The 1000725-nt window shown below is 37.1% G+C and overlaps 2 protein-coding genes, 1 long non-coding RNA gene and 3 pseudogenes across 7 annotated transcripts; 4 read left to right on the forward strand and 2 right to left on the reverse strand.

Annotated features, from left to right (window-relative positions):
- Positions 1-8252: 8252 nt before the first annotated feature.
- Positions 8253-79474, reverse strand: LOC118625596 (annotated as a pseudogene).
- Positions 79475-82896: 3422 nt separating this feature from the next.
- LOC118625597 lies at positions 82897-89867 on the forward strand (annotated as a pseudogene).
- Positions 89868-169770: 79903 nt separating this feature from the next.
- LOC118625598 lies at positions 169771-170132 on the forward strand (annotated as a pseudogene).
- A 36297-nt stretch (positions 170133-206429) lies between these two features.
- KYNU (kynureninase) lies at positions 206430-304744 on the forward strand. 4 transcript variants are annotated; one of them, XM_036254660.1, is made up of 14 exons: positions 206430-206615; positions 212921-213102; positions 232442-232562; positions 241645-241727; positions 250929-250990; positions 252530-252601; positions 253995-254069; positions 263447-263593; positions 276466-276564; positions 277554-277627; positions 294768-294820; positions 296850-296935; positions 301679-301909; positions 303774-304029. In XM_036254660.1, the coding sequence occupies exons 2-14, from the start codon at positions 212934-212936 to the stop codon at positions 303906-303908; spliced, it is 1407 nt and encodes a 468-aa protein (XP_036110553.1). In that variant the 5' UTR covers positions 206430-206615; positions 212921-212933; the 3' UTR covers positions 303909-304029. The 4 variants fall into 4 exon arrangements, with proteins under 4 accessions (XP_036110553.1, XP_036110552.1, XP_036110554.1 ...); XM_036254659.1 differs by having other exon boundaries at positions 206430-206611; XM_036254661.1 differs by lacking the exon at positions 276466-276564 and having other exon boundaries at positions 206430-206611; positions 303774-304744.
- Positions 304745-354750: 50006 nt separating this feature from the next.
- Positions 354751-973399, forward strand: ARHGAP15 (Rho GTPase activating protein 15). Of its 2 annotated transcripts, XM_036253427.1 has the most exons (14): positions 354751-354873; positions 381946-382124; positions 427928-427996; positions 442789-442850; positions 454752-454839; positions 477448-477537; positions 659423-659521; positions 660781-660910; positions 712144-712266; positions 742013-742111; positions 772442-772519; positions 842597-842731; positions 911388-911493; positions 972336-972699. In XM_036253427.1, the coding sequence occupies exons 2-14, from the start codon at positions 381960-381962 to the stop codon at positions 972517-972519; spliced, it is 1428 nt and encodes a 475-aa protein (XP_036109320.1). In that variant the 5' UTR covers positions 354751-354873; positions 381946-381959; the 3' UTR covers positions 972520-972699. The 2 variants fall into 2 exon arrangements, with proteins under 2 accessions (XP_036109320.1, XP_036109321.1); XM_036253428.1 differs by lacking the exons at positions 354751-354873; positions 381946-382124 and adding an exon at positions 411175-411650 and having other exon boundaries at positions 972336-973399.
- LOC118625099 lies at positions 842693-845654 on the reverse strand. The gene is made up of 3 exons (XR_004958611.1): positions 845516-845654; positions 845305-845423; positions 842693-842773 (listed from the first exon to the last, which is right to left on the reverse strand). It is a non-coding gene; the product is annotated as an uncharacterized LOC118625099 (long non-coding RNA).
- Positions 973400-1000725: the final 27326 nt, after the last annotated feature.

Here is a 1000725-nt window from a genome sequence, read left to right on the forward strand (position 1 = left end):
CAGACTAAAATAAATTTTAAAAAATACTCACGGACAGAAATATATACTATTGAAACTAATACAGTGTTTTTCATTACATAAATACTATTTGGTAAGTGACTGGTGTTAGTGAGTTATATTCCCAAAAGCAGTTAATCTGCATCAGAGTTACCAGATTCTGTTTGTCAATTACTGAGACAGAATTTCCGTGATGCAACAGGTTATAAACTCTCCAGAAGAGTTGTGCAGTCAACAATTTTGGGAATCATTGTCCTATAGGCAACATAAGCAATTAATGAATGAATCAAAATATTTAAGTGTTGTCTAAAAGCACATGGTATAAAAACATTCAAAAATTCCTATTAAGTGAATAACTTCATAGAAGCCTTTTTGAGTCAATTATTAGCATTAATAAAATTTGATGGCCAGATAATTACTCAATTTATCTGATTATGCTATCTCTGTTGATTGACTATGGTGTATATTGTAGCCTTTTAATGACATAATCAAAATGTCAGATTTAAATGGTATTCTTCAAATTAAAATGTCAGTGAATGTTAAAAAAAAGAAGAAAAAAAAAAAAAGGCCATAAAGTTATTTATGTTTATCTCCAAAGATTTAGAGCTATCTATATTGGTAAAATTGATGTCAACCATTCATCTGGAAAACTAAGTCAAAACAATCACACTCACAAAAGATATATCTGAATCTCTTGAAAACTGCCTTTAGATTCCAAAATTAATATTCTAAAACAGAAAGCATCTAATTTCTCCAATTCTCACAGTCAGATAAATGTAAAGAGCAAATGTGAGCTTCAGAAAATGTATCATTAGTTTATGCCTTATATTTGATTTATTAAAAAATGTAGGTTTGAAGTAAAACAAATTAATGTTTAAATGCTTATAGAACATTTAATAGAGTGACTTAAACTAAGGTAATTTTATTATGTTCTCTAAAATGGAATAATGAAACCAAGGTAGGGGGTTATATCAGGCAGGATGATTAATTCTGATAATAACACAATGTCTGAAACCTAGTGGAGGTTTCATGAATGTTTTTTTAATATTTTAAAAATAGATGACTTAAAGCTATCACATAATAGGTACCTAGAGATGTCTACACTTGAAGGCCTGCTTGCAGAGATCTGACCGCTGAGATTCTTCCTGGTATAAATCAACACACCACTCTTTTCTCACGTGAACAGGATTCAGTGAGTTCACAACTCCTTACTTGCGTCGATAAAATTTTGTGATTCATGATTTTGTCCCAGCAGAAATGTTATACTAAGTAAGGAGCAGATGTCAGGGAAATGTTTGTATATCCTGTGAATTGTAACCTCTGGGGTGAGTCCTTGAACTGAAGGACCATGTCTGCTTAGAGAGCCTTGGAGGAAGAGGTCTCTTTGGCCCTGATGCAGACAGCCTCTCTGTTTTAATTATTAGATGGCTGAAAATTTGCTGTTCGGCTGTTTGGACATAGCTAAGAGGATACTAAAACTAAGTGACGTATAGAGCTGTGTTGTCAAGCTTATATGTTAACATATAAATCGATTCAAAAGAATTGATATTGCCTAGTCAGAGTGGCTTGGTTGGTTGAGTGTCACCCTGTGCACAGAAGGGTTGTCGGTTCAGTTCCCCGTCAGGGCACATTCCTGAGTTGTGGGTTCAATCTCAGTTGGGGCACATACGGAAGGTAACCAATGGATGTTTCTCTGTTTCCCTCTCACTTGTCTCTCTCTCTCTTTCCCTAAGCAGTCCTCAGGTGAGATTATAAATTAATAAATAAATAAATAAACAAACAAATAACTGATATTAGAGGGTTGTAAATTTCTTCTGTTTGTAATGCTTCAAACCTGGTCCGTGGAAGTCAAATTCATGGCATATTTTACAGAAATTACCTTTTTTTTCCCATCATTGTGCTGAATACCTCAAATACATAATCAGAAGATAATAAATATTTTTATTTTTATTTTTATTTATTTTATTTTTTTTTATCCTCACCCGAGGACATTTTTCCATTTTTTGTTCAGATAGAGTGGGAGGGAGGGAGAGGAAGAGAGAGAGAGAAACATCGATGTGAAGGGACACATCGAGTGGCTGCCACCCGCACGACCAACTAGGGCAGGGGACAAACTGCAACCGAGGTACGTGCCCTTAGCGGGAACCGAACCCGGGTCTCTCTGTACCACAGGCCGACGCTCCAACCGCTGAGCCAAACCGGCCAGGGCAATATTTTTAAATATTGAAAATACAAAAATCAGCCTTAACCATTTCTCCAAGGACTATGCACTTTTACCTAAATTAATATTAACAGCTACAAAACATTTGAAAGCCAATATAGTTGAAAATATAAATATAAAAATAATAATTAAAAAGGAAAAATTTATAGACTACAATTTAGAAAAATTTCATGAGGAAAAAAAACGCTTTTTAAATTTTTTTTTTATCCTCACCCAAGGACATTTTTCCATTTTTTTGTTCTGATAGAGTGGGAGGGAAAGAGAGAGAGAGAGAGAAATATCGACATGAAAGGGACACATTGAGTGGTTGCCACCCACGCAATCCAACCAGGGCAGGGGACAAACTGCAACCGAAGTACATGCCCTTAGTGGGAACTGAACCTGGGTCTATCTGGACCACAGGCTGACAAAAATGTTTTCTGTTGCATGTTTTTTTTGTGTGAAAATGAGGACCATGTAAACAAATTTTTGTGTTCGTTTTATTTTCTCACTTTGTACTTATATTCACATTTCTATGAGGTTTTTAGAATGTATAATTTGAGGTACTATTTGATTTTGAGATTCTTAAGCATTAAAAAGTGTGAAATTGGGAGACATTAGTTTTAATAAAGAAAAATAGCTATTCTAGCTCAGACAAAAATTAAAATAAAAAGTGAGAAGATTAATAGCATACAAAATTTGACTAGCCATACATATTTTAATGTGAATTCAACATGACAAATATTTATGGAAAACATATCATTGCTATGTAATATGTCGGATAATGTGGAAGTTCAAAAATTAACCAGGACAATTATGTGCTTTCGAACATACACAAAGGGGAGTATATATATGTACCACAACATGTAATTTTGGGTTGACCATCAAGTATTTTAACTTTGTATAACACAGAAGTAGCTACAAAACCACAGAAGAAATTATTTTCAATCCACTTGGCTGAAAAACGCATCAATTACGGATGGGTTGAATTTTACTTGTTTTACAGAGATAATTCAGATGAGAGGGATGAATGGGAGAGGAAGAATTTTAGAGCATTTTCTTTTTAAGTTGTGAAGACAGATGGGATCTATCTTTGGAGGTAAATAAAAGTTGGATACATTTTTGAGCAAGAAGCTCTTCTGCTGGCCATGGAGTGTTGTTCTCCTGACGGGATTGCAGGCGTTCAGTACTCGCTGCTCACTTTGAAATACTGCTGACATCTGCTTTTGAATTTGGTGAATCTTTCATATATGCAACTCTCATTCCGAAAGCTGACGACCACACTGAGCAAATTCACTTAGGTTTCCGGTCATTATAAGTATTTTTATTTTAGCTAAGATTCGGGAATTTCTTTAGTTAAGTTTGAATAAAGAGAAGATTGCAAACCTGGAATCAATTTCATGTTAGTTGAGCTTCACAATACAGTCTATTGTTTTCTTGCTCTTTTTTTTTTTTCTTTCCAAAAGAAAAGATGTTTTGAAATTTTCTTTTAGCAAACAGTTTTCAGACTTACATAAGCTGCTTAGATTAAACACTGCAATTTGCCAGGGAGAGCTAATGAAGCTCTCATTCGGAAATTGGAGAGGCTTGGGGACTTCTGGTCAAGGTGGCGGCACAGGTAAACGCGTATTGTGTCCTACCACAACCACATCAAAGTTACAACTAAACTACAGAACAACCAGTATTCAAAACTGCCTGAAATCAAGCTGAATGGAAGTCCCACAACTACGGAATTGAAGAAGCAGCCACATAGAGACTGGTTGGAGGGCGGAGATGGACGGGCTGGTCCCACACCCATGTGTGATGGATAAAAATCTGGAGGACACCTCGGCTGGGAAGGTCCTCCCTGAGGACTGAGGCGTCCCCGTCCCACACCAGGCGCCCCGCTTGGGGTTCCAGTGCCAGGAAGAGAATCCCCATAACTTCTGACTGGAAAGACCAGCGGGAACTGAGGCTCAGGGAGGCTGAGGCGGCTGGAGCCCCAGGCAGCTCCTTGAGGGGCCCACATGGACTTATCGGACTCTCTCCCTCTAAGCTCGGAGGGGAGGCAGCTCAAGGGGCGCCAGAGACATACAGGGAAGAACTGAGCTGTTTGGCATTGGAGCGAGGGCTGGAAAGGGGGCTTTCTCTGGGACAGACGTGCTGTAAGAGGCCTTTGTTCTTTGGTGAGCTCTTCCTTGGGGTGGCAGACAGCTGCCATATCTGGGACTCCAGCAACCTGGCTCACACTGGTAGCCCTGCCCTGGTGGCTCCCTGAGGCCCTGCCCCACCCAACTTTCAGGCCCACTCAAGCTGTTGCCAGTTGCTTAACCATAAGATTGGCCTGTCTTGGATCCTGCTTCAGGTTTTCCTAAATTCTTTCAAACAAGCAGCATCTGGTCTCAGATAGCCCCATACCTCTCATTAAGTAATACACAGAAACAAACACAGAGTGGCAGCCAAAATGAAGAGACAAAGAAACAGGTCCCAAATGAAAGAACAGAACAAAACCCCTAGAAAAGAACTAAGCGAAATGGAGATAAGCAACCTAACAGATACTGAGTTCAAAATACTGCTTATAAGGATGCTCAATGAACTAGTGAGGGTCTCAAGAGCATAAAAAAGGACCAGTCAGAAATCATGGATGCACAGTCAGAAATGAAGGAGGCATTAACTGAAATAAAGAATAATTTACACAGATTCAATAATAGAGTACGTAAATCCAAGAAGCAAACCATTGATTTGGAATAAAAGGAAGCAAAAAACGCCTAATCAGAACAGGAAAAAGAAAAAAGAATCCAAAAAAATGAGGATAGTGTAAGGAGCCTCTGGGACAACTTCAAGTGTGCCAACATTCACATCTTAGGGGTGCTAGAAGGAAAAGAGAGAGAACAAGAAATTGAAAACCGGTTTGAAACAATAATGGCAGAAAACTTTCCTAACTTGGTGAAAGAAGCAGACATACAAGTCCAGGAAGCACAGAGAATCCCAAACAAGATGAACCCCAAGAGGCCCACACCAAGACCCATCATTATCAAAATGCAAAAGGTTCAAGACAAAGAGAGAATCTTAAAAGCAGCAAGAGAAAGGCAGCTAGTTACCTCCAAGGAAGTTCCCATAAGGCTGTCAGCTGATTTCTCTAAAGAAACTTTGCAGGCCATAAGGGAGTGGCAAGAAATATTCAGAGTGATGAAAACCAAGAACCTACAACCAAGATTACTCTATCCTGCAAAGCTGTGATTTAGAATTGATGGCCATATAAAAAGTTTCACAGACAAGAAAAAGTTAAAAGAGTTCATCACCACCAAACCGTTATTATATGAAATGATGAAGGGTCTTTTTGAAGGAAAAGATAAAATATATGAACAAACAAAATAGCAATGAATACATACCTATCAACAATGGAATCCACAAACAAAATAAACAGGCAGAACAGAAACATTCTCATAGATACAGAGAACATTTTGTTGGTTGCTAGATGGGAGGGGAGTTGGGGGAATGGGTGAAAAAGGTGAAGAGATTAAGAAGTACAAATTCATTGCTAGACTGACAAACCTCAAAGGGAAAGGGGTTGGGGGGTGGGAAGAAATAAACCAAAGAACTTATATGCATAACCAATGGACACAGACAATAGTGTGGGAAAAGGCGGGAGGGGGCGGGAGTGGGGAGGAGGGGTCAATGGGGGAAAAATGAGGAACATCTATAATACATTCAACAATAAAGACGAAAGAAAGAAAGAAAGAAAGAAAGAAAGAAAGAAAGAAAGAAAGAAAGAAAGAAAGAAAGAAAGAAAGAGAGAGAGAGAGAGAGAAAGAGAAAGAAAGAAAGAAAGAAAGAAAGAAAGAAAGAAAGAAAGAAAGAAAGAAAGAAAAGATATTTTTTAAAACAAAAAAAGAAAAAAGAAAAAGAAATTGGAGAGGCTTTACTTTCTAGAATTTGATACCAAATCTTAACATGTTCATCTGTAGTAGTGTGACAAAATTGCCTAAAAAAGACAAGGAATTTGTTTATTGTTCATGATTTAATTTAAAATTTTCAATTTCTATTACAAAAAGTTATTGTTTTAAAATGTGTGGGTCTTAATGGCATAGCATTCAGCATGCAGTACAAATATCTTGGGTAAAAAATCACAGTGTTCAGTAAATCCAAGGAGTGACTGAGTGTGAGGTGGTTTGGCAGCAAAGCCCTCACTCTAAAGAGCAATTCTTTCATGGCCTTTCTATCTGCCTCTGCAGATGTTACTGGAAACATCCAAGAGGAATCGCATCTTTTTCTAATCTACTTTATGTTCTGCAATACCCATCAGAGCATTAACTATGCATGAGTACTAAATAAATACCATAAAAAATAATATCTATATAATCATAATATAAAAGACTTAGGAGAATGGGCCCAAGGAGATGTATAAAGAAATATCCATGTTTAAGATAATAAATAGCAAAAATTAGTAGTTCTCATACTTTAATGTGAATAAGAAACACCCGGAGATACTATTTTTACTCAGTATATCTTGGGGTCTTAAGACTCCATTTTTTAAAATTTAGTGTTGAAAATATTACTGATGTCCCCAAATTTCCCCATTGACACCCTCCTCCTCACTCCCAACCGCTTCCCCACTCTGTTGTCTGTGTCCATTGGTTATACATGTTTGCACATACGTTTTTTGGTTTATCTCTTCCTGCCCCCACCACACCCTTCCCTCTGAAGTTTGTCAGTCTTTACTACTTCCATCTCTCTGGATCTATGTTGTTCATCAGTTTCAGTTGTTCATGACATTTCATATATAAGTGAGATCATGTGATAATTGTCTTTTTCTGAGTGGCTGTTACGCTTACCATAATACGCTCTAAGTCCCTCCATGTCTAGGATGTGGAGAAAAGGGGACTCTAGTACACTGCTGGTGAGAATGCCGACTGGTGAGTGGTGCAGCCACTATGAAAACAATATGGTGTTTCCTCAAAAAATTAAAAATGGAACTGCCATTTGACCCAGTGATCCCACTTCTAATAATATATCCAAAGAAGCCTGAAACACCAATCAGAACAAATATATGCACCCCTATGTTCATAGCAACGCTATTTACAATAGCTAAGATCTGAAAACAACCCAAGTGTCTATCAGTTGATGAGTGGATAAAAAAGCTATGGTACATATACAGAATGGAATACTATGCAGCTAAAAGAAAGAAAGATCTCTTATCCTTTGAGATGACACGGAGATTCCCCATTTTTAACAAGCCTTAGGTAAGAATATGCCAGTGGTGCTGGTTTGTGGACCACACCCTGAGTAGCAATTAATGAGAGGACACCCAGCAAGCCTTGGCGTAACCCAGTGGCACTAGAACAAGCTTTTAAACCATGCTTTGCTATGACAGTATTTGTCAACAAAAGTTCTTTACCAACCATATAAACTGAACCTTGATTCTGTAAATAATAACCTTGCCATTGATATTTCAGTTAAAAAGTTTCTCTAAATATCTAAAAAAACAAAACAGGACCTAAGAAGAGAAAAAATAAATAAAAATATTGAAAAGGAAGATGTAGTTAGGAAATATGAACCAATAAAGGTAAATAATCAATTTTCTGGAGAAAATAGAGTAGAAAAATGAGACTGGGAAAATAATTGTTTTGGTCATATGACTATAATAAAAGAATGGTATTTTCTTGAGCCCCAATATATTGCTTTTTTTTTAAGTGCTCAGCTAAAATTAATCTTTTCAGTTTCTTTAACTTGTAGCTACTATTTCCTCTTAACTTCACTGTGCAAGTTAAATCCCGAGAAGTGTGCTTGGCAAATTAAATTCTTTGGGCTTCAGTTTTCTCCCTGTAAATTCAGAAGCTTTCTCCCAAGTTCAACTCTGAGTTAACTATAAAGTCAGGATAACAGTAAACTTAGTTAAATTTTCAATTCACCTCTCTCTCCACATTATCAGTGTCTTTTTTTTATTTTACAAGAAACTATAACTTTATTAATAATAGAAACATTATAAATTTTAAACCAAGCTACAGTTACTATTTTAAAACACACACACACACACACACACACACACACACAAATGATCCTCATATTTAGATGGTTACACTGTTAACTCCATATCAGCTTTTACAATATCATTATGTTGCTCTTCAGGGCTCAGACTGCCTTTGCTCTTGATACATTTGCCTGTGACAAAACCAATCCTGTGTCCTTAATTTCCACACCTGTTTCATCGACCTCTTCTTTTCCACTCTCCTCATGTACAGTTGGAGTCTGAGTGTTTTATTTTGAATGTTTGCGACAGCTTCACCTTGAACTTTGAATTTCTTATAGTTGCTAGCTGTGCTTGCTGAGATAAATCTTCAACCTTGACTTCCCCCAAACGATGTAGCTATCTGAAGCCGGGCTCTTGTAGACATCTGGTTTTGAGATGACAAAAAGAGTATTTTTAGATTTCTGGATTAGTGACTCTAGTAACCCCTGTATCCCGTGAAGACCCAGTTTGGACCTAGCCTTCCATGTCTTCTTTTGACTCCACTCTGTTTTTCATCTGTTTCAGCCGTTGATGCCCCCTGGGCTTGTGCGCTCGCCTGTGTGACGTCTTACTCCTGATGCTCTGATACTGTTCCATCATTGCCGGATTCTGGTCCAGACCCTGTATCAGCCAGGGGCTGGGGCAACTCCTGCTCTGGGCATTTTGTTCAGGACGGGGAACCAATATAACGGCAGGAAGAGAGTGAGGAGAGCACACAGCCTGCTGCGGAAACATCTCTGCACCTCTTACTGTCTTAGGGTGCAATGTAAAATCAAAGCACTTGGAATTAGAAGACCTCCTTCGGTTCAAATTCTGGTGTGAGTACTTAGAGAAATTTATTTAATCTTTCTGAACCTCACTTATCTCATCTATCAAATGAAGATAATTTCAAAGGGATGGTTTAAAACACTCTGATAATGTTTGGCTATCCATCAATTAATATACAACTACCTCATAAAATTTATAAAAATAAGAAAGACTATTTAGCAATTATGTGGCTATTACACAAATAATTCATTGGGGGATCATAAATTAATGTTTTATAAATCTATCCTAATAGGTTATGTTGTCATTATCCATATTTCAAAATTAACATCATTTATGAATTTGTGTTCTAAATAACGTTTGCCCATAATTATTATCTAAAACAAGAGTATGTTTTGCTGACTAGCCAATAATTATAACCAATTCTTTTATGTCAAATACTAATTTTTTACAAAGGTAGAACCTAATTTTTAAAATATGGCATCACCCCTTTGTTTCTCATTCGGGAGAATTCTGCTGCTTGGGTGTCTCAGGTAGTGCCGCTCCTAGTGCTGCGGAGCCTCAAGCCAAACACTGTCTCAACAACCCGCGAGTCTAGAATAAACTTAACCCGTTTGTCTGATTTTAAATATACATATATATTGGATTCACCTCTGAAATTTATTGTCTAGAAGCAGACAACAGAAATAAAGATGGTTTGACATATACAATATTTTAATTTTGGAATAGCCATAGGGTGTAAAATACAACTTCAAATACCTGATCTTCAACAATTACATTCTAGTTTCTACACTTTAACAGCAGTACAAGTCAACAAACAACTTAATTTTGACATCTTTGAAATATCTCACCAATATCACATACAGAACTAAGATTTTTCTTAGTGTGTGTGGGGGGAATAACTGTATTAATAGGATCCCAGGAGCCTGTGCTTGGGAGACTAGAGAAGAGGCAAAGGGAGCCACGTAGATGACAAGTGAGCCAGCAGTCATTTTCACTCTTGTTCATGGAATTACAATGGAATAACGAGAAGGTTCATAAAGAATCCTCTACCAACGGGATGTGACAGCGGAGGAATTTGTCGCCTCAGTTCACTTCTTACACGGTGAGACCGAAACACAAAGTACTCTGATACCTTTCTGTTTCTTCCTCTGCTCAACCACTAAAAACAATGAAATATTTTAGACTACTTAATTCTTTGATTGAAAATGATTTGAAATAAAATTTAATCTAAAAATAATAACAGTAATATTTCCAAGAGACAATAACTTAGCCACAATTTTCACTTTCTGGTGGTGTGTTTCTCTGAAACAATACAAATAAAAGAAGAAAATTCAATAATTGCTGTATATCTGCTTTTATTGTTTTACACAAATCTATGGAGTACTCATTATCAGTATAGACTAAATGAAAAAAAAATTTACTAGGTAGGTTACACAACTTTATCACACAGTTAGTACAAAGAAGAAACTTGGATTCTTCTAAAACTGTATTAAGGGTTAGGTAACATTCTTCTTATCTCCAGATACATCATTACTTTTATGATGTTATAAAACTGTTAATCATTATAGCCTTCCTAAAATAAGACTGTTGAATAGAAGCCTTTATTTGCTTTGTAACTCTATATTATGAGTCTGACTGAGGCATACATTGACAGAATAATTGGCCAAGAATACAGGGTCATGCCATCATCTCTGAAGCTTGCCATAAATGACCTGAATAAAGAAAACCCAAATATAATAATAACTTTATTATAATTCACTCAATAGTGTTCCTTTTGCCTGAGAGAGTTAACATATCACCTTGAATGCTATGTTTAATATCAGACAGTAAGTGAGTCATTTGGGAGATGGAGATCAATGGCATTCCTACATTCAAATCAATTGGAGAATAATCAACTAAAACCTCAAACCAGGAAGTTCAAAAATTGAAATGCTCTTCAGTGCATTTTATATCACCAATCATTGTTGTACACTAATGTACAGGATGTACTTGTGATTGAGGACAGAAGCCTTGACAACTTAATGAAGAAAAGCTAAAACATAGTAATCTTATAGACAGCAAAGCTGATCTCCTATTTATCAACAAATGCATTAGAAACCATCCATCATTAAATTAGACATCAATAATGGTATGAAATGAAAAGAAACAAGTGCCAAATAGGTTCTCTGGTGTAACAAAATGTTGGAAAAGTAAGTCTTCATACTTATGTAAAAAAATAAATAAATCTACTAATCTATGACTTAATTGTATAGTGATATTAATAGAAATATTTCTATAGCTCTTAATAAGCAAAAATTCCATTAAATTCAGTAAAAGATTGGCCTAAGAATTAAGACATAAGTTCCAGCAGATTGTGCAAGTAATATAAACCACATTAAAACTTATAAGGACATATATTAAAATAAGACTACTGTTGAAATCATATAGTTCTGCAACAGAAGAAGCAAAATAGCCTAGTACACAGAAAACAATAGAAATGTTATATATTTTAAATATACTTTCTTTAGTTAGACTTTTAAAAGAAAGTGGAAAATTTTGGATGAAATTGCAAACAGAAAACAATAAAAATGTTATATTTTGTAAATATAATTTTAGTTAGCCTTTTAAGAAAAAAGAGTGGAACATTTTGGATTAATTTCAATGATTACTAGGTAATTTTCTAACAGTCTTCCCAAACATCAATAGACAAAGAGAAATGCTGAGGTTCCTTTAACCTCAAGTTATCTACATTGTCATCCTTAAATAAAAATAAACTTATTGTTAAACATCTTGCTTTCTTTGCTTTCTTCCACCAGTATTCAATATCATCCATAAATTATAGCCATGATTATGACCCATATGCAGAACTATGTAGTAAAAAATAATAAAACATTATGAAATTTGACTATAAATAATTATACAAAATATAAGAATTTAATGTTTTTAAGATAAATATATTTGATTTTAGTATTAAAATGAGTAGTATATTTTTTCAAAGTAAATTTTTGGTATATTTTATACCACCTCTAGAATTACAACAATGTTAAAAAAAATGTTGGAAATTCTCTTCAAAACTATCATTCAGAACCACAGGGAAAAAAAGCCTGTTTTTATTTTATTTCTAGTCATTGCAATCACCATCCTGATGTATTTCGTTCACAAAGCTTGGACCTAACTGCTTGTAAAATTCTTGAGCAATTTTGTTTAATTTCAAAGAAAACGCAATAGACAGAACATCAGAGTGTGGTAGAGCATCTCTATTCCTTGGCTAGGTCATGTTGGGCATGTTATCTAGACTCTCAGAGACCATTCTCTGATCTCCTAGTTGGAAATAAAATAATTACCGGAATCAAAGAATTGTGAGGATTGTATAGTAACATATTTAAGAGCAATATTATGGGATCTGTAAAGATATGTAAATGATAGTTATTAATATTAAGACAAAAGTTTTTTCCCCATTTTATGAATTGATAGCAGAAATATATTTCACTCCAAGACTTTTCTTCTTGCTAAGACAGTTCAGCGAGCATGACTCCCAGATTTTTTTTGCTCATGTGTTCACTCTTCTCCAGAGAGAAAGTGACGGAACCAACAGTTAAATTGTGAAAACTAATAAGCATGGCTGACCTAACTCCATTTTTTCTCCTCTTGCTGGCAGACTGAGTTCTCCCTGCTCTTTAGGACTCTGACCTTTAAAAAGAGGTATCATGCTAGGAGAAACAAGTCAGACAGAAAAAGCCATGAACCAAATGATATCATTCAAATGTGGGATATAAAACTGAAAGCAATAAATGAACAAACAAACAAACGAAAACTCAAACACAGACAATGGTATAGTGGTTACCAAAGGGAAAGAAGGCTGGAGGGGGAAAGAAAAAAGTAAAATGGTGAGAGGAGATCTGACTTTGGGTAGTAAATACAAAAAGTGATGTACAAATGATGTATTACAGAATTGTAAACATAACATTTATATAGTTTTATTAAACAATGTTACCCCAGTAAATTTAATTAAAAAATAAAGAATTTGAAAGCCCGGCCAGTGTGGCTCAGTGGTTGAGCGTCAACTCATGCACCAAGAGGTCGCTGGTTTGATTCTTGGTCAGGACACATGCCCAGGTTGTGGGCCAAATCCCAAGTGGGGGGCATGCTGGAGGCGGCCAATAATGTTCTCTCTCATTGATCTTTCCATCCCTCCCTCTCCCTTCCTCTTTCTCTAAACAATAAAAAAAATTTTTTTAAGAATATACTCTAGTTTTGATTTGTAGATTTTATATAATCATTTGTAAGGTTTTAACTTCATATTTTAAAGTGCTAGAAGAACATTTCCATGTATATTTTTCATGATATAATTATTCATATTTTAAAAGTTTAAAATTATATTCAAATGTATTTTGAAAAGAGGTTTCAAAAGGGTTGTTGTGCAGTGGGAGTCCTGGTCCAGTCCTGCTTGGCTGCGCATTTCTGGAATTTATTTAGAAAACTGATATTTTTCATGTACTATGTTCTTATCTGCAAATTAGATGTTATCAAATATAAGGTGACCATTGGCATCTATATGTATAATTTAAAATATGAATGATAATTTTCTTCAGACCCAGGTAGAACCTCTCAACATGAATATTGAGAAAATATACCGTCAACTCTGAGGGTAATTCAAAATAAAAGTCACAAAGTGTATAAAAAATAAATTTCTGGAATTGGGTACAGCATCTCCTAGTGACTACTGATAAGTTTAACACATACATGTTGTATATGTCCTGGTAGCGACTTTAGAAAATTCATTCATGGTCAAAATAATCTTTTATTTATTTATTTTTTTTTATCCTCACCCGAGGACATTTTTCCATTTTTTTGTACAGATAGAGTGGGAGGGAGAGAGAGGAAGAGAGAGAGAGGGAAACATCGATGTGGAAGGGACACATCGAGTGGCTGCCACCCGCACGACCAACCAGGGCCGGGGACAAACTGCAACCGAGGTACATGCCCTTAGCGGTAACCGAACCCGGGTCTCTCCGGACCGCAGGCGGACACTCTAACCGCTGAGCCAAACCGGCCAGGGCCAAAATAATCTTTTAATTTGCACATAGACACAAATATTTTAGAGTCCTATATATTTTTTTTATTAATTAATTTTTGTTACAGATGTTTCCCCTTTTTCTCCCACTGATTCCCCCCTCCTCCTCCCTCCCTGTCCCTTCCCCAGTTTGTTGTCCATGTCCACTGTTCATGCATACATGCATATAAGTTCTGTGGTTTATCTCTCCCCCCCCACCCCCCTCTTTAGGGGATTGTCAGTCTGTACCCCACTTCCGCATCTCTGGGACTACCCCACTCCTTAGACTGTTATGTTCATTATAATCCACAAATAAGTGAGATCCTATGAAACTCGTCTTTCTCTGTTTGGCTTGTTTCACTTAGGATAATACTTTCCAGGTCCCTCCATGTAGTCTCAAAGGATAAGAGATCTTTCTTTCTTACAGCTGCATAGTACTCCATTTTGTATATGTACCACAGCTTTTTTATCCATTCATCTACTGATGGACACTTGGGCTGTTTCCAGATCTTAGCTATTGTAAATAGTACTGCTACAAACATGGGGGTACATATATTCTTTCTGATTGGTGTTTTAGGCTTCTTAGGATATATTCCTAGAAGTGGGATCACTGGATTAAATGGAAGTTCAATTTATAATTTTTTGAGGTAACACCATATTGTTTTCCATAGTGGCTGCACCAGTCTGCATTCCCACCAGCAGTGCACTAGAGTCCCCTTTTCTCCACACCCTCGCCAACACTTGTTGTTTGATGATTTGTTGATGGCGGCCATTCTGACAGGTGTGAGGTGATACCTCATTGTTGTTTTAATTTGCATCTCTCTGATGATTAGTGATGATGAGCATTTTTTCACATGTTTCTTAGCCATTTATATGGGACTACATCAAACTCAAAAGCTTCTGCACAGAGAAAGATACAATCATCAAAACGGAAAGGCTACCCACTGTTTGGGAGAGCATAATTGCCAATGATATATCAGATAAGGGGTTAATATCCAATACATATAGAGTGCTCATACAACTCCACAAAAGGAAGACAAAGAATCCAATTAAAAAATGGGCAGAGGCACTAAATAGACACCTCCCCAAATAGACTCCAATATTTTAAAAAATGAGAAAATTCTGTAGCTTGTTACATGTATCTTTCTCATTGTTAATTGTATCCCAGACCAACAAAAATACAGTGCTAGTCATAACTGTGTAAAGTTTAAATTAATATATTTTATATTTTCTAATATCCACTCAAATAATGTAGAAAGATGAAATAAAATTTAATGTTTTTAACTGAATATGTCCAAAATATTATCATTTAACATGTAATAAATATAAAACATTGATGAGCTATTTTTTATTCTTTTTTTGTGTGTGTGTTAAGGGGTATGGTGGTTGCTGTTGCCTTGTTTTGTTTTTTTTGAGTTTTATTTTTATTATGCAATGAGCATTGTATTCTTTTTTTAAATCATAAAATAAAGTTTACAAAATAAAATAAAACAGGATAAATGTATAGTATTTGGCAAGCACAGCAAACTATGTTGAAATCTCTAAATGTGCAAAGGCCTCAGAAGGATTATGTCAGTTTATCAACATTTGACTGAATTTTTAAAATACAATAGTATAGTGAATCAGAAACTGTAAAAGCATGAACACCTTCAATACAATATGACATTAAAACATAATATCACAGTTTAAACAGATCCCAGAAATCATTTTGCTCCTCATTGCAGAGCTTTTAATATTAAGACTATCATTGTTTTCATTCAAAGTACTTCATTTCTATTTCAAATAACCTTCCAAGCAGAACTTGTCTGCTTATCCTCATTCATTTGTTCTAGGAAAATGTTATCTTTCAACTATTATATGTTCATCTATTTTTCACAGTGATTATGATTAAATTGTAAACTTGAACATAAGAATATAGCTTGCGCTCAAAACTAATCACATAGTAAGTGTAGCTACTGAGGAACATTCTTAATACTTTTGTATGTATTCATTTATTTAGACAGACAAGCAAGCAAAGTGTTTATATTTTTGTATTTTTCTTTAATTTAATATAGAAATATTTTTAGCATACGGACAGAAACAAAAAATGTGACCGATATTTATGTTCCCACCATACAGATTGAACAATTCAACATTTACCATAATTGCTTCACTCTTTGTTTTAAAGAAATAAAACATTTTGCTCCCAGTTGGTTTGGCTCAGCTGTTAGACCATGGGCCTGTGGACCAAGGAGTTGCAGGTTTGATTCCTAGACAGGGGCGCATACCTGGGTTGCAGATTCTGTCCCCGTACCCAGTCAGTGGGTTCAGTGGGTTCGTGTCCTGTGGGAGGCAACCAATCCAATGTGTCTCTCTAGCATCAATGTTTCTCTCTCTCTCTTCCCTTTCCTCCTTTCTACGCTATCTAAAAAATTAATGAAAAAAAATATTCTTGGGTGAAGATTAACAACAACGAAAAAGATAATCAGTGAAAGATTCCCACTGCATTCTATTTCCCCCTTTACCTTTTTATCCAAAAGTAATAAATATTTTCAATTTGTCTGGCCGGGGTAGTTCAGTGGTTGAGTGTCGGCCCATGCACCAAGAGGTTGCTGGTTTCAATTCTCGGTTGTGACACATGCCCAGGTTGTGGGCCAAATCCCCAGTGAGTGGCATGCAGGAGGTAGCCAATCAAGGTTCTCTTTCATCAATGTTTCTAGCTCACTCTTCCTCTCACTTCTTCTCTCTCTAAAATCAATAAAGGGCCCTGGCCGGTTTGGCGCAGCGGTTGGAGCGTTGGCCTGCGGTACAGAGAGACCCAGGTTCGGTTGCCGCTAAGGGCACGTACCTCGGTTGCAGTTTGTCCCAGGCCCTGGTTGGTCGTGCGGGTGGCAGCCACTCGATGTGTCCTTTCACGTCGATGTTTCTCTCTCTCTCTCTTCCTCTCTCTCCCTCCCGCTCTACCTGAACAAAAAATGGAAAAATGTCCTCGGGTGAGGATTAAAAAATAAAATAAAATAAAATAAAATCAATAAAGGAAAAAAAAGTAAAAAAAATATTTTCAATTTGTTGTATATTATTTCTGTATATACTATCATTTTATAGTATTTTAAATTCATAAGTAATAATATTGTTCTGCATTTCTACTTGAGTAAATGGCATCTCATTTTGTAACTTATTTTATTGAACATTTTGTTTTTTGAGTACTATCACAGTTAACCCTCATCTAGCAAATTTATTTTAACCACTATTTAATAATGTATCTATTCATTCCCAAATTGGTAAGCATTTAGACTTTTTTCCCAAGCTAAACAACTCTGTAGGAACATCACACCATGAGCATTCCTATATACAAATAAGAGAGTTCTACTAAGGTCAACACATTACAAAGAGCAATTCTGAACCACACAACATGAACATCACTATTTTTCTAGATATCACCAAATAAATATTCGTTAACAATGTGTCAGTATACATTCCCTTCAGCCATCTATATTGTCGTATAACCTCAAGTGAACTTATTGGAAATTTGAACTGGCAATGAACTGATGAATTAATTTGGAGAGAGTTAACATATTTATATGATTTATATATGTACACTTATATATCTATCATATTTATACATACCATATATGAACATGGCACATGTTGGGAGGGACGTTTCTCCGTGGGGCTCTTTTATTCCTACTACAGCCTTGCTGGTTGTGACTGTGCTCTAGTGGACTGGGGCAAAACATTCCTCAGTGCTATTTACTAGCTGGTAACTCTGAGCAATGAGGTAATGCCCCACCTCAACCAGAAAAAATGAACACAAGTTTGCTTACTGTTTGCTATGAAAGCTGTGGATTCCCCAAACTCAGGCTTCCTCTCCTGTAACCCAGCGCTCAGTGTTTGGACAGGCACTTCATTGGGTCTGTCATCTCACCCTGAGGTCCTGGGTCGTGGGGATTATGGTGACCAAGGCAAATATGGTGAAACTCAGCTGCCTCCTTAGCTGTGAGTAGTGAACTTTCTTTTGCCTCTAATTCAGGAGTCTTGTATCTTCTGCCAGAATTGATGTAATAGTGACAGGAGAATCTCCCAACTTTTAAGCAGAGTAAAATAAAATTTCACATCCAACAGTGTCATTTTGTTTATTGAAAACTTTTTTTTTTTTTGTAAACCACAACACACATGTATAATTTTCTGTATAAACGGTTTACATTTTCTCTCAGAAGGAGAAAGGAAGAAAAGAAGGATGACAGGGAGGGATGGAGGAATGAAAAATGTGACACAGAATTAACCAACCAAAAACAACAACAGCGATAACAACAACAACAAAAGCCCAGTTTCTATCAGATTTGGGGTTATGGTATGCTGAATTGGCACCACTGTGGTCAAAGACCCATGTTTTGTGCAAATGCAACCCCGTCCCCTTAAACCCATTTCATTGCAGTTATTTAAAGGTTGTGTTTGTTTTTCTTACTGTTTCTCAAGAGTATATAGCCTGCATTAATCTTGTCATAATTTATATGCTTGGCATTTGGTATGTCATATGCATGTTATCTTTCACATATAAATTTTAGATTATCACATGCTCCCTTCAAATTGTGAAGTTTTCCAGAAGACACTGATCACATGTTTTTCATCCTTTCTTCCTCACCAGTCAGCATAATACAGAATTCTGTGTTTCCTCATAAAATAAATACAACTGATTAACAGACTGATTGACTGATTATTCTAGCTGGAAGCATATTTATGATGTTCACAGTGATTTCTCTCACAATTTAAGATGATTATAATCATAATAATCATTTGCATTTGTACAATGCTTTATATTTTCCAAGACCATTTTCATATTCACTATTTAATCTGATCTCATAATAAGAGTGGATCTACATAATCAACAAAAATAGTATACATTTGGCAAGATTGATAGATTATATATACTTTTACATATCAGATTAAAATAAGCTAACATTATGCAAAAAAATAAAAAGGCAAAGTACACATTTGCTTGCTATTTTACTTATCGTGAGCATTCATCCAAATCATGTTGACTTTGATCAAGATACATCTGTTTTTAAAGTGCTTTGATCTGTTTTACAAACTGATCTGCCCCTGGGGTATTAATAGACTGAGTTCAAGAAGGTAAATTATCCTTTCTTTCTAGATTTTGAATTAGGTAGTTTTGCTTCACCAAACTGTCTCAGGGCTAGGAACATTACCATTCTCAATTTAATTTATAATTGTGGCCATAAGTTGTTGTTTTTTTTCCTTATTCCTAACCCATTTGTAATATTGCTTACTGCACTCCAGGTCTAAAACGTTTCTATGCTCAATCATGTTAAAGTGTAACATTTTCTCTCAATTTGAAGATCACTAGATGGACTATGTCTTTGAGAATAATTAATATCTGGAGACCCAGTTTAGTTCCTCTTGCTCTAATGTTGAACAAAGAGCCTCATTTATCAATGTATGTTTCCCACGTGTCACATTGCTATCTGGAAAGTAGGTCGCAGGAAGAACAGTATTGACTTTTAAGGTCTCGTATTCAAAGATGCTGTTCCAGTGAAAATGCATGTTTCCAAAGCAATGACATAGAAAAGGTCATTGTAGGGACAAACAAACCGAAGAATAATGATGACCGAAGTTCAGGTAATGTCTTAAAGTGATAGAAAAACTGTTTTCAACCAAATAATGTACTATTATTAGTCGGGGAATATATTTATGTATGCATAGTAACCTTCAAATGCCCGTTCAGACTAAAGATAATACTATAGTCAATGTGAATACAATATTAAGATTTTAATTTGAGACAATGTTTTTAGTAATATAGGTAAAGCCATTGAATGACAGAGCCAGATCTTAATGAAGATACGTCTACATAGGAAAGTGTTATGACCAAAGATAATTTTGACATAAGTCATTTTAAATGATAGGTAAAAGAAATATTAAAAGACATGAATGAATAAAAAGAAGAAAGGAAGGAACAGGTAAGGAAGAAGGGAGCTGAAAATCCTATTCACTATATACTTTTTCAAAATGGCAATTAAAGCAATATATAATATATGTCATCAAAAATATATTTGTTGACTTCCGGTCAAGATGGCGGGTAGGTAAACGCGGTATCGCGTCCTCCCACAACCACATCAAAGTTACAACTAAACTACAGAACAACCATCATTCAAAACAGCCTGAAATCAAGCTGAATGGAAGTCCTACAACTACGGAATTTAAAAAAAAAAAAAAAGCAGCTACATCCAGACCGGTAGGACGGGCAGCGCGGCGGCGCAAGGGGTGACGAGATGGGCTGGTCCCACACCCAAGCGTGGTGGATAAAAATCAGGAGGCTCCTGCGGCTGGGAAGGTCCTCCCTGAGGACTGAGGGGTCCCCGTCCCACACCAGGTGCCCCACTCAGGGTTCCAGTGCCAGGAAGAGAATCCCCATAACTTCTGGCTGGAAAAACCAGCGGGAACTGAGGCTCAGGGAGGCTGAGGCGGCTGGAGCCCCAGGCAGCTCCTTAAAGGGCCCGCGCACGGACTTATCGGACTCTCTCCCTCTAAGCTCGGAGGGGAGGCAGCTCGAGGGGCGCCAGAGACATACAGGGAAGAACTGAGCTGTTTGGCACTGGAGCGAGGGCTGGAGAGGGGGCTTCCTCGGGGACAAACGTGCTGTAAGAGGCCTTTGTTCCTTTGGTGAGCCCTTCCTGGGGGCGGCAGACAGCTGCCATATCTGGGACTCCAGCAACCTGGCTCACACTGGTAGCCCCGCCCTGGTGACTCCGTGAGGCCCCGCCCCGCCCCACACAAATTTCAAGCCCACCCAAGCTGTTGCCACTTGCTTAACCATAGGATTGGCCTGTCTTGGATCCTGCTTCAGGTTTTTCCTAAATTCTTTCAAACGAGCAGCATCGGGTCTCAGCGAGCCCCATACCTCTCATTAAGTAATACACTGAAACAAACACAGGGAGGCAGCCAAAATGAGGAGACAAAGAAACAGGTCCCAAATGAAAGAACAGAACAAAACCCCAATAAAAGAACTAAGCGAAAGGGTGATAAGCAACCTAACAGATACTGAGTTCAAAATACTGCTTATAAGGATGCTCAATGAACTTAGTGAGAACCTCAGTGAACTTAGGGAGGACCTCAAAAGCATAAAAAAGGACCAGTCAGAAATCATGCATACACAGTTAGAATTAAAGGAGGCATTAACTGAAATAAAGAATAATTTACACAGCTTCAATAATAGAGTATGTAAATCCAAGGAGCAAACCATCGATTTGGAATATAAGGAAGCCAAAAATGCCCAATCAGAACAGCAAAAAGAAAAAAGAATCCAAAAAAATGAGGATAGTGTAAGGAGCCTCTGGGACAACTTCAAGAGTGCCAACATTCGCATCTTGGGGGTGCCCGAAGGAGAAGAGAGAGAACAAGAAATCGAAAACCTGTTTGAAACAACAATGGCAGAAAACTTTCCTAACTTGGTGAAGGAAACAGACATACAAGTCCAGAAAGCACAGAGAGTCCCAAACAAGATGAACCCCAAGAGGCACACACCAAGACACATCATCATCAAAATGCAAAAGGTTCAAGACAAAGAGAGAATCTTAAAAGCAGCAAGAGAAAGGCAGTGAGTTACCTACAAGGGAGTTCCCATTAGGCTGTCAGCTGATTTCTCTAAAGAAACTTTGCAGGCCAGAAGGGAGTGGCAAGAAATATTCAGAGTGATGAAAACCAAGAACCTACAACCAAAATTACTCTATCCTGCAAAGCTGTCATTTAGAATTGATGGACATATAAAAACTTTCCCAGACAAGAAAAAGTTAAAGGAATTCATCACTACCAAACCGTTATTATATGAAATGATGAAGGGTCTTTTTGAAGGAAAAGATAAAATGTATGAACAAACAAAATGGCAATGAATACATATCTATCAACAATGGAATCTACAAACAAAATGAACAGGAAGAACAGAAACATTCTCATAGATACAGAGAACATCTTGTTGGTTGCCAGTTGGGAAGGGGGTTGGGGGAATGGGTGAAAAAGGTGAAGGGATTAAGAAGCACAAATTCATTGCTAGACTGACAAACCTCAAAGGGAAAGGGGTTGGGGGTTGGGAAGAAATAAACCAAAGAACTTATATGCATAACCAATGGACACAGACAATAGTGTGGGAAAAGGTGGGAGGGGGGCGGGAGTGAGGAGGAGGGGGTCAATGGGGGGAAAATGTGGAACGTCTGTAATACATTTTACATCCAAAAATAAAGATTTGAAAAAAATATATATATATATATTTGTTTTGGCATAACCTATATTTTTATAATATCACTAGTTCACTTCTAGTTTTAATAGATCTTTTCAGTGCATATTTTTATTCATCATAAGAGTTCCCAGCCTTCATTTACTTCAAGAGCTTTCATCCCTGATGAAGAACAATCATTATTCAAAAAGTAAGCCTGCGTGTACTATCACTAGGCAGGCACGAGCTTTGAATTTTATGTCAGTAAAAGAAATAAATTACCTGGTTTAAACAATTTCAGTATTCTAGACTTTTGGCATTTAATTAATTTATATAATAAATTATTGAGTGCTTATTATGCTCCTGAGTGTCATTCACTTCTGGGATGTAGAAAGAAGGAACAAATTCTGAGTTTAAGGAGATCATAGTCAAGGGGAGAGGGGCAAATATAGAAATAAGAAAAATTCAATTTGATGAATATTAACCCTGAAAAAAACACAAGATATTTTGGAGGACTCAGAGAGTGTCTCCCCGTGTATTTCAAGTGTGTGTATATGCATTTGATAGATAGATAGATAGATATAGATAGATAAATGATTGATAGATAGATGATAGATAGATGATAGATAGATAGATAGATAGATAGATAGATAGATAGATAGATAGATAATAGGTAGATAGATGATAGGTAGATGACAGATGATAGATAGATAGATAGATAGATAGATAGATAGATAGATAGATAGATAAATAGATGATAGATAGATAGATAGATAGATAGATAGATAGATAGATAGATAGACAATTTTAAGGAATTGGCTCACTAGATTGCAGGGGCTGGCAGGTCTGAATCTGAAATCTGTATGGCAAGCTAGCAGACTGTAAATGCAGGAAAAAGTTGAGATTGCAGTTCTGGTTCAAAGGCAGACTGGAGGCAGAATTCCTCTTCCCCGGGGGACATTGTTCTTTTCTCTTAAGACCTTCAATTAATTGAATGAAGCTTACCCACATTATGGAGAGAAATAGCTTTTACTTGAACTCTTCCAATTTAAATGCTAATCACATTTAAAAGGGCTGTAACTGCAACATATATGTTGATATTTGACCTAAACTTGGGAATTATGACCCAGCCAGTTTGACACATAAAATTAACCATCACAGTAGCTTAGATTTACTATCTGTATTTATCATGATTGGTCTAATATTTTCATGCGGAGGGATTTCAGCTAGAGTAGCACACCTGTTGTCTCTCCCTAATATTTACAGAAAACAAGTGAAATGTGATTGCCAGTGGCAGAGGTGTATCTATCCTTTTCACTGATGGGATTCATCTATTAAAAATTTGGAAATACTGAGGACGCATTCTTTCTCTCTCTTTTTGGCATTTCAGATACGAGCTCATTCTTGGCTAGTGTTACGGGCTGGATCTTCCAGGATTTAGACTGCAAAGAGATTCATGGTGGTAGCAAGTTCTTTTTACTGCAAATATAAAGATATGTTTTCCAATCAGCGTTATCGGTACTACAGCTGACATTTTGAATTTTATTTGCCTCCTAAAGTTGCTATGTAAATAGTTCTAAATTCCAAATAGGGGGAGATGGTGTACTTATTAGTGTTCTAAACATGTTGCTGGCAAGAACTCGGTTCTTGTCCTCTTGAAGGGAAGATTTCAATCAAGAGGCAAAGCATAGAAAAGCCAGCAAGAATTTATTGGCCACAGCAAAAGCACCCCTAGGACAGTGAAATGAGGAAAGGCACAGAAGCAGCAACAGGAGAGCCTAGGCAGAGCTGCTTTGGCTCATGAGAAGTCAGAGAAGAGAGGGCCTTGGAGACAGGTGCAGGGTTAACCTCGGATGCGCTGCTGAGGCTGCTGCTGCCCGTGCCATTGCTCCCTTGGTTACAAGTCTCCTGAGGACCCTTAGAATTTGTGGGGGATGGAGAGAGGGAAGGGAATGGCAGGGGTGTACTCCCTGGAGGAAGAGTATGCTGGGACCTTCGTTTTTTAGGGCTTTTTTTGTTTTTTTGTTTTTCTTTTTCTTCTTCCATTTTGTGATGGTGGTGGAGTTTTTCAGGGGTTTTAAAGGCTGGACATGTAGTGGAGGTTTTAGGAGAGGATCCATAGAATATTCATCAGCTTTATGCTGATGTGCCAAAATGAGATTTGTCCTCTTAATTTGTCTGTCTTTGGGAGTGGTTGGCAAAGGGCACTAAGGATTTGTTATTGGTCTCCCTGAGTAGGACCATTTAAGCTATTTACCCTCTGGCTGGGGAGAAGTGCAAACCATCTACTCAAGTGTTCTTGGTTTAGGAGGATAGGGCTTACTAGGAGGCTGCACAGTGCTGTGTAACTATGTCTCAGTTTCCCCACTCCAATGGTCCTAGGGATTTCCTAGCTTCTCACTGTCCTATCATATAGATATTATTATTTTAAAATAAAATAACTGCTTCAATAAAACAAATGAACTCTAAGTAGCATAGTAACTTAATACCTGTTGTCTTTAAAAAGTAAAGTAAATAAGTTTAATTTTCACAATAAAATACTTTGCATCATTTTATTTTTCCCGATCTTATATTTCCTTTCTATGTTACTCACATAATTTTATTCAATATGACATATTACCATGCTTGAAAGACTTTTGTTGATAACTTACTACATATCCCAGCAACAAAAAATATATCCGTGATATAAATTTTTTAAAAATTAAATTTCTATTTATCACAGGGCTTGAAGTTTAAAATTTTTAAATTAAATAACTATATTTCTAGTTTCAATTCTAAAAACAAAAGAAATACATTATAAAATTTGCAGTTATTCTTTATACCTTAGTATGAATTATTAAATTTCAAATCGAGAGATGAGGAAAATGGCAACAGAGTCAATGGAAGCTACACAAACCATCTCCCAGGACCAAACTGGAATTACAACAAAAATAAAGACAAATCGTCAGGAAAAGGCAACCGAAAAGCAGCTTGGAGGACCACATAACCAGGGACACCGACTCAGTCCTGATAAGCTTGCAATAATGCGAGAGGGGGGCCGGAGCCCACGGTCCACACAGGCCTGGGCTAGGAGCTGCGGCGGCCTAGGCTGGGAGCTGCAGCATCTACGGCTAGGACCTGCGGCCTCGGCTGGGAGCTGCTGCAGCCTCAGCCAGGAGCAAAGGCCTTAGCTGGGAGCAGTGCCCTTAGCTGGGAGCAGCGCCCTTGGGATAGAGTCCCAAGCTGTTCCACAGTGCACAGCCGGGACAGAGGCTGAATTAGCAGCAGCCACTCACTTTGGGCTCTGGCAGAGGGAGGGCAGACTGAACTGGAACTGTGTGGGGACACTCGGGATTTGGAGGGAACTCAGAGCTTTTGCTGAGTTGCAGCCACGCAGGACTGTGGTCACCTTACTCCTTCCCAAGGCCCTGGGGAGAGGCAGCGGCCCCTCCCTCAGAGATTCAACCCCACTTTGTGGGCCATTGAAATGCTAATTGAGGCCCATTAACAACCAGCATCTGCCCCACCCTCGAGAAATCCTCTTACACTGAGCACCTGAGGGAGTTTTTCAGTCAACCTAGAAATCAAGGTTCTTCAGGTGACCACTACTAATAGCCTCCAGGCAAAAAAGCTAGAGGATAACTACCATTCCCTGGGCTAATAACTCTAATAGGAAAGTAAGACTTGACAGTGGTGTTTAACATGGGTCCTCCCTGCCTCATCGAAACCCAGGAGAGTGAGCCACAAACAGCAGAACATCAACACCCACAGGGAAAATTTGGCAGGCTCCAAAGACCACTGTGATGGCTAAAATGGTGAAACACAGAAACAAAAGCCAAATAAAAGAACAAGAGACCTCTACCAAAGATGAGATAAATGAAGTGCAGTTAAGCAAGTTAACAGAACTAGAATTCAGAGCCATGATCTTGAGGAAGCTCAACAGCATGTGTAAGGATATGAGCACCATGAGTAAAGACATAGAAATGTTGAAAATCAACCAGTTGGAAATTAAAAACCACCAAGAAGAAATGAAGAATGACATATCAGAAATAAAAAACACATTGGAAAGTCTAAATAGCAGAGTAGAGGAAGCTAAGGACCAAATCAGTGAATTAGAAGACAGGGTAAAAAAAATCAACCAATCAGAAAACCAAAAGAAAAAAATAATTAAAAAACAGGAAAACAGTTTAAGAGAACTGTGGGACAACTAGAAACGTAACAACATTCGCATCATAGGAGTCCCCGAAGAAGAAGAAATTGAGCAGGGGTTAGAGAATATATTTGAATAAATAGTGACAGAAAACTTTCCTAATTTGATGAAGGAAGAAGGCATTCAAGTTCAAGAAGTACAGAGAGCTCCAAGTAAGAAGAACCCACAGGCCCACACAAACATACATAGTAATCAAAGTGCTAAAAAATAAAGACAAAGAGAGAACCCCAAAGGCAGCAAGAGAGAAGCAACAGGTTACCTACAAAGGAAACCCCATAAGGCTCTCAGCTGACTTCTCAACAGAAACACTACAGGACAGAAGGGAATTGCATGAGGTATTCAAGGTCATGAAAAACAAGAATCTGAATCCAAGACTACTCTACCCAGCAAGGTTATCATTTAAAATAGAAGGTCAAATAAAGAGCTTCTCAGATTAAAAAAAAAAAAAAAAAGGATAAGGGAATACATTAGCACCAAATCAGCACTGCAAGAAATGTTAAAAGGACTGCTGTAATTAGTAGAAGAAATAGGAAGAAAAATATAACCACAATAAACAAAAATGGCAATAAATAAGTACATATCAATAATCACCTTAAATATAAATGGATTGAATGCTGCCATAAAAAGACACAGAGTAGCTGATTGGATAAGAAAGCATGACTCATCTATGAGTTGTTTACAAGAGACCCACTTTACAACAAAAGACTCACAAAGGTTGAAAGTGAAGGGATGGAAAAAAATCTTCCAAGCAAACGGAAAGAAAAACTAAGCTGGGGTAGCAATACTCATATCTGATAAAATAGATTTCAAAATGAAGGCCATAACTAGAGACAAAGAAGGCCACCACATAAAATTGAAAGCATCTATCCAACAGAAGATATAATCTTGATAAACATATATGCACCCAATATAGGAGCAGCAAAATATATTTAAAATCTTCTGGAGGACTTCAAAGGAGAAATCGATAGCAATACAATCATAGCAGGGGAGTTCAACACCCCGCTGACATCACTGGATAGATCCTCTAGACAAAAAAATAGCAAGGAAACAGAGACTCTAAATGAAGCACTAGACCAAATAAATTTAATAGATATCTACAGATATCTACACCCCAAAACTACTGAACTAACATTCTTCTCAAGTGCACATGGGACATTCTCAAAGACAGACCACATGTTAGGGCACAAACTAAGTCTTACAAGTTCAAGAAGATTGAAATCATATCAAGCATCTTCTCAGATTATAATGGCATGAAACTAGAAATCAACTGCAACAAGAACATGCAAAGACATTTGAACACATGGAAGCTAAATAGCATGTTATTAAACAATGAATGGGTTACTGAGAAGATCAAGAAAGAAATTAAAAACTTCCTGGAAACCAATGAAAATGAAGACACAACAACACAAAATCTATGGAATGCAGCGAAAGCAGTTCTAAGAGGGACGTTCATAGCACTACAGGCCTGCCTAAAAAACAAGAAAAATCTCTAATAGACTATCTAACCTCACAACTTAAAAAACTAGAGAGCACACAAAAAGAAAACTCCAGAGAAAGTAGAAGGAAGGAAATAGTAAAGATCAGAGCAGAAATACATGACATAGAGTCAAAAAAAAAAAAAAAATTCAAAGGATCAATAAAACAAAGAGCTGTTTTTTCCAAATGATAAACAAGATTGATGGACCCTTAGCTAGACTCACCAAGAAACAAAGAGAGAGAACCCAAATACACAAAATCAGAAATGAAAGAGAAGTAACTATTGACACCACAGAAATACCAAAGATCGTTAACAATTACTATGAACAATTATATGGCAACAATTCGACAATCTAAGCGAAATGGACAACTTTCTAGAAACACATAGTCTCCAAAAACTGGACCAGGAAGAGATAGAATACATGAACAGACCACTAACAACAGAAGAAATTGCAGATGTAATCAAGACTCTCCCAGCAAACAAAACCCTGGCCCGGATGGCTTCACCAGGGAGTTTTAGCGAACATTCAAAGAAGAACTAACACCCATTCTCCTCAAACTATTTCAAAAAATTCTAGAAGAAGCAAGACTTCCAAACTCGTTTTATGAAGCCAGCATAATTCTAATTCCAAAACCAGAAAAAGACACTACAAAGAAAGAAAACTACAGGCCAATATCCCTGATGAACATAGACGCCAAAATCCTGAACAAAATGCTAGCAAATCGGATCCAGCAATACACCAAAAAAAATTATTCACCTTGACCAAGTGGGATTCATCCCAGGGATGCAAGGCTGGTACAATACTCACAAATCAATAAACGTGATACACCACATAAATTAAATGAAGAATAAAATCCACATGGTTATATCAATAGAAGCTGAAAAAGCCTTCGACAAAATCCAGCATCCATTTCTGATAAAAGTGCTCAGCAATATGGGAATAGAGGGATCATACCTTGACATAATAAAGGCCATATATGAAAGACCCACAGCCAACATCATACTCAATGGGCAAAAACTAAAAGCATTTCCCTTAAGAACAGGACAAGGCAAGGATGCCCCCTTTTGCCACTCTTATTTAACATAGTACTGGAAGTCTTAGCCACAGCAATCAGACAGGAAGAAAAAATAAAAGGGATCCAAATTGGAAAGGAGGAAGTGAAATTGTCATTATTTGCAGATGACATGATACTATACGTAGAAAATCCCAAAGACTCCATCAAAAATCTACTAGACTTAATAAATGAATTTGGAGAAGTAGCAAGATACAAAATTAATGTCAAGAAATCGATGGCATTCTTATACACCAATTATGAATTCACAGAAAGAGAAACTAAGAAAACAATCTCATTTACAATCGTGGCAAAAAAAAATTAAGATACCTAGAAATAAACTTAACCAAAGAAATAAAGGACCTATTCACAGAAAACTACAGGTCATTGAAAAAAGAAATAGAGGAGGATATAAAAAAGTGGAAGAACATACCCTGTTCATGAATTGGAAGAATTAACATCATTAAAATGTCCATATTACCCAAAGCAATCTATCGATTCAATGAAATCCCCATCAACATACCAACGGCATACTTCACAGAATTACAACAAATACTTCTAAAGTTCATATGGAACCAAAAAAAGAACTTGAATAGCCACAGCAATCTTGGAAAAGAAGAACAAAGTTGGAGGGATCATATTACCAGATTTCAGGTTATACTACAAAGCCACTGTAATCAAAACAGCCTGGTACTGGCACAAGAACAGAGAAATAGACCAGTGGAACAGAACAGAGATCCCAGAAATGGACCCAAGGCAATATGCTCAATTAATATTTGACAAAGGAGGCAAGAGCATACAGTGGAGAAAGGACAGCCTCTTTAATAAATGGTACTGTGAAAATTGGACAACTACATGCAGAAAAATGAAACTAGGCCATCAACTTACACCCTACACAAGAATAAACTCAAAATGGATAAAAGACTTAAATGTGACTCATGAATCCATAAAAATCCTAGAAGAAACTGTAGGCAACACATTTTCAGACATCATATGCAACAGAACTTTCACTGATACATTACCTAAGGCAATAGAAACAAAGAAGAAAATGAACACGTGGGACTACATCAAACTCAAAAGCTTCTGCACAGCGAAAGATACAATCATCAAAACAGAAAGGCTACCCACTGTATGGGAGAGCATAATTGCCAATGATACATCAGATAAGGGGTTAGTTTCCAATATATATAGAGTGCTCATACAACTCCACAAAAGGAAGACAAAGAACCCAATTAAAAAATGGGCAGAGGAACTAAATAGACACCTCTCCAAACAGGACATACAAATAGCTAAGAGACATTCGAAGAAATGCTCAACATCACTAATCATCAGAGAGATGCAAATTAAAACAACAATGAGGTATCACCTCACACCTGTCAGAATGGCCACCATCAACAAATCATCAAACAACAATGTTGGTGAGGGTGTCGATAAAAGGGGACTCTCGTACACTGTTGGTGGGAATGCAGACTGGTGCAGCCACTATAGAAAACAATATGGTGTTACTTCAAAAAATTAAAAATTGAACTGCCATTTGACCCAGTGATCTCACTTCTAGAAATATACCCTAAGAAGCCTGAAACACCAATCAGAAAGAATATATGTACCCCCATGTTTGTAGCAGCACTATTTACAATTGCTAAGGTCTGGAAACAGCCCAAGTGTCCATCAGTAGACGAATGGATAAAAAAAGCAGTGGTACATATACACAATGGAGTCCTATGCAGTTGTAAGAAAGAAAGATCTCTTATCCTTTGAGACTACATGGAGGGACCTGGAATGTATTATACTAAGCGAAACAAGCCAAACAGAGAAAGACAAGTATCATATGATCTCACTTATTTGTGGAATATAATGAATATAACAATCTGAGGAATGGGGTAGTCCCAGAAACACGGAAGTGGGGTACAGACTGACAATCCCCCGAAGAGGGCGTGGTGGGGGAGAGAGAAACCACAGAACTTATATGCATGTATGCATGAACTATGGTTATGGACAACAAAACTGGGGACAGGGCAGGGAGGGGGGGTGAGGGAGAATCAGTGGGGGAAAAGGGAGAAACATTTGTATCAAAAATAAATTAATTAAGTAAAAAAATCTCAAATTGAGATAATGGTAACTTCTATTTTTAAATTTTATTCATTTTTTAATTGATTTTAGAGATGACATCAATTGGCTGTCTCCTGCATGGGGATGGAGCCCACACCCTGGGCACGTGTCCTGTCTGGGAATCAAACTGGGACCTCTCCGTCCATGAGACGATGCTCTCAAGCCACTGAGCCACAACAGCCAGACACTTTCCATATTCTTGATTAACTACAAGCCTAATTGTTAAGCCAAGTAAGAGACAGGAAACTGCAAAGTTCATACTGGGTATAAATATGAGAAAAGGACACTTATTCATTACCCCTCCTGAATAAAGGAAAGCAAAATTTTATTCCTCTGCCCAAGTGGAAAAATAACGGGAGAAACATTTCCATAGACACTGTGCCCTCTCCCTCCCTCCCCTGGAGTAAGGCCCTATCTGCTGAAAGATTGTGGCAGAAGAAACTTCGTTTCTATATACCCTGTCTTTCCACATTTGCCTTCCTGGGAAGACATTGCATTTCAACTGTTCCTTTGGACAGGATGTGGTCGTCCAGCTGGATAGAGTGATAGGCTGAATTTAGGGGAGTTAGCCCACTTTTCCTGTTGATTCCCCAAATCATGTTCTTCGGTTAACTTCATTAACAGTAAATATAACTGTAAGTCTCACCTCCAAATGTTTGATCTGTGTCTACATTTCAATTGGTTGCAAACTCAGAAGGGCAAGAGTGAGGGCATTCACTGTATTTAGGATACATTGTGAAGTTTAGTGCTGTGTGTCAAGCAACGGGGCTCACTGCTTTTGCTGAACCGTAGAAATCCTATTGTTTCCAGGTCAACCCCATTGCCATTCGTTAATTTTGTCAGGATGATAGAGAGTAGTCAGTGTAAAATCCAATGTCTTCAGCCCAGAAATATCCAAACCATATGTAAGTAATAATAGAATAAAAAGAGAGTGGGTTTCTAATATAGAGGAATCTATGAGTAATATTAGAAATAATTGGCAAAAGAGCTCATTTTGTTTAAATTATAAAAAATTAGTAGTTCGTTGATTTTCAGAAGGGAATATTTCTTTCTCTAAATTCATCTCATCACAAAGTAATCAGCAGTAGGAAAACTTTTTTGACAAATAAAACACTCTGATTTAAATTTAAAACCTGCTATTTTATAAGCGTCACCTGGTTCCTGTCAAAAAGCAAATAATCACAGCAGTTAGACCTTGTTAGATTTGTTTTTAAATCCAAAGAGATGGAAAGAAATCACACAGCATTTTCAATCATTAAATGATTGGCTAGGATTTTTTTCTGATGAACAATTACTTTAAACTAATGACTTGTACTTTAATTAATAATTATCTTCCTGTTTTCTTCTTTCACATTTTGCTTTCCAATCAAGAGATGTAGTACTTTTTTAACCCTGGCCAGCATGGCTCAGTTGGTTGGAGCGCCCTCCTGTGCACCAGAAGGTCAAGGGTTGGAGTTGAGGGTTCACTCTCCAGTCAGGACTCCGATGGGAGGTGGCTGATCCGTGTTACTCTCTTTTATCGATGTTTCTCTCTCTCTCTCTCTCTCCTTTTCCCTCTCTCTAAAAATTAATGAATATGTCCTCATGTGAGGATCAAAAAAAAAAAAGAGAGAGAGAGAGAAATGTAGTACTTTTTAATGTAACTGTGCTATACAGAGTATCATTTACATCACTTAGGATGATTTTGGCTGCAAGAAAAAGAAAACTATGTAAAGAGTTTTAAAATATAAGAACACAGATGATCTCATATAGCAAGAAATAAACAAAGATTGAATACTTCTTTTTTTTTTTTTAATCCTCACACGAGGACATTTTTCGATATTTTGTTCAGATAGAGTAGGAGGGAAAGAGAGAGAGAAACATCAGCGTGAAAGGTACACATTGAGTGGTCACCACCCACATGACCAGCCAGGGCCGGGGACAAACTGCAACAGAGGAATGCGCCCCCAGTGGGAACCGAACCTGGGTCTCTCCAGACCGCAGGTTGACGCTCTGACTGCTGAGCCAAACCGGCCAGGGCAAGATTGGATACTTTTCATGTATTTTTGTAAAAACAAGGATAATATTTTTCACAAGTTCTCAGTAGAACTCTTCTTATTACTTACTGGCCAGAATTAAATATTATGGACCCTTCTCAACCAATGGAGAAAATGAAATTATATTATTTGGGGTGATATTTAAATGTTTAACAACTAGTATAGATAGCATGGTTCACTATCAGAGCAGCCCACTACTAATTAGAATGGACAACAGTCATCAACTAGTATGTAGGAATATTTAGTATTCTACTATCTGAATAGCACTGAGATTACTATTATTGGCTTAGACCAGTGGATCTTAAATTGTGTTCTCTGAACCAGCAGCATCAGCACCATTTAAGAACTAATTAAAAAATGGCAGTTCTCAGTTCCTACCCTAGACCAACTGAATCCCTGAATTAGGTATGATTTAGGGCCGGGTATTGTAAAGCTAGATCTAATATTTTAATAAGAAAGCAGATAGTAGGGGAGCAAACATTGGATGGAAAATCATCATTGTTTCTGCCATAGCCACCCTCTCCTTTTTATCTTTAATTCCCTCCTCTCTTTTTCTCTTTCTCTCTCTCCTTATAGTATGATCTATTGTGTTATGCATTGATAAACCACAAGAATTACAGAGTCAAATAATACACAAATAAAGTAGAAAGTTGATACTATATTGTAGTTAATTATATTTTATTTGCTTTAAGAAATGTAGTGAAAATAATCACAAAGAAACATGCTTTATTTTCTTGTGGTGATTGTGATAAGCTGCGATATGCTAGAGTTATTTCAAACAGAAGTGAGTTAATAAATTATTTAACTCTACCAATAAATATTGTGCACCTACTATATGCCTGACTATATGGCATGCATTAATTATCTTGCAACTTCTCTTAAACTGGTTTAAAAGACAGCTTCAACATACTGAGTAGGAGGGCAGTCTTATGATGAGGGAGTCTCTTAGGTCCAAAATTATTTGATTCTTAGAGCTCGAGCCTGCTTCTTGGAAAGGGGTCATTGTCTCATCAGAGATTTATTATGGAGTGAAACAAAATTGATAGTCTTGGTATAGAATGATTTAATATTGTGAACATATACAGATAACAAATAATATTTTACTGATCTATAATCCTTTCAACGATTTCTGTTATCTTTTATAACTTCCCAGAAGGGAGTCACCTTTCCCTACAGAGACAGAGGATCACAGTTATTTTCTTGAAAAGAGATGTAAGTTAAAGAAAAAAAGGCAAACTTTAAAGCTTTCAGGACATCAAACAGAATAATCAGATATTTTATAATATATATATATATATATATCTTATATATATTGATATGACAGCCAATATGTGTTTTCAAACGAAGAAAAAAGTTGCAAAAAATCCTCAAACAACAATTTCCATAAATGCAAATATAAATGTTAACTCTGGGCTTATTTTAATTCTTGAAATATTTAAACAAGTTTTAACATATTGCTTCTTATTTTTCAGCTCTTCTGACATATAGTCTTTGAACAAAAACCGAGACATTTGCAAGCTGATGAATCATTATCAATTCATGAGGTATAAGCATGCAGTGAAGTTTTCAACTAAAGAATATTAATAACTGGCAATTTTGAAACTGTTTATTATATTTCTTAAACCCAGCAGGTAACAATGCTTTCAACACTTTGGATTCATTACATATTATAAAACAAGACTAAAACCAAAATTTCTGGATTTTGGGTTAAAAACATCATATTTACTTATACATTTCTCCCTCATGTAGTCTTATTCCCATGCTCAATTTTAAGAATTATAGAATTCAATTTTGTTTCTTTTAAATTATCTAATATGAAAGTGTACGAGTCTTTCTGAAGTTTTATCTAGCACATTTGAAGAATATGCAATTATTCTGTTTGCAAAAATATAAAGAACAAGAATTGTAGAGTTATTCACAATAAGCTCTACTCTTCCCAACCAAACTTCAGAGTCTGTCCTTGAATGAAAACCGCTCCCAATTGTAGAGAATAAATTCCACTGACCTCGTCACCAGACACAGTAGTTCCACTAAATCCGAGATGATGCATTATTATTTTATATCCTGCTGAAAAAAAATGAACACCCCAGCAATCTGGAATCCAGATTGGAAACTGACATTGACACATTCTGATTTTAGAGATACTAAAATGTGTGAGTGAGTGAATTTTAGACTGTTGAAATAAACTACATCTTATCTGTCTCCCTTCCTCTTGGCATTATTTTAGGAAGTGAGAGAGGCTTTATAAACCTGAGTTCACAACTACTATTAGAAGTATATTGTGTCTTTGGAAGACCTTTTAAACAAATATCAATCTCTACAAATAATATTTTTAACTTCACTTAATTCATTACTTTACTTTGGTTAAAACCAATGCTAACTACTAAAATGTTTTGTTATATTATCTTAAAGTTCATGCATGAAAAAGCTACCACAGTAGCTATCAACAATTTGGAGTATGAGACTAAGTCACTGGTCTAAATAAGGAAGATCTTGATTAATGCTTATCAGTGGCTCTGCATTGCCTACAGGAGCAAATGCAAACCCTGAGCATGACCTACAGGGAGACTGGAGCCAAGCTTCTACCTCCTCTATAGCTCAGCTCAGCTTCCCTTTTGCACCTTATACAACCACTGTGCACAGTGCAGTGATAGCCAGTGTCCTCAAACTATTTCATACTTTTGTGTTTTGACAGATGCTTTTCCCATTGTAGACTCCATGGAATACTCCTCATTATCCTAAAGGCCCTCTCCAGGTGGTTCTTCCTTTCTGAAGACTTTTCTAGCCTACTTTTAAAAAGTAGCCACCACCATTTCCAGCAGCCATTTTATGAGATTATGGTGTGTGTGTGTGTGTGTGTGTGTGTGTAAATCCCTTCAGGGGAAGAATATCAATCTGTATTTTTCCCATAACAGTCACAGTCCTATGCACATAACTGGCACTCAACAAAACTTTATTAAATCAATACCCTTTTTTTTTTTTTTATTCTCACCCAAGGACATTTTTGCATGTATCTTCAGATAGAACGGGAGGGAGAGAGGGAGAAGAGAGAGAGAAACATCAAGGTGAGAGAGACACATCGAGTAGTTGCCACCCACATGACCCCAACCTGGGCCGGGGACAAACTGCAACTGAGGTACATGCCCTTAGCAGGAACCAAACCCGGGACTCTCTCATCCGTGGGCTGATGCTCTAACCGCTGAGCCAAACCGGCCAGGGCGAATCAATATACTTTTTAAAATATATATTTTTATTGATTTTAAAGAGAGAGAGGAAGAGAGAGAAATGTTCATGTGAAAGAGAAACATCAATTGGCTGCCTCCAGCCTACAACCTGGGTGTGTGCCCTGACCAGGAATTGAACCCAAACCTTTTGGTACACAGGATGGTGCTCAGCCAAATGAGCCACACTGGCCAGGGCTCAATAAAATTTTTTAATTAAATAAAATCTAAAGCGACCTGGCCAGTGTGGCTCAGTTGGTTGGGTATCATCCCATGCACCAAAAGGTTGCTGGTTCGATTTCTAGCCAGGGCACATGGCCAGGTTGCGGCTGGGTCCCCAGTGCGGGGGCATGCAGGAGGCAGCCTATTGATGTTTCACTTTCATATGATATATCCTTTCTCCCTCTTCCTCCTCCTCTCTCTACAAATCAATAAACTATTCTTTTTAAAAATCTACAGAAAGATTTATGCTTTGGTCAAATACATTAGATTTGTTTCTCTTCAGAAAGTTTTGCTTTTATTGTCTTTATTGTGAAAATGATGGAAAGTGAGCATTCTTTCCTTTTTACTCAGGAAGGGACATTGGTGGTCCCTGTCTCTATGAAGAGTTAGATCCTTGCTTAGGACTTCATTTTTTGAAAAAAAAAAAGTTAGATATTTTGTTCTTCATTTTTTCTGACTTTTATTTAGATAATATTCATGGGATGGTAAAGAAATAATTTATTTTTAGTAGGATTGTAAAGAGAAGTAAGGAACAGAAAGCTCCACAAAATGTCTTCAATATGCTTTATTTTAGAACCAAAAAAAGGATTACTTCTAACATTCCCATCAAGAGATAAAACTTTGGGAAGTGTTTTATTTCTTCTCTACTTCATCCTCATTCAGTAGTTTTTGTTGTGACTGTTTAATACTTTTAGTTTCTTATGGCAGTTTGTACCTTCTACTTTCAGAAACAGTCACTAGGACTGATTATATATTATTAGTTACCATAGCCTTAGTCACTACTCATCAGAGAGTTGTTTCTTCTCTTCCTCCCCATTGAAATCACTGGTTAATCTGTTTGCGAGTACTTTTGTTTGGATATGTATGAGGATAATATATCTTGTGAAGGCTTGCATATTCTCTAATATTTTACTTCCATGGGGAGTTATCTTACCTAGATAGAAGATGGCGGGTTTGAAGTCTATTTCTCTCAGGAATCTATATAATATGCTCTTGCAATATCTAAGTTCACTGATGAGGAATGTTTTGCTCCATTTGTATGTAGTTTGAACCTTAGACTATAAGACTTTCCATGAACCCTGGAGTTCAGAAATATTGCCAGAATATACCTAGGTCTGTGTTCTACCAACCCTGCCCGGAATTCAGTGAACAATTTTAATTTGCAGACTCGCGTGTTTCTTCACACCAGGGAAATTTTCATTTTTATTTGTTTAATTACTCTCGTCCCTCCATCTGTTCCTTTTCCTCTTTCTGAAACTTCTATTATTCACATGTGATGTTTTCTGTATCTGTGTTCCTTGCTTCTTTTCTTCCACTTCACGGTTTTCATCTCTTTATATTTTTGCACTGTGTTTTGAGATATTCTTTTACTTGATTTCCCAGACCACCAATTTAAATCTCAACAGTGATAAACCTTTCTTTTAATTTCTTCTTGGAACTATTTGGTTGAAAGCATGTTACTCTACTTCCAGTAAGTTATTGTTTTTTGCTGTGTTGACTCTCCAATGATAATTGACAGATAAATAGATAAATGATAAATAATATTTAGATAAAAAGACGTATAAGGTTATATATACATACATACATACATATACACACACACACACACACACACACACACACACACAAGTGAAAGTATAACATGCATTTATTCCCTGGATCTTTCCATAGTACTAAATATGCCTTAAAAATATCTCTTCTACAGTTGCCTTATATTTTATTGTTTGGCTACCTCAAATTTAACTAACCATTTAGTAAACATTAGTAAACCTTCTGGCTAATATAAGTGTTTTGCTGTTTTAAATATTACTACAGTGGTCTTTCTAGTTGTACCTATTCTAGAAGTCAATATATGCATTAATACCTATGAGTTGAATGAGATTATGGGAGTACTTTTTCTTTGCTTTATTGTCTTCTTTATGATAAATGTCTATAATAAATGCATATTATTTTATAATAATAATACCATCTTTAAAAGTTAATGGTACAAATTTAGCTACTTTAACGTTTACGTATTTCTCAAATCACGGTCTGACCATCCACTCTTCCCTCTTTTTGATTACTTCCCTCTATCATTTGTATAAAATTATATAATTGCTTTCCTTTCAGGGGAAATCTTCCAGGAATAGGATTATTTCATTCATTTAACTAGATTTCACAGTGTTAAAACATTGTACTGAAACATGCAGATAAGCAGAAAATGATAAATTAGAGATAAAAGGCATTATTTAAAATTTAATTGCTGTTATTGTCTTCAATCTTCATGCAAACTTTTGTCATTTAACTAAGGTGAAATTTAATGGTTAGACACTTCATTTAGCAGAATGGACAGGAAACATACACTCACATTCATTCATTTGTTTTATTCCTCACTTATCAACTCATTCATCTAACATTTGTTTGGATGAATTATGCTGTAGGTCCTCAGTTTAGAGCTAAGTATCCATTTTTGTTCTTTTAAAATGAGAAGTGTCCCAAAGACATTCTTTTTCCTCCTCCTACACCTCATACATCTCATAGGTCTGGTCTCTACCGAGAGTTTCCACATCTTCTTTTAATTTAATACATTTCTCAATTAGGAAATATCCCAATTCTATCTTTGAAATAACATTCTGTCATCGATTGCATGTGCAGGTACAACTACAGAGTGAGGCAAAAGTAGGTTTACAGTTGTGAGTATGCAAAACACAGTTATTCTTGTATGATTATTTATTAATTATTGTATTATTTGTCATACAAACAACAGTAAACCTACTTTAGCCCTCACAGTGTAGTAAAAAAGGATTGTTTATTAAAAAAGTGATTCCTTAACCTGCTACATGACTTTTGGTGTCTATTAAGTTAGGGAAAAAACAAACAAACTAATCTTACCATTTACTCATTTCTGCCTTCACCAAACCTCTAGAAAAGATAGATGCTTTAAGGTAATATTGACTGTTAAAATGAAGTCAGCAGAAAGTTTTGAAAAAAATATTTTAGCAACAGAGTTAGAAGCTCTAATCAATGTGGATGAACTGAGTAGGTGTACATAATGGAAACAGCCTAATTCCTGCCATCAATTGTGAGCTGCAGTGATATTCCTGTGTGAGACAAACTGAACAAATACCATAAGGGATGTGAATAGCAGCAAGTATTATAACACAGATGCCAACTAATGAGAAACAAATGTTGCCAACAGGTTTTAGGCGAAGAATATCATAAAGATGACTGTATTTTAATACTAAAAATTCTGTCATCATTTATAAGAATGTTACTTTGCATTCTAGTTTAGCATATGGTATTTTCCTGATTAAGAAACAGTGAATCATGTTTATGAACAAAATACTTCTCTAAGACCACATCAAGGTATCAATTTGACCTATTTGATTTTAGTACTATCCCAATTTTCTTAAAATTACAGGCAGGAAAGGTTTACATGTGTATTATGAGGCAGAGATGGGAATGAGGTCTAATAAAGGCTGCTCTGTAAGAGTACTTACTGTTATGCCTGCCTTTCTATGATGAACAGTCTAAAGAGGAATTATGTATTAAATCTACCCAGACAGCTCTCATTTGTCTTAAATGTGTTTGCAGAAAAGTAAAAAGCTCATATATAAAAACAGAAAATAATTCTGTGAGAAAGACTATATATTCTTCCTACAGAGTATTGACTATATAGTTAACTTGAGTCAAGTTCATTAAAATCTACTAATCTCATGCACTGTGATACTGGAACTAAGTTGTCATTATGCCTCACTAAGGAATGAGGGAAATTCTTTTTTTTTTTTTTATCCTCACCCAAGGACATTTTTCCATTTTTTGTTCAGATAGAGTGAGAGGGAAAGAGAGGAAGAGAGAGAGAGAAACATCTATGTGAAAGGAATACATCAAGTGGCTACCTCCCGCACAACCCAACCAGGGTTGGATCAAAATGCAACCGAGGTACGTGCCCTTAGTGGGAACCAAACCCAGGTCTCTGTGGATTGCAGGCCGATGCTCTAACTACTGAGCCAAACCAGCCAGGGTGGAATAAGGGAAATTCTTAACCACACTAATTCCTAATGGCTCAGCCCAGATTAACTCTTTGATTAGCTCAACATCTCATCCTCTAGAGCAGAGGTGGGGAACGTCTAGCCCATGGACTACATAATGTCCATGAAGTCATTTGGTCTGGCCCTGCCAAAGCAACCACAGGAAGGGCTTGAAATTCAATAAATCTAGGAGGTTTTTTTTCATAGCAATATAAATTTATATTAAGTTACTCATAATAATAACATACATTTTGAGGGACAAGCAAGGAACATCCACTATGGGATAGACAGGACACATACAAATACATGATGGGATAGACACGTATGCTTCTCATTGGCTTCTCATGGCCCACCTGCCTGTATTGTGGTGACTCATGGGACAGTAAGTGCCAGGCAGGGTGGGAGTGTGCACATCGAGAAAGTGTTAACACATTATGGCAAAACTACAGCGATCTGGTGATATTAAGACAAAATGCAATGAAATGATTCTTTACGATGTCGATAACCTTGCTTCTGACGATTGGCAATGACGTAGTCGACTTCTTTGTCAACACAGACAATAACTCCAATCCAACCTTTATCCACATGTCCATGATTAACAATCCTGGCAAAAACTGAATCTCAGATGAGGATTAAGGAAATTACAGTTCACAGAAAAGACCTCAAGATCAATAATACAAACATTGGATATGTTCCAAATCCAAGATGTAGGATTGGAACAGGGATCAAAGTAAAATAATTGTATTGCTGGCAACACACACACTGGATAGTTATTAAAACTTAAGTGGTGTGACATCCTACAAATGGCGACTACAAAAAAAGAAAAGTTGATACTGAGTGTCGATCTTTCCAAGAGAAATGGACAACTGATGATTTTGTTGTTGTTGAAGTCAAAGGTAAACCTGCGTGTCTAGTTTGTGGCGATGTGTTAGCGCTCCACAGCACATGAAAAAAGCTGATCTGGAGCGTCATTACAGCTCAAAACAAGCTAAACTCAATGAATTGGGAGACCAAATGCATCTGGATAAAATCAATGCTCTTTAGCAGAGCTTAAGATCACAGCAAGCCGCTTTCACTAGGCCTCATTGTGATGGAGACAGTGTTATTCAGATGAGTTATGTAGTGAGGGAGTTAATCACAAAGCAGCTGAGGCCTCACTTAGAGGGAGAGTTTGTGACAGTGCCTGGTGGCGGCTGCGGAGTGGTTGGCCTATCTCAGAGAACCATCTCAGATTGGGTTGCTGACTTAGCACAAGATTTTTAAAAAACACTGAAGGATTCTGCAGGAGATTTCCAATTTTTCTCTCTGGTTTGTGATGAAACACCAGACATAACAAATACAGCCCAACTGGCTGTTTTCGTTCATGGGATAACTGCAGAGTTTGACGCGCGAGAGGAACTGCTGTCATTGGAAGCCATGCATGGCACGACAAGAGGTGAGGACTTGTTGGAGAGACTTGTTTTATCAATGAAAAAACTTGAGCTAACATTTGAAAAGGTAAGTGGCCTTACTAAGATGAAGCTCCAGCCATGGTTGGCTCGCAAAATGGGGTAATTGCATTTGTCAAGAAAGGAGTGAATTTTTTCCTTCTTGCTCCAAGTGATTTAATTACATTCCACTGCATCATACACCAAGAAAGGCTCTCTGCACAGCCGTTGTTGCTCAACAATGTGATGTCAATAGTAGCGTCATGCATAAATTTTGTCAAAAGCAGAGAGTTTAACAGCCCTCAGTTTAAGGAGTTACTGAATGATCTTGACTCTGAGTACAGTGATCTTGTTTATCACTGGGAAGTGTGGTGGCTGAGCAGCAGGAACATGCTCAGGAGGTTTTATGAACTGCGGCATTAAGTTAAGCAGTTCATGGAGATGAAGGGAAAACCTGTCAGGGAACTCAATGACAGCAAGTGGCTGTGTGATTTAGCATTCATAGTGGACATTACCAAGCGCCTCTCAGAACTGAATGTCAAGCTGCGGGGCCCCAACCAGCTTCTCAGCTCCCTACTTTCAAATGTGAAATCATTTAAAGCTAAATTAAGGCTGTGGAAAGTGCAACTCGAAAGGAATAACACAGTTCTTTTCCCACTCTGGAAGGACACAAGCCTCCTGTGACACTTGAATACACTGGTGAATGTGCGAAACTAAGTTAATGAAAGATGCAAGGACTTAAAAATACACAAACGGAACTGAACATCTTTGCTACACCATTCAATGTGGAACCAGCTGATGTGCTTGATAACCTACAACACGAAATCACTCAGCTGCAAGGTGATGACCTGAAAGCTAGGTACAACCTCCCACTGCTTGAGTCCTAGAAATGGTCCATAAGCAATGAGGAATTTCCCACTTTGAGGAGACATGCATTGAAATATGCACCTGTGTTTGGAACAACTTACTGCTGTGAGCAGTTCTTTTCAAAACTTACCATCGCGGAGAGTCGACTGCACTCCAGACTGACCGACACAAACCTGGAAAAGCAGTTGAGAGCAGCAACATCATCAGTACCGGCTCACATCACCCGCCTCACCACAGAGAAGCAGTTCCTGCCATCAGGTTAGGGGTGAGTTAATTAAATGTTTGATCAAATATAGCAGGCTAACTTTTAAGTTGATAATTTTGTATGGCCCGCGGAAAATGTTATGAATATCAAAATGGCCCTTGGCAGATAAAAGGTTCCCCACCCCTGCTTCAGAGGTGGTGGATTCTCTGTTGGAATGGTAGGTGTGAATTATATCCGTGCATTATACTAAGTGAACTAATTTCTAAGCTTTGGGTTTGCAGTCGCTCAGAATTCAGATTCTAAATGCTATTATAACTCCAGTTATGTGTAATCAAGTTTCTTAATTTCTGTTCACTGTGCAGAGTGTTAACACCTTTCAACTTAGCAAATGTCTCCCTGTGCACTGCTGCTACCCTCCAGCGAACCCCTCACAGCTGTCCCTCTGTGGGTAGGCGCTGAATGAATTACTTCTCTGTTCCGCTTCCACAGCCGGAGAGGAAAAGTTCTGTGGACTCTTGCTTTGTAATTCGGACTTAAAAGTTTTCCAAGTCAAACAGAAGTTTTGACCATATTAATAAAAGTGCAACTCAATTTTTTAACTTTGAAATTTCTTTTTTGTTCTCATTTTACATCCATAGCTGTACGTCTGAGTTAAGGTTCTTTGGTTAACAAGTAACAGGAACCTACTCAGGCTAGTGTTTAAAAAAGAAAAAAAAAAAAGAAAATGTAGGATAAAATTAAAGCTGTATCTCAAGGACCTCAGGGAAGGTGGTGAAGCCAGCCTTTAGGAGGGAGAGAAATAAAAAAGCATCAGGAATTAAGGCAGTACCTCTGGTTATTCTCATTTGTTTTCTCCCCCTCGTTCTTGCCTCCTCACTCACGCTTTGGGCCACTGGGCTTTTCAAATCGGACTGATTCTGAGTGTGTTAAATTCCACTCTCTCTGTCTGAAGTCTTTCCATGTTCCTATTTTATATGGGGAAGAGGTTTGCCCAAATGCTTTGTAGTTTGCAAGTTTCAGTTCAAAAACAACCCAAACTGACTAGTGTCTCTGAATTTTTGATTCAACAATCCTGCTCTGTCCAGGTGTCTAAACCAATTGCAGAAACTACATCCGGGAAATGAAGATGCCAAACACGGTCGCAGCGGCAAGCACCCCACCAGGAGCTGGGCACCAGTCTAGAAGACCCTATCATGCTCTCTAAAATCAAACAAAAAAGGATTTTTTCCACAAGGCATGCAAAGTGTAAGCACTCCTAGGTCATGAAGAAAAGATGAGAGAAAAAAAAATAGTTTCTAGAATTTCTACAGTAAAAATGTATATTGATGCGTGTCCGTTGTCAGGCATTAAATTTATACAAGGATAGGGGTATAGCAAAAACTCATAACTAAGTAGTCTAATAAAATGGAGGGCTAATATGTAAGATTGGTTTAAAATGAAAAGAAAATTTAAACTTGCCAAAGTTGAGTTCACAACCTAGCATTAACTTTCCTGATGTGTTTGAGCATCAATTATATGTTGAGAAAATAAAAGCAAAAGAATAAAAATAAGCATCTGGCTTTCATCATAGATGCCACACTATTATTCATCTCACTATTCTGACCAGCAACTATGTACAGGGAATTCTAAAAACAATAGAAGAAAATTTTCAATCCTCTGATGAGTCATTATATGCATTATGCCCAGCTCCTCATAATGCATGAGGACTGGTACCATTACATTTATTTTGGGGAGGAGAAAACAGGAGCCCAGTCACTGTGACTTGTCTAAGACAATACAGTTGGTGAGGAAAAGAAATGAGTTTTACTTCAGGCCTGTGCTATTGTTAAATCTAGTTTTGTCTTACAAGTTGTTGTAGCACCACACGGCGCCACCGCACACTCTGCTGTCACGCAGCGAGGAACACACGCAAGGAGAGCTGTTGGGCTGTGTGTTAAAGAAAAGTTTTTCTGAACTTAAAACGGGTTATGTTTCTATCATGTACCAATCCATATTGTTTTTGTACATGAGCTATTTCTAAAATAGATACATTTAATTTGATCACAGAATCAAGAGAACCTTTTAATTATTAACAATTTCTTTTGATTTGAAAGTGAAAACGTATCAGTTATTTATAAAAGTCAGAAACATAAGCAAAGAGATTTTTTGTTAGATTGTTTTGCAAGCATGGGCCTCTGTTCCATAATGAGCAGATATCACTCAGCTCAAGTTAAGTTAGTTTTCTTTCAACCATCACAGAAGTTACAAAGACAACCCGAAGCATCTTTCTTTTCCATATTTCGTGTCATCGAGATGCTACGTATGACTGAATGTATCATGTTAGCACCAAATCTTTTTGGCAAGAGTTCTATCTGACACCCTCCACATTCCTCACCCAACCTACCATCTGTTTTTCTTGGTCATAAGAAAAAAAAAATATCATACGTGTTGCAATACTCATATCAAGCTAATCAAAGAACAGATTCCCACTGACTTCAGAGAATACTCACACTCGGATTCCTTCCCATGGTTTGCAAAGAAAGATGTGAAATGCTTCAGAAAATATGTAAATGAAGTAGTGTTGCCACTGGGAACAGATACAGATGCCTTCACTCTTCTACACTCTGGATTCCAATGGACTAAGGCCAAACATTCTCATGTATTCAAACACCCTGCAAAAATAAGTCGTTTTATGGAACAGATATAGAAATGACTCACTGATGTACTCTAGCAAATATATGTTTACATATTATTCATTTGCTATGACAACAAACACTGAAAACTAAGTTTGCCCTTGTAATTCTATCAATCATTAAGGTGATGATTGGCTTATATATCTATGAATTAATTACGACCAACACATTTTCCTTCCTTCATACCTAATAGTTTCTTTCTGCTAACTCTCTCTGACATTTTTTTCAATAAACATATCGCTAATTTGCATATGTTCAAAGTTATGAACACAGGCCATATGACATGAGAAATAATTTTTCATAGGGAATTTATAATTATTTTAAGTTCATTCAGTCACCAGCAAGTCAATTAAGATTTCCTAAGTCCTCTAGCTGTGGAAGAATCTTCCATCACCTCCTATAAGGATTATATAGTTTGAGTCTGCATATGTTTCTCTTCACATGAACTAGAAAGTCCTCTTCAACAATCATAGTAGTTGTTTGTTCAGTATCTCAATAGTTTGTTTAGAAACTTAGGCACAATCCCCACACTGATGATGAAAAGCATAACTTGGCTATGCAAATAGCCGTTCCTGGACATTCCTTTTTTCCAGCCATACCCATGTTATTGTGTTCTTTCTGCCATCGTGAGCTTTCTTCATACTTGAAGTATTTTGAGGATAGAGAACAATTGTATTCATCTTTCTTTACCACAGTGCTTAACATACAGAACAAAATATTCAAGAGATGTATTTTCCTGAATATGAAAGAGAGAAATTAACTCAATTAAGTCTTTGACTGCCCCTTAATCATCCATAGGCTATATACTAAATCAGTTTTGTGATTCTATCATATTTCTATGTGAATGTTTCCATATTCTACTTAGTAACAGCATTTCTTTTGCTGTTTCTCCTCTTGAGTTAAAGCATTTGATCAAGAGATCTACAAACAAATATTTATCATCCTGACAAAGGAACATTATTATTCCATTCAGAGAGCAGTCTTTGTAACTGAGTGTTACAACAGAGTTTTGAAAAAATCGTCCACATCAGTTCCAGTCAAGGCATTTGTGGATTTATGGGAAATATTTCAAAATGGGTCCACTGGAATATGGGATGGTGATAATTGTTGGGCAAAGCATTTCGGTAGTCTCGACTCCTTTAGAGAATTTAGTAATCATCTGACGCTACTCCTGAATGATTGCAGCTTTCTTTCAGGCATTCAGCGCAGGCCTCATTGATTCTCTTCATGATTTATTAAGCCAGGGCACTTTCGTGATTAAGCAATAGAATTCAGATTTCACTGTAATACATTTTGTGATGGTTTGTAAAAAGCTTTATGAAAGAGTATGAAGATGTATATTGCTTAAATTGTGTGCTTATTCAAACAAATATGACTTGCTTTCAAAACACGATGCTGGAATCAAATATAGAATTATTTGACATTAGGGTATGTTTAAAACATGTATGCAAATACATTGCTTATATAATGAGTGTTATTTTAACTAGGGCTTGGTTGGAAAGAGAATGGTCTTGTCCATAAAACCAAGACCTGGAAACCAATTGAGTTAAAATATTCGGGAAACACCATGGAAGATAGGCACTCATGCTCCAAAAAAAAACTTTTTGAGAAGTTTGGTAGGCAGCTGGCCTCAGGGGGTTCTGAATGTCAGTAGTGAAGACTACCATGGAGAAAAGGAAAAAGGAAGAAAATATATCCCTAGAAAAAGGGAGGACAGAAGAATGAAGGATTTTGGTTCAGTGGAACTTGCATGTTATCTAAAGAACTAAGGAGCAGCCCAATTATATGCTGATAAAACAGGGTTACAAAAATTAGAAATGTAGTATAAAGCCAGATGCTAGTCATAGTCAATGAAAAACTCTGCTCCTAGGCTGGGGGCAGAAGGACAAAGTAAGACCAGAAGCCAAGCTGACTTGATACTAAAGAAAATAAATAATAGCTCAGAGATATTAATTTATTTATTTATTTATTTTTGTTACAGATGTTTCTCCTTTTTTCCCCCATTGACACCCTCCTCCTAATTCCCCTCACCCAGCATTATTGTCTATGTCCTTGTTTACACTTACATGCATATAAGTTCTGTGATTTATCTCTTCTGAGGTTTGTCAGTCTTCACCCCACTTCCATGTCTCTGGGTTTATTTTGTTTCTCAGCTTGTTTTGTTCATTATAGTCCACAAATAAGTGAGATCATGTGATACCTGTTTTTCTGTAACTGGCTTATTTCGCTTAGCATGATATTCTTCCAGTCCCTCCATGTGGTCTCAAAGGATAAGAGATCTTTCTTTCTTACAGCTGCATACTATTCCATTGTGGACATGTACCATAGCTTTTTATCCATTCATCTATTGATTGACACTTGGGCTGTTTCCAGATCTTAGCTATTGTAAATAATGCTGCTATAAACATGGGGGTACATATATTCTTTCTGATTGGTGTTTCAGGCTTCTTAGGGTATATTCCTAGAAGTGGGATCACTGGGTCAAATGGCAGATACATTTTTAATATTTTGAGGAAACACCATGTTGTTTTCCATAAAGATTTTTTTAAACCTAACCAAGGGTTTCAGATTATTTGAAAGAAATACATTTACATAAGAAACTTAAATGTCTTCAGTATCATTTAAGAGTCATAGGGCTGCAGAAGCAGAAAGCCTGGAAAACTCTGAATTCATTGCATTTACTGCCTCTACAAGGCTGATGGAAACCTAAGGGATTTAAAACAGAGGGAAAGATTATAAGCCTTAAATGTCTATCTGGAATATTTTGTGTGTAAGTGCGCAAAAGGAATATGCCTTTAGTTTGCTGATGTGTTTTGCTTTTATAGAAGAAATACAAAGGAACCAGAAATTTTCTGGCCTTCCCAACATAATAGAATGTTGAATAGAGAAGAGATTAATACCTGAAGTAGAGTAATGATGGAAGAGGAGACATTTTCACTATCTTTAACTTACAAAGAGAATTAACTCACTACCTAGAAAAAGAAACTGAAGGAGAGAAAGAGAGAGAGAGAGACCCTTGTGATTTGTTTCTCTCCCCTTTACATACATGTCATTTCCTGGCCAGGTAGCTCAGTTGGTGAGAGCATCATCCTGATATACCAAGGTTGCAGGTTCAATCCCCAGTCAGGGCATATACAAGAAGCAACCAATGAAAACATAAATTAGTGGGGCAACAAATCAATGTTTCTCTATCTCTTTCTCAAAACAAAATAAAAAGAAATACTTCAATTAAATATACGCTGTTTGTTCATTTGTCATTTATCTTGATTATTACTGTATCACTGTCACTCTTTCATTCACTGTGACCTTTTTCTTTTAAAATGGCACTTTCAAAAGACATCATATGTAGATCATGTGTCATAGACATGTACACCTGAGGCCTATGTCAGCCCAATAAATTTAATTTAAAAAAATGACATTTTCTTTGGAATGGAAGGAACAGTAAGAAACAGAAAGTAGAAACAAATGCTTTGAAAAGGAATATCAACAGTTTTACAGGTGAAATTACTCCTCTTGTTGTTATTCAACCTTCCCCACCACCTTTACCAGTTTAAACCTGAAAACCCATCCACCACTTCATGTCGGTCTCTTTCCCTCCAGTAAGAAGGAATTAGTGTGTGGTATAGGCACATAATTCAGAAATCAGATTTCTGAAGGAGATTGCTGCTTCTATGAAAAGGTTAATGAAAGGCCTGCTGTGAAGAGTGCATTACTTTATGCACAATAGATGTAGAGAAGCTTTGTAATAAATTATAATAGGCCTTTTCACAATTACCATTGATTTGGGTTACTAGTTTTTTTTTGTTTTTTTTTTTTTAGTTTCTTTGAGTTTCATAACTCAGAATATTTAAAGCATGCAAATACACTGCATACATTTGAACTGGCCATCAGGGCTATGCTGCAATAACTACATGTAGAATTAGTAAGAGCAGAGCCAAAGACAGGGGAATTCTGAGATTTCAGGGGACTCCTGAAATGTGTGGGGCTTCATAAACATTTTATAAGCTGATGAATGTACTTGCCCTACTTGCCAGCTGCTATGAGTTTTTTCTCCTCTGCAGTTACAAAGATGCAAATATAGTAGCCTTATTTTGTATGCAAAAAGATGAATCTGGGTCATTAAATAATGTATGCTGTTGGAGAAGATTTACGCACTTCTAAATTCTGTGAGAAGCTCAATTCCTTGCTTAGGTGTTTGATTTCAGTATATGACCCTTGAACCAGTGTCTTAAACAGCCCAAGTCTGTTTCATCATCTGCAAAAACAGAAGCAACAAAACCCATTTTAGTATTTTTATGGCTGTTTTGGCAAATAACAGGAGTGTACATTATACAGCTAGAGTAGGTTAAAACTTTACAAAAGTACAAGGTATTGTGGTTAATTTTGCCATTCCGAATCCCTTACTTCTCTAATACTGAGACCATTTGAATCTATTCTTAAAATATTATGAGAGCATTATGAGGATATGAATTGTCCTGCCAACTTATAAAAGGATGTTAATTATAACAGTAAGAATTTAATCTTTATTCATTTAATAAATATTTATTGAACCGACAGTTATGTACCAGTCATTATATTAGTCACTGTGTACAATGGTGAATGAAATAGACACAATCATTACCCTGATCAAGGTTACATCTTACGGTGAAACAAACCATTTTAAAAGAATTTTACTGAAATGTGAGAAATAAGTTTTCCCACAACAAGCAATTACTTTTAAATTTAGACCTGTAAACAATTCATAAAACTATATTTAATTTGAAGTCATTCAGTTTTCTTCTTTGGATTACATCTTTTACTCTTAGTATGTAAAAAAAAGTAAGAAATAGAATAAATCACTATATATATCAACAACTTATTATTTTTTTCTCTGCAATGTTTGAATCTAGAATTCAAATTCTAAAAACAAAAAATTGTTTAGCTAACTTGTTTCTATAGTCTACCAACATAGACTTTAGGGAAAAAAACAAGCAAAGGTTGAGGCTGATTTATAGCTCATCAAACTCATCCAAGTAGTATAGATTTATCAAGATCAACTCAGTAACAGTTCGATCAGGTTAGTGAAAATCAACAGAGTGCTGACATAATACATCTTAAACTCAAGAACGATGATAGCTTTGACTTGGTGGCTAAGAGAACTGATGTTGCATTTCTCTCAGTAAAACCTCAATCCACCAGAAGTTACAAGAAAGAACGTTATGCCCATACCATCTCTTCTGAATAACATTAATACTAAACAAAAAACTTTTCCAGCAGGCTTTTCTTCATTTTTCTTCTAGAAACTACATAGATGATAGACTCTTTCATGATCCAAATTCTTGTTTTGCTTCACGTTTTTAATTTATCTGTGAAGAGCTATTGAAGGAGCCATTTTATATAAGATGCAAAAATAATGTTCACTGATATTTTATCACTCATGAAAAAAAATGGATGACAATTTTTAAATAAAAGTTAGCTGCAAGAGGTAAGCATATGTATCGATTAAGCAGGTACTATGTGAACCAGATGTTTTGAGTTCAGTCTAATTCCTCAAGTTCTTAGGTGTGTAATACTGGGCAGTACTTCAATTTCTTTACCAGTAAAATTGGAATTATCATTTTACCTGCCTCATGAGATGTTACAAGGATTAAGTAAACATTTATAAAGGACATTGTTTTAGGACAATACCTGCATCATATTTAGCATATGTAAGTGTTTCTTAAATAAAGAATATGCACAGAGACAAATACTTTTCTTAGGGTCTCATAAATGGGTTCTGAAGCCAAATTAAAACAAAACAAACTAAGAAAAGGCTTTGAAATGTAACAGTGTCATTAAAATGAGTAAATGACCTCTCCAAAGGGGGCCACTTAGAAGAAAACATTCGTTTGAATGTATAAATAGAAGCATGCTTCTTAAAAGCTATTTTATTTATCTTAAATCCCACCTTATATGATGGCCTAGATCTGTCTGCTAATCAAACCAAATATTTTGTCTTTGCTGTTCAACTTCCTCTGAAATAGAAAGGAAGCTTTGAAATCCGAAGACAAAAGTGAGACCTAGTACATTAGACATAATAAAGGATTCTTTTTTCAAACTAATAAAATGTCATTATCTTTGTAGCTAAAATAAAAATATATAAAGTACAGTTATTAGACATTTGAGCTAGAATTTATGTAAAATATGTAAATATATAGAAAGATTATAATTACTCAGCTATTGTCATGGCCAGTTTGTCTCAGTGGTTAGAGTGTCGGCCTGCAGTCCAGAGAGACCCGGGTTCGGTTCCCACTAAGGGCGCGTACCTTGGTTGCAGTTTGTCCCCGGCTCTGGTTGGTCGTGTAGGTGGCAGCCACTAGATATGTCCCTTTCACATCGATATTTCTCTCTCTCTCTTCCTCTCTCTCCCTTCTACTTTGTCTGAACAAATAACTGAAAAATGTCCTCGAGTGAGGATTAAAAAAAAAAAAAAGAAGGCTCTGGCCGGTTTGGCTCAGCGGTTAGAGCGTCCGCCTGCGGTCCGGAGAGACCCGGGTTCGGTTCCCGCTAAGGGCATGTACCTCGGTTGCAGTCTGTCCCCGGCCCTGGTTGGTCGTGCGGGTGGCAGCCACTCGATGTGTCCCTTTCACATCGATGTTTCCCTCTCTCTCTTCCTCTCTCTCCCTCCCACTCTATCTGTACAAAAAATGGAAAAATGTCCTCGGATGAGGATTAAAAAAAAAAAAAAAAGAAAAAAAAAAAGAAGAAGAATTTCTCAGCAATTGTGGGTGTGGGTATTACAGAGGGCTTTTTTAAAAAAATAAAAACTATATATCACAATTCACTCAAGTTAAACAGTATTGGAACTTTTTATGTCAACCTCAAAGAATCGACATTTTGAAAGCTTAACACTAATATTCAATTGTGACAAACTGGCTAATTAAGAAATATTTTGTATTTTGTATTTTAACTTCTTAGAATAGATTTCCCCATGGCCAGAACAGTTTCAGATTTACAAAAGCTTACAAAAATAGTAAAGAAAGTTCCTATATACTCTAGTTTCCCCTATTACTAACATCTTGCATTAATGTTATTTGTTATTATTAATGAATCAATATTGATATAATTAGAATTCAGACTTTAGTCATTCTTTTTCAGTTTTATCTAACGTCCTTTCTTCTTTCCAGGATTCTATCCAAGATGACGCATTACATTTAGTCATCATGTCTCCTTAGGTTACTGTTGACTCACATAATTTCTCAGATTTTCTTGTTTTTAATCACTTTGTCAGAGTGCTGGTAAGCTATTTTGTATAATATTTGGCAATTGTGATTTATCTGATATGTTCTCATAATTAGAATGGGGGTATGGCCCTGGCCGATTCTGCTCAGCAGTTAGAGCATCCACCTGCAATCAATGAGTCTTGGGTTTGATTCCGGTCAAGGGCACGTACATCGGTCCCCAGCCCTGGTCGGGTGGTGCGGAAGACAACCGGTTGATGTGGTTCTATCACATCGATGTTTCTGTCTCTCTCTTTCTCCCTCCCTTCCTCCGACTCTATCTGATGATAAATAAAAAGTATCCTTGGGTGAGGAATTAAAAAAAAAAAAAAGAAAAGAATGGGGGTATGGTTATTGAGAAGAGGATCACAGAGGTAAATTGCATTTTAATACATCATATCAAGGATATATCCTACAAACATAACAACACTATTGACGTTGACCTTGATCACCCGGCTGAAGTAGTATTTGTCAGGTTTCTCCACTGGAAAATTACTCTTCCTACCACCATCCCCCAACCACCACCTATTTCCATTCTGTGCTGTTTGAATTAAAGTCACTGTTTTCAGTCCAGACTTTAGAAATAGGGAGTTATGTTCTTTTTGAGACAGAGTATCTACATACATTATTTAGTATTCTTTTGCTTGGGATATTTGTCTGTTCTCCCCCATATATTTATTTATTCTATCATGTATTCATCTCAGTATAAAAACATTGATATTTATTTTATACTTTAAATTATAATTCAATAGTACATTATTTATTCGCTGAAATTGTTCCAGCTTTGGTCATTGGGAGGTATTTTAGTTGTCTCCTGAGTCCTGTTAACATCACTCAATAGTTGTGGGATTTCTTTTTGAGTACTTTCATATTTTATGACTCTACAAGATGCTCTAGAAGTGAGTGTTTAAGAACCATCTGGGAGCAATAATCAGAAGAAAGGTGAAAGCATATAAATAAAAAAAACCTGAGGCCAACCACATGTGTCACAGCATTTATATATAGTCAAATTAAAGTGAGAGAATTCTGGTGAACTGAGTTCAAATTCTGTCCTATGGTGTGTAAGGTTTTGTTTTCATTTTTGCTACCAGAAGAGTCTGAGATTTTGAACTTATATATGCCATTGACTATTACACAAAAATAGTTTGTTTAATAATTTTTTAACATAATTAATCATTGAGGGTAACATTCCAACTTGATGCTAAGGTCCATATCGATTGGATTTCTTTCAGCTCACATGTCTACATTTCAGTGTTTGACATAGGCAATGTTAAATAGAAGCCCAGTTATCTAAACCAGTAGACACATATTTTTCCTTACTTCTCTTTAAGTTTTATATAATTCAACATGTTCACTTTTTAGAAAACATTTTATTTTATAATAGGTCCCAAAATTTTAGATTATGACATTTAAATAGTAAACCCCCATTTCGAATTTTATTTATTTTTTTGTTACAGATATTTTACCTTTTTACCCCATTGGCACCCCCCCACCCCACCCCCCCTCCACCCTGTCCCCGGCTTAGTTGTCCATGTCCATTGGTCATGCATACATGCATATAAGTTCTGTGGTTTATCTCTTCCCACCCCCCCCCCCCCCCCATCCCCTCTTCTGAGGGATGTCAGTCTGTGCCCTACTTCCATGTGTCTGGGTCTACTGTAAACCCCCATTTCATTGCATCAATCCCAATAAAATAGTTTCACTTCTGGATTCTCGTCTGTAATACAGCAAGAATAAGGCAGGAAAAGAGAAATTCACAGTGCCAAGATTATTTCTGTGAAGAATATAAACTTGGTGTTAATTACTCTCTAGAACCCAGTCTACTCTTGAGTTTATCCTTCCAGTGATGCTCTGATTTCTACAGATGATTCAAACTCTGACTATGATTCCTGAAACTCCTCAATTTAAAGTCACTTTCTCTCGGGATCATATATTCATAGTCTCTTAGCCAAAGTCTGTTTATTGTCTCCTAGAAAACTCTGTCATCTACAAACAAAATGCTTTTCAGCTTGGTGCAATTCAAATGTATTTCCTCTGTGATGAAATTGTTATTACTATTAGCCCTCGCAGGATGGCTCAATTGGTTAGAGCATCAACCTGATATGCCAAGGTTGTGGGTTTGATCCCCAGTCAGGGCACAGACAAGAGTGAACCAATGAGTGCATAAAAAAGTGGTACAACAAATCCATGTTTCTCTCTCACACAAAATAAATTAATTAATTTAATTTTTATTTTTTATCCTCACCCAAGGACATTTTTGCATTTATCTTCAGATAGAGTGGGAGGGAGAGAGAGAGAGAAACATCAATATGAGAGAGACACATCGACTGGTTGCCACCCACATGACCCAACTGGGGACAAACTGCAATTGAGGTATGTGCCCTTAGCAGAAACTGAACCCAGGACTCTCTGGTCCGTGGGCCAATGCTCTAACTGCTGAGTCAAACAAAAAGAATTAAAAAAAAAAAAATGAACCAATGAATGCATACATAACTGCAACAGGAAATCAATGTTTCTCTTCCTCTCTCTAACATTATATATATAATTATTATTGTTTGCTATAATTTCCTACTGTTTTAAGAAAGGTCTTAACATTATTTATTACTTTGGAGCCAGTTGAATGAGAATAGAAGGTTCAGCTCTGAATTCCTGAGATTGTTTTCCAAGAAATCTCTGTGGTCTTAGAGGATTGCCAAACTTTGTGCATATACTATTCTCCCAACTCTATGATTCTCCAAGGTTATATTTTCCTAGTATCAGTAATTGGTAGACTTATTGCCACATTACAAAATTCTTACTCTGTACCTTTCCTCTTTTATGTATTTTCCCTTTTGAGTATCTTCACATACTTTTCTGGAATGATGTTCTTCATTCCTTTGGTTTTATATCTGTTGACACTGTCTCTTGGATGACTGACCTTAAGTGCTCTTATTATCTATAGTCAACAGGAAAGATCCTTCTGTTTCTTATAACCAACATCTTCAAAGAGATTTACCAGAACAAGGCAGTTAAACGACAGCGATCAAAGAATAGATTGTGAATGTCTTATGTATAATTGATGCTCTGAGCAATACAGTATCATATTATGGGATCAGTAAAAAAATTATTTTTTCCTATTTCTACTTTAAAATTTATTCAACACCAATAATAATGGATGTGGAAAGCAGGCTGGTAACCCTTACCACACCCTTAAATAAACAATTTGCAGCCCTGGACAGTTTGGCTCAGCGGTTAGAGTGTCGGCCTGCGGTCCAGAGAGACCCGGGTTCAGTTCCTGCTAAGGGCACGTACCTCAGTTGCAGTTTGTCCCCGGCGCTGGTTGGCCATTCGATGTGTCCCTTTCACGCTGAGGTTTCTTGCTCTCTTTCTCTTCTTCTCTCTCCCACTCTATCTGAACAAAAAATGTAAAAATGTCCTCGGGTGAGGATAAAAAAAAAAAAAAAGAAAAAGAAAGAATTTGCAGAATGTCATGATGTCTCCCATCTTCTAAGAGTATCCAAAGAACACTTAATATCACAAACACAATTTTGATTAAGTAATTCAAATATTCAAATTACAAAGCCCCATGTAACAATCAAATCTTTAAAATTCACCCTGGTGGATGGTCAGTTGGGGGTGAGAGTGGTGGTCAGCAAACTCATCTCTTCCAAAATTTAGAAGCAACGTAAAATACCACATGATATTAGAATGTGCAAACCTGAAGATTAGTAGACAACAATAACTATAATTTATAGAAATTTAAAACGAGTGAAAAAACCAATTGAATCATTTTATCACATTTTCATCATCCAGCTTCAAACCCTTCAGTGACTATTTAACAGCAAGAGCATTGTGGGCAGCTTGTCCAGGAGGTTATAAAGACATGAATGAGATGGCTGCTCAATTCGTCCCTGGCTTCACTGTTCAGCAAAGTGATCCTTGTGTTCTTTTGCCTTATAGAACTGCTTGCAGTTCTCAAAACTCACCAAGCTATTTCAAAGCTGTCATTTTCTATCACGCTGATTCTTCTACTTGGAATGTATCACTTTTAGTGCAGCCATTCAGAATCTCAACTTATTATTGCTGGGTATTTAGAGGCTTAACTCTCCCATTATGTTCTGTTTTTCATCTATTATGTATTATTCATTGTTATATTCTAAGTGTCTAGCAAAGTACATAATATCTACCAGACATAAAATGAATGCTTGTTGAATGGATAATTGAATCCAATCCATAATTGAAAAAAAGAGATAAACTAAGACCAGGCATATAAATCTAGGACAGAGAACTATAATAAAGAAAATAACAAAAGCAGTATTGTGCATGTAATAATATGTACACTCAGCTATTGTTATAAATGACGATAATTATATATATGCTAGGTTGAATGGAACCCCCAAAAATTATGTCCACTTGGAACCTCAGAATATTTGGAAATGGGGTCTTCGCAGGTGTGATGAATTGAAATGAGGTTCTACTGGATTAGGATGGGTCCTAAATCTAAAGCTTTGAGCTGTCACCTTTCTGAGGAAGTTTAGTTTCAATATACAGCGAGACTTTGGAAGACAAAAGGCTGAGTAGGCTGGGTGGAGGTCTTTTCTGTGTGCTTAGGAATGGCAACATCTTAACTAAGCACTCTGAAAGCTCTTTATGGCCCTATAGATATATCTATATATCTATATAGAAAGGAAGAAAAATCAACTGAAAATAAGGTACAAATTATTAGATTACATTAAAATTTCCTGTCTCATTATTAACTCAAGTTACAAAATGGATGCATTATGTCCAATGCCCCCTGTTTGAGGTAAAATCACTCCTACCCAAACATACTGAATAAATGAGGCAATACTGTGGACACTTCTGCCTTCTCAGAGCCAACCGATCCAAGCCAGCACCAGCACACCACTCAGAACACACACCAAATACATATTTGCTGAAGAGAAAAAAATTACATTTTAATGTTTGTAATAATTTCGTAAACAACCAAAAGATGGCATTCAAATCATCAAATTGGAAGACCAAATAGCCTGGGCACGTTCACAAAGCCACCAGAGAAGCCCCAGTCGAGGACTGGGATGACTTCCTGACACAGTTTCCAAAAAGAACATGGATTCATTAGGACTCCAATTTGTTGGAGGTTAATAACGTTTAGCATGTGACTGCAGAGGACTCTTAGCACAGGATTTAGAAAATGTAGGCATGATGTAGACACTGATGAAAGGGAAGCTAAAGAAAGCCCAATTCAGGTGCTGCTTCTTCGATGAGCAGTTTCTGCTAAGAAAATACTACAAAGAGTCTCTGCGTATACTTATTAGGAAAGAATGAGAGCTTAGAACCACCACATTTTCCCAAACTCAGAAATTAGACATGGCACGTTATTAACATTTACACATTTTGAAATGAGATTTTCATTTATTTTCTGACATTCCATTGGGACAAGGTTAGGTCTTCAATTTTCTCCTCTGTATTACAAAAAAAAAGAGTTTTCTTACACAAAAGAGAAGTTGAAACTGGTAAGATTCAGAATTTATATCTTTAATATATTAATTAGCTAAAGATATCAATAGTACTAGGGAAATCTGTGGAATATATAACATTTTAAATTGCTTATAATTAAAATATAAGGGAACATATATGAAATTAAAGAAATAATTGAATTCAATATTGAACTTGAAATCCATAAAACAAGGTAATATATTCTAGAACTACTCAAAAAATTTAACTATAATTATGCATGGATATTGAAAAGACAATACTAAATTTATTCTGTATTATAAAAGAGTAATGTTTACAAGTTAACACAGAAAGAGATACAGAGTTTAACATAGCAACTGACGTCAATTATTATTCAACACTACCAAAATTTTGCTAAGCAAACCTAATTGAATATCTGTCTTAAAAATGCTTAAATCAATAAGAAAGATAAAGTTTATTTGACTTGTAGTAAGATTTTAATACTGCTTTCACCTTTTCTATGGGCTAAATAATCGCAATTAGCCACTGATTAATGCTGTAGTTAATGAGAAATTAAAGCATTCTTTAATTTTCTCTCCAAACCAAAAACAACATGTAGCTTAAATATATTTCATTGTTGACAGGGAAAGTAGATTAGTAAGCTAATATTTTTTAAAGTAAAGGCTAATTTCAATCTTTTTTTTATTTTAATACAAACCTATATTGTAAGTCCTTATCATTTTCTTCTCCAGGAGTATGCATATTTTAGTAATACATTTTAATTTGTTTTATTCTTTAAAAACAGAATTAGATGTCTTTTGAGTCAGTTAAAACATTTTTCCCAATAAAATTTTATTATAATCAAAACAAAATCTTTAGAGAAGCTGATGCACTTTTTAAAATATGTACATTATATTCCATTTTCTTTCAACAAGTGATTTAATTGCATTGATTTGCTTAACCGCAAAACCATTTTAGTTGGTATAAGTTTGAAGGAGAAAATTAGGAAGATTTTGAAGATCATGTTTATCTATAAAAGCAAAAATTTTAATTATTACAAGAAAGTGTTTAGAGCTAGCTCAATTAATTGAAAAAAGATCATGATCTTAAGATAGTCTTTTCATTGTAACATTTATAAACTTTGACTGCATTAACTGTTTCCCATGCAAATTAATTACCTAATTTCAGTGACAGGGTTCGATAAATGGATAGCTTAAAAACACCATTTTTCAGCACCAAATTTTCTCATTGCTACGATACTACTATACCAATTATCCTAACAGAAGTTACATTCAGCATGTGAGATGGGAATAGAGTTTAAAACAACCTGAAGGTCTAACTTAATCGTTTTTTTGATCTAGTGCCTTTTATTCTATTTTGAGTTTTCACTACAGGATAAGCAAGGACAAGAAATGATGGTATACCTTTAATTTTTCATATTTACATTTATTCAGCATCTTTAGTGGATTATGAAGTCCAATGCTGGGCATGTGTTAATGTGGGAAAGATCGGCTTAATGCCTTTTCACACTTTCATGCCACCTTTATTTTCTGTGGTTCATTCTCTTATCAAGTGCCTGAGACCTTCATTCTGCTCACTGATACAAAGAATTCCCCATCACGACATTCAAATGACATTTTCTCTCAAGGTAAAGCTCTACTTTTCCTGCATTTTTTTAAATTGACTAATTTACATTATTCTCCAGATATGTCAAATACCTTGCCAGAGGTCACCCTAGAAAGATTTCATGGATTATCAGATCCTATACTCGATGTAATTTTTTTTTCTTTATTGATTATTTAGACAGAGAGGAAGAGAGAGGGAGGGAGGGAGGGAGAGAGAGAGAGAGAGAGAGAGAGAGAGAGAGAGAGAGAGAGAGAGGGAAACATCGGTGAGAGAGAACATCAATTGGCCGCCTCCTGCATGCCCCCCACTGGGGATTTGGCCCACAACCTGGGCATGTGCCCTGACCAGGAATGAACTGGCAACCTTTTGGTGCAAGGGTCGATGCTTAATCACTGAGCCACACCAGCTGGGCTATGTAATTTTTACTGCCCCATATTATTGTTATTTCATTAGAAGAAAAGAGCAAGTCAGAAAAATGCTTTAGGAAATGACTCTACACTCTATTGGTACTATTTCCATCCCAGATTATGGAACAGAAGTCCTGGAGCTGTACAGTGCACAGGATGAGTGACCACACTTGATGGCCCCATTGTTGATAATTTAAAAAAAGGAAAGCAATTGTATAGATGTCAAACAATAGTAATTAATGATTAAGTGTAGAGAACTAGAGAGGAGGAGACATTAAGGATGATTCTAAAGCTTTAATTCTGAAAGACTGTTTTAATTTTAATAGTATAAAGAGACATAGGGAAAGCAGCCACCGTGGAAATGAAAATGACATGTTCATCATTAGATACTTTGATGTGAGGTATATGTACACATCGAGTTTTCCAAAAGACAGTGACGTTATGGTGCTGAAATTGAGAGAGGGAATCATTGAAGATTCAGATATAATTCTTACTGAATCCAAGTAAGAATTGAAGTCATGAGATCGCCTGAAAACAGACTATAGGAAATGGGATAGCCCAAGTATGGAGCACTGGGAATACATGCTTTGATGTTGAGAGAAGGGAAAAAGTCAGACATCAGAGTATTAATAGATCATTCAGAATTAAGGACCATTCAATGGTATGGACCTCAAGGAAACAAGGATCTTTAAAGAGGAAGATGCAAATACCTCTATGAAATGTTGCCAAGAGGAAATAGTGAATAAATCCAAAAAGGAACTCATTAGAGGAGATAAAATAAATCTATGTGGAGATGTGCATATGATCAGCTAGGCTTACTCATCTAAGAGACTCTTCTTCATGCTACCCTCAGAGTATATCGCTTATTTTAGCTTGTGCCTCACAACCTTTTGCAGATTGGATATATTCATTTAATAGGGGTATTCAGGGTAGTTTAGTTTTTCCAAAATCTAAAATTTATAATATTCATTATATCTACCAATATATCATTCTAGAATTTTAAAAGAGCCTAGATTTAACAATAGGAGAAGACAGAGAAGAGGAAAGAAAGAAGCACATTTTTTTATTTTACCTTGTTGCCCTTTCCTATGTTATAGGAAAAGCTGGAAAACAACAATAAGCGAAGAAGATTGGTACCTACAATGGAATACTACTCAGTCATTAGAAAAGATGAAATACTGTCATTTGTGACAACATAGATAGATCTTGAGCATATGATGCAAAATGAGTCAGACAGAAGTGTCAAGAACCACGATTTCATTCATATGAAGGATACGAAACTGAAAGCAACAAATGATCAAACAACAAACAAATAAAAGCTCACAGACGCAGATAATAGCACAGTGGTTACTAGAGGGAAAGGGTGATGAGGGGGAGGTAGAAAAGGGTAAAGAGGCTCAAACATTGGGTGACAGAAGGAGATTTGAATTTGGACAATGAACACACATTGCAACATACAGATGATGTATTATAGAATTATACACTTGATACCTACATAACTTTATTCACTAATATCACCCCAATAAATTTAATAAAATTAAAAAATAATAATTTAAAAAGTGCTTTTTTTTCTTCTCTTTAACACATCATTACATAAAACACCTAAAATGTGTTTATCATGTTTATTGCCTGTCTCACTCAATAAAGCCTAAGCTTTGTGAAATAAGAGATTTTTGCCATTTTGTATTTCCAGCAACTGGAACTGTATCTTACACGAGGTAAGTGTTGATAAGACTTTGCTGAATCATTCATCTCTTGACTTTGAACCCCCAAGAGCCAAAGTCCTAGACATGTAAGGGTGGTTTATTTGTATATAAGTGAATGTTTATCTTATTTCCTGTCCTTAAAATCTAAGCTGAGGCACCATCATTTGGACAAATGTGTATGTGCAAAATTTGTGCTTATGCTCACGTAACAGATCTATAGTACAACGCACAGTAGGTATCCACATATACACAGTCATGCCAACATATGTGTGAAGTATAAAAAAAAAAAACATTAAAAAGCAAGTACTGAAGTCTACTAAATTAGAAATATCAAGAAAGAAAGATAACATGAGATTTAAATGTTGCTGCTTCTTACACAGCCCCCACTGGGGACTGAGCCCCAAACCTGAGCATGCACCCTGACCTGGAATCGAACCAGCAGCCTTTTGGTGCAATACCCAACTAACTGAGCCACAATAACCAGGGCTAAATTTTTAAAGTACTTTAAAAGCTACCTCTTGCCCTGGCCAGTCTTGCCCAGTGGTTAGAACGTCGGCCCGCGGACCAGAGAGTCCTGGGTTCGGTTCCTGCTAGGGGCATGTGCCTCAGTTGCAGTTTGTCCCCACCCTGGGTAGGGTCATGTGGGTGGCAATCAGTCGATGTATCTCTCTCACATCGATGTTTCTCTCTCTCTCTCCCTCCCACTTTGTCTGAAGATGAATGCAAAAATGTCCTCAGGTGAGGATTAAAAAAAAAAGCTACACCAATATTTTTGAATTTTAGGCATTTTTTGAAGTTTAACAAAGTTCTTTGGTATTAGATGCATTTCATGAAGCCCCGTTGTATCTCATTATGGCCTAGCATATATTTTAAAATACAGATTGCATATTTACATTTTCCAGGGAAGAAATTCATAGATTATGTCAAATTTCAAAAATTAAAGTGAAGAACTATTGATAAATGATATATTTTAAAAATCATATGGGTTTTTTTTTTGTTTGTTTTTTTTTACTCATACTCAGTAATTTTTCATTTATTCAGCAAACATATACATGCTTGGAGTATATACAAGGTACATGCTGTGTCATCCAGGTAGGCCCTTGGGACAAATAACAAACAGGTGCAAACTATTCAGGCCCCTTTAGTTAAAGTAACATTTGTTACTATAAAAATTATCTAGTTTTGGACCAAATTGTCTTATAAGTATTTTCATCACTCTGCCTAATATTACTTCACTAAAAATAAAATTCAAATATTGCAATAAACTCAAAATTTATTAGCATAGATATAATAAGAGCCATTTTATTTCAAGCTTATAAAAATGTATTTAAAGAACATGAAAAGATACACTTCTTATGTGGTGTGACATCATAATATCATAGCTTTCCTTTTACTTGTTAAAATATGCAGCATTAGGTTCTGATATTTTAAGTGTTTTACATATTTATAAAAATAAAATAGCACTTTAGGGTTGTAATTTCCAACCTCATCCCATCGTAAATGTAAAAGTTTTCTCCTTGCAAATTAATAATAAAAATACATAAAAATAAACTAATTTGAAATTGCTCTTATCCTATTTCACTATTCATAGTGCTTCTTTATTCTGTTATAGGTGTTTTAGAAGTGGGAGCTCTTTTATGTACTTTGTGTGAGGCTGTATGTTCCTCCGTTTATAGAATATTAGTCATCTGACATAAGACAATATTACTCTTGCGGAAAGTTCTCAAATGTCATCAGGTTTCCTGATGTATGGATAATCAGGTCAAAGGTCAGTCTAAAGACCTTATGAGATAATGGCTCTTGGTTTCAGATTCATTTTTCCTCCTTTCTACAATTCTTAATTCCACACAACATGATGGAGAGTAAGCAAATTGTGATTTCATTCCATTTTTTTCTTGTAATCTCTCTATCTAGTGGGCATTACACCCTATGAGGTGATAGTAAAAAGTGAGGCTTCATTTGGATTTTCCTATGAACTCATACAACTTTTTTTTTTCATTATAAACTAATATTAAAGCAAGTGCTGACTTAAGGTCACTCTTACCTAGTGAAAACCAATGTTATCTGCAGAGCAGGGCATTACATTTATCATCAAATTGGTAGTTTTGTCCTCAGACTCATGGATTCGATCAATGAACCTGTAGTTTAATAATTTCCATTAAATATATGCTTTGTTATTTTCGGCACTTCTTCTAACCTGTCTTTCTTTTTTTTAAATCATCAGTTTAACAGCATATGTGATAATTTATTATAATAGCACCATAATGGTTCCACAGACAGACCTGTGACGTAAAGAATTTCCCTTTTAAATAACACCAGCAGAATACACTTTAAGTGGTAACACAAGTAAAATGTACTCTTCAAAATAATTTTCTCTTTTTAATTTTATTTTTTCCATCACCATTTATCCCCTCTGGACCCTCTTCTACCTCTATGTTCCCCTCCCCACGTGCCCCCATCCTGCAATCACCACATTGTTGTCCATACCCATGAGTTAACTAGCTCTCTATTTTTAAAAAAAGATTTCCTATTGACTTTTTTATAAAGAGAGGAAGAGAGATGGAGAGAGAAAGAAACATTAATATGAGAACAAAACATGGATTGGTTGGCTCCTGCATGCCCCCTACTGAGGATTGATCCCACAACCCAGGTATGTGCCCTGACCAGGAATCATACCCGCAACCTTTCAGGGGATGAGCCAGCACTCAACCCACTGAGCCACACTGGCCATGGCTTTTTAAAAATTCTGATCAGTCGCTCCACACACCCCAGCCCACCCCCACCCCTGAAAATAGAACTCTCTGCCTGCTCTCTACTTTATCTATGGGTCTATCTCTATTTTGCTTGATAGTTCAATTTGTTCATTAAATTCCCCATATGAGTGAAATCACATAGTACTTGTCTTTCTCTGGCTGGCTTATTTCACTTAGCATAATGTTCTCCAGGTCCATCCATGCTATCGCAAAGGGTAAATTTTTTTTTTCCTTTTTACAACAGAGTAGTATTCCATTATGTAAATATACCACAGCTTTTTATCCACTCATCTACTAATGGACACTTGGGCTGCCTTCAAATCTTGGCTAGTGTAAATAATGCTGCAATGAACATAGGGGTGCATATAGTCTTTCAAACTAGTTCGTCGGGTTTCTTTAGATAAATTCCCAGAAGTAGAATTGTTAGGTCTAAGGCAGTTCCATTTTTAATTTTTTGAGGTAACTCTGTAATGCTTTCCATAGTGACTGCACCAATCTGCATTCCCACCACCAATGCACTATGGTTCCCTTTTCTTCACATCCTCACCAACACTTGTTGTTTGTTGATTTATTGATGATAGCCATTCTGACAGGTGTGGGGGGATAACTCATTATGGTTTTAATTTGCATTTCTCTGATGACTAGTGACTTTGAGTATCTTTTCATATATCTATTGGCCAGCTCCATATCCTCTTTAGAGAAGGATTTATTCAGGTCTTTTGCACATTTTTTAATTGGGTTGTTTAAATTTTTTGGTATTGAGTTGTAGAAGTTCTTTATAAATTTTGGGTATTAACCCCTCATCAGATGTATCACTGGCAAATATGTTCTCCCATTCAGTGAGTTATCTTTTTATTTTGTTGGTGATTTTCTTTGCTGTGCAAAAAATCTTTAGTTTGAGTAGTCCCTTTTGTTTATTTATTTATTTATTTATTTTTGTTTCCTTTGCCCAAGGAGATATGTCAGAAAAAAATATTGCTATGAGAAATGTCTGGGATTTTACTCCCTATGTTTCATTCTAGGATTGTAATGGTTTGGGGTCTAACATTTGGGTCTTTAATCCATTTTGGATTTATTCTTGGGGGGGGGGGGATAAGGAGGTGGTCTAGTTTCATTCTTTTTTGCATATATTTGTCCAATTTTTCCAACACCACATATTGAATAGACTATCTTTAGTCCATTGTATGTTTTTGTTTCCTTTGTCAAATATTAATTGTCTATAAAGGTGTGAATTTATTTCTGGGCTCTTTATGCTGTTCCATTTATCTATATGTGTCTTTTTATGCCAATACCATGTTGTTTTGATTACTATAGCCTTGAAGTATAGTTTGATATTAGGTAGCATGATTCCGCCAACTTTATTCTTTTTTCTCAATATTGCTTTTGCTATTTGAGGTCTTTTGTGGTTCCACATAAATTTCTGAAACATTTGTTCTAGTTCTGTAAAATATGCTACTGGTATCTCGATAGGAATTACATTATGTGATACTTTATGTGAATTTGTAAATAGCTTTGGACAGTATGGACATTTTAATGACGTTAATTCTTCATACCCATGACCACGGTATATGCTTTCACTTATTTGTATCCTCCTCAAATTCTTTCTTTAGTGTCTTACTATTTTCTGACTACTGGTATTTTAAATTCCTAGAAACCTACACAAACTTCTAAAACTAAATCAGGAAGAGTCAGAGAATGTGCCTAGGCAAATTACAACTAGTGAGATTGAAGCAGTAAAAAACAACTTCTCAACAAACAAGAGACCTGGACCCAATGGCGTTACAGGTAAATTTAACCAATCATTCAAAGAAGAACTAACACATATCTTTCTCAACTTCTCTAAAAAATTCAAGAGTTTGGAAGACTCACAAGCTTATTTTTACTGGGCCAGCATTATCCTAATTCAAAAACCAGATAAAGTCACTCCAAAAAAAAGAAAACTTTAGGTCAATATCCCTGATGAACATAGATGGTAAAATCCTCAACAAAACAATAGTAAACTGAATCCAGCAATACATTGAAAAGATCATACACCATGATCAAGTGGGATTTATTTCAGATGTGCAAGGTTGGTATAATATCTGCAGTCAATAAATGTGATACACCACATAAACAAATTGAAGGATAAAACACATGATCATATCAATAGATGCAGAAAAGCATTTGATAAAATCTAGCACCCATTTATGATAAAAACTTTCAACAAAGTGAGAATAGAGAGAACATATTTGAATGTAATAAAGGCCATATATGACAAACCCACATTCAACATCGTACTCAATGGGCAAAAACAAGTGTGAAACTAAAAGCTTTTCCCTTAAGATCAAGAACAAGACAGGGATGTCCACTCTCACCACTCTTATTCAACGTAGTACTGGAAGTCTTAGCCACAGCGATCACACAAGAAGAAACCAAAGGCATTCAAATTGGAAAGGAAGAGGTAAACTGTCTTTATTTGTAGATGACATTATATTGTATATTGAGAATCCGAAAGATTCAACCAAAAAACTACTAGAACAAATAAATGAATTCAGTAAAGTAGCATGACACAATATAAATATCTAGAAATTAGTTGTATTTTATACACTAATAATTAACTATCAGAAAGGAAAACTAAAAAAAAAAAAAAAAAAAAAAAAAAAAAATCCCATTCAGAATTGCTACAAAAAAGAATAAAATATCTAGGAAGAAATTTAACCAAGAATGTAAAAGACCTAACCAGCCTTTTAAACACCATGTTTTTACTTTTCAGCACATATTTCCTCTCTCTTGCACTACGCATGCACTTTAGTATATTTTAACTCCTTTAATTTGTTTCTTAAATATTTTATATATTCAATATTATACACTTTAAATCCTATGTTGTTATAATTACGTTCATTAGTGTTCATATATATTTCCAGATTCAAATTATTTGCCTTTTATTCCCCTTGCTTCACCTATACAATTTCGTCTGGAATCATTTATGTTTTCCATGAAGAAGAGTTCATACAGTTTCCTTTTGGATTTGTTTGCTGTTCATGAAGTCTTTACTCTTTATATGAAAAGGCCTTTTGTTATCTTCAGTCTTGATACTAATTTTCATGTTGGGGGAAGTTAGACTGGCAATTGTTTTTTCTAGAATCTTAAAGATTTTTCACGGCCCTGGGGCCTCTAATATTGTTTAGTAGTCACTCAATCATTTCTTTGGAGTTAATCTCTGACTACTTTTAATATTTTTCTGCTTTGTTTCCTTCATCAGCTGTGGGACATCCTCAACCATTATTTCATGAAGAATCTCTCTATGGTCCATCTTTTCTTTTCTTTTTTTCTAATATTTCAGCTAAAAGACTTTCTCCTTGTAACCTCTCTTACCCATTCTTTATTTATATATTTTGCCTCTCTTTGCTTCTTTCTAGCTCGACTGCATATAACTTGCTATTAAAATCATACCTTGTCACCCTGGCCGGTTTGGCTCAGTGGTTAGAGCATCAGCCTGCGGTCCAGAGATACTCAGGTTCAGTTCCCTCTAAGGGCACGTACCTTGGTTGCAGTTTGTCCCTGGCCCTGGTTGGGTCATGCGGGAGGCAGCCACTCGATGTGTCCCTTTCACATCGATGTTTCTCTATCTCTCTCTTCCTCTCTTTCCCTCCCACTCTATCTGAACAAAACATGGAAAAATGTCCTTGGGTGAGGATAAAAATGAATAAATAAATTCATACATTGTCTTCTTTGTTTTAGTTACATCTTCCAGTTCCATAATTTCTAGTTGATTCTTATTCATATATGTAGTATTACTTTTTATATTCTCCAGTTTCTTTCTCTAAATTTGAAATTCATTTTTATTCCCCTGAACACAGGAAGTATAATTGTATTGCATAATTATATAATTGTATACATTGCATAATTGTATATATTGCATAATTGTATATATTGCATAATTATACAATTATATAATTGTATAATTATAATATGTAATAATCACCATAACAAAATTGCCTTTCAACCAACTTCTGTTGTTCTACTAAATCCAGCCTGTGCATTTTTATTCTGCTATTTGCTTTATTATCTTTAATTGTTTCTTTGAACAATTACTTGGAGAAATGATTTCGAGTCTTGAGATGTTTCTATATTTTTTGGAACATGACTTTTCTTCTCTTCTGACAGTCAAAAACTTGTGCTAGTCAAAAAGACCAATGCTTGAAAACTGTAATCTAGACGGTGGCTAGAACCCGGTCCACACCTCACTTCCAGGAGGGAGTTTCTCGTGTTCCTGCCTAGAGACATGGGTGCCACACGAGGGCTTCCGCCTTTAGCAATCACCTAACATTAACACACATCCTCCCAACTTAGTGAGTCACTTGGATGATAGATGTTTCTCTCAGGTGTGCCCTGAGGGTTTGCAGAAGTACCCAGTACAAAGGTGGCAAGGGGTCCCGGCACTCAGGAAAAGTTCCTGATCCTGGTGGCCCAGGATGCTGAACCCTGTTGTTTGCTGACTCTCAGCTGCCTGGGATGATTGAAACTATCTCCAAGAAAGAAGTGGTTTATTCCCTCTCATTATTACATGAGAACCCCATCAGTGTATTGGGATGGTTTTAGGTCCAACTTTTTAGGTGCCTTTTGTAGGAGCTGCTGTGAATCATCTATCTAGATCACCACTTGCTAGAACTAAATTTCCTCAAATGTTAGTTTTTCACAGACTTTTTAATAAACAAATTATATTTGTAATAAGTTAACAATTTAAAAATCTGTATTCAAGATCTTAAAACTATTGATAACTTTTCCCCTAACAATTCTACTGTGGCAATTTATTTTAAGGAAAGAGACAGACACACAAACAAACAAACAAACAAACAAAAAACTATGAAAACCCTTTGTGCAAAAAAAAAAATATTACTTGTACTTTTTAAGCTCTAATAAAAATGGAAACAAATCACATATTCAATAAAAGGGGAAAATGTGTAAACTATGGTTTATGTACACAATGGATGAGTATTTAGCAATTAAAAAGGTTCCTCTATAATCATGCTAACTAAAATTCAGAATATAAATTTTAACAGATTATGTAATTAAAATTATATAAATAGAAAAAACAGAACTAACATATTAAAAACAAACAAACAAATAAATAATACTAGGAAACAAATCACTAAAAATCTATGGTAGTTTTTTAAAAATTTTTTTATTCCTCACTCAAGGATATTTTTCCATTTATCTTCAGATAGAATGGGACGGGGAGAGAGAGAGAGATGGATGCGAGAGAGACACATTGATTGGTTGCCGCCTGCACACCACTGATCAGGGCCAGGGACCGAACCGAAACTGAGGTATGTGCCCTTGACCAAAATGGAACCCGTGACCCTTTGTTCTGCAGGCTGATGCTCTAACTGCTGAGCTAAAGTGGCCAGGACTATAGTAGTTATTTTTTGAATGTTGATTTTTGTTTTTATTTGTTTGTGTTGTTTAATGATAAAGTAAAGCCACACTACCTTTAAAATCAGAAAAAAATTATTTTAAATACATCTGAAAGGAAATATGGCAAAATATAGTCAGCATTTTTGTTTTAGGAAGTGGGACTTTATCTCTCCCTCCTTTAATTTTTTTGGTATTTCACAAATTCTGAAGATTAGCATGCACAGCTTCTTGTTATCAAAACAAAATATACTGTTTTTAAACTAAATATTAAAATATCCAAGTCTTTATTTTTTCCAGAAAATAATGTTATATATAGGCTGTTGCTTATATGTGTTATGTAAACCTGTCCCTAAGATAAGAATATAATTATCATAATTATATGTGATAAAGATCTGTGAAATATGTTCTAGGCAAAACAAAAAAAAATTTCTAGGCAGTATAGATACCTGTTAGTGTTTACAATAACAGTTCACAAATACACCACCCAGTCAAGTCATCTTCTGTCACCATGTATTTGGCCTCCTTTACCCTTTACTAGCCCCTCACCCCCTTCCCTCTGCTAGCCACCATACTGTTGTCTATGTTTACAAATTATGGTTTTATATCCCACATATGAGTGAAATCATATGGGACTTTGCTTATTCTAATTGACTTCTTTCACTTACCATGATAGTCTCAGGGTCCATCCATGTTGTCACAAATGGCAGTATTTCATCTTTTCTTATGACTGTAGTATTCCATAGTATGCATGTACCACACCTTCTTTATCCAGTCCTCCATGGAAGGACACTGGTTGTCTCCAGTCTTGGCCGCCGTGAATAATGCTGCAAAGAACACAGAGGTGACTAGTGTTTTTGATCACTCCCGGCAACAGTTCTGTTTCTGAGGCTGCAGTAGCTGCTTGCATAGTATTTAGGAACCTACAGGTATTGCTTTGTTCACAATAGTCTTTAATTACTGAAATAAAACAAATGAAACAAAAAAGCATTATGCCCTTAAATTGTTTCTTGTCTGTTTAGTAGGTTAATTGTGACCTCAGCTTGAGGAAAGAATTGCTAATTGAGCTGATAATTGGGATCCTAAGGTAGCTTAATTTTTATGGAAAACAGAATGTTGTTTTTTTGGAAACTAATCTAAAATGTAATTTTCACTTTTTTTTTTTTTTTTTTTTTTACAAATGAATGACTTTCAAACACACATTGGGTCATTCCTGATATTTTGATAAACAAATCAGTAAATGTTTTTATATTCTATATTTTTCAAGATATTTAATTCTGTTTTCTCACAAAATTCATGGACCAGATGGTTCTGTCAAACTTGCATATGAAAGTTTTAAACAAAATACATTTTTTGTGTGACTTAAGATAATTTATAAAATCAGTCTTTATTTATATCCATTCACATATTTATTTGTACCTCACCTTGTCTGAAAGCTTTTAAGTATATATAGTAAGATACAAATAGCCATAAAATTAATGGATGGTACAAGTAGAGCAAAGGGAAAATGATGAAAAGAAGGGTCAAGTACAAGAGAGACCCGGGTTCGGTTCCTGCTAAGGGCACGTGCCTCGGTTGCAGTTTGTCCCCGGCCCTGGTTGGTCGTGCGGGTGGCAGCCACTCGATGTGTCCCTTCACATCGATGTTTCTCTCTCTCTCTCTTCCTCTCTCACCCCCCCCCCCCCCCGCTCTATCTGAACAAAAAATGGAAAAATGTCCTCGGGTGAGGATTAAAAAAAAAAAAAAAAAGAAGGGTCAAGTACAGCAAACATGACATCATTGCATGTTAAGCTCACCAAGGGCGTTCTTATATCTGTTGGCTGCAGAATAAAAATTTGACCCTAAATTAATTATAATATAAAGCTAATTCTGGTAATTAATATAAAATAAGAAATATGATAGGTAATATAATTTAGTAAGAAAAAAAGGTTGTTTAAAGGAATCATCACTCTCCCTGATACTGACCAAAGAGAAATTACTTCTGTGAGGTGTCACAAAAAGGGTGCTTTATTATTCAAACAATAATTTTTATAGTAAACAAAGCAACTTGGTCCATGGTACTGTCTTTGATGTAAAATATTCATTCTAGATAATGGGAAAAGACCATCATTCAATTTAGAAAAACCAATTAGATAAAGGCCTTGGGATGAGGCTTAGTGTATAGTTCTCTTCTGGTCTAGTTCAATTCACTGTTCCTTCAAGATTCTTTTCTATAAATAAAGATTCTCATATTAAGCAGAATTCATATTAAAGAGCAATGATTCCAAGATCTTAATCTTTGGTCAGTAATTATTTTATGTTTCAAATTAAGCAAAGAGCCACAGACAATATCAGTTAGTTGAGTAAGCATTATGTGTGACATGCACTTTTGGGATGGGACACTCTAGCAAGGATCTACACATGGGCTCGATGAAGTATCTTTAAGATGAGTGTGGATATAGTCCCAACAGGTGCAGCACCTTGTAGCTATGTAGGTGATGCTGTATGTAATGTTCTCCTTGCTAGCATGTTGCCTAAAGGATTGTATTCATGGGGTTTGGGGACCTTTTTCTAAGTCACATAAAGGCTCTCTAGAAATTAGCGTTGACCAGGTTAAGATGTATTAATGGATCAAGTACAAGCAGTCCTTGCTTTGGCATTATTATAAATGTACAAATTTTATTAATCATGATTTAGTTAAGTAACATCAGTCCTCCAACAACACAGTGTGTTTCAATTATCATGGTGTATGAATTGTAAGTAATTATATAGTAGCACAGACTCCACTACTAGCTCTTCAGTCCACAAATCACTAAGCAAATAATAGATGTAAATCATGATTCATGACCAGTTGGTTCACTTGTTTCAAAGTCTGTTGGTGATTGATTTCTGAGAAACTGTTAACAAATATATAGGCAGATAGAAAGCTATGTAATTGTGTTGTCTTCTTGTCTTGCAGTGGTAAATCCATGTGGCATTTTAAAAAAAATTGATAATGGGCCTTGGCTGGTTTGACTCTATGGTTAGGATATTGGTCCATGGACCAACGAGCCACGTGTTCGATTCTGGTCAAGGGCACATACCTCGGTTGCAGTTCAGTCTCTGGCCCTGGTCAAGGTGGTGCGGGAGGCAGTCAGTCGATGTGTCCCTCTCACGTTGCTGTTTCTCTTTCTGTCCCTCTCTCTCTCTCTCTTTCTCTTTCCCTCTCTCCCACTCTATCTGAAGATAAATGGAAAAATATTCTTGGGTGAGGATTTTATATATATATATATATATATATATATATATATATATATATATGGATAATTGAAGGAGATAAATGGTCAACAAAGTTGAAAGTGCAGCCAAAAGAAAAAAGATAAGAAGGAGGAGGAGAAAGAGGGAAACAAGGAGGAGGGGGGTTGGTGGGGAAAAGTGGTAACACGGGAGTAAAATCTGAATCAAATGTAAGTGGAGTTCCAGAAGGAAGGTCTCAGTGTGGCTATGTGGACACTGGCCTCATTCCGCGGAGTCTACGCAGGTAGGCACAGTGCGTGAGTGAAGGTGAACTTGTTGCTGTGCTGGAGGAAAGTTCCTGTGATGAAAAGATGAAAATGTCTCAGAGGAAGTGATGCCAACAAAAACTTCACATTAAAGAAACTCTCAGAGGTATTTTATAACATTCAAAGCACAAAGGATAAAATGTTGGAACCTGATCCAAACTTTAAAAGGAGTAAGATAATCCTCCAGAGCATACAAAAGATGCTCACTTCATGCTGTGTTATACAAGAAGAAAAGTGCTATTCAAACTATGCTTGATAATAACACTCTAACTTTCAATGTCTCTAATGTTTTAAATTACAGCGTACTGATTTAACATTAATTTAAATATTTTTTATATATCTATACATTGATGACCAACAGTAAATTTGTTTTAATGTTTTGACAATTTTTTTTTTTTTGAGAAAGGAAAGCATTTTGGGTTTTTTTTTGTTTTCTTTTAACAAACCTGTTTATAAGCTTTGTGGTCATTGCATGCTTTAAAGTTAAAAGTTACATTCTGGAGATTAAATAAAAACTTTGACATTAACAACTGACTCACCTAACAACAAGTTTTAAAGATCACAGAACAATCCTGTTTCCCATTGATTATCAAATTTGCTTTACATGGTTACATCACGCATGACCGTTTTTATAGCTCCACACCCCTTTGCAAAGGAAGGACTGCTTGTACTAAAAATGATAAATATGCAACTAGTAAATTAGGTAGATAGTATACAGTATTGGTACAACACAAATAAATGGTATGCATGAAAAAGTATTTTGAATTATTATAATAAAAGAAAGCATAAAACAAAATGTATTCATTTTAACATTATTAATAGCTTTTTAAAGTGACAAACAAAATTAAAAGGAAACAAACCAGAAATATATATTTATAACATGGATGTTATAAAAGGCTTAACTAAGATAGATAATTCAAACAAACAAATAAAAATACTGACAAATAAATCCTCCAAAGGATATATGGGGTACCATTGAAGAAAATAAGCTCTAGAAAAAAAGATTATGGTTTCAAGGAACTAAAATATGCTGAAGGTTGCATAAATTAAGAGGAAATAAGTAAAAAGCAAGAATTTCCCTTAGTCTTTGTGGAGATTGGGTTCTAGAAACAGAAATCAGGAATGCAGGCTGTTACGCTTCTCCCCTCTCGGACTCGCTGGCGTTAGCTGTCCCTGCTTTCCGGGCTGAGCAGCTGTGTTCACGCACCTTCCGCCTGGACACAAGTGGCCCCTCAGCTAAAATGGTATTACCTCTTAGGTAGAGGGGCTACTGTGTTTGCCCGTTTTCTGGGATTCGTGTGTCTAAATATTCAGGAAAGAATCAGTCAACTACCAATTATTTGGCTGATCTCAGGACACGTTTCATATCAGGAGATAATTTTGCAATTTCTTGCCTGTTATTTCCAGGAAATCTGAGCAAGGCAGACACATTTACTGATGTGTAATTCATTTAATTAACAAAAGAGAAAATTAAAAAGACTGATGAACATTTGAAGATACTTAAAATTGCAGTAGAAAAATGGATCCATAAAATAAATGAGGTATCAAATTTTAAAATGCTTTACCTATTTATTCATAATAAATATGAGTAATCAGGAAAAAGCAGACAAGAAAAGAAAATTGACCCACCCATAAGCACTACTTGAATAATCATAAATTAGTACAAAAAGAAGAAATTTGTCAACATATAACAAAGCCTCAAAAATCTGGATGTCCAATGACCTAATTTCACTTTTAGAAATAATTATGTGTTTGTAAAAAGATTTATCTTCAGGACTGTTTATTTTTGTATGATTTATAATAGAAAATGAAATGAAAATTTTCAATATTCAACAAAAAGAATTAGTAGGTGGTCTTGTTTTTATGTAATGAAATATTATTCATCCATTACAATGTACAAAAGTCCCAGAATTCATCTTTATAGACATTTATGTTCAGGTACAATGACATAGAGAAATGTGTAGGTTCTATAACACTCTGAGAGAATTTGTTAAGTGTTTGGAAGAATCTGATAAATCACTAAAAGAAAAGAAAAAATATAGACCAGTGCTTCTTAAACTATATATGGTAAAAGATTAGTTTTATTCTTGTTTGTTGTTGTTGCTGTTGTTAAACCTCACTTGAGAATATTCTTTCCATTGATTTTTAGAGAGAGCCCTTGGGGGATGGAGACATCGATGTGAGACAAACACATTGATTGGTTGCCTCCTGCACACCCCCCAACCTGGCTTGAAACTATTCCATGTGCTAGCCAACGCTCTAACCACTGAAACACATCAGCTAGGGCTATTGCTTCTCTTTTTAATCCCAATTCATTGTAGACCAATTCTTTAATATTTTTATTGATATCTTAGAGAGAGAGAGAACGAGATAGAAACATCTATGAGTGAGAAACATCTGTCAGCTGCCTTCTGCATGCCCCACCTTCCCTGTGCTGGGTATCTGGCGCACAACCCGGGCATATGCCCTGACTAGGAATCAAACCAGGACTTCTCAGTCCATAGGACAATGCTCAATCCACTGAGCCATACCAGCCAGGCTATACCAATTCTTTCAATAAATTATAATAAAATTAATCAATAGAAAAATGAAATAAAATGGCATACTAAATTTGTTAATTTTTTATTTAATAGACAAAAATTATGTCATATTGTTATACAAGTTTCTAAATACTCTCAGACTGAACTTATCACAGACTGATAACAGTAAATTTGCAGACTGACAAATTGGGGAATACAACATTAGTAACACTACAGTTGATCTAGATTATATTGTCTCCTAAAGAAGATCCTCTTATTAACTGTAACACTTTTGATTTGCTAAATGATATGCAAGGTTTACAATTAAAATTACTAATTATGATAACTACTATGTATTGAAGGCTTGCTATGTCAGACAACTAATTGTTTTCTGTACAAAAAAATATTCAAATCTCAAAATAACTGTGTAAGATAAATAAAATTACTGTATACTTTCTACAAACTCACTGAAGTTAGCTAATTTTCCCAGGTACACACAGCTAATTAATAGCAGACCCTGAATTTGAACGGAGATGGCATGTCTCTAAAGCCCACAATCTGATAAACTCTCCCAGGCCAGTTTGCCTCGTGTCTGAAGCTGGATTGCTTGAGCACTAAAAACCTGGACTATGTAAAGAGGGAGGTCATCAGGAGACAGGAGAGAACTCACAGATAGACACACTTTAAAAGAAGAATTAAAAGACTTTAGCCCTGGCCAGTTTGGCTCAGTGGTTAGAGCATTGGCCTGCGGTCTGGAGAGACCCGGGTTCGGTTCCCGCTAGGGGCATGTGCCTCGGTTGCAGTTTGTCCCCGGCCCTGATTGGTCATGCGGGTGGCAGCCACTCGATGTGTCCCTTTCATGTCGATGTTTCTTTCTCTCTCTCTCTCTCTCTCTTCCTCTCTCTCCCTCCCACTCTATCTGTACAAAAAATGGAAAAATATCCTTGGGTGAGGATAAAAAAAAAAGAGTTTAATGTGGATGTCTTCTAAGAACTCCTTTACTGCCCTGGCTGGGTGGCTAGGTTAGTTGAAACTACATCCTGTACACCAAAAGGTTGTGGGTAAAATACCTGGTCAGGGCACATGCCTAGGCAGTGGGTTCAATCCCTGGTTAGAGTGCATACAGGATGCGCCAATCGGTGTTTCTCTCTAACATCAGTGTTTCTTTCTCTCTCTTACTCTTTCTCTCCTCTCCTCTCTCTCATAAAACATATTGTCTGGTGTGGATTTCTTTAAGCATTCTTGATGAATTTGGGTCTTCCAACCCCCCAAAATAGTAAGCACATTTGGATATATGGGGCAAATATGAAAGGGCTGAGGTGCATTTCTCTGTTTTACTTGTCTCCACCATCATCAAGTATATCCATACATAGCACCCCAAAATTAACTATGTTAAAGATTATATTTTGAAAATTAGGAACTCTTTTTTCTTTCCTTTCTGTCTATTTATTGTGTTTCTGTATTTCATATTCAGAGGGCTGTATTAACTATACAACTCAGTTTATGACACATTGATCTAGGTAAGACTCCTTTTTTCTTTTAATTTTTATTGTCTTTCATCCCAATTCCCTACTCATATTTCTGTACCCACAGAAAAAGGCAAACATTTTAATATGTTACTAGATAGTTAGATAGATGATAGATAGATAGATAAATAGATAGATAGATAATAGATATAGAGCAAGCTATCTCACCTGTAAACTTATTTTAAGGGTATATTTTTAAAATGTCTTTTTATTTTTATACATTAATGTAAAATCTAAATTTTTTGTATTGTAGTGTACGTTTCCTTTTGCTGCTGGAACAAATTGCAACAAACAGTGACTTAAATAATACAAATGTATTACTGTATAGTTCTGTAAGCTAGGAGTCCAACACAGAACTCACTGGGCTAAAATAAGGTGGCAGCAGAACTCCACTTCTTTCTGGAGGCTCTGGGCTTCTGAATCCCTTTTCTTTACCATTTGGATTCTTGATGCAATTTTATTTCTTTCAATTGTAGGACTGAGTTCCCAATTTTTTGTTAGATGTCTGCTGAAAGCCATTCGCAGCTTTTAGATGCCACCTGAGCTCATTGGCCAGTGGCCCCCTTTCTCCATCTTCAAAACCATCAGAATGCCCCAGTCCTTTGTCTGCTTGACCCTATCCCCCTTCTTCCTCTTCATCATTCTCAGCCAGCTAGGATAGGTTCTCCACTTTTAAGGATTCATGTGATAAGATAAGGCCAGCTGGATAACACAAAATGAACTCTCTGTCTCAGGATAACCTCAATGGTCTGTATTCATGACAACATCTTAAAGACATGTTTGCTGTGAAAAAATAACGTATTCCCAGGTTCTAGGAATTAGGGCATGGACACGTTTTGGGGGGAAGGCTCACTATTCTACACCACATGCAGTCTTTTCTGTAGTTCTAAAGTAGAGCTCTTGGCCAATAGGCAAGGCCCCTATGGAATATTTTGATTAGTCATTTTGTACTTAAACTGCTTCTTTAATTTGTTTTATATGTTGTAAACATTATTCTGACTTTTAAGGAGGTTTTGCATACACAGTTTTTGATCAATTACATAATGCTTTTCAGTTAACTTCTAGAGTAGATATTGATGTCTGTATCTCTATATTTGAATTGAACATAAGTGAGGAAAATGCACAATTGCCCCATGTACCACCAGCATAATAGAAAGGGTTGCATTTTAGATCATGGGCTGTCAGATTGATCAATAACAAACTATTATCCTTTCTGCCAATAATTTAGCTATAAAACACACACACACACACACACACGCACACACACAACAGGAAGAGATATTGAAATGAAAAAATGGACCCGGAGCCAAACTGACCACAGTTTTTAATATACTGAAGGACCACATTTTGACATACTTATCTGAATCTAATTGCAAATTTAGATCTCTACACAGTCATTTATCTTTAAGTTCTAAGCCATTGCATTTCATCTGTTATTTATGATCTCATTTAGATTTCAGAAAAAAATCCAATACTTCATGACACATCTTAATTTATAGTTTACCTTGAAAATTTGGTTACTCTTTGAACCAAGAGCACACTTATTCATGTGCACACTTATAATGAAGATAGAATTATTGGTCCAACCTTGGTGTCTGAATGGTGATTTGAATAGTGATGAAAATGACACCACTCTTTCTGCTAGTTCCAAGGAAGATTCTTCCACCGGGATCATGGTTTTTGGCCAGGTGCTTCTCAGAGCACCTGGAGAAACAGAGGAAAGAGGGGATATGGAGAGCCATCCTGGGGTTCTTTCCATTAGCTCTGGTCACTGGCAGCTGATATGATACCTGACCAAGACTGAACCTCTCTAAAATCCAGCAGCAGAACACCACACATAATGTGCTAATGAGAGAAAGTTAAAGCTTATTTTCTCTCTCACTGTAATACTAAAGGGAAATCGGGCAGTAGTAGGAAAAAAGTCCTAGAGGCACAAACTAGCAACACAGCCTTCAAAAGGTGCATTTCACAAATGGTAGACACATAATATGTTTCCTTTGCATTCTCTAGGGATCAGCTTATTTCTCAAATGCCAATTCCAATCACAATTGGCACTTTTGGCATTCGTGAAATATTCGATGTTTTTCATTCAGCTCAGGAATTTGTGTGTTCAGAAAACAGGGACTGAGAGGATGCAAGGTCAGCCACTGCCAATCACCGCTCCTCACTCCACAGGGATTTACTCAAAGGAGAACACAGCTTCAGTTCTCCCTTTAGGAAAGTTTCCTTCTCATTGCCAGAGTAAGTCCAAGTAGATTCCTGGCTGTCCTCTAAAATCCTGATAAACAATAAGGAAAGAAAAGAATAGCACATTTCTGAAAATGGGAAATGTACATCAATAACATTATGTAAAGTAAAAAATTATATAACTAATTGACTATAAAGCAGTGCCACTATATGTGTTCAGAAATACCACAGTTCAAAGGCATTCCGTGCCAAGGTTCTAATGAATTTCACAAATACAATGAGCACATTAATGAATGCATTGCTGCTTTCAAAGAGTCTGATTAATTTCTAACACAAGAATGGCAAAACAACCTCTCAGTCCCAAAGGGTCAAATTCAGGGGCATATTACAAAACCTCTTCCAGCTTCACCTTATGACAAAGAAATTTTCAGAATGATTAAACCAAAGTGTCATGCCCCAAGGAGGAAAAATAACAAGCTCGCTGGTAAACCTGTGGCAGATGAAAGACTAGCCTGTGGAATGACCTTCCTTGAAACTAAAAATCTCTTTAACACATTATAGTCTGCCATCAGCAAAAGTTGAGAGTGAAAGAGTAATTATAAAACCCAACCAGCTAAGAATTTCCATTGAGTCGGTAAAAATTTTTCTCATATTCTGATATGAGAAAGCACCGGGATTTGTTTTTAAAGATTATGTTATGCTAGAGAAATTATAAACAGCAGATATTTAGATTAGTAGATTTTTTTTCTTTAAGAAATGAGACTGAACCCTAGCTGCAACATCACTGAGACACGCATCTGAAGGGGAGCCTACAGATACCAAGCAATTTCATAAGCAGCGGGAAGGTCTGAAATGTCTATGCCCTTTGTATTTTCTAACTGACATAGTTGCTTACTTCAGTGCACAGCTGTAGAAATGAAATGAGATTTTTTTTTTTTAACTTGTGTAACATTATACCTACTTATTTGTGAAATCCCAAAGTATCACATTCTGAAGTAGGTTTGGAAGACCTTCATATTTATGGAGACTTTATCTGGCTTGCAAAATTCACATGAGCTTTGCATATAAATTCTGTATATTTTCATTGCTTCCAAACCTTGTTTCTCTTCACCCATTACATTATAGGTTAAGAAGACATAAGTATGTTCTGGCAGTAAATGCTTGCAGCATAATATATGTTAGCATTTCCTCACAAATAAATATTCCCTTGAAGAACCAAACAGAGTAGAAAGGCCAGGCAGTGTGCATTACACTTATTTAGTTTCATTGCATCATTTTATTTAGGGCCCCAGGCTGATCCCGTTAGCGTAGCTATAATTTCTTTTGGTCTTACATAGTGTACATTGGGTTAATGAGGTCAACTTCATCTCCAAATGGTAACTTAAACTCATGCCATCTCTTAATAAAACATAATTCTTTAGTTACAAGAGGGAAATTAACAAATTTAGATAATCAGAGTGAAACTGGGACCATTCTAGATTTTCTGCTTTTTTCAAGACCCATATTTAATTTGAAAATAAAACTTTCTCTCATAGCTATCTGCTACATGTCCTGCTGTCCCAGCTCTAATTCAGGCTGTTATTATTTCTCACCTGGATTATGGCAGTTATCTAACTGATCTCCCTTTCTCCAGTCTGTCTGTATGTTTATTCTAACATATATACTGATACCACAGTGATGTGTCTAAAGCACAGATTTGATATTTTTCTATCTCGTTCAAATCTTTTGATTGCCTGGATAATTCTTTGCATATTCACAAACACAGAACCACCATTAATAGTATTAAATATACATTGGGCAAGAAACACCTGAACACACAAACAGTAGTCAAGCAATGCACTTTAAGCTGCTGGGACTTCGAATCTTCTTGAGAAAAAATCTTGAACATGGTTTCTAGTATGAATCTAGATCTGTACAGTCATGTCTGATGGATAAGAAGATGATATAGAACCTGATTTTGTGAAGTAACCAACTGTGACCCTGAGAGAAAAATCTTTGAGAGAATAGTGAATTTATCAAGGTGGACTATATCCAACTGCAGGGATAAGAGGTTAACTATTAGCTATTGTTTGAGAAGCGTCGCACAGCCAAACTTGAGTTACTAAATCCAGCTGTGTGCCCACCCTCAAGGCATGTATGTCCTTTGTGAGGATGAGTGCCAAGTCCTGAAACTATATTAGTTATGTCATTATTAATCTCAGGATCTCTAAAGCAGGGCATCTTCCTTTCTTAGTCAAGCACCTAAAGAAAGAAGCTCTTTCTATACCCGTCTGAAAGAAGTGTACAGTTGAGACGAACAGAAAAGATGGCAAGGAAGTCTATAGATAAAAATGCAGAGAATAGCCCTGGCTGGTTTGGCTCAGCAGTTAGAGCGTTGGCCTGTGGTCCAGAGAGACCCAGGTTTGGTTCCCGCTAAGGGCATGTACCTCATTTCCAGTTTGTCCCCGGCCCTGGTTGGGTGGTGCAGGTGGCAGCCATTCGATGTGTCCCTTTCACATCGATGTTTCTCTCTCTCTCTCTCTCTTCCTCTCTCTCCCTCTCTCTCCTTCCTGCTCTATCTGAACAAAAAATAAAAAAAAATGTAAAAAATGTCCTCAGGTGAGGGAAAAAAATGCAGAGAATACAGATATTTCTGATAATTTTAAGCCAGGGCTGAGTCTTGGAGCATTCAGAGATTCACCCAGAGATAGACGTATAGGATCACTAACAGACATATTAAATGCCCTGAGGTCAAGAGATTTTAGAAAAAGGTGCAACCAAAAGTCATAGGTAGTCATTCTGGAAACATGTTTGAGTCACCTCTGGCCATTTTGAAAATTTCTAAAGAGAGACAAAAAGGAATGAGATTCTGGTAGAGGTTATTGAGATAGCAACCTGACCTGACGTCGGTTGGCATTTGTGTTAGCTCGGATGATTTGGCTGAAAGCAGTTAAAGTCACAACGCAGTATGGCTTAGCCATGAGGGAATCTGTTATCTCACAACAGGAGTTCGAGTTGGTTCCAAGGCTGTTAATTCAGTGGGACAGCAACTTCATCAAGGACATAGGTTCTGTGGCCTTTACGCTCATCCAATTTCAGAATGTCTCTTTTGACTCTCTCTTTTCATGGTAAAGCAGATATTACCCAATTATTTTTTTAAGTTGCTTTTTCTTTAAGATCAGAGACATTGCCCTGGATGTTCTGGCTCAGTGGTTGGAGCACTGACCTGCAGACAGGAGCTGCCGGTTCGATTCCGGTCAAGGGCACGTAACTCGGTTGCAGTTCTATCCCCAGCCCTGGTTGGGGTGGTGCAGGAGGCAACCAATCGATGTGTCTCTCTCACAGTGATATTTCTCTCTCTCCCTCCCACTCTATTTGGAAATCAGTGGAAAAATATCCTCAGGTGAGGAAAAAAAAAAAAGATGAGAGACATTTTTAAATTATATATACATCCATTACATCCTTGCATCTCATTGGCTAGGCTAGGTTATAGATTCACCTTAAATTACAGTGATACCTCGGATCTCGAACATAATTCGTTCCAGGAGGACGGTCGAGAACCGAATTGTTCGAGAACCGAAGCAATGAAACCCAATAGGAAAGAGTGACTCCACAAAGCGTGACTCTCTCTCTGCACTCACACTGATGACGCAAGCAAGGCGCGCTGGGCCGAATGAACGCCATTCGGCTCAACTCGGAAGTTCGAGTTCCAAATATTTGTTCGGATTCCGAGACAAAAGTTTCTCGAATCTCCTGGTCGAATACCGATTTGGTCGAAAACCGAGGCATTCGAGAACCGAGGTATCACTGTACTTACTAGCAAAAGGAATGAGAATATCAATATAGATTCACACATATTTTGACTCGTTTCAAACAACATCGGGGTCTTGTTAGCCAGGGCAATGATGCAGAAATTATAGTAAGGTAGGTACAGATGACTGTCTGCCAAATGTAGGAATTACAAACCACTGTGTTCTGGGTCAGTGCTTTGCAAACTTTAGATTCTGATTCATTAGTTCTGGGTTGAGGCCCAAGGTTCTGCATTTTCTAATAGTCTCTCAAGTGATGTTGTTGCTGCTGGTCCATGGACCACACTGTAAATAACAAGTATTTAGATGGCATTAATAACTGTGTTTCAGTGACTTCAACAACCTAACAAATAAAATCCAAACTCCTTAACGTGGCTGTAATACATTGTTCTTGATGACTCCCAATCTTGTCACTTAATTCTCATTGCCCATAACTTTAACATACTCTGTCTTCCCATATGGCCATGCTATATGACAAGAGTTGTAAGAACTTAGTCTCCTATGGCTTCTTGCTCTCACATTTGTTATTTCTTCTGCTTATAATATCTCATCTCTTCTTCCTATTTTCTTTCTTCACATGGTTGTATAAATTAGTTTTGACAGACTTCTCTAATTGAACTTTTCATATTCTATCATGTATCAGGTGCCTCCTTGGAGTCCAACAACTCTACAATTATAAATCACAATGCAGTATAATTATTTCTGTACTTTTCAACCTCCTCCATTAAATAGTAGATACTTCATTGACAAGAGTAATCTAAATATCACATGATTAATACAATGTTTGATAAAGAGTAAATGCTTAGTAAAAGTGTATTACTAGATTAGGTAACCCCCTCCCCAAATCTTGTATCTTTCATACAGGTCTCCTCATTTGTGTAGAATGTGGCCACAAGCATCCAATTTGCATAAAAAATGGAGTCTTATCCCCCCATTAAATACAATTACCTGTGATTATTTGTTTACACTTGTTTTTTTAACTCTATCTTGTTTCTTTCTGAATTTTCTTCTCTACTTTTTTCTTTTTAAATTTTATTCTAGCAGTATCAAGAATATGCTAAGTATTCTATACACAGTTGGTGTATATTTTATTTATATTTTTATAAACACTTTTGTACAAATCAATAAATACATTTGGACTCTAAAGGAGCATAGAAATTACTAAGAAATCTAAGACATGTGTATTATACAAATCTAATGCATCATTGAAAATTAAAAGTTTCACAATAAACATAAAGTGATATGAGAGTACAGAAGATGATATTCCAGATAAGTAATCAATGACGTTGTAGGAGACATCATTACTTGCTCATTGACTTGGTGGTGGCAGGATTTGGTTCCTCAAAGGCTGTTGGACTAAGAGTCTCAGTTTCTGGATGACTGCTCCCTGCATGCCTCCTTCAGATCCTTATTATGTGACCTTCTGCCTGCAAAAGCTCAAAACATGGCTGCTAACTTCCCTTAGAATGAGCAATGGAGAGAAGAGATGGTCAACAGACAGAAATCACAGAGTTTTGTTAAATCTAATATTTGAAGGGATATGCCATCATTTTTACTGTCTTCTATTTGTTAGAAGAGAGACATTAGATAGGAGATCACACAAGTAAGTAAATACCAAGAAGCAGAGAACATTGGGGGCCATCTACAGTCTGTGTGTGTGTGTGTGTATACATATATATATATATATATATATATATATATATATATATATATAATGAAACTTCCATTACAAATGACAAAAATACAAAGGTAGATAGTTAGCACAGACATTCCTTTAAGTAAACCAAATAGATGTTTTTCTGAAGAAAATCTGGGAGCCAAGACAAATATTTGAAAGAATTGTAAATAAGAAAATAGCAAATATGAGCAAATCTAAACAAGTGTTTACAGTATAAAACAATTATAATACTTTGATAACAAATATGGAGTATAACTTTAAAAAGCAGGCAAAATTATATATAAAATAAGGCATCAATAACATCTAAAAGAAGTAAGGCAAATGAAAATAAATCATTGTAAGTCTTGGTAATGTTTTAGAGTTTCCTAAACCCAAGTATGGATATTATATTGCAAAGGTAACCACTAAAAATAGACATAAATTGTGCTGTTTTAAGATTAGTAGAATGAGTGTATGTATATGTGTTTGGGGGAAAAGCAGTGGAAATAAAAATAACATTCAATCAGTCCAAAAGAACTTAGGAAATATGGACACTGATTCTCATGGACATGGACAATAGTGTGGTGATTGCGGGGGTTGGGGGTGGAAGAGAGCATAGAGGAGATAAATGGTGATGGAAACAATAAAATTAAAATAAAAAAATATGGACACTGAAATGCATGAAAAAAACAAGGTAAACAAAAATAACAGAAAGATAGAAACAAAAAACAAAAAACGACAAAGTGGAAGAGCTAACAATGAAGCAGAATCCACAGATGACAGCAAATGGTTACATTTGGGGCCTGAGGAAAGAGAAGATCGAAGATCAGCCATTTTCACTAGGGCGATCAGAAAGCTGATTATGGTTGTACCCTCCTCCCTGCCCTGGTCTCCTTCGCACCCCCTCCCCCCATCACTGGAGTCATGGCATTACTGCAGCTGCCCCAGGGCACACTGCCTGGAGGAACTGGAAACTCAGTGGGGCAACAAAGGCAAGGGAAAGGTAGTGGATCTGCTGGGACACTGACATCATGTGCCCCTGTCAGGAAGAAAATAATGCCAGCCATATAGTTGTAGATTCTGTGAAATACGATTTTTATCTTTTACCAGTGGAATAATTTATCCAGGTGTTACTGCTTTTATTGTAATAATTTATCTACCTGATTATTTGAGGAAGAAGAAAATGATGTGATAATTTATCTACCTGATTATTTGAGGAAAGAGAAAATAATATTAAAAAGGGAGAAGTTCTGGCCCTGGTTGGGTAGTTCATTGGTTAGAGCTTTCTCCCCATATGCCAAGGTTGTGGTTAGATCCTCCATCAGGGCACGTACAAGAGCAAACAATGAATATATAAACAAGTGGAACAATAAATTGATATTTCTTTCACTCAAATCAATCAATAAAAAATAAAAACAGGAAAAGTTCTGGAAGGCTGAAAAAAAAAGGCTTATGGTATCTGACAAAACACATACTGTATTTGATTTTCATCAAGCAGCTGATGGTATCCAGGAACACCAGAGACAAGAGCAAGCAGGAAAAATTGGGGTACCACATAAAAGGGCATTGGCCCAGTTTATTCTTTCAAAGCTGCACTGAGTGGACTCAGGATGTGCAATCTTGTATTTTATTTTGATGGCTTCTCTGAGAGGTTCTAAGTTCTGGCTAACCAGTTCAAATCTATATAGCCCACTTTGGAAATACACATTGAAGGTGAATTACAAAAACTCAAGGGTTGTATGGAAAGGATTAAGCCCATGGTGATAGATGGAGTATAATTCCTATCTGAGGACCTACATGGACCACCAAAGAAAATCTTGGTAGAAGGTACAAATGCAGCATTTCTAGATATGGACTTTGGAACTTAATCCTCACTCTGTACAGTTGGAATTGTTTGTACCGGGTTGACTAAGCCCCTCAAAGTGTTGGAGAAGTGCTTGGAGTTGTGAAAGCTTACACAACTAGAGTTGATATTGGTGACTTTCATACAGACAAAACAACAAAACTGAAGAATTATTACAAAAAAGGCATGGGGAGTTTGGTGTAACTACTGGAAGGAAAAAAAGGTGTGACTGGTTGAGCCTCACTTTGCTTAAACATACTCATATGATTAATGAGTTTATTGCATTGGCACTTATCAAATTGATTAAAAAGAACACATGGGACTACATCAAACTAAAAAGCTTCTGCACAGCCAAAAAACAACCATCAAAATGGAAAGGGATCGCACTTTATGGGAGACCATAATTGCTAATGATGCATCAGATAAGGGGTTAATTTCCAAAATATATAGAGTGCTCATACAACTCAACAAAAGGAAGACAAAGAACCCAATTAAAAATGGGCAGAGGAGCTAAATAGACACCTCTCCAAACAGGACATAAAAATGGCCAAGAGACATATGAAAAAAATGCTCGATGTCACTAAACATCAGAGAGATGCAAATTAAAACAACAATGAGGTATCACTTCACACCTGTCAGAATGGGTGTCATCAACAGATCATCAAACAACATGTGTTGGCGAGGGTGTGGAGAAAAGTGGACTCTACTACACTGCTGGTGGTAATGTAGACTGGTGCAACCACTATGGAGAACACTATGGTTTTACCTCAAAAAGTTAAAAATTGAACTTCTATTTGACCCAGTGATCCCACTTCTAGGAATATACCCTAAGAAGCCTGAAACACCAATCAGAAAGAATATATGTACCCCTATGTTTATAGCAGCACTATTTATAATAGGTAAGATCTGGAAACAAAGTGTCCATCAGTAGATGAGTGAATAAAAAGGCTGTGGTAGAAAAAAAAATTAATTAATGAATTAATTTTTAAAAAGATGTGGTACATGTACACAATGGAATACTATGCAGCTGTAATAAAGAAAGATATCTCATCCTTTGAGATGGCATGGAAGGACTTGGAGAATATTATGCTAAGTGAAACAAGCTAAGCAGAGAAAGACAAATATCACATGATCCCACTTATTCGTGGAATATAATGAAGTAAACAAACAGATGAACAAAATTAACCCAGAGACATAGAGGTGGGGTACAGACTGACAAGCCTCAGAGGAGGGGTTTGGGGGAGGAGATAAACTACAGAATTTACATGCATGTATGCATGACCAATGAACATAGACAACAAAGCTGGGGAGAGGGCACGGGGCGGGAGGAGAGGAGGGTGTCAATGGTGGAATAATGAGAAACATCTGTAACAAAAACAAATTAATAAATAAAAAAAAGAAAGAACCTCATATTTCTAGTAAACAAAAATATTAGAAAATAAAAATCAGGCGACTAGTGAAAACACATGACAAATTTAATTTTGAAAATTTTATTTAGGATTACAGTTTTTCCAGACTTTCTCAGCAGCACGGTCAAACTGTTAAATTTTGTGAGACATTTTACTGCCCATTAACTATTAATAATTATAAGGAAAAGATCTGTAGTTAAGGTGACAAGGAAGAAAAAATGAATATGTAATCATAAGAAACCATGCCCTATTGGGCTCCATTTACCACAATCCGCTGTGGGGACCAACTTGCAAACATGCTTTGACTTTCTTTTCTTTACCTTACTGAGAAAGTTAATTTCAACAGAAGATATAAATTCACCAAAGTCCTTTTTGCAAATATAGTTGCAACTTAAGTTTGTAAGATTATAGTTAATCAAAGTCTATAACTTCTGGCATTTCTATGGACAATCATTTTAAAGTATAATAAAATGTGACATTGGTCTCAAGAGAGGTAACTATAAAAACATTATTTTTGGAGTATTCCAAGTCTCTGCTGAATCCACTGGGTTGATAAGATTTGTGGGACAGTTATGTTTTTTAATGTCTATACAGAAGATGTATGCAGATGCTATTAATTCATTTTTAAATATATAATACTGATTTACAAGTAAGGTGATGGCATACTCCAATAGCTTCTATTACTATAGAATCATCTTTTAGTAAAACAGACACATAACTTTGAGCACTTTAAGCACTTAATTTCAATGTGTATTCTATTCTGCATTTCTGAGGGTAAAAATTCCCAAAATAAATCTCTTTGCTTCAGTATATCTGGCACAACAATATTTTGAAATAATAGCACATTTTATTTTATTTTATTTTTTTTCTCTTGCTACCTTGAATCCTACCCACTGCTGGGGCTTTTGTCAGTTGGGTAGTGGTGATTACAACTGAAAACAAAATAGTCAGCCACATTTCTTAAGGGATTATTTTAAAAACTCATAACTCATACTATAATCTTAACTAAAGTGCTTTTGAATTTGAATAACTGACCTATTTGAAAGGAGTTTTGATGTTTTATAAGTTTTCTGTTTTTGTTTTTCCTCCAAAACAAATAGTTTATACCATAAAAAAGCAAGTGAAAAAAAATAATTGATGATATGGGAGAAATCTCTTGTTCCAAACAAGATAAAGATATATAGTATAAAATGAGAGGAAATTTTTGAAAGAAAATTAGATAATTTTGAAGGCCACAAAGGATGACTTAATCCTGTTCCACTGGATATGCCTCCCCAAGCTGCCTAGAAGGGTCAGAACTGGATATAACAAAAGACCAATAGTTCAAGAGGAACCTAATTGCAAAATGTCTGATGATTTATTTTTTGTATTGGAGCCTGTAAGGAGCAAGTTCCCAGAGTAAATGTCAGGGCTTGAATCAACAATAGAGATTCTTACTGTTCTCCAAATCTTTTTGTATTCAGGGAACCATAGGAATTTTAAAGTTTCTTCATTTTTACTCCAAGAAGACAGAGATAGCTAAGGGTTATGTAGTTTGAATAAGGAAGGAACAGAAAGTGCAAATGTTCACAGTGATAGAGGGCGCAGAACCCAAATTTTGAGCAATGAAAATAAGAGTTCATGGTTAAAAATCATTGGGAATTGTACAGCACAGTACAAATTAAGAAAATGCTTGTTAATGCAAGGATGAGAAATGTGAGCCTTTGAATGTCCTTCCCCAAGTATTCCTCCAGATCTATTCTTTTCTGCCTTGCTTTGGACCTAGAAGCTTGGTTGTATGAACTGCCTCATTTGGGCAGGCTCTGTTACCATCTGAATCATGGTTGGGTTTGAAAAATAAGAAGCATGGCAAGAGATAAGAGTTGGATGGAAAACATAGGTCGTAATACTTACTAATATATCCTACTTACCCCCTTCATAACTCACCCCGCTCCATCTGTTTCTGCAAAGACAAGTTTTGCAGTGTCTGTTCTTTTCTCCATGACATATGACTATTCATTTTCTCTGGTTCCAGATATTGCCTCTTCTGTTGGCTCACTAGGTATAGGGTAGTAACAACTTCCTCTTCTTTTCAATCCCTGAGTGATCTGCCATCCTACATAGATACCCCTTAACTTTGCCCACACCTGTAAATAATCCTGTCTTCATACCCTCTCCTTTACTTCTTTGAGTGTGCAATTTATTACCTGATCTTGAGTTAAGACCACTCTCTGGAAAAAATCAAGGTAAAGGTGGAGATAGAAACTAAACTGATGAAATATTTACTGAGTAAACATTAGAAGCCATGGATTTTCTTTGAGCTAGTAGCTTGATTTTTCACTAAAAGAGAACATGCTATATAAAAACTAAGTAAAATCCTATTAGGCAAATAAATAAATTTCTCATTTTATATACTTGAAAGTGTGGCCTTTAAAATTCAACCAAATACATGTAAAGACATTGTTTCTCCATTTTCTTTTAAAAGTCATTCAAGATTTTAAAATATAAATAAATTTGGACTCATTCCAAAAGGTGTCATTTTTAAAGAAATGCACTAGATTTTTTTTAAAGTTTCACAATTGAACATTAGTCTCAAACCAATTACTCATTTACAGCTTAATTTTCTCAACTTCTCTAAAATTTATTTGTAAAATCAATATTAGAGTTTAATCATGCATTTAGAGTCATTTTAATCCAGGAGTAGTAAAGATATAATTATTATTTCCACATGGATTAGTTTTAAATTTATAGGTTATTCATTTACTAGGCTTTGTTCAGTTGTATTACTTATAAAGATTGGAAATTAAAACCATGATGCCTTTAAACGCAGTATTCCACAGTTGTGTCCTTTCTTTTTAAGGAGATCTGTAAATGTACATGCATATATGCATGTGTTTGTTTCTCTTTGTGTAGGTGTATTATGCAAAACCTAGATAGGATGAACCAAAAGAAATCTAGGATAAGACACATCATAATCTAACTTCTGAAAACTAAAGTCAAGAAAGAAAAAAAAACAAAACAAAACACACATACATCTTGAAAACAGCAGAAGAAATGATGCATTACTTAAGAACACCAATCTGAATAACAGAGGGTTTCTCATCTGAAACCATACAGGCTAGAAACAAAGTAGCACAACATTTTCAGTTGCTGAAAAAAAAAACAAAAAAAAAAACCAAAATTCAACATCCGATAAAATTGTCCTTCAGGATAAAGACATTTTAAGATAAAACAACAAAGAGAATTTGCTACTAGCAAATCAATCATTAAAGAATGGCTACAGGAAGTTCTATAAACAGTAAGGACAAGATCGAGAACTTCAGAAATTTGGAATGGATTACAGTAGAGCAAATACAGTAGACTATCCTTCTCAGGAGTCTTAAATCATTTGATGATTAAAGGAAAATGATAATACCATCTGATGTGGTATTCAATGTGTGCAGAAGAAATACCAAAGTCTATTACATTGTAGAAGTAGGGAGGGTAAAAGAATATAAATGGAAATAAAATTTCCATACTTCCCTTGAAATAATAAAACACCAATACCAGTAGGCTCTAATAAGTCACATAAAAAATACTATGATATCTTGAGTGACCACTAAGAGAGCTACACACAGCTATATACTGAAAACACTATAAATAAATCAAGATAAGCCTTTTGAAAATTTCTAATTAAAACACACTAATCAGGTGGCATAAATGGAGAGGTTTCCCTCACGAGCAATGGATGCAGGGGCTGTGATGCCTTAACTAGGGAGCTGACCATTGGTTTAGGGATAGACTTGGGATCCACAGGACCAAATTAAAAATGAAAGAAGTGAGAGGTTCTCACCAGGGATCACATATGTGATACAGGGTCACGGTAAAATCAATGATAAAAAGTCAATTAATAAAAAATAATCACACACATAAAAGAGTTAAAATGCCAAGGTTGGCAGAAGTTCAAATCTAAGCCAATGAGATTTGAGTGAGAAGAGTTCTGCCGGAAGTACAGAAGTTGGGAAAAGGAAGGTTGGTTCATGGCTTGCTTCTATGGGCTGACAGTTGTGTGGTGCATCAGCTAAAGTCATCAGACTCATCTGATGTCCCAGGGTCAGCAAGTACAGTGTAGGAAACATAACAGCCATTACTGGGTTTCATATCTTTGAGGAGCTTTTCTTATATCATCTTGTTTAGTCCTCTTACCAGCCTGAGTGACAAAAAATTTTAGCCTGATTTTACAAATGATATAACAGAGGCTTAGCAAATTTAATTACTTGGATAAAATAATTTAGCGAAATTTGACTAGACTAAGATATGCATCTTCTCTTTTTATTTATTTATTTATTTTACAATTTTTTATTAATTTATTTTTGTTTCAAATGTTTCTTCTTTTTTTCCCCCATTGATACCCTCCTCCCCATCCCTCCACCCTATACCCGGCTTTGTTGTCTGTGTCCATTGGTTATGCGTGCATGTATATAACTTCTGTTGATTATCTCTTCCGTTCTCCCTCCACCCCCTCTTCTGAGGGTTGTCAGTCTGTACCCTACTTTCACGTCTCTGGGACTATCCCATTCCTCAGACTGTTATGTTCATTATATTCCACAAATGAGTGAGATCATGTAATATCTGTCTTTCTCTGCTTGGCTTGATTCGCTTAGCATAATACTTTCCAGGTCCCTCCATGTCTCTCAAAGGATAAGAGATCTTTCTTTCTTATAGCTGCATAGTACTCCATTGTGTATATGTACCACTGCTTTTTATCCATTCGTCTACTGATGGACACTTGGGCTGTTTCCAGATCTTACCTATTGTAAATAGTGCTGCTATGAACATGGGGGTACATATATTCTTTCTGATTGGTGTTTCAGGCTTCTTAGGGTATATTCCTAGAAGTAGAATCAACTGGGTCAAATGGCAGTTCAATTTTTAATTTTTTGAGGTAACACCACATTGTTTTTCATAGTGGCTGCACCAGTCTGCATTCCCACCAGCAGTGTACTAGAGTCCCCTTTTCTCCACACCCTCGCCAACACTTGTTGTTTGATGATTTGTTGATGGCAGCCATTCTGAGAGGTGTGAGGTGATACCTCGTTGTTGTTATAATTCGCATCTCTCTGATGATTAGTGATGTTGAGCATTTCTTCATAGGTTCTTGGCCATTTGTATGTCCTGTTTGGAGAGGTGTCTATTTAGCTCCTCTGCCCATTTTTAATTGGGTTTTTTGTTTTCCTTTTGTTGAGTTCTATGAGTATTCTATGTTATTTTGGAAATTAACCCCTTATCTGATATATCATTGGCAATTATGATCTCCCATACAGTGGGTTGCCTTTTCATTTTGGTGGTTGTTTCTCTTGCTGTGCAGAAGCTTTTTAGTTTGATGTAGTCCCATGTGTTCATTTTTCCCTGTGTTTCTGTTGCCTTAGGTGATGTATCAGTGAAAATTCTGCTGTGTTTGATGTTCAAAATTTTGTTGCCTACATTTTCTTCTAGAATTTTTATGCATTCACGGGTCACAGTTATGTCTTTTATCCATTATGAATTTATTCTTGTGTATGGTGTAAGTTGATGGTCTAGTTTCTTTCTTTTTTTTTTTTGCATGTAGCTCTCCAATTTTTCCAACACCATTTATTAAAGAGGCTGTCTTTACTCCATTGTATGCTCTTGCCTCTTTTGTCAAATATTAATTGAGAATAATGTCTTGGGTCCATTTTTGGGTTGTCTTCTCTGTTCCACTGGTCTATATGCCTGTTCTTGTGCTGGAAATATGTCATTGGTATTTTGATGGAGATTGCATTGAATCTATAGATTGCTTTGGGTAATGTTAATTCTGTCAATCCATAAACAAGTTATGTGTTTCCACTTTTTTATATTTCTCTGTTTCTTTTTTCAATGTCCTGTAGTTTTCTGCGAATAGGTCCTTTATTTCTTTGGTTAAGTTCATTCCTAGGTATCTTAATATTTTTGCCATGATGGTAAATGGGATTGTTTTTTCCATTTCTCTTTCTGTAAGTTCATCATTGGTGTATAAAAATGCCATTGATTTCTTGACGTTAATTTTGTATCCTGCTACTTTGCCAAATTAATTTATTAAGTCTAGTAGATTTTTGATGGAATCTTTAGGGTTTTCTAAGTATAATATCATGTCATCTGCTAATAATGACAGTTTCACTTCCTCCTTTCCAATTTGGATCCCTTTTATTTTTTCTTCATGTCTATTTTCTGTGGCAAAGACTTCCAGTACTATGTTAAATAAGAGTGGTGAATGTGGGCATCCCTGCCTCATCTTCAGTAGAGGTCTCTTGTTTTTTCATTTGGGATTTGTTTCTTTGTTTCACCATTTTGGCTATTTCAGTGGGTTTTGGAGCCTGCCAAATTTTCCCTGTGGGTGTTTCTGTTCTGCTATTTGTGCCTCCCTCTCCTGGGTTGGGATGAGTGAGGGAGGACCCACGTTAAACACCACTGTCAAGTCTTACTTTCCTGGGTAGAGTTGCAAGCCCAGGAATGGTTCAGTTATCCTCTAGCTTTTTGCCTGGAGGCTATTAGTCAGGGTTACTTGAAGAGCCTTGGGTTCTCAGTTGAATGAAAAACTCCTTCAGGTGTTCAGAGTAAGGTGATTTCCTGAAGTTGGGGCAGATGCTGGTTGTTAATGAGCCTAAATTTGCATTTCAATGGCCCACAGGGTGGAGTTGAATTTCTGAGAGAGGGACCACCACCTCTCCCAGAGCCCTGAGAAGGAGTACGTTGACCATCGTCCTGTGTGGCCGCAACTCAGCAAAAGCTCTGAGCACCCTCCAAATCCTGAGTGTCCCCACACAGTTCCAATCTAGTCTGCCCTCCCTCTCCCAGAGCCCAACGTGAGGGGCTGTGGCTATTTTAGTGCTCTGTCTCTGCTCTGTGCTGTGGAGTGGACTTGGGAGTTGAACCCCAAGAGCGGCTGCTTACATCTAAGACCACTGCTGTCTGTGGGCTCCCAGCCCCCCTCTTGTGCCTCAGCAATCCTAACAGGATTGAGTCAGTGTCCCTGGTTATATCGTCCTTGCAAGCTGCTTTTTTTGTTGCTTTTTCCCAACGATTGGTCTTTATTTTAGTTTTAATTCAAGTTTGGTCCTGGGAGATGGTCTGTGTAGCTTCCATTCACTCTGCCGCCATTTTTTCCAACCCCTGCATCTTATCTTTTTATATGTCTTACTTATAGGTACATTCTACAGCTGATCTGAGTAAAGGATCTGGATTGTAACCAATCTCTCCACTACCTCCTCTCTCCAATAAAGAGCCATGTACTTGTTCAGGTCATGGTGAAAAAACTACTTTCTTACCATGCTTTTATATTATACAAACATATAAATTTTAAAATAAAACAATGTGGGACCGTGATTGACTAAGATCACAAAGAGATTTTAAAAACTTAAGTAAAAGTCAAAAGTGAAAAAGAAGAGCTATGTAATGGAATAATTTTTTGCTAAAATATTTGTATGTTGTGTGCGTTTGTTACTTCTTCAATAGTAAGTTTTATAGGAAAGTGATGTATTTCTATTATTAGTATTTCCTTTTCTGAGAAATCAGTGTTTAAGAATACAGGGTCAAAGTCAACTGACATGGAGAAATCCAGGTCTGATACTTACTTTTTTATTTTATTTATTTATTTATTGCTTTTATTCCTCACCTGAGGATAATTTTTCATTTATCATCAGACAGAGTGGGAAGGAGGGAGAGAAAGAGAGACAGAGAGAAACATCGATATCATAGAGCCACATCAACTGGATGGCTCCCGCACAACCCGACCAGGTCCAGGGACTAACTACAACCAAGGAATCAGTGGTCTGAAGGCTGATGCTCTAACTGCTGAGCCAAACCAGCCAGGACTAATACTTTTTTTTTTTATAAAAGATCATGCTTTTTATTGATTTTAGAGAGAGAGGAAGGGAGGGGGAGAAAGAGAGAGAGAGACACTGATGGACTGCCTTCTGCATGTCCCCTACTGGGGATTGGGCCCTCAACTCAGGCTTGTGCCCTGCAACCTGGGCATGTGCCCTAACCATAATCAAACCTGTGATTTTTTGGTGTATGGGACGAGGTTCAGCCAATTGAGCCACACTGGCAAGGGCCAGATCTGATGCTTCCTTTTTTTAAAAATCCTGACCTGAGGATACTTTTTCACAGTTTTTTTTTTTTTTTTCTTCTTAGATAGAGTGGAAGGGAGGGAGGGAGAAAAAGAAAGAAAAAAACATCAATGTGAAAGTGACACATCAATTGGTTGCTTCCACAAGACCCAACCAGGGCTGGAGATTGAACCTGCAATCGAGGTATGCACCCTTGACCAGGAATTGAACCCATGACTCTTCGATCTGTGGGCCAATGCTCTAACCGCTGAGCCACACAGGCCAGGGAAAGATGTGATATTTCTTAACTGTGTAACTGTGATACTAACCTCTATAAGGTTTAGTATATTCATCTATAAATTGGGGATAATCATTGGGGTGTTTAGAGATTAAATCAATGACACATATCAAATAGTCCAGTATCTTCTTGGGAAAGTATTTCTTGGAAAGTAGTCTACTTTTTAATGTATACCAGGCAAAAGACATTTGTTAAAAAACATTGATAGAAGCTAATGTTTACAAGGTAATAGTCATGATCTCCCATTAGAAATTTACCTTTAGTGCTGACTACATCTTGAACCTTAAACAAAATTAACCAGCAAAAGACTCATCATAGTCATTTGGGACTTGAGTAGAAGTATTTTAAAGAAAATGAGTGTAGCAAAACATTAAAAATTTCTTAAAAATACTCTACAAATACACTGCTTACTCAGTATTAGAAAGATAAGAAAAAAGACTATTTGGAAAGAAATTATTGTAAAGCAAAACAAGCTTCAGCTTGTCCACAGATGAAGACTGTGGAATAAAAGAATAAAGCTAAGCCTCTTAGGTGGAAAGCTGTGAATTCCAATAGTGTGCAGTAGAGAGAAAAGTTGACAGAAAACTATTTTCTCAAGGAGAAAATGTTTGAAAAATTTAGCACTTAGATCAATACATCATTCTAGTCTTAAAAAATGAGTGGCATCTAGGGAGTGGATTTTTATTTTTTAATCAAATGTAAATATAAAAACAAAGATCCTTTACAACTTTATTTTAAGTTATTGATGTTATGAGTGATTGCAGTAATTTTATTATTGTAAGAAACACATCAATTCAAAAACTAACTCTCTGTTTCTAGTAGTCATTTATCAATAATATGATAATATTTTTATAAAATATCCTAAAAACATGGTAGAACCATTTGTCATTGTAGGAATAATTCCATCCATTTCAAATAATTTACAAAGTATCAACTCTATTATAAGAGCCTGTGTCATTTAAAAAAATTAAAACTTCAAAATTAGGACTTTCATTTTATTACACAATATTTGTCATACTAATTCATCCCTCTTGTTTATTCTTACATCTTCAACTGATAGTGGAATGTGAATTAGTGTTTCTGGGAAACAAAGCATTTCCTAAGTAACACCATCAGCTAAAATCATAAAATTCCCAGCAAACTGCAAAGCATTTTTTCATTAGTGGCTAGATTTCAGTAATTATAATCTTTACTTAATATGTCATCACTGAGATAAGTGAATAACGTTTAATGTAAAATTGCATTTGTTGTAGTTTAACACCATATAAGTGAAAAGACCAGAATACACTTGATTTGGGTGGATCTCAAGAAGATGCCAATTTATTTAGGTTTATGACTATGTAAGTAAATTAACAAAGACTGCAAAAAGGTCATATATAATATCCACAAAATTTATTATAAGACAATGTTTAAAATTTTGGTGTGAACTCCAAAGTAGAAACATATGGAAATTGAAAGTTAGATCATGAACAGCAAACATTAAACATTAACCATGAGTTGTGTCAACACAGAACTAGAGAAACTTAGCCTTAGAAAGGTGTCCACTTCCTCATAACAAACAAGCAAACATACAAACAACAAATACCAAAGTATTAATTAACATCCTTAGAAAATGTGCAGCAGGCTTCCTCATTAGCATTAGTGATTATATGCTTGTTGAGGGAAGAAACTTTGAATCATTCATCTTGCAATGCCTAAAGACTTTCATCTCACTAAATAAGGCAGACTGGGAGAAAATATTCACAGTATGTATACCTGGCTGACAACTTTAATAAGAATATGTGAAGAACTTTTACAAATCTATATTAATAAGAAAATAATTCAACAAAAATTTTAAAGGGATAAAAAGATACTGTATGAAAAAAGATCAACAAATGCCAGTATGCTCAATAGATATCAGGGGAATGCAAATTCAGTCACAATGACATGATATCTGTTACTCACTAAAATAGCTAGCATATAAAAGACTGATACTACCAAATATTTGTAACTATGTAAAATAACCAGGCATCTCAAACATTGCTTGTGGGAGTGTAAAATAAACAACCATTTTAGAGACCTGTTTGACAGTTTATTATAAGTTTAAATATATATCTATTCTATGATTGAGCAATTCAACCACCAGATTTTTATTAAAGCAAACACATATGATTACCCAAAACTAATTGTACAAAAATGTTAGAGAGGACTTATACATTAAAATAAAATACTAGAGGTTTTGACTCTAGTGTCTATCAACAAGAGGAATGAATACACATACTGTAGTTTAGTCATATAATAAACTAGAGTAATGCAAAGAAGATATACATATGTATGTGTGTGTGTTGATACATATTTTCTATTAAATATATATATATAATATTATATATTATGAATGTAATATTTATGTTTCACTTCATTTATTATTAATTTAATTTAATGCATTATTTATATATTATATATATACATATATTAATACATACACAGATATATATGATGTACATTTAGAATGGCCAGCTGCATAATTTACTGAGACTAGTACAAAATGGAAATGTGAGCCTCTTGTTCAAAAAGTAAAAAAATGAATACCACTATGTCCATATTTGTATTGCACAAAGCCAGTTTTAAATGCAAATGAAAGTATTTAACAAATATTTGAAATTACACAATTCATATTATGTAGTTGGGACATGCAAGTAATTTTGTTCTTACCAGGATGGTGGAAATATGCACAAACTAAACTCAATTTTACTTTACCTCTTGATACAGGCATATTCAACCAATACTTTCTACCTTCAGTTCACTGATTAATAAGGAATTATTAAAAGGAAATGGAACTATAGATTGCATTATCTTTTTTATTCTTTCCCATCTTTCCTATTTAGTGGCATCACTTTTATAAGTGGTTGGCTAATAAAAGGAAGTAACATAATTAAGTAAATATATGTTAGGGTTCCTTGGTTGTCTGTTTTTCTTAAAATGTTAATTGCCTTATTTCTGTGTTGGAAACAAATTTTGGTTAAATGAAAGTCTGGCTTTTCTAGGCTGTCAGCACTCCCACTTACTCAGTTATAGACATAGTATGACTTCCTTATATGTGGAAGTCTTACTAAACATCCATGCATTGTGATTACACCAGAATTCTGAGTCCATGGGGCATCACAAAAGTTCTATGTGAATGAAGCAGTAATTAATAGCAGCAAACATACATAAAGCACTTATCTTCTCTGTTAATATGCATATTCCTTTCTCCCATTGGATTTCATTTACAAAACACAAATTTAAGATAAAAGTTTGAAGAATTTCAAGATGGTGATGATAGAACATTAAACCAAACATAGATTCTTCTGAATCCGAGATGCTTTGAAACTGTACAGGTTGCATATGCTGAAAGCTAGAACTGATTACATACATAGATGATAGATAAATAATAGGAAAATGATAAATAGATGATGGATAGATGATGGATAGATGATAGATAGATAGATAGATAGATAGATAGATAGATAGATGATAGATAGATAGATAGATGATAGAGAGAGAGAGAGAGAGATAATAAATCCTAATAACATTCTCTTTGAAAGGTAAAAGAAACCTCAGAGAAGAAATGTAATGAGAAGTAACCAAATCTGAATATATTTTTTAGGAGATAAAGGTGTTTGGATGTGATGAGCTTTAAGACAAAAAGAGAAATCAGTAGTGACTCAAGGTTTCAAGGTTTTGGGCTTAAGAAACTAGAAAAATAGAGTTGTTATTTAATCAAATAATGACTACTACAAGAAGAGGTGGTTTGAGAGATAAGAGATATCAGAAATTCAATATTGCATGTATTAAATTTAAGTTTCTATTATTCATCCAAGTGTAGATGTCAATTTGGCTGTTGGATGTATGAGTATGGACAGCAGAAAAGACATTTGAGCTGGAGACTTAATTTGAGAGTAGTCAGTGACATGATATTCAAAGCCATGAGAAGTGACCAAAGTTAATGTAAGGAATAAGTATAGATGGAGAAGAGAGAGGTATGAGGACTCAGCCTTGGAACATTCCAGTATTCAGAGATCAAAGAAATGACACATGACCTACAATTAAAATTTTTAAATGAACTTGGGTAAATGACTTAGTCTCTCCAGACATATTCACTCATCTGTAAAGTAAAGGTATTGATAACCTATGTTTTAAAATTCTGAGGAATAAAAGATAAAAATAATGAAAGAAATTAAGGAAGACACAAATACGTGGAAGTATATACCATGTTCATGGATTGAAAAAATTAACATTATTAAAATGCCTATATTACCCAAAGCAATCTATTAATTCAATGCAATTCCTATTAAAATATCAATGGCATATTTCACAGATCTAGAAAAAATATTCCAAATATATATGGGGCCAAAAAAGACCCCAAACAGCCACAGAAATCTTGATAAAGAAGAACAAAGTTAGAAGCATTACAATACGAGATATCAAACTATATTACAAGGCCATTGTAATCAAAATAGCCAGGTACTGGCATAAGAACAGGCATATATCAATGGAACAGAACAGAGAGCGAGTAAATCAACCTGTGCCTTTATGGTCAATTAATATTTAACAAAAGAGGCAAAAGCATGAAATGGAGTAAAGCCAGTTTCTTCAGTGTCGGGCCCGGCCTGTGTGGCTTAGTGGATTGAGTGTCATCCCATGGACTGAGAAGTCTGGTTCGATTTGCAGTCAGGACATGTGCCAAGGTTGCAGGCTCGATCCCCAGTAGGGGGAATGCAGGGGGCAGCTGATGGATGTCTCTCTCTCACATCAATGTTTCTATCTCTCTCTCCTTTTTTCTCTCTCTAAAAAATCAATAAAAATATCGTTTTTTAAAATGGTGTTGGAAAAATTGGACAGGCACATGCAAACAAATGAAACTAGACCATCTTACACCATACACAAGAATAAACTTAAAATGAATATAATACTTAAATGTAAATCACAAAATCATAAAAATCCTAGAGGAAAACATGGACAATATAATCTCAGCCTTCTCTTGTAGCAATATTTTTACCTATATATCTCTGAGGGCAAGGGAAACTCAGGAAAAGATAAACAAATGTGATTATGTCAAACTGAAGAGCTTCTGCACAGCAAAAGAAATCATAAACAAAATGAAAAGAAAAACGACTGTATGATAAAACATATTAAGCAGTGATACATCTGATAAGGGGTTAATTTCCAAATTATATAAAGAACTTCTACAACTCAACACCAGAAAGGCAAACAATTCAATTTAAAAAATGGGCAAAGGACCTAAATAGACATTTCTCCAAAGAGGATATACAGATAGCCAATAGACATCTGAAAAAATGTTCAAGGTCACTAATTATCAGAGAGGTGCAAATTAAAACTACAATGAGGTATCACCTCACACCTGTCAGAATGGCTACTATTAATAAATCAACAAGCAACAAGTGCTGAAGAGGATGTGGAGAAAAGGGAACCCTAGGGCACTGTTGGTGGGAATGCAGACTAGTGCAGTCACTGTGGGAAACAGTATGGAGTTACCTCAAAAAATTAAAAATGGAACTGTTATTTGACCCAGCAATCCAATTCTTGGAATATATCCTAAGAATCCTTAAACACCAATCAGAAAATATATATGCAGCCCTATATTCATAGCAGTGCTATTTACAATAACTGAGATCTGGAAACAGCCCAATAACCCATCAGTAGATGATAAAAAAGCCGTAGTACATTTACACAATGGAATACTATGCAGCTGTGAAAAAGAAGAAACTCTTACCTTTTGTGACAGCATGGATGGACCTGGAGAGCATTATGCTAAGTAAAATAAGCCAGCCAGTAAAAGACAAATACTATATGATCTCACTAATATGTGGAATCTAATGAACAAAATAAGCTGACAAACAAAATAGAACCAGAAGCATGGATATATGGGACAGACTGATGGGTGCCAGAGGGGAGGGGGATGGGGATGACTGGATAAAGAAGCTGGAAGGATTAGCTAAAGGATATATATTCAAATACCATGCACACAAACAACAGTGTGGAGAAGGCCAAGAGAGGGGGTATGAGGGTAAATTGAGGTGGGCAATAGTGGGGGGTTGGAAATGTGGGAAATCTGCAATAAAGTGAACATTAAAATTTTTTAATAAAAATATCAAAAAAAATATAAAAATAATATTACCTAAAGTATCTAAGTACTCAACCAAATTTTGTTATTACTTAAAATTGTCTCTCTCTGGTTCATTTCCCAAGCTTTCTCCATAGAAATAAAAACATAACATAAAAAGTCAATTATTTTATTTTTTAATTAGTACTACCACTGTTTCCTTTCTTCTTCTTCTTTTTTTTTCCCTCTATATTGAATATATTGTGGTGATACTGGTTAACAAAATTCTACAGGTTTCAGGTGCGCAATTCCATAACGCATATACTGCATTCTGTGTTCACCACCCTAAGTCGAGCCTCTGTTCATCACCAGTTATCCCACCCTGAACCCTCCTTCACCTTCCTTTACCCTCCTGTCCCAGCAATACATTAAATTACTGATCAGTTGCCCAGGACAGAGAATATTTCTTAATCATTTTTGTAACTCTACCACTGAACATATTGCCTGGAAATAAAAGATACTAATTTTTTTTTTTTGCCCTAAAGAGTGAAGTACTCTTAGCCAATAAGGTCAATTCCATTGCCCTAAAGAAGTCTCTAACATAATTCCTATTTCTTCTTAAGACAATCAGAAATCTGACCTGTAAATAATGTTTTACATTTCTCACTGTTATGTTCACTTTAACTCTATGAACTATAATAATTTCAGACAAAAATTATCTCACTTTTCTTCCTGAGTTAAAAGTAACAACAGGAAAATATTTAAACATGAGAGTACCTATGATAAATAAAGTAATTCTTCAACCTACTCTAATATCTAAGTTGAAAACTAAGTGTTTTTTGACATACAGTAGAATTTATAAAATGTCAAGATAGCCTCCACTTAAATAAATTATTCACAATTTTGAAATGCTTTAAATTTATCATTCATGCTTGTTAAATACCTGTTTCAGTGGAAAACCAGCCTTTTTCATTAACTATAACTTATGGGATTGGGCTTCAAGGTTAGGCTCTGAACCTAGGAGAAGAATACTTATCAAAGCTACCAGCCTCTAATTTGGGTTGTATATAGCCAAATCAAAAGCAACATCAATGTTGGTTAAATAATATTTTTGTTGTACAGCATTCCCTAATGGTTAGCCATTGAAAATATGCAGAGCTTCCTAGGAATTAAACATTGAAAATCAACCCTAATATTTCGGACTAAAGGTCTTTGACTCAAGCAGCTAGATTAAAAGAGATCAGATGCCAATGACATCTGAGATTACTGGCCATCTAAGATGGTATCAGGACACAAACAGGAAAAACCAAACAGATTGAAATGTAAGGAATTGGCTAGACAAATGAGAACATACTAAAAAAACAAACAAACAAACAACAACAACAACAAACATATACGACCACCCAGGAAACAGGAGAGAGTAAGAGAATCTACATGTTCACAATATAAAGCCCCTACATTTCCAATCTGACCAGAGTTAAAGGGTAAAGTAAGAAGGAAGTTTTACTCAGACTTCAGAGACCAACATTATCTTGTAGAAACTAGGGCATATTCATACTGACTAGTCAGCACATTCTCGCTATAAGATATTGGTCCTCAAATTTAGTGTGCATAAAATTTACATGGACAACTCCTTAAAATGCAGACTCCTCGGACTTACCTCCAGAGATTTTGATTCAGAACGTGAATCAGTGTTATTAGGCCTAAGAATATGTATTTTTAACAAATATTCTTAATAATTCTCAAAGAAGTCTACTTTGATGATTGTTTGTTTTTTATCATAAATACATGTTGGATTTAATCAAATGCTTTTTCTGCATCTATTGATATGATCATGTGGTTTTTATACTTCATTCTGTTTATGTGGTATATTATGTTTATTGATTTATAATATTGTATCCAGAGTAAATCCCACTTAATTATGTTATATGATCTTATAAATGTATATCTGGATCCAGTTTGCTAATTTTTTGTTGTTGAGGATTTTAGCATTTATATTCATCAGGGATACTGGCCTATACTTTTCTTTCTTTGTAGTGTCTTTACCTGGTATTATAATGAGAATAATGCTGACCTCATAAAATAAACTTGGGAATCTTACCTCCTCTTGAATTTTTTGTAATAGTTTCAAAAGAATAGGCATTAGTTATTCTTTAAGTGTTTGGTAAAATTCACCTGTGAAGAAATTGCCATGTTGTTCATAATATATATTTTTTACAGTCCTTTTTTATTTCTTTGGTGTCGGTTGTTACTTCTCTTCTTAATTTTGGGCTTTATTTATTTGGGTCCTCTCTCTTTTTGTCTTGATAAATCTGGTTAAAGGTTCATAAATCTTGTTTATCTTTTCAAAGAACCAGTTCTTGGTTTCATTGATCTTTTGTATTGTTTTTTAGACTCTATATCATTTATTCCTGCTCTGATCTGAATTATTTACTCTCTTCTACTCTTACTGGGCTTTGTTTGTTGTTCTTTTTCTAGTTCCTTTAAGTGTAAAGTTAGATTATCTATTTGAGATTTTTCTTGTTTTGTGACATAAGCTTGTAATGCTATTAATTACTCTCTTAGGACATATTTTTGCTATGTCCCATGAATTAGGGGTTGTTGTATTCTCATTTTCATTTGTTTCAAGGTGCCTTTTGATTTCTTCTTTGACCTCAGTGATAAACCATTCATTGTTTAGTAACATGTTATTTAACCTTCATGTCTTTGTGAGTATATTTGTTTTTTTCTTGTAATTTATTTCTAGTTTTATACTATTATAGTCAGAAAAAATGCTTGATATGATTTCAATCTTCTTAAATTTATTGAGATTTGTTTTGTGTTCTAACATGTGGTCTATCCAAAAAAACATGTTCCATGTGCACTTGAAAAGAATATACATTCTTCTTTGGATTAAAGTGCTCTAAAGATATCAAGTAAATCCATCTGACCTAGTGTGTCATTTAAGGCTGTTATTTCCTTATTGATTTTCTGACTGGAAGATCTATCCATTGATGTCAATGGAGTGTTAAAATCCCCTACTATGACTGTATTACTATCAATCTCTCTCTTTATGTGCATCCAGATTTGCTTTACATATTTAGCTGCTCCTATGTTGAGTACATAAATATTTAGAAGGGTTATAACTTCTATACCACTAAGCCATAGTAAACATTACAGCACAGTACTAACATAAAAACAGATGTATTGATCAATGAAACAGAATAAAAATGAGATATAAGCACACATCTCTATGGCCAATTAATATTTGACAAAGGAGGTAAAAATATGCAATGGGATTAAAGACAGTTTATTCAATAAATGGTGTTGGGAAAATGGGACAGACATATGAAAAAAAGATGAAACTAGAAGACTACCTTCTTAGTCTATACACAAGAATAAACTCAAAATGGATAAAAGACGTAAATGCTAGACTCAAAATCATAAAAATCCTAGAAGAAAACATAGGCAATAAAATCTCAAACATTTCTTATAGCAATATTTTTTTCTGATATATCTCCTCAATCAAGGAAAGCAAAAGAAAAATAAACAAATTGTAGTACATCAAACTAAAAAGTGTTTGCACAGCAAAGGAAATCATCGGCAAAATGAAAAGGCAACCCAATGGATGGAAGAACATATTCACCAAGGATATATCTGATAAGAGGTTAATATCCAAAATTTATAAAGAACATATGCAACTCAAAACCAAAATAAAAAACAAAAAATAACAAAAAAAATCCAATGAAAAAATGGACAAAAGACCTGAATAGACACGTCTCCAAAAAGGACATACAGATAACCAATAGACATGAAAAGATGTTCAATGTCACTAATCATTAGAAAAATGCAAATTAAAACCACTAATGATATATTACCTCATACTTGCCAGGATGGTTATCATCAGTGAATGGACAAACTAGTGTTGGTGAGGATGTGAAGAAAAGGAAACCCTACTGCACTGTTGGTGGGAATGCAGATTGGTACAGCCACTGTGGAGAACAGTATAAAGTTACCTCAAAAAATTAAAAATGGAACTGCCTTATGACACAGAAATTTTACTTCTGGGAATATATCAGAAGAAACCTGAAACACTATTTCAGAAAAATATACTCACCCTTATATACATTTCACCATTATTTACAATAGCCAAGATTTGTAAGCAGCTCAACTATCCATCAGTAGATGAGTAGATAAAAAGGTGTGGTACCTTTACACAATGGAATACTACTCTACTATAAAAAAAAGAAGAAAATTTTACCCTTTGCAGCAGTATGGATGGACCTAGAGAATATTATACTAAGTGAAGTAAACCCATCAGAGAAAGACAAGTATATTATTTCACTTACTTGTGATAGCTAATAAACAAAATAAACTAAGAAACAAAAGCATAGATTCACAGAACAGACTGATAACTGTTGGGGGGGGGGGGGAGGCGTGTTCCAGGGCTTGGGGAAGGAATTAAGCAAAAACAAAAAACAAAACTCATAGACACAGATAACAGTATGATGATTACCAGAGGAAAGGGAGTTTGGGTGGAGGTAGAAGAGGGTAAAGGGGGAATAAATGTTGATGGAAGGAGACTTGACTTGGCGTGGTGATCATGCAATACAACATATAGTGGATGTATTATAGAACTATACACCTGAAACCTATATAATTTTATTAACCAATGTAATTCAATAAATTTAAAAATATTAGTTTCCATAAATAAATAAATAAGTCTATTTATCTTTAGAAAATAAAATAAATAGTCCATGGGCCACATTTGTAAATATACTATTAAGGAGAAATTTTCACAAAAAGCCAATTTATAACCAAACTGCTCACAGAGAGAGAAATCTGTCCATGTTGTGTGGGGAGTAATGAGATTAGAAAATGTTAGGAAGGTTAAGCCTCATGCATCCATTAAAGCCAGGCTTTTTCATTACCCCTTTTTAAATTGCCTACATTTTATTGTCTTATAACACTTCATTGTATGATCATAGTCCAGTTTGTTCATTCATTTACCCACTGACAAATATCTGGTTGTTCTTCATCTTGTGTCTATTATGAATAAAGCTCCTAGGACCATTTCTGCATGTGCTAAGAATATTTGTGTACAAGTGTTTTTTAAATTAATTAATTAATTATTTTCTTTCTTAGAGTTTAAGCATTTTTATTGTATGTTTGGCAAACTATGAAAGTTAACAAATGAAAATGTCTTTATTCTGTTGACCCTTTGTATCTTTTAACCATAATAAAGATGGAAACAGAAAAATATTATAGATGATTCCATCTTATGAATAAAGTGGAGAATTATATCAACAAAAACAAAGCATAATAATAATTATGTTTGCATAAGATTTTGAGAAATATATTTTTTACATATGTTATTCTTATTTAATACTTCTAACAACTCTAGAAAGTTGTAACATCACTATTTTCATTTTAAGTTTGAAGGAATAGATTCCAAAAATAACTTACCCACAATAGTAGATGGTGAGATTGGAATTAGAAACCACTTTTTTTAATTCCCATTTTATAACGTTTTCATTGCATGAAGCTGCCTTCATATAGAAGAACTAGTTGAGGGGAGAAGGGAGCTAATAGATTAAAAGAAGCTAATGGATTTGGATCTCAACGTTAGGTTTAAGTTGATTTTAGGATTTTCAAAAATAAGTACTTAGAAAGTGGGTATAAATATTTGGTTTGGTGTTTAAGAAAGTGGCCAGAAGTGAAATGAGTTCTCTCCAACCCAGGTACCTTTTACTTGTGCCAGGTGGAAGATACTGAGCTATAAGCCAGATCCCTCTCTTCCGCAATGAGAAGCATGCTCTGAGAAGTGTGGTACTTTTCGTAAACTCTGGGGGCAGACCTGGGAACCAATCTGTCACTTCCTAGCTAAGCGACCATGGACAAGTGAATTCACTCTTCTAAAACTGAGTTTCCTCATCTGCAGAATGTGGACGAATAAAGCACTGTGTGACATGGACAAGTCCTCCTCATCTCTGGGTTCTGGATCCCTCATCTGCAAAATGAAATGGTTGAATATTAGATCAGTTAAGTGCATCCATTGCCTTTGGGGTGCATCAAACTTTCTCAGCAACCAGAATCACCCTCTTTTCAAATGAATGTCCTAATAATAACAGCTTTTACTTAGGAAACAATGATTATTTCTAGTAGAGGTAGTCATGAGAACAATTCTATTAGTTTCTTGTTCACCTGTCTCCTTTCTAGGTCTCGTTCCATGTCCCCATTTCATCCCAGGGGACTGTCATCGATACTTGAGTATTTCTTTTACTGCTCGGTTCTGGGTTCTCTGGATGCTGGAGTGCATTCTGGAGACTAGAAATTCAAGGCTAAGGTGCCAGCGGGGTTAGTATCTGGTGTGGCTCTCTCATTGCGTTGCTGATGGCCTTTCCTCAGTGCATGGAAGTAAGGGGAGTAAAGACCCCATGCTGATCACATTCTACCAACCTCAAACTAAACATTTGTTCCTAAAGGTTCAGTATATACTAATTGGAATTCTTTAGATTGCAAGTAATAGGACAGCCTCAGGTCAGATATTAAACCTCAGGATTTAGTATCAAGTCATTCAGGAGTATAAAGAGCCAAAAAACAAATAAAAACTATTTTAACAGTTGCACAGGTACTTCTGTAAGATAAAATTTTAAATCATTTTTAGGACATCATGTTCAACAGCAACTGTGGTAATCTAATAGAAGACCTGTTGACCTAGCTTTCATTATATTCTCATACACTTGGGACTGCACCTCTATTTCCTTAGCCATTCATATGACTAAGCTTTTCTTATTACCTCCTTTCCATGTTTGTTGTATCTCATTCGTTTCTTGTCTGCATTTTCCTCAAATGATACATTCATTGCTAACTCTGTGTCTAAAGTTATTTTTCTGTCAAGTAAATTAGGCAACATCCTATAGGGAGCCTATGTTGAGCAGAAGTCTCAGATTTGTATAGACACTTCAGTAAGAATCACATTCCAATCCTGCTTTAATTAAGACTGCACATTCCCATTTTTTTTATGTAATATTAATAGGCCGTTGATCAAGTAATTTCAGCAGATGACTGATTTCATCAGTTTTATTCTGATAAGTTTCTAAATTTTCTTTCAAAATTATGGATACTGTTAAACTTGACTGCTAGCCAAACATTCACTATAGGCAATGAATTAACTGCTATTCAGTTTTTTCTCATAAAGGTAATCTCATCATGTAATCTGTGTGTCTGTTCTACCCCTGCAAATCATTCATTAGTCCAAAGATCTCTTAAGGAAGTAGCAACTGCTTCACTGAAACTTTAATAAAATACACAATGATGGCTGAAAGATATATAGAATATGTAGAATTTATTGTTTCTCCATTACAATAGCTACTCAAATATAAAAAGCATTTATTGTGTCTCTCCTAAGTCTTTTAATCTCCAGACTGAAATTCCCCTGTTCCTTTCATCTTTCCTTATGTGTCAGGATTTTTAGACACTTCATTGTTCTGAACACACACTAACTGGCCAATGTCTCTTTTACATTATGGTGAATAATATTAGAGAAATCATTCCAAGTGTGAACTCCATTGTAGATGAAATGAATAATTTTTTTTTATCTGGACATAAGATTTGATTAAGCAATTTAATACTGTGTCATAATATTTTCATTGGCGTGATCCGTGTCGACTCATGTTAAGCTTGTCACAAACACAAACACAAGAATTTTCAACTCAAAGGTGCTATTATATTAGTTTTTATGTCTTTATCTGCATAATTGATTGTTTTATCCTAACTAGTAAAGGCAGATATTGGCATGGGTCTCTTTTAAATTTCATAATATTGATTTGATTCTTTCATTGCTTTTCATAACGATGATCAGAAATGTTAAAATCATTGCATCTTAGCCCTTAGAAATTGTTTAGTTGTATCTATAGAAATAAAATAAATCAAAATGGACAAGATAATCTCTACATTCCAGAGTTAATTTACCTTTCTTATACATAGATTCTGTGATTCCCTGTTCTTCTACTTCATTCAGGCATGAATCAATATTTGATATTTCATAACTATAATTAGTGAACTTAATTTGGTTCCATTATCATCTGATGTTTACAACATTTCTGATGCAGACAACTAAAATAATAACCATTATTCTGAGACTTAGAAAAGAAGTAATCTAGATCGACAGAAAGCAAACCTGGGAAGGGATGAAGGGTTACAAAGGGGTATAGAGAATCTTTTAAGATGATGGATATATTTATTTTCTTGATTGTGGTGAAAAATTCATAGGTGTATTCTTATGTCAAATTTATCAAATTATACTCTAAATATGTGCAATTATTGTGTACCAGTAATATCTCCATAAAACTGTTAAAGTAAGTTATGAGGGATCCAAAGAACTTCATTCATATAAATTATATCTATCAATATTACTGAATAGGTAATTAAATCTGAGAAAGTTTAAAAACATTTGTTAAGTTATTTGTTTAAAAATAATGAAAGCCCTGGCCTGTGTGACTGAGTAGGTTGAAACATAGTCCTGTGCACGAAAGGGTCACGGGTTCAATTCCCTGTCAGTCAGGGCACGTGCCCAGATTTCATACCCCATTGGGGAGTGAGGCAACCAATAAATGTTTCTCTCTCACACTGATGTTTGTCTCTTTCTCTTTTTTCCTTTCTATAAAAAAATACAATGAAAATATGTCCTCAGTGAGGATTTAAAAGATGATAATGACAATAATTTCATTATATGCTAACATTTTTATGAAAATGACTATTTTCTAAGATAAAAATGTTAGTAAAAATATGAATAATATTTTACATTTTGGCAAATGTCTTTTTACATCTGACAATATAATGAAACTGGATTTTTGTATGCTTTCACTTCAATCTATTGCTAAATGTTTCTTGAGATTGATGTATCTCCAGAAAATACAGCCTCACACAGATGCATAGTTAAAAATAAGTATTTTAATAGCCTTTTCAGATAGTTGTGGACAGGCTCTGAAAACTCAAAAAGTGGTAGTTTCTTAAAGGCATACTGCAATGTAAAAATTCAAATTATATCAATAAATTTAATATGCTGTTACTTTAAAATCTATTAGATTATCCTGCACATTAAATATATTTACCCATGGATGAATGTGTGCCATGTAGTGTAAATATGGAAAAAAAAATATTGATTTCCTGTGTTATGCATTTTTCTCCAAATTAGACCCATTTCATTATATAATATCAAAATGACAAATTCCAGTTTCATCTTCAGAACAAGACTGTTTCTTCTCTGAATGACTACTTAATCCTTAAGGTTATATTCTGACTCAGTATGCTAAAATATGTAAGGTCATCCTGAGTAAATCTCTAACGTCAGGCATGGTTATCTGTCCTTTAATGGATAGAGACTTTCAACACAAAACGTACACTCATCACATTTCTGTTCTGAGATATGAGGCCTTTATGATCTGAATTTCTTCACATATTTTTGCAGCCCTTTCAACATCTTATTTACTGCACTCAGTTTCCTGAATTCGACAAGTTTGAACCGGCTTTCAACATACATATTTATCGTATTCTGGAAAACTCTTATCCTTTTGACCAGAGAACTCTTACTATGTACAAAATTGAGATTCTTAGCCATTATTAATTGAGGTGAGCTTCCTTGACCATCCAGAACAAGGCAGGGATTCCTTTTTTTTATGGTTTGTTTTTTTTTTTCCTTCATTGATTTCAGAGAGAGAGGAAGTGAGAGGCAGAGAAAGATAGAAACATCGATGAGAGAGAACATCCTGCATGCCCCACACTGGGGATCAGACCCACAACCTGGGCACATGCCCTGAAAGGGAACTGAACTGGTGACCTCTTGGTTCGATGCTCAACCACTGAGCCACACCAGCTGGACGTTAGGGGTTTCTTTTAAATACCAGCTTATCCTACTGCTTTCTTGGTATTTTTCATGAATTACAGAAAGACACTACTTTGAGTAGGATGCATAAAGGCACATAACTTGGCAAGCGGATAATTAATACCTTACACAGTGAGAAGCAGGCGTGTCTTCCTCATACTGCACACAGGCTCCATGGAGGCACAGGGCTGCGAGGGAAGACTTGGCTTAGTTTTTAACCACATTTAATATCCAGCCAGCAGCCCTTATAAGGGCATAATATTCAAAATCCTTTCCAGATGTCCTGATCCTTTCACAGTACTTTGCAGATTACAAAAACATGCTCGCAGGTAAACTGTAAGCCCCTTGAGGAAAGAATCTCTAGTCTACTTCTATTCCCAAGGTGCAGTGCAGCCAGCATCTGACAGATTAGAAATGCTCACCAAATGGGTATTGAATGAGGAAATATTTGACAAAACATGCCATGATGAAAATCCATATACAAGAGAAAATGGCATTCATCAGGGATATCTCTGAGCTTTCGTAATGGTATATATGCATGTGCTCTTCACTGACAAAGTGACCGCATCTATCTTCACAAGGTAGGTTAGTGTGGAAAACAAACACGTTAAAATAAAATTATTCATAGAAAAACATTTTTTCTTTTCTTAAAAATGAAAGTGTAAAGCAGGAAAAAACAGATGAAAAGATACATTTAAAATATTAATTTGGGCTCTGGCCGCTTTGGCTCAGTGGTTGGAACATTGGCCTGGGGACCAGAGAGTCCCGGGCTCGGTTCCCGCTAGGGGCACTACCCCCCCCCCAAAAAAATTAATTTGGCTAGTGGCGGAAGGAGAGGACAGCAGCACTTACAGAAGTGCTCTGAATTAACAAAGTCTGAAGGAAGAGGATCACCATGGAAAGAACACTGACTGTTGTCCTTGACGAGTGTGGGCAGGAATCCAGCCTCAGTCACTTTCTGGCCACATGCATTGGGGCGGATTCCTTGACCACTCTCATCCCAGTTCATCATTTGTAAAATCAATGAGCATGTTCATCTATTGTCAGGTTGTTGTGAAGATTAAGAAAACAAAAACAAATGATGACTAGAAAATACCTAGAACAATATTTGGCAGATTGTAAGTAATAAATATTCGGTAGGTTTTTTTTTTTTTTTTTTTTATAATTACACGTATTTCCATCATGTTACTAAATATAAAAGACGTCATACAAAGCGTAAATAATTTTTAGACAAGAAGTTCAAAAGATGGAATTCTTGATTTTATTGATGTGTCATTTTTGTGGCACAATTTTTCAAATTTGCCTTTTTATATCAGTGACAAATACATGAAAAAGTATACATTTAAAATATTTAAATCAATATATATTATTAACAATTACATGGTACTTTTATCATTCTGTAGTGCATCTGGCTTTAAATAATAAAAACATGACAAATAGAAACTTGAAAAATTATAATTTGTTTCACATAACATAAAATTTGAGAGGAAGTAGCCTGGTGCTGATGAAGACATTTAATATGGCTGAAGGAAACTTGTATTCTCTTTTTTTCCCACCCATTCTTTGCTTTGTGGCACTCATCCTTATGCTAGTGAATTCTACACAGGCATCACATGGCTGCCCCTAGATACAATATTGGGTGCAAAATTTAATTTTTAGCATTTCAACACTTTCAATAGAGGAGGACAAGTGAAAAGTGAACTAAGATCTCTTGACTCAAAACAACTATAATGTATGCGATAGCAACTACTCAAACTACATTCACATGTTTTCATAAAAATATTTGAGATTAGCCCAGCCGGTGTGGCTCAGTGGATTGAGCATCTTCCCATACAACAAGAGGTCACTGGTTCGATTCCCAGCCAAGGCACATGCCCAGGTTGCGGGCTGTATCCCTGTTGAAGGTGCACAGGAGGCAGCTGAATGATGATTCACACATCGATGTTTCTATCTCTCTCTCTAAAAAATAAATAAAAGCATATTTAAAAACAAATAAATAAAATAAACGTTTAAGATTAAATTTAAACAAATTTACCAATGTTCTACAGTATGCTTCTTGTTCCAATTGTTTTCGTACTTTAACACTGGAAAATGTCAGTTGCAAATATACACCCAAATACAAATAAGCTTTTAGAATATTGTGAATGTAAGAAACATTTGTCATAAGATTTTTATATGTAGAAATTTATCTAAATGGATATCAGCATTATTTTGTTAGAGCTAATCATTCAAAGTAGATTTTAGTTTACTTGAATTAATTATTGTCATTTATAGCAATTACAAAACATCTTAGATTTAAACACTTTAAATATTTTTTAAACAAATTATATAAATGTTTGTTAACCAACTGTTAACTTGTTATATGTAGATGATTTCTTTTGGTATAACCATTGATATTTTATAACAATATGACATTATTTTAACTGGTTGCAGATGAGAGTAGGAAATATTGTGATAATACAGTCAGTTACAGTACTATAGTATTGATACCAGTAAGGGTGGAATAAATTTCTGACTTAGTTTCTAAAAGTTATTAGTAAACCAGAGAGCTTTGCAAGTGATGTGTTTCTGTATTAACATACAATATTTTGATAAGAATTTACAATATTTAAAATTTGTGTTCCATATGTTTGTAATTTTTATCATATTATATTTCTCAAAAATTAATACCCACTGTGAATATTATGATTAAAAGTGACAACCAGTATTGAAATATGACATAGCCATAAAAACCTTCAATATACTCTTACCCTTTATGTAATCAGCCAGAATTATTTTCTTCTCTGACATTCCTAGTATTTGCCTGTTCTTTTCATCACCCAGAATTTTAATCTTTATTTAAATGGGAATCACCTTTTGAAAGTAGCATAACTGCTTTCCTTTCTTTGATTTTAGCTGAAAACGAAAAGTTTCAAATAGTTCAATTTATCCCATAATAATGTCTTAAAAACATTTTATAGTCACCTGATTTCCCTTGTTCTTTTTTCTATGCTACATTTTGAGCCTTATTGTATTTTCCACTTGTTTTATAAATTATTGATCTTGTTTCTGAGCATCTATTTGTATTCTGGGGTGGAACAGACAAGAAATTGTAGTTTTGTGTATATGTCAAAGAGTGGCATTGGTGGAGATCATGGAAATTAGGGGGATGGTACAGAGAAATACAAGGGCAGAAAAATAAATGGGTTTGTTGAGAAAGTATTCTACCAGATAAGTAACATCTAGAGATATAGGACTAAAAGATTAATATGTAAATGTTTCAGCTTTAATGAAGTATAAATGATAAATAAATTTGTAACATATTTAAAGTACAATGATTATGAAAGGATTTAAAGAAAGGATATATTATGAAAGGATTCATCTAATTCAGTTAATCAAACACATCCTTCACCTTTCTTTCCTTCTTTTTTTCATTCTTTTGGTAAAACATGTAAGGTCTACTCTCTTAGCAAATTTAAATTATACAATACACAACAGAAAAATTATTCAGCCATGAGAAAGAAGGGAATCCTGCCATTTGTGACAATAGAGATGGATCATGAGGTCATTATGCTACGTGAAAGAACCTAGAAATAGAAAGACAAGTACTACATGATATCACATATATGTAGACTCTATAAATATGTTTATTATTATTATTATTGATTTTTTAAAGAGAGAAGAAAGGGAGAGAGAGGTAGAAACATCATGTGAGAAACATGGATCCGCTGCCTCCTGCAGGCCCCCTACTGGGGATCGAGCCCACGACCCAGGTATGTGCCCTAACTGGGAATAGAACCAGGACCTCTCAGTCCATGAGACAACACTCAACCACTGAGCCACACTGGCCCGGCTCTATGTAGAATCTTTTAAAAAGTCAATTAATATGTAATTTTTGAGGGGAAAAAAAGCATTTCTCAGGGTCATCCCAATGATGTCACCAATTTTTTTAAAAAACTACCATGCATATGGAAGGTGGAATTTTGAGATAGAGAAAATCAGAAATGAAATCTGATTATGTTTATGTCTTCTTCATGGAATTATGAGCACATTCCACTTTATAAATATGTAAGTTATTTACCAGATATCATAGAATATTTCTATAGTTCCCAATAAATATAGCATGTTCAGTATACATGACCTTCTTTTATCATTCGTCATATATGAGGCATCAGAAAATTAAGTCAAGCCCTGGACAGTGTGGCTCAGTTGGTTGGAACATTGTCCAGCAAACCTAAAGTTTGCCTGTTCAATTCCTGGTCAGGACAAATGCCCAGGTTGCAAGTTCCATAATGAAGCAGTGTTTCTCTCTTACATCAATGTTTCTCTCCCTCTCTCCCTCTCCTTTCCTCCCTCTCTAAAATCAATGAAACATATTCAGAAAAGAAATCTGTGGAAAAAAGTTAGAAGTATGTGTATAAGTATGCAGCCTTTAACAAAACTAAGTAAAAAATATCTACTTTCTTCAAAATTTTCTCAAAGTTTTAGAAAATTACACTACATTTTTCTTCAAACTGCAATTTTAGTGAGCTTTTTAATTTTTATAAAATAATTGTCAGGTTTTCTTAATGCGTTTAGAGCAAAATGTTCTTCTTAGTCATCTGTTTCACTGAATTAATAAGCAATAAATTATGTCAAATGGAGATAGGTGGGTTTCAGACTGAGACTGCAGAACATAGAGAGGTCAGAAGAGCATTTAATGCAAACATTTTAAGAGAACAAATATTTTTTTGAATCTTCAACAAAATTCACATTTTAATAAATGTAATTTTGTCATATCCACTCTTGTTTTTCTTTAACTTTTTAACTGCTTTATTGAGATAATTCATAACCCAAGTAAATTACCCATTGAAAGTGTACAGTATTTAGTATATTTACAGTTGTGCAACTTTTAGCACAATCTCATTTTAGAACAGTTTAATACCTGAAAAAGAAAATGTATATCCATTAGTAGCAACTCCTTATTTGACAACTTTCCTCCCCCACCCTCTCAACCCCTCCCACAAACATATGGATCACTCTGCTTTCTATCTCTATAGACTTATCTATTCTGATATTTCAGATAAATGGAATCATACAATTCCATTGTATGGAGCCATATAAACTAAAGCTAATGTTTTTAAGATATATCTATTTGTAATGTATACTAGTGCCTCATTCTTTTTAATAGCTGAATAATATTGCTTTGTATGGATTTACCACTTTTATCAAATTCTTCAGTTGATGGGCATTCAGGTTACTTTCAATTTTTTATTTTTATGTATAATGCTGATATGTTCATTTGCATAAAACTTTTGTTGAACACTTATTTCAGTCCTCTTAGACTGAACATATCAACAATTGGAATTGCTGAACCATGTAGTAATTTTATGTTAAACATAGTAATGAATTGCTAAATTGTTTTCCAAATTTGCTGTACCATTTTAAAATCTAACCAACAATATATGAGGATTCTAATTTTTCCATATCTTTTCTAACATTTATCTGTCTATTTAGTCATCCTGGTGGTTGAGAAGTTTCTTGTTGTGGTTTTGATCTAATTTCCCTAGTCAGTAATGATGTGGAACATCTTCATGTGCTTATTTACCATTTGTGTACTCATTTTAGAGAAAGATATATGCAAATATTTTACTTATTTCTTAAATGGGACATAGTACAGTATTGTAAATAGTAGGTGTTCAATCAATATATGTAGAACAAATGGTAATGCTTTTATTTTCATAGTTGTATTTTTGTTCATAGATATTAAATTTAAAGTGATATTTTTTAAAGTTTAGATAAATATTGGAATAAATATGAAATGATAGGATGATTATTTTTTTGCAGCTCTTGTAGTGTATAAAAACAAATTAATAAATAATGCCTGATAACATTCTAAATGTGATGAAAAACATAAGCCCATAGAAGCTTAACAAACTACAAGCAGAATAAAAAGAGAAAAATAATATCACATCTAGTCTTATTATATTTAAACTGCTAACTGAAATAAAGGTAAAACCTTAAATCAACAAGAGTGACTAAACCAAATAAAAGTACAATGGGGAAAAAAGAAAAAATAACAGTTGGGCCAATAGTGCACATATAGTAAGTTTATAAATTTAAACTTTAATTTATCAGAATTGCATTGAATGTAAGTTGTTCAAATATCTGATTAAAAATCAAGTATCAATTTGAATAAAAACAAGCACATCTATGCTGCTTACAAGATAAGTTAAAGAAAGATTAAGTTCAAAAAGGATGTAAATAGATAAAAAAAGATTAACCAAAAGTAAGCTGATAGTTGTATTTATATGACAAAGTAGATTTTAAGTCAAGAAGCATTATTAGAGAAAAAAAATCATAGTTAAAACAATAGCCAAAACAACCTTTAAAAAGAAAAAAAAAAGTTGGATTTATACTAATAAAGCCCAAAGATTATTATAAAGTTACAATAACTAGGAGAATGTAATGAGACTGGTACATAATAGACCAATGGAATAAAACACTCACACACATAGAGCCACAAAATCACTGCAATTAGTTTAGGAAAGTGCAATTTCCAAAATACAGTGCTGGGTCAATTGAATCTCCATATTTCAAAAATAAAACATTGTAGATTTATTGTAGATCTAGCAGTGACATTTACTTTTTTAAATAAGGTGAGTAAACTGCACTATCCAATACCACATTTCAGTAGCTCAGCATCTACTTAGTTAGTGACCACTGTATTGGTGGGTGAGCACAGATTTAGAAAATTGCCATAATCATAGAACATTCTTTTAATTAGCTTGGATCTAGAAGATAACAATGGAGAATATCTTCATGATTTGGGATAATAAAGATTTCTTAAATAGGAAAGAAAAAATGTTAACTATAAATGGTATTGCAATGATAAATTTCAAGGCCTTAAAATGAACAAGGTTTGTTGTTCCAAAGATATCACTAAGAGAATAAAAAAGGCAACTCACCAGCATGAAAATATATTTTAATTCTATGTATCTGACAATTAAATCTTATTTAAAGAGCATGTTTTCAAATTGTTACTAATCAGTAAGAAAAAAAGACAGTCAACCTAATAAAAAAACAAGGAAGAGACTTGAATGGGTACTTCACAAAAAAAACTATCAAATGTCTAATCAACATAAAAATAATTTCAACATCATTAATCATCAAAAAAAATTTAAATTAGATCCCCATCTCTCTCTCTCTCTCTCTCTCTCTCTCTCTCTCTCTCTCTCTCTCTCTCTCTCTCACGCACACACACACACACACACACACACACAGGAATGACTACAAATTAAAAGATTCATGGTACTAATTGTTAATGAAGACTGAAACCATTTATAACTGATAATCTGTTAGTACAAAGTAAACTCATCAACCACTACAAAAACTGGCAGTATTTAATAAAGCAGAATATTCTATTATATAAATGAGCAATATATATATATATATATATATATATATATATATATATATAAATCAGCAATAGAAATAGTTACATATGTGTACCAAAGGACATGTACAGATGTGTACATAGAAGCACTATAACAGCTTCAAACCTGAAACTGCTCAAATGTCTGTTAGTAATAAAATAAATCAATAAATTGTACTATATATAATAGAATGTTAAGCATTAATGAAAACTGATGAACCACTGCTACATGGATAATAGATAATATTACCAACACATGTTGAATGAAATATGCCAAACCAAACATACTGTATAATTATAATTATATAAATTTTTATATAACTATATAGTTATATAAAATGGAAAACTAATTTGTGATGTCGAAAGTCAGAAGGTAGTTCCCTTTCAACATTGTAATGACTGGAAAGTGGCACAAGGTGGCATTGTTTTTCTGTTTAATATTTATTTATGTATTATTTATTTGTTTGGTGTGGTTAAATAAAGTTGATAGCACTGTGATACTGATTTAGTTGTATATTTATGATTTGGGTAATTTTCTGTAAAAATATTATAATACAATAAATTGTTTTTATAATTACATTATATTTTTGGGACCTAATCTATGTAGAAAATGTTCTGCTAAGAGAGTTCCACTTGAATCAAATCTTCAGAATCACACAGAATTAATTTATAACAAAGACCACTAAACTCCCTAAATGACCTGTAGGAAACTAGAAAGATCTGTTGGTGAAAATTTGGAAGTATTCTTTTCAGTGATAACTGGAAATATAAATGTTCTTACATACCATTGTGATTAGATAGATAGATGGATGGATGGATAGATACTATATAGCTACATAATATCACATATATGACACTATGATGGATATATACATGCAATATAAATATATGTGGCATTGTAGATATACGACATTTTATTATATGTAATACTATTTTTATCATATGAGGTATAGCACATATATATACTTATAAATATTAATATTTTGAAGATTATCCAAGAGATTATTGAAGGCCATTGATTTTAAAATCAATTACCTTTTAATAAGGACTACAGCACAAAGTTCAATTTCTAAGTAAACAAAAGTTTACAATGACAAGTCTTTTCCCTATACCTCCTGGGAAATACCCTGGAAACTTGGTTCTTGAACTTAATTCATTCAGGAAGGTTGTTCGAGAAGTGATATGTTTGAAAACGAAATTGTTTTCTTCCCATTAGAAATAATGGAAATAATGTTCCAGACTACCAAATGATTCCCTGTTTTAGCCTTTATGCATCTAATGTATAGTTTAATCTATAAACAAACACATCTTTCCTTAAATTCATCAAACCACCCTCTACTGGCCTTAAATGAATCACTTTCAGCATTCAGTCCAGGGGTGTCTTTCAGGAGGTTAGTATGTGGCCTCTTCACTTTTTCACATGTCTCTGCCTCTGAAATGCTGTCACTGGCTAACTGCTTTTATCCAAATCAACAACAGTACTCTACCTCTTCAGTTGCCTGTGATTATTGTTTCTCTCACACCTTAGCAACGTTAGCACTCTTTGTGTCTTCTTTATGTTTTAAAATTGTGCTAATTGTCCATTTCACCAGCAAAAAAGCAAAACAAACAACAACAAAAAAATCCTCACAAAAATGTCCACAGCACAATTTCCTGAGATGTTAACAACTCAAGGCTTAGCTGTAAATTAACTTGCATTCTCTCATTTCTTTGTGGCCTAACAGATGCTTTTTGTCATGTTGATATATCAGCATTAAAGGATTGTCATGTCTAGAACTAAAGTTTTGTTCAACAATAGAGACATTTATCCCTTGAACAACTTGGTAGACAATCAAACTGTTTGAGAAGGGAGACTTTCGAGAACCAAAGTTTGACTATAATTACTGTGAACCCTTTCTTGTTTATCCTTCCACTCGTTCTATACATATTCCTCCACACACTATTCTATATTTTATTTATTTTCTCCAAAATAAATACATGTAACAGGCAGTTCATTTTTATACATTTAGACCTGTTTTATTTTTTTTTCATGATTACATAAATTTCATCCTATTAGTGTACCAGAATTGATTTAACTAGTCTTTTATTGACAGCTATTTAACTTTTCCTAAGTCTTTTAATTTTTTTCCTTTTTTAATATGTCTTTATTGTTTTATTATTTTTTACTTTATCTTATTTTTTTTTATCCTTACCCGAGGACATTTTTGCATTCATCTTCAGATAGAGCGGGAAGGAGAGAGAGAGAGAAACATCGATGTGAGAGAGACACATCGACTGGCTGCCGCCCACATGACCCGAACCAGGGCCAGAGATAAACTGCAACCAAAGTACGTGCCCTTCGTGGGAACTGAACCCTGGTCTCTCTGGACCGAGGCTGATGTTCTAACCACTGAGCCAAACCGGCTAGGGCTTTATTGGTTTTTTAGAGAGAGGAAGAGAGAAAGAGATAGAAAGATTGATGTGAGAGAGAACCATTGATCGGCTGCCTCCTGCACCCCCCCACTGGGAATCGAGCCTGCAATCCAGGCATGTGCCCTGACCAGGAATCGAACCAGAACTTCTCAGTTCATGGGATGATGCTCAATCCACTGAGCCACACCTGCCGGACCTAAGTCTTTTCTATTTCTACTGCATTGCAATGCATATTTTCATGAATTCATCATTTTACATGAGTAAATATAGCTCTAACTTAAATTCTTAAAAGTGAAATCGCTTGGTTAACAGTGATGTGAATTTTTAATTTTGATTGATATTGTAGTTGTCTATTAAGCTAGAAGCAATTTATATTCTCATCAGCCATATATAATTGTAAGCATTTGTGTTTTAGACAAATAATCTGTGTGAAATTGGAACATGCAAGGGACAGTGATATCTAAGATGCTAATTCAGAAGCTAATATAATAATAGTCTACCCAAGTAGGGCAAGGAAATAAGAATTGAGAAGTACAATTTCAAAAAGTATGGAAGTGGTCGAGTTGAGAGAATTGAGATAATGTCATCTTTGAGTGTTTTATCCATAATGGCCTTAAGTGTATCTTTCACTAAATCATCCAAACTGAAGTCCTAACAATTCAAGAGACATTCAGTCAATTACCACTTTACCCTTTGACTTGTCAGCCTTTCAGTTCCTTTTGCCAAATTCTCACTTCATTAAAATGCTACTAAAATGAATTCCCTTTGTCAAATGTCACCACTATTTTCCATTAAGCCATTAACATGGGCTCTTCTCTCTCAAGACCTTTGCCCTCAGAGGTTACCAACATTAAAGTTCAAGTATTTGGGCTTTATCATTAAAAGCCTAAGAAAAAACTATTCCAAAAACTTCCTCCATGTTTAATTTTCAGATTATATCAGGGTCAGTATTAACAGCTCTACATTCTCTAGAACAGAGAAGTCCTCATAATTTCATGTGGGGAAACTTTTGAATTCCTTCTGGAGAAACTGAAATTTATCAAGGACTACAAGCAGCAGCTCTTGATCATTTGTATTTGAGAATCTCACTTTGGTATGATAATCTCATAGTGGTCTTGTCATACTCCCTCCCCAAGTGGTATAATTAGCTGATTACAACATAAGAACAGTTTAGGAGACAGAAAACCCAGTGTAATCCCCAAGAGGGCTTGCTAAGGGCTTAAATACATCTTCTACTTGTGGAGTTGCCTGTGGAGTACTGGGTACCAGATACTTAGATTTAGCTTTAGATGCAAACTGCATGCTAATAATATCTTTGGAATCTAAAGCTGACATAAGTAAAATTGAAAGAGTGGTAGAACACACAAATAAAAACTAAACAAACCTGTTCTTTTAAAGCAGTCAAGATATTTTCTGCTTTCTCATTGTTAGAGTCTAGTTTATTGTTCCAGGAAAACCATGCACTGAAAATGTGCTTCTCCTAATTTGAAGATGTAAAGTGGAGAAGTGACTTCAAGCGAGGTAATTGCTCTGTAATTTAATGTAAAAAGATTGGCTATGTCGCAAGTAGAGTTGCATATCTGCAGATTGTGCTTCCCTTTAAGGAACACTTTTTCCAAGTATGGATTTAGAATGTGCTGTCTCTGAAAACTATAGCAAACCCTTGGGGGTAATTTTTGTAAAAATAATGGCCACAAGATGTCAGCGATAGAGACCTCAAAGGATTCATATAAAGAAGGGAATGTCCAATTAACTTGAGCTTGAAAATAAATTATACATTGGAAATAAATTGGGCTTCACTAAACGTTGGATTGTTGCTGATGTCCCACAATATTATTATTCAACACAAACAATTTGTTTGTTAGGAAAGGGGCTGATGCAGCTCTATGGAATCTAAGACAATTGTTTTGTTGAAGACATTGGGCCAGACCGCACCTCTGTGGTTGCGGAAAAAAATCTTCCTTAGAGGAATTAGAAATACTCATGACAACCATCCTGGGAAGAGGTCAAACTAGGGACAATAAACTTGATAAATATTAGACTAGAAGAAAAGAAAGACACTGTCTGCGCTACACTGGGAAGTAGAATATTCATGTTCAAAAACACTCCTTTAAGTGTGTGGGGAGCAGAATTAGAAGGGAGGAAAATCGACCATAACAACACAGGTACAGGCTGAAAGCTAAATAAGACCCATTTTGTTAGCAATGTTTTAACAGTAAGTCTAGTTCAGATGGTACCTTTGAACTGACATCTAGTACTAGAATTATATTACACCCAAATTCTGCTTCTCTTCTATTATATCTTAATTTTCAATGTCTTCAGTGGAAGATTAAGGGAAAGATTATGCCCTTCTTTGAGATACAATGACAAGAGAGAATAAACAATTCAGAGACAACATACTCATTTATTCATTCTGCAAATGTTTTTCACACTTGCTATATACAGGCACTGTTACAGATGAAGGGAACAGGTTGCTGAGCCAAACAGTCTTGATAAGGGAGACAATGTCTCTCATAGAGCTAACATTCCAATGTGAAGAGATCAACAAAATAAAGAATGAGAAATTTAAAAATAAACAAACAAAAAATATAAAGAATTTCTGATACTGATTAGTGGTATCAGAATTAAAAAATGCAACATAGGAGTGCAGATATTCTTTTGAATTAGTTTTTCAATCTTATTTTTTGGATGTATTTCCAGAAGTAAAATTGCTGGGTCAAAATGCAGTTCCATTTTAAATTTTTTGAGGAAACTCCATACTGTTTTCCATAGTGACTACACCAGTCTGCATTCCAACCAACAGTGCATGAGAGCTCCCTTTTCTTCACATCCTCTCCAGCACTAGTTTGCTGATTTATTGATCATAGCCATTCTCACAGTCATGAGGTGATATCTCATTTTGGTTTTAATTTGCATCTCTCTATTGATTGGTGATGTTGAGTATCGTTTCATATGTCTATTACCCATCTGTATGTCTTCTTTGGAGAAGTGTCTATTCAGATCTTTAGCCAAGATCTGAAAACAGCCCTAATACCCATCAGTAGATGAGTAGATAAAAAAGCTGTGGTACATTTATACAATGGAATACTACTTGGCCATAAAAAGAAGGACATCTTACCTTTTGCAACAGCATGGATGGATCTGGAGAATATTATGCTAAGTGAAGTTAGCCCATCAGAGAAAGACAAATACCATATGATCTCACTTATATGTGAAATCTAATAAACAAAAATAATTTAAAAAATAAAATAGTAACAGATACATAGAACAGACTGACAGATGTCAGAGGTGTGGGATGTTGAGGGTCAGGATTAAAAAAAGGTATAAGTATTATATATATTAGGTATTATATGTATTATATATATTGTGTGTGTGTGTGTGTATATAAAAAAGGTGAAGGTATTATATATATATATCACACAGACACAGACAAGAATATGATGATAGCCCCAGGGAAAGGAGGTTAGAGGAGGTAGAAGAGGGCAAAGGTAGGGAGCAAATGATGATAGAAAGCGACTTTACTTTGGGCGATGGGCACCTGATGTCGTGTGCAAATGATGTTTTCTTGAGGTGTACATTTGAAACCTGTATGGTTTTGTTAACTAATGTCACCCCAATAAACTCAATTAAAAAATCATAATAAAATTTGTATATAGTAAGTTATTGCATGATGTGAACATTATTTAGATAGGCTTGTGAAGGAGCCCCTCTTAGGAAAGGCTATTGGACAGAGACCTGAAATGAGGAGGCCTGTGAGGAGTGGAGTAGAACACATTCCGTGGACATACAGACGGAAAGTTTTCTTGAGGACAGGCAGAGCAGTAATGTTTATTTATTGTGTGGGTAGAGCAAGAATCAACAGATCAGAAACAGATGTGGAAGTAAAGTAGAAAATAAAAACCAATAGGTAGATGCACTCTGAAAATGTTCAGAAGTTCTCTAGAACAGCAACTTTTAACCGGTGTGCCACAAAAATTTCTAAAACATGTAATACCAGAGTATTTATTCAAGGGCTCTGACCTCTTTTTCCTTAGATTGTCAAATAAAAAATGAACAACAACTAACACAACAATAGTTGTCTGGTGTGGATGGATCAAACCTATACCTTTTTTTCTCAGATTGGCAAAAAATATAACATTTTTTGGTGTGCCGCAGAATTTTAGTAATTAGATTATGTGTGCCATGAGATAAAAAAGGTTGAAAATTGCTGCTCTAAAAGGTGAATTCATTGGAAAAAAAATGTATTTTTAATAATAAAAATCAGGCTTGCCATGATCGAAATATAATTTTGTGGGAAAATATGAACTAATTTGGTACTCATAGGCAAGCAAGCATTGACCATACCATTTACACTTACATCTTTTAATAAAGTAAGATAACAAACTTGTTCTGAATAGACATTCACTTTTGAAGCTGATAATATACATTTTCCATGTCAGAAAGTGACTCAGTCTTCACAACAGGCCTTGATTTCCACTTGGAGATCTATGTCCCCCAAGCAAGCTCACTATCCTCGTGTGGTGCCCAGGTAACACTTGTGACCTACACTATGGGGCTCAGCACATTCTCTTCATTCCAGTGATTGATTTGGGGATAAGTACCAGCCCCAAGATAATCCAAATAAAATTGAATGGCTGGAGTTTTTTAGGATTTCTGAGGCAAAAATATGAAGAAGGAAGTTTTCAGTCCTGTGAGCTGCTAAAAACATCTTTATATCATGAATGGAGCAAGCCCTCGGATGAGTTCAACAGCATCAGTGCAAAGTGGAAAGTCAGAAAAAAATGGCTTGTCCTTGAGAGCATCCTTGAACCTCAAGATTAAGCATCATCTGAGGACAAGATACATCAAATTTTCTATTTATATAAATCAGAAAATTTCTTTTACTATTTAAACCAAATTTTCCCATGTTTATTTATTGTTACTTTCAACAACAACCACAAAAAATTGTACCATAAATGTACCTAAAATAAAGATGAGCTTATAGCTCATCAGACTGCAGTAACTGGAAATATTTAAGTGATGTTGGAATTCTTATGAGCAAAGGAGATAAACAAAAACCTCAAATCAATCTGTAACAAAAAAATAAAAATTAAAAAAAAAAACCTCAAATCACATCAGAAGTATATAAATTTAATATTATAGCACTTTAATCACATCACATCTTTAACACCACAATTTATGCTTAACTGTTTTTACATTACCAAAAACATACACTTGTGAAGATTTTGTTTCAAAAACCTTGAAACTTCTTAAAAGCATCTAATCAATACTCCTCTTAATAGCTCTCTAAAGTACTTAGGTTATAAGTAGTATTACTCATATTTTACATCAGGCAGGAGCTATTTAAAATTCTAATAATCCCATTTATCTAAAAAGATGAAACTAGTTACCCCAATAGACTAAATATAACTTGGCAGAGAGACATGTTGGTCCTGAGTTTCTTTAAAGTTCAGTTCATAAGGCAACTAAATGTATTAAGCCTCTGAACCTTATTAAACAAATTTTGGAATAGAAAAAGTTGGTAAAGAAGAAACTATCTAATGCTCAATTTATTGAAAAATTTCTTATATGCTAAATTGTATTTATATTTATGTATTCTAGTTGCAGTATTTTCAAATAATACTGTCATCCTGTTAAGACTTAATGTTATTTTTATATACAGAAAAATAACTAGTCTGAAATAATCAAATAGAGGCAAGTTTTGAGGTGTTATTTTAATGATAATATTAATAATGATGAATCATAAAATTTAATGTTGATTTACCTTATCCACCCATCTTAGCCACAGTGTTGTTTTGTTTGTTTGTTTGTTTGTTTTTACTAATAATGCATATTTTGAGAGACCAGTTGTCAGAGTTAGAAAAGATTAAAAAAAAAAGTCTGCTTTAACCAGTTGAGACAATTCATTAACAAACTGACAATCATTACCTTGCCAGAATAAGCAGACAATTAACATGACTACCCATAATTGTCATCTGTGAGTTTTCATCTCATTTTGTAATAGTAAACATTGCACATACATTGGACTTACAATTAGTAAACTCACGCTAGGAAGTTATCATTTTTAAATGAGTGTATCCTGCCTTCACAGAATGTCACAAAATCTGGTACTACAATGTAATGACCTCAACTTTTAACTATTCAGTGACTTCTGTTTAAACAGTCAAGTGTTCTTTAAATACCTTTGTCACACAAATGATAAATGGTGTATCCTCCATCAACTTTTTCAATAAACTAAATACATTTTTAATTTACTTATAATAAAATCCCATTAAAATGAAGAAATGGATTTTTATAAAGGTAGACTCTTACACAATGTTTCCAGAAAATGAATCAACTTTAACTCTTAAATGCTTTCTAGATTAATATATGTTACTAAGAATTTCATTTTGGTGTGCACATCTATCAATTTAATCTACTAATTGAAATGTCCTGGCCACATAAAGTCACCTTATATACAGCAAAGTCATGATCAGAGAAATTAAATACTATTGCCAGTACAATTTTCTCCCTAAATTAAAGTCTCAATGATTAGAGGTTTCTCTGATTCAATAAAAAAATAGTATTGAATTGCAAACATTTTTCATAGAAAGTAAAAATGTATATATCTGTTTTTGAAATATTGCAATCTAGTTTTAAAATTAACTTTTCACATATATACCAGTTCCCTCCCAAAATTGCTAAAAATATTAAGGCAATGATATAAAGAAGCTTTTTTTGCAAAGGAAATACATTTAATGGTATAAAAATAGTTAGACAATGAAGAAAAAATATTCAATTATGTAAAAAGACAGTTACCCTAATCTTGATAACACTTAGTAAATTATCTAAAAATAAAATGCCTATACATTGCAATTAATAGCATTCATTTTCAAGACTTACTGAGGATTTTTAATTTGAATTTGTCAGTTAACAGCACTAAGTATAGTTCAATTAAACATTCCTGGAATTCATTTCATAGAGGGATTTCACCATATGTGATATTCATGTGCATACACACATAGTAATGTAATCTTCATGATAGAGTTCCTCATCACATCTTTGATCAAGATGTATAGTGCTGAAATGAGATTCAGGTTTGGGTAGGAATTGGAGGGCATTGTTGAGTAGAGGATGTAAGGTAAGGCTCAGGTATAGAGCGTGATTTCAAGAATGAAGTAGGGGAAGAGGCAGTTTCGATAAAATGGATATAGAAATTATGATGTTTAAAAAAAGCAAATTGATACAAGGACTTTAGAAAGTAATTCAATAAGTTTAAGCTCCAATAAAGTTATATATTTTTAACTCAGTCACTTTGTTTCTGAGAATTGATTCTTAATAATATACGTAAAGACCATAAGGGGTGGGATGGAAGATCAACTGTATAAAATGATGTTGCTCTTTGTGGTGACAACATTTATATTGACAGATGTTACAAACAATTAAAAAGTTCCAATAATATGCAGTTTGCTTATTTTAGATACACCTACTTAAAAAAAATTCACAGTAATTTATTTATTTATTTATTTATTTAGCACGAATTTATTGCCTTCACTATTCCAGGAAAAGTCTTAAGTGTTGGAGTAAAGTGGTGAAAATTTATTCATGGTTCCTGTCTTGTTGGAAGTAACTACATATCATTCATTATCAACTATGATACTCTTGAAGACTATACAAGTACATGGGCCATGGTTATAAATTATTCAATTATTGACTTTAAAAACTATTTGCATATAAGTTGCAAATATAATATAGAGCATTCTCATGCATCTTTTACCCAATGACCTCAAACATAGCATTTTAAATAACCAAATTACAATTGTAAAAATCAGGAAATTGAACATAATACCTAGGAATAAATTTAACCAAGGAGGAGAAAGACTTGTACAATGAAAACTATAAACATTAATGAAAAACTTGAAAAAGATACAAATAAATGGAAAGATATCCCATGCTCATGAATTAGGAGAATTAACATAATTAAAATGTTTATACAACCCAAAGCAATCTACAGATCCAATAAAATTCATATAAAAATTTCAATGTTCATTTTTTCACATAAATTGAACAAACAATCCTAAAATTTGTATAGACACACACACACACACACACACACACACACACACACACACAATCCAAACAGCCAAAGCAACTATGAGAAAAAAGAACAAAGCTGGAGGCATACAGGTCTCATTTCAAACTATACAAAGGTATAGTTATTCGAGCAGTACTATATTGGTACAAAGATACATAGACCAATGGAACAGAATAGAGAACCCAGAAACAAACTCACATATGTATGGTAAAATAATTTATGATGAAGCAGCTAAGAATACACAATGGATAAAGACAGTCTCTTCAATAAATGCTGCTGGAGAAAGTGAATGGTCACTTGCAAAAGAATAAACTGGACTACTATCTTATAATCTTATACCATATACAAAAATTAACTCAAAATGAATTAAAGACTTAAATGTAAGGCCTGAAGCCATAAAACTCTTAGAAGAAAACAGGTGGAAAGCTCCTTGATACAGGTCTTGGTGATTACTTTTTAATACGACACCAAAAGCAAAGGCAACAAAAGCAAACATTAACAAGTGGGACCACATCAATCTAAAAAGTTTCTGCAAAGCAAAGGAAACCATCAACAAAATGAAAAGGCAACTAATACTGAGTGGAAAAAATATTTTCAAATTACATATCTGATAAGATGTTAATATCTGAAATACATAAAGAACAAATATATCTCTAGAGCAAAATACCAAACAATTTCATTAAAAAATGAACAGAGGATCTGAACAGACATTTTTTCAAAAGAAGAAACAAGTGACTAATAGTTATATGAAAAGATGCTCAACATGATTAATTATCAAGGAAATGCTAATCAAATCCACAATAGGATATTATCTCATGACTGTTAGAATGGTTATAATAAAAAATAAAAATAAGAAAACAATAAATAACAAGTGTTGATACGGATGTGGAAACCCTGTGCACTGTTAGTTGGAATGTAAACTGGTGTAGCCACTATAGAAAAAAGTGTGGATGATCCTCAAGAAATTAAAAATGGAACTACCATATAATCCAGGATACAAACTTCAAGTTATAAAATAAATGTCATGGAGATATCATGTGTAGCATGGTGACTACAGTTAATAATACTTTATTTTATATTTGGAAGTTGCTAACACAGTAGGTTTTAAAAGTTCTCATTGTAAGGAATCGGGGGCAAAAACTGGTGAAGGGCTTCGGGTCCTATGTGGAGAGATTTGTGGATGTCCGACAGTATCTGCAGCCTCTGGGCGTCTGGAAGGATCAGGAGGTCTTCTTGAAAGGCCCATCCGTCCTTGAAGAGGACCCTAGGGAAGGACTGGAGAACTTTTAGTTAGGCAGATGAGTATTGAGGAATGTAGGTTCCTGAAAGAAAACATAGTAGGAGCACGTTCTCGACGAGCGGTGGATCGGGCCGTTTCATCAGCGAAAGCATTTCCTTTGGCTACAGTGGAGTTCGAAGTCTGGTGGCCCCAGCAGTGGATAATGGCCACCTGTAAGGGGAGCCTGATGGCCCGTATGAGTTTTTAAATGAGTTTTCCATTCAGAATTGGGGTGCCCTTGGTGGTGAGGAAGCCTCGTTCCTTCCAAATCATACAATGGGAGTGTGCTATGAGAAAGGCATATTTGGAGTCTGTATATATGTTGACTGTCTTGTTTTTGGCCCAGATGAGGGCCCAGGTCAGGGCGACTAGCTCAGCCTGTTGTGAGGTAGTCCCTAAGGGGAGGCTGTTAGCCTCTATGACCTGGGTGTCAGAGATAATGGCATAGGTGGCCCGCCGGGGCCCTGGCGATTCGGAGATTGAACTGCCATCTATGTAAAGGGTATGTTGGGCAGGGTGCCAATCTATGATTTATATCAACTTTACTGATTTTAAGGACCCTGCCACAAAGAATCGTGCGGCCCCTGCAATCTGTTTCCTCTAGGACCAACCCTCCGAATGCAAGAAAAATTCTTGGCATTCCTGCCTGGGCTGCAGATGGAGCTCCTGCAACATCCATGTTGCTCAGCAATATGAGACTCCCTTTTCCCATGAACGTCTTCACTTCTCTAATCCCACAGGCAGAGGACTCACTTTTACAATCCCTGACCCCTGGGATTCCAGATGGATGACTCCCCAAAAGGGGGCCATCTACATCAATTGCCTTAAGCCTTGGCCCTCCACACACATTTATGTATGGCGGTCCTATGTTCAGGTCCAGAATATAGTACACGATGAATACAGACCCAGGAATCGGTACTAACCAAACAACTCAACACCAACACCTCACCCTTCTCCTGGCTAACCCTATTCCAGGAAGGGTTAATGCTAGCTAACCTCACAGGCATCGGCAGCCTCTCCTCTTGTCTCATGTGTGCAGCTCTTGGCAGGCCACCACTTACTGCGGTCCCATTCCCGCTCCCACTAAATTCCTCTAACAAGATACCCACCCACCTCTCACCTCTTTCTGGGGTTAATCTCTATACACCCCCAGATCTCCAACAATTCCTTTTCTACTATAGCAACGGATCCTCATCCCTCTGCAACCAGACAACTCCACCAACCTCTAACCTGATAGCTTCGGACGGTTTCTTTTTTTGGTGCAACAACACACTTTCAAAAACCCTCTCCATGCCTCTAGATCCCACTCTTCTCTGCCTCCCGGTCACGCTGACTCCACAACTTATGGTTTATACACCTGCTGAATTCCAACGCCGATATATTTACTCTCACCCAAGGCAGAAACGCGCAGCTTTTCTCCCTTTCATAATTGGTCTCTCCCTCACCACCTTGGCCATGGGAATGGGAGGAGGGGCACTCGCAAACTCCCTAATCTCTTCCGCCCAGCTTGCATCCCAGTCCCAGTTAGCCATTGACAGATCAGCGCTCAGCTGAGTCCTTAGACTCTCTTCAAAAACAAATAACTTCTCTAGTCCAACTTTCTATGCAGAACCGGAGAGCCCTGGACCTCCTCACAGCGGAACTCGGAGGAACCTGTTTATTTCTTGGGGAAGAATGTTGCTATTATATCAACGAATCAGGTTTGGTAGAAACCCGTGTTGAAACCCTCCACCAGCTAAGCTCAGAACTTAAAAAACAAAAATTCTCAGCAGATGCCTCCTCCTGGTGGAAATCCTCTGTGTACTCCTTACTCTCCCCTCTCCTCAGCCCGGTCCTCCTCATAATAATTATACTGCTAATTGCCCCCTGTTTTCTTGGCTTCATTCAGGACTGATTCACACAACTCGCATGGACAATAGAAGTCCACCAAATGATGCTACAACAATACCAGCCTCTGACCAGTCCCCCGGACTCGGGCCCCCTCCCCTAATGCCGCCCCCATCCAGCAGGAAGTAGCCATAAAGACGACCTCGCCCCTATTCCTATATCACAGAGTTAGGAATGTCTGATAGCCTGGGGACTGGCAGGCAAACTGCTCGACCATTGTCTCACTTGCTCAACCTAGACTCCCACCCTGTTTCGGGAACCGCCTGTTCAGGGCTTGTAGACTAACTCCCACCCTGCTCTTATCAATTCGCATTCCAGAGGCTCCCATGCATAGCCCCAGCAAGGTCAAACCCTAACAGAAAAATCCCAGCTGCAACGGGCAGATATAAAAAGCACAAACCCCAGCATCGGGCGAGGCTTCTAGGACTCCACCCCTGGAGTCTGTGAACCCACCCGGAGTGTACCCAATAAAGCCTGATCCTTGTTTATTCGGCTGATTGGCTCTCCAGTCTCTTCTCTGTTTTTCAGCGGCGCCCCTGATTCCTTACACTCATCACAAGAAAAATAATTGTAACTATGCATGGTGACTCATGTTTACTACACTTATTATGGTGATCATTTCACAATAAAAACAAATAGTAAATGTTGTACACCGGAAATTAATACAGTGTTAAGTGTCAATTATTACTCAATTAAAAAAAAAACAAAAAACAAAAATGGCATTAAACTACAGACCTTATTTAGATTTCTCTGTATTTTATAGTTTTTCTATGCGTGTGTAGCTCCACACAATTTTATCACATGTATAGATCTGTAACCACCACCACAAACAGGATATATTAATATTCCCTCATTCCAAACAAAATTCCTCTTACATTCTTATGGTCACATTTTCCCCAAACCTTAACCGTTGACCATCACTGACCTATTCCTGATCACTTCAACTGTATTTTTAGAATGCTATAGAAGTGGAATCATACATTATGTAATCTTTTGAAATTTGCTTTTTTTTTTTTCACTCAGCACAATGCACTTGAGATCCATCCACATTATTACATGTTCCAATAGTTTGTTCTTTTTTATTACTGACTAGCATTCTCTTTATAGATATATCATAGTTTGTTCACATATGCATCCATAAAATATTTAATAATTGACATTTAATAATAGTAAAGTAATATATATTATGTGTATTTATTTTAAATTTGTACAAGTATGTGTGCTCCCAAGCTTCAACTCCTAGCAAGATTACTAGGTTAATAAGTATTTATTGGTTGAATTGACTTCCAGAAAATAAAAATGAAAAAAGTGCATTAGTTCATTTTGTGAAGTTATATATAGTGACTAATGTCATAATTCTGTTTTTATAGAGCTCTACTTTAAAAAAGCATGGACTGTGGAACCTAAATATTAAGCTTCTAACTCTACCTGTTATTTGCTGTGATACCTTTGATATCCTACCAATAATTTTCTTTACACTCTAAGCTATATTATCTCTTTAATTATAATAATTTTAAAAATCCATGAAGTAGTACTTTTCCAGGTTTCAGGTAGAAAAACTGGGGCTAAGCAAATAATGAACTCATACAAATTAATAAGAAAGAGACTAATTACAAGATAGAAAAATAAAAAAAATCAATGGAATGCCTAATAATTATTTTAAAATATTAAATTATCCTAGTAAGCAAAAATGTACGTATTTTTAAATGAATATTATTTTTAACTATAAATTTATCAAAGACTTTTTAAAAATTAATTCTCACCCGAGGATAGGTTTTTACTGATTTTAGAGATAGAGGATCAAAGCTGCAACCATTCAGTGTATGGGTCGATGCTTCAATCAAATGTGCCACCCAGCCAGGGCTCACAGACTCTCTAAAAAGTAATACATACCAAGTACTTGTGACTCACTACTTATGGGATGAAAAGTTGACACAAATTTATAGAGGGCAATTGACTACAAATATTTTCATTAAGATGACTTAATAAATTCACTTCAAGCATTTTCTTAAAAAAATTATTATATAGGTGTGTATATACACATATATATATGCATATACACATACATACACACATATACATATATACTTGTTTACAGGGTGTTTATGTTAATAAAAAGCTTGATATAACTTAAATATATAAAAAATTATTGTATAAAAATAAAATAGCAATATTTATAAAGTTTATAATTTTTATTTATAGTTATTGATTCTATAACTTTTATATTCCCTGTTTTACAATGTATTATAATATTTATATATACAATTATTATATATTTTAAAATAAGAATACATGTTAATGTGTGTGTGTGTGTGTGTGTGTGTGTGTATATATATACACTTTGAAAAGCCATTTCATTTTTATCCTCACCCAAGGATATTTTTCCTCTTTTTGTTCAGACAGAGCGGGAATGAGAGAGAGAGAGAGAGAGAGAGAGAAACATTTATGTGATAGGGACACATCGAGTGGCTGCCACCTGCACAACCCAACCAGGGCCAGGGACAAACTGCAACCAAGGTACTTGTCCTTAACGGGGAACCAAACCCGGGTCTCTCTGGACTGCAGGCTGACGCTCTAACCGCTGAGACAAACCAGCCAGGGCTGTAAAGCCATTTTCTATACTTAAAAATCACTTCTTATTTACGTCTCATTTGACATTAACAATAATCATTTAAGAATGTCATCATTATTCCCATTTTGCTAGCAGAATACCAAGACCCGAATTGATAAAGTGATTTGCAGATCTCTCAAACAGTGAATGGTGACTCTAGTGCTCAGTCATGTTTTCTCTCTCTGAGAGCCATGTTCTTTGTACTGCATCACGCTGACGGCTCTCGCAAATCACAGTGCAAGAGTAATAAGTAGATTTCACTGTATTTACGCACTTTCCAAGTTACATTTGCATAAGTAGTACTTTTAAGTACACAGGCCTAAAATGATTATAGCGATGTTAAACATTATTCAGTGCTTGACAAATGTGAACTGTGGCAAATACATTTTTTATCAAAAGAAAGATTGTCAAATGAATGGAACACCACCATCGATATTTCCAATGTATGGTTGCTATGAAGGACATTGAATTTCTCAGTAATACAAGGGTAGCCCAGAGGTGCTATATTTAAAACTGCATCGGCATTTCTATTACAATCCCAGCTTTTCAAGATTTTATGCGAAAGCTATAAAAATTCTATTTCATAGAAAGGCAGAATTGAAAGTCTCCATGGAGATTGCTTTCTTCCCTTTTCATATAAAATCAGTCTACCTGTTTGTTTTCTTCTTGGAATTCAAACACTTGAGCAGAACATGAATCTTAGATAACGATTAAAGTATACCAGCTGCTAAGGTATACCAGCACTTTCCCAGTCTGAGAAAACATAAGCTGGTCATCCTGTCTGAAGGTCTGGCTATTCCACGTTCTGTTCTTACCCATCTAAAAAGCTTTCTATTAATACAATTTGACTCCACACCCAGAACATTTTGAATCATTATGCCAACAGTTTATATTGAACAAAGAAATGAAATGTTAAATTTTCCATGTTATTGAGAAAACCCTATGATTACATTTTATTTTTTGAAGGGTGGCACAGGCAGCTATCACTCAGAGCCACGTGAATTTAAAAACTCAGTTTTAGTCATTCTTTTTCTATTATACAATTACATGAGCCTTGACTGAGCCCTGGAATTCTCTGCTTAGCATCCTATTGTTACTGTGGAAGATAAAGAGAATTGGTGGAGATGGTTGTGTCCTCAAAGAGCTAACAACTTCATTTCAGAGATAAGATAAACCCCTGGAGCAGTGTGCTTCAAACACATAGTTATAATCATTATGAAGCATTCCCTAAGAACATAGATGAAAAATCTTGTGTTGCTGAATAAAATTTAGCTGTTGCTCACTTCTTAAGGACTTAGTGACTGAAAACAATATGACACAATTGTGTTCATAGGAACATTAGGGAATTGGAGATTATGGATCAAACTCAGTTTTCTCAACTAGAAGGCAGGAATTAGATATGAGCAGTGTTTTTTAAACTTAAAACAGACCATTACATGGCCTTTAGTAGTTATGAAATCAGTTAAATGGGTCACACTAGCATCCTTTTACAGAATGAAATAGTATAGAATAGATAAAATAGGAAATATCAAAGTGCATCACATAGGGTAAGTGTTGTTTCATGAAACATTTTTAAGTTGTGTGTTTATGGATTTGTGTATGTAATGCACCATAAAATCTGTATTTTTTGTGGGGGTTATAATAAATCAAGTTTAGATGGACTGGTTTCATTCCATCTCTTAAGGTCCGTAGTTTTGAAAACTGTCTCAGATTGCATCAGGCTATAGTAACACTCTATCACATTAAATATGAATTCCCTCTGACTTTAAACTTTCATCAGTTTAAGCAAGAAATGCATCCTTTCTAAAATCTCTGTACTCCCAATTTGTTATTCTAGAGAATATGAAGATTGATAGTATCTCACATGTATAATCTTTTCTAGTGTGATTTTTTTCTACTGTGGCATTCTCTTCTAGGCATTGAGCCATATCTTCCTTGAGACTCATTACCAGTCCATCAAATTGCTGCAAATTCATATTTCTGCACGCTATTGTATTGACTCTGAAACACCAAAGCTCATTCTGGGGTCTCATTGTAGTTCATGAATTAAATTATTTCAACTTCTAGATTCAGAATTGTTTTTAACGGAACAGAGATCAAACCTTGACCAACAGGCTGGTATAGCAGCAGATGCTGGCCCATCATTTCTGTATTTTGTCCCTGCACTCTTCTTTCCTTTAAGTATTCCTGAAGAACACCTTTGTCTCCCTCCAGCCAAAAGACAATGCTTTGTGTAGATTTTCTGCTTATCCATTGTTGGTCTCCAAACTCCTTTCTAGCTGTGCTATTTTAAAAGTCTTGCTTTAGATGCATTATATTTCCCAAGTTATTTTTTTTTTAGATTCAAATTTTTATTTTATTTTTTTAATTTAAATTAATTAATTTATTTTTGTTACAGATGTTTCTCCTTTTCCCCCCACTGATTCCCCCCTCCCCCTCCCTCCCCACCCTCTCCCCAGCTTTGTTGTCCATGTCCATTGTTCATGCATACATGCATATAAGTTCTGTGATTTATCTTCCCCCACCCCCTCTTCTAGGGATAGTCAGTCTGTACCCCACTTCCACATCTCTGGGGCTACCCCATTCCTTAGACTGTTATGTTCATTATATTCCACAAATAAGTGAGATCATATACTTGTCTTTCTCTGTTTGGCTTGTTTCACTTAGGATGACACTTTCCAGGTCCCTCCATGTCGTCTCAAAGGATAAGAGATCTTTCTTTCTTATAGCTGCATAGTACTCCATTGTGTATATGTACCACAGCTTTTTTATCCATAGCAGAAATAAAGAAAACAAGGGTCTGAATCCCATGTTATTAAAAAAAATTTTTTTTCTTTATTGATTTGAGAGAGAGAGGAAGGGAGAGAGATAGAAACATTGATGAGAAACATCAAATGGCCACCTCCTGCATGCCCCCACCCCACCCCAGGGATTTGGCCCACAACTTGGGCATGTGCCCTGACCTGGAATCGAACCGGCAACCTCTCGGTGAATGGGACGACGCTTAACCACTGAGCCACACCAGCCAGGCTGCCATGTTATTCTGACCGCTGGATTTCTGAGAGTTCTTATTATTAGGAGCTCAAACAGGCAATCAGAAAGTGGGAGGAAGAGAGAAGCTGCCTACTCCGGCTCCTTGAATTTGGTAATTGTCAGAGATTGCTAGAGATGCAGAGAAGGGCTGAACCTTGACTAACACCATCCTATACAACTTAAATACTCCCCAGAAGAATCTGGTTCCAGCGCTTGCTTGGTCCATGAAATCACAACATAAAATATTTGTATTGAGTTTATTAGTAGCTTTAGCAACTTATTTGTTCCTCAAAATTACTTGAAGTAATTTGAGATATTTTTTTCAACAAAATATATTTCTTCTTACCTCCACATAGAGAGCATACTTCTCTGCTCCATAGAAGTGGGCATGGCCACTTGATTTCTTTTCATTCATGTGATGTGGCATAAGTAACAGCATTAAAGTTGTGAGTCCAGGCCTAATGGGAGATACATGTATGTCTATGAGATCCTTGGAGAGCTCCCACTATTACCAGAATAAAATTATACCCCATTTGGCTTCTGCCCCTACAGACTAGGAAATCAGAGTGAACATTCATGGAACAGAACTGTCCCAACATCCATGTAGACCTGCAGCATGAAGTGGAATTGTCTCTGCCAACCCACAGGCCTGCGAGCATGAAGCTGAAAGCCGTCATTTGCCACTGAAATTGGTTGATATGCAAACAGTGCTACTTATGCCAAAAATTGCTACCACATTTTAGCTTTTTCTACGGACTTTTCTCTATGTATTTGTTGACCTAGATAATCCCTGCAATCAATATTTGTTTAGTAACCACGACCTAACCATTCTGACCTGTTGTTACCTCGTACACAACATCTGGTAATTTCATTGAGAACCCTAAGGAAAGAAAAGTGTGATTAACTTTTCAGGACTTGCATAACACTTTTAAGAAATAATGTTTCTCAAAAAAAAAAAATAAAAGATATTGGATTCTGCTGAAACAAAAAAATGTGTTATCTTTTATTCATTTATTTATTAATCTATCATTATTCCAAGTATGAGGGATACAGCAGCAAATCAAATGAAGTCCCTGTTCTCATGCTAAAGGTGAAGGCAGACTGCAAAATATAAGCTAATAAATTTATAATATACCGCCATAGGCTGTTGTAGGCAGGGTGGTCAGGGGAGATCTTTGGTTTTCTGCTAGAGTTGTAGTAAACACTAACAGAGCCCACATGTGTACTATTGTTAGCATGTATATGTGTGTGTGTGTGTGCATATATATATATATATATATATATATAGCCACCTGATTTCTTTTTATTCATGTGATTTGATACAAGTAACAGCATTAATTATTTTGTTTATGAGAGTAATACACAAAAATATTTTGTTTCTTTCAGCAATGATTTTGTTAAATCACTTTCTGTGCCCTTCAGAATACCTGATGATAAAAAAAAAATGACATTTATTAGAAAATGACAAAGGGCATCTATTAGAACCCCACAATAAGAACTGCACCCAGATATATCAAGTGATTGAAACTAAAAATGAGAAAAGTATCCAAAATGCTGCTTTCTCCATTTCTTTCTTTCTTTCTACTTTTTTTGAAGCTCTATTGTCTCTTTGTTTCTGCTTTGTAGTTTGCTTGGTAAATGCCTCCTTCATTCCTTTCTCTGCAAAATGACTTTTTCTAATTGCTTATAACCTAACATGGTTATTTCCGCCCCAAATTTATATATGGTATACGAAGACAACTGATAACATTCTCTAATTTTAAATTAGCAGTAAAGGGAATATTACTGGCTAAACTCAAGACTTCTCTCCATCAGTGATTCTCAGTGTGGTCCCTATACCTGTAATGACCACATCACCTCAGAATCTGCTAAAGATGCAAATTTTTAGCTCCAGGTCTACTTAATTAAAATTTCTGGAGTAGCAAATAGGCATATGTGACTTTATAAACCTTTCGGGAGACTCTGATGTATGTTAAACTTTGAAAACCACTGTTCAATTTTGTGTATCCCACACTGATAAAATTAACTCTAGGTAGATTGATTGTTTCGTTTATATAATAAAAACTTGTTATATTTATGACCCATCGGATGGGGTGGACAATGGTGTTGAATTTTTTTTCCATAAAGTAGAAAAGGGAAACATGGAATAGAGAGTAAATGATTGACTTCATTTGTATGTTTTCTAGGATCCTTCTCATCTATTATTTCATTTTGGAAATTGATTATGCATAGGTTTCTTTCTATCTAAAAATTGGGCAATTTTTATTAATATGGATTGATTTGATTAAATATAAAAATACGTTTTTTGCTATTTAAGCAGGTCATAATTTTTTTTATTACTTAATTTTTGTTACAGAGGTTTCTCCTTTTTCCCCCACTGATTCCCCCCTCCCCACCCGCCCTGCCCTGTCCCCAGCTTTGTTGTCCATGTCCATTGTTCATGCATACATGCATATAAGTTCTGTGGTGCTTCTCTCCCCCACCAGCCCCTCTTCTGGAGATTGTCAGTCTGTACCCCACTTCCACGTCTCTGGGGCTACCCCATTCTTCAGACTGTTATGTTCATTATATTCCACAAATAAGTGAGATCATATGATACTTGTCTTTCTCTGTTTGGCTTGCTTCACGTAGGATGATACTATCCAGGTCCCTCCAGGTTGTCTCAAAGGATAAGAGATCTTTCTTTCTTACAGCTGAGTAGTACTCCATTGTGTATAGTACCACTGCTTTTTTATCCATTCGTCTACGGTTGGACACTTGGGCTGTTTCCAGATCTTAGCTATTGTAAATAGTGCTGCTACAACCATGGGGTACATATATTCTTTCTGATTGGTGTTTCAGGCTTCTTAGGGTATATTCCTTGAAGTGGGATCACTGGGTCAAATGGAAGATCAATTTTTAATTTTCTCAGGTAACACCATATTGTTTTCCATAGTGGCTGCACCAGTCTGCATTCCCACCAGCAGTGTACTAGAGACCCCTTTTCTCCGCACCCTTGCCAACACTTGTTGTTTGATGATTTGTTGATGGTGGCCATTCTGACAGGTGTGAAGTGATACCTCATTGTTGTTTTAATTTGCAACTCTCTGATGATTAGTGATGTTGAGCATTTCTTCATATGTCTCATAGCCATTTGTATGTCCTGTTTGGAGAGGTGTCTATTTAGTTCCTCTGCCCATTTTTTTAACTGGGTTCTTTGTCTTCCTTTTGTGGAGTTGTATGAGCACTCTATATATATTGGAAATTAACCCCTTATCTGATATATCATTGGCAATTATGCTGTCCCATACAGTGGGTAGCTTTTCCATTTTGATGATTGTATCTTTCGCTGTGCAGAAGCTTTTGAGTTTGATGTTGTCCCATGTGTTTATTTTCTCCATTGTTTCTGTTGCCTTAGGTGATGTATCAGCGAAAATTCTGCTGGGAATGATGTCTGAAATTTTGTTGCCTACAGTTTCTTCTAGGATTTTCATGGACTCATGAGTCACATTTAAGTCTTTTATCCATTTTGAGTTTATTCTTGTGTAGGGTGTAAGTTGGTGGTCTAGTTTCATTTTTCAGCATGTAGCTGTCCAATTTCCCTAACACCATTTATTAAAGAGGCTGTCCTTACTCCACTGTATGCTCTTGCCACCTTTGTCAAATATTAATTGAGCATATTGCCTTGGGTCCATTTCTGGGTTCTCTGTTCTGTTCCACAGGTCTATATATGCCTGTTCTTGTGCCAGTACCAGGCGGTTTTGATTACAGTGGCTTTGTAGTATAACCTGAAATCCGGTATTGTGATCCTTCCAACTTTGTTCTTCTTTTCCAAGATTGCTGTGGCTATCAAGGTCTTTTTTGGTTCCATATGAACTTTTGAAGTACTTGTTCTAATTCTGTGAAGTATGCCGTTGGTATTTTGATGGGGATTGCATTGAATCTATAGATTGCTTTGGGTAGTATGGACATTTTAATGATGTTAATTCTTCCAATCCATGAACAGGGTATGTGCTTCCACTTTTTTATATCTTCCTCTATTTCTTTTTTCAATGACCTGTAGTTTTCTGTGAATAGGTCCTTTATTTCTTTGGTTAAGTTTATTCCTAGGTATCTTAATTTTTTTGCCGCAATGGTAAATGGGATTGTTTTCCTAGTTTCTCTTTCCCTGAGTTCATCATTGGTGTATAAGAATGCCACCGATTTCTTGACGTTAATTTTGTATCCTGCTACGTTTCCAAATTCATTGATTAAGTCTAGTAAATTTTTGATGGAGTCTTTGGGGTTTTCTACGTATAGTATCATGGCATCTGCAAATAATCACAGTTTCACTTCCGCCTTTCCAAAATGGATCCCTTTTATTTTTTCTTCCTATCTGATTGCTGTGGCTAAGACTTCCAGTACTATGTTAAATAACAGTGGTAAAAGTGGGCATCCTTGCCTTGTTCCTGTTCTTAAGGGAAATGCTTTTAGTTTTTGCCCATTGAGTATGATGTTGGCTGTGGGTCTTTCATATATGGCCTTTATTATGTCTAGATATGATCCCTCTATTCCCACATTGCTGAGCGTTTTTATCAGAAATGGATGCTGGATTTTGTCGAAGGTTTTTTCGGCATCTATTGATATGATCATGTGGTTTTTATTCTTCATTTAATTTATGTGGTGTATCATGTTTATTGATTTGCGAATATTTTACCAGCCTTGCATCCCTGGGATGAATCCCACTTGGTCATGGTGGATAATTTTTTTAGTGTATTGCTGAATCCGATTTGCTAGTATTTTATTCAGGATTTTGGCATCTATGTTCATCAGGGATATTGGCCTGTAGTTTTCTTTCTTTGTAGTGTCTTTTTCTGGTTTTGGAATTAGAATTATGCTGGCTTCATAAAACAAGTTTGGAAGTCTTCCTTCTTCTTGAAGTTTTTGAAATAGTTTGAGGAGAATGGGTGTTAGTTCTTCTTTGAATGTTCGGTAAAACTCCCCCATGAAGCCATCCGGGCCTGGGCTTTTGTTTGCTGAGAGAGTCTTGATTACATCTTCAATTTCTTCTGTTGTTATTGGTGTGTTCAAGTTTTCTATCTCTTCCTGGTCCAGTTTTGGGAGACTATTGTTTCTAGAATTTTGTCCATTTCACTTAGATGTCGAATTTTTTGCCATATAATTGTTCATAGTAGTTGTTAACGATCTTTTGTATTTCTGTGGTGTCAGTTGTTACTTCTCCTCTTTCATTTCTGATTTTGTGTATTTGGGTTCTCTGTCTTTGTTTCTTGGTGATCTACCTAAGGGTCCATCAATGTTGTTTTTCTTTTCGAAAAACCAGCTCTTTGTTTCATTGATCCTTTGAATTGTTTTTTTGGTCTCTATGTCATTAATTCCTGCTCTGATCTTTACTATTTCCTTCCTTCTACTTGCTCTGGGTTTTCTTTTTGTTTGTTCTCTAGTTCTTTAAGTTGTGAGATCTATTAGAGAATTCTCTTATTTTTTGAGGTAGGCCTGTAGTGCTATGAACTTCTCTCAGAACTGCTTTTGCTGCATCCCATAGATTTTGTGTTGTTGTGTGTTCATTTTCATTGGTTTCCAGGAAGTTTTTAATTTCTCCCTTGATCTCCTCGATAACCCATTCATTGTTTAATATCATGCTATTTAGCTTCCATGTGTTCAAATGTCTTAGGATGTTCTTGTTGCAATTGATTTCTAGTTTCATGCCATTGTCATCTGAGAAGATGCTTGATATGATTTCAATCTTCTTGAACTTGTAGAGACTTGGTTTGTGTCCTAACATGTGGTCTATCTTTGAGAATGTACCATGTGCACTTTAGAAGAATGTGAATTCTGTAGTTTTGGGGTATAATTCTCTGTAGATATCTATTAAATCCATTTGGTCTATTGCTTCATTTAGGGTCTCTGTTTCCTTGCTAATTTTTTGTCTAGAGGATCTATCTTGTGATGTCAGCAGGATGTTAAAGTCCCCTGCTATGATTGTATTGCTATTGATTTCTCCTTTGAAGTCCTCCAGAAGATTTTAATATATTTTGGTGCTCCTATCTTGGGTGCATATATGTTTATCAAGGTTATATCTTCCTGTTGGATAGATCCTTTCAATATTATGTAGTGGCCTTCTGTGTCTCTAGTTATGGCCTTCATTTTGAAATTTATTTTATCAGATATGAGTATTGCTACCCCACCTTTTTTTTCATTTCCGTTTGCTTGGAAGATTTTTTTCCATCCTTTCACTTTCAACCTGAGTCTTTTGTTGTGAGGTGTGTCTCTTGTAAACAACATATAGATGAGTCATGCTTTCTTATCCAATCAGCTACTCTGTGTCTTTTTATGGGAACATTCAGACCATTTACATTTAAGGTGATTATTGATATGTCCTTATTTATTGCCATTTTTGTTTAGTGTGGTTATATTTTTCTTCTTATTTCTCCTGCTAATTACAGCTGTCCTTTTAACATTTCTTGCAGTGTTGGTTTGGTGCTAATGTATTCCCTTAGCCTTTTTTTTGTCTGAGAAGCTCTTTATTTGACCTTCTATTTTGAATGATAGCTGTGCTAGGTGGAGTAGTCTTGGATTCAGATTCTTGTTTTTCATGACCTTGATTACCTCATGCCATTTCCTTCTGGCCTGTAGTGTTTCTGTTGAGAAGTCAGCTGAGAGCCTTATGGGGTTCCCTTTGTAGGTAACCTGTTGCTTCTCTCTTGCTGCTTTTAGGATTCTCTCTTTGTCTTTAATTTTTGGTATTTTGATTACTATGTGTCCTGGTGTGGGCCTGTTTGGGTTCTTCTTAGTAGGGGCTTTCTGTGCTTCCTGAACTTGAATACCTTCTTTGTTCACCAAATTAGGGAAGTTTTCTGTCACTATTTCTTCAAATATATTCTTTAACCCTTGCTCATTTTCTTCTTCTTCGGGGACTCCTATTGTGCAAATGTTTTTACGTTTTCAGTTCTCTAAGCTGTTTTCCTGTTTTTTAATTATTTTTTTCTTTTGGTTTTCTGATTGGTTGATTTTTTCTACCCTATCTTCTAATTCACTGATCTGGTCCTCAGCTTCCTCTACTCTGCTATTTAGACTTTCCAATGTGTTTTTTCATTTCTCATATGTCATATTTCATTTCTTCTTGGTGGTTTTTAATTTCCAGTTGGTTGATTTTCAACATTTCTATATCTTTACTCATGGTGCTCATGTCCTTACAGATGCTGTTGAGCTTCCTCAAGATCAAGGCTCTGAATTCTAGTTCTGTTAACTTACTTAACTGCACCTCATTTATCTAATCTTCGGTAGAGGTCTCGTTCTTTCATTTGGCTTTTGTTTTTGCTTTTCACCACTTTAACTATCACAGTGGGCTTTGGAGTCTGCCAAATTTTCCTGTGGGTGTTGGTATTCTGCTGTTTGTGACTCCCTCTCCTGGGTTTGAATGAGCCAGGGAGGACCCACTATAAACACCACTGTCAAGTCTTATCTTTCCTGGTTAGAGTTGCTAGCCCAGAGAATGGTAGTTATCTCTAGTATTTTTGCCTGGAGGCTATTAGTAGCAGTCACCTGAAGAACCTTGGTTTCTGAGTTGACTGAAAAACTCCCTCAGGTGCTCAGTGTAAGAGTATTTCCAGAGGGTGGGGCAGCTGATGGTTGTTAATGGGCTTCAATTAGCATTTCAATGATCATAGGTGGGGTTGAATATCTGAGGGAGGCTCCACCCCCTCTCCCCAGGACCCTGGGAAGGAGTAAAATGACCACACTCCTGCGTGGCTGCACTCAGCAAAAGCTCTGAGCACACTCCAAATCCTGAGTGTTCCCACCCAGTTCCAGTCCAGTCTGCCCTCCCCCTGCTGCAGCCCAAGGTGAGTGGCTGCTGCCAATTTTGCCTCTGTCCGGACTCTCTGCCATGGAGCCGCCTGTGACTTTAACCCAAGTTAAAGGTGCTCCCAGCTAAGGGCAGCCGAGGCTGCGTCAGCTCCCAGCAGAGTGCGTAGCACCCAGCCAAGGCAGCAGCAGCTTCTAGCCGTGGTCGCAGGACTCAGCCGAGGCAGCCGCTGGTCCCAGCCGATGCCACAGGACCCAGCTGAGGGCGCAGCTTCCAGCGTTGTCCGCTGGTCCCAGCCCAGGCCGCTGTGGACCGTGGGCTCCCGGCCCCCTCTCGCGTCCTCACAAGCCTACCAGGATTGAGTCAGTGTCCCTGGTTATGTGGTCCTCCAAGCTGCCTTTCGGTTGCCCCTTCCTGACGATTTGTCTTTATTTTTGTTTTAATTCCAGTTTGTTCCAGGGAGATGGTGTGTAGTTTCCATTCACTCTGCCGCCATTTTTTCTCCCCAGTAGGTCATAATTTTGAACACACAAGAAACGTGCTTATTTTCCATATAGATTAGTTGCAGAAAACATTTATATGATTCTTAATAAAAAGTAGAGTATTTGAATTTTTTCTAGATTGAGTTTTTTGGATTTTAAAATAGTATTAATATTATGTTTAGAGCAGTTTGATGGATAAATAACTCCATAGAAATTCCAACACATTATAGTATGTAAATATTAAATAAAGCTATTTGACATTCATAAAGTCTTTTCGCTGACACCCTTACAAGCTATGTTAGTATTAAATTTATAAAGGCAGCAATGTGATTTAAAAGCATTACTTGTTCCAACTATTTTCCAGTAAAAGTATAAATAAAGGCTTTGGTATTTGGGTGCATCACAGCAGAAGGATAGACGAAAATTCTGGTGACTTAATAGCCACTATTTACTCTGAAGAAGTAGGAATCACAGAAAATCCTCACCACCGCAATAGTTTCCGAAGGACTAAACGAGAAAACTACTAGATATGCCCTTTGTCCTGCAAGAGATTACAACCTGAGAACATTTATTTTGCCTTAAAGAAACTGATTTAAGTGATCCCAGGCAGAGCAGCATTCACGCATACTGTTCCCAAGCAGTTAACATGAGATGGCACAGAAATGGGAAAGACAAGACTCATTTGATGTCAGTGGAAATGTAAATATTCCATGGGTGGGAGAATTGATCTTTGCATCTGTGTTAAATACTAATAAGGCACAAAATACCCTACTTGATTTCTGTTCAAATTCTTTTTACTTCAGTTCACTCCCTTTGCTATTCTGTTTTCTCTCTCAACTATGAACTGCTTAAAGAAATCATAGGAGGTGAGACAAAAATACATGTTTAGGAATAATAGAGGCAAATGAACACGTTAGAGAGACCCATTTCACGTAGAAGGCGACAAAGGGAGAAGAATGTTCTCATGGTAGAGACAGGAGAAAAATGAAACAAGATCTGGCTACATTTTAATGATGGCATCAAGGTGCATAAAGGAAACAGTGAAAATTAGAAAGTGCTTGAAAAACTGAAATAGAAACTATAGGGTGAAGATGGAGCTTTTGTTTTTTTAATACTATGTAATATTTAATACAAAAAATATCTTAAGTTAAGAAACAATTACCAATAATATAAAAAGGGTAACATTTTATGTGTTCCTTCTTGATTGTATGATGATTCTGATTTTTTGTCATTTCTTTTATTATAAAATGGATCTTGCCACATACATGTATCAGAAGGGAAATTGGTAAATATAACATCAAAATGTATATTTTGATAAAATAGGAAAAAAATTCTTAAAATATACATTGTAGATGATCAAACTTATTTTTCCTCTATATATAATTGGTAATATATGAGAAGAAAGGTGAAATTGAAAAATAGCAAAGAATCTGAACAAGCTGGATGTATAAGAGAAAACTCAAATCACACACATATGTGTGTGTGTGTGTGTGTGCGCATTAATTCTCAGCAGTATTCATAATGATTTAAATTTATAGAAATAATATTACTTTATTAGTGATCAGATTATAAAAATGAAAAAAAATGAATATGCCAACAATGTATTGACAAATTGTAAGAAATAGTATTTTTTAAATTCTTAAAGTAATTTTGGAGAAGAATTTGGCAATATTTCTTAACACTGAAAATATACATATATTATGATTTAGAGACTCTGATTTTAAATATTTAGATTGAGAAAGCAAATTCTCATATTACATATGAAGACGTACTAGATGAGAAAACTGAAGACTAAAACAATCACAATTCTCAAAACAGAAAAATAGTTAAATCTAGTTTGTTCATTTGATGGAATAATATATAGCAGCTATAAGGGATTAATTAGACCTATATGAGTTAGCATGGACAAATTAAAAACATGTTTGAGTAAAAAAAAAGCAAACTGCAAAATTATACATACATGACATTGTTGTTTCTGTAAAAATAAAAACCTGCACAAAAAGTTTTATGTATTTTTAGCCCATGTATTTGTAAATATAGTCTTTTTAGTCTCTGCTGTGAAGACACATACCATATTCCAGCAAGAACAAAGAAAGGGAAGAACAGTGATCAAAAGGAACTGAAGCTTCAAATGTAATATTCATATTATTTTCAAAGACCAGTACAATAACATATTACTTGTGTAATTTTTTCAAATAGAGATATCACTAAGATCGAGGAGACACTTTCAAGAAAGTGGAAGCTTGAATCACATACTTAGACTCTAGATGTAATATATATTCTATCTTTATGGTAATGAATGTACTTGATGATCATAGCATGGGACATGCAAATAGTTGCTGTTCCTTTGAGTCTATTTTCACCTCGCCCTTTATGGTTATGGTATCTACCTCCAAGGAACGAATATGCTTAGTTTGACAAAATAAATGTATTTGTTCACCAAGTGCTGGATGTCTACCATGCACCAGACACCACTGCTCTGCAAAATAGGGCTCTGACCGTGAAAAACAAAGCCATAGTTCTTACCCTGTGAAACTTTATGGTAGTGTAATATATAAAAATCTTAGGTAGTAACTTGTATGGAGAATAATTAAGTAAAAAGGGGGACACAGAATTTGAGGAGGGAGTAATTAGGAATGAGAGGTAGGCACAGGGATCATTGTGTTGCTGTAAGTTATCCTCAATATTTTGAATCTCACTTTGGATTGGCTGGAAGTAGTTGGTGAGTTTTAAGCCAGGGGAATTTTGTTCAGGTCCCTCAAGGTGCTGTGTTGAGAATACACTAAAACAGAGCAAGGGTGGTAGTGATGACTTTTCTAGTAGGTTACTGCAATAATTCCCGAAAGAGAAGATGGTTTGGACTGATGTGATAACCAGGATGGTAAGAAATTTAAAGTCTTAGCTGTGCTTTGGAAGCAGGATGGCTGTGGAGAGTTACAGAAACAAGGAAGTCAGAGATGAGTCCAAGGCTTTTCATTTAAGTTGTAAGGACCTAGTGGCAATTAGCTAAAGAGGATGAGACTGTACAAGGAGCACATTTGGGCGAATGATTGAGGGCTGTGTTACACATGTTAAAACTGAGTTAGATATTTCTTAATATAGGACTGCTCTAAATCTCACTGTAAATTAATAATAAAAATTCCAGTTAATATATCATTGCTTCAGGTGTGTGGTCAGGCATCCTTTTCTCTTTGATAGCACGACTGTCATGCATAGGTATGATCATGAATGTAGACTACACACAAGAGAAAAAGACTGGATTGGGGGATGGGAGAAGTCTCTTCCCAACCTGCCAGCCAGTCTACCCTGTGACTTTTTCTACCTACTTTCAAGCATCCAAATTGCAATGGGGAAAATACATGTAACTGGGAATTAATGCGCCCAATCTGCCATTTAACTTGGAAGAGAAAAGGGACAAAGGCGAGGCCTGCTCCTTCCAAATGTGCTTACTTAGCTGTATTAAGCAGAAAGGAGCAAGTGGTCAAAGAGGAGCGATGTGTGTGTACTTGGATTTGGCTGCTGTTGACAGATTTTCACATTCATCTTCCTCGGGGTTCAAGCACCAAGAAGCAGTCTCATAAAATTTTTTGCTTTCAGTTTACTTCCATACACCATAGAGTACTTTCTATTTGTTCCTCCTTCATTTATTTATTTACTTATTTTTATCCTCACCTGAGGACATTTTTTTTCTATTTTTTGTTCAGATAGAGTGGGAGGCAGAGAGAGGAAGAGAGAGAGAAAGAAACACGGATGTGAAAGGGACACATCGAGTGGCTGCCACCCACACGACCCAACCAGTGCTGGGGACAAACTGCAACTGAGGTACATGCCCTTAGCAGGAACCGAACCCGAGTCTCTCTGGACCGCAGGCTGATGCTCTAACCACTGAGCTAAACCGGCCAGAGCCATTTGTTCCTCTTTTAAAGGCTCTAATAAAGAACAAGCTAAACAGAGAAATGTTGGCCAAGGAAGCTTAGCCCAGATTAAAATGTAGTTGGCTAAAGCAGTTTTCTAGGATTTCACAGTCCTTGGAAAAAAGAAGATAGAGAAGTAGATTTCACAAGTAGATTTCACTCCGGAGAATGCAAGGTTTATTAAGACAAATTAGCAATTTGATATTTTATTTATTTATTTATTTTGCTTACTTTTTTTTTTATTTTTGTTTTTATTTATTTTTTATTTTTTATTAATTAATTTTTGTTACAGATGTTTCTCCTTTTTCCCTCACTGTTTCCCCCCTCCTCCTTCCTCCCTGCCCTGTCCCCAGTTTGTTGTCCATGTCTACTGTTCATGCATACATGCATATAAGTTCTGTGGTTTATCTCTCCCCCACCATCCCCTCTTCTGGGGATTGTCAAGCAATTTGATATTTTAGAGATGAACATCAAAGAAGGTCGATATTAGTTTAGCTTATGAAACTAAAAGGAAAACAAAAATATACTGAAATTATTATTTTGATTCTGAAATGAATATATTTTATTAAAAGATAATATATTAATATAACATTTTAAACTTTGATTTTAAGAACTTAATGTAAATGATAAAAAGTTCAACAGAGCCTCCTGTTGAATGAGTGATTATATTGAAATCAATAATATCTCCAAACAGCAGTCAACCAGGTAGCAATTGTGGCATAGTTGTCATTGCCTGTACAGGGCAACCATCCAAAAGCCATATCACAACCTGCAGAAAAGGTGACAGTGGCTTGTCAGAAAGTCCAACCTAATACTAGAGCCGACACATCAGTAAAGGCACTGACTAGGGGGCAATGTTTAGCAAAATCCCTGACATGGTACTTACAAGTAAGCTAGATCATCACAATTGTAAAGTTGTCTTAAGAACTCATTACTAAAAGTTGTAATTCTTTAATGTAAGATTTTAAGAAATGCTGTATCATCAACAATTCAATTTTTTTTTAAATTTTTTTTATTGGTTTTTAGAGAGAGAGGAAGGGAAAGGAAGAGTGACATAGAAACATCGAGGAGCGAGAACATCGACTGGCTCCCACACTGGGGATTGGGCCCATAACCTGGGCATGTGCCCTGACCGGGAATCAAACCAACAACCTCTTGGTGCATGGGTCAATGCTCCACCACTGAGCCACACTGGCTGGGTGTATCATTGACAATTTTAATGCTGGTATTAGCAACTGAATTGAAAAACTTGTCAGAAAATTTGCAGTCCAATTATGTAAAATTTTAGGAACAATTCCAACAATTTACTTTGATTATAGTGTCCATATATGCATGATGAATAAGATTGATAAAAATAAAACCATATATTTAATTAAATGTAGAGAAGCTTTTCAGTATAAAAGGATAAAATATTAATCTCAGTGAAAGTAAACATTGAATTGTAGCATCTTCTTTTAGAGGTAACAGTGAATTTTAGAGTAAATGGTACTTTAGCATTAATGAAACACAATATTTGCTTTAAAATGATGGCTTTTTATCAGAAATAAGAGCAAGTTACCTTTAAAAATTGTAATACATACATTGGGTGGTAATCAAGAGGTCTAGCTGTGACATTAACTTTCTGGGAGACATTATGTGGCAATGCATTTTGCTCCACTTTGCCAGTCACAAATGCAAAAATTAGTTAGGATATAAATGACCTAGCAGAAGTAACTGTGCAAATTAACTTGGTGTCCCAAAAAATTTAATGATTTTTTGGCATGCCTCCTTATATATAAAACAATAATCCAAATGGAACACAATGTTATAATTTTTTTTTTTTTTTTTTTTTACCAAAGATATGGCAATGCAATTTAAAATAGCAGCTTTAAAATTATCTACAAATACAGCATCAACTCTTAAATCAATGAAACTATCTCTTCTGGGACCAGAGATAACATGATCCTTCTGGAAAATCTAGAAAAACAAATAAAATATACCATTTGTTTCTTTGATGATAGAAAAACAAAAATTATTAAAATTAAATATAAACTGCGAGTTGCATCATTTTTATGTCTACCAAACAAAAAGTAGCATTACAGTCATTCTGTCACCTGCTTCTGCCTTATTGTGTTCATAGCTTGCACTGCATTAGTAATTTATATTTCTTTTTTTATTTAATTATTTATTATGGCTTTTTCTCAAGAGAAAGCATAATCTTCATGAGAGCAAAGATAGGTCAGGCTTATTTACTGCTATATTTTTGTCTTCTAGTACATGTCTAATATGCAGGAAGTTTTCAATAAAATTATTTGTGTAATGAATGAATACATTAGGCGTTTGAAGAAATCTTTACATAAAAACACCAAAGTACTATATAAATGCAATATGTTGTTGAGAATGAGACAAAGGATGGCATGAACCTTATCTCATATTTTAAAAGGCATGCATTTAAGGATATATATATTACTTAGGGACAAATACACTTATCTGTGATGTTCAGGTAGAGAGGTATTTTCAAGGTACATGGTAAGGCAAGGGTTAAGAAAATCAAACTTGATCCTTCCTCTATTCTCTGGCTTTTCTTGTTTTCCATTCCATCCTGACATAGTTTAAGAGAAAGTTTAATGTCATCTATTTATGACATGAAACAATTTTGTAGTGGCTTTAAGAAGAAATTTTAGTTTAATTTTTGTATCATACTTACTGAAACTTAAATTACTCTGTTTTCTTTTAAATTGCTATGGTTCTGTATTTCTATTATAAACTCTCAAAAAGAGAGGTTTTCTTTAACTTTGCAATTTTACCTTGCTTAAATTTGGAATATATGTTTTAGTTATAAGTATAATTACCAACTTATTTGCTAGACTTTAATTTAAATAAGTTATTGTTTAACTTTTAAAAAAAATGTATATCTTAGTATCACCCATGTATCAAATAACTACTGATAATTTTGTATGCCTCTGTGTTTGTACTTTGTATTTGACCTAAAGCTAAATAATTATGTAAAAAGCAATTAGTGAATTAGTGAATAAATAATATGATATATGGACATTTAGAGAATATCTGATGTCTTTTGTATGCAATAACTACTGGGTAACTATATTTCACTTCTGGATATATATCTAATTACAGTCACAGAATTAATACTTTTGTAATTATTAAAAATCATTTGTATATGTTTCCTCTCCTTATTATAAACTCTAATGCAGAGGGAATATTACAGAATGTCTGTTGGTTAATCTTGAGGATTTTAAATATTTAACCTCATCTCAAGATCTAAGATTACTTCCACTAAGATGAAAATTAATATAATGAAGCATCTTCTACAATAATTTAACAAAAGTTGAACCCTTTCTTTCCTATCTCTAAAAGTCAAAATTACTCAAGCCATAATAATACTAACTACAGCTAACATTTTAATGTCTTAACTGCCTGTCACTAGCACTAGTATACCTATGCATAACTAAAACACTAAATACTCTGCCCATGTAACTAACTTAATCTTAAAGCATGCTATAAAGCAGGTGTTATTGCAGCGTCCAGTTGAAGCAATATGGAGGTGTGCTGGACCAACTGCCAGTTCTGCTCCTGCATGTTTCTTTGTTGTTTTTACACAGAACACTTCCAGTACTTCTGGTCACTAAATCTGTGGGGGATTTTCTCCACACCATGCAGTTCTCCACTACAAAAGCTGGGTGTCTTACAGTCTAACCCAGTCTGACACTCTTTACCTGGAGACAGTGTTAGATGCCGCAGGTCAAGGATGCAGTCTCACACAACTGCCTCCACCCACTGCAGATGTCAGTCACAAGCAGTAGGCCCAGGTCACCCACAACTCTATCTGACTTGGCTACAAATCAAAGGTTTCCATGACCCCCTCCTTGAGTCCCATTAATTTTTTAGGCTCACAGAAATCAGAAAACAGCCCTGTTTACCAGTTTACTACAGAATATGATAAAGGATACAGATAAACAGACAGATTCAGAGGTACACAGGGTGAGGTCTGGGAGGGTCCTGAGCTCAGAAGCTTCCTTCCTTGTGGAGTTGGATGTGTCATTGTCTTGGAACATAGATGTGTTCACCAACCTGGAAACTCCCTGGAAGCCCCACTCTTGGGGTGTTATGGAGCCTCCCTTACACAGGCTTGATCAATTCTTAACTCCATTCCCAGGCCCTCTTCTTTCTCTGGGTGATTGGAGATGGGGTAGAATTCCGAGCTTTTAATCGTGGCGTGGTCTTTCTGGTGATTAGCCCTCATCCAGGAGCCCACGCAGAGCCACTTGAGACACGGGTGCCCCTGGCGCTCTTTCGGCTTAGGGATTTACAATGATTTTCAGAGCTCTGTGCCGGAGCTGGGGGCAGACCCCAAGATATATTTTCTGTTATTTCACAAGATGTAAAGAAACTTGCCTCAGATGAAAGAGATTTGAACACAATCATAGATCCCAGATTTGACCATGGCGCTGTGAAGAAATGCTATGCAATAATTGATTTTCTTACAAGATACAACTTTGTCAATTATATAGAAAATTGTATTACAGTAGAATGTGGCTAACACCATTACTTTAATTATTTCTAAGAGTCCTCTGTCTCAAACATCTGACTTGAGAGGACTTAAACTGAGCTATATTTGAGAAAATATCCATAACAGCAAATATACTGTCATAGTAGCAAAAATATCCTAGCCACCATGCTAAGCAAATCTGGAAGTTAAATAAGATCTCCTCTCTTGTTCCAAGTAAAATAACACATTGTGTCTTTAACACATTTAATTTAGCTTAAAATTTTTATCATAGATGGGTGATTCCTTTGCCTTGTATGGCTTTTTTTTGGTGGTGGTTAATTATTAATCAATTGTCTTACAATTTGTTACACTATCTGAATATATTTGAGTGTAAGTTCATTCAAAGTAACTGCAAAATATATTTATAGATTATAATATTTGTCATGTAATAAAAATAAAGCAAATATTTTTTTAGTAATGAACAGCAATAATAAGAATCAGAAAAAAAAATAAAGGTAAGTTATATATTTCTACAAAATATCTCTACATGTTAGCTCTGCAAGTGTCTTAAAATAGATTTGACATAAGTGGTTAACTAAACAATGGCCCCTATATATGTCCTTGTTATAATCCCTGTAAATTGTGAAAATGTTACTTTAGCCCTGGCTGGTTTGACTCAGCGGTTGGAGCATCAGCCTGCAGACTGTAGAGTCACAGGTTTGATTCCCCATCAAGGACATGTACCTCTGTTGCAGGTTTCATCCCTGGCCCCTATTGGGGTCATGCAGGAGGCAACCAATTGATATGTCTCTCTCACATCAATGTTCCTCTCTCTCTCTCCCTTTCTCTTTTACACTCTATGTAAAAAGCAATGGAAAAAGATCTTCAAGTGAGGATGAAAAAAAAATCTTACTTTACATGATGAAAGGAATTTTGCAGATGGGATTAAACTAAATAAGGATCTTGAGATAGAAAGATTATACCAAATTATCTTGAGTGCCAAATACAATCATAAGAGTTCTATAAGAGGGAGACAGAAAGATCAAAGTCAGAAGAAGCCTTTGAAGATGGAGGAAGGAACCACGAGTCAAGAAATGCAGGCAGCTTCTAGACACTAGACCAGGAAAGAAAATGGATTCTGTCCTAAAGCTTCTGTCCAGAAACAGTCCTGCCAACACGCTGACTTTAGAGTCCAGACCTCCAGAACTATAAGAGTGAGGAAGGAGTACGGGTAGGGAATATATAAAATGGAATCGTTTTAACCAAGATGCTAAAATTATTAACATTGTGAATGTTGAGGCAGAAGGAAAGATTCCGTTCTTGTTCTAACTAACCTGGGAACTTAAATTTTCTTTTAACGTTGCAGTCCTGAGTCAATGTCTGTACATGTAGGTAACCCTCTAATTATCTCCTGAAGGACTCACGTACCCGGGTCACCTGATTCCACCCTGAAGGACTCATGTGTACATCCACCTGACGTTAATTATTCATCCACCAGGACCTGACCTAACCTTTTGGCAGTCATCTTCCGGACCACCTGGCATTCGTATTCTGACTCCCTGACATCTAACTGACACTGTCCTGTCCCAATCCCAAGGCTGAGGATTCAGGACTGATCATTTTAAATGTACTTCTTACTGTAAGAATTTTTAACTATTCTTTCTTCTTTGGAACACTTCTTGGGTTTTGTCTGTTTATTTAGTTTGCAAACTCCGAGACCCTTGAATAAATCTCTATCATTTAGATCTAGCAAAGCCTCCAGACTCCTTTTGAGTTCAACAAAAGAATTAATGTTGCTTTAAGCCATTAAGTTTAACATAATTTGTTATAGCAGCAATAAAATCTAGTACATTATAATATGTTACATTAAACCTCTCACACTTTTACCTCTGGTTAAGATTTATCACCATACCTGGAATAACCAAAAGCAAACCAACCAACAAACAACAACAAAATACAGAAAATAAAGATGTAGAGAAAAGAGAGCCTTTGTACATTTTTGGTAGAAATAGAAATTGGTGCAACCATTTCGAAAAAGAATAGGAAGGTTCCTCAAGAAATTAAAAATAGAACTACCATATGATCCAGCAATGCCATGACTTGTTACACACCCAAAGGAAACAAATGAAACCGTTATCTTGAAGAGCTATCTGTACTCCCATGTTTATTGTGGCATTATTCATAATAGCCAAGACATTTGAAACAATGTAATATCTGTCAGTGAATGAACAGATAAATAAAATACATATAAATATATGTATATCTATCTATATCTATAGAATGAAATATTAATCCATCTTTAAAAAGAAAAATAATTCTGTCATTTCTAACAACATGGCATTATACTAAGTGAAATAAGCCAGACACTGAAAGATAAATACTGCACAGTATCACTTATATGTGGAATTAAAAAAAACAAACAAACTTCAAACTCATAGAAAATGTCTAAAAAAAGAACTGGGGAGTGGGGAAGTAGAGACAGGTTGGTACAAACTTTCAGTTATAAGATAAATAAGGTCTGAGGATCTATATATAGTATAATAATACTATATTGTTCCATTGAAACTTGTTAGGAGAGTAGAACCTAAACATTTTTATGCACACCCAAAGGAGAAAAAAAAGATACGTAGATGTGTTAATAAACCGAATTGGGAAAACCTTTTCACAATGTATATGTAGATCAAATTATTACATCATACATTTTAAATATCTTACAATTTTCTTTGTCAATTATATGTCAATAAAGTTGAAACATTATAATTAAAAATTAATCAGACTTTCTGAAAATTAAAAATCTGCTGTTTGAAAGACACTGTTTTAAAAAAAAGGCTCAGAGAGAAAAAAATATTTATAAAGCATATTTTAGATAAGGTGTGAATATTTGACTATCAGAAATCTGATATAAAGAAATGGGCAAGGATTTGAACAGATGCTTTAACAAAGGAGGCATGTGGATGGCATATCAGTACAAGAAATGTCAATATCACTAGTCATTGGGAAATGCACATTAAAACCCCAATCAGTGGGGGGAAAGGAGAAACATCTGTAACAAAAATAAGTAAATTAATTAATAATAGAAAAAAAGCCCAATGAGATACCACTACACATCTATTAGAATGGTTAAAATTAAAAAAACAAAAAAACTAAACATAATGAGTGCTCAAGAGAAGTAAAACTCTCAAACACTGCTAGTGGAATGTAAAATGGTACAAGCAATCTGAAAGCAGTTGGCAGTTTTTTTTAAAGTTAAGCATGCACATACCATGAAAACCACTCCTAGATATGTAACGAAAAAATTTACACTCATCAAAATATATGTCCATTCCAGACTTGTGCATGAATTTTATGGTAGTTGCATTGGTAATAGCCAAATACTAGAAAAATATTTAAAAGTGAATTGGAAAAAAACATTGTGTTACATCCATTCAATGGAATGGGACTTAGCAATAAAAGAGGTGAACTATTGATACACAAGACAGTATGTACAAATGTTAGAAGAATGATGATGTATAAAAGAAACTAGTCAGTCCTGGCCAGTGTGGCTCAGTGGTGGAGCGTCCACCCTCGGACCAATGAGTCATGTGTTCTATCTGGTCAAGGGCACATATCTCGGTTGTGGTTCGTCCCCAGCCCTGGTCGGAGCCATGCAGCAGGCAACCAGTCAATGTGTCCTCTCACGTCAATGTTTCTCTCTCCCCCTCCAACTCTGTCTGAAGATAATTAGAAAAATATCCTCAGTGAGGAATAAAAAAAAAAAAGAAACTAGTCAAAAATTAGACTTACTGTGTGATCTTATTTGTGTATTGCAAACTGATCTGTTGACAGAAGCAGATCTTCAGGGGGGCAAGATGGGGAGAAACAGGAGGGAAGAATCACATACTATATCCATTAGGAAACCTAATCAGCTGTTCTCAACCTGTGGGTCATGACCCCTTTGGGGGTCAAACGACCCTTTCACAGGGGTCACCTAAGACATAACAGTAGCAAAATTACAGTTATGAAGTAGCAACAAAAATAATTTTATGGTTGGGGGGTCACCACAACATGAGGAACTGTATTAAAGGGTCGCGGCATTACGAAGGTTGAGAACCACCTAAATTAGGTAATAGATCATTGTGTTCATGGATCATTGGAGGTGATGGTTTCACATGTGTTTACATATCTCAAAAGTTATTAAATGTTCACTATGAATATGTGTAGTTTATTGTATGTCAACTATAAATCAACAAAGCTGGTAAGAAAAAAAGCTTTTTCTGTCTCACTTTAACCAAATAAATGAAGATAAAAAAATTTTTACTCTGAATTAAGATACTTATGTAGAAATGTGAAATCATTGTAAAAAAAATAATTGAAAAATTTTACACTCCTCACTGATGTAAAAGGGTCAGAAGATGGTTAAGAAAAAATAATAAAAATTATTTTTGGACTACAATTATTTTGCTATAATTTTTACCTTTCACATTGGTACTTCTCCCCTTATTTGAACTATAATGTCTCTCAGAGAGTTAAATGTGTGTCTCCTCCAATTTGAAGATTAAAGGAAATTGGCGTAGTCTCTCTCTCTCTCTCTTTTTGTTTGTATTTTCTGTTTGGACATTTATTTGCCTTCTAAGTATATATATATATATATATATATATATATATATATATATATATATATAATATCTATAGATAGATAATAAAGCTTATCTATTCCTTTTAATCCTTATGGTTAAAAGTATTACTGATGTCGTCCCTCCTTTTCCCCCATTGACCTCCTCCTTACTGCTCCCATTCATCTCCTGCTTCCCCCACACTATTGTCTGTGTCAATTGGTTGTGCATATATGCATATAAGTTCTGTGGTTTATCTCTTATCTAGGGTATCAAAAGTCATAGGTACCTGCTTTGACCTAGACTAAAGGGGAGGTAAGTGCGTTAGCCTGAGTTCTAGTCTTTGGGGTGAGGATGCATGGGTATTTTCTGTGAACCTGTTGTGGACGATGCAGGAAATAAAGGAAATTTATTGTGAGATTGTCTTAGATTCCGTAGAAGAGAGCTGCCTAGAAGGTAATTGACTAGAGCGGATGGAAACTAATGTAGGACAGGTATTTAAAGTCCTCATATTAATCTGCATGGAGATGTGGTCACCCATATCAAGAGAGACTGGATGCTATTCCGGGTGCTCAGAAAAATACACAAAGCATTCAGAGGAGAAAGGCAAATTAAATACTACAAAGCTCAGAAGTGAGAGGCCAGCTTTTAAGGATATCAAGTAGATAAGAACTTGCTGGCTTCTCTTTTCTCTTCTCCCTTCTGGCCACACACATCTTCTTCCCCTGGAGTCCCCCTCCCAGGATCAGAAACTGGCTTTAGCCAGCTTAGGGAGGGGGTGTGCAAAGGCAGGTGGAAGCCAGCTCCCCTCTCTTTTCTGTTAAAGGTCTGTTCAGCTGAAACAGATCTCAGCCAGAGATGGTGGGAACACATCTGATGTGAAATTCAACTCAGCATTTCAATTATTAAATAGAATCTGACTATTTTCTAAGTTGAAGTGGTGCATTTTATTCAAAGTGACCAGAAAACTATTTAGAAACATCCTGGACAAAACCAGGGATTGAAGATGTAGCCCCTGTTGAATCTACACGAAGGCAGGGGGAGACAACGTTTCTTCATTATTATGTACCGTTCATTATAACTTATTAAATATTGTGATTCATTTAATAAATAATATGTTGCTGATAAATTGTTCAAAATAGTCTTGAGTTACTTTTGGATAGAGAATTTTAGAAATAGGAACATGTCAAGTAGTACACAATCCATTGTAAAACTTTACAATCCCTGTAAAGCAAGTGGTATCAAAATGTTCTCTTGAACACAAAGCCACTGACGACAGTGCTCTATGACAAAGGGCTTGTGCATTCATTTCTCCATTTAACAAAGAATCTTATGTCAGAATGACCTTCCAGTGTTATAAAGAGTTATAACAGGAAATGTTAGACCCCTTTTAAAGTATAATTGGAAGGACTTTAGTCCTTTCCACCTGCAAATAAACACCACACGTCTATTGGCAGCTTATTTGAATTGATTTAGGTGATGTTTTCATAACTGTTCTCTTTGAGAACCTTGGACTGGAAGTCAGAAACTGGATTCTTTTTTGGCCATGTTGTTGGATTAACGCATTACTAGAGAAACATTATCTAATCTCTTCATTCCCTCTCTTCGTTGACATTTTTAAAAGATACATGCTACTTCAAATAGGGCAGAAAATCATTTTCCTGTCCCAGACCTGGTGCGATTTCCCAGTGTCTGTTACTATGCTTTACCTCGTGCTTAAAGGAGACTTATTTAAAGATTGAACGTTGCCTAGGAACAAGCAATTAAAATACATTTTTTAAAATCCTATTTATAATACCTTCAGAAAACAAAAATAAAGAATGAATTTAATGTGAAATATATGTGCATGATACCTGTGCAGAAAAGTGCAAAAATCCACAGAGAGAAGTTAGAGAAGACCTAGATAGGTAGAGAGGTTTATTTTGTTCATAGATTAGAAGTCTCAATATCTTTAAGCCCTCAATTATCTTCAAATTGATCCATAGATTTAATGTCATCTCAATCAAACTCTTAGCAACCATGTTTAGTAAAAATTGACTAGTTAGAAGGTGCTAGAATAACTAACTATTTATGTAGGGAAAAAAATAAAATTCTCTTCTATCTTGCACAATACATAAAAAAATAATAATAATTCAATCAGTAAGTTGATGGAGACAAAAAAATCAAACAGTGGTATCAGGGATTTGGGGGGAAAGTGTAATGAGGAGCTATCGTTTAATGGGTACTGACTTTTAGTTTGGGATGATGAAAAAATTCTGATGATAGATAATAGAGATGGGTGTACAGCAATGTGAATGTGTATATTGCCAATAAGTAATACACTACAATGATGAAAATAATTAATTTTATGTCATATACATGTTTTTTAACAATTAAGAAGAAAAAGTAGTTGAGTCTCTGAAAAGCGCCCTCTGGCCCAGACTAATGGGTGGCTTACCAAACAGGAGAGAAAACTACCACCTCACTTTCAGGGCTCGGGATAAAAGACTAAATAAAATGGTGCTTCAAGACATGAAAGTAAATGTCAGACTGGTGAAATAAAAAATGCCTAGTAGATATATGTTGAAAATGTGTGCTTAAAACTGCAAAATAACATAATTTCCATTAGAATGAGACACTAGACTATTTTAAGATGCCATACCTGGCTTCTTGCACAATGTGTACACTTTAAAGTATGCCCATTATACTCGAATAAAGCTGTGGAGAAAATAATTCAAAGTGAATGGTAGAAGGAAATATAAAAGCTAAAAATATAAAGCTTTTAGAATAACAAACAAGACAATCTTTGCAATGTTAGATTAGACAAAGATTTCTATAGAACACAAAAAGCACTAACAATAGGACCAAAAAAAAAAAAAAAAAGGTAAATAAGACTTAACAATAAAATGTGTGCTCTTTAATAAGAACAATTAAAAAAATAAAATGTAACCACAGACTTGGATATTAATTTTTGCGATGTCTATATATGATAAAGAACTTGCGTCTACGATATACTTTTTAAATCTCTAAAACTCAATAATAAAAAGACAAGTAAAATAAAAATACACAAAAGATGACAGTTTCCCAAGGAGCATACAACTGGTCAATAGACACATTACAGGTGTTTAACATCATTGCTCATCATGGAAATACAAGACCACATTATTAGAAGGACCACAGTGAAAAGGAATGGCAATACCAAACGTTGGCAAGCACATGAAGAACTCGAACTTCCGCGACAAATCACTTAGAAAACGATTCGGCAGTTCACTATTAGATTAAAATATGCCTGCCCAGGATCTAGAAAATCTTCTCTAAGACATTTCCTAAGAGAAATCAAAACCTATGCTCCCCAAAATACTTGTACAAGAATGTTTATTGCAGTTTTGTGTATATTAAAAACTGGAAATAAATTAAAATGTAAATGAATGAACAAATTGTGGATAATTATATAAGGGAATACTACTCAGAAATATAAATAAAAGTATGATCAAAGCATAGTAAGCATGACGAATCCCACAGAGATCATTTAAAGCCAGATATTTAAATGTTTATTTACATACAGCTATAGAACAGGGAAAAGGGGTAATAGAATTCAAAGCTATGGTTACCCAGCACGGGGAGAGATCAGATACAAATGGATAAACATTCTGAGGTGATGAAAATGTTTTTTTATTGTAGTGTGGTTAAATGGGAGTATATATTAATATCTCAACTGGCAAACTTTGAGTCAAGTAGATTGTCCTTCGCCTATGGGTAGGCCTCATTCAATCAGGTGTAGGCCAGTAGAAAACAAAAAGGCTGGCCTCCCCCACAAGAGGGCATTCTCCTGCTGACTGCCTTTGGACTTCATCTGCACCACTGTCTCTTAAGGATGTTTCTTAAGTGTAACCAGAATTACACCATCAGCTCTCCTTGGTCTCCAGGCTACCGGCAGGCACTACAAATCTTTAACTTGCCAGCCACCATAATTGTGTGAGCCAATTTCTTATCATAAATCTCTTTATACACATTCTATTAGTTCTGTTTCTCTGGCAAACATTAACCAATGCATACCTCACATCCAGAAACAAATATAGTTAGATCAAATTTTCTAGAAACGTATCACAATTCAAGGAAATCCTTTCAAGTTAATAGATTTTATTCCAAACTGAGATTCAGAATACACACTTCAGAGGTAGCCAGAAATACTGTTTATTTTACTCTATGATTCTTGAATACTTCTAACACAGAGACACAAAAAAAATAAGTCTGAGGTTTTACTCCATCAATCCCATCTTCTTCCTTCCTCCCTGTCCTAAGTCACTATACTCGATGACAACTATTGCTAAGCAGCGATTTCAGTTTGTCTGTACTCCTGGACCATAGTTCCTTAAGGCTATGCTCCTGCAAGAGTCTTATTGCTGGACTTGGCCCTCCTAAAACAGAACAAGCTTGTGGTGCCCTGGGGCTTTTATGTTTGCCACCCTCTTACCGCTGCCTAGACCACTGTTCTCCAACCTTTATTCTCATCCCCATGACTGACCTAAACACAACCTTCTCACATTATGCAATTTCACACTCTTGTTTTTCAATATTTCTGCTCACTGTTTTTTCTCCCGTTTTAGTGTATATCACAATAAAACAAATCATACACAAAAAATTGGGCGAAAGTGAATTAAAAATACAGGATATAGCTATATAGAGAAGAAGATAATTCAATTACAGCTTCTGCAAAGTTACTTATATACAAACTAGTGATACTTTTCTAGTCCAAGGAAAGTGACAAAAAGGAATGTGTACATTTTTTAACTAATTTCAAATTGCTTTTTATATATTATTGCAAGTTTTGATTGACATCTGAAATGAACAATTGACAAACATGAAATTATTTTATTTTTATAATTACTTAGACCAAATTTGCTTTGTATGTCCTCATGGGCTTCCATGCAAGTAAAGAAAATTAACATTTATGGTGTCTTTTGTTCTCAGTGCCTTTGTATAACTAATAGGGTCCTTTGTTCTCAACTATAAATGGCCTCCAAAGTATTTTATATATTCATTTTGTAGTAAGATTAGAAGAGCTTTATTACATATGTTGTACATATTTTAAAAGTTCTTGACTTTTAATTTTATTCTAACCTTTTTGCCATATTAAAAGTTTTAATTGTATGTGGTTAAATGTATGTCTTTTTTTTTTTTTTTTTTTGGCTCCTCTTGATGAGTTCTTATTCTAAGATGCATTCAATTTTTAAGTCATCTTAAAATTTCATTGTTAGTAGAAATTAACTACATCTAGAATTTATATTGATTTATGTGGTAAAATGGGGTTATCTAAGTTATAATTTCCTAAATGTCAGCCACTCATCACTATGTCATATAAAAAGATCTTTTTTCTCTATAGCTTTAAGATGTCAAATTTTAAAATATTCAATGTATATATATGAATTCAGTGCACACACACACACACAAAGAGCGGCATACACACCTGGATCTAGGCATTTTCTCTGCTTAATTGATATATCCATTAACTTTTATATTAGTATTTCATAATGAGTATTTCTTAAATAAATAGGATTAAATTGCACATTAGTCATTAGTTTTTTCTTAATATTTACTTAGAAACCAAATTAAATAATTAAATATAGAATGTAACATCCCAACTTTATATATCTATTTTAATATATTCTAGGACAAAGCAACCATTCATTATCTCTGTTTTCAGAAGTTACTGAGTATTTTGACTTTTTATTCTTAAAAATAGTACAATATTAAATGATTATCTCAAACCACATTAGAAAGATATCACGTCTGATGCAAAAATGAGATTCATCTAGAGATTGGAATGAACATAGGGAGAAAAATGTTTTCCATTAAACTGGGATGAGTCTAGATTTCAAGGATTTATTCCACCCTATTATGATTCATCCAGTGCCTTACTGAGCACACACAAATCTTCAGTAAATATTTATTGATTGATTGAAAAAAACATATTTGAAGGCATTTAAAATGTGATCTATTTGTCCGAGTTGCACAAATAAAATTACACAGATAAAATAAAATCCCCTTTACAATTTTATGAGACATGAGTGTTCCGTCAGCTTGAATCAACAATTAATACTTATTTATTGGATACGTGTAGAAATCTCAATTGTTTTATGGTCTATACAAAGAAGTAGATGACATAATGAGTTGTTTTTAAAAGTTTGCAGTAAAGCCCTGGCCGGTTTGGCTCAGCGGTTGGAGCGTCCGCCTGTGGTCCGGAGAGACCCGGGTTCGGTTCCCGCTAAGGGCATGTACCTCGGTTGCAGTTTGTCCCCGGCCCTGGTTGGTCGTGCGGGTGACAGCCACTCGATGTGTCCCTTTCACATCGATGTTTCCCTCTCTCTCTTTTTCTCTCTCTCCCTCCCACACTGTCTGTACAAAAAAGGTGGAAAAATGTCCTCGGATGAGGATTAAAAAAAAAAAAGTTTGCAGTAAAAATCAGGGAAATATGTAATATGCATTTGACCATTAGGAGAAAATTAAGAATTCTGAGGGGAAGAAAGTTATAAGATCTGGAATTTCATAGGTTCCCCTAAAGAAGGAACTTCTGGCAAGGAAAAAAAAAAAAATGTCAACATAGAATCTTTCTTCTAGGACTCAGGAAACCTAATGAGAGAGCTCTGATGAACCACCCATAGAAGCAAATAGATTACTTTAGTCCGTTGACAATTATTTTAGGTGGAATTCTTCTGGAAAATATATGTGACAAAAATAAATAAATAAAACATGATGTTTTTTACTCCCTTACATATAGTGTGCAATTTTTTAAATTTTTATTTTCAAATTTTTACTTTCTTCTCTTTTTTTAAAATTTCATTTTCAGGCAAGAGGCTTAAGTTTTTGGCAGAGGGTACTGACATATGTATTCAGTGCTGTTTTCTACAGCTCGTAATACTACCCATATATTTATATATTTTCCTGAACTACATAGCACTTATTTTCCTTAACTATATAGTAACATAAACATACACAATATCATGGTTGTAGGCACAGCACACAGTGGGCTTCAATACATTTGATCTTTGTTCTCCCTGTATTCTTAGTTAGTATATGCTCTGTTTATGGTGTATATACCAAAACATCACTGAAGCTTAGTTGATTCTGCTTACAAAGCCAACTTAATAATCAGTAGAGATCACTGCCAAATCCATTTAACAATATCAATGAATGTCAACAGTAAACACAGTGAGAATCTCTCTTCCAAATACATTGCGTCCTAGCCCAGTTACACAACCGGGCAGTCATGGCTCCAGATACTGAACTCTCACTCTCTCTCTCTCTCTCTCTCTCTCTATCTATCTATCTATCTCTATCTATCTCTATCTCTATCTCTATCTCTATCTCTATCTCTATGTCTATCTCTATGTCTATCTCTATCTCTATCTCTATCTCTCTTCATACACACACACATATTCATTCTCTTTTATCTACAAGCATGTTATAAAAAATAGACTTATATAGCCCACTTCTGACATTAGAGTTTCAATATAAAAGTGAAACAACTGTTCTCTCTTTGCTAGACCCAGATCAGGATGGGAGAGGGAATGAGGCGGATTACTTGAGGCTCAAGTGTCCTCAGTAACTTTTTTTTGGTTTTGATATGTGGTGAAGACTGAAAATGAAGCAACCAGGACATCTAGCCCCTAGCTCTCTCTTATTTTACTCAAGGTGAATTGGTCAGCAGGGTTCATGCTCTTTGGGAAGGTCCTATGAGCTATTTATGGTGCTACAAATGTTTTCATAAGTTATAGCCTTGGTGTTATAAGTTATTCTTAACAGTTCATGAGAATGGGAGATGCCAAGAATCCAATAATTAAGACAAAGTCTTTTGTAAAACAAACATTCTAATGCAACTAAATAGTATAAAAACTTTTAACTTTGATAAAAGTTTTCCCCCTGTTTTCTGTTCTAGACTTGCCTACCAACTGTCCCAAAGGAACCCTCAACAAATAGTTCTCTACAGCCAGTGTGCTGGTCTTCATGACCTAATGAGAATCAACTTGAATGTACATCTACTAATATCAATGCTGTGATGACGGTGAGCCAAAGTCAGAGTGGCAGGCCCTCATGGGACGTGTGTCCCTCTCTATTCAATGTTTTCATGATTCATATATTAATAATAGAACTACTTTATAGTATTGGGAGAATTCAATAAACTGATATATTATGGCACTTAGAACAGAGTAAGCATTCAATAAACATTAAGAGCTTTACTCTTTTGCTTCTTGCTTGGCTGTTGTCGCTATAATTAGCTATAATCGTCAGTACTGAGCAGCAGTCTGCAGGATGGCTCCCCCTCCTGCCCACTCCGCAGGCCTCCCAATCCTTTGGCCCGTTGCAGCGACGGGAGTGGGACAAGCACAGTCCTCACTTGAACATGTCGACAAAGGGCTAGAGTCAGTTTCTTCCTAAAACTCCCTCCGCAGGATTGTGACTGAGTTGAAACCTAAAAAAAAAAAAAAAAAATTTAACTGAAAGTTCATAGTTAACAAAAAGGTATATACCATCAGCGGTTATTTACACCGTCTGACACATGTGGTTCCCAGAGCCTCTGGCCCGGAATCAGCCTCACGAATCCCCTATTGCTAGCTGACACCTGCTACCAGGCAAAGCCGGCTTAGATCTCCATCAAGAGCAGTGGGGAGAGAGGAACCAACTGCTGGGAGGAGAGGGTAAGGTTCAAGATGCGAAGTCACGAACCAGGTGATACTGTCAAGAACAAACGTGTTTTTGGTATCATAACCAGAAAACTTGCTGTGGCCCAAGAGCAAACAGTGTTTTCCGGTGCATCCTAAATGTGACATAGGCTGGTGTAGCTGCTGGCTTGCCAATGGCAGCGATCCCATTTTTAACGGCAAACATATCCTACAAAGGTTTGTAAGTTTACCGCTGAGTACAGGTGATCTGAATTGTGAAACCTGTATCGCAACACGGGGTGGATTGGTTGGACTTGTGTTTGGTGGTCTGTGCCCTGTTTCCTTGGCTATACCTGTGAAGGCTATACCTCTGGCCCTGCTACCAGAGAAAGGAAACGTCTTAACTTATTGGGTCAGAATTTCTAAACCTGTTTTTAGAAAGATGTTATTTCTCATTTTGCTCCGGACCGAATTTGCAGCATAGATTGGTTCTAGAAAATGCAAACTATTTATAAAGGCTCTTCACTTACCTAAATCTGTCCTAGAAAGTCAGTGATTGTTAAGCAAATGTATACACAAAAATAAAACTGTAAAAAAAAAAATAGCAGTGGGGCATTCTCTTCCCTGTTTCATTATTATGAGGTCCGGAGGGGAAAAAAATTACCCCATTCCCCCAACCAAAGGCTTGTTTCTTGAATTTTCATTTTGCACCACAATCTGCCTTTTCTTCTGAGCAATTTTCAACAAAAAAATCTCATATCTACAATATCACAATAGTTTAATATGGTTTAATCTATTCTAAGTCTTAAAAAAGAGAAACCCTTCTACCACCTCTCTTTTGATACAAGTGAAAAATAACAAAGTCAGCAGAGACAGAAAGTTCTGCTTCAACACAATGCACGCAGTTTTACATTGCAAAGCTGAATAATTAGCTTCTCCATCTCAATCAACTGCCTTTAGGTTAATAAACATGCTTTCCACAGACCAATGGTTGGGTACATTATGGGACATAACGAGCATTTACAAATACACTCAATTTATTTCAAAAAGTACTTTAACTATAAGTAATAGGTTTGACACTAGTAAAAAATAAATAAAGTAAAAACTGTATATGAGTCTGTTTTCTGAAGCTAAAAATCCTGTGTCAGAGAAACAAAATTAGTTTAAAAACAGAGTATGGTTTGCTGTCAGTTTTAGGAAAGAAACAAGGAGCAGAGTGGAAAAGCACCAGAAGGCATTAGCGGCGGCGTGAGAGCCCGGCAGCCACTGCGGGCTTTGTCCAGCGGCAATGGTATATTTTCCTAGTTGTGATCTTGTTTTTGAGAATAGCATTGTTTCCATTATGTCTGAACAGAGCAGGAGCCGGGGAAGTGTTGAAAACATTAGTTTTTAAAAAAATGCACTGCAATGAAACTAAGAGTGGGAGTAATAAAAATAATTACATAGGTAAAGAAAATGGCAAATTTGGCATGTGTGTATGAGATAAATCTTTTGAAAAGAATATTGATCTCGAGGAACAGGTAGCAAAGCACACATCAGGTGAACAATCCTGTGCGTACGCAAGAGCCAATAACCAGTAGAACAGCCCGCCACTCATCCCCTATCTGTTCTGTTTTTCCAGTTTCAACTAACTTCCAACAATCCTGTGTCTATCTCAAACATCGTGAATACTACCTTTCACACAGTGGGGGCTAAACACATACACGTGAAATCAAGGAAATTGCAAGTAAGTGAGCACGTGCGTGAACCAGTAAAGAATCTGATAATTTAAACATAAAGAATGTTGGATGAATTCTAAAAGTAACTTGCATATGTGTTTTCTAAGCCCTCTTAATATAAGCAGCCCCATTTAATATTCCCTATCATTCCTTTCTTCTGTAGAAGCCTGGTAAATGTTTATGTATAAGTAATCCTTCTTACTTATATATTTTATTAAAATACAAAAACACTGGGAGAATAATTAATAAAAGCAAATGTAAGAATTTTAAAAATATCCTAATATGACAGTCAACATAGTTCCCCATTAATCCAATAGATATTTATTGGGTATCTACTCTCTGTCAAGCATATAGCTCTGCAAAAGAAAGACAGTATTACTGACCTCCTGAAATACTTATAAACAAATAAGCAAACTGAATCATTTCAGAGAGTGGTAAATACAACAAAAACTCAAGATGGGGGACGGATGAGGATCTTGCTCTGGGTCAGGTATTTAGGATGAGTCTCCTTCAGAGGTGACTTTTGAGTTGAGATTGTGATGGAGAAGGTGCAGATGCTATGAGAATAGTGGAGAGAAGGTTTTGGGGGGCAGAGAAAACAAGTGTGAAAGACTGGAGAAGAGGAATATGATGTGAGTTGAAGTCAGAAAGGTATAAGGGACTGAATCAGGTAGCACATTGTTGACAATGGAGAGAGTTTGTACTCTGTTTCTTGTTCACTGTACTTTGTAGGAGGTTTCATGCTGTAAGTTACAATTTTACTTATTTCATACATTAAAAAATACTCCAGTTGTGTATAAAAAAAGGTCTATACTGGTGGGGGAGAAGCATCTTTATTACATGTAGTATTTTTTCTATTACATTTCTCACTCAGAAATTGTAACCAAAAAATAGTATGTCGAATTACCATATATATATATGGCCTTTCTTGCTTTAAAAGTCACAGTTTTGCCATTGTATTCATGTGCATTGCAAATACAATTTTTTTTTTTTATTTTATCAAGTTAATTTTTGTCTAAAAGGTATTCATTTCTTTAGAACTAACCTGAAATTTCCTGGATGTGGGAAAAAAAAAATTAATGACAGTTACTCTAGCCCAAGGATATTACTTTCTGTAGAAGTAACTGTAAATCTTGGTTTACTTCAGTCCTTTTCAGTGAAATTGCACATTAACCTTGGGTGATTGCAGTGAGTAAAAAATCATCAATATTTTACTTCTTACTCCTCCTGAAAAAAGTAAAACCTGATAGGCTAAAAGTAAATGTAAAATCTAAACCATGATGTTATATTAAATTCAGTTTGGGCATTTAGTAGATATTTTTTATCCTACAACAACAGATGGGATAAAAAGAATTGATCTTGTTGACATTCTTACACTTGCATGAACAGAAATCAATATTAACAATATCCTTTACCAGTGCACATTCAGGCAAGGAAGTTTTTACCATTCATAAAGTCATGTTGTGCTTCTTCTCCATTTTAGTGTCGCTGCCTACTTCTGATTTAAAAAAATTGTATCTGCGGTTGGCTAGTAATGTATCTTGGTGAGAATCACAAGCGGTAAACAACATCAAAAAGTAGTTATAGGAAAACTGTCTATTTAGCATCAAACTTTAATTTTGGCTTGATTGTATATATTTCATCTTTAAATTTACACTGGTATTTCTACTAAAGTTTATCAGAACTTTTATATACTAGTTAACCCATTTTTATCTTTCTTACATTAGAACTCATTATGTAATAAAATTCTGCCACACAGCTCATTCAGAAAAATTCCATAATTACATAAATTAATGATCTGATAAAAAGTACAGATACTTGTTGAAAACGTTTTTACATTTAAAATATTTTGCAATATGAAAGGTTGCTTTTGGTGGATATCCTAAGTTTACTTTCAAAGAGATACTTTTATAAATCACTCAGAGATGTAGAAACACTCACTATTTACCTGTCACCTATGAATATTCACATGAGTTAGTGTATGTGGTGTATGTGTGGTATGTTTGTAGTGTGTGTCCATTTTAAGTGATCAGTTAGTTTCGTATTTGAGAATTTGTTGGCTTGGAATGGTTATGTTAAAGTCATATCTAACCAAACACTGAGAAAAATAATTTTAAAATGTATATGTATCTTTTGTTTCTATTTTTTCCCCTCATTTTGCTATTGGCCAGCTAGTACTCATATTAACACGGTTTACCTACTTCAGCAAAGATGTTGGTGTTTGCCTTCTCCTATACAGTGTTCATACCTCTGGGTAGAAGTAAGTTGGGTACATTACAACTTTTTCTTTTTCTTCTTGGCTGTGAGTGGGGTGCGTGTGTGTGTGTGTGTGTGTGTGTTTGTGCACATACACCTGCACATGCACAGTGGGGTGAAACACAGGAGTGGACAGGAACAGTTGAAACATAGCAGAGTCACTAATCTGATTATAGAAGCCTTTCCTACATAAACTAATGTCCTGCTATTCTGCTATTATTGGTAGAATCCAAAGAAAATTTCAGACGAGGCCAATGTTAAGTCGGTTTGACTACCATTCTTTTCTGGTGGGGATACATTCTTATAGGACCCAGCTTTAATGTAGTTTACCCTCTCCATCCGAATCTTCTCCATTCCCCCTTTGACCACAGGGGGAAAAAACAAAACCACTCAATAACTTTAGATTCATCAACCAGTGAGCGCACATACATAAATACTATACATTAACACAGACTTGTTTCAGGTGGACTTCATACTACTAAAAGAAAAACAGCTACTTCTTTGGCTCAAAAGAGCCTATGGTAAAAAATTACTCACATGCTGAAGGTGAGCTCAGACCTGGTGTTGCATTTTCCATATCCACAGAAAATTTTTTATTGTTTTTTAGAGAAAAGAAAGGAGAAAGAGAGGGGAGAGGAAACATCAGTGGGTTGCCTCCAGCTCCCAACCTGACCAGGGATAGAACAGGCAACCTGGCTGTGTGTCCTGACTGGGAATTGAACCTATTACCTTTTACTGTACTGGGACAACACTCCTACCAATTGAGCCACACACATAAATTTTTTATTAAGAGATGGATGTGCCCTGGCCAGTTTGGCTCAGCAGTTAGAGCATCAGCCCTTGGACCAGAGAGACCCAGGTTTGGTTCCTGCTAAGGGCATGTACCTCAGTTGCAGTTTGTTCCCGGCCCTCGTTGGGGTCATGTGGGTGGCAACCATTCGATGTGTCTCTCTCACATAGATGTTTCTCTCTCTCTCTTCCTCCCACTCTATCTGAATATAAATGCAAAAATGTCCTTAGGTGTGGATAAAAATAAAAGAGAGAGAGATGAATGTGATACAGGAAAAAGAGATATCCCTTACACATGTTATCATGCTCCTATGGCCGTGGACTCATCTAGTGAGCCTCCAATGGGAATATACCTACACAAATATCATCTCCTGTAATTTTCGCAACAGTTGGGTGACAACGGGAACAGATGAGAAAGTTGAGACCCAAAGAGGTTGCCTTTTGCCAAGGCTACTTACTAGACAGGGGCAGATTCTCAGTTTGAATTCTCTGTTCTGACTTTAAAGTCTCTCTTGCACATCTTGCAACACCTAACGCAAATCTCAGCCCTGCGGGTGTCAGCAGAATACAGTGAATGACTGAGTTCTGCTATTCTTCTCTCAAAGAGCATCTCGGCCTGATTATACAGCATCAGTTCTTGTTGAAAAAAAAAAAAAAAAGTAAAGCCAATGAGTCAGTCTTTTGCCAATCGTGTAAGCAATAGTATATATAATTTTTTAATTTAAAACATTTCTACATATTCCTCAGTGGCCTGACTCTGATAGCTTCCAGTTCCTCCAGTCCTAATGCACCTGTTCACTTTAGGCACTTGCTGCTCACGTTTCACGAGGCCAATCTTGCTGGAAAAGCAGAGCACAGAAACTGGTGTCACCTACTCCAGTTCCCTACATGATCGGAAAGGCAAGCACTGGATAAACCGAGGTGAGAAACAGAGGAGAATTAAGGAGAATGCCTACAAAGAGGCTTCTTCATTTCACAATTTCCCCTATATCTGATCTTGCTCATAAATCAAGTGATTGTACAAGTTAGAAGCATAAGTAGCACATAAATGTCTGAAAAATGCACCAATGACAGTTCCATGCGGGTTTTCAAGGAACACAGTGGTGTTTTGGGAGCTCGTTTTGGCATTTGAGGTTAGCCTCAAGCACAACCATCTCTCCATAGCAATGCTTTCTATGCCCCACTAGGTGACAGGGTTCTGATAAGGGCCATGCCCAGCTGAATCAGTGTAGCAAATATCATGCTTTGACTTATATGCACAGCTTCTGCTTTTATGGTGCAATCTGCAGAGAAATAAATCATCATGAAGTTGACTGAGTGTGTCCTATGTTCATCTGCTGGACTAGATTTGCTGTAATAGATGAACAACAATAAAAGACGATTAAAGAAAAGAGACATCAGGCCTGGCTCGTGTAGCTCAGTAGATTGAGTGTTCTCCCATGGACTGAAAAGTCCGGGTAAATTCCTGGTTGGGTCACATGCCCAGGTTATCAGCTTGATCCCCAGTAGGGGGCGTGCAGAAGGCAGCTGATGGATATGCCTCTCCCACATTGATGTTTCTCTCTCTCTAAAAATTATTAAAAACGTATTTTAAAAGAGAGATACATCAGTATTGTCAAGTATATGTAACCTGACCCACGACTTCTGAAGGATGATCAGAACACAAGCAGCCTGAGAAGAAAGAAGACATGACCCAAGGAAAGCACGGCCAGGTGGGGAAGCACGGCCAGGTGGAGACAGGTAGGGAAGCATGAACAGTTGGGGGACAGGTAGGGAAGCATGGACAGTTGGGGGACAGGTAGGGAAGCACGGCCAGGTGGGGACAGGTAGGGAAGCACAGCCAGGTGGGGACAGGTAGGGAAGCACGGCCAGGTGGGGTTAGGTAGGGAAGCATGAACAGTTGGGGGACAGGTAGGGAAGCATGGACAGTTGGGGGACAGGTAGGGAAGCATGGACAGTTGGGGGACAGGTAGGGAAGCATGGACAGTTGGGGGACAGGTAGGGAAGCATGGACAGTTGGGGGACAGGTAGGGAAGCACGGACAGGTGGGGACAGGTAGGGAAGCATGAACAGTTGGGGGACAGGTAGGGAAGCATGGACAGTTGGGGGACAGGTAGGGAAGCACGGACAGGTGGGGACAGGTAGGGAAGCACGGACAGGTGGGGGACAGGTAGGGAAGCACGGACAGGTGGGGACAGGTACATATCCCAGGCCACATCGAGTGGCTGCCATCCACACAACCCAACCAGGACCGGGGACAAACTGCAACTGAGGTACGTGCCCTTAGCGGGAACTGAACCCCGGTCTCTCTGGACCATAGGCTGACGCTCCAACCGCTGAGCCAAACTGGCCAGGACTGCTTAAAGATTCTTATTACCCATCAAATGTTTCTCAACATTTTCCTGCTAATCCCTTCAATCGCTCTTGAAGTGTTAGTACTGCTTTGCCAACTTGAGTAACACTTATACATCTTGATTTCCTACCTTTGAATGATCCCAATCTTAGAAATTTGGATATTTTAAACTGTCTTGCAAGTAGATGGTCAGGGCATCTTAATTACTGTAGGGGGGCAGACTATGCCTCCCCAAAGTGTGTCACTTTAGCATAGGTATTTTTTTTTTAGCTGAAGGCGATTGAGAACAAAAAGTTCTTTGTCCTCCCGTGTTTGTCTAAGTGCAGGACACACATTTACAAAGACGTTCGTCCCTCCTTCTGTCTCTACCAGGAACAAAAGTTAAACATTGAAAGCAATTTTAGACTCCTGCAGTTTGGAGACAGCACCAGAGGAATTTACATACTGAGCTTTACTAACTAGCCTTTATCTCCCATTAGTTTTTCATGTATTCGCCTTTTCACAACCTTCTGCCTCTAAAGAGTTAAGGTCCTTTCCACTTCTCTACAGTGTATTACTCCTTTCTGAGGATGATTTCTGAGGCTAAGTTCTAACCAAATCTTTGAGGCACTCACCACCAGGTAGTCTCATGTGCCACATGTATGTTGTACGTGTTGGTAAACTTTTGTTTATTTTCCCCTTATTGATCTGTCCTTGGCCAGTCCAATTTAAAGGTCCTCAATTGGAGAATCTAAATGGGTAGTGGAAGAAATTTTTTTCCTCTATATTCCTGAACTCTAAAATTTTGTGGATTTCTTTGTAATTCCTTATGACTGTATAATTTCAATATGAGATAACATTGAAAGTGAGCCACTTGAGTCCCAGCTATACAATGCTATACAATACATCCTTTGGGCACCTAGCCTTGTCATAGGTGTAGGTCTAAAGATAGATAGCAGCCAAAATTTAGTGAGTGATTGTGCAGCGGGAGAAGTGAGAATGACAGACAGCATGACAAACAGGAGAAACAACTAATCAGGCAGCACTGATATTTGGTGCATCTACTAGAGACCATGCCAGGCATTACTAGAGAAGATGACATGGACTTGCCTTAGATCTGATTTGAAGATCTGATATTCATTCCAAAATTTTCAAATATGTATCCCAATATCCCAAAATTCCAATATTTCTTAAATAATTAACATGTAAGATCCAACGGCGACACTAAAGTAACTAAATAGTAACATTACGTGGAGTCATTATGACTTTAAGGTTTAGGACTTTGTAGCAGGATTAAAGATGAAAAAGCTTCAGAAACAACTATGTAAGAAATATGTAAGAAGTAAACACCAATGAAGCAGGGAAGGTGAAGGAGGACTGGAGGTGACATATTTGGAAATGGAGGAGATTTTACTAAGAAAAGCCTTCATCAAGACAGAAGATCATCTGTTTCTCAATCAGGAATGTCATAATTCACTCAGCAGAAGGGTCACAATTCAAGGGACAAAGAGAAGAAGTTGTTGACTAAAAATTTCTGCAATTAAAAGAGCTCTAAAATCATGTTTCTTACTGATAGTCTATTGACACTCTGCACATAATAGGTGTCCAAACAATGCCAGAGAATTATTGTCTGGGCAAAATGAAATATGACACTTTAAAAGTCAAATTTCAGCTTCTTGCCCCTGAATATGGTCTGACTTTGGACATTTAGAATTATCTATTTCTATCATCGGTAGAGAACCACACTCTGAATATTGGGTTTAAGATCTGTTGTTTTCTTGAGCGACATTAGAAAGTTTAATATTTAAAACTACACGGCTGACATAGTTTTCATGCAGGAGCCAGATAATAGATTAGAAGAAAGTGCAATACATTTCTTCAGGGTGCAAAGCAGGTGCAGTTATGTCTTGCGTGTGCCTACAATGCTCATGTATTTTAAATGTAAATTGTTTTCTTTTAAGAGAAAATATTCTATTGAATATTGATGCAAAGGGATTATACGTTTCTGTTCTATTTTCCTGAGTTGTAAAACTCATTTTCTACCTCTAATGAGAGTTGTATGAAATATTCTGCAATATTTGCAACAAATTTGGCTTTTACGGAAGTGGAGTTATATAAACTAGATCTGGAATTTTCTGTATCTATGCGCAATTTCTTTCTTTGTAACACTTTATGCAGGCTTATGATTATTTTATCTATAGATGCATTTAAGTATGTTTTAAATAGTGGGAGGGGGAATCAAAATTTGAAATTGAACAAAGAATTAAAAGTGTGTTACTAAAACAAACAGTTCTTAAATACTAAATTTCAGAAGTAAGATAAAATTCTCCTGAAAAGACTGACTACATAGAGTATGTATCTGAACAGTTTCAAGTTGTAACCTAGTAATGAAGACTCCTCTAAAACACTGCCTTACAATTATCACCATTAAGAAGAGTATATTATATACAAATTGATGGCCAGTATAACTATAATTCAGAGGCATTTACATGAATAACTTTATAATAAAGAATAAGACCAATGGCAGAAGAACAAGTTAATTTTCATTTCAGTTTGAAGTTAAGGCACAAATTCAGACCACAGTGAGTGTCTGTAATTACAGGGATGTGCTGTACATCACTGTGTGTTTTTTTCTTGAAGCTATTTCTGAAAAAGATACATGAGGCATGATGGTGGTACGTTTTAATTTGATTACATTTTAAGTAGGCCATTAGTAATAAACCTAAGATGCCTTGGGAGAGGAAAGACTGATAGATCTGAAAATGTAGGTAGAGACCAGACCAATGTCTCTATGCAATGATGAACAGAGGAAGGACTTGAATTCCTCATAGGAATACAGTCATGAAAGATGGACAGACCATGGACTGTTATTGCTAGTTAAAGAGTTGGAACTCCACAAATATGAAATAAAGAAGTTATAACTCCAAAGAGATTCTAAAAAATTGATGCCTGAATCCATGTTCCGACCACCCTACCCTATTAATTCCAATCATACCCTCAACTACTGTTCCTGAATGAATCACTACTGAATAGATTGTTCAGGTCTCAGGCTCTGCAGGGCATTGAGGCAATGAAGGAATCGTACCACTGTCTAAGCTCTAAGTTCACAATAGCTCTATTACTGTTCACCCCTGGCTGAAAGTGTAAAGACAATGGGTTTCTAACCCTTTACAATGCATCGACTCCAGTTCCCCAATAAAGACATAGGCCTTTGCCCACTATGAGCCAAACCCAGACCTGGTAAGCCCTCCTGTATGAGTGAGCCAAACAAAACACAGCTTGCCCGTAGAGGAGCAGGTCTGTGATAAAGAAAGCTCAGAAGTGGTTGGAGTGAAACAGTAACCCAAGTTGAAGTTGCTCCAAATGAAAGCCTGAGGCCAGGAACACCAACCCCTTCTCCTGAACCGGTCTGGAAAGAAAGAGAAAACGTATGCAGGAAGTTTCTCTTCTCTTAACCTAACAGATGCCTGGGGACTGAGTGTGGAGCGTCCGATTCTGAGGTTTCCAGATAATGCTTGATCTCAGACACCCACTAACTGCTGAGAAGCAGGGGATACCTGCACGTGTGTGCGACCAGAGGAGTACCCTGGCCTTGGAAGGGGGAGCACTGGATCAGGGGACACCTTTGAATCTGAATTTTGGAGAATAGCACATTTTTCAATGAATGAGACTATAAAGTTAAAGTGTTCTTGATGGAACCTGAAGGGAAGGCAGAGAGATTGCCAGCCGGTCCATCAGCCATGCCCGGCTGTGGCCACCACAGCACGCCCCATCACTTGTATCCACGGAGGTGTCTCAGCAGCTTGATCTGAGTTACAAAGGCAAATAAAACCAAGAGCAGACTCATGCTTAAGGGAATTCAGCACATACAGTTCAAACAGGTAGGTTATTCTAGTGAATTTGAATCCAGATTTGAATTTAAATTTGAATCTAGCTTTGAAATTGAATCTGGAGCAAATTGATGACAACTGTTACAGAAACACTGAGATTAATTCAATTATGTCAGAATAAGGCCTTCAGATATCGAAACATATAATTTTTATATTTAAAAATCATTATAAGAGCCCTGGCTGGTTTTGATCAGTGGTTAGAGGATATATCATAAGAATAATATAGTAAGATCGTGGTTGCTAAAAATGAGGTAACTATCTTGAAATCTTGTAATGGTAAAAACACAGAGTGACGCGGGACTTGAAAGACACATCCAAGAAATCTGCAGTGTGAAATGTAGGCGTTAAAGAGAGAACAGTGAAGGAGGTGGGGGAGGCAACCACTGGAGAAATAATAGAGAAGAATTTTCCCACACATCTGCACGTGTGCGCGCGCACCATCCGAGGATGCTTCGGCAAAATTCCTGAATTCTAAACATAGAAAAAATTCTAAAGGCTTCCAGGCAAAAACAACAACAAGTTATTTACCAAAGAAAACCAGTTGAGCAGTCCGTGAGCTTTTTCTCTGCAATTCCAAACAAGAGGTGTGTGGAATGACGTCTACAGGCTCCTGAAGGAAAAGGATTGGGCTCTGACGGCCTGTGTCCCGCTCAGAACTGCTCACCTGCCAGAAAAAGAGCAGCACATTTGTTGATATTTAAATATTCAAAACCATACCCATCGGAGGAAATACTCCAGAGACGATTAGAAACCAAAGGACGTAAAAGTGAAACAGATTTCTGGGGTATCAGCACGGAGGACTGTGGGCAGGAGACGCCCTCGGGGGGGAAGAAAGGGGAGTTTTGTCTTTCCTGCCTTCAGCATTGTGCCTGTTTTATGTCAACGGAGCGATGCTCTCATTTAATCCACATTGGTGGTGTCTAATCGTAGTTTTACTTTAGTTTACCTGAAACTGGGAATTCGTCACAAATGCCAGAATAATGAGAAACTATATTTGTAAACAAACAAACAAAAAAACAGAAGGATGCACATATCCCAAAGTTGGCGATTTTCCGAAGGAAATTTTAATTCGCATGCAATTTGGTTTGTCTCTGGAAACAGGGTGACTGTGAGTTAATCACACAGGGAATAGTTGAATTGGGTCCATAGGTACAAGTTTAGGATTATGTGTTTGGGGGAAAGGATTGTTTGGGGATGCCAGAGGTCAAACTGTAGAATACTGTTAAGCACATTGTTTGGTCAGCGTATATTCTTTCTTTAGGGAGCAACCAGTCTTACTCTATATGAATTCTCTGTTCGTTGCATTCAGCCTGAAATTATTCCCTCTGTGAATTGTGTGTGTCTAGCTTTTTCATTGTCAAGATTTTAATTGATGTGCTTTTATATTCTATCTGCTTGTTTCGATTTTCATGGTTTATATTTTTTAAATAATTTAAAACACACTTATTCTTATTTTAATTTTATGCAGAGTGAGTTTATCATGTGTGTAATCATTGTATATGTCTTTCCTGGTGCTATATTACTTGATATAATTTGAATTTGAATTTGCAGACTTGATTTGAGAAAGATAATTTTATGTGATTATTCATATTCTCTCTCTCTCCCCACTTTAATTATTTTATCCATATTATGCCCACCCACTCACCGCTCTTTTTTTCAGAGCCGCAGGTCATATTTCTGGCAGCCCAACATTAAGTTAGGGATACTTTTGTCTCCTATAGGAGCTGAACTTGTATGCTTTTTTAAAAAAATAAAACTCTATCCAGAGCCCTGTAGGTCTGTAACTTCAGCCCTTTACTTGTCTGCTTGTTGTTTTCTTTTTCTTATCCACAGAAATATTTGCCTATTTTCTTTATATCCCAGCTGTGATTATTTTGTTTTTCTCCTACCATATTATCTATTATTGTTGATTTGGGTATTCATATAGTACATGGTAGACTTCCTCTCCAACCCCCCCACACATACACATTTTATGTTATTTCCTTTGATGCATTCCTAATCCCAATTTCTTCCCATTGTAAACACCTATTCTTTTGTTCATAATTCACGTCCTTCCTAAACCACTATCCATGACTAACTTACATCAATGTGAATTGTTGAATACTATACAGTATGTATCTGTGTTTTTTGCTTATAAATTGTGTTATACAATACATCTTAATATGTCATGATTCTAGTTTTTGCTAAACATTTCACTTTTGATATCGTATATCGTATATTATGTCTACTAACTTCCTTTCCTTGACAGCATTTCTAAAACCTTGCTTGCAAAGCGTGCTGAGGTGCACATCATCATGGAGCTCTCTTTTTAAGTGTGGGAATGTTTCTACTGGAGACAGAGCTGATTTCATGCCAGACAGGAAGAGATGCTTATCTCTGGAGATGCCCCAAGTCTGGTTCTTTGACTTGGCCAAGATAAGGGCAGTGGACTTTCTAGTATGCTATTTATGGTTTAAAAACCCCCTGATGACACCCCAAGTTAGTTTCTCTACTGATAGTTTGTAACTGGTCTAACCAATGAAATGAGCCTGACTTGACTATTTAAAGAGCCACTGAGTACTTTTGGAAGGAGCTCTCCCAAAGAAAAAATGTTTCATGCCGACCTTGACAGTTCAAGTCAGAGACTCAGTCCAAGCCCAACGCACAGAGATCAGGCCAACAGGAAGCCCACACTGTGACTATCTTTGAGGTCCCTGTTGCTTGCCTGCATTCTCTAAATGAACGCCTCAAGTGGTTGTACTCTGTGGGGCTGGCGAGTCTAAATATCTGAACTAGTAAAAACAATATATCCTGCAAAGTAGGATTGCTGAGTCATAGGGTATGTTTCTGTTTCATTTCAGTGAATTGCAAAAAGGCCTCCAAAATGTCTTGACTACACCAAAGTGCACAGAAATTCCCACTTTTCCTCATTCTCTCCAGCTCTAGATATCACCTAAATGTTTCATTTCTGTCAACATGATTGATGTAAAAGTTATTTCAAAGTGTATCTTTGAAGTGTTTGTGTGTCTTTTCAAAAATGTATTGCCTATTCAGGTTTCTTCTTTTTGAGTCGCATACTTTAATTCCTTACTCATTTTCTTTTTGTTTTCTATTTCCCTCAGGGACTCCTTAAACATTATCGATACTAACCTTTTTCTAATTTAATACTTTTCTGTTAGCTGAATCTATTAGGTCTCTACTTCAGTTTCCTCCTTTATAAACTAGAAACAGTAATAGTAGTCATAACTCTTGTTGCTTCCCCTAAGGATTAAATGAGATGGTACAGATAAAACACTAGTACAATATTTGACATTTGGTGAGGCTTCAATACATAATAGCTATTTCAAATTAAACTGATACTTTTTTGGACCGAGATACACATGTAAACTTAGATTCAAATTTAATTTAGTCTAGATTGAATGATTGATCCTATATTGTATTTAATTTTGGACCAAAGTCTCAGGCTGGGCACAGGGTGTTGAGAAAGTACAGCATAGTGATAGATGGAGGAGATGCAGCTGGGACACCAGGAGTCATCACTCTGCTCTTGAACTCCCATTAGCTTGGCACTCCCGCCTGAGTGGGAAGCAGACCCTGCCCTCAGCGCTGACCTACCCTTCTGCAGCAAGCACCTGACCTGCTGATGATGGAGAGATTCACACTCTCTGTGTTTGGGCACAATTCTATTCGCTGAAGCCATATATATTTATTTTCAATACTACAACACTTTCATCACCATTACTCTTGTCTCTAATGCATAATTTATCACCCAATATGTCAAAACATTTTGAAAAAGAAAAAGTATCATCAAATATAATGTTTAAGTTGTGTCTGTTTTTTTTTGTTTTGTTTTGTTTTGTTTTTACTGACGAAGAACAAACCTAGAAAGGAAAGAAAAAAAATCACACTACTAATGTCATGATAGGAAATAGAATTATTCATAAATTCATGAAGCAAAATATGTGTCCTAAAATTTTTATTATAGATATTGGCAAATAAAGAAAGATATAGAAAACAATGGGGAAATTGAAATGTCCTTATAAATGGTTGAAGTTTTCTCCTAGTAGAAACTTTCTTTCAATTACTAAACACATTCTCTAAACACTGAAAATATTACAGAAGTCCTCAGGAAATGATCATTAAAGTCAATTGCTAATGTTTGATAAATTCCCACTCTAGTGTTATTTCTTGGCTCTTTCAATCAATACTGCTGCTTTTGGCCAAAATCTATACTAGCAGGGAGTTCAGGGGAGTATTTTATACTCACTTATCTATACCAGCCTAGTCTCAGGTACACATTGTCCCTGGTTGTATATGCTCAGTCTAGGTTGGTAAAAACATTTTTTTGCTGGTGGATGTGGGGTTCTTGTGGTGTCAAGAGGAAAAGCATTTCCAGGGGCCCACAGGAGAGGATGGCAAAATTTATCTGGGAAGCAAAATTGAAGAAGTTTACCAATGCCCCAACTCTGACTCGCCATGGAAATCAGGGCCAGAAACAGTCAATGTCCCGAGAGTCTGCGCCATGTTAAAGCTCAGTTCAGTCCAGCATCTGGCTAGCTCAGCTTGCCTTCCCAGCTGCGATCCATTGCTGTGCTGCAGTCAGCCCATCTGGGGCCTGGGTTTGGTGTCCGGGTGGCCGTTGTCCACACAGCTGCTAAGGCCACATGGCTATGGAGAGAGAACGTGTGAACGCGTGGGCACGTGTGCGTCACTGAGCAAGAGAGAGAGAGAGAGAGCTTTGTTCTCCTGAGGTTTTAACCAGGAGTTTTTTCAAAATAACCAATTAACTTCCCAAAATTTCTTGGGCTTTCATTGAAGTCGACCCCTTAGCCAATGATCTTTTCCCAGGCTAGACTGACAGGTCTCTATGGTCAAACTCCTTCCCCTGCACCATTTGCCTGTATGGCACATGGGCTTGCCTCCCCCTTTGCTCTACCCCTGCCCCCAGCACTGTGTGGGGACTGGACCGGTGGTTTCCTGGAAGAGTGTGAAGCTGTAGCTTCCTGGTGAGGCAAACAGACTTCTGCTTCCCAGCTGAATATGCTCAACAGTTTCTGACTCCCCTTGCTTTTTTTCTTCTAATAACTAGTGAATGAGAGTGACAATTTCACCCCTAAGCTTAGCTCCTGGAGTATTCTGATAAGATGAAAGAGCATGTCCGGGCACAGAGGGAAAGAGTGCTGAGTGAGCTCCAGGAGCTGCGATGCTGTTACCAGACAAGGGGCCTGGCCCCGAATGGGTCTGCACAGGGTGGGCCTGCAGCATGTGGGTTGTTGATACAGTGGCGGGAAAATTTCACAACGTGAGTCCAGGTGACTATGAGGGTTTTTCTTTTTAACTTGGGGACAGTAAAACAAGGAAGAGTTTAGCATAGAAGAAGCAACAGGAGAGCCTGGGCTGGGCTGCCTTAGATCTCTGAGAAGTGAGAAAAAAGGGGGCCTTGGGAACAGGTGCAGGGGTCAGCCCAGGGCAAGCTGCCGCTGCCTGTTTCCTGGGGACCCTTAGAGTTTAGGAGAGTCATGCCTGTGGGGAAGAAGAAGGGAAAAGAGAGGGAATGGAATGGGAGATTGCTTGCTGGGTCCTTGGTCTAGAGGCTTTTATCTCTCTCTTGCAGGGGAGGTCTTAGGGGAGGTCTCCGGGGAGTGTTTCAGCAGAATAGTCATCAGTTTTCTAGTTGTGCATTCACGGTCATGGTCTGCACGGATTGGTCTTTAATCATTACAGCTGGTCCTGGCTTCGCCCATCTGGCCTTGTTGCTTTACTGAGCCTGGAGCTGAAATCCAGCTGAGGCCTAGATGTTATCTCTAGGGAGGGGGACTTCTGTGTCTGTCTGTAAATTGCTCAGCCAATGCATTCAGCTATCTGTCTCAGTGTCCCCATTCCACTTGTCCTGGTTTATTGGCCTGTCTCAGTGTGACTGGCACGGGCAGGGGACATGGAGCAGCTTCCTGTGTATGTTCACTCTTCTCTAGAACTTTGTCTGACTTCTCCAACTGTCATCATCATTACCATTTTTCCACTTTCCTGGGGATATACTTTCAGAATGCTTTGACTAATTAATTATAATTCTAATTTTAATTCTAGTCTCTGGAGAGCTAATAGATTAAATATAAATGTAATATGACTACATTTTTTTAGAAGTTTTCAAATAAGTTAGGGACCTGTATTAAGTTAATTAATACATTAATTAATCAAGTAGATTGCCAGGTATTATGGATTGTGAATATGCTGGGCTTTCCAAACAGAGTAACCCTCTTATGTAATTCAGTGAGCAATGATGTGTGCTTTTACAGTGCTGGGATTGTTAGCAAGGTCTTGTTAGAGAGCACACTGTTCTGTAAACAGTATGTCAATAGACTCGAGTCCCACACACAAAAGTGTTCTTTTATTGTGTTGTGCTGTAAATGCACTGAAATTGCACTGTAATTCAGAACAAGAAGCATTAGTAATAGACACAATAGTTATATATTTCACGCATCATGAGCAATTCATTAATAAGCAAAGGTTCTGGTTCAACTCTTAGACAAAGAGGCAGGGTTGCAAAGAATAAGTTCTTTATAAAGTCTCTTTAGCTAAAAATATAAGCACAGCTTGATGCTCAGTGGTTGAGCATCGACCCATGCACCAAGAGGTCACCGGTTCAATTCCCAGTCAAAGCACATGCCCAGGTTGTGGGCCTGATCCCCAGTGAGGAGCATGCAGGAGGCGGCCAATTAATGTTCTCTCTCATTGATGTTTCATCTCTCTCTCCCTCTCAACTTTCTCTCTCTCTAAAATCAATAAAGAAAAACTATTTTTAAAAAAATTTAAATAAATAAAAATATAAGCACAATAATTTTTGTAGGCACACACTGAAAAAAAATTTGTTCTTACGATGTGTGGGTCCCTATGTGTATTTCCCCAACCATGCCTATGCTGGCTTATAATAGAGGCAACATTTTTTTGGAAGAGTTGGCTGTGAGGGTGTGAAAATGAGGAAAGAAGGTTTGGTAAAGCATATTCCTCTTCCTAGTGTCTCTACAGCTAAAGTTTAGAAGCAAGAAGATATTTTTATTGTTCTGGAAAAAGTGTGTTGATTTTATTGGTGGGATTTTCCTGTTTTATTAAAACTACATACTTCTGCAATGCTTTACTTATAAAATTGTGTGATAGTTGCCTGGCTGGTGTGGCTCCGTGGATTGAGTGTCATCCCATAGACTGAAAGGTCCCAGTTCAATTCCCGGTCAGGGCACATGCCCGGGTTGCAGGCTTGATCGCCAGTGAGGTGTGCAGGAGGCAGCCGATTGATGTTTCTCTCTCACATGGATGTTTCTATCTCTCTCTCTCTTCCTTTCTCTCTAAGAAATCAATATAAACATATTTTAATAATAATAATAAATTTGTGATAGTAAAAATATAGACTAAGATGGTCTTTTCAGACTAATGACTAAAAACCTGGTATTATTTCAATATACTTTCCATTTTTAAAACTTTAAAATGAAAGGATCTTAAAACTTAAGATTTTTTAAATAAACACATTAAGTGTATAAAATAGCTTTCTCCTTGGTCCATTTCTTGTGTGTCTACTTATCCTAAGGTCCCATATTCACTTCCAATAATGTTGGGTCAAGACTGTAAACAGAGCCCCAGGCTCATTGTTCAGAGTTTTGTTTTGTCTCTTTCTAATTTCCTATTCCATTGCCATAATGCTTTTTTTTTGCTCTTGAATACAATTAGTGATATTTTAATATATTCATTTATCTGGTTAATAATAGATCCTATTGAATAGAAACAATGCAGATATAATCTGATTAACTTAATAATAATATTTTATTGCCTGACTGGTGTGGCTTAGCGATTGAGCATTGACTCATGCACCAAGAGGTCGCCGGTTTGATTCCCAGTCAGGGCACATGCCTGGGTTGTGGGCTAAATCCCCAGTGAGGGGCATGCAGGAGGCAGTCAATTGATGTTCTCTCTCATTGATGTTTCTGTCTCTTCCTCTCTCTCTAAAATCAATAAAGAAAAAAAATTAAAAAATAATAATATTTTATTATCTACTAGGGTAAAGGCGGTAAATGAAGTTAAAACCTAATGCTCAAGTATCAAATACTCCAGAAAGAGGGTAATGATGCATACAGACAAATTGAGAACTCAGCCTGCGCTAAGGTCTGTTAAGAGCAGTACAAAAAGTGCTACAAGCACAAAACAAAAGGATGTATTTTGTTAGAAACTAAGGGGAATTCTGTGGAGTGAGTGGGGAAGAGAAGAGACAAAGGGGAATGAGGAAGAAAATTAACCTGAGCTTCTCACTGTGAAAGAAGTGATAGGACAAGAGCTTCCAATGTAGAGGCTGTAAGTAGAGGAGACAGTTTGAATTTACCAATTAGGAAATCATCAGAGCTTTGCCAGAGAGGAAGTTCAGTGATACAGTCAAGGTGGAAGTAAGATTTAAAGGGCACCTGCTATTAAGGAGGCACATCAAAGGCATTTCCACTCTGCTTCTTTTTTTTATTTTTGAAGCTAAGAGAAAACTAAGAAGAAAACTTCTTATAAAATAAAAAAGAAACTCTCTTTTTTAATACAGGTGATAGCTATAATTATAAATTACACATGATTAAGAATGGATGCTGAATACAATAGAGTTTTGGAACAGACAAGTCTAGGTGCAAGGAGTGTACTCATATCTTATGTGGGCCCTGGAGTTCTCCCAAGGCAGGTGTCATGGGCCAATGAGACTCAGTGACAAATATCTTATCCAGAGCAGTAATTCTGGACAATTGGATAGACTAGGAAGCATTCTCTAAACTCTATTCCAAACTGAGTATTGGAAAGAGACATAGACTGGACAAGAAAATACATAGAGCAGCCATTATCATAAGACGTTGCAGTCAGTGTGGAGTGGAAGAAAGAGCAACAATGATTTGCTATACATACAATAATGAGTTAGCTAAGTCATCTCACAACACAAAACCTCTGTCACCTGGCCCAGCAAATGTGGCTTAGTGGCTGAGCTAGAGCCATGCACCAAGAGGTTGTCGTTCTATTCCCAGTCAGGGTACATGCCCAGGTTGTGAGCCCAATCCCCAGTGAGGGGTATGCAGGAAGTGGGTAATTTATGTTTTCACTCATCAATGTTTCTATCTCTCTCTCCTTCTCCCTTCCTCTCTCTGTGAAGTCAATAAAGAAAAAATATTAAAATAAAAAACAAACAAAAAGTCTGTGTTATCTGGACCTAAACTATAATTCATTTTGGTTTATTGCATCAACAACAAGAAAAAAACGATTGAACCATACTGGGTAGATAAATTCCCTCAAACCTCCAAGACATCTGTCATGCATCTGAATTTTAGAAGACTTTAAATCTCTTAGAACATAGTCAAATAAAATATCATGGGAAGCAGTATAAAACAGGTAATAAAATAAGACTATAGAGCATAAAGAAGGTCTCAAAGCTGAGATGAAAATTTAAGTTGATTTTTGGAAAAGGCAATCAAGAGAGAAAAGAACATTTTAATCAGAAGGAGGTGAACTGCCTAAAGCAAATCACAAACATGGCGAAAGGGTTTGAGTCAGTCAAGTTCTCACAGTGGATTTAACACGCTGGAATATAATTCCAAAGTGAGACTCCAGAGGTAAGCATAGGCCAAAACACAAAGCACAGAGATGTCAAGAAGTTCATACTTTTTGGATACAACTTAAAGAGGTCTTTAATGAGTATATTAAGACACAATTGGAAAGATTAGTCTGTGCATGACATGAAGTTTAGATTATAGGGGAAAATATAGAGATGGGGGAAAACGTTAGGAAACTGCCCAAAGGAAGTCACAAGGTGATGACAAATTAGACTGGGACAGGTAATGACAGTAGAAATGGAATGGAAGGAATGAATCGGCAGTAGGACTTGGACAAAGTGAGAATTTCATACTCTATGTTAAGCGCCAATAGGATGAAGATTCTGTGAACTTCCTAAAGAGTCATGGATAAAAGAAAATTAGGGAAGAATTTCTCCTGTCCATTTCTTCCTGCTGATGATATTTTCTGTTCTGTGTTAGTGTCCTTTTTATTAATTTAAATTATAGGGTGTCCTGCTCAGCTAGTTATTTGTGTTAATAAAACATTAACCTATTATTGCATCCATTCTGTGTTAGGGCATTGAGTCCAAAAGTCCATTCTTGCAAGCATAATAAAGATACAGGATTTTCATATGAGGGGAATAATTACAAGAAATTTCTTAGGGGAATAATTACAATGGAATTATCTTTGTTCCGATAAAGAACAAAGGTAATTGAAAAGTTATAAGTCAGAGGGTATGTGTGTATGTGTGTGTGTGTGTGTGTGTGTGTGTGTGTGTGTGTATATATATATATATATATATATATATATATATATTGCCTTATTGGAAGTAGGTCCTCTGTAAATTGCATAGGAAGTGTAGCTATTTGCTGACCACTCTAAAACAAGAGTGCTGACTCTACTGACCCCATGACAGACATCTAGACAATAAAGCCCTCTTATCATTTAGAATAGCCTGGAGATGCTCTGATCAATACAGTGAAGGGTATAGGGATCTGACCCTGCTTTTTGAAGCCTTGAATGATCATGAGTGGGTATTTCAAGTGGATGTTCTAGAGATAGAATTTTAAGTCAACTGGTGAGGAGCAAATGGTTTGCTGAGCAGCAAATAGGGGCCAAAATGAGAGAGGGGAAATTTGTATGGGAGCAATAGTCATCTAATTGTTTATCCGCTTGTTTGTTTGTTTATCTGTTCATTACCATTTAACCAAGGTTGGGGAATTTATATTATGTATTAAAATGCAATGGGCCACATGGTAGTTAACACATAAATAAATAAATAGATTGATGCAATGGAACAATTATTGTACAGTAAATACAAAAGGAAGTTAGAATCAGTAATGTTCATCAAAGTTCCCACAAGGATGCTAAAGATAGAGCAAAAAGTTTAAATTAATTTCCTAGCAGCCAGAGGAAAAAGTAGCACAATTCGGTATAGTTTTCAAAAAACTAACTAAAATCTGAATTATATTTCTCCTATGGTTTCTCAAAGCAGAATCATGTTTTGAGGTCAAATATACATGAAGTGAAATTCACGTTCCTGCTTCTTTTATTCCCCACAATTCACTCCAAAACAGAAAGTCCAATTCGAGTTATTGAAAGGCCAACTTCATTAAGAAACAAAAGAAATGGGGTTCAAGGGTACAGTCTGATGTAAATCAAACAACCAAGTCACGGAGATGTCAACTGATTTTACCATGTTTCCTTAATTGTTAATGATATCTGAGGATATTCATTCACAGAATGTCTTTCCTTGTTCCAAGGAGATGTGTGTTAAGTGGGGGGAGAATATACTTAATATCACTTCTTTCCTGAGTTCTTACTTCCATAAATTTATTTCATTTTATGGAGTATCTTATTCCACTATATTTTGCTTTTTCCATCAAATCATACTGTACTGACTTTGTTCTTTTATTCCAAAAAAACATAACTCAGACACTAGACTGTGGTTGGAACTGTAGGTAGGAAATGGCTCACATTGCAGGACAGTATCATGAATAATCACCAAGCTTCTTGTCTCTTTCTTCTTTTATCTCCTGTCCTATTGCTTTTCACCTGCAGGAATCTTAACATTGTTCCCAATTTAAAATAGATGGAAAATGTTGCTTTTCCTCTCCCATTCTAACTTAGTTATATTCACTTTATAGAATGAGCTGCTTGAGAGTAAATGTATGGTGTTGATTTGACCCTTTTCCCACCCAAAGGATTGAGAGGGCAGAAATTTGCCTTAATCTTTTGAGGATGTTAAGTAATTTTTGAGTCACTACATATAGTTGTTTGCTTCATCCAGAGGGTAATAATAAGGTCTAGTTGAAACACATAGGGCATCTGCCATTAAAAAAATTAATGGATAGATAACACCATGTTCAAGGAGCAAGGTACAATTATTCTCTTGTGTTTGAAGGTGTGTGTGTGTGTGTGTGTGTTTATATAAAGAGATATTTATTAAGGGGTTCACATGGTGCACACACTGAAGCCAAATCTGTCCTCTCATTCAACGATCAGTCAGGTTTTAGAAATTGCTATGTGCAAAGCCAGTGCAGAATTTTCGAGGCAGGCCAAACTTGTGCCAATACCCAAAAAACAGGTTGTAGTAGAAAACAGTACCTTAGGGTTCCAAATACAATCCACCCAGAGATGTTGTACACACTTTCCGGATGTCCCTTCAGGAACCCGAGGATGATGGTCATTAATCACCTTGGCCAGTGCATGTATGGAGTTCCTGTGACTTCTATATCTCTCTGATAATCCATCAGGCCATGTGAGAGTGCTGTCAGTTCTCCTACATACAGTCACCCCAATTTATGCTGATCCCTAAATTTCCCTTCCAAATATATCAGCATTTAACTAAATGGGAGATGGTCAATGTCCTTTAAAAAAAAGTAGATTTTTTTTACCTTGCTACATAGGTAGATAAGAAAATATAGAGTAGTATGTACAAACTTATTTAGCTATATGTCTTTTAAAAAATAAGCAAAATAAAATGACACCAAAATGTTGAAAATGAAGACATGAAAAAATCAACAAAAAAGCAGATTTACCTATATTAATATAAGAAATCAAATTCATGGTAAAAGTATTAAAAGATAAAAGGGAACATTTTGATTAATTTACACATAACTATTAATTTTTTATATATTCAGGATATTAATCTATATATGTAATATTTATTCTAAGTATATTTCCCAATTTGTCTTCATCTTCAGTTATTTTGAGGTATTTTAGTCCATTTTTTGCAGTGGCAAAAGATATTTTAAAGCCGTTTTACAAAATCAAATTTTCTGATACTGAATATTTTGAAGTGATAAGGAATCCTTTCTCTTTACCCAAGTTTTGGAAATTTTCAAGATAAGAACCACGTAGAAATTAATCAAATTTTTTACCAGCTGTGAATGTAACACTTCTCTAGAAAATAAAGTTTATATAAGAAAATGAAAATTCAAAATAAATCAATTCTAAAAGGGAAAAAATCAAACCTCATAAAACAAAACAAAATATGCTAAAACTATGTAATGAAAAATAGCTAAAGCTTATTTTAAATAGAATTAATACCGGGGTTGACAAAAGTAGGTCTACAGTTTTGAGTAGGGAAAACAGAGTTTATTCTTGTACTATTATTTATTTATTTATTATTGCATTATTTATTTGTATTATTTGTCTTCTGTAAACTTACTTTTGCCCACTCTATATATCCTGAATAAAAATAAATGACTCTGATGAAAATAGATAAGTGATATGATTCTGTATCAACTTTAAAAACAAAAATTGAAACAAGCTTCTTTGGCTTAGATGCCTAACCTTATCAAGTTTTGGAATTGAGATAAGGATAATTTCAGAAAATTAACAGACAAGCTCTTTTTCTATAGTCGGAAATAATTTGAATAACATTGGAATACCCTATTCTTTAAAGTTGAGCTATGAGTTTTTGTTTGTTTGTTTTTCTTATTTGTTAATTTGTTGCTTTCAGCTTTATATCCCCCAAATGAGTGAAAGCATATGGTTCTTAACTTCTAATTTATTTCACTTAGCAAGATATTCTCAGGGTCTATACATGTTGTCAAAAATGGCAGTATTTCATTTTTTCTTATGAATGAGTACTATCCCATTGTATATATGCACCGTATTTTCTTTACCCAATCTTCTATGGAAGGATGCTTTGGTTGTTTCCATGGCTTGGCCACCGTGCATAATGCTGAAGTGAACATAGGGGTGAATATATCTTTGCAAATAAATGTTTTCAATTTTGGGGGTCAATATCCTGAAGAGGGTTTGCTGGGTCATATGGTAACTCTATCCTTAATTTTTTTGAGGACATTCCATATTATTTTCCACAGTGGCTGCCAAATATATGGTGACAGAAGATGATTTGACTTTGGGTGGTGGGCACACAATGCAATAAACAGATCATGTAGCATAGAAATGTACACTTGAAAATTATATAACTTATTAACCATGTCACCCCAATAAAATTTGATTTAAACATATATTTTAAATTATTATATTGAAAAAATTATTTTATAATGCATTATATATTATATATAATTATATATTCATTAAAATATATATAATGTACATGTATTATATATGCTGGTGAGAGGATCATCAGCATTACTAAAAAAGAAAAAAATGTTAATTTTGCTGGATATTAATTTTGCAATAAAATGTGACTTTTAAAAGAAAACTTAATATCTATTTTATTAAGAGGATTTATAGCAAAATAAATAAAGTTGAGCTAGAACTTGACAAGAGTTGTGCAAACTATTCAAACATGATATAGCTGTCTATATGCTGACCCTTTAAACAAATCTGCAGACCGGCCAGTGTTGTTCAGTGGTTGAGCACTGACCAGTGCACCAAGAGGTTGCTGGTTCGATTCCCGGTCAGGGCACATGCCCAGGTTTGGGCACAATCCCCAGTGGGAAGCATGCAGGAGGCAGCCAGTTGATGTTCTCTCTCATCGATGTTTTCATCTCTCTCTCCCTCTACCTTCTTCTTTCTCTAAAAATCAATAAAGAAAATAATAATAATAATAAATAAACACATCTCCAATCGCCTCTAAAGGAATTGTTGTTTTCAAGTGTCCCTCTAATTCAGTCAATTTTAAAAATTTATATTTTGCTAAAAATAATCTATTTCCTCCAGGTTATAAAAATAATTATTTAGAGTAGACTACAATTCTTATATATAAATGCAAGTTTATGGACGTTCTTTTCCACTTCCTACAAGCTCTTGCTCTACTCCTTATCTAAAAAAGCTCTTAGAAACATTTCCCTCTGGCTTTTGGAAACTTACTATAAGCATCCTTTGGATTCTAGACTAATAAAATAGTTCTCCTTGTCTGCAGTGTGCAATTAAGAAAATTTAGGATTTTGCTATATTTTGGTGGATATGTATTATAGTTGTGGGAAGTCACAAATGAATACCAACTGGCAAGACGGTGCCCTGATGCGGGACGCAGGCACAGTGGGAACCTTGACAGCCTTTATTAGTGGTACTAGAAACCACTTTAGCAGTCAGTCACAGGAGAAAGTCAAACGCCATGAGATCTTAAACAAGCACCTCCAAACAAACAGCCTTTGCTGCCTCTCTTGATAGTCACTTTTAATATTTTAAAAATGTTTTAGTGCAATGTGCATTCTTATGAAGAGCACTTGCACTGTACTTTGTACTGTGAAAAAAAGTCCTAGTGTATAAAAGCTTTGCCTTGCAATGGAAATGTTCCCATTTTGCAAAGAGTTGTCACAATGTCAATAATGTCCTGAAGTCAATATGACTCACGTTACTGTTTTCTGTTTTACAGGAACCGTGGGGACCTCTAGTTATCCGGAGGATGATGATAACAAAAACAGCGTTAATATGAGAAAATCTGTCATAAAATAAACAGTAAAAGCAAAAACTATGACTACAAAATGGTTGACTTGAAAGCAAATCCTTGTTACCGTGAAAGTTTTATAATCCTTAATGGTCATTTAGTAATGAATCAAGGTTCTGTGTATTCAGATGGGATGGCTCATTGACATAGGGCCAGCGATGTAAACAGCATTTGTTTATTTCAAAATCATTTGGGGAGGGAAGATGGCAGCTGTATAGGAGACCTCTCTTGCACCTCCTCCTTCCAGGGCCAGACTGGAAACAAAACTAAATTGGGGAACAGACACTTGGAATTACCAATGGACGGACGTGGAGCAGGGAAGGACAGAAAGCAGCTGCAGTCTGGTGGGCGGTGCATGATTGCGGGAGGGTGTGGCTGCTTCCCAGGCAGCAGGCCGGGGAGGAGGAGTCTCCCCGCTGTGGTCTGGGGGTTTTCCCGAGAGGATGACACCCAGGCCCCAGCTGAGCTCCCCAGCCTGGAGCACCAGGGCCGAAAACAATGACCCACGTAACATCCAGCAGTGAAAAGTGACAGGGCTTCTGTCCACGAAGGAGCCCAGAGCTGGTCACAGATAAAGCCATAGGATTTTTTTTTTTTTTCTGGTTTTTTGTTTGTTTAAAAAAACACCCAGAGCACAGGATTTACACTTAGAGCGACTCACTCACGGCTTCAGTAGAAGGAGCGCAGTGTTGGCTGGAGGTGCCCGAGGAGAGGCTGGGATGGGAAGAACTGGGGAAGGACTTGGAAAAGCAGCCCCCCGGGTGACCTCAGTTCGGTTGTGCCTCCCCCAAACCAAAGCAGCCATTTCTCCTGAGAGGTGCTGGCCCCTCCCAGAAGCCACAGTTCAGGGAAAAGGAAAAGCCCCGCCCCAGGAGATGCAGTTTGCCCGCCCTCAGGAACACTGCCTTCACACCCTGTGTCTGGACACTGGCAGAGGAGACAGTAGTAGGGGCCAAGCCTACAGTTTCGAACAGCCTCAGGGAGCCTCAGTGACTGGCTTGGGAGTGGGGCCATCCATCCTACTGACCCAGGAACCTGACTGGTGCTTTCCCCTCATGGCAGAGCTGATAGAAGCCCCTGGTTTCCAGCGGATCCCACTGGACTGCATACAGAGAAATATTCTGGGTTACTCTCTAGTTCTGGGGTGAAAAACACACCCTCCACACTGAAATCTGAACAGCACCTCCCCCTCACGGGAGACCCAGAGATTTCATATTCCCAGTTCTGCCCTTTCAGGAACAGACTTTTCAGTGACTGAAATGGACAGCTGTCCAGCAGGCCAAGGTGGATAGAGGTGGAGCCCAGGGAACCAGGGGAATTTTGCTGACCCAGCCCTAGGCCCCATGTTGTGAGCAAACTGCCTTTAGAATGGAGCTTGAAGACCCTCCTGCGTGAAGCCGAGTCTGTGGAGTCAGACACGAGCTGTAGATCGCTTGAAGCTCCAAAAGGTTGCTAAGAGCCAAAGGAGGACAGTTTCTTCTCTTTCTTTTTTCTTTATTGATTATAGAGAGAGAAGAAGGGAGAAGGAGAGAGAGATAGAAACATCGATGAGAGAGAAGATTGATTGACCACCCCCTGCATGCCCCCCACTATGGATTGAGCTCACAAACTGGGCATGTGCCCTGATCAGGAATTGAACTGGTGACCTCTCGGGTACATGGGTTGACTCTTAACCACGGAGCCACACCGGCTGGGCAGGAGAACAGTTTCTGACTGTGGCTGCCACCTAAGTAGAGCAGGATCCAAAGGGAGCTCCCAGGGGGCACTAAAACTCTGCTGAGACCAACACTATGTCACTTTACTCTTTTTTTTTTTTGCATCATCTTCTTTATCTTCCTTTTTTATTGTTTTCATATTATTTTAATCTCTGTGTTTTTTTTTTCTTTACTTACTATATATTTTTTTCTCCTACTTAAGCATCTTTTTTCCTTTTCTAATTTTTTGCCTTTCTGCTTTCTCCTATATTTTCCTCTTCATAATTTTTTTTCTTCTTTTCTTTTAAACCATTTTTATTTCCCTATTCTCTGTTCTTATTTTATTTATTTTACCTCTGCCCTTTCAGAATACTTTTTCTTCCCCCTTTTTTTCTCTCCTAGTATTTTTTTTTTCTTTTCTTCTATTATTTTTATTTTCTTCTTTTTTTCTAATTCTCTCTTCTTTGCTGGTTGGGTGTGTGTGTGTGTGTGTGTGTGTGGTTTTAAGGCTCTTTTGTATGTTTCTGTTATGTTGTGTTTAGTTTTGTTCTGCCAGCCCCTGCACAATAGCTCACATGACGTAGTCAGGACTGAGACTCACAATCAGTCAACCTGAGAGGAGATCCCATCCATGCAAGGGACAACATTCGAGACCCAATATAACAGGGAGCTCAAATAAATCACACAAGTGTAATCCTTAGAGCCTCCAGCTCAGGAGACCTAAGAGACTGCACCACTGGGTCCCACAAAAACCCTTACCACATAAGGCCTCCCCATGAAGTCTGGGAGGCATAGCAGTTTGATCTAATACATAGAAAAAAATGTTCAGCAAAAATGGTGAAACAAAGAAACACCTCCCCAAATAAAAAAAAGGTGGAAACTCCAGATAAAGTGCTAAACAAAATGGCAGCAAGCAAATGATCAGATATAGAGTTCAAAGTAATGGTTATAATAATGCTTAAGGAACTTATTGAGAATTTCAAGAAACTTAGTGGAAACTACAGCAGCATGAAACAAGCAATAGTAAACATAAACAAGAATCAGTCAAACATAAAGGATAACATATCTGACATCAAGAATACAGTCTGGCCCTGACCGGTTTGGCGCAGCAGTTGGAGCGTCGGCCTGCGGCCCAGAGAGTCCTGGGTTCGGTTCCCACAAAGGGCACGTACCAAAAAAATGAATTAATTTAAAAAATAATAAATAAATAAAAAGAATACAGTCTGGCCTGTGTGGTTCAGTGGTTGAGCATCGACCCATGCACCAAGAGGTTACCAGTTCAGTTCTCAGTCAGGACACATGCCCAGTTGTGGGCCAAATCCACAGTGAGGTGCATACAGGAGGTGTCCAATCAATGTTCTCTCTCACTAATGTTTCTATCTCTCTTTCCCTCTCCCTTCCTCTCTCTCTAAAATCAATAAAGAAAAAAATATATATTTCAATTAAATAAATAGTTAATACCGATGCTCCACAAACTATTCCAAAATATTCAAGAGGAGGGAAGACTTCCAAGTTCTTTTTATGAGACCAGCATTATCCTAATTCTAAAATCACATAAAGACATAACAAAGAAAGAAAATTATAGGCCAATATCCCTGACGAACATAGATGCTAAGATTCTCAACAAAATACCAGCAAATAGAATCCAGCAATACATCAAAAGCTCATACATCATGACCAACTGGGATTATTTCTGAGGGTGCAAAGATGGTTCAAGAATCTCAAATCAGTAAATGTGATACACCACATAAAATAAAAGATAAAAAAACATACAGTCATATCAATAGATACAGAAAAAGTATTTGACAAAAACCAGCACCCATTTATGATAAAAACTCTCAGCAAAAAGGGACTAGAGGGATCATACCTGAACATAATAAAGGCCAAATATGACAAGCCTACAGCCAACAGTATACTCAATGGAAAAGCTAAAAGCATTTCCCTTAAAATCAGAGACAATTCAGGGATGTCTGCTTTCACCACTCTTATTTAACATAGTACTGGAAGTCCTAGCCATCATTCAGACAATAAGAAGAAATAAAAGGCATCCAAATTAAAAAAGGATAAAGTAAAACTGCAGTTATTCACAGATGGCATGATATTGTACATAGAAAACCCTAAAAACTACACCAAAAAAATTATTAGATCGAATAAATTAATTTGACAAAGTAGCAGGATACAAAATTAACCCCCCAAAATCAGTGGCATTTTAATACTTCAATAATGAAACCTCAGAAAGAGTAACTAAAAAACAAAAAATCCTATTTACCATAGCAACAAAAAAATAAGATACCTGGGGATAAACTAAACCAAGGAGGTAAAGACCTATACTCAGAAAACTATAGGACATTGAAAAAGGAATACAGGAAAACACAAAAAAAGCAGAAGTGTATACTGTGTTCATGGATTGGAAAAATCATCATCATTAAAATGTCCACACAGCCAAGATTCAATGCAATCCCTATTAAAATACCAATGACATATTTAACAGACCTAGAACAAACTTTCCAAAAATACATATGGAATTAGAAAAGACTCCAATAGCCACAGAAATCTTGAGAAAGAGGAACAAAGTTGGAAGGATCAAAATACCAGATATCAAATTGTACTACAAAACCACCGTAATCAAAACAGCCTGGTACCGGCATTAAAAACAAGCATATACACCATGGAACAAAACACAGACCCCAGAAATCGACTCATACAAATATGGTCAATTAATATTTGACAAAGGAGGTAAGAGCATACATTAGAGCACACTGTGTAGTAAACATAGTCTATTCAATAAACAGTGATGGGAAAATTGAACAGGTACATACAAAAAATGAAACTATGCCATCAACTTACACCATACACAAGAATAAACTCAAAATGCATAAAAGGCTTAAAGTTAACTTGCAAAACCATAAAAATCCTAAAAGAAAACATGTGCAGTAAAATCTCAGACATCTCACATAACAGTATTTTCACTGATACATCACTTAGGCAAGGTGACAAAGGAAAAAATTAACAAGAGGGACTACATCAAACTAAAAAGCTTTTGCACAACAAAGAAACCATCAACATAATGAAAAAGGAACCTACTGTACAGGAGAACATAATGGCCAATGATACATCTGATAAGGGTTTAATTGAAAAAATAATGCAAGGGACTCATGCACCTCAACACCAGAATCACAAACAATCCAATTAAAAAATGGAGAAAGGACTTGAATAGGCACTTCTCCAAAGAGAACATACAGATGGTCAATAGACACATTAAAAATGCTCTACATCACTAATCATCAGAAAGATGCAAATAAAACACCTGTCAGAATGGCTACCATCAATAAATCACCAAACAACAAGTGTTAGCAGGGATGTGCAGAAAAGGGGACTTCAGTACACTGCTGGTGGGAATGCAGACTAGTGCAGCCACTGTGGAAACCAGTATGGAGGTACCTCAAAAAATGAAAAATGGATCTGCTATTTGACCCAGTGATTCCACTTCTAGGAATATAGCCTAAAGAATCTTGAAACACCAATCAGATAGAATGTATGCACCCTTATGTTCATAGCGGTGTTATTTACAGTAGCTAAGATCTGGAAACAGCCCAAGTGTCCCTCAGTGGATGAGTGGATAATAAAGCTGTAGTACATTTACACAATGGAATACTATGCAGCTGTAAAAAGAAGGCTCTCTTACCCTTTGAGACAGCATGGCAGGACCTGGAGAGTATTATGCTAAGTGAAATAAGCCAGTTAGAGAAAGACAAATATCATGTAATCTCATTTATAAGTGAAATCTAAAGAAAAAATAAACGGGCAAACAAAATAGGTCCAGAGGTATGGATGCATAAAACAGAATAACAAATCTCAAGGGTGTAAGAGAGTGTTGGATGGGAGGAGACAGAAAGAGATTAACCAAAGACTATATATGCATCTATGCATAACCCATGGGCACAGACAATAGCATGGAGAAGGCCTGAGGTGGGGTGGGTATTGGATGGAGGGAGATATGAAGGGAGAAAACGAAAGACATCTGTAATACTGTCAACAATAAAGTAAAATTAAAAAATAATAACAATAAAATAATTTTGAAAACTGTAGTTCAGGTCTGATTCTTTTTCCCCCCACTTATATTTAAATACAGAAAAAAGTAGAAAATTTTTGTTAATTCTGATTCTTTCTGTAAATAATCAGAAGACTTTGGGGGCAAATTGGCATATAACCACATATTAAAAAACTGTTGAAGTTCCCCTGCTAGAAAAAAACAATAAATTGCCTTAAATATATGTGAATTAACAGTGAAAGAGAAATTCTGATCTAGGAAAAAGTGAATGGGTTATAGAAATTTTGGTTCCTAAATGAATTTAAACACCAGCTGGCAAATTGTTTATAATGAGCCCTTGCGTTTTGCTCAGAAAAACAGAAAATACTACATATAGTGGAAAGAAAAGTCCCTGTGCATTACTGGGGAATTTTTCTAACAACTAAAATATATACCTCACGGAAAGAAGAGAACGGATTACCTAAACACAGCCTAGCGATTTACTGGTGCATTACTTTCCTTTGCTTTTCCTCTATAGAGAAGTGAGGGAGAGAGAGAGAGGAAAAGTAAAAGGAAGAGGAAGGGAAAAGTAGATCAGAAGGAAGGTGGAGGAGGGGGAGTTGGTGGGGAGGTGTGGGGAGGAGGAAATGGGGACAGAAGAGGAAAGACTGGGGAGGAGAGGGCGTGAGGAGGGTAGGGGAAAGAAAGGAAGGTAAGAGGAGGAGGAAGGAAAGGAAAAGGTGGAGGAGGGGAAGTGAAGGGTAGAGGGAGGGGAGAAAGGAAAGGGGAAGGGAAAGAGCAGAGGAAGACAACCTTCGATGTGCGTGTCCTGTTCTTTACCTTTCCCCCTCCTCATATATAGAAGATTCTGTTTTCCTGGGCTTCAGAGTAGAAACCGATGAAAAAGTCCTGACCTGGCTTTTGAGAAAGCATATGTTATGTTATATTTCTTAACCCAAAGAAGAAGGGCAAAACGTCCTTGGGTGTGCAGGCTGGTAGGGTGGAGAAAAGACAAAAGTGGGAGAGAAGAGAAAGGTAGAGGGAAGAGACAGAAGGACGTGAACAGGCGGCTGGCCCCAGAGTATTTTTCTGAGTAAAACATCTGGGAATAAAAGGAGGGTCCCAATAATGACTCAGATTAAATTTTCCTCTACCAAAAGAAGTGAGCTCCTAAAAAGTGTTTATGTAGTTTAAAAAATGGACTAATGTAAAACTTCCTATATACTATGGGGAAGGAAAAAAAATATTCCCTTGAACCTTCAGAGGTTTTAGCTGGGATCCCTTTACTAAAGGACAGATTAACAAGGAAAAAACAAACAGAGCTTTATTAACATGTATACATCCATTATGTGTACAGGGGAGAAGCCCAGGAAAAATGAGTAACTCACCAAGGTGACTTAGAATTCAGGCTTAAATCCCATCTTAATAGGGAAAGGAGAGGGATGAAGTCTTTTTAGGGGAGAGCAAACAATTTTTAGGAAAGACAAATGGCCTTGAAGAATAAATGAGAGATACGCAGTTTGACAGTTTGCCTCTGTGTGGTGTCCACTTTGCAGTCTTTTCTTGATAAGAGTCAATCTTCCCTGGTTGATGAAACTCCCAGGGAGGGGATTTATTACAATTGGGTTCTTTGGAGGATTTATCTTGAGGCAGATAAGGGGAGTTCAGAGACCGTATCTCCCCGCATTTGCTGTTTTTCAAGTGCCTACAGCTCAAAATAATCAATAGAACAAAGGGACATGTTTTGGGGTGGCAAGTCCTGAATTCCTAGTCATATTTTGGGGTAGTATGTTTTGTTACCCTTCAGCACCCACGTTTGAGGATGCAGCTTTCCATCCGTCTGTCCTCAAACTGAGGTTGTAGTTCTCTTTCACTTCTACAAAACACTTTTAATCACGGGACCTGAACTGGCTACCAAGCGTCACCCACTTTTACTTACACAGTGTCCTTACCCATTTTTAGTTATGGAGCATTCAGAACGAGAGTCGCAGTGTATCTGTAGCCTTGGAGTCTTCTGGAAACATTTGTTCCATGACATTTAATTTGGTGAATAATACAGCAAACATCCACTGCAGTCCACTAGAGTCCAGACAATGGCCTACCTATAGGAAATAAACTGTGAACAATTAAGATGGAGTTTCCAGTTTAAAAATTCCCCTGTAGGAGAACAGAAATTCCCTTAAAATCTTTATCATTCATTTTGATGGAAGGAATGGAATCTTTTTTTGAAAAAATGAACTATGTCAACTGATATTTATTTAGCTCTATTCATGGGCAAGGCTTTGAGGGGGATAAAATCAGTCTCCACCGCTCAGAGATATATGTTAGAAGCGAGATGACATTCGTGGAAAGTAACAGACAGCTCTGAATTGCTACCAGTATTGTCCTGGCAATATTTTCTTCTTCCTATTTCCAAAAGAGAAGGAATGGAAGCTCTCTCTCTTCTCTCCTTTTCCTCCACAGCTGACCACAGAGGATTTTGCTTTCACCACAATTGCTTTACACTTTGAGGGGCTATGGACCTATTACAAAGGGTCTGCTCAACAGCATGTCCCTGGCATTTAGCTTTGTACCTACTGCAAAGAATATGCTGAATACATTTTTTAAATGATTAAAGGTAATACTTTTTTTTTTTAAATTACCAATATAAAAAGTAGGAGCATAGCTTAGACCTGCAAGCAAACCTTTAAAAGTGACTGTGTTAAAATAATAGTTTTTCAAGATAACACTTTGATGGAACAGTTGTTAACACTATCATTATGGACACAGACAACAGTGTGGGGAAGGCAGGAGGAGGCGGGAGCGGGGAGAAGGGGTGAATGGGGGAAAAAAGTGGAATATCTGCAATACTTTCTACAATAAAGATAAAATAATAAAAGTCAGACAAGAAAGCTATCATTTTAAATAAATAAGTAAGTAAATAAATAAATAATAAGTGGAACAACAGCAACAAAACAAAGATTTCAAAAGAAACAACGTGAAAGCAAGAACCTGTTATGTAGGTCTCTGTCTCTATTTCTGTTTTATGTTTGTCGTCAGCAAGTCAGCAATTAAAGGAGTGACATTCTCCCACCAGCAGTGACACAGACTCCACCCTCAGGCTCACTTTCTGGATATGCAAACTTGGCAAATCCCCCAAAGTTCTTGCAACATTAAAAAAAAAAAAAAAAAAAAAATGAAGGAAGAAAGAGAGAAAGAACGAAAGAAAGAAGGGAAGAAAAAAAGGCACAAATTTTGAGGCACCCTGACTAGATTTAAAGTTTTGCACTTGGAACTGAACAAAATGAGCATAACGTACTTACTCCACAGGATTACTGTAAGAACAGGACTGATCAGATTAAATATTTACTTTTTACTAATTAATTATTTGTATTAAAGTGATTGCATGCAACCCTGGCTGGTGTGGGTGGAGCCTCCTCGGGTACACCAGGGGGCGGGGTTTTGATTCCCCTTCAGGGAACATACCTATCAGGGCTCCGCAGGAACCTAATTCCTTGGTTTGGTCCCTGGCCTGGCACCTTTGGGACATTCATGCTCTCTCGATCTCTTTGTCTCTCTCTCTCGCTCTGAAAAATCAATTAAAAAGAAAAAGTAATTACATATGTTTTATCCTCTTCCCTTAGAGATAGGAGGGCAGTACTTTTGTCTGGATAATTAAAAAACAAATATGCACAACCAATGCACTCAGACATTAGTTTGGGGAAAGCAGGAGGGGGTGGGAGGGGGGAGGCGGGGACCACTGGGGGAAAAAGGTGGGGACATCTATAATACTTTCAACAATAAAATAATAATAATAAAATTTTAAAAAAGAATGTGTTATCCAGTGTCTTGCATGTCTTGGTATGCTGGCTTTCTACATGCATTTTTTTTTTTAATATCTTTGTAATCTTGTGAGGAAAGGGACCTTCTTATCTCCATTTGAAAGGCATGGTACTAAGCCTCGGCACAGTTAGTTGAGTTGTCCATGGTTATACAGCAAACACATGGTACATATGATTGCATCAAATGCTGCTTCACCTAAGGTGTTGTGGGAGCTCAACAAGACTTAGGTGTATGAAGGTGGATCAATTATTTAGGTTCTCTATCTTTGGTCCTAATTCTGAAACTCTTTGATCTTTGGTTCTGTAACTAAAAGGACATTCATCAAAAGACTGAAGTTTCTTAGGTGACTTTCACCATGATCTTCAAACTTTTTCTTCTTTGATTGTCTTGTCATCTATCCAGATTTATGATCTAGGAGTTTTTAAAACACACTTATTGGGCAACAAAGTATATTCCAGAGCCTATTTTAAGGTTTTGACTAAAATGTTTATCCATTAAATGTTAAACTCCGCCTTCAACACGGAAACTCACCCTGCATTTGTCAGTGGGGCACTGCCTCAAAAATCCAAGCTTCCCTCATCTGCAGAGTTGGAAAAAACATTTCTCTAGTCCTTAGTCTACTTTGCCCAAAGGAAGGAAGGGATGGAACTTTTAGAATTTGCCTCCTGGAGAAACTTTTTGGTTCAGCTCACACAAAAACAATGGTTCCCTACTTGCTTTGTAGGATTATTTGTTATAGGGTATAACTCACAGGCCCAGAGATCTGTGTCGGAGGCCAAGGAAGTGTTTCCTGGAGTCCAAAGGGCAGAGCTGCCTGGAGGGAAGAGCCCGAAGCGAGCTCCCCGGGTATGCGGCAGAAGCAAGCGCAGCACTTTGCTTAAGTGTGTGCCTGGGGATTTACAGTTGCATTCGCTAGAGTGGGAGGAACTAAAGTTAGCCCACAAATTCCCGGAAGGGTGGAGTCTGAGCAGGAGTGCCTTACATTTCTCACCCGAGGTCTGATCTATAAATCAACAAAGAACTCCTGAGAGCTTTGTGGTTTTGTTGTTCTTTTTTGAAAGGAGACCGGAGTTGTGAACCCCATTGGAATCCCAGCCAGCCGGTAAGCACTGAGACACTGACACACACCCTACACAAATCTATTCAGTGATTTCAATGAAGGGGTATTCTTTCTGCTAGGACCCTGGTCACAGGGCTTTAGAAGCTTCTTCTGCCGGGTTCTTCTTCTTTTTAACTTCTAAATTACATCAATAAAAGTAGTAGTCTCCTAATGGCAGGTCCTTTAAAATTCCAGAGATCATTTTTATAGTTCGTAAAATTTTATATCAAATAAAGAGGTTTTACCAATATAGTGAAAAATAATTCATGTCAATAGTTCATTGGATTCATCTACTAAAAGATAAGTACTTTTGATTAATTAAAGTTAATCTTGTACTTACTTTGGTTTAAATGGTACAATTAGATAAAGATTCAGATAATTAAATAAACTTAAATCCTTTGTTTTCTGGGAACTCCCTAGTTGTCTTATGGTGCTATTAGTCATTAAATATGTATTTAGAGAAGTGAAAATGTCTATTTCTTTAACAGGTTGCTTCCCCTTTCGTTTTCTGAAGTATTTGCCTAAGAATAGAAAGTTGATATACTTTTTCTACAGAGCTAAAAGGTTTTTCATTTGTTTTTCTTTCCTACTTTTATTCTGTAAAGAGTAGGGTGTTATATAGCTAGTAAATTGGGGTAAATGCATTGATTTTATTAATGTTAAGCTCAGTATGTAATGAATATAATCTTAGATATGAAATATGCAGTTGAGACAGAGTAATGTCACTTATTTCTTAAATAATGATAAGGTAATGTTGTTCTATGTATATTAAATAAGATTTTCTTTTTTTCTTTCTCCATGAAAAGCTGCAAACTTCCTTTATAATTTGTTTTACCAGGTTCTAAATTTTGAACCCATGTGTACAATTCACTCATTTCTGGAATGTGACCCTGAAACTGTGTAAAAATTAACCACTGAGTACTCAATAGTCATTTATTTAACTGTTTAACCTTAGACCATGGGTGAATAGGAGATTCTGATCCAAGATTCCACAGAAAAATCAATTTTTATGATTATAAAATGTTTAACTATGACATTGTAGCTGTCTAAATGAAATTGTGAAAATACAATTTTCAAAATTTCCAAAGCTTAGTTGAGGGTAAATGGCAATTTTCATCACAAGTTATTAATATTGAAATATATTATGAAAATGTCTTTTGACATTTTTAAAAAATATTTCACTTCACTAATTTTATTTGATCTTAATCATGATTCTCTGAAGAAAGTAATATTTGACTTACTTTTATGTGATATTGCAATACAGAAAGGTTAGGTGACTTGCCCAATACCAAATGTGTATATGTCCACGTTCTTCATAAATTAGCACTAAATATGTAAAATATAAGATTTGGAGTTTTGTTTAACTTAAACTGAATTTATTTAAAAATAACAGCATGTCAATTTATTTGCAAAAGGTAAACCTAAACAAAGCATAAAATTATGGCTTGCAAAGCACTAATTATATTAGCTGGTGGGTTGAATATAGAATTAAAGAGCAATAATTATGAGTTTACAAGTTGCTTCCTTGTAGTGAGGGCATTGTGGTATCATGGGCACTGAATGGGAAGGATTAACTAAAAAGAGTAGATGGAGCCCTAGCCGGTTTGGATCAGCGACTGGAGCCTCGGCCCACAGACCAAAGTGGCCCGGGTTTGGTTCCCGCTAAGGGCACGTACCTCGGTTTGTCCACGGCCCGGATGGGATCCTGTGGGTGGCAACCACTCCAGGTGTCTCTCACATCGATGTTTCTCTCTTTCTTCCTCCCATTCTCCCTCTCGCTCTATCTCAAGATAAATGCAAAAATGTCCTCAGGTGAAGATAAAAAAAAAAAAGTAGATGGAGCCCTGGTCTGGTAGCTAAGTTGGTTAGAGCATCATCGCATCATCCTTGTATGTCAAGGTTGTGGGTTTGATCCTTGGTCAAGGCACATGCAAGTGTCAATGAGTGAATGCACAAATAAGTGGAACAACAAGTTGATGTTTTCTCTCACTCTCTTTCTTTTCCTCTCTCTTTTTCTCTCTACACCTTCTACTCCTCTTTAAAATCCATAAATGTTCAAAACTTACAAAAAAGAATAGATGGATTCATAGCCTGTGGGGCTTTGCAGAGTGAGTACAGGGCTGAAATAAAAAATAAGGGCAGATAAAAGGAATGGACTGAAGAAATACTAAAAATGAGCAAACAAAAAAAAGCTTTAGGATGCAAGAGGCAAGTAAAAATATAGTGAAAGTTTCCAGTCTCTGCACATTCACCCAAGTGCCATGACCTGCAGGCACCACCGACTCAGCTCTTCAGGCGAAGTGCAGTTTCCTAGGGTGACCTTTAGTACCTTTCTGTTTCTATTTCTACTTTGTTTATTCCAGAATGTAGCCCCCAAATGGGGGAAATGACACTGATCCCTCAGGATTATGATAAGAATTAAATAAGAAACAAATACAAAGAGGCTAATGAATGAATAGAAATATGTTTTTAAATAAGGAAAATTGAATTTTACTGGGATGCGACGGTAACAAAGTAATCTGTATGTTAATTTAGGTAACCCCACTTAGAGTTTAGAGCTAACCCCAATGAACTCTCAAGATGCTGACTCCAAAGAAAGTCCCAAATATGAAACAAGCTCTGTTGGCTGAGTCTCATTGGAAGTGCTCCCTATTCCCTATGAAGTTGGAATGGGAAAGGGTATCCCTCTAGTAACATGTCATTAGTCATTTCAAATAATTTACCCAGCTATTGTGTGTATTCTTATTCAACTGCTAATTTGGAAGAACACCCTGTCTAAAAGGCACTGCTCAGCAATGGGGTGACTATAAAGATAAATTAAGCAAAATTCAGACCCTCCAGGTTGAATACACTTCAGTAGGATAGACCAGCAACTGAATCAAGTTACCATAAGTAATGGGTTTATAGTCAAGGCAGACTTGATAATAAGGCAGAAAAAGAGCTCATGGGGTTTTTAGAACAGCAAAGCAAGCAGCCCCCCAGGCATTCCACGTAGTTGGTGGTATAGAACGATGCGATGACTCTCCAGACTGACTTGTCCTGTCATGCTTTCAGGAGACATAGCTGTTCCATTCAGCTATTCTTTAGCAGTGACCCTTACTTACTGCCGGAATCACTTTGTGTTTTAACACTCGGTGGTTCTGTATGTCTCGGCAAAATGAGTCACTCCTGACAATACTCCTCCTATACTGTATCATTTTATTGCTTGTCTCTGTGTCTCTTTTAAATTTTGCTCCTGTGTCTAACTGAATGAAGAACTGTATCTCACAGCTCACTCCTGAATGAATTTGATTATATGCTTGGCTAAACCCATCATGATTGGTTGGCCAGAGCTTTCACAGCCAATCATTCTCAGACCATTGACAAAACCATTGTCTTTTAGTGGGTCAAGTGTCCCGGAGAGGTCTAATTAATGATGACCAGGCAAGTAATAATGTCAAGTGGTAGAATTGCAGTCATCTCTACTCAGAAGGCAGTTTCTTTCGTTAGAAAACTATAGGTAGACCCCATTTAGAATCAAGCTGTCAGCATGACAAGCATGTTTGATTTTTCCCATTCACATATGAATCTAAATAAATACAGTACCTGACAGAATGTATTACAATTACAAGATGTGTGCTCATAAGTATTATAGGTGTTCAGAGGAGGAAAGACGATTTTAGCTGAGACATCATGACAGGTCTCATGAAAATGTCACATGTGAGCCAGGACACAGAAGGATGACTAGGATCTGAATGTGTTCAGGGGAAGTAGAACATTTTGGGGAAAAGGGAATGGCCTAAGAAAAACCACAGAGAGAACAAATCCCATGAAGAGAACAAGTAATAATTTAGTATGGTCAGATATTAAAAGAACCATCAAGATCAATGGTGAAATTTTTGACTTTTGTACAAAAGCATGAATTGTAGCAGCTGAGCCATTACTGGTGCTAAAACTAAAACACATGCTCAGGTGAAGCTTGGGATCCTTCTCTGGGAATATAAGGGATGGCTCATCAGGGGAGACCACTGGCGACTGAGAAAGGAAGGTGTCAAATAAGCAGAAGAATGTAAGTTTAGAGGACAGGAAGAATGTTTACTCTACTGGCACTGTATAAACACAGACATGTAGCTCTTGACCGCCTCACACCGTGTGTGTAAGAGGAAGGAGAGTGGGGAGTGGAAGAAAGAAAATTAAGTCGCTATTCTAGAGCCTATGTACGTTTGAGTTGGTGCCCAGGCATTTAGGCCTAAGCACACTCTCTGAGTTGAGAAGTATCAAGCATATATCTTGTGATCCAGTTTTCCCATGAGCTTAATTATTCAAGAGCCAGCTTGATATTTGTACCTGGATAGTCAGTATTTATTTTAAAGTTCTATGTCCTAAATAGAACTCTGATCTTCCTCCTCAGTATGTTTCTTCCCTAGGTATTTCTTCCAGCGCTGATGAATACTTACTTTCCTTTCTGTATCATAGATTATCTAGACTTTCTCTCCAAAATATATTATAAATCCAGATATTTCTCTCTACCTTTTCCCTCACCACATTTAAGCTATTGTCATTTCCCCCTGAACTGTTAAAATAGCCTTAATTTACCCCTCTTGTTAACTAATAAGTCACCAGAAAGCAGAACAAAAATGATATTTATTTAATGTAAAATTACATCATATCATTTTTTCGATTTAAGGTAATTACAATGATTTCCTATTAAACTTAGAAAAATATATAAACTCCTTTCTGGCCTTTAAAGTTCTTCATGACTGATTTCTGTCTCTGTCTCTCATTCATCATAGTCCCACCTCCCTTTACTTCTCTCAGTGCATTAGTTAAACAGGCCAAGTCCATCTCCAGCTCAGGGCCTTTGCACCTGCTGTTACCTTCCTCCAGTCCACCTCTTGTCCAGAAGTGATCACATACCCCTGCCCCAAAGAGATACACTTGAGCCCCCAATAACTATCCCATCCCTAGTGACTCTCTACCCCATTACTCTGCTGTGTTTACTCATAGATGTTGAAACTATCTGAAATTATATAATTTAATTATTTTTTATTCTTCCCCTTAAAAGTCACTATGTATATACTGTCTTATACACTGTTGTTTCACACTGCATGGTGCAACATGGTAGGTGCTCAATAAATATTTATTGAAAGAGAAAATGAATGAGGAATACAGAAGTGAAACCAGCCAATGTAAACATATGTAAATCAAGCTAGCCTAAGGAAAGCACACTTTTTTCTCTCAAATACAATTCTTACTCAAGTTCAAAAAACTGAAACTTTGAGAAATATAAGAAAACATATAAAACTTGGGTGATGTTTAAAATATGTATTTAGACCAGCCGGTGTGGCTTAGTGGACTGAGCATCATCCTGTGGACTGAGAGGTCTCTGTTCAAGTCTCCATCAGTACACATGCCCAGGTTGCTGGCTTGATCCCCAGTAGGGGGTGTGCAGGAGGCAGCTGATAGAGATTTCTCACATCAATGTTTCCATTTCTCTCTCTAAAATATCAATAAAAAAATATTTAAAAACCTTAGATCTTAAATCACCTTTTAAAAAATGTATGTATTTAAATTTCCATTGTTATTTATCTCCTTCAAAAAGGTTAAGTTTTCTTTCCAGAAAGATGGGGACTGTTCAGTGATGATTATGCAGAGTAGAATGTGGTTTCAAGACACACCAGAGTCTTTTCTAAGATATGTGCATGGTAGGGAAAGAGAAGTTTCTCGTTATCAGCAGGAAGTAGATCTCTTTAGTCTTCAGATGCCAAAAAAATACTAATATTACTCAAAGTTACCTTTCTAGCAACATGATTTTCATTTACAGTAAAGAATCTGTTAAGGTTTTATTGTGTGTATCTCCATAGTTTTAAAACTAGATCTAAGAATCTCTGGGGTTGGGATAATGGAGGTGGGATAGGAAGAACAAGGTGGGTGGGGCACTATTTTCCTGCACCCCACAAAATTACCTTCAACTGTTACGTTCTGGTAAGTCATCTAGAGGAAAAGGTGATGTTATATATGTTTGACAACCACTAATTTGGTTCATTTTTCAGGAAATAAAAATAAGAAGAACTAGCATCTATTGAGAGTACAATTACCTAATCCAATCCTTCCAATATCCCTAAGTGACTATTATTTTGTTGCTGTGGTTTTATACATGAGAAAAATTCAGGGGTACACTTCAATGCTGTTTGGATAACAATATTATTTCTGAGGTTGGGAAGATGAGAATCTTAGTTTAAAAAAAAAAAATGTTTCACCCAAAGAGCTAATTTTCTACAGAAAATGATAGTGGCTTTATTATTTTAAATTTCTGTTTTCATTTTTAGAGCACAACTTGTAATGGAGCCTTTACCTCTTGAGTTACCGGCTGACACAGTGCAACGCGTGGCGTCTGAACTTAGATGTCACCCTACAGATGAGAGGGTCGCCCTCCGTCTCGATGAGGAAGATAAGCTGAGGCACTTCAAGGAGTACTTTTGTATCCCCAAAATGCAGGATCTACCTCCAAGTGAGAATACTAGAAAGGGTTTTCTTTTTCTTAATCAATTTATTTTTGTTACTGCAAGTGTTTACCGTAAATCTTTGAAAACCATTTTTCCATTACATAATAGAACCATTGCAAATGTCTGCAAAACAGCAGGTTCCTAGTGCTGCTAAATCAACCTGTGAGCTGACCCTAGCCTTAGATTCTTTATGTTACCTCTCCTCTTCTGAACAAAATACTTACAGGGTGCTTATACTGTCATCGGCTTCTCTGAACAATGGAGTGACTGATTAACAATTACAGCAGATGCATTTAGTTGTTCCCAAAGCACTTTGAGCTCAGAACAATTCCTCTTCAATATATTATTAGAATATCTCTGATTGTGTGGCATCCAGTCTATAGCATGGTATTTGCCTTAAGAGAAAATGTCCTTTGGAAGTTGGTATATGAGGAGGGATTTTATTTTAATAGCCATTAGCATATATATGACTTACTAAAAAAGAAAGAGGAAAGAAGGAAGGAAGGAAGGAAGGAAGGAAGGAAGGAAGGAAGGAAGGAAGGAAGGAAGGAAGGAAGGAAGGAAGGAAGGAAGGAAAATAGAGAGAAAGAAAGAGAAAGAAAATCAGTGATTAGGAAATGAATAATGGCCTGTTGGTGTGGCTCAGTGTTTGAGCATCAACCCATGCACCAAGAGGTCACTGGTTCAATTCCTGGTCAGGGCACATGCTCAGGTTGTGGGCTAAATCCCCAGGCGGGAGCATGCAGGAGGTGGCCAATCAATGTTCTCGCTCTCCCTCTCACTTTCTCTCTCTCTCAAATCAATAAAAAAAAAAAAAAAGAAATGAATAATGCACTTAAAAAAATAATGGAGTTAGGTGACTCTGTACTTGGTTTGGGAGACATTCTGTTAAAAAGAAAAAGAAAAACAACTAGGTAGCACAAGTGCCAAAATATAAAGCAATTTTTCCTATTTGGCTTTGGTCCATTTTACTTCAATGAAAAAAGCTACCAGGTTGAATGGAATTGCTCCACCAAAATGGGTTTCACATACTTTACAATAGAGTCTAATTTCCTTTTTTCTTCAGATTAAGTGAGGCAGGTACAATTTTAGATATTCATAACCCAAGAGAATCAGCTAATATGATTTTAGGGTGAGACTGAGTCACATAACTGTCTCTTATGTTATTATGTAACACAGGACGGCACTCTGTAGAATTACAAAAGAATGAAATAAGAGAAAGCCCTATATCCAATTTAAAGTTGTTCAATATCAATTGAGAAACACATCGATACAAAGGACAGCTACGTGAGACCAGATGAAATGGGGCTGTAAATGAAGTTTCGGAGATCACAGAAGAGACACATCTTCTAGGTGTTTCTGGAATCTAGAATGAAAGAGCATTTTGATTTGAATCTTAAGGAATGAAAAGAACTGTTAATGTTTGAAAATGAGGAAGTTAAATCTAAAAATATTCTTTCAATGAGGGGAAGGGCACCATGACGTGCAGCGCACAATGGAGAAGTCCTCACAAGTAACCATGACCCGTAAGACAAGTCAGCTCTGGTGACCTTCCCCAGTGTGCTTCCCATGGGCTGCCTGAGCTATTTGATGAGGTCCAGTTTGAGGGATGACCAGAGCCCTGGAGTGCCACCGAGCTGTAGGCCTCCTCCTCAGCATGCAACAAAAAACATAAATCAGCAATCAGTGCTCTAGAACTTTATGACATTTATTCTAAGTTGTTATTTCCTCACAACTAATAAAATGTATTTTATTCATTTTCATGAGTAATAAGAAAAACAGACCCAACAAAGTAAGCAAAGAGAAATAGTAACAAAACCTTTTCGCTAGGGGCGGATGGTGGTAATAAAGAGAGAAGGAAGGGCATGGCAGAAGCAATGAGGAGAGAAAGTGGCCAGTGGTCCATTGTGCCTTCAGGTCAAGCTAAGTTGTCTTGCGGAATGATACTAAATAATGGCCACATCTAGAAACACATTTCTGAGCAATGACTATTTCCTGGACACTAAAGGTGAGGCTTCAGGGGTGGGTGTCTTTGACTTTCTTTTCTTAAGATGCTTTTATTCTATAATAATAGCATCAAGGATTTGAGGTAGGACCCAACCCTAAATTTCCAGGAAAAATAGTCTGTTGAAATGAAGGGGTACACAGAAAGTTAAAATGGTATTTGAATTTTTCGCTTTTTCTGTTACTGAACCTAACACTCACTAACCAACATGATTATCCTTGTGTTGTCACTTTCATTGAACAAATATTTATTAATTACCTTTTTATTTTCCTCTGCATGTTTTGAAACTTACTTTCTAATCCATCTCGCCCACTCCCAGCTCAGTGGATTCACAACATAACAACTAACCAGGCCACAATATTTGTCAGAGATTACTGTGAATTCTGGCTCTAACTCTATCGTTGGATGAATTTTGAGAAGCAAGTAGCCTTCAGAGCCACAATTTCTCCATGTGGAAAAGACACATGTTGCTCAAAAATGTTTAAGGGCTTACAGAGCATGAGACTTAGATTATATAAGGTGAGCTTAAAATAGAGCCAGGATGTTAGTTTGTTTGAAGTTTTACTGCAGATTTTTAACTTGAATAGGAATTGTTAATACCAGATCAACACAGGACCCTTCTACTGAGCTTTGAAATAAGTTAATCAGAACCCAGGTAAAGACAGCATTGTACATATAAACATTTCATTATACTAAAGAATTAACTCTATCATCCTGACGATAGGTAAAACATTTTTCTCAGATACCCAATAGAAAATAACTAAGACATTACAATCTGGGATAAGCTATTGCTTATTCATAAAAAAGATATAAAGGGAAAGAAGATGAATTGATTCAATATTGAATTTGGTCTCTCCGGGCCCCGCCCCTGCCTCCCAGCCTTGAGCTACACTTGGAGCAGCAGAGCCTCAAGGGAGACCCGTGGGTGGGTCCTGGCCATCTGAGGAGGCTCCCCAGGTGAAATGCTGTAGGTACTAAACAGACAAGTACCTTGACACAAGAAGATGCATCTAAAAGGAAAGCAGAACTAGAAGACACTGAGAGAAAGGAGACTGAATTTGAGAGAACAGCTCTACATATTGTTGAACAGCTTCTACAAGAGAATGTTGCCGAAGGATTCTCAAGGGAGTATGGCAAGCTTATCACACCTGCTCCTGCAGCGATGTTGTGAATGAACATTCTATCATCAAGCTCTGTGGTTATCCCTGATGTCACAAGAAGCTAGGAATTGTATCAAAGCAGAAATATAAAGTTTCTACCAAAACCAATATAGTCTACGATATTACTGGGGGTAAAAAAAGTGTTTTTGCAGTAATTTTTGTTATAAAGCATCTAGGTTTTTAGAAGCTCAAATTCCTAAAACTCCAGTATGGGTCTCAGAAGAAGAAAGTTATCATGATTTTCAGCTGCTACAGGAAGTACTAAGTGGCCATTCTAGAGAACAAGTACAGTTATGCAGTAAGGCCGTTAAAACATCAGATATTGTCTGGCAGCGTGGCTCAGTGGTTTAGCATTGACCCATGCACCAACAGGTCACCAGTTTGATTCCTGGTCAGGGCAAATGCCCAGGTAGTGGGGCCAATTCCCATGGAGGGCATGCAGGAGGTGGCCAGTCGATGGTCTCTCTCATTGATATTTCGATTTCTCTCTCCCTCTCCCTTCCTCTCTCTCTAAAATCAATAAAGAAAAACAATTTTTAAAAAAATCAGACATTGTCAATCCTGGCCATTTTGAAAAACAGTACACATCTACTTCTTCTGCTACTCATAGTTATAGCAGCAGTGATAATGAGCAAGACTTTGTTTTCTCCATACTACTGAGAAACAGACCAAATGCAGTGGGGTATCAAGCCACAGCTGCACAAGAAAAAAGCATCATGAAAAAGAATGCTGGTCAAAAAGCCACCGTCAAGCAAGCAGACAAAGACCAGATGGTACTCGATGTTACTGAGCAGTTAGGCGACTGCAGATTAGACAGTCGGGAGAAAGCTGCCGTTTGTGAACTTCCTTTAGAGAAAGTAAAAATACTCAGATTTCTTCAAATAGTCCTCTGGGAGAAAAATCAGAAGTTTCAGAAATTTCTGGGAAAAAAAATACAATAGTTCAGAAGTAACTCTAGTAGGCATCAGTAATAAAAGTGCTGAGTATTTCAAGAGGAAAGTTGCCAAATCCAACCAAGTTTCTAGGTCAGCTTCTAACTCAATACACCTGTATCCTGCAGTTGCAAAGGCAACCTTACTGAAATGTCTGAGGATTCTTTAGGTGAATGGAAGACAGAAGCAACTTTGAGGTTTTTGCATGTCCAGGATTCTGCTTCTGTGTGTCAGAAACCCTCTTTAGCCCTCTGGTTAAAGAAGAACTTGGTGAAGATGGTATAAACTCTGACCCGGGTAGTCGGTCTCCTGCCTTGTGGGACTCTCAGGACAGCTTCGACGAGTCTTTGCCTTTTAGGGCCTCAGATACTGCCATTAAACCACTGCCAAAGTATGAGAACTTGAAAAAAGAAATGGAAATAGCATACTTAAGGATCAGAGGGTTTTACAGAGGATAATGTGTTTTAAATGAAGAAAACATCAAATCACAAGATTCAAAAGAGCATGATCCCACCTTTCCACTGATAGATTCAAGTTCTCAGAACCAAATTAGAGAATGCATCGTGCTTGAAAAGCTGAGTAAAGTATTGCCTTTCTGGGGCCTCTTCAGATTACAATAGGAGATATGTACACACAACTTAAAATTTTGTCTGAACTTACAGATTAACAAACAGAAATATTACACACAGACCTACAGAATGGACCTCAGTTGCTACAGTGTTGCTGTCATTACTGACCCCAATTCCTGGCAGTCAGACGCATTCTAAGGAAAATGTGGGATTTACATCGTTTATAGCCACCCTGCTTGAGGAATTCGCATAAAGAACAAAGACCTTGAAAATTTAACCATTATATTTAGAACCAGCTATTAACCAGAGTGGTATTATCCATGAAAATGAATAGAAAATGAACTTCTATACACCGTTTCTGTAATTCTAGCCACAATAATGGTCTGGTGGTGATTGATAGCTAGCTTTGTTCTGAGAAAAAAATGTTTACCTTCTTAGATTTCAACGTCCTGCCTCCCAGTCCCTAACGTACAGAGTAACTTCTCCCAATAGAGGAGAAACACTATTCCAACAAAGATAACCAAGCCCTTGCATCCCTGGCTATAAGACATAGTATTTTTATTTAAAAATAAAAATTTAAGTCCTAAATCAAAACTTAAATGAATATTCAAGAAAAAAAATAATTTAAACAATATTTGTTATTTAAAATTACAATTTTGAATAACACAAAAATGTACCTTGTTAACCCCAAAAGTTTTTATAAATTAGGTATTGTCAAAGTGTGTGGTCTCTTGACAAGCTAGCTGCATGAGACTCACCAGGGAATTTGCCAGAACTTGCAAGTTCTTGGATCCCACACCTGAATTACTAAATCAGAGACTCTGAGGAAAGTCTGTTCTAGATCATTTAGGATGGTGTCATAAAGAGTTAGATCAATTGATTCTTATTCTCACTCTAGGCACTTATTACTCTCTGAGGGCTCATCCTTTCAACACATATTTTTGAGACACTTCTCTGTTCAGGGAACTATTTTCAGAACAGTTTATCAGTGAACTAAAGAACAAGATTATCACATATCCGAACCTTTACTGTGGTATAAGGAGACAGATAATAAACACACTTACAAACAGTAAGTAATATATCCTCTACTCTCAGGTAGTGCTCCACGTGGCCTGGGGGCAGTGGGAGGGTGGGCGAAGGGTCATTTTACCCAGGTCGTCTGGGAAGGAAGCACGGCAGAGAAGGAGCCCCGTGGACACAGGTGAAGATGAGCTCAGTGGCCACTTCAGTTTGTACTGCACAAGAGCATCAGACTCAGGGCAGCTGGTGTTGAAATTTTCTTTTTTTATGGTCAAGGTAAGAATACATCAACAGTGGTTTATTAAAACTGTCCAAGGTTTAAAACTGTCCAAGCCATCTAAAAATTATATTGCATCTCAAATTTTTGCAAGAGACTAGCATAATACCAAGAACAAATGTTCTTCCGCAACTCTGAATAATGAGAAAGAACATAAACAAGTTTTGGATGAATGAAAGTATCACAACTCCCAAAGTAGGTGTTAGAAAAATACTCAGGAAAGGCTATAGGTACAGCATGTAGTTTTCTGATATTTTGCCATTAAATATTAAGTTTGCTCTAGATTTCTAATAGACAGTTTTAATAGATTTGTAAAAATAAGTTTCCCTCTATTCCTAGATGGTTTCTGAGAACTTATTAGAGAAAAAGTAAACATTATTTTTACTCAGCTAGTGTTGCGCTCATGTTCAGCGCTGTTCTGAAGACCACAGCCAAAAAGAAAGAGAGAGACAAAGAGACTCTATTTCCAAGAGTATATTTAGTTTATATAGTTCTTGTTTGGCCTTAAAATAATTGAATAGTGCTCTTTATAAATTATATTTGGTAATACCATCCATAGGTAGGAAAATATCATGTATCTATAACATACATACATACACATACATAGACATACAGACACCAACAGAAATATTAGTTTAATAAAAAAAAAAAATTAGCTATGTCTCAGGTACAAAATTCAAAAGAGCAGTTGTATCCAAATTGTGTTTCTGTTAGATGGACTAAATTAAGGTTATTTGCTCAAATGACTGAAATCTTTTACAAGGATTATTATTATTTTTTTTTTATTCCTCACCCAAGGATATTTTTTTCATTTATCATCAGATAGAGTGGGAGGGAGAAATAGAGAGAGAGAGAACATTGATGTGAGAGAGACACACCAAACGGTTGCTTCCAGCATGACCCGACCTCCTGCATGACCCGACCAGGGCTGGGATGAACCACAACCGATGTACATGCCCTTGACTGGAATTGAACCTGTGACTCATTGGTCCAAGGGCAGACGCTCTAACCACTGAGTCAAACAGAACAGGGCTACAGAGATTTTTATTTGGATGCTGTAAGTATCCTTTTAAAGCTGGTTTGGGAATCATTTTGTCTTTTGGAAGTTCTTTATACCAAGTAAAGAATGTATCACATTGTCCCCAAGAGGTATGAGATTCTCTCTTTTAAAGGAATCCCCTTAGCCCTGGCCGGTTTGGCTCAGTGGTTAGAGCGTCAGCCTGCGATCCAGAGAGACCTGGGTTCAGTTCCGACTAAGGGCATGTACCTTGGTTGCAGTTTGTCCTCCACCCTGATTGCATCATGCAGAAGGCAGCCACTCGATGTGTTCCTTTCACTTCGCTGTTTCTCTCTCTCTCTTCCTCTCTCCCCTCCACTGTATCTGAACAAAATGGAAAAATATCCTTGGGTGAGGATAAAAATAAATAAATAAAGGAAGCCCCTTAAGGTGGACTTATCTAAAACAAAGTTTCTCCAGAATGACCATTACAATTCCAAATTATCCAAAAGATGCCCCATTGTTTCAGAAAAGAGCAAGATCCTGGACAAGGACCAGATGGAACCTATCTTGCCTTTGGCTTCCCTAAAACATCTTAACTTTCTTTTCCAACAACTGTTTCAAAATAACAACATTCGTGAGTTTTCACATTTTTTCATTTCTTTACTGCTTTCAGAGAGAGAGGAAGGAAGAGGGAGAGAGAGACAGAAACATCGATGAGAGAGAACATCGATTGGCCGCCTCCTGCATGCCCCTCACTGGGGATCTGGCCCACAACCTAGACATGTGCCCTGACTGGGAACCCAACCAGTGACTCTTGGTGCATGGGTCGATGCTCCACCACTGAGCCACACTGGCCAGGCTGTTTTCACCTTTTTAAACAAGATAAATGCTTTACCACAAAGCTTTAACAAGGACACAGAAGGAGAAACAGAACAGAAAGAAATGAACAGAAATAGAGAGTAAGTGTGCATACTAAAGTTGGAGAGCTCAGGATGCCAGGACAGCAAAGCCCAGACGCAGCAGAGACTCACTCACAGCTCTGGTCTGTGAGAATGCAGTGAGTGAGCGCAGAGGCTCTGTGGGTACCAGCACCCGTTCCCACTGGCCTCAGCGTTCTGGGGGTTTGTCTTCTTTGCATCCCACGTCTGATGCTAAGAATATCAAAGGTTCAGAAAGAGCCAAAGTAAAACCAATGCTCCACTGAAATACTGATTAATAGCAATCTATTGTACACACAGCATAAAGACAGTTTGCAAATCAGGAGCAGTTAAACCAAAACATGGAATGAGAATCAGGGGTATATTTTTACACAACAGTTTATAAAGGCAGTGACTGTTTATTCTTCAAAAAGATTGGCAATAAGTTAAATTAAGATGACTGAGTTGGTGCAGTCTGCCCAAGAAACATCTGATTTGACTTTTCAAAGGACATTTGAGTTGTGTCCAGTTTGGGTGTTTATAAATAACTACTATACACAATCATGTACAGTATTTGTGTGAATGTGAAGTTTTATCAAACTTAGTTTGTGCATGTGAAAGGTAAGATAGTAAATATTTTAATCTTGGTGGGCTACATATACACTTTCTCATCTTCTTTCTTTTTCCTCCTTCTTCCACTTATAAATGTAAAACAATAAAAAAAGAAAAAGAAAGAAAGAAAACAAAAAAAATTGTTAGCTTACAGCTATACAGAAAGGAACCATGAGCTGGAATTGGCACAAAAAACATGATTTGTCAACCCCTGGTCCAGCACACTTTAAGTTGATCGTGGAATCATACTGCAAATGTATTTTTACCTTTATAAGGAACTGTCAGACTGTTTTTCCAGAATACCATTTTGCATTGCTATCAGCAATGTGTGTCTACTGTTCCTCCTTATTGCTAGCAGTTTATATTGTCATCTTTTTTCTTTTAGTCATTTTAATGTGTGTAGTAATATCTTATTTTAGTATTTATATACATTTCCCTAATGGCTAATGAACTTAAGCATTCATGAGCTTGTGTAGTATCCACATATTTTTTTTAAATGTCTGCTCACGTCTGGCTGGTGTGGCTCAGCGGTTGAGCGTGGACCCGTGCACCAAGAGGTCACTGTTTTGATTCCTGGTCAGGGCACATGCCTGATCCCCAGGGTGGGGCATGCAGGAGGCGGCCAATTGATGTTCTCTCTCATCGATGTTTCTCTCTCTCTCTCCCTCTCACTTCCTCGTTCTCTAAAATCAATAAAGAAAACAGAAATTAAAACAAATAAATAAATAAAATGTTCAAATATTTTAATCATTTTAAAATTGTGTTCTTGATTTCTCTGAGTTCTTTATATATTCAGTACACAAATCATTTGTTGAATAAGTGATACAAAAATATTTTCTCCAAGTCCGTGGCTTATCTTTCAATTCTCATAATGGTATCTTTCACAGAGCAGAAGTTTTTTATTTTGAGGATGCCATAATATATTAATTTTTTCTTTTATGGATTGTACTTTTGGTGACATATCACAGAACTCCTTATCTAAACTTAAGTTTCAAAGGCTTCTTTGACCCATGTTTTATTTAGAAGTGTGTTGTTTAATTTTCAAGTGTTTTGATATTTTTCAGTCTTCTTTTTATTACTGATTTCTATTTTAATTATATATGGTCACAGAACATTCAATGTATGCTTTCAATTTTTTAATATTTGCTCAGGTTTTTATGACCCAGGATAATGGTCTATCTTGGTGAAGTCTTTATGTACATTTAAAAGAATGTTTACTCTGTTGTTTGCTAGGGTGTTTAATAAATATCAACTATATCAACTACACTAATTTGCTTGATGGTGTCTTTTGGTTATATGTCCTTACTGATTTTCTATTTACTTATTATATTAATTATTAAGAGAGGGGCAATGAAGTCTTCAACAATAACTGTGTAGATTTTTTCATTTCTCCTTTTAAGTTTTTCAGTTTTTGCTTTGTATGTGTTGGGACTCTGTGGTTAGATGCATTCACATTTGGGATTGTTATATCTTCTTCTTGAATTGACATATTTATTATCATGTAATGTTTTACTTTATCCCTGCTTCCTCTGCAGTCTACTTTGTCTGATATTAATATACTCATCAAGTTTCATTTTGGTCAGTGTTTGCATAGCATGTCTTTCTCTACCCTTTTATGTTATTCCTACCTATATCATGACAATTAAGGACAGACAGAATGCTTACAGACAATGTATAGTTGGGTCACTTTTAATTTATCCTGGCAATCATTATCTTTTAATTATTGCATTTAGATCATTTATGTTTAATATTATTATTGATATGTTTAAATGTAGGTCTACAACTTTTTATTTATTTTCTGTATATCAGTTTTTTATTTTTCTCCCTTTTTTTGTCTTACTTTTAAATCATTGTTTTGTTTTGGGGTTTTTGTTTTTATTTCTTGGTATAACAAGTTATATTTCAAGTTTTTTATATCTTTTTGTACAGTTTTTTGTTTGTTTTCATGATTGCTCTAGAAATTATGTATGTAATATAAAATATATATTAAATAATAATTATTAGTATACATTAAATATAAATAAAACTTTTAAATCAGGTTAGAAGAATTACTTTATCACTTCAAATAGGTTGTAAAAACTTTACTACTATATAATTATATAGTTGGTTCTCTTTACCTTTCTCTATCCTGTAGTTGTCATATACATTACAGACACTAAAAACCCAATCAGATTAGTTTATTTTTTAATTTAAAACTGTGTATTGTACATATTTTAAAATATTAAAGAAGAGAAGAATGCTAACACTTACCTAGATATTTGCTATTTCTGTTGCTTTCCCTTTATTCCTAAAGTCCAAATTTCTCTCTAGTATTATTTTTCTACACCCTAAAGAATTTCCTTGAGCATTTTTTTTTTTTTTTAAACAGATCTACTGGCTAGAATTTTCTTAGTTTTATTTATTTATTTATTTTAAATCTAAGAATGTTTTTTATTATGCTTTCATTCCTGGAGTATATTTTTGTTCAATATAGAATTCTGTACTGACAATTATGTTCTTTCAGAGACTTTCTAAAATTTTTATTTTATTTCTTTCTTGCTGCCATAGTGTTTGATAAGAAATGTTTAGTCCTTGCCCTGTCTGGGTGGCACAACTTGTTGGAGCATCGTCCATGTACCCAAAGGTTGTAGGTTCAATCTCTGGTCAGGGTGTATAAGGGAGGCGACTGATTGATGTTTCTCTCGCACATTGAAGTCTCCCTCCCTCTCTCTCTCTCTCCCCAACCCCTTCCTTTCTATCAAAAAAAAAAAAAAAAAATCAATAAAAACATATCCTTGGGTGAGATTAAAAAAACAAAAAGAAATGTGTAGACATTAGAATTTTTTATTCCTCATAGGTCATAGCTATTATTCTTTGGTTGCTTTAAGAAATTATTTTTTGGGGGGTCTTTATTTACAGCTGTTTGATTACAATGTAGCTAGCATGCATTCATTTGACTTCATCCTTCCTGGAGTTCACTGAGATTTTTGAATGTGCAAGTTTAAATCATTTGACAAATTTAAAGAGTTTTTAATTATTGTTTCTTAAAATTTTATTGCACCTCACTCTTTCTTCTTTCCCTCTGATATTCCAGCAATTCAAATGTTATGCCTTTTGATATTGGCCTACATATCATGTTCATTTTCATATCATCTCTTTTTTCTTTCTATGATGTAGAGATTGGATCATTTCTACTGATGTGTCTACAAGTTCATTGACTCTTTTCCCTGCTGTCTTCATTCTGATCTTGAGTCCTTGGAATAATTAAATTTTTTATTAATTATATTTTTTAGTTATAAACTTTCCACTTGTTTCTTTTAAAAATATTGTACTTCTCTGTTGAAACTTTCTGTCTTTTCATTCATTTTAATCATTAACTTCTCTTACATGATACATTAGGATTACAATAGCAACTTAAAATCTTTATCTGATTATTTCAAAAGCTATGTTAATTTAGAGTTGGTGTTCATTGATTCTTTTCCTGTCGGAGATGTTGAGATTGTTCTGGTTCTTAGATTGAATAATTTTGGATTTTATCCTACAAATTTTGAATATTATCATATGAAACATTGTGTCTTTTTAAATCCTATGGTGAATGTTGTTTTGTTGATTTCCTTTGGTTTATTTTAGCACACAGTCTACCCAGATAAGTTTAGTTTTCAAGGATCTGTCATGCACATATACCACTTAGACTCCAATTTGAAATCTAGGATCAATTCTCAAAGTTTTCTTATGCTGTTTTGGGTTAAGTACACTCAGGCACAGTTTGGGGGTGAACTTGGGAGTTTATGTACAATTTTATATTATCGTTTTCCTAAGCTTTCTCTTTGCAATAGGCCTAAAACTTTCCTGTTCCCAGAGGCCCACTTCCATTTTCCTCTGGCCAGAAAATTAAAACTATAATTTACACATTTTGTTGTGCACTTTTTATGACTATACTTGCTTCTGGTGAGGCAACGGGCAGAGAACAAAAGCAACCAGAATGATCGCATGTTCTTAGAACCATCCTTCCTTCGGTTAGAGAGAAGTGCGTTCTTGCTCAATTATTTGTGTACAGGTGCAGCTGCTGTTGTTGTAACTGCCACCACTGTCACCGGATTGGCTGGTGGGCACCATGAAGGATCGCAGAAATAAATGATAGAAAAGAAAAAAAATCCTAAACACTAGAGTATTTTTCCCACTCTCTTTTATTTCGCCCTTAGTAATTTTCTAAGGGCCAAAAAATGGGAACACTGGGTTTCTCCTGCAGCTTGTACAGTCGCTATAATACATAATTTGGGTTTGTGACTGTCTTTGAAACCAAAACAGGAGAGATTTCTCAGAGGTGGAAACAAAATTCAAAACTCAATGCCTGTTTGGTGGTATTTCAAATTCTGTTTTCTTCTCTTATAAACCTATTGGCATTTACTTTTTAGACTTCTCAGATTCTAAATTGCTACTCAATGCATGTTATTTACATTTAGTGTGTCAGAGTGAAGTGTGCTTCTCCATATGAAGTTATGTCTTTGACTTCCCTGAAGTATAAAAGACAAAAAAAAAAAAAAGTGCTTAAAGAAAAATAACTTATTAAATCTAAATTATGCTAAAAAAGAAGAAACACTTATTTTAAAATATTTTTTTTTAAGAAAGAAGAATATATTAGTAAGCTAGTTTTTCGTTCTAGTCACCAAACGCAGACTTGGTCCTTAGGAATTGTGAGATGCATATAAGAAAAGTGACAGGTTCTGGGACCAGTGGATTGCTTCTGGACATTATTTGCCTACCGATAAAATTTTGACCTAGTTTTTCAGAGGACTATGGTCTCTGAAAATGGACATAAGCATCAATTCTAGTTTATAAGTATTCCAAATTGCCTAATTCAATTCAATACTGTCAACAACCAATACCCAATCACATTTGTATCACAAGTATTTAGATTGTAACAATTTTACAATTAGTTCTTATCCAATAGATTCATATTGGTGCTTATAATCTTGATATTACCAAATCTCCAAATAATCAAAATACAAATGAAACAAACAACTGGAATCTTTATGCTTTCCATTACTAATTATAATACAATCAGCAATAATTTCATGTTTACCAATCTACAAAAAAATTATATATCATTAAGGAGGGTCTTTTCTTCTTCTTTCTTTTCTTGTTTTTTGTTTTGTTTTCTTCTTTTTCTTATTAAATTGAGAACAGAATCCCTAGTTTAAAAAAAAGTTTAGATTTATCAAGTGAGCAGCCATAAAATGTTGGAATTTTAGCCTAGGATTTCTAATAGAAAGAAGACTCTAAGAATACGTGTAAATCTACATATCACGTGGTTTTTTCATATACATATGGAGGAAAAAAATCTCTTAAATATAAATTACTTTAAAATAGATAAATTAATACATTTATTATAGAGGTTAACTTCTACATAGATGTTTTTCTTTTCTCTTCCTATATTTTTAAGCAAAAGATACAAACATCTTGCAGTTCCAGCAACCAATTCCAGAACAAAGTAGCTTTTGAGTAATCAACTCTTCCTTACATCATAGATCTAGGCTTTGAATCAGTTTTGCTTCTTTACATCAAGTTGTATCTTAGGTTTTTAAAGTGTGTAACAGGCAGAAAGTGAAATTTCTAAGTTCAAGGAAAAAAAATTCAATTAAAGCTAAAGTAATTTTTAAAAAACATTTACTTTAAAAAATATATATCAATTGCCCTGGCTAGTTTGGCCCAGTGGTTAGAGTGTGGGCCCACGGATCAAAGAGTTAAGGGTTAGAGTCTAGTCAAGGGCACATACCTCAGTTGCAGCTTGGTCCCTGGCCCTGATCAGGGTCATGCGAGAGGCAACAACAAATTGATGTGTCTCTCTCACATGGATGTTTCTCTCTCTCTCCTCCTCCCTCTTTATCTGAAGATAAATGGAAGAATATCCTTGGGTGAGGATTTTTAAAAAATATATATCAAAATATGTTACCAAACTAGTATTTTAGTCTAATAAAAATATCTAACTAGTAATATTGCAATAAATATTAATAATATAGAATGAATTAAATTTCTGCAATTCTGATAGAAAATATTTAGACTGATTTCACACACTGACATTCCCATTTAATTAATGTTGGCTTATATTATCCCATGGCATACATATCAGAGATACACACTGGCATGTGACAGAGACAATCATTAACATTTGAGTTACTTTTAATAACAATTTAATTTTTAAAAGTATTTTTTACATAGCCCTGGCCAGTTTGGCTCAGCAGTTAGGGCGTCAGTCCGTGGACCAGAGAGTCCCGGGTTCAGTTCCCGCTAAGGGCACGAACCTCGGTTGCAGTTTGTCCCTGGTTTGGGGTCATGTGGTGGCAACCACTCAATGTGTCTCTTTCACATCAGTGTTTCTCTCTCTCTCTCTTTCTCTCTTTCTTCCTCCCACTCTTCTCTAAACATAAATTTTAAAATGTCCTCGGGTGAGGATAAAAATATATATATATATATATTTTTACATAGACAAGTCAGTTTAAATATATTTAGAACTTACCTTTACTTTTTGTAAAACCATTGGCTTATTTCTGGATTTTCTCTTTAATTTGTAAAAAGAAAAATCTTTCGATTTACTTTATAGCTTTTCTATCAATCTTGCATAAATGAAACTAGTTCCTTTGTTAGACTTAGAACATATAAATAAACTAAAAGAATAAGCAAATAAAGTTTAGAGTGATACACATTTTTGATGCATCTGAACTGTTACGCAGAAGCAATCATGTACATTTCCAGAATCTTGAGCTCTATAGCAACCATATTGCAACTTTCGTCAAGATATGAACCATCCAGCCAAATGGCTCTAAGACATAAGGCCTAATTGAAGTCAGGCCTGTTTGTAGAAGCTGACACTTGAGTTCTTGGAATTTTTTGACCATTTGCAGTCAAGTGAACTTTTAAGGAGGGTGTTATGGGTTGAACTGTGTTCCATAAAGGTATGTGTGTTCAAGTCTTAATGTCTAGAATTATAGAATGTGACCTTATTGGACATGGAGACTTTATGGATACAATCAACTTAAAATGAGGTCATTCGGGTGGGCTCTAATCCAATATGATTTATAAAAAGGGTAAATTTGGAGACAAAACAGGGAGACATGCAGGGAGAACATCTGTGAAAATGAAGCCAGACGTTTACAAGTCAAGTAGAGAAACCTAGAACAGACCCTTCCCTCACAGCCCTCAGAAAAAGAAATCCTGCCAACACCTTGATTTTGACCTTACTGCCTCCCTCATGGTGAGATAATAAAAGTCTGTCATTTAATAATCCCACTTGTAAGACTTGGTTACAGAACCCCGAGCAAACTAACACAGATGGTCAATAGCAGGAAACAGTATCCCTAGTTCAAGGAGGATGAATAGAAGATAGAGACTTGACTGACAGAAAATTCATGAACTCTTTCAGCAGGCACAATCTGTGCTAGAATTTCATTAGTGGTGTTTTCCAGGTGAATGTCAAGGTCATGATGGAAAGATCGGGCAAGGATCAGCAAACATTTTCTATACTAAAGTTTTATGAAGACACAGCCACATTTATTTATTGACAAATTGTCTTATGGCTGTTTTTATGCTACAGTGACAGACATGGGTCCTTGCTGCAGAGATTGTATGTTGAACAAGGCCAAAAATATTTGTTTTCTGGCTCTTGACAGAAGAGTTTTGCCTTGCCTTACCTTGAACAAGATCATGGCTAGGCACTGCTAGGATATCCTGCCTACTGGGTCTAACAGAACAAATGCAGGAAATGATCTGATCTAAATACAAAATCAGGTCCTGTTCAGGTAGCTGTATTGGTTACAGTGTCATCTTGATACACCACGGTTGCAGGTTTTCTCTCTGGTCAGGGCACATACAGGAAGCAAGCAATGAATGCATAAGTAAGTAGAACAACAAATCAATGTCTCTCTCTCCCTCTCTCTCTCAATATCTCTCCTCCTTCCTCTCTTTTTCTAAAAATAAATAAAATACACACAAACTTATAGGATCCTCAGATCATGATGTTTTAGAGTATATATGGACAGGATTAAGATAGATTAAGAGGAAAAAAATGAAACTCAATATTTATATCTTCATCCCAAACATATCAGATGGACACAAATACAAAGGAGGAAGATTTTCAGAAGTAAAATAAATAAAGGCACTAAAATAAAAAGAGTTGAAAAAAGAAGACTTTATCAAGATTTGGGGACCCATCAAAATGACATGTTAATCAAGCAGAAGTTTATTTTTAAAAGGGAGAGATTGCAGTAAACTTCATGTTCTTTGTAAAAAGTCCATTGAAGTGGAAGAGAAAAACAAAAAGGATTATTGAGAAATTGCTAAAGTTCATGCCCAAATTGGCAACTCCTACTTCAAAAATAAGAAACAATGAATGTCATAATTTCTAAAATATACCTTTTGAAGAACGCCAAAAGCTTGATATGCTAAAAATCAGTCAACAGACAGAAAAGATCTTGAAGAACAAGAATGACTGGTTTATGTCAATCCAGACTTGACCTTGGAAGAAGGAATAAATATGATGAATGTCTTTGTAAAGTGAACTGTCCTAAAGCCATGAACTCATATTAAACAAGCTGTCTGACAGAATCCACAAGATGTTGAGCTGTGTAACAGCCAAGCCACTGGCACTGATACAGTAAGATATATGTTCTCAACAAGAGCCCAAACATTCTTATGGATGTTTTCCAAAAGACTTTAGACTTGGACTCTAGCTATAAAAGAGCAGCAGATGATTTTCAGTAATGATTGATGTGACAGTCAACAACAATTGACATGACAATCTTGAGGATGGGAAGCAATGAGTCATGGCTGACCCCAACGTCTAGAAGAAAATTGGCATCCTAACCAAAGGGATCCTATTAGCACAAATAAAGAACAACCCCAGACACTCAGGGAACGCGTAAAGAATACTACAATTGAAGAAAATCCAGAAGCTGATCACAATTTGAGAATGCTGTATTCAACTTATTTCCTTTCCCCCTTATATATGAAATATGAAAAGAGTTACTAGGTTGCAATAAAGAGTAAGGAGTAAAAGGGAGAGAAAGGGAGAAGGAAGATAACTTTGATCCATGTAATTATAAACGTAACATTTATATATGTGATGTGTTATTTGTACAGCAGCTGTCTCAACACTCTCATGAATTCTTTACTACTGTCCCTTGAGTTCTGTATTTCCTCCCTTACCATGCTATAATAGCTGTTGTTTCTCATGGTTATTGGCGTGGGAATGGGGTAGGGGGCAGTTGTACAGTAGGTATGTATAAAGGTGAGAGAATGTTCTTCTCAATCTCAGGTCCCAACTATCTTTCTCACATTGTTAACTTATTCTATCTAATAAAAGAAGGCATTCTGGCAGTGTTATGAGAGAGAGAGGTGGGGGAGGAGGGGACAAAGGAGGACAGGATAGTGTTGGTGGGGAGAGAAGAGAGAGAAGAAGGTAAATCTGCAATACCTACAAGTATGAGACCTGCAGGAGATATCACACATGGATGAATGAGTCTTAAGTAAAATGTGTTTGGAGAGCAGAAGTGTGAAAAAAATAAAGCTAATTCATAATGAGTCATACTTTGGGCTGGCATGAGACAAGATCATTTAGTTTACAACTCTGCTTTTCTCTCATACTGAATACACTTTAAAAATGACTTTCTAAATAAAAGCATCTCACTACCTCTTTGTCTGTAAAAGCATCAGCAATGAAAGAGCAAAAATAACACAACGGGGACAGAGATCTGAGTGGTTGCCTTCTCATCCTTGATCACTGATGGGGCTGACACACACAGGATAGCTTCTGTTCACAATATGTACTTACGTGAGTGCTTAGTTGATATTTGACCTATGATACTCCAATTTAAAGCCCTGAATTCTAAATACAATATTTCCATATTTGTTCTCAAGGTCAACAAAGAACTGTTAATGAATCCAATTTAAATGTGTGAACAATATTTACACCTCTTTTATTGGTTCAAGCTTAAGAGGTACCAGTTAAAAAGAGGCACAGTATCCATAAAAGCAATCAGGTTGGAATAAATGGTGTGTCTTAAGAAGTCTGGAGAGGTTTAATCAGGTAGTCTAAAGTAAAGACAAATATATTGCTAAATGATTCAAATGAAATACTAGCCAGAAGGTACCTTTTTTCCCACAAAATTAAGAGAAAACTTAGTACAAAACAGTCATAAACTCGGGCATTTCTGGTTTTCCAGTTAAGGCATGTGGATTTGTTTGCTAATGAACCACTTTTGTTGTAGTCAGGGGAGAGTTGTAATACAGACAAATCACTAATATTCTGATTTATTTGAGTAAGAGGTAGATATATAGAACAATCTTTGCCTATATATGTCTTAATATTATATGTATATAGATACGTAGAACGAAAAAAAATGTAATAATTGAATATATCTACTTGAGACAGGTATATAATCAATTAGATGTTTTTCTTTATTTTGGCATGTCTACAATATCAATTAGTTTGGAGAGTTAGTATTTACCTAAATTCTGGTAAGTTTCCACTCTGACTAGATGGGCTAATATATTTCCTGTAAAAATACTATTTTTAAATCTTTTCTAATTCCTTTGGGTATTTATGATTGGGAGTAACTGATCATTTAGATTTTTCTTATGGAGCAAAATAAATATGAGCAATCTCAATAATTGATTCTATAGGTGTAAGTTATATTTTAAAATATAAATAGAAACAATTATTTTTCACAGAACCTGATATTATCCTTGGGAGAAATTGGAGTTGTTTATTATCCTTCTTGAAGTTGACCAGATTAATTGTTTGCGCTGGATTAACGATGCCAAATGGAAGAATGTGAATTAATTGAATAAGCATTTTGTATATTTTCTTCTATTTCAGTTGATTTATCATTAGTGAATAAGGATGAAAATGCCATCTATTTCTTGGGAAATTCTCTTGGCCTTCAACCAAAAAAGGTTAAAACATATCTGGAAGAAGAACTAGATAAGTGGGCCAAAATGTAAGTATGCTTTCAATAGCTATCATTCAACATCTCACAAAAATTTTAAAAATCACACTAGACTGTCTAATATTTGGAAAGATGTATCAGGAAGAAATCTTAGAGCTCATGTCATTTGATACCTGAATGCTTACCCTCTTTAATCCCAACTTTTCCAAACACACTGATTATCCTTCCAGAATATCCATTGCATTAATAGGCAGTTTAAAGATACCTATTTCATTAGTTTCATATTTTCAACTCCACTATAATTTATATACTTCTTATTGTTCCCCAGTAACTACTGATAAAGCTAAAACTGGAAATACTTTCAAAATTGTTTTAACTATTTAAAATTTTTATGTTATTTAAAAGCTTTCACATATTTAAAATATTTTGAAAAGTAGAAATATTTTTAAACATTTTCCAATTATTAGAATCTGAAAAGTGGTTATGAAGAGGGAGCTAAACCTGAAGGTCACAAGCAAAAAATTGAGAAGGATGAAATCAAACCATGTAAGAACTTGAAAGGCAAGACATTGGCTCTCATAGAAACTCGGTGTCTTCTCCATCTCTATTCCTTATGTCACTGGTCTGTCATATTGGGAATAGTATCTGTCCTTTAAGTGAGTTTACACTCTGGCTGGTGTGGCTCAGTGGTTGAGCTTCGACTCATGCACCAAGAGGTCGCCAGTTTGATTCTTGGTCAGGGCACATGCCCAGGTTGTGGGCCGGATTCCCAGTGGGGGACATGCAGGAGGCAGCCAATCAATGTTCTCTCTCATCAATGTTTCTATCTATCTCTCTCCCTCTCCCTTCCTCTCTCAAAAAAAAAAAAAAAAAAAACAATAAAGAAAAGGAAAGGTTAGTTTACACTGAGTGTGAAAATATTTACTTCCATAACTATTAGATAACACTGAAAACTGAAATATTCTTAATTTTAATGGTTAAAAATAAGTTCACAACTGATTACAAGAAACGACAGAATTTTATATCATTTACTAAGCTTGTTATTACCTTACCTGCATTACTTTGATGCATATATTGGAAAATCAGTATCACTACACTTGGAAGGAAGCATTTTACACTGGCAGGTTTTAGTGTTTTAAAAATGAGGGTCAGAGTTAATAAAACTGGTTAATATTCATTTTTAGCCTTAATATAAAAGAGAGCAGAGAATTAGATTGAATGAATTTGAACTTCAGAGACTGTCCTTGCCTTCTGGGTATTCAATCAGCTAGATTGTGCATTTTTATCCTCTGGACATTTTTTTTAAATGCTGCCTGGTTATCCTAGTCATATCCTTATGACCATCTTACTTTACTAAAGAACTGTCTGGTTATTTTCAAGGAAAGAGTCTCTCTGTCATAACACTTACCCTTCTATTGTTACCTTTTAGTTTTACATTTTACTTTGTGACAATAGAGTATTACATAACCTTAAAACCTCTTACCTAATTTTCATTAGATGATTCAGAAAGGAGGTACATTTTAGTGCTTCAAGCAATGCAAAGTAAATTAAAAAGAAGAGTTCTTCTGAACAAAAGTTTAGGTAGATAGTTTGTTTTACTCATTTATTTCTTTTTTTGTGTGTGTGGTATGTGCCCCTAGCAGGAACCGAACCCGGGACTCTCTGGTCCGCAGGCCAATGCTCAACCGCTGAGCCAAACTGGCCAGGGTGATAGTTTGTTTTATTTGTGTTTTATTTTGTTTTCTTGTTTTAAGTGAGGGTGGCCAAGTCAACACCATGGCCCTGTGGCCCATGGATGCCGGTGCTATTTGAGGACCATGACTGCACCCCTGTGACCTCCTTCCCATCCCCCATATTTGATCTCAAAAGTATTCATTATTTATTTGCGCCTAAATATTTAGATTTGAATCCCATTCTAACCTTTTCTAACTAAGGTTCTGTTCAGAGCAAAGCTTTGATTCTATCAATTGACGCTCTTTCTTTGGGGGGCCTCCAAGTTGGTGAACAACCTCCAGATGGACAGGGGGAAAGTTGATTTCACGTGTGCAGACGCATTCAACAGGAGTGATCCCCTGAGCAGCCACACGTGCAGTTCACCCACCAGCTTAACAAAAGGGGTAGTTTTAGGGCTTCGGTAGGAACGTATGGAAGGTCCCCTCAGGCCTGTTCATCCTCATGATAATGTGCAGTGTTCCTCCTGGCTGGAAACCCTACAAGAGGGAGACTGGTGGCAAACGGATTCCCACCTCCTGGTGCTGTGTCACCCTCCCTCTGCGGGTCAGTGGCAGCTGTATTTTGGGAAGCTCTTCTTAAGTTTAGTTACTCTTTCCTTGGCTGCTGTTTGTTCACATGCTTCGGTTTAAAGTCATCTTAATGCCACTCTTGTGGGCTGTTGTAACATTGAAATCGCTTAACAGGAAAAAATAATATTAACAATTTAAATCTTCATGGTAATATAAAAATGAGAGTGCTTGAACTGAAAGAGTGTTCTGGGATAATGATATCAAGTTTCCGAGGGCCACCCATGACCTGTAAGGTAGGAAATTCCATTTGGCTCATGGTGGTCATTTTCTACGATTTCATCTTTTATAGCCCTATGGCAGGTATACTACCTACCTATGTACAAAATAAACCATCACTGGCTATAATGTAACTCGATCTTATAATTCATACGGCACCATCTTTGATTCACATACTAAAGGAAGGTCAAAAATAGAGGCATGCTTGAAATATTTCAGGACCCAAGTGATTTCTTCTAAAACTTCAAGTTATTCAAGTCAAACCTGAAAATACAGAACATACCTCTGTATTATTTTAAAAGCATATCGTTGTTTTTTCCTAATATCCTTTTCACCTCTGTGATTTCTTCTTTTTTTTTTTTTTTTATCCTCATCCAAGGACATTTTCCCATTTTTTGTTCTGAGCGAGTGGGAGGGAGATAGAGGAAGAGAGAGAGAGAGAGAAACATTGATGTAAAAGGGACACATCAAGTGGCTGCCACCCGCACGACCAACCAGGGCCGGGGACAAACTGCAACCAAGGTACATCCCCTTAGTGGGAACCGAACCTGGGTCTCTCTGGACCACAGGCCGACACTCTAACCACTGAGCAACTGGCCAGGGCATGTGATTTTTAAATTAGATTAATAACATTTACTTTGGAGAAGGTATTTGTTTTATGAAATGACAATACGTAGATAATACTCTGAAACAGAAAATATTTAGGGTGATTTCACTTATTTGATATATAATAATTATCTACAAAATGTTCTTATAACAATAAGAAGTAACCAGATCAATATGCTTGGACCTTTTGGGTCAGCTAGCATGGGTAGGCAATAAGCATAAATAATTTTTTAAGAATATTTTATATTAAACATTTACATATGGGCTAGATTATTTAAAGGAGAAGAGCAGGGGATAATAATAATAGTGGAAAGTTCAGCTAGAAGGGAACCGTATGCCAGCCTTAAAGAGCAAAATTGTAAATTGAGAAATGTATGTTATGTCCCTAAATTATAATCCCAACATTTTAGATCTTCTGTGTGCTAAATGTTTTTCTTTCTTTTACATAGGAGTAAAGTTTTGCCAGTTTTGTCTTTATAGGGATTCAGCTAAGAACTCTGATATTTCAGGTAGGATTATTTAAAGAAGAAAATAGCTCACTGAATTTCATAGCATGAACAAACGTCTGACTTGCAGACAGTGGCCCCCTCCATGGCGGTGCGCGCGAAGGCACCGGTGAGACGCGGAGCGGTGCACTCCTGCAGACACTGCAGTCTCCTTGAATTTAAGTGCCCTTTCCTTAAAACAACAGTGTTGTAGGGGGGGAGAGACTTTCCCTCTATCTTCCCAAGTTTGACATCTGGGTATATAAAATAAACTGACAACAGGAACAATCACGGGGGGAAAGGTGTAAAACTTTATTAATTTTTAATACCATGTGCATGAGGGCATCACAGAGGAAGAAAATGGTAAATATCCTGTTGACACAGGCAACATCCAAATCTGTAGAGAATTTTTTTTCCCAGTCCTCACCCGAGGATGTGTTTTTATGAATTTTAGAGAGAGAAACAAACATTGATCGACTACTTTCTGTAGGAATTGAACCCGCAACCTTTTGGTGTACGGGACAACGCATCAACCATCTGAGCCACTGGCCAGGGACAAACCTGTGGAGAATTTTTATGAGTTTGTTTGAATCAAAGCGACAACAATTGCCGAGAAGCAAAATCTCAATGGATTAAGAACATGCTCTGGAGAATGGCAGTTTTGCACCTTATTTTACACATTAAAATCAAACGAGAAGGTGTAAGGGGGGTTACATGAAATGTATTGGTGGTAGATTAGGGAGGTCAGAGAAACCAAAGTGGGAAAATCCCAGAGATTGATAAAAAGTGAAATGGATAGACACATATTTCGTTTACATTGGTGGGTATAAGATAGTAAACAATGAATATTTACAGCACATAAAGATGGCATTTGGAGAACAGGATAACAATGAGGGGTTTCTAGGTCTCATATTCTGGTAAGAGATTGTGCCCTGAGGGGTCTGGAAAAAAAGGGGATTACTCTGACATTCTAAAAATATATTATCATAAAAGCAAAGAGGCAGTAGACAGGCTCAGTTAAGGCAAAGATTGAGCTTTGTCAAGAAAGATACCAGCCTAAGACAGGACTACCTGCTGTTACTCACATCTAGATAGGAAATTTTAACTTCAGACCACCCGATGTGGTTACTTTCGGTCTCTGAGCTTGTGAGGCCCTCATGCAGGCCTCCCCTGAGCTTGTCAGGTTCAGTATGTAGCCCCCTTTTCATCCACAACCCCCCAAAAGTGAAGCAGCTCTGGCTGGGTAGTTCAGTTGGTTAGAGCATTGTCCTGATAGGCAAGGTTGAGGGTTCAATCCCTAGTCAGGACACATACAAGAATCAACCAATGAATGTATAAATAAGTGGAACAACAAATTGGTCTCTCTCTCTCTCTCTCTCTCTCTCTCTCTCTCTCTCTCTCCTCCTTCCTAAACATCAATAAATAAAAAAGAAAAGTTTTAAAAAGTGATGTGATTCGAGAACTTATACATATCTTAGGGGGTAAAGTGAGAAGATGTTGGCCACTTAGGGCAAAGTAATGCTTTTTAGGAAAGACAAAAGAGTCCTATGAAGAATAGATGGGAGGTACAATTGTTTGTGACAGTTTTTCATGATGCTGATGTCTAGTCTCCTCTCCTGTGACAAGACTCAGTTTTACCTGGTTAGTGAAACTCCAGGGGAGGAGACTTGTGACAATTGAGTTTCTTTTGGAAGATCTGCCTTCAAGCTGGTTAAGGGGGGGAGTTCAGAGAGAGCCTCTCCATGAACTTGCTGGTTTTCAAGTGCCTTCAGCTCAAAAGAATCCTATACCAATGAGGAAAATTTCAGTGTGGCATAATCTGCCACTCTTTCAGTATGAATGAGAGTACATGGTATAACATATACAAAGATTTTCCTGATATCAATGTTAGTGATCATCAGTTGGGTCACAGAAGAAAAAAAAAAAAGTTGTGATGTCATGAAGAAAGACTGTAAATTCATATTTATTTACTTATCGGGGGAGAGCTTTTAAAAGCAGGGCCACTTTTCATTTTGTAGGATGATTACAGTGTAGTCTTCTTTCAAAGAGGATCTACTTTTCTATTCAGCTCTTAATTAGATTTTTTATCCTGAAATCTAATATTATGAGCAAATACTGCTTCATGAACATCTCAGACAACACCCCCCGATGGCACGATATGCCCTGGTGTTTGCAGAGAAATGGCACAAGAATGTTAATGGCAATTGGACCTCCTTTCAGCAACTGTGGTACTTAAGATCTGGCTAAGAAAAAAATCAGAGTCAAGACTCAAATATAAGCAGAAGTTTATTTAGAAAGTCACAGAGGTAAGAAGAAGAAAGCCCTGGAATAAGTGAGCCAGCTGGGCTGTGTGGGCTCAGGAAAGAAGTTACAGAGGCAAAAGAAGGGCCCTTGGAACTTAGGAGAAAGAAAGCAAGGATATACATGCCTAGGGAAGAAAAGGGGGAGAGCTATGTCAGAGAGAGAGAGACATGCAGGACCCCCTCCTTCCTAAGGACTTTTAAGGGTGGGAATTTTAGGGGAGGTCCTAGAGGAAGATCTCAATAGAATATTCATCAGCTTTCCAGGTGTGTCTTTTCATCCTTTCAGCATCCTGGTCGCCACTGATTGGTCAGCACCTGGGCAGCCCCAGGGCTCATTAGTCCCTGCAGCTACTCCCCATGTCTGCCATGGTGTCACCCACCGGCCTTGCTGCTTTTCTGCACCTGGAGCTGAAACAGTTAAGCCTAGATGTTATCTCTAGGGCGTGATGCCTAAGGAAATGGTCATGCAAAGGCGTGTATCTCCCACCCCCGTTGTTCCACCTCTAAGGGTGGTTACTGAATGGCTGGTGTCATGCTGAGGAGGAGAGGTCAAGGGAGGGTCCAAACCACATGACCAGCAATATGAAAGGTCAGTGGGTCTAAACCGAATGACCAGTGATGTGCTACACTTGAGGAAGAAAGGTCAGTCACCCTGGGGGCAAGGTCCCAGCCCAGTGTCACCCATCGCAGGCTTTCCACCCTGGTGACCTTCAGTACCTGGACCTTCCTTTCCACTCTGCTCACCTAGCTGCCTTCTACACCGGTAGTGAGTTCACTCTCCCACCCTCTCTTCCTTCCCGGTGTTTGTAAATGAAGATTGCAACTATGCCGCAACTATTTCAAGCAGTTTGGAATGAGAGCAATATACATTTTTCTTCACTCTAGTCCCAGATGTTTATAACTGCACTGCAATCTACATCAATTCTCTCTAATGACAGGACGCTTTACTTTGAGTTTATTTGGGTAACGGTTTCTAAGTACAGTTTACTACCCCAGGCTAGTGGCCTGACAAAATGAAGAAGCCAACTCCACGTGTGATATTTTAAAGGGCCGGAGATGCCAAAAGCATTGCAGGAAGAAACATACACTTAAAGATTATTACCACCACCACAGTGTCTACCAGAGTGAGGAGTAGGTGGCATAATATTCTGAGATATAAATTCTCTGAGGCAGAACATAGAATTTTACTACCTAAATGTAATAAGATGTATTGTGCTATCAGCGAAAGCCATGGAGCTCCGTGTGATTAAAATAAAAAAGGATCCAAGTATCTGCCTTTAACAACCATTTAATGATAATGATTTTTGTCTTTAGCATTTATATTGGAAGTCAAGACCCACCGAGCCAAGCTGCCGGCTATCTAATAATAATATGGATAATAATAACTAACAATTGCCCTTCTCTTCCTCCTTAGATCTTGTAGTTTATGTTTATTCTCAAAGTAAGTCCTCTTCCTTCATCTCAGTTTATATGGTAATTGAAATATTAGTTTAAAAATTGTGTTGCACACCACTTGCCCATGAAAGGAGTTTCGGCAGTAGATTTACATTTGAAAAGGAGACTCAGAAAAGGGCTACTGTGCAGCAGTCTGTTTTACATGTTTTATTTATTTTTCATGGCAATCCTTTAAGGTACATATTGTCACCCATTTACTTTTACAAAAGTGGAAAGGTAGGCCCAATAATCTTCTACTAAATATAGTCTCATCTCTCGGAGGGACCTAGAACTCGCTCAGAGCAGGTGGCAAAAGCCAATTGTTAAGTATTCAGGATTTTTGTCGATAACCTGAAGTCAACAAAATCAGTAAAGTTTAAAAAACAGGGCTCCTCTTCTCCGGTTTTCCCACTGCTCCCTAGGACAGAATTTCCCTCCTACCTTAAGACCTGTTAGCTGAGACCCCTATGATAAAAGACAGATTAACAAGAGTAAAACAAACACATTTATTAACATGTATACCTCACGTATACATAGAAGATATCCAGGAAAAAATGAATAGCTTCCCATGGTGATTTAGAATTCAGGCTTAAATCCTATCTTAATATGGAAAGGGAAAGGGGAAGGTAAATAATTTTTAGGAAAGATGAATGGACGCATGAACAATAGGTGGGAGGTTTGCAGTCTGAGACAGAGTTGGTCTGGGCCTGGGTTGACTTCTAACCTCTTCTGTGATGAGTCAATCTTCTCGGGGTGATGAAATTCATAAAGAGGGGATTTATGAAACCTGAGTTTGTTTTAGAGGGTCTGCCTGTGCGCAGGTGGGGAGTTTAGAGACAGCCTCTGCCTGCATTTGATGTTTTACAAGTGCCTACAGCACACAATAGTATACCCCAGAAATATTGTGGTAGCATATTCTGCTGCCTTCTCCTCTGACAACAGGTTAACCAGCTCACCTCTGCCATTACTGAATTTCATTTGCAGTCAGCACTATACAAAACAACACACACGTATTCTTTCTTCCATGTTTACATAGTTTCTGAATTCTTAAAATTAAGAACAATCTAATTAATTAGGAGCTTCCTAAAATACAAGTTTGTAACCGCGTCTTCCCTCCACCCCCCACCCTTGCTTGACCCTTGGCTTTAATTTCTTCTTTCAAAGGTATTTATTTGCCTTCCCCATTGAATGGAAACTTTTTGAGAGTTGACGTTCTCTTACTTATTTTTTGTTTGTCTGTCCATTATGCCTACTGGGAGACTTACTAGAATAATAAAAATAAGCCGAAATATGGTAGATGAACTTGCTAGAAATAGGTCAAGATGTAGGTTTGGCTTTAATTATTGCCAAGTTTCTTTATCTACCTAAAATGCCATCATAACTATAGTTATATTGCACACACTTTTTTTTTTATTTACAGATTGTAGCTATATTTTATAATTGAATTTATAATCACTTTAATCTCTAACCTCAAAAAATAAGTATGTTTTAGTGTAGATACTATATATGCTACGGGTATACAAGTAGAGTATTCAAATAATGTTATAATTCTCAAAAAAAGAAAAAGTATCAGGTTCTAAAAAAAAGAAATTAATAAAATAGTGAATGGGAAACTTCCCCTACACTCCAGCAAAACCAAATCAAAGAAATGATAAAATGACAAGTTAAAAACAGAGTTCTCAACTGTCCAGTTGCTAATGCTGATATTTGAAAAATCTCTCTCACACACACACACACACTCACACACACACAAGCTAAGAATGTTTATGTCCCTTTTTAATTTCAGGGGAGCCTATGGCCATGAGGTAGGGAGTCGGCCTTGGATCACCGGCGATGAGAATATTACAGGTCTTATGACTGACATTGTCGGTAAGTAAAAAAATAATTTTTCCCCCAAATAATTATAAAGATCTTATTATTTAATTATAAGCCTAGATTATAAAGTCAAAATCTTATTGAAGAACATCCTTAATTTTCATTTTAATCCATAACAGTACAGAGCAAGCATACTTTTCATTTAAACTTGATTTCATTTAAACTTGATAACATAACTAGGTTATTTGGGTACAAAAGTAAAATATGTTATTATTTTTTCTTGTATATATTAAAACTAGCACTTACCCCCCCCCCCCAGTGAAAAACACATGCATTGTATTAATTTATAATTTAAAAAATTTTTATAGAAATCAACTTAAATGAAATTTCTAAGATTTTATTTTATGGTAACATAAACACTAATCTTCACATGCTAAAGGCCTAAAACAGCAATCAGTTTTTGGCTCATTTTAATTTAATCTATGTTAATCTTTTTAAGATTAAACTCAGGCTTGTAGGAAATGTTTTTTGGCCTGTTGGCAGTGGCGAGACAGGCACCAGGTGTTAGACCAGTGGGGTCAAACCTGACCTGTGTTCAGCAACCTCAGTACCTGAGTTCTGGCTAGGAGAGAATTCAAACTCAAGACTCAAACTCTAAGAGAACATTTATTTATGAAATCACAGAGGTGAAAGAAGTAATTCATAGAAGAAATGGGCTTAGGAAATAAGTTATAGAGGTAAAGGAAGGGCCCTTGGAGCTTAGAAGTGAGGAAGGTAATGGGAGAGCACCTGGAGGGGATGGGAAGAGGAGGGGGAGGGAAAGGCTCCGGGGGACTCCCTGGAGAGAGCACCCTAGGTCCTCTGTCCTAAGAGTGTTAAGGGTAGAGATTTTAGAGTAGGTCCCAAAGGAAGATTTTTTTTTTACTATTTATTGTTGAAAGTATTACAGATGTCCCCCTGTTTTCCCCCCAATGATCCTCTCCTCCCAACTTTCCCCCCTACCCCAGTGGAAGATCTTAATAGAATATTCATTGGCTTTCCAGGGGTATCCTTTCAGGATTGGGGTCTCCCCTAATGGATTGGTTTGCACCAGGGCAGGGGTCATTATTCAATGCAGCTGGTCCTGGGTCCGCCACAGTGTAGTGTTGCTGGTCTAGTTTTGCTCCTTTTCCGGGCCTGGAGCTTTAATAAAACTGAGGCCTGGATGAGATGTTATCTCTAGGGAAGAAAGGCCAGGGGGTCCAAACCACGTGACCGCGATATTTTAAGGGAGGAAAGGTCACCCTGGGGATGAGGTCCCACCCTACAATTGTCCTTTGCTAGGCGCTGGGGGCTTTTCACCCTGGTGACCTTCTCTACCTGGCCCATTGTCCTTGCTCTGCTCATGTCTGTCTACCTACCACAGACCTATAATGTGTTTCCTAAAGTGAGTTATGTACTTTTATCAGTATTCAAGATAGTTGTAGATAGTAAATGTATTAACATTTTGAAAAAAAAGTTATTTATTTAATTGGGTTGAATATTCACTATTGCCTGAAGGTTTATATAAAATTTAGGGCATCGAACAAAAAATAATAATATTTAAGCAATTGCAGTGGTTTTATTTGGAAATATATGGAGGATTTAGGAAGCCCCAACTTTTGGAAGTCTTTTTCAAATCTCACTCTCTTATAGGCAAGTATAAAACTATCTGTGTTTCACCCCTCTTGTATCTTGGCCAGTAATCAGAAGACAAGATCAACTTGACCTGGGGGGAAATGGGTTCACAGTGGGGAAAGCCGGGTGGCTTGAACAACAAACATTTATTCTCTCACAGCCCTGGATGGAGCCAAGAAGTCCAAGAGCAAAGGTTGGCTTCTGGTTTGACCTCTCTTCCTGGCTCCTAGAGGTGGCCTTCTGTGTCCTCACTTGGCTTTACCTCTGTGCACACCCAGAGAGCTGGAGATCTCTGATGTCTCGTCCCTTCTTATAAAACCACCCCTGATATTAGTTTAATGTCTCCCCAATATGACTTCATGTAACCTTCACGAAGTACCTTTAGGTCCTATTTCCAAATCCAGTCACACTGGGGGGTCAGTGTTTTAACATAGGAATTTCAGGACAGTCCATAACATTTTGCATGGTGAAAACAAAAGAGTTAAATGAGTGTGTGTCTACTTCTGTTCTAAGTTAGCCTGTGGTTAATTTACTGGACACTGGAAAAGTCTTCTCTGTGGTATTTGGACAATGAAAGATTCTGACATTAGTTTTTGCAGTGCGAAGGCCCAATAGCGTCATCTTTCATCAAACCGTACCACACCAGATTTTAAGAAAAATCTGTTTTTAGTTTATGAAACATATTCATATGTTACCTATTCAAAATGTTTAAAAAAGAAAGAAAGAAAGAAAGTAAACTCACGGAAGGGCTGCAAGCAAAAGCAAGCTTTATTTCCAACTAGTTATTAAGTAATCCTTACATGCTACACATTTCTGTTCTACATGGTTATATTATAGGATCAGAACATAGACTTCTAGTTTAAGATAACCAATTACAAACTAAAAGTTCTCCCTTCTATTCCAAATACGGAGAAATGACACAAAAATTTAAAAACATATAGTAACATTAAAAAATTAAATTGAAATCATTACAGATCCAAAATATTGCGATTGTTGAAGCAAGGAGCAGGAGAAAGCCTGGAAGGGCAGTGTTCTGGGGTCAGGCAGAGTGTAAGGGGCCTCAGTCCAGGACTGTGCCATGAAGCCCCAGAGCAAATCTGCATAGCCCTGCGAGTCTGGGGCTGGGACGGAAGCCAGAATGCTTGTCACCCAGGGCAAGTAAAGGTGAAAAGCAAGCATCTCCTGCCAGACCAATCTGGTTCTTGGAAACAAAGCACTTGATCAGGCTGTCAGCAATATTTAGAGGAGTGTATATCCTAATGCTGGAAATGACCCCCCAAACAGTCCTTGACTGTGTTTAAAGCTGCGTTAGATAGTTGTTTAATAATGTTTTGATTTGTGTTCATTTTTTAGAAGCCACCTAAATTCATATAAATGTCAAACATGTAAATAGAAATCCTAAAAAAGCCCCTGGATTAATTTGACCTGAGAATATATATTTTCCTTGGTTGTGGATCTTTTATTTTTCTTTTCTAGGTTTGCTTTTGGCATATAAATTTCATTCTAATCCTGTTTTTTTGTGCTCAGTATTTACATTCTCTAAAGAGTACTTAGGACGTTTATATCCAGTCCAGGGAAGTTGTCAGGTGATATTATTTAGTGATATTTATTTATAAAGCCAATAAACCCTGCAGAAAGATTTCCTTTGACCACTTAAAAGTTTAAAGCTCTGTTGTTGTTTATTAAAGGTGCATGTATTTGTTGCTGTTGTTGTTGTTGCCCAGTAAATAAAGATGTCACAACAAACCCTGAAATTTCAAATCAGCCACCTCTCATTAATATTTTTTAGGAAAATGAAAATATATATCTTATATATAGATATACCCAGATTTGTTTAGAATGGTAAAGAGTGTGAACTTATTTAATTAAAAAAAATATATATATATATTTATTAACTCTAGTTTTAGGATGTTTTGTTTGTCTTTGAAACACCATACTGAGTTACAATACATGCAAGATAAGCTTCTCTTAATTTTCTGTGTGTCATATTTCATTTGAAATATTGTCAGTGAATGAAAGTAACCTTTATTTTAATTATTATTTTATTGTTTGTTTTGTTTTCTTCTGTTGCTGACCAGAGGAATAAAAACTGACAGTGTTTGCAACAGTGTATTATAAACAATATTTTAAAAGCTTGGTATTTTCTTTTAAATTCTAGGAACTGTTGCACCCAAATTTTCTTTATTTTTATAAGTGTGTATATTAGTCAGAGAAATGGTTCCGGAGTCAAGCTGAAAATGAATGAGCTCACTCTGCTTTAGTAGAAACACATTCTTCAGAAGGTGTTTGTGTGAGTTTATCGAGTTTGCTGTGTGTTTCTCATATTGCAAATCCCCTGCAGGTTCTATTTTTGCTTCGGTTACTAGAAAGTTCTGAGAAAATTTGATCAAGTTTGGAGGAACAAAAGCATTGAATGGCTTCTAATGTGTGTTTTATCTGCATGTATTGTACTCTATGTCTACTTCTTATCAATTTCTCTCACATTGTCATACTAGAAATCTGGAATCCTGGTTGGAAAGAGAGCTGGTACACATAACAAAATATTTCAAATAACTGTGTAGTAGTTACAGTAAAGAGCAGCAGAAGTCAAATTTACTTGTGCTACTTCCTAGGCTACTTAGTGTGTCTGAGCAGACAGCCAAGCTGTATATTTTGGGCTGTGATTGACGCTTCACGGTTATTAAAACCACGGCCTTTATTTCATCATAAATATCTCAAAAAGAAGTAGCAGGAGGATAATAAAAAATTATGCTGTTGTACAAATTGATGGAGTGGATAGAGAGGAGGAAGAGACAATGAACAATGATATTTATTCATAGACATAGAAAGGAATATCAATTTTAGATGAGAAAAACTATTAATAAACAGTTTTATATAGAACCAACACTTCTGCAAAACATGAAATAACTTTCTCTTATAATTAATATCATATTATCAAGATGCTAGAAATAGAATTGCTCAAGAATATTATTAGTATTATTATTAAGCCTAGCCCTTCCAAAGGGCTAGATACAAGCATTTGAGCTTATAAAACTGTTGTAATGTGTACATAAATTTACTTAATGAAATTTTGGTGGACTCTCAGCCAAGCGGTAGTCCCTGGAAGCTCTCTTCAAACAGTTCCAATGCTCAGCCATGCACCAACCACCTCTAGAGGCCAAAGGAATTCACTACTTGAGAAATAGACTGGAAAGTTCTCCAACTTCGCTCACCTGCAACCCTTACAGCCAGATCCACAATAATATTTGCATCTGCTTAATAAAATATCCAGAAAAGGGCAGATGTTGCAAGACCCATCATGAATCCTGTTATCAAACGTTCAGAAATGGAGAGCCCTGTCATCCTCATTTTGCAAAACATTTTAAAGTAAATTACAATTAGAAAAACACAGAGGAAATTTGTGATGAGCATGGGCCTCCTATGTTTGATTGGCAGGGAGCAGATAATGTGGGCAACTCTTCCAAATGTAATCATGAACAAAGACTTTAATTACTTGTTTGTATGTGTGTGGGGGGTAAGTTTTGTCTTCCATTTCCTATCTGTGAGACTTTAGGCAAGTTGTTTCCTCATTGATAAGGTATGGACATCAAAGTATGGATACCTTATCAGATTATTGTAAAGTTGATGTGAGATAATACGTGTCACATATTTTGAAGTGTTGGCACAGAGTATGGGCTTAATAAACCTTAGCTTGCCAGGCATAGAGATAAGAAGGTAGAGCTTGCATTTAACTAGGTTTCACCTCCTGGTAAAGCAAAAAATTATGTGCAGTAAATAAACAAGCAGGAAATCATTTTTCAAATGAGATCTCTGGGTCACACCCATCTGAGATGAAGTGATTCAAGTCTTGACATTTACTGTAGTGAGCTATAGATGATCTTCAAAGACTTTTTCAAAGCCTGATAAGCTTTTGGGAAGCTTTATAGAAGAATTTCCTCCAATAGTTGTAGTTCCTGATCCCTGGCAGGGGATCGAACCCACAACCTGGGTCTATGGGAATTGAACCCATAACCTTATGGAGTACAGAACAATACTCCAACCAACTGAGCCACATTGGCCAGTGCAATGCTAACATTTTTGAAAAGCTCTTATTCAAAAGAGGAGAAACAAAGAAAAACAACTTGAAAGAATGTGTGTTTTTGTCTGTTTGTTTGTTTGTTTGTTTTTAGAGGTTTATTTTCTTATGGAATGCTGATATTTGAATATATTTGAAGAACAATAGTGGTTTCAGAAATACAATTTGAACTAAAAAAGATATATCAATCAGCTGGTGTGGCTCAGTTCTTTGGGCATTGTCCCGTGCACTGAGAGGTCGTGGGTTCAATTCCTAGTCAGGGCACATGCTGGGGTTAAGAGGTGTGCAGGAGGCAGCGAATTAATGTTTCTCTCTCATCTATGTTTCTCTCTCTCCCTCTCCCTTCCTCTCTCTCTCTCAAATCAACAAATATATATATATATATATATATATATATATATATATGCCCTTGCTCAGTGGTTAGAGCATGGAATGGACCTGCGGACCAGTGAGACCTCGGTTCAGTTCCTGCTAAGGGCACGCACCTCAGTTGCAGTTTGTCCCCAACTGCATTTGGGGTCGTGTGGGTGGCAACCAGTCAATGTGTCTCTCTCACATCCTTGTTTCTCTCTCTCTTCCTCCCTCTCTCCCTTCCACTCTATCTGAAGATAAGTGCAAAAATATCCTCGGGTGAGGGTTAAAAACAAACAACAAAAATATATATATGATATGTCAATTAGGTAACTTTTCTTTTTAAAATACACCAAAATCATTTGTGACCTTTTAAAGAACACTTCATTCTTTAGTGCCTTTAGGTTATACTTGAAATAAACATTTCTGCTAGTGTTCTGAAATTTTAATATTAACACCACCCTCAGATATACGTGTGCACATGTATGGATGTTAGACCACCACCTTCAGATATACATGTGTGGACATGTATGTATGTGAGACTGTCCTTGTCCTTGATAAACTTCACCAGCAGATCAGAGCATTTTATGAAGCACATGGTTGGATTTACTTTAAAATGTTTCAAAGAATAATAATTTTCATGCATGTGGGCAGACAAATTAATTGAGTCAGTGAGAGATTCTTTATAAAGAATGATTCCATGTTAGTATGTCATTGAATGTGAGGGGAAGAAAGCACAATGCCAAGTGCATGTCTGGATTAGAACATCTGGTCCATCACATTCCCACGCAAGCAGAAGTTTAGATGATTAGAAATGAACGCTGCATTGTTTGGAAGATTAAATTTTCCAGGAATCAATAATCATTTTAATTAGAATGTAATCATTAAACAAAGATGAACTGTCTGAGCTTCTATAGAAATTGTCCCCTTCTCCATTCTGATTCTTCTATGTCTCCATTTTTATTTTGTGATAATGTTTTCTTTCTTGTGTGTGTTTTCTGACCCTCACTACAGTGCATTCTTTCTGATACTTCCCTTTCTATTCTGTTGTCTCTGTGTATTACTTCTCCTTCCTTTCTTCTTTCCACTCTCCCTGACAAAATATTTTTTACTGAAATAAATGGTTTTCAGAAAAGTTGCATGTAAATAGCTAACAGGGAGTTAAGCATAATATCAGATTACATATCTTAGATAATGTTTTGTTTTATAAATAAAAGTAAACATTTATACCATCATACAAAGAAACAAATAGAGTAAAGCTGGCATAATTTATTTCACCATATTTAAAAAGGATTTTCATATGATAGATTTATGCCACTGTATACAATATAAGCATATCATATTCATAACTATGTAGTACGTTTAAGAAAAACTTTATTTAGTGCTTGGAATGTAGAATAAGATTGTTTCTGTTGCCCCTTAACTTCAGACATTATACACTTACAGTGACCAGGCTTATACCTACCACTTGTTTACCAACCTTGCCTATCAAATTGAGTAATCTATTTGCCAAATGCAACAAGAAGGTTTTTGGTTTTTTTGTTTGTTTGTTTGTTTGTTTGTTTATCCTCACCCGAGGACATTTTTCCATTTTTTGTTCAGGTAGAGTAGGAGGGGGAGAGAGGAACAGAGAAAGAGAAACATCGACGTGAAGGGACACATCGAGTGGCTGCCACCCACACGACCGACCGACCAGAGCCGGGGACAAACTGCAACCGAGGTACATGCCCTTAGCGGGAACCGAACCTGGGTCTCTCGGGACTGCAGGCCGACGCTCTAACCGCTGAGCCAAACCGGCCAGGGCAAAGGTTTTTGTTTTTTTATATTAAAAATAATTTTTATTGATTTTTAGAGAAAGAGGAAGAGAGAGGGAGAACAAGAAATATCCATGTGAGAATAGAACATGGATCGGCTGCCTCCTGCACGCTCCCTTCTGGGGATTGAGCCTATAGCCTGCGTGGGAATCAAACCAGCAACCTCTTGGTACATGGAAAGACTCCCAACCAACTGAGCCACACTGCTCAGGGCAAAAGGTTTTGTTTTTTTGTTTTGTTTTGTTTTGTTAATTTTTTTTTTTTACTATATGAAGATGGGCCCTTCTTTTAACGGCTATGCTGAAATATAAATGCCTAAGTTGTACAATTATTTCTAGTGACCTCCCCTCAAGTGAACCAATGCTGGAATCTATCTGTTAATTAGAGTATTCCATTTACCGTCTATTCTATTGCATTGAAACACTAGCAGAAGTATCTCTCTGAATACAAAATGAAGGAGTTGTATTATACATTTAAAAAAAATATTTAGTATAGTCTTTTAAGCATTAAATCTCATAGACCATTTTTCTCAGTGATGGTAAAGAGACATTATTCTGATTACAAAAATATGATTACCTTTAAGAGACATAATAAGAACTAAAAATAGGGAAAGTATCATCATGATTATTATTATGCTCTGAGTTAAGTATCCAATGTTTGCTTTGTGTCTGGGTTTGTTTCTAGTGCTTAAACCCTCAGCAATAGCAATTAGATCAGATTACAGTTGTGTAGTGAATATCTTAGATTTTCATGTTTTCCCCATCAGATAATACATGTCTATATTAATTGCCTTTTATCAGTGTGTATGAATAAGCCCCGGAGCTATTTAGATATTTGTATTTTACTTTCTTTCTCTTTTGTCTTGACTATCACATATCTTACTGGAACAACAGTGAATTACATTTGGCAAAGTAGCCGTCATTTATGAAAGGTGCATTTTAATTTGACATTAGAAACAACCAGCTTTAAAAATGTGGTGTGCTTTCATTTCTTCGAAGATATCTTTTGGAGGTACACTTACCACAAAAACATACTCTGTGGGAATTTGACAAACTAGCTGATAATAGAATAAATCATTTTTAGGTCATAGGAAAAAGCAGGAGCTTCATTAGTTTGTTGTTATTGTTTATTATATCAAAATAAACCATAATTTTTAGCTCTCTGTGTGCTTGTAAGTCCAGATATTGTTTGATAAAATGAGTCAAGCAGGACAACTTCCATTTCTTTGTGATGACACATCAAATATGCCCTTATCTCTAAAAACATTAAGGATGAAGGAGTGAAGCCTTCTTACTTCGTTTTCCCAAGTATCTTTAGCACTACCAGAAAAATTTTAAATACGACATGTTTCCTTTGCAGGAGCCAATGAGAAAGAAATAGTCCTAATGAACGGTTTGAGTGTTAATTTACATCTTCTACTGGTAAGTTTCCTTTCCCACCAATGTTCAGTCTACGTTCATTTACAGAATCTGACATTTCTCTATCTTTAATTCATGAGCATCTGGTGGTTTACTTACTTAAACATACGTTGTGAGGTTATTTTCAATTTTCGCAGGAAATGCTGGGCCATGGTAGAATGGCTTCTTCATACTCATGGGAGAGTTGACTCTTGCAAAGAGCTTTAGAATCTGAACAGCTCTTCTCTGTGAACATAAGGAATACACGTCAGTGGGTGAAAAGCAAGGCTGCTTGCAAGCGCACAAAACAAAGATATACAAATGCTAGCAAACACGAGCTTTATGGAAAGACTTTTTTTTTAACATGCTGGACATTAGCAGGAGAGATTATGGATTAGAAGGTATTTGAAGACTAATTTTTGGAAGTAGGTTAAAAAAGAATTTGAAAATAAAACTAAATTAGAGAAAAGGGACCTAGTACCTGAAAAGAGATACTGTTTAAAGTGCTTCTTACATCCTAAGTATTTAATAAATGCCAAATGCATTCTTGATCTGAAATATGGTGGTCTATAGTACCCACTTGATGCTTTGAAGTTATTTCATTTTTAAGTAATTTTTTGTAATCATGTCTACAAGACCAAGATACACAACAAACATATTAATATTTCATTTTGTAAAATGAAAAAAATGAGTATTAAATATAACTGAAGAAACATGTTTATGAAATATGTTAAGTATCATAGTAATAAGCATAGTTTTAAGTTCTGACATCCCTGGGTTTGACTACCAGCTAAGATACTTAATGCCTGTTTAAATTTGGACAGACTTTTGGCATGTTTAAATCTTTATTTTCTTCTTTGTAAAAGCGAAGATAATAATACCTCCCTTGTAGGTGTGCATGAATAAGTATGAAATGTGATAGTTGGTGAAAATTGCTTTAGCCCCCATGCAAGTGATCAACATGTAATTAACAGCAGAGATGATTTTTATTGCTTTTATTGTCGGTCTCGTTCTCCAGAAACTGTGAGGATGAAAAGAAAGGCCCACCCAATGAACACGCCACTTCTCCCTGGAGCCTCCAGAAACGTGAACTGTTTCCTGTGAGGGCTGGAGGTCTTTTTAGTCGGACCTAAAATAAAATCCCATAAATAATAAAGCAGTGGAAACATTATGTACTAGAAACCAAATCGGCAGTGACAGAGAAATCAATATAAATAAGACTGAGATTTCAGTCTCACAATAGAGAAATTAGCATTAAAAGCATTCGAAGATAATTTTTCAGTTGAAATTTAAGTCAAGTTTGAGGATTTATATTTTCTGATTCACATTTTCTCCTGAAGTTGCCTCTCCATTGGTAAACATAATGAGCTAGTCTCTTATTTCTCTTCATAATTCACTGGAAACAAGGCTAATTGGAAGGGACCCTACACAGACACCTAGATGAGTAACTAATTCATACTTTTAAAATGCTGGAGATTATAAAATGAAAGTGTGGTACAAAATAAACAAATGTATAAATAATTGTTCATTAATGCTTTTCTCAATAAATCCATTTCATTGCAGTTATCGTTTTTTAAGCCCACACCAAAACGGTACAAAATTCTTCTAGAAGCCAGAGCCTTCCCTTCAGACCATGTAAGGAATCTTCACATTTTATTTATATTCTGTTTGTTCTCCCTAGAGGGACATATCATTTGCCTGACTTGAATGTTTATTCACTAGTCTTTTCCAAGTAACCTCAGAATAAAATATCTGCCAAATGCTTTTGATTTAGGCATTTTTAAAAATAAATTGTAGCTTTATTTCATTTGTTCAAGTAAAACATGTACTAAGGGAGGAAAGAATTGAACAGGAATATTGATTTGATAGTCTTTTTTTGGTGACATTTAGCAAACTGCTAGTCTAAATCAAGTGCAGTTATAAATGTTTTGTTAATTCTTGTTGCTTTTTTATTTTATAAAATCAGATCAATACATATGCCAGTGCTTAACCCTTTAGCTACATAGAATAGTAATATAAATTTTTATTTGTCTATTTTTATAGCTGCTAGAATAAGTATGAAAAATTATTAGAAATTTTAAAATTTCTGTAGATCATTTTAAAAAAACATGCTACTTTATCAGTGATTCAGTTGCTAAGAAGTTAGATTGTTCCAGACACATACACACAGATAAAATATATTGCACATTGCAGTTTTAGTGTTAGAGAAACTCAAGTTTTGTCTTTATATTATCACTATTAACTATTCTAGCCCATATCTTATACTTTTAAGTCATTTAATTATGTCCATATTAGTAGCCATTACCATACTAAAAAGGATCAAACGTTAATTAATACTGTATCTTGAAATGTTCAGGGTCACAATAATCGCAACCTGTTCAGATCTTGTAGACTCACTGAAGGGAGCTTTTTGATGTTCTTACCTTTTAATAACTTTCTTTCTGCAGGGTGAGCTGTTTGTATATTCTTTTTTCAAGACTAGCAAGTCCACACTACTCACTGTAGTAATTTCGTATATTTTGCATAGGTGATTTACTATCTTATTCTAAAAATCTCTTATAACTCCTTGAAGTCTAATTCACTCCTTTGTTTCCATTTATCTCTATGATTTAGTGTTTTGAGAAATGTTCCAGTTCCTGCATGTAAATAATACTAAGTAATTCTTCTCTTATGTATTGTGTTTAGTCACTTTTAACCTTGACCTTGAATGTAATATAATAATATACTTTTATTATTTTATTATTTATTTCAAAATATTGTTATTGATTTCTCTTTTTTTTTTTAATGAGAGAGTGAGGGAGATAGAAACATTAATGTGAGAGTGAAATATTGATTGGCTGCCTCCTGCATACCCTGTATGCAACCCAGGCATGTGCTCTGACCAGGGATTGAACCAGCAACATTTTTGGTGCATGGGACAATAGCCAACTAACTAAGACACTGGTCAGGGCTTATTATTTATATTCAGAGATATTTCAAAGTATTTTTGTGCACTGGACTTGATTTAATATATTATCTGTCTTTTCAGTATGCTATTGAATCACAGCTTCGACTTCACGGACTTGACATTGAGAAAAGTATGCGGATTATAAAGCCAAGAGAGGTACATGAGAAAGAGAAATAAATATGCATTGTGCTTCTATTTAGCATTGATTTTTTTCTTTATTTTCTTCATATGTTTATTACCTTTATTACTTTAATGAACTTTCAAGAAAGTATAAAATACCTATACTTCTGTAAGAGTTAGGTCATTTTGCTTAAAATGGAAAATTAACTCAGAGGTATGTTTATTTTTATTTTTCAAGGGCTAGTCGTATTACAAGCAAATTGTTTTACTATTAATAACACTGGCGTCTGCCATATTCTTCAGTGGGATGGGAGAAAATAGCAAATTGCATATATCATTTTGAATTTCAAATGCCATTATCATATTAAAAACTAGCGATATTTGTTGGAACTGAATGATACCTATCTTTTGTGTCTCTTCTTAATTTAAGTATCAAATGTTTCCTTTTGAGGTTGGACTAAGGTTGCAGAAAGGGACATGGTGTGGTAGAAAAAGCTCAAGCTTCGCCCTGGCTGGTTTGGCTCAGCAGTTAGAGCATTGGCCTGTGATCCAGAGAGACCCTGGTTCGGTTCCCCGCTAAAGACAAGTACCTCGGTTGCAGTTTGGTTGGGTCGTGTGGGTGGCAGCCTCTCGATGTGTCCCTTTCATATCGATGTTTCTCTCTGCCTCTCTCTTCCTCTCTCTCCCGCTCTGTCTGAACAAAAAATGGAAAAATGTCCTCAGGTGAGGATAAAAAAAAAAAAAAAAAAAAAAAAAAAACAGAGAAAAAGCTCAGGCTTCTTAAATGGCCAATCTACCCCTGAGAAATCCCAGACCCGCCAACTTACTGGGTGAGGGGCCTTGGCAAAGTTACTTTATCTCCCTGAGATTCCTTCATATATAAGCAGGTGACAAAGGAAACACCTAATCAGACTTGACCATCTGTTGAAGATCTGAAATACTGCACACTTAATGTTAATGGATATATAAGGCTAAGCTACAGAAACTTTGACATACAAACACTGCAGCTTGTGAAAATTCACACAGAATACATTTTAGGTTTCACAAATGATGCTGCCAGACTGCTCAATGTTTGAGCAATTCTTTCTTTCTGCAGAGAATACTTTGTGGAATTAAAATCTACTTCATTCACTTTTCTTTGCCAACATGTAATAAATCAATAACATAAAAGTTCCCATGCATGGGAGAGGGTATTTTTTTTATTGATTTTTAGAGAGAGGAAGGGAGAGGGAGAGAGAGACAGAAACATCGATGAGAGAGAACATCGATTGACGGCCTCCTGAATGCCCCGCACTGGGGATCAGTGAATGTGTCCTGACTGGGAATCAAACCAGTGACCTCTTGGTACATGGGTTGAAGCTCAACCACTGAGCCACATTGACTGGGCTATGAGAAGATTTTTTTTATAGGTCATGTATAAATAGCTAGTTTCCAACAAAAATGAATATAGCCACTAATATATCACAAGTATTAATGTTTAAAGTGACAAGTGCTATGAAGCCTCATGAGGTCATCATAATCTTGGGAGCACTCTTTAGCATGAGTGCAAGTTAACTGGAGAAACAATCATATCCGAGCAATTTTCAGTCTTTTTCATCTCATGGACACATAAACCAACTACTAAAATCCTGAGGCATACCAAAAGACATTTTTTTGCCTGACTAAACAATAAGTATTAATTTTTATTTGTTTACACCGGACAGCTATTGTTTGTGTTGGCGGTTGTTATATTTTAATTTGACAATCTAAGGCAAAAGAAGTCAGTGGGCCTGACTAAGTAGTCAGATTTTGCTTGTTTTAAAAGTTCTTGCACCACACCAGTGTGCTGTGAGCATCAGTTGAAAATCACTGCCACATTCTATTTGTAACTAATATATTTATTTGCTTAATACTGATTCTTAAAATAAACAACAAATATTACTATATAGATACTTTCCCAGGCCTTTTTGATATTATGGTGGACAAACCATGTAAGATTTCTTTAAGAAAAAGATGTTTTAGATTATTGTTATTCACTTTACTTATATTTTTTCTCAGAATTATTGAAATCCTTTTTATATGTAGAGTATGCATCACTTAATAATTCAGATTTCAATATCAATACTATTTTTATAGATTATTCCTATTTTGTAAATAAATTCTAAGTTTCTAGTAGTAACTAGAGTACGTGTTATATTTTTGATATATATGCTATATGCCTAACATGAGATGCGGTAATTAACAAATGGCTAGATTTACAAAAAATTAAAAATAACTGAAGGAAAACTTATGAATACTTTAATGAATTTCTCTCAAATATTAATACAGTTAGTGATGCTTTGACCTCAAAATTATATGAGATTTAGCATTGGAGAACATTCTTAAAGATTACATAAACAGATAAAAATTGTTATGCTACAAGTTGATACTTTGTATTTAACATATTTCTTTTTATTCAAGTTGTTTACAAGACCAAATTGGATTTCATTCAATATTTGCACTAAGTAACCAACCATTAATCTTAGGTGGGGAGATGTGCAGAAAAATTACCTTAATAATTGAGTTTCCTTGATACTTTATTCATCTTTGGGTCTTTCTTTAGATTGGTGTGGAGGAGATGTAACACTTAACAGAAGAGGCTGGTTAGGGTATAGTCAGATGAAATATGCATAAGTGTTTTTATTCTGAAAAACAAAAACAAACAAAAAGTGAACATATTAGATTGATAAGCGAAATATTACTTCAAAGAAATTTCTTTAGAGAAATGATGGTGGTGGCAATACCAGAGGGAGGGTGAGTGTGTGAGAGAGTGTGAGTGGACGTGAAGGTGGACAACCAAACCCAAGCAGTGCAGAGTTGCGAAGCACAAGCTTCCTGTGCTCTGTACGGGAGCAGCCGGCTAAGCGGCTCTTCAGGGCACGTCTCCCTATGCTGAGGGGAGGTCCCACCATTTTGGAAGACCCTGGGTCTTCTCTGGGAGGAGGCAGTGGGAGCGGCTAGGACCCAGCAACCTGAGCCACCAGTGCACCTGGCACCATCGGACCAGTGGACACCCTGGGTCAACACAGACCAGTGCACAGTACTGGAGATGCTAAGGTGCTGGTTGCAGAAGCAGCAAATGGCCGGGAGTCCAGCACCATCCCCTACAGAGGCAGCCTGACCAGAGTCCAGATATACCCCCAGCAACAGAGGCAGGGGAACAGACATCCATCCCCTGGCAATAGAAGCACAGACCAGCAGGAGAGAACCATCCCTCCAAACTACAGTAAAGCTTGAGCAGGAGCTGAGCCCCACTGGGCAGCAGCAATCCCCAGCTCTCAGCGGTGGGACCTAGGGCTCCATCAGGGCCTGTGCAACACAGTTGCCCACAAGAGCAATGATGAGCCAGAAATCTATAGGGGTCTGTGTGACCCAGCAGCCCAAGGTGTGGGCAGGGAATGCAGCTCCAGTAGGGCCTGAGCAATACAGCTACAGGTGACACCAGCAACCAGCAGGGAACACAGCTTCAAATGGGCTCATGCAATCCAGGACACACCTACCAAGACACACCAATACCAGCCCGAAGTAGTCAATCCTCCAGGATCCACAGCAGGCAAGAGGTGACACACAACAGAACAGTCTGGGAGTCACAGTAGCCTTATTTGATACACAGTGATCTGCCTACAAATCCAAACATCCCTCACCGGGTCTAGAGCTAGCAGACAGCTAAAATGGGGAGACAAAGAAACAATACCCAAAGGGAAGAAAAAGAGAAATCACCAGAAAAGGGACTATAGGAAATGGAAGAAAGCAACCTGTCAGACAAAGAATTCAAAGCAATGATTTTAAGGGCGCTCAAACAATTTGGTGAGAACTACAAGCAACTTAATAAGAATTATGAAGAGCTCACTGGGAACTACTTCAGCTTGAAAAAAGAGGTAGATGCTACACATAAAGAGGTAGAAGCTATGCATAAAAACAAAAGGAAATAAAGAATGACATAGCTGTTATAAAAAATACCTTCAATAGTAGATTAGAAGAAACTGAAGACCGAATCAGCGACTTAGAAAACAAGGTAGAGAAAAACACCCAAATAGAGCAGCAAATGGAAAGAAAGTTTAAAAAGCAGAAGGAGAGTTTAAGGGAGCTTTGGGACAATACAAAATGTGATAACAAATGTAACAACATTCGCATTATAGGGGTACCAGAAGGAGAAGAATCAGAGAAAGGAATAGAGAACCTGTTTGAAGAAATAATGACAGAAAACTTCCCTAAACTGGTGAAAGAAAAAGTCACACAAGTCCAGGAAACACAGAGAGTTCCAAGCAAGATGAATCCCAGAAGACCCACAGCTAGACACATCATAATAAAAATGACAAACATTAAAGACTAAGAAAGAACCTTAAAGGAAGCAAGAGAGAGATAGAAAGTTACCTACAAGGGAGCTTCCATTAGACTTTCAGCTGATTTCCCAATAGAAATGCTACAGCCCAGAAGGGAGTGGCATGAAGTGTACAAAGTAATGCAACGCAAGGGTCTGAATCCAAGACTACTCTATCCAGCAAGGCTATCATTCAAAATTGAAGAAGAAATAAAGAGCTTCATGGATTTAAAAAAAAAAAAAAAAGGCTAAAGGAATTTACCACCACCAAACCAGCACTGCAAGAAATGCTGAAGGGAGTGTTGCAAGAAGAAGAAGAAAGAGAGAGAGAGAGAGAGAGAGAGAGAGAGAGAGAGAGAAAGGAACACAGGCATAAAATTAAAATGGCAACTAATAACTGTCTATCAATAATTACTTTAAATTTAAATGTCTTAAATGCTCCAATCAAAAAGCATAGGGTAGCTGATTGGATAAGAAAACACCCATATATATACTGTCTACAAAAGACCCACCTCACAACAAAAGACTCACACAGGATTAAAGTGAAGAAATGGGAAAAAAATTTTCAATCAAATGGAAATAAAAAAAGCTGGTGTAACAATACTCATATCTGACAAGATAGACTTCAAAACAAGGGCCATAATAAGAGACAGAGAAGGTCACTACATAATATTAAAAGGATCAATCCAACAAGAGAATACAACCCTGGTAAACATATACGCACTAAATACGGGAGCACCAAAATATATTAAAAAACTTCTGGAGGACTTCAAGGGAGAGATCAATAGCAATACAATCATAGTGGCTGACTTTAACATGCCACTGACACCATTGGATAGAGCTTCTAGACAAAAAATTAACAAGAACATAGAGTCCTTACAAGATGAACTAGATCAGTTGGACTTCATTGATAATTAAAGAACATTTCACCCCAAAGCTGCAGAGTATACATTCATCTCAAGTCCACATGAAATATTCTCAAAGATAGACCACATGTTAGGACACAAAGCAACCCTCTACAAATTCAAGAAGATTAAAATCATATCAAGCATCATTTCAGATCACAGTAGCATGAAACTAGAACTCAATTACAATAAAAACACACAAAAATATTCCAACACTTAGAAGCTGAATAGCATGTTATAAACAACAAAAGGGTTACTAATGAGATCAAAGAAGAAATTAAAAACTTCCTGGAAACCAATGAAAACTAACACGCAACAACACAAAATCTATGGGACACAGCGAAAGCAGTCTTGAGAGGAAAGTTTATAGCACTGCAGACCTACCTCAAGAAACAAGAAAAAGCCCTGTCCAGTTTGGCTCAGCGGTTGAGCATCAGTTTGGCTCAGCGGTTGAGCATCAGCCTGTGGAACAGAGACTTCCAGGTTTGGTTCCCGCTAGGGGCACGTAACACACACACACACACACACACACACACACACACACACACAATAAACAAGAAAAATTTCTAGTTAACTTTCTAACCCTAAAACTTAAAGAACTTGACAGTAAACAAAAAGAAAAACCAAGAGCTAGTAGGAGGAAGGAAATAGTAAAGGTCAGAGCAGAAATAGATGACCTAAAGACCAAAATAACAATTGAAAAGATCAATGAAACAAAAAGCTGGTTCTTTGAAAAGACAAACAAGATCGATGGGCCTTTAGCCAGACTCACCAAGAAACAAAAAGAGAGAAACCAAATAAACAAAATCAGAAATAAAAGAGGAGAAGTAACAACTGACACCACAGAAATACAAAAGATCATTGAAACATACTATGAACAATTATACGCCAACAAATTGAACAATCTAGAAACACACAGCCTCCCAAAACTGAACCAGGAAGAGATAGAAAACTTGAACAGACCAATAACAACAAAGAAACTGAAGATGTAATTAAGAAACTTCCAGCAAACAAAGCCCAGGCCCAGATGGCTTCACGGTGGAGAATTACCGAACATTTAAAGAAAAGCTAATACCCATTCTCCTCAAATTATTCCAAAAAAATCCAAGAAAATGGAACACTTCCAAACTTATAAGGCCAGCATAATTCTAATTCCAAAGCCAGATAAAGACACTACAAAGAAAGAAAACCAAAGGCCAATATCCCTGATGAACATAGATGCCAAAATCCTTAAGAAAATATTAGCAAATCAGATCCAATGATACATCAAAAAAATTATTCGCCATGACCAAATGGAATTCATCCCAAGGATGCAAGGATGTTACAATATTTGCAAATCAATAAATGTGATATACCACATAAACAAAATGAAAGATAAAAACCATATGATCATATCAATAAATGCTGAAAAAGCATTTGACAAAATTTAGCCCCCATTTCTGATAAAAACGCTCAGCAATGTGGGAATAGAGGGATCATATCTCAACATAATAAAAGCCATATATGAAAAACCTACAGCCAATCATACTCAATAGGCAAAAACTAAAAACATTCCCCTTAAGAACAGGAAAAAGACAGGGATGCCCGCTTTCACCACTCTTATTCAAGATAGTACTGGAAGTCTTAGCCATAGCAATCAGACATGAAGAAAAAATAAAAGGGATCGAAATTGGAAAGGAAGAAGTGAAACTGTCATTATTTGCAGGTGACATGTAATTGTACATAGAAAACCCTAAAGACTCCATCAAAAATCTTCTAGACTTAATAAATGAATTTGGCAAAGTAGTAGAATACAAAATTAATGTCAAGAAATTGATGGCATTCTTATATACCAATGATGAACTCACAGAAATAGAGACTAAAAAACAGTCCCATTTACCGTCGCAGCAAAAAAAATTAACATACCTAAGAATAAACCTAACCAAAGAAATAAAGGACCTATTTGCAGAAAACTACAGGTCATTGAAAAAAGAAATAGAGGAAGATATAAAAAAGTGGAAGCACATACCTTGTTCAAGGATTGGAAGAATTAACATCATTAAAATGTCCATACTACCCAAAGCAATCTATAGATTCAATGCAATCCCCATCAAAATACCAATGACATATTTCACAGAACTAGAACAAACACTCCAAAAGTTTATATGGAACCATAAAAGACCCCAAATAGCCACAGTAATTTTGAAAAAAAAAAAAAAAAAGAACAAAGTAAGAAGGATCACATTACCAGATATCAGGTTATACTACAAAGCCACTGTAATCAAAACAGCCTGGCATAAGAACAAGCACATAGATCAATGGAACAGGACAGAGAACCCAGAAATTGACCTAAGACAATATGCTCAGTTAATATTTGACAAATGTGGTAAGAGCATACAGTGGAGTCAAGAGAGTCTCTTCAATAAATGGTGTTGGGAAAATTGGACGGCAACATGCAAAAGAATAAAGTTAGACCACCAACTTACACCATACACAAGAATAAACTCAAAATGGATAAAAGACTTAACTGTAAGTTGTGAATCCATAAAAATTCCTGAAGAAAAAGTAGGCAACAAAATTTCAGACATCATACGCAGCAGAATTTTCACTGATACAACACCTAAGGCAAGAGAAACAAAGGAAGAAATGAACACATGGACTACATCAAACTGAAAAGCTTCTTCACAACAAAAGAAACAATCATCAAAATGGAAAGGGAACCCACTATATGGGAGACCATAATTGCCAATGATGCATCAGATAAGAAATTAATTTCCAAAATATATGTACTCATACAACTCCACAAAAGGAAGACAAAGAACCCAATAAAAAAATGGACACAGGACCTAAATAGATACCTCTCCAAACAGGACATACAAATGGCCAAGAGACCTATGAAGAAATGCTCATCATCACTAATCATCAGAAAGATGCAAATTATAACAACAATGAGGTATCACCTCACACCTCTCAGAATGGCCGCCATCAACAAATCATCAAACAACAAGTGTTGGTGAGGGTGTGGAGAAAAGGGGACTCTAGGACAGTGCTGGTGGGAATGCAGACTGGTGCAGCCACTATGGGAAAACACTATGGTGTTACCTCAAAAAGTTAAAAATTGGACTGCCACTTGACCCAGTGATCCCACTTCTAGGAATATATCCTAAGAATCCTGAAACACCAATCAGAAAGAATATATGTACCCCTATGTTCATAGCAGCACTATTTACAATAGCTAAGATCTGGAAACAACCCAAGTGTCCATCAGTAGATGAGTGGATAAAAAAGGGCTGTGGTACATGTACATAGTGGAATACTATAAAGCTGTAAGAAAGAAAGATTTCTTATCATTTGAGATGACATGGAGGGACCTGGAGAGTATTATGCTAAGTGAAACAAGCCAAGCAGAGAAAGACAAATATCACATGATCTCACTTATTTGTGGAATATAATGAACTAACAAACTGATAAACAAAATTAACCCAGAGACATAGAGGTAGGGTACAGACTGACAAACCTCAGGAGAGGGCGTGTTGGTGGGGGGGGGGGGGGAATAAACCACAGAACTTACATGCATGTATGCATAACCAATGGACATAGACAACAAAGCTGGGGATGGGGCAAGAGGGATGGAGAGGAGGGTGCCAATGGGGGAAAAAGGAGATACATCTGTAACAAAAACAAATTAATAAAAATAATTAAAAATAATTCTTTAGCCGTGTACTATTTTATGGACTTGTACATTTTGTATTTTATTGGACGAGAATAAGAAAGAAACAAGTGATAGGAAAGCAAAGAGTAACAGTTGAAAAAAAACAAGTAAGATTCTGCAAAAATATATACTTTATAAAACTCTTTTTACTATTTTATTATCATTACTTAATAATACTTTTTAAAAAATACATGCTCTCTATGCATAACCAATGGACATGGACAACAAAGCTGGGGACGAAGCAGGGGAGATGGGGAGAAGGGTGTCAATGGGGTAAAAAAAGAGAAACATCTGTAACAAAAATAAAATAAAAATACATGCTCAAATGCTCTCTTGTCAAATTTTAGAAGGTCATTAATCTGAAAAAATTTACCTTTGACTTTACTTATGGTGGGAAAGTGCTCATGGTGAATTTTCAATCAGGAAATATGAGGTGAGAAATGTATTTTTGTAAATGTGATCTAACCTGTGCCTTCAGGGGGAAGAAACCTGGAGAACAGAAGATATCCTTGAAGTCATTGAGAAGGAAGGAGACTCCATTGCAGTGATCTTGTTCAGTGCGGTGCATTATTATACTGGACAGTACTTTAACATACCTGTCATCACCAAAGCAGGACAAGCAAAGGTACACACGTCGTTTGCTCGTTCTTACCCCAGACATCACTCTACCAAGAAGTATGTTAACTGCACTCCTAATGAAATAACTTTTCTGCTTGCGTAAAATTATTTAAAGAGTTAACAAAAAAGAGAATGCTTTACATTTAAAAAAAAACAAAAAACCTATAATCATTTATTTTTCCTTTTGGCATCTCCCTTTAAACTTCTTTTGGTCTCTTCTCTGCTCTCACCTCCTTACTAGCATCTGTTGTCCCAAAGTTTCCCTCTAGTCAGCAGGACAGGTGAGCTTCCTGCAGGTGGTATCACTGAAACTGAGCTGCTTAGTCAACAGGGAGCAGACAGAATATTTAGGATAGTAGCTGCATGCTAAGACTGTTTGTCACACTGTAGGTCATTCCAAATATAGTTCAGTTTTGCTTAATCCTAGGGACCTGAAAAAGGAGAGATTGTAGAATAGAAGTTGATCAGTAGGGTGAGTTTTGCACAGTTTATATTAAGGAAACCATTTTTATCCCAAAGAATCTTAAGAAATGATACTGCCTGTAACAAGATTTTTTTCTTAAGTATTACTAAGTCATACTTGAATTTGTTTACCATTTTGAAATTGTGTCTCTTTCTATATCTGTGTGTAAAAAAGTTATTTAATATTTGTTTACTTAAAGTGAGAAACCAGAGAGGAACAACACTGAACAGTTACAATTTTGATTTAAAATTCTTAAATAGCAGTTTTATTTGATTCGGCAATCAAGTCATGTACTTAAAAAGGTGACAATCAAATTTTGTTCTGAACATTAATAAATTATGGAATTAATCTATGTGTGAGGTCTAGTTAATATATTCAGTTATTGAAGCTAATGAATGGAACTAATGAAAAGAAATTTAGCACTGTTATCAGCCCTCTCTAGAAATTTCCAGCCATGACTTCCAACTGATTTGATAGATAACTGTGAAAGTGTGCATTACAAAAGATATAAAGATAATGTCTTCTTAATTTAGATATTAAATGTTAAGCATCAAAATACAGAGAAGCCAATAAAAAATCATATTTTAAAGTGTGACACAAGTAATCAGCACTCCCTGAATTCCTCCATACACATGTACGTCTCATTAACCTTCACAGAAATGAGCATGAAGATAGAGTGAAAGACCATGGGTTTTGGAATGAATCACACAGTCTGAGGTTCAAATCTTGGCTACATCATTTAATTCCTATAGGATCTTGAGCAAATTACTTAACTTTTCTGAGTCTCTGTTTTCAAAAGTGTTATTTTGGGATAACAAGACCCAGTTCATAAATTCGGTGTAGACGTTGAAGAGTATAAAATATCTATTGGGTTGCACACATTTTTCTGTTAAGGAATGGTCACCTCCCCCTTCTATTATCCTCAATATGAAGATACAGAAAGTAGCTCAGATATTCATTTTCTTTTTCTTTTTTTCCTTTTTAAAAGCAAAATACACTTGTTTACTTAGGTGTTACATGTCATTCTCATTCTTCACTCCTTTGATTGTAAAGTCATCCTCTCAGCATTTTGCATCCTTTCCTTCGCTTAAAAAATGTAATAAGTGCCTATCAACTGAAATTCTCTCAGCACTCTCAGTCAAACAAAGATAAGAATGAGCAGTTTCATCTAAATGAACCACAAAGAAGTGATAGATGTGGGAGTTAAATGGTGAAATAGCAGGCTTAGAGAGATCCATTATAAAATTGTTCTAACAAACATTTATACTCTTGCTATACAATCCCCCCTTCCTCACGGGAAGTTGAGAAAAATTTTTTAAAATGTAGACGTACAGAGCTCTCTTGGGGAGCCTATGATGATAAAGCTGAAGGAGAGGCAGAGATAATATTAAAGAAAGAAAGAGATAGGAAATTCTAGAAAAGGCTGTTAGGAGTGGCTCGGTGAGATAAAAAAGAGGGGCGTTTGCAGATGAAGTATGGTTGGAAACAAAAAGGATGTTGGGATGGAGCAATGAAAGTCAACACGAATATTTTGAAGTAGGGACTTAAAATTATGTAAAAGAAAAGTGAAGACAGGAATTGCGAAGAATATGTTAATTAAAGAAATGCATGCATGGGAAAAAAGAGCAAAAATCATAAGTGGCTTGAGGAGTTATGTTGAATCCTTAAAACATCACACCTTCATCAAGACATTTATAGAACATTAATAGCACTCAGAATCCCCAACTGAGCTTTATTCCAAATACTGCCTATTACCTCTCCTCCAGAGGCATCTCTCTCCTGACTTCTAACTATATATATGAGCTTTGTCCATCTTTGAACTTTATATAAATGGATTAATATACATTATTTTGTATCTGTCTTATTTGATCACTATTCCATTTGTAAGATTGATCCATCTTACATGTGGCAGTGGTGTTGTTTTCATTTCAGTATATTATCACAGTGTATGAAATAGATCACTATTTCCATTCCAATCGGGATAGGCATTTGAGTTTTATTTCTATTTAAAGACTATTAAGATAAATGTTACTCTGAATATTCTTATTTCTTTGAGTAAACATTCATAGATATTTTTGTTAAGTATGTAGCTAAAAGTGAAATTCTTAGAACATTAGGTATGTGTATGATCATTTTTAATCAATAATGATAACTTTCCAAAGGGTTGTATCAATTTGGCATATCCTACCACCAGCATACATGAGAGTATTTCTCTCCATTCTCACCAAGAGCAGATCTGATTAGTTTATAGTAGTAGCGTATTGACAGGTTTGTTTGTGTGTGCGTGTGGGGGTGGGTGGGTGGGTGTATGTGTGTGTGTGTGTGTGAATTGATGTATAACTGACATATAATATCCTATTAATTTCAAGAGTACATCATAGTGATGTTATATTTATATACATTACAAAATGACCCTTCTGATAAGTCTAGTTACCATCTGTCACTGTACACGGTTATTATAATATCATTGCTATATTCTCTATATTTTATATTACACACACATGACATATTTTATAACTGAATGTTTGAACCTTTCAATTCCCTTCACCTGTTTCACCACCCCAAACTCTTCCCTCCCTGGTAACTACTATTTTGTTTCCTGGCTCTATGTGTCTATTCAGATTTTGCTTTATTTGTTCATTTGTTTTCTGTTTTAGATTTTAGATTTTAGTGAAATAATATAGTATTTGTATTTCCCTGTCTGACTTATTTCACTTAGCCTAATGCCCTTTAGGTCCATACATGTTGTCACAGATAAAAATATTTTATTTTATTTATTTATTTATTATTTGTGCCTAAGTAATATTACACACACACACACACCACACACACACACACACACACACACACACACACACACCCCACATCATGATTATCCATTCATCTATTGATGGAAATTTAGGTTGTTTCCATATCTTGGCTATTTTAAATAATGCTTTAATAAACATAGGGGTGCATATGTCTCTTCAAATTGGTGTTTTGGATTTCTTTGGATAAATACCCACAAGAAGAATTCGTGGATCATAGGGTAGTTGTATTTTTCATTGTTTGAAGAACCTCTATGCTGTTTTCCACAGTGGCTGTACCATTTCCATTTCTACCAACAGTGTATGAAAAATCACATTTCTCTACATCCTCACCAACATTGTTTGCCCTCGTGTTTTTGATAATCATCATTCTGACAGGTGACATCTCATTTTGGCAATTCCCTGATGATTAGTGGTGTTGAGCATGTTTTCACGTGCCTGTTGGCCACCCATCTGTCTATCTTCTTTGGAAAAAAAGCTGTTCAAGACCTCTGCCCATTTATCATGTTTTTTAACCATTTAGCATGTGAAAAATGGTGGTGTCATCTTTATTATGTTCCTATCCATTTTCTATGTGTCAGTGACCAAGTTTTTGAGTGTTGCCCCAAGTGCCATTTTTCTCATATACCCTGTGGATTTTATTGCACAATCTTTTCTCCTTTTTTTTTTAGGGTGGGGGGTGGTATTTATTTATTTATTTATTAATATTTTTATTCCAACACTCCTTCTCTCCTTTGTCAGCCATCAATTTGTTCTCTATATCTCAGGGTCAGTTTCTGTTTTATGTATTTATTTATTTTGTTTTTTTAGATTTCATGTGTAAGTGAGATCATAGGGCATTTGTCTTTCTCTGTCTGACTTAGTTCACTTAGCATAATATCCTCTAGTTCCACAGTATTGCTGCACATAGCAAGATTTCATTTTTTATGACTAAATAATATTCCATTATATATATCATATCTTTATCCATTCATTCATTGAGGAGCATCTAGGTTGTTTTCAGATTTTGGCTACTATGAGTAATGTTTCAATGAACAGAGGGGTACAGATATCTTTTTGAATTAATGTTTTTGTTTTCTTCGGGTAAATATCCAGAAGTGGAATTGCTGGATTGTATGGCAGCTCTAATTTTATTTTTTTGAGAAATCTCTGTACTGAATTTACAATCCCACCAACAGTGTACAAGAGTTCCCTTTTCTACACATTTTTCCAGCATTTGTCATTTGTTGATTTATTAATGATAGCTATTCTGACAGGTGTGAGTTGATATCTCACTGAAGTATTAACTTGCATCTGCCTGATGATTAGTGATGTTGATCATCTTTTCATGTCTATTGGCCATCTGTGTGTCCCCTTGAGTGCAGTCTGCTGCCTATTTTTTAATTTCTTTTTTTTTTTCCCCTTTGGTGTTAAGTTGCATGAGTTTTTTAAAATATATTTTGGATATTAACCCTTCAGAGAATCTGTTACTTGCAATATCTTCTATTTAGTAACTTGTCTTTTTTTATTGTTGACAATTTTCTTTGCTGCACAGAAACTTTTCAGTTTTATGCAATCCCATTTGTTTATTTTTGCTTCTATTGTCCTTGCCTCAGGACACTAGACCCCCCAAATTATTGCTAAGAGCAATGTCAAAGAACATACTGCCTATCTTTTCTTCTAGGACTTTTATGAATTTAGATATTACATTCAGGTCTTTAATCCATTTTGAATTTATTTTTATATATGGTGTACGATGGTGGTGTAGATTAGTCTTTTGCATGTTGCTGTCCAATTTTCCCAACACCATTTATTGAAGACACTGTTTCCCCTCCCCCCCATTGTATATTCTTACCTCTTTTCTCATAGGTTAGTTGACCATATATATGGAGTTTATTTATGGGCTCTATATTCTATTCCATCGATCTTTGTGTCTGTGTTACATTGACATATTAATCACTAGAAAAATACCTTATGGAAGAGTATATTTTCATTTTACATCTAAGTGGTTCTCTCTCCCAATAAAAGTATCATTACCATGTGATTGATAAATTATATAGTTGCTTTAAAGCCACTTAATAACAGGACAGGCAGATAAAAATAAGTAAGTAAAGGTTAAAAGTTACCATACAGGCAAAAAGTCAATTGCACATTGTTGGAAAGGTTCAATTGGGCCCCTGTATTCTTATTTGATCCCCTGCCTTGCATTTGTCCCATGTAATGACCATCACTCCTCCTCTACCACTTATGGAAAAGAGTTCAAATCACTTTAGCCTTTTTTGATTTTGTATATCTAAATTATCATTTTCCTTTGCTTTCCACATAACTTATATTGCAGCTAAACTAAGCTTTTGATATGTTTCCTGTCCAGATATTGTATTTTCTCCCTCTATGCTTCCATAATTACCAAATATAAATATTTTCTGTTTCTCTACCCCAGGTCAACCACTACCTGCTTCAGGTTTGCTTTGTTTAGTCCCCTTTGTATATGCAAATACATATGGTATATTTAAATTGTCATCAAGTGCCAACAATGGAAGATCAGAAGACTGTACCATATGATTTCACTCATGTGGAACTTAGTGAACAAACTGAAATACCAAGCAAATTGCAGACAGACTTGTAGATAGAGAGCAGACAGCTCTGGTGGGAGGGCTTTGGAAAAGGTAGAGGGATTGATCAAAAAAAAAGAGAAAAAAGAGAGAGAGAGAGAAAACTCATGGACAAGAACATTAGTGTGGTAATTGCAGGCAAAGGGATGGGTGAGGTGGAAGAGGGCATAGAGGGGATAAATGGTGATGGAAAAAATTAACTTAAAAATTTTTAAAAACCTCCTAGTTCTGAATATTTTCTGAAAATTTAGAAGCTTGGCAACACTGAATCATCATTCTTGCAGAATAATGAATGACAAGGCTAAGTAACAGCTCTGTCTATTAGAGGGGACTTGAGCAGTTCAGTACAGCCTCCACCTCCACCTATTGACCTCGCCCTGCAGCACAGTGACAGCTGCCACGTGTATTTATGTTTATGCTGCAGTATTCTTACAGGAAAGGAGAAAGCGAAGTGTGTCTAACAGACTGAGCTCTTATATTACTTGACTAACTCCTGTAGAAACATAAGTGTTCGATCCTTGACCTTCTTCAAAATGTTCGTGCTTGTCTGTGTCAGGCTACATCTATCTTTCTGCTATATTTTTATAACATTATGGGAAATGTATTACTGTCCACCTTTTGCACTGTCTTGTAATTATTTCTGTGCCTATCTTAACTTTCAAATTTAAAAAAGTTATGAATGACTGATTGAGGGTGGGCCCTACAAAATCTTTCTCTGTCTCTAGAATATTCTATCCCTCCTCATCTGCCTGGGCAGCTCAGATTTTGATCACAATATAAGCACACCCTCGGATGGTAAGATGTTTTTACCTACAAGATACTGAGCCCTTTAGGGTCTCAAGGACTTTTTGTTTTTCCTCTCTCCCAAATCCTTCTCTCTCTCTCTCTCTCTCTCTCTCACCCCCCCCCCCCACAGAGCTGTTAGCTGTCTCATACCACAGATTTGTGTTTGCCATTTATCTTTAAGTACATACCTGTTTGGCCAGCGAAAGGATAAGTGAGTATACATTAGTAAGATGGACATATTGCATAAAAATCACAACTCTGTTCCCACTTAAATAGGATCAGAAAAACTTGAAGAATTACTTACAATGGTTAATTACTGTAAAAATCAAAATATTTTTTGTAAATTTTGAGTTATCTTTCATATTCTATTTTTATTCTTTGACACACTTAAGACACACAGACTGCCTCATTAAGTTATTAAATATTAAATGAACCAAATTAAGCTTGAAAAATTACCTTGAACTATTTTCCCCATCTTGGGTACCTGAAATAAATCAAACAAACTATATTTTGTGTGAGGTCCTTGCCATCTGGAGAAAGACTCAAGAAGACTCAAACTGTTTTATCCTTCCCCTTAAGTTTTTTACTTACTGCTGACAATAACTAGAAAGCCAATCAGTGTTTTTACAATTAAAAAAAAAATCTGACAGTGTTCTTGAAAGCACACCCTCGGATGGTAAGATGTTTTTACCTACAAGATACTGAGCCCTTTAGGGTCTCAAGGACTTTTTGTTTTTCCTCTCTCCCAAATCCTCTCTCTCTCTCTCTCTCTCTCTCTCTCTCTCTCTCTCTCTCACACCCCCCCCCACAGAGCTGTTAGCTGTCTCATACCTTCTTAACTGAAACATGCCCCTTACATTTTATTAACAAAATATTCCTTGCTCCCCATCTCCAATTTCTCATGTTTGGATTTGCCAGCCTCATCAATATCTACTTTTAAAAAGCCACGCTAATAGGATCTGTGTGGTTTCTGCAACAGTGCTCTGTACAAATGAGAGACAGGGGACGGCTCCTCACCTGGCAGTCTCAGCACAGGCCCTGCGCAGAAGTTTTACTGATTAAAGTACGTTTAGTGTTTTGCTAGAGAAGATGACAAGAACAAAACACCAGATATCTTCTGTTTTATTGAGAGAGATTTTGAACATTTTAAAACTACTATTCGCTGACCAAGAAATTTTATTTTAAGACATGCTGTCTGAGTAGCTTATGCAATAAAATTACAACAGAAACAAAAATCCTCAAATAATATTCCTTCGAAATTTAACCTCAGTTTAGAGAATAATTATTGACAATCATATAATTTCATTATTTGTTCATTCCTTCATTCATTCAACAATGATTTGGATTCGGATTGTGGAAAAGTAGAAGACAATTAATTGGAAAATTGCTATCGGAATTCTGTGCAAACCAGGCTGTCAGAGGAGGGGTGGGGAGAGAGTTTGCAAAGGCATCTTTCCATAGTTGTTATATTGTGATCAAAATCTGAGCTGCCCAGGCAGATGAGGAGGGATAGAATATTCTAGAGACAGAGAAGCTTTATGCAGATAGAGGTAGGGAGGTGTGAGGCACCCAGACAGGGGAGCTGGAAAGGACCAGTCATAAATGTAGGTGAAAGCCTACCAAAGAAAATGAGTTACATTCTGAAGTCTGTGGGTGGGTCTTTGAAGGGACACAGGGAATCTTACAGTCAATGTGACTTAGCAAGTTCGTGGAAGGAAGGCAGGCTGGACGTTTTGGAATGGTTAGGAGACTACTACAGCAGTCTGGGGGCTGACTATAAAGCAAGTTGACTGAACACTGCCATTATTTCTATGTGGTGGTTTCAATACAATACAACCACATGTGAACCCTGTGGGTAATTTTAATAAAATCCGTTAAAAATATATTTGTTTATTTAAAATTTTACATGAAGTAAGTACTCAAGTGTAGAGTTTATGTTTTTATCAATTTATATTGTTTTAATTTCTCTTAGAAGCAGTATAATAAAAACATTAACTGGATAGCTGTAAAGAGATTTGGGAACGAGGAGTCCTTTATTTTTATGATGCTGCCATCTAGTGAAGTTTTGTAAACTCGTTTTGTGGCAATCTCTTTCAAGTTAGTTTCTTCTGGTCTTTTCATCAGAATGGTTATATTGTAATAATTATATTTTATGTCATTTATGGGGAAAGAACTGTACAAGCGTTAAAGCATATTGTAGGAGCTGCAAATGATGTTTAATTTTTTTAATGTGGTCCCACAGATGTGACCACGGGGCTTTCAATAATGGCTAAGGTAGGTAAAGTCTCATGGTCTCCTCATGGTGCCATTCTTTGGAACAAATTGGTAATAAAACAAAAGTGCTGACTTTTATATTCCTTGATTCTTCTAAGAGAATTTGAGTTGTAAAATTGTATCTATGAAAAGTTGAGCTGTGAAAAATGTTAGTTTGCACACTTGGGTATTGATAACCTTTAAATCTTGATAGACATTAATTGTATTTCTTTTCTATTACTCTTAAATCTTATATTAAAGTGGAACATCTGTTGTATTTTTAGGATATGTATCGCTTATTTTTTTGTGAGAAACAAAACCCAAATATACCCCCCTCAAAAAAATGAGTTATATGTTGCCAGTAAAAACTTTTTCTGAAATGCTAGTTTTGTCCACATTATAATGAGCAAGGTTTCTATGAAGTTTCTTTAATGTATTGAGTATATTTTCCCCCTTTATTGATTGTAGAGAGAAAGGAAGGGGAGGGAGAGAGAGATAGAGACATTGATGAGAGAGAACATCGATTGGCTGCCTCCTGCATGGCCCCCACTGGGGATCGGGCCCACAACCTGGGCATGTGCCCTGACTGGGAGTCGAACTGGCGACCTCTTGGTACATGGGTCGACGCTTAACCACTGAGCCACACTGGCTGGGCTCTATTGAGTATTTTTAAATACAACTATGCTCTAGGGTGAGAGTCATAAAATCTTTTCTGCAACAGGTGGGACAGTGAATATTTTAGGCTTCATCAGCCTATGATGTCTGTTGCACTGCTCAGTTCACATGCAAAAGCAGCCACAGACAACATTTAAACAAATGAGAGGGTTGTGCTCAAATATAGCTTTATTTCTTAAAAACAGTTCATAGTTTGTATCCTCTCTTCTAGGGAAAGTACCTATAATATCAGTTTGGGTTTATTTCTTCTTAAGAGGTGTTAGAACAATCTAAAATTGGCCCATCTGCAATTATATCCTCCCAAACCTCAACTGATAGATGTTTCTTCAAAGTGGCAGGAAATTTAAAGTTTTGAGAATGTACTATTTTATGTGCACATAGTAAACTAGCAATAGAAGAACTGAGAGGTAAAACATTTTTGCATAGTAAACTATCACCCCCTTTTAATGGTTAGTTGTTTTTTCTTTTTAATTCATTCAGGTGCAAAGTTGTCTTAATGTGGAATGAGTCACTATATTCTCTAAGTAAAACTTAACATTTTGATATGCAGAAAGCTAAATGTTTTTGATGGCTATCCATTAAATTAGAAAGTTACTACTTGGGTACTGTTTGGATCATATAAATTCACTAATCCAGGTTATCTTTCTCAAGGTATTTATTTTTAAAACTGAATTCGACTAGGCAGACATACAAAACACTTGAAGCCCTGCAGGTAAATAACAAGGTAGGACAGAGTCAGATAATAAGAAGCAGTTAAGGATTCAAGCCAACATATAGGGAGAACACAGCGTAGAGTCAAAATTAACATTATTTTTATGGGTTGTGTTGGAGAGGAACAAACTTTCCTCAACCATCAAGGTTCTTCTGGCGGGATTAATAATCAAATAGATATGAGACAGATTAGCAAGAAAAAACAAGCAAATTTAATACATATATATGTACGGGAACCCCACATACACGAGAGTATCAGATTCCCCTTGCAGAATTGGCCCAGAGATAGGAAGGGAACCCGGGTAAGTAAGATGTCCAGAGTTAGGGATGAAATCATGTACCTGGGGGGCTTCACCGGGTCCTTGCAGGATGATAAGAAGAACAGATGTTTAGTGAACAAAAGTTTGCCCTGCCCTTTAGATAGGTCAGAAGAAGTTATCTCCAATAATACCTTATTATGTATGGACGAGGCCCCTAATTCAAGTTTTTTAGGTAATTAAAGGGAGGGGCAAAAGTTTTTCTTGAGTCTGCTGCTAAAGTTGTCTTTAGCTCAAAGTAATCTGCATACGCTAGGCACATCTTGGGGTGACTTATTCCCAACCCCCACACTCACCTTTGTGTCAGCTGACTGAGGCAGGACCTGGTCTCAGGAATTAAACTACTCCTCCTCAGGAATCCTGTTAGACTCAGCTGGGCTCACTCGTGTATCTCTAGCTAAATAAAGGACAGTGGCGAGACCAGCCAATTCAGGCTGAGCTCTTTGAGAAGGGTTCTGATCTCCATTCGTTCATCCTCCATCTGGCCAGTAGGTTGGCCCAAGCTAGTCCTGCTTTGCAGAGATGGCAGAGGGCAAAAGAGAGCAAGTCTGCCCACTCAGGTGCTTTAGGGATTCTGCCTGTGTTATGTGTGGAACATTCCTCTGGTCAAAACAACTCATCTTTCTGATCCAAATGGCAGAGAATTGAACCCTGGCCACAGTGGGAGGAACTGAAATTACACGGCAAAGGACATAAATACAGGAAAGGACAAAGAATTGGAACCAAGACAGTGTACCACAGCATGTATACATGTGACTGATTAAATCAAATGTGGCCACGATGTGGAATTAAGTGATAAACTGGAAACTCCTATTAATTCCTTCAGTTTAGTAGAAAACACTACAGCAATAGTTTTCCAACTTTTCAGTACAGCAAAGCTTTTCCACTCTTAAAAATCAGAGGACCTCAAAAAGGTTTTTATATTATATCTATTTATATTCACTGTATTATAATTAAAACAAATTTAAAATATATTTATTTACTTCAGAACAGCAATAACAAACTCATTACATCTTAACATAAAATATATTGTTACAAAAAAAAAATATTTTCTGAAATGGACCAAAAAAAAAGAATGTTTTATATTTTTTATATTTGGTAAATCTCTTTAATGTTTGGTTTACTAGAAGACAGCTGTTTGGTGTTTGTTTTTTAAATCTGCTTCTGAATTCAATCTCTTGGTTTTTTGTTTTTTTTTCTTTGTGAAGAATAAGAAGAAAAATGGTTATACGTAGTCAAAAAAAGCAGTAGTTTAATTGTGAATATTATTTGATACTGCTCCAGTATTTGACAAGTGAGAACTTCTTGGGAGTTGTAGTGCAGAAACAAAATACTGTACTTTCTATACTTTGTTACAATAAAATGGTTGGCTTATTTGCATTTTGAATAGATTTTTTTTATATATATTCATGATATGTAACATCAAGTATTGGTCGTTTGGTTCACTGAGCTATGAATATTTTCACTCAGCTATGAATATTTTCCAATTATTTACATATTTCATTACGTATTATTTGAAAGTTATGTATCACTACTCACCTAATCAGAAATATCTTTAAATACTGGGAAGGGGTCATATTCATAGACGTGAATACAAGTTTTCCAAATTTAATTTCTTTTAAAAATCATATTTTTTTATGGGAAACTAATGCTATGAGTCACTTTCCTCTAATTGACAGACTCATACAACTCATACTGTTGTCCATCGGTTTCTCTGTCAAGAAAAAATAAGATTATTTATCAAGTAAAAATGGCTTGTGCCGATTGCACCTCACGTAATCACATGAGTGCATTACTTTGAGGCAACCATCCTGCTTCAGAACGGGGTCAAATATGTTATGCACACTTCCCACATTAAACCTTAAACTACGAGAATTAGGTTTTGAGATTTAATACACACTCATCATTTTTACAGATTATCCAGGAAATTTTTAAGTAAAATTATCTTTCTCCCTGACACCTCGCAACCGAAAGGCTTTGATCTGCAGTGACCACTAGTACAGTTGGGTGCCACTGCCTTGACTTATGCCAGGGTGCCAGCAGTCTTGCCCATCACTGCTTCTGCATTGTCATTGCAAGTCTCAGCACAGCGAAGAATGAACAGGAATGTCTTTCTATTACGAAACTGTTCTGACCTCAAGGAGTTTTGCGAATGTTCAGGGTCTCGAGAGCCACTGATGGACCAGATCCTTGTCAAAGATTGTCTTAAAGATAATTGTGCTTACTGTTTCCAATCATTAAGCAAATTTAAAACGTGTTGTTATGTTCTCTCCCAGGGTTGTTTTGTGGGCTTTGATCTAGCGCATGCAGTTGGAAATGTTGAACTCCACTTACATGACTGGGGAGTTGATTTTGCCTGCTGGTGCTCCTATAAGGTACAAACGAGCTAATATGTTTACATCTTCTTATGCCGTATTAACCTAATTAATAAACTGGATAGGTGAACTTTTTTTTTTTCTTCCTTTATTGATTTTGGAGAGAGAAAAAGGGAGAGGGAGAGAGAGATAGAAACATCGATGAGAAAGAACATCGATTGGCTGCCTCCTGCAGGCCCACCACTGGGGATCAGGCCTCAACCTGGGCATGTGTCCTGATCTGGAATCGAACCGGCATCCTCTTGATGCAGGAGTTGATGCTCAATCATTGAGCTACACTGGCTGGGCTAGGTAACCAATTTTAACTATTTGAATTATTTTCCTCCATTTCTTTTATTAGTACATTTTCTGATTTTAGTTAATTATAGAATCATACAGTAGAATAATATGATAATTAAATTCTGGTGTTTTCATCCCTTTTAGCATATTTATTCCTTCAATTCCCCAGCTGCTATAAAAAGTCAGGAGGTTATGGGGGAAAATCTACACTTAAAAATTAATTTTTAAAAATTAAAAATTTTTTAACTTAAAAAAATATTTTTTTAAAAATATTTTGAAATATTTATGGAATCGAATTGGTATTGACTGACGTATGAGGACAATTTAATTGACAGGGAGCATAGAAATGAAACCAATTTTAATTTAAGTGTTTTTAAAATATGATATTTTTATCATCATTTAAGTACTTTTGTGACAAAATAATTGAAATAGGTTGCAATTAGATTGACTTCAGTGGAACTGTTATCTACTAGTTGAGACAAAATTTGGCCAAAAAGTAAGAACTATCTATTCTCAATTAATAATTCTATGTTCCATTTGTTTTTCTTTGAACAAGGTGACCCAAACTTCTGTTTAATTATGCTTGCTCAAATAATCACACATTTTGAACTGGTCAAAAGTCGGTTTCTTAAGAAAAAGTTCTGATTACATTGTTTATCTTTGTGATACATTTGGATACACCCATATAATATAATTTATTTTCAATCCAGTATTTAAATTCAGGAGCAGGAGGCCTCGCTGGTGCATTTGTCCATGAAAAGCACACCCATACAATTAAACCTGCGTGAGTATCATCTCTAGGTTCTACTTTGGTGATGACTAAATTAATTTGCATCAATAATATACATGAATTCTTTAAGATGCTATCTATTAAGAATCTGGATGGATTATAATCATCTAACTACTGTATTAACAGTGAAGTGCCTTATCAAAAATAAATACTTTCCAAAGAGTTCAATTGGTTGAACAAGAAGTTTAATCACCAAAAGGGAAGATTCAATGCTAACAAGTAACCGTAATCATGTAGAGCAGATGTATTTAATGCAAAGAGACTACTTAATGTGTTTTTTGTTTTTTTTTTTTCAAAAATTACAGTTCAGAAAAGTTCTGATTTCTCACATTGAAGAATAAATCAAAGGCAACCAGGGATGTGCAAAACAGAGCATTAAACATGCTGTTTTATTATTAAAATCACATCTACTGCCAAAGCTAGAAACATAATATGATGATCTTGGAAGGAATATCTTCTGTCCTAAAAGATTTTATAAAGCATGAAAAATGAAGAAGCTGAGCACTAAACAACGAACTGACTACATAAAGAGCAATGCTTCTCTATTTTATGTAACTTTCTTCACTTTTTAGAGCAAGTGAAAATGCAAATGTGATACACCAACAAGTTTACACATTTTTACTTAACTGGGGAGCTCACAGCATTCCTTTTACTTTTCTCTGACAAGGATATGAAGAAATAATATTCTGGCCCTGGCCAGTGTGGCTCAGCAATTAAAGCATCAGCCCTTGAAGGATCTCAGGTTTGATTCTGGTCAAGGGCACATATGTGGGTTGCAGGTTCCATCCCTGGCCCTGGTTGGGGTCATGCAGGAGGCAACCAATGTGTCCCTCTCACACCCATGCTTCTCTCTCTCTCTCTCTCTCTCTCTCTCCTTCCTTTCCACTTTCTCTAAAAATCAGTGGAAAAAATATCTTCAGGTGAGAATTAAAAAAGAAGAAAGAAAGGAAGAAAGAAAAAGAAAGAAAGAAAGAAAGAAAGAAAGAAAGAAAGAAAGAAAGAAAGAAAGAGAGAGAAAGAGGGAGAGAAAGAAAGAGGGAGAGAGAGGAAGGAAGGAAGGAAGGAAGGAAAGGAAGGAAGGAAGGAAGGAAGGAAGGAAGGAAGGAAGGAAGGAAGGAAGGAAGGAAGGAAGGAGAAAGAGAGAGAGAAAGAAAGAAAGAAAGAAAGAAAGAAAGAAAGAAAGAAAGAAAAGAAAGAAAGAGAAAGAAAGAAAGAAAGAAGAAAGAAAGAAAGAAAGAAAGAAGAAAGAAGAGAAGTAATATTCTGGAGGAAAAAAACTTTCACAGTTGTATCAGAGTATGTGTGATAAGGAGACTATCAGACTCTAAATAGGTACCATAATAATATTTGATTAATTTTCTAAATCTTCTCAGCCACTGGCTGAGTAGTATAATCTTTACAAGAATTGAAGCTGAATTAGTAATAAAGCTTGGAACACCTCACATTTCTGAGATCCTACATGTATAAATCCTAGAAACTTAAGATAATTTTCTATAGTTCATTTTATCATGTCTAAAACTTCTTCAAGATTTAAAAAATTTTAAATAAAGCATTTTCTCTAGACAGGTATTTTGTCAGTCTTTTCTAATGATTGTCAGTATATTAGATTTCTCCTTGTGTCTAACATTCTCTGCAAAGCATATATTATAAGAATACAATGCATATCATAAAAGGCCTCTTTGCAATTTTAGCAAACTCCATGGATATCATTTTACCTGACATGCTTGTTTTTATACCAGGTATTTGCTGGCTTTTGTGTGAGGAACCATCACACTGAACACTTCCCACTCTCCACTTCTTTAAATTGTAATAGAGGACCTGACATATTATATCACCCCAAAGAGCAAGCCAGTGGGAGTGATGGGGGTGTGATAAGGAATCTGAACGAATCCTAGAAAATGCAAGTATTAACAGTTAAGCTCTGATCTTATAACATCAGTCTATTGAACCTGAGGTTTCTCGCACCATTATCTGTCCTTTATGGATGAGGAGCCAGGGAGAGTGAGGGGGTTGCAGTGTGCTCCACATGTGTTGTAGGATTCCAGCTTCCTCGAGATGCTATAATTGTTAAGTCTCTGTTCCAGGAGAAAGACTATTTAGACAGACCAGATTCATATGCCAGCTTGGCCACTTGCTGGTCAATGACCTGAAGACTGTTCCTTGACATCTGTGTTCTGTTCTAGCCTCTCACTAAAGGCAGTGTCAGCATCTACCCTGTAGTCAATGAGTGAGAAGAAAATGGGATGATGCATGGAAGGCCCTGAGCACAGCCCCTTCAGCATTGCATGTGACCACACAAGTAGGCTAAGGACTTTGGCCTCACTGTGAACTTGCATGTTTGTTTAACGTGTAGACGTTAGCCTAGTAGAGAATATTTCTCTCGAGCACGAAACACAATCCCAAACATGTCTTCTGACTGTTAGGTCATTGCACAGTGCTGTGCCGATCACCACGTTCATCTCAGCAGGCCTGTGACAGACTGTGCAAGTTTCCTTTCCTAGGGTCTCTCTCTACCGGCCTTACGTCCTATTGGTTTCTTCACTAATGAGATCAATGAGATATTTATGCGTATTCATTTTATATTTGTGGGAGAGCCGTGCTTTTAACTTTTTTTCTTCTTTTTATCCTCACCCGAGGACATTCTTCCATTTTTTGTTCAGACAGAGTAAGGAGGGAGAGAGAGAAACATCGACGTGAAAGGGACACATCGAGTGGCTGCCTACCACACAACCCAACCAGGGCCGGGGACAAACTGCAACCAAGGTACATGCCCTTAGCGGGAACCAAACTCAGGTCTCTCTGGACCGCAGGTTGATGCTCTAACCGCTGAGCCAAAACGGCCAGGGCATAACTTTTTAGAAAATTGTGCCTTATCGTTGCATTTTAACTATCTGGCTTTGGAAACTGACAAGACTCAAATCAGGCTTTGACTCACAAAGTGCTCCTTACAGGAAACCCTGGTCATTGTAGTTTGTTCACATGTTAAAGCTTCTTTGAAGTGATGTCAGAATGGCTAATTCCAATGGAGCCAATTTATATTCCTGTAGGGAAGAATGTAACTGATATTGCGATGCAAATTTTGTTGCTCAGAAAAGGGTGACATCTAGTGGCTAACCATGTTATTTCAAATAAATAATATCCGAATAGTATTTCTTTTCCTGGTCATATCTTTCAATCCTTATCAAGTATTTTAAAAATACATACATATATACAAAATGTCTCTTTTATATCATTTGGCTCTGTATTTGTAGTGCAATAATTGTGTAAGCAACGCCTTCAATAAAGAGGTAGAGCAGGATGAAGGTGGAAGTTAAAGTGAGAGGTACTCTAGGTGCTGGTTAAGCAGCACACGCACGTGTTCAGCAAGGCTGGGAAAGAGGGCATATGGACCACCCGGTGTAGAGACTGGATCCTGGGACATGTAACTCTGCACACTCTAAAAGTGTAATATTCAATATATAATTCTGAAATATCTTTTAAATGATGTTTCCATTAGCAACTGGTAAATTACATCTCTACCAAGATATTCCACTTCTTTTTTTTGCTTAAATAGGCATTTTGGCCATTGTTCAAAACCAATGACCTAAGACTTTTTCCAAGAACATTTTGCCAATAAAGAGAGTGAGTAGAGGTCAGAGTCAATCCACTGCATTAAGCATCATAACTCAAGCTGTTATTCTCAACTAGAATTTGACCTTTTTCTAGTTTATCATCCCTTGTTCTCACTCCGGTGTCATATGCTAACCCTTGTATGTAGCTAAGAAGTACTAAATTAAGATCGTGAGTAAATACCATGGTGTACTTTTTCCCTTGAGGACTGACTGCTTTTCAGTCTGTAAAGTTAGTAATTGCTCTGAGATATGAAGGGAAATACTTTCAATGATAAAAATTTGACAATCAGAAATGTATCACAAAAAGTACCTAGATACCTTTGAAATTTTCTTTTTTCTTTTGATAAATGTTGTGTTTTCTGGTACACTTTAGACCAATACCTAATTTTTTAATTTCAGTGACTTCAAAGATTTCTGAAGCCCATATAAAATAGACTGCAATTCAGATCCCACCATCCCCCCTTTATTAGAGAGACTCCAGCAAGAAGACTGGAGCAGAGCATATGAACTCTTGAGGTTCCTTCTATGGTTAACTTTTTACCCTGTCCAGTGACATCACACATACTGAAAAAACTGCTGTTCCTCCCTTTCCATGCTGACTTCACACACTTCCCAGTGCTCCCGTGTGCTAATTACATCTCTTGAGATGCCCTGTTTCTCCTGGACTTTTTTTTTTTTTTCCAAAAGCTTTCTGAGTGACCCAGAATAGGGCCTAATAATAATTTGATGAAAATGCTTAATTTTCCATCATGCCAGCACATTTCCATAATCATCTAGAGGTGTTTGATTGAAGGTTTTAAATAGAGATGACATTTTAAAATTTTTATTAAGAGCATTACTCATCTACTTTATTGTAATAAGTAATTTCCAGGTTAAAAAGAACCGGCCAAAGTGGCTGGCTGACTTCAGTGTGAGGCTAGGGCAAATTTTAGAAGGCAGAAATGTTGTTTACTGGTATTATCATTTGGCAACTTAAAAAAAAAAAAGAAGAAGACACATCAAACAATATTTAGAAAAGCCTAAGAAAAGATAAAAGTAAGCATCAAAACTTTAGCAAAAAGATTTTTAAAAAGATACGCCTAAGCCATGCTTGGCCCAGCTGTACATTTAATGTTGCGTGGGGAGAACATCTACAGCACCCTTGTTCGGGGCAAGGCTGACTTGATACATTTGATTCCAGATACTTCCCCAGACGGTGTTGGAGAATGCCATAGCCCAAAATGTGTCTGTAATTTAAACCTGGTTTTAGTCTCAGTCATCCTTTCTGACTTACTAATTATCACGTCCTTGTTGAGTACCTACATGAAGTCTCCTTGTTATGGACAGAGAACAAAGAAGCGCAAGGTGATAGTAGCAAGATGTGACTTCAAAAGGCTCCAGACACTCTCCACTGAGATCAGGAGATTCCAAAGTGATGGTTTTCACAGAATCTCTAGTTGAAATATGATCTGGACTTCTCAGGGCATATGTTCTACCTATTTAGCCTGTGACTGGAGTTAGGTGTTCAGCATTAACATAGGTGACTTCTCAGCCATTATTTCTTGACCTCTCAACCATATTAGATATACTTGGTCATCACCTATATCATTAATATATACCTCCCTCAGCCCCAAGCTTTCAGGATACCACTTTGTTTTGCTTCTGTTCCAACGTATGTGGATTATTCCTCTATATTTACAAGGATTCTCTCAATGCCTCGACCCTTGGTCTTCTTGGCCGGGAGTGTCTCATCCACAGTCATGACTTCAACAATGAACATTCCTAGAGGACACCAATTTCCATTTCTAGCTTTTCCACTTGCTTACTTTTTAACCCTTATTTTCATCTGATTATAATTTGTAAGAGTTCTTGGTTATCAAAGCATTACCCCAGGCCCCAAAGATGCATGATACTACAGGAAAGTAAACAACATCATGATCGGAAATATTCACTAAGGTGCACTAACTTGACACCTTCTCCTAGTTAGTATTAGCATCTATCTCTATGAATTGCTATAAAAATGCTTGGTCTCTTGCTGAGTATGAATGTTATAAATGTCAGATAAAACAATGAAGACATAATGAACTGGATTGTAAAGTAAAATATTCGAAGAGATTCAGGATTTGATGATGCAAGTGATACTCTAAAGAACTGCTGAATCACCAAATCATGAACAATGAGAATCCATCGGAGTTAGAACCATTAACAGATGAAGCAGAGGAAATTAGTCTCGGTACTTCAGAAACAAATGACTTGAACATCAGGGATTAAAAGGAAACGATGAATGCTTCAAAAGTTTTCTTAGAAATGATCATCTTTATTGTCATGCTTAAAAAGTTAAATGTAATATCAAAGAGATTACATGTTACTATCATTGTATTTGTCAAAATATACCAAAAAATCAAATCTAGATTCATTATTTATTCTTTCTAATAATTAACATATTATAATTTTAATCTATTCATTATCAAAATTATGTTCCAATTTTTCAAAATCTTAAATTCTTTTTATTTTTTTAATTATTCTTTTTAAAAATTTATTGATGAGAGAGAGAGAGAGAGAAACATTGACTTGTTGTTCCACTTATTTATGCATTCATTGGTTGATTCTTATATGTGCCCTGATGGGGGATCAAACCTGCAACCTTGACTTACCAAGATGACAGTCTAACCATCTGAGCTACCTTGACAGGGCCTAAACTCTCTTTCAAGAGCATCTCAATCAAATATTTTGTTTTTTACCATTAATTACTTTAAAAGTACGGTTACTGGTTTAAAATAGAATTATTTTAAATGGATTTTTTCTAATATTTTGTCACCAAATAATGAGGACTTTCAAAGTGGCCATATATCTCTCTAATCTCAGGAGTGAAACATGGTGAAACTTCAGTTTTATCTTACTCCTGCAAAAATGTTTTTTTTAGGTGCTCATTGTTTTATCGAGTAAGGAGATGGATCCTGAGTGAATTAAGGAGACATAATAAATATAACAAAATATATTTTTGTACAAGAAACTTTCATAGATGAAAACAAATATAGGATATTGCCTATGATTTTAAAATCTTACACTTTGCCCCTGGCTTGTGTGGCTCAGTGGTTGAGTGTCATCCCATGCACTAGAAGGTTGCTTGTTTGATTCCTTGTCAGGGCACATGCCCGGGTTTTGAGCTTGATCCCCAGTAGGCGCCATGCAGGAGGCAGCTGATAGATGTTTCTCTTTTACATAGATATTTATCTCTCTTTCTCTCTCTTCCTCTCCCTTACTCTCTCTCTCTCTCAAGTCAATAAAAATATATTTTTAAAAATCTTATGCTCTGTTTGGAGAGATAATATTTCAATAATCAAATAAATGATTTAAATAACAGGTAACACAAAGTTAGAAATATGCTACAGGCAACTTCTCAGCCACTGCTAGGTGAAGCTCAGACACTGCCGTTGGAGCAGTAGAGAGATACATGGCTTTAACTCCGAGCTGCTGCGGAAAATCTGAGCATGGCTGCAGGGAGACTTACAGATACAAATCTTTAGCAAATTGGAATGCAGTGTTAACTAAGTGAATAAATGTACTCTGTTACTCTGAAAGCTGAAATTGTTGCCTATGAGAGAGATTACCCTTGATTAGTTTCATAAATTTAAGGAAGTATAAAGAAGACTTACTTAAATGATATTTCTTAAAGGGATATATCAAGTAATCTTTTCCTCTTTATGGTCTTAACTGAAATTTTTATGGAATCTGAATTATTTACTTGTAACAGTCTGCCTTTTATCATACAATTACTCTTTGTCCCTATTCTACAATATTTTAAAATTATAAAGAGTAGTCAAATGGATTTTGCTTCATGCTCTTACTTAGTTCCAAAGCCACGCTCATGGAGTGGATTCTACCTGTGTAACCCTGGTTCCCAGATTCTCACTGTAATATTCCAAAAGAAAACAAATCGATGGAAGAAAACTCATCTATGGAATTATGACATGTAACCTACACCTATTTTCTTTTGGAAACCATTTTATTTTTTATTTCAAATATTTTTTAATTGATTTTTAGACAGAAAGGAAAGGAGAGGAGAGATAGAGATAGAAACATCGATGAGAGAGAACATCAGCTGGCCACCTCCTGCATGCCCCCCACAGGGGCTCAGGTCCACAACCTGGGCATGTGCCCTGACCGAACCAACGACCTCTTGGTGCATGGGTTGATGCTCAACCACTGAGCCACACCAGCCGGGCTTGGAAACCATTTTAGATCGATAACAAAAAGGACCCCTCATCTTCTTGTCATGACAATTTTTACTATGCAAAATTGTCCAGATAATTATTACGTATGGTGAATTTAAGCTGTGATCATAAAAATAATGTTTATGCACTGAGGAGTGATCACAGATCAAAAGTACAGCAAATAATCTGATTTTTGTTCAACTCAAGAGTTAAAGTCGAAAGCTCTTAAAAGAAAATCAAAATGGTAATTATCAGTATGTAAAGATAAAGCCACTGTTGCTTGAAAATCTCTACTCTCAGAAAATGATGACATAATCATTAGTTTGGGAAAATTAAAGTCTTTGAAACTTCAAAATTGATTTTCTCTTGTAAAATTGCAACCTAGTGTCTCTGAAGATATATGAGGTCGTCTAATCTCCAAGACACAAAAAGTAAAACTTGTCAAAGAGCTTCAGGCCTTGTTTTAATTGTTTCAAGTTTGATCCCCAAAGTGACCTTTGAAATCTGCAGGGTTTTAAAAAATATTAACTCTGAGGAGCTGTTGCTGAACTTTTATTTGTTGCTGTTGAGAAAATGCACGCATCTGTCCACCTGGAGCTTTGTGATCGCCTAAAGAGCAACGGCGGTGACTCCTGCTGTGCGGGACAGCACCCAGGGCCGCTCATCCCACCCAGACCCACCGGGCCCTGGAGCTTCCAAGACCAGGCGAGCTAACTTCACATACCACCAGAGCATCTGTAAAACATTGCTCAGAAAAAAAGTCTAAATTCATCTCATTTTTTTTGTTTGGATTTTGCTCCAGTGATGACCTGTATATTTAACACAGACTAAGAAAAGTGGATAGTTGTTTTGTTTAGTTTTGGTGAGGTACGAGGAGGTAAGGAGTTTGCAGAATAAGTTGGATTAATTCAGTGCATGAAATATTTAGGGATTTATACGGAAGACGCTGCCAGTAAAGTCTTATTAAGGAGATCAAGGAGTATTTGGATATCTCATTTCATAATTTTTAGCATCCAAAATCACACTTAGTGGGTCCCTGGTGCCTTTCTCTTACTGTATCTGCATATCATGCCTCAAGATGCCATTATAATAAGTGATGCTTCCATTAGATAATACTTATTTGAAACTCCTTTTGGGAAATCTATGATATTCAGAGAACATAAATCATATTAAAATCTTCCATTTTTTAAATTATTTATGGGACCTCTTTCAATACCTTTTCTCAAAATTCTGTTAATAAAGTAATTTAACTCCCTGCTTGATTTTTAATTTTTGATGGCAAAAGATTCACATTTCTAGTCCAAGTACTATGCTGTTGTATCTTAATTGTTATTGTTCGTATTTAGTTTGTAGGAATGATTTATGAGCTTGTTGTGATAATAGCTATTTATGAACTAATTTAATGGTTTAATTTTACTTCATTAACTTAGAATATTTATGTTTTTTAATCCATGCCAAGATTTTATTTAGACTATATTTCTATTGTATTTTGATTTTACCTTTCCTATGTTTCAAGTGGTAGAAATCTTAAAATGAATTTAACTTTTCCCTAAGTTCTTTGTGATGTATTTGAGTTTGAATGAATAATTTATGAAATAATCATGTCTTTATTTGACTTTAAACAGCCTTCTATCCATTTATAAAGACTTCAAGATATATATGAGTGCTATGCTTACCTGAGTTCCCTAAATTAGATGCTTAGGTACATGCATTTTGAAGAAGAGGAACTGATTATAGAAATTATAAAAGAACAGAGAAAATCAAAAAAACTGTTTTTAAGGCAGAAAGAAACAACAATACTGTATATATAAGGAATGTGGCTGTCATCTAGCTTGACATTCTGCCAGCTCAGAAGCCTAAGTGCAGTGTTTAAGTAATTTGGGGAATATTGTTGTTACAGAATTTCTGATTCATTTTTCTAAAAATCTGCTCTAGGCAATTTTGCATTTGTTTGGATATCTTTGGTCATTCTACATTTGGACTTCATTGACTAATAATTGTGTAATCTTAAGCTATTTGTCAAGTATCTCAAAACCTCAATTTCCCTAACTGTGTAATGAGGGTAGTAATAGTATCTACTTTATAAGAGTATTTTGAAGATGATGTGATTGCTTAGAACAGTGTCTGACTCCTAACAAAAGTTCAGTTAACATTTGTTTCTGTTGCTCTAAAATTATTAAAACAACTACAAGAATCCAATCAGCAGAAACCTACATTTCCCTACTTTTACAAGAACTTTGTTAAATGTTTGAGGGGTCAGATCACCTAGGGTCACATTTACTCTCTATTGTTTGGAAGATGATATGGGAAAAAAACGTTCACTCTCTAACATATCATTTTAACAAACAGATTATTTTCTATTCTTATTTTATTTAAATTAACAATGTTTTTCAAATTTTTAATCTAGTTATAAAACTAGTTATATTACTATGGGCTCTTATGTTTAAAATATATAATGATGCCGTTTTTTTATGAAAATATCCAAATAACCTGAAAAATGTCAGCTATTAAAGAAGTCTAAAGACATTTTTACTTCACAAGGGGTTTTGGGTAAAAATAAATTTTAATAAGATAAAAATGTCATTAATTTGTCAAAATGCCCTATTAAATGATTAAATTTCTTTTTATCGAGTCAAAGTGTAGAGCAATTAATTTTTAAAACTTGCAATTATTTCCAGAAGAAATAACAGTTGGAATTTCATTTAGATTGAAGACAGATAGTAGCAATGATGAAAAGAACATGGTAATTATTAATACTTTATATCAGAACACAGATGCAAAGGAAGAAAAACATCATATGAAAAATCAGTGACAGTCTGAAACAATTAACCACTATTGACCCCAGGATTTTCAAGCATATAAAACCTGGAATAACTTTCCTCCTTTTATTAATGGCCACATGGCAGAAAACTTTAAGGGAGTTTGTATTTATAATTTTTTTTTGTTATTTTTGATGAATATTTTTTTCAAGTAATTGCTTTGGTCACTGAATTCAGGGACGTCATTGCCATGTATAGATATTAGACTAAAGTGCCACGTTGAGTAGTACATTATATCTTCTTCCTGCTCTGGAGTAATCTGACCCCCTTTACTACTAGTTGTTAGGAAAGTATGGTATAAATAAAGTCTAAAAAGAGCTGTTACATTCTTCTCTTTCTCTAGTCTACTTTCCTTCCTTGAATACATTCAATATTCACGTTGATGAAACTAAAACGTCTCATCTTCCCAGGTTTCTGGTTTCATTTCTTTCAGGGTTTAAATCCATTCAATGTCCTACTCTTAATATTGCTTAAAATCTAACATCTAGGTCTGAGTCCATTTTCTTTCTCTCAATTTTTCTACCCCACTATGTTCCCTGAGTTCCTGCCTCTCGATGAAGTGACAGGTCCAACCCACAGACAAGAGCAAAGGGTCACCCAAAGGTTTGAACACCAGGAGGCAGGCATTGGGGGTACTTGTCCACCCTTCTCTTGGATTACTCTTTGTTTAATTAATTCATACCCCCAGACACACCTCGTGGGCAGGGACCACTTTGTTTTTAGCTCACTGTACTGTATCCTATATCTCTAACTTCTAGTAAAGTATTTCATTAACTGTTTTTGAAGAATTAATGAATGAAATAGAGAAAAACTCTAATAAGCCTCAACAAGGAAGGTAATTTAATTAGGAACATAAACAACAGAAATAGAGTCACTAATAACAAGCATCAAGTTTAATCTAACTTCCATTAAACTACCTTACTTTATATAGGTTTTTTGTTTGTTTGTTTTTGTTACTCCTCACCTGAGGATGTTTTTTTCATTGATTTTTAGAAAGAGTAGAAGGGAAAAAGAGAGAGAGAGATGTGAGACAGACATATCAATTGGTCACCTCCCACATGCCCCCTGACTGGGGCCAGGGATCAAACCTGCAGCCCAGGTACATGCCCATGACCAGGAATCAAGCCCAAGTACCTTCAGTCCACTCAACCCTTCAGGGCTGCAACTCTAACCACTGAGAAACACGGTCAGGGCTGTACAGGTTTACTTTTTACTTTTGCTCTTTCATTCCACTTCCAGAGACTGAGTATCTCAGATTCTACTCACTTATTGAATCAAAGAGAAACACACTTTGAACCCCATCCTTAAGCTCCCTTGTGATGATGCCATCTCAACCACAGCTTCCCATTTTGGGTCAGTGTACCTGCTTAATTACTAAACAGAATATGGGTTTAATTAGTTATGCTCTTTTGGATAATCACTCAACCTCTGTAAGCCTTGCCTTTCTCAAATCTAAAATTATGAAAATAATACTTACCTCAGAGTGTTGTCACAAAGATTAAATAAGATGACACAAAATTATTGTGCCCATTTCCTAGCAAACAAGCCTTAGTGTCCAGCCTTTTTCCTTTAGCAGTTCACCGTACAAAAGCTTTGCTCCGCCATGTCTTTTGAATTGGATTTCCTGTTGGCATAAGGATCAATAATTTAATTAGCTAGATCACTCTTATTTTTTCTAAATAAATGTTTTTTCTTTGTTGATTTTAGAGAGGGAGGGAGGAAGAAGGAGAGAGAGATAGGGAAATTGATGAGAGAGAACACTGATTGGCTGTCTCCTGCATGCCCCTCACTGGGGATTGGGCCCACAACCCAGGCGTGTGCCCCAACCGGGAATTGAACTGGCGACCACTTGGTGCATGGGTTGATGCTCAACCAGTGAGCCACACCAGCCAGGCTGGACCACTCTTAAATGTTCTATGGGATTATATAACTTTCATCCAGGTCATACTAGTGTGATGTTGGAGAGTGATGGATGGCAAACAATTGCAATCTCCAACAGGGCTGGTGCAAGGGTTGGTCTTTCAGTATCCTTTCTGCTATGCTGTTGGATGGCAAAATATAATGTCTTTAATGAATAAGTGCAATTGAGGCATATCATTATCAACTAATGAGGTAGACAACTTGAAAACAATCATAATATCATATTTGGACTTTTTGAGATATAAAGTTAAATTACTTTTATAGATTCAGTAAATAAAGCATTTAAGAAAAGATGCCTTGACTTCTGTTACACAATTGATTTCTAGTTTTTTGTGGGTGTTTTTCCCCCTCTAAGAATAACACGTTTTTTCCTTCCTGGAGTTACTTGTTTCTTTAATATTTGGGTTATGAACATGTCATCAGTACATTCAAGTATAAGCTATCATTTCCTCCTGTGATATTATATTTGCACACTAGGTTTTGATGTTTCTGTCAGATATACCCAGCAATCACTATAACTTATATTCTTGAATTTTTAATACCACTCCACAGAAATGACAAATACCTTATGCTTTAGCGAATACACAAAAATGAAATAAAAGTTGTTAAGTAAGAAAAAAAGCGTTGAAATATTCCCTCAGTTTTATTTTCATCTCATTAAAAAAAACATGTTGATGTTTTTTGCTTTTTGTTTTTTTTTTCATTACCCTGTCTCACAGCCATGGTATTTGCCACAGATTTTTAAAAATAAAAATGATAAATTTTAAATTAGTTTTCATAAAAAGCATCATAGGCAAAATGGCTCATATGTATTTTTTATGTTAATACAAAAAAATTATTCTCTTTAACAAACTGTAGTTTTTCATCTTCTCTTTCAAAAGATATAAAATAACTCATTGTGGTTTTAATGTGCATTTTTCTGATGATTAATGAGACTGAGCATCTTCACATATGTCTATAGGCCAGCTGTATGTTCTCCTTGGAAAAGTGTCTACTCGATTCTTTTGCCCATTTTTAATTGGATTGTTTGTTTCTTTTGGTATTGAGTTTTATAAGTTTTTTATACATTTTGAATAATAACCCCTTATCAGATGCATCATTGGTGAATATCTTCTCCCATTCAGTGGATTGTCTTTTTATTTTGTTGATGGTTTCCTTTGCTGTGGAGATTGATGACATTTGTTTATTTTTTTCTTTTGTTTCCCTTGCCAGAGGAGATATATCAGAAAAAATACTGCTGAGACATGTCTGATATTTTACTGCCTGTTTCCTTCTAGAATTTTTATGATTTCAAAGACTATCATTTAAGTCTTTAATCCATTTTAAGTTTATTCTTGTGTACCATATGAGAAGGTAGTCTAGTTTTATTTTTTTGCATGTATCTGTCCAATTTTGCCAACAGTGTTTATTGAATAGACTATCTTTAGTTCATTGTATGTTTTTGCCTCCTTTGTTAAATATTAATTGACTGTAAAGGTGTGGGTTTATTTCTGGGCTCTCTATTCCGTTCCATTGATCTATTTATCTGTTTTTATGCCAGTACCATGCTGTTTGGATTACTATAGCTTTGTAGTATAGTTTATATCAGGTAGTGTGACTCTTCCAACTTTGTTCTTCTTTCTCAAGATCTTTGTTGCTATTTGGGATCTTTGTGGTTTCATACATATTTTTGAAACATTTGTTTTAGTTTTGTAAATACTCCATTGGTATATTGATAAGAATTGCATTAAATCTGTAGATTGCTTTGGGTAGTATAGGCACTTTAATGATGTTAATTCTTTCTATCCATGAACATGGTATATGCTTCCGTTTATTTATATCTTCCTCAGTTTCTTTCTTCAGTGTCTTACAATTTTCTGAGTGAAAAGAAATAAAATTTTACCCTTTACGACAGCATGGAGGGAGCTGGAGAACATTATGGTAAGTGAAATAAGCCAGTCAGAGAAAGACAAGTACCATATGATTTCATCCATTTGTGGAATTTAGTGAACAAACCGAACTGCCAAGCAAAATAGAGGCAGACTTATAAAGAGAAGGCAGATAGCTCTGGGGAAAGAGGGTGGAGTGCTGTTGGGGTAGGTGGAGGGATTGAGAAAAAAAGAGAGAGAATTCATGGATGTGGACAATAGTGCGGTGATTGCTTCGGAAGGGAAAGAGAGGTGGATGGAGGTAGAAGAGGACATACAGGGGATAAATGCTGATGGAAAAAAACAATAAATTTTTTAAAAAAAGATATAAATTAAAATAATAGTCAATTCCTCTGTTCCAAATAATGGTGAACAAATCTCTAATTCATTCAGGCTAGAACTCCTTCCTTAATTCCTCCTTTTAATGCAAAGACAATCTTAGCTTCACTAAAAGGGTGATACTGTGTTCCCTTAATACCCAGCATAGTTCCATGCCTGCTGAAAGAATAGGTTTTCAGTAAATGTACATCATAATAAACATACGCTCCTCAAATAAACACATATATTGTATGGTGGTCTTGTTTTCCCATTCAATATAACCCATTGATGTAGCTCAGTTATGTGTTCAAATTAACTAAACTAGGTTCTGATACTTAATACAAAAACATTTCACAACTTTGATAAATGTACTTTTAATTTCATTATTGATTCCAGTGCTTTAGCAAAGATACAAAGGGTAAGAAAAGTTGCTAAATAAGAAAAAAGCATTAAAATATTCTCCCAATTTTCATTTCGATGCCATTAACAAGAAATGGGGAAAAAACGTTGCCTTTTTTTCCTCCAGAAATTTAATTATTTTTTAAAGCTGTATATATAAATATAATTAGGCCATAAACTTAGGTGGGCAAATACGTTTATTCTATTCATTTCTATCTATTAGCTCCCGTTCATGAGCAACAATAAATTTAACATGTTTTCTCGTCCTCTGCTTATTCTCTCATCACATCGTGATTTAGTCAGTTTCGACTTTCTTGGTGTTTACTTTGTGTTTTTAGGCCTGATTGATCTAGCAAGTTTAAATTATAGACAATCAGTGAAATGACTTTACTTCCCCCTACTTTGTTAGTTGTTCATTTTTACATTGTCCCATAACTTTTTTTCTCATTATGTTCTATCCCCACATTTGTTTAATCTTAGTTCTGTAATTAAATGCATTCACCAAATAACTTTTTGTCAAAATTTTCCTAGTCATCTCTTGGCTGACTTAAGTTCACCCTCAATTTTAAGAAGAGTTCATGGGAAATATATAAGCTGAACTCTTGTTTGATTAACATCAGTAACCTTTATCTAGTTTGGTTTATCTAAATATATTTGTACATCATGTTTTTGTACATCAGGCTGATATTTTTTTCTTTATCCTGTCTTCACATATTTTGCTTGCAAACAGTTTTGGTGTTTGTTTGTTTGTTTGTTTTTTTCTTTATCCTTAAAATTCATTAAAGTTAACTTCATTAACTTTAATAAGCTATAAATAAAATTAACCATTCTAGGTTAATTCTTCCAAATCTCTCACAAAATGTTGCATTTTTTCAAATAAGTACATTCAAATCAGTTTTTATTTTATCAAAATCGTCTAGAATTATAACTTTTAAAATAGTTTTTCTATTGTTTTGCTTTTCTTTTTTGGAAGCTCACTTTGGTTATGATAGAACTGTTTGTCTAATTATTATAGTTATCATTTTTCCCTAAACTATTTTAAATTGTTTTTTTTTTTTCAGTTTTGTTTATTTTTTCTCAAATCTATCCTTTGCCCCTTGATGGTTTCTAGATATTTTCCTGGCTTCCTTGCATTCCTTCCAAATTCTTCTATTTGTGTGTGTGTGTGTGTTATTTTTCTTTTCTAATTATTTTCTGACTTCAGCAAGCTCATTTTTTCACTCTGTTATTATCAAGCTATATAAGTTCTATTCCTGCATTTCTACTTGGTAATTTTCTATCTTATGGGGTATTATTTTATTAAGTTTTTATTGTTTTATTTATTTATTCACTTGTTTCATAGTCTTTTAGAATTAAAATTTATTTACAGAGAATTGATTATCAGAAATATTGTATTACTGTTTCTCAAATTTTATAATTTTCTTTAAACTACTTTGTAATTTTCTTTATTTAATACACAGTTACACACACACATGCATGCATATAATTTTTCCTATATATTTTGTATTTCATGTCTGACCAATTAACATTTTTATTAAAGTATGAAAGTAACCAATTTCTTTAGAAAAGTATTCATACTTTTTCAATTATTTTATAGGGTTTTTTTTTAATACCATTTTTCTCTAGGTGAAAAATATTGTTTTACTTACTTTTTTTTCTTGAGATTTCTCTTTGTTTTAAAATAAAAAAGTGCAATATTCTTGTTCATTTTATTTTAAATAATATAAAGTTCATTAAATATATCTCTTAACAAAACAATATAACTAGTGATGTGAATAAATTGATCTTATCCTTATTCTTGATATGGTTAGAAATATTAATTGTTTTAGGATATGATACAGAAATTATATACTTAAGTATTTGATGACTCATATCACAAATGGTTTCACTATGCAGCCCCCAGATTCTACATTGATGGTAGTTATTTTTTTAGACCAAAATATCTAATGTTGTTATTTATATTTTAGGTTAGTGGGATGGTTTGGTCATGAACTCAGCACCAGATTTAAAATGGATAACAGTAAGTGCACTCCGTTTTACTTTACAAGTCATTTTTAGTTTAACTTCATTTCTGTTGTCATTGATCTTTGTATGATATGTAGTATATATGCCTTATGGAGAGCTTCCTTTGAAAATGCCACTGAGAATTTTTCAAATAAGAAGTGACATTTCCAGAGTGTAAGACTCAGTGTTTATAGATTTTAGCAGGACTTTAGTCTGTCCCTTTGTAGGGAGATAAGAGGAACCGGAAAGGACTCAGATCTCATCGATATGGAGTTCCTGAAACTTCAGGCAGCGGGGACAGGAGGAATTTGGGGCCTGGCGTCAGATCCAGGAGACTTTGGTGTCAATCCCATTTTTCTGCTTAATACTTTGGGGATGCTTCACGAGTTATATCATCTTGAACTTGTTTCTTCTTGCTTATTTAATGTGAATAATATCTATTTCAGGATTTGGTCTGAGAGTAAAACAAGTTCAAACCAAGCAGCAAACAGCAGTGTTGTTGAAGAAATGTTCATTTTAACTCCTCTGCTCCCAAATTTGCCTCCTTTTGCAGCTTTTGCCACTTACTAAACAGAGGCAGTAAAATCTCAGCAGGTAGAAGTGAAAGTATACCACGCGCCCAATTGCCCTGCTTCTTTTCCTCAATGACTGTATTCTTTTTTTTTTAATTAATTAATTTATTTTTGTTACAGATGCTTCTCCTTTTTCACCCACTGATCCCCCCTCCCTCCCCGCCCTATCCCCAGCTTTGTTGTCCATGTCCATTGTTCATGCACACATGCATATAAGTTCTGTGGTTTATCTCTCCCCCAATATGCTCAATTAATATTTGACAAAGGTGGCAAGAGCATACAGTGGAGTAATGACTGTATTCTTTAATCACAAGGAATACAGAAAGCTTCGTAAATGTTGTGAGTTCCACTTAAACAAACTTGATCATTCAAGTTGCTTTCAACCCTGAGATTGCATTTTCAGCAGAATCATGTTTGCGAGCACCAAAATGAAAGGATCAAGGTGGTCTCTTCCAGTCAAATCAGGAAACCAGTATTTCCTCAAGGCTGCTGAAATAATTAGTTCTGTTATTATTCTAGTTACTTAAATTTTTGTGATGGGCTTCTTCTTATCTGTAAGTGACGGAATTGGATTATATGAGGGAGCAGAGTTTTTCTGTGAAGGGCAGGCAGGAGATATTTTAAGCTTTTCAGTCTGTACTGTTGCTCTGCCATTGTAGTGCTACAGTAGTCATAGATATACGTAAATGAATGAGTGTGGCTGTGTTCCAATAAAACTTTATTTATAAAAGTAAGTGCTGGGCCACGTTTGGCCCACAGGACATACATAGTTTGCCTAATTCTGGATTAGATGGATCTCTAAATACCCAGAATACTCTAAAGTTCTTTTCGTCCGTCTTAATTTGGTCTCTAGCTAGCAATCTTAGATGTATTAGATTTAACTTTTTATTATTCCATTTAATTAATTCTAATTAGACTATCTGGTATTAATTCACCTTTTTAAATATATCATACTTAGGCAGATTCTTTTTTTTAAACTTCCCATTTTTTTTCCCTAAGAGAAGGCACTTGACTTAGTGCTAAAAGTCGCCTGCATGGGTTATTTCATTTCCTATGTCTGCTTTTGGGCAGCATTATGATTACAAGCCTTTTAAATCCTGATGTTTTCCTCTCGTTAACATGTTTTCATAGAAGCAAAACAAAGCGTGGAGCAGAGCAAGGAAGGCGGGCTTGGAGATGGCAGACGATGGGGTTCAGAGAAGCCTCTAAAAAAAGGCCATTTTTCTCTTGTGTCTGAGGGCGCTAGTGTTTGGTAGGCTGCTAAGAAGGTGGGGGCAGGGGAGACAGACATGGAGGTGAAGGGGAAATGTTTGTTAGGTCCACAGATTTGCTCTTAAATATCTCAGAAATCTTTGGAGTAAAATTTTAAAAATCTTATTCTTTTTCTCTCTACTACTTTACTGTTGTTAAAAAATCCATAAAGAACATTTTAATGATATTATTCTATAAAAATGACATTATATAATTTTTCAGAATTGCAGTTAATCCCTGGGGCCAATGGATTTAGAATTTCAAATCCTCCCATATTGTTGGTCTGTCCCTTACAGGCTAGTTTAGAGGTAAGTGATCTATGCTTCAACCTGCCCATGTCTTTAACCTTTTCCTTTACCTGACTGTGATATGTTGTAGTATTTCCTCTGCTAATCAGCAAGGTTATAAATGTGCACTGTGCACAGGCGTTGTGCCCAGGGTCGTGTTCTTCTTTGGGACAGTGACCGTCTGTGTCTTTTATGTATATCTCCAGCTCCTAGCAGAATGCTTAGCACATTATTGGCATTTAATTAATGTTAAACGGAACACACCTGGGGAGATGTATTTTTAGTTCCAATTAGAATTTTTGTGAATTTGAATGAGCTATTTAATTTTCTGTTGGTCTCCCTATGTACAAAATAAACATTCAGTATTTAATTCTAAATTAATTAAATCACTCAACAGTTAGGTATTACGAGAGTACTGTGTGCCAGACCAGCTGTGATTACCGGGGACTCGATTCTTCTAGTTCTGCCGATCTATGAACTCATAACATGCATGTGAGAAAGCTGCAGGAAGACTAACCTTAAGGAGGGAAAATTTAAAAAATATATATGAATAGTCAGAGTAAAACAAAGATTTGGTAAGGTTGTTTCATGAGGTAGGGTGAATTTTGTTAAAACTGGGGCTTCTATGCCGTTATATCCATGTATAATCTCTGCACTTACTGGCTAAATATTTTTCTTTAAATTTGTACAGGTTTTTACTTAAAATAAAGTTAGTCTTACCCTAAATAATAATATTCAAGGAATCAATTTGTTTTCTTAGACACGTATCTATCATCTATTTCTATATCCATCTACCTATATATTCCAATGAACTTGGAAAATATTTAATTAATTAATATGAGTTAATTTCAGAGTGAGGCAAATGTATTTAACTAAATATATTTAACATTTACATAATATATAATAGCAATATTAATAGATATATTAAGGCAATACATATTTTATATACACACTTAAGTAAAATATTTTTAATTAAGTATACACATATATTTCTATTAGAGATTTTTATTTTTTACTTTTTTTCTTTATTGATTTTAGAGGAAGGGAGAGGGAGAGAGACAGAGAAACATTGATGAAAGAGAACATCAATTGACCGCCTCCTGCATGCTCCCCACCAGGGACTGGGCCCACAATCTGGGCATGTGCCCTGACTGGGAATCGAACAGGCAACCTCTTGGTGCACGGGTGGACACTCAACCACTGAGCCACACCAGCCGGACTCTAATAGAGATTTTTAAATATATAGCTATTCAATTAAACTTTAATTTTCACAAATATTTAAAACCTCCTAAGATAATCTAGTTTATGATATTTTAGGAAATCGTGTTGTGGAGTGACTGGATAAATACTTCCAAAATCTCTTCTAAACCTAAAATTCTTGGAATCTGTGAATATTTATAGCAGTTTCTCATTTTGGCCACTGGGTGGCAGTGTCAAGTTCCTCTATTTTTATACAACTTCACTACTAGATCCTGGTAATCAACTCATTTCATTTCGTCCCAATTTAAAGAGCAGGTACTCAGTTTGACCACTAGATGGAACTTGTGCTGTTCTCACTTTTTAGCTGCTGCTGCTTTTTTTTTTTTTTTTTTAAGTTGAAATAGACCCAGTAACAAGATTTTTCAGTCAGTGATACATCTTGGGGTGGGACGGGGCGGGGGGTGGGGGGGTCTGCTTAGCAAATTAGATAATGATATAATGATATTTGAATTGTTTTTATAATATGCATTCAGAGAAAAACTTCTGTTAAATGTTTTAAAACAAAATTCTTTGCTTACCTTGCCAGTTTACATCTGGGAGAAGATGAGTGACACTATTTAAAAAAGGCACCAGGGCATACCTCAGAAAAAACGATTTCAATGTATTTCCTCCTATTTTTCGTATTTTTGTAAATGACCTCTCAGCTGTAGCTAGAAGTTTCCTTTAGACACTCCACTTCGGTGTTTTGTGTGCAGTGGGCAGGATCTTCCAGTGCCCACCCCTTCCGCATGGATTCAGATTCTTATTTTCTTTACTGCTTGTTCCTGTCACCGTGTATTATAGTCACCTGGACAAGTGTTTCTTCTCAGCTGGAATTGGAATACTGACTTATCTCCTCCTTTAGTATCTAAATGTGAATCTAGCAAAGGGACCATCGAGCCATCAGAGGGGTACACACAGTGCTCTGGAGCTTCCTATCACATGTTTCTTTGGAATCTTCCAAGTACTAACTTGAAATTAAAAATATTTATATTGTATTTTGAAAGGTCATATTTGTATGTAGTAATAGGTAAACAAAGTGTAGACCCTTTCAATATGTAAGTTTAAAATGAAATAAATAGCTTCAAAATAAAAATTAGAGTGTTCAAATAAAATGCATGGCACCTCAGAAGAAATTGACTTTGTGTTTCTTCAGGAAGTCATCGGGGAACCATTTTTAAGAATTTAGGAGAAAAAAAAATGACAATTGAAAATATCATGCTATGCTTACTTTCCCTATTTAAACTTATCTAACTTTTCTAACTTTGAATTCATTTTACCCAGGAAAAATCACCCAGGTAGTTTCAACTCAGCCAAGAACTCTGAGTATTTTCAAACTACACTTTTTTTTTTTTTTTTTCTATTTAAAAAAAAAATTATTCTCTCTCAATACTAAAAACACAGAAATAATGAGAAGCCAAGAAGAAAAGATGATTTTTCTTTCATTTCCCTGCTAATTCTTATTAGCCTCTCTATGTTCTTATATGAGTTTTCAGCAAAGATTTTTACAGGTGCCTCAAAATGCATCTGCCCTTGCTGTGGTAGGAAGGTGGTAAATAGTTTTAGATTTAAGTTATTTTATTGTTAACTAAGAGAAACAACATGTTAAACTTGAGATATTTGTCATAGAAATTGGTTTCTAATTACCAAGAAAAATTTGCAAGAGCAAAACCCTCTGTAAAAAAACTATGAACATAAGTAATACTCCCCAAAGTCTTTCTATGAACACAAACGAAACATCATTAAAAGGACCACTTCACACCTTGCCCAGCTGCATCTTAGAAGGCACATATCAGAACCAGAACATTTTCTAGAATGATTTATTAAATGAAATTTCTTCAAATAATTATCAGTCTCCAAAGAGAAGCTTGGAAAGATACTTCCCATATTTGTGAATTCCAAACCTGATCGTCAAAACCCCGCTGGGCTGTGCCTTGCCCTGTGAGAATGCTGTTCTCAAAGCGGGCTCACTGTTCCAGAACTGGGAGGTGTTCCCTGGCGTCCTCATTGTCCATATGTAGTACATTTTGTTTCACAGGAGAAAATGAAGAGACACCTCCTACCAAACTCAACATAACTGGGCTTACTTGAGTTCTAATGACCTACAGTAGTTCCCCCCTTATCTGCAGGGGATACGTTTTAAGTCCCCAGTGGATGCCTGAAACCACAGAGAGTACCAAACCCTCTATATGCTATGTTTTTCCATATGACGGAGAGCAACTGCAACCATGGACAACATATAGATAGATAGATAGATAGATAGATAGATAGATAGATAGATAGATAGATAGATAGATATAGATATAGATATCTGATATATATATATAGATATATATATCAGATCGGTATAGATTGTTTTGCTGTATTTCTTTTTAGATCATTGTTTGTAATGAAGAAAAGGTTGGAAGCAAAAACAAAAACAAATATAACTCCCTTCTCCTTCAGCCAAATCTAGAGCCTCCGTGCAATAAAAGTGACACAAATTTATGCCTAAATTGTTGAGTCCTATGAGAATGCCTGCCGCCACATGTACATATATACAGAAATACGTGTTTTCAGACCTTAGAAAGTTCAGATGCCAGTGAATGGCCCTGTCTTTGCTTTGTGACAGAACGTGATACAGTGAAGCGACAGCAAGTGGCAAGTCAGTGCATCACACTCTGAAGTTCATGCAGCTCTTATATGTAGGATATATTTTTAAACTCTACTTGACCTTAAGAGATAAGCTGGAAAAGCATGTCTGTTCTGACCTCTAATGTTCCCACACCAGCTATTGTGTGCCCTTGTCACTCATCTTAATATAAGACACCTCAGGCAGGACACTGCAGGATTTTCAGACCATGCTGGAGTGTAATGGGGGGGGGGGGTGATGAAAGAAGAAAAATGGGTGGGGGAAAGAAAAGAAAGGGAAAAAGCAAAGCCCAATACTTCTGTACTAATAAATATATTATCTAATACTTCTGCTTCTCTGTCTGATAAAATGCGCTTGTTTTCTTACTGTTAAATGGGATGAGATTTGGGAATTGGCCAAACAATGGTAAATAATATCTGTAACACTGCCTTCCACACAGGCAGGTGCATTGAGATCTTATTGTTTTGTTTTGTGGACCAAAGCTTATATCAGAATGGAAAAAAAAATATGCCTTCTGGATTATGATGGTGAAAAAATGGTTTTGGAGAAAGTGTTTGAATTTTATGATATTGAAATGCCTTTATTTAAGGGATACTTGAAATTAATTATACTAAGCTAGTTTAAAATAACTCTGAAGGAACATTATATTACTTTTTCAAGTATTGTTTAAATGACATTTTCACAGTTTTCCTGATATGGAAACTTCGCATTCGGTTTTTAATAGCAAAGGATTTAATAAAAGAACATGTTTTCACAGAAAGACTGTTTAAAGTGAGATAATTTTTGGAGAGGTTAAAAGTGGTCATTTCTTTTTTATGCATGATTTACCGTTAATTTTTGCTTCTCTATAAATCGACAACACGTCATTAATCCGACTGTTTCGCATTCCACAGATCTTTAACAAAGCAACCATGAAAGCACTAAGAAGGAAATCTGTTTTGCTAACTGGTTACCTGGAATACCTGCTCAAGCATTACTATGGCAAAGATAAAGCCGAAACCAAGAAACCAGTTGTGACCATAATTACTCCATCCCACATCGAGAGCCGTGGCTGCCAGCTCACACTAACATTTTCTGTGCCAATAAAATATGTATTTCAAGAACTGGAAAAAAGAGGAGTGATGGTAAGTACATCTCTTGCTTTGCCACCAAGTCTTCCCTATGGGGTGCATTTTAGGGATAACATTTGGATTCCTTAGTTTATTCACTGATGCATGTTATTTTACACCATCAGTTAGTTAGTGAGGATAAATTAAGTGCTAACTAAGTAAGCATTCAGTACTTGCTAATTAAAGGGCACAGGGATCTGTCATTTCTAGTAAAAAGAAGAAACCACAAATTTTGGATACAAAAAACAATTTTGTGTCATTCACTTTTATTACAGTTTGAACAGCAAATGTGTTTCATCATAATTAGAACATGGTTTCACTAGTCTTTTACTAGCAAAAGCCCCAGTACATATTTATTGAATAAATAGAATTAAAGAACATGTCAATATGATGAAGGAGGGGAAAGAAAGTCAATCTTATTTTGTTGTTTGATTATGTTATTTTCAGCCTTGTCACTCAAGTCATAATAGATCCATAGACACATATGAGGAGTGTTAACATTGAATGAAATCATTTTTTAACCACTGGGCCAAAGTGGCCTTCTTAGCCGCTTGAAAGGAGCTAATAAGTGTTAATAGAATAATTTCAGGGAAAAACGGTGATGATATAATTTGGGACCTGCTCCACTCACATGGTCCTCCACAAGTTTAGAAGAGGTCCCAGAGGATCCTGGAGGTGCAAATCAGAATATGGCATTGCAAATCGATCCTTACTGTGTCCAAGTTCATGCTCTTGGGAAAATCAGTTGATGTCCATGTGCCTGAGATGTCTCATCTGTTTTTTGGGTGCAGATATACTTACTTCAAAAGTTGTTATGGGAATTAAATGGACCCACACCCATGAACCATGTACTATGCTGTCTAGCTAGAGTGGGTGTTCCTTAAGAGAGTCATAGTGATCTTCAGACTAGGTCACATCATCTGGTCCCATTTCATAACATTTCCGCATTCCCATTGTAAACTAACATTTGTTTTAGACTGTAATAAATAATAAAAATATGTAGTCGAGCAAAAGGAGATTTAGCCTGGGGACACAAGTTCAGGTGGCAAGCTAAATTGTGTCCCCAACCCCAGACAAAGGGGAGGCCACCTTTTACAGTGAAAGTTCCCACCCAGGTTTTCAATTACGTCTATTCTATACGAGCGAGCTACCCAAATTGTGCAGTTCTGATTGGATGGGACAGATGGCAGTCTGCTGGAAGAAAGATGTAACCACGGTTTCCCCACTGGTGTTGACCCCAATAGCACACACAGGCTCCGGGAAGCCAAGAGCTCAATCTGAGGGCCTTTGTCAGTGGATGGAGTACGTGAGGGGCCCTGTCAGCTCATGGCCACTAGACTCTTCTTATTCATAAAATTTGGTCCTTGGTTGACCAGAGGGAGTCCATCTCAGCAGATCAATTCTTCCTCAGGGTTCACATCTAACGGATCTTCTCCAGGTCCATTCCAGGAATATAGCAGCTCCTGACCTGCAGTCTATTAGGGACTAGAGAACTGAATGTAAGGATAATTTACTGAAACTCTCCAGAACAGTGTGAGGCTCTTTCATTTCCATGTGTCCAAAATTCTAGGCTCGCCAGGGCCTCCCACAGGCAAATCATACGTATGTTCTACTGAATGCTTCCAGATTGCTGCCAGGTGGACTTCAGAAAAGTGCTTTTGGATATTCATGGAACAGCCCACTGATGTTTGAATTCTAATTAAGAAGAGAGTTACCAATAACGTCGAAACCCTATATTTTAATTAAAGAGAAAAACTGCTTATATATATATCGAGTTTTAGGGAAATCAGCATGACTGTTTCATGTGCGTTTATCTTGACTGCAGATTTTTATTACGAGAATAATGCTGACATGCTTGTGGCTTTATTTCCCCCCACAGTGTGACAAGCGGGAACCGAGTGGCATCCGAGTGGCCCCAGTCCCTCTCTACAATTCTTTCCATGATGTTTATAAATTCATCAATCTGCTCAAGTCTGCACTTGACTCTGCAGAAAGAAAACATAGCAGTGTTTAGAACAAATTAAGCAAACAATACTGAAAGCTGCTGTGATTATTTTATTATTTTTATGCAAGCTTCTATAATTGGAAGTATTTGAAAACCAATTACACATAGCTGCAATGAATTATATACTTTATTTTAAAAATCTGATATAATTACCACACGAGTCAATGTCCCTGAGGAATCTATACCGCTGTTCAATTCCTTGGTGTTTTGTGGCTCTGGGTCTTCACTGGTCTAAAATATTGTGTACACAGTCTTGGTTAACTGTTACATTTCATAGTGAAATCTTTTTATTGATTTAATGTATCATTGACTGAAAATTTCATAACATATGTGTGATTGTGTGTCAATTTTCTAAACATTACTTTAGTTTTAATTTCCCAAAGAATTTCTTATAAGCACTATAGTTGAGCAGTCTGATATGTGTAAGCTCTTGCAATATTCTATCCAGCTCCGCTCTAAGGAGCAGAAAATATGTTTTCTAGGGCAATGGACTTCAAATATCTTTGGCCAAAATACACACTAAGAAATATGTCTAATAACAAAGACCTGTATTTATGTGGGTATGTGCTTTACTTTAGTTTAATAGAACAGTTTTAATAATATTTTAACATCTGTGAAAGAAAAGTCTTTCAATTTTCAAACAACTGCTTCTTGCAATTGCCATTGGCCATTCTTTCCCATTACCATCCCTGATATTAGCATGCTTCTCACAATGAATAGACAGCATCTTAGATCAAATTAAAACTGGTATATGTGGTAAAAACCAAAGTTCCATATATTATTTACCTGTGCTCTGATATTTATTATTCAATTTTACCTTATTACAACAAACTCATTAAATTGATTTCTCCACTCACTCTTGGGTCCTAAATCATTTTTCCAGGATGTCCCTTTATATAATGTAATCATAACTTCTCTCTTTTTTCCAACGGGAACTTCCCCTGATAAAAGACATTGGATGTTACTCTGTCGCTAAAGTAGTGAAAAAATCACCCATGATGTTTGTGATTCAGGGTTAGAATTAGGAAATGAACATTTCATCTCTCAGCCTCTATCCCAAATCTACAGACCTTTCTTATCTGCTAGGAAAACCACAGTTGCATTCAGCCCTGTTGGGTTTCCCTTGTTTTTATCTGCTGATATCATCACCACTATTTATGGATTGATATTCTACATTTGTATTCATTCTCAGCAAGGAAGAGCGACTATGCAATAATTATTTCCCTATTGAAACAGATTTGAATGAAATTAACTTTTACAGCCACTTGGGATGTTAGCGTTAAATAAAAAGATGTAGAAGTCCAACAACACCAGCAACTACTGATGTTGATCGAGAATGCACCATGTACTGTAATACTCTTTATGCTATCTTACTTAATCGAGTGGTTGCATAACTGCTTTAGTAAAGCTTCCCACTCCAACTTTCTGCAGAATTGATCTTCACATATGGAAAAGTTCTGAAAACCTTAAACCTCAACCATATTCAACCTCATGTAGAAGAAATCATTTTTTAACTTCACCATGGTAAACAAAACAGACTTGGTTTCAGCTCTCATGGAACATGTAGCTTCGTGGGGGAAATAGATACTAAACATAAACATCCAGGTAAATCTATAATTACGAACTGTAACCTCTATAAAAGACAAACAGATGATACTATGAAAGAAAAATCTCAGTGGTATTAGGCAGTTGAGTAAGGGAAGGTGTATGAAGGTACTTATAAGCTTAAGTTCTAAAATATTTTATGCTAATCATATTGAAATTACATCCAATTATATATATAAACAATTTAAAGCATAATCAGCACTATATCCTTATTACCAGATTAAGAAACAGAACATTAAAAATTCCTCTCTTCTAGTCTACATTTGCCTCCCTCCCCTGATCCAGAGATAATTATTTAATTATGTTTTGCATTAACCATTTCCTTATTTTCTTTAATTTTACACCTTATTATTTTAAAAGGCTTGTTTTTTTGCCTGGCCAGTGTGGCTCAGTGTATTGAGCATTGTCTCATGGACTGAGAGGTTCTGGTTTGATTTCTGGTCAGGGAATATGCCCGGGTTATGGGCTTGATTTTCAGTAGGGGGAATGCAGGAGTCAGCTGATAATTTCTCTTAAAAAAAAAAATCAATAAAAAGATATTTTTTAAAAAATGGTTTCCCCAGCCAGTGTGGCTCAGTGACTGAGCATCGACCCATGCACCAAGAGGTCGCCCATTCAATACCCAGTCAGGGTACCCTCTCCCTTCCTCTCTCTCTCTCTTTCAAACCAATAAAGAAAAAAAATTTTTTAACTAAAATAAAAGTGGCTTATTTGTTGTTGATCTTTTTTTTCTGCTAATTCCCCACAAAATTCTAAATTGTCAAGAAATGTTTTATGACTAATAAACAAAAATATGATGCACTTCTTGCTTTCTTAAATAGAATATGTAAACAATTGATTACCTTTCTCAATAACTTGAGCACATTTATATAAACACCAATCCTTTTATAGTGATGTCCTTGGGAGCACAGGGCTGTTTGTGTAATGCTAAGTTATACTTACCGTACAAAACGGACTGGAGAAAGGCCGGGTGCTAAGTTAATAACTTAATTACAAATTAAATAAATACATATTCTCTACAGCTATTTTGTGCTCAGTATTTTCTACTTACTCTTGAGTTCTATATGGGTTTATATTCAAATTGTGTTGTCTGTTTCATAAACTGAAGTTACAAGAGCACTGATTTTAACATGGTTTCATAATCTTAAAACAACAACCTGGAAACACTGTGTCAGCATCACATCATAAAGCACAACATGGAAACCACTAGACTAGGGGACCCTGTTACTGAGATCATGGATTTGTTACTTGTATCGGCTAATATTATGGGGTTATGTGTTTGAGAAAGATACATTATATGCTTCCTTCCCTCTAGTAATGTTATTTTTAATCTCAGCAAGATGTACTCTCAAAGAACAAAATAATACAAGTTTCATTATAAGCTAATTAATTTACACATTTCTGATGTGATTTTAGTTTGTTGCAATTATTATTTTTATTAATGTTCCAGTTTTTCCATTTTTAACTCTTTAAGGTGGCTCGTGAGTCCCAGAGAGTATCTCAACTGCATTTTGATAGCTTTATTGCTTTTAGGTTGACAAGATATCAGCTTACTTTGTATATTTTCTACCTTGAACTTGACATCATTCAATTTTCTAACAATATCCAGTTCCTTTTGAATGAAAATGGTATTAGAAACCATAATCTTAACAGTAAGAATGCTCATTGTAATTGGGTTGATCATAGTTAACAGGATTTTCAGTTAACAGATTTAGAAAATATATTGAAGAAAAATTGTATCTTTATTTTTATTCATATTTTAAATTCAATTAAAAATAACACAAATTTTTATTTTACTTAATTGATTTTTATATCTTGTAATAATATTATCAGTTATGTCATATAAGATACACTATCATTATCATATGTATACATATATAGTTTGTTTATTTACATTTTTTTTTCCTTTTTTTGATGTTAGAGAGAGAGGGAGAAAAAGAGAGAGATAAAAACATCAATGAGCCCTGGCCAGTTTTCTCAGTGGTTAGAGCGGTGGCCTATGGACCAGAGATTCCCGGGTTCAGGCCCTGCTAAGGGCATGTACTTCGGTTGTGGTTCATCCCTGGCCCCAGTTGGGGTCATGTGGGTGGGGTCATGTGTATGGCAACCACTTGATATGTCTCTCTCACATTGATGTTTCTCTCTTTTTATCCCTCTCTCTGAAAATAAATGCAAAATTGTCCTTAGATGAGAAAAAGAAACATCAGTGAGAGAGAACATTGGCCATCTCCTGCATGCCCCCCACTGGGGATCAGGCCCACAACCTGGGCATGTGCCCTGGTCAGGAATCAAACCAAGACCTCTTGGTGCATGGATCGATGCTCAAGCACTGAGCCACACCAGCCTGGCTGTATACATATATAGTTTTAGAATTAATAATACCAAAGATATTTTGAACAATGTGATTAAAAGAGTTTAAGATTTTCTGAAGGTTTTTATTTTGTCTTTAGAATACATCTTACTAGGAATAGAAAGTCAAATTACTGTGTTTTAATGGCACTTGTAACAACTCTTCTCTGTATGGTCACACAACCAATTACATATGTAATTAGGTTTAGTACTTTGGAACTTTTTTCAGTCTTTAAAATTTTTCTTTAAAAGCTTAAAATTTATTTCAGAATTGTATAAAATATTTAGGTAATTAGAACTTCAAATCTTCACAGCAAGGTATACTCAGAAAAATCTAGATTGTGTTCCTACCCCTGCACCTTATTCCCTTTCACTATTTGTGTGTAATTTAAAAAATATTTTGGTATACCTATACCTATACCTATACCTATACCTATACCTATACCTATACCTATACCTATACCTATACCTATACATATACATATAAATATATATATCTGGGCATATATGTGTGTGTGTGTGCATATGTATGCACACGTTTCTTTCGTAGATACAAGAAATACAGATAGCACATGGTAAATATATTTTTCCTCTTGTGAAAGACATTTTAAAATATATAATTACAATTAATACTTCAAGAAGGAATAATAGAATTAGAAAATAATATTTTTATAAACTTTGTTTGTTTGTTTGTTAATCCTCACCTGGGGATTTTTTTTTTTTTTTTCCAATAATTTTTAGACAGAGTGAATGGGAGAGAGGAGAGTGAGAGAGAGAAAGACAGAGAGAGAGAGAGAGAGAGAGAGAGAGAAACATTTATGTGAGAGAGACACATCAATTGGTTGCCTTCTATATCAAAAATTGTGTCCATAATTCCCTTATGATGATTTCGAAAGGAACATTATATCTTACTCTATATTTGTATACATATCTTTTCTCCCTAACTTAATATTACTTGCTTGGTGATATGGTTAATATTGTTTTTCTTGGTATGTCCTTCAGTTCTTCCCACTAAGCTTTATATACAGTTGGCCTCTTACAAGCAGGTAATTAATGAGAAATATACAGGGGTAAATGTATATGCTGTCCACATTTACCTTGAGCCACCCCCCCACACACACACATACCCTGATCTTTGACTGAAAGAGTAATTAATAGAAACTCCTTTCTGATTGAGTCTGGTTTAGACCTGAGCCCACTATAATATGTCAGAAATATGTAAAATATTTAGAATACATAACTCAATAGACACCAGTTCTCCATAAGTAGAAATTAAATTTTTATTCTTAGTTATTGTTGGAAATTCTTTTGAAGTGTTCAGAATCGAGGGCATGTAATGTACTAGTTATATCACTTACTATTATATGGCAGCCTCCTCGGCCTTAAAAAGGCCTCAAAACCCTCTCTCCATGTCTCATCCAGGCCCAGAGTGGAGAATGACTTCACTGTCTTAAATCAAATGAGGAAAATGCTTTAAAGCACAAATTCTCTTGAAAGACAAATAAACGACCTAACATTGGATTCCTGGGCCTCAGCTGAAATTTCCATCACGTATACTCACAATATTATTTTAGGTGAAGAGAACTGTTGCATTTTTGTGCCAATATTTACTAAACAGAGGTCTTAATTTTTTCTTTCCCAGTGTGTGGGAGCTTTACTTCATGCAGTTCTCCTTGCATTGTATTTTGTTAAAACAACAGGCTTGTCAAGAATGGAGACATTGCAGTGATATATAGAGTCTATGGGAGAGATTTTCTCTACGGGTTAAAGTAAGTAGTTGGATCAAAGTCAGGACATAGATGCTACAGCTGGTCTGGGGAAAAAATGGCAATTAAGAGGGGGGAAAAAAAGAACAGAAAGAGAGAATCACAGACTTTCTTTTTTTAGGTAACAACAACAGAGCCAGATTGTTTGAAGCTGGTATGTGACCAAATGTCACATTTTTCACTGCATTCTCAATAACATTGCTATTGTATAATTGTTCTTCGGTTATATTAATTGCCATATTAACCGATAACAAACTCGATACATATATTTTTATACACTACATTTGTTATCTTTCTGTTTCGTATGTTTCTTTCTCTCACAATAAACACTTCAGAGCATGGGAGAGAAGCCTGTTAAAGAACTGTTTCTTTAAATGGCTGGCAGCCCAGCTGGAGCGGGTGCGTTCATTGTGATCAGTTCCTGCCCCCGCTGCCGTCGAACATTTGTGCCCCATGTGATTTCCTATTTATTAGAAAATTTTATCTCCTCCAAAGATTTAAATGCGCACATGTATCAGAGACAGTAAAAATTAAATAAGAAAACAAACTGTTTTAAAGTACTTTCTGTGGGGGAGTTGGATAACTTGTAACCATTTTAGGGGAATAAAATTGCTACATACTAAGTAAGATTTCCAGGTAACATTAGTCATCTACCGCACACAAAGGGGACATGAATAAAATGGCATAAACTTGGAAAGACACCCAAAATGATAAGGAGCAAGAGCCCAGGAAAGATGTCAACACACTCTCAAAGCCGGACAGTAGAGGGACTAGCAGCGGACTGGAAAGCCCTGTGTGAAAGGGAAGGATGTCAGAGAAGTCACCTGATGTAGCTCAAAGAACCACTGACATGTTTAAGAATGGGAGGTACCAGTTATTTCTGAAGGCCAGGATGCTTGGTGGGTGGGAAACAGGTGGTTGAAAGTCTGTAAATTTAGCAGTTGGACTCAGAAACCTTCCTCCAGCCTCTGCAACTGGAATATTGCATCTCCCACACACCCACAAAGGCAAGAGTTTACTTTCTAAAAGGGATGAAGTAGTGTCGTTCTAGGCTGAGGTATATGAGGACAGCCAAGGAGATGGATGAGTCCTGTGAATGAAATTAAAGTGATAGAGCAAAATTTTGTAGCTGAAAGCCCTAACTTCTTTCCCCCACTTGGCTCCCAAGAAATTATATCCAACCCACCTCAGGAACATAATTATAGATTTCTCTCCAGGAAAAGTGTTCCATCTAGTTGATAAGAGCTATGGATATTTACATGGGACTCATTGTAGTATAATGCTGTTCACCATTCAGAAATTTCTGTTCCTGCACAAAATGCTTGCACCTGCTTTTTAGAGTTACTAGCTTTAAAAATGAATGGACACAAAGTATCACCAGACATACGACAGTAACATTTAAAATGCAGGATAGAATCCAAAGGAATGAAAGGAAACAAATAATAAAATGGAAAAAGAATAAAAAGAAAAAGTATAATTACTATCTTCCAAGAGAAAAGAAAGACCAGGGAACAAGGAAATGATACACTGAAAAGGGTACAAGGAATGAGAAAAAGCTCTTGAAAATTAAAAATATGATATCAGAAATAAAAACGTGCAAAGGAACGCTTTGAATCTATAACTGAGGAACTATCTGAAAAGCACAGGAAAAAAGATCCAATAATGTAAAAATTACAACAATGAATATTGATGTAATCTAAATCACAATTTCACTATATTTGGAGGATGAGGGAAGAGAAAGTGTATTTGTGTGTATGTATTTGTGGGCTGTGGGGGAGAAGAGCTATAATAACTAAATCTTCATTTTTCATAGTAGGAAGAAAAATAATGTTGTAAATTCTAAGTTAAAGAAATTAAAAGACGTTAACACCTGTCTAATGGTAGTTACAAAATGAGAAAGTAGATAAAATAGAAAAGAGAACATTAGCAAAACATGAAACTCTAAGAATTCCTCGTAAACCAGGGTATGCTTCCATACAAGGTTCAATGAGTACCAAACATAATAAGTGTATTTTTTACAAAATGTAAATCACATCATGGGAAAATATAACACATTGAGGATATAAAGAAAATGAAAAAAAAAAACAAAAAAAAACTTTTACGGAGAAAATAGAAAAGATCAGCAATCACAATGACATAGAGATCCTCACTACCAACTCTGAAAGAGAAAGCCCAATGGAGGATGCTTTTGAAATTTATATGAAGAATTATTTCCAGTAGAGAAATCTATGGCAAGCCAAACTATCAATTACATGTCAAGACAGAAGAAGGATATTTTCAGGTGAGCGAGGCTTTAGAATGTTCTCTCCTCATGTACTACTTCTCAGAAGCTACTGGAAAATACTGAGCTGCAAAAAAGCCAATGAAGCAATGGAATTCCCAATCTGAGAATGAAGAGAAGTCCCATGTCCCATGGCAACAGCAGTCCATCTGCCCTAGAAGGGAACTGCTCAGAGAGCTCCAGGGAATAGGTAGCGCGCTCTCTCTCTCTCTCTCTCTCTCTCTCTCTGTCCCTCTCTCTCTCTGTGTCTCTTTCTCTGTGTCTCTCTCTCTGTCTCTCTGTCTCTCTCTCTTTCTCTCTCTTTCTCTCTCACTCACACACACACACACACACACACGCACGCACGCACACACACACTGATGAAATACCTAATGCCTGATATAGTTTAGTATTCGGAGAAGAGTTTCAGATTCCCTCAGAACTAATTTGAGATCCAAATTAGTACAGAAACAATATTGAGCAAATGTAAAAAAAAAAAAAAAATAGCAATTATTAATTCTAAAAAGTAAGACTGTACAACAAAAGAAACATTATCAGAGTAAAATATACAGTGTAGAAAATATGCCCTGTATTTCTCAACTTGATGTTCAAAAATGCTGTTTTCATTATATTTTAACATATGTTCCTATTCTTACACATACACACAACACCAGCTGTAAATAATATTTATGTAGTTATAAACATGCAAACAATGAATATTGATGTAATCTAAATCACAATTTCACTATATTTGGAGGATGAGGGAAGAGAAAGTGTATTTGTGTGTATGTATTTGTGGGCTGTGGGGGAGAAGAGCTATAATAACTAAATCTTCAATTTTCATAGTAGGAAGAAAAATAATGTTGTAAATTCTAAGTTAAAGAAATTAAAATTAATTCACGTTACTTAAAAATATGGAGCTAAATCTCAGCAGAAATAGCTAAAATAGTTGAGAGCTGTTGGCTCATGGTTGGTAGGAATTAAAGCCAGGTGTGAAGGGGTCAGAGGACATGCATAGAAGTTCACTGGAAGGGTCAAGTTCACAGACTCTGAAAACAAAATATCGGTTGAAATACTGGCTCTAGTACATACCAGACATGTGATCTTATAACTTAAATGCTCAACACTTTCATCTTCTTGTTTGTGTAATTAGACAATAATGGTAGTACCTCTAGAATTGTACAGATTAAATAATTTAATACATAAAATAATTTAAATGATAAGGGACCACATTACTAGTACTGGCAATAATGTGTAATTGTTAACTGTTTGTACAAATTAATTTGATTAAAAAAATGGAAAAAAAAGCGTAACACCTTGCATGATACATAAAAAATAGTCAAGAAATAAAAAGAATCATTATATTTAAAAATTAAAACTGATGACTAGTTAGTCATGAGTGCAATAAAACCAGCTTAAACTACTTAAGTATGTTTCTTATTATCAAGCATCTAAACAAGAGCATTGCATTAATCATATTGAATCACGAAAGATTAATTTCTGTCCAATGCAATTATCAGTATATGAACATAGTGCCTAAGATATAAATTAAAATAGGCTTCTAGAATATCAGAATCTCATTCACTGAAAGGAATAAAGATGATAAAATTAATTTGAAACTAATAATTAATGTTTGTCAGAAGCTAATTAATACTTATGTTAATATCTCTTCTGTTCTGCTAAACTTGGGTCATATATTCACTTTAGATATGCTCATATAATAGCAGGCTTTCCTTCTATGTTGTGAATTAATATAAAGAAATTCTAAATTCTCAACAGATTTTAACATATGTCCATACACTTTCGTGTAGAATGAATCTAAAATTTCAGCAAAACTGATACTGAATGTTGTTTTATCTCCTCAGTAAAAATTAAGGACACATTTTTTTTTTAATCAACTGTGTTTCAAGAGTTGCAATTACATGCCCTGGCCGGTTTGGCTCAGCGGTTAGAGCGTCGGCCTGCGGTCCTGAGAGACCCGGGTCCGGTTCCCGCTGAGGGCATGTACCTCGGTTGCAGTTTGTCCCCGGCCCTGGTCGGTTGTGCGGGTGGCAGCCACTCGATGTGTCCCTTTCACATCAATGTTTCTCTCTCTCTGTTCCACTCTACCTGAACAAAAAATGGAAAAATGTCCTCGGGCGAGGATAAGAAAAAAAAAAAAAGAGTTGCAATTACATTGTGGGGGAAATCAGGTAATGTTTTGATTGCAGTAATTTTACCCATTGCAACATACAGTAAACCACATTTGTATTTTTATCCATATTTTCAACATACAAATAAATAAGATCAGTTTAGGATATTGTTTTAGCAAGCGCAAAACCTGTGTATTTGACAGATATAGGCAGTAATATAGGTCTCATCATTAGGGAGAAAGCTGTAGCTGAGGAAGTTCTGATAGCATTCGGACGTTTGTGTGTAAGGAAACCGAGGCCGGTAGTGAAGAGCAGCTTTCACACAGTTTAAACACGTAGACAAAATACTGAATCTTAATTATTGCCCCTGAAAAAGGGAGATTTCTGGAGAAGCACGACAACATACTGAAATCCAAGCTTGAACAAGTTGAGGAGATATGGTGTCATATAAATAGAAACTTGTTCTTCCCTTTCTGTATTTTAACACACACAAGCCGAGAAAGAGGAGAGATATTGGATGACAATGTACAACATCATACAGCTAGTGTGGACGTAGAATTGTTATTGTTCTCAGAGTCAAAAACTCAAGAAAGAATCACAATGAAACATTTATCTCTGCAAATTTAGGTACATCCTAGAAATTTCAAATAATATACATTTTATAAAAAACATTAAAGCTGTGAGTTTGTATGCGTATATATACACAGTTTGTGTCTGTACAACACATACACATTACATTGTCTAAAGGAGAGAAGAATTTATTCAAAGGACAAAGCTTAATTTACTCATTGATACCAGACATATGACAACATGTAAAAGTTACTTCTAGTAAAGAAAGTTTGAGTACCCAAAAACTATATGATAAAGGAAAAGTGTCTTTAAAGTTGTTTATTTATCCAACTTAAATTGTATTTATTTATATTTATAATGGTAAATATTCCTCACCCAAGGACATTTTTTCATTTGTTGTTCGGATAGAGTGGGAGGGAGAGAGAGGAAGAGAGAGAGAGAGAAACTTTGACGGGAAAGGGACACATCGAGTGGCTGCCACTCACAGGACCAACCAGGGCTGGGGACAAACTGCAACCGAGGTACACGCCCTTAGCGGGAACCAAACCCGGGTCTCTCCGGACTACAGGCCAACACTCTAACTGCTGAGCAAAACCAGCCAGGGCAATATTTAAAATAATATGATTAAATATATAAATATGATTAAAATTTATATTCATAGTTTCTTTACAAGAAAGAGAAGAAAAAATATAGGATAGAAGAAAGAATGGATTAGTAGGACTAAAAAGGAGAATTTTTCTTTTTTTTTGAAACATTTTTCATAAAAGGAACAGAATAGAGAGCCCACATTAAACCCATGCACATATGGTCAATTAATTTATCGCAAAAAATTCAAGTATATAAAATGGGGAAAGAACAGACTCTTCAATAAATCACGTTAAGAAAACTGGGCAGCCATATGCAAAAGAATGAACTGGACCCCTCTCTGACTCCATACAAAAAGTTAACTCAAATTAGATTAAAGACTGAACATAAAACCTGAAGCTATAAAACTCCTAGAAGAAAACATAGCCAATAAACTCTTTGACATATGTCTTGGTGATGGTTTTTTGAATGTGACACTAAAAGCAAAAGCCACAAAACAAAAAAAAGCAAATGGGACTACATCAAACTAATAAACTTTTGCAGGAAAATGAAACCTCAACAAAATTAAAAAAACACCTAGTGAGTGGGAGAAAAAATATTTGCGAATCATATATCTAATAAGTAATTAACATCCAAAATATAAGAATTCAAACAACCCAATAGCAAATAAAAAATATGATTAAAATATGGGCAGAATATCTAAATAGATATTTTCCCCAAAAGGCTTATAAATGGCCAACAGGTACATGAAAAGATTCTCAATAGCATTAGTCATCAAGGAAATTCGAATCAAAACCAATATGAGATATCTTTCCATACCTCTTAGAATGACTATTATAAAAAAGACAAGAAATAAGTGTTGGCAAGAATGTGGAGAAATGGAAACTCCTGTGCACAGTTGGTGGGAATATTAATTGATGCAGCCACTATGGAAAACACAATGAAGGTTACTCAAAAAATCAAAAATAGAACTACAACGTGATACAGCAATTCCACTCCTGGGTATTTATTTGATGAAAACACTAATTCAAAAAAATTACATACATGTCCATGTTTGTAGCAAGCAATATTTACAACAACCATGGTATGGAAACAAACTAAGTGCTAAGTGTTCATGGATAGATTAATGGGTAAAGAAGATGTGGTATGTATAGTAGAGAAGTGAATACCTATGTTAATACAAACAGGTGTACAGAAATATTCATGACAACTTTATCTATAATAGGTAAAAACTGAAGACAACTCAAATGTCTTTCAATGGATGAATGGTGAAGCAAACCATGTATACCACAGAATATTACTCCTAAATATAAAGAAACAAGCTATTGATACTTGGAGCTGGTTAGTTGGACCATGATCAAATAGCTAGGAAGTGGTAGAGCTGAGATCCAAACCTGGCAGCCTGTCTCTGGAGTTCACATACTTAACCAATGTGTTCTAGTGCCTGCCTTGGAGTACACAGAACATTTGGTTTATTTTCATTGTTCATAGCTCCCTCACCTTTCATTGCCTCAAATGCAGATAAAAGAAAATGAGATAAAATGACTACTTATACCATTCACGTCTCAGAAAAATTAACAAGGAAGCGTTTTGTAAACTCTGGAATTCTATCTTGAGGTCTTTTGCCATAGATCAGAGATGTCCACAGGTGTTTTTCCATCTTAAAAGTCATCCTGCTACTTCCCTGCTTTATGCCTTTTCATCTGTCATCTTTATATCCAATGTAGTCTTAATTATACTAAGTTTTCCAGACTCTGCCTCCCTAAAAGGAAAAGCAAACAGATTTTTGAAAGTTATGAATGTAGCTGAATAATAGATATTGATTTACTGGACTTCAGTCTTTTCCCTTTAAAATAAACTTCTGCAGTTTCTTTAAAAGCACCGAGGGAAGGCTAGAATCAGAGCAGGTAAGGGACCGGGACTCTCATCACTGCACTTCCACCAAAGATGACCTGATTTCATCTGGTTTACATAGTCAGCCTCTTAAATGTGAGCTGAGCCCTGGCTATATGCAGGCACTGCCCCATGCAGACTCGGGGAATAGAGTGATGAACCAAAGGCTCCGTCATCCGAGCTGCAGGGAGCTCAGAGTCTAGGCGGAACTGGCCTCAATGCAAACACGCTGCAGATATTAAAGGAACATGGGTTTTGGTAAGGGCCATAAAAAAAAAAAAAGAAAAAGAAAGAATGCAGTACACAAAAGGAGACTGGCAAGGGGAAATTTGGTCAGGGGAGGCCCTATTAAGGAGGTAAAATTTCAATGAGACCTAGAGGATGAGAAACAGGGAACAGGGATCCTGGGAAGGAGTATTCTAAACCAAGGGGAGTCTGGGTGGTCTGAAGTTTTCAAAGGGACATGAGCGTCAGGCTTTTGAAAAGCATATTTAATAGGCAAGATTTTCTATTTAAAAGTTCAAAAACTTTTCTCATTTTTCTAAGGTCTTTCCCAGTCTGATCATTATATAATTTGATGAAACAAAAAAATATTAATTTGTGAGTATAGTTGTGGTGTTTTTGAAACGAATTCAGTTAATATAAAACAGTCTACTTTACAACATCAGTCTGAGGTGACTAGTAATCACATCACCCAAAACATTTACTTGATCTTTGAAAATTCCTTTAATTCAATCGTTTCTCACCCCAAAGGGAAATAAATGTTTCTCCATTGTGTCCTAGATTCAACTAAAAGTCGTTACAACAGGGTCACCAAACTGGCCTGTGAGCCAAATCTAGTTTACCATCTCTTTTGTTTGGCTTGCAAGATGACAATGATTTTTTTTTTATATTTTCAAATGGTTAAAAAGTTTAATGGAGAAACCATTTGTTCTAACCATGTGTTCTAACCATGGCTCCGTTGGGGTCTCAGTGGGCAGCCAGCCTCAACTTTAAAGCATGCGATTGAAGAAACCTTCAAGTTGACCCCAAGCCAACAACTGCAAGACAAATCCCGAACTGTCAGCTGAACCCAATCCACCGCTGGAACCGTGAAAGGTAATACATACTATAAAATATAATAAAATCATTTTAAAAAACTTATGACACAGGATAATTATATGATATTCAAATTTTATTGCCTATTTATTTATTTATTTATTTATTTGCAACTCAGCCATGCTTATTTGTTCAAGTATTATCTATGGCTTCCTTCATGCTATCAGGTCAGATTTGTGCAGTTGTGATAGACCTTCTAATCCACAAAACCTAAAATATTTACTCTCTAGTCCTTTACAGAAAAAGTTTACTGAACCCTGTGTTTAAATATTAGTTTGTTGAGATTTCATCAATAACAGACTCTTGCCACTAATCTCCTGTTCAGTTGTGTGCCCATGGCATTAATTGTAAGCTTTAAATGTATGAGCTGCTGTTTCTACTTTTAATTTTCAGAAATATTAACTATCCCATTAATACACTGGGCAATCAAATAATTTTATTTTGGAAAAAAACAAAACAAAACTACAAGATTTCGCTTTGTTTAACCTTAACTCTTTAGTAGCTTCCTAAATTCTATTCTGGGATCATGAAAAATTTCTGAAATTATATTACAAAAAGTTAACATTAGGTGTCAGTATTTTACATATTATTTAGTAAGTGTGTATCAATGAAAAAAATGTAGCAGATTATTACAGACAGCATTTTCCTTGGAAAAATTTTCAACTTTTGTTATAGTATTTGCTCTACTGTTTTATTTCATTTCTGTATTATTGAAATGTTCTTAATGACACCTGCAATGCAAATTTTTAAAACTCATTTTTTAGGTATCTGCTGGTATATTTTTGTCATATGTCTGAAGTAGAAACAGATATTGGCATAGTACTAACTAGTGTCCTTTAAATATTCTCCATAGCCCAGGCGGTGTGGCTCATTGGTTGAGCATCGACCCATGCACAAAGAGGTTGCCAGTTCAATTCCTGGTCAGGGCACATGCCCAGGTTGTGGGCCTGATCCCCAGTGGGAGGCATGCAGGAGGTGACCAATCGATGTTCTCTCTCATCAAGGTTTCTCTCTCTCTCCTCTCTCTCTCTCTCTCTCTCTCTCTCTCTCTCTCTTTCTCTCTCTCTCTCTCCCCCCTCTGCTCTCTACAATCAATAAAGAAAAAATATTTAAAAAATAAAATAAATGTCCTCCATAATGATCTGAATGAAGTTTCAAAATAGAGACCATTTGTGGCAGGGTGGTTTTGTGGAAAAATACTAGGGAGGCTTTATAAGAAAGTGGAAAGGGCACTGAGTTTGAATTCCTACTTGTGGGATGGGGCAATTTTCTTAACCTTATCATTGATAACATTTTGGAAGTTATTCTTTGTTTTTTTCATTCATTTAAGTAACCTTTATTGAGCCCTCAGTGAACAGGAAAGACACCGTGCCGCCCTCACAGCACGTTCACACTGGGACCCGAGACACCGAGGCAAGGGGACTGTGAGAGCAGAGCTGGCCCTGCATCCAGAGGTGGTGGAGGGGCCTCCTGAATGCATGAAGCATGGTAAGGGCAGTCTCCTCGCCCATCCCTGCCGCAGGACTCTGCAAGGCCTTCCTGATGAGGAAGCGGGGGGTGGGGGGATAAACAGCACCCAGCTTCTCTGGGCTCCACCCAGGAGCGAGCAGGGAAACAGGGCAATTGGGACCAGTGGGGAGAAGCGGCGTGTCTGCTCCACGGATACTGTGGTAAACCACAAGCTCCGAGATCCTGCCCTGCATTCAGAAACCACCTGTGAGCCTCCGGCTTTGTCCTGACTGTTACTCGGGCTGCTTGAAAATGCCTGTCATACGTCCGAGAGAAATGCTGGAATGAAGCTCCGCTCTTCCCCTCTCCCTTCCTCCCTGCCCGGAGCCAAGTTAGCCAGCAGCCACTGTTGAGAAGTCTGTCGGGTCTTTGTCTCATTCTCGTACCCCCACAGGCGCTGCCCCCACCCACCCACTGGTGGCTGCTCGGCCTGTCAGTGGCTCTTGTGTCCACGTAGCCCCAGGAGTCGGCCCGAACACTGGCAGGCTGAGGGCTCCCTGCTGCTGTCTCAGAACATCAGGGCTGCGGGTGAGGAGCCTGCATCCAGGGCCGTGGCCAGACGCCTAAGGCCCGTGCCCTTCAGGGTAGATCAGGTCTTTGCAGGTTTCAGGGTTGGAGAGTTCTGGGTCCTACGTGACCCCAGGGGATGCTGGTCTTAGGTCCCCTATCTTGGGTCTTGAAGTTCATCCTTTCAAGATGACCTTGAGAGCTTCAGGTTCACCCTGGTTGAGGGGGGCCGGGTTAAAACCCTTCAGCTCCGGTTTGGCTTGGGCCTCAAAGAGGCAGTTGACCACTCTAAGTTGTTTCCGGAGTTTCTATTTCTTTCTCCAGACGATCCTGATCTTTCTCAGTCATTTCCTTCGTCTGAGGGTGAGGCATCTTGATAGACATGTTCCTGAAGCAACCCATCACATCTTCAGAGAGGCTGGGATCTTCCTGCAGGGCCCTCGGGCCCTCTCGCTTCTGGTTCCTTTTGGGGTGCATGTCCCCAACCTGCCGTTTGCCCTTTGCTCGGGAGCACCGCCTCGGTGAGCTCCTCCACTTCCACCAGGCATGGCAACACCTGCTCCACCCCGGTGACAGCGCGGGGGTCCCCCGGCCCGACAGCACCCTCTCCACCCCGGAGACCGCGCGGGGGTCCCCGGCCCGACAGCACCCTATCCGCCCCGGTGACAGCGTGGGGGTCCCCCCCCACCCCCACCCCCACCCCCACCCCCACCCCCGGCCAACTCCACTCAGGAAGCTCAGCTCAGGCTCCACCTGCGCACGCGCCGCTCTCGGAAGGTTCTTCTTTAACCTTCTAATTTATAAAATTCGGATCTGTATCACTTAGAAGGGTCTTCTTTAACCTTCCAATTTATAACATTGTGGGTCCAATGGCTAATCATCTGGTCTCTACAATGCAGGGTTGTTGTGAGGGTTGATCCCAATACTTTTTCATAAACCACTTGTCAAAGTGACTGGCTCGATGGCCCACCCGCAGATGTTAGCACTTCCTCCAACCATCTCGGGTGTTTCTTTTATCTTTAAATTATTGGGACTAATGGGTCAATATAGAAAATGTAGCATATGGCCTTCAAGAAATAGAAATGTTCATATCTCTAATCATTTAATCATGCAAAATCTTATAACTCCATGTTGTGTGTGTGTGTGTTGTGTATGTTTCACAGGCCTTCTGTGTTCATATCACTAAGTTTGGAATCATTTTCCAGAGAATCAGAAATTAAATAAGGTCAAATCTATTCCATAATTCTAAATCTCTCTGAAAATGATTTACTCTCTCTGAAAATGATTTACTCTGAGCTTGTTTTAGTGCTTTCATATTTATATGTGATATATAAGCAAAAATGATTCCTAAAGATATAAAAATTATACGTACACATCAGTAAGGAAAAAATAAACTCTCAATAGAGTAAAGGGCAAAGAACAGGAGTAGACAACACACATACAATACATTCACATTTAATGATCAATAAATATTTAATATAATGCTCAAATCAAGTAATAAAAATAAAGTAAAAATGAAAACATCCAGTCAAATTGGAAAACAAATTATTTAAAAATATATCATACATACATATTTTTCTTTTATTAGAAGACTGTATTCGGTTAAATAATTCTTGGTGCTATTCCCATGGAAGTGTGGAATCTAATTCCCTTACTCCTGCATCTGAGCTGAGTTTAGTATTTACTTGACCAACAGGATGTGGTCGGGGGAAGCAGACCACTGTGGAAGACGTCCCACTACCTTCAGAGTGCCATGCTCAAGAAAGTGCACACGGTAGAAGGATCACTAAGCCAAGCCCCAGTCAAATTCTGGACCAAAAATTCATAAGGTGTATTGATTTTAGCCTTTACATTTTGGGGTAATTTGTCAAACACAAGAAATAATCAGAACACTTGGGACAATCACCAATGTTATGTACTGCATGGAGAAAAATATCAAAAAACTTAAAATGCTATATGACTTATAACTTGGTGGTAAAGTAAAAGAGTAAGGACTTAAATATTACTATTCTACTAAGCAAAATATATAACATCTTCACCCCCATGCCTGATAAATCTTTGTTGCTCCAAAGTCCTATAAAGTAACTGGGAGTAGGTTAGGAAGGGGACTCAGACTTACTAATTACAGGTAGTTTTAACTCATTTGTTGGCAAAACCTAATCTGACCCAAACTCATTTAATGTGAATATAAATAAGGCTATTTATTACTTTTACTTATTATACTTAGTAAGCTTATCCAAATATTATTTATAAAGGTAGAAAACTGGAATTAACTTAAAATCACAACTGTAAGGGACTGGTTTATTGTACCATTATTAAAATTTTTATTTAAAAAAATTTTAATGTTTTGCCTGGCTGGTGTGGCTCAGTGGTTGAGCATCAACCCATGCACCAAGAGGTCACTGGTTCAATTCCCTGTCAGGGCACATGCCCAGGTTGTGGGCCCGATCCCCAGTGGAGGGCATGCAGGAAGCAGCCAATTGATGTTCTCTCTCATCGATTTCTCTCTCTCTCTCTCTTTCCCTCTTCTTTCTTCTCTCTCTTTCTAAAATCAATGAAGAAAAAAAAATTCTTGTTTTTATGTTTTTAAATTCACTGTACCCAACATTGTAAATACACATCGAAATAAAGGAAACATAATTGCTAGCCCCCCAAAAATCAAGAACCATAAATATGTATCAATATTATTAAATCTAAGTGAGGACGAAATAAATAGAGGTAAATTTACCAGATTTTGTGAAAGTGAAGATACAGGAGAGTCTTAATCCCAACTAAGGGGATAAATGAAGTCTTCCTCTTTGGTTGCAGAAAATCCTCAGAAGTGTGAATTTACTGGATTTTCTTCAAGGAAAGCAGTGAGTCAGGGAGGAATCAGGGCATTGCTGCATATAGCAGGTTTCACCTTTAAAAACTCAGCTAATAGTGCTCAATCAAAAAATAAAGAAACCTTAAATTGTGTGGGTGACTAATGAATCTTTCGATTCTCCTGAAGGAGCTGAGGATTCAGGTAGAATGTGACGAGGTTGACACAAATTCCTCCGGACTTCCCAGATACCTCCCAAGTGTGCCCCCACTGGGTGGGATTCTCATGCTTAAAGATGAAGTCTGTTATTTAATAACATTGTTTTCCAAAAGACAAGCTAGATCCTTTACCTTTATATCAACCAATGCATCCTGTTTTTCATAATAAATGAAAAACTATTCACACTGGACTTAAAAAATGTAATTCTCCAATATGTCATCTCCTTTGTAGATTTGTGGTTTGCTTAGGGGTTACTGGGACCCTTAAATCCTACATCCCCACATCTTACAGATGTAGGAACTCAGGACCAACACCCTCAAGCTCTAGAATCCTTAGGTTCTCACTCTCTGCATGTTACTTTTTCCTCCCTCCTCCACATTGTGTTTCTGTGAAGATTTCAGTTTTCAACTACACAACCCCTCTCTGGAAGTAGCAATTGGGAATTACTAATGCTTGTGTTACCTGTTTAAATGTCTTCATAAACCTGCTTTTCTCCTTTCAGAAAACAGAATAGTACCTCAGAGGATTCCCTGGCTTCAGTCACTACATACTTATTTCAAATACCAGAAATTTCTCATTGAAAGCAGGATGTGTTCAGCCCTGGCCAGTGTGGCTGATTGGTTGAGCATCTTCCCATGGACCGAGAAGTTGCTGGTTCGATTCCAGTCAGGGCACATGCCCGAGTTTCTGGCTCCACCCCCCCGGGGGGGTGGGGCGTGCAAGAGGCAGCCAATCGATGTACCTCTGTCACAGATACTTCTCTTTCGTCTCTCCCTTTCTCTCTCTCTCTCTCTAAAATCAATTAAAACATTTTTTTTTTTTTAAAGCTGAATGTATCTATTGACTTATAGGAAGTACAAGAGCAACCCTTTCTTTTTGTGCGCTAACTTCCATCCCAGGCAGGAAGGGGTGGTCCCACCTGCGGGACCACTTGCTTTCTTCTCCCTCCACACCTGTTTCCACTGTTCTCACACTAACTTTAAGGAGAATAAAACAATAATTAAAGCATTGTGCCATCTAAGATGTTTTATTTTATTGATTTTATTATTTTTTAAAATCTTCATCTGAGGATATTTTTCTATTTATCTCAGCTAGAGTGAGAGGAAGAAAGAGAGAGAGAGAGAGAGAGAGAGAGAGAGAGAGAGAGAGAGAGAGAGAGAGAGAGAAACATCACTGTGAGAGAGACACACCGACTGGTTGCCTCCCGCATGTCCCAGGATTGGGGATGAACCGCAACTGAGTTACATGCTCTTGACCAGAATCGAACCCTTAACTCTTTGGTCTGTGGGCCAAAACTCTAACTTCTGAGCCAAACCAGCCAGGGCAACATGTTTTATTTTAACCTGGTCTCACTTCACGCAGCCTGTGCAGATGGGGAGTTATTTTCTGAGTACCATTATACACACTTGAACCTACGTTCTCAAAACAGAATGCTTAATAGCCATTCAGTCCTTAGAAACACACTGGTCAGGTTTTTGTTTTTTGTTTTTGTCCGTTAGCCCAGCAAGTTTTGAAACAAAGGTATAGGCAGGACATTAGAGGAAATACAGTAATCTCACCCCACCCGTAAACTTTTATTCAAGCTAAATAATAAATTACTAATTAATATTAAATAGTATTAACAATACAAAAAATGTCTTCTCCCATAATCAACATTCTCACAGAAACAATTTATCTACTTTAACTGGAGTAACACTTCCTGCTCAATAGCTCTATATACTTTTCAGATTTCATGATTAACAAAATTATCTAACTGAAAAATCAGTTCTCATTATATATTTTATAACCTCACAGCATCAGAAATGTGGAGTCTTCTTAGATCTTTCATAAGCATCCAGCCAAGGAGAACTCTTGTCCTCCAATCTCTGGGATGTTGTTTACATGAAAATTGACTTCTGTTCCTTCCCCAAATGGTTGCTTCTTCCACCAAGTTACCATCAGTTTCTGTTTCTGTAATTCACCACTTCCTCAATGAGTCTTTCTTTTCTTCAAGTTCTTCCTCAGGTTGATGTATTAGTTTTCTCTTGCTGTTGTAACAAATCACTACAAATTCCATAGCTTAAAACAACACACATGTATCATCTTGCCGTTCTGTAGGTGAGACGTCCAACACAAGTCTCACTGGGCTAAGGCCAAGGTGTTGGTAGGGCTATATTCATTTGTCAAGAATTCATTTCTTTGTCTCTTCCAGTTTCTAGAGGCTGCCCACATTCTTTAGCTCATGGCCCCTTCTTTCATCTTCAAAGTCAGAGTCTGTTCATTGTTCCAGAGTTTCTGGCTGTAAATAGAAAAGGTTGTCAGCTTTTAAAGAGCCATGAGATTGGAGTGAGATAGACTAGTATTTCTACACCAATACCTTCTCCTTGCTGTGAGTTATACACACAGGTCTATATGAGATGTCAGGCTTACCTATCAGGAAAGGCACAGAGGTAATGAGCTTATTCCTGCTACCTTTCACACTGATTCCTCCTTCCCTGAGTGGTATCTGATCTCTCATCTTTAATCTAATGAGCCTGGGTACTTGTGGCTATGTGTGAATTTTATGACTAGCCATCCCAAGTTCATGCTATTGTAAAAATGTTATAAAATATAAACTAACCATGATATATATTAATAGGTGTATGCAATATATGCAAATACCCACACATATTCAGAAATCTGTGTAAACATCTAATCTTGCTTGATAAATGCATGTGGTTTTAGGGGGTGGAAAATGTCCTTGAAGATTATTTTGGGGTAGCTAAAAGTCTAATAAGAAGTTTTTCTTGTTTAAAAAAAAAAAAGAAACATCCAGGTATTTATTAACTGTTAGAATCAGCTCACAAAAATTATGTTTTATGTGTAAGTCCACAAAATTTAATAAATTTAATAATTAAAAACATGTAAAAAGGAGCGTGCGTGCGTGTGTGTGTGTGTGTATGTGTAAGATAGAGAAAGAGATTTTGAAATTGTCCAGTGTAGGATTTGCAACAATTTGAAAATAAAATTTAATTAGTGCATATAACTAAATGTTCTGGGAAAAAAAGCTCTTTGAAATAAAACGTATTTTATTGATATTTGGTCCCAATACTTGATTTTATTTGTTATATGCACAATTTTTGGCACATTGTCCAAAAAATTTTCTAAGTAATTCTTATAAAATTTTTAAATTAAACTTATAAATAGAATAAATGCATACCAATAGATATTTTAATATTGTATATGGACACTGAGATTTCAAGTTGAAATCAATTTTACAATTGCATATTTTAAACTAGAGTTATAATCTTAATCTATTATTCTAATATGCTAAATTCTCATAAATATTTCAGATGTTTCAAATAGTAATTATGCATAATTTGCTTAACAATAGCAAAATAATAATTATACCATGCACATTCTTCTCTTAAACATTTTAGCATTTAATTTTAAATCTTCCCAGGTTTAAAAACATGCTACACATGATAAAATAATGATGACACCCAACAAAGTTTTGGGGGGTTACCTTCCCATGAAATTTTTGGAATTGCCTTTTACTTTTCTGGTTCTCAGATATCAGAATATACTGCCCAAGAAGCAATGAGTCTTTACCTGGGATTCTGATGGATTTTGCATGTGTATATGTAGGATCCAACAAAGCCTTCTTAACTTAAAATGGGTAGACATTTGGATCATGTCCTTAGACTTGAGTTATATCATCACTAAATTTTTAAATAAAACAAGCGTCTGTAATCCTCACTAAAGAATTAAATTTCATTGGATTTTATTTATTTATTTATTTAATCCTCACCCAAGGACATTTTTCCACTTTTTTGTTCAGATAGAATGGGCAGGAGAGAGAGAGAGAAACATCAATGTGAAAGGGACACATCGAGTGGCTGCCTCCCGCATGACCCAACCAGGGCTGGGGACAAACCACAACCAAGGTACGTGCCTTTAGTGGGAACCAAACCTGGGTCTCTCTGGACTGCAGGCTGACGCTCTAACCACTGACCCAAACTGGCCAGGGCAAATTTCATTAGATTTTAAATGTCTTTCTATGGAAATGTTTCTGTTCTACGTCTAAAATCCATGAGCTTGGAGGACTTACACATTATCTTAGTATTATAGAACATTAATAGATATGGAAATGATATCCAACTCATTCCACATACTCCTCCTGCCTATGAGTTATTATTTGGTCAAAAACTCCCAAGGTCATTTTGTGAAGATTATCTTTTCTCCTCAGCTCTTGAACTCCTTACTTTCCCTCGCAGAAAGCAATGCCATAAAGCCTTATTTTTCTCGCAACAAAATAAGAATAATATCCAACTCACAGGTTTTTTGTGAACACAAAATTAGATAATATTTGTAAAATTTCTTTGTAATATAATTAGTGGTGTTGTCTTTTACCACAACTATGAACTACTCTTTATTGAATTTTCATTACAGGTCAGATACCACAATAGGGCTTTATATTACCCATGTAAACTTCAAAACAATGCTAGGTGATGAATAATGACAATCTTCATTTCAGAACCAGGGTTTGGGCCCCAGAGTTATTTTTTAGCTATAACTAATGACTCAATTATGCCCATAGTTATGTTGCTAATATTGGTGGAACCAGAATTAAAAGCCAGATCTGATAGACTACAGGATAGCTCTTTTCGCCTCTATTCTGTCTGAGTACTGGCTTCACGGAGATTTGTCTAACTGCTGTAGGCAGCTGGAAAAGGCGTGATCAGTATACACTGGACCATTCATATCTTGTTACACAGGTGGTTTACTATTTCTTTCACCATCCTCCTCCATTGATGATCTCTTATTGCTGTTTCTTCTTTGCAATGCTTATAGTACCAACTATATAATAAGCTGTTCCAAGACAGGGAACATGTTTTACATTGTTTGGAGTTCCTTGGTGACACAGCATCACTCCATACCTGTGGTAGGCACTATGAAAGAAGTTGAATAAATAGGGCAAACAGTAAAAGAAGGGGGGAGGGCATATATTTATGTGATTTACTAATTAAAGCAGAAGAGATCATTTAAGGAGTAAAAATGAGCCCTTTAAAAATGTATTTTTTTAGTTCTACTATACAGTAGGAATTAGTTAATACACTAGGCATTTACACATACTTTATTTAATTCTAACCTTTCAATAATCTACCAAGATACGTTCTATCAGCGCCATCTATTATTACTATTGAGGAGACTAAAGAAGTTAAGGAACTTGTCAAGAATAAACATTAAGTAAGGGTCAGGACCAGCAAGTGAGTACTGAAAGCTGTTTATTATCAATATATTTCCTATCAAAATGCTAAGCATTCTTAGTAGGACCCTTTAACAAAGTTTCTGTATTCCTTTATGATTCAAAATATAATACTTCTCATTCTGGGTCAGTCACTGGAGAAAATGTAAAATATGCCAAATGGATCTCAATGACCTCCCACCCGACTTTTTTACATACCCATTGCTCTCCAAGCACCTAAGGTCATCCAGTGGGTCCTCAGAACTTTCCCATGATACCTTTCCCATCTCTCTTGCCTACAGTGGAACTTGACTGACATGTTACTGTCAACATGGTTGAAATTAAACTCATTGTCTTCCCTACTGCCACAAGTAAACCTCTTTCCTGCTCTTCCCCTTTCATCTATGCTATTTAATAACCTTACCATCTGTTCATTTGCCCATGGCAGAGTCATTTGTTTTGGCTGTCCCTTCCCTTTAAGCCCCCACATCTAATAAAAGACCAAGTTTTATTGATACTACTTCCTATCACCCCTAGAATTTGGTCTTTTTTTAAAAAACTGCTATGGTCATGATCATAGTTCAGTCAATATGTTTTTCTGCCTTGGAGTAAGAAAAATGGACCTCATATATTTCTCTGTCTTAGATTGCATCCTACCCTTTGAATTCTCGACACTCCAGCCAAAACTATCTTCTAACAAGCAAGTATATTCTGGTTGGATCCTTTTTAGACTGTCACTATTTCCAGGAATTTGGGGACAGAACACCTTGCGGGCTCTGAGACCCCCTCAAGCCTCATATTTTACATTTACCTGCTCCTTCAGTCAGAATTCATCATGTTTTCTCTGGCTTTATTGTCTTTTTCTTCAGTTTTAGACATTTCTAACTCATTGTCCCTTGGTTATATTCTACTTGCCCTTCACGTCTCAGCTAAGCCTTGACTTGCTACCAAATTTCTTGCTGATAGGTATCAGCCTCACTTCCGTAGCAGAATTCCATGAGCTATCTAAATATTCTCAAAGCAAAATTTGAGTACTCCTTTACATGTCTTTTCACTGCACCTGTGTACTTCTCTGTGCTTACCCCCATCTAATGTACTTGTCCTCATCTACTAAGTATTGGACAGAGATATGAAACACAGTAGGCATTCATGAAATGCTTTTTTAAAAACTGGAAATATTAAACTTAGTCATCATATTTATTATTAGTTTAATGTAGAATAATAGGTCCTCCCTGTTTTAGAAATTATAGCTGTAAAGCCAAAAAAAGAGAAAGAAATAATAAATAAAAGCAGAACATTATGCTTATATGCGTTTGAATAGCATGTGAACTTAAGTGTAGAAATGCTTTTAATAAAAGTGTGCTAAATTATGAAAGAATAGTTAATGTAAAACATATTTTTAAATTGTGATATGACAATGCTGTATATTTTACTTTTCTTCTATTTCTGCCTCTTTTCAGAACATAGTGGAGCATTTTATTGGATGGCTTTTTGGGTCAGTTTAATTTATTTAAACAAGTGGGATACTGAAATTTAGATATATATAATGAAATGTTAAAGTTAAAGGTAACAGAGCATCATAAAACAGTGAAGTTGGTACAAGTGAATGAATGTAAAATGCTCAGTCAGAATAAAAAAAATAAGTTCATTTGTTTGATATTGTGGCATGTGTTTTTTACTGCACATAACATCTTTTCTAAAGTCACAATAAGCCATATCAATTCATTGAGTTTTATATTGAGTAGGTGGGATACATTGTTAAAAACATAGATATTCTGCAAGATTTCTGCTGGGTAACATTGGTTTAGACACTATTTTGATGAGTTAAATAATGGGTGGATTGTTATTATTATTGTTTTGACTTTTATTTTGTTTTATTTTTACCATGCACCAAACTTTCACTCGGTATTGGTGACACATTTTATTTACATGCCCTGAAACCTCCACAATGACTCAGTTATAGATCAGTAATTCATGCTTTTTTTATTCTTCAGTTTTATTACCTAACTTACTCTTCTAAGCATCGTTTTATGTTTCTAGTTAAATATAAGTGAAAATTGATTGGAGTATTTCTCAATGGAATTTTATCTTTATTTCATCATAATTGCTTCATATTTGAATAATGACAGATGAACTGCCTTATTCAATTGCAGTCTTAAGGCTTTGAAGTCACAATAACAGCACACGATTTTAAATCCTCAAGCCATTATATTAGCAGAAAAGACATTGAGGAAAATGAAAACTTATGGTGCTATAACTTGCTAGGAGGGAAAAGGACTCCAATGGTTAAAACATATTATTTCCTGGGCAATTTCTAACCTAAGACATTATGACATAAGAGTGAACTGGACATTTACATTGTAGTCCCACCGTCCTAAATTACTTCTAGAGTAATATTTGATAACTATTGAGCCAAAATTTATATAGCAAATAAATGACACTACAATTATTTTGCTTCAGGATGAAGCATTATCTCGGTTGCATTTATCATTCTATTCAGCATTTCACCAACAGAGAGTTCATCAGATCTTTGTCTTTTTTCTCCGACATTTCCATCAAGAGCTGAGTACTTGCTAATACTCCAAGGTATGCATTTCAAAGTTCTTTTTGTCTTTTTCTTCAGTTTTAAGTAATGAATCAAACAATATGCAAAAGGCTAAAAGTGAAAAACAGATCTTGCATTTAAATTTTCATTAAATATGGCTAATAAATTTTATGGTGGCTGATTTATACAGAGAACACTTTCAGTTCTTCACTAAGAGACTATATTTCTTCCAATGTAGCACCAAAGGTTTTCAAGACCTCAGTATACAGTGGCATGAGATTCAAAGTAAACAGAATAAATGAAAACATGAAGCCCATACTTAGCATAATTCAGACCACATAAAATTATGTGGGAGGAAATATTTATAAAGAATTACAATGAATAACATGAACATGAAAATGGCATCCATCTGAAATTACAGAAAGACCCCTTTTTAATGGAAATTTGCTTTAGCCTTTTGTCAAAGCAAGTTGATACTCCTGATAAGTTAACACCTTTCTTTGAGAATAAAATGATATGGAATACGATTATGTTATAACAATTATATTTTGTACTAACACTAAATTTTGTGAAGTTAGAAAACCCAGCAGGTATTAGTTTCTAGTCTGGTAGGAAGAATATCATTAGATATTTCTCCTATAAAAGATTATAGCATTCTAAATAAAGTACCTCAGAGTCCAGCAAAACACCTAATATTTCTTTGATTGCATAGAGCTTTTCAATGCTAGTGAAATATATTTAAACTCTAAAACCTTGCTTGTTTACATCTTAATGCAGTTTAATCGGTGTTTCATGTCATCTGGGCTCTATGGGGGAAGTGAGATTGACTATGCAAGTTTCTCCTCATGTTGCAAACAACTAAGGAGACCACGAGGTCTTCTGTAGCTTGAGAATAAGTCTACAATTTAGGAAAAAATATTTTATAACATACTATGACAAAATCTACAGGCATATAACCTTAATTGACTATTACTTCATTTCAGAAAATAATTTTATGTTTCATTTCATCCTTTCCCATCTGTTCTTCTTCAATAGATTTAGGCTCTTGCCTGAGTTGAGAACTTTGTTTGGTGCATTTTATCTTTGAATTGAATTTGGCCAAGCTTCATCAAATCGATGGCTTGATTCTAATCATGTGTCTCTTCTTACTGTGATTTAAATCTCCATTTGCCAACTTCTCTCTTCCTTCTTTAGAAAAGAAGATCCGGCACTTAGGAGTAGAAGTTGGCAGCAATTGATAGGGTCTAAAATGACAAGAAAGCAAATGAAGAGGACTGTACAGAAATATATTAAAGCTCATTCACCTTTCTGTGTGCCCAGATGCACAAGATGGTATCTGGTGTCACAAATCTAGGAAAATGTTATTCCTGTGACATATTCACATTGTACTTTCTAAACCCAATTTTAAGTACTGGGCGCTTTCATCCATATCTTTCAACCGTGGTGCACAGGCCTTTATATTCCCAAACCCTCCACTGAAATACCTCCTTGACCTCAGTGTTCTGGCATTGAATTAATAATTCTTTTCCCAATCCCTCCTACTTTGCAGATCACATATCATATTACTAAGTATTCAAAAATTATAAAACAATTTATTAATAAATTATTAAGTAATAACTAGTTCTATTTTTCTACCTTGTTATATATTTCTTTATAATAAACTGGAAAACCAGATTCAAAGTTTGAATTCTTCTGCTCCTTGGAGTTGACCTTGAAATGAGGGTGCAGGAAAGCCAAATTTTTGCACTTGGTCTTCATTTTGAGCCCTGCTCTCTTTTCCCTCCCATCCCATAACAGGAGGGACTTCATTGGCATTCTTCTCTAGCTTCACCCAACCCTTCTCCCAAACACCTCTTCCTCAGCCAAGCCTACGGCCTAGTGATCACCCACCTGGCAGTGTGGTCAACCCTTGGAAAGATGAAGCAGTGAAGAGGCTTTAATAATATCTGGAAGCAGACTCAGGGCTGTTTGGGCAAGAAATTCCCAAACCTTCAGTACCTGTAGATCTCCACAGGGCCAGGGACACACCCCAGCTGGGCACATCTTCCTGGTGCTGTGGACTCCTCACTCTTGAGGAAGGGTGCCGCTGGAAGAAAACCACAGCAGGGGTCTCTACAATGAGGGTTCCATCTCCAGGCTGGGCCTCCTCTCGTCTCAGCTGCATCTTAGAGAAGAAGGAACCTAAGGTCATTCATATTAATATGTAAATGGTCAATGATAATGATTCTTCAGTAAGGTTGACAGGACCCCCTACTTCTGAAGTGAATGAGGTCACCAGCTTTGCATATTAGAGATCCATCTGTAATGTGGTTGTTTGAAACTTGGAATTCTGTTGTCAGATGGGGCAGCAAAAGCCTGTTTAGTTTACAATATAGTTGATATACTATTGAACAGGAAACGAGAGACCACACTAATCTTGCAACACTAGTTAATTCAATTACATATAAAAACATAAAACAAAGGAAAATAAACCCAGAAGTCTTTTAGTTTCCTGCAATTCTTCATAAAATTTGAAGTCCCTCAGTAATAACTGTTCATCATGACTATAGTTGTTAATATCCTGAGACCATTCAGATCAGAGTTTCCTTAATTCAAGGAACATTATAATTCAAGAAGACAACTTGAATAGTGAGGCATTGGCCCTATACTGTTCTGTTAGTTTGAACCTGGAGCATTGCTTTTGGGCATGATTAGCACACAGCCAGTATGGGTACAAGGCTGTACCTGCTACTTACGAGTAATACTTATTAATAACAATAATCATCTAGTCAATGTCTATGCCTCACCACTTTTCAAATATTTTGAAAATCATCCTGGATTTTTGGATTTGTTCATTATCTTTGGGACAAATGAAAGAAGTAAATTACCTAAAACACATCTATTTTTTTTTCTTTATTGATTGTAGAGAGAGAGGAAAGGAGAGGGAGAGAAATAGAAATATCAATGAGAAATAACAGCAATTGGCTGCCTCCTGCATGCCCCCTAACTGAGGATCGGGCCCACAGCCTGGGCATGTGCCCTGACCGGGAATTGAACCGGCGACCTTTTGGTGTATGGGCTGATGCTGAACCACTGAACCATACTGGCTGGGCCTAAAACACAATCATAAATAAGCTATATACCAGAAAATGAGAAATATAATTTAAATATAGTAAAACCTTACAATAAATCAGAATCAGATATGAAAAGAATGGTATTTTATGGTTCTTCACCATTCAATTTTTCATTAGGGAGTAAGCTTTATTTCTTCATCTTCTTCAGGGAGATTAAGTCGTGGGCAGGCAGAGGTAACCCTGACTCAGAAGACAAGGTTTGTGTGTTCTACATTCTCAGTAATTTTCTGCTCACTTCTCACCACATCTGGCTGATAGAATTAACCCAGCCTCCAACTAACTACAGAGTAACTGAGAGATTTCTGAATTTACCACTACTGCACAGGAAGTCCCAGGCACCCACAAAACCCATAATGCTGCCCATCTATGTTTAAGCTGAAGTAAACAAGTGCCACAAGGTGGCACCGAACAGCAGATGACACCAACATGGATTAGGATTCCGTTGGTAGATGGGTGTTTTAGAACTTCCAGCTGATATTACATTAACCTCACAATGGTACAATCCTAGTTTCTACATGGATTATTATTCTTTGGATCCCATTTGTCTTGACTTAGAGAGATTTTGCTCTACAAGAAAGAAAGGGCATGGAGACAGCAGTCAATCAGTAAAGCCAAACAGAAGAGTTTTGCATAATAAGAAGTAGAAGAGACAGCAAGTTTGAGTTTGGACTGCAGAAGATCTAACAACCGTAAAGGATGATTTTATGCAGTTCTAGAAAGCTGGAGGACTCGATACTGTCGGAACTAGGTATGGAGACAGTGGGAGGTGGGTGTGGAAAGGGGGTGCAGGGCCTCTAAGGCAGAGCAGACAGCTAGGAATAAAGGCGTCTAGAAGAAAAGAACTTGGCACATTCAAGGAAATGGAAGAAGATGAGTGGGGATAGAGTCATGCACAAAGGGGGATGTGTCTAACGTGTCATAAGTGCTCAAGAAATACTTGTTGATAAGTAAATGTTATATCTACTGTGAAACAATTCTATCAGCATAATTATTCAATGATAATTAAGACTAAACTAAACTTTTAAAAACTGCTAATATAACTCAATTTTACAATTTCAATCTGTAACTTATGGTTTACTGACAATATTCTCCTTATTATGAAATAAAATGTAATAACTACAAAACAATAGAGAAGCCCCTTGATAACACTGATAGATTCTTAAACATGTAACATTCTTTGAAGTTTAGTTCGCCTTTTTAATATTGTTAATATTAATTTATTTGTTAGAGTGTTCCCAAAACTTATCAGAAACTATAAATGAGAGTGAAAGGCATTAGAGCAATGTAAGTAATCAAGCTAATTTTTGATGTTTTCTTCACGTTTTTGCATGCTCATACCTCATCAGATTCTAAAAATATCTTAGTAAAATGTACTGGAGTGTGTGGGAAACTTTCTTGAGAGGTCAAATACCTTCATTCCAAAAGTATGTACTTACATTTGATCAGAAAATATACAGAAGAAAATTTTTCTAAATATTTGTATAATATTTTAAATGAATAAAATCTTTCATATAAAACAAAGTTACTCCTAATATGTCATTTTGGTGAATATTTTTACTTGTAGGTTGAAATTATCTTAACATTTTATTTTACCCAAGATATATGTGAAGTTAAAGTGAAAAAAATAATTACAACTATATCTTTAATTTGAAAGAAAGAAATGAATTTGCCCAATAAATTTGCTGCTGAATAGTTATAACTGAATTTGAGTGAGAAGGTAGTTAATTGTTCATCTTCTGAGTACTACTGAAATATAGTTTATTTCATAATATATGCAGATTATTTTTGAATGTGCAAAAAAATTAATGCATTATAGCTCAAGTATTTTTTGTTGTTTGTTAATCCTCACCCGAGGGTATCCTATTGATTTTTAGATAGAGTGGAATGGAGGGAGGGAGAAATAGAGAGAGAAACATCGATACGAGAGAGACACATTGATAGGTTGTCTCCCACACAACCCTGACTGGGGCCAGGGATCAAACTGTAACCCAGATTTGCACATTTGACTGGGAATTGAATCCATGACCCTTTGGTCCATGGACCGACGCACCAACCACTGAGCCAAACCAGCCAGGGCATAGCTCAAGTATTATATTGAGTATTACTATATTGAATGGGTTAACTATGCTGAGATAAAATTGCATGTCATAGGATTATTGTTTAAGTGAAGATTTTCTATGTCCATGCCCAGAAATTCTGATTCAGTAGGTCCTTGGATAAGACTGAAATTTTTATTTTAAAAATATTGCTAATTATTATGATGCAGAAGGTTTTACCAGATTTGGAGAAAAATATGTAAACAAGCATAGCCTCGAAAGTTCTAGTTAATGAGTAAAGGTTTTCCAAATAGCTCAGCAGAGGAAGAAGACAGTACTGTTTCCCTAGAGCAATAGTATAGGTTTTGTTCATGGTGTGGAAGGATAAAACTATGTTTTCAGGTTTAATAACCAAGCATATCTTGAGTGAAAATGTAACCTAGCTAGAGTTATTTTAGGCTTATTTTAACTGGAAACTTCCCCCCTCACAACCCCCCCCCCCCCGAAGCTGTCTGCAGAAATAGATTATTTCTAATTTCCTGATTTAGTTATAGTCATAGTGTACATAAAAACAGATTTGATTTTCTTGGAATCAAACATAAAATGAAAGCCAAGGCCTTATCACTGAAACAAGACAGCAGTTTTGCAGAGCTGTGTACATCCTTTGAACTCGAATGACATTGTCTCAGAGGAAAAGATGTTTGATGAGTTTTTTACACTTTAAAGCTTTTGCTAGGGAAAATGAGCTGGGGAATCTCTTCTGGTAGAATTGAAGGGGGGTGGATCATTTCGTCTTCAAAAGATGAGGGAAAAAGTGTCATTTTCTATTTCCCTTAAGTATCATTCTTTCAAATACTTGTGTGACAAGAGGTTCGACAGGCTTAGATTTGGGGTTTTAGTTTTCCAGAAATGCTTGAGGACTTAAATGGCCCTATACATCAAAAGGGAGAGAGAAAGGGAAAAAAATCCCCTAGAAAGAAGGAAATAGTGCAGCAAACTCTTGAAAAAATATAATTCATAAAATTGCTTCAATTAATTCAATATCCTACAATTTAGAAGGAAATTAACAATTGAAACTCAAAACTGAATTAACTAACATTAAGCACATATAATTCAAGTTGTCAATGTTAAACCAAGGGAGAAATGTTCCTTAGAGATAGAAACTTTTAAATGCATCGGTTTATTAAAAAAACTATATATATATAATATTATATTATGTGCCAAGTTCTGTATTAGGTTCTGTGTTCATAAACAGAAGATGAGGTCCATGTTGAGTACATTAAAAAAAAAAGAAAGAAAGAAAAACATGGTGATATAGAGTAGAAATAAACAGTAAAGAGTGGCGTAAACAGTGATTAAATGATGAACAGAGCAAGGAAGAAAAGTCAAAATTGGAAGAATTGAATGTGTTAAGAACTGTCAAAGGTCTGAGATTTTGCACTGCTTACAGCTAACAAATTAGTCTGCTGCAACTTTATGTACAGGGGCAGAAGATAGGAGATTCCTGGGGCAGAGACAAAGGACTTTTGTTCACAGCTCAGCAAGCCACACATTCTTCATGCCCACATGTGTTCCCCTGCTCTGCAGGTCCCATGGAGATAAGCTCAGGTGGATAAACTGTACAAGTAGGTTTGTGTCACAGTCAAGGAACCTTGAAGTTAGGAAACTCTGATCATGTGTAAGGACAAACCTGCTCAATCAACCTTTGCCCTAAAGAGAAACATAATCTTTATTCTCTTGAAAAATGAACAAAACTCCCCTTTGCTCCAGAAGGCACTCTATGTTCTAAGATTGCTACATGAAATCCTTGAAAAACAAGCTCAGAACAAAGCCATTAATGCCTCTAGTTCCCAGATGGTCAGAAATGCAAGAAACCCATGAAGAATTGTCTCCCAAGAGAATGTAGAAAGTACAGCAGTTTCAACTAGCATTCCTGCAACACTATACCACTTTAATAGGCCTATCTTAATAGGCCTTTTTTTTAATCCTCACCCAAGGATATTTTTCCATATATCTTCAGATAGAGAGAGAGAGAGGAGAGAGAGGAACATCAATGTGAGAGAGACAAATTGACTGGCTGCCTCCCGCACAACCCTGACCAGGGCCAGGGACCAAACTGCAAGGGAGGTACCTACCCTTGACTGGAATTGAACTCAAAACTGTTTAGTCCACAGGTCGACACTCTAACCTCTGAGCCAAATGGGCCAGGGCTTAATAGGCCTTTTTATTAGATCAAAAGATCATTGGTATAAATTATTCTTCCACATGATCTTTTTAAAACTCTGGTCCCCTGGGTCACTTCTGAACAAAGCAATTAGACATATTTTGTGAAGACAAAACACAGAGTTGTATATGACCCATGACAAACTTATGAAGACATAGTTTTAAATAAAAATATTTTAGGTATTTTCACCAGACATATTTTAAAAAGGATTTTAAAGAATTCTAATTATTTTTATTTATTTGTATTGTTGTCATTGCTTTAGAGGAAAATATACCATTGTGGTACTTATCAAGTTTAGCAGCTTTAAACTTCTATTTAATTTTTCTCCATGTTCTCATCATTCTCATTTCTGATGGTGAACAAAAACAAAGTGTATCAGCCTTATTGTGTTCTTTCACAGAGAATGTAACAGTACATTTAAACCAAAGAATATAGAAAGGCTTTTATAATATAGAAAGGTTTCGGGATGAATCACAGTAGTGATTACTTGTAATATAAAATCTTAAAATAACAATCCAAACTCTGTTTCTGCTAAGTTATGTAATGTGTTTGGGGTTTTTAGTTAAGAAAATGATTTTTAGATGCAGACTTTGCATTGTTACTTTGAGGTTTGGTGTTGCTTTATTCCACCAATAGAGAATATCTTCAGTGGTATGTGATACATTATTTAATAACTGACTCTGAAAACTAAAGCCTCAAGTTGTAGCATTTGCCAATTTCTGTGGTGTAAATGCCCCTTTCATAGCCCATTTTAAGCTACCAACACAGTGTCATTGGACACAGGGTTGAGAAGATACGTGCACACTTGGCTCTTAAGAGTTGATCTGAGCCTGCTCTAGCACACTACTGGATAGCTCCATCAACTATTATACATTCCATTTGTATTACGGCTCATTGGAGAGTAGGAAGGTTACCATTTGACTTGTAGTTGGTAAAATAAAATTTATATCCAGGTATTATGAGAGCCAGGTATTATGAGAGCCAGGTAATCACAGAGAGAATGATCACAGTCCTCTTCCATTGGTATGTGATTAAGGAACCGTATTTACCAAAATAGAGGGCACAGCTCTATCAGTCAGTACCTTCCCCAGGTGCATACATATGCATCCTGATAACTCATCCGCATGTTTCTTCAAATCTCAGCTCAGAAAATCCTCAGCTCATGAAAGTCATAGCTAAACCACCTGTCATTACAATTCACCATCCTCTCTTTTCTTTTTGTTCCCATAACACTTTAGAGTCCTTTTATCAAATCAAGGAAATTCTCAGGCTTCATCCTTTTATATCTTGTTCTCCCCCATTTTCTTTATCCCTTCTTCTGGACCTCTTTGAGATGCAATTGATCCTTTGTATCTGTTAGTCACCCCTTCATAGTTTATATATTTTAGTACTCTTGTCACATTCTAAGAGTTTTATTCAAGTCTATTTTCAAATTTGTTGAATTTTCCTTCACCTGTTATTAATTTTAATATCTTTTGAATTTTAATCTATGTATTTTTTTTTACCTTAGTACCAAATTTTACTTGAGAAAAAGAAAGTGGAAAACTACAATTTGGGACTGAGATTCCAGATTAAGGTATTTATCACAACACAATTGACATAAATTGATAAAATGAAATTACTAGAAATTTTATATCTGCAGTACTTTTAGAAATTAAAAGAAAAGGCTTACAATGCTATTAAATTTTTATTATTTGTCATCTACTTATTAGAAAGTAGTTATTTTAATTCTAAAGATGTGAAATACAAGTTGATGATATATTCCACACATTTAAATTTTTTTTTTTTTTTTTCAGAGAGGGAGAGGGAGAGAGAGATAGAAACATCGATGAGAGAGAACATCGCCTGGCCGCCTCCTGCATGCCCCCCACTGGGGACTGGGCCCACAACCTGGGCATGTGCCCTGACCAGGAATCGAACCAAAGACCTCATGGTGCAGGGGTCGACGCTGAACCACTGAGACACACGGGTCAGGCTTCCACACATTTTTTACTAAGAAGTTTTTACATAGAAGCAATCTTTAGTTTGTAGTTCATGTCTACAAAAAAAGGAAAGGAAAGAAAAACAATAAAAATTATAATCTCACTAATTCATAGTATAGCTTATTTTTCAGCTAGAAACATGAAGTACAATCTATATATGAAAACCAAGTGATTTTTCTATCATATTTCAAGAGGATAAATTTACTTGAAGTAAATTATTTTTAGGTTACTTCATTAAGAACTCAAGCTGAAACTAATACAAAATAATATTGAATGCAAACTGTAATTAAAAAATAAAAATAATTTAAACATTTAAATAGATAAATAAAATAAAACTCAGGAATATCCTTTGTTTGGTTAAATGTAATCTCTGAGAGTTACATCTAGAAAAAATTTATGTGAATTATACAACCCTTAATTTATAATGTTATGCTTAGATATTTATTAAGAAAAACCATATAATGGTAGAATAATTTAATTAGAAGTCATCATAATACAGGACTTCCATTCTAATTCATGATCCAGTATAGGTATACTCATATGGTACAATCAAAAGAGGGTCATTTATCTACTGTCTGAAAAATTTCTGATAATCAAGAACATTTTAATGCAAGTCCTTGTTATATACTTTTTAAAATTTATATTTGGTTTTTATAAAAATTTGCTAGTCATTCCCTATGGAGCTCTGTTTTTTTCTGATAGACTCTATTTCTTATCTTTATATTCAATTTAAATATAATTATTTTGTAGATTTTTTTTAAAGATTCTCTATTATCTCAAATTCTGAGAAATCCATTTGTCCTTTTGGTGTTTTATTTATATTTTTTATGCTGACTTACAAACGATTGATCATTTTTTGGAACACGGTGTTATTTTCATAACGAAAGCACCTCATGCAGGGAGAAAGGATTACGTTGGATGTAGTTGGATTTCCACCCATCCTGTGTTGAGAAATATTTGTTACGTAGCACATTTGCATTTGCTTCTTGCAAAGGCTAGTTGGTTGCCCTGGTCTAAGAGCCATTTCATATGAATCTGTAGTCTAGGGGTTTCAGTATCAGAGAAGGTATCATGCCTCTGGATCCTCAACATGACTAAGTTTTCGATTTCTCATAAAAGACATATTTTTCTACATAGAACCCTAGTGTTGACAATCTCTCTTGTTTTTATCCACTTTAGCGTCTCTTTTGTGATGGTCATAACCATATCCTGAAGCAGGCATCAGTCCTAACTCCTGGCTTTGCTCAGCGCCACCCCTCTATTCCCTCAATGAGCATGAAAACCTTCGACCCCAGGACTGCCTGCCTCCCCAGTCTACCATCGCAGAAACCTGCAAGTTTACTCTTTTAGCTGCACGTGTCTTTCTTCATTATTTCGGTGAGTATACTTTCTTTTCTGGAGGCTTAGCTGTGCATTTAACATCTTGAATTCATAGTTTTTGTTGCACTTCTAAATGTTTGCAGTGATATGGCAGAACTGTATCAGCTCAATAGGCAATGCTGCTAGAAAGGGATGTCTTTCCATACAGCTTGCACATACTCCCACGGCATAAACCGCAGTGCTGTGTAAATAGTTCTGTTTCCTTACTTATTTCTCATTAGACTTATATAGTCAAGGGGCTCCCAAGACAGAGGAGGCCAGGAGGCAAGGCCTGTGTTCCCAGGACCTGGTCAAGTATAGATCCCCAGAACCTTGGGCTCCAGAAGTACATTCCAGAGCCAGAAACTTGGACACTTCTTGTGGCTATTTATGTCAATGAAAGGACAGTAGTCCTTATCTCTATGACAATATCCAAATGTGTATGGTGAAAAGAACTGGTCAACATGGGATGACAGTACCTCCATAGAGGTGAAGGGACCGAGAGGAGATGAATAATTTTACCTCTAAATTCTTGCTACCTAGTACAGTGACTTGCACATGACTATTGTTCTTACTTGGCATCCAGTGATTTACATAATTGCACCCTCAAGCCTGCTTTCTGGGTACACATCTTTTGGCTGTTCTTCAAATTGCCATGTGTACTCTAACTTTGCCTTTACTCTTTCTTCTGCCTGGACCACTGTTCTCCAGAAATACACAGGCCCTATCTGGATTTTTTTTTAATGTCCTGCATCAAAAGTCCCTTTATCAGAAATGTCACCACTAAAAACCCCATACCCATTCATTTTTATCTGGCTACTCTCCTTTTTATCCTGTATCTATGAATTATATATGACTTGATGTCGAGGCCAACACCCGTTCTTTGACCCTTTCAGGGTCATTGCTTCAGCAAGCATCCCTTGCCTGTGTTACACCAACAAATTTTTCTTCTCTACTACATCATTCCAATCAGCATGAATCAAGCTGTTTTCCCATCTGAAAAACAAAACAAAACAGAATGATTCATCACCTTTCCCCCTCAAGGTATTGTATATCCAACACGTTATATCTAACTTCCCTTTATTTATTTAGTTTTTTGGTACATGTCCCCAGCGGGAACTGAACCCAGGACTCTCTGGCCTGCAGGCCAACGCTTCAACCACTGAGCCAAACCGGCCGGGGATAACTTCCCTTTAGATTATGATTTCTTGGAAGAGATGTGGATACTTACATTTGCTGTTCTTGCCTCACTGACTCCACAGCTCTTACTGCTCTTGGACATACTATTTATTAACGTATTTTATATTCTTATTTTGTTCATTGTTTGCCTCACCACAGCCAATGACATTAAAAATTTCTGAGAAATTTTATTATTGGAGCTCTGTGCTCTGTCTAGAATAAGTAAATGCTTTACATATATTTGTTGAACAATTGTGTAATAGAGTGGAGTTCCTACAATTTTTTTTCTGTAACAGTATAACACGTAGTTGCAAAAATGTCACAATTCTTTTATTTCTCATCTTTTAAATAATCTAAATCTGGTCTTGTCTTCAACCACTTTTTTTGATGAAAAATTAAATTTTCATCACAGTTTGACTTTCAATTCTACATCTAACTTGAAACTCTACAGGATTCACAGTTATTTCTGTGGTCCTCAGGGAAGCTCCTTCAAGCAATTATCAATGTCTCTGAAATTCCTCTTGTCCCAGTTCATGGGCATAATTTGAAACAGGTGGTTCTGACACTTCTGGAAAAATGTAGGGTATGGAGATTTGTCCACCCCCCACTCCAGACTCCTCAAGATTCTGTCTATTTCACATCTTCTTCTCTCCTGAAACCTTTAACTCTTTGCCCCATTTTTCTTCATTCTAATTCTCATCCCCATATTCTTATTTACTAATAAAATTGTTGCAATCAGAAGAGAACTTTCGCGGACTCAAACAACTCACCTACCTGAATATTTGCCCATTGCCAAGGTGCTTTAGCTTCATTCCTGTTACAATGAATGAGCTGCACATGCTTCTAGCCAAAGCCAGGGTCAATAATGATACCTGTGCCTAAGGTACTATTCCCTCTCCTCTGCTTGAGAACAGTGTCCCAGAACACTGACCTTTCTATCTGGCATTATCAGTTTTTCCTCTTATAGGATCATCTTCCAATGTCATAAACACAGGCTGACTGCTATTCTCCCATCTAATAACAAAGAAGAAAAACAGAACTCTCTGACTCCATTCACACTATTTCTCCTACTTCTATTCTCTCCTGTAAACTTCTAAAAGATATCTGTACCTGCTGTCTTCAATCTACTCAAATAATATTTTCTCACCCATATCTCACTAAAACTGTTTCTGTTTGGTTTTGTGTTTGTCAAGGTTGCAGTGACCTCCATGTTACTATATCTAAAGGTAATTTTGCCACTTTCATTTTGCTTGAGTAAAGAAGTTAGCAGCAGCATTTGACAATTTATAAATTTCTCATCCTTGAAAAATCTTTTCACTTGGTTTCTAGGACTTCTGATTCACCTGTATTCTTCCTTCCTTCCTTCCTGACTGCACTTTTTAATTATCTTTTGCTATTTTCTCTCTCTCCTTTTTTTTTTCTTTTTAATCTTCATCCGAGGACATTTTTCCATATTTTGTTCAGATAGAGTGGGGGAGAGAGAGAAACATTGAGGTGAAAGGGACACATTGAGTGGCTGCCACCCGCAGAACCAACCAGGGCCGGGGACAAACTGCAACCGAGGTACGTGCCCTTAGCGGAACCAAACCCAGGTCTGTCTGGACCGCAGGCTGACACTCTAACCACTGAACCAAACTGGCCAGGGTTCTCTCTTGATCTTTAAATTGAGCACTGGACTCAATTTTTGAAACATTTTCTTTTCTCTATGCATTCACCCTATAGGCGAGCACACTAAGTCTCATGATATTAAATGCTATTTTTATGCTGATGACTTCCAAATTTATATCTAACGTGGACTCTTTCCCTGAGCTCCAGATTTTTATATCTAACTGCCTACTGGTCAACTCCACTGAGCTGACAAACAAGCAGCTCAAAGTTAACATGTCCTACAACCCCACAGGTCCCAATGCACCCAAACCAGCTCTTCTGGAGTCTTTTCTGTCTCAGTGAATAGCAACTTTATTCTTCCGTGGTTCAGGCGATCCTCTTGATTTATCCTTGACTGCTCAAGAGGAAATCCTGTTGAGTTCACTTTCGAAACACATCTAGAATTGAAACCGTTTCTCCATTATACCACCACCTTGCTCCATGTCCCCATCAGCCTGCTATGGATTATTTCAGAAGTTTGCTAACAGGTCTCCCTTGGTTCTATACCTCCTTTCATCAGTCAATTCTTCATAGAACAGACAGAGTGATTTGTAAAAGTGTGAGTCAGATCATCTTAATGTTTTCCCTTCTCACTCAGATTTTCAAAATGGGTAGGGGACCCACAGGATGGTCCTCTGTTACTTGCCTGGCATCATCCCGGGTATGTTCTCACTCCTCTCTGGCCACACTGAACTCCATGCGGTTTTTTTAAACACTCTAGACTAGTGGTTCTCAACCTTCCTAATGCCGTGATCACTTAATACAGTTCCTCATGCTGTGGTGACCCCAACCATAAAATTATTTTTGTTGCTACTTCATAACTGTAATTTTGCTACTGTTATGTCTTAGGCAACCCCTGTGAAAGGGTCGTTCGACCCCCAAAGGGGTCGCGACCCACAGGTTGAGAACCGCTGCTCTAGAGACTCCTCATCCAGAGGTTTTGCATTCCAATTCCTTCAGCCTGCATTGCCCACCTCCTAGCTCCAAGTTCCCATGACTGGCTCCCTCACTGCAGGTCTTTCCTTTCCTTTGTGAGACTGCTCTTCTCATCCGCCTTAAAATTTTATGCCTCTTTAATATTTCATGTGTCATTTCACTGCTTTCTTTTTTTTCTCCTTATCAATGATTTCGTCAAACACATATTTTAATTATTTAGGCTCTTTCTCCCCTAACTAATATACAGCATATCTAAAACCTACCATATTTATAGTAAGTGTTCAAAAAATGAATAGATGTTGCCTCTAGTTTAACGTGTTCACCATTGCTGATCAGTGGTTTGGGAGTGGAGTATAGTCCTCCAGTGAGGGAAACACGTCCCTTTCTCATCCTTGTTACAAGGAATCTAATTCTTTCTTAGTCTAAGTCAAGTCTCTTTTCTCTTTCCTACTCTCCTGGAGTGTCTAACTTACAACATTTGTTCAGAAGCCATAGAAACTTCTTGTTTTTCTCCCAATCATACAGAAACACATTCACAATACACGTAAATATGAACTGAGCCAGAAGATCCAAGACAAAAATCAGTTATATCGCTGTGGTAAAGGAAGAAAACAACCCTTCGTGAAAATTTTACCTGGACCCCATAGTATGGCAGAGTTAGTTTGGTAGGACTTAGTACATGCATATGTTTTGTTTTGCTAATTTTTGTCTGTTTGTTTATCAGAATAGCTTTAGTTTACAGCTCTACCAAGAATGTATGAGAGTTACTTTTTTTATAACTTCTCATCCAGATAGTTGCCATTTCAGTAAGAACTAACTTAACTTGTTTTGACTGTGATTACCAGGGAGTTTGTGCATCTCTTTACATACTGATCAGTTATTAGCAAATTATTTTTCATGAGTTATTTATTCAAATTGCTGTCTTATTTTTTAATTGGGTTTCTTATGGATTTTGTTTTCTTATGGATTTGAACTTTTTTTTTTTTTGGTGAATCTATATTTTTTCTACTAGTCTTTTATGCTTCTATAACTTTGTCTATAGTGTTTTATAAATAATAGAAATCCTTAACTATTATATAATCAAATTTACAAATTTTTCCCTTCCTTTAACTTAGGAATACCTTTTATAAAGTTTCATTTGTGTCTAGCCTGGCCAGTGTGGCTCAGTGGATTGAGCATCAGCCCTAGGATTAAGAGGTCCAGGTTTAATTTCCTGTCAGGGCACATGTCCGGGTTATAGGCTTGATCCCCAGTAGGGGACGTGCAGGAGGTAGTTGATGGCTGTTTCTCTCACATGGATATTTCTATCTCTCTCTCCCTTCCTCTCGCTCTAAAAAATCAATAAAAGCATATTTTTAAAAACTTTCATTTGTGTCTAATCATTATGTCATACATCTGAAAGTATTATAATATTTTATGTTAACTATAATTAAAAATACATTTTACAAAAGTTTCATTTTGCAAAAATATTTTCTTCAATTTATTGTGTCAGCATCATGGTTTTACCTTGCAAAAGCAGATTTTAATCCATCTGGGGTCCACTTTTGCACATGGTCTAATGCAGGAGCCCAGCTCTATTTTCCTTGATTTAGTGAGTTTTTCTTGGCAATACCATCTAATAAATAACCTGTTCCTTTTTGTTTACTTGATGATGCCCTCATTGTCACATATCAAGTTCTCAAATAAATATCAAGTCTTTTTCTGAGATGCTCCTGAGCCCACACTGAAATCTTTTAATATTGTGGTTTTGGACTTTGTCAACATCGGACAGGGCAAGTCATCAGTCTTTGCTCTTGTGCTTCAAAGTAAACTTAGATATTTGTTTTACCTTTGTTCTTTGATGGAAAATTTGGAGACAGCTTATTCAGTCCTCAAACATTCAGCTGCAGTTATAATTGGGATTTTATTGAACATATATGATGATTGACTTGGAGATATTGATGCATTTCCACTGTTAGTTTTCGTATCTATGAACATAATGCATTTCCATCTATTCTGATATTCTTTTCATTTCTTCAGCATTATTGAGACTGTCTGGATGGTAAACCTGACAGAACTCAGTTAAGGTCTCTGCGTAAACTTTTAAGATTCTGGAAGGTGGGTGTGGAGATCAACTCCTTTTACAGTCGCCCAAGACAAGCCTCAAAGGTTAGTTCCCTTGTTATTAAACTTGCCAATTACCCATCAGCAGTGACCTGCCTCTTTCTGTGGTCTTTCATTGTCCTCCCTGTGTGGCAGCTAGTTTCAGATTTTACTCGGGAAACTCGTGAGTTTGTGAACCAGCAATTGGCAAGCCAGCCAAGAGACCAAAGAATTGAGCCTCAGTAAATAGGCCTCCACAGGGTAAATCTTGAGCTGCCATTGAGCCCTGTGTGGGGAGGGTGGCCTGTATGTCAGACACTTGTGGACTGCCAAGTGAATACAGGGATACCCCCAAATGCTGGCTGATCTAATCAGTTTTTGAGGAGCTGCACGGGGCACACTGTGGCCAGTAGGGGGGAAGCCTCTACTGCAGGCTGCTTGGCTGACCACCAACACCCAGTTAGAGGCTGAAGTTGTAGTTAGAAAATCAGAGGAAGGCTGAGCTTAGAGACGGATGTGTGGTTGTCCAGTGCTCTGTGAGCTTTGAGGCTGGCAAACACGGTGGGAAAACGAGATAGGAAGTTGGAGACCTTAGTGTGCTGGTTTTGCAAAACTAGGAGGGCGCAGCCAATGTGGATTAAAGTCCTTGCACTTTAGACAAAGCTTATTTGGGACCCTCAGGGGTGGACTCCCTGGGAAAGTGAAGAGAACACGTGCAAGATGTTGTGACTGGCAGTAAAACAGACAAAATGCCATGTGCGGTCTAACCCCTAATACAAAAGCAAACAAAAACACAGCAACAACCCCAGACAGCAGGGCAGGAAACATTCATGATGAGAGAATATCCTCTTGTTAAGCATATCGATAGAGCTGCCCAGTCCTAACAAAAGGCCAAGGAAAGTTGCCAGGCAAGGTCAGTGTGGCTATGGAATAGAGGAGGAGATGGCACACCTCTAACTGGGCAGGTGACAGAGGAAATGAGCCGCAACATCACACACCCTCCCTCTGGCAGCATCTGCATGGTCTTTGGGAGATTTCAAGGTACTCACGTCCCTTACATATTGCCTTATTTTAGCCTGCAGAGAGTCTTGGCCCAATGCAAGGGAACTCCTTAGGCACAAGGGTCCCTGAAAATATATAGAGGACAACTTGTTAGGGAGTTGGGAATGGGACGGGCAGTCTATGCCCTTGTTTTTGAAGGCCGTCGTGGGGCTACGTTTTCTGCAGGAATCAAAGCTAAACTGCTCCAGTCCAAGCCCAGAACCCGGCATGGGGCACTGAAATCCATGCCGACACCAGGTATGGAACAAGCTCGGAAAGCAAAAAGGCTATGCCATTCAGCTTTAAAGGGCCCCCAAACGTAACCCCAGAACAAATGTGGTTTGACATCCTTGCTGCTGGGGTCCCATTGAAAAGAGAGACCAGCAACCCAACACAGTATGGGTCAGCCCGTGGAAAGCCTTAAAACCTAAACAGCAGTGCAGACCTGTCCCAACCACCCCCAATGCCATGTCTGTGCCAGCAAAGGCCGGGGGGTATAGTCCTGTTGGGGATAGGTGCCTCCCCTGCCCCCGGGTATAAAACGGGGGCCAAGATTAACCTCAAGTGAGGGCCATCGGAGACAATTGAAGGCCTTATGTTCAGCTTACTATTTACTGGTTCCTTAGAAACAAACAAAAGGTGATGACTCTCGTTGAAACAGCCAAGTGTGCTCCAGTGCTCGGTAAACCTCAAAAGTTTCCGGGCCCTTACAGCACGATCCCTGGTACAGAGGGCAAAAGGTGTGTTCAGGAAGTTCCCTTTGACACTATAAATTGGCTGTTGTCCCCCACAGCAACACAAGGTTTTCCCTCTTCAATACCAGAGAACATATTGGGCATTGATATTCCACAAAGTCGAACTCTGCAAATCTCTAGCACTGAATTCCATCTCTGGGTTAGAGTAATCAAACAAGCGCCGAGGGGAAGGACCAACTGGGAACCAGCAAATATACCCCCCCTATGAAGAACGGTAACTGTCAAATGGTGTAAATCTCCTGGGGGAGGAGGGCATAAGAGAAATTATTCCAGAACTGCATGGAGTGGGTATTGTAGGCACTGCCCACAGTGCCTCCAACAGCCTGGCATGCTGGTAAAAAGGCCAAATGGCTCATGGCGTGTGGCTGTGGATTACTGAGAACTGGTTGACATCATGCTGCCCATCCATGGATCTGGTACAACATTGCCATCGTTTTAGATGTATTGGGATGTATCATGCTGTAATGACTTAGAAAAATTTTTTCAGCACACCCCTCGTCACAAGATAAAATTGTCCACACACGGGAGGGGCAACAGTGGACTTTCCAAGTGCTTCTCCAAGGCTACGTAACAGCCCCACAGTATGTCATGAGATGTTAACCTGAGACCTGTCCACATTCTCCTTCCCCACATCAGTAACATGGTCCCATCGCCTTGATAAGATAATGTTAACATGGAAAGATTTGCCTCGGCTACAGGACACTCTGCAGACTTTTCTGGAACATCCGCAAAGGAGAAGATGGGCAGTGAACTCTCAGAACATTCAAAGCCCAGGAACTGCTGTAGTTTGGAAAACCGTTGGGTCAGGTCAGCTGCAGCCTGTCTCAGACTGAGAAGATGCAAGCCTATAAACATAAACATAAAAGAGATACTAGACTTTGTAATAGTTTTGGGATTTTGGAAGACTTTCCCCCCCGTGGCACCATGTCTCCTTCCCGTATACTGCTGGGTAAAGAAAGGCACACGTGGACTGGGGATCAGAACAACAAGCTGCCTTCGAAATACTAGTGAAACATAGTAAAGATCTGATATTCTCACCAGCAGGGCTGCCATTTGAGTTAGATGTATCTGTGACCCCAGAAAGTATGGATTGGGCACTGTGACAGAGACAACATAAGAGTACACCTAGGATTTTGGCTCTGGGTCTGGAAGGGGGCAGAAAGCCTATATTCCCCATAGACAACAGCTCCTAACATTATACATAGCATTTTTCTGGGTAGAGCCTCTCACAAAAAAAATAGTGTATCATGGTACAAACTTCCTTCCTATCAGGAGCGGGCTGAGAATGTGTTCCATTGACCCACCTCTACCATGGCTCAAACTCGCAGGCTGGGTAAATGGCATGCCTATTTGCAGCAGGGGAGCACCCTGTCTGCCAGTGGTCCCCAGAAATGCAAGCGCTATTAGGCCCTGTAGAGTGTGTGGGTCCTGCAACACCTCTGCCCCGTTCCCCGGGCAGCCCCTGTGGCCTGTATAAAAGGAATGGAAGAAATCCCCATTGATGCCTGGAATACAGATGAATCTAGCTGGGGTAACTCACCCACAGGGAGTACGGTCACTATTCCACCCAACATTGACATCACCTTGATGGAAACAGGAAAGAACCACAATAGCCAGTTGCCTGAACTCAGAGCAGTTTGCTTTGTGACCACTCATGAGGCCTGGCCGTTACCCCTTTGCCTCACGATGGGGTTGTTCTAAAGAGATTAACCCTATGACTTGGACAATGAGAAGCTAAGGGATTGGTGATCATGAATAAGCCCTTGTGGGGTCTGGATATGGGAAGATATTTGGGTTCACCTGCAAGAACCTCAGGTAGTTCTCACTGTTTTTCACGTCCCAACTTAAAAGGTTCTGACACCTCCTAGCAATCAGGAAATCAGTGCCTTAGCTTGGGTACAAAACCTAGCAACAGACGTTCCAGAAGATATAACAAATTGGATGCCGAGAAAGAACAGCCAACTTAGTGCCAGGGTAGGATGACCTATTTCCAAGGATGTCAGATTGCCAGTGAAATACAAAACCAACTCAGTTACAGCAGGGATATGGATGGGTAAATTGGAACTATATAGTAATTCTACTACATTGAAGGCTAATAACTGCTTTAGTACTGACTGGTCATGCCACCTAGGTATTTATCAGGTAGCCCCAAATGGGAACCAGTGGTTGTGTGGCCCAAATCTTTGGTGTTGCGTCCACCAGGATAGTTGGCCCACTACACCCTGGGTTTTCTCTGAACACAGGAGAATCCACCCCAAGGTAACACACATTTCCAACCTTCCTGTCCTTAAAGGTAAATGGGCACATTCTGTTTTCTACTGGTACTTTCATCTGGCCACTGTATGTTCCTTCCACTGGTGTGGAGAACGTCATAGCACACATAAAGCTCTTACCACATTCACCAACAAGCCTAAAATGATAGTCAGCAAAGCCTTTCCTTACTGAATACTAACATGTCTCTATGAGAAAAGCTGTCCTCCAAACTAAGATGCTCTTGGACATTATTACTGCTTCACAAGGAGGCACCTGTGACATTATCCAAACAGAATGTTTGATGAGTCTGCTAATGTACTGTCTTTATTAAATCACATAAAAGCATAAGTGAACGTCCTGAGCAAACTAACATCCAACTTAAGAGACTTAATAAACCAATAGTTTGAATCATGGGGCTTTTTGTAAAGAAAAGAAATTGTTGTTGCTTATTTTAAAAATCATTAATCTGTGTTTTCTCTTGCATGTGCCCATATTTTTTTGCTGTAGAATCTGCCCACAATATAGCCACATAGCTGCCAAACAAGCAATCCCCATGCTAATAAAACCCCTTGCTGACTCCTCCAGGCACATTACAAAAAAGGGGGCATATATATCCCAAGAACTGCTCATCATCAAATCGTTGTGACCACAGGCTGACCCAAGAGCTGGACCTGGGCAACCAGAGGCTCCTCGCCCCCTCCGCCATCCTTGGAATGTACCAGTTTGCCCATGGTAGCCACAGGGGGAGCCACTGTCAAGGACGCAGCCTTGAGAGAGCAGAGTGTCGTTGAGACCAGCTGGAGAGCATCAGGACCAAACCCAAGTAAGGCCTCTGCAGACACTTTTCGGATTCCAGCAGGCAGGTGCAGGATATACTGGTCTTCTGGTCACCCAAGATGAACCTCATATATAAGTTCTTCCGCTTGGTAAAAAAAACCTACCAACCTGGAAGTGGCCTCCTTCTTTCTCCCATCGCTTCTTGCCCTCTGGGAATGGGGGCCAATTTCAGTTTTACATTTTACCCAGCAAGTTCCCAAATTTGGGAACCAATTATATTATTCTTAAAGATAGATTTTTCTTATTTTTTTTATCCTCACCTGAGGACATTTTTCCATTTTTTGTTCAGGTAGAGTGGGAGGGAGAGAGAGGAACAGAGAGAGAGAGAGAGAGAGAGAAACATCGATGTGAAGGGGACACATCGAGTGGCCCACATGACTGACCAGGGCCAGGGACAAACTGCACCGAGGTACGTGCCCTTAGCGGGAACCGAACCCGGGTCTCTCTGGACCGCAGGCCAACGCTCTAACCGCTGAGCCAAACCGGCCAGGGCAAGATATATATTTTTTTTTAATGAGAGGGAGAGAAAGATAGAAACAGGGAGAGGGAGAGAAAGATAGAAACATCAATGAGAGAGAACATCGATTGGCCACCTCCTGCATGCTCCACACTGGGGACTGGGCCCTCAACCTGGGCATGTGCCCTGACTGGGAATCAAACCAGTGACCTTTTGGTGCATGGGTCAACACTCAACCACTGAGCCACACCAGCTGGGCGACAGATGTTTTTTTTATTTGTATGCTCCATGATATGACTAAATAACCAGAATCTCAGAGAACTTAAGTGACTTGGCCAAGGTTAAATAAATACCAGTGTCAAAACTCAGGACTGAATCCTGACTTTCTCATTTTCAATATCCTGTGCTTTCCACTTTCTTCTGTGTCAGAGAAACATTGAGTCCAACCCCTCAGAGCTCGAACCACTAAAGAAGGCACATTCTTGAATGACAACTGACAGTGAGTTCTAGGGTCAATCGGATATACAATTTTGGAGAGTCCTAGTGAAATTAGATTTTAACTTGCAGGGACATATCATCCTTCATTTTGGCCACATATATCAAATATATTTATATAAAATGTTGTTAATCCTCACCGGAGGATATTTTCTCCAGATTTTTAAAGTGAGTGGAAGAGAAGGAGAGAGGGAGAGAAAGACATCAATGTGAGAGAGAAACATCAATTGGTTGCCTCCTACACATGCTTGGACCAGGGCCAGGAACCTGCAACGCAGGCATGTGCCCTTGACTGGGAATCAAATCTGCAACCCTTCGATTTGCAGGCTGACGATCTAACCACTGAACCACACTGGCCAGGGCCAAATATATTTTTAAAGATCGTCTTTATGTGTGCCAAAGAGTCCAAACCACTGAAAAGCTATTATACAGATTCCAGTCTAATTGGTTTGTGTGACAAAAGATTATGATTTAATGTTCTCGTATATTTGAAACGGACATTTTCCTTCTGTGTATCTTACAAATCTCACAAAACCAGCTAAGCCCGGACACCCGGGAGCTCATGTCTTGAACTCCATGGTTCAGTAAAGATGCATACCCTATAGTTATTGTCAAGACACCTCCCACCCCCAAAAAGATGTCTTGGATCAGCTGAAGTCTGACGTAGGTGGGCACACAGCAGCATGCCAGAAATGATACCCTTTGGAACATTTATTTAATGTTCTTCTTAAGTCAGGCCACACAAAGAATCAGTCATCTAGACCGACAGCTCTTCAGCACATTTCAGAGGAAATTTCACACCAGTGTGAAGGCAAATGTCACACACAACATGTGCTAGAGGAGCACCCTCCTCTCCCCCAGGTGGCAGCATGGCCCTGGCTGTGTGCTCTGAAGTTCTCATGCAACCTGTCCAAGACCCCGTGAACTTACGAACTAGAGCACCTCTTTGTGGGTCCAGCCATGAGGGAGACAGATACACCAGGTCTGGGAACTGGAGGCAGATTTTTGGCTTCCCAAGTCAATAGGCAGAGCCTCCTGAAAGTACATGAACATGGGCAAGCCAACTGAGAGTAGTAGAGGCTTGGGTCTGAAGCCCTTGTTAGAAGACAGAGAAAGAGGAAGTTTCCTCTGTGCTCAGCAGCCTGCTCCTCCCCCCTGCTAACTTGTTAACCACACATTTTCCCCATTAAATTGCAATTGGTGATACCTTTATAAATGTGTAGTGCGTGAAAATTGAAAATCACATTGAAAAATAGCGATATTGTTGACTATACAAGGCAATTTCTTCAAATCGAGTAATGATGTGTGTGTGGTTAACCGTAGCTACGCAGGAAGTGGTTTTATTTAAAAGTTTTTGTGCTCACCCCCACCCCCTCCTTTTTTTTTTTTTCTTCAGTACTGAAATTAAACAGCATCCAACACAGGCCTACTCTTACGACATGTGACTTTACTGTTTTCCGTTTTTGTTGAAAGAGTCATTAACAGTTAGAAGTTGATGGCAGTTTCAATAACAAGTCATCAAGGAGAAAAGGTAAGTTTTAACTTTATATTGAACGTGAAATTTGAAACTTGAAAACATTTGACAGACTATCCTAAGCGTTGGTGTGAACATATACATGTTTCCCCAAAAATGTCATGTTTTCACCTGCAACTGAAGCATCAGTGTGTGTTCTTTGCTGTAGGGAAGAATATTCTTTCATATTTGAAGCTGTCAAATTTTTAACTTCTTTACTGAGACATTTTACTAGGATCATTTATGCAGATTTTATATTAAAATATTAAAGACAACATAGGGCATAGTTTTAGTGTATAAGTGCTTTTAAAACAAAACTACTAGAGACAATGTAAAGCTTTGCACCTTTAACTGATTGTTTTATAAAATATGTACTATTTGAAATCCAGAGAACGAAAGAAAAAAGGCATTTTTAACGATAAGAAGTAACACCCGGATTGCAATGTGGGAGATAACCACTGTAAACCGTTGTATTCTAGTAAGCACTGGAAATGCTTGGGAAGGTGTGGTTTATTAAATAGCTATTAAAAAGCAGGGACATTTCAAATGCAAAAGAAAACTCTGTATCATAACATTTCAATATATTTTTTCTAAGTTTTACTTAAGATATAAGTAAAATCTTCAGGGCAACTTTTATTTCCTAAGCAAAACTGTATTTTTAAAACAAGTCACAGCTGACTTCACCGAAGGTTACTTCTGGGAAAAGAGGCAAATTAGAGATACGCTTTTGTTATTTATGTAATTATATCATTTTCCTTCCTTGAGACTTTCCAAAATAAAAACTCTAGAAATGAAAAGATTTTCTTAATCAGAAACTGACAAAAACTTTTATATTGACTTCTTGCTTTTATAAAAAGTCTCTGTGTTGTAACTTATGTACAGAAAATATAAAAGTATTGCTAATCTCAGAGACAAATACCTAAAATAAATCTGACTGTAGATTTTTGAAAGAATTTTAATAAAAACTCCCGATATGATCCACTCTTTCCTAATATTATTTTTATTGTTCTGTTGGGTGGGGGAAGTGATGATCCCCACAACACCTATTTTTTTGTGTTATTAAAAAATGGTTACAGGGTTGATAAGTGGCAACAATTTTCTTTTCTCTTATTGTTTCCTATTGAAAGGCACATATAAATGTTTTTTGATGTGGTCAATTTAGCAGGAAATTATTAGGCTTACTAGTATACTCCATTTTAAGACCTCTTCAGTTGTCAATAGTGAAGCTAGCTAGCTACTTGTTAACTTAAAATGATCATACACACACACACACAAAACCCAGAGATTAAGACTTGGTGTTCAATACATTTTTTTATTGCTAGAATATAAGAAGACCCTGGCAATATGTATTTGCCTTGATAAACTGATTAGTTTTTTAATGTGTTGCATTACCTCACAATGGGAAACATTATTTAAATCTGTCTTCAATATCATGGCTCTGAACCTCTATATCTATAGAAGCTGTGTAATTCAGATAGTTTGGTTGATATGCTATTACTTTATTTCATTTTGTTATAAAAGAACATCACATGAATAAACATATGTAGTACTGACACATTAGAAAAATATGAATATCCACATGAGCATTTGGTACTGAAGAAAAAGTCCAGTATAGTTTTTTAAACTATGTAATATTTTAAAAGTCAAAATCTTTGTAAAACAATGGTTTCTAACAGAAACAGTTAAATGAAAATAGAAAAATTTAATGGAGTGCATGTAAATCTAAGAATTACTTCAACGTAGTTGGGATTTATAAAGAACAAATAGTGCTGATAGACGTGTAGAAAAGAATTGCTTGTAAAAACAAGTGATGAATTGTCTCTTGAATGTACAGACCAAATCTTAAGAAGCAAATCCAAATGAGTAACTGAAGGTTCCTATATCTTTATAAATTTTATGTGTATAGATAACAAATTTTGGTGAAATAGAAACAATGCAGAGGCCCTGGTCAGTGTGGCTCAGTGATTGGAGCCAAAGGGTTGAGGGTTTGATTCCCGGTTAAGAGTATGTATCTGGGTTGCAGGTTGATCCCCAGCCCTGATCAGGGTCATGTGGGAGGCAACCCATTGATGTCTCTTTCCATTCAATATTTCTCTCTCTTCTCCTTTCCACTCTCTCTAAAAATCAATGGAAAAAAAAATATCCACAGGTGAGGATAAACAAAAACATGCAGAAGATCTCATTTGGAGAGTTATTTCAAAGCTGATTTGTTAAGAGAATATCACTTGGGGTCAGCACTCAGCAATATTCAGAAAGAACACATTCTTTCCTTTGATATTTCTCCTGTTCTTCTTTCTTTTGTAATGCTCTATTCTGGAGTGTCCTGCTCTGTCCCTAATTTAGAGTAGCCCAGACTTGGTACCTGGAGATAGACTTCACTTTGCTCATCCCACCCCCTCCCATTGTCCTTGAAATGCACCCGTCCCACTTATCGGCATTTAGAGCATCTCACAAAGGGTCCATGCTCACAGGAGGAGGCCACGGAGTTTTGTTTCCTGGCTCTGTAGCCAGGCCACTGCTCTTCCTCCCAGGAGGATTTTACTAGGGTCTCTCAGCAGACAGGGTCCGCAGGAACAGCTATATGTTGAAGACTTCAGTCTGAGGTGAGGCAAATAGGAAGATATAGTTTATGGAAGAAGGCGTGTTTTGTTACTCATTGGTCCTGCTCGTGGTATTTGAACACAGCATTTCTGAGACTTCCTGATATAAAGGATATTTCTGAAGAGATATACACATTTCTTGTAGTGATGAAAACTACTTGCATTATGCTATTCCCATAAACTCAGAAAATAGTTATCATAATTGCTTTATATGTTTAAAAAAATTATTTACTATCATAAACTTAACTCTTTGAGTACCAAATAATTGTTATATGGCTAGACTTTAATATATACTGACTCAGTTGTTTGGAGCATCATCCCATGCAGCAAAAGGTTTATGGTTTGATTCCCAGTTAGGGCACATACCAGGGTTGCAGTTTTGATTCCTAGTCAGGGTGTGTACAGAGGGCAACCAACTGGTCAATGTTTTTCTCTCACATCAATATTTCTCTCTCTCTCTCTCTCTTTAAGCATGTCCTCAGGTGAGCATTAAAAATAATAATAACAAAAATTAATAAATAATAAAATGTATTTACAAATATTCTAAATTTTAGTTTAGAGTATACTTTGATTTGCAAAGGATAAAAAAAAAAAGAGTTACAATTAGCCTAGGTGTGGACACTCCCCTGCTTTGGGAACCCAAGGGCAGCCTGTCTGGCATGTGTCACTGGAGCTCAAGTCATAAGAATGGTGTGTGGTACCTGAGAGGCTGCTATAGAACTGAAATTAATTGGATATTTTATGGGGATTTATACAGGTGTTGGTCCTCAAAAGATACAAACCAGTGGTCTGCAAAATGAAATGTGTTGGAAACTTCAAAAAAAAAAAAATTAGTCTAGGCAATAGAGATAGGCAATTATTTGTGTAACTAAAAAAATCCAAGGATGCCCTGGCCAGTTTGGCTCAGTGGTTAGAGCATCGGCCTGCGGTCCGGAGAGACCCGGGTTCGGTTCCCGCTAAGGGCACATATTTCGGTTGCAGTTTGTCCCCAGCCCTGGTTGGTCGTGCGGGTGGCAGCCACTCGATGTGTCCCTTCACATCCATGTTTCTCTCTCTCTCTCCCTTCCTCTCTCTCCCTCCCACTCTATCTGTACAAAAAATGGAAAATTATCCTTGGGTGAGGATTAAAAAAAAATCCAAGGAGCCCGGCTGGTGTGGCTCAGTGGATTGAGCACTGTCTCATGGACTGAGGGGTCCCAGTTCAATTCCCAGTCGGGGCACATGCCCATGTTGTGGGCTCAATCCCCAGTGGGGGGTGTGCAGGAGGCAGCTGATTGATGTTTCTCTCTCACATCTATGTTTCTCTCTCCCCCTTCCTTTCTGTCTAAAAATAATAATAAAAATATTTTTAAAAAATCCAAGGAAAGCAAAGTCAGGTATGGCTGGATCCAGGAGCTCACTCATAGTTATCAGAATTCATTGTTGTTTTCTTTTTTCTTTAGCTCTTTTTTTACTGTGCTATAAGCAGTTTCTAACAGAAATGCACACTGAATTGACAAGAGAGTTTTAGGTTTACATCTTACCCTTTCAGCAAACTCTGTTGCCACCAAGGTCTCAGACTGAGATCTGAACGGACTGAACTGTGTCACAGGATCATAGCCGAGTTGATCTTTGACTCAGGCACAGTCACCCTGAGTGACCCTGAGTGAGCAGGCCTAGGTCACAGGCCCATTCTTGTACTCAGGAGCCACCTACACCCGCAACACGTCAACTCTTAGCTGAGAAGAGGAGCCTCCATGCACCTAATGAAATGCTTTCCCTGGGAGAAAGATGGCCCATCACTTGTAGGGAAAAGCACAGAACTCCACAACACAGCCGCACAGAGTCCCCTCGAAAGGCATTACATACTCCAATTGCCCAAACTTGATCATCAGAAAAAATACAGTATCAGTTTAAGGGTAGTTTGGAATGAAACAAGTGTTTTGATTAAATTGAAATAAGTATTTTAACCAGCTACTCCATGCATGAAGCCCCTCCCCACAATACTTGTTTCTGAAACGTATAATCTAGTACGATTACTATATTAATAATTGTAACGCAAATACAATCTGCTATGTACCATAAAAAGATACAAGAAATATTCCATCGGAGTTCAGAAATGCATCTAACATTGTCGTATTCCTGTTATACACCAGGCAATAAACTACAGCATTCTGCAGGTGTTGCTTCATTTGATCATATCCTGTCAGAAAAATCAGGACAATATTGTAGAAAATGTTTGGAGAAGTTTCAGACAAAGCTGGAACTAGGCAGCGGTTCTCAACCTGTGCGTCGTGACCCCATGGGGCGTCGAACGACCCTTTTACAGGGTCGCCTGAGACCATCGAAACACACATATTTCCAATGGCGATTCATAACAGTAGCAAAATGACAGTTATGAAGTAGCAACAAAAATAATTTTATGGTTGGGGGTCACCACAACATGAGGAACTGTATTAAAGGGTCATGGCATTGGGAAGGTTGAGAACCGTTGGACTAGGGAGATGAGAAACATTCCAAGTGACAGGAAGGGGACCTGTCAAGGCACAAAAGCATAGAGGAATATCGGGAAATGTCGCAGGGGAGTGAGCTGTCTGGCTTTGTTAGTTAGAAGTATAGACAATGGTAGGAAGCAAGGCCAGAAACATAGTTTGAGATCTTAACAGAGTGGACCTGCTGAGCAGGTGATGACTTGGGATTGTAAGTAATAACAGGCTGTTGAAGAGGGAACATCCCTAATTGGATATCCACCTTTGGCTTCTCAGTGGGTGATCTAGCATCAGGATTTATTTGCTTCTTCCACATACCTCACTGTTGGTGACAGATGCTTCTGGTGGTTTATGGAAATGGCTGCAATCATTGAAGAGAGGCATTTATTCCTGGAAGACCAGGTGCTGACTCCTCTCCCCAGGTGCCTTGAGGTTCTAATGCAATTGAGGCTGCAATACTTTTTTTTTTCTTTTTTTCATTTTATGAAAGTCTTTTGATAGGTATGTTTTGTTTGTTTTTAGTTTGAGAATAGGTGGTAGATACAAGTGAGGTTGTTCAAAATCAAAATAAAACTTAAATATAAAACTTTTAGAGGAAACATTTTCTCCCATTCTCATGCATTCCCACCTTAACTAAATAGACAACCCCATTTTTTTAAAAAAATCCTCACCCAAGGATATATTTTCATTGATTTTAGAGAGAAGGGAAGGGAAAGGGAGAGAGAAACATCGATGTGAGAGGGAAACATAGATTGGCTGCCTTCTAACACCCCTAACCAGGAATAGAAACTGTAACCTACATAAGTGCCCTGACCAGGAATTCAACCCCAACCTTTTGGAGCATGGGGTGACCCTCCAACCTACTGAGCACCTGGCTAGGGCAATAACCACCATTTTTAAATCTTTTGTATTTTCAACATACACATATGTGTGCATATATATCTTCCTTTATTATGTTAAAGGTGGCACAGTCCCTGGGAGTATGTCTGAACCTTTCTCCTCTACCCCCTCCCCATTCCCCAAATAGAAAAAGAAAAAGAAAAAAAAGTGGCATACTATACATGCTTTGCTTTTTTTTTTTTTCATTTAGTAATACCTTGGAGATATTTCCTTAATTAAAACAAGAACTGTCTAATTTTTTTATTTTTTTTACAGCTGTACCGTATTCCATGGCATGGACATATTATATATAGTTTTATTCATGCCCTATTAATAGTGTCATTTTTTTTTCAATTTTTTGCTAATACATGAATGTTTTAATGTAATTTTGAACATTTAAAAATATATCTATGGAATGAATTTCCAGAAATACAATTTATTTAAAAACCAAGAGATCAAATAGTTTCCATAGTGATTGCCAATCTATGCTTCATGGTAGCTGTCACTTTCTGAACTTCCACCAGCCCGTAATGAGAAGTCTGCTGGAAGCTGCAGCCTTTTCCAACAGATTGTGTTGCCATCCTTTTCAGGTTTTGCCAATCTGTAGAAAAGTGTGTCTCGGTATAGTTTTATTTGATATTTCTCTTACGATGATTGGGGTCAAGCTTGTTTTTAAAAGATTAAAGTTCTATTTGTCATTCTCGATAAGAGAATGTATCCTTTCTCAACTATGTAATAAAGGATCGAAAGCATTAGTGAAGTTCAAGCCTTAGAATGACATGTTAAAGGAAGTCAGAAATAGGGGCTAGTATATGTAAAATACACTTTTTAGAGAGCTTGAAATAGGCAGTGGCTAAAAAAAAAGGGGGGATAAAATATAAATGTTGTAAGGAAGGGGAGGAGAAAAGAAATGAAAGTAAAGAAAACGAAGAAAAATATTCCGAAACCCTGTGAGGTCTCAGAGGACACTCAGACAGATGGGTGTAATCACTAGCTCAAGTAGATAAATTAACCTGAAACAGAAGGAAGAGCACTTTAATGGTGTGTATGCAGATGAATTGGATCTAGATAAGCTGACGTGAGGAGAGGAAGTTGAGGGAATACATGCATCATTGTTTCTATCTTCTCTGCCATGGTAGGAGAGCTCATCTGATGAGAAGGGGTATTTACGAGATGCCAAAGAATTGGCAGAATATCTTATTTTAAAATATTGGCCTTGTCAATAACACACAATAGATATAATTGTGGATTTAAAATTAATTTTTCTCTTTTGGGTGGGGTCAGCTCATTTCAATTCAATTCTGTGAATAATTTTGAGCAACAAAGTACACTGTATTGTGTTAGGAATTATTGGGGACACAAAGCATCAATGTGCTATTTAGCCAGTGAAAACTGGTTTCACAAACACAAAAATTTAAATATAAATACATATGTATGAATATGTAGAATACCATAGAAATAGTACAGAACGTGCTATGTCAGAGTCCCAATGGTTTTGCTTTCCCAGATCCAATGGTTATCTATACGTCTTCATATTATCCATCAGCTGAGCTGCGTCTAATGCGAATGAACACTCCATCCCTCTTGACCTCTCTCTTCATTTGACTTCTGGAGTATTTCATTTTCCCAGTTTTTCTCCAAACTAACTGGATTCTCCTTCTCTGTTTCCTTTGCTCACTCTTTCTCATCATCCAACCCTCTAAGTGTTGGAATGTCCTACACTCAATCTTCAGATTTCTGCCTTTCCAGTATCAATCCTTATCATCTAAATTTATTCCTAGGTGATCTTATTTGGTTCCATAAATTTATACTATCTCTATCCTAATTAGATCTCAACACCAAACCTCTTTCTTAGCACTAAAACTATTAAGCTGTTGCTTACTTACCGTCTCCAGTGGAATGTCTCATAGAGATACCAGAATGAGTCTATTCAGAACTCGGCTCTTACTTACTCCCCACTCACTCCTGACACAACTGCATCTTCACTGTGTCCATCCCTCTCCTTTAATGGCACCACGGTCATCTGCCTTTTCAGGACAGTAAACTAAGGACTACCCTCAGTTCCACTCTCTTCCTCACTCCTCAGCCCAAACCACATCCAAGTCATCAGTTTTAAGCAGAGCTTGCAAAATATTATTATCTTGTTTATTTTTCTCTGCAATGGCTCTTGAAAAGTTATGTCTTTTTTTCCCCAGACATATAGCTCTGTTTTTTCTTAATTTTGTTTGTTTGCTGGGATAATGACTTCCCCCCCAAAAAAATCTGCTAAATAAATACACTACAATAAGTGACATTTCAATGACATCACAATTTTAGATAAAACCACATCAATTCACCTTCTCATGTCAGTAGAAAAAAAATCATAGAAAATATTTGTAGTAATGTTGATTCGCATATTTTGAACGAACTCAAGAAGGTTGAGGACATCACAACTTCCAGTACATTTCAGTAAGGTTTTCTTTTTTTTTTTTTTTTTTGCCTTAATGGTGTTTTTATGTGTTGTAATTTAGTAAGTACAACCTGAGCATGAGAAAATTCTAAGTCTCACAATTATTTAAAATTGTGGTGAAGAGAAAGATTCAGTGAAAAAGGAAAATTTAATACAGATATTTTCAATATTATATTTTATGTACATTTTTTCTAATTGTTTATTTACATAAACCAATTTTATCTATTCATATATTTTAATATTTATAAATGTTAACTGTATATATTGAGCTTTTATTGAACAGATTTCTCTAAACAGGAATGAATTAGACATTTAGCAAGGGGTGATATATATATATAAAAATATCCATAATTCAATCACTTTTTATCACTTCTATCACTGTTACTGCAGAATTCTCCTGACTTATTTCCCTGCTTCTACTTTTCATATGATATTCATTCTTCCAGGAGTAACCAGTGGCCTTCCTAATATTTAACTTATATAACTCTCCTAGTAAAACCATTCCAAATGACTTTTTATTATACATCAAATGTACTCAATCTCCTGTTATGATTTGCAAGTCCCTCTCTGCCTCATTACTCTGCTTTTATTTTCCTGAATAGCCTTTTGGATATGGAAAATTACATATATATTTTTTGTTAAGTTACTTAGTGGCTATATTTACATGGACTGAATGGTCATGAGAGCATTTACCTGGTCTGACTTTTTTACGTCTGAATACCTAGAACCTAGAACAATGGTAAACATTACATATAATAAACACTTAATGAATATTTGTGTATATTAATGATAAAATAAATGATATAAAGCTGACTGTGACTATAGACTAAGAAAAATTTATAGAGATTTGTAATTTCTCCTGGGTATGATAAACAGGATATATTTAGGGGAAGAGGAGCTAGAAACATATTTTAAACAAATGACACTTTGTGAGTACATTTTGGGTAACCCGGCAGTGGTGAAAGTTGGATTAGAATCCTGGATCCATTATACACTGTGGTGCCTTTCTGAAACTCAGAACAAGTGATAGAAAAACCAACCACTTCTAACTATTAAAATTATAAACTATTTTGCTAAAGCCATGGTATTAAACATTGAATCATTTTATGTGTATTTTAAATTCATTTTTTAAAAACTTAGCCCTGGCCGGTTTGGCTCAGCAGTTAAAGCGTCAGCTTGCAGTTAGAGAGACCGGTTCGGTTCCCGCTAAGGGCATGTACCTTGGTTGCAGTTTGTCCCCGGCCCTGGTTGGGTCCTGTGGGTGGCAGCTACTCAATGTGTCCCTTTCACGTTGATGTTTCTCTCTCTCTCTCTCTCTCTCTCTCTCTCTCTCTCTCTCTCTCTCTCCCCCTCCCTCCTTCCCTCCCTCCTCCCACTCTATCTGAACAAAATATATAAAAAAAAATTCCTTGGATGAGGATAAAACAAAAACAAAAACTTAGAGAACTGTTTGTTCTGATCTCTACATCTGTAATGCCAGGCTGAGAGTCAAAACAAGATCGCCTTTTAAAGGAGCTACGAAGGGTAGAGTGTGCAGGAACTAGGTGCTGAGTCAGGGGAACTTTCCTTTCTGCTAATTTACCTTTCTGCTTTGGTTAGCTTCATTTTAGAATGTTAAGGGCTAGAAACTGAGCGGTAGAGCCTATATTCATTTTTGTGATAAGTGTAATGGGAACTCAAATAACCTGAGTCTCCATATAGTATCACCCACTCATATCTTGATGGCTCACTTAAAGGAAGTGGAATGAACATGAGTGTTGAGTATCGCAGCAGTGTCTCCAACACTGTGGTAAGTACTAAGGTGTTATATTAAAAAAAAAACAAAAACATAATATTCTCTTATTTGCAAGATACAGTAACATGAGACATTCATCAATATAAATTATTAGAGTGGGATTGTTAATAATACACATCATAGCTATGATAATGCTGTTATATAAGATGTGTATTATCAATCAGATGTTTTACATACCACATATCTTTTAATATCCACAAAAATCATGTAAGGGAGTCATTATCCCATTTTAAAGACAAGGAAGGTAAGATTAGGTGGTTAAGGATCCAAATGTATGTGCTACTTGGTTGACTGTGTATTGATTTATAGGGATACCTAGATAATGCAAAAAGCACGTTATTTTCGCAATGCCATGCTGCGAATTCTAAGCCTTTAAGTGTACCAGTTAAGCAATGCTGGACCTCATATAAGTTTGTTAGCATCTGAAAGGATCTAAAATGGTTCTGCTTTGTGCAATGTCTAAAACAATACCATCTGTGGAAAATGTGTTGCTTGTTCACTACATATATTACCTCATGTAGAGGTGATAGAAAATATGTGAAAACGAACACATTTTGCCTTATTTTCTGTCATATTGCAGCTACCTGATCTACGTTTCTTTATCCTTACTTGACCGTATGTCTCCTGTAGTCCTTTAATCTTCAAAATTCCTTCCTAGACCATGCTGACCATTATGACGGGCAGCTAGGAGCAAATGACTATTCAACACTTGAGATGTGGCTAATTCTAAACTGAGTTGTAATGTGAGCACCAGCTTTTAAAGACTTAGTACAAATAAAGAGCGTGTAAATCATCTCACTAATATTTTTATATTGATCATGTGCTCAATTATACATTTTTGATATATTAGGTCAAATAAATTACATTATTAAAATTAATTTCACCAATTTTATTTTACTCATCTAATGTGGCTACCAGAAATTCTATAATTACACGTGTGACTTGCATCGCATGGCGCACATCTAAACCTTCTTCTCTTTTCACCCGACTCCTTTGACATTTGTCCATTCTTATGGTTTATAATTTTTTTTTTATCCTGACCTGAGGACATTTATTGCATTTATCTTCAGATAGAGCGGGAGGAAGAGAGGGAGGAAGAGAGAAACATTGATATGAGAGAGAAACATCAAGTGGCTGCCACCCTTGCGACCCCGACCGGGGCTGGGGACACACCGCAACCGAGGTACATGCCCTTAGCGGGAACCAAACCTGGGCCTCTCTGGTCCATGTGCCGATGCTCTAACTGCTGAGCCAAACTGGCCAGGGCCCATTCTTAGGGTTTAAATTTAATCTCTCAAATATGATGCTTAAATTTCTATCTATAACCTTGGCCTCTCTTCTGGTATTGTTCCTCATTTCCATTTGTTCATTGATACCTCTTTCATGAAGTCCCATCAGCAGTTCATATGGAATATGTTTTAAGTTAAACCCATGCTCTCCCTACAGAATCTTTCTCATTCTTCTTCTAAATGCAGATACCTCTATTCTTCAAGTCATCTAAACAAGTAATGTGGGGATCTCTATGGATCCACTTATTCCATACACCCAATCGATTGCCATGTTTTAGGGGAATCCAGTTTCTTCTCCCCATGTTAGTTATTGTCATAGTTATTTATTTGGTCATCCATGAAGTCATTTCCATGGTGAAGAGTCTTACTTGCTTCCACACACGTCTTGCTCATACTCCTTCAGATTGCCTGTTTCAGGTTTATTTGATGTCTTCAGGTTGATTAATATAAGCAAGAATGTTCATTCTCTATTTATAGTCTATTTAGAGTTTTAAAAGTGAGTTCCATACATTATTTTGCTTGATTATTCAGCAAGCTATTGAAATTAACAGGAGCTTTTAATGGACTCAAAGAAGATCATAACACATGGAGAAATTGAATTGTTTGAGGACATAATGAGAACATATTTCTCCCAAGTTCCAGTCAGTAACTCTTTTTTTATTCCTTATAAAGATAGTAATGCCTCAGGCTGGGAAATCAGAAAAACCAAAGTTGAACCTGGACTCCACCACTTGCTAGATATTTCATGTTAATTTGTGCAACTTACTTCATCTCTCTGACCTTGTGCTTTCTCACCAATAAAATTAGGAGTTTCCTCACAAGATAAAAAAGACAAAAAAACAAAAAAAGTATGTAAATATTTGTCTAGTTTGTGGTGCATAATAGTTGTATTATAAATATTAAATGGAGTGTGAATAGTAGCCAGTCACTAGCTTATTAGGTTGTCTTCAATCGATGACCGGTTTTTCCCTCATTATGAAATAAAACTTATGCCAAGATACTTTTGGTTTATTTCTATTCTAAGTATGATGCTAAGATTGTAAAACTCATCCAAAGCAATTTCTTGCTATTGCTTTCATTTCCCCATCCAGCTGTGTGGGGGAGTGAGAAGGCTCACTCTGCTTTGTTTGTTTATGAACTTTTTGGTTGATATGGAAAGTTTCCTTTCAGCAGCTCAAGATGTGTCCTCACCAAAAATACCCTTCATTTTTGAAGAACGATATCCATCACACAGTGTCATTCAGAAAGTGGTAGACAGCCGTTGACTCTTGGACCTGAAATTAAAATAAAGAAAAACTGCAGAGTCAGGAGAAAGAGAGAAAGCAACATTTTCTTCCCCCGCTTTTATTTTGTATGTAAATTTCCCCTGGGGCAGCAAGGTGCTATCACAGAAGGTTCGTGAGGCAGATATGCAAGGGTCCTAGCAAAATAAGGAAAAATAAGAAAGGCAGTTGAGAGGACCATCATCTGCTTTGCTGATCCAGTTAGAGAAGGAACCTCTGTCTAGCTTTTTTCCTCCTTGGGAAAGCCTGCTCCGGATTCTATGTGTGGAGTTTGGGTGAGTACACCAATCCAATCTCGGTCCTAGTTCTGAACACAGTGACGATTAAGGCTAACGAGAGAAGTGTGGCCCTGGAGGTGACTGACCAGATGCTCAGGAGATACACGGCCATGGTGCTGCCCTTGGAGAACCAGGTTTATCCTACAGGCAGCACTTTAGGTTGTAAGACTGGCGTTAAGAAAGTGATCTGTAGCCCTGGCCTGTTTGGCTCAGCGGTTAGAGCGTCGGCCTGCGGTACGGAGAGACCCGGGTTCAGTTCCCGCTAAGGGCACGTACTTCGGTTGCAGTTTGTCCCCGGCCCTGGTTGGTCGTGCGGGTGGCAGCCACTCGATGTGTCCCTTTCACATCGATGTTTCTCTCTCTCTCTCTCCCTCCCACTCTATCTGTACAAAAAAATGGAAAAATGTCCTCAGGTGAGGATAAAAAAAAAAAAAAAAGAAGAAAGTGATCTGCAGTTTCAAGGTGGAAAGTCAGCATGAAAGGAAAACTAGAGACTAGTCAGCATGGGGTAGAGTATGACTTGAGGTGGCAATGGAGGAAGGTGAGGTGCAGTGGTTATTCTAACTTTCCCTGGCCCGGATGCACTAGATCCTGGGCCATTTGGCAGCTTGTGATGTAGAGAAGTAGGAAAGAAACATGGGAACCGCAAGCATTCTAACAAAGTGACAAAGCTGAACTTCTTGGAAATGCTCACAGTACTGGGAGAATTAGAGGCAGGGGACATCAGACAGGCACCAACTACCTGCAGTGTTCTACCTACAACACAGAACAACAGTACTGACAAACAAGGTGCCTGACTCTCAGAATTCCACAGTCAGTTTCAGCAGAAGAGACACGCAACTCAAATAGAGAACAGAAAACAATAGAAGTCAGGATGTCATTATCTGCCAAAATATAAAAGGAACAGTAATGGAGGTCAGAGCAGAAAGGAGGAAAGGGAACTCACTTAGCAATAGCAAAGAGCACAGCACACTATCTTACTCTTAGTAAGACTTGAGATCGTGTATAAAAAATTACAAAAATATATGTGAAATAATGTTACTCTTCGGTGCCCCATTTTAAAGCAGTCATACAAACACAGTCTCCTGGTTCTGTCCTATATTTCCAATTCTACCATCTTGGATTAAAAAAATAATAAAATATAAAAAATGATACTAATTTAATATGCAGCAGAATCTCTGCTCAACCCAGACATCAGAGGAGCAAAGCTTTCAGAGGTAACTGACACCGAGAATCAAGTCACAAATGCCTCCAGATAGTCAAGATAACCTTTGCAAATGAAGTGGGAAGGAAGAGAATCTCTGGATTAGAGAGAATTTTCCCTTTTACTGAGTGTAGAAGGTGCCCACCTCCAGCTGACAGTTACTATGTGAATACCTGGATCAGTTTTCCACACCTTATGAGAAGACACACAGATATATACCTGTTTTTAGAGTAGAAAATCCTCATTTTTAATAGGAACTCATTCAAAACATTTGAAGTTGTTGTTCAGGCCCAACAGCATATGTCTGTGGGTTGAGTCTGGTTGGCAATCTGCCAGTTTTCCGCCTCTTCTTGAATGTATGGCTGTTTCTGAGAAAGCAGGAGAGGGTGCAATGATGAGGGTCCTCGGAATAACTTCTGAGCACACAGTAAATTCTAATAAATGTTTAGTGGCCGACTAGCACATTAGATTATTCTAGGGGAAAAACAACAACATTCATTTAAATATAATTTTTTTTAGGTCCTTGTTTTGTTCGTCTAACTTTCATGACTGGGTTCATTCTTCGCATTTGAAAGAACAAAATTTCTTCTGCTGCCAATTCTCCTCAAAGCATTTTTTAACCAGTCAAAGATGTCGCCAAAAGCCTAACTTTTCTAAATTATAGCAAGTATAGTAATCTTTCGTTTGCCTGCTATTTTCAAAGCCACAGGATATAAGTTATGGGCCAGAGCATCAACACTGGGGTGGAGACATTGCTGTAGGGAAGTTAAGAGAGATTCGTATACCTCAGTGGTGATAATAATAGAAAGGACCATTTAAACACACATGCATGCATCCCCACACAGATGTGAATTCAAAGCCCACAAGATGGGGAAATGTTGTGGGGTGTGGCTGTCTCACCCATTTCATCATACATGTTATCTATTAATAGGTCAGACTCTCAGAGCCGCAGAAGTAGTCAGGACAAAGCTATGTAAGTGAATACAGGGAGAAGAGAGAGGAAAAAAAAATACTGTTCAGTAATTTTTTAATTATATAGATAATCCTGGTAGCCATTTAAGAACTATAAATATTTATGCATTCCCTTTTGAGTTCAATATGGCCAAGCCAAAATTATATATTTTGCTTTGTGACGAGCCTAAATTAAGAGAGAAATTTGACTTCACTACTACAATTTATAGTAACACTCAGTTACCTGGAACCCAGTTAGGTTGATAAGGCATCTAATCATCTTCTCTACTTCTCACCTCCTGGGAGAGGACCCCTCAACTCTCCTTTGATGAAAGAGAAGCAAAATACCACTCCTCTAAAGGGGAAGGTAGCCCCCAAACAGCTCCTGGATTGTGGTTCTTGATAATGCAACTGAAGCACTTCCAGAGACTAAGGCATCGGAGGAGCCTTTCATTAGTCAACCTGGAAAGAAAGGGATGCCTTTAAAACTATACAACATATGTAGCGTATTGCAGGATCTTCTAAGACAGGATTGGAAAAGACTCAGTCAGAAACATTCAGTTTAAATAATGTGGACTGGGAAAGAATTTTCCCTGTTTTGATATTCTTGCCATCGTGAAAGGAAGCTTCACTGGCCCCAAATTTCAGATTAAATTTGAGTGAAAACAACATTTTGTGGAATTTATTTTGTTCTCGCAGCAAATATCCTTTGATGTTTAACAAGCAAGAGAATTGTTTTGCAAGAGTTTAAATCGATGTTGTTTTATTCACACTTACAAAGTTCATGATGTAAGCATTAAACAGAAAAAAAAAAAAACACAAAACACTTGGGCTAAAAGTTATGCAGTAGACCCCGATTGTTTGTCTTATGATCCTTTGGGGTTTTTCTTGTATGTTGAAGAATTCATTTTGTAGCAGTAATTAAACCTGAATGTATGTTCTGGATCGCTAAACATAATTAATCTCAAACAGGTATTCATTCACAGTATTACTTTCATGTACCTCTGTGTCTATGAATCTATCTTTATACCTTAGATATAGATAACTTAGCTACCTATCTTCTTCTCACTATTCCGAACTATGATCCATATCCCTCCCCCGACTTATTCCTGGAACACTTCATTTAAGCAACAATATCAACAGATATGAACAGTAACAATGGGCTTTAAAATCAAGGAGTTACATAGTAATTCGTAACAATTTTAGAACAATGCAGATATAAAATTTTAAAAAATAACTTTTAGTGGTTCTCAACCTTCCTAATGCCATGACCCTTTAATATAGTTCCTCATGTTGTGGTGACCCCCAACCATAAAATTATTTTTGTTGCTACTTCATAACTGTCATTTTACTACTGTTACCACTGTGAAAGGGTCGTTCGACTCCCAAAGGGGTCGCGACCCACAGGTTGGGAACCGCTGCTTTATATATTTCTATAGACATGTTTCTCAGCGAAGTTCAGTATGCATCTGAATCACCAGGGGTGATGGCCAAGCATGCAGGTTCTCAGGCCCCTCTTCAGTCTTGCTGAGTGGAAATGTCTCTGGAATACACATCACTGCTCTACGCTGTTCTTCCTCCTCACTACTGGGGCCATTTGTTCATTTTCAACTGAAGATGAGTTCATCTGACCCTAACCCCCAGAATAAATCTTAGCAGACTGCAGGAAATCTTTAATTCCAGTGGAATAAAGTTCTGTGACTTAGATAATAAATTATAAAAAGTGATCCTGGTCTGCACTTGTAACACACACATGTGTTCCCCCCTTAACTGCAAGTCCCAGTCCCTCAAGAAGTCACACCTTCGTCATTACACATTGGCTTTGTCACTGACCACAGCTCTCTCTGCCGGCGACCTGGTCACTCATTGCCTCATTCCCTTGCTAGGGCTGAAGCCTCCTTCTCTAAGCTCACCTCCCTTGTGGGTAATTGAGCTAGTTCTGAGCAATACCAAGCATCCAGAACTGACTCTTAGTAACACACCACCTAGTTGATAACAATCTGTAGAGGGGGCTTCTGGGTGATGCTCCTCTCAGATGACACAGACACAGGCATGATGTGAAATGTATTTGTATGCATACATAATTGAGCAGGAGAGAAACTCATTTTTAAATGCATTAGAGGAGATAGGGTAAAATATTTTATTTGAATGGCATCTTCATTGTCACAACGATGGACTCTGACACTACTATCCCATTCTCAGACATGTCCCTTTGGCTCTGAAATCCAATCCAATCAATTTAGAGTTTGAAGACATGAGCATTAGGAAAAGACTAATTGGATACAATAATAAATTTGCTAAATAAAACAAATGTCAGCCATATTTGACTACTGTCAGTTACTGACTTCTGTTAATGAATGTTGAGCACGAATTATGCAACATGCAGCTTCTCCATATTTTAACCTGGGCAGAGAAATCCTGCTGTACTATAATCAAAGCATGATTCGATTTAAAATGTTTTAATTGATTTTAGAGAGTGAGGAAGCAAGAGAGAGAGAGAGAGAGAGAGAGAGAGAGAGAGAGAGACATTGTTCGGTTGCTTCCTGCCTGCAGCCCAACTAGGGATCCAACTCACAACCTGGGTATGTGTCCTGACTGGGAATCAAACTGGCAACCGTTTGGTGTACAGGACAACCAACTGAGCCATGCCGGCAAGGGCAATGTATGATTATATTTAATCTACTTGATAAAGAGCTTTGCAACATCCTTTAGGAAATAAATACCGTAGAACATGAAATCTCAGGAAACAAGTAATTGCAGATTGAAATGCATTTTTTTTTTGCACTTGATACTCTTCCAACAAAGATCAGTGAATTAGGCCTGTCCCAGAGAGAGACTCTGCTTGCTTTGACTGTGTTCTCATATGGTAGCTGCTGAGCCACTTGTTCTATCGCCCATGTTTTCTCCGTAAGTGACATTTCATCATCCAGTGCCCTAAGATAGTCACCCTGCTTTCCCTTAATTGATACTTGTACGCAAGAGGCGGAAAATGGCTCAGCATTTCTTGCTAGATTAGGTCAAAACTGACAGAGGAAACAGAAGATTGCATTACTTATGCTCCTTGTGGTTCTCCTGTGTATCTAAGGAGATTGGCATTTCATAAAATTTCTTATGCTGCCTAAACATAATTACAATGGCACAGACATTTTGTTCCTATTTGCTTTTTAATTTTTTACTTCTTAGCTGATCACCAAAGGGAAATTTAGAAGCAGTTCCACTGTTCTTAGTTTTATTTTTTCTTCTAAGCCCCTAATAAAATGCATTTGCACCCATGGACTCTCATTTTTAAATGCTTCATTTGCCATTCCTGTGAAGTCTTTACCTTTCTCTTCATTTGACTGGTAACCAGATGCATTAAACATGAACCTGCAAGTTCAAAGTAAGGTTCCTAAATTTTTACGAAATTTTTTATCCCAGATCCCTGGGTGTCCCTATCATAACATTGATGTTTACCAATCGGTGTTCTGATGCTGACTCTGATTTAAAGTTAACTAAGAAGCATCCATGACAATGCTGTTGATCACTGTGCAACTTCAAGAGGCTGGCGACCCATTCATTTGGGTCTTTGTTCACCCAGTCTTTTGGGAGGGGATTATGCCTTGTATAAATCATCACCTCACAGGATCCATAAGACAAAATTAACTCTGTAGTAGGAACTTCAAGGTCTTCCAGTCCAGCCCTGATGAACCCTTTCCCCCTAGCTTTCCTACTTAACAACTTGTTGTGGATATTCACCCCTTTCCCTTAATCCTGTGACCTCAGCCTGCACTGCTCTCCATACCCGCTCTCTGCCTTGGGAGTCCTATTTATCATGCAATGTCAAGTCAAATGTCACCTTCACCTTGACGTTGTCCTCCGTCCTGCCCAATGTCGCACTCTCACCAGACTCCGTGGAAGACAAGCACGTTCATGTCTAACTCAACCCCAGGTTTTTAATCATTCTTGAAAAAACTGTAGGACCTAGCAAGTCTGTTTCTCACGGTTGAGGCGCAATACAAATTTGAGATGTAAAATCAGTTGCTTTGCTCCCAATAGGACAGAGTCTAAAAGGTTAAGGTGCCCAGGGGAAGAGAAACAGCGACAGGATATTAAGATCTAAGAAAAGACCAAGGATACCTACCATTCAGGACCTATTCTACTCCAGAAAATATTTTACTTGTCATTTTCAGCACTGAGGATGCCCACACAAAGACAATCCCCGTGTTACAATGTATCCACGCGGCTGACTTGCCAGACTCTGTCAGCCGCTATCACCCAGATTCCCTGATGGAAGTTACATAAATGCAACGCCTTATTATCACATTTCCTATATCTAACACCTGCCCAGTCAAAGACAATGTTACCCAATGGGGTGGCTGTGGTCAAATTCCTACACTGGGATCTTCTTTTCTCATTATATTTGACATTTTTGAGACTGAGTTTTATTGCACTCTCTCTGCTTATGGAAGTGGTCTGGGGAAATTAGACTTAATAGAGATGTAGAAGCCACAAGGAAAAAAAAAAGAGAAAGGAAAGTGAACTGGAAGGAAACTGAAATTAAAATGTTATTTTGGTAAATGGCTGCTGTGGTGGGGACGACAAACAATCGCAGTGCAAGTTAATTACTGACCCATCAGGCAAGTGCGGCGCGAAGCTTGTACCACACATTACGGGAGCTCATGAGGTCACAAGTCACTTCCACAGGGGGACGGACAGTGTGCTCCACCGCAGATCAACGTAAGATCTTTCTAGGGGATCGAAATGAATTCCGCAGAGAAGTAATATATGCCTGTGGAGTTGCCATGAGCTCTTACCAGACCTGGAGAAACAGCTTCCAGGAAATAAAGGGTTTCTTTGTGCACAGGCGTAGCTACTGGAGGTGAGGGTGACCAGACAGCTTACTTGTCACACAGTGAAGACCTAGCCAACACACAGCGAATGGGAATTCCCCAGGGGACACTCAGTGCTTGCTTCTGGGGTGGATTTCCTAACAACATCCTCAGTGTAATCCATGTCAGGCAAGAAAGTCCTTCATTTTGGAGAAAGAGTATGAAGTACCTAAAGAAATTTGAAACTCAAGGAAAACATGCTCCATTGTCAGAACAATTAACTCTGCTAAGTTCTAAGTCCATGATAAATGTCATTTTTTAAAAAATGAGAAACAAAGGGGTTATTCTGCAATGGAAATATGGTATCCTTCATATTTTTGAAAATTCATATGGATCTCCAAGTATGCTTTAATGTTAGCCTCAGAAGATATGAAATGCATTTCTTTTTTTTTCTGCTTCTGATTATGAAATAGCCATGGTTTATTTGGGCCTTAGAAACACTGGTCAGGGTCAGTTACATACATATATATAGATAGATAGATAGATATTCATCCTCATCGGAGGATATTTTTCTATTTATCTTCAGATGGAGTGGGAGGGAGGGAGGAAAAAAGAGAGAGGAAGAGAAACATCTATGTGAGAGAGACACATCCACAGGTTGCCTCCTGCATGACCCTGACCAGGGCCAGAGACGAACTCATTGGTCCATGGGCCGATGCTCTAACTGCTGAGCCAAACTGGTCAGCACAGTATTTTTTTTTAAGTAAGAAATAAACTTGGTCAAAGATATTTTCCTATGGGTAATGCTTTCCTAGGCTACCTCCACTGGCATTAACTTGTTTCCATATTTTTTCTATTTATATATTCAACAAACATTTATTAAATCTCTGTTGTTTTGTTGGGAAGCACCGGGACATTTATAAATGATTAAATAGAAAGATTTATGCACCTAGCAAGGCTGTTCTATTATCATTTTAAGTCCCTGATCTGTCAGGTTTCCTTTGGAATTCTTCTTACCTTGTTTTGCATACACAGTTTCCACTTGACTAAGGGGTCTGTGACTAAGGGTGTTTGGGGATGGAGGCCTCGAGTCCTGCTCTGGACCTGCTTCTGAACGGGCGGCGGAACTGTGGGGAAGCTTCGCCGTATCTCTGAGCCTCACTCAGCTCTGCTCCGCATCGTGGTGCATATTCCGTACCGCCCAGCTGAACATTTTCTCAATGTACTTCTACTTTTAACGCTGCTGATGGGAAAGAGATGTCAAAAATTCCCTTTCTAACTCCAAAGGGCAAGCTGCTGAGTCTTAGTGTAATTAACAGAGTGCAACAAATAATTGACGGAGCAGCTGTGAAATTTATGATTGGAGGGAATGTCACATGCACTGCTATTCGGGGATCCGCAGTGCGAGCGGGAGCATCGGGCCCAGAGCAGCTCCGAGCCACGTCCGCTGGGCACAGCAGAGTCTGCTGGCTCTTCTGAAGTGCCTTGTCATCGCTGCTTCCTGTTTTTACACAGCATTGAAAGTGGAACTGGTGCAATATCAGAAGCTATTCTTGCTCTTCTCTTGGTACATACAAAATCAGGAAGTCTAGAGAAATTGTGAAGCCAGTGCTAAGTGGTTTACATTTTCATTTCTAACTCAGGGATATTTATTTGGAGAGCTTTATACAATCAATGGATATGTTAGACACATGCGGACTGAACTAATTCTTTCATATTTTCATTAGTCATTCACCGAGGCTCTGTGTGTCTCTTGTAAGAATATAAAAGCATCAATGTTTTAGCTAATAAAATTGATGATGATGATGAGAATCAGCAGATAATATGTTCCAGGAAGAAGCAGGGAAATTCTGAATAGGCATGTAGATCACATGAAACTTAAAGCTAATATGGCTTATAGTTAACACAATGCTTGATGTTGCTGAATTGCAAAGAAGTACGCATGGACAAATATCGATATTACAATCTGTTCTACCAAAGCTGGAAAGTTGAAGGTCACTGAAGAATAAAAACATGGGTGGAATAACAGAATATGATTCAAAGCCTTTGAAAATGCCTGGAATAACACAAAGACTCATATGTTGGAACCCTTCATCATCTTCCTGAGTACATCCTGAACTTGACACGTGTGTTCCTGATGCAGGCGACTTAGTGATGGGGGGCCCTGGGGTGGGAGAGTTTCTTTTGATTTGAGGTTGGGAAGGCTTATAATGGAGTTTGTTCCCTTAGAACCTTCTTTCATAAAGACTCAAAAATCAGACCACCATGGCAGGGCCATCACACTGTCCAACTCCAGGGGGCACCGTTTACTAGAATGCAATGCTAATTAATAGACTTGCCCTGTTCCCAAATGCTCCCTCCCGCCTAAGTTTTCTTAAGGTCATGTGTGCAGGAGACTGGTCAAAGCTCTTGCACTGCGAGGTATTCCTCCCACGACCTGCAGAGATTCCAGGTTGAGGTTCAGGTAAAGGCTACCCTGAGAAGCTAAGGAAGTCCGAGTAATCATTTACGACATTGTATTAATTAGTGTAATCATTCCCCTCTCATATCGATCTAAGTGACTCACTTGAGAAAGTGGGATTGTTTCAAGGATTTGGTGAGGAAGAACGGGTGGTGGAAATTCAGAAGTGTAACAGGGACTCTGGCATACACAATTTGAAAGGAATCAGAGGTGTCTGATAGAGGAGAAAAAGAGTGTTCGGAGGTGGGTAAAGGGCAAATGAGAAATTGAAGGATGGCAAAAAGGAAGGCCTGCAAGTGGCATCCCAATACAACTTGCAAAATGTGGCCTAGAAACAGCCTTAATCTGCTTGTTACGAGAGGTTCCTAACAGGATGGAAGAGAATAAATCATCTCTGAACCCACTAACACAGCTGCACTTCAGTCCATGAGGTTTCCCTCTTCCGGTGTCCTCCCTCCTTCCTCCTGTATCCCCATCGGCCCTGCAGGGGCTACTGCTTCTCTCTGCCTTGTGCTCAAATATCCACACAGCACATTTGTGCACTACGCCAAGGAAAGCCCTCTTCCCATACTCTCTCCCTCAGAGTGTCTAGAATACCAGCCCCTCACAGCACTGGGTGGATTGAAAGGGATGAGGTTTTCAGTCAGTCCTTCAGCCTGAGGAGAGGCTTGCAAGATGATCAGAATCGCACACATGGACGATAAATGCCTTTTTTTACAAAAATAAATAAATAAATAAATAAAATTTGCCTGGCCAGTGTGGTTCAGTGGTTGAGCATCGACCCATGTACCAAAAGGTCGCTGGTTTGATTCCCAGTCTGGGCACATGTCCAGGTTGTGGGCCCGATCCCCAGTGGGGGGCATGCAGGAGGCAGCCAATCAATGTTCTCTCTCCCTCCCCCTTCCTCTCTCCTCTAAAATCAATAAAGAAAAAATAAAACAAAAAAGTAAAATCCATCATTTGTTGTTTCCTTGAACTTCCATGCTACTATATTTTTCTTTCATAGCACTTGTCAATATCTATCTTATAATCTCACAGTTATTTGTATAACTGGGCATTACTGAGCCCCTTGCCTGAAATGCCCCACCTGCTCTGACTTAACTCTGCATTGAGTGATCTCTTTTGCAGATGGTCTTTCTGCCATTTCCTGGTTCCACCTGAATGTAATGTCATTGCTCTTCTCTCTACCTGGACACAACTTGATTCTCATGCAATTGCATATGGCTGCCTATCACCCTGAAAAACTGTAAAACACTTGGATTAAAACGAAAAAAGGAGTATATCCAGTCTCTAATAGAGTGCTGTCACGTAAGAGAATCTCAATAAATGTTGAACAGATAATTTATATTCTGCTGGTAGAAATCTTTAAGAGACTTTGTGTTGTTTTCTGTATTCTTCTCAGAGCAATGTAGTGTTTTGCAAAATTAGAAACCACCAAATATTTGCAAATATGAGAACAAGTCTAAAATAATATCAAGTTGCGGCCATTGTAGAACCAAACACAAGGAAAACCGAATAAAGGACAGGAGCGGAGTGCAGTGAGGTATCAGCAGAATGCAAGGCTGGGGTCCGGCGGGAAAGAAGGGACAGCCAGAGGAGAGAGTGCGGTCAGAAAACTGACACTAACGCTGTGCTGGGGAAGAGATCAACCAAACATAAAGATCTACAGAAGGATGATTTTGAAAATGTTTTCTGAGTCTGTCCTCGAGAAAACAGGTGGGGAAGCCAGATAAGAGGCTTTTTAAGTAATCCAGCCCTTTGACAGCAACACATCATAGGCAAATGATGGGTTGATTGTGAAATAAGTGCAAGAATGCAAATGTTGATTTGAGAAATAAAATTGCACAGGCTTTGAGAGACTTTGAGGAAGCAACATGTCCTATAAATGGCACATGGCGGGGCTATGTAAATACAGTGGTTTTACGATCTTGGTCAGAAGAAAGTGTCGTTAGCCTGAGTGATGGCCCTCATCAATACCAATCCACCTTAAAGTTTGAATCTGATGAGTTATTAAGATCAAGCTGTGAATGCTCTCAGAGGAGAGCCCAGATTTTTCTAGAAAAAATTTATATGTTTAATCATAGACCCCGCCCCTCCAATCCTCGGGTATCAATTCACACCAAATCCATTTACGTTGTTGCTTATCTGCCTAAAACCACTGAACTCTGTAAATCTATAGTAGTTACTTCTTGACCTCCTAGACTTGAAACACATCAGTATGAGAAGTTAAATGACCCTACAGGTGACAGCAGTCCTCTTGGCTGCCCCGTCCCTTCACTATCAGTTTTTCCCAATGATGAAACAAAGGTCCATTGACTTGTACAAGATCACAGAGGTGTCCATCAGAAACAGAGCTGCTGCTAAAGTCACGACAGGCACTTTTTATGTAGCCAATCTAATGACCACAAATCCAAGGCCTCCATCGCAATGGTCATTTCTAGATTTTCATTCCTTCATTCATCCTTATTTCAATTCATTGCAATATGCCCTGAAAAAAGTCATGCCTTTAGTAGTAGCATTTTCATAAATGTCAAAAACTCATAGGTTTGCTGCTAAGAAAAATTAATGGCCTCATTAATAAATCATATACAGAATAAAACCAAAAACTGATGATGTACTGGGGTATATGGAGAAATAACTATTTATATAATAAATGCATGTGACTGCATTTACTTTTTTAAAGAAGGGTTTTATACACACACACACACACATATATATGTGTGTGTGTGTGTGTGTATATATATATATATTCATATCTTATTCTAGTTAGATATAGAGGTAAGATCCCTTATGCCCATATTAGTGGCCACATTTGATATATATAAAAACTCTTCTCATCAAAGTAACTATTATTATATTCCTATGAAGTAGTGGGGACAAAATCTTTTTTTATTCATATTATTTCAAAACATATTAAAAGCAATCTTTTATTCTCAATTAGATAAATTTTTTAATATGTAACTCATGTAGAAACACAAAAATGAAAATATGAGCAAAACAAATCTGTGAAGAAATTCTTAAACAACATTCCTATAAACAACTTTGTGAAGTGTAACTGAGTACAGTGAAGTGCAAGTGTTTAAAGGTATCCGTGTGGTGTATGCATCAGTAGTACATTCCTTTATATTGTTCAGCAATATTTAATTGTGTAGATAAATTAGAATTTGTCCATCAATTCATTTGTTAATGGGCATCTGGATCTTTTCTGGGGGAAAAAATTACATACAACTTTACTTCTTTTTGTCTAGTGTCCTTGGAAAACTTATTAGTCTCTCTGATCCTGTTTTCTTCTCTACAAACATGTGTTTAATGTCTATCTCATTGGTTCTGCAAGGGTTAACCCACCGAACACATTGCCTGACACATAATACACACTCAGTAAATATTAACTTCTTTTTAAAGTTATCAGCTAATTGCCTCACTGGTGTCGGTTCTGAGGGGCCAGTCTTCCTCCTATTGAAGTGCTTTCATTCTCTTCTAATTATTTTCGTGTCCACTTAACGTGAACATTACCACATTCAAGCCCCATTGTCTGTTCAACAGACATAGGGCTACCAACACAGTTGGCTTCTTAAAATAGCATCCTTCTTTGGGATTTTATTGGGTTTATACCGGTGACAATTTTTTCTAATGTTTACACATGTGCCCAGGCTAGCTGTGGAATGTCTACCTGGGTGAAATGTGAAGACAGCAATCAGGCTAGAAGGGGGTCTTTTTCTAGAAGCTCAGGAACTGTGTTTACATTGTAAATATTCTATTTTAAATGAGATAATATGTTCATTCTTAGTCCTTGTGGGGAGGAACAGATGAAAAAAATTATGGATTTGGGGAATCCCAATCCCAATCTACACATTGATGCTGCCACAATTTTGTTTTCTCTGTTTCTTTTTTCTGAATTATTATTTCTTCACTGCTACTCCTTTGAATGTGCCCCCATTGAATTTTCCTGCCTAAGTTAAATTTCTCCTATTAAAATATAAATAAATAAATAAATAAATAAATAAATAAATAAATAAATAGTGTTGGTTTTCTTCACATTCTTTTTAAATATTATGTCCAACTAAGCTACCAAATCTAGTTCAGTTGGCAGATGGTGATGAACAAAAGAATTTTAATTCCCCCCTGTGGATATCATGAATCTGTGTGCCTGTGTGTTTGGGGCTGGGGATGGGGTGTCAGGGGCTGGGGCTAAGCACTATGTTCATAAGACCAGGCCAACATATTTGATAGTCATTGGGACCAGCTCAGTTTGCTGTATTGCCAAGTCTACTCACTTAAATTGGACTTTACTGACATAGGTATTTGTCCACCAAAAAAAGAGTGTTAGCAGTCATGTGTGAAACATTGCACTATATTGCTGTTAGTTCCTTAATGGGATTAGAAGCTGCACGGAGTATGGGGATGCTGCCTATGAGCTTCGAAGTCCTCTGGCATGTATAGCATTGGCCAGTGATTTAATTGAAACAATTATAAATAAGTGACCATTTTCTTTACTAGTGAGAAAAGTAGAGACTATACATTTCATTTCTGTACCTTACTGATTAATAGGGATGTACACTTCTCCAAGAGGTTTTTCATGGAAAAGTACACATTTGGAATAATGTGATGTTTTTATATTTTATCAGGAGAACACTGTAATATGCAGAAATCTACAAATTCAGATACCTCTGTAGAAACACTGAATTCCACCCGCCAAGGCACTGGAGCTGTGCAGATGAGAATCAAAAATGCCAACAGCCACCACGACAGGCTGAGCCAAAGTAAATCCATGATCCTTACCGATGTTGGGAAGGTCACTGAACCTGTAAGTCAAATACCCTTAATGCCCCAAGTTCCCTAATACAGAATTTTGTAAAAAAAAAAAAAAAAAAAAAAAATGAATTAGCCTTGTTTTATTTGTTTTCCTAATGTGCATGAAAAAAAAATTTGTTTTGCAATGTATTTTATCTTGCCTACTTATAGTCATAATAATGTCCCCAGTAGTGAGAAAAGAGATGAGTTAATCCAGAGTGATAAAGTGGATTTGGAGCTAGACCGAAGAGCACCTTTGACTCATTTTAAGGGCCTCCACTATCATGCTTCAGTGTCATAAAAATAATGAGGTTACGCTAGCATGTGGTGTTTGTACTTCCAAATACAGTACATCACTTTGAAAAGCCAGAGGCTAAAATTAGCTAAGAATAAACTGAGGGGGGGGGGGGGGGGGGGGGGGGGGGGAAAGAAGTCTTTTAAAAAAATGTGAAGATTTCTTTCCTAAAATCTCCCAGCAATATATGATATTGGGAAGTAGGATTTGATTTGGAATGAGCTTAAACAATTGAAATGGTGTGGCAATTTAAGGTTTGCAGAGGAAGCCATTTTGTCTCGATAATGTGTCATTAGGAAGATTTGAAATAAAATAGTTAGAGATGAACTCCACTGCCAATTGTGTCCCTGCCCCTGCACACATCCTGAGCCACTAAACACGCTGATTGCGATGAGTCTCCTCTGGTTAATTTTCTTCCATAATGGTGGTAACTTGCAGCTGAGGCCATAGGATGTTACAAAATTATTTATGCAATGTTAGCCACTCTTTTGGACCTCAGATCTATTTTGTTTCTCACAGTGAGAGCAAAAGCGAGAAATAGGTTAGCTGGGGACAGGCTGTGATATTTCAAGTCACCCTGCAGAAACATGTGAGCTATTAATTGTGTGTTCTGTTAATATCGTAGGGGCCCATGAAATATTCAGCTCCCTAACTGAGTTATTAAATGAGATAAACTTGCTGAGTAGCATGTTACCAATTAAATTTATTCCCTGTTTTTCACTCCAATTTCAAGTGCAAAATTAACCCACAATAATCTCGGGCACCTGAGAAATGTACGGTTTTAATCATTCCTTCTTCAGGTATTAGAGGCAGATTTAGCCCGTGATGATATTTTGAGAGTGAGAACTATATCCTGAGACAAGGTATCCAGAGATGCATTTTTCTCTCTTTATTTCTCATTTAAAAGTATTGTCTGCTAGGAGGCACAACACTGCAGCCCAACTCTGCTTTTGAACCAGCTAGAGTGTTCCTCAGCTATGAACTTGAGACAGTGGTTAGAGTAAATTATTGGAATCTCTATAATGTATTATCAGTAAGAACTGTACCTTCGAAGAAGTTTAAAAGTTAAGTATATTTAATGATGCCTAACATATTTTATTGGCTGTGTTTAACAAAAGGCACTATGCCGCAGTTGTTTTTGACAAGCATGAAAACATCACAGCATGAGACTGCAAAAGGAATTATGGAGAGAAATTACAAGTGATCCATCTCTCAATGAATTATCCACCTCAATAGCCCGCAGAACTCAGCTACCAATTAACACCTACTTTATTACATGTTGGGATGTACTTAATAACTTTCATGTGTTTATGCACTATTACCTTGACTGATGCCTCTTGTACAATTAGGCATAATTGGCATATCAATATGCAAAAGTTAAAAGGATTAACCCTCTTAAAACTAATGAGCATTTCTGTATCCAGCTGCTAAATGAGACAAAATTAGCATTTTTCACTTTTGGGCAGGATTTTATCATGCAGTTTCTCATTGTTGATATTACCTTGTTACATAACTTTAGTTTGGGGGGTTAGATGCTGGACTGCGAGAGAAGAAGAGTTTTCCAAAGTTAAATTAGCTATAATTATCCCCACTTTTGTTTCCTCATTCTTAGCCCGAGCAATATGTATTCCTCGATAAGGAACAAAAATAAAAGTTACTTTTGGTTATGTGTGCTCAGTGCATAATTATATAAACAGGGTATTTTAGTGAGGATATGTCATTTCACCGAGAAAACTTGGCTCGGAGACACTGTATTGAAAGCGTGCCGTGGCACTAACTTTCTTTCTGTCTCCGTTCTTTTCATCTCTTTTTCCGTGCACCATCTTCTCACTGGATACTGACAGAATGTCAAGTTTCTTGGCATATTTATTCAAACAAGCAAGATATCTGCTCAAGCTAAACTAAGAACTTGATTTTTCAGAAGTTGAAGGTTGGGGTGAGGTCAAGGGGGGAGATTTTGAACTCAGGAGAAAGAGGAGGCGATATACACTAAAAGTGTGTGCACGTGTTCACATGATTTGTTGTAACAGAGACAAATACAGTGGATCTGTACAGAAACTTTTCAAGAATACTTAGAGACTATATATATGTAATGCGTCTTATTTAATATCCATGGTATGTGTAGGTGTGTGTGTGTGTGTGTGTATATATATACACATATACATACACACACATATATATACATACACATATATATAGTTACTACTTGTTCACTGGCATGACAATTATGCAAATCTACTATGGCCTTATTGGAGTATATAATAACACAAGAAGCTGATATTATTTCATAAAATTTTACTAAAAAAATCATAAAATTATATTTAAAAAGTCAGATCAATTATATAATTTTGCCATTAGTTCACAAATTCCTTCTTTAAATTTTGCTCAATAACAAGTATGTTTAGTATAACAGTGAACTCAGAACACAATATAAACTTCTATTCAACCTGAAGCCCTGCAGAAACAGGTGAATTTACTTGTTACGTTCAAAGTTGTGATTACCTAAGTGCTGCAGGAAAGCATTTCAGTAAAATAGGTATCAATACTGCATTACTATTTTATTGGGTGGCATGAATCATTTTCTTTAAACACCAAATAATCATTTTTTATGTGGTTAACAAGATCAATGCTTTTTCAAAATTTGAGGAGGACACTTTACTACCTGGGAAATATTGGGGAGGCAGGACATTTGGACATGGGAGGACGAAGAAATTGCCAATCCATGAGAGAGATCTAGAGACCTCTGCTTGGTGAGGAAGGCACGTTCTTTGGTCTCAGTGATTTGTTGTCTTAGCACCGGAGTGAGCCCTCTTAAAGGTGGACTATTATTTACCTGAATGAGCTAACCACAGAGCAGAAGGCTTGGTGAGAGTAAATGGGGCAAGTGAAGTGTGCCTCTTTAAGGGCTAAAAAGGCCAATATGCAATCCAGCAAATAGCTAATGCAAAAGGTTTAATGTGGCTTTGATGTTATTTATAAGAGCGATCCTCCAGCCCAGAAGACATTTTAGAATAGATATTAATGAAGAGTTTAAATAGTCGAAGTCAGGAAACTGCAGACCTAGGATTTGCTGGGAGGAGCAGTTTTGACACTTAATGCTGCTGGCTTAGGCAGCAACATGTATGAATATTCACCATTTCCATCTTGTAAACCCCGCAGAAGTGCATTAATTTATTCGCGGCCATTATGGACAGGGAAATGTCTTTCTATTAATGTTCAGATAAAGCCTTAGCTTGAACCATCGTTAAACATTAACACATAAGATTCCTTTTGCATCTGTTAACAGTCTGGGCTTGTTCATGTTTCTTTCTAATCTATTATAAGAAAACAGAGGAAACGACTTTCTTTTGTTTCTTACTTCTGTGATTATAGGATACTTGCCAAAGTTGTGGCTAGCCAAAAAGGCAGACATAAAAATTGCTACTAAAAATATAAGCCTTCTGTTCAGCAGAGTTTTTGAGAAATATTATGAGACTGTGTGACTTGTCCATGTTTACTTCAAATCAAGCTTATAGTTAGGTTTGAGGCTCTGTTTGTATAAATTGTCCTGAAGTGGATCCTGATATTTAATTAAAATGACACTAAATCACTTTGAATTGATAAGACTTGGCATCTCAAACAAAGGTAATTGCCCGTATTGGTTTTGTGCAAAAATAGCGCTGCTTGGAAAATGTGCAGTCAACACAGACTGTCAACTCCATTTATAGATCAATATGTGAAAACCATTGATCAGGCAGGCATGGATAACAGTAACACTTTGCATTTATTTGTTGTTTTTATACCACATTACAGCTTACAGGATTATAGGCTTCCTAAATATTTTGACTTCCTCATAAATATATGATCTGTTGCATGTTAATTAAATGAGAGTCTGCAGCCATTTCTAAAATTGTTTTTAGTTTGATGATTTTCTTTTATTGCTGTGGATTGTATGATCTGAAAATGGATTAGTTTCCTTCTGCCTAAAGAATATTAAAGCTTATTTTAATGTGTTCTATTTAATGTAAGATGCGGCTGCCTTTTTGCTTTGAAAAATATAGATACAGACAATTATTTTCTCTTAGTGAGTGGCTGATTTTTTTTTTTTTTTTAATTATTAACTGGGCATTCTCAGCACTCAGGGCAGAATTATTTCCTGACATATTTTGCACAGCCAGTAGATAACGGGGCTTCTCGATTTCTCCTGATAGAATTTGTTTTCTTTCTTTTTATCTAGCTCTGTCGTACAGGCATCTGATCAAACATTATGTAGAAAACAAACTAATCATCTCAGTTAAATTCTAGACACACACAAATATAATTTGAATTCTATTTTTCTGATTCAAGAACAAACCTTATGAGCTGTTGTTATACACTGCATTCTGCTCTTAAATCTTTCTTATCTCATCAATGTAAGGACAGTGTTTTGTTCCTAATCTTTATTGGACTATTGTGGATGACATTTGTAAGCCATTTTGGTTTATAAGAAAAAGCTGGAAGACAGTGGAGTGAGACTCACCATAGATCCAAGCCTCAGATATGACCACACAATAATGTGTCTTCCACTGCAATTTTCTTTGCCACTGAGAGGTCAATTTTGTTGAGAAATCTTTTTATATCCTCCATATACATCAGGAGTACTACTTTCGACAAAATACTTGGCCTTTTTTTATGATATTAAAACAATAATAAAAGAAACAAGATTTCAAAACAGCAAACAAAAAAAAACAATTATGACATTTAAGGGTTATCTAAGGTAAGTAGGTTGCTATAGCGCAGACAAAAAGTGTATTAGCCTGAATTCTGCCTTTTACATAACATGCCCTGGGAGGGTGGGGGGTGGAAAACCACCAGAGATCCCTTCCTCGTCTTTGCCATCCCACCTCATTCCATGCTGTGAAAATCTTTCACTCTGCTTACCAAGCACAAATTGGACTTGTCAAAGGTTCAGAAAGTTTGCCACGGCACTGTAGAGCTGGTACTTCAAAGAAAGAGCCCGGGCTCTTGAATTCTCATACGTGGCTGCCTCGTCTCCATTTTAACTTGAGCACGGCTAAATTTGTTGGTAATCTCCGACTGATTGAACATGATACTGAATGTACACGAGATGAGACACATTTTTTAAAAAGTTAGTCCTCTGATTACTAATTTGAATCCAAAACTCTAACCTTGTTAGCATCTGGACTTATTTCCATAATAACAACCCCTTCAGAACCTACAAAGTAATGAATAATTGACAACAAATGAAATGTTTTGATAGTTGTCGGCACAAAGCATGTTTAATGTTTTGTGTTGCTTCCTAGCTAATTATGTAGATGACACATTTGTCAGACCTTGACTGCCATTAGAAACGTGTTTCCAGAGGGGAGAAAAACAGGCTATTCATAGAGTAATTAACTAGAATGCTCAATGACCTGTGAGAGATTCAAATCGCTGCCAGTTCAGACATTGTTTTGTTACAGAAGCAGAGGGGTAATTAAAATTCCAAATTACAGTCCTATGATGGAGCATTTGTTTGTTGACAGTATACTCTTACTCTAGTTTGTTAATTCTTTTTTAAATTGCTTCTAATCCATTTTATAGCTTTAGGAGTTCCGTCTTTGAATTTACTGACAACTAATATTGTGGTAAATTGTACTTCAGCGGAGTACCGAGTGCCTCCCAGTTTCAGGGGCACAAGGTGGGTGGGTGAGAAGGCTCCTGCCCCGAGCTGACATCAGGTGCTGTCAGTGGGAATGCCGCGAGTGTGGAGCATGTTAAATGCCGCTTTTCCAATCCCGTATCAGGAAGAAACGTGGTAAATGCAGAGATAACAAGGAAAGCACTGGTGAACATCTGAAACAGGGAAAGAAGCCTAAGCTCTCAATGACAAATGATAGATGAAGGGGCTCTGATACCACGCAGGAGGAGAGAGGAGTGAGGGCTGTGGATGATTTGGGGAAGGGTGTTGAGTTCAGTGCCGAAGATACAACAGTGTGTAGAGAAGCGCTCACAGTCACTCAAAAGAAGGGCCTGTTTTGCAAAAGCACCTTGCATCTCAGGTCAGCAACATACCGCAGGACGATGGGGATCACCCATGGAGCATTTCAAGGACTCGCTGGCATAGTTTACACATCTAGAAGGCTAACAAGTTGCAAAATTCAGCTCGAGTGAAATATTTATTTCGGCTGCTGAAAGTGAGACGATAGTTTTATTAAAACGATCTGACAGAAGTCACACGGTATTCGATGCAGGCGAGCTGACAGAGGCATCCAGTGAGCGCTGATTATCCCGAAGTCACTGTCAGCTAGGATTGATTTCCACTTTCTCCGCTTATGTAACGGTTCCTGTAATACAGCTGACCCCGAATCACGTTACCTTGTCATGTCTCTGCACGGATCGAGAAGAGATGAGCTGAAAATAGCTAGACACTGACCTTGAACTTGCCAGGAGAGTGAGAAGTGACAGCGAGGTTTTCTGTGGTTCACACACGAAGATGGAGACAGACTGTGCCTCTGTTGAGTTCACTGCGGCAGCACAAGGGGGCAGAGCAGTACTAGAGATTACAGGTGAAATCGCTTCTGCACCAGCCTGTGAAGGCTCTGAAATACCAAGTTAGAGCCAGAGGTCTCGTTTCCACGTCTTCGTGTAGGCATAAAGGAGAATTACTGATGAATCAAAATCTTGGCTCCCCTGATATTCATAATCAGTGATCTAAAAGTGTACATTCTAATTAAGAAAGGTTACCTACTACTCTGTGTGGCAGCAGCTATGCTCAGCCACTAAATTATTTGCAGTCTGTTTAATTCATATAATACACTTCACTCTTAAAATAACGGTGGAACCTTAGTCAATATCAGTAAGAATTTTGTAGCAAATTCCCAAGGTGATGCATGTCATTTTCAGGTACAATTCTAACAGAAGACGCAAACACTTTTTTTATACTTATTGAGCATCAAAACCCCCAAATTAAAACTCAGAAGTGTTATATGGTGATGTGGACCCACAGATAAACTACAAGCTGAAAAACGTCTGCCATTTGATTTCCGTTTGTCTATACCTTGTACATTTTCCCACGTTAGCACTGTTCTCAGTTTTCAAAAACGTCTTTTGATAGAGCATCATTATAACCCCAGTTAGTCTAAAACACAATAGTTGAACATTGCACTTTGCTTGCTCACACTTGGTTAAGCTAAATCATTGTTGTGATGATGCCGAATGTTTCTCATAAATGGCACTCAAAGAACTTGCCAAGTGAAGCAGAGACTGGAAGCAGGTTGAGAACCAGAAGAACAAACACTGACTTGATTATCCCCCAGGTTGTGAGTGCCTTATGTAATGGCAAAATAGCATCAACCCTCCACAGTCACAGATCCTTTCTTGCATATAATGGATTCTTTCTGTGTGTGCACACATACATATGTATATATATTATACTGTACACATATATAGCATATAAATACATCCCTCTCACATATCTGCAGAGAGAGCTGTATATAACATTTATATGTTTGAGCTCATTTTTACATTCTAGGGGATAAAACCACATACATTAAACAGCTGAAATATCAACATTGCTTCAATTCTCCTCTTCTGTAGATTAACTCAGGACAAACTGACAATGTTAAGTTATGAGAAATAAGTAGAATCCCCATTTGTTTCAAGGATCAAATAAGTAGATCATTCTTTTGCCAGGAATGAGGTTGAAATTCTTCAGACACCTGTGTCATCAGAGGTATCTGTAATATCTAGTTTCTGGCCTCAGGTACAGAAAATAGTTCGTGCTTCCAGCACAAGTCTTCCGATTTAGAAGGTTTCCATGTATGCGTGTATGTGTGTGTTGGGGCGTTGTGAATTGACAGTTACAAAATTGGTGCGTCTATATGACATTGGCGTCTTTGAAGGCAGCCCCGAGGCACAGGGGCATTTCTGGAGAGTCACACTTTGCATTCCCACTACGCAGAAGGTGCAGACAACCTTTTGAGCGTCCTCTCCCAGGCGGTAGGAAACCCAGCACTAAATGGTCGATTAGCTTCTGTTTCTGAGGTCAAGGCAGACATAAAGGTGTTGGCTGCAAAAACTCTTCCCCAGAATTGTTTTCCCCCTCTGTTCAGTGCATGAGGCTTTTAATAAGGGACTCCAGTCCCTGATGTGTTCAGATTCCGTTTATTGTTACCATCTGTTTAATTACCCTCTCAGGTTGTGTTGGGAAGCATGAAAGTATTTTACCCAGCCTTTGAATCCCCGAGTTTCTAAAGGGATGTGGGTAAAGTACTTGTCAGTTTTCAAAAAGCATATTAAAAACTGATAAGCAGAACCATCTCCAAACAAACCAAGTAAGGAAAAGGCAATAATTTTTACATTAGTGCGTCTTGCAAGTAATTCTCAAATGTCCAGTGGTACTCTCTCCCAGCCATCATGCACCTTCTCTGTCTGCAATCTCCTACCATTCTCCTTTGAGGTGATGGGTTTTTATGATTCCCGTTCACTTCCAATGCACTGGCAGTAAGTTTATTGGGGAAAAGATATAGGATTTCAATTATAACAGGATGTATAGTTGTCATATGTCAAGCAAGTTTAAGGATGTGTGCTAAAGTAGAACAGAAGCTATACACAGGGTGGGGTAAATGTAGGTTTACAGTTGCGAGTATGCAAAACACAGAGTTAATTTTTGTATTTTCGTTCATTTATTAATACATTGTTTTCCATGTGAACAACTGTAAACCTACTTTTGCCACATCCTGTATATCCTTGGGAAAGAAGGATATAAGAATCTTTGGAGGAAGGAGAAAAACCCAGAAGAAATTCAGACTTATTTTATTCTTTTGCAATTTATCCTCTTTATTATTATTACATTCTATATTTTTATTTCCTTGGAGAAGCACCAGCATGTCATTTCTGGTGGCCACCATGGTCACCACAGCATGGTGCATTTTCCCCATGCAAATGCAATTGATAACAAAAATCATACTGGCTGACACCGACCTCTCTCCCACTATGTCAAAATTATTTTATTTACCAGCATGTGAGTGAAATAAAAAAAATAACATAGCCCTGGCCGGTTTTGCTCAGCGGTTAGAGCGTCAGCCTGTGGTCCAGAGAGACCCGGGTTCGGTTCCCGCTAAGGGCACGTACCTCAGATGCAGTTTGTCCCCGGCCCTGGTTGGGTCGTGTGGTTGGCAGCCACTCGATGTGTTGCTTTTCCATCAATGTTTCTCTCTCTTCCTCTCTCTTCCTCCCACTCTATCTGAACAAAAAAATGGAAAAATGTCCTCGGGTGAGGATAAAAAAATAAATAAATAACATAAAAGGAAACAACACCAAATTTGAATATTTAAGTATCAAAATGTTTGAGATCTGACTCAGAAAACCAAAATAAATAAACAAATAAATATATCAGGTGATTTTACTTTCTAAATCAAACAAAAAAGCCAAATGGCTGCTAATGTTTTATCTTTATTTATCCCTTAGGAAGTGATTTTAATACGTAAACAACTCCCCCCTCCCCGAGATTGCAAGGTGATATTAGATTAAGAATATGTTTGAATATTCTTATATTCAAACAAAAAATATTCTTATATCTCAGAAATGGTAGTAGTGCTATTCACTGAGTGCCCTTCTACAACACTATAAACATACACAATGAAGATACTGGGTTTTCTTTATCCCTCCATGTAGACACCAGTGCTGTTCATGCCTCATGTGCTTATATTATTTCTGTGGTGGAAGAAAAACAGCGATGACACTAACTTTCCTCCACTTTTGGGCACCTGACCTGCTTTCTTCCCCACAGGGGAAAAGGAAGCTGTAGTCTTCATGTTTCCAATAAGAAGGGACATGTGTCTCCTTGCATTGAATTGTCTTAGATCATATCATGAAGCACAAAGTGACCCAATATAGGAAGACAGGAAAACAAAGTGACAGTTTGGTTTGCTCAAATGTGATCACCAACATCAAAACACGGAGGGAAATCCTAGAGGCCACTGCCAGATCGCAAGAATTAAACAGCAAGGACTGTTCTGTACTTACAATGTATTCAAGGCATAGTCTATAATCAGCAATGAAAGGAGAACAAACAAATATGCTTTGCTCAGGTTACACAAACTGAGTGTAACTTCTGTTTTCAAGATCCATGAGAGAATGATTCTGGCTGATACATGATAATACATCACCCACTGTGGTCTTACCTATTGATCATAGCCTGACAATGGGTAACCTTTCATGGCAACTTCCTCTTTTACCATGAATTATTGACAGTGTTAATGCCAATAACGCATGATAAAACAGACAGGAAAGAAGTTTACATTCCTGGATGTGCTATCCTTAACCTCCATTGTTTTTTTTTTAAAAAAAGAAAGAAAGGTAGAAGACATTTTTCTTCTTGTCTTGAAAATACTAATGAATAGCTTTTACTTTTACACAGATTATTAACATAACTTCCTTACAATTCTCATCTACAACATATTTGGGATAATAAAGCCCTACATTTAAGGTAACTCGTAACTCTGTAATTGTTATTTTTACCCTAGTGCTCTCTTATATAACAAAAATCCTAGGAAATGTTGCTTTAATGGTGTGTCCTGAGGTTCCTGCATTAATAATTCGCTGCTCACTGAGCAGTCATCACTCGAACTCTGCCTGTGTTCCTTTAAGAATTCCCAATGTGAGCCCTGGCCGGTTTGGCTCAGCGGTTAGAGCGTCAGCCTGTGGTCCAGAGAGACCCGGGTTCGGTTCCCGTTCAGGGTGCATACCTTGGTTGCAGTTTGTCCCCGGCCCTGGTTGGTCATGTGGGTGGCAGCCACTCAATGTGTCCCTTTCACTTTGATGTCTCTTTCTCTCTCTCTCTTCCTCTCTCTCTCTCCCACTCTATCTGAACAAAAAAATGGAAAAATGTCCTTGGGTGAGGATGAAAAAAAAAAAGAATTTCCAATGTGGAAAAGTGGGCAAGCAGGTCAAGTACTTCATCCATTCACTTGTTAGTCCATGCTTTTATTCATTCAACAGATATTTATTGCCATCTATTTTATGTCAGAGACTGCTTTGAAAGCTGAGAACACAAAACATAAGATTCTCTGTCCTGTTGGTGATCACGGTCAAGCGGGTAGACTCCTTCTCCTGGCATAGTGCAGGCTCAGCCCCTCGGCCTCCTGGTCCTCACCATTGTCTCTGCCAGCACCTCCGCACTTTCAGCAATAGTGTGAGCATCATGCACTTTACATTTGGTGGCAAATATTGTACACAGTGTCTAAAACTGGCCAGTGAAATAAGAGACCTTCATTCTCTCTTCCTGTAGACAGATTTCTGTGGGTTGTATATCTCAAATAAATTTTTAAAAATTAAAATTGTGGGACTCCCACCTGATTTTGACTTACTTTAAACTCTCTTTTGCACACTTGGATGTATTTTCTATGTCTTGTCTCGTTTGGCATACACAAGTTATTAAAGTACTTGCTTTGGCCTGGCCAATGTGGCTCAGTGATTGAGGTCGCTGGTTCGATTTCTGGTCAGGGCTGTGCCCTGGTTGTGGGCCTGACCCTCATTGGGGGGGGCATGCAGGAGGCGGCCAATCGATATTCTCTCTCATCAATATTTCCATGTCTCTTTCCCTCTTCCTTACCCTCTCTCTAAAAATCAATAAAGAAAAAAAAAAAGAAGAGCATGTTATAATAACCCTTAAAATGTGTCGCTGGGGCCATGATGAGTGCACAGGGCCGTTAAAACCAAGGTGGTAGCACTAACCTTGAAGCAAAGACAGGAGCACAGAGGCTCAGCTGGCAGCATGAGGTATTTTGAGGTTTACTCCAGTCTGGGAAATAAAGAAAAGAAAAAAAACTTTTAAAAAGAACAGTTGTTAATTTGCATAGACAAACTAGGTCCTCAGTACAGCAACACCCAGGTATAGAAATGATCTAAGGAGTTAACCCAGTGAAAGCTTTCGCTCTGCCTGAGGCAAGTTGATTCTCAGATCTTACCCATCACTTGACTATGCACAAAATAGGCGGTACTGAGGCCACATGATTCCTCATTTATCTCAAGGAGGTGTAATTGGCAAGCAGTTTTGCTGTGAGAATGGACAAAGAAATGCAGATCAGATTCTAGAGGCATAAAGAGAACTGTTTTGCATCTTTTGACTCTTGCACTCCTAGCTCCTACCTGCCTGCTTAGCTGAAACTTGTCTTGGAAGATCCACGCTTCCCGGGATCACCAACATACACCTAGAACTCTGACAGCTTCTTCTTACCTATGTTGCAAGACTAGTTTAAGAATATTGCCTTCATATGTACTATTTACACGTTAGACAATGAGTCTGATGGGTCTAAAGCAGGGGTTACCGTCCAAGTGATTGACTCAGTTTTGCCCACAATATTTTCTGTTTTATTGGAATGGTGTTTTTAAAATTTTAAATTTGAAATTTAGTTGGGGTTATAGTATCTTCATCAATTTATACGAAATGATTGTCCCTGTAGATATTTCAGTTTGTAATCTTAACGTTATTTCTTTGGCTCTTGACAGGTGAGAGCATTATGTGAAGTTAGAAGACAATTGTTAGTTCTGAATTTGGAAACTCAGAAGATGACAATTGTCAGTCAGACATTTGGAAATGTAGTCTCTATCACATTTTACTGACTGTAAAAACAGTCTGTTATATAACTCCATATGAACCATTTTCTTATTCAGATTTTCTCATTTGGGTTTTATTTTAATTTTAGACTTTTACATTGTTATAAAGTCACAAACATCCTTCTGCCTTTTAGGCAACACTAAAAAATAACTGTGATTATCTGTGGAAATGGTGTTTTCTTGTCACCAAGCTATAAATATTCTGTTTATTCTGGGTTATCTCTGATTTAACTTCTGTGGGTTTTGTTAAATAATTTTGAAAACTTGAGGCAAAGCAATTTTGTATGTGGTTAAGCACTGCACTTCTAAATCCTTTAAAAAAGAAACACACCAGGCCCTTAAAAACGAGGAATGATGCTGCCAAGTGTCCATGCAAAATTTAAGTCAACTTAAATTTGATTAATCATCTTCTTATTTATCATTTACTTTACATTCTTTTGAATTAAACTTAATGTGAAGAGGGGGAGAGAGAGGGAAGAGATAAACCAAAGCCCTTACGCTCTAAGCATAGCCAATGGACAGAGACGACGATGCTGCGGGGACAGGGCATGGGATCAGGAGGAGGGTGTCAATGGGGGAAAAAGGAGAAACATCTGTAATAAAAATAAATTAATTAATAAAAAATAAACTTTGATAGAATTTTTATTTTGTTGTCAATGGACATGTGATATCCATAAGAAGTGAAACAAAGAAGTGAGCACACTCTCTCTCCCTTTTTTTTTTTGTACACGCCCCTAGCGAGAACCGAACCCGAGACTCTCTGATCCACAAGCCATCGCTCCAACAGCTGAGCCAAATCGGCCAGGGCTCTCCACTCTCTCTTTATAGCCAACATTTTTTTGCTCTGCTAGTTGGAAGTTGTGGGCCTTTAAGGACAGGCTCACATGCGGAAGGACACATAGGTCAGTGGGTTCTCAGCAATCTCTAAATTTACATGTTGAATTAGACCTTAACGTGTGTTTTATTTGACCTAGAGAGTGCTTTTTCCTTGTCACTTTTTAACGGAGCAGACATTTTAATTTAGCACTGTGAGTTTCCACGTAAAATTTTGTATATGTGACATCTCTCAAAATACCCCAGATTCAGGCATTGCTGCACTGGCTCCCCAAAGAGCTGGCAATAACCAGCTGAAGGCAAACAGCTACTGCCCAGTTTCGATGGGCCAGTGCCCTCCGGTTCACAGCGGTTGAACCAGGCCCCTCCCTGGGTCAGGTCACCTACCTGACGTTTCACTCGGCACTGCCAGCTTTGCATCACCCACTCCAACCCTTTTTACAAGCCTGCTAAGGACAAAAAGAAGCTGAGTTGACCCTCAGATAACTGCAAAACTCATGGCTCGATTTCGTATAACGTGTTCAAGTTGCTCTGCTAGGTGGGAATAAGGTTTTGAAACAGGAAAAAAAAAATATTTTATGTATTCAGTTGGTTATTTACATAAATAAAACTTTATCCTTTGCTGACTGCTGGAAACACTAATTAGTGTCCCGTGGAACCCAAATCTCCAATGGCAAATCTAAGGTTCAGCCACGGGGAGGCGTGGCAAGCCTGTCCCCGAAGTGGCTCCCCCGTGTTCAGTCACACCCATCAGGGGCCAGTGTCATTAAAGGGTGCGATGCCCTTGTTTGTGAGTTATGGGTTTGACACACATTCAGTATTTGACCAGTAACATTTGACTCCAGTCAGTATTATTTTTAGGCATTGTAAGCCTAATATATATAAATCACCTTCTCAAGTACATCTACATGATACTTTCAAAGGGCTATTTCCCTCCTTGAGAGCAAATAGGACTTTGGTGATTATGAACATGAACTTGTACTGGGAAAACCCAGGATAAAATTCTATCTCTGCCTCTTACTTTACTATGTTACTTTGGGCAAATTTTTTATTGTTTTGGACCTTCCATTTTTAAAAGAATATACAAATACCAGTTACCTATAGACTAATGCAGATTAAAGGAGATAATGTACATAAAGTACTAAGTATGATACTGGAGCACATAGAAAGCATTCAAAAATTGTAAAAAAAAAAAAAAAAAACAATTATAATTATGCTACCCATTTGTCCGTTTGTCCTTTCCGCAGACCTGGCTCCATATCTTTAAGCTGCCCTGGGTATTGAACAATACCAAACCAGCTCCCAATATTCACCTGTATTCTGAACCATTTTCATTCAAACCACCTTGAACTTCTACTCCACCTATTGATTTATTTCAGTTTCTGATTCTTAGATGAATCTTCTCTGATATCTGATACTGTTCATACAATAATGCCTGCTGGCTTCCATCATCAGCTATGACTCGCAGCTCTTAACAATCACACAAATGTTTACCATTTGGGGCATCTCGTGTGGACTTGGCAATGGGCTAAGTACTCTAAGAGAGAAGATTTAAATAAGGTCTCACACCAACAAGTGAATGCTAGGTCTGAGACAGGACCCCAAGAATGTCGTACCAAAGCCCAAGCTTTGGCCACTATGAACCACAGTCTGTATTATAGATCCTAAGCCCTGAAACCCTACCCGAGACCCCTGTGATGACATTCTGGTATGTTCATCCTGGCCCAGAGAACAGATAGAAATCAGATGTATATTCCTTTTTTATGCAAATTAAAATGTTATTCAACTTTGAAGAGCCAATTTAAACTCAATCTCCTACCTAACATTTCTCTGACTGGTCTTCCTCTCCTCAGAACTGATAGAGCACTTATTAATTTGCTTAATTATATAGTTATTCATTATTTACAGTTTTAGTGTATTTATTTCCATTCTATTTTTAAAATGTGTTACCCTTTATTATTGCTATTCAACTTTTAATATTTTCATATCATGTATCCCCTAGTAAAGTAAAAATTCATTAAAGTCAGACATCAACTACACCTGTTGAAAAATAAGCATTTAATATTTTAAAAATTTGAAGTACTTTTATTTATCTCTTTATTCATTTTTGTTAATCCTCACCGGAGGATGTTTTTTCCATTGATTTTTGGAGAGAGTGGAAGGGAAAGGACTTGTGGAGGAGAATGAGAGAAACTTCGATGTGAGACAGACATATCGATCGGTTGCCTCCCACACAAGCCCTGCCTCAGGCCAGGGAGTGAACCTGCATCCCAGGAATGTGCCCTTGACCAGGACTCGAAGCTGCGACCCTCTGGTGCTAGGGCCGGCACTCCAACCACTGAGCAGCACCAGCCAGGGCTTTAAAGTACTTTTAAAAGTTTAAATTATGTGGCTAGTAGCACCTAAAGATATCTCTTCTCATTTCAGAAAACAAAACATACCTGAAGTCACAGAGGGAGAAAAACACTCACAAAGTAAGAAAAATTAGAATCTAGGGATAGCTCATAACTCTAAGGATATAAAAAATAAATAAATAAATTGAGGGGGGAAAAACACCAGGAGTCCATCTGTGCTTCACCTCATGAACAGTGAAGTCACCAATGCAACCACCGAAAATTAAATAGTTAGCTCATCCCTTTGATTGATTTCCTGCCTATAATTAAAAACTCACTGTGTGCCAACCAAAAACTAGGCAAGACTCACTCTACTACGCAGTGTTGTTTTCTGAAACAGGCAGACTTCTGTTCCTCTTTATCCTTCCTCAGCTTTTTATATCCACTCAGAGATCGAAACTCCCAGAAAACAGCACAGTGAGGATAACAGAGAAATGCGATGGGATAAGGCATCCCGGGAATTATAGCAACCTCAAGTATATTGCTAAAGATGGAACTGGAGTTCAAAAGCACCAGTAGAAGGGCATATTGGGCCCTTATATGTATCTATCAATTTATATATATGTCAATACATATATTTGATTAGTCTATTGCATCAGAGAACAAGGCAGAAAAAGCTGAAGATGATCTCACCTGTATCTAGCAAATCTGTGCTAGGTAGTCTTGTTGACTAAAAATCTGATGGACAACAGAGCTAATCAAATTGCTCTCAAATTGTACCCAGCTCCAAAAGGGAAATTCAGCCACCTGTCTGGGTAATGGATTCAGTTTAGAACTGGTGACATGACCCGTTGTAATTATTACAGATTGCTTCTGGCCCCCTGTAACAGAAAAGTATACTAGCTTACGTGACTAATGGGCTTAACATTTTTGTGTAACAATAATCCAGAGGTAGTAACTGTCCAGCAGTTACAATGCTTGGCTTAACAATATGTCAAAGATATCGGCTTCCTGTTTCCATCTTTAGGATGTGGTTTATTTCCTATTGCTGATCCTCTCCTATCCAGCAGTTGGCTGCTTTACCTTTAGCATTTCAGCCCCATTCCAGCAACAAAGAAGACAAGCTAAGGGCAAAAGGCCCATGCAAACTGAACCCACTCTCTCAATAGCTCCTGTGGAAAGTCCATTCAGTGATTTCTAGTTACAGCTCACAGTTCAAAACGGTATCATCACATTTAACTTCAAGGAAGGCTGGAAAAGTGTAATTTTTAACCAGGGTACTTGCTGCTGCAATAAAATTAATATCAAACAGAGATATGGCTAATAAAAGGTCAGAGTTAAATGATAAAGTATATTGAGTAAGGTAGGAGTGGGGACATTTCTTAGATTATGCAACATTTTGCAGTCTGCTTTAAAGAGTTTAGATTTTATTATTGTATGCATAGTGCAAGGCTACCCAAGGATTTTAAGCAGATGATTCTCTCTGCTTGGTAAACAATAGTTAGGAAAGGAAGAGACAAAACAGAAACACTATTAAGGAGTCCAAACTATTCTTGACCCAATAAATCATGATAGTTTGTGCTAGATTGGTTGAGTGGAGACAAATAAAAGAAAACAAATTTTAAAATATTTTAAGCACAGAGTTCTAAAGACATGCAGGTGGAAAGGATATAGCAAGGTTTCCTTCCAGGTATCTAGATGGAGAAAATGGATTGATGATAGTGCCAGTCACAGAGATGGGAAGAACCAAGAATGAAAGAATGGTAGAGATATTTTTTAGTCCTCATCCCAGGATATGTTTATTGATTTATAGAGATAAAGGAAAAAAGAGAGACAGAGAAACATCAATCGTTGCCTCCCATATGCACCCTAACTGGGGATTGAACCTGCAGCCTAGGTATGTGCTCTGATCAGAAATCAAATCTACAACCTTTTGGTGTCTGGGACAACACTTCAACCAATTGGGCCACTGGGCCAGGGCAAGAATGGTATGCATTTGACAAGGTGTTAAGTGGTGAAATCTGACTCTGGGAAGTTTTCGATTTCAGTGACACATCAAAGTCAAAGTGTCAAGGAGACCATCACTTATGTGAGTTTGGAGCTCAGAAAATTGGTATGCCCTAGAGATAAAATTTTGATATCACAACCAACAGTTGATATTTAATGTCACAGAATAGCCAAGATACCACCGGGACCAAGTGTAGACATAAAAGAGGGCTCAGACCTACAAACAACTCGAAAGAGTGACTAGAAAGTTGGGCATGAACAAAAATATATCACAAAGTTTAAGAACAAAGGGGTGCCTGAGAATAAATACTCAAATTAAATATATATATTTCAGTGCCTGTAGAGTCCACTACTCTAAAGCTAAAAATACTTGATAGTAATGGGAAATGAGACAAAATGAGTAGATCTAAATTTTGGTATTATGGACTAAAGATATAATAAAAACAGAGATCTCTGCTTCATGTCTAAGATTTTTAAATATAATTTGTAGTCATATATGAATATGCATACATACATAAGTAATATTTATCCAGATACATTAAAATGTGTGCTCTGATGAAATCTAGATATACTTATATATATATTTTTAATATGTTTTCATTGATTTTTTTTCTTTCAAAGAGAGAGGAAGGGAGAGAGAGTGATAGAAACATTGATGTGAGAGAGAAACATTGGCTGCCTCCTGCACACCCCCTACTGGGGATCAAGCCCACAACCTGAACATGTGCCCTGACCAGAAATTGAACCCGGACCTCTCAGTCCATGGGACAGCTCTCAATCCACTGAGCTACACTGGCCAGGCTAGATATACTTATATGTTTTAAATAAATTAGTTTTCTTCTGCTGGTAGAGAAAATTTGTAGATTTATTTTGTACTTTTAGCATTCCCATAAAAAGTATCAGATTCTGGTTCGAGAGAAAGAATCTCTCATTGCAACATCACAAGAAACAGGAAAAAGTCTGAATATCTGGGAAATGATAACTGGCTTCAACATGCAAAATAAATGTTGAAAGATAGAATCAAAAGTCAAACATCAAGGTGAAAATAAAGAAATAAACTACAGAGATAATGAAGAAATTTACAAAGCTTTAAAATATACTCTAATTTTATCTTGAGGCAATTGAGTAAATACTTTTGAACTTTATTTTTCAGTCATAGTTTGCCCCAGAAGAGGTTAATGGCATATTATTTCTTTGGTAGATTAATAATAGTCTCTGACCAAGTGGTTTTTACCTTCTGTCCAAATGGCCTCTTGTACCTCAGCATCAAATTACATGAAAATGTCAACCGTATGTTTGATTTTACTCACTTAAGAAAAAAAATCCCACAAGGTACATTACCAGATAATGGAATGTATAAAATTAATCGTTTTCAAGGGGTCTTTTCCAGTTTTATTCTCCTTGGTGGAATTCCCTTCCCAATGTGGCCCTCAGATGTGCCTTCTCTTATTGGAAGATGTGTTTGTGGCCACGGTACAAAGCCCACTTTGAGTCAATTCGCATTTATCAAACAATTCCCTCTCACCCACGTATTCCCATTGTAGTCACTACCAGCAATTCTCCTTTATTTGCACTCTCCGTCTGTACCTGGTGGATTCTATATTACATTAATTCATAAAACCAGCTCTGCCAGACTCCCTATGGTTACAATTATTAAGGCTGTAACTGAAATGATATCTCTCATATTGATCTTCAACCAGAACTTCTTGTCCTGAAGCTTTTGTTTCACATTAAGACACTAATGATAGCCTCGACCAAATGAGCAGCTTAATAGTCACTAAAAGCTGAATGAAAAGACTTTGATCATCACCTTTGAGAGCACTGTATTCCAACAGCTTCTCCATCCATAATTGGCAAACACTAACAGAGCTTTTAATTTTAAAAGAGAGAAAGAAAACAAGATGCTTTAAAGAAACACTATTTTTTTTTTTTTGCAAAATTTTTCTCCTTTTTGTTTGTTTCTGCCAAGTAATTTTAGCCCAACATACTCTATTTGTTTTCCAGGTCATACAAAAACTGCTTGCCTGTAAGTTATTTTGAATATTCTGACTTTTAACAATGTTTTTATTTTATTTCTGTAAGGACTGAGGTGTTATAAATCCAGTTGAAATGGTATGAATTAGGAGGAATGTTAGAGCGCCTACTTGATTTATTTGATAGAAGAATTGGTACAGATTTATAAGTGTAGTCTACCCCCCGTCTGAAGGGGCAAGGGAACTACTTGATAGGGCTTTCATATTCACTTCTCCTAGAAAAAGTAGAATAATGACTCTATAATGGAGCTCCTATGCAAACACAATGCATCCTAAAAAAATATTAATGATATTTTGGTAATTGATGAAATGGGGGAAAAAATCTCTTTAGGTATTAATTAGACATGCGTATTATTCACTTCACTGCTAAAAAAGTAACACTATGGAGACTTTTCATATCCAAGTTTTACATCAACTTCATATTGTAGACTTTTAATTTTCTCTATGATCCTGCAGAAGCATAATTTGACACTTTACAGTGGGGGACTTATGAATACACAGGAAGAAAACTGGAGAGGGTTAAAAAACATCAAGCCTGAATTTTTATGGGTCATTAGCTCTTTAATGCCTCTCAAGGGCTCCTAAACCAATGGACTGAGAGCCTTGGGAAGCCCCTAGTCTGACCTGAGTGGAAGAAATGAGCAAGAGCACAAGTATTACCAGTGCTCAAGGCTATTAAAATATTCACAGAAGACTAATTTGAAAATGTATTAACCACATAGTAAGTTAAGGTCCATCACAGATCAAAAGCTAAGTTTTGGGACAGGAAACAGTTGGTGGAAGTATTGGCAAATATTCAAGGAGGAAAGATTGAAGGAGAGAAGGCTGGGATGGAAAATTACCTGATAGCCTTTTTAAGGCCTGTGGTTGGCAGAGATCCCTGGGATAAGCATCTGCTTCCATTAGTGTTTCTTTGCTTAGGAGAAAAATGTCTAAAAAATGAAAGCTCTGATATCTCCATGGATATGGAATAGGCTTCTACATAGACAGAGGGAAGGAAAACTCACCTCACCACTTTTATTCTAATCACAGATCCGTGGTGAATAATGCTCTCAGAAGTCATCTTCAGATGTCACAGTAACTCTTTTATTCTTAAGGCTTCTTTCTTGAATTTAGAAATTTGTGCAGTATTTTCAAGGAGACCTCTCTAACTACTACAAACCACTAGCCTTAGTAGGGTTTGAATTGACATGAAATTCAAACTTTATAGCCGATGTAATTTCAATAGGAAAAAAAGTCAAATTCAAGTCCATAGCATCAGAAAAGATTCCTTTTGGAATAATATAATCAAATATGATATATACAATACCTAAAAGAAATGAATATTTTATGATACATTAAAAATAAAATGCATAATATTGTCTAGAGAGAATGTTTTTTAGTGTTGGCGGATTTCAAGGGAATCACTACCCTGTTAAGCCTGAACACAGCTGAGTTCCTATATCTTGAAAGGTTCCTGCATACAACCCACTGATTGCATGAGAAAGAGAGATGATCTCATTCCCTTAAGCAAAAATACTTCAGGATGCTTTTGTCACACAGTTATGCAGACTCACAAAGATTATTTTATATTGACGGAAAATGTTGAGTGGGCAATGATGGGAAACTTTTCTGTTATCCATCTATACAATAATACTTTTGTAGTTGCAATTTTCAAAAACAATTAAGAAAATTACTCAAGAAAATAAACCTATTACTTTGTTAATTTAGGTTATCTGCTTCACATTATTCAAAAATAAACTGGAATTGGTATTCATATGCACAAAATAAGCTATTAATAATTTAATTATTAGATATTCAAAGCAAGTTTGGGCATTGGGCAGCTGGTTAAAATTATTAAATAGTAGCAAAGGAAATCTTTCTTCTGTCTTCTCTTTCACTTCATATTAAATAGTAAAAAAACAGCTAACAAATAGAAAAATCTCTATAAAAATCATCTTGTACTAGTCAGGTCTCTTTTGTTAGCAAATATAGAAACCCACTTTTAACTAGTTTAACTAGAAAAATATGTTGGCCTTCATAGCATGTATTAGTTATCAGTTGTGCATAATAAACCATTCCCAAATGTTTATTTAACTCACAAATCTCCCATTTGGGCAGGACTCAAGAGAGGCTCATCTCATTGGCTGGGCAAGCTCAATTTAGGCCAGAAGGATTGGCTTCCAGATGACTCACTCACATGGCTGGAAGTCAGTGATACTGTTTCCTGGAAGCTCAACTGGGGCTGAGGGTTGAGGGGGTGTTGGGGAATCTATTTCTTTTCACATGGGCCTTCCATGGCCTGCTTCAGCTTTTCACAGCATGGTGATAAGGTTACAAGAGTTTAATGTCTCAAGCGGACCACATGAAAGTTGTCTGAACTCTATGGTTGGTTTTGGAAGTGATAGAGTGTCGCTTTCATGGTAGTCACAGGCCTCCTAAATTTAAAAGAAGAGAATATAGAATCTTAATGACAGGAATGTCAATGTCACGTCATAGTAAGTACTTGTGGAATGGGAGATCTCACGGACCTTTTAAAAAAATCTCCCACATAATCAAAATTTAGAAATGTCTTATTCTTTACCATTGCTATTTCTCCTCTCTAGCCTATTCTCCCCTGCTACAAACAGTTTTTCTATATTAAGTAGGTTATATGGGAGCTGGCAGTTCACATGCTCAGAGTGGTGTATTATAGAAGATAAAGGAGTTCTTCCCCATCAGCCTGAGCCAGAAAAATTCCAGGCGAAAATCTAATTGGCTTTGTTTGGATCCTGAAGCTATTCTTAGACAATGCCTGGTCCAGTTGGGCGTGGAATCAGGACTTAACAAGGCATGGTTGTGGTTTAGATGATACCCATCAAGATGATTTCATTGGATTAGGAAAGGCTGTCCCCACTCTCAACAAAAAGAATTGTATTGAGGGCAGACAACATAAAGACTTTTCACTACAGGATTTGATGATAGAAGGGGCTTTGCATTTTTTTTTTTTTACTTTCTATTGTACATCCATTTGCTCATTCATTCATTCATTCATTCACATAGTTGTACATGTGGATCTAACAGGCAACATTCTCAAAGGTTGACTGAGGGATCCCTGGGGATTCCTCACCCCTTCCTGAGGTCCCAGAGGTCAAATCAATTTTCATACTAATTCTAAGATATTATTTGACTTTTTAACTCTTATTCTCACATTGACTACAGTGAAGCCTTCCAGAGGCTATGTGACATGTGATATCACAATAGGTTAAGTGGTGAACCAGATGTAAGATTCTTGCTGTACTTTATTAAGCCAGCCATTAAAGATATTTGCAAAAACATAAACTAACAGCTCTCTTCTCACTAATTTTTCTTTGATTTGGAAAATATTTTCTTAAGTATATGTTATTTATGTTGCATATAAAGTGATTGATATACAAGTATTTAAAAATTTATTTAATTTTAATTTCTAACATGGTAAATATAACCCAAATTAACATGGTGTTTATGGTCTTAAGAAACTTAAGCTATTTTTTAGTTAAAAGTCCTCTGAAAATTGAGCAACTTTGTCTAAGTCCACAATGTGGCATCTAAAAGAGTAGACAATGTCTCCAATCCGAATGTAGTAGAGATGCTAACTACTTCCAGAGTGATTCCAGTATTTATCGTGCTCACTGTATTTACCTATCTGTCAGTATCCTTTATAAGAATTTAAGTTCTGCCTGGCCGATGTGGCTCAGTGGTTTGAGTATCAGTCCCAAGAACTGAGAGGTCACGGTTCAATTGCCGGTCAGGGCACATGCCTAGGTTGCAGGCTCAATCTCCAGTGAGGAGTGTGCACGAGGCAGTCAATTGATGCTTTTCTCTCACATAGATGTTTCTAATGTTTCTATCGCATTCACCCTTCCTCTCTCTCTAAAAAATCAATTTAAAAAAAAGAATTTACCCAGCTTGTGTGGCTCAGTTGGGTGTTAACCCATGCACCAAGAGGTCGCCAGTTGTGGGCCCAATCCCCACTTGGAGGCATACAGGAGGTGGCCTATCAAATGTTCTCTTTCATTGATGTTTCTATCTCTCTCTCCCTCTTCCTTTCTCTCTCCTCCCCCAAAAATGTATCAATAAATAAAAAAAAATTTTAAAGAAAATAATTTATGTTTCTAGAAGGTAAAGAGGACTGTGTTTATTTTAGGAAAAAAACATGGTAAAAATAATAGCTATTGGCATTACAAAGAGAATTATAGAGAAGTATTCAATTTGTGCATTCATGAATCCTATTGAGAAGGTAAAATCTCTCTTTCATATCAATTTACCTCTAAGATGACAAAAAAAAAAATGAAATTGAGAAGTTATTAATAGTTTGAAAGTACTCACTAAAATTTTAGGTTTATTACTAACTGATGTAGTCTAAATATTGTCTAAAATGACTAATAATTGTTTGTGATGTCTGATTTGTAGAATTCATTACACTAAAAAAAAATAGTATTATGTCAAGTGCATTATAGTAATAAGGAATTGTTATAAACCGACAAAAAATGTTTTGACTTATTATTTCTCTGATCTTGTAGTGAGTTTTGCTGCTATTGAGGGCTTTATGAATCTTAAGCTTTATTTTCTCAGATGAGATGCAGATAGTAACATAAAATCACAATTTAGAACTGCTTGAGCTGTTAGAGATAATTGGTTCCAATCTCCTCATCTCACAGATAGGGTAAGTCATTCCATAGCTAACTAGCCTAAATTGTATTCAGCTGCTCAAGAAATAGCCTAGAAATTTCCCTGGTCAATTGATTTGGTGGATTAAAAATGTGGGCGGATGAACTAGCTTCCGATTCTCGTTTAGCCACTTAGAAACTGGTGGGCATTTTACAACCTACCTCCATTGTGTCTCAGTTTCCTCACTAACAATAATGAAATAATAACAGCAATTTCTCCCAAAGGATTGTTTTGAGAGTTAAAAGATTTTAATACACATAAAGAACAAAGCAGTTGTCACATGTCAGCTCCAATAATGGTTACCTTCTCTTATTTGCAAGAAGAATTCTTTGAATGGCTAGCGAATTGAATAGTGATAATAATAGCATAATCTATATCTTGGAAAGACTCTTGGGCTGCTGTTCAGAACTTCTAACTTCTGGTGTCATTCCTATGCAAATTCTGGGTATCATTTTTCACAAGTTTAAAACTGGAGATTTGGCCTAGATTATATCATATGTTCTCTTCCAAATTTTCTATGGTTAGATTTAAATAGGCTTGGACATAGGGCAAAGTAGACGGACAACCTCAAACTAGCTGGAAATGCACTGGGACTGGGAGGACTAAGTTTGCTCAAGCAGAAGCATCCCCCAAGAGAACCACATGTCCACAGGACACCACAGTCACAAATGGCCAGAATCATTCAGTGCAATAATAACTGTCTTTTATGAATCCTCAGAAATCTCTTGAAAAGGCAGACACAGAAGAGGAAAGGAAGTTTCAATGAATGACACCTTTATTGACAGCAAACCGGTGATTACCAAAGCTGCACTTGGCTGGAGAGGGCTTTCTTCTTTATTAATGTAAAAAAGTTCTATTTTCCTTTGGCCAGATCACAGTGATGCCTCTATGGCTGTACATTCATATCAATTTTTATGGTTGAACTTTCTTTCCAAAATCATTCCATTCTAAGAAAGACATAGTGGGAATTTCAAAATTTAAATGGCTAATATTAACCAAATGTTTACTATGTATTGGGGGCTGCACTATGCACATTGCATGTATTAAAATACTTAATCATCAAAAGTACTCAATGAGCCCTAGCTGGTTTGGCTTAATGGTTAGAGTGTTGGCCCATGGACTGAAGGGTCTCAGGCTCCATTCCTGGTCAAGGGCATGTACCTGGGTTTCAGGTTTGATCCCCGGCCCCCATCGGGGTCATGTGGGAGGCGATCAATTCTTTATATAGATGTTTCTCTCCCCCACCCCTCCTTTCCACTCTATCTAAAATGGAAAAATATTCTGGGGTGAAGATTAACATCAACAACAAAAATGAGGTGTGCTTATCCTATCACTTATGGCCCTGGAAAACGATGCAAATCTCAGGGTGTGAATGGTTCTGTCACTCAGGAATTTTCTTGCTTTTTAAGTATGAGGTTTATCCTTGTTTATAGTCAACTAGGTAGATGCAGTGAATTTGTCTGCTATAGTTTACTTTCACAAGTATAAGGAGTACTCCTCTTTGTTTGGTAGGGCATTATCCCTTGTCTTTACTGACATTTCTAGGGTTATTTTCATATCCTTTCATGGGCAAACCAAAACCAGACAGTCATTCAGAACCTAGAACAAGGATAGCTCCTTTCTTTTGGATTTTGTTCTTTTATTCTGGGAAATGCTTTCCACCTGTGATATTTTTCTGCACTGTGTTTCATTCCCGATATGAAACTACTAATTTATCTTGTTTGTCATCAGTTTGGGGATTTCCAGAAACCAACACCAAAATTCTAACAGTAGGGCCTTAGGCTCACTTGGAATGGAAAGTACCCTTCTTCTATCGTGCTAGGGTACCTGTAGGGTATCTAGGAAAATTAGCAGTATTTTATAGTGTGGTGATTACAAACCTTAGCTAATCACAAGAATCACTTGAGAAGCTTTTTTGAAATAAAGATTCCTGAATTCAACCTAGATCTTACAAATATTAATCTGTCTTCCGTAATTCACTGAGAGCCAAATCTCTCAGAGCTCAAAGTTAAACAAACAAACAAAAACTAAGAAGAGTTACCTCTATTGGCCAACCTCTGTTTTGAAACTCAGTCTATGAAACCAGTATCACTAGACCATACAAGTCAGCTTGCATTAAGAATCTAGAGATATCTTCCTTCTGTGTAACAGGGCCCCCACAAGAGGCAGCGATATTAAGAAGATAGTTTAGTTCCAGGAAAGAGAATGAGCAGGATCTCGAAGGAGGAAGCCCTCAGCTACCAACAATGACTCAGGGCAGGCAGAGGAAGATCAGGGTACTCAAAGTTATTGTCAAGGATGAGAGATAAGTGTTAGAGATTAAATCCATTCTAGAGGCAGATTAAAAAAATATATATGTAAGGACCATGAGAGTTCTTGAATTTGGACCTAACATGCAGGAGGGATTCAGGATGGATTGCCCACAGACTCTAAGTCTTGAATGGCTCACTGAGTATTTATCCTTTCAAGGGAAGGGACACAGAGGGCTGACATCTCCTTGCTCCTGTTTTAACTGGCTCTGAGCTAAGCTAAGCTCATTAGAAGAGCAAATCTTTAGAATTAGGATTAGCAAAGGTAAGAGAAAGTCAGCAGGGCTATTGTGTATTGTCAAAGATTATAATTTATTCATAACCAAGGAATTATTTATTCATAATCAGTGATTAATTATTATACCTTAAAGAGGTCTGTGTTATTGGAATTGTAGAGACTTAATTCATGTTTCTTCTATGCAAAGGGAACAATGATCCGAAAGAAAAGTGGGAATGACTCAGTGGGCCGCATCGAGGACTACTGTTTTCCTTTGTACTGATATAAATATTTATTTGCAAAAAAATCAAGTATATTAAAGTATCTAAAAACAACCTTATAAGAAATGGGAGCACACTAAGAGGAAATAGAAGTATATAGCAGCTGAAAGTCATACAGTTCCAATGTAAGTATGAGAAAAGGACACGATTTAAAACACCCTGTAGATTTCTCTGTTTTGGATTGTTTTCTCTCCCTGTCCCCCTCTCTCTTTCTACGTTAAAGCTAAAGATAAAATGCTGTCATGTTATACGTTTGTTTACTGGAAGCAAAATTTAAAAGGAAAAGACAGTGTCCTTAAATTGAAGTTGAAAGTCGGAACCATAGAAAAAGGTCGTCTTTATAAATCATCAAGTTGGCATGGCAGGATAAAAGACAGGAATGTAAGACGAGGCAAATCAGGAGTTTCTCGGCTGCATTGCCCTTGCTCTTCAGAGCTCTTGCTTTCTCTTTGACTGGTAGCCTGTGGCAGTGGACTGCAACGGGAGGTCAGCATTCCGGCAGCCCAAGTTTTGTGAAGAAAGGTCGGAAACACGTAACCTGAAATGACACAGCTGCTGATGTAGCTTGTTGCTCTGCTTGCTTATATTTTAAAGTCTATCATGTGAGCTGAATTGCAAAGAATTGCATTTGACAGGGTGAATAGTTGCATACACTAAAGAGGAGGCAAGATTCTTTAGCACCAACTGAAAGTCTATGCATATAAATATGACCTCAAAAAACTAGACAGTATTGATAGCCAAGAGAGGGAAAGCAACCTAGGCAAACTTATTTAGTTGTGTTGCTTACAAAGGAATTCATTCCGATGACTTTGGCTTGAATGCAGCAGGACTGTTTTTACCCGTATTTCCACCCATGCATCACCTGGATGTTTGGGGATGGAATGGTCCATTGGAAAGGGAATAGCAGCTTCTACTCTACGTGGCCTCAAGGAAACATTGTGTATTTGTATAGGATCAAATGGCTAGCTAACTGATATCTGGTTACTTAATATCTTTGAGTCTCAGTTTAAAATGATAACACCTATTTAAAAGACTAATTGTGTTGATCAAATGACATTTTGGATGTAAGTAAAAAAATATTTTTTTATTACAACAACAGTAATTCTACCTGACCAATACAGGATTTGATATTTGCTCATAGAAATTACCCAAGAAATAGTAATTTAAACTGTTGCCTAATTTTCCTGTCTTCCAAATGAATGTAATAATTGCTTTTATATCATACAATACTGCTTTTATAAAATGGGCTAATACATGTGAAACCATTTTGTGAAATAGGTTTCTTTTTTGTTGTTGTTTTTTAATTGCTACTTTAACATCCAACTTAACATTTGTTCTACACCTGCCATATACCAAGTACAGTGCTGATCTTTGGGATTACTAGGATGAACTTCATTTAGTCTCTGCCTTAAAATAAAAATAGGTGTATTCCCTTTGTAATTTACTTTGTCCCTATTGAAACTTTCTTTATCCCATTGCTTTTTTCTGCTAACAAACTGAAGTACATATAATTTGAACGTTTTCTGTATTTTCCCTTGCTTTGAACTTTCGGGTCTCTAGTGGATCTTTAATGCAGGATCAGGGTTGAAGCATAATTACAGGGGAGATTTTTTCACACTGTGTTCCCCTCAAAGATTCTGTAGTATCTTCTAGGTGTGCTACCTAATGCCTGTAGTCACTGCAATAGTAACAGTTTTACTTACAGATGTGTTTTTCTTCACGTATGTTTGGAGGTCCAAAAACAGTTGAGATCCTTTCTCTAGAAATATCCTTGTTTGATGCTTAGAATGAATTTTGTCTTCTTCACCATGCACTGTGGACCCCCATTATTAATTGCTGTTGTAGGAAATCTATTTATCCTTTGTCAGTATCATCAGGAGGACTTCATAAATCACATGGAAGCAGTTTCTCCTAAACAGAATTTTTAAATGATGTCTCATAACATGAAGAGAAAAAGTATTCTATCCCAAGTTTATAAGAAAGGTATGAAATATGTATTTTAATAATTTTCCCAAATTCATTAGGTTCACCAAGACCTTCTATCCCCTATCTTATTCCTTTTCTTATTTAAACTGAGATATCAAATTCATATGTCCTGTTTCCTGAGAAAAACCCCACCAAACTCCAGTAAAGAATGTTCTTTATATCCCTTCAGGAACTTTGCCATTAAGCTGTTTAGCTTCTGGCCAATATTTCAAAAATGATTCCCTACTCATCTTTTTTATTGATGCTGATTGGGGTGTGTCTTTCATTGTGGCTAACTGAGAAAATTCAAATCAATGGTAAAATAAAAAATGACCGAGGAAGTTTGAACAAATGTAATAGGAACAAAAATTTATTTTCTTTGTTTATGATTAAAATTTAACAATCTCTATTTAAATTATTTCTATCTTCAAAGAGTAAAAATATGCCTTACATGTTGTAGACTTTTATTTTTAAAACATTAGGTTAAAGTTTTCTGTTTTAAAATGTAGCTATATAGTTTTTATTTGCAGAGTTTATATTACAAAAGTTGTTTAAATTATAAAAATTTCCTTTTAGCATATAACCTAAATCATTGATTCTTAGGTTTATTTTGCACTCGTTTTATATGCCATGATTTAAGGTTTTTATTCCTCATTATCGGACTACCACTGAGTTCAAATCCCTGTCCCTAAACCAATATAATGACCATTCTATGTCTCTTTATCTTCAAAACATTCCCACTTGATCCTATATTTTATCAGCGTTCACATCTTCCTTAAAAATGTCTCTTAAGTGAACCACAGAGGATTCTCTCCTAAATGCTCAGGATCACAGTTTGGGAACCATTACTCTATGTGACTGATTTCTCCCCAAACACTTTGATCATTTAAAAATGATGGCCCTTGCCGAGATCACTAATGAGCTATAACTCATGCATTGTGGTGTGTACACAATGGAGGATAAAAACTGGGCTCAAAATTGGACTCCTTCTTTATTCATCCAACAGGAGCATTAGCGAGAGAGTTATTATTATTTTTTAATTAATACGATTTTGGAAACTTCCCTTGATTTGAAAATGAAAAGGTTTTAAGTAGATGACTAGTGAAGTAGCTTTCTCTTTCTCTTTGTAGATTTCTGTAAAAAGCGGAAACATGAAAAGCTTTCTGTGGACATCACAGAATCAGGGTACTACTGGTGCTTCATCTGCTACTAACAACCAAGAAGTTATTTCTCAGCCTCTTCCATTTAATGTCCCAAAAGATAAATATCTGGTTATAAATAATAGCATCAATGCCTTTTCTCTCCCCCTCCCCCACATGGTACTAAATACAAACATAAACGTTTTATTCCTTAACTACTTATTTGGGAAATTTCACTTGTCTGTGTGAAGTGCCATCAGAAGGTAAAAGAGAGAGAAGCCAGAGGAACTAGAAGAAGGGCTACAGCCCTACTTTCCCCTTGCTTTCTCCTTCGACCACCCGAGTGCACTGGGCAGTGAGTCCTCTATCCGAAACCCTATGAATATCAAAGGGCTAACACAGCCACCTTAGGAGGCCTCCTGTTAGGGGTCAGAATTCAGGAGTTCCTTGATAATAATAGTAGTTAGCATCTATTGAGAACATACGACCTACCAGGTGCTCTTGGTAGCTCTTTAGAAATACTACTCCATTTAATCATTCTAAAACTCTATGAACTATAAGCTACATTATATTCTCTATTTTATATTTGAGGACACTGAAACAGATTAAATATTTGACCCTAAATCACACAGAATTAATGGCGAATGCAGGGCTTCAATCCACTCGTTGTTACCACTGTGATTTTTTAAAACTATTATTCTCCGCTGAACAGACTTATAATTCTTTTTGAAGTCAATTTGTATTCAAGGATCTGATAGGTAAGTGAGACTTTTTTATAATGTAGACTGATTGCCATGGTCCTGGTTAGTTAGGCATTTATCCAGTTAGGTGCAAGAATTGTCTGCTCCCTTTCAATCTTCCTCAAGACTGTTTGATGAAAAAAAAAATTTAATTGATGTGTTACCCTTAATGTGTAATCAGTGCTTGTTTTCTGTCAAAGTTATACATGAAGTTAAGACATTAGTCTAAACAGCTTTTGATTAAACATAACATTCCTCAGTCTTCTCCATCTGTCGATGTATCAATCTCACTTCCTAGAGCAACCACCTTCAGCATCTCTATTTTCTTATTGTCTCTTTTGTTGTATTAAGTCCATATTTTTCAGCATAATACATATACTGATTTGTCCTGATTTACATATTTTAGGTGTTATGTATTGACTTTCTGTTATAATGATAGTTTGATATTAGCTCTCATACTCCATACCTGCCTCTATTCCTTAAAATTTTTTACTATAATTCTATCACAATTTTTGTTTCAAGCACTAGTTAACATTATTTGATTTTCTGAATATTTCTAGTTGAGCCCAAAATTTTATATAATCATAATTCCTTACACATTTAATGTTCTTTCATGTAGTTAATGATTGACTTGGTTTAATTTACTTATATTTTGTCATACATAGAGCTAATTTTCTCAAATGTCTACATATCATCAAACTCCTATCAATATTTTTCTTATTTCTTCTTTTCTGTGATTCATCTATTTTTTCTACTATATCCTAACATTATTATTCTTATCCTTCAAAACTTATATTGATTTAATAAATATATTTCTTTATATTATTAATTTTCAAATGCTTCTCTTTATTATTGTCCCTATTTTTTTATGCACCCTAGATATTTTTAATCTCTTCATAATATTACCAATAATATTTTTTAAGTTTTTATCTTTTTTTTTCGGTATTATTTTTGCTTTTGATGGTTTCTTTGTTATCTTTACTGTTTTTGATAGTTCCCCATTTTGTGACTTTCCCCTAAGACTAGCTTCATTAAAGTAGAGGTTATTTTGCCTGGCTGGTGTGGCTCCGTGGACTAAGCCTCATCCGGGCACAAGCCTCTGCTGCCAGCTTGACCCCCAGTAGGGGGTTGTGCAGGAGGCAGCCAATCAATGTTTCTATCTCTCTCTTCCTTCCTCTCGCTCTAAAAAGTCAATAAAAACAGCCCAGCCTGTGTGGCTCAGTAGTTGAGTGTTAACCGATGCACAAAGAGGTCTCCGGTTTGATTCCTGGTCAGGGCACATGCCCAGGTTGTGGGACCAATCCCCAGTGCGGGGCATGCAGGAGGCAGTCAATCAATGTTCTTGCTCATTGATCTTTCTATCTCTCCCTCCCTTTCCCTTTCTCTCTCTCTACAATCAATAAAGAAAAACAAAATTTAGAAAAGTCAATAAAAACATATTAAAATAAATAAATAAATAAGGTTATTTTACTCAGCACTTAAAACAGTACATTGTACATATTGATAATATGTATGTAATGTAGTAAATATAATTTATAATATATAAGATATTAATTATATAATAGTATGTAAGTATTATATAATATGTTTTATAATATAAGTTATTATCTATTATCTATAAGCATATGTTATATATTTTATAGTATTATCTGCCATCTACTAATTAATTAACTCCTGGTAACCCACGCCTACAAATTCATAGTTTAAAAGACGGCACTAAAACACTCTCTGTGTGTTTGGAGTCGGAGTCCTGTGCTTGCTGATTGAAAAGCTTCTCTGCAGAGTATGTAGACCTGTTCAGCGTAAGAGCTGCTGAGAATGGGTGCTAAGGTTCTCATTGCTTAGTAGCTCGACTTTAATCCCCTAGTTCACAGTCCCACACTTCTCACTTCCCTCCAATTCCAGATGGCCTTGAATCGAGACTCTAGAAGCTGTCTGGTTTAATATGTCTCCTACAGGTTTGGGAGAAGTCTCTGGCAGTACGTAATGATTGAGTGTGCTTGGGAGTCCAGCTTTTCTGAAAGATGGCTGTTGTAGGCAGTCTTGACCTTGTCTTTTGTGGTACCTGGTGCTACCAAGTGATGAGCTTTTGGAGGTTTGTGAAGAGGGGGGACTTTTAACTTTTCTGTCCTTAATGCCCCGATTTCATATTGCTGCCAACAAAGGTTTTAGCTTCTTTCATTTTATAAAGTAATTACAATGTTTTTATACACTTTTTATCTTCCATTTTTTTATTGAGATTTATCATCCATTTTTGCTCACATTCTCATTCCATGCACACACACACACACATATACTTTTATTCTTTTACTCTGATTTTAGTAGATAGAGGAGATTAAGGTATGTGGTCTATCCTCAACTTTTAACTAGACATCCGTCCCAGCTAGTATAATATCCAGAATAGGCGATTATTTTTCAAGACCTAGATTAACCAAATAAAAGTCTGTAGCACTATTTTTTGAGTAAATTTTGTAGCAAAGTATATATAGTTTTAGTGTATTTGTTTGTCTGATTTCCAAACATTTCTTTTGCTATTTCATCTTAGATAAAGTAATGGTTATAAAGATTCTTTATTTGAGATATGATGAAAATAGAAAATAAACACTGCAGTATAAAATAGTTGAGTGAAGATGTGATATACATTATTTAATATTTTGACCTGCAAACTGTACAATGTGGTGGTCAGGCAACAAGCATTTGTTGACTATCACTATGAGAAGCAGTAAGTTCCACATTTAAAAGCTTTGTTGTCAGAATGCATGGGGTTTTCAATCAGATCAATCTGGATAAACCAACAGCCTTGGATCCTTACTAACTTTGCAATCTTTTCCTACTTGCCTTAGATTTATCATCTATGCAATGAGTGCAATCATCATAACTACTTCATAGCATGGATATTGCACCGTATGTGTTACACAACTGGCCGTAGCACCAAATTACCTGTGTTTGAATCCTGTCTCTGCTAGTTAATAGTTGATCTTAGTCAAGCTCAACTTCTTTCAAAATTAGATTTAGGTGAACAGATTTTGGTCTCTGAGCTGGTGAGATAATGGGATTTAGGTTTAAGTGATGAGGCTTTCTGCTTTGAATTGATGCAATAATATGATGATACTCTTTGATAACGTGGGAGGGAATGACTTTTTGCTTGTGGGAGGGACATGATTAACGAGGGGCCAGATATGGATTGTAGTAGGCAGAATTCTAAGATGACTCCAAGAGTCCTACCTCCTGGTGTGCATGCCCAATATAACTTGATCTCCTTGAGTGTTTAAAGGTTTTTCTAATAAAATGTTTCAAAGTATCCTAGAAGGAAATGGTTGGAGTTTCTTAAAGTAAAGTAAGAAATCATTTTAAAGGAGTTTCTAGAAGCATGAAAGAATACTTTATAAGTATGTTGGTTTAATGTTAATTACCCTTTTACTAAAATAGACTTACCCTTTTACTAGAAGGACTGATGGATGATTGGTATAGAGGAGATTGTAATAATGAGGACTTTCCATGTGGTTGAAGCTGTATATTTATTAATTTCCTTATTTCTAATGCAATCCTATAAAGAATAAGTACTATACTATTCCAAGGTTCAGTTGAGTATATAAAAACAGCAAGAGGTTAGATAATTTGCCCAGAGAGTAAGTGATAATAAAACAGAAAACTAACAATCTACATAATTGTGTAATCCTATTTAAAAAGCAGAAATATGTCTGTATCTATATTAATATCTCTACCTATATATACCTACATATGTGTTTATTCTCCGTTTTTCCCTCAAGAAGAGGAACCTAATTCCCAAACATCATATATACCATATAGATCAGGGAACTAGTATCTCACTAGTATTAGTTGTTTCAATGATTGACTAATGGGAGGGTGGTTAGAGGAAATCATTTTGAAAGTTCAATCTTATTTCAGTAAGGATATAAGACAAATATTCTATGGGATATAACAGAAGTTCATCTGGGAAAGAATGCCAACTTTCTCCATATTTTAAAAAGAATCATGAATGCATTTCTAACAAGATATGTTAGGGTAAGACATTATGGGCTATTGAAGGTCTTGGTGAATTCAATGAAATAATATGTCACATGTATAAAAAATGTAATATAAAGTTAAAAATGACCAATCCCATAATGTGTTCTATACTGTGGTAATGTGTTCTATACTGTGCTAAATTCTGTGCATTTTAAGATTAATAAAACATGGGCCTTACCCATGAGACATCACAGACAGGACATCTATTTTTCTTCATTTTTCATAAGTTAGTTGTATGTGATTTTTGCTGTTATAACCTCAGTCAAGGTGTGAGAAGTCATGAGAAAAATGATTTGTTCTGAGAACTCTGAGAGTTATATCACAATAATCAGATTGAGGAGTTTTGGGTGATTATACCCAGTCTTTGTCTATATTCACCATAAATTCCCCAGATAATTCCAAATATAGCTTTGCATAAATATTTGTTCAAAATATACCAACTTACCTCTTCTTTGACTAGTTCTCTCTCTTTTTTTTATCCTCGCCCGAGGACATTTTTCCATTTTTTGTTCAGATAGAGAGAGAGAGAGAGAGAGGGAGCAATATCGACATGAAAGGGACACATTGAGTGGCTGCCTCCCTTACTACCCAACCAGGGTCGGAGACAAACTGTAACCAAGGTACGTGCCCTTGGCGGGAACCGAACCCAGGTCTCTCTGGACCGCAGGCCGATGCTCTAACCACTGAGCCAAACTGGCCAGGGCGACTAGTTCTCTTTTAAGTATGCATCTAAGCAGGTGGTGCTAACTTGAAGGTCAATCAGGAAAACAGGATGAGGGATGTGTCTTCTATGAAAATGTGCTGCCTTTGAGAATTTTTTTTTGATAAAAATAAGATGGCAGATTTTCTCTTATAAACCGTATGTTCTTGCATTTCTGATATCTGGAATCAGTAGCTTGCCAGAAACATTTCCAATCAAAAGCCAGACTAACCCATGAAGGTGTCCAAAGAAGTCTGTTCTGATTACTGAAGATGTTGAACTAGTCCTGACTTCAAACAGTAGATATTTCCACACTTTAGTGCTATATGACAGCTCTATTCATTCCGCAATGTCAAATTCTTTGGTTTTGGCCATTGGGTCTTTATGCGTTTCTGGCTAGGGAAGCAGAGAAGCCTAATTTGATTCTGAAGCCAAAAGTTTTTAGGCCCTGTTCCTTTGGAACTTGGACTGCAGGATTTTGGCACTGTGTGAAGACTAGGACAGAGCAAGTAGTCACACATAACTAACTGACTCAACAGAGCATATTCAGGGAGAAAGATCATGCCTACACATTGAATAACCGTTCTCCAAGGCAGACTGACAACACCCTGAATTCAATCACCCTTAAATAAACACACAAGAAAAGCATGGCTTTAACACACCTCCAGCACTGCTCTCCAATGCTGCCTGGTGGGTCTGAGTTCCATCAGCCAGGCTGCAGATACAGCCATGACTGTTGTTCTTACTTATGTCTGTCTGCTGTCTGCTAACAAGCATTCATATGCTTTGGATCATTAAAGTCACAACCTCCTATGCCAATCTATTCCTCTCCACGGGTTTGCTGTAGATTGGAACGAGGGATGCTAGTTCTATTTCTTTTTCTTTCTATTAGGAGCTCCAGTCGGGGTTATTTCTGAGGTCTGAATATTACAGCTTGCACCCTTGCCCCTATTGAGCATGTAAATTGTCTTCCCATTATGCTTGTTCTTTTTGCCTGATTTATTCCGATTGCTGTTGGATGTGCCTTTTCAATGCAAGGCAAGTGATTTGTGCTGGAGCTGCAACAGACAAAAAATGCTGTAACTTAAGCTGTTTCCTGGTGTCATTGCTATCTGCGAGAGGTCTGCTGTACTTACTCCCATGCTAAATTTCTTCTGACAGACTCCAGGTGGTGGGGATTTTCACAATCCAACCCATTTCAGCGTTAGAACTTGTCATTTGGAGCTCTGCGGATCCTTCCCTTTCATCTCACTGTTGGTGGCAGGTTGAGTACATTTGTACATCTACCTGTACAAGGCCACATGTGTCCACTGGTATAATCAAAGGTGGAGAAATACAACTTCCTCTTTTAGAGAAAGCACAGAGGACAGATATTGGAGGGAGAGAGAGAAAAAAATGTCACTTGTAGTATTATGCAGGCTGCCCATCTAAACCCATCATTGCCTGGCACCTACACACTAAGGGCAAGAATCCAGCCAACTTGTGAGTGGGCACTATGCCATCTGAGCAGATGGGCATAGAAGTCGGCAGCCAGTAGACCATGTATGTGCATCAACGGTGGGTGTTGAGGGCACGATTCCCAGAGGAAAATGTCCTAACAGCTGTCTGGCCTGAGCCAACATACTTACGACCAAGGAAAAGTGCCATCCTTCAATCCTGCTGAGTTGGATTAACCTTCAGAACTAAATCTGCTTTTTCGGCAGCAGAAGGTGAGTTTGGGGGTCTGTGAAAACCTCAAAGAATAACTGAAGAAAGGAAACTGGAGTGATACAATTATTAGATATTCATTGAAGATGCTGAGAGCATTTGTGTGCATATTTTAAATATTTGACCAAAAGTCTGTTAATTCTTAAAAAAGTCATAATTATTAAAAGCATTGCCTCCCACAGTGCTTTTAGAAGTGACTTTTCCACACATAGCATTTTCAGTGAATTAAATAGTACATTTCCATCTCTGCATTAAGAAATAATGATGTATGAGAAAAGGTGTCAAAAGACTATAGAAATCTCATTTGTAATGCTTTCAACAATAAGGATAAAATTTTTAAAAAGACTATAGAAAACTGACTGTGGATAAATATCTTTGTCAAACTTTATATACTATGGATCAAACTTGATGTATCATGGATTATAGCTTTCCAAAAAAGAGAAATTTTTCTTCAGTGATTGAACATACACCTGACAATATAAGAAGGAAACTTGAAATTCCAACTTTAGCCTTTCTGGGCAATGAAAGAGGCTTTATATTTGAGATTGAAAGTAAAGCCTGATTCTAATTTGTTGAGAATTTCCAGACAGTTGAACTTCATGAAATTAAATATAGGTTGTTTCTGCCCAACACAGTCGGTGAATTAACAATAATTCATTGGGCTAAAAATAGGTAGACCATTTTAATAATTTAAACCCTCAATAATTGTTTATTTATTTTCTATTTTGTTTTGTTTTGAGGTATCTGTGCTATTTGTGTGATAGTTTTCTTGTTATAATTTTCTGTTATCTTAAATATTTTTATTTAAAAGGTAAAATATGATTTGCAGTTATAGAGGAAATGTCAGTTTGACCCAAGTGTTCTAGAATACACGTTTATATTTTCTAGTATCTATTTTCTAAACTATATTTTTGTTGACATCAACAGAGGAAATACCTCTTATGTAAAAAGTAAAAGATATGAATAAGTTATTTTAACTGCTAATGTTAGTAACTTTTGCTATGGGTCTAACAAATTATATACCTTAGTTATAATACCATTAATAACATTATAAGTAGAATAAAATGTTTATGAGTCTATTTTGGCCCTGAGTTTCTCATTATATTAGTTTATAAATACATAGCTAAGTATAAATTAACCTATAGTGAAAGAGGAAAGTAAATTTGAAAATTAAGATAATACATAAATGTACTTCACGTGAAGAAATGTAGAGAATTGTATTACCCAGGTATTTCTGTGTTTCTTTGTTCGGGCAGTTTTCATTTTAAGAGTATTGTTTTTCATTAATTTTATTATTTTTAAAATTACAGTTTAGTTGAAATACAATGTTATATTTATTTCAGATGTATAATATAGTGGTTCTATATTTATGTACCTTAACGTGTGATCACCACAATAAGTCTAGTAACTGTCATCATACAAAGTTATCAGAATGTTGTTGACTATATTTCCTGTGTTGTACATTATATTCCTGTGACTTATTTATTTTATAACTGGAAGTCTGCACCTCTTATTTCCTTGCACCTTTTTAATTAATCCCTAAGAATAGGTTTGAAGGCTAAAATTGTGATGCATCCACGTTCCATATGAATAACACTGCTCAGTCTGAGAAAACTCCCTTGGGAAGAGATAGTCCACTGAAAGCATGAGAGAGAGAGAGAGAGAGAGAGAGAGAGAGAGAGAGAGAGAGAGAGAGAGAGAGGAAATACTACTTAGCAATAAACAATGAAATGTTCACAGTACATAACTAATTTTTCTTTAAACAGGAAGTTATGGGCAATTTAACTTTCTTCTTAGGAAACACATATGTTTGGGACTAAACAAAGTAAGAGGAAAATAATAAGGAGTTAAAATCATTCCAGCAAGTGCTTGCTTTTGTCTATCTGGGAGATCAGAAAATGTAGGTAAAGCTGAATTTAACTGAATTTGACTTGTCAGGATTGAAAAGCTGGTAAGTACTCCAGTGACTCGGATGCTGACCAAAGAGTATTCAGCAAATTAAAAAAAAAAAAAAAGTCAGCAAACATTAATATGTCCCCCAGAAGGTTTCTGAATATTTTCCTTTCATTTTATGCAAGGGATAAAAGAGGTAAGATAGAGTGTCAGATTTCTGACTGACAACATACAGCCAAAAAAAGATTTATGGAAAAGCCAAAAATCCAAGACAAACCTTTGCTAATGGATGTTTACAATGGAGATTGGATGATACTGTGGGCAGAGGGAGGAGAAGAACATAAATGTTAAGCAACATATTGTGCTACATTAAAAATGAACAAAAACAGAAGAATTTAGACTTTTTAATGATTTATATCTTTACCTCCATTAAGACTATGAAAGATATATTTAGTTAGTGGTAGAATAATTATGAGACATGGATGGTGTTACATGTGTCCACAAATAGATAAGATCAGAGATTAAAACATGATAAGGTAATGGTCTATGGTTTGGTTTGGTTTGGTTCCCTCAAAAGCAGTTACCTCTCACATAAACATGATTTTTAAAATATAGCCAGCATTTAGGTTGAGGTTTATTATTTCTAAAGAACTAAATTGTCAATACAAAAAATACTGGCCATGTCCCCACATTTTAAAAAAATGCTTCAGTGACTTCTTATTTCTGATTTTAATAGATTTAAAGAAAAGAGTTTTGCAAAACAAATGAAGATCTGAACATAAGAATTGGGATACACCAAAAAAAAAAAAAAACTTTTGAGAACCGTGAAGATGAAAACTAAACTTAGCCACAGATTTATTTCTGTTTTTCATCCAAGTATCCAGGGAGGTTGGTAATGGGAGGTATGCCTCAGAAAACGTACATGTCTGTGAAAATGTTGGAACAAACTAATGCTTTTATTCAAGTGATTTTATTTCAACTCTAAGCCACAAGATATAAACTTTCATCAAAAATGGTAATCTATTTAAAAGCAGAGCTATGTGGAATGTTTCATGTTTATGTATAACTTTCATAGTAGACCCTCCTACACCAGGAAAATAATATACCAAAATTATGTTATTTTTACAGTTTTTAATATATCAAGTACTATTTCCTTTCATCAGTTTCATGTTCTTTAAATAGATAGAAATGAAAAAGGAATGGAATTAAAAATGAAAATACTTTGAAAAAGTGACTTTTTAATTCCTTTTCTTTGAAAAAAAATATCTGAAAAATAATTATCATGCATAGTCTAATAGGAACAAAAATGAATTTAAAAGAAAATATGTGTTGCATACTCTGAATTCTCCATTTTTCTACCTTGCTTTGCACAAACACAAAGCTAAAGTGCTTGGGGATGAGCATGGGAGTGGAAGTGGGTGGGAAGAGAGGTAGGTGATGATAAAGAAGGAAAAACTCACAGATTTGATCTAAAAGCATTGCAGTGATATATTAATCTGATACTGGGTTCAAAAAAGAAAATCTAAGAAGACATTGTATTTCAATTTTTTTTCCAATGGTAGCTACAAATCATTTCTATTTACTGGGCACAATAAATCAATAGGAAGATAACATCATTAAAGAAAAAGATGAGGTCTGACTTTTTTTTCACCTCAAGACAAAGGGATGTCTTCAACTCAAGTATTTATTATAAAAGTTCAGTTACTTAAGATGCAGAACACTGTGATAGAAAAAGTTTAAGACATACTCATGCCATCTCAAAAGAAAAGAAACTTAAAATTATTAAGGCTTCTTTTTGCTAAAGTACTGGAAATTCTCAAATAGGAGTTGGAAAATGATGTTGAAACCAACATTTTATCATTTGAATATAAGAATTAGCAAGAAAAAAATCAGGCTGTGCACAAATATGTGGTAGATATGCATACATGTCTACTTATGTTTAGAGGAAGGATCTGTGTACTATTTCAGAACATTTGGAAACAAAAAAGAAAACAGACATGAAAGCCATATTGTCAGGCTTCCTCAGAAGAAATGCTTCTGGAATTCAAGGAGAAAATAATGTGTTAAAGTAAAGTTATATCAAGCTGCCGCTAATATTATTACTGTTATTCAAGTTTTCCAAATTCAACGATTAATGAATGATTCCTGCAAAAGTGAAAAGCACCTAAGATCACTCAGTGGAACCCACTGCTGCCCACATTCTGAAACCTATCCAGAAGCAATTTGCAGAACAAAATGTAGGTTTTTGATATCAGATATATTTAGAAGTTATGAAATTCTGGAAAAAATATTAGGAACATCCAAAAACAAAATACACTCTTTGCAACACTAGTACTAAAGATATTTTATAATTTTAACAAAAAATACATTTTGAGAACCTACTATTAGAAATAACTGGCATATAAGTCTACTAACAGAAGATGTTTACTGGCTAAATTGAGTCGTTTGTAAGGACATCGAATGTCTTAAGGGGGAATGCTGCTCAAGAATGTGTCCCCAGCCCTGGCCCGTTTGGTTCAGCAGTTGGAGCGTCAGCCTGCGGTCCAGAGAGACCCGGGTTCGGTTCCCACTAAGGGCACGTACCTCTGTTGCAGTTTGTCCCCGGCCCTGGATGGGTCGTGCAGGTGGCAACCACTTGATGTGCCCCTTTCACATTGATGTTTCTCTCTCTCTCCCACTCTATCTGAACTAAAAATGGAAAAATGTCCTCGGGTGAGGATAAAAAGAAAAAAAGAATGTGTCCCCATAATGATTTGCAAAATTACCAGATAACAATAATAAGCTATTTATACACAATTATATAAGTACTATAATATTTTGTTTTTTATACTATAGCATATAGCTTTTCCTTTCAAACTTTAATCCAAATTTGGTTGTCCTCAAGTTTTCTTTATAATAATTTCAATTAAGTATATTATCATGTACAGACAACTCTCTTGAAACATGCTAACTTTTTCTGATATCCATTAAAGACAACTGAGCAGTTTTGAATCCAGAATTTCCTAAATCATAAGTCTCAGTCAGTATAATCTGATTAGAAATGATAACATATTTCTGTGCCTGATGCTCAACTGAGGAGAGTGGTGAAGCAAAAGACAGGTGATGGAATCTCTTTTCCCCCCTACATCTTCATAACCTGGTTGAACATGATATATCTGCTAGCTTATTGATTTAGGAATTATCAGCAATATTACTTCCCCTAAAGGAATATTAAGATGATTTATAACAGATTTGAAACCTGATTTCTAGCTTTCTGTGTAATGTGCATAAATTTATATGTTCAACTCTCTTGAAATTCCTCTCTCAGAAATATATATCTATGCACAGAGGGGATTTCAACTCTGTAGTTTCCTACACATTTAGTGCCTATCTTTATACGTATACATGTATGTTGTTGGAGAAGCAATAAATTGCAATCAACGATTGCACTTTATGGAGGATTTGGATGCGTGTTAAAATATCACCCATGCTTATCACTAGCTGTGGTTTTTCAAAGTTACTTAAAACAATTTGTGTCTGTGTCCCTAACATGTATAAAAGGGTGTAATATAACTGACCTCTTAAAGTTTGGGTTAGAATTATATATATATTAATAAATGCAAAACACTTAGGATAGTGCCTGCAAATGATAAGCACTCAGTAAATGATAGCAGACAATATTATTATATCATTTATCAATTTGAATTTTGTTTATACCATGGAACAAATGGTCTCCTTCAAAGATAAATTATGTGTGCTCAGTAACTGGTTATTTCTGTTCCAATTTCTTCTCATGAAAATTTGTTTACCAAACTTCAGTCATTCACTTATTATGTTTGTGTGTTTTTCCCCCTGTTTTATATACTTAAATAACTTTAAATTAATGAAAAATAGATTTTATCACTAATAAATGTCATTATTTTTCTACTAAACCTTAAGATTATATAAATAATAATTAAAATAAAAACATTCATTAGAGAAAATAATCTCTTGTGCCACTGGCGATACGTACACAACACATTTTGAAAGATTGTCTTATAGGAAAGTGTTCTGCAGGGAACTAGAAGGAAACATTTAGAGGACAGTGGGCCCCAAGGCCCATCTAAACCTAGTAACAGTGGGACAAAAATGGCATGCACTTGGCCAGGGTAGAACAGTAAGACTGACCGCTAAATGCTTAGGTACCCATTCTCCAATACTGTAGAGAGAATTTCTTGCCATTACGTTTTGTTTTGGGGGGTTTTGTTTGTTTGTTTTTGATTTTTCAGAGAGAGAGGAAGGGAGAGGGAGAGTGAGTGAGAAAGAAACATCAACATGAGAGTAAAACATCGGTTGGCTGCTTCCCACAGCCCCCTACCAGTGATCAAACTTTTCTGACCTGAGTTTGGCTTTTCTTGACATGGTAATTTAGGGGCCAAATTCTTCCCTTTTGCTTCTTCATCCTCCCTTAAGGCCTCATTCATGTTTTCTCCAGCCAGCAAAATAGGGAAGAGAGACCATGGCAGGGAAGCACTCACTGGTTAATAGCTTTCTGGGGAGAGGTTCTCTTTGTTCCTGCTCACTTTCCATTGGTCTAAACCAGTCACATGGCCACTTCTAAGTGCAAGTCAAGCTGAGAAATGCAGTCTAGATATGAGCCCAGGAAAGAGCACAGAACTTAGTAAATAACTATCCAGCTCTGCCACAGTTTGTCCTCTCATGCAGCTTTCTCCATCAGACCCAATTTCTCTCCCCTGGGGATGAACCGCAACCGAGGTATGTACTCTTGACTGGAAAGGAACCTGTGACAATTTGGTCCCCGGGCCAACGCTCTAACTGCTGACCTAAACAGGCCAGGGTGTGAAATACTACTATTACTGAGAGCTTCTGCTTAAGTTATCAAACAATACACTATGTAATTATAAATCCCTTCTCTTTCTCTTTTAACTGTATTACACAATCTTCCTATGATGCTTTTTTAGGATAAAGAACAATAAAAACGTTTTTTAAAATTGTTTCAAACCATTTATTCATGTGACTGCTATACATTTAAGTACATATGGATAATAGAAGACATAAAAATTAATAAAACATTAATGCTGAAAAAGCTGAGCTCACATCATAAACGCGAAGTGTTTCTATAGTAAATATTTTGTTCCAGTTAGTACAGCATTGCAAATCACCCGGGAATACAGAAGTATCAATCGATGATTCTTTAAGTCTGATGGAACCTGGTCAAAAATTCAGATGAGACCCGGCCGGTGTGGCTCAGTGGTTGAGCGTTGACCCATGCACCAAGAGGTCACCAGCTTGATTCCTGGACAGAACACATGCCCAGGGTGTGGACCCAGTCCCCAGTGGGGGGCATGCAGGAGGCGGCCAGTCAATGTTCATTCTCATAGATGTTTCTATCTCTCTCTCCCTCTCCCTTTTCTCTCTCTCTCTAAAAATCAATAAAGAAAACAAAATAAATTCAGATAAGGCATAGCAGGAACAGCTTGTCTGTACAATACAGTGTGTGAGGTCTCTGCTGGGAAGACCTGAAGCCTGGGGGTGAAGAAGGAATCATTAGAAGATCTTCATACTCACCTGATTGGTGGTTGATTTTGGCTCTCCTCTGGTACCCTGCACGGTCCAGTCTATTAACCAGAAAACCTAGAGGCCTTCCCTATGGTCTTTCAATGTAGGGTTATTTGGTTTTCCTCACAACATGGTGACTAATTTCCAAGTGTGAGGGATCGAAGAGAATATGACATTTTTATGCTCTAAGATTTGAAGTCATAACCATTTCTGTGGTACTTTTGGTTTGAAGCCGACCTAAAGGTTCTCCCAGGTTCAAAGTGAAGAGCGCAGACCCCTCCACTTGTAGGAGGTTACATGATGGAAGGGGCACGTAGAATAAGAGATGCTGTTGCAACCAGCCAGCTTTGAACATGCACTTCATTCAAAGTAGTCACTCTCCAAACAGATCTGCTTCCTATTTTATATCTACTTTATTCACCTTCTTTAATGATTCTGAATGTGGTTGTTTTCATGTACACTCACTAATTTATAGTCTTTTAAATCGTTTGTAACTTTTTTTTTTAAAGAAAAAAGAATAAAATAGCATCAAATGTCAATATTTTGCAGATATCCCGGCACAGAAGGAATCATTCACAGCATGTCTTGAAAGATGTAATTCTTCCATTGGAACAACTGGTAAGTGATTCATTCCTTCACTCCAATGCTGCATTCTTATCTACTGCCACAGAGTGAATTACCCCAAAAGTCAGCAACTTGGAACACCACTCATTATACCTTACTCTTCAGTGGGTCAGGAATATGGGTATGGCTTAGCTGAGTCCCCTCACTCCGTCTCTCAAAAGGCTGCAAAGTTTGAGCCAGAATTGAGGTCACATCTGAAGGCTTGATAGGGGAAATACCTGCTTTCTACTCAGGCACGTGGTTGTTTGCAGGGTTCAGTTCCTCCAAGGCTGTTGGTCAGAGACTGCTCTCAGTGACCTGCCAAATGGACTTCTCCAGCATGGCAGCTTGCTCCTTCAAAGCAAGCTGAGCAGGCAAGAGTGTCTACTACTAAGATGGAAGTTGGAATCCCCTGGAACCGAATGGGGAAAATACTATTCCATCAACTTTGCCACATTCTTTTGGTCAGAAGCAAGTTATTAACTCCAGTCTACACTTGAAGACAAGGAATTACACAAGGCTGTGAATAACAGGAATCAGAGATTTGGGGGTGCATATAACACATTTTAACAGTTGTTTTTTTTTGTTTTTTTTTAAGGAAAAATTGTTACCTTAGATTCTAAGTCTATGAAAGTAGGGTTGTTGTTTTTTTTCCACTTTTTTTTTATTTTCCAAATGACTAGAAGAGTACCTGAAACATATAAGTAACACGAATAATTGAAATATTAGAGATATTTGAAAAACATGTAAGTCCAATCATTCTGATATATTCTGATGCTTTTTCTGTTGATGATCTCCTTTTTGATAAAATAATAATAATAATAATGCCCCTTTTCTGCATGCTCATACTTCTTGCTGTATTTCATATTGGTCAATATACTACCAGTCCATTGGCTCATGGGATACTATACAAAGACGACTTTATTCTTATCTATCTCCTGGTATTTCATCCCAGTTATCTTTGGGCTTTCTCATTCTTAACACCAAAAATATTTATTTTCTTGGTTCAGTTATCTTATTTTCTTTTGCTTTGCATGTTCTAGATCCCTCATCTCCACTCTAGCTATTGGTCCATTACTCTTTTCTGCTTTAGAATAAATATTATTTTCAAGAATTGTCTACCTTCACAGTTGTTAATTTCTCCCCTCTCTTTATCTCTTGAACCAATTCCATTTAGGTTTTTTGTTTGTTTGTTTGTTTGTTTTATCCTCACCCGAGGACATTTTTCCATTTTTGGTTCAGATAGAGGGGGAGGGAGAGAGAGGAAGAGAGAGAGAGAACCATCGACATGAAAGGGACACATCGAGTGGCTGCCACCCGCATGACCAACCAGGGCCAGGGACAAACTGCAACCAAGGTACATGCCCTTAGTGGGAGCCGAGTCTGGGTCTCTCTGGACCACTGGCCGATGCTCTAACTGAGCAAAACGGGCCAGGGCTCCATTTAGGTTTTTATCCCAACCACTCACTCTCTATCAAGGTCATCAATTGCTTTCATATTGCTAAATCCATTTGTAAAGTTGAATGTTTTCTCCTTAGTAGACCTGTCTGAGTAACCCAATAGATAACTCTCTCTCTCTTTTTTTTTTCTATCCTCACCCGAGGACATTTTTCCATTTTTTGTTCAGATAGAGCGGGAGGGAGAGAGAGAGAGAGAGAGAGAGAGAGAGAGAGAGAGAGAGAGAGAAACATCGATGTGAAGGGACACATCGAGTGGCTGCCACCCGCACAACCAACCAGGGCCGGGGACAAACTGCAACCGAGGTACATGCCCTTAGCGGGAACCGAACCCGGGTCTCTCTGTACCACAGGCCGACACTCCACCCCCTGAGCCAAACCAGCCAGGGCTCTCTTTTTAAAGTATTTTCTTCACATGGCTACCAGTAAACTGCTGTCTCGTGGATCTCCAATTAATTAAATGGCTACCCATTATTCGTCTCCTTAGCTGATCCCTCTTCATTTTGTAGATCAGTTCTTAACTTTTCTTTTTTTTCTTTATCTGTATTCCCTAGAACATCTCATTCAGCACCATGGCTTTATATACCACGTTATCCTAATCAGTTCTCCAGGATGGACCCCTGCTCTAAATTCCAGTACTGCAGATAGTGACACTTTCACTTATATGTCTGACATACATCTCACAATTAACATATCCTGAATTTTGATTTTCCTCCGAACCCAGTCTTCTCTATCTTATAAAATGTGAACTTCATTTTTCAGGTGCTTCAGTCAAAAGTCGTAAAGTCATCTTTGACTTCTTTGTTTCTGTTTCTCTTATAAGACAAACTTAAACATCAAATAACCCGTTAACTCTATCTTTAAAATTAGTCCAGATTTTGCCCGGCTGGTGTGGCTCAGTGCTTGACCATTGACCCATGCGCCAAGAGGTCGCTGGTTCGATTCCTAGTCAGGGCACACGCCCAGGTAGTGGGCCAGATCCCCAGTGGGGGGCGTGCAGGAGTCGGCCAATCGATGTTCTCTCTCATCGGTGTTTCTATCTCTCTCTCCCTCTCCCTTCTTCAGTCTCTAAAATCAATAAAGAAAACAAATGTTTTTAAATGAAATAAAATTAGTCCAGGGTCAGGTCATTTCTCACCACCTTGATATTATGTCATCTTTCACCTGGTTTATTACAGTAATCTCATAACTGATGTGCCCACTTTTACCCTTGCTGTCTATTTTTTTATTTTATTTTCAGCACAACAGCCAAACTGAGCTTGTTAAGATACAAGATACATTGTATCACTCCTTAGCTCAAATTCCTCTCTGGTTTACCACCACTCCCAGGGTAAAAGCTGAGCATCATACAGTGGGTCATCTGATCCTACTGGTCCCAGGTACTACCTGTCCGGCCTCACCCTTTTCTTTTTCCTCCTGGCTCATTCTGGTCCAGCCAAGCTCACCACCTTACTTCTTCCATAGCGCATTAAAACTGGCTTATCCTCTGCCTCATACAAAATAATTTATTTGATGTCCAGAAATATGTCAGGCTCATTACTTCATTTACATTGTATCTATTCAAATATTACCTTTTAAGATAGGTCTTTCCTAATGTCTCTTAAAAACAAACAAATAATCTCTCCCCACTATTTCCATTTGCAATCCTTTTCTCTGACCTTAATTTAATTTTCTCCATAGAATTTATAACCATGTAGCATGTTATAATTTTTTTTATTTATTTGTCATCTCATTAGAATATTCTGTGAGAGCAGGGATACTTTCTCCTATTGTCATAACTCTCTTTCCATGATTATGACAAATTCTAGAACATGGTAACAACTCAGTACATATATGTTAAATGAGTGCACAAATGAGACAGTTTCGTGGCTTTGGTTTTGCTTCCAAGCCTATATAATACACAGATCTCTATCTTGAAGTGCTAATTAGTCATTTGTTCTCATATGTCTCTGTGTCATCTCAGAAGTAAAATCTCCCAAACTGAACCCATCATCGCCTTCTTCCCAAACGCATTCCCCTTTGCACTGAGCCCTCTGTATTAGTGTCAAACATTTATCTAGGCTTAGAACACATTTTCCTGGGATACTTCATTTTCTTTATGACCCTTCACCATTTTGTGAAGCAATTTCTTCAGAATGGCTGTGGTGCCCACGTTTTTCTTCACATGTACGGGCATACCCTCGCCCCAGCTTTCAAATGCTTCTGATCTCAATCCCGCTACTGCCCCCTGTACTCAGTGCTACACGGGAGCGTGGCTTCCCACACCAACCTTCTTTAACAGCACTTTTATTATTTCATTCTTCTTGTCAAAGCATTCAACAGCTTTCTATTTTCTATAGCATCAAGTCTATAGACCTCTGCTGTGGTCCCTGATTTACCTTATTTATTATCTGCTCCTAAATATGTACCCTCAGGCCAGCAATGGTAACATGATTAAGACATGGCTCTTACTCTGTAGGAGCTTAAATTTTCTGTAACAATTATAGTTGCTTCATCTCAGCACTTTTTTGTTGTTCCCTCTTATTTCACGGGTAATAGGCTTGTTCCATGGCTAGACTGCAAATGCTTTGAAGTTAGGGGTCATGACTTGTATTTTCTTTATTATATAATACTTCCCCTTACATGGTGTCAGCACTAGTGTTTGTTCAGAAAACACATGCTTGCAATTGATTTAATATTAAGATATTAAAGGTTTATTAAAATAATATTGATTTCATATATTAATAAATATATGCCTGCTTTTCATCGTGAAAGCTGATTTTTCAATTTAATTAGATGTAACAGTATCTCATTTTCATAATGAATTACTCAGGTCTCAACTTAGAGAACATTTTCTCTGGCAAGTGTTTCTCTGACTCACATAACCCTTCTTTATTCTGCCTCCCTGTAGCTGTTTGTTTTTTACTTTTTTTTTTCCTTTGAATTTGATTATTTAAGCATGATTTTGTAAGAATTTTTTCAGTGGATATAAGCATGCTTTTTCTTTTATAAATTAGACTTATTGGAGTGACATTGGTTAATAAAATGTTCTAGGTTTCAAGTGTACAATTCTGTGATATATCATCTGTATGTTGCATCGTGTGCCCACCACCTAAAATCAATTCACCTTCTGTCACCGTATATTTGACCCCCTTCCCTCGGTAACCACCGTACTGTCTGTGTCTGAATTTTTGTTTTTCTTGTTTGTTCATTTGTTACTTTCAGTTCTATATTCTATATTCTATATTCTTTCTATATGTGTGAAATCACATGGTTCTTAATTTTTCTGTCTGACTTCTCTTAGAGTGATATGCTCAAGTGATATCCATCCATGTTGTCGCAAATGGCAGGGTTTCATCTATTCTGGTGGCTGATTAGTATTCCACAGTATACAGGTACCACATCTTCTTTATCCCATCATCTATTGAAGACGCTTAGGTTGTTTCCACTTCTTGGCCACTGTGAATAGTGCTGCAATGAACACAGAGGTGGGAGAAGCTTCTGCTCAGCTCCTCTGTCCATTTTTTAAATTGGATTGTTTGTTTAGTGTTGAGTTGTATGAGCTCTTTATATATTTTGAACAAAGCCCTCGTCAGAGCTGTTGTTTGCAAAGAGCTTCTCCCATTTGTGTGGTTGCATTTTTGTTTTATTGGAGGTTACTTTTGTTGTAGCAGCTTGAGTGTGCCTGTATCTAAATTGCCTGTACTGTTAATCACACTAAAGTTGCCTGTTTCTTTTTCTATCTCTTATACTGAACTACATTCTATTTGAGGGCAGGGCTATGCCTCACTCACTGTTTTACTCTTTGGGCTTTATATAGGGCATTGCTGAGCAGAGCTGCCCAATAAATAGAAATGTAATTGTGTGTTTTTCCATAAATTTGGATTATAGAACAAATAAAGTACATATAAATTATTATAAAGGAATATATATTTTAAATATAACACATGAAAATGCTTGCACCTAAGCATTTGATGAAACATGGCAATAGTTAGACTGAAAATGGAGCTATGTGAGTGTATTTGTAATGTAAATATACATATGTAATTATATATATAATTATATACATGCAAATATATATGCAATTATATTTGAACAATGCCTTAAGGTGTCTAAAATATTTTATATAAAATGTATATTAATTACAGGTTTTAAAACTTCAAATTATTGTTCTTATTCAAATTTAATGAATGACTAATGGTGTATTTGAGCAACAAAAAAATAGATTAATATTTTTTAAGAAGTCGAATATTCAGAAATGATTTTCTCAATTTACCTTCTTAACATTAAGGTTATATTGGTTGGTTGGTTTACTGGCCTGTAGTTGGCTGAATTGACTCTGTAGACTCAATTCTTGATAAATAAAATTTATCTTGAATATTCCAAATTATGGATAGTATATTAATAGATAATACACTCTTCTAGGTCAGGAAGGTGGCACTGGCACTGCTAAATACAAAGAAAGAATAATAACTGGTGAAGCTCTAGTTTGTAATCTCTCTCTAACTCATTCTCTGCTTCTCGGTGTTTCTGTCTTTCTGTTTTCCTTTCTCTCGCTTTGTCTTACACACACACACACACACACTTTTGGAATGACCAACCAATTTATTTCCTACTGCTGACTTGATTTTCCCTGGCTCCTCCCTTTGAATATTTGTTTATCTTGTGTTGTCTTATGAACACAGGTTACATTTAATATTTACCCATCAATCTCTACTTGAATTAAATTGCCTATTTAATGTGATTTTAAAGACAGAAATGCTTATTTTTCCCCACAACACTTATTTATGAACTACTCCGTGATGATGGGCAATGCCAAAATAACCACCAATTCTCCCAAACTGCAAATTCTGATTAATTTTTAACCATTACTATTTACACCAAGACTTGAATTATTCCAGAACCTATGAAGTTTTCTTTACACCCGACTAATCTAATATATATATTTGACCTAGATTCACATGTTTTTCCCGGAAATCTGCCATGTCCCTGACTTCTATCCCTGAAATTCTCCCTCCTCATGTCTCGGTGTTGCTTCTGGAGACACACACAGGTTTTTGCACCAGCTTCCCTCGGCATTACCTGCCAGAATAAACTACCACATGTGAAATAATAGACATTAAGACAGTTTAGAAAACAATTAAATCCTTTAAGTTGGTGTTATTACTCATTATTTTCAAATTGTTTAATTTTGAGATTATATATATCCAACATTTGGTGCTATATAAACCTCATCTTTTTTCACTTCTCATATTCAGAACTTCCCTGAACATTTTCCAGGAATCATGAGAGGCTTTGGATTTAAGCATAACTGGCAAAATTATTCCATTAGATCCATCCCCTTTGGAGAAAAATGATTTATTTTACAAAAGTGGGATCTGCCATCATGGGGTCTCTGAAAGATGCTATCATCCTTTGGTGGCCATGCCTTTCTTCCAGTGTTCCCTTTAATCAAGTAGATTGTGATCAACGTGGTTAAGCAGAAGCAGAATGTGTTTCTTTTGAATATTGTCAAAATGAATATATTCTTAATTAGATTCTAAAATCTCATGGCAGAAACTACCCAGTTCACTGACAGGAGACATCATTTCTGCCACATAGTATTCAAATCCACATGCTATCAACGCAAGAGACGTAAATTCTTTTCAGAGAATCTATGTGGATGCGTAGCAAGCACTATAAAGCATTCACAATTTTAAATATGAAACATTAAATCTACTAATATGTGTTTGCTTCCTGATCTTGTACATTGCCTATTATAACTGTTCATGAGACCTAATTATTTTCAGGGCACTTTTCCTTTTTCCCCATAAAGAAATGCTTGAGAAAAATGACTCTGTTTAGAACATGTTAAATCTTTATCATTTTTATTTATTATCAAAAGAGGATAAGACATGTCTGTGGATAACCCTGCAGGAATCAAAAGCCTGTGGCGGGTTGCAGAGAATCATCTGCTACCTCCTGAGCTAGGAGGATTTGGAGGCCAGAGCTCAGGAAGTTGCCATGGCTTGGGGGCAAAGCAGGTTTTTGCAGATAAACCTTAAGTCACAGATTCTACTTTTGGAGCCTGGTATCATTTTGTAGATTAATTAATACTTGCGAAGGCTTCGAGGATGAAAGGCACTGTGTGCAAACGGTGTTTTCTTATTTTAAAACAAAGGACAGCCACTTTGGGGGAATAATTCTATTGATTAGGCTGTGCTTTCTTTAAATTGCAAAATAAAAAAAAAAAATTTTTTTTTAAAAATCCACAAGCGCTTCAGTCTTTCAAAATTCCACTTTGGAGAGATAAAATTAGGTTTTCTGACATAACAATCTCCCAGATCTTTAAGCAGTAGTATGTTAATAATAAGTTACATAATTTAATAACTCTAGCAGAATCCATCTCTAGGTTTTCACTGTTTCATGCGCCCTTCCTTTTCTCAAAGAGGAACATGATTATGAATTCCGGAGTTTGTGAGGCCATTCCTGCGCTAGGTGGCGCTGTGCTAGCTCGGGGTCCGCATCGGCATGCTAAATACTCATGTTCTTTTCTTGAGGGACTTTCAGTCTATGGGTAAAGAGAAGTGTTCAACAAGCAAAGGAATAAACCATTCTATAAACGCATATTATAAAACCTGCATTAACAGCAGAAAATCAAGTTTCTATGAAAGAGGGTGAGCCTATCTTGTATTTAATAGTCATGAAAGAGCGCTTTGAAAGGGACATATACATTGGGATTTGCAGGATGGGTAGAGTTTGTCAAGCAAAGAACTGGAAGAAGAATGTTGCAAACAGAAGGAATAGCAAGTGCAAAGGTCTGGAGGTCAAAACAAATTGCTACATTTGAGAAAGTACAAGAATCACACACTGGCTAAACAAGGGAAGTAAGCCAGGGGGTGTGGGCGGAGCGGGAGTGGTGTGCAGATCATGAAGGGCCCAGGGCTCATGGTAAGGAGTTTAGAAGCATTAAAACACAGAACACGTTACAATAGTTTCTCCCATCCAGACACATATTTTAAGTTCATTTAACTCTAGAGTAAAAGAACACATACAACAACAACAAAAAAGCTATTAGCATTGAGTAATCCTTTCTTTCCTACTGCATAGACTGAAATTAGGTTATAACAAAAAAGTGAATTATGCTAATACGTTGCCCAGACAATCGAGAAGACCATTCCACTGAGCTACAATGGCAGACAAAGCAGAGCCACACAGGCACAGCAAAGACACAGAGGTAGAGTTCAGGACAAAAGAGAGAGACTGAGGAAGCGAAAGGAGAGATGAGGTCCCCAGAAGACTGAAGAAAGTTTCTGAGGCACAAAGAGATGCCTTCATCAGCCTGTTTCCCAAGCAGAACCTGGGTTTTCTTTTTTTATGGTGTAACCAAATAAAACACACTGGTTACAAGATGAAAGGCTCAGGAAAAAAGGCTATGGGGGTTTTTAAACATCAAATAGTAGCTTTTTCAAGAAGACATGATTTAGGGGTAAATAAATCAGGACATGTGGGTAAAATTTCCTTTGAAATACACAGGGGTTTAAAATGACGGGGAAAAGCTCTTGGCAAACCATAATATGTTCTTTGCCAAACCCAACATTTGAAAAATGATTCAAGACATTCAGCAGAACCCCAAAGCCCAACATGTTCTCTCATCCTGAGCGAGAGACAGAAAGGAGAATGTCCATGGAAGCAGCGTGTATACAGATGGTTATAAATAGGTTGCAGTGAGCACACTCTGCCTGACTCTGAGTCTGAAATCAAGACCAGCTTCTCAAGAACTTCCTGGGTAATGCTTAGTTGCTCCTCCCTGGCCCCACTCACACAGGACCCAGAATTATTTTTCTTTGCTTTTCTTCTCTTCTTGTATGTAATCATGCATCCAACTTGAATTTAGGTTTACCACTTTTAAAAAGTATGCACACAGTAAATTATGTGTTTACATTAAGCAAAAACATTATATGTTATGATCTTGTGTCCCCAGAAACATATTTTGAGCTATAGGTAAGGTGTTTATATAATCGAGCATTTAATTCTTTATAAAAGTAGTACTTTATATGATACACAGATAAGCTGAATTTTTATGATGATTTGTTTCGTTTGCTTTTGCTTTGTTCCTAATGGATTATGTCCACAAGCTAGTCCATACACAGGTCAACAGAATTGATGTAGCAAAAAAGAGACAGTATAAAAATAATTGGAGAATGAGAAAAAAAATGTAAACAGTGAGCTCCAAGGAGGAAAGTGGGGCATCCTAAGATAATGTCATGAGAAGGAAAGCCAATGGAGTTAGGTAGGATGATATGTTCTGGAGATCTAATGTACAGCATGGCAATGATTGTTAGGAACACTGTATTGTATACTGGACAGGTGCTGAGAGAGTAGATCTAAGGTGCTCTCACCACAATAAAAGAAAAAGATATGAAAGGTAACTACGTGAGGAGATGGAGATATTAATAAGCTTGACTATAGTCATCATTTTACTACGTATATGTATATCAAAACACTATGTTTTACAACTTAAGTACAATTTTTATTTTAAAAATAAAATAGCATAGATAAAGCCAAAGGAAAGAAGACAGGCAGATGTATTTATTTCTGTAGGTAAGGAAAAGTAAAGAAGGAAAAAGGAAGCATAACCAGATGTGTCCTCATTCTGAACTTTGTAATAGAAACCATCAAAACAAACAGGATTATCAGCAAAGTACAGTGATCTATGAAAACTTCAGAAAAAATATAGTGAATGCCTTATTATTAAATAGGAAAATAAATTCTAAATCTGTTTGAGAATTCTAGCAGCCCAGTGTTGTAATTACAGAGAAATGAGGCAAAGTTCTCCTTGGAGCAGGCCAATCAGTCATAGAAAGTTTCACAGGGTGGCACTACTTTGAATGGCTTACACAAGCTTAAGGTTGTGACCTGTCTCAGTTTGTGGGTGTAGAAAATTTATATTTATCAAAATAATCAGGGCATAGAGAGACAATGATCTCTAGGGACTATCTCGCAGTAACCAAATTTTTAAGAGTCTGATATGTAAACTATAATTGGGATTTATAAATTTATAATAGTGGCTATACTGATGCTGACTATTTAAGTTACCCACATTCTACATCAAAGGACGTAGGAAGCTGAATTAAAAGTCAGAGGGTTGCCAATGAACACAGAATCAGAACAAAGGGGAAAGGAACAATAACTTAAATGCCATAGCTGAGCAAATGTCATAAGGAATAAGGGCTTTGTGGTTCTGGTGTGAAAAGCCAATTTATCCTCATCGAAATCTGGTGAAAGTCTTAGATTCAGTTTATTTCCTTTTATTAACATGTATTTTGACAGAACTCTTTTGGTGGACTGCTGCTGATGAAAACCTATTGTTTTCCATTCTACTTCTTTTATCTGAGATCAACATGAAGACTTCACATAAAACATTGCAGTGTCTGTGCTTAGGATTACAGGCCCGTCTTCCTGCCACAATTGTTACATTAATCAGAGGTTGCCTTCTGCTCGCCTGCCTTGTCTATCGCCTCCAACTTAGGTTGATAAACAGGTGCTATCTGGATATCCTACTACCATTCATTCTTTTCATCTGTATCTGCACAGAGTTGTGTCTGCTGAGTACTTCCTCAATGCTAGCAGACTGGCTGGCATCCAATCTGGACAAATTGCTTATCTTTCCTGCCACTTAGCATTAAATAGGGCTTCTATGGGGCATTGGGCAAATAGTGCAAGAAACCATATTCAGCATCTAAAGATTGGTTGACATTTCTTCAGTATACATAATTTAAGGAGTGTCACTATCTAAAAGCCCTTCAAGTTGGCCCAGAACTTGGCATTATAGCATCCTCTACTTAGACCTAAAGCTGTACATAATCTTGTAAATTACTAGAGACAAGACCATCTGAGTCCTAGATGACCAACACACTCAACTATAATTGACGGCATTAATATAGAGTAGGAATGAATAAGTAGAAGGATCAATATGGTACCATATATAACCTACATGCAAAATACATAGAAATCATTTGCTTGCCCCGATAATTCTGTCAGCTCCTATGAGCCTTCCAGAATAACTGGTTCTTGGTGCCTGGAACATGGTGAGGTATTTCAGAGTATGATGACAAGGAAGACTGAAGTAATTGAATCTGCCTCAGGAAAGATTTGCTTGCCAACATGGGACTTAAAATAAGGCAATGCTTTTAGTGTAGGGAGCTTGGCTGGAGTTTTCTATTTCAGGGCAAAAGCTGGCCTAAGTCTCTGAGATGGCTGGAGGGGAGTGTGGTATCCATTCCCCCTAAAAAAGGGACAGGGTGAGCATAATAGCTGTATTGAAGGAAAAGTGGGTTTTCTATTTGAAAACTGAAAGAAAAAGGAAGGAAGGAAGGAAGGAAGGAAGGAAGGAAGGAAGGAAGGAAGGAAGGAAGGAAGGAAGGAAGGGAGGAAATCAAATATAGAAGAGACGATGGGGAGAAACAAACACTTGATCCCAGAAATGGGAATGTGTGCATGATGTTTGTACATATATATAACTACATGTAGAAATGTGCATGCAGATACATGTAGATATGTAAAAATATGCACACTAGTAGTAGTAAGTGTAGCAATGAAGTGTACATAGTAAATGGATGATTAGCTTCTTCTAATAACACTGAAGGCAGCTTGGATTTTGGAAGATGATATCAGAAAATATTACTAACTTGCTATTCACCCCTTCCTCTTTCCTTTTTCTGGGACCCCTTTGTGGTTATACCTGGCAATCGTAATGCATTGACCAAGACGGCGTGAAATGACTCAGCTTATTTGATGGCAATGATGTCACATTTATAGAGTCCCAACATGAGGGATACAGATCCTGACCTCAGTCTCAGGTGTCTCGAAAGGTTCCGCAGTGTCTGGAGGAACATAGCTTACGTATTCAAGGAGAGGGGATTTTAAGGTATATAACTTAAGCCTGCTTATGTTGGTTTCTCCCTGCATGAGTTTTAGCTTTTTGCTTTCATATTCCTCTTCTTTTTCTAGAGAAATGATCAATCGTAACACCTCTCTGCGTACTAAATGTCCAACCAGTGGCCTTTCAGTAACTACTTTGGGGGGTAAGAAAGGCTATATTCTTAGCTGAGAAAATGTGCATCAATTTTTCTGATGGGTCAAGAGTTTTTGTAGCTTTTGGGTAGATAAACTCAGGCCTTTTGGTAACTTTTATTTTCATCAGAAAAAAACTTAAATAAAATAAATTTTTGTCTATGGTTACACAACAAAATTTCTCAATATACATTCTTAAGGAAAGGAACCTTTTCTGTGATGCTAATTGCTACTGAAAACATCCGTCTTCCAAACATTTGTAGAACCCAGTGCTGCCCAGAGGTAAACACTGCACTTATTATATGGGTTTAGTGGGTAGACAAATAAGATTTCTTGGCAACACATAAAAGGAACAGTATGTATAGAATAAAAGGTGGGACAAGCAAATGAATAGATGTATTCAAGTACAAAAAAGCCACCAATAAACATCATGATTCTAAAAGTCGTGCAAGAGAGCTTTCTTAGACTCCTTTACGCATGAGGGGAGTATGCTGGAGTAAAAGGAATTTTCTGGAAGTGTAGATATGTGAAAAATACTTTGCTATGATTATCATAAATGATCACTTTTATCATCATCACTATTTATTAAAAATGTATCCCTCAAATATATTTTGAAGGCTAAATACTGTACTTTGTATTTGGAACATAATAATGAACAAGTCAGAAAAAATCTCACCTATATCAGAGTAAGTCTATAAATAGCCAATTCTTTTTTTTTTTTTTAATTGATTGATTTTTAGAGAAAGGAAGGGAGAGGCAGAGAGAGATAGAAACATCGATGAGCTAGAACATCCATTGGCCACTTCCTGCATGTCCCCCACTGGGGATTTGGCCCACAGCCTGGCCATGTGCCCTGACTGGAAATTGAATCAGCGACCTTGTGGTGCATGGGTCAGTGCTCAACCACTGAGCCACACGGGCCAGGCTATAAATAGCCAATCCTTTCATTGGTGAAATTTTAGTGGCTTGGGACAACTCATTTGCTACTGAGTTCCTTTCACCCATCACAGTACAGATTAATTTTTTTTTTTTTTTTGCTTTTCCAGTTTCCTATACAGATTTAAATAAATATTCAAATAGCCATTTATTCATCCACTCATTTGCTCAAACAGTATGTATTATTGTGACTACTGGTGCCACCAAGTACCCTCAGTTCTGAGAGACCAGGTGTGAAAGGTAAAGTCACAGCACAGATGGGGGCACAACTAAATGAACTGTTACAGAGGGTCCAGTAAATGCAATGGTAGTGATGATGGCAGGATGAAATGGAAAGTCGGGGCAGAGCAAGCGTAGAAAAACTAACAGACACATTGCATTTTAAAACAGATTTAATATGTTTAGGAGTTTATGAGACGGAGACATGGGGGAGGTGGAGCATACAGTCTCGGGGAAGGCGTGTAAGTGGCACTGAGGGTCCTTTGATGTCAGGCAGGTGACTCCTTAACGCTTTAGGGATACAGCTTAGGGAGCAGGTATCAGCAGCTCATCAGCACGAAAAATAGAGCACAGGGTAAGGACCTGGGGTTGGGGGATGTGAGACAAGGGGACGGTAGGAATAGTATGTGAAGAAATTAAAACACTTATTAAAGACTTTTCTCGGAGTCAACGTATCACCACTTGAGCTCCGCGTTTATTTACTCTAGAACTCTGCAAAACTTCTGTGATGTTATAAAAAAAAAATTGTTGAATCTCCTTTAAGAAACTTGCAGAGATATTCGTAATGGAAGCCAATAAAGACAAATAGAAAAAGAAAGAAACCCAAATCTTAGAAGAAGGTAACGGGAAGCTGTTACACAGCATATCTTGGTAACTGAACAAAATGCACGCAATGTCATGTTTTAAATGTCCTTCCACAGTTCACGTGGCTCAGTTAGCTGTGTCCACGGAATGCTTCTTGATCCCTGGCCTCAGCAGGTACATGAGGAGGTGAGGGTGAAGAGTAAGAAAAAAAACAAAAGAACTTTTCCAAGGATGATCGGTACAATTAAGAAAGGCATTAGATTTGTCTTTGTTTTACTGTTGTTAATCAATTTTCTGAACAAGTCACTTCAGTGCCCAGAAGGAAGAGCGAGTAAAGGTGTATCACTGTCTAACAAATCGTTCACATTACTCTTGGTAATCTTTCTTTTGGATATTTAAGGGCTTGTAATGACTATCATCTTGCGGGCACTTCCCATAAGCTATATATGCATTATTAATGAAGTTCTATGACTGGAAACTTCTATCATTGCAATGACTTTTGGAAAGCATAGGTTCATTTAAACCAATAATGCATGGAAGTTTGTCACAGTTTTAACATATGCATTCTTCTTGCAGATGGTTGAAAAAGAAGGTTATCTTCAAAAAGCTAAAATTGCCGATGGAGGAAAGAAACTAAGGTAATAAAAGTTATTTAATTCACTTTTATAGAACAGTGCGTGTTCCCCATCTCAACTGTGCCATCACTGTTGTTTGGGAAGGAGGCCCTGTGGTACCAGACTAGAATATACTGTGCCTTCACAATGATCATTATTTTTACTGTAATTGTAGTTTTCCAATGAAGTTCTACATTGTATATTGCTGCACAGAATACATAAATAAGGTGCTCTTATCCTACTAGGACTTGAAATCTTTAAAAAATGCAAAGAAATAAGATAATGGGTTTTGCTTTCTGAGATTAACAGATTAAGGGATGACTGGACTTGTTTTGCAGTATATAAAAGGGTCCTCCAACGTTGGGAGCATAGTTTTTCTTTAATGTTTTTTTTTTTTCTTTATTGATTTGAGAGAGAGGGAAGGAGAGAGAGAGAGAGAGAGAGAGAGAAACATCGATGAGCGAGAACGTCAGTTGGCTGCCTCCTGCATGCCCCCCACTGGGGATCTGGCCCACACCCTGGGCATGTGCCCTGAATGGGAATCAAACTGGAGACTTCTCGGAGCATGGGCCGATGCTCAACCAGTGAGCTACACCGGCTGGGCATACTATTTTTTTTTTTAACTGAAGCTTTGACATACCTTTGTTTTCTAAATAAAAATCATTTGAGAAAAACAAAAGGAAAATAAAATCATCTGTCAGGTAAAAAGTTGGAAGTTGCATTTAGTGTCAAGATAAACACAGTAGGCGAGAGAAATTAGAAATGATGATAAGCATTCCTCAGTCAACAACAGACAAAACCTTGAAGGAAAAAAGTAAGTTTAATAGGAGAGTAGGGATATACGGTAGTATATTGTGCATGTATAAAATATTTAGAAACAATCACCTCCATTTCAGAGTTTTTCTTAGTTTTCATACAGGTTCTGTTACAGTTGATCCTTGAACAACCCAGAGGGTTAGGGACACCCACCCCCTCCATAGTTGAAAATCCCTATAACTGTCTCTAAAAGTGGCCCTTTGCATGGGCGAATTCAACCTTGGATTGAAAACTATTTTTGCTAGTGTTTGGGAATCTGCAGCTGGGAATGTGAAAATAGTGCTTTCCATCTGCTTGGGTGAATCTGCTAAGGTGTAACCAGCAGACAGGAGGGGCGACTGTGTTTTTGAAAAGCATCCTCACACGTGGACCTGTGCAGTTCAGCCCCGTGCTGTGCTCGGTGGCACGCAAGCTACAAAGGTGTGTAGCACGTGCTCATACTGGGAGACTAGGCATTTACACATGACTGTATCATTAACAGTCAAAGCCATGAAGGATAAATGTACTAATTAGCTAAGCAATGGAACACTTATTAATTGCATCATACAATTCATTCCTAGAATAGTATCCTGGCCAGCATTACAGCTTTTTGTTTGCTGACTATAACGGAGTATGTATATGTTTATTTTTAGAAAGTAAAATTGGAGACAACCTTCATCCAGAATTCCATCACTTAATGTAGCTGTCTCACTTCTAAAGAACAAGTTCATTTTCTAGGACAGAGAACAGGGCCCTGAATCCTCTCCTAGACTGATCCTCTGCAGTAACCTTGCACACCCCTCCTTTGAAGAGGGCGGGAGAGAGGTACACAGGAGAGAAGATCAAATGTAAGGCTGCTTTTAGACCCTGTCTCATGGAGAACCCGGCTGAGGGAGTGAGCTGGGCTCTGAAAGGGCCATAGGAGAGAATCTGACTTTCACTAGGACCAGAATACTGTCCTCCTTCCCCCTAGACCTCACTTCCAATCATATCAGCTCGCAGAAGGAGTGTGGAGGGTACAGCAATGACTCTTCCCAAGAGGAACAAGAGAGACCCTCTCATACCTTACCAGCCATGTGGACAAGAATTCCAAAAAGGGACAGAAAGGGACCCAAGGACTTGTCTAATTGATTCCTTCAGCTCTTCACCGGGGTGTGGCAGGAGAGAGGGGATGGCAGCTTTGGTTACACGTACCCTCCGGCCTCATGCAAGGAAGGGCAGGAGATTCTAAAAGCAATTCCAAGAAAACAAGATGATGCCCCATCAAAGTGGCTTTGGGAAGTGGCTTTGCTCATATATCATCCAGAAACCGTCCTTGTGAATTTTTTTCCTAGAAAGTTGTTTCAAGAAAAAGCAGAAGGGCAAAACAGAGCTCCTTCCCTACCGACTCTCATGAAATTATGTTTAGGTAGTTTCAATCAGTTTGTATATCATTTTGTGTTTGTTTTATTTGTTGTCACTTTAATCAGTTCTCATACCATGTCTGCATTCTAGTCTAAATTCACATAAACATTAGTTTGTTCTTTTACTGTTATTTCGATCACTTTGCATGCCATTATGAGTTCTTTTAGCTTTTTTAAATGTCAAGTTATATAAATTTTAGTTTTGCTTTTTTTTTTAAATGTCAGGTGCACAGAATTGAGTTGATTATGCTCTTCAGTGTATAGCCTTGTATTAACATCATCTGGGAAGGACCATAGCTGGTTTTATTTTATTCTCAGTCTCCATCCTCACTAATCCCTTGTGGAATGTATGTTCATCAAATTCACTCTCCATATATTCATTTGGCTATATATGTCATGTTCTAGAAGGTAGTGTGTAGTTGTGTGTGAGTATGTTATTAATTGCATAAGCCTTTTCATCTTATAAACCTCATTCTGTTTCTTTTTACTTTATTTGATGTTAGTGCTTGGATCTCTATATATTTTAAATGAATTCGTTTCTCCCAGTGGCTGCTCATTTTGCCATTGTGTACATGCACCAAATTTCACTTTTACCCAAGTTCTCAAGAGTGAGCGCCTAAATTGTCCCTCACTCCTTTGATCACAAACAACATTGCAATCAACCCCATCTATGGCTTCTTACTAACCTGTTAGGGATTCTCTGGTGCATATTCCAAGAAATAAAGAATTGCTTGGCTGTAAGGCACACACAATTGTAAGTCCACTGAGTGCTGCTCCCGGACGGTGCCTCAGTGAGGCCACAGGTCCACATTCCTGCAGTGCAGGAGGGCTCTGTCCGCCATGCACTTCCCAGCACACACCTCCCTACAACTCTCCGTTTTGCAAGTTGATGGCCTTAGAGCATTACTTCAGTGTTGCATTTATTTTTATTCCTCTGCTTGGTATTTCAATTGAGCATCGGTTCACCTCTCTTGAGTCACTCAGGTCCTGCTTTCTGAGAATTGCATGTGCATTAATCTTGGAGTATTTTCTATGGAGGTTCAGACTTTTTCTTTCCTTTTTTCTTTTCCTTTTTCTTATTTTTTAAAATTTATTTATTTTTTTTTGAGAGAGAGCACTTTTAATATACTTTAGGTAGTAATATCTTGCCAATTTTAGACTTTGCAACTATATCCTCCAAGTCTCTCATCATCTACTTACCTTCCTTATGAAAGTGTTCAATGACCAGAAATCTTTAAATTTGATCCTGATTGTTGCGTGATCTTACTCCATTATTCTGGGCTTTTGCTTTTGTTTGTATTACAAATATTTTACAAATTGAACATTATAGATAGAGTCACCATGTTTAATAACACACAATATTCCACCATGTTGATGGGACTGTAGTACTCCAAACCATTCCAAATCAATCAAATTTTATTTGATTTTTAAATTGATTCCAGTTTTATACCAAAACAGTTGGAATTGCAGTAAACCGAATACTTGTCAATTTTTTAATATATTTTCTTTAGATAAACTCTAAGCCTGCATTACGTGATGAAAGCACATGACCCCCCCCCCTCTTTTTTGTTAATGACTACTGTGTATGATCATATTTGTTGCATAAGGAGTCTGTTTTCACTGGCAACAAAATGATCAGTTTAATCATAACCTTAAAAGTTATGTAACTTTTAATTCCATTGATAATTTAATAACTGTTAAATAGTATACCATAGTTGTTATAATTTGCATTTTCTGTATAAAATTTCTTTGGAAAACTTTTCCCCCATTTATCAAGGTACTTTAATATATTTTGTACATTTTAATGAGTTAATAAGCAATATTAATAAATGCTTACTCTGTCAGTCACGTGCCTAAATGTTTTACCGGTAATACTAAAATAATACTCTAAGATAGACTATATTATTACTTTCAATTTTACAAGTAGAGAAACTTGGTCACTCATATTAATCTCTCCTTTCTCCTGAAACATATTTACAATGAAAAGTGTGAGTTTTATTCCTGTCCTCTGAAACAGTTCGTTTTTTCTCTCTTGCTAGAAGACTTTGGGGTCCAGGGAGCAAAAATCATTCTTTTATTTTGTACCATCAACAGTACCAAGGGTTTCAGTTGCTACTTAACAAATATTATTTTATTAATATTTATACAGTTTTTTACTCATAAATACATAATGACAGTCATCCACATCATGTACTGTGTCCTTATTTTTGTTCCTCTCCCTCCCCATTTCCCTTTTTCTTTAGCTTTTCTCTGCCATATATTTTATCTTTCTCTCTAAGAAAGGTCTGACCCATCTCTGAGTCTGAACAAGAGTGGGTGAAAGAAAGGAGAACTCACTGGCTATATTTTACACTCATTAAGGACCATAAATTTAGCCTTATTTTGAAATGAAGTTCCACAGATTCCCCCAGTGATCACAGACAAGAATTGAAAGCCAAATACATTCATGATTCAACTTTAATATTTAATTATATACATTAAAAATATGCTTTAGCTTTTCTGATGAAGTTTAGGGATTCCCTCATTTGGGGATTGCTGATCCCAAACATGAAGTAGCCCCAGCCTCTCTGAAGCTCCATGATACCCTAGTCCAAAGTATTTTCAACACTTTAGTTTATAGAAAGCACCTGACAGCATGTGTGAAATCTCAGTACCCTTATGTCTCCCTCCCACCTCTCACTTCATGCCTGACAGGTGGCCCTGCACATCTTGTCACACTTAGCTCCTCCCCCTGCTCTTCAGAAGGGCATGAGACGTCTTCAGGGGGTGGGAGGGAAGATGCACTAGAAGGCTGGACAGAGGAAGAGGCTGGGCAGAGGAGGAGGCTGGACCGAGGAGGGGTCTGGACAGAGGAAGAGGATGAAAAGATGTGGGGCAAATATGTCTGCTGGTGTTCATTTTCTTTTGCCAGTCCATCGCTATTGGATTATTTTGTTTCTTGTTTTCTTCTCATTTCTTTTCTTAAAACAATTGTTACAAAGAATAGACTTCCTTTAGAATGTGGTATGAAAGGATACTCCTAATGTGAACTTGTTTTGGCTTTAGCACTCTGCTCAGCATCCCAGGATATCATCCTGGCTGAACCTGTCCTTTCCATGCTCAGTAGTGAGACCTGAAAGGCAGGCTTGGACACCACATGATGTGGAAGTTAATCTGTTAAAGGTTGCTTTAGTTTTGTGATTTTCATCATCTGCTCCGTTATAATTCCCAACATCTGATAACTCTTTGAATATGTAAAGTTTTCCATTTCTTGCAACACTGGCAGAGATGTGTGTATTTATACATCAGTGTCTATTTGACCCTCGTTTTAGAAGTGACAAATTACAAGAAGCTTAAAATATGGGAGTGAAGAAATAAGTTCTAACCTACCAGCTTGAGAACAAGTCAGAACATTTAACAGTATCTGGGTGATTTTGTGGTAAATCAGCCAGGGACACTAGAGTAAATCACTTTTACTGTAACCCCTGGTGCGAAATCAAGTCAAATCCAGTGTGACCAAGTCAGATAACAAAGGCAGGCGTTCTAAAGAGAGTCTGAAATTTACCCAGAAATCTCACATATATTTTCTTCTGACATTTTGGTTAGCTACCCTATCATTATCCAAAGGAGGCATGAGAGAGGTGAGTGTAGGATATAAAGTTTTATGGTAGAGCAAATGACTGTGTTAAACTTGGTGCTCAAGCTAACAGATTCTTATAACCGTAATGAATATTTTAAGGGGCATTCTCTGTCAAGGGTTCTTCAGATAAGTAGTTACAAAGTTGCTGTTATTATGTGCTGCCATCTGGTGTCCATTTTGTAGAATGCAAAGAGTTTTAAGCCATGCTAATGCCCGTAGGTTTTTATTTGTTGTTGTTGTTTTGGGTTTTTGGTATTTTCTTTTGTTTGTTTGGTTGGTGGTGGTTGTTGTTTTGTATTTGCACCTTCACAACTCACAACTGTTTAAGGAAAGTTCTAGAAAGTGTCTCGCCCATTGCATATATTGTAAATCCTTGTCCTTATTTGAATTTAGTTCCTCTTCCTAATTGTAGTAAGCCCCTTGTCCTCCTTAGATGTGATTTGTTTTTGTCCAAAATAATTAAGATACACGCCTGCAATTCTTGTGTCTGTTTTCTGCACTGAATCCCTACCCTCAATATCAATACCTTATGTGACTGTTACCCTGTAAATTTGGGGGAGACTGGCTCACCTATTGTCTTTCTGTATGGAAAATAGAAAAGAGTAAACTCAAATTTAAGATGAGGCATGAATTGGCTAACCAGTGGCTGAATTGACCTGTTAGCCATCATGGGAAGGTAGGGATGAAAGGGCTTGCAATTCAGCATTCCAGGGCAGCCCAGCTTAGGCTGAGAAGTGACCTTTCTCCAAAAAGAAAAACATCCAAGTTATGACAACAGTCCTGTATTTTCTTTGCTCAAAGCCCTTCACAAGGCTCAACATTCACATGCCTTATATGCCTGAGAGAGAGTTGCATGCCACCTACTATAGAGACAGCTGATATAGTAGAATGAACATGGCCTTGAAGGTCCAGGGGATGTGGCTTGAATCCCACATATATGACTTCTATGCCCTTGGGTAGGCTGCAGCCGCACTAGGCTTCGGTTTTCCCACCTGTAAAATGGGAGTGTTCCTCACCTCCCGGTGTTGTTTGGAGGATTTACTTGTTTCCATTTACTTGTTTACCGCCTGTCTCTTCTGACTTAGAGGTAAACTTTTTGAGGTCTCTCATGTTCACCATTATATATTCAGTCCTTGAAACTGTGTTATCATGTGATAGATGATCAATAAATACTTATGATTGGCTGAGAAATTAAATTATTTGATACATACAAAATACCAGGTCATCTTATTGATATGTGTCCAAGAAGTCTGGAAGACCTCTAGAAAGCTTAGATATTGCCACTAGAATGATAAATTAGCAAAACTATACTAAACCAGAATTATTAATTTTTTTTTAATGCTAAGAATGACATATCAAAACACTAGGGAACTGCCCTGGCGGGTTTAGATTAGTGATTAGAGCACTGGCCCCCCAACCAGAGAGGCCCAGGTTCGGTTCCTGCTAAGGGTACGTACTCGGTTGCAGTTTGTCCCCGGCCCCGCTTGGGGTGGTGTGGGTGGCAACCACTCAATGTGTCTCTCTCACATCCATGTTTCTCTCTCTCTCTTCCTTCCTCTCTCACTCCCACTTTATCTGAAGATAAAAATACAAAAATGTCCTCGAGTGAGGATTAAAAACAAACAAACAATAAAACCCACTAGGAAACTAAAGAACAGAGACGGGAAATGCAGGAGGTCGATGCTTATGTAGTCCTTGGTAATGAGTAACAGCAAGCACAGAGCAGGAAAGTTCTAGATGTGTGACCCTCCTGAAATTTGAGAGCTTGTTTATATATATATGTATGTATTTGTACTCAAAAGCACTTGCTAGGCACCTACTAAATGTCAGATTCTGTGCCCAGAAGTGGAAACGCTCTGAGAGGTTAGGGATCGTGTCTCTTTGGGGGAAGTAGGAACGTAGAAGCCCTTACCTGCCATTCTGCAAACTGCTTCATCCTTCATGTCTGTTTTAGAAGTTTCCTCAGATCCTGCTAGGGTCACTTGTCCGAGCTAGCTGGCTGAGCTTGCAGAAATTACTTACTTTTCAAGTTGTCTCTCAGTGTACTGAACAAGGATTTCACCGCATACAGAAAGCATTAAAGAAAGGTTCATGTCAGAGCAAAACCTTGCCAATTGACCCTTTTCACACTCTCTCCAGAGCTGACAATGCCGTCAAATGGCTCAGTGTGTTCGAGTAACGAGGTTAAGAAAGCTCTTCCACTGATACCCTGAGAACCACAGGCAACACAGTAGCCAAACCAATCGGATGGAGAATGGACAGGACAGATATTATAACGACAATGGCCAAGTCCCTAGCTTCTTAGGTTCAGAGAGGAGGTTCCCATCTAAGTCATAGGTAAAAAGTTGTTCCCATTAGGTGAATTCTTAGTCACTCCCGGACTATTGGCTTTTGACTCACTTTCTAGTTTGATGCTCTTTACTGAGTGCTGGTAAGTCTGCTCATCGCAGAATAATTTCACAGCAAGAAAGAGATGGAGGTGCCTTCATTAGCAGTACCCCTCTGCTTCTGGCTTCTTACAAGGAGTTGAAGGGTCCATCATGGGACCCTTAGGGCAGTGCAAGTCCTGAGGAAAGAAGAGAGCTTGGAGGTGACCGACCATTGCACAGACCTTCTAAAGGCATCAGGTGAAAGAGTTCACAGGAGAGCCCGGATGGCGACCCTCTGTTACAGGCTACGCACATTAGCTTCTATAATGTGAAAAGTTTGACTAAAACTAATGTCAGACAAAATCTGACATTGAAAGTCTCCTTAACCAAAATTGTGCTGCTTAATCCTGAAAAAAGACAGCATAAATTAGCGAACAGATTACTATACAGGCTTCAGAGTCAGAGAAACTGGTTTGACTGGCAATCAAAGTTGAGTGGCCTTAAATTACCTAAACCTTCTGAACCTAGTTTTACATGTCAATACCTTCAACATCTGTTTTGCGAAACTGAACTTCCACTAGACAATCAAACTTATGCTAATTACTCAAAATAACTTATGCTAATTATTATTTTTGAGGGCTCATGATAAACATGAAATGAAATTGGGACATCTAAAAGGTTGGCAACAGCATTGTATTCTTCCTTGAAACAAAATTATTTCAAGCCACTTGGAAAAAATCTTTACTCTTATTCTAATAGTGCAAAGACAGTATTTGAAGTTTATAAATTTAAAACAAAATAGCACTGTGTGCACAGAGTCAGGACAATTCCTATTACTAAGGTTCAAGCCTGCATTTCTTACCCTCTTTGGCTTGTTCATCATATTCCCCTAACGGAACATTTCACAGCAGTTCAAAGTTCCAATATAGAACCATGAGATAATTGAATTTCATGCAACTTCCACTCGTACCAGTTCCAGTTCCAAGTTTAAGGAAGGGGAGAAGAATGCCAGCAAGTCCTATAAACGATCAACATCTGAAACAGATTCAAATCAGAACTATTTATCCAAGGCTGGCTACAGGCAGAGAGCAAATAAGGTATAGCATCTCCCTGCCAGGAGATGAGAAATATAGTTGGAAATATAACAGGCAGGTTAAATATGGGTTTTGCTATGTCTGAGGGTGTTGCATACCCACTGATCACATACAGTCAGAATAAGGGGTGGAAATCAAAGATGTCCAGTCTAGACCACCTGTCTGTCCAGTGTTCCTCTGTCCTCTCTCTGGGACCATGCTGACACTGTGGGCCATCTAATGGACCTGCACGCAGAGGAGGCTGCGCCTGCTCCAAGTCACCTGCTGCTGCTGGTACCTAACAAGACAAGTGGGCACTAGGGTGAGGGAGAGAAAAAGGCCAATGTGGGTTTCTTTCTGTATTTCCCCCACTTCTTTTTCATTGTTTTATTGGAAAAAAAAATGACTCTTCATTTGAAGAAATGAGGATCCAAGAACATAGTGTTCATATTAGCAAGTTGGAAAATAAACATTGTTTGTATCTGTTTGTCATGTTATTTGTTTTAGTATGATAGTATATCATTAAGATAGCTTTAGGCACGTAAGAACAACCTAATCTTGTGGTAGATAGAAACTGTATTGAATCAAAGCCATCCTTTCAATCAAGCCCCTAGATCCTAAGAGACCAGTGGAAATAAATTAAACAAAGATCCTGACTGGTCATTTAAAACATATTTTTGTGTAGTTTTCTATTGACCTGGATACAGTCGTTCTGTAAACTGCTTTTTAAACCACTTTTGTAAAATGAATTCAGCTATTTTGAAATGAGTGTTAAACCAAAGCAAATGGTAGCCATATGATATAACAGATAAAAACTTTGTTTTAATAAACACCAAGAAATAAAAAGGAAAATTAAAAGCTGTGATTTTACCACCCGAACTGACTGTTGTATATCCAGCTCTTTCTCCCGTGCGTAAGTTTAATCACTGACTCAGTAAATCCATATTTAGTGTCTACTAGTCCAAGGCACTGTGTTAGGCACTTGGGGATGCTTCCGTAAAGACTAAATGCTTTCTATCATTTTAGTTTTTTTAAATAGGGAGATGAAATTTATACAAATTAATTTTTATTTTATTTATTTTTTTTGGTACATACCCTTAGCGGAAGCCGAAACCAGGACTGTCTGGTCCGCAGGCCAATGCTCCAACCGCTGAGCCAAACCGACCAGGGCTACAAATTAATTTTTAATTTATCATAAGTACTATGTGAGGAAGTTATAGAAGGCACATTGGAGGATGTAACATTCAAAATTGCAATGAATGAAAATTAATAATAAGAAGGGCTGGGATGCCTGAGAACAGTCTTAGGTAAATAGCACAGAATGATCTTGCAAATTACATAGTAATATGGTCTGCACTAAAATCATCCCATATCAGTATTCTTCTATAGCATAGGGTTCATGATTCCATTATATGAATCTGTTATGTATAACTTACATACCAATCTTTTTTTATATATATTTTAGGTAAAGAATTAAGAAATAATGGTGCAGTTTATTCTTGTGCACACACCTTAACAACTTGTGAGATTATTTCTTTAGGATAAATTTAAATTCATAGAAATGGACTTATTTAGTCAAAACATATACACACTTTTAAAGATTTGAAAAAACAACATGTTGCTAAATTCACTTCAGAAAAGATGTGCTAGCTTATAGTCCCACCAAAACTGTATCACAGAATACATTTCTCCACACTTTCAAGAACCCTTGGTGTCATTTCTTCAAATTCTTGCCAATTTGATTGGCAAAGAGGGAAAGAGCATTTCACTCTTTTTATTGCATTTTATTGATTTCTAGTGAAATTCAACATTAAAAATATTTTGAACTAGGCAGCAACACATAGCTGTTTAGTTTTTCAGATTCTGAAATATACTAAATGAATGATGAAAAAGTAACAGGAAAAGAAGGTGTTCTGATTCCTATTTTAATTTTGCTATTTTTGGCTTACATTAGAAAAGACTTTATATGAGTGGATACTTTATGGGACCTCGCAGTTAGAGTGTCAGCCTGCGGACCAGAGAGCCCCGGGTTCGGTTCCCGCTAAGGGCACGTACCTCGGTTGCAGTTTGTCCCCGGCCCTGGTTGGGTAGTGCGGGTGGTGACCACTCGATGTGTCTCTCTCACACCGATGTTTCTCTCTCTCTCTCCCTCCCACTCTATCTGAAGATAAATGCAAAAAAAAAAAAAAAAAAAATGTCCTCGAGTAAGGATTAAAAAAAAAACTGGATTTTTTGTAGCTGAAACGGATTTGGGGAGGATATATGAATTGAGAAATTTTTATTGTAAATGTTATGATCTTTAAAAATTACAGAATGTCTTTATTATTACCAAAATTCCATACCACTTATAGACTTAAAAAAAAAAAAAAGAGTGACAAACCTCAGAGGAGGGGGTGGGGGAGGGAAGAGATAAACCATACATGCATATAAGCACAACCAGTAGACACAGTCAACAATGCTGGAGTGGGTGGCGGGATCTGGAGGAGGGTGTCAGTGGGGGGAAAAGGAGAAGCATCTACAACAAAAATAAATTAATTAATAAAAAAAAAAGACTTTTAGGAATTCTGGTTAAAAATATCGTCTCCACTCAGTCCCAGTGTTGCTCATACTCTATCTATGAATAATTTCTTCAAGTGATAATGCTTCTTTCCTTTTTTTCCCCCAAGGAAAAACTGGTCTACTTCCTGGATTGTTCTTTCCAGTCGAAAAATTGAATTTTACAAAGAATCCAAGCAACAGGCTGTATCTAATGTGGTGGGTAGTTTTCTGTTTCTACTATTATCACCTTTACAGAAATATTGTTGAATTGAACGTTTGGTTTCAGCAAAAATCCCATTGTAGCCTCCAAGTTACCACCATCTGAAAGCAGATGGAGGAAATGACTCAATAAACTTTTAATCAGATGAAGGGAAAATAGAACTTGGTATCTGTTTTATTAAGTGGTGCATTTGCAGAATAATCACAAAATAAGATAAATGGTGAGCAGCTATCTAGTAATATGAAGGTAACCCTTTAAATTAAGGTGCCATTTATAAATGTTTTATTCTTATTTATGAAATGATCACTAAATGCAGCTACTTGCTCAAATAATGTATTATAAAGTATGTTATAAAATGCATTAGTAATAAATGCTTAACGGATGAGACTATGGGAAGCTGTTTTAAAGAATATTATAAGACGTAAATCGTATTAAACCATGTATGTGCATCTTTAATACATGAATTTAAGTTGTTATCCAGCATGCTGTAAAGTGCTTCACACATTAATAAATAATAATAAACTGTTTATAAATGGCACCTTAATTTAGGGTGCTACCAATGAGGAGACACTCTAAGTTAACAAAGTGATTTTTTATCTTAGTCTAGCTGTGACATTCACTATATCCAGCTAACCTTTCTGAATATATCTATGACTCCATCTAATGGAGCTAATACAATTTCTGTATCCTATAGTTACTACAAAGTGAAATTTGTAGGGTGTCGTTAGTGTACCTGGAGGAGGGCCTCACGTGCCCACAGGAATTTGACAGGGATGGTAAGTAGGAGCAATTTTGTGTTCGTTACTGGGGCCCTACAAGCTCCAAACTCTGTTGCCCAAACACCAGCGCGGCCACAGGATGCGGGAGACCGAGGGCAGGCAGCTTATCTGACTGACAGCCTCCTGATTGGGAAGGACTGCAGTACCCCTTCTCCTGATGGGCAGGGAAAGGGGCAGCCTGGCAGGAGTCACCACAATGAACTAATTTGTGTTTGGCAGGTAATAAGACGATAGAAAGTTCTTTGCTTTGCAGCCACTGGTCCTGTATGCTATGTAATCCTCTTTAAATGGGAAATAGAAAATCATCTGCTAGGAGACGGTTTTTTAAAGGAGGAGATTTTAGCTAGAACAAAAGGTAGCATTTGGCTTGCTCCTGATAATTGCAATAGCCTTTATCCCCAAGTGGCTTGCTGATGTTGGAGTCTCCGTGAGGCCCAATCTGTAAACTAATTATGAATACATTAAAAATATGTCGCAGGCCTTTGTATTTTTAATTCGGACTGCCTCAGAAATTTGTTTTAGGGTTTTGTTTTGTTTTATTTTTTTGGCTACAGTAAGGTTGAGATAATCTTTTTAAGAAAAATGAAGTACCCCTAAAGGCCAGGCACAAAACAGCCCCCATCCACCGGCAGGTCCTTTGTCTTCCCTTGAATGAGTGCGAGGGGGAAGGAAGTCAGCCAGGAGGCGGGGCCCTCGCCCACCTGAGCCTGGTGCTGACCTGATCTGGTCCTGGGTGAGCAGAAGTCCTGGGGAGCAGAGTTAGTGTGAGTGTGCTGGGAAGGGGGAGAGACTCGATTCCAAATGAAGGCATTTAGTTTATTTTTATTGTTTTAATCGCCTCATACAGAAGATAGCATTATCAGTTGTTTCATTTGTATGCAGGTGAAGGAAAACTCCCTGGAGATGATAGGCAAACCTTCGCGGTCAGCTCACTAATTGCATGCCCCCAGTCCAACCTTTAGGGTTATTAATCCACACCAGGTTTTACTTTTAGAAGACATTCGTTAACAGGGTTTTCTTTTGTTTGTTTGTTTCTGCAGTCCCCATTTTTTTACTTCTGGCCCCATTTTCCATTCTCTGGTGGTTTCTCCCAGCACTCATTGTCTTCACAGTGAATTCAGGGCAGGGACTATGTTTTGTGGTGGTTGGGGAAGAGAATTACAGATTCATGTTTGTACTGCATGAACTGTCTTGCTAGTCAACTTCTTGGAAACAGTTCTAACCAAGTGTCCGAGGCCTAGTGGGATAGCCCACCTTTCCCAGCTGCAGTCTCAGAGAAAGATACGGTGATGACCAGGCCTTGACTGAAGTTGCTGTGGTTTTATTTCGAAAGAGATTCATGCCCAAACTTCTGAATTTTTCTTGTACCCCCTTGCACATGTCCTGGCGTCGTTCATGTGCTTCTGGGGAAAAATCTGTCCCGTCTCCAAGGGGTCAGTGGACGTGGCCCGAGTGAGCGCAGGCCGTGGTTTAAACGAGGAAATGGAACTTTCGTCTTTGCAGGAAAGCCCCCTGAAGGTTAATGCGGTGGTGAGACAAAGCTTCAAAGCAGCTAGGAGCAGGGATGTGCGTGCAACCACAGTGAACTTCATTCTAGTTTTCCTGACAGTTACCCAACTTCTTTGAGCTTCGGAAACCTCATCTGTAAAATGGGGTTAGTGTTATCTGACCGCAGAAGTAGTAAGGAATGGAATTAATAAAACACAAAAACACATAGTAACCATAACATACTTATTGTCTTCTATTACAATGTACTCTTGTAAGGTATATAAATATATTTATGATCTTCTGTAGTACATGATTTAGAATATAATTATAACATATTGTTCCCCTATGCTAGTTTTGCAATTGAAGGGATTCAGACATGTATAGGAAATATATTCATTCAAATTATACCAGTATGTACATACTCCAAGAAGAAAAATATATACTCATAGGCAGCATAAAATATTGTATCTGAGCACTGAATAATTCTGAAAATGAAGCCATCCCTCCATGCGGGGCTTTAGATGTAACCACCCGCATGTCCACATACATTTCCTCCATCGACTCCTACTACCCCGAAGGCTTTCGCATTTAATACAGCATGTCACAAAATGTTGTGCCTGATACCACATTCCGTGTTTGGCAATTTTTCATTCTCACTGAAGTTGTTTCAGTTCATAATCAAGTCACATTTTTATCAGAAGTTGCCTTCCCCTGAAAATAGACACAGAATCACTTCACTGGTGTTTGTAAATGAGAAATTCTTGGGCTCCGGGTCCTCAGTCTCCTCTTCAAGGGAGAGGACAACTGACGTGTTATTTTGGTGTTTGTTTTTAATAAAGACATTGAAGAGTAACTTACCACCAACTAGCACTGTTGATTTCAAATAGAAAAAGGACCCAGTCCCGAATCTAGGTAGGAGAAACCTCAGCATGAAGGACAGTCTTTAGCAAGACAGGACACTGTCCCCTTTCTGTGAGCACAGATGTTGTCCTCTTTTGATCACCCCAGACCAGAGAAAGTTTGGTGCCGCCTGGCTGACCCTCCAGTGAGGAGGAGCATTTGGAAACCCCTGGTGTCCCTAGATCTGCATATGCGGACAACGAAGAAAAGGAAGTGTCATAGTCTCATAGATTTTTATATATTCTGATTTTTAACTCACTTTAAAATTTTTAAATATTGTCACCGTAAAATGATATAGAAACCATTTTTAGTCAAATGCATTAAGCATATACAAATGTTTTAAATTATTCATCAAGCTTCTACGTCACCACCACCCAGGTCAAGATATAGACAGACCCTGCCTGCCCTCCCGAGGCCCCACCCCCTGCCATTTATTTGTTCCTAAGTCATCACAGCCTCTTCTGTTGCCATAGAGTTCAACTGTATTTTATTCATTATTTTATTACCTTTCCTTATTTTTCCACCTATATTGATAGTCCTTAAAAATATAAGGACTTTGGTTTTGAATTTCTATAAATGGACTCATTGTTTTTGCTTTTTTTCTCTCAATATATCTTGCATTTCCTTTCCTTTCCTTTTTTTATTATTCTATATTTTTCTCTGTGTCTTTGGTAGTGATACCCTTTGTTTCTGTTCTGTTAGTGGCTTACCTAGGATTACAACATTGATACTTATCAAAGGCTAAAGCTAATCAAATCTTTTACCCTCTTCTAAAATATTAGCTTAAAATATGTTTAATATGTTTATCTCCTTCCCAATGTATATGCTTTTGCTGTCTGGTATTTTAGTTCTTACTTTTTATTTTTTGTTCACACCACTAGACATTATTTATTCTCTTTTATAGAGTCAATGTTGGTTTCCATTTGCCCAATATTTACCATGTTCTTTGCTATTTATTTCTTCCTGCATCTTAGACCTTCCTTCCAGGATCACTTTTCCTTCTGTTTAAAGTGTATTCTGAGAAATTCCTGTAGTAAGGGTCTCATGGTAACAATCTGTCTCAGTGTCTGCTTGTTTCCAAATGTCTCTCTTTCTCCTCCATTCTGGGAAGATGTATTCTCTCTGGATATAGCGTTTTCAGTGGGTAGTTATTTTCTTTTGGCACATCAAATTCACTGTTTTCTTTCTTTCTTTGAAATTTGATGTTTGTTCTTATTTTTGACTGGACTCGATCTCATTGTTGACCGGACTCAGACATAGAGGTGGAAGCTCTCAGAGGGGACACCCTGCGTCTCTTGGCTGGTCTGTTCCTGGCATGTTTCCTTGGCCTCGTCATTCTCTTAGGCAAAAGTTTAGCATATTCTGTGGCCTCATCCTTATTTTTCTCAGTACATTGTTTCTTCAGAGCAAGATGCCATTTGTGTTGCAGAATGCTGATTCTTGGATGCTTCGGTTTAAGGTTTCTTACTGTCTTTGTGTAGAGACTTTCTCACAACATATTGGCAGATATCATCTTCTTTAGAGAGATTGAAATGTTTGCAGACTCTGCTAGTTCTTTGGGCCCCAGGCAAGAAGCCATAGTAGTATCCGTGAAACCAAGAATATCTTTCTCCTTCTTTTATTACAATGACCAAGTTGAGAACACTGAGACTGGCATTCACAATGCAACCCCAGGCAGATTTGTGATTTCTCTGTTCAGTCCTCCTTGGTCTATAACAGGGATGTCCCTTACTCAGCAGAAGGCCGACATGGCCATGGGTCAAGACACCCTGCTTCATGGTGAAATCTTATTTGTCATTCCCATCACTGTTTTGAACCACACAGCCCTTCCATTCTTCACCCAGAGCATCAGCAACAACTTCTGTGGCCATACGCTTCTCGTAAAAGTTAGTGTTTATTGTCCACTTCAGTGAGTTTCTGGAAGCCAGTGGCTGGGAAATAAGTGTTCAGCTTCATCCTGAAGCAGCCGACCGCCTCCAAATCATCACAAAAAAGAGCGCCGCTGTTTTCTGTCATCTGTTGTTGTGATCAAGAAGTTACCTGTTAGCCCGGCTGGTGTGGCTCACTGGTTGAACATCGACCCATGAACCAAGAGGGTGCTGGTTCAATTTCCAGTCAGGGCACATACCTTGTTAATGAGCCCGATCCCAAGTGGGGGGTCATGCAGGAGGCGGCCAATCGATATTCTCAATCAAGGATGTTTCTATCTCTCTTTCCCTCTTCCTTCATCTCTCTCTAAAATCAATAAAGAAAAAAAAGAAAAAGAAAAAAAAAGAAAGAAGAGAAAGAAGTTACCTACTAGCCTAATTGCTGTTCTCTGGCTGCTCGTAATATTTTTCATTACTTCTGTTTGAGCACAGTTTCACCATGATGCATCCAGATGTCAATTTCTCTTTATTTCCCCTGCCTGGATTGTTGGGACTTTTGAAATTATTTATAACTGTCATTGATATATTTTAGTAAATTCCTGGATACTATCTTTTTAGATATAGCTTCTTTTATATTCTCTCTCTTATTTTCTTCTAAGCCTCTAGTTAAAACTGTTTTCTCACTCTATCCTTCATACGTTTTACATTCTTCTTTCTTCTGTTTTCCTTTCTGAACTGAAATTTCCAAATAGTTTATCTTGATTTATATTCTAATTATTTACTTCAGTCTCCCTTTGTGATAAACATTGTTTTCATTTCAATTATTATAATTTTTGTTTCTAAAAGTTTCCTTTGAAAATTTACTTTGTCATTTGTTATAGTTGTTTCCTGCAGATATTTTTAAGACTCTCTTCTTATTTTGTTAAATTGGGAGGCAATGTTTTATCTTCTGTGTCTTGTGATTCTAACATGAGAAGTTTGCGTCAGCCTCTTTCTGTTGGTAGTCACTCATGTTGCTTTGCTTCCTTTATGTCTGGTTATTTTTGCCTGTGTGCTAATCATTGTATTGAAATATCATGGAAAGTTCTCTGAGGCCTGGGATAAATATGTCCTACTCTACACTGTTTTGCATTTTTCTCAAAGGATCTGGGACACTCCCAGTGACTGATTAGCTCAATCTAGGTTAACAATTTAAAATTCTTAGGTTATGTGTACATAATAGGAGAGCTACAACTATGCTACAACTTCTCAGAGACAGAATTATTCTTTACTCTTTCTATTTTTCTTCTCTTACATTGCTCATCTACAAAGGCAGTCTTCTTCATTATCCCTTGGGATTGGAGAAAAGCAATGCATTTAATATTGGTTCTTCTTTATCTTTTCTTAAGACCCCAGGCAGCACCTTTTCCATTATTCTGTGAGGCCAACTGACCAAAGTTCAAATGTAGAGTAGAAACAGATGCCCTTAGGCAAAATGCAGTATGTTCACTTGATATTCACTTATTTTTCTGGGTTTAGAGTCCCACCTCCAAAAAAATTTTCCCTCTCACTTTCCACTATCTTTTCATCCTTTTTGTTCTTTTAAGGTAATAAAAAAAATTATCTAGCATTTTTCATTGTTTTTAGTTGGAGAGTTGATCTAGATAACACAGTTCTTCATTCAATCTACCTCACTTTCATTTAAATATGCATTTGGTTAATCAAGTTTGTGCTATTTATATAAGCCTTGGTAGGAAAAGGCTTCATAAGAATATGTATTGAAATCCTACAATGAACAGCTTGCTCGTTAGGGCTACATATAAGGCATAGAGATATAATCAGGAATAATCAAGATACCGTCTTTGCTTTATAGCATCGCTGCCAAAAAATAGAGTGAGAAAAAATAAGAAACATAGATGAGGTGGGTTTTTTTTGAGATTCAAAGAAAGGACAGCTCACATCTGTGAAGATTTGAATTGGGCCTTGAAGGATGGTTATAATTTCAATATGAGGATATTTGTAGGCAGGGAATTCTAGTGGAGTAAAAAATATGAACAATGGCATGAAACTGAGAATGGGCAAGATCTGTGTGCTAAAAAGAGAAATAAGGTTTTTTTTTTCAGTTTTGTTGGAAGCAAGATAAAAGAAATGGATTGAAAACAGGGCCATGGGCTGAGGTTTGCTACCAGGGACAAGTCTTCAGTAAGGTGTGTTTAGTCCCTAGACATCTTCACCCTAGAGTAATCTATCACAGCTATTCTTTGAACAAATATACACTGAACAGCAGTATGACTCAGGTGTTAAAAGAACCAGGTCTATCATGGGGAAAAGTCAAGAGAGGAAGTCGATTCATCTAAGATCAAGGCTTCATCTCATTTCGACAAAGAACAAAACTATTGCGCAGAAGCACCCTCAGTATTGTTTATTTCGTCTGGTGGTAGAGAAGTCCTAAAGAAACAGAAGGTGTCAATTTGCTGTATCCCTTGGGGCTTTTGCACACACGCACCTTGCATTTTTCTGGTACACATACCTATTTTAGTATCTGTGAAGTATTTCCAGGGCTCCAGCATTTCAGTTGCAACTTGCCTCCTAATTACTTGCTGTGTTTTGTGATTTTAGAGCTTCTGTTTGGTAGGGAGTAAACACCTGAGTCAAGCCATAGAATATGGGGGGAAAAAAACCCAGAAAATATTCCTAGTTAAAAAAAACAAAACCCATTGATAGATTGCTCCATGGGGTAGAAGTTGTGTACAGTGATACCTCGGTTCTCGAACATAATTCGTTCCAGGAGGACGGTCGAGAACCAAATTGTTCGAGAACCGAAGCAATGAAACCCAATAGGAAATAATGGAAACTGGATTAATTCGTTCCAAGCCCCAGAAAATGCCTATTTACTGGCCTAATTTGTATATAATATGTAGAAAAACATAAGTCTCAACAAGAAATAAAAGTGTACAGTATGTCTAAGGGTTAAATTCAGTGTAAAGCGTGACTCTCTCCACAAAGCGTGACTCTCTCTCTGCACTCACACTGATGACGCGAGCAAGGCGCGCTGGGCCGAATGAACGCCATTCGGCTCAACTCGGCTCATCTCGGAAGTTCGAGTTCCAAATATTTGTTCGGATTCCAAGACAAAAGTTTCTCGAATCTCCTGGTCGAATACCGATTTGGTCGAAAGTCAAGGCGTTCGAGAACCGAGGTATCACTGTAATTTAGAGCACCGATTCACTTATCTATTCTATGAACAATCAACAACTTCTAACAGGTGTCACACAATGTGTTTTTAAACCCTAGAGATACCCAGATGAATAATATATGATTTCTACTCTCAAGGTGCTTCTAGTATGGTACAGGAGATGGGACATTATGTAGGTTTATTATACTAAAACATGACTAAAGTGATAAAAATATATGATAAAACATACTAAGGAACCATATAATTAGCTACAGGTAGTTCTTTTAAGTAATGGGTGGTTGTTTTAAGAAATTCTCAGCCTATGTATCTCTTCATTTGTTCATTCTGCAAACATCACTGGGTATCCTGGATGCTTAAGCCACTTTGCTAGGTGTGATGAAAAGTATAAAAATGAGTCAGAGCTCTCCTGTGAGAGCCTGGAAAGAAATGGAAAGCATGTTCAAGAATCAAGTAATCGCAGTGAAAAAAAGGCATTGATAGTTGCTCCAAAATGGTATGAACAGAAGCATGGATTAGTTTTATCATAACTCAGAGGAGAGAGAAATTGATTTCAGCTGGACAGGATTCTAAATCTATGCAAAGAGGAAGTGATATTTGAGCAGTTTTTGAAGGATGAATAAAATTTTAATGCAGAAATGGGGGGACAGTTTATGTAGAAATAAGGGACTAAGTGATGATAAAATATGGGAAATTCATTCCTGTTTGCTTATTTTGCAGCTATTATTGATTTCTTGCCTTGCCACACACACTATGGTGCTAGTCATTGCTCTTGAAAATGTGTTTTGATGTTCCCTGAGGTCTAGGGTAGATGTGCCCCAGTCCATACTATTTCATGTTACTTCTAAAAGTTTCATGGATGTACTGCTAAAAGGGGACTGAGTCAAAATAAGTTGAGGAAAAGCGTTGAGGAATAACAAACTCTCTAAGTTAGTCAGAAAGTCACCGTGGGACTAGTTTATGAAAAACCTTGAGCAGGACTGAGAAGAGATGAATTCATTCTGTAGGTACTGTGGAGCTCTTTGTAATCAATACTAAATAGCCTCAAATTAAGAGGGATTCAGAGTTTTCAGGATGGGTTTGGGGAATTGAGATGTATTATTTCTAACTTTAATAAAAAGAAGATAGGACTTGTTAAATTATCTGTGATACAAATTCTAAAAAATTATGGAGATTGATGAGAACAATTAAACCTATAGTCTTATTGGCAAGACAAAACAAAACAAAACAAAACAACAAAGCAAAATAGCTAAGTATGTCATCATTATGGCCCAATGCATATAGTAAATCATAAATCACAAGGCATTTTCTCACTCAGAAACTACTTTAATGGTCTCATATGCCTTTGACCTTTCCACATTATGGTCATTTCTAAAGAAGTCCTGGTATAAAGAAGGCAAGCAGGGAAATTGATCTAAGAACTAAAAATATACTATCCCAAGAACATGGGTGTATTCATCAGTGAACCTCAGCAGCAAACCTGTGTTTTCGTGTGACTCCAGAATACAGGCTCAGTGTTGCACCCAGTAAAATAAAGGCATTGTGCAAAAACCATTAAGAAATATCTGTCTAAACCACAGAACTTATATGCATGTATGCGTGACCAATGGATATGGACAACAAAGCTGGGGACAGGGTGGGGAAGGAGGGGGAAGAGGGTGTCAATGGGGGAAAAAGGAGAAACATCTGTAACAAAAATAAATCCATTAATTAATTTAAAAAAAAGAAATATCTCTTGTCTCCACATCCACCAAAAACAGACCAAATGCACTTTATTCTCACTAATCAACTGTTTCTGTTATATCTGTCACAGAGTATTCTCAGAAAACTTAGTTTCACATTTAACATGAATTCAAAAGCATTATGGACACTTAAGGGGATATTTATTGCCTGAAATGGTATGGTTCTAAAGTTAGTATGTTCAATATGGAGCCTACATGTTAATTTTATATGTAACTTTTTTTTTTTTTTTTGCTATTTTTGTTTTTCGCTATACGTTGTACTAACACATTTAGTCAGAGGCAAACACTGACAAATTTTACTTCAAATGATAGAAAACTTTGAAGGCATTTAATAAACTATTAAATTTTCACACCATTTATTCAGCTATAACCTTTACCTATAAAGCAAAAAAAAAAAAAAAGAGTAATGTCAAAGGTCTCATTAAAATAATTTGTTTATTCTTTTAATATAATTTACTCCCAATGCAAATAATAAGCACAAGCATTAATTAAATAATGCAATACCTCTAATGCCCATTCACTGTAGTATGACTTTAATAACAAAATGGACTTATTTATGGGAGTAAAATGATGAGATTTAGCAAAAAGATGAAAATAGTTTCAATCAGAAAGCTATTTATGAATTATTGAGTAGTCTGTGCAAAATGAATATGGAATAATTTTATCTTTGTAAAGTGAGTGTTGAGCCCTTATTCAGATCCCTTCTCAAAAGCCATAAAAAATGGAAACGCAGACAATAGCCCTACCAACCTTGGCCTAATGAAGGTATTTTAAATCTTTCTTTAATGTTTTAATTCTCGTAATGATAGTGCTCTGGCAAAGTCAGCATGGTTGTCATTGGGCAGTTAATTAGAATAGCCATAGATTACACTATTGTATGGCCTCACCATACATTTAAAAATTAGAAAAAAATAACAGTTGAAAATCTGGAAGATGATGGGTGGAGATGGAAAACAAGAAAGAAGAAAAGGAAATTGAATTCCAGTAGTTTATGAACATAAACTTGGTAGGGAAAAAAGTGAAATCAAGTGATCAATATTACTATAAATGAAGGCATGTTCTCTGGTTATAATTTTCTCAAGATTTGGCCATTAACCACAATAAATTTTGTGTCTTACGTAATTTTTAATAACCACAAAAATCTATGAAATTGATAGGATGCTTTATAAATGGATAATAGCTTACTGTCCAATAAAGCTCACCTTAGGCTCTCTCAGAAAACTATTTTAATTATGAAGCTTGACTCTCTGTGGTTTATCATTTTGGTCAATGCAATGCATCTGATTTAGAGCTTGCATTTCTCTAAGATAAAAGAGATTTACTTCACAGTGCACTTTTTAATTTACTGAATATGTGTATTTAGTCTTTCTTAAAAACTCACTACTAAATTGAAATGCGCTGGGAAGCAGTATATCTTACTAGGTAGAAAGAGGAGTTTCTAAATCAGACCACCTGGGTTGGGAACCATAACATTACACTTTGTTTGTTACTATAATCCTTGGAGATCTTGAATGCACTATGGTGTTAATAAGAATACCCACATCATATAGCGAGAAAATTGATGTAACATACCTCGCACATAGCAAAGGATAAATCTTAATTATATTCACTGTTACTGTTGTTATTACAACATGAAGCAATAAAGTATAGTGGTTACGACAACAGGCTTTGGAACCAGGTAGAATCTGGGATTCAAATAGCCAAATTGCCACTTCATGGCAGTATATTTAAAATCTCTGTCTGAGGTTTTTGTTCTTTTTTTTTTTTTTAACAGTAATATAAAGATTTGTCAGGTAGCAGAACACTACCTGCTGTCCAAATACGATCCAACATTTTTGCAGAACCTCATTTTTACCCACACCACAGCCAAAATGAATATTCTTTCCTCTTTGGGCTCTGCACCCATAGTGTCAGAGGAGGGAATGTTAAAGAGAATATGAGAAGGTCTGCATGTGCTTTAAAGCCCACAAGCCCAGAAATATTCCACCTCGTGCTTACTCGCCTTCCAGGGCCGAGAATGAGTACTGCGGCAGTGCTGAGGCAAGGGAGGCTAGGCAGACAGTCTCTGACTGGGGAGCTGCTTTGCAAGGACAGCTCTGGACTCCTGAAGAGGGTGTGCAGCACACATTTGGTGGAGAGCCTTCCTTCTCTGCCGCAAAGAAAGTAACTTTGTCTCAGCCCAATGCCCTGGAAATCAAAGCCTGATAAGCATTCATGCTGTATTTGAGAGGCATGAATCCAGGACACAGTGAGTGAAGTAAAAAGGAAGTGAGGCAGGGGATGATGGGAAATAGTAGAGGGATGTGTTACCATGCCAGCTACTCCTCTGCAGAGAGTCTCAGACGCAGAGAATCATTGAGCAGGGGTGGAAGAAGAAGGAATTCATCTGCCATGTTTCTTCCCATTTCCTGCTTCCTTTTGATTAAAAGTTACCATCCAGTCTTTACTGCCTGCATCATATGGACTCTGCGTAAACCCTTGGACGACTACTCAGAGAGTCAGATCCTATGCTCCGCAAAGTCATTTCATCCAAATCTGAAAGTGGTCAGGGAGCCAAAAGCCTGTTTACATTCTGGCAGCCAAGAGGGAGGGCCTAACATTCCAAAAACGTGATTGACTGGTCATCCTCAGGAAGTGACCATACGGGTCCAATCAGGGCTGGCCATCTACAGGGCCAGCTGAGATGGACAGAGTGGAGTAGGGTCTAAGGAGGGACTCTGAGGGGGCACCTGAGGCATCATGAATGTGTCCAAGCTGCTCTCCTTGAAGAATTAAGTAGGTTCTTATGCACTATACATTTAAGACAGTACCAGCATACAACAAAAGTAGACTAAATAGAAGCCATTATATTTATTCTAGCAAGATTTTGGTTCAGCAATAAATTCAACAGGTGTCCATTTCTTGAAAAGGAAAAAATACTTTCTCCTTAAAGCAAACAAATAAAAAAAACCTCAAACGTATAATATCCCAGTGCCCCAAATCACTAACAAAGATTTGCTTTTCTGAAAATCTGGTTTGATTTGGTCTTGTAAAGTACTGAGAAATTTTACTGTAGAAACTATTTCAGTTATTATTAACATCATTTATATTCATATACATAAAACCCACATTTTACAATCAAAGTACCCTCTGCTATTTTGACAGTGGACATACTTTAGACATTAATAAGATCAGGTATCCATTCAGCACTATTTCCTAAATCATTTTTCCCAAGTGAGAATTTATAAGTGAGTTTCATTCTCCTCCATGAGTGATTTTCCTGAATCAAAACCGGTTATGTGCTAAAACTTAATTCCTCTAAATAGATTTTGTGTATCATGTTTCAAACTGATAAGGGTGATCTGAGTCTATATTCTGGAATAGCAATTAATCCAAAATAAAAAATGGTAGCTAATATCCTGTTTCATAAAATCTGAGCCGTGTCTTTTTTTTTAGCCACGTCTAGTGATAATGGTATGAGAACAGTGGCCTGGTGATTTGTTGCCCACACACATGCCCAAACTTCATCATGGAAAATACCATCAAGTAAAAGAGCATCTGGCCTTCTATATTTTCTTAATATACATTAAGAGGTCCCAAATATCCCATAGAGAAAAATGGGAAACTTAATCCCAAAGGTTTAATCTAAGTCAGAGAAAAATATATTATAGAGAGAACACCCTGTCAGCTATTATTGAGAAATGATAAAGATGGACTAAGAGAATAATAATCAAAAATGGACAAGACCGAGGATCAATTATTAATGACTTCACATTGTTCCAGCAAAGAGACTTTGATGTCTTATTGTCCAGAAGCAGTAACTTTTAAATAATTCTATTTAAATATTTTAAAATCAGTCATTTATATTTTAAGTTTACCCCAGAAGAGATATGCTTTGTACACTCCTAGGTTTAAATCCATATTTAGTCAATTTTTAAAAAGCGTATTTTTATAATGATGTACAATCTGATCCACTGGCATCCTGCAGTTCATTAGCAGAGTTTTTCTTGTGTTTTATATTTTATAGCTATAGAATTAAAAATATGTTTTCTCTTAAAGGATTCTTTCATTTTAGTCTTCTTGAATAAAATCTTGATGATCTTCCAAATAAATTCTGTGACTTTTGTGAATAACTTATTCCAATGTTTGATAATGCTTAAATACTAAAACTGTTCTCTTATTATAAAGCCTTGTCCCTAAAGTTGTTCTTCGAGCCTGGGTCTTTCTATTTTATATTTGTAAAAATGACCTACTCATTAGGATTTTTTTTTTAATGGAGTCCTCTATTTCTTATTTTAGTTCTTTTTCTTGTTAAAGCTAATATTTATTTACTTGAATTTTATTCAAGTCACTTTACCTTTTTTGCAACACTTCTGAATTCATCTGAAATCTCTATTATTTACTTTGATTGTACCATCTAAGGTCATTTCCGATCAAAGGTCTGTATAAAGTGCAATATTGTGCTTTTACTTCTTACGTATTTCTCATTTTGTAAGCTGTCACTCTGGGATATATGATTTAGTTTTACTTATTAATACATTGGAATGAATCTGGAAATGTCCCATTGTAATCTCCGTACAGTTCATAAAATTTTTCAATAGTTAACAGAGATATCTGTTGAGTGCTTATTTTGGGCCACTTTGCTCAATCTGGGGAAAGTAAAGACGTAGTATAAGATAACCCAGCTTGGTTTTTGCTTGTATAACTGAGGGAAAGAGACAGACCAAAAAGTAGTTGTAATGTGAGGGTAACAAAAATAATTATAATAAAGTGTGTTTCAGAGTAGGGGAAGTGGTGGGAAGGCGTGAGTAACTTCACCTGCAGAGGCAAAGGAGAGCTTCACGGACATTACTTTGGAGTTACATTGTGAGCCCTGGCCGGTTTGGCTCAGCTGTTAGAGCGCTGGCCTGTGGTCCAGGGTTACATTATGAAAATGAGCAGGAGTGAGGCAAATGGCAAACAAGGGAAATGGATTGAGGTCCAGGGTTACATTATGAAAATGAGCAGGAGTGAGGCAAATGGCAAGCAAGGGAAGTGAATTGAAGAGAAATAAATGGCCTGGCCTGTTTCACTCAGTGGTTAGAGCCTCGGCCCACGGACCAAAGAGTCACGGGTTCAATTCTGGTCAAGGGCATGTACCTTGGTTGCAGTTTGTTCCTGGTCCTGTTTGGGGTCATGTGGGAGGCAACCAGTTGATATATCTCTCTCACATCAATGTTTCTCTTTCTCTCTGTCTCTCTTTCCCCCTTTCACTCTATCTGAAGATTAAAGAGAGAGAGGTAAAGGGGTTCCAGATAAAAGCGTGCATGCACACTCATATCCCCAGTGTATAAAGTAGTGAAGGCATGTTGCAGTTTGGAAACTGACATAAGTTCAGCATAGTTGGTGTGTAGAAGAATAGGGGAATAAATGGAATGGAGAAGAATGGGGGATGATGAAAAGATAACTGTATACCCTGTTATGGGATTTGTACAGTATTCTGGGTGGTGAGACAAAGGGGAAGAATAAGAAAATGAAGAAGGTGAAACGGATACAGGGATGATTAACCAAGACAAGCAGTAGAGAAAAGGGGCAGGTCTAAGAAGACAGTGATTTCACTGATGTGTCTGTGCTACATCCCAATGGTGATGTTGACCTTAAACAAATAAACAGCCAAATATTTATTCAGAAAAATACGTTTATTAGGGAAACAACACAGAATCGAACCACATGCAAGTCCAAAATAAAGCAAAGGAGAGGGAAGCTTTTTTTATGGGCTTGGAAGGGGCTATTTGGAAGAGTTTGTTTGAGGAAACGGAAAAATCAAAGTGTAGTGACTTTTCTTTTTAAATTACTATTGTTTCTATTTTTTAATTACAGTTGACATTTAGTGTTATTTTATATTAGTTTCAGGTGTATAGCATAGTGGACAATTACATAATTTAAAAAATGATTCCCCCGATAAGCCTGGTACCTGGCACCATACAGAGTTATTACACTATTAGTGACTATATTCCCTAAGCTGTACTTTACATCCCCATGACTGTTTTGTAACTACCAATTTTTACTTCTTAATCCCTTCACCTTCTTCACCCAACTCTTCAATCCCTTTCCCACTTGGCTACTCTCAGTTTGTTCTCTATATCTGTGAGTCTGCTTATGTTTTGTTTGTTCATTTATTTTGTTGTTTGGATCCAGCATATAAATGAAATCCTATGGTATTTGTCTTTCTCTGTCTGACCCATTTCCTTCTGCATAAGTCTGTCCATGCCCTAGGTCCATCCATACTGTTGAAATGATAAGTGCAGTGACTTTTCATTGGCTGAGCTGTTACCGGGCAAGGAGGAATCTTGTCTTCCTCCCGCTGAGGCGGTCAAGTGTCACTTGGTGATGCAAGCTAAGTCTCTTTCTGTTCAGGTTGGCCTTGTGCATTGAGTGGCACATGTGTGCAAGTTCTCTCTTCTAGCCTCCTGATTCCATTTTAAATAAAGTTTCTGCTAAATTTTTTCAGTATTTAGTTAGAAAATACAGTTCTGTCACTTAAGAGAGAGGTGAGGGTCAGAGAAACCATTGAGGAGTAAACATTGTAAGGAATGGGCCAGACAGAGGCCAGTCTAAAACCCATAGGAAGTATGTAAACTAGGAGGAATAAGGAAGGCCTGGAACAGTGAGCCAGGGATTACCAACCAACACTTAGTGGAAAGAGGAATAGAAGTCAGTGAGGGGTAAAAAAGCAGAGGAGGAAGAGTGTAAAGGGTGAAAGAAGAATTTGGAGAGAAAATGACTGAGGGACAGAGAGCTTTAAGAAGGAGGCCAGCAGAATCTAGTAGCACTGAATTCAAGAACAGTGTTGATGGGAGAGAAGGCATCAGATTATTTTTGTTGACCTTATTGTTTAATATGTTTTAGATTAGTCAAGAAAAGGAATGAAAGACTGCAGCGGATTGGGAAGAGAATGGAACATTAGCAGAGACTCTGAGTGCAAAAAACTCGAAAGAATCCTGGCAATAATGGGAAGGAAATAGATGAGAGTAAGAGAAGTGAAATTATGGGATTGAACTTGATTTATTCTATTAAAAAGTGAGAGACAGAGAGACAGAGAGAGACAGAGAGAGAGAGAGAGAGAATGACTTGAGTACGGTCATAGGCTAAAGCAGCAATTTTCAATCAGTGTACCACAAGAATTTCTTAAAAAGCACAGCACCTGACTACTTATTTAGTCAGGGGCACTGACCTCTTTTTCCTTAAAATGTGTGGGGAACATCCAGCACGCAGACCTTATCAATGCCAGCTAATATCACACGCCTCACCAAATTAGTCTGACCAAATATAGCAGGCTAGTTTTTAAGTTGATAATTTTGTAGGGTCTGCAACTGATGTTATAAATATCCAAATAACTCCTGGCAGAAAAAAGGCTCCCCACTCCTGGGTGAATGAATCAAAATTATACCTTTTTCTTTTTAGTCAAATAGGCAAAAAAAACTTTTTTTTTTTTTTTTTTGGTGTACTACAGAATTTTAGTAATTAGTTTATGGGTGTCATGAGATGAAAGAGTGTGAAAATCGTTGAACTAAAGGCTTTTATTTATTTATTTATTTTCACCCAAGAATATGCTTTTTTTTATTGATTTTAGAGAGAGAGAGAGAAGGAGAGGTGGTTGTTTCCCATATGTGCCCTAACTGGGGATTGAACCCACAAAGGGGATACATACCCTCACCTGTAATTGAACCTGCCATCTTTGGCACACAGGACTATGCTCCAACCAACTGAACCACACTGGCCAGGGCAAAGATATAATCTATTTAGAGAGGGAGATTGAAGATACAGGAGAAGAGGGATAACTCAGAAAGTGAGGAGTGAGATGGGATGGAATTAGGAACTGGAAAGGAAAACTCATGGGCCAAAGAAGTATCATTGCAAAACAAGACATGTCTATGAGTTGCTTATGCACTGACAGGGCAACTAATTTCAGTGTTCCTTGATGCCACTGTCATCAAGGTATGGGAGTTTATTAGACAGGTGGACCAGAGTCACAGTCCCACATCCAGAAATGCAGAAGCCAAGAGGGAGAACAGGATGTAATGACAGTAGGAGGAAATAGAAACTGTGAATTCTTATATTTGGACTGAAAAAGGGCATTGCGTGACCTAGTAGAATGAAAGGATGTACATAGGGGAGAGGCCATGTATGTGTTGTGATTAAGAACGATTAAGAATTTAGGACTTAGAGTCAGATAACAGTGATGACATATCTCAGCTCAGGCACTGATAAGTGTGGGAGCTCATGCAAGGACTCCCCCACTCCCCGCTTGAGTCGCTTCCCATGTAAGTTAAAGGCCGTAGCAATAACTTCACATTGTTGTATAGAATAGATGAGCAATTTATATAAAACTTTCAGAGGGCAAGACATATAGGAATTTAACAAAGTTTATATTTGTTTGTTCATTTTGATCACACAGACTCACTAGGAAAGCGGGAAGAATTGTGAATGTTCTAGCACCAGGGCTGCGGATTCTGTGAATCAGGAGTAAGCCATTTGATGGGCCAATTTGAAAGGGGTAAAGCTTCGGGAGAAAGGTGTGATGAGAAAGTAACTAGGAACACATGCAAAGTTTGCCAAATTCGTGACATCAGACTTGACCATGATTTCATGGATATGTTAAATGCCTTTATCACAATTAAAATTTTTGAAAAGTTTTGCTAAGTAATGTCAGAAGCCCTTTTGAAGAAATTGGTCATTATTTGCAATGTCGTTACACCAAGTAGTCAAAAGTTATTTCTCCAGAATTAGGCAACACAACGAAGATTGTAGAAGAAGAAAAAAATGGATGAGAGAGTGGAATGCACCACTGAATGCAGGAGAGAAACAGACAGACAGATGGACACTGATGGAAAGAGAGGGTGAAGAGACTGCTGAATCAGGGCATAGGCTGGACGTGGAAGGAAGTGAAACCAGGAAAAGTGAGAGACTGGAAGAACGCACAGAGGTCTGCTGATTTCAATAACATCAAAAGCAAACACAATAGGATGGGAGTAAGGAAAACTCAGAAAGTGGGATTCGTTAGGCAAGAAGCTGACTGAAGATTGTTAAAGTGGGGAGCAGGTGAAGCAGTGAGCTCATGAAGAACACAAGAGGTGGGCACGGTCATGAATGAACCAGGAGGGGGCTAAGGGTGATGGACAGAGTTTGGATTGAGATACACCTGAGATACACCCAAGCTGGATGCCAAAGCCATGGGATTGTGTGTGATGATAATGAGAAGAGTTAGAGGTTGCTAAAGCTGGATGGTGACAATGCTGGGAAAACTTACACCGATTTTCACACAGAGATCTCCTTTAGCTCTACACATATAAAGAGAGAGTGCGTAGAAAATTCTATAGAGTCTGAAGCTAGTATGGAATTCGTAAAGGAAGAGTCAGTATCTTCTTTTTTTCTAGAGTCCCAATGCCAAGCACAGTGGCTAGTACATTAACACATAATAGATATGCAACAAATGTTTGTTTAATGAATGATTCTGTGAAATCTTAGGTTTAATCTGCCTGGGTTCATTAAACTGTTTATCACTTCTCCAAATCACAAAGCCAAGAGTGTTTAACTGTTAAACCAAATACAAATTTTAATTGTTGTGAAATTGGGAATTTCGAGATGCCCAAACCTTCCTTCCAAAGCACGAAAGCTACTTACGTTTTGGTACTTTTCCTTCATTCATGAATTCGGCAAATATTCATTGAACAATAATGATATTCCCGGCACTGTTCCATATATTGGGGAAAATAGTGGAGGAAAAGGCAAATGAGGCCCCAGCTCATGGAACTTAATCCTCATGGGAGAAAAATGACAGCATGTAAAAGTGTGTGTGTGTGTGTGTGTGTGTGTGTGTGTGACTGTAAAATGTTCACTTCAGCTAGGAGGAGGGCTGGTATGAACAGAGCATAAACAGTGAGATGGAGCATAAGCAGGAGTGCCGAAATGCTGCTCTTCTGTAAGATAGTCAGAGAAGACCTCTGACATGTGACGTTTACTTGGGATCTGATGGATAAGGCTCAGCCACGTGGAGACTGGGGGGTGTACCAGCTAAACAGGTGGTATGAAGCCCAACGGGAAGCTCAAGTTTAACAGAGGAGAGAAATAATATCAGTATGTCTACATTAGAGTATGAAAGGCATATCTTTTCCCAAAACATTACATGTTTAACATGAGTATGATTTTAGTGTAAATTCCATTTTCAAGGAGTACATGGTAGTTAGGAACAGACCCTGCTCGCATTTCAATCCTGGCTCCTCCTTTTCTACCTGTGTTACCTGGAGAAACTTTATCCAACCGCTCTGGCACATTTTCTTACCTGTAGCATGGTGATAATAATAGTACCTACTTCATACAATTGTGGAAATTATAAAGTGAATTGATAGTCATAATGCTTGGCACATAATGATTTTTTCTTATACAAAATAATTCCAACTCCGTTTCCCCTGTCTGCACTCTATGGAAAGAGAGTGCAGTTACATAGTCTTAATGATTCTTTTTGTTGGTTCTGAGTGTCCTATAACTAAATTAGCTGTATAGCAGCAGATTGTTTTGTAATTTTTTCATGTCACACATCACTCGACAATGATCATTTTCATGGTTTGAAATTTTGCACAATCGTGATCACCTGAGTAGCACAGTATAGATGAGCCAGTGAAAATATTTCACTGTCTGTAGCATCTGTAAGAAGCATGCTCATCTTGATGGGTTTCTCATAAGACTACTTCTACATGACAAAGGAAAGATACTCTATCAGTGGCTGTCCTGCAGCTGAATTGATTCTGAAGGAAAGTATGCTTGGCTTGTACAGTGTTTCCAAAACCAACCAACCAACCAAAAAACAAACAAAAAACACAACAGTTTTACTGAGTTGTCAAAAAACCCTCATAATTTAGTATTAAAAAAAACTCCACATATTTCTGGCTTTTTCTTAAAAACAGTTTATTTCTATTAAACTGACAGAATTGGTCATAGTGGCTATGAGGCACCAGTTATGCACAGATTTATTATTATAAGCCTTATATACTAAAATTTTATTCTTCAAAAAAATGGTTTGAGAAAAGTTGTGCATTTATAGAGAAGTCTAGATTAGCTCAGAACACACGAAAATAGTAGTCTTTGAAATGTGGCATCACTTTCTTTAAAAATTGTTAAGAAATTTCCCAAACTAGTAAGCTTTTGTTTAATATTTGGAGTTATGTAAATGCAAAGTTATATAAGTATAATTCACTTGGACCAAATGAAAATATGAAGAGGCAAGTATAGATGATATTCCCACTAATTGAGTACCTTAAATTAAAGAAGTAAAAACAGCTTTTAAGTAATACCCACAGTGTATTGTGTAAAAGGAAGCATATGCTACCATATACTTGGTCTAAGTTAAATTTATTAAATATAAATAAACATATACTTATGTGTATAGTCTTAAAAGTCTGAAAAGTGAATTTCTAAAAGATATACAATTCACATTTAATAAATATTAATTAAATGTGTTTGTCCCTTTAACAGCTTTATTGAGATATAATTGACAAATAACTCTGTGTAAGTTTAAGGTGTATAATGTGATGATTTGATATATATGCAGGGTGGGGCAAAGGTAGGTTTACAGTTGTGTGTTATTCTTATATTACTTATTAATGATTATATTACTTTCTATATGAACAATTATAAACCTACCTTTTCCCTACCCTGTATATAAGTATTACCACATAAAGCTTAGTTAACATATCCTTCACCTCATACGGTTACCTGTGTGTATGTGTGTGTGTGTGTGTGTGTGTGTATTTATTTATTTTTTAATTCTTCACTCTAGGATACTTTTTATTTTTTTAATTTATCATCAGATAGAGTGAGAGGGACAAAGGGAGAGAGAGAGAGACAGAGAGAAACATCGATGTGATAGAGCCACATCTACTGGTTGCCTCCCGCATGACCCCGACCAAGGCTGGGTACAAACTGCTACCGAGGTAGGTGCCCTTGACCAGAATCGAACCTGTGACTTATTGGTCCAAGAGCCAATGCTCTAACCGCTGAGCCAAACTGGCTAGGGCGTGTGTGTTTGTGTATTTAACGTAAACATTTATTATTTACTCTTTTAGCAAACTTTCAAATAGACAGTACAGTGTCAGCTATTATCATTATGCTATACATTTGATCCCCAGAACTTATTTGATAGCCAAAAGTTTATACTCTTGACCAACAACTCCAACCTGCGGGGAAACTGCTCTCTGTTTCTGAGTCAACCTTTTCAGATTCCATGTGTAAGTGAGATGATGAGTATTTGTCTTTCCCTGTCTGACTTCCTTCACGTAGCATAATGCCTTTACGGTTCATCCATGTTGTCACATATGGCAAGATTTCCATTTTATTATGGCTGAATACTTTTTCCATTGTGTGTGTGTGTGTGTGTATCACATTTTCTTTATTTATTCATCCATTGACAGACAATTGGGTTGTTTTCATATCTTGGCTATTGTAAATAATATTGCAAAGAACATGAGGGTTCAGGTACCTCTTTGAAACTAAAAAAAAAAAAAGGAAAAAGAAAGGCTTTATATTATAAATATGTATAGCTGCTAACTCAATAAACTCTTTTCTTTTTTTCTTTTTCTTTTTTGACATGCATCCCTAGTGTTGTATGTTTTTTTTATTCTTATTTCATTTTTGTTTACAGAAAACTGGGCACAAACCAGAAAGTGTGGATTTATGTGGAGCACATATTGAGTGGGCCAAGGAAAAATCAAGCAGAAAGAATGTCTTTCAGGTAAGAGTGTTCCATATATTCAGTGTATTCCTGTTCTTTCTGACTCTGAGGTCTCTTGGGTAATCAAAGTAAGACTGCTTGTTGTGATGTTCCCGTGTGCATTTTCATTTGCAAACAGTTGTGTGAAGGTCATTGTGGAAAACAGACTCTTCTTCCTTGATGAATTTTGGTTTGTTTTGTTGTTTCTCCCCCATGACCGGTTACAATCTAAACACAAAATATACGGTGTGTGTTGATTGATTCTACACCAAAAGTCATTGAATTTTGCAATGTATTTGCTAGCTGGTTGGGGTTCAGTCCTAGAATGCTTGACTTAAATTGATTTAAAGTAGAGCTTTCAGAGATACACAAAGTAAGGTTCAGTATTATGATAAACTATTTGCCGTCATTGCCATTTGGCCACCTAGTCATAAATTGCACCTACCAGTGAAATTCAGTGTGATATAGAGAGCTGAAGAGCTATATGAATTGGACCTTTTCAAATTGCACAATTTAACTTTTTGGAAAAAATAACTATGATTAATAATTTTAATCATGTTTCATTGAATGGAAAGAGCAGATGAAATTCTTGAAAAAAGAAAATGGGGAAACTTAATATTTAACAGATGATGTTACTAAAATCCCTTTGGCAATTAATAACTTTAGATTTATGGAGGTTGATTTTTTTATATTTATATGAGATTTAATTCACTTTTATATTCCCAAGTAACCAATAGTTTTATAGGTATATTTTATAACTTATATCATTTAGTATCCAATAAACTAGATTATTATAATTAATATATTAAATATCTTCTATGAACATTTTGGCTCTGGAAGAAGTCAGTTATGTTCTTAAATGCATCATTACATTAATATATTGGCTCTTACAGAGTATAGTTTGGTGACATTTTCTATGTGAACTTTCACTGGAGAAAAATCTGGATTCTAGTATGTTCTTCACTTTTCAGATGCTAATTCAGCTTATCCAAATAATTTTGACTCAGGTTAATTTGGTAAAAATCACTTTTAACCTATTTTGGGATACATTATTTTTCTGGTTCTAGTATTATTCTATTTAGGTATTCCTTTTGATATGGAAATATTTTTTACCAAAAATAAAACATAAAATAAAATAAAAAGAAAGAAAAGGAAACTAAGCATACCTGCTTAGAAATCAAAATACTAAAGCCAAAAGCAGTTAGAATGTGAATTTTCAGAATCAAGAAAGAAAAATAAATTCTGTTTTAAGTAGAGGAATTGCAGGTCACTGATATGTACTGTCTCCCAAGTTTTTACTCTTTTTGCTATTCAACCCTAAATGACAAAGTTTGAAGGTTATAATCCTAGTCTCTGTGACAACACAGATGATCAGTATGACTTGGAAACTGGATTGCATGAGCTAAGTGGCTTAGTTTTATTTGTATTTATTTTGAGTTTAGCATCCTAATCACCAATGTTATAAAATAAAGACATGAAAATTTGACATTGGTATAATTCTCGGACAATAGAAACTCAGAGTCGGGCTAAGGCAGCTTTTCTCCGTTCTTTCCTTTAACCCTACGAAGAATTACATTCGGCTCCAAATGAGGATGCTAGTCACGTATATATGATATATGCAGAGCTGCACCTATTGATGATAACTATTTATGTATAATTTTACATAGCTAGGAACATCAAAACATAGACATTTAAACCACCTATTTTGATGATATGTATCATCCTACACTTTTCTGATCATGACAAATCATCTCTTGTTATATTTTCTACTTGTTTTTCATAGTTTTGAATATAGTTAGTTCCAAAGATATTTAAAATGATTCTCGCTCTCAGTAGCTTTTTGGAGGTGACCATCTTGCCAGCTAGATTTGTTTGTAAGGAACCTGAGCAATTCCTGGGACCTCCGTGTTCTTGCATACAGTTTATCTTTTCTTTTTTGTCTTGTACCCTTTCGTTTAAAGAAACAAGAGGTGCTTATAAGGATGGTGTGAATAAGAAAACTAATGAAAGATTCAAATTTCATTTCCTGCTTTGTTCTTTTTGGGGTGAATCATGTGATTTTCTTGCCATGCTAAAATCTTTCTGTCACCTAAACTCATGAGCTTAGGTAAAATTTTCTAATAGGTATTCGTAGATGCAGACTATGGGAGTAAGCCTTTTGAGAGAAGCAATATAAATAGCTTTTATAGTTCTGTTAACAGAAAAGCATTGGGAGGGATTAGCCAGAGAGCGAAATCTAGATGACTTACATCAATATTTGATTAGATACATTAGCTGGTCTAACTCTCAAATGATCAGAATAAACATGATTGTACTTCAAAAACACGGTATTAAGACATTGTTGGACGTTTGAATGTGTGTGCACAAGGGTTTCATTACCTACAGAATAATAAAGTGTTTCTTCCTGTCTGAGAAAGACCATCATAGCTTCAGCTGACATGCTACTCAGAAATAGCTTTAGACTTCCAAGTTTGAATTAGGCTTGGTGTTCACTCTCAGTCTATGAATTATAGATTACAGATAGCAAATGGCTATTGAGATTTTTGGTTCTAGAAAAATCAAAGAAGAGAAAAATTAGAAATAATTAAAAATTTGAAATCTGTCTTTAAAAAGTTGATGGATTAGCACTTGTATGCTACATAATTACAGTTTCTGCAGAGAAGTCAAACTTAAAATGAACAGGAAAACAAACAGAAAGTTATGTGCCTGTGATATGCTTTGAAAGACTCAGATGCACATATTTGTGACCAAAAATGAAAATAAAAAGGAAGGATTTCATTTGTTTTGTTCTTCTGTATATGCTATTTGGACATCTGAATTTGTCAATTTCCTTTTTGTATTAAAAGCCAAATTTCCTTCATAATCAAGGTTTTATTCAACTCTTGATGTAGATTCAGTCTTATTTGATTGGTACATGGTAACAAAACAGAGACAACATTAAGTATTAAGGTTTGTTTGGTAGTCAACAACTCTCAGTAAATCAGAATGATGCTCTCTGGCTGAGTTCAAGAACATCTGCTTATATTTCATAACAGAACAGTCTGGCCTAATTGTTACTTCTTAAAAATAAATAATACATTTTTTTAAATTATTAGCAACTTCTATAATAAAGTATATGCAGACAAGCCATATCATGTGCCTCAGTTGGTTGAAACATTGTTCTGTGCACCAAAAAGGTTGTAGGTTCAATTATGGTTGGGGCACAAACCTGGGTTGCAGGTTCAATCCCCATTCAGGGCTTGAATGGAAGGCAACTGATTGGTGTTTCTCTCTAACATTGGTGTTTCTCTCTCTCTCTCTCTCTCTCTCTCTCTCTCTCTCTCTCTCCCCCTCCCTATCCCCCGCTCTGTCTCCCTCTCCCTTTCTCTAAAACAATCTTAAAAGTGTATACACACACACGTGCATGCATATATAGTGTATGTGCATCTATGTATATGGTCACATCTAATAGGTTGACTTCAGGAAACAGTGACCATTTCCACACAAACAGAGAAAAATATTTGTACTTATAAAAGTTTTTACCAATTCTAAGTTCAATTAATAAATGTTCGTTACTGCTAACTTTTGTTTAATTCTGCATTCAGCATAATTGTCAAGGACCATCACAAGTTTGATGTAGCTTGAGCAAACATTTAGCCGCCCAGTGATTTGTAATGAACTGTGGTACGAGTTTTCTTGCTTAACTTAAGAGCAATACTAGGTCTTCATCACCGAGAGTGAATAAAAATATTGATGTTCCAATCACATGTTTTAAACATTCCTGCTAAGTGCTAGTTTGCTCTTTGGTGTTTAGCCTGAAATTTAAAGCACTAAGGATTAAAAGGATTACAACATAATCTTAAATAATCCTAAATGTCATTTACAGAGACATAGTTGTAATAACTAAATAAAACCATGTTAGAGGATGGCAGTGTTGTCAGGCGGCGTCAGGACGCGCGGCTGTCCCTGCTCCCCTCCCTCACCGATGCGGATGCGGATACGTCCCGCGTCTGCAGAGCTTTGCCACTGAAGTTCAGCTGACAAAGGGGCTGCAAAATACCTGACATCAATCAGTGATTTTTCTTAACTTTTGATATCTTCTTGTTTCAAAGTTAAAAAAAATTGTTCACTTAAGTTTTCCTCCTTCGAGCACCAGGCTCCCCGTGTAAAATACTTTTGAAAGTCGGGAGAGTCCCCGACAGGCCTACCAAACGGCAGACACGTCGCAAATGCAGCCCCGCCCTCCAGGGAGCCACCTGCTCCTTAAATACAAGATGGTCTCAAGTACTGTCATTAACTCCATGCCCTTTAATTTAGCACTTAAATAATTTTTACCCCTTTCATGTAAATTAGTTTTGTCTCCCCAAAGAAAATACAAAGAGATTCTGCTTTCCATACTGCGTTATGCTTATTAAACCGGAGGATTGGACACTTTTTAACAAATCCAGTGGTAACTGCTAAGGTTTGAGGTACATTCTAAAAAAAAAAAAAACTACTGTCATAAAACATTTTAGGAAATGTTGTCCACAAGATAGGCTCAGGACTCCCAGACGATTTTCACAGTGTCAACTTTATTCCCTTTTGCAAATAAGGGGGTGATGAAGATGTGAAGTAAGCCAGTCAGAAAAAGAGAAGTTACCATATGATTTCACTTACATGTGGAATCTAATGAACAAAATAAACAAAATAGAAACAGACTCAGAGAGAGCGAGCAGACTGACAGACATCAGAGGGCTGGGGGCTTGGGGGGCTGAGTGAAAACAGTAAAGGCATTGAGCAAACAAAGAAGAGTTCATAGACACAGACAACGATGTGCTGATTGCCAGAGGGAAAGGGGGTGCGGGGGGCAGAAGGGAAAGAGGGGTACATGGTGATGGAGGAGAGTGGACTTAGGTAGTGAACAGATAGTGCACCATGCAGATGATGTATTATAGAACTGTACACCTGAAACCTACATACTTCTACTAACCAATGTCACCCCACTGAATTCAAAAATAAATAAATACATAAAAATTAATCTTAATAAAATTAAAAAAGAAAAATACTATTTCCTTGATCCTTTTCAATAAAACATATAAGGCAGTAGTTGATTACTCATTTAATAGAATTAAATAGTTTTCACTCTGAAAGTTTACCTTTTCTCAGAGCCAGATGGTGACCAGGTCTGTTTTTCTGAGTTTTCTTTAATATAAATTTTTTTAATATAAAAATATTTTTAGAAGTTTACCCATAAACATAAAGTGGACTGATTTATCAACTATGTACTTTAAATAAGATAAGTCTACTATTAATGAACTATAGCTGATTGGAACTATATCTGTTGCCACTTGAAACACACACAAAATGTTAATGACTCACAAAGACGAAAGTCTGTTCTCCTATCCCAGCGCCAGTTGATAACCTCCACAAAAACTGTAGCCAGCCCTGGCCGGTTTGGCTCAACGGTTAGAGCGTCGGCCTGTGGTCCAGAGAGACCTGCATTCAGTTCCCGCTAAGGGCACGTACCTCGGTTGCAGTTTGTCCCTGGCCCTGGTTGGGTTGTGTGGGTGGCAGCCACTCGATGTGTCCCTTTCACGTCGGTGTGTCTCTCCTCCCAACCCCCACTCTATCTGAACAAAAAATGGAAAAATGTCCTCAGGTGAGGATAAAATAAAAAATAAATAAAAAATTGTAGCCAAATTTCCTGGACTTGAGGCTCTCTTTTAATATACAAAAATTTCTCAGGGGAACAGGCCCTGTCCCTAAAAGTTAAGTAAATCTCCTAATAGGTTTATCATTACTTGTATTACTTTTCTGACTTTGGATGGACTCTTCTGGCCGTAGCATATATTAAACACACGCATGTCATAGTTTCCATGGATATGCTTTACATTTACATGTAATTTGATTGCTCTTCCTGATCTGAATATGTCTTAGCTTAAAATGCTTAAGTACTACTTAAGTTTATTAATGCGAAGATAATTTAATAACATCTTGGAAAATGTTATTTTAAGCCAAAAAGAAAACTACTGGTATTTTGCTTTTATCCATTTCCTTCTGTTAAACGTGGTGGCTTAAAATAAATCTGAGCTTTTACCAATTTTCTCTTTCATTTTTCATAGCTTGTAGTTAGACTGAATGTAGAGGGTGATTCCTCACATTCATATGTGCATTAGATTTCAAGGGAAGCTGGTTTTACTTTAGAGAATTACTCACAGTATCTTGAAAGGCATGGCATTAAAAATAAACCAGAGTAAGAGCAGCATTAATATCTAATACGGTTGTGTTTTTGTTTTTTTTTTATTTTGCTTTTGCTTTCTAGCATGTCCCCAATCATTTCATCTACCTCTTAGATATTCATTCATTCCTCGCTTAGAAGGTGCAGCGGGGAGGGCCCTCGAGCCTGGGGACCTGTGTCCCAGTTTGGGCTGTGTCAGTTGTGTCTTTACGCAGAACCCAGGACAGGATCCCTCTGCCAACTTTCAGTTTTTCACACCAAGGAAATCAGGAATAACAGTCCTTACCTCAGCTGCCTTCCATCTGTATGAATGTCAAAGTGAAGTAATCCTGTTTCTGACAGCAACTCTGAAAGACTGATTTCAGTATGAATACAGCTGGGCATTATTCATTTACTAATCACATCATCTCATAACACTTGGAGGGCAATTCCAAAGGTGAATTTTGGAAGAATCTGGATAGGAGAGGTAAATATTTGTAAAATACAATCCAGGACTTCTGGTCCCCTTCTATTATCTGTGCTGCTTTGTGAACTTAACCAATAGACTAAGAGTTAATGCACCATGAGCAAATCTCTGCATTCATTGTATAACTAAGAAAATGTGTCTTCAAAACCTACTGAAATTATTTTTAATACTCTATTCTTAAAATAGTGTAATTAATGAAATGTCTAGTCAATGTAAGTTAATTGTCTTATCCCAGTTAATGCTTTAAAAAAAGCGTTTTGTCCTGAAAGCTTTTACCAAGCTGTTGATAGCAACTTGGAAAAGGGAGCTTAAAAACAAGTGTAGAAACTATGCTCAGAAATGAGTGTCAATGGTAACTCTTTTTATTCTCCAACTGAGATATCAGGACAATACTTTTCTTTAATAAAGCGAAAGAAATATGATTATTTTTATGATTTTGGCTTCATTTTTGCCAGTGGGATTGCACAGAAGATTTTTGATGAATGGAGTGATATAATTTTATAATTGGAGCTTTGATTTAGGAATATTAATGTCAGGAGTGCTTAAGATTTACTGCCCAGGAGAGAGCCCGGGGGCAGGAAGTAAAATTGTAAGAATCTAAGGTGAGACCAAAAGAGCATGCGAGCCTGACAGATGAAGGAGAAACAGAAACAAGCTGATGGACAGAAGGACGCCCCTCAAGTGAGACACGCACGTTGTTCAGTCCCCGTGACTTGAAAACGACTGTCTTTTTGCAGATTTTATTTTTAAGAAATGATAAAGCCCTCTTTATATTAAAAAAAATATATACTCTCAAGTATAGAATTAAGACATGGTAAATTGAGAAGATATTATTAGAGAAAACAATAGAAGTATATGCTGCCTGCTGGTCCCATGGAGCCCGGTGGTCTGTGAGGACACGTTCTCATGTGCACGTGTCTTCATTCCATGGGCGACTAAAGGGTTTAGGGCCACCTTTCTGCATTCATTTCTTTTTGAACTATCATCAAAGCAGAATGCAACTGGATGACAGTAAAATTGACCACAGCCATATTATTAAATTTTAGTCACAAATTAACCAAAGGAATCAGGAATTTAAAATTTCAAGATGAAATAACATAAACCAAAATTAAAAATGTAAAGAAAACGTCAGCTTGGCTTCTGACACGTCTAAAATTTCAGTAGAAGAATGGACGCACGTGTCCTCATGGGCTAGACTCACTCCACACCGCCTTCTGGGACAGCTGGCTCTTCTACCCGAGGTAAGGCGGGTGCATTTGGAATACACTCTGGAGTTCAGTGACACAGGCTAAACGAAACATGTTGTTCTTCAGGCATTGACATCATGATGTGAACAACCTCCTCTCATGAGACCTTCTCTGTCTCAGTGTTTGGAACGAGCAGGTGTGATGGTCTGTGCGGTGCACAGGCTGACAGTGTGGGTCCCCACATCCACAGAACCAGGGTGAGGCTACTGAGCTCCAAGGACTTCAGGCCACACACCCTACCTGAGCAGAAGCGAGCACTGCCAATGGGGGATTTCATGGGCTTGAAGTAAAAGCGTCATGTTATGGTTTTGCTACTTGTGGTTTTCATCTCGTGAAGATATTACATTGATGCTGGCAGGGCAGCATTCAAACCAGCAGAGCCCCTCTTTCATATCTATTTCAAAAGCCTTATATTTTTAAAAGAGAGCAGCCATGTTTGTTTCTTTCATGCTGAATATGATTATTATTTTTTTAATAACAAACAGGCCTCTTCCAGAAAAAGGAACAGTTTAGTCCCTAAAGCTGGTACATAATAGATGGGGCCAGTAAATGCCATCACATTTTACAGCTTGTCCATAAGGATGACACAGGGTGATAGAAAATTGAGAGCTTTTGGATAGTGTAGGATCACTGGCAGATAAAGTGCCAATGCCATTCAGTTCTTAGAAACAAAGGTAGTTTTTAGAAAAAATAAAAAATAAAAAGAAATAAAGAAATAAACAAAAGGTCATGAGGCTGGATCTGAAGGCAAGAGGAGAAAAAAATATATATATACACACATATATACATATACACATGTATAAATATATATGTCTATTTTTTTTTTTCATAGTGTTTACATGCCACAAGCCACTGAGCAGGAGAAAAATCTGGGCAGTGGTCAGCAAAACTCTCAAAACTCAGAGCAATGTTTAAAACAGTGTAAGAAAATAACAAAGCAAACATCCATAAACAAAGGCTTGAAAGGAACACAAGAATAAAAAACAACAACTAAGTTTCAGATGAGAAGAAAATGCTAACACTCGTGCAGAACTGCAGAGACCACTGGTGAGTCTGTGCAGGGAGTGTCTCAGTATATGAGTCAAACACCTTACTCAGAATTTAGTAGAAAGTAAATACTCAAAGATAAGGTTTTGGAACAACAGTCAGGATTCTCGGTATTGGAGGAGGTGAGGAGGATGCTCTTTTTTTATCTTAACAAAACAGGATGTTGTGGGATGACTTACATGAAACAATGAAATGAAATACCTGATGTTGGGGAGAAATAGAAAGGAAGATGTTTGAAGTGTTTTCAGATAACAGATCAGAATCAGGTGACTTGACCAAGGAGGGACATTCACTGCCCAGAGGATTCAGAGGAACTTTGTTTTAGTGGAGAGCTATTAGATTCTTGACTTCTAGCCCCGCCAATTTGCCTAATATTTTATTTCCGGCACTAGAAGAAATTAATAGACTGACTTTCTTGGTAAATATGTGCAGCCCCCCACCCCCCAAAAATCTACAGTGGCAAAATTAACAAAATGCTGCTAATATCTGCAAAAGGAAAAGAAACACTCATATTGAGATTCCCTTCCCAAATAATTTAGACCTTGATTGTTTTTTCTTTTTCTTACTTGAATTTAAGCGATTGCTTCATTTTTTCAAAATTCTCATACCCATGATAAAGGAGAAGGCAAGCTTCTAATATTTGAGATCTGTGATAGATTTGAAATCGATTGGTGGAAAGGGAGGTTATGAACACACTCCCTTGATGTGTAGGCTGCAATGATGAGGGTGGCAGGAAATTATGTGAAACCCTTCTCTTTTGACAGTTACACTGGAACATTTACAACCGCAGATGTTATTTGTCCATTAGAAAGGAAAATATTTGTTTCAAGCCACAGGCATTTTCTACCACAATATCAAAATGAAATTCAACAGCAATTTAATGTTTAATGTGCAAGAAAATAAATATTTAGGGGGTCCCAAACACTACTAGAAAGCAAACTTCACAAAGTATAACCAATGACATGAAAAAGAATGGCTGGCTTTATTACGAACAAATCTGTCCTTTTACTAAAGTAAGGATTGTTCTATTATTAACATAGGAAATCTTAGACGGACTGCACAGAATGCTGCATTATTCATAAAAGCATTGCTGCCATCTGGTGGCTCGTTGGCGTTCCAGCATTGACTTTGCTGATTTGATTTGGCTGGGTGCTCTGGCATGGTATTCAAAGGAGGGCTTTCCTTATGTGGTAGAATATAAACGTGAAATCCCTTGGCCCTAGATGTCATTCATCTGATGGGCGTCCTTTCTTTCTGTCCTGTGGTAGAATGGAGGATTCAGGGAGGCAATGACCCTCAAACATATCTTTTGTCCTAAACAGTGACTCATATTTTCCATGGCTTATCTAAGGAAGTCACTCTTGGCTGTTACTGATGCATTTTATCGACACCCATTTTGCTAGCAAATAGATATGTAGTCAAATATTAGGAGGATTAATTGAATATAAAGATACACTGTGTTGCTGAAATAAGAATATACGTGAAATTCTGTAATCATGCATTTGGATCCAAGCATAAAAATTTTTAAAAGTTACCATTCACTGAATTTCATTTTGAAAAACATAATTTGCAGTGTCAAAAGAGAAATGTAGAGGGTTTTATAAAACTCAAGATTTTTTCCCAGTCATTTAATTTTTATATTGAAGAAATCTGATTAATTTTTAATGACTCAGAGACTATGAAGTCATCTTTCTTCACGGATTTACAAATTAAATGACAAATATTATTTAGCTCACACTGCACTTTTTATCAAAAATAAAATAGTTAACATGTAATTTAAGATATTTTGACGATTCTTCAACATCAGTGTATTAACACATTTTTAATCAGAAGCAATACATTTATCTTTGCAATTTTAGTATGTTTTAAGTTTCTAACAACTGTAGACTATCTTATTGTACACAATGAAAATCCTGATCCTTAAAATGCATATTTATATAGATCACAAGTCTTTGAAGATTATAGGAGATAATGAGTTAAAATTTCCCCAGGAGGGAAGTTGGAGTTAATCCTAAATTCTCAGGGTTTAATCCTGCATTTTCAGTTTCTAGTGTATATTTGCCTATATTATTAAGCCACTATTTATGATTTAGTATAAGTCAGATAATAAAAAGCCATTGCACTAAATTTGGAAGACTATATTGAATGAATGTTATTCCTTGTGAGAAAACTTGTAAATGCCTATTTTTAAAGTAAGACTGTGGATTTCATTTGAAAATTTTTGGATAAGCTTTTTGCTGTGTGATTGCATACTTGACATTACCCTTGATACTAGCTGTTTTTGCCACTAAAAATGTTTCCTTTCTCAAAACATGTAGTTTTACTCATAGAAGAGGATTGCTAACCTTCCCTGGGAAGAATGCTCAATTTTTCCCCTTCCTCTGTCTCTATTTAGGAAAAGAATGTGAAAAATAAAAATAAAATCTTAAAAGGAAAGTAAAATTGACAATGATTCTATCCCTCTTTCATCTATAAGTATAAAATTTCAAGTAATTTATTAAAATAACTGACTTGGATACTACTCCATGGTAGTTTCTAATGGCTCCATAATAAAGATAGTTTCTATGGTCAAGATACCCCCAGTTGTATTCATAAGTTGCTAGTGTGTGTTTCAATAACATTTGTTTTTGGCAGCTTTTACAGCTACTTAACACTAAATTCCCACTGAGTCAGGAAAATCATTCGTATACTGTAATGAATGATGTCACCTTTAATTCTTTAGTATGTAATTGCTGGATGTTACATTATATAGTGGGGCGTGTGATGATATATTTGTTTATGTAAATTTTATGTCAGTGACAGCTGTATCTCAGTGGAAGAACGATTCTTTCCTTTCTTAGGGAGCTAGTTTTGAATTCTGTTTAAGCAAATAGTTTTGCCATATATGTCTTCTGGCTGAGGCTGGGTTCCCCTCAAAGCAAAGTTTGAGACTAAGAATCATGTTGTAACAAGTTGACTTGGGATGCGATCCCAGAAAGCAGGAATTCTGACCTAGCAACAATAAGACAGAAAGAAGAAAGGACCCTACAAGGGCCATCCCTGAGCTGGTCGCAGAGTGAGGACACTTGTCAGGACTCCCACCCAAGGATTGGCAGGATGAAGCGTTTTTCCATCAGGGCCTCATGCCTTTGCTCTGTGGCCGCCTCTGGGATGGGATAATCATCCTCCCTTTCGGGCTGCGGAGGTACCAAGAAGGCTCTTTCAGGTGTCCGAGGGCACTGACTCGGAGGATGTCCGAGGCAGAAGAGGAAAGTATGTGCTAGAGGCAAGCTGCAGTCAGTACAGAGGGTCGAAGTCCACCCACAACCGTTCACACCAGCTGCACTGGAGTCACAGGGGAAGCCAAAAGGATGGGAAGCAGGACACAGGAGCCATCTGGGGCAGTGCGGTTCTTGGAATGCACACGTTGACTCGTGCCTCCCGTCTAACTCACTGCCGCAAGGTGGAGGCTGGCCTCGGTCTCTGCACAGGTCTGCTTGGTGTGTGCCCACTCCAGGAGTCCACGGACAGACCTTCACCAGACGTCTCTGTCTCCGGTCTTCCCGACTGTCTCCTTCTAGTTCCCTGACTGACCAGCAGGGCTGTTCTCCACTTTCTGGAAATCAGTTGATATTTTTACCTCAGCCAACCCTCCTGCCTATAAAGTGAACAAATGAAGCTTATTTTTTATCTGTCTCCCAGTGGGAAGGTTTCTCCTCTTCCTCACCATGGTTCAGCTACAGTCTTTTTTTTTTTTTTTTTTTGGTGCTCACCAACATATTGAGGTGACCCACACATGAATCCGGCTTGAGTTTTTTATCCTTCATCAGCGGGCTTTCCAGAACCTTCCAGCTCAGAGAGAGGCAATGATGTAATAGGGACAGGTAAAGTGGGAGGTTAGGCCCCATATCCGTGTAACTTTTTTGGGTCCTGCTTGAGCCAAATGCTGGATATCACATTTCCACCCATGGACTTTGCCCACTGTTACCAGTCAGTGGATCTGACAATGCCCAGCTCATCACAGGAAGCTGAAGTCACATAGTCACTTGATGTCCTTTGATCGGGGGCTCAGTCTCTATTCTGAGCCAGTAATAGGCCAGAATCTGCTTTTCAACTCGTGAAGGTTTCATCACTGCAGGGGGCAAAGCCTTCCTCCAACCCTAGGGATCTTTGTTGTAACCAGCCACAGACCCCACAGCAACATCACCAATCTAATTCCTCAGTGAGTTTTCTGAGGTACGTGGCCCAAGAGTCAAGGAGCTGGCTCCATCGCTTGGACTTGCTGCAGACATTGACAAGCTTCGAACAGTCAGTCACCTTGGGGTGTGAGTGGCATCCAGAAATACTCCTATTGACCAACAGACTGACTCGGCTGGTAATGGAGGCCCAGGATTTGTGGTCCTAGCACTCTATAAGAACATCTGCGTGTAGTTCAGATTCCCGGTTGTGAGCAACTGAGTGATTGTTGTTTTAAAGCCACTTAATTTGGGGCTAGTTTATTGTAGAGCGATAGCTAATTGATACAAGCAATATGTCTACAAATATAATTCAGTGGCTTGATTCTTTGGGTAAAGATGACAGACTTGAAAGTAAAAGTCCCTTTAAAAGGTTACGGAACCACAGTACATAGTGTCTGCTTCTCACAATTAATTACCAAGCACAGGCTCCTAAACAGGGGTGTAGAGAAAATGCAGGTAGTGGCATTTCATCTGGTCATGTGTCTTTCTATTACCCAGTTTGTTTACAGAAATAGCTGCCTAACAAAGTTAACTTCCAGGAAGGATGCCAGGTTACACAGAACCATACCAGAGTCTCGGAATCACTTTGGGTGAAAGCCCAACGTTTTTGCAACATTAGGTGGAGGCAACATAACTTGGCTGGAGACGTCACGGGGAAAAAATGACAGTGAATGCCTCATGGAACAGCATGTTCAGAGTCTTCAGGACAGTATCTCTGTGGCTGCTTATAAATCAGAGAATACTGTATGTCTATGCTATTTTTTTAAATAGTCTGGACCAGCAGGACCCAAGCTTGTCACGGGTTAATGTTAGACCACCATCCATAGAGGTTCTAACCCCAGAACTAAGCTGTAGGACGTAGGAGCAGATAGCGCTACAGCTGGAAAACCTAAATATAGCCGAAAAGTTTTGGCACTTCAGGAGTTTCTGGGAGAAAGAAAAGAAATTTGATTTCTGTGCCACTGATGGAAAAGCTCACAAATGACCTAACAAAATTACATTTGTCATATTTTCATTGCAAATGGAATTTTTAAATTTTTTTTCCTATAAGTTAAAAATGACCTTCCATGTTAAAAACCATTAGTTAAGAAAAAAACATCAAGTCCATGTTGCTTTGGATTTTGGAATTAAATATTCTAGCAATTTATTTGATTTTGAAAAATGTACACATAGAGAGTGCTGTCATTACTCCTGAGAATTTCCACATGATATCCAAGGTCAGAGATATTTATTTGTGTAAAGTAAATATGTGATTCCCAGACTTGTCTTCATCGATATAATTTTTATATATTTTTCTTCCCAAAATATGTATTTAAGAAGATTTAATTCATTGATTTCTTTCTGGGTTTTTCCTTAAATAATTAATCCCAAAGATAAGCATAATGTATTCATGTTAAAGCTGTATGATACTATGACTATTCTGTCTGGAATTAAATTTTTATTTGAATTCCATAATTAGATTAAATTTTAAATTTCCAGTAAAGTTTATTATTTCTAAACCTGTGTTAGGTTAACTTTAAGAATAGAAACTGATGAAAAACAGGAGATAAAGTTATTCAATTACATAGGAGTCTAGGTTTTAAATGATATTTTTTCATTGTTACTTTAGCAATTGTGTGTTCAGTTATTACATTTTCACAATACTGAGTAGAACTTCAGAATCTTGGAGAAAGTCAGTTTTCAAAAATGTCTAATTTGTGTTTAAGAAATTGAATAACACTCAACTATTCCCATTATGACCCATGTTTCACTGTTTAGTTTGAATCAATTTTCCCACCCCATATAAGATGTCATTTTGATAACACGTTACTTTATCTTCTAAAGTCAAACAAAACTATTTTTTTGCGGTGTAACGCAAATCAATCATCATGAAAATTTCATGTGATTGGGGAAAGTAGTTGAGGTATTTTTCAAATACAAGCTCTAAGAAAGTAACTCCTACTTGGATTATGTAGAAAGCTTGCTGTTGATGAATCCTACTAACTTTGCAAGAACTCAAAGAGAACTAAAAGTGGTCCGAAGTTGTCACGGTAAATAATTAGATTGCTTTTATAAAAGACATGATTTCGAAATAACATACATCTATGATTGCTAATTCATACTTATGTTTATTCACTCATCCTATGAATTTGTTAAATTAATTGAAAAGGAAATATCTCTGAATTGTTCCTTGTAAGAGTACAGTCAAACTCAGAGGCAGAGAAAAGTTAGAGGGATTACTTCTTAAATTATTTTGCATAGTTTCCGTTGTATGAACAAAAACCTGACACTTTAAAAAAAATAAACTTTGCTCAATATTCATTTATGTTTCCAAATACATAAAAGAGATTAATAATTTGATGAAGAAAATATTACCTGAATAATATAAAGGACCGACTATGATAAGGGTTTTGGTTTGCCATAGTTCAATGCAGGGCCCTCTGTGAGACCGGATGAGCTGTTATGCTTGGGAACGAGTTTCTGTTGTTTAGCTCTCCACTGTCTTCACTCTGGGTCCCAGGGGGATGGAATAACCTCTACCTGGAGCAGATATGACAAACTGCATTCTGGCCTCTAAGGCTCCCATGCAGAAATGGCATATGTCAGGTGTGTTACTCATTTTCTGGGAGGAAGGAAACCACAGCGCCAACAGAGCGGGGAAGTGTGATCCCCCATGCAGGGCTCCTGCAGTGGAGGCACCACGTGAATGGTGACCAGTGACAGCCACCGCAGTCCCTACACAGTTACATATCCGGAGCCCCTGATACGGCCTCCACACTCACATAAAGGGTGGTGGTTGCTGTTCAAATGGAATACAATTCCATCGTCTCTTCAGAGACAAAAGCACATTTCACATAATATATTGTATACATGTAATTGATGGAAACGTAATGATGCGCTTGAAAAAAATCAGTTCTCTTGATGCTGATGAGTATGGAACTAGAATTCAGGTTGTTCAACAACCTATATCAACCTGTATACTGATTCACATCTATTTTTAAATCGGTTAGAAAGTGTTGAGAATATAAAAAATGTGTATCACTAATTATTTAACTCCAAGTTGAATGCATAAAGTATAGGAGTTAAAGGTCAAAGAATTCAGGGTGAAATAAGGACTTTCTGAAGGTGACAAAAATGAGGTGTTTCAGAGTATTCGTGTTCAATAAATGAACTATGTTAATAGGTTTATTCCTTTTTTAAAATGTGTTTTTATTGATTTTTTTAGAGAGAGAGGAAAGGAGAGAGAGAGATAAAAAACATCAATATGAGAGAGATACATTGATCGGCTGCCTCCTGCATGGTCCCCTCTCTGGGGATCAAGCTCTGAACCCTAGGCATGTGCCCTGACCAGGAACCGAACCAGGACCTCGCATCCATGGGACGTGCTCAATCCACTGAGCCACACCGGCCGGGCAGTTTATTCCTTTTGTAAATGATAAATGAAGATGTATCTTATATCATCAAAAAGTTTGTATTCTAGTCATAGATATTTATACACCAACTTTAAAGATATAAAATGTATCCACGTTGTGCCTAATTTTGTTGGGCTGTCAGGAAATGCTGGGCTGAGAAACACACTGTGGAGGCTTTTGTTGAAATAATTATGTTCTGGAATACAAAGACTTGGCATAGGAAATTATGATTTTTTTCTATGAAGTTTTTTGAATTATATCCTTTTGAGGTATACACTAAAGAGATAATATTAGCTGGGATGGAAGAAGAAATGAGGGCCATTAATGTAAAGTGTTCAATAGCAAAAAAAGCACATTTTGCTGGGGAAATAAGCCATCTATATTTCCAGAATGAGGCATAAACCTTATTTTTAATGCTCAAGATTTGTTACAACAAGTAAAAACTGCTTTAATTTTAGGAAAAGTACCAACTAATGTCAGTGAAAAATGATTGCAATTCAATTCTATGTATGTAGCTATCATGGCAAAGTAATTTTACAGAGTGTATTTTTTTCACTTTGAAGGCATTGGTTTTAAGTCCTATTTTTCTAATGTAGAGCATATTGGTATAAAACAAACAAAAAGGCCCTCAAACAATAGTCCCAGTAAACCAAGTTGCAATTAACTGACACTCCTGGGAAATATTCTAGTGTATGTTGCTGGCACTTGAAAAATTTATACCTTCTGAGGAAAGGCAGGAAAATTCTGTCAAACAATTAAACTGATTGGAATTCCCTAGAATGTAAAAAAACAAAATGAGTTCTATGTTGGAAAAGAATGGTACATAGTTGTGTATATGGCTGTGAATTGGAACAGAAAAAGGGAAAGATTCTTTGCACTATGTATAAACCAGTATTTTTTTCTTTAAAACAAAAATAACGCAAGTCAGGTAAAAAACTTTTAGTACTGATTTATAAAAAAAAGACTATGTGTTTTAGATTTGAAAGTGTGATTAATTAAATGACCTCTAAATTAGCAATAGAATGGTACCCTTGGTATTAATATTTTTGGATAAATGAGACGGTTGTTAAATCTACATTTGACAACCAAGTGGGTTAAGGTGAAATATGGATATGTTATCATCAGATAATATAAAAGATACAAAGAAGGGAACGAATATTTGGATAAATAGTAAAATAAAAGAAATTGGCATTTAAAATTAAATTAGAATCCACAGGAATAATATTGACTGAAAGACAATTATCTGGTGCAATGGGAAGGAAAGACCTGCTGTATACTGTCCTTCCTAAGTAAATACATTTCAGAGTTGTAAAAAACAAAAAAAAAAATAGAACATCTTAGATTCTCAAGGAAATAAAAGAAGCTTTCTTGGCTAGAAGATTGTGTGTTTGGTAGGCTTCTTTAACCAAGAGAAAATACATGTTTTCTAGCCAAATATTACTAGGTCAATATTCTCAAAAATGTGTTCATTATGTTCATGTACTCTAATTTACATAGAAATTATAGCAGATGATGGATACATTGATGACATTGTGATGATGTTTCACTGTTGTATACTTATTCCAAACACATCAAGTTGTTATTGTTAAATACCTACATTTTTTGTATGTCAAAAAAAAAAAAGGAAGGAATTATGTAACATCCCATTCTGTTCATAAACACAATATCATTATTTAAAATAAAAAAATATAAGCCATCAAAATAATGTTTCTCAAACTTTCCCATTATTAAATCCCTAAAGAGAGAATTAAAAAAATCTCTGAAAGTTGGGGAGGGGGTCAGAGGTAAGAGAGAGATTTAGGGATCTTCAGGTGATATTTTTATTTCTTATTATTATTTTGAATATTTTAAAACATTTTAAACTATTAAAAAAATTTTTTCTATATTGATTTTAGAGAGAGAGAAAGGGAGAAGGAGAGAGAGATAGAAACATCGATGAGAGAGAACATCAATTGGCCGCCTTCTGCATGCCCCCCACTGGGGATCGGGCCCACAACCTGGGCATGTGCCCTGACTGGGAATTGAACCAGCGACCTCTTGGTGCAGGGGTCGATGCTCAACCACTGAGCCACATTGTCCAGGCCAGGTGGTATTTTTAGATGGTATTTAGCACATGAGGTTGAACTTTTGCCATTAAAGCTATACTTTTTATCACATATAAAAGAAGTGAATCTTACACAAGTCATGATACTTACAAGGAACTTGCTCTGAAATTTCACTATCAGTGATTTTTTTACAGTTGTTAAGAGTGCTCCTTTTCGTTGATGGGAAACTGAGCTTTGAATTAATGGCTGCTCAGTGAGTCATCCTTTATAATGGGAAGAACGAATTCTCATTTACCTTATCTAACTTTTATCATTTTCCATGAAGATAAATACCAAAGTAACAACAAATTCAGAAACTCTGACTTGGTTAATTTAAGTATACACCTTCAAGTTGGAAAAAAACTGTTCCAAGACACTTTCTATAAATTATAAATTTGGTTAAAAGATTTTTTAAAATTTATTTTAAAATTATTCATGATTTTTACTACTTTATTGATCACAGTGGGAAAATCGAGAGGAAAATTATTCAAACCCAAGTTATTGTCAGTGCACTAGTGAGGTAGTGGCTGTGTATGCTCAGACTGCTGGTGACCACACACCTGCCTGTTAGACTGAGATGCTTACAACTCCCGTTATGTGCAAGTATCTCTGCCTTTTAAAAATGCCATAATGGGGTGCAAATATTTTGTTAATAGTTATAAGCTTCTCTAAGAAAATGTATAATCTTTTCTGCATATTCTTTACCACCTGAAAAATGTTGATTTTCACTTTGCTCGAGATGTTACCACTTGGATGTTTTCAATCTTGTGCAGACTTTTCTGGTTTACCTTTTGTGATTTCTTTTACTTTTGTGCTTTAAAATAAAATTCTTACCCACCCTGAGATGATTAACTTTTTATCTGTTTTGTATATTTTAAAGGATTTCAATGTTTTAACATTTGGTGATTTGATTCACTAATGATATTAAATTTGTTCATAATTTATTTTGGTGTGTAGTGTGAAGTAACCCAAGTAGTCAAACATTCAATACTATTTTGTAAATAGTGCATCATTCTCTATGGTTGTATGATGCCTATTTTTTAATATGTTATCTTCTCTTTTTAAGAAGTGTATTTCAGATATCAATTCAGTTTCTTTGAAATTGCATATGATATTACTGTTTTCACTATTGTAACCATATAATTTACTATAATTACTGAATGAGCAAATCTCCTGGTCAGACTTTCTTTTTCACAATTATTTTAATATCACTATATTGTCTGAAGGCAGTATATATAATATAGTATAAAAACAACCTGATTTTTTTTTTCTGTGTAAATAACCTGCTTTACCTCTTGGTTTACAACTTCATTGAAGAAATTTAACATCTTACTTATTTTTCCACTAATTTAATAGTTACATTAAAATCTATTTAATGCAGATTAGAGTTAGAGCTCAAAAAAGGTTACTTTTATTAATGTTTAGGTCACTGATGATCACTTTAAGTTCTATTTTCTCATCCTCGGTACCTCCAACTTTCTATGCAATTGCCCCTCCCTATTTTTATGTCACTCTTATCTCAAAAATTTCCTCTCTTTGTTCTATATTAAAAATTGCAGAGTTTTCCCTCTCTATTGTTAGTACACTTTTCTTTGCAGTGTAAATTCTGCTCTTATCTGCCTCTAATAAAGATTTTAATTCTGCTATTATGCATACATAGTTTCCCTGCCTTCTTATCTTTTCTAGCCTTGTGTATATCTCACTTTATATAAGCTCTTAAAATTAAAATTTCCATATATGTCCATATAAATGTCAGGTCTTCTTTTAGTGAGAAGCAACACAGGTTCATTCCACAGGTTCTGTCTTATACTAAACCTTTTTCGCCCTCCACAGATATTCTTTTCTCCGTATCTTTTAATCATTACTCTCCTCTGCTAGTTTGCAAACTCTTTTTATAGGAACCTGATTTGTATATGTTTTTCTTATACTTTTTTACACCTTCGATTCCACTTGACTGACAAACGCACTCTCTCCCATTTTAAAATTGGGAGGAAACTGATGTGTCAATTACCTTTTTCTTCTATATGTTCCACTAATTATAAGGAGATGGACTCATGTGTGGGAATTTAAAAACAAGTTTTACTTCTTTTACTTAAATATGAGCATAAATCTGTAATTCTCTAGAAGAATAAACCATTTCTTGGGTTCTTTTTAATCTGCAGTAATTGACTTTAGTCACCAAGTAAAATTTCTCCTCTTTCTGTGCTGGGTCTATTGGCTCCTTAGAAGCTGATGATGGCGGGAGGAGATGGGAGGGGAACAGGGTGCGTGAATGGTCCTAGTGGCCTAGAAAGCAGCTCCCTCCCGTTCAGGAGACACAGTCTGACGATGGTCACAAGGCCATGTGGTGAGCAGTGCAGACCCAAGCATATTAGGTAAAAGGAATTAGCAGGAATTTGCTTAACATCCACACTTTTTCTTTCTGTATTATTCTGTCTAAAGGGTGTAGCAATGCATTCACTGCTAATCTCATCCAGATGATCTGTGAAGGATTTGGGACTATTATTACCAACCTCTGAGAGATCACTGATTTATATCCTCAATTTTTAGGCTTCTAGGATTTGATCTCTTCTGTATTTCCATGACTCAGTAGGGAAGTATTAATCAAATATGTATTTAACCACCTGACTAGTCCAGATTTTTGCTTTTAATAGGTTGTGTTTTTAGTAAATTTACCCATGTCAAATGAATTCTTTTTCTTATTTTTGGCATTGTGATTTTAAATTTGACAATGGAAAGATAATGGTAGATTGTTTTTATTCCATGTGTTCGAGTTGTCTAGATTTTTAGCTGGATATAATTTCATTGCTCTTGTGTGTCTTTTCAATAGATTATTTTTTTTTTTTTAGTAAAGATTAGGTTAAATTATTTACCCTCTTTTGTCTGCATATCCACTCCATTTTTATTTGTAGACTTGGTATTATTTTTAAATATTTATAGTTAAAATATTGCTACACTGATATCTTTGTGTTTAAGTAGTTGACACCTAGAAATGAAGTTCTTAGGTTGGGATACTCTTGTTTTGTAAAATAAATAATAAAAGAGATAACTATAAGGTAACATGTTCTGATAGAATCTAATACAAATTTATAAATAATTAGATTATTATACTTTGTAGTATTACTAATAAATTTTATTTTTAGTATAAAGTATTTGTTATAGTACCAGTTCTTAATAATAAGTGTATCAAAGAGCCACTTACTAATTAAATGAAATATATTACAAATAAAAAATTGTGATCCAATGATATTTGCAAATCAATAAATGTGATGCATCACATAAACAAAATAAAGGATAAAAGTACATGATTATATCAACAGATGCAGAAAAAACAATTGATAAAATCCAGCACCCATTTACACTAAAAACCCTCAGCAAAGTAGAAATAGAGGGAACATACCTCAACATAAAAAGGCATATATGGCAAACCCACAGCCAACATCATACTCTATGAACAAAAACTACAAGCATTTCCCTTAAGATCAGAAACAGGACAGGGATGTCTGCTTTTACCACTCTTATTCAACATAGTACTGAAAGTCCCAGTCACAGCAATCAGACAAGAAGAAGAAATATAAGGCATTTAAATTGGAAAGGAAGAAGTAAAACTATCATTTGCCGATGACATGCTATTATATAAAGAGAAACCTAAAAATTTCACCAAAAAACTACTAAAACTGATAAATGAATTTAGTAAAATAAATATCCAGAAATCAGTTGCATTTTTATACACTAATAATGAACTACCAGGAAGAAAACTAAGAAAATAATTCCTTTTATAAGTGCATTACCCCCCCCCCCCAAAAAAAAACAACAACCTAGGAATAAATTTAATCAAGGATGTAAAAGAATTGTACTTGGAAAACTATAATACACTGAAGAAAAAAGTTGAGAAAGAAACAAATAAGTAGAAGCATATACTGTGTTCATGGATAGGAAGAATTAATGTCAACAAAATGTCCATCCTACTCAAAGCAATCTATAGATTCAACACAATTCCTATCAAGATAAAAATGGTATATTTTAAAGAACTAGAATGGATATTCCGAAAATTTATATGGTACCACAAAAGACCCCTCGAGAAAGAAGAACAAAGTTGGACAATGCTGCCTGACCTCAAAGTATACTACTAGGCCATAGCAGTCAAAACAGCATAGTACTGGCATGAAAACAGACAAACAGATCAATGGAACGGAATAGAGAGCCCAGATATAAACCCATTTCTGGTTTCATGATCAATTAATATTTGACAAAGGAGGTAAAATCATACAATGGAGTAAAGATAGTCTATTCAGTAAATGGTATTGGGAAAATCGGACAGATACGTATGAAAAAATGAAACTAGACCATGTTCTTACATCATGCACAAGAATAAACTCAAAATGTATTAAATACTTAAATATTAGACTCAAAACCATAAAAACTCTAAAAGAAAAAATAGTAAAATCTCAGACAGTTCTTGTAGCAATATTTTTTTTCCTGATGTATTGCCTCAGGCAAGAGAAACAAAAGAAAAAAATAACAAATGGGACTACATCAAAGTAACAACAAAGGGAACCATCAACAAATGAAAAGTCAACCCACTGTATGGGAGAACATATTCACCAATGATACATCTGATAAGGGGTTAATATGCAAAATTTAAAAAGAACTTATAATATTCAACATCAAAAAAACAAACAATCTAATTTAAAATGGGGCAGAGGACCTGAATAGACACTTCTCCAAAGAGGACATACAGATGGCAAGTAGACAAATGAAAAGATGCTCAAAGTCACTACTTATCAGAGAAATGCAAATTAAAACCACAATGAGATATCACCTCATGCCTGTCAGAATGGCTATAATCAATAAATCAACTAGTAAGTGTTGGGGAGAATGTGGAGAAAAGGGAACCGTTGTGTTGGTGGGAATGCAGATTGGTGTAGTTACTGTGGAAAGCAGGATGAATATACTTTTAAAAATTAAAAATGGAACTGCTTTTATACCCATTGATTTCACTTCTGGGAATATATCTGAAGAAACCCCAAACACTAATTCGAATGAATATATGCACCCCTATGTTCATTGCAGTGTTATTTACAATAGCCAAAATTTCGAAGCGGACCAGGTGTCCATCAGTGTACGAGTGGATAAAACAGCTGTGGTACATTTACACAATGGAATACTACTCAGCCCTTAAAAAGAAGGAAATCTTACCCTTTGCCACTGTATGGAAATACCTGGGGGGCATTATGCTAAGTGAAATAAACCAGTCAGCGAAAGACAAGTGCCATGTGATTTCACTCATATGTGCAATATAATGAACGAAATAAGCCAACAAACAGAATAAAAACAGGCTCATAGATAGAGAACAGATTGACAATTGTCAGAGGGGAAGGGGGTTGTGGGGCTGGGCAAAAAAGATTGAAGGGACTAAGCAAAAAACAAAGAAGCAAACCTCTTAGACACAGACAAGAAAGAGTATGGTAATTACCAAAGGGAAAGGGAGATGGGGGAGGTAGTAGAAGGTAAAGGGAGATCCATGGTGATGAAAGACTTGACATGGGGTGCTGAACACACAATAGATACAAATGATGTATTACAGAATTGTACACCTGAAACCTATATAATTTTATTAAGAATGTCACCCTAATAAATATAATAAAAAAGTTTAAAAATTGTAATCCATATTCTTAAACAGCATATTATATGGCATTTCTCAACAGATTAAATGTTTCAACATGTAGGTTAATATTGTAATTGTATAATTTTTTTATTATTTTTATAAATCTAATCTTAGGCCCTGACTGGTTTGGCTCAGCAGTTAGAGAGTCAACCTGCGGATCAAAGATTCATGGGTTCAATTCCAACCAAGGGCACATACCTGTGGTTCATCCTCGTCCCTGGTTGGGGTCGTGCGGGAGGCAACCAATCGAGGTGTCTCTCTCACATTGATGTCTCTCTCTCTCTCTCTGCCCCTCCCTCCCACTCCATCTGAAGACAAATGGAAAAATATCCTTGGTGAGGATTAAAAATATACATATATATTTACTTAGTTACTTTTAAAATTACACTTTAATTTATTGTAAATAATAGTCATTCTCAAGTATTTTACTTTCATATTTTATTCTTTTTTTTTCTGTAGAAGAGGTGGTTTTATGGCAAAAGCAACAAAAAATTTTTTATATTGGTTTCTTTTTCCACTCTCTCTAAGGTTGGTTGATGGAGCAGATTAAAAGATCATAGCACAATGTGAGCATGAATAAAAAGTCAAAGTAAATGCTGAAATTGAAAAAAATACTGGTTGAATTAGTTTTGAGTCAAACATATAAACAAATGCAAGATAAGCATGAAGCAATAAAATAAGTTATGATTTCATGTTCAATCAACAGACTATAAAAGACAGAATTAAAAATTTAATGTTCAAATACATAAAATCAGTATACTTACAGGCATAATAAAAAATTTTTTTAATCCTCATATGTGGACTCCTTCCATTTATCTTCAGATAAAGTGTGGGGGGGGGCGTCAACATGAGAGAGGCACAATGATTGGCTGCCTCTGAACCGCAACCGAGGTAGGTGCCCCTTGACCAGAATCAAACCCTCAACTCTTCAGTCCGCAGGCCGACACTCCAACCGCTGAGCCAAACTGGCCAGAGCAGGCATAATACATTTTATCACAGACATTATAATCATTCCACTAAAAAAAACTTCAGTTTATTTTCTTAAAAAAATAAAAGAAGGGCCCTGGCCAGTTTGGCTCAGCGGTCAGGTCAGAGCGTCGGCCCTGTGGACCGGAGAGTCCCGGGTTCAGTTCCCACCAAGGGCGTGTACATCCCTTGCAGTTTGTCTCCGGCCCCAGTTGGGGTTGTGTGGGTGGCAACCACTCAATGTGTCTCTCTCACACCGATATTTCTCTCTCTCTCTTTCCCCCTCTCTCCCTCTCTTCCCCCCTCTCTTTCTCCTGCTCTATCTGAAGATAAATGCAAAAACATCCCCAGGTGAGGATAAAAAAAAAAACAAAACTATAAAAACTCCTAAGAAATTTCTTTAGTAGATGTATGAGAAAACAACCAATTCAACTTACTTATTTTTCATAGATTTTACATCTATAATATATTTTTTCAAGGGTATGTATGTTGATAACCTTGATATTGAAAAACAAATGTTTAAATTTTTTTCAAATTTAAACAAAAATAAATTTTTGAATAATGTATATTTTATTTTATTAAGTCATTTTTTAAAATGTCAATAGTCTCTTTATTTGATAATTTATGTTTTACCAAGATTATATAAATATAAAGAATATTTATATATAAGTATTTATATAGTAAATAAATAAATTATATATATAAATCTGTACCTGTATCTACAACCCTACTTTACTATAGTGAATCTCTTTTAGTGTGTGTGTGCATTGTTTTTTTCTATCTTTATTGTTGAATCTATTACAGATGTTCCTCATTTTTCCCCCATTGATCCCCCTCCTCCCCACTCCCGCCTTTTCCCACACTGTTGTCTCTGTCCATTGGTTATGCATATAAATTCTTTGGTTTATTTCTTCCCCCCCCCCCCCAACCCTCTTCCTTTTGAGGTTTGTCAGTCTAGCAACTAATTTGTACTTAATCCCTTCACTTTTTTCACCTATTCCCCCAAACCCCCTCCCATCTGGCAACCAACAAAATGCTCTCTGTATCTATGAGAAAGTTTCTGTTCTGCCTATTCATTTTGTTTGTAGATTCAATTGTCGATACATATGTATTCATTGCCATTTTGTTTGTTCATATATTTTATCTTTTTCTTCAAAAAGACCCTTCATCATTTCATATAATAATGGTTTGGTGGTGATGAACTCCTTTAACTTTTTCTTGTCTGGGAAAGTCTTTATATGGCCATCGATTCTAATTTTGGTTGTAGGTTCTTGGTTTTCATCACTCTGAATATTTCTTGCCACTCCCTTCTGGCCTGCAAAGTTTCTTTTGAGAAATCAGCTGACAGCCTTATGGGAACAGCCTTGTAGATAATTAACTACTTTTCTTTTGTTGCTTTTAAGATTCTCTCTTTGTCTTGAACCTTTTGCATTTTGATAATGATGGGTCTTGGTGTGGGCCTCTTGGGGTTCATCTTGTTTGGGACTCTCTGTGCTTCCTGGACTTGTATGTCTGTTTCCTTCACCAAGTTAGGGAATTTTTCTTCCATTATTGTTCTAAATAGGTTTTCAATTTCTTGTTCTCTCTCTTCTCCTTCTGACACCCCCAAGATGCAAATGTTGGTATGATTGAAGTTGTCCCACAGGCTCCTTACACCATCCTAATTTTTTGGATTCTTTTTTCTTTTTGCTGTTCTGATTGGGTGTTTTTTGCTTCCTTACATTCCAAATCGATGGTTTGCTTCTTGGCTTTATGTACTCTACTATTGAATCTGTGTAAATTCTTTATTTCAGTTAGTGCCTCTTTCATTTCTGACTGTGCATCCTTCATTTCTGACTGGTCCTTTTTTATGCTCTTGAAATCCTCACTAAGTTCGCTGAGGTTCTCACTAAGTTCATTGAGCATCCTTATTAGTAGTGTTTTGAACTCAGCATCTGTTAGATTGCTTATCTCCATTTCGCTTAGTTCTTTTCCTGGGGTTTTGTTCTGTTCCTTCTTCTGGGACCTGTTTCTTTGTCTCCTCATTTTGGCTGCCTCCCTGTGTTTGTTTCTGTGTATTACTCAACAAGAAGTTTAGGGCTATCTGAGTCCAGATGCTGCTTGTTTGAAAGAATTTAGGAAAACCTGAAGCAGCATCCAAGACAGGCCAATCCTATGGTAAAGCAACTGGCAGCAGCTTGGGTGGGCCTGAAAGTTGGGTGGGGCAGGGTCTCAGGGAATCACCAGGGCGGGGCTACCAGTGTGAGCCAGGTTGCTGGAGTCCCAGATATGGCAACTCTCTGCCGCCCCAGGGAAGGGTTCGCCAAAGGAACAAAGGCCTCTGACAGCACATTTGTCCCCGAGAAAGCCCCTTCTCCAGCCCTCGCCCCAATGCCAAACAGCTCAATTCTTCCCTGTATGTCTCTGGTGCCCCTCGAGCTGCCTCCCCTCCAAGCTTAGAGGGAGAGAGTCCGATAAGTCCGTGCGCGGGCCCTTTAAGGAGCCGCCTGGGGCTCCAGCCGCCTCGGCCTCCCTGAGCCTCAGTTCCCGCTGGTTTTTCCAGCCAGAAGTTATGGGGATTCTCTTCCTGGCACTGGAACCCTGAGCGGGGTGCCTGGTGTGGGACGGGGACCCCTCAGTCCTCAGGAAGGACCTTCCCAGCCGCGGTGTCCTCCTGATTTTTATCCGCCACACGTGGGTGTGGGACCAGCCCGTCCGCCTCCGCCCCTCCTACCAGTCTGGATGTGGCTGCTGCTTTAATTCCGTAGTTGTACGACTTCCATTCAGCTTGATTTCAGGTGGTTTTGAATGATGGTTGTTCTGTAGTTTAGTTGTAACCTTGATGTGGTTGTGGGAGGACGGATACCGCGTTTACCTACCCGCCATCTTGACTGGAAGTCAGAGTGAATCTCATATTTCATTCTTACAAAATTTTGTTAAGTTATTAATTTCCTCTATACTTATTACTTACTTGTTTCCTGGTAATTCCAAAGAACCTAGATCTTTAATGTCTGACTCATAGGAGAAATACATTTTTTAAAAATATGTTTTCTTTATTAATTTTAGAGAGAGAGGGAGGGAAAAGAAGAGAGAGATAGAAATATCGATAAGAGAGAACATCTATTGGTCACCTCCTGCATGCCCCCCACTGGGGATCAGGCCCACAACCTGGGCATGTGCCCTGACCAGGAATCAAACCAGAGACCTCTCAGTGCATGTGTTGATGCTCAACCACTGAGCCACACTGGCCAGGCAGGAATATAGTTTTTTTTAAATGAATAAATTTATTTTGCACTTTTTTCCAGAGTTTCAACAACTCATATTGTTACCGAGAAACAACCTTTAATACAAATGAGCTTCCCAGAAAACTAGTTTTTTTTTGTCTTTTTTTCCCATTCAGTCACTATTCAATTTATTATAGTCACTATTTAGCCTTTAATTTCAGGTATCAGTGAAATGTTCTGTGTATCTTTTGTTACCTGTGTCAGTTAGATGAACACTTTACCTCATTAAGTACTCTGCTGTTTAAAAATAAATTCTGTAACCACTTTGCAGTCCAGATGAAAAGTGACAAATTTACCTCTCTACTCCTTGTTATCTATAACTAACTGAGTTATCTAAATCCTGGCTGGCTTCAAAGTCCACAATTTTAGGCAGACAAAGCTGTCTTTAATAACTGGTTTGTTTCCATAAAGAAAAAAAAAAATCCAAAGCACTACATTAATTTTCATTGTTGCATTAGAACTAGCTTTTCTCTGGTCTTCTCATCTGTACTGCATTAAGTCACATTCTGTGGTATAATGTTGCAAGTTTGAAAATGCAGAAACAGTTCAAGAAATTGATTCTATTTGTTCTTCTGTTCAATAGACCTTTGATCTGAAATGTTCAATGGTGCCTGGCTGTTCCACGCAAGCCGCTTTTAAACCATTGTTCGCATTGTAATAGCCTTGTTATCAGGTTGTATGAATTAATTCCATCACATTAGGAGGAGGAAGTTAGACTTGCACAGCACAGTCTAATAACTGTTTCGTGTTACTGGCCAATTGATTGGGTAACAAGACGACATAGCACGTTCATAATTTACTTGTTTTGCAAGGTGGTCTTAATTTCAGCATTTCAAAATGACAATAATAAATTTTGATGTCCTCAGGACACCTTGTCTGACTGGCTTTGGGAACACAACAATGTATAACAAAAAATGTCACAATGAAGCAGACCACCACTCTTGCTAAAATTCCTGAATCAGGAAGAAAACACAGGAAAAAGTCCCTCTGCACAATGAAACAACCACCCACAAACAAAAGCAGAAACCACCCACACACTAAAAGGCTGACTCGCTAAAGGGGGAGAAAATAAATACTTAGGAGAAATATCAAAGTTCTCCAGGCAGCTACTGTCAAACCTTGAGCAAAGAGTACCTGCTACTTCAATTGCTAAAGAAAGGGGAGGAGATCCCAGAGTGGTGCCAGGCTGACCACATCATCGTGAACTATTGATGACGCAATTGGCAAGGAAAAGGAATAACATGGAATGTTGATGTCTAACCACACATTGTTGATCTTGGCGATGGTGAAATGCAGTTAGACAATTAATTTGAAAACAGTAATTTAGAAGCTGTTCAAATTGACATATATCACAATAATTATTTGATAAATGGAGTTAATTTCTCCACCTAATTAAGTTTGTATATGTAAAAACAGGCCTACTGATTGATTGATAGATGGATTGATTGATCGATTGATTGATTTCTCCATCTACTTCAAAGATCCAGTGAGCAACTTTTCCCTAAGCTTCTAGCTCTTCAGGTTATTAACCTGAGAGAGATGACACAGTCAGCTCCCCAATCTGTTTCTTGGGCACCTTCCAAGCACACACTTCAATGGTGTGCAGTTCCTCAGGCCCAGAGTCACCTAATACACAATTCCCTGTGCTCTTGGTGATAATCAATGGCTTCTTTTTTTTAAATTTATTTTTTATTTTTTATTTTTTAAAATGTATCTTTATTGTTGAAAGTATTACAGATATCCCATCCCCCTTTTACCTCCACTGACCCCCTCCACTCCACTCCCACTGACCCCTCCAGGCCCCTTCACTACACTATTGTCTGTGTCCATTGGTTATGCATATACGCATATAAATTCTTTGGTTTATCTCTTCCCACCCATCCCCTTCCTTCCCTCTTCACTCTGAGATTCATCAGTCTGTTCCATGCTCCCATGTCTCTGGATCTATTTTGTTTGTCAGTTTATTGTGTGCATTAGATTCTACATATAAGTAAGATCATGTGATACTTGTCTTTCTCTGACCGGCTTATTTTGCTTAGCAAAATACTCTCCACTGATAAGCCCTCAACACCACCATTTGTTTTGTTTCCCAGCAATGAACCATTTCCTTTCCTGGCAGCTCCTCTTTCGGCCCCACTCTTGTGCATCCCTCACAGTAAATTCTCCTGTAAATTTTTCCCTGCGCCTCATCACTGGAATGAACTCTTCCCACCTCTGAACTTTTGTTGTCTGCATGGCCATGTAGAGGTGATGCAGACATTAAATGAGATGACTTAGGCAGAATGGTTCCCACACCAAAAGCGTTCAGTACACATTAGCTATACTTATGAGGGCCTCTCATTCTGCGTGCTGTTGCTAATCTCATTAGTACTCAGCAGGCATTCTAGTGAGGGCTCAGCACTCTGGTGATACTTAGCCTGTATCATTTCTGCTCCTCATAGCCAACCCATCAAGTCTACTTTGGTTTGTTTTCTCGTTAAAAATGGCAAAAAGCATTTATAGAAGGGTTAGGTAACTTGCCCTCTTTCATGCAACTCTTATGGCAAAGCTGAGTTTTAATCCCACAGACCGGTTGCCTACACCTCTAACACTTATTAATCCTGTTTGTTAGACACTTCTTGCTTACTACCTGAAATCTTATGAATGTTTTCATGTACTTATGCATCATCTCTCTAATTACATTTTGCAGCTACAGGAAGCTGGGGCCACAGCCACGACTACTTTAAAAATAGATGTACTAGTGACTGGCAATAGGGTCTTGCATAGAGATACTAAAAAATGTGTTTATTCTTTGTTCAATAAAATTTTATTTTTTACTAAAACATTGGCTCAGCATTAGGCACACAATAGAAACCAGCAAAGCTTGCAGTGAGGTTAGAAACCCCATCACTGGGGCTTAGCAATGTCATGTTATCATTCCACTCACTCAGACGCCTGGTATTTCTTAGTGTTCTTTGTAGTTTTTTTTGTTTTGTTTTGTTGTTGTTGTGGTTTGTGTTTTGATCCTGGGTTTTATTGAAATACTGTCTTAGACCCTTCTGAACTTTCTTTGCTTTTTCCCCTCTAATATACCCAGGGAACCTAAGGGTGGAAATGAATTCATTCTTAGCTATTCGCTGTTCAAATAACAAGAAATGAAGTAGTTTATTTTTCATTTGTTGTGCACTCCTCAATAAGGAAAAATGAGCAGTTTTATTACGTATCATTTGTTGCTTATTTGTTTAGTGTAACTGGCAGACATGGCTTGTTTACTGTTTGAAAAATGAATAAGTGGTAGATAGATTCAGGAACTGACATCTGAATTCTGAATGTGGCTCCCATACCTTAAAATTATGTATGATTTTGTACATGGGTGGACTGTCTGTCTGGGCATTTGGACAAGCAGAACTTCTAAATCCTAAGCTACTAGCTGACTGTGGGCCCCTTTTCAGAGAACTTACAAGCAACAAGATAATAGGACAGATCCATAGACAATACTGCCTTGTTTTGCCTATTAAATTTATATTCATAGGCAAACCTTGAAATTTGCCATATAGACATGCATTGTAGATACAACACTCATTTCATCATCTACATAATCCTTGGATTATTCTCTAGATCCAGGGTAAAATGGACCAGGATTTTTTTCAACTCTCTGCCTCTTCATCTTAGTCTTTTTACTCCCCCATTCTGTAGGGACCTTTGCCTGACCAGTGTGGTTTATTTAAGGCAAAGTGCAGACAACATTTTTCTATTCGGTGAGGAAATTTATGGGTGTAGTCTATGCATCTCTGACACCTCACAAACCTTGTGCTCATTATCTCAATATTTTTACACTGGTGGATACTAGCAAGTCTGACACTCCACCAGAAGTAATGACATAGAAACAATTCTGAAAACAATGCCTTCCAGGTTATATTAGTGACAACTTATCTATATAGAAAACCCAACATTTCTATAAATGATATAAAATTTTATCTCACGTAGAATAAGCAGACCAAGATAAAACAACTCCAGGGTTGGTGATTTCAATAGCTCAATGACATTATTAAGAAAATAGAGTCGTTGCTTCTTCCTGTCCTGCCATCTACTACGTCTGCTTGTCTCACTCATGGCCACATGGATGCTATTGCTGGTCCAGATAACCCATGAAGATCTGACAAAGTTAACAGATTAGGGGAGTCTTTCTTGTACCTCTTGAAATCAAAGAAGCCTCTCCCAGATGGTCTGCAGCACCCTCGCCCCCTTGTGTCTCACCGGAAAGATCTGGTCACCTCCCCAACTCTGTGCTATAAAATGAAAGAGTAATGGGCATATTATGATTGACAAGGAAGGAAAAATGACATTCCCCCAAAATTGAGTTCTACTAGCAAAGAAAGGAAGAAAATGACTGTTGAGTAGTTAACAGAGTGCCTGCCAACTTAGTCCCATCTTTTAGACCCTGCCCCTGGTCATGATCGGTTGTCCTTCATGTTTTCCACCCTGAGCATTTGCTTGCCTGGTCTAAGTGCAGAGCCCCTCCATTCTCCAGTGCAGAGTTCCATAGCCCCTCAGCAATTTTTATTCTAATACTCACAATGCACATGCAACTGTTTAAATAATACTAAATTGACCACTACAGCAATTTAAAAATACAAGAAATCTTTTTATGTATAGTGTAATAAAAATAACCTCTAGCTTCTTGGCCCAGAAGCCACTGCTAAATTCAAAATCACATTATGAATTATAGATATTTTGTTCTTTTTACCTAGTAACACTAAAGACTTTTTTTTTTTTGCCAGACTACATGTCGGATGGATTAAAAGAAGGCAGATTAAATATACATGGTAGGTGCTCTTTTCACGCACATAGCAGAGACTTTATAGCCCACTTATTCAATTGCAAATTTTGCCTCCTACCTAAGTCACTTAATCAGGACACTTTAATTTCTACAACTGCTAAATTCAGATAATAATACCTGCCCCCTATCTACCTCTCTGGGAAGCTGGGAGGATTAATTAGATAAAGTATTTAAAGCTCCTCAGAGAGAAGTGGCAAGTGTAAAAGATGTTATTATTTCCAGGGAAGAATGAAGCTGTCTCTTTTATGGACAGTCCATACTTCTAGAATTTTTCCCTCTTATGCATTCCGCTGAAGTGCCAATTTGGTAGATTTTAATTCATCATGTGAGACCCTTCTCATTCTCAAGTAGTTGCACTTAAAGAAAAGATTTTCAAGTGTTGCCTTCGATGATGGGAGCTGCCTGTGATTCGTGAGTCTCCCTGAGTATTTCAGAGCACTGCTTTGCAAATTGGTGTATATGCTGGGATCTGGTTACATTTGTAAAAACAAGCCAGGACTGTATTGAAGACTGTGACCTAGGCCAGTCAGAGGTCATGCTCAATCCAGATTTCTTCCATAAAGCTTTGGTTAATGAGAGCAGTTCTCACTGGTTTTCCTTCCCTGAGAGCTCATGAGGCCATCAGAAACTTTGCTCTCCAGTTTAGAACTGGTTCTCAAACAGGGCATCTGAGTTCAAACTGAGCTTGTTTTGAACACAGCCAATGGTTCAGAGCTGACTCACTTTGTTCAGGAGGAAAGAAAGTGTTCTCTCATTTACACTAGAAATGGGCCAAGTTGGATCATTTTGGACATAGAAAGAAGACAAATTGAGGGCGCGATTTTTACTTATTCTCATATAAACCTAGTAAATGAGTTTACATTTAAATATCTTTTCTTAAGGAATAAGGTTTTTAAAATTTAGATCACAGAGCCCTAGGTCTCATTTTCTTCTAGGATTCTTCGTTTTAGTTGCATACTTAAGATGTTTCCACTTTTGTCATCTCTACTCCATTTTAGAGATTTAACTGTGCTTGACCTTTAAGTTGTTGTATGAAACATTGAACGCTTTTGTTAACTCTTACATTGGTGGTTTCTAGTTTAGAATTCCAGTCAGCAACCCTTGTGTTTTTTTTTTTCTTGTTTTTTTTGTTTTTTTTTATCCTCACCCAAGGACATTTTTCCATTTTTTGTTCAGGTAGAATGGGAGGAAGAGAGAGGAACAGAGAGAGAGAGAGAAACATCGATGTGAAAGGAACACATCGAGTGGCCGCCACCCGCACGACTGACCAGGGCCGAGGACAAACTGAGGTACGCGCCCTTAGTGGGAACCGAACCCGGGTCTCTCTGGACGGCAGGCCAATTCTCTAACCGCTGGGCCAAACCGGCCAGGGCAACCCTTGTGTTTTAATGGCTGCAGCTGTGGCTTGCGGGTAGTACATGGGTCCCGCGTGGCACAGGGGCTCCTTACAGGGGGAGCGGGGCCTGCCTTCCCAGCAGGCGCGGACCATCCGTTACAGAGCTGGGGCGACTTCGACGTGAGCGTTCCTCAAAGCCTTGAGACTGATTTTCGATGACTTTGCATCACTCACTCCTTCCGGAAAGAAGTTGAACCTACCATGCTTAACAAGTAAAAAACACTTTCTTCAAAGCAGAAGCATATGCATAGAATTTTATCTGAATCTGGCTTTCATATTTATGGGCTCTTAAAAAAAAATTCTTTATTTTCCTCATATTTCTAGTTCTAAAGGAAAAGGAGAGAGAGAGGCATCGGGTTTTACTCAGTTACTCATTCCAAACTTGCTTAGGTGGCCATGCCGTGGACCAGAGGCCGGAGAGGGTGTGCGGGGCAGCCTGTCAGTAGGGAAAAGACCGTCTTTTTACCTTTCCGGAAACAGAGTGGAAAAGAAAATCAAGGGACAGGTCATTTCTAGGTCCTTAGAACTTGGAGAAACAAGAAAGGGAACAAGATAAAAAGAAACAAGAGAGGGAAGAGTGCCAATGGGTGACAACATCCACTGGCTTAAGTCATGAGTTCTCACCCTTCTGATCACGAACTCCTTCACCCTTGAAAGAAGCTGGAAATGAAAGTGGGTGGACATGAAGCTGGCACGGGAGAAGGGAGACATGCTTCCTTCCTTGTAGTGCTAGCATGACTAGCCCTGGCAATGACAGGAGCTTCATTCAACCCCAAAGCACCGTATGTCTATGGCGTCTTCTTTTCAAGCGTTCACAGCCAAGGGGCATGAAGATGACTTACAAAGCTCAGTTATAAGAATTTGATCAAAGGTTTGCTGAGTAGTTTTGAGAAGGGAGAATTACGGTTTTAACATTCAAATACTACCTTAATCACATTCAAATACATCCTTAATACATCCACTACTGCATCAAAAATAAATATTCAACAATTTATAAGAAGGTATCCACACTTTAGTGTCTGATTCAAAGAGCCAGCAATTATTAAAAGAGTGCCCTCATTTTTTTTTTTTTTTTTTGTTAGAAGAACTGTAGTAGATATATTTGTAATGAAATGATAGTAGAGCTAATTTATATTATACTTACTATCCACTAGACATTAAGGACTTATGTTTACTGATTTAATCCATAAAACATCCCTGGTACAATAATAATACCCATTTTACAGAACAAGAAAAGTAAAGCTCAGAGGGTTTAGTTTATCTGCCCAAGGTCATACAATTAGTAATTGATAAAAGCCAAGCTTAGAACTAAAGCACTCCATCTATAGAGTTCATGGTGTTGACCACTCTGCTCCACAGCTAATGAAGTTAAATTTAAAATGTAGAAAGTATCAATTTCTAATTCTGGTATTCAGAATATATATGAAATACACACATAAAAAGGATAATAATTACAAGTTACTATTAGGCTGTGTTAATATAAGAAGATCTAAAGCACAGATAAATTCTGTTATAAGCACGGAGTCAAGATCAAGAACATTAGTATAAAAAATAGTCATAGGGCCAGCTGGTGTGGCTTAGTGGTTGAGCATTGACCCATGCACCAAGAGGTCGCTGGTTCAATTCCTGGTCAGGTTGTGGACCTGATCCCCAGTTGGGGACATACAGGAGGCAGGCAATCGATGTTCTCTCTCATCGATGTTTCTCTTTCTCTCTCCCTCTCCCTTCCTCTTTCTCTAAAATCAATAAAGAAAAAAATGTTAAAATAAACATAGTAATAGGACAGTATTTAACTTATGGTTAGAATTTTTTTACAAGTAAAAATATATTTTTTAAAATGGAGACATGTTTTATGAGGCTCTGAGATAGTTCATGGAGGCAGGAATAGCTACATGGAGACAAAACAAAAGAAGAGAGCATCCTGCAGATCATGACTCTCCCAACACTGTAATGAAGCTGCAGATTCTCTTCACAAGGCCACCTATTAATGATGGTGCTTCATTACGATAATGAAATGGCCAGTAGTCATCCACTGGCTAATGTATGTTTTAAAATGTACCTGTGCTTCAAGTACCACAATCTTTAGTAGCAGTTAGCGACGGACTCCAAATATTCTAGTTTCTATTTTTAAACATTCTATTAAGGTAAAGAAAAGAGAAAAACTTATTTTATCCCTTTGTTAATGTTGTTTTAATAGCTGAACTATGTAAAAGTGTTACATAGCCAAAAAGTTGTCTGTGAATCTGGTATTCATAAGCACATTTAGCTGCATTTCAGACTACATGAAGTTGTGATAGACGAAATCCATTGTCTACCACCTACTACCTAAAAGACTTATTTATTTTAGTAATTCTTAATTTTAAGAGCTTTTCTTAGACATATTTCTTTAAAATTGTGTTTCCAATCCTCTCGTACTTGTAAATAAATTCTTGAATCCACAAATTATATTATTTATGATATATGTAAATTTTGATTTCCCCAAGTAAAATCCATAGACTTTTCATCTGTCTTCCTATAGAACCCCTACTGCCTTAATAATAATGATTTTTAAAATGATAAAAGAATAATAGAAATACCATTTACAAGGCATCCATCCATCTACTTGTCATTATTCAACATCATTATTAGGTAAATATTACTTCTCTCATTTTATATATGAGAAAACTGGGGTTCAAAGAAGTTAAGTAAATTGTGAAATTTCATGCAGTTAATAAATGGCTGAACCAAAATTTGAACTGTGATCTGTCTGCCCTCAAAGCCTGTGCTCTTTCTGCCCTGGCACACTAAGGAGTTTGGCCTTTTCCTGGTTCCGCCCCCTTGTTTACTTTACATGTACTCAGTGCTGCCTCCCGCTGATCTCCCTTGGCATTACACTGTAGCCAGCCCCTCAGTACGATCCAGGGAAAACAATCTGTTCTCCTTGGGAGCAGATCATTGAGGGGTATTGATTGTAAATTTGTCATTGTTTTTCATGAAAGCTAAGCATAGAGTATAAATTGCCACTCACCACATAAAGTTGATGACTTTCTATGCCCAGATGATTTGACAATTTGTGATTTCACCCCCAGGAGATTTTTTGCGAACATTTTTCAAGGCAAAATATTCAATCCCTGTCTAAAATGATCAAATTTTGCCCTGCGGCAAACTTGTAAATTTTTGCAAGGACTTGTGAAACTTCACAAGGCAAGAGATCAATAATTTCACACTGTTCTGTTCTCACCGTTTTCCTTAATGTACACTATTTAGTTTGAAGCTGCCAAGATGAGAAAGTAAAAATTTAAAGGACAAGTAAGGAATTCCCTCCCTATCTTTTATAAATATAAGTGCTATGTTTAGAACATAGGTGAGCAATCTGTCATCAAAAATTTAAAGAAAGCCAAAAAGTGCATTCTGACATTTTAAATTTTAATTTTATCAAAAGAAGGTAAAATGCATGTTTCTACTCTTGTAATACCCTATTGGGTGTATTCCCATACCCAAAAATATTTTTGATTTTCTGCTTATTGTGTCCAACACTCTCCAGACTTCGCTGCAAATCAGGACTTAGGCAAAGTGCCCGGATGGGCTTCGTGCTGTTGTTATGCCAAAGCACAAAGACATTTAATTCCTACCTGTAATAATATTAAACCTTTAATTGTTCACCATTAATTTTATGCATACCAATCTCTATTTTTTCATGTTAAATAACTCTAATTATGTTGAGCCAATAATAAAGTAGATATTTTATCATTGTTTCTCTTCAAACTTCCTATTTTCTGTTAAGTTCTTTTCCCCTGCCTGCATCATAATTATGAATATTTCCCCGCCTTCAGCTGTCGCTCTTTCATTCTTCTTGCTACCGAATTTCTCCTTCAGAGAACTCATCGATTTACATGGTTTCACCTCTGCCTTTACTTGAGTGATTCCGAAATCTCTGTTCCAATCCTTTCCTTTCATGTAAGCACTAGTCATTTATTTCCGACTGTTTCCTGGACATTTCAACTTTGAGGATTCACCCCCTCTTCCAAATAAATGAGCTATATCCTACATTTTACCCCCAAACTACCTCCTTCTCCTGGTTTCCTTTTTATTTTCCATAATAGAAACCCGTAGTTGAAACCTCAAATCAGGGCACAAGGATGCAACAACCCAAGTATGTAGCCGAGCCAGGAGTTTGTTTACTGGATTATAGGAGGCCAGAGGCCTGGCAGAGCTGGGAGCCTGTGCCCCTGTTCCATCTAAGGGTCACCACACAGAAGAACAGGTCTAGTTTTTCCAGATCCTAGTTTTCAAAAAACAGCTATATAAATCTTGATTTTTGTAGTGAAATCTATCAAATATGTTTACATGCTCTTAACTGTTAAACACAATTTAACTCTCTGGAAGCCACAGGAAGTCTGTATGAGCATGAGTTTCCCAAGAGTTGTCCTTTGTGATCACAATACAGGCACTGAGCTAAAAGACAAGTGGGAAAATATGAATGAGTGAAAGGTATAGATAGGTACTCTTGGCGATGATGATGATGACAGCTGACCAAGAGCCCAGCAGAGTGGCGGCTGGCATTCCAGCCATCCCGAGACTTGAGGCACTTAGTTAGCAGAGTGCTCTAAATAAATGGGCTTAGCCAATGTAATCAGTGAGGTAACTGACATTGACCTAAAACCCATAAACCTGAAATTTAAAATGACACATTCTAAGTCAGTGAACAAAAGTAGCCAGGAGCTACAAAGGAGATCTTGAGTCTTCTAAAACAAGCCGAAGATTATTGTTCCTCCATTCGATGTTCTCCTAGGTAAGAAAACAAATCTCTAGCGAGGACTGGTAGATTTCAGTGGATACGCAGCCCACATGTCCCTAATTCTTCCTTTGTGCCTTTAATTTTTTAGAAATCATTTACAGTTTGGTTTAGCCTAAAAGGTTAGTATAGTAAACACTTGGAAATACTTATTATAGACTACTCAGATTAGACTTTTAGAGATTGGTTTAAAGATATATACTACTGATGACATAAAGCAATCCTGTGACAAGATCTTTTAAGACATTAAAAGGACGTGCAGAAAAAATTAAGCACATTGAATTCATTCAATGATTACTTATAAAAAAAATTAAAATTTGATTCAGTACCTCTACACTTGGGGCTTTTACTTGTAAACCCAATACTGATTGAGAAAATTAAAGAATGGTGCAACCTTAATTAATTCAGTATTTTTTTCAATATACTGTAAAAGATATTTTTTAAACATAAAGTAAATGAAGACTATAAGTGTACCAAAACCTTTTAGATTATATAATTAAACACTCAACCAGTGCAAAATCCATGTTATTATAAATTAGCTTAGCAACCAAATAAATAATAGCGAACTTGTATTTTGTGTGTGTGTGTGTGTGTGCTCTAGAAATAGTCTTTTATCTTCCAAAAGCTTTTTTACCTAGGTCAAGGGACGAATTGGTTTGATTAGAAATATTCTAAGGATCAAAACGGAAAATACACTGTATGAAATACTATGGTATAGGGGCTTTTCATTTTTTTTCAGAGTTGTCATTTGTTTGTATGCATTCACTTTTTAAATTTGAAAACATCTAATATTTTGTGAGAAGATGCATATTCTTTTCAATTGAGAAACTAAATTTCCAAGTTAATATAGTATCAGTTTATCGTACTTCAGATTTCCAAAGCACAGGCATTTCAGAATTCTAAAAGACTATATTTAGAGTGAGATCTACATATTCCATGCAGATGGAATAAATCCATGAATATATGTTGCTATCATTCTTGCCAGTCCTAATAAAACTCTATCTTTAGTGTGTTTGAATAAGACTTATACATGAAAACTGAAACATCAAACCATTATATACCCTTTAAGTGTGGATAAAATAATTTTACATCCATACAATATTTTTAAATGTTGATTTTAGCAAGAACTTTAAAATCCCCTGAAATTTGAAATGAAAATTTATAATGTAGAAAATTATGAAAGAAAAAAATGTCTTCTCCAAATATCCCATAACTTTTTTTGACCAAAATCTCAGTGTTGTGATCAAATCTTCCTCATTTACATTTGCCAAGTGTGTTTGAGTTTACAAAGTGTTTTCACATACAACATGGGATACCACTGTGCGTCCTTTGGGAAAAGTGCTATTATTATATGTTTAGTGATGAGATAAGAGTCTCATAGACGTGAAGGACCATCTTCATCATCACACATTTTGGAAAAAAAAAAAAAAATTGCAGAGCTGAATCCTGGCCCAGGGTTTTGTTTCTAATAGACGTGGTTTACTCTGCCAACTTCTGATCAGAACTCTAATTCCCTCCATCCATTTTACATGCATCCACTATGTGAGCTCAATGTAATTGTGACAATGTAAAATTTTTGAGTTTCTCTTTTTAGTTTACCCTTGTATTTCCAGCTTTGAGCATTTGCTTACTTGCAGTGGGAAATCCTGTTCATATTTGTGTGTGCGTGCATGTGAGTACACATACATATGCATACACGTCATGAAATCCTACAGAGGTAAATTTACTGCTGCCTTTTATTTTCTCCAACAGAAAGATTGCTGTGGTTCTGAGAGGAGAATAGGGGAGAAGGGGCATCTCAATAGCTATGTAGGAATAAAAAGTTTTAGTAAAATGGAAATAGGCAGAAAGACCTTAATTTGTTGTTGTTCTTTTTAATATATAGTCTGGTTTGTAAAGCCCATTCTGGACTGTAAATGCATAATTCTCAGGAGTCTGAAGTCCTAGAAATGGAATGACTTACCAGAATTTTTTAGAATAGAATATTACACTGAACAAGTATATATAACTCTATTCCTTAAAGTGACATAAGCTTACTGCATATTGCTGTCATTGCCTGGCCATGTATTGTATATAGCTTATTTTTCTTCAATGTCAATGTAAAATTTGTCTAGTAACAATATAAATTATATTCCTTGTTAGGAAGGAAATCTGCTTTTGAGTCCAATGGAAAATGTACCCCCCAAAAAACAGTGGAAGCGATCACACATACTTTAATTACCTGTCCTTGTAGGTACTGACAACAAGTGCTGTCTTCCTTTCACAAAACCCACCTTGCTGCTGTTTAATTTCACTGTAGATTTCAAATCACAATTTAGGATGTCAGCTTGTCACCCTAAAAAGAACTGCTATCTCAAATGTGTCATTGAAAGTTTGCTTCCAAAATGAAGAGGAACATAGAATGGGTTCCTGTGGACTTGTGATTTAGTTTAAAACTTCAGCGGAGACTTGTGCCCTGTGTCTTTCCAGGGGAGATTAAACTCACCCCTTGGAAGCCACCTCACGTGTCAAGGGAGGGTTGCTTAGTGTCCATTGCTGCAAACTGACTTTCTCATCTTTCAGACTTTGGGAGACTATATCAAAGTCATTGTTTGAAATATTATCTCCCCAAGTCTTTGGCATTTCTGATGGTTCTAGAACTCATACACCCAAGGAAAACACTGTGCAAATACATTTTGCATTTATGATAAGCAGGAAGAGCCAAACCCAGTGCAAGCCCACATGGGAAAAAGTGCCACATGATTCAGTAGCACATGAATCTGCCTTGGGTGGTGACAGAAGTTGTCATTCAAGGCCACGGACCATGGGGAGAGAACCACTCATCTGCATTCACATATAGTTCAGTCTGGTACGCATCCCACACCTCTCAGCTGCAGACCGACCGCTTTTCCTTCGAAGTCACGTACACAAAATGCCAAACATTTATGCAGAAAGAATCCATGGCAACGGCACATACAGAGCTTGTTGGTTTTCTTTGGAAAACTAAGTTTACCAATTTTTTATTTTTAACTTTTTAAAAAGACATGTTTCTTTACATTTACTTGATTACAACTTGGGAAAAGAATGCGCCGTGCGATTTTTTAAGCAATAGCTGATCTTGGGTTTTGTGAATAACCTGCAGGCTATTCACTCTCCCCTTTTAGAGACCTTGGAGCTATTTTTCTGTGCTGTGTACATTTTCATCCGTATGAATATTTTCTTCTTCCAGTCCTAGACACCTTGGGACATTTTTTTTCTCTGCAGATGCCTTAAAGGACGGTTTAAGACGCTGTCCACTTCATCTACTCCTAGTTTCACCTGAAGGGCAAAATCCCTAAGATCTTGACACAAATACTGATACATACATGGAATTATTAAAGGTGCCATCTCAGCAGAAGAGGATTGCTGCTGCCTTTGTTCTCAGGGGAATACATATTTCACCTAGTAGCCCACTCCCAACTGCTGCTACAATCAGAAATCTCTGAGATGCCTTTAAGCTAATCATCTTTGAACATAAGCCTTTGTTGTTGAATCAGGGACCTTCTAGATGCAAGGCACAGAAACCTTTTTTCTTCTTATTAGTATTTTGTGTGTTTTCTTCTCCACCTTGCACAAAACAGCATCAAGCCTGTCACTACCTCCAGTAAGGTTCACTGATCCGTCAACATTCACCCTGATGAAGACAGTGAGAGAAATCCGTAGCTCCGGAGAGTTCAGGAGAGAACCGAACAGAGGGTTTGAAAAAGAGCATTTTTATATGTTTTCTTGTGACAGCACTAGTTTAACAGAAAATAGTTGGAGTGTGCCAAAAAAGGGTGAAAAAAATGAAAGACAGTAGTAGTAAGTTAGGCTAGCATGACATGATGGATCTGAGCTATGACAAACCAAATTGGAAAAAAGCTTCCCTGGGGACCAACTATACCAGGTTTGCTGAATTGTATTTCTTGATTTCTTACTGTGCAACAGTGCTTTTTACTGTTAGATTGACTAGGCTTCAGAATATTTTTAAAATTGTACAAATCAAAATCCATGTAGCTTAAAAATGAAGGATGTAAAAGGTTTAAGAGTTTGATGTATTGAAAGGCATTCTGTATTCCCTCATGTGAGTACTAAATATACACTTTGTCTGTTTGATGAATTTCAAATCTTTGTGGAAGGCAGTGCACACAATGGCGGTTTACAGGGCTGGAAACCCTGGTGGGAGAGGACACAGGGTGCAGAGCTTCAAAGCTTCTTCCCTCTTACCCCACCCAACTCTGCCCATGAGTTGCGACATGCAGCCTCGTACACTCTCATTTGTTCTGAGATCCTCCTGTAAAGAAGCATTCAAGCTGGGCCCCTCTTAACAAATGCGTGATGCCTTGTCCTCACTACTTGTCCTTTCAATTCTTATGTAGTGGCTTTCACATGCCCTAAGGTGAGGTCAAAAGAAAAATAAAGAGAAGAATTTTTTCGCAGCTGCCACATTTGGCTACTCTTCACAGACCACATGGCACCACCGGATGAGGCAGCGATTCTTTTATCGTCATCCCCCATTAGCTTTGAACAGACACCTGAATTGATGGACTGTAGTAGATGCTCAGATGACTTTAGGTACTTGAGCTATAGAGGCATAAGCAATTTGGGTATTATTTTCAAGGAGTTCACAACCAGTCTGAATAATTCATGAGATTGTCTGGATGTAATGTGGTAGGTACCAACGACAGTCAACTCGAAGCAGAGAGTGGTCCATCCAGTGGGTTTCAGTAACACAATGCCATAAATTTCCTGTCAACCATTTACCTCTCAGTATAGGGAATACAGATGGTTCATGTGTTCTGGTTGAGGTTTAGTAACATAGAAGATCTAAGCATTAAGGAGGGTGAGCTAAATGATAAGGTGTAGGTTCAGAAAACATTCAAGTAGGAACCACAGATGGAAATGCTCATGGCTAATAATGTAAAGAATTAAAATGATATGATTTAAGCGATGGGAAAAAGATGACAATTGCAAACTGGAGTTTGCTTGTCCTCAGTGGTGGGGGGTGGGGTGGGGGGCAGCTGCTTTACAGCTATAGATCATTGATTCATGCAAGAATACAGAGCAAAATTGCCAAATATTCTGCTTTTTTAGGAGAAGCCAGAAATCTGGATTTTAAATATTAGCAAATAATTTAAATTGTGACACATTATTTAAGTCAATAAAATACAGCTGTGATATGTGTTTTAGCCCATATACTTCCAGTTTGTGACCTATTAGTATAGTCAGCTTGAATCATGGATACATAATGTAGAAAGTCTTTGATTTCTGTATGTGGAGAGTGAACTATCTTGGTAATTACTGCATGAGATTCAACTAATTTGAGCAGTAGATGGCTGGAGTGGGTAGGACTGAAGACGCAAAAGGGATTTGAAAGTCAGGGAAGCAGAGGGGTTATCAGAGAGGTCATTAAAGTGGCTGGGGTGGTAGCATACAAAATGGGAGAGAGGAACAGCACTAGCTAGGTGTTGACACCCTCAAGGACTGTGGAAGATTTGTCTTGGAGTTCTTGAAAGACAGAGAGAAGGAAGCACACCAGGTATTACAAAACTGCTAATAAGATTGTTGGGGGGCAGTACTGTTCTGTGGCCTGAGTGTGGCATTGAGAAGATCACAGGGAAATGCCCCAAATCTAGGCAATAGAAGTGCAGAATTATTAGCAAGGGCAATAGAACAAGCCTATGAGATTTTTACTTGATTTGATAGCTTCTATCAAAAATATATCAAAACAATTGGTTAAGTGAATTCAAAAATATAGTGAAGACATCATTTTTAAGATTTGGAGTGAATATTTTCAGATGGTACAGGGGGCAACAGTGACTGTGAGGAAGTGCGAGCCACTGCCTGTCCTCGAGATGTTTAAATCTGTATGGAAGGACAGCACACACACAGGCCTGTTCTGTTTGTTGATGTTAAGTGTTACTATTTTAAAATGCTGAAACATTTTTATATAATAGTTCAAAATCAAATGATTGTTTTTAAAGGATTGTTTAAATAATTGCATTCTGATTAATATCTATACCTATACCTATCTATATCTATATCTATATCTATATCTATATCTATATCTATATCTATATCTATATCTATATCATCTGTATCTATATCTATATCTATATCTATATCTATATCTATATCTATATCTATATCTATATCTATATCTATCTATATCCATATTAGAATGTCAAAAAAAGAGAAAGTTCCAATAACTCTAATAGTTTCTTTATAGGTATTGATACTTTTTAAGTTAAATTATCAGTGCATTTTTCAATGTATAATGCAGGAAGGTGCCAATATTACTTAGTTGTTTTGATCCACTTACACTGTAACCTAAGGGAATAATAGGTATGCCACCCTAGTATTCATTTACACTTAGATTGGTATCCCCTTGGGTTTGGTTTTATTTATGTGTAAATATGCACAGTTCAAAACTTGTTAGTAGCAACACTAATAATGTCATTTATATACTTCACCTTGTCCATTTAAAATGGATTGTTCTATTTATAGAGTAACAGCCTGTAAAATTAAATTAAAAAATTTAATAGGAAAGACAGTCCTTTTAAAAATTATTATAATAGAAAGGAGAGTAATTTTTTTCATAAATTACTCCCAAAGCAACTTTTTAAAAAATCTTTTTTTAATTCTAAAACTTTAAAATAGTCTTATTGATTTTAAAAAATAATTATTTATGTAAAATAATTTATGATAGAGCTTTCAGTATTTGAAATATATATTCTTATAATAGGAATTTTATAAGACCATTAATTTTAGCAATGCTAGGAAACAGAACTATAATTTAGGAGCTATTGTTGATTGTTTCTAGAAATAGATATTGACCCCATTAGTTTTAAGCAATAACATTACTAAGCCAAAGTATTAATCTAACAATACCAGAATTGCTGATTTTAATGTGTTTTATTCAAACTCTTCCTTTAGCATTTAGATTTTACTTAGCTTATCCTACCTAAATATAAATGTAAAATTTTAATAAATCATCTTAGAATTCTCATTTTTAAAGTTAGTACAAAATTAATGCATGTGGAAGCTCCAGCGTCTAAAATCTTTTGTTTGTTATAATCACTTTGGTATGCATTTTGGGTCTGGGGGTATTGATGCCATCTTCTTGGACATTGTTTCATTAATCAGAAGGGCACCCTAGGGTCCTTAGAAGCCTCGTGGCTCAATAATCAATCACCTTGTCTTTTATTCATCAAGTAATGCTCTCAAGGAGAGGAAGTAATCATCAACAGCAACAACAACAAGTAGAATAGCAACTAACATTTATTGGGCCCCCCTTATGTGCCAGGCCTGGTTCCAAACTCTTAACGTGAATTAAGATATTTAGTCCTTACAACAAAAGAAATCATTTTAAAAAATGATTTTGTCAACTTTGTTAGCTGGATCTGCAACTGTTAAAAATGTAGATATATGGCATGTATATCTCCATTTATGTTCCTGTTTTGAGACCCAGGTATGTTGGGAGGGGAAGGTGCTTGATGGAGGCTACTTTCAAACAAATGCATTTTGCACTCACGAGAGCATGATTTGTATTAATGTTGGCAGAGGTTAGATTCACACTGATTTTGGAGTTTTAAGCCACCCCAGTGCATCAAAGATGTTAAGGTTTGTTAATGATGCATACTTCCACAAGCAACTGATGAGAGGCAGGGGCTGCAGGTATCTCAGATACCGGTCCTACGGCTGGGTGTTCTGGGAGAACTAAAAGTAATAAATGTGTTGCAAATATTAAGTGTTAAAAGGATAATGTGATGATAGGCTTGTCATATTCAAATCTGAGTTTAGGTATTAGTAGATGACAATACTTAGTGCACACAAACACACACACACATGCATAAAAAAACCCACAAAGCAAAATCTTTCTTTTATGGCCTATTCAGTTTTAAAGTTGAATACATATAAGTAAAAATACAGATATTTATCTGTGTGACTATATATACCATGTTAGTGCATTTGATGGAAGTTTATTATAACTCTGGAACTTGATGGCAAACTGGCTTGCTCAACTTCCTGAAACTCCTTGTCATGATGATAAATGATCATCTCCTTATCTAAGCCTTCCCCTCCCCCATTCCTGAATCTTAATCAAGCACCTTTAAAGATCTTGCTGTAAATAGCACTTAATTTAGAACATAGAGCATTTAAATTTATGAATGAGTTGAGAAGCTCTGGTGAGCTATTACATAAGTTAACACAATTTTCTCAAACTTTAAGTGCTAAGTTAGCAGGAAAATATTACTACATGTATGTACTTGGTGCTTCTGTAGTTTTGATATTTTATGGGTTAATGAACTTTTTGTAAGATGTGTTGGCTTTTTTCCAGGTTACTGATTGGCAACATGTTAGGATAACACTAGCTGCTGTAACAAATAAATCCAACACTAGGTAAGGGATCAAACAGAGTAGAATTTCATTTCTCACACTTGTAAAGTCCAGTGTGGGCATTGCTAACTGCAGGCTGCTTTCCTGCAGGCGGTAAATCAGGAACCCAGCTCCTTTTACATGCGGTTGCTAGGGTTACTGTGTTCATCTCATTTGCTTCAAGCCAGTGAAAGGGAATGAGGAAGAAAGGGGAATGAAAAAGATGAGTGTCATAGTTGGACTGGAAATGACACATGTCACTTCAGCTTATGTTTTATTGGCAAGAACATGATTCACCATTTAAAAGCAAGGGGAGAGGGCTGGGAAGTGTAGTCTCGGGATATAAGTGTGTACCATTGAAGGGAGATGAACATATTTGGTGTGCTATCATCATCTGCTAAAGGCAATCCAGAAACATCAGAGATTACCCACAAAGAATCCTGGGCTGTTGCACAACCAGTGAATAAGTAGTCATCTCCCCTGACATCTAGCACTCATTTCTGGCTACTAGCTCACTGGTTTCCAGCCACTGGGACTCTGCTTTCAAAGCACTCACCATGTTTGGGGCACTGTTCTGAGTACTTTATATATGCTAGTTTAATTAATGCTCGGGGTAATGCTAAAGGCAACTATTTTTAGTAGGTCCATCCAGTTTATAGTTGGGGAAACAGAGGCACGGGGAAGTGAGTTAATTCCCCAAAGCCATATGGTAAACATCAGTTAGAACTGCATTCAAGTCTAGGCAACCTGATTCCATTAAACTATCTTATCTCCCACGAAACACAGAGAAATATAAGTTAAAAAGAAAGGGAAGAACAGTTCATTTCTGAAAGACATGTCCTCTATCCCTGGCCAGTGCAGCCCAGTTGGTTGGGCATCATCTCATGCATCGAAAGGCTGCCAGTTTGATTCCTGGTCAGGGCACAGGCCCGGGTAGCAGGCTGGATCCCTGGTAGGGAGTGCATGCAGGAGGGAGCTGATCAATGTCTCAAGAACGAAAGAAAGAAAGGAAAAAAAATGTACTCTAACTACACTTAGGTTGCGCAGATTATACTTCTCTGCAGTTCACACCCAGCCATCAGGCTCTTATACTTGTCCCCACAGAATATTTTCTACTTTGTCCATGTCACATGGGCTCAGCAGAGGCCAGGGTTTGAAAATGACCTCTAATCTGAAGGAATTTAGATTCTGTTGAGTGGAAAAGAGATTCTAAAATGACTGAAAAGGACACTCGTGAGTAAAGGAGAGGTAGACAGCAGGCAACAGGATTTCCGGGAAGGGTGGATTACTTCATGTGAATTATCAAGAAAGAGTTCATGAAGGATGGAGACTTTAGCTGGTCCTTAATAATGGACAGACTTAAATCCATAGAGAAGTGTGGAGGATTTCGAAGGAGAGCGATGATGAGAACAAGGATCCGGGTGGGTAAAGACGGTATTTGTAGCAGCATGGCTATAATAGAAGGCACTTTTGGGAATTAGTGAGAGTTATATCTTTATCCATTTTTACTTTAGAACTTACTTTTGCATATATTTTTTAATTCAGTGTAACCATCTGGTAAGGCCTGGCACACTACGATTTGTTGCGGTAGTAGTGTTTATCTCAGGAGCCACGCATGTAGGCACAGGAAAATGAATACTGGGTTCTGGGAACAAAGACTGGGGAGGGATTTCCAAACAAATTCCACCTTCTACTCATTTCAACAAGTGTCAGAGCTATGGAATGTGCTTCACTCATTACGTTTCTGGGCCCCCGTCTTGTTACAGAGAACCTAACGAAGACCTCAGTGCAGCCTGTTTTGCTTCTAAGAGACTCCAGAGTAACTGACCATCCTGATGTCCCTATATCACTTCTCATCTCTGCTTTCTCATGCAGAGAACACTTCATCCCCCCTTCAGATCCAGGGTAGAGCCCCTGGAGGACATCCAGTGAGTCCTCAATTCCCTGAGGAGCCACCTCTGACTATTGCTGTTCTTCTTTGTCAGTCACAAAGCACTGCCAGTGACATCATTGCTGTTTTCAGTATTATGTTGTTTTTGTAGGCAGCGTGAAATTGACAGGGAATGGCGCGGAGAGAGCTGAAAGGGCACTCCTGCGTTTTTGATGCATCTGACACCTGTAGTTACAAGAAAGGGAACAGCTTTCATAAGCATACTGCTGGGTGATGTAGAAGGTGAATGATTATTTAACAGTAGCTTTTCAATGCAATAGCACAGGAGACTCTAAACTGCCTCTGTGCATTCTACCCTAAGAGTCTCTTCCTAACTACAAGCAATCAGATAGTTTCCAGGACTCTCTGGATCAGGAGTCAGGCTTTAGCGAAAATGCAATGTAAATCCAGAACTCCTGGTCTATGAGATGGGGGTTTCACTGTCTCTGGTTGTAACAGGCTACGCCTTGTTTTTTAGCCTGTATGCTTGATTGTGTGTTTTTCTTTTTTAATTTGGATAATTATATTATAGTTAGATAATCTAGAGACTGAAGTAAAAAAGAAAGAAGAAACATACGCTTCTCTCTTAGGGGGAGCCTTTCCCAAGAGTGAGCAAACAAATCTGTCTAAATTCAAATTGTTATTATTATTATTACTGTAATAATAATAGCAAGTCTGCCCTGGCCGGTTTTGCTCAGCGGTTAGAGCGTCGGCCTGCGGTCCTGAGAGACCCGGGTTCGGTTCCCACTAAGGGCACGTGCCTCGGTTGCAGTTTGTCCCCGGCCCTGGTCGGTTGTGCGGGTGGCAGCCACTCGATGTGTTCCTTTCACATCGATGTTTCTCTCTCTCTCTCTCTGTTCCTCTCTCTCCCTCCCACTCTACCTGAACAAAAATGGAAAAATGTCCTCGGGTGAGGATTAAATAAATAAATAAATAAATAAATAAATAAATAAATAAATAATAATAGCAAGTCTGACAGGAAAGCAATAGCAAATGAGGGGACTTACACTCAGTTATATTGATAACTGGGGTAGTTTGCACACTAAGTGGATAAATGACAAAATTGGGGAGTGACTGGTCACACTGTGCTCTATATCACAAGTTCACATGCCATCAATAATGCATTAAACTCAAGCAGTCATACTCAGTCCACAGTAGTCAGTGGTGAACATGGTTGATTCTTCCTGTAGCAGCCCACAGAGTGGATGGCTTCTTGGTCATACCACTTGGTGGCTTTTGTGACACTGTCATCTGATCTTTCTCTAATGGCTTGACTATGATGGCTTCCTTACTCTCCTTTACCTTCTATGTGTGAAAAGACATGCTAGTCTTTTGCAGCAACTTGGAGAATTTTCAGGCAACGCTGTTGACTGTTTTTCTTACCAGTATATCTCCTATTTCAGGTTCATTATGATGAGTGCAAGAAGCATGGTGAGAAAAGCTATCATCAGTCTTACAAGCACTATAGGAAAGAGATAAAGAAAATTCTCTTTGTAACCGTTTGCATGTCCCCTAAATTATGACAACTAAGAAAAATTACAATTATTGACATACAGTTACACATCTTGCCAAATATTCAGCATAGAACCTCAATATATTTCATATATATGCAGTTAAGTAGAAATAACGAATTCAAAGGAAATTCACAACAAACACTATTGTTGAGGACTAAACTGGGTGCCAATTACTACACCATATGTTTTGCATTGTAACTCATTTGATTCTAGTGACAAACTTACTACACATTATTGTGATCTCCCCTTAACAGATGAAAGAATTGAGGCATGAGAAAATTAAGTAATTATCCAAAGTCACCCAACTAATAATGACACAGGAGTTTTTATTCTTCCACACTGGAGCCCTGCCTTTACATAGGTTTCTCTTTGAATTCTCTCAGGCCTCGTACATCTCATTTCTACCTTTTGCTCCAGCTGTTTCTCTACCTTCTTTCTATCACTTTGTAGTTTGAGCATTTTAATTCCTAAATTATATTGCTCTGGGTACATAAAAGTTATTCTTGCCAATGCAAGTCTCTCACATTCCCTAGCACATACCTAGTTGGTTATCAATTGCTTAAAAAAATAGCTAGCATCAATGTGTCCTCCATCACTCTGGCTCCAATCGATTTGTTCTTTGTTACACCCTGTTCTCAGACACTTCGTCCATGTGTATTACTACACAGGTGTTGATACTTCAGTTCCCACTATGAATTTCCAGGTGGGAGAATTAGCAAAAACTAATGTTAAGATTTCACCACAAATGGATGTAATCTCTAGTGAGCAGCTTAAAATACTGAAAGTTTATTATCCTCTTAGCCTACCATGGTATTGACAGCACTTTGTTATACCTTTCATTATAACATCATCTCTGAGCATTTCCACTTCTATCATTACAAGATGATTATGACAGCTTCACTAAGCCTCATTCATGTGAATGGAAAATTAGTGCCCATAAAGAACATTTCTGATAATTATTTTCCAAGATGTATTGGTACTTTTCAAGCTTAAACTCATTAAACCTATTTGAATCTTGCTTCAGCAAATCCACATCGAGTGTTTTTATTAAGTCAGCTTCATACTACTTTTAGGTAAAGATTTAGTCACAAAATATATTAGCAAAATCCAAATGCATGATCTTAATCTCATCGCATGTATGACAATAGTATATGGACAGGTATCATAGTACTTGGGAAGTTAGTATCAAAACAACTATACAGTAAATTATATTATCAAAACAATCCAAAAGTAAATAATATGCCAGATAATGTACTAGTGGTTTTACATTTATTATCTTATTTAACACACATAACCTCCCAGGGTAATTTTTGTCCCCATTTTACAGAGGTGGTAATTGAATGTCAAAGATGTTAAATGATTTCCCAGAGTCACACAGTTCTAGTATGTGGCCAGAACCTTTTTGAGATACACTTCTCATAAATTCTAAAATCCTTATTCTTTGAACTTTACCACACAGCTGTGTTAATTCATATTTCTAGCACTGGTCCTCCTTCCTTTGTTTTTTTTTTTTGTTTTTTTGTTTTTTTTGGTACGTGCCCCTCATGGGAACCGAACCTGGGACTCTCTGGTCTGTAGGCTGATGCTCCAACCGCTGAGCCAAACCAGCCTGGGCTATCACAAGAAGAAAAAAAAAGAGTGAGGCTAAGGATGAGCATGATGTAAAGAGAAATAAATATGGAGGTTTCTTAAGTTCTAGTTCCAGATTCAAAAATAATAACTTAAGAATGATTAAATGTTATTTCCTCAACTTATCCATTATAAGAAATATTTAAACAAACACATATTACAGTAATGAAAATCTGTATACAAAATGTTTTCTGCAAATCTATAGAGAGAGACATACAGAGACATCTCACAACTCTGAAAAATGTGTTTGGGTAGTTACAGTTTCCCAGTGACTGAGATTTTCCTCTTGAAACATCAAGAGGTAGTATGCAGCATTTTGGATAGAAATTCTCCAAATACTTATCATATTTTCCCATGCCTTATCTGAACATGCAGACTGGCCCTTAATGCTTATTGAAATGTGAAAGATGATTGACTCTTACACTGAATTTTTTTCATGTTTTTATAGATTTTTACCCTTTGGTTTCATCCTTATCTTCCACTTCTTTCTACTGTGGATGTTTCATCCTGTGACATTTCCTCTCCTTTTCCTATGTTGCTCTAAGTTGATAAACCTATCTTCTTAAAATGTGTCTAAAATAAGTGTTCTTGGGCCTTGAATGAGGACCTGAAGAGTTTTATAGGCAAAACACAGGTATTTTCCATGAACAGTAACGCAGATGGTAAAATTTTTTAAAAAGTTGTTTTACAGTGGGTTAAAACACGACAAGTGCTTTATTTGCCTGGGGAATATCTACAGAAGATTTTTGAAACAAGCACTTTGGAAAGAGTCCTAGTGGGAGAGGAGGAAGTGTTGTTCTTTTCCAAACAGATAGCAACCTAGAAAAGTTTTTTTCCTCTCTCCTATATAATAAGAATCCATATACCCTTGCAAGTACAGCAGCAAAGTATTTCCTATCTTGTACAATTTTACTTGATAGCATTTGTTAAGTAAAAAATTGAGAATTAGAAAGAGAAAATGGTTGAACTCCTTTTAGACAAACCAAAAAGTAATACAGACATTGAGCACATAGGGTGGAAAGTCTGGGAACTTTCCATAGAAGTGTTATTAGCCTACTGCCTACGTGGGAGAGTCCAGGCCTGCTTGTACTAATGTGTCACCTAGAAGCCCTCCATTCAGTTTGAGCAATAGATTTAGTATACTGAAAGATTACAGTGAAGCAGGACAGGATCAGGTACGGCCTCAGTGAGGCAGAATTAATAGGTAACACTCTATCCTAGGTAATTGTAAATTTTTTTACACTAAGTCAATGGTATATACTTCATTTGATAAATGGATTTAAGTTATCTCTAAGTATTCATTTTGTTATCTGTATAATATCCTCAATGTATGAGTTGGTGTCTCCTAACTTGGTGTAACAAATAGACCCAAATGAATGATGGTCCAATCAAAACAGACAATTTGATATTGAACTAGAATATGCTTATACACATTCTGAGGTGGGGGATTCTTGGGTAGGCAGCTCTCCTCATCTACCCTTGAATAGGCAGTGATTCGGGTACCCTGGCCCCTTGCATTCTGCAGCTCTCCTCGCACCCAAGCCTCATCATCATTGTTGCTCATAGAGAGAGTATAGAGAGGCACACCAGCTGCTTCAAAGCTTTGTCTCAGGAACAGGGTACATTTCATTCCCTCACAGTCCAATGACAAGAACCACACATGGGCACTACAACTATAAGGAGACTGGAAGATGGAGTTTAGTTGCATACAAATTAGAAAGATGAACACAGCATTCTCAGCTGCATTATATATTAAATTATTACAGGGCCAATATCTAACAGAGTATTACCAAACAACAAGTATAGCAACTGCATTATTGTATTGATAGAGCAACTGTATTGACAAACACCTTAAAATGTGTACTCAAAGTCTAAGTACTCTTTTTGTCTGTGAGTCAGGCCCTCCATATGAATCCTAAGACAATGCCTTGGGTAATTACTGTCATGTTTGTCTTTTCCCAGTGACAAACTTTTGGCTACATTCTAAATGGGCAAATTTGATAAGAGGAAAATATTGATGAGGTGTTCCTAAAGTATCATGTCTAATAACCAAACACCAAAAAAATATATATCTATGAATAGAAACTTAATATTTGCTTTTCTTTCCACAATTTATTTATTTATTTATTATATCTTAGATAATCAAAAGAGAGGTGTTAAATGTCTCTACAATAATAAGTTCTAAAGATAAGATAAACAGAACCCATTTCTTACCTTTATCTATTTATCACATTCTTAGAGTTGACAAGAGAATTAATAAAGCAACAATCAATATGTTATAAACTTTAGTTATGTGTATGAAAATGTCTCCAGAAATAACTGTGATAACTTGACAGATAAGATACAAATATTGCCACAATTATCTCAAAAATATCTTTAATTGGAGATATGTGACATAAGATATATTTAAAGTCAAAATTGTTTTAAAATAAAAAGTGCTTAATGCTAATTCAGTACCATTTGTAGGTTCAAAAGAGTTATAATGTTACAGTGAGTTTGTGGGTTATGTATACACACATGGAGATAGATAGATAGATAGATAGATAGATAGATAGATAGATAGATAGAGATAAAATGTTTTAAGTGGTGAATATAATCCCACTTAGTTAATCTAAACAAATGTTGACCAAATGATTATATATGAAAAGTTAAAAACTTGAGTTTCTAATATATGTTTGGTTCTAGATTGTTATTTGCTTAAAAGCATAACCTTAAATGGATTTTAATCCTGCTAACCTCAGCTTCTTCACCTGACAATAACTAATAACCTCTCCTGCAAAGACATGTTGAAATGAGCACTTGAGATAATGAACCTCAAATGCCTATAGAAAACAATTTTTGTGTTCTATATCTGTTAGTCTCTTCCTCATTCTTTCTGTGTGATTCAACCTTTAAAATATCATCACCACCTGATCAGTACCACCACGCTTAACGCCACAAGACATGGCTAAAGGCCTTTAATGCAACTGACATTTATATTTTACTTTTTTTTCCTCCCAGTTAAATTTTTGTTAAACTACTACATAAAAAACTATAGCAAGGTATAAATAATACTTCTTGCTCTGACTAAAAATAATTCTGACACTTTATATTCTTTTTGAAAATTCCAGTCTAATGTGGTGTGAAATTCTGGGCTGAAAATCTGCATTTCTGGTGAAAATACTTACTTAACTTAGTGGCACAGATAATATGGAGGGTGGGAAAAAATTCTATTTTATGATTGTATGACAAAAACTGCTTGGGAGAAGAAGATCAGGCATTCTCCAGTTTGCAGATAACGTGAAATTCTCCCAGGTCATGAAATAGCAGCACTTTCCCAGTTGATGGCCGAACTCATATTACTTATGCAGAGCTATTCTTTCATTTGCACGAAGGAAGTGTATGCCTGCCCTTTCACAACGTGACCCTTTTATCAAAGAGAAAATTCTCAGCGGAATAAATCATGAACTTGACCACAAATCAACTCTTGGGGTTTTATCATCTAACCCTTACTTCATAGTTGGTGAAGATAAAAGCAATGACTTATATTGTTAAGGGTAAATGTAATAAAATGAATTCTTTTTAAATAATTATAAAATTACAAGGTAAATATACACATTCATAGGATGCTAGATCCACTTTCTTTTCTCTAACTTGTCCTGTTAGTGTTTGAAAGCATATTGGGCTAAACATATGTTCAGTTTGAAAGCAGTGCTCATTGAGTTTTATGGGTACTTCAGTATTATTATTGAAGTTTTGTGGAAATCATGTGAACTTGGTCAAATCTTGATCCTTCTACGTGTTTAAAAGACACGGTATTTCCAAAGACAAAATCAAGTATAATAGAGTGATGAAATTATAAGACCCAAATAGTTGAGACACGTCAAGCTTAAGATATAACCAATCTTCTCTTGGTCAGTGGACTCTTAAGAGAAAACAAATCTTTAATGTGAAACAAGTAGCAGGATATCAGCACTTTAGACAAAAATGGTCCTATACCATTTTTCCAAATGGAATCTGAGCAACTTTTATACACAAATTGAGAGTAATTTAAAAATTATAAATGTGCCCTGGCTGGTTTGGCTCAGCAGTTAGAGCGTTGGCTGCTGGTCCAGAGAGACCCGGGTTCGGTTCCCGCTAAGGGCACGTACCTCGGTTGCAGTTTGTCCCCGGCCCTGGATGGGTCCTGCGGGTGGCAGCCACTTGAAGTGTCCCTTTCACGTCTATGTTTCTCTCTCTCTTCCTCTCTCCCACTCTATCTGAACAAAAAAATGGAAAAATGTCCTCAGGTGAGGATAAGAAATAAAAAAATAAATAATAAATATTATTTAGTGCCAAAAGTATGCTAACCAAATAAATCTAGTTGATACTGTTTTCTTTAAGATACTTTCTAAACATGTATATTGCGTAGCTTCTAAATAATCTATTTCATTACAAAAAGTTTGTGGATATACCTAGATTAAATTATTTAGCAAGAGGTTATTATATATATAAATATATATATATACATACATACACATATATATACATATATACATATATATACATATATATATATATATTGCAAACACCTGTTTTCTATCTCTACATCAAAAACTATTGGAACAATCTCAGTAACATTATTAAGAGTACTATAAATTTCTTATATAAAGATGTGCCACTTTCATTCAAATGAAAATGCTACATGAAGGTAAGAAAATGCCTTAATATAGTGACTGAAAATGTGAGAAAGACATAGAAATATTTCTAAGGTTTGTGGGCAGAGATTGAGAGAATAGTGGTTGCTGCAGTGCTCAGATTCATAGCAACAGAGGGATGGCTACCCGTGCAGAAGAGAGGAAATACAGCAAAGTGCTCAGATCATGGGGTTTAGAGTTGATTAGATCTGTGTTTGAATCTTGGCTCTGCCCTTTACCAGCTCTTTGATGATGGGCACACTCTTTAGCCCATATGTATCATGTATCACACTGACAGATTTAAAAAAAACTGGTAATAACACATAATCATACATCTCAGGGTAGTAATGATGCTCAAAATAGATAATATGTGTAACTTGCCCTGTGCAGTGTTTGGCACCTAGGAAACTCGAAAATATTAGTCCTCGTTGGTTTTATTTAGAAGAGGGTTTGAAGGACAAGTGTGACTGTCCTCGGGCTTCCATTTCATTCATCCACTTCTTCAGGAAGAGCTGGAGTTTATTTTCCTGAGTAGCCACTGGACAGTCCTTTTCTTCCCACTCTCTTCACCCCTTTTGGCAACATCTCACCAACCTGCTGATCCCTTGTATTAGTTGTCTGTTGCTGTGTAGTAAATTACCACAAGCTTGGCAACTTAAAACAACACACATCTGTTAGCTCAGTTTCCATGAGTCAGGGTTCTGGGCACAGCCTCTGCTTAAGGTCCCACAGGCAGCCAGAAACTTGTCCTGTCATGTTGATGTGGCTGCGATCTCATCTAAGGCCCATTGGTTTGGTCGTAGATCGAGGTTTCGTGTTCTTAGGTAATTTATAATATGGCTGTTTGCTTCTTCAAGGCCAGTGGGAGAGTACCTTTCCTGCTTCCACTTTTTCAGGAAAGGACTAATCATCTTTTAAAAGATACACTTGATTGTGTCAGCCCACCTCCACCAGGATAATCAACCTTTTGATGAATCCAAAGTCAATGGATGTGTGCCCTTGATTACAATGGCAGAATCATTTCACCTTTGTCACATAACTAAACCTCACCATGGGAGTGACACCCTATCATGTTTATAGGTCCTGCCCACACTCAAGAGAGGGGATTCTGCTGGCAGTCATTCCGGGGGCTGGAAACTTGGGGACTATGTTAGAGTGCTATCTACCCTACCTCTAAATTATTTCAACTAAATAAAGGGCCTTTCATTTGGCAATTATGGATAAGATGTACATGCTAAGTGTTGGTAGCACTATAATATGATCAAAATGCAACAGAAGTATAGTCTGCCAATACATTCTGATCAGAAGATCCTGTTTCATATTACAAATGGAATGAAGGGAGAAAGAAGTTGGCCTGGAAGTAGCTGGGGAATGTTGTAAGTGCTAAAGGAGAGAGAGAAGAAAAACTCTGCCACTCACCCAAACGAAAACAAATTTCAAATGCCCCCTGCGATGTGTTTGCAGTCTGTGCAGTTCACCTTCCAGTGACGTGGGCAGAGAGAATGAGCGCAGCGGGGTCTTGATCAGGCAGCTGATAAAACAGGCGGATCTACATTACATAATTATGAATACTTTCTTGTTTTCCATAATATAACTCACATGGTAGAATTAGTTCCAATTAAATGAAGCATCGTTGCATTTATTTATGGATTCTTATATTTGTTGAAAAACCTTAATTAGTTTTAGTTTTTCAGGAGCATGAAACTAGAGACACAGTTTTGTACTTTTCTTGATGAAAACAGTGTAAGTCACAACTCCTTTCCTAGAACACTTAAGTAACATTAAAAGAAAAAAGACATTAGAGTAGTGCCCCCTTATCCCCAAGGGATACATTCCAAGACCTCAGTTGATGCCTGCAAACACGTATAGTACTGAACTCTGTATACACTGTGCTTTTTCCTATACATGCATATACTATATGGTTCCCTTAGGCACATAGAAATTGCTAACATCACTACTCTCATGTCTTGGGACTATTATTACATAAAATAAGGGTAGTCTGAACACAAGTACTGTGATACTTCAACAGTTGATCTGATACCCGAGATGGCTGCTAAATGATTAATAGAAGGTGGTATATACACGGTGGATACTCTGGACAAAGTGCTGATTCAGATCCCAGGTGGAATAGGGAGAGATTTAATCACACTGTTCAGAATGGTGCACAATTTAATTGATGCTTATTTCTGGAATTTTCTATTTAATATTTTTAAACCACTGCTGACCAACAATATTGTAACTAAAACTGAGGATAGCAAAACTGCAGATAAGGGGGGAATACTATATGTACACTTTGATCTGTGAACAAAATGTTTTAATGTTTTGACATCTTCAGAAAACATGCTATGCTGATAAATCTATGGTATAGCTGTGGGTGGGGGAGAGTTGGGAAAAAACCCAGAATAGGGATGGAATGAGTTATTATTCAATAGGTTCAATAAAAGTGGCCATACTTGAAATTGAATTATATCATATTGAAAATTTATCTTAGAATTTGATTTCATACGTGACTCAAATTTTTTAGTGTTTTTATGCACTAAGTCAACGATAGCCACAAGTAAGAATAAGCAAGGACTTTGCAGTCAGACAGACCTATGATGGGATTCTAGGTTGGCCACTGGGTCACTGGATAACATGCAAGTTCCAAGCTTCCAGTTCTTCATCTGTAAAATAAGAACAATTGTATTCAAAATGTAGGGTTGAGTTAATGATAAGAGAAAGAACACATGAAAATACACAACACCGTGACAGTACGTAGAAGAGCTTTGGTAGCTACAGTAATTCCAAGTCTTTATATTGCTATTGACCTGCTAGGTGATGTTAAGTAAAAAGATAATAGAAAGAGCATTATGTTAACCAATCAGGAAATTCTAGGGAATACAATGGTTACAAAATCATTGAGTAAATTGTGGGAGAAGAAGATGCATGTTAAATATTCAGTTTTAAATCTATTTATTATATTTTATTCTGTGACACAAGTAAGTAAACTTTCTAGAAAAACAGAGACAATGTCTACTTAATTAAATAATTTCTTTATTAATAAATTCCCACATTTTTTAAAAAAAGATAGTAAATCAGAGTAATGAGCAGGATAAGATATGTAAAATGTAAGAATTAGTATTTTTGCTGCAACTGAAATTCACATTTGCCTGTGACATTCCTTGTAACCAAGGCACAAATGATAAAAATAATACCTTTTATTTTTTTTGGAAAAATTTTTCTGGACTTTCATTTTGAAAATTTTATCTTACACTGTTCTTTGTGTGAGATTTCCTTTGTATGATATACATTACATTGCCAAAGAATATTTTTTTGCAGTTTCTATTAAGAAGCTTCAGTAGAAATATGAAAATATAATATTAAAATACAGACTCAAAGAAGATATGCTCATCTAATGACATCTAATAAAAATATCCCTGTGGAATCAACTTTTCTCCTTCATACTTTAACTCTTAAAATTTAATAGCAAAAGCCCTGGCTGGTAGTTCAGTTGGTTAGAGTGCTGTCTCAATATACCAAGGTTGTGGGTTCGATCTCCAGTCAGGGTACAAGAAGCAACCAATGAATACATAAATAAGTGGAACAATAGCTCAATGTTTCTCTCTCTCTCTCTCTCTGCTCTCACTCCCTTTCTTTCCATCTCTAAAATATCAATAAAAAAAATCAATAAATTAAAAATATATATATTATTTAAAAAATTTAACAGCAAATATCCTATTTAGAGTGGTTAAAGCAAGTTGTAAATTAACTGATAGATGGGAAAACACGTATAATGCAAATCAACATTACAGGGATGCCATTCACAATTGTTGACTGCTGGGAGCAGAGTTTCTGACGCACAAAAGATTTGCCTGGAATCTCAGAGTCAAGAAATCTCAGTTCAAACTCAGCCATGACAAAATAAGCAGAAAGATCATTTTATTATTCAGCAGGACAAATTCACCAGCCTTTAAGTGAGGAAATTGGACTAGACAATGGCCAACTTATTCTAGAACTATGTCCACAACAAAGCCTGGTACAGAGCACGTACTCCACAAACAAGTGTTAAGAATGACCCCTATTCCTCTAAGATGATGGTGGTGTGATGTCAGCAGTCTGTGCCTAAAGAGGGTTGGTTGATGTAAATACTTGATATTTCTCTATTAAAACAGGGCAAGTGGCAACAACAAAAACTCTAGGTACAAACAGGTTTCTTCAACCTAGGCAGAACGATCTTTTGGAGCAGATAATTCTTTGCTGTGGGAGGCTGCCCTGTGCACTGTAGGATATTTAGCAGCATTCTGGCTTCTCCCCACTAGATACCAGTAACATTGCTCCTCAAGTTGTGACAACTAAAAGTGTTTGGAGACATTCAGGCCTCATTTTTTAAAAAATGGTATATATAAACCATGCACGTGTATAGATAGATTGATAGTTTTGTCTGTTGCATGTTATTTACTTTTCTTGTAATTTGCATGTATATAAAACCAGTCATTTATATTATTTATTTTATGTTTTCCCATGATAGAATAGGTAATTAACACAATTAGCCCAACTTTCACTTCTTATTTTGAATATAGAATGACTGGAGTCTAAAGGAATCAAGTCTTTTCGAAAATTACAGCTAATGTACTTTATTCCATTGCTATGGTTCTTGATAGAATCATGCAAACAAGCAGTCTGATGTTATTTTTTTGTTTACAGTATTACTACGTTGTTTTGGTTAACAGAATGAAAAACAGCACTGTAATACCACAAGTAAAAATGTTTTATTCTTAGTTTGTTTCATCAATAAAAGCTGACATTTTTGCAAGAAAGATGTTATACTATTGAAATTAACTCTTAGTCAATTGTAAATAATTGTATTATATCGGTATGTTATCATGAAGATTAGAAATCATTTCCTACAGAATCATGTTTTTGCTTCCTCAGCACTGTTTCAATTGAAAGGAATTTGAATGAAGTGCATCTCATTACTAACATAAAGTAGATGGAGCTTGAATAATTTTTATATTTATTTTCCATGGATGGCTATTACATTTCTTATCCTATCTATCCAAATTTTATAAAATAAATTGTTTTAATCCATTCTTTGGAGAGGAGCAATGAATTTATTTTTGCAAAAGCTATGCATCTGAATATATTGTAATATGCATAAAGCTCTGTTAACACAGTTATTTATATAAAAAGTGTAGCTGCCTTACCTTTTATTTAATTTACATACTTTATTTACTTTCTGACAGGTTTTTCTCCTTGCATTTTTATTTACATACCAAAAATGTCTTTTCAGATAAGTCAACTAAAACTTTAATGTACTGTATAATTTAAAACTCTGTAAAATGTTTTATGTATTGTATAGTTTTATATGAATTTTTAGGCTGATGATCTAGAATTTTGGAAACATTTCATCAACGATTCCTGTACAATAACACCATATTTCTTAAATATGAGAAATAGAGTATTGTCTCCTTCTTGAGATTGTGTTTAGAAAAAAAATTACAAAACACTCTCAGTCTATTTGTTTCAAACTGGAAAAAAATCTGGCTATTTTTAAGATTATTATTTTTGCCCTAAAATATTATTATGAACCCTATATAATATGGACATCACACATCCTTAGAGAATCTGGTATATTTGCTGTGAGCTCTACAAAGACCATTATTTTTCCATTCAAGTATTAGAAACAATAAGTTGCCCTTGTGTGTTTCATAAGCGGTATCAAGGATCACTCACCAGCAAAGTAATAGGCCACCGTGTGTTGATTCAAAGTCCAGCTTTAGAAACGCAAACTTTACCCTCGTGCCTTCCTTGTTTTGTATTTAGCTTTTGTAAGCATGGTTTGTATTTCCATAACCCACCATTCATATTCTTGTGAGTTCATGATATAAATAATTTGAAAAATTTCATTCAGTTCCCCAAATTACTCTAGTCATTATGGATGATTCATGAGAGGATTAATCTCTTGGATGTGACATAAAACTAAAGAGGGAAGACACTACCTATCATATCATTTGCAGTTAAGAACATGCTGCATATCTTTAAGCTTTACTTAAAGTGCTTATAGTAATTGGTTGTGCATGCCTTAGCTCCGTTAAAACCCAAACAGCAATATGGGAGAGAGTGGTTTGTTTTTTAAATGTGCAAGAAAGGAAAATTAGTGAAATCTGTTTAAGTCACAAAACTGCCTCATTCAGGACCCGATTCAGCAGCATGGAAAAAGTAACTCAAGTTAACTGTACTCTTAGCATATGTCTAAGCTCACAAATTTCAAATCACTTCAAATTCCTTTCTTTTCCCATGGATCTGCCTGCAAAGAAAAGAGATTCAAAGATGGCAAACTGGTTCAATAGTTCATTAGTCCTAGATTTTCTCATGGTTTTCAGAATAAAAATGTCCCCAGGTACACGCCCAGCTCCTTACGGGTTGAAATGGTCACACGCACCCAGAATGGTTTTCTCTTTCTCATGGTCCCTTCCTCTTTGTCAGTGTCCACCCTCTCCCTCTCCCACCAGCACACACTATTGCACACACGCCTATGGAGCTAACGGTATGATGTATTTTGATTTTATCCACACAAGGAAGATTTGAGGGAAGAAACCAAACTAAGCTAATGAACAATAGATTCAGGTATATTACAGAGATTGTGGTTTAGTGACTGAAATTGCTCCATAATCTTTTAAAGGATAACAGTATTGGGGTAGAAAAAAAAACAACAACACACCTTTCTTTCTATAATGGCATCTCCGAATAAGAAAATATTATTGGGTATGAGCACCATGGTAGCGGCAGATATTTTTCTCTATATCGTTCAGCATGTTCTCAGATACATCTGAGAAGCGACACTGAAGAATTAGTCTTCATTTACAATCAAACGTTCTTGAATAACATGTTCTTTCGATTTTTGTTTTAAAGGTCTAACATTTGATCGTATGTTTTCTCTAGTTAACTTTCTATATTATGTGGCAATCTCTGCAATTATCTTTTTCGAAGATAAAAAAGCATGCTCAGAATGTAGAAGTTATTTTTGCAGTAACGTATGTCATGATTTTTAAACGTTCAGGCCTTTAAACTTTTTTTATAGTGTATGTTCTTGCCAATCCCAGCACAGTCCTACAAAGTAAAATATTTGGCAGTGAATTCATATTAACAGATGGAACAAGAAATTAACACGTTTTGCTTCGCTAATTCACAGTTCTTTTAATATGCTAATTCTAAATCACCTGTTCTAACTTTGACAGGCTACAGACACCTGTTTGGGGTAATATTCCACAGCTAATTATTACACGAGAAATTCAGTCTCCAACAAAAGGGTTTCTGTGTGAAATTGTCATAGTTAAAAAATTAGTTATATCAAATATATACGAATATATTTCTGATGTCTTCATTTAAATACAGTTAACCTATTACTTATCTTTAACTAAAGAACGGCACACAAAAACTAGAGACTGTCCTCTTAGTGTTTGAATTCTGTCTGTCACACTTTACACTATGGTTGCACTGATCAAGTCAGGATATTTTTCTTGGTAGCAGTAATTTACTATAATGCTGTATTTTAAATGGCAGGAAAAGAGTATAGAATTTTCAAGTGGCTGGAAAAATTCCTAACTGTATGTTAAAAATGACTCAGGAGAGTTAAAAAAAAAATACTGACAAGATGTAAGAGAAATAAAAGAAATACTTAGCCTGGGGTAGCATCACATGGAAGACAGAGAATAAATAAATAGAGAGTTCGGTGAACTACAGAGTCTGAAGTATGACTGGCTCACTTGGAGCTCCAAGAGGACTACTAACTTGTTTGCTAAAAAAAAACAAAAAAACAAGGTAATGATGCCAGGGATTCTATAGAGGTCAAACCAAATTTCCACCCCACCCCCTTGTAGCTCACACTCTTAACAGGCAAGTACTTCTATCCCCACCCCCGCCCCTGATTTCCTTTATCTACTCATGTTCCTTCTTATTCCAAAAGGGTCTTCCCCCTCTGTTACCTCAAACAATTTCCTTTCACAGTAATTCTTTTTCACTCCAATTTTCCCACAAAACCCTGCCACAGGGGGACGTGGAGGCAAAGATATGTACGTGTGGAAGTGTAGGTTGGTGGAACAAGAAGCAAAAATCAGAAACGTAAGGTTTTTCGATGTTTGTAACATAATGACAGATGCCGGGGTAGAGTCTATCTCTAGGCTTGCCAAAGGTTCCATTTTGTGTGTCTGGTTTTTTTATTCTCTCTAATTGCTGTTCAGCTTTGTATGTGGCTTTGCTAATGTGTCTTCCTTAGCAGGGATAGGGAAGCAGAGAACTTGTCGTTACTTTAATTAACCTTTATATCTTAGGACCCAGAGAATAGAGTTCATCAAGCAGGCGCTCTTGGAACATTGAAGATTCATGCTGTTGCGCTCTGATTTTGAAAAGTCATTGTACAAAGCGTATTTTTTAAATGCATTTTTATTTTGCAAGACTTGAGGTGGATGAGGAGAAAGCTTGTTTTTTTTTTACATTTAATTTTGTTGTTTTTCTCCCAATTGCCACTCTAGAAAGCACATGGTCTTTCTCTGAAACCATGCTTTATGACATTGCTATTTGCAGAAATTTAACTGGCAGCCCACCCCAGGAAGATAAAATCCTGTTTCATCCAAGTTTGATTCCCCTCCTACACCCACACCTGAAACCGTATTTCTGCCAGAGCCTACATTCTGCTGAGGAGGAAACCAATCTTTTATAATGCTTTAACATACGTGAATTTTATTTTATTTTTAATTAAAAAATTGCATTTCTCATCCAAAAATGCTAGATGACATTTAAAGCTAGAAAAGAGTTTCCAAATAACTCACCTTTACAATTAACTCTTATCAGAACTAGACAGTTACTTCAGTGCACAGGGTCTAAGCCAATGCCTGTGACTGCCCGTGACGCTGAAAGGCCTCCATCATCACTCAAGTTCTCGGGGAAGTTCAGAACACATTATCCCAAAGGGATTTGCTCAGGGCTCAAAGTTTGAAAGAGTTACTGGCACAGAGTTGGAATGAAATCAACTTTTATTTTTAGGAAATAAGATGCCTCAAGAATAACTAAACTTCCTGGTCTATAAGAGAAGAAAAAAGGACTCCAGCAGGCTCCTTCATGAACCTTTAAGGTTTTCCTGAGAACCGTTTTAGACCTGTAGTGGCTACCTCTAAAACAACATGAATGAATTAGATCTGGATTATAAGGCAGAGTATTTAGGATTAACATTGAAAGGATAATGACCTTGACAAATGATGTCTGGGATTTATATTCAATGTGCAGTTCTTCACAAAAATGTTCAAGATGGTGAATGACATTACAATGCAGTTTTACTCATCTGTCCTCAGTTAAAACACTTGAGAAATCAGTTAATAAGAAAAACAAATATCTCCAAGCTGTCTTATTTAAATATGTCCCTCATGTGTAGTACACGAGAAAATTATGTCATTTTGCTGTGGGCTAATACATATGTATATATATCTGAATGTATGTATATACACAAATATACACGTGTGCATACACATACATTTTAGGGAGCCTGTTTAGCCCTTCAAAGGGAATTACAGATTATGCACTGTCCAGCATACTCAGTGGTTAGAGCGTTGACCTGTGCACCGGAGGGTCGCGGGTTCGATTATGAGTCAAGGGCACATACTTGGGTTGCAGGTTTGATCCCCAGCCCTGGTCAGGGTGCATTCGGAGGCAACCAATTGATGTGTCTCTCTCACATTGGTGTTTCTCTCTCTCTCTCTCTCTCTCTCGCCTCTCTCTCTCTCTCCCCTCCACCCTCCCTTCCACTCTCTCTAAAAATCAATGGAAAAAAATATCCTCTGGTGAGGATTAACAAGAAATAAAAATAAAAAGCAAAAGAATTGCAGATAATAACATTAAAGAGTTGTAGCAACAATTATATTTCACGCAATCACTTTTATAAAGCAAGTAAATGTTCAACATATCAGATTTATGTAAAGGAGAAAGGTTTGTTTTAGGTAACTAGCAGATGCCATTAATTGATAATCAGCATTTATTTTCTTATACATATTTAAAATGGTTGATTCTATATACAGGGTGGAGTAAAAGTAGGTTTACAGTTATTCATATGAAGAATTATATAATAATTATTAAATAAATAACAATTTAAGAATAAACTGTTTCCTGTACTCACAACTGTAAACCTACTTTCATTCCACTCTGTGTGTGTGTGTGTGTGTGTGTGTGTGTATCTCAAGGTGCTACATTTACTAACTTATTTATAGAATATTTTAGAAAGAATTAAGCAACCTTCATTTAAAATTTAATTATCTTTGGTTAATTTATCCTAAGCCAGTTCTATTACTATATCATCTATCTTAAGATCATAGTATTATTATAATAATGATAGCTTATAATTTATTGAGCATCTAATGAGCACCAAACACTCTCCATAAGTTATTGCTAATTTTAGGTTTATTGTTCCATTTCACAAACTAGGTAGCTGGAATCCAAAATGATTACTAGTCTCAATGCAGTGGTCAAGATAAATTTCCAACCCGGGACTCTGAAATCAAAAGCCCCATCTTTTCCCACCACATAATACTGATGATCAACGTTTAAGTAACTGGATATGCAGAGTTCAGGTTTAGCAGCAGCCATCACCAAAACCAAAAAAGGCACTTCAGTTGTGATGGAGTCCAATGAACTGTCTATATAAGAATTCAAAACTAACCTACATAAATGTTTTCTGAACAAATCTGTCCTTAGTAATCTATAGGAATGTATGTTTATTTTTATTTTTATTTTTATTTATTTATTTATTTATTTTTAATTTTTTTTTTTTTTATCCTCACCCGAGGACATTTTCCCATTTTTTTGTTCAGGTAGAGTGGGAGGGAGAGAGAGGAACAGAGAGAAAGAGAGAAACATCGATGTGAAAGGAACACATCGAGTGGCTGCCACCCGCACAACCGACCAGGGCCGGGGACAAACTGCAACCGAAGTACATGCCCTCAGCGGGAACCAAACCCGGGTCTCTCAGGACCGCAGGTCGACGCTCTAACCGCTGAGCCAAACCGGCCAGGGCTGTATGTTTATTTTTAGAGGTGTTACTATCTAACAGGCCATGATGTCAAATATATTTTAAAATCTCAGCTTTTATGTTGTTTACAAAGTATTCATTGACATTTCCTCTGCCTTCAAGGAGCTTACAATTTAGTAAATTACAGACTTTATAACTTGAATTTTTTGTTTTAAAATGCTTCTGTATATTTCTATAAAATAATACATATCTTATCAGCATATTTTCTTTAGATGTATTGTTACTTTATAGGTTTTCTTTTAATTTTTATTCTAACATATACTTGCCAACTATGTGTAAAGGCCTGTTTAGTTATAGCTCATGACTGGATTGTAATATTCTTGTGCTGAAGACCATATTTGTCTTATCTATCATCAACTTTCTATCCTTTATCACAGTCATGGATACATAAAAAAATTAATAACTCAATGTTAAATAATTGGATAGGTGGATGGATGGATGGGTGGGTGGGTGGGTGGATGGATGGGTGGGTGGGTGGATGGATGGATGGGTGGGTGGGTGGGTGGGTGGATGGATGGGTGGGTGGGTGGATGGATGGGTGGGTGGGTGGGTGGATGGATGGATGGATGGATCAATGCAAATTCTGGCAGATAATTGTGTGACAGTGAAAGTGAGGAGAAAAGGAACACACACATACAAACACACTGGTTATCCAGATGAGAAAAAATGAAGACTTAAATGACTTCATTTGTCAAACTTTTATTGAATATCAGGCACTAAACATGAGAACATAAAGATGAACAGTTAATAGTGGTTGGCCACATGGTGTTTACTTTCTAGTGGGGGAAGTGCAAACAATAAATTAATAAATGAACATACTAAACAAGACCATTACTTTATTTGATTATTGCTATAAAGGTAAAAACCTGCATGACACAAACTCACACAGGTGACCACTTTAGATAGCACAGGCCTCAGAGGAAAAGACTTTTCAGTTGGGACTAAGCAATGTGAAGAGGAGGAAAAGCGCATTCTCCTGAGCATAGGTAGAGAATTCCTGTTTATTGGCAATGTGGAGAAGAAAAAGGACTTATGAATCTATGTATCCTTTAAGGGAGTTGGTAGCTAGCTATTCACCATGACACACTCTTTGTCTTTCTTACTTAAATCGACATGTGCCTCCCAAACACAACTACATATAAGAATTCATTTGGTAATTGAAAAAAAATATAGATAACAGAACACTTATGTACTACAAATGGGTGGGAAACAGCTGTCTGTGTATTATAAGAGCTTCCCAGGTGTTTCTGTGCAGGACAGAAAGTATAACAGAAGCACTATCATCTTGTGATTTCTACTAGGTGAAATCAACAGTTACAGACTAATATTCACAACCATTATAGAAATAATAACACCAATAAGATCTTCACTAAAATCTCTCTCCATGTTTAAACCAAAAAATGACCAGAGTCGTTATCTAGACCTGAATAACCTTCATCTCCTAAGACATAAATATATATTAAGTATTTATTTGTACACATCAAATAATTTTCAACTCAAATTGAATTCAAATAAGGTAGGACTTAAGGGAAATTCTAGCCATCAGACTTCTCCCTAGTATAATGAATCAATCAGTCAATCTTTGAGAGCTGTGCTACGTAAATGTGCTCCTCAGATAGGCACCGTCAACCAGTCCTGGAATTTGTTAGAAATGCAGAATTCCAAACCACCCCAGAATGACTGAAGTGGGGTCTGCATTCTGACAAGCTTCTCAGGGAACTTGGATGCACATTAAAGTTTGAGAACTTGTATACCCAAGTTGTTAACCTTTGATTGTAAAATAGTTGTAAGGACTTCCCAGTGAAATAATAATTTAAAGAAAAAAAGGAAGGGAGGAGGGAGGAGAAAAAGGAAGGAAGAAAAAAGAAGAGAAGGAAGAGAGGGAGAAAGAAAGGCTTCTCCAGGATGCATAGATTCATAGTTTTCTCCACTTTTGAAATATGGAGCATTTTAGTCTCTATATGTTCTATAGAGCCATCTTGTCCACTGTATATAGAATCCACCTATTAAAGTAAAAGTAATTACAAAAGCTTGAACATTGTTTTTGCACTAGACTAACAGTGAGGAAATGCAGAGCTATACATTTGTACAGGTTACTTACTACCTATGGTTTATGTTTCATTTTAATAGGGGGAAAGTAAATGTTTATTATAATGGAGTTAATTTTATTGTTAATAAATTATACACTATGAAACAGCCTTCAGCCTACATTACATTGGTATTCATGATGAATTTGGGATCCCACCTGACTTCCCCAATTCCAAGCTAGGTGCTAGAGAACACAGAAGCAATACAAATTTACCAGAATTTAACTGTGTGCAGCAGAATCTACCTAGTTATAACTGGAAAAGAGAAGAAAAAGAAAAATCTAACAATTTTTGAAGGCTTTATTTAAATTTGCATTTTAGTCAAATACTAATACTAGTAACGGGGCCTGGTCTATAATATAAGATTCTCAGATCATTCTGTTACCAAGTATGTAACCTCACTTAAGAGTAATATAATTCAATCCATCAACCTTCAAAATATAGCCAGAATCCCACCATTATTTTCAGCCTAGATTATAGTAAATAGCTTCCTAGCTGTGTCCCTGCTTCCATATTTGACCCTATTATGGTTTATTTTTCAATAAGCTGTTAAACTCATTGACATTTTAAAGACCTTAGGCTCCCAAGCTGATCTTACATAATTACAGTGTATGTGTCAGGTGTCTGTTTAAATAGTAATGCCTCAAATACATTTAAGCTAGACTCCTTCACATTCTCTCTTTTGCATTTGATATCTTTATGGCCCTTATCACCCTCTTTAAGCACATGGGTCATATTATTAACTGTTTTTTGTTGTTTGTTTTTTTGTCTTCCTTCACACCAAAATAGGATCCTTCTTGTCCTTCAGTGGCTGGAACAGTGCCACATAAATGACAGGGATGAAAACATAATTCTTGAGTAAATGTTGAATGAAATTAGTGTTCTAGGATATTCACGGTGTGGCTCTATCATTATCAGAAATATTTATTGAGCACTTACTATATGTTATTGTGGCAGAGTCTAGAGAAAGGTTTATAGGATATAGTGTATGCATTCTGGAGACATAGCATGCAGTTGAGTAATAAGGAAATAAATAGGCCTATCTGTAGTACACTAAATAAATTCCTTGGGCATTCAAAGGTGGTCTCAGTGGCAGGAAGTAGAAGACCATTTTGATAACTCGACAATACGGTGATGGCATTTTCAGAATAACAAATGGTCAGCTTCAGTTTTAAATACATGCAGCATTACTTGTGAAACCCATAGTTAGTTAGAAAGATGATCCGTAACCAGCTTATGTGGCTTTACGTTTAATCTACGGACTATGTACTTTATTATGTAGATGGTTTTTGAGAAAACTGTCACGTGCTCAGAATGATGATTTAAGAGGATTCATACAAGGCACAGAGAAATGATTGGCCAGGAGATTCTGACTCATGTGCATGGAAAGTAGCCTGCCTACCTTAAGGGATGGTTTTGAAAATATAATGTACTAAATGAGATAATAATGTATTAAATATTAAAAGAGCACGAAGCATGGAAAAATACTATATGAGAAATTGCTATCATCAGCACCATCTTCTTCTTCCTTGCTATTGTGGCACATAAAAATATCCACAAAACTTTCTCATAATCAGAACTACCAATATACTAATATAAACTCTGTAGAAAATAGTTCTCCCAGAGATAAGCATATTATCATTTTCTGTTGATTTAAGACTCAGGTCATTCAGCTACATTTTAATGCAACAGTTCTGGCAATTAGACATCTAAAAACAGGAGTTTATTCTCATCTTCTGAGAAAAAGTCATAACCTCACTTCCAGATAAAGGGCCTTTATTTAAATAATCAACATAAGATAAAGAGATCCAATGTGGCCTTTATTTGTTTACTAGATGGGAAACCCCTCATAAGCACAGCTATTTTATTCTTTGTGCTTTCCTCTTTCAGAACAACAGTTTTCTTAACCAAAACTGAGACTATTAAAATCAACCTGGCAAGATTCCGATGAGGAGTAAATGATACAATATAAGTTAAGACTTAACGTTGGTGCCAGAATGGGAACTTAAAGATTTATTATATTGTCTTCTCTGCCAACACAGAGTATAGTAAATTGACAAATTTAATGCTCAATAATTACTTGCAAATGAATGAATGTTGTTGAAGTTGCACTAAGCACTTAACTCTTAAACCTCTGGCCAGGAGACCTTCAAGTGACCAGTTTCAGGAAGCCTGCATATAAACGTCTTCTGAAGTTGAAACCCAACTATAAACTTGAAATTTTGTCTTAGTTTCTTCTAATCCACAGATTTCTCTTCCTATATATTTGGGTAGTTATCTTCTTTTCCCCATAATGGTCACCCTCAATGCCTCCTCTCCTGGCCCTTAATCTGTCGTTTGCTACCACAGCTTGTTGATGGTCTCTGCTTGCTCTGTTTTCATGTTCTCCCTGTCGTGTTCTTCTTGTGCATCTCATCGTTTTTCTTTATCAAATTCTACTTTCATCTAATGGTGTTTATTTATATGTTTAAACTATATTTTGATATTTTTATGTAAATTTCTGTTCCTATAGTCTATGTGCCCTAAACTAGTTACTCTTCTATATATACTTTTCTTCTTCTTCTATAAACTCTTCTTCAATCTGCTCTATAAAAATATTTTCAGCTCTTTGCACATTTTGTCTGTTGCCCAAGGTATTGTCTTCTTAACTGGATTAGAAGCTCATCTATATGGGGCCTCTTATGTGTTCTGTGCACTTATGGTTTTCTGTAAACAAAAATAATAAATAACAGGTGGGTAGCTAAATATAGCACTCACTGGGAACCAAGCTCTTCATAGAGGAGGGAAAGACTGGACCAGAAACACTCCACAGATTCCACTGCGTCCGGTGGAAATGTAACTGGTCTCCGGCACTCACTTTTAATAGACCCAAACCCTCTCTTTATTAGTCAATACAAAACAAATATTTCTACTTACCTACCAATTTTTTTTTTTAGAAATGAATTGTAATAAATGTTATTATAATTGTGTGCTTTTTATAGCACCAAACACGAACCCTCTCTTCTGTCTCGTCTTTGCCCCTTCTTGGTAGGTAGACAGATGGGCCCAATAAAGATAATTAAAACTGCGTGGCTGATAACCAAAACTTAGAAGTCTGTAATATAAAACACAAAACCTGGTTAGGATTCTTTAGCGACTGTGAGTCCCTCTTCCCACATCCCGTCTCCTACCAGACAAAGAAGGGCCGAGAAGGAGGGGGCTGGAAATGCTGCAGAGGTGACGGTGGGGGTGCATTTCCCCCACTCCACATCCTGTGCCCTCAGGTCGTCAGCCTGCGGTGGCTGCAGCGGGAGTACTGTCACTGTGGACATCAGGGAACCGGCCAACAGGGCTTCCCCTCCCAGAGGCCGATGGTGAACTAGAAGCACAGCCCTGGGCCAGGGCCTGCATGTCTGGCAAAGCTATGCCAGAAGTCACTTGGCTCCAGTCTAGAGCGTGCACGGAGGGGGAGCAACAAGAAGAAAGGCAGACCCTAGAATCCATCCAGGCTGTGCAGAAGCGGGGGATTCGGGGACAAATCGACAAGATGCAATTCTGGGAGAAAAGACTAGAGGAAGTTGAAGGTGAGGCTGGACAGGGAAGCCTGGGGTAATTCTCTGAGCAGAAGTGAAGCTGTGCATTCTGTGTATTGGACAGCTGCAGTTTGTTGGGGCGGAGGGGTGTGGAGTTGGGTGGGAGCATTAAAGGCCCTCAGATGAAAGGGCTGAGGTTTGAAACAAAAAGGAGTATTTTAGGGTCAAATACTGCAGAGGGCGCAAGGCTTCTGACAAGTAACAACAGCATTACCTGGTGAGAATCTAGTTGACCTGGCGAGACTCTAGTTGACCTGGCGAGACTGTGGCTGTACCTAGGACCAGCTTCGCCTCACAGCCCAAGGCCTGTGCACAAGGCCCAGCAGCCTCCACTCCCTGTGGGAGAAGTCACAGCCCTGGACAGCATGCACTTCTCAGCTGTCCTTTGCACTGTCCCTGAAGAAGGGGGACACCTCAGACAGAAGATCTTATGTATTTAAGAGGGAAGAAGCCTGGGCACACTCAAACCCAGACGCTCAAGTTTATACAGATTGTACAAACAGGTGTTCAGCTTAGGCGTCTCAGCCCAACCTCTAGGTTGCCAGTGACAAAAGCTCAACTCAGACTTGGGTGAGCATGAAAGGGAATGAACTGGTGGGTCCCTCTACTCTTTTCTCGTTCGTTGCTTTTATTCCTGAAAAGGTTTTCCCTCTCAGAAGGTCACACTGAGGTGAGCCTCAGCACTCAGGCATTCAGCACAGGAGAGAGTGTCCCTTTCCGGCTTCTCGCTGGCCCGGCTGTGCTTCCTGGTCCTCCTTGAACCTGGAGCCATGAGCAGAGAAACTAACCCCTGCACCCCCAACCTGGGGTCGGTGGCCACATATGGATAAGGCTAGGATCCCCTGGACTGAGAGGGAAAGGGTGTTTTCCCCTAAGGAACAGCTACAGACGGAACACAGCGACATCTATTATAGTTGTCTTCTTTGTAGAGCTTCTGGGGACCTACTGATCTTCCCAACGTACGTCAAAGCTTAGTCATAACCACTCTACCCAGAGCATTGCTTCCTTTATTGCTTATGTTTACCGCTTGTTTTCATCTTCCCCAAATTCTGTGCTTTCTAAGATTTCTTTGCCAGCTTGGGATCTCTCTGTGGCTGGACTCGTTTGCACTTTGTTCCTATCAGATCTACGGAGGTACTAGGAGTACCTGCTGAGTACCTGCCCCCGCCAGGAAAGTCCATGTTTAAGCAAGAAGGGGTGCTTTCTTAGCAAAGGAAGCTCATACATTTACAAAGATATTATTTTATTTATCTTTTAAAATGTTAATCTAGTAAATACTAGGTGGCCTGCTCCATAACTCTTTGTAGCGCCCTGAGTCGCTGGCATGGCTGAGGAAGGGTCTATGGATGTGGGAGTCGACTTGGACTTGCCGATGGCCCTTGCTCAGTGCGCAGCACTGCAAACACCTTAGAAGGGAACCGTACGTCCACGTGTATCAGGAAATGTCTTTCGAGACTGGAAATCAGTCTTGTCTCAGAAATGATTCACTGTTTTGTTCTGTTTGATTACATTTTCTCATGAAAAAAAATATATATATAGCTAGGCATGGCATGGGTCATATATTAATGAATTTCAAATCACAGGATTTCCTGAAAAATGCCTTATAATTTCCTTTGAAAAACCATATGAAGAGAAATAAACAAGGAGGAGAGGCGAAGGCCATGTGTTATGCCCTCTTACAGACCTGGGGTTCACATCTCAGCTCTCACGTTATTAGTCTGGTCTATGGTTCTTTGATTTTAGGTTGCATTATTAATACAGGCATAGAAACACACCAGCACATAAAACTGCAAGGAGAATACAGATTAAAATAAGATCATTTCTTTCCTTTGTTACAAAATTTACCAGAGATAATATTTGTCTGTTGTATATTTGTTTTCCTTACGTGTTTTCTTCTTTGGAATTATAACACAATCCATGTGGACTGTGAAAATCCTCTATGGCTTTCTGTGAGTGTTTACATACTTAATTCCTGAGGTGAATTACCTGCTAAAATGATTTATGTTTGTCTTTGATGGACCACCACCAACATAGAAAGTATGAGATATTCTCCCTAGCAGAAATACTTCCTACTTTGTAAACTAATACTTATTTTTGTTACCTTTTAGGGAGGAAATGTAGAAAGAGTAAAACTGAATTTGTTAATTCAGGTTTAAACATTCACTGGTACTTTCTTTTCAGCATTGCACGAGCTTAGCTGGGAATAATCTATACACTGGTTTTGAAGCATACTCTTACCTTACGCTTGTATGCTGGTCCGTTGTGTAAAGATAAATTTTTAAGCACTTTAGCATTTTATCAAAGTAACAGGGCACTTGATTTTCATTCATCCATATGAAAACAATTAGGAAAAAATGCCACTTATCTTAAATAGTATTTGTCAGATTTTCTTCCTCAAACTTGGTAAATACAGATCTCTTGACATGTTGATGAATTTTCATCGCTCTGTGGTAAACCTAAGTGACTAGGCTGTGGCCCGTGAACAGCTTTTGTTTCTATGTGACATTAAAATGTTGTTGTTTTTTTTTTTTAAAAAGCCACATGATTATAATGAATATTCAAAATTAGATTTCTTCTCCAGCATGTGCACAATAGGTCAGAAGTCGTGGCTGGAGAAGGACGCTCACTAGTCAATCTCGAGGTTTTATTATTTCTTATGAATCTCATCTTTTTGCATAGTTCAGTGATGTAACTATCAGGAGGAAAGCCAGCTAAATATATACCAGTGTCTGTTTACCTAGACAACTTTGAAAATTCATTTCACATGTAGTTAAGTTAAAGTCGGTGTATCTCTCTAGCTGTATATTATCTTGACTCTAAATTTCTTGGACCGTATGTTCAAGACAGCTTGAAACAGACATTATAAATGAAGAATAATCAGTTACCATAGTTCAGAGCATTTTCTTCAAATACTTTTCAATTTCTGGTTCCAGCAGAATTTTATTTACTCAAATATAAATCTTTTTTTTAATACTCTAGAGCCTCATCCTCAACAAAACACCTCATTTTAGTACAATTGTTTTCATATCCTGTCATGGAATGATGATGATAAATGGAAAATGATTAAGTATATTGTTTGTCAGATTTCTTCTTTCACAATTCAATAAATATTCCCTGAGTCCTCCCTTGTCACCTTACTTACAATGATTATCAAGTGGAAGATATGTTTGAAATCCAAGACAAAATCTAGTTTTTATTTTGGTGTTCTTCTTTGCCAAAGATAAAATATGAATTAAAAATGTGGATACTTATAAACCAAGTTAATCAGTTAGAGATATTAAATCCTTTAGTTGGGGACTTTGAGCTATTGTATACTTACATAAGAAAAACTCACTTGGGCCCAGCTGGCGTGGCTCAGTGGATTGAGCATCGTCCCAGGGACTGAAAGGTCCCTGTTTGATTCCAGGTCAGGGCACATGCCTGGGTTTCTGGCTTGATCCCCAGTAGGGGGCGTGCAGGAAGCAGCCGATCAGTGTTTCTCTCTCTCATACATGTTTCTATCTTTCTCTCTAAATAAGTAAATAAATAATAAAAAAAGTAAAAATAATGAAGTAAAAACTCACTTGGAGCTTCTATTCCCGTGGGAGGTATATCTGCAGTTAATTGGGAGGCATATCTGTAATGGAATGCTTGTATGTTAGGTCTACTTTTAAATCACTGTTTTTGACATATAATGTACTTATTCGATGATAGTTTATTATATCCACTATTTATTAAACACCAAACACATTACTAACAAGAATGGTGACAAACAGAAATGGAAGCAAAAGCAAGTCTTTTCCCTAAATGCCACCCACACAGGCCTTTATATTCCCTGATATTTCAACTATTTTTTTTTTTTTTACTTTTGTGGTATTAAATTATAAAAATTCTCAGCTGAAAAGCTAATTATATTATTTATTTATTTATTTATTTATTTATTTATTTATTTAAATCCCCACCTGAGGATATTTTTTCATTTATCTTCAGATAGAGTGGGAGCGAGGGGTAAAGAAACAGAAACATTGATGTGAGAGGGGCACATTGGCTAGTTGCCTTCTGCACAGCCTGACCAGGGCTGGGAATGAACCCCAACCGAGGTACATGCACTTGACTGGAATTGAACCCATGACCCATTGGTCCTCAGACCAGTGTTCTAACCACTGAGCAACACCGGCCAGGGCTAATTTTATTATTTTTTGTCTGTTCACTTCTAAACTTCCTTGCTCTGAGTGGTCTTAAAGTAGCTTGTACATTTATTATGTCAGCTACAATAAGGCAATAACTTAGAAATTTAACCAAGGAGAGTACATTACTAGGGAACTTAATGATGTAAGTGACCTACGTTTTTATGGCACTTACATTATGGTTTTTGAAGTCCTTTTCTTATTTAATATTTTTGTTAATATATTCTTTCTGAGTAAGCAATCCAGGAACCTGATTTCCGATTGTCTGATTAACACCTATGATGTGTTTTTACTTATTTTATTATGAGTGAGGAAAATGAGGCTCAGAGTTCAAATTACTTACCTAAAGTTACACAACTACATATTGACAGAATTGGAATTCAAGCTCTTACCCACCTTGCTCTCAACTGCACTACTGAGAAAGAAGAATAAAAGGCTTTATAGGCTGAAGTTCTCGTCTCTGTCCATACAGCTAGCACTTTGTATCTTCTAGGGTTCAGTTTAAATCTCTTCTTTAACAGGGCCTTCTCCAACAATTAAAGCTCATTTCAAATGATTAATGTCTTGAATTATTGTACATGACACTCATTTTGACATTTAATCATAGATTATGTTTCAATATTATTTATGTGTATGCACTTCTGATTTCTCTCCCGTGTAATAATAAATGCCATGTATCAATGTATTTTGTACCTTTTTTGCTCTGTGGTTACCTTTGATTTCTGAATGATACAACTTCGCCCTCACTAACATTTAAGCAACAACTTTACTATGCTCACATAAGATATGGTAGGCAAATTCTAACAAGGCCCCCATGATCTCGGCCTCCTGGTCTCATACCCATGACGAGGTTATGTTATATGGCAACAAAGATGATGTTACTCCCTTTGATTTGGTTATGTTTAATAGCAACGGTGAACAGATTTTGCAGATGTAATTAAGGTCTCAAAGCAGTTGATTTTCATCAAAAAGGAGATCATCCTGGGTGGGCCTCATTTAATCAGGTGAGCCCTTTATAAGGGGGTCTTTTAATGGCTTTGTAGAAGTAAGCAGCTTGGTTGTGAAAGGTCTGGGGAAAAGAGTGGTCTCTCAGAGATAGGGGCCTTAGTCCTGCAACATAAGGAAGTGAATTTTGCCAACAACCACATGAACTTGAAAGAGGACCCCTGAGCCTTAGAAGAGACAGTAACCACATCTGACACCCCTTGATTACAACCTATGCAGTTCTGAGCAGAGGACTCAACTAACCTGTGCCTAAACTCTTGACCCACAGAAACTATGAAATAAGATATGTATATTGTTTTTAGCTGCTAAGTCTGTGGCAATTTATTATACTGTCACAGAAAACTAATACATAAAGTTATGTCTAATATACTATAAAACTTGTCAATTTATATGGAAATAATATATATATATCTATACATGTGTGTATAAGTATATATAGTACAAATTATTTATGTACAACTACACACACCACACATGCCTAATTTAGCAACAGAATATCTTAAAGTTTTAATTGCAAAATGCTACAAAAGTTATGAGAGAACATATTTTAAAGGAAAATGCCTAGTGATTAAAAATAATCTCAGAGAAAAAGAAAGTTAACATTAACTTCAAGTTTAGCATCTATGCGTTTAAAGTATAAGAGAAGAGCTTAAGTAAAAATTGGCCTACAAGATTTATAAAGTATAAATAATGTAGTATAAGGTTAATATTTCAAAATTCCTGCCCAAAAGATTTTTATAGATATATCATTTTACTATGCTACCATTTTTCCATCAAGTTTTAATATATGAAATAAATTTGCATAATAGAAATAAAATTCTCAAGTAGCATTGCATAGACAAATATCTGACATACCCATAGTCATATATGTGTTCAATTTATAAGTATTCCATAAGTAGCCATGTATGGTTCCTAAGTCCCTGTCACTTTAAAGTTGAATAAAGTATCTTTTTCAGGATCTTGGGGACACTGTGTAAGGGCAACGAAGCCTACTGAATCATGCCTTCAGAGTTTTGAAACAGCATATGTACAATATTGCTACACTGTTTATGCAATTTCAACATATTACCCAGATAGAATTATGAGTTTTTTTCTAATTCAATTTGTCCTCAAGGTTTTATTTCTCCATCAGTGATATATTGGAAAACTCCTCTAAGCAATAAATACACACAGGATGAGTTGTACTTTTCCATTTCTAAAGTAATATGTTTGGTAACTCTCAATGTCCCCAGATCAACTTGGATATTCATAGGAAAAGTATTTGTTTGCACACTAAATGTGTGTGTGTGTATATATATATATATATCCATCCTTTTTAGTTTTCCTTAAAGTAACTATAGCTAAACCCAAGTCACTTTATTCCCTAAAGAGTATCATTTCTTTGGTTTGAGTTGTAAGTTGATGTTCTCATTCTGCCCTTAATTAGGTATGGAGCTTTGAGTTGATCATCTATTCACTTACCTTCAGCTCCACAGGAGGGAAATAACACCTGCAGTAGCAGGAAGTAGGAGGATCAGCTGTGCATAAAGGAGCTTTGCTATCTACAAAGCCATTCACAAACAAGACTTGTCTTTTACATGATTGTAGTACATGACTACTAAACATACGTTCCCTCCCCTCTTGGAACTACACGTTAGCAAAATATTTTCATTATGTTCTATTTTTGTGGCCATGTACATGGATTGCCTTTGGATCCTATGATGAAAATTTCTTTATGCCCCCACTCTGCTTCTAACCATTCTCTTTTGTAAAAAACAAACAACCAACAAAAAAAACATTCTGCCGGCCACTCGTGTACCATGGACCTGCCTGCCTCTATATTGGTACTTAACTATAAATATTTCCCTCTCTGACTCCTCTACTAGACTCTCAACTCTTCAGAGCCAAAACAGTTTTTTATGCATTATTTGTTTTGTCAAAATCCATATACTGCATAGTCATTGGTCAATAAAATGGTTTTGATTTTTCTTTGATAAAAGAATATATAGATGAAGGAGTAAATAGCGAAATTATTAACAACCAGATTGAAGGTGTACGCAGATATATCTCTCACTCATCCAGCTAAGCTCTCTGAGAGGAATATTGTTGATACCAAAAAAAAACCAACAACAATTATCATAAGATGTACATGAGAAAAGAGTTTGAAACGAGTAGCCACTTTAGAAAGGATAAGGCCATCTTTTTGAGTAAAAGGAGAGATGGCTAGATATTTTGACAGTAGTAGAAGGGTTAATATCATTTTTAAAATCTGACCTCAGATTTAAATTGTGATTCTAATGTTAATCATTATAAGACATAAGCTTCACACCTCATAAATTCAGTCAGTCTGTTTCCACTACCCAGAGTCGTGTTAAATAAAGAACAGTTTCACAAAGCATACATTTCTGGAGAGTCCTTTCTGCACTTTTTTTCAAATTATGTTTCTTGTTGTACAAGCTACCTTTCATGAGCTGACTGCCACAAAGCCCTAAAAATAATAATGCAGATGTTTGAGTCAATAAATGGACTACCTCTCTTTCAGTCAACCTAGTATATAAATACGATTGTATCCCCTACCCCTTTATATCATCCTTAAGTCACAATATCAATTCAAACAAAGAAATGGATATTCTAGGAACTAGGCATACAAATACATTATTTATTCTCTTTGAAATGAATAAAGGGAAAGGAAACTAATAATAATGTGACATTGTTGCCTATTCACTAACAACAGCCTGGAATAAATAAAAAAGTCTTCCTCTGGTTGTCGCGATTGTGAGATATAACCCGCTTTCATAGTGCTAGAGCACAAATACCCTCATATTTTAAAAATGTTTGATAAGATCCTTATCTGTCATATATTTCAGTGGAGGTATTTTGTGCTTTATAATGTGTCTAATAGGCCTATTCACACATGAAGAGCACACGAGGGGAAAGATGAGCATCACTTCATAACAAGACGTTGAGATAAACTCTCCTAAATTACGAAAGTTTGCAAATGCCTACGGCCTTTTTCTCCATGGCTTTTTCTACTCAAATATCAAAATGCTTCAAGTGGCTTTGAGGACACACTTGCAAATTCCTGAAAGTGTTTTTCATCATGTGCTCACCTCTGAGCTCAGAGGTTATGCAGATCGCTTATTGCTTGGCCAAAAGGGTCGCAGATACAGAACACTTTAAAACCGGTTCCTACGTTGTCCTCACCCACTTTTTTACAGACCTGCCGGAACACTCTACCCAAACTTCAGGCAATGATAAGAATAAACGTCACATATGATTAGTTCTGAAGTATAACTACTAATTTTGGTTTTGACTATACAGTACATAGGAAAACCTTGGAACACTTCCAGTTATCTTCACTATCATTTAGTCTGTAAAACACAGAACAGCCATTTAAAATGGAAAAAAGAAAAAGAATTAAACAGTGCACCATTCTATTGAGGCGGCTCTTAGATCAGCATTCTCAGAAGATGAAAACTTGGAGCCTTCACTGGCAAGCTGGTCAGATACATTCCGTGTAATTAAATAAGAGAGCAGTTTAAGAAATAAAATCACAACATCTTGAGCAACCCTTTGTGAATAATGGAGTGAGCAGAAGAGAGAAGAGAGAAAAAGTCCAAATGTGATTTCAGGGTTGCTCTTCAGAAGCAATTGTCTCCACCTCTCATTTGACTCCTCTGAAAAACTTTAATGACTACTTTCCTCAGTGATACTGTTTGTTGTCTTAAATATCATCACGGGCTCTGTGCGGTGTTACTGCCAGATGAAGACGACACGCTGGCGAACTTTATAAAATACCACGCCGCTCTTGGCACGGCATGTCTACGTTAGCTCATTTAAGCCCATCCTGTCCCTCTCACAGGGCTCTTTTGCATAAATGTTAAGGTCGTCACAATTCCAAAAAGCAACTGGAATTTTCAGAGTCTTGCTTTATGAAGGCAAAGACTGGGAAGGAAGCAGGAGATATTAATCCATCGAGCAAAGTGAAAGACAAGGTAGTTTAACTTGTTGGTTTGTTTGCTGCAACTCCAAAGTAAATATACTGTAGCTGAAAGTGTTCCATTTTTATCCGCCTGCTGCAGTAATGGTTGTGTTACTTGAGGGCTTCTACTTCAATAATTGATCAGGGTTTGTATAGCACCAGCTAAGAGCAAGAATAAGAGTGTTGCTTTGAACAAACTGCTGCAATGTTATAGCATTAGGCACAGAAACAAGATTCAGGAAATATAGATATAGAAGAAACAGGAAAAAGATGGATACAGTGCGTGGTAAATACTGCTTCAGGCTAGAAAGTAATGAGAATTTTTCCGTAGAGAGTTTTGACCTGCTATTCAAAAATTGTTTCTTGTCTTAATAAATCCTAAAAGTGTAATTTACTTGCAAAAGGGAAAGAACAAAGGAACCAAAATTCTTTTGATAACAACACTTGTTAAAGTTGATAAGTTGGGTTTCAAATGTGTGAAGAAAAATGTGTGACAATTTGTTTTAAGGTGACAACCTAAGTGTTCAGATACTTCCATCTTTTGCTACTTATCCAGTGGTAGCCCAGACATAACTTCCACTTGTCCATTTGCAGTGGAAACCATGCTGGAGTAGTATGAGCTGAATTCATCTATAAATTTACTTACATTTATTGGTAAATTGATAACCACAGATCTCAATAATTTTTCTAAAAATAGGACTTTTCTATTTTTGTTTAGTTCTCATTTCCTCACATTACATATAAGAAACACCAGTCATTTCAGAAAAGAAAAAAAAAACAATGTTTCAACATAGAGTTTTTCAAAGATAGTCTATATTTTCATCTTTTTCTGGATTGAATCTCACATGACTCAAAGAGGTATCCATTGTTACATATAAACTATGTAGTGCATGCATGAGTGTGTCCATTCAACCACACTTTGCATTTGTCTTACAAGCTATTTAAGAATTTCTGGTTTAGCCTTCTTAAGAGTGTGCATGTGCCTGGGTGGAAATGAACTTTAAGATTTGGAAGCTTTAGGTGGTATGTTCTAAATTTAAATTAAGATTTGCGCCTTTGAAATAACTACTGTAACCTTACAAGGTTACCAAATTTAGTGAAGGAAATAAACTGTGATATTAAAAATAATCATTGTGATTTGTCCCATTATCAAACATATTACAAAGGAGTTGTATATTTATTTTATGCCTAATTGCCATGGAAAAGAAACAAAATTAAGCAGCTAAATGTTTTATGCCAAAGATTAAGCAAAAACAGCATCTAAAATAATTTGTTCTCAATTATATAGACCCTTCAAGATAAAAATGTCCCAAATAATGGCTTCAGCTCTCTACTTTACATGCTCACATACATACCATTGGAATTAAAAAGCGAACATTGCTAAGATCTGGAAACAGCCCAGGTGTCCATCAGTAGATGAGTGGATCAAAAAGCCCTGGTACATGTATACAGTGGAATACTATGCAGCTGTAAGAAAGACATTTCTTATCCTTTGAGATGACATGGAGGGATCTGGAGAGTATTACACTAAGTGAAATAAGCCAGTCAAAGAGAGACAAATATCACATGATCTCACTTATTGGTGGACTACAATGAACAGAATAAGGTGATGAACAAAATAGACCCAGAGACATAGAAGTAGGGTTCAGACTGACAAACTTCAGAGGAGGGGGCATAGGGGAGGGAAGAGATAAACAAAGAACTTATGCATATAAGCATAATCAACAGACAAAGACAACAATGCTGGGCAGGGAGGGGCGAGAATGGGAGGAGGGGGGAAAAGGAGAAACATCTGTAACAAAAATACATTAAATAAAAAATAAATAAATAAAAAGCGTACATTGGGTTGAGAATTTGATGGTCAAGACTCGCCTTTCCACAATGACTTCTTAGGTTGTTCGTAGAGCTCCACAATCAATTGAGTTTGAGAATGTTGCACTAAATAAAGATAAGTAGAGTTCTTTACTGAAGAATTTCTTAGGGTCCTTAAGATGCCAGTGGTCTCTTAAAACCTCCCTGCAGGCCCAGAAATGCAGTGTTCCTAAACATACCTCATCGGGCACATTTTGGTTGAGAATCTCAAGGGATCAGTGAGTTGGAATGTACTTTGAGAAGTACTGACCTCAACCCTAACAGGCTGTGCAGTGAGAAAAATCACTGTCCTTGTTCTTCAACTTTCTAAATTAAAAAAAAAAAAAAAGTCCACAGAGCTCCCAGTATATTTCACAAGAACTGAAAACTCTCTTGAAAATTGTCGTAATGAAAAATCATTTAACATAAAAATGGCAAAACTGTTAGAAGCTGAATTCAGAGCGGTTGATTAAACTCGCCAACCCCAAAGGGTATTTGTGGTAGTCCTCTCCCCACATGCATCGTTTTGTTTGGGATTCAACAAATTTCCACATGGCACACACTTGAGGAATCTCTCAGTGAGTTGAAATCATAAATATTAAATGTTTAAGTGCCAAGGAACTGTTCAAGGTGATTTCATTTTCCTTCTACTCCTTCAGTGTCCATTGATTATGAGGACCAGTGATACAGAAAGTAGGGACACAGAACTGAAAATGCAGAGTCCGTATTTAAGGAGATACCTCGGCAGAGAAGGCAGACAAAAAAAAGTGAGCAAGAGCCTTCAGTGTGATAAGGCGTATGGTGAGGCAGAAACCACAGAGTCCTACGGGTGCAGGTGATGGGCGTTGGGGTAAATTATCCAGACTAGGGAAAGCCAATGGTGACACTTGGGCTGGTTCATGAAGCAATGGAGGGAATTGTTCAGGCAGAGGCAGCACATTCTGAGAAGACAAGAGTGGCAAGTGCACAGGCACAGGCATGAAAAAATTATGGTATGTTTTATGTTTCAAATATAATGCTCAAGGGGAGGGAAAGGAAACTAGAATGGTGAGTGAGAATAATGACAGAGCTTCTAAGTGACATGCCACAGATTTGCTTGTTTTCCCCTCGGCATCAGAGGGACCACTGACGTATCGACTTATACGAGGGGAGAGAGATAAGAGAGAAGCAGAAATAGCGTGAATGCATAAAAGCATGACTGCAGATTGGGATAGAGTTTGGGAGTTGAAAAATTCTGTCAGCTAATGAAGTTTACCAAGGGCACTTTGCTATGACATTTAAAAACAAAATAATTAATCATTATATGGTTGCATTCTATATCACTGATTTTCAAATTATTTTTATACTCTAAATTCTTTCCTCATGGGTTGTGCAATAAAGAAAATGCAGTGAGTCCTGGTGGGGTGGCTCAGTTGGTTGGAGCATTGTCCCAAATACCAAAAGGTTGAGGGTTTGATTTCTAGTTGGAGCACATACCTAGGTTGCAGGTTCGATTCCAGGTGGGGGAGCATACTGGAAGCAACTGATCGATGTTTCTCTCTCTTCCTTCCTCACTCTCTAAAAATAAAAATAAAAAAGAAGAAGAAGAAACTTACCCTTGGGTGAGGATTAAAAAAAAGAAGAAGAAGAAGAAGTAATGCAGTAAAAAAACAAAAACAAAAACAAGAGAGGATGGTTCTGTTTGATTGTTGGGGATGTGGGGATGAGGCTCCAGGGATTCAGCCTGGAATCAGAAAAACCCTGAACACAATATGGTAGTATTTGAAAATTACTCTTTTAAATATTAAAAATCACATGTCTAACCAAACATGCTAACTGGCTTACTTTGTATTAAGAAGGCTTTTTAAAATAATTTTAAAATTTTGGTTTTCTTTCTTCATTCCACAATATATATATTTTTTAATCCTCACCCGAGGACATTTTTTTCATTTTTTGTTCAAATAGAGTAGGAGGGAGAGAGAGGAAGAGAGTGAGAGATAGAGAGAGAGAGAGGGAAACATCGATATGAAAGGGACACATCAAGTGGCTGCCACTCACACAACCCAACCAGGGCTGGGGACAAACTGCAACCAAGTTACGCACCCTTAGCGGGAACTGAACACGGGTCTCTCTGGACCACAGGCCAACGCTCTAACCACTGAGCCAAACCGGCCAGAGCCACAATATTTCTTGAGAACATACTGTGTGCCAGGCATTGGGCTCGATTCTGGGAAAACAGTGGTGACCTTAGACGACATCCCTATGTACAAGGAGCCTACGGGTTAGAAGGGAGGCCACTCTGCACAGTGCTCTGGAGAGACTTCCAGCTATGACTGTGCACGTGGCTGCACAAGCATAGATCTGATGGACGAGGCCAGAGGAGGCTCCCTGAGAAAGTCTCCATTCAGATAAGATGCTGAAGGCGGAGCCAGGTGGGGAAGGAGTGGCTGACCGCGAACTTCAGTCTGAGGGAAGAGTGTGTGCTTCAGAGCTGTGAGGTCAGCGAACACGACACATTTGAAGAACTGTCTGCAGGCTGGTCTAGCTTGCCGGGTGGGGCTTAGAGGGGCCGGTAGGAGAGGACACTGGAGAGGTGATAGGAAGGGGTCACACTTCAGAGACTCTTTTAGGCCGAATGAAAGATTTAATATTTTTCCAAAGAGCAATGGGAAGCCATTCAATGATTTGAGGCAACTCAGCACGACGTGGTTTTTTGAGGCTACACATGGCATCATTTCTATAGGTTATATGCATCGAATCTATGACATTTTGCATTATGTTAAGGATTCGGGGATTTTTGCCTTCCTAGGTTTCTGACTGCTGTTGATTTTTTATTTTTTCTATTTTTAGGCTTTCATACTTTAGGATCACAGGGTTTATTTCCAAAATAACTGCAGGTCAACTAAATTCAGCAATGACTGGAAAACTATCAAACATTTTTTATAAAGGAATGGAAGGTGTGCTGCTTACGTGATAGCAAAACTCCATCAAACACTAGAGGTAGAATGTGTTGACCTATGATAATTAACTTGAGGAGGAAAACATGGCATTAAATTAATTGCTCAGCTGGAAATTATTTAGTAATTTTCTGACTTTTAAATCCCAGAGGTTTTCTTCTTGATATGATATTATTAGACTTCTTAAAATCATCTTAAAATGTAAATTTTGGAAGGCATGACTTTTCTTCACTTCTGGTTGGCAAGTGTTCCTTTATGTGTATAAGAAGAAGAAGAAGAAACTTTTCTTGCATGCTCAATATATGGCGAGCACGAAATCTAAGCATTTTAAATCATTGATCTCATTTTAACCTCACAATTACTTCCATAAAGGAGGGATAGTTTTACTCTTATTTACAGATGGGGAACAGGATTTAGAATAGATAACTTACCCAAGGTTCTACCAGCTCATAAGTGGCTGAGTGGAGGTTTGAACCGTGGAATGCCAATAGACAATCCATTGATTATTTATGACAGTGTCCTGCCTTAAAAATCAATAACAACAAACATGAAAGTGTACATTTTGTGTTGCTCAATAAGTCCCCAAGGTGTGGAGAGAAGAAAAGGACAACTGCTATCAGCTGCTGGGATGTTCTCATTTATCTGAATGAAAGCACCATTGGTGGGAAGGAGGTGTCCTCTGTTCACACCAAAATAGCCTAGTTCTATTGTCCAACTTTGGGAGTGGGGGGGCATAATGACAATAATTACTGGAGAAATAATAAGCAATCACTCTGTTTATCTCCACCCTCAGATCCCTTACGTCCTCCTCTTTTCCTTCTTGGATGTGGCTATGCCTAGTTTGAAGCAACAAGTGCATTTTATTTAAAAAAAAATTTTTTTTTCCTTTATTGATTTTAGAGAGACAGGAAGGGAGAGAGAAATAGAAACATCAATGACTGAGAACATCAATTGGCTGCCTCCTGCATGCCCCCCACTGGGGATTAGGCCCACAACCTGGCCATGTGCCCTGACTGGGAATCAAACCGGTGACCTCTTGCTGCATGGGTCAATGCTCAACCACTGAGCCACGCCAGCCAGATGCAACAAGTCCATTCTAAAAAAATGGAATAAGGAATCCCTCTGCATCAAATTCTGTTTTATCAAAATCATTCTCTTTTCTCTTGTATATAAGCTTCTAAAATATCTACTTTATATTTTACATTAATGACAGATAATAGCACTTAGGATGTCCTGATTTTCAACCAAAGGCACATTAACTGCTCTCCTTATGAATAATTAACACATTCAGTGGATTCAAATAGCCCTGACCAGAGTAACAAGAAATGTTATTAAAATTATACAAAATAATCCTAGTTATCCTTAATTCCTGCCAACCCTACTTTTTAAGAGTCTTAAAATGTAAATTGTTTCCAGTTTGGTGACATGAAAAATTACATTGTTTGGAACTATTCAAAGTAGTTTTAATCATTGAAAATAAGTCCTATTTCATATTTAGCCTATCCAAAATTCTTTACAATGCACATATCTTATGGCAGAATTAGAGACAGCTCTGAATTTATGTTTCCATATGCCACAAAACTCACTGTGATCTATGTGTTCATTTAAGAACAAAATTTTACCCATTATCTATGATGACATTATAGACAATTGTGATGATTTGGAAATTTGTGAATATTGCAAGCTGTTGGTATACCTCAAGTATCAACAAATGCTTGTGGGGCTTTTCATGGAAATTGTGGGTATTGCTAATGTTTTTGGTGAAAAAACAAAGTTTTCATATGGGAAGTTTATATGTCTAGAAATTCAGGGCAAGATAGCGTTTAGAAGGAAGAACACTCATTTAGCAGTATAAGATTTCAAAACAAAAAGGAGTGCCTGGAACTAGAAAGATGATCTACTTTTTATGCTATTAATAAAGACTTAATAAAGGGACTCTTAATGTAAATACACCACGATCACTCTCTCCTGTATGGCGATACAGTAATTTGCCTACTTAGAGGATATTCTTCCAGACACATGGTGATTCTTCAATGTTATTGTCTTAAGTAATTGCATTTTAAAGGCGATAAGCCTCACAGGGTCTATGTCTAGCACTGAAGTTCCTAGAGACAGAAATAAATCATTGCATTACACCCATCACTTTGACAGTCTTTGACTTTGCATAGAATAATGTCTTCCGAAGTCCTGGATTCCATCTGTTTGCTGGGTTCTGGATAAGGCAAAAACGTGACAAAGTCTCAGAAAAATAAGCGTGGAGACCATTGGATAAGGCATCCTGTAAACATATGATTACTAGATACTCTTACTCAAAGTTTCTCCCTGATGAGTCCTTTCCTGGCCACAATATCAACAATATTAATCACCGCCTGCAATATGACACGACTTCCTTGCTTTAATTTTTCTCCCAGAACTTTACATTATTTAACCAAAAACTTTATGTAGTATAATACTATATAATATATAATAGAGAAATATATATTATGTAGATTATTTATCTTGTTTATTTTCTATGTTTACAACTTGAAAGTAAGTTCCATGAGATTACAAAATGTTATCTATTTGGTTCAGTGATATGTCCCCAGTACTGGTGCACATGAAAGCCTGATCCGTAGTTGCTGAGTGAGTGCAGACAGTATGATTGGCAGTATGGTGACTTTTGCACTGATAGAAAAGCACCTATGGGAACCAAGAATTGGTTAAAGTTTGTATAAGAAAAATTTATATGTGATCTGGGTTTTGATGGATGAGTAGCTCACCTTGCAGACAAGGAAGTGTGGAAAGAGGCTAATTCGGGAAGAGAGAAAGAAGCTGTGGAGCATGGCGATGAGAGTTAACAGAGTGCTGTCAGTTCTGGAACAGAAAATAAAGTCAATAGGCATTGAGGGCAGCGGAACAGGGAGTGGAGTGGTCAGGAAGGGTCAGAGAAGAAAGTTAGCAGAAGAGGATCTGAAAATGGGTAGAGATCGGACTATTAAAAATCTTTTATGTCATGGTCTGAAGTTTGAATGTCATTCTTAAGACAATAAACAATCTTTTAAAGATTATTTTCTGTAGGGAAAAATCAGATTTGCCCTTGAAAGAGCACTCTGTTGGCAGCGTGGAGAGTGGATAGAAACTCAATATTTGTTGAGTTAATGAATGATTTCTCAACATTGCTGTAGATCTTACAACTTGGTGATTCTTCAAGCTTTACTATAAATATTGACAGGTTGAGAAAATAAGTAACTCTGAATGATGGAGCAGTTCTAGTGAGGAAGACTAGGTTGCACCCAAGTTTTCAGAACATTAAAAATGGGGAACTTTCCGTAGCCTCTCACTGGTTCTGTACCTATTCCTATCATTACGCTAATCTTGACTATTCCTATTAGTGATGACTTTTCTTTGATCATCTTTAACTGTCTTAAACAGAAGCTTTCTACCTTAAACATAAAAACAACTTCTTGACATTTTGCTGTCTGCCAAAATTGATTTGCTACATATCAAGTTGAGCTATGTACTTCTTATTCACTGTGGAAAGTAGTTAATGCAGGTTTAAATAGCAGTCCTTCCCACTACAGATAAAAACAAACTTTCATAAAAACCAGGTTGCCAGGCAGACTTTGAAGAGTCTCTGATGTAAGAATATTCAGAAAGATTCCTCATTCCCAGTTCCTTTCAATAACATACCTCTCGTTCTCTCCCTGCCCTTAGTACTATGGGAATGGGGTCTTAAAAATAATTTTCTCAGATGGTTGTTCAAAGTTGTTAGCATGTTTAACCCTGAATAGAAAAATACTATAGACAATTTGGTCTTTCTTCTTTTGAAGCCTAAAATGGTTAATGTCTTTATCCAGAAGAGAAATTACAGGTAGTTTCACAATTGTTATTTATATCTAAATGTCAGCAAGTTTTCTAGGTTACATGAATTGGCTTGATTAAAAAAATTATTTTGATCTAAGCCTTCAATTATGAAATTATTTATTCAAGAAAACTTTAGGTAGCAATGTAGTAGAATAAATATTAAGGAAGTACTAAGCTAATTTTTTTCTAATTAAATAAAGCTTCTCTGCCAGATGATATGAACCAGAATTAGCATGCTGTGAAAGTTTTCATTTGTCAATAACAAGATGGTATATTATGGAAAACTTGACATAAATTGTTTGCAAATTCATATGAGGCGGGTACATTCTGACCATCCCAAGGACAAGTTGAGAATATCTTGCAGACCACAGCTTGTGAAGACATTGTATAGGTGACATTTATCCATCTTACACATGGTTTAGTGTTCAGAGGTGTCAGGCAGATAGGAATGAAGATCAGTAAGGGGAGGGCTCCTCTGGGAGGGACAAAGCTCACACGTCAGTAAAAAGGGGAGAAAGACAATGAACAAATAATAACGATAAGAAATATCAAATAGTCATGAGGCTTTAATAAAAATAAAAATAAATGAGGATGGCTGCAGGGCTACTCTGCAGGGCTATTGAAGGTCTGCACAGCCTTGCTGAGAAGTCAAGTCTTCCATTCCTGCTTTTATCAGAAGGCCTCTCACACTCTGACTGTGTGTAATTCAACAACAGCAGCAAATCACACAAGCAGATAAGCCGTTTCGGTTGATCATGTGTCAAAATGTTTACCTTGCGCTATTAACATTTAAAAGTTACCTGGCTTTATCAGCACGGAAACTGATTTTCAATCTGATTTCCTACTAATGGGATTTAAAACTACCTCCAAAAAAAATGGAAATTACACTTTCAATAGTTAAACTTATCTTCTGAATTTTGAGCATGTGAAATCAGGGAAGAGCTACAATTAGCCTAAGCCAGTATCAGTTCAAGCTTCCCCCACATGGTTTTCCTAATACCCTTCAAATTCTGACTTCTGCCATTCCAGCCATATGTCTCTTTAAGCAGACACACTCTGTAGTGCCAAAGTGTGTCAAGGACATCGCTAGGTTACCAAAATCATTTTTATGTGCAACTTTTTTGCAATATTCCAACATATTCTTCCACCTGAACCCCACCCTAACCCTGAAAATACAATTTTAATAACACACATTAAAATGTCATGTTGATAATAAACCCAGAGATATATTACAGGGAATCTGTCTGCCTTTTTTTAACGCCTTTTGGCACTCACATAATAGCGTAAGCACATGGACTCGCACACACACTGCCTTTTTTATTTTTGCAGGTTTTGGGTACAAAGTAGTGCAAAATTCATAATGATATTATTCAGTGTATAAATGTCAATGTAAGAAAGAGCTAGGTGGGTAGGAATATGGATTTGTGTTTGAGCGATGTCCTGAGAGTGAACTGTACGTATGTGATGTGGCTTTTTACTTCCCGGTTGCAGTTTTATCATCATATCATCCTGTGTTGCTGCTGGGAAAGCGACACACAGCGGCTCCTGCCATCTCAGGGAACAGAGATCTCTGGTAATCGCACCTGTTCATTATGTGAGAAAGCCTTCTGTGGGCAAAGAGGAGGAATTCAGTTTTATTCTCAAACTGTTGCCTAATTCTTATAACTTGTGCGTATTTTTTGAGTCATGCTTGTACAATCTGCTACCCTTTTGGGGATAAAAACATTATTGAAATTGAGCAGAGTAACTATAACCAAGCTGCACTTTTTTTTTTTTTTTTTTTTTTTTGTGAATCGTGTTGTAAAGCTGACTGCCACAATACAGCCATGTCCTGTAAAAATTAGCATACACACACGCACGCACACACAAACACACCAGGGAGGATATCGTTGAACACTTGGAAGCTCATTACTCTTTTAAAATAAAGAGTTACATTTTTTTTCCCTGCTGCTCTTCCCATCTTTGAAACACCACGAGACACGGTGTTTCCCATTTAACAAACACCATGGATTCTTTATTGTCTGTGAGGCTTCCATGTTCTGCAGTAAATTTGAATTGGACATGTGAGGTCCCAATTGACAGTAGTGATTAAGCCAAAAATAAGTGCATTCTCCTTTAAATGTTAGCTGCAGCATCAAGTAACATTCCCTCCGTTATGCCATACTGAAACAAGTCAGTCTGCACAGACCAAAATGTTGATGGATACACAGCAGATCAAAAAGAAGAGAGTCATTTTGAAATGCACGCTCTCTGTCGGAGACGATAGATAGGCTTCTGAATTTGTACCTCTTTGCAAAAGAGACTTCATATTATTTTGTCAGTTTGTTTCAATTTGAGGGGTGTTGAAAATTGGTATTCATTTTTTTGATATAACCCTTAAATTGTACAATTTAAGAAAACTGACTGAAAGAGATAAATTTAAATGGGTAGAAATATTTTCAAATCAAAGACCAACTGACATATATAAAAATGATGTATGTTTCTTACAAAGTCCACAGGGAGAATTCTGCAGGCTTGCTATGATCTCTACAATTTGCTTCAGGGCAAACTAGATTCTGGGATATTCTATTATCCCTTTGGTCTGTTTATTATGGAAACTGATGTACAAATCGAGAGTTCTTTTGGTCTCTTTCTTTATATATGGGTGGAACTGGTAAGAATTCACTTAGCTCATGTCCTCACCTTAGGCAAAGTGCTACAGAAGAGTTCAGTGACCAGTAATCAATTATTATTGAGAAGCAATCAATTGCTAATTTCCATAATTATGCACATCTAAACACTACGAACAAGAAAGAGAAACAAAGCTGCACTCCAAGCATTGCCTTGTTAGCAGTATTTTGTTAACACAGGCTCTAAAAAAAGCTGCCGCAGCTGGTACCACAAATGTGTTTCCAGTATTCAGGCCATCAACGTGATTCGTCGCTAAATGTATAGAATCAGCTTCTTGCTAAAAACTACAATTACAGGTGATATACAGATTGAAATCACAGGGCTGGTTTGTCGAAGAAAATTGTCCTAATGATGGGTTTTCGGATGGGGAATGCAGCTCTTTTCTTTCTCTGTGATGGGTTGTGAAGGCAGCTGCACCTGCCTCTATGCTGTATTCTGCCGCACTTAATGATATCTGATGATATCATTAGGCAAAGTGTTCATAAACAGATGTTGAGCCTGTGCCTAAATGCTGTCAGATGAGCGGTTGCTGGCCTGAAACAGTATTATTTATATAGAACATTTACGTTTGTTATGTTAATAACCCCACTATTAGCTCTCTGGATGTTATGTTAGGAATGTAAATGTAGTTAATATGAATAACAACCTCTTTACTCTTTGTGCTGCAGTTGGGTGTAACTTTTAGGCTTTGGGAAGGCAACAAAGATACCCCCACCAAGTCCTCTGACTTCTTTTTTGGTCACTATTTGAAAATTTGATCAGAAGATAAATGGAAAGAATTCACAGGATAGATGTTTGTTAAACATTAGGATTTGATTTTCCTAATATTCATAATTTCTGATTCTGATATCTCTGGGTTTTTCTTGTGTGAGTCCAATCTGTAATCCTAACGTGTTAGAGTTGTGACCAGGGACACCAAAGTGACAACCATTCAGTTCAAGGAGAAAGTTCTAAATTCACTGCTGGATACAGACCCACCTTGTTTCAGCTCTTTCCTCCGCTGCTACCTCATTTCTGTCCCATGCAACATATTGGGGCACTAAAGTCATATGTCATCGTCATCTTTTATATTTGGGTTGGTGATTTAGGCATTATCTTGATGTCATGGTTGCAATGCCTCAAAATGCCACATGACAATTATTGTCTGTGTTTGTGTAAGCCAAAGTTGAATTTTATATCTCATAGTTAATTCATGCAGAGTGAGTTGTGTAAATTCTGACAGTCATCAAACGTGCACTATTTCTCTGAAATACTGTTCTACTGTTAGAGCCACATTTGTTTTTGAAAGTGCCTTTGTCATTTCTAATGACTCTTTAACTCTTTCAGGAATTTTCAGTACTGAAAAATTGCACTCCCTTAATTTCAAGATCGGAGAATTGTTATTTCAAATGTTTTTGGAGAAACGGACAGTGTAACTGGTCATTCACTATGACCATAATTAGGAGTTAGAGTGATTTTTGAAGGTCACCCTCATCTCAATGCTTATGAAATCATTCATATTGCCGAAAGTGGTCCCGATGTTCATGTATGTTTGTTTCAGGGTCTGTAGGTATGAACAATGTAATAGAGTATAAGAGGTATGTGTTTATATGTGTGACCTCTTTCATTTTATCTCATACCCAAGGATAATCAGAATTATCTGTGATTTTAAATAATCATAATGGAATCTCAACAGTGACTGTTTTTCCTATGCTTCTACTACCTGTCGTTTTAATTCTGATCTTCTGGAAGATGCTAGACCCTTCCGTTTCTTTTTATATGGAGATTTACTAGCATCTTCCCCATAAGCAAGTGGGGAAAGTAAATTAAATCAGAGGATATTCTGTTTCATATAAATTGCTTCCTGAATATGATGTTTAGATGGATATTTTAAAAAATCTGTAACTTCCCCTTAAATTGGAGCACTTTGAAGATCACGTTCCTTAAAATGTGACTTCAGATAGTACACTATAAAGAACTTTGCCTTTAAGAGAAATCTGGGTACTAGAAGGAATGAAAGAACTCCCAACATACTGTGGACATCACATGCAGATATAAAATGTCAAAGGCCTCTGAGGACCGGCGGAGTTATTTAGACCTTCCAACATGTTCAGGATGTCATTCAGAAGGGGACATCTAAAGCAGGGAGTGGGAACCTTCCACTCCGGCACCGCACTTTGATTTGCCTGACACTGCCTGGAGGTGTTTAGAAGAAGCGGGAGGATTGCTTTTTTATTTGTTCACCCAGTCAACACTTAGGCAAGCTAGCCAATAAAAATGTTCATTCAGAACTCCTCGGAAATTTAGATCGATTTGAGTGAGAGGATAAAAGGAACTGCTGAAAGCATCAACTATTGTTGAAACAAGATCAATTCATCAAAGTCTATTTAAGAGGCATGGAAGTTTACCACTATCTCCAAGAAGTCTTCATTTCCTGTCTTCTTTTCAGAAGCAGTAATTCTGAGCCGTTCCTTAGGATGAATGTATGTGCATGGCATGTATAAGTCTCCCTTCATTCTTAAAGGTGGTAAATGATGCAGTCATCTAGCTTGTAATCTTCCAAAATGTTTTAGTTTCTTATGTTGAAATTGGGTCAGAGTCACTTTGTGAAAAATATCTCTGCTGAGGCCAATTGGTGCATTCCTTTTTTGAATGTTTCTGTTTGCCTAAAAAAAAAAAAAAAACTAGACTTTTATGCAAATCTCTTGATGCATAACATATATCATTTGAATTTGTCTGATGACATGGTCACCCTATATATCAGTCCAATCTCAATTGAAACTTAGTGGCAGTTATTAATGTTATATTAAAATATAATAGGCTTTTTTGAGCAAATACATTAAATACTTACTATAGAGTTTCTCTGTAATTATAACAATAATCTTGTCATTAGTTTTGTTAGGTTTTTTGTTACTATTTCATTATACTTTTGTTTATGCCCCCAAAATGCAAAGGAGGTATTTGGAGGTATATTTTACCAACAGAAATAATACTGATTTATTTATTGTCCAAATACCCCTCCCTTGAATGAAAATTACTGAAAGTGAATCTGTATATGTTTAAAATTTGTGGCATGTCTTTATGAAACATATATTTGATTTACTGATAGGACATTTTGTGTCCCATAAATATATGATCACTAGAACAACCAGGGTCTTTTATCACTTGCCTGAGTTTCAGTATCTGTAATAGTAAAGACATTTCAGGTGGAACTTGACACATTAATGAATTTAAGAACAAATGTTTGCTTTGTAAAAGTTAAGCTAGTTTTTTTTAAAAAAATGGGTCATAACTAGTTTTATATTAAAGACTAGTTGGAATCATTTTGGTGATGCTCATTAATTCAATATTTCTTTTTATCGTTCATATTTCTAATTTATGAAATTATCGATTTTGTTCTTAGATAGGCCTCAAGGTGCAAATGAGAGATAGCAAAACTTTAGTCCACTGTAGCTATTCTCTTTATAGATCTTACTGGGCTTTTTAAAGATATCCATTCTGTGATGGTATGCATGTAAAACCTGTTGGAAAGTGCATGGTTTATATTGTGTTCTGAAGGTCACTGGGGTCTCTGTGAGAGGAAATTTGGAGATTTCAGGTCAGTAGACACGCCATAGTCCTTTAAGGTTAACGGCCTAAGAATGGATGAAGGAGGATGCAGAGACTGCTTTTGCCAGTAAAAAAATGTTACAAGTATGTGCATGAATATAAAGTCCTACTTGTTATTTAGCATGTGTAAGGACTTCTGGTCTGTTCTATGGTTTGTGTCAGTGCCTCAGCCTAAAGTGGCCATAAACAATTAACTAACAAAAAGAGTTCTAAGAATCACTGTGATTCATGTTTCTCATAAGGCACATCCTTTCATTGGGTGCTTTAATATCATCAAGGAATTGTCCAGCCCATAGTGATACTTCAGAGCTGATTTTTGGTGGGGAAAAAAACCAGCAAGGCTACTGAATTTCTGGATATCATAATATTAACCAAATCTGCCTCATTATGCAAAATGCTTAAATGGACAAAATACATTTGGCATGATGAGCAGAATTTGCCCCAGGTGGGCAGAGTCACCAGTTACTTGGGTCCATCTCGTCTACAAAGACAAGCTTTTTAATGTGGGAGAGTGATCACTGTGATGATGGCCTAAATTTGGACACTTGTAATTACTTTAGCTTGCAATTAAGCAGCAGACTTGTAGAAGGAGAATTAATGTCCAAAGATCCCCCATTTTTCAATCTTGTGTCTACATCAATAAGATTGAACTAATTGCTAATTGGCATTTAGAAAATGAACTACTCTGGTACCCTGGAACTTTGCTATAATATGGCATGGAATTAGGAATATGATATTTTTATCGTAGATAACAGAGAGTTGTATTATTCCTCGAAGTATCACAGAGTCTCATTATAATATTTTTATCTATAATATAGCAATACATATGAACCATTACAAGGGTGTTTGGGGGATTAGTTCATTTTTTATAGCATATATTTATTCACAAGATATAAATTTCCTAGAATTATCTTGAACATAATTGTTGAAGACTCACATTATTCATCAATAATTAAGACAAAGCTTTACCCTGAATAACCCTGTTTGTCCCCTTCCAACCACCTTTACAAGAGTTCTTTGTGTTTTTGATTCATATGGCATTATAGAATTTAAATTGTTTTATTTTCCCCCATTGCCTTTGGCATAGAATATCCTAACATATTTAGTATTTTCCAAGGCTTAATGGTATGTTTTTCAAAGAAATTTATAGTTTGGGAAACATTTATTCAAATAGTTTTCTTTATGTACAGTCATCATATAAATAAATACATATTCTCAAGAAGTTACCACTGGAAAATTATATTTTTAGGATTCATTTAATAGACTTGCCTTTCCCTACCTTCCGGAGTCATTGAAATAAAACAATGATCTTTAAAATATGGCTCTTGCAAAGTACCTAAGTATTGGGGGTTTAATTTCAATCATGACTAACATTATTATTATTTTTTTAGAATAATATATTCTGAAATGTGACTCATGGTTTCCATGATGCTTTGTAGAAAAAGTATGCATGGCCAAATAAGCTTGAGAAAGTATGTGTGCACTGTTACCCTCACAGAGAGTCAAGTTACAAATTAACATTTTATAAGAATGTCAGAAGTCCTGCATAACAGTATTTCTTTGCCTAAGTCAGTGTTTTAAAAATTTATGTAGTTATGAAATTTCTTTTTCTTTTATACACTGCAAAACTGTTTGCTGATGTTCACTTTGGAAAACATTGTTGCAAGCATAGTTTTTCATGAAAGGGACAGGCAGATTACGTACACATAAAGAATCTGTTTCGTCTTGAAAATTCTAAACTTCTTTTACGTTTTTTGAATCTGCTCATTGAATATATATGTTACCCAGTTAGCTATAAATCTTTTTTTAAAGAGTGGACAAGCTTTGAAAGTTCCATCACATCATTATTAACATCTAAACTTTTACGTTTAAATTTTACTTTGTATTTACAAAGTAACAAATACTTTGAATTTTCAAATTTAGGACTTCTCATACTGTTGGAATGGCATATACCATTGAATCATAACAACTTTATAAAATAATTTAAAGATGATCATGTATTTTAAAAAATTAGCAGGTATATAAACAAGAAATGATTGACATTAATGCAAGATGGGGCTAGGCCTTAAAGAGAAACTTGTTGAGCTATAAAGAGTTTCTTTGCTCTTTCAGCAAATTGGAAAAGTGCAACAGTGCATTGATACCCTATTGGATAATAGGTAAATATCCTTCTGGTATCTGCACCCTATATTTAGGCTAAGTATATGGTGTAAAGGTTGTTTTTCATTTCTAAAGATCTTCCTATTTTTTGAGAATCTCAAAGCTGTTACTCATCCAGTTTTATAAATGAAGAACCTGAGTAGGAATTATATGTTCTGGGAGAGATATCCAGAAATACTGCCTGTGAGTCTTCAATTGAAACCAGTGACCAAAAGTGTCTTTCTTTTTCAGGGATCTAAAATTATGAGATAGGTGCAGCCCAATTTTACTGTTCTCTTATATTTGTTGATTGATTGGAAAAGTAAGGAATTACAACTGTAACTTAGAAACTGTTTTTAGAATCCACTAAGCTTATACTGAGGTGTCTTAGCAGTTGATTCTTATTGATAAATATTTCCTTGGAATATCAGTAATTGTTTTTCAGTTCAATAATATCAATAATCAAATCATTATTAAAGGGGTCCCAAAGTTATAACGCTGGAGCAAGCACGTAATGCTCTACAATGATGCTCTCTAGAGTGTGACTTCATCTGCTTTGGTATTACTTTTTATAATAAATAAAAAAAAAGAAGCCTTCATTTGTATTGGCTTCAGTGGAACACAAATGGCCCTCTGGTCTACTTCCTGGTGAACGCACTCCTAAGGGCAATGACAATGACCCCACATTCCCCGATTAAAACAAGAAACTCCTGCCATGTCCAAGTCTCTTCACACTTTTAGATGAAACTGGTGAGTCCGAGGTTCAGCATGGGAGGCAAGAGCTTTGAAAACGCAGCTCCTCCTTCCAAAAAACTGAGACTCACCTCAGTCAGACTGAAAATGTAGAAATCTGTGACATAATGATAGTGGCGCTATTTGTGCAAACAAGTGTCTGTCTCCCTGAAAGCAAAGAAGCACATTGCTTGAAAGGATCCCTTAGAACCTTGAAAGTGTGCTGCCTAAGACACTCAGGCACAGAGCAGTATTTCAGCACTGCTCGCTAAGCCAGCAAACAAAATATGGTTCAAATGGTTTAACAATCCTAGAAACGGAAGGCACCAGTTTAATGAGGTCTCCTCTGCTCGAAATTAAAGTGGAAGGAGTTTTACGGAGAACAGTATTCAATAACAAAATATTAAATGATAAACACAGATTGCTTAAAATCAGACGGGCCATTTTAAGAAAAGCATTTTAGTTCATCATGATATGTAGCACCTTATTTAAATTAGGAGGTGTTAATTCGTAGCTTGAATAATATATTAATATAATATGTAAAGTGAATGGCATTGTTAATCACAGTCGCGCCTGGAACGACTTTGCTTCTGTGCACTGAATGTTAATTTTGCAAAACATTAATTTCAAAGATTTTGCAGCAGTGCTTTTGTAATTAAATATTAATGTCACATGTTATTGCAGTAGCATGTTTATGAAAGCCGGCAACACTTCAAGTCAACTCATTTGTTTTTATATTTATTCTTGTACATCTGCAATCCCTTCCATTTCACAATTTCAAAGTGAGGGCCATTTTGAATAGTCAATATGTGAACATTTTTCATTGTAAGCGTTTTTTAACATCCAACAGGGTAAATATTTAATGTTGTGTTTTTAGCTGGTATAATTTTTCAGAAAATTGGCTATAACTTTTAACAACTCAAAGGTACCTAAACTGTCTCCAGTTTTGGCTTAAGTGATCTGAAAATAAAGTGGCAATAAAAGTGATGAGGCTGTGTAAAAATATTTAAGAATTAGAAGGCTTTATATGAAAGTTTGAAATTAGAACCGCACTTCTGTGCATGAGATATCTCAGCAGTTGCTTATTTTTATATATTTTCATTATGACGCTGTCTTATATCAAGAAAATTTAAAAGGCGGAATTCACTTTTGGTTAACTTTGTTCAAGTTCCATAACTAGACAAATAATAGAAAAATCTACACTTTGCAGCCATGTGCTTCACCCTTATTATATGTTTTGAAGTCATACATTTGCTTTAAAAGAGTCCTTTTTATGCTCATCAGCTTTTTCCAAGTGTGCACAGCATATATGTCATCAAATTGGTTTGCCTATGACTGTTTTGACTACATTGCTACATCTGGTGATCTTGCCAATGCTACTCCCAATCTGCTCATTACATTTAGCCTAAAAATTAAATAATTTCCATATTTGAACCTTGACATCAAGAAATAACGTCCAAGGGATTCTATTTTAAAGCTATTATTTTATCTATCTAGTAAAGTCATCTTTTAGAAGCAAGTCCAACAGATAATTTTTTTTTAATTATGGGAAGAGTTACCTATTACCAAAGAAACAAACAGGAAAAATCAAGATACATTATGTTTGGTTATGGGCACATTGAACAGTTAAAAATTATATCTGCACCTGATGTTGCATGTTAACAGCTAATGCCACTTGACAGTGATGAAATTAAAGGATGAAGAAGAGATACAAACTACATTTTACAAGCATGATGGGTCTCCAACAATGCCATTTAAATATTATTTGTCACTATTTAAAATGAACCTTTCCCCTTTAAGCTATGCCATTACGCTCATTTGTCCTGTCACTGCTGACAGGCTATATGACTCACACACAAAAATGGTCATTAGGTACTGCATCTTCATCTTATTTAAAAAAAGAGAGAGAGAAAGAAAGAAAGAAAGAAAGCATTCTGATGCCTCTAAAAGCCTGTAATTATTTTCATCCAAAGAGATAGTGTTGCTCGGAAGGTAATTTAATAACCTTTTGCATGTACCTGGGGAATGCCTCTCCAGGGGACCAAGGTGCCGACATGCCATTCAGTCGTCAAAACATGACCTTTAATGGTTGCTTGGAGAGAAGTTAGCGTGCAGTGTTGTACATAGTGCAATGCTAATTCTGCTTTCTAATATATGCAAAATTTAGTTCTTGAGCAATGATCTTTGTAAGATGAATTAATATAGGTACTGCTCTAGGAAACAAAAGAAATTGCAAAGTGAAAGCTTCCCTCCATCCCATGATCTTTTATACTTCAGTCTGAAGTAGCTAACAACTTGTGCAATTTGTATGTATAAAAAATAGTGTGAAACACTCCAGAAGTCGTTTGCTTCTTTTCCCCCTTTAAGTTGGCTGATGAATTCTATTCTGTATACTTTGGAAATGTAAAGCAGGATTAAAGGGATTTCTTTGATAAGTTTATTTCCCCAAATAAGGCACTGGCCCCTACGCCACCAAAAAGAAAAAAAAAAAAAAAAAGCTTACCTTTAATATACTCTCTCTGTTTTATACCACAAGCTATGTGGCTCACTGAAATTACTAATGCAGCTACTGAATTAATTTAAAAAAAGAAATCCTTCATGGATTTTCCTGTTAAAATATGATATTTTGAACACTTGCATATACAGAAAGAGGCACAAGCTGCTGCTTCCTGTGACAATCAAGTTCAGAAACTCCTTATTTTGGTAGTCTGATATTAGATCCCGCCTTAGTGAGAAATGCTGGGATTTCAACTCCTACCCCTGACACACCATCCGTCAATTTATTAGCACGCTGGTGCAATAAGCCACTGAACAGGCTATAGCCATTCGTTTAGTTTTTTTTCTTTAAAATGTCTGTAATCCTCAGCTCTGCTCTCTCAACCGGTCAGCATTAAAGATTTATGTTGCACTTTTTTTCATTGCCACACCTGAATATGGATTACTTAAATGGGCTGTAAATAATTCATATCTGGGAATAAGTTTCCATTACTGACCAACGTTGTAATTTAATATACTGTATTATGGGTTATACAATTTTAGATTGTTTTCTGTGTGCATTCAGCAGTCAGGCAGACAACAGTTTAAGTAAAAAGGGTGAGATGTTTGTGCAGCTTATTTTCATGTTCACTCTGTGTATGCAAATCAGCGACAGGGCTAAAGGAAGCAGAAAGCTACTTTAAACTGCCTGTTTATCTGCTACTTATGGAAATCTTTTAAAATATGTTTTTATTGATTTTTTTTAGAGAGAGAGGGAGAGAGAGATAGAAACATCGATGTGAGAGAGAAATATCCATCAGCTGCCTCCTGCATGCCCCCTACTGGGGATCGAGACCGAAACCCAGGCAGAGCACATCGAACTAGAACCTCTCAGTCCATGGGATGACGCTCAATCCACTGAGCCACACCAGCCAGGCGGAACATATTTTTTAAAAAATCACTTGACCTGAAACAGAACACGAAAATGTGTAATAGCCTAGTATTGATAAATTCAAGAAAGAAATAAAATATGTTAAGTTAGGTGGCTAAAATTCTCTTAAAATTTTCAATTCTTGAGAATTAAAAAATAGTCTTGATTCTTGTACCCAAAGGTTAACTTCCCTTTTCAATGTGATTATTCTATGCTTAAGATGCCCATAATCAAATTATCATTTAGATGACAGTTAAGCTTGAATGAGGTTACTGGATGAAATAGGCAAAATGTTAGAGTACAGATTATCTTTAAAACATAAGCAAGTGTTTACTCTTAAAAGAGCTTTAAACAATTTAAGATTAAGTTAAGTATAGTAGAAATTAATAATAGATTAATACATGAAAATCTATGAAGACATATGATAATGATTTAAAAAGGAATAATTTAAAAAGATGAATTAAAAAGTTGAATCAGAAAAGAAGGCCAGCATAAACTAGGGAAAAACATGCTGTGAATAAAGTCTGTTAGATCTTGAAATAGGAGAACTGCTAAATAATGCATAGTTTTATTTTTCTATAATTTGCATAAACCTTAAGAGAGTATTTATTTGTATAAAACTTGATGTATCGAATAAGGAGAATGAAAAAATGGCATTCATTTTGTTTTCATTTTGGTATTTAGGAAAAATATTCTGTTACATATGGACTACTTAGACCTAATCATCTGCCTGAATGTGATGTGTGTCTTGAGCCAGGTTGGAAGGGGGCTGGCTGGAGAACAGTGCCCTGGTCTTGCTGCAGGCGATGCAGGTTGGCCCATGCTCTGCTGGGGAGCAGATGGTGAGCCAATGCTTGTAGTCACACTTACCTTCCTTGCTAAATCCATAATCCCTCACTGGACACGGAGCCAAGGCAGGCTTTGGAGGCAGAAAGGAGGTTACAATCTGGACTTGGGTAGTGACTGCCAGCACTGAGAAACAGCTCAGAAATTTCAAATGCTTAACAAGTTATCTGTCTTGTCCCTAAGCCAGTGCAGCATTTTTAAAAGTAATTAAGACATGATTGAAAATGTGTATGCCATCTAAACACAAAAATCTTCAAAAAATCCTCAAAACCAATAATGGGAAGCCACATTTAATATGACATTATGCGGAAAAAAACATTTAAAATGAGTTATATTTTTGTGATTAAGAGGAAATATGTAAAGCAAAAATTTAGAAAAGAGGAACCATTTATTTTGTAGAAAAAAGTATTTTTTTCTTTACAAATCTTGACCTTATAAAGGAAAATATTTCATACATGCCTACAAATATGTTGCATGTATCAAATATTTCTCTTCTAGAAGGAAATGTATAGCTATGCAACATCTAAATCTATATTATGTTCCCCTCTATAAGTTATTCTTTCAGAAATTTAATGATTATAGTTGATTTTTTCTATATATAATGATACTAATGTATGTATATGTATGTTTTTATATGTGTGAATGGGGTTCATCATCAACACAGACATTATAATTCAGAAAGACAAAATAAAAATATTGAGTGGATAGCCAAATTCTAATCATTTGTAATAAAAGGGATAGCAAGTGCCATCTGTTTAATGTAAAAAAAAAAAAAGTGATAAAATGCATATATATCTAGTAAATTGAAACCGTGGAGTAATTAATATAAAAAATATATATATATATTTAAAATGTTAACATATTTCATTAGGGTGGGATTGACTTAAACATGTAGGATCTACATAATAATATGAAATAAGAACAAACAAAATCTGAATATGGTTTGTGCTATACCACAAATATTTTTTTTTAAATATGTTCTAGTTTACTTAGTGGGTAAAATAAAATTCCTTAGTTTTCTCTATTGAATTGTTATGGCCTTCCTTCTCTTAGGCAACACTGTCCTTGCAAATCATTCGTATGCCCACTTGCATTGAATGACATTCACTTGAGCAAATGCCTTATAGCCTTCATTAGTCCTTTGTAGGACCCACATTTGCCAAGCTGATAAAATGCTACCAACATTCTGCTCAAATATATGAATAACTGGAGCTCTTCACTTTGGGACAATCACCAACTCCTTTCATTATTCTCTTTGCTCCCCTTTTTTATTGCTCTTTTGGAAAGTGTTTAGCATCTTTATTCATACTTAGAAAATATCATAATTTCTTCTCTTTATAAACCTTTTTCAGAATTTATTTCTTGCCAGTTCCCTCCATCCCTCAATATGTCATTTTCTGGAATAGTATTTTCTTCAAAAATTAATATAAAGATATAAAGAAAAATGTAGAGGCATCTACTCAGCCTCACCTTAGAATTCAAGAAATGTGTCCTGATATGTAGTACGTTTAGGTCAGTATTTATAAAAGGAATTATAAGAGCAAAAGTATTCAATTTTACAAATGTTATATTTAGTTTACCTATACAATACTATGACTAATATTTTTAACTTCTATTTTATCTTAGTCTACATTCAAAAAGTAAACTCCAAAATATAATGATATTTACAACACATTTTTATGATTTTAATAGGAAAGTTTTATACTATAAAATGGCATGATAAAGAAGTTTATCACTTCACTTCCAATCCTAAAATGAGGACAAATCTTATGATATTTACGTCCTTATTTATTTATTCATTTATTTATTTGAGGGAGGGATAAGTTCATAGGCTTTCAAACAGGCCTAAAAGAGATGGAGAGATTTAATGTGATTTTGGTTTTCAGATGAGAACAGAAAAGAACAAACCTTTAAAGGTTACTTTTAACAGTTCAACTTTCCTATAAAATCACGTTTCTGTTAATATAAAATGATTAATCTAGAACATTGTGGGCATCAACAATTTAAAAACCAACAAATCAACAAAAGATGTAAGATAATTTAATAAGAACCAAAGACAATACAAAGTGTAAGACAGTCTCTCTTTAAACAAAGACACTGGACTTCAAAACAGGAGGTCTGAGTTTTTATCCCAGCTCTGCCTCTTGCAGACTACAGAAATTAAAAATCCTTTACATTTCTGGGCCTCAATTTCCTCATCCATACATTAGCATTTATCTAATGATTTCTAGTATATTGACCACCTACAAAACATTGTGACTATGTGAACCTGGGAGACAGACTGAATAGGTAAATAACAAAGAGTTAAGTACCAATAAGTAGCACAAAGCAGATGATGTCTCTGGGAAGAACGTGATTAATTACCAAATAAGTGGTTCAGGCAATACTTGAAGCCAGTTAACTGGATGAAAATTTATATGGGTTCCTAATGTTTTATATTTAAATTTTTTCATTGCCTAATTTTTGATACAAAATTTGAAACACATTTTGGCCAAATTAAATCGAGACATTAACAATGGGAAACATTTCAAACATAGGCCTTCAAGCAAAATTTTGTAATATCCCTCATGTCTCAGGACAATGTGATGAGAAATGCCCTTGCCATGTACCATGCTAAGGTCCCAGAATTGCAGAGAAATAAGTTATATCAATAGACACTAGAGAGAAAGTGAGTAGCATAAGTGAACTACACAAGCAAAAAAAGGTGCAGCAGATTGAATTAGAAATCTGGTTTATCAAAATCTTTGGAGATGGTTTCTGATCTCTAGTTGAATCTTGAGCACTTTGATAAGTCACCTATTAAGGTGCAGAGAGGTATATGCCTATTCTTATGTCATATGTGAAGTCTCCAAATAAATATTATATTATCCATCAACATTTTTACAAACATTATTTGTTAAGAGAGAGGTTGGGAGGGAGGGATGAGATAAACCAAATAATTTATATGCATGTATAGGTAACCAATGGATATAGACAACAATGTTTGGTGGGAGGTGTGTTAGGGAGGAGGGTGTCTGGGGGGAAAAAGGAGAAACATCTGTAACAAAAATAAATTAATAAACTCAAATAAAGAAAGAGAGAGAGAGAGAGAGAGAGAGAGAGAGAGACCACCATATCTTTTTAAAAAGGAAATAGTAAACACTCTTATGGTGAATGACCTATTGTAGAATTGGAAATGACTACTTTGTCAGAAGTTGCATCTCTTGGATGAAGCATAAAGCAGAGAGCTTGATGTTAATGGTCATGGATGATACAGTGTTGCCATCTGTCAGGAATTATTTACCACTTTTTGCTGACCAAATTTCAATTTAAGGGGCTCCACTTATTGGATCAAATTTACCCTCTATCTTAATTATAAATAGTGTCCATCTTATTATTTATGATCTATTATAAGATACATGGACTTTGATAAGATTATTTAAAATTCTACTTTCTCTACTTTAGTTATTCATCCTTTCTTGATGGAATTTCCACTACTTGTTCCTAAACAATATTCCTGTTAGCCTTCCTTATTCATTTTAAGCCACACTCCTAAGGCTGGCTGCCACAGAAAATATTTTAGAATACAAATTGCTTTCGTAGTTGACCTCTCTTTCTAATTCCTCCATGACTCCCATAGCCTTTAGAAAAAAGTTCAAACTCTTCACTATATCCTTCAAAGATCTCCATGTTCTGACTCCTGCTAATTTCTCTAGCCTTATATCCTATAATGCATCTAAGTCCTGTCCATCCTGAAAATATACCTATAGTTATCAAACTTTGACCTTTTGCTTTTGTTGGCCTTTTATGAACTATTCTGTTTAATGCTCTTCTATGTAGCCACTTCTCCTAGTTTTTCTGTCATTAAACCCTTTATTATATTCCCTTTAGATAACATATCCCCTAAAAACCGTACCTAATTGCTCTCCTCAAAGTCTCGGCAGACATGTCCTTCTTATGTGTTCCCATAATATCTTAAACTATCACAGTTACATACCAGAGTGAAATTGCCTGTTTACTAACTACCCAATTTGCATATGAACTTGGAGTTCAGGAATTAGGATATACCGCTATCTGTAGTCTCAAGGCCCAAGCTATTGTGTGGCAACAAGCAGTATTTGGCACAGTTGACCTCCCTGTTCCTGAAATATCATCTTCTCTTGGCTTCTTTGGCATTATGCTCTCAAGAGACATTCCTTTGTCTCGCAGTTTTTCTGTCTCCTCCTTGCCATCTCTTACTTACGGAGTTAACTAGGGCTTGTCTCCTTAATATCTCCAATTGTCTAGTTGATCTTATTCAGGAATATGGCTTGAAATCATTATCTACAGGTCACATACACTCAAGTCTTCACATCCAGCTTTGACCATAGATCTTCAGACCTGCACATCCAACTGCCTCCTTGATGTTTCCATTTACATGTTTAGTATGCATCCTAAATTTACAAGAACAAACAAAAATAATTGTTTTTCTCTCCACTCAAAATCTTTTTCTGTCTTAGTATTTCTCATCATGACAAATCACTGCAACCACTTAGCTGTTCAAAGTAAAATTCTAGAATTTATTCCTGATTCCTATTTATACCCAGCCCACTCAGATCATCAGTATGACCTCTCAGTCCTACATCAAAGCAACCTAAATGCATCTACCTTTTTTCTATCTCCACCATGGTTCAAGTCACCATCATCATTTTTCTGAGTACTGTAATAATCTTCTAGTTAGTTACCATACTTCTGTTCTATTCTCTTATTATTTATTCTTCAACAGCAGCCAGAGTGATCTTCTAAATATGTTAATGAAAATATGTCATTTATCTGTTCAAAGCTATATAATAATTTTCTATTTAGAATAACATTTTCATATTTTATTCTGGTTTAATGTACCCTGCATGATTCATCCCTTTCCAAATGTTCTAGTCCCATCTTATTCCATCCCCCTTCTTTTTCTTTGTTCCAGCCACACTCTGCTTTTTAAAATTTTTCTTGAGCATGTTAAATCCATTTTGCCCTATAGATTGTGCCCCACCTGTTTTTCTGTCTAGAACATTCTTGCTCTCTTGACTTTTGTATAGTTTTCTCCCTTCTGTCATTCAGAGTCCACCTACTTTCCAAGGCTTTCCCTAATTGCCATTTCTAAAAGTAGAGTTAGTCATTTTCTCTCACACTGCACTGCTTTAATACCCTGCAAAACACCTATTATAAGTAGTATACATTTCCATTAGTTTGTTAATCAATTTTTGATATATCTTCTTCAAACTCACCAAAATGCTAACTTTATCAAAGCATGGGACTTGACTTGTTACTGGAGTATCTTCAGCATCTGGAACTGGGTTTCATACAGTAGACACCCAATAGACACATGTTAGGTAAATGAAATAGCAATTACACAAGAGATCAAGTTTAATGAGTGAAATTTGGAATGTCATGAATTTGAGCCTTGCTACTAATAAATGAAGAATAGACGTTATCAAGCGTTTTGTCTCCAATTTTGGAGTTATTGTTGGTATCAGTGGGCAAGCATTGCTAGAGTAGGTAAGGACCTTACTAAGGATCTGATATTGTCCTAAGAAGTGCTGATGAAGTCAAATCTTCCCTTTAAACTATTTCTTTCCAGAGAAAGAAGCAAGAGAAGAGAAAATACTAGTGAAAATAACAGGACATTCAGCTGTCCATTATATACACTAACAGACTTAATAATTCTCTCTGTTCTCAGAAATCCTAATGAGCAGTTTCTGGTTAACATTACCAATGACAAGATTACTTGGTTTATTTTAGACACAGATCCACCTGAATTTTTTGTGCTATTATGGAAAATTTATACTTTCTTTACTTGAACTTGGAAATTATTTTGTCCTTTCACAGAAATAGTTTAGAAATTATTGAGGAGGAATTATCCCAACAATTCACATTATTCAGTAACCATTTAAGTTTTAAGAAACTTGAAGTCCAATAAAATATATAGAACATAAGCATAATGTTTGTAATATATGTAGGATAATTATATTTAAGATGTTGTAAGTACCAAATAAACGCTAAGAAACTTTGGAAGACAGAGAGAAATTGTGCCCCAATGACAGGTCAGTTGGGTTCATGTATTACAATATCAAGAAAGCTTGAGTTTGAAGTATGTGCAGAAATTCCGCATGTGCACAAAGAAGAATGAGAAGGAGAAGTAAAAGAGGTGAAGAGAAGGAGGAAAGAGAAGAAGAAAGAGAAGGAGAGCATAAGAGAGAGGAAGGAAGAGAAAAATAAAGCATTTCAAGGAAAAAAAAAATTTGAACAGGGTATGAAAAAAGGCTATTGTAGAGTATTTGCGATAGTTTAAATAAGTAGTTTTAGTCCATGGAGCACTAGGGGCAAGGAAGGAAGTAGAAAGTGAGAAGGGGTGGTAGGTAGCCTTTGGGTTTTTGTCACAGAGGAGGTGGTGTGCCAGAATAAGGAGAAGAAATGTTGTTCTAAAGTTCTCAGTGGTATAAAAGACAACTGATCATCCAGCTTTTGTTAAAGCTCCATGCCACCAATGCCTGTGTTTTGCCTTGTCTTGTGATTACTTCTGCTCCCTTCTTTTGCTTATGTTCCACACCAGCTCTAAGGGATAAAGTCAATAAGATGCCACCAGATTCAAAAAAAACTACCCAATAATCGGCCTAAGGTTCTGTTATTTAGATCTCAATGAAACCTGACAGAATAAATTTTTCCACATTAAAATCTCTAGGTTCTTCACTCAACTTTCTGCTGCTCTTTCTGATTGTTAGTTTCTTCGTGGAGAGTGCTGATACCCCATCTGGAGAGTGCCACAATTGTTGGGCACACGGTGCTTGTTAAGCACTCAGAGACCCTGTATCACCATCTGCACCAACCTTCACATCCATCCTGAACTCTATCCATCTTTTCTGGATATGACAGTCAATTCACCCACAAGAAATTGCTAGAAAGAGCTTCGATTATAGAGACAGAACTTCCTGGAGTTGAATTTTGGCTCCTTATTTACCACTTCAAGGATTTGGAGAAATTTTGAAAAATATATCTAACTCCAAATTGCCTTCAATATAAAAAGGAATAACCACACGCACCTTTTAAAGAACTTTCTCTGTGGAGTCACAATTGCAACTATTTTTTGGCTTTAATGTACAAATGTTCTAAGGATAAATTACAGAAGGTGTATAAAACACCAGATACACACTAAGCAATTAATACGTGTTAGCTCCCTTACCACCTCCTTGTTTTGGATTTCTTGATTCCTTCTTCTGAAAAGTTCTAATTGCACATTTTCATCCATCTAACTTGTACCCATCTTTCAATATACAAACTTGATGTATTCTAAATATTTCTAGAATAAACAATTGAGTAAAAGGTTTAGTGTCACAAATCTCTCTTCCAAATAACCTAGGTATTTTATTTGAACCTCTTTTATGGTGGTTTTCACTCTACCTACATCATAGCAGCACAGATATATGTTCTCTGCTGTATTATGTATTAAGTTCCTATTTCAATTTTGTATCTTTACAGCATCGAACATAGTCTTTTGTCAAGCAATAGATCCTGATTATATAATGTTGAATCAATTTTTCTGAGTAGTATTTTATATAAAACCACTGAAAAATAATTTAGATTCTAGAAAATCTATAAAATTATGTCTAGAACTTTTTCTAAGCATATGCTTTGCTATGCTCAACTAGATAGTACAGTAGTAAGATATGAACTTTCTTACTTTCTAGTCAACAAATGTATATCATTCAAACTCCTTGAAATCTATGGTCTTTTTATAACTATTTAAGAACATATATGATCTGAAATTTAAATCTCAGTTCAGATTCAATTACACGTGTGTAATACAAATCAAGATCACTAATCCATAATAATAATTAGCATATTTGATAAAGGTTTCATCAGAAAAACAATTTTTTACCTTAAGGTCAATATTGTAGTGTTGACAGCTTACTTAAAATACCAAGAATTATGCATTTCAGGATCATGTTTTATTTTTTCTGTGATTGTTTTTTTTTTTTAAAGAATGTGATTAATGTATTCTTGAATAATGCTATGAAAATGAAATCCTTATATTTTAGTTTGTTATTTAATGATTCTTCTAATAGGCTTATGAACATTGATTATAATTATTTATTTCTCCTGAAATTTAAAATAAAATATATAAAGTGTGACCTAGATATTTCTCTGCCCTCTCTAATTTTAACTCTACTAGTCTTGCGTTTACTGGATTTTTCTTAAGGATATTTTTTTAATGAGTCATGTACATTCTTCACCTAATGAGCAGGTTTATTCCACTTGCAATCAGCTCTGAAAATGCTTATTTTAGCCAAGATGGAGTATTCATACTGTTTAGTTTTATCATTTGTTTTCAAATAGAATAAACCATGGTAAAAAAACAAAAAAACAAAAAAACCCCGCTTCAATTGATTAGACATTTCACAATCTTAATTTCCTTCCTTTCTTTTTTGCCTCCTGGGAAATGTAGGCCTGTGTTTGTGATGTTAGCCTCTTCACTGTTTGTGGACACTGAGGCAGAAAAAAATTAATTTTGTTTTATCAGCTCTTCTACCTTTGCAATCAATAAATTATCTCTTCCATCTCTTCGAGGGTCTGACCTCTTGCCCTTCCTACAGTTGAAAAATGTCATTTTATTTATCTTTATCATGGTCCCAGTTCTCCCTTCATTTGCCTCCTTTCCTTTCTTATCCTTTTGTTCTCCCTTCGCTTCATTCTATGATCGTCCACATCCTGTTGGTGACTCTCATGCCACTCACCCTGCATATTGCTCTTCCTTATTCCTGGTTATCTTTTCATTTTCTTGTTCATACTAATCGGCTCCTCTTTTATTTCCCTTATATTTATTACTAAATGGCATGCATTGCCTTTGGGCATACATTAATTTATCTTTCAAGACTTTCCATTTGCTCCGTGTCTTTTTATATCTTTCTTTTGGCAACCTCCATTTTACTTCACTTTTCTTGTGTGGGTTGGTGTGTTTTTCTGTTGTTGCTTTTTAATATGCCTTCATAGCTGTAAGTCTCGCTTTCTATATTGTTGGGAGGGTTTATAAAATAAACCACTGTATGTTTGTCACAGCCAGTATTAATTTGGACTGTCTAAAAGTAGGTTTGGACTCACTGTAGTGCCATTTGTCAGGTGCCTTCTTTGTGGCCATATTATAAGGTTTAACCAAATAAATAATTAGAAGCTAATTTCACAATTTAAAAGGACTACAGATGTTATAACTTATAGACCTGAAGTCAGAAAAGGGGAGTTTATCGAAAGGTGAATATACAAAAGGTGAAACATAACTTATTTCAAGAGAAATATATTTAGATCTTTTAAGGTATTTAAATGATAAGAAACTGATCAGTTTATAGCGGATACAAATTATATATGTATATATATTAATTATTATATATATTATTATAATGATACTTTTGTACTCTTTTTTGCACATTATAAGGTAACAGTTGAAAACCAGATATACTTTCCATAAGAAAATCCTTGAAAAGCTTGAAATTTAATAAGGCAAATAAAATGTACCAAATAAATTTCAGTCAGTGTGATGAATATTGTAAGATTAAATAGAATTATACTCAGTGTGTGATGGCAGCAAAGAGATAAGAAGAGTGTCTCAGGAGACTTCCTAGAGTAAATGACATTTCAGCTGAGTATCAAAGAACATACATTGCCACCTGGAGAGGAGGCAAAGAAGTCTGTAGAGAAATTATTCCATGATACAATTGAGAGGTAAGCTTCAACACAAAGAGTAACAATAAATGAAGTAAAAAGAGAATACTTGTTTTACTAAGAAATTTTGATTTTTCCGTGGTTCAGTGGGAGTCATTGGAGATTTTAGGTAGAAAGGTGGCATTATCAGATTCATTTTGGAAAGAGAACTCTAGGACAGATGAAGAAACTGGGCTTAGCAGCACCAATTATCTTTGGGTGGTAAATAATAACATTGATGAGAGAGACTGAGAGTCCAAACTAAGGCAGAAACTGAAGGAATAATAAGAAAATATATGTATTTAAAGAATTCAGTCAAGAGAACTTGGAAATACTCAGGCAGAGGTACAAGAGAAAACAAGGGAGTAGGCACTTTGTGTAGAGTACAGGACCACACACTTGATTTAAATTAGAAAAATAAAGCTTTGAAATGGCTGTCTAGTCAGTTCAATTTCATCCAGATAAGTTCTCCAAATGCCATTGACTGTTTAGTTCACCACTATCTCCTGACAGTAGTTAATGAATTATGATTAACAATTGATTGAATTAAATATATAGTCAAAGGAGAAAATAAAAATAGCTAAATATTGGATTAATACTTTCTTTATTGCATAAAATGAATAGTGGCACATCTAGACTTTCTAACACGCCACAAGGGAGCCCAAAAAACAGTAAAAAATATTGTACAGACATTCACACAAAATAAACACTGATGATAGTAAATTCTAAAAGTGGCAGAATTTGGTTCTAAATCAAATGCATTTTCCACTTTTGCATACTATGTTCGAAAGCATCTTATAACTATGTTTATAGTATATTGTTCAGCTCATTTCCATAATCGAATTCAGTGATACTTATGCTCTTCAAATAGTACTCACTGATCATATTTTATCTCTTCTTTATTCTAAATTGTGGTTCTGTGAACTATAGACCACATCAGGGAAAGATTATAAATATCATAAGTATTATGCTAATTTTCTTAAAATGGCAAATAATGTAACATTTTTTTTCTGCTTTTTCTTAGAAGAACCAAATGAGACAAACCTTTGAGCTCAAAGGTAGATTTTAATATTTTTTAATTACAGAGTATGTTTTGAAATTTTTTCATTTAATACAAATAGTCGTTTTGAGAAGGAAATCGTATGATGTAAAGCCATTGATTTTAAACAGATTTCAGTTTGGTCATCTTTCTCGCCATAATCTGCAACATTTCCAACATAATTGCTGGTTGAATTTGCAGTAAGTAATTCAGGTATTTGTTCCATACATATAACATATGATTTATTCATGCTGTTAATTTATTACCAGTAAAACAATGATTGTGATATATTGAGATCAGATGAAGGGCAAAATACTCTACCAGGTACTTTGCAATGACTATTTTATGTACCACAACTTTTCAGAGGAAGTAGGCAGCAAAGGCAGTGGTGGTGACTGCTTCTTCTTCTTAATATTATTATTATTACTATTACTATTACATTTTATTCCTTTATTTTCCAGAAATTGAATATCAGGGAAATTAAATAATTTGCTCAATATTTCTATGCTTGTAAGTGTAAATCCTGGGTTGGAATCCTTATCAGTCATTTTACAAAGCCCATGCTCATTTCCACTGGATTATCTGTCATAACGTGACATTAGCACTCTCATTTTGGGGGTAGTAATAGGCAAATAGAGAGTAGGCCTTTAACAGCAGTTCTTATTTTGTGCTAAAGAACTACATTATATTTATGCACCAAAAAAGTGAACTATATGAACCCCAAAGAACAACACAAACTTAAACAACAAACGAGCCTTGTGCAAAGATGTCAATTTCCCAGATAACTTTAGCCCATGTTTTTCTTTAATATCAAAACTAAAAAAGTACATTTTGTAAATTAAGTACTTAATTACTAACTTAAAATTTTGGTATATTTATACCTTGCCTTTTCATTTCTCTAGCCCACTTCAATAAGCTTGTTGTATAAAAAGTCATACATATTATATTATATTATATTATATTATATTATATATATTATATATACTTAAAGTTTTTGTAATAATTTGATCTAGTTGTGAGTTTATCTCCTTGTATTTTTTTTTTATCCTCACCCGAGGACATTTTTCGATATTTTGTTCAGATAGAGTGAGAGGGAGAGAGAGAGAGAGAGAAACATCGACGTGAAAGCGACACATCGAGTGGTTGCCACCCACACGACCCAACCAGGGCCGGGGACAAACTGCAACCAAGGTACGTGCCCTTAGCGGGAACCGAACCCGGGTCTCTCCGGACCGCAGGCCAACGCTCTAACCGCTGAGCCAAACCGGCCAGGGCGTGAGTTTATCTTATGAAATGCCATAAGAAATTCACTGTGGCATCTAGGCCTTTCCCTAAAAAATTACATAATTAGAAGATAACACATTATATGTCATTTCTACATTTTTTAAATTACATTTATTTAACAATGGTGGAAATTGTTAACTCCAACAAGCATCTACCAAATGGGGCTCAAGTCTGTTGTATTTAAGTTCCCACTTCACAGGTACCCACAGTAACTTCAGGTTTCTCTTTCCCCAGTGACGTGTGACATATGAGGCAAGTGCTGCATCTTTTCATTTATTCTCGACTGTGGCATATATAAACCCATGTGAAAAGCTTTTGTTTAGTTTTTCTGGGTTCCTAATGAGCTAGTAAGACAAGAGGCCCTGTTTTGTTAATCATTACTTTTTTTCTCCTTTGAATATCTTGGCCCAAAGTGACTATCAGGGTATTTGCTTGACATTCTCTGATCAACTAGAGAAGAAAGGTTGTTGGGGGCTAGGGTTATATTTATTTATTTTTTATTGATAGTGGTGCTGTTTTGACACCATAGAAATGTATTTGAGGTCTGCTTTTGACAAAGAATGGTATTGAATATAGAAAGCAATGTAAATATCACTGGTTATATAATTTTCTGAAAGATATATAACAGTAGCCCTGGCTGGTTTTGCTTAGTGGTTAGAGCGACGACCTATGGTCCAGAGATGCCTGGGTTCAGTTCCCACTAAGGGCATGTGCCTCAGTTGCAGTTTGTCCCCGGCCCTGGTTGGGTCCTGTGGGTGGCAACCACTCGATGTGTCCCTTTCACGTCGATGTTTCTCTCTCTCTTCCTCTCTCTCCCTCCTGCTCTATCTAAATAAAATTAAAAAAAAAAGGAAAAATGTCCTCGAGTGAGGATTAAAAAAAAAAGATATATAACAGTAAGGACCCTTTCTCCAGCAAAGACATATTTTTATATTATTCAGTGATCTCTAGAAATCCTGTGTGAGATTCCAAGCTGACATAAAATCATTGTCTGTGCCCCCTCCATGTTTCTCTTTCTCTCTCACACACACACACACACACACACACACAAGTACAACAGAAACTGATACATTCAAAGTAGATACATGCAGATTGGACTTGGTAGCAATTTAGGCACTGAGCCAAGTATTGCATTTTTCTTTGTTGTTTGTTTTGTTTGCTTGTTTCTTTTTTTTTCAAGGACAGCTTAAAACAATACAAGGATCAGTAAGTCTATGAATCATAGGACTTTAAACCCCTAATTTGAGAAATTTCTTCTTGGTCGAAACATGGCGTTGCAACCAATATTACACTCAATCAACTATTTTCTTATAACTCTGCTGATCTACTCTTAAGAAATTATCATCTGTGTACTGTCAGTGCCAAAGACTTCAATAGAAGTTTTCAATTTACACAGCCCATTACCATAAATGTATTCAGAAATTACTTGATGGTTTATTTTTTAACCCAAACAGTTAATTTCATTCCTTAGACTTCCACAAAAATATCATTAATCTCTCAAGAATAGGAACCAAGTATTCCATTTCCTCAACACCAACACTGCTTTTAGTTCACCCATGTATGTGTGTGGGTGTATAAATTCAAATTTCAAAAGTTGCTGGTAGATTAATTAAGGTGAACAAAAAATAATGACAACACAATAGTACTTTAGGTTTTCTTGTAATTTCTTATATAGACCTCAGATTACACATTCCAAATGGATTTGGAAATTTTAAAATTGTTCTAGATGTTAGAAAATTCTTTCTTTGCTATTTTTTGTTACACAATTTCATTAAGAATTTGATTAATGATATGAGTATGTGCCTCAGAAAACACTTCACATAGACAATTTCAAATTGTGGAATTCCTGAAGTTCATTCATTGGCTCATTGGATCTTTCATTCCAACACTACACTAATCAACATTTCTTAAACTCCTACCACATGTTAAACAATTCTTAGGAGCATTTGAAAGGTGTGATGCACAAGGATAAATTACATGTTTTCAGTATGAAATAAAGAATACTCTATTGTTGCTTGCACAAACAATTGTGTTTAAAAGATAGATATAAAATAGTATGTACTTACGCAGTGTTTGCTATATGTCAATGTTATAACTCCTTTTATATATGTATTCATCTATTTCTCAGGACCTTATTAGTTAGGTACTGCTATTATTCCCATTTCATAGATGAAAAATTGAGGCAGAGAGTGGTAGTGAAACTTGCCCAATATAACACAAGTACTAAGTGGCAGAACTAGGATTCAATAACAGGTAGTATGTTTCAAGAATCCATGCACTTATTTTTGTTGTTGTTGTTTTTCTTTTAATCTTCACCCGAGGACATTTTTGCATTCATCTTCAGATAGAGTAGGAGGGAGAGAGGGAGGAAGAGAGAGAGAGAGAAACATTGATGTGAGAGAGACACACAAGTGGTTGCCACCCACGCAACCCCAACCAGGACCGGGGACAAACTGCAACAGAGGTACGTGCCCTTAGTGGGAACCAAACCTGGGACTCTCTGGTCCATGGGCTGACGCTCTAACCATTGAGAAAAACCAGCCAGGGCATTTAACTATTATATTTTATGTCCTCATAAAAATATAACAGAGTAGCCCTGGCCGGTTTGGCTCAGCAGTTAGAGCGTCGACCTGCGGTACAGAGAGACCCGGGTTCGGTTCCCGCTAAGAGCACGTACCTCGGTTGCAGTTTGTCCCCGGCCCTGGTTGGTCGTGTGGGTGGCAGCCACTCGATGTGTCCCTTCACGTCGATGTTTCTCTCTCTCTCTCTCTTCCTCTCTCTCCCTCCCGCTCTATCTGAACAAAAAATGGAAAAAATGTCCTCGGGTGAGGATAAAAAAAATAATAAAAAAAATATATATATAACAGAGTATATAGAATGACATGGAAGATAAAAAAAAAAAAAAACAATCAATTTTGTTGGTAGTCTAGGAAAAAGTCTTGGAGAAACACATTGAATTTGAGTTTGGTATTGAACAAGGAGTAGAAGAGATAGATATATAGTACCCAGGTTGGAGTGTTTTCTCATTACAAAATAAATATGAGTTACCATGCTTAATTTAATACTAATAAAGGTCTACATCTCCTGGTGGGAAAATAAAACATAATAATAATTGAATTACCCATGAACGAGAAGTCGCAAATAGATGAATACATTTTTGGACATAGCAAAGCTGCACAATCATTTTACTGAGGTTGACCTGTTATTACAATCATGATTAGCTCTTAAAATAGGTCCACAACAGTAAATATAAAATATTGTATATCTAAGAGGTAAAATTATCCTGTTAAATCACATGTAGCTGTATTTGTATTTCTGCTACTTCTCAGTCGTCAAAAGGCACTGCAAATTAAGTTGTTGAAAGCCATTTTAATGGGTGAAATAAAAGGCAATGGGTAAGAAAGAATATATTTCCTAAAAGGAAACATATTGCTTATTTCTTACCTTTGAAAAAAAATGGGACATAAAAATATTGTAGGTGGATTATGGGATGTGGTTACTGGGATGCACCACGTTCATCCAGTGCCACCCTTTGCATCATTAGTACATGCCTGCTCTTGCCAATCTCTCACCCATTTCTCCCCCACTGTGCCCCACCTTGGCTGATCCTCTACAGAAACGATCTGTTCTTTGATTGTAGTTGGGCTGCAGCAGTAACTTTTGCATGTCACTACTAGAGAATCCACTCTGTGGCCAGAGTGGCTCCTTCTTGAAAAACTCGTTTTCCCCCACCAGACTAGGGACTTCTTCTCTAGGACAAGTACAGAGCCTTTTCCATTTGCAAAATTTCAGAATTTAACATTTTATGGAATTGATCCATAAAAGGGAGAAAAAATGAATAGATGAAGGCCATCACAGCTTTACTACAAGAAGAAATCACTGAAGAGATCCAAATGTGTAAAATAGAACAATAAGCAAACAACAGGTTGGATGGAAAGAAAATTGGGCTGCATGTGTTCATCAAAGATGTGGACGGTAAAATCTTCTACGTAATTTTCTAATAAGCCAAGGACTGATATGACATTTCATACTTTTTATAAACCAGATACTTATTTAACTATAAAGTTAACATTCTGCATGATTACACTGAAATGTATGTATTATTACTAATTGTATTATTAATACCGAGTAGAATCAAAACTCTCCACCTGCTGGTCTGTGGAAATGCCTTTGGCCTCTTCTCATCTCTTCGCCACCCAGCCCGCCACTCCTCCCCAGGGCCCTATTAAATATGTTTCCCCAAATTCTTTTTTGTGACTTTTTATGGTCTGAAAGTAAGTAATCTGATTGGTGATGAAAATTCAGAACAACATAGCCCAAATATCCTGGGAATGAGAGTTCTGCCAAGCACTTATGAACTAAGAAAAATATACTGTCTTGCACATGTGGAATGTTGGGGGAACTGTGCAGCTCACTAGGTGTTAGAACAACAGTGCGGGAGTATCCAGTGGTGACATGCATAAAGACATGACCTCCCCGAGAGCTCCAATGACAGAAATGAAATCGTAGACTGTGCTGTGAGAGCTGAAGGGAAGAATGGACATTGTACACATTTCAGGTGTAAAGACAGCACACCCACTGATGACACTGCCATGGTGAAGTGTTCCTACTTTAAGCTTCTGTCAACACCGTGGCTCTAAAGAGTGCATTGTGGAAGTCTGGAACAGTGAAACACCAACAAAGAACGCGACTCTCCTAAATATTCATTAAATGGACTTTATTTTTCTCTGGGAGAGTGCATGGAGCAAGGAATGCCCTGAGAAAGAACAAACTCTGCTGGAAAGAAAATCTGTCGGCAAATGATGACAGAACGAGTTCACATTTTAAAGTGTACTTTGCAAAGAGAAAAACAAACAAACAAAGCCATATCCAGTATGGCCTGAAGTGCATATTCTCATCTCCTATGTCTTCAACCTCCACATTCCCCACTGGGTACAGTCAGAACTTATGTTTAAAATTATGACTGCAAGATCCTTAACATTACAAATATAGTCCATTATGCAACCCTGTAGAGTGCTAAAAGTAGAGAGATGAGCTAAAACATTTTAAAGATAAATTTAAATTACACAGACAGAAAAGTAAAGAGCTTTTCATTCACCCTGAGCTCATCAGGAAAATCAATTAACCCAAATCCCTCATTGCCTGAACACTCTATATAAATTTGTGCTATATTAACTTGAGTTTTACATAACTCGTATTGTTTGTAGCTTGTCAATGATAACACTTACTGAACAATACTCAGGTCTATCAGTCAGCATTGATAGAATTTACTAATGGAGGCCTCTTCTGTCTGGCATGTGTGAGGTCATTATGGGAAACAAAGCTTCTAAAATTGTGATCCTGACCATAGGAGGGCCTTCGAGGCCATGGGCTAAGGGCATGCATTTTCATTAATTTCAGTGTATATGTTGTACGACTTCAAACACATGGAGTAAAATTAAGATATTAGCATGTACTGTGGAGGTTAACATTAGGTATTAGAAATAAGATCTTAATTAGAATGCTTTTAAAGGGGTATACCACAGGAAATCTATTGTGAATATTCTGGTAATATTTTAATATGATTTAAATTAGTATTTTTAATTACTGTGATTTACTTCTAGCTACACCTTTCTCGTGCTTATATTTCATTTCTAGATAATAAAAAAGATGAACCTGATCTTAGTTCTAGTCAAATATTTTGAAATGTTGAATATTAAACTTCATAAAATACACCCACTCTTAAAAAGCATTTCTTCTTTGCTTTTTAGATTGCACATATAAGCATAAAGGTTAGATTGTAAACCCCTACTACTGTGTTTTCTATTACTGGCAGTGATAAATATTTTCCTGTAATCCCTTTTCAATATCTGCTTTGTAAGTAATAAACTGAAGAATATCAATCTATTCCCCTGGCATTAAAATTAGACTCTGCTCCCTTATTGAAGAAGTATAAGTTTTGGATTTTATTTCCAAGTGGCATATATGAACTACTTTCTCCCAAATTTAATCAAATTTCCAAAGACAGGATAATTTAACTAAAATGTGTCTCAAAACATTTGGGTAAAATTGTAATCCCACAAAGAGTAAATACTTTTCAATGGACAGCTAATACTTACCTAATAAAGTTATATACAGTACAATATAATTTTATGTGGAGAGAAATGTTAGTGATCATTCTATTTCTTGATCCAATTAACATACTTAAAAAAAAAACTTTTTATAAAATTGAAGAACAAAAAAATTGCTAGCACATTTTGTTATTTTATTCTTTTTATGATTAACAAAAATATAACAACATGATTATTTTAGAAAAATTACAAAAGAGAAAAAAGTATAAATAACAGTTTTCAACGTACCCATTCTGAACTAGATTATACAATAGAGTTATATGTTTTCTTTCTACCTTTATTTTTCTTTACATACATATTTTTATTTTATAAATTGTGATTCTAATAAATAATTTTGTTTTCTGATTTTTTTCACTAAACTTAGAGTGTGAAAATTCCAAAACACTAAATATTCTTTGAAAATTAATTTAGTGACAACATACTTTTATGATAATTAATATTAAAAACACAATAGTATAAAGTTTTTATATTAATTTTAAAGAAAATATTAGCCAGGTATTATAGTACAAAATATTATAGAACATATGACTTTGCATCATAACTTTTCCATTTATGATTTACATTTACATTTCAGTCTTTTCAGTGCTAATTTCTCAAAAGCTAATTCCTTGAATGATGCTTATAAATAGCCTTTTTCATACATAGTTTAAATTTTTCTCTGATACCTATTTCCTTCACAACACACTACTACCTCCAGTTAAAGACTAATAATTAATTTAATATATTCAATATGTCATACTACTTAATGAGGAGATAATTCTTGATTTAGGAATAGTCTTTGGAGATAAAAGTAGAAGGGAAAACAAGCAAACATTCTGTTTGCTAAGACTTATCAGAATGTTGAAGGTCCCCTGAACCATGGGTTTGGATATCTGGCTTTGGGAGATATGTTTTAACTCAGCAAAGCAGGTGATTTGATAATAGTGACTAATATGATTAGCACAAATGAAAATGAGATCATAAAGCACAATTTATGAGATCTTTTAGAACTAACTTGTGGGTAATTGGAAGTTCAAAGCCAATTTTAAGTCTGGAGATATTAAACTGTTTATTAAACAGATATTAAAATATTTCTAAAACCTTAAGAAATAAAGATACTTTTCTAATACTCTGGTCTGGTATTATAGCTAATGTTATGTATCTGTGTTACCTCTTGGAATATTCAGGTCAATTATCAGTCATCTATACAAAATGGTAATAGCATATATCAAATGTATTATTTTTCCTGTTCGGAATTCTTTCCCTGGTAACAGTGGTAGTTTATGAAAGAGCCATAGTCACCCATAGTGCCTTAGAGAAAAGGGTGTATTCAAAATCAATAAAAACCTCATATCGAAGTAGCACTTTTTCAACATCTTTCTATACACCATCCTCTAGCAGTTCTGCTAAAAGTGGAAACATTGATTGATGTGTTTTATCTTCTTCACCCTCCGCTGCCACCCTCTAGAGCAGAGAGTCTAGAGGGAGAAGAAATGCCCTAGAGTTAGTTTGCTTGAGGGAAATGGAGAAACTTGAATTATATCCACAAACTGGATAATCAATCTCAGAAGTATTGAAAGTTGACTGTACAAGAGAAGTACAGTAGTAAATGATAAACTTTAAATTACAGCTGATAAGTTGAAGAATTTAACATACTGAAGAGAACAAATCATACACTAAACTTTGTAAGTTGAAGAATTTAACATAGAAGAGAATAGGCACACCATTTGCTAGTAATGAACCTTGGAACCATGAAGGTTTTATTTAATAAAATGGAAATTTCAAAAATTCCCAAGTTAGAGTACACTCAACGAATTGCTTTGGAAGCTTACGTTTCCAAATATTTGTAGATTAAAAGCAGGTCTGTCTCTCCCATGTACATAACTGAGGGTTGAGTAAACCATCCTCCAAGCACACATTTGGCCTATTGGTGCTGATCATGGCTACAGTTAAATTCATAGTAAAATGATTTACACTGACCATTAACAAGGCCACTTCCAGACACTGTGTATATAAATAGCCAGTTTCTACATGGCATAGTTCACAAAATTCTCTTTTTAGTTTCCTGAAAAGCAATCTGCATTTCCCACTTTGAACCTTCATTGTAATTGTCTTCTACAAAAATATGTTCTCAATTTTAAGAGAGGTGAGCAACCAAAAATAGTTATAAAACTTGAATAGAAAATCAAGGAGTCTAAATGACGAGAGTTGCCTTTTTAGAGAAAATGCATGCACTTCAAAATGAATAAGTAGGAAAAGGGGTCTTCTTTTAAATAAATGAAGGACCCCAGTACACATAGGAAAATTTTAAAGAGGTTATTATTCCACATTTATTAAACAGATAATTATTGTGCCAGGAAATGGATGCTTATTTGCAATCCTCAAAATATGCAGAGGAATTGGGCAAAAATAACCAAATTACCCATTTTTGTAAGTACATACTTGATGCACATTATACTAGGCACTTTGGAAAGATAGTGATAAAGAAAGGAATGAAGATAGATATATCAGATCTCTGATTATAGCCTTTGAGCAAATCCAATCTAATTGGAGAATTGAATGTACATGTGATAGTGTAAGCAAAACAGATTAAGTAGATTAATAAGGAGTAGTAATATATTATAATGATATTTTAGTACTCTGCTTCTTATTAATCTCCTACTTAATCTACTCTGCTTAAAGTAACAATGCAGTATAGTAGAAAGAATATTACTTTGTGTTTTTTATTTCTGGCTCTGTTAAAAACATTTGGACTGAGTAGTGAGCCAATCACCTAGTAACCAGAATAATAGCTACCACTAATTTGGTTGCCTGGGTGCTTTACACACATTGATTCATTCAATCCCCACATCCACCCTATGATGTCCCTATTTATCTGTCAATATAAGTGACTGTAAATTTTTCAGGAATAGGCCTGCTTTATTGCTATTGTCCCAGAATACTTATTACTAGTGTACCATGTTTAGCCTCAAGAGTGTCCCTGTTTGAATAATATATTAAGTGGTCTCCATGCGATGTGAAATTCACAAACAAGCAGTAGAGGCAGATTTGATCCAATGCTGTTGATGGCCAAAGTCCATACACATAACTCTGTATGTTCCCTCTGGTCAAACAGGTCCACTGCTTCTTTGTCCATAGATAACATTAAGCCTTTAAAGTAAATTAATCTCCAACATTCCTTCTATTTCTGAACTCTAACTACAAAGAGCAGACGAATGTGTGGGCTCATGACACTGGGATGCAAACTTTACACCAGGGTTAGCAAACAGAATTAGAAAACAGTGAAGGAAAGAAGGGAAGACAGAATGGAAGATTTAACATAGTATCTGTTTCAAGTGTAGCTCTGAATTTCAAAAGCCATCTCCTCGTAGCATTGTTCATGGCAAATAGATCACCCTCGACATCCATTAAAGGGAGCTAACTGTATCTCTTCGTATCTTTCTCTGTTAAGAGCATCTTGTTTCTTATATTTTGAAAATGCACGACCATTGTTTCAGGTAGTTGGTCTTTCCTTAAATCAGATTCTAGTTCATAATATAGTGAGATCTTCATTCAGATTCTTTACTTTGCAGAGTATATTGCCTACAAATGACTGTTCGGCTCTCCTTTGATTTTAAGGTGTGCTTCAGATTTATATTCTCCCCAGATGATTATATTTTCCTGGAGAAAGTTGATGCCTTCCCACCAGCTTTGACTTCTCATATTCCCCCTTTTTCTACCCTCATCTTATTGGATGTTTGCCATCAATATCAAATTGTCCTAATCCCAATTTTTCCACCTATTGCTGCTTTTGCAGTTGGCGCTGATTCTTACGCCCCTTAAAAGGTACTTGTGTGGCAAAAGATAGAAAAAAAAATTGGCAGTTGCTGTCAGGGTTAACGTAGAAAAATAAATCTCTTATATTGCCAGTTTGGATTTACTTTTCATTTTTAATGGCCCCAACAGATGTTGGAGGAATCCTCCACTTCCTGCACACTTCCATTTTTACAGCTGGTACTGCTTGACTGGTTCTTGACTTTGGGGGAGCAGTGCCTGGATGTTTACACAGTGATTTACAGACACCCTATCGCTGCAGACCTGACCATCCTCCAGCTCTTTCAGTTTCCCCCTGAAATGACTGACGTCACTGTTACTGGTCCCTTTGGCTTGGCGTGTCCTGCTCCTGAGTCTTCCCCGTTGTGAGGCCATCCGAATGTTTTGATTATTAGGTAAAACACATACAGAGGAAGAGGTATTAATCCAGTGATCTTCTACTTAACAAATCAGGACATCCATCTTTTTTTGGTACGTTCTTTGGTATCTTCTCATTTTTTTAAAGGTACTCATGACAATTTGCATTTGGGTGGTTTGCTTCTTTAGGACTTTTTTTGTCTCTATTTGCCCTCCCCTCCCCTACTCCCTTCCCTTCCCCTCCCCTCCCCTCCCCTCCCCTCCTCTCTCCACTTACTTTTCTGAGGCACTAGACTCAGTGCACTAGTTTCACAAACTGTGTTAGTAGTTTCCTGGGGCTGCTGTAACAAGTACCACAGACTCGTGGCTTAAAGCAACAGCAACTCAATGTTCATAGTTCTGGGGGTTTGAAGTCTACAATCAAAGCATCACCAAGGCCACAGTCCCCTGGAAATGGGACTGTGTTGGTTTGATTTTTTTTTTTTTTTTTTTTTTTTTTTTGGTACGTGCCCCTACCGGGAAACAAACCCAAGACTCTCTGGTCCACAGGCCAATGCTCCAACTGCTGAGCCAAACAGCCAGGGCTGTGTTGGTTTGATTTTTAATAATTGATTCAGGAAACGGTAAGGGGAAAAAATAGTTAAGCCAGTTATTCGGACAAAACCAGTAATTATGTGTCTCAATTATTTTGCCTCCTAATGCATTTGAAGTTAGTAATAAAATTTAAACAAGTCGTCCTCCTTTGCCTGTTCTAGTTCCCGGGGAATGGCTAACAGTCCTGCCTGGCCACCCCTTGGCTTAGAGCTGCATAATTTGCATCTCTGCCTTCTTGTCACATGGCGGCCACCCTGTGTGTCTTCACACAGTCTCCCCTCTGTGTGTCTGTAGCTGTGTCAAACTCCCCTGTATACAGAGACACCAGGCATTGGATTAGGGCCCATGCTGATGACTTCGTTTTGACTTCATTACCTCTATAAAATTCCTATTTCCAGATAAGATCCCATCCTGAGATATTGGAAGGTAGGACGTCAACATATCTTATTGGGGTTCCGGGGGCCTAATTTAACTCGTAACACCAACTAAGAACATTTGTGAGAGTATTCTTCTCACACTTGCTTCCAAAGGAAGCGTTGACAGCTTTCAGCAAATGGGAGGGTCCCGCAGGGCTGAGAGAGCCACGCACAGCTGCTGTGTTGTGTGTGACTCCTGCTCGCTCCGTTGGAGGGTCCCACAGAAAGGCAGCCAGGTACAAGACACCAGCCAAAGAGCATTTGCTTAAGCCTCCGGTTCTTACAATGAGCTATATGTAGCTCCTTTATATTCTATGTAAAATTTGTTTGGTAAACATCTGACTTGAGAAAAGAAAAACTAAACTTTCCAGCATTGTGAGAGAGGAAATTATTCAAGTATCAGTAACACCAGCCGTGGTTTTATTTTCCTTCCCAAATGTTATCACTTAGACATATATCAATGTTGCGGAGATTCTAGAGAAGCTATCAACCACAGTGTTAAAGCCTTGTTCCAATAATCAGCTAAATCATTTTAGACATTTTTGAATTATGCTAGGGAGAGAGAACATATTTGAAATAGATAAAGCCATTTCAAGCCAGAACTATAGGGATATTTGCCTAAGAAGCTGCCGAAGTTTCCTCCTGATGACAATTTATTATTGTTATTGTCACCTCTATTAACTTTTTATTTGCTTCTGAAAAATAGAAGAAAATAAAACATTTTACTCAAGCAGATATCATGCTCATTTAAATAACAGTAATGTGGTAATGCTTTTATTTGAATGTATCTTTAATAAAAATTATGGTTAGCTATCAATGAATAAAGTATTCTTGATGTTAGTAATAAAATTTAAATGTTTTAATGTCAGAAAGAATTATATTTGCAAATCCTCTATTACTAATAATGGAGTTCTAATGCTATGGTGGCTCCAAACCCTATCTCTTAAAAATACTTTTAAAAAGTAATTATGCCAAATATGGAAAGTTTACAAAATAATTTGTCATATATTCTACATTGAGCCAAATCCCTGCAGTTCTCAAGCAATTCTCCACTGTGTTGATTTGATTTTTTAAATAGTTGATTCAGGAAATGGTAGGGGGGAAAATAGTTAAGCCAGTTCAGATAAAACCAGTAATTATGTGTCTCAATTATTTTGCCTCCTAATGCATTTGCTTTGACATCACACAGACCTAGTCTTTTTCATGTATGGTAGCTGGTACAAGATCACAAGGGTATGACACAGTGAGTTGCTGAACAAGTTACATTGGGCAAACCTCATGAAATCAGTATTCTAGGGGCAGGACTTATGAGATAGTTATCTTGGAGTAAGTGATAAAATCTTTACAGCAGCATTAAAGAAATGCAAAGATATTGGGGAGGAAACTAACATTGACAACCACATGCATGGTCTTCCGGGGCCGGTCTGGAAAGTTCCTGCCCTCCCCGTGAGACACCACAAAAGCCATTAGTGGGCTCCCTGGGGTAATTCAAGCTTGCCGATGACTACGCTTCCACTTGGTAATAGCTTGACAGTATGGAAGTGAAAAAGAGTTGAAGAATGGTATTTCAGAATTTTATTTTTAAAAAATTTTAGGACATTTAGACACACGGGTTTTAATTTTTTTTCCTCTTCGCTGATTTTTCATGGAGTTGATGGAGATAAACAGATCAGCCTGGCAGCTCGCTGGCATGGAACTGGAGTGTTTAGGGTTTGTTTTGCCTTTTTGCAAGATTGGTCCACAAGAACTTTAAAAGGAGAAAAAGACGATGCAAATTAAATACGTTAGAAACGTATGTCCCATCTGTTTTTATTTCATTTTTAGAATAAGGTTTTCATACCTTCTTTTATTTTTATATTCTATGATACCACACTATAATGTTGGCCACCTCAGAGACAAGCTAAATTAGCTGTCCTGACCATATGGAAAGGAAAAGCTTTACCAGCTAAGGAAACAAATTTAACTCAGGCAAAAAGGCCTATGTGTTTTAGAGTTTGAAAAAAAAATGTTGCTAAGTACATAGGAGAAGAATGTAACCCACCTGCATAAGTAAAATTTGAGAGTTTGGGAATTCCAAAATAGCTCTCTCTGTTCCTGGCGTCATTCAGGAATCACCCATATTTGAAGTCTACTTCTGTTGTGGGCTGTCATCTGGATGTATTTGTAAGTAAACTCATAATCAAAGACATTGAGTGCCCAAGAAAGTTCATCTACTCCTTCCCTCTGTCTCCCAGTGGCATTAAACTTAACCTCTTCCCCTTAAGAAATATAAAGCTTTAAAACAACTCAGAGAAGAAAACTTTTCCCCTAATGTCTATTCTTTGCAAAAGTGCATAAGACATTCCTTAATAGAAAAAGATTTTATCTCATTCTACAAATGCCAATAGTGTAAAGCATTTGATAGAAGCCTGAGGCTACTGTTTTATTTTACCTGGAGAGAAGCTGCTCATAAATTCACCACGGAAAATTGATGGCTGTTCAGAAATCTCCCAATCGTAGGTGTTCACGCAAACCACAGTGAGGGAACAGTGCCGACAGAGGTCAAGCATGTGTGTTCAAGCAACACAAGGTGGAGAGTCGGCCTGATGGAGTACTACTTCAGATGGATGTATGCGGTTATTTACAATGATTGAGAACATCAGGTTTTATGCATAACCTGAGAAAGCAGATAAATAGATCGGTAGAGAAGCTGTGGCTAAAAGAGAGGCAACTGAAGTGTTTGCTGCCACCTGACTAACTCTCAGCGTGGCTGAGCGAGGGACATTCAACTTTTAGACTGAAGTTAAGATTCACTTTGTTTCACCCAAATACTACCTAAGTGAAGGCATATGTTTTAAAAGATTTTCTATAGACATTAGAATGGCTTTTTTTTCTGGACAGTCCTACCAACAGGTATTTTACTCAAATGCACAGTGATTACTAAAATTACCTGAATGTATTCAAGATGTGTGTCCATGTATTTTTCTGTACCAGCAGAGGTGGAATTATAGTAATGGTTCCCTTTCTTAAATCATGGGACAGTCGGTGTAATGGTCATCTAGCCTGCAAGGTAACTTTCCAACTCTCAAACACCAACTTGGTAGAATAGCTTCAAAGTGTCCCTAGTTCTCCTATGTCATTCATTTGTACTAGATGAAATGGACTAATCAAGAATCAAGCAAAAGTAATGTTGGTTTGTAAAATGTGAAGTTTTTAGGAACGTATAACATTGATATAGTTTTTGTTTTGTTTTGTTTTCCAATTAATACTTGTATTAATATTAAGATACCAGAGGAGACAGATCTATCTATAAGCACCAGACAAAGGACCATCTCAGGCCTAGCAACTGTCTTTGACAGTGAAACATAGTGTTAATACTCTGAACTACATAAATAAATACTTCCTTTCTATTGTTTCTTGGGACTTCTTAATGTTCATATTCAACTCAAATCATTGTCATGTTCTAGTTATGGCCAAGCATAAAATATAAATGGTTTCCTTAAAACATACATGATGTAATTCACATTACCGACCAGAAGAGGAAATGCAGATAAATTTCACTTGGGGAGTATTACAACCTGAAACCACTCAGCCACCAACACAGAGTTTATAGATCATCTGAATATTGTCAGGTGGGATATTATTAAGTCAACAAAGAAAATGGCCATAAGGTTTTCCAAGGAGGAGGATTTTTTAAAATCTAAAATGCATATGGCTGCATGTGCTATGTAATTCCTTCTGATAGAGCAAAAACTATATGTCAAAAATGTGTGTGTGTGTGTGTGTGTGTGTGTGTGTGTGTGTTTTAACTTAGAGCTTGTTTTGCAGTTAAGGAGTGAACTTTTTGCAAAGCCATTGAAAGAAAAAAAGGAGAAAGCACAACTTGTCTTGATTAAAAGGAGGGGGGAAAAGCCTACTTGAGGAGCCATGTTCAAGTTCTCTTAAATAAATACTGGGACTGTCTTCTGGTGACATTGAAAGTACAGTACATGGAAGGAATAGACTGGGATTGGTCCTCTGTAATATTTTTCCCATGTGTTCAGAATGTCCATTAGAAAACAGAATCTGGAAAGGCATCTTGTACAAGCATTCATCTTTGTTCAAAATGGCCTAGTCAGCTTATAATTTTCCATAAAGGGTATTTGTTTCAGAGCACGAGAGTAAGTCCAAAACCTCACTATCTTGCCATATAATATAATATTTAATCTGAAATGTGTACAAAATATTAATCACTAGGGGAAAAAAAGCAAGATAAAAAAGGGGTAACAGGATTAAACATCTCGTAATAGTGAAATTTCATCATTTTAACTAAGGGGAATTTGGATCATCTCTGAATGTTGAATGAATGTAATTTTTACCTAAATGTTCTTAATACCCACTAACAGGTGGCAACTATTTTGAACAATTAAACAGAATGAAAGAGTATCAGTTCAGGAACCCCCTTCATAGTTGTCTCTAGGTTATATCTTTTATGAGTGAATATTTAAAAAGAATACTGACTAGATGGCAGTAACACTGATAATGCAGATGTCAATTACTGAGTACCCACTACAGGCCAGGTTCTGTTCTGTGCTCTTTGCATTTGTTAATCCACAGAATTTATAAAATAAATTGACATTTTATTATTAATGGCATCTTATAGATGTATAAACTGGCACACAGAACTTGCCTAAGCTCATGTAGGTAGTACACTACTAATTATCACGGTGAACTAGTCACTGCATAGACCATGGAGTAAAGAAAAAAAGAATAGAAATCAGTATTTCCTTCCAAAATGAGAAGAAAAACAATCGTATTAATCCTTATTGTAAAAAGTGGGGGGAAAAGTTGAGTTCTTAACTGCCCCTCCATTCCCTTACCTCTCTTATTATGGATGTAGAATACATACACGCACACACACACACACACACACACACACACGACTGATTAACAGATATTTAGAAGATCTCTTAAGCAGCCTCACTTAAATACACAAAATATTAGCTAATACTTTCCTTATTCTTTCTAAAATGAACTAACTGATATCAACACCATGATAAAGGCTCACAACTACTACTCTACTTTCTGTATGCCTGTACCATTTTATATCAATCGGTTGAGCAGAGTGCTTATGAAGAAACCTTTTCATTTTTTTCTACAATGGTCTACATCACTTTTTGTATAGAAATACATAATTAATTCAACAGTATATGAACTGATGACATAAGAATGTTCAAAGAAAGGAAGCTGTTGTTTCTATGAAAACCAAAGGTGAACATTTTGGAAAGACTTGATAAATGAGTTGCTAAAAGAAATTGTTCCAAATCAGGTATGGGTAAGGCAGCTGTAAAAATTTGAAAAAATCTTAAAAATTCACAAGTATTCTGCACTTAGTTTACTTTGCATGTATCACTGAATTTGTGCTCTACTTCAAAGAAAAGAAAAATAGCAGTTCTACATGTATTACAGACAGGTTTATGGAAGAGAGACAGGATGAAACCCCAAACTTTGACCCTCATACAAAGCACAGCTTTGATTCCATACAAAATATGCATTTGTTTTCAATTTAATTAATAGGTTTAGATAGGTATTATATATGTATAATTTTATAATAATTCCTCACTTAACCTTTTAAATTACTCACTAAGTATTGGTCCTAATTGCTTCAGATAAAAATATTGCTATGATGATTAGATCTAAATTCTATACTTCTGTTAATTTGTAATTTAATTTTATGTTCAATGTAAAATAAGAAAAATTAGATTTTTTACAAAGGCCTGGGCCATTTGAAGTTTTTTAAAGGTTTAATTTGATTATGTTATAATGAAATAAAGACATCTGTATGAATACTTTTAACCTCTAATTCATTTTATGAGATGTCAAATGGAGAATTTAGTTTACTTTTTACATTTAATAGACTAGTAGTTTAGAGGCTCCAAGCTAGGTAGTCTTTTAAAAGTATCTAAGTAGACTGAGAAATTTCTCATATACATTACTAATTTCAATTTTTAAATGGAACATCTTGAAATTTGTTTTCCTGCCTTTTTTTTTTTTTTTACTAAGACATTACTCGTTTTGGCAAATTGTATGCAATATATGTTTCTGAAACACAAAAATGGCATGATTCTGTATCTGGTGCATTCACTAATAAACCCAGGTCTTCAGCAGATGGGCAGGTGAAAATGTGATTATGAAGTGTGTGGAGATGGTTTCACTTCTATAATACAGGCCTCTCCGTGTTACTTGGGCATCTGTTATGTTCATGAATTAACTTTATGGTTGTTATCCTTAGAGGTACTTAAAGAAATCATCTTATAGCACAAAAGGTCTCTAGAAGAGGAAAAGTTCCCTTTTTTAGCACAATCACCATAAATGGTCCTCCTGGTTTCATAATAATCAAATAAATAGAAAGATGTCAGCATTTTTCCCACACAGATTTAGAAGTTTGCTGCTGAAATATTGGATTGTACACATATAGCAAGACCAAAGTGAGTTTGCAATTCTGTACACAGATGCAAATTAAGTTACAGGTTACACCTTGCTGCATCATTTTTTGGGGAATAACACATGGGGCAGACAAAGCCAAACCCCATCCAGGTGGCTGAATTCCCCACATATTCATTTGGGCTGAAACTTTCAAATGTCAGGTGCCTGGAGAGCTCATTTAATGAAAGGGTTCTCTCTGCCAACCAGCCAGTAGTTGACATTTTTTTCTCCAGAAGTTGTGAAATATTGTTTATGTATGTAGAAGGCAGGGGCTTCCTGCCGTTGTTGTTTACTGTGGGTTTGGGCAAGTTTCCTTCTTTCCAGAAAGTAACTTTTCCAGAAAGCAAGTTTTCCACAAAAGCAACTTTGCAGACAGCCTCACTCCTTTTGTTTGGTACCCCGGGCTAAAAGCTTTGCGTGGCATTGAAATCATTTTCATTTAAAAACAAGGAGCTCAGATGAACCAGTCCTTTACTCAAAATACCAAAAAAAAAAAAAAAAAAAAATGAGGCAGTAAGGTATCCTTGGTTAACTTTTTAGTTATTTAAAAGTAGCTTGTTGAAGATTGAATATTTCTATGTTTCACTAGAGCCTTTAAATATAAAAGAGATATGAGACTATATCTGACACCATCAGGCATATTATATTAAAATTTATGAACAACTTCATCAAAAACCACTCTCCCTCTCCTGCATAGAGACAGATTTGTTCTGACATAAACGTTACATGGCTGGTTGCAGCCTCAGATTAATGCGAAGACCCTGGCGATTCCTTTTAGACGTTATTTTATGAAATAATACCTGTCAGCTGCTGCCTGATCCTAGAAAAGGGGGCAGGTTTTCCAGGTCATCTTGCCATCTGTCAGCTAAAGCTCATCTGTCCCTCCACATTACCACCTGATCTGTGCTAACAGGCCTCACAGGGAGGCCTGTTTCATTGGCCCAGTGGGAACCAGGGAGAGAGACTGTGTGAGGACATCACCTGTGATGCTGAGATTTAATTATCGCCGAAGTGATGAAGATGTGCACGCAGACTGAATGCTCTTGAATAAATTCATGGAGCAGGATGCGCTGTGCCCTCTGCTCCCCCTCCTTTCACTTCCTCCTCTTTACCCCAGCCCCCAGCCCCCAGCCCCCATGCTCACTAGTTTTAACAAAAGCATTCAGATTCACCCGTAGATATTTGCCTGTACACTCTTGGGAAACACACACTCACACATGCCCAGCTCACGGACGCACACCCACGGAAGCACACGAAATACGTCCGCTAAGGTATCAACTCGAAGGGAGAGAACAGACCATGTCGTTGGCAGAAAATTTGCCTCCGTTTTTTACAGCGAGCCTGATTATTTTCTGCCAAAGTTCCTGGTTATCAAATTTTAAAGCCGTATTGATTGTGGCTGGCTTGAAAATCAGATTTCATTGTGGGGCCGGCTTTCCCCCGTGGTCCTGCTCCGTCGGTGGGAACAGCAGCGCAGCTACCTGGGGTCTCCCGCGGCGCGCTAATGCCGGCGGCCCTGGGGGGAGCGCAAAGGTAAAGGGGGGCAGAGAAAGCCCCCGGGAACCCCTGGGAGTGTGGGCTCCCTCGTGCTCCCTGAATCAATACCAGCACAAAAGCTATTACAGGTCCAGGCCTTTCTGCCTTCAAAGCTGCTTAGGCAGAATGTGGCGTTAATTCCCTCCTGTAGAAAAATGTAGTTGATAATCACCTGGCTGAGGAAAGGATTTAGGGCCAGAACAGCAGATTTCCTCACAGATTACAGAATAAAACCTAGTTTCTCGGGATAAATCAGGATAATTAACTGTCGTGAAATACGTTACCTTTGTTGAGGCATGCCCATGTGATACCTTTGTGCGTCGCTGCCACAGAGAAACATTTATGCCATTATGGGAGGAGAGATCTGATTTCCGCCCTGTTCTAAAACAGGCTGTGCTGCACAATACAAGTTTGATTTTCTTGGTTTTGAGAAGCCTGCTCCTTCAGTCTGGAGGCCAGTTATTAAGCAAGCACTTAATTGAGTCCTAATTATGAAGTTACAGAAGAAAATGATATGCTACAACCAGCCCCTTTCTTGTCACGTTGTGAGTCCAATCGTGTGGCCTTGAACCACCCTTGAGCACATGGCCATCAGAGGTGACACGATGTCCTTCTCACCCTCACCTTCCGAACAGGATGCCTCTTTCCCTGAGCTGGAAGATTTGGCACAGTTCAAGGAGACCCAAGGGGTTCTTCCAGCAACAGTAAACTGAAATTGTATATTTTCTTTTCTTTTTTAAGGGAAATCATGAGCAAACAGTGCCTTAATTCACCTTTCAGAAATAATTACTACAGATTCAAGACATTTATCATGTTGTCATTGGAACCTGGGAAAGGTTATTCTTGTGGTACTTCAGGTCAAAAACAAGAACATATTATTAGAAACGAACACACAGGCTATCCAAGAGATTCCTGGGGGGGACATAGAGGTCCATTGGCTTTGAAAAAAGGTTAGAGGAATGAATTAGGTAACAGGAGCCCACAGAAACTTATCAGGCCTTGAGTAGTCAATTTCCAAAGTAACTCCTATTCATTACATCATGCTGCTCTTTTGAGAACATGTGGGGGAAGTGCAGGTTGTCACTGTTATATTTTTCCAAATACTTGCTACTTTTATTTCCAAGATGACATGGATTTTTATGAAGCTTCCATGTTCCTATAGCTCCAAAGAAAATTTAAATGTAAATAAATATAGAACATAAATATAAAAATTTTAAGCAAAAATATTATTCTGTCAAGTCTTTTGCCAATTGGTGCACATCTTCAACCTTTTAAAAAAAATTTTCAAATATATATTAAAATAATAATTTCTGAAAGAACAATTTGCATATTATATATTTTGTCAATCAGTGTATCACTGATAGATTTAAAATATACATTCTATTGAGTGTTATATCCAGCCTATATTATGTGAAAGTGCATTTAGAAATGCAAGTTTAAGTAATGAATATATTCCCACAATACATACCCTTTAGCTCACAGTAGCACTTACTCATCTACTCTACTTATAGAAGACAAATGAGATTTATTTTGGATAGTTTTAGATGAGTTTAGATGTGTCAGCAGCTTGAGGTAATGCTATGAAATCAGCAAATGAAGTAGAGATGGATGAGATTTTAAAGAAACATAAATGAAAAACTAATGAGCATGCTGAGAGTTTTTTGCTGTTTTGGCTTTTGGCGGTTATAAGAACAATTCTGTACAGCATATAGCACTTCTTGATATGATTTTGACCTCTGGGTGACCAGTCTAGTTTTCAACAAAAGTCATTATCATTTGAGAATCTGTTCAGTAATCAGTGAAAAAATGTCATATTCTTAAGCTAACTCATTATAGATATATATCCCAAGATAGAAATCTTGACAGATAAATGTTCTTAAAAGTTCATAGTCAGTCAGACTTAAAAATATAGGGGATGTGTTAAATTATATATATACACAATTCATCACACACACACACACACACACACACACACACACGATTAATAAGAAAAAAATGGATTTTTCCCAGAGTTTTTTTCCTCTCTCTTTTACAAAATGAATTATAATACATATTTACTCCAATGAGATTATTTAATACATGTTTATTTTTTCTTTATTGATTTTAGAAAGAGAGGAAAGGAGAGGAAGAGAGATAGAAACATCCATGAGAGAGAATATCAATTGGCCCCCTTCTGCATGCCCCCCACTGGGGATTGGGCCTACAACCTGGGCAATGTGTGTTTCATTTTAAATGTCTCTGTTTCTATTTTTAGTTCGGGGGTTGTGAAATTAACAAGAAAAGTTGGACCCAGACAGCCCAAAAGTTCTAGCCGGCCAAAGTTAGCCTACTTTCTGCTTTCCCTAGATTGTATTATAGTCCAAGTACTGACATTTTCAACATTTCATTATACGCTCTTAGAGTTAGAATTTGTATCATCAATAGAGGTTTATCCTCCAAGTAGGCATCATTATTAACATTACTAAGAAGAATGCAATCTATCCATGATTTACTTTTGGAGAAATCTCTCCAGATAATTTATAAAAAATCTTATATTATTACTCAATTGGTACTTAAGAAAGCAAAAGTGTAATTTTGGAGGAATTAAGAGAGGTATCTTTCACAGGACTGTCCTTCCAGTGGAGTGTAATTAAAACAGATTACTTTTACTGTAAAACCAGTCTGACTATAGAAAGACCAATCCACCAAATATGCTCATGGAGCTAGTTACTCTGCAGGAAACTTTGTCATCATTGGCATTCTTATGTGCCAGAGGTTGGGGCCCATAAGAGTCATGTCCAACCTGCTTCTATGGATTGGGACATAACAAAAATTAACAAGTGTTTTTTTCTAAAAATCCCACTCTTTTTTTTATAGTAAAGTTATTAATTGTTGAGGCATATACACAATAATCACTAAGAACACTACTGCAACTTAGAGCTTTCAAATGGACTTTCTTGATCATCCAACGTGATGTTTAACAACCTCCCTACAACTTTAACCTACAACGTCATTATTGCTCTGTATAAATGAATAGACTCTTAGACACTAAGATGAAAGCATTCATAAATAGTCTGTGAAGCATGCGGAAATGTCCAAGGTGACCCAAGAGCTAGTAGAGCCAGGACTAGGACACGGGTGACTCTCTTCCTTGTTGGCAAGTTGGAAGAAAAAAATTATGACTGTAAAAGGCAAATCTTACACTACTGTTGTGGACACATGAAAAAGTAATGAAGACCATGGCCACGGTGCATGCATGGTTCTCAAGGGACCCCAACTAAGTATTATAATTGCCTTACACACACTGGGATTCATCAACTTCAGATGGACTTTTACTAGTGATAAGGATAAAGAGAAAGTCTTTGATCTTCCATATTCCCAATAGTAATATTTAATGACAAGTACTGTCTTCTACCTAATGAAAAAGTAGAAATGAGAGTATAAAAGATTTCCTGATAATAACAACCATATTTCAGAAGTAAACATTTTTTTTTTGTTTTTTTTATCCCACTTAAAGGCTTTTAAAGTATGAAGAGTTATTCAATAAACTTCAATATTAATTTTGTGTCATGTTTTAAAATGATTATTATTATATTTAAAGCTAAGAAGACTGGTGAAATCCCAGGTCATGTGGTAAAATGTATTTTCACAGAGAAATGAGGCAACTTGTTGATCAGCAGGTTTTTCCTTGCTACACATTGTGACAAGGAGGTGATAAAAGATTTCAAGATTCCATTCCATACAATATCTTCAAGAAAAAAATAAGGTATGAGAATGCTAAAAAAAAAAAAAAAAAGTACTATTCAGGGAAGACAGAGGGAAGAGAAGGTAGAAAGGATTTGAGAGCAAGAAAGAAAAATTACTATCGCTTGCCTGAAAGACATTGTCTATCTGGATCAACTACCACCATAGTTTAGTAACAAAACCAACACAAATAATATAAACGCAAAACACCTAAAGTATAGAATTTGAAGAATACAATACTTTTTAAAATGAATAATTGTTGACATTAAAGAAGCTTAAAATTTATTGAGTAAAAGTCATTACTATACAAAAATATTAAAGAAGGATTAAGTTAGACTGCAGTGACCCAGCTGGTGTGGTTCAGTGGTTGAACATTGACCCATGGACCAAGAGGTCACTGGTTCAATTCCCAGTCAGGGCATATGCCTAGGTTGTGGGCCCAATCCCTGGTAGGGGGTGTGCAGGAGGCATCCAATCAATGTGTCTCTCTCATCGATGTTTCTGTCTTTCTCTCTCTCTCCTTTCTTCTCTCTCTAAAAATCAATAAAAACATAGTGTTTTTTTTTTTTAATTTAAATTAGACTGCAGTGGGGAATGCCAACAAAAAGATGGCATTTTAGCTTGATCTCGAAGAATTGTGTAAGCATGTCAATGAGATTTCAAGTGAGAATAGGAATCTTTAAGTCAATAATTTTCGAGACCCTCTTATGTTTCAACACTGACCCAAAACTAAGAATTCCTTGGTCAAAAAAACATAGTTCTTGACCTCATGATATTTATAGTCCAAATAAAAAATATATATTAAGCAACAAATTAAATATTCACTCATTTGCAGAGTGCTGTTCAGGGAAAGTACAGAGTACAATAAAAACACAACATATATAGGAAGTAGTTATCTCTAGAAGATCCACTTCCTATATAAAAAGCAGAAGATACACTTAGTGTTGGAGACCACCATTAACAGTGTCTAGTCTGGTTGGTCAAGGAAGCATCCCTAGGGAAGATGTAGGAAAGCAGGAAAATGATGGGTATACACAAGTGATGAGAGATACTAAGAGAATTATACACACAAGGAGCAAAGAGCCTGTGGCAGGGGAGATTAAGGCATATTTGAAGAGCCAAAAAGTCTGGAAAGAATGGAGTGAAGAGGACAGCGCATGAGAAGGCATAAGACCATGAGGTAGACAGAAATCAGAATGCTGATCTCTGTCAACTATATTGTACATGTTTTTCTTTTATCTCAGAGCAACGAGATGCCACTGATGGTTTTAGCAAGCAGAGACAAGGTGAATTTGTCCTGGAATGCAAGGCACAGAGGATGAGGATGGGGTGAGGATAAGGATGAGTGCTTATCAAAATCTGAGCCAGACACAAAAGTTCCTGGGAACATGAGTTTTTCATTCGTATTGCATTAGTTGATACTGTAAAACTATTGGTCTTACTACTTCACCACTGACACTGTCAGCTTCCGAGTAAATGAAATTCTAAAATTTCATCATAAATAAAAGATGCTTCACTAAAGGTCTCATCAAAAAAGGAGGTGAAAAATGCTGCATATTTATTTTTTGCTTTGCTGAGTCTATTTTACTCAGCTATTTTTGAGGGCAACAAAAAGAACCCAAACATTTATATTGTCATTACCGATGTGCTTCTATAAAATTCTTCCATTTTAATAGACTAAAAACATTATCATAAATATCACCAGAAGTTTATAAACCAAATCATAAGATCTTCTCTGGGCCATGACTACATTTTTCAATAACATCCGAAGGGATGTTAACTGACGGGCAGCTTGAATCAGGAACACCGCATCACCTGTTAAGGGTTTTCATAAGCAGCGAGTTCCACACTCAAATGCTCTCCAGAGACTAGAATAACATATAATTTAGTGATGCTATGACAGACCATGTAAAGGGTCTGATCCAATCAAAAGGAGCCTATTGTTTTTTACTGTAAGTTCCACATACATTCTAAAAAAATTTTTAATTTATTTTCTTTTAGTCTAAGCTGGCATCTCTAGCTTCTTGAAGGATTTTATGAGCTCTTTGCTAAGGAAAAAGCTGAAGCACTGTCTACTGAGATATTTGTTGTTCTGCTAGATGGGCATCAAAGCCCAAATGGTTACAGTATATTCCATCAAGAAGATAAAGCACCCCACTGCCCAATATCCTAGGAGCATCCTGAACTGTCTTAACAATTGTGATTATAGCATTTCTCTTGTGAATATATAGTAGCTCTTTGAAGGTTGAAAAGAATTTTTATACAACTTATCTAATGATTCCTCGCATTTACCAGTAGATACAATGAGATTTAGTAAGACAGTAAGACTTCATGAGACACCCAAAGTCAGAGATGAAGGAGATGGGAGAATTACTAAGAATTGGCATTTCCTTGAAGTTGGAGTTCTTCAAGTTATTTCTTACTCTCCAGGGCTTTGATGAGTAAAGCGATGACTGAGTATTCTTTTCAGGTCAGGTACAACTGATAAATGAAGGAAGACAGATACGGGCTCTTGGCAAGAGAGTAAGGGTCGCATGATATAAAAGCCTAAACGTAGTATGGACAATTATTCCATTTCCTAGTGAATGAAGTAGATGTTTGTGAAAAATAATGATAAATAAGAATGAAGATAAAGATACATATGAACAATCATAATAAATAAGGATGATAAATAATATATTTTCAACTTTTATATGATGAGTGTGTGAACTGAACCTAGGTTTCAGGTCATTTCTCCTAGGTGTAACAATTTAAATATAATTTTTTTCATTCTTTATTAAACTTGCTAAATTTTATACAATCTCAGCAGGAAATAAAGTTGATGCATTAGAGATACGTCTATGAAAGTAACTAATATCTTAACGATATAGGGGTCTTATAACTCTATTGATTGTTGGCTAAAAGTAAAGAACACAATATGATCCTAGAATTTTTACTTGCAGCTTCTTCATGTTTATTTTGTTAATGGATAGTAAACTGTAACAAAATTAAGGATGCTTCAAATTCTAGCAACTTAATGAAAACTGGGCTCTACAATATGTTATACAGGGTACGGTGCAGGATTGCACCATAGTCATAAATTTCACTGATTTGAAATTTACCTAATGTTTCATTTTATCTCACAATGTTTATCTTCTCTTGGAATATTTAGAGTACTTCTCTGAATTTATTTGGAAGGTGTACAGATACATTCATACCTTTAGTGAATTATTATAAAAATTCTAAAGAAAAAAGAACAGAGCAATAAATTGGGTTTTTGTTTGTTTGTTTGTTTGTTTGTTTGTTTGTTTGAGTAGCTAGATAAAAGCTGAAAACTGAATGAAGACCATCAGCATTAACTTATTTCTGCCTTGAAATATCTGCTTTCTGCCTTCAGTGGTGATGTCTTACATAAACTGCCTTTAAAAACTTTCAGATTGTATGGAAACTCCCATATGTATGAGTCATCTTTATCTTACTCTTCCACACTGCGGACGTAAGAGCAAGAATCAGACTTCATGTTCCTCACCGCCAGCAGTTAGGTTCCACTGCAAACTCAAGAGATGCTTGTCAGGGTGGTAGTCTTGTAATGTATGCAAAATTAACGTACCCATTCAGTTATGGGTTAAATGTCATTCACCAAAAATCTCTAGGAGAATTAGACTTTCCTGGGCTTTTATTATCTCCACCACAGCTAAACTGAGCAGCCTAGCTGGGGTTCGGAAAGCTTCAGTGCTGAGCTTTCGTAGTTGCTAACTCGGCTTGTCGTAAACGCATCCAACCTGCATTTCCATCTGCATCGTTGTTGATTTCCTCCAGAAAACACTGAGGCACGCTCGGTCCATAGGCACAGATGACTGGGTTAAGAGCTTTCTCCAAGCATAATGCTGTATGTGATTGAATGCAAACGACCAACTCTGATCATCACCCACACAGTGGAATGGAAATAAGAGTTGCCGAATGATCCTGAATTTTCTGGTTCATAAACAAATAGAAAATAGCAAACCTAATATATTGAGTTTTATGTGCAGTTTGGCCATGAGACAAACTTTTTTTCTCCTTGCAATGTTTAATGAGAAGCAGCCCTTTCATTACACTTTCATTTTAGGTATAACCTTCTCTATCTCTGATAATCAATTGCTTATAATACATGGAAAAATCCTTAAATTTTTTGAAATGGTTTCTGGCATCTAATTACACAGGATTTTTGACCTGGCTAGACCGATAACGTTAACACAGCTTCAATACTAAACAAGTCTGAACATGTGTGTGCTTGACTTTTATTAAACTCCTACTAAAGAAACAGATTAATTGGAGGCTGATTCACTGGTGAACAGGCGTTAAAGACAGAAGGACCTTCTCACATTTTGTTCTGTTATCCAGGCTTATGCCATCTCAGGTTGGCAAGGAGATCCCAACTGTAGTGTTTTGAAATATAACTGAAAGAAATTGTAGAATAACAGGTGCAAAAAAAAATTCAAACCACTTATAAAATGTTGATCTGATTCCTTTCTTTTTCTCATGCCAAATGGCCACCTGACACTGTATGGACCCAGGTACTGCCGGATAGCGTTTCACACGATAATATTACATGGAGACGGACTATGGAGACTTGCAGCTGTCGAAATTATTTCTAATACCATTATTACTTTTTCTCCCTTTTACAAACATTTGTGGGGGGGGGGAGAACTTGGGTACAAGCTGTGAGGAAACCATTTCAGATCATCTCAAAGAACATTGAGATGAAATAAAATGCCCTCCTTGGCAGCTCTGCTTGTATCTAGAAAAGCTGGAATTTTATCCCCTGGTGTTTTTTGCTGTTGAATGGTTTACATCATGTAAGATAAGCAAGGCAAAGTTCCTAGTTTCTTATTAATTTGTATATGTATACGTACATACAAATTTGTATTTGTATATGTAAATGCAAATAAATAAGGAACTAGGAACTTAGTTGCTGGTGAATTGGAGGAAAGTCCTGGAATGTATTTGTGGAATATATTGTGGTTTTAGGCTTCCCCATGTATTATCTTATTCACAATGTCTCTGGGAAATAGGTGTAACCAGATTTTTACAGGTGGGAAAATTGCCTCCTGAAAAGTTTAGAGATTTCCTAAAGTAACTCACGGAGTAAGGTAGGCAGCCAGGACTCCTACCAGACCATTTGACTCTAGGTCTGTCCTGGGCAGGAGCATGGTAGAAAGATGCTCTTTAAGTCCCCTTCCAGTTTCACAATGTGATTTTGAGATTTGATTATAAACTGCTAGAATGATAGAAATAAGCAACAGATTAGTCCACAGATATCTGTTGCAATTTGACTCTGGGCAAGTTTGACCTATTCACTTTCAGGGTCACCACTGGCAAATGCTCAGGTCTCATTCATACCACTCGGAGGCTCTGATAGCTGGCTGCTTCTTGACAAAGCTCCATTAGTGTTACCGTTTCCTCTTTGTAAGTACTTCTGAGCAATCTATTAACATAAATGTTGAAATGAGTGTAAGGATTGCAGTGTCACATGTTTAAAGTCCCAAATGTTAGCCCAGCCAGTGTGGCTCAGTGATTGAGCATCAACCCATGCACCAAGAGGTCGCCGGTTTGATTCTCAGTCAGGGCACATGCCCAGGTTGTGGGTCCAATCCCCAGTGGGGGGCATGCAGGAGGCGGTCAATCGATGTTCTCTCTCATTGATGTTTCTATCTTTTTCTCCCTCTCCCTTCCTTTCTCTCTAAAATTAATAAAGAAAAAAAAATTTAAGTCCCAAATGTTAGAAATTAAACATTAATATGGGAATTTGGATAGGTTACATATTTCATCACACTTTAGTGAGTTTAAGGCATAGAAAAAGAAAAAAAATCAATTGGTTGAAAGTGAAGGGTGAGAAATTAAGGTGGTGGCTTTCTAGGGGGAATTTACACCTCATATTATATTATTTTAAATAGGTTAAAATCCATGTACCTTAGAGAGGCAGAAAGGAATGATTAGTTATTTGCTTGTTTGTTTATCCAGACCCTGAGTTTTCCATCAAAGTTTTGAGACATCTGTAACATTACTGTCAAATTTTTATTTAAATACCCTGAGACTACCTGATGCGTATTTCCTGTCACATAAAATATTCAAGTGCCAGGCACATCAGTATATCAATTCACTTCAAACTAATATGCACATGCATACAGTTTAAATGAACCCGCAATAGATACAAGCATAATACAATGCCAAGTGAAGCACTTATTTCAATAAATACCTCTAAAATAGTATTCTTGACTCTACTTTCTCTCTGTTTTTATTTGAATGAACTGGTTGTTAAGCTCTTCCTACATAGGCTCTATCCTAGATAACAGATAGTTAGCACAAAAGACAATAGAATTACAGGCTGTTTTCTAGTCTTCATTACTAGTAGAAGAGCCTAGTACACTCTTCCTAGTGTGCTCTGCAACAGCTGATTGGAGACTTTCTGATTTTTTACTAAATTTCTATTCCAATGTAGAATGAAAGTCCAAGAGCTGAGTGAACTCTTTCATATCTCAACATTCCAAGCCTGGTAAAACCGTTCCACTTGCTAAATGATGTTATAAATATCAAGATTAGTTTCTTCTAAAATTACCAGTACCAGGTGCATTCCATTTCTCATGTCATATAATATTTTGTTACCAGTGTTCACAGTGTAAAAGAGAGCTTAAAGAAGGAGTAGATGAAAAAAAAAAAGGATAAAGACATTTAAATGTGACAACTGTATATACACAATCTACATGGGAGAAGCTGAAGAGTAGGATTCTTTTGTTTTAGTGCTTTTTTTTTTTCAGTCTTGTCTTTGTTTTGCTTAAGTGGGTAGGGTAGGTGGGGGGAGAAATGTGTAGTTCTCCATTGTCTCCATCATAAATAGATACAAAAGTTTAAATGTATAAATCAATTGCAAACCCATTGTTATAGTATTTTGTTAGTTGCACTTCCCATGCACAAAATCTTAGCACTCAAGATGTCCCCATAAAATTCTTCTCTAAACCTTTGTTTTGAAGTATTCGAAAGGACATCATTCCATGTGGGAATATTACATACAGCCACTGATTCAACAGTAACTGAGAACTTATGTACAAAACATTCTTTACATATTGACAAATATTTCTAAAAAATGAATTGGTATTTTTTGTTGTTGAGTGTTTCATGAATGACCTTTACCTCTGTAGACATATGCAGTTTTCAGTTTTTTGGGTGAGACTTTCAAAATATTTTTTTAGAGTGTTCAATGTTAGCAGTGACATTTTTACAGTGATTCCAGAGCCTTGGAGTTTAGAATATTCTATTTGCTTTATTTCTAATTACTTATACCACCCTCGTTTTAGAGACTGGGCAGATGTAATTGACAGTGATGATATACAATATGTATGAAATGAGCTTTTCTCTATCAGCGGTGTGTGTCATGAAAGACTCCATTGCAATATTTACAGTTAAACTAAACTTTTTAGAAGGAGCAAAATTGCATTTGTTTTGCAGATTTGCTCATCATTAAATGTGAAACATTTCACATTTGTCTTTTTGAGTAATTGGCTTTTTAAAATGATAAGGTGCTCTGAACACTTGTTATGTGGATAGGTCTGACGTTGTATCCCAGAAATCCATATGCCATACAGACAGAACAGAAGAAAGATATTCACAAGCATGTCACAGATTGGACTGAAGCAAGCCAAAAACCCAAGTGCCATGGCATTAACAATAGCACCAGATTTACTGTCACGATCACAATCTGTGCTGCATCACAGACAGAAGGAGAACTTTTGATAGGTAACACCTCAGTGTTGTTGTTTTTTTTATTTAATTTTTTTGGCAAATTATCATTTATCATTATATTTTTGCCTGCCATATAATATTATTACAATGATTTAAAAAATTACAAGATAAGTTTAGAGGCCCCAACAAAAGGACTGACTTATTAGTCAGGCCATGTAGGATTAGGGAGAGAGAGAGACAGATACTCTGTTGTCTCATTACAGATGAAACTAAAGCTGGAGAAATAGAAAACAGCTAACATACTCATGAGGATTTTACCTTCTTTGAGTTCACAGAGGACAATGGCTTACTAATAAAAGGGAAAACAAATAATTACCCCACATGAGAACTTGAAAACCTTGATGTTTCCAAAATATGTGGTTTCCCAGGGTAAAAACTCAGAGCTAATTTTATTTTCCAAATTAGAAGGGGGTGGGTGGGTGGGAATATTTTGAGATATGAGATTGTCCGATCCTTTCTGATCTGTGTGTGTTTCCCTATGATGCAGATATGCAGAGACCACAATGCACAGGATGCCCCAATAGAGACTAAAAAAAAGATTGACAAAGTCACAGCTTGTAGCACAACCTCATGTTGGGCTGATTCAAGGAAAGACGGTAGAATCACTGCACAGAGCTTGCTGGCATCAAATAGAGAAACATCGGTAGATTGTGGTTCTTAATTGAATGCCACTTTGGGGCCTGACTGAAGAGGATGTTTTCACCTATCTTTTGTCTGTCTACCTGGCTAGGAGATGTTTCTGGATAACAGACTCAATGGGTATTGTTTTTTAAATAAAATAATGTATTCTAAAGTTACTCAGTTTTGTTAACATAATTAAAAATATTAAAGCTGGTTACTCAAAGATATAAAAAAAGTCTTAAGGAAAAATTAATTAGCAAGATGCTAAGCTATTTAAGGACAGATATGTGGAAACAAAAGACTCTCAATCCATACATTAATTTCCAGTCGAGTTGGCTGAAATGAAGGAATTTTGATAACAGAAGTAAATATGGTATATTCTAGAGTAAACAAGTAGGTTTCTATACTTTTCAAACCATGTTTTTCACCAAAATTGTGATCATTGGGTTTTTATTCCTTAGCCTTGAAACCAATGCGGGCTTGCGTTCTAGTCTCGTATCAGTTTGGAGACCTGAGCGCTGCATATTCTCTCAACATTCCACTTGCCACAGTCGGTTTTTCGTAAAGGCGCAAGGATTATTTACTGTTGATCATTTTCAGTTGACATGCCTCACTTTTATAGGACTTAATATATTTCTTCTAATTTTCAAACTATGTCAACTCAATTTTAGCTTATTAATCATCACCACGGAGATTCACTATTGTGAGGGTTACAAAAAAGTACCTAATAGTTACTGCTTTCAATATATATATAATGTTGTTACTAGGAAGCAAATCGATACAAGAAGAAAACCACCCTCAGTAAGTTAGAACAAATTGCTTCAATTGTTCTTTGAAAATTGGTCATATATAGTAATAGCGAAGTTATTCTCAGAAATGGATGAAATATATGAGTAAGATACCAAAACAGACCAGAGACAGAAAACTCAAGGGGAAGAAGGTAAAGGAAGGAGAGAGAGAGAGAGAGAGAGAGAGAGAGAGAGAGAGAGAGAGAGAGAGAGAAAGAGAGAGAGAGAGACTTCAATATATATATATATATATTTTTATCCTCACCCAAGGACATTTTTGCATTTATCTTCAGATAGAGCAGGAGGAAGAGAGGGAGGAAGAGAGAGAGAGAAACATTGATGTGAGAGAGACACACCAACTGGTTGCCACCCACTCAACCCCAACTGGGGCCGGGGACAAACTGCAATCGAGGTACATGCCCTTAGTGGGAACTGAACCCGGGTCTCTCTGGACCGCAGGTGGACGCTCTAACCGCTGAAACAAACCGGCCAAGACTCAAGTAAAAATTTGTATCACGTTTCATGAAACAAATTTTTCCATAAAAACACTAATTTTTTTAATTGTTGCATTTTTACTGTGAGTATATAAAGCCAATATAAACAAGATTCAAATGTTCACCAGACATAAGACTCACACAAGGTCTCATGCAGCAGCATCACCTTGAGGATCATGAAAGTGATAAGAGGATGTGAAGTGTTTTTGTTTGTTTGTTTGTTTGTTTGTTTGTTTGTTATAAAGCTATTACTCAAAGCTTATTTATGTCAGAATATATTGAAATTTTCCCAGTTGAAATAAAAAATCCTTTAAAGGTTTTGGAGCTAGTGAGAAACATTGTAGCCGTGATACGGAAGAAGTATGAAAAGGAAGGGGGTTCAAGGGCAACTTGGTGTCAACCCTCGCGAGAGTAGAGAGGCCTGGAATATACTGACAATTCTGAACAGTCAAGAAGGAAGGAAGCATGATTAATGATCATACATTGTGGACAAAGGAGATCGAGTAAATAAGAATGATAAAGCCATAGAATAAGAATTGAAGTGAATAACGCTTGCATTAGAATTAAAAAAATCCAGAAGGCAAGACATTTTAAAGAAGAATTTTTATTGATAAAGTAAAATTTGATAGAGACCCCAAAATAGGTATAGAATATGAATCAATCTGTTGACAGAAAAATATGAAAATCAAGTTATAGACAAAAAAATTTGATTGGTGTTAAGTTAATCTAATAAAATTTTATATTATTTCAGGAACATATTTTTATAGCACGGTATACTTGTAATTTTTTAATAAATGCCTGAGACTGCATATGTGTCTCCCATTAGAGTTGAATTCATTTATAAATTTCTCATTTAAACTGTATTTGTTCAGCTTAAATAAGATACAAACTATGAAGTCTTGACTGATTTATTCATTAGTCAGCAAACACATATGAATTTCTACCATGTGGCCACAGTTAGGGGAAAGTTTTTGGAAAGGTTCTGAAACAAAGCAACCAAAATAAGAAGAGAGCCTCATTAGGCAACAATGTTAATAAAAATTGGTAAACTGCCAGGCTGGTGTAGCTCAGTGGTTGAGCATTGACCCATGTACCAAGAGGTCACCAGTTCGATTCCTCTTCAGGTTGTGGGCCAGATCCCCAGTGGGGGGCATGCAGGAGGCATCAATATTTCTCATTCATCAATATTTCTATCTCTCTCCCTCTCTTCCTTCCTCTCTCCCTCAAATCAATAAAGAAAAAAATTTAAAAATTAGCAAATTGAATTAAGTTTATAAAATACAAAAAAAATAAATAAATAAGGGACTCCTGGTTATATTCTTAAGATAAATAAAAATTATCACTCAGGTAATACCAAGAACTTACACCTCATGTTCTTACATCTTAAGTTTTTACAAAACAGATATAAGTTTATCAAAGGTAACCTGAGATGAAACTCATCAAAATGTACTATTTCTACTAGAAAACAATTTGTAGGTTAGATTTTTTTTCTTTTTGCAGTGCTCCAAAGTCTGAAGATAATTTCTGGGAAATTAAGGTAAATTTTAAAAACAGAAATATTGCTAGTGAAATAACGTCAAATACAACTAATTCTTTCAAAGAATTTTAAATCAATTTATTGTGTGATGGGAGAATAATTTCAGGAAGTGCATTTAGAAAGTTTGATTGTATACATAGACTTCCCTATAACAAGTCAAATAAGTAAGTGTCTGCGAGAAAGTTCTCATTGGTCTTTGTTAGTTTTGCATTGTGGTCTTCATCAAATTTTGGTTACTATTTTGTGTTTTTTATTTCTGCCCTATGGAAATTAGTTTTTATTTTGCAATTATTCTTATAAATTTAAAAATTACTTTATTTAACTTAAGCAGAATTGATTTCTTTTATGAAAAAATGAGAAATGTGTACATTTACATTTTCTCTCACTTTAGCATAAATACCTATAGGTTTGTTAATTTTATTTTTATACTGCCAGGTTTACAATATTTGTATTGTGTTTTGTCATTCTAATTTTTAGAGTTTTAGCTTAATTAAGGATTTTCCCTTATTTCATACATCTTTCTTATTTGAAGATAAGTATTTTTGTTAAGCTGTAGTACTTCCATGTATATTGCAGCATTATTCATAATGGACAAGACATGGGAACAAACTATCTATGAATGAATGGATAAAACTGTGACATATAAATATATATATATATAATGCAATCTTATTCAGCAATAAAGAGGATGGAAACTCTGCCATTTATGACATGTATAAACTGTGAGGGCATTATGCTAAGTGAAATAAGACAAAGAAAGATAAATACTGTATGATCTTATTTATATGTGGAATTTAAAAAGTCAAACTTGTAGACACAGAGAGTTGATTGGTAGTTGCCAGGGGCTCAGGGTGGGGTCAGTAGGAAGATGTTCATCAAAGGGTACAAACTTTCAGTTATAACCCTGGCCAGTTTGGCTCAGCGGTTAGAAAGTCTGCCTGCGGTCCGGAGAGACCCAGTTCGGTTCCCGCTAAGGGCACGTACTTCGGTTGCAGTTTGTCCCCGGCCCTGGTTGGTCGTGTGGGTGGCAGCCACTCGATGTGTCCCTTCCCATCGATGTTTCTCTCTCTCTCCCTTCCTCTCTCTCCCTCCCACTCTATCTGTACAGAAAATGGAAAAATATCCTCGGGTGAGGATAAAAAAAAAAAACTTTCAGTTATAAAATGATTAAGTTTGGGGAGCTAATGTATAGCATGGTGACTATAGTTAACAATATTGTACTGTATACTTGACAGTCCTTAGAGAGTAAATCTTAAATGTTTTCACCAGACACACACACACAAAATGGTAAATATGTGAAGCAACGGATGTGTTGAATAACTTTATTGTCATAATCATTTACATGTATAGAAATATCATAGGAACAATTTATTTTTACTTTATTTTATTTTACTTTTTTTTTTTGAGAGAGAGAGAAAGAGAGAGAGAGAGAGAAACATTGATCTGTTGTTCCACTTATTGATGCATTCATTGTTTGATTCCTATATGTGCCCTGACCACGGATTGAACTTGCAACCTTGTTGTATTGGGATAATGCTTTAACCAACTGAGCTACCTGGCCAGGGCATCATGTGATCGCATTAGACTTACACAGTATTACTTGTCAATTCTATCTCAATAAAGTTGGGGGGGCAAAATGTAATCTGGAGTAAAGGCCAGGAATATGCATTTAAAAAAGAAAAGAAAAGAAAAGAAAAGGCCATGTGTTTTTGGTAGCATTGTATTGCTATGTTTGCATTCCAAAAGTCAGCTTTGTCATTCCCTTGGTTTTATTTCATGGGAATAGTGTATTGATATGTTTCTTTTTAAAAGAAACTCAACCTCATAATTTTCACTCCATGGGGAAAATATAACCCACTCATATTTTTTAAGATTTGTAACATTTGATATTTCTGTGATTGTTTTTTAACCTATAGGTTGTTTTATCTTTTTCTTCACCTTCTTTTATCTTTAAAAAAGTAAGTTATTTTGGGGGGCTATTTTTATCTATTTGGTGGTTTGGTAATTAAAGTTGTATTCATAATTGTCATTAACTATACACTTTAAACCTGATATTTAAATCACATACTACATTTAGTTATATTATCCATTGAATGCATTAAGGTACTTACCTGCTTTTCCTCCCTCTACTGAAAAACAAAAATAAAACAAATTTATTAAAATCCTGGGACACAACTTACATAGCTATTGTTTTTTGTTGCTTTGACAGGAATATGGCAAAAGAGTAGAATTAATTAATATTCAGGCTACCATCTTTACAAAATCTAATATTCTCCCTAATAACTTTGATCTCTTTGTTCATTTTCAGAGTGTTTTCCTTCAGCATATACCTTTAACTATTTGCTGTTTAGTATCATTTAATTTTTCTAATAATTTTATTGTAACACTCAATTACTTTTTTATTAATTCAGAAAACTCTCATTTTATATTTTTGCTAAATTGTCTTTTCTTTGACTGTCTATGTTTATTCTTGTGTCCTTGTTTCAATATATCCAAGTTCCCATATTTTTTCCTGAGAGTTTTGAATATTATTGTGACATTTTCTCCTGTGTCCTGGAATAATTTTTTTTCTGATGTGGATTTTTTTATGACTTCTGTTTATTCTATTTTTTCCCTCTATTTTCTGAAAAAGTGAGAACGAGGTATGGTGTCTGTGCACTAGACCCAGATGGCATGCTCTCTGCTCATTAATCTTCTTAGTATAGAAATTACTGCGTTCAAACTCGAAGTATTTAATCTGAAGAAAGCTGCACATTTCTTCTTTGACAATCTCAATCTTTCTCTCTTCCTCCCTCTCCTCGTTTTTAATCCGTATACTGAATTTGTGCACTTTCCTGTTTCTAGACTTTTGCTTTCTTTCTTTAATATGGAGAACTCTAGAAAGACTATTAAAGTATCTTCCATCTGTAGGCAACATATGTCTAAATCTGCCTACAGCTATTTTTCTATTATCTTTTAGGAATTATTTAATCCCATCTAAAAGTTGAGAGTGGATTAAGCATTACCCAGGACCTGCTTAGTTAGAATTTATTTTTCCTGTATTATTCCAATAGTCCTCAATTAGTTTTTTGCCAAGGATAATTTCAAGCGGATTAAAAACTCTGCCAGTGAGGCTCAGTTGGTTGGGCACCATCCTGTGCAGTGAGAGGATGCTGTTCTGCTGGGTGAAGACACATGCCTGCGTCTGGGGCTCCATCCCCAGGGGGGCGCTGCAGGAGGCAGAGATCTTTGTCTCACGTCAATTTCTCTCTTCTCCCTTCTTCTATATAAAATCAATAAACTTTTCTTTAAAAACAAAAATCTGGAGCCTGTACTTGTATATAAGGATTTCTGGTACTAAGAATTAACCAATCAGATGCAATCTTCTTTAAAATAAAAACAACTCCACAGACATTACTTTTTAAATACATCAATATTATGTATGTGTTTGTGTCTCTATTATGTAGATTGCTATAAAGAAAAAAATGGCCACTTTAAATACAGATGGTATTTTGGCATTTGATTAGAATTTATATTGAAGTATAAAACAATCATATGATAATTTTCATAAGTTTGAAACAGAAGACTTATGAATGCAATAATGTCATATTATTTGGGGAGGAATGGTGGTAGCTTGAATAAGTTCTGTTCATTATTTTAAGATTTTTGTCTAGTTGGGACTATGGTTTAAAGAGAAGGATATGTTTAAATTTTGGTTTAAAGTGTGTATCTTACATATATGTATTACATATAATATAAACTATTCTGATAATGACAGTATTTAATTATGAGAGTTTGATGTAAAAGGCACTGATCTCTGATATTTCATTTCTTCCAAATAAAGTGAAAGATGTATAACCTGGTTACCAAACCCATTAAGGTTCCACCACCTTCTAGAAATAGCTCACTGTACAGCAGTTTCAGCTTCAGAGAATAGCTAGCCTATGTAAAGCATGTTCTTTGAAGATACAAGTCTAACACATTGACACATATATCACACACCCACACCTACCAATGGAAAAACAACAACAACAACAACCTCATTAAATTTAATGAGGCAAATGGTGCTATTTTTGATGGGACACTAATGAGAATCTTTTTTTTTTAACCAAATAGAATCTTATTAATTTATGTCAGAAACAGAAGTGGAGACACAGTCATATTAGAAGTGTTAATTCCACAAGGGAATATCTCCAATGGTCCTTTAACTGGGCTTAACCACTTATTTAGTCAAACTTACTGAGGTTCATATTAATGTTACATGATTTAAGATCATTCATATATCATAGCATATGCTCCTTGAAAACAAGAATTATGATTATTCATCTATATATCCCCTATTAAATTAATATAATATAATGTAATATAATAAATATATATAATATAATATAGTAAAAATATATATTTCTTTGGACATTATAAGAGCATCCTTTGTTCTCCTATTCCAGATCATAAATTTATTTTATTTTACTTTTATAGTTTTTGCAATTAAAAAATAAATAAAATTGAGAGACTAATTTTTATTTTCCTTGTTTTCTTTTCTTTTTTCCATCACCATTTATTTCCTCTATGCGCTCTTTCACTTCCACCCACAATCACCACACTGTTGTCCATTTTAAAATCCAAGCAAAAGTCATGCTGAAACTAGCATTGGCATGCATCATTTTAAAAAGTAGTGTATAGAACCTGAAAATTAATTATTTCAATTTAAATGCATTATGAGAACTTGCCATTTAAATGAAATGTCATTGTGAATTATCTTACAAAATGTAATATCCTTTGTAACATGAAAATCTTCTACCTTATTATTTGTTATGGTAAATCTAAAGGTACATGTGATATTTCATTAAGTGCTGATGTGGATAGATGCAGAGAATCAAAAATTTAACTTTATGACTCATGTAAAAATGTATGCATTGATCAACAGTAGTTCATCTGATTGTTACAACATGGCCTCCTCTATGTAAGCATTTGCTAGTATTCCAGATGGAATAATAATATTATATCCTGGAGTAGGGAAATGGGGGAAATGTGTGATCCTTCATTGAATGCATACTTAGTGGATCATCCTTGTGCCAAGCAGTGGTAATAATAATTCTACTTTCATGGAGCTTACATTCTATTTTGGTGAGGCTAGAAATAAGCAATACAATAAGATAAAGCATAATATACAGTATATTAATGTTGCTATGGCAACTCGAAAATTAAGGCAGAGAACAGAAATTAAAAATTTAAATACAATGGACAGAGAAGGCCTTAGAAAGGTGACATTTGAGTAAAATCTGAAGGAAGTAAGGGTTAATTAAGATTAGGGTTAGGTTTTATTGATGACAATGATGATCGCGATAGCTTCAATCACAATGATAATGAAAATGAAAATATAGTAGGAAAGACTATATTAATAAAAAACTTATAAAACTGTACATTTTAAAGACCATATTTTAAGATTCATATTTTAAGGATCACAGTCTTATTCTGTATTTATTAAACTTAACAGATAATGCTTATCTAAATATAAATATCTAAGTCATAATTAACTAGCTGTGTGAAGATGGCAAATTAATCAATTTCTTTTCTTAAAAAAAGACAAGACTTCACATCACTGTATATGAACATTATCTATTATAATTATCCCATTGATTCCAAGTTGTTTATCTGTTTCTATGAATTTATTGAACACAAGGACATTGTGTATTTATCTTTTTTATCCTTCACACAATGGCAGATAAATGTATGGCTCCATTTATTATAACTTTTGAGTAAGTTGAATAAATAATTCATTGAAAAAAATATTTATTAAAACCTTGTTTTAAGAACTAGAGATACACTGGTGACTGAGAGAGAAAAATATTCCTGGACTCATGAGTTTTGCATGTTGGTAGAAAGTACCCATTAAATCAATAACTAAAAGATATATGTCGACTGACATATATTCAGAGAAAATTAAGTAAGGAGAAGATGAAAGAGGGCAGCAAGAGGGTGGACTCTTTCGAAAAGGGTGACCAACAAAGACCTCTCTGAGGCAGTGACATTGAGACAGAACCGTGAATGGAGGGACCCATTTGGGGCAAGAGCAGTCCTGGAAGAGGGAATCATATCAAGGTGAAGTGTGTGAAGAGAGGAGGTCAACACAACAGGCAATCCTCAGATCACATAAACCTTGGAGACTGATAAAATTTTAAATTCAACCATTAGAGTGTTTTGAGCAGAGAAGTGACATGGTCCTAATAACATTTTTTTGATGATTACTCTGACAGCTGTGTAATGAAGTTGAGTGTGGAGGGTTAAGAATGGAAGCAAGGAGGCTACTGAGGAGGCTCTTAGAGAGATGAGAGGTAGTTCTCATCTTGGTGTTGAGTGGTAGAAACAGAGGTGATTCCAGATGAAAACAGAAATGGATTAAATACAATAGTACAAAGATAAATTCTTTTAAAACATCTGTTGACTTTTCAGCACATCATTTCAAGTAACTGTATTGATATAAAAATGGTGATATTAAATTTTATCACTGAGATGTTTGATAGTTTTTAGTAAAAATCTAGATATTGAAGCAAAATAGTCATTGAAACCAACCTTGAGGAATGATTAATGAGGATGTATACTATCTTTTCATGAGTTTCTTATGCAAATTTTATTTTCACCTGGTAATATTAATTGGTAACATATTATTGCTCATTTAACATCATTTTCTTTCTGGGTGCTTCTAAGATATTTTTATTTCTCTTTAGATTTTAGTTGTTTAGTAGTGATATAATAAGAATGGTATTCTTGGTATTTATTTTGTTTGGAGCTTGTGGTGATTCTTGAATCTGTGACTTGATGTATTAAAGCAGCTTTAGAAAATTCTCAGTCACTAGCTTGAAGTGAAGCTTTTTCCCATCCTATCTCTCCTTCTTTCTGGGAAACTGACTTCATATCTCTGAGAACCTTTCTTATATGTTATGGTCTTTTCTGTATTTCCCATTTTTTGTTTTCTGTGCTTCAGTCGGCACATTTTATTGTGACCTAATTTTATATTTCTCTATGTACAATTAAGACAGGAAATCTGTCTTAATTTCACTTATTATATTTTTATTACTAAATTTTATTTCATCCTGTTGATAATTTTCAGTTCTCTGCCAAAATTTTCAATCTCATGATTTATTTTTTTAATATATGATGATTTACAACTGGATTATCTAGAAATAATATAGGTCTTTTTTCATAACTTTTTCTATTTTTGTCAATTATCTATCTATTATAAATCTACTTTTTAAATCAAGTCAGGACATTGTGTGAAAAATTGTAGAGATGATTTGAGAATCTGGATGATGATACTTTTTTTCAGAGGGAATTTATTTTTTATTTATGGCAGGTGCTTTAGGCTAGGAACAGATTTCTCTAATTCGGGTCGGGCTTCAGCTAATTCAGTGCTGGGTTCTGGATTTGTGAGGGCTGGTGCATGTATACTGAGGACACACTGCTTCAGGGTCCCAACCGAAAGCCTGAGGGCCTCTTCATGTTGGTAGAAGATAAACCAGTTTTGTTTCTCAGGCCCTGGGAGTTTACCATCAACTCTGATGACCCCCTCAGCCCATGTCACACTGCTTTTAAATGCAGAATGTCTCTGACTGGTTTATTTCATTTAGCATGGTAATCTCCAGGTCCATTCATGCTGTCACAAAAGGTAAATTTCCTTCTTTTTTACTGTAGAATGAGTATTATTCCATTGTGTAAATGTACCACAATGAAATAGGCCAGTCAGAGAAAAATACCATATTATCTCACCTATATGTGGAACCTACTGAACAAAATAGAAACAGAGGCATGGATACATGGAACAGACTAACGGCCGTCAGAGGGAAGTGGGATTGGGGTGCTGCGTGAAAGAGGTGAAGGGATTAACCTAAATATAGATCTATTCAGCCAGACAGGCATTGCCTGAAACTTTTTGTTTAATGAAAAAAATAAAGGCAGAATACAAAGCCGGTTTCAGGGAATCTTTATATTTTAATGCATATATTTAGAAAGTAAAATGTAAGTAAATATTTTGTGGAATATAATGAACAAAATAAGCTGATGATCAAAATAGCTCTAGAGACATGGAAGTAGGGAACAGACTGACAAATCTCAGAGGAAGGAGAGTGGGGAGGGAGGGAAGAGATAAACCGAAGAACTTCCATGCATATATGCACAACCAATGGACACAGACAATACTGTGGGGAAGGCAGGAGGTGGGTGGGAGCAGGAGGAAGGGGACGATGGAGGGAAAAAGAGAGCATCTGTAATACCTTCAACAATTAAGATTAAAAAGAAAAAGAAACATAAAGATAAAAGCAGAAAATGATAACGTGAACTACAATGAAGCGGATCATATCAATACCACTAAAAACTGGTCTCTTGAAAAGAGACAATAAATTTAAAAATATTGACAACTATAACGTTATGTTAGAAATAAGAAAATGACTACAAACAAATGACGTGCAAGAAAAGTTTTATACACTTGTTTAATAAATCAGAAAACTTAGAAAATGGATTTTTTTAAATTTAAATCTACAAAATTAATTAAATAAATATAAAAACTGAATAGAAAAATTATCATAGAAAACCTTTTTTTTTTTATCCTCACCCGAGGACATTTTTTCCATTTTTTGTTCAGATAGAATGGGAGGGAGAGAGAGGAAGAGAGAGAGAGAGAAACATCCATGTGAAAGGGACACATCGAGTGGTTGCCACCCGCACGACCCCAACCAGGGCAGGGGACAAACTGCAACTGAGGTACATGCCCTTAGTGGGAACTGAACCTGGGTCTCTGTACTGCAGGCCAACGCTCTAACCGCTGAGCCAAACCAGCCAGGGTGAAGAACTTTTAAATGTAATAAAATATCTATACCTACAAAGTCGTCAAAAAGAAGTACTTTTTTATAGCTATAGTTCACCAAACCTTCAAAGACCAAGCAATCCCCATGTTATATAATCTCTTCCCCATAGAAATCTGAAAAACTTTCCAATTTTTTTGAGATTGGCTTATTCATAAACAAAATCCAACAGGGATAGTTCCCAAAAGGAAACCAACTGCAATCGAATCATAGTGATGAATAAGATGACAAGACTCCATATATGGTATTAGGAATCAAATCTTATTGACCAAGTGAAATATTTATCTCAAAAGTGTAAATATCTCCAACATGAGAAATCTGCGTTTGTTCATTCTCACTATAACACACTAAAGGAGAAAAAACATGATCATTTCATTCAATAAAAAAAATTACCTTTGATGAAATTCAATACCTGTTAAAAATAGTGTGCCATCAATAGAAATATATTCTTCAGAAAAAAAAAACTGACATGAATGCACATATAAAATTTAAAACCTCTATATGACTAACAACACTATGAATTAAAAAAAATAACAGATGAGAAAATATATATTTGCAGGAAGGACAGATATAAAGTGAGCACCCCCAAATGATTAAGGAAAGAAGAAGCATGACAATAGATAGCTGAGGAAAAATATTGTAAAAAAGCAATTAATAAAAAAATTTAATAAGTTTAAGAATAAAAAGTTTAACTTTCTAAAAATCAGAGAATTGCAGCCTTAAATAAAGCACCGTTATCAGTCATCAGAAGGAGAAATATTTAAAAAGTCAATAATGCCCAGTTTTGAAAGAATGTTGAGAAAAACATTCTCATTCATTGTTAATTGCAATTTTTTAGTAGAATCTGGCAGAATTTATTAAAAGTGTGTATTACCTTTGATCTTGCTTTTCTACTTTTAAGAATCTATCATACACTCATACTTGTGTAAATATATATATATTTAGATGTGTAAATACATATATATGTGGTATTGTAACATCGGCTAATTGTAATAGAGTAATTTTATTAAATATCTACTTATAGAAAGGTAGTACATAAATTAGGGTACATTGGGAAGGGTATATTGGGAAAACTAAGCAGTGGTTAGAAAGAATGGTGTGCTAACGTGGGAACCGCCCACTATAGATCTGTTGGTGCCACATGAATAAATGCCAGGGCTTGTGGGGCACCTAGGCAGTGGCTAGAGTGAAGGGAGAATTTGACCCAGGAAGAAATATTTCAGTGTTGGTTAGGAGGATAGCGAAGCTGACTGTCAAGGCATTGAGGAATTAAGAGAAAGCCAGGAAGAGAGATTATTTATAGTGGATGGTTAACTTGCTTACAGCTACTGTGATATCAGATATGATGTAGATAATTGTAATGGGGTAAAAATAAATCACTTAGCAAAAAGCAAGTATTTTTAAAAAGAGGGTTATACTCAATGCCTTTTGTTCTGGCTCCCCACTTCTTTGGGATAGGGGTTGAAAGAATACACCAAAAAAAAAAAACCTAACATGTTCTAATTTCAGTTAAGTCAATCTTCTTAGATGTAACCTCTCCATGAATATGGACTCCTAGGTTTTCTTCCCAGTAAGTAACTAGGTGAAATGAGGAGCTTAAGAGAATAGTCTCTAGTTTCCTTCTCTTTTATATATTTATTCATAGTAAATACTTACTGAGTATTTACTGTGTGCAAAACCTTATTTAAGGTTCTGAGGACACAGCAGTGAATAACGAAGCAAAAATCCCTGCCCTCGTGGAACCTTTGTTCTAGGGACAGTCACAGCTGGTCTTCACTTTGTTGGTTGGCCTGTGCCCTGCTGCTTCCTGACCTGTGCTGTTGCCTTAAACCTGGCTTCTGTCATTGTTTATCTGCTTTGTTTTCTTTTCTGCTTGGCATCATGCTGCTTCCACTATCAAAGTTTGCGATTTCTGCCATCTGCTTACATTCTGAGGTCACTTTGTTCTTCAGCCTTCTTGTCCTGTCCTCCAGTTGGGGCTTTCAGCACTCTGTGAGGCACAGGGACACAGGGTCCCCTCCAAGCTAGGTACAGGCTGTGGGGACGAAGAGATGCTCTTGGGCCCGGTCACACACACTGCGCTCTGCCCCCACTGTCCTGCGATCGCAACTCCCACCCCAACTGCCACACACTGGAACCCAAGCACGAGGCAAGGATTGGCCTCCACATGGCTCTCAGCTCTAACCCCTTTTGGACAGGGGTCTGGACCCCTCATTCCCTCCTCAGGGACCCGGAGCCACCTTCATTCACTCTGATTGTGATTCTGCAAAATCTCCATGGTTGAGGTTTATTTTGCCTTGTTGTTTGCTTGTTTAAAGTGGCTGTTGTGCCATCAACTTTTGTTTTGGAAATTTTAAGGCAAGTGGTAGTGTAAGAGCATAATGCAGAGGGAATAGAGCCTGGAATCCCACCCAGTCTTTAGTCAGGTCTCTATGCAATGTTGCCAGGGACTAGCTCCTGCAGCCCACAGGGTGCTGACCATTAACTCCACCATATTCTCTAATCTCATTTTATAATATGTCCGCCCATCATGATTACACATGTGGACTGTAGAGGAACTTCACACATGTTTGTGCTTATATGTAAATAGGTACTCAAACTTGTCCTTTTCTACTCCCCATTTATCTGAAGTGCATTTATCTACTTTCTTAAAATAAGCTAGGAGCAATGAGGGGAGAGGAGGTGACAGGTGAGTATAGAGGTACTTTGTTCTTTACTTGTTTGTACTTAACATGGTAATTATAATAATAGTAAGTACTTTTTGCCAGGCACTTTGTCACAGGATTTAATGGATTACATTTAATTATCACCATGATCCTATGAGGTAGCTAATCTTTTTTGTCCTCATTTTATAGGTGAGACCAAAGCGCCGCGTGGTAAAGTGACATGGGCAGAACTCTAGCTTATGAAAGGCAGGCTTATATCTGACCATAAAGTATCATCTGTAGAGTTCACATATTTAAACCAGACAGTTACACTGTTTCTTTTATGTTCTACATTTGTACTCAAAGTTATAGGCTTTCATTTGTTTGGTATTATCAAGATGCAGAGTAAATGAAGACACACTCAAAACATTTCAGAAATGGATCTGCTATATCCAAATAATTAAATATTACATAACCGCTAAAAATAGTTGTGTGTGGAGAGTTTATAGTAATTTGGGAAACAGAGTTTTGGAGAAAGGTGAAGGCCTAGATGCAGACCTGGCTGCAGACTTGCAGCTGCTGGTGGGGAGGGGGGTTTACCTGCCATGATTTTAAGAACAAGAAACTCAGACCAATGGAAATGGTACAATTTGGGTATTAGTAACTGAACTTTTTAAAAATCCTCATCCAAGGACATGCTGAGACAGAGAGAGAAACATTGATATGAGAGAGAAACATCTATCAGTTGTCTTCTGTACAGGCCCTGACTAGGCACCGTACCAGCAAACTTTCGGTGCACAGGACACCACTCAACCAACTGAGCTACTCCAGCCAGGCAATAATTCTATTTTTTATTGTAAGAAAAGGAGCATAGCTTTGGAGTAGATTATCTGGTAGCACCTATGAGTTTCGAGTTGTTTGGAGAGACTGTGTCCTGTAGGAAACGCTTGCCACGGGCCGGATGATAGGAGCAGGGAATGCGTGTCGGTGGGCCTGTCGGGGCCATCAGCGTAGAGAGGACTGGGCTTGCGTTAGATGCTGCAATAGAGAGAGTGCTCCCCATCTACTCCTTCTGAGCCTTTTCTTCCTTTGAGTCATAGTTTCTCTTCTGTTCTAAAATACTCATTACTCTCAAGTTTCTTTTTCTTTCTCTATCAAAATTGCATTTCAGATACCTAGGACTAAGTGTATGTAAATGAGTAAAGCTGTAAAAATGTACTAAGAGATATCAACAAAACCTTAAAATATGAGGACATACTTTATTTTTGAAGAGGAATTCTTACTATTGGCAATTTTTTTATTTATCTCAAAGTAATATACCATCCTTTCAAAAGCTTAATGTGATATTCTGGGGAAAGAAAAAAAAATTAATGTATTTGAAAAGTTTCGAATCAATACTAGTTCCAAAAATAAAAAAAATAAAAATTAAAGTAATAGCAAAGGGGAAACATATCCTATAATATACAGGAAAAAATCTAAAATAAGAGTTATGAAAAGTTTGAAATAGCATAAATCAAGAAATAAACCTCAAAATTGCATAAAGAGCCCACAAAAATGACCATGACCCCTATTAATAGAGTATCACAAACCAATAAGGAAAGGAAAGGGTGACCAATACGTGGTGCTAGATAGCATATTATGTGGGAGGAAAAAATAAGCAATTGATTCTTACATATCCCAAAACAAAACAAATCTAAGAACAATTAAGTAAATAAATGTTTTAAAGCATAACAAATAGTAGAAAACTATGAGTCAAAATATTATATCTTCATGGGAAAGAAATTTCTAAGGATCAAATATTGAAAATTACAGAGAAATAATATCTAAATTGTATAATGTAAAAATTTTTAAATAACATTTTGTATATAAATGATTTCATTAGAAGGGCCATTTAAAATAAACTGGACAGAATATTTATAGCAATTATGGCCAAGGTTTAATAAACGTATTGAAGTCCTCTTTCAAATAAATCTTAAAAATCCTATAATTGAAAAAATGTTTAAAAATACTAGCAACAAACTCTAAGAAAATAAAAAATTATTTAAAAAATACTTTCTCCAAAATTTGCTAAGTATACAGTGTTATATTACTTAGGAGAAAATATGAATTGGAATGGTCCCATACCTAAATTTCAGTGAGATAATAGGACTTAGGGCAATCTTTCTAGAAAGTAATTAGAAATGCATTTAGCAAATTTCCAAAACTGTAATACCTGACATAATAATTCTTTCTCCAAGAATCTCTTCTAAGAAAAACAAAAAGAAATTTTAACAACAAAAAAACCTTTGTTTGTGCAAATAGCTTCATTTGTCATGACAAAAAATGGAAATAACTAAATTATGAAAACAAAAAAACTTAAATATACTCTGATAAATCTCTATGGATAGGATACTATAAAGTTATTAAACTAATGAGCTCAAAAATAATGTCATAGAAAAGCATGTGTGTGTGTGTGTGTGTGTGTGTGTGTATGATGTTAAAAAATAAAAACAAGATACAATAATATTGTATATTTAATTTGGCATATACAAAATGCATATGATGTATATATTGAAAATTCTGGAAGGAAATACATGAAACATTCAGAGGATTGTATTTGAATAGTGTTATTAGAGTTAGTTTTGATTTTTATTTTATATATTTCTAACTTTGCTCATTTTTAAAGCATTTATATACTGTATAGGGTGTCCCCCCAAAATGTATACAGGATATCTGTAGATTCTATTACATTTAGAAAATAAAATGTATTTTAATAAACACAGGCTTTATAATTATTCAACATTGTTTTTATATTTTGGGGGGACACCCTATATTTATAATCAGAAATTACTTCATTTAATATATTTTTTCAGGAAAATAATATTATACCAATATCTGAACAAATAATCATACAAAAATACTATCTCTTCATTTAAATATTTAAAAGGCTTTATCTAAAGAAATAAACTGATCATTAGAATTCTTATCCTGAGACAACAGAATTAGTTTGTCATCCAAAGAAGCTCTTAACACTTCTAGAATCACACTACACAGCAACTGACAATACTGCCAATATAAATTTTAAGGTCAGATCAGCATATGGATACTTATGGGAAATGCAGTTCATTAGTATATAAGGAGATTATCCAAGTCTCTCAAATATAGTAGCAGTTTAGAATAGAGTCATGATAATGAGTTCTGTGAAGAGATTCTATTTACTCATTTTTTTGAACCAGAGAATTTTGGAAAAGAATGTCATGGGGAAAGAATGGAAGACAGAAAGGTAAAGAGTATGATCTTAGAGCAGCAATTACCGTGAATTGTAGTCTTGTCAAAGATGGCATAGAAACATCAGTGTAGCTGGGGTTCATTGTATTGGATGTCTGTGTAGCAGGTTTATTTTGTCAACCTTATGCTATCATATTGTCTCGGTTATATTACAAGAATACAAAGCATAAGTCCTTGGTAATTTTTGGTGCATAAAGAATGTTTTACTATATTCAGTTATCATAGCAGTGAGTGTTCTCTGAAAGTCTTGATGTAGCCTGAGCCTCTGCTATAATTTACCAAGAAGGATTTGGAGTCTACTTTCAAAGACTGGCCCCTTTGAGAACACTGACTTTCTGTGATTTTCCTCAAGATGGCATATCAGGTATCTGTCTGACATCATGGGAGCACAGGGTATCTGTTGATGGCAAGGAGAAGACCATGGAGTCATATTCTCTGATAATGTTTATTCCACATCTGTGATTTGTGTCCTACAAGGCTCTTGGGACCTAAACCACATGTGCTGTATTTGCATTAATGGGAACTTGAGAAAGAGAGGCCATAACACTATTAAAATGTTTAGCTTTCGCTCCCTCATCACACAGACAGATGCTAATAACTACTCCCAGGCCTTGTATCATGGAGCTGCAGGATGCAACGCAGAGTGAACTCATTGTTTCACTACCAGGGACTTAAAAACAAATAGTTGCCATCTCTGCCTCTGATAGTTTGCCAGGCTTTTAACTTCTTTGGTTTTTCCCTCTTTAGATCATGGGGAGGTATCTAAGATGTATTCTAAACAGCACATTACCCCCAAGTCTTTGCTTCTTCTTTTGTAAAGAAACTCTTGCTTTAAGGTATATTTACAAAGCCCAGAGTCTAAGCCAAATTCCAAAGAACCACATCCTAATTCTGTTTCAAATGGCAGGAAATTGCTTATCGGAGCAGAATCCCCCATACAGGGTTATTGATCACCCAGACCTAATTGTTAAAAGCGTGTCAAATATTCTGGAGTCTTTCCTTAGGGTTAAATACCCAACTGTTAGTTTATATATGGGGACATCTAAAGCTTCTTATAAACCAGGAGAGAGAGAGAGAGAGAGAGAGAGAAATGCCAAGGAGCAGGGCTTGAAAATTACATCTTTTATTAGTCCTTAGGCCAATATATTTGCAAATTGCATTCAAGACTCTTTAGTGGGTAACAAAATCAATTTAATGAGTTGGGATTAGTATTTTTTAGTGAAATGAATGAAAAAAGGTATAAACTAGAAGAAACTAATTAGACTACATTATGTATTAAGGGGAAGTATTATTTCATAAAAATTTTTTCAATTATATAATATATGCATCTATACATATACACAGTATCTATAATATTAGACAATATACAATAATAAGTGGATAGATAGATAGATAGATAGAGAGATAGATGATAGAATTGTGTATGTGTTTCTGTTAAAATAAAAAGGTACTAGTTATCAGTGTAAAATATATTTCATGTCATGGATCATGGCCAAAAAGTTTGAAATCCATCACCAAACTGTACCTTCTGGACAGTGACTTTTTAAACTTTGGAACAAATTCTTCCCTCAATGCCTCTTTCATCTGCTTTCAGGTAAATTGTTCAGATACATATAAGTATAACCTAATTAAATTTCAAACATTATTAGAAAACTTTCTGGATGAAACTCAGTGAGATGTGGATCCAATGCCAAGCCATTCATTAAGAGTAGCAAATTACAAGCCAGATACTGGTTCTGGTGATGGGGAAAAGTTCTCCTTAGTGCCCTGCTCCTCAGTATCCTAGACAATACTAAATTGCACAATAGTTGATAATGAGCCTCAAAAACTGGGGGAGCAGCTCACTGTATTGAGGATCTTTAGCTATCACTTATCCGGGGATTGGGATTATTTTCTAATATTATTAATTATCCAGTTAATGGAAATAGGACCATCTTGATGAAGCAGGCAAAAATCTATAGTTGAAACAGGTGCTAGGGAAAGTTTAAGCTGATAATATTGGAAGGAAGTGTGTCTGCTGGACAGAACACAGGGCCGAAAACTAAGATAACAGAAAACAGTCCAAGCTGTTAGAGTTAGAGGGTGTGTTCCAACTAGAAATAACAAGAACATTTCACAGGCCAATTGGATAATCAGGGAGTACGTGGAAATGGCTCATTTTCGGATACTCATATGACCATCTGCCTTGAATTCAAGGATGGATTATTGTTTGATTAAATGTCTGGTTATCTGAGTGGATGAGGCAGATGGAAGGTGGATTTAAAGAAGGGGGGCAGTGAAGGACAGGGGAATGCTCAGTAGAACCCCAGTTTCTGAAGGGGATACTGGTAAAAAGGACTCCTGTGAGCTGAGAGGGTCTGTGCACCATGTAAGCCACGAGAATGAAAATCAGAAGCCAAGAAACGAGATGAGGGCAGAGTTACAGAACTGAGCTTCAGCGAAGACAGCATACTGAAAAACGGGTGCACTTTCAACTGTCAGGGCACAAGATCACATCAAGTCACTGTGGAGTGAGGTAAGAGTCTGATATAAATGCCAAGTATCTCAAAAGCCTAGCATCTAAAGTCAAAGGCAGAGGAGCAAGTTGCTTGCGCTGTGTGGAAAGAAAGGCAAAACGGCTGAGAACCAGAAAGAGCCTTAGAAAGTCCAGGAGGCCAGAGCAGAGGCCCTGTACATCAGACGGGAATGGCGTCTCTGGTATATCGTCTTTCGGAAGAGCTGTCCTGGCACAAACTTGAAGACAGCACCATGTTGACAGTTAGGGAAGTTGCAATACAGACCCAGCTTTAAGAGACCATCTCCACTCCTCTGACACGATGGTATGGCTCTACTGATACATCTGCTCATGGAGCCCGCACTGCTTCCCCCTTGCCTCACATACCAAGTCAAACCTGTTTTCCACATTTTAAGGTCTTTTGTTATCTGAATGCCACAGCCCTACAGTACTCATCTAAGTCAACTGAGCTATCATTTATTTCCTAACCTTTTATTGAGAGCCTGTAGGATTGTAGGTGTTCAGCTAAGTACTGGAGACACATGCTCTTTGTCCTCCGGGAGCTTAAAGTATAGCAAGGGTTGGAAAAGCAATGAAATAAGCGCAATAATGAGAAGAACACCATAATGGAGTAAGTACAGGCTACTGGAGGTACACTCCTTTTTTGACCTTCAGTGGTTAAAAGAGCCTTTCCTAAGTGGATGATGTCTGAGTAGTTACTTGAATAAAGAGAAGAAATTTGCCAAAACCCAGGAGACTTTCGATGACTCGATCAATCAAATAAAAATAACCACCATATTTTTCTAAGTAGTTACTGTGTGCCAGGTATTATGCTAACTTATTTTCTTGAATTATATTTCATATAACAATAGTCCTATGAGGTAGGTATTATTTTCCTCAGATTATAGGGGAGGATATTAAAACACAAAGATTCTAAATGACTTGCTCAAAGTTATGCAGTTAGCAAGTAGAGGATTTGAAAAGGTTAGAGAGAGAAAGAGTAATTATGAAGTGCTTGGTAATTCATATAAGGATAAGGAATTCAGGTTTTATCTTGAGGACAATAGGATCTAGTCAGTGACTTTTAAACTACAGGAGACATATATGGGTTTGAATTGATTATCTGTGTATAGTTTAGAGTGGCCTTCCCCAAACCAACTTTCAAATCACGTGTGGAGCTCGGTAAACAAACTGATTCCCTAGGTTCTACTCCAAGGGTCAGATTCTTTAGGTCCCTGTGAGCCTGAGAATCTGTACTTTCAAAGATCTCTGAGGATGATTCTGATATCAGTCAAATAAGAATTCAATAATAAGTGGTTGTAGAGAGTGGACTGTACCACAAACTGGCAGTAGCGAGCTCTGACAGCAATAATGGCACCTTGGATTGGAATAGATACCAATTAAGGATTTTTCAGTTTATAACTCTGATTTTTTAAAAATCACACCAAGAAAAATGGTGTAGATAATGTTATTCAGGGGTGTGTCCTTAAATGAGAAGAGTTGTGACTTAGAGAGAATGACAAACACCTGCATGTATAGGGTGCGCACAGGAGAGGAGCCCAGAAACAGGACTTAGGAACAGCTTCTTCATGTCCTCCAGAGATGTCATAGTCTTTCCTGCCTCTGAGTCATCATACAAGTTGCTCTGTTATTCTTTTCCCTTCCTTTTCTTCACTAAACCCTGCCTGTCTTTGTAGGAACATTCTCTAACATTCTTCCTTGAGGACTCCAATTTACTCTCAAGAGAAACGTTGGTTTGTTCCTAATAAATTAGTGCATATGTTCATCTTGAATCATAATTAATTATTGTTCTCTAATTGTTTTTCTATGTTGGTTTTGTATGTCACACCAGATTTTAAGGCTTTTAAGTACAGGGTTACTGCTACTGATTTGGAACATCTCACATTTCCTAGAATTAGACTCTAGGGGGTGTTCACCAGGCACCTAAAGACCAGTGGCTGCTGTATGGCCCCTAGTGTTGTGTGTGATGAACAGTGATCCCCATGTGCCAATATACACAGAGTAGACCTATTGTCCTGGTGTAATTATTAATAGTACCATTTTTGTCTCCAAATGATCACATGTAGACAATAAATTATATAGTCACCCTTCTGATAATGCTACCAATATACATAGTTTAAAGTCTAGCATTTTTACTACTTCTAATACAAATATTATTTGGGGGGAAGGGAGAGTAAGGAGGGTTAAGGTGTTTTTTCATACATTTAGCACAGAGATGGGTGTGTCACTCCAGATGTCATATGTCTCCATTCTAAATAGATGTGGCCTGATGCTCAATTGATAGAGGTCATTTTCTATTATATAGTCATAATGTTTTTTAAAATACCATTAAATTTCATATATATAATTATATATATTATAATGTTTATATAATATGTTACTGTAGTATACATATTCTATGTTACTAAAGTATAGTTTTAGAAATGCCAGATATTTTTTTCATGTTTGTTTAAAGATAAGCCTTTTCAATACATGGTTAGGTATTTTCCCAAATAGGCAGAATTATTATTTTTACAAATTTTCCAGAAAAATATTCAACATTTTCAATTTATTTAAAACTATAATTCATGGGGAAAGAGAAATTTCTCCTCATTCATGAACTTCCTAAATACACATATGCTTAGTCTATCATCCTTAATGAACGATTATGTTTTTTTATAGAGGGCAATGTCTAGATTGTCAGGCTATTTGTTAAATATAATTTCAAAATTTTCAGAAACCAAAAGTAAGGTTTTACTATAGTACAAACTTTACTTCTGCCCAGACCAGAGAAGACATCAGAGAAGAAAATAAGATAGCATTATTTCTTGCAGTCCACATTCTTTTTATTCATTCATTTATTCATTTATTTATTTATTTATTTATTTTAGATGGAGAGGTAGAGAGAGATAGAAACGTTGATGAGAGAGAACATCGATTGGCCACCTCCTGCACACCCTGTACTGGGCATCTGGCCCACAACCTGGGCATGTGCCCTGAGCAGGAATCGAACCAGCAACCTCCTGGTGCATGGGTCGATGTTCTACCACTAAGCCACACCAGTCGGGCGCAGTCCACATTCTTCAAGAGCAATTCTCAGTTCCTTTATTATCCAGGTCAAAGTGGCATCAATCCTGTGAGAATAGTTCCTCTGTGCCCTGGCTAATCTGTATTTACTAGAACAGCACAGAGGCGCTCTGTTTATGTCTGACAAAGTAGTTACAAATCACACTTCTTCTTCAGATCATAAATACACATTTATCTTTAGAATATATCACCAACTGAGTCATTTTGATATAAATATTGCACCTCTTAAATATAATGATGATAATAGAGGCTGTGAATCCACAGATTTGTGCAAATTCTCCCTTTCAATAACTGAAAATATTTAAATCGCAGAAGCTTTAGTATCCTATGGGGAGTGGCAGACAGACATGTCAATAGAGTGGGACCTACTGTTTCTTCTGAGTAGGCAGACTCACTGGCTCCTGCTAGGGAATCAGGGTGCTTTTGCCAAGTTGGTAGGTTTGGGTTGTGCTGTGACCGGCAGCCCAGAAGTGACTGAATCAGAGGGAGTCCTCAGCTCCTTCACTCCTGTTGGCTCTGTTATCACACAGAAAGGACTCTGTGGCAAAAGCCTGTGACAACACAAGGTGGGCAGTAGTCTGCAGAATCATCCAGCTCTCTGAAACTAATAAAGAAACCATCTTTGGATAAAAGGTCCCCAAGATTATGAAGAATCTACATGATGGTGGCATTGCCATCTCTTACTGCTTGGCATCCTTGTCTGGAAACTCAGTTGGCTGTGATTTTACTTGAAGATTAAAGCACAGATTTTTATGTGTATCTTTTGTTCTCCAAATGTAAAAAATATAAAATACACCTACATTCACTTCTAACTGGCAGTATTGTAATTCAGCAGATTTCTGTTTTTCACTGAAACCTGGAGTTGAATTGTCTTGAGCCGGAAGGCATTCAAGCTGCTGTTTTTCACTCAGCTATATTTCTCCATAAGCATTTAATTGTTTCAAAAAGTGATGTACAGTATGCAAAAAACTGAATCTAATGCAAATAAGTCTGTACAGCACCAAAGTTAACAGGTGTTCTCATTAATGTAAGTAGACATGGAACAATTCTTGTATGTTTTATAAACACTCATAATCATAGCCAAATATGTTACAATAGCATAGAGATACTTACATACTGCAACATCTTTTATTCTTGTTGTGCGATCTCAGCACTTACTAATCGGAGACATTTGTGAGTAATTAACCAGTGGCAACAATACCTGTTTCTACTTAAGTCTCTGTATTTTAAATTAGCTCATATTTCTAAATAAAAGTATTGGAAACATAACTAGTACCACCTGTCCTCCCATAGTTTGCTTATTTATTAATGTTAATGGTGGTTTAATGAAATTAATGGCTCCAATGCTGATGGACAACAATGAGCACCTTATTGAGGTTCTCTGAAGACTTTATCCATTGGCCTAAGGAATAACTCTTGAAAATCTTAAACTTGTCTCCAATTTCCCACATTATGAGCTCCCACTCGGAAAAGTCCACGTGTCCGGTGAGATTCTTGTATGCTCTAGTGTTGATTACCCCTGCAAAACAACTGGTGGCTTTGGAAGATAATCAAGAACATTCTAGTCCAGCTTTGTGCCTTGAAATACAGACCCATTCTATTGTTTGAAGTCTAGAGCTTATTGACTTATGGGTAAACATAGTCTCAGACTTCAGTTCTTCATCTTCAAAATGAATTGCCTTCTTTACTCTGATAAAAGTGTTACCAGTGGCTGTAAACAACTTACATTGCCTGAAAGCACTCAATGGTATTGTAAACTTCAGAACTGTATTGCAATGGAGGATGAGTTAAGTATACTACAGCATGTCAAACATTAGGATATAATGTATTCACTTAAATGTATAAAATAGGTAAAGTTTATTCATTATTTACTAGCGCCCTTTAGGTATGGGTTGTGCAGCCCTTGGCTTTAGAGTGATTATAGTGTAGGAGGAGGAACAGAGAAATCCACAGGGCACTGCATTGTGGACCACCAGGCCCTGTGGTGGGGCATCTAATGGGAGCACCTAAGAGGGACAACTATTTCAAAGAACCTTTTCTGTAAAGGTCACATTTATTTATTTTTATTGTTGAGAGTATTACAGATGTTCCCCATTTTCTCCTACGGCCCTGCCTCCACCCGGTTCCCACTCCCCAACCCCAGGCTTTCGCCACACTATTGCAGTCTGTGTCCACGGATTATGCATATATGCATATACATTCTTTGGTTAATCTTCGCCTGCCCCCTCTTCCCTCTGAGATCAGTCATCACAGTTAAATGATAAGATAGAGGGAATCAGAGGGTTCTGGGCAACAGGAGCAACCTGCTCTAAGGAAGAATCAGAAGCAGATGGCTGCATGGTAGGGGTGCAGAGGGAAATGTGGATGTGGGGGTGCTGCAGATGGGGTGGGTGGTGGAGCACACAGGTCTGGCTGGCCAAATGAAAAGTTTGCATTGCAGCATTACAGCTGTGGGGACTCTCAGGATGATGTCAAGCAGAGGAATGGGACATTCAGATCCAAATTTTACAGAAGGGAAAACACCAATAAGATGGTGAGGGGACTAGAAGATACTGTTATTAAATCCATGTGGGAAACAGTGGCGGTGTCCAGGCAGTTAAAAGCATAAAATGTCATAACAGTACACGTGATATAATCATTAAAATATAAACACATAAATAATGTTTATCAATTTGTGAAAAAATATAGAAAAATAAAAAACAATTCAGTATAACCTGGGGAAAGAAGTTTTGTGTTTAGGTTACACTTTTGTATTTGTTAAAATTTTTAAGTTGGGCATTACTTAAATCAATGATAGAAATAATAAAAATCATTCTTTAAGAGCAGCAAGGGCAGCCGATTCCCAAATGCCACGTGACTAGATGAGTAATACTGCACAGTGAACATAGCTCAAGCTAGAAGCTGTTCTGTGTTTGGCAGTTACGGATTGAGCTTAGGTACCAGTGAGCGCAAGTCTTCGTATGATTAGTTTATCTAGAGGCAACCACTCCCCCCAAGTTTAAAAATTAACGTTAACAGCAATAAAACTCTGAGCTGGTATCTTTGTACACCAACTGCTTCGATTAGTCACTTTTTCAGTCGTTTTTCATATGAGCACCACAGGCAAAAGTTTTGGTGTAGCTGACTGCAAAACTGTGGAAACTGCTAAACTATCTACTAATTACTTGGATAGTATTCTTTCATGAATATTGAGAAGACTGTTTCTCGGTGCTTAAAATATTGTACTACAGATGAAAGAATGAGCATGAGTTTTTGGGCTGGGTGGTTTGTTAATAAACAGAAAGACAGAGTGGGCAAGTGATATGGGTGTGAACGTTCATGGCAGGGCTAGTTTTATTATGCAGAACAAATCTGTGTTGTTAGAATTCATGAACCAAATTTCTTGGGTGTCAAAGGTACAGCTCAATTTCAATTAAAAAGCACTGTTTCTTAAAAGGTTAGCCTTAAACCTTAGATTTAGGAATGCACTTGAGATCTGTCGTATATGTAGTCCCACATTTGTTTACTTTCCATTAAATAAGAAATTGCTTACATGGGCAGGTTATTTTGACATGATGACACCACTGAGGGTTTCGATAAATGTACATGCAAATCAATCAACCCCAAACATATTGAAAACATATCCAATAAACATCTGGAAACTAATGAACGCACATTTGTTAACACAAGGGGAATTGTGGAAATGCAAGATCCATTTTTGCTCAGGCCTATTTAGTAGCATGTAGATTTAAGAACATTTCACAGAGTCAGAAGAAACAGTGTAATTATAACATAAGGTTCAACATCTTTAGATATGTAGAACATTTTCCATTGCTTAAAACAAATATTCCCCAAGAAAGTATAAAACATTTTTCTGACTTGCAAAGTTTTTGCAGTCTATCATTTAAATTAGTTAAATAAAGGGAGCTTTACTGCTCCCCAAAGCTAAGAATATAACACCCTCCATGCATATTAGCTTGTTCTTCTTGACAGACCAGAAAAGTGTTTGTGTGTGCCAATTAAAACAAAAATGGATCCCTAGTGGCTTGTTCCTCACACAACTTCTGAAGACTGCTATCATTGTTTGCTAGGGTAACCCTGGATAAGGCTGCTAGCCAAAATAAACAAAGTTTTCAAAACTTTCATGACAGATGGGGGTTACAAATGCATTTTAATAAGAGAGTTGCCAAAGCAACTTATTTTTTATAATCAGCATATATTTACTTAACATCTAGCAACATTGGGAACACAAGGCAAATACTTTCTCACAAAACGTTTTAACAAGTAACAATTTTGGAAAGACAAATTGAAGACCTTTTACTTCTAACTGATATTTTACTCTTAGTTTTATGTTAACTTAGCTCGACATGTTAATAAAAATGTTAGGAGTTGCTCAGAACTGACTGAAATTTGAGACAGACATGCAGCTTGATAATATAATTTCTTTGGTGATCATAAACACCTTTGAGACCAAGTAATTTAACTATTACAGTATAACCATGACAACCTTCATTTGATCAGCTGTATCAAATGTGGAGTGTGATGTGAGATGAAAGAAAAATGTGAATATGAAGGTTGTTAAGAAATTATTATTGCTTCAATGTTAGGTCTTTGTATCTCATGATTATGTAGCAAATATATATATATATATATATTTATATATATATATTTATATAAATATATATATATATTTGCTGTTAGATAAAATAAATATATGGCCAAAATTAATAAAACTAATTTATATTCACTTGAAATATATTTAGTATATTTTGACATAACTTTTTATATTCACTTAATTCAAATATAATTATTTCATTATGAAGTCCAAAATGTCTCCAAAAATAATAGTAATTAAATGTCATTCCTCTTAAATGGGTAATCCACTTATTTTAAAAATCTCTATAGCTACATCATTATACATTTTTAAGGGTTCTTTGGATATCTGGCATATTTTATTACACATTTCCTATATACAGTTTAATTTTTGTTAAGGTGGAGTAAACCCTCCTTAGGTTTACAGACAAAGACTGATCCTAAGCAAAATGTGAAAGATACTTAGTTCAAATGAAGGACCATTTCAGTCTTTTCTTGGATCTAACGGAGTTTTTTGGATGCCCCAATTCTGTTTTACGTACATTTTTTTTCATAGCAGGATAGTGGTCCTTTTTGAGAGAAATAAAAAGAAAAAAAAATCTGAGTAAGGATGCTGGCTGATCTTTTAAAAGTGTGCTCTTTTTAGTATAACAGTAAAGAAACAAGCAATTTTTGTCTAGGGTTTATATTCCAAATTTCGCACTAAAATGAAATGAACATGGTCCTTTCCCCATAAGCAGAGTCCTTGACTGGATATGACTGTTCGCTGAGGACTAGTGAACTAGAAATCAAGATCTTTGTAATCTCTTAATTCTGTCATTTAAAATGATGTCAATTTGATAGAATGGCTTTCTCATTTTCTTCATTTGCTTCATTTTCTTCATTTGCAAAATTACTTTATGATAGTGGAAGGAAGCTGCACTCGAAGAGTGTTTATTATGTGCTTTGAGATCATTAAAGCTGATATCACTTTGCATACCAAGTGGAAGTATTCATATTCTTAATATACTAAAGTTTCAATACCAGCAACCTTTAACAAATAACATATCATGACCAATAGTTTATGCATAATTCCATGATGTAAATGTGTCTTCAGTAATTATTCCCTCCTCTGAAATCTTGACATGAGCATTATCTGTGCCACTCACATTGGGACTTAGTATAAGCCATTTTCTATTGTTATTTATCTTTATATGCATATGTCCTATTTATCCAAACAGATTGTGAGCTCTTGAGGGTGGGGGCTGTGTATCCCTAGCTTCTAGCAATTTGCCTTACACTTAATGGATGCTTAATTAGTTCTTGTTGATGGTTAGGACAATGTTTGGTCAGAAACACATTCTCTCAGTCTCCTGAACAACAAATTATTTGTGGAATTGATTCTACAATAAGAACAGTGCTACTATGAAAGAGGGGAAAACATATCACTCATTATTTGTTGCATCTCTGATAGTCTCTCAACATGCATTCGAGGTCAACTGGAACAGTAGCCAATAATATTTAACCACCAAATATGTTTTACTGATATCTATCTATAGCATAAAGTTGTCCATTGATCATTATCAAATTTGTATGATTACTCTTTATAAAAGATTGGCAACGACCAAATTAAAATATCTACAGTGTTTACTCTGTTACACTATAAATAAGATTAATTTGCTTTTTCATTCATTTTTTCTAATTCTCCACAATAAATTCAATTATTCTTATAGACAAAAAAAGGGAAATTCTAAAAATGTTTTTTCTATTCTGATAAACCAAAGTATAAAAAATTTTAATAGTATAAATGCCATTCTACATATTAATATCTTATTTAAATTAAAATATAACATAGGAGCCTTGGTCAGGTTGCTCAATTGGTTGAAGCACCGTCTTATACACTGAAGGGTCACGGGTTTGATTCCTGGTCAGGGCACATACCCAAGTTGCGGGTTTGTCCCCTAGTCAGGGTATGTATGGGAGGCAACCAACTGGTATCTCACACTGATGTTTCTCTCTCTTTTTCCCTCTTCTTTCCTCTCTTTCTAAAATCAATAAAAGCATATCCTCAGGTGAGGATTTTAAAAAATCTAACATAGAAAAGACTAACTGCAGAAACCGTATTGGCAAGGGTGATAGTTAATTGACAATATTGAAAAGGACAATACTTCAATAAACATAAATGCTACTTGTTAAAAGTCCTTTAAGATGTTTTAAATTAATACATTAATACTTAAAGGTGGGCTATCCTTGCCTCCATCTTCAGAGGATTCATACCAGGACAAAGACCAAGGTTCTAAGCCCAAGGGAAAACTGTTGTTGAATTAATACCAAAAAGACTTAAGGAATGTCTCCATTAGTCAGGTGTCCAGTGGATACACTTACATAACTTCCTAGGTATGCATTTGTTACCATCAATAATTCAAATGGATTCCCCAGACAGGTAATTAAAGATAGATGCTATTGCAACACTAGCACATTTCATTAAGATTGCTTTGGATGTATCCCTTCCAAATAGGACTTGATGGAGAAAAAGGACTTCAAGAGATGTTTGTCCAAAGGAGGCTTCAAAGGAAAATGGAGACCAGTAGCTCTTGCCTAAAGTTGTCACATTTTCTGAAAGGTTTTTCTTTATCCACTTCACGCCTGTATCTGTCACTTAGGCAAAACATGTTATAGAAAGAATACATTAGTAAGGTTTAATATCAAACATTTTATGTCTGTTAGTTCTACATCACTTTAGATTGTCATCAGGAGTTGCTCAATCAAAAGGTTCAGTCAAAGCTAGCATTCTTTACTGATGTCTTTTTTCCCCAAGAGTGTTGAAAATTCGATTGTTCAAAGTGCAAATATGATTCCAAAGATCATTTGTCAGAAAACCTAAAGAGGTCATGTAAAAAAAGTGGATTGAGAACCTGAATTAAATGGGCTTTACCAGTCAAAGACTTTGAAACTGCTTTCCTGTGAGGGACTGGAATGGAAGAACAGAACAAAGTCAATTACTGTCTGTAATTAAGAAGTGGATGCTTTTAAACTGTAGAGAGCAGTAGCAGACTTCTCCAGACTGCCTAGTAACTCAAAAGATCAGTGGGAAGACAGGGGGAAGGATGTGAACTGTATCTCTCTGATAGCATGTTTTGAAGGAATTGTGTTTGTATAGTTCTCCGATCCAGCTTCCCAAAATAAATGCACAAATCAATGATTACGTATGATTAATGCAGTGAAATACTTGGACAGAGAAACTCTTAAAATACATTTTTCCTTGCGGTTGTTTTAGCAGTAAAAGATCTCCTTTCCATTGCATAGGATGCACCAAGATGCAAATGTACTGCTTCAGTACTTATATTTTATCAGTTTGCACTTACTGGCCTAGAAACTGAACTATGTTGGTTTTATCCGATACCCTCAGATTACAAAAATCTAATTATGTTTGTTTCTTGTACTTTGAAAATTTTCTTTTTCATAATTTTCCTAATGGTTTATGTATAATGTCAGGGAAATATATTGTAGATTATGTTTGGGCTAATTTATTTTTCTTTTTTGTATGCTAACAAATTGTGATGTGATGTAACACAGTCATAATCAAAATATTTACTTTAGATGAAGATGAAGGTCGGGGTCAAGGACGTTGCCAGCTTTCTTGGGTTCGTTAGAAGTGACCTTATATTTTTAGATTGCTATTTCTGTGGCAACACTTTATAAAGTAAATATTTGGGATTTTATGCAAGTAAAGAATACTGCAAGGGTGTTCAGATAATTAGGCAAACATCAGCCTAACTGTCTTTTACTAGATACATAAAACAGAAGACTATTTGGAGGCTATTTTGAGCCATCCCAAATCTTACATGCAATTCTACTTTTTTTTTTAAAAAAAAAGAGTGATTGTCCCTGGTAATCTGTCAAATTCTAGTGTGGGTAATAAATTTCCTCTTATTTCCTAAACTTTCACTTCTCATAATTGCATACAGTTTGGATAGTTCCTCTCCTTACAGTGGTAAAATGTTGGTATCGGTCTCCCTTGACAATGGTTGCCCTGCAGTAGTGATGTTGCATCTCTATATAGTTTGTCTAAAAATAAATGACAAATATTTATGTATGTGTGTAATCGAAGATTTCTTTCACACTCTGGGATCATTGTTATTAAATGTTGCCATAAGAATCACTGAAACCTTCAGAGTGAGCTATTTTGGGTAATAATTGTCACTTTAATGATAGAATTATGGAGACAGCCTGAAGCATGATTTGTGATTTCCTGAACCTCTGCCACATTTCAGTGTTCACCTCCCACTTAGAGCAAGTAAGGCTGAGAAGAGGTGACTAGCTCCTGATTCAATATGTTGAAATGTCAGTACTCTAAACCTCCAAAGCCTTGCTTGATGTGTGACAGCAGTCAGGAAATGTTCATCTTCCTGTTGAAACAAAAAGTCAATAATACAGAGGGAAAATCTTCACAGTTCAGATTGATGGCCTAATACAGAAAGCGTGCCCACACCCACTCTAATCAAATTCTTCTCTACCTAGCCCTTTATGTGCGAAATCAAGAGCATTGCCCTGTTTCTATAGGGTCCCATCCTCTCTCACAATTCTAGGGAGAAAGAGATTTACTGCAATGAAAAACACATCGTTACATGCTAAATATTGCCAACTATTTAACAGCCCTGAGAATCTGGAATGGGAATGTTCATTTGATAAATACTCTCCATGAGAGGTTCGAACATGCAAATGAGCTTCTATTCTAATATACTCCCTTTGTAGGGAAATTGGTCCTTTATTAATTTCCTATAGATCTTTATGATAGGAAAGTAGAAATAGCCAAATGTTATTCATTTGAATGACCTTTTAGAAAAGTCTGCATTTAGCCTCTTTGGTAAATAATCTGTTTTAGAGCTCCCCATAAAAGGAAATCAAATATAGCGATACTATTAGATTTGAAGAAGACAAACAGGAAAGAGCCAAAGTGCAGAATGAATTCTGACACACCCGGGTGCATTTTTCTGAGGTTCTGACTTAAGTGGATACTGTCTGCATTATTCTGAACTTCCTGGCTTGCTTCTCCTTGAGTTGGAGTAATTCAGCTTTAGAACTACTCTGAGTTAATCGTTCTATTATGAAAACAATAATGTATTTGTTATGACATGAAAAAAACAGTTTATAGCGAGCATTTCAAAATGATCCTGGTCTCCCAGTTCCCAGAAAGACAATTACTGGAATACAAGATAATATTTCAGTGTATTGAAGTGTTTTTATTTTTTAAAAGGATATATATTTTATAAAATGTAAGAAATCTATTTTATCTGGTTTGCTTACCTGTCACTTTTTTTTTTTTTTTTTCCCCTCAGATCACAACAGCATCAGGAAATGAGTTCCTTCTACAGTCAGATATTGACTTCATCATATTGGATTGGTTCCACGCTATCAAAAATGCAATTGACAGATTGGTATGTATTTGTTTTGGCTGTTACCTTTATTAATTAAAATGTAGTCATTTAAATCTTATTGCTGAGGCATATAACACGCACACATTTAAATGGATCCTATGGATTGAGAGATATTAAGTTATTTTAAGTTTAAATAGAGTCCACTAAAAACATTTCAGCGGACAGGATTTGTGAAACTAAATGTCATTTGATTTTGCTCTTTCAAAAACACAGGGCATTCATATAATTTTTATGAAATAACACGAACATTCATCTACTGGAGACTGTAAAAAGCACACAAGCGCCTAATAACTACTGAAAATTCACATTTTCAGTTAATGTAGTCTGTAATGCATATTCTTGAAAATAAATATTAATGTATTAAGCTCATATTCACTGTTACAATACCAGTAAATAATAATCCTTTGTACTGATTTTCATTGTTCTTTCAGTTATCTAGAACTTCATGAAATTACCCTAAATCCTTTATTCAGCGAAGATTTTATAGAGTCAAATTATTTAAGACTACTAAGTTTATACAGATTCTAGACCAAACATCTCATTTTAGGACACTAATATTTGCAAAATCTTGAGGAAGAAATATTTTTGAGAGCTTTTAATAAGGTTTACAGCAGGAAACTACACTTTCTATGTGATTTCATTGCTAATTGAAGTCATTCATCCTATCATTTTGATTTGGGGACTAAAACTTTAAAAAATAAACTAACAAAATGACTTTTCTCCATCTCCAATATATGCTGATTTCCAGGCAGGTATGAGTGTTTGTGCCCCACCCCACCCCCACGCGCACACACACACGTGTAGAACTGCGCACACACACACACACACACACACACACACACACAGTTTGTCATTAAGAGTGGACTCTGGAGTCAAACTGCCTGAGATTAAATCCTGATTGTATCCTTTACTAGCTGTGTGGCCTTGGACAAATTACTTATCTCTTTTGGCTATAGTTTCCTTGTCTGGAAAGAAAGGATAATAATAATACCTACCTCATAGGATTACTGTGATGAATTATTGAATTAATGCATGTGGAGTGCTTGGGGTAGTGCACAGGATTTAGTAAGCACCATAGTTATATATATAAAACTATTATTAAATTTGAATGGTCTTCTTAGCATAGAGGCCCCATTCCCAAAATAATTATCTTATTTTAAATGTCCTTTTAAATCTAACATCAAAATAGATCCAAAAATTATTTTCTGAGTTCTTTCTTCCTTGTAAATTTGTTCTGACTAATTGTCTGGTGTTTCCAGCCAAAGGATCCAAGTAGTTCATCAAGAAACCTGGAATTATTCAAAATCCAGAGATCCTCCAGTACTGAATTACTAAGTCATTCCGATAGTGACATAAAAGAACAGAAACCAGAGCACAGAAAATCTTTAAGTAAGTATTTTTCTAACTTGCTCATTTTAACTTTGTCTAACTGCAGTGCTTATGAAATATAAATGCATTAGAATGAGATCTGAGCCAAACACACTACTCATGCGAGATTCGTGGCCATTTCCTGGCCGGGGATTTGTGCACTGGGGGGCAGTCTGGGCATTTTGCTCACATCATTGTTGGTAATGCTGTTTGAGAAAATAATTGTTCCAAGGTCATGGTCTCCACTTACACCAAATATCTGAATCTCTGAGTAATAGCCATGGCGTTCAGATTGGTGATTGATTTTGAGAGTGGAAATGTCAAGCGTCTCCAAACCTCGGTGTGCTGACTATTTGATTTCCATCCATTAAAAGATGTATGAGCGACCACCACAGTTGGCCCAACTTAAACCAACAAACTTCACATTTTCAGACCACCAGAAAGATGTAGAAATATGGGATGTGAATTCAATGTTCTCTAAGGTCACATTTAGTTCTAATATTCTAAAGGAAATGAATTTGGAATTAAAAGGACCAATCTCACCAATTATTTCATGATCTTGGGTGTATCTCTTAAGCTTTCCCAATCTGCTTCTTGCTCAATAAAAAGGGGTTATTAAAATGTGTCAGTCACACGTGTCTCATAGAGTTGGTTTGAGTCCCAACCTCCTGAAGGAAGAAGTAGATACCTTTGGAATCAGAGAAAACCAATTTCCCAAAGTCTCAAAACTTATAGTTTATTTCCTGGATCATCCACCTAGCTACTCCAATCTTCTGATTTACCATTTTTCTGCCATTTCTTCTGACCAAATTGCAGTGTAGTTACATGCTAGTTTTTTTAATTTAGGGAGAACTCAGTAAGTAGAGAAAGAATGCTAAGAGAATATATTTATATTTATATATATATATATATATATATATATATCTTTAGTGCATATATATGTGTATATATATATATAAAACATACATGCATACTTACACACATATAACAAGAAAGAGGAAAACTATTTATATATAACGTATCTTCTAAAGCTAAATAATTAGGAGCCTAAAATAAAGAAATAACATGACAACTTCAAGTAGATTCATTCTTTCAAAGTTAAGTTATTATTTTAAGAACTGAACCATAATTTCACCCACTGCTAGATACATATTTAGTTAGCCAGTTGTGTTAAGTTGGAGTGTAAAATGATCAGTATTAATGTCTCAAACTTCATAGTGCTTTGCAAATATGTTGTGTAGAATTAACTATTCCATTTGAAAAGATTCTTCCATATGATGGTAGAATTTGAGGTTATCTCATTTGAACATTTCCCTTTAACTCCTGGTCATTGTCTCCTTTCACTTCATACGGGATCAGACATAAGGTAAGATTTTGGAATTAAAATTAAATTGTGAGTATGTAATATTAATTACGTAACTATTTGAGGTATATATAAAGGATATGAGGCACTGATTGGAGATCTGGAACTCAGATGTAATTGCTGTTTTAGAGAGACCTTGATACATTTCTAAAGTCTTTATCTCTGGAAAAAACAAAGGTTTGTAAAAGCGTGTTTGAGAAACATTGAGGCAAATGGATTCTTTGTTCAGTAATAGTCATGTGAAATGTCTTAGGATAATACCGGGGCAGGAAATACTGGGGGGCGAGCGGGGGAATACTGGAGGGGAAGTATACCACCTACTCCTCTTTTGAACTGATTTTTAATTGAGGGAGACATTTATTTGTTGTTTGGCAAGAGACACACATGATGTACTCTCTATAATTCAAGGTGGATCTAATTTTATAGTGACCTTAAATTCATCATTTCCTTTGCAGTGCAAAAATAATGATAGCTAGTAAATAGTGAGCTTTTGGTGTTCACTAGGCATTGTTCTAAGTGCTTGTCTTATACTGACTTAATCATTTCACCAACCCAATGAGGTAGGTATTATTATCGGCCTTATTTTATCGATCAGAAAACAGGCACAGAGAATTAAGACAACTTGTACAAAAACAAATTCTGGAGACAAATTTCAAAGTTTAGCAATCTGATATTAGATCCTGTGCTTTTACCCATTACACTGTATTGAAGAGAACAAGTAAAAGGTAAACTTCATTTATCAACCTTGGACCCCAAAATATATTAGCCAAAGAATTAAAACCAGATGTTTTCTTTGGACTTTGATTCACTATTAAAACAGAAGGGTCACTTAATCTTTAATGCTAGCCCTAATTTTAGAAAATGTTTCTTTTCTGTGTTGATGGATATTTATAGTTGTAAGCCTTCATTAGGGCTAGCATATTTTTTTTCGCAGTGTAAGATACGGTTAATAGCCACCTCTTGCTCTCAATTAAGTTTATTCCATATTTATGTATTCATTTTTATTTGAAAGGCACAATGATCGACCCACCCACACAGGATCAAATCAGACTATGCATTTGAAATAGTGACCGGCATATTTTATACTGGTGGTGTTTCTTCATTTTTTTTCGAGTAGGAAATATGCTGTGTGAAACTCCTCTGATCTCAGTCCTAGATCTGAACACCCAAACTTAGGTTTTTAAAACATGCACTCAGTTATGTCACCCTCTTGAGGTTAAATAATTATGTAGAATTAGAGATTCACAGTATCTCCTTCCCTATTAGTAGTCTAAGCACAAACTTTATTGTCAGTTTGCTGCCTTTGGCTCCTGTGCCCTTGATGTTCCCACAAGCTTTGTCGCCAAGATTGCAGGCAGATAAAGCCAGAACTGCTTTCGTAAAGGCATCTGAGCATCATTAGCAACTAACAGGTGGTCATTTCATTGTCCAGTTTCTCTGTAGAACATGGGAAAAAATATGCACTCTCAAGGAGTGAATTCAGAAAGTTAAGTGCTTAAATATACTCTCTTTTTAAAAAATATGATTCTAACCTGCCAACACTATTAAGTACTAATCAGATATTTTAAGATATCAGTTGAGTCTAACAGACAAGAAGCCAGAAAATTTAATGTAAGGGCCAAATCACTGTGGGAAATTCAAGACACCAGCATGGGCTGGGAGTGGAGCGCAGCTCTCCAGGGATGGCTATTATGGAAAGTGAAGAGTCAATCACAGAAAATGCTAACATATTTTTCCAAGTCTTCCACTGATGGCTACGAGGAAGTCTGAGTATAAATCTGCATCAGATAACCTTAGAGAGGTTTCATAACTTCTCTGAGCTTCACTTCCTAGATCTATAAAAATGGGTTTAATACCGTCCTTGAAAGAGCGTGTGAGAATTTGAAATTAGATATGTAAATACTTAGCTCACAGCAGGCACTCAATAAGTAAAAGCTCTTATTATTATCCTCTATGTCCCCAAGCAGATGGCACCAAAACAGGGCACGAGCCAAGGGTGGTGCCTGATGGAAGACTGGAGCAGGGCATATATACTTGACATCCTCTCCCTGAGGGTAGAGAAAAGAGGGGAAAGGAGCCAGGATTGGAAATGGGAACCATAGCTGCAAAAATCGAAATATGAGCAGCTGGTCTTTCCCCTGGCGACGCCCCAGGTGAAAATGGCAGCCAGGGCATTCTTGGGAGAAGCACACCAGGAAATAGTCGAAGGCAGCCCAGAGATGCTCTTGATGCTTTTATACCCAGAAGACCATGTCATTTAAGAAGTTCCAGTTGATGGAGAAGATTCAGCGTCTAGCCATTACACTGTTCCTTTAGGACATAGCTCTAGTGTCTTCATCCATTTATGTTTCATTAGTAGCTACACCTGAAGGTGCACAACAAAAAAGTTTTATTTCACTCATATATGCTTTTATTTATTTAAAAATTGTTTTTTGTATTTAGTTTATGCATTAGGGGTAATATATCCCATGTAATCTATTGCTAAACTGTAAACATTATTTTTATATAGAATCAACATTTTTAGCATTATAAATGAGCATCCCAAAATGAATATGAGTTAGAAGAATAACATCAAAAGTCAAGAGAACTAAAAAGAAATGAGTTTCCTTTTATCTGTCTTTTTATTAAATCATCATATAAAACAAATGTGTTCTGGGTGAAATCCTGTAAGTATTTAGACATTGATCTTCCAGTTTGATAGCCCCTTGGTAATAATAAGGTGTATGTACCAGTATACAGGGTAAAGAAGAAGTGGAAAAATTGGGTAGTGATACTTATACAATGTAGAAAATAAATATGCGTGTAAACCTTTAATGATATCTTATTTTAAAATGTGCCTGCAAAGAAATCATGGTCATGCCAAGTGGAAAAAAGTGTGATTGAGAAGGCAGTTAATGTTTGTACTGATGTAAATAATGATAATACTGGTCATCCACAACTGTAAGTGGACTGTTCTCAAAACTCATTTGTAAACTGGTTGCTCAGACCTCAATGTATTTTCTTAAGAAAACCATGTCCAAGCCACAGAAGCACACTTGAACCTTATGCAATCATTTAGAATGTTGTTTCCAGGGAACAGCTCATTCTGAGTTTATTGTACCTCTGACCCTAGCAGCTAAGACTTTCTAGTAGCATTGCTTTCCGTCTGGTTTTCTGTTCCTCCTCCCCTACTCCTGCACCAGCTCCACCAAAGCAATTAGGATTCTCAGATTGGCTTTGGCTAGGAGGACCCGGAACCCTAAAAATCTCCAGTGGTGGCGGTGAGGGGAAGCTGAGTCCCCAAGTCAGGAGAAGTGGATGAGAGAGAATGGAGGACTAGGGAGGGGAGCCTGCAGCGTGGGTGGGGAAGTGAACCCTCGGCAAGGGCAGATTGGGTAAGATAGGTGTGCGATGACAGACCAAGTCCGGCATTGTCCTAATGTTAACATCTGGTATCTCGGTGGTGTCTGTGTGAACGGCCATGATACTATTGTTTCAGTATGTCTGAAAAGTTTCACAAGTTAACAACTGGAGTACACGTGTACACACACACACATACACACACACACACACACACACACAGTAGGCATTACTCTAGTTCATAATTCAATACGAGAATATACATGTTTTCTAGTTGCAATTTCAAGACTTTTAAAGAAAGATCACATTTTCTGAATATGAGTTACATTCTGAATATGAGTTACACTTACCTCTTTAAATATAAAACACTGAAAATTCATTGTTTTCCTGTTCTTTCCTCCAAAAGCCATTATATTTTTTTCTTGTGACCTTTAATGGTATCTATGTAATTAAGGCAATTGATAAGATGTTTATTATTATCCAAAATGGAAAAGTCATATAAGTGTTTGGGTAAATATGTAATTAGCAATTGTTTTAAACACTTATTCTGAAGCTTCTTCTGAAGACTCACATAAATCCAGATTTTAAAGTTTCTTCTTTTTAAGTATTTTATTTAAAACAGACTAATCTTGCCAGTGCATGAAAATAATAAGATGAATAGGCCATCTGTCAGGAAAATAGAGACAATATTAAAATTGCAGAAATAAATTATTATATCTAACTCTGAAAAAACAGAAAATCTCTTACATGAAACAGACAAAAAGGCCATAATATTTTTGTAGACTATTATGGATTATTGTGTTGTCAAAGGGACAAAGGTTTCTGATTTGGTAAGAAGGTCAATCATCCGATTTTTTTTCCCAAAATCAATATTGCTAACCTGGCACCAATTTTAGAAAATATCCTCCTGAGAAAAACATATGATTGCACTGAAGTGTAAAAATAAATGTTTGTTTTCCTATAGTTAGAAGACAGACAAAGTGCCTGAGAAACAGTGAGTGTCAGTTCTCTTCTGCATCGCATTCCAGAAGTTAAAAGAATTTCTTATTTCAAAATATTCCAGTTTCTGAAGAAAAAAAAAATGTAAAGTTGTAAGTAAAAATGCATGTTGCTAAAGCTGAAGGATTTAAATGTCCTGAGAAAAAACAGTCAAGATTAGGCACACACTTGATAATCAGGCACCCGAATTACTTTGTCAAAACAGTGTTATTCACAAAGCTCCCAGGGCGTCGCTGGGGTGACCACAGTGATTGCCCTGTAATGTGTTCCCAAGATAGCAGCACGCCCAATGTTCCTGGGACCCGTAGACTGGAGCTTCTTTAAAACATTCCGTTTTCTGTGAATCATTTGATAAGACTTTGTTATAAACTGAGCAAAGAATGTTCTGATTAATCTCTTCTTTCCCAGCCAAGGGGATGATCTTGCCTTCTGACCTGTGGGTGTCCATTCTCATGTATCTTGTAGCATCAGCTACTCGGAAAGTCCATCTAACCCTATCAGCACTCAAACACTAGATCACCCCCTCTCTCCTGGCCCTGCAGCAACCTGGTGACCATATTTACCCTTAGATGAACTACATTTAATCAATTCTTCATCTCATTGGGTCAAATAGCATTTTTATTTCAATAACAGGCCGAATCCAGAGGGCTCTTTGTTCTGACTCTCAAGCAATAATTCGTAGCATTAATGCACCACTGTGATTGTAAACAATAGGAAAAAACGCTATTTGATCTCCTCTGAAAGTTTCCTTCTGCTTATTCTCTGCCTCTCGAATAGCTATACATTAACATTTTCTTGTAAAGTTAGGCAGATAATATTTGTTCACTCTTGTCATATCAAGTTTAAAGTGTTTTATTTAAACATGAGATTTGAGGCATTCTTAGTGAATCGCTGTGCAGAGAAAAGCATTTCTTTGAATGCAGTGTTCACCTCTTCATGGATCAGGATGTATTTGGTTCACTCCTTTTTCATTTCTGCCATATAGGAACAATGCTACTGTTCTTCAAAATCCTAAAAGAAAGTAATTTGTCTTTATATGTATTTATTTGGGTGTTCCCAATAGGTCTAATTGTATGCTTAGGAAAAAAATATTTATTGTGAACATATAATCTATGAGATTTTTTTTTCAAAAACATGTTTATTTCTCCTTACTCATGGCAAAACTCACATCCATGTAAAGAAAATCAGGTATTTCTTCCACCCACAATTATGAGAGGCATTGAATCAGTCAGTCAATCTTTCTTTGATTATTTAAGTATAACCTGAAGCCAAATACTTCTGCTACCCAATTGCCCTAAAGTAAATAACTACACTCTTTCTTTTTATTCAAAATTAACTGGTCTGGAAAAAAAAAAAATAGAAGCAAAATAACAGATGCAATCCCCTAATAGCAAATGTAGGACTGGGATAGTACCGAGGAGATGGTGTCCTCCAAAACCGAAGTCAAAGGTGAAGAAGAATTTCTCATCAAATTACTGCATTGGAATGGCTCAAGTTCAAGTTCCTCAGTATAATCTCTTTATGGCCTGCATTCTGGTCTCCAGTTTTTTTCTTCCACACCCTGACCCATGATTTATGTTCCAGGAAATAGTGCTTATAATTCTGACTTTTACCTTCAAAGTTTTCTTTGCTAAGTTAATACCCTGTAAGACTCAATCAGGCCATACCTCCTCCAGGAAACTCCCAGACTTCTGAGGCATGTTAGGGGATCCTCCCAGTCTTCCTGTAATATTCAAGCCCTATCTTTAGCATAGCAATTGCTAAAGTGCGTTATAACAAGCTAGTTACGGCTGGCTCTTTGTCTCTTCTAGATTGCCAGAGTCTGAACAGGACCCTGTCTGTTTTACCGGTGTATCTGCAACTAGCAGAGGCTTGCTTGTGCTTGAGAGGATAGTTGACCCTTGAATAACAAGGCTTTGAACCGAGTGTGTCCACTTATACACGGATGTTTTTTAATAAATACTGCAAATGTATTTCTCCTTCTTATGATTTTCTCAATAATATTTTCTTTAACTTACTTATATTGTAAGAATGTAGTATATAATACACAAAACATGTGTTGATTGGCTGTTTATGTTATTGGTAAGGCTCAGGTCAAGAGTAGGCTATCTATAGTTAAGTTTTTGGGGAGTCAAAGGTGATATGTGGATTTTCAACTGTGGAGGAATCAACACCCCTAATCCCTGTGTGGTTCAAGGGCCAACTGTACTCATAAATGTGCAGTGTTAAACCACTAATGAATAGATGAGGAAAATCAAGTGACAATTATAACGTACTTTTCATTATGTGCTAAAAATGAGGATGGAATTCCTGAAACTCTTTTGGAAAAAAAGAAGCAGTTCTTTTTCCTGACTACTTGGACTAGATTGATATTTTAAGATCACTATTTATATATCTCTCCTAATTTCTTCTTAAAACTGTAAATATCAAAGCAATGGTATATTTTATGCAGGCCTCACTCACATGTTGTGCCTACAAGAATCATGTACCAATAGGTATTTTATTATACCTGACTAAGATCTTGGGGGAGGGGAAAGGGAAAATCCTAGTAGTCCTTTTGCTTCAAGTTACTGTCTTCTCAACATCTTTTAACCTAGGGAAATATTTCCATCGTGAATTCTAACCTATTTTATTCCAGAGAAGAACGCTGATTCATACTCTTGAGGCTCTTCTATGAGCTCTGAGAGTTTTCAAAGCTCTGCTGGAGGCAAGAGAACAGGAGAAATGCTATAATGTGCAAGGAAAGAAAATAGTAGTTTTGATCATTTTAGAAGACTCTGAGGATAATTTTATTTAAGATCAACTTATTTACAAAAATCTAGTTTAATACAAAAGTTTAAAGGTGTTGTATGCACCCTCTTCAATAGGTTGTATAGGACTGTGTCAGAAATACGGGTCTGAGAGTCAAAAAATTTGGATACAATTCTCACCTCCAGGATATACTAGCCATATGAACGAACAAGTTTCTTAAGTTTCTTGATTTTTGTGATAAATATAATGGGTATAATTATGTAAATAGAAAATAATGCAAGTATATAAATATGTACATAATCTAAGGAGATAATTAGTTCTAAAGATAATGTATATGCTGGATCTAAACTATATCCAAGAACTTTATTTATATTATGATATAAATATTAGATATGATTATTTCCAAATGGGTATGGTGTAAGCAAAATAATCATGACTTTTGTTTGTCTACTATAAATCAATCAGTTTCTCTCTTCAGAAATATAGCAAAAATGTACTTTGCCAGTGATTTGAAGAGTTGGCAAAATCAGATTAAACGAATGTGCAATTTACCAAAGACTTACTTCTTAAAAAATATTTTCATTATTCTATTGACTTAAGGGATCATATATACTTTTACCTTTGATTTTGTTAAGATATTTGAGTGTTATGAGGAATAAATACTTAGTTTTGCCATTCCTGAATGTAAGCAATTTTATTTCAATTCCTAGAGATTAAACTTCACCATGTCAAATGCCTTTTCCATTCTTTTATAAAGTAGCAAAATTATATAATGGTAGAATTTTGACACAGTTATATAATTCACTTAAAAGTAAGGAAAGGTTTCATTTAATATATTGTTTTATATATGTGTGTATGTGTATATACATATGTTTACATATATATTCTCATATATTAGCATCAAATACAATATTATACCATATCTGTTGATAAAGATATGACTTGTTTTTCTTTTTTTTTTTTTTTTAATCCTCACCCGAGAAAATTTTTCCATTTTTTGTTCAGGTAGAGTGGGAGGGAGAGAGAGGAACAGAGAGAGAGAGAAACATCGATGTGAAGGGACACATCGAGTGGCTGCCACCCGCACAACCCAACCAGGGCCGGGGACAAACTGCAACCGAGGTACGTGCCCTTAGCGGGAACCAAACCCGGGTCTCTCAGGACCGCAGGCCGACGCTCTAATTGCTGAGCCAAACCGGCCAGGGCAAGATATGACTTTTTAAACTAAAGATATAAGAACCACATAAACATAGAGACATTTGTAAGGAATGTACTGAAAGACACTGCAAATCTGGTCTCACCAGAGCACACTGTACTGACAGGCTGGCATTGGCAGGTGGGCCTAGATGCCCACCATGTCCGCTGTGTCTGAATGAAGGGATTTTGATATCTGGGAGAAGCAATCCTGCCTGACCAAGCTGTCAATTATTGCTGAAGGCAAGATCTCTCTATTCCACTAGACTGTAAATACCTGAAGGGCATAAACTATGACCTTCCGATGTTTGTGCCTCCTTATCCCCATTACCTAGAACAGAATCAGAAACATAGTGGTGTTCAACATTAAACGTCTGAGTGGGTAAATCAGTGACTGAATGAAAGAGATGAAGAGAAGAAACCAGTTATGAATAGTATGTATGAGGATGAAGGAACAGGTTTCGATATGAGGCACTGAGCCCTTGATGGGTGCTTTAGTTTGGGTTTCTCCTGAGGCAGTCCCCAAGACAGGATTTGAGTGTAGGTAATAATATTGAAAAGTGATCCTGTAAGGACAGCTAGGAGATGGGAGAGAGAGCCAGGAAAGATAACCAACAAAGAGAAATAAAAGGTACCCGAAGTTTAATGTTGATGTGAAACTGGGAGCTTTTCAGATCAAAAAGAAAAAAAAAAAAATGGCAGAGAAAAATTGATACATATTAGGATAGAAAAGAAAGAACTACAGAGCATAAAGTGCTTGGGGAACAGCAATAGACAGCAACAAAACATTAGAGAAAAAACTGGAGATCAGCTTGGAAATAAATGTACAGTGAACATTAACAAAAGGTCTTGTGCCCAGCTTGTGTGGCTCAGTGGACTGAGTATCAGCCTATGGATTGAGAAGTCCAGTTCAATTCCCGGTCAGGGCACAGGCCTGGGTTGTGGGCTCGATCCCCAGGAGAGGGTGTGCAGGAGATAGCTGATTGATGTTTCTCCCTCACATGGATGTTTCTATTCCTCTCTCCCTTCCTCTCTAAAAAATCAATAAAAATATATATTTTTTAAAAAAACACACGAAAGGTCTTGTGTGGAATACTAAGAAATGTTGACTCTATGCTCTAAGTAATGGGAGCCTAGTTACAGACTTTTATGTGAACAGGAGACATTAGCCGATCTGATCTTTAGAGTAGTAGTTTGTTGGAATGGTGAAGAATGTCAAAGAGACAGCACACAAAAAAATGAAAGATTGGGGGTCGGGAGATAAATCAGGAAACTGTCACAGTGGACCAAGTAATATAATGCAGCTGGAACTAGGCAGTGGAAATGGAGAAAAGAAAGGATCCAAATTTCTGAGGGGATATTGATAGGTTTTCTTAATGTATATTAGAAGAATTCTTGGCAGTTCCCAAATACCCATTGCTTCTGTTGTTTGGGAGAAAAAAATACCAGAATGCCCAGGAGTTCAGCAGAACTTGCATCCTATATCTCAGTCTTTCGGAATCCTACAAGATCCCTGCTATAAAACTGTGGTCCACCAACAGCAACAATATTACCTGGGGGCTTATTAGGAAATACAGAAACGTCACGCTCCACCCTAAATCTACTGAACAGAATCTTCATTTTAACAGATAATTCATATGCACATTAAAGGTTGAGAAACAGACTACCATAGGACAAAAATGATTTATCTCAGTAGGGTTTTTGAAGTCTGGCGCCAGAGTGGCCATTGAGACTTTGACAAGACCTACTTAGGTAGAAATCTAGTCTGCCTTTGTGTAAATAACTCTGCTTATGGTTAATATTCTATTGGCCATGCCACGACAATGTTTTGATGCTGAATATTTATTTAATCTCATAACCCCCTTCAACCCATGATTACAGACTGAGACAGAACCCAGACTCACAGTTTTCTTGTAACTTTTGCCTATACCACACCCAAATCATGACCTCTGAACTATCCATGTTGAAAAATCAACAGTGCTAGCCAAACAACAACAATGAAAGTTAAGCCAAGAATAAACTACCCTCACCAAAACCAACAGCCAACAAACCAAAGCTCCAAACAATTTCTTGGAAGAAATCCATTAATTCCCTGGATATTCTGATGTGCAAAGTTCATCAAAAATGCTATTTACTCTTTATTTTCCATTTGACTCTTCTTCTGGGATCATACAATCTTGTATGTAGCCTTCTTTCTGTTACTTCTCCAAATGGAAAAAACATAGTATTTTATTGCTTAATGTCTTTTATATTTTTATTGTTTTTGGGCACTTGAATTCATTTCCTCTTGCCTGTCAGGTTAGATGCCTTAATTCTGAATAAGCCGCAGCTTAGCTGTTTCACATATACAGTGAGCTTATGTGCTCTGCCTGCCAAAGCAATCAAGGCCCACTGGCCTGGACTTTGGTCAAGTTCTGTGGAAAATGGCGAAGAAAACAAATGAATGCAGGCTTATAGTTTGGTCATCAAGTAATAAACCAGAAATTCAAACTTCAGTTTGATTAATCTTTCTAGTAGTAAGAGAATCCACTGACTGCGAAGAGTTGATAATGACTATTTCTGGGATTTTCTGAAGTAAAGCATCCTTTTCTCAGTTTTACCGTTATCTATTCTAGAAAATGGAAACTGAAATAGGCAAATGATAATTCTTTTCTAAGAATCTTCCTCACAAATTTGCCTTTAAATATCCAGTCTTAAAATTTTGTTGGATAGTCACCCTGGCTGGTATGGCTCGGTTGAGTGTTGTCCCATGCACCAAAAGGTCACCCATTTCATTCCTGGTCAGGGCACAGGCCCGGGTTGTTGGTTCCATCCCTGGTTGGGGTGCATGCTCTCTCACATCGCTGTTTCTCTTTCTCCCTCTTTTCTCTGTCTCTAAAATCAATAAATATATTTATTTTAAAAGTTTGTTGGATGGTAATGAGACAGATTGAAAGAGTTTCCTCTAAATTATAGTAGGGCCTGGAACACTTTACTTATTTAGCTATATTATTCCAGGACAGCTTACATAAGAATAATTAATCTTCATTTTTTGTCCTAGTCAGTACCTGGGTTTGTTATTGAGGTTCTAACCTTATTTTCAAATTATGTATAACTGATTCCACAGGAAAGGTTTGGCTAAGAACCCATATAATTTTTGCTTAACTCATTTTTATTGAACAAAATCCAGAATTTTAGTCAAGAAGCGTTAGATATTAATCACATGTGAGTTGGATCATTAAAATTTCCTTACCTTCCAGAACAGCGGGTCATTATGGAATCATAAGAAGTGAGCTCACTTAATAATCTTTACAATTACAGAAAAGCAATTATTTTCATAAGTCTTAGAAGAAGCTTTTAACTATTACTTGAAGAGCCTATTGGAATATTTGAATGTATTATGTTGTGTTATTATAGATGTGACTTGTGAATTGAAAAAAATGTCTTCTGACACAAGACTCAGAAGTTCTTTCCAGCGTGAATAGTTTTAATTGTTTAAATATTAACAGTTGTAATTATATTCTTTACACGGCAAGTAGAGGTAGAGGCCTTATTGTTAGAATATAAATTCAGTATTATTTCTTAATTAGTACACTCTTAACTTTATAGAAAATTAGAGCCGACATGCATATTTTATACAACAGTTTAGAACAATTGGTGACAACTTAAGGTGAGCCAGTTAGAGGGAAAAAGTAAAAAAATACCTCTTCTAAATTATGATCACCTTTCTCCTTCCTTTTTTTGTAACCACGTCTCATCTCTGACTTTGAAACCCAACAGTTTTAACTTGGTTCTTATTGCAGTGGGCTAATCCCTTTCATAAATCATGCTCAAGAGCTGAAATAATTTGCACATCATTTAAAGAGTATTTGCTTTGAAATATTCACCTCAAGCCCTTTTGTATATCCTTTCTCTCTAAAGATTTGTAGTATTTGTTTTGTTCTCTGAGGTATAAAAGACCTGGATAAACTTTATTCCTGTTGTTTAAAGATTAGTTAACGAAAATGCATATTAATTCAGCAGGGACAGGCACAAACCTCAGTCAACACGATCATACATATGCCCCTCGGGAATAACAAAGTACAAAATGTCATTCTTCAAATCTCCTTGGACTTGCTCAAAAGAGCATTGAGGGATTTAAATTTCCGAAATATGTCTACAAATGTATTTTCTTTGTTGTGGAGAACAGGAGCTATACTGATTATTTTTCCCCAGAAAATTGATTCTAATTTGTATTTGAAGAAAAATTAAGCTATCTACAAAATGGCTCTTCAAGAATACAGAGGAAAAACAGCCACCGTAAAGGTAAATTCAATGTTAAAAAGTTACGTAACTGATAGATTACTACATTTTTAATCTATTTAACTTCAAACCTCAGATCCTCAAATAAAGTTTAACAGTAGAACATCCTTGTTTTCCCTCCTAAAATCAAGTGGACCTCATAAAATCAGAAGTTAACATGTTTAGGTAAGGTTCAATACTTCCAAATGTATAAACTCAAATTTTACAATTTGCTGGTAAACTCAGTAAAAGAAAATGTCTATGTTCTCAAATAATATATCTGTTTTGTATGTTAAGATGTGTCCTGTTCTGTTCTTAAACTGAAAATGACCATAAACTTTGGCACTTAAGTGCTTATCCGGAAATGACTAAGTGGATTCGGGGGTAATAAATCACTCATATGGATCCAGCCACCCACAGTCTTGTTCCACTTCTCTCCTTTACAAGTATAGTAATAGACATTTCCACAGTCCTCAGGGTGCCAAACTTTGCACCATTAGGAAAATCTGCAAGTAGGTTGATTTATCTTCCTCACTCAGTTAGCTAAGACCCAACTAAGTAAAAACCAGCAGGAATGAACTTGACTTGTTAAACTTTTTAATAGGGAGATGCAACAATTACAACTTCCCTCCTTTGCCACTTCAATTTACATTGGATGGGAAGCCCCTTGTGAAAAATATTCAGATGAGATCTCAAATTATAGGTGCATGGCTGGATGATGCTGACTCTGGGTTTTCATTATACACAGAGGATTGTCTGCTGTTTGCAATTAATCCAGACACAATCCTCTTGGTACTTTGGGAGGAATGTGGAAGAAATAGCCATTTTATAAGTTGTAAACTCCTAAATTACCCTAAATTAGAGACACTATTAATCGGACATTTAGATATAGATAGGATCTACTTATGGTGTAGGCTCATCTTCCCCTGATGGAGAAATCAATTAAATATTTAGGATGTGGAATACCTTCCAGGTTGGATAATGCATTTCATTTAAATTATGGTCCTCCAATCTGAAACATTAAAGGGGATCTTAACGGATGGAAGCACATTACTGTCTCTTGGATTGGGCGCATTAACACTTTAAAAATGAATGTGCTTCCCAGGATTTCCTATTTGTTCCACCAGCTGCCTGTCGATGCGCCAGATAAACAGTTTAAGTATAAGTATGTAAAAGATGCGTAACACTGTGTGCTGAGGTGCACCCTGGCACGAAAAGTCTCCAAATGTGCCCCCTTTGGGTGTATTTTATCAATGCCCTAGCAATCTAAAATAAGAGGGCTCATTTGATCATGGGAGAGTGGGAGGGAAACACAGTAAAGAGATACAATTAGTCCCCTCAGAAAGATTCTGTGTATTTCTAATCTTGTATCATTTCTCCCTAAAATGTGTCTTAATAAATAACTAAAAATAATCACAAGAAAATATTGGGTCATATGGTAGATTTTGAAATATGCTTTCCCATTATAAAAATATTGCCCGGCTGGTGTGGCTCAGTGGTTGAGAATCAACCCATGCACCAAGAGGTTGCCGGTTCGATTCCTGGTCAGGGCACATGCCCAGGTTGTGGGCCTGATCCCCAGTGGGAGGCATACAGGAGGCAGCCAATTGATGTTCTCTCTCACAATGTCTCTCTCTCTCTCTCTCTTCCTCTCTCTCTAAAAATCAATAAAAAAGAATTAAAAATTAAATGTTTGACATAAATATCATTTGATTTTCACTCAAGGACCATTACTATGCCAAATTTTTTTATAAGAACAAAGCTTACATGGCCCCCATGCTACAGAACTATAGTATAGAATAGTAAATTTACTGTTTACCAGGCTGTAGGCCTTGTTCTAAGCAGTGTACATGTTCTCTCTCATTTAATCCTCTCCACGCCATGAGGTACAGTGGTACTGCACAATTATTCCCATTTTACTTGTTGGGTAACTGAGGCACCAAAGGGTTCATCAGTGTGCCCAAGGTTACTCAGCTAAGAAATGGCAAAGTTAGAATTTGAAACTAAATATTCATCCTCCTCAGCAGGAACTTTAACCATTGTTCTGTGAGGCTTCTGGGTTCGGAGTGAGGCTGAAGGTTTCTGCTACTTACTAGCTCTGTAAACCCTGAGCCAGCCATATAAGCTGGCTTAGCTTGTTTTATAATCTTGAGAATGTCAATCATAATAGTACCTACCTCACCAAGTTGCTCAGAAGCATAAATCAAATTATATATGTGACTTTTATTGCAGTGTTTGGCATAGTGTACTAATTGCATTAGTACATATATTCTATTTTCTCCCAAAGTACTTTGAAAAATCCTCCTAGTTTGATTAAGAAAAGGTTACTTTAGAGATAAATGATTAAAATTTCTACAGATTAACATATTTTCAAAAACTATTTTTGATTTATTGAGGGAAACAGTATATTGAATGACTTACGGAAGATTACAAACTTCCTGAACTGAGTCAGACATTCATCCTCATTAGTTTCCATTTATCAAAGTCTTGATTCACAGTTGACATAAATATATTATGTTAGCTTACTTAAAGAAAACAAATGTACCCAATCATAAAGGAGATGATGAAGATAGGGGTCAATCTCTCTGTTTCTGAGGCTATGCCAAATCTGATAGAACACATGCTTCAGTGCATCTGCCTTGCTTCGGAAGACAGCAAAAAATTCAGCTCCTGGTATAATTATATAAGTTGGATGGTCATACTGAGGAAGTTAAACATTGGCAATAGAATATGGGATTACAAAGTTCAATGAAGTTGCAGGAATTTAACTGAAAAGAAATTACTGATCAGCATTTTGGGGTGGGGGAGAATACACAAAAAAGGAACAAATTGATCCTTTTGAAGCTGGGTGGAAAGAATGTTCCAGAAGCCTTCCTTTCTAATCACTGTCATTGAGAGACCCTCAGGCCTCTTATTTGTTAGTAATTGATACCTAGACTTCAGGCTCAAATACGAAAGACAACTGCTATTTAAAGGGCTTGTCAAGAAAGTCAGGAATTAGTTGGAGTTCTTTTTTTAACCCAGTCTTTCACTATTGGGCCAAGTTCAGTGTAAATCAGGGGTGAATATTAAGCAGATAATTTTACACTTCCAATGTATTAGGAATCTGATACACTATCCCATCCACAGTTTCAGTTACCCACAGTCAACTGTTGTTCAAAAATATTAAATGGAAAATATTAGAAACAAATAATTCAGAAGTTTTAAATTGTGTGCTGTTGGAGTAGTGTGATATAACCTTGCACTGTCCTTCTCTGTCCCTCCCAGGATGTGAATCATCCCTTTTCCAAGATATCCACTCTGTGCACACTACCCACCCCTTACTCACTTAGTGGCTGTCTTGGTTATCAGATTGACTGTCTTGGTATAACAGTGCTTGTCTTCAAGTAACCCCTATTTTACTTAATAATGACCCCAAAGCCAGTAATGTAACTTGTATTACAGTATATTTTTATGATTGTTCTATTTTATTATCAGTGATCGTTTTTAATCTCTTATTGTGCCTATTCTATAAATTAAACTTTATCATAGGTATATATGAATAAGAAAAAAACAGTATATATAGGGTTTGGTACTATCTGTGGTTTCATGCATCTATTGGGGGTCTTTTGAATGTACTCTCCATGGTTAAGGGGGACTACTGTATTTAAAACATCAGAAATGTGCCCAGCCAGTGTGGCTCAGTGGTTGAGCATTGACCCATGCACCAAGAGGTTGCTGGTTCAATTCCTGGTCAGGGCACATGCCCAGGTTGTGGGACAAATCCCCAGTGGGGGGCATGCAGGAAGTGGCCAATTGATGTTCTCTCTCATTGATGTTTCTATCTCTCTCTCCCTCTCCCTTCCTCTGTCTCTACAATCAATAAAGAAAAAGAAAAAAAGACATCAGAAGTGTGCTTTATTTGGCTAGAAAAACAGCCTGTTCAGCAAACTCTATATTTATTTGTTTGCTTATTTATTTGAAGGTCCTAACAGTAGCAATGGGCCTGGCCAGTGTGGCTCAGCAGATTGAGCATCAGCTCGTGGACTGAGAGGTCCTGGTTCAATTACCAGTCAGGGCACATGCTTGGGTTGCAGGCTCCATCCCCAGCAGGGGGCGTGCAGGAAGCAGCTGACCCATGTTTCTCTCTCACATTGATATTTCTATCTTTCTCTCCCTTCCTCTCTCCCTAAAAAATCAATGAAAACATATTTTTATAAATAGGAATGTCACCCAGGCCCAGTCAAATGGATTAGCCAATGAACTTTGAAAACCAATGAAGAAACAGGTTACATAGAGCAGTGCCCCTCCCAATGTTTTTCTTACCTTCATAATATCGAGGGATTAAGGATTCCCCTGTATTATGATATGGTAATAATATAAATGGTAACTCAGATTAGAATGCTCTATATCAAAGGACTGAGAGAGGACAGAATAATCTCTAAAAAGCTAGAATCTACATTTGGGGTCTAAGCGAAGATGATGAAAACTCTAAAAAAACTAGAGTAGTGGGTGGGCACTCAGTCCACACGCTCCCATCACAGGCATTTATGGAGAAGTTGTTTTGTCCATGTACCGTTTGAAGCACTAAAATTGAAGAGGTTCCAAATGTTTTCATTCTACATTGACAAAGAATGTTTATGATCACATTTTTAATAGGTATTTTTTATTCTATCTCACAATTTAATTTAATGATAATCTTACACATGAAATACTGTTGAATATACCTGCTTGATTTTATCAACAAAATGAAAACAATGATGACTGGTTATATATGCTTTTGGCAAAGTACTTTGCTTATATTTATGATTATCTCTCACGTTGAATTTATTAGAAATTTTGCATTCACTTTAAGGATATACTCCCATCTATGGCTGGTTAGGTGATACCATGGACCATGGTCCACTAAGAGCTTATAAGGGAAATTTAATAAATTAAAATGCGGCAAGCTTGAGTCCTGGTGTCTTTCTTTCAGTGTTCTAGAGGCTGAAATTATTGCCTAACTTGCCCTAAGAATAAGAATCTGTCACGTTTCAGTAACAGAAACAGTGTTCAATGACATAGAGCCCAGCTGTTAGGAAGCAAGTACTACATTTAATTCCAGAATAAGGCAGCTCACCTGGTTGTCTAGCTATAGTTTAATGATGAAAAGTCATGATGCTAAAGCCAGATGGCCTGGGCATAAGTCTCGGCCCTGCCAATACCATCTGTATGGCCTGGGCAACATGTTATCATAGATTTGCAATAAGCACTAAGTCAGCCCCCGGAAATGCTCAGAACACTGCCTAGAATACAGTAAGTGCTCTTGAAATGTTAGTTATTTCTATTATAGACTTCTGCTAGACCAAATAAACCTAGCAGTCTATATACCTGCATAATTTTAAAAACAAAATGGTAAAAATATAAACCACAGAGAGGCAAATTAATTGGAGGTGATAGAACAATTTAGAATAATTACACATGTATCATTTAAATTTTCCATTGTCTTAAAATTATATATATTATGTAATGGTATGATATATATAAAGTGATATGGCTAAATTATTTCCAAAAGGTTAAATTATTTTTCTCCCACAGGGGAAAGAATTTTGATCAATCTTTCTGTATTAAATATATATATAAACATCAGATGTGCCATGTGCTGTTCTAAACGCATAGCATGTATTTTCTCATTTCTCATCTTTAAAACATCCTATACTGTAAGAATACTTTTATATTCATTTACAGAGAAGGAAACATACATATTTTAGTTTTGTAGCCCAGGTCATAACTTAAGCAGTCTAACTCAGAACACATGTTGCATTTTTAAGCTTTCAACAATTTTGTTTTTATTTTTCCTTGCCTCTCTTTAAGTTTTGCTTGTTAATATGTATAAATAATTATATCGTGAAATGATTTTTGTGTATGTGTTTTGAAAAATGAAGAGATCTTTATTCAGATATAAATGCATGTGTGTATATATATAATATACAAAAATAAATTTTAAGGGCCATATTGACAGATGGAAAAAGCACAAATGTCAAGGAAAGTTGATTTAGAAAATAATATATAAATAACAAAAATTAAACTCTAGGATTTATTGAATTAACAGATGGTGAGTTAAAAAGTAAAAACAAAATCTTAGAATGTAATTTGATTTTGTAAACTAGTGAAATTATTTTATGAACTCGTTCAGAAGTTTGTTCTTTTCTAATTATATTTTTTAAAACTCTAACCTTTAAGTTCCCAAGTAAATTGCTTCATTCACTTAACCGTTCCAGTTTAGAAATCTTCATCTATACATATTTAGTATCAGAATACAAAATATAATTCCAGATAAATATTCATATGATTATGTAGGTAAAAACATAGTTTACATATTTGTATTATTTAATAATATATAGCAAACTTTGTACCCTAAGTGCAGATACTACACATTACTTTTAAATACCCCTCATACACTAAAGCCATAAAGAAAATTTCAAAAAAAATTCTAAATGCAGAAAATATAAAGAAATGAAATATAATAAAAGGTGAAACTGATAACAATATATGAAAGAAAATGGCGCAAGTCACTTGCTAATTAAAATAACATTCCCTGCAATTGCCTTTGTCCTAAGAAATACTTCAATAAATATCAAATTTAATACTATGCAACCAAAGAAATATTCAGAAGCAAATTTTTTAGTATTAAAAAGAAAGTAAAATAATTAACTCAAGAAATATTTTAATGAGTGACTATAACTAAAGAAGTCTAAAAGTAGAAATGATAAAATTAAGAAAAACAAATTAATTAGAAAACTGTAAGTTATTTGAACTAAAAGGTAGTTCTTTGGAAAATAACCAATCTTATTAAGAATTTTTAAAAAGTACTGAAAATATAATTTAAAAGATTATAAAGCACAATTAACAAAAATGTATAATGTGAAGCAGATACAAAAGTTAAATCTCAAGACAATAACAGCATATAAGATCTTATTTTGATAGATAGGAAACCAATGAAATTGGTTATTTTGGAGGGTATAATCAAAGTAACTTAAGAAATTAGAATATCCAAATACATTTTTTCTATATCTACCTATAAATAAATAAATAAATAAATAAATAAATAAATAAATAAATCTGCCTCAAATATGTTTTGAGTCTGAAGATTTACTGCTGATCAGTAATGTAGATTTTCTAAAGAACAGGTGAATTTCATGTTATTCCGAAGCACACAACTAATCAATGAGAAAATCTTAAAATATACAGTGTACAACCCAAGAATCCAGCAATAGCAAGCATGTCACCACAGCGGCCGCCACAGAGGCCATGAACAGCAGGGTGGTCAGCACAGAAATGGAGATGAACATGACCAGAGCTTCAATCCTGACTTTCCAAGAAGTTTTTCAAGGAAGTCAACTCTGAACATCTGCACGTAGACTATTCGAGCACTATTAGCAGTGTGTTCAAAAAGCAATAAAGGGGAAGGGTATTCCTACTGAAGACTGGTGGTCATAGGCCATGGAAAAGAAGAGTTTGAAAGTTCTCTGTGCCTTTAACAATGAAAATGGACTTCTCAAATCTTGAAGTTAAGAACTCTGAATTTTGTCATTTAAGATCATCAACATCCATTTGACAAATAGTTTAAGAGACAGAAATTTATTTTTTCTCTTTCCTAATGTTTCCCCCTCCATTGGATATACCACCACTCATTGCTTTGAAGTCAAAACTCAGTTGCTTTGGCATCGCGCAGCAACACAGAATAATTTTGGGGAAATGATGGTTGCAATGCTTAGTCTGTGATCAACTTGAAATAATACTTGTAAATATTAGTAAATTAGTCAGAAATGGTCAAGGCCATCTGACTTCTTAAGCTTGGCCGTTAGTTATACCATATTAAACTTATATAGTTAGTTTTTTAATGGAGGCAATTGGCTTGATCTTTCGCCTTAGGCAACTGATGTTCTGAAAATCATTCTTTGCAACCTGGTTTCAATGTTTGGAGACATAGTTTTATATTTTTGTATAGTAAACAGTTTTTGACATTGCTAGTGTCTTGGGTCAGCCAACAGAAAGACAGCTTTTAAAAATCAGTTTTCTGCCTTAACGAGGGGTGTCAGATTAAGACTTGAAGACTTCAAAAAGGTCTCCCTGAATGCCGTCTGCGAGCCACAATGGCATGGGAGAAGTTGGATAATTTGGGAAGCCATAGAGGAAGATGCAAGTTGAAAAGATTTCCTTTGGCCAGTGTTTAATTCAAGTCAAGGGGTCAAGCATGTGATTAAAATGTACCTGGTTAAATGGGGAATATAAGAATACTTTACTTGCCTTTGTTTCTCCACCCTGCCCTATAACATCTCGAATCATAAAGATGAAATAAGTTAGAGTATTTCAGATCTGATGATCATTTAAAAGCAAAAATTAAATTAAAAGAAAAATATTACATGTTTCATAAACTGTATCAACTACTACACTTCCTTGCATCATAAACATTTAGATAAGAAATATATCTGTCTGTACAGGTATACATACAAATATTCTACCTCAATCGTATATTATATATGTGAAGAAATTTGGAAATGAGTACTGTTAGCCTTTAAAGCATTTGTACTCTACAAACTTGATTTCAGTTCTATGAATCTGTTTAAAGAAAATAGTAATGACCCTGGAAGGGGTGACTTAGTTGGTTGGAGCATTGACCTGTGCACTGAAGGGTCTTGGGTTTGATTCTGGTCAGGTTATATACATAGGTTGTGGGTTTAATCCCCAGTGGGGGCGTGTATGAGAGGCAACCAATCAATGTTTCTCTCACATCAATCTTTCTCCTTCTCTCTCTCTCTCTATCTCTCTCTCTCTCCCTTGCCTTATTTTTAATTAAACAGATCCTCAGGTGAGGATTAAAACATAAAAAGAAAAGCAATTTTCTAAAAGTCTGAATTAATGTGTTTTTGGTCATAGTGAAAAATCTGAAATAATCTAACGGCCCACAGTGGACAGTTCTTAAATAAGTCATGTTACATCCATATGATGGTGTATTCTATAGTTATGAAAATTATATTTTCAAAGAACAATTGTGGAATGAGTGTGCATATGGCATAACGTGAAGTGGGCGGAATGAAAAACAGGCTACAGAACTTCTCTGATAAGGAGTGTGAAAGCAGGGACCTGGTCTGCTGGTACAGAAATGTGTCTCTGAACAAAGTAAGGGCTCGTTAAATAACTGTTAAATATGTGAAAGAATATATGATATCAAAGAAAATATACCAAACTAGCAACAGCAACAGTGGTTAACTCATAAATTATCATTGGTTTCCTTAATTGTTTTCTTCTCTGTTCTTTTTGTATCTTCTAAATTTTTCACAATAAATAGACGCTTGTTTCCAAAATAAAATAAAATTATAAAAATACGGTATTATTGTAAAAGATAAACATTGTTTATAGGAAATATATCTCACAAAGTTTCTATTATGCCATGTTAATGAATATCGGACTCAGCTCAGATATGAAACTCTTAGGTCTGCTCACACCAACTTGCTCCCCCAAACTTCACCTGTCCCAACATGTGACTACTCGACAGATAGATTGATAGAGAGAGACATGGATATAGATATATATAGTGACTACAGTGCATATTTCTTGTTTTAATTTCACGTTATCCTCTGCATACAGGAAGGCCTGCGTGACACATATATGAAGAAATGTAAACCCAGAAACTAAAAACATAATTTATCTTCAGCGAGCTGGAATGTAAAGGTTTATAAAACTAAGTACTTAAATAATGTTAAATTAGAACCTTTATTTTACACTAACCAGACCTCAGATGTGAAGCACAAATTATGGTTTATTGCTTGATATGGTAATTGCATTAGGGTTATTATTCTCTTTACTTTTCCTTTTTGTTCTGAGTTATACTTAATCCAAGAAGTGATACAGGTTTTTTTTTTTTTTTTAGGAAGATTTTACCTAAATTTTGATCTTGTTTAACTAACATATGGAATCATGCATATGATTCCTTCTGTCTTTGACCAGAATAAAGTGGGAGAATGAGGAGGAAGCTGACATTTACCATCGTAGAGGATCCTTAGGAAAGGAACCCAGAGCAGCAATGGCCTCAGCTGGCTCTGTGTGGCCTCGTGAGTCAGACAAAGGGCCCCACACTGCTGGAGGAGATGAACTGGCAGCTCCCGGGGGTACTTCGCACCCCACTCCCATCCCCAGGGGAGAATCGACACACAGAACCTGGGATAGAGGCCTCTTCTGCCAGAAAAATTCTCCTTAAATTTGAAGTTAGACCTTTGCCATCTCAGCTCCAACACGCTTAGTGAGTCTAGAATACTAAAGCCCACCTGAGTAATCTGGAAGATTTTCTTCAGGTTGGGTTGCACTATGAGACCACTCTTTCCATTTTGGCACATCTGTGAGGTGGTGAGGTTATGATGCGGGATCTTAGACGGAAGGACGAACAGACAGATGGACAGATGAACAGACTACAGCAAGAGAGAAAGATGGACTGGCATAGTGGGATGGGCTGGCTAACCAAATCTTAAATCCATAAGGGCAGTCAGGGAAGATCAAGCACAGACTGGAACTCCCCAGGCAGGAACTAACAGAGTGGCTGACCTCAGGGAAGGCATAAACCCTCTTTTAAAGAGCGCACCTGATTAGAACAGGATTCACCTGATCTAGTCTCGCCTGGGTAAGGAACTGCAAGTCAGCTGATTGCAGACTTCCATTTCCTCTGCAAAGTCCTTTCACGGAGCACTGAGGTCGGTGTGCAACTGAGTAACTGGGGTCCGTAGTCCAGCCCAGCAGGTTTGACACATTAAGAAGCTGTCACAGGCACATTCACTTGCCCATTGTCACGTAGTTGTCACCTGGCTGGCCAAAACTACAGTTAGCTCCCTTACGCCCCAGTTCCTTCTGTGACGGGAAGACCTGGCAGACACTTGCACACTACAGTGTCCTGTTTATGAACACATTTCTCTTCTACAGTAAAATTTAGCTATCAACCACGTTTCACCTTCTTTCCAAAACACGGGATTATCAAGTGACTCATAATGGTTGGAATATCTATAAGTGTAATTATATTATATACTCATTTAGCTTTGATTTGGTGGTGATGATAGTCTAGGCCAACCTAGCTAGAACTTCTAGATTCTTAAAAATAGTGACTACTTTTCTATTACAAAAAGTTAAATAACGTCTTTTAATTTTTTAAATTGATGTTAGGAGAATAAAGGTCAATGATAATTCATTTAATTATGTTTACCTTAGTGATGACTTTGTAAGTTAGACATAATTTTATAGAAATTAAGAATACACTAAAATTATGTAATTTTATAGAAATTGGAGATTTAAACAACAGAACAAATTACATTAGTGATTAAGGACATACAACAATATAATCTAAAATGAATTTCTATTAATATGCCAAGCAAAAAGTAAAATTAAATAAATAACCCTCTATCAGTGGTTCTCAGCCTTCCTAATGTCGTGACCCTTTAATACAGTTTCTCATGTTGTGGTGACCCCCAACCAGAACATTATTTTTGTTGCTACTTCATAACTGTAATTTTGCCACTGTTATGATTCGCAATCAGAAATATGTGTTTTCCGATGGTCTTAGGCAACCCCTGTGAAAGGTTATTTTGACCCCCAAAGGGGTCGCAACCCACAAGTTGAGACCACTGCTCCATATATTCATGTAAATTTAGAAGCTATGCTTAGCCTTGCCAGACAAGTTATTTCTATTTCTAAATGTAAATAACAGAAATTTCTATGACAGTTTCCAGTCAAGACAACTTTGATGCAATGGAAATGATATAATTAAGGCTAGTTTTGCTTCTTGCTACTGGTCAAGACATCTCAAGAAGTTTATATTGTAGGACTATAGCTTTTCTAAAGATTTTTATTAAAGGCTGCAGCCTCATAATGCTTCTTAGTTTCTTATCATAGGTAACATGATATCAAAAATCCTATTGGCTGTCTTTGGATTTTTATATCAACTTAAAGCCTTTTATTGGGAATTTTTCTTTATCTTATAAGAAAATTCTGTTCATCTGCTAGAAATCAGTGATGTCATTTTCATAATCAAATATTTATTAAAACAAGTTTTACCTTTAAAAATGTTTTTAGAACTTTTTTTTTACAATAGTTCCTTCGGTTAAAGAATGCGTTTTACCTTTACAATGTTCTCCCATCATTCCTTCGAATGCTTCTACTACCATCCCTTCATTGTTGCTCCTTTCTTTCCCTCTTCCTGATTTCTCCCCTTCCTAACCGCCTTCCGTTTTTGTTCTGTTGCTTTCCATGAACATTGTTGAATATATTTCATGAGCACTAACTAGAACATCCGAGATGAACAGAGGCAAGGGCGAGGGAAGCGGGAGAGAGAGGAGGAGGGAACAGCGGGCACCGCTGTCAGTCTTACACTGCTGTCTGCAGCTGGCTCTCCTGCCAGGGCTAAGCACAGGAAGTGCTAAGGTGACCAGAGACATCAGAGAAAAGCAAGAGTAATCTGATGACTATAATTGGTGAATCATGGATTATTGCTGTAATCTTTACCTTTAATGTTATAAATAAAGGCTATTACAAGTATATAAAATCTATGCACTGAATATCTTTATTGTGTTGATATCTGTATTTTTAGGGTATAACTGACAATATTTTAAAATCAGTATTTACTCCTCTTTTTTTAGCAGAATGCTAATATTTTCTATTTTTTTCCAGTTTAAGAATCTAAATGCTGATACATTACATACAAAAAAAAAAAAAAAGAGGATAAAATGTTTGGAAATATAATTACATTTTAGACAGTATTCATGTGAAGAAAAGTATAAATATGTTTTTCTTTTCACACTACTTTTTGACACCTTAGCACATAAAAATTAGAAGCCATCTCTTGTTATATTAGCAACAATGACATTCTTAATTAGAGGCACTGCCTCAATCTGTGCCCAGGTATGTCACTTCCCATCACCTCTCGTTCTTCCACAGAGAACAGAAAACCCGTCACTTGCCTTAGATACTCTCTTCAGGGCTCCCCATGTTTAACTGACACCCCATGTTTGCCAGTCAACAAATGGCTTCCTCGAATAGCAATGATTTGATATGCAACTGAATTCTCTATTTCTCTTCATTCCACAATGGTTTTTGTGGTCCTTGCTGCTTTCTCCGTGTCCCCTTTGTTACACTGTCAGGGTGAGGGGGGAGCAGTGGGGTGGGGAGGGGATGATAACATTATTCCAGAATAGAGCTTTTATTTTGATTGGCTGCTGTATTTTCAGTCTGTCATGGTTCCCCACTTCCATATAGGACAAATAATTTGGGCCAAGCATTACAGTGCAGTTTGGAAACAATTGGCTTCTATGGGCACAATCTCTTATTCTTTCCATATCTACTTTTTAAAAATTATAAAAATCAAGCCAATTTTTTTTTTTTCAAAACAATGCAGTTTCTCAAGATTCATGGAAAAGACAGCTTGGATTGCATTTCTTTTCTCAACTTAAGCATACGATGAAAAGAATGAGTTGTATAAGTCCAGTGTATATATTTGTTTAAACATTCACACATTGTGTTTTGAGTATTAATGGAAAAAAGTATTTTATGCAATGAGCTTTGTCTTCTGGTTTAGTTCTTCAAGTTCCTGACTCCTAGTTCTATGCTCATAAATCAAGCATATTCAAGCACAAAGCAGGTAATTGAGGGGAGCCATTCACTGGTAATTCCATCCTCTCTTTTGTGGGCACATTTGCAAATGTAAGTGATCTGCATCTGTGCAGACACCCTTCAGGGGCTTGTCTATCCTCACATCGTTTTTTAGACATCCAAGAAGTTTCTTTGTAAAACTCTCTTTCTGTGATGCCAGATGGTTGATGCCATCCTACAACACCATATTTTGAGCAAGGAGGACCAGTTTAGCAGGTAGATGAAACAACACCCATTGCAATTATTGTCACATCTCCCAATTCAGTAATGGCAAAATGTACTTCTCATCACATGTTCATTCCAAACACAAAAATGAGTAAAATTGACGTGGTTTTCCTTTTACACCGAGAATTGAGCACAGCTGCTCCCTTACAAACATTAAAAGGAGAAATAAAAGATAATAACATCTTTAATTTCTCATGATTCTCAGCATCTCTTAGAAAAATAGCTTCGTGATACATGGCTCAGTGGCCTGAAAATACCTACATTTTTTTTAAACACTTTTAAGCACTGTTTTTCTTCATATTATAATATAAGAGCAAGAAGATTTCTAGAAAATATAGAGACTTGGGGAACTAAGGGAAAAAATCTGAAAACTTGATATACTGCCTCGTCATGCTGTTCAATTATTCCATGATTTTTTTTTTATTTTTTGCAGCCTTTTGTTTAATCTCTACCCTGTACCATTCATTTACCTCGTCTGAGAAAAATCTTAGTAGCTATATGCATGACAAATATTAAGTAAAGATAAACATTTTAAATACTTGTTAGACTTTCAACTGTTTTCTCCCATACAATTAAAATGCGTTGGCCAGATAAGTAATAGTAGTTGGCTTTGTATTACATAATCTTCAGGGATTTACATATACAATAAATTTTTATGTTAACATAACAAAATAGGCACTTCTCATTAAATTTTTTTAAAAAACTTAAAGTAAACCCAAGTGTCCAAAACTGTTGTTTTCATCTATCAGAAGGGTTGGTTAAAAACTTTCCTGACACCACTTTCGGATCACAACAGAGACATAATACGTAATTCAAGTTATTAGCTTTTCACATTTAGACTCACAGATCTTCTAGACACAACTATTTTAAAAGAAGAACAAGATTTTCATGGAAAAATATGAATTATACAGTCATTTTATTGAGTCTTTATGGCTAATGCACATGGGGTTCAGAACTATAATGACGATATTGAGCACTTAAGTCATTAGGCTGTCATATTACAGCAAAATTATTTGTACTATATAATCATTGTTTCCTTTTTTATATTACACAGATCTAAGTTCAGTTCATCTATCTTTGCCATTACAGTAGCACTTTATTGTTGTAAATACCTTTTTTTTTTGGATGATTTGAGTATGTTCATTGTATTTCAAGTTCATGTTTATTAGACCTTTGCTTCCTTAAAGATGGGAAACATGATGGAAGGAAGTTTGCAATCAATCCGCCTCGTGGTGGCTTGTTTGATTGTGCATGGCTTCAGTGTCGATTGCTCTGTAGTTCATATTTTAAGTACTTGTACACACGCTAATACTTCAAGGTGAAAGGGAGCCAGTTGTTGTTGTTTTTTTCTTTTTTTGCTAGCAAACATTTCCATCATACCCATCATATTTAAAACATGCCCTTGTCCTTAAAATTAAAGTGAAATACTGTTTGTATTCAACATTTTCTTTTAAGGATTTTAAAGATGAATGGGGTTAGATGATTATTTGCGATAAGAACAAAATCATTTGGGAAGAAAAGTAAAGCTGAACCTGAAAAGTTTACTTGTAAGCATCGGGTGAAAGTGGCTTTGGTTTTGAAACTGTGTGTGTGTGTGTGTGTGTGTGTGTGTGTGTGTGTGTGTGTGATATAAAAGTTGGGAGGCGAACACACTTCTGAGCTTGAATACTTTTTGGCTGAGATGAAGTGAATTGATTCTCATACTGGAAAATGGCATGTTAAGTAAAATCAGTAGTGTATTCAAATCATTGTACAGTCAAGTCAGATAAATATATGACAATTAAAAGCAAAACCAAGCTTTAAATTAAACAAAACCAATTTATTCTGTAGTCAAGTCTACACTAGTGTGAGTGTGTGTCTCCAACTTTTCTCCCCAGAACAAAACCATGATTTGGGTGAATGCACTGTAGACCACACGGGCCTATCCAGTCTTGCCTTTATCAAAATAGATCATTTGAAATTAACCCTTTGTGAGAAGTTAAAAGTTATTTTTTTGCCATGGATTTTCAAAAATAAAACATTGTTTAATTGGTGGTGGAGGGAGGAATAAGCATTGTCACTCTGAAACTATTATAACTGCTCAAACTCAGAGAGCACAGATTATAAACTGGAAACACCCAGCATCCCTGGGAACCTATAGTTAACCCATTCACCCATTCGCTTTCCCCACGTATATTTTAGGGACTAGGTTTAAATGCACGGAGAGATGACTAGCAGGTGTGACATTCCATAGGCAGCACACTACAACAGAGCAGCACTTGAAAACTGGCTAAAATTCAGAAGCCTAACTATTGCAGATAGAAGGCTAGAGTGGACCCCAGCCAGGGTGGCTCAGTGGTTGAGCGCTGATCCATACACCAGGAGGTCACTGGTTCATTCCCGGTTAGGGCACATGCCCAGGTTGTGGGCTCAATCCTCAGTGGGGGGCACGCAGGAGGCAGCCAATTCTCTCTCACCAACATTTCTATCTCTTTCTTCCTCTCCTTTCCTTTCTCTCTAAAATTAATAAAGAACAACAACAAAAAAAAAAGAATAGAGAGGAAGTTGTTTCACCTGTTCTACCAAATTGAGATATAATTAATTAACATCATCTTGATTTTTTTTCCTCATTTTTAATCTTTTTTAATGAATCGTTCTGGCTCCCCACACATATTGTCCTTCTCGGACACTAACATAAGGCCAGGTAGAGAAAGAACTGGAAATACAAATCAATTCAGAAATAGCTTCTGGTTCTGGTGGCTCTGATTTCTGTCATTAGCCCATGGTTTTGCAGTTGGAAATCTATTTCACCTCACACATCCCTGCCCACGACTGGGGAAAGGCCATGCCAACTACAGCAATGCCCCACACGTGGGCTCCAGGGGTTGTCTTTGTACTGACTCATGCCCTGTTCAAACAGGACCCCAGAGCCTTCTTCAGAACTGTCCAGTACAGATGCCACCAGCCACACGTATTGGCTGGGCGTTGAAATGCAGCTGGTCTGGACTGAGGTTTGCTAGTTGTAGCAGTGACATGCATACCACATTTCAAAGACTTAACACAGAAAAAATAATATAAAATGTCTCGTTTATAATGTTTATATCAATTATATGGATAAACGACAATACTTTGGGTAGGGGTTAAAGAAAGTTTTATTAAAATTAATGTCTGCTATCTTTTCTTAATGTGACTCCCAGAATATTTATAAATACATATGTGGACAGTGCTGGGCTAGGGGGTCTGTGATCTCAGAGACCTGCTAGGCCAGAATCAGCCTCTAGCTTCTACACAATTCTCTTTCTCCCCCCCACATACCCCTTAATTGATACAGAGAATGGAGTTTATCATCCTCATTATCCTTATCATCATTAGCCATGATTCTCCAAGCTTTAAAACTTTTTTCCTTCATCTCTCAGTCACTTTCCTCCCAATAAATACCACCTGGTATAATTGTAATATATCCTTAGATGCACAAGCATTCTTAAAAGATACTTAATGTTGATTTCATATAAATTCTATTTTTCTGATTTAAATAAGATAGAAATATAACAATGTAATTCTGTACTTATATCTGTGAATAGATAAGAAGGTGAAGAATAACACAACTATTTCCAGATATTCAGGGTTTGAAGAAGAGGCTCTGAGAGCCTGGATCTGTCTCTCTTCTCAGACCTGTTGTGCTATAAACTCACACTGCTGTTCAGTGATAATAAGCAATTATAATAGTCTTTCTTTATGAAATATGAGGTGAAGGTTTACTTTCTTAGCACATAGGACTTCATCCATAAATGTAAAAGGTGGTGAAAATAAGGAATTAGAGCTTTTATTTTTCTTTAAAAAATGAGTTCAGAGTATTATATTCATCCAACAAATATATACTGAACACTTGTCCTTTGCCCAATACTGTTCTAGGTACTTGGACTAGAGTTTCTAAAAAAATAAATAGAATAGAATAGAATAGAATGAAATACAGGCAAAAAGCCCTGCTTTCATGGAGCTAACATTCGGGGGGGGGGGATGGATGCTAAAAGAGGAAGTAAAATATATATTAGCAATATAATAAAGTTTAAAAACTTTAAAAAAAAAAGGAAGGGAGATAGAGAGCATCTAAAGGAGGAAGGCTTGCAATTTTAAATAGAGAAGAACCTTTAGAAATAATGACATTTAAGGGAAGACCTGAAGGAAGTGAGGAAAGTAGCTATATGGATATCTAAAGAAAGAATGCTTAAGTCAGCTTATGCAAAGGCCCTGAGGCAGGATATGCTCATGAGACACAGCAAGAAGATCTATGTGTCTAAAGTAGAATTAGTGACTAACAATAAGTATAACCAGTCTTTCCGTCTGAAGGTATGTTAGCTTATCAGGAGATATTTGTTCTGAGTTTTATTTTTACTCTACTGATCAGAGCTAATTTTGCTTAAAAGTGTGATATAATCCTATGACCTCCAACAGTAAAACAAAAGTCTCTGCCTACTAACCTATTCTCTCATTCTCCACCAAACTCACAATTTAGCTCCTCAGAGCTTTAAATTCTCTCCAGAACTAACATTCCATCTATGATTAATCAAGTGTTAAGGATCTTAAAAGTGTTTTTAATGTGTAAAATATGTCTTAGCTATGATTATTAAAGTGCGCATTTGTGTGCCCTAAAGCTTGTCATGGGAAGTACTTCTGAAACAATTCTGATAAGCATTATCATTATATAAACTAATGTTGTTGGCATATTTATCGAAGCAGACCTCCTGCTATTTCTATTTGGGTAGACACAGATTTAAATCTTAAATTAAGGTATAAAACAAAATGTTTTTATGCTTGTTACTTAAAAATAATTATTATTAGCAGAAGTTGGAGTAGTCACCCACCCCATGCATTCACCTGGAGGAAGGTGTACTGACAACAAATGTATTGCCATCAATACTGCAATGACTGAACATTCAGACAATTAGAGAATTTGCTATACAATGCATGAAAAGTGTGAAACAATGTACTCTGTCTCAACAAGCAATTTCTAGGGCTCCTTCTGTGTAAGATGGACACAGCTCTTTACTGACAGCTATTTTAATATTTAATTTAATTTTTCTATACTTTCTCCAAATTTCTTAAATTATCCACATCCATTTTCTGTTTAGACACATAAGTATTATGACTTTTTAAAAATTTTTTTAAATTTATTTTTTTAGAGAAAGAGGAAGGGAGAGGGAGAGAGAGAGAGAGACATCTATGAGAGAGAAACATTAATTGGCTAACTCCTACACACCCCCACTGGGTATTGAGTCTGCAACCTGGGCATGTGTCCTGACCAGGAATCAAACCAGTAACTTCCTGGTACATGGGCCAATGCTCAACCACTGAGCCACACCAGCCAGACAGTATTGTGATCTGTAATTGGTAGTTCCCAAAGCCCAAGGACCATTTCTATTTAACTCACTTTATAGAGTGTAGTGCAAGCTGTAACTTATAAAATGATGGTGAGGATGATGCAGATGAGCAAGAGAAAGAGGCAGAGAATAAAGACAGTAATTTACTTTGTGTACATACAAAGCAATATGATCTTTGACACCAAAGTATTTAATCCTTAAAACATTGCAACTGAGGTGTTTGTATTTCTGTTATAGATTAGTTAATTGGAATGCAGGGAAGCTAAGGCATACACTTTCTAAGCGCTGGATCTGGGGCTCAAGCACAGATTTCTTAACACAAAAGCCTACGCACTTCCCAACATGCATCTTGCTCAGACACTATTCATTCATCCATTTTTACTGACCACCAACTACGTGTCAGGCTTAGGAGCGTGCAGGGAGCACTGTTAAATTTCAAACTACACGGTGCATGTCTCTCTCATGCCACTCCATCCTTTGCTTCAACATGTTTTCCAACAGCATTTGATTTCCTGTAGACTCAAAACTGGCAAAAGAAATATTTTTGCCGACCGGTTAGAAGACACAGAGCACGTGATTCTCGGTGGGCCACTCCCTCACAATGGAGCGAGGATTAAATGCGGTTTTCCTGTGCAAAGGCCACTGTGCTTCCCTGCTCTGTCCTCCTCTGCCTTCCTCGGCCATTGCATGAATTAGCACCTGTCTGTGCTGTCAGGGGTGTTTTCGGACTCAAGTCCACAGGTGGGTTTTTTTCTGGTTTTTGTTTTTTATTTATTTTTCTCTCGGGCCACAGAGTGAAAATAGCTAAACTTACTTTCCGGTGACTAATTTAAAAGGGACTATGTCCTGGTAAATTTCCTAACTGAGATGCATGACGAAGATGGGAGGAAGTCAGATCCTGCTAGCATATTTCTCTTTTCTTCTTGGTTGTGCTTTGACAGTTTGAAGGATTAAGGGATAACAATGAGAGTAGTTGTTATTATTACCCAAGTTTTACCGTGTCTTTCTCACCATTCACAGTGTCCCTGTTGGAATGGATGCTGATGGCTACATCTGTTGTGGTATTTAAAGTAGATATTTAAGTCAAAATGAGGATGTGTGTGCATCGCCTCATTTTGAGCTTGCTTAATGTTTCCAACCATATTTTAGAAATAAATCCCAAATGCTTTTTTGCTAAGTGCATTTTACTTTCAATTTTAAACCTATGTGTATTTTAAAGGTCATTTAATCTGTGCATTCCCAGTTCCTCCGGTCTTAAATCATCCCTGTGTTATTTTATGTAAGAGGTACTTAATGTCTCAAGAAGCTTTCGGAGACCTTTAAAACCCCAAGACATTTTTTTTTTTTCCAAGACCAGAAGTTCTGTTTTGTCAAGGGTAAACAAACTTGAAGAAAACCAAGGTCTCAGCCTGTTCAATAATCCAAAAGTTCGAATTTCAGGGAGGTTGGAACTTGGCGAGATGCATTTTCCCATTCGTAGCTCAATTCTCTCTATTCTCTCCTAGTTTAGGCCAAAACACATGGGAGGCTCTCCAGCCGAGCACTGTCCTTGGTGACAGCTGTGTCTGCAGGAGTGGCCTGACAATTGGCAATTGGATTCTCTCCCCCCAGGGAAAGGGAGGCTCAAAGCCCCAAATAATAATAATCTATTACAGATTTCAGGTTACCAAAGCTAAAGAAAGGGATACTAGCAAAACACTTAGCATTGCTACATGTCAAAAAGAAGGCTACTGTAATTTCCCCCCTTGGGGCATGTATTTTTTCGTACTATTATGCATACTTATGCATATAAATTTAAATATATTTCCATATTCAATTCAAAATTCCCTAATTCTAAATATGTAGAATAAAACAGAATTAATTGATGGCATGATTGCGTTTGGAATCAAATCTAAAAGTCCTGGTCCCTGGGAGCCCTGGGCCAGCAGTGCATGCCTAAAGCAACCGAACTGGCCTCCTCGGAACCTTCTCCTGGATTTAGGAACAGTTCTAACCAATGAAATTAAATCTGGGATTAGAGAGACAAGGTGCACTGAGAAAAACCTAGAAATGGTGGCTGAGAAATCTGTGTTGACTATTTACCCTGTTTCTTTGTATGTGGCCTTAAGCAAGTGGCCTCAACAATTTGGGTATCTTTTTCCTTATCTCAGAAGTTAGGAGCATTTACTCTGTGTTCCCTCAAGTCCACTCTTAGATTTACTATTTCATGTTTCTGTGACTGTAACATGAACTGTGACCAAGAATGGGGTCATCTGATGGTCAAAAACAAGAACAAGCTTGGCAACTTAATTACAGCGAACTCGTTTAGGAAAAGAAATAAGATATTTGGGATAATAATTGGTTTGGGGAAGAAAATAAATCTCCCATCCCTATTTTTTAATGGAAGGAAGAGTTAATCTGAAGGTGTGGTGAGAACACAGAGACCAGTTGGTTCCCCCAGGCCTGGCATCGCCGGCTGTCAAGGACCCCAGGTGGATTCAGAATGGACAAGAAATAAAACAGCCTAGATGCTGACTACAAGTGTGGGAATTAACTGGGTTTCTCCGGGTCTTTCCATAGTTTTTCCCCCTTCTTTAGAAATGTATATTATGAGCTATGGTTATTGCGATGGAGCCAAGTTTCCCCCGGGCTCCAGCGGGAGCTGTTAGGGAGCCTCCGCTCCGCTCGCTGCCGGCTGCAAACGAGCAGTTGTGGGTTCGCGCGGCGCACCCCACTCCCGTGACCGCTTAGCCGCAGCCTGCATGCCGTGTCCTCAGACCCGCTCAGCACACCCTTTGCGTTTTCAGTGCCCTTCCTGTGGGGGGAGGGGGTCTCTGTTTTGCACACACATTTTGGAGCAAATAGCTTGAAGTTTGTGTCGAAATGAGGTCTCTAATGTGGGATTCTGTCCCGGTAGAACCATTTCGTGAGAGACCCACTTGACTCGGGCCTGACATGTCCGGCTCTCCGACGTCTTGAAAAAGGCGTGGAAGGCTGCTTGCCTGACAACCAACTGTTCTGCAGGACAAAGCGACCCCTGCAGAGGGTGCCAAGAGCGTGGGCCGCCAGGAGCCGTCTCAGAGCTCGGGAATGTGGGGTGAGAAGGCCGGGCCAGGAGCGCGGCCAGGGCGCTGAGCGGAGCGGGGGGCTCAAAGGAAGCCTTATCTCGGGAGGAATCCTGGTCTAGAACTTTCATGTCAACTCTGTGCTTAGAAAGGGGTTTTAAAGAAGATACATGTTGCTCACACGGCATTTGCCAGCCTTCAAAGCATTATTGTTTCTTTAAATTTCCAGGCATGCTTAGAATGGAAAAGCAGCCGGCACCACCACGCCAGATTTAATTAAAGCCTGTGTAAAGTTAACCAAAGGCTCCCCTGTTTTATTACCTGAGTGACTGAGTAAATTATACAGATTGTATGGTAAAAGGGCAGAAATTTTAGGAACACCCTGAGAATTAGCCTAGGAATTTCGGAATACCCCTCTTCCCGCAGGCATTTGCCTACAGGAAATTGTGAGCTTCTTGAAGAGTGAAAACAAGGACTGAAATTTCTTTGGGTCGGGAATGCTCCTAGCATGAGATGTGATCAGTCAGTACTTGAGGAAAGTATGTTTTTAGGTTTTGTTTAATAATAATATTTTTAAATAAAAATGAAGGAATCTGGAACTCCTCCCACTCACAGGGGTATTATGAGAACTGCTTTTTGTTACGTAGGAGTATTCTCTCAGTAAGAAACGTGCTCTCCTGGAAAGAAAGGCACAATGCAAATTCAGATCTATAACGAAACTGTACAATCTGTAGCATATGACCAAAGCGGGCTTGAGTCACTCACTGGATAAAACATTCTAAAGTTTGGGAAAAGTCACATCCCTGGTGTGTGTGTGTGTGTGTATAGTTGTGTATGTTTGTGGGCAGGGGAGCAGTGACCCAACATAAACACTTTTTTCCCCACAAATTAAACATACACAAAGTACTTAAAATAGTTTCATTCAGGGGTGGAAACCATTAGCAGCATCACGAGATCACTAAACAATAGTAAAGCTCTGTTAGTCCATGATTTTTCTATATTCAAGAGCACAGTAAAATAAAAACAGGGCTTTGGATCAGTATTTTCCAAAGGAATAGCAACTTACAGTACAAGAGTATTGGGATTGCTAAGTACCTTCAATCCTCTGTTACAGTTTTCTGCTTCCTTCATTGGGAAACCTTTTTGCGGGGTGTGTTACATTGCGATGAGCTTGGGTGTTATAATAAACAGAGAGGAAGGCTGCAATAACGTATTTCAGTTAGAAAGAAGCACTTGAAAGAAATTGGTTTTGCTATACACATGATGTAAGCCAATCAATAGTGGTTTAGTCTGACAAGCCCTGTCAATATCCATTGTCACAGTTCAGAAAGTCTTTAATGGATAGTTCTTCAAAACCCAATGATTTCAGCACATGTTCTAAGTCTTGAAATATACTCTACCTGGCAGAAATTAATCACAGATAAACTCTTGGGGTTGTATACAAAGTTTTTTGGGTTTTTTTTTTTTTTATCCTCACCCGAGGACATTTTTCCATTTTTTGTTCAGGTAGACTGGGAGAGAGAGAGAGAAACAGAGAGAGAGAGAGAAACATCGACGTGAGAGGGACACACCAAGAGGCTGCCACCTGCAAGACCAACCAGGCCGGGGACAAACTGCAACCGAGGTACGTGCCCCTAGCGGGAACCAAACCTGGGTCTCTCTGTACCGCAGGCTGACGCTCTAACTGCTGAGCCAAACCAGCCAGGGCCAAAGTTGTTTTTGTGTTGTTGTTTTTTTTAACTTAGAGCCAAATATCAGTCAATTAAAATTTTAATATATATGAGTATATATTTAATTGATGCAACTGCTAAGGGCATAATCTAATAATACCCAATACATTGTAAATGCCCAGTAAATGTTGAAAAAAGTGAGAGGCACTGAAAGGAAGGTTGAGGAGGGCACTTTTCACACCACCTGTTCTGTTTACTTACCGATTATTACAACCATGACTGTGGTACAGGACATCTACCATACCCTCACAATTCATAATAATTCTTAGCTTTTACAAATGCTTATTCACTAGAATTTGCGTCTGGTGTTTTGTATATATTCAGACATTTAATTCACACAATAATTCTTGATGTGGATATTATCAGCCATTTAAAAAAAATGGAAAATGAAGACACAACAATTTTACATTGCTTGAGTAAGATTCCACCACAGATAAGTGACAGACTTGAAATTCAAAATCCAAAACCTATAGTATTAAAAAGTGAGCAGGAACATATTTCTTAGAGGAAGAGCACTATTCGTTGGACACATCCTAGCGATTCTTGTCAACTTTCCCCCTAAATGGTGACCTTCAACTCTTATTCCTATGAAGCAGCTAGAAATAAAATGAGCAGACTCTGGTTGGGCTTAGAGAGAATGAGATTTCCTGGTTTAGCTGAGACAAGAGCTATGGGCTTTGTAGACGTGGATGTATGTGCTTATACTCCTGCGGGCTAAGTGAGCATCTTTGAAAAACACTGTGTGATAACAGGAGTCAAGGAAAAGGACTAAGAAATCGAGAGATCCGGCTAAGTCACTAGCCATTTTTGCTTAAAAGGGAGCCCCAATCCCCACCCTACTTCCCTACTTCTCTATTCACACTTGTCTTGCTACATATGGGCACCAGGAACGTGGTGAGTGATTCGGATAGTCTCTTTCTGCCCAGGAGCAGAATTCAGTGTGTGTTCACCGTGGTTATGGCTGTGTGAGACCCAGATGCGTTCTTCAGTTCTTCTGACTGGCCGTCTAGGAAGTATTCAGCCATTCATTCAACTGCTGTCTTATGATTCACTAATCTCACCTCAGGCAACTCATTTTCCCTTTTAAGTCTATAGTGATAGACCTAAAGTTATTTTCATCAGCAGTTCAGGTAAACCAGCTCATTTAAAACCTTAGGTGGAGCCCTGGCCAGTTTGGCTTAGCAGTTGAACATCAGCCTGCGGACCAGAGAGTCCCGGTTTCGTTTCCCGCTAGGGGCACATACCACAAAAAACAAAACAAAACAAAACAAAAAAAACCTTAGGTGGGAAGTACTTGGCCGGGGGAGGTGCTGCCATCTCTCTGTCATTAGTACTTGGACAGCATTGCCAAAGGGAGAGGTGGGCAGCAGTGCAGGCTGGGAGTTCCCAGGGGCTCACCATCAGCCCTGCCTTCTAAATCTGTAGAATGGACAGCAATAACAGAATTTACCACATGATTAGAGGATGAAGTGAGATACCTATAATATGTTTTTCTGACCTAGTTCAAATTTTATGTTTAAAAAATAAAGATATGTTTTAGCATATTCTTGATTACACATACGACCAGGAATTTAGAGATTAAAGAAAAAGATTCAAAGCTTTCCTATATTATTCCCCTCCATACCCACTTAGAATATAGTGTCTGAACATGTTTTCACAAAGGTACAAACACATACACAATATGTGATGCTGACTCTCTCTCTCTTTATGGAGAGAAGAATTCAAACACTGCTAAGCATGGTCTAGTATCTGAGTCAGTATGTAGAATCAACATCAAAATTGTCTAATAATCTTAAATATGAATTTTATTTCATTCTTTGACTTGATTTTTTTTTTCACAGAAATCTAAGTGTTCATTTCAGAGAATCTTGCCATGTTCTTATCTCTATGATAGAATTACTGTGCCTACAACTCTACTGTTTTGACTTTTATTTTGTTCTTTGTAAACTGATGTTCCACTTGTCTATAAGGCTCTCTTCATTTGATTTGGCTGTGGCCTGTTTTCTATCACTAGGAGAGAACCCATTCCTGTACTTAATATACAATCTTTCCTCGTGGAAAACATATTTTCTCTACATGGTGCCCCCTGTCTGGATTGATGCCCTATGTTATTTTTTTTTCTTTTCCCAGTAATTTCACTTTCAAAATAAGCTACTGCCTTAGCTGAATAACCACTTACTTTATTAGCAAATTTATCAAAGTTTTCAATAGTTCTCAAGTGACAAAATTTTACTGACATTATAAAAAGTCACAAGAAAGCAAGATATAATATCTAGTCAACAGAAGATGTCTTGATGATGAGAATCTTTATTCCACATCTTATAGTGTATCTGATTCTGCTTCAGGGAAAATATGTCATCATATGTCTCTATACAAATGATAGGTTTTTGCTATTTAGGTTTATTTCTATTTTTCTTTCTTTTTCTTCTGACTATGAAGTATTTCCATAACTCTGATGAAAAGATCTTTTTTCAACTCTAGCTCACAATAAGAAAACAGATTTACAATGAAAGAAAAAATACATTTGTAATGGTATTGCTCAATATTTTCACTACAGCATTGAAATCGTCATCATCATTATCGTCACCGTCAGTGTCATAACCATCATGGAAGTTATTCATTAAGTAACTCAAAATAATTCTAAATGCTATAAAAAGAGTGAACAGACCACCAACTCACACTATAGACATACATTATCAACATAGACACACCCTCGGATATATTATTGGCAAAATAAAATTATTAAGCACATTCCTAAAGAGACAATGAAGGGTTTACTTCATAGACATGAATACATTAGCGGTAAAACACATGGATACATATATGACTTGGAAAAGCAGTCATGGAATTTCCATATGGCTGAATGGCAGGGACATGACAATAATTGCCAGTTCTTATTGACACTGAAAATGTAAAAATGTGGTTAGAGTTGACTATTTAATCTAGATAATTTACTCTAAAAGTAAATATTTTTATTGTACGGGTTCTCACTTCTCTTTAAATGGACAGATAGAATAAATATGAATCATTAGCATACCCTTCTGTCTCAAACTGATTATTTATTTTGTATTTCTACAATGTCTAAGTGGAAATTAAGTGGTTAAAACCAAGCACTGCTGTTAAAATGCCCTGCATTCCCTCTTGCAATTATTTCCAGATTTAATCATGATTTGTGTTTCAAGTTAAGTCACTTAAAGTTTCAATAACTTAGTTTCTCAGGCTGCAAGTTGGGGGTTGAAATTATGACTCCTATTTACATTGAGCAAGTGAAAAAAAAAAAAAAGGCAGTATTAAATGGCCAGCAGTACATTAAGCCCCAACTTACCCTCTCTGCCCACTCTGACACAGGGAGTTATGTGCAAAGTTTTGCAAGCTCTAAAACCGCACGCTGGAAAGGGCAAAACAGTATTTATTACAGCCGCGTGAATTAGCACCAGCGTGTATGCCCTGGAAAAGAATCAGGCAGGAGGCCGAAAAGAAATTTAATAAACTTTATTTCTCTTCTCAATCAATTTTGGGCATGGTGCTCTTATTTCAATAATTTAAAAAGTGGTACAACAGGGTAATTTGGAATACAAGAAGGTCAGATTGGAAAATATGAGTGGAGACAATTCAGTTCTTTGTTATGTAATCCGTGCGATGGCTTGAGAAGTGTTTTGGAATCTCTGGGGATTAAGAGCCTGATATAACCTTATTTTGTCATTTTTTTCTGGATCTCCCTCTTTGGACACTGCAGTGTGGTAAGATGATCACACCAAGCAACTCGAGTCAGCTTTGCTCTGAACATCCTCCTGGACTTGCCAAGTGGGGAGCTATATCTTAGCTGCTAAGAAAACTATCGCCTGATGCCCCCTATTTACAACGTCACCCAAAAAGTGACTAGTAGCCTAGAAAGTTGTTTGTGTTAGCATCTGTCTACCTTCCTTGGACAACATTTCTGAAACGCTGACTCTCCCAGCATTCCAAACTTAAAAAAATAACGACAACAACATGTAATTGTAACATGGGAATACCGCGAGAACAGCAATTTGGCAGAAAACGGGAATATTTCAAAACAAGGTCCACAGCAAAAAAACATTCTGGCAGATGTACAGTTCTGGGTCATATTATCCAAACCGTTGGATTCTGGATGATTTGAGGGTTTTCTTTTGTGGTTCCCAGCCCTTAATAGAATGGTAGTGGATGTTCATAATACAAATTCTGTTTCTTCTTCCTCCCCTTGCTGAGGATGGAAATAAATACACAGAGGGCACCCATTACAATGAACATTCTACCTCTAGAGGTGGTTTTAACACCAGCGTGGCTGTGTCAGGTATAAACCTTTGTTCGGCTAATGCCTATTCTCATCTGTAATGATATTTATTGAAGATCCTAACTATTCTCTGGTGTGAGCAGCTTTGATGCCAATTAAATCTCTCAAATGGTTAAGAATAGTGCTTAAAACTAATGCCTTTGGCCTGTGTGTATTGAGACTTAAATTGCACATTCTTAGGCTTTTAAAAATATTCTAATTGTTTGCATTTGAAAGAAAAGATCACCCATCGATAGGGGAGAAAGAGGAAAGCATAAAGGACATAAAAAAGTAAATTCTAAAATACCTGGACAGTTAATCCAATTCAGGTTAATTTTTCCTAGAGGGGAAACTATGTAAAATTAAGAGTGATTCCTCCGTAAACCAGATTAAATGCTTCGGAATTTAAGCCCATATCTCTTTAGTTTCTTTTAATATTTTGAATAAAAAGTTTAAATGAGAATGGAAAAAAAACTGTTTGTTGGCTTAACATAAACCTTTAAATTGCTGTAAGCTTCGCCCTCAAAGAGTAGTTGAATCTTTGAGGAAAAAGAAAAGGCTGAATTCTATTTTTCATAAATGATGGATTATTGTACCACACTGTATTTTCCAGTAAAGTGTCCTTTTATTTGCACTGTGTGATTACAAGTTTCTAAAAGTATGTGTGGGGTCACTTGGGTGCTGTGGGAAAATGGAAGGAACTCTGTTCTGTTAAAATCGGTAGTGAAATCAGAAGCAAACTATGTCTTGATTATCATAGGCTTGTGTTTAAATGTTGCTTGCCTTAATTGGTTATGTTGTATTTACTTAAAACGAACAATTTGGCAAGTTTTTCTCCCTTGACAACAGAAAAGTGTAAACTGTTTTATAAGTTTGGCTGTTAAAGTCAGTTTGTAAACCACGATATTAAAATATTTTCGTGTTGTTCAGAGGGACCCAGCCATGGACTTTGCATTGTACCCGTGTGTTTGTTACACGTGTAGTCTGTGATTACAGTGCTTTCTAAGTTATTTGGTTAATAAAAAGTATACCATATATTATAGTCATCTATTGACTTTAACTTCTACATAACTCGCCTTGGAACAAAATGAGCGAAATGAATGATGGCAGAGGCCTTGTAATTTGACTTGTCATCTAAGGATGGTTATTTATGGCATCAGGAAATGGAATTTGAAGATCTACTCTGTCTCCAGGAAAGTCATCATAAGAGGCAACTTCGGAGAGTTTGGCTCTGTTAAAAACTGTGTAATGATATCCAAGTCTCTGCTGGTTTCTGTCTGTATGAGAAGGAAACAAGATAAAGCATTTAAAAATATATTTTCATTTTCTTTGAAAAACCAATACACCCTGCACACGTCTCTCATATGGGGAGCCTGATAGTGTTATTGAAAAAAATATATTATACATATATAATCTCTATAATTAAGAATACTATCACCAGAGTTACCTAAGGAGTTCCAAAAAGTTGTAACTCACTATGTAGTTATTTTCGTAATCTCGCATGAACACTGTGTGTATGTGTTTTAATTTGCAAAGTCCCTCCTAATGACATCATTTCACTAATTCCAAAGTGGCAGAAAAAATACTTCTTTGGCCCTGTATGTCTTGGCATTCTGTCATGGACAATGAAAAGATTTTTGAGGTAAGACTAGAAATAGAAAATATAGCCTTTGGTAACCTGTGAACATGTAGATTGATTGTCCCATATCATTTCAAAGGCAGACTTGAGACCAAAATTATGAGGCAGATTTTTTTCTGAAAGACGTATGTGTTCCTTCAGCTTCCTATACAGACCCCAGACCCCTGGGGCTGTAATACAGCTATCAGCTGAAGAAAACCACATATGACTGGTGGTCATGGATTTGACTGGACCCAGATGGAAGTTGATAGCATATCATGTAGGCACAGTTTATTCAGATGCTCAGAATAACTCTTGAATCATATAATTTTGAATCAGTTAAATGCCTGATATTCATGGCCCTGTAAAAGCAACTGTTGCTAATGGCACTTGCTATTTCTCCAAAATGAGCTGAGATCAATTCCTCTGCTAAGATCCCTTCATCTATTGTACTTTACACTCCTTATCATGCTGTATTATAATTACACAAACCATATGCATTTTTATCCACAACAATTAAATCCTGCCATACATGTAGTAGGTGGTCAAGACGTGTTTATTTTTTATCATCTAGCAGCACTATCCAGAAATATAATATGCACCACATGTGTAATTTAAAATCTTCTAGTAGCCACATTCTAAAAAGTAACAAGAAATAAATTTTAATAGCATATTAATTTTAGTAATGTATTTTATTTAACTAAAAATAACGAAAGCATTACTTCATCCCATGGCACAAGCTGCATTTCACATGACTAGTGGCTACCTTACTGGACAGCACAGGTCTAAAGCAGTGCTGTTTAAACCATCTTCAAGTACTGCATGCATAGAAAATGATAACATTCGTACAGCTCACTGGAGTAAATGGATAAGACTGTTCGTAGCCAATGGCAAATGCCCCAGGGGCTCAGGCTGCCTTGTCCTGCTCAGTTACCCTGAGTGCTGAAGGGGAGAAAGAAAGTTTTCTCTGCCCCCAGGTTCTTTCAGCTGGTATAATAATCCGATAGACATGAGACAGATTAGCAAGAGAAAATTATGACATTTAACTACATACAAATGTATGGGAACCCTGCATACATGAGAGTCAGAAGCCCCACATCCCTACATGCATGAGAGGTTCAGACACACACACACACACACACACGCACACACACGCAAAGGGAAATTGAGGTGTATGAGACATTCTGAGCTAGAGATGAGGCAATGCAACTGGGGGCTTCAAAAGGTAGTTGCAAGGAGAGCACGTGTTCAGTAAGTATTAGTTTGCCCTGCCATTTAGGTGCCCGAGAGGTCATTTCTGGTGGTAATTCTTATCACAGGCCAGCTTCCTAATTTAAATTCTTCTAGATAGTTCAGGGGCAAACAGAAGTCTCTCTTGAACCTGCAGGGTCTAGATTGCCTTTAGCTCAAAATAATCTGCACACCCTTGAAGTACATTTTGGGGCAGCTCATTCTGAACCCCTCCAGCATCCATGACTCTCACCTTATGTGCCATTCTGCCAGCACAGTGGGGAGCTCTGATCTACAGCCATGATTCCCAACCTTTTCAAGTGACACATCCAGTGACCCACTGTACATGACAGTGGCTGTACTCTTATAGCCATTTCATTTAAAAAATAGGTAGCATGCCCTGGCCAGTTTGGCTCAGTGGTTAGAGCGTCGGCCTACAGACCAATGAGTTCAACTCGATCAAGGGCACGTACCTCGGTTGCACTTTGTCCCCAGCTCTGGTCGGGTCATGCGGGAGGCAGCCGGTCAATGTGTCTCTTTCACAGAGCTGTTTCTCTCTCTTTCTCTCCCTCTCTCCCCCTCCCTCCCACTCTATCTGAAGATAAATAGAAAAATGACCTTGGTGAGGATTTAAAAAAAAAAGTTAGCAAATAGATGATAGGCCAGATGTTCGTGTGTGTGTGTGTATATATAAAATATATACTTATAAACAGATATCTTATAGAGAGATGTTATTAAATTAGTATTTATTTTTTTATATTTTACAGTTCTTTTATATTTTCTCAGTGTGTGACTAGACTTCCCACCACAAATAAATAAAAACTTAAGCAGGTCTTATAACTTTTTTCTTTAGTTTAAGGCAGTGATTCCCACTAGGGAATCATTTTCCTCCTTCTCCCCCCACAGGAGACATTTTTGAGGTTCACAGCTAAGGACGGGGTGCTACTGGAATATTATGGGTAGAAACCAGGGAGGGTTCACAACATTCTACTCCTCCTCCACAGGACAACCCTATACAAAAACAAAAAACAAAAAACACAAAGAAAGAAAGAAAAAGAACTGTCCAACCTAAAATGTCAAAGATGCCAAGGTTAAGAACCCCGCTTTAAGGGTAGTATAAATATTATGGTCCTTTTAAGTAGCAAGTATTGCCTTAATTCAGGATTGAATAGTGCCTAATCTCATGTGATAATCAAAAATTTTAACTTAATTTAAAATTAATTTTTTTGTACCCTCACCCAAAGACATTTTTTCATTTATCTTCAGATAGAGCAGGAGGGAGAGAGGGGAGAAGAGAGAGAGAAACATCAATGTGAGAGAGACACATGGAGTGGCTGCCACCCACACAACCCCAACCAGGGCCGGGGACAAACTGCAACTGAGGTACGTGCCCTTAGCGGGAACCGAACCCGGGACTCTCTGGTCCGTGGACCGATGCGCTAACCGCTGAGCAAGACAGGCCAGGGCTAAAATTAAAACTCTATTCTGCACCTAGCTAGGAGAAAGGCAAGATGTTTCCTTTCTTCCTTAGCCTTACACAAGTTAGCAACAACTTTGTGGTCAAAGCCAGAGGGAGGAGAATACAAAAGCGTCTTTTTTTTTTTTTTTATCCTCACCCGAGGACGTTTTTCCATTTTTTGTTCAGATAGAGCGGGAGGGAGAGAGAGGAAGAGAGAGAGAGAGAGAAACATCGATGTGAAGGGACACATCGAGTGGCTGCCACCCGCACGACCAACCAGGGCCAGGGACAAACTGCAACCGAGGTACGTGCCCTTAGCAGAACCGAACCCGGGTCTCTCTGTACCGCAGGCCGACGCTCCAACTGCTGAGCCAAACCGGCCAGGGCCAAAAACGTCTTTATTTGACCAGTTGTAATAAGGCTTCTCACACTCTGAGCCAGGAAGACTTTTTCTTTTTAAATTTTTTTAAAATTTTTCTAATTTTTTTTAAATGAAAAATTTTTTAATCCTCACCTGAGGCTATTTTTCTATTTATCTTCAGATAGAGAAGGAGAGAGAGAGGGAAGGAGGGAGGGAGGGAGGGAGGGAGGGAGGGAGGGAGGGAGGGAGGGAGAGAGAGAAAACATAGATGTAAGAGGGATGCGTCAACTGGTTGCCACCTGCATTATCTGACCAGGGCCCAGGACGAACCACAACCAAGGTACGTGCCTTTGGTCTGAGGGCAGATGCTAATCGCTGAGCCAAACCAGCTAGGGCTTCTTTTTAAATTTTTATTGAATTTATTGGGGTGATAGTGGCCAATAAAATTATGTAGGTTTCAGGTATACAATTCTGTAATACATCAGCTATATATTTTGTTGTGTGTTCACCACCCCAAGTCTTCTTCATTTACCATTTATCTCCCATTTACCATCTTCTACCTCTCTCCACCATCTTTTCCCTCTAGAAATCACCATATTGATGTGTGTTTATGAGTTGTTTTCTTTACTTAATACTTTCGACTCTTCTACCCAGCCCCCAATTCCCCTCCACTCTGACAGCTGTCATTCTGTATCTATAAGTCTGTTTCTATTTTGTTGGCTAGTTTACTTTGTTCATTAGATCACATATATAAGTGAAATCATATGGTATTTGTCTTACTCTGAATGGCTTATTTCACTTAGCATAATGCTCTCTAAATCCATTCATGCAGTGGAAAATGGTATAATTTCCTTCTTTTTTATGGCCAACTAGTATTCCGTTGTATAAATATACGACAGCTTTTTTATCCACTCATCTATTTGTGGACACTTGGGCTGCTTCCAAATCTTGGCTTCTGTAATGCTCCAATGAACACAGCAATATGTATATACTTTTTGAATTAGTGTCTTGGGTTTCTTCCAATAAATTCCCAGAAGTGGAGTCACTGGGTCATAAGGCATTTCCATTTTTAACTTTTGGAGGTAACTCCATACTGCTTTCCACAGCGACTGCACCAATCTATATTCCCACCAACAATGCATGAGGCTTCCCTTTTCTCCACATCCTCGCCAACACTTGTTTATTGATATATTGATGATAGCCATTCTGACAGGTAGTGATAATCTCTCATTGTGGTTTTAATTTGCATTTCTCTGATGATTAGTGTCTTTGAGTATCTTTTTATTTATCCATTGGCCATCTGTATGTCCTCTTTGGAGAAGTGTCTAGTCAGGTCCTCTGCCTCTTTTTAAATTGGATTTTTTGTTTTTTTGTTGTTGAGTTTTATAAGTTCTTTCTAAATTTTGGGTATTAACCCCTTATCAGGAATATCATTGGTGATACATTATTCTATTCAGTAGGTTGTCTTTTCATTTTGTTGATGGTTTCCTTTGCTGTGCAAAACATTCTTAGTTTGATACAGTGACATTTATTTATTTTGTTTATTTTTTTCTTTTGTTTCTCATCAAAATGGAAAGGCAACCCACTGTATGGGAGAGCAGAATTGCCAATGATATATCAGATAAGGGGTGAATTTCCAATATATATAGAGTGCTCATACAACTCAACAAAAGGAAGACAAAGAACCCAATTAAAAAATGGGCAGAGGAACTAAATAGACACCTCTTCCAAGAGGACATACAAATGGCTAAAAGACATATGAAGAAATGCTCAACATCACTAATCATCAGAGAGATGCAAATTAAAACAACAATGAGGTATCACCTCACACCTGTCAGAATGGCCGCCATCAACAAATCTTCAAACAAGTGTTGGCAAGGGTGTGGAGAAAAGGTGATTCTAGTACACTGCCGGTGGGAATGCAGACTGGTGCAGACACTATGGAAAACAATATGGTGTTACCTCAAAAAATTAAAAATTGAGCCCTGGCCAGGTTGTTTCAGTGGTTAGAGCGTTGGTCTGCGGTCCCGAGAGACCCGGGTTTGGTTCCCGCTAAGGGCAAGTACCTCAGCTGCAGTTTGTCCTCGGCCCTCGTGGGGGTTGTGTGGGTGGCAGCCACTCGATGTGTCCCTTTCACGTTGATGTTTTTTCTCTCTCTCTCTTCCACTCTACCTGAACAACAAAATGGAAAAATGTCCTCAGGTGAGGATAAAAAAAAAAATTTAAAAATTGAACGCCATTTGACCCAGTGATCCCACTTCTAGGAATATACCCTAAGAAGCCTGAAACACCAATCAGAAAAAATATATGTACCCCCATGTTCATAGCAGCACTATTTACAATAGCTAAGATCTGGAAACAGCCCAATGTCTATCAGTAAACGAATGGATAAAAAAGCTGTGGTATATATACACAATGGAGTACTATGCAGCTGTAAGAAAGAAAGATCTTTTATTCTTTGAGATGACATGAAGGGACCTGGAAAGTATTATCCTAAGTGAAACAAGCCAAACAGAGAAAGACAAGTATCATATGATCTCACTTATTTGTGGACTATAATGAGCATAACAGTCTGAGGAATGGAGTAGTCCCAGAGACGTGGAAGTGGGCTACAGACTGACAATCCCCAGAAGAGGAGGTTTGGGGGGAGAGATAAACCACAGAACTTATATGCATGTATGCATGAACAATGGACATGGACAACAAAGCTGGGAACAGGGAAGGGAGGGAGGGGGAGGGGAGAATCAGTGGGGGAAAAAGGAGAAACATCTGTAACAAAAACAAATAAATCAATTAAAAAAAAAAGAAATAGTTAATACAAACATGTTGGCTTGCCATGGGGGGAGGGGAGGAAGAATGTGGAGGAGTTGGCTTAAGTTCTCCTGTATTGGAACTGCCACATCATTTCTGATCTCCCACTGCAAGTTCTTTCTGTAAGTCATGTTGATTTATTAATTTTAAAGCCATAAAAAATGTATTTGATTGAAGCCTTTCCATTTTAAATGAGTAACTGAGCTCCTGATATTTTTATTTTCCTTCCTCTTCCATCCTTTCACCAGTACTTCAATAAATGAGAGTATCAGATAAAAGTTCTATGAGACTAGCCTCATAACCAGACTTGACCTTGAACAAGTTACTTATTTTTTCTGCCTTAGCATCTTCATCTCTAAAATATGTAGGATTGTTGTATATATTTCAAAAGATCATTGTGATAATTGATCAATACATTTTAGCTGAACATTGCTATATATTAAACAATATTTGAGGTATTAGGGACACATTAATGAACAACATTTACAAAAGTAAAAATTCCTACCCACATGAAGTTTAGATTGCAGTAGAATAAAGTGAAATCATGGTAGATACTTAGGAGGATACCAAGTACATAATAAGGTCTCAATGCATTTTAGATATATTATTGTTCATTCACTTGAATGATTGGCTTATTCTAAGGTATACTTTGAAAGGAAAACAGGTTCTTTGTACCTAATAAAGTACACAAAATTCTCACATTATGTCAATAATTGTTTTAAGATGGTGGAAGACCCAGTGAATATCTGTTTCTTACCATATAGAGACAATAAATTTCTATCAATTACTTATAATAAGATAGATACCTTGGGTGTATTTGGACTCTGTGCTTAATGAAGGTCAGACCTGAAGTGTTATGTTTATCATTGAATTCCCAACCATTAGCATGGAGCCTGATGATCAGTAGACATTCACAAATATTTGTTCAGGAGTGAATTTGACACCTAATTTGGAAGGTAAAGGTGAGGATAGGAAGCTGATGATAGGAGACTGCTAAAGACACAGAAAAAGTTTGAGGCAAATTTGTGCTTCAGAATTTCCCCCAGAACTGGTGGTCATTTGACATCACTAAGAATAAAAAATATCTTCTTCAGGAAATCACTTTGGGTTAACATGAAAAAAAGATTGACAAAATTATCTGGGCAAGCAGGACCTTTGAAAATACCTGCATTACCTACAGGTAATATAGAATCATAATTAGTTAAAATTAGCCATTCTAAAGTATTTATCCCCTTGTTTAGAAGAGTTTTTCATTGAACTTAATTTTGTGTATAGATACAGATACGTAGAATTGTCCAGCAAAGGTTATTATGTTAACTGTGAGGGAATAAAAGTGAAAATAAATTGTGACTCTGTGGCACTAACCACGTTCTCACTTTACACTCCTGCTGCAGCAGAGCTTATATTTTCCTACGGGCAAATCTTTACTCATATGCCCTGTCTAAGCAGAAGGGCCTAAGCCATTAATTCAGGGAGTTGTTCCATAACTACTGTTTTCTATTCATATTAGTATAAAGTAATAATCATAAAGGAGAAATTTACTGAAAGCCTCTACCTTTTTTTTTAAATCTCCAGTGTTCAGACTGCATCATAGTGCTTCCGATACAAGCGACAAAAACCGAGTTAAAAGCAGATTAAAGAAGTTTATTACCCGAAGACCTTCCCTGAAAACTCTGCAAGAAAAAGGACTTATTAAAGGTACAAGACATTTTATACTTTTATTGTAGCAGTGATAAATGAATGTGCCTCTGAGACCATAGCTATTCAGCTCTAAAAGAATAGTAGGATATTTTATTCTTTTTAGGTTGCTTATTAAATGTTCTGCTCTATAGGAGAGAAAAAAAATAATTGTCCAGAAGAATAACCACGAAAAAATAAAGGATGCATCATAGGATTATTGAAAAGAAAAACACAACTTAGTTTTGCCCTCAGTGAATCTGAGCCCAGCACCAGGAACAGAGAAGAGACATCTTAGTGGTCCATTACAATGACTCCATGTCTCCATGTGTCTGGACAATCCCAACTTATACCTATTGCTCCCGCATACCTAATAATAGCAGCGCTTTCTACTCTCAGGCATGTCCTGATTTGGATAATCAGTTATCTTATAACCCTAGTTATAGTCTGAAGTAAAGGCTAGGGAGAAGAGCTAGGAAGAAAGTCCAAGACAAAATAGTATCATGAAAATTTGGGGATTTGAGATCTGGAAGACTGAGAGCTCCAATTAAACTTAAATAAGCAGGTATTTTGGTGGATATATCTAAAGAATAAAATATCCTAGAGTAACCTACCCCCCCACCCCCGACTAGAAAAACATAGACTCTGGCATTATACTCACTGGAATTGGTTCTACCACTCATTTGGGATGATGTTGAACAAGTTATGATCTCTCTGAGTCTCAGATATTTCATCTATTAAATGGGAATACTTATACCCACCACTGAGAGAAATAAATGAGATAATTTATGTAAAGCATTTAACAGAGTTTCTGGGACATAAGTATTCAATTAATATTCACTACTATTAATAATATTATTATTTATTACTGTTGTTATTATTGCTAACATGCCAGATAGATGAAAGGTTGGATGGATGGACTGACTAGGTAGATAGATTTTTATAACTGGAATTTATCTTATAGATCACACAACAAAAATATGTTATTTTTCTGACCAAGGAAACATAGTGTCGAGTCTATTATTCTGTTTTTCAGATTTTCTAACTGATGAATATATTTTGAAAGTTAAATATTTTTAAAAAATGAAAATAAACTCTGAGAACAAAATTGAAAGACTGATTTTTATATGTCAAAAAGTGATTTAATATACAATTACTTATTAGAAAGAAGGCAAAGCAGATTCTCATATTTTTAGCAACTCTTAATATGAGAATTATTTAAATAGTTTACAATAACTGATCTATCAATTTCAGTCCACTTTGAAACAGATGAACATATCACAAAAATCATCTGTCATTTCACCAGTCTTAGAAGGTGAAATTTTGTGAAGCATGAGCATGGATATCACTAATAGAGTGGAAAATTCTTAGAATGTAAGCATTTCGAGTGGAAATAGCACATATTCCAAATCGACTCATCTCAGACTTTTACTCTCTGAAAACGTTCTTTTCAAGTGCCACAGACAGTATTTGATCCTCTTCGCATTCAATTACATATAATAACATACTAATATTCGTTTCTACCTTGGAATCCATCCCACGGATTTTCATTTTCTTAGACTGGATTCAGTTACAGGTTACCTGCCATCTTTAAAAAAATGTCAAACCCAAACAATCCCGATCTGACATAAAGTCCAAAGGTGGCATGACTCTGGCAAAACGAAAAGTCTTCTGATTCAGTGGCAGGGTCTGGCCCAATCAAGACGCTGCAGAGTGAGTAACTGGTGCTCCAGCCCTGCCTCCGAAGGCAGCAGAGGGCTGGGTGCCTGCGGCAGCCTTCACACTGATACCGCGGACTTCTGAGAACACTCCCTGTGTCCATTTGCTACTTAGAGCCCCATTAACTGTTCACCAAAGCTGACCAACGAGTCTGTCTTCATTAGGAGGGCTATGAAAAATCTTTGTGAAATTCTGATTTGATAAGCTGCCATTCTTGTCTTCAGTGAAATTTTCTTCCAAATACAGTTCATTATGCAAATAAAGTCACTTCTTGGGATTGTTTCAGTTTTAACTGTGAATTTTTTTAAAAGCTTTTACTGAGACTTTTCTTTAACCGAGTAAAAAGCATTAAACCAATTTTTAAAGCTACAGGCCCAGTAAAATTGAGTACTTTATGTTTATTTTCTTAGCATCGCTAAGGCAAAGACTTTGAAAAATCATTGAAATCAGGGTTTTCGAAAGGCTGCAAAAAATCATACAAAATAAATTAATGATGAATGGTTAAATGGTTAATTTCTCCAAGTAAAATGACTTAACTCTTTCAATGAAAAGTATTTCGAAAAAGAGATAATGGCTTTTTAAATTGTTCTGCAGTGCATTTGCCCAAAGATTATGGAGATAAACCAAAGAATTTATATGCATATATGCATAAGCAATGGACACAGACAATAGTGTGGGGAAGTCTGAAGGGGTGGGAGTGGAGAGGAGGGGTCACTGGGGGAAAAGATGAGGGACATCTATAATACTTTCAACAATAAAGATAAAAATAAATAAAAATAAATAAAAAATAGAAGAAACCAGCAAACTACAAAAAAAACAAATTCTTTAAAGTGCCAGATGGTCCAGATCCGGAATACAGGCCTTCCTTATCAAGGTTCAGGCAAGCTGGGCGCGGCAGTTTGGGTGTTCCAGTGCTTCCCAGATCCTGGGAGCGGCTCTGCAGGGCCACAGACACTTGGCAGGGTTCAGTCTTCCCTGTAATGTTACCCACACGTGGAGAGGCCTGAGCTTCGAATTCAGCTGTCTTTACTGAGCACCCGCTGTGGGACAGAAGGGCTGTGCTTTCCTGGCTTTATAATGCGCAGCATACACGTGAAAAGAGAATCGTCCCGGTGTCACATAGCCTAAACTCAGTCACAAACCCTTTCTGCAAAACCTTTTTTGTACTTATAGAGATCTGGCCAATATGTGATTTCATTGGCTCGAATCTAGATCTGGAAACAGTCACTTGATGCGGTTGCATTTTGTAATTTCTTTAAAGTGACTAATGAGAAGGCCACATTGTGATGCTGAAAAGGGGCCTGCAGGTAACTCCGAGCTCTCACCCAATGGAGAGATATCTTCAGAGTTCAGGGGGGTGTAGCAATCACTGTGCCATTGCAGTGCTAGCTTTGGAAAAGCCTTCAATTTCTCCAACTACGTTCACACTCAGTTAAGGGAATGGTGAGTGCTTTTTAAATGTATGTGTTTATTGCATTGAACATCTCATTGGAAATAAAACTCGAATCAATTGAATATGGAAATTATAGGCGAGAGGGCAGCTTTTAGGGTGGTATGTGTGTTTGTATATATCATCTATTTGCTTTTGGAACTGAAGTAGTAACATTAGCATCAACCCAATTACTTTATGTAATCTTTCAAGTAACAGTACTGACATCCAAGAACAGAAAACCCTTGGCAATGCAATTTTTAGAAAAGATAACAGTTGTTTGGTTTTTCAGGAGGAACTAGTATTTCCTTATATCAAATTATAGAGTTAGAGAGAATTGTGTGTTTAGAAAGTAGTTTCTTTCATCTTACTGTGGGCAAAACCATACCGGATGGTATTAGTAGAAATTGAAAGCCGTGGTGGACTACTTCTGTTTTAATCAGTATATTATAAAGAAAACCACCTGTTTAAAGATGAACTAGTCTGCCTCCAGGATTTATGATGCAGGACAGTGCTTTCCTGCCTCATCTCTGTTTTGCTTCTTAAGGGGCCCCACTTGGAAATGTTTCTGTTCGTAGTTCTGGTGGTTGCTGCCATATCTTACGCTACTGTTATTTGGAGTATAGGTTAATTTCTTTCTGTCAATAGTTTCCTTACCTTTAATGTGATCATGTCTTGATTTGTCAAGCTTGGAAGTTACCTCCGGTTTCTTTTACAATCAGCACAAATTTAACTCAATTGATGAGACCTCGTCTACCTGGCCCTTCCCTCCCCAAATACTTAGAATGAAATACAGCTGGTCTGGCTGTTTCCATTGGCTTACTCTAAAACATTCAACATATTTAAATCTCGATTTATTGTTCTATTAACCACAGAAAATTGAGACTTAATGCCTCCATTGACTTAATGAGACATTTAGTGCCCTTTTCCTCTCTCATCTCCTCTGCCATTGCTATTGTAACCTTTACTTCTACATCTTGAAAATTTATATTATGTCACTGGTTTCTATAATCGCAATTTATTTATAATTGATTCTAAAAGTTAAAAATAAAAAAATTCATAAGATTACAATTGTATAAGGTTGTTTACTACAATGCCAAGTATTAGACTTCCTTCTCTTTTCTTACAATATCATTACTTCTGTGACCCTCAGAGAGTAATGCCCCTTGATCATGGTGGAAAAGATTCACTTTTCCTTTACATTTGAAGGTCATATTAGTATTTTATGCTGTTTCACAACCACAATCAAGTCCTTCATTCCCCCACATATTTTGTATCTAAATGTGAAAAAAAATTAGTCATCAACATATACTCTATTTTAATTGTGTAAATAATAAGAACATTTTGGCCAAGTAATGTACCAGATTGGATTAGTATATCCATGAGTCCAATGCTGTGCCTAATGCACCACGTACATTATATTCTTATTTTTGAAGTTTATGCTCCATCATTTACTTATAATCATGCTATATTTTAGTTGGATATATTGTTTGATTGTGAATTTCTCATACAGACATTTTTCCCCCAGAGTTAAATTTCTTTCTTGATTTCTAGGCCTGTATGTTATTAAGGGTTTGTTTAATTATCGCAATTAAACAGTGTATATATATTCTGGTCTAGAAATCTCTGCTTTTTCCCCCAGAATAACTTTTAAAGTCCTCCCACCATTTCACACTAATTTGAGTTGGTTGCTTTCCAGTCTTTACCTTTATCACACTATGACTTCCTTTCACTGATTTTCTGAGTTGTATTCATTGTCTTCTGAATGCCAGGCTTGTCTTTATTGCTTTAAATTCTTTCATTATTATGTAACAGCTTCAATAACTCATTTAGAAAACATAAGACCTGACCTGACTGTCTAAAAATATCTTCAGTATCCCCATACACTTGGATCAATAGTTTAGTTGGGCATAACATTCCATTGCCTTTGTAATACAGAATTGCAGGTTCCATTTCTTATTTTTGTTACTTTGATTTTTTTCTTTCTTTCAGAATCATTGGGATTTTTTGGTCTTTATTTGAGATTCTATAATCAAGATAATGTGCATAGTTGGCAGAATTTTAAAAATGTTGTATGCTTGGCATTCAACTTGAAGAATTGTAATTCTCTTCAGCTCTGGAATTTTTTCTCTTTATTATTATGTTGATAAGTTTCTTCCATCAATTTTCTGTTTCCTTTTTGGAGATATTTATGATGCGAGTACTAGATCATCTATTGATTGATTTTTCTCATATTCTTTCTGAAAGAATTCTCAAATTTATCCTCCTGTCTTCATATGAATTCATTTTAACTTTAACAATTCATTTCCAGTTTTTTTAGATGCCTTCTTTATTCTCTGTTCTTTTTTGCATATATCACTCTGTCACATGACACAAGGGCAAAAATTATGTTGACCTCTCTACTCCCATAACTAATAGTGAGGATGTCACTTGGTAAATATTAACTAATTGAATAGTGGGAAAATAAAAAACAGGTTACTTCTTTTGTAACTTATTTAAAGATAGATAAATTTGTTGTCACTTCGGACTTTATTTTATTTTATTTTTTATTTTGTAGTTTAAAATGTTCTTTTCAGTTCTTTGAGTCCTCATTTGCATGTAGGTTCCTTTCTTCCACGTATTTGTCTCATTTTGTTTCTATCACATTAGTGACTTGGCACAAATGTCTTGTGTGCAATGGTTGTTGTTCCTTATTACATAATGAGGCTGCACAAAGACTAGCTAAAGCTTTGTATACATGAGTAGAAATTGTCAATGATATGCTTAGTACTGTAGGGTGATTTTCAGGGACTCACTCCCACCTCAAACATCAAATATTTCCAAAAGATACAGAATGACTTATACACTCATAAAGAACTGAATTAATCTTTATAGGTTTTTAATGATGATAGAAAATTTTCAACTTTATTTTACAATTAAGAAAATTGAGTTTATTTGAAAGCACAGCAGCTTTAAAATTTGATTGAGCCAGGTTTGAATCTGGATTCTGCTATTTACCAGCTATATCACTTAATATTTGGTTATTGATTAAATTTACACTATGAGATTTGTGTGAAATGATATATGGAAAGAATCTTGCATAGTGCCCAGCTTATCTTAACCATTTAACGACTTCTTTTCTTCCTCCTCTTCTTCCTTCTTTCTCTCCTTCATTCTACACGTACAGAGTGTCATCTAATTGCTGGAACATTTAAGTAATCACCTACACAGACACAAGTAATTGTTTAAGGTTTCTGTCATATGGGAAAATAATGTCTTTGAAATAGAACTTCTATAACGTGTGTCAATTATATTGAGAAGTAAAGAAATGTCTGCCACTCAAATGGAAGAGACAAAGTATCAGCGCTAAACTTGCAATAGCCATGTTTGTGAATAGCAAAAGCACTGAGTTAAGAGAAAAGTATTTTTTAAAATGATTTATTATTACTGATATATGACAGAGTAAATGACCCATCACATTATTAATTTACGCAAAAAGTGTATGAGCAGCACTGCAGTATACGTTTGAGTAGAGCCGTGCCCCAACCTTGCCACTTGATCAGTGTTAGTCTGAGAATAATTGTATTTGAATTTATATACTGATGCATGGGTCTATCATTGCTTGGTCCGGAAATACTCTCACAACTTCCACAATATGCACTAATGTGCCTAAAAATATCTTATAAATCTTCTTCTCTTTAAACTCTTTTATGGTTCATAATTGAACTGTGATCCTTACAGTGAGCTATGTCATGATTTAATATTAGCCAAACTTAATAGCCAACCTTAAGCTTCTTTATCTTGGCCTACAAGCTTCCTGGTTCCCTTGCATTTACAGATCCCGGCACTTTCTGTTATTTAAAGGCTCCGGGGAGCAAACGTGTTGGTAATAGAGTAGCAGCCACATAGCTAGCTTCTGTTCAATAATAGAACACAGGTCAGCGCGAGAGATGGCAGCTGCGGAGAAAAGAAGTGCACCTGGGTAGCAGGTTAAGCCCATGTCTTTTAAAAGCCTGTTATTCAGGGAGGAAATGATCCAGGTCTTATGAGATATTGAAAGCAGGATAACTTTAGAGCAACAGAGAAAAATGAGGTCCAGAGATGGGAGCAAATTAGGTAAGGGGAGAAAGAATAAGCCAGAATAATAAATTGGTTTTCTTGTGGTTCAATAATTTACTTTCTTATGGAGACAGAACTTTTTTACACAGGCATTAGTTAGAATTTTTTTTCAAAATCCTCATCCAAGGTTATTTTTCCATTTATCTTCAGGTAGAGTGGTGGAGCGAGAGAGAGAGGGAGGGGGAGAGAGAGGGGGAGAAGGAGAAGGGGGAGAGAGAGAGAGACAGAGAGAGAGAGAGAAAGAGAGAGAGAGAGAGATGTCAGAGGGACACATTGATTGGTTGCCTCCTGCACGACCCTGACCTGGGCTGGGGGACTGAACGGCATCTGAGGTACATACCCTTGACCGAAATCGAACCTGCAACTCCCTAATCCAGTAGCCAATGCTCCAACAACTGAGCCAAACTGGCCAGGGCTAGAATTTAATATTATTTGAGGCAGTGACTTATAAATCCTTGATTTTTAGTATCTACAAAAAATAATGTTACCAATAATTTCCTGGTATAACCCACAATATTTTGTGTATTTGCAAATAATAATAATTATAATTCACCTTTTTCCTTCCTTTAAATTATAGTCCTTGCTCTTTGAGTCAAGTTCAAGATCTTTCTCCTTTTTTGACTAAAAAAAAAATGCTAAATATATCAGGTTTTAGTTCTAAAACTGACTAGATGCCAGGCAATAGCCATGCTAAATGCTGGGTATATAGAAGGAATAAGACCCAATTGTTTCCTAACCAGCTTATTGGCAATTTATTTTTAGCCAATGACCTCTAAAATCCATATTAAATATTGCCCTGGTAGATGTTAGTTTTATTTATTTCATGAACTATGTACGCTTAAGAAATTTCCCAGAGTTTTGGCATACCCTGCACAGTTAGTCCAAACCTGGAGCCAGATCGGGATATTGCCTCTAAGCCTTGTAGTCCAGGACTGACAAGCTTCTATAAAATGATAAGAAATAGAGCATCAACACCAGTAAGGAAACAGCAACAGGGAAAGACAGGTTTGCTTCGTAATATGAATCGATACCATGTCTTAAGCATACCCTGTGCTTGAACTCAAATTGTGTGTGGGTGTAGGTTGTAGGAAAGATACAGAGCCTCCCCTTGCATCTCTGACATTGCCCCAGCCGAGATGTATACGCTGTCTGAGCCATATCCTCAACTAGTTGCAGCTGACCAAAATTCAGGCAAAATGCTTGTGACGGGAGGCTGCTTACCTCTGGGGAGGTGATCTGTGACCGTTTCAGTTCTCTGATCACATCCTCAATCTTCCTTCCGTGAAACCACCTGAAGAGAAGAAAGAGATACAGGGCCCTCATCAGCATTCCCAAGAATCCCCCTTTTTAAAGGTTGGCACTTAGTGTTGATACCCTCTGTTCTCCAGCAGGTCTTCCCCTACCACAGTTTGCTCATGATGCCTAAACCCTGCTGCACAGGCAGTGGGAGATTCTTTAGCTTAGTTCTTGTTAGTGTTTCAGGGCCCCTGTAGACCCTGTGAGCTGCATCCGAAGCCATCGCTGGCTATTCACTTTCTCCTTGGCCGTTTTCTGATGCCACTGCCTACACAAAGTGCTAGCAGGTGGTTTCATTGAGTGGTAAGGTGGGTAATGGAGGGGGAGGAAAACAGAATTTCATCCTGACCTGAGAATGATAATTGGAACAAATGTATGAATAAATGCTTCCCAGGCCGTGAGAAGAGTTGAATTATCTTGGTGGTTGTATGGTTTTGTATTTTAAATATGTTTTTATTGGTTTTTTAGAGAGAGATGAAGGGGAGAGAGAGAGAAACATCAATGTGAGAGAGAAACATCGATCGGCTGCCTTCTGCACTCCCCCTACTGGGGATCAGCCCGCAACCTGGGCATGTGCCCTGATTGGAAATCAAACCGGGACCTCTCAGTCCATGGGACGAAGCTCAATCCACAGAGCCACACCAGCTGGACAGAATTGAATTTTCTGTAGCACTTGAGAGAAGAGGCCCACTCCTTTCTCACTCAAAGTATGACTGGGATTTGAGAGTCCACGTTCTGTGTACATTGAAAGTGTCTTAAAGATAGTACATATCGGAGCTCTCAGAACCACTGTCTCCTCATCAGGTCCAGAGTTAGCTGGTGTGTGGACTGCTATAGACACAGAATTATTAATACTGACCATTCATTTTGACGTGTCCTAAGATTAAGATAGGGTTCTTTCATTTCCTTTAGTATCACTGACAGTTTGGCTTACAAATATTTCCCCTCGAATTTATGTCTCTTATAAATCAATTATGTTTCACCAATTCCCAAAATAAAGGGGAAAAAGAGATGTGTGTCATTTTCTTTGGGCAGAAACAGACTTTGTTCAATATTTAAAAAATTGCCCCCTTTTGACTTGTTATTCTACCTGATTAGTGACGTTGAAATTTCACCAGCCTCTGTGAAGTTTAGTCATCAGAAAAATAGCTCTTCATTGCAAAAGTGCTACACTAGCATTTTTCTATTTTTCTTTGAGGGAAGGAGGCAAGAGGCCATATCACAATTTGGATAATCATAATTGGTGGCCTGTCAGTGTTAGTCCAATTACAATGTGGAGAGGTATATATCCCAACTTTTCTTTGAAATTGACTATATTGCTCTAAGTGTGTTTTATCAAAGCATTTTCTGGGGCAACAGATCTGAAAACATAAACTTTATGTAGCATTATTCTTCCTTAGATATTTCCCTTTAATATGTTCTTTCTTTTTGAAGATAAAATAAAAGTACATAAAAGAGTTCTGGGAATAGGCAGCTCCATGTCATAAACACCCTTCACTCCCCCTGGCCCAGGGCCCCCAGCCCCCAAAATTTGGAAATGATTTGATTGAAGTGATGACGGCCTTGATCTTGTTGGAATGCTCCTCCTTCTTCATCGTCGTCTTCTCTCTATGGGAGGCAACTACCCTGTCATGGAGTCATTCCGGGGAGGGAAAGAGGCATTTCAAGCAGCCATATTTTCCAAACACAAAATTGAGATACATGGCCTGACAATGACATACTATTTGAAATAGGGACCGTGCTCAGAGATCCAGGACATATGGTTGAAAGAGTTTCCTTATAAAAAGCAACCGTTAAGATAGTTTCTAGATTCTTAGTCACAAAAGGCACGTTCCTCCACCCCTTTTATTTGCATTTAAAACGATGACCCACAAATCAGAGGACCGACCGGTTGTCCCCCAAACATGTCGCTTTGCCAGCACGAGAAGCACCCTGTTGGCTAGAAAGTTAAGTGCACAGCCATCGAGGAAGCGATGCAAACCAGACTGCCAAACATATTATGAATATATTGCTCTTCTTAAAAATGCTAGTTGGTTTTTCATACTGGAGTATTGACTAACTGTCTGTGTTTGATGTATGGTTTACCAGCCTGATGTCGACTTATGGTTAGAGCTTAACTTGTTAGTTCTGCTTTTGCAGCCAATTCAGAATAACTGCAGATGCCTCGAGATATTAAAATTGACTGCTCAAATGGACTCAGTGTGGGGGTTTCATTGGTTGTAAATTGATAACAGCTGAAAGAGTGAATGATTAAAGTGTACATGGCATAGGACACAGCTCTTTCATAGGAATTCTTGTGAACAAACTCCCTGAGTGTGGGAATATTTTCTTTCTTTTTATATCATAGTTATTTCTAAGCAATCTTGAGTTAAATTTCTGAATTGCACAGGAACATTCAGGAGCCTGCAGACAAAATAATTCCTGAGAAACTGAGATAAATTTTGATGAAGTGGGCTTCTATTCTGTAGGGAACACTTAAAGTTAAGTAGCATTCCATAAGGTGGTAATTGTGTCTATTTCCCAGGCATTTGGGTTAAATAAGCTGTATAGGAAGCATAAACTGTCATAACAGAAGAGTTGGAGTGTTGTGTACATCTCTTTCTTTAACTCACAAAAACCAAAGCCCCAAAATGCCTCATCACGGATAAGTCAAACAAAGCCTCTTTTTTGCTTCTTTATTCTCCAGGGAACAGTTATTTGTTTTCATTATTTTAAAAGATGATCGGAGCACTTTCTTCTTATACAGGAAAAAAAAAAAAAGAACACAAAAGAGAATTAAGAAAAATTTTCCCCCCTCCTCAAATCAGCAACACATATGAAAAAGGTTTTATGAAAATGTACTTTCACAATTTAATTGTAGCGTAGGGCAAAAGCCCCGTAAAGAATTCATAGAAATTTAAATAGGTTTATAAGAAAGAAATGCCTGTTTAAACACACCTTCTTCAGCTTACATTTTTCAAAGAGTTCAATGTCCTTACTATCCAATACTGCGACCTAACTCCATTCTGTTTTCAATGGTTTCTAGTATTTCACCTTTGATATTCCATGAAAAAAAAAATTAAAAGCACTTTATATAGCTGATAGAAAACATCAATCTCTAATAATAACATTAAGTTGGACTTTGTTGAAGAAATATAAAGCTAAATATTATGTACCCATTTCACATATAAATTTTTAAATAAAAACTGAAACATTGTGCCCAACTAGCATATACCAAACATCTAGCAAATGTCACATATTAATTCCAATTAGTGGAATAAGCGATTTAGAGATGTTTAAAAATAACATTGGTAGATACTAATACATATATAGGTTCAGACATGTAAGAGAGTCAAATTATGAAGACAACTCTAATTCTGAAACAAAATAAGTCATATGTATTTAGCCAGTATTTATTTAAAAAAATATGTTACATATTTATTGCTCAAATTTTGCCCCAAATTATAACCCGTATAGCTGGACTAAATCTTAAAATTGCCTAACTTTATGCCTTCCGGAGACGCATGCCGCTGTTGCATCACGCTCTGTGTTGAGATGGATAACTTGTGGAGCTAGGCATCAAAGAGGCCGCTACGAGGATTGACGTTCTCGTAAGATCTATTTCCCTTAGAAATGGAAGAGCACGAGAGAAAAATTTTCGTTCTCTTTCAACAGTTGTTGAGCTCCAATTTTTTAATGATTTTCTTATCTACCCATATTAGACAGGAGGGAGCTTTTAGAGGAGATGTCATCCAAGTTAAACACATGTGAGGGTCATTAACTTGAATATATTACTCCTAACTTGTCCCTTTGAACTTGGAACTCAGACTCATAGGAGGAAAAGAAAAGATGGAGGCAGGAGCTGGCCTCGGTTAACCTCACAATGAAAGAATCTATCGTGGAACTAGAGGCTGGGAAATAAGAAAGCAGATGGTCTGAAAATATCTTGAGGACATCTAAATATCTTCATATTCCAATAATCTGAATTTCAGACAAGTTTTACTCCCCAGACTCCCTCGTTTGTACCACCACATACCTTTACTTTCTGAACAAGAAAACATGGTGTTTACATCCTTTGTGACTCCACATTTTAAATGCACTGGGCCCTTGAGCATGTTACAATTTTTCCACCTTAAAAAAACGAATTAGCATAGGGGAACATTCAATATTATGTAAAGAATTTGACAAGACCTCACTTAATGTTTTTTTAGAAACAATTAACATGTCAAAAGAGGAAGTGAGAGCTTATTTTGGTTATAAATCTGTTTACATAATTACTAGTTGAAGAAGTCAAACATTTTTGGAGGGGGGAGGAAGCAAGGTTAGGCCCTCTCTTCATCAAAAACTGAATTTCCAATGATGTCAGATATCTCAAATTCTCTAGCATATTTCCTTTATTCATGTACACACTTGCACTGATGGCCCTTTAATCAGAAAGATCACAGATTTATAGGATGAATGAATAATCTTGAAGAAAGGTAATGTTGGTCAGAAATACACATGACAAGAGATAATTACATCTGTGTGTGAGGTTATGTTCAACTCAAGATGCCACAGTAACATGGGGAAGATATTCCAAAGGTGGCCCCGTAGTGCGAGAATATGAGTGTTCTAAGTGTGACTGTACAGCGCCACGCACCAGGGCACTGCATTAGTAGATATGCCTGTCTCATGCTGTAGTGTGGACCGAATGGACAGCAGAAATCCTGGCCAGGAAGCTGTGGCCTGAGAAGCGAGTGATGAACAGGAAGTGGGTAGTGGAGGAAAAGGGGACTACAACCTTGGTCCAGGACCCAAAGATAGAGAAAAAAAATAGCCCACTGGAGAAATTTGGGGAGGTAGAATGTCATATCTGAAGAATTGTGGAGATGGTTGTAAATACTTTTCAGTAAGGTTTTAGTGGAAAGCTCTTCCCTGTGATAACCCAAAGCCATCTATGTCCACAGTCAGTTTTTATGGAATGGACGCAACCAAAAGCCTAGAGGGAGCTGCTGTCTCCCAGATGCAAGTCTCCAAGTCAAGCGTCTGAGGAGCTGCTGTGGGTTTGCATTGAGCTTCCGTTCACATACTGAGCTGGGTCATAGATGCTCATCTGAGATCTGCCACGAGGAGTCTGCCCTCACCAGTTTGGCACACCCCCTGGAGGCTGGGACTGGTCCAGGCAGCCGTGGCTGCAGGAGGGTCCCAGCCTGCTGCCCCAGGCACTGCCAGCCTGGAATCCTCGACACACAAAACCTAACAAGAAATACAACCATTCTTGAGAACGAGATACTTGAACACAACACTGTACAGTGATACCTCGGTTCTCGAACATAATTCGTTCCAGGAGGACGGTCGAGAACCGAAGCAATGAAACCCAATAGGAAATAATGGAAACTGGATTAATTCGTTCCAAGCCCCAGAAAATGCCTTTTACTGGCCTAATTTGTATATAATATGTAGAAAAACATAAGTCTCAACAAGAAATAAAAGTGTACAGTATGTCTAAGGGTTAAATTCAGTGTGAAGCGTGACTCTCTCCACAAAGCGTGACTCTCTCTGCACTCACACTGAGGACGCGAGCAAGGCGCGCTGGGCCGAATGAACGCCATTCGGCTCAACTCGGCTCATCTCGGAAGTTCGAGTTCCAAATATTTGTTCGGATTCCGAGACAAAAGTTTCTCGAATCTCCTGGTCGAATACCGATTTGGTCGAAATCCAAGGCGTTCGAGAACCGAGGTATCACTGTACTTAGTTTTATGTTATGTTTCCGTATATATAGAATGTTTGAAATAATTAAATACGTGAAAGGCTATTCCCCACATTGGGTCTGGGTACATGTGGAGTGAAATGAAAAGGCGGTGGTGAGAAACTCTCCTCTGCTCTTTGAAAGAGCTATATGTGCTCTGGTTTACTTAGGCCTACAATGTATTGCAGTCATGAAGGCATAAAAATCACTGAATGTTGAAGTAGATTGGAAGTCTAGGCTTGGCTCTGCTACTTACTTGCTTTGTGAATTTGGGCAAGGTCATGAAACTTTCTGCCGTAACACTTTCCAGATAATACCCCTTACGACTGCTGATACTATATAAAAATCAATTAGCATAGTAAATAGTAACTGTTAATTATTATATTCTATTCCTGATTATACCCTTACTATGGCATGGCATATTACAAATGTTCTTCCTCCTGAGGCCAGAGTAGGCCTTCTGAAAATTGCAAAACAGATAAGTCATGGTACTATTTCATGACAATGCCTTCATAAAGCCAACATTTTGAGCATTCTGTGTGCCTAGCACTGTGCTTGTAGCTTTGCACATACTGTCCAAAAACAAGGATGGAGATCTCTGCTTGCATTCCTTTATGCTGTGATTGTTATTCATACTGCCTGCTCATACATATTCTTAAATCACCATGTTCTAAGAGGTTACAAAGTTACATAAAGCAGAGTCCCCCCAAGTAGTGAGTAAAGGAGATAAATGTACAACAAATATGGCATAATATATCAAATATCAGATGCTTTAAGGGGCATTCGGGTCACAGATTACAAGTAGGAAACTGTGGGAAAGATTAATGTTTTCCTTATGATCTTTAAACTGAGTCTTGACTTAAATATTTGAACATGTGGAGAAATGGGTAAGATGTTCAAGGTGCACAGTTGAAGGAACGCAGGGGAGTCTGGCTTGGATGAAGTGCAGAGGGCTTGAGAAGTGTCTATGGCAGGTGTTTTGCATAGTGCCAGGCTAAGAAGTTTTTACTCTATTGTATAAACAATTTTATTATTCGCTTAGTGCCCATTATTTTTATTGATCTGGTGAGCATTTGTGGAAGATCTACCATGTGACAAGCAATGGGCCGGACAAGGGGCCCACAAATACATAAAGATATGACTCCTTCTTTCAAAATTAGACACTCTAGCACTACTTAGAAAGAAATATTCAACATATCACTTCCAAACCCTGCAAGCTTGGCTTCACTTCAGAACATCAATCGAAAGATATACTAGAAAGCCATATTATGGAATTAATGCTTTTTATCTAAGTTTACTTACTTCCTGTCTCACCTCAACAGGCCATGCTCCAGCAGCCTGTGGGTATGAATGAAGTAACACTGATATAAAACACAAAATCACAAGTCATGGCTCCCACTTGTATTATCGTAGCTACTCAGCCTTTCTTTGTCTTCAAGGACTCCCTAGCTATTTCTGACAGCACCTGGAGCGCACTGCGTACGATGAGGACGGCCTACCTTATGTTCTTCGTAGATCGCTCATTGCCCATAAACCGATCCGGGAAGACACCTCGCCATGGCCGTGCAGAGATGGTTGCTTCACCGCCTAGGTGTCGTTCAGGAGCTTCTGAACTTACAAAACATTCCAGGTGCCAAACAGTGCTCCCTCCGGTTCCCACTACATTTCTGGATGCACTCTGCTGCCAGAGCAGATGGGAAGACTGCCCTTCTCCCCAGCCACCTGCATGTGAATTTAGGGCCGAAAGCAACAGCTCTTAGGCTTTGAATCTGACAAAGGGAGAAAATAGTTTCTTTCCATTCTGAGGCCCTTTCCTTAACGGAACTTACATCTACTCCCTGGGACTTAGGTAGGATATATGTACCATTTTGCCATCTCTCAGAATTCTGTCTGACCTCCATCAGCTCAAAATTCCTCTTAAACCACTGTCTTTTCACCAACTAATATTAATGCTTGCAATTACACATCTGCGCGGTGACCATGATTCTGCCAGTTCTGTAGGCAGACCCAACCGAAGTACTTTGTTCCATCTTTATATGTGACCATCCCCCAGCAGTGAAGGTCCTGCTAGTGGGAAAGGGAATGTAAATGAAGAATGTGCAATAAACACAGAAAATGTGCAATATGCAAAGTGCATTCACAGTGAGATACTGTTTATTCGATTCTGTGGGCAGCTTTGAGACAGGAGAAGGTGTTTTATAAATGTTACTGTGTAGCCACTTTCTATGGTAAGGGCTGAAAAAGAGAAACGCACACTGTATTTGACTGGAAGCCCCAAAGAGACGAAATGTTATCAGAAAAGTGTGCGGCATGACCTCCCAGTTGGGGCTCGTAACCCCTTCTCTCCACTTACATTCTTGGAAATGTTTTTCCATTATTTGCACAGAATAGCTAGTGGACCTGCTTGTTCAGAGCAGTCCACAGGATCGAGCAGACCTGCCCAGGGCTTACACACCTCCACGGAGCTAGCCAACACTTCCACCGGGCCGCATGTTTCCCCAGCTCTTAATATGGTTTATTATAAAATCCTTTACCTGCCTCAAAGCACTTTTCATCAAAGCGGCTTTTAAGCTGAAGCTGAGGACTAAAGAATGCCTTTAACAGAATCCTGAAATAGCTTTTAACCCGAGGCTGAGAAGAGAAAGTGCTTTTAACCTAAAGTGCTTTCCTCTTAGGTACTTCAGCATGTACCTAGCACTCAGCATTAGTGGCTAGGAGAACACCCTTAAGACCCAAATGAAAGAGACTCCATTATAGATATTCAAACCTGTTATATTAATATATTACAAGTAATATTTGAAATCATTAAGCCGTTTTACTCCAACTAAATTTGAATCTTTTCTTATTGAACTATGCATTTGTGCAAATAAACTGAAGTCTTACCTCTTGGGAGACTCACGAACCCATGCTGCTATTAGGAAAACGACCTTGTTCTTTCCTCGATTTTACTTAAATTCAAAGTGAGTCAAAATGTCCCCCCTCTCTCCACCCTGAAAGAATCTTTCAACTTTTACCAATCACTGAATGACATTTCCAGCTTTTGTCCATATTCATTGAGCTAAAGAGGTAAATTAAATTATTCAGAATTAATCCAATCAATTATCTGAATAAATTGTATCAAGTTTTCTCTTTAGACTTGTCACTCAAATAGACATAAAAGTACTGATTTCATAGTAGTTTTAACCCCCAGTGAAGTTCCTACTAAGTCAAGCAAGTAGACAGCCCGATCAGGGAGTTTTAACTTCAGAATAATTGCAGTGAGTTATGTGATTGAACAATTGAATTCTGGACAGTTTTCCATTTTAAGATTATAAAATATACACAAATCTGGGATAAAGTAGCAAAATTTGACATCTCTGAATTTTATTCCTCCTCCTTTTTCAGTTCCCTCTGTATTCTAAGGAAAAGGAAGACAGGCAAATGAAAAGCAGAAACTACTGTCAACTGAAAATCTAAATAATCAATCTTTGCTAAACAACATGTGTCCATGTTAATCATCCAAAATGCACTAATGCAAACTAAAATTAAATGTATTTTTCTCACACTTGAGTGATCATGGCACAGTCCTGAGATAGAAATCACTTTGTTTTATACATTGCATTCATTCATTCACTCATTCATTCATTCATTCATTTGGCAGCCAGAAGGGAACGTGGTAGAACATCAGAGAAATACAAGTGGAAGAAATGGCACTTATCTTCTTCTACTTTATAAAGTTCTCTTCGCCTTGAATATTCTTTTCCAACTTTCTCTACCTGAAAACTTGTATTCATGTTTACTCTTCCAGCGCAAAGTTAGCAACTCCATGAAGTCATTCCTGTCTTCCTCATTCTGAATTATTCCAAAAGTATAATTTTATTATCTCTTTACTTTAATATCTTCTAACTGGACTGTGAACTGTATCTGGTAGACTAGAGACCATCTTAATCAACTCTACTTCCAGAGAGGATGTTATCTGGAGAGAGGTCGGAGGGAACGGAAGCAGGCGTTTTAGAATTACTATTTATTCGTAATTTCTTCTTCCTCCTTCTGGAAACCGAGTGGGCACCGCTTTGGTGGCGTCTGCTCCTCTCAGAGGCTTCACGGTGTTGAGCTTCTCCTGCGTTAAGTCCTTCGGGTTCTCCTTTGATTCCCCTTCTTAGACTACTGGGCACTATTCAAATGCTCCCGGACTGAACTGTTCCAGTCCTGAGGGTTCAAATTCCATCAGTGGGTTTTCCTAAACGTAAAACTTCAGCTTCAAGCTCTGGACTCACAACGCAAATGTCCATTTAATATCTCTTCGGATGTTGGGCAGACACCTCATATTGATCCAGAGCAACCCTTGGGTCCCCAGCTCCCACAGGTTCTCTGCCTCAGAAACATCACATTTGTCAGCTGCAGTCACCCTCCACTCAGTGCTGTCTCTTCTCCTCTTACCAGAAAATCTCACCTTTAAAAATACATCCTACATTCCACCCCTCTTAGTCACTTCCCTTGTTACTGCTCTTATCTAAGGATCATCGTCTCTCTTGGAATATTTTACCAGCCCCCAAACTGGCCTCTCTTCTTCTTTTTTAAATATGGTCTCCACACAGCAATTAGAAGGGTCATTTAAAAACATAAACCAGCCCTGGCTGGTTTGGCTCAGCAGTTACAGTGTCAGCCTGCAGTCTGGAGAGACCCGGATTCGGTTCTGGTTAAGGGCATGTACCTCGGGTGCATATGTCCCCGGCCCTGGTTGTGTTGTGTTGGTGGCAGCCACTCAATGTGTCCCTCTCACGTCAATGTTTCTCTCTCTCTCTCTTCCTCCCACTTTTTGTGAACAAAATATCAAAAAAAAATGTCCTCGAGTAAGGATTAAAAACAATAATAATAAAAAAATCAAAACATAAATCACATTATGTCATTCTCCAGCTCAATAATCTCCAATTACTTCGAAAGAAATCATACTTCAAATCTCATGTACTTGCCGACCTGTAGGGTCCTCCCTGCTTTGGCCACAGGCTACCTTTTCAATTTTATCCTCATCGTAGTTCTTTTGTTTAATTACTGCTGGTTAATAGGATCGTATAGGTTTCAAGTGCGCATTTCCATGATACAAAATCTGTGTAGAACATTGTGTGCCCACCACCCCGACCCTAGTTCTTGTTGGTCTCACCCCAGCCACACAGGCCCCACTGCTCCTCTAATGTACCCCACTCCCCCCACAGCCTCGTGCTCATCGGCGCCTCTGATTGGGTGCTCTCCTTAATGTCGACTCACCCCTTCACTTCCTTTGGTGTCTGTGCCATGCCAAAGCCTCAGACACGTCTTGCTGACCACTCCCACTAGCTAGCTCCCTGCCTGGCTTATCTTTCTCAGCACCATCCGGCCTTACATTAGGTGTTAATGTGTTTATGTATTTGTTGTCCCCTTTACATACAGGCTAATGTAAAAGTAATGTAATGTAAAATGTATGAAATATTCACTTGGTGAAACTGTCCTCTATCCTGTTGTGAGTCATCATATACATGTGTGGAGGAGGGTCTGTGTACATGTGTGTATCCGTGTGTTGTGTTGCTTTGGGTAAGCATAGGAAGGAAAACATACAGGACGAAGTTGCTGCCAGAGTAGACAGATACAGAAAAATTCCATACTCATTGTTCCATGCGGAGTAATAAATTCTTCATTTAGCTACAAATTGGTTTATGGCTGGTACACTCACCAACATGTCCAGGTATTCGCTGGACCCAAATCAAGTTTGATTTCTATTTGCATGAGAGTTTAGGAGCTTAGAGAAAGGGGCCAAAGGGTGTTCCGTGGAAGTACTGTTTGGGGTTGAGGGTGAGACTGAGAAAGGTGGAGACCTCTGGGAGCCTGAAAAGGAAGAAGGAGAAAAGCGGAAGGTGCTGGGGAAGAAGCCTGCCACTCTGTGTGGGTGGCCGCTGACCTGTCCCTGGAACTGGCCTCTGCTGATGAAAGGGTGCTCCCCCTGCAGCCACTGTCCAGCTCCCCCAGCAAACTGCAGCCTGCCCTTGTCTGGGAAGACCCTCCCCATGGAGCCGAGGCTAATCTCCTCCAGTCTTCCAGAGTAGACACCGTCCCTAACCACCAGGGGCTTCAAAATCTGTTAAGTTAGATGAGACACAAAAATATGAATAAACATGCGGAGGGAAACTATACACAGAAGTGTATCTATTTAGAACTTCTATTTATTTATATTCCAAACTACTTAAAAGTTAAAATAATTAAGCTTTTTCCTGTGCTTGCCTCTTACGAGAAAAGAAATCACAAGTAAACCAGGCAATGAGAGAGATTTACTTCCAGTGTATATTAGAGATTCCACAGAGAATCAGCCCAATTTTTGATAACTGTGTACCAAACAGCAGTAGCTAATGTGTTTAATCAAAGCCCATAGCATTGTAAGATATTGCAGTACCTTCTGAAGCACTTAAGATAGATTAAATTCAGCAGTGTTTTAGCATTAGGCATTATTTTTTCTGCATCTTCATTCAAAGACATAAACCATCAGTCAACTATAAATCATCCATTTCTCTAAAAATTCTCAGTAAAGTTGTGGAAAACTATCTGATGGGTACTCATAGGGGAAATATTTTTACGGATGGAAGTAGTGGAAACATACAAGGTTGGAAACGGGATCCTTGATAAGCAGTATGGAAACCAACTCTCTTAAAGGAAAACCGAATGTCCCTTAGAATTTAAAACCAAAGCATGAATTCAGTTAAACTGCTGAAATTTCCCATGTGAGGAATATTATCTTTGCCCTCCAGTGCCCACTGCCCCTCGCTGACGGCAGCCTAATGTGGCACGATCTGCCCCTGTGTGGCATTCCGGAGGGAGACAATTTCCAACTGAACACTATCTGCTATGGAGACAACCGGGCTATCTATATGTTTCTCATCCCAAACCACTTTCACATTTAATCTCAACCAACTGGGCATCCTCTACTGGAACTTCAAAACCTAAGCATTGGATAAATAGAAGTCATTATGACAGAGCTGCCGGGGGGGGGGGGGTGACAATGCAAAGAGCCCCCTGACCCAGCTGTCAGAGTTACAAAACAATTGCTATATTTCTTGCTTCCTATGTGATGGATCTCCTCCGCACCTTGGATTTTCAACATCTCAAAGACCATTCCCCCAGACTCCAGTCATTTCTTTGACTAATTAATAAATTACTTTGAGTTCCCAGTCAATTATTTGAATTCCCTTCCACCCTCATCCCTCAATATCATTCAAGTAATTGTTTCTTTGCTTTAGATGGCCACAGGTTTTGTTTTTATCTATTGCAGTCAAAAAAACCTTCACAAATATACCTCATGACCAAAAGAATTGCCTAGTGTGTACGTGCGTGTGTGTGGCCGAACAGTTCAGTTGGTTGTTTTAGATGCTTTGTTTTTTCTTTTTAAAAATGTACTTGAGTAGCTGCAATGGCCCTCTGTCCCAAAAGCAGAATAACATCATTTTGAAAAACATGTGGAGACTGTCTCCCCGGGTAAATGATGATAACACCGTCACATTATTTGAACATTTAACTGCCTCTATTGAGTAGTTTTCCTCATAGTTTTGATTCATTTGGAATCTAACTGACAAAGATCCCATTACTGGGTGTTCTTTCCATAATTTGTCAAAAATATATAGCAGAGATGAAGGCGAATGAAGCTAATTTGTAATCTCAGAGACTTAACCTGGTTATGCTGATGAACTAACTAAATCGGTCAAAAGTTTGAGAGCTTAAAGATTAAAAACCACCATTTCCTAGTTAAACTCTAATTCATTATGTAAACAACATGATTTATAAGTGCAGTCATGTGGAAGGTCTATTTGTTTTTCTCACCAAAAGATGCTTTCCACGAAAAATTGCAGAAAATGGATTTTCTCCAACCAATGTGTTGTCTGCCACCCCTGGTATATGCGCTGAAGCACTACAGTAGAATGAAGATGTAATGATCACACTAGCCAAGGCCATAGGCATTTGAAGAGCATTCCAAAAACATTGGCACCCCTAGCAAGAGGTGTTTGCTAAATACAAAGAGCTGTTAAGAGAGGAAGAAAGGATTACCAGTGAGCCCACAGATGGGAATATAGGTGGGGAGTCGGGAGCTCAGGGTTCTGGGACTGCTCCCTTTTTAGGAATACCGTAAGGAAGAGGAATGCAGAAATACTCCTTTATGAGCCAGGACAACAGGCATGGAAGTTTACGGGGCAAAAGTTAGTTCCTTAATGCTTGCCAAGAAAACAGAATATCTTCGCTCTCCCTTCTCCTTCCCTTACACTATTTTAAGATAGAAGGTCCTGTGGTTCAAACACATTTCTATAATTTAAAGCTCCTTCTTGGTTTATCAGACTCTGGACTGTATCAGCTTTACGAATGATGGCCGTCCTGTAACAGCCCTTAAAGTTGACGATGACATTAATTTACTTTCTTTGAGTAGCACATTTTACTTTGCAATTTCATTTCATGGACATCATCATCTCCTCTAAGTTATAAAATTCACCGTTTTATGTTGAAGGCTTATGTTGTAGCCAAGATTCTTTTGGTTGTAATTGATATAAAGTTGTCTAAACTTCAAAAGTAGGAATGGAATTTATTGGGCTACTTAATTGAAAAGTCCAAGGGGCAAGGATAGTTTCAGGCCAGGCATGACTGGATCTAGGGGCACCATGTGCTATCAACTCTTCATCTCCTCTACTGCTCAGCTCTTTTTTCCACTCTGTTGGCTTAATTTCCCAGTACGTCTTCCCGGAAAGTGGCAACATAACATGTGGCTACTCAGATTCAAATCCTCATAGTTTACCAGCACTTATAGAAGGAAGTCCCCTCTTTCCCAGTAGCGTTAGACAAAGCATCAAGATTTACTGGACGGATCTACTTGGACCATGTGTTCACATCTGAACCCCTTCCTGTGGCTAGGGAGACAAAATGCATGTTCATCCCTTGAGCTGGAGGTAGTGGGGTCAGCATTACTCCAAACAAATGGCAGAAAAATGAGACAGTTGTCATCCTCAGAGGAAAGTTAGGGTGCTATTATCAGAGGACAGAAGAATAGTTACAGGGCCAGCAAAACCAACAGATGTCCACTACAGTTTTTCTAACCAGTGCCGACTGTGACAGTGGATCTCACCGAGCGCTTTTGTGATTATAAGTTGTGCCTTGAAACATCAGAGACATTGTTCTGCCCAAGTTCCAGTCAAGTTTATTTGGTTGCATTATCCGCTCTAATTTCTAACGCACCTCGTGGCAAGGACCTTTGGTGCCTGCAGTTAAGCATCAGAGAGTGAAGAGATGAGGATATCTGTTTTATTCACCTCTCTCTGCAAATCAGTTCTGGTGCCCACTCACCCATTGTATGTGGTCATCTCCCCAGAGGGCTGCCCCTGGCCTGCAATGTCTAGGTCTCAGTCTAGTCCCTGCAGCCACCTACCTCGGTCTGCAGTACACCGACTGTAATTTTTTGCGTGGAGATGTGCGCTGGCTCAGTTTAGGCCACAGGAAAACCTCTGATTTAATCAGGTTCAGCTGAAGAGCTAAGTCCCTAGACCCCAGAGCCATACCTTCTTGGGTTATAGAAGAGAGAAGAAAATTTTGGGCTCTTCTGGTAATTAGCAGAAGCAAACATCTTCCTTATAGCTAATGAAGTTCAATAAATCTAGGCTCCTTTCTTACCAGGGCGCTATTAGCAATCAGGAAGGGTTAGTTTTATCCTGTGAGGGATTGCCTGCACTTGCCTGGACCCCCCAGTAAGTGGCAGTAATGCACCTCCCCCATTATAACAACAGAAAAGAGCACCTCGCCCTTCAGAGCACTCTGGCAATCAAAATACCCTGCAATTGAAATTCTCTCCTATTTGCCCCAAGTCAAAACCCTTCCCCAAGTCCAGTCTTTCCTTATAATTAATTCACACCACAAAACTTCTTAATAAAGGAGTCTCTTTGCTTTCTCTACATCCTCACCTTCTCTTCAAACCTTGACCACAAACATCTGCTTTTCAGTTTCATTCTTTTACTGAAGCCTTTTTTATTTATTTCTTTTTTTTTTGTGGTCATCAACAGCTTTTGATTGCCAAACTCCAATGAGAATTTTTCACCTTTATCGCCCATCACCATTCTGTTGCATCAGAAAAGTTGGTCTTCACTTCTCAATATTCATGTCACTATTCTCCAAATCCTCCGATTTTTAAATTTCAGTCTCCTTCAAACAAACAAGAAACTTGAAAGCCCTCTTTGCCTCATCGGTTGGCTCACCTCCTGCATCCAATAAAAAAAAATCCCTTGAATTACCCCTTTCCTCCATGGTCTTCGTTTAGGTCTTTAACTTTTTATTATTATTATTATTATTTAGTAGAGACTGATGCTTTGCAGCGATAGACAAAAGACTCAACGTCTTTATGCTTCTGTTTCCTTTCCTCTCCTGTAAAATCAGAATGATAGCATCTACCACGAAAGGGTTGCGGATTGGTACAAAGATTAAATAAGTTAGAATGCATAAAGTACTTTGAACCTTGCGTGGCTTAGTCTAAGTGCATAATAAATCTTCACTATTATCATCACACACCCTTGCAATAGCACTAATCACATTATAAGTGTTGTGAGTTATTCTTCCCCCCTAGACTGTAGGAGGGCATACCTTATGCATCATTGCATTTCAGGCGGCAGCACAGGGGCTGGCCCAGAGTGGGCAGGTAATAGACAGTGGCTGAATGAGTGAACTACTCTTTGCATCCTTCACAACACCCAGTGTGTGGTAGGTGTTCACAAGCTATTCACTGACTTGAATCCAATAGAACTAAATTAATCTGCAGGACATGCAGAATAAGTGCCATACTATTTGGTGAGGCATAATGAGTTTACATTTTAGGGTGAGAGCAATTTCTTTTGAGGCTCTTCCTTATGATTGAATCTAAACTTATGGTTGCTGTGTAATTGCACATTCTAAGCAAATTTAGAATTATTTCTTTTCTAATTATTTGCTTTCCCGTTGCAGTTTCCATATTCTATGAGCTCTCTTTGTTTTAATTTTCACAGCATTGCTTAGATCACCAAAAATCGAGATACTTGTTATCATGTTGATCAGTTAGCTGTTGGTGTGTTACGAACAAACACGAAATCTCAGTGGCATGCAGTGAAAAGCATTCATTTCTCATTGTCTGTGCGTCAGACACATTAGGGCAGGTTTGACGGAACAGCTCACTTTAAGCTGTAGCTCTGACGGCCCTTGCCGTCTCACTGAAGCTTGGTTCTGTTCCATGCCCTATGTACTGATCCTGCAGCCCAGACCGAAGGGGCAGTAGCTACTCAGGGAAGTTCTGTCTTGGCCACGGCAGAGAAGTAAGCAGAAAAGCAGAAGTCTGTATCGTCTCTTAAGGCCGCCGTCTAGAACTGACACGTTGTCGTTTCTACTCACACAACATGATCTAAGGCAAGTCATATGGCCAAGTTCAACCTCAAAGATGGGAAAAGAAAAGGTGCCCACTCTAGTCAGTTTTACCACACAGTCGCACAGCAGAAGGATTTAAATGTATAAATCTAATTCAGAGAAGATGAAAATTGTGAACAATGGTTAAATTTACCACACCTCCATCCTGATTCTGGTCTTTACGACATCTTTCCTAGGCCTTTAACTAAATCTCATTAGCCTTTAACTAAACTCCTTGTGTCCAATCTTCCACATGATTTGTGCCCCAGATCTGTTTATGAATCTTTTGTTTGCAGGTGATAGAATACCCAGTTAAAAATGGCATATATTATCTTTTGTAACAAAAAGTCTAGAGGAAGTGTTTTAGGACTGAGTTGACAGTTCAACAATATCATCAAGGTCTCAGATTTTTTTTGTAGATTTAGGTCTTTTTTTATGTTATCTCTTGCTTGCAGGCTTGTTGCTTCATAGTGACAAGGTTGCTGCAATTGCTCCAAGCATCACATGACTTCACAGTGATTTCAAGGGAGAAGAAAAAAAGAGTGTCTTCATTCACCCCTCTCCTTTTATCAGAGAAAAAAAAAATCTTCTCTTGTAGTTTCCTAAGTTTCTTCTCCTTATATTTCACTGACCAAAATTATCTAATCACCTAAAGCCGTAAGAGCAGCAAAGTCATTGGAGAATGTTTCCAGGTTCTGTTTAATGAGTGGACTCTAAAATCAAGAAAAAAGCCCAGCTGGTGTGGCTCAGTGGTTGTGCATTGACCCATGCACCAAGAGGTCGCCAATTCGATTCCCGGTCAGGGCACATGCCCAGGCCTTGGGGGGCATGCAGGAGGCAAACAATCGATGTTCTCTCTCATCAATGTTTCTATCTCTCTCTCCCTGCCTCTCTCTCTAAAAATCAATAAAGAAAAAAATTTTTTTTAAATAATAATAAAAACAGGAAAGAAGTGTGAGGGGGAGGATACTATATGTACAAGAAATCTATGGTATCGCAGACTTTCAAATAATTTAACCTACCTGCCCTGATATTTAAGATCCTTCGCAACACAATTTTTATCTCCTTTTAAAGCTTAATACATCAAGATTTGTCTAAATAGGAGAGAGACAATGTTTCGCTGAGCATACTACATTCCTTCTCTCATTCTTTCCATCACTGATGTTTGGGTTTCCTCTCCCCATCTTTCGCAGGTGCTCTGTCCCTTCTCTTAGCTCTCCCGTTTAAGTCTGACTTCATCTCCAGGGGTCAGCCCTTCTCTGGGAGTTTTCCACGGGTGCTCAAGACTGGTCTGAGGCCCGGCCACAGACTCCCCTTGCATCTGTGCTTCCCCAGTCACAGATTTTTCATGATGAATGTTTCTACCGGTTTACTTATCTGCTGCCTTACTAGACAAGAAACTTTTAGAGCCTAGGTAATAGGTCTTGGGTGCTACATTACCACCGCCTTTCCTAGCTCCGGCCCAGAGCAGGCACTCCAGACTTTCTTTTGCAGACTTTCATTCTGAAGGAATGAAAGAATAAATGCCCCAGAATGCTTTCATGTCTTCTGTATCTACCTAACAAAAGAAAAATTCCCCAGATTTTAATATACACTTTATACTGAAATCTATTTTTGTTAAAGGGCCCTCATCTCACAAACGGCTCCCCCTTCCCAACAAAACAAACTACATCTGCACTAAATGTCAGGAAAGGACATGTACTATAGGACACATTTCTCAGCACTTAGTATCTTTTCTGAAAACTCTTATATTCTCTTTAGTATATTATTTGAATACTTCTGTTAGCCCATATAAGATTATAAGCGTCTTGATTTCTATTTTACAATCTAATATGCCTACCTTTGTTGCTATAAAGATAGAAGATAATAAATATTTGTGAACTTGATTTGAATTATGATTTTCATTAAACGGTTTTACACTTTATAGCAATTATTTCTAACTATAAATCTAGCCAAGGTAAATTATTCTATCTGAAGTCTGGGTTATTTTTTAAGTATTTTATGTAATTCTTTCTTATGGTGGTGGCTCACTATTTTCTAACCTACCTTTGATATTTGGTTATTTTTTACTCTCTACACTAGGTTGAGGTGTTTTGAGCTTATCTTCTTTCTGTCTCTTGAATAAAAACGCACATTTCTGTATTGTAGTACATTGTTATTAGTGCTTTAGCCTTAATTGCTTTCCTCCCTGCTGGGTTGTCCCAAATTCAAGCCATCACTTTTTTTCTAAGAAATGGATAAAAATCATGACTTCTTTGAAGTCTCAGCACTCCATTTTTACTATCCCTTTATAATGCAATATTATTTAGCTTTCTATTGTGCTCCATTTTATATTCTCTTCTCAGTTCTGCCACAGATGATGTCTTGCAGTTGATCATTCAATGAATGTTTATTGGACATCTAGTATATGCCAAACATGGTCTGGTGACTCGGGACCCAGTAATAAAAGAAATAGTTATAATTCTTACTTTCCTGCATTTTGCATCCTAAGCAAGGGAAGCAAATAACCAGCAAACACATCAATCGAATGTGCCAGGTGGAGAGAATGCTATAAGAAAGGCGGGGAGGTAACATGGAAAGGGCTTGTTGGAATTGGTTGCCTATTTTTTAAAGAGTAGGTAGGAAAGGCTACAATCAGAAGGTGGCATCTGATTTGATACCTGGAGCAATGGAGTTCCATGCAGAAGAAATAATAAGTGCAAAGTTCAGAGGCAGAAGTGTGGCAAGGCTGTGGATGGAGAGGCTGTAGGCAAGTGATTCAGGTGAAAGGGAACAGAAGAAGCAAACGAAATCAGTTAATTGGCAGAAAGTCTCGTCATGTGCTGCTTTGGAAGCGGAGGTAGGGAACTGGCTTTCATTCTGTATGAGATGGGAAACCCTTGAAACTACTAAATATTTGTTTCATTATAAATAATAAACATTTATGCTGTTTCTAAAAGTTTTGAAAATGGATTTGTGGTTTAGGTTGCACAACAATATACATGTACTTAACGCCACTGAACAGTACACTTAAACATGGTTAAAATGGTAAATTTTATGTTGCGTATAATTTACTATAATTTTAAATCTCTGTTGGTGAATCCTGTAGGCTGGAATCTGTGCACAGCCCTGGTGAGTATAAGAACACACCAATGATGCAGGCATGCACAGTCTACTTTGAGAAAACAATTTCATATATTATAAATGTAAATACACAATGCAAGGCAGCATAAATCATGCTCTAAATGAGAGGGCTAGGTTAGGATTTTGCCCAGTATGTTCTAGGAAACATTAGTCTAGAAAGATGCCCTTTGAAATAAAAGGATCTTACTCAAATAAGTGTGGGAAAGAGTGCATGGTCCAGCCCCTCATGGAGACTCGCAGGGCACACTGGCGTATCACAAGCTCTAAAATGAACATTCATAAAAGAAACCTGCTTAACTTTGTTTAACCCAATGTTGCTAAACCATTTTGATCACAGCCCTTTTCCCCATCGCCTATTAACATCCTGAGGAACTGGCTCTCCAACGAACCTGTGTTACTGGAGACACAAAGCTGAGATGGGAAGGATAGAGTTTGTGGAGAAAGTGCTATCTGAGCTAAGCCCTAAAGGAAACGGGATACTTAGATTAGAGAAGAGGAAGGGCATTTAAGAGGAGAAACGTTTAGAAATTCACTTCCCAGTTACACCTCCTGGAACTTGCCTTGTCAAGTATCATTGAACCACAGAATGAATTTCCTAAGTGTAGTAGCAAAATCAAAATTTTGATGATCGCTGAAAAATTTCTTCTGAAACACTCAAGACATCAATTTATTAAGATGAATTATTTTGTAGAAGTTTACTTAATTCCTTGTCATTATGTTATAGACAACAAAGTTAAGCCCAGAGAGACTATAATTTACTCAGGCACCCCAGCCTAATCGATGGCAGAGTGTTAGTTTTCTTTCTCTGGGGCTGGAGTCTTGTTCCATAATGGAGGGAGTCTTTGCATGTCTGCAACAGACACCTTGGAATTAAAGCAAAAAATTGATTCCTATGCAAGATGCAGATTTCATCATGCAGAGGATATGGAAACGGAATCAAATTAAAGAACAACGCAAGCTTGGATTTTAATGAAGCTCATCTTTGTTTCTTTTTGCAGATCAAGTGTTTGGCTCTCATCTGCACACAGTGTGTGAACATGAAAATTCCACAGTTCCACGGTTCGTAAAGCAATGCATTGAAGCTGTCGAAAAAAGAGGTGGGTAACTGAATATGCAGCAATTTCTCCCCTTTACTGCACCCTCTACACAACCCATGCTCAAGTTCACAGAGCCACTTGGTTCGTCTGGGAAGCCATGCAATTAAAACCTGACTTTTGTCAATCGGTTAAGAGGATCAAGTTTCTTATGAACTTCAGTTTGTTTTTATAATAGGGACATCAGTAATTCCCACTAATGTTCTTTTTTAATTTTTTTTTTATTTTGTCTGTCTGACATGTTGTTGATTCAATTGCAAACTTCTTGTTTTCAAGCCAGTGATAAAACATTCATAAAATATCAGCACTCGGAGTGTTAGAACCCTCCTAACATTCACGCTGGTAGATGTTGTGCCAGGACAATTTTTGGTAAGCCCCCAACGTTACCCAAGTGAAGCAAATAGCATTTCTACTTGCAAACAGTGACATTCCATCTTCCACGTGTTTCTGTTCAGTCGGAACCCGGCTAACTGGTTTTCCTGGAACAATTAACAGATGCACCTGCAGCGTCACGATGACCTTTGCTCCCTATATTTCAACCTTCTGTTTTTCATCTGAAATCATTTCACCTTACTGAGGGGGGCAAAACAAACCCTAATTGACACATCATTTCTATGGCAGTCAGTCTGTGAGGTGTTTTCCCTTCAGACTATGACTTCATTCATTCAAGGTCATCGTCCCTGGAAGATACATACAGTAGATGCAGAATCTCAGGGAAAAAAAAAATGTATTATATAAAAATATGAAGCTTCATCACCATCTGTTACAAGTTTACAACATATTCCCAGGATCTAGGGGGATATATATCACGTAAAAGACAGAGGTGTTTTCAGAAAAAGAATTGGTGAATCTATTCCCATTTTCTGCTCCCAATCTCTTAAAACAATAGAACCAAGGAGAAAAAATCTTTACGAAGTTGTCTGCTAGAGCGAAGCTATTTTAATTCTCTGAGTGTTACCTGGCTTTATTATAGAAGCATAATAAAAATGGTCTGCAATTTCCAACTCCTGGAAATTCATACTTTAATTATGCTGTAAGGACCGCCTTGGGATCCTATTATTCCCATATCAGTAGGGAATGGAGAATAACAAGAAGGGGACGAGTGGGCAGGGAAAGTGGATAAAGAGAGTGGCTTTGGGGGAAAGCATATCAGCGCATCAGAGAGAAGAGCAGAGAGTTCAGAGCGAGAGTAGAAAACAGTAAAAGCAGAATGAACACGAGGAGAGATATCTGTGAGGAATGGAGTCAATTCAAGTTGAGAGAGAAATGTGTTTTTATTGCATGTTGCAATCTCATTTAATTTTACAAGTACATATTTGAGGAATAAATATTATTTAATAAGTACTTAAAGCCAAAATGGATCACTGAAAATGTTATAATGTTATTATTGCCAATAGCTAAATAATCATTTTCAGGAAATCTTCATTCACTTATAAATACTCGGTACTGACGGTGTGAGCACTGTTATATTAGAGCAAAAATTCAAATAGGGCTTTGGGGGAAGCTGTACATAATAAGATGTGTGCACATATGAAAAAGGGTTCTGTACCTCTCCATTCATGTACATACCCCAGGCAAGATGAAAATTCTGCTAGATACAGCCTTGTGGTATGCAGATACCGTAATATTGGAGAGTAGAAAATATCTGCAAATAGAAACTGTATCCTTTGTTCATGGCATTTTGCTGGCATTTTTAATAAAATAAGACAATGTTTTTGCTGACAGGAGCAATCGTATCTGGCATTATATTTCATTGTCCTGGTGTTTACTCTTAAAATGAATTTGTAGATCCAGTACTAAACAGGTGCTAATCACACATATGATTATTAAAATAATTCCCAAGCATTTTAATGAAACTCAAAGACCACACTTCTTCAAAGAAACGGGTAATTCCGAGCACTTTGGCAGTGTCAGCTTAAAGGAACTCTATGGAAATGTTCAATAAAAACTCAGAGGCACAAGATAAACCTCTCACTTCATTGCAAGATTTACAAGTGTGTACTTTTGATTTTATTTTTCTATGATCATTTTGTTGGATTAATATTCCTGCATTTATACGCCAATTCTATTTACTCAAAGTGCTGTTTTTACTAAATTCTGGCATAAAGCACCTTAGGACAGAAATAATTTATGTGAATCTAAGTCCAATGTTTATGCAGGCTTCTGATGACATTTTATGCTGGGGCTGGTATTAGGAAGTAGCATAGAAAGTGCCAAGTCTCTCGGCATGGCTGGGACTCAGCATATCTAGGGCCCTCTTTTTAATGGCCAGATCCTCTCTCAGCCAAGATACTCAACTGCAGAGTCATGGGAAATGCTTATGGACCAGTTATGGGAAAGGCACATTTAATGAAAACTGTGTGTTTACTCTCACAGTCTTAGGGAAACGGCCTCAATACTCACTGCAGCAGCACATCAACTGTTATAAAAAAAAAAAAGATTTGTTTCTTTTCTCTCTTTTTTCCGTAAGATTATTTCCTCGCCTTAAAAAAAAAAAGCACCTATACATTGTCACTGGATTTTTAAATGCTTCTTACAGGCTTTATTTCAAATGAAACACTATCTGGAAGGCAGATCTCACCGTTTTATTAATTAATTCATCTATGCATCTGTCCATTCATTTGTTCATTCCTTCATTCCTTCAGTTTGTCACTTGCACTTGGCAGAACCAAACTGCTCATGCTTTGGTAGTTCCCCCAGGGAAATTTCACCCAGAGCTTGGCACAAGCTGTGTTCCTGGTAAGATGGTATTAGTTACATTTTAAATTTTGCATCTCTTGGACATGCCTAGAAGAAAATCTATTAGTGAGCCGAATGTAAACTAATTTAGCGAATAACTTGTTTAGTATGTTTCCTTATCTTGATTTAGTTTTCTTCATTCCTCAAACCACGAGAGCCTTTTTTTCCTCACCAGCTATTATAACTGGATTAAAGTCGCTTCTGTGGTGGCTGACATTGTCTGCTCAGCCTAGAAAATACACAGAAAACTTGGAGGACGAAGTGGCAAGGAGCGTGTCAGTCTTCACAGCCCTTCCAGGCGGGTCGTTCTCCCTCGCCTCGCCTGGACGGGTGCAGAACATGTATGTGAGACATCATAAGTTGCCAATGAAAAACTCAATTTACGTTTCTTCTTCCAAAGAAATTTCTGTGAAAATATTGACTTGTTGTTCAGCTAATGCTCAATACATATGGTAATCTGACCAACAGCATGAGATCATCTGACACCTCCCTTTTTTGAGGTCTGGGGCGATAAGCATGTAGAGTAAGGCATTTTAACATGCAGATGGCATGTAGATCTAAATAAGGAGAAGTCCATTTTGCCCTGTTTTATAAATATTTTGTGTAGTTTATGATGGATGACCTCAAGAGTATATAGAAATTGCTTACCTAAAATTAGGGTCTCTTGTCTCTCTTAGAGACAAGGGACTAGGAGATATGAACTTGAACTAAACAAAGTATATAGTCTAAACTGGTGTAATTTGTATTAAGACTTTAACCCATAGTTCTTTTTAACAAAGCATGTAACTGACTGACAACTCCGTGTGCAGGTCCATTATTTGGAAAGAGCCATACATAGTCTGAGACACATCGTAAGCACTCAATAAACATTGGCTGAATGAAGTAACAGGCATCAAGTGTTGCATTTGTGCAAGTAGCTATTTATTGTCTTCTAAGTGTCATTCTCTTATATCAGCAATTTTCAACCGTTTTCGTCTTAGGACACACATAAACTAATTGCTAAAATTCTGCGACACACCAAAAAATATATATTTTCTTGCCCGTCTGACAAAAAAAAAATAGGTATAATTTTTATTCATTCACACCAGATGTCTATTGTCGTGTTGGCTGTTGTCATTTATTTTATTTGACAATCTAAGGAAAAAGACGTCAGTGCTCCTGACTAAATAGTCAGGTATTGCATGATTGAAAAATTCTTGAGGCACACCTATTAAACATCACCACTCTACTACCAGCTGAGAATAGAAAGGAGATATACTTTAACCCAAAAGTTGCACACAAAAAGCAAAAACTATGATAACTGCTATGAGAGAAGAGGACAGATACAAGAAGAGAGAGTAACCACTACAATTGTTTTTCTTTAATGTTTGCTCTAAAATGAGTTCATAGAGAGCGGGGAAAATGGGCAGAGATGTTGATCAAAGGGCATAAACTTGCAGTTATATAGGATGAAAAACTCCAGAGCTCTAATGTACAGACATGATGACTGTAGTTAATAATGTATTGAATTCTGGAAATACTCCAAGGGAGTAGATTTCTGATGTTCTCATCCCCCCCAAAAATTGGTACCTGGGCAAAGAGATGATATGTTAATTACCTTGACGGTAGTAATCATATCAAATCCTATTGTACACAATAGATATATATAATTTTTATTTAAATGACATAAGAAATACTGAAAAATAAACACATACTTGTCTGGTTTTTGCCTCTTGTTAAAACCAGGAGAAGTTTAATCTGGCCTTACTTCCCAGGTTATTTTCTTGGCACATTGCAACAATGCAATATAAGAAGTCACTTGGTGTGAGATGCCTGAAAGACATTCCTTTTTCTACCCAACACCACCAGCCACTACAGAAAACTAACTTTATATATTAGTGGAATTAACGCAATGAGTGAGCACATGTCTACCCTAAATGTATTTTTATGTATCCAATATATTTTTTCGGTAAGGGAATAGGACGAGGTTTTTTTTTTAAATCATTTAATTTAATTTGGATTGGCATTCACCCTTTTAAATATGTTTTAACAACTCATTCTTCCTTCATGATTCCCAGCTCTGGGTAATATGCCCCCAAACGATTGGACAACATTGAAATGATATCTAGATCTGTTCCACAATGATGTGAATGTATTCAACACTTCTGAACTGTACACAGAAAAATTGTTAAGATGGTATATTTTATGTTATTTTTAAATCACAGTAAAAAAAAAAAAAAAAGAAATACCAAGTTTTTCAAGTTTGATGATCCCAGCTATAAGCGACTTTGCAGAGTGCTCCAGCAGATGCTAATCAACAACTTGGTCCTCTCTTCCTTTTTTCTGGAACACAAAACACTATGACAAGAATGATACACAAACTTACATATTTGACTTGGTGCCTAAAAGCCACCCTGGGATCCATAACCTTGCTTAAAGATTTAAGAAAGACCTTTAGTCTACTTCTGAGAAGGTCCTTAGCCTCGAAAACTTTATCTCTCAACTTGACTTCTTAGCAGCTGTTATATTTTTTTGCTGTCGTTTGTTTGACAGGATCCAGTTATAGGTTCCGATGTCTGTTTAAAGAAACAAGGAGGCTGTTGGCTTTAAAATTCCCTCATTGCTTGTGTGATCAGCATTTTCCCAGGCTTTTCTACATCGTTTGCCAAGCAAAGGGACTGACCTTTTGTAGCAAACACTTTTTCATTTCAAAATGCTCACTTTGATTTTTGTCCCATTTTATGCTCATTCCAAACTGTTTACAACCCACTAAAAATGACTGTGAATTATATGTTTGTGTAATGGATTCCTTTTGTGGTTGGAGTGGAATGTTTACTTTGAACAATTAGTTATCTTTGGGTAGATTATAGCATCTTGGAAAAAGAATAGCTAAAATTATTATTATACCTTAACTGTTTCCCTTTGGTAATTCCTCTGCTGTTACATGAAGTTTGAGAGAATGTCACATTAACCAGCCCATGACATTAGAAACAAAATCTATTTCTCTACCTATGTGAATATTAATTTAGAAATATTTGTTAATATTGTAAGAAGGCATGGTTATACATCTATGCTTATCTAACTCATAAAAATTTAGAATATGGACTCTACATAATGACATAGATATTGAAATATATATATATATATATATATATATATATATATATATATTGCATTTGTACACTAGGGAAGGCAAGCACATGTATGTATTATTACATAAATAATAGGCATGATTATATATAGCTATTATGCCAAGAGATACCAAGCAGTATACCTGTTAATAAAATTTATTTTCCTCATATGCAATTCAATGCACCGATCTGCCTCTTGAGATCCTATCAAGTGTTCCCTTGCAAAAGTAAAACTTTACATAATCTTTTCCCTTTGCCTGAGAATCCAGGCCCCTGAGGTGCAGATCATATTGCCTTCGCTAGACGGGCTCCGCTCTCAGATCTGCTAATTTTGTACTGTTCATTCTTTCCCACTTTGGGATAATCTATTATAGTTGGATCCAGGCACGCACTAAAGGCTGATACTTTCATGAAGAATGTGCAATTTGTACTGTTTGGTTTGTGACGAGATTCTTGAAAACTTTTATGATTCTATCTTGTTCCAGAGAGACTTCTGCTTGCTAGTTTTATAAGCAGTGAGTGGCGAAAAAAAGTAACAAAAACAAAACAAACTGATAAAAATTATATGCTCGAAAAAAAAAAATCAAGAGTTGAAGATAAGCACTTTTTCTTTTTCCCCAGAGAATATTCGTGGACTGAACAAAAATGTCTCTGAGGCCACTGACCTATGTGTTGCTTTTTTTTTTTTTAAGTGCTTTGCTTTTCATGCCTCAAGTTAGGCACCCACATACGTTCACCACAGAGACGGTCCTCAAAGATCCTCTGTGAAAGTTTGCAGCAAATTTTCCTTCGTTTTTACTTCTGGGTTAAAATTAAGTCCACTTTAGTGTTTGGTTTTGTTTGGTTTTGTTTTAATGCAACCCAACGACAACCACCTTCCTGACGGCGAGAGTGTTGTGCGGGCTCCAAGTCGGAATTGGCTCTTTAGGGTAGTCGTGCTGGGGCCTCTGTGTCTGTAAGAAATCCACATCCAGGGCTGGAGGGAAAGACGAAATCAAAAAAAGAGTAAACAGGAAACAGCCAGCAAGAGTATAAAAGAGAAACTGGACAAAGACAACCGAAAGAAATCAGAGATGACAAGGTGGAGAGAGAGAAAAAAAGCCGAGTCTTGCAATTAAGAAAACAAATGTAGATAAAAAAGGCACGCTTGTGAGGTCTGTAATGAAGGGAAGACAGACTGTGGAACCAGTTACCATCTCTGCCACAGTCACCTGATCCCTGCTTCTCTGTTCCAGAGACATGTACTCTGGTTCAAGAGAATGCTCGTTAGTTAAATCGTGCCCTGAACGGCAAGCGTGCATTGAATGTTCACGAATTCTGTGCATAGACATCGTTAGTAATTAATTCACTGTACTTATTAGTGGCATTTAATGGAGTTCGTCTACATCTAGCAGTACACGGCAGTCTTATTATCAAAGAGAGAGCTTAAAGGTTACAGAAGTTAATGCAGGAATAAATGTGCAGTTCTACAACCGGAAAGGCTATCTGGCCTGTCCAGCCGTGTGGCTCTGGTCAAATCAGTCGGCGGATATTCCCACACTTTCGAGTCCAGAATGCATAAGAATAAATAATGTCTCTTCCCAGATAAAGCCTGAGTCAAATTTCCACCCTCCGCCCCCACTCCCACCTCCATTCTAAAGTTTAGGTTCTTAGCATACTTTTCTCTTGAGTCAGTTGGAAGGAAACAGTTCCACAATTAATACCCTGGGCCAGTGATTTTCAACCTTTTTCATCTCATAGCACACATAAACTAATTACTAAAATTCCATGCCAACCAAAAAATATAGTACATTTTTTTTTCTCACAACAAAAAATAGGTATGATTTTGAGCCCTTCACACTAGACAGCTATTGTTGTGTTGATTGTTGTCATTTTTTTTCCTTTGACACTCTAAGGGAAAAGAGGTCAGAGTCCCTGATGAAATCGTCAGGTATTGCATGTTTTAACAATTGTTGCTGCACACCGGCAGAAAATCACTGCTCTAGACAATTAACTTCTTATTGTGAATGCAGGGTTTAAATGATGCAACACCTCAACATGTCTAAATGCAATACTCTAAAATAGCTTATCATAGTTTCATTTCCATTATAGGAGTTCTGGGTCTGGGAGTTTTCTTGTTATAAGCCCTGATATTCAGAAGTTAATAGTTCAACCGTAAAAATAATCTTGGCTAAAAGTTAGCAGGATATTTTAGCCTGGAAACAAATGTTTACAAATTTGGGGAGAAAAATTACATGCATTTGGAAAGTTTTCAGGTTTTAAGTAAATGAGAGCAAAAACTAACAACAATAATAATGAAGCAGTTGGGGATTTTCAGATATTTGGTACCCTGGGATTCCAAAATGGATTTGTAGTTTTTAAATAGAAATTTTTCATTTTCATTGCATAATGTGAACCAATTGATTTTTTTTTAATTATCCAAACTTTCACAAGGGTGAACACCATTTTGTGAAATGATCTGTTGTTTCTTGATTGAACAAGAATCTATGCACTATATTTTCATAGGCATTTCTCTAGAGCTTAAAATTTATGAAAATTAAGAGGTTTTAAATTTTTTCAGGAAGCTATGAATGAGACCAAAATATTATACTTTTTTGTGGATTTCTAATGAACAAGTTTCCCTTTTAAAATGTCTGAGGAAAAAAAAAAAAGGCCTTTTCCAAGGAATTTTCACACTTTCAAATGAAGTGTGTCCAACTTAAGCATTCATCATTAATCTACATATAGAGTAAAAAAGACATGCAGAATCTAGGAAAAGCAGTTGCATTGGTCTATATAATTGAACATGGCATATTTTCCTCTGTAGGATAGTTTAGAGTAATTTACTCATCTCCTTAAAAGATTCTTGTCTTAGAGACTCTTCTGAAATCTGGAGAGTTTATCTTATAGTCTAATAGGCTGTGGAGTTAGAAATGTTTTTCCTGGGGTCAAAATAATCTTTCTTGCTGGTTTTATCCCTTTGTGCTGAATTTTTATACTTTGCAAGCCACTTCCTATTTTCAGTTCAGAAAAGAAAATCAAACAAAAAAATCAAGGGCAAGGTACTTTGAGAAGAAAAATTAACTGTGCAAGACCAAAATAGCTCTGAAATGATGCTGCTGGAAGAGTTCTTGAAGTTATAGTAAGACTGTAAAATTGTACTCTTTTTAAGGAAATATGAATGTCCTAAGATTTAGGGTAAAAGCACAGCTAAGAAAAATGTTTAAAGTATTACCTTCAGTATATTGTATACTATTTCATATAGGAAACATAGATTTATTTTTCTTTTCTAACAGTGACACACAATGGATTCTCAGTAAATGATGAATAAATGGATAAATTATATTCAGCATTTCTTAAATCATTGGAGAGTTGCACACCATTGCTACATCTGCATATGGTTGAAACTAAAAAGATCAATGATCAAGGGTTGTTGGTTGAAGGCAGCTGCATGATGTGAAGAGAGAGAATAATGTGGTTTGCAAATCTGCTTTTTAAACATTTAAACCATTTCTGATGACAGTATATTATATATTGCTGTAAATGATATCATTCTTTTCTATCTATATCCAGTTATGCTAAACATTTGAAGTCATGTTTCCTTACAGATTTTATGCTCATCAGTTTTTGGATACTACATTTAAGTTTACCATCCAGCAGCTAAAAGAATATTGATTCTCTATTCATTTTCACCGGAGGAAGTCATATCCTATTAGGCATTGTTTCAACACCAGTAGCCTGCTGTTTCTAATAAAGTAATTGAATGATAACTATGACTTGTAAGTGACATGCCCGAGATTAGTCAGGCATAGACTCCCGTCCCATAACCACACAGAAAGTTGAGCACTGCATCTTTAATTCAGACTTTGAATATCATGTTGGTGCTGTTCTGTTAGTTCACTTCCTTGTGAACATCTCACCTTCTTGATGTACTGTTATTTTCGGTGTATAGCTCAGGAAATTTTTATCTTAATGATATATGTATATGTGTCTTTATAGATATATATTTAGTTGAAAGAGTCTGTCAGGCAATTTCAAATAACAAATATATAGTCAACTATATAGACCTAGAAATATTAAAACTAATGAAGACAGGACACCAATATTCTAACTTCTGACATGATTTTGCTAATGGATATTGATTTCATTTTCCACAAATTTACTTCACAGCAAAAATAAAAGCTAAGCTTTGTTGATACTATCAAAAGCTCTATTACAACTTTGAATACACCATTGTCATTAAAATAGGACTATTGTCTTTCTTGCTTTAAAAATGATCTCTTCTCATTATGTTTTGCATTTTTGACAGTTTGGGTTAACTTAACTCTTTAGTCTCCCCGCCGAGCAGTTGAACGCCTGACAGACAGTATTGAAATCACTATAGGAAGCTTTCTTTAATTTCATTTGGAAGGCAGGCGGTTAGTTGGCATGAATTTGAAATTGCATAGCATAATATCGAAATCCATGTGTTTGGCCTAGAGTTTGACAGGATAAGAAACATGCATTTCCTCTGGATTTAATTCTTGACTCTGATATTTTATGCTACTCATTCTCTCAGTGTTATTTCAGTCATGTCTAAAGCTTCAGAGATTCCTTCAGTGATGTCAAAGCTCCTCTCTGAGACTGTCTCCTCCAACTACTCCTTACACTCAGACCTCAGGTCTAGAAACAACCCTTCTTGAACTTTTCTCTGTCATTGCACACTCAAACTTTACAAACTAAACTTAACCCATTCCTCAGCACACCTGTTCTTCCTCCTTCATTCCTTAACTCAGTCAGTGGCACCATGACCTATTTTGCCTGCTGCCCTAAAACATTATGTTGGATATTTTAGCTTCTTCTCTCTTATTAGACACTACATCACTCACCAAGTCTAATGATCTCTCCTTTCTTACCATCTCTTCCTTTCACCTCTATGGTTTTGATGGGGCCTCCATAATTTATTTTGAGGTAAACCTTCTAATTGATAACATTGCCTTTGTTCTCATCTCTGCCCAGGCCACCTTCCTCAATGCTGCCAAATTATCCCTCTTCAAGACAAATAGAATTGTGTTACATTTTCCATGGAACTCTCCAATGGTTCCTCGCACCCATAAGGATAAACAAAATTCCACACAGATTGTTCCCATTAAAAAGGGATAAACATATGACCTCTGTCTACCCTCCAGCTTCATGTCCTCAAAAGCTGCTTTTCATGCTCCAGGAATACCAACTACACAAAGTTTTCTAAAAGCTGTATTCTTTCTATGTGCTTTTCATACTCAAAGACTCTCTTCCTATCCATCTACCTGCTAAATGTATATCCATCCACAAGAGTCACCTTTTCCAAGGAATATTCTCTGACTGATATCCTCAACCACCTCTCAGGGGCTCTTGGACAATATTAGGGCATCCCCCCAGCGTTCCAGCGTGACAGCTTTGCTATTGCATGGGTCTGTGAGGGCTGGTTTCCCCATCAGGAGTGTGACTCCCTGAGTCTAGCGATTGTGTCTGGTTTATCTCTGTCTCCTCAGTGCTCAGTGCATCCGAGCTGGCGTGTGGTAGGGGCTCAATTCTCGATGGATGATTAAATGGATAAATACATGGATATTATCCAAGATTTCCTCTCATCAATTCATCCATGAATTCATCCATGGAGAATCAAATCTTATATAGATTCCTGAACTGCTAGAAGAGATAGTGATTAAATAGCTCTTGAAACATAATGTGAAGTCACATTATCCAGAAGGTAGAGTAACTACCTTAAAAGTGCAAGTAATGCATTGGTTTTTTTTTTTCCCCTTTGCAACATGGTGTAATATGTATCTATATCTTTATGCCTATAAATACCATATTAGCAGTAGTTTTTGATAGTAGGGGGCAGGACAGACATGGAGCAGTGACTCTCGTGTTCCTTCCAGGTTTTGGACAAAGCCTACTTCCTCGTCTTTAATAGAGAGAAAGCAGTTCTCTCAACGAATGGTGTTAAATTGTTTTATAAACCTGAGGGACTCAACTAACTAAAGCCAAATTTGATGTTTTGGGGACCTCCTGCTGTCATAAGAGTAGGACTATCATCTTTCTGGTTCAAAAAATTATGTTCTTTCATACAGAAACCTCCAGGCATTGTGACTACTTCCCTGTAAGTTTGCGTATAATTTTTCCCATTATCACCCCCTAGGTCTCTTTCACCATCACTACTTTCCAGGCATCTACCATCCACTGAATAGCCATGTTTCTGATTATCTTTTCCCAAATGTATTAGCTTGCATTATTTAAGGCTGAATCTCATTTTATTATTTCCTGCTTGTATTTCTAAACTCCTTAAATCTATTTGTATGATTTTTTGTCTTCACAGATGTCCACAGTTCCTCCCAATTTAGTATCATCAGCAAATTTAATTAATGCTCTGTTTACCTCTTCTTCTAATGAAACCAGCCCCTTGTTTCATTTCATCATACAAAGTAAAAATGTATTGGCAACAAAGTAGTCTGAAGAAATGTTCCCTCACTGTAGGAGGGGAAGTTAAGGATACAGCAAAGAACCATGTGGTGAGGAGTGGACAGGGCAGTGGGGTGGTTTGCTAGTTTTCTGTTGCCTAAAGCAAAACCTTGTTCACAGCAACCACACTTTGGCAGATCGCCTGGGTTGGTGCTGGGTGTGTGTGTGTGTGTGTGTGTGTGTGTGTGTGTAGCTATATTACCCTGAAGACATTTATTAAAGATACATTTATTGATATATTAAAAGCATATTTGAATCTATAAATACAAGTATAGATAGAAGCTAGAAACCTTCAATCCATAGTATAGCTACAAACCTAGATATATACACAACTGCATGTATACAGGCCCACAGTCATTTTCAGTGAGCTTTTTCTAACACTCACTACTGTCTAAAGTTTTATTTCAATCCCTTTAGGGTTCAATAAAATTTCTTATCAATAGTAGATTTGTAAAATAAGTTAAGAAAAAGATGAAGTGTATCCAACAGGCACATGTCAGTGAAAAAATAGATGTATTTTAACCTTTAGAATAAATAGGCTGGAAAACTGAGCTTGACCAGAGAGTTTCTACTTGTTAACTTTAAGGTAGGCAAGTTTATGTTCAGAGAATTACATTCTTAGTCTTTGAAGGTGTGGTCATACAGGTATGGGGTGATTGTAAGGAAACAAAGATAGCATATATAAAGTACCTGCTGTGTACCACACCTAGTGCATTCCAGCATGAGGCAATGATACAGATTTAAAGCCTATAATAATTACTACCTGATACTCATAGACTGTATTCCTAACTCCAATAAAATCTTGTAAATATTTACCGCGTTGCATATGAAACATCTATCTTTGGAGTGTGAATGCATTAGTATAAATCTATAGACTCCACATAAACTTGCAAGTCTACGCTTTGATTAGGACAGACAGATGGCAGACCAATATCTTTATTGTCAGGCACCGAAGGTAATGCACATTCACAGTATTGAAATGAAGGCTGACATACACTTTAATATAGCACAAGGTCACCAAAGATGTCATCACCAATGGGTGGTGTTAACAAAATAGTGACTGGGAATATTGTTAAGTAGTCACAGCCCTGTACTGTTTCTCTAATGAGAAAAATCTGATGCATAATACATTCTTATGAGAGAATTTTCTCAGATGCCAAGACTTTACAGGCATAACTTCTATAAGCTTTAATGGGAGTTTCTTGCCAGCACCTGTTACAGTATAGAGTTCTAACTTTTCACACATAATCCAAGACTGGCCTGGAACTCTGACTTGGAAAAACTAATATAGTTAAACCTTCTTGTAATGTTTCCTCACGTACAACATTCATCTTTTAATCCTTGGTCTGATATATGTGTGTCCGTGTTTTCTCTTCGAATTCTTTTCCCACCAGAAAGGCTTCTCTGTACAAGCTTTCTATGGATAGGAACAGATAAAACAATTTTTCTGGTGGGAAAGATACATAAGGGGGAGAATTATTAGGCTAGAAACTGAATAGAGGGTAGAAATCAACTCTTCTTAACTGAAAATAATTGTAGCGATAGAGTGTGGGTGCCTGAGGAGCCACCAGAAACAGCTAGGGTACCATAGGCTAAAGAGCTACTAGCCAGCGGTTCTAAATCCAGGATCACAGGTCAAGCCAATCTCGCTTGGCCACATTTGTCCAGATCTTTACAGATGACATTATAAGGAATTTTTATATTTTAAAGGATATTATAATTAACCCCATGGATAAATCAGCTGGGTGATGTTTTATGTAGAAGGGAAAGAGTTTAAAAAAATTCTTAAACTTCCATATTTTTAAATTAACTCTTACACATTCTCATTACCAGAACCAAAACAAAAATGTTACAGGCCTCCGTTTAACTGAAATTGCTCGAGATTGTACAGGAATACTATTTTATGAATAACTACCTCCCTCGCCTACTATTTCTAACATACATGGCATATGAGAATGGAAACAGCCCGTCATACTTCCAGTCCTGAGTCACTTGCTGTCATTGTCCTGCTTGACAGGATGGTGGGCTGGGGGGATGCTTTCCACTGTGGAACATTGCCAAATAGTATAGTTTTACTTCCATATATATATATATATATATTTTTTTTTTAATCCTCACCTGAGGACATTTTTCAATATTTTGTTCAGCTAGAGTGGGAGGGAGGGAGAGAGAGAGAAAAACATCAACATGAAAGGGACACATTGAGCGGCTGCCACCCACACGACCCAACCAGAGCTGGGGACAAACTGCAACTGAGGTACGTGCCCTTAGTGGGAACCGAACCCAGGTCTCTTGGGACCACAGGTAGACACTCTAACCACTGAGCCAGACCAGCCAGGGCTAGTTCCATATTTATCACAGAATTTTACAATTAATGTTGGCAGGTAACAGGGCTACAGTGGGAAGGAATCGGAGGCCCTGGAGCCCTAAGAAGACAGTTACAAACCTGTTAGTAAAATTTCTCACAGGGGCAAAACATGGGGTCTAAGCAAGTACAGCTCCAGGACAGGTCATGACTTATTTGGGGTACCCGTTTGCCCCTTTCCTTCTTTTTCTTTGCTAGATGGTTATTTTACTTTACAATATGGGCTTAGGCACTATAACTGACCTCAGGTACCCTTCTCCTAGCAAACCTACCTCAGAATATCATTTTCACCTTAGCTTGAAGTGTTACCCTAAGTATAGGTATTTTAAAATATATCAGTAATTTAGCATTAAATGGCTTTGTCTCCTTCAGAGTATGTATAAGCATCAGAGAAGACAGGAGTTCTGTTTTGTTGTTTTGGTTTGTTTTATAAAGCAAAGAGAGGCAAAGGGAGTCATACTGCCATCTCTAAAAACATGCTGTGTCCCCGATCTTAGCACCCTCCTCCTCTCTAGGGGTTTTGCTTATAACATTCGTTGCTTTGAAATTTCACACAAAAAAAGACACTATTTTCTTTTAATATTCTAACCAATAAAATAATAGAAATGCATTTGTTTCTGGGAAGAGTCTCTGCTAACAGTCTTAGCTAAGGTGTGTTTGGAAACTTGAAAGTGGTTTGTGAATCCTGGATTTCATGCATCAACTGTTGTTCAGGACCATGTGTCTCCAGCTGATACTGAAAAGCCCTAGGCTGCCTTACTGGGGAGACTTAAGGCCACTAGAGAGCTGAGAGGTGTCATCAGATGGAGCCAGTGGCCTATACATGGGCAGCCCCATACTCGTGGCAGGAGCAGAAGAAGGTGCCACGGGAGAAGCCCCCAAGACTGCTTTCTCAGACCCTCACTAGGAGGAGACAGGCCTGGTTTTCAGAGATCTCATGATTCCAGGGAAGGGTTATGGGTCTCTTTACAAAGTCCCATTCTGTAGAGCAACGTCCTACATGGATGTATGTAAGTTCAGCTCCTGAACCTCAGTTTAGAACATTAACACTCACCTGAAAGAAAAATCATTATATAAGCTGTCCCTGAAGGAAGGTCGATTATTTATTATACTTTCCATATGCTGGAAATTACTATAATGATAAGAATAAATCCTGTTTAAGGATAAATTGTGTTTAGTCAAATTGAAAAATGTGCCTCTTCTCCTCCAGATCTTTAAATCCAGCAAATAAAAATAAATAAATAAATAAAATAAACACTATTTTCCTGTATCTTAGTCTATCTCAAAATATCAGGAAATCCAGGCAGGGTAAAATTTAGATGATAACAACTACTCTTTTGAATTAGCTTGAAACCAACCTGGTACACCCACTTCCTCTTTCTTTTCCTCCCCCATTATGTATTATATTTTGACCTCTTATCCTCCATCTCTTCTTGTCCCTCATCCTGCACAGGTGACATGTTACTGCATTTCCCTTCCTCTTAGCTAGAGTCTGCTCTCAGAATAGGATTTAATAGATTAATCCACATTAAAGTGTACATGATTTTTGAGGTTCCATTGACATCTCCTCCATGGGATTTAAAGAGAAAGAATAAAATTCTAATAGCAGAAGTTTAGACATAAGCAAAACTGTGTAAATGGAATATTTTAAGAAAGAATTATCTTCCCAAAACTTCTGAGAAAAAAAATACCATAATATAGCCCTTATAACCATGAAGGCTGATGGCATAATGAACAGGTCTTCAGATTTTTATGTCTCTTTTCTTACATTTCTATCTTCTATTGCCCTGAAGCATCAACTATAGTGACCAATAATGGCTTTTCTCACATTATTCCAAAAATTCAAAATCTGCCAGCCCTTGGGGAAAGTAGGGACATTGAGACACTCTTTATTTACATTTCATACAATGGAAATAATTAAATGTCTTTGTAACTTAGTTTCTTACCCTTAGACAACCTACTATAATATTGTATTTAGTGAACATCAACGTATATAACACACCTTAGTTTAATATGCCTTCTTTCCATAACAACAGATTCAAAAAATAGCAGATGCTAAATATCTAACAATAGATGCTAATTATGTGTGTGTGTATATCACACAAATATTTCCGTTAGACTTTTGATGTAGACCGATGTGACAAAAGCATCCAGAAGCAGGAAATCTGCTTTGTATTACAATCGTGCTAGATGAGTTTAAATAAGGGAACCGTTAGTATTGGAATTTCTTTTTTTTAAGTAAACAAGAAATGTTTTAAGTAATTAGAGTGTGTGCGATTCTTTCCTAGATGGTTAACAGCCCTCAAGTAGTCAAGAATGAAGCTGAGAAAACAGGTCTCCCGAATACCACTTAAAAGAAACTTTTGCTAATTTTTCCAATGATAGTGTGATAATAAAAATCAAGACAGCCAGCAATGCTAGCTCTGGGCCTTTGTCTATACATTTCTTTTTGTACTAGTCCTACAATCATGAATGACAGTAATACAAATTGTCCAGGGTTAGTTAGAAATTTTAATTAGAGAAAATGGTTAAGTCCTTTTAGCTCTGTGCCAGAGAACTTATATTTGTGTCTCCAAATCTGGGTGTGATTTGTCTAGTAGTAGAATCATTGTACAATACTTAAATTTGGCGATTTCTACTGTGTCTCATGAAGATTTGGAATCTGACAACATGGGTCTTAAAGCATCTTTTAGCTAAATTAAAGATACAAGATTGAGCATTGAAGGACACAGTCGATTTATAATAATCACCCAGCATTTTTTTAAATGAGCCTATGAAAACAGAAGATCATGTCAAAATTTTAAAAATACAATCTTTGGCACAATATTTTGGTAATAAAATAAATATTATCATTGTCATTTATTACCAAGAGTAATATATGTATAAATGTACACAAATAAACATGCATACACATATTATAACATATTTGGGTAATTCACAAAATAATCAATAAAAGTACAATCATTTGTATAATCCCACTATACATAAGTAATCACTGCTAATAATGCAATGTATTATATTGCATATTATATATATAAACATATACATATCAACATATATTGCTTAACTGTTTAAGATATAATGCGAAATTGAATAATGATATTTACTTCTAAAGTTGGCTACAGAGCACATATACACACCTGAGTGTATTGCTAATGTGTTGTGTGTGAGAAAATAAATAAAATTGCAGGTGCTATTGCCACTAGTACATGAATTTGCATGTAGGATTCACTTACAGTGCCTGGAAACAATGCTGGTACTATAACTCTACAATATCTGGGCTGTGTATTCTTTGTGCTTTGCTGTATGTATCCCCAATGCTTAGCATACTCTTGCTACATAGTAAGTTTGTAATCAACATTTGTTCACTTGAATAGAGAGTTGAAGATCACCAACTCAAAAGTCTTCCCATCCAGAATTTTTCTGTCCTTCCATTTAATCACAATTTAGCACAGGTCCATCTGCCCAACAGGGAGGATTAAGCAGAAGTATTAACAATCTCCACGTGATAGTCTCTCCTGTATTCTCAAAAAGATAACCATCTTCTTTATGTTCCTTGAGAAAAGAAAACTCCATCTTTTGGTCTCCTCTACTGTTACGGTCAGGAACATCTTCTTCGATTAGGGAGAACCAAATGACCAAAGAATTTTTCAGTAGTTTGGAAGGCATCAAGAAGTTGAAAAGATCTAAATAGGACTTTGCTTATGGTTAAATATGCGCAAACAGGTTTGTAGGCTATTTTGCTCTTGTGTCTGAAATTCAGTTTACCTAACCCACTTAGAAGCAGCAGGCAGAGAGACCTCTTTCTCACCTGAATGCCTAGCAGAGCAAACCCTCTACCCCTCCAGGAAGTGTCTAGCCCAAGTGTCTGGATTAGAGGCACCTCCCCAGAGAAGATCAAAAGTTATGCTCCACCAACACAGAGACACTGAGAAATGGTTGAATGTGTTCTAAATTAAACTGCCCTGGTGGTGAGCAGAGATCTGCCAAAATCTTTCAATTAATCACTTTTACCTTCAGGGCAGAGTTAGCCCTGAGAGTATTTCAATAGGTTTTTATTGGAACAGGGTTATTTCAGATATTAAACTATGTTGCACAAAGTAAAAATAATGTTATTTTTAAGTTGCTACTCTTGTTAAATAAAAGTTGGCAAGCATTTTTGGGGGTCTGTATTGTGTCTGTGTATTTGTGTGTGGGGTGGGGGGAGGCTTTCTCCTGGACCACAAGCCTCCCTGATTTAAAAAAGTGAACAGCAATGAATTAGTTGGTAAATATATTAATATAATCATTTCATTAATATGTCATAAATAGTAGAAGAAAGGTTTTAAGTGTGTAATTCTCTACAATACAATTGAGAAATTTTTTTCCTACATCTTCAGCAGTAAGTTAATTAGAATCACCTGCATTTCCTTGGGTGGACACCAAATGGATTGCAAACAAAAACAGATTAAAATAGCTGCTGGAGCTCATGGCATACAGATGACAAGATTCACAAAAAGGACAGCGAGGCACTGAAAATGTTCACTTTTCAAACAGTTTCAGAGGAAATTTAGCTCTTGCAACTTCTCTGTAAAAGCTGCTTGTAAGTGTTTTGCTGAAAGGCTAGAAGAGCTTTGTTTCTGATCCCTTGATGAGTGAGAGAAATGTTTAAGAAAGATCACTTTACAGAGAGATTCAGGCTGAAATGCGATGACTGTGATTCAAGCCAAGCCAAAAATTACAGTTCAGAATGAAAGGGGAGGTACGTGGTTTGGGAATCCATTTTCCCACATTCCTGAATCTCAATCATCCCAGCCAATGTTTTTTTTTTTTTAAAAAAAAAAAAAAAGTCCAATGGAAAACAGTGAGGTCACTTTGTTTAGATATTTTTTAAAATAGGTATGGAGGGATTGAAAAGAATGAGAGCCCATTTATGAATTTTAAATCAATGTCTATTTCATGGATGATGACATTAAAGGCCTGACTTTATGCAACCACTGACTTCATCACAAAAGGAGCCATTTTTTCAGAGCTTTCTTCTTGTTTGTGTATGCAAGCTTTTATTTCATGTTTTTAACTTACGGAAGCATCTGTTGCTAAAATTTTAAAAAGAAAAATGTCTACCTGGATGTAGTCCACAGATTACTTCTTCCTGGTCTCCAAGCTTTCCTTACTAATGACATCTTCAAGCTATGCTAGCAAGTTTGCTTACACACTACCAGATGATAATGGATGATAAATTTGACTGTTTGTTCTTATCACTTATATTTATTTTTTAAAAACACTCTGAACAAGTCACATGACCAAAAGAATGCTTTATTTACATCAGCATAATCACATCATAACAACAATGAAACTCATACATAAAAGAACCTCAGAGAATGATATGAGATGAACCAAATACAACCTCCAATTTCAATATCTTCCAGACACATGAAGTTTTCCTTGAAGACATGAATGCTCACTTAATGATAATCACAATCACTGGCCAATATTTGTCTTCAAGACTAGAATTTTTTTTTAAAAGAGGAAACATGTCAGAGAATTTATCAAAGACTATTTCCAGGCACTTTGGTTCCCATGTTCCAGAAATCATTTCAGTCAATTATCATTAGTCTTATTAAATCAAGGGTATTAGGTGGCCTAGTGAAATTTCACAGGCAAACTCAAGATTATTCTAAGATGTTTTTACTTTGATATATTTCCTAAGCCTGATATAATTCTGTGAATCATATTTGTCTACCATTCTGGAGGCTTTATACTGTTAGGCCTCAAATTCTTAGTTGACTTTAGCCAGATATGTAAGAATTAATGTATAAGAAATGAGGGAGATAACATCCTTAGAGTCAGATTGTATTTTATCCAGGCATTGAATAGCATATACAAATGGCTTCCATTTATATCACACTAACCATATTGGAACTTGTTTTTCCCTTGTCTTTTCCATTAGTTGCCTATCACTTAGAAATCTGTAAGTTAAAAGGCATGACTTTAAAGGCAACTGGCCCAGTAAAAAGTCTGAATGGCATATTAGTTGAATTAAATGTATGGAAGTTATATGCAAAAATTATCTTGATATATAAAAGAGTCATAGCAGATGGAAACTAGGAACTAGCCTTCAGTAGTAATGTGAGTTTTACAGGACTTTTTATGCATGACTCTCTACATTTTCTGGACTCTAATGGTATAGATAAGTACCTCTAATAATGAGAAAATTTGTGAAATATTATGGCATGAACTAAGTATAAATATAAGGGAGAAAATTTAACAATGAGGAATGACTGTGCACGTTGAGGACAGATGGCTTTTCTGTTTCTGGTAACATTTAGAGAATTCAGTGTTATTTGCCTTTATTTATTAAAGTGTCCAATATCATACTTAGAAAGAATTGAAGATAGGGGAAACTAATCAAATAAATGGTTTTCCAACAATGTAACTCTATATCAGAATCTTTAATAATACTCAAAAGCAGAATAGCCAGCCCTTTCCCCCATACACAACCTCCAATTGCTATTGTCATAGATCTTTTCATGGCATGAGTGGTACAATATAAAATCATTAAGAAATATAACCAGTAATGTACTTAACACTCAAGATATTTTGTCCTTTTCCCTTCCCATGTTTAAATTTGTCTCCTCAGGTGCCCAAAAAGGACAAGGTTAGTTGAAGAGTAAGAACTTGGCAGAATAGAAAATTTAGATACATAAATACATAGATAATAGATATATAGATGATAGATAGATACATAGATAATAGATAAATAATAGATAGTTACATAGGTGATAGATACATAATGATAGATACATAGATAATAGATAGCTACATAGATGATAGATAGATAGATGATAGATAGATAGATAGATAGATAGATAGATAGATAGATAGATAAATGATAGATGTATGATACATGGATGGTAGATAGATAGATACATAGATAGATACATAGATAGACAGATAGATACATAGATAGATAATATTTTTAACTATGATTCTTATAGATTTCATTTTCTAGTATAACAGCTTAAACCAGTTTGGGGAGGGGGTTTGATAATGATCTTAACCACTCAAATGTTCAATGAAAAGTCCTTGGTGAAAAACCCTCCTTCTGACCCAAGACTCTCTGTGTTTGATACTACATGTGTTTTTTTTTGTTTTTTGTTTTTTTCATTCTCACCCAAGAATATGTTTTTTTTATAATCTTCGAGAGAGAGAGAAACATTGATGTGAGAAACATTGTGGGTTGCCTACTGTACGCGCCTGTCAGGTATCCAACCAGCAACCTGGCATACAGGATGGCGAACTAACTGAGCTACAGGCCAGGCCTATTATTAGATACCATTCTGTCCTTAGTCCCATGTATCATTTTCTTTGCTTTGTGCTGTTTCCATTTTAGGGTATTTATTTAAATCTGGAATTTGCCCCTATCTGGAACACTGACTATACAAACAATATGAAATAATGGTTTATTTATTAGATCATATATTCTAAGCAGTTTCTCAGAAATAAAAACAGAGCACCCTTTTCTTAGTGACCTCTTTAGAGTCTAACATTTTTAAGAAAAAATTTAGCAACAAATATTTGTCACTTCCTTATCTTAAGAGGATAAAATTTTTCTGTTCTGAATGAATCTACTATAAAATATCTGGTAGATGAAAACCATTTAATTCATGAATGAGTAATCAAAAATGGGTTGTTACCCAAATCAAGTAAACAAACAAACAAAAAAAATAGTGAAGGAAAATTGAAGATTAGTATTTGATATTTAAAAAAAGAAAAATGTGTTGCCACAGTTATTTCTATGAAACAATAATTTGTAGAGAAACTTGTAAAGAAAGGGATAATGAAACAAATGGAAGAGAAAAATGTATCTATCTCAGTAATAAAAGGAACACTGGAAAAAAACATGACTTACAATAGAAACTTCTGCAAACATAGAAAAATAAGAATGAGATAATGAGGGGTACACTGACCCTGAACCCTGAATTAACAAACATACTCTCCCACCATTAGAATTGAAGACATATAATTAGTATTTTAAATATTCATTATTTAATCACAGGTCATCGATGTCCCAGGTACCAATAAATAAAATTATTATATAACAGCAGCTTCACAATCTAATAAAACTTTTGTTTTTATCATTAAAAAGTCTATCTTAATGAAAAACAAGACAAAGAAAACATGTCTGATTCTCCTCCCTAAAAAAAAATCCCAGTGAAATAATAGAAAAGATGTGCTGAAAAAAATATATATAATAATGGTGCTGAAAACAGAAAAGGTGCCATCAGCAGACCAGAAATAGACATTCCAGGAAGACAGAAAGCAGATGGGATCAAACAAGTGAAAAAATTAAAGCAGAAGAAACACCATTCCCAGACGCCATAATTAGGCACAGTTCTTTCCGGGGATGTCCTAGAGAATATCGAAAATTGGAGTTAACAAATAAAAAGAGCAGAAATTGGCAAGAGGATGATCAAAGAAAGTCACTTGCTAAACACTGAATCTAACATCTGGGAGAGCTGGGTCCTTCTCCATTCATTCTGCACCAATGAAGCACTTGCACCAGCAGCTTGAGCCTGAGGACTAGTTCCACCGAGACGGAAGAGAGCATGCAGGCATTTGAGGAGGAAGATGGTAGAGAATGAGGTATCTTAGGTCTTCTACAGCAAGCACTGTGTGAGAGAGCTTTGCCTAGGAGCAAAACTGTTCAAGTATCCACACCCAAAATAAAGTCCTCCTGACTTCGGTAATTGAAGAACCTCTAACCTCCTGTCTACTCACCACCCATTCATTCTGCAGGAACCTTTCATTCAGCCTGTTCATTAGAGATCAAAGCCAGTTAAGAGAGGGAAGAGAGATGTGTTCAAATGCAGAAACACTCATGAATATTATTTATTTTAATTAACTTGGTTGTTCAATCATATGTGTAATCTGATATTTGAACAATGTTTATTCTAAAGAAGTTCTCCATGTAGAGAAGAGAGACAATAGAGGGAAGGATAAGAAAGTGTTTTCTCATGGAAAGAGCATAGATGTGGGTATATCTGAGTGAAATTTTACTTCCATAAGTTTAAAAACAAATATATATATATATATATATATATATATATATATATATATATATATTTAATCCTGAGAGGCAAAGCAAATTCCCCACAAACCATCAAAAATCAATTTGGTATCAGCCCCAAGAGCAGCAGTGCTAGAAGATAAGGGACCATTATTTTCCCAAACTAGAAAAGTAAAAGATTATGAAACTCAAATAAATATTCAAATCAGCAGTTAATTACGAAACAACAGAAAACAGCCATCGAGATGGAAGAAGTAGGGAAAACTTACTAATTACATACTTTTATGAGAAAAGAACTCTTAAAAATAAATTCGAGAGAGAATAACAGTGGAATACAAGAAAGGAACAGTAGTTGACTCTGACCTAGAGCTTCACTGTCCAATGTGGTAGTCATAAGCCACATGTGGTTGTTATTTAAAATTAAATAAAAGAAAAATTTAGTTGCTCAGTTTCATTAACCACATTTCAAGTGCTCAGCAGCCAGCCATATGTGGCCAGTGACTACTGGCTTGGATAGCTAATATATAGAACATATTCATCATCACAGAAAGTTGTATTGGGCAGGGCATAATTTGAAAATATACATAACCTAAAAAGGGCGAAGAAGAAGACACAGTAGGCTTTGACTTTCGAGAGATCTCCTTTGTTGAACAACATTTTGATGTTAAATTCAATCACAGACCTTTAAAAAAATAGTGACTAATATTAACCCATAGATAAGTCACAAAATATTTTTAAAGAATAAAGTAAAATAAATCTGCAACTACAAGCAGCAATAACATGAAGAATGAAATTGGAAATGATGAGGAAGAAAAGAAAGGGAAGGAAAATAAACCAAGTTCCTTATTTTTTAATATCAAAAGGTAATTTGATATATTAAAATATAGAAATAGACAAATGTAACTAATAATAACAAAAAGAAAGAGGATATATGGATAAGTGGTAGTAACTATCACTAAACTCTATCCTTTCTAATAGTGAGTCAACAAATACCATTCAAAGTTAATAAATTAATAAACAGAAAAATGACACTAACATAAAATCATCAACAAAAAAACTAAGACACAACTGCTAACAATGACTATCAACTGCAGGATAAAGTATTAGTTGGTTTTCATCTTATACTCTTCTATGTGGTTTAATTTTCATTTTTACCAAGGAAGTACATTAACGTATGGTTAAAAAAAATCTACTTAAAATATTTACTATACAGTCATAGGTCTTACATAGAATAAAATTATTCTTGTTTGAAGATCAAAATTGTGTCAAGTGTTTCGTAAGATAATTATTCCTGAAGGATAGGCATCTCACAAGAAACTAGTCATAGTTAAGTCAGCCATAGATCCATCATAAACACCAGCCGTTGACACAGAGTAGAAGTGAAATTTAGAAAGAGACTCCAGTTTTATCCGGTACTCTCAGGCATTAAGTTTAAAGTGTGTCAACAGTTAAATCAGCAATAAAAGATTGGGAAACACTAATTTTAAAGAAGGAAACATGTGTCATTCAGAATGCGCAAAACCTTCCCTCATGTGAAGCTCGGAACCCAAGCACGACCCTCAACAAGACAGACCGAGTGTGCAGGCGTGTTGGGGGCAGGCTGGGCGTTCCTGTGCTCACTAGCTCTCGCCAGAGGGGAAAGCAGACCAAAGCACTGCGAGAATGACTGTTCCTGCGGTAGCTCTGGCCTCCTGGGAATTAGGAAGTGCCATAAATCTCAAGAGAGGGACTGTTTGTACACATTTCCCAGCCCACATTTCAGACTCCAGAGGTTCAGATGCATTTTTTTGTGTGTGTTCTAGAAAAACAAGCAGGCTGTGGGGGCACACCCCGAAACCAGGCTCAAACTCCACATCTTCCTGATTTATCCTTCATTTGTGCTACCAAGAATGTTACCTAATCCACAGTTTGCACCTATTTTTAACAGGCTCATCTGCATTGTTAGCAACTGCCCATATTTTGGCAGATAAGCCAGTCAACTCTGGAAACAGTGCCGGGCTCTTAGATTTCTTTTTGGAAAGTGTCTTAAATTGATGGTGGGAATTACTCATGACAGCTACATTCTTTCCATTGGGTTTAGACCACGATTTGGTCTAATAACTCCTAATTGTGTGTCTATTCTAGTCTACACTTCTTCAGGAAAAAAGGGTGGAAACACTTTTGAAAATCCCCTAGTGATACCTGAGGATACCTGTCAATGGGAAACACTATTTTGAAACTTAAGAAGGTCACCTGATGATGAACAAAATCCGCAGTTTGTGAATGTGGATTTCTTCAGAGACATTTCATTGCTGCCGTTGATGCTGGTCTGATTTTTTAAAGAATATAAAATGACTTAGTTTCATCGTGTTCCCAAAATATTTTTAGCATAACAGGCAAAATTCCTGTCAGCATTTACAGTCATAGTATTTTCTTGAAAGAAGGACCTCTCAAAGTAATTTTTCTCCAAACATCACCAAAGTACAACAGGGATACCTTGAAGACGTTGCTCATTTAAAAATCATAAGAGGCCTAATTATATTTCCAAAATAAGTAGTTTCCAATCCAACAAGGAGAATGTGGTCATGAAAAGGATGTCCAAATCCATCAATTTACATTGGTTTGGTTTGGCATAACTTTTAAAGTTCGTGGAGCAAAAAGAGGATGGCACGTGAGTCATTGTAATTTGGGTAATATTTCCAGGACTTTGGGTTTGCCATTCTGTGAGCCACTCAGGGGAAAGCTAATCAACTTCAAGACGGTCCCTATATAATTTATAACTGCTAAAATTCACTGATATGTTCCAGATTATTTTGCAAAATGTAATACGCTCCTTTTTAATATGTACTTTGTCATTTTCACTCTATTTCTGTAATTTAAAAAGTATGATAGCAGGGGAGCATGAGCCATTTAAAGCGGGAGCCACTAATGTCAGAGACTGTTATCCCTCATGAGATAAATAGTATTGATATCTCTGAATCTAAAGGGCTTGAAGTTGTGTCAAGTTAGAGTCAAATTGCATCCAATATGTTTTGCTTTACTCCCTTTTACTTTCTGGTTTTTATGTAAAGCCACAAAGCAATTTCTCTGCTGTGACTTGGTTCTACAACCACAGTGGTGGCACTGGTGTGAGTTACCCTCCCTGTCGTCATTCCCAGCTCTCCCTCCTTTTATCCCAAAAGAAAATTGGGTTATTAATTTAGGATGAGGCTGCTTTGTTTAAACAGTATAGTGCTTTTCAATTGCTCATACATAATATATCTAACCCATACTGCTTTTTCAACTGTTTTTGATTACCGAACTTAAAAAAAAAAAAATTCCACTAAAATTTATGAAAGACCAAGAAGGGCACTTCTTATGTTATAACTTTACATTTATAGAAGAGAAAAAGAAAGATTTGGGATACTGAAGAATTTCATTAATTGAAATTCAGTGTTTAACTCTAGACAATATGTGCATTTCAATAACATATAAAATAATATTAGAAAAGGAAGAGTCCTAGCTTCCAAATAGAAAAACATTCAACATTATATCTCATATGAAGAGAGATGCATATTAAAATGAGGTTTAAGAAGAGTTTTTATTTATAATTATAATGTGTTGGAATTCAAGTAATTTCATTTACTATTAATCTCTGATAAGGATTCAACTAACTAGGAAAACAAAAATTAATTATAAAAGTATATATAGTAAATTTTCTAATTTTTATTGTAATAGATGCTGACATTTCATCTCTAATTATTATTTTACACAGGGCTAATTTTACTAATTCTTTTTAAAAAAAACGTATTAAATTTTCTCATTTGGAGCATATAGACTTATGGATCCCATTCATGTTTTTATTTTCCAAAATTTTCTGTTTCCCAAATTCCTTCAGAGTAACTGATACTTAAAGGAAACCATCAGGGATACTTTCATTTGGTCAAACTTTGTGTCGATGAGCAAGATGACAATATTCACCATGTGCAGTTCTGAATGGTCTTAGACTACTTCCAAATCCAAAACTATTACCGAAGTCCCCAAACCTGCCATCATGAACATTTTCTATAGATAATACGGAGCATCAAAAGGTGATTTTAGGGAATTCCAAAGTATTTTCTTTCATGGCCACATGTTCAGAAAAATTAAGCCTACTCCCAACAGGGAAATCTTTGAAAGGGACACACTTACTTGATTGCTAAGATTTAATATTTTTAAAATCTATTACCTATTTAAAATTAAGTACCAAATAGAATCTAATGACAAAGCAAGAAAGAAAGCTTAATAAATTATAAAGTTCTGGGTATATGTGCATAAATTGAAGACCAACATTGTTCTATACCAAAACTAGGAATCAAATATTAGAAAAATTTTAATTAGGATACTTGTCACCTTTAAGTTGCCAAATGTACAGTGAACATACTAACTGGAGTACCTTTGATTAATGGAGCTGTTTTGTGCATCAGGAAATAGAATGTATTTGATTTTATTAATGTATACGTCTTAGACACTTTCACTCCACACTAATAGGTGTCCAACCTTATTCCAATTCCTCACATAGTCATAGTTCTCAGGAAAGGACAGAGACTTGGTCATTGATTATTAGATTAGTCTAGAACAGCGGTTCTCAACCAGTGGGTTGCAACCCCTTTGGAGGTCAAACGACCCTTTCACAGGGGTCAGCTAAGACCATCAGAAAACACATATTTCCAAGGGCAATTCATAACAGTAGCAAAATTACAGTTATGAAGTAGCAACAAAAATAATGTTATGGTTGGGGGTCACCACAACATCAGGAACTGTATTAAAGGGTCGCAGCATTAGGAAGGTTGAGAACCACTGTTCTAGAATTATAAAACACACCACTTAATAAATTTGCTAATAACTGTTCCACTTTTAATGACATTATCCCAAGTTATTCTATAGTTTATTACATGGAAGAGTAAAAACCCACGTGAGGATGAATAGGTAGGACACAAGAACTTCCAAGGCAGTGAATATACTTTCCATGATGCTATAATGGTAGATATATGTCATTATGCATTTGTTCAAAACTATAGAATGTATAGCAAGATTGAATCATAATGTGAAAGTGGACTTTGAATGATTATGGTGTATCAGTATGGTTCACCAGTTGTACTAAATGTGCTACTCTGGTGGGGGAATGTTGATCATGGGAGAGGCTATGCTTGTGTGGGAGATCTCTGTACCTCCCTATCAATTTTGCTATAAACCGAAAACTTCCCTAAAAAAAGATGAAGTCTTATAAAAATGAGTGATTACAAAGTAATAACAATAAGTAAAATTAAAATAATGAATTATTGTTTTAAATTATGTCAGTAATACCAGTGTTACATGCCGGGTGATTCTACCCTAATCCACTGATGAAATATTTTGCACAATGACAGATATTTACGACAATAAATTATGTAAAAACAGAGATGTTGCAGCAATTAAGAAACTCATTTTATGTCAGTAAAGAGCTTTATAAAGCCTTTATTCTGTTACACTATAACAATAATTTCTAGCAATTTATTTAATACTTACGATTGTGAATTACAATGTTCAAACATGGTGCTGCACCACCGTGCAGAACTTGCTGAGATAGGGACTTCTACATTGGCTGGTAATTCACCCAGGCGTCTCTAAGGGCAGAGACACATCAGGGAATACATATGCTCTTAACATTAAAATTATATTATCAACCTGTTTAGGGACAGTGATAGTGTTTGAAAGTGTTTCTCTTTTCGTTTTCCTGCTTCTGCATCTTTGTGATAACTTAGTATTGGAAATAACTACATGATACCATAGATTGTGGAAAGCAAGTAGTTGATCATCCAAAGCCATTGCTAGCATAAGTTATTTTGAATTATAGAAAACCAGTTTTGAAATAATCTGAAACTAATTTCACCATTTTGTCAAGGATTTATTTTTATGTTTTTCCTCAAATAATGGAGTACCTCAGAACATGTAATATACTATAAACTCTAATATCCTAGAGTTTATCAAACTGATTATATATCTGGGATAAAAAACGTATCCTTCAGTTTGAAACAATCAGACCAATACATGTTATGCTATTAGTGACACTGGAAAATGAGAATAGACTAGAACAGGACAGGATAGAAACTGGAGGGAGGGAAGAGAGGGTTAAAAGAGAAAGTAAGAGACAAGGAAAGGAGAGAGATAAGAAGGAAGGAAGAAAGGAAGGAAGGGAGGGAGGGAGGAAGTGTAAGAGGGAGGGAAGGAGGGAAGAATACTTCACAAACACCTTGGATTATTCTATCTTTCCAATAAGGGGCAATAATACATGAAGGTTCTCCTTCCCTGACACCCTCCCATCCCCAATTTTATGCCTATGCCTATGTTTTCCTTGGAAATGAATCTTACTATACTTCGAAATCCCATGCTACCTACTGCTCTTCTATGCTTCAACTAGACTCAGATTTGTTGATCATTAACTGTCACAGAACTTCACGATTAGTCTTTTGGGTTTAAAAATACTGAGGACTGCTTGGACATGGAAATGTGTTTTCTCTGTGAGGAAGAGATGTTTGATTTATTGCTCTCTTTCTTTCCATATTTATTAATATTTTTTTGCCATCCCAGGTTTTATAACAGCAAATATAAAATGTGCTTTTTTTTATTTTCAGGTCTAGATGTTGATGGAATATATCGAGTTAGTGGCAATCTGGCAACAATACAGAAACTAAGATTTATCGTCAACCAAGGTAAGTGATTTCTTCACTTCAGACATGTTTTCAGTGGTTTTGTCTCTACCAATATTTCAGATTCTGTGCTGCAGGCATTGTGAATGTATAATGATACATGTTTTGAATGGAGAAAGGGAAAGTTAAAGAAAATAAACAATTATTGCCAGAGAAGTAAATGATAGTTTACATGAAGATAAATAGAATAGAGGGACCAACTAACAGTTTATGTGAAATAAATAATGAGAGGAATATGACAAACTAAAAATGGAGAAGAGAATAATAAAAGAGTAAAAGAAAGAAAAATAACCTAATTTCTAAAAATATTGCTGGTTCCCTGGCCAGTTTGGCTCAGCAATTAGAGCATCGGCCCTTGGACCGAAGGGTCTTGGGTTCAATTCCCAGTCAAAGGCAAATACCTGGGCTGTAGGTTTGATCCCTGACCCTGGTCCGGGTCATGTGGGAGACAACCATTTGGTGTGTCTCTCTCACATTGATGTTTCTCTCCCTCCCTTCCTTCCACTCTATCTAAAAATCAATGGAAAAAAATATACTCAGGTGAGGATTAAAAAAAAAAAAGTGTTACTGGCATAAGTAGACATTTAATATATGTTGATAAATAAATGAATGATAGCCCTGGCCAGTTTGGTTCAGCAGATAGAGCATTGGCCTGCGGTCCTGAGAGACCCGGGTTCGGTTCCCGCTAAGGGCGCGTACCTTGGTTGCAGTTTGTCCCCGGCCCCAGTTGGTCGTGTGGATGGCAGCCACTCGATGTGTCCCTTTCACGTCGATGTTTCTCTCTCTCTCTCTGTTCCTCTCTCTCCCTCCCACTCTACCTGAACAAAAAATGGAAAAATGTCCTCAGGTGAGGATTAAATAAATAAATAAATAAATAAATAAATAAATGGTAGAAAATGTAAGAGTCAAAATCACAGATGTTAGAAAGATATATAATAGATAAGTAAAGGAATTAAAAATTAGAAATTGCATATATCATTCAAGAACTGCAAATTAAAGCAATAATGTGATACCACTACACAGCTATTAGAATATCTAAAATCTGAAACACTGACAACTCCAAATACTGGAAGTATGTGAAACAACAGGAACTTACTCCCACTGCCGGGAAATACAAAGTGGTACAGCCACTTTCAAAGATGGTTTGGCAGTTTCTTATGAAAATAAACATATTTTATTATGTTTGCATGTAGTATGGATATTCTTACCATAATACACAGCAATTGCACTCCTTGGCATTTACCCAAATGAGTGCAAAACTTATGTCCACACAAAAAACTTGCACACGAATTTTTGCAGCAGCTTTATTTATAATCGGTAAAGTTTGAAAGCAACTAAGATGACCTCCAATACATGAGTAGATAAACAAACTGTGGCACATCCATATAATGGAATATTATTCAGTGATAAAAAGAAATGAGCTATCAAGCCACAAAAAGACTTGGAAGAACCTTAAATACATATTGCTAAGTGAAAGAACAGCCTGAAAAGGCTACATACTAAATTATCCCAACTGTATGACAATCTGGAAAAAGCAAAATTATGCACAGTAAAAGTTCAGTGTCAGCAGAGGATCTGAGGGGAAGGAGGGATGAACAGGTGAACACCGGGGCTGTTTAGGGCCATGAAATTATTCTGTTTAGTGAATACTGGACACGTTTGTGAAATTCTATATAATACCCAAGACAAAGAGTGAAACTTCATGTAAACTGTAGACTTCAGTTAATAATAAAGTATTAATGTTAGCTCATTAGTGGTAACAAGTGTACCACACTAATGCAATATGTTAATAGTAAGGAAAACTGGGTGCGGGGGTGCAGGGCAACAAGGTAAGGGGAAGAGTACGAGGGATATATGGGAACTCTGTATCTTCTGTTCAGTTCTTCTGGAAATCTAAAAGTTCTCTTAAAAGACTATAAATGGAAAAGCAGATTATACAACAGTATTTTTTCAGAACAAGTATGTATAAGTATACATAGAAAAAGTGTTACCAATACAAGAAATTTTTGACAAATATATTGAGAGACGTATTTCATTGTTTTGTGGTATAAGTACAATAAAATATTTATTAGAAAAACTATGAATTAAAATAGAAAATAAAAACATAGACATGTTAAAGAAAAATAAGGACACTAAAACATTGTAATGGTGTTGTAGATAGTTCATAGGTTTAAAATCAGACATGTGTCCTTGGCATTTTGTTTAACCTCTCTGCACTGTTTCTTATCAGTAAAGGTGGGGGTGGGACACAGGGGGTGGGGTGGGAAATGCCTTGGAAACATCTGTGAGAACTAAACGAGAAAACATGTTGCATTCCCTTAGTAACATAACAGACTCATGGTAGGCGTTTAATACATGTAAGTTTTCCGTTCACTTCAAAACAGTCAATGGTGTCTCTGCCTTTGGGAGAATTCACAGTCTTCACACTTTGGCTTCCCACCTAACTTCTAGCTAGCCTCAGATCCTCTGAATTTCCTTCGCAGTACATTTCCATCTGTACTCCCATATTTCATGCTGTTGTACACTTAATGTCTTTGCACACGCTCTTCCCTCTACTTTCCATATCGTCATGGTTTCTTTCCCGCCCCACATAAACAAGTGTCTTGCCTGGTAGATTTCACCTTATTCTTCAAGGTCCAGATTATAAATAATTCCCTCCTGGTTTCCTCTTTCTCTGGGTAATTGAATTTACTATAGTACATACTCATGTAACTTCTAAAATTCTATTTCTTACAAGAACCAGAGATACAATGGCATCTTTTGGAGAGAATATTATGACATGTACTTAGTGAATATATTTTACAAATATTAAAATCTTAAAGTCTTGGAATGAAAAGATAGGCTACTGATGGAAAGATCTGCCTCTTAACAGAACTCTATCCACCTAGTAAGGTAAGACCTGAATCATTCTTGAATCTTCCTCGATTAACCTGTAGTAACCCTGAGTCTCCATAGAGGGGATTCTTAATTAGTATTTATTGACTAATATGTGTGTGTGTTGCACATAGACATGGTATTACTGAGAATCATTAAACTCTCCAGTAGTTCAGCTTGGGTTGAACCACCGTTAAGTGTTGACTGAAGTACTTTTGACCAGTAGCCACATGACTCATTTCTGAGAATCTTTATAACTGACAATCTCCACAACTCTGTTTGCTCACCAATGGGAATCTTTGCCTTTCACAATTACTCTCCTTCCTGGGCAAAGAAACAGAACAAAATTTCACCTCAGTTACTCATATTGGCCCCATTAGACTAACCCAGAGTGCCCTCTCTGTGGGTAAAAATTAGACAAAATAGCCCGGCCTTATTTTCATTCCTGTTTATAACCAGCTAAAATTACTTTTGCAATGTATTTCATACTGAAACTATATCCTGATTGGAATTCTAGACAGCTGGGCAACACATTTCTTCTACAAAGAAGAAATCTCAAAACAGAAGCCATGGTAGAAACAAACACTAGTTGCATTTCCTGCCTGAAAAAAAAAATATGCTCAGCAGTTTAGAAAGGCAAAAAAATAAATAAATCTGCAGTGAAAATATAAAATCTGTCCATCTCATCTTTTGCAATCCAAACTTCAGCGTCCTGTGAGGCTGTGTAGCTGCTCATGTTTCCATAAGAGTTGACAACATAAAGCTGGGCAGAGGCCTGAGCTGGTATCTGGTAGCACAGAATTGTCAGTAAACTGTCTTCCTGGTTTATAGCACTGTCAGAATGCAACGCACTCAACACAAATTATGCTACATTAGGACCTTTAATACTGGTGGTTTTGTCCAAGTAGTGTTGTGGAGTTTTTTTAATTAGATGATAAAAGAAATGCATATACCAGCCTTTCTCAAATGTTGCCAATCAGATTATCCTTTGAATGAAGTTTTTGCAGTGGCCCCATAACCTTCTCCTCCATCTATACCCTGGTCTCAGGTAGAATTTCTGACTTAGAAGAGAATCAGTGCTGGCGTACAAAGAGGCTGAATGTGTTCATCATGGCCACCCTTCTGTGTGTGTGTGTGTAAAGAAATAGTGTCAATGTGGTTATAATTCCATGAAAAGCATAAAGTGGTATGTGAATGCAATGCATTCTTTTTTATATTCAGAGATGGAACATGAACGATTTGGGCATACCCTCTTTGTTTTCACCTTTTATCTCTTCCATGTTCATATTCCACAATGTTTCCTTGTTAGAAGGCTCTAAGTATATGTTTAAAATGAACCATCTTTACTCAACATTAGGCTAGACAAAAGAGAAATGATTTGGGGGATTTTCAAGAGCAGCTCAGTTGCAATTTATGTATTTCACTAACTTTCTTGAATGCTATAATCATCAGCAATTCTAAATACACCAGTTGAATGATTCAATTTGTTTCAGTTTTTTGTTTGACTCACTAAATCGGTAGGACTTGTATACCTTTATTACACTTCCAGATCAGATGGCATACAAGTTAAACTCAAAGTGATCACTTTTGAAAAGCACTTTCTAACTATAACTGGAAATGGTGGTAATAATAATAGTTATTGTTATAAATGGCATTATAACATTTTCATAACTTATTATGTAGCAGGTGCTATAGTAACTGCTTTACTTATATAATTTAATCCTTACTACCATCCTGTAGAATAGGTGCTGTTACTGTCTCCATATTAAAGATGAGGAAGATGAGGAAACTGAGGCTCAAAGGTGTTAAACATTGTCCTAAGATCGTAGAGCAAGTGAGGAAGCTAGATGGCCAGGTCTCTGACTCGGAGCCTATGTTGAAGAGGACTGCCATCATTTGGCATTTTTTATTCCTTAACTGTTGATTACTTCTTTATAAAAATAGAGATCAGTATTTTTGTGCTACACACATTTGTTTGTGACTTTCTGTTTACACCTGCTTTCTGGTACTGGTGAGTGACAAGTGCCGTCACAGGAGATTGGCTAAAACTGTTCAAGAAAGATGCCTGGGAAAATATCAAGCATTGTAGTTATGAATAAGCCTGGCACTGCTGTTCTCTGTAGGGCTTTATATATCTATGTTTGGACCAAGTAATGGCTTTAACACAGTATTCCATTGCAGCCTTTAGGAAAGGCATCAGGATTCTCAATTTACTGGGCTATTGGTGCATTAGCGAGCAGTGCTCTGCCCTGTTTGGTGTGTTTGGTGACAGCTGTCAGTGACATTCTGCTGATGCAACTCTTTCACTCTATGGGGGCATCCCCCAAAGAACGATGGTCCATGACCTTAGATGTCAACCTGTCATCAGCCTGTGACACTGAGTTGATTCTTCAGAATGATCTGTGACCTGATGATATTCTTGTATCTGGGTACTTTTGCAAAGGACAGACTTCAACACGAAGGATACTGCATAACTGTCTTGAGAACTTTTGTCAGTGGGTCTTGGAAATCCCACCAGGCTGAATTCCTCCTCCTCCTCACATCAACAATCTGGTTTGAGCTGCACATCTAGGCTTACTGCCCCAACTCTAAATTTAGTTCAGACTCTGTGGTATTACTTAGACATTCTCTTTCACCTTGTAAAAAGGGGACAAGAAAGACTGGCTTCCTTTTCATAAAATAGCAACTATGAAGCTTCTCAAACCCATGAGCCAATGGGAGAGGCATGAAGCATTGCAGAAAGAACAGGCTGGGAATTTTCCAGACTGGTGGTGCCTAGTAATAATAACAAACATTCCCTCTAATCATTTCTGAAAAAAAAAATACACACACACACATATGTATGTATGTAGGTATATATGTATGCATATATGTATATATATTTCTATTGATTTTTTTTATAAAGAGAGACAGAAACATTGATGTGAGAGAAAAACATCAATCAATCAGCTGCCTCCTGCATGCCTCCTACTATGGATAGAGCCCAGAATTCAGGCATGTGCCCTGACTGAGAATCAAACCGGACCTCTCAGTTTAAGGGACGACACTCAGTCCACTGAGCCACACCAGCTGGGCTCTAATCACTTCTTGAAACTGAAAGAAACTCTTGCTTATCAGAATTTTAGACATGTTTTTCAAATATATATATATATATATATATATATATTTTTAAATTAAAGGAAGATTCTAGGGACATTCTTCTTTATTTTCAAATCAGGGGGAACAAAACATCTAAATGTCATAAATCTACATGGCCAAGAATCTTAATTGGGTGTGTGGGTGTGTGTATGTGTGTATGTGCATATGATTGTGTGAGTTTCCAATGGAAGAGGTTTTTCCCCACTAATTTGCAGTCTTGCACTTTGCATATTTTTAATTCACCCAGGTCTTAGTGGCATAATAATCCACATTAAATATTGGTTTAAAGAGATAAATTTGCTTCTTTTGAGTAAGCTAAGAATAAGCTCCATTGGAAATAAACTATTAGAGAAACAACTTTTCATTATCAACTATATCTAAACTACTTTTACGTATGTTCATGCCGCAAAGCAAAACACTAACTTTAGTAGTTATCCCTGTGCTTTTCATACGATCAAAAATTGAATAAAAGAAGAGGAAAGAAAGAAAGGGTGTGAACAACCGGCAGGTTCATCATGAAATAAGCAACTGGATGAAACAGAAAAAGATGTGGGAAAGGATTTCAAAACCTTCTAGTTCTGTTCTTATAAAACAGCCCTCGTCTCAAGGCCAGTCATTTTTCTATTAAGTGTGTTTATGTTGCCCTCTTATTTTTAAAACAAGGTATTTCCTTAAGCTTACTTCTCTCTCACCATCAACCACAGCAGCAACAACAACAAAAAAACAACTGTGTTATTTGCTCTCTATCCTGGTGCTCGGGGCGATTTTTTGGTAATTCGAATCGTGGATATTGCACCTTTCTGGTTTCCATGTGACGAGATTATCTTTTTACAATGATTTATTTTTCCAATTAAAGCTAAAAAGATCGCTTGATCATAAAAGAGGTGGACTTTAACATTGTTCGGGGCTTTGGAAACTTCCTAGGCCTCATTTATCAGCTGCATTGAGTCAGGAAGCTCAAAGATGGCAAAACTTGTATTGCTCTCTAGCTGCTTAAGGAAATGTATTGTCATTAGTAAATAATACTGAACCAGAAGTCGAAACAAATAAGCTCTTCACATTCATAAACATTTATACAGCTTTTAGTTTCTATATAATATTCTCATAACAACTCCATGAATATTTCTAGTCTTTAGAGTATATAAATTCTGGCTACCTATTCAAACCTATACCATGTGTTTATTATAAATTATATTTTATAATTTATTACACACCAAGAAATAGGCCTGACCTGATGCTGTGGTGAACAATTAAAGGCAGACTATCTAGTGGGGAGAAAGCACAGGATAAGAATCAATGGACCTGCCTCTTTATCTGGATTCTGAACTATTTGTTATTCTAGTAGAAACTATTTTAACAACCACTTTGAATCACAGACTCTTCATTTCCAAAATGGAAATGATAATGAAAATGTAAAGACTTTAAAAACTCTGAGTCAAAGGAGTGATATTTAGTATTAACTTTAATTAAGATGACAATATTTAAATAAAATCAGATTTGTATTACTTAGTTTTCTCAATATAAACATGATATTTAATATTAATAATCAAGTATGGCTTTTGCCTTCCACATGACTGAATTTTCTTTGATGATATTAAGATTATTTTTCTAGGGAGAAAAACCAACTACAGGAAGTCTTTGGAGACTCCCTGCTATCCAATGATTCATCTCATTACTAGCTAAATTCACTGTCCAGGACTTCTGGACACAAGAGAGATACTTAGTTTTATGTTATCAATAGGCTTTTGGGGGATTCCACATTCCAAAAGAATAGACCCATGATCATTGGAGAGGGCAAGTAAAGTCTACTGAAATTTTAGGTCCTAATGAATTATGATTTTTCCACGTAGATGTGGCCACTGAGTCCAGAAGTTAAATAAGCCAGAGTTATGCAACTGCCAGTCTCCAAGGAACATTATAAAAACCCATCATCATCATAAATCATCATCACCATCAGAATTCATGAGTAGTTACTAAAAATTGTGAGCTAAAACATCGAGCTTACTTCTGCTCTAACTATGCTCTATACAGCACTGACTCCCAACCCTGACTACACTTCAGAGCTGTATTGGTTATGCTGCTGCATAATAAGCAATATAATCACCAACTTAGCTGCTTGTAGCAACACATTTAGCAACTCCGAATTTCTGTGGGTCAGAAGTCTAGGAACGGATTAGCTGAGTCCTCTGTAAAGCTACAATCAAAGGGTTGGTCAGAGGTGTGTTCTCATTTGGAGGCCCGACAAGGAAGAGGTCTGCTTCCAAGCTCACATGGTTGTTGGCATGATTTTGTTCCTTGTAGGCTATTAGACTTAAGGGCTCCATATTACTAGCTGTTGGCCAAAGGCCTTGTGGACTTCTTATAGGCTATTTCACAGCACACCAGCAGCAAGCAGCAAGGATGAGAGCCTAGTAGCTGAAGCAGAAGTTATAATCTCATGTAAGATAATCATGAAGTCTATCACCCATCATCTTTGGTGGATTCTGATGGTTAGAAGCAAGTCACAGTTCCTATCCATTCTCAAGGGGAGGAGATTACACAAAGCATAAACCCAAGGAGGAGGGAATGATCTTAAAATCTGTTGGCCACAAGAATTAAGTAGGGGAACTTTTAAAAGATACGGATTTTGGAGCCCAGTCATAGAAATTCTGATGGAAGGATGGAGTTGGAACTCTAAGTATGTATTTTGAAAGAAAAACTCCCTAGCTGAGTCAGGTGCCCAGCCAGGTTGGGCAGCCCCTGTACAACATCCAGCCAGTTTCATTCTTGCTATCTAGTGGAGACAAGATCTACAAGCCATGAGACATATGAAATTTTTGTTTAAGGAAAGCAGAAATAGACAATGAAACACTTTCAAAAAATGTTTTTATTGATTTTTTAGAGAGAAAGGAAGGGATAGAGAGAAAGATCAATGTGAAAGACAAGCATTGAAGGGCTGCCTCCTGCAGAGCTCCTACTGGGGATTGAGCCCACAACTTGGGCATGTGCCCTGACTGGGAATCGAACTGGGACTTCTCAGTCCATGGGACAAGGCTCAATCCACTGAGTCACACCAACCGGGCATGAAACACTTTTTTATTAACAGGTTTTCTAATGATAAGAGTTTTTCTTTGACTATTTATTGATGTAGTAATGTTCCCTAACTTTTATAAATTCTGAATTATGATTTGGAGTATAACTTTAAAATGCCATGGATATAACATGTATGTTTATTAGTATGATTAAGATTACTGACATATTTTTCAAAACTGCAATCCTTTTTCAATGTTGTAGATTCTAGAATGAATGAAAAGGAAAGATGTTTTGCCTAAGGGCTTCCTAGCAAAACTAAGAAGTAAATGAAGTTTTGAAATGTAACAGAATAATGCTGATGCTAATGATGGCTAGAATTTAATTGAGAATCTACTACATGGCAGGTATGCAAAGTTAAAATGATCTCTGACCCTCACGAAAGTTTGCAAGGTAGATACACTTTATTATTCACATTATTCACACACAGAAACCATGGCTCAGAAAGATTAAGTAACTTTTCTGTGGCCACAAAATTAATATGTTCTGAAGCCAGACAGTGAACTCATTTTAAATTTACTCTAAAGAATATATTGCTAGTTGCTGGATTCAATTTACCATGGGGGAGGGGGAAGAGAGACATTTTCTTCTTTTTAACATCAAAGAATCAAAGCCACTTATTCTCCTTATAATATTATACTATAATACTATAATACCAGTCTGTGTGACCCTTTTATAAGAGAAAACCTCATTTAAAAAGATCCTTCTAATAAATAACACCTAATTGCCCATGACTTCATCAAGAATAGAAAGTTTGATTCACCTTTGTATCCCCAATATAGGAAAGTGCCCAATACTCTGTATGAACTAAATAAAGATTTTTCTCTCACAAAATAAAAGAACGATAAACTTCTAATATCAAATAGTCTCGTTGGTAGATTGTAGTAAGTGCCATATCCAGGTGTCTCAGTAGAGAAAACTCAAGCTATATTTTACATTATATTTTCTTTCCAACTCCTATAAATTAGTACTTAATTTTAGATTGAAGAATTAGGGGACAGAGACAAAGAGTAGAGCATCCTGTCTCTGCTTCTATAAGACAAAAGCTTGAACAGAGATGACTTACTTCTCCCCACCAGTCTGGGATTAGCAGTGGCAAATTGGCCATGATATTGGGAGGTGTGGCATAACCCATCTTGGCTCTCCTAAATGGGAACCACTGGCTAGGCCAGTGGTTCTCAACCTTCCTAATGCCACAACTTTTAATACAGTTCCTTGTGTTCTGGTGACCCCCCAACCATAAAATTATTTTTATTGCTACTTCATAACTGTAATTTTGCTACTGTTATGTCTTAGGGAACCCCTGTGAAAGGGTCGTTCGACCCCCAAAGGGGTCATGACCCACAGGTTGAGAACCGCTGGTAGGTGGAGAGAAAAGCCAAACTGGATAAACAGTAATGAGACTATCTTGCTCTTATTAACCCCATGCATTGAAATTTGAAAGTATGCTTTTGTTTTGTTTATGCGTAGGAAGTCCCTGTTACTGGTGATTACAGCTTCAGTGACTCTCATATATTTATGTAGCACCTCTTTTCCCAAATACTCCATGTAGTTTTGAAGCATTTCTTAGCAAAAGTGTGCTATAGAAAAGGGGAAAATTATTCTCGTCACCTCAAAGCTACTTCTAAAGTGAAAAGTAATAATAGTGCAAGGTCAAGAAGGAATTTTTTCCAGTTCCATGCACACCATAAAAAGTAAATGTTCAAACTTTGCAAATGTAGAGGCTAAAGCAATGCTCAAAACACAAAAATCTGAATGACTGAGTCACACAAACTCTAAAACCCGTTTTCTTTTATGCGCTCACATTCACTGGCCCACGGGAGAAGGGGCGACAGGTATCCCTATCAGCTCTCCTCCTCTCTGAGGGTCTCAGCACATCAGTAACAATATGGAACTGAGAGGTGAGCTCTGTAAAATAAGTTTGGGCATTTACATCATCCACTCATTGACAGATACCCAAAGAGCTCCTACCATGTGCCAGGCAAAATGCAGGATGCTAGAAATACAACAGTGAATATAACAAATGGCGTTCTCATCCACACAGAGCTTCTATTTCCATGGATTTTCCAATCTAACAACCCAGAAGTCTGGTAACTTATTAGAAGTAAATTAGTGAGACAATACTGTACCAAGATCCGCAGGCCCCACAGGTTCTTCCTCCCACCTCTCCAATCTCGCCACATACCTCTCTCTCTCATCTACTATTTTTCACCCACCCTGACTTTCTTTATCAGACACATCAAGCTCACTGCCTTCCCAGGGATTTAGCTTTTGCTCCTGTCTACCTGAAATGTGCTTTCTTCAGACCCTCACAAGACTCACTGTTCTCAACATACAAGTCACCTTCTTGACTAACACATCTGAAACATGCTTCACCCCACATACCCAGTCACTTTCCATTCCAAGATCTTGTCTTCTTGTCTTCAGAACCCCAGCTCCCTGAACCTGCCTTGCTTCTTTATTTATTGCTTCAGTACCTGCCTGCCTCCCTACTCTGTACCCTCTCTATGAGCAAGACCTTGCCTATTTTGTTCACCTAAATATCTTCTGTTCCTATTGTACCTGGCACATGATAGCCTTCAAGCAAATAGTTGTTGAAATAGGAATGAATTTAATAAGTGAATTAATGAATAATGTCAAACCACCAATGACTATAAGACCCTGATTAAAAGGGAACCGTTAGCTTTTAGGACCAGAAAGAAATATAGCCGCAAGAAAGTCTTTAGACTTTGACAGTCTTTGTCCAGCCAGTCCAGTGAACCATCTACTTCCTCCACCTCCCACCTCCTACCTCCACCTCCACCTGAGGTCTCAACCTGAGTGTTTAACGTGGACCACATAGGGAAGACTTGGCAAAAAGAGGAGGCAGGTGTCAAGTTCGAAGACCAGAGCCAGCCCTCACATCCCGATCCATTAGGCCAAAAAAGATGACCAAGCATTGGATGACCCCCAAGCCAGGTGGAACTAGGACCACAGTTAGGGCTGTCACCTGCTTATGTGAATTTCCAGAGTGTGATCTCTCTCAGTGACATTGCTTATTGCCAAGGCCCTGCCAGCTCCATTTCAATCTGCCAAAGGCTACCTCTGGCTCAGGTTACAGTGACGTACTTGGTCTTGTCATGGCTCAAATAAAGTAGTATAAACTACAGAGTATATGAGAAGAATCAAGAAAAGAGGAGAATTGGTTTAAAGAATAAATCAAGGCCTTAATTTTCCTAAGGAAAACTTCAAATGGGAATTTTGTCGTTCAAAAGCATTAGTTGAAAAGCTCCTCTGAGTAAGGCTCTTTTCTAGGTACTGGGAAGGGCCTAGGGGAATCAGGTTGCCGTGAAGCGTTCATTTCAGCCTCAAGAGATAGAGAATTAGCAAATAAACAACATGCTCGCAGGTCATGTCAAGAAGCAAGATACTGTATTAACATGATAGAGATGGGCATGAGAGGGATGGTCCTTAGATCAGATGATTGAAGAAGCTCTCTTTGAGAAGGATCCATTTGAGTGCAGACCTACCCTGATAGGATGGAGCAGAGGGATGAGAGAGCAGACAGAGGGAAATGGTCCCAGGGGAAGAAGGCTTGCATGAGATTAGGACACAGAGGTCGGAGGTAGACAAAGCCATTCCAGCACGGCCTTTGTGAATCAAGATAAGCTGTGTCTTTCATTCTGAGTCACTGTGATGGAAGAGGATGGTAATCAGGAAATAATCATATATATATATATATATATATATATATATATATATATACACACACACACACACACACACACACACACACACACATATACATATACATATATTAATCATTCTGGGTTTTACGAGAATAATAAATTGTAGATGGCAAGAGTCGAATTAGAGGAACAGTTAGGAGATTGTTACAGTAGTTCAGTCAAGATCTAATAACGGTGACTGACTTATATGAGGTAAACTCCATGTTCCAATTCGTGTCCTTTTCCATGTGCTTTTTAAACCATTTCCTTCAGACAATCAGGTGCAATGAGAACACTGGCCCAAAAGTTAGAAAGCCTGGGTCAATTTTCATAGCACCTCTTGCTAGCTGTGTCGTCTTGCCTGAGTCACATAACCTTCCCAGGGCAAGTTTCTTAACTTTAAAGCAAGACTTTCTGTTCTCTTGGGATGAATCAATCACACGAGATAATGAACCTATTGCATTAGAAAATGCTACACCATGTAGAAATGGAAGTTATATTGAAATGAGTCCCTCACAACCATCCTAATGGAGACATCTATTGCAATATAATGAGGTATATGGCTTTCTACAGTAAAGAATCCTTGATAAAGAGCTAATCTCATGTCCTTCTTGAATTATTTAAACATAACTCAAAATTTTCCCTGGACCACACCAACCCACAGGAATTGCTGCTCTTTTTAAATCCTATGCTGGCCATTTCAGCTGCTCAATACACAATAATCTCATATTGTATATGCTGTCACATATCATTAGCAAAAATTATATGTGCATCTTATCTCCAGACACTGAATACTTAAGAGCAGAGGTTATATCTTTTAAGTCTGTTTGTCCTACTTCACCTCGAAGGCTATCTTGTACTTGATAGACTGTCTACACATTTTAATCAATTTCTAGACTAGGCCCAGGTTTGGAACATTTTGTTAAAAAGAAGGTGAGGCATTTTGGTCATGCTAGAGATCAGTCTCAAAATGGACTATTTCACTGTGTATTGCTGAACTCTGTTCTCAAAACAATAGCAAGAGATGCATAAAATGTTAAAACTAGGTACTGCTGATTTTTATTTTCTTCCTTGTTTCTGAACAGTTGCCTAATTTCTTAAAATTAACACATATTTCTTTTGAAATAATAATAAAGATATAGGTAAAGACGTGGGTAAATCCTCTGTAAGAGAATGACATTTATTCCTTAGAACATGCCAAGAGCATGTCAGCACTTGAGTTCTCTAAGGCACTTTCAAATGCTGTCTCACTGGACCTCTGTAAGAAAGCTGTCCACTTCACGGATGAGCAGAAGTCCTATGAGGTTCATGAACTGCTGGAAGTTGCATTTGTCCCTTCAGCTGCTATTTCGAGAAGGCACTATGTGTGTCCAGGTAATCTGGAGAGGTGCAGGATTTGAAGCCTAGCTATGACCTTCTAATGCCTGGTTCCATTGTGGAGGCTTTCGGGGCCAGCAGGGTGACCGATAGACTACTGAGCATAATGTCTGTGAGATTCTACAAGGCCCATTAGAATAATTTTGCTTAAATATCAGTCTTTCTTGCTGTTTCTCCATCTCCTTACCATTTACATTTCTTTAGACTGTCCTTTTGTGATCTCCTCACCCTGTTACATTTCTTCTGAATGAGTACTCTGCTCTCCCTTCATGATAATTTATTCCTTTCATATTCTGACAACAAGGAGGGTTCACTCTCTTTCCTATGCTCAGGGTGTTGGGATTCAACTCCCCATTAGCCATAAGGGCTAGGGTGTATGTATATTATCATTTGATTGGTCCCAACGGAAGGAGCAACATATCTCTTTTTCTGAGCAAGAAACACACCATCATTGGTTTTGCTGATTGATAAACTCTCCTTCTTAAGGCAAATTTCATAATTCTTGGAATAAATCTCAATAGGAATTAGCTTCTTTTTCACTTCGTCCCCATAGTGTTTTGTACCTGCAATTCAGCACTAGTTTACTCTAGTTCATATCACATCTCTTTCTCTTTCCTGACTGTTAGATGCTGTAGGATGAGATGTACTTCATAGTTACCTCTGGATTCCCCATTATGCCCATCATGTGCCAAGCACCTTATAGGTCCTCAGTAAAGTTGTACCTGCCAGAACCTCTTATTTATACTCATCAAATACTCAGCTAGGAGAAGTCTATGCCTTGGTATCAACTTTACCCTTCTCCCCTGACTTAAAACTGGGGTCAATCTTCAGTCAAAAGATAGAGGGACCAAGGGTGCCTCTGGGAACTTCAGGTCACCTGCCCCCATTCCTGATGCCTTTAAGACACTGAGTCCTGCCCTGGCCGGTTTGGCTCAGTGGTTAGAACGTCGGCCTGCGGTCCCGAGAGACCCGGGTTCGGTTCCCGCTAAGGGCATGTACCTCGGCTGCAGTTTGTCCCCGGCTCTGGTCAGTCGTGCGGGTGGCAGCCACTCGATGTGTCCCTTCACGTCGATGTTTCTCTCTCTCTGTTCCTCTCTCCTCCTCCTACTCTACCTGAACAAAAAATGGAAAAATGTCCTCAGGTGAGGATAAAAAAAAAAAAAAAGACACTGAGTCCTCATTAACCCCCTTTCTCCCTATTCATACCTAAAGCACCCATCCTCTCTCGTCCTTCTCTACCCTTTCCTTTCCCCTTACCCTCTACTGAACTTTATCGTCGCATCTCCCAAGAGTCTGCTCAGATCTTCCAAGGCGACAGTCTGTTAATCGAGTAGACTAGTTCAGGCTCTCTACCACTCCTGGGAAGGACAGCGTGTTGGGCCTCTGGTAATCAGGCCAATCATGAGGCTATCAAGTTACCACACTTGGCATTTCAACAAGTACTGTTGACTAGCCTCCTGTCATGCCACATGGACGACTGTAAAGCTGGCCGTGCCTGAAATTTTGTTTTCATGACTCAAGAAAATGTTGTCTCTCTCACACGTTGACTCTCACTACTGAATTGATATAAGCCCTCCTGAGTCCTAAAGCCAGGTGTAATTCTGAGATCACTGGCCTCACTGCAAATCTAGTGTCTAAGAATTCCTCCTAATTAAACACTTTAAAAAGACACAAAGTACAACAGAAGCACAAAAGGCCATGTAAAGAGCCATTTCAAGAACTTTAAAAGTGAAGCGTACTAGCTAAATAAATTCAAATCTCCAAACTGCAAAAATGGAAATTTAAAAATCGAAAAAGGTACTCCTAGGTATCTGTATATCAGTTTCCTGAATTATACCACCTTGTGTTTATGAAAGAAATAACATTCAGGTACTTTTTATTTCACTGGGATAAGAAAGGGAAATGTTAACTACAATGCAGCTTCTTTAGCTAAAATTCTCTAACTAGTATTAATAAACTTTTTAAATGTTCATTTCAATGCTCACCCCAACAGAAAGATGCCTTAAAGCAAAACCTCTCATTCCTTATCAGCTAAAAGCCATGTGTTTTGCATTCCCTACAAAAGAAAATGGCTGAAATGGGGTTTTTGAATGGTTTAAAGTTTCAAGGACTTCTGTTGTTCACTGTTATTCTTCTACAGAAAAGAAATTTATAAAAATCACATCTTTTAATGGTCCCTCTGCTCGAAAATTGGAAATGCTCCCAAATATGCTCCACTGTAGGAACATCAAAAATAACATGTAAACTACAAATATGTTAGCCAATTGAGAATATTTATTAACTAAATAATTTAATAATAAAGAAAATGCCTACTTGATTAATTGTTACAGAGTAAAAATTACAATAAAACTGTCTTGATCAGTGCTTTGCAGAAGTGCCATTCCTGCCTGCGCAGTTGTTTAACAAGGATTTAATTGGAAAGATAAGTGAATGCACATTTAAAAGTACTGTTAATTTGCTTTATAATCACCCCATTCTTCACAGTATTGACAGCACAAGGCACAAACCCCTTTCTGTTTTACAAGTATTATTTTCCATATGTGCACAATAAATTCTGAAGCAGTAATTGGAAATTTTATGGGTTTCAACATACCTAGTGTAGTGGGTTTAGAGGTACACTCTTCCTGTGTAAGAGGTAACCCTGTTCCAGTTGTTGTAAAGGAGTAACAAACCTGATCTGTATATTCCCCCCATTTAGTGCCGATCATAATCATATTTTGTCCACGCCTAGAAAAAGAGGCATCTTTTACATTTTTTAAAATCGGCCGTGAGAGGGGAAAAGAATGTCCGGATTATTTTCCATCTGTGCCTCTTTATTTTCTTAAAAATATGCATAAGCAGTAGAAGTTCTGGCCAAGGGTAGTTTCTAGACGATATGGCCATAGCAAAACACCTTTTCTGGAGAGTGCACCTGAACCTATTAAAGGAGACCAGGGAAGGAGCAAGGAACAGCTCCCCTGCATGACCTTTGCTGGTACAGGCACGGACACAGACACTCCCCTCACACGCACACATCCCCTGGAGTTTGCAGTCACCTGGCCAATAACCCCATCAGCATGGTTCTCAAAGCAAGGTGAGTGTAATGCCCAGACTTCTGAGAAGAGGGAACCTCCCTGACCAAATTTCAATGGTCTGGGGACCAGACCAGCGAGACCTCCTGCTTTATTCTTGTTGAGAGTCTAAAGCTGCTTCAGAAACAAGTCATTTGCTTAGTCCAACGAGGAGAGAGAACCCATTAGAGTATGTTATTTATTTGCTGATTCTGAATGAGCCACAATCCTCAGATTTTATATCAAAAGAGAAAAAGAATAAAAATTTGGGCCTTGTCTTGAAAATGGTGAACTATAATTGAACCTGTTTAAAAAGCAAAAATGGTTGCAATTGTATATTGTCTCTCCATGAGCACTGGCTGCCCAGCTGATTGTGATGAGAGACAAGTGTCCCCCAGTGTCTCACGTCACTAACACTAAAACCAGGAAGGATCTGCGGAGCATGCTTATCGTCCCCCTCGGCCATACCCCGTCCTACTGGAACTGGTAGAAATATCTTTAACTTTGGTTAACTGTAGGTATGTTTCTGTACACAGCAAGAGTTTAAACTATGAAAGCTTAGAAAATCTTTTGAGAAAATTTTTCACTGGAGTCCTTTTTAGTATAAACCTTTGTCCACTTGATGAAACATATTACCCCATATATTATCATGAAAAAAATGGTTTTTATTTTTAGTTTGGCTATGTCTCTATACCTCTAAACCATCAAATTTATATTAGCTATTTATGCTTACAGAGTAAAATAGATATATATTGAGTTTCATATATCTAGAGATTTGTCAATAAATGCTAATTTCCAACCATTAATAATGATTCACCAATCACATGACTCCTTTTTTCATTCCTTTCTACACACACAAATAAAAATAATCTTCAGCCCAGCCAGAGTGACTCAATGGATTAAGCATCATCCGATGGACTGAGAGATCCCGGTTCGATTCACAGTCAGGGTACATGCCTGGGTTGTGGGCTCCATCCCCAGTGTGGGGTGTGCAGAAGGCAGCCCTTCAGTGTTTCTCTCTTACATTGATGTTTCTCTCTCTCTCTGTCACTTTCTCTCTCTCTCAAAAAAATCAATAAAAACATATTTAAAAAAACAATAATAATAATCTTCAAACTATGTACATATGTGTGCCTACATGTCCTCTTTCTCTCTCTCGCATATTGTGAAAAACAAACACACATATTTACACATTTTAAAGATCATTTTTGTTTCTCTTTCAAGTTTCTTCACCAGAGGCATGAATTTTAAAACCATTTGTCTCGGGCGAAAGTGTCTTTGGGATCAAGACCTTTTACATGCCCCATTTCAACTAAACAGAGTTGAGACTGGTGCCGTAGCAGAATGTCCAGCTGTCCTTTAATTAACTGAAATGAGGAAAATGTAATGTTTTGATGAGAGAACCAGGATTCTGTGCGGGATAATGGGAAGACTATATGTTTCTGTGCCTTCCTGCATATGACGGAGCCGTGGGGTGCAGGAAAGCAATGATGCTTTGTTATGCTCCAGTAGGGGGAGCTTTCTTTTCCCTACTGTACAAACAGCATGGTGCATGTGTTTAAATACGCCATCCTAAAATGCAGACTTTTCATTTTCATTTTGCAAGTGGGAAATTTCACTATGTGATGGGCACATTACTCTTCTTAGCGACACATTTTGTGAAAACTCATTTGGGAAAGAATAGGAAATTTAGAATACTGCCTTCATATTTCTTCTGGAAATGTTAGCCTGAATCCATTATTTCTAAATCTGATGAGGATTACAGTTCATTTGTATTTCTCAGCAACCCATATTGTATTCTGTTTTGTGAAGTAAATAAGAGATGATACCGTTCTAATAGTGCCTGTAGTTTGTTTTCCATATGAATAGTCTTATTTTGGGGGCAAAGGGAAAGAGAAGGAAAACAGGAACTGAAATACTTGATTTAACTTTCTCTAGATGGAATGTGTTATTTTGACAAAAAAATTATCTTATAAATAATCTAAACTGGAGGAGGTGGAATATAAACTCGCTTAGGTCACTGAATACATCCATATTCAAATGACTATATAAAAAGCACTGTTCAGTAACACCCAAACCTATATCTCTTTTTAAACTCTGTTTAAAATACTCACAGACTAACCTGATTTGATGGCAGTGTAGGTGGAGGCTTCTGTGCCAATAAGGGAAATTCTTCGTATGGAAAATAATTTCCCACCCATCCTTTTACTATGCTGGTAACACCACAATTAGAAAAATCAATTAACAAGTCAGGAAGACAAATAATTGCACCCCTTATACTAAGTACAGTTGACTGTCAGTGGCTGATCAGACGTTTGTGTTGAGAAGGATTATAAATTAGAGGGCACACTCTGCAATCCGTTAGATATGTATGGTTTAGGCATTTTTATTTTATTTTTAAAGATCCTCCATATGCATACCACATATTTTTTTCTGGACCATAGTAAAAATAATTTGACTATTGAATGTAAAGATCATGTGAGGCTTACACACTAAAGCAACATCACGAACAAAACCCTGTGTATCAGGCAGGATAGTATATAACCTAGCGTAACTCCAAGGTAATACAACAAAGAACAGAAAATTCTGAAACAGTCAGAAGAGGAGAGGAATAGAAGATAAAGAATAAAGAACTCAGGAGAAGTCCTAGAAGCTATTGAGCAGAAAAATCTTGACTCTAACAATGAGTTAGAGGTAAAAGCCACATTTGATTTAACAATTTTACCAGGACTAGCTCAGTTTTACCTCCAACAAAATTCCTCCCTGGGTGTAAGGTAACACAAACCCTGAAAAAAAACAGATGAAACCCACTGTCTACATACACCAGACCTCAATATTCATTTTGTCTATTGACTTTTAATAGGCTATCAGCGCATTCCTTGTATCAGCTTATATATGTCCCCTTCACTGGAGACTTTCATGAAATGTTCACTTTTTTACTTGTTAAGATATTTGTTCTTTCAATACATCAGGGTGCGGCGGTGATAAACTCAGCACTATTAAGGAAACAGAATAGTAAATGACAAGTACAAGTCAATGAGGACGCTTTGTACTTCAAGAGACATAAAACTAACCCCATTTTTTTAATCCGCACCCGAGTATATTTTTATATTGATTTTTAGATGGAATGGAAAGGAGGGAAGGGAAGAGAGAGAGAGAGACAGACAGACAGACAGAGAGAGACAGAGAGAAAGAGAGAAACATCAATATGAGAGAGACACTTCGATGGGTTGCCTCCCACATGACCCGAACCAGGGCCGGAGATCGAACGTATAACCCAGGTAGTGCCCTTGACCAGGCATCAAACCTGCGACCCTTTGGTCTGAAGGCTGAGGCTCTAACCGCTAAGCCAAACCGGCCAGGGCACCCAAATTTTCTTAAACAAAAATATTTATTCCATATAACTGGAAAATTCAGAAAACCATCACTATTCCAGCATGATTAAATTCTTGAGGCTTGAACAACTTCCTCAGGACCTAACCTCTCTTGATGTCAGTTCTGCTCCCCTTCACGGTAGCTTCTTTTGCAGGTTTCATGTGGTGTTAAAATGGCCACAATGTCCCTGGTTCCTGCTTTCAGTTCATCAGAAACCTCTTTTCTCGGTGTCCCTGAATCCACAACTCTGACTAAGAGACTGGGATGGGTTGATTGACCTAGGAGAAGGTCGAATGCTCCAGACTTGAAGGCAAAAGTAGGGTCCCAACCATGGTACATGGACGGGGATCAGAGAGGAGGATGCTCCCTTGAAGAAACTTGGTTGAGTATGTCCAGAAGTAAGATGCTCTCTACAATGAGTAAATGAGCTTCCATGGTTAAGACAGTGAATGTCATGCCATGGAGAGTGGTGTACAAAAGAGATATCAGGCATCACTCAAGTAATGCTCTTATTTTCTAGAAGTCCTCAAATATCCTTAAAAATACCTAGGTAAATTAATTTCACAGGGTTTGGGGCTTTTCTTAAACATGCAACAATTGCTTTGAGAGAGAATATACATCAATTGCACTGAAATTGGCAGGTTCCAGAAGGGGTAATTGTGTCCCAGTTAAGATGGTTCGCATGCTCAGACATTGCACCAGCCTCACATTACCTCAGCATCTCTGAAATGTTTTAGGAGTAAACCCCATATGCTTTCAGGGTATTCTAGGCTACCAATATTGAAAAGAAAAAGTATCCTTGAAGCCAAGCACAGAATGGTATGTAAGCATCTATGCCCTATGACATATAAAATTACAACACAGAGTGTGCAATAGGAGAGACTTGACCTTGGACATGTGAAGATAAGTGTTGGAAGAGTCAGAAGAATGGTATAAAACTATGTACCTGAGAGACAGTTTAGGGTGTGATAACAAATACAATCCAGCAAACAGTCTGGCAGAGTAGTATTGAGAACTTCGGCGATTCTAGGGCGTCCAGAAATCCCCCGTGACTCGCTAGACACAGGGGCAGGTGCTTCTTTGGTTGATTTTTCTGGCCACTGTTAGTGGAATCTGTGCAGAAAATGTCTTTATACAAGAAGAGATAACTGTTTTTGTTGTTTCAGGGACACATGGCAAAGCATTCAAATATAATGCAAATAATTGCAAACTGATGTATCCAGCAGTTAAAATATTGAATAAATAATTTAGCTTTTACACATGGGTGATCTTTGCTGAAAAACTACAAATCAGAACACTTCTGTTTGAATCTATTTTATTTTGTTAATAGATGAGCTAATATGATAGGCATTTAATTGTATGATGTATTATTAGCCATTTTCTTAGGCATACCATTAACTTTAAACAGTATTAATATTTAACATTTCATAACACACATTACAAAGTTCTTATTTTTCCAGCTTAACAGAAAATGTATGTTAATAGTAAATCTCTTTAAAGTGAGTTTTAAGATACTCAGTATGCAAAACCTATTGCACTTATACCATTTGATCCAAAATATTCAAAATGTCACAGCACAATAAGGGGAATGCTATAAAATGACAATGATGCCAAAACTGTATCATTATTTTGTATTTCAATACAATGTATTGCATAATTAAACATAATTATATGATTTGAATATTTAAGAGAGCATTTAGGATGTGATAGGAGGCATCTAATTCCATCAACTTCTCAGGGTTGGTTAAATCAGAGGATGTCAAGTTGCGATTAATATTTGTTATTGGGTGGGAAACAAACACAAGTTTGCTAGAAGAGGACTTGTAGCTGACTGCCGTCATGGGCACTAACTCTTGGCATATCTGAGTCTGTTTGAATTGGAGCTAGCACGGTTTTCTCTCCTTGAGAAAATGCTGCCAGTGTTGTTAGTTAGTTGAGTTAGGGAACAGTACGCCTAGTCTCGATGGGTCAGTTTAACGCATTGTGTTGCATGGATATAGATTATGCCCTTAATTCAAATCAGCATCCTCAGAAAAGTGTGCTCGTGATCATGTGAGAACTGGACCAGAAAGAATAAACGAAGCACCACAGATCCATCCGTGTCCAGAAAGACTGCTCGGAGGGTACGCCCCATGGAGGAAACCTGTTAGCTACCTTGTCAAGAGGCCAGTGTTAGAAGGCAATGTTTAACAGAGAAGATGAGTCATGATTTCTTGTAAATCAGTATTTTGGAGGGGTGTAGTTTTTCTTTGTGAGAAAAGTTAAGGACCTGAGCTTTTCCCAGCCCTCCCCACACAGAGCTTCTCCTTCGGTTACCATCACTGCAACATCAGTTTTGTTTTATTTTATTTTATTTTTAAAAAGCACTGTGGGTTGAGGAAAGGTTTTTTATTTCCATCTTGCCGGATTTTTCACTGATCTGAATACAGGGCCAACAGACTAGGTTTATGGTATGTTCTAAAATTAGAGAAGAAACTCATGAAAATTTTTTTCCTATTTTGTATTTATTTTGAAGTGACTGAATTAGAGGGCCAAAGATAGATAGGTAAACTTGTCTCCAGTTCAGAGTATTGTGTATTTCAACTCTTTCAGAGACTTATGCTGTCACAACTAAATATAAAATGAAAAGACAGAATTTTACAAAACATCTCCTGTATCTGTTAGTATCCAAGCCAGATGAATTTCTCCAGAGTTCACCACATTCTCCAGAAGCTGAACTGCATCCAATTATTTTAACCCACGCCCAACAGGAATCTTCTGCTCCTGTAAGCAAATATAATTGTAACAGGCAGAAACTGGTATGTTTATTTCCACCTCTGTGACTTGCTGGTGACAATAGATCCGTGTTCTGGGTCTTTTGTTTTCCTGAGATTCCCTTGCTTAGCCCATTTTTCAAACTCAATTCAAATTCCAAATTCCATTGATGAATTTAGCTTATTTCTTTACTCATTTGCATGTTTTTGGTTTGTTTGTTTTACTATATGTTTGATAATAGCTAATGCCTTAAAATCAAGGGTTCTATTTTTCAATTTCCTGTATCACTGTATATATAAGTACATGACACTAATTAATAGATGTAGTTTTCTCTTTATACTAATTCATGCACTTATGCCTTGTCTCCTCAACCAAAAGAATCTAGATCCTCATGGATAGGATCAAATCTTATTCTACATGTTTTACTCTCAAAATGCCCAGAAGAGTACTTGTGACCTAATGGATGCTTGATAATGATGGTGATAACAAACGTTTATCACTGTGTGCTAGGTACCGTGCATGCCAAGGGTTTGACCAGCATTTCCTCACTAGTCATCGCAGTAATCCTGTGTAGCAGGTGCTAGTATCATTCCCATCCTCAGATGAAGAGACTGAAAACAGTGAGATGAGGAATTTGACTAAGGGCATAGAGCTGGTAACCAGATTCAAGCACAGATATGATTAAACAGAGTCCATGTTTTCAAGTTAGTTGATCAATTAATTAATTCCACAGAAAACCAAAATATGCAGGAGCCAGGAAATTTCTAGTCCAATATATCCTCACCTTTAGTAGACAGGCTGCAATTTTCTGGAACTTCACTTTGCAAAGAGCTGGGTGCATGGTGTCAAACCAGCAACTTGCTAGCCTGTGCCGGCCAGTACATAACTATGTGTTATTGTACACACTCTCGAGTTTCTTCTGAGAATACACTTCTACTCCACAGCCCTCAAACTTATGCAATTCTCTCATTTGTCCTAAAAAATCAAGCTAAACTCATCAAACCCATCACCTCTCTGAAACTGTCGTTAAATACCGCAGGCAGAAGTAACCCCTCCCTTCTTCTGTTGACTTTTCTCCATGTTCTCCACGCTTCCCTCATGGCCTTTAGTATTGCATAGCAGTGTACTTACGCGTGTGCCTGTCTCTGCTTTCTCACTTGAAGAACCTGAACTGCGTAATGACAAGTATTGCGTCTCACCTTTGCTTTTACTAGCTGGCATAAGGACTAGTGCAGAAGAGATGTAATTACTTTTCACTTTATTAAACTGATATAAATATTTATTAAACATTTTTAAGAGATAAGTTCAAGTATTGGTGATAGAGGAGCAGAAGAGGAGTCTGCTGTTGTCAGCACCTCAACTCGCAGACCCCATTCAACAAATCAAAAGCCTTTTTCTTAGCTGGACTGAACCTCCTTAGAACACAATTTAACACTATTTTGGGTCTTCAGTGAGTTTGCAAAAAGAAAAAAAAAATGCATTGTATTCATGAAGGAAATGAACTGCACCAGTTCTAGAAATGGCACGATCTGGGTCCCCTGTCACCTCGCCCAACTTCACAGTCTCAGAATCTTCGGAAGAGCAAAAATCTCAGCTTCAAAGACAATTCCTTAAAATTTTCCAAGGATTGGAGCTTCTCTCACAATCACCTCCTTGGTGGGGAGGAGATTTGAAGGGATGGGAACTGGGCCATTTCTTTCCCTAAAAGACTTTAGATTGAAATAGATTATATATCTAAAAGCTCTGGGAAGTGATAACTGCCATTTAGCATTCCTTCGTTTCACGTGTTTATGATGTGGTAGAGTCTTGCTTCAGCCCAATGAGCAGTCCCATTTGAGTCTAATATTGGACGTGATATAAGACGTGCATGTCTTTTATATTATGGGGCTTTTCTATTCCAAACCTCTGTCTCTTACGTCTATGTCTTTGACAGCTGGTGTCCTGCAAGGCAATGGCCAGTAAGAGGCATGATTGCACTAAATTGGAAGCATGAGGCAAAGGAGTGTGCCTTTATTAGAGCGGCAGGGAAGGAAATTTGAGGGTAGTGGGTTAGGAGAAATCATCCACAGATGCCGATCTCTGTCTGTTAGTGGATGGGATTTTTGAATTGTGGTAATTCTTGTTTCTCTGTGACAGTTCATCAAAAATTGAGGGCACCACATTTGAAAATTACCCATGGTTTCATTTCCAAACTAGATGCAGACTCGGTGCCTTTGATTATTAGAATTATTCAACTCACTCAGTGGGGCAATGAGGAGGGGCATTGGGAAACACCACCCCGGCCGCTATTCTGTAAGAGTTGCTTCACCGAGCATGAGGCCGCAGTGCCAACGCCATCACTTTTTAGCAAACGTTATCGAAACACACAGCAGCCGCCGATGAATGAGCCAGAATGATAATTTGGAAATTTATTTCTCTCCTTCAGAAATGTCTGTGTGGGTGAGAGGGCAGTCAAAATGAAAACTGTAGAGACAAACTTCTCTCTGCTTTTATTATCATTTTTAGACAAATTGTGGACGACACCTCAGCAAATGTCTCTGGGCTTCTCTCTTCCCCCCCAAACTCTTTTTTTTCCAAAGTAATATAAAATACATCTTGTACCAGCTTGCCCATGGGTGAAGAGAAGACAATATTAAAAACTTTTCACAGGTAAAACCAGTTTGGTATAGCTCCTTTAGCAAAAGCTTAAGCACGAAAGCTGCTTTCTTTCCATTTGTGTGTGTGTGTGCTCATTCTCTCTTTTTTTTTTTTTGAAATTGAATTTATTGAGTGACATTGGTTCACAAAGCCGTGTTTCAAGTGTAGAACTCAACAAAACATCATCTGCACACTTTATCATGCTTGCATTGCCTGAGGTCTCTTTCCATCCCCATTTATCCCCACTTTGCCCACGTCCAACCCCCAAACACTTTCCCTCTGACTATCACCACACCATTCTCTGTGTCTATGTGTGATATATATGTATGTATGTGTGTGTGTATACACATATATGCATATACAGTTATATACACACACACATATACATATATGTTTTTAATTCCTTCTCTCTTTTTTTATCCAGCCCTCAAGCCCTCCCCCCTCTGACAGCTATCAAGCTATTCCATGTATCCAAGCTTCCATTTCTATTTTGTTTGTCATTTTATTTTGTACATTAGATTCCACAAATAAGTGAAATCATATAGTATTTGCCTTCCTCTGACTGGCTTATTTCACTTAGCATTATATTCTATAGGTCCGTCCATTTTGTTGCAAAAGATAAGATTTTCTTCTTTTTTACAGCTGAGTACTATTCCATTGTGTAAATGTACCACAGCTTTTTTTATCCACACATCTACTGATGGATACTTGGGCTGCTTCCAAATGTTGTAGTGCTGCAGTGAACATAGGGGTGCATATATTCTTTCAAATTAGTATTTTAGGCTTCTTTGGGTATATTTCTGGAAGTGAGATCACCGGGTTAAAAGGCAGTTCCATTCTTAATTTTTTTTGAGGAAATTCCATACTGATTTCCCCTGTGGCTACACCAATGTTAATTCCCACCAGCAGTGCACAGGGGTTCCCTTTTCTCCATATCCTGGCCAGAACTTATTGTTTGTTGATTTATGGGTGATAGCCATTCTGACAGGTGTGAGGTGATATTTCATTTTGGTTTTAATTTGCATCTCTCTGATGATCAGTGATGCTGAGTGTCTTTTTCATATGTGTTGGTCATCTATGTGTCCTCTTTAGAGAATTGTCTATTTAGGTTCTTTGCTCATTCTTTAATTGGGTTGTTTGTCTTCTTGGTGTTGATTTTTGTAAGTTCTTTATATATTTTGGTAATTAACTTCTTATCAGGTGTATCAATAGCAAATATGTTCTCCCATTCAGTGGGTTGTCTTTTCATTTTTATTGATGGTTTATTTTGCTGTGTAAAAGCTTTTTATTTTGATACAATCCCATTTGTTTATTTTTCTTTTATATCCTTTGCCAAAGAAGACATATCAACAAAAAATATTTCTATGAGAAATGTCTGAGATTTTACTGCCTATGTCTTCTTTTATGATTTTTATTGTTTCATGACTTGCATTTAAGTGCTTTCCAATTTGAGTTTATTCTTGTGTATGGTGTAAGTTGGTGGTCTAGTTTCATTTTTTTGCATATATCTGTACAATTTTCCCAACACCATTTATTGAAGAGACTTTTACCCCATTGTATGTTCTTGCCTCCTTTGTCAAATATTAATTGACCATAAAGGTGTGGGTTTACTTCTGGTTTCTCTATTCTGTTCCATTGATCTACAAGCCTGTTCTTGTGCTGACACCATGCTATTTTTATTACTATGGCCATGTAGTATAGTTTGCTTTCAGGTAATGTGATACTTCCAACTTTAAATGTAAATAGATTAAATGCTCCAATCAAAAGACATATGGTAGATTAATGGATAAAAACAAAAAAAAAATGACTCATATATATACTGTCTACCAGAGACCCACCTCAGAATAAAAGATACACACAGACTTAAAGTGAAGAGATGGAAAAAAATATTCCATGCAAATGGAAATGAAAAAAAAAAAAATTGTGGGGTATCAATACTTATATCAGAAAAAGTAAACTTCAAAACAGAGGCTATAATAAGAGACAAAGAAAGTCACTACATAATAGTGAAAGGATCCGATCCAACAAGAGGATAGAAAGACTTATAAACATATATGCACCCAATATAGGAACACCTAAATATATAAAGAAAATCTTGGTGGACATTAAGGGAGAGATTGACAGCAATTCAGTCATAATAGGGGGTTTTAACACTCCAATGGATAGATCGTGCAAATAAATAAATAAAGCAACAGCAACCTTAGATGACACACTGGATTAGATGGATTTAATTGATATTTACAGAACATTTCATCCCAAAGCAGCAAAATATATACTCTTCTCAAATGGAACATTCTCAAAGATAGACTACATGTTAGGAGGCAAAATAAGTTAATAAATTCTTGAAAATTGAAATTATATAAAGTATCTTCACTGACCACGATGGTATAAACCTAGAAATCAATTGTAATAAAAATACTGAAAAACATGCAAACACAAGACTAAATATCACATTATTAAACAATGAATGGGTTAACAATGAGATCAAGGAAGAAATCAAAAGTTACCTGGAGAGAAGTGAAAATAAACACAACAACTCAAAATCTATGGGACATCGCAAAAGCACTCTTTTTTTTTTTTTTCCTCACCTGAGGATATTTTTCCATTTTTTGTACAGATAGAGTGGGAGGGAGAGAGAGAAACATCGACGTAAAGGGACACATCGAGTGGCTGCCATCCACACGACCAACCAGGGCTGGGGACAAACTGTAACCGAAGTATGTGCCCTTAGTAGGAACTGAACCCGGGTCTCTCCGGACCGCAGGCCGACGCTCTAACCGCTGAGCCAAACTGGCCAGGGCCAAAAGCACTCTTGAGAGGGAAGTTCATACATTACAATCCTACCTCAAGAAGCAAGGAACATCTCAAACAATCTAACCCTACATCTAAAAGAATTAGAAAAAGAACAACAAACAAAGCTCCAGAGCAAGTAGAAAGAAGGAAATAATAAAGATTAGAGCAAAAATAAATGACATACAAACTGAAAAAAAAAAAAATGCAAAAGATCATGAAACCAAGAGGTAGTTCTTTGAAAAGATAAACAAGATTTACAAACCTTTAACAAGACTTATCAAGAAAAAAAGAGAGAGGACCCAAATAAATAAAATCAAAAATGAAAGAGAAGTCACAACTGACACCACAGAAATACAAAGGTTTATGAGAAAATACCACGAATAACCGTATGCCAATGAATTGGACAACCTGGGCAAAATGAATCAGGAAGAATCGGAAAGTCTAAATAGATCAATTACAAGAAATGAAATTGAAGCAGTATTCAAAAAACTCCCAGCAAACAAAATTCCTGGACTAGATGGCTTCAAAAGGTGAATTTTACCAAACATTCAAAGAAGAACTGACACCTATCCTTCTCAAACTATTCCAAAAAATTCAAGAGGAGAGAAGACTTGCAAGCTCATTTAACGAGGTCAGCATTATCCTAATTCTAAAACCAGATAAAGACACTACGAAGAAAGAAAATTATAGGCTGCTTTCTTTACATTTCACCAAATTATGACTGGGGTTAAGTCCAGACTTTCTCGTCAGGGGTAGGAGAGAACTCAAATGAAAGATGTGTGGAAAGGAAGAGAAGAGTGAGCATTGGCCTTATCTCCTGCAATAAAATGTCTTCTTCCCTGGTCTCCTGTTACACTCGGCTACACTTGTAATGTTGCTGAAGGCACATGAGCACCACTGTAAAGAGACAGGACTTAAACTGCAAGAGGGATTGGAAGAGAAGTGGGCTGGTGATTCACATAGGAGCATGTCAAAGATTATATAAGTGGCCAGTAATATAAACATCATGCTACTAACACTGTACAGTTTATCATATAAATATAATCGTCTTCTTTTAGAAGAATAATAAAAGCTGAATCCATATGTTACATATTATTTAAATTTGTTTCTACAAGATGTATTAGTCCCACAGAAGAAGCAATTCTTCCACCAGAGGAGGACAGCAGCAGTTTTATTATATTACATTGTCATTTGTTTAATTTGTTTGTTCCCAGTAGTAGTTTCACTGATTTTTATGAACTGTTACTTTTATAGAAAGTCAAGTTGCTCCTGATGGATGTTGCTTGTGTTCATTTAAAAGAAATAGGTCAGAAGGTAGATGACATGGATTTACTTAAGAGAATCTGTTTAAACCAATGTTTCTGAATTCCCAGACAAATCGAAAATTAATGTAGAAGTTAGGTTCTGCTAAGGATAATTCTAAGATTTTGTCTGAGTTTATTTAAACATGGAGATCAAGTTAAAGCTTGGACTGGAAGACTGCTTATGAGCAAAGATAAATGAACAATTCTTATATTATACTTTGAAAAAAATCCAACTAAAAGCATTCTCTAAGATTTTTCTTAAACTGGTTATTACAAAATACTAATTTTATTTACATATAGTTAAATGTCTAGCTTTTAGGCATATACATTTGTAGCTATGAAAATCAGTTTCTCCTGTCATTTCTCCTAATTTAAACTAAGCCTTACTTTTTCCCTATATTGAAACAATTTAATTTATATTTTCTATTAACTGATAGATTAAATGAGAAATGTTACCCAAGAGTCATGCCCCCATTTTTTAACTGCTAAAAGTGCATTCTACTGAAGTCAGATATTTGGAAAGGAGTTTGGGAATAAATGTCCAAAAGGACCTGAATAAAGCTGTCCTGACAGGCTAGCAGCAAGGCAGGTGGAAGAATCAACAACAGATTCCAAGTCTTCTAGATATCAAAGTGTGTGAACCTGCACAAGCCATTCATTTGTAGCATCCTGGTAACCGTAAAACTCTAGAAGAAAATAGCAACCTTATTGCAACACAATCCAGATAATTACAGTATTAGAAATCTGACAATATAGACATGGCAGATCTCTACCAAAGCCAATTGAAGACAAGCTACAATTCAGCAAAATAATCTTTATAAATGTAAACAATGTATTATACATTGTTTATTCTCATTGCAAGATTATAAATCTAAATACCTAAATTATTTTGAAAATGAAATATAATCAGATCAGAATGATAGGCAGGTAAAATCTGTCATTCTAAATAGTTCCAAATAATTTATATTTGGCTTTGGAATGTCATGCAGATATCTTAATATTTGTGTTTTTCTTTTTTCTATGAAAACCATTTTACATTTCCCAAGCATATTGATCAAGGCACAGAGAGATGGATCAGAAACATATTGTGTTAAGAAATCATTCTGAAATTTAAAATGTCCTTTCTAAATTTAGACAAAAGGAGGTTCACAGTTCCACAGATGACTGAAACTAAAAGAATGCAGAGATTTGCTTAGCCCCAGGCACTCCTTTTAAAACTGTATATTGACGAAATGTTAAAAGAATATTTTAAAACTTTCTTTCTCTTAATATTAAATAACTATTACAAAAATTCAAACAATAAAAATAGACAAAGAAAAAAAAATTATCAAGTAGTCACTCCATAAATAAACACATGCATGAATAAATATGTTAGGAGTCAGTGAACAACATTCTGAATAGCCCTTTATATATTGATATGGACAGACAGTGATGAATAAACAGAGAAAAAAAATAGATTCTGCCACAGTGGTTATTATATCTTATTGAAATGTTTCACATATAGTTTTACTTGAATTTTAAGAAAAATAAATACATTTAAATGAGCTCAACTAATTGGCTAAACTTCAAATAATGTTTATTTAACCCCTAAAAGTTTTATCTCCTAGATGGTAACCTCAAAAAAATGTTAAGAATTTGAAGTCCAAAAAATTATTTTCATTTTAGACTAAATCTTTTGTTATTCATTTATAAGAAAATTAGTGCAGGTATCCTTCCTTCCAGATGGTCTTCTTATTTAGGATTTTTGTTATTGACAAGATTAGCATTCACATTTGCAATAATTATGCCTAATGTTGTTTAGATTTAATTCTATGCTACAACAGAAAAATGCTCACACCTAGTCATTTTACCAAGCTTTCTTCATTCTCAAGTGCTTCATTTTAGTTTTCTATTTATTATATTTCATTATTCAGTTTCAGTTTCAAGAAGAGATTATGAATAGGTTGCTCTGTTTCTGAATGAGTTTCTCTGAATTTTATACACCTTTTTATCTGGCACTAGTTGTTACTGTGAGTATTCTGAGACCAAACATTTTCCCTCTTTCAATATGACTTACTTGTTCTGCCTGCAAAACCATATAGATTTTTTTTTATCCTTAAATCTTGGTAGCTCCATTAGGATGTGTTAGATTAATCATCTTGTATCAATTTTTCCTTGGACTAAGTGTATTCTTTCAGTGAAAAAAATTTAAGTTCGTCTCTATTTTTAAAATCTTTTCTTCTACTATATCTTTGTTTTTTTCCTGTTCCATTTGCTCTTTAGTCATCTTCAAGAGCACTAGTTTTGTCTTCTCTACTATAATCACTTTCCCCATATATAAAAGTATTCACAGACATATAAATAACCTTTCCTTTTCATTTTGCATAATTTCTTCTAATTTGTATACCATTCTATATTTTCAATTATGTACATTGCTTCTACTTTGCTTTTACCTTGACATTTATACTTTTAATTTCACTTATTTCCTGAGTTCTGTTGATTTTTCCTTACTTTGAATACTTATAGGTCTTTTTACAAACTATTTTCTCATACATTACATGTAAATAATTTCTTTGAAACTATAGATAACTATTTGAACTCTCTATAACTATTTGGTTTCTTGAATAATTCCTCTTGTGATTTAAAACCCTCTGCCTTTTTACTTGTCTAAGCAATGATCCCATAGTTTCTGTAATCCCTACTTACCTTTTTCTGATTACTGCTAATCCTTAAATAGGGCTATTTAATTAATCAAGCTCAGTCTTATTGTCTATATCTATCTATCTATCATCTATCTATCTATCTATCTATCTATCTATCTATCTATCTATCTAATCTATCTACCTATCTATCTATCTATCTATCTAATCTCTATCTCTCTATCTTTCAGCTACACAGCTCTGTCTCTTCTTCCTCTCTCAGAGAGCTTTCTCCTTTGGAACTCTTCATAAGTTAGAAGACTGGTGAATAAACAGTAGAATGTTTTTGCCTTCTTTGCCACCTTCCTTGATGTTCTATGCCATAAAATTTCTAAAGTTTTTCCATACTCACAGGATTTCCCCATTCCCACGGCCTGACACTCTAATCAGATCATTAGATATCACTGTCAAGACTAGGACCCTTTTAAGAAAACCTCTTTCCTTTTTCATTTTTGAAGTTTTTATTGTCTCTCAGATTCTCTCCTCAATTTGGTATAGACTCCACAGTATTTTACAATACACATGACTGTTTATGATCTGAGGCTGTGGCTAATTTTTGTTTTATTGAAGATTGAGAAGGTTTGTACTTAGTGTTGTTGTGGTTTCCTATTTTTCAGTCTTTATTGCTGTTGGTGTGTTTTCAATGCACTCAATTCAAATGGTTTTTAAAGGAAATAATCTAGGACCCAAGTTCCTCTGGACTTCTGAAGTTTGTGCCGCGTTTTTTTATCTTACTTCAAATATTCCTGAAAACTTTTTCTTTCTAACGAATTAGTTTAAACAAATGAAATATACTAATCTTTCCCAAATCTTTCTTGCTTTAGTTGACTTTATCATTTTCCCAGTGAAGGATAAAGACCTTCCTGTTCTTCATCTCTCCTCTCTCATGACAGTTTCTGGAATGCTAGGTCCTGCACTGAAAAGAAGTGGAGACCTGTGGACACCCCTGGCAGGCTAATACTTTTACGTATGGTCACACTTATCATTTAATTTTTAATGCAAATTAATATATTATCACTTTATTAATTTGCTGGGAATATTTATTATACATTTTTTCAGAGACAAACTCAAGTATTGGTGACAGAAGAGCAGAAAAGAAGTTTATTGTTGCCACTACCTCAACTTTCAGACCCCATTCAACAAATCAAAAGTATTCCTCTTAATTGAACTCAACCTTCTTAACAATATTTTATTTTATTCAAGCATAACCATTGAGGATTTTAGCATCTCTCTTCTCAAAAATCTTATCAAAGAATCATATGTAATTTTTCTCCTAAGGGAAATTCTAGTAATTTAATTTTTTCCTGATCATTATATTTGGAGTGATGTTTTAGAGTCCCTTTGGACAGGTGCTCAGAGGCACCAATGGTTCTTGCTGGACAGTTCCTCCTTCTGGCTTTCCACCTTTCACCACAGTAGAGCAGCCATCTGAATTCCCTTAAGTACTTATGTTTACTAGTGATTTACCTTCTAAATACAATGGAGAAAAAGCAAGATTTCCATAAAGAGGTGCCACACTCCTTGGCATCCCAGCTTATTTTTGTGAACAGAAAAGAAAGGTGTGGATTTCTAATTAGTTAGATTAGACTGTATGCATCCTGGGCATGCCCACCAGAAATTCTCCCACAAAGAAACACCACCCATACAATGAGGAGCCATAAATGACTCTGGAACCCGTTTTTTCTGCCCAGTTTAATTTGTCTGCTTTCTGGCTTGGGCAAGTTCCCAGTGCTCTTTAATAAATATACATTTATGTTTGTCCTCCCCAACCATCTGTCATCTTCTTTGTTACCTACTTCCTGATTTGGGATTTTAAAAAAGCCTACAACAGCCTTTGCTGGTTCCTCATCTTTATCTCACCTATTGAACTAGACTCAGAAGGTTCAACTTTGGGCCCTCTTCTCTACCCACACCTTCCTCAGAGAACTTGCAGCGTTCAACTATCACTTGCAATGAAATTACTCTGAAACCTACTTTTTTATCCCTTAAGTCCCACCTTTCAACATAATATTAGTAATGTAATCTTCATTGCCTGAAAATATATCTCCGCTTAAGTGGTCACTAGTCACTGATATGATAGAGAAACTTATCTTTGTTCTAAGAAATCCACTTCCTTAGCATACATTCTACTGCCTACAAAAATGGACTGCTCTTACTATCTTAAGATGACAAGTTTGAGTCATTTCCAATCTTTGCTTTCTGACTATTCCAACCACTATAGTTTTAACAGCACTTCATATACACTTATGTACCATACATGGCATTGTATGCTTTACCAATATTATCTCATTTAGAAATCACAGAACACAAAGAGGTAGACATTATTACCTCAGTTGTATTGATAAGGAAACTGAGGCTTAGTGAGGTTAATTTGCCCGAGGCCACACAGTTAATATGTAACAGCAAAGATATAAATCTGGAGTTGATTGAATGTAAACTCAATGTGCTCTTAGTCTCTATGTGTCTTGTCTTAAATTCTACCCTCTTTAGATCTAGGGTAGTCTTTTTGAGTCTGTAGTTACTCTCTTTATAACAAACATCAACTGAATGACTGTTAGGTCTCAGGCATAAGGCGGCAGAATATAAAGATAAATCCTAGGTGGTCACTGATTGAAGAATTTTGGGGGTTAGCCCTGGCCAGTTTGGCTCAGCAGTTAGAGCGTTGTCCTGCAGTCTCGAGAGACTGGGTTCAGTTCCAGCTAAGGGCACATACCTCGGTTGCAGTTTGTCCCCGGCCCTGGATGGGTCATGTGGGTGGCATCCACTTGATGTGTCCCTTTCACGTCGATGTTTCTCTCTCTCTCTCTCTCTCTCTCTCTCTCTCTCTCTCCCCCTCCCTCACACTCTATCTGAAAAAAATGTCAAAAAATGGTTTCGGGTGAGGATAGAAAAAAAAAAAAAGAATTTTGGGGGTTAGTGAAAAACTGAGGCACTACAGCTCAGTGGAGGGATGGGTAATTTTAATGAATTGACAAGTACTATTGTTGCTCTGTCAAATAATTCACTCTTAGTAGTTAATACATATGTCTTTTCTCTTACTTGATTCAGTACCTATTGCAGACGATAATCTCATTTGGGAAAACACCAGTTCTCATTTCATAGTTTATATTTCACTCAGGAGCTAGTTGCAAAAATTAGGCATCCAGTCCAGGGCTTTGTGCTCCTAGCGGTAACCCATGTGTGTTTGGGATATCATGTGCATTCGAGAGCTGAAAAACAATTGTAAGTTTCTCAAAAAATACCAATTTGGTGCATGACATCCACCCCACTGTTCAGAATTACTTTATTATTTTTGTTACTAATCCTTTCCTAACAACTTCTGTTCTGCCCAGAGGATCCTCTTCCCCAATCCACTTGGCCTTGCTTTTCATTTTTTAATAGTTTCCAAAACACATTCATTAACTCCCAAAATGAGATTTTGACAACCACTACATTTCATTTCTAAGCACAAAATAATATGTGCTCTAAAATGTGAGTTCTGGAATCATAGTTTCTTGGGATAAATTTGAGCCTTGCTATACATAAGTGACACAGCCTTGAATAGGTTAAAACAGCACAGGACTCTACTTTCTCAATCGTAACATAAATTTAATAACACTTCTTCCTTTGTGAAGTTTTGATATAAAAGGCAAATGGGGTAAATGATTATTTTTTTATTATTCTGCAAAGTATTGCTAGAATAAAATTTTTAACTCTATTTTAAGAAGAATTTGTGTTTAAAGAAACATTCTTTTTTCACTTTACTTTGCCTAAATAAAACAGCATAACTGATTTTTTTATATAAATACTATTATATTCAATCTTTCCTGGATAATATGCTCTTTCTGAATGATAGTCAAATACCACTCCATAATTCCCTCTTTTAATTTTTTAATGTCAATCCTCGTATATCATCGTATAGTGTATGAAAAGATTTATTTATAAAAATTTTAAATTATACTCTGATATAATTAGGTGAACTATCTTTATTTTTCCAGATATTTATTACTTGTGTGTGTTTAACTTTACAACTCAATGAGAAATTATAGTTTCATTTTGGAAAATCTCCAGTCAAACTCTGATCTTTGCCTATGATGTATCTGGTTTTATTTAACTGAAATGGGGGAATTGAATACTGTTAGATTTTTCTGCTATTCTTAGTTGACTATTTGACTTTTGTTGTGTCATTCTGTAAGAAACCTTGACAAGTTAAATTTATCCATACAGAAACCTGTAGTTAAGAGACCTGTGAGACGACTATAATTTCCTTCCCATTAGTTTCAATGAATTCCATGCATGTGAAAGAGAACATGGAAAGTGGAGTCTGGAGCCCTGCATTTCCCGTTGTGCAGGTATATTGAGGAGGGAGATATAGTCCAGGTCTCCTTACGTTGTTCCTCTGCAGCACATTACCCTTAATCCTCCTTTGAGCAAATACAGACTAGAGCAGCTATGCCAAGAATTGGAGACTTAACTCTTTGAACACAATTGGCCCATGGACATGTACCTTACTCTTTGCACAAAACCTGTGAAATGGTTAATATATAAATGTGAGTGTCTTGAAACCAATGTGAACAAGAAGAATTGAGCTGTAGCCAGCATTTATTTAAGTATCATTTTTGCCATCTGGATTCCTTTGTAGGGAAAGAAACATTTGAAGGGAATTGCCTTTGGTCACAAAGGTGATTTGACTTTCCTCCCTATTTATATGTTAATCATTCCTAAGGCGCCATTGTTCAAAAGTTCCATAAAGGGGCTTTTTTTTTTTCTACTGCTTCTTGAAACTTGAGGTAGCTTGGAGATCTTGAAGAGGAGATGAGAAAGTGTATCAAACATTTCTGTAGACAATGTACATTGGCCTCCATATGTAAAATTCACCTGAACAATTTAACCTTGGTCAAATTGGAAAAATCATGCAACAGTCACTCAGAGAGGGCCCATTGACCCTTATTCATTGGCTCTTTCCTAAATCACACATCATACGATATGGAAAATCTTTTGGAGATCGATGATCAAATTCAAAATTATATTAGCCACACACTGTCAGCATTGAAGCAGAAAACAAAAACGCGACTGTGGCAAAGTGGAATAATTTAGACAATAGTGAGCTCTATCACACAAATGTTTTAAAGATTAAAACTTGAGAAGATTGGCATTCACAGCTGGGAATTACACATTTCATTCTCCTGTTTGAAGGAAAGGCTTTCACATTAGTATGGTTTAATTTATTTTATTGCTATGTTTATAGGATTTAGAACCAATGGTTATTTTGTGATTATTATAAGATCAGGTAATTTTTATCCCATGTGAGAGCTCTTTAATAATACTGTATTAATTAAATCTCTCATCTGAATAAAGGGTTTAAATTGTGCAATGGGCAATGAGGAAAAGTCCGTGGGATCCCCAGTCTCGCAATATATTATTTTAAAATATATTAGATAAAAACATTTATTGGGATTGGGTACTGACTCCTGGAACGTATATAAAAGAAATACCTACAAGTAAAGCTCTTTTAAACCAACAATAAAGAAATCGATCTACAAATGCAAAATAATGCAATTCATGCAAAATATTTTTGTACTATTCACATACACATGAAAAGAATAATTAGAATGAGAATAAAAATTACCAGTATATAATTCTAAATATTTACCTCTAATAGTCTGAATGGGAAATTGATACCTTATTTAACTCTTGAGCAGGAATGCATGATGTTTAAAAATTAAGAAGACATAAAATCAAAAGGTAAATGTTCAAATACATATATATATGTGTGTGCATGTGTGTGCGTGTGTGGATGTATTAATCTCATCATTAAAAGGAGGAAAAAAGAGCCTTTAAAGTTTCCATTATCCATTATGTCAGGTAGCAAATATCTTCTCAATGTAACTCCAGACATTAAATCTGTCGAGAGGAATGCTGTAAAATAAATGTCTGGGACACCTTCATAAACAAAAATCTTATTTCCATAATTCATACAGCTGGCTGGCATTTATTGGCACGTCAGGTGCAATGGGGACATTTCAGGAACATTAACATGTACAGCATCATTTGTCAACAAAGCAACAATGTAAGCAAATCGTTCAGAACTCATACAGATTTACAGCTTTCTCTGCCAGCTGCTAATTACGGTGTGCTCGGCCTATTTGGTATGGTCTTTTTATTGGAAAATGACAAAGGGGTTATAGTATCCCAGTTTGGAATATAGATGTGGCTTTTAGTAATAATATGAGTATAATATGACCATGTAGCTTGGAGTTGTGATCCAGTTTTGCTGGTCTTATAATTGATCAGCTTTGATTGATGAAAGACAAAGAGAAATTCACAGCCTATTTCATTTCTGATGTAAGTAACCTCTAAAACAAAGAGAAAATAGGAAAAAAAAATATCAAAGACCATGTCATGGCAGTTCTGAATGTTTTCCCCTATGGAACATGACACATAATATTTACCTCTCAGAGAAGGCTGATGTGTTGATTGCTGATGGAGCAAATGTTACAGGAGCCTGGACATTTCAGATTCTAGGTGGTGCTTTGAACAATCAGGAAGGCCTTCCACAAATACGCTTAAATAATGTTAAGGTTATGACATAAGGTGACAAATGTCAGCACCATCAAAGTTAACATCTATAATCACCCCCTGCTTAAGTTGTTCAGTTGTAGGAAAAGACACAACTGCACAAGCAAATGATGAAGTGTCAACTTTACCTTCAAATTTCCCGGATTGTGTCAAGATATATTATAATCCATAAAATGAATAGTGGTGCTGCCTTCATGAAGCCCATGATGTAAATCTGTATTTAGAGATATGGATGCCTCCTATTTAACCAAAATATAAAAAGTTAAATTGGTAAATATTTATTTAAACATTATTTAGATTTATCCCATGCCCAACCTTATTAAAACCATTAAATTCTGGAGTGAACAGATTTGACATTCAGCAAGTCAATTGCTGTCAAAGTAGCAGACTTGACCAGATATTAAAATATTTTAAGCTTTGCTGGCACTGGATCTTCGGAGAAGAAATGTAGTGAGGCATCTCTAGATCTGCTAATGTCAAGCCAGCAATGGTTGATGGGATTCGATGTGCATTATACTAAATAAGTATGTTCTCATATTCCTACTCATAAAGAGTTTAAGTCTAAAAAATAGTCTATAGATAAATGGGGTCCCTCCATTTTACATAATCTTCCAGTGGGATCCCTTGCCATCTTCTCTTAAATATTTATCATTGTCACTATGTATTTTGATTGTTGCTGTCTACCTCCTCCATGAGACTAGGGTTCCTACAAATAGAAAATATCTTGAGTTCACTTTTGCACCCCCAATGTCTAGCACCATCTGGAATATAAAGCTAGTCAAATAAATTAATGAACCCATGCATGCATAAATACTGGGGCAACCCTTGATAAGATTTTGATGAAGGAGACATTTGTTTCAATGTTTTGTCCACTAGTCCTTTCTTCAGGATATATTCTCCCAAATTCTGTAAGAAGCATGTTTCATATACTCTTTTTTTTTTTTCCTCTTGCAAAACCCACTTGCAGAAAAGTATCTGAAACTCACAAATATTAAGATAGAAAGTATAAAGAATCTTTAAGTCTTATCTTTTCCAGGGAAATTTATATTCTAATCAAGATCTATTCCTTAAATTAAGACTGGATCTTTTAAAAAAAAATTTTTTTTTCCCTATATTGATTTTAGAGAGAGGAGGGGAGAGGTAGAGAAAGATAGAATCATCCATGAGAGAGAATATTGATTGGCCACCTCCTACATGCCCCCCACTGGGGATCAGGCCCACAAGCTGGGCATGTGTTTTGATCAGGAATTGAACCTCTTGGTGCATGGGTTGACACTCAACCGCTGAGCCACAGTGGCCAGACAAGACTGGATCTTAATTTGAGAATTTTAGGCATTCCTTCTCATGTAAAGGAGGATTTTTTAAAGGGGAGGGAAACATTTTGGTTTCTTTTAATAGAGAGAAAAATCACAATTTTTGTCCAAATTATCCCTGCTTTGTGCCAAGGAAGGAGTTGGTATTGACTCTAGACTCTGGGATTATGTAGCATCCGAATTATACCAGGAATTAACCCATTTCCTATTTGCCCTGAGAACACTCGCCTGGGCGCCTGCAGCTGTGTGCAGCATTTACTCCAGATAACCCACGTGTTACAGTCCTAACCTGATCTCCAAAGTGTGCCATGAATATCTCGCTTTTATTACTAGTTTCGCATCACTCTAGTATATCCACAGTCTTTAGAAACAAAAGGCGTCATTCTATGTATAGCATTTGGTTTTTAGTAGTGGTCTTTCCATTTGCAAAATACAGTAATTCTCAATTGCTGAAAATGTCAGATCCTAGAAAAAGGATCGCAAAGGGGACGACTACAGCTAGATTCTGTGGTGAACGTATGGCACCGAAATGGTGTGACAGGAGGTGACAATGTGGTCAGCCGCGATGACGTAAACAACAGAAATGGACAGGAAACTGTGGTGGTGGATCGTAAGGAGAATTCCGCAGCTGTGGACTCGGCTGATCCGATGCTGTCTCATCCCACCGAGCACACAAGGCGCAAGGTTTGGTACGAGACAGTTTCGCCGCCTTCCGTATACACCTTGGCGCTGAACTCCCGCACCCTGTCCAAGGACAGTCCTGCGCCCAGGTCAGCCACGCTGACTCGGACTGTTGTTGGTGGGAAGAACGCTGGAGAAAGGTCGCCAGGCAGGGCGGCCAGGGCTTCGAGGTCCTCTGTGCTCTGGCGATGCCACCCGTTCTCCTGTCTGGAAGACACTTCCCCAAGAGCGCGCCACCAGCAGCAGGGAAACTGCATCCACTGGTCGCTGCACAGTGTGCGCTCGCCCAGGACGAGGATGGCACGAGAGAGGAACGGGGTCTTTCTGCAGAATGTGACCTTCCTGCCTTGAAACCTACCACACGGGGGGAAAAATTACTAAGTATTGATCATCATATACATTCCTGTTACATTAGCAGTAGAGACCAGATCTGTTTAGAAATAACTCCAAGAAGAGTTTTTATATTTTATTTTCACATTGAAAACCAGTCAGCTGTGCTTCAGCCTCAAAGAACGTGTTTACGTAAAATTAAATGAGCGCTGGCAGCGAGACTCACTTTTTTTTTTTTTTTCCTTGACGGGAAATGGGTTAAAACTCAGTCTCTCGAATGGAAATATGGCTTTGCTGAGGGAAAATGCTATGGTCGGATTCCTATTAAAATGAAATGTTTAGGTTGAGTCACTATGAAGAGAATCATCTCCATTGTTACGTTTGAGCAGAGCCGTTTCAACCCGTGTAGTCACTTCCTGTGCGAAATAAAACTTTCTACTAAAACTAGAGCAAGCAGGAGTTTTTATATTTTAATTCCCAGGGAAGCTGAAACTTTCCATCCATGTCATCACATAACCCCAGAGAGATGGAGTTGATGGAAGCTGATCATCTGGAAGAAAGACATGCCAATTATTTGAATAAAACCCACCATTTCTTAATCTACCCAATTTGCTTAAAATAAAATGATTACTTCTGAAAATGAATTACTTACATATAAAATAACAGTTTTTCAACCCTTACTGAAAATGGTCCTTATCTTCATTTAGAATCATTAAGCCGGTTCTTTAGCATATTCTGTTTCATCCTTCCAAGTAACTTTGGGTACACTAATTAACGATTCATATATATATATACTTGAAAAAGAATGGATTGATGTTTACCTTTTTAAAAGTCTTCAAAGAAAATACTTCCAAAATCCCAAGAGCATTCTTCACTATTCTTAGACGTGTCTGTATTCACAAATGTGGTTTCCAACTACAAAACCTCCACTACTAATCATTAACTCAGATTGTTACTGGTGAGATGATGAAATTCGGTTCTTGTCTTCTTGAAGGAAAGATTTCGATCAAGAGACAAAGTGCAGCAAAGCAAGCAAGAACGTATTGGCTGCAGCAAAAACACACGTAGGACAGTGGGACGAGGAAGGGCACCGAAGAAGCAACAGGAGAGCCTGGGCTGGGCTGCTTTGGCTCACTGGGGAGTCGGAGAAAAGGGGGCTTTGGAGACAGGTCCAGGGGGTTAGCCCAGGACAAGCTGCAGCTGCCCACTGCTCCCCCGGTTGCAAGACTTGTGGGGTCCCTTAGAGGGAAGAAGGGGGAAGGGATTGGTACTGGCATACTCCCTTGGGGAAGAAGGAGCACTGGGTCCTTTGGGTTGAGGGTATTTATCTCTCATTTGCCAGTGGGAATCTTAAGGGAGGTCTCAGAGGAGGGTCTTAATAGAATATTCACCAGCTTTCCAGGTGTGCTCTTTCAGGGTCATGGGTCTCTACTGATGGTGTGTTACCAGGGCAGAGGGTCATTAGTCTGTGCAGCTGGTCCTGAGGCAGTCAAGGTGTCACTTGTCTGGTTTTGCTGCTTTTTGGGGCTGGAGCTGAAATACAACTGAAGCCTAGATGTTATTTTTAGGGAGGAAAAGGTCAGGGGTGGGTGTCTAAACCGCATGCCTAGAATATGGAAAGTCAGGGGTCCACACCACAGGATCAACAATATGGTAGGAAGGAAAGGTTATTCTGGGGACGAGGTTCTTGTTTTTTCAGTTTTGCTCCTTGCTAGGCATCCAGGGCTTTCTGCCCTGGTGAGTTTCTGCACCTGGCCCATCATCCTTGCTCTGCTCTCGTAACAAGATCCCCTAAGGAATTCCATAAGGAACCATTTACTATTTTCAATAATACATTAAGAATGCTATTCTAGCCTGGCCAGTCTTGGTCAGTGGATTGAGCGTTGTCCCATGGACTGAGAGGTCCCGGTTTGATTCCCAGTCAGGGCACATGCCTGGGTTGTAGGCTCAATCCCAAGTGGGGGGCATGCAGGAGGCGGCCAGTTGATGTTTCTCTCTCACATTTTTCTATCTCTCTCTCCCTTCTTTCCTCTCTAAAAAATCAATAAAAACATTTTTTAAAAAAGAATGCTATTCTAAATCACCTCAGAGTTGACTATAGTTTTATTTCTCACTAATTTAAATAGGTGTCTCCTTTTCTTGTCCTCTTTCTACTCCTAATCACCACCTGTTCCCTGCACGAATATACATCAACTACGTATATAGAAAACATAAACGATATGAAGAAGTTTTGAGAATTCATTTACAATTCAGGAAACATGGCAGAATCCGGGACTTATCTTACTATCAGTTAGTTGATTTGCTCAAATACAAAATATGATAATAAAGAGAAAAAAATATAAAATTGGTGCTCCTTGCAAGACCTATAGAACATTTATAATTTATGGTTTATATTATATATATATGCCTGCAGATGTTGATAGAAATACAGATACAGGTAGAAAGTCTACCTTTAAGCCAGTTTATGAGGAAATGCCCTCATATGGCCTTTCTAGAAGAAAGCAGGAGGCCAATCATAAGAACTCTCCAGTCTCTCCCTTAAAATGTTTGTCACCAGCTTGATAGGAGGGAGCATTTAATCAGCCTAATAATCCCCTCCTGTTGTTTCCTTCCCACATCTAATTTAAGAGAGAAACTTTAATCTCAAAAGGTTAGTATTTAACTTAAGCATAGTGTAGACAAGCACAAAAGATGGATTTAATAAGGAAATAGCATTTAGATGCATGAGAAAATAACATTCAAACTAATAATGTGTGTCTATTTTTTGTAGATCAGTAGCAAAATAAACACATTCTTAACCAAACAAATCTGATAGTCTAATATCAGCAGACTCTCTTGAAAATATATTGTAAGGATGTATTTCAGATAGAAGTTGAATTATTCCAGAAGAAACATCTGAAATGCAAGAAGAAAAGGTTAGCGAAGAACCCTAAACTTGTGGGTAAATCTAATGAAACAGTGTCAAAAATGAGAAGTTTGTGGGGTATAATAAAAGTCTAAATACATATAAAATTTGTTCTAAAATACTATATAAATTTGGTAAGGGAGTGAACAAAGTAAAAACCTTGCAAGATCTTCAGTAATTCTGGAAGAATGTAAAGACTGTATTAAGTGAAATACACATTTTAAAATTTCTGGGCCACTGAGTTGTGTTTCATGCCCACCGATAGCTAGAATGTGTCATTGGAAAGAGATTAGGAGCTGGGTTGGATCAGCTACCCAGGACGGTCACATGTTGTGTCTCTTATCACCACCCTTCTTTTTTATATAGTAATAAGCACTCCATTCTTTAAAAAATTGATTTATTTTATTTTTGTTGAGGATAAAAATTGAACAGCCGAGCTGTTGAAGAAATAAATTCTTAGAAATATATTGGATACAAGAAAGGAGAGTAGAGGGCGGGGGGGGGGGAGGGGGTTGCCAGGCTGGGTGAAATAAGTGAAGAAATTAAGCAAAACAGAAAAACTCACAGACACAGATAGCAATATGATGGTTACCAGAAGGAAAGGAGGGTGGAGGCAGCTAGAAGATGGGAAAGGGGTATAAATAGTGATGGAAGAAGATTAGATGTGGGTGGTGAACACACAATACAATTTAGAGATGATGCATTATAGAATTATACACTTGAAACCTATTTTATTTAACCATTGTAACCCCAATACATTCAATAAAAATTTTTATTATTACTAATAAAATGATTTCTTTAAAAAAAATGAACTTGAGTCTTAAACAGAAGGAGATCTATGTACTTTCTTGAAAGCAAAACATCAACAGCTAATAGGAATACAAGCAATTCTGGGGGTAAAATAGCCAGCTATGGAGAACATTATTGGTTTATTCACAGAATGCTTTCCCTTGGAAGAATAGCAACAAATCACTTTCATAAGCTGGGACATTTCAGTCGTGTTCTTGCTGTCCATAGATGCTAGCCTAAGTAACTCTCCCACCAGCAGGCAACGATGTACTTTGAGAAACATTTGTACCCTTAAAAGTTCCTCTTATTGCACATTTCTCCCAGAAATAAATTTGAATGTTTCATAGTTAGGAGGGGGAAAAAATGATTTTTGTGGTAACAACACTATAATGAAAAAATTGTCAGTTAGAAACAAATAATAAAAGATAAACAAATGAAGGCATCACTTCCAAAACCAGAAAAATCTACCTCAGAGACCAGAAAATACTTTCTATCCAAAATCAAATAGTCGATATTTTCATACAGTTAGAATTCATCATAAATGTTCCGACTAACCTATTTTAGCCCCTTTCTGTTTCTCTTGGTGGACATGGATCACTTTTCTCTCGTTTCCTTTTTCAATTTTACTATTTTTTTTTTTTTTATCATGTGTATCTGCCTCAGTGAATTTTAAATGGCTAAACTGTTCGCTTAAAATTCAGGTGTTTTTCTTAGCAGATTATTTTAAGCTGAAGCTGGTCCTTTCACATACTGTTGAATTTCAAATGTCCCCCTTAAACAGAACCATGGAAGTCATTGCTTTTCCAGCCTCATCAACACTTCAGATAGTTAATAGCTGCAGGCACATGTTACAGGAGAAGTTGCTGAAGAAGGGGACTTGAAGTGAGTTTGGCATAGAGTCATGGATGGTACTAAACACATGGATGGAGCTATTTACTTCAGATTTTTCTTGTCGGCCTGATTTGGCTATATTTTCAAAATTGACACATACTATGCTGTAGACTTCTATTTTCACTAGCTGAGAAACAGAATGATTGCAGACTTTTGCATGTTATGCATTTTTAAATATCACCAAGTTAAACTTAGATTTTGATTCTGTGCCCAGGACCCAGTGGAAAAATCTCCGTCTTCAATAGTTCCTATTATCTTTTAGTCCCTGGGCCACATACTGTATTTCTTCCATGAGTAAAAAACTCCCACTTGGAATTCCAAGCATTGCATAACAAGTGGACTGTTCATATTATATGTAACTCAGTAGACTTTCATACCCATATTAGACATTTTATCTTCATGATACTCTTTTCAGCAGTTAAAACTCTTAAAATCATAGTTCAGAATGGAGCCAACATTTAATTCATCCAACAAATATTTATTAAACACCTACATCTACTACGAGTATCACAATTATGACTACTGTTGCTTACATGGTTCTTCAGTGCTTTAAAGTGCTTTTACAGACCTCATCTGGTTTAACTACTGTGTGAAATTGCCCACCGTCTTGAAGGAGCTTTGAGTCCTATAAAGGAGATTAAATCAATTGCCAGAAAAACTGACCTTTAAAGTCCTTGCCAATAGTGGATTCAATGGCATCAGCTAAAACAGTATTTTAGGTGGTTTTGGTCAACTGGCAAGTGATCTTGGGCAAAAAAATTCACCTGCAGAAATATACATTTATTTTTTTATTGTATTGTATTCATTTTATTCCCAAATGATTATTTGTTAAGAATTAAGAAAAAAATAAATTAAAATAGCATTTAAAAATAGCACCTATACACATGACATAGCTTGAACATGTCATATTTCAAATATGAACAGTTCCAGAAGTAACTTACCTGTATGTGTCATGAGCTAACTTTGGCCCATGGGCCTTAATTTGCCAGTCCTTGTACTGAAGCAGTAGTCTTGAAAGTTTGGCTGGAGAACATTAACGACTATAGCTACGTCCCTAGACTGGTCTCCATGGCTTAAAATAATGAAATTCGCTAAATTTGAAGACATCTCAATAACTTATCTTACTTACTCTTCAAACATGATTTGCATTTTCTCTTTATACCTTTAACATTTGTCTTACAATGTTGTGGTCTTGATATTTGTTTCAATTTCATGAGTTTATGTTTTGCTGTTTGCATGTACTGGTATCTCTTCATAATCTTTGCTGTTCTTAATCTTGAAAGGTTTCTGGCCAGGAGAAGTTAGGAATAGAAATGATGAGCAGTACGAGGCAATAGAATACATTAATGAAGATAATTCTGTTTTCTCTGACACAGGTAGTATTCACAAACCTTAAAAATTAGCATTGACCAGGAATCAAGCAAATGTCACTGGTTTCAAACAGGAGAGGAAGAAGCCTCCCTAACCATGGGGCTTGGCCATAGACAGCCTGGGCTCTTATGATTATTCTGCTAAAGAAAGTTGGAGACTCAATTTTTCCTTGGTAACTATTTGTCTTTCGTATCCTAATCATGAGAATATAGTTGAACATTTCCCTTCATCTAGTGTTGAAAATTTTGTATGATGCGGCATATGACTGTTTCCATCCTAATTCTTAAAAACTTATTTCAAATTACATTCTGTTAAGTGTGTCTCAGTTAAAATAAGAAAACTATTATAGAGCTTAGCTTAGATTTTTTTTTTTTTCTTTTCTATATCCACTCAATTGTTTGTGACTTTCTTTGGGAATGACTTGTTAATCTTACCCATGTCCCATGTATGTGCCTTCACATAACAATAAACATTGACTACTGGACGTTTATCTTACCCCTTTACAAGATACATTTCTCAGGGTTTTGTTTTGTTTTGTTTTTTTGTATAACATAAAATAGTAAGGCATTCATTACTCATTATTAAATCCATTCTTTTTTCCTCTTTATTGAATTCAAAAGGCAAATCAGCTAGTCTTTTTTTTTTTTTTTTTTGGCATGCATCAACGAAAGTATGTTATTATGAGGTATTCGAAAATAATATATCTTCATAAAACAATATAGGTGGAGGTTTAAAGAGAAATAAGGAAAGAAATTGGAACCATCTGGATATCCAAAGTAGAGAAAAGTTTTTGTTAATGGTTGTCATGTAACCCGCTGCAAAAATAACACTCTATGGCTTGCTAACTGGACGGGAAAGTGCAGAGCTATCAAACGTCTAGAAAGAAGACACTGCTGGAGCGTCACAACTGAGCAAATAAATTTATTCTTAAGACCTGTACGCAGAAGGAGAGTGGAGATTCACACTTCTCAGGTCAGCAGGGATTAAACGTATCTCAAAGATATTCTACTTGGCTCTCGGACTGGAAATGCGGCTGTGTTGTTCCCCAGACCACGAGGGGGGAGCAGCCTTTTTTCTTGGCAGAGGTGTGTAGGGAGATCACCTCTTAGTGATTTGCTCCTAAATCAGCCTGACAAATTGGGGAAGAGTAGAGATTCCGTGAGAGAGAAAAAAGTATATGAATATATGCTTTGGAGATAAGAGAGGAAATGGAAATGACAGAAAGGAAGGGAGGGAGGGAGAGAGAGGAGAAGGAGGGAGGGGGAAGGTGGGAGGGAGGGAGAAAAGCCCTACAGAAACAGACTGAACTTCCTTACATGTAAATGATGCATACAAAAAGCAGCGTTCTTAGAAAACTGATTCAACAGATATTAAGTACATAATACATAAATTATAAATCAATTTTAGGAGGATTATTCATTCAATATAAGCATTTTGGGGGCTTTACTTCTTGTCGTTTCATCACCAAATAACCACTGGGGCAGGGTGTGTGCCTCTTCATAAATGAGATTAGAAAACGGGGTCTAATCAATTCTTCTTAAGTCAAACCAAACAAGCAAGCCCTAAGGTTGCCCATTTCCCTGTATGTTGGCCTGTGCAACAGAATACTTATTTAAACAGGTATATCAGTCTCAGAGATCCGTATGTGTAGTTTGTCAATTGAAAGCAAAATATTCCTTATTGATTTTGCCTGCCCAGCTGCTGTACGTACGTAGTCAGCGAGACTCACAGGGATGTAAATAGAATGAATCAACTCCTTGCAGGCCCTGGGCCTCTTTGAGTCATGTGAAGTAGGTTTCTGATGCCTTTATGTTCAGGCACAGCCAGGAAGACAAGAGTGCTACTGTCTTCTGGTGGTGCACAGAGTTACCTCAGGCTATGCAGGAAAAATGCTTTTTTCTTATTTTTAGACCTGAATCAGTCTATGCCACTAAATGTATTCTTGCGAATACAGATAACACTTTGTTGTCATGCTCATGGGAAGGCGATGGAGTAACCTGTTTGGATGCAGCTGCAGGCCACCTGTAGAGAAAGTCAAATTAGGGAGAGACCCCACTGTTCTTTGCATTAATGCTTTTTGTATTGTTGTTTGACTTTTCCCCCTCTGTCTATGTATCTTTTTCAACTCCCGGACATGGGGAGCACATTTTAAGGCCTTCTGTCCCTTTAAGGCATCTAGTGATTGAAAGGACTCTAAGATTTGAAAGGCTGTAAAAACTCCCCAGTTACCAATGAATGATGGCAATACAAAGAATCTTAAAGCTGTTGAAGTTGAAGTAGTCTTCTTACAGCTTTAGTTTGTTTGGTGAACTTTCAGCAGCAGCTCTTGCAAGGTACTGTTCAAATATTCCCACCTATCTGCGCTGCTTCTCCTTGTAAAGACGTATCATGTTCTCAGCGGAGAAGTAGCCATCCATATTAGCAGTTAAGCTCACTGCAGATAAGAAGAAAAAAAAGAAATTTCAGAAGAAGAAAAAAAAAGAATAAACTCTTCTCCCTTTCCTCATCTACCAATTTGAAGCTTTAAAAAAGAAGCCCCTAAATGAAATATCTACATTAGCCATAAATATTAAAGGAGGGAAATGTGCAAATAAAACTTGTTTCTGGAAAGCTTGATTTTGGCTGAATATCAAAAACCATTTCCTGACAATGAGATCCATTAGACTACAAAAGAATCTCTCAAAGTAGTGGTTGCATTGAGTATAAGATTTAACATTTAAGGTGATACTGAAGATAGCCGTAAATGCAGGGTTTTATTCCGGCAGTTGGAAAGACCAACTTTTTTGAGCCTTATTGTTTCTTATTCCTGAAAATGAAAATTCATATTCGACTGTAAGACTGGAATTTTCCAAGGTCCTCCATCACGGATCCTTACAAGAAAACTGAGATGGGATGGATTGTGTCTGAGACCTATATTATTCTTCAAGTGTCTGAAGCATCATCAGATTTGAAGAATCATCCCAATCATTTGGAGGATTCCCCCTGTTCAGGTTTCCAAGGTTTATCAAGCTCCTACATTATCTCAGTTAAACCTCCTACAGTTATGAACTTCAAGTTTTTGATCATTTAGTCAATATAAATTTATTTATACAAAATGCCCTGTCTGGGAAAGTATTAGATCTAGAGAGCTACTAAGATATTTCCAAACAAATATTTCTAGATGAGGCTTCAGAGTGATGGCCATGATTTGATTCATTCTGTACATGGAGATTGTATGCTCCTATTAAAATTAAACGATAAAGAATAGAATTTGCTGCAACTAAACAGTGACGTTCAGACAACAGTCATTCTCAGATGTATGACATGCCTCCTCGAAACTGCTCTGTGCTGTCTCCTAAATGTCTCTCACTCTCGAATCTCTGTTTCAGTGAAGAACAAATGGAAGTAGCAATAATGCCTTACATATCATAATAGTTTCCAGTTTTCAGATTGTTTTTACATATATTTTCTTTAGTAAATGCTCACAACAACCCAGCAACTGAAGCTAGGAGACTGAGAGCCAAGAATTGAAGTTAGAGATCTGACTCAGCTCCTTCCCGCCCTATCCACCTTTGCTCTGTGGCTGAACTCGAGCATGAAAATCGTTTTTACATTTGGCATTTTCTTCCACTGAGACTGGCACACAATTAGCACTTGAAACTATATATCAAGGGAAAACTATAGTCCTGAGGGAAGAAGGTAAAACCTAAATTCACAGAAACAAGGCACTCTATGTGTAAGATGCTTGGAACCCAGGGTTGGAAATGAGACAGATTCCAGGGAAAATAAATAAATAAGTGATTATGTCGACATATACTGCTATGAAGCAGATTTGGGGCATTTTGTGTAAAGACACTTTTGTCTTCCAGGGTAAGGAGATAGAACTGATGGACCACAGGGAGCTAATTAAGACCTACCTTAAAACCATTCATCTGTATCTTTCCAACTACCTGTGTGTTGAATTCGAAATGGTTCTACTGATTTTATCCCTGATGTTTTTTCATTGTTTGACTTAGACGCGATTTAACAATTAACATGAAAAACTGATTTAAATAGTAGCGATGATGTTATAATGGTGCAAGAAAAAGAAATTGTATATTCAAACACTTGGTTCAAATCCTGACTCTCCTGTTTACTATGTGTGCATAGTTATTTCCCTGAACCTCCATTTACTGTCCTGTAAAGTGCAGGGAATACCAACTAATAACTTTTTCCCAGATAGTTGTGATTTTTAAGTGAGATGCTGAAAGTGAGAAGGTTTTATCTGGGATACACCATATCCACGTAATCTACTATCACACTTTGCTTCAATTAGTTCAATAGCTTAGTAAAAATAATTTATTAAATTATCCAGATAATTACCTCTTTAACACCCTAGTTTGATCTTTGTGTGCATTCAGTCCATAGCAGAGAAATTAAGAGTGAAATGGAAAAGACATTTGAAACTTACAGCGGTCCTTGGACCACTGTGTATGGACAGCCTCTCTTTTTTGTCAGCTTGTATATGAGACATCCATATCCAATCTTAAAGCCTACTTTGTTAAAGAAGTTTTCAATGCCAGAAATCCCATATGGTTTTGATGTCAGTAAAAGGTGTACATTTCCCTCGGGGTCAAATCTAAAAATTGGACCACTGCAGGCTCTTGACCACATGTGTAAGAATCCAAAGGACCTGTGATCTCACCTGCCTCAATCACATGCCATTATTTACTCCACTTGCCTCTTTTGAATGGGTGTTATCCTGGCCAAACATCGTGCATGAGAAGGTTAAATAGTATTAAGAAAGTCATTACAGGTGCAAATACTAAATTATATGAGTTTTGACATAATAATGCAACAGAATTATAACTATGTACATAATTCAAATTCACATAAGCCATCGATGTGAAGGGTTCCTTGAAACTACTTTCTTCTCCCCAATGAAATGTCAGTCTTTCTTTGTTTTAATTTTTGCAGAATTTGGAAAATAGATATCTTCTACAGCATTAACGATTATAGCAGATACCTTTCAGTGATAGGACTCCAACTTAGAAGGAAAAATAGCACCAAAATTCTACTATGTTTTTGAAAGTCTTCCACATGGAGCAGAGTCTGAGAAGGCAACTCAAAGAAAGACTAGAGTCTTAGCAAAATCCTCCAGGTCTCTCTTCTTTCATTAGCATTTTTCATAATACACGTCTTTGGGCTGTGCATATCTGCCAGAGAGACTTTTCTTCCTAGATAATTTGATATTTTGGAACCCAAAGATGTCTCCTAATTTTGCAAACATCTATGCATTATCAAAAGCCCTGTGAATTATTAGTCATTAAAATACCAGTTAGCTACTTTTTCTGATTGCTTTTTCATTTTAATTGTTCCTATTTCCTGTTCTGACCTTAATGTTGCAGAGAAAGGAAGGCATGCCACAAAAGAGAGTGATCTTTCATTTGTGAACTGCAAAGCTTCATAGATCCTAATTTGGCCAGTGTGTTGCTGCAAAGCCTTGGAATGCTGTTTTGCAGTTTCAAAAGTGATCGCACTCAGCTTCCCAGAATTTCTGATGCCTGGAGGATGCCACAAGAACAAGGGCAGCCTTGTTAACAAATTGCAATCTCTCAAAAACAAGATAGGATTCCGATATAAATCATCATTTCAGCGCACAAAGCTATGTTCTCCACCCCACTAAAGGACTTCATTTACATCTAAAATGGTTAATACCGATCTCCACTAGAAGTCCTAAGTGGAGGAATGCAGCTGCCCTGTGCTTCGTGACTCTGGGGTTAGGGAAGAATGACATCACCAAATTTAAGCATATTATCATGCTGACATAGAGGCACCTTGTTTTCTCTTCTGTGGATAGAACAGGGATTGTGTTCTGGGTCTTGTTTTTTATCTCCCAAAGAATACCTTTTTCCCCACTTCTTAGCAGCTGCTATATGAGGGGTTGAAAATGTCACTTCAACTCATGATGAATGATGCTTGACCTCTGGACGGGTTACTCTGAATTTCAAGCAATGCTAAATTAATATGAAAGATCCCAACTCAAAGGACTTCAGCTGTTATGAATTGCTTCGAAGATGGATTTGTGGAAAGCAGTCAGTAGCTTTAGGGTTTTTTGTTGGGTCCTTGGTGGTGGAGGAGGGGGCTGTGCTCTCCAAGCGAGGTATACAACAGAGTGTGATAACTCTTTAATGTGTTTTCTCCTGTGAGATTAATATCTTTTTATACTAGAAATAATTGTCAGTAAGCAGAACCCGTTTGTTAAAAAAAAAAAAAAATTCTCAAAAGGGCAACTGGCCCACATGTCTTTGTTGTTTTTATTTGAATATAATTAATTATGTAAAGCAATAGTTAGTAGAAGATTAACAATTAGTAGATTCTGTCAAGTAGTCACGCGGAAATTACTAACTAATTGAACAACGGGTCTTCTATTGTGTCAGAAAGCAGTGCTGAGTGTCATTCTTCTTATCTTTGTACTTTGTTGTTTTTCACAGATGCCCCTTTTCTAAGATGTATGTTTCACAGCAGACTAATAAATAAATAACCCTGGTTGTAATTTTATAGTATGCAAAAGGGGTTGAAATAAAAACACCTGTTTTAATTAGCATTATGGTTTGCTCATTTTTAAAAAAAGTGATAATCCTGATGCAGTAAGGTGACATTTTTAAAGCTTTGGATTTCCATCTGTATCTTATATTGTGATGTTACAGGGTTGTCTCAAGTTAATTATATTAACTTGGGAAGCATTGCTTGCATTTAGGATGGAAAACTTCAACTCATAGACAGAAAAGCAGATGCTATCATTCTTGTCAATTGCTTTATTGTGAGCTGCCTTGGTACCTTTTCTGTATTTCTCAAGCCAAAGGGAAGTATAAATCTCTATTTATTTTAAGTTCAACATAAACTATGCAATGTCAGTGTTCTGTTTTGGCTATATGTGTCTTGTGTATCTTTACATGTGTAGCTTTTCCGCCCCAAATCCAGAAACCTGTAGTCAAATTATGTCTTCCTTAATTCTTAATTTGTTTTGTTGTGTCTAGGCATTATGGAGATCAGAGCATAAGAAAATTTAAGAATAGGACAACTCTACATGGCTCAATCCTCTCTCCACTTAATTTTTCTACCACCTTTTTGCTTTTGTACATCAACCTTTTAAATGCTGCAAAAAATACTTGCAGCATCTGGGCACAACAAGGCATGTTAAGGATGGAGTAGGCACTCTAAGTAGGAATTTCCATGCTTTTGTGAGCTTAATGTTCCTTTAACATAGAGAGCAGCTGTGTTTATGTCAATAATTACACATTGAAATAAATGCATGTACATGTGTTTTTTTATGGGATTAGAGATGTTAGGAATGGCCTTACACAAAAGATTTTTGTCCCTCCCATCCCCACCCAGAAAGTTTCGACAAAATTCAAAACCAAGTTATACTGTTTTGAGATTCCAAAATATTTTTCTGGGCAATTGGACTGCTTCTAGCTTCTAACTGGATTGATAGGCTTATACGTTTCTGCTTGCCTCACTACTCCACATCTGTTCTCCACTCTTCACTGCCCTGTGCAGTACCCAGGATCTGACCTGCGTGCACCACGAGGCCCCCTCACCAGGAGGCTTCCAGCGAGGTTGGGCCATAGGAGGTGTCTGCAGGAGAGCAGAGGGCAGGAGGAGACAATGCGAGAATGCCACAGTTGTTAATGCTTAATCCCCAAATTAGTGTCATAGGCAGTAAATGCTCAGCTTTCAAAGCAAAGTGAGATCAAGGAAAAGTGGCTCGCTCTAGGCAGGATTCCTAGGGATGGGAAGACTTCCTTTGGGTTTTAAAGAATTGATAGGATGGGGTAGGAAGAGGGGATGGGTATGAAAGTTTAGGTCAAGAATGAGCAGGAACCAAATGAAGGTAATAAAGTACAGTTCTTATTTGGGAACAGCGATGATCCAGGTCTGAGTGAAGTATAAAGTTAAGATTAAACAGCAGATTGGGCCATATGGTAGAGGCTTTTCACTTGATGGAATAATAAATTTAGTCTTTAAAACACATAACCAAGGTGTGTTCAGTGTATAAATACAATCTGTAAATGTAATGTACTATGGAGAGTCACTCCAGTGCCTTATCACACATTCAAAATAATTATGGCTGTTCTACCACTTAAGGCAGCTCTGTTCATTAAAGAAAATGTAACCCAGATTTTCAAAAAATTAAAATATAATGTTCCTAAAACAATTGTATGCCTTTAAGCAAGATTCATCATTCCGTACTGTCTTTCTAAACATTTTGAACTCAGGCAGAGTATAAATCTGACAAGTTACCTGTACTTAACCAAACAAGTTTCCAATTTGATTGCAAACTATGAGATTGTTGTTTGCATAGACACAACCATTGAACCTGGGAAACACATAGTACTCCATGCGTTTTATTCCTCTAAACTTTAGAGGTGTTTTGCCCCATGCAATTTATAACCATTGTAGTTGTTCATTGGTAATATGTCAAAGAGCACTGGGTTTGCAGTCACCAGTGTTCTTCAGCACAGATGACCTAAATCACAAAGTGTGACTCGTTTAGTGTACCAAAGACTACTGCTACCCTTCTAGAGACAAAACTGTAGTGGAATTTATCTAGTCCAACAAGTCGATTTGTGTAGATGCTGATTATTGGAGATAAACTCTTAACACAAGAATCCACATTGTCGGTTGGAGATTCTTTTCATATCAGAGTCTGGAGCTGTTTGCTTAAATAATTATAGTCTTTGCCCTGGCCAGTTTGGCTCAGTGGTTTGAGTGTCGACCTGCAGACCAGATAGTCCCGGGTTCGTTTCCTGCTAGGGGCACGTACCACAAAAAAACAAAAATAAAATAAATCTTTTAAAAATAATAATAATAATAATAATTGTAGTCTCACTTCTAGAACATAAATTGAAATGTTACTTTTCTTGCTCTGTTTTTATATAATCATTTTCCTCTTTATTGTTTTAGGTGGTCTTGCAAAATAGTTTGTGAGTGAGGCAATATTGGAAATTGAACTGTGACACCAACTTCCTGTACAAACTTGAGCAAGTTAGTTAATTTCTCTGGTCCTCAGATCTTCACATGGTAAATGTGGATAATCCTATCCCAATTGGTTTCTATGGAAGTGACATAAGATCATGTGCGTAAAGTGCCTATCACAGTGAGTGGCACATTACAGATGCCAAGTTAATGGCTTTTGTTGTCATTATTATTATTATTATTATTCAACTTTTACTTCTGTGCTGATTAGTTCTCAAATTAACCTCTCTGGTCTTTATCCCTTTTACTAAGATCCATATCCAAATATTCAAGTGTCCACTATTGCCTCATAAAATATCAATCACACACCAAACCAAAATCCTTTTCCTTGGCATCTTTTTGAGAACAAATTGAATGACTACAAAGTCCAAGCTACTCTTTCTCAGGTGTACAGTGTAAGACAACTGCATCGGCACATCAACATCCTTCTAACTAGAAACAATAGTTTTACTTGACTCTCTTTTCCCTGTACCACAGCTACTTTCATTAAATTTTAAGGTTTCACATATTCAGCCTTTTCTGTGCATTTCTACAAACATTACTTAGTTCTGGTCTTTATGATGACTTGGTCTATTGAAATAGCTTCCTAACTAATCTGCATATTCCTATCTTCTCACTCCTCAAATGCATCATTACATTTCCCACTGACTTAACTCCGTGAAATACAGTCTGAATGATATTATCTCCCCACTTTTGATGGGGAAACTTTTGATGATTCTCTCTTGTCTAAAGGAGAACATTTAATCTCTTAGCATAACAGTTAAAGCATTCCACTGACTTCCAAACTAAATTCTCACTGCACTTCATAACCTACCTTTGCACTAGCCATAAAGAAGCTGCTTACCAAAAAAAACAAATTTTGATCTATTTCATATCCGTTTGCTAGAATAGTGCTTCTCAGACTGTAGCATGCATCAGAATCACCCGGAGGGCTTACTAAATCACAGGTGGCCAGCTGAATCCACTCCAGAGATCCTGATTCAGGAGATCTGAGGTATGACTTCATCATTTACATTTCTAACAATGTTCTGTATTGTGCGAACATGGCTGACCCGGATGACCACATACGTACAACCTTGGCCTAGAACATCTTTCCTCACCCATCTCAGTCCGTTCAAATCTTATGAATCCCTTACTGCCATTGCCTTGGAGAAATTTCATCTGTCACCCACCCAGAGTGAACCAGTTAATAGCCTGTGCTAGCAAAGTGACAGAGGTGTCAGGCCTGGAACCAGATTCACTGAACTCCCACTACATACCTGAGTGAGCTTGGGTGAGTTGCTTAGTCTCTGAATCTCCATTTCCCCATCATTAAAATTGAACTACCAGTACCTGTAGCATATGTCAGTGTGAGGATAAAATGAATTAATACATGTGAAGCACATAGAACTGTACCTGAGAAGTGCTCAGCTCTATTATGTGCTAACTAGTAGTTTATACTTTTAATCTAACACTCCACTTAGCCATGTAATGACATTTGGAGTTTGCAGACCTAACTCCTTTTCTAAACATCAAGTTCTTTGAAAGCAGAGACCACATCTTTGTGGGTCCCCAGAATGATAGCTCTGAGCTTAGCACTTTACAGAAATCCAGTATAAAAAAATTAAACTAAAATTGAGAAAGTATTGTAAAGTCATCTTAAGTAGGTAAAAAATCTTCTAAACAATAAACAAGCCAACCATTTCTGTTCCTCTAATCATAAAGATGAAAAAAATTAGGTCAATTATTAATAATACTTTGAAAGTAGGTTTGCCTTTTCCTTTGAATTTTCTAAACTCTATAATTAAAACGACTTCAAATTGAAAGATTGTATAGAAGAAATTAATCTTACTGGTAAGTAAAAATGCAAATCCCGTGGTTGATGATAGATATGACCTGTTAGCAATAGTTACACTTTTATACTTTCTTTTCTTACAATCAGCATGTTGAGCCCAGCCTAATCCAATTAACTGTAATTCCCTTTTGTGGAGTTCGTAAAATAGTGCATGATACTGAAACACCATTGAAGTCTTATCTCTGGTTAGATAATCCAAATGGATTCTCATTTTCCAACTACCAGCAGGTCTTTATAAACTTCAGGAAAATAGAATATTTTGACTTCTCTGAACTTATGATAAATGTGATACACAATAATTGGCCTCTGACCTTTAATCCTTTTACATGCCTACCCATCAGTTTGCTAGACTTCTTTCTCTGCTAGGTAATGGTTTTATGAATACACCTGAATGTCTCTCTTGTATTTCCTGACCTTCTAAAAAAACTTTTCTACAGTGAATATACAGTGTTTTAACACAACAGAACCTTTCAAGTGAGCTCATGGTGCCTCTTGGACAACTTCTTTCTGGTACATATAGTCACTCTGATCTATCCTGCTCACTTCTGCCAGAGTACCTTTACAGAATTTTACTGTCCTGTTGTTGTTTTCCAGTCTATTTCAACTGCAAGGTCCTTCATGCCCTGGCCTGTGCCTTCCTTTCTGTCCCCAATACTCCGAGATTCGGAACATAGAATTCTGCGCTCTCGAGCAAATCTGGTTCCACAAATGAATCAAGTTTCTCAGTCCTTGGCATGACTATTACCTCTAACATACTTTATATACCTCTACCCTTCTTCTTCCTCACCCTCCTCCCCACCACTTTCCCCATGGCTGCTCATAAATTAAGATAATTGTTGTGTGACACCTCAACTCTGAAGCCTCCTTTGACCACCATCCAAAGCTAGATACCAAACTTCTACATTGCCATAACAGTCAACACAAAGTTATATGGTAACATTTACTATGATCCATTGTGACTTATTTTTGTTTTTCTAATTCTTATATACTGAAAGATTTTTGAACTTAGAAACCAGATTTTTCAGATCTATTTTTCTCACCCCAGCAGCTACAACTTGCCTATCACAAAGTTTGAATTTAATATTTAATAAATGAATTAATGAGTGACTGAACAACCTAATTATGTCTTCAGTATCAATTTTATTTGAACTGATTAAAAAAATACATTTTGAAAGAGAAAGATAAAACAAATACAAAAATTATGCTGTATATGTATGCTTATGTACATATAGCTATTATTATTATTATTATTGTTATTGTTATACTAAGAAATAGTGTCTGAAATCAGTGGAGGTAAAAATTTAACAAGTAATGCAAATATATCCATAAATAGTAAAATAGGAGTGTATTGGGCACGAGGCACTAGGCTAAGCCCTGGGGATACAAAGATTAATAGGAACAAACTCCTTTGGCGGAGGAATATAGTATAGTGAAATGATTTAGGGTGTGCCCCAGGAGTGATGGGATCATCGAGCTAGGATTAGAAACATAGTAATCAGGAGCTGAATTGGAGCCCAATGTAGGCCTGAGTAAGGGTTAGCAGCATAGATACCTGTGTGATGTCAGGAACCACAGGCAAAGGCCCAGCAGGTAGTGCCACGGATTTGTTTAGCATTAGACTGGAAGAGAAGACAAGCAAGAAGAGTATCTGCTTGCAGAAGCCTGTATCTCCCCACATACATCACAAGACATGATGCGATTAGCCCGAGTACATTTCTGCTCTGCCCCGAGAAGAGAGGTTCTTATGGGACCACACAGCCTGGACTGCTCGAACATGTCACAGTAACAGGTAACCTGAGACCATAATAAATGGTGTCTTTCCTTCTACAAGAGGATGTGTAGAAACCCTCAGACTTGGGAGTTTACATAGTTATCATCACCATCATCTTTATTTGAAAAGGTACTTATTAAGCAACTAATTGAGCATGTCTCTGTGTTAATGAAACAAACATAAAATTAAGAGGGGTAGCTCCTTTCCTAGAGATAGCACAACCCTAGTAGTGACACTAAAGAGAACTTGAGACTAGTCAAGATATAAAGAGATTAATATATAATTTTTTAGACATATTTTAATCCTCATTCTGTCTTTATAACTTCCCACCAATACCTCTTGCACTTAGCACGGCATCTGACACCTAGTATGTGTCTCATAAATAGTTTTAATTAATTAATATATTAGCTGATTTCATTGGTATTTTATCTGTTTGACTTTATATGGTTAATTGTAATACTGAAATTGACATATAGTTTATGTTAATGTAATATATAATGTCAATTCCTCATATAATAAATGGTGGAATTCATTCTTTCGTTTCATTTTCAACAAGCTCCCTCTTTGTTTTTGTTTTTTTTTTACTTTGTTTCTAAGTAGTTTCTTATTTCATAAGAAAACAGTTATTGCTATTGGGGCTCATTTTATTATTTGTAATTATTATTGTTATACAGTTATTAAATATCAATTGTTTATCAGTTGTAATTTAAATATTGAAACATTTAATTTTATCAGAAGTTAAATCTCCCATAAGATTCTCTCATGTATTTAACAAAGATTTTATGTCTATTGTTAGTTCAAGTCTTTGTATTTCTCCTCATTTGCCCTTTGTTATATATTTTTTTAACTATACAATTAAAGGCATAATTTATTATGGGCATGTGAGAAGAGTTACAGTAAAAAATGAGCATATATTCTGTATATGCCATAGTTTCTCAAATATCATGATGGTAAAATAAATTGGTGCACTAGCTATGAAGACATTTGGCAAGGTCTATCAGTATTTTAATCATACACACAACATTTGACCTGGAAATTCCAGGTCTTAGAATTTGTTATATTCACACAGGTTTATATGTATACTTACATAAAAGTGATCTATGTACAAGATTTTTCACAGTAGCACTATGCAAGCTATTCAACAATCGAAAATTGGTAAATTACTATGCATCCATAAAATTAAATATGTAGCTGTAAAATATAAAGAATGAGAAAGCTCTTTTTGTCCTGATTTTGAACAATTTCTATGATATATGGTAAGTGAAAAGAACCAAGGTGCAGAACACTGTGCAGATTATATTACTGTTTATGTTTTTGTTTTGTTTTTTTAAGTGGTGGTAGAGGGAAATATTGTTTGAGTACAGAAAATTTCTTTGAAAGCATACATTGGAAATTGATAACAGAAATTTTCTCTGGGGATGTGAACTGGCTACCTAGGGAGAGACTGGCAAGAGAATATTACAGTATACTCATATATTTGTAACTTTAAAGGATGTGGATACATTATGTGTTTCAAAATAAAATTAAAAATTTTAAATAATAATAAGCACCAAACTTTTTATATTAAATAGTTATAAGTTTTCAAGTGTCATGTTATCAGGTGTTTTGATAATTTTGATCAACTAGTTTTTATAGCTAGTTATAAAATAACCCACACTGTAAATTTTTGTATGAAATATGATTCTCTAGAATTATGGTAGAAAGGGACACAGAGTGATTTTATGCTTCATAGCTTTGAAAGCTGGAAGCCCCTAGAATCAGACAGGCAGACTCTTCTGAGGTTAAAAATATATATATATATCTAAAACTTTTCATTCACAAAAAAATAAATAACCAATTACTGATAATAGATGATTCATTAAATAATCTATATCATTACTCTGAACTTGAAACATTGTATAGACACAGAGTTAAGAAAATGCAGTTATTCTGTTGTTTCACAAAGAAACTGAAGCATAGAGACCCAGCTATCCGGTCAAACTTTATGCAAATAGTTGTAAAATTTATAAATTTCCCAACTCTTATTTCAGGTACCTCTGTAGAGCCCTGACTATTCTTGTGATATAAAGTAGAAAATTTACTTAATTATTCCCATGAACCAAATAATCAAGATAATTTAGGTAAAATATAATTATTATCCTCAATTATTGCTAGAAATCTCTTCATTTTGATGATCTTAAATTGACAACTAACATGTCTTATCTAGAAATAAAATGGTTTCAGTGAATGAAAGTATCACTGTCTTCAGCTATCAATTTTGTTCACCTTTTATTTCTATTTTTCTGATGGAATATTTCCAGACAGAAGTCTTCTAAACTAGTAAAAGCCAAGTTCTTCCCCTGCTAAATGATACTATTCCTAACCCCACAAATACCAACAATGTAATAAAAGGAAAATAGAAGCCAGAAATGATATTAGATTCTGAAAACATTTTGCCAAAGTCTGACTGACAAAAAGAGATACTGTCTAAATAGAAATTTTAATAATGTTAGAACAAGCCTGTACTAGATCCTTTCCAGGTGTTACTTAATTCTCACACAAAATTGGGAGGAAGAAATGACAGCTCTTATTAGAGAAATGAGGAACTCTCACATTAAAGTATCATTATATATTTGCCTATACCTACAACGGACATGTTTTCTGTATTTGGTCATTTATAGGGCTTGATTATATTTATTTCCTAGATATCATTGTGAGATATGTTTTGACGTGAACTTCTGTTTGATATTTACAAATGTAATATAACTCAGAGGAATAAATAGCAATGGTGTTGAAATTCAGAGCAGATAGGAAGAAAACTGAAACATGATTTTGTTGAAATTTAATCCTACGAATTCTCTACCCTTTGGAGTATGTAATGTATGAAATCATCCATGGAATTCAAGCAAATTTAGAATCTGTTTAGAGAAGACGGTCAAATAAAATGAACCATTGTGTACAGTGTCTGCAGAGTACAAAAAGCCTTTGACTGAATGGAAATAAGAGCAGTGTTGGAAGCTCTGAGTAAGAAAGGAATTAAAGAAATATATATTGGTACCATGATATATACCCTTTCTTAAAACTCATGATGCCAACAAGTAAAGTCAACTCATTTTTGTTGTTGTGTCGGTGGTGGTGGTGTTGATAGAATCTGAACAAGGCTACCTCTCCTCAATTCCTAGACAAAAGAAAAAAAAATTCTAGATATCTAGAAGTCTGGAGAGAAGCGTAACAGCGTAATGTCATCAACATTATTTTGTAAGGTGGTAATATACATGGAGTTATTACCATGGGAAGATATTTTATGTTATGTCATTGTAAATTAAAAATGCACAAAGCAATGACACATTTGTTATGCTTTCCATCTGTGATGCTTGCTTCACACATTTCAGTTGTACCTATTCATTATGTTATTATTTACATTCAAATGAAATCTGAGGAAAAATAAAAATAAGACATTTTTGTTCCTGACTCAGTTTCTGTGCTGAATATAGAAGGCTGTTCCACCACCTTCAAAGAGAACTAAATGTATTTTATATTAGCCTGTGATGTTACTTGCATGCCTTGGTCTTCTTAAGTGATGTCTGAAGAAATATACACAACATGATGTAATAAGAAGCAAGCCAACCTGGCATGCTAAAATATCCCTTTGGATATTAAGAAATAAAACCTTTAAAAAAAAAACAAAAACATTTTAGTGTCTTAGAGAGTTCTGGAAATATTCTTGGTTCCTCACAGTTCCAGAGACAAAAAGTCCAAGATCAATGTGTTGGCAAGGTTGCTTTCTCCTGAGGCCTCTTGCCTTCGCTTATAGGTGGCCATCTTCCTCCCGTGTCTTCACACAGTCTTCCCTCTGTTTGGGTCTGTATTCTAATTGCCTCCCCTTATAAGGACACCAGTCATATTGGTTTAGGGCCCATCCACCAGAACTCATTTTACCTTAATTACCTCTTCAGAGGCCCTGTCTTCACATACAGTCACATTCTACGATAATGGGGCTTAGAACTTTAACATATGAATGGGGAGGAAGGGGCACAGTTCAGACCAGAGCAAACCATATATTTGGAGTGATATTCTTTGAGTATATTGAATTTGTTCCTGCTTCTACTGAAGGTCAATAGAGTATTATTCTATGGCACAGAAATGAGATGTAAAATGTCTAGAACCTAATCTATAATCACTTGAGTAGGATTTCTGAGCACCTGATGAAGTCCTCTCCTTTGAGAAATGGAAAGCAGCCTCAACAGCAATAGCTTTGAAAAGCACATAATACAGTCCCTGGTATAAATAGTCTTTATTGAATCTGTATTTGTCTAATAAAAATTAAGTGATCAAACAAATTAACTGGCAAACTGGTCCAGTTTCCTAAGAATGTCCTCACTGAGTCTCATGTGATACCCAAGGTATTGTAGGAAGCGGCTTTAGTGAGTCCAGCATGTGACGATCTGCTTTGGGCATAGGATTGACATCACCATGTTTGAGAATTTGGAACCTCTCTGATCCACTAGAAATCAAGTGTCACTTTAAGGAGCCAACACAACAGGAAAGGTTGAGCTAATTGAATGATTCAGTGAACTTCCTTTTGATCTTCTCCCTTAAACACGAACCTAAAATTCAACTACACCCTTGTAGATAGAGTGTTTTATCCACTTTAATATCTAATCTTCCAGTTTGATTTTATGGTCAAACATATTATTATTTTTCAGATCTATAGTCCTTTGGCATCTCTTTCATTCATGATGGGACTTTCTTATGCCCAGCAGGCCTTCCAGATAAGGTTTCCAAATGGTCATCTGCACTGGAAGCAGATGCCACATTCTTTATGAGTTTCACAATGTAATAGGTTCTTGTCACTATATTAATGAAATCAGAGCTATCCTCTCCATATCCTGGGAAAGCTGGGCTATCTCTTCCTCTTTTTTATTGCAACCGTGACATCAAAGTTGGAAAGAGGCTCTAACAGTGCCATGGGGAAAAAAAACACAAGCTAAAAAAGGACATGTGTTTCAATACACAAAGAATTACCTCTGTACTCTTCGGTTACTACTTCAGGCTAGATAGTTCAGGTGGTCTGCAACCACATTTCAACCAATACTGGGTTACTATAGTGAATTTAGTTAAAATCAGACCTGATATTGCAGGACTGGTTATACCAAACTATAGAGCAATATATAATACAAGAAGAAAGTGGTAAACTATTCATGATATTTATTTATTACATTTCATTTATTTTGGGGAGGGAGCTGTCACATGGGAGGAAGTTGCTACTGGAATCTGGTGGACAGAGGGCAGGAATGCTAATAAATATCCTGCAATGTGGAGGGCAGTCGTTCAGAGCAAAGAATTTATTAGTGACACTTAGATGTGCCTTTTTCCTTGGAAATTACCGTGACCTACTGTGGCTATCAAAGGCCCATCTTTCAGTTCTTCTTTTTAAGAAAGATTGTTCCCAATAGCTACTGTCGATTTTTTTTTTTCTTTCACATATAATTGTTTTTAGCTTGATGTAGATAACTTTTTACTTCAAACATAAATAAAATACACAAAATACCCTTGAAGAAAGAGCATTTCAAGATGACCTTGTTTGGATACAACATTTAGGTGTAGTCTCATAAAACACACAGTATTTGGATTTGGGAGTTTTACTCATCTTCAGTTCTGTTGAAATGCTTTAAACCAAAAGCCGTGACCCAAATGCATTGAAGATAGTCTATGTGGAAGTCAGGAGAAACCAACACAGATGAACAGAATGAGGATTGTGAGGGACTTTTATTCAGATAGACTTCCTCACAGTATTGGACTCTTGCATGCAAAGTTTTCATATGACCAGCGGCATCATGCGGAGGTAAACCCTCTATTGGTTTGTGATGTTCACTGGGCACGTCTGCTGCCTTACTGCCTTACAGTTTGTCCTTTCGGCCTTCATTCACCTTCCTCATCGTAGTGGTAGCTTGGATATGACTGTTGCTTACTGCTTTCCAAATGTTTTTCAGATATGGCTTCTCATTGATACCAACAACTATTCTTCTGTCTTCATTTCGCAAATAAACAGATATATAATGAATTGGCAGTAAATCTAGGCCTGATATTCTGTATAATCTTCTCACTCTGGCATCTGTCCTCTTCAGTCCATCCGCACATAACAGTTTGCCCCATCTTTGCCCCTTTCCTGAATGCAGTTTTTTTTTTATTGCCAATTTGTTTTATATCTCTTTATATAAGAATCTGTTCCTTCTATAAATGCGTAATTGTAAAAGATGAGTCAGTTTACAGGTAAAAGCATAGCCTTGAGGAAGACATTTAGGGATAAAGATTTAAAAGTCACTATCTGAGATGTAATAGTAAATCTACTACTGCTTGCAATTACCATTTATTTACTTTTTCCCTTTTAGTTTCTGCTGCAAAGTTTAAGTCTGAACATTGTGGTTTTTGGGGTTGAGGGTGCTTACTGGTTCCTTATCCTGGATCGATCACTTGTCAGCCATGGAAATATTACTTCATCTACCCATGCCTCATTTCCCTATCTGTGAAATAGAAATGATGATAACGATATCATGGACCTCATTTTTTTTATTGAAAAAAAAATACATTAGATAATGAATGTAAAATGTATAGCATAGTCGCTACTGGAATGTAAGCACTAAGTAATTGTTGGCTATCGTTTTTCTTGTAGAAAGCATCCTGAAATGTAGTCATGTGAATTTTTTTCCACAAAAAGTTTTGATTTTGACAATAATTTATCTTTAAGGTCATATTAAAGAAATCTCAGTATGTGTATATCTAGTTTTCTAGTTCTCTGTCTACCTACGGTAAACTTCAGAAATCAATATTTATTGAGTAACTTCTACAGACTCTTATAGGCTTCATTATAGTGGTTCTCAACTGGGAATAGCTTTTCACAACCAGGATGTATTTGACAATGTATGGAGATGTTTTTCGTCATCACCACTGGGAAGTGTCACTGGCATTGAGTGAGTTGAGGCCAGCGATGCTACTAAACATCCTAGAATGCAAGACAGCCCCCAAACACAGAATCAGTCTCGAAAGGAAGAAGCATAAGACGTCATCACTGCTATCAGTTTACTTAGAAAATGCATATCAAATAGTACAAATGTCTTTAGAATGATACCTGTTAACACGGAAATAGGATTACAGTCATCTTGAGAACTGGTTGGATTCATGAGGAGGTGTCTAAATATGGGCAAAACTGTATGTTTAGATAAGTCACAGTGGCCTTGAAAAATATACCTTAAAACCCTCTGGTTTATAAAAACTTAATATAAAAATTAGATACCATATTTCCAACTATTTCCCATATTATTTCCTCAAGAACTTGTTGGTGTGCTACAAATTGTTTCTGTGTTTTTGTTGTTGTTGTTTTCTTTAAGTGAAGACTACATAGATATCTAGGGTAGGTATGCAGGTGTAAGTAGCACAAGTTGATAATGATGTTCCATTGCATTTCAAGTGGACATAATTAAATGGTATTTATTGATTAGTAAATTTTTAATGTATATTGAAATATTCCATTTTTACAATCATTTGAATTAACTGGTGTTAATATGACATGACTAATGTTAATGGCATTTGCATTTGGTCACACAATTATTTGTTCTTGTTTTCTTACTCAATATGAAACCACTTTCTTTTTGCCTGAACATTTTTCTTTGACAGTCTCAAACCTATGTATCAGAATAGCATTTTATGTTGGACTTTTTTGATCAATTTTTGGTAGAGATAGTTTTGTGTGGGGGTACGTGTGTGTGTGTGTGTGTGTGTGTGTGTGTGTGTTTAAGTTTCCACTTAAAGTTCAGTGCCAAAGCTACAATACTTATACATTTTCTAAATGTGTTTTAAGCAATAAGTTGTACAACATTTTTAGAACATGTGTTAAGCTATTTCTCTAAGAATGAAGCTCTTAACAAAACATAAGCACTCTGCATGAGATCTTAGCAGCAAAGTGCTTAAAAGATAAAGTAAGAATTGGTACCATGGGAAGAACACCAGCTGTAGAGCGCACAGGTCCATTATGAGAAGTATGGTAGTGGGTAGGGAGAAAATGATTTAATCAGGAGTAAAACCAATTTTATTATAAGGGCACGCAGGGGGTGTGGCACCATAGTGAGAGGGACATTTCAAAATATCTGACAGATTTCAACAATGTGAAAACCCCGTTCTTTAAAGTGACAGTAAACCCCATCAGGTCTCCCTTTTTGATGCTATTGTTAACAGTTGACTGTTTAAAGCTGGCCTGCTAAGATGCTGTCGTCCTATTTCAATAGTGTGTAGCCAAATAAAAGACTAATTGTTGAAATACAATCAATCAAAAATGATTGCAGGGCAGAAGGAAGGTCTCCTCTGCTGATTTTGTTGTGGATCAGATTATTGTATTATGATTGAGGTAGCAATGAAGACTGAAAAGGAAGGAAAAAAGAGCCCATCTGAAATACACAGATCCACCTTCATTCCTTCTCATTGCAAACGTCCTAGTGAGCAGGAGCATCACTTACTAGCCCTGGAAATAATAGTCTATTTAGGAAAAAAAAGAGATCTGATAAAGATTTCAGCTAATATTTTTTAAAGGACACAAACAGTATTAGCAAAACAACTCATGCAGAGATTCCCTACAGTGACAATTCTCAGCTTTTTTTTTTTTTTTTTTTTTTTTACATTTTTGGTACAATTTCTTCTCTGCATTGAAAAACTGGCACCAAGAGGGCATGTGAATCTGAGCCTAAGACACTGGTAAAGAAACAAAATTCCAGTGGACTAAATACCTGTTAAGTTCTTGCCAGGATACTCAGGTTATCTGAAATGATTAGCTTTAGTTTGTATTAAGCCCAAAATCCAACATCTTTTCCATATCGCATGTTTGGAAAGACAAATACTATGTATCAGCTGCAATGCTTTTGTGCCTGCATCCTTTTAGTAGTATGAAAGCATGTCCTTTTCAGACCCTATTATACCACTTCTTGGGGGAAAATGATTCCAGGCTTTCATATTGAGGGCAAAATGGAATAATAATAATAATAATAATTGCCCAACATCCCTGTATTTTTTTCTAAAAACTTCACATTGGCATTTATATTCTTTAATATTTAAATGTTTCAACTCGCTGAGGCTTCCCAAGCAAGCATTTCCGTTGCTTCTAAGAAGAGTTGGTAAGCACTTGTGGTTTATCTTCAGTGTGTTATCATTTTGACAGCTTTGCATAGCCGGCGTGGGCCAACAGGGGTCTGTCTAATATTGTTGCTGGGCACATTTTCCTCGATGAAATGGAAACTAAGAAAAAGATATTCTTGAAGCAGTAAGAAGGAATTAATATCCTTTCTCACTCAGTATTCTATTCCTTGCTGACTTTATATTCAGGGGGAAAAAAAGAAAAGGGAAAAAAAAAAAAAGTGTTACCCAGTATTCCCTTGTACATAGCAAGGCTAACACATGTAAAGCAATAACTCATTTTCTATCGCCATGCTTAGCATATGTCTCCTGTTGGCTCAGCAAGGCCTTTAGCCCGGTCCCTGGAGCCGGCCATCATTGGCAACTCTTAGCCCCTCGGCCTCAAAACCAAATAGCTTTGAATCACGTTGAGCTGTGATGCTAATTTTCATACCGATGCATTCTGGGAATAAATGTCTCTGACATTCTGTGTCAATGGCGCCGTCTCTTTGTGTCTCTTGCTTTTTTGTTAGCTGCATTCCTACAGATGGTATTCCATTGAAAATGTTCCCTTCCTACGGAAAAAGGGGAAGGAAAAAAAAAACATGCACAGCACCAAACCTCTAGGTGCAGAAGGCTGTTAACGGTTGCTGATGATAGTAGGCAAACATTAACATAATAATTAGTGTCTTGTAATTGTTTCATTAAAACCAGTTGTTCCATTTCTCCTCGTGTTTTCCCAGAAGAGAAGCTGAATTTGGACGACAGCCAGTGGGAGGACATCCACGTTGTCACCGGAGCACTGAAGATGTTTTTCCGGGAGCTGCCTGAGCCGCTCTTCCCTTACAGCTTCTTTGAGCAGTTTGTGGAAGCGATCAGTAAGTACCTCGCCCAGGAGCTCGGTGGGCCGAGCTGGCAGCCTGGAATTATTCAGGAAATGATAAGCATGGCGATCATAGCAATCCTGCAGATAATAATATCCCCAGTGCGCCACAACTTCTATTTTAGTGTTCGTGTTTTGATGGCTTATTTTTATTTCTGGCCCTGTGATATTATCTGAGGGTTTTTGTTTTTGTTGTTTGTTTTTTTTTGTTTTTTGTTTTGAGAAAAAAATAGGCATTGTGTTTAAGGTAGCCAATGTTCAACCAAGCCTCTTCAGATGAAAATAGCTTTTCATAAACTGTTGTAAAGAGGTCACCGTTGGCACCCAACCCCTTCCTTTATACTTTCAGAATTGCAGTGAATTTAATTGAGTACAAAGGGTTCTTGAAAAAGAACCTCAGTGCATTAAATATTACATTTCATAAAGAAGTGTTAAATCATCCACTGAGTCATCACCTTCTCTTCACTCATTCAACTTTCACCCACCGACACTGGTGAATAGTCAGCTCCAGTCTGCTTATGAGCAGTGTGAGGAGTAAATTAAGTAATGGCAAGTTTCTTCTGTTGAACTGGTGAGTTTGTGGGAGGCTGAGTTATATCACTTACTAGTCAACTGTCGTACACTCTATGGAACTTCCTTTTCTATTATTTTCTTATCCATAAAACACATACACACTTAAGTAAAAATGAAGGAAGGAAGGAAGGAATGCAATCCAAATGCAAGGAAACTTCTGCTATTGATTCTTAGAGAAGCGACTACTAGTTCATCCCTAAATTTAATAGCTTAGAGCACACTTCGTATAATTGTGACAGCTTGGGAAAAGTTTCCTGGCAAATAAGTTGATTCAAGGAGGAAAAAGAAAGAAGAAAGAAAGGTAAAATTAAAAAGCTTGCAAGCCTGGAAGGAGCTTAATTAACGTCCAAACAAGAAAAATCTGCAAGAAAAAAAATGCTCTACTTAGGAGGTCTGGTCTTGGCTGGCGGTGTGTGCTGTGTTCCCATTAGTGGGAGCGGGAATTTGGGGAGCCCATTTGGAGAACAGCCCCTCAATATGCCCTTTTATTCTGTTTAGTTTTTTTTTTGTTTGTTTTTTTTTAATTTCACACCAAAAAAAAGCTCTGGCAAAATGATATCAACAGGAATAAAGCAGAGTTTATTCTTCCAAATTATTCTTCCAAATTCTTTCTCTTGTTGCCTGCTCACGATTTCAGGTTGTGCTGCTCTGTGGTGGTGGTGGTGTTGAATATAGTAGCCCTGACTATGGGTTTTGAGGTGAGGCTGGACCTCTTATCTCCTGTCATAACATTTCATTTCATGAGCCCTCTGCTTCTCGAGAAAAACAGTATTTTATAGTTCCCAGGCTCTCTTAACTTAAAAGGAGGAATAAAGAAAAAATAAACAATCACACATTTCCATAACAGCTGATTCTGATATTCTGTCTTGGAACACACAAGCACGGGACATCATTCACAATTATAGGACCGTGTTCTGGTAGGAAATTGGAGAGACTTGCATTGGGGTACCTATCTCCAATCACGTATATTTAAAGAAGTCACATAAATTTCACATTATGGTTTCCTCACTTTTAAGTGAAGATTATCTTATTTGGAAACATATTTGTACACATGCTGATCTGAGGGCTGTGATACAGGATCCCCATTAGTGACGCTTCCCTGAGTTCACCTGATTTTAATGATATTAGGCAACCATTCCCTTAGCTTACACTTTATGGGAAACAGGCCCTCAGAAACCAGGTGAGGGTGTGTTCTTTGAATTTCCAGAAAGAGTAGGACCATTCCTGTACTAGTCTAGGATCAGGTCCAAACGGGGCAGGACTTCAGAAATGCTCGCATGGTCAGAACAAGGCAAAGTGGAGGTGGGAAGCATCTGTTGCCGGCACTTAAAAAATGGGTCATGGTGAGAATGAAAGAGACAGTGCTTAAGAAAGTTCTTTATAAATGCAAGGTGTTGCATAAATGTTAACAGCTTTATTGAAATCACTCTAGAAGTGAAGAGACGGGACAGTTTTCCTTCACTGCTCAAGCAAGGAGAACCAATTTGAGCAACCTTGCCTTACCTAACTCGAGACAGTGCTTAATGAATACATAAAACGAAGGGACTAACCAACAGGGTAATATGTCTGAGAAATATGTTGTGATGCTGGATGGAGGCATCTGTTCACTAACCATGTATTTTGGGATAACCCTGAAATTAGTTTTTCTGTTCTCAACTCAGCTCTAGGTGTAAGTCATTGAAATATTCTCAAGAAATGGGAGACCTTTCTCCAAATCCTTGGCAATGGTAAAACCATACCTGAGGAAGCACTGGTACCCCATTGTGCACCAAATGAGTAAAAAATATAAATGTAAAGCTATTACTGTTCACCCAGTCTCAGAGGGGTGCTGAGCTTAATCATCGCTCTCACTGCCTCTTGTAAAATCTGTACAGTCAGAAGCTCAACAGACCTGTCCACCAGTTCTTGGCTTTTATAAAAGGAATAAACCAGGACCCGACCAGATAAAGTAAATGACCATATATGTGGGCTATGAGCCTCTCTGGCCATTCTCACCCTTCTCTTCTGTGCTCTGTGCCGTCGGAAGCCTGACCTCAGCCAGCTGTTTTTCCTGTGTGCTCTGGAGGGCTATCTTCCTGCTACCACGGCTAGTGGAAGCCACAGTGGTAGATAGCCTGAGAAAGGAAAGAAACGGCCAGGCAGTTTATTAGTTTACTCTCCAGCCACTGTCCCTTGCCTACCCATCTGCCTTGGTTGGCTTCTGTACCTGACGATCTGTCTCCTCCATGGCCTGAGCGTGGGTGGACAGACCCAGTCTGGTTCCAGCTTCTGTCTTGTGATGTGGATCCTCCTCTTCTTCCCCTCCAGCCTGGTAGTGACTTCCTGTTGTTGTTGTTGTTTTTTATTTCTTCTCTCTTCTTTATTTAGCTTCTTCATTACTGGGTAACTTTTTCCCTGAGTCAAAATAATTTGCTCCATTGGTATAAATACTTCACGTGTTTTCTGTTCTTTGGTTTAAACACTAGCAGAACAACATGCCAGTCAATGTCACAGTTCATGTAGCTGTAATGTCATTTCCCTGTTCTCTCTCGCTGCCCCAAGCCCAGTTGGTGGAGGCTTAGCATTTTTATTTGGTCCCAAATTGAGAGATCTGTTACCATTTTATGACAGAGTTAAAAGGTGAATAGACCAAAGGAATTTTACATCCATCTGGAATGCTTTACCTCTGAGGAAGAAATTTTATTTCATGTATAAGCAATTAATGACTACTTGTGCTATTTGAATTACTGTTAATTTTTATTATATGTCTGAAAGTCATCATTACATATTCTAAGAAAAGAGGACAGAAGGCATTTACTTTTTAAAATAGTTTTTTGGACCCAAAACAAACATTATTATGATAAGAACCTGCAATTTCCATACTGATCCCTTGTCTGATGACATCCATTGGGGTAACAAAAACACTAGAGATTGTTTTATATTTCAGAATGCAAGTACCAGAGTTATTGATCTGAAATTCTATAGTTAAGGTCAATGCAACTGGGTCACCTGCAGGGTTATTTCATGGGGATTTAACCCACCGACTGCAATGACTAATTCCCTGGAATTGACTTGTGCTCAAGGCTTTATTAGTACTGTAAATGCGAACTTGGTACAAAAATACAGCTCTAGGGTTTTATGATAGGTAATGCAATCTGTGACTACAGGCCTGCAGGGGTCTGGACATTTCCAGTACATCTAAATCCTAGGAAATGTACTAAGTTTACCTCTATTCCCAGTTTCTGTCTGTCCTGGTAACTCTACAGATCCAAAAGAGAAACAAACAAAACAAAAAAGTGTCTTTTCTATTTTAATATCTGCATTTTTTTCCAAAATTTCTGGGAAATGGAAAGAGAGGAGAAAAACTGATTGCATTTTTTGTAGTTATCTCATTTTTTCCCTAAGAATACCAAAGCAGGAGATATTGGAGAAGTGGAAAAATTATGTGGAAAATAATTTCTAGCACATAAAGTTACTATGAGAATTAAATAAAATATTTTTCTTACTCTATATTAGATGCTCAATAAATGATTGAAAAGAAATTCATTTTTTAGAGCAGTAAAGCAAGTCACAAAATAGTTCCCAAGTTCATATGGCTCAAAAGATTAAACTCAGCATTCGGTTTCAGACTCTAAAACATAAGTACTTTCCATCCTCCTACACTGCCTCTCTGGGAATGTTTATCTAAAAGAAATCTTGCTGGAAGAATAACTAACTAGCTGTTGCCAAATATCTGGCTGTTATATTACCCTATGTAACACCTATATGTCCTCTATCATTCTGTAGAAAACAACAACCTTTTCTATTTTCTATTTTTTTTAAATCACGGTTAGACCTCAATTAAATGATCAGAAATTTTAGTTTTGAGGTTTTTAGGTTAGAAATAAGGTAGAACTTTCCAAGAGTGAGCAATGTTTCAATATTTACTACTAGATACTAAAAGCATCAATTCTTAAAATGTGAGCTTCTCTGAGTACATTTTTAACTCTCTGCTGTATTTTTTATAACCAATTTTTCACCCATAACCTTTTGAAATTCATTTAGACAGACACAGCATTGTTTTCCTACTTCGTGTGAGTAACTATTTTAAGTTTAAGTGTTTTTTGGTATTCTTTTTTTTTTTTTTTTAAGGTTTTCACTTGTATCAAATTACAACATGCAACAACCCAAATTTTACAGAGGAGTCTGTGATGGAGAGTGGTGAATTGGGGCTATCACTTCACATCCCCAGGCTTACTCATTGAACTCATTTTTATTTCTTCCAGTGGTTACCTTTATAACTCTGGATAATATCTCTACTTTTTGAATGATCAACTATGGATAATACCTAATATGAAATATTAATTTATTCACTCCACTTCCTGCAATATTTGGTAGTCATAAAATATATTTAGATGTTAAATAATACACATAAACCTGTTTCTTGTTTCATCAACAGTCAACAATAGCTCGTAACTGTCCTTTGTAAGATGAATGTGTTTTTCTTTCCACTCTTTCTTCTCCCTCTCTTTCTTTCACAATCATTAACTTCTTTAAATTTTAATGGTTGTTCTAAGTCTTCAGTGGTTTGACCAATTACAAAATTAATAAACAGCATTTATATTTACAATGTTTTTAGTCTGTAACTTTGCCTGTCCAAGTGGTTTCACAAAGATTTCTTCTCTAGAGTTGTCACAATCCTTATACTTCTCAAAAAATATTCCTCACCCAGTCAAATAGAATCTATTTTATTACACTCCAAAATATGTTTAAACTCTTGGCCACATTTGGTTCTCTTTGTAGTTGGATCATCATTTTCTTATATATATTTTCTATTTATTTTTTCTGTACTTTTTGATTGCTTTTCTTTTTCTTTGCTTTTTTCTCCCTTTGTAATGTCCTCACTCTTTTCTGACACTATTGCGCAGAGTCCTATTTTTCCCAGAATGCCTGTTTGCTAGAACCTTCTGTCTGTCTAAGTCATATTGAGTGGTTGCTTCCAGGAGAGCTTCAGGGTGTTCAGCCAGGGATTTCTTTCTGCTTTCCCAGTTGGAGACACTGTTTTCTAGAAGACACACGTATTAGTTTTCTTATTGCCACCATAAAAAATTGCCTGAAACTTAGTGGCTTAAAATATAGTGATTTATTACATTACAGCTCTATAGGACAGAGTCTGACGCGGTCTCACCGGGCTGGACACAAAGTGTCAGGAGGACTCCACTCCTACCCAGAGGCTCCAGAAGAATCCACTTCTGTGCTTTTCCAGCTCCCAGGGGCTGCCTGCGCCAGCGTTTCCCTTCCTCCACCTTCGCGGGCAGTAGCATGGCATCATGTCCCTCTGCCCCCTGCCAGTCATCCCTCCATCTGACTGCCTTTGGCCTTCATCTTCCATTTCTGAGGACCCTTGTGATTACACTGCCCCCCCCCACACACACACACACATAACCCAGGACACCGTTCCCACCTCAGGGTTCTTGACTTAATCATAAGAAATCTTTCACCATGTAAGATAACATATTCACTGCTCTGGGAATCAAGGCATGTAAATCTTTGTGGAGTCATTTTTCTTTCTACCCTGTGTTCCTCCCTCTCTTCATGTTCACAGGTAGCACCTGCTCCACGTCCATGTCACAAATGCTCCTAATCCATCACTGTTCACGTCCCTTCTCTCAAACCCAAGTGATCGACAGAGCTGACATGACCGTGAAACTATAGATTGATTAGTAGATGATAGAGAAGTGAAGAGAATTTACTTCATGCATTTACATACAAGATGTCATCTGTTATTTGTGAGGGATGGGCTTAAAAATTTGACTTAAGCCTGGACCAAAGCTCATTTATTCAAGGACTATCTGATCATTTCCTTTTGGTCAAGTTCTTCACTTTAGCTCTTTGGTGCTCATGACTGAACATGTGAGTTTGTAGTTGCTGAATTTTTGTATTCTGAATTTTCAAATTTGCCTCTTGTGTGCAAAAATAATTAATTTTCTTCCCACACCTGAGTAATGTTCAATATAGTTCCCATCAAGAGAATGCAATCAAAGTCGATTTCTTGATCAAAACAACCTTATTAATTATTTAATTACATGAATAATTAATTTTATATTAATATTAATTTCTTTGTCATGTTTTCCAGCTTCTCTTAAGAAAATATTGTATGTACTGTCTATTATATAAATCATGCTTACTGTATTCATGTGCATATACATGTATGTACATATGCATGTATCTATATAACAGATAAGGAAGAAATGATGAACTGAGAGAGTAATAATGTTATATACATGTCTTCAATTTAAAGGCTGTAGTCACATATACATTTGAAGACAATATATTTTTTAATGCCCAGACTTTGTAAACACTGATTAATTAAGCAGTAAAACCAATTGTGAGAAACAGTACCCATAACATTGACTCAGCGCCATTAAAATGCAGACTGTTAGTCACCAAAGTTAGAGCATACCCCATGCCTAGTTCTTAAATACAACTCATACATTTGTCATATATATGACATATATAAAATATCCTATATTCTGTCAGTCACACCATCCTCATATAAAAATGATTTAAATTAATGACATTGCCCAATGGCAGGAAGTATCAGTTGCATGTCCGAATGTTTCCCGCCATGGCCGTTAATGCCATTTCACCTTTAAAGTATACTTTCAATAAGTAATGCGGGGTGGTGGGGGCAGTCAAGTATATTCGCAAATATTTCCTTTACTCTTGACTTTCTCTTGCCCTTTGTTCAAACTATTTCTGATGCATCATCAACTCCATGATGACACTCTTTGGGAGAAAAGAAACAGAGCTTGCAAGGCACTTGACTACAAGCCATCGCTAAACGTTAAAGCATGATAGTAACAGATTGCCTTACAACTAGAAAGAGTAAAAAGCGGGGTTTGGAGGGTCACCACAAGGAAGCCAGAGATGTAAAGATAATGTAGCATAAAAATATCCTCCATGCACCATTTTAAGGAGGTTGAAATTAAAGTAAAGATAGATTTTACAAATATTCTCTTTCTACTAAAGTTTCCACTGCAAGCTAACGTTCTTACAGACTTGGCAGTTTTGTGTGTGTGTGTGGTTGATTTTTAATCAGTGTGTGTGTGTTTAGCAAACAAGAAATTTTATAGCTGATGCCTAGCTTGTCTCTTAACTCATTCTAAGTATATTCATAATTAAATTGTAAAAAAGGAGTAGTTGACTAGAGCCAAATGGCTTGCACAGGTGTCTTTTTGTAGGAATGCTCTAGTTGATAGATAATAAACAACTGGACCTCCATCTCCTGAATTTCGCTTAATGAAAAGTCCTTTATAAGTAACACTAGAAGGTGATTCTGAACTTGAATTGGTCCTTAACTCTGAAATGAATTGAGCGGTAAAACATCAGCTCCATTGAAAAGGTGGTGCTTGTCTTTTTGTTTTTCCTTAAAACTTTTCTTTCACTTGCACTACTTTCTTCCATATTCTTAAGAGGTTGCTTTTCGAAACAATACACTTTGAAGCTGAGCCATCAGCCAGTCACCCTTCATGAGTCAGCTTCCTGAGCATCTCTGTTCCCATTGACTAGACATGCTATCAAAAGATATGTAACAAAATGCGAGATTTCTCCTCCATACCTCAGTGGGAAACAGTCATCCTGACCCATTCCTGTAATGGTAGATTTAAGTCACTGCTTTTCATCGCCTGTTATCAAGTTCACCGCTGCATCAATAGACTCTAATGAAACTGAGGGTTTATGACCTTTCAATTCATACCGAGGTTCCTGCCTAACTTTACCTTTTTGGGGTGGACACCAATAACACATTGTGATAACCACCGAGGGGCCTTCCAGAAAAACCTGTGCCCACCCACTTCCATCTCTGACTGGCCAAATATCCGGGAGAATAGCCTCTCCTACTTCCCCAGGAAGTTTTTTTTTTTTTTCCTCTCTCACTCATTTTAAATCTAGTGTGATTCTAACTATAAATATAATCTAAATGCTGCAACTGGCTTGCCATTTCATTTTGAAGAAAAGCCAGATTCTTTGCGAGGTCTTCCAAGTCCTATGATGATCTGGTGCCCCACACTTCTCTTGCCGTCATTCATGCCCATCAGTCTCCTGGTCTTGCCCAATCCCTCTACCAGTAGCATGTCCCCAGATTGCCATTACACGCTGACTTCTCAGTGAGGTTATTCTTATCAGCTAAGACAAAATTTCCACCTGCATGGCATACCACGCCCGCATTCAACTTCTGACTCCACTATTTGCTCCCTGTAAGTAAGACCTCGAGCCAGTTCTTAACCTCTCTAAACCTCAGTTTCCCCAACTATAAAATGATATAAAAATAGTATCTTCTCCACAGGGATTGTAAAGAATTTAGTGAAATGCTAATCATGACAAAACACATACAGATTTCTTGGCACATTGTAGTCAATAATCGTTAGCTAGTATTATTAAGTCAGAGTAGAGTCAGACCATCCTTATACCACACTCTCAGATGACCTTTTTGTCCATTCTCACAAGCCTTCCCACCTCTCTAGAAAAGCGGCCTTAAATAAATAAATAAATATCTTTATTCTGCTTTAATATTTGTTTCTAGAATGCCAAACCCAATATGTTTAGGATAATATTACAGGATATTCTACTGCTTCACAGTCTAGGGACTTCCACTTTCTTTCATTACCTCATGACATTTCTCCTTTGTTTTCCCAGCCATTCCCAGGCACAAACCTATTTGATTAGTCCAAAGCCTGTCACTTTGTTCTGCAACGTACATCTTAATCGTAACCCAGAGCTCTGCTCACCATTTTCTCCAACATGATGCTGCCTTGCTTCTGTGAAATGTTAGTAAATCTGTGACATTCACAGTGTCACCAGAAGAGACAACTTCAAAGTAATCCCCTCTCCCTGTTAGGAAATTGGCTACCTTGCTGATAGTATATCCTGTGTTTCAGCTTGTGAAGGTCATAGACTCATTGGTAGGTGAGGAGCTTAAGGTGTGGCAGGGTAGGCTATACACCATCCTGTGCACATATTTGCAACACTGTAGGTCTTTCTCACAGTAAAAAATATTAACAGAAGTATCAGATAAACCATACTTAAGAAGTTAACACTCCTTATATGCACACCCAGACCTAGGGACCCAGGCACACACATGCACACACACTAGTTTTCTAAACCTGAAATGTTTCATATTTTTCTTTTCAACTCTCACAACTTATGATAGTTTGAAAAAGGTAGATGTATTTTTTTTACAATTATCTCAAGAGAATTTTCACATTAACCTGCCTTGAGCTATTTTCAAAACCTGGTAGAGTGAGAACTGATCCCTTTCCCTGCTTTCTCTGACTTGCTCGCGCTCAGTCACATGCTCTCCTTTGCTCAAGCTCTTGTTTTTACTCTAGTCCTCCACCTTTCTGTCAATAAAGGAGTGTTCTTTCAATGGCTCCTAAGACTGTCATGGGCTCCTTGAAAGGCAGCATTTCTTGGTTCGGCTCACTCCTTATTATCCTGGAGAATTAAACTTCGGATGTGATGTCTGCCGGAGTGCTGTGCATCTCCCGGGGGGGGCGCTGCTCATGCTGGAGCAGCGGAATATGCTCACTGAGGATTGCCATGCGATTTGGAGACGGAAATTTCTCCCTGAAGATCAACTCATACATTTTCTACCTGTGCTTTGGGAAGCAGAAACATGCAAAATGAGTACATTTTTATGGAAAACAAGTAGCAGTGCTGGTTTTAAGAGTAAAAGTAATATACTTAGAAGAAAGAAAGCAAACATTTTTAAAATTTCATGAACTATAAAAAAGTTATATTGGATAATTATGAGACTTTTTTTCTTTCATTGACTGGTTTATAGTTTTCCATTTAAATGTGCCACTCCCCCCGCCCCCGGGCCGCCGCCCTTTATTTCTTGCAACACCTTTATTTTTCAGAAAATGAAATTCTAAAAGGGTCAAATGCCTAGGGCCCTGAGTCCGTGATTGCTGGCTAACCAATCAGCCCTTGGCTCCTTTCTTTTTCTTCTCACTTTGCATGTCCAGCAGGTGAAAGGTTGACTCAGATCTCTAGTCTATTTCTCTGCCAAGTAACGGATGGGCAGACCTAATTAGTGCCATCTGTTGTGCTAGTTGTGGGTTGATACTGTCTTACCAACAGATGAAATCAACAATCCTTTGGGCTCCTCCTCCAGGCCCCTAACTCCCAGCTCACTGGAAGGTTGTTCTTTGACACATTTTGTGTATCCTTCTCAGAATTTGCACCTAGGAAGAAACTATTACCTCATTGAAATATTTTTTTAGAAATTTCTATTCCTTTGTGCTCTGTTACAAAAATGTTTTAGGGGAGAAAAATGGAATGATCCTAAACAAATATCAGACACAGAAAAACCCCAGAAACCCCTGTCAGTGATGCTCCGGTCTGTAATGCTCTGGACTTCTGAGAGCAGGACCTCTGGATAAAGACAGAGCAACTCGACAAGCAGGAGACGCAGAGCTCTCCGCAAATGGGAAAGACAGACCAGCGAGAACAAAGCTGGAAAAATCACATTGGTCATTCAGGATCCGCAGAGTATCTTTCTTTAGCAGACTCTCCATGTTTGAAAATATTTAAAATGTAGGCTCCAATCCCTGCTCAGTGTTCTCTATACTTTCCTTCCCTGTTCTTTCAATACCATACGAATCCCGTCATGAAGCTCCACACTGGTGCTCCTAAAAAACCTGTGTACCCCCAAAGGCCCCACCTCCAAACACCATCACACTGGAGGTTAGGGTTTTAACATATGCATTTGGGGAGGATACAAAAATTCAGTCCATAACAGAAATCATACTTCAATGGAGTGTTTTAGTTGTACAATTTTATCAATGCATGATGAAGTTTCCTTCCTTATATCTTTCTATTATTTCAAACCAAGATTTAATTAGCTCTTTATTAATATTATTTCATTATTTTGGGGGGGGTCTGAAATTGAATTTAAAGACCAAGGTGTCACTTTTACCCCTTTTTCTCTCTCAGGTGAGTTTGAGCCTACATGCAGAAATATGCATATCACCCTGTACAACTGTGCTCTTTCTTCATGATCTCAGGCTAAGACAATCACACCAGCAGGCGTTGTGCTTTAAGTTGTAAGTGTTCATATTCACAAGACATATGTCACCCGAGTCATGTGACAACTGAACCTGGGACAAAACCCAAGGCCATAAATCCTTCCGTCTCATCATTCAACCTTCCTCTTAGCATCATGACGTTTACACTTTGGGCAATCGTTTGCCACGCCCTTGTCCAGGTCCTGAAATGCATGTAAAGATTATGTAACACAGACCGGAAAGCCATTTGGAACAACGGTGCAATTATAAATAATCATTTACTACATTTGGGGAAAACTGTAAACATGGTGCCAGTAAAGAAGAAGTGTATAAAAGGGCAGTCCAAATTTACAAAGCAGAATTATTTAGACATTTAGACAATTTTTAGAATTAATTTGTATTGTAAACATGTAAACTAATAGAGCAATGTTAATATATGGGGTGAGCAAAAGTAAGTTTACAGTTCTGAGTACATGAAACAGAATTTATTCTTGTATTATTATTTATTCATATCACAACTGTAAACCTACTGTTGCCCACCCCTGTATAAATGAACACCCTCGAACTGTCCACATAATTATAGTTCCCAATTATGGTGAACTTGCCCTATTCCACTTACATACCCCAAATGCTATGTGTACACTTTACCATTTAAGTTCATATTTATTGAACTTTGTGGTAGACATTTTTGTGGTAGACATTATTAGTCCCATTACTTCAATTTAGTAAAACTAATTAGCATGCCTAAGGCTACCAGCTGGGAAGTTGCAGAGCTGAGATTTGAATCCAGAACTGGAAGATTCCAAATCTGTTACTTTTAACCACAAAACTACCAGTCTTGCCTGATTTGGACAAAGTGATAACAAGTGTCTATTTAGAAATGAAAGAATTAGTACATTTGGTTCAGATAAAGACTACGTTGTCAAGAACTACAATGAGAGGAAATGAAATAGAACGTGAATAAATTTCTCCACTCATACACATGGTCTCAAAACCCCATTATTTAAGAAAAGCTTCTGTCTTGACTATTCAATTTAAAATAAAATCAATAAAAATGTTTACTGCTTTCTGTATCCAAGGCAACATTATAGGGGCTCATTCTTGTGCCTAGCTCATTTGAGAAATGTTTACACCGATGAACACCGAACACACCCAGCAGATGAGGAAGGAAATGCTTTAAAGTGTATGTAGAAAAATGTCCTTATTACATTATCCAGCAACTGAGTTAAGAGATAACATCATAGCCCTGGCCAGGGTGGCTCATTTGGTTGGGCATCCTCCTATGCACTGATTCCCGGTCAGGGCACATGCCCTGGTTGTGGGCTTGATCCCCAGTAGGGGATGTGCAAGAGGCAACCAATCAAGGTTTCTTTCTCTCTGTTTCTCTCCTTTCCTCTCTCTCTAAAAATATTTTTTTTAAATCTTAAACAAAAAAAGAAATATCATCATAAAGATTCTTACAACTTTCATCATATATGTTGTTTAATGGAAAGGTGAGACTAAACAAAGCATCACTTTGCCTCTCGTGTCATGTGCTAGAGATTTATTTTCATAGAGTCCATAAAATAAATTTGTTGTTTCAGCTCATCATATTCATAATTTTTTTAAAAAGCCCAAATATAGTTAAAATATTGCTATTATGTCCACTCACACTCAATGGTAGTGCTCTCTTTAAAAAATGTTTAACATCACCCTGGCTGGGTGGCTCAGTTGATCAGAGTATCATCCCATGCACCAAAAGGTTGTGGGTTCAATCCCCAGTTGGGACACATGCGAGAAGCAACTGATCAATGTTTCTCTCTCACATCGATGCTTTTCTCTCTCTCTCTAAAATCAATAAAAACATATCCTTGAGTGAGGATTTAAAAAAGGGTGCTTAAAATCTTTGTTGAAACAGAGCAAACATGCACAAAAGTACACAGATCATGAGAGTATTAACAATGGGGACTTTTTTTTTAAATAAAATTAGTTTTCTAGGCTTGTGACTCTTTTCTCTGATGATTAGTTGTAAATTATTTGTGTTGAATTTTTTTTTTTTTTTTTTTTTATCATCCTCACCTGAGGACATTTTTCCATTTTTTGTACAGATAGAGTGGGAGGGAGAGAGAGAGGGAAACATCGATATGAAAGGGACACATCGAGTGGCTGCCACCCACACGACCAACCAGGGCCGGGGACAAACTGCAACCGAGGTACATGCCCTTAGCGGGAACCGAACCCGGGTCTCTCCAGACCGCAGGCGGACGCTCTAACCGCTGAGCCAAACCGGCCAGGGCTATTTGTGTTGAATTTTTAAGTATGAAACAGTATTAGTAGTCTTATGTCTAGGTATAGAACTACACAATATTTTTTTCCCATCTCTTAATCTGACCTAAGCATCTCTGGGGTAGAAACCATGCCTTACTAATGTTTGTGGCTCTGGTGCTCTGTGAATATAAAAACATAACATGCCTTGTGGTGGTTGTTTCATCAAATTCCTCTTTAACATACCAATGGGCTGCTGAAATGGGGAGTGGGAAGGATCTGTGAGTGGGTCAATAAGAGAGGTGGACACTGCTTAATTTAACCCATTTTACTGATCGCAAATTGAAGAATTAACCGCTTATATCTCTCCAAATGTCCTTATCGGTCTTTGAAGCTGTTACAAAGCTCCCTTCAGAGGACTATGCCGACTCTGGTCTTCGTATTTTCTATATATATGTCAAATTAGCATTACTATATAATTGACAGAGATCTCATCTTGGTGGTTAAAATGCTTCTAAGAGAGGAAAGGGAAAATTGGACAAGCAAATAAAGCACTTTGATCTGGGCTGGTGAACTTTTGCCGTCTTCAAAGGGTTACCTGAACTCCTACTAGTACAACTTACCAGACTTAAATGCAGAGCAGTGGTGGAGAGAACAGTGAGATGTACTATAAAAATAAATTACTGTCATGAATATTAAGCAACAAGAATATAATAAACATGACTGTTTGCATAATTCTGATTTATTGGTACTGATATGCGTATAAATTACGACACTAAGTGTTTATTCTAGTTGTTTCAGAATATGGGCCAAGCAAAGCTGGATGGACCCTTCCTGCAGACCTTTCCATCTGCCACCAAATTCCTATTTTGCTACTCTCGTTGCTGTGTTTCTTATGTCGGTGGCATCAGGACCGTGTGTGAGCAGCCATTCCCTTTAGTTGACTTTGCAGACAGAAGTAGAGTACCTTCCCACAACCTGGTGTTACAACCATCACCATTATGAATGCTGTTCCCTCACCATGGAACAACTCAAACTGCAAAGTATCTCAAAGGCTATTCTTACTTTCTGTTAAATAGTGCTCACTTTTGACACAAGGGGGTTCATTACTATTTATGAACCTCTTGGCACCAGAGTTGGGATTTCCCAGTGGTAAGCAGCACTGAATCTTGCATACTTACTTAGCAGTGGCTGTTCTGTACCACTAGTTCTGAGAGAGAGAGAGAGAGAGAGAGAGAGAGAGAGAGAGAGAGAGAGAATAAGTACCCATGTAAAATTTGGTGGTACCTCAGCTACCATAATATAACTGCACAAGCAGTACAATGCTGGTCTTGCTAATACTCACAAGTAGAAGTTATTAAGATTAGCCATCAGTTTTAATTGACACTATTCTGAACCAGATATTTGTTTAAAAGATGGCTAGAATAAAGTAACACCCAAAGAAATTGCGTTCTTCTTTGGTTTCAGCTTTAGGTTACATCTCATCAAAGTTTACTTTCAGGAGATTAATTATTTTAGAGTTTTCTTTTCTCTAACATTGGTGCAACCCACAAGGGAGGCAGCCAAAAACTTACAAACCTTAACAAAAGATGCAGTTTTCACATATCAGGTACATTACATGGTAGAACTTGAGGATCCCTGTAAGAAACTGCTCGTGCTATAAGCACTTGGCTGTAGATGAAATGTCTGCTAAAGTTCATGATGAAGCAGGAGCTGCTAGCTACTTAGAACTGGAACTCTTACAGCATTCTTGGTGGGCATTTTAGCTGGATATATCAAAAGGCTTAAAAACATACATACTTTTTTATTGGCTCTTCCATATCTAAAAATTTACCTTGGGAAATTTTCAGAGCTATGCACAAGAATTTGTACCATCTTGCTTCCCAAAATGTTATGTATAATAGTAAAAAATGCAAAAGTAAATATATGTCCAAACTTAAGGAAGCTAAATTTGGCACATTTATATAATGAAATATTATACAGCTGTTAAACTGTGTTGTGGAAAACATTACTTCACAAGGGAAAATGCCAATAAATATTCAAAGAGAGCATAAGCATGCACAGTATTAACTTATTTTAAAATATGTATATAAATATTTATAAGTAGAGAAAAGACTGAAAGTACTTACTTCAAAATATTAATAAGGGTTGTCTCTGAATGACTATACAGTCATTGTTTTTATTCTTTTTCTTTTCTTTTCTGTGCTGTTCAAGTTTCTACACTAAGAATAAGTATATTTATAATGATTAAAAAACTAAAAATAAAAAGTTTAAAAAGAGGGCAGTTGGCCATGTAGTAAGAGATCTCAGAATCGTTACTCTAAAGGGTTTCCAAATGTGGTTTTGACCCAAATCTCCGTCATAGAAACAGATTCCTGAACATATTGTGACAAATTTTGATTCAGTGTGCTTGGAGTGAAGTTGAGAAATTTTTACGGAAAATCAACCAGCAGAGCCTCAGCTGGTTCTGATGTGTGGTCAGACCTGAGAACCACTGATGTCAGTCCTCTGTCCTTGATAACCACAAAAACGAGGAGAGCAGCTACTCCTTCTCATAGTGTCTTGACATCACAGCATCTTACCTCACATGAAGGTATGCATTTCGTGAGAGGCATCCTGGACGAGTGAGAGGTAAATTCCCTGAACTAGAAAAGAACATGCAACTACATGTGGTCTAGCAGCACAGTCACTAGCAAAGACAACACCGGCCCTACAGAAGGGAGAGGTAAAGTGCAATGGTCGGAATGACTTCACAAAGGACTCCTTCATTGTACATGGAGTTTGAAGAGCCAGCTAGGAAAAGAACAGGAGCCTATGTCCAGCCCTGAAAAGAGTGTTGATTTTGGGAGAGGGAAGAATCAATAGAATGCAGTAAATATTTTGGAGGTTGCAGCAGAAGCTAAGGAAGAGGAGAGAGACACTGTTAAGCCAGTAGTATTATAAATCTCATGTAGGTTGCAGCCTGCAAATGTAACATTTGACTCCACATCCTCCTGCCTAACACAGTACCTTGCACACAAAAAGTTACATGATCAATATTTGGTCAATAAATTAACTAATACATTGCTGATAATTCAATACTACAAAGGGTTTACATTTAATCTATAGCAATGGAAACCCCATTAAACTTTTTGACCCCATTAAACATTTTCACTACTTAGTGAAAAAGTGTTTTAGAGAAATTATGTTGGTGGTAATTGGCAGGATGTTTGTAAGAGAAGAAAGAGTCAGAAAGCCCTATTGTGTTATCTATCCGGAGCCATGCTTGGCTACCAATCAATGTAAACTGGGACATGAGACTCGTTCATTTGGGGACCCAGTTTTTTCTCTTTGTAAAATGATGAAATTTTACTATATCAAAATTCTGAAATTGAGACCCATGGATATGCAAGAGGTTCATGAGCCACTGCCCAAACGGTTGGCCAAATTTGTGTTAATGTCCACCTATGTGTTTTCTGGAACAAGATTCTCAGAATCACCTGAGATCTTGTTAGACATAAGTTTTCAGGGGCCCTATTCCAGACTTTCTGAATAGCAGTCTCTGGGAATGGAGCCCAAGAATCTATTTTTGTAAGTTCTCTAGGTTTTTTTTACGCAAGCGAACGTTTAAGAAGCATCTAGTAGCTTGATGAGTTCTATGCCCCTCACCAAGTTAAAACTCTTTGACTATTCTGTGAAAGAAAGGGAAAAAGAAGGCACATACAAGAAAGATTACCAAAAAAAAGTTGCAAAGATTTAATGACAACTTGGATAAAAAATCATGGTCAGGTTTTAAACCTAGGTGACCAAGAGAATAAAAATTATTTGATAGAAACAGTGAAGCTTTGATGATGAGTTATTTAAAAAGCAGTAGAATATTGGACCAACCACAACTCAGTAATGAACTGATTTTCTTTCTTGGCATTATTCTTGTAGACATAAGAACGGGACAGCTCGAAGTAATTTTGTGCTGCAAGACATTATTTTAGAATCACCCAACTAAATATGGCTATTGGAACACTAAATAGCTGATCAGAAGTTGAAGTGATATATTTGTGTGTGTGTGTTTGCACGTGTATGTAGGAAAAAAATTCAAGCAAAAAGCTGGATTCCCACATATAAAAAAAGTAATAGTATTTGATGAATATGTATAATGTAAAATTCCTATTTCATAGGAGAGATTGTTTTAAATTTTTAAACAGAGCATTGAGAAATCACCACAAATTGGTAATTGGATAAGCAAAATTGAATTTCAGGTAATTTTGACATAAGCTGTCCAGCTCTATAAGCCAAAAGTTATCCTTAAAGTAAATGAAACCAACTTCTTTGATTCAAGGAAGAGAAAAGATATGCATATTGAAGAGAACTTTTAACTCCAAGTGTACACTATCATTAAGTGTACTTAGATTTGCACCATATAATTATTATGATTGTAGCAATTAATCAATCAGCTGATTAACATGTAGGGTCAGCAGGATCCAGTGATCTTATCTTGAAGCCTGAATTAATTAATTATGTTTTCTTCAACATTATTATTTTCTGTTTGTGTACCCAGTTCGTGCAAGTTTCCCCTATTGACAAAATGTAGTTTCATCTCTGTACTCATCACAGCGGGTATGAGCACTCACTGAGGAACTTTTGCTGATATCAAGTCAGAATTATAAGTAAACTGAAATATTTTTAATACTTCCTGAAGTAATCATTTTGTTATCTTTATCATTAAATGTGTTCTATAAATTATACAAATTAAGATTCTTTCTAATGATTTTTAACATAAGATGAAAGAATTTTGTCTGTCAGAACGGGTCAAATTCAATAATATTGTATATCATCTAACAATTATATTATACAGAAAATTTACCTTATATTGCAAGAAATGCCCAAACCTGAACTTTGCAAAAGTTTTATGGAATTCACAGTCCAGCAGGTGAAACAGGCATGGATGAGATATTTGCAAGTGTTACTCTGTGATAAAGACTGAAAGGTGGTGAAAACATGAAGGTATTCCCAGTGTGTTTCAAGGTGATACTCTTGACGGAGATGCTCCCTATGAAACGAGGTGGAATACAATAGAAATAAATACATGCTGATATGTGACCTGTTGCATATGTTGGAGCTGGCTTTTTCCCCCCTTTTTACTGAGAGTCGCTTATTAGCAGGACTCGTCTCAGTTGGAGGCTCTGCCTTTTTGCTTACAGACTGTCTGACGCCTTCATAAAGTGGGCCACTGCATTGTTGATTACTGCACACCAGGGTGGTCCGCAAGCCGCTGTTGTCTGCCATCCCACAGTGAGACAGCATCTTCTGAAGTTCTGGTCTCATATGTCCTTAGAGAATGGTTTGTGTTTCCTAAGAAGCTTAAGTCTGGATGATTTACATGTACCATTTTAAACTCCTGTTGTGTAATGCCTGGCCTGAGACTTACAGATGCTGAGAACTGTTTTCGGGTCTGTGTATGACATTTAGTTATATATTGTATCATCTACTCTCACTTGTCCATGTGACTGGAGGAGAGATGATGTTCATGAGATGTTCAGTAATGAGACTCTGAAAATCCTGTATTCTGCTGTAGAATACTGTCACACACATAGATGCTCTGGCTACTAACTGTAATCTTTTAATCAAATGATTAAGTATTTTGTCAACTCAAATTAGATGTGTTTAATTTTTGCTTGAAAAGAAGAAAGAGAGAGGCAATTGGGTTAAGACATGAAATGGCCAGAGTTTGATTTTGCCTGGTTTGAGTTCATTTTCTCCCATTTGCTCTTTTGCTTTTTTCCAAGTGAAACAGCATGTTTTCTGGATGTGAGAGTTTGTTAAATGATCACACACACACACACACACACACACATATACAAAATCCCAAAATACTTTCAATCTGTGAATGAAAAAATGGACATTCATATTCTCATAAGTATTAAAAGAGAAATGATACACAAAAATTCACAGAGATGTGACCATGAAGCTATATTGACTAAAATGAGAAGACTCAGAGTATGAGATTGCTAATAAACATGTGGTGGGTGTGGGAACAAGTCTGTATGTGAGATGTATCATTTCCATAGTTTAAAAGAGTTGAATTAGCTTCCACTTGACTAGATGAGAGCTCTTCGTTCTTATTTTGAAAGCAATCAATTGAGCGTGGTTAATTAGGATATCACCAAGTAGTTAAGGGGGGGGGGGGGGGAGGCAAGGCACTTATTAGAAAGTATATTTTAGATCAGCTCACATTACAGTGCTGATCGAAGGATTATGGAAAGAATTCACCAAAGCTGTGGTTGTTATGTGCTTTCTGCACAAAAACATTCTGTTCAATTGCAACAAATTATTATAATTATTTTATGCGGTGCTACAGTGCTACCTTTATGGGAATCATTGACTTATAAATGAAGAACACATTCCGGTCTTCCAAGCAATAATCATAAGAAAACAAACTAAAAAGATATTGGGGGGGTGTCTCTAATTCTGTGCATCAGAGCACTTTTTTCTTCTTTTAAGATTCTTTAAATTGATTTTTAGAGAGAGAAGAAGGGAGAGGGGGAGAGAGAGAAACATTGATGTGAGATCAGAACATCATTGGCTGGCCCCCGCATGCTCTCTACTGGGGGTCGAACCTGCAACCTGGGCATGTGCCTTGACCAGAAATCAAACTGGCAACCTTTCTGTGCATGGGACAATGCTAAACCAACTGAGCCTCTCCAGCCAAGGCCATCAGAGCACTTTTAACTCAAATATACATCATCTTTATGTAATGGTAAATTTCAAATAAGCAGCCATATTAACTAGCTATCTAAGGTTTACGTTGTACCATTTTATTCAAGGTGTACATTTTGTTTAAAAGTGTTTCAATGTCCTTAGTAAATCAACTGCTTTCATTAATAGGGAAAACGAAGATGGATTCCATATTTTCATGTGTGTGCCATCTTCATTACGTTCTGATGGTGTATATACACTTCTCAAAATAGTCTCAGATATCTATCAGCCAAGAGGCTGAGTATCATTCCCCAGAATATCTGTCCACTCAGAGGATGGGCACTCCACCTCTCAGATCATTCCCCACATGCACTAATAGGCTTAGGGGGAGTCTTCTTAGCCTTGAACTAAGATGAACATTTACATAGCTTGAAGCTTGCAAACCAAAGTACAAAGGCAAAATCTACATTCTTTCCTAATGCCTGGATGGCTTCTTGTTACTCAGGTTTTGTGTTTGAGCTTTAGCCTTCTTTCATGCATGAATTTGAGTTATTGTGGACAGAGTGGCCTAATCTGTTTGAATGCAGGAGAATACAACTGTTAAAATTTCAGAAACTCTAACATTTTCAAGAGAAATTGCTGGGCCTTTTTAAGGCACAAGAAAGGGCCTTTAGACCTTGTTCTTATGTCTGAACCTAACCAAGCATCACATGTTGAAGCTGGGCATGGAGAGTCCTTCCTTATTCATATAACTGAGTCTGAGATATTTTACATTTTTCATCTTTTTCTCCTTTTATTACAAAAATACTTAAATTCTCCTGCAAATAAGTGTGAATCTAGGTGAGAATCTAGATCATCAAAAATATTAGCTTTAGATTTTTCAAATAAAAATAGTTGCCCTGTATCCAAAGTTATAGCAGAGGTTCCCACCATGGACTGTTAGCAAATATAAAATTTCCTATGATGTCAACCCAGTTATGGTTTTCAGAGAAAATCTCATGCTTGTAAAGATTCATTGTTAGTATATTTTTGCATTTTATTTCTTACTTTTATTTTTATTCTTTTTAGTATTACGGGTGTGACTAGTAGGGCAGTCTTTGCAATTCAACTGTGTAAAAAGAGGGTCATGCTGTATGATCATGATGAGACATATGAGGGACATGACCAGGTCACCAAGGTCACTGTAATACCAGCCCCACAGTGAAAACAATGCATTTAGTGCCACACCAAGTGACTTATAACCAAGTCAAGGGATTCCTCTGACCTTACTTTATAACCTCTAGTCAATATACTCCCTGTGTTTTGGCATAGTCAAGCTATTTGACATCATGCAAAGTATTTCTTAATAATTGTTTCCATTTCTTTTTCAAATACTGTATTAAAGCAAAACTTCTCTTGAGCCACCAGCTTAAATTTCTTCTGTCTCATTCAGCATTAGCATCAGCAACATCTATGCAACCAGTTAAGTAACTAGCATGTGGTTCTGTCCTCTAATTGGTATTTGTTAAAGAAGCAAGAGGCTGAAATTCAGATTTCTTGTTCATTTCAAAACAGTTGTCAAATTCTCCTTTGGACAGGAAAAGAAAACTTTGCAGAAATTGACATCTCCGTCACTGGTTAGGAAGTAAATATGGAAGCGTAAAATGGCATTTTTAAACAAAACTGCTTTTCTGACCATAACTGAATTTTCACATTGTCAGCACTTCCATTATAAACATTTTATTTTTTTAAGTTTGGAGTTTATAACGCAAATGTAAAGATTTGCTATGGGCTAAATCTCAACCCAAGAGCAAATGTTTATACCAATTTTGAAAACAATCAGCTTGCCCATTTGTAGTTATGCATGTGTTCATCATCTGTTATTGCTTGTCCAATGCTCTCCAACTTCTGGGAGAAAAGGCAGACATCTGGAGAGAAGAAACAATGTTTGCTCTCCGGCAGATGTAGTCTGTTTTCCACAATCATTGCATAAGGACGGTATCAAATAAATGTGTGCTCTTTAATATAAAGAAATAAAAGTGACAAGATTCTGCATGCATATCAATACTGTTGAAATACATTATAGGACATTCTAAGAATTGGTCAGTTTGAGTCAATAATATTCGGGGTTATACCCATTTTATAGATGGAAGGAACAGGGACACTACCATGAATCACGGCATTGAAATGCCCTCTCCTATCAAATATATCATACTTCAGAGATTGCCAGAGTAAGTGAAGTGGCCAAAAACAATATTTTCTGAAAGATTAAAAATTATCTCTTAACTTCCAGGTCCATGTTGGTGAAGTTCCTTTTTCTCTTCTTTTAAATTAATTCAGTAACCTACATAATCAATTAGCATCTTTAAAACAATGGACAGAAACTAATTACTACCTGGAACAACTCTGAAAATGTTCCCCAACTGTGGGTCCTTCTAGGCTGGAGATCAAGGATGGGTAAAAACAGTTGTGTTTTGTTTTCCAAAATGATATGATAACATTTCATTGTGTCCTTTTCGTCCCTACATTCCCTGGCGCCATGGATAACGAAGGACGAGCATGGTTTATCACATAAAGAGTGGAATCACAAGTGATTTAAGTTCTCCTCGCTTAGGCTCACATTAGCTCGACCACAGGAAACAAGCCATTTTTCCTCTCTGATTTTGTATTTGAGGTTCTTGAACTAAGTAACCTCTAATCATCTCTTCTTGCTCTAAAACTCTGTGGTTGCATGATGTACTTTAAAGTACCTTCCTCAGGTGTTTGTAGTTCTTGGTGAATCAAGTCAATCAAGTCTTTGATTTCCCCATAGTCTTATATATTTCACCCAATAAGTATTGCCTAGGTCAAGAGCATAGCCAAATGAAGGAAACAGGGAAGAGCCTTTGCCTTGTTTTGAGGAAGGTAAAGTAAAGATCTTTATACACAGCAAATTCTGGTTGCCAATACATTCATTTGGTATTGGCAAGGGTTTCTGTGGTACTGGGGACAAAATTAAATTCTTGCTTTAATGTGTGATATTTACCTGGTACCTTTCTACTGGGTTGTTTTTGAAATATAATTAGTTATTTGACAACTAATTAGAATAAAATATTATCTTTAAAATTAACTCTAAAGTCTGATTCTATAGCACTCATCATATGGCTTAGTTTCACCAATATCAACACATTCCCGCATGTTGTACATTTTTGCTCAAGACGCGTTTTCATGCCGACCTCGGGGACCCTGGGAGGAAAATTCTGTATCTTGACGCACTACGTGAATTTTTAATATGGAAAACCATCATTTACTTATGTTTTGTCATCACCAGAAAAAGTCACATGCAGTGGATTCCCTGCAATGTAGGTTTACCGGTCTCACAGAGAGTGAAAAACAAGGTACACCTAAGTTTGGTTGCCTTTGTTGTATGTTTGTTTTGATAAAGGTTACAGTAGTAAACAGTAGAAGTGCTCAATCTTGGAGAAGTTCATATAGATTTTTTCCAGCTGTATTAAGGTACAATTTGGTACACAAATTTAGAATTCAACTTGAAAAGTTTGACATATGTATACACTTTGAAATCATCACCGCAATCAAAATAACGAGCTCACCCTTTGCCCCCCAAATTTTCCCCCATGCTTTTTCCCCCGGTGCCTCTCCCTCATAACAAATGATTTGCTTTCCCTCACTATAGATTAATTTGCACTTTCTCGAATACTATCTGAGTAGAATTATACAGAATGTACTCATTTTTGGTCTGGTTCATTGCATGCAGGACAACTATTTAAAATTCATCAACGTTGTGTGTATTAAGGGCTTACTCCTTTTTTATTGCTGAGTAATATTCTACTGTATGGATATGTCACAATTTGCTTATCAATTGATCTGTTGGATTTCCAGTGTTTGGTTATTATAAATAAAGCTTCTAGGAACATTTGTGTATAAATCTTTGTATAGATATATTCTTTCATTTCTCTTGTGGAAATACCTAGAAGGAGAATGGTTAGCCCATGTGGTAGATGTAAATTTAACTTTATAATTAACTACTAAGTTGTATTTCATAGTAGCTATACCATTTTTTATTCTCATCAGCAACATATGAGAGTTGTAATTTCTTCACATCTTCATCAGCACTTGAGATGGTCAGTCTTTTAATTTTAGCAATTCTAATAGGCTTGTAGAGTGTCTCACTGTGGTTTTTATTTGTCTTTCCTTAATGGCCACTAATGTTGGACATCTTTTTATGTTCTTATTTATCATCTTGATGTCTTTCGTGAAGTCTCTGTTCAAATATTTTTCTCATTTTTTTATTAGGTTGTTTGTTTTATGATAAGAGTTTGAGACTCATTTATGTATTCCCAATATGAACCCTTTTTCAGATATATGCTTTGCAAATATTTTCTTCTAATTTATGTCTTCTCTTTTCATTCTCCTAGCAGTGTGTATTGAAAAAATGGCAGCTTTTAATTTTGATGTTCAACTTACAATTTTTTTTCTTCTATGGATTATGTTTTGTGTCATATTTAAGAAATCTTTGCCTTATCCCATGTCACAAAGATTTTCTTCTATGTTATCTTCCAGAAGTTATATAGTTTTAGATTTTACATTAGATCTACGATCAATTTTGAGTTGCCTTTGTGTGAGGTTTAAAGGTTTGGATCTCGCCCTGGCCGGTTTGGCTCAGCGGTTGGAGCGTCGGCCTGCGGTCCAGAGAGACCCGGGTTCGGTTCCCGCTAAGGGCATGTACCTCGGTTGCAGTTTGTCCCCGGCCCTGGTTGGTCGTGAGGGTGGCAGCCACTTGATGTGTCCCTTCACATCGATGTTTCTCTCTCTCTCTCTTCCTTTCTCTCCCTCCAGCTCTGTCTGAACAAAAAATGGAAAAATGTCCTCGGGTGAGGATAAAAAAAATAAATAAATAAAATAAAATAAAGGTTTGGATCTCAGTGCACTCCTCTCTGCATGTGGAGAGCCAGTCTTTCCAACACCCTTTGTGGAGAACACTATCTTTTTCCTACTCAGTTACCGTTGTCCATTGTCTGTTATCCATGTAATTGTAGGCTTACTTTGGAACTATCTATTTTGTTCTATTGATCTGTTTGGTATTTTTTTAATTTATTATTGTTGACACTATTGCAGATGTCCCCCACCCACCGCCTCTTGTCCACTATCGATCTGTTTTCATAACTCAATGCTGGAAAAACATTTTCTCTATTACTGTAAATTTACAAGTCTTAAGGTCAGGTAGCATTAGTCCTTCACCTTTGATCTTTCCAAACTTATTATTGCTATTCTAGGTCATCGGTTGGCAACCTTTTTTTGTCTGAAAGTAATAGTAGTTCTCTGATCATGAAAAGTTTACAATTTATAGGCTATACAGTCTCTTTTGTAAGTACTCAACTCTGCCATTGGAGTGCAAACACAGCTATAGCAATATTTTTTAAATAGACGTGGCTATGTTAGAATAAAACTTAATTTACAAAAGTAGGCAGCAGGCTGGAAATAGACTGCCGCTCATAGTGTGTTGACCCCTGTTTTAGGTCCTTTGCATTTCCACATGAATTTTGTAATCATCTTGTCAATTTATATCAAAAAAAGATATTGATTGGCTATGATTTGAACCTATATATCAATTTGGGATGAGTTGACATCATAACACTATAGTCTTCCAACCAATGAACATATTATATCTCATCATTTATTTAGATCTTCTTTAATTTCAGCATGTTTCACAATTTTCATAATACATATCTTGAGCATCTTTTGTGTTGCTATTATAAATTGTTTTCTTATTTCAATTTCTGATTGTTCATTGTGCAAATGGAAATAGAATTAAAACTGTGTTTTGTTCTTATATCCTGCAACATTGTGCTACTAAATTATTGGTGCTGGTAGATTTGGGGGGCATCATCGAATTTTCTACATTGAATGAAAACATTATTATTTTTTCATTTTCTGTCTGGGTGCATTTTATTTCTTTTCCTTGCTTCAGTGCACTGGCTAAAACCTCCAATGTGGTGCTAAGTAGAAATGATAAGAGTGGACTTCTTTGCCTTGTTGTTTTCTTAGATGGAAAGTGTTCACTCTTTTCCCACTATGATGCTGCAGGTGTTTTCTTCTCATCTATTCCTAATTTCCCGACAGTGTGTATTAGAATAGCTGTTATATTTTGTCAAAAGTTTTTCTGAATATGTAGAAATAATCATAAAGTTTTTCTTTTCCAGTTTGTTAAATGAATTTACAGTCATTTGCCAAGTTCTGAAAACTTTTCTGTGATTTACCACGGAGATTGATTTTATCTGTAGGGCACTGAAAATCCACTGAGGATTTTAAACAAGTGCATGACATTAAAATTTGCAGAGAAACATGTGTATTTAGGGAAGAAGGTGGTGAACCAAGGAAAACAGGGGTAGGGAGTCAGGTAAGGAGCCATTGGTTATTTAAGGAATGTTTAGGGAGTAGAATTTATAGAAGTTGACTACTTACAGTAGAAAATGAGGGGAAATTAAATATAGAGAATGAGAAAAAATGGAGGTAGAACAGATTTTCAGGATTATAGCTTGAGCAATTTGTTGAATTATGGTGCCATTAAGTAAATTTAAAAATAATGGAGCAGGAGAAATTTTTACATTTCAAAAAGACGGGCACTCAATTTGTTAGCTACATAAATCAGCACATTGATCCTTTCCCCTGCAAACATTCTCAATGAGGTTGCTACAGCTTACTTTAAAAGGAAGGGAGAAAAGAATAATATATTTACAGGTCCTTAGTCATGTTTCATTATCAGTATAGCACTGATTCAGCCTGGTAGGTACAATGGATTCCCATAAGTAGAGATCCCAATAAGTGAAACACTTCTTTAAGTATGAAAGCTTTTGATTTTTAAGCCTAAAATGTATTGCATTCTTCTTTAAAGCATTTTCAAGGTTTTCACGTTTTTGCCATCCACTCTGGGGGTACTAAAAGCACCTTCATTTTCCAATGAGTAAATGGAAACTCAGAGAGGTTAAGTTACATGGCTAACGTCACACCTTAAAACTGTCAGCCTCAAGATTGGAACCCAGGAGTCTTTATTCTAAATCTGACTTCTTTCCACCTTACTATATTGCCGCCTTGTACATTGTGATCTAGTGATGCCTTCATTAAAACATTAGTTAAATAATCATAAGGACAAAAGCACAATCAAAATTTAGAATAAGAGTTCTGAAAAGAGTCTGAAAAACTCACAGTGAAACTAGTAACCTGTTTACTTAAGGTAGCATTTTTTAAATGATTTTATTGATTTTTTTTTTTAGAGCGAGAGGAAGGGGGAGAGAGAGAGAAACATAAATGTGAGAAACATCAATTGGCCGCCTCCTGCACGCCCCCTGCTGGGGATCGAGCCCACAACTGGGGCGCGTGCCCTGACCGGGACTCGAACCAGGACCTCTCAGTCCCTGGGACCACACTCAATCTGCTGAGCCACACCAGCCAGGCAAAGCAGTATTTTTTAATGCTAAAATAAAACGTGGTGTTACAGAAGGAGAACGACCTGGGTGTCAGACAAGCTTGATTTCAGATTTGGGCCCTGCCACATACTGTGAGACGTTGTGTGGCAACCAGCAAACACTCCGCACCAGTGTTCCCATCTTTAAAATGAGGATGTTGCCCAGATGGTCGGATTCTTGTAAGCAATATTGGAGGCATTAATAATATTAATTGTGTAATGTCTAGGCATTGTGAGATGATCATTTGCCTTTCTTCCCCTTAGTAAAGAGTTGATTTTAGCTTTTATGTATCCCTGCCTTATCACGCCTGGTGGTATGAAAGACTTTACATACCTTTTTGAAAATCATCAATTACCATCCAAGCTGGAAAGACTATAAGGGGCATAGACTGGAAACATGAATCAGTGTCTTTCTGCTTATATGAACCCGCAGCTTCATTCTGTTCTCCACCTTCATTCTCACTGAGGTCACCCCAGCTTGACAAGTGGAGCAGAAAAAACTTTGAGAAGAAAGCAAAGCACCTCAGCGTTCCGTGTGCCTATCTTTTGGATTTATTTCAACACCGAGAGCATATCGTTTGGTTTTCTTCTAGGACCAAAGACCATTAACTTCGATGCAATGTGTGGTTTTTCACTCCGGGCAGGTCTCGTTGAAACATGTTCTAATTCTGGGCTGATTAAGTGCAGCTTGGTTTCTGGACGGCAGTTGTTTCTGTTATAACAGTTTTCTTAGTTATTGTGCGGAATCCGCAATGTGTTTACCTTGCCTGCAAGATGATAGCTCTGTCTGCAGAAGTCATCTTTGACCACACTACCCACAGGTCTAGAGTAAAAAGATACCGCAAATGGCCAAAAATGTCAACATAAATAACTATCAATAAATATTATGGAATGTAGCAGAGCATTTGGCTTGTATCTTGCTAACCTATTGGAGCTAACTGTACGGCTATTACTGTCACAGGGGATGCACCCAGTTTAGCTTCACACGGTATTTACAAAGTGTCCATCACCATGGTATCTAAACACTTGGCAATCTAATTAGGCTAGTCCAATTACTTGTGTGGAAGTAGAGGAGGTGTCCTTCCTTATATCCCACTCCACTGGAACCAATTTGATTGTGTTTTTAAAAGCAAGAAAAACCTTCTGTGAGAATAGCTTTCTAGGCGTGCTTCTTCCAAGAGTAAAAGACTGTCTGGGTAAAGAAATGACTGTTTCCTATTCCTGAAGGTGATAATGTTCAGAATCAAGCAACTCTCCAGTGTGTACAAAACACCACAGCCCAGAGATCTTGATTGAGAACATTCTACTCCCTTTTCTTTTGAACTTCACTCTGGGGGCAGGTAACTGAAAAGTGCTTTCTAAAAGCAGTTCACCTGCAGGTGAATTATTTCCCAGGACCTCCTGGGTGAGAAGGCCATGTTCTCTCTTGGCCTATCGAGTCCTTCTGATCCTCTCTAGGAGATTTAACTAGGTCAGGCCTGGATTTAGTCTTGATAACAAAGACCTCCCATCAGACTTTATTTCTGACAGGTAAGGAGAACTTAGGACATATTTTCTGGGGTATGTGTTTACTGGTATGTTTTAACAAGGCACGTATATAAGGTGACATCAGTCTGAATCCAGAGTCCCATTCTTCATTTCTATTCATGTGTATGGGGTGGAATGTTATTTATTAGTCAAATCGCTTGTAAACCTTTTTAGAATTTTGAGTTACCCAAATATTTTAAGAAGCTGTTTCTGTGCACTGAGGCAAACTGTGAATACCATGGTTTTACAAAAAATATATATACATACATACCTCAGGATAAAGAGCAGTTCTCCTTTGGTAGTGTCAAGACTTCTCTCTGAAATATACACTAATTCAGGTCGATTCTAATCAAATTTATCTGATATTTTATTTTATTATATTTTTCATAACTAAGTAACAATCAAGTCAACTTGGCCTGTAATATTTCAAAGTATAATTTAAAGTTGCATAGAACTAGCATTTACCCTAAAAATGGGCAGGCTATTATTAGTTCTGTGGTCGACCCATCTATATGACACCTATTGTTTGATGCTCAATTGTTTTTAAATAGTCTTATTTCTTCTTTGTCATCTCTTAATCACAGAGTCTCTACAAGTGTCTTAATGATTTGTCCTTATTATTGTGGCTTTGGACATAAGTAGGAGCCTTTCTCTCTAAGCTGATACCGTTTTAGTGTCTTTACCCTCCTGATCCTGTTCTCTTGGTTTGGCACTGCTCTTGTATATTCATTCTGGATTGCAAGACATTTCTCTTACTATACACTTTTTCAAAAAATTTGAATTCATGGAAAATGTTCCTGTGCAGCTACATCAGTTCCTCTAGCTAACTGTTTCTTTTCTTTCTCACCAGAATCATGTGCAATTGGGTTCTCAGAATTCCACTTTTCAGAGTGTTCTAGTCCTCTTGAACCATCTCCCTATACAGAATTTCTCACCAAGGGATCTTACACCACTTTTTCTCTGGCCATTAAAATGATTGCAATGAGAGAACATCTCCTTCATGACAGGAACGTCACGTGCATCATCTCACTTATTCTCTACAACTGTCTTATAAGATAGGTCCATTATCTCCATTGTGCCATTGTGTATGAAGACTGGAGTTCAGAGAAGACAGGCATGGGCAGTAATGACAGAGTGGGGTTAATTTCCGATATATTGGGCTCAAAAGCTTGTATTTTTAACAATTTGTTCATTTCTGGGCTACTTATCTGAGGACCCAGAATTAAACCTTCTTAATTGATGTTTCTCCTGTCTAAAATCCTAAGTAATTTAACTATTCCTATGTCACTATGAAATATTGTGTCAGTTGGATTGTGTTCAGCTGCAACGGACAGAAATCAGCTCCAAAGGGTCTAAGCAATGAGAAAGTTCATTGGCTCACGTAACTAGAAGGGTTGCATGAGATGGGGTGAATTACAGGATTTATTGATGCAGAGGTTCGAAGATTCTCATCATGGACCCAGGCTCATTCAATCACTGCTCTGCCCTCCACAGCGCTGGCTTCATCCTAATGCTGATTCCCTTGCTGGGCAGGATGACCATGAGTAGCAACACAGACTTTCTCTGTTACATCTGCTGAGACACAGGTGACCATATTTCTAAGAAATCCCAAGCAAACATCTCTTTTACCTGATTTAAATTGTATGACATGCCTATGTCTTAATATAGCCAAGGAAAGTACATTGTCTTGGATTGAGTGAGACTAATTCCAGATCAGGACCTGTGGTCCGCTAGTCATGAGTGAATCATATAATACATCCCCCAAACAATACCAGAGTTCTGTTTAGAAGAGGGAGAGGGATACACGAGGAAAGTAGTCAATGGTATCTCTATTCCAACTCATCGACCCAACACTCACATGTTCCTTTCTGCTCCAACACTGAACTTCCAAACTTTCATATCTACTCGAAACCACTCACTCCTCCCCAAAGCCTCATACGGCTACTGTCGCTGGGTCCAAGAATCAAAGTTGGTGCTCCGTGTTCTTTATCAGGTATGATGTGACTAACTAAAAGGTAGAAAACTGCTACCAAAGCACTTGCTATTCAAGAGTAAAGAAAGAGAGAGTAACTGCCACTAAAATTTTATTTGTGAAAGTAAGTGATGGACAGGATATGGTAGTTCTTGGTCTGTAGGATATATGGTGTTCTGTTGAGCATGAAAAGTGTGAATTCCATGCCCTGGCCATGGAATGATCTGAGTCAGCCAGTCTAGTAGTTCCCAATTCTACTTTCTGGAAAATTCTCACTCACCCCTCATCTCCCAGGGTCACAGGTGAGGAAGTGTGGCGGAGGGTATCCTTTGGCAGCATCCTCACCCCCAGGAAAATGTTAAAGAGTTGTCTGTGCTTCTAGCCAAATCTGGATTTATTTGGTGATAAAATCCTGTCTAAAAGCTGAGAATATCTCTAGCATATTTGTCTCTAGCCAATTATTCCAATTTTCGGTCATTCTAGAGATAATTTGCCGTCATGTTCTAGATACTTCGGACTGTTACTAACCAGCGCCCGTGTCCCGCCGGCTTCTCTGGTGCCCTGTTCCAATGGCGCTGCCTTTGTCTCACATCTGTCCTCAAAGGAAACTGGAACCCTACATGGGTGTTCTTAGAAAGGGATGCTAGAAATAGCTGACACAGACCAAAATCCTGAATTTTTAATTTTTCTGACCTGTTATCCTAATGTGCTAGTGTAGATGGGCACATGGTCTGTATTTCAAAATACAACAGATGTGTCTAATCAAATTTTTGCTGCTATGTGACAAGAATAATTGCAAACTTCACAGCCTGGAGTGATGGTGTCCTCAATGCGCTCCCCTCTAACTCCTATATCCAAACTTTCCTCTATGTAAAACCTGTTACTAAATGCACACTCAGTACTGTGTTGGGTTTTTTTTAATCCTCACTCAAGGATATTTTCTCAAATATCTTCAGACAGAGTGGGAGGGGGAGAGAGAGAGAGAAACATCGATGTGAGAGGGACACACTGACCGGTTGCCTCCAGCACGACTCTGACCAGGGCCAGGCACGAACTGCAACTGAGATAAGTGCCTTTGACTGGAATCGAACCCAGGACTCCTCAGTCAATGGGCTGATGCTCCACCCATTGAGCCAAACCGGCCACAGCCAGTTCCGTGTTTTTGAATTACATGTGCATCTACTGCTCCCTCCTCTTCCACATTCAGTATAATTCTTCAACTCTCGAATGTCTCTTCCACTCTGTTCTCTCAGGAATTCTAGGAGAGCCAATGGGGACAGCAATTAGATTTATGAAAAAGTCAATTTGCTAATATTACTTTCAACTACATTTTGAAGTTCCATATTTCTGGGCAACATTTTTAGGAACCAGAAATGAGATCTTCTGTGCCCTGAGAGTTTAAAGCAAGAGTAGTGATTTAACATAGCCAAGGACTCAAGGGTGGAAAAAAGGAGACTTCATAAAAAATCATAAGAACAAAAATCAATCTTAAAATGCACAGCTTATGAATTATTAGGGAATCTATCAGGGAATTACTCATTTAGAGATAGACCTGCATAAATCCCAATGAACTGTGTATGTGATGTATCTCTACTGGGGTCATCTTTATCTGAGTACAAGTACACTAAATTACAAAAGCAAGAGCTAAGTGTCACCCAAAGACTGACCTTTTATCTAGGAGTAGTAACAACAAAGAGAGTTAGTGATACCAGCAAATAACATAGACATATGTCCTAATATTATCTCATTTCACATTGTATTAGTTTTCTATTGCTGCTATAAAAAAATACTACAAACCTAATGATTTATAGTTTTACAGTTCTATAGCTTAGAATTTTAACATGGGTCTCACTGGTTTAAAATCAAGGTGTTAAGAGGGCTGTGATCCTTTCTGAAGACTCCAGAGAAGAATTCATTTTCTTGCTTTTTCCAACTTCCAAAGGCCCCCCACATTCATTCCCAGCTCCTCGTCTCCTTCCTTCATCTTCAGAACCAGCAACAAAGAGCAACTTTGTATTTCTCTGCACATTCCTCCATACTCACCTCTCCTTCTGACCACAGCCAGGGAATCTCTGCTTTTAAAGAACCATGTGGTTAGATTGGGCCCACCCAGTTAATCCAGGATAATCTCTTCACCTCAGAGTCCCTAGTTTAATCATACCTGCAAAGCCCCTTTTGCTGTGAACATAACATATTCATAGGTTTCAGGGATTAGGACATTGGCATCTTTGTGGGTTCTATTATTCTGCCCACCATGCATGTTAAGTAGGATATAACATTGCCTAAATGACAAATACTTGAAATCCTGCATTGTCCTTGCACAGAGTAATTCAACAACAAATGTTTAGGAAATGTCAACTATGAGAAGAGAAGTGCAAAGAAATGAGGAAGGATACAAAGGTAAAATAATAATAATAGAAGAACCCTCCCCCTTAAGGAGTATGTATTCTTATTATGAAAATTAGATTATCAATGATAACTGCCTTGAAAATAAGTGTTCAACAGAATGTGTTGATTCAATCTTCAATAAAATATAATTCATCACAATTTGGTATAAATCATAATAAAAAGTTTATAAAAGAAAATGCATAAAGAAAAACAAGGGGTTTGAGGAGTGCTCCGTAGATTTAGTAATATTAGAATAGAGAATAGTGAATACTGTTGTTAAATTTATATGCAGTCTAAGTTTTAAATCCCATAGGATAAAAAATACTGTGGAAATATTCATCTGCACCTTAACAATACTTCGATGTAACACTCACATAGCCTCCTAAAAGGTTTCCTCACTGCCTTGATTCTACTTTCTATTTTCAATCCTTGTGTTGTTTTTAGCACACAGAGCAAAATTTGGCGACAGCTTTGACTTCTGAATGACTAATGAATTGTTCATCTGTGTGTAGGATCTCCCTGGTGCAAGCTCTGTGTGAGTCTCCAGGACTCTCTATTCAAAGATGACATCGTCGATTGTGGTGATATTACCCATGTATACAGACCCAGCTGAAAAGACAAATGAGAAACCAGCATTCCTGTCTAAAACTCCATGCCCTTAAACTATGTTCTTTGTTGGCAGGCGCAATTTGCTGTTTGACAAGTCTGTGCTCTGACTCTTCCTTTTTATGCAGCCTACATGACTATCGCTCTGGATAAGTCACCCTGTTCCTCTTTCTGCAGTTATCTGTCAGTTATTTTTTGTCCTAGTGAAGCCCAGGGTTCGGATGTACTTGGGCTTCGACTCACCCTTATTCCAATCCTTTGATGAGTAATTCCAACTTTCTGTTTGAAGCTGAATACAGAAACGATCCCTTAAAGTCAAGGAAGCAAGCCGCAGAGGGCCACAGGATCATTCAAGTTCACAACAACAACAACCAAAAAGTGGGTCCCAATAGCACTTCCCAAAGAGGAAGATGAGAGAATAATTAAATTCATATGGGAATAAAATAGAGTCTTCAAATATAGTCTTCTCTCCTCCTATGAAAGAATCAGAATTTTAAGTGTTTTGGGATATTAAAATTGGTAGCTAAGTTTAAACTTTAAATGTCTATCAGGACTCAGATCCCTGAGGTTAGACCTTAAAATTTAAATTGTAATGAACATTTATTGAGCATTTATTATGTGCCAAGTACTAATCTAAGCACATTAAAATATCTGTTTAAGCTTTACAGCAATCCTAGGGGACAGGTACTATTATTTCTATTTTACGGAAAAGGAAAATTGAGGTATAGAAGTGATCTTCATTCACTCAGCTGTCCAACAGAGGGAACAGCGTTCAAACCTAGGCAGCATGGCCACAGCCAGCTTCCTTAGCCACAAATCTACAGCACCTCTCAATGTCTCCTATTTTAGAGTGTAGTTGGATATAAATGCGCTGCCTACCCCAGGATGGAGCCCACTGAAAGAAGCTCATACTTCAAAGTAATGCCTAGAACAGTGCCTGAATGAATGATAAACTAAGCCTACCATGTCATGAGTCAGATATTTGAAGGACAGACACAAGTATAGGTTCCATGTAGAAATCCAAAAAGATCATAATACCAGTCACAATTTATGGCACATTCGCTATCCTACCCAAACTGTGTTGAAGACTCTCTTTAGAGTCAATGTAGCTTAGACAGCATGATGAGGCACCTGTCCCTCTCCCAACTTTACAAATGAGGAAACTAAGACTTAGAGAGTTGATGGGGCTTGCCCAAGATTTTGTCCAAGGTCAGACCACTAATACCTTTCAGACCTAAAAATTTCAATCCAGGTTGGTTTCTACGGTCCAAAGATTTAACCTCTTGTGTGCTAAAGGCTTTAGTCCCGCAGAACTTTAGTCACTATCAGGAGACATATGGTATGAAGCTGTAAGGGTGAATCTAAGATTAGGTTATATTTTATAATTCATATGAGCAACAGTGTTAATGAACAGGACATGTCTGAAATAATGGGACATCTTCCAGACCCGAAAGCTGGAAAGTGGAGATTTGAAAGTTGAGATTTGCTTCTAGGTATACATGTAATGTGCTCTGTTTCTACTTGAGTAGAAGTATTTCTACCTAACAAACATAGGGAGAGGACCACAGGGCTCCAGTGACTAGAGGGATCCAGGATAGATTGATATCATCACCAACACAAAGATTCCAGCAAAAGAGGACCAAGAGAAAGTCTAGTGTATCCCACTCAAGTTAAACTTTGAGACAAGCAGCAAAGGTAACATGCCTTTCACGTTGCACATGTGGGTGCATAGACTAGAGTTTTGCAAGTGTCCACCACTGCTTACGCACAGGGCAGACCTTGTGCACTAGGGGCAAACTGAGCTCACGGTGGCAGTTGAGTGTTGTTTCCAAGGCATGGACAGAAGCGACTTGAAAACTCTTGGAATTAGGCTCCACCCAAAAAGGCCCTTGCTGCTTCTCAAAATTCTTAGAGCAAACCTTGCCTCTGACCCCTACCCTCGTTCCAACTGTCTTTATTTATATCATTTCCTTTTGGTTCCTTTCAAAATGCAAAGATCTTACATCTTTTTCTGTATGTCTAGTGCTATTATATTTCTTCTTGGTGTCAACAAATTTCTTTTGTGTAATACATGTCCTACCTTCTACTGGAAGCTGAGCTAAGACAGGTGATACAAACCAGGTTGAAATCCTGGTGAAAATGATGACTCAAGAGTTGGTTGGGGTTTGCTTTCTCTCTGTCACACTGTTTACCAGGACTGCAGGAGGCAGTGCAGAGGACATACAAAGGCAAGAACCCCCATGAGGGCACTCCGACTGTCCCTGCCATTTCTGCACAGAGGCATACCCCAGGGGTCATGCTTTCAACAGCCTACCTACACAGAGTGAGGGATCCAAAAGGTCACTGAAGACCAGAACCCTCTGTGAGCATCCTGTTCTTTGTACTTTTCACCTGGTATCAGTGACCACATCATCATTTGAGTCCACCCTACAACCACATTTTAGTGTGTATATGACAGTTGTATCTACCCAAGTTTCCACTGTCTCATATTCCAATATCTACTTCCTTATGACAGCAAGACTGGCCCTGACCTATTAAAGTAATCTATAGAGAAACTGGATTTTATATATAAAGCTATTTTTTGAAAATAATTGTTTTGCCCTGGTCAGTTTTGCTCAATGGGTAGAGCATCGGCCCTTGGACCAAAGAGGCATGTACCTCGGTGGCGGTTTGTTCCCAACCCTGGTTGGGGTCCTGCGGGAGGCAACCAATCGATGTGTCTCTCTCATGTCGATATTTCTCTCTCTCGCTCTTTCTTTCCTTCCCACTCTATCTGAAGATAAATGGAAAAATGCCCTCGGGTGAGGATTAAAATAATAATAATAATAAAAATAATTATTTTGCATATTGCAGGTTTTCAACCATGAACACTTATCTCTATTTAATCAGCAGGTAAATTGACCTAACTCACTAAACAAAATGAACTAGAACATCAGACCCAGGCCAAAGGAAACCACTGGCAGAAATTACATGGAAAGATGTCTTAGGAAGACTCATGTAGTCTTTCTGGCTTTCACTATACCACCTCCGTTCTACAACACTAGTTCTTTGAGAACAATGTGATAATGGCATGCTTACTGAGAAATGATGTCAGAGAGCTGAATACCTTCCTCTGTGTTGTTGGTTAAGCAATTGACCATTACTCTGCACAGTGTTCAGGCAACACAATACAGTGAAGAAGCAGACTTAAGTCTTGATTTGATCGCTCTCAGCCTTTTAGCTTAGACCAAGTGTAGGTTTTGTTTTGAAGGGTCCTTTTGTGAAACTTACTTGGTTTCAGTGGTTCAAAAGTTGGGTTTTACTAACTGGTTTCTTTGTATCAGTGGGAGATGTGCCTCCAGGGGCAAAGGCGTGATGCTCTGAGTGTTTCTACTTGAGTTTCCACCTGAAAGAGCTGCTCCTGGAGTCGGTCATTCGTGGTAGCTCTTTTTTCTTTTGTTTTTGGTACGTGCCCCTAGCCTCTAGGGCCTAGCGGGAACTGAACCCGGGACTCTCTGGTCCGCAGGCCAACACTCCAACCGCTGAGCCAAACCAGCCAGGGCGTCGTGGTGGCTCTTTTTGACAGATCAAGGCAGCTGGCCACAGTGCATCATTCTGATTTAGGAGATAACTTTGCCTTTAATGAAGAGAGTAAAGGAATATTGATTTGACTAAAGAAGTTCATCTTTACGGATATCTTAAATGAGATCACATTAGAGAAAATCCTGGCACAAATTTTGGGGTGATGAAATAAATGACACATTTATTGGTGTTTGATAAAAACAGTGAAGGCAAAAAAAGACTCATGTACTTTACTTCAGTAATGATCTCTAGTAAAGTCACTGAATGATGTATAGCCATGTTCTTCAATTTGCTTTGCTGGGGGGAGTTCTGTGAATTTGAGTTGTCTGTCATTTATCCACATTTCTATGCAACCTTTAAAGACTTGATTACGCAGCATATTGAACTGCCTTCTAACACTTTATTTGGAATGCTTTTAATTTCCTTTATGTATTGACAAATATAATGCAGAATATTTATATAGGTAAATTCATAACTTGCTTAATGTGAGTTCAGGCCTATGCTCTCCTCTTAAACCATCAGCTGAAGGTAAGGGAATTCTCATAATTGAGCTATTCAATTCTCCATAATAGAAACTTTATAAAGGTTTTATATATACCACAAACAAATTGTGTATACTGGGTGCTATGAAAAGCCCATTATAAATAATTTTCATTGATATAGCAGCTATTTTAACCTCAGCCATGCTATGACTACTCTAATAAAAAGAATATTTTACCTAAATAAAGGGAGATGAATAGCATTATTTGGAACAGATTAGTAGCTTTCATTTTAGGAGAGGTGTAAATTATTGATAAGGAGAGTAATTTGGATCTGGTAGAACTAAAATGTTGAGATACAGCATTTAGCATACTTAACTGACATTAACATCAGTGTAAACTGATATTTTCAAATAAAAATTCGAAATGAAGCAGAAAAATACACATATATATGGCAGATATAAAACTCAGAAAATGGCTCATTGTTCAAATATGAGGAACCATCATAATTAATGGGTACAAAGAGCCCAAATATGAGACAAATTTCTAATACAAATATATTTAAAAACTCAATAATTTTTTTTAATCCTCATCTGAGGACATTTTTTCATTTTTTGTTCAGATAGAGTGGGAGGGAGAAAGAGGAGGAGGAGAGAGAGAGAGAAACATCAGTGTGAAAGGGACACATCGAGTGGCTGCCTCCCGCACAACCCAACCAGGGCCGGGTACAAACTGCAACCGAGGTACGTGCCCTTAGTGGGAACCGAACCCGAGTCTCTCTGGACCACAGGCCGACACTCTAACCACTAAGCCAAACTGGCGAGGGCGAAAACTCAATAATTTTTAAGTTAATTAATGGACCTCACTACATGCTATTACATGAAAGAGATAGTATTGGTTGATTTCAAAATTTAGCAAGAATGTGCACTTGCCTTAAATTGGTTAAATTTAATAAAATGGTACAGAACCTCAACTCAGCCACAGTGATTCATATGCAAGAAAAAATTTGTGGGACCAAGAACACAAAATAACATTTCTGTGCGATTGGACCTTCTTCCACTTATCATGATACCCTTGAATGGTCCAGACTGAGAGTAAGTTAAGTTAAATGAATTTCTATGCACTCTGCTTTGTCTAAAGTAGAAATATCCAAGGTCAATGGTAAAACATAATTTACACTATTTATAGTGACTTAAACTCTAATATGAATAAATGAGCAGATCAAAAAGTTATTGAGACAATTTCACAGTTTTATTCTTTCTAAAAAGTTAAGTTTAAAAAATGTAGATCTTCCCTGGGTGGTTTGGCTCAGCAGTTAGAGCATTGACCCTCAGACCAAAGGGTAGTAGGTTTGATTCCCAGTCAAGGGCACATAGTTGAGCTGCAGGTTTGATACCCAGCCATGGCTGCAGTCATGCGAGAGGCAACCATTCAATGTGTCTTTCACACATCAATATTTCTCTCTCCCTCTCTTCCTTCCACTCTACCTAAAAAGCAATGGAAAAATATCCTTGGGTGAGGATTAACAACAACAAAAAATGTGGATCTGAGAGGCAATGTTTCTTCTTTTTATAACAGAGCAACTGCTAATGTACTTACCCTCCTACTCTAAATAACTACATAATTTGACAAGATGTAAGAGGCATTAAGATATTGGAAATCTAAGAGAAAGGAATCATGTGAAATGAGTCTGATGATTGCTGTAATTTTCTACCTGGATACATTTTGATTTTGCAGCATAGGAAAAAGGAGACCAAAAAGGATGGTGGTGGTGGTGGGTTGAAGAGGCAGAAACCAAAGTTCAAGACTGCTAAATTGTCTGGAATTTGTGGAGGATGGTATGAGAGAAAAAAAAAAAAAAACTCTACAAAGAGGGAAGGTTTCCAGAATTATCTTTATGGTGATTTGCTATATACAGGGTGGGGCAAAAATTGATTTACAGTTGTAAGTGAAAGACGGAGTTTATTCTTGTATTTTTACTTATTAATTATTGTATTATTTTTCACATAAACAACTGTAAATCTGCTTTTGCCCCACCTCCTGCATATGTGTCTGGGGGCTGGGCTACATGTGCAAAGGGTCTCCATGGGGTCTACAAAGATACCCTGGTTCAGGATTAAGAACTGAAGCAAGATAACCAGCAGTCTTACAGTGTTGAGAGACATTGGAATTTTAGTTTAGTTAGAGTAGAGAAAAATCTGAGTAATTTCAACACTTAGGTGAGACTTCTGTAAGCCTGAAACTACCTAACCAGACCTATAATTGAGTTAAAAAACGAATACCTACCTGAACAGAGAAATAAGCAAGCCTCACCAGACTGAAAGAATCTGACAGTAATTTAAATACCTTCCATTAAAAACATCTACTCTTTAAAGAAAGGCAATAGAATCCAGATTCCCTCTGACATATTATCCATAACTATACCATAAAGATCACTAGAGATATAAAGAAGTAGAAATATGGCTCTTAATCAAGAAAAAAGCAGACAACAGAAGAAGACCTAAGATGACCAGGACAATGAAGTTAGCAGACAATGATTATAAACCAACTATTGTAAATATATTCAAAGACTTAAAGAAAAAGCTGACCATATTGAGTAAACAGATGGGAAACCTCAACATTGAAATAGAATGGGGGGGGGGGGGGAAGAATCTTATGTAAGTTTTGGAACTAAGAAGTATAATATCAGAAGTAGAAAATAAATGCTGAATGAGTTTAGTAATAAATAGGTATTTAAAATAGAAAGAGTTAGTGAACTTGAAGACAGATATTATGCAGCAAGAAGAACAGAGGAAAAAATATTTGAGGAAAAAACCCAGAATGGAACTTCAGTGATGTGTGGAACAAAATTAGTGTAACATACATAAATTAGACATACAATGAGAGAGTAGAGAAGAGAATATATATATATATATATATAAAGAAAAAGTGACCAAATGTTTTTAAACTTGATGAAAAATTTCAACTTATAAATCCAGGAAGCTCAGTAAACCTTAAGCAGAAAATATACAAACCATAAACAAAAACTCTAAATAATATACTTAAACTTAAAACCAAAGGTAGAATTAAAAATCTTAAAAGTTTATAGAAAAGTAAAATTGTACTGGATTTCCTACTCAATGCAATTAGGAAAAAAAAAAAAAAAGTTTGTAAAAGTAACTCACAGATGACATTATTATTCCATAGAAGAGCCTAACAAATCTATAAAAATATTACTGATGAATTGGATTTGATTGAACCAGATGGAATATACTTTGTAGTCACAAGTCAAACAATATTAATAGAGGTTTGAGAAAACGAATTCATTTGGGTCTTCTTATAAAAAAGTTATTGAATACTTACCATGTGAAAACACTGAGATTATAAATTTTAAAAGTTAAAGGTAAATAAGGCATAGTTTCTCCAAACAAAGTTCTACCAGGTTGTCAGAGAAAAGAATGTATATAACTGATGCGCAATAAAAAGTGGAAAGTCATGTGCAAAGCAAGAGGAAGAGATGCATTCTTAGGAAACCCAAAAGAGAAATCATGTGTTTGCCTCTATTTTCACTCTCCCACTAGAAAGCATTGCAGTCCCTTAAACCAAGTTCAACTCATATTCAGTGTATGCATGTTGGGAAAGCCACATAAATTCTAGAAAAAAAATTTAGGGATTGTCTTCTCAAGAAGAAAACCTTAACCTTGTATAGGGAAGACTATTCAGCATTACTTTTAGAAATTAAGGATGAGTGAATGGGAAGTGATGCCAAAATTTTCAACTGAGGTTGTACCTTCCTAACAACACAGAGCACAACCTGTGAGTAGCCTGATTTCTAACTGCATCTTTGCCCATAACTAACTAGGTGACTTGGTCATTCACTCAATCTCTCTGAGTCACAGTCTTCACATCCATAAAATCAGAGAAGAGAACAAAATGGTTTCCAAGGTTTACTCCAACTCTAAAAATGCCAGGATTCTATAATCTGTGGCTCTCTGATTCCAGTTGCCTTTAATAAGGTTTTTTACGTGATCTTGGTGATTGGGAAGAGATTACTGGATTTCCCAAGTGTCATTAATCCACATGCTAACTTCATTAATGGTATTTTCAGTAATATCATTGTTAAATATTTTTCCTAAAATCAAATGACTTTTATACTGAAATATATCTGGTTTTATCCCAAACAATAATATTTATGAAAGCATACATTTTAAGTGTTACTTATGTGCTTTCCTAATATTCATTAAAATAAATACATAACCATTAAATTTGTCTCTTGTGCCACCAATAATATGGGTATTCTATTTTAAGAAATACTGCTTTACTGTATTAAGAAAGACATCCAATATCTTTGCTAGTTGACAGTCATTCATAAATGTTATTAGAATAGGTCAACCTATATGCACCAGTATCTATAAAGACTAAAAATATATATATTACTCTCAATCAGAATCTTCTAAATCATGAGATTCAACACTTAAGTGGGTATGTGCATTACCTGGAAAACAATTTGCAAAATAGATTTTTAAAGTTCACAGTAAATTGGAGAAAAGGCTACATTACATTTGAACCTTAATAAATACTTAATAACCCATAGACAAATAGCCATGAATTACTAGAGTGATTTCAAGCACAGTGCCTCTGCATAGAGCCAACCTGCTCCCTTATTTTTGCTCATTATAAAATAGGAGTTATAATACTGCAAAGTTTATTAGCTCAGTTGATTTGTGTATTTTATAAAATAAGACATTTGAATAATATGAAAACAGAACCATTAGGAAAATTTATTTCCTTTCTTATCTCTGTCTAGTCTCCTCTGCCCATGATAGCTTTAAAATGTCTTTCTCATATAGAGGGGAAAGCTTGGACATTTCTCTAACTCTTCCCTTTTTTATAGACGTTGTTTATTTCTTGAATGAGATTGTGTGTCCTGCATTCGTGTGTGCGAGTGTGTGCATGTGTGCATGCGTGTGTGCATGTGTGTGTGTGCGTGTGTGTGCATGCGTGTGTGCATGCGTGTGTGTGTGTGTGCGCGCGCAAGCTTAGGTCCTCAGGTGGAACCGTGGTTCCTGTGTTTTCGTCCTCGAAGCTGTTTTTCTGGAAGGGAATGGAGGCAGCTGTGTTTACAGCTCAAGTCTTGGCATACATTTACCAGAATCTATTATTCATATCATTCAGTATCAGGGAGAGATCTCAGGCCACCTGTCTATCTGACAAATTCACCCTTTTGTGAGCTTTCTGTTCATAGCAAATTATGTTCACATTGATGAATTGAGTTTTTATGAGCATTGCTAACTAACATTCTCACAGAAGGCCAGGGGCAAGAGCCTGCAAGTGTTTCTGGTCCACAAGTAAATGATAAAAAAAAAAAAAAAAAAAGAAAGAAAAAAAAATGGTAGTGTTTAAAAACAATTTGCCATAGAGGGATAGTTAAATCATTTGGCAATACCTTATTATTTATAATTCCAAGACTTTCCATAAATTATTACAAATACTCTGCTTATAACAAACAAAAACATGGAAAAATCCACACATTATTTTTCTCTGTGGCACACAATATTCTTTAAAAATTGTTCGACATTTTGACAGGTAACCATGGACCAGGGCAGAACATGGAGTAGTTGAAGTATGTGCAGCATTAATAAATCCAGCAATTTTATACTATAATGTGGAAAACTTGCAGCAATTATAGCTTAAATTTTAGCTTCGTATTTCCATAGATAGAAATGGATTTTTTTTAATCTCTAGAAACCCTATACTGGTTATGAAGCTAAGCCATGTGGCATGAGTTAAATAAATGAGAGCAATCTTTCACAAAAGACTACCAGAAATCCCTCTAAACGGTGGGTGGGGAAATACCCAATGTTCATGATAGAAATGAAGATTTCCTCCTGTTTACATAGAGAATCGGTTCTTCTCTCAGGCTTCTGAGAGAAGTCCCTTGCATTTATTCAGACTCGTACTCTGCATTTCATTTAAAGCAGCTGAAAAAGAGGAGAGGATTTCACTAGAAAGACACATTCTAGTTTTACTATACCCACATTTCAAAGCTCTAATTCAGAATCTACTTAAAATGATAAACCTGCCCCGGTGGCAGATCCACCAGTCAGTATGCATTTGAATAAAAAAAAAGCAACGAAACGGAAATTTTACAGGGGACTGAGAAATATCAATAGCAATTCGAGTTCTCAGTTCATTCCCAACCTGTGACCCTGTCTCCCCAAAGTCAGGTTATTCCTTTTGAGAAAGCCTAATGTTATCCCCTTAAATCTGAGTGCAAGTCAGTGGAAAATTCTGAAGCTCTTCACAGTAGCCTGCCAAAATGTGTCAGACACATCACCTTTCCAGGCAAAGACACCATAACACAAAGAACACTTGGCATTATCCCTTGAAAATGCACACCTTTCTGAGGAGCAAATGGGAAGTGTAGTCTGTTAAACACCATATGTGAGGGAGCAGCACCAGCCTCATTTCTCCTTCCAAATGCTGCAAGCTGCTGCCTAGTCGTGGTGCGTGTGACTCTGGGCTGAAACCGGCGACAGCCAAGTGTCTACCTGGTCCCAGTGTCAGTTGGCCTGTCGACCACTTGAGATTCTGCTCAATATGATACGATGCTTTTGTGATCTCAGAAACAGAATGCCTAGACCTTTATGTTAATTTAGTGGCATGTATGGAACTTGCGCAGACATTCCAACGCGGCCATTGATTTGGGGGGTAAAGTGAGGAGGTTGGGTCTGCCGTCCTTAAAATATGCAGTGATGCAGAGGCAAATGATTGTTTTTAGTGTTTTTTGACTTTTCCTTATGATCTAGATATATTACAGATTGATGCTTAGGTCTTATTAAAAATCAGTTTGGGGAGAGCATGGCAACAAAGTACCGCAGTCACCTTCCTTGGAATGTCCCGTGACAAGCATGGTGACCGTTCATCCTAGAGTCTCTATAGTAGTCCACTTTGCAGCGAGTCTATCCTTTCATCCAACCACGTGTTTCTATTTTAATTCAGAAGATATGGTAAATAGAGCTTTAAGGCAAGAGGACACATTGACCTGCAAGAATGTATTACTATAACATTATGACAACTAACACAGGAGACGGATGATTGAGGGATTTCCGCCCTCCGTACGCAGTGTTGGGTCAGGGGTGCACTCTTGGGCGGAGGCACGCAGGCAGCTTCTGCAGCTCAGGACCACGTCCGCAGCCACGCAGCCGAAGGATCACCATTTTGCTCTCTGGAACTGCTCCTGTGTTCCAGGCATTGCTAGGAGGCTGAAAGTTGGCTGCAGCTGGCAGAGCATTGTTCTTTTTTTAACCCATGTGATAGGTATCTTCAACAGTGTCAAACAAATTTGTAGAGCTGGTGATTAGTTGCCCAAAGAGCATAATGTATGCATTATTAATTAAAGAAGGTAAGTTTGGCTAATTGTCATTTCTATACAGTAGCAGTGCACTAAGATACATTTTAACAATCTATAAATAATTGATAATTTTTTTTCTTTCATCTTCTTCCTAGTTTGCATAAAACTAATGACTTGGTAAATGTTACTCACTTCAAAATATTCTACTGCTTCTATGAAAATTAAACTAACACTGTAACCTTAGCAAATAAGGAGCTTTTTTCCCCCTTTTATTGCAAGTTTTAAAAAAAAGATAAGAAATGTAACACTTGTAACAAAAATGTGAGTCTCTGAAATCCAAATGAGAATCATAAATAATATAAAATCAGCATTAAGAGTGGGAATTTAATAAATATAATGGACTTAAAAATATGAAGATTCATATACATATGCGCACACACATGTGTGTGTATACACATACATATGGTCATATATATATTCCAGAGCCCAAAGTGCTGCTTGTTCAGCTTTCAAGAGCCTAAAACTATGACCCAAAGGTTTGCTCCAGGATTTCTTCCACGTCTGGTGCTGATGTTTCAATACTTACTAATAACTACATGAATAATTCTTTAAATCTGGTTGGCAGAGCCACAGAATTTCTCTCAAATGAGATGTTTGAGTGCAGTTTCTGCGTGCTTTGTTAATTTGATTGTAACACCTAGCTGGATCCTTGTAACAAGAGGTTTACTGCGGCAAAGTGTCCACTCATCCTTTTCCTGAGGAGTTCTCTGTTGTTTTTACAAATCCACAATCTGTCAGTCTTGTGTAATGGCACAAGAGCTTACTCTCTAATTTTCAGTGCAACTGAATACATTCCCGGAGTTATTGATGGCACTATAATTTTACGTTTATTTTGTTTGGAATACATTGTGGTTGAAAAAAAATTTTTTTAAAGAAGACCCACACACTGAAGTATTGCCTAAGTGACATATTGTTATTTAAGCCTTTGTCAAGTCTTACATATGCTTCATTATGATAAAAAACAGGTTGTAAGGACTGATTCTGTGACCTTTTTTTCTCATTTTAGTCCTACTGATATGTCACCCATGGCAACCTTAAACTGATTTTAATAGAGTCGATCCTATTATTCATTTAAATTGAGGTGCAAGAGCACTTAGACCAGGGAAATTTGCATTCAGCAAATGGGGATTTGATGAGCAAAAATGATAAGATATATGTTGTATAACATGGCCTATTTTGCTAGCAAATAAACAGCTCTTGAAATTGATAAACTTCAGAATATTTTATCCTCAAATGTTTATACATAAATGATTAAAATGCATTAGCAATGCTGCTTTTGAAAAAAAAAAACACATATTGGGAAAACAACACAGTTGTGTTGCTTAAATTTGTAATTAACAAATTTATTACTAATTCTGTTCAGTTCTTTAATATGCTGTATTCCTGAAGAAGAACATTAATACACAATGGCAGAAAGAAGCTAATTTTAAGACTTTGGAGAAATGAATGTCTTTTAATGCTGTGTGTTTCTCTTATCTACATGCCACATTATTGTAATAAGTACATTCAGGAATAATTTCTTTTCAAATATTTTTACAAATCTTGCTCTTATTTGCATGCAAGTAAGTTGTCAGCTTAAATCTTTGAAATGCAAAATATATCTCATTTCTATATTTCATCAAGGAGCCTTTCATGTTTAATAAATTACAACTTAGATCCTCCAAGACTTTGTTTTTCATTAACTAAAAGCAAAAGGATACATTTAAAATCTTAATCACAACCTGCAAGGGTATTTGCATGTTGCTGATATTTGTCTTGATGGGACTTTTAATATTTGCAAACTAATCAGGATAGCAAGGTTATACCAATAATTTCTGAAGACAAAAAACTTTCTGCATTATTTTCTTTATTACATTGAAGCAGAAAAGTTTTTTTAAAAAGTTCCGGTACCTTAGCTCCAATAAGCTCTATCCTTTCTGCACATACTCCTAAAGATTTGAATTGGAGAAATGGCCACATCTCAGAAGCACTATTGAAAAACCTGTAGAAGAATGTCACATCTGGGTACAGTCCAGTCTTTTTATTAGTGCTCGATCAGCATGTATTGGACAGAATCATTAGCAACACAGAGCAAGCAAGGTAAACCTCCCACCACCACCACCCCAATAACCACCTCGTGATACTGCATAGAGATGTGGATCCAGGAGAAATCGAAGGACGTCTTCACTCTTTGAATTTAACCCCAGTATGGATAGGAGACAGGGGTGTTTCTGCTTTTTTTAAATTTTAGTTATTATAAAAATAAAATTGTTGCCCAAACATCCTAGCTAATCGTGCAGGAAGTCTTTTGGACTCTGAAACAGGACGGATCATCTCATCTCAGCAGAGGCAAAAAAAAATCCTGACAGCCCAATATCCTTGTTGGGGTGGGGGAGAGGGTCCCATGGGCCACAGCAACACAGTGTCACAGAAGAGGCAAACTTCTGCTGAACTTGCTGCCCCAAGACCTTTGGTTAATCTTTTGCTCTAGAATGGAAGATCAAAAAACCCGGGGCAGTTTCACAAATATGCAGCTAATGTCATGCAGTTAAACTGATGTAGCATGCATGTTGTTTTGCAAGCTAACAGGTTAAATATGGCTTGGCTTTAAGATTCCCATCAAATTTCGTTTTTATAGAGAAATCTCTGAAAGCAGAAGGGGTTGAGGGAGGGTGAGGTAAAAAGAAATAAATCATTGTAGTCTCAGGAACAGTAATCCTTGTTGAGGATTTTGGCTGATTGATATAAATAACATCGTCCCCGCCATCTGTCCGAAGAGGGACCTTTCCAGTCAGTGTTAAGCTGCAACGGCAGAATAATTAATGAATGGTGTCCTTTGTGCTGGTAATAAAGACAAGACAAATTATGTTATAATCCAACTGCTGCTCATTTGTCACAGCCAAATAAAATGTCAAATAAAAGTGAGGGGGGCACTGTGTTTGTTTAATGGACTGCAAGCTACCTGTTTCTATTGTTGACAGACAACGAAAGAGTACATTCTGCATGTTGTAGGAAAGAAAACCTCCAAACGGAATTCACGTTTCCTCGGGGTGGGGGCGGGAACACAGGGGGCCATGGGGGAGGACTGACAGATAGACACCAGAGGAAGTTTTAATTAGAGAGCCCTAGTAACACCCGCTCCTCAGAGTGAGTTGGTTGCGACGACAGTGCAGAAGCACTGCCTGCAAAGTCCAAGTTCGAAACACAGACGAGCAATTTGCAAGCCTGTAAGAACTTGGTAGGGCTCTCGCCTTGCATTTCCAGGATAGACACATTTATCCAGTTGCTAGGAAAGCCAAATAATGAAAACATAGCTGGGATTTAGCAAGGTCCACTGGGAATTACCTATGATAGAGGGCAGGGCTGCACTTCCTCAGAACATGCTCCTGCTGTAAAAATTCACAAACCTGGCATTCGTACAGGCATCTGTCGCTTGCCCTAATGCCAGTTCAGAGTATACATACAAACATCTGCTTCCGTGCACAAAGGGATACAGAGCGCTTGACAGGTCTGTGTTAGCAGGGTGCGCGATGCCAGTTCTTTATGCAAAAACCCTAATGCTTCCCGTCAAGCCATTAGAAGTGATACAATCAGCCCAGGCCCCATTAAGCCATCAGTGTCCACCTGTGATAAAGATGGCCATTTGTTTTCTTAAAGCCCACTTAATGTCTGCTTAACTCAATTTGTCAGGAAATGTAGAACAATTTCCTCACAGCCTGAAATTTGGTAGTGGTTCAAAGTCAAAAGGCCAGGTCTAGTCCTATTCAAATGATATAATAAACAGTCTTCAAATCGAAATCTCCCTTGAGGAGCTGATGTTTACTTTAAAAAAAAAAAATTATGTTAGCTGGAAAAGAATAACATTTGCATCCTTTATTGTGTGTGTGCGCGCGCGTGTGTGTGTGCGTTTTAATTTCTCTAGTCCTGGAATATGTCTACCAGTGAAAAGGGCCATTGCTTGATTAGATGAGAAAATAACTTTATTCTCTTTTTAAGTTCAGCCACAAATTGGTTTCAGAAAGAGCAGAAGAACCTTTGCAAAGCATCGGTTTCTTACTATAGCGATCGTTCCAGCCTCCTTAAGGAATCCCATTGTAATATGCACAAATTTACTTTTTAGTCTAATTTAATTTAAAACATTCTCCATATTGCTTACATGTCTAGCCATTTGTTGCAGATTGATATTGCCTTTTTAGATCCCTTGAAAGAGAAAACTAAATTATGGGTTTTTGAAAATATTTTATCCTTTAAATATATTAATCAGTTTTGGAATAATATCAGTGGAGGCTGGCTTTGCCCCCATCCAATGCATTTCGAATCACATGGCCAATTACCTGTGCTCAAATGCAGCTTCTGGTCCTCCGCAGGATGGAAAAGATCAGAAGACACTTCCGCGCTGCACCAACAGGGGGCTCTCCAAAATATCCCACCTACATTTGCTTCCTACCATTCCAAATTCATAGTCCATACAAATTAAACACTGATTTTGAATGAAATTTATACCCAAGAAATTAAATTTTATTTGTCCAACAAATTCTACATTCGGAATATTTAAATTCTGGTCTCTTGTGTTTCTGCTGAGAAGAACTGGGAGCTAGCTGACTCCTGATGCTAACTCTGAAGGATACTGTCTGAACGCACTATGCATAGCAGGTGAACTGAAGAACTGAGTCAATTATCTAGATAGTTTGAACAAAAGATATTAATTAGGCAGCTAATGTGTACAGAAAGATCGAGGCAAAAGTAGGGTTTAGGGATGTCAGTTACCTGGATACTACTTCATTTCTCAACTCCTCTACAGGTATAGAAACTATTAACAATTGTAGTTTCCAAAAGAGAAGAGAAATCGATATGACTTAGGGGGGTAGGTATGGGACTGAAATGTTTGTTTCAATATAAGATGAATGGCAGCCTATTTTCTGACTTAGAAATACTATCACACAATCTCATCCATGAACTGGTTTTGTGTTTATAGGATTTATTTTCCACCCTTGAGAGGTTCAGTTCGATGGGTAAAATAATTCCCTAAGAAAAGATTTGATTGAGAAAGAATCATAAATTAGAATATGGAGCTAGAATATATTTATATGCATGGCAGTGCAGGATACGTGGTCTCGCTTCAGGTTGCAAATATACATGCCCGTGGCGTTTTATCTTCTCTGTACTCTCCCTACACCAGTAACTTACATCCATTGCTTTCACCCATGAGAAGCAGGTGTCCAACCCTGCCTTTGCTTTCTTGATTAAGGAATATACTCACTAAATAAAAGATTAACTGCAGCCTGGATGATGTGGCTCAGTGGTTGAGCATTGACCCATGCACCAAGAGGTCACTGGTTCGATTCCCAGTCAGGGCACATGCCCAGGTTGTGGGCTGGATCCCCAGTGTGGGGCATGCAGGAGGCGGCCAGTCAATGTTCTCTCTCATTGATGTTTCTATCTTTCTCTTTGCTTCTCCCTTCTTCTTTCTCTAAGATCAATAAGGAAAACAAACAACAAAAAAAGATTAACTGCAACAAAAATACCTAGAGAAAAAGTCAAGTATATTACTTTCGTAAAAATGGTTTCATCTGTGAAAATAGCTGATTTTTCTGTTTTATGTGCATAGAACAACTAAAGTTTGCCATCTATACCAAACACAGAGAATTATTTTTATTATCAAGACTACACATAATCATCACAGAAAATTTGGAAAATGAGTTTTTAAAATGGAAAAAAAGTCATCGATAATCCTATTATTCAAAGATAACTTATCATGGGTTAATATTTTGCTATATTTTCTAGCAGTTATTTTAATTAACTTCTTTGCAAAACTGTAATTATTATATGGTATCGAAGCAAGTGTACAAACTTACTTTAAATTGTCTCTTTTAACAGATTACAAACATAATAAATATTTATTAAAGCTAACTTGAATGGAAAAGTAAAAATAAGAAAATTAAAATCACTCTGAACTTTATCACCATATTTTGGGGATGTTTCAATCTACTTGTGCTACATCCCCCACCCCAGCCTACTTAATTTTAAAACTTATACAACATAAAATATATATATATAATATTTATCATTGCTCGTTTTTTTCAGTTTTTATCACTTTAATTGCCCCCAACTCAGTTTTTAAATACAATTATTTTAGAAATAAAGAATTGTTGTCAAAATTCTTAGCAATCAACAGGAGTAAATATTCAACTGTTCTTGAAAGTTTTGATTTGTAAGAGGGAAAGAGAAAGTTCATTTAGTAATTCTTCGATGCAATGTTCCAATAATGGTATTTGCTAGCGAATGCCAGATTGAATAGCACCAGTCATCATTGTAAATGGTCATTAAATGTTCCCAAACCTGAATTGTGAAGGGTGGACTGCAGGAAAACCATTTCCTGGTATAAGCATGAAATGAAAGCCAGAAATAATCAATGGGGCCTTCTGACTTGGGGGTCCAAATAAGAAAAGGAGATACTTGGTTTTGCTTATAATGACTCTATTCTTGAGTTACAAATTTTGATTCAGCACTTGGTAATCTTAATATAAGCCTTCAAGTAAACTTTGCAAGAAAGCACTGTTACTAAGAATCTTTGAATAGATGAGAATATCTTTCTGTTGGTTTAACATGCAAAAGATAATTTAAGTATGCACACAGTTTGGGGGCTACAACCCACAGCCTTAAATAGTAGATATTGCTTTGTTTTAACTTAGAATTTAGCAAGGTATGTCTCAGGAGAGCCGGGTTGTTTACTCATTTAGTCTTATTTCGGTTCAAAATAGTGTATCTACACACTGATGTTTTCTTAGAACCTAGCTATTATTTTTAATACTGAGATAGATATTTTCACTCACAGAAGTTTTCTTTAACTTTGTCTTTGATTATTATACATTTTTCAGATGTTCTGGTTTCCGCAAATATACGTATACTTGTAGATAATCTCAATTCTTTGACTTCCAGCATGTCTCCTTCCTAGCATTGTTTTGTGTCCACATTCTGGGGAAGCTTCGATATAATTGATCTAATTTTTTTCAAGGACAATTTAGCCTTTAATGCAAAATTTAATTTTGCTTTGCATTTTTAGTTTTCACACTGTCTTCCCTCACCATCCAGCTCCCTATAGTCTTCTCCTAGTATCTTTTCATCTTACCCTGTTCTCCCCACATGGCTTGCTAATCCTCTTCATGAGACCTTGATGTGTCAAATTCTATTGAAGATGTTAAAGTGTTTCCTAATTGGCTCGTGGTCATTGTGAGAGTTCTGTGCTTCTGAGCATTGTTTTCTCATCTAAAATGAGTTTTTTCATAGGTCATGCATTGTTGAAAATTGTGTTGTTTACTCATTTCAAAAGATGGAAATGTATCCAATATTCTATGCCTATCACATTTTACCCTCTGCCTCAGATGTAGTCTAAGTCTTGTTTTGGAGCAATACCCAGATGACAAACTGATCACAGCTCTCATACTAATTCTTATCTAGCATATTTATTGTCTTGTGGCCTTACTGTCATCGAATTTTCTCCTGCCATATTCCTTAACTCACTGGCACTCTAAAAGATGAAATGCATAAAACATTAGAATTCCAAGAATTTATTCCTAATAGAATTTTGCCCATCTCCACCCCTCTTGTGTTTTGCATATGGAACTACAATTCCTGTGGTGATATGTGTCCTTATCAGGGCATCCTTTCTGCTTTCCACTCACAGTCTCTTAGGTTAATTTATGGACATTGCTCTCTCTAAAGCACTGCAGGTAAAAGAGGAGCCTTCCTCTGTCGTTAGGAGGAGAGAACACTAGGAAGAAAGAAGAGGAGGAAAGCTAGGACTCAACAGCATTAGCTGTGTAAGGTAGTGCTGCCCAGTCTTTCAGGTTGGCATAGACCTTGCGTCTTTGGTTCTGAAGTCAGGCAGTTGAAGAAAGATAAAGATATGTCTGTCTGCTTTCCGAAAGGCAGGTTTTCTGGTCCAGTGGTTCAGTAACACAGCTCCTCCCACCACTGACATTTTTCAATTAAGTTCAATCTGTCTTGAAGGAAAATTACTCTTAACTTTTTATCATCACCTTGACGGTCAGTCCCTCTTTATTTTAAGAATTCTAGTCAATTCTCTTTGTCTTCAAGCATATTTGTTGACAAGTTCCAAGAGCTGGTTTAGGTGTTGCCTACCAGATGCTATTTTAAACCAAAAGTCAAAATTTGCATCCTTTTTTTCTAGAGGGCATCACATTGAAAGTTTGCATTCAAATTCTCCCTTGGAGTGTGACCTCTGCCTATAACTTCTTTACATTTGCGTCTTTACCTGGAAATGGTGACGGACCTGAGAGGATATTTATTTTTAGTCCCATCATTTGCAAGGCCCTCTGAGCTTCTACAAAGATACTTAGAATCACAAAATGCAAATCAATCATTTATCACAATGGTACATTTCAAAATATTTTCCCATTTGGGGGCTTTATTCTTTCATTATCTAAACTATACCTTGGTTCTTTATAAAAAGAATTTTGTACTTTACACCATAGAGAAAAAAAGTTTCTATTGGCTTGAATTGCCGGGAAGGAGGTGTGTGAATGGCCCCAAGTTATACATTTGCAGAGGAAATATCATCCGATGCTCAAGTCGGCCTTTTCTTGGCGCACAAAAAGAACCACACCGAAGCTAGGTTTAGAATCTGTAACAAAAGAATTCCACAATCTCTTACCTTTGGAATGGACATTAATTAAAAGAAACAGTCATATCCCCCGTGATCGGAGTTTAACTACTATTAATCAGAGTTCACCATACAATTAACACTTTGAACTGATTAGCAAATGGAAATCCTAGCAGGAAACTTGCAGGTTAGACTAGGGAATGGACATCATCTGTTACCCAACTCCGTGTCCCTCATCTTTATAAAAGAAGAAGAAAAAAAAATTAAGAACTCCAGTCCTAACGAATTGGGCAGATTTTGTTTTCGGGGAGGTGTTTGCCATTACATATTGCACATAATGTATGGCACTGTGAGGAGGAAAAAATTGGAGTCAAAGTGGCTGGAAAGTTAGGTCTGCTCTGTAGCACTGTGAGATTGTTGACATCTGCCGAGGTTGGAGCGCTCAGTAAGCAGGAAATGGGGTGTCACTCTGAGTGGTAGTTTACCATTATCCTGGCATCCTAATGAAGTGTCTGCAGCGCACAGAGCTTCTGGATGGCATCTTAACGCACGGCTAAGCAAAAGCACTTCTCTCCCTGTCACTGTCATCCATCTGCCTGCACCCTACTGCAGCCAATGGGATGGAACCATGCTACAATGTGCTATAAGCCATTTAGAGTTGCACATTGCATAATCAGTCCCATCAAATATGTAAAAAATGGCTATTATTGGTTATTTTCCTCAAACTCTGGCACCTGGAGTTTGAGACATTAAAGTTAAACTTTTCCAAGAGCTGCTTATGCTATTAATTCCTCGTTCTGCCCACTATCTAAATGGGAATAAGTTGCATCCTCACATGGCTTAAGTCCTGTTCCTGGACTGAAAGAGTTGTGTGAATATTCATTTAAAAACTTCCCTGTACACCCCACTTGGTGAATTCATCAGTTTACGATATAATGGAGTGATCATTTTCTTTGAGATACTCATTTTTAAGAAAAGGACAAAGAATAAAGTGACTCAAATCGCAGATTGGTTGTTTTCCTCTTAGAGCACGATATTCAGTTCACAGTGAAAGTCTGAGGTTTTTCAATACATTTCTTTAAAGACACAGTGCATTTCACCAAGTTCATTTGCATTTTTAACAAGCGTTGTCAATGCTGGATGATTACATTGGGTGCTTTAAGACTATCTGCGATGAAATTCAAATGCCTTGGAGAGGCTATCTCTAGTTATCCGGTGGCATCATTAGGGCAAGATATGTGTGTCCTACTCCCGAAACTTCTAGAGAGACTGGGCTCTAGAGGCGGCTGCAAAGCAGCTGGACTCATGGCAAGAACTGAATGACAAGATGGCCACAAAGTTGAGAAGGCATTGTCTGTAAAAGGGGCAACAGGAATCAGCTGAATTGGGGAGGTGGGCTGGGGTTAGATAAACATAACATAGTTTGGTTGCATCAAGAATTTCTTCGCAGACATTAAAACTATGGCAAACATCACAGCGGGGAGGCGCGCCCGGCAGCACAGTGGGAAGCCGAGCGGCTGCCCCGGTGCCTGGCTCCAGCCACCGCTAGAAGTCTCCGACTTTCATTAGCACTCGACAGTTCACCGGTTCCCCCAGAAAAGGACGAAAATCCAAGCAGCAAAGGCCCATACTAATTATTGTAAATACTCCCAGGTTACAGTATTTGGGGGGCAATGATGGCCGGCTGATGTTAAACTAGAACAAAAGAGTCATTCTGAATTTAAAAACAATCAGAGGGTTGGTTTGCTGTTTTGTTTTAAATTGGGGCAGCCTTTCCTGCCATTGGTAAGGCAGCGTGTTGGAATATTAGACCACCTCTTTCCAACAAAAGTTTAGGTGATAAGTGTGTGCAACTCCTGAGCAGTAAAAGTACAAGTTAATTTCACAAATGACTTCCCCCCCACCTCTGCCTTCCCCCAAATTTATGCAAGCTTATCTCACAAGTCTCTGAAACAGAAACTGTTTCCTCTGAAGAAAATTTGTAATAATACACAAATTAGAATGGAGCCAAATGTAACAAGGTAAGCAAACGAATACACATCTCTGCAAAATGCTGCACCTCAGGTTAAAGTATCCCCCCTCCCTTCAAACAATGGAGTTATTTGAGAAAAATATTGGCTTCCTCAAGGAGAGAGTGGTTTGCGATTGATGTCCAGAAACATTTAAAATGGTAAAGGTTTTGTAATGGAATGATAGGTGTTTATTTCTGCTAAATCCAGGCTGGGGAATCTGGTTTCTTCATTCATGTTCCCCCAGCTGCTGTCAGCATTAAAGCCCATCAGCTTCCCTTCATGTTGGAATATTTCTCCAGAACTCATTTGCAAAAGAGTCGAAGCAATATTAAACACCACATCTAAACCTCCTTTAAACACACAAAGAAATAGGGAAGAGCACATCAGAACTAGACCGTTGAGAAAATCCTCCTTTCAAATTTACTGTCTGCTTCACATGCTAGTATAAAATAGCCCACAAAGTCCCGTTTGTGAACCATTTGAAACAATCTTGATTTGCTTAAATTGTCACATTCTTCTTGCACATTTCTTCCTAAATGCAGAAATGGCAAAGAATTCTTCTCCCTCTTCATTATAAAAGTGCAGAATTTCTGGCTTGTTTATTCCTAATGGAACACTTGAGAAAGAAGAAAATATATAAATATCTCTTTCAGAAGATTAGTTGTCTCAATCTTTTAAAAAGAGAGTATGTGTTCATTTCTTCCCCATGGTAACAACTTGGGCTCTTCATTGTAATTTTCCATTGTCAAATTAATGCATTTCACTTTACTGACTTGATCCCATCCTTCTAAAACATTGTACCTTTTAATATCCGTATTTCTTCCATACTAGATATTAATGGATTTTATGAGGACATAGATAGTTAGGAACAGAACCTAAGCAATTTTAAAAACAAATTTGTTGGAAGACCCTTCTACTCCATTGTAACTCACAGAAACAGAACCTGAAAAAACTCACAGTCTAACAAAATCAAACTATAGTTTACTCCTCATGAGACCTTTTCCCAAGCTAAGGATTTCAGGTAAGAAATGGCATAAGTGTTTTGAGTATTTCAAATCAAACATCAGAAATGTTTTCTGATTTACTAGTAAATATTCCATTGACAAGGTCAAGAACAGAGAAAATTCTGGCCACCAAGACAGAAGAGAGAATAAGCATTAAAAAAAAAAAAGTAGATGGGGTTTATCAACTGCAATTTCTGAAGTTCTATACAGTCCCTTTACAGAACGTGAGGGAAGTCTCTTACCTATAATGGAAGTGTGTGGTGTATTTTCCTACCATATATGTGGTTCTTCAAATATTATATTAAGGATGTTAATGAAAAAAATGGCTAATATTTTCAAGAAACTATAAAGAAAAAAGAGAGAGAGGGCGAGGAAAGCAAGCTGTGGCAAAAAGTCCTGGGCTCAGCAGCTTTCTGGGGGAAATGGTGAAATGTGACTATGTGATTTATAATGAGAAAAGGTATCTACAACATACAATTTTCTACCTAGCTGCAAATAATAATTCATAGTGATGTCCCTTCCAGATAAAAGACCTTTGCTATGTAGGACCCATGTGGTAAAATGATCATGATAAATGTCAGACCAGTGCAGGTAACGGCTTTACAAACCATTAAGATTAGCTGGCTCTTTTTCCCGATGATAACAGTAACCATGCTGTGACTCTAGGTGGTAATAATATCTCAGTCCTGATAAATGCTAGAGCCCAGCAGAGGTGTTTATCATTCCCAGTTCAGAAATGCTGACTAAAGTTGCCACATGTTGCCTGTTTTTCTTCTTTTACAACAGTCTCACAATTAAAAAAAAAAAAAAAAAAGGCTGAATCATAAAATTATTTGATTCCTCATTTCTTAAAGGGTTTGTATATTTGTGCTGCTAACTCTCCCGGCTCCCGATGTCACTGTGGGACCTTGTCAAACAAACCGTCCAGAAAAACATTTCACATACTAACCGTTATCCCCTTTCCAGAGACTTTGCATTCAAAATACATGGTTATGAATAAAGTTTAATGTGCTTCCTTTAAAAAAATGGTTTAACCCAAACGAGAGGGGGAAATGATTCTTAGTTAGTATATGTCTTAATTGCATGATAGATCCTAGTTTTCAAGTGAGATTTTTTTTAATTCCCTATAAATTTAATTTTTCTACCAATAGAAAGGGATAGACACTTACATTAAAACTTCATATCTAGAAAAGTATTTGTAGGGTTTCTACCCTTATGACAATGTACAAAGATAATGCTTAATATAAAGAGCTACTTGAGTATTTGAAAAGAATTACTGGTTTATGATTAGAAAGATGTCAAATGATTCAAAATGGTAAGCCTTGTTTTTTATGTGTGTGTTTTTTAAAAGCCTATAAAACTAGATATATATGAACAAATATAGTCTAATGAAAATTCTCACAGGAGAACTGAATTTCAAAGAAATAAACTAGTGAGCTTCATTTTCTCAGCACAAATTATGGCCTAAGGGTGAATTAGTATCATTTGTAAGTTACAGATATGTACTTGGCCACCATGACGCCTCCAAAATTACTCTGAAAACAAGAGATTCTATGGAGGACAACATGATCATGCTTTTCCTGTGAAGGCTGCTGCTGGGGGCCAGCCATTGCTTGCTCTGCGTTCGCACAGAGGGGCATTGCTGCGAGTTTGAGGAAGTCGGGTCTCAGGGTCTTAGGCTGGGGAATCTGAGGAAATGCTACCATCCTAAATCGAGTGCACCAAGGCTATGAAAAGACCTGAGCGTCTGCAACTCGAGCACGTGCCCTCAATGTGACCAGTGCCCTGGAAGCTCTAGAATAACACGGATGAAAAAGAAAAGGTGATTTTATCACCTTCCTGAATGCACCTGTGGGTGTGTTAAAAGGCTAAGAAAGAATTTGAAGGTCTTCAGAAGTTAATTAGATAAAATATACATGTTCTTAGTCTGGTAGTCAGAGGATTTCTCGATTATTTTTTATTTATTTGTGGTATAATGAGCTGACATCTTGGAAGCTTTTGTGTTTCAGGATCACCTTGGAGGATCCCTTCAGTGAGAACAAAGATATAAACTTCATTGATACTTATATTATGATAGGTCTTAAATTCAAACATCTCTTATGACATATTGTGTATTCTCTCTTCTCCCCTGAGGTTATAAAGTTGCAGAAGGCAGGCACCACCTATGTCCCTGCCACAGGCGGCACATGGGCCTTAATATATTTGGTTTTCTTCAACCACATACACATATACATGTACAATACTTTTTAAATGATTTGAGAAAGATACATTTATTTTCTTTTTGAATAATTTTTTAATTACTCATTGCCAGAGAGTAGGAATAGAGGCGGCAAGAAATAGAGGTTGCATTCAGCCAGTGTGGCTCAGTGGTTGAGCATAGACCCATGCACCAAGAGGTCACGGGTTTGATTCCTGGTCAGGACACCTGCCCAGGTTGTGGGCCTGATCCCCAGTGGGGGGCATGCAGGAGGCGGCCAGTCGATGTTCTCTCTCCTCGATGTTTCTCTCTCTCTCCCTCTCCCTTCCTCTCTCTCTATAACAAATAAAGGGAAAAGTAAAAAAGAAGTCGGGGTTGCACGGAGGATGAGGCCGGCTCCTCACAGCATGCTCTGGACGGGCCAGCTCCCCCAGGATGCATCTGGGATGCCAGCCCTGTCCTCACGGGTGAGGGGACCCACCGGCTTACGGCGCTCAATTGTCCAGGAGTATTTTTTTTTTTTATCCTCACCCGAGGATATTTTTCCATTTTTTGTACAGACAGAGTGGGAGGGAGAGAGAGGAAGGGAGAGAGAGAGAGAAACATCGACGTGAAGGGACACATCAAGTGGCTGCCACCCACACGACCAACCAGGGCCGGGGACAAACTGCAACTGAGGTATGTGCCCTTAGCGGGAACCGAACCCGGGTCTCTCCGGACCGCAGGCCGACGCTCTAACCGCTGAGCCAAACTGGCCAGGGCATGTCCAGGAGTATTTTTGTTACTGACATTTATTAGCTACCGACAGTTATTTCCATTTTAAAAATTCTTCCTAAAAGGGCTTCTTCATTCAAAAACAGACAAAATATTGACACCTCATGGAAGGACAAGCTATGATATGAGAGAAGCCTGTTGGCCAATGAGGTGACAGCTCTAGTGCCCAGGTGACCCCCAGCAGAACAGAAACAGGTCTCACCTGAGTCCGTTCCATTCCATTCCAGCTGCCTCTTTCCGACCCTGCGAGTCACATGCCTCTGAGTTGAACTGTTTTGACACAAATTCTCAACACCTCAAGTCAAACATGCCAGGTATCACAGGCACTGAGAATGTGCCTTCCTGTTAATGCAATGTAAAGTGTGGCTTTTCTGGTTCGGAGATGGTGAGGGGTATGGAACCTTGGAAAAGTGCGGACGCCAACTCCAGGTTAGCCTGGAGGCCATTGTTTAGGGTACAATGCCGTGTCTGTTTATAATCTATCTACTGGGGAATTAGAACCAAACGCTCTTTGATAATGGACAGCAGTCTATGTATTTACAAAATGGCCACATAGTGTGGGGCTGTTTCTGTTTTTTGGAAAGAGCACTAAAGACTGAAAGGTATGGCTTCATATGACTTTGGAAATAGCCTTGAACTATGAGCAATCATGCATCAGGGCTGATACAGAGGATGAGTCAAAAGAAAAACTTCAAGGGGACTTTCATTTAATGAGCACTTATTATATGTGCATTTAATTCTACTAACAATCCTGTGAAATATGTGTATGGGGGTTTTGGGGTACTTTTAGGTAAGAAACTGAAAACATCAAGAGTTCAAGAAACTTGCCCCAAATCATATTTCAGGGAAAGAATTCTACCTCGTTTTTTAAGACCTCTGCAGTTTACCACTTCTCTTATTTATAATGGGAGTCTGAAGTTACATGTCTGTTTATCTGTACCCATGTGTGAGTCTTGCATTTTCCCTGGGAGTGTATCTTCCTAAAGTAAATGCAATTTATTTAAAAAAAAATTTATCAAGCAAGTATTGGCATGCCTTGGATGATTCCTCAACACCCAACTCAAGTTTTATAAATTACAAGGCCTATCCTCGAAGATGTATAACCCATTGCAAAGGGCACTTATAGAATGTTCTGAAGATACTCATTTCCCCTAGAAGCCCGGACTGCCTTGAACTAAATTTTGAAATGGTCATGATATAAAAAGCATAAATCAGATAGAAATGGACTGCTTTCTTCCAAAGATGGCCCTGACGTGTAAGTGACCGCCATCTTTTCATACCGGATGCATCATACGTTCCAGAATAACTCTCCGAGGCAGAACAGCTGTGGTACTGCTGACCTCCTCCAGACAAGGGGGCACAGCTGTCCTTTAAGAATGACAGATAAATGGAAGGAAGAGTGTGCCCTGGCACACATGGCGACCGGGAGAGTTTGGTCTCCTCTTCTGAGTGGGCCTATATAACAAAGCACAATTTATTTTGAAATATGATTCAACATGTGGCCATAAATAAGTTAAGAATAATAAATAGATGGACGATAAGGCCAGAAAAGTGTTCAGAGGTCAGTAGGTCCAGGGTTCTGTACTGCACAGAACTCTTTCCATCATCGTATAACTTTCTCTTATCTCTTTGCAAAAAGGCATTCGGTTGTAAATATCCTTGTTTTAGTAGCAACATTTCATGCAGATAAATGCAAATGTAACCATCATAAACCATATTTTTTTTTTAAATGTGTCCTCAAATCCATGAATCAGGGGAAACTATAAAGCCACATCCTCTCACAACATTAAAGTCTATTTCACATCATGTAGAAGAAGTCATTTCTCTAAGGAGCCTGTTTTGAAGACACTCATTTCCAACAGAGTTCGGGGTAGTTGGAGAAAATGGGGCCAGGTGGGTGGGAAATGGGCACCAGTAAGAAACAGTTTACTAGTTTATGTCAACGTGTGTGTTATGTCTATTGTTACATATACTCTTTTTTATTATTATTATTGGGTGGCAAAAATGAAGTCCCACAGAAAGGTTTTCTGCACAGTTGTGGGTTCATGGCTTAGTTTGGAGAGGTCATTGGTATGGGTGGGGAACTAAAATGGAGGCGAAAGAGCACAGATAGATGCAAAAATAAGTCATTAGGAAGTAAGGCAGGAGCTACTGTGAGTGAAGGGGCAAAGAACTGCGGAGTTTTTCACTACTGGAAAGACTTCTATACCCGCCTTTTAGTACACAGTTTACGTAAGAGGTTCTCTAATTCTCCGTGTAGGAAACGTTTCTTGTTTCCCACTTTAGTCACAATGTAAAGAAGTCAGAGATAACTCGGTCTTCTCAAAACTCTCACTATTTCACAGTAAAGAGAAACCAGATGCTGAAGGAGAAACATTAACATGCTCACGTGCTCACTGAATCAGTTGAAGATGGTTGACACATCTTCAGTAAGCTGTGCATGAATCTTAGCTCACTATCCACTCCTGTATCACATATGCGATTCCAGCTCCTAATATGACACGTCAGTAAACCAGATCTGAAAAGGTGTCATTTCGATTTTAATGTTTCCAATTGTATTTTTAGATGTTGCTCCACTTAGAAGTGTTTGTGTTATTTCCTGGTGTTACCAGGTATGGAAGAGTGGGTGTGGTACTGATCTGAATGGGAACCCACTGTTTTCCTATCAACTCTCCACAGATTCTATTCTGATTATAGTGTAAGAAAAATAAATTGCTCCTCTTTGATAACATTTTACCCCCTCAAGCCATTGTCCAGTTCTGCCTCTATGTTTGTATAACTTAGCCACTCACATGTGTGTACCACAATTCAATGGTCCAGTTCTTCAAGTGTGGGTGAAAATTGAGAAAGGGAAAAAAAATATTTCTATAAAATACACTTTATGTGGAATGTTTCTACAAGCAGATATGGAAGCCACCACATACTTTTACAAGGATTCGTCTATGTGACTGGACTACTCACCAATCAGATCATCAGTCTCCAGCCTCTCAGAAAGGGTTCAGTGTTGTGACACGTCAGACACCAGAGCAAGTGCACTGTCGCCGCTGGCAACAACCCAGTTCGACTCGTTTTGAATGCTCACTGCAACCAGATAGTATGATTAATGCTGAAAATGGAAAGTAAACCAGACCCAGTAGGGGACTCAGAAAAGGGGAAGGGGGGGAAGGGATGAACATTTGTGAACTACTTACTTTTTGCTAGTCATTGTGCTGGGTACATTACATACTATCTTGTTTAATCCATAAAACTGTCCTCTTAGATATTATTCAGAGAAAATAAGAAACCTGTCCAAGACCAGCTAATAAAAGCTGTTACAGAATTCAAACCGAGTTCTGTCTATTCCAACCCATGTTCATGTCTTTTATCTGTTCACTTACTCTTTCTTCGTTTATTTAAAACATTGTATGCCCTTGTAAGAGCTTCTGAGCTTTCCAGGAAAAGTCCCAGTCTAATGGGAGAAATTAGTAGGCAATCAAGCCATGCCATTTTTAATTTTTTAATTAAAAAAAAATTTTTTGCAATTTTTATTAATTTAGTTTTGTTACAGATGCTTCTCCTTTTTCCCCCAGACACCCTCCTCCCAATCTTCCCCCCTCCCCCAGCATTGTTGTCTATGTCCGCTGGTTACGTAAGCATGCATATAAGTTCTTTGGTGTATGGTATATTGTAATAATTATGTATGGTTCCAGTTGCATTTTGCATTCAATATTATTTTGTATTATTTTGTATTAGTTTCAAGTGTACAGCTCAGTGGTTAGACAATCATATACTTTACAAAATGGTCCCCCCAATATTCCTAGTATGCAACTGGCACCATAGATAATTATTACAATATCATTGACTATATTTCCTATGCTGTACTTTACATCCCCGTGAATGTTTCATAACTACCAATCTGTACTTGTCAATCCCTTCACCTTTTTCACCCAGCCCTCCAACTCCTCCCCTCTGGCAACCATCAGTCTCTTCTCTGTATCTATGAGTCTGCTTCTGTTTTGTCTGTTCATTTATGTTGCTCTATAGATTGCATACATAAGTGAAATCATATGGTATTTGTCTTTCTCTGATGGACTTATTTTACTTAGTATATCCTCTAGGTCCATTCATGTTGTTGCAAAAGGTAAGATTCCATTCTTTTTATGGCCAAGTAATATTTTATTGTATATACGTACCACCACTTCTTTATCCACTCGTCTACTGATGGGCACATGGGTTGCTTCAAGCCGTGGCAGTATTGTGTGGAATATCATATAAATAGAATGTCCTAAGAACAATGGAGCAGAGACGGAGAACTGACTCTGTCTAAAGGAAATTCATAATTATTTTACCTAGTGGTTAAATAGACTTAGTAAAGTTTTCATTGCTGCCCAAGCACCATGGCAGGGACCTTGCAAATTCATATATTTCCAATTAAGCAACCCCCACCTTTCTGAATCTCACCCTTGACAGCATCCTATGTTCCCAGCCTAATCTATGGCTGCTACATCTGTAGTTCTCAATGTCAGCTGATCTCTTTTTTGGAGATTCTAACATTGACTTGATCATTACTATGGCCAGAGATTTTGGTAAATTTAGAAAGGTCTCTCCTCCCCTCCCTTCTTCTCCCCTCTAATACCTTTTTTCACTTTTTTTAAACAGTAAAGCATACTTTTACATTTTTTAAAATATGTTTTTATTGATTTTTTTTAGAGAGAAGAAGAGAGAGAGAGAAACATCAATATGAGAAAGAAACATCAATCTGCTGCCTCCTGCACGCCCCACACTGGGGATCAAGCTTGCAACCTGGGCATGTGCCCTGACAAAATCAAACCCGGACCTCTCAGTCCATGGGATGATGGTCAATCCACTGAGCCATTCAGGCTGGACTTTTTTTTTTTTTTTTTAATAATAGGCATACTTTATTCAGCACCGTCACGATAGGTTTAGAGACTACTGTTACCACCTGTTCTACTACCATCTTTATTGCCTGAACCAAGAGGGTCAACAGATCCTCAGGTAAATTCTATTACTAGCATGGCTTATATATTTTTGCACATAATTACCCGTGTGTAGCATTAGGTTCAGAATGCTAGACACAAGGTATCCAAGTGTCCCTAAGAGCTCTTTCCTGGACATACTGTACCAATTTTATGATCATGGTTACTGACTTGTGTTAGTACTTTTCCTGAGTTTCTGGTGTCCCATTGACTCCAACTGGTCTTACGAAGCATCACATTGTCTTAACATCATTGAGCTACAAGGATGCTTTCTACCCTTTTGGCAAAAAGATTAGATCTGTTGTCTTCTATGATATTGCAAGTGGCTTTTCTTTTTTTCTTTCTCTCTCTCTCCCCTTTGTCTCTTTCATGGCAGTTGTCCAATCCATATTATGTTGGAACTCTTCTAAGAATAACTGCAATTTTGAAAGCTGTAATTGTGGGAGGGATTATTTACAGGCCTTTGTGGTTTTAGGAGGAGGAAGAATAAAAGCTTCCAAGCACAGTTCTACTAGGAAGACTGCCCCATCCCACTTTAGCCAAATACCATCTTCTACAGGATATTTTTCCTATAAATTCTTATAAAAAGTGGGGTTTTGTTGTTTTTTGTAACAGTAATTTGAAAAAACTCTTCAGTTTCTGAACTCTTACTTCACTTTATGAAGTTACCTACCTAGTAGCAGGTGATTACAAAGTGGCCTTTAGGAAGTACATCATATGATTAACTATGTTTGGTGTTAGTGTCAGAGAAACATTCATAAAGGCGTCAGTACACTGAGGCTTAGTTTCTTATGCTCATGAAACTCAGAGGCAGACAGAATGGGGCAGTGTCGCTGCTGCACAGATTCAGGGAGCACCTGCTAGCTGTGCGCCCCGATCTGCTCTGCACCCCGATCTGCTCTGCCTCTGTTCTCAACGTCGTCTCCTGCTATCACCGTTCCATCTACATGCTGAAGAGCAGAGGTCAGCACCCTCTGCATGCCCTCCCAGAAGCCCCACATTGACTTAAGCCTCAATGGCCAATCTTAGTCACATGGCCACTCCAGCTGCCAAGGAAGCTGGCAAATGAACTCTTTCAACTGGGTCTGTGGCCATTCCCTCCACACTGGGATTGTCTTGCTAACGACGAAGGGAGTGGATATTGGGTGGGTGTTGTCTTACATGTTATTCTCTTATACATCATCTCAGGGTCATCTAGAGCTCCGTGCTAGAAGTTAGAGATAAAAATATAGAAAATGCGCCCAGCTGGTGTGGTTCAGTGGTTGAGCTCAACCCATGTACCAAAAGGTCACCGGTTTGATTCCCAGTCAGAGCACATGCCCAGGTTGTGGGCCAAATCCCCAGTGAGGGGCATGCAGGAGGCGGCCAATCGATATTCTCTCTCATTGATGTTTCTATCTCTCTCTCCCTCTCCCTTCTTTTCTCTCTAAAATCAATAAAGAAAAAAAAAAAAGAAAAATGTATAGAAAATGCTGCCCTAGCAGTTTGGCTCAGCGATTGGAGCATTGGCCCAGGGACTGGAAGGTCTCGGGTTCAATTCCCGTCAAGGGCATGTATCTGGGTTGCAGTTTCCATCCCCTGTCCCTGTTGGAGTCGTGCAGGAGGCAGCCAATTGGTGGGTCTCTCTCACATGGATGTTTTTCTCGCTCTCTTTCTCCCTTTCTCTCTCCCTCCCTTCCACTCTCTCTAAAAATCAATGGGAAAAAAAATATATCCTTGGGTGAGGATTAACAAAAAGAAAATAGTACAGAAAATATTTAAGTTCAATAAATAATTATAATTCTGTGCACTGGTTAAAACTATGGTAAGATGAATTCTCTAGAGCATGTAGTAACTTTGTTGTTGTTGTTTTTTATCCTCACCCGAGGACATTTTTCCATTTTTTTGTTCAGACAGAGTGGGAGGGGGAGAGAGGGAGAGAGAGAGAGAGAGAGAGAGAGAGAGAGAGAGAGAGAGAGAGAGAAACATCGACGTAAAAGGGACACATCAAGTGGCTGCCTCCCACACAACCCAACCAGGGCCTCGGACAAACTGCAACCAAAATATGTGCCCTTAGCGGGAACTGAACCCGGGCCTTTCTCGACTGCAGGCTGAGCCAAACCGGCCAGAGAGTAACTTAGTTTTTATTATGCCATCCAAGCACATAAACGTAAAAAGGAACCAAAACAAAGAAAAGCAGTTCATGTGGCATGCAGTTTGGAAGAACTTAATGTTTTAAAAAGGTATATGACTGTTTTATACTTTCAATTTTTGCTTTTGTACTTTCCTAATTTAGAGCAAAAACAAAATGTGTTACAGAGACAGGATAGTATAGAAGTATTAAAAGTGTTTTTACTCTTCCACAAAAATCAAGCAAACCACAGAATATTGGTAATCGAATGGCAATGTGTGCACTTGTGTGTTAGTTTCCTCTTCTTGCTGTAACAAAGGGCCACAAACTCAGTGGCTTCACACAACACAAATTTATTCTCTAACGTTCCGGAAGCTCCGTTTCCTTTCTTTGCCCGGTGTCCAGAGGCTGTCCACGCCTCGGCCTGGGCCCTTCATCACACAGCCACTTCTCTCTGCTCACTGTGTCACATCACTGTCTCTCTGCTCCAATCCTCTCGTTTCCTTCTTCACCACCTTTGTGATTACACTGGGCCCACCTCGATCATCCTGCAGAATCTCCCCATCAAATTACACCTAATTTAATCACATGGGCAGCATCCTTCTTGCCATGAAAAGTAACTTATTTACGGGTTCCAGAGATTAGGACATGGACATCTTTGGAAGTTCATTATTCATCTGACCATGCCTTGTATAATAGTAAAACACCTGTAAGATTTGATTAGTAGCTAAATCAGCATGTGCTATACATGACCTCCCCAGGAGTCCCACAGAACACTTCCACTCAAGTCTTAGTGGCCCATCTTTGTCACGTGGCCACGACCTAATTCAGAGTCAAAATGAAGAAACTCCATGACAGTGTTGAGTACACCTAGTCCCTTTGGCCACTAAGTAGGACTTTAAGCTACTAATTCTTAGTCCAAAACTTTCCTAAGAGTCTGGCCGGTGTGGGTCAGTGGTTAAGTCGACCCCTGCACCAAGAGGTCACCGGTTGGATTCCTGGTCAGGACAAAACTCTCCTAAGAGAATTACCTCATGTACTAATAAAATCTTATTTTTTTCTAACCTTTGTTTTTATTTCTTATTTTTTTCAGAAAAGCAAGACAACAACACAAGGATTGAAACTATGAGATCTCTTGTACAAAAACTCCCTCCACCAAATCGTGACACCATGAGAGTCCTCTTTGGACATCTGACTAAGTAAGTTGGAAAGGTTTCTGGTTGTGTCATCATGTACTCATTTCCTACTTGAACAATATTTAATTTCAGGTCTCTCAAACACGCGTTTCCAAAGGCATCTGTCTCAAATTGTCTCCTCTCGCTGATATGAGTCTGCAGAAGTTTGAGAATGTACTAATAGTAGAAAGGAGACGCTACAAAAGGAAATTCTGAATGAAGTTGTTTTTCCTGGCCTTTTCAAAAAATAGATCCTTGCTGATTGGTGGTCAGAACTGTAGCCAGAGCCCTGGGATGAGGCGTCATTAGTTTGTTATACAGTATAACGTAAGAGCATGAGATGTTTCAGGCATGAGTTTGAAACCTAGCCCTGCCATGTACCAAGTACTAGAACCACAAATTAGTCACTTAAACTCTCTGAAATTTTATTTCCTCACCTGTAAAACATTGACTCAGGTTATTAAGTTGCTGTCCCTGTAAACAACTAAGAGAAGTGTATTCCAAGCAGAGAGAAACGAGTGTGAAAACCCAGAGGACCCAAAGAGCTAGTTGTGTTTGCAAAGCAGGCCAGGATGCTCCAGCCTAATGAACTAGGGAGATGGTGGTGGGAGTCGGGGTCCCAAATGTTAAATGAGTGTCAGATCATATAGGGTTTCTTGATCCACAGTAAGACATTTGTATTCCATTGTAAATACAATGCAGAACCACAAAGAATGCTAAATTGAGGGAACATAAAAGATCACCCCGGCTGCCATGTGGAGAATGGATTGCAAAAGTGAAAGCACGGACACCTGTTAGGAGTCAACCCTAGTAGTCCAGGCAAAAGGTTATGGTGCCTTAGTGGAGCCCTTGGAGAGGTGTTGGGCAGGAGGGTCCAGCTGTGCCTGGTTGGGATGCAGTGGAGAAGGGAGAGGAGAAATTGAGTGTCCCTCTTAGGTCTTGGGCTTGAGCAAATGCAGAAATGGTAGTGCTACACAGATAGGTGAGGCTGGAGGAGGAGCAGGATGAATAGGAATTGCAGACTGAAGAGGTCTATTTTGGACATGTCAAGCTTGAAATGACTGTTACTCATTTGCCCTCTGTAACGCCTTCCTCAGATACCGCAGAACTCAATACAGGTGATGAGGTTTAGCTTCCATCATATGAATATAGTAATGTTCCTTCATCACTTTTATCACCCATCATGCCTTGGGTCTGGTCATTCCTGAAGATTATTCAATGAGTTCACTTCGTGAATTTTAACTGTAAATGTAATACATGCAATTGCGCACACACAAAAATATTAAACAACAGTGGTGAATATTTGATTTAAAAGTGAAATTTGCCTACTAGAAATTAGCCTGCTGAGCAGAAGTAACTAACATTTTAATAAATGTCCTTGCAGACCTGTGTCTGAGCACATGCAAACGTGTGTGTAGTGGTTGAATTGTGTCAAAATACATCAAGTAGCGCTTATTGTTCTGCAACTACTTTGCAACTCATGGAAAGCCTTACATTTCATTAAACAGACTTATCTGATTTTTTCTAATGACGACATAGTATTCCATGGTATGGATAGCTTGTAATTCGCTTAACCAGTCCCTGCATTAGGGAACATGTTTTTATCTGATTCATCATATTAGTTTCTTTCTTATTTTACTCATGAAAGGGCACCTGTGTCAAAGTCCAGAAGACCCCTTGTTGTTGGAATGTCCTTTCTTGTCACCTCCACCTACTGGCTACAGTGGGAAACCCATTGTGATTTAACGAAAGGATCTTGCGCTTTAACGAAATAGATAATCTAGAGTCAGATCCTTGTTCTATACTTTACTCCCTTTATAATCTCAGGCACGTAAAATCATATTAAATAATATCAAGCATATCTTGTGGTTATGAGAATTAAATGAGATAATGCATATAAAATGCCTGGCACAAGGTAAGCATTCCTCAAATGTTAATTCTTTTCCCATAGGGTCCAGTCACACCAGGAAGGGGGTTTCAAGTTACAAGTAAATACTGGCGTGCTTATCTCAGTAACTTTAACTAGACAAAGTCATAAAATAAATGGAAAAGTATACCCTTTAATGCTGTGCAACACCTAATCTTATAGATCCTGAGAAATATCAATTACTCAGTCTCAATTAATCCTTTTTCCCAACTGAAATAACAGCTATAAAATAAAGAAACTGAGAATCAGCTAAATCCTTCTTTGAAAAAAAGAAAACACACAGATGAGAATCCATCCAATTAAAAACCTTCGAAGGAGGAGAATCCTTCACCTTCACGCCACACAATTTCAGTGTGAACAATTAATGCCTGGTTGTGTTTTTATGTCTAAATTAGTTTCCTGATTTTGTTAGGACTTTCATTCAGTTCAGTAGAGATGGAAGTAGATGTTTTTAACTAAGATTTAAGATCAGATTATTATATCACCTTCACAGCATTCACATTAGAAGATTTTTCATTATAGATAGAGAGAAAAGTGTTATTTGCTCACCACCCACCTTTCTTGAGTGGTGTGACCATATTCCACTGTGCCCTGATTTATAAGCTGGGTTTAATTATGCACAAGTGTGTGCACAAGATTATATCTTGTTAAGCATTTCTTGCTAAGTTTTTGATAAACAGCCAACCATGGCATGCCATCAAAGCCTGAAACGACTAAATAAGAAGATTGTTTAACGAGAATTTAAATATATTCATGTTTGAAAGAATCATTAGAATGTTTTCCTTAGTCCTGATGCATTTGGTAGTTCTTCAGAAAATCTACCATCAACACGTGGATGTCGTGTTTATTCCAAATTGTTGCAAATATATATATATTGTGAAGTTTGTTTAGTGAAGGTCAGGGAATGTAATGAAGTGCCAGAAATTCCACTTGACCTGCGTGCTCCTCAGCCAACAGAAGAGAACTCCATTTTTGCAGAGGTCTGAGTTAAACGTTCCCTTGAAAGCAAAGCAACTACCAGCTGAGAAAGCTCAATACGGCACAGTTGGGCTAGAAAGGAAATGCAAGTTCTGGCCACAAAGCCAGAATTTTAAAGGGCTGTGATTCTACTAACCATAGATTACACAATGACTGTAAAGACTAAATCGTCTCAGAATCCAGGGTCCTCATTCTTGATCAAACTCAAGGTCAAGTTCTATGCTCCTGTGGTGATAGCTTGAGATCAGGAATTCAGAATCAGCTATCATTTCCAAAATACCAGCCATTGGAAACCTTTATTATTAGCCATTTCACAAATTGACATTACAGTGAGAAGTGCTGGAAGGTCCTGGGGTACCTTCTGAATCATGACATACATGGCAAGTTCTGTCTCTATAAAAGATAAGTGCTTCCCTGGCTGGTTTGACTCAGTGGTTAGAGCGACGGCCTGTGGTCCAGACAGACCCGGGTTCGGTTCCCGCTAAGGGCACGTACCTCAATTGCAGTCTGTCCCTGGTTCTGGTTGAGTCGTGCGGGTGGCAGCCAGTCGATGTGTCCCTTTCACATCGATGTTTCTCTCTCTCTCTCTCTCTCTCTCTCTCTCTCTCTCTCTCTTTATCTCTCTCTCCCTCCCTTCCTCCCTCCCACTCTATCTGAACAAAATATGGAAAAAATGTCCTCGGGTGAGGATTAAATAAAAAGGTAAGTGCCAAGTGCATGTCCCTTCAGCCAACTTCTTTGGAGAGGCAGGGGACAGTGTGAAGATGAAGTTAATGGGGAGAAGGGCCAGGAAAGATAAGGCTGACTTGCTGATATGTAGCTGTTGGAGGTTGAGAGCCAGGCAAAGGATTTATATAAGAAATGCAGAACTGTCGAAACTGTATCTATCGGACAATTGCCTAATATGCTTAGTGTTTAGGAAAGAGTTGCCTGACATCAGTGTCGGGCGAACAAGAGAGAATGGAAAAGGAACCCAGGAGGCCTCCGGGGAGTTGTAGAAGCGTTGGAGAGGGAAACATCAAATGGAAAGAAATGGCCCAAATCTTGAGACTTTTCAAAGAAAAACTCCACACAGTTTTTATTTCTCTCATTTCTTTGTCCCCCATATCTGGTCAGCCATGGAGGTAAGTCTGAGGTTGCAAAACTGGGTCACTGTGAAAATAGTCCCTCCGACATTAATTTTAAAAAGCAAAAGGAGGCACTGGGGAGAAGGGTGCACCCTTCTCTCTATTTTGCAGATACAGGAAAGAAAAAGATGAGGTTATAGGAAACTAATAGCACAGGGTAAACCCCATTTTGTCAGATGTGTGTTGAATCAAGCCCTCTACATGCTGCCCATTGGGATGCACCAATGGCATACATGTGATATATCTCAATAATAAAAATTTTTCAAATTGTTATGCCTTTCCAGTGGTCATCTTACCTGCTGGAGCCCTATCCTCAGTAACAGGGGAGCTGGTTATGCAGATAAAATTGTTTACAACAGAACATTTGCACTGGTGGAAACCTGGAGCCAGCCCAAGTACCCAGGGATAGGAGACAGGACATGGTACACTGGATCAGCTCCTAATTTGTTAGTGAAATGTAGTTCATAGCTAATTGTTTTTGTTTTTGTTTTTTTAATTTGGGAAAATTCTTGTGCTAAGTGAAATAAAGTCGAGGATACAGTATTTTCTGTACTCGAAGAGAACATAACTAGAAATACGTGGGAAAGCTGTGCATCTGGAAAAGATGGCAAAGATATTTGCTGGGATATTAATATTTCTTTCTTAGAGCTGTTGAATTAGGAGAGGATTTTTCCCTCGTGTATTTCTTTTCCTCTTCTACCAACGATGTAGAAGAAGACACTGAGCTTGAGAGACGAGGTAGAGAGACAGGCTAGGGCCCGACCAGTGTGGCTCAGTGGTTGAGCGTTGCCCCAGGCACCAAGAGGTCGCCAGTTTGATTCCCAGTCAGGGCACATGCCCAGGTTGTGGGCCTGATCCCCAGTGGGGGGCATGCAGGAGGCGCCAATCAGTGTTCTCGCGCATCAATGTTTCTATCTCTCTCCCTCTCTCCTTTCTTCTCTGTAAAATCAATAAAGAAAAAAAAAAATGTTTTTTAATTTAAAAAAAGAGAGAGACAGGATTGGGAGGTGGGCAGACTGAACGAGAGTCCTGGCTCTGCCACTCACTGCAGGTACAACTTGGAACAAGTGGCTTTAGTCTGAGCTTTTGTTTTCTCATCTGTAACGTAGGAATCATAACTGGACCTATTTCTGTGATGAGGAGTAAATAAATAATCTCTTCAACAGCCCATATTAAGTTCTAGCTAAACATTATATGTTGGCATGTACTATTTTTATAGTGAGAAAAATGTAAAATAACTTTGAATGAAATAAATACAGGAAGAATTGCAAAGGCTGGGTTGCCAAATTTCCTGGCTTCCAGAAAATTCTTATATCTCACCACCAAACCTTTTCCCAAAACCATACTTTCTATGCTGGCCCGGCTCGGCCCATTTCCCCAGTCCAGTCCCACAGAGGCTGTTTTCACATGTTTACCAACCACGTGACCCCCACGCTGTGCTGATCCCCACGCGGACCCCCATCCTAACTCTGTTCTGTCTCTGACTACATCCACCCGATCCATTGTCCCAGTTCTCAGATCCGGCTATTTTTTTTTTCCGAAGGGGGAGCTTGAGAGAGGAGAACCTAGTCTTACCTTTCCGCAGGCGTGAGGCGGTTAAAGGCGGGGGCCCAGCCTCCGTCCCAGCAGTTTCCTGGGGACAGTCCTCTGGCTTGTTGTCTCCGCTCTCAGGGCGTGTGCACAGTGAGTTTCCTGCCAGGCACGGCCGCACGCCGGCTTTGAGGAAGCCTGGCTAGGGAGATACTGTGAAGCCTGTAGGGTTTCCTCCTGTGCCTCGAACCCACAGCACACACCCCTCCTGGAAGCCCATCATTTGCACATCCACCTGGACCTGAGGGATCCCTGTCACCACTGCTCTTCGCCAGGTGTTCTAGCTGTGGCCACTGTCTTTTCGCACATGTTCATGTCAAGGATGAAAATAATCTATGATTATTACACAAGCTGTAGAAAATAAATACAAAAATACACAGCTAACCGGAACCTGTTAGCCAGATTTACCTTGTGGCGTGCGTTTTGGAAAACAAAACAATCTCCTATTTTTGAAGGGGGTGACGTAAAAGTACATTCAGCTCCCGGATAGGTACACACTGTTCAAAGAAAGTCATCTTTCTTAGAAATGGGTGGCGTGTAGAGATGACTTATGAAATAAACTCATTCGTTAACTTTCAGCGCCAACCTCGGAAGAATACATCTGCTGCAGATTTCAGATGCAAATAACCAGCTTCTAGGAGACTCGCTCTTGGTAAAAATCAGTTGAAAGGGGAGCTCAGAGTCTTCCCTTTTGTATTGACCCTAAGAAAATCTTCCAGCTGTTCCTAGAATTCCAAGGTGAACAACTGATCTGGCCGAATAGGCCGATCTCATGGAAGCCTGCCAGGCGAGGGCCTCGCTGAAAGGCGAAACTGTGAGCGTGGCTGTTTTGTGAGAGTAAACTGATATTTAAAGCTGCTCTGTGGTCTTCATGGATGTTAAATAAAATGTTCTACAAAAGCATGTCCAAGGCAACTCAAAGGATGACGGTCAAGAAATATAAGGGTTGGATGAGGAAGCAATGGTGAGGAAAGGACCCGTCCACCCTGTCTTGAGCGTGGCAGAGTGGGCATTTCTGGTATTTTGGGGGGAATGAGGCTTGGTTCAAGAAGGGACTGGAAAGCCAGTAAGTCCTGGCCCCGCGTGGGCTCACAGAGCGGTGGCTGCGAGCTGTCTGCCTCCCGTCAGGCCTCCGGATGCTCAGCCGGGTGTGCTTTGGAGCGGGCTGTGTTTTCTGTGCTGGCTTCTTGGCACTCCGCCCTTTTTCTGTACACTTTGGTCTCTCACCCAACCACAATACCTGATATCCAACGACTTGCAGGCCATGGGTATTTTTACTGGAAAACGAGGAACCTGTGCAAATTGTTATTTTCTTTTCTCTCTCTCTCTCTCTCTCTCTCTCTCTCTCTCTTTTTTTTTTTTTTCCTCCCTGAGGGACAGGGGCTGCAAGTTGTTTGAAATAAGCCAGAAGCCTAATCGCTCCTTTGCTTGTGTATTTGAAATGGCACCCTAATCACTTTGAAGAGCTAATGTACTTCCTATGGGTCTGAAATTTCTCAACTGGACTCCCGTGGCAGAATTTGGCCTGGTAGTTAAGAAAATTAATTACTCTGATCGTGAGGATGAAGCAATAGTTCCCAACTCCCTGTAGTAATCATTAAAATGTCATCTGCTTAGGAGACATTCTGGCACAGGATTTATAAGGTTTGTGAGCTGGGGACTAAGGTTCAATGATCCTTCCAGTGGTGGATCCTTGTTTTGGAGGAAGGTTTTGGGAGATAAAGTTTTTTAAGACCAAAGTGAAATTATTACTTTTGATGTTTTGATTTACCATGTGAATGCTAAAATTAACCACTGAATAAAGGGGGGGAAACACTTAAAATGGCTACTGCTCATCGATCACTGTCTTCTCCATTGTTAGCGGTGGCCCCCCTAGTGTGGGTGTTTCTCTCGCAGGAGGTAAGCTTTTTCAGTTGCCACGCTTGTTCCCACTATGAAGCTTGGCCTTTTACCTAATGGAAAGAACCAAGGATTTGGAATCAGAAAACATGAGCTCACATCCCAACCTCAGCCCTTAGAAACTGTACAATATTAAGAAAACCTTTTAATGTCTCTAACCCTCCCTTTTGCTCATGTGTGCAATAGGTCGAATAAATTTGCACTTGTAAAAATGTTAGCTGTAAAATCTTATCCACCCGTTTCTTCAGGAAGTCTTAATGAGTGACTACTGTATTTCAGGCACTGAATTACATCAGAGGTTGGAAATTATGGCCCAGGGAACACATCCAGCCTGCTACCTGTTTGTGTTAAAGTTTGGCTGGAACACACACACACACACACACACACACTCACACACTCACCCTTATATATGTATGTATTGCCAATGGCTGTTTGCACGCTGCAAAGGCAAGAGTTGTGAAACTATAGCCAGGTACACAAGGCTCAAAATATTTACTCCCTGACTTTTTACAGAAAACGTTCCCTGACCCCTCAACTTGATCCTAGAGGCTGAAAGAGGACTCCTACCCTCACATAGCCTATAGTTTCCTGGAGTAAATTAGTAAAAAATTATAATACACGTGGTGTCATATCACAAGACACTGAGAGCACCAAGCAAGCACTGAAATTTAGCCTAGAGAAACCAAAGAGTGCCTCCCAGATGCCAGAGGCTATCTTGAAGGATGGCGGTTCGGCAGACAACAGGCTCGCTCTAAGCAGAAAACATACTATGTACAAGGAGGCACAGAGGAGGATGGCGAATTCTAGAAGTGGCAGAACATAAGCTGAGAATGTAGTCAAATTGAGCTCAATTGTGAAGAACACTATATGCTTTGCTGAATTTGAAATTTATTCTGTAGACATTAGTAAATCACTGACGTGTCTGAAGCAGGGAGATAAGGTGATGTGATTTGTATTTCTAAAGGTCACAAGCTTTATAAGTGTGAAGGACAGCCCGTAGGAGGCAACGCTAGAGGAAGTGAACCCAGTCCTGAGGCTGCTGTGATAGTCCAAGCTAGAGATTCCAAACTAAGGGAGGTGGGGGCGGAGGGGCTGGGTAGAGGGATGGATACAGGAGTCAATGAGGAGGTTGATTCAACAAGACTTGCTTACCAAGTGCATGCAAGAGGTTAGAAAGAAGGAAGATTTCAGGACGGACCCAGGTTTTGAACTAGGTGAGTGATGATATCCTTAACTTACATAGAGGAAAAGGATAAAACTGGAGGCATGAAAGAAGTTGAAATTTTGGGGACATGATGTGATTTGGTCATTGTTTATATTCCGCTAGCGAAGTCAATTAGAGGATAAAAAATTTATGTTGGGAACACAGGAAAGGTGACTGGGATCTATGTATGAATGTAGGAGTCATCGGTTTAAAGATGGCAATGGGGTAAGGTCATAAACAACCCCAAGGGATGGTATGAAGAGAGAAGAGAGTTGAAGACAGGTTCTTGGGGATGTCTAACACTGAAGGGGTCATCAGAGGAAGAAACTGGGAAAGGAATCTGAGAATGGCATGCATGGTGACAGAAAAGAGAACTTGGTGAGAACAGAGTTATTATTTTTTGTGGCTAAAACTATTACCTCCAAAAGGAGGCCTAGAACATTCTTGTGATAACAAGACATTGGGCAGAATTTCTAGTGGTGACTAGCTACTGTCTTAACCTTCAACTTCTGGCTCTTAAAAATCACAGGAATAAGTAGATTAAGCTGGAAAGAAAAAAATGTTATTGATAGGAGTTAGGTCTTTAAAATATTGGTGAAGGAGGAAATCACAGAGAACTGACATGGCCACTTTGCCAGTAGAGCATACTCAGCAGGGTGTACTTTGGAGCGGGCTGTATCCCCAGAGCCTGGTAGAGTCCCTGACACTACAGACATTCAGTGATTATTGTTGAACACATGGAATCCCAGGACTTCACTGAATGAGAAGATGTTAATCTACTAGCCAGTGATTGTTCCACTTAAGATCAACTGGGAACTCGGAAACTTGTTCTATTTCAGACCAGGACTAGGAACTATTACATCCTGAGGGTGTTGGTTAGTAACCTGTTCCTCTCAAATTCCTCCCTCCTCACCTGATATTTATCTTTTCTTCATGATGAAGAGAAGAGCAGCCCAGATTATAGAAGCATCATGCATCAATATTAAAACCGCCTGCTCAGAGGCCCTGGGTGCAATGACCGATGAGTGCTGAAAGGGGCTGCTGCCACTGAGGGACCGTGGCCGGGGGTCTGTGGCCACCTGTCAGTGCTGGAGCCTGTCAGACCAGTCACTGCAGTCCAGCGGGGGTGCTGGGGGTGCCAGTCTCCTGATTTCTTCATTATCTGGGACTTGTAACGGATTTTGGAATATAAAAACTTAGTTTTATATCTACTGGCCTCCGTAGTACTACCTTGAATTATTTAGCATTAGGTGAAGCAAAAAAAAAAAATTCACCTTGATTACAAAATCTTGCCCTCTGCTCTTAAGTGTATGAAGAGATTCAGCTCCCTGTTTCACGGAGCAGAGACACAGTGAACTTCAAAGTGAAAAGGGGGAAAAATCAACCAGACCTCAAGTCACCTGATTTCCAGTCCACTCGACCACACTCTGCTCTCCTGCCAATACCAATAGTCGATTGTGTTCCAGGAAAGAAGGAAGGTAAAACAAGAAGTGAGGAAGACCAGCCAGCAGTGATAGGGACACAAGCCCACCACTCACATTGCCTTTCCCTGTTCAATTCAACGCCAGCTACCATCTCAGCCCTTTAAGTAAAATCACCCAACTAACGAGTAAACAGACATATTGGTATGAGGGTTTTCCTTGGTGTCCCTGTTCCCTTTCTCTCTCTCTCTCTCCAACTCTCATTACTCCCTCCCTCCCTCCCTCTAACACATTTCTTTCCACCTAAAAAGCACCGGGGAAAGTTTTATTTTTAGGAGTTCTTTATAAAACATGTTCCATGTCCGCATTCATTAATGCTGTGTGTGAGCATGTATGCACACGTAGACTACATTTTCTTTCTTTTAAAGGCAGCGACGGTTCTGTCTTTACCTCCTTTTCTCTCCACTTTAAATGGAAAGCGCTGAACCCAGATGCCCAACCGCGGAAGATTCTCTTCCAGAAGCAGCATCTGGCTTCCTGGCAAGCCCTCCAGGAGAGCTGTTCGGGGAGCTCCGCAGTGGTCCCCCGGCCTGTCACGTGTCTCAGATACCGTGGCCTCTCTGGCTGGCACGTCCAGGCAGCTGCCAGCTCCTTTCGGTTCACCTTTAATTCTGAGAACGACTTCCCTCCTGTCCACGTCTTCCTGGACTTACTCTTCCCCCCAGTGCCCAGAGAACTGCAGGACCAGGCTCATGTCGCGTTGCCGGCTGCCTGACACCTTCCTCCCCGGGCCTCCGTCTCTGGAACCCGAGTGAACTCCCGAGCCATTGAGTCCTCCGTTCAGATCGGTTATTTTTAATACTCTTCCTTCACCACTTCTTGTCAGCATAGCTCCTTGTGAACCGGGGGGCTGCTCCCTGCAAAGAAAAACAAAACATTCCATCGGAGTAATTTATTCTGGTCTGTACACAAGACATGAAAGTATTCCTGACATTTGTGTATTATTTCGTTAAATCACGTTGGCTCCCCGCATCCTTGTCACACCATGAACAAAAGAGCATCGCAGGGCTGGAGACGATGAGGCCGCACAGCCGCCTTTGCAGAGAGCACCCACTTCAGCGTACTAAATTTTTTAAAGTCGCTTATTTTATTTTTTTTAACCTGTTAATATATATATACATTTTTTTTCCCTTGTGAAGGTTCTGTAAGTGTTTTTATGGATAATTGTGAGGAACAGAGTCCGATGGTAGCCCGCACCGGGAAGCGTGACAGGGTGCTGACAGGGCCCGCAGCCCTACCCACGATGCAGAGGAGAAAGCAGAAATTACAGCTGCAGGGTGACATCCAGGAACGGTTAGCGCCGGGTAGCTGCACATTTCCACGTTGTTGGGATTTTTTTTTCTTTTCTCATGCAAGAAAAAGTGCAGATTATACCCAAGATTTCAGATCTCGGGACAGTATCTGGGCTAAGAAAAGACTGGGCCGTAGCAGTGGACAGGAGGGAACCTCAGGCATGAGCAATAACTGGCCTGTGCCCTGGCCGACTGAACCCACACTTGACTTTGAAGAGGTATCCCCCCCCCAAAAAAAGGGCTTTGGAATGAGATCCTTTGGGGGACAAAGACATGAGTTAAGGGGGTGTTTGATCTGGACATTGGGACAATCTCCCTTGAGACCATCTATATAACAATAGAGCTCAAATTTAAGATTTGAATATTTAACTATTTTAATCTTGCCCCAATGACATGTTTTTGGTCTGTAAATTTTTTTCTCAGGTTAATTTGTTAATGTGTACAAAGGAAGTTAAAAAGACATGCAGAATTTAGAAGCTTTATACTAAATGTTGCCCTTTGTATGGAGATTACTGTTTCTCACTCCTAATTTCCTTTCTTCTGTGTCATGCAATCTTTTGAACCAGGCTATTTTCTCTTACATTGGTCCCCCCCCCCTTTTTTTTTGCCATTCTTCCCAATATCACCACTGCCCTTAACCATGCTTCCCCCTGAGAACTCACTCCGCCTCCAAAGCATTCTTGCCTACGTCATCCATCACCCATTTATTCGCGATACAAACGTATCGAGTACCTATCATGAGACACACTGAGCTGGAAATGAAGAGGGTTTTATCAGGATAACAATCGCCCTCTAGGCTCTGGGAACCTTCTTCAGCCACATCATCTAGCTCCGGTCCCGTCTGGGAACGTTCACTTGACTCAATAGCGCTCTTGGTTTCCCACTTTTTGCCTCTAGTGCTTCCTCTTCTCACCAGGCTTGGCAAACCGGCCCCTCTGTGGTGGGCATGCAGTGGCTCCATCCGTCTGGCTGAGGAGCACCTGCTCTTCCTTTCTCCCAGTTCTAGAGACTAGAACACGCTGGGACACGAGTGGGCAGACAGAGGCGCTGGCCCTGGGGACGAAGCCGCTCTTTCCTGCTTTCCGCAAACTGAAAGTCACTGTCCACCTCTGAACAATCTCCTTCCCCTTATTAATTTTGTTGTTTTATTTATTCATTCATTTTACTCATTAGCTAATTCATTTATCTCTCATAGTGTTTGGGATATGAAAAGATAAGAGAAATTACCCCTGTGATAAAGGAATTTTTATCTGATTAATTTGTGTCTCTGTGCTTGGACATCGAAACAGAATAAGTTTACTCATGCAAAGAGATACTTCACTGAAATCTGGTGCCCCCACCCCCACCCCCACCTTTGAGCACTATTTTAGCAACGATTTTATGTCCCAGGAAAACCCTGCTCACAAACAGACGTCTGCTCTGATTAGAGCAGAACTCGCCCCGCGGGCTCCCGCTGGCGTCTCCGCCCACTGTCCTCACTCCACGGTGTCCACTGTCCTCACTCCACGGTGTCCACTGTCCTCACTCCACGGTGTCCACTGTCCTCACTCCACGGTGTCCTTCCGCGCCGACCTTGGCGTCCTCGCAGGGGGGTTCCATTCATGCCCCCGGGGCCACGTTTTCTGCTCAGGACCAGACATCCCCCACGGAGACAGTGAGGCATTTCACCGCTGGTTTCCATGTCCTGCTGTATATTCCTAACTAGTGGGAAAGGAGAAATAAAATGCATGCCCCGTCCTCTCGGACTTCCCTCCCCATTCACATCACACTGGAAATAACCGATTCCTAGACTTGCACATTCTTCAGGTGGTTTGTGTTTCCCTGACAGTCCCAGGAAGTGACCCTTCGTCTTGGCAAAGGAAGGCCTATTTTACCACATTTCTGCCACTTTTTCCCCCAAGTTCCCCTGCAATGGCTTGCATAGGGCTAGGTGTGCCAAGGGGCAGGAATTAAGGAAATGGGCATTGTCCCACTCTAGGAATTTCAGATCCTAAAGCACTTTTATCCAAGAATGGTCACAGAAGAAAAGGGGTATGCGGTTGTATGGGACTGAGGGGGCTGGAGATCGTGGGGGCAGAAAGGACATGGCCAGAGACACTTTCTTCACCATGAACACAGCCCCCTGAAAAACAGCAGCTAATGGGCAGTCTGTAGCCATACAAAACAGTGGTTTGCTACACGAAGTAAACAACTCTTTACCTGTTTGCAACTGCAGAGCAGACGTAGGTAGACTGCATGCAATTACACAGGTTGGAAGGCGGCCAGGACACTGAGGTCCCTGACCCCTTCTCTCACTAAAAGCACCACAGGAACCTGGATGACCACAAGTCATCGGGGCCACCATCCCCAGCTCATCCAAAAGCCTTCACCTCTCACAACCCAGGTTCTAGCAGAAGACTTTCACAGTGTCAACTAATTGGCCAGAAAAAGAGAATGCCCTCCATCCGTGCCGCTGGCTGATTTGAAGTACTTGAGCAGAGGGGGATTCACGTGGTGGGCAATGGGCACCGTGAGGGCTCTTCCACCTGCTCGTCCTGTGGCGAACATCCCTGCCGCCCAGCGGTTCAGGAAGTTCCAGCTCAGGTTAATCCAATGGCCTAGGGGTCTTGTTAAAAATATAGATTCTGATTCCGGGGGTCTGGGGGAAGGCCTGAGATTCCCTGCCCTGTGTGGCTCAGTTGGTTGGAGCCTCCTCCCATGCACCAGATGGTCATGGGTTTGATTCTTGGTCAGGGCACATACCTGAATTGTGGGCATGTAAGAATGGGAACCAATCGATGATTCTCTTGTCTCTCTCCCTCTCTCTCCTTCCCTACCTTCTTTCCTCTCTAAAATCAATTGAAAAAACAAAAACAAAACAAAACTTCCTGGTGCTGGTGTTCAGGGAACCATACTTTAAGAAAGCATCTTTGATAAGGAAGAGGGGAAAGTTTTCTGGGAACCAAGAGAGCAGAGGCTAGGGGAAGAGAAAGAGGATTCAGAATGAGATTGAACACCCAGAATAATTAGGTTCACTTTCATTTATCTCCGAAACAAAAGGAAGCAGAAACATGGGGAGGCCAAAATAATAAATAATACCAACCATTCCTAAAATGGCTTCTTCTGTGTAGAGAGGCACAGACTTTGATCCCTGAACATATTTCATGAATGAGATGTCTGCTCTGAACAGGGTCGTCTTTCTCACTCCTTGGTTACTGCTATAGCAAAGAGATACCCACCAGGAACCGAACCCTAAGCGTATGTTTTCAGGGTGAGTCACGAGAAGACGAGATGGCAGAATGCAGACTGTTCAGGTTTGACCAGTGAACGGGAAGGGAGAGATGGTCTTCCTTCAGAGCTTTGTAAATTAACATCAGAGTTGCTGAAAAACATCAAATAATGGGCCATTTTGCAGCTTATATTATGCAAACTTAGTTTATTGCCGTGTGGTATGGAGGCTTTCATGCTAAGCCTGCATGTGCCATTAAAGGCTTAATTGTTGGTTGGATTAATGATTTTATTCTTTATCTGGTTATTTCCTAAGTGCTTTTTATACCCATATCTACATATTTTGTGACTTCTTAATGATGGGATTCACTTTAGATGTATGGAAAGAAGCACGCACACACACACACACACACGCTTAATAAGTATGAGTCAATTAATCTCTGGTGAAAGCAGTATCAGTTCCTCTGTTCAGACATGCTATAAACTAGATAAGGCTGGAGTTTAAATATACATTTATCCTAATATATAGCTCATCAGTATAGCTGCAAAAATGCTATTACTTGCCAAAGATATATAAATGTAGGATATAATTCAAAATATATCATTTGAAATGTTCAGCTATCTAAAGTGAGCATGGTGAAGTGCATATACAAGAAGGAGAAGAATATAAGCATCAATCAATGAATCAACAGTATCTATCTATTGAGTGCCTGCTATGTGCTCCATACTGCACTGGGGAGAGTTAGGAATTTTTTTTTTTTAAGTATAAAGTTCTGCCTTTGCGGAGCTACTGAACAGAGGATAAAGCACTTAAGAAAGAAAGAAAAAAAAGCATAAAGAATAATTAACTGCCAAACAGCACATGCGAGGATAATTGGATTAAAATAGTTGAAAAATTTCCAATGAAAGGTAGAGCTGAAATTTGGTTTTGAAGCATGGGTGAGATTTGGGAAGCACAGGGATGTTCTGAGTCTGCTTGTAAAAAGCCAAGGGGTGCAGGATGTGGCCTTGAGCAATGGCGGAGAGACCCCAGTTCAGGGAGGAGCCAGATTATGGGTGGGGCCGGGCAGAAAAGCTGAAATCTATGTCTCAGACCACAGGGGACCAAGACGGGTTATTGAGTGGCTGAAGAATCTACGTTTTGCTTTTGTTTCCATTTTAAGTTTCTTAATTTATAGACAGATCATATATAAAATGGCTTTGGGGATGGAAGATTCAAAGACGGTGGCAGAAGCAGAGCTGGGAACAGAGCAGTTGTCCCTGTGTTGGCTGTGGAGTTCAGCGGGAAGGGAGCAATTCCCAGAAGAACCTTATGGGAAGTCAAGAGAATTTGCTGATCGTTTCGCTATGATGCATGCATAACTGGAAAGAGTTCAGGACAATGCCAAGGTGTTCAGTTTGTGGATGAAAGACAGTGGAGTTTTCACTGATAGAAACTGAGCCATCTATGGACTTTGAGCACCAACAATGCCGGGCATTGTTCTGGAAACTTACGCTACATTGGTAAACTAAACAGAAATCACCTTTGCGCTCATGGAGTTTACATAATAAACGTAATACACACACTATAAACAAATAAATATAATAAACATACTATACAAAGAAATGCTGCAGCTCAGTAGAAGGTGATGCCTGCTAAGGAACAGGTATAAGTCGGGCAGATGAAAGGGATCAAGAGTGCAATCAGTGCTGTGCAATAATAAATCAGGTTTGGGGGAAGCAGGTGAGATTTGACGAGAGCTGAAGGAGGGAGGGAGTTTGTGAAGGGAACACGTGGAGTCAAAGTACTCCGGGCAGAGAGAACATCCAGAGTCCTGGGGTCTTGGCCTAGAGCAAAGCAAGGAGGCCAGTGTGGCTGAAGCAAGGGAGGGTGGGAAGAGGAGGAAGAGTCACCTTGTTGACAAAGCCAAGTCCCATGAGGCCTTGGGGATCATTGTGAGGAATTAGCCCTTTGCTCGGAATTAAAAGAAAGAGGGAGGCAGTTTTAGAGTTTGGAGCAAGAATAACATGAACTAACTTCAGTTTTAAAAGAATCGCTATGTTGAGAAAACATTCTAGGAGAATAGGAAAACCAACTGGAGAACTATTTAAATTGTCCCATCAATCTAATTAGAAAGAGTTACTTGTGGGTGGAAAGTGTCTCCCACATTTGACTCTGATAGATTGAGAGGATCTAAAGAACTGGATTTCAGCCCCAGCTTGGATATAAACTTCCCAAGTAACTGTGGGCCTGGCTTCCCTTTCCAGCCTTGGCTCTATCATCTTTAGCATGGGAATGATGCTTAACTTTACCCACCCGGCAGTGTGTGTGTGTGTGTGTGTGTGTGTGTGTGTGTGTGTGTGTGAGAGAGAGAGAGAGAGAGAGAAATCTAATCAGATAAAAAGAGTAAAAAGCAAGAATATATACAGTTATTAGAATTTGACACAGTTGGAAATCAGGCAGAGAGTCCAGCCCAAACCATTCATCTTTGACTGAATCCAAGAGAGAAAGTAAAGAAAGCACTGGATTCAGAACCAGAAAACCTGTTTGTGTCCTGAGGGATGACTCCTTCATTGTGTCACCTTGGTTAACACAGCTTCTCAGAGCATCAGTTTCCTCTTCTGTGTTAAAAGAGATGACAATACCTATGCCTCAAAGGACACTTGTAAATAAAAGCCCACTGTAAACTGGAAAGCACCAAAGAGATGAAGGTCCCTCCCGTAAGCTCCCAGTGAAACCATAGACAGCTCGACTCAGCCTGTTGTGAAATTGTAATTAATCTTTTTCTCATACATGTAATTCCTTGAAGGCAGGAATCATTTCTTCCCGGATTCTGTGGTGCCCCATGTAACCAGCTCAGGCTAGTGCAATAGGAAGTGTTTAACACATTATTTAGCAAATGAGTAAGTGAAAGTATGATGCTAAAGGAGGAAATGTAGATTTGAGAATCAGGCTTTTAGAGGGAATATTTCAGATCACGAAAGTGGATGCTTTCACCAAGAGTGTTCAGAGCCTGAAGAGAGAGGACGGAGTTAAACACCATTTGGGCGGCAGGCACAGTGAGAATCATTAACCGCCAAGGAAAGAAAAGCAGAAAGTCAACAGATAATTCAGAATCATCAGCATTATAAAAACCTGAAGAGTATCATCAAATACTATAACTCAGTAAATAACTTCCACCCCAAAGGGATCCAAACAGATTGCAATGAGCTGTCATTTCACCAATCAGAAGTCTCTAATAACCACCCATTTATCTAATAACCACGCTCTAGCGCAGAGATAACATAAGTTCCTAATGAAAGCGTCAAGATTCAAAAGTTCCTTGTGCATTATCAAAGGATGATAATGTCGTGTCCGTTGTAATTTTAATATTAATTGTGTTGTTTGATGACTGTTAATCCACATATGATCATGTAATCTTTAAGTGTTTTTCAGCAGCGCATTTGCTTAATCGAAACCTTATATTCCCCAGGCCTTCTGAGTAGAACAAGTTTACTGAGGATGAAGGAAAGTTGCACATAAAACTGTTTTCCCAGTCTGTTTCTGAAGTATATACTCACCAGGCCATCTTGCAACACACCTAGCCAATGATCTCCATCTCCTTCCCAGAGCCGTTTTTTTGTGTCTTTTTAACTGACATTTTGGAATTCACCTGAAAACACCAACAATTTGCCAAGACAAAATTTGGCCTGTGGGGAAGACACCATATTCAACTCCAATCTGGAGAAAGCAATGTACTCAGTTCTTTGATGCACTGCGATTTTAACATTTATATTTCCACCATGTCACAATCTGAGGATTCTCACTTAGTCCTGGGAAAGCTGGCCCCTGGACAGTAAAGAGTTAAGACCAGAAAGTGCACTTCCCCTCCCTTGTTTCCATCCCTTCTTCCCTGTGGTATCACAATATGAATAATGCCGTACACATAGTTTTTGCAATGCTAATATTTGAACAGTAAAAGGTACCTTAGACCTTCATCAAGATTTTTTAAGGCCTCATTTTGTGCCAGTGTCAAGGTTCTGTGAGGAATAATTAATATAACAAAACAAGGTCTATATGCCCATCGATTGCCAGGCGATTTATGCAGGTGACTCATTAATGCCGAGGGGGGTTCTGCATGTAAATCCCAGAGCCTCGATAGGGAAATGGGACCCAATGATTTTTTCCCCCTATAAAAAATACAAACAATGACAAGTATAAAAGCAGATAACCTGAATATCTATACGAAAGGCTATATGGCTTGTAAAAGTTTTCCATTTACATCCTGTCACCTCTTCTTCTCACACGTATAAAAGATGGGACAATTATTTCAACAAACCCACCCGTATAAATCAACACAGTTTTGCTGTGGGAAGACTGGGTGTTTAAGGCATTTAATATTTCAGCATTGCCAGATTATCACCGGGATCCATTTCTCTGTGTGGTCAAGGGCATGATTAGCACTGCGACAGGATATTGGCCATTTTTGTATGAAGATCTGCAAATCCTGGTAAACAAACACCAGTTGGAAAAATTAAGAACAAGTCTGTGGACTGGAATGCACCCTACTTGTAATGGGAACAAAAAGCTGGCAATCAAATCTAAAGAAAAAGCTAAATCACAGCAGAATGACCTACTTTAAGGCATTTGCCAAAGAGGCAGTGTTTTTAGACAGCTCTTCTGAAGTAGCGTCTTTCTGTCTATGCCATCTGCAGATTTATTACTGCCTGAAAAAAACAACCAAAAAAAAAAAAAGAAAGAAAAGAAAAGAAAAGCTCTATTTGAATGATGCTAAGAGCCTGGCCTATAGGAAAGATTCCAGTATTGTGGGCACCACACCCACACCTACTGATGTGGTCCAAGGTTTTGCTTTGGAGGCACCTAATTAAGAAACCCTGACTCATTTACATGGAGACGTTTGATCTAAATTACACTCCAAACCGCACCAAATTGGGAGCATCTGTGAATGTGAAATGTTTGTTCCCTGTGACGGCTAGAACAGGGCCAGCTCTGGACGGCACATGTTCAAGTGACGAAAAATATTTCACATGTAACGTACTTCTGAGACCCACTTTTCCACTAATAATTCATAGTGATCCTAACCAGTATCTGTACTTCCACAATTATTTCAGGCTGTGAAAAATTATGTCACTTTTTTTCCCTGCAGTTAGAAAGAGGTAGGAGACCACCTACTTTGTTTGCTGTCATTGATAAAAGCCCTTAGGTGCAGCCAATAGCAAAAAGGCAAAGCTGCATAGTGTAGAGGCCGGTCATATATATACATCTTTACTGGGGATCGGGAAATGCAGAGCGGCCACCTCAAGGGATACATGGTAAGGATGTCTCCCTCTCATCGCTGCCTGAACTTCTCCAGTTTCCCATTTGATTTGCTGGTTCTCAGCAAAGCTTTGCCTCCCTACTGCTTTGAGGCTATGTTTGTGTCCAGAAGATACAGCTTACAAAGGTGAGGCTATCGAATGATTAAATGTCTCATTATCTGCCATTGGAGGTCATTCAGATACATCCATCTCATTTCCATCAGGTAAAATGTCTCAGAAAGAAAAAAAATTTTTTTTTTAAATGTCTGGCATTGGATGCTGTGAACAGTCATCAGCACATAATTCTCATGAAAGAGTGTTGTATTTCAAATACCATAAACAGTGTTTTATAGACACACTTAACCCCGCACTTTGGCACCTGATGGCCATTTTACCTTATCAGGGCCATCGATCACCTATGTTTCTGTGGGAGGCCAAGGGATAAGGAAGAAACTTTAAAAAAATCATTCCAGATTATTTTGTCTAAGAAAGGCATTAATGCATTGATCTGATGTACTGTTCTTTGCAGTAGCTAGAATGAGATTTGAATATATTAATATTTTCAGCAGTGGAGCCCAGGGAGCCCAGCTAATAGCTTATGCATGGAGACACAGATAGACTTCAGACAGAGGTAGGGTTTGCAGCTCTCATGTTGGTAATACTTAGAGAGATGGAATGAAAAGGGCTGTTCTCCCTGCGTCTTTGTTGTGGGCGTGCACTGTGACAGTTTGGAGCCAGAGTTCTTCTGGTTGTCTACATAGCCTGGATTCAATAAACTCTTATGTATGCATATTATGACAATGTGCTCAAGGAAACCAGATTTTTTTACTCTACCTTCAAGAGCGAGCCCATGTAGCCTAAATCTGGTGCTTATTTTTCTCGTCCTCATTCAATATGTTAACCTATTCATAATTTAATACAGGTTATGTTCATTTTATAATTAAAGTTATGGACTTCGTTGGGAAGGCCCCCAGACTATACTGCATGGGGGGGAAAAAACCTTTTTTTCTATATTGTACTGTACAGTTCAGTATGAATCCTAAGTCTGATCATTCCAGGCTATATGAATTTGCTAGGCCTGCCATATCAAAGTACCACAGAAATTTATTTTTCACACTTCTGGAGGCTAAAAGTTCAAGATCAAGGTGTCAGCAAGTTTGGCTTTTTCTGAGGCCTCTCTGGTTAGACGGCAGATGGCCCCCTTCTCACCCTGTGCTCACGTGATCTGTCCTCTGCACACATGCCTCTCTGGTGTCCCCGTCCCAATTTCTCCTTCTTATAAAGGTATCAATCACATTGGATAAGGGTTCATCCCAACTGTCTTATTGCAACTTAATTACCAAAGGCCCTATCTCCCAATAAAGTCACATTCTGAGGTGCTGGGGGCTACGGCATTGACATACGAATGGGTGAGGGAAGACATAATTCAGCCCGTAACACAGACCAAGGCCACAGTCATACGCATAGCGACGACGTGTCCCCGTGCCAAATGTTTATTGATTTGAGATCAAAACCCAAACTAAAGGCAACATTTTAAAATCCGTAGCAATTTTCCAGCATGATTTTCAGTCATTTTCTCCATCAGTGAGGAACAAGGATGACTTTCCCAGGTTTAAGGGAACCAGCAGCAGCGTGACTCTTCTCACACCTTCTTGCCCGACTGGAAGGAAGCAGTTGCAGAGTACAGTAAGTGTTACCACAGCCTGAGCCCCACCCTGCCTTCGGGGACCCCTGGTCCGCAGGCCTAAGTGCCTCCCTCTCCATTAGGGCCCCCTCCATTAGGCGCAGATAATGTGAGAGATATCACTTTCACAATAAAACATTGCACTTACACCACACCTTTCAACTCAGCATTTCCAAATGCTTTAAAAATCATTATTATTTTTATTATTTATTTGTGGAATCCCAGCAGTCTACTCAGCACTGGAGAGTGCAGTCAAAGCCACAAAGCGATGGTCTCAGTTTCGCAAACTTAAACCAATTCTCCGGTTTCCCTCTTGACGTGCCAGTAAAAATCTGAAGGTGGCCGTGCATGTGCGCACACACGTGTGGGGAAGAAGGGGGAGAGGAACTCATCTGAGTTACCCTGCTACTTCGAGAGCTGAAGGGATTTGGGAAAAGAGCCACCGGGGCGTGTTCTGACCAAGTTAGAACCAAACCAAGAAAGAAACAAGAAAGCAAAGACATAACTTTGGACATAAAATTCAGAAAATGGAAATGAATTGCCCTCATCAAGGGCAACTACAATAACACGTTTAAAAGGGTTATTAAGCAATGCAGGAAGTACAGATCAATCATGCTCTGCGTATTGTTCAATGGCCATTATTTCCTGGGTCAAATCGGCTTGACATTCAATTTAATACAGCCTTTCATCAAGTTGAAAGGCCCTGGAGAAACTTTCACTGGCCACCCACACTTTCTGACAGGGTTGTGGCCTAGTCTACCTCATTCTGTTTTCTGACTTTTTACCATCATTGTATAATATTCTGCCTTCTTCTACTGGAAACAGAACTACTGCTTCCCAGGACTTGCAACCTGGCGAACATATGTTGGTCATTCCTATAATGCTAGAACTTGGTCCAGTCAGTGCCTGGCACATAGTAGGATAGTAGGTGCTCAATAAATATTTGAGAGATGAATAAAGAACACACTTTCATAGTGTTCTACAAGGCAGCCTGAAAGCACACGTGATACAAGCTGTTACCACAACCAAATCATAAGCCGAGACAGATCGCAACAGGGCAGAGGCAGTCTGGACACATATTAAAAATATAATGAAATAATCATTTAGATCGCTTTAAATCAAAGTGACCGAAGGCATTTGTAGAAAGTATATGTTGAAGTTATCTTGACTAGCCTTGAATTTAGCCAGGAAAGGTCTTCAGGAAGGAGTTCTAAGTTCGGAATTTTTGTTACGATGAGAGGGAGAAATCCTAAGCTGGGAATTGTTCTAGAACATGGACCGGGGCCACAAAGGAACACGGAAGGGAGAAAGAGAGATTGATAATTGGACTTAAAAGATCAGAGGAGGCAAGGGAGGCAGGGAGGCAGAAGATGACTTGGAGTGTTCTAATGAAAGGCTCTCAAGAAGATAAAGATCACCTGGTACTGAGAGCTATTTTAAGGGCATTGCTGGTAACATAGGAACCTCACTCATAACATGATTGTGGATACACTAAATGAGAGATGCTGGAAATCAGAGCCGCCACAAGTCAGCCCAGACGAGGAGGAAGTTTCCTCGGACCCCGGTGCTGGGTCCGGCCACCACCCTTGGCAGTGGTGCGTTACCCCCAGAGCTGAGAGCTCGGGGGGGCCTAGGCACACACCATAATCACATGTTCTCCGTCTACATGGAGAGTGAGTCACAAAAAGGGCGTTTCCCTGCTCAGAAAAAAAGTATGCAACATCTCTTTGTCTTTCCCCATCTCAAATTGGTGATGCGGAAAGACCGTATGCTCTTCTGCACGGAACTATTCTGAGGCTTCAGTATCCTGAGCGCCTCCGAGGAACGATGCTGCCAAGCAGAGGAGAATGTGTGTGTGTGGGGGGGGGGGGGCGCCTTCTAAAAATGAGTGCACTAAGCCACTGAGGAGTCACTGGCCTCATCTCGAAACCCTCCAAATAGCAGCAGCAGAGCTAGAAACACAGTACAGAAGTCAAAAGTGCCCGTCTACCCTAAATTAAAACAACTACAAAAACATTCGAAATGCATGGCTTGGTCCAAGCTGCTTTATTGTATTTTGTATTGAGAGTTCACACGTTTACGTTCCAAAGTGAGATGTCTCTTTAAAAATGTAGCTGCTGGGTTTCAGATCAGGAAGTAGTAAAGTGGCTTCACAGAGAGACACATATGGAAGGTTTTTGTTTTCGGGGAGGGAAGGAGTTGGTTTTGTTTTTAGTTCTGTGGAATTTCAGTCCAATCAACACCTAGGCCACTCCTTTTATGAAAAAAAAGAAAAAAGAAAAAAAAAAACTTCTTCTTTTTCTTTTCTTTTTAATGATTCAGTGTGCAGAGAGTTTCTTGCAGGCCTCTGGGAGTTTAACCAGAGACTCTCAGAAGGCAAGTAGAGGTACAGTAGCAACCGTGAGCTTCTGACCTTTATTCTCTTTTTTAAGAGGGAATGACTGACAGGTTTGTGAGGTCTCAGCAGTAGAAGGGAAGCTGTCCCATCCTCTCATTTCAAAGATGAGCAAGCCTGGGACTTCCCCCGGCCATCTAGCAAGTTTGCAGGTCCTGTTACCAAGGTTTACTTTTGGGGTGGAAAGAAGACGAAAATAAGCCACTTTGAAGGCCCTTGAGCTCCAACTTACTAATTATTCTAGGTGGTTAAATACACGCAGGGTTCTTAGACTTTCAGTTTCCAGCGGAGGTAATGTCATCACAGAGGTCTCTTTTCTGTCAAATTCTCAGTACTTCCTCGCTGTCTTAGCTCCACCCGGGACTTGAACCTTTGCTTCCAGGCAGGGATGTGTCGCTCCACCAGATGAGTGAATTTTCTCATCAGCTCCGCTCTTGCCTCCCGGGGCTCCATCTGGAAGGCTTGGTCCACGCCCTTCTGTGCAGATCCATGGTCCTCTGTGTTCTCTGCTCACCCCAGATTCTACCACTCCTTTGGATAGTTGGGCTCAATGTCCAGCTCCTTTAAGATATGCTTGACCAGAGATCTGGCCCTGTTTGAAGAGACCTTTCTTTCTTCTCAACTCAGTGCCCTTCTTTTGAAAAGCCTTATAGGTGAACTTGACATCTATATACAGCAGAGTGAATGTAGGGTAAAGGCTATTCTTATTCTTTATTATTATTATTATTATTATTATTATTATTATTATTATTGCATAACACCTACCATGAATAGATACAAACACTAATCACGTGCTCTATACTTTGCTGAATATTTAAAATCTGTGATCTCAATTCAGCAACCTATAAAGTGAGTATTATCCTCAATTCATGTAGCCAAAATCTAGCATTCAGAGAGACCACATTATTTTCCTAGATCACCCAAATAAAAAGTGGTGAGGCCAGTATTTGAATATGGGTCTATCTGAATCCAAGGGCTTTATGCTTAACTTCTATGCAAAACTGCCTTTCTTGCCCTGGCTGGTTTAGCTTAGCGGTTAGAGTATCAGCCCATGGACCAAAGAATCCTGGGTTTGATTCTGGCCAAAAGCACATACCTCAGTTGCGGTTTGTCCCCAGCTCTGGTTGGAATTGTGCAGGAGGCAACCAGTCAATGTGTCTGTCTCACATCGATATTTCTCTCTCTTCCTCCCTTTTTCCCTCCCTCTCTATCTGAAGATAAATGGGAAAATATCCTTGGGTGAGAATTAAAAAGAAACAAAACTGCCTTTCTTGTCAGAGTAACCTGCACATAGAAGCCACAAAATATTTATGAATTTGATGAATGGAGGAATGAACACGTTAGTATGAAAACTTTCCCTGCACTAGTCTCACTTGCAAAAGGGAAAATGACAAGAATTCTCAGTCTTGGTGCCTCTGAGCAGATGTGATCACATAGAGAGCATAAGGAAAGCAGAAAGGTTCTCAGAAGCTAGCAGGCGAGTCGATCACTGGCAGCCTACCTAAAAGCCACAGGACTCCCAGGGAGTGCAGCAGCCTCCACTCAGCCTGGGCAAGCATTAGGAACTTCAGAACATGCATCTTAAATATTCCACTAACCCCATCCCTTATTTTCCCCTCGCCCTTATTTCCTTACTCATTTCAAATGTATTTTAACCTTTTCATACTGAATGCATTTTGACACGCAATAAATTGCTTTTATTGAATAAGGTAGAAGTGGAAATCAGTTAAATACACAATAATATTAATCAACCAAATGTGATTGGTGCTCAAATTTACAGAACAAGTTTGGAAATATTACCGAAAGGATAGAAATAAGTGGCTCGTGACCTTGCAGAGCATTTCATCAAAGCAAAGGACTGTAATTGTGAAGTTGTGTTTTAGGGAAGATCCGAATGTGTGATTTCCAGGAGGTATTTAAAGATACAGCTTGTCGGTATTAAAATAGATGAGTGTAAAGGCCAACGAAAGAGAAGTGGGATTTTCATAGAACGGAAAAAAAAAGTTTTTCCACTGAGCACTACAGATATCTCTGAGTTTGCAAATGATTGTGTCCTCAAATACCATAGGATTTACAAACCAATATTTTAAAACACAGAGGTGAGGTTTGACTAAGACTGAAAAATAGAGTTTTGTTGAATTTTCTTGGTAAACTAATCTCAAGACAAAAAAAAAGAGAAGCTCATTGTATTGCAGGTTCCGTAGGCCACCAGATGGCATTTTTCTCTAGTGCCCTCACCAACCCTCAGTCGAGTGTCCTAGTGATACAGGAGGCTGAGAGAGGTGGACATTTCTCCAGGCATAGTGCACGGATATTTCAGTGATGATAAAGGAAGCCCTTGTCCAGATCTGTACGGTTGTGGTCAAGGGCAACGATGTTGAGGCAGCTCAGTTCGTGGGAAGCAACTTAGTCCAATGAATGAAACATGAAAAGGAAGTCAGGGGAAGGGAGGCGAGTAGTTCCTACCAAATTGCCATGCCCTCTGCTCCGTCAGTGGGTGTCCTTGCCCACAACAAATTCTCAAAGACCTCTGGAGAATCCGAGTCGAGCCCTTGCCAGGAGTTTTGAAAGGATGGGTATCTGATTTAGATCTGAAGAGTCTTTTTCCTGACGTATATGTGACATTTGTACTTGATCCAAACCCATTTTGGGGACTGAAGGCCCTTTGAAAGTAATGTAATCTGTGTGGATTGAGGGTTTGACATTCAAGAACCCAGAGTTTAATCCCCAGTCACATCCATGAACTAACAATACCTTCAGTTACTGATTTCAATGCTAAGCTGGGAAACGAAAAACTGCCCCAAACTCATTTTTCAGAAAATATTATGGCCAGTTTAACCCACCTATTCTTCAACCCATGTGTTATAAGACAAGCTACCATAAATTTTCAGTCAGAAGCAGTCTGTAGATTTATTCAGAGGTTAGAAGAATCCATTTCCTTTTGTTTTTGTTTTTTTCATTTGCTCAGTCTGTGCAATTATGAAGCAAGAATTTTCTTCCCCGTGTTAAAGAGTGTTGACTTCTCTTTACTAAGAGAAAAAGGTCTATGTCTTGAGAAAGGCTTGGGGGAGTCTGTAGGATTTCTAAGATTGAATTTCCAGAAGTCTTTAAAGTCTTTAACAGGCATCATACAAGTCCAAACTATAATTATAACATAATTATAATATGAGATCGTTTTCTTTAAAATATTCCCTGGTCTAAATTTATTTTTACAAAAAAAAATTAAATATAACCTAAGCAAGCCAGCCAATTCAAATAAATCTTCATTCTAAATTTAATTTGCTTTTAAGTTGGCCTACCCTCATTCATGTGAACATTTGATTCATGAGCTTTATCTTTCTGTGAAGTGTCCAGCCTGCTAGTCCCGGATGTGAGGGAAGCGTTTACCTTGCTTTAGAGGTGCAGGAACCCTAGCTTCCCCTTGAACAATCATGGTCCTTTTCTCCCAAGATAGCCAGGAGCGGCAGCGAAGGGTGCAGGGAATCCATCACGAAATGTCCTCTGTCACCGTGTCCTCTTAGTTTACATACTGACCTGCAGCATGCAGCCACACTCCAGACCCTCCGGAGACGGAGCCAAAGGGGAAATGGCACTGAGTACCAATCCCTACGTCCTGTTGTTCTGTGGTCTCAATTAAGTGCTAAGTAATTATCGCTGGCATCCTTGGCATTGCTTGTCACATTGCATTTAAGAGTATCTTTTCAGTGTTTAAATATCAGTAGTCCAAAACCCACAGCTAAAAATCCCATGTGTTACTATATTCTTTTCTTTTTTTCTCTTCAAAACTATGTTTTAAAATGCAACCAATTTATCTATAACCACTGCAGGTAGCTTTCAAATACAACAAACAGGAATTGGTATTGTCAATTTTGATTAATAGTACTTCATTAATACACATCCTGTTATTCAGTCTCCACCTGCACTTGCTGATGTTGCCTGGAATCAATTAACTCATATAATTTGATTTATTTTACAAAGACATTTTGGGATGTGCTGTGCTGATGATAAAGGTCCTATTTTAGCAGTTCTTGATTGCAAGTTAGATTGTACCTGAATGGATTTCTGTGTCTGCATGGATATTTATACATGAGTGTGTGTTTTGCAAGGGAGTTGGAAAAAAATGCTGCTTGAAAAAGTCTTGAATTAAAGAATTCATTTTAAAACATAGTGGGGGGCATTCCTCCTGAATATTCTGATTTATCTGAACGCTTCCGACTTTATCCTGAAATGTTATGTATCCTTTCTCTTGATCAAGCCATTTTACATAGCAGATTAGTGAGTCTTCCTTTAAATCAAAGGGGAAACATAGCATTACAAAGCACCAAAGTTAACTAGGGCTAACTAAGACACTAGAGCCAAATATTAGATTCAGCTTCATGTGGTATAATTTTGTTTTCCTTTGCCTTGTTCTAGATATAATTTCTTTTTCTCCCTTAAATATTTACTAGCCATGGTTTCCAGATTAACCAATTTGATCCCAATTATGCCTCTGTGGGAACATTTCTTCAACTTTTATAGGTACTTAAGACATGCTAAGTTTGGTATAAGTGACAAAAGTCCAGCTCAAACTGGTTAGGCCAAAAGGAGAATTCATTGGATTACTTAACTGAAAGTCCCATAATTAGATATGACTTTGGGCATGAGCAGATCTACGTGCCAAAGAATACTGCCAGGAATTTGACTCTTTCCATCACTAAACTCTGCCTGTCTCTGGATTAGCTTCATTTTCACTTAAAATCTTTCCTCCTGGCACCAAGATGGTAGCAGCAGGATCATATGTATCAGCTCAGCATTCCTTGGGGCCAGTAAGCTCTCTTTTGCTGTGGGAATAGAAAGTTCTCAGGACTAATTCTCCTTGGCCTGGCTTGGATCCCTTGTTTATTTCATGTTTGTTCCTGATCCGTTCGCTGTGGCAGAGGAATTCATGACTCTCATTAGTTGGACTTGGGACACAAGCCCATCCCTGGAGTCAGGGACAGGGTGAACCCCACTCAAACCACAGAGGCTGGGAGTGGGGGTGAGGTGGTTTCTTCAAATATGACCTTACCGAAAAGAGGAAAAAATGATGAGTAAAAGGAAAAAAAATAAAAGTCTACCTGTCCGCAACAGTGAACTGTAACTACAATCTCTCATGTTCCCAACATAACTATCCCATTTCTGATCATAAAAATATCACAATCAATAGAGCGCTGGTGTCTATAAATAGAAAAGCTTGCCTGTCTTTCATTCACATTTTTGGGTAAGGACATCAAAACTGAGGTAATTTTCACCATGCATGTGCTCCTTCATCTATGTAACACTAATGGCCCCTGCGGTGGGACAGGCACTGAACCAGGCACTGGGACTATCAACATAACAAGGCAGCTCCTTAGGGAGCCTAGATGTGGAAGTAGTACAGTGTAGTAATGAGATACAGATTCGACGTTAAAGAAAGCTGGGTTCCAATCCCAGCTCTTCTGCTTATTAGTCGTGTAAGTGTAGACAAAGTTCTCATTCTTTCTGTGCTTCAGTTTCCATATCTAAAAATCAGTGTATTTAAGAACTAAATGGATAATATATATAATCTGCTCAGCATAAGGCCAAGCACATCAGGTAATTGTTCAATAATTACAGTTACTACTGTGTATATCGGATGAAATAATACAAACAAATCCCTTTACACAGTGCCTGGTACGTAGTAAGTACTCAGGAAATGGTAGTTAGCAGCTATTATCATATGAAATAGAATGAAGGACTGAATCTAAAGAAACACAAAATTTAAAAACCCAAGAAATATCTGTTATGATAGACTTGGAAAAGACCTCAAGAGTTCACACAGACCTATCCCCATCTTCAGAGAAAACCCTTTAGTAATTTCAGATATAGTCGAATTTAACTTCTCTTCAAAGAAAGTGTTCCCAAAAGAAACTCTCTTCCTTTTTGCTCTCATATTTCATCCGTTTACATAATATTTAATTAAATTACATAATTACAATAATAAGTACAACTGGCATAAACTTGTTTGAGACTCTCTCCTGGGACTTCCCTCTAGTGGGAACAGATGTGCACAGTTGAGAGTCATTAACTAGCCGCGAACATTCAGTATGTTGTAGGCATCGGTCAGTATGTTTCACAGAGGAAATAGAGACCTGGTTAAGCAGAAGTCAGCCAAGAGAGCTTCTAGGGCATTACTGTACTCTTCTGCATTCTCTTCTTCCTCTCGAATGACACCTAGTTCTTGAAAATGTGTCTCATATTTGACATATTTACTTGTATTTTTTAAGCATCCTTCTATAGCTATTATGCGCAAAAGTTTTACAACAAGAATTTTAAACATGCCTTCTAGAATCAGTTTTGTTGTTGTATGGTGACAACTATGTATTGGGTAAAAAAAAAAAAAAAAAAAAAAGGCAATGTGAATAGAAAAATGATAGCACGTAAAGGATGAATACTTGATGCTGCCCTAAATCCATTTCTAACTCGATGACTTTGTGTTAAGTTTTACGTAATAGTCCTTAAAGGCTGAAATCTAATGAAGTTCTATTTGTAGTCAGGTACTTCCGAAGAGAATATTAAAAATAGCTCAATTGACGTCTAAGGAAGTTACATTTCTATGATCAGAGTAGAAAATAAACTATCATGTAGAATTAGTCAAATCCAAGAGACATATTTTTCACTGGTGGCCTCTGAGATAATCTTTAAAGTTCTAAACTATAAAGGCATACTCCAATCCTCAAGAGTATCAAAAAGATTTGGATTTTTATTAAGTAATCAGTGGCCACCCAGCTGATACCAACATTCTATCGAATGGTTCACTAGTTAAGCAAGACTCACACCAGATCAATTCCTAGGTCTGTGTTTGAACATCATAAAGATTGACTGATTTCCCTGTTTATGTGAAATATGTTTTCTGTGGTCATTATAATTTCAAACAATTTGATATAAATAGCAATTTAAAGTTTAATAATTACTTTTGGTGAGAGAAAAATCTATGAACCAAGACATCCTTTTTAGTTTGTTTTTCTTTATTCTTTGTTTTAAAGTTCTTTTTTTTTTTTAATCCTCACCCAAGAATATGTTGTATTGATTTTTTGAGAGAGGGTAAGAGAGAGTGAGAGGAAAGGAGACGGGGGGCGGGGGGGAGAGAGAGAGAGAGAGAGAGAAAAGAGAGAGAGAGAGACATCAATTGATTGTATGCACCCCCAACCAAAAATGTAACCAGTGACCTTTTGCTCCAGCCAACTAAGCCACACCAGCCAGAGCTTTAGTTTGTTTTTATTAATCCATGAATTGAAATAGCTATACCATCCAAATTGCATGTCCTGCTCTACGATGAACTTACATTAATAGCCATTGCACAGACTGGAGGAGTGTCCTTCTTGACACAAATTTAAGGCCAAGAAAGGTACACTGGTTGGTCCCATTCCTTGGTTCAAGTCTTTACTCATGGTCCAAACAACCATAACACAATATTGCCAGGTCTATTTATGGGAGAAAATGGACTATTCTGGGAAGTACTCATGGAAAACATTGGATGAGGGACACTGAAACAGAGACTGGAACCAGGTGATGAAAGGACTAGCATGTCCTAGAGAGGATCTGGGACTTTGCCTACCAGACAACAGAAAGCCATTGATGGTTTTCAGGTCAAGAAGATGAACCCACGTAACAAGCTAAAAGAGCCCAGCCGCATGTAGACTCAGTCTTGGAAGGCTCTGTGGCCTGTGTTTGAGGACAGGCAATGATAGCAGTCCAAGGATACTCAGGAGAACAGGAGAAGACAACAGGCCTAGCGCAAGGAGCTGGCAAAAACAGGAGAGCAGATCAGACTCCCCATCTCGCGTTCAGAGCTGGGTTTCCGTCTCAAGGGGAAATGAAAGACAGAACCAAGAAATCAACACCTCAAGCAGAAGGGTCATTTGGGAAAACTGGTCCCATACAGCTCTGTCCTGCTGCATCCTGGAATCAATGAGTTGTCAGAATCCATGGGCTCTTTAGAGGAAATGGGTATAGCTGAGACAGGCAAGAAATGACACCGGGAATTCTTAGGAAATATCCTTTGTCAATTTGCACGTCATTCCTATTCAAATTAAAGTAAAATGTGTTCAAACCTCTAATTCTTATAAAATTAGAAACCCAGCATCTCCAGGTTATTGGGAAGGATTTATGTTTCACCTGGTTGTTTCTGGTTTGATTTCCTGCTTTGGCTGAACCTGCAACTCACATGCCTCACCACTTGCCCGTGTTCCCTTCTCCTGACAATGCCTTTGCTTGCTCTCCACAAGCTCACTTCAGGACACAGCACTTGGTAGATGTGGACAGAAGAAAGATTACCCAGCCTAATAGATCATTTAAATTTTAAACTTAAGTAATAGGCGTCCCTATTACTACAATGTCCTTTGGTTCTTCTCCCTCCACCAAGAAAATGGGATGCCTTTTCCGCTTAGCCTCCAACTTCTGATCATGTCATTCTGCTCGAACACTCTCCGTTCACAGTCTCTCTTTTTATACACAACCTCCATGCGTCCGTTTCATGCTTTGCACCGAGAACGTGGTCATCTCTTCTTCTATCTGTGTCCGAAGGATTATCTTTTCACAACCAAAATGGCCCAACAGAATGTTTTGCTAGAAAAGGAAAAAAGAAGATCATTTTTCTCCATTAAGAATTCTACTTCCAGCTATTAACATACTTTTTTGTTTGTTTGTTTCTCTATTATGTACTTGAATCTATATGTTGAGCACAGTTATGTGTTCTTGTAATTTAGGTATGGATTAGTATATGTAAACTGATTTGCAGATACTCTGCTGGGCTATACTGACCTGTACAATACTGACTGTTCTGACTACTGCTTTCTGGCATCTATTAGGGAAAACGGTCATGTCAGAATCTACCTCCTGCCTTTCTGCTTGACAATTTATAGACTCAGTGTTATTTAGACAGGTAGAGGGGTAATCTCACCAGCGAGGCAATTCCCTTGGGCCATTTACATGCAAGATACTTCCCAATTGGAAAAGTGTATGGGAGGATTTCACTGAGAACTCCAATAAAGAAATTCCTGAAATTGCAGTGTTGAAACTAGTAAAAGGGCTCTGCTGTAAGAAGCAATATTCTCACCAGGCTGTTGATACCGTCTGAGAAATTTACATCTTGAGACAGTGTCTGATGGCGGTGGTAACGAGCCCAGCGCCAGCGGTCCTGCAGGTCTGTCAGCCGAGCTCAGTGCAGGTAAAGCAGGGGCAGTTGCTGCCTTATTGCAGAAGAAATGTGGGCCCCCTAACTGGCAGGAGCGCAGTGTGAGCTATTTAGTGGCTAAAGAGGAATGAAATCCTCTGGAGAATTAATGAGCACAGGGTCTGTTTAGTTTCCAGTTTGAGGACCATATTTATGTGCCTGGGAGTTGATTTAAATGGCCTCTTGTCTTTCAAATACTAAAATCCACCCCCCTCCCTTGTGGAGAAATATTGATGTTGTGGATAACTGAGAGAGAAAAAAAAAAAAATAGGCAAGGATCTATCAGCTATACTCAATGTACTGCATTGCTGTTAAACTACTTCAGCTCTCTGTCACTCATCCCCCCGCCCTGTATCTGTCCCACCCCAGAAACTGAACCAAACAACTGAAATGTAAAAAACCAACGCAACTCACCAGCACTGGCAAACATGGTGAAAACATCACCTTGGCAGGTGACACACTCGGGCCTTGGCTAGGGCCTTAGTGAACAGTATTAATAAAGACTAATTGGATAGCTTTTGTTGAACTGTTTCCAAAGTGATGAGCAAAATACAGCCAACCTAAAGAAAATATTTAAAAATCTCCCACTGAGCATGCTCAGAGAGAACATTTGAACTTCTTTTATTTTTAAAATGCTCAACCATTTTCTTCAAAAACTTGGCTTGATCTTCCTGCTTCAATGATAACTGAAGTTATGCCAACTTTGATGTTTTTAGCTTCAGCTGTGTTAGAGATATATGTGATCCCCCCCCAAAAAGGTTGGAATGATTTTTTTTTTCCTGAGTGAAGAAGGAAGCATATGTTTTAAATGCTCATGTGCCTTTTTTGAAAAGGATGAATTATTAACATCCTATAATATTTTACCTTTGGGTTTAAAATAAAGAGTTTAGATTAAAAGTCAAGAAGACATTTTTAGAAATTAGGACGGAGACTCTGGCCTTCGGGACTGTGTCTGCAGATTGTGTCCGAGTCACCAAATGCACTTGCTGATTTGCATGTCTGCAGCTATTGTTTTTTAAACAGTAGCAGAGACAGGGCAGTGTGGAGACTTGAGCAAAAAGGACCACACACAAGCCTCATTTCAGGATGTCAAAGGACAATAGAATAACATGCAAAAACACTGGAGTATCTTGAGTACATTTTTCCTAACCAGATCTATGACAGGAAGACTAGGAAATAAAAATGAATTTAGAAAGCTTTAATCCACCTGACTGTCTCATTTTCCCTTTTAATCTATAGAAACAGGAAGGCAGGAATAAACAGTGTGAGGTCGGAGGCTGAGTGGTACTGAGTGTAATTGATGCCATTGAAGGCAAGGGTACCTAGAAGAGAGGGCTGTCAGGCTGGCTTTGAGAGCCAAGCTTCCGATCCTCTCTGTTACCCCTGTACCAAGGTTTTCCTCAGATTTCCCTTGGCATCAGTTGGTCATCGGATCTCCTTAGGACACACCGGGGCTGGTGAGCAAAGCAAACCAGGGTCATTGTGGCTAATACAATCATTAGCTGCAAGGGTAGACAGCAAACCTAGCAATGCAGGAGAGATGTGTCAAGAGGCTCCCACAAATCCTGTGGTTAGTACAAAACTTATATGAGAAATGGCTTCTGCACGAGGGTGGAACATTCCCCAGGTTACTGTAGAGGGAAACGTTGGAAACGTTGGATGATATAGGTGCTTTTAGATCAGATCGAGGTAATTTTTGCAGATGACTATGCAATGCCACGTCTAGTAGTATCAAGTTCCATTTCACTAAATCACCACTCCCACTACATTCTGGTATGTACCCGAAACCCTGGAAGAACAACAAAAGGAAAGAATTGGTAAAGAAATGACAAATGTCTCACTCTTATAATGTCAGAAGAACTATGGGCAGAAAAATTGAAACCAGAATGAAAGGAAGGTTTAAAAGGAAATTGAGTCTGTGTTTACAAAAGGATTCCAATTCCGAGTGAATTGTCCAACTCAACCAGTTGCTTTGGAGAAACATGATTAAAGTGATGACTGAGGTGTTGTGTGTCCTAGCCTCAGTTTCCTTTATTCCCCTCTGAGTCCAGTAACAGCCAATCAGAAAGGAACCTGGCCTGGAGGCTTGTCAGTGATAATAATTGAAAACATCTGTCCATGTAGCAAGTGTGGGAAGCTAGCGCAGCTCCCTGACAGAGGGAGTTCTCAGACAGCAAAGCCATAACCACGACTGTGCTCATATTCTCCTTCGCAGACTTTCCTCGCTGCCAGCTGTCTTTATTCTCCTGCCAGGAAAGCAAGGGGCCTGGGGCTCTCACCAGAGCCGGGGTTAAGTGAGCTGGGGAAAGCAGAGAGACAGGCTTGCTCCGAGCTCTGGGGGTGGAGACAAGGGCTATCTGATTGCGAACTAGGGGACCCGGGACTGAGGGAAAGGAGAGCAAACAAACCAATGAGGTGTAAGGAGGAAAGCGGGGTAACAGGATAAGAAGGGTTCGGATTCTACACCCAGATGACCTGGGTTTAAATCTGGGCACAACCCTTTCTGTGTGACACTGGACTACCTCCCTGTGCCTCGAGCTTCCCATCTTTTTAAAATGGGAATAAAAATAGGACCTATCTCATACTTTTACCCGCTAGAAGATGGCACTTGAGGTTGAGAAAAGTGGAGGCAGAGACCTCTACCGGAAGGCCCCATGCCTTGGTCATGAGTCGGACGTCCCGGCTGAGGTGTCACATTGACTTACATCGGTGATTTCCAACCCGCGTGTTGCAGGAATTTTTAAAGCATGCACGACCTGACTATGTAGTCAGGGGCACTGACCTCGTTTGCCTTAGATTTTCAAATAAAAAAAATGACAACGTAGTAGCCATCCAGTGTGAATGAATCAAAGCTATACTTTTTTTTTTTTTTTTTCTCAGATCGGCAAAAAATAGGTATCTGTTACGGTGTGCCGCAGAATTTTAGTGATTACTTTATGGGTGCCATGAGATGAAAAGGGTTGAAAATCACTGACTTAGACAGTGGCCATGTTGTTCTTGTACATATCGCTCGTGCCTGGCGGTGGCCTTTTAACAGCTCCTTTACCCACCTGTGTTGCTTAGCGGCTTGTGATCTCAGTACTGACTCTTTCTTGTGCCTCTTCTGCCCCCGGAGCCCTGATCTCGGAGCACCAGCGTCTGTCTGACCCAGGGACACGCCTCTCTCCTAAGGAACCACGCCCACGCCCACGCCCACGCCCACGCCCACGCCCACGCCCACGCCCACGCCCCGCCGTTTGCCGATTTCTCAGCTTGATGATGAACATATCAGGGGAATATATGGTCAGAAGAATGCCAATAAAACATTACTTCAGCCAACTGAAGAGAAAATTCTAGATTGTAGGTTAGAGAAAATCTAAAACTAGGGAAGTTGGAGCAAAGAGAAGGAAAAAAGTAAAGTTCTTAGTAGGAAGATGTAGATGTTTTCCCAGCCTCCTAGAAAAAAAGAAGAAGAAGAAAAAGAAAAAAATCATTGAGAATATGATAAACTAATAAGTTGAGAAAGAAAATGTAAAAAAAGATTATAAAGGACAACTTTAAAAAGTACCAAATTATCCAGATGATTTCATTGTTTAAGACACCTTCTGTGTATAAATTAACCACCTCTGGAAACTGCATTAACAGTCAAATCACCACAATTGTATTTACAACAAACTCACAGTTAGTTGATGTATGGTGTTCACTTAGAAGCCAAAAAGAATGAATCCAGCTTGCTAAGAACCACCACTGGGGTGGGGCTGAGGTCCTGAGAAAATCTTGCTCAACACATGGGTGGCAAGAAATAATACAAAAGGAGAAACTTGGGGAGGCCGACTTTGTATCATTAGTTAAGAACAGTTATATATTGTATATGTATCCAACATAAACACTTGGCTGAGGATGTTATTCTACTGACAGTGTTTGCCTTTCCTTATGGTCATCAGCTGGTGACTACTGCTACTTGGCTGCAAAGCACTTCATCCATAAAGAAAAGCGCCATAAGTAATAATGAGTGCGAGTTTGTGTTCGTTGCAAAGCAAGAATTCAGATTCAAGAGTTTCTTCATCCAATTGAAATGAATCAAACTGTTTAACCAAATTGGGCTTCTGTAAATCAGGAGTGTTGTCATATTAGTAATCCTCCTAGATAAGGCATTGCAATGAGGCGCCATGCAAGGGTACAAATGTATAAACACAAAATAAATAGAATCCGTCGAGCCTCTTCTATTCAACAGCCTTGTACCTCTTCCCTTCCTCTATTATTACTATTAATAAAATTACCATTTAACAACTAACATTAGTAGGTCTTTTTAACCATTGAGAGACTGCAGATTTCTTTCTATGACTATCTCTTCGACACACATATACACTCACAGAAAGTCCTGATCTTTGGATTATTATAAGGACGACAAAATTTGGGGGAGGGAGTAATGCTTACCCATAGGTATTTAAAATACATATTATAAATATTGTACAATTGATTTTTAAATGAAGCAGTTGTATATATGCTAATCTGAAAGGATCACCATATTTCTTTAAATCTGCTTCAAATAGTTATCTTTGGAAATCAATGACATTCTAAATTCACAATTCATCTACGGTGACACCTCTTTGCCCTGTAATTCTCCCTTCTGTTTCTATACTCACTTGAGGGCAAAGTGATTCCAATCCCCCCAGCAGATTGCCTCTCGATTTCCCAGATTCCTTCTCATCCAGGAATACCTTGTATTACTTCTGTAGATGGATCTAATTTCCTTTTCAAATTGCTTTTCCACTGAATGACACTTTCCTGGCGTACATGCCACCATTCTCCAACCAGACCCCACGTAGACCTTCCTGGCTGATCCCAGGGCCCTTTCACACCAAGACTTCAGCCTCAGGGTCCTTCCCCACAGAGCAGACAGCCACCAGCAGCCAGGTAAAGCAAACCTGTGTGTCATCCCTCTGCCAGAGTGGGTCTCTTGATCCATCGCCACCATTCTTGTATGAGTGTTATGAAAACAGAAATGCAGACTACAGACACACCCTTATGCTTCCAAGAGAACAGGAGGCTCATGTCTGTTTCCCTAAAAATCCCTAGTGTCTGCGTTTTTTTGTTTCATTCTTTATTTTAATAAATAAATGTATATATTATCATAAAGATATACATGCACACCCTTTCTATAATATATAAAGTATGCCTAAACATTTATTTAAAGTATACACATATATGTGTAAGCTATTACTACAAGCCCCTTATATTTCAGAGCGCCCTCATTATACAATTGATTACTATGTTTGCCATGTGTTTCCAAGCTTGTCAGCTTCCCTTACATATTATTTTAACTTTTAGGAAGAAAAAAAAAAGTGTTTAAACTTTTTTTTTTTAAGAGTTAAATTGTTCAACAATAGGATTTAGGAATTAGAATTCCTCAGCCCAACTGTCTGATTTTTCCAAATGAGGAAGCTGAGCCTGCGGAAGGTTACATGAGTGCCCAGAGAGAGGCATCCAGGGTGCTGTTTTGCACTTACTGCATTCCCTTTTCCAAAAAGTACATCTAAATGTTACATTAGATTGTTGTATTTCCAAGTTATTTTCACTAGTTTTTCTCTGTGATTTTTTTTTTTTTCAAAGAATGTAAAAAGGGAAGGCAGGAGAAAGGAGAAAGGGGAAGTGGGGTGACATGGAACCAGACTCAAGGTCTTCGCTGATGAACTTGGCTCTCCCCCCTGGACTTAAGAGCAAACAGCTAAGAAGAGTATTTGTGGAGAGCTCTGTTCTGACCGTAAATAAAAAATATTGAAGAGTACCTTATTTCTGATCAGTTCATCTCCCTTTCTTCTGGAACAAAAAGGCATCCCGACAAAGAAAAATTAACCTCTCGGCCACCTAACAAAGCAAAAACTATTTGTAACCTCAGAATGGTATAGAATGCCCAAACTTTCTGATGGAAGGGAAACAGGAGTAAAGCTGAAGGTAACACACCACCTAAATGCAGAGATTTTGCAATCTAATTGAGAGATAAAGCATATGTGCATGAAATAACTTAGAGATAAAAATAAAACATGTCAACAACAATGTAATACAATCTGAATGTTTAAATGCCAAGAAAGCAAATAACAAAATGATCAGAATACAATTTTTTAAAGGCTCTCTAGTCAAGATAGGCTTAAATATGGTTTTGGATATGGTGACTGACATAGACCGCAAAGCGATTCAAATGTGTGTGGCCATAAGGACAGATGAGCAGGAAAATTGACCTCTGGACCCTGAATGTATGCAATCTGCTTTCATTATCTTTTTTAATTAATAGATTTTGTTTTTCAGAACAGATTTAGGTTTACAGAGAACTGGGCAGAAATTATAGAATTTCCATAAACTCTCTCTTCCAACACACACACACACACACACACACACACACGTTTCCCTATTACTAACATCATGCATTAGTGTGGTACATTTGTTGCAACTGATGAACTGATATCAATATATAATTTATTAACTAAAGCCCATAATTTACATTAAAGTTCATTCTTAGTGTTGTAATTATATAGGTTTTGACAAATGTTTAATGACATGGATTCAGCATTATAATATCATACAGAATAGTTTCACTGCCCTAAAAATCCTCTGTGCTCTGCCTGGTCATCCCACCCTCCCCGCTACCTCCTGGCAACCACTGATCTTTCACCGTCTACAGAGTTTTGCCTTTTCCAGAACGTCAGGTACTTGGAATCACCGCGTAGACTTCATACTGAGCTCTTTCACTTAGCAAAATGCACATAAGGGTCCTCCCGTCTTTTCATGGTTTGGTAGCACATTTTTTAAATCACTGAATAATATTTCATGATATGAATGTCGCACCATTTGTTTATCCACTCACCCATTAAAGGACATTCATAATCTTTTTTTTTTTTTTAATTTAAAAACAAAGCTCTTTAAACTTAAGTTTTAACTTGTGTTTTAACCAATGCATTGCTCAGACAGGAAATGTGGTTCCCGGAGTACATATTCTTTTCACCTGGAGGCTTCTTTGTCTAAAGGAGCACGTTGTCATGTTCTGCGATACGCTACTAGGCTACCATCTCCGCTTTTCACCTTCTTGCTTCCACTCTTTGGTGACAGGAGAACAATGCGTTTTAGAATATACACCCAAAAGATGATCGTTATGAACCTGGATTCTGAATTTTTAAACGAATGTGGTTATTAGCAAGCACCTACTGGGAGTCATGTCTTCCCCTTTCTTCTAGCACTGCAGCTATGCGTTGTCTTCACTGTGAATCGGAACATAAGTCAAATGTGAAGATGGGGGAGGGAGGAAGAAACTTTGCCCCCAGGGTTCTTTCAGCTGCTCTAATAATCAGATAGACTTGAGATGGATCAACAAGAGAAAATAACCACATTTAATACATAGGTATGTATGGGAACCCCACATGCATGAGAGATACAGAGGTAGAAAGAGAACATGGGGATGTAAGACACACTGAGCTAGGGATGAGGTAAGGTGCGTTGGGGCTTCACAAGGTCATTGCAGGACCAGCACATGTCCAGTAATTAGTTGTTTGCTATGTAAGTAGGTCAGGGAGATAATCCCTGATAATTTCTTGTGGGCAAGGTCCGTAATTCAGGTTCTTCTATGTAGTTAACAGAGGGCAGAAGTTTCTCTTGAGCCCATCACTCAAGTTGCCTTCAGCTCAAAACAATTCGCACACCACAGAGGATCGTTGTAAGGTGACCTGTCCTGAACCCCTACAAAATTATGCCTTCTTCTCGCCTATTTAGTTGTGGTATTAACTAGGCCCAAAATGCAATTCTTCTGAAAGTGGCGTCCCAAGCTATTGTTGATTCTCTAAGTGGAATCAAATATCACCTGGCATACCTGTGTCTTTCTTTCTGACACCAAAAACACTGATAAGCAAATTGCTTAATAATAATAATAATAATAATAATAATAATAATAATAAAGGTTGCCCTGTCATTTGAAGAGAATTTACAAGGAAAGCCCTTTACTTAGCTCCATGATTATTTATACACATTCATTTTAAGACAGCACACGGGAGTCTTTGCCAAGAAAATTTTAAAGTTCAAGCAGAAAAAATAATCACAGTATCTTTCAGTCATTTGCTGCTTATATTTGTTTCCTTAAAATGCACAGCTAAATGCTCTCTACATACAGCTATCACTTGGTAGACGGGGTGTATCTTATTACTGGGTTATTTTCCAGTACATTTGGCATAGTTAAGGTAAAGTGTATTAACTTTCTCTCAAAATAAAGATGAAAACAGAGTTGTAGCGGCTGTGAATACTTCAGCCATTGTCAGGAAGTTAAGAACTGACAGGAGCTCCGGATAATCAACTCTGCCTGGTGCATAGACTGTAGTTTTCCCCTGGGATATCTGGTCTAATCCTACAATGTATCTGACTAGCATGAATGTAGAATTACTTTCAATAAAGATTTTATTTCAAGCTTGGATGATTTCCCCCAAAACATCTTGTCACTAAGGCAAAGTATATCATAGAATATCTGATTTTTTTTCTCCCCCTACAAGTCCGCTTTTGAGGGGGAAATATACACATTTCAACTCAAGTACTCAACTCAAGTCAATTCACTGTAAAAGATCACATCTTAACATATCTAGACTGATTAAAGATTTACTACGTTAAAGAAATCAGAGAGCTGTCAAAAAAGCTTACCCTGAAGTCTGCAAATGTAAAGAATACGTAACACATTCACTCATCTGCAATTTGCACTCTGCCTGTAGTGGCCTCCAATCCAGAGCAGGCAGGACAGATGACTCCACGAGCTAACACCCGGCTTCTAGAGTATTTGTCTTTTTGCAAGGAAGGAACATTTAAAGGTCACATCGTCCAATAAGTATGAGATTGAGATTGTTTCCAGGCTATATGAGAAATATGAATGCCCTGGTCCTGATCACACTAAAAGGATCTTCATTTCTCCATTTATCCTTCTCTCTGTCTGTATCCTGTTCTCTGCCTTCATGATGCCAAACTAAGTGTTCGAGAGAGGGGAGCGGGACAGTCAAAGTAATTGCTTTATTCACCAAAAGGGTTCATTGTGTGCTTACATTATGTCAGCCTGGGTGTCACTCTGCTTAATTTATGCTGGGTTCATATATTCTTAAAAATACCTCATGTTACCTACAGTTTCACCCCTTACTCACTAAAAGCATACAAATCACACAGTTTAGTTCTAATGGGACAGGCATAGTTATGTTAATATTATTTTAATATTTAATAATCATAGCACATTCTATTTATACAATGTTTAAAATTCAAAATCCCTCTTATCTCTATTACTGCATTTTATGACTAACATATAATATTATGATAAGACTCCTGTGCAAGAATGAAAACTTAGCAAGGATATAACTCACGAGGCATGAAAAAGTCTAGATTTTAGTTTAGGCTTTTTTACTTAATTGGCTGTGTGACTTTCAGACAGGTCATTTTACCAAGAAGTCTTTAAAACCAGCTGCACATCAGCTTTGCCTGTGTAGTGTTTAGAAACGCAGAGCTCTGGACCTCACCCCTGGACTACAAAATCAGAATCTCTGTGTGATCCCTTTGCTTTTTGAAAAACTCTAACCAGAATGAAAAAACAGTGTGTCCCAATCTTCCTTTCCTTATTTTTAAAGTAACAACTGACAGAAGCAAATGTAATCGTGTATAATAAAATTCAGTGTTTCTATAATTTACAAAGGGTTTTGCACACATTTTTTACTTAACCTTCAAAACAACCCATGAGGTCAGTTTGTCATTAATTTCACTCCCTGGGCAAGGAATCTGAGGCCCAGAGAACCTCAGAGAACAAGAACCTATGCTTCTGAAATTCCAGGTTGCAGGTTTCCCCTGGAGCAAGTGGTTCTCTCCTGGGCACCAGAGAATGACACCCAGTTTTTATTGAACCCACACCTTACTGCAGGCCAATTGTAAGGTCGTTTGTGGTTGAGTCCCTGGCATTGATATGGCTTTGGATGCACCTCAGAGGATATTAACATGCAGTGAGGACTAAGACGCTCTGCTCTAGAATGGCCAGAGCAAGTTTAGAAAATATAAAGTACTATACCTAAAGCACGATGGTTTTAGCCCAGTTTTATTGATAAACCATGCATTTGGAATGGAAGGAAATGATTCATGAACACAGCTGATCGGGGCTAGACTCAGGACTAGATTTCAGGCTTCCTCTTTCAGAAGCCAGTTCTCTTTCTACTAGAGCTTTCTGCTTCCCCAGAGCTCATGGCTGCCATTGCAGGTTGGATGTAGCGTGGCACCAGTTCCTATAACCTTCAACAGAAGGAGGGGAAGAGCAAGATGAGGAAGAAAGGCAAGTCAGACTATGATGTGGGGCCAACAGAGCGCGGCAGCCCACAGGAGCTCTGGGGTGTCCATGTCCCATCAGAGCGGTCTCTAACTGGACCGAAAGGACTCGGCCTGTCGACCTGCACTGTGATCGGCCACCAGCCCTGGGCTGTCTCCGAGAGGGTTGGGGTGAAGCTCTCTTCAGCTGAGGCAAACCTCGCAGGGGCTGGCTGCTGACTAGCACCTGCAGTTGGGTGTTCTTCCTTGAAGAGACATCTGGGCAGAACATGTCATGTCCACCACAGTCCTCTATTTGTGCCACTCGAATCCGTGTTTTATGAATGTTTGAGGAACTGCTCCCTCAGGGCTCCAGGAGGCCTCACTTCCCTAGGACGCCTCTGAAGGGGAAGCTTTAGGACAGATCACACCCTGCAGCTGAAGCTGGTCTGAGCCCACAGCTGACATTCCTGGTCTCCCTCTTCCACTGTCCATTCTGGGGCATCTCAGTTATCACCTGCTGGTCACGGTGGCTGACCCAACACAGTGACTGCCAGTCTCATCCTGGGGGATCCAAGCTCCTACTCTCTATGTCCTCTCAGACAGGGATTTCTGCCCTATTCATTAAACATAGAAACTGGATGGCAGAGGACTTGGAGGCCCCACGTATTATTCTCTATCCCCACTATATAACAGTGCCCTATCTCCTCCACTTGATCAGGTTTAATGACCCCTGACTAGGTGGTCACCTTTCTCCTAGCTTGCTGGTCCCTGGACTGAAGGGGCTCCAAGTGCCCAGAAAGCATCACTAGTTTATAAAATAATGACTAGATGTATTATTCTAATACAGTGATACTATCTCAATACATCCTTCTTGGCTCCCTGTTTATTTTGCTCCTCAGGTATACCATCTTCATAGCTCTCTGTGAGTCAAGTTATTTTGGTTGTCCCTTGGTCCTTGCTGCTTATTATTATAATTGTATTTACCCGGCTACTAGCAATTAAGCCCACCCCTGATCTTTATTGTTTTACTGTCTTATCATCTTCAGTGCTATCAGTAAGCTTGGTTCTATAATGGACTTTCCTATAGCTAATGCTGATTTACAGGTAAAGGCCCTATAATATCAAACAACTTTTTTATGGAGTATCAATGGTGCTTAGCAATAGTCTTTCAATCTCATTAACCTTGTAGTTACTATCCACAACATCCTACTATTATTTTTAAATGCCTAATATATTACACATTACTAGTCTCTCCCCCATGGATATAACATCCCAATTTACCACCAGTGAGAGTTTTAACACTTGGCCTGCCGCCTTGTACCAGGACCCAACTATACTTGCCTCTTACTGCTGACAGACCCCTTATTTCCAGCCAGCCAGCCATTTGTGCTGGTTTTCCTGGGAAAATCCTGAAACCATTTGGTTAAGTTCTGAAACAGAGTTTGACGTGCAGGGTATTTCTTAGGGATCAATCCTTATGGAACAAAGTGGGTGGGAGCAGGATTAGTAGAGGAAGAATTTGAACCTTGATGTAAATTCAATTTAGCCTCAGCCAACCGCATGGGTACATGCAGTCCATTGTCCCACACAATGGGTAGGTGCAATGGTCACATACATTAGTTAGTGCCCTAGGGCAAGGTGGATCACTGCAACTGAGGCAAACCTTGAAGAAAACAACTGAAGTCCATCCACTAACCTCACTCCGCACAGATAGGCAAGAAGTCCTTCCTTGAAAGAAAGTCTAAGTGGCCCATCTCTTTGTCCAAAGCAGTTGCCATTATTATCAAATTATGAATATAAGATGGTCCCTTACCAGCCTGGAGACTAGGAGACAACCTGTTATAAAGTCCAATATAATGCTTGATAATGAGACATTTAATCTGCCCATAGAATTTATTACAACAAATGAATACAGATGTGTGTGCTGGACAATAGAATCATGAGTTAGACCAACACCCATATGTGCAAGAACACATGCAGAAGTGGGGACACTTTATTTTTATTTATTTATGGTTTTTTTAAATCCTCACCCAAGGATACTTTTGCATGTATCTTCAAAAAGAGTGGAAGGGGGAAAGAGAGAGAGAGAGAAACATTGACATGAAAAGACACATCAGCTGGTTGCACACAACCCCGACCAGGGCGGGGGATCGAACCGTAACCAAAGTATGTGCCCTTGACCAGAATTGAAGCTGAGACTCTTTGGTCCCTGAGCCGATGCTCTAACTGCTGAGCCAAACTGGCCAGGGCACACTTTATTTCTCCACTTCAATACAGGTTGTAAACTTATATGTTTAATAACAAAATAAATAGTTTCTATCTTTGAACTGAGCATTGTATACATTTTGGAAAGAGTCTGGATTTCTGCACATACATTGAGAATTTTACCTAAAATAGAATTTGGTAGTCATGTTTCAGATGACCAAGAAAAATGGTGCGATTTTCTTTAACTTCAACCATCTATAGGGTAAACCAGATAAAAATTACATTCTACTCCGAACTCCTTTCACCAGTTCTGTTCCAACTGCGTACACGTGGGAAACTCGCTGTCAGATAGCACTTGGGAAAGAAAGGCACCTGTACAGTTGTAGGCTCCAACAAGCTCTCAAGAAGTGTTAGCTCTCTTCATCTCTGCCTTCACGATCTTATTATCCCAGAGTAGGTAAGAAACTCAGGTGTGCAAGAAATGTAATTATTGTGCCATAATCAAAACTAATAACTCTGTCAAGGCCCATTCTTCTAAATTATTTCAATATAGTCAATTCAGAATGTCTTGTAGACATTTCCTGGCCCGTTTCTGGTTCTGGGGGGTAACATACAGCCTAAGCATTTGGTGGGGGAAGGATAGCATCTATTTGTACAGTATTCCAATAAATAGGTATTGAGTACCTAAACTATGAGCCAAACACTAATCCTGATCTAGGGATACTGCACTAAACCAAGACAAATAATGTCCTGGTGCTTAAGAGGTTTACATTACACCGAAGAAAGATAACGAAGCAGATAAGCAGGGTGGAAAGTGTCTGGCTCATGTCCCCTGTCCACGTTGGTCTTCATTCCCTTCTGGTTTTCTGTCATCATCCCCAACTTCCAATCCCAGGTCTGAGTTTCAGTCACTGTCCAGGCAGAACTCTGTGAAGCTATCTTGATGCCACCTTTGCCTCGATAAACCATGCAGTCATTTTTATTTAACTATTCCTGATATATGGAACATGAGGAATTCTGTAATCTTGTTATATCCCTAGGTTTTCCATAAGGAGAGAATATGGATCTGTCTGATCTCAGAATCCTCGAACCTTCTAGCAGCCTGTATCCCAGGGAAAGAGACAGAAAGGGCTTGGGACTCATCACTTCTGCGGGACCTCACCTGGGTCTCAGTTCTCCTCTCCCGAACTCTCCTTCTCCCACTCCAGAAAATCTTTCTTTGGTCTGGCAGCAGGAGAGCCTGGCTCTTCAGGTACCTTCTAATCTATTGGTTAGGTCATAGCTGCAATTCTGAGTTCTTGGCCACTGAAGATTTTGAATCTTAAAGGAACAGTTCTTTGCAATTCAAATGCCCTTGATTACAGAAGCCCTTTCTCTGCTTTTCTGCTCTGCTGTCCCTCCACTGAGGTCAAAAATGCTGCTGACTAAATTTGGGGGAAAGACAAGAGGTACAAGGGAGGGTAGGGAAGAAACCTCAGTTATTATACATTACTCTATCTCATTTCAAATGATAGTGCAACTTCCCCAGAGTGTGCACTCTTTCATCATTAATTTAAGAACCAAACATTTTAAATGTCATTTAACTTCCATCCAATACAGAAATCTCAGACATTTCTGATTGTCTCCTAATGGCAAACTCATAGACCTTTTATGTACAAAATATTTAATAACCTTCATAGATATTCCCTGTACTTTTCTAATATACATATGGACAAATCTATAGCAACCAAATATTAATAGTAGTAATATCTAAATGATGGCATTATGAGGGGTTTTTATTTTCTATTTTGTCTTCTCTGCACTTTCTAAACTTTCTATAATAAATATGAATCCTTTGTAGCAGACTAGTATATCTTCAACTCTAGTTTTCAATGTGGAGGTAAAATCGGTCTGTGGGCCAATACTAGGAACTGAATTTATAGGAGCACAGTTGATTTTTTCTTCCATATCATGGCTTTTTGCATTCAGTCATTATGGCTTCCCTAACTCTTCTTTTTTCCAAGTCAGACTCCTTCAGTCCTTTTGCTTCACATTAAGGAGGACATCGCTGTGTGGGGCTCATTCACCTTGGGGCTCTCCAGTTACACAGTCTCTCTTAACCATAAGTCACTGTAGAATGTATCTGAAACTTCATTTTCCTCAGGAAGTAATATTCAGCATGGACAGTTGAATGACGATACCCAAATTGCAACAGATTCTCTTTTAGCTCTTCAGGGATCTTTTTAAACAGAAGACAATTTTCAAGTAATTGCTGAAGATTTAATGTAGAAGCCCTTAGCACGAAGTGAAATAGCTATTTTCTTCACCTATGTGAAAAGAAAAACTAAAAGAGAGATTGATGAATTCTGACTTTGCATATTGATACTGTTCCTTTTAGTTGTATCTAACATCATAAGGCAGATATTTAAGTTCTATATTTTCCACTAATATTCTATATTATGTGCCTTATTCTACTTGGCCCAATTAATGCTTTAATTCATGCACAACCCCCAATATTCTGTATCAAATGGTATTAGCACATTCTAGTTTTTTAACTGTCCTATTAGACTAATTTGTGGTAGAGAATAATGACCATCTTATCATTTTTTTTATTCTAAAAAGTACTCCCAAAATATAATATATTCCCTAACCTTTCTCCCCTAGATTTAGAGTAGTGTCCTCCCAGGATGGTGACATTATCTGTGGTACTGGTAGATCCCCAGAGCTCAGGGAATCAAGTCCAAGAAATTTGTTCCTGCTGACGTGGTCAAATGCTGATGGCCAGGACCAATTTAGAGCTTGAGAGAAACGCCTAAGGGAACCCACAGCTGAAATTCTGTCTATCTCACCAGTAGTATAGTTCCATTCTCAATGAGAAATGAATGCTTCTGATGTTTAAAACATTCTGTGAACCTGGAACAAAAGGTAATGCACATTAACTTGGTTTTTCTTCCACCTGAACACCCTTCTCATCTTTGTAAGTATATGCTTGGGTATGAATTAGGTGATTAAAAAATAAAAATATGTCACCCAAGACCTGTTGACTCTCTGACACGCTTCCCTTCCAAGTCTTCCTCAGGCTTTAGGATTAGGAATCCCTTGATTTCAAATGCAAAATTCTTGAATCTTAGATATCGGATTTAAAAAATAACCTCTATCTCATCTGGGTGCTGTCATTTACTATCAAATGGCTTTGATCAAATTATGCAAACTTTCTTCAGGTTCATTGTGTTTACTTGAAAATAATCAATCTGGAAGTTTTATTTCACACCTGAAAAAGAAAAAGAAAAAATGGTGGGAGGAATATTATCAACAGAGTAGGATGTAACCAGTGGTTGGTGTGTGTGTGTGTGTGTGTGTGTGTGTGTGTGTGTGTGTAACTGCACAGGAACATGACATCACAAATCAATGAAGAATGGGCCATTTTCTCAATAAATGTTATGGGGAGACTAGCTTTTAGAGAAAAGTGAATTTAAATTACCATCACATTTCACACAATAAAATATATTTAAGATTAATTAGAGGATGTGAAAATGAAAACATTAAAGAAAAACTGAAAAACATTGCTATTTACTTGATCTCTTTAAATGGATGGATATTATAATAACAAAAACAAAGGTCGGATTTCCCAAAGAAATAGTGCTAGATATGACCACATAAAGCGGTAGATAAATAAAATTAAAGAAAAACCAAACCCTGGGACAACGTAAGTACAACAAAAAGAGTGAAAGGTCTTGCTTCTTAATACATAAAGAATTCACAAGTCTGCATAAATAAGATTTTCATTGTAGCATTGTCTGTAATAGCAAAGAATTACAAGCAACCAAAAAGTCCACCAGCAGGACAATGGTTAAATAAATCAAAGTATTTCCATACAACAAAATGTAATAACTATTCTGAAAGGATGAGGTATTTTTATATATACTGACTTGGAAAAATGCCCACAATATATAGTTAAAGGAGAAGAAAGCAAGTTGTAGCATTTTATGTATTTTTTATCTCAATTTTTAGAAAAAAGAAAATATATATGAAGATAGGTAGATGAATAGATAGATTTAAAAAAAATCCAGAAGGAACATCCACCTGTTAATTATACTTAACATGAAAGAGTTTTAATAGGAAATGAGAGGATTTTACTTTTTACTCTACATACTCCTGATGAGTAAATTTTTTTCAAAGACTATGTATTGGTTTTATTATACAATATAAGTAAATGGAATAAACAAACAAGGCAGAGGATATGAACTGCTCTTCACAGAAGAGAAAATCCACATGACCATTTTTGTTTTTGTTTTTTTACTTTTCACCCAAATCCTGAATTCAAAGAATGACAGACCATTTTTCACCTATCAAATTGACAATGATTTTTAAAAGAATAATACCAACTGATAATAGTGATAACAGGACTACATGTTCCATGCAGTGGAATGTGCTAACATATCTCATGTGATGGTATTTGAAGAAAAGAAAAGCCATAACTTAGTGACCTAGTGTGAGTTCTCAAAGTGTGGTCCAGGACCTGCAGCTTCATCACCTCAAACTTTCAAGAAGATCGTATTCTCAAATACCTCCCGTACCTGCTGGATCAGAAATCTGGGGATAAAGCCCAACAATCTGTGTTCCAACACAGCTTCCGATTATTCTCATGAGCAGTCAAGTTTGAGAACCACTGATCTAGTTGTTACATTGCTACTATGTTTATCCTACTGCAGGGTTTTTCAACAGCAGCCTGATGACATTTTGGGCTGGCTCGTTCTCTGTTGTGGGCTGTCCGTGCATCCTAGAATGTTTAGCTTCTACCCTTTGCTTCTACCCACTAGATGACAGTAGCAACTCCCCACCCAGTCCTGATGATCGAAAATGTCTACAGCAATTGCCAAATGCCTTGTGGGGGTGGCAAAATTGCCCCTGGTTGGGAACCACTATCTAAAGAAATATTCCAAAATGTGAAGGAAGAGTACATGGAAACTTTTTTTTTTTTTTGTCTTTATTGATTTTAGAGAGAGAGGAAGGGAGAGGGAGGGAGATACAAGCATCAATGAGAGAGAACATCAATTGGCCGCCTTCTGCATGCCCCCACTGGGAATCAGGCCCACAATCTGGTAATCGAACCAGTGACCTCTTGGTGCACGGGTCGACATTCAACCACTGAGCCACACCAGCTGGGCGAAACATTTTTTAATATATCAATTTTACTTATAATAAGGACTCATATGATACAACCCATCCTGTCCTAGATAAGACAACAAGTAAATAACAAATATTACATATGTAAGTAAATAATAAATATTATGTATATAAATAAAAGTGAGCTCTGGCCGGTTTGGCTCAGTCATTGGAACATCGGCCTGCAGACCAGAGAGTCCTGGGTTTGGTTCCCGCTAGGGGCACGTACCAAAAAAAAGTGAAAAAATGCTAGATACAGAATTCTATATAATTTTGAATATGTTTGTAAATAAAATATTTATTTATACATTTATAACACCTAAATCCTGGCAATGTCATTCTCCTGTTCAAGACCCAAGAATGGGTTCACATCATCTTGAGAATTAAATCCCAAATCCATAGCATAAATCTCCCAACATCCTCCCTCACTCCCTAGCCTCCAGCCACACTATCCTCTCTACCCCTAGATCCACCTACGACAACTTTGCCACTGGGACTTTCCATCTACTCTTCGCTGCCTGGAGTTCTCCGACGCATGATGTGCAGCGAAGCAGGTCTCTGCTCCAGTCCTTTGCTTGGGAAGGGCTTGTTGAGCGCTGAGTGCTTTGACTGCTCTGTAACACTGCTCCCTGTTCATCAGAATTACCTGGGGCTGCTTTATCTGTAGCCACCTAGGCCCACCCATGCTGAGTAAACAAGCATCTCTGGTGGATTTGAGGAAATCAGGATTTTTTTCAAAGGTCCTTAGAGTCAGCGGAAGAATGACTATTTCTCTTTTTCTTAGTTTTTCGGTTACATTGAGCTACTGTTTATCATTACTGGTGAATTATTTATTTATTATACTTTTCTAAATTTTTAATATTCTCTTGAGATCTGGCCAGTATGGCTCAGTTGGTTGGAGCATCATCCCGTACACCAGAAAGATGGTAGGTTCGATTCTCAGTCAGGACACGTACCCAGGTTGTGGGCTCAATCCACAGGGGACAACTGATCGATGTTTCTCTCTCATGTCGATGTTACTCTATCTCTCCTTTACTCTCTCTAAAATCAATAATTTTTTAAAAAATTATCTTGAATTGAATGTATTACTTTATAACAAGAAAAAGTAAGTTAAAGCTGATTTTAATTTTTTTATTTATCTTTATTGTTGAGAGTATTGCAGATGCCCATGCCCCTTTACCCCAATGCCCTCCTCCATCCAGTTCCCACCCAACCCAGGCCTTCACCACCCCATTGTCTGTGTTCATGGGCAATGAATATATGCATAAAATTTTTTTATTAATCTCTTCCTGCCCTCTCTCTTCCCTTCCCTCTGAGATTCATCAGTCTGTTCCATGTTTCCATGCCTCTGGTTCTATTTTATTCATTCATTTATTTTGTTCATTAGATTCCACATAAAAGTGGGATTATTTGATATTTATCTTTCTCTGACTAGCTTATTTTGCTTAGCATAGAAATCTCCAGGTCCCTCCATGTTGTTTCAAGGGTAAGAGAACCTTCTTTTTTACAGTTGCATAGTATTCCATTGTGTAAATTTACCTCAGTTTTTTTATCCACTCATTTACTGATGCACACTTTGGTTGTTTTCCCCCTGTTGTAAATAGTGCTGCTATGAACATAGGGGTGCATATCTTCTTTCTGATTGCTGTTTCAGAGTTCTTAGGATATATTCCTAGATGTGGAATCACTGGGTCAAATGGCAGTTCTATTTTTAATATTTTGTGGAAACTCCACACTGTTTTCCACAGTAGCTGTACCAGTCTACATTCCCAACAGCAGTGTACTAGGGTTCCTTTATCTCCACATCTTCACCAGTACTTGCTCTTTGATGATTTGTTGATGGCAGCCATTCTGGTAGGTGTGAGGTGATACCTCATAGTCTGTTAATTTGCATCTCTCTCATGATTAGTGAGTGACACTGAGCATTTTTTTCATATGTCCCTTAGCCATTTGTGTGTCCTCTTTGGAAAAGTGTCTATTCATCTCCTCTGCCTATTTTTTAATTGAATTGTTCATCTTCCTTTTGTTGAGTTGTATGAATACTTAATATATTTTTTTTAATTAACCCCTTATCAGATGTACCATTGGCAAATATATTCTCCCAAAAAACAATGGGTTCCCTCTTCTTTTTGATGCTGGTTTCTTTTTCTTTTTTTTTCTTTCCTTAATTTATTTACTTTTGTTACAGATATTTCTCCTTTTTTCTCAAACCCGCCCCCCCCCCACACACACACACACACAAACACCCCACCACTGCCATGCTTGTTTCCTTTGCTGTGCAGAAGCTTTTAGTTTGATGTAGACCCATTTGTTTATTTTTCCTTTGTTTCTCTTGCCCTAGGCACTGTATCAGTGAAAAGTCTGCTACATGAGATGTCTGAGGTTTTGCTGCCTATGTTTTCTTCTAGGATTTTTATGATTTCATGACTTTCATTTAAGTACTTGATTCATTTTGAGTTTATTCTTATGTATGGTATAAATTGGTGGTCTAGTTTCATGCTGATTTTTAAATCTGCCTTTCAAAATTGTGATCTAGTTGAAGCATAGTGATTGGCACATAATAGATCTTCAACAGATAACAAATTTAGTGTTTCTTTATGATATTATCTACTATTTAATGTATTGGATGTAATAACCCACCTTACCTATGGTTTTTGTCACATTATAGAATACATATTCCAACTGGAAATAAGTCATTTTGAGATCTATGGGCTATTCAGTCTTTATACTTATCATTTCTTCTATGTTATTAGGTATTCCAGAAATTACTTTAAAAGATAGTTTAGTATCCCCCTACAATGTCCAATCAATAAAAATACAAAAGAAGCAGATAATTAAAAATCTTCAATCTTCTGCATTAAAATCAGTGCAAAGAGGGTACTTAATAGATGCATAGAATAAGGCCACATCAGCTATGAATATATATGCTATATATATGCCATTGTTACATATGCTCCTTTCCCATAATGTGTTTTGAGAGAACTACATACACATGGCTTTAAAGATTATTTAAAAGCAAAAATGTATGAATACAGCAGTCATTCCCATTTAGGAGGACAGTTGTTAACTTGTTTAGAAAATAATAATAATATGATATTTAGATCTAAATTGAAAGACTATATGATTAATTTATACCAATTGATTTATAAAGTAACGTGTACAAATGGCTGAATTACCAGTGAATGACCCCCTTGAAACACATCAGTGTTAAATGCAAAGTCATTAGTGAATCACCTCTTCTGCTTTTACAATATTTGGTTTTTTTCTGACATAGAGCCATGACTTTAAGGGAGAAAGTGGAATTCCTGCTAAGTCTCCAATCTTATTTATTTATATATAAATCCAGTGTAGACAGCAGTATAGCTTGTGCAAATTGATAGGCAAGCATATGGTTAGATTTCACCCCCAAAGTAGCTGGAGCACATAGGAAAAAGAAGTTCAGCACATTGAAAATTTATTTTATTTTTAACAGCCTCTTTCACTTAAGTGGTCAAACTCATAATTAACATTTCACATACAGTGGCTGAGCTGTATTTTGTAAGCCAGGTGTGACCTGATGGCAGGAGTACATTTACCACCACACTTGCCCCATTCGAGTTAAACCACCTTCAAGTTATGTGCGTTGGAAAATCACAGCATTACAGAGATAGGGAAGGGAACACTTTTAATACACTTCCAATAACTTGAGAGTTGTCCTGCAGGCAATTATGTGGCTTTTAGCTTCCTTTGCAAGTCATTATGGTAACAGAAAAGCTCAAACTTAAAAGGAAGTTTGCATCCATATATCTGTTTAGAGCTGGGCTATTATTAAATGCTTTGGTCTTCTCAATTCAGCATTAATTTTGAGTTTTATAGCAAAGCCCTCTTTCAGTTTGAGTCATTTGGCTGTAATTTTAAGCAACCAAGAAATTTCTTTGAGCTAGCAATTCAGCTCACTCTTGGAAAAACTTACCCAGCGTAAGGCTGCGAGGATTTTTTTGTCTGGGGCCCAACATCTGTAGCACTGGATTATAGATCGTTTCTAAAATAATCTTAAATCGATGGATCATTGTTCCTTCCTTCCATTTGGACTTTGGCATTTTCTCTCCTTTTTATGCTGTAAACTGTATATCTTCCTTTTAAGTTCTTGCCAGAAAAATGAATTCTTACCCACTTCAAGATTTTATAAACTTGAATTTTACTTAGCGGTATAAGAATTCCTTTTACAATGATTATATATCAAGTGTTATTTCATGAACAAATTTATAAAATCATAATTATTTTCATCAGGCTATTTTAAACTAGGAAGTATTAATAAATAACCTTTTCTAAGAGTTGTACTTTGGGGTCTTTTTCCTATTAGTCAAGCGTTCACAGACACTAAACTTTGAGTTCTTCATGTTTAGAATCAGGTATCTTTGCTCTAAGGATTTCTTAAGAGTAAATTAATGGTGAGTAAACAAACATGTAGAAGAATTTCCAAATATTGATCTAAGCTCTAAATGTTTTTGCACCTTCTTACCCATCCATCAATTCACTGTATGTTAATCTCGCGGCAATGTTTTTGCTTTCACCTTTCTCCTTCAGATGTGTGCTTTCGCTTTTTTTTTTTTTTTTTTTTTTGGTCATAGCAGAGGAGTATCTTTTAGTTCTTTGCTGAAAACAGCTTAAATTGTAGCTCAAAATTTATGGCATTGTCATGGAATCTAAGGCCTAATGAAATGTAAGCCCTACCAGAGGGCTGGAACTCTCTAGTAAGGACCAAAGAGTCTGACCCCTTTAAATTAACTGCTACATAGTTCTGAAAACCCATAACATTTTTAGGCGTATTTAGTAGGCCTTTAGCAAAGCAACTAAAGCAACAATTTTTTATATGTGCTTCTCATTGTCACTCAGGAGAATCTATAACATTCAAGTAAGTTGGGGAACACGAGTCACACAAAGATAAACGATACTTTCTGCAGGACTTGTCAGAGCCTTTAGCATGCTGTTGTGTATTGTGAATTTTCAAGAAGAAAAAAATGGCATACAGTTTGCTTCAAAACTTATTTTACTCTGGAGTGCTAGTTTTATAAAATATATCACAGAAATGGTGTTTTGCAAAACTTACTTTCGTGAAAGCTGTCCTGGAGGTATTGCCAAACCCCTAGTAAAAATGCACTTGGTTTCTGAATCAGATCCCCTGTCCAATAAACAACCCAACTTTATTTTAAGCTACTGGAAATACAACTTACTCTTTTTTGAGAGGTTTCCATCTTAGATACTACATTGAATTTATCGAATTTTTTTTTTTTGCCATACGATGCTTTTATTTCTTTCAATAGCCTCTGTTTCTCCTCTCCATGTGTTTTACTCGTTGAAGTCTTCAGAAATAAGGGCCCCCGCAGTGCTCTGCTGGTCGGCACAGTGAGAATAGAAATTATGATAGCCATTGATGTGTGGTAAAGAAAACCACACAAACTCAGATTGCAAGAATTTCGTAGAATAGTATTCTAGCTGTTTTTCGAAACTATGGTTGACTTCCTATGTGGTCCTAAATGAACCACTTAACTATTTAAGGGTCTATTGAGGTAGAGTCGGTACGTTCACATGTGAATAATGAAGTTCATAATAGCATTAATACACTTTCCCAGACACCCCCAATTTGGGAAACTTGTTGCTAGAAATGTTTATTTCTACAGTCTATTAAGAAGAGGTCTAATCTAATTTAAATGTTAATATGAGAATATATATATATGTATATATATATATAGCCTATATACCTGAATCATATAGTTTAGTAATTGGTAACACACCCCCCCCCCCCCGCCTCAAATTAGTCTTCACTCTCAGTATCTTTTCTAACTTACAGATTGACTAATTTCTCAACACACCAACTACTACTAGTTGGTTGATATTTAGAACATAAATTGCCTATACACACACACACACACACACATAGGCACACACACCTATATATGTGTATATATATATATATATATGACATCCACAAATGAGCACACATTTTTTAACAGTGAATAAGCAAGATAGCTTGTGTTTTACACAATATACATTCACATTTTCTTACTTTTTTCTTAAATATATTTTTCTAAGGGTTATTGAAAGTAACTTTATTTTTCCAGCTTAGGAAGCAGTTCCAACCTAAGAAAATTTAACCTGCAGTAATGCAAGTAGAACAATAATACAAAACTATATGTTATTTAGTAAAGTCTACTTCTAAGAAGATTAGCTTAAAGCATTCATAAGTTAAAGCTGATTTTCTTAAAATAAAATAAATGTGCAGAGAAATGGACACAAAGGATGCAGGTCTGAGATGGAAAGATTGTTCCATGTTTACACGTGCAGAACATTTGTCCACAGAAAATTAGGAAACCAAGGCACTGGCAGACATCCACGACAGAAGTCCCTTCCATGACCCAGCAGCTGAGACAGAGAACCCTTTCCCCACGGGGATGTTGACACACCGCCCTAGCCTCCTACCTCCATCCTATTGAAACTCAGTCTTTGTTTCCTCCTCTAGCTTTAGCCCTGCTCTGGATTCTAAGGCGAGACCTTTTGCCAAGAAGGAAAAATATAAATATCTCTGGAGAAACTAAAAAATGTCTAGTCCCATTTCAGCCTTCTTTCTCTCCCCCAGTGGCTTGAGTCCACGTGCTATATCTTTCTGGTATGCCCCAGAGAGCTCAATCACCCTCCGGCCACCCAAGTGCCTCTAGATGCTATGGACCTTTTGCAGCTTCTACCCCCATAACCTCCTCACAGCCATAACTGCCCCCTCCAACAATCAGCTCTTGGCCCTCCCTTGATTTCTAGCGTCATTTGGAGAGTTTAAAATAATTCTGGCTCCCAGCTATCCCAAATCTCACTGTTTCTGCTACCAACTGAAATTATAGCCATTATTTAGTGGGAAAATAGTCTTTAATCCTCAGTCTATCCTTATATCATTCCTCTTTCAGTCTCCATGGACTCCAGGTTTTAATGTTCTTCTTCTACCCTGTTGGCTATGATGTTCTACATCAGTTATTCACCTTCAAACTTTCAAAATGCTCTCTTGCTTTTTATTCTACCTTCTCCATGCACTATGACCTCTGAGCCCTGTTCTCTGCTAACTAGATCTTATCAACTTTGACCTTTCTACCAAGGAGTGATGTTGTGAAAGCAGTTTTGACCTAGTAGGCACTCAATTAATTGATTAGTTATGTTATCTCTCTTCCTATTTACCTTTAACAATGTGTGTGTGTGTGTGTGTGTGTGTGTGTGTGTGTGTGTGTGTGTTTGGTGGAGTCATGGAAGGAGTTGGTACCACTTCAAAACCAAAAGAAAAAACTGTTTTCCTTCACTGTGAATCTTACAAAGAACTTGTATAATAAAGAGATCTGAGAGAGGCTCAAAGAGTTCTTAACCCAAGATGAACAGGTGGGTTAAAGGGAAGCAAAGGCCCACTCCTCTGCCCCTGCTTCAGGTCAGGAGGATGTTTGAATCATTCCATTGACTTTTGGTAAATGTAGTAGCAATGTGGCATCGTTCCTTATAGTCCAAAGAAAACTTTAAACTTGAAGTCTCCTATAACTCACTGATACAATGAAAATATAAGAATATCTTCCAGAAATGTAACCATGCCAACAGTACTCACAGGTACAAATACTCTTCATTTAAAACAGGAAAAACGCCCGGCTGGTGTGGCTCAGTGGTCAAGCGTTGACCCATGCACCAAGAGGTCGCTGGTTCAATTCCCAGTCAGGGCACATGCCCAGGTTGTGGGCCCGATCCCCAGTGGGGGGCATGCAGGAGGTGGCCAATCAATGTTCTCTCTCATGGGTGTTTCTATCTCTCCCTCTCCCTTCCTCTCTCTCTAAAATCAATAAAGAAAAAAAGAAATAAAACAGGAGAAAGGCCTTGGCCAGTTTGGCTCAGCAATTAGAGCGTTGGCCCATGGACTGAAGGGTCACAGGATCGATTCCTGGTCAAGGAGACGTACCTGAGTTACAGATTCTATCCTGGGCCCCCAGGGCATGAGGGAGGCAACCAATTAACGTGTCTCTCACATCAATGTTTCTCTCTCTCTCTCTCTCCTTCCTTTCTTTCCACTCTATCTAAGAATCAATGGAAAAATATTCTTGGGTGAGGATTAACAAATTAATTAATTAAAATAAAACAGGAGACAAGATATGTTCATTATTTAGTCCAAATTTGAGAGTCGTTTTTCCCACAGTAAATCTGTTGTAACCAGGCTGTCCATCACAGTACTATAGTGAAGACTAAAAACGAAGACCCTCCTATGGAAGGATGGGATAATCGTGTGGAAGATGACAAAGTGGAAAACAAGCCCAGGCATCACTAACACACACCGCAGCGACGATGAGTGCCCGGGCACAGGAACCAGACTGCCTGTGCTACCAGACACTTCACCACTCTTGGCCTCATTTGTAAAATGGGCCTAGTAATAGAAGCTACCTTGTGGGATTGCTATGAGGATTAAAATGAGATAATAAAATTGCTTAGAATAATACTTGGTTATTATTGATATTGATCAGTTCGAGGACATTTTGCTGACCATGAACTTGTGCTGCGAGGAGTCACAAATGGATTGCTTTGGTCCTTCTCAATCTTTTTCAGAAGAAAGAAAGCATAGCCTCTTGGTCACAGAAGTGATATTTTAGAGATTTAGGTTTACGAAGGGGTGGAAATAGAGAAAGTCCTCCTGCTTCCTCTGACTGAGGGCTGTGTAGGTCCACATAGGTCAAACAAACAGTCCTCCAGAAGTCCAACCAGTGTGCCAGTGTTCTGTAATGGGCTCTGCGACCCAGCACCCCAGTGCCTTGCAGTGACGTGCTCCTTTGCCTCTACCTGTTCTCTGCACTCATACAACCCTTGGGTTGAGATGTTCGGTGGAATGCAGAGTTTGTATACAATCCCTATTTTCGATATACACCTCCCTCTTCCCAATTTTAATATAAAACCAAGTAAGCTTCAATATTAAGAATAGGGCTTTATTTTTTCCTAAGAATCCTGTATTGAAGCAGGCAAGACATTACCATTAATAAAACCACAGGCTAATGTTTCTTTGGTAGTCCAGGTTTTCGTACAGTCTTCACACAAGCAAACATGTCTTTGATTCCAGTGGAACTCTTGTCGTATACAAATGTTACAGGACTTAGCATTTTACCTCGATGTAAGCTAAATTGGCTGACCAAGATGAATATAGAGACTTAGAATTTTGCCATACACCTACATGTCTCAGAAACCGCCTTCTCTGCTATTCATATTGTCAGCATTTGTCAGGAACACCCTACTTACACTAAGCACTAAAAATGAATTTTTTCTCAGTTTGTGTGTCTACCTTCCATCATTAATCATGCATATATTTTTCTACTTTTTAAAAATGTATCTTTACTGTTGAAAGTATTATAGATGTCACCCCCCTTTTGCCCCATTGACCCCCTGCTCCTGCTCCCCACCCACCTTCACCAGGCTATTGTCTGTGTTGCTTTTTGATGTTTGGATTCTTATATATTTTATGCATATCTCACCTGTTTCCTCCATTGACTATAAACACCTCAAAGGCTGGATCCTATTAAATCTCCACAGTAATTTTTGCTGTGTAATTTATTCGTTTATTCATTTCACAAACATCCATTGAGCACCCACAATGGCCAGGTACTATGGGGATACAAAGTTGTACAAGGCAATGAATTCTTCCCCCAAAAGTCACCAGTTCTATTCCTACACAGTAAAGCATAAAGAGTAGAAGATTAAATAGTTGTGGCAGATGTTTTTCTGCAACTAGAAAATTTTTGACTTATGTTGCATTCCGTGTTTTGCCAAAGCCAATCGGTGCCCTCATTTTCCTTCTTTAAATTGGAGTTTAATTTTTTAAAAATAAAGAATTCAAGAACACTGAACTTTATAATTCAAAAGTAGCTACAATTTTACCTCAAAATCCAATGGAATAATTTTCAATCTCTTTCCTTCTCTCTCTCTCCACAGGATAGTGGCCAGGGCCTCCAAGAACCTCATGTCCACCCAGAGCTTAGGGATCGTATTTGGACCCACCCTTCTGCGAGCTGAAAACGAAACAGGGAACATGGCGATACACATGGTCTACCAAAACCAGATAGCTGAGCTCATGCTGAGCGAATACAATAAGATCTTCGGCTCGGAGGAAGACTGACAGACAAGACAAGTTACAGAATATGTTCACATCTGTCTCGATGCCTAATATTTTTACATTTCTGTAAACATATTTCTGAAATATTTTTTTCCTTTCAAGCGACAGATGCCTCATTTTGTGAAAACTTCATGATGATTTTGTGTTTAAGTTCCAAACATTTGAATAAAATAGTTGACAATATTTGCCTATATGTGTTCTACATTAACCCCTTCATCACTCTTCCTTCCAGCTCTTCTCGGCGTGCACGAGGCATGCTCCACTCTGTTCAGTAACGCACAGAGTATGGCACGTAGCCAAAGAAATCATTTTAATGCTGCAAGCCTTCGGTGTGTGGCTGTGTGTGTGGAGATGTGTCAGTGAGTGTGCGTGTGGCTGGGAGTATGTGTGCACACAGGTGAGCCTTCTCATTACCCTGGCTGCCTCATACATGTTCCCACACTCCTACTTATACTCAAGAAGAGCCGAAAGAAGAAGGAAGGCATAAATTAATATTTTTTAAATAGAACAAAGGAGGTCAGGTTCTTAATGAAAATAGACATGTTTCATCTTTTAAGAACAATGTGGTATGTGTAAATACAGTCCAGCTATCCTTAGTGCTATAAGGTGAGATGTACAAATTCTCGTTGAATGGCGATATTTTCCTGAAGAAAAATGACGGTTCAAAACATTTGCCATGGGGTATGTCTTTTATATATACTATGTTCAGTTCCATAAACATACTATCTTATAAATTAGAGGCAAAATTAGTGCCCTGCGCTTTTGGTCTTTGTATTAGACAGGAATTGCATGACTGCTCATTTTTAATGTTAACATCCATTTTGAAGCTTCATCAAACTGTATATCCTCCTTTTCTCTCGCTGTGTCATCTTATGTACAATCTTTATTATGCTTCTGAGGATGCTTCACTGGTGAATTACCTTAAATCAATATCGAAAGAAACTTTTTTAGAAGGCATTTTTTCCATATGCCCTAAGGATTACTTGACTAGACTTGGATTGCTTTATCCAGTTGATGGTTAGTTTCCGTTGTCATGGATAAACAAAAGGGTAACTGTCTCGCATGTAGCAAGCACGGTTTTATTTTGAAAAGTATGCTCTAGCTGAACACGTCTCACGCCCAGCTTTGTGAATATATTCTGCTGATACAAATGTAGACTTGTGTTTGACAGCTTTTTAATCAAATTCAAACGGAATAAATAAAACTAATCCAGTGCGATAAAGAATAAGTCTAGTTATCAATTTGTTCATAAAATGGAAAATAAAGCATGTAAATAAAACGCGCAGAGCACGAATCCAAGAGCAAACACTTAGGACAGTAATGAGCTCAGAGGCACCCGCTGTCAGCGTAGACGGGTTATACGGCAGAGAGAGCGTCTGCTCAAGAGCTCGCTGCTCCAGCGTCCACAGACCTGGCTGAAGGACAGACGTCCCTTGCCCTCTTGAATGTCTTCATTTTGGCAATGGTACCAGTAAGTCGGCTCATGGCCAAGAACAGAGAAACCAACCACGATGAATTCTGAAGCATAGTTTTACCAAGTGGGTCGTATCTACATAGCACAAAGCCACGGAAAATCACACGCGCAGAGCCCCATGATCTAAGTCCCTGGTGACAGTGAGCTAACACACGAGCCAGAGTTAAGCTCTCCTTGTGTCTGAAGTTGTACTGACACCTTTCAGAAAATCATGGGGCCATGAGACGGGGTTCCTGGCATTCTATTTCAAGTCCTCCTCATTTCCACGACATTCCATATTCTCAATTTTGTCTTCCCCAGGACTTTAATTGCCTCTCTGTTTGAAAGCGGGAGGAATAAGGTTAGGTTCCCAACGTGAAAATCTTCTCCCGTCACGTGTCCATTTTTAAAGTCGTCTGGGAGCCCCAGCCCGAGGAAGCAGCACTGGCGGCCAGGAGAAGCGGCACTGCCGGCTCTGAGCGGGGACTCCCAGCCCCTGGTCTCCGCAGCTTTCCAGATTTATAATCTTCAAAAGCACCAAGTGTCTTGATTTTCAATCTGATGGGATTTAGCTGGATTCAGACCCCAGCTGTGCCCTGTCCCTGCCTGCTGAGGGCATTTAATCAGAGACTGTGTTTCCTCCCTGGGAAAAGACAATTCCAAGGTGCTGAGCCAAAGTGCCCATCATAGGATCGGACTTGCACACACCGAAGGCACAAAGAAGGTTAAGACCGAAAGGTCATCAGATTCCATGACATCTCAAAGACAGCAACGATGGTTATATTAACTAGCTATAACCAGTTTAAAGGCCACGGTTGTAAGTATCATAGGGTAACTCACTGAGCCGGTATTAGATTCTATAAAACTGATCAATATTCTCCATCCAGAAGACATGAAAAGACACTGAGTATTTCTTCTTTGAGCCAGGTACAAGTCTAGGCACTACTGATCAAATATAAAAGAGGGCAAATATTCCTACCCTCTGTAGCATCACAGTCCAGTAAAGGAGACAAGCAACCAAGGACTAGTAACACTTTAATACACTCAGGGACCACAACCAACTTGGTAACCTTGTAACCCTGGGGCTCCGCACTATACACAGAGATGTTGAAAAAGTATTTCTTTGTCCAGTTTTATTGATGAAAAAAATATTTTTGAATGAATGAATGAGCAGAAGCTAGTACAGAGACACTACTAAAGCTCAGTGATTGACAAAGAATCAGATTGCGCCTGGGTTGTCAGGTGAAGAAGTATTACTGGGAAGGAAAGGCTTTCGAATCTAATCCTGACCAATGGGTAAGATTAAGCAGACAAAGGAAAACGCAGAAGACATTCTAAGAAGCAGGAATGGCATGGACAGAACTGTGGCAGACCCACTACCTCCAAGGGAAAGTGAGAAGTGACGTGAACAGAGGATGTCATGCAGGCCTGGCCATTTTGGAGACTAGAACTGAAAAACATGTTGGGGTCAGACACAGGTCATGATACAATATTTAGATTTAATCCTGTAAGCAAAAGAGATTCTATGGAAGTTGTAAAATAAGAAAGCCGTAGGGAAATTTTACTGTAACGAGAACCTCTAAATTCACCAGAGCACAGAGGAGACCAATTACTTTGAGGACCCTGGCAGTTTCTTGTGTATGTGTTTGTGTGTATGTGCATGTGCATGTGTGTGTACCCTTTGCACATCTTCTGGAAATGAGATGATAATCTAGTATCCTTAGAAGCACTTCTATGTTATGATGAGCAGATATTTTGAGAAATTATACCCTTTAAATAATGGAAGCACAAGTAGTCTCTCTGGAAAATCAAGCTAGTTGTTATAGCCGTTTCAGAGGGACTTGCAGGGACTCACCCAGGACACGAAGGTTGCACCTTGCTGACTGACACAGAACGCTCGGCAGTGCTGTTTATTTTGTCCTGTATGTTGAGTCTGACTACTCAGTGGTGCCGTATGACAGGATCACCTTCCACAGCTAGTAATTGAAAGCCATATGATGGTTCTCCCTATCCAATTAGAAAACAAAGGATCCAATTAAGAAAAATTAGAAAGGCTGTTAAAAGGGAACGATCACTTGCCAATGGTGCTGTCCTTACAGTTTAACACAGTCAGAAATTGACCTGTACTTCTCCTTCTCACATTTATTTTTGTGAATTATAAGTTAATCACCCTGTCAATTCCTCATTAAAAGGTCCTGCAAAGATTTTCATCCAAAAGGACTGTCATGAAGAGTTCTGAGTCAAATTGTTCTGTTGTCAAAAATAAAAAATAACATTGAAAAAAGATCACCTCTCCTGGGAAAATCAAACCATGGTACAAACCAACAAAGACTTTCTTCAAACACAGTAATCACATATTATTTCCTCAATGAAAATGTTTCGTTTTATCTTTAGATAATAGATAGATATTTTCTTCTTCTTCTTTTTTTTTTTTAAATCAAGGTATGCAAACTCAAATGCTTACTAGGGCCAGGCAGGGAACACACGGGAGTCAAAAGGATCAGGCATAAGGCATTATGAAGTGGTAGCAGCTGGAGAAAACTTGAGCTCGCCCCTGGCCGAAGGGCCGGCTTCTGCTTGGCTCAAGCTGCCGTTGCTTACGGGGGAATGTGGGCACAATTTGCCATCCCTTCAGATCTTTCATGGAAAGCCAGAAATTCAGAAATGTATGTGAAACCTGATTTTTAAGGGCACCTAATAAAACACATCTGAGCCGACTCAACCCCAGCACCTTTATTTCTGTGAACTCAGTGTTACACCCTCCCTGTTGCAAAGCCTGCTCCCCAGAAAAGGACAGCACGTGAGCAAATGCTGGAGGAATATGAAGGAGCCGAAGCAGGGTGACAAGGAAAAAAAAAAGGCAGAACTTGCTGTTTGCGACCTAAGCAAATGATCCACTCTAGCTGGTCTCAGGGTTCCCATCTATAAAATAGAATACTTGCCTTAACTACCTATTGGAATCATGTGAAGAAACTTAGAACAGGTAAATTAAAACATGAAACTGTTGATTGTTCCTGTTGAACACAGATAACAGACCTCCAGCTTATTGACTAACAATTACCTTGATGATCTTCTAAAGATGATGAAAAGGGGGACTGGAACCGGACTCTAAAATCCTCGAATGCCATACCAAGAAGTTTTATATTAAGTCTACAGTCAACCTTGAGACCCTAAAGGTTATTTAGCAGGGAAGTGACTTTATCAGAGCTGTAAACATCCCCGGGGGCATTTTATGGAGTAGTGTGGAAGCAGGGAGAAGTTATAGACACCATTGCTAGGCAGAAGATTATCGTCATAGAATTATTAATGCAGATCTGAATTCAGACAGTGACAAGCGATACGGAAATCAGTTTCATGAAGCATCTTCTACTGAACTTCTGAGCTCCATCCAGCACCTCCTAATAAAGACTGCTAAATGCAAAGTACCATTGTTATATACTGCAGGCCCGTGTGCAGCTGAATTGCTGGGTTGGGGTAGGGGTTGATCCTGGTACTCTGACAATGAGTTGGCATTTGTCAGTAACCATCTTAAGATGTCTTGACCAAGTCACACCCAAGTCGGATGAGAATGCATGCTATACCACCTTCTGCTTCCAGCTGATCATGGGGTCATTTCCATCTTACCTGGCTCGGAGTTCTCCCTTCTTCGTCTGTGGGGAATACTGCTCCTCTGGCCCCCCAGAAGACCACCAAACTAAATTGGTCCTGGGAAGACTAATTTTGATTAGCTAAGATTTAGTGAGTGCTTGTTATGTGCCAAGACCTCTACTTTATATGTCTTGTTTTATTTAATCTTCACAACTCTAGGAAGGGAGGTATTCGTACTATCTTCGATTTCTACTTGAGGAAATGGGGGGTGGAGGAAATGATGAAATTGCCCAAGTTCATGTAGTTAGTAACTGTCAGGTTAGTATTTGAATCTAAATACTATGACTCCAAAGGCCCCTGCCTTAACCACTCTACCATCTGCTCACTAGATTAGGAAAAAGAACTGAAGAAATACAAGCTTATAAACACCTTAAATATTTATACTCCATATGTGGGTACCTGCTCACTCTCCTGTTAAAATACCTAAAGAGAGTTTTACTTTCATGCTGATTTTCATGAAAGGACCAGAGAGATTCTAGGTATTTCCCCAAAGAAAAACCACATACCTTTGTTGTTAAGGATAGATGGCTAAATCTCAGTCATGCTGTTGCTATTATGATGTTAATGTACCATTTCATGTTCGTACATGTTTTACTTACATTGTACCACATTATAGAGAGGACAGAATGGAAGCCCATTGGCCCACATCTTAAAAAGTACCTGTTTGGGGGACTTCTACTCTGTGTCACATCATATTATCCTGTTTTGGGTCCGATTTGTCAATGCCCTGTTATCATCCATCATGTTATACTGCCTAATATTGTATTGAAATTAGATCTGGCTCTTTAAGGGTTCTGTGTGAGATGAAAAAAAAATGGGCCCCCAGGAGTCTTTTTCTTTAAAACGATTGAAAATGAGGCAGGCATCAAGACACGCTGTGTCTCAGGCTGCCGGAGAGTGATCCTGAATCATCCAAATGACGAGAATACAGTGAACGTCTGTACAGAAAGATGGCAATGTTCTGTAGTAGTGTTGTCAAAATGAAGATGTCTAGCTGTCTAGGAGAGACCTGGCAGAAGGATCCACGCACCCATGCACCCTTGCAGTCTATGTGGTTGATTTTTGCTATCTTGTACTTGAAGTGAACTCTGCAAGGTCCATGAAAGTCTTCAGCAATTATCTGGATTTTATAAACACTCTTCATCCCATTAGGAGAGCGCTAAGAAGGCAGTGAGGGGGAGCAGTAACAAACACGACGCCCACAGTTGGCGCTCAGCACACACATTGGACGATGAACCGAGACGAAAACCCAGAATATAAGTAACATTAAATATGAACATAATTCACCACTGGGTTTCCTATCAACTAGATGTAGCAAGTTAAATGTAGTCTCAAGTCACTGGTATCTGTACAAACCCCTAGTCCCACCTGTAAAAAGATCATCAAACAGATACTCCTTCAACGGTCCCCAAGAAATGCTTCTTTCCTAAACTCAGCAAAAGAAAGACGGTGAGATTCGCTGATAAGCCCTGCCAGTCTAACAGCCAATTCTGACGTCCTGCTTTGGATTGGGAAGGATCCGGGGATTTGTGATACCCAGCAACGTCTTCGCTCACCTTCCCTGCCTGGCAAACGTACAACGTGTGTGTCAGATCGACGCCACAGAGCACAGGCTTTCTGACCAGTGCATGAAACCTCAACAGCCAAGAAATGTGGCAACTACAAAGCATTGATCTGAAATAGCCTCCCTTTCCTCTGGCACCATGTAAGCTGACAAATTTACTGGAGACACACACACACTCACATTTTCAGAGCAGGACTTGCGCTAACCATTCTCACATCACCAGCGAAATGTGTTCGAAAGTCCATATTGTGCAGCAGACTTGAAGACGTGTGGATTTTTCCACATCATTTGGTGACATTTTACACAGTTTAATTTCTGCTCTTTATTGCTAGACCCTACCTTTTATTCCCTTGCAAACACCCACCAATGGGATTTCCTTTAGCATTTTAACCCTGGGCTCAGATTCCTTTCTCTCATTCAGCATCTATTTGCACTGCTGCTACACGACGTTGCCATGACGTGACCATCTGTCACATTCTAGTCTCCTTGATGGGAAGGAAGGGGACAGAGGTGTTCATCTGCTGAGGAGGAGCCAGCCCACGGGGGTGGGACGGGAAGGAAGCCTTAGACCTCCAAGAGAGAACGTGGAAGGCTCCAGGGAAAGTGGTCCAGCCCAGGATGTCCCGTTCGTGCAGTCTCCCCGCAAGTCCAGGTGAAAGGCGGCTTTTAAGTTGGAGGGGGTGAAGAATACAATTGAAACCAAAATTGGTTTGAGCTCACTATTTTTCTAGCTATCAGTTCTAAGGTCACAGTCACTAAAACTGGAAACTTAAAAATGACTTCAAAAAGGCAAATGCTAACTAGATTTCACACTGGATTTCATTTTACTTGGCATTACAGAAAGAATGCAGGTATTAAATAGACTGTTTCCTGTATACAATAAGGTTAATTAGTAGTGAGGGATGGAAAATCAGTGTAGACATAAGTCTTTTCGACAGGTATCAAAAATAATCCCCTGATCCCTACAGACCCCAGCTGCATTGAAAGAGGAGCAATATAAAAGCTTCTTTAAACACAAAATTTTCAAACATTCTCCAGGTGTCCACAGCACCAGTTAAATAGGCCCTGAGCGCCTGTTCATGGACTGGCTCCCCGCTCCCCTCTCCTGCTCTAACTTAAAGGCGCAGCTACTCATGCTGAATTTTGAGGTGCAGCATAAAGGCTCTTCATACAAAGCAGCCGGGATTGCAAAGGGAGATGGACAGGAGAACAAAAAGAAGAATATATTGCGGCCTGAATGGGACTTCCCTAAGCTCCTTATCAATAAGGTTAATAAGGGTCTATGCAATTTACTGATCAGTAAGATGGAACAACCCTCTTCGCATTCCAAATCTCCACATTGGCGCTGGCTTTTAATGCTTTTCACAGCCAATCACATAAAGGCCCCTTTGCCCCACACCCCAGAGAATAAACTCCGGTTCACTGTCCTGGCCTCTATAAAATCTCTGGTCCATTATTACACTTCTACCTGCCCTAGTTAAGCAGATTAACAGTTATTTCCTAGAATTTGATCTATGAGGTTCTTTGTAATTGAAGCTGGAGGACTCAGATATTTCTTAAAAAAAAAAAAAAATGTATTTCTGAAAAATGCATTCCTCTTTTCTCTGGTTTAATTTTGTTATCCTCAATCATATGCATGCTATAAAAAAAAAAAAAATTCCAAACTTCTATCTCCTCTATAAAATACATGTCATATCAAAAAGGTGACAAGAGGGGGGAAAAGTAATTAGTGAGTTCACAGAGTTCAGTAGAAAAGTTAAAATGGAGTAACACATTACTTTTTATGTTAAGATTTCACAAGACAAATCTTGCCTGTGTTTTAATTGCATGTGACCCTGGCAGTCCTACTCTGAAATGAAGTGCCGTAAAATTAAAGATGACAGACGCTCAAAACAAGTCTTGTGATCTTGATTAGACTACAAAGACCACACTCTCTCTCTGCTGCAACTCAGATATCATGGACTGTTTTATTTGGGGAATTGCTTCATTAATGCCTTCTTTGACTAGACATGTTTATTACTAAAAAAAGAAAAAAGAAAAGAAAATACTGAATATGGTGACATCTTGCATAACTAAATAATTCCAAAAAAGCAAGTTATAAATGAGTGTTTAAATCACCGAAAGACCTAGTATTTTTATACATACTTACATGTGGATAATCATATGGATATGGGTGGGTGTAGATGACTATGTGTCTATTACATATCTATCTTTGATACATACATTACCTGTTCTAACCCAGGAATCTTCAGTATAGTCTGAGAAGCAGCACAATTCATCAATATAATATTTCCTTATAGCCATGTAAAGTTTCCAAGACCAACAGAATGTACACAACTATACATTATCCTATAAAAATTATGTCTGAGAAACACTCCTTGGAATTTTAAAACTCTCCAAGCATAGTCTGAGAAAAGAATTGGATTTGACTCATACCTAATTTTTCAAAGTTGTCACCGAATCATTCTATCAAAATTATATAAGACAAAAAAATACATGCTTTTAAATCAATTTCACTTCTCCCTTGTTAAACAAAAGCAAAGGCGTGGCTGGGGGACAGGTCCTCATTGTATTACACTCTGAGTGTCTCCTCTGCACACCCATGGCCAGAGGAGCCTCCTCAGTCTCTCACCCCCTCTCAGTCAGGTCTTCATCTTCACTATGAACAGGTCAGGTTATTATTCATCTGTACGAGCAGGTACTCTCTCAATGTCTATGATTCTATTATTTTATCCCATTTCAAGAACACTATTTTCAATTTATAGATTTCATTTTAGGAAGCAAAAGGATTTGTACTGGTTAGATGACTGTCACTGTCAACAGGGATATATGGATTCAACCTAGAATCACGGCGGGAAAACCTGGTTTTAGGAGTTCATCCTTTTCATTGTGGCTGTGATTCCAGGAAAGTCTATGTGCATATTTGTTTCACTTTCTTTAAATGGAAAATACATACAGAATTTCTCCTCTACCTAACAGGGCTATTATGAGAATAAAATATGATGACATATAAGTGTAAGAGATAAAGCTTCCAAATTAGTCGTATTTTCAGTACAACTATTCTATCAATGGTCTTCAATACACACAAAAGGCTTTTTTCATTTTCAAGCCAAATGGTCCTTCAATTTATAATACTGTGTCTTCAAACAGCCTACTCACTTGCCTTTAAAATGAAATCTTTGTCCATGTAAAAATCTTCAGATGTTGCCCTTTTCAGTGTGGCTCAGTGGATTGAGCATTGTCCCGTGCACCAAAAAGTTGCTGGTTCGATTCCCAGTCAGGGCACATGCCCAGGATATGGGCTTGATCCTCTGTAGGAGGCATGCAGGAAGCAGATGATCTGTTTTACTCTCACACATCAATGTTTTTCTCTTACTCCCTCTCCCTTCCTCTCTCTCCAAAAATCAATAAATGTTGTTGTGTTTGTTTGTTTTTTAAATCAGATATGGGATGTGTTGTGTCTTTCATATGAGAGATTTTATTCACCAGAAGAACCCAGGATTATGGACATCAGAGTGTGCATTAGAATCGAATGAGCATAGTATTGAGAAATCATGTTAAGCATGTTACACTAAGAGAACTGGAATCATATCTACTTTCTGTCTCTTAATTGCTCCTGTCTCTGTGTTTATCTCTCTCTAGGCCTCTCTGTCTTTGTCTTTTTCTATCTCTGTGCTCCTCCTCTACCTGTTCCTCTGTCTCTTTAGTCTCGTCATCTCCCTTCATTTTTTATTCCCACCCTCATACCCAGAGCAGAAAGCTTAGCCCAGGATTTATGGTTCCCTGAATCCCTTGGCTTTGGCAGATACATGAGCTCTGGGAACTTTCATGCTAGATAATTTGTGCATTTTTCTGGAATTAAAGTCTAGGGTTCTCATCATATTCTCAAAGAATTCTACCATTAAGAATTACTGTTCTAGATTTATTTCCCAGCTTATCAATTCTGCTACCTTATGTCTGAATTAAACCTCAGATGGGTCCCTCAAACCAGATCCCAAGGTCGACCAGGCCCTGAGCATCCCCATGGCTTTCTGTCTGACTGCCCGGCAGGACAGGCTGGTCCAAGGAGTTAAATATAGATCCAACAAAATCAATTACTGCACATCAAAGAATGATGATTCAATTCTTAGAGGAACTCTCATTTAAAATGAATGAAAATAGTAAATAGGGGCATCCATGAAATTAAGATACTCTTCCTGTTATTTAATGGAGGATATTTAGTATTTTAAGAACAAATTCAATAGTAACACAAATCATCCATTCTCACAATGCCTACATTTAAACTGTGCCAGACACATGTCCTGTGCCTGTATGGTACTTCTCTACCATTAGCTGCCACAAATCAAAGGGAATGTCATTGATTTTAATAGGATTACATAGAACCCAGTAACAGGCAGGAAGACTAGCTTTAGACTGAGTAACGGACCAGTAATTTGGATGTTTAACTAAATGATTGGCTGCCAAATTGACAGGTCATCCACACGGAACTAGCCACCATTCTATGAATTTTCATGACCAGGTTCACAATGGTTCATTTGCATGTGTGAAATTCTGCTGTGAAGCTGGCTTTTGAACTCGCTAACCCAGCCAAAGATGTGTTTCACGGGGCCCTGCGTCGGTGCCCTAGAAATGCCATCACATGAGGGTAGCATCGATCTTCCCAAAGCCTTCTATTTAAACACAACCTGTAACAGAAGGGCCAACCAACACAAATGATAATGCCTGGAATGTAAAGAATAAAGTGGAAAGTTGGACTGTAGAAAACTCAGATTAGTGCCAAAATGAGCTTTTGGATGAGGAGAGAGAAGTTTAAAGCCTTTAGTTCTCAAGAAAAGTTTTTGGTTTGCATGGGGCCATTGCTAAGATTAATTTCTTGACCCTTCAGTGAATGTTAAGATATCCTTGTCATCGTTGTGAACAAACAGCTGTTAAACAGCAATTGTGTATAATACGCTGGGACAAGACCACAATCACAAGCCGTGTAAGACACACTTTTCCCTCAAGGTATTTATGATCCAGTCATAGGTGAAAAGACACGAGGCAAAAAATAAAAATTACAATTACCCACATCTATTGTCGACTTACCATGTGCCAGTGATCTTGTAACAAGACTGACAGAGCAGTGATGTAATGAATATTTCAAATGAGAAAATGTAAACCTAGAAAGGTTCTGTCAATGCCCAAGGGAATAGAGCTAGGAGGTAGTTTTGAACCAGGTATGTCTACCTTTAGACAAATATTCTTAGTTTCTTCCCATTAAAAAGATAAAAAGTCCAAAATAGCCCTGGCCTGTTTGACTCAGTGGTTAGAGCGTCAGCCTGCGGTTCTGAGAGACCCAGGTTCGGTTCCCGCTAAGGGCATGTTCCTCGGTTGCAGTTTGTCCCCGGCCCTGGTTGGGTCGTGTGGGTGGCAACCATTCAATGTGTCCCTTTCACGTTGATGTTTCTCTCTCTCTCTCTCTCTCTCTGAACAAAGTATTGAAAAATGTCCTCGGGAGAGGATAAAAAAAAAGTCCAAAATATATTTCCTGCAACATATAACAGAAATATATATAAATATATATATATATTATATATTTATATATAATATAAATATATAAAATATATTTCCTGCAACATATAACAGAAAAAAAAAAATATATATATATATATATATATATATATATATATATATAAACTAAGCAAGGGACCATTTCTATGGTAAGATATTTTGAAGACATTTAAAATCTACTGTGTGTGAATAGAAGAGAAATTCTGCTAAGAGAAAAAACAGGTTATGAAATCATAGGTACAGCCTGATGCCATTGTTGTTATAAATACCGTAGCATGTATGCACACCCACAACAGAATATTAGCAGTGGTTATCCTTGGGTTGTGAGATTATCAGTAATTAGTTTTCTCCCATTGTGTCTGGCACATTCCCAAGTTTCTGCTTTGAGCATTTGTTACTTTTTTTTTAACTTAGAAAAAGCCCAAATGCAATTTTGAACATATATAAGCAATAATCTAAGACTATATGTGGTAATTGATGTAGACAGGAAGACCTGAGGAATTTCAAATTACATCAGGTTAAACAAGGGCCTGAAGAAGCCAGGAGAGGATGCACAATGGCACTGACTGTTGAAGGAAAGGCAGGTCAAAAAGGAAGGCATCGAGGCACGGATGTCACACGAGCAAAGTCCCAGAGGCAGAAACTGGAAAAACGCGTTTGGGAAATGATGAGACTTATTTGTTACCATGGAGCATCCCGACAGAGAAAGGGTCGCAGAGATAAATGACTTTATATATTTTATGGATCACGTTTTAAAACGTGGAACTAAGTAAAACCGGGATGCCCTTAGGTGACTACATTCCTAGGACACAGAAGCATAGAGCGTTAGGTGTGTCCTTGGCTGAGACGTCGGTTTTCAAGCCAGCTTCACGGTGAAATTTTATACATAAAAAAATAGGTAAGGGCCAAACTGTGGAAGCCCTAAAACGTCACACAAGTAAGTTGGACTTTCTCCTGTAGGCAGTGGGAAACGTCTGAAGTTTTAAGCAGGGGGTAATGAAAGCAAAAACATTTTACTAAAATTAATCTGACAGCACTGGGTAAGTGGATTGGAAGGAAAACAATTACATGTCTCTTTTCATATGCTTCTTTCTGTCGATTTTTTTTTCTGTGAATATCCTATCTTTCTCAATTAGGATTATAAACTCCTTGAGAAGAAAAATTGTATCTTATATGTCTTTGTATCGCTGACATTTCTGAGGAATAGAGGAAGCACTAAACAGTTGTTATAGGTGCCCGCGTTGGATTCAGAGCCTTCTGTGGGACCCCCAGTCCTCAAAGGAGCAAGAGATCTCTCTAAGCCTCAGTGTGCTCACCTGTAGAGTGGGACTGTAACGCCCACTTCATAGGGCTGTAGTGAGGATTGAGTGAGACTACGAGATTGTGTGTGCGAATCCCTTGCAGTGTAAGTATGCACTAAATCGTAAGCATTGTTCTAGAAATCATGATCATGCCAAAAAAAGTATCAAGACAAGTTTGTTAGTACAGATGATGTTGATGTTTGACCTTGACTCACTGAGTGGAAGAATGTGAGCCAAATGTAACTTGGAAGCCAATTATTATGGGCGCATTTAGGCACAGGAGAGATTTGAAGGGCAAAGGTTGAGCCCATTGAAACCCATGTATATAGAACCCAATAGGAAAGTGTTTGTATGCCAAAATCAGTCACCACTGATTTAAAAAGAGAGCTGGCTAAACGGGGCTTGCTGTAATGATCAGTGGTATCTGTGATAGGAATGGGTCATATCCCCATCCATGAGAATGAACAAAGAAACCTTCCCATTGGATTTCTGCTAACCAATCTTGTCACAACATATCCTTGCTTTATGGTATTGCCCACATGTAGCTGGAACAGACAAATAGCTCCATGGCTTAGGTTTAAATGCCCTGAGAGATAACAATTTCTAGGTCTTGGACAGGAAATGCACAAGATGACTGTACGCAGCTCACTGTGCAAAAAGACAAAAATGCCACTGAAGTCTAACGTGACAATTTCAAAAGGACACAAGAACCAATTCAAAGAGACTGTACCAGCCTAAAATGGGACAACTTAAGCACCAAATTATAATAATTGTTATAGCCCTGGATGGTTTGGCTCAGCAGTTAGAGCGTTGGTCCACAGACCAGAGAGACCTGGGTTCGGTTCCCGCTAAGGGCACGTACCTCAGTTGCAGTTTGTCCCCAGCCCCAGTTGGGGTCATGTCTCTTTCTACCTCTCTCCCTCCTGCTCTATCTGAAGATCAATGCAAAAATGTCCTTGGGTGAGGATTTTATATATATATATTTATATATATATATTTATATGTATATTTATACACACACACACACACACACACACATATAATACTAACAAAAGAAACAAAATGTTCACCACTCACCAAAAAAAAAAAAAAGTACGCTAAGAAAACAAAGCAATACTCTGAAAATTGATGTATAAAAGAAACAAACCAAGTATTTAATCTGACTCTTGTAATTTGAATAGTATCTCAGGATCATCAAAAAGTTGATGTGAAAAAACATTTTTGTAAGAAATTTTTACTAAGAAGGAAAAATGTACACATATTCAGAAGTCAAGAGAATAGTATAATCAAGGTCAAAATATTCATCACCTAGTTTTAACAGCTATTACCAACATGTTTCTGATATCATTTCATCTCTCTGCTGCTTTTCTGTATTTGAGTATTTTAAAGCAAATTCCAGATATCATCTCATTACAATTGTAATTCTTTTAAAAAGAGAGATACATGAAAAGTTTCACAGTGATGGCATCCAGAAAGTACACTGAAGTTAAAATAAAACCATAACAGATATAAGTGGCTTTTTATTAATCATCTCACCTCACCATCTAACCAACTCCTAGAACACCTAACAAGTATAAAAGGTAAAGTGGTTTTCATGAGCAAGAAGAGGAAGGTACTTTGACTGAGCATTGCTGTCAAAATGGACTTGTACCTAAAGAAGCAATACAGATCACCAGAAATTATTCTAAGGGACCAAAGCTGACCAGCACTGGCGCATTCTGACTTACTTGACAATGAAGAGTTTTATTTACCTTTCTAATAAATCTGGGGCCTGAGAGTACCCCTACTATCCCCACCACAAAGTGACCCTCGAGTATATCTATAAAGAAATAAAAGAGGTCACGAGACATATTTAATGTCAGAAATCTTCCTTCATATGATCTAATCTATCCTTTCCCCTTAGATGAGTTATTTAAAACTTCTACAAGTAAATCCATTCTCCCAGGTGAGCACAAAGTGACTTATAAAACTGCCCTCTATATCCACGAAATTGATTTTTTTGTTAGCTTTTAAATTCTTCAGAATCCAGAGGAAGGCTTCAAAAGAGCCTGTGGTGTGACCACGGCTGTTGTGATAGCAGTATTTCTGGCCAGCAGTTGTGTTTAAAGCTGCAGGTTAACAATCCAATGACTCGAACAAAACGATGTCTCGGCAGCAAGTGGGAGACAATGGCTGGTGGGAAATTTCATTTTTCCATCAATTCGAATTATTAATTTCCACATCTGAACTTTTTTTAATCTTTTCTCTCTTAAATTTTCAATATTTTAGTTACAACTTTAAAAATACTTTCTTGGCCTATATGTATTTGTCTTTAAATTGTGTTCTTTATCTGCCTTCATTTATTCCTAATCAGCCCTGAAAGACGAAAGACGATCTACATACATCCAGAAGAAGCAATGCCACACGTTCCTCAAGGTCCAGATGGTATCCAGCCGGATGTCCGGCTACCAGCGTATAACACAGGACGGGAAGAGGCAGGAACATGTATGATGTGAGACACATCGAAAGGTCATTCCCCCTCAAATGTTTTTTCTATTTTTATGGCATGATGCCTGAATTTCACCACGAAGTCACCATGTGGAGGAAAATGAGACCTTTTATTTATTTATTTTTTTATCCTCACCCGAGGATATTTTTCCATTTTTTGTACTGATAGAGTGGGAGGGAGAGAGAGGAAGGGAGAGAGACAGAAACATCGACGTGAAGGGACACATCGAGTGGCTGCCACCCGGACGACCATCCAGGGCCGGGGACAAACTGCAACCGAAGTACGTGCCCTTAGCGGGAACCGAACCCGGGTCTCTCCGGACCGCAGGCCGACGCTCTAACCGCTGAGCCAAACCGGCCAGGGCGGAAAATGAGACCTTTTAAAATGTATTAGTACTTGTTAGTATATTGGCCATTTTACATGAATTCACTCAGTAGCACAGATAAGCCTTTCTGACATGGAAACAGTAAGGTCGATTCATCTTTAAGGGATGTGGTCCAGTGGGAGCCATGAGGTGTGGTACCGAAGGAGGGTCCGGGAGGCTGGGCTCTGGCTCCGCTGTCCTACATGAAAAGCTCAGTGCTGGGGTAGATGAGTGGGGTGCGAGACGGGGCTCACATCGAGAATGGTTGTCAAAACATACATCACTCAACAAATTTATGGTAGGAACACTGTTCTAGCTACTTTGGGAGACAAAAAAATGAAGCAAATCCCGAGAATAATAAATCTTGACTATGTCACCAAGTTCAGCCTTGGTTAGCTGAAAACTCAAATTTTATGAGTACAGTTCTTAAGATTATTCATCTTTTGCTTCATATTTTCCCACTTGCACTCGATATCTTTTGCCAAACTCATTAACACACACACACACACACAATAACATTTTGACTGTTTTTTTACCCTGTTTTTCATCCATGAAATTCCAGTTTGTAACAGGGATGCTGGATACTGAATAATGTGACTATCAGTCTTTGAGATTTGAACTGCAGCTCCGTTTAAATACGCCGTTCATGAAAGGCACAGATCATTGACCAAATATGTGAGCAAAAGGAAGTCAGCTTCTAAATCCAAAGCAAAGTCTGAAATGGAAAACCTGCAGTTAAAGAGGCGCTGTGGTCAGAGCAACAGGCGAAGCTGCGGAACAGAAAACCCACCCGCTTTGGGTCCGGTCTACTTAGCTCTGACTTCCACCTCTGTCATCTACTGGCTGTGTGGCCTGGCACAAGTCGCCTCCAAGCCTTCGTCTTCTCACCTGAAACACAGGAGTGATAATATCCACCTCACAGAGTTGCTGGGGGCATTGCTGAGCTAGAGTACACAGGGCCGCTAACGTGTAATAGGTCCTCAGTAAAGGACAATTGTTGTTTTTGCCCCTCTTGTCAAGGGAGATAAAAAAGGCAACACTGGAGGAACAGAGGGAAGACATTTGAGTTAGTGCACAGATGTTTTCCCTCCAACTTCCACATTCCACACCACTTCAGTCTGACCCAAAAACACAGACGCCAGCCAGAAGGGAGCCCACCCAAGAGTCATAAAGATAGATGCCAAATTGAATTAGTTAACCCTGCTTTAAATATAAAGACATTATATTTTGTGAATCAATTCCTTAAGTTCCCCTCAGACCACAGGTATATGAAGCCCTTAACTACGTTTTTTTAATGTTTAAAGTACAGTAATTATAAAGAAAAATATAATAAACATGCATCAACCCACCCAACTGCAGAATGTTAGCACTTTGTCAAATTTGCTTCAGACTCTTTTAATTAAAAAAATGAAACTTGCAGATAAAATCGAAGTCTCCTTTGTTCCCTGCTTGAATCTCATTCCCTTCCCGTCTTGAAAGTAACCATTCTAACCACTCCGATGCTGTTCCTTCCAGAAAGTCAGTGTTTTCTGCTTTTACCACATAAGTTGCAAATACATAAGTAATATATGCATTATGAAAGTTAGCATTTTTATCCATGGATATTTCACCTTCATTTTGTTTTTTTACATCTGGGCAAAAACACATAGAACTAGTTCACTCATATTAAATGCTACACAGTAATTAATTTCTTAACTAAGGGAATTATGCTTGGACAAGGAAAATTAAACCCAATATTCTTCACCAGACTCCTCAGGATAAGTTTTTACCATTCCAGAGTTATTTCTGTTATTTGCACAATTTAGACCTGTCTCCCTTCACCTGTGAGTTCCGCGTGGTCCCTACTAATTATCATTCATTTGGTCTATATTTATCACACACCAAGCTTGGCAAAGGCAGTATTTCAGGCAATAGAGATGCAGAAGAGATTAGATCAGACAAGATCCCCATCCTCAAATAGCTATTGTCTACTGAAAGAGATGGACAACACACAACGTATCAAATAAATAAACAAGACAATCTCAGTGTGTGATAACTTCTCTCAGAAAATGAAGACAATCATATTATGAAGATAAGCGGGGTAATGGAGAGATATCTACTTTAGCCAGGGCTGTCAAAGAAGGCTTTCTGAGGCGTATTTACAGTTGAATGGGAATTTGGGAACAAGCAAGAAGGAGGCAGCGAGTACGGCAAACAGAGATGGGCATTCCAGGCACAGGCAACAGAACATACATAGACGAGTTCACTCACCATGGTTATGACACAGAACAGGGAGCAACAGAGTGGAACAGAGTGAAACAGGGAGCGAGTATTAGGTGAGGATGCCAAAGAGGAAGGATGGAGTCGTGCGGGGAATTATGAGTTCAGATCCTCGTCTAAAGAATGCTGGAGCCTAGAATTCTTGTAATCAGGGGAGCTGCATGGTTTAATTTAGAGGATTAACTGATCACCTTAACTTCTGGATAAAAAAATGGATTATAAAAGTGTAAGAATGGAAACATGGAGACCAATCAGGGCACTGTCTCAGTAGACCAAACAAGAGATAATGATGGTGAGGACAAAGATGGTGGCAGTGGAAGTGGGAGAGAAAAAAAAGGAAGAGATTTGAAATACTTTTGGAGATACAATCAGAAGGACACATTGGCCCTGGCCGGTTTGGCTCAGCGGGTAGAGCATCGGCCTGCCATCCAGAGAGACCCGAGTTTGGTTCCCACTAAGGGCACGTATCTCTGTTGCGGTTTGTCCCCGGCCCTGGTTGGGTAGTGTGGGTGGCAACCACTCGATGTGTCCCTTTCACATCGATGTTTCTCTCTCTCACTCACTCCCACTCTATCTGAACAAAAAATGGGAAAAAATGTCCTCGGGTGAGGATGAAAAAAAAGGGGACACATTGATGGACTGACTCTAGAGGATGAAGGAGAGAGAGCAATCAAGGAAGACCCCTAGGTGTAAGATGCTGAACATCAGTGCCGTTTATTGAAACAAGAATGGGAAAGAAAAAGGTTTAGTCTTGGAAAAGTCAAGACTTCTGCCTTGAATGTATTTAGTTTGAGATGACTAGCTGTCAATACATATCCAAGGGGTATTTTATGTAGTCAGTAAGCATTTGGGCCTCGTGGGAAAAATCAATACAAGAGATTAAGCGTGTAGGCAATATTTAAAGCCAAGGGACTAGATGATGTCACTTAGGGTGAGAAGGTAAAAGAAACAGATAAAAATGGCCCAGAAATGATCCTGGGAGGACTCCAACATTCAGAGAAGGAACAAGAGAGAGGAGTCATTGGGAAAAAAAGACTGAGAGAGTAACCAACAGGTAAGGAGAATCCCAGGGGATCTGGTATGAAGGAAACGAAAGAAGGACTTGTGTCATGACAAGAATATTTTGAACGGAGTGGCGGGGACGAGATCCAATCTGGATCTGGAGAGCATGACGAGTGAATAGGAGGCGAAGACAAGGTGACAGAGTTCAGAGTAGATAATTTTCAGGGAAGTTTTGCTTTAAAGGGTGGAAGAAACGTGATGCACTAGAAGGTATTTTGTTGTCATTAAAGATTTTCTTGCCTGGCCAGTGTGGCTCAGTGGTTGAGCATTGACCCATGCACCAAGAGGTCATAGGTTAGATTCCCAGTCAGGACACATGCCCAGGGTGTGAGCCCAATCCCCAGTGGGGGGCATGCAAGAGGCGGCCAATCAGTGGTCTCTCATCAATGTTTCTATCTCTCTCTCTGTCTCACTTCCTCTCTCTCTAAAAAATCAACAAAGAAAAAAAATTTTTTTTTATTTTTTTAATGTGATAGAGGAAATTGGTGATACAGGGAGAGAAAAACTGCAGAGATTAAGTCCTTGAGAAGGCAGCAGAAGATTATGTGTATACATGTATATGCTTAGATATACACATGTATATATGTATATATAGCATTATATATAACATGTAATATAAGTTATATGTGTGTATAATATATAACATATAAATGTGTATTATATAACACATAAGTGTTACATCGTTATATGTAATATAATATATAACATATAATAACATATATAAGTGTGTAATATGTAATATATAACATAATATAATATAATATATATGTGTGTATACTTTCTGCTTCTATGTTACAAAGAAGGAATACAGTTGGTTTGTATGTTAGGTGGTGGGAACATCAAATTTTTGTTCCCACCATTTTTTTTCAATAGCTGTTAGGCAGGGTCATCAACCAAGAATAAGGGGGCAGGGAGAACATCTAGGGTACTTTAGGCAAGAAGAAAGGAAGGAAAATGGTTTTAAGAGAGTGGGAAAATGAGTCTCTAGGGCAATCTAGCAGTATTGAGTGTGAGGTTCACGACAGCAAGGAGTTTTGTTTCATTTGTTCTCTGTTCTGTCTTTGGCTCTGAGCAGGTGGGAACTCCCTAAAAAATTGTTGAATGAAGACATGAATAAGTGAATGAATGAATGAATGAATGAATGAACGAACGAACGAACGAAGAAAAGATGAACATTTGGGTTACATCGGGGTTGATTTTGCCACACTAGTACAATGGGGTAAGACAGGAGGATATGGTTGAGAGGGGTGAGCACAACAGTGGATCTTCATGTCAACGGGTATTAATACCTGGGTAAACATAAAGGGAAAGGCTGATTTACTTGGTCGGTGAATTGGTGTTTTCAAAGGGGAAAAATGCCTTTGTAAATGTAATACATGAAATAAGCTAAAATAGACTTTCATTAGGAAGATGGTGGCGGGCAGGACCGGAGGGAGGGAGAGTGTGTGAGAGAGTGTGAGTGGACGTGAAGGTGGGCAACAAAACCCAAGCAGTGCAGAGCCACGGGGCAGAAGGTCCTTGTGCTGTGGATGGAGCAACCGGCTACCACAGTGAGCAGCCCTTCAGGGCGCTTCTCCCTGCTCCACAGGGAGGTCCCACCATTTTGGAAGATCCCAGGTCTTCCCTGGGAGGAGTCAGTGGGAGCGGCTAGGGCCCAGCAACCTGAGCCCACCAGTGCACCTGGCACCATCGGACCAGTGGACACTCTGTGTCAATACACACGGGTGCACAGTAGTGGAGCTGCCAAGGTGTTGGTCGCAGAAGCCGGAGACAGCCGGGACCCAGCACCATCCCCCATAGTAGCAGCCCAATCAGAGTCAAAATATACCCCCAGCAACAGAGGCTGGGGAGCAGACATCAATCCTAAGGCAACATAAGCACAGACCAGCAGCTGAGACCCATCCCCAAAAACTACAGCAAAGGCTGAGCAGGAGTTGAGCCCACCCCGGGCAACAGCACTCCCCAGCCCCCAGCAGAGGGACCTGGAGCTCCACAGAGGCCTGTGCGGTCCAGAAGCTCACAAATGCAGTGGGAAGCCAGAGCCCAAGAGGGACTGGTGCGATCCAGCTGCCTGCCCTCTGGAACTGCAGGGTGCAGGGCACCAGAGAGGCCTGTGCCACCCAGCAGGGACTGTGCGATCCAGTTACGTACTGGACCTGCAGGGTGCAGGGTCACCAGGAAGGCCTGTGCAACCCAGCTACGCACAAGACAAGCTTAGAGAATGTGAAAATGGAGGCGGAGTGAATAGAAGCTACACAAACGATCTTCTAGGATCAAATGGGAATTACATCTAAAATAAAGACAAATCCTTGAAAAAAGCAACAGAAAAGAAGCAGGACAGGACCATATAACCAAGGACACTGGTAGAATCTGTGGAGGCACGAGAGGGTGGCAGGCTTGGAGCCCATGGACAGCAACAGCCTTAGCTGTGAGCAGCGCCCTTGGGGAATAAAGACCAAGCCTGCTCCACACCCCAGGGAGCCAGGACAGAGCACTAAAATAGCCACAGCCACTCACCTGGGGGCTACAGCAGAGGGAGGGCAGACTGGGCTGGAACTCTGTGGAAACAACCGGGGTTTGGAGGGTACTCAAGAGTTTTTGCTGTATTGCGGCCACAAGGGCAGTAGCCAGTGTGCTCCTTCCCAGAGCTGTGGAGGAAAGCTGGAGCTCCCACCCCCCCACCTCGGAGATTCAGCCTTTCCCAGGAGAGGCAAAGAAATGCAAATTGAGGCTCATTAACAACCAGCATCTATCCCACCCTCTGGAAATCCTCTTATGCAGAATACCAGGGCTCCATTCCAAGGCACTGAGTAACTGAGTCTACTAGCCACCAGAAAAAAATAGAGAATAACTGAACCATTCCTGGATTTGCAAATCTACCAGGAATGTAAGACTTGACAGTGGTGCTAAACATGGACCCACCCAGGCTCATCCAAACCCAGTAGAGGGAGCCACAAACAGCAGAACACCAAACCCACTGAGATAGCCAAAATGGTGAAACAAAGAAACAAATCCCAAATGAAAGAATAAGAGAACTCTATCGAAGATGAGATCAATGAAAGGCAGCTAAACAAATTATCAGAGGTAAAGTTCAGAGCCATGACCCTGGGGAAGCTCAACAGCATGAGTAAGGACATCAGCACCATGAGTAAAGATATAGAAACACTGAAAACCAACCAAGTGGAAATAAAGAAGGACATAGCAGAAATTAAGAACACATTGGAAGGACTAACCAGCACATTAGAGGAAGCTGAGGACCAGTGAATTAGAAGATAGGGTAGAAAATAATCAACCAATCATAAAACAAAAAGGAAAAAACAATTAAAAACCAGGAAGACAGCTTAAGAAAACTGTGGGACAACTGGGAACATAATAAGATTCGCATCATAGGAGTCCCCAAGGAGGAAGAAAATGAGCAAAGGTTAGAGAATATATTTGAAGAAATAGTGACAGAAAACTTTCCTAACTTGGTGAACGAAGAAGGCATTCAAGTTCAAGAAGCACAGAGAGCCCCATGTAAGAAGAACCCAAACAGGTCCACACCAAGACACATAGTAATTAACATGCCAAAAATTAAAGACAAAGAGAGAATTTTAAAGGCAGTAAGAGATAAGCAACAGGTTACCTAGAAAGGAAACCCCATAAGGCTCTCAGCTGACTTCTCAACAGAAATACTACAGGCCAGAAGGGAGTGGTATGAAGTAATCAAGGTCATGAAAAACAAGGATCTGAATCCAAGACTACTCTATCCAGCAAGGCTATCATTCAAAATAGAAGGTCATATAAAGAGCTTCCCAGACAAAAAAAAAAAGGCCAAGGGAACATATTAATACCAAACCAGTATTGCAAGATATGCTAAAAGGACTGCTGTAATTAGTAGAAGAAATAGGAAGAAAAATAGAACCACACTAAACAAAAATGGTAATAAATAAGTACATATAAATTATCACCTTAAATGTGAATGATTTGAATGCTCCAATAAAAAGGCACAGAGTACCTGACTGGATAAGAAAGCATGACTCACATATATGTTGTTTACAAGAAACCCACCTCACAACAAAAGATTCATATAGATTGAAAGGGAAGGGATTGAAAAAAGTCTTTCAAGAAAACGGAAAGCAAAAAAAAAGCTGGGTAGCAATACTCAAATCTGATAAAGTAGATTTCAAAATGAAGGCCATAACTTGAGACAAAGAAGGCCACTACATAATATTGAAAGGAACTATCCAACAGGAAGATATAACCTTGGTAAACATATGTGGACCCAATTTAGGAGCACCAAGATATATTAAAAATCTTTTGTAGGACTTCAAAGGAGAAATCAACAGCAATACAGTCATATTAGGGAACTTCAATACCCTGCTGACATCACTGGATAGATCTTCTAGACAACAAAAATTAACAAGGAAACACAGACTCTAAATGAAGCACTAGATCAAATGGATTTAATAGATATCTACAGAGAATTATACCCCAAAACCACAGAATTCACATTCTTCTCAAGTGCACATTCTCATAGAACATTCTCAAAGATAGACCACATGTTAGGGCACAAACTAAGTCTCTACAAGTTCAAGAACATTAAAATCATATCAAGCGTCTTGTCAGATCACAATGGCATGCAACTAGAAATCAATTGCAACAAGAACATGCAGACATTTCAAAACATGGAGTCTAAATAGCATGTTATTGAACAATAAATGGATTATCATGGAGATCAAGGAAGAAATTAAAAACTTCCTGGAAACCAATGAAAATGAACACACAACAACACAAAATCTATGGGATGAAGCGAAAGCAGTTCTGAGAGGGAAGTTCATAGCACTATGGGCCTACATCAAGAAGCAAGAAAAATTTCTAACAGACTATCTAACCTCACAACTTCAAGAACTAAAAAGCAAACAAAAAGAAAACCCCAGAGTAAGTAGAAGGAAGGAAATAGTAAAGATCAGAGCCAGAAATAAATGACTTGGAGATCAAAAAAAACAATTCAAAAGATCAATGAAACAAAGAGCTGGTTCTTTGAAAAGATAAACAAGATTGATGGACCCTTAGCTATACTCATCAAGAAACAAAGAGAGAAAACCCAAATACACAAAATCAGAAATGAAAGAAGAGAAATAATAACTGACACCACAGAAATACAAAGGATTGTTAACAGATATTAAGAACAATTATACGGCTACAAATTCGAAAATCTAAGCAAAATGGACAAATTTCTAGAAACACATAGTTTCCCAAAACTGAACTGGGAAGAGATAGAAAACTTGAACAGACCAATAACAACAAAAGAAATTGAAGATGTAATCAAAACTCTCCCAGCAAACAAAAACCCAGGCCCGGATGGCGTCACAGGGGAATTTTACCGAACATTCAAAGAAGAACTAATGCCCATTCTCCTCAAACTATTTCAAAATACTCAAGAAGAAGGAAGACTTCCAAACTCATTTTATGAGGCCAGCATAATTCTAATTCCGAAATCAGAAAGAGACACTACAAAGAAAGAAAACTACAGACCAATATCCCTGGTGAACATAGATGCCATAATCCTGAACAAAATACTAGCAAATCGAATCCAACAATACATCAAAAAATTATTCACCATGACCAAGTGGGATTCATCCCAGGGATGCAAGGCTGGTACAATATTTGCAAATCAATGAATGTGAAAAACCACATAAACAAAATGAAAGATAAAAATCATACGATCATATCAATAGACGCTGAAAAGCATTCGACAAAATCCAGCACCCATTTTTGATACAAACGCTCAGCAATCTGGAATAGAGGGATCATATCTCACCATAATCAAGGCCATACATGAAAGACCTACAGCCAACATCATACTCAACAGGCAAAAACTAAAAGCATTTCCCTTAAGAACAGGAACAAGGCAGGGATGCCCACTTTCGCCACTCTTATTTAACATAGTACTGGAAGTCTTAGCCACAGCTATCAGACAGGAAGAAAAAATAAAAGGGATCCAACTGGGAAAGGAGGAACTGAAAGTGTCATTATTTGCAGATGACATGATACTATACGTAGAAAACCCCAAAGACTCCATCAAAAATTTACTAAACTTAATAAATGAATTTGGCAAAGCAGCAGGATACAAAATTAACATCAAGAAATTGATGGCATTTTTATACACCAATGATGAACTCACAGAAAGAGAAACTAAAAAACACAGTCTCATTTACCATCGCGGCAAAAAAATTAAGATACCTAGGAATAAACTTAACCAAAGAAATAAAGGACTTATTCGCAGAAAACTATGGGTCATTGCAAAAAGAAATAGAGGATGATATAAAAAAGTGGAAGCACATACCTTGTTCATGGGTTGGAAGAATTAACATCATTGAAATGTCCATATTACTTAAAGCAATCTATTGATTCAATGAAATCCCCATCAAAATACCAAAGATATAATTCACAGAACTAGAACAAACACTCCAAAAGTTCATATGGAACCAAAAAAAGACCTCAAATATCCACAGCAATCTTGAAAAAGAAGAACAAAGTTGGAGGGATCACATTACCAGGTTTCAGGTTATACTACAAAGCCACTGTACTCAAAACAGCCTGGCACTGGCACAAGAACAGACATATAGACCAGTGGAACAGAACAGAGAACCCAGAAATGGACCCAAGGCAATATGCTCAATTAATATTTAACAAAGGTGGCAAGAGCATACAATGGAGTAAAGACAGCCTCTTTAATAAATGGTGTTGGGAAAATTGGACAGCTACATGCAAAAAAAACTAGACCATCAACTTACACCATACACAAGAATAAACTCAAAATGGATAAAAGACTTAAATGTGACTCATGAATGCATAAAAATCCTAGAAGAAAATGTAGGCAACAAAATTTTAGACATCATATGCAGCAGAATTTTCACTGATACCTCACCTAAGGCAACAGAAATAAAGGAGAAAAAGAACACATGGGACTACATCAAACTCAAAAGCTTCTGCACAGCAAAAGAAACAACCACCAAAATGGAAAGACAACCCACTCTATGGGCGAGCATAATTGCCAATGATACATTAGATAAGGGGTTAATTTCCAATATATAGAGAGTGCTCATATAGCTCAACAAAAGGAAGACAAAGGACCCAATTAAAAAATGGGCAGAGGAACTAGACACCTCTCCAAACAGGACATACAAATGGCCAAAAGACATATGAAGAAATGCTCAACATCACTAATCATCAGAGAGATGCAAATTAAAACAACTATGAGGTATCACCTCACAGAATGGCCGCCATCAACAAATCATCAAACAACAAGTGTTGGCGAGGGTGTGGAGAAAAGGGGACTCTAGTGCACTGCTGGTGGGAATGCAGACTGGTGCAGCCACTGTGATAACGTTATGGTGCTACCTCAAAAAATTAAAAACTGAACTTCCATTTCACCCAGTGATCCCACTTCTAGGAATATACTCTAAGAAGCCTGAAAAAACAATCAGAAAGAATATATGTACCCCCATGTTCATAGCAGCACTATTTACAATAGGTAAGATCTGGAAACAGCCCAAGTGTCCATCAGTAGATGAATGGATAAAAAAGCGGTGGTATATATACACAATGGAGTACCATGCAGCTGTAAGAAAGAAAGATCTTTTATCCTTTGAGATGACATGGAGGGACCTGGAGAGTATTATCCTAAGTGAAACAAGCCAAACAGAGAAAGATAAGTATCATATGATCTCACTTATTTGTGGACTATAATGAGCATAACAGTCTGAGGAATGGGGTAGTCCCAGAGATGTGGAAGTGGGGTACAGACTGACAATCCCCAGAAGAGGGGGTAGTGGGGGAGAGATAAACCACAGAACTTATAGGCATGTATGCATGAACAATGGACATGGACAACAAAGCTGGGGACAGGGCGGGGAGGGAGGGAGAGAGAGGAGTCAGTAGGGGGAAAAGGAAAAACATCTGTAACAAAAATAATAAATTAATTAATAAAAAAGAAGAAATAGGCTAAAATATAGGAGGTGGAAAGGACAGCTAGATTAAGATTTTAGATGTCACACCGGTGCTGCTGGTGGAAAGGCCACAGATGAATTCATGGATGATATCAGGCAATAAAATGATTATTAGGAGCAAGAAGTTGTAAAAACTATGAGGTTAGGGTGGCGAATGGGTTGTCTGTGTGGTTATTAAACGTCTTTGTGAATTGTTATAGGAATGGAAGGGAAGAAGGAAGAAAATGGGGCAGGGGTGGCAGACAATCAGGAGAGTATTGGGTGGCATAGCAGGTGGCTTAACCTTCAAGACATGCCCTTCAGGAAAGAGAGAAAGTGGCAACGGAGTTGCGTGAATCTGGAGAGAAAAGTCTCTCCTTGAGAGAAGAGCAGGGAGAGTGTTCTCAAGGGAGCCAGGTTTTGTTAAGGCAAAGAGCACCTTCAGAGGCAAGACTGCCACTACAGGGTACTTTGCTATCCCCTATTTGGAGCTCCAGATACATAGTCAAGGGTCTAGGGGAAGGACAAGATACCATTACGTAACTAT

This window comes from Molossus molossus, unplaced genomic scaffold (genome assembly GCF_014108415.1).
Source record: "Molossus molossus isolate mMolMol1 unplaced genomic scaffold, mMolMol1.p scaffold_m16_p_11, whole genome shotgun sequence".
NCBI classification, from domain to species: Eukaryota; Metazoa; Chordata; class Mammalia; order Chiroptera; family Molossidae; genus Molossus; species Molossus molossus.

Bases quoted from the DNA above. Each gene is read 5' to 3' on its own strand.
- KYNU (XM_036254660.1), top strand. From the start codon at position 212,934: ATGGAGCCTTTACCTCTTGAGTTACCGGCTGACACAGTGCAACGCGTG. The intron at 276,565-277,553 runs GTACAAACGAGC...TTTTCAATCCAG, and splicing joins CCTGCTGGTGCTCCTATAAG to TATTTAAATTCAGGAGCAGG. The intron at 296,936-301,678 runs GTAAGTGATCTA...CGCATTCCACAG, and splicing joins CCTTACAGGCTAGTTTAGAG to ATCTTTAACAAAGCAACCAT.
- ARHGAP15 (XM_036253427.1), top strand. From the start codon at position 381,960: ATGCAGAAATCTACAAATTCAGATACCTCTGTAGAAACACTGAATTCC. The intron at 477,538-659,422 runs GTAAGAGTGTTC...TTTTCCCCTCAG, and splicing joins GCAGAAAGAATGTCTTTCAG to ATCACAACAGCATCAGGAAA. The intron at 742,112-772,441 runs GTGGGTAACTGA...TTTTATTTTCAG, and splicing joins TGAAGCTGTCGAAAAAAGAG to GTCTAGATGTTGATGGAATA.